Here is a 1,153,433-nt window from a genome sequence, read left to right on the forward strand (position 1 = left end):
AATAAAGTTGTAGGAGTAAATATTTAATCATTTTTTTTCGTTTTATTATTTTTTACTAACACAAGCTCGTTATGTAATTGAGTCTCTGTTACCTAAATAGTGAAATATGATGATTGCCTTCAAAATAAATGGTAATGTGAGGGAGGGTGGGTGTCTGAGAATCTTCGGCTGGAGCAGTATAATGAAGTAGTAGGGGTAATATTTAATAATTTTTTTTTGTATTATTATTTTTTTACTATCACAAGCTCGTTATGTAATTGAGTCTCTCTTACCTAAATAGTGAAATATGATGATTGCCTTCAAAATAAATGGTAATATGGGGGAGGGCGGGTGTCTGTTTTTATTTTAAGAAATACCTCGTAGCACGGAGTTAGTAATTTGGCGTTGATACCAATTGCTTTAAAGAGCAGGTATCTTTTGTTTAGTTGGCAACAATTTAAGATTAGCTTTCGTGGCCAAAATTCGATTATGACACTATTTTTAAATCATTGTGTCATGGCATTGCAAGCTCGACTGGGTACCACCCACTTATCAGACGTCCCAGCGCCAAGCAGCAATATTTAGTATTGTTGTGTTACGGTTTGAAAGGTGAGAGCCAATGCAATTGCAAGCATAAGGGAAATAACATCTTAATTCCCAAGGTTGATGGTGCATCGCCAATGTTTATGGGCAGTGGTTACCATTTACCATCAGGTGGCCCAGTTCACCTATCTATTACAAAAAAAGATCCGCTTATGTATTAAAAAACATTCAAACGGTACTTAAAGAAACATTGCATTCAATGTTGATCTTAAAATTCAACGTCAAATATATAAAAACTATAACACAAATTGAATAGCATTGAAATATAGAGAAATGTATATGAAATAGGAACTAATTTTTCAGATAACAATTAACAGGTAATTTTTTCATACAGACCAGATTAGTATGTTTTAAAGAAATTATTATAAAATTAGTTAATAGAAGTCGTTCAAAGTTAGCAAACAGCAAAGTTTTAATTGTGCGGCGTGCAAACTATGCGACGGATGCTGTTTAAGTACTCCAAGGAATTTGTTCATAAGCTTGCGCTGGCGTGACACTATTTCACTTTGGTGATAGTATAATAGGTTTCAGAAAGTATACATAAAAGGAAGTCTAGGAATTATAATCGGTATTGGTTTTCGAGATTGTATTACAGATTCTTATAAAGTTATTAAAAATTAATCATTATAATATAATAAGCTTGTTTGAGCTAACTAGAAAATAACTTAAAAATATATATAATAAGTTTTGATTCTGATAGTTAATTTTTTAGATAACTGTCAAATAAATACTAATATTTTTTTGAGAATCTAATGCAACAACTTTAATTCTTAAAACTTATAGACCTAGTTGATGTATTGAATATGTACATATGTACTTATGTAGTTCAGTATTTATACATCAAACTATAATACGTAATATAATATAAATAGATTGTTTTTATTATAACTAATTATTACTGCTGATCGCCCTCGTCATAAAGTCGACTGAAATACATATATTTATTTATCTAGTTTAGACATAGCCACGTTGGTTTGTTAGTTTAAATTTAACCTTGTAATTTTTAAATAATAACACTTTGTCAAAATAAATAAATAATATTTTGTGAAGTTGACGAATATATTTTTTATTATAATAATCTATGTGTATTTATTATATTTATTGTAATTGTATTAATATGTTACGTCACGTTTCAAACCAGCAGGCTTTATATATTACACTAACTTGAATAGACGTTGCGACACGAACTACGAAGCAGTCTCATTGCATTATTCAAGGGTTAATACCACGTAACTCATTGATTGATGACTGATACTAAATTGTAGCACGGGCAAAATGAGCTTAACGTAATACGTCGACAGTAAAACACAAACAGTTCTATAATAATAATAATATCCTGGGACATTTTTCACACACGGCCATCTGATCCCAAATTAAGCTTGTACAAAGCTTGTGCTATGGAAACCAGACAACTGATATACTACATATACTACTTTTTTTGTAAATACATACTTATATAGATAATTACACCCAGACTCAGGACAAACATTCATGTTCATGCACACAAACGTCTGTCCTGGATGGGAATCGAACCCACAACCTTCGGCGTGAAAGGCAAGTGTTCTACCAACCACGCCAACCGGCTCGTCAATTCTATAATATATTCTATAATATATTCTATAAAAGTTCTATATTCTATATCTTTTAGGTGTGCAATTATTTCTAAAGAACTTGTCATAGTACTCGAGTTGTAACGAATCAATCTAAATTGCTTCGAACAACTGTACTCTCGGTATTTTAGAAATTTAATACTGCATAAAAATCAGTTATTTTAGTTGCCAAATTTGGCAATAAGTGAATACTATACAGTATATATGTGAATGAATATAAGACAAGAACAACAAGAAGAAGAACCTATACTAACAAGAGAATAACGTCTTTATTTCTTAGAAACATTATATCTATATAACAAAAGTTATATAAATATAACAAAATCTAAACTGACTCGTAAGAGTTTGATAGTTTTGTTTTAGATAGACACTTTGAGGTTTCAAACAAAGGCAGTGAAAAGATAATTAATTACAAGAGAATTCGTGTTCGGTTCAATAAAAAAAAATACAATCTCTAAAGAGAGGTCCGCCGAGACATGAATGGAGCACGGCAAGAGATGTGTAGCGGATGCCTATGTAAACGATCTTGTAGTTTCTGATCCGTACCACCGCAGGGTTTTAGTTGGTAAGAATTCCACATCCACCGTATTGGCCTTATTACTTTCTGACATTTCACGTCTAATTTCAGCAATGGGTCTCAAGTTTGTTCTTACAGAATGGCTGTATAGAACACCGTTATCTTTCGAAGATTTCACCAGCGAAAAATATTTAAAAATTAAATTCAAAAGCAAAGCATGAGTTATGTATTATTTCAATAATTAATGAGAATGCCTTGTTATTTTTTAATAAAGCACCAACTTTGAAAAAAATCTCATAGTAAATTTGTTTCTAAACTGATTGTTTGTGCGAAAATTTAAAAAATCTACAACTCCACAAAAAAACAATATCAAAGTATTGAATAATGAGCAGAAGAAAGTCTTAATCTGGCTGTCTGAAGTCTTGATCTGAATTTCTTAACTTCGTTTAGAAATTTACCTCAAGCGCCTCGGTTAATAAGGCTTAACTGTAATTAGCCAATTTACTTAGCTTCGAAGCAAACAGTAAACTTTAAGCCGATTAATACCACTTATCACTTTCACGCTCAGAAGAAATTTCACTCTCAGCCGACTTTAACTATAAGACAGTATGAATAGAGTAGGCAGATTGTAAAACGATTACATGAAAAAATATAAAACAAAAACATTTTGACCTTATTTGGAAACAGATCGTTGTCTAGTCTTTAAACTGCAATCTTAGTAGCGTGCGAGGTTGGTGGTATTTATGCAGGCCCGCCTGGGTAGGTACCACCCACTCACCACATATTCTATCGCAATACTTAGTATTGTTGTGTTCCGATTTGAAGGGCCTGTGAGCCAGTGTAACTACAGGCACAAGGGACATAATATCTTTGTTCCCAATATTGGTGGCGCATTGGCGATCTACGGTTAATATTTCTTAAATCGCTATTGTCTATGGGTGGTGGTGACAACTTACCATCAGATCATTGACCAGTCCGCCTACATATTTCATAAAAAAGATAAGCCTTTTAGTATGAAAAATATATATTTAAACGTTAATAGCGTTCCTGAAGAGAACGATACAAAAGAATCGAAACCCGCATCGTACAAAAAAAAACTCATCGAAAAACCGCATGGAAATCCTGTGGGTTGGCTGCGAAGTCAATTACCATATTATGGTAAATAACTTATAAGTTTATTGAGGAAGATGAGCTTTGTTTTTTATGATCTCAAAAAATCTGATTTAAAATATAAAAAATGATTTTTTTACATTTTTTTGGTTTCGCGTACCGATCGACGCGTGACGTCACATCGCTCGTCTTTGCTCGCCCGGCCATACATTTTCGCCAGTATTTTTGCGTTATTCTTGATTTTATTTATATTTCGATTATTATAAAAAAAACTTCCGTATATTTATTATACAATATCTTTGCGTCATAATTCAACCAATAGAACTCAAAAAAATACTTTTTCCATATATATTATCAATAAAAACAAATAGATATTGTTGTGATGAGCATTTTAATATGAGTAGGTACTAATTTATTTGTTGTATTTTTAAGTTTTTAGTTTAGGAGTCAATTATTTAATTTTTTGCAGGCAGGCATGTATTCGTTTTATATAAACATAATTCAGAATGTTCGTAATAACGGCTTTGATGCGTTGAAGATCGATAGTGTTGTCATAAGAATTTGTATCGATGAAAAATAAATTTCAAAGTAAATCTTAAGTTTATTGTTAATAATAATATAGGTATAAGTTGAAAAAATCTTTAATGATTGTGTCCCATTGAAATTGATTTGTTCCATATTATGTTTCTTTGGAATTCAGATACGTAGTCAGATGTCCTTGGACGGTGGCAATTAGTTTCCATCGGGTGAGCCTCAGCATTTCATTTTTTCATTTCCAAATCCTTCACATTCGAGATTGGAAAGTGGAAAGCGCTAGTATCTATATGAAGAGGACGGACTTATTGCCGATAAAAGTTATGATTAATCTGCATTAACAAGATTAAAATAAACAGCAATAATAAGGCCACTAATATACGAGTATTTCGCGTGATTTGTGTAAGAATCTGCAATCATTAGATCGACTTTTTGGTAGATTGTTTGTTTGTCCACGTGAGAATACTGCTTCCATTTTAACATAAAATATAATAATTTTAATATAATTATTTAACATATAATATAATAATAATAGTTCTAATATATCCACTCATAAAACGAGATAAAATAAATACAAAATGATCAACGCGCGTATCGCAAAAAAGTCGTCCGCAATAACGAACAGGCGATGAGACGTCACAGTCTACACTCGGACGGAACAAGAATTATACGAGAACACCTACGAGTAAATTGATCTATTTATAAAAAAAAAAGTTTATATGATATAATCATATTTTTTATACATGTTTTTAGGGTTATTTAAAGATTATTTTAGTACAAAAAAAGATATATATTTTTTATTTACATCTTCCTAATACTTAGTGATCTAATTTCGTATGCGCATCTCAATCATATGCGGATACTGGATAAAGCTGGGCATACCCAGCGACCCTTCTATCCGGTAACATATAGTACTATAATAGGTAAATATTTGAACTCTGTGTAATGAGGTGGATAAATTCGATGGTTGTAGCTGCGAGATGTACATTTCAGAATGCATTAATTTATCTTTCGCAATATTAATAATTCACAGAATTATCAAACGATTATTTAAATTACGACTGACATGTACCTATTTGTTGGGAATCGTTGCTTAGTATAGTTGTTCATTTGCTATAGTATGTAGTGATAATTTATGTAAGTCTTAACCGATTGGTTTGATTATACATAGCAGTGTCAGGGTTCTCGAAATCTTTTTTTTAAATATATAAATAAAAATTTTCAGGTATTATTTCAGTTTTGCTCATTGTATATAATATGATCAGTGCAGTTTACTCACTATATTTTTATGTAAAATAAAATTAGTTTTATTTTTAAATATACAAAAAAAATCCTAATAATTCTAACAGTAATATGAAGTATAACTTTCGCCCATGGCTGCCGTTTTTAACAGAGACTAGGTAGCTGCGCAGGAGCAAGGAGCTAAGCTTTTTACGGTCTATTTTCTATTTCTATTTTCCGGTCTATGTTAATATTCCGGTAAATGTACTCATATAACATATCCTGTATCGTATAGATTCGTATATATGTATGGTATCCGAATAACTATATGTATATTCAAAAACATGTTTAAAAATGAAAATATAAGTCCATATTTAACTCATTAATATTGTTTATATATATTAATCGTATTTTTGTTTCAAATAATTTATTAATCAGTAAGTAACATGATACAGGAAATGTTTTTACATACTACAATACAATTAGAGAGCTTTTATCAGTAAAATTATTCATAATGTGTCTGGCTACAAAGATTGGAATAATGTCTTTGTGTACTTTAACAAAGGATATAAGATAAAACCGGTATCTTATATAGGCTCCATATACATATAAGTATAAATTCGTAATGATAATAGATGTACACAATAGACAAACAACTTGTCTGCTTACCAACAATTGTTTTTACCGTTCATTTATCTGTTTAAAAGTCAAATGTGTTAAGTTATTGTTTAATACGATTTAAAAATTACGATACTCGTATAATTATAACGTTTATTACAATTGTATCTATAAATCTTGCCTGCACATCAACCAATCTTTAAAATATAAGATCCTTTATCCGGATATTTATAGAAAAACTTGAATTATTAGGTCTGAGGGTATAGGTACATAGGTTTTATTATTTCTTTTATACTCAGTATGATAGTATACGACTACAAAATTGTGTTAATAATTGACTCATTACAACAAAACAGGAGCAGGAGTGGCTATCTCACGCCCGTGACACATTCTAATTTCTATTTAATTTTCATTTAAGGACTTACTTTTGAAAAAAAAAATCTATATCCGTCCTTAATTTATCCTACTAAGGTCGTGATGAATCTTAAGTGTTCCGTGCAACACAATAGGTATCAAAATTTATAATTCTCTAACATCATCATCGATGTAAAAATATGAGATTTTTATTACCTACAATAACGGGGTATAAAAAAAGTCCCTTAGTAAAAAAATGTGGAAGGAATGGAAGATAAATGACCCAGTTAAGGTGAAGCAGTTAAGCGAAGTGGAGCAAAATTCACCCCCTGATGAGAGCTCCACCGAGTCACGAGTGGAGCAAAGCACGGGAGAGGCCGCGGATGCGTTATATCAACACGATCCCGTAGCCTCTCCGATCCGTGCTGAGGACGGCCATCGCAGTGGTTTTAGTGGGAAGAATCCCACATAACCCGGTTCTCCCCCATAGGACCCGGGTACCTTTCTGAAGGTTTCCACTACGAGAAAAAAAAAGAAAAAAAACAGGCTTAAGGCGTGTTTATTAACGGCGTAAAATTTCAACTTATTTTTAATTTTGAATTCAACCTTGCATCAATGTTTTCGTCGCAAATTTTCCATCTAAATTTTTCATTTTGATTTTTTAATTAAAATACATATCCAAATGAATAAATGTTGTTATAATATTATGTTACGTCATGCCACATAACGCCACGCTATATAATGCCACGCTACATATCACCATGCCAAAAGCCAAGCTAAGCCAAGCCAAGCCAAGCCAAGCCATGACAGAACTTAATACCCTATCGGCTCATTTCGGAACGTCATTCGTTTTTGTACAAAAGTGTTGCTATGGCAACCAAAATAACGGATGAGACGATGTGGCCATGACAACGGAAAATAACAGTTGTGAATTGGCAAAGTATGAAGATATAAATATACATTCGATTATCGATATATTGTTATCATTCTTACCTTTCCGTTTCAATTATATAAATGATAAAAAGGGACATAATTTTAATGAGTGCCAACACGCATTCTATTTTTATTGTCCCAAGTAAATATTTATTGAACTTGACCCTTTCCATATCAATCAAAGTCATTTCGTCAGTTTCGTTCGCTGATTGTGAAAGCGCGTAAAATGATTAAATTATTTTTTTTTAAAACTACTGTACATGCCCTTATGTTTGTCGAAAAAGGTTTTTTTTTAACATTATTCTGAAAATATAAAAGGTATATTTTCTCAGTTTATGCCAGTTTTACCAGGTTATATATTAGATCCTTACATATGAAATTAGCGTTTTGTCTTACTGACCACTTTGATCTAAAATATCTCCTCTTTGGTTAATAATTCCAAATTCAAATTTATAAATTCATTTAGCAGGTACATTTGAGTTATGAAAAAAGTCATTCATTTGTTCATTATCGCACAATAGAAAACATGAAATATCGGTATATTTGCGTACGAGTTCTACCGTAGCACCAGTGCTGCAGAAACAGCTCGATTATTAATAACGTGTACGGTGCTGGTGTCGCAAAAGAAAGCACGGTACGTTTTTGGTTTCAACGTTTTCGTTATGGAAATTTCCACCTTCAGAACCAACCCTGTTGGCCGGAGACCAAAATGGAAAACGAAGAATTAAAGGTTATTGTGGAAGCGGATCCATCACAAAGCACTTTACAGATAGCGGCAGGCTTCGGGATAAGTGATAAAACTGTGTTAATCCACTTGAAGCAAATTGGGAAAGTAAAAAAACTTGGACGATGGGTACCTCATGAATTGAGTGAATCGAACTTGCAAACACGCGTCGCTGTTGTGTTACTTTGCTCAACCGACACAATAATGAAGGGATTTTAAATCTAATCATTACTTGTGATGAAAAGTGTATACTGTACGATAATCGGAAGCGCTCGTCGCAATGGCTGAACCTGGAGACCCAGCCAAATCCTGCTCTAAACGAAAAAGAAAAAGAAAAAGTTATTTATGAGTATTTGGTGGACTAGCGCCGGTGTCGTTCATTACAGCTTTCTAAAATCTTTCCAAACGATTACGGCTTATATCTATTGTTAGCAACTGCAAGCCATGAAGGAAGAACTAGCTGTTAAGCAACCGAGATTGGTCAATCGCTCTAGGCCACTGCTGCTTCACGACAACGCAAGACCACACACTGCACAACAAACAACCACTAAGTTAGATGAGCTACAATTGGAATGTCTGTGACATCCACCGTACTCCCCGGACCTTGTTCCAGCAGATTACCATTTATTCCGGAATTTGGATAACTACTTACAAGGAAAAAAATTCAACTCCGATGCGGCAGTCCAAACCACCTTCAAAGTGTTTATTGATTCTCGCTCCCATAGTTTATTTAGTAAAGGGATCAAAGAACTACCTATGAGATGGCAAAAGTGCATAGATATCAACGGTGCATACTTTGATTAAATAAATATATTTTACAAAAAAAAATTGAGTTTTTCTTCTTCCCGTTTCGCCAATTTCATATGTAAGGATCTAATATTATATATTTCATTATTGTCATATTGAACTTGGTTCTAGACAAGTAACGGATAATTTTATTGATAAAAGCTCTCTAATTATATTGTAGTATGTAAAAACATTCCCTGTATCATGTTACTTACTGATTAATGAATTATTTGAAACAAAAATACGATTTATCTATCTAAACAATATTAATGAGTTAAATATTAACTTATAATTTCATTTTTAATCATGTTTTTGAATATATACAAATATATATATAGTTATTCGGATACTCTTATTTCTGTTATTATCCGTCAAAGATACTTCGCATGATTATTTTTATAATTTTTATAAATTAGTCCACTTCCCTGTTAAAACAGTAGTGGAAACTTAACTGGCATAAGTGTTAAAATATGATTATTATATTAAGTTGTAATATACGATATGCTGTATGTTTCCCTAATAAATAAAAAAAAAAAAAAAAAATAAAAAAAAAAATTTTTGGATATAGTGATGATATGATATGATGATAAAGTCTTCCGGAGAAATAACTCAACTGTGCAGGACATGTTAGATCGGAAACACAAATGCACTATTCCCTCACTCTCGATATCCGAAGGGACGGCAACCGTGCTTACGTGCTTTTGAGGCTCGGGAGTATACACACTTCCAACTTCAAGACTCCGGGTATTTAAAATGTACAGAAAAACCCAAATTACTTTTTTAATCTTAATTCGCAGCCTTATATCTAGCCGATACACCAACGAGTCAGTCAAGTCAAGTCTGGATATATTAAAGTGAACACTATTTGAATATAAATTTATTAAATAGCTAAATAATTTACTAAAACTTTAAGGTACAGCCCTAGATCACCGGCCTAGGAATGCATTAGTGATAATGTTCTCAACGGTATGTGCTTCAAATGTAATAGAAACAAAGATATTTCTTAGTACTTATACAATTAATGCAGCGACTAGCAAATTAGTGAATTGGAATATACTATTCTGATTTGATTGTGCAATATATTACACTATTGGGTAATATATAAGAGGTAAGTTTTGTTCTTACGTTTTTTTCACTCAAATCTGTTACGCCGATTGATCTTACGTATGATATTTATATAGATTCAGGATGGTTCGAAGCTAAATATAGCCTTCTATCTGTACGATTTTATTATAGGAACGAAGACCCTGGACGTATTGACAATGCGTAGTATGTAGTATAATATTGCTATGTAAAGATAATCAAGCGAAAAGTATCATAAATAGATACAAATTCAGTATTTAAAGTTAAAAATATTTTTTAAGGTAAGTAAGTGTTGAGTTCTTGATTTTAAAATATTGCACACGATTTACAACATGAAAAATAAAATATTAACTGAAATATTCAGGGGCTTAATTTAAAACGTTGGCAATTTGTAATCGAGTTAGTCTAGGTGAGACCTATTTTTAATATTTCAAAAATTTCGACATGTTGGCCGAATTTTTGCTGATAAAGGCTTATAGTTTACTGCCTGATACTTTAGTACGTAGTTTTTACGGTGCTCGACCGTACATAGTTGTTTATAGTCAGTATAAAAACGACTGAGATTTGTGATTCTCGTAGCTTTTAATACAACTGCGCAAAATGCATTGCCTTTTTTGACATCATCTTTGGCCCGTCGATCAAGTATCCTCCTCATTTATCTTTTATAAAACGATATCTGAGTAATTTACATAAAAACGATAATTGAAAATCAATTACGAAGAAAAAAGTTCTATTTGTCAATATGTTACATAAATAATCCATAAAACTTGCCGGTTCTTCTTGGTAGAAATATTCCGTACAGTTAAGTACGGTACCTTGTGTTGGCGGGTTTTAAATTTAATTATTTTTAATTATGATTCAAAAGGGCTTTTAAATCCTACCAAAAAAAAGTATATTTTGGTTAAGACTTTTGATATATATATATGTCAATTGTTTAAGTTTACTTGGATGACATGGTGAATAATATAAATTTCTCATTACATTTTTGAAAAATAATTTATATTTTTTTTTTAATTTGAATACCCAATTAAACAGTTGAAGTATTATCGAAAAGGTTTTTATTATTTATTAAAACACTAATTTATTTTAATGGCAACATAGAAAGAACGATGAATAATAAATATTATGATATTTGAATCTCATTACGGAAAGGGGTCGCCATAATTCGATTAATTTTGTCCGATTGTTCTTCCTCCCTTTATAGATAAATGTTTGCCAAATTTTCAAGATATTTTTGTCGCAATACTTATATAAGCACTCACCAAAGCCAACATAGACGTAATAATTAAATAATAAAATTATTTAAATTTAAATGTGTAAAGGTAACACTATCGAGTTATAATAATTTATTTATAAGTTTCATGAACATGTAAATCGTATTTTAAAATTACGGGTTCAAAACTAGGAAAGCACTACTAAGTTTTCATGTTCTTAATTTCTGTTTATCCCGTGCTTGACGTTGAAGAACAATGTCGTAACTTGCATACGTCTTTAGACGCGTTAGAGCAGCGTGGTGGAATAATCTCCAAAATGTTTCTAAAAGAGAAAATGAGGCCTTAACCCAGAAGTGAAATATTTACGGCTGTTATATTATATTACAATAATAAGTACTTTATTATGAAAGTCGATTATACTGGTTTAAATGTTAACATCTATCATTGAAGGCATTACAATCTTTAAAAGTATCGTCTGCTTTTATAAGTATGACGCGGAATATATTGGTTGAATTTGAATATATCTCAACGTTTGAATATCTTGAGTCAAATTATTGAATTAAAGATTATTATTTTTTTTTAATTTTTTTTTCAGCCTATCGCCATCCCCTGGTGGATGAAAGCTTCCAATAGAACGCCAACCATCCCGCTTAAAGGTGATAGATTATAAATATAATAAAAATAAATGTTTATAAGATTATCAGTAACTACTTACTAATAATTTTTAATTCCTTATAATTGTTTGTTATTAAATTGATACAGAATTTATAATATAATTGTTAAACAATGATGATTTAAATACGTCACCAACGATACATAATGCTAAGTACATATTTCTTTGCTTTTGCTTTTTTCTTTAATATATTTGCCGCCAGATCTTCTCCTGTCCATATACATAGAATTGAAATATATTAATATATTAATACGTACGTATATTTCTTTTGAAATCGTATAGAAGCTGATGACGACTTACTTAAGAATGGAGTAAAAAGTTTTTGTAAATATTTAACAAAAAAAATACGTATATGTGTAAACAATCATGTTGATTGGTCAAACAGTAGTCTTTTATAATCTCAAACAGACAATTAAACATGTTGTTGGGTCATAATACGGTAACACGCAATAATGAAACTAATACGAACCAAAATTACAAAAAAGCGAATACAATACAAATTAGACATTACTATTTAAAGATTTCGTATTTCGTACGTGATCGCTTTAAAACTTTACCATTTTAGCTTAAATTACATTAAGATAATATCGAGCAAACCAGTTTTGGTGGTCCACAGAAAGTTCCAAATGAACGTTTACTGTATGCTTACCCTAATCCTGCGATTAGTAGAACCATTAATTCCCTTGTTTAATTTGGATGACAAATTCATAAACTTCGATTTAGAAATAGAAGAAGCTTTCACCGAATATTTTCAGTTAATCTTTGGCTTTGATTACGAATGGAGCTTGTGATTTTGATTTATATGGTAAATGGTAATTAGAATTAACTACAGCTAAATGGATATTTCAAACAAGATTATTATACCACGAGGCGATGTGTGGTATGAAATAGGTTGAATCAAAATTTGTTTCTTATACAAAATTTAAGAACCAGCACAAAGTGGCTGTTATGCTTTTGTGCATATCCTATATAACAGTATTTTTATGTCAAATTTATGTAGAAAATATATATTAGTTATATATATATATATATTAGTTATATATATTTTCTACATATGAAATGATACCCTATCAATTTAGTTCATAATCCATTTCAATAAAATATTGTCATGACGATCGAATGGTATAAAAACATTCTATATGAAAATCAAACGTGGCCGACACTGCCGGTAGAAATCATAGAAATGTATGGTTATTGAAATATATTTTATATTTAAAGGAAACAAATTAAACAATATTATGGTCATAAGATGCCGAGGTGTTCCAGTAGTTAGAACGCGTGAATCGTATCCGATCATAGGTGCAAACTCGGGCAAGCACCACAGAATTTTCATGTACTTATAATTCATCTCGTGCTTGTCGGTGAAGGAAAACATCGTGAGGAAACCCGCATGTCTAATTTTACTGAAATTCTGCCACGTGTATTCCACCAACCCGCATTTGGGCTGCGTTTCCTCAAAAAAAGGAGAGGAGGCCTTACCCAGAAGTGGGACATTCCCAGGCTAATACTATAATGGACATGATGGCATAAGAGAGCGACATACCGATTGCCGTCACGACATACAAGTCGCACCAAAACAAAATATTTACATAAAAATATGGTCAGTCTGTCAGGGTAAGGACATCCAGATACCGATAATTTTACAATTGAATATAAATATAGTGATTAATATTTATAATCTATAAAATTAAGTATTTTTCACTATAAACTTATTCATTCGCTACTAATTATAGTCTCCAATAGCCCTTTGTCTGTTTTCTTTGATCTTTTATTTTCATACTTACATACTTTAATTTCTCTACCAACTAGCAAGTCTCGTAGTCATAAAGTATAATTAACATTTTAATTTGCTGTCATGAGTCAAACAAATTAAACAGACCACATAGGAATAAAATGAATTAATCTTACATTTACGGCGTTTTGCGGGTGCTTAATTAAAAAATTTTTTTCTTTTTCCAACACCACTGATTTAATATTCGAAAGAAGAAGACACGGTATTGCTTTTATCTGTCTTTTTTTAATGACTTTCGTTATTTGTACACAATTTATCTTTTTTTTTCTCACAATTTATTTTGTTGTTATATCTGCCTGTATGTGATCAAAAAAAAGTGCACTCTCTATTCCGTCGATATCACATGCCGATGGGATGGCAAATCCGATATGAACGCAAAGAGTTCAGTTCAGCGGGACGGCATTGCGCGCTTTTCAAGGCATACCGCTTACCGAATAAACTTATTATTGACCTGATACAAGGTTTGAACCTAGAAGCTTCAATCATGCATTCGCAGTATGACACTTAGAGAAATCTGAATTTATAATATTCTTATTTACTAATTAAGTATGCGGCTTGTGTTTGGAGTGGGAACAATACCCCATGGGGTCAGGATCAAACCTGAGACTAGGCGGCCTGTACACCATTGAGCTATTCAAGCTTTAAATCATCCCCTAAATAACATTTATAGGTAAAACCGTATGATTCTAACTTATAAGTAATTAAGAGAGTTGCGTGTTAACATGATATTTTAGCACAAACGTTTATGGTGGGTTGAATAGCTTATTGTTTCATCCTAGACGGTTTTATTATTAGGAATCACGTCACGTTGTCACGATTTTTTTCAATATTATTTTCATAAAGAATACAAATACAATTGGGTTTCGAGTACAAAGATACGGTTGCATAAAAATGTACATGTTTTTTTCATACGTCACTATAAATGTTTGTATGTTTAGATGCTTGTTACTCAGCCATGCAAGAAAAATATATAAATAGATTTTGATGGTAGACAAAACAATTATATGCATATTCAACATTTACGACGAAGTTAAGAAGGGTACGACCTAGTGCTTTTTACCTAAGATTTTTTTATGAACGAGACAAATTTACAATTTTAATTATTAAAAGGTTTCTTATACTAAAAATAGTCTAATCAGTCAATAATTAACAAATTGACACTTCGATATTAACTATTTTATTTAGTATTTATAGTAAATTTGAGATATTTTAGTAAATCTCTCTTTCTACGTCCTTAATGTTTAGTTACAATTATTACTTTTGATAATGGTAATTAACACATTTTATTATAGTGCCTTAGAATGACAGACGAGCAAATTAACCTTATTGTAATCTTACCGCCGCTCATTGCATTCAATAGTCAGTAGCACTGCGAGTAAACATCAAATATGGAACGTATTTCGACCTTGCCTGTGATAAAAAATAAAAACACAGTGATAAAATCAGAACACAGGGATATAAAGTATATATGATGGTTGCGGAATGATTGGATGAACGGATGGTACGTATTTAAGCTGCTCAAAGCTGGTCAACCATTTATACACAGTTTTAACAAGAAAACGGATATTTTTAGAGTAAATAAAATTAGTTCTTCCTTTTCCACATATCTTCGCGTTTATTTGCGTTCAATTATCACTTCTGATTTACGTGTCGTTCATCGAGTATTTGATAATATTTTGTTCATATAGAGATAGCTACCGAACGTATGAGATGTTATTTTTACACATATCCATTTATTCATTAGTAACTTCGTTAATCAAACCATTGAATCTATTTCGCACTGGATTTTCAGGGCAATACCAACCTTTGTCCCCCTCCCTACGGTCATGATTAAACTTCTACGAACTGAGTTCATATATTTGTATTGTATATTTGTTATGTATTTCGTAAATTTGTAAAAATAAAGTTATACTTTAATACTCTCATTGTGTAAAAGTTTTCACGGCGACCTCAATACTTCTCGGGCCTTATATTTAACAAATCGTTATTATACATTATGTATAATAGATAGTTCTTGAGTTAGTGTTTTACATTACAAACATGCAACTTACGTCTCGTTTCTTGAAGATAGTAACCGAAAATTAGTCTACCGTAATGTGATTGAACTTTTTATGCAGTTTTCTTTTTAACTTACATAATAAAACATAAAAGAATACTACTAAGAAACAATAATTTGTTCTGAGTACATTGTACTCTAAATGAAAAAAAGGAATTATCAAAAATAATCTAAATAACAACAATATCAACCATACCGGTGTTTTTTTAAGTCATAATTTCATGTCTGTGTGCTTGTTACGTGAAACTTATAAACTAGACATTATTATATAAGCATTAAGTAGGTACTATGACCATGTAAAGATTTTCTGACTAAGGTTTTATTTTTGGTGTAAAAGTTGACATTAGTTGAGATTCCAACTTATTTATGTATGATTATGTATGTATAATTTAACAGAAAAACAAATTCTTGTTTATTTTCCGGCTATTTGTTTCTGTATGATGTTGTTACGAAAAATATTAGATTCATCAAAAGCGTGTCTAGGGATAAGTATGCTGACCCTGTATTATGATAAATTTAAAATTAATTAAATCCAATATTCATTGTATTTAAGTTACATTCAAACATAATTTGTATTTAGCCCTTAGTAAATAAATGGAAATCGCTTATTTATATATATATATATAAATAATACTATTTTGTTGTTTTGAGTTACTATTTTGTCGCTTATATATAAGCGACAAAATAGTTTAGTAACCTTTTTTTCCTCTGAATTTTTTTTACCGATTTTCTTTTTTTATTATGATTTTCGAACATCGTGCTACCACAAGTTTATGTAAATACTTTATTGACCAACAAAATTATAAAACGAAAAAGAAGATAATCCATTGCAATTGCAACAATCTGTACCATTGCAATAATGTTTTTGATAATACTTACTTGGTGGCTTTGTGCAAGTCTGTCTGGGTGGGTACTACCCACACATCGCATATTCTATCAACAAAGAGCAATACTTAGTATTGTTGTGTTCCAGTTGGAAAGGGGTGAGCGCGATGGTGACCGCTTACAATTAGGTCCGCCAACCTATGATGCAATAAAATAAAATAAAAAATTATATTTAATGGTAGAATAAGTATATAATAGCTTCACAGAGTTTCAGAGTGTGTTTCAGGTGTAAACACAGATCTTCAGACCTACGCCAGTATAAAAAAAAACATAATATTTTTTTAATCAATTATTTGATAAATGACTTATTTGTGTTATTACATATTAGAAATTTAATATAATATGTGATGTCAAGAATGCACAGATTATTTCGTTAATATGACGTACGTGACGAATTACGGAGAATTCATAGAGGAGATTGATCGGTGGCCTTAAGCTTAACCAAATGTTATAGTTAAATAAAAGGCTAATAATAACTTTTCCACATAAAAAAAAAATTGTTTTGTTTGTTCACCCCATAGCAATAACTTTGAAAATTTACATTTTGATACCAAATAATAAAGTTACGGGCGGATTTCGACACTGACTTTCTTGTTTGCTCTGTACTCGGACGTATTACATGACGTTTTCTTTATGTACACACATAATAAGTTGTATAAAACATTAAAAATGGGTATAAATCGTTATGTAGAATGTCTTAAAAATAAAATATCATTTGAACATTCTTCAATCTATTGTTATGAATGCAACTTAAATTCGAAGTTAAAAAAACATGTTACTTAATACTTTTGAATTCTCTTATACAGAAAAATAAAGCTTGGTGTACACCCACATGATAAACACTTAATTCTACTTACGTACTTAAACTTTTGCCTTCTATATTAGGCTTACATTAACATCATAAAAATATTATTACTAATGTGTATGTATATATACATATATGTAATATATTTATTTAGTATTATACTCTTGCAAGTTTGAATTTTTCATGATTAAGTGTATATATTAATGTTAATTGCATGAATCTTGTATGAAACATACGTAACACGAACTCAAAGCTCTTTTATACAACGTAACGTAATATTAATAAAGTAATATCATAATATTTTCCCACGAATACTTATAATTTCAATATTCCATCTGATTATAAATCAAATGTTTTTTAAAAGGACGATGTTTATTGTCAGAGGGTTAATATAGATATAATAGATCCGATGTTTTCAATTTTCATTCTGGACAAGACATGACAGCGAGTAGGTGGTTAGCCCTTAGCAGCGTGAGGCGTCGTTATTTCAGTTGTGAGCGTATCTCCAGTGAAGCGGGTCGCATTCACTTTCAACGACTTTATCATGATAATGTATGATAAACTTTAACAACTAAAGTGTTTTCAGTGAACTAATCATCAAATGAAGTTGACCGTGATTTGTGTAGACAGTTTACAGAAAACTTTTCAATCATCGTAGAAGTTCAAGGTATGTTTGGAGATATATTATTATTGCGATTTCTGGATGTATTTTGTGATTTAATATTTTAGAAACAAAATTATATTTTATTAATTTTGTAAATAATACAAACAAGTATTACACTTATCGATAATTCTGTTTATTTTATTTTATTTATTTATAGCGTTACAGAAATGCTTGTATAGGCCACATCAGAATACAATTTTGTTTATGAAAAATGAAAAGAATATTTTAATATTCTTTTTCGGAGAGATAAATTGTAAGTAGGTATTAAATATGGATAATAAAATACGTTGTTACTAAATATTAATGCGAGAATTTAAAAACATTTAGCGACAATCCATAATAAATAATAAAGAAATGTTTTACAACTTATTAAATAAAGAAGCTAAAACACAAATTACTTTATAATTTTATTTCAAAGTTCCAATTATATTCAAAAATAAAAATAAATACTGAGGTGGACGTCATAACTATTTTTAAGCTTCAATAAAGCCTGATTTAAATGTCATAAATATTAAGCTTATTTTAGGAACCAATTACGTGAAAGGTATATATAATTTTGATTGATTTATAAAAGACACTGATTCCAATGGTTCGAGATCAAGAATAATTTTCGGAGACAAATTTCTTGTTCTATTTTTAAAAAACAATTATTTTTGTGTTTCCTGATCGTTTCATTACACGATGACGCACCTCACTCTTTTATTTTAAATCGCTACAGTGTAAGTGTGCAATGAAAGCTGTAATAGTTAGAACAAACTATAAGTGATCTATGATATAACAATGTATGTCTGTTGTCCGTTAACATTATTGATGTTAAATCATAACCAAAATGTCCTCATCGCCATTTTGGTAAGTTCGAAATTCAAGTCTGCTCTTGTGTGCTCTAGGATACAGATGAAACGGCAAATTCGATACGACTGGGAAGAATTCAGGAACAGGACCAACGGTATATACGGTAACTGTGTAAGCACGGATGCTAGTTAGAGTTTCTTGATAAAAGACCCAATAGTTATTATTGGCGCGGCCCAGGGTACGAGCCGGAGATCTCGAAATCTGGAGAATTATAATTTAGTTAATAAATGAAGGGTGGTAGTTATTATATCAAACACATCAATTTATAAACGGTTGTTTAAAAATTAGTTTAACTTTAAATCACCTTTGAAATTTAGATCACCTTATTGTAATTGTCTATTAAGATTTTAAATACAATTTCGCATAATTTTGACCAAATTTTAATAAATTGTATAATAAAAAAATGTAAAAATTTTTTCAATACAGTGCACAAAAAAATAAAGCCGTTACGAGAAGCCCGGCACATTTGAAACATAGACATTGAGGAATATTGAAAGGGTTTTTAATTGAAGAATATCAATTACTAAGTATGAAGCAAAATAAAAATCAAAACATGAGAATGTTTCGTTAATTATGTATAATATTTTACCTACTCCTTTGTGTACGTGGCGGTGGCGAAGAGGGAGCGTGACTGCATAAGAGAGCATCACGTCGTTTGCCGTCACAGCATACGAGTCAATCTAACTCCCCGAGTACGCCAATAGATGCCCCGAGTACGCCAATAGAAGTTATCAAAATATAATATCAAAGGAACATAAATATCTGAATGAAAATCAATATAGTTACAATTACACAGAGGTTGTTTTTTATTATTTCAACTGTACAAAATTATATTAAAATTTTAAATAAACTTACACATACTATTTCAGTGTGTCTAATAAATATATCACGTAATATCGTCTATGTAGGAAAAGCAATTTGAATGGACAAAGCGGTCTAATGTGAAACGTAAATAAACGTTCGAAAAACCACCGAAGATAAGTGTTCAAATCACAAAGACATTTCGTAAAAAAATATGCGATCAACGAAATGAATGGCTCGGATCGCCGCTCTATGATTCCGGGCATTCACATATATTAGGTCCTTACATATGAAATTAGCGTTTTGTCGTACTGACCACTTTGATCTGAAATATCTCCTCTTTGGTTAAGAATTCCAAATTCAAATTTATAAATTCATTTAGCTGGTACCTTTGAGATTTGAAAACAGTCATTTATTTGTTTTTTCCTCATTATTTTTTTTTGGCGTCGCTTATTACCGTACAATGGAAAACATGAAATATTGGTATATTTAAGAGTACGAGTTCTACCGTGACACCAGTGCTGCAGAAACAGCTCGAAGGATTAATGATGTGTACGGCGCTGATGACGCAAAAGAAAGCACGGTACGTTTTTGGTTTCAACGTTTTCGTTCTGGAAATTTCGACCTTCAGAACCAACCCCGTGGACAGCCGGAGACCAAAGTGGAAAATGAAAAATTAAAGGCTATTGTGGAAGCGGATCCATCACAAAGCACTTCAGAGATAACTGCACGCGGTAAGTGATAAAACTGTATTAATCCACTTGAGGCAAATCGGGAAAGTAAAAAAACTTGAACGATAGGTACCTCATGAATTGAGTAAATCGAACTTGCAAACACGCGTCGACTGCTGTGTTACTTTGCTCAACCGACACAACAATGAAGGGATTTTAAATCGAATCATTACTTGTGATGAAAAGTGGATACTGTACGATAATCGGAAGACCCGGAGACCCAGCCAAATCCTGCCCTAAATGAAAATTGACTCACAAAAAGTTATTTGTGAGTGTTTGGTGGAGTGCCGGTATCGTTCACTACAGCTTTCTAAAATCTGGCCAAACGATTACGGCAGATATCTATTGTCAGCAACTGAAAACCATGAAGGAAGAACTAGCTGCTAAATAACCGAAATTTTTCAATCGCTCTAGGCCACTGCTGCTTTACGACAACGCAAGACCACACACTGCACAACAAACAACCACTATGTTAGATAAGCTACAATTAGAATGTCTGCCGACATCCACCGTACTCCCCGGACCTTGCTCCAACAGATTACCATTTTTTTCGGAATTTGGACAACTTTTTACAAGGAAAAAAATTCAACTCCGATGCGGCAGCCCAAACCACCTGCCTACAAAGAGTTTATTGATTCTCGCCCTCATGGTTTTTTAAGTAAAGAGATCAATAAACTACCTATGAAATGGCAAAAGTGCATAGATAACAACGGTGCATACTTTGATTAAATAAATATATTTTACAAAAAAAAATTGACTTTATATTCCTCCCGTACAAAACGCCAATTTCATATGCGAGGACCTAATATTAAAAATATAAACTATTATAATATTTTATCAAAATTTGTCTATATACATTATTTCTATGTTTATTACAATTATTTTTAGTACTTTAAACATTAAAAAAGTCGTCTGGTTCAAAACAAAAGTATTAAGCCAGAGATTTATTGAAAACGGATTTTTGAATAGTATATCAGTATTGGGTTCTCGAAACATTTTAAAAATGATTGCATGCAATGGATAGTAATACTGTAGCAATGATGTGATATAAGCAATATTCATCATTCGTTAAGTGTGCAGATGATACATGGTTAACATTACCCCGATCGTAACGGTGCGAAAATTGATATTTTTTTTTTTTTGTTTTTATATTTGCCGGGAGGACAAATGACTCTACTCCACCTGATGGTAAGTGGTAGTAGAGTCCAAACGCGACGACGGCCAGTACAGATGGGAAAAACGTTCTGCACTAGCCGCCTTCGCAACTATAACGAAGAATATAAAAGTTTTTAAAGAATATATAAACTAAGAACCGAGAAAGAATTTCAACATAAAATTGTAGGTAAAAATTAGGTCAAGCACCACTGATATTTTATAAGCTTCATTTTTGTATATAATTTATCTCGTTCTTGTGACACAAGTGTATCCACCAACTCGCATTGGAGCAGCCTTAATCTTCTTTTAAAAAAAGGAGACGAGGCAATACTTATCAGTGAGATAATAAGATATTGGCTGTTTACTTCAGTTTTCATAAAATTTTATAAATTATTAAATGTTTTTGATAAAAAACTACTACTATTGCCGTATTATCTGATGGTAGATGATAGGATTTTATGAACTACGGACACTAGATATATCTGTTGTACCAGAACAAATTACATAATATATTAATACAACCTAATTAGCAAACAACTTTGGCGACCTCATCGCTACATAGCTCTTTCAGGCAACCTACGGTGTAAGGTAACTCGTAGGATATGAGATGAATAACCATCTAAAAAAAGCTGAAGATAAGTGTTCGTATATTTATGAAGTTAGTTTTGTAAAATTATATTCAGAAATATTTCCATCGGAATTATATATGTAGCTTATCAATGGAAGTGTGTCCAATATTTAATCCACTTTGCAAAACTAAGTATAATGAATAAATTTTTATGTGCTTAAATAATGTAAATTAATTATTGAGAAATCTTATTATCTATTTACTTAAGAATTATAAAGTTAGAGTAATACATTGTTCACAATAAATAAAAACGGCAGTCTGTTCAAGGCTCTTGCAATATCTTAATTAAAGTACTCGTTATCTTTTACATCGAGTAACAAAAAGATAAAAAATAATTATTTAATTTTATTGGCTTGTACAATGTTGAGGTAAGGACTATGACTAACTGCAAACCTATTTTATTCGGACGTTTTAATTCCTTTCCTTAAGAAATTTCTCAATTTCAGTGAGCGTCACGTGTCAATGAGCGTAGTTTATAATAAAAGTATGAGAAATACAAAAGAACAAAGTAACATGAATTTTATAAAATTTCCGAGTAAAGTCAGAAAAAATTAATAAAATTGCGAGATTTTCTTTTGCAATACCGAAAATGTGCAAATTTTCTACTGACCTATAATTTCTTAATAAAATGAAAATAAAATATCGAGAAAATCAATAGAAAACATAATGTTATGAAATTTGGTTTCGTATTTAAAGATGCAATAATACGATGACTTTAATAAATTCAACCAATAGTAGTTAGTATATCAAGTTGGATTAATATTAAGACAGTAGTTTTGTATCAAAAACTGGCAGAACTTAACACGATTTCAATCATTTTTAATATAAAATTAATTTATTATGAAGGAGAATATTTGTTAATATAATAATTATTTACATTGATAATTCAAATAAATAATTACGGCCCACAATTTAAAATCACTTGTGTATCTTAATTCAATTCCACAATATTATCTCGTAGTTTGAATTTATCCATACAAAACGAATATTTTATGGGTAAATATACAATAGGTAAAAAAATTTTTTGTAAACAATATATTTAATTGTTTTTATTGTTTTTTTTTTAATATTACAATTTTTGCGTGCGTGCGTGACATGTGCGTTCGTGCCTTGGGCTATTTTTGGTTTCTTAAATTGTATTAAGAATTTGCTCCAATTTTAAAATTACAAAAACGAAATAACAATTACATCTTACTCATATGCCATATAGTCCAACTGTTTGTTGTTTCATCTCTATGACAAATATTCTTTAAATGTTATTATATAATGCTATTTTCAAATACGGAACTGTAAAGTATAGCATAGTTGTCACATCAGCACCATTAATTTAAAAATATGTATATTTTATTTTAATGGATGGTTGATTCGTGTGACGTGAAAGTGTAACAAACAAACAAACAAACAGTCTCATTTATCATATAAGTAAGAATATGCAAGGTCTTCTTTATCAAGTTGTTGCCCACTTTGAGCGACAATAATGTAATACATATTTTTCTATCTTCACATCAAATGTAGTTAGACTCATTTCTCTTTGCTATAGCTAAAGTTATCCTTTCCTTGATAGTCTAAGATACGTTATTAGTAATATATACTGTTCTTTGATTATGACAAAGCTTATATGTTAGATAATATGTTTAAGCTCGAGCAGGGAAAGCAATCTAATACTGTTGAATAGGGAATAAAATAACCTTTCGTTTCATAAAAAAAATCAATTAAATAATTGATTAGGGTATATTAATAATACCTGTTTACCAGTTTCTACCTTGCGACTTCATAGTTGCGCTAAAGAGAAAGTAGACAACCTATATTTTTCTACTTCCTTGTGTAAAATTATCTCGACTAATGTTCGATTTTCATCAATAATAAATTGGGGAATTCGGGGAAATCGGTTGATCAAAAAAAAAAAAAAATTAAACTTAATATTTATTTATATTATATTTATACAGTGTTGGCCCGTGATTTAGATAGACATCCCATTTGCGATTTATCAATGTACATATTATCTAACATATAAGCTTTGTCATCATCACATAACAGATGAGAGTATATATTTCTGATATCGTATCTCGTACTATAACAACTTGTATTTCTTAACAATCCTAATTTATATTTATTTCATTTTCGAATTTAAAAGCATCTCCAATTTTTAAATTTCTCTCGAAGCAGAAATTGTACTGCAATTTTTAAAGTGATCGTTTATCCTTAATCTATTTGACAAACATATTGAACAGAAAATTCTGTGTTTCTTGCATGATCTTAAATCCGCAATCATCTCACCACTGGGCTATCTTGGGCTTAATTAAAACCCGTTCTTGCTTTGCACGGGTAGTTTACGCGGCGCACGCCAGTAAATCTCCCAGTCGGTATGTTTTTCCGTCATTTCAAATCATCGTTACTTTTCAGCTAACTTACACAAAACTTTAATTAAATATACACTTCCTCAGGAATAACCTTTACCGTCGACCGAATTACTACCCATCAGGGAAACGGTATTAAAATCAATTCGGTAGTTTTGAGTTTATAGTGTTCAAAGAGGTGGATCGTCGTAAGACCGCGGATTAAAGTGTGGCCAGACTCGCTGCTAATCAAAATAAGTAAAAGAAATTTTGCTGTCAGGTTACTTTAACAAACTAAGAGAACAACGGCTTTGCTCGCATGTATATTAGTAACTTAGTAAAGTGATGTAACAGCCTGTTAATGTCCCTCTGATAGGCTATGGCCTCCTCTCCCTTTACTTTTAGGAGAATATTTTCCCTTTAGGAGAATATTTAGAGCTTATTCGTCACGCCAGTTCGCTCGTAAATTAGGACTTTATAATAATCACTCCACGTTTGTTGTTTTATTGTTTTTTTTTGTTTTCATTGATTTATTTTTAAGCAAATGTGTATGTATGTATGTGTATGCGTAGTCAACTAATTATTTTACTAGAGGAAGCCTTTGTCTCTCATTGGGACATCAATAGTTGCAATTAATTTAAGCAATCAATAGGAGTAAGAAATTATTTAGGAACCCAAAAAATAACGAAAGTTGGATACATGTGTAGAATGGATATTCTTCCTTTGCACATCTTTATATATTTACATATAATAGCTGCTACATGCATTCGTGTTATATAAATAATATGATTGCTAATATAAACTTGTAGTATTTCGAGATCTTGTCTATAACACTACTCACGGTTCACGTAAACTGTTTAAAATACAGAATAACAAAATATTTTGAGAATAAATACATCTGCATCACGTTTTATTGTCGCTATTTGCTGTGTATACAACTTTAAACGGAATATTTACTTCTGTTCTTTAGTTGTAAGATCTCTCTTATATTGACCATAAGGTTTGTTAATGAAATACTTAAAAACATTTGTACATTATACCTTAATACATAGTGATTTATTTGAATGAAATGGCTTGAAAAGCATTTTATATTACAATAAAACGTTTTTTTAAGTTTAGTTTTATTATTATAAACAACCACTAAAAATTTCTTAGTATTTTTTTTATAATAATTAATAGGCCAGCGTTTGACCGTTGCCTTGCCTGATGTTAAGCATCGACACATCGATGTAGCACGCTTACATATAAGAAACCTGTTTACTCTGGATTTGAAGACACCAACATTGTACCTATCAGGAAATACGGACTCAGGCAAAGCATTCCATAGTTTCGCAGTGCGAATGATGAATGTGGATTATGTATAGATATATATACAGTATGTCGGAGACATCAAAGCATCCATTTCAATTTTCAACTATATAAGATAATCTATAAAATAATGTGATTGAATGCACGCATCGTTTATCAAATTTTAATTGGCAGATAACCATTAGCACTATTCCTTAAGAGTTCGAGTTAAGCTGACGCTCATGTGGCAAGCAATAAATATCTGAGAGGCACAACGCCCTACCACCAAGTAAAAGAATCTAAGTAGTAAAATACAACAAAAAATTATTTATCATTTAATGAACCAAATCGATTCGATCCCTATTGATATGTAGCTTGAGATGCATAGAAACTTAGGCTATTTTTTGTTTACTGCATATTGTATTGTACTACTACGCAGCAGCTGTAATATCTTTAAAATTTAATATAGCGATGCGTCCTTCGTAAAAATGACAAGGTATTGGCACGAGTTGAGGATGTTTGCCAGTGCCAAAGTACCTCGCTTATTACTTCGTTGTATTACGAAGAAAGCAGGTTTCTTAAAAAATTTGCAATTCTAACGTAGCATTTGTGACTTTTAATAATCATGTTTTGTTAATGTTTTTAATACATTGGTCAAGATTTGCTCGTTTTATTTTAACATATTTTCTTATAAGTTTAATAAAACTATTATAATTGCTTAGTAAGATTTTATTTTGTAAATATTTTCTTTAATCACGTTGGTATATTAATGTACATGAACACGAAATTCACGTTTGTCGCGTCAATAATCGAAATTTAAAACGGGTGTACTGCGATGCAAAATTACTTATATAATGATATTAGGCACTAAAACCTTTTCCGAAATGCGATGCATCTTTTGTAAGTTTTATGTATATTAGTTTACTAGTTTTTTGCAGTTTCATTTAAGATTACGTTATAAAAAAGCCTCCTTATTTATTAGTATAGATGTATAGCTAGCCATATAAGGTTACTTTCAAGATGGCGAAGGGACAATTGCTTCGCATGTATTTTAAAAGTCTTATAGCACTCGTGGGATCATTGCGGAGATATTGATCTCAATAGTGGAGACATGAGTTTGTGGTTTATTCTGATAACCCACACCACAGAGGTATATGGATGAGTTACATACGTGTATATTCGAGTATAGACTAATTGAAGTTGTGCCCGGCTGTATCAACTTCAATTACTTTGACTTATTAAGAGTATTATATTCTAATTTTCTTTGTGTATCCAGGGAGATTAAGATTTCATTCTGGAAAGAAGAGTTTTTTAAATTATATGGTTCTGAATCTTAGAGCTAGCAGGTTTAAGTTATGCTCGGCTTAGTATCATCTTAATAACGATGACCTATTTAGGGTTGCCACAAAAAATATATATATTGTTTAAATGAATGTATCAAATATGCAATTTCCGTTATTCGTAAAGTAAATATAACCTTACTACAATAATGTGCTCGCAATTATAATGAAATATCTCGTATTTATTTTTAAGCTCGTCATCAATCAAAATTTATCTTTGTATTAAAACTTCTGTTAAAGTCTTACTTTGAAAATGAAGATTCGGCACTAGTGTATTTTAAGATTAAAATATGTAGAGTTTCTTTACGTTTGTTTTCACTCAATACAAAATTTTGTTACACAAAATTGTTGTACTCTAATGAGTTCTCTCAATTATGTTCGGTTGAATATAATATTCCAATATTCGCTTTCTGAATAATTGATTTTTTAGATCTTTAACTTTTTGTAATTATCATGTTTGCAAAACGTTAGTTTTGAATTGAGATAAAAATACGTAAAAGTTCACCGTATTTGTAAATTATTTACGATTTCTTTAGTTAGTCGTTATAAAACGTCAAGGTACCACTTAGATGGACTCTGCTGAGCGTAAGATGTATACGATTGACCGACAACATTACAGAAACATCAACTCAATTTACCTCGACTCAACTTACCAGAGTCAATATTGTAATTGGAGAACAGAACAGTTTGAGCGGATATACTCTGTATTGAGATAATCGAGTTCCTTATAGTTGTGAAATTGTAATAACACAGCTGTGTATTATTATAGGGAAAGACGGACTAATTCTTGGAAATTCTGATGACAAATCGACAAATACCATATTAACCATGATGATGTCCACCTGATCAATTTCAGTCAAGGGAGATTAGCCAACTACGCAGGATATATTATATAATACACAAGTGTATGCACAAACACAGGTGCACTTTCTATTCCCTCACTCTCATACTCCAATGGGACGACAAATCGACACGATCGAAAAAGTTCAGACGCAGGACAAACGGCTTTACGTGCTTTCCGAGGCACGGGAGTTTCACACACTTCCAAGTTCCTGACTCTGGGCTGCTACTTAGACTCTTCGACAGAAAAACTCACTAACCTTTTATAGGCCAGACCTGGGGTTTGAACCCAAGTCCTCGAGATCAGCGGCCTTATATCTAGCCACAAGACAAACGTTGGAGCCATATTAACCATACATTAGAGCCTAAGTAGCCTATTAGCTAGACTACGTGATTTATTACCATTGAAAAGAACTTTTTAATTTTATTTAATCTAAATATGCAGACAAAACATTTACCTTTTCTCCTCCGGTTAACCAAAGGATCAAAAGTACTGAATAAAGTAAGAACTCGTTAGTATAAGCTATAAAACTGGAAGTAAGTCAAATTTTCAATCATGACGATCATCACGACAATCTATGGACAAATAACTGAGTGAACTCAAGTAAACACAAATTTGAGAAACATCTACACAAGGCCACCCCTAAAAATATTTAAAAATATTTCTTTTAATTTATTACTTGAGTTGTCGTCTATATATCACCCATCTGATGGGAACTACTGATGTAGTCTAACATAAAGTATGCAAGAAAAAATATTTCAATGAATATGCATAAGTGAATATTGTTAAAAGTTTCTGTTGTATGTTTTCATGTGTTTTCTTATCAGCTTATTCAGTTTATCGCGTTTTTCATATAGATATAAAATGCTTCCTGCCTCAAATTTATAGAGGAGAATATTGCAGTTTAGGCTTTTTGTTGATAAAATAAACAATTGTAGTATTTAAGTTTAAGTAATTTGAACTAATGGAATATTTGGATATTTAGAAGTGCTCACGTTTATTTTTTGCCGTGGAGTACCGGCTTAGAATAGTACTCCCCCAATCTCATCCCGTGGGTGTCGTAAGAGGTGACTGAGGGACGGGGAAAAGGGGGGATGGGCAGCAGCGTCCTCCCCATAAACATCTTCCCCCCTACTGCGCTCGCCAACACGCCTGCCCAGCGCGGCGAGTATGGGCAAACCCTCCCTAATGGTAGATGCGCCCAAAAAAAGGCCCCCAGTTACCGCTAGGCCCGACCAAGGTAGCGGTCGCGGTATCGGCAGGGCAGGGGGTGCTAAGAATCACCGGTTCACGGCAGGCTACCATATAAGACGACTTCACATGGCAACGTACAATGGATGCTCGATGAGGCTGGACCATCACCTCGCCGAATTAGAAGTAGAGTTAAGTCATATAAACTGGCATATACTGGGGTTATCTGAAGTCCGAAGACAGGGGGAGGACACGATAACTCTAGAGTCCGGTAACTTACTCTACTTCCGCGAAGGTGATAACCTCTCCCAGGGTGGTGTTGGTTTTCTAGTCAAAAAGGATCTCATTAGCAGCATTGTGGAAATCAGTAGTGTGTCGAACCGGGTAGCGTACCTTGTCCTAAAACTTTCCGACAGGTACTCCCTGAAGGTCGTAAAGGTATATGCGCCAACTTCGACATACTGATGATGTAGTCGAAGCGATGTACGAGGACATCGCAAAGACCCTCAACGACACCTCGAAGGCCCACTACGATGTTGTTATTGGAGACTTTAATGCTAAAGTGGGAGTACAAGATAGCGGTGAATCGAAAGTCGGACCTTACGGCTTGGGCTACAGAAATCACAGGGGGCAAATGCTGGTAAGCTTTCTCGAAGCGCAGGGGCTCTTTTTGATGAATTCTTTCTTTCAAAAGAAGCCTCAGAGGAGGTGGACCTGGCGAAGCCCCGATAACGTGACAAGGAACGAGATAGACTTTATCATTTCGAATAAAAGGCACATATTTAGAGATGTTTCAGTGATCAACAGGTTTAATACTGGAAGTCATCACCGCTTGGTTCGAGGCACTCTAAATATCGACTACAAAGCCGAAAGATCGAGAATGATGAGGTCTACTCTCCGACCTACCATGCTCCAAGCTGTTCAAGGCTCCGAAAAGTTCCAAATGGAACTTCAAAATCAATTCGCCGCGTTGGAAACCGTAAGCAGCATTGATGAGAAGACCGACACGCTGGTCAAAATACTGCAAAACACATCCCGCAAGTGTTTTCCGCCACAGAGAAGAGACAACGCACCAAAACTCTCTGCTGAGACACTCGAGCTCATAAGAAAACGACGAGAACTACCATCGTTTTGTCAGATAAGGCCTTAAACCGAACAATAAAAACGCTGACGCGACGCGATCTCTGACGCTCCAATACCCGTGCCATCAAGGCTGCGATTGAGCAAAATCGGGGATCGAAAGTGTTCGCTCGCAAGTTTGGGAGGCGGCGTCTGACAAAACTTAAAACTGAAAATGGTGGGGTCGTTACCTCTAGGCCTGAGATTGTCGGAGAAGTAGAGAGGTTTTATGGGCAGTTGTTCTCTTCAAGATCGGATAAACCCGTGGGAATCAGTATTAATGACCAGCGCGCCCCTCTTATACGCCATTACACCGAGGAGCTCCCGGTCGTTGACCAAGGCGAGATTAGGGTGGCTCTAGAACAGCTTAAAAACAACAAAGATCCGGGAGATGACGGAATCACAACAGAGTTGCTTAAGGCAGGCGGGACTCCAGTCCTGAAAGAGCTAGCAAGCCTCTTTAATTCCGTCATCCAACATGGCAAGACCCCGGAAACGTGGAGCGGGAGTGAGGTGGTACTGTTTTTCAAGAAAGGTGATAAAACCCTCTTGAAAAACTACAGACCAATCTCCCTCCTGAGTCACGTGTATAAGCTGTTCTCAAGAGTCGTCACGAACCGTCTCGCCAGACGACTTGACGAGTTGCAGCCCCCAAAGCAAGCCGGCTTTCGATTAGGCTACAGCACCGTGGACCACATCCATACTGTTCGGCAGATTGTGCAGAAGACCGAAGAGTACAATCAGCCGCTGTGTATGGTATTTGTGGACTACGAGAAAGCCTTCGACTCCATCGAAACCTGGGCAGTGCTCGACTCATTGCAGAGATGTCATATCGATTGGAGATATATCGAGGTCCTGAAATGTCTGTACAACGCCGCTACAATGACTGTCCACATCTACAGGACTGTAAGACGAAGGCGATCCAACTGCGCAGAGGGGTGAGACAGGGGGATGTAATATCCCCGAAACTGTTCACCAACGCGTTGGAAGACGTTTTCAAGACGCTGGATTGGACTAGGTATAGAGTCAATGTAAACGGCGAGTACATCTCACACCTTCGATTTGCCGACGATATCGTCATCATAGCAGAGTCGCTGGAACAACTCACCGAAATGCTGCGTAGCCTAGGCGAGTCTTCCCGGTGTGTCGGTCTCGGTATAAACTTGGACAAGACCAAGGTCATGTTCAATAGGCATGTCGTGCCGGGACCGATATATGTCGAGGGGAAACCTCTCGAAGTTGTTAGTAAATATACCTACCTAGGACAGATAATACAAGTCAGTAGGAACAACTTCGAGAAGGAAGCCGATCGAAGAATTCGCTTGGGATGGGCAGCATTTGGCAACCTTCGTCAAGTCCTCAAGTCGTCTATACCGCAATGTTTGAAGACGAAAGTCTTCAACCAATGCGTCTTACCTGCCATGACATACGGTGCCGAAACGTGGACACTAACTGCGGGACTAGTCCACAAATTCAAAGTCGCTCAGCGTGCTATGGAGCGAGCTATGCTCGGATTATCTTTGAAGGATAATATCAGAAATGAGATTATCCGGAAAAGAACCGGAGTCACCGACATAGCTTGCAAAATTAGTAGGCTGAAGTGGCAGTGGACTGGTCACGTATGTCGTAGGACCGATGGCCGTTGGAGCAGACGAGTCCTAGAGTGGAGACCGCGAATCGGCAAGCGCAGCGTAGGGCGCCCTCCAGCCAGGTGGACCGACGACCTTAAGAAGGTGGTGGGCACCAACTGGATGCGGAAGGCGGAGGACAGGGAGCTTTGGCGCACCCTGGGAGAGGCCTATGTTCAGCAGTGGACAACGATTGGCTGTTGATTTTTTTAATTTGATTTGATGTTTATTTTATTGACGTGGTAGAGTGGGTTCGATACAACGTGCTCATTATATACATTAACATATATACAGTTAAAGATAAACATTATATAAAAAGATAAAGATCAATCAATAAAGAGTAGCACTAATAACTTCGGCCAAACGGATTGTCTCAGGCTTAAAGGAACTGATAAACTGGATTCCGTCGTAGTCTAGTATAAATGGGATTGCAATGTAATTAGTGGGAAATAATGAAATAACTCTTTTGTGCTCTTCGAGAAGATACAGTTTAAAAAAAATTATTGAGTTACTAGTTCGATACATAGTCGTTACTAAGAGTAAATGATGTATTTGTTTTATGAACGAATATACATTTAATTAACATCATCCGCAACCAGAATTGCTGGATATATGCAGGCTTTGCCATTAATATGTATTTTTAGTAACAGCCTCTGAATGCCCAACTGCTAGGCTAAGGCGTCCTCTCCTTTTTTTTGAGGAGTAAGTTTGGACCTTATTCCACCACGCTGCCCCAATGCGGGATGGTGTAATACACATGTGGCAGAATTTCAGTGTAATTTGACACATGCATGTTTCCTCATGATGTTTTCCTTCACTGTCTTGCACAAGATGAATTATAAGCACAAATTAAGCATAAGAAAATTCTGTGGTGCTTGTTCAGGTTTAAACCCACGATCATCGGTTAAGATTCACGCGTTCTAACCACTGGACCATCTCCGATCTCATTTTTTATAGTATATAAAAATGTACATAATTATTACTTTGATATTTGATACTATTAAACTTTTCATTTAATGCCTTTTTGACGTACCGAACGACCCTCTCACACTCTGAAGCAAACACGAATGACGTAAAAGATTGAATATGAATTTATTGATAGTTCGGCACTCTAGAATCTAGATGGTTTTAATTTGACAATTGAAATATTCATTTATGTTAATAAAATGGACATTGTGTGCGAGTTATACATATTAGTATATTACTATTAAATTATATATATATTATTTTATGTATACCTACGTATATAAAACGAAATTAAAAATGCTAAAAAAGCTACTGTATAAATGGAACCACATGGAATGATCTCGCTTTGAATCGCAATTACGATTATTTGACCGAAAAATGAAACAGCCCTTTTATCACTAGTGGAGGCTATTTATATTTGAGTCACTATAGAATATTTTAAAATGTTATTTAGTAACGAAATATCGAAAAAAAAATACTTTGAATTATTTTATTTAATATGCATTAAAATATACGGCTTATATAATTATTAGTGTTTGTAAAAAGCTTACAATCTAAAAATATTTTTTTTATAAAAATACGCACCTGAAGTTGACTGAATATTTCACGGTACACTGACAAATGTCTCTACGAATTATGTACCTGAGGGATAATAATGGATGATGCTATTCATGAGGCCAACCACGTGCAAAGGATTTACTTCTAAGATAAAAGTAAGAAACGTCTGGACGGGTGTGATTGGCAGCAGTTAGTTGTTATTGTAATCAAATTTTATCACGTTGAATCAATTAGTACGTAGGATTTTCGTTTTATATTATTTGATATGTATGATTAGAAAGTAGGTGACGGTAATTATATTGATATTTTGTGATTTTTAAACACAAAAATACACGTTGAAAAATATATCTAAAATATGAAATTTGAAAATTAATTTACTATTTTAACTTTAAAAGGTTGCCCGAACCATACATTTGATGTAACATTCTCAGGGTCGTGTCGTATATTATTATATGTTGTCCTAGCCAATCCGCATACTGTTTAAGCACTCCAATATTAAGTTCCAAATTCTCTAATTATAAAGGATACACGAGCGCATGCGCTGCTGTTCGTATGTGTGCTGTGAATGTGTGTACATGTGTTTTTTTGGCTTATCAGGAAAAACGCATTTACGCGTTTCCCCCACATAAAGTGGGTATGTGGGGTTCGCCGACGCTTTTTTTTTTTATGTGTCCGGGATGGCAAATGACTACTCCACCTGATGGTAAGTGGTAGTAGAGTCCAAACGCGACGACGGCCAGTACAGTTGGGAAGAATGTTCTGTACTAGCCGTCACCGCCTTGCCGGCCCACAAGATGCCTCTTCACGCCTCGTTTTAAGGGACCCGGGTTGTGAGAGAAGGGGAACACGTGAGCTGGTAAGGAATTCCATTTTTGGTAGTGCGACAAAGAAAGGAGTTGCCAAATTTCTTTGTGCGCGATGGAATTGATGTCACAGTTAGGCGGTGACATCGAGAACCAGCTCGCGTGGACTTAAGAAGGAAGGGGGAAGCAGGAATTAGAGATAATAATTCCTCAGAGCACTCGCCGTGATACAGTCGATAGAAAGCGCTCAGTGCTGTTATCTCGCGACGCAATTGTAAAGGTTCAAGGGTGTTTGTGACCTTTACGTCGCCAATAATGAAGGCGCCGGAATACCCACTAAAAAACCAGCGGTACCCACACCGTCTTTTCGGGGGAAGCCACGGGATCGCTACTACCGTGAGTGTACATGAGTACAGTAATACTAGTTTTAGACAGTTTTTATGTGCATAAAGCTTAGAGTAACCAAAACTTTACTCATAAATTAATGTTTAATTTTTCTTAATATTATCATCATAGAAATGAAGCATAGCTGAGTCGAGAGCATATAAATATATATAACTAACTTGCCTACAGCTTTAGTTGACTAAAGTTAAATTATGTTTTGTTAAAATTTATTTTAATTCTAACAGGTGTTAACTGGAGTAATTTCACACTGCGAACTTTTTGCACATCTTGAGCACGTAATTTTTATTTTTTATTTTATTAATGAATAATAATTGGTTAACAAAATATTCTTTCTTCCCTGTAACTAGTACCATATTTGTACACTATGTTACCAAAATTACAGTAACAGTAACAGCCTGTTAATGTCCCACTGCTGGGCTAAGGCCTCCTCTCCCTTTTTGAGGAGAAGGTTTAGAGCTTATTCCACCACGCTGCTCTAATGCGGGTTGGTAGAATACACATGTGACATAATTTCAATGAAATTAGACACATGCAGGTTTCCTCACGATGTTTTCCTTCACCGTCAAGCACGAGATGAATTATAATCACAAATTAAGCACATGAAAATTCAGTGGTGCTTACCCGGGTTTGAACCCACGATCATCGGTTAAGATTCACGCGTTCTAACCACTAGGCCATCTCGGCTTTTACCAAATTACCAAAATTATCGTGTTGATATATTAAAACATAATTTGGAATTTGGTTCCTATTTTGCTATGGATGAACTCACCGGAATTATTCATCGAGACTCCGGTCTATTTACGCATCAGAGCTTTAGCTGTGTTATGAATATCTCCTCTTCGTTGGTCCTTTTATTGCTCAATTAGGCGCAGTCACTCCGATACTGTATGTCCCATTAGGAATCTGTTTCATCGACACACATGGTCAAAAACCTTTGAACTATTCTTTCATGTAATTTATAATCTTTTTTCCAAGAAATTCATTGTTTTGGAGTGATTGTTAAAAATAAACCAACACTACCGGGAAATTTGAAAAATCCAATCAACTCTTTTTACATGGAAATGAAGAGTTTAAAACTACTAGTAGATCCAGATTTACGGGAACCAATTATCCTACACCCCTCTGATTGGCTCATGTTGCCTATTCGTTAGTTCTACGTAAAGTTGTCATTTGTACGGAGTGAGGTTTCAACTACGAAATTTAGTATTTTATTTAAACTCGTTTTGGTACATGAATATATAGACTTTAATAATAATAATAATTAATAATTAAAATAATAAATAATTAAAATGCCGTGGAGTACCGGCTTAGAATAGTACTCCCCCAATCTCATCCCGTGGGTGTCGTAAGAGGCGACTGAGGGACGGGGAAAAGGGGGGATGGGCAGCAGCGTCCCCCCTCCCATAAACATCTTACCCCCTACTGCGCTCGCCAACACGCCTGCCCAGCGCGGCGAGTATGGGCAAACCCCTCCCTTAATGGCAGATGCGCCCAAAAAAAGGCCCCCAGTTACCGGCAAGCCCGCTAGGCCCGACCAAGGTAGCGGTCGCGGTATCGGCAGGGCAGGGGGTGCTAAGAATCACCGGTTCACGGCAGGCTACCGTATAAAGCGACTGAAAATGGCAACGTATAATGGACGCTCGATGAGGCTGGACCATCACCTCGCCGAATTAGAAGTAGAGTTAAGTCATATAAACTGGCATATACTGGGGTTATCTGAAGTCCGAAGACAGGGGGAGGACACGATAACTCTAGAGTCCGGTAACTTACTCTACTTCCGCGAAGGTGATAACCTCTCCCAGGGTGGTGTCGGTTTTCTAGTCAAAAAGGATCTCATTAGCAGCATTGTGGAAATCAGTAGTGTGTCGAACCGGGTAGCGTACCTTGTCCTAAAACTTTCCGACAGGTACTCCCTGAAGGTTGTACAGGTATATGCGCCAACTTCGACATACTCTGATGATGTGGTCGAAGCGATGTACGAGGACATCGCAAAGGCCCTCAACGACACCTCGAGGGCCCACTACAATGTTGTTATGGGAGACTTTAATGCTAAAGTGGGAGTACAAGATAGCGGTGAATCGAAAGTCGGACCTTACGGCTTGGGCTACAGAAATCACAGGGGGCAAATGCTGGTAAACTTTCTCGAAGCGCAGGGGCTTTTTTTGATGAATTCTTTCTTTCAAAAGAAGCCTCAGAGGAGGTGGACCTGGCGAAGCCCCGATAACGTGACAAGGAACGAGATAGACTTTATCATTTCGAATAAAAGGCACATATTTAGAGATGTTTCAGTGATCAACAGGTTTAATACCGGAAGTGATCACCGCTTGGTTCGAGGCACTTTAAATATCAACTTAAAAGCCGAAAGATCGAGAATGATAAGGTCTACTCTCCGACCTACCATGCTCCAAGCTGCTCAAGGCTCCGAAAAGTTCCAAATGGAACTTCAAAATCAATTCACCGCGTTGGAAACCATAAGCAGCATTGATGAGAGAACCGACACGCTGGTCAAAATACTGCAAAACACATCCCGCAAGTGTTTTCCGCCACAGAGAAGAGACAACGCACCAAAACTCTCTGCTGAGACACTCGAGCTCATGAGAAAACGACGAGAACTACCATCGTTTTTGTCAGATAAGGCCTTAAACCGAACAATAAAAACGCTGACGCGACGCGATCTCCGACGCTCCAATACCCGTGCCATCAAAGCTGCGATTGAGCAAAATCGGGGATCGAAAGTGTTCGCTCGCAAGTTTGGGAGGCCGCGTCTGACAAAACTTAAAACTGAAAATGGTGGGGTCGTTACCTCTAGGCCTGAGATTATCGGAGAAGTAGAGAGGTTTTATGGGCAGTTGTTCTCTTCAAGATCGGATAAACCCGTGGGAATCAGTATTGATGACCAGCGCGCCCCTCTTATGCGCCATTACTCCGAGGAGCTCCCGGTCGTTGACCAAGGAGAGATTAGGGCGGCTCTAGAACAGCTTAAAAACAACAAAGCTCCGGGAGATGACGGAATCACAACAGAGTTGCTTAAGGCAGGCGGGACTCCGGTCCTGAAAGAGCTAGCAAGCCTCTTTAATTCCGTCATCCAACATGGCAAGACCCCGGAAACGTGGAGCGGGAGTGAGGTGGTACTGTTTTTCAAGAAAGGTGATAAAACCCTCTTGAAAAACTACAGACCAATCTCCCTCCTGAGTCACGTGTATAAGCTGTTCTCAAGAGTCGTCACGAACCGTCTCGCCAGACGACTTGACGAGTTCCAGCCCCCAGAGCAAGCCGGCTTTCGATCAGGCTACAGCACCGTGGACCACATCCATACTGTTCGGCAGATTGTGCAGAAGACCGAAGAGTACAATCAGCCGCTGTGTATGGCATTTGTGGACTACGAGAAAGCCTTCGACTCCATCGAAACCTGGGCAGTGCTCGACTCATTGCAGAGATGTCATATCGATTGGAGATATATCGAGGTACTGAGATGTCTGTACAATGCCGCTACAATGACTGTCCACATCCAGGACTGTAAGACGAAGGCGATCCAACTGCGCAGAGGGGTGAGACAGGGGGATGTAATATCCCCGAAACTGTTCACCAACGCGTTGGAAGACGTTTTCAAAACGCTGGATTGGACTAGGTATGGAGTCAATGTAAACGGCGAGTACATCTCACACCTTCGATTTGCCGACGATATCGTCATCATAGCAGAGTCGCTGGAACAACTCACCGAAATGTTGCGTAGCCTAGGCGAGTCTTCCCGGTGTGTCGGTCTCGGTATGAACTTGGACAAGACCAAGGTCATGTTCAATAGGCATGTCGTGCCGGGACCGATATACGTCGAGGGGAAACCTCTCGAAGTTGTTAGTGAATATACCTACCTAGGACAGATAATACAAGTCGGTAGGAACAACTTCGAGAAGGAAGCCGATCGAAGAATTCGCTTGGGATGGGCAGCATTTGGCAACCTTCGTCAAGTCCTCAAGTCGTCTATACCGCAATGTTTGAAGACGAAAGTCTTCAACCAATGCGTCTTACCTGCCATGACATACGGTGCCGAAACGTGGACACTAACTGCGGGACTAGTCCACAAATTCAAAGTCGCTCAGCGTGCTATGGAGCGAGCTATGCTCGGAGTATCTTTGAAGGATAAGATCAGAAATGAGATTATCCGGAAAAGAACCGGAGTCACCGACATAGCTTGCAAAATTAGCAGGCTGAAGTGGCAGTGGGCTGGTCACGTATGTCGTAGGACCGATGGCCGTTAGAGCAGACGAGTCCTAGAGTGGAGACCGCGAATCGGCAAGCGCAGCGTAGGGCGCCCTCCAGCCAGGTGGACCGACGACCTTAAGAAGGTGGCGGGCACCAACTGGATGCGGAAGGCGGAGGACAGGGAGCTTTGGCGCACCTTGGGAGTGGCCTATGTTCAGCAGTGGACAACGATTGGCTGTTGATTGATTGATTGAATAATAATAATGTCCTCCAGACCGATTTCGGCCACGGCGGCCAATCTCAAGACAGATTAGCCAACTACGCAGGAGATATTATAGTGCACAAGTGTGTGCGCAAACACAGGTGCACTCTCTATTCCCTAACTCTCATAATCCGATGGAACGGCAATCCGATATGACCGGAAAGAGTTCAGGCTTTACGTGCTTTTTGAGGCACGGGAGAGTACCCACTTCCAACTTTCAGATTCCGGGCTGCTACTGAGAATTTTCTGACAGAATAATCCAATAACTTTTTACTAGTCCGACCTGGGAATTTATGCCAGGACCTCCGGGTTTGTGGCCTTACATCAAGCCACTAGACTAACGAGGCTATCACGAGGCATATAGACTTTACTGACATTACTACTAACTACTGCAAACTTTTTCTTTACAAAAAAAATGTAGTAAATTATGTAAGAGTATATTAAATGGTATTTGTTTTATATAAACTACACAAAACAAACTTGTACATTTTCGTATTAAAGATTTATTTAAGTCATTATGGAATGGATCGCTGATTAATTTACTATATACTTCAAAGTAAATTAATAGAGTCTTCTATAATATTTATGTACTCGTATAATTTATTATATTATATTTTACTGGTGGTAGAGCTTTGTGCAAGCTCGTCTGGGTAGGTACCACCCACTCATCAGATATTCTACCGCAAAACAGCAATACTTGATATTGTTGTGTTCCGGTTTGAAGGGTGAGTGAGCCAGTGTAATTACAGGCACAAGGGACATAAAATCTTAGTCCCCAAGGTTGGTGGCGCATTGGCTATAAGCGATGGTTGACATTTCTTACAGTGCAAATGTCTAAGGGCGTTTGGTGACCACTTACCATCAGGTGGCCCATATGCTCGTCCACCTTCCTATTCTATAAAAAAAAAACCTGCATGTGTCTAACTTCACTGAAATTCTGCCACATGTGTATTCCACCAACTCGCACTGGGGCAGCGTGGTTGAATAAGCTCCAAACCTTCTCCTCAAAACAATGGAGAGGAGGCCTTTAGCCCAGCAGTAGGACATTCACAGGCTATTACGGTTGTTTGTTATCTGAGATCTAATTATCACTAAGCAGTTCTTTATCTATAGTAATTACGTAATCGTTTCTTACACCTTGATCATGGTTATTATTTAATATATTCCAAATAATTTCATAAAATTATTAGTATTTTTTTGTTAATTTCGACAATAATTTATATGAGCTAATGTAGTATTGGTCTCATACATATTATTTTTGGTACACATACTACCATATTGTTATACTTATTTATAATTTATGTATGGGCAAGTTGAGATAAGTAGACCAGAACTTCTTGTGTTGCACTCAGGGCATGGTCGTTGGGTACTCTCTGGCGTTCTTGCCAGCCTTGAAGAATGACTGTAGCGATGGTGTTGCCATACAGGAGGCCTTTGGTACTTTGATTAGCAAAGCGAACCATGTGATCTGTGAGACAACCACCTTTCGTTTTAGCGGGTAAGAATTCTACACCACCTGACCCAGTGCCCTGACCTGGGTACTCTTTGAAAGGTTTATTTAGAATAGCATAAAACATTTTCATTTAAAATATTATATTTGAACATATTTTTAAAGAACTAGGTAATTCATGAATATTCAATGTATTTCGGTGTGTTTAAATAAATGTTATATAGTTTAATAAATTTGAATGAAAGCATCAATATTTTATATTCTATATTATTTCTTTAGTTTGAATTATCTTAGTCTGAAAATGGTAGTTTGTATTGTGGCTTAAGTACCAAGGGTTTAATATCTAAGTATAGTTTATTGCCAAATCGTGTTAGTTCTTAACGTTCTTAAATAGTTCACTATTTAGGAACGTGTAGCGGAAAACTCATTCTCTTAACTACATTTATTTTCTAGTGCTACGTAATTTCATTTTATGGTCGTAACTAATTTGCATTTATAATCTATTTGAATTTCATAATAATGAATCTATTGTACTACTCTTGAAAACTCTTAGCTTCTAAGGATTCTTCGGTTTTTAATGTGATTCTTTGAAAGTTTTAGTTAAGTATAGTTAGTTAATAGTTAGTTAATAGTTTAAGTGTTTTAGTTTTTGAACGTTAGTTTGCTTTATAAATTATATTTTAATTTATAATAAAAATACAATACATGCAAATAGGTGATTACCTCCAAACTTTTAAGAATGCCGTATGACCTGCGACTGAACTCTTGCTAGCTATATCGGATTTGCTGTCCCTTTGGATTATGAGATATTATATGAGAGTATATTATGAGAATGAGACTGTAGTGTTTTTGTGTACTAAAATATGTCCCACGCAGATGGCTAGTCTCATTGAGAGAATGGCTGCCGTGCCTTTAATTACGGAGTTTGAAGCTTATTTATTTTACTATACGTTTTTACACAATATATTATATTAGATATAGAGATAGAATTATAAAAAAATCCATTTACTGTAAAAAATTATTATTTACTGGCAAACGCAAAATTTTACGACAATGTTTTACGAGCTAAAGTTTAATAATGTACAAAGTACATAAGGCGTCAAGCTTATTCATCAAAAAAGTTTTATTTACGTTTACTTAAGAGTAGGTGGCGTAGAGGAGGGCTAAGTCAACTTTCGTAGCGTTATAACGAACGCAACTTGGTTAAGTGTTAAGTTGCAATGCTTTCCAACCTTAACTTACTTTTGATCGAAGTCGAGATGGGCCAGAGATATTAATACTTGGATCATAACCAAAAATTGCGAGTTCAAACCCGCACCACTGACATTTTATTGCTTAATTTGTGTTTATAATTCATCTCGTGCTCGGCGGTGAAGGTAAATTAGGACAATATAAAGTATGTAAATATTTATTGTTTTAGCTCGTCCTTTACAAACACATTAAACATACATTAGGGAAGTCATGCACACAGTCGCTCAACTTTGAATATCCTACGACTTACAACTATATAATATTTGAGAAGTTTCTTAATTAATGCGACGATCGCACGGTTTTGCATTTAAACTTATCTCTATTCCGGGAATTGCCTCGGTCACGTAAGATATTAAAGACTAGTTTGCGCCCGCGGCTTTGCCCGCCTGTTATAGAGGGGGAGGAGAGAGGAGTTGTTAGGTATAAGAAAGTAGTCTATGTCCTTCCTTGAAGTCCAAGCTTGCTCTACACCAAATTTCATCAAATTCGGTCAGTTTATATCTTATATTATATAAATATTAAGTTTTTATTTCTATACTAGTGTTAACACTTGTGGATTTTATGTGAGTTTTAAATGAAAAACAGTCCAATAATTAATACACTCAATTAATAATATTCAAACAGCGTAACGTTGTACTAGTAACTATTTAAAACGAATGCGCTCGTTTGGCGCGTCCTACCCACTTTATACAAAAATAATCGGAAGTCAGTTTACGAACAAATAAATTATAGTTCACAACATAATTTAATAATATGATGATTAACGAAATTATTAATAATGAATTATAGGTATAATAACGTATATGTAAATAAATCATCAAGATGAATATCATTGGGAGTAGTTATTATACGCTACAACAGCTGGGCGCCTATGTGGTACTTGTTAACACTAGCTTTTACCTGCGACAGCCAAATTTCTAAAAACTGTTGATTTTTCTTCTGTTGCTCTAATAAAGATACTACATTAGTTTTTTCCAATATCTTTAATGTACAGACATCGTTCGTTACAATTTTATTATATGTATAGATTATAAAGTAACAGCCTGTTAATGTCCCACTGCTGGACTAAGGCCTCCTCTCCCTTTTGAGGAGAAGGTTTGGAGCTTATTCCACCACGCTGCTCCAATGAGGGTTGGTAGAAAACACATGTGGCATAATTTCAATGAAATTAGACACATGCAGGTTTCCTCACGATATTTTCGTTCACCGTCAAGTACGAGATGAATTATAAACACAAATTAAGCACATGAGAATTCAGTGGTGTTGGCCCAGGTTTGAATCGACGATCATCGGTTAAGAATCACGCGTTCAAACCAAGGCTATCTATACTTTTACTATGTACTTATTTAAATTAAGTTTTTCAATTCAAACAAGAAAAGATTTTCATTTTGTTCGAGTAAAATAAAGTCATTATATAGAGTAAGTATGGGAGCTCGTCTTCGCGTGGAGATTGTGTGTCGTCAATCGACTGAAATCACTTAATAATACGAGAATATCGAAAATTGTCGTAGAACTTTTTAGTACTTTTTAAAAATGGAGGATTTTTTTTACTTATATTATTCAAAATATACTATGACACATTTGTGTCATTATTATATTATAATAATACAGTAGCGCATTTGCACTATTGTATTATTATAACATAATGTTACTAACTCATTCATTTAATGACAAATATTAGTACTAATACAAATATGATGTATTTATTATGCATTTAGATCTTTTGCGTAATGACGACATAGCTGCCGAACGTATTCGAACGAAACGTTGAAGATTTAGTCCTGGAATAAGAAATAGGATAATATGTTCTTATTTCATAAGCATAATATACTAAATGGCTTGATGACAGTATGAAAATATAATTTTTCTAAAGGGGGTGGCGTTTAGATACAAAACTGTCTACTGAGGTACCCTTCGCTGGTACACACTAGCGCTGTAAGAAATAAAATCTACTTACAAGAATAATGCGCTATAAAACACAGATTTAAGATATTGAAAATTTTTTTTGACTGTTTGATAACTGGTGAATTGGTGATGGCCTGCATAAAGCATTACCACTATGCAGTGATAGTCACCCAGATGGCATGTACCTTATAATACGCATAGTCATATTCGTTTTTATCTCGTCTATATGATTAATATGCAATTTCACTCAAACCAGCTTCTTCTTATCAGAGCAAACTCTGAAAGGGTTAACAAGAGAAATTACTTTATAATGAAATTGTTAGTATCTCGTCGGGTATGTGAAAATCATAATTATTTTATAGCTCCATTATGTTACTACACGACAGGTTATTTTCAGTGTCAGTTTGTGTCATGATTATATTATTATAGATACGTTTGACGTCCAATTTGTATTTTAAAATATTGTATTATAAAATATGTATTTGTATACATCAAGCTTGTAACTAATACTAGATAGAATTTGTCTTTATTATTCGAATGTCAAGTAAAAAAATTAGAAAAAGACAAATCTGTGATTAACAAAACAGCCGCTAAGCAACGTTTACAAGTAAGTGCTTGTAAACGTTGCTTTGTAGCTATTGTTTAATGCATATTGGATGTTTAGAAAATATAGAGCTCAGATTAGCGTAAAAATCAACATAATATCTCACACATATTGATAAGTTATTTACTTTGCAATTAAGAACTATCCCACGAGACCTCAAGGAGTGTTATACAATTACTAATTGCACCTTCAAATTAAATCCGAATATCTTCTATGTACATTAACAATTACTCCGAATCAATTATTTATTATAATCAATTATTAGAGTAAATATGTTAAAGTAATAGTCATATTATGAAATTCGGGTTAATATTAAGAAAAAAAATAATTTAATTGAGTTTAAGTTTATATTTCTTCTTGTCTTTATTTTGACTTAGTTCTAGGCGTGTATCACTGTAGTCAATACTAACACTAAAATGATATTAAACTCATTTTTATTTATATAAAAAAAACTGTCAATTTCTTGTAATTTTTTAATATTATAAAATGTATCAATTTCTTGATATATTCTAAGAATATAAATTAACATTTCTATATCATATATATTTACTGTCTTGCGGAAGATCGCTTGGAAAACTGCCAGAAACAATATTTGTTTTTATAGGCTATTTGAGTTTATCAAAAGACATTCGATGGTCTAGTCATTTATCAATATTTATAATGGCCATTTATCATTACTCCTCCACATATATGTCTCTTAAAGTTTGCGTATATCTAATAATGTTATTTTATTTCCAGATATTCACATCATCGCTAGCTGATGGACATATTGATTTTCAAATACCGTTTATCCAAGTGAAAACGAAGTGGCAAAATGTCCAACAATTCGCAAACTTTATTAGATATTTTTCAAGAGATCTTGGCGGCATCTGGCAATTCTTCCAATAGCAAGACCATCAATGAGACGAGAATTCTATCGGCTTTAAAGGAGCAGGCATCAAAAGGAAAGCCTGAAAATTTTGGCTCTGTTTTAATCAAAGTAGTAAGTGATGTTCAGAGCAAATTAAATCTATCCATAAAGCCAGACGGCTATTGTGGTTATTGTGAGGGAGATTTTCGGGATGTCATCCATGCTTATAACGGCATTCATGGATATGTCAGTCTTATGGTAAGTACCTTTTAACATTAGTAATAAAGCTTTACAAAAGACAGGAATTCATATGAATAACAAATAATTCTGTTAAAACTCATCATAATTACGTCGGTGTATTAATTGCGCGTGTGTGAGCGTATTAGCCGAAAGCCGAGATGGCCCAGTGGTAAGAACGCGTGAATCTTACCCGATGATCGTGGGTTCAAACCCGGGCAAGCACCACAAAATTTTTATGTGTTTAATTTGTGATTATAATTCATCTCGTGCTTTACGGTGAAGGAAAACATCGTGAGGAAACTATATGTCTAATTTCACTGAAATTCTGCCACATGTGTTATACACCAACTCGCACTGGACCAGCGTGGTGGAATAAGCTCCAAACATTCTCCTCAAAAAAGGGAGAGGAGGCCTTTAGCCCAGAAGTGGGACATTCACAGTCTGTTACGGATACGGATTACGGAGCGTATTAATTGAATCTAAGTTCGAAAATTTCGAGGAAGTTCATTTGGGAATTCAATAGACCTATTGTGTCTCCATCGTTACATTTTCATGCTATTTAATTGAAAAATTTACACCAGTGTCAAATTATATTAAAATTAAATTTGTAATGTTAAAGTCAAAAGTTAAAGTCAAAAAATCTTTATTCAATATAGAAGCGTTACACTTGCTTATTGAATGTTATAAATCTACCACCGGTTTGGAAATAAACACCTCAGACCTGAGAAGAACCGGCGAAAGAAACTCAGCGAATTTTTTTATATCTCATTCTTTACAAGAAGTGACATACATATATAACACTAGCCAAATTATGTATACCTTTTTTTAATTTGAGATAACCTGGAGGCGATCGTTTCATTCCCAGGGTGTGCAATCATTTAAAAAGGCGTCGGATGTGTAGTATCCTTAACACACAAGTGTTTCTTAACGATTCTTTTAAATTTCACAATTGAATATTTTTGAACGTTTTCTGGGATCATGTTGTAAAAACGTATACATTGTTCCATAAAAGACTTACTAACCCTGTGTAATCTGGTAATAACGGTTGTAAGTTTATACTTGTTTCTAGTGTTAACAGTATGTACGTCACAATTTCTAGGAAAATCTTTTATATTTTTGCGTACATACATAACATTATCAAATATATATCGATAAGCGACAGTCATTATTTTAATTTCTTTAAATTTACATCTAAGTGAATCTTTTGGGCTCAGGTTATAAATTTACTTTTTAGGTTTTACTGGTGGTAGGGCTTTGTGCAAGCTCGTCTGGGTAGGTACCACCCACTCATCAGATATTCTACCGCAAAACAGCAATACTTGATATTGTTGTGTTCCGGTTTGAAGGGTGAGTGAGTCAGTGAAATTACAGGCACAAGGGACATAAAATCTTCATAAAGTCGTTGAAGTAAATATGGCATTGAATAATTTTTTTATTACTTTGAGAAAAAAATGTTATAAAATACATTAGAATTTTCATGTAATGGTAAATATGAGAGCTTTGCCATAATATTACTTCTGAACTTCTCCATTCGATTCATATTGATTGGGATAAACATTTGTTTTATTTTTTTATTATTATTTTTTATTTTTGAATTAAAAGAGGCCAACTGTCCACAATGGTCGGAACTTAACATGTTTATAATATGTTTATGATATGGTACACAATTAGTAAATATATTATCAATACATGTAGCAGCATGGATTCAGTCATTCTAGTTGGCTCCAGGAACAAGTTAACAAGGTTATATGAATTTAATAGATTTGAATCTAATACTTATACTACAGTTTTCTAATAAGTTGATGTTGAAATCACCACAAACAAAGATATATTTATTAGAGCCACATAATTTCAACAGTACATTTTCCATTACTTTCAACACAACAACAATGACACGCTCAAGCTCTGCACAAGCTATTTAAATAGTCTGCTCAATAGAAAGGCTCACAACATTCTTACGTTTTATAAACTTGAATTTTTTACTGATTAATTAATGAGCCACCGCGTATTGCTTTATTTCTACTAATGTAATAGACTAGCTAACAGGTGACCATCAAAATTAAACATAAATTGGTAGTTTAAGTGCCAATGCTCTGTGATACATAAAATATCAATGTCATTAGTGTTAATGAACAACTCAATTTCTAAGTCTTTTCCTAACATTCCTTGAATGTTTTGGTGCACCAGGTTTACAGATTTATTGTTTAAATTTTTTAATATTTTTCATTATTAATTGTATTTACATTTATTGGCTTAGTATTTAATAAATTTCTATTAGATATAATAATATTTGAGCCAGAGACCATCTCTGTTGTCTTAGAATTTAATTTTTTTTTTTATTATTAGAATGCATTCCAAACTTTGATATGTCAAATTATTATTACACTGCTCAATAGAAGCAGCGGTCGGGTCAACCAAAAGATTGGTTGGTTTAGTAAAAATACAATATGATAGCAGGAATGCTATCTGTTTTCTATAAAAGGTTGATAATAATAATAATAATAATATCATGGGACATTTTTCACACACGGCCATCTGATCCCAAATTAAGCTTGTACAAAGCTTGTGCTATGGAAACCAGACAACTGATATACTACATATACTACTTTTTTTTTTTTGTAAATAGATACTTATATAGATAATTACACCCAGACTCAGGACAAACATTCATGTTCATGCACACAAACGTCTGTCCTGGGTGGGAATCGAACCCACAACCTTCGGCGTGAAAGGCAAGTGTTCTACCAACCACGCCAACCGACTCGTCATAGGTTATACCTATTACTTTAAAACACTTATTTTCATACAATTCTTACTATCTATTACATAGTTACATTGTGACATTGTATGTAATGATATATTTAGTTTATGTTTTATAGTGTTTTCCTGTGGCAATTGTTTTATATAAGGAAATGTAAACATTATAATTTTAGCAACATATAAATCTAACAATTGTGCATAGTATTTCTCTAGTATTTTTTTATTTACCCTTCTCCCAATGAATATAATTAGTGTTGTATTAGGACAATGAGTACTATTTAAAATACTATTTATTATATGAGAATATGACGTAACCGGCATGCAATAATTAGTAACTAATTGTCCTTCACATAAATTGTGATATATACCCATATTTCTTTCCATTTCATCACTATATACTTTAGTGTAATTTGTGGAAGAAATATTATGTTTTGAGAGGTATGTGGCTATTTTGAACTTGAGGAAGGCTCTGACAATCACAAACACAATTTTTTGTAAGTGAGTCAGAGCGCTCTGAGTTGTATTCATCTATTTCAAGCAGGTCGTTCGTGGCAGCAATATGTGCACAAATTTATTTTTGTGCCGTTTCATACTTTTGAGATATAGTATTTAGAGAGCTATTTAAAAGTGATATCTCTTCCTGAAGAGTCTTCACATCAGCCTCATAACTCAATCTAGTCTGTGTTAACTCTTTAGAGTAAGTATTTGCTTTTATTTTGAGTGCGCTTTTTTCATTACAGTTTTTTTGATAATGTGAGCATTTTTATTTACTTTAATAACCTTTGTGTCTTTGTATATTTTTTTAATTTATTCTTGCTCAAACTGGATAGGATGTAACCAAGTCATCCCCAGTCAGATCTATTGTTGAAATATCATTGTTATGACTATACTAAGACGGGTGCTTTCCCAACCAGTTCATTAAATAGACAACATGAACATTATTATATAGTTTAAATCCGATGTCAAGTCTTATTTTTATAAGCAATGAGTAAGATGGAGAGTCGAATTTCGCCCAAAGGGCATCTAGAAGTTTAAATAAATAGTTTGATATTTTAAAAGTGAAAGCGATATATCTTCGAAATATAAATAAAATAAGACAAAAAAGATCAAGACTTATCAATAGAATAATACTTTGATTAAGTTATTTACATAAACTCAAATGGTTATTCTAGAGAAGCGTCTTTTTATTCGGTAATAAATTGGGTCTTTCACCTCCTGTTTTGAAACTTGACGTAACATTCCTTGATTGATTTAATGAATTCGAATAGACCTTAAATAGCTTCGGCAGCATAATTAAGGGGTTATAATATATAATAGCAATTTGCATACCAACACTTCAATATAGCATGTTTCTTTTACTTAAACTGAATGATACAAGAATAAAACAGAAATGCCTAAAACTAATTTATATTCACTACCTTGGTTATTTTAGGGCATGTTTAGAAGTTTAAGTGAAATTGATCTCTCTCTTTGATGAAATGAACCCTAATACTTAATTATAAGATTGAAAATCACTTGAAAGACTACAGATTCAATATGTTGTGGATTTTTTTCTAAGCCTTCCAACTCGTTAGGATAAGTCGAGAAAATATGGAAAGGTTCTTCTTGGTAAGTAATGAAATAAAATAACTTTTTCAAACTCCCATATTTATATTTAGTAACGAAATAAAAATGTAATAATATAATCAAAATGAGTATTCCTTATCTGACATAAAAATAAATATTGTTTGAATACGTATCCTTGTCATGGATACAATGAATCTTATTAATATATTATATTATATTACGATACGTAAAGTACATTTTTAACACACTATTTGCTATTTATGCAGTCTCAAAAGTTAGTTAAATTAAAATTTAACTTGAAGAGCATTGACATCAACTCGTCGACTTTTTTTTCGCTGGAAAAACGCTTTTACGCCTTTCCCCCATTTGAAGCGGGGGTGTATGTGGGACTCAACGGGCGCTGAGCATGCGCCGGAATATCCACTAAAAAACCAGCGGTACCTACACCACCTTTTCGAGGGACGTCACCGAAACGACTGTCGACTGATTAACGAGTGATAATGATGATGATGTGATGTTCTCCTGATCGATTTCGATTACATTTGTATCGATATCGATACAATTGAAGATACATTAGCCAACTGCGCAGGACATGTATAGTGCTCAAGTATGTGCGCAAACACAAATAATCTCACTCGCATAATACGATGGGTCGGCAATCCGACATTATAGGAAAGAGATCAGGCAGGGTTTTAGAGGCACGGGAGTGTACACACACTTCTAATTTCAAAACTAGCGTGTAGCAGTCCGGCTACTGAGTTTCTTCGACATAAAACCCAATAACTGACTTACGGGATAATAATCACAAACTTTTATAATGGCACATTTTCAAGTACTGGGACATTTCAGCTATGTTATATTCTCGGCTATTTAAAACATTGAGAGAAATTTATTCATTTAATCTAAGTAGCTATAACACATATAATTTTTAATTAAATTAAGCGCTTGTGTTAGCAAAATTTTAAGCTTACCTCTTACAATTTAACACCTCATATAAAACGTCATCAAAAATCAGAACGTATATTCAAAAGATAAGTTAAAACATCAAAGAAATTACGCTGAAGGTACTAGAAATATACAAGAAAGAACTTGAAGGAAGTGTTTTTGAAAAGGCTTTGATTTCATCGAACAATAAAGAGATATCCCTTTTATCTTTAATAAGAGTTAAGATATATATATATATATATATATATATATATATATATATATATATATATATATATATATATAATGATGGATAATTTTCTTTAAGTATGTTATGTAAATGCTGTCATGTACTATATGCTGTAAGCAATCATTGATCTAGTTGTTTGTTTATATGGTTGCAGATCCGGAGGTATCGGTTTCGAATAATTTAGCGGTATACATTATTATTATTATTAACTAATTCTGCTTATTCTAATTATTATTAGAATTACAAGTATAAATATTGTTAAAAAGATTTGTCGCATCGGAATAGCATAATTAAATTACTTAATACAAGTAGTTTATATGTATCGTGATTGTCAGAGAAAACATTAAAAGCATTATTTACATATGAAATGTCAACCCGTAAAAAAATACTACTAAGATTTTTTTTTGTGTTAGTGGCGTTTTTTGTTTTATTGCAGTTTCATCATAATAATTTATAAAGAGATATGTTTAAAATGAGTTAAGAAGCTTATAAATTAATAATTTGATTAATACCAGTATTTTTGATATTTATTCTAGGAAACATTGTTTTTGATTTTACTGGTTATCATTAAAATTAATGGATATAGTGCAATTCCAATAAATTCAATAACACGACATCAATCAATCAAAATCAATCAACAGCCAATCGTTGTCCACTGCTGAACATAGGCCTCTCCCAAGGTGCGCCAAAGCTCCCTGTCCTCCGCCTTCCGCATCCAGTTGGTGCCCGCCACCTTCTTAAGGTCGTTGGTCCACCTGGTTGGAGGGCGCCCTACGCTGCGCTTGCCGATTCGCGGTCTCCACTCTAGGACTCGTCTGCTCCAACGGCCATCGGTCCTACGACATACGTGACCAGCCCACTGCCACTTCAGCCTGCTGATTTTGCAAGCTATGTCGGTGACTCCGGTTCTTTTCCGGATAATCTCATTTCTGATCTTATCCTTCAAAGATACTCCGAGCATAGCTCGCTCCATAGCACGCTGAGCGACTTTGAATTTGTGGACTAGTCCCGCAGTTAGTGTCCACGTTTCGGCACCGTATGTCATGGCAGGTAAGACGCATTGGTTGAAGACTTTCGTCTTCAAACATTGCGACGACTTGAAGACTTGACGAAGGTTGCCAAATGCTGCCCATCCCAAGCGAATTCTTCGATCGGCTTCCTTCTCGAAGTTGTTCCTACCGACTTGTATTATCTGTCCTAGGTAGGTATATTCACTAACAACTTCGAGAGGTTTCCCCTCGACGTATATCGGTCCCGGCACGACATGCCTATTGAACATGACCTTGGTCTTGTCCAAGTTCATACCGAGAACGACACGCCGGGAAGACTCGCCTAGGCTACGCAGCATTTCGGTGAGTTGTTCCAGCGACTCTGCTATGATGACGATATCGTCGGCAAATCGAAGGTGTGAGATGTACTCGCCGTTTACATTGACTCCATACCTAGTCCAATCCAGCGTTTTGAAAACGTCTTCCAACGCGTTGGTGAACATACTAACACGACATACTACCATAAATTTTAAATATTCGCTATACAAACAACAACGCTGATTGTTTTTGTTAATTGTCATAAAAATAATAAAGGCGTTGTTTATGTATTATAGATATGTTATAACCAAAGTAATATATATGATTCGTGGTATATTTGTTGTTCTAATATTTTAGAACGGTAAAAAAATACTAACATTAAAAAAAAAAACAAAAGTTTAAATACCGTTAACTTGATAACGTAAGGAATTTTGCTTTTCGATATGAAACTTTTATTTGCGCGCATTTGAAGTAAGAACGAATCATGCTTTTTTAAATTTAGTATTAGGATTATGATAATGCAAGCTAAGCCAGTGTAACTATAGACTCGAGGGACATAACATCTTAGTTCCCAAGGCTGAAGGCGAATTGAGGATGAAAAGGTTAATATTTACATTTATGTCTATGGGAGTCGTTGAGGAATTATCATCACAGCTTATTTATTAAAAAAATTTAATAGAACGGCAGTTTTTCAAGTAAAATAATAGAACTATTGAGCGAAAAAAAAAATATTTGAAGAGTTTTACAGCCCACAATTATTTCATAAAAACACCGCAAAAATGTTGGCACAAACAAAGATCAACACGGCGAGTTTTTCCTAAAAACAGAATGATTTTTATTTAATATCAATGTACGATTATATTAAAAAAAAGAAAAATCCTACGGGACTTCCATACACTGTAACAATGAACCCATTCTGAATAGAAACCGTTTGTAAATTTAACATAAAAACCGAAGTTGATCCATTAGTCTAAGTAATCACCCTTATTTTAAAAATAAATGTTTGCATCGACTAATTTCAATGGTACGTATTGAAAAGTAGAAATTCATCATCTAATGATTGGTATGAATGGAAATATCGTTTGATGATAGATCGATGCTCAAAGGGATGCGTGTCGTCATGATGAATGATGCTTTCAGTTTGATTACTATTTAAGCAATGTTTAACAATAGGGTACTAATCAATTTATATTACTCATATTATATAATGCCTATGCAATTTTTTTCTTTTAAATATAATAGCTATTATTTTAAAAATAAAGCGTGTAGTCTGTATTCTAAATCCCGCGTTTTTCATCCTTGCCTTTGTACTGTTGTTGGCATTTACGTGAAAGTTTCTTGCATATTGTTAATAAGTTGTTAATTGTTATCCAATATGAATGAATCTCAAAGAGTAATTGACTTCAAAAATGTATAATTACATAATTAGAATATATGTATAAGGTAAGCGCTAGTAATTTAATAATAACGATTTTTAAATTTGTTACTGTTAAGTATTATTATTATGATAGGTGCTATTTTGTTTTACAACTTAAGAAAAAAACAAACGGCGACAATTGTAAAAATACTCGGAAATAAAATGGAATTTTGTCTTATGCGCAACTTATATGGAATAATTATTAAACTCTTGCATTGCTATTATATATAATAAATAATAGTTTATTATTTACAAGCGCTATGACACAACGACGTAATGATAACGTTTCTTCTACATGTAGAGGTACAAGTATGTTTTGATTTTAATGAATAAAATAAGAATCTAGAAGAAATAGTACATGTAGTAATTTTTTTATTAAGTAATTAAATTTTTAAATTATAAAGACTAAAACTGTGTGATTTATTTTTAATAAAAAAAACGCTTATATATTACTTATAATAAAAGCATTGTCAAGAAAAAACTACAGCTGTCATCATTTTTGCCATAACATCTGTATAAAAAATACTATTTTGTTAGTTAATTTAAAATTAAGCTGACAATAAATACCGTACCGTAACAGCCTGTGAATGTCCCACTGCTGGGCTAAAGGCCTCCTCTCCTCTTTTTGAGGAGAAGGTTTGGAGCTTATTCCACCACGCTGCTCCAATGCGGGTTGGTAGAATTCACATGTGGCAGAACTTCAGTGAAATTAGACACATGCAGGTTTCCTCACGATGTTTTCCTTCACCGTAAAGCACGAGATGAATTATAATCACAACTTAAGCACATGAAAATTCAGTGGTGCTTGCCCGGGTTTGAACCCACGATCATCGGTTAAGATTCACGCGTTCTTACCACAGGGCCATCTCGGCTTTCACAATAAATAATGGACAGTTAATTATTTATTATGAGTTTTGTTTTAATAAAAACTTCCTGTTTCTTGTATTTTTTTGTACTAGCAACATTTTTTGTTATTAAATAATAATGATTCGTTAATTTAAATCTAAAAAATGAAGTATTAGTATATTATATTATGATTACGTGTACTTTCAAAACATATTAAATATGATCTAAAGGCAATGACTGTGAAATTATGGAGTTGACGTGCAGGTCGCTTCACGGCTGTACGATTTTTCAATAAAATTATATTATTAAACCTCGCTCGATGCTGGATGATTTATTGATGCTAAACACATTATATTAGTTACATATATTTTAATTTTTAGTTGGCTTAGCTTATTGTCTGTGTTGAATTTAGAATATTTTTTCTAAAATCTAATTTAAATAAATAATATTCTCGTGTAGGCCCTTTTTTAATTATATTAGTGAATTGTATAAAAATGTATGTAATTTGTATTGTATTACGTATTTTCGAATGTCTCATTGTTCTAGTGGATAAGTTATTAGGCCGCAGATCGAGAATTTCAGATTTCAAACTCATTATATCTGTAAAAAATACACAGTAGCTCAAAATCTGGAAGTTGGAAGTGTTTTACTGGTGGTAGGGTTTTGTGCAAGCTGGGTCGTCTGGGTAAGTACCACCCACTCATCAGATATTCTACCGCAAAACAGCAGTACTTGGTATTATTGTGTTCTGGTTTGAAGGGTGAGTGAGCCAGTGTTATGATAGGCACAAAGGACATAACATCTCAGTTCCCAAGGTTGATGGCGCATTTTCGATATAAGCGATGGTTAACATTTCTTACAATGCCTATGGGCGTTGGTGACCACTTACCATCAGGTGGCCTATATGTTCGTCCGCTTTCCTATTCTATAAAAAGAAGGGTAACTCCCGTGCCTCCTGCGCCTGAAATCTTTCCACTAACTTCAAATTTACCGTCCAATTGTATTATGAGAATGCAGGGAATAGAGAGTGCTGGCTAGACTCCCACAACGGCCTAGAATGGCCACCGCTGAAATTGATTAGGTGGACATAGTCGTCATCATTAAGTGTTTCAGAACAAAATAATATATAGACCTCAAACTAATTTCATCATCTGTACTGTAATAGCACAATAAATACATAATTCATTTTTATATTATAAAAGACAACCTAAAAAGTAGATATTTTGATATGACATGCTAAAAGTAGGCAGATCGGACGATACTAATTCTTTTTACACTTTGCTCTACCCGAAAAGTCAATTAACAACCAACAATGATAAAAAAGTAATGACTTTTATCATAGAGGAATTCCGCTGTAAAAGTAAAGAAATAACTCGGTACATATCGTTGCAACGTTTTTCATTTTGCGACAAGAGTTTGCATTGTAGATTGTAACGAAGACACAACATGACTTACTAGCATTTAATTGATGATCAGATGTCAATGCCATTACTTTAATCGCAAATAATATTCAGAATTTTTAGGAAGTAGTATAAAATCAGCGAATAAGCGAATCGGCAAGTTGGAATAGTAATAATAACACAATAAAAAAAATAAACAAAAAGTAATCACGAGTTAATTTTTCTTTTTTATATTTTTCTGGCGTGTATCAACACTAATTGAGCGGAAAATATTCTGCCAATGTCACATAAGATACACGACACATATGATTCACACACACTATTACGCTTATTTAAACTTACGTCGTTTTCACTTTTATTGTCATAATTGTCATTTTGGCAAAATGTGTAAATAAATTCCGCCATGTTATTTAAGTTTCATTACATAACTTGCATCGAAGAAATATTTATTATAAGACGACATTAATTAGTAGATGAATTTGTTTATTTTAATCTGAATTGTATATTGACATCTTTACATAATACGCTTACGGAATATAAATATTGTTAATGAGCTAGTACTTTACGGCTTTTAAAGAATTACTACTTATTATTACATATTCTTATTTTCTTACATTTTTTGTTAACTCTATGTTTGTTGTACGCGAATGATTGCAGCAGGCAGAATCGGGCTTTGTCATTTAACTTTATAAATTTAGCTGTAAAAAATTTATATTTTACGATAAAAAAATATAATAAATAAAATTAAATATCATTATGTGTATGTAGTAATATTCTTTAAAAAAGTACATATATGAAATAAAAACCTTTTAATATTTTAATTAAATGAGGACGTGTATATGAAATTGTTTTTTTTATATAATATATTTTATTATTATATAGTAAGATTATATAGTAGTTAAGAAGTATCATATTATAATATAGGTATGTTATTCCTGAAGACAATCTACATAATTTTGATTTTCCTAAAACGCATAATCAGAGGGTATAATTGGTTTGCATGATATGGAGAGCCGGCCATTAGACCTGTTGTTAGAACGCGCCAATCTTAACCGACGGATGCGGACTCAAATTACCACTAAATTCTATTCATAGTTATTGACAAGGGGATTTAAATTTATTAATAGCTCAAGTAAATCTGATATATAATATATATATTATATAAAGAAAATGATTGAGAACGAACAAACAAATAAAAGCATAAATTTTGTTATAATAATACAATATATATAATTACGCGAAACGAAATCATATAATATTACTTTAACTGAGTCAAAAGATTGTTCTTAAATTATTTCTCTAGAAAGATTATTTCTAAAGCAAAGCAGGTTTTATTACAACGTTGAAAGAATTTGATTAAAAGATTGTTTTAAGGTGCCTGACTACTCCAGGAGGCAAACAATGAAATTGGATACGTTTCCTTTGAACTCGATTTTATTCACAAAATTTTTGTAGCGAGATTCACGTACAAACCCGTTATGTGTTAAATATTTCTTTTTTTTTTTTGAATTAAGAATAAATTATGGAACATTCAAATTATGATAGCGTATAATTTTATTGATATAATGGTAACCAGGTCCGTCGCTCATAGACATTAACACTGCAAGAACTATACAAATCATTTCCTCTTGTGTGGCTCTTCTTCTAATTTTTATTGTTGCGAACCACGCTCAAATGTCATGTGTAGGCGTCGGAGTAGCGAGTTAACCTTGGATTTCGTTTATTTAGCTCTATTTATAAATAATAATAATTAAATTTATCTGTATTTGGTTTCGTTATTAGAGTTAGAAAATGGTGATTAAATTAATTAGTTATTTAAGCTTATGTTTTTAGGGATAACATTTGCTTATTTACTAGAAAGTATTTTGTCACGTCGTGATAGTTCTATACGGCTATGATAAAATATGTAGGTAGTAAAATTTGTATTAGAATAATTAATAGTTATATAAAATACATACATGTGATCGAACCATCAAAAAATTGATAAGATTAAATCATGAAAACCAAAACAAATCAGTGAAGTAAATATTCATTTTTATTGCAATCGTTTCGTTTGTAATTATTTTCAAATGTAGTGATTTTTTAGAAAGAGAAATAGACAGTTCGGGTTCATATATTTTATATTTTAAATGTTTTCTCATGAATCTATAAATGTACTGCGATCAAAAAGCTTTTATTTGAATTTCTTGGAAATCTAAGTCTAACTATAGGAGCAATTTTGAAGACACTTTTAGTTTTGGGTACAATATAATCTTATATAAATTTCAGGCTAAATACGTATTAAATGAATTATATAATATATTCTTTTTTTATAATCGATTAAATTGCACATAAACCTAATTAACGTCTACATGTGAGAGGTGGTTTGACAGCGCATATTACGTACACGTGGCCCAGTATGTCCCACCGATGTCAAGTTCATGTACTAGTGTAATACTACTAACGTGGAGCAATAATAAAATACAAAATAAGAGCACAATTTACATTTTGATATAATAACTGTTCTTTTGAAATTGACGTTTTGTTTTAAAACGAAGCAAATATCTGCGACGCTGACTAAATTACATTTACGAATACAATTTGAAGGCACGTAGCACACGAATCTATTTGCTAATATTACCCAAAATATATATTGGAAACAACAACAGGCCTCATCAACCTATCTAAATTATGAAAATAAATTAATAATAGTCTGAAATAAAGACATACAGTTTGTAAATAAAAATGAATTAACTATCCTAAAAATATAAACATTCGAGGTTTGTTTAGGCTTTACTAATTTTTTTCTAGGTGGTAAGGTTTTGTACCTTGTAAAGGTAGGTCCCACCCATTAATCAGATATTCTACTGCAAAACAGTAATACTAATAATTATTATTACATAAATTAATTGCTTGCTTAAAGGTAACACGACACAAAGTCATAAATAAAAAAAAGAGATGTACGGTTCTTCAATCAAATCAATCAATCAATCAACAGCCAATCGTTGTCCACTGCTGAACATAGGCCTCTCCCAAGGTGCGCCAAAGCTCCCTGTCCTCCGCCTTCCTCATCCAGTTGGTGCCCGCCACCTTCTTAAGGTCGTCGGTCCACCTGGCTGGAGGGCGCCCTACGCTGCGCTTGCCGATTCGCGGTCTCCACTCTAGGACTCGTCTGCTCCAACGGCCATCGGTCCTACGACATACGTGACCAGCCCACTGCCACTTCAGCCTGCTAATTTTGCAAGCTATGTCGGTGACTCCGGTTCTTTTCCGGATAATCTCATTTCTGATCTTATCCTTCAAAGATACTCCGAGCATAGCTCGCTCCATAGCACGCTGAGCGACTTTGAATTTGTGGACTAGTCCCGCAGTTAGTGGCCACGTTTCGGCACCGTATGTCATGGCAGGTAAGACGCATTGGTTGAAGACTTTCGTCTTCAAACATTGCGGTATAGACGACTTGAGGACTTGACGAAGGTTGCCAAATGCTGCCCATCCCAAGCGAATTCTTCGATCGGCTTCCTTCTCGAAGTTGTTCCTACCGACTTGTATTATCTGTCCTAGGTAGGTATATTCACTAACAACTTCGAGAGGTTTCCCCTCGACGTATATCGGTCCCGGCACGACATGCCTATTGAACATGACCTTGGTCTTGTCCAAGTTCATACCGAGACCGACACACCGGGAAGACTCGCCTAGGCTACGCAGCATTTCGGTGAGTTGTTCCAGCGACTCTGCTATGATGACGATATTTACGGTTCTTGCTAATTCCTAAAAATAAAATAATACGCATATTCAAAACATGAACAATAAAAAGAAAGGTTAACAAAATTATTATACAAAACAAACCAAGTAATATTTACCATTTGACATAACATCAATTAAATATGTTTCACTAACGAGTTATACAGCTGTTCTCAGTATAACGTTAAACCCGAGTCGTAATCATTCTATACCCTCGTATACGCACAAGGGTACAAAATTATTATGAGTAATACATGACGTGAATAAAAGTATTATAGTGTTGTATTTATAGTAAGGATTCCATACTCTCACTATAATATTATAAACAAAAGATTCAGTAACGTTTGATGAGGCAACTCTTTTAATGGTTTGTGAAACGAAAATCTTCATTAAAATTTTAAAATGAATTGCTTGCTGGATATGGGATATAAATTAATAAATACATCTTGGATTGCCCAGAAACAAGATCTCAATACAAAGTTCAGCCACATCGATGTCCAAACATTAAACAAGTGCATGATTTTTTCAATAAGCACATCAAGAGAAAATGTAAGTTTTGAATGAAAGTTATATTGACTTGTTGAGCAGTTGATGTCAACTGCTGCAGTTGATAGTTATCTACGTTTATTCACTAAGACTGCAAGATCGATCCGTGTATGATGATTATTAAATAACTGCTTGAGCAGTCCATGTATAGCCGTAATAAATAAATTAATTTATTTATTTATTTGGATATCCAACAGTTGTACATAACACACATTGAAATCACTTTTTACAATTTCAATTAACTTAAAACTAACTATGTACAACCAATTACAGGAGAACACACCATTCACAAACACAATTACAAAATATACAAATCAAAAATAGAAAATAAAAATATTTAAATAAATAACAAAAAAAAAAAAACGGAAACAAAAGGTAGTAACTAATTAAATTTTTAAACAAATTAACAGTTTATACAAAAAGAAACATCACATCTTTTCATGAACGATGAGAGCCCGTCACAACCATTGTCCAGTGTTACTGTGTTTTTTACACAATAATTATAGTCTCAATAATTATAGATATGTGAGCATTCTGTCCAAGTTTCGTTCGAGTGCGGGCAATTTTAAAGAACGGGCATGGCTTGCGAGGTGGTCTTCTAGGAACATTAATATTAAATCTACTCAACAGTCTATCGTCATCGATTTTTTCATTAAATACTTTTTAAAGCAATTTCATGTCTAGTAGAGATCTTCGAATCTCCAGTGGCTTCATTTAAAAAAAAAGCTGATTTGAAGCAAAAACGAAATACCAAATATTTAACGAGTCTCTTTTGAACACGTTCTATTCTCTCAATATGGATCTTCCATACTTGACAACAATATTCAAGTTTACTTAATAGATTTTAAAGATTTTTTCTTTCGAATGTCAAATCAATAATGAGAGAAATAGCGAGTACTTATGAAGATGGCAGATACTATTATAATATTATATGTTACATTAAAATATCGTTAGCGTCACTAGAATTAAATAAAAAAATCTACTATCCGTATACGTTTATCCATATTATTATATTCTTTTTTTAAATATTGTTACCGAGCAGTGTAGAGGTTATACCTTAATATTACTATCTGAACAGAAATGTTGTCTGAATTTAAAAAAGAAAACTCTTTTGGTTTTCGTCTCTTCCAATAGAACATTACTGTCGAATTGATAAATAGCTCCCGTTTATTACCTTTAAATCCTGTAACAGATTGTCAAATGGTGTTTCGTTTGCAATATATCACGTTTACGTGGAAAAAGTCGGAACGTTAAAATAAATTTCGCATATTTATAATTTTTTAAGCAGATATTTTACAGGGATCATCATCGTTTATGTGGATACCGATTATTGGATTAAAAAAACGAAAGATTATTCGATTGATAAAAGGAAATAGTAAAATAAGATTATTGTTCCTATTTGAAGGTTATTAAATTTGGTTTGATTTTTGAACTCACGTGCCAGTTCTTCACTATCTGGAGTTTCCATGAGCTCGCAACTCTTATCAATAAGAATATATGTATATGTTTATTTTTGTATGTATGCATACCTATGTTTTATTCTACATTTATGTATCATTTTTAATATCACATATCTCAAGAATTAATGGTATAATTAACTTTAACCCAATTTTATATTGCTCATTAAAAATATTGTAAGATAGAAAATAACACATGAAAGTAACAACCAGTAAATGTCCCACTGCCAGGGAGAAGCCTTGTCTCCTCTTACGGAAAATATATTGAGATTATACTGAAAATTCAATGATGCTTGCCGGTTTCGAAGTGGCGGTCTCCCATAATTATACTCGCCTTCTATACTGATTTATTTGAGATTTATTTCATCGTAATTTTTATTCAATATTGTCGTAGGAATACATTGTTTACGAAAATTGATTTATTTAACCTTAAATGAAAAAGTAATTTGAAATATTGATGATATTCTGCTGGCTGTTTCGGTCACAGCAGGAATTCTCGTCGGAGAATAGTCAACTACTAAAGTACAGGGAATATTATAGTGCTCAAGTGTGTGTGAAAACATGGGTGCACTGTCTGTTAACTCAGTCTCATAATCCAATGGGATGGCTATAGGACACAACCGGAGAGTTCGGGCACAAGATCTTTCTGCTTTCCAAAACACGGTAGTGTATTAATACTACCAAAATTTCTTGATTTTGACTTTTGACCGGGTTTAATACAAGACCTCAGGTTAAGCAGCCTTCTAGGTTATTCACTATACCACCGAGACAGTCAAATATTACCATAAATATAATGACTAAATTAATTATTCCCTCACAGGTATGCACAATAGGCGTGATAGCGAATACAATGAACGTGGCGGTGCTGACACGTCGCGATATGGCAGCGGCGCCAATCAATCGCCTGTTGAAGTGGCTGGCTGTCGCAGACGTTTTCGTCATGCTTGAATACGTGCCATTTTCTATATATAAATACTTGGTGAGTTATTACATTGGTAATAAATTGCATTTCTATATATCTTAAAAACGATAATAATTAACTTTATTGCTATATATTGCTATATACATATACAATTTAACAAATTAAATAAACCCTAATACTAAGTTCCCTTTTGGTTTATTGGTTTTAATTATGAGATGTTATATCACAATTGTATAATATAATTGTAATGATGATGATACGTATACAAGTTGCAATACGTTGCAGTGTAAATTATATGAAAATACTAGTGTTGCTTGTCGATAGACAATCGATTGTTTATCGATAGTTAAAGTGTAAACAATTGTATCGTTAGTGTATCGATATTATAGTCACGTGTGAATACTATCGGTAATATTGATAGTATAGATAGCTAACCATGAGCAATACTACAGCAATACTATCGATATTATCGATAGCATCGATGGTTTTCGACTGTCGATAGTCAATAATTTTTTGAAAGTTTTGAAGTCTTATTAAATCGTTACTACCGAATGAATTACTATCGATAGTATTGCTGTTATCAATAGTATTGCTTATGGTGAGCTATCGATAACCTGATATTTCGATTGTATACTATCGAAAACACTCGTTCTGCAACACTAGTCCATCAAAGTGATTAACCATATATTTGCCAGATTAGTTCTTGTTAATTTTTATGCGTTTTTTTTCGTAATAATTCAATTATCAATAAACACATTGTTTACGACGAACTAATATCGGGGATCAAACGGTAAAAGAAACTAAGGAAGAGCTTTCCACTGTACACACTATAATTTATTATGTCTGATCATTTTAAGGTAATCACTTTCACATTGTATAAATTTAGTAGCGAATCTAGACAGCGCGATTCGAGAAACTGACAGATGTTTTTACCGCCATCTATCGTTACCGAGTAGTAATATACGGCATTACACACACGCCGTCAAGCATTCGGCTTCAAGCGATTGTGTTCTGTGTTTTAAAAATTTCTTATGCTTGATTAGCATCGCTTTTTATTAGTCTTTCTTTGTGTTGTTCATATAGAAAATAGCAAAACTAATGATCAGTCATATACATGATCTTGAACAATTGCTAAATAGGTTTTATTTATTTATTTAAGGAGAATAACAACATTATACAAAATGTGTTGACATTAAAAATACAATATCCAGACAATAGAGCCAATTACTGTTTTCCATTGAATATTACAAACCTAATAATAGTTAACAAAAGTAACAACATAATTTTAAATAATAAAATATAAAAGTAACAAAAATAATGAATTAAAAATAAAGAATATTGTTTTCTCAAAATTTGTCTTCTTTTAAAGAAAATTTCTTCGAACAATTATTATTATTAGCGTTGACTTAACAATAGACAGATTAATTAAGCTTCGAATACTTAACCTTCAAGAACTTGAAAATTCTATTTATTTTTAAATTAATTCAGTTTTTTTACGCCAAGCCACAGGCTGCTTTATATTTCATCAAATATTTTCTTCATTTATAATTTTTTAAAGCACTTTTTAAAATTTAAATAACTTCTAAATTGATTCGTTTAAGAAAATAACAATACACTATTTTTTCGAATAAATATTTAATTACGTTTATTGTAATGATCTGTTTGATGATGATGATTCAATTAAAGACGATAATCATAATAAATTGTCAAGCCTCAATTGTTTGATATGAGATCCTAGGCGGTCGGCGATTTTAAAGTCGCAATTTCGATCCTGACCCCACTCTAACTCAAGTCAAGTCTGCCTAATAGGAGGAGAAGATTCTCCTTTTTTCACTTGAAGACTGGGATTGTTTCGTTGGAATTAATAATCTTATTTGAAAAACATTATTAAATTCCTTTAACTCTCCAGAAAACCGGCTCACTTTTACACAAATATTTATACAAGAATTTGGGGTAAAGATAAAAATACATATTACTGGTATGTATTTATATTACAATGTGTACAATTTCATTTAAGGTACTACCTGAGAAATTGGATTTTCCGTATTCGTGGGCGATGTACTTACTCTTTCATATGCATTTCGCTCAAATATTACATACCGCGTCGATATGCCTCACACTGTCGCTAGCAATATGGAGATACATCGCAATAAAGTGAGTCGAACCTCTTTTTATTGACTTTTTATACACTTTAGCTTACTAATAGGATATAAAAAAGATATAAAACCATTGTGGATGAAGTCATTTAACTCGTTTTTAATGTCTAAGTTTACATTACTACAATAACTTCCTACAAAACAATAGATTTAAATTTTAAGCTATTTTTTTAAACTGTCAGTGAGAAAGTTTGCTTTAATTCTTTCTTCTGTTAATGTACCATTATTTTAGATATTCAGATAGAAGTCATATTTTGTGCACTGAACGGCGATGCAGTATTGCTATCTTGACCAGTTTCTTGTTGCCGCCAATATTGTGCATACCAACATTTATGGTGAGTAATAAATTTAATATACATTTTAAATTATTCTGTCTTTAAGCAATTAAATATGTCTCACTCGTTTAAAGCTAATAGAATATCTAATATTAATAATACTCATTAAAAAATCAAAGATGATAATAATCTAGAACATTCCAAGGTCACACATTCTCCAATACACTTATTGTATTAATTTAAATTAGCTATTTCCTTAATAGTTCCGCACATTGCTCCTGCTTTTAATACAATACAAATTATCATAGAATGCATACAATCATTTTGTTTTTATTCCACAGGTATTTGACATTCACACAAAGAATATTACCGCCGTAAATGGCAGGCCGTCATATATTGCCTACCATGTAGACTCGGACAGTCAAGGCAGACTATATCAATTGAATTTTTGGGTGCACGCTGTACTTATCAAATTGCTACCATGCTCTATTTTGACTGTAATAAGCGTGTGGCTTATAAGAGCGTTGTACAGTGCCAATCAGCACCAGAAGAATTTGAGAAACTACAGCTCATGCCCAGCCGCCGAGAAAATGGTAAAACGCCAACATAAAGCGGATAAGAGAACGGATAGGACGACGAAGATGTTACTGGCCGTTTTACTGCTTTTCCTCGTGACGGAATTACCTCAAGGGATATTGGGTTTGATGAGTGGATTGCTTGGATGGTGTTTCTTCAAACGTTGCTACGATCTGTTTGGAGAAATGATGGATTTCTTAGCGTTGCTGAATGGCGCGATAAACTTTATATTATACTGCTCGATGTCCAGGCAGTTTAGGCAGACGTTTAGGCAGCTATTGTTACAAAGGCACTTCGCTCGCTTCCTGCCTCCTAATCCCTCACACTCGGACTCCCACAACCAAAATACGTACGTATAATTTTATTGTGAGTTTAGGTTTCTTACTGTTAGCTTTTGTTCGCTTATTTGAATAAACTTAACTAATAATTATTTTACTAATTCATAACGAGACATTGTTTATTTATTATTTCAGATCAGTCATATGATAATGTAGTTTTGTTTTAATATGTCACTAACTGTTTGCGTAATAAGTTCATAAATAACACATAACAATTGATAGGATAAAAAAAGAAAGCATCAAATTATTTTGTCCCGACAGGTGCACTGAAAAGATAAAAAGATAACCGTTGCAGAGCTTCACTAGAGTTTGAATGTGAGTAAATTGAAAATATTCATATGTGTATTTAGTAAATTAAATAACGTTGGTACAACTAGTATATTAAAGAGATGCATAGTTATACTACATGTATGCTTACCACATTCTATCGAACGTGATAACAGATTCCGTCTGGTTTCAAATATTTACGTATTCATTCTACTACATTATTAGGACATTTTTTTATTATTTGTAAAAGAAAAGCAGACGGGCTTATGATTCACCTGAAGGTAAGTGATGATTCCAGCCATTATGTTTGATACTGTTGGCAATATAAACTAATCTTTATAGCGTCAATTCGCCACCAACCATGAGATCCAAGTATATCAGGCTTAAGAGGCTTGTAATCATATTGCCATGTTCGCCCGTCACGCTGGAGTAATAGATAGATATATTATATAAAATGACGTGTATAGATTACGTAGTATGGATGTTGCATAATACATTACATAATATAAGATTATAACTAAAAAGTAAGTGTTTAGTATGTAGGCTACGCTCTTCTGTTCTTATAATAAATTAATTATTTATATTACCTAACGTTGATTAAGTTTATTTTTACCAGACTACAAAAGTAATGTATTTGACAAAAGAGGTATCGTTAAAACCGTTTTGAGTGTCCACTAGTTTTTTGCTAATTTTGTACTTTTCCATAGTTAGATTTTAGTTCTTTTTTGTAATGAGTTTTTGTTTTAAATGTTTAAGTTCATTTAAAAAAAAAAATTGAATAAGTTCCTTGAGTGGCAGTATACTTAGAATATAACATCTTTTTATATTGATATATTTTATTCTAAATTTAGATAAAAATGACATACATGATAATGTGACTTAAAAAAATAGTATTGTGTCATTGAAAAATATAATATATAGTTTCCAGTTGCGATAAGTATGATTATTATTATCAATTACATTGCAACAATGCACGGAGTGGGCTTGTGTTGCTCTCTACCACCAAAAAGCCGTCATTGAAATAAAATTATTACGTTTATCCTTGTAAGCTTTTACAAACATTATTAGCGTCCAATTAATTCGGATTTCTATACAATTTGGCTAAATATAAGTTAAATTAAATTAATGAATTAATTATGCTTGCTTGTTTCGAAATTTCAATTGAAATTTTCTGGAACAATATCAACTGCGATGTTTAATTTGTAAATGTTGTTGATAAATATCACAGAGGAAAAACGGTCAAGCGCTCGAGAGGCGCCTCAACAGTTTTATATGAGAGTTAAGTTGGCTCGCTTGTAAAATCGTAAATTTCTGTTCATTTTCAACGCTTTGTTGCAAAAATAAAGGATCTTGTTCACTAAAACAGAAGTATGGCCTAGTTTTAGCATCACAAATGAATTCATATTTATTGTACCATTAAACTTTTACTTAAAAAAATATTTTTTCGTTATTATATGGTCTTGTAACATTAAATAAAACACAAACAGCCCAGTGGTAAGAACGCGTGAATCTTAACCGATGATCGTGAGTTCAAACCCAGGCAAGCACCACTGAATTTTCATGTGCTTAATTTGTAATTATAATTCATCTCGTGCTTTACGACGAAGGAAAACATCGCGAGGAAACCTGAATGTGTCTAATTTCACTGAAATTCTGCCACATGTGTATTACACCAACCCGAATTGGAGCAGCGTGGTGGAATAAGCTCCAAACCTTCTTCTCAAAAAGAGAAAGGAGGCCTTAGTCCAGCAATGGAACATTCACAGGCTGTTACGATAACATTAAATAAATATTGCTCAATAGATTAAATATTTTTAATTCTCGCCACTGAAAGTCAAAATTTTGATTTTTACTCCATTTTTATTTTGGATCTTATATCTATAATGTGAATATTAATAATTTTCTGAAAATAAGCTTTGCTTATAATATTTGTTCAGTTGTTTTTTTTTCTTTTATTACACTAATCTATACCAATTTATGCTTTATTTTCTTTACCTGTGTACATTAATATTTCAAAGATTTACTATTTTTTTGTAATTCATGTCTCTATCGTTAGGCGATATTCATGTGGTAATTTACTTGGTTGTAGGAGTTTGTGCAAGCCCGTCTGAGTAGGTACCCCACTCATCAGATATTCTACCGCTTAACAGCAATACTTAGTATTTTTGCGTTCCGGTTTGAAGGATAAGTGAGCCAGTGAAGCTACAGACACAATACCTTCGTTCCCAAGGTTGGTGGCGCATTGGTGATTTAAGAAATGGTTAATATTTCTTACATCTTCTTATGGGCGGTGGTGATCACCTATATATATATTATATTAATTATTAATTATTGAATCCTTCTACCTGATACTAGCCGACTACCCAGGAAATATTAAAAGTACATATGTACCTGCAAACACAGGTGCAGTATCTTTATTTCATAATAGGATTGGACTGAAATCCGATACAACTATAGAGTTCAAGCGGCAGAATCAACGGCCTAACATGCTGTCCTTGGTAAATTTGAAACTCTGTGCTGCTCAGAATATTTTGTCGGTGAAACACCAAAAACTTTTTAGAGATCCGAGCCAGGATTTGAACCCTCAATCTGCCATACAAACGAGCCACTGGACGAATGAGGTGTTTGATATATAATATATACATATATAGTTTGATTTTTTCTTTCTATAACACCCGGAACTTTTCTAAGGTAGGCAAATTAATGTACCTATAATAACAGCCGTCTGATATTCATATTGACGTACATAATAAATACATATTACATCCAGACTCGAGGCGGGAATCGAACCTTTAACGCTAACAACTACACATATAAAAGTAGGAACTGGTTAAGTAGTAGTTATAGTTCGTGAAATGTTTTCGTCGACCTAAGTGAAAAACTTCGCCTAATACATGGTTACGTATGTACCTTAAAAGTTCATATTAATTTTACCTCCTATAATCAAACATACAAAATTTCAAACTATACCTTTTTTTAAATATAGAATCGAATCGATTGTGATTTTAGGTTTTACTTGAATTTTCCGAATTTATAAAAAAAATAACTCTATAAATATTTGTTTCGGATGAAGCACATCCGAAATTTCTTCTTCCTTCTCCTCAAAAGGGAGAGGAGGCCTTAGCCCAGCAGTGGGACATTAACAGGCTGTTACTTACTTACTTACATCCGATAGATGTAACATACATACAGATGAGATACAATTGCGTATCGTTTTCCAATTTGTTTTATTATTGCGTGTTTACTTTAAAAGTACATACACAAAATGACGCATGTATATAATAGATTGACTTTGAAAATTCGCTTACCACAATAAACACTACTAGTATAATATATATATGTATATAGTTTTGAAGTTTGCGCCACAGATTATAAATCTACGTTTCACTTTAATACTTTTAAATTTTTCTTAATAACAAAGTTAGTGTTACACGAACGTAGCTGACTTAATCGTTGGCATCACACGTCATGACGTCACTTTTTCATCCACTGCATTATATAATGTTACATATTTGTAATTAAATATACAGAGTTTTTATATGTTTGTCTTATATACGTAACACTTATTCTGTTTCTTATCGGCAGATTACGTCCCGTAGCTTTTTATTAATTTTTTTTTTGAAAATGACGATCGAATGTGCTTAAATAAAGTATAATATATGATTCGATTTGTGTATTGTGATTCTGATTTTATCTCAATAATATTCAAGTTTGTAGCTTCTTTATAATGTAACATGTTGCGTAAGTCCGTCAATCATAATCACGCCGAATGAAGGATTTTTCTTACCATCTTTGCTGGTTAGTCTTTATCGTGAACCTCTTTGTTACTTCATCTATGAAATCCATTAATAATAATGAAAGTAAAATGCTACTTTAGGAGGCTTAGGAAACTGAGTAAGGTCCGCAAAAAAGTCACCTTTCATTATTACTTTTGTAAGATTTTTTTAAATAAATTTTATAAAAGTATTAATAAATGACAGCAAATCTAAAAAAACTTTAAAATTTTGATTTGAACTGTCTGTTCAAAAAGATTCGTCCGCTAAAAGATCTTAAAGAAGCGTTATTATAATATTTAATTGCTTCCGCGTTACTTTTATAAGCACGTTTAATTGAGGTTGGAATTCTTTTTAAATTCAAGAGCCAATTAGAGAAAACCTTTTATTTAAAAAAGTTGAGATGACTCATTCCTTATTTATTTAAAAATATTGATTCTATTATTCATCAAAATCTCTGCTGTGATTCGAGATGGTTCAGTTATTAGAAAATGTTAATCTTACCCGAAGGTTTCAGGTTCAAGCCCATGCCAGCAACAGCAGGTAGGTTAGCAACATGATGCTTAATTTGTGTTTATAAATAATTTCATGTTTGGCGCAAAAAGAAAAATACTGTGAGGACCTTCATGCAATCTTATAATATTATAATACTCCAAATTCTTCTTCTCCTCCTTATAATACGCCAAATGTGAAACTACCACTCCGTATTGAACCAGAATTATTCGAATAAGCATTTTTAAGTAAGGGAAGAGGAGGCCTTAGCTCAGCAATAAAAAAATTTACAATGAACGATAATATTGTGAGAGTAAACCTGCACGGGTTGAATATATTTTTGTTATTTGAATCTCAAGTGGATGTAATTTTTTGAAACGGTTGCCCAATTAGTGTGCGATTTATGGGAATATTTTTACTGTTTATTCTTAAATAATTTTTCTTTGTTTTAGCGGAAAAACTTCGGTACCGTGATGCAGAATTGGGCAAAGGAATCGTCCTGCAGTGCGTGAACAATTTTTATGACTCTAAAGTGATTAGTGTTAAAACTTTATACGGTAAATGTCTATATAAAATAATTCGCTTAATATTAAAGCCAGTGTTAGTGTATATCAGGGAAGTAGATTTGAAAAAGGAAGCGAGAAGAGAGCAACACTGACGTCGAATATAAAAGCTGAAAGCGTTTTACTTTAATAAAAGTGGTAATAAGAAAATTGTGAAAATACAAACACTGGGACGTACAAACAATAATGGTTAGTATTTTTTATTTATAAGACCTTGTTAATATGATTCCATATTAAGACATTTTCATCTGTATTTTATAGAATACGAAGCATTTATTATAAATATATTTATATCGTTATTTGAAACGATACTTCTAGTAAATGTCTTCACGACATTAAAATTATCTAAATAGTTTGTTAAAAGCTTTAGTAGCAACACACTAAAGCTTCGTCTATGTTTAATGTGCTGTTCTTGTATTTGTAAAAGTATGATATAGTTCTATAACACGGAAAGAGTAATTATGTGTATTAGAGATTTAATTTAATGTGATTATTGAACAAATCAAGATGTCGTAGATGTGTGATCGCGTGAATTATGGAAATGCAAGCAGCGTTTGCCCATTGGATTGCAATTCCGATACTAATTATAGGCTAAAGGTAATTGTGATGATTAAGCAAAACATCCCACAGAATTATATTTTTGAATTCAACAGGCTATCCTTTTTCACATTATTGGTCAATATTTCACTGTTGAAATATTTGTATATTTTATATAAAATATTCAAATTTGTATATATATTCTAATTTGTCATTTTCGCTAAGAACTATTAGAGAATCTTTGCCACAGAGTTGTATAAATATTATATTAACGGTGTTTGTTTTTTTTGTCTTTGTATAAAATATTTCGTTAAAATTATAAGCTACAAAGAATAAAGCACAGTGATTTATATAACACAGAGTAGCAGTACCGGATTATTATACACAACAAGAATAATCAGACACGTATAATAAATATGTTATACGTATTTCAAATTTGTTATTGTGTACTTTGAAGTTTATACGCTACCTACTAGAAGCAAATTGTTAATAATATTTTATAGCTTTAAACGACGACGAGTTTTTCGACGAGCCGGTTGGCGTGGTTGGTAGATAACTGCCTTCCACGCCGAAGGGTTCGATTCCCACCCAGGACAGACATTTGTGTGCATGAATATGTCTGTTTGTCATGAGTCTGGGTATAATCATCTGTAAAAGTATGTATTTATAAAAAAGCAGTATATGTAGTATATCAGTTGTCTGGTTTCCATAGCACAAGCTCTGCTTAGTTTGGGATCAGATGGCCGTGTGTGAATAATGTTCCAGGATATTATTATTATTATTAAAGCTACACGATAGTTGATATCGATCTAAACAAACGTATTATTCAAGCCAAGCAAAATTTCTATAATAGTGTGCTCAAAAAGCAAGTCCTTTATTTGTATTTGTATTTTTTAAGTGTCGTCGTTTATTGACAACGTGTATAAAAAAATTCATGAAAATGAAAAACAACAGACAAACTCACTTTCACACTTAAAGTATTAGTTAGGAAGTTATAATTATATACACTAAAAGGAGTTTAATTATTTACGTAAAACAATGAATGTGGATCAGAATTTGCTAGCAAATGTTAATTACATATAAAATTAATAACCTTCTCGTAATAATGGTTCATTAAACATGCTTGTCATTATGTTCATAATATGGATCACATGTAAACACATTATGACGTTGAATAAGGACAATATTTATAGTTTATTTCGAAATATATTAAATATTTGAAAACCAATAATTGAGTATTAACATTGAAGAACCAAGGCTTTTATTTATATTTTTCGAAGAAATATAAATAATTTAAGAATTAAAGTAATAATGTAATAAAAATATAAATCACCGTTAAAAATACGTTTACCAAGAAATAGAACTAATAGAATTTCTATTCGTCTTATTTGTACCAGAAATTAACAATTCTATTTGTGTTAGGAATTTTTTTAGCTAAAGTCAATTATTCTTAATTTGTAAGAGAAATTTGGCACCTTTGGCAAACTGATTTCAAATTCGGGTAAATTATAAATAACATAATCCGAAAATTCTTTTTTCTTGTTTTTATTTTACATATCTTGTAGTTTATCTTGCTGCACAAATTCCAGATCAGACTAATAAACGCGAGGAGCTGATTGAGTTAAGAAATTTTCAGTTGGAGTGAGGAAATTGCGGTGTAACACCAATCCTCTCCTCTCAATCCTCGGAAAGCAAGTAGATCCTATGGTTACGATTTCACGGCTAAACCACTGAACCGACTATGATGACGTTTGGTATGTATCAAGCTTCCTTCCAAATACCTAACCATTCCTCCCCTTAAGCAGCGGACTAACAGTCATTAACTATGAAACTGTTTATTTTGTAATGGTAATAATGACTTGTTTACATAACATAATTATTATTAGGCAATTTATTTTAAAATTAAAAAGTTACTTAATAATCTATCTAGCAAACAATACAATGTAAGTAATACTTCAATAATGTCATGATAAGCTTATGTGAAAGGATGTTGTGTCCAGCACAAAGTAAAGCTTTAGATATAAATCTCAGACTATGCCAATAGGATGTTGTGATTTCTCCCACGCGTCGTCTTATAAGTGCTATTTTTGTATCATCTGCCTAATATCCGCAGTAGCCGTCTTTAACCAGTTAAAGTCTTAAACGTGTATACTAGTGAAATATTATAGAATACTACTGAAAGTCTCTGCTTTAATGTCAAATTGTATGAATCTGAGTGATAATTTCGCTGATAACTCCGATTTGCTGTAATGTTAAGTTCGCTAACCCTTATCTGTATAATTAAAAAATAACATGGATAAATTCATATGATGCGTCATAGCTTTCATAGAATTATACTAAATTATTATCAAACGTATATTTTCTATAGTTAAGTTTTTGACCCATATTAATATTTTTAATTTTGTAAGAGTATTTATTCTTTGAAATATCGCTTAAAAGAATTGAGATTAGCTTAGTTTTATATTACATTTAAATTTTTTTTGGTACTTATAAAATAAAAATATTTTTTGAAGGAATGTAGAGCATTTTATGGTTTTCACATATGTTATTATTTTTAATAAAACGATTTGCTTTGAAAGTATAATAAATAAAATAATTTGATTTAGGTTTTATATTTAGCTTTAGTTTATTTAATTATTTATTTTTATATTTAGCTTTAGTTTATTTGAGGTATGTTTAATGGTACTCGCCGAATAATTTATTTTTATCAAAGAAAATATTCTAGTTTTTATTTATAAGCGTCTACTTTACTCAGATTTCATATCTGTGTTGTTGTTTAGAATTTCGTTATTGACGTTGCAGTCACAAAGGTTTCCACTGAAACTGTGTTGCGTTTTGGAAATCAGATTGGACAGTGTGTTTGTATGTATTTACATTCAAAATTGTAAACTACATTTTTAATATTCTGTTCTTACAGAAATGATAAGTGATATAAACATGTCATAAGCTGTCACTGTCGCTGTCAATTTTAAGGACATGGAGAATAGTGTTACGCACTGTTCTACATTCACGAATGCACCAGATTTCGATTCACCCAATTAAATCATCATACGATTTGTATGGATTTATTATTTTTCGGCAAACAGCCGATATATACGGAAATAGGTATTAATACTTCCGTTTCATTTATTATATTTTGAAAATGAATAAACAAATGGTATAAATATATTAATAAAACTTAACCAACAAAGTGCCGAATTTAGCAGTTAAATATTATGTGAAAGTAATATTTCTTTAAGCATTTGTTTTTTTATCTATATCAATTGGATATGGAGCATAAAGGTTTTATTGATGGTAAATGTATTTAGATAAAAGAGCTTTCTTGTAACACTAGATTTAATAGAGCGTAGTTGGTTGAATGTTGGCATTATACCAAAAAGGTGAAAATAATTGTTTGCAAGCTTCGTGCCACGGCTTACTAACTGTAATGTTGTGAACACAGGTTTATTGAAAACTTTATTTAAAAAAAGAATACGGGAAAAAAGGTATTCGCTTGAACAAACTTTATTTATTTGTTCTTAAATAAACAAAGGAAAGACCTAACCAAACATTATTATATAGGTATAATTTTTTTATATTTGCTTTATTTCGAACTTTTTGCTTCAAAAATGTTTCATTCAAACGATTCACTTAAATGCGACCTTGAGAATTTCCACTCATCTCGTCCGAAGAAATTTCACTTGAAAAAATTACTAGCACCATGCACTGTTTCTTCTGTCTTAGCAACTTTACCCGGGAGTTGATAGCTTCATAAAACATAGGCGAAGCTATATTCCTTTATAAGGTAATGATTAAAGCATATATAACTACGAACATCGTTTACATAATGACTTTGTAATCTGAATAAACAAAGTACTTGATAGCTCGTAGATTACCACCTGTTTTATATGAACCTAGCTAACAGCTTAACGTGTAATCTGTTACGTCAAACTATTTTAGTCATAGGGGAGTGTAATATAACGTTATATTTAATACATATTTGCTTCTTTTTTTTTGAATATTGTTCGATTTTTTCCGCAATTCTGATTGGATGGCTTGAACTGAAAGTTTTGAGCTAATCAAATTAAATTTTCAAACATCTATCTATTTGATCAACATTTAAATTTGAAACGGATTTCAAAAGCATTGCTTAATATACATTCATTTAGTACTAGTAATATGAAAGAACCAAGATGGCTGTTTTGGTAGAACACGTGGAAAGTAACAGTGGATCGCGGATTCAAATTTGTGTAGTACTTTATTTTCGTTTACATTATTTGTGTAGATATTAATAATTGATTTATTTCATTTACATACTAATTATAATACATAACGTAACCAAATACGTTGGTATTATTTACTACTTAATGCGAGTTTCGGTAATATAGTCAAACTATCATATAACCTCTCAATAACCAAATATCCTCTGAAGTAAATTACGCCTACCCCCGGGGCCTGAGGTCAATAAATGATCCGTAATAATTATGTTTACTTTATTCTTGGATTTCTAAGAATATATTTGGTCAGGGTCATCCTTTTTATAAAATCGGGTCAAAATGGACAGGATACTATTATTTGTTATTGCGTGGGTTGAGTGTACATAAAATAATATATAAAAATACTGTTTTCATGTCAAATATATAAGACCCAAATTGTAAGCTGCATTGGTTAATCACAGGTTTAACGACATCGTTAACTAAAGATCTTCTATTTTAAGTGCGAGTTAGGCTTGTTATCATTTCACTCAAATTCGCTTTCGAATTAAGAAAACTCTCAAAAATCTTGAACATTAATTGTACTGTAATTAATTTATAGAAAACAATAATCTATTTCTATATATGTATATATAAGCAAAATAATACTCATTACGAGAACTTCTAACCTATACGCTCAATTGACTTGAGTTACAACTGACCCCGTGCCCACCTCGTTGGGCGGTAAACATTTTTACTTGTGATCGATTGGCCGAACATTAATAATATTCTCTCGCGTATTTGATATTTTGAATTATCTCTTAAACGATGCAACAAAAAAAACAAACTGTAAAAAATGAATTTTATCTAAATAAAATTTCCTTTGTTTTAAATCAATCTATTTTTAAATAGATTGACGTATATGAAAAAAAACTGTCTAATAGAAATATCGCTCAATAGATTTCGACACGGTCGCGGTTCCTTACAGTAACAGTAACAGTAACAGCCTGTTAATGTCCCACTGCTGGGCTAAGGCCTCCTCTCCCTTTTGAGGAGAAGGTTTGGAGCTTATTCCACCACGCTGCTCCAATGCGGGTTGGTAGAATACACATGTGGCATAATTTCAATGAAATTAGACACATGCAGGTTTCCTCACGATGTTTTCCTTCACCGTCAAGCACGAGATGAATTATAAACACAAATTAAGCACATGAAAATTCAGTGGTGCTTGCCCGGGTTTGAACCCACGATCATCGGTTAAGATTCACGCGTTCTAACCACTAGGCCATCTCGGCTTTTTCATCGCGGTTCCTTACCTACGTCGTATTATCTCTTTAACCATTGGTCCAAATTATATGCAGTAAAAAGGAAATCTTTTGTTTTAAGCACCTGTTTAGTTATTTATTTGGGTTTACTTATTTTGATAAGAATTCATAATTGTTGATAATATGACCAATAAACATGACCTAACGATTTAAATTATTGTTTTAATTAAAAAACTACTTTTTGTGACTTATATAAAAGTGAGACATATGCTGTCGTTGATTTTTTGTATGCATTATCAAGTTCTACAAATTTTCTCTAGAACTCAATCATATATCTCTCATCGTTAAGGCAGCGTTCGTAAGAAACGTTTTCGTTCGACCGTTTTTTCTCTGACTTACTTTGTAAATCCCACTACCACGAAAAATCTTTTCATTTTTCGGGTTAATAATCAATTTATATGACACTCACAAATGATGTGGCTTTCTATTTATAAAAAAAAATTAAAATTGGTTAAGTAGATTACCCCCTACAATCTCACAAACTTTACCTCTTTATAATATTAGTATAGATGTCCTAATAGTATAGATGAGCTGTTAAGTCATTTAGTGGTCATAAAATACATTGCATAGTATAAATACTTAATATTTATTAATATTTATTACATTATTAAACCTTAACGTTTGCGTATTACTGCGTATATTTTTAGTAACAAACTAATATACACTTGAATGTTAGAATAATATTTAAAAAATATATCATTCATAATTATAATCCTCCAACTCAAAATGGTTTTTATTTAAATTATCTCTGTAATAAAATTTTCAATAATAAATTTATTTTTAGTGGATATATATTACGTAGATTTAATTTTATACTAATTACAAGTAATCGTTGAATACAAGACAGAAAATCGTGAGCAATACGCACATAAAAAAGATGATTGAAAATATTTGATATGTTTACAAAAATTAATTGCTTACAAAAATTTATTTAATAAATATTATGCCTAAAATTTAAATTTATAAGTGCCGTCATTTTATGTAGGTGTCTTTGATGAAATAAAGGCAATTTAAACCTCTTTATAAAAGTATTTTAATAAATTTCGATAATAATTTATTATAACATCATTTGATGGTCACTTAAAACAAATTACCTATAGTTACTTTTACGTCTGTTTGTTGTAGTCCAACTATACTAACACTCATGCATGCGTCGGAATTCAGAGTAAACCGGTGGAGCTTTGAGAAGACTTTTAGAGTTATAATTTACATTACATAAGTATTTCATAAGAGCATAAATTAATTTGCTTTAGACGAAGCTTTTGATAATTGTGTTTCTATTTAAAAAAGTATAATATAGATGATGATGTTGATATTATAGACATAATTGTAGTATCTCGTCTTGTATTACGAATATAAAACTGTAATAGATATAAATAGAAAAGTCATTATTTACTTATATTAGTATTATTTTATTCATCAAAATATGAGTATAGAATTATTTTTAAGAATATTATGTTTTATGTACTATTTCTGCTGAAAAAATTTTATTTTTTAATTGATTACCAAAGATCAACTTTACTGATGTTAGCTTAAAAAAAGATTATAAAATGTTAGTCATAAGTTATTCTTTACATAGTAATGTAATTATAATATTATTATTATACGAATAAATAATTGATTTAGATTACAAGCTTATGACGTATAGAAGATTGTATTAAGAATAAATATTTGAATGTTTTAAAATTTGTTTCATTTACTTTATTTCTGTTTTAGGTTATCTATACAAAAAAAAAAATGACTGTCTGTGGTTTTACAATAACTGCTTAGGTTTACTTAGAAGATGCGTTGTTACGTATATATTGTTAGAATTTATTAGGTCCTTACATATGAAATTAACGTTTTGTCGTACTGACCACTTTGATCTGAAATCTCTTCTCTTTGGTTAAGAATTCCAAATTCAAGTTTAAAAATTCATTTAGCTGGTACATTTGGGTTTTAAAAACAGTCATTCATTTGTTTTTTCCTAATTATTTTTTTCTTTGGTTTCGCTTATTACTGCACAATGGACAACATGAACTATCGGTATATTTACGAGTACGAGTTCTACCGTGGCACCAGCGCTGCAGAAACAGCTCAAAAAATTAATGTTATGTACGGCGCTGGTGTCGCAAAAGAAAGCACGGTACGTTTTTGGTTTCAACGTTTTCGTTCTGGAAATTTTGGCCTTCAGAACCAACCCCGTGGACGGCCGGAGACCAAAGTGGAAAATGAAGAATTAAAGGCTATTGTGGAAGCGGATCCATCACCAAGCACTTCAGAGATAGCTGCAGGCTTTGGGGTAAGTAATAAAACTGTATTAATCCACTTGAATCAAATAGGGAAAATAAAAAAACTTGAACCTCATGAATTGAGTGAATCGAACTTGAAAATACGCGTCGACTGCTGTGTTACTTTACTCAACCGACACAATAATGAAGGGATTTTAAATCGAATCATTACTTGAGATAAAAAGTGGATACTGTACGATAATCGGAAGCGCTCGTCGCTATGACTGAACCCTGGAGACCCAGCCAAATCCTGCTCTAAACGAAAATTGACTCAGAAAAAGTTACTTGTGAGTGTTTGGTGGACTAGCGCCGGTGTCGTTCACTACAGCTTTCTAAAATCTAGCCAAACGATTACGGCAGATATCTATTGGCAGCAACTGTAAACCATGAAAGAAGAACTAGCTGCTAAACAACCGAGATTGGTCAATCGCTCTAGTCCACTGCTGCTTCACAACAACGCAAGACCACACACTGCACAACAAACAACCACTAAGTTAGATGAGCTACAATTGGAATGTCTGCGACATCCACCGTACTCCCCGGACCTTGCTCCAACAGATTACCATTTATTCCGGAATTTAGACAACTTCTTACAAGGAAAAAAATTCAACTCCGATGTGGCAGTCCAAACCGCCTTCAAAGAGTTTATTGATTCTCGCCCCTATGGTTTTTTTAGTAAATGGATCAATGAACAACCTATGAGATGGCAAAAGTGTATAGATAACAACGGTGCATAATTTGATTAATTAAATATATTTTACAAAAAAAAAATTGACTTCATATTCCTCCCGTACAAAACGCCAATTTCATATGTAAGGACCTAATATTATTTTAACTGGTGGTAGAGCTTTGTGCAAGTTCATCTGGGTAGGTACCACACTCATCAGATATTCTACCGCAAAACAGCAGTACTTGGTTTGAAGGGTGAGTGAGCCAGTGTAATTACAGGCACAAGGCACATAACGTCTTAGTCCCCAGATTGGTGGCGCATTGGTGATGTAAGTGATGGTTAACATTTCTTACAATGCCAATGTCAATGCTCGTTCGCCTTCCTATTCTATAAAAAAAACTTATGAACAATACAAATTTAGCGCGTTAAATTGAATGAGACAACAGCTAGTTAACATAAAATAAATAACGCACTTGTAAATACCTTTAAAGTCAGATTGTTTTGGTTCACGTTTTTATTATTGAATATTATATTTTCTCTTTACATTTTCGTATTTTACGTTTAAATAATATTACAAAATATTTTTATATTCTACATATTTTTTAATGAAATTATGAAGTATAAAAATAATAAAAAGCGCTCCGAGAATGTTTTGAACCTACATATATAGTGTTTGTTATGAGTTTGTCGTACGGTTTCCGTTTTTAGTAGTATGGTTTATGTTAGATCATGTTCAGAGCATGTGCGTATGAATATTACTAATAGCTAAATGATGCTGAAGCGCTGAATCGATGCAACCCGGTATTCACACTGAAATTGGTTTTCCAAGGTATAATATAACAATTGGAATTATTGCCTCAAGACTAAAAAATAACATAAAGCATTTAATCGTCCCAATGATGGTGAGGAAATTACCCACCGGCAATAATTCCCAAGGCGTGGCATCGGGAGCTGGTGATTAAAGTAAGTCAAATCGCATTTCTTGTAGTGTCCATATAAATGGGGTCAGGGAATCAAAAAACAATAATAAATACTATCATCGCCTTGTGCTAGTATTAGTTATTAAAATATGAATTTTAATGATTCGAACGTGTTGTTTTCTATTATAATTTCCGATTTTTTTTAAATTATAACACTAAAGTTCTTCTCTGGCTAAAAAAGAAAATCGGTTGACAAACAGCGAAGATAAAGGTATTGAAGTGTTACTCTTTGAATATTTACTTTTGTTTCTTGTAACTTTTTGCCGGTTCTCGATACAACGGAAATGGTTGTGACGCTTGACAAATCAAGAGTAATACAAATATTTTTTTACTGAACAGTTACGTGATATCTATTGATTAACAAACAGCGAAATAATGTTAAACGTTATATTATACTAGAAGACACTGACGTGTGACGTCATTTTTATAAAAAAAACATAAATACCACCTTACTTGGTAATCGCTTAACTGGTGTCCAAGTCACAAGTCTTTTAATATAAAACTCAAACAGATGTACCATGATCCTTTAATATATACAGACTAAAACTTAAATAAATAAATATGAATAATTCAAATAGGCATTATCAAGGACAAAATGGCAGTTTTTGAAGGATTTTCCTCACATATTGAAATCTACACTGGCGAAGCCCTAGGTTTTGCCAGTTATATAATAAAGATTTAGTACAACCGCATTGGACCAACATGGTGGAAAACCTCCAAACCACTTTGGCCTTTGCCCAGCTGTAAAATATTTACTGCTTTGCGCACTTTTTTTCACTCCAGATGTACTCTCACACACTCACACACTCACACTAATCATTGAAAGTGACGATAATAAAACACAATATTACTCATATCATGATATTAAATGTTTTACAGCCATGAAATCCTATACATCCGCACAACTTCTTTTGTTTCCTTTTACGCCATTTTTACAACGAGGTTCTATAAATAATTTGGATTATCACATAAACGACAAGTTATTTTTTTGTGTCATTTGATATTATTGAAACGTATTTTAAAAGCTGTACTTACGCCTTTATTTAGAGCATTGTCTTTACAATACACATAATTTTAGTGGTGGTCGTGTCGTCAGTTTATAAGGCTGCGGGTCTTATCAGACAAATTAAAAGTAATTTTATTTTTTAATTTATTCGAAGTAAATAGGCAAATGGGTCACCTGGTGGTAAGTGGTTACAATTGCCCATAGACATTGGTACTGTACGAAATAATACCTATGTAAATGCCTTGTAAAGAATGGTTGATATTTCTTAGCTTCGTTGACCTTGGGAACAAAGATAATATGTCCATTGAGCCTATTGTTACACTGACTTACTCACCCTGCAAACGGGATCGCAATAGTACAAAGTATTGCAATTTGACGGTAGAATATTTATGATAACTGGGTGGTACCTACCCAGACTTGCTTAATGCAAATTTAAAATTGCTGGAAGCGATTTAAGTGTTTAGAAGTTGATTCTATTATACTTTCGTGCTTAAGAAAGTACGTAAGGCTGTTGAACCTGCACTTCGGTCTCTACCCGATCGTGGCTGTTCGTTGTCCATAGGATTATGAGCGTCAGAGTATATGGTGCATCTGTGTTTGTGGTACACATAACTGCATTGCATTGTGCAATTTCTTTTGATTCTCATTCCAATAGTCTAACTGTGGTCTATGTATTAATTTTCCAAAAATACCTAACAGACCAGACCCTTTAGCAATTTTCTTATTATGTCATTTATTCCCATAAAGTATATGCCTATGTCCTTGTCCTAAGCTATCAATGTAACTTTTAATTAGGAGCGGTTCAGTGGTTTAGACGTAGCAAGATAACAACAAGCATTAATTAGAATATTAGTATACTTATATAATTTTTGTGAAAAAAAAACAAAAATAATATGACAATTAAGAAAATGAATTTATGTTTACAATATATTTTTAAGGATTTTTAAATAAATAGTGGTTAATTAAAAAACTGAGATTTTAGTAAACACGAGAGTTTGTGTTGGCTACACACCATAATTAAGCTCAAGCTCCCGAACTATGCTTAGCTCTGGTACTTGGCGACGGATGCAATAAAGATCTAGCGTGACAGTCATTGCTATTCATTTTATATTGTTATTCTTTTCTCGTTGTTGAAATAACATTGGTTACGGATTCCCTTTGCATTTAAGCTTTGATTAGTTTTTCACAAAACAGTGTCAGAGCTAGAAGTGTAAAAAAAATTCATACGTTTATTCAATACATTGGGAGAGTTTTTTTTGGAATGTCTATCTGAAAAAACTACTTAACCAATGCATGAAACTTAAACCAAAATATGCAGCGCATATCGGGGAAGGTTATTATTATAATTAAGTATTATTAGTGTATAGGTTATTTATAGAAATAAATAAAATAAAATTGGCTAAATGTTTGTCTGTTTGTCCGGGGTGATCTTCAAAACGGCTAAAAATAACAAATGCAACTGAACTGAACTGAATTATTATAAGGAGTATTTAAGGCATAGTTTAGTCTTTGTTTGATCGAAATCGGTTGAGGCTATGAAAAGTTAGTTTTTATATTTCGAATTTTTATGTTTTGCCATGTAACTGATTCTCTTCATATTTAAATCAGTGCACAGCAATTAATATTAACAGTATTAATGTTAAGCGATAAAATTACTGATGACTAGATTGTATATATTTGATTACCTAGATAGGCTAGAAATAGCATTAATACTAATAACTCTGTCTTTTTGCGAATACACTCATATTATAAATATGATTATATAAGGTAAGGGTAGGTTAAGGTATATTCTATAGAATATATTGAATTTGCCATTACCTTATATTAAATGTATTTAAAAAAGATTTTGAATTACCTTGATTTGAATACCTGATTATTGATATACAACTGGATAGGAAAGTAATATCTTAGATCTGAGAAAAACCGGAAAGAAACTTGGTAACTTCTGTTTTATCATAATAAAACAAAATAATAACATTATAATTTGGGTTATGATTAAAATAATAATAATAGAGATTGATAATAGTAATTATTACAATTTACTTTCTCCTCGCTAGGTTATAATATAATAATCTTTTGTGTGTAACAAAATTATTATGTACAATCTGTTTTTTTCTTTTCTCTAAGACTTTCTATAACAATATTAGATTCTATATTAAATATCAACAAGAATATGTGTGTGTTGAGTGTGTAAGTGTGTGGGTGTTTGTGTGTGTTTCTTTGCTTAAACATTTAGGTTAGGTATAAAAGAAAATTAAAAGAATCGGAATATATTTTGACAAATAAATAGATTCGGCAAGACGAATATGTTTGTACACAATATTATCTTAACAAAGCTTAGTTAATACAGTTACACCCCCATATTTTAAGGAGGAATCTATAAATGGAGACTAATACTCAATATTTCCCAGAATATTATGTTCGGATTATTTTCTCTTGCTAAATCCGATATCTTAGTAATATTTAAAGCCATATTTTTGTGAATTGAACTTCGATAGCGAGTATAAGTTCTTATAATTTATTAGTTTCCGCCCGTGGCTTTATCCGTAAATATGTTAGAGTCGAAAAAAAAGATCGATGCTCTGGAGATGTGGTGCTGGAGACGAATGCTAAGAGTTTCGTGGACCGAATTTCGCACCAATATCTCCATTCTTCAAGAACTCTGCATCAAACAGCGTCTTTCGGCGCTGGTTCGAAATTGCATACTAACTTTTTTTGGACACGTCTCCCGGCAAGGATATAACTCCATAGAGCGCCTTGTCATTCAAGGCAAGGTGAATGGCACCAGACCACGTGGAACGACGCCCATGCGATGGACCGACCAAATAAAAACAACTGGTGGCGGTCCTTTGCAAAAGTGTCCTTTGTGAAATCGTCACACTATCATCTTTAAATACCCAGACTATATAGCCAAATAGAAAAACTGGCCTTCTGATTTGTTTTGGCTTGATTCTCAACTTGTTAGCGGTTAAAAGTAATATTGATAGTAATTTTTCATCTTGTTATTGTACAAAAATTAACTATTAATAATTCTATTTCGTAGACAGAAAACTTATATTAATATCATTTACATGTAAGAAATATTCATAAACAAATAAACATGATTAACAACGGAATTAATTCATTTGGATGTATAAAGCGCTTGCAACATATATTGGTTTTACGCGTTCATTGCATATTGTTATTAATAAGTTTCTAGTACAAATGTATATTAAAACCACAAATAATATTTGGGTGAGGTCGTTGACAAAAATCTTTATATTTGCGGAGTAAAGGTAATATTTGTTCAACTTCATTAGCGTAACAGCATGTCTAGTGCGTCCGTTGCTGACAGTCAACGTCATCATCGCAGTTAACGTCAACGTTATCAAAGCTAAATAAAATACTCAGAGCAGGCACACTGTCTTCGCACATGATAGCGATCGTTAAACCCTTGTTTTTTTCGCTGGAAAAACGCATTTACGCTTTTCCCCCACATGAGGGGTATGTGGGACTAGCCGGCGCTGAAGGTACTGGAATACTCACTAAAAAATCAGCGGTACCCACTCCGTCTTTTCGAGGGGGAGTCACAGGATCGCTTGCGCATAGCAATAGTCATATCCACTCTGACATTGTTTTAATAAAAATACAAGTATAAATAAAAAAAATATCATAATTCCGATAATATTTATAGTATAGTTCTAATATATTTGTTCTTCCATAGCGTGTTCTAAGGAAGATATACACCGTAAATACACACATGCTTATATTGAATTGTGGTGTGGGTTTGTTGACGAAGTCCCACTGAACGTTCGGGGTGTGTACCTGCAACCGTAAAATAATTAATTTACGATCGGTGATTTGACTTTGGCAATGTTATGTAAATTTTGTCGCACGAATTTTGTAATTTTTAACCCCTACTCGTCAGCTATAAACCAGTCATAAATATTCATACAGAAAATCTCTTAAATAAGACCGATATTCTATGGAAATTTGTCACGTTATATTTGATCTGCTTTTATCCAACTTTTGCAAAATCGTTTCATTTCAGTAAAAGTGAAATTTCTATTTCAAGAAAATCGAAAAAAAAAAAATCAATTTACCCCATTAAGAAATTTGATTAAACAGAAATGAAAATAATTTAATATCAAAGAAACGGGTAACAAATATATTGGACCTCAGCCCAATTTTGTAAAAAAAAATTGATGTACAGGTTCGACTTTTTCACGTAGAATCCTTACTAATATTATAAATGTGAAAGTGAGTTTTTTGTAACGCTTTCACGTCTTAACTACTCAATTAATCATTAGGAAATTTTGCATATATGTTTTCAGGTGTACAGAAAAGGACATAGGGTACCTAACACCATCCCACACGTGCGCTACGCCTTGGGCTGAAACTTTTAAATAAATAAAGTTATAATGTATTTATTTGTTTAAAATCGATGACTACATATAGACAATATTTTTTTTAATAATTTTGTTTTTTGTAATAATTTATGAAAAAAGGTTAGTTTGTAAATTGCTGTTTGTTTTGAATTTCATTCAAACATAAACATCGATTTGGTATATAGTATTATGTATAAATGTAGGACGGGCAGGTTGGCGTGGTTGGTAGGTACTTGCCTTTCACGACGAAGGTTGTGGGTTCGATTCCCACCCAGGATAGACATTTGTGTGCATGAACATGTCTGTTTGCCCTGAGTCTGGGTGTAATTATCTATATAAGTATGTATTTACAAAAGAAAAGTAGTATACGTAGCATATCAGTTGTCTGGTTTCCATAGTAGAAGCTCTGTAAACCTAGTTTGGGATCAGATGGCCGTGTGACAATAATGTTCCAGGATATTATGTATAATTGTAACAGTAACAGCCTGTTAATGTCCCACTGCTGGGCTAAGGCCTCCTCTCCCTTTTTTTTTTTGAGGAGAAGGTTTGGAGCTTATTCCACCACGCTGCTCCAATGCGGGTTGGTAGAATACACATGTGGCAGAATTTCAATGAAATCAGACACATGCAGGTTTCCTCACGATGTTTTCCTTCACCGTCAAGCACGAGATGAATTATAAACACAAATTAAGCACATGAAAATTCAGTGGTGCTTGCCTGGGTTTGAACCCACGATCATCGGTTAAGATTCACGCGTTCTAACCACTAGGCCATCTCGGCTTTTTTTATAATTGTAAATAAAGCTTTAATATTTAATTAAAATATGTATATATTTTTTTTAATTTTAACAGTTATAGAAAATATATATTAAGTAGATTGTAGAAAGAACTTTACTTTTTATAAAAAAATGCTTTTATTTTTTATCTTTTGTGTCATTTGTAATGTTTTCTTGACTCTCCGTCATCTGTATGAAAACCAATACTCAGAATTTTCTAGAATAGATTCACCTTCATCTTAAAGGTTTCCAATTAATTTTCTTTTAATTAATATAAATTGTTCCGTAGTTGTTGAAATCGTTTAGTTTTGAAGTATCTTTATGTGTACGTCTTCTTTGAAGTGAGTTGCGCATTAAATAACGTTAGGAAAAAATATATTTATTGATTGATTTTATTTTTGTGAGTTGCTACTTGAACGAATATTGCAATCCAATTGGATTCGATTCTCGCATTTGAATGGTCCTGAGCTTTTGTGATCTTCTATTAGATTTTATTATCACTTGTTCTCGCAAACTCATATTGCGTCAGATGTTTAAGGTAATAAAAATAATGTTCAGTGTTGTTTCCTTGTTCTTTATTGCAGAATAAACAAATAGCTGTTCAATTTTTGGTTAAATGAATGGAATTAAATGTAATAAAAATAACAAACAGTTTAAATATGCGTCTTCATATTATGCTATTTATTGTTTGTTTTTATCTTTTTGATATAGAAGGCGAAGGATTAATAAAATATTTTGCACCTTTTTTCTTTCGTTCTACATGTTCAGTATGCACATGCGGCTCAGTCGTGTATTCACAATTGAATTATTTTGAGGCCCGTTCTACTGACTCACGTTAACATGTAGAACTGTCAGAGTATATTACGTCACTATTGGTGTCGCCGTTATATCATACGTAAGTCAAAACTAACACTATTATTATTAACAATTACTTATTCTTTAGCTATTTATTATTTATTTATAAATAATAATTTCTTACTTTCTATACAAAGAGATCATATAATTCCTATAGTATGTATGTACAGTACAAGCGATGTTGGGATAACAACGTATTTACGTTGTCGCACGGGTCGCACGGGAGGTATCTAAGTTTATTATATTTAAAAAAAAAAATAAAAGAGGTATTGTATCTCATGTTGGACGTTTGGTAGTAACTAATATTCGGGGCGTTAAGAAACGCAATGATGATTTTTTGTGGATATTCCCATAATTTATAGCCTGAGGTCTTATCTCAGGTTAATAACTGATGTAATAATATATTTTTATAAGTATTTGATATAAATGATCACTTATGAAAAGTGTCTGTATATAAATTTTATATTAAAAAATCTAGATCTCTTTTCAAAGAAATTTATTTAAAAAAGTTAACAATTTTTGATCAATCAAATTCTTTACAAATGGAATTACTTACATCAATAACACATTTATAAATGAAGCGTAATAAATGTAGTCTGTAAAAAGTTTTTCAGAATTCGTAGCTGACTTTGAGTACTTTGTTACTAATGTTTGAGCAAAGTTCTCAGGTGTAACAAACTCTGATAATAAAACAATTTTATATTCCAGGCAACATTGTATTTTGTATTCCAAATTGAAATGTAGAACTAGGCTATAAATAGAAATAACCTAAAAACCTATTAGGATTATACATTGTACTAAAACAGGTTATGAAAAGGAATAATTAATTACTAAAAGTAAAGTAACAGCCTGTTAATGTCCCACTGCTGAGCTAAGGCCTCCTCTCCCTTTTGAGGAGAAGGTTTGGAGCTTATTCCACCACGCTTCTCCAATGCGGGTTGGTAGAATACACATGTGGCAGAATTTCAGTGAAATTAGATACATGTAGGTTTCCTTACGATGTTTTCCTTCACCGTCAAGCATGGCGTTTTTTTTTTGACGTTGGATTTTCATTTCAACGTGGTTTAGTTTATAAGATACGTAATTTTATATTAGCCACTTCATAATTCTGAATTTTTAGTGCTAATTAACGCTACTGGAAATTTGAACGTCCCGTGGGTGTCATGGCCAATGTGCTTTGTTGATTAAACTGGCGTAGCTGGAAGTAAGAGAATTATTTCGTTTTATTTAGTATTTTTCCGTTCAAGTGCTTTTTTAATGTTCTTCATGATGTTGATACGAAGTAATTTTAGTAATTAAACTTTTAATAATTCTAAAAATTATTAATAGAACTGGGAATATTGTGATTGATGTATGATGTTATATATAACATATCTCTGTCCACCACGCTCTCTGCACGCCTTTGAGCTTTGAAAGGGATTGTGTATTACTTAGTCAACATCTAGAGCCGTATCGAAGCTTTATAGATGAATTCACTTTACCTTTGCTTGTTAGTGCAGGTGTGATAAATTCTTTATTGTTGAATCACAATAACGCCTTTAAAATGTGCTTCGAAATATGATTCGCATGAAAAGTAAAAAAAAATTATACGTTCGTTAATGTGTAGAACAAAATATATGAAATAAACGAATGTAATATATACTTTTTAATATTTGCCGGGAAGGCAAATGATTATCTACCAAATGACATATGAAAGTAGTTGTGGTTAATAAACAATTAGGATTATAACAAATAGCACAAAATGTTCTGTTTTGGTGGTAATGTCCAAATTAAATGTACAATTACATATGTTTGAATACTGAATTGGTACTATAGACTATAAATCATTTCAATGTAATAAGTACCAAATATATCTAAAATATAATACGTATGTAGTTCAAACCTTAATACAACGAATATAATTATTATAGTGAAATAATACAAAAGTCATATTAATTTATTTACATTACAACTTATGATAAGCAAAATCTTAGTTATACAATGAAAAAGGTAAGATTAAAAAATAAAACTAAGCATATGTATAATATATTATCTCGTTTTTGAGGAGAAGGTTTAGAGCTTACTCCATCTCGCTGCTTCAACATGGCTAAGTGGATACACATGGTAGATATTCATCCGCCACATCGAGTTTTCTTCACGATGTTTTAAAAATTCGGTGCTTGCTCGGGTTTGAATTTGGAATCATCGGTTAAGATTTTTGTCTTCTAATCACTTCCATTCATCACGTTCCATCCATCCAACCATCACGACGCGTCACGTTTAGTAAAGTGAGTTATATTATTTTTTACATTTTAGTTGAGTTGTTTAAATAATACACTAATACTGTTTATATAATAAACACCGCTTCGTTACATAATTTCAACGTCATCAACTTCTAGAGCTCTCCATTTTGTTATTCTAAGTGTTCTCACTGTATAATATTCGCATACATTTAGAAGTAACCTGTTTGTTTTGAGTTGGTGTTTCGTGTTGAATGGATCTGTCTAAAACACGCTTCCTGTTACTTAAGATGAAACTGCTATATTTTATATGTCCCATAAATTTTGCAACATTTTTTTTCAATATTATTTGTTCGTAAATTTGGGTTTTCTATTATAACAGATTCTATATTGTATCTTCTTATGTTTTTTTGATCGTTATTGATCATTTATATGTTTATATAAAAATCAAATTTTTCGATGATGACCTCCGGTGTTGACCTCTTGCAGATGCGGTGGTAGTCACTTACTAGCAGGTGAGTTTCCTGACCGTTTGTCCCCTCTTGCATACAAACAAAGAATTGCAGTGAAAAGCATGCCTTAGTTCTTTTGACAAAAAATACCAAGACAAAACTTCCTTTCCACACGGATATCTGTGCCTGATGCTTATCGGCGATTTCAACTAGACTTTTTATTATGAACATTAATTATCTAAAAGTATCCCAAAATTTTGACTTGAATTTATATAGTGAAATGATTATTAAGTTAAATCTATGTCTTATCCCAAAGTTTTTGTTAAGGAACTTCCTAGGTGATATTGTCACTTGACTTTCAAAAATTCGATTGTAACATCTGTCATTTGGACTAAATTTGAAAATATTATTATATTATATTAGTATATTTTAAAATTTGTGAGGATTATGCAAGAAATATGAATTCTACTAAAAATAATCATATGTTTATATAAACTTCAAGAAAATCAACTTACGCTTAAGATAAAGTTATGTCTGTAATTTAACTTATAAAGTCTGTAATAATCTTCTGGGGAGGCAGTGATAGTATTCGTGACCTCTACACCAGCGAGCAGATTTAGTTTTGTTTGATGTTTCGACTTCATTGTCATAGCTCTTTGTTTCACTTTCTATCTTTGTAATTTAACTTTAATAGCACAAAGATTGCTGACCTGCCCATTTGATTAAACACTTGAATTTCAACAAAAGGCTTTCAACGAAGCCGTTCAAACGTTACAAGTATTTTCTTTTAGAAAGAAGCTCGTTTATTTTTATATTACACTTCCAGCTCAGAGGTGAATGAGAACATTGTTAGAAAAACTGCTTCAATCAATCAATTGACTTGCTACGGAATTATTTCTGTCACATGTATCGCGGTGTACTGCGGTTACTCTTACCTTACTTTTACTAATTTTCGTATTAGTTTTATGCTGTAATAGCACCTGAGTGAAAATTAATAATAAATAAAATTTAATTAATAGAAATAGATTTCTGGTGTTGCAATGTTATATAAATAAGTCTAACTTCGTCAGTTTTAACGAGAGCCATGTCAAATTCAAAATCATTATTCAATATAAAAGCATTACATTTAAAATAAAACAAACAAGTCAGACATGATAAGTCAAGGCGAAAGAAACAGCAGAGGATTTTTGTTTTTTTTTCAATATTATTTAGTCAAATTATTCATCTTTCTATTTAAAACGGTCTGGAAGCAATCATTGTATTTTTTTTTTTATATGTCCGGGATGGCAAATGACTCTACTCCACCTGATGGTAAGTGGTAGTAGAGTCCAAACGCGACGACGGCCAGTACAGTCGGGAAGACTGTTCTGTACTAGCCGTCACCGCCTTGCCGGCCCGCAAGATGCCTCTTCACGCCTCGTTTGAAGGAACCCGGGTTGTAAGAGGAGGGGAACACGTGAGCTGGTAAGGAATTCCATTTTTTGGTAGTGCGACAAAGAAAGGAGTTGCCAAATTTCTTTGTGCGCGATGGAATTGATGTCACAGTTAGGTGGACTTAAGAAGGAAGGGGGAAGCAGGATTTGAGAGAATAATTCCTCAGAGCACTCGCCGTGATACAGACAATAGAAAGCGCTCAGTGCTGCTATCTCCCGACGCAATTGTAAAGGTTCAAGGGTGTTTGTGACCTTTACGTCGCCAATAATGCGTACTGCACGTCGCTGCAACCGGTCCAAGGCCTCCATTAGGTACTTAGCGGAGCCATCCCAAAGGTGCGAGCAATATTCAACGCAAGACCGTACCTGTGTTTTGTATAACAGGCACAGTTGTTGTGGCGTGAAAAAACGCCGCACCTTGTTCAGAACTCCGAGTTTCCGTGAAGCTGTTTTTATAATAGCCTCGATGTAATCCCTTGGACTAAGGCCGCAGCGAACGTCCATCCCCAGCATGGCGATTTTGCTTTGTATCATCAGCGGTGTGCCGCAGAGGGAGGGATGAGGGTAAAATGGTGACTTTTTCGCTGTGAGAGCGCATACCTGTGTTTTCTTGGCATTAAACTCAACAAGATTATCAGAACCCCATTTGGCGATGAGCTCTAACGTCCTATCGAGTTCAATGACAAGATTCTCCCGCCTCTCCTCAGTTTCCGCCCGCCCAGCCACTGCACGTCCGTGGTATCCACCATGCACTGTACTATCATCTACATAGCAATGTATGTTCCCAAGAGAGAGCATATCATTGATATGCAAAAGAAAGAGTGTGGGAGATAGCACAGCTCCCTGGGGGACCCCAGCATTCACTACATAGAATTGTGAAGCGCAACCATCTACTAAAACACGAAGGCTACGCTTGTGTAGGAAGCTGGCAATCCAGGTGCATAGCTGAGCAGGCAGACCATATGCCGGTAGCTTGGAGAGAAGACTTCTGTGCCAGACCCTGTCGAAAGCCTTGGAGATATCGAGGCTGACCGCCAACGATTCTCCATGCTTGTCGATAGCTTCACCCCAGAGGTGTGTTACGTACGCTAGAACATCACCTGTGGACCGTTTTGGTCGAAACCCGTACTGACGATCATTAATTAGACAGTGATCTTCTAGGTAATGGATCAGTTGGTTGTTTAGAATCCGTTCCATCACCTTACAAAGTACTGAGGTGATAGCTATTGGTCGATAATTTGCCGGGTCAGACCGATCCCCTTTTTTGGGAACCGCTTGCACATTAGCTCTTCTCCAAGCCTCCGGCACACATCCCGAAGAGAGAGAAAGTTGGAACAGGCGCGTTAACACAGAAGACAGCTCCGCCGCGCACTTCTTCAGCACAATGGCTGGTATTCCATCGGGACCGCTAGCTTTCCGTATATCAAGTGATTGCAGCTCCGCACGCACATCACGTTGCCTGATTTTGATGTCAGGCATCGTGTGGTCACATGAAGGTATTGTTGGTGGCTGCGCACTACAATCATCGATCACAGAGTTGTCGGCAAAGAGTTTAGCCAGGAGGTCGGCTTTTTCCTGCGGACTGTGAGCTAGCGATCCGTCCGGATTTCTGAGCGGTGGCAGCGAATATATATAATCATATCAGAAATCATCATATCATTTAACGATTTCGTTCTTTATTTTGAAGTATCTCAAGTACATAAAGTCAACAGATATCTAATATTTCCACCAACCCACATTGGAGTAGCGTGGTGGAATAAGCTCCAAAATCTTCTCCGCAAAAAAAAGGGAGAAGAGGCCTTAGCCCAGCAGTGGGACATTTACAGGCTGTTACTGTACTGTTATATCTAATATAAACCTGAATAAACAGGTAGGTAATCAACATCTACATCAGTATTTTTATACATTTATATACTATATATTCATAATAGATGAGATTATCCGCAAATACAATAAATGTAATGTGTATGGAAATTTGTTATCAAGTTCAATCTTGTTATTAAATTAATTTGAAATGCGTAACACTAGAATTGCCTAATTTAGTATCGTGTTGAATGTATTATATAAGATAACATATATGTGTATTTGGGCTGAATGTAGATTAACTGTTATGTTTATGAAAAAATATAATAATATATGTAAAAAAAAATGATCTTATAGTAATTTTAACATAACACCAATGGATTGATAAACGACAAAATCGCTGTTACACAACGAGGAGTGAGACCATATGTACAATTTAAAAAAATGTATATAAATGTATAGCATTATACGAATCACCTGGATTTCAACCAGTTTTTCAACTAATACAAGGCACTATTACGAACGAACCGTACAAGTAATGAATACATTGCATAAAAGGTTAAGTAAAAATAAGAGTTCATTATAATGGGTGTAACCAACACATGTGGCAGAATTTCTATAAAGGTAGACTAGAGTAGATAGCAAGAGATGAAGACGAGATGAATTATTATTATAATTTGAACTCATTATTTATTATTATAATAAAGACAAATTAGGTTTTGAAAGCGAACAGAATGTATACAGAATGTATACTTACGTATTGTATTTGTTCATGGGGTGTTGCTGCCAAAATATATGGGATATTAATTGCTAAGCGTGCTTAGCGAGCACTACTTAAAAAATATGTATTTGCCATTCAGATATTTAACAAAAAAGATTTACGAGAAGGCGGATGTTTTATCTGTAAAAAAACTTAAAACTTTTTGTACACAACTGTTTGGGTGTTTTTGTATATGTGAGAGAACGGGAGACAAAATAAATAGTAAAACCAATTTATAAGAAAACAAAGTATATTTAATACAATAACAAGTTATTATACTTATTTCTAAACACTGAGTACAATGAATTCGATACATAAAATAATTAAGTTAAATTACATAATTAACAGAATAAATACAAAAATACGCTCAACTGGGTAATTACTAAATAAACTGTTCAGAGCACCAATAGTGCCGTGTTAAACACTGAACCGCTTCTGATCTGTTGACATCTGTCGAGCCTTATATAAAGCCATTTGCCTTGCCATTTGAATCAATTGAACAACCGTGTTATAAGACCGGAACTTAATTAAAAAATATTATCTCCCACATATACATAGATACAAAAATACCCAAACAGTTGTCCCACTCTTACCTAGAACTAATTTCAATAGAAGAGATCGATTTCCTTACAATAAAGGTAAAAGTAAATTTGTACAGCAACAATATAACACTCTTGCACCTAGATTTTATAAAAAAAATCAACTTTCAAGAATAAAGGACATTAATAAATATCAATTAAAAGACAAAACTAGAACATGGTTAAAACAACTTAATTATGAAGATGTTAAGAAACTATAAACTACCTGATAAATGAACATCCACATCACACTCTCAAATATAGCACACAGACATACATACACACCCACGCACACACGGTTTGGATTAACTTACAATAATTAGTAATAAGACCCTTTGTAATAGTTTGTAATAATTTAATGGGAAGGAACTGACTTCTGACGCACGGGTAATACCAGTGCAGGAGTCAGGGCTACTTTTTATAATATGTATGTAATTGATAACAATAAAGTATTATTATTATTATTATTCTATAAATCATTATAAATTTAGATGTCACAAATGTTAAATTTCACAAGGTAACTAACTGAGTAATGTAGACTGTTTGTTGCTATCCTTGTTGTTTGCTATTGTTTATATTTATGAGGCATTCGAAGGCATATTTTATTGTGAGAAAATATTTATATAATAAAAATAATTAAAGACTTGTTTGTGTCCTCCAACAGAATAATAAGATTATGATGTACAGGTTTTTTTGTTTGTTGACTAATATTTAAACTTGCAAGTGTATTTTGAATATCTCATTGTTATACATGAAGTTGTTAAAAAGCATAGATACAAGTAGGAACGTATACACATAAATACTTACAAGACTATTCACACGAACACATCTAATCATCTCACATCTTTTGTAATATATAATATTTCCTGAATTTTGGAAAGGGCTCTAACTACTTTGTATTTAGATAAGGATTTACTTTTTTAGTTTATGTATATGGGTGTCTTGTTATTAATTTAATAAAAAGACACCCATATACAACTTAACCTTATTTTTTCACGCAGTGGAAATTTTCAAAAGAATAACCGGCTCCCTTAGAGGTGGGGACCGGGTTTTGTGAGATTCTTACCCTCTTAAGCCACTGTGATGGCCGTCCTCGGATTAAACATTACTTATAATATTAATTTCAAAATTTGCTTAGTAGTAGTTACTAGTGGTAGTTTTACTGGTGGTAGAGCTTTGTGCAAGCTCGTCTGGGTAGGTACCACCCACCCATCAGATATTCTACCGAAAAAAACAGCAGTACTTGGTATTGTTGTGTTCAAGTTTGAAGGGTGAGAGCCAGTATAATTACAGGCACAAGGGACATAACATCTTAGTTCCCAAGTTTGGTGGCGCATTAGTGTTGTAAGCGATGGTTGACATTTCATACAGTGCCAATGTCTATGGCGTTGGTGACCACTTACCATCAGGTGGCCCATATGCTCGTCCGCCTCCCTATTCTATATATTATATATAATAACTTTTATTTATGCAAAAGTAGGTCGAGGAACAGATGTCCTGATAAAATATTTTAAGTATTTTAATTATATACACGTTTTCAAATATGTATTAAAATAATATCTAATAAGACAATATATATATATATATATATATATATATATATATATATATATAAATATATACTATTCTTGCTTTCGTCCATTTATCAGCAAATCGGTACTATTCTTGCTTTCGTCCATTTATCAGCAAAAATACCTTTTTGCAATGATGTGTTATAAATTAGGTGTAAAGGGTAAGATATAGAATTTGCACAACTAGTAATAAATATTGGGGGTATATTGTCAGGTCCAGCTGTTTGTTTTATATATATATATATATATATATATATATATATAATATTCAAGTTAACTTCGTATCAAGTTATTGTACAATTGTAGGATTATTGATGACTTTTTTAAAACCCTTAGACTGTCTTAAGATAAAGCCAAGTAGCTTAATAGAACCTGTTACTATTGAATTGATGTGCTTATCAAATCTTAGCCGATTGTCAAATATTACACCCAGGTCTCGAATACAATTAGTTTCTTTCAGATGTTTGCCGAAATATTATATGAACTTAACAATGGGTTCCTTTTTCTGGTAAATTTTATAAAATTACATTTACTTGGATTGAGCACCATGTGATTAATTCTACAACATTGGATTAATCTATCTAGATTATCTTGAAGAACAGCTATATCAGTATTCTTTTTTTATAACTTTTGCTATTTTTAAATCGTCTGCAACCATATAAACCTGACAATTTTTCATGATATTTGTAATATCATTTATGAATATAATGAAAAACAAGGGCCCTAAATTTAAACCTTGTGAAACACCGGAAGTAGCATGGAAAGGGTCAAAGCACTCCCCGTCAGTAACGACTTTGGAATACCGATTGGAAAGATATGATTTACACCATCTCAGAGATATATCAGAAATGCCAAAATACGAAAGTTTCCTAATCAGTATCTCATGATCAACCTTATCGAATGCTTTGGAGAAATCAGTGTAGACTACATCTACTTGCAGGTTTTGATCAACACCATCAATAAGATGGGAAACATAGTTAACTAAATTAGTATTGGTCGATCTCTTAGGCATATTGATAGGGAGAAAGATGATTTTTAACATGATTAAATATGAATGGGTGAACAAGTGACTCAAACATCTTTGACATCGTTGAGAGGATTGATATAGGCCGATAGTAAGATACAAATTCTTTTTTTTCCATCCTTGTGAATCGGTACTATTCTTGCTTTCGTCCATTTATCAGCAAAAATACCTTTTTGCAATGATGTGTTATAAATTAGGTGTAAAGGGTAAGATATAGAATTTGCACAACTAGTAATAAATATTGGGGGTATATTGTCAGGTCCAGCTGTTTGTTTTATATCGAGTCTTGTTAGTTTGCTTATTATACTTTTTTGGAATATATATATATTAGACATTTCGGGAAGCTGTTGTTGTGCGCTTAGTAAACATTGTAAATTATTTTTTGGGGGATTAGGACTAGCAAAATGAGATGCAAATAAGTTACAAGCTTATTTTTTAATTGTTGATTGTTTATCTCCTAAGCACAATGATGGGGGGTATCCAGACGAATTTTTACTTTTATTAGAAAGTGAATACCAAAATATTTAAAATTTATACTTATTTCATTTTCTATAGTAGATATGTATTTATCGTAACAAGTTTCTGTAATTATTTCACAGTCGTTACGAAGATATTGAAATTCCAGAAGGTCAAGCGGATTTTTATAGAGCTTAAACCGAGTATGATATTTTTGTTTTTGCCTTAAAAGATATATCAAATATGAGTTGTACCATACCGGGTGCCTGTTTCCACACTTTTTACTTTTAGGTACATAAAGATTTATTACATTATAAAGTATTTGGTAAAATCTATCAACCATGTCGTTAATATTATCATAAATCAAAAGTTCATTTAACCATGAAATTTCATCCAGAGCTTTAATTATCTGATCATAATCACCTTTAAAATAATTATTTTTTTGTAATTTTATATCATGCACATAACGACTGGTTGAAATTGCAATAGAAATTTCGGTGGGTATCTACATTACGTATAGGATTAGAGCATTCATTAATCTTTATTATTTCCGAGTTACATAAGACTAAATCCAATATTTTATTATTATTATTAACGATAGAATTAAATCTTTTAAAATCATTGAATTCCAAGAAATCTAAGAATTTTAAATAAGAAGGTTATGTATACTATTATTACTATTTATTTTTGGTAAAACATAGGTACTAGAGCTATGTAGATCCCAACTTAGATTTGAAATGTTAAAGTCACCATATATTAATGTGTATTTTGTATTATACTCATGCATAATTTGATTGGCATTATTAATAAATGTTTTTAGCGAGTTTTGATTTAGAGGAGGTGGTAGATAAGCAACACAAATTTTAAGAAAATCAGATTTCTTACCCATTGAGACTTTAACCTTAATCCAAAGATCTTCGCATTCGCTATTGTTATTAGAAATTTTATATGATATTAATTTGTTAGAAATTGCTATAAGAACACCGCCACCAAGCTTATTATTTGCACGATCTCTTCTATATACTGTATATCTACAGTCGAAAATTTCAAAATCATAGATTGTACAATTTAGCCATGTTTCTGTAAGGATTATAATATCGAATTAATAATTATAATTTATATTTTGAATTTTTAATGAAACATCTCTAACGTTAGATCTTAGTCCTCTGACATTCTGATAATAACATGATATAGCATTGAATGTTATAGTAAAGTATTCCAACACATTTATATAATTGTATAACAATAAATCTATTTTAATTAGTATAGTTAATTCAGACTGTTGAGCGATTCAACATTTTTGATGCATATATATTCCGATGATTCATTTTTACGTGTATATATGCGTCCCGATTTTATCCACGCATATCTGTAGCCTATTTCTTTTGCTCTAGCGCGGGTAGCTGCATGAAGAGATTTCAAAACCGGGGACAAGTGCTCCATGACATATATAGGTTTTCTAACCTATATATGTCATGTAACTTTTAAAACCAGATTCGAAATTTAACCACAAAAATAACTAAAAAATAACGGAGTGTAATGTTATGCGTGTACTTGTAATAATGACTCTCTTCTATGATGAACGTGATTATTTTTGGTGATATTCTACTAAATACATTCAGTTTATGTTTTAAAACCATATCGTTAGAGCCTATGAAATTTTACCTTGTTACATAATTCAGAAAGTTTCTATAAATGGTGTGAAGATTAGTAGTAAAAATATTTTCTACATTGTCAAGGCCTTATGTTGAAAATATTTGCTTGAATTTGAATATTCATATAATACAGATCTGAAATTGCTAACTCAACCGGATTCTTGAGGGTAATCTTGGATTCATAGCTTCAGTGATGCCTTATTTATATATGTAGGCACAGTTGATTCGCCCCCCGGAATTGAGCGGAAGGGCCCCCCCCACTCACTCATTGAGAAGGGTTCGGGCTACGTAGTGGCGGGGTGAGGAGAGTACATAGTTGTGGGAACGTACTTCTCCCCTAACCGGGGCCTGGCAGATTTCAAAATCTTTCTTGGCTCTCTCAGAGCTGCGGTGTCCAGGCAGTCGTCGAAACAGACAGTAGTTCTCGGCGACTTTAACGCAAAATCACGTGCCTGGGGAAACCCTGCTACGAATCCGCGAGGGAGGGCCGTCCAGGTGTGGGTTATACTCCCCAGCCTGTTTCTACTTAATAGGGGGCAGGTGCATACCTGCGTGCGGCCGCCAGGGGGGTCCGTGATAGACCTATCGTTCGCCACCCCTATTTTTTTAAAGCTTGAAAAACGAATTACGCGTTTCCCCCACGGGAACAGTGGGGGGGTATGGGGGTCTCGCCGGTGTCCAAGGCGCCGAGTGCGCCCCGAACATCGGAATACCCACTAAAAAACCAGCGGTACCCTTTTCGTATTATCGAGGAGCGCCACGGGGTCGCTTTCGCATGGTACAGTGACGATCATTCGCCACCCCTGTCGTAGCACGCAGAGTAAGGAACTGAACGATAGAGGAGGAGGTGGAGACTCTGTCGGACCATAGATACATCCGATTTGAGATCTTCAACTTCTGCAGGCCAGCGGGACCACTGAGGGTGCCAACCACACTTCCGAGGTTCAGCTAAATCGTGAGCTGATCAAGGAGGCTGCTATCGTGCAGCGGTGATGTTTCACGTGATGGAGGGAGGGCGCCAGCGTTGAAGAGATGGCGGGCCGCATGCGCAGTGCTCTAAAAGAGGTGTGCGATGCATGTGCATTTCAAGTAATTAATGATACTTTTGTTTATTATTTGTGTATTTTTAATTATACAGTCAAATAATTATTTATGATTCTTTTAAAAAAAGACATTTTCACTTCTAGTTTGTAAGATTATATGTTTTCAAAATACGACTTCACTCAGATTAATAAGGATCCTTAAATTAACTCAGTAAGTTTGGAAATTAAATAAGCAGTTAAGTGGTATTGTATTATAAATAAAGACATATCAATCTAGAACCGTTTTGTAGTACATAATATAGCAGAGCTATTAGCAAATCGCATGGAATATGTAAAGCTAAGGTTTGTTTATTTCATGTTGAATAAAGGAACCGAGGGAAATGGTCCGCACTATAACAATAGACCGGATTTAATTTTTTTTTTTTTATAGAATAGGAAGGTGGACGAGCATATGGGCCACCTGATGGTAAGTGGTCACCAAACGCCATTTAGACATTGGCATTGTAAGAAATGTCAACCATCGCTTATAGCCAATGCGCCACCAACCTTGGGAACTAAGTTAAATGTTAAGTTTATGTACAAAGTGAATTGACTTTTTGTAATGTAATGTTTGTTTTATAAATAATCATAAACATGTAACGAGCTGTCAAGTATTCAAGAAAGTAAGAACGAATACGTTAAAAATACAAAAGAATGACAAAATCTAATTAACAAAACAATTACTCTAATATAATTTAAAATTAATAATAGACATTGCTCAAGGATATTTATCCGAACGCTAGTATTTAAGGAGCCGTTTAACAAACAGAACATTATATTGAAACAAACTTCAATCGATAAAGGTGAGCCTCGCTAGATAATATTAATTCTATGCAACATTATATCTTGTTTTAAAAATGTTTTATCAATCTATGTGCAAATTAAATCTTACTATGCTTATTCACATAGACTTTCAAGTAGTAAGTAAAGTTACTACCAACAGTTCCTAATATAAAACTTAATGTTTCTTTACTCATTCCTAGTCAGTCGTCGTTCGTCTGAGTTAATACTTTATACAGTGATTGTTGCTACTTTCATGAGTTTACAATCGCCGTTTAAGAGTGGCGCGTGCGTTGTATTGAATATTTAAAAAAACTTTGTTGATATTTATACAAAATACTAAATTTAAATTATATAATTTATAAAAACAATTATTTTATGTATTTATAAGAAAGCTTATTCGAACATACAGTGATAGCACGAAGTTGTATTAAATTAAATCGTTTATTACATATAAATAAAGACACAATTATGATAATATGAAAATAAAACGTAACTCTGTGAAATAAATTTGTGAAATATGTCTATAAACAGTAGTTTCAAATTAAAGTAAGGCGTTTGAATTTACAAAGGTGCATGCTTTAATTAATTTATGAAAACATGTTAATTTGTGTTTCACAACAGAACTCAAAATGAAACTCATCCTCGTCCTCGTATTCGTGGCGGTGGTCGCCGCACGAGCAGGTGATGACTTCAGCCGCTACGAGAACTATGATATCAGTGAAATGACTGGTAACGATCGTCTAATGGATGAGTACGTAGAATGTTTCCTTGGAAGTGGAAAGTGTATGCATGAAGCGAACGACATGAAAAGTAAGTTGACACTTTTGTTTATTAAGACAAATATGATATAGTTTGCTTACAGATATATAAATAGTGAAATAATGATATGAGAATACGAAAAATAGCGTCATATTTTTATGGGAGACAGATTACAGAGTCAGTCAGTAGTCAGTTCAAGTTACCAATAAATGTTATTTGGTAAATGACTGAATTTTATAATAATAATTTTATAATCAGTTTTTGGCTCTATCAGCAGCTAACAATAATCGTTCTTGTAAATAGTTTATACGTCAAAATACAGAGGAGACCGCACTCATTTCATGCGTTGCTTTTTAACATTCAGAATTGATCCCTCAGTCCGTACAAGACAGCTGCAGCAAGTGCTCTGAAGAACAAAAAGGCCTCGTAGGTAAGGTGATCACTGCTATTCAGGAAAAAATCCCTGCAAAGTGGGAGAAGCTCAATCACTTATACAACCCTGAAGGCAAACACGATGCAAGCCTTAAAGAATTCCTCCAGAAATACGGACATTAATTTATCTGCTACTTACAGTATATACTGATACTACAGCATTTACTATTCTCATTGTTGAATCGATTTTCGAATGCAATATAATACGTCAGTGAAATAAATATATTTAATAAGTTAATATGTGTAATTATTTTCCAAAAATGAAGCTTAACACAAAGCCACTCATATTGTAATATGCGCTTATAATAATCTCAGCCAGTTCGTGTCAAATTGTCCGATTTTTCAAAATTGTCCGATTTTTTTTTATCACTCTTAATATATACATTATAAACCTGTATATTTATGGTTAGGAGTTTAATTTCTCCTAGTTTTTTATTTAACCTAGAGTTCGTTGATTTAGGAAAAGCTTAGTTGGGTTAAATGTAATAATAGCTTTAAATTGAAATAAAGATCGACTGGATAATTTTGCAACACAATATTTATGTTACTACCAGTACATGGAACCAGTACTACAAGAAACAGCAATCAAGAGGAATACTTAAGAAAACACAATTCCTATTAATGCTGAAAATGCCAATTCAAAAGTATCTGCGGAACTTGTAAACCTTAAAAACTGGTAATAGTAAACTTTTTCTTGCCGTACGTAAAGTAATTCGCATCAGAAGTTTTTTTACTTCGAAACAGATAATTGATTTTTTCTCTTTCCTTTTACGGAACATTAAATATTTATATTTAACAAAAATATATACTAGATTTTGAATTTTTATTTGAACTTATTTATATATATATATATTTATTGTAGTTGCTAATTACTTTTATTCAACTTTCTAATTGTCTTGGAAATACTCAAATAAAAATTCAAATTCTAGTATAAAAAAATATATGCCAGAATATAAAATTTAATTAAATTTAAAACTACAAACGATACTGAACTATACGAATCTGTACTCCGATTCTACAAAGAAGAACGTCAATCATTATTCTTTGATACAGAATTTTAAAGGCAAAATATTGGAAAATATTCAAATATTAGCTGCAAAAATACCTGCGCGAATGGAAATAGAACATAAATTGTGTTATTTTGATTTTATCGACGATTTTAAATGGATAATAAGTGCCGTTTTTAAATGTATATACATTTTGTGATTGAATTACATAAAAATATTTGAAATATTGTTCAATTTAGGGGAATTGATATGGATATTAATTGGGTATTTAAAAACAGGCACATATTATAAAAGCCGAGATGGCCGAGTGTTTAGCACGCATAAATCTTAACCGATGATCGTGGGTTCAAACCCGGGCAAGCACCACTGAATCTTCATGTGCTTAATTTGTGTTCATAATTCATCTCTCGTGCTTCACGGTGAAGCGTGAAGCAGCGTGGTGGAATAAGCTCTAAACCTTCTCCTCAAATAGGAGAGGAGGTCTTAGCCCAGCAGTGGGACATTAATAGGCTGTTACTGTTACTGTACATATTATAAAAGAGAAACAATTTATTTGATAATATACAACTAATAAGTTAAAATGGTTTATTGGATCAAACACGTGAATCTTTCGACACAATTTTCGGATTTGCGGGATCAAACGTGGACCGTGATACCGAGTTTTTGTGTGTTTAATTTGCGCTTGATGGTGAAGAAAAATATCGTTATCGTTTGACCTTTTATTCTTCTAATAATTCCAAATTCAAATTAATTTCAAAACATATGTTCTGTTCCTATTCTTGTGAAAAAGTTGCAAAAGATCGGACCCACTTTTAATCTGTTATAAATATGAACGCTGAAGGAAAATTTGTTGCATGTAACTTAATGTTAAATATAACAAAAACTAATTTCATATGAAAAACGGAATATCTGGGTATAATAGTAGATCAAAACTTAATCTTATGCCACATGGTCTCGTATCGAATCGGAATGAGAAAGCTCATTCGGGTCTTCAAAATTCTTCGAGACGTAGTATCAAAGAATTTGGGCATTCTGTTTTATTCTACTGCAATCCGATTTGTGGAGGGACTTCAACAAACATAATTCTTGGAAATAGAAATAATCCAAATATCACTTTTCAAAGTCATATACTTCAAGCCCTATAGATTTGCTAGCTCAGTACCAGCATCAAAAAGGTGTATACCGAGATTTTTGTGGTAATTAATGTATCTAATTATATTTTTATTACATTTCACAAAATTGTTGCTTACAATATCTATATGATATGTTTTATTTAATATAAAATAGTATTTTATTTATAATTTACTAGCTGATCCGTGCCCACTTCGTTGGACGGTAAATATTTTTACTTGTGATGAAATTTTTTATTATTTATTCAGGCAGGGGCGCTTGTATCTTTGTACCTGTCCGTTATAAGAGATATAAACATACGGGTACGCGACCCCGCCCTCGCCGAGTTAGTTATGCTATACCCTGTGTCTTCCGTGGCATAAGTATCCTTATACCTTGAATTCGCACTAAATTTTCTCAACATCCCTCTATCCTGAACTGGTTCTCTACTCTAGGTTGGGGAGGTCAGACGGCAGTCGTTCCTTGTAAAAATCCCTGCAAGTAAGCAGTAGCCGCCATTTAACATGGAAAAGAAGAACAGAATTTTAGGTACAATGGCTAGGGCGTGTCCACAAAACGACGCGTAGGCACATTGCCCTAAACCTGCGACAAGTGGGAAAGAGCTACCGTGTCAAGTAAGGGCACGGCTAAAGAAGCAAGTACCTAAAAAGAAGCTCCGCTTTGCCACCTGCAGCATCGGCTCTCTCACCGGTCGCTCCCTTAAACAGGCTGACGTACTGACGAAGCGCAGGGTTCACGTTGCATTCTTGCAAGAAACTCGTTTTAAGGGGAACAAGTTCCGTGATATTGGATTGGGTTACAAGTTGATCTACTCCGGCTCCCCCCAGAAAAGAATGGTGTGGCCATAGTACTGTCCGAGGAACTCCAGAACGGTTTTCTAGAAGTCCATAGACTGAGTGACCGACTTCTGAAGGAGTAATTACTCATCAATTATCAGGGCCTACACTCCACAGGTCGGCGGTTCTGAATCGGAGAAAGAAGTCTTCTGGAATGACTTGGAAGACATGCTCCGCTGCATTCCGAACACCGAGAGAATCGTGATTGGTGATTTGAACGGCCATGTTGGTGAGGAGTCACGTGAATATGGACGTGTACATGGTGGCTACGGCTATGGTCATGAGAATGCAGAGGGGGATTCAATTCTCAGCACCTGCTTATTATCAGACCTTACAAACACCTTGTTAACACTTTCTTCCAAAAGAAACTCGAGCACTTCATTACCTATAAAATTGGGACGCACTTCACCCAGATCGACTACTTGCTCATAAAAAGAAGCCATATTGGTAGAGTGACCAACTACAAAGTAATTCCTGGGGAATGCCTCACAACACAACACCGCATCCTTGTCATGGACATGCTGGTAGTACCAAGTAAAAAAGTGCCTGAACGACGTAGACCTAAAACTAAATGGTGGCTGTTGAATGCACCAAAAAAGCATGACTTCTGTAAAGTCGTAGCTAGCTCCAACTTAAGCACAGACACCGAGGAATCAGTTGATACTCAATGGTCTAGGATCCAGTCACCAGTGGAAAACAGGTGCTTGGCACTTCGAAGGGAGGCCGCGTCATCGACAAGGAGACGTGGTGGTGGAACAGCTCAGTACAGGAGGTAGTTCGAGACAAAAAGACACAGTTTAAAAAGTGGCAAGATACCAAATCTCCTGAAGACCGGGACGCATATAAAGCAGTTGAATGAGCCACCAAACCAGCAGTTGCCAAAGCCCGCTACCAGACTTTGTCACCTCTTTATGACACGCTTGAGACAAACGAGGGCTTAAAGACAATTTTGTCATTTGGAAAAAGCTCGGGAGAAAGCGACACAAGACATTACAAAATTTCTTTGTGTCAAGGACTCAAATAGCACTTTGGTTTACGAAGCAGTTAAGGTGAAGGAGAGATGGCGCGACTTTTGTTGCTTAACACACAACACAGTAATGTCTCTCCTCCAGAACTGCCTCCTAATCTCGGACTTGTTGCACCAGTAATACCTGACGAGGTACTCAAAATGTCTTCGTACAATGAAGAACCGAGGAGCCGTAGGCCCTGATGACTTGCCGATTGAAGCGTGGAAAGCGATGGGTTCTCATAGTGTGAACCTACTTACTGACCATTTTAACCGAATACTTACTAGTCGGAAGATGCCCAACTCTTAGAGATTGAGTATTATTACTCCAGTTTATAAAGGCAAAGGTAGTGTACAGGACTGCAACAGCTACCGCGGTATTAAGGTTATGTGTCACATTATGAAACTCTTCGAAAGCGTAATCGACTCAAGTCTCCGGCAAGATATAATTTTAATATGGGTTTCGCCCAGGCTGTGGAACCATAGACCCCATCTTCACCCTAAGAATACTGGCCGAGGCCTACAGGGAAAAGAAGAAGCCGCTGTACATGGCGTTTCTAGACCTGCAGAAGGCATTTGACTGCGTCCCACACCAAATTATCTGGATTTAAATATCTATATTTAAAGATGAAGAACGTGCCACAAATCTATATTGACATTATCTGAGACATGTACCAAATTCGGAATAAATAATAAGGACTGCCGTTGGCGACACACACTCTTTCCCGATCGCAGTTGGTGTCCATCAAGGCTCGGCCCTGAGTGCTTTTCTGTTCAGTAAGCACTACGCTTGAAGTTGTCACAACGAAAGCCCATGAGCCGTCTCCCTGGCTCATGATCTATGCTGATGACATTGCACTGGTAGATGAGGACAAGAAGATATTGGAGCAAAAGGTGAACCAGTGGAAGGGTGTGCTAGAGAAGGGCGGTGTGATGCTAAATGTTGCGAAGACCGATTATATGGCCTGTGGCAGTACAGACCCCGAACCCATAAAGATAGGCGGAGAATCCGTTATCAAGACGGAAAAGTTTAAATACCTCGAGTCCGTACTGCATGAGTCTGGTACAATCGACCACGACGTCAGAGCTCGAATAAACGCAGTCTGGGCCAAATGGTGGGAAGTCACTGGGGTAATCTGTGATCGCAGGATACCGATGAAATTAAATGGGCTTGTGTACAAGTTCATCATCCGACCAGTCTTATTGTACGGCAGTGAGACGTGGCCAGCTTTCGCGAGACACGTTCAGCAACTACACGTCGCGGAAATGAAGATGCTGCGGTGGATGTGTGGCGTTACGTGACTAGATCCCATTTGCAACGAGCACATCCGTGGTAGCCTTGGCGTTTGCGATGTAGCGGATAAGTTGCAGGAAAGCCGTCTGCGTTGGTTTGGCCACATTAGCCGCAGACCGCCAGACTATGTCGGGAATCGATGCCTGGACTTTGTCGTCGAAGGCCCTAGATCGCGCGGCAGGCCCAAGAAGCACTGGCTCGATGCTGTGAGGGACGATATGAGAGAGCACGATCTCACTAAGGAGGACGCTTTAGATCGGGAAAAGTGGAGGCATAGATGCAGGAAAGCGGATCCTGGCGTTACTAGGCCGGGAAAACGCTAGGCAGAAGAAGAAGAAGAGTGATGAAATTATGATTTTTTTTTTTTTTTTTTTTTTTTTTTTTTTTTTTTTTTTTTTTTTTTTTTTTTTTTTTTTTTAGAATAGGAAGGCGGACGAGCATATGGGCCACCTGATGGTAAGTGGTCACCAACGCTCTTAGACATTGGCATTGTAAGAAATGTCAACCATCGCTTACATATCCAATGCGCCACCAACCTTGGGAACTAAGATTTTATGTCCCTTGTGCCTGTAATTACACTGGCTCACTCACCCTTCAAACCGGAACACAACAATATCAAGTATTGCTGTTTTGCGGTAGAATATCTGATGAGTGGGTGGTACCTACCCAGACGAGCTTGCACAAAGCCCTACCACCAGATTGTGATTCGGTTAGTACTGAGTGCTATGATTTATTTCCTGACTGACAAAAGTCGCGTTGGCCGAACATTAATAAAATTGTCTCGCGTATTTGATATTTAAAATTATCTCTTAAACTATGCAACCAAAAAACATACTGTAAAAAAATAATTTTATCTATATAAAATTTCCTTGGTGATAAGGCAATTTATTTATAGAACCGGTTGTCGTTGTTGGTAGATGCTTGCCTTTCACGCTAAAGGTTGTGGGTTCGATTCCCACCCGGGATAGATATTTGTGTGCATGAACATGTCTGTTTGTCCTGAGTCTGGGTGTAAACAAAAGAAAAATAGTATATGTAGTATATCAGTTGTCTAGTTTCCAGATGGCCGTGTGTGAAAAATGACGCAAGATATTATTATTATTATTTCTAAATAGATTGACGTCATGTAAATGAAAAAAACCGTCTAATAGAAATATTTCTCAATAGATTACGACACGGTCACGGTTCCATACCTATGTCATATTATCTCTTTAACCATTCGTCCAAATTATATGCAGTAAAAGGAAATAGATAAAAGTCTTTTGTTTTGAACACTTGAGACGATAAGTTTATTTATTTTGAAAATAATTCATAATTGTTGATAATATGACCAATAAACATGACCTAACGATTTAAATTATTTTTTAATATAAAAAACTACTTTTTGTAACTTAAATATAAAAGTTAGACGCTGATAGATGCTGTCGCTGACTTTTTTGTAGGTTTCGTTAAGGCATCGTTCGTAAGAAACGTTTTCGTTCGACCGTTTTATCTCTTTGCAAATCATACTACCATGAAAAGTCTTTTCATTTTTCGGGTTAATATATGGCTTATGAAAGTCACAAATAATGTGGCTTTCTATTGGTAAAATCATAAAAAGGAGATACTAAACTACACATATCTACATCCCACTATCACAACCACATATAATAATACATACATACATACATACATATAAATATATATATAATTATTATATTGCATATACATATTATATATAATTATAGAGTATAAAATTATATATAGATAATTATAAACTACAAACTATTTCACACATATGTATGTGTGACCTTACTTTTTACCGCTTTTCAAGCGGTATTTAAAAATGCTCAATGAATTCGACTGCCGAATATCTGTGGGCATTGCATTCCAAAGTTTGATGGTTTTTGCAGTAAAAAAGTTACTGTAGGTTTGTGTCCGGCTGCACTAGTAACTGTAATTAGTTTATTATCATCCGAAGAACGCAGGGTGTGTGCGCGTCGCAACCAAGAAATTTAAAGCATTCTTTAAGGTAAGATGGTGTGTGATCGATATAAAGAATAGAGTAGAGAAGAGATAAGGCGTGTAGATTTCTTCGTAGTCTGATTGGCAGCCACTTTAACTGAGACTGATACTCGGAGACATGATCAAACTTTCGCAGACCAAAAATAAATCTTATGGCTATATTTTGCAGCCGTTCTAATTTATTTTAGAGGTCTTCAGTTAAATCCGTGTAGCAGACATCAGCATAATCCAGTATTGGTAAGAGAAACGAATTAGTCAAGCTGATCTTTGCTTTAAGAGGCAATAGGTTTTTTCATCGCCTTAAAAAACCAATGATAGCGAAAATCTTACGACTCATTTCAGCAATTTGAGGTACCCAGGAAAAGGAAGTATCAAGAAGTAGTCCAAGATTTCTAACAGTCTCTTGCATGTGTAATATTTGGCCCTCAAATAAGATTGGAGGTAGATGTTTATCTTGGACTTGCCAAATATAGCCACTTGCGACTTTCTCGGGTTCACTTGGAGACCGTAAGATTTAAACCATTAAGATATCTTTGCCAAATCATGATTCAAGGTTGCAGCTCCATCATTGATACTGTCTAAAGGAGCGGTAACGTAAATTTGTAGATCATCAGCATATAGATGATAAGAGGAGAAAATAACTAAAGAGGGAGTATTAATGAATATAGAAAAGAGAAGAGGAGAGATCACACCACCTTGCGGGACATCGGAAGGAAGGTTTAGATAGGATGAATATTTATTGTTAGCCATTATGCATTGCTGTCGGTTAAACAGATAAGAGCGAAACAATTCAATGACAGTAGAATCTATGTTTAGCGATCTTAGGATTGCCAAGCATATGTCATAGTCGATGTTATTAAAGGCATTTGAAAAGTCAAGGAGAGCTAGTACAGTCACGAATTTGGTATCAATACCCTGGCGAATGTCGTCACATATCTTAACAAGAGCTGTAACTGTACTATGGCCTAATCTAAACCCAGATTGAAAAGGGCACAGGGTTTTATTAATAGTGAGGAATTGGTTTAGTTGAGAGTGAACAACACGTTCTAATACTTTTGAAAGAAATGGAAGAACAGAAATAGGTCTAAAATGAGAAGGAAGCAAAGGATTGGAAACTTTGGGAATAGGAATCACGAGAGCTTTACGCCATACAGAAGGGAAGGCACCATGTAATAAAAGAATAGTTAAATATATGGCATAAAGTAGGCAAAAAACTGTTAAGGGTAAGAAGTATAAGTTTTCGACTAATTAATTATAAATCCGTCGCAACCGATTTCATCTGATTTGATGCATAGGATGTGTTTTTTTAATTCTCCCATGGTAACAGGACTGAATTGGAAAGGAGGATAGCTAGGGGTTGGCAAAGAATGGATATATTAGATAGTTGAGAGTGATGGATTTGTGCTGATTGTTTAGAGAGGAAGAGGAAATAAAGTGTTTATTAAGATCATCGAGATTGAAATTGGCAGGATACGTTTCCCGCTGACGCCCTATCCCCAATGATCTCAAAAACTGCCATATCCTAGATGTTCCGATATTTTCGATAGCATTAGTAATAAACTTACGCTGAGCATCACGACAAAGCATACTGCAACGATTTCGCAGCTGCTTATATTTTAAAAGGTTATCGTTCGTCGCCATTCTTTTGTATCTAGCTTTCGCAGCATTACGCTTTGCCATGTGTGCTTTAATGTCCTGAGTTAGCCAAGGAGCCGGTAGGTGTTTAAGCTTGATAGGTATCAACGGGGCATGTACATCCAATAGATCATTTAATAGGGAATAAAATATACTCATTTTGTCGTCTATTGAGCTGGCATTATAAATTGCAGTCCAGTCGATATTGTTTAGATCAGCCATAAAATTGGGAGTATTCAAATTCTGGTAATTTTGCCGCATGACTATGGTGGGCTTAGCCCGCGGAGGCCGTATCCTATAGGATAAATAAATTAAGTCATGGTAAGAAAAGGCTTCAGCAGGAAGCTGACCATGCGCATCAACATGACTAGGTGAGGAAACAACCATTAAGTCCAACAGCGATGGCAAACAATTCGGACAAAAATGAGTTGCGTTCGTATAAAGTACATTAAGCTTACAGCTATTAATTATATTTTGAAAACGTTGATCATCTTTAATTAAACAAGTATTAAAATCTCCCATAATGACGTGTGATCAACAAACGCACTAAATTGTTCCAACAAATTTTCAAAATTATCAAAATAACTAATAGTAAGGGACGGATTATAAAATACGCCCAGTAGTAGTTTGAGATGGCCGAATAAGACTTCAATAAAAATATGTTCAGATGACTCACAGTATTGTGTAGGAGATTTATTTAAAATAGTAAAGGGGATATGACTACGGAGATATATTGCCACACCACCACCACCTTTACCGGTACGATCATTCCAGATCAGATGAAAGCCAGGTAAACAATAAGAAGTTGAAGGTAAGCAGGGTTTCAGAAAAGATTCGGATACTAGGACGGCATGAATATTTTTACTATCGAAGGAAGACAGGAAATCGGGGTAATAAGAAGGTATACTCTGTGCATTTATTTGCACGACATTAAAGTTTCTAGTGAAACCGGAGAAAGTTGAATCTAAAAGAAAGTTTAGAGAAAGAGAAGCACTATGAAAACTATCATCACTAGAGAGCACTGCGTCACTAAGATACTTACTATTCATTATACATACTACATTATACATACTTTACATTCGAGTCGCTTAAATTGAGAGTGTTTGAAATCATACTGGTTATATTAACAACCAACTATAATATGTATATATAAAATACTAAAAATAATAATAATTAAAACAATATATGAAAACATAACTTATATATATATATATATATATATATATATATATATATATATATAAGTTATGTTTATATATGTATGTACTTATATATATATATATATATATATATATATATATATATATATAAGTTCTAATCATCGAAATAGCATTTTAAAATTAATAATGATAATACAAATTATAATAAACAATAGGAGTAGATACAATTTTAAAGATTTAAGTGACACGGTAAACAAAACAATAAAAAAAACATATATCAGTATTATGAATAGTTACACAACAAGTATCCATTAACTATAGAACTATTGTAACAAGCTATTAAACTAACCCAAAAAACAAGAAACATTTAAATAATATATATATATATATATATATATATATATATATATATATATATATATATATATATATAGTTATAATATTAGTATAGATGATGTAAAAACAGATTAACGCAATCTCAGCCAACAAGGTGAAAGTCGTTCGATAAAAAATATGCAATTTAAAAATTAACATACGAGTTTGAACAAAATCTTTTGAAAAAGAATCTTTAATACTGGTTAAGGAAATGCATACAATGCATTAGTTACACATTACAAGGAAGAAATATATCTTTATTTAGAGAATTAACTTGTGTAACTACATTACATTTGAATAAACATAGTAATTGTAAAACAGAAACTAATAAATAGTTACAACAAAAATAAATAAATACCGCCGACATGGCCCAGTGGTAAGAACGCGTGAATCTTAAGTAATGATCGTGGGTTCAAAACCGGGCAAGCACCACTGAATTTTCATGTGCTTAATTTGTGATTATAATTAATCTCGTGTTTTACGGTGAAGGATACCGCATGTGTCATTTCACTGAAATTCTGCCACTTGTGTATTCCACCAACCCGCATTGGAGCAGCGTGGTGTAATAAGCTCCAAACCTTCTCCTCAAAAAGGGAAAGGAGGCCTTAGCCCAGCAGTGGGACATTTACAGGCTGTTACCAGATACCAGAAAAAAATACAGCAGTGCAATACAGTATTCCTTGAAAAGAATAATCAGTCAGCTTGATATTGAAGTTGTAGACCTCAAAACTATCTAAATTTAATCTCTGAATGTAATAAGTTATTATACGTCTAACATAATCATGAGTGTATTTTCGGTAAAAACTACCAATTTTATTTCAATGTAATGTTTTCCTTCAATTCCCATTTTGAGTATACAGAAAAATTGTAATTATCATTATTAATCTTACTTACAAATTTAGACTTAGTATTTTGTAGCAAGCATGGTGGCGGCCTGTCTTTATGGATATGTTACCATACTCATACATTATTTTAGCAATATTATTTTAATATTATTTAGCATGTTATTGCTATTGTTTTAAAGCATGTGTTTATTCTAGTAATAAATCATTAACATTATGTTTGAATTTTAAATAAGTACCAATTTAGTACCAATTATATTTCGTTGTTTCATTCTTCAGATATAATTAACTAGGTAGTCCTTCTAACCTACAAGGTAACGTCGCATATTAAGAGTTTTTTTTTACTGCGGCATAAAATAAAAAAGTAACTTTCTATGTACCCACATTATTACCTTCATCGGTACCTGCGCTCGGTTTAAGCCTCATTCTTTTATCTTGCGGGGTAATGATCGCACGCGCTCTTTAATTTCGAACAAAAAAGAAGAAAAGCCGAAACGTAGAAGTCGTGATAAAATTGATTATTACAAAGAAAAAATTAAGAAACTGGAAGAAAAATGTAATCGACGCAATCAAGTAAATTACATCAATACACAACCTTGTAAATAGCTCGAAACATGGTTGCGTTGGCCAATTCGGTACAACAAGAATCCCTTCTGCTTCTTCATTAACAATTTTTGAAGAGTTTTTGAAATAACAGGAAACGGTGGAAAGGCGTAGAATTTAAGGTTCTTCCATGAAATGGTGAAAACATCGACGGCCCATGCGTCGGGGTCATTTTTCCAAGATACATATATAGGGCATTTCAAATTACATCTATTAGCAAATAAATCTACGGTGGGTGTTCCAAATTTTTGTTTTATCTCAGCAAATGTGTAATCACTTAATTCCCATTCGGTGTCGTGAAACTTCTTTCGCGATAAAAAATCTGCCTCTAAATTTTGTTTTGAATTTATATACGACGCATATATATATATATTCGATATTGTTCATACCACATCCAGATATCTCGAGTTATATCGTTAAGGTGAGGATACTGTACACTCCCCATTTTATTTATACAGGCAATAGCGGTTACGTTGTCGATTCTTAATAATATTTCGTAATTAAAGCACTCCTTAGTGAATACCTTTAAACCAAAATAAGCCGCTTTTAACTCTAAGACATTTATATGCTACGACATTTCGTCCTCCTTCCAATCATGCCTGTTTGTTATCAAAAGAAGAACCCCATCCGGTAGTCGATGCGTCTGTATAAATCTCTTTTATGTACTGTCCGGATTTCAGAGGATAAAAAGCTATTTTCTATATTATTTAACCACCAATTAAAATCACAGTTTAGAGATTTAGGAATATTTACAATTTGATTATAACTAGGATTTTTATTCAATTTAATGAATTTAAGCTGTTCAAATAATTTTGTATATAACAAGGAATATTGGACAACTGGACACGCGGATACTAAAAGCCTAGTTTAGCAAAGTCTCTTAATTTACATCTACCTTTATTGTTAAATTCTTGTAAATAGCTTTTAATTTTATTTATTTTATTCGTAGCATTATGATCCTATTTCGTGAATCGAAAATAAAACCAAGGAATTTACATTGTGTATCTGGATCGAAATTACTTTTTTCTTTGTTAATAATGAAACCGATTTTTGTTAGCAACGATTCTTTAAACAACACGTTATATTTGCATTCTTTGTAATTTTTACCTAAACAAAATATATCATCTAAATAAATTACTGATAATAAATTATTAGACCTCATATGTTCTACAACCGGTTTAAGTATTTTATTAAAAACATATGGTGCTGTACTTAAGTAATACAGCAGTGCAATGTCCTTGAAAAGAATAATCGCTCATCTTGATATTGAAGCTGTAGACCTCAAAACTATCTAAATTTAATCCCGGAATGTAATTTGGCTTAAGCCTAACGGTAAACAATTAAATTCATAAAGTATGTTATTATACTTAAAACGCAAGTATTTCCTATGAGATTTATCTACCTTAATAAAGAAATAACTATCCTTCAGATATATTGTGCTTGTAAATAATGCTTATGTTCCTCTAGTGACTTTGGATATATTTGGACTGTTTGTCTGAAAGGGTGTTTGATTTGAAAGGAATTTTATAACCTCTTATCCATGACAGAATCAATTGATCATTTGTTATTTAAGACCATTGATGGTGAAAATATTTTAGGCGACCAGCATACACAACCATGTGGCTTATGTTCGATACATGCGGCGGCTCGGCGAACGATCTCGGTTCCGAGGAGGACCCCTTCTCGGAACCGAGGGATATACATTGTTGCGAGCCAATACTCGAGTTAAGCCCGACGGCGGTGGTCCCAACACTCCTCGCACTCGAACATTCTCCGAACAGTTCGGTGTCTTTCGATGTTGACGCTTGAAGTTTAAATGGTTCTTGGTGTTCTTCAGCTGCGTTTTATTTCTTGCAGATGGCTTGGGAACAGCTCTTTGCGAAGGTTCCTCAGTTTTTTGTAAACTTTTAGCCAATTTCAATTTTTACAACACATCTTCGCCAAACAGAAACTTATCCCGAGTTGTTTCAGCAAGTGCATCACGTAAATTTAGGTTGATTGAACTTAAGATTATAATGCGCCGAATCTTAGTTTCAGCGTTATGACTGTCACAAAGAATGCGACAAGCATCGCTTAATGGCTGCAGCAATTTTTGCTTTGATGTTTCGTTTGACAATATTAAATGCAAAACCTGTGACAGCGCAGCTAAGGCAATTCCAATTTGGCTTTGCTTTTGCATCATCGTAGAATATCGCTTAGAGAGTATATCGGGTACTTTGGCTTCAGGATTTAATACGGGAGCCAATAGATAGTCGCAATTAGCCGGTACTAAATATTCCAATAAAAGTTTATCTTTCACCTCCTTTGAGAGGCCATTTTTTTTAAATTTCCTGCCATCTTGTCGCGATATCGGAATGAATATTACTTCCTAAAGCTGTTCCAGCCCTAAGCGTATAGCCTAAAATTTGTAAAAAGTCCTCGTCTAATAGCAAGTTCTTCAGTACATGTGTCTACTAGGTTATTAATAGAATTATTCCCACGGTCTCGATCTCGTTTCTGGAACGGTCGCAATGACGTCCCTGGAACTGCTTCGGGAGTCGATAAACATCCCGTTGGGGTATCCGCGAGCGGTGAGATAACTTAATAACTTGTAGCAGTTCTAAAAACTCCAAACTGGAGCGTGGTGGAATAGTCTCTTGCGGCGATGACGAACCTCGTCTCGAGTCAGTGATTTCATTTCAACGATAATATTATCTGCACATAAACATGGTCGGGTTACGTTACACGTCAAAACTTGACGGTCACTACCACACACAACGTGTGGGTAGATTTAGGATGTCAACGGCTTTTGTATTAATGGTAATAACTTACCATTAATTTCATCCTCTGGCGAAGACTATATTATCCTTAGTCTCCTTGACTTGCGTTGTAGTTTCTTCTCCAACTTTCTGATTTTTGTTCTTGTAACTCAATAATTGAGTAACTAATATTAGCAGAAGACGTGCGAAGGCTACAGCACGGAAACGCAGAATGAGTGAAATTCGCTATGAACATCAACAGGAGGGGCAGTCATAAAAAAAAAATTTAAACTACCGTGCAAGGCATACAATAGGTACATACTACATTGTTAAACATAAATCGATAAGAATGAAGCTGTGAAACATAATTCAGGTAAGCATTACATTTTATCAGTAATAGTATTTGCAATAGTATGACCATACGGCCAGAGTCATTATGATGACAACATCCTGAGTTTAGCCGAGAGTTAAACAAAGGAATGCGTTCTTGAATTTTGGCCGAGAGTCAAAATCAAGACGTAACAAATATGTTCAATATCGAACTTATTTTGTTGCAGACGTTGATGTGCACGTAGAAACTGGGAACATTCCATCACGTTCTGAATCTCCAGAGGTGGAAGCAGTTGGCAGTCAACATACATTTCTCGACATACCTACCTCAGAAATTGAAACACCTGGAGCTGCATCAAACCTGACGCTTGAATACTAATAAGCACTAGGAGATGCTATTGACGAGGTACCGCAATATGGTGAAGATATTCACCATGACTTAGCCCAAAGATGGCTTCCTATATTACGTAAAGGTAACCTTATATACCTAAGTATAGTATACCTAAGGAATCTCGTGAAAAACTTGTGAAATTGTATACCTAGTAATAATTTACAATTATTGAAAGCTCCGTCGTTGAAAGCTGAAATTTCTGCCGCAATCACAGATTCTCTCCGACAACGAGATTAAAAATTAGAAAATTGTTAACAACAATTAGGTGTGGGTTTTACAAGTATTAATAAAGCAATGACACTGATACTAACAGATGATGATAATAAAATAAAAGTCATACAAATACTTTTGGATGAAATACGTATTTTGTCAGACTTGCAGTACCAAGATAGTGAAACTAGAATTAAATTATTATCTTAGCTTAGACAAGTTTATTTTGATTATTATTAATAGTGACGAAAGAGATGAAATGCTTTTTGGTTATAAGCCTTTCTGAAAAGATGAAAGCAGCCAAGACCACAGAAAAACAGGGTTTGTCTATAAAGAACTGCTTCCTCGAAACAAATATCTTCAATTGCCACAGCACGATACCGACAGGGAAACTGGTCAGGCCCTCCCCAGTTCACATCTAACAGGGGGGGCGCACGGCATTACGGATACGAGCGACGACGGCAATAATATGTCGATCCCACGACCTCAACGCAGCCTCCACGACCCGAGTTCTCGAGCAAGCAACGAGGTCACCCGTCGCACCGGTATCACTAGAGGTACATGCTGGTCATTTATAATTATTTTATAATTGTTGGTTAAAAGTTACAACAAATCACGTAATTTGAAAATGGATTTGTGACAGTATCCCTATACCTCTACTTAGACGGGTAACTCAAGTTTCGCCTCCCTATTGTAGTTTCCATTCCATCATCAAAACATACAAACAACAATTAATAAATTATTAGAGCTAGGAGCTATATCTTTATGTTCACCGACTCGTGACAAATACATTTAATAATAAAAGATGAATTTTTAGCAACATTTTAAAAGAATCTTATGTGTTAGTTCCCGTAGTACAAAATTATCGAAAATATTATTGTATGAATTTAAAGGCATACCTTATAGTTTATCAGTGGCATGAAGAAGGTAATGAATTAGGCAGGCAGGGATATACTTCCGTAATATATTTATATGACATATTGTGTATTGGAATAGATTACGAAGATTGCTTGAAAAATGTAAAAAAATCTATGAAGGTTCTTGAATGCTTAGGTTTTGTTATTAATTATCAAAAAGTTGCATCAAGCCTCAACAAAGTTGTAATTGTTAGGGTACATCTTTAATATATTAAAAATGTCAATTTCTTTACCAATAGAAAAATGAATCAACATAATACGATTAGTTAACAAATATTTACAATTACCCACATGTACTATACATGAATTTGCACAGTTCATTGGAGTTTTTACAGCAGCTTGTCCAGCTGTCAGATACTAACCACTAGTATCAAATATTTTTACAAATATTTTTTGAACGACAAAAATAATTTGGCAATGGTGCGAGAAACGCAAACTGTGGTTGTTTGCGTTTTATATAAATACGAAAGATAATCAAGAATTAAAAAAAAACTAGATATTGATTTTGAACTATCACATGTTGCCTTTACTGAAATAGTTAACAACTTTGGACAACCTCAGATAGACCTGTTTGCTTCACGCACCAATACTAAATATAAAAATTACATATCCTGGAAACCTGACCCTGAAGCAGTCAATCTTGACGCATTTACAATCAATTGGAGAACTTTATACTTTTATGCATTTCCATCATTACCATTAATTTTAAAATCCACCGGAATCATATTTATTAATAATGGTATTTTATATGACTGATCGCAGAAGCAAAAACAGAGCCTACCCTGGAGCAGCCATACTTAGCGGCTCGCATTCTCCAAGCGTGGTGTTCCTGACCAAGCGCTAGATCTTGCTTATAACGTTACTTACAATATATGGTGGAATTTTTCTACTATGAATAAATTTAACCCAACCGATCCATTGGTTCATGTTGTGATGTCATTTATAGCGAATCAGTATCACAAAGGCGATTCTTATGGATCTCTTATCTGTCACCGCTCAGCATTGTCGTTACTTCTGGGTAATAATATAGGTAATGATGAGTGTATTTCGTGAGTATTGAAAGGTGCTTATAGACTAAGATCTAGTGTACCTAAATACAGACATACTTGGGACCCACAAGTAGTACTAAATACTCTAGTACTTTTACAAAGCTGTGACGTCCCAAACTGTCGGTCGTTGGATCAAACAAGCTATGAACTACGTGGAATAGATATGTCAGCATTTAGTGCACATAGCATAAGATACACAGCTACATCAACTGCTCGCGCTACGGGCCTTTCCGTGGACATGATTCGTAAGACGGCCGGCTGGACCACCAATTCCGAAACGTTTGCTAAGTTTTACGATCGACCAATCGAGAATCGTGACAGTTTTGCAAGGTCTATAATAATTCCTAATAGCAATTAAAAACACATTGCTAACATTGTATAAAAATAAATAATTAAATAATATTATTATGATACAAATAAATAAAGCTTTTGATTTATTAATGGTGATTTTATTTATGACAATTAACAAAACTTGGATATCTTTAAACATCTACCTGATTAATTATATCTGAAGAATGAAACAACGAAATATCATATACGATCAAACGTACTTCTCAAGTGAAGTTTGATCATTATTGATCTAAGATCTTGAATAAAACAACTCATATAAGAAGTTCGTTTGATCGCATATAATTCATTTGAAACTGTGACCGATTTACCAGCAAATATGAGAGGTGGTCAATAAAGAGAAAGAATTTTTTTATTAGTTTTGTTGCTACTGAAATAGCAATTATATATAAAAATCTGTAGAAACTTCGAGTCTTGCCGAAAGAGGTCGACGTTTTACCAATGATTTTGTTAACCTTTTTTTGTGCAACGTAACTCATGTAATTCTCAATGTTGGTAGCTCTGACAGTGTAATATGTGATTCAAACTTTTTGCAACGCCAGTTTTTATGAACGAAGTACTCATATTATCAAGTGGCTTATTTAAACAAAACTTAAAATACATCAATCGTCACTTTTTGTATTTTTTTTTAATAAGAGCTGTGAAGACTCGATCAAAGCCTTACAAAATCCGACTGTATATAATAAGTTTCAGTAAATTTCGTATAAGAGAACTTACTTACTTTATTTTATTGATTTTTTTTTTACTATATTTTGGGTTTGGTTATTTTTCCAAGCCAATGAGATAGATTAATAAAAGTAATTAGCAATCAGAATAATACATAAATACGAGTAAATATAATTTAACAAAATAAATAAACAATAAATATTCTGTAAAAAAGAGAAAAAAGGAATTATGTGTGTCACAGGAAAATGGCAGACTGTGTGTAACCCAGTGAGAGTTTTTTTGCTTATCCCATAGCGTTGACGTTAACTGCGATTTATATGGAATGGAAACTGGCCCGTCTCGTAACCATAATCGGAATTTCATAACACATAAAAAACTCGCACTCGGCACACTGATAATGACAATGTTTGAATCTAAATAGAAATCAATAATACAACGGCAAGCAAAAATTAAGAGTGATAATTTGAAAAAGAATGATAATTTGACACGAACTGTCTGAGATTATTACAAGTGCATGATACAATAGTAGTGGCTTTGTTTTAAGCTTAATTTTTGGATAAAATAACAAATATTTGCTTATAAATTATATTTATTTTACAAACGTATTATATTGCATTCGAAAATCGATTAAGCAATCAGAATAGCAAATGCTGTAGTATCAGTGTATACTGTAAGTAGCAGATAAATTAATGTCCGTATTTCTGGATGAATTCTTTAAGGCTTGCATCGTGTTTGCCGTCAGGGTTGTATAAGTGGTTGAGCTTCTCCCACTTTGCAGGGATTTTTTCCTGAATAGCAGTGATCACCTTACCTACGAGGCCTTTTTGTTTTTCAGAGCACTTGCTGCAGCTGTCTTGTACGGACTGAGGGATCCATTCTGAGTGTTACAAAGCAACGCATGAAAGGGGGGCTCCTCTACATTTTGACTTATAAACTATTTACAAGAACGATTATTGTTACTTTCTGATAAAGCCAAAAACTACTTACAAATAATATAAAATCATTCATTATGTATAAAATTATAACACATATAATAAAATAAAACTTATTGGTAACTTGAACTAACTACTAACTGTCTCTGTATCTTCCATAAAGATGTGACGCTATTTTCCGTATTCTTATATAATTATTTTACAATTTATATATCTGTAAGCGAACTATATCATATTTGTCTTAATAAACAAAAGTGTCAACTTACTTTTGAAGTCGTTCCCTTCAGGCGTACACTTTCCACTTCCAAGGAAACATTCTACGTACGCATCCATTAGACGATCGTTACCAGTCAATTCACTTATATCATAGTTCTCGTAGCGGCTGAAGTCATCATCTGGTCGCGCGACGACCACCACCACGAATGCGAGGACGAGGATGAGTTTCATTTTGAGTTCTGTTGTGAGACACAAATTAACATGTTTTCATAAATAAATTTAAGCATGCGCTTTTGTGAATTCATACGCCTTAGTTTAATTTGAAACTACTTTCTATAGACATGATTCAGAAATTTATTTCACAGACTTACGTTTTAATTTCATATTATCATAATAGTTTTTTTATTTATATTGACAAACATAATTATATGTAATAAACAATTTAATTTAATACAACTTCGTGCTATCACTGTATGTCCGAATAAGCTTTCTTATAAATATATAAAATAATTGTTTTTGTAAATTATATAATTTTTAGTATTTTGTATAAATATCAACAAAGTTTTTTTTTTAATATTCAATACGACTCACGCACCACTCTTAAACGGCGATTGTAAACTCGTGTAAGTAGCAACAATCACTGTACAAAGTATTAACTCAGACGAACGACGACTGACTAGGAATTAATAAAGAAATGTTAAGTTTTATATTCCGAACTGTTGGTAGTAACTTGACTTACTACTTAACTTAAAGTCTATTTGGATAAGCATAATAAGATTTAATATGCACATAGATTGATAAAACATTTTTAAAACAAGATGTAATGTTGTATAGAATTAATATTATCTAGCTAGGCTCACCTTTATCGATTGAAGTTTGTTTCAATATAATGTTTTGTTTGTTAAACGGCTCCTTATATACTAGCGTTCGGATAAATATCCTTGAGCAATATCTATTATTAATTATAAATTACATTAGAGTAATTGTTTTGTTTATTAGATTTTTTTTATTTTTTTGTATTTTTAACGTATCCGTTCTTACTTTCTTGAATACTTGACGGCTCGTTACATGTTTATGATTATTTATAAAACAAACATTACATTACAAAAAGACAATTCACTTTGTACATAAACATAACATTTAAATCCGGCCTATTGTTATAGTGCGGACCATTTCCTTCGGTTCCTATATTCAAAATAAAAAAAAGAAACCTTAGCTTTACATATTCCATGCGATTTGTTAATAGCTCTGCTATATTATGTACTACAAAACGGTTCTTTATTTATATATCTTTATTTATGGTTCAAAACTGTAATGCTACTTAATCACTTACTTTAATTTTACTTTAAAAGTTCCGATAGCTTCTTTGACGACATTTAAAATATTATTTAAAAAACACAATAGATTATTTTAGATCCCGACTAATTAATTATATCACGTCAATTCAAAATCATATTTGTTTTTTGTCTTTACTCCTCCTATGGTTGAAATGTTTACATTCGTTTATTCTGTTTCCAAAGAATCGCTCACGAGCTAATATAAAAAATGAACAGCCCTGTTTCATACTAGTAGTACGAAATAAAAATACTATTAATTCTACAATCCTTATTAAAATGAATGAAGTCATATTTTCAAAATATATATTATATCAATCATAGTTAAGCAACATTTGCATGTTTTTAAAAAAATCATTTGCATTAAATATATAAAAGATTATCTTATGTACAGGCTAATTTAACTGTTAATTAATTGTACTTTAAACGTACGTTCAAATAAGACTTAAATGATTTTGTAATTAATCATAGTAATCTGAAATATAAAAAAAGATTATTTTGAATTCCAAAAAATTTAAAAGTAACAAAGTAAAAAAATGTAATATTTCTGAAAAGGTAACCACCACCCACTCATCAGATATTCTACCGCAAAACAGCAGTACTTGGTATTTTGGTGTTCCGGATTGAAGGGTGAGTAAGCCAGTGTAATTACAGGCACAAGGGACATAGCATCTTACTTCCCAAGGTTGGGGACGCATTAGCGATGTAAGCGATGGTTAACATTTCTTACAATGCCCAATGTCTATGGGCTTGACCAACTGGTCAAGCCCATAGACCCAAGATGGCCACCTGAAGGATACCATCAGGTGCCCCATATGCTCGTCCGCCTAAATATTCAATAATAAAAAAAAGTATGTGTTTATTGTAAAAAAATATATGACAGAGTAATATATAGACATTACAAAGATGCGATAATACCTACGATTAAATAGTTTAATGTAACTACATAGTAGGTACAGATGCAATTGATTGAAGCGGCTACGTTTCAAAGTCCAAGGATACATCGTTCGTGGGACGAAGGAAGGGAAACTCGATGACGTGATAATGTAATAAAGTCATCGCATGAAAGGTTTACCTTTTGATCTTAATGTTTTCGATATGTTTATTTTGACAATAATCATCATTGTCACAATCAATGTCGTTGTTATCATCTTTCGGCCAATCGTAATCCGCAGCAGCTGGACGTAGGCTTCAATATGTTTTGTGTTTTCTTTCAATAATTAGAACGTTTTTTAATCTTTCAATTTTGGACTTTGACTTTTTTTCGCATTTTTACATCCACAGACATTTTGAAGGTAAACTTTGCCTGTCAAAGCTACCTCAAGGTTAATAGAAGTAGCGAGTTCGCAAAACAATTTAAAAAAAATCTTACAGATCTCGAAATAAAAAATAATGAATAAAATTATGTAATCTAAAATTAGTTTTTAGAAATAAACTAAATACCAACTGCAAGGAATTTACGTGAGACAATATTTAGCGAACTTTGCTTCTAGCCCGCTCAACTGGTTTATTAATTAAACTGTCAATGTCAATAAACTACAGGTGAATTCAATGAAACTAAGCTGAACTCAGCCAGTTTCTCAAACAAAAAATACGGGTCTTACAATATTTTTATAAAAAATTATAATTTGGCAAAAAAGGTAATATTTGACATCAACTGGTTGACAAGATGATTTAGGTTTATTCCTATTATGAGTAGGCACTGCATACTATTTTAAGATATCAATTACATGTTGTTTATTAAAAATAATAATTCTTATTTGTGTATTAAATATATTTATTCTTATGAATAAAAATACCTTTAAGTATTGAATCGGTGATAAACAGTGGTCACAAGTGATTGAAATGGGTTAGTGTGACGTGTGACGAATCATTGTCCATATTTTTCAATGAATTCATTGAGTGTTTTATCGTGTTTGCCTTCAGGGTTGTATAATTGGTTGAGTTTCACCCAGCCATCAGGGTAATCCCCTTTAATGGCAAGGACCACCTTGGCTACGAGAATCTTTTGTTTTTGAGAACATTTGCTGCAGCTGTCTTCCACGGACTGAGGGATCCATTCTGAAAAACAAATAAACATATGACCAAGTGAACACTATTTACAGATACGATTATTTTATTAAATAAATATAAAAAAATGGTGCATATTTTAATAAACGCTGACATAATTGTACAGAGAACTAGATTCCACACGCGGCATCACCCGCGTGTTTAGTTAAGACGTGAAAGCGTAACAAACAAAGACACATTCGATTTTAATATATTAGTTTTAATTGAATGTACGAAATAAAAGTCGAAAATTATAAAAACCATTAAAAACTAAATATGTAAATCATATTATCAACAACGTAACGTAAGTAACCTTACATATCTCGGTCGTTAGAACTTGTAGAGCTATTCTGTAAAAATAAACTCGAAACCTACCGCAGAAAACTGTCGTAAATGTCAGAAATTGATATGCGATATTGACCTTAATAATTAAAACATTTCAAGAATACACGTTTTAAAATAGTATATTGCCATAAGTCAGTTGTCTATATTTCACAGGTTAACAATGAAATTCTTACAGAATCGCACTTCTATATTAATTTATTTATTTACTTATTTTAATTTAATTTAATGTAATCCTTTTCAAAGTTCGAACGTACAACATTAAAGGCTTATTAAGGAACTAGTTGTGGGTATTTAAAAGTGTTAATATAAATAGAACTGCAGAACAAAGCACTTACCACACTTGATAAAGTTGACATTCATCCAATCCTTAAACTATTAATTTACTAAACAATCGATTAGTAACTACTACGCTAACTTACTTTTCATATCGGTGCCTTCAGGCGTACACTTTCCAGTTTCAATGAAACATTCCATATATGATTTCAGAAGACGTTTGTTACTAATCAGTTCATCAATATCGAAGTTATCGTAGCGGCTGAAGTCATCATCTGGTCTCGCGGCGACCACTGCTACGAATGCGAGGACGAGGATGAGCTTCATTTTGAGTTCTGTATAACATAAAATATATAAAAGAAAAATAACAGCTTGTAAATGTTCCACTGCTCGGTTAAAGCCTCCTCTCCCTTTAAGGCTTGGAGTTTATTTCACTGTGGTGCTGTGAGTGATTGTAGATTTTTAAAATTAGATTTAATATCATAATACGACCATTTAAATACACATAAGCTAAATAGACTATTGACATAGTATGGTCATTTTAATTATAACTAAAAAAATATGATTATTTTTTATTTTAATAAGGCTTCAAATAATAACATGATTTTTAGATCACTTTTATCAAGTTATTTTGAATATCATTCCAATACCCAAAAGTAACATTAAAAAATACATAAAATACAATATAATACTATTTATGTACTTTACGATAATATACACTGTAAAGGCTTTTTAAAGTGCCAGCGTAAATACTACTAAAATTAACAGTGCTTATAATTACAAATAAAGGCTCACCTTTACTGTTTGAGGTTAAATTAAATTTAATATATTTTTTTGATGCGACTTCTTTATATACTGACTGAATCACACGCACACTTGACGTAAAACGTAACGCTGTGGTGAATTTCCTATGAATATATACATTTTCAAATTTATAAAACATGTATAAATATAAAAAATTAATTAAACATTGAATTTTGTATTGTTTTCATTTTTAAATATCATTACGTATTCGTTGTTTTAGACTTAATATAAAAGAAACACTCAATAAATTTGAATTACTCGAAATGAAAAAATAACTGTTTTTTTTTTTATGGAATTCAATTGTAGTATATTAAACAAAAATAGTCTTTAAATTAATCTATTATAAAGTCTTCTTTCATAAGATACTAAACTTTGTAAAATGTCTAGTTTTATAATTAAATATAAGATCAATTTTAAAAATTAAATTGTAATAAAAATATAACTAAGTTGTTTCGTCTATTCTGACGTCAAAAATTTTTTACTTTAAATTTGATTATAATCTTAATTATTTGAAATGAAAATTAAATTAATCAAACGTTGATTTATTAATAACATGCTTTTAATTAGTGTAACGTCATGCCACACAACTCCACGCTACATATCGCCACGCCACATGCCGAGACGAGACAACCCAAGCCAAGCCATGCCATGCCACGACAGGTAAAGCCGGCCCTGTTCACCAAGCCCGCCTGTAACAATTACTGACGTCACATTCGACACCAGAACTTAATACCCGATTGGCTCATTTCGGAACGTCATTCGTTTTTATACAAAAATGTTGCTATGGCAACCAAAATAACGGAGAGATGATGTGGCCATGACAACGGAAAATAACAGTTGTGAATTGGAAAATTATTAAGATATAAATATACATTCGATTATCGATATATTGTTATCATTATTACCTTCCCGTTTCATTGGCTTAATCTGTTACTATGTGTAAGTCAAATCTTGCACATGAATTTTAAACTGAAATTTTATAGATCATACTTACAATTTTATATGTCATCATTTATAGAACATGATATAATTGGTATGAATAAATATATTTTTTTTCAAACGTTTATTTACATTAAAGCCTTAAATATATACAAAAATCTACCATAGCGAGAGGTCTCCTCCAACTATCGCTACCAGAGAACGCCCCAACGCAGCACACTCTGTCAGGCTGTAGTATGCCATGTCCAGTACCACAAGGATGGCTAAAGAGATGGCCAAGGTGGCGTAGACACATTGATAAGCTTCGGGACCAGTTGTAGAAAGAGTTGCCCGAAGCTTTATCTTCGATGAGGCACCTCATCTGTCATCGTCCACGAGTTTATGAAAGGTGACGTGAAATGTATTCTTTTACCGTGCAGTGACGGTGAAAGAATACATTTCACTGCCCCTCTCGTTCCCATGGGTGTCGTAAGAGGCGACTAAGGGATATCTGAGCGACCATCAGCTCATCTGGTGGTAGGATGTTAAACATCCGCCTGGCTTGTTACCACCATACGCATGGTGAAAAACTCGTGAAGTGGCTTGCAGCCGCGTTTCGAGGTCAGCCAGCGTATAGCCAGTGCCCGAGTGAGTATTGCCGCGATGGGTGTTGGTCCAATGGAGACGGTTGTTGAACCAATGCCGGGGGAAACTGTATTGACCTGCCGAACAGGGAGACCCGAAGAAACGGCTGTTCCGCTGGCCGCCCGTGGCATAGTACAGGGGCCCAAGCGTGCCTAACCAGCTCGCGAGGTTGCCCCATCAGGCCACGCATAATCTCGGGGTGGACCGTCGTGCCGGTTGGTGACCGGAAGGTGGGGTCCCGGCGGCCACTTCCGGGGGGGTTCGGGGGCCCTTCCGTCCGGCGGGTCAGTGTATTTTTCCTTTTGGCAACCACTAGGGGAAACACGCCTCCACACTTTGCCCATCCCTATCGTGGCAATACGTTGCTCGCTTCACGTCTCTTTTCCATTCATTTTTTCCCAAATGGTAGCGCAACAAAACAGAAATAACGGTCGTACAGCGGTGCACACCCCCACCATACCCTCGCTGTTTGAGGTCAAGTTCTCTAACATCCGTGGACTCCACGCTAACCTCAACGCTGTCCACCACCATCTCGAGACAGCACGGTCAGCAATGTTGTTTCTCACGGAGACACAAATACTCCATCCTGCCGATACCAGCTACCTTAATTATCCCGGCTACACGCTTGAAGAATCCTTCAAAGCGAAAGCCGGAGTATGCTTGTTCGTCAGGACGGATGTTTGCTGTCACCGACTACGCTGCTTGGAGGACCCCTCCTTCTCCATGTTGGTGGTACGTGTGGACCTGGTACGTCAGAGTCGAGTCTATGTGTGCCTCTACAGATCCCACAATGGTGACTTGGAGACAAGCCGATTATTTGACCATCTTAGTCGGGTGGCAGATGCAGCGTAAGAGCAATTTCCTAACGCGGAATTGGTGTTTTTGGGGGATTTTAATGCTCACCACGAATCATGGTTGAAATCCCTCAAAACTCTAAACTCAGGTTGTGGTTCAGCCTCCTCTTGGCTCTTCGGATCACAGCCTTATATCTACCAGAGTGCCACAGGCCAAGCTGCCGCCACTAGCGGTATGCAAACGTCGCGTTTGGCACTATAAGTCGGCAGATTGGGACGGTATGCGCGATTACTATGCGTCGGTCCCTGGGAAGGAACGTTGCTTCAGTGGGAATAACCCGACAGCTAGTGCCGCTGCTGTTGCTGACGAGATCATGTTGGGAATGGAATACTACATTCCTAGCTCAGATCTCGTCAGTAGAGGTACGCGTAACCGTTGGTTCACTCGTGAATGTACCGATGCTGTATCATCTAAGCAGGCGGCATATCGCAAGTGGATCAACGGCTGCATTAGCGGGGCATCTAACATTGACTCACTGAAAGCAAACTACAATAAAAATTCCAAGTCCTGTAGAAAGGCATACATGAGAGCGGATGCACAGCAAATTGTACAGATTGGTCATGACCTTGTTTCGTACCCTAGGGGCTCCCGTAGCTTCTGGCGTCTGACCAAGTCTGTGCAAAACAATTTCTGCCAACCTTCGCTGCCACCGCTCAGAAATCCGCACGGATCGCTAGCTCACAGTCCGCAAGAGAAAGCTGATCTCCTGGCTAAACTCTTTGCCGATAATTCCGTCATCGATGGTTGTAGTGCGCTGCCACCTACAATACCTTCATGTGGCCATACGATGCCTGACATCAAAATCAGGCAACGTGATGTGCGCGCGGAGCTGCAATCACTTGATGTACGGAAAGTTAGCGGTTCCGATGGAATACCAGCCATAGTGCTGAAGAAGTGCGCAGCGGAGCTGTCTCCTGTGTTAACGCGCCTGTTCCAACTTTCTCTCTCTTCGGGAAGTGTGCCGGAGGCTTGGAGAAGAGCTAATGTGCAAGCGGTTCCCAAAAAAGGGGATCGGTCTGACCCGGCAAATTATCGGCCAATAGCTATCACCTCAGTACTTTGTAAGGTGATGGAACGGATTTTAAACAACCAACTGATCCATTACCTAGAAGATCACTGTCTGATTAATGATCGTCAGTACGGGTTTCGACCAAAACGGTCCACAGGTGATCTTCTAGCGTACGTAACACACCTCTGGGGTGAAGCTATCGACAAGCATGGAGAATCGTTGGCTGTCAGCCTCGATATCTCCAAGGCTTTCGACAGGGTCTGGTACAGAAGTCTTCTCTCCAAGCAACAAGCATATGGTCTGCCGGCTCAGCTATGCACCTGGATTGCCAGCTTCCTACACAAGCGTAGCCTTCGTGTTTTAGTAGATGGTTGCGCTTCACAATTCTATGTAGTGAATGCTGGGGTCCCCCAGGGATCTATGCTATCTCCCACACTCTTTCTTTTGCATATCAATGATATGCTCTCCCTTGGGAACATACATTGCTATGCAGATGATAGTACAGTGCATGGTGGATACCACGGACGCGCAGTGGCTGGGCGGGCGGAAACTGAGGAGAGGCGGGAGAATCTTGTCATTGAACTCGATAGGACGTTAGAGCTCATCGCCAAATGGGGCTCTGATAATCTTGTTGAGTTTAATACCAAGAAAACACAGGTATACGCTCTCACGGCGAAAAAGTCAACATTTTCCCCTCTTCCCTCCCTCTGTGGTACTCCACTGGTGATGCAAAGCAAAATCGCCATGCTGGATTGACGTTCGCTGCGACCTTAGTCCAAGGGATTACATCGAGGCTTTTATAAAAACAGCTTCACGGAAACTCGGAGTTCTGAACAAGGTGCGGCGTTTTTTCACGCCACAACAACTGTGCCTGCTGTACAAAACACAGGTACGGTCTTGCGTGGAATATTGCTCGCACCTTTGGGATGGCTTTGCTAAGTACCTACTGGAAGCCTTGGACCGGTTGCAGCGACGTGCCGTACGCATTATTGGCGACGTAAAGGTCACAAACACCCTTGAACCTTTACAATTGCGTCGTGAGATAGCAGCACTGAGCGCTTTCTATCGACTGTATCACGGCGAGTGCTCTGAGGAATTATTCTCTCTAATTCCTGCTTCCCCCTTTCTTCTTAAGTCCACGCGAGCTGGTTCTCGATGTCACCGCCTAACTGTGACATCAATTCCATCGCGAACAAAGAAATTTGGCAACTCATTTCTTTGTCGCACTTCCAAAAAATGGAATTCCATACCAGCTCACGTGGTCCCCTCCTCTTACAACCCGGGTTCCTTCAAACGAGGTGTGAAGAGGCATCTTGCGGGCCGGCAAGGCGAAAGCGGCTAGTGCAGAACGTTTTTCCAGTTTGTACTGGCCGTCGTCGCGACTGGACTCTACTACCACTTACCATCAGGTGGAGTAGTCATTTGCCCTCCCAGCGAATATAAAAAAAAAAAGACGTGAACCGTGGAATAAAGGGAGAACCTACATTTTGGAGATGGAGACCCTCAAGAAAAATAAAACAAAATAGGTCTACTGACAGTAAGATATAATTTTAAGATTCAAAATGTTCATGTAATTGTAGGCTAACACTTCCGGACCAAGCTGGTATAAGTAACATATATTTGTATAGGTATTAATAGGAGGCTTAGACAAAGCCGTACCAATAGCGCTTACAAAATGCATTACGATATAGTTCAAGTGTTTGAACTTCCATTGTTGTAGCCAAAATAGCGAAAATATTTCGAATTTATTCAATTCCGTATTGAATTTGCTTTGTCGTTTATGTGACATACATATCTAACTCTATGTTGCTAGAAACGTACATAACAATTATCGTAAAATAATAAAATATTAAAATAATAGTAAACTTATCGGATTCGAAACTTATTTTATGACGGGTAACATGGGTATAAATGTATGTAATGTACGGGGGTAAAATCGTATGACGTGACAGTAAACGGCATGGTACTCCCTTTTGCCGTCTTCTTGTGGCCGCGCGGTATGGTACGGAATGGTATACCATTATATTTTGTTGATATTTAATACAATCATAATAAGAAAAATATATTTATTTTTTAACTTTTGTTTGTTCTTACTAGTTTTTAATAATAAAATATTTCAAAAACAATCAAAATCAACAAAAGCTAGATAAATTGTCTAATCTAATTTCAAAGATGACAGTCATCAAAACCTGAAAAGAATTTAAATTCGACATATTCTAGTATATCCTTTACTACATACAAATATGTATGCACTATCACAATGGATGTATGTAAAATATTATGTAAGCAGTTCTATTTATATAACGACCACTTTCCGCCTGCAATTTTGCCCGCATGAGGAAGGTATATTAGTAAGAAAAGCAAGATATCCTTTGTCCTTTTCTATGCGTAATGCACGTACAGAAAAGGACAAAATTTCATAATGATAAGTTGAGTAGTTAAGACGTGAAAACGTAACAACGAAACAAATAAACATTCAATCATTTTCGCATTTATAATATTAGTAAGGATAACTATTATAATCTTTACGCTCAAATAGACATTGAGTACGTCTAACACACCGTTATAGCATTAATAATTTAATAGACAGCGGTTACTGTGTGACTTCTTCAAGTACGAAAAACGTAAAATAAAATATGTAATACCTTTGAAAATAGAAAAAGGTTATATTTTTTTTTGTTGTGTGTATGATGACCTTCTTTATATTCACCGGCTAAATCTCTTTTGATCTATCTAACTATTTTTAAAGGTATTTAAAGGTACCAGTTTTAGAGATGCCAAGGTCCGAAAAATTCACCTCAAAGAGATAAAGGAGTTTTATGATGATAAAAGTCCTTTATTACTTGATAAACGGAAAAAAAATATCAATGCTCGAGTCTGTATACAAAATACTGATTTTTAAGTAAGAGAATATTAAAAATGGCTATTACAATCAATCAATTAATATAGTTTACAGCTCGAAAATGTCAGTGTGAGAAAACATGTTCAAATGTGGCCATGTATTATGCTTTAAAATCTGTCAGATTACCTGTTCACACTAGATACAATCAATGCGATCAAACTATGGAATGCTCTTAAATAATCCTACTTCAAAATATAAATTGATGGTATGTAGTGTGTGATGCGTAGTGTTATATAATTTATAAAGAATATATTTATTTAAGTGAAAGTATAAACAGATACATCAGCAAGCCTGCTTCTATTTCCATATCTACTAACCTAAATGTTATCTGAATGAAATCGCAATTGAGCGATGAAGTCGCCTTTTGTGTTGCAAATATTTCTGTCTTCTTTTTTTTACTTGTTTTTAAACTATTTAATGTAATGTACAATAAACTTAAAAAAAAAGCCGAGATGGCCCAGTGGTTAGAACGCGTGAATCTTATCCGATGATCGTGGGTTCAAACCCGGGCAAGCACCACTGAATTTTCATGTGCTTAATTTGTGTTTATAATTCATCTCGTGCTTGACGGTGAAGGAAAACATCGTGAGGAAACCTGCATGTGTCTAATTTCATTGAAATTATGCCACATGTGTATTCTACCAACCCGCATTGGAGCAGCGTGGTGGAATAAGCTCCAAACCTTCTCCTCAAAAGGGAGAGGAGGCCTTAGCCCAGCAGTGGGACATTAACAGGCTGTTACTGTTACTGTACTGTACTACAATAAACTACATAAATTATATACACATTAAATTAGACGTAAACGAATCCTTTTGAATTATTATCGTGGGGATCAAAACAAATTTCTTAACGAAATTTATATATAAATCTAAAATTAAACATGTTTTGTTAGTGTTTGAAACGAATGTGATCTCTTTATAAAGTAACAATTATTTTAATTATAGAACATTATGAAATCAACGTAATTATGCGATCTATGACCATTACACACACGTATGGCACAAAAACTGGTTTGAATTTTAAGCGATCAGACGAAGTGTGTTGTTATTCATATAAATTTATTGTATTTTTCCGTTAACATTATTTTTTATTGTTTTTGTTTCAAATACTTGTATATAGCGAGGATTTTGACTTTAGGTTTATTATTGGTTTTTGCAGATGGCTGACACCTTCACTCTCATAATCCGATAGGACGGTAATATGACACGACCGGAATCAGACCGGAATCAATCACAACAGAGATCAGGCGGAGGGCCAATGGCTTGACGGACTTTTGAAGAGTGGGAAACTTTGAGCTAATACTGAGAATTTATGGACAGTGAAACCTTTGAACACATACCTCGAAATTGTTATTGTTATACATCCTTATATATATACCGATGCATAAAATCGCTCAAACATCACACAGAGCCATCAGATAAAATTATATCAATTAAATTAAATATGAAAAAAACTCCAAATCTAATTAACAAGAAAAGTAGCATCTGCCCAACAGTGGGACATTCACGAGCAGCTATAAAGTATAGCTTCTAGTTGTTGTATTTTATTTTCTGCTTTATTTTACCAACGAGAGTAAGTACTTATTAAGTACTAACTCAATAAAATATCTGATCAACATTAGATCAATTCTTGCAAGAATAATATTTTTATTAAGTGGGTAGTGAGTAGAAAGACCTACAGATAATAAACATGCTTGTATGTATTATTTTCTTTCAACATAATTGCTTCTATAAATTACTTTTAGTACGTTAAATATATTAAGCACTTTATTTAATTTTATACAACATTCTAAGACTATACCGGTAGTAGGGCTTAGTGCAAAATGTTTTCAGCTTTTAATATACAATATATTTTGGGGCAAAGTAGAATAGTTGTGGTTTTTAATTCCTTCTTCCTTAGTATGACTATCTTTAACGCGAAATCCACGGCTATATCACAAAACCGCAAACGTGCGTTCGTTTACTACGGTAATTAATTAATAGCAATTTAGTAATGTAATTGTATACATACATAATTAATAATATTGCGAATGGAACGAAGCCAAGAAGAATATACACTATATAAAATAGACGGATACAAAAGTCTGTGAACAAACAAATATAAATATATAAAAAAAATGTGGCTGTCACAACACGCCCGGCAGATGAACAACATCATAATTGATTATTATTTAAATAATTAATTATGTATAAAAAAAAAACAATATATAAATTTAAAGTAAAATAAATGAATACAATTTGGTAAATAAAATTAATAGTATACCAGTCACGCATACAGAAGGAATGGCGTAGTGACTTTTGATTAAAGACATTGTAGTTACATACGTCATGCATACGATCAGGTGCACTAAGAAATATTGTTTGAAATTTATTTTGAAGGTGCACAGTTCTCGTTCATTCATTAAAAAGATTGCAAACGTTTCGCCAATGATATAGCATGATCGGTTTATTAAGTATTCTACAGATTATTTAAATATATATTATGTTTATAATAATCTTTGATATTCAGTTACATTCACGAAATGTCTTTGAATTATGAGAATACAACACAAAGGAGCGGACACACTTATTTGGCTTGAAGGAATCTTTTGTATATTTTACAAAACATTTTCTGTCCCCATCTAGGGTAAAAGTGAAAAATCTATTGGGATGGTTGAAGAGCTCTGGGCGTGCCTTAAGTATCACGGCCATGATCTTAGAAAGTTCTTAACGAAGTCGACTTAAGTATTGGGGATCAGATATTGAGTGTAACAGCATTTTTGATGGAATATTATTAGCAAGGACTTCCGTGACAAAAGTGCTTAAAGCATTTTATTAGGGCTATTTTATTTACCAAAAAATAATGAACAAATGCGTGATGACCGCTTATTCAAATATTATTAATATTACAAAACGTGAAAGTCAGGATAGATGGATGGATCTTTGTAATTCTTTCACGGAAGAAGAACTAAATGGATTTGTACAAAATATAAGTAGAGATAGCTTATATTATACCTTGACTTAACATATATTCTATTCTGCTCTCCTCACCTCAAATGCAGACGCATCCGCGGGCAGAAGCTAGTATTTTATATAATTAACAGAAGCCAACTGTCGAAACATTGTTATAATTTAGCTTTGGTAAGAATTAGTCTGATGTTAAATTGAATTTCACACTCGGTTCCTAAAGTTCCCATTCAATAAAGTTGTTCATAAGTTATTTGTCGTTAACTATTCCTACCAGGGTAAGAATGCTGTTCACAGAATATAGTAACTCTGCAACATGATGGTCCGGGAGGTAGCGTTGCATTTACAAAAGTAATAATATGCCGGCTCATGTCGACAACGATAGTTGATCTTATATAGCCAATAAACAAACCGACAGTCAGCTGCCCATGTAGCGGTGGGTTTGGCTGTGGGAGAGGACGAAAGAGGCTAATTAAAGAAAAAAAAGTAATAGTACGACGGCTTTTTTCATAAATAGTTAACATCATACTGAGCTGGAAAAAAAGTCAACATGGTTGACGATATGACGGATATATGGACATACACACACAGATTCAGGCATCCTTCTAAAATATATTTATCATTTGAATTCAACTCTACATATACGCGGGCGCGCACACATGCACACATAAGCACATACATACACGCACAAACGGACTTCCTTATAAAAAACAGGACCACTTCTAATTTCAAAAAGCAGAAAAATCCCAAAACATTGTACTGATTGTATGAAACTACAAATTTGGAATTCAAATTGTTCTTTATTTGTTATTTAAAATTAATTCAGTAAATTATTAACTGTAAATGCACTGCATTTAAAATATCGATATTTACTATAGAGCTAAATTCCGAGATAGACTTACTGCTTAGAACTTATGCCTTAAAAGGGATTAACGATACCTTATAATGATATTTTACAAGTAGATTCTATTAACGCATGAGCTACGTCGTAGAAAAAAGGAACTCTTTTGCTGCAAGAACTTTTACCTACTATGGAACTTGAGTCGCGGTGGCTTTGTCATGTACCGGAGTGCCAACGTAAATAAAATTGCTGCACAAAAACATTGTATTAAAACGCGTTTTTTAGATTTATTTTATCGTATCTTGCAGATAATATATAAATGGTAATTATAATACCTAAACTTAAAGTTAATCCTGTAATTCTTCTTTAGGAAATATTTAAGTGACCATGCTCTAATGCGCGTTGGTTGATACACATGTATATTGTAGACATATGTTTTTCGCGATATTTTCCTTCAACGCCGAGCACGGGATGAATTATAAACACAAATTAAGCACATAAAAACTATGTCGTGCTTACATGGCTTTGAAATTGCAATATTAACCATTCCATAAATGCGTCACCAACATTGGGCACTAAGCTGTTATGTCCGTTATGATTGACACCGCTCCCTCGCCCTTCCTACCGAAATATAACAATACAAAGTAAAGCTGTCGAAAATATATACGTAAGTGTAAAATATATGTAAGTGGGTTGTATCTACCCAGGCGGGCTTGCACAAAGCCCACCAAGTACAATGATTATTATAAGTCAGTTTTAGGTAAATTCAACGAATATTCAACTTGCTTTTATTTATGATCTATCGTATAAAACTCAACCATATAATGGATATATGTGAGATGGCTATGCGAGTCAAAATAGAATAGAGTCAGAATAGAACGCGTGAGTGTTAACCGAAGATTGCAAGTTCAGCTCCACTAAATTGTTATGTATTTAATTTGTGTTTATATTTCATTCTGCATAAATAACGATGTACAGTCTATGACAAACCGTGTCATTTTTATGTGACTATTTTGTCTTTCAAAATAAACAATTTAAGCACAATAATTAATAAAAGAGTCTTTTGGAGAATGACTTTTTAGTTTTCTAAAAGACTAGTAAAGCTCGTAATTACGAGTAAATAGTTCCACATAAAGTCTTGTCGTGATCAAATTGAAGAGATAAATGCTGAATTTTTTATCCCCTCAAATGAAACAATTAAAGATCATTTGATAATTACTCATGATAATGAGACAGGGGGATGTAATATCCCCGAAACTGTTCACCAACGCGTTGGAAGACGTTTTCAAAACGCTGGATTGGACTAGGTATGGAGTCAATGTAAACGGCGAGTACATCTCACACCTTCGATTTGCCGACGATATCGTCATCATAGCAGAGTCGCTGGAACAACTCACCGAAATGCTGCGTAGCCTAGGCGAGTCTTCCCGGTGTGTCGGTCTCGGTATGAACTTGGACAAGACCAAGGTCATGTTCAATAGGCATGTCGTGACGGGACCGATATACGTCGAGGGGAAACCTCTCGAAGTTGTTAGTGAATATACCTACCTAGGACAGATAATACAAGTCGGTAGGAAAATCTTCGAGAAGGAAGCCGATCGAAGAATTCGCTTGAGATGGGCAGCATTTGGCAACCTTCGTCAAGTCCTCAAGTCGTCTATACCGCAATGTTTGACGGGTGCAGGTGCATGCAGGTAAGACGCATTGGTTGAAGACGAAAGTCTTCAACCAATGCGTCTTACCTGCCATGACATACGGTGCCGAAACGTGGACACTAACTGCGGGACTAGTCCACAAATTCAAAGTCGCTCAGCGTGCTATGGAGCGAGCTATGCTCGGAGTATCTTTGAAGGATAAGATCAGAAATGAGATTATCCGGAAAAGAACCGGAGTCACCGACATAGCTTGCAAAATTAGCAGGCTGAAGTGGCAGTGGGCTGGTCACGTATGTCGTAGGACCGATGGCCGTTGGAGCAGACGAGTCCTAGAGTGGAGACCGCGAATCGGCAAGCGCAGCGTAGGGCGCCCTCCAGCCAGGTGGACCGACGACCTTAAGAAGGTGGCGGGCACCAACTGGATGCGGAAGGCGGAGGACAGGGAGCTTTGGCGCACCTTGGGAGAGGCCTATGTTCAGCAGTGGACAACGATTGGCTGTTGATTGATTGATTGATTGATTGATAATTACTCATCTATCTTCAGAATTCTCGCAATAAATTTTAATTAGAGCGCATTTACTGAATTTTATATCCAGTAGCAAGTTTTTTAAGCTCATTTAGAGTAACTTGAGTTACTTTAAAAGTCATTGTTAAATCTCAATTATTACATAATTTGATAAGCTAAAAGTTGTATGTCTTGTAACAATTACTTATAATTGTAATCTTACGATCTTCTTAAAATTTAGTACTAGTTTATATTTAAAAGACGATAAAAAATCTTACATTATTAAAACAAAAAAGTATTTACTTTTATATTTTATATTATATTTTATATTTATTTTTATATGACGTAAATAGTAATGCTAATATTTTTTAATATTTTCACTATTTCTATTAAAATACATTAATGTGATAAATATAAGATATAACTAATGTTGTTGTTAATTTATTTATTCTATTGTACCCACTTCCTACTACTACCGCATACTAGTAGGAATGTCTTGTGAAAAACATCTCGAAGGAAATCTCGAGTTACAAGATTACAAATAGCCCGAATAGCCCTTTTTTAAGACCGATTACCGTGTTTTGTATTTGAGGAGTTACCTACATCTTAAATACCGTGATACGATATTACGGATAATTTAAAGAACTAACTGAAATATTATTCAAATATATATGTAAGTTAGTTGTCTGATTTCTCTAATAGTTTATGCGATTAGAGTATTCCGGCAAGGTATGATAAATTAAATTTCACTTGAGCCTTGAAACTAAAATTCCTATTGCTATTGTGAAACTATGCTTTTAAAATTATTTATCCAACGAAAATTTTATATAACTGTACTGTGATAGTAGCTTATAGAAAGTAAGCCCAATGCTCTCGCAGAGTGAGCAGCAGTGTTTTGCAGTAAGTACATCAAATAATCATAAATTTTAAAATCTATGAATATGCTATTAATTATTATTAGGATTAATAAAATGTATAAAGATAAGGCGAAAAGGAATTCATTGGTAAAGTAGTAAGTGAATATTCGATAACTTTTGTAATTATCTACTTATTATGCATCCTTAATCTCATGCAAAATTGACCTTCATGAAATACTTTATTTATTATTTAATTATTATTCCGGCTTTGGACAATTAACTCATTATTTATATTAGGTATTTTAAACAATATTCACGTAATGAGCGTCGAGTAATTAACGCATGCTTAGATGACATTGACGATAAACAATATAGGCAGTTACGAGTACATCGCATTATAACTTTTAAGAGCCGAGATGGTCCAGTGGTTAGATCATGTGAATCTTAACCGAATATTGCGGGTTCAAATCCCGACAAGCGCTGAATTCTCACGTGCTTATGTTTATAATTCATCTAATGCTCAGCGGAGAAGGAAAACATTTCTTTCGACTGGATTGCCGCATTTTTTATCCAAGAGAGAGCAAATGAACTCAAGACTTGCAAAACCATGCAATGGAAGGCTTGCATGTACGTTGTCGATTTTGAAGGAATGAGTCCTTGAAGGTTCCTAGGTCACATCGGTTCGAAAAAACTGCTGGCGAAAGCTGGTTCCGCAGGAGGTAGGAAGGTTATGGTAAGTTGGATTAGAGCATTGAAGTAGCAGCATCCCCCTCAAAAGAAGAAGAGATCTTTAGAGACTATATTATAATTTTGCGTTGGAAATGTCTTACGTTATGTTAGAGTTTTATATACCAATTATATAATTTCAATATATGATCTGTACTTTATTGTTACGTGCAATGACATAATCGTTTTAATCTTTTTTTTTTCAAATTAAAAACATATAAAAACTATTTTTGTCCTTTTCCTGTGTGTATTTCTGTACAAACATTTCTAAGATGGATATTACCAATGACCGAATTGACTTTCATTAAATGGAAAATCGTGTATGGTAATTTGTTTCTTTTCTTTATTTAATTTTATATCCTTACTTACTACATGAGTTAAAAATAAGGGCTAGAATATATATATATGTATATACCATGTGTCAATATATTATATATATGCAACTACATATTAAACTAAACATATCAACAATTGTAACTAACAATAGCTATGTATAAAAAGCAACCATTTAAAAACAATTAATAATATTCATTGTGTTTTCCATAAGTATTATTTACGTTATTTAAGTTTTTCTTATATTAATCAGTCTTGAACTCGGTTCAAGGGTACACTTAGTGCATACTTAAATTAACTACACATATTGAAAAAATAAAATATTTATATTTAAATAAGTGAATCTTATTATGGGTAACTGAATATTTTTGTCTATTTATTTTATATTAAGTAACTAATTAAAATAATCGTATTTTTATAGAGTATAGTCCTATTTTAATATAAAATTTAGATTTAGTTTCTATTTAAACTATGTTTGAATATTTGTTTGCTTTAGTAACAATAATGATGAAAATGAATATTTACTAAAAGTTACGTGGTTTAACGAAAACCGAAAACAGTTTTATTATATAATATAAGTTGGTTATATGATGATCTGAATCTCTGTGATTTTTAGGAATATTTTTATCTGTTATGTGTTAATAATACTAGTTTGTTTTTACAAGAAGAGTTAATTAAAAATTTTTTTAAGGTAAGATTTTACTGTTGCGCAATGATTTATTATGCGTAATTGAGTGGTTTTTCCGTATTTTTTTTTCTTTTTTCTTATGCCAGGTTTACTTTGATACGAGTCTTTATTTACTATTCCGCAAACTAATGAATGAATCTCGAACATAAACTATATACTTATTTAAGTAAAGGAGTATAGTTCGGTTAAACTCTCATTGTTACTATTTTTCGCCGCTGTTTTATTTCACAATTAATGAATAATACGTTTTCACTAAATTGATATAAATAACATGTTTAACAAATTTATTTTAATCAAATTATATATATAGAAGCATATTATAAAGAAAACTTCCCTATCTTGACAACTGCTCATGATAGTGGTTAGGATGGGAAGAAAAAATAGTTTAAACCACGCTTAGAACTAGACACAGAATGCATAAGCATAAAATTATCAATGTCTCGCCGTTCTGTAACAATCAATACGAATTTAATTTATACCAAAAGTACAGAAGAGAAAATATAAAATTAAGAGAAATATTAAATCACGACATTGGAATTGAAAAGTCCTGACATTTATGATGGCTTCAAGTTTATTGTCACATTATAAGATTTGCTAAAAATGTGCGCGACGAGCTCGTTGCGAGCATAATGTTCGGCTATGATTGATTATCATTTTCAGTTAGGAATAGTAACGCTGTCAGATGATATGTGTCTTTACAAAGCGTACACTGCAGTCATTGAATATTAGGTCCTACCATATGAAATTAGCGTTTTTTCGTACCACTTTGATTTGAATTATCTCCTCTTTGGTTAAGAATTCCAAATTCAAATTTATAAATTCATTTTGCTGGCACATTTGAGTTTTGAAACAGTCATTCATTTGTTTTTCCACATTATTTTTTTCTTTGGCGTCGCTTATTACCGCACAATGGAAAACATGAAATATCGGTATATTTACGAGTACGAGTTCTACCGTAACACAAGTGCTGCAGAAATATCTCGAAGGATTAATGATTAGTACGGCGCTGGTGTTGCAAAAGAAAACACGGTACGTTTTTGGTTTCAACGTTTTCGTTCTGGAAATTTCGACTTTCAGAACCAACCCCGTGGACGGCCAAAGTGGAAAATGAAGAATTAAAGGCTATTGTGGAAGCGGATCCATCACAAAGCACTTCAGAGATAGCTGCAAGCTTCGGGGTAAGTAATAAAACTATATTAATCCACTTGAAGAAAATCGGGAAAGTAAAAGAAACTTGAACGATGGGTACCTCATGAATTGAGTGAATCGAACTTGCAAACACGCGTCGAGTCGAAAGTAACACAGCAGGTGTTACTTTGCTCAACCGACACAATAATGAAGAGATTTTAAATCTAATCATTACTTGTGATGAAAAGTGGATACTGTACGATAATCGCAAGCGCTCGTCGCAATGGCTGAACCCTGGAGACCCATCCAAATCCTGCCAGAGTCAGAAAAAGTTACTTGTGAGTGTTTGGTGGACTAGCGCCGGTGTCGTTCACTACAGCTTTCTAAAATCTGGCCAAACGATTACTAGCTGCTAAACCGAGATTGGTCAATCGCTCTAGGCCACTGCTGCTTCACGACTATGCAAGACTACACACTACACAACAAACAACCACTAAGTTAGATGAGCTACAATTGGAATGTCTGCGACATCCACCGTAATCCCCGGACCTTGCTCCAGCAGATTACCATTTTTTATGGAATTTGTAAAACTTCTTACAAGGGAAAAAATTCAACTCCGATGCGGTAGTCCAAACCGCCTTCAAAGAGTTTATTGATCTTTATGCTAATCCAAGTCAATCGGACCTGTAGTTTTGGATATCTCGTGATGTGTCAGTAAGCGTTATTTCGATTATAAATATGGATATAGTTACATAATGATTTAAACAAATTCATATGAATAATTAAAAACAAAATGTTATTCTTGAAAAATAGATCCAAAATCCAAACTGATACTTATAAAATGTCATACAGTAATGTTACAACGTTTTCATAATTGAGTTGAACATTTAGTCAAAATCTATTAGATACTATATATGTAATCTATCATTGTAAATGTCATAACCTTAATATTGTTGTATAACATTTACAAATTGCAACATGACAGCACCAACACTATGTTCAAAAAAATTGGGGTTGCAACATTATATTGGAAAATTGACTTCATGTTTGATTCATCGAAAATCGGAATATTTTATTCGATCTAAACAAAATATAAAACAAGTGATTTAAGAAATTAATAAGATGATATAATAAAATTACCAGTTTTCCTGTTTTTGTTTATTCGAAAACAGAAAGTTATTAATATTAAATTTGGTTTTTATAACTTCTTTAATTTTGCCATCTATAAAAATATAAATAAGAAAATATCTTTTGGCATTACGTCTTTGTCATTTGCATAATGCATAATAATAAAAGTTTAGACACAAAGCAAAAACCGAATGTCATTGATATAATCAAAAAATATATAGAGCGAATCCAGAAACGATTTCTATACCACCTATCGTACACGGACTTTAGATGTAGTCAACTGTTTTCATACGAATCTCGTCTTACTCATTATAATATGAGGTCACTCAAGGAGCGTCGAAGGGTTGCAGATGTAATTTTTTTGTCTAAATTAATAAATGGCCTAATTGATGCACCTGAATTGCTCGAGCGTTTAAGTTTCGCAGTGCCTCGTGACGGTAGCACGAGGCACTGCGAACGCTTGATGACGGTAGCCGTAATCGTTTGGCCAGATTTTAGAAAGCTGTAGTGAACGACACCGGTGCTAGTCCACCAAACACTCACAAGTAACTTTTTCTGACTCTGGCAAGACTTGGCTGGGTCTCCAGGGTTCAGCCATTGCGACGAGCGCATGCGATTATCGTACAGTACAAAATCGCAAGACGTTTTGTTTGCCTCATACAAGAAGCAATCTTGGTCAGCATGGTCCGCATAGAATGCAATCTTTTGCTAACTGTTTTAGAGATACTATAGATATCTTTAACGATAATATCAAGTCCATTAAAAAGAAAATGTCTAAACAAATGGGTTAATTTTTAGTTCTATTTTTATATTATTTAGTTACTTTTTTTTTTGAGCCGAGATGGCCCAGTGGTAAGAACGGCAAGCACCACTGAATTTTCATGTGCTTAATTTGTGATTATAATTCATCTCGTGCTTTACGGTGAAGGAAAACATCGTGAGGAAACCTGCATGTGTCTAATTTCACTGAAATTCTGCCACATTTGTATTCCACCAACCCGCATTGGAGCAGCGTGGTGGAATAAGCTCCAAACCTTCTCAAATAGAGGAGAGGAGGCCTTTAGCCCAGCAGTGGGACATTCACAGGCTGTTACGGTTACGGTAGTTACTTTTTAGTTTAGTTTAATTCTGTTTTGCTTTTTAGTTATTTATTTTTATTTTATAGGTGATAGTTTTTATAAGTTTTCTTATGTTTGTTCTAATACTACGCTGTAATTACTGTAATGTGTGTGTGCTAATGTAATTTTTTTTTTGCTTTTAAGCCCTAATATAAGCATGTAATGTCCACATCGAGAAGACTCAATTGTAAATATTTTCAGTTAAATGTATTATTGTATGTCATTGTTGATTGTATAATTGTAGTCAGTTTTGTGGACTAAATAAAAAAAATAAAAAATAATAATCAAATTGTTTTTGTGGTGTATTCATATGTAATTAACCACTTTAATGTTAAAATGTGTGTGACGTCTAAAATAATGCGATTTACTTATTACGAGTGTGTGTATGCGTGTGTTATGTAAACACACTAGAACTACTAAACAGATAATAATTATTGGTAATACCCATCCAGAGACCTGCACAGAGCCCTATTACCGCGTAATTTGTTTGTTTTTCATTACGATTAATGTAGATCCTTAAATCATATTTGGCTTCCGTTTAAATCAACAGGTAACAGCTTTTTTTTTACGCTGGAAACACGCATTACGCGTTTCCCCCACGGGAACAGTGGGGGGGGGTATGTGGGGCTCGCCGATGTCCAAGGCGCCGAGTGCGCCCCGAACAACGGAATACCCACTAAAAAACCAGCGGTACCCTTTCCGTCATAACGAGGAGCGCAACGGGATCGCTTGCGCATGCTACCACGACGCTCTGACGGGCGGCCTGCGTATGCAGGCCTCCATTCTCTAGGGGGATTACCAGGGTACTGAGAACCCCCTAGTCCCAGCGACGCCTATTGCGGCGGAGGGAGAAGGTGCGCATAGCGCCTCATTCTTCTCCCCAGTCTTCTTCGGCGGAGCAGGTTTGCAGCGGCGTCCTCTTCCCGCTCCCGCTCCGCGGCCTCCTTCTGCGACATTACATTTTTACAGAAGGAGACCATTTCCGAACAACACTCATTGCTTCCGAGTATCGCGTTGATGATGCTCGGCAAGGAGAGGTCTCCGCCGACAACTGCCACCAGAGAAAGCCTCTGGGGGCCCCACGCGGCACACTCCGTCAGGGTGTGTTGCGCCGTGTCGGTTGGCGCACCACACTCGTGGCAGGAAGGTGACATTTCCCGCCGTGCTATCTTGTGCAGGTACTTATCGAAGCAGCCGTGTCCAGTAAGTACAAATATAAATACAAATATAAATATAACACTTCAAATTTCAATGCGGGAGAATCTTGTCATTGAACTCGATAGGACGTTAGAGCTCATCGCCAAATGGGGCTCTGATAATCTTGTTGAGTTTAATGCCAAGAAAACACAGGTATGCGCTCTTACGGCGAAAAAGTCAACATTTTCCCCTCTTCCCTCCCTCTGTGGTACTCCGCTGGTGATGCAAAGCAAAATCGCCATGCTGGATTGACGTTCGCTGCGACCTTAGTCCAAGGGATTACATCGAGGCTGTTATAAAAACAGCTTCACGGAAACTCGGAGTTCTGAACAAGGTGCGGCGCTTTTTCACGCCACAACAACTGTGCCTGCTGTACAAAACACAGGTACGGTCTTGCGTGGAATATTGCTCGCACCTTTGGGATGGCTCCGCTAAGTACCTACTTGAGGCCTTGGACCGGTTGCAGCGACGTGCCGTACGCATTATTGGCGACGTAAAGGTCACAAACACCCTTGAACCTTTACAATTGCGTCGTGAGATAGCAGCACTGAGCGCTTTCTATCGACTGTATCACGGCGAGTGCTCTGAGGAATTATTCTCTCTAATTCCTGCTTCCCCCTTCCTTCTTAAGTCCACGCGAGCTGGTTCTCGATGTCACCGCCTTACTGTGACATCAATTCCATCGCGAACAAAGAAATTTGGCAACTCCTTTCTTTGTCGCACTTCCAAAAAATGGAATTCCTTACCAGCTCACGTGTTCCCCTCCTCTTACAACCCGGGTTCCTTCAAACGAGGCGTGAAGAGGCATCTTGCGGGCCGGCAAGGCGATGGCGGCTAGTGCAGAACGTTTTTCCCGTCTGTACTGGCCGTCGTCGCGTTTGGACTCTACTACCACTTACCATCAGGTGGAGTAGAGTCATTTGCCCTCCCGGCGAATATAAAAAAAAAAAGTACCTGCGTCAACCTAAACGAGAGCGTGCCTCATTTTCTCTTGACCCAGCGACTTAAGTGGGGACGTACCGCCTCCACTGTCGCCAGGCTCGCTGTGGGGGACCTCAGATCTTCCTCCCATCGGGCTATCAGGGCTTGCTGGGCTTAGAGCCCGTATTCACCCGACATCCGCCGACCCTGGACGGTCGCCGCGGTCTCTCGCCTCGGCCCGGAAGCAGTACACAACAGGTAACTGCTTGACGGTAACATAAAATTATTATTAGCTAGAATATGGACTATATAACATATATACAATATACATACATATTATATGAATACCATAATTATATATTATTGTTACTTATACAACCGAGATGGCCCAGCGGTAAGAACGCATCTTAACCGATGATCGTGGGTTCAAACCCGGGCAAGCACCACTGAATTTTCATGTGCTTAATTTGTGATTATAATTCATCTCGTGCTTTAGCGTGAAGGAAAACATCGTGAGGAAACCTGCAGCAGTGGGACATTCACAGGCTGTTACGGTTACGGTACGGTTACTTATACCGAGATTGTGATGTTACCCAATAAAATAGGCAAGGAAATTGAAATAATATTAATAATTATAAATTATGATATACCTCAAAGACACGGATAAAACATCTGTAATTGTTTTTATATACACGTATTAGCTGTAAGCACGTAAAGCCCCTAGTCATTCTTCCGGCACCTGAACTTGTTTCGGTTTCCTTTAAGAATAGACGGGCGGTTTCGTGACGTCCTGAAAAATCGGTCAGGAACACACCATCAACAATAATTTTGCACATTTAATTCAGAAAATGATAATGTTATTATCATATGTAGTTCGGAATATTTCATTATATTATATTCTATGTCGAGTCGCAAAAACTAAAAAGTGATTTTAAATTCGGAACTGTTTGGAATGTAGAAAAAACTTATAATATATGAGCAAAAGTTTATACGATTATAAGCAGTTGCAAATTTTAGACAATTGAATATATACGAAGAGAGATATATTTAATTTTATGTGGTATTTACTTTAACAAAAAAAAATAGTTAAAATGTTTCTAAAAACTAAAAAAATACATTTAAATATTTACAAAACCTAATCATTTACGTTTGAGGTCGGAATTCATATCTATAGAGGATTTGTTTAAGGTTTTATTGTAACAATATATAAATTTGGCATAAAGTGACTTAAAATACTACACACCTCATTTATTGCACCATGAAATATTGAGTGATTTAATATTTTTATAGATACATTTAATAATATAAATAAACATATTGTGTCATAGGATATCTTGCTATCGACTCTCATCAAACATACGAAGATATCAACAACATGTATATTGTGAACATACGCTGAATAAATAGTCTTCCCAAAGTCCGATACACAATTAAACTATCTACTAACAGTAACACGCAAGCGTAACATTTGTTATTTGTATTTATAATTGCAAAACTATTCTGTAAGAAGTAATTAAAAGCATTGTGGTCAAGATTTCTTAACACCGTTAATACACTGTCAACCATGGGATCTAAAAGAGTATATATCTATTTTACAAGAAGTTACAGACATTACTCACATGCTTGGTGATAGAGCTTAGGGTAGGTATATTCTGCTGAGTATTGTTATGTTCCAGTTCGAAGTTTGGGTGAGCTAATGAAACTAAAGACAGAGTACATAATATTTAAATTTCTAAGGTTAATGCCAATGTCTATGGCCACTTACCATTAGGTGGGCCCGTCTTAATTGTAACTTTGTATTAGTTAAAAATGAAGTATTTTCTTTTGTATGTGTTATACGTAAAAAAAAATTTTTTCTCTTTCAATTTTATTTAAAACATTTTAGTCATATTTTATAATAATACGACTTACTTCGTCTTATGTTTGTCTGTGTGTATTTAACACCTAAATTTAACAATGGTGCATGATAATACATATTATTCTGCTGGTAGTACTAATAAAAATAAAACACAACAATAAATGGTTTTTAATAATTTCGCCTTTACTTGGGAAAAAATTTTCGCCGCGAGATTTTAAATAAAAATATAACTATATTAACCTCATTATGAGACTCGCATATATGATTAAAAAAAACCCGTTTGTATTTTTTGCTAGCTATTCTCAGTTCTGTGGTATTTCATTCCTAACTGGTCCGCGATTTTTGACAATCAATATGCAAGTGATTGATTGATACAGTGTATTGAATAAATATTTATATTCCGTAATAGTTACTGTGTATTAAAAAAAAATTTTTGTAATAAATTAATGATATTGAAATTTATATGAAACTCGAACATTCCAGTTCTTCAGAGAAGTTATTGAAAATTCCCATTGAGTCGAATTTTCATAAATGTTTTCTAAAGTGAGGTCACAACCTCATGTTACAAACAAACATTCACGCGATCGTTACCTTAGATATAAAGTCGGCGTTCTATGGGGGAGGCATTCGTCCAGCAATGGACAGCGAAATGCTAAAAAAAAAAGAAACAAATTACTGATTATATAATTATACACTTAAAACTCAGAATGGAGTTATTTCTTAAAAACTGGCCTATGTTCTATTTGATAATTTAAAATATTATGAGTTCTAGATGAAAAGTTACTAACAAAACGTTTTCTTTTAGAAGACAGCTATAACCCAATTTTTCTTCTTTCTTTTTAATCTATAAATTACAAATACTAAAATTATATACGAAACATAATACACAAGTTTTTTTTTGTTTCCATAACAAATTAAGAAGACAAACATGGGTTCATAGTTGATGCGATTTTACGATTAATGCAATCCTCATCTAATGACATTTTAGACCCTCAAGAGCCCCCTAGAAATGGCTCATTAGTCTAAGACTGTTAGACTCAGTGGATTTCTTAATGAAGGTTATCACGATAAGACACGAGTCGATTCGGCGAAAAACTTCCACGCCATCTACCCTTGAGCTCATGACTCATCCAAGTTGATGACGCTAAGCCCACAGTTTATTCGACTAAAATTTAACTGCTTCTGTTTTATTTTTAATATAAGATAATAATATAATTTAATTTTAAGAGAAATTTAGAATAAAATAATTAAATTTATGATTATAACTAATTTAGATAAATAATAATGTTGTTAACAGTTCATTCACAGTCGTTTAAGTTAAGATTTTATTTGTTAGTACTTTGAACTGCTAATTGCTCGCACAGTTTATATAAACCTTTTAACTTAGTGATTATAAGTTTATAAAAGAAAATGTTCTTCACACTATCTTATATGATCTTATACTTTTAATATCCAACAAGTATCAGCACTATTAAGAGATCGGTGCCCTTTGAGTAAGTCTAGTAACTTTCATACATAAAACTGTTTTATTTAATATCAAGACTTCAGAAAAATAAAAACTTTTAAAAAATTAAACCGTCTTAAAAAAATAACAAAAAACACTATTGTAAAAATTAACTTTATTGGATTTTTTTATTAAGAGCAAAGTAGTCCCAAGTCGGCGCCACACCCTAAATGAATTTTTGACTGCTTTTCAGATACTTACATACTAGGTCAAACAACTACTGACAAGCCGTCGTCATTTTAAATGGAAGTTTTCTTATTGACTAACATATGAAACATTATTTAAGTACATGTTACATTACTTAAATTTATAATAATTTATTTTCCTTTTAAAAAAATTATTGGTACATGAGCCATTCTAGATAATTTAGAGAGCTACAAATCTCTAATCCGAAGTTTTACTTTACCTGTCAGAGTTTTGGCAGCTGTCCAATCGACTCATTTATCTCTGACTACGTTAATAATATATTTCGCAAAAGTACGCAAGATTTTAATATACTTTACTAGCATAGACTTTTTTCTGCATTAACAGTAAGCAGGAATTTACGTGGGACTCCTAGCGGAGTATGACTAGGCTACTAACACTAATAATTAACCAGACGTTACTAGCATAGTCTGTGTCCTTCTTGAAAATATAAATATATATACTAATATTATAAATGTGATAATAACTCTGTATGTCTGTCTATTACGGTTTCATGGCTAAACCACTGAATTAATTTTGATGAAATTTGACATGAAGCAAGGCCCCCTGAACCCCAGGGAATTTTATATAAGATAAAAGTTATTTTTATATCTAACATCTACGCGGGCGAAAACTAGTCTATCATACAGTAAAAATTTTATATCAATCCGATCATTCAATGCACTTATACATCTCATCAAGTCGTAAATTCTGTGACATATTTTTATTTTGTCCTTTAGTGTTTTATAAACGTTGACAAAGCGTTTTGAAGTGTAGCTATTAGCGTTAATTCTCCAGTCGTACCGCTGCTAGAATTTTTGTAGGGACTTTGAAATATGGATTTACACCATAACAGGGTCAAGATTTCGTAATAACGCTTATACATACATAACGCTAACCGGAGTGTCGGATAATTTTGCAAAACAATCACAGCTGTCGATAAATTCATGTATAAAATGAAGATCGCGTGGGTAGAACCACTTTTCCTTTTTAATTGTGACTAGTATTATTCTCGATTGTTTGATGTACTGTCATTATTTATTGAGTTTTGCTATTCGTTTGTCGCTTCCTTTACCATCTTTATACTAATAGCAGGTCAAATCTGTTTCTCCGAAAAGTTTTTCAATCCGCTGATAGGTACATCGATTATCGAGAAGATTTAATTTTTTTTTTTTTATATGCGCCGGGATGGCAAATGACTACTCCACCTGATGGTAAGTGGTAGTAGAGTCCAAACGCGACAACGGCCAGTACAGTCAGGAAGAATGTTCTGTACTAGCCGTCCCCGCCTTGCCGGCCCGCAAGATGCCTCTTCACGCCTCGTTTGAAGGTAAGTGAGCTGATAAGGAATTCCATTTTTTGGTAGTGCGACAAAGAAAGGAGTTGCCAAATTTCTTTGTGCGCGATGGAATTGATGTCACAGTTAGGCGGTGACATCGAGAACCAGCTCGCGTGGACTTAAGAAGGAAGGGGGAAGCAGGAATTAGAGATAATAATTCCTCAGAGCACTCTGCTATCACGCTGCTATCTCGCGACGCAATTGTAAAGGTTCAAGGGTGTTTGTGACCTTTACGTCGCCAATAATGCGTACTGCACGTTGCTGCAACCGGTCCAAGGCCTCCAGTAGGTACTTTGCGAAGCCATCCCAAAGGTGCGAGCAATATTCAACGCAAGACCGTACCTGTGTTTTGTATAACAGGCACAGTTGTTGTGGCGTGAAAAAACGCCGCACCTTGTTCAGAACTCCGAGTTTCCGTGAAGCTGTTTTTATAACAGCCTCGATGTAATCCCTTGGACTAAGGTTGCAGCGAACGTCCATCCCCAGCATGGCGATTTTGTTTTGTATCATCAGCGGTGTGCCACAGAGGGACGGATGAGGGTAAAATGGTGACTTTTTCGCTGTGAGAGCGCATACCTGTGTTTTCTTGGCATTAAACTCAACAAGATTATCAGAACCCCATTTGGCGATGAGCTCTAACGTCCTATCGAGTTCAATGACAAGATTCTCCCGCCTCTTCTCAGTTTCCGCCCGCCCAGCCACTGCGCGTCCGTGGTATCCACCATGCACTGTACTATCATCTACATAGCAATGTATGTTCCCAAGAGAGAGCATATCATTGATATGCAAAAGAAAGAGTGTGGGAGATAGCACAGCTCCCTGGGGGACCCCAGCATTCACTACATAGAATTGTGAAGCGCAACCATCTACTAAAACACGAAGGCTACGCTTGTGTAGGAAGCTGGCAATCCAGGTGCATAGCTGAGCCGGCAGACCATATGCTTGTTGCTTGGAGAGAAGACTTCTGTACCAGACCCTGTCGAAAGCCTTGGAGATATCGAGGCTGACAGCCAACGATTCTCCATGCTTGTCGATAGCTTCACCCCAGAGGTGTGTTACGTACGCTAGAAGATCACCTGTGGACCGTTTTGGTCGAAACTGCCGATCATTAATTAGACAGTTATCTTCTAGGTAATGGATCAGTTGGTTGTTTAAAATCCGTTCCATCACCTTACAAAGTACTGAGGTGATAGCTATTGGCCGATAATTTGCCGGGTCAGACCGATCCCCTTTTTTGGGAACCGCTTGCACATTAGCTCTTCTCCAAGCCTCCGGCACACATCCCGTAGAGAGAGAAAGTTGGAACAGGCGCGTTAACACAGGTGACAGCTCCGCCGCGCACTTCTTCAGCACTATGGCTGGTATTCCATTGGGACCGCTAGCTTTCCGTATATCAAGTGATTGCAGCTCCGCACGCACATCACGTTGCCTGATTTTGATGTCAGGCATTGTGTGGCCACATGAAGGTATTGTTGGTGGCTGTGCACTACAATCATCGATCACAGAGTTGTCGGCAAAAAGTTTAGCCAGGAGGTCGGCTTTCTCCTACGGACTGTGAGCTAGCGATCCGTCCGGATTTCTGAGCGGTGGCAGCGAAGGTTGGCAGAAATTGTTTTGCACAGACTTGGTCAGATGCCAGAAGCTACGGGAGCCCCTAGGATGCGAAACAAGGTCATGACCAATCTGTACAATGCGCTGTGCATCCGCTCTCGTGTATGCCTTCCTACAGGACTTGGAATTTTTATTGTAGTTTGCTTTTAGTGAGTCAATGTTAGATGCCCCGCTAATGCAGCCGTTGATCCACTTGCGATATGCCGCCTGCTTAGCTGATACAGCATCGGCACATTCACGAGTGAACCAACGGTTACGCGTACTCCTACTGACGAGATCTGAGCTAGGAATGTAGTATTCCATTCCCAGCATGATCTCGCCAGCAACAGCAGCGGCACTAGCTGTCGGGTCATTCCCACTGAAGCAACGTTCCTTCCAAGCGACCGACGCATAGTATTCGCGCATACCGTCCCAATCCGCCGACTTATAGTGCCAAACGCGACGTTTGCATACCGCTGATGGCGGCAGCTTGGCCTGTGGCACTTTGGTAGATATAAGGCCGTGATCCGAAGAACCAAGTGGAGCTTGAACCACAACCTGATATTCCACCGGGTGAGAAGTCAGCAGAAGATCCAGTAGAGAAGGCGCTTGCCCATCAATGTCTGGGATCCTGGTGGGCTGATCAACCAGTTGGGTCAAGTCGTGTGTGAGAGCAAAAGCATGAGCAGTTGTTCCAGCATGGTCAGTTTTGAGGGATTTCAACCATGATTCATGGTGAGCATTAAAATCCCCCAAAAACACCAATTCCGCGTTAGGAAACTGCTCTTGCGCAGCATCTGCCACCCGACTAAGATGGTCAAATAATCGGCTTGTCTCCAAGTCACCATTATGGGATCTGTAGAGGCACACGTAGACTCTAATCTGACGAACCAGGTCCACACGTACCACCAACATGGAGAAGGAGGGGTCCTCCAAGCAGCGCAATCGGTGACAACAAACATCCGCCCTGACGAACAAGCATACTCCGGCTTTCGCTTTAAAAGATTCTTCAAGCATGTAGCCGGGCTAGTTAAGGTAGCTGGTGTCGGCAGGGCGGAGTATTTGCGTCTCCGTGAGAAACAACATTGCTGGCCGTGCTGTCTCGAGATGGTGGTGGACAGCGTTGAGGTTAGCGTGGAGTCCTCGGATGTTAGAGAACTCGACCTCAAACAGCGTGGGTATGGTGGGGGTGTGCACCGCTGAACGACCGTTATTTCTTAGTTGCGCTACCATTTGGAAAAATAAGGAAAAGAGTCGTGAAGCGAGCGACGTATTGCCACGATGGGATGGGCAAAGTATGGAGGCGTGTTTTCCCAAATGGTTACCAAAAGGGAAAATATACTGATCCGCCGGACGGAAGGGCCCCCGAACCTCTCCGGAACCCCACCTTCCGGTCACCAACCGGCACGATGGTCCACCCCGAGATTATGCGTGGCCTGGTGGGGCAGCCTCGCGAGCTGGTTAGGCACGCTCGGGCTCCTGTACTATGCCACGGGCGGCCAGCGGAACAGCCGTTTCTTCAGGTCTCCCTGTCCGGCAGGTCAATACAGTTTCCCCCGGCATTGGTTCAACAGCCGTCTCCACTGGACCAACACCCATCGCGGCAATACTCGCTCGGGCACTGGCTGTATGCTGGCTGACCTCGAAACGCGGCTGCAAGCCACTTCACGAGTTTTTCACCATGCGTACGGTGGTAACCAGCCAGGCGGATGTTAGCATCCTACCACCAGATGAGCAGATGGTCGCTCAGATATCCCTTAGTCGCCTCTTACGACACCCATGGGAAAGAGAGGGGCAGTGAAATGTATTCTTTCTCCGTCACTGCACGGATAAAAATATAATCTCTTTTTGTTTAAGCTGGTCGACATCTTAATTTTTTTGATATAATTACATTTCTCATCTCAGTCATAACTTTTAAAGTAACTTATTGAAATTAATAAACGGAAATAAAGTTGATAACTGAGAGGCAGTCTTAAATAATTCGTTTATCGTAATTATCGACGCTAAAGAATCTTTCATCTTAAGCAATTTCACTTAGGGTCTCTTAATTATTCTCTTATTTATTTGAAAAAGGAAATCTTGAATGTTTTAGAATATACTAGATCTGTCCCTCGGTTTCACAATTATTTAGACTACTGAATGACGAGCACGAAAGTCAGTTTCATATAGTTTGCTATATTGGTTGACATTTATATTTACTGCTTCATTCTTAAAGTTCCTGAATTCAAATGATTTAACCTTTCGAAACAAAAGAAGTGTGTACTCAAAAAAACATTCCGATCGGACCGATACTTCCTGAGATTAGCGCGTTCAACAAAATAAACTCTCCAGTTTTATAAGCATCAGTGAGCGTTTATGTATATATTTCGAAAATAACACACTTCAAAAATGTTTTGAATGAAACGATTGCGTTGAAAAAGTTGTCTTATTTTGAATATGAGTAATAATGTAAATGTAAAAAAAACACCAAGTGTTGTTTTATATGATGATGATGATGTTCTCCTGACCGTGCAGGACATATTATAGTGCACAAATGTGTGCTCAACACAGATGCATTCTCTATTCTCTCATTTATAATCCGATGGATGGCAATCCGACATGATCGGTAAGAGTTCAGGCGTAGGACCAACGGTTTTACATGCTTTCCGAGGCAAGGGAATGTACACATTTTCAACTTTAAGATTAATAGAAGCCTGGAACGACAGTAAAACCCAATAACTTTATATTGGCCGTTCTGCGTTCTGATGTCTAGTCACTAAGCCAACGGTGACTGTATGTATGTATTAAGTTACTATCTAATTGTAAAAGCTGGTTAGTAGTCCCTGTCTTTACACTGGCTCACTCATCATTTAAACAAGAATAAGGCAATAAAAAGTATTGATGGCAATAGAATACTGATAAGGAGGAGGTGTCTAACCTACCCCACTTAAGGAATATAAAGTAGCATTCGTTTTATATATAGTTCGCCGATATATGTATATGATTTCACTATGTAAAATTTAATAACATATTTTTTATTTTATGAAGTTATAGAGCAATGATTAAGTTAAAAATTAATAAAGAAGAAACCATTTCACTGGCATTTAACGATCACACGATAATTATAACAATACGAACTCTTAAGAATTAACTAAACTATGCTTATTTGACGTTTCTCTTTCTGCCATCATTGATTTGACATTCGAAAGAAAAAGATAACAGTGTTTAACTACTCGCCTCTTAAACAACATTTAATAAAGCCGTTAATGTTTTTAAAGAAGATGTTACTTTAATTGATCTTGTTTTCTTCTCGTTCCTTTGTATTACTTTTAAACTTTATTGAAGTAGTAATGAGTAAATACTAAATTTTCCTAATGGATGTAACATGTTCGACGAACTTTACTAATTAAATATAAAGTTCAAATACTTTAACTTATCTAAAATTGTCTTTCTAAGTACGTATATAACCATACATAAAATGTAATGTTTTTGAAAAATGAGCATATTTTATACAGATAAATAGCCAAATACCGTCGTCCCTACTTCGCAGGGGTTTATTAAGGTTTGATCCCATGATATTTATGTTGTAAGCTATATGTAGCTTAGAAGAAGATAGTATAAAAACGTATATGTGACTATATTTTATGCTATTAAAGGAAATTATAGTAAAATCTTGATGATTTTTTTTGTTCTTTATTTTAATTTGTACATACATTGGTTACTTCCTTTCGTAATTGTTGTTGGGAATGGTGTGTTCTCCTGTAATTAGTTGTACAAAATTGGTGTTAAGTTAATCATGTTTTGGATGTATGTTAAGGACAACTGTTGGAGGTCCAAATAAATAAATAAATTAATTAATGTGTTGCTCATGTTCATATTTAACTGAATGCGAATGAAATAAATACAAATTAACTAAACCATATTATTTCGTGTAGTCCTAGAAAAGTTTTTCTTATCTTAAAGTCAATAATTTTCCAACCATTGAGTTCGGTTTGGTATAATTACGTTGTCAATAGCTATGGGTGGTGGTGAGCACTTACTATCAAGTGGCCTATTTGCCGTCCGCTTTCTACTTTATTATAAAAATAATATGATAATAATGATTGTTATATTGGCGAGAAAACATTTTCAAAGTAACTGTTTATCGCTGGTTCACCATTTCAAACAATGGTTACTAACATAAACGTAAATATTAGCCGCATATTACTACGAGGGAATTCTTGCGGAAAATTGGATCTTAAAATTTCCATATAAATTTCATATGTTTTCGGTTATGGTCTAATTTTACTTTTATTAAATTTAACAAGCTATAGTCAGTGGATTTGGCTGTGAAAGTTTATTTTTAATTTTTATCACAAGTAAATGCAAAACCAAAATCTTTATTCAAATTCAAATTCGGGCATACCAGCTCGGAAATAAGCACCCAGGATCTGTGAACAGTCTTTATGAAAGTCAGCGAGTTCTTTTAACTCAAATGTAACAATCGTAGGCTTCAAACTCAAATTATATTTTTATTTGAAATGGCCTGTAGGCGATCGCTTCATTCAAAAGCTGAGCAATCATCTAAAAAGTAATTGGTAATTATATACTTTAGCAGATGAATGATCTTTACGATTTTATTAAAATTTACAATTGAATTCAATTATTTTTTTTATTACATATTAATAATAAAATACTGTGATTTTGATGATACAATGATTTAGTCAATGAATTTGAAGGCTTAGTGATACACACACATAGTATTTTTTGATTCAACAAAAATATGAACGAAATATAAAACATATTATCTTATGACGATGAAGTAAGTAACAGCCTGTAAAAGTCCCACTGCTGGATCATGCCTATGGACAAATGATGAGATGACGATTTACAATGATTAAAACATAAAACAGCTACCACTAATATATAATATTGTGTTTGTCTGTCCATAGTCTCTGCAAATGGTTGAAGACACTTGCAATAACAATTACCTAACAATGAAGATTCCAGACACCTGACAGGTAAGAACAACTACGTGTTGTCGCAAGAATATTTTGTTGTATTATAAGAATAAAACCAGTTTTTTATTGATACATATTATTTCCATCATAAATAATATGTACTCTAATAAGATTTATGGGTTCGGAAACACCTAATTTGAAGGCTACAATTCAAGGATCATATTATATAACTCTATTGTTTTTTTTGTATTGCAATGTGTTGGCAATAAAATAAATTAATAAAATAAAAAAAAATATATAATTATTTTAACTTTAATTTGACCTATCAATAAATTAAAAAAATAAAAAATAAATAAGGGTTATTTAAATATTTGATAAAGAAGGGCTATTTCTGATTAAAAGACTAGTTAAATATTATTGTATATATTAGTTAGCTATATATGAAGATAATAAATGAGCGTGAAACTAGTATTTATTAATTTTCATGCGGGATAAATAATAAATTTTATTTTATTTAATGAACACATACTTATGAATTTGGTTGTAAAAAGTAACTACTGAGTGTATTTCCGTTCCTTCCCGGTAGAATCTCCATTATGAATCGTTTGTAGTCTTACATTTTATTCTGTTGAATACAGTATTATGTAATATGATTATTCAAAAGCGCGTCTATGTCTACTATAAGGAATATTTTGATTTTGACCGTAATAGCAATATCCTGTAATCCAGGCCTCATATTTGGTTCGACTTATAATCGAGTTACATTAGTAGACAGTTATAAGTGTGAGTGACATTCTCATCACGAAGCGAATTCGCACCCTGGGCACGGGGCAATTTACATTTTCTTCAATTTAGTCAACTCCGACTGGAATTTCTTATTGATTCACTTAATCGGAAACATTGCAATATGCTTAGAAAATCAGCGATGTAAATTAAAAGATTTAAATCGAGCAATGAAAATATCGTATTATGTATATTTTCTCAAGATAATAAGACTATTCATTCATATAATACGTTTCATCATTGTATTAATAGTTAATATCAATTGTTAATATATTGAATGCTGAAATATAAAAAAAAACTGCAAAAGACAGGAGCATTGCTCTTGAGCATATTAAATTATAAGATAATAGAGAACAAAATGGACATTAACCAAAAGTCGCGGGTTGTTTCTAAGTAATGATTTTTTATTGCAATTCATTTCGTCCGCTTTGGTAAAAGAAAACACGCTCTTCTGTACCATTAGACGTTGTGTTTTCTCCTCTAAACATCATTAGTTAGTAATTTTGTTACCATCTTACCTTGGTACATACCTTACTACATACTATGCTTGTATTATGGGATTTTTATTTATTTAGCTTCGAATTTATTCGTAGGCTGCTACAAGACCTTTTGATTCATATTACAAATCTGCTATTAATATAAAGTTACAAACAATTCGAAATGTAGAATCTGCTGAAAACTAAATAGCAAGAAATTCATTAGTATAAATAAGCTACTACTACTACACATTAAATTAAATAAGCAGAATGTATGTAATATTATCAAACATAGTTCATTTTATATATCCAGCGAGAAAAAAATTTGAACATAATTGGCCTGGCAGATAAACATCATTGATAGCTAATGAAAGAATTTAAAATTAAAGAAAACTAATAAATATGTACGTATGAAGCCAAATAAATAGTAACAACAAGTTTCATATAGAATATAAATATACTTTTCTTATTATTATAACAATAAATATTAGTCCGAGATGGCCCAGTAGTAAGAACGCGTGAATCTTAACCGATGATCGTGGGTCAAACCCGGGCAAGCACCACTGAATAATTTTCATGTGCTTAATTTGTGATTATAATTCATCTCGTGCTTTACGGTGAAGGAAAACATCGTGAGGAAACCTGCATGTGTGTGTGAAACCACACCGGAATACACATGTGGCAGAATTTCAGTGAAATTCTGCCACATGTGTATTCCGCCAATCCGCATTGGAGCAACGTGGTAGAATAAGCTCTAAACCTTCTCCTCAAAAAGAGGAGAGGAGGCCTTTAGCCCAGCAGTGGGACATCCACAGGTTGTTACGGTTATTATTATAACAATAGAGCAACGAAGTTTGTGTTTACGTACCACGCAAACAACAGGGAGTAGACAGACGGTGACGGAGAGGAGAGGGGGCATGAAGATAGACAAAATAATATTCTAAGACACAATGGCCCTACAGTTGAATAATTGTCTAATGCAGTTCAATAAAGGTCACCGAGAAAGAAACAAAGTAACAAGTCTTTTCATAAATAAATGAACCCCAAACAATACAATTTATTAAACAGATTTTAGCCAAGAATAGACTCGTTAAACTCACAATGCACTGAATACTTAGTTTGAGATCGTAACTTTATAAGACAAACAATTCAAAGCTCGAGACTTACTTGTGTTATTGATTCAGTAATAAAACGCTGTTTTATCATGGTCCATAACTTTTAGGGAATAAATACGCAATTTGGGCACATTTATTGTTTCGTGGTGGTTACCTGTCTAGGTGCGGCGTAGCTCTAATAAATTGTGGTTTGGCTGTCACCTCAGTGTCCCATAAAAAGGGTATCAAAATAAAAATGGTACCTTATAGCGGAAGCCTTATACATAAATTAATAATTTAAAAAAATACTGATACAATTATTTCAGAAGACATCTATGTTCTTATTTCGTTAAATTTTTACAATTCACACAAGGGAAACAGATTTAATCTGTGGTCATAATAAACCAAAGATTATTTATTAGTGTTGTACACGATGGTCTCTCTGAAATAATAAAAGACGAAGTATTGTTCTATCCTATTTACCTTGAGGCTTTGTTTAGTATCATTAGATACATCAAAGGCATTACGAAAAACGTGTCGTGTCAAATAAACACACGACCACATAACACACCTTTTCCATTATGGTTTTTTTTTTATTTAATCACAAAGTTTGACGTGTGGACCGTTTATTTTTAGTGCCATAACGAGAATAACTCGTAATTTTTTTAAAAATCCGCAATCAGCTGTAATTTATAGAGCTATTCTGTTAGAACAAAATCTCGAAACTCATCACAGATAACGATCGTGAAATGTCAGAAAGTGAATAATAATAATCTGTAATAATATTATAAATGCGTAGTAGCTCTGTTTGTATGTTTGTCTGTTATGCTTTCACAGCTAATCCAGTGAAATTATTCGACAATATTTGGTACGCTTAAACAGGTGCTGAAGGCGCTGGAAAACACACTAAAACCAGCAGTACCCTACTGTTTGGAGAATGTCACGGTATTGCTTATGTATACTACCCTGACTCTCCGACGGTTGGCCCACTTATGCGGGCCTCCAATACCTGGGGGGATTTCAGGGGTACCAAAAACCTCCCGTTATGCCCGCCCTTAGGGTTCAAGCTTGCTACACCCTGACAAAGTGTGATGCGTTCATATGTTTTTCTATATAGCGAGATGAAAAAGTTAGAAACAAGAAATCTTAATCGAAGTTAGTGAGTTCAAACCGGGCAAGAACCAATGAGTTTTCATGTACATAATTATGTTTATAATTCATCTCGTGCTCAGCGGGGACGGAAAAATCGTAAGAAAGCCTGCATATGGCAGATGAAATTCTGTCACATATATTTTAACCAACCCATATTGGTGGTTGGTGGAATAAACTTCATACCTTTTCCTCGAGCCTTGTCTCAGCTGTAAGACATACACAGATTTTATTGTATAACATAAATATATATTCAAGTTCAAACATTATTATTAATGAATCATATTCTTGCTATATGTTCACTTATATACAATATATAATTTAGTCGAACCGTATACGATACGATATTAATTCAATTTATCCTGTCTTTCAATCATTCCTACTGACAGGATATTGAGACCTTTATACGCACTAATGCCGATATGAATATTAAATCAATAGACGTCTCCTATTTCAATAACAATTTATTTATCGTTTAACTTACATTGAAGCGTAGTAGTTTATAATAATTATTTAATATGACACATTAGACAAAGCGAGGCTTTGCATTAGTTGATTGAGTAAGCTATCCGTAATCCGTAACAGGCTATGAATGTCTCACAGCTGGGGTGAAGGCTTCCTCTCCCTTTTTAAGGAGAAGGTTTGGAGCTTATTCCACCATGTTACTCCAGTGCGGGTTGGTGGAATACACATGTGGCAGAATTTAAGTGAAATAAGATACAGGCAGGTTTCCCCTCGATGTTTTCCTTCACCCTAAAAGCACGAGATAAATTATAACAAAAAATAAGCACATGAAAATTCAGTGGTGCTTGCCCGGGTTTGAACCCACGATCATAAGTTAAGATTGACGCGTTCTTACCACTGGGCCATATCGGCTTTTTTTTGGGTAAGCTTCATCGTGAAAAAAAACAGTGTGTTTTCTTCAATACCCATATATAACAATGTTTTTTTTTAAAAGCGAATGCTTCAGTTTACGTTTTTGTTTTTATCTAAATCCCCCGCTACTATCATTTCATCTTGTTCTCGCTATTCCTCGTATTTTCAGATTTCAACATACAGTTAAAACATTTCATCTTTACTTAATATTATATATCTCGTTTTTACCTCTACGATTGAATTAAATAAAAATAATATAAAAATAATTATATGTTTCTATGTGAGATGAATATTATACAATGGAAAATTCGTAAGAAGATAAATTCTTAGAAATAAAAAATAGTAGGTACTTGTTTTCGATCATAATCCATTCGCTCGTAAATCTTTTATTTCATTAAAACTTTTTAAAGTTGTTGTTGGCATTTGCTTTGAAGGTTTTTTGGGTGAATTTCGAGAGTGGTATTTCTTGTTCATGTTCCGGGCCCATAAAGTTTGGATTTTCAAGTTCAATAAAAATGACAAGAAAAATAACAAAAATGGTTTTGTCTACAATCCTATGCCACAGAAAGCACGTAGAGCTATTGGGACTGCCAGTAACATATTTACCCTTTGGCTATGATGGCACGGGCCCGAGGTCGCAGGTCTAGTAGGCCTAGGAACAGGCCTAGGGCCTAGTAGCAGGCCTAGCCTTTCATAATAATTGTTACCCATTGATTGTTACTTTTTCATTTGAATTTTCTAAAGGAACTTGAAAGAGTTACCTAATCAACATCACACAATATTAGTTACTTTTAATCAACCATGAATACGTAATTTAATAAACCAATATAAAACGTAATTTTCTTAAAATTAATGGAATTTTCTTTCTGTGGGTATCAAATCCTTAACGCTACAGGTTGCGCCTGCTCTTACTCCAGATGCCATTCCATAGGATTAGGTAAGTGAGAAAATAAAAAGTTTACTTGTGATTACGACGCACATTAATGTACTATTTTATCATCTGGACAGTTTATACCTTGAGATTAGTCGCCGTGGCTATTTTGGCCAGAAAAACGTTAAATAGACCTTAAAAAAAACAAAATGTTTTCCTGAAAACCATAAATATTAGCCACTTTTAGAATAAAAAAAAATCAACCAAATAATTCAGTACATAATTTTTATTAATTCGCTAAAGTACATTAACATATATTAAACATTTATACATAGTTACATATAGCTTAAAAAGAGTGGAAAAGACATTGACTACGATCATCATTTCCTATTCAAATATATATAAACAAAATATAAATAATTTATAAAAGTTAAGTTTTGGAAAATTAATAAAAAAGAGACATGAAAACACATAGGAACAAAAGTTAAATTATTTTATTTGACAAACATTTCACAGAAAATATATCAATAGTGTATATAAATAATACAGGCATGAAGTAAAGACGCTCCTATAACACAACCATCAGAACTATAAATAGATCTTCATTACAAGGATATTAGTTACTATAATTATTATTTATTTCTCATTATAGGGCTGTGTATATTAGTGATGTAATTTTCTCACGGTAAATTCAAAACAATCCAAAATGTTTTACGTCATTTCGAGATATTTAAACATACTTAATTTATAATGACTTTATATTAATTTACCTATTTTACGACAGTTATAATTTAATGAAACCTTTATTGTAATTCTTACAAATATATGATTAACTTAAATTTTATTTAGATTAGTTGAAAAGCAAAAAATATAATCAAATATTGTAATTTTGTAGGCTTACATATTTAGTATATTAATATTACCAAAGGTGGATTTCCAATTGTTTTTTGCAACATTAACTATATTTTTGTAACATAACAACAACTTACTTAGTAGTACTAAGTTTATTACCTAGTTGTATGTTAATTAGATAATAAACTTAACGTTAAGATAATAAGGCGAATTATAAATTATTTTCATTATTAGTAATATTAATGCTGTCAGGGTAAATACCGTATCGTAATTTTATTAATGCTATTTTTTGATAACATTTTGAAGGTAAATTAACAGGTAATGGGCTTTTCTGAAGTAAATAAATCTTGTTAAAATAAATCTTGTAAATAAATTCTTGATAGAAAAAAACAAAACTCCAATCTTGACATTTAAAAAAAAATATGTTAACTTGATGATGATTGTTTATTTGTTTGTTTAGGTCAAATCTTGCAAGACCTTTGATTCTTAGACCTTTTTTCTTACCTTACGGATCTTAAATTCTGATGGATGCTTTTTTTATTATAAGCATGACCTATTCCTATATCCAGGATTGACTCCAAACAAAAATTCTTCAACAGCTAACAGTATCGAGATAAAATTTTGTATACATATTTAAATATGACGCAATTTAAGTTTCACCATAGTTAGTTAGATAGTTTAGCTTATTACCATCATTAATCATCAACAGCCAATCGTGATCCATAGGACATAGACTATTCCCAAGCCGGTTCTCATTCCGCATCCAGTCTTATTATATAATTATTATTATCAATCTTGTACAAGTAGTGTAGCTTATAAAAACCATATTTTACAATATATATATATATATATTATACAATAATAAAAATATATACAATAACTTTAATCTCTTTAAAAATAGTAACTCTTGAGGAAAGCCCGTAAAAGTAATGTGTAGCATTTTTATAAATATAATAGAATATAGTAGAACCAGTGAATCATGGAATAGAAATCTCGTTATCCATTTGACACGGGTAATTCCTAATTTATATAACAAAAAAAGGTTGCCCCTTATTAGATAATTTGGTCCGTGGTCACCTGAAACCGAATCATTGAGTTAAGAGACCCTTTGTTAAAAAGAAGTTTCTCATTACTCAACGAAATAAAACGAATGAAGTTATGATAGATTGCATCGTTATCTTGCAATGTATCGTAACTGGCTTTTTTTGTGAAATAGTTAGGCGGACTGGCAAATGGGTTACCTGATGGTAAGTGTCTACAAATATTGGCCATGTACAAAATATTAACCATAACATACATCGCCACTGCGGGAACTATGATGTCATGACCCTTGTGCCTGTAGTTACACCGATACACTCATTCTTCAAATTGAAACACAACATTGCTAAATATTGCTGTTTGGCGGTATAATATGTGAAGTGGGTGGTACCTACCTAGACGGGCTTGGACAAAGCCCTACCATTAAAATGTACTGTAGGTGTAATGTGCGTTAAATCTTGCAACTTAGTATCGCCCTAGCGATTTTATGGCTTAAGAATTATAAAAAATTAATATACGATATTAAACAAAAGCAATATTAAATGTATTGATTTTTTTTAAACAGTAGATCACTTGACCCTTATTGATGGCTAAAGCTTTGTGATTGTGTATGTATGAATGAATGTGAACGAGTTGAGTACATTACCATTATTACGTAGAGTTTTGCTTTTATACGTTTTGTATAGATAAATGAATAAGTTACTTCTCTTTTGACTTTTTTGATAAATAAATAAGATTTGCATTCAGAGACTAATACTTTTATAATGAATGAACTTTTGTAATGATTGAACATGGTTATATACTAGCTTACGTAATTTAGATTATTAATTACTATTTCAGAGCCCGCCAACAGTGCAGGATTGGCTGGCGTTTAGGATTACCGCTCTATTCCTCAGGGCCGTATCGTGAAGTACCTTATTAATCCACCGGCTATCTAAAAAAAATATTTTCATAACGGACGAGTATTCGTATATTCTGAGACTAACTCAAAAATATATTATAAACTCGCCCGCGTTATAATATTAGTAGTTATAGATAAAAAATATCTAATATATATACAAGAACTTTTTATTCATTTAAAATGTACCTTTAGTCTTTATAGTCTATATATATAAAAATTTAATGTATGTAATGCAATTCTTATTCCACACGATTTTGTCTCCTGTACTCAGCCGGTTTATAGCCTGTTGCCAATGCATTTACGCCACAGGCGATTTTCGTGAGTCATTTTAAACATATTATAAAATCTACGTGTTATACCCACTTTATATCGGTGGCTTAATGTGAAAGCCATGTTATTATAATTTCACTATTGATATTATAATTTCATGGCGATTTTGTTAATCACCTGAATTTAATCTAATATGGTATCACCAACGAATTTTAGTTAAAATTGTTTTGTTTTATATTATGTTGGCGGATGGGCAAATGGACTATCTAATGGTATGTGATCACCACCTAGTAAATTCTACCACTACGTAAAAATTGCAATTTCACTGAACACATTAAATAATATTATAATGACTTTGTAGTGTATGCAATGCTATCTGTTTTTACTGACTGCTCGTTGGTCGTGGCTTGATGTAAGGCCGCAGACCCGGAGGTCCTAGGTTCATTTCCCAGATAAATTCCAGATCGGGCCAATAAAAAGTTATAGGATTTTCCTGTCAGAAAATTTTCAGTAGCAGCCCGGAGTCTGGAAGTTGGAAGTGTGTACACTCCCGTGCACAAGCCGTTGGTCCTGCGCCTGAACGCCTAAATAGAGAGTGCACTTGTGTTTGCGCACACACTTGTGCCCTATAATATCTCCTGCGTAGTTGGCTAATCTCTCTTGAGATTGGCAGCCGTGGCCGAAATCGTTCTGGAGGACATTGTTATTATTATTATTTTAATATTAAATGATCATCTTAGTGATCAACACGAGTGGACTCAGAACATGAACAATTTAAAAATAATTTTCAAAACAAATGCAATCAATTGCTTTTTCCAACTGTATATATGAAACACATTGGTTTCTCAAGTAAAAACTTAATTATGTCGTATTAAATTCTGATCATTGTTACTGTGTTACTGACATGAAAGAGCGCTGATGACTGAGACAGATTTGTATATAGCAGTCGTCCTGCCATTGTTATTTTCTTCTGATATCGTATAATGATTTTGAGAAGTCGTTATCAATATTTCGTAATAAATAAACAAATAAAATAAATTAAAAAAGTTGTAAATAATGTCATCATGACCTTTTTTAACCACTGCGTCTATAATAAATACCAAACTACTACCCAAGAGATAAGAGTATTTATAGTACACAAATGTGTGCGAAAACATATATAGTCACAACACACTTAGTCTCGGCAATCCGAATCGACATGAGAGCAATAACAATAGCATTACATTGTATTGGAAAAGTTTTTATATTCTTATATTTAATTTTTCACAGATTCATTGCTCTTAATTTCATTTCAGGCGCATCAAGAAATTCTTTTTATCGTCTTTAATTACGATAAATGACTGTGTCAACATTTCGAGTTTCGATAAGTTCCGCAACCAGTTGGAATAAAAAAGTGAATTCGCTTCTCAAAAGCTGGGTGTGCTCAGCAGGAGACGAGACAGTACTTCTAGTTGGCTGGTAGCCTAAAACTTTACAAAGCGCAATTCGGCCTCACATGGAGTATTGCTATCTATGGCCGGAGCTCTCTAGTACCAATACGTTACCGTTACGTTATAATAGAGATGTTAGATGTTGTATCATCTACATCTTCTACCGCATCACTCACGGTAAATGATGCGAGGATTTTTTGGATTAATAGTAACAATAAGCGGACGCTGAATTACACCATTAGACATTGCGTCAGAATTCCAAATTCCATCCAAACCAACTGGATTTCTGTTCAAGCATTTTCTGCTTTGCATAACCAATTTATGCAACTAGCCTTCAAATTTTTCCGAATTGATATAACTTACGAACGGTCAAGAAAAAAAGATTACTCATTCCTTCTAGGTTGGCAACGCTATTGCAATCCATTATATCTTCATTGTAGCAGGTACCTAAAGGCGGTGATAGTCACTTTCCATCAGGTGAGCGTCCTGCCCACAATACCTAGTCTAATCTAATTCTCTATTTATCTAATTGTGGTTTTAATACCCGGTCAAGCAACCGCTAAATTTTCATGTGCTTAATTTGTGTCTATAATTCATTTCGTAAACATAGTTGGGTAAGCTGCATGCGTTAGATGAAAATCTATCATATGGTATGTTCTCGGGGCGACACAGTAGGATGCGAAAGCGATCCCGTGACGCCCCCTCGAAGAGACGGAGTGAGTACCGTTGATTTTCAGTGGGTATTCCGGCACCTTCAGTGGGGCAAACGCGTAAATGCGTTTTTCCAGCGAAAAAGAAAAGAAAAACATATGACACCACCATCTTTACTGGAGCAGCGTGGCGGAACAAGCTCCTAACCTTCTCCGCTAATGGAGAAGCGGCTTTAGCCCAGCAATGACACCGGTTTATAGGCTGACTTTACTTTGTTACTGTTACATATCATTAAAACTTTATAAAGAAATTACTGTTACTCACAATTTTTATACAAATTATTTAAATTTTTTATAGAAACAATATTTTTGGCTAATATATTTTTTTAATATTTGAAGATTAAAAAAATGCGGCCACGTTTTTTTCCATATTAGTTTGAAATTGCCGTAAGTAACATTTTACTTCTACAATTACAGAATAACCTAAATAAGTATCACATACAACTCATGATAATCGCTGAATATTGCTTGAAATTAAACGTTCGATTATATTTACCCAAGACATAAAAGGAGATTGATATCGGGTTTTTAACAAAAACTCATTGTTCTACGTATTTTTTCGGGCTCAATAAAATCAAACATATTATATATGAAAACCATTATTAAATAAGAATACATAATCTACATTTTCTTTTCATATTACTTGTATAATCAGTTTTTTTTTGTTTTTATATGATTAAGTATTTTAAAATTATAGACATTATAAATTATAAATTTATTAGAAATAAATATGCCATGTACCCTCTGATTTTTTTAATTAGCACAATTTTTTTTATTTACATTATGTATAATGTAAGCTTTATAGCTTACAGGACATTCTTTGATCTTTGCCGCATTGTAATTTAAAAAGTATGACTAATACAACTGCAAAATTCCATTTTATTTAATTGCTTATACAATTAATGACTACATTTTTGCTTTAAGAAATTAATGTCATTACATTAAATTTGACATACACTTATTTACGCATTTTTACTTAGATATGATTACAATCTATGACTAGATTCAAACCTTACTTAATCTAGAATAAATATTAACACTCAAGAACTTTGACTTAAAAAATTAATTACACATTGAATACTAATTTTAAACCCACTTTATAGTAATTTAAATTTGAAGTAACAACAATGTTTATGTAATAATATTTGTCTTTGTTTTTTTCATACAAATTGTTGTAAAACATACGCCTGCCTCTCTTGCGTCCTCCTGTTTCAAGGAACCGATGTTTTGGCTCTGTAACAAAGAAATAAAAAATCATTTAAAATATTCATTAATTTTAAAGTATCTATAAAGGTCTGAACGGAATATGGGCCGCTTATCAGGGTGACCCAAGATAAACGTTTGAAAGGAGATTGAGGTAAAAATATTAGTAATTCTTTAAAAAAAGGAAAAGTAGTCTTCAAAAAACACTTACACTTTATTAACGGAAATAAAACAATACGTTCCAACCAACAGAGCTCTAAGTCGACATAATAATATATATTTTTAATTTTGCCTCCTAGATGATTGATTTTTGGGCACTAATTTTTAGCCGATTTCAAAAAAGTAGAAGTTTCATCTATTGATGAGACTTACGGCTGATATATAAATTAGTGACTGAGTTAATCAACGGCACCATCCCGTTCGAGAAGCTACAAGGCAATCGCTAAAGAAAACCTACCAAAATTCTACATAGAAATCAAAACAAAACAAGTGATACCTTTATTGCCAATAAAAATAAAACAATATGGACACTACAATAAAGAAACTCAAAAGCTTTTTTATTATTAACAAATTATGAGGTCATAAAATTTTAAACAAATAAAAATAACTTATACTATTTTATAACGTTTCATTTTACGCAGATAACATAAATTATTATCATAATATCTTTTATTTTATGTTATTTTATATGAAATAATTATAATCTAATCAAAGTATATTAGGACGTTTATTTAAAAAATATTATTAAAATAATTAAAATGGGAAAAGACCTTGTGATAATTTTGTTTTTATTTTAATGCAGTATAGTAATTTTATTTAATATATATTAAATAAATAAGTTATTATAAGTTATTATAGATATGTAATATTCATAGAAAATGGGAAGTTATTTAAAATAAAAGTATATTCATATGAAATTGTATACCAATACGTACGTGTTCAAACCATCCGAATGAGAAGCTTGCGGTGGCGGCCAACGATGAAGATGCGCTCGCCACATCATCTGTCTAAATGTCATTCGAAACTGTCTTGACATGGAACAGTAAAGCACAAAATTAATAGCCCCATTCAGCAATGCCAGCGCGTCCATTAGCTCGCCGAACAAATCGTAGCATCGCTTAAAGAAACATCGGCCTAATGCTCCACTTAGAAGGCCCAAAATCCCTTGAGGCAGTTCGGTCACCAGAAATAATAGCAATACAGCTACTAACATCTTTGTTGTTCGATTTGTTCTTTTGTCTCCTTTACATTGACGTTTCAATAATTTGTCGTTTGTGGGACACGTATTGTAAACTCGAATCTTTTTCTGGTGCTCATTTGCGCTGTATACTTCTCTTATCAACCACAAGCTAATTACTGTTAGAATAAAGCAAGGTAATAACTTTATAACCACTGCGTGTACCCAAAAGTTTATCTGGTACAGCTGACCTTCTTCATCCGAATCAACGTGGTACAGAATCATAGGCCCATTCGGTTCTAACACGATAGCTGTATGAATATCGAATACCTGCACAAAATAACAAAGAAAACATTAATTATTTAGGCTGAAAATTAAGTACGACAGTAAAAATTTACTTCAAGTTAAGGCTTGTCAATTGTTCAATTTATAAAACATTTACTGGTCGTTATTAGGTTTTATTATATTTTCAATACTTTCGTCAATAAAAATATAAAAATACAGTTTTATGGGAACTAGATGTTTATCGTAATCGTTTCCATATTAATAGTACAATTCCATCTTTATTACCTACTCCAAGCATCGAATGAATAAGACATGGGTGGTTTTAAAATAAATTGCGTGTAATCAATTAAAAAGTAATGTGAAAACAATATTTGGACTTTAGTTATCGTATGTCGTTTTATGTAAAAGGGTATCGCTAATGCTCGTTACATATTTGAAAATCGAGCAAAAAAATCTTTAACAATTAATCGAACGTAGCTTTTTTACCGTCTTAAGCGATATGACAAAAAAAAAGTACGTTCAGTATATTTGTTAAATTATTACATGTACTTAATTCTTTCTATTCAACTTTGTTATAATTGTGAGAATGTAGCTAGAATTATTTATTATCATTATTATTATTATAATTCTTATGACATTAGTAGCTTATTTAAATTTTTTTTTTCTCAAGACAAACAGGATTTTTGACCAGCGGTTAGACATCAAGGGGATGTTGTATATAGTTTATTTTAAGAATTCTTAGTGACCATTAAAACCGAACATGTGAATAGAAACCGAGTTGATCTTAAGCTCACATACAAATATGTATATACCATACCATATGTATGTATACATTAAGAAGAGGAAGCCTTAGCCCAACAGTGGGAAAATCATAAACTGTTATTTTTCTCAAACATGGGAATGCTTATAAACGAAACACTTATATTCTTGAAAGTCTTATCTGAAAGTATGATCAATGAGTGCTGTAATATTTTATCTTAACATAAAATATCGTTTACCATATTATTGTAATGAACACCCCAAACAGTGACGATAATATATATTTCATCTCGCAGTAACTTAAGATACCGTATATGGAAATACTATCTTAAAATGCGATATTATTCATGGATACTTATATTTTATGCGCGTTCGGAAACAAAGGTTTTAAGCACCGAATCGCGTTTTATACTAAAACTATGATATACTAACTCTATGCTATGTATTTGTGAGAATTTTGATATTATGATAATATACTATGCTTAACCAGCAAATTCGTAAGTTAACTTGAAAAAATATCATGATGATAAGCTTTTAGTAGTAACAGCCTGTTAATGTCCCACTGCTGGGCTAAGGCCTCCTCTCCCTTTTGGGGAGAAGGTTTGGAGCTTATTCTACCACGCTGCTCCAATGCGGGTTGGTAGAATACACATGTGGCATAATTTCAATGAAATTAGACACATGCAGGTTTCCTCACGATGTTTTCCTTCACCGTCAAGCACGAGATGAATTATAAACACAAATTAAGCACATGATAATTCAGTGGTGCTTGCCCGGGTTTGAACCCATGATCATCGGTTAAGATGCACGCGTTCTAACCACTAGGCCATCTCGGCTTTTATGATTGATGAGATGATTTCACTTTGACCAAGTCATGATAAGCTTAACTACTTATAATAATAATAGTAATACAGAGTCCACTTTAATTTTTTTCAATCGGGAAATTTACATGTAGCATTTTCTTTTTTTATTCAGATCACATTTAAAAAAAAATACTTAAAAAAAATTGGTTATGCTTAAATTTATTTTTTTTAAGCTTAAAAAAATATGTGTGAGAGCATCAATCGACATTTTTAAATACATAATTTTAAGTACTTATGAATTTTATTTAATCACATAATATTACGTCATTAAGTTATTTTTCTTTCTTAAGCATATTATATTACTTAGTGTCGCTCCCATAATGGCGAAGACAATGAAAGAAGACGCTAATTGCCTCTTGCTAGGATAGCAAGTAAAGTAGATACTTATTTTATAAGAAAAAAGAATATTTCAAATATATCTACAATTAATGTTGTCATAACCACTCAAGTCACTTCACTGCTTTTTAAACGAGAGAAATTTAAACTTTCAAGCTGTATTTAATTTTTTATTTTTTTCATCAACATTATATTCAGTTTAATTTGTCAGTATCATTCAAAAGTAAAAGCCGTAAATACATACATAATTTAAATAATATTATCAAGAGTTTAAAAAATGCAAATAAGGTGTGCAGCGAGCGATACGACGCATTAATTATGACTTGTCATCGTCGTACGGGCGGAGATATCGTTTGATGCGAAATGATAATATTCTATTTTAGTAATTATCTGCACATATATGTAGGTAACCAGTTCAAAAAACGGCACTTTATTTCTCTTATTAATATTTCTACACAATTAAAAAAACCATAGCGTTTTGTATCCGGCTCACCGGCTCACCGGCTCTTCTCAGGTCTAGGTATTTTTTTTTGATTTACTTATTTGATTACTTATTGACTATCAATAAGTATATTAGTATAATTTTGTTTAATAAATAAAGATATTTCAATTTGAAATATCTAAGTAAACCAATCGCTTGTGGTTGAAATCAAACCTTTTTAATGTAACTTTGGAATGTTATATATTTCATTACTTCTCTTGACAACTTACAACAATGTGTATAGTAGTATAAAAATCTTTTCTGTTGAAAAATACTAATAGTAATTTTTATAATTAATAATATCGAAGTCTTTTAATCTCAAACAGACATACAAACATCCGTATATAACATAAATCATACATTTGTAATAAAATTTTGCTCACCATAAACGTAGGAATGCACAGAATTGGCGGTAGAATGAAGCTGCTCAGTATGGCCGTGCTGCAACGTCTCTCGGTGCAGAGAACGTGGTTTCTGTCTGAGTACCTGTGGTCAATTAATAATTAGAGTGTGATTTACACTGAGTAGAATACTAATAAAGCTAATGGAGCTAAGATAGCTCAGTGCTAAGAAAGTAGAAGAAGAGCGAATTCAAAATGAAGCTCATGGATTCATGACGTAGCTGAATTATATTTGTTTTTACAAATTTATTTTTTGCTTGTACAAGTAAATATTATACGCGAATACTTATACATCTCGTAGAATTTCTTCTACAATTCATTACGTGTATGACATACATATTTACTACTCGTTTTATTGGAGTTGTGTCGCATAAAAGATCCTAATAAAATATTAAGAAAGAAAGACCTTCATTGATAAAAAATTAAATATTAAAATTATATTTTGCGAAGTGTGACAACATTAAATTCTTAAGCAAGTTGTTAGTGTAAGTACTAGGAGATAGAAATATCTGGCTTGTCGTTAATTAAATTATTCTAAAATGTATTCTTTAGTTTTCTAATAGCTTAATTGTAAATACTTTAATTTACCAACTATTTTTAATCATTTATTATATAAGTAAGTTTTATCACTAACAATTATAACATAATGAAAGAAAATATTGTATTTGTAACAATCGAATTAAGCCTATTAGAAAAATAATAATAAGAAAACAAAAAAAAAATTAAAAAACAAGCTTTTATTTTATATTAGAATATAAACAAATGGACACTAAATTGCATTGTTAACAAAACGTGTGTCTGAAATTTGAGCTCAATCAGTTAAGTGAGACTGATTTAAAATTCAGTGACAAGATTTGACCCACAGAGTAACAGATGAAAATAGATTTGTTTATAGAAACAGCTATTCCAATTTTATATTTTCGCAATACAGGCTCTGACGTTGGCACATATGATCGTCAAAATCCGTTGACGAATTCTATTGCTTGGAAACATTCCGTGAAACATTTGCGTTATTTGTACGGAATAGTATGTTTTAGACAGTTTTTTTAAAAAATGTTCAGATTGAGATTCACAAAAATGATTTTTACTTTATAGTTCTTGAAAATTAACTTTTACTACATATGTTACCTGCTTATAAATTAAAGATAAAGCGTTCAACTCATTTGAAAAATGCATAACTAGTATTTAGGTATTCTTACGATTCATCGACAAAATTCTAGAATCGAACTCAATAATTGAAACTGTAGTTTGGAAAAGTTCAATGACCGTAAGAGATACAAACTAAAATAGACTTTATTTTTAATCAGCTCAAAGTCAAATTTCATTTTATTGAATTGTTTACAAGTGCGTTATATTCTTCGAATTCGAGCGAACTAAAGCAAAATCAGTTTTGAAAGGGATGGATACTTAAAACATCTCTGGATAGCAACGGACGAGGAAGAGGCGATTATAGCTATGACTCCAAACCTCTGAAGTACTAAGCGATTTGTTATATTAAAAAAAGGCATTTTCTGTACCGTGGCAATAATTGACTTCTTATATTCGTATTTCGTATTTATAATATGAGTATAAATGTTCTTTTATTAATTACCGCTAAACAAAAATATAAAATCCTGTTTTTATTGGATTTCATATTTGTTTTCTTAGCACGGTAAGTTAAAACTGGCTTGTTACCAAGAAAGCAAATCAAGGTTTTAAGTTAATCCATGAAGGTAGTAGCCATAATACTGGTATTGAATAGATAGCACTTACTTGATAGCAACGTATCTCCAAACCGCTAAAGAGAGTGTGAGGCATATTGATGCTGTGTGAAATATCTGAGCGAAGTGCATATGGAAGAGCAAATAGGCTGCCCACTTGTATGGCATTTCACGTTGACCTGGCAATATCTGGAGAACAAATATATCAAATTATTATATTTAATTAAATTCGAAACTTAAATAAATATAATTAAAATTAACTTACAAATATTCGTTCAAAAACAAGCCATAATTAAGCCGAGTACTATTAATAATTATTCTATTGTTACCAGAGCTAACGGTAAATTAGTAGAATTGAGTAGAATTGTTTGCAAATTCAGTTGCAAGTATTGCGTTAAACAGATTAACAAGGCTAAATTAAATTTAAAAAAAATAATTTAAAATACCTTGTATTTTTTATTTTATTCGTGTAGAATATAAAAATATCTTAATTTATAGACGGGATGTATAAAATAATATTTACATAAAAAAATTACACACTTTTTTCGGAGACTGAAAATTGGTTTGGCTTGACGTAATTTTTTAAGCAGCTTTTGAGTTAACATGGTTAAAAGTTACCGATTAGTACACGGTAGGAATCCATCTTCTGGAAACTTAGTAATGTCTTGTAGACCCTCTTTTTACACAATCGCTTCCAATTCTTGTTCTAAGACGGATGTTGATCTAAGAAGAAGCTTCTTAAACTCCAGGATCTCTTTCCCGTTGTAACTGAACAAGCACATTTATTCCAAGAAGATCTTATACATTTTGTCTAGCTTGTTCAGCAGAAAGCAGTTCATGCACCAACACGCACTACAGGTTTCAATTTTTTGCGTTGGCAATAGACTGATAACATCCCTTAATGCTGACGACAATTTCGTAACGGGTTGTAATAATAATTGAACAAATCACGACCTCGTGTAACGGCAAGGATGCTAAGAGCATTTGCTCATCAAATGGAAATTTCAAGAGTCGATAGTTTAATGGTACATAAGCCGCGTAACGATGTAAAAGTTGCCAGATTTATACTCATAGATTTACGCTTATTTTGAGCTTGAATTAGGAATATAAGTCATTCCTACAGAACAGGAATATCTAGTATTTTATCTTCATCATATTAACATCAATTGTGATAAATAATTTCCTTAATGAGTTGATCGTTAATAGTGAATTTCATATTTATTATGTTTATGTATAATTTATGGTATAGTTATAACGATTATAATATAACGCGGGCACATTAAAGTCGTTAATCTAATCTTTTAATGTACCATATTCGATAAAGTACTCATCCAGCGGCACTATTATCGATATAAAGGCCAAAACCAAGGGTTTAAAGTATTTATTATATTTTTATCGATTAAGCTGAAGTGCTTGTTGAATTTTAATGAAATTTGGCTTGATGTTAGCTAAGACTCCATTAATATAGGATATTATTTAACGTATTAAATTTAAGCGTTCTTGAGTTTGAGAACTGTACCTTTACATTAAATCTATACTAAGTCTAACTAAAAAATTAATAAACAAATACATTACCAGAAAATTCAAGTAAATAAGCCTTTTTATGTACAATGACGAAAGAATGAAAGAAGAATAATATTATAATAATAATATTCCGAAATTTATGATCTGGATACATTATGATGAAATAATTGAAATGCATCGAAACCTTTTGTATCGAGTACAGTGAGAGTTGCTGCATTGGAAATGTTTCAGCCATTCGTTAAATAAATTTACAGTAGAGGAAAAATAAAATATCATTGATTTTAAAAGTAAATTTCAAATCGAAATAGACTTTAACCATTCTTATATATAAATAAAATTTCTGTTACTTTTATTACGTTATTTATTTATTAAATAAATGGATTTATTTTACACTTGAGCTGAGCGTATCAAAATTTATAAACAACTTTCAAGTGGCAGGTAAGATCGGTCGTATTTATATTTCCATGTTTCGACCATCAATAACGCTTTCAAAACTATTCTCTCATATATTATTTTATCAAGTCATGTCATGGCATGGAACTAGATCGACAACCAGTATTTAAAGCAAAGTAATAACAGGCCCTTTATGTATATTAAGTTTGTTTATTGATAAGCTGTGCATGATATGAAATAATTAGCTGTTTTTGCTATCCAAACTTAGCATTTCAGAACTTTTGTATTGAGTACATACGCTTAATTATCGTAACTTTCCTAAAACAATATTGTAAGCTTTAGTGTCAACATAACTGCATTCTGGTTCAAGTATTTTTAGTATTGATAGTATTTTGAGCCTCGTCAGCTAATATCTATAGGTAAGCTACGGTAAGCCGTAATCGTTCTATAAAACAATTAAGACGTTGTCTGAGATCTGGGTGAGTTTCACAGAATCTTGTTCGACTGATTTTTTAATAACTATGAACTTCCCCACTTTTCCGGGGACATCCAGTCATCTTGTTCACGCCATCTTAGAACATGTATATACCACCCACTCATCAGATATTCTACCGCAAAACAGCAATACTTGATATTGGTGTGTTCCGGTTTGAAGGGTGAGTGAGCCAGTGTAATTACAGGCACAAGGGACATAAAATCTTAGTTCCTAAGGTTGGTGGCGCATTGGCTATAAGCGATGGTTGACATTTCTTACAATGCCAATGTCGAAGGGCGTTTGGTTACCACTTAACATCAGGTGGCCCATATGCTCGTCCACCTTCCTATTCTATAAAAAAATAAATAAATAAATAAAATAAAAACTCTCCGAAAAAAACTCCGGCCTTAAAATCCACGTTTGCAGTGAGCGATTCCAGTAAAAATAGTTTTAGAATACCTATATATTTCAGCATGGTGAAAGAAAAATATATATCTATTCTTAAACCTATTTTTGTTGCTGGCAAATTCTTATAAGGTTTTCGCTATTTGATACTTCTTTTTTTTTTTTTTTTTATATGTCCGGGATGGCAAATGACTCTACTCCATCTGATGGTAAGTGGTAGTAGAGTCCAAACGCGACGACGGCCAGTACAGTCGGGAAGAATGTTCTGTACTAGCCGTCACCGCCTTGCCGGCCCGCAAGATGCCTCTTCACGCCTCGTTTGAAGGAACCCGGGTTGTAAGAGGAGGGGAACACGTGAGCTGGTAAGGAATTCCATTTTTTGGTAGTGCGACAAAGAAAGGAGTTGCCAAATTTATTTGTGCGCGATGGAATTGATGTCACAGTTAGGCGGTGACATCGAAAACCAGCTCGCGTGGACTTAAGAAGGAAGGGGGAAGCAGGAATTAGAGAGAATAATTCCTCAGAGCACTCGCCGTGATACAGTCGATAGAAAGTACTCAGTGCTGCTATCACGCGACGCAATTGTAAAGGTTCAAGGGTGTTTGTGACCTTTACGTCGCCAATAATGCGTACTGCACGTCGCTGCAACCGGTCCAAGGCCTCCAGTAGGTACTTAGCGGAGCCATCCCAAAGGTGCGAGCAATATTCAACGCAAGACCGTACCTGTGTTTTGTATAACAGGCACAGTTGTTGTGGCGTGAAAAAACGCCGCACCTTGTTCAGAACTCCGAGTTTCCGTGAAGCTGTTTTTATAATAGCCTCGATGTAATCCCTTGGACTAAGGTCGCAGCGAACGTCCATCCCCAGCATGGCGATTTTGTTTTGTATCATCAGCGGTGTGCCACAGAGGGAGGGATGAGGGTAAAATGATGACTTTTTTGCTGTGAGAGCGCATACCTGTGTTTTCTTGGCATTAAACTCAACAAGATTATCAGAACCCCATTTGGCGATGAGCTCTAACGTCCTATCGAGTTCAATGACAAGATTCTCCCGCCTCTCCTCAGTTTCCGCCCGCCCAGCCACTGCGCGTCCGTGGTATCCACCATGCACTGTACTATCATCTGCATAGCAATGTATGTTCCCAAGGGGAGCATATCATTGATATGCAAAAGAAAGAGTGTGGGAGATAGCACAGATCCCTGGGGGACCCCAGCATTCACTACATAGAATTGTGAAGCGCAACCATCTACTAAAACACGAAGGCTACGCTTGTGTAGGAAACTGGCAATCCAGGTGCATAGCTGAGCAGGCAGACCATATGCCGGTAGCTTGGAGAGAAGACTTCTGTGCCAGACCCTGTCGAAAGCCTTAGAGATATCGAGGCTGACAGCCAACGATTCTCCATGCTTGTCGATAGCTTCACCCCAGAGGTGTGTTACGTACGCTAGAAGATCACCTGTGGACCGTTTTGGTCGAAACCCGTACTGACGATTATTAATTAGACAGTGATCTTCTAGGTAATGGATCAGTTGGTTGTTTAGAATCCGTTCCATCACCTTACAAAGTACTGAGGTGAAAGCTATTGGCCGATAATTTGCCGGGTCAGACCGATCCCCTTTTTTGGGAACCGCTTGCACATTAGCTCTTCTCCAAGCCCCCGGCACACATCCCGAAGAGAGAGAAAGTTGGAACAGGCGCGTTAACACAGGAGACAGCTCCGCCGCGCACTTCTTCAGCACAATGGCTGGTATTCCATCAGGACCGCTAGCTTTCCGTATATCAAGTGATTGCAGCTCCGCACGCACATCACGTTGCCTGATTTTGATGTCAGGCATCGTGTGGCCACATGAAGGTATTGTTGGTGGCTGCGCACTACAATCATTGATCACAGAGTTGTCGGCAAAGAGTTAAGCCAGGAGGTCGGCTTTCTCCTGCGGACTGTGAGATAGCGATCCGTCCGGATTTCTGAGCGGTGGCAGCGAAGGTTGGCAGAAATTGTTTTGCACAGACTTGGTCAGACGCCAGAAGCTACGGGAGCCCCTAGGATGCGAAATAAGGTCATGACCAATCTGTACAATGCGCTGTGCATCCGCTCTCGTGTATGCCTTCCTACAGGACTTGGAATTTTTATTGTAGTTTGCTTTCAGTGAGTCAATGTTAGATGCCCCGCTAATGCAGCCGTTGATCCACGCGCGATATGCCGCCTGCTTAGATGATACAGCGTCGGCACATTCACGAGTGAACCAACGGTTACGCGTGCCCCTATTGATGAGATCTGAGCTAGGAATGTAGTATTCCATTCCTAACATGATCTCATCAGCAACAGCAGCGGCACTAGCTGTCGGGTCATTCCCACTGAAGCAACGTTCCTTCCAAGGGACTGACGCATAGTAATCGCGCATACCGTCCCAATCTGCCGACTTATAGTGCCAAACGCGACGTTTGCATACCGCTGATGGCGGCAGCTTGGCCTGTGGCACTTTGGTAGATATAAGGCCGTGATCCGAAGAACCAAGTGGAGCTTGAACCACAACCTGATATTCCACCGGGTGAGAAGTCAGCAGAAGATCCAGTAGAGAAGGCGCTTGCCCATCAATGTCTGGGATCCTGGTGGGCTGATCAACCAGTTGGGTCAAGTCGTGTGTGAGACCAAAAGCATGAGCAGTTCTTCCAGCATGGTCAGTTTTGAGGGATTTCAACCATGATTCATGGTGAGCATTAAAATCCCCCAAAAACACCAATTCCGCGTTAGGAAACTGCTCTTGCGCAGCATCTGCCACCCGACTAAGATGGTCAAATAATCGGCTTGTCTCCAAGTCACCATTGTGGGATCTGTAGAGGCACACGTAGACTCGACTCTGACGAACCAGGTCCACACGTACCACCAACATGGAGAAGGAGGGGTCCTCCAAGCAGCGCAATCGGTGACAACAAACATCCGCCCTGACGAACAAGCATACTCCGGCTTTCGCTTTAAAAGATTCTTCAAGCATGTAGCCGGGATAGTTAAGGTAGCTGGTGTCGGCAGGGCGGAGTATTTGCGTCTCCGTGAGAAACAACATTGCTGGCCGTGCTGTCTCGAGATGGTGGTGGACAGCGTTGAGGTTAGCGTGGAGTCCTCGGATGTTAGAGAACTCGACCTCAAACAGCGTGGGTATGGTGGGGGTGTGCACCGCTGAACGACCGTTATTTCTTAGTTGCGCTACCATTTGGAAAATTAAAGAAAAGAGACGTGAAGCGAGCGACGTATTGCCACGATAGGGATGGGCAAAGTATGGAGGCGTGTTTTCCCAAATGGTTGCCAAAAGGGAAAATATACTGATCCGCCGGACGGAAGGGCCCCCGAACCCCCCCGGAAGTGGCCGCCGGGACCCCACCTTCCGGTCACCAACCGGCACGACGGTCCACCCCGAGATTATGCGTGGCCTGGTGGGGCAGCCTCGCGAGCTGGTTAGGCACGCTCGGGCCCCTGTACTATGCCACGGGCGGCCAGCGGAACAGCCGTTTCTTCAGATCTCCCTGTCCGGCAGGTCAATACAGTTTCCCCCGGCATTGGTTCAACAGCCGTCTCCACTGGACCAACACCCATCGCGGCAATACTCGCTCGGGCACTGGCTGTACGCTGGCTGACCTCGAAACGCGGTTGCAAGCCACTTCACGAGTTTTTCACCATGCGTACGGTGGTAACAAGCCAGGCGGATGTTAGCATCCTACCACCAGATGAGCAGATGGTCGCTCAGATATCCCTTAGTCGCCTCTTACGACACCCATGGGAAAGAGAGGGGCAGTGAAATGTATTCTTTCTCCGTCACTGCACGGATCACTTCTCAAATAGTACAGTAGTAGTATTTGTTTCATTAGAGCCTGTGAAGGTCAAGATATGTCCCATATGTCTGTCAATTCATTTTTAATAATTAGCCAGTGTTCGGGTGTACTTCTAAAAAAGGTAAATTTGGAACAATTATTTTATTAACTTGTGTTAGTGTATTAATTTTCTGTAAACACATTAAGGTTTATCAACAAAATAAAACTGAATACGATGTTTTTCAATTGCTTGTTGATTTTCTGAAAATATTTATACACAGAAACAGTCAAAATAGGTTATTCATGTTTTTTTTTGACATAATATATTGCTTTTATTTTGCTAAACAATTTTGTTATTGGTCTAAATAATATATTTAATTGTTGTTTCGTTGACCCGACGTATTATTTTGTCTTGTAACATGATGATTTAAAATTGCTCACTCAAGACACCTACTTGAAAAGTCTATTTTTAATTTGATTTCGTTCGTCTTTGGTTCTTAATCAGCTGAAATATTTTATTATGTATATTTTGCTACACTTATCATTAATAATTTTAGTCGCTGTTATTTTAAGTACAGCTTGTACAGCTTAAAACTAAGTTCCTAAGTAAGCTATCTTAAATTCTAATTATCAAAATTATACAAAAGCCACGTAGTTACAAAGTTAGGTAAGTTTTTAGATAAACTAATTAAAGGTTAATCAGTTTCAAACACGTAACAATGTTTATGTATACCTACAGTAGAAGTACAGTCAGCCAGAGAATATAGATATTAAAAATTAGTTTTGTTAGGAAACGACGTATTAAATTTATAGTATTAAAACTGTTTAGTATTGTAATGTATATTTTATTATTATATTTGTTGCTAAATATTCATCCTTATAATAAATACAATTTGTGTTATTTTAGGATGGCAAAATTAAACAGCATAAAGTCAATATAATGTATGTTGCTGGTGATATACATAGAGCTCTACCGCCACTCAAATGTGTGTATGTAATTTCGAACAATTTAATTAAAATCATTAAAACAAATCCCAAATTCGCGTTTTTATTGAATACTTTTAGCTATCAGGTTTTATGAGAGACCATTACATACAAAAAATAAACTTTGTATTGCTATTGTTTTTATCAATATGAATTAGTTGAACATTGTCAATAATTTCAATTGAAGAAGTCAAATTGAATTATATATTTGACGTATACACTATTACAAAATTCTTGATGAGTATTGTTGAACCCAAGCTACTTTTCCGATTCGCTACGGCGGCATCAGCGTGAGGAATATTTCAAGTGTTATCCTTTCTACCTGTCTTCTTTCTGTACATAGAATTACAAGGTTACCCACGTAATTAATAACCAATTTCACACCAAATCATAAATGTTACAGAGGCGATAGAAGATGGGAAGGTAAAGTGTCCCAATTTCCTTAAGGAAGTTACCAAACAAGGACTTTGGGATGAGCCACTGGTTACCATTATATGATATTGTTTGAAGTTAATATAACAAGAGTAAATACCGCGACCGGCATCTCTTTATCAACAAGAGTCACGTCACCGGCGTGTAAAGTGTCGAAACGAACAAACGACGAAAATATTCGTCTCAAATTCCAAATTATATTTTTGTGGCGCTTGCAGTCAAAACACTTTGGATCTTGGAGCAAAATATTTTCTAGAACAATAACAATGAAAGTAGTGAAAATATACATTTTTTTATATATATTTTATAATAATATTTACCCCTAGCTCAGATCTTGTTGTTTTAAAAACATGAAATCTACATTTGTCACATAAATAGTCTAAATGTAAATCGGTTAAATCTACAAAGCGTAGCTTATTATTTACTATATTAATATAATAATTAATATATAATAATTTATATGCATAGATTTTTGTTTATTAATAATATAATAACACGGAACAATCGAACTGTACTCACCAAATACCTATACACAGCAAATGGCACGTACTCCATCATAACGAACACGTCTGCAACCGCCAACCATTTCAACAAGCGGTTAATAGGCGCCGCTGCAAGGTCCCGTCTTGTTAATACCGCCACGTTCAAGGCGTTAGCCAAACTACCGAATAGGCATACCTGAATAAACAACAAATGTTTATTTTAGACAATATGATAAGGGATAATAAAAAAACCATGTTCCTTTAGGCTTAAGCTTGAATTTTCTATATTAATAATATGTAAAGTAACTGTCTGTCTGTAAGCTTTCATGGCTAAACAACTGACTGATTATTTTAATTTATTTTGAAATATAGTTTGAAGCATGCTTGGTTCCCGAAGGGCTATTTTAATTAACATATATTGTGGCAATATGGGCTCCACCCAAGTTGCTCTTACACAGACACACGAGCAATTTTTTATCAATGATTTGACAAGGAATTTACAATGGACGAAATTAGAGAAATTAAAGGAGAAATCCGGATCAATCGCTAAAAAAATTTATCTATTTTAGCAATATTGCTTTTAATTGCTTCATATATTTTTTCACCGATATTAATTCCGGAATATCCAGAGAGTTTAAAAACTAGCTGTTTCTTTAACTGAATCGTTATTGTATGGTGATTTTCTTGGTTTATTGAGATTATCGATACAATCCATTATGGTGTAATGGCATCTTTAGCTCTACGCTACGTTGTAATTTCATATTTTTTTATATTTAAACAAATACATGATTTCTGATACATTATTCGCTTACTTTATAGTCCATATTTTTATTGTTACAAAAACAGGTGAAATTTTTTTTTATTTAGTTACTAGTGGCCCGAACCCTTATTTGTTCTCGTTGAACAATTATCTATTTTGGAAGATATTTCAAAGGAAAAATTGAATACCTTGTGTTACATTATTGCAATTTCGTTCTTAATTTTTTTTTAATAAATTTCAGCCTATGTTACTCGCTGATAAAGAAACCTTCTGTAGGTGAAAGAATTTTTTAAATCGATTTAGTAGTTTTTGGGTTCATCCATTTCAAACAAATATTTAAAAAAAAAAAACAAATCTTATCTCTTAATCCTATCTTTAAAATGAAAAAACTTGATAGGACACGCTCATTTTTATATCGATCATCGTCTTTGTCAAAATAAACATGTTATCATGTAATTAGTATTTCGTTTACAGTCAAAACATTAATATATGGAAATATCAGATATATTCACTTTATCATACTCTAATGCGATAAACTGTTTACATTGTTGCTAAAGCGGCTTTCGGTTACCATGTGAAATTATAGACAAATTATCATTTTAATAGGGAAATTCCATTTAAAATTTAAATAATAGAATCTGCTTTGTGCATGACGTGAAAATAGGTTATATCTATTCATCGATAATCCTTCATCATTTTTTTGTTTTTATATAATAAAAACGAAGATAACTAAATACTTTGAATTGAATTGATTGTTTGTCTGTAGGATGAATCTTCCAGTGTTCGCAACAGGTACAAGGAACACGTTTACTTGGTGGTAGGATTTTCTGCCAGCCCATACGGGTAGATCATCATAAGGACCACTCAATCATCAAATATTCTACATAAATTAGTTAGTATTGTTTTGGTCTGATTCGAAGGTGTGATAGAGCCAGTGGTACTGCAGCTACAAGAAATTTTAGTTCCCAAGGTTGGTGGCACATTGGTGTTTTAAGGGATGGTTTTATTTCATACAGAGCCATGTTTATAGGTCCCTTTCTAAATCAAATAAAAAATAATAAAAGCTATCTTAATGTCATGGTTGGCATTATATTGTTAGTGAAAGCAGTGCCTTATACTTTTCGCAGTGTCAGTATTTAGGGGCGAAGGCAGCTATTTACTTACTGGTAAGTCGATTTCTAAGTTTACGCTCCAAATTAAGAAAAAACTCAATTGATTATCAACATAGAAATAGCTTCTACAAAAATGATTATTGTATTGTATGCTATTTCTGGTACGAATAGATTTGACATTGGGAATACCTTCGTCTAAAGCTCAAATATAAAAAGTGTATTTATATTATAATTTTATACAAGATAAATTAAAGTATATGACAATTAGAGTTATAATTCATTTCTTTTTCTCTTCAGTAGCACGTAGATAAATATTTCTCACCTCCGCAGAAGTTATGGCATTAAATTTTTGCGCAGTTAATGTCTCTATACCATTCATATTCATTGAAGCATTTTTATTGTGAATTTTCAATTTACCTTATTTAGCATTAGAATGCGGGAGTGCGAGGCACGTGGTAACTGTGGTACTAGCGCAAACTGCTTTATTCCGGTTTAAGTCACTTTTAATATTACACTACTAAAAACGCAAAAACATCTGCAAGCAGATTTATCTGTAGCACTATTCTTTTTATAGAATATTAATACCGTGGCGGCTAACTTATTATTCTCAAAATGAAATACAATAAAATTTCTTGGCACGTGACGTTGAATCCCAACGAATGATATTGGAAAAACGTTAATATCGTCTACAAATACGCTCAACATTTTTAAGATGTTTTTTTTAGTTAATATTCAGAGCACCTCTGTTGTTATTCTGTGTTGGATTATATTTAAATTTAAACAGACTGTTATAATTAGATATAACCAAACATAAAGGTTGTTTTAAATGTATCCAATGTATGATTAATATTTTAATAAATTATTTCTTATAAGCGTATAGAATGTTCCATAACAATGTGAAAAATAAAAAGAAAAAATAACTCGGAAATACAAATATATGTATCCGTTGATTTACATATTTTTATTATTCTTTGATATATTCCAAGAGGAGGAAAAGTTAAGATAAACATTTACATTGTACACGGGATTGCCTAATAGCTCTGCTATATTATTATTGACTACAAATAGATTGATTAATATATATATATATTTATAACACAACACTTTTCTACACTACACCTATATACCTACTTTACTTGCGATTCAATTCATAATATTTTCACGAACTCGTACCATTTCAATCGACTGTACAAACTCTTATTATGATCTTAATATGAGATTAAAATGAGACAAAAAATCTTGTTATAATAGCGGATGTTATTGACATGAAAAAATTGGATTGACTGAACACTTCAAAAGGATTGAGATTGTTTTATTTTTTGTTAAACTTTTATTATACGTATCATAGAATAAATTTAATGTAATTTTTAAAACAATACTGTTTCTGGTTAATATGCTGCCATTTAATCAGATTTTCTGCAGCTTTTTCCATTGAAACATACTTTAAATCAACTTAGCCTTTAAACTCGTGAGCCCTGTTCTCTGAATAAATGTATAAAGTTGCTAAGTATTTTATGTGAAAACACGTTGTATACACACTTTCAACAAGATACCAGAACATGTTGAAACTTTTCCAATTGTAAAATTTTAATGACCTAATACCAAATGTATTTTCGCTAAACTTCATTATATAACTACGAAATAGAATAAATTGAAAGGGAAATTAGATCTTTACGTAAGATATATCGAAATGAAAATTGATCGTTTTTGTTAAATATAAAACAGTTGACTATAATCTCGCAACTTCTTTCATCTCTTCTCTGTCAAGTAACTTTTTAAAATAACATCAATTTTTAATAACAAACATAAAATGAACACGTTGAACTCGTTATGTTTTTAAAGAAGCAACTTGTAACTTCTACAATGTACTCTGAATGTACAGAGAACAAAATCTATTTGCGTTTTTTCTTCAAAAGCTGTTTCGAGCTATGTAAATATTTAACTATTACTTCTGGCATAAACAGTTTTCACTCAACGAGGTTAAAATTTACTAAAGTGTAAAATAACAAAATAAATTAAATAGCCGTACGATGTTTTCATATATACGGTATATACGAACTCCAACGCTTCGCTCATTCGATAAATATATTTTAACATTTCTTAGTATTTCATTTATTTTTCCAATAAAAAAAAATCTATTTACGAAATTTTCTAAGAAACCCAGACACAATTCCTCAAACAGTGAAGTACCTAATTATTTTTTATTGGTTCGAGAAAAAAATACGAATGTAATTAATTTCATAAAGTAGGGCAGAGGGAAGTACATTGTTGAAAAATTGGTCATCAATGAAAAATCAAGTGGCAAATATTAATGGTACTAATTGACGTTTATTCACAATACATTAGCCAAGCGATGCGAACAGGCGCGCTTTAAGGGTCAATAATTAATTGATGACTTATACGTATATATCAAGACACTTATATACATATTATATGAACGTGTCTGAACATTAAATGTATTGCGTGTGTGATATTTATACCAATATACATATAATAAAGAATAGAGGTTGTTTCGATTTATCTCAGGAACTATCAGTTGATTTAAAAATTATTTTTCGTTAGACAACCAGTCTATCTAATGACATTGTAAGCTAAATTACACGCTATAAACCTAAGGAGCGCAGATGTTCCGATAGCCAAATCAATCTGAAAACTCATTAATGGCTGTATTCATTTATATTAACATTTAACTTTCTCTCATTTTATTTATTCTAATCTGATAATTTTACGCCTATTTCACGAAGTAAAGTAAAATAATTTCAAATTTATTGCCTTTAATTATTAGGAGATCGAGCAACAACAAGCTTAACAACGAGCTTAGCAACAAGCATAAAATACGTCATAAAAATAAATAATCTCAAATTAAACTTTACTATTTCCAATTAGATATTCGAAAATTGGATTATGAATGAAGTCAAGTTCAAGGATATCTCAGTGATCTTACAAAGTAAAAACTGGTGGTAAATAATAGTAAAGTTGTTTTATGTTGCCGTTTTTACCGTCCTGTAATATTTTCATAGTCCAATAAATGTTACATAAATTAAATACAGTTGTAAAACGTGACTGGAAAATATGATAGCAATAATTTTCACGCTTTTAACTTTCTTATTTAGTTACTTTTAAAGATCTATAAATTTTATTATTTAAGCTTATTTATAGAAATGTAAACACAGGATTATATATATGTATATAATAATATTATACATTAAATAATATCTTAGATATAAATGGATGTTGTTGTATATGTTTGAGATGAATAGACTTTGTCACCGTTTGACCGATTGACCGACCATGAAAGTCGGTACGTGGAAGGATGTTTTCACGGAGAAAACTTTACTAATTTGTTATAATAGACTGGATTATCTAAAACAAATACTATATAGAGTATATAAGCTATATACGCCCATAAATAGGTAAGGTCTACTGAGTTACCCTAATAGTAATACGACTATATAAAAATGATATGAATGCACAAACAATGGACATATATTTAATCTATATATTTTTATTGTGTCCATAGTGCAATCTCATAAAGAATAATATTTTTAATATTTAATCATATTTGTGTTATATAAATAAAGATAGCATATGATTTTGTAAAGTAGAAAATACTGTTTCGTATAATATTATATTGTACATATTATTTACTGCTGTACACTGCTGCTACAGTGAGTAATCTCAAGGAATAGACAACTGTGCAGGAGATGTATATGATGCACAAGTGTGACGGCAAACACAGCTGCACTCTCTATTTACTCATTTTCTCTATTTTTTTGCGGGTTAATAAAGCAACTAACTCAAATATATACTAAGATTTTTATGTCAGAAAAACTCATCAGTCGGACCGTGGATTGAATGGACGGGATCTCGTGATCTGTCTCCTAATAATCTATCCACTAGATCAGCAATTTGATCAGCCAGTGAGTTAAATAAGTGTATACCTTTGTAGATTTATGATTTAATAAACACAATTTAATAATTCTATACGCTTGTAATCAATTCGATCACGATTCTAATTACAAGCGTATTTAACAGTATTGTATTGCAATTATATACTGGCTTGTTATATTTGTATGTAATAAATATGCAATTATATCATATGGTTTATATGCATTTTTTAATGTTATTGATATTCTTTTATAAATACATAGTGTCATGCCTTTTATACATATATTTTATAATTAATATAACGACATTTCGTAGTAACTCGTTATTACACGATACACTCATTGTTGATTGTTGGTGAGTATTAGGCCTTACCATACTTTTTTATTTAAAATATTTTAAGCCTTATAAGTAGATAGATACCAACCCGCATTGGAGCAGCGTGGTGGAATAAGCTCCAGACCTACTCAAAAGGGATAGGAGGTCTTAGCCCAGCAGTGGGACATTAACAGGCTGTTATTGTTGTATTGTATTGTAGGTAGATAGATTGGCAAAAAGCAAATCACCATTGGTACAAAATATAAACCATCTCTAACATCGCCAATGCGCCGCCTACCTTGAGAACTAAGAAGTTACATTTCTTGTCTGTAGTTACACTGGATCGCTCTTACTTAAAATAATAAATTATAATCTATTAAATATTAAAAGTGTAATAAATATAAACTTTACTTAGTAAGTGATTAGTGAAATAATGTCTCTTTCTTCTTTCGAATGTCAAATAAACAATGACTAAAAATGAAAATGATCAATGTTTAACTAAAAAGCCGCTAAGGCACATTTATATGTAAGGCTGTTAAATTTATTTTTATATTATTAATTATTATTATTTTCCAGCATTATTGGCACTTTTTTTTTCTTTAATATTTTTTCAACATTCTTTTTTATTTCGGATTTGGATTTAACTCGAAAAATTCTGTATTTTAATATAAGCAAATATTAACGATTGATTACAAGTTAAAGTTCATGAAAATATAACTACAAAATTCTTAATTTTTTATAAGTGTATAATAACTTTTTATTATATCATAATATTATTATTTGGTTCGAAATATTTGCCGACACTTATAAAAATTACACTCGCGAAATAAAGATGGATAGGTTAACTTAAAATATAAATTGTTGAATATACCAAAGTTATAAGAAAGTTTGTAATTTATGCAGCTTGTTTCTTGGATTTTTTTCGTGACTTTAAAACTTTTTTTTAATAAAAGTCAAATCTATTTCGTATAAGATTATGTATAACTAGCTGTGCCCGCGGTTTCACACGTGTATAACTTAAAGAAAATACTAAGAGCAGACAGTATTTCAGTATATACGACATTTCTAGTTTTATTTTCGCGGAATATAACTATTCCGTATTATAAGTATATTTTATTTATTGGTTTTCGTCGCACCCGGATCTAGACAGGGCGATGTTTATAAAAACGACTTCGTAAAGAATGACTGAGATTAGCGGGTTCAACCAAACAAACTCTTCAGCTTTATAATATTAGTTTAGATAAATAATGTTTTCAGTGAGTTAAATAGTATTGTTTAATCTGAATATTTTGGAATAAAAAAATAATATTTTTATTGGTCATTTATAGCATTAACAACGATGTGGATGATGGGTGCATCAGGGCTACAGCATCGTAGATCGGAAGACTTGTATAAATACATTTTGGTTGAACCTATTTCGGTCACTATAAAATATATTAAGTCAAACTACAAGCATCACTTAAAGCTTACTAATGAAAAAAAAGGCCGTAATATACTTTTTTTAACTGGAATGACATTTCATGCTTCTTACTTTAAAATCACAGACTTCCATACAACAATGCATTCTTTACCTATATTTACGCAGGAGCGAAGCGGGCAATAGCTGATCAAATATTAAGTATCGAAAAACAAAAAAAAAAAAAACATTGTTTAATAATATGTTTGATAATAGTTTTACTCATATATCTTCCATGTACAAACAGAGATCAGTTATATTTTTATTATATGTATAGATTGATATAACATTTCCTATGCTATAAACGAGAAAAACGATAAATGAATGATGAAAATAAATGAGAAGCAAAATAAAACGTATCCAAAATGTATAAATCGCATATTGGAAACACTCAAATATTTCATGTCATATATGAACGAATTTACCCAAAGTAAGATTAATGATACTCACAATTAAGCTGACGTATCCGTGTATGCTATTATACGCCAGAATTATATCTCGAATGCTACCGTCACAGTAGTTACATGGCACTTCAGACGGCTTAGTGAGATTTAGTTTAGAGCGCCAGCCGTCCACTAACTTCACCAGCGTGCCGAAATCTAGCGTGTCGTGGCTACTTTTCGTCGATTTCTCTTTCAATGCCATCAAAAACTTTGAAACATCAACACTCTTGTTCTCGCTGGATTCTTCAGTAGCTAGTAACATTTCTTCAAACAAATTCGTTAACGTCTGCGTTATGTTTGACGTAACGTTTTCTTCAAACGCCATTTTTGCGAAGTTCAAATCTTCAACTTAATCTAAGATACGTCCCCAAATCCTGCAACAATTTTTAATATAATTGATTAAAAAAGCGATCAAGTGAGATTCATACTTGCGTGAAAACAGGTTTTGTTCTACCCTACTACTGTAAAAAAACATATAATCATATTCGATATGAATTCATAAAAAATAATGCGAGTAAAAATAAAAAATAATCAATCTATTTTTTATAATTTGCGTCACAAAAAAAAAGATTTACTTTTTCATCGGATGTACGAAATATGAACATTAAAAGCTCGTTCGTTACCTTTAGTAAGAATATTATTTAAAAGGATGAATTATAAATCGTTATTAATTCCGTGTTCGATAGTGATGTGAATTAATTCGCAGTTGAGTGTCATTAAGGTTAAGATCTTTATAACAGCGGTTACCTTTATTCCATAGTCAATACGAATATGCATTGCCGTTTCATAAACTACTTGCCCACTCTTATAATATATGAGTATTATTTACTACTTATAAATATACACCATAAGTAGTTAAATCACAAATTAACAAATTGGTTGTTAATCGCTGATTTTGTTCGGATGTGTTTCCGAAACTCATTATTGCATTATTGCAATTAACAAAATTAATTCCGTATATACTGTACGAAATACATTAAATAACTGAAAATTATATTAATAATAATATTTAAAATAAACTTTTGTTAGATATTCACTAATCATCATGATCATCATCACACTTATACCATGAGCCTTTGCAGATACTAAGGACTGTATAGATAGATACCAATGCATCTTGAACTGAAGGTATGTTGATTTTTAAAGTAACAGCCTGAAAATCCCTGTTCGGATAAGGCCTTATATAATTTTCAGGAGATAGTATAGAGCTCATTTCACTACGCTACCAAAGCGGATTTTTAGTTTTCCTTCATCGCCCAGCACGAGATTATAAATACATATTAACCACATTCAGTGGTTCTTTCTCGTTTAAAGCAGCAATCTTCGATTATAATTAATGTAACCTCTAGATAATTTCGGTCATAGATATTTATTGAAGTTACGCTAGTCAATATACTTATATATTATTAATATATTATATTTGTCGTGATACAAACAAAACTTTATTTAAGTGACAAGTATTGCTGAATATAATTTTAAAGTAAAATCTAACAATTTATACAATAACAATAAGTATTGTTCGTTTTTTAAGGACTTAATAATATTCCTATTAACTCCAGTTAAACGTAAAGTTTGTCTTAAAAGTGGGGACGACAATAGTCCAAGGGGACAAAATCGAATCTGCTACTTTTACGTCGCTAGGTGGTAAACCATTGCGCATTCAATTTCAAAATCTTGTACAATGTCAAATGATTGTTTACATCCGTAACCGTAACAGCCTGTGAATGTCCCACTGCTGGGCTAAAGGCCTCCTCTCCTCTTTTTGATGAGAAGGTTTGGAGCTTATTCCACCACGCTGCTCCAATGCGGGTTGGTAGAATTCACATGTGGCAGAATTTCAGTGAAATTAGACACATGCAGGTTTCCTCACGATGTTTTCCTTCACCGTAAAGCACGAGATGAATTATAATCACAAAGTAAGCACATGAAAATTCAGTGGTGCTTGCCCGGGTTTGAACCCACGATCATCGGTTAAGATTCACGCGTTCTTACCACTGGGCCATCTCGGCTTTTTGTTTACATCGATTATCTTGTAAAAATCCTCGCGCACGCTAACATATAAGAATAGTTTGAAATATATCTCAATGATTCAATTTCATTTTCTCAATATTCCTATTCCTTTTGATGATATGATTGGCAGTGCAAATTGAATTTATAAGGTCATCGCACACCAAGAGTCATAAACAGAAATCTCTTTGACGTCCATCACCCGTGGACGTTGTCTTGTTTAAATTATCTCATATCGTATAACATCATATATTTTCATTTTAATGAAACTTTGAGCTGATTTTTTATTCATAATAGAAAGGAGAATTTCAAATAATCTACGTATAATGTATCACACAAATGTTTCATTATTTATTTGCGTGTCCGCTATGTGTTTATATAGAAGTTATTACTGAAGATCTCTGAAGGCTTCTGGCGTACCATCAACGTCAAATAGGTGGCTCGTGTGTCCTAATTTTTTTTTTAAAGTGCAAAAAGATATTGCAATATACCGACCATTAGGTATCAAGCTACAGGACCACATGAATGAAACTATTATCATCATCATCAATATCATATTATTGTCTTGATTCCTTTGAAAGCAAATGAAAAAAAAAAGAGATTGTCGTACATAAATCCAAATTTTTATTATTGTTAAAGGTTTTTTTTTAAAGTAAATTTAAATTAACATTGGCTGTATTCAATTGTTTACACTATTTTTTTTAACCGAGATGTTTTCCATTGTTGTTTGTTTCTAAATTTATAAACTTTGACAGAATAATTTAGGTAACCGATTTAATATATACGATTTTGTTGTTATTTTATAGTATACACTAGTTGGTAGGGCTCGTCTGGGTAGGTACCACCCACTCATCAGATATTCTACCGCAAAACAGCAGTACTTGGTATTGTGATCCGGTTTGAACGGTGAGTATTAGTGATTAGAGTTATGAGCCAGTGCAATTACACAAGGTAAATAACATCTTAGTTTCCTTAGGTTGATGGCGCATTGGCGAAGCGATGATTAACATTTCTAACAATGCCAATGCCTATGGGCCCACTTACCATCAGGCTACACATTCTATATAAGGCGATATAAATATATATATATATATATATATACCTTATACTACTACCTTATAAGGCTTAGGATCCCGAAGTCTGGGTCGGGCCAATACAGTTGTTGGGTCTTGATGTCCTCAGTAGTTAAAAACTTGTTAATAACTGTTCCAAAAGTTAAATAACATACCTATTCCAATGGAACAAGGATAAAAGATAAACAAACCTTAGATTTACATATAATAAGAATACGTACTACATGCTACTTGAATAAATTATATTTTGATCTTTAATTTTATTACCGGTCTCATTTAATATTGGTAAACATTTAATCGCTATTAAGTGGTCGTCATGGCTGCTAATATTATTTTCTAAAAAAAGTGTGAACTGTCAACGATTAAAAATGGATTTGAATAAAAAAATGGATTTGATTGATTTTGTATATTTTAAAATGATAGTTAACTAATTAAAATGAGAATAACGATATCTATCCGATATTTTCGATACATTTCCGTTTCAGCTTAAGTGGAAACCAGGCATTACTTTCATACAAATATATAATTTAATCTCCATAAGTCACAGGGATATTATCAAAGCTATGATATTATGTAAGATATATTATCACATGATTAATATGATACTAGCCCTTCAATCAATTTAAATATATATAGATTTATTTTGTTTATTAATAAATATCATTATAATAATTACGTCAATAAATTAATAGTTCCCTGTGACAAACTTAACAAAATGAAAGTTTTTTTTTTAGGTTAAGTTTACGTCTGACAAATAATATCGTATCAGTTTGATATTTCATGAAATAAGTTTTCTTATTTCTAATGGATATAATAAATAACAAGACTTGTAGACATGACAATGAGTGATTTATTTACAATACAGTATATCAAAACAACTGTCGGAGTAATACATTTCGTAACATTACTTGTTTAAATATTTGTATCGATAAAAATATAATTTTCGTTCTTCGTTCAAAAATATTGTAATTTTTAACGCATAGAAGACGAATGAAAACAAATATAATGGATTTGGAATATCACATTGGCACACCTTATGGGTACGACCCGTATGCCGTGACGGCAAGCGTAACGACGGTCTATTATACCATCGTGCCCCCTCTCCACCGCCGCTCTCTACTCCTTGTTGCGTGGCGTGTATATATTATACTTTGTTCCTTTATCTTATTATATTAAAAAGAAAAATATATTTCTACTATTAACGAAACATTATGCTCTTATTTATGTGTAATAAATAAGAGCATAATGTCCATACTAATTTATTTTCTTAATTGTATTAAGATTTTAAATTGATTGAATAACAATCAATTTAAAAGTTTCCTATTTGCTTGGCGTCCCGTGATGAAAAAAATGGTTCATATATAAGATTAAAAGAAGTCTGGTCAGTCAACAAATAACTTATTGTCAACATGAACATTTATAATAAATTACATAAATCCGTTGACCACAAGCAACTGTTATTTATATCCAATTTATGCTGAAGCATCCTTATCCACTTAATCATTCTCAATTTATTTAATTTAAATTTCGAAACTGCATACGAAAAATAGCTTCATTTGAAATTATACAATACATTCGGTCGGTTCATTTCACGCTCAATTTAATCTGAATATTAAGCCTTTTTACTATTTTAAGCTACACGATACTAATATCAAAACAATGTGGTCGATTAATTATATCGTATATATATTTATATATTATATTATTAATGTATATCGATAATAAGATAAAACAGTTGGATACATATTTAGTAGTGTTGTAAAATATGTTTTCATTACTTTGACGTCATAAGTATATGCACGTACCTCTTTTAAATGTAAATTGGATCCCTTGTAAAAAAAAATCGCAAAGGTACGCAAATATTTTTATGGAAAAGTGTACTCGAATTTAATTTGAGATATAATAAAGTTTGAGAAATTTCAAGTTTTTTTTTTTTTTAAACGGTGATTCAGAATTTCGATTAAGCAGAATAATTCTGCAACCAATTAATCCTACCATTACACATTTTGTACAATAACTTTAAATATTAATATAATAAATAAAATAAAAATAATATAGGTCAAATTGAAATTACAAAACGTATGTCATTTTTTTTTATTTTGATTACAAAGAGAAAGAATAAATAAAAATGCGAACAATTCCAAGAATAGAATAAATATCTTTAAGGGAACGCAAAATGCGTTAAAAAAATTATGAATAACCTCTTCTAACTTCTGTCTATTCGTCAAATTTTAGCTCTTTTGTTGTTTTTACTTGACAGTCGTTTTGTCTTTTGATCTTGATGTACTTCCTATTATAAATCACGAAATACGATACTTTATAAAATGATGAAATTCGTCTCAGTACATTTTTATAATGAGAAAACAAATGACCGATTATAAAAAAGTATAAATAAAAACGTTTTATTAAAATAATTATTCAGAGAATACTTTTATACCTCTAAGCTAAGATAATTAACAATTACCTTTAATTATGGATACAGAAAAAAAATGAACAGTGAGTGTAATACGGCCTTATCTTAATCGTTGTTGCCTACTAAAACGCATGATAATGTTGCCCGTTTTGAGTTAATGTATTTATCCGCGTGCACGCACATGTATATTTGCTAATAGATACAGTCGCGCGTACTATCAATGTATTTACAAAAAACCTAAACGGTTTTTATGTATCATTAGTAGCGTCCAGATTCAGCCATTTTGATTTGCCAAAGATGAGTAGTATTTCAATCTATTGTTTTTACATATTTTTACACCAGCACTTGTCGTTGCTGCACAATTGTGGTTTATATGTGTATCATATAATCATTACAATATAACTATACTAATAATAATTAATTATGATTAAATTTTAAGTATATATATATAATGTTATTTTCCAAATGGTACTACCATGTGAACCATAAATTTAGTGATTTTTTGGTAATAAACAGCAATAACTGTGCTACTACTGTTCTATATATTATTGTATAAAGGTAGGGTAGATAGGGATATTCAGTCTAATGTCATATTTTTTATATTTGAAATATAACAACGTATTATAGTGCTATTAACAATTGGAGCTGGCACCCTAATTAATTACAATATCCTTTAACATTCGTGTTATTCTAGGAGAGTGCTTTTAAATGTTAATTCAAATGATAATTGTTTCAATATCATTTCGGTTGCTTGTACATTTAATCCTGAAATGTTAATTGCCTTTTACGTCTAAAATACAAACAAGAAAACATTCCTCAAAAGTTATTTTAAAAACAATATAGACGCGATATGGGCCTTATTATTTACTGTCAAGTCCAATGATTAATTGATTCAATGTCATAGTTGTAATATCTCTGCCCACGGGTCCTGCTTGAGGAATATGACGTCATTTAATTCAGACTCATTCACAAAGCTTCTTTTTGTCGTACTCGTACATCTCAGAAAGGTGCTGACGCTGAGAAGCTTAACGACTTTAAGACGACTCTTATGCAAAACGCGTTGAGTGTACAGTAAGAAACTAAAGTATTTTCAAAGTATTGATTTTTGTACTTAATAAAAAATACCTAAAATTTAACCCGCTCTAATTATTATGCATAATATAGCGATAAAGCAATGTAAAATAAAGGATGTTGGACCTTTATTCTTATCATAAGACTTGCATGCATAGTAATCAATTATCGAAAAGGCACGTAAAAAGTTTCACTTCAAAATACACTTTGAAAAAGTCATAGATTATATTTTATAGGAGAGTTATTTACATATAGGAGTAACTAATTGGAGAAAACAATTATCGTTGATGATTAATTTAAACCTTTGTTACGGGTTTACGTTAAAGGTACAATGAATTGTTTGCGAATGGCCGAAATCGAACAGTTTCTCCGTTCAAATCTATATTTTATATTCAGATAATTTTCTTATAATGATGATTTCAATAAATAACAGACGAGCAATGTCTTATCTAACATTTCTTTGTGACAAACTATCGACAATCAATTCTGATTCTCTATTCAGGGGTCGCGATCTCGTAAGACCAGTAAAGGCCTCATATCTGGGCAGAGATCATGAGCAAAGATTTAACTTGATAAAAGCTTAAAGTATTCAAAACTACTCGCAAGAGCCCACTCGAATAAAGTTTATTTTGATTTGATTTGATAATATAGAATAAATATGATAGAAAGTCATAGATAGAAGTATCCGTTTCTTAGCATTTCTTCGTAGTTCATAAATTTAATTTCAAGCCCGAAGTAGCTTTAAATTTATTTTAATCTTGTAAAATTACTTGTAAAATGACTGACTCAAAAGTGTAAGACTACTTAAATGAAAAAGCAGGGGCCATTGCTTGACAGTGTGACATTAAAATGAAATTGTCTCAATGTCGTCATGACATATCATTTTCAAGTATGTGTCATGACATCATTGGAATTCAAAACTTATTCCTTACAGCAATTATCATAACGGTATTCGATAATTTATTTTACTCACTGTCTATAGACGAAGGTGAGCTATTATTATGCAGCGCATTTGTTGTTGTATTATGAAACATCAAAATAATACTCTAAAAAACAGTAACAGTAAACAGTAACAGCCTGTTAATGTCCCACTGGTGGGCTAAGGCCTCCTCTCCCTTTTGAGGAGAAGGTTTGAAGTTTATTCCACCACGCTGATCCAATGCGGGTTGGTGGAATACTCATGTGGCAAAATTTCAATGAAATTAGACACATGCAGGTTTCCTCACGATGTTTTTCTTCACCGGCAAGCACGAGATGAATTATAAATACAAATTAAGCACATGAAAATTCAGTGGTGCTTGCCTGGGTTTGAACCCACGATCATCGGTTAAGATTCACGCGTTCTAACCACTAGGCCATCTCGGCTCTACTCTAAAAATATCACTCGTTAAATGTATAACATAAAAAAGCTTTTAAGTATACTAATAAAATTTTTAATTAGTATTGTATGTATTCGAGAAATGTTTTTATATTAATTTTTTCTGTTACTTAATATACCTTTTAAAATTTGCCTCGTTAAGTGCTTTTAGTTAAATCTAATTGAATATTTCTATGGTTACTTCGGCGAAAATATAAAAGTATTCAAAAAAGGGATTTAATTGTCATTTTTTAATATTGCTTTCTAGTTATTCTATAAAGGCTTTTTAGGTTTGAGTTTTTACAGTGAAAATATATTTGGAGTCGGTGTTCTATCTAAATAGATTTGCCTTCCTTTTGTTGATACCAAAACGATGACGATGTTGACATCATGATATATTACAAAAGAAATTTTACTATCTAACCAATTGAAATCATAACCAGTTTATTTTTTCGTTAGGCATTGTATAATATATTTCGGTATTGATATTTTTATATCGTTTAGATATTCAAATTTTAATATTTATTAGAAATGGTCAGCAGAAACAATTTTTTATCTATACTACATAATATTATGTTATGCAATGAAAGCAAGCAGTGAATATGTTATACTGTAATACATATTATATACGAAAATCAGTAGTTGAATAATTTATTATTTAATTATATATTAGTTATATATTATATAAGTATATAGATCTCTCTACTATCTCGCTTTCTTTTTTTTTTTGTTTCGCTGGAAAAACGCGTTAACGCGTTTCCCTTACTTGAAGTGGGGGGGTGGGGGAATGTGGGACTCGCCGGCGCCGAGCATGCGCCGGAATACCCACTAAAAAACCAGCGGTACTCACACCGCCTTTTCGAGGGACGTCACGGGATCGCTTGCGCATACTACCGTGACGCCCCGACGGTTGGCCCGCCTCTGCAGGCCTCTAAATCCTAGGGGGTTCTCAGGGTACAAAGACCCCCTAACGCCGGCAACACTTACGGCGGGAGGAGAAGATGTGTATAGCGCCGACGCTTTCTCCCCGGTCTTATTCGGCGAAGCGAGTCAGCGGAGGCCCTCTCCTCACGCTCCCGCTCCGCTGCCTCCTTCTGCGACATGACATTTTCGCATAAGGAGACCGTCTCCAACCAGCACCTCTCGCTACCAAGCATGGCGTTTATCACACTCGGCAGCGAGAGGTCTTCACCGACTAAGACCGCCAGGGACTGGCGCTGAGGTCCCCAAGCGGCACACTGCATCAGACTGCGGTACGCTGTGTCCGAAGGCGCACCACACTCATGGCAGGAGGGTGTCACCTCCCGCCTCGCTATCCGGTGCAGGTACTTACCGAAACAACCGTGTCCGGTAAGTACCTACGTCAGCCTGAATGTGAGTGTGCCGTGACTCCGTTCCACCCAGCGACTTAAGTGGGGGCGGACCGCCTCCACTGTCACCAGGCCTGCCGAGGGGGACCTCAGGTCCTCCTCCCACCTACGGATCAAGGCTCACTGGGCTAGGGCACTGGCTCGCTCAACCTCCGCCAACCCTGGACGGACGCCGCTTGACCTCGTTTCCACCAGGAACCGGTGCACTTCCGCAAGCACCTGCGCCTGATCCCAGGGCGGATCGCTCGCGAGAAGTGTCGCTGCCGTCCATGACACCGTACGGTACCCACGTATCGCTCTCACCGCTATGACTCTTTGCGGCCTCCGCAGAAGAGCTCTGTTACGAGCGGTGAGAGCATCCACCCAAATGGGTGCACCGTACAACGCCACGGAGCGTACCACGCCAGCGTATAAAGCCGACATAAGACGGGCAGCGAGGATCTTCTCGAAGAGCTTGCCCGTCTCATTCAGCAGCACAATTGGCCTATATGCCGAAGGGGAATCGAGTGGACGCCCCGCAGGTTCCAGGGCGTCACGCAGAACACGCCCTGGAACCCCGTCCGGACCTGGCGATGTGGTTTTGGCCCTCAATCGATCGAGGGCCATCTCCATCTCTCGCTCCGTAACGTGTGGTGGAGCCGCACTGTCATCTGTTACAGAGCGAGGGGACATAATTGGTGGGTCGTGTTCGCCTGGTTGGGGAAATAATTCACCAACCAGTCGCAAGAGGAGATCCGGCGGCAACGTTTCCGTCGCAGGGGCACCGTGTGTGCGGAACTTTTCTCGCACACCACGGTACGGGCGTCCCCACGGGTCCCTGTTCAGGCCCACCAGAAGCTCCTCCCTTGCTCTCTCCTTAGCTTGACTTATCACCTGCTGCAGCTCCTTTTTCAGCTGGCGATAAGTGGCCCACAGCCGTCCCTCCAAGTCCGCGTTGAGGCCGTTGTGCCTGCGACAGCGGACGTATGCTCTCCGCGCCCGGTTACATGTCGCCCGAAGCTCTGCTATTTCGGGCGACCTCGCACACCTTTAGAGCGCAGCGCATGCGGCCCGCCAGCTCGTCGACACTGGCTCTATTATCTCGCTACTGACTTATTAGTTTTTACTGATTAATAGAAAAGTAACATCGGCTAGTATATGTAATTCTTAAAGCTTTAAATATATCTCGGAAATGTACGAGTATATTCGAGCGCAATGAAAAAAAATAATGACACATTTTTTCATAATGGAAATCAATAATTTTCAATCGTTACTTTGTTGTGTTTTAACATAAAATCATTGACTTATAAAAATATTAAATCATGACCACTGTTACGTCTAATAACTTTTTTTTATCAGTGTCTGATAGTGAAAATTGTTTGATGATATTTTCAGTTGAATCAAGTGCTATGTTTTGATTTTGGTTGTACCAATCGTTTATTGATTACATATTAGGGAGGCCATTTTGTATAAAGCACTAACCGCTGTTGCCCACAACATTTAGTTAGTTATTGCTCCCGGCGTGTTTCACATTCTTTAAAGCAAATTCTTTTCATTTCTGTACCCAAAGTTGGATTGAAGTTAATCAAACAATTTCAAACCGATCTCGATTCTTCATTTCCTACCAAAGAAATATTTCCCTTTGTTGATAAGAATAATATTCTTAATGAATTTCAGTCCGCTATTTTCGGTCTCCCATGATAGTTGCTTCTGTTATTTATGTAACAGAGAAATAATGTTTAGAATAACATGGATTCAGTGTATTCGTAAATGAAATGAATGAAATATTTTTGTTTGATAGATGTATGTAATGCTTAACTATTGTTGATTATAAAACTTGATTAGCCTAATATTATAGAAGGTTTATTATTGATGAAATTGTTTTATTTTTATAACATGGCAAAGAAGTCCCCAATAATTTCATACTTTATTAATTTTAATTTGTTATGATTCTTATTGTAATAATTGTTTTTTAATAAGAAGATTTAATCAAACTTAATTTACGTAACCTAGATTTAACTCAATTATATAAAGGCTTCATCATCAGGCCTATAATAGTTTTCTTAATTTCATCGAAAGTAGTTGGATTACGTTAGATCTAAATGATCAATTTTTATGTTCAATTTTTATGTATACGGCTAAGTATACTTAGTGGTAGGGCTTTGTGCAAGCCTATTCGGTTATATACCCCCACCCACTCATCGCATATTCTACCGCCAAATAGTAATATTTAAAATTCTTGTATTACGGTTTGAAAAGTGAGTGAGCCAGTGTAACTAGAGACACAAGGAACATAACATCTTAGTTCCTAAGATTGCACCACGTATTGGCAATGTAAGGAACGGTTAATATATATTTAGCGCCAATGTATATGGGTCGTGGTGACCACTTATCATCAGGTGGCCCATTTGTCCGTTGGCTTATGAATACTAAAAAAAGATGACATATACCTCTATTTTTTCTCTTTTTATTCATTAATTCTTCCTACATCGTCTGTTCTTATTACTTTTACGACCAACGAAAGTAATGATGTTCTATATTAAAAATTAACCATATTCTATCGAATAAAAAACATCTGTTACATAAAATTTTATATAAGCATGTTAAGTTCCGGGCGGTTAATATAAATAATTTTCACTTTGTTGCTAATGATAATTTAAAAGGATTGCTTCCTGTTGAGCATATGTAAGAGAGAAAGGATCATATTTTATTGAAGGGTTAAATTAGGCAAGACTGTACAGTGTATTCATAATTGAAATTAGTGTTCAATTATCTAGTGATAACTAATTTCGCTTTTAATTGTTTTTTTTTTCCTCCCTTAAGAACATGACTGCCTCATTGGTCTAGTGGCTACCTGTTAGGCTGCAGACACGGAGGTCCTGGGTTCAAATCCCAAGTCGAGCCAATAAAAAGCTATTGAATTTTTTTGTCAAATATTCTCAGTAGCAGCTTGAAGTTTGGAAGTTGAAGGTGTGTACACTCCCTTGCTTCGGAAAGCACGTAAAGCCGTTGGTGGATAAAGAGAAGGAGAGAGTGTACGGTTGAATGTGCTGATTGCAGAATGATAATAATATCCTCTAGACCGATTTCGGCCCCGGCGGCCAATCTCAAGAGAGGTTAGCCAACTGCGCAGGAGATATTATAGTGTACAAGTTTGTGCGCAAACACAGATGCACTCTTTCTTCCCTCACTCTCATAATCCAATGAGACGGCAATCCGACACGACCGGAAAGAGTTCAGGCGAGGACCAACGGCTTTACGTGCTTGGTGGATATATATAAGTATATAATAAATACAATTATTACAGATCTGCCTATTTAGATGTGTTACAATGATATTATCACAGTGATTATCCCCACAGCTGAATTTTGGTATCGGATGCGTATTACATTACAATCTCACAGATTAGCAAACTGTACAAACGATTTTCTAGTCCGTTATAAAGGTGTGCGCAAACACAGACCCGCTCTTTCCTCAATCTCATAATACGATGACTCGATAAAATGCATTAACATTTTGCCGGAATCGGGATTCAAACCAAAGCCTGGGTTTATTATTAAATTGGAATTATTTGCAGCTTTATAAGTGACAAGAACATGGTAGTTATTAAGTAAGAACTCCACATGTTCCGACGGTACAGCATGTAAAGACAAACTGGCTGTAATAATTACAGGCATGGGCCTTGGTCATTTTGTTAGTAGAGGTTAGCAGAACATCTAACGTTACTTATTGGCTAAAATTATAGGAAATCTTACACGGAGCTGTCTTCCTTACTTGTTGCTCTTAAATTGAACATTTCTCTATTATCCTTTCTATGTGTGTTCTTAATATTTGTTATTTACCTTTACTATTTGAGGTATTTCTAAATTACTTTGATGTGAGCACGCAGCAAGCTTATTACGCGTTTATTAAACTTTAAATAATTAAAACAGAATCTTAGATGTATGATTTTGCTATAATATTTTTTTTTTAAATTATTTAAGGAGGCTGATGTGTGAGATGTAACTAGGCAATTGTTTTAATATCTGTAACGTTGCCATAATTTAGGGTAACCGTAACCAAATTAATAACCGTAAGATATTACTATGAAAATAAACAAAATATCTTGTATTTTTATTACTTCGTTACCGAGCCGGACCCAGCATTTTTGATATGATCTACATATTAAAAGTGTCGGGTTTTTACAGAAATTTATTACGCGATGCTCATCGGTCACAACCAGCCCCACCACGATTCTGGTTGAATGACATTTACGTTCTTGTAAATACAATGTACATTCAACTATAAATTTAAAAAGATAAACGCGATGATATCACTACCAATATTTCTACGGTAACCCAATGAATAATATTTTGTAATTCTGGATTCTGAACACAGGCAATGGTAAAGATGTCCACAAAATCGGCATTGATTTATACTCATAAGCCCTTTAGAACTAACATATATTATGAAATACCACTTAAAATAACGCACACACGTGTCAACCACCCACGAGTTTGTTACCCACTGAAATGGAAACACAACTTTTCAAATTATCGTATTTCTGGAATCACTAAACCTTTGATAGATTAATTATTTACAAAATTAGCTGAATTATAGAAAACAGCTTTGTTTTATTAATACGTTTACGTATTACGTACGTACTACGTTTTACGTAGTAGTTAATTAACAGGAATTACTTATTTTATTCAATTAACATATACAATTATGTACAAATTAATTTTAAAAAAATACAGTAAATGAAAAAGGACGTATTTTCTTCCGAGTATACTACTACTAAAATTACTTAATGGAAAAATTAAATAAATATTTATTGATCCGACCCGGGAATCGAACACAGAACCTCTAATGGAATGAAGCCTTATAAAATAGCTACTAAGATAGAGAGATTGCCTCTTTATATAAATAGGCAAGTATTGAGAATACAAGACGCTTATAATATAATAATTAAATATTCTAATTATATAATTCTGCATGAAATGTTTAACAAAATCTTGATTTGAAAACTCTGTAAGTAAAAATAATATCTTGTTTGATGGCACACGAGTATTTAGGTTACAAACGTTAATGGCATTTCGGTGATGTCTTGAATTTCGCCGTCAAAGCGTTATAGGCACGTTTATTACAAAAAAATCCTCATAAAAAATATACATTTGCATTGTAATCACTATTATACGTTTAATATAAAAAATTGCTTAATATAGAAACACGGCTGGTACGGCACTGTTGGTTTTTTTTAATCTAATAGGAGGCAAATGAGCAGGAGGCTCACCTAGTGGAAAGTAACTACCCCCGCTCATAGACATCTGCAACACCTGAGGGCTTGCAGGTGCGTTGCCGGCCTTTAAGGAATGAGTACGCTCTTTTTTTGAAGGTTGCTATGATATATCGGTTCGAAAAAGTCGCCGGTGAAAGCTGGTTCCACAGAGTGATTGTGCGAGACAGGAAATGCATTAAAAATCGAATTTAGAGCTCTGAGTTCGCAATGCCCGGTAGTGAAATTCAGCAGCCAGGAGTAATCCAAGCAATTCCTCAGAACATTCCCCTATATAAATATTTGCGATAGAGGATACAGTGACCCGAAATCTCTACGCAGTTCCCAAGGATCGAGCTGGTCCGTAATAACATGATTTTATTCCCGAAAGTAATCCGGCCCAGGGACCTTATAAAGTCACAATTTACAACTTTAAAATATTAATTAGTTATATGAATATTATGTAATAATTAGTCTCCACTTGCGACTTCGCCCGCGTTTGATGGGCGTTTGCAAAATTTCACGATGATCGATTGAGTAGGTAAGACGAAAGCAAACAAAAAAACAAAAATCAAATTCACTTTCATGTTTATATATGAAATATACATTTATATTAGTAAGGATTAGTAAGGATTACTAAGCTGACTTTCTCATTGATCTTAGTAACGATCACAATTATGGTCGCAGATCGCTAGATTCTATTTTATTTCTCGAGACGGGCCTTTAAGAAAATAGTGGTACTTTTCATCGAGTAATTATTAGTAGTATATATTAAGAGTCTAAAAATTGGCAATATATTAAGTCTAAAAATTTCTCTGCCTCGAAATAGCGTGAAGCCGTTGATCCTGCGCCTGAATTCTTTCTGATCTTATCGGATTTGCTGTCCCATCAAATATTAAGAGTGGAGGAAAGAGGGTGCACCTGTGTTTGTACATACATTTGTGCAATATAATACGTTCCGCGCCGTTTTACTACGATGTATGATGATGTAATTATGATCGAAATAAAAAATTCTTTTATGTGTCTGATATGACATAATCTTTGAAGATATAATGTTATTCATACAACATTTAATATTTAATTTTAAATTTTTGCTTTATACCCAAATATTTATATATTCAAATATTTAGCTCAAATAATATAAAAATTTGTTCAAATTCAAAAGCACCCATACAAACGAACCAGCAAAGTTATATAAAATATTGTTAGAAGTAGTTACTAAGTACTTTTACTGGTGGTAGGGCTTTGTGCAAGCCCGTCTGGGTAGGTACCACCCACTCATCAGATATTCTACCGCAAAACAGCAATACTTGATATTGTTGTGTTCCGGTTTGAATCGTGAGTGAGCCAGTGTAATTACAGGCACAAGGGACATAAAATCTTAGTTCCCAAGGTTGGTGGCGCATTGGCTATAAGCGATGGTTGACATTTCTTACAATGCCAATGTCTAAGGGCGTTTGGTGACCACTTACCATCAGGTGGCCCATATGCTCGTTCACCTTCCTATTCTATAAAAAAAAAAAAAAACTAAGCACTAGTGAAGAATGTTTCTTAGAAGAGAGTATATCTTTTTAATTTTTTTCATAAAGAACATTTATCAGAAAAAATCAAAATTAAATTTTTTACTATATCAAACCATAAAAGCGTTCATAAAACATAAAATATTATGCGAAATAAGTTCTCGCACTCTGATTTATGAAATAATTCAATTTTAAATTTTAATATTGCCCTATAAATAATTTTATTTAACTCATATCGTTTCTATATTTTATTATAAGAACAAATTCAAATATAAAACGACAAATGCCAACTAAGCATGTTAGCAATTTAAAGTTCAAGTCTCAATGGTAAACCGCAGCTTTAATATCAAGCAAACTTGCAATTGCAATTTAGCTTCATTTAATTTAATTGCAAGATTATTAAAATAATTTAAATATAATATAATATAATAATTAAAATTAAAATTGCTACTAACGTAATTACCACTGTGATTGTGAGAATGATTAAGGCTTAGAGATGAATTCACCACTCTATTCCAGTTAACTAAATGGGTTTGTGAAAACCTGCCTGGGTAGGTTTTTTTTATAGAATAGGAAGGCGGACGAGCATATGGGCCACCTGAAGTTAAGTGGTCACCAACGCCCTTAGACATTGGCATTGTAAGAAATACCAACCATCGCTTACATAGCCAATGCGCCACCAACCTTGGGATCTAAGATTTTATGTCCCTTGTGCCTATAATTACACTGGCTCACTCACCCTTCAAACCGGAACACAAAAATACCAAGTACTGCTGTTTTGCGGTAGAATATCTAATGAGTGGGTGGTACCTACTCAGACGAGCTTGCACAAAGCCCTACCACCAGTGAAAGGTAGCAAATAGCACTAACATAGTATTGTTGTGCTTCAGTTTGAAGGATGAATGAGCCAGGATAAACATTGATGTTCCAAAGAATGATGGCGCATTGGTGATATAAGGAATGGTTAATATTAACTACAGTGCTTACTTATGTTAAATAATAATATTTTTTATGAATAATATTATTATTATTAAATAACTTTATTGCACATTTACAAGGAAAAAAGAGATGATATGATACCATACAATATATATCAATACATAATACAAAAATTTATAATAAGTCAACAAAAATAATTTAAAAAAGAATATTATTCGACATATATAGATTTCCTCACATTGTTTTGCATTAGTACCAAGCTCGAGCCAGTTGAATTACAAACACAAATTAGCACATGAAAACTTATTAGTAATAATCCAGATTTGAACCCGAGGTATTCAGTTAAGATTGACAAGTTCTATCCACTGGATTATCACGACTCCTATAACAAAATCGATGCTCATTCGGCATTATTGTTATTTCAATTCGTTCTAGAAACTGCCAGGTTATTTAAAGTAAATAATAATAATGAATATTATAATATAGTATGAATATATATTTAAAAATACTATATATGAGACGTAAATCGCGAGCTGAAATCCAGGCAATTTTGAAATTTGAAAGTCTTTATGATTTCATCTAATCCTCGACGATGAAGAAAAATATTTCGAGAAAACACACATATTATATAGGATGTAGTGCTAACACATAATCTTCACAACAGCCGTGAAGCAGCACGATAAAATAAGCTCCAAGCTTATGCCAGAGGAAGCCTTTGGCAAAGAATTAACAAGCTCTGTGATATTGATACCAAAGCACTCTACGTCTAAAGAATAAAGAAAAAGTAACGTGCTAAGGTCAACTGAAATGCAATACCGAATTGAAGCAACGTGGTGGAATAAGCTCCAAACCTTCTTCTCAAAAACGGAGAGGAGGCCTTAGCCCAGCAGTGGGACATTCACAGGCTGACTGTACTGTAAGTCGTTGACATTATTTTAAAATGTTTAAATAAAACAGATTCCGCTACCAACCAAAAAAAAATATCAGATGACAAACTTAGGAGAAAGAGCGTTGAACAGTTATATTATTATTAAAAAAATCATACATTTTAACCTTATAAAATATGATTTATTTTGTATAATATTTAATTTTTTCAATTTTTTTTAAATTATTTTTTTCCTATATTTTCATATCAATATAACTAAGATTTGATAAGACCATGGCTCAATGGAACTCACGACGTTTTGTTTTATTTTCTTTGATACTTTTCGTAAGCAGAGTTCTTATGTTATAAGTTCTAAATAATCATTTGAGTCTTGATTGGAAGAAGTGTCATTAAGGTTTCTTGTCAAAGTCTTAGGAGAGGTGGTTAACGTCATTAAAAATGTAATAACGATGTGATCCATAAAATGGTCTTGTTCATTAGGTCATAGGAGATTATGTCGCTAACTGCCACAACAATTACAATTCCCATTATTTTTGTAGGTCAACCCACAACGTTCAAAATTCCAAGGAACAATCACGCTTATCCGTAATCAGTGCAACATAAACAAATCGTGGTATGCATAATATCATTGAATTTGATTTATGATTTTGATGATGAAGCTTATATTAGTAGTAGGAATATAAACGTCCAAGATCTTTTAAGGTTATATTTACAACTTCAAAGTATATTGTTTCTTGAACAAGTTTTCTTGATTAACTAAATTAACAATATGATAGTATGAAACATACCTCGCTACTTGAAGTCGTAATGTCATAGTTAACTAGTAGTCACGGCAAGCTCTACGTTGGTATAATAAAAACAAGGAGGAGGAGAAACAACTTTTAGGAGATTTGACAACATTTTTACGATATTGACTTACAATGGACAGTTATGTAATAAAAACCCGAATAACTTCACAAACTCCTAACCAAGTTCATGTTTTCCGACATATGAATTTAGTACCATTCTTACGTAAACTTTTGCATAAATTATGGTTCATCATTGTTTATTTCAGTGATGATAAATAGCGGTAAGCGTTGAGTTGAGTGTTGAGCGAAATGTTATTTAATTTTTTTAACGCCTCGTTATTCTAGAAGCTAGTTTCCTAAACTTTGATACATTTTCTGTAAAAATATTATCATTATTATTATACCATTCCTAAGTTTGGAAGTCTGAAAGTGTAATACTCCCGTGCGTCAGAAAGCACATTAAAACTTTGATTATATTCTCTATATTGATCTCTCTTCAGATGCATCTGATTGTCGGCCAACCAAATATAAATAACCAAAGTATAAGATTAGTGTCCCATTTTTGCACTCACTCGTATACTACAATATTTCTTGCACAGTTGGCTTTTCCTTAAGATCGGCCAATGTAACCACAATTCTGTCAAAAGAACTTCAGTCTTCGTTCATTAACGAAATAGAAAACAAATATAGACTTCATATGAAAATGATATTTGTATCTCCACACATTTAAATTACTTGATCAAGTCTAATTTAACAGCATATTGATAAAGCTTAATCTGTTGATTCCGATTGGTAACTCCAGACGAGTTAAAAAAAATTAATGAATGTGATTCAATTCATAGTATGAGACTAATACTTGTACGCAATAATATATTTCACGCAGTTGGCTATAGTCCTCGAAATTGGCAACTATTCGGTAAAAAGAACATATTCATCACAATTTATTTTATATACTTTCTCGTATATTACTAACTACCTGGCGCGCGCCAATAAAGCTCCCTCGACGACGAGCCAGTTGGCGTGGTTGGTGGCTGCTTGCCTTTCACGTCGAAGGTTGTGGGTTCAAAATTTCAATGAAATTAGACACATGCAGGTTTCCTTACGAGGTTTACTTCACCGGCAAGCACGAGATGAATTATAAATACAAATTAAGCGCATGAAAATTCAGTGGTGCTTGCCTGGGTTTGAACCCACGATCATCGTTAAGATTCACGCGTTCTAACCACTAGGCCATCTCAGCTCTACTCTAAATACGAAAATTAGTAGTTGAATAATTTATTATTTAATTATATATTAGTTATTTATTATCACTATCTCGCTACTGATTTATTAGTTTTTACTGATTAATAGAAAAGTAACATTATAATTATTCATTTTAATTCGCTAACGGCGAGCATATGTAATTCTTAAAGCTTTAAATATGTCTCGAAAATGTACGAGTATATTCGAGCGCAATGAAAAAAAATAATGACACTTCTTCTCATAATGGAAATCAATAACTTTTTCTAATAACTTTTTTTTATCAGTGTCTGATAATGAAAATTGTTTAATGATATTTTCAATTGAATCAAGTGCTATGTTTTGATTTTGGTTGTACCAATCGTTTATTGATTACGCATAATGGGGAGGCCATTTTGTATAAAGCACTAACCGCTGTTACCCACAACATTTAGTTAGTTATTGCTCCCGGCGTGTTTCCCATTATTTAAAGGAAATTCTTTTCATTTCTGTACCCAAAGTTGGATTGAAGTTAATCAAACAATTTCAGACCGATCTCGATTCTTCATTTCATACCAAAGAAATATTTCCCTTATATTATATATATTACATATAAGAATAATATTCTTAGTAAATTTCAGTCCGCTATTTTCGGTCTCCCATGATAGTTACTTCTGTTATTTACGTAACAGAGATCATTCTTTTGAATGAAATATTTTTGTTTGATAGATGTATGTAATGCGTTAACTACTGTTTATTATAAAACTTGATTAGCCTAATGTTATAGAAGGTTTATTATTGATGAAATTGTTTTATTTTAATAACATGGCAAAAAAGTCCCCAATAATTTCATATTTTATTAATTTTAATGTGCTATGATTCTTATTGTAATAATTATGTAACTACAGACACTAGGGACATAACATCTTAGTTCCTAAGATTGCACAACGTATTAGCAATGTAAGGAACGGTTAATATATTTTATAGCGCCAATGTATATGGGTCGTGGTGACTGACCACTTACCATCAGGTGGCCCATTTGTCCGTTGGCTTATGAATACTAAAAAAAGATGGCATATACCTCTATTTTTTCTCTTTTTATTCATAAATTCTTCCTACATCGTCTGTTCTTATTACTTTTACGACCAACGAAAGTAATGAAGTTCGGTATTAAAAATTAACCATATTCTTTCGAATAAAAAACATCTGTTACATAAAATTTTATATAAGCATGTTGAGTTCCGGGCGCTTAATATAAATAATTTTCACTTTGTTGCTAATGATAATTTAAAAGGATTGCTTCCTGTTGAGCTTATGTAAAAGACCAAGGATCATATTTTATTGAAGGGTTAAACTAGGCAGGACTGTACAGTATCAGAGCGCCACGGTAGCATGCGAAAGCGATCCCGTGGCGCTTCTCGTTAAGACGGAAAGGATGCCGCTGGTTTTTTAGTGGGTATTCCGATGTTCGGGGCGCACTCGGCGACTTGGACTCCGGCGAGCCTCACATACTCCCCCAAGCCTGTTCCCGTGGGGGAAATGCGTAAGGCGTTTTTCCAGCGGTAAAAAAAAGGCAGGACTGTACAAAGAACGGTACGCGCGCAAACGTGTCGTTGGAGCGATCCTGCCAGCCTTCGAAGCCTGGATGAGACGAAAGTAACGAGTCACCTTCCGACTTACGGAGGTAATGACCGGTCACGGTTGTTTTGGAGAATACCTGAGTAAAATCGGACGCGAATCGTCGGCGATGTGCCACCACTGTGGTGTGGACTAGGACACCGCTCAGCGTACGCTGGAGGCGTGCCCCGCGTGGAATGCGGAGAGGGAGCTCCTGGTCCGCGAAGTCAGACAAGACCTGAGCAATCATGTCGGCGATGCTTCGCAGGGTATCGGCGTGGAGGGCCGTAGCCTCCTCCTGTGAGACCGTTATGGTCCAGAAGGATGAGCGGGAAAGGGATAGGGCCGATCTTGCTCGGCGGAGATGACGATGGCGTCGTCTCGGCCCTCCCATAGCCCAGACGCTTGGGGCTTAATAAATAGGGCGTAAGCCTGGGGCCGTGGACGCGTGAGTTGGGGGCCTCGCGTGTCTTATTTCAGAGGGCCCTGAGGAGGACGGCAGCCGGGGTGGCCTAGCGCTGCCGTACGCACTAGCAAGGACTGCGGGGGGGGGGCGATTACCTTTGCCCCCTGAGGAGAGCCCCGCCGAGCCACGAGTCGAGCAAAGCACGAGAGAGGCCGCGGATGCGTTATATCAACACGATCCCGCAGCCTCTTCGATCCGTGACGAGGAAGGCCATCGCAGTAGTTTTAGTGGGTAAAAATCCCACATAACCCAGTTCCTCTCCCCTATGGTACCTTACTGAAGGTTTCCACTGCGTGAAAAAAAACGGCAGGAGTATACAGTGTAATCATAAATGAAATTAGTTTTCAGTTATCTTGTGATAACTAATTTCGCTTTCAATTGTTTTTTTTTTAACTTTTTCCTTCCTTAGCTTAGGCGCAGGACCAACGGCTTCACGTGCTTGGTGGATATATATATATATATATATATATTTATATATATCCTACGTTGTCTACGGGAGTGATTCTCCTCACAGCTGAATTTTGATACCGGGTGCGTATTACATTACAATCTCACAGATTAGCGAATGTAGTTGCCATTAAAATAGTGGATGTAATTATACATGCATGGTAGTTATTAAGAACTCCACATGTGCCGACGGTACAGCGTGTAAAGACAAATTGGCTGAAATAATTACAGACATGGGCCTTGATCATCTTGTTAGTAGAGGTTAGCAGAACATCTAACGTTACTTATTGGCTAAAATTATAGGAAATCTTACACGGACCTGTCTTCTCCTTACTTGTTGCTCTTAAATTGAACATTTCTCAATTAATCTCTATGTGTGTTCTAAATTACTGACAACTTTTATTTGAGCACGGAGCAAGCTTATTACGCGTTTATTAAACTTTAAATAATTATAACAGAATCTTAGGTTTTGCTATAATAAATAAAAAAAAAAAATCTTTTTAAGGAGGCTGGTGCGTAACTAGGCAATAGTTTTAATATCTGTAACGTTGCCGTAATTTAGGGTAACCATAACCAAATTAATAACCGTAAGATGTAACTATGAAAACAAACAAAATATCTTGTATTTTTATTACTTATGTCATGTTGAAAATATATAGTTGTGTCGTCACCGAGCCGGACCAAATATTTTTGATATAATTTTTGACATTTACGCGATGCTCATCGATCACAACCAGCCCCACCATGATTCTGGTGACTGACACTTACGTCCTTGTAGATACAATGTACATTCAACTATAGGTAAATTTAAAAAGATAAACGCGATAAAATCACCACCAAAATAATTACAGTAACCCAATGACTAATATTTTGTAATTCTGGATTCTGAACACGGGCAATGGTAAAGTTTTCCACTTTAAGATTGACATTGATTTATACTTATAAGCCCTTTAGAACAAACATACAGGGTTACAGGGTAATATGTCACGATCCTTTTAAAGGGTTATAGTTCAGGACAATAGCTATCAAATGACCCCCAAAATGCTTATGCAAAAGTGTATCGTTTTCGAGTTATTAATTTTTTTATATTTTTTTTATTTAAAGGATGTTTAAGATTCTAAAATTCAATAAAAAAAAAATCAACGTATTTTCCGTATTTTTTTTTTTGTATTTCTTGCTAGGGTACATCCTAGTTAATAATAACCAGTTATAAAACAAAAACAATCTTCAAGCATTTTTAAATTACAGATCCAAAACTGTACAACTTTTCGATTTTTAATTTTGATTCTTTAAGTTACTCGCAATTTTTTTGTAAAAATCACTATGGCTCTTATCGTGCGGATCATTTTAAAAACATCTGCGTTTCCTTAGCTATCCATCGGTACATAAAAAGTACAGTAACAATCATAAACTCAGGAGAAAATTAGATAACAAAGAGACCAGGTAGGAAATTCTAAGAAATGCTATTGTTAAGAAATTAAATCTGGATCAAAGACAAAAGGACCTCAATGCAAAGTAGTTAAAGATTATTTTTAATAGGGGTAAGTAATAGGTAAAAAAGGAGAGATAAACCAGAGCTACTGGTGGTAGGGCTTTGTGCAAGCTCGTCTGGGTAGGTACCACCCACTCATCAGATATTCTACCGCAAAACAGCAATACTTGATATTGTTGTGTTCCGGTTTGAAGGGTGAGTGAGCCAGTGTAATTACAGGCACAAGGGACATAAAATCTTAGTTCCCAAGGTTGGTGGCGCATTGGATATGTAAGCGATGGTTGACATTTCTTACAATGCTAATGTCTAAGAGCGTTGGTGACCACTTACCATCAGGTGGCCCATATGCTCGTCCGCCTTCCTATTCTATAAAGAGCTGTTTGTGGAATACTATTATCAATTCCTTTGAATTTACCGTCATTTTTTCTAATTTCCTTTTATCTCATTTCTTTTAGGAATAAGAGTAATAAAACCTTGTCGGGGTACATAATACTCACTGTACTTGCACTGCTCGTATAGTGTGGACGCGCTTTAGTGAATATTGATCTCTTAAATTTTTGAAAAAAACCGCTTCGTTTACTGGACTCTGTTTCTTACAACTTCGTGACTCGGCTAGCTAAGAGGAATTTGTGATTTGTGTTTATGATAACTTGGCGCGTAAAAAGGACTATTATGGCTGCAGAACAAAATTCTTCTCGTCGTCCGTACTCTAATGAGGAATACGCTGACATCTTATTTTGCTATGGATATTGTAACGGTGACGCCGCAGCTGCTCGTCGTGAGTATAATCGTCGATTTCCGGATCGCCGGACACCTGACAATAGTGTCTTTATTGGTGTGTATCGTCGAATTAGAGAAACTGGTCGCGTGCAAAGGAGACAATCTGATTCCGGACGCCCTCGTGTCCGTTCTCCAGATGAAGAAGATGTCCGTAAGACAGTGGCTAGACAGCAATTATCGTAATAGATGGTTTGGCAGAGGAGGACCAATCCCATGGCCAGCGAGAAGTCCAGATTTGACTCCGATGGACTATTATGTCTGGGGGCATATGAAAAGCCTGGTTTATGATGTTTCACCAGTACAAACAATTGAAGAACTCAAAACAAGAATAATGAATGCTGCAAATTCTATTCGACATAGCTTGAGTAGTGTTGTAGTAAAAAGTGAATTAAGAAAAAGAATGCGTATTTGTATACGAAATAGGGGATCTCATTTTGAACACGAATTATGAATAATAAACAGTGTAATTTCGAAAGTATGGAGTAACTAAAAAGATTAAGTATTTTGTTTTTGATTTAAATTCAAAATTGCAATGACAGCTCTGGTTTATCTCTCCTTTTTTACCTATTACCCCTATTAAAAATAATCTTTAACTACTTTGCATTGAGGTCCTTTTGTCTTTGATCCAGATTTAATTTCTTAACAATAGCATTTCTTAGAATTTCCTACCTGGTCTCTTTGTTATCTAATTTTCTCCTGAGTTTATGATTGTTACTGTACTTTTTATGTACCGATGGATAGCTAAGGAAACGCAGATGTTTTTAAAATGATCCGCACGATAAGAGCCATAGTGATTTTTACAAAAAAATTGCGAGTAACTTAAAGAATCAAAATTAAAAATCGAAAAGTTGTACAGTTTTGGATCTGTAATTTAAAAATGCTTGAAGATTGTTTTTGTTTTATAACTGGTTATTATTAACTAGGATGTACCCTAGCAAGAAATACAAAAAAAAATAGGGAAAATACGTTGATTTTTTTTTATTGAATTTTAGAATCTTAAACATCCTTTAAATAAAAAAAATATTAAAAAATTAATAACTCGAAAACGATACACTTTTGCATAAGCATTTTGGGGGTCATTTGATAGCTATTGTCCTGAACTATAACCCTTTAAAAGGATCGTGACATATTACACTGTAACCCTGTATATTGTGAAATACCACTTAAAATAACGCACACATGTATTTGTTACCACTAACACACACTAAACCTTTGGTAGATTAATTATTTACAAAATTAGCTGAATTATAGAAAACAGCTTAGTTTTATTTACGTAGTAGTTAATTAATAGGAATTACTTATTTTATTCAATTAACATATACAATTATGTACAAATTAATTCAAAAAAATTAATTAAAAAAAAAAAAGTCGAGATGGCCCAGTGGTAAGAACGCGTGAATCTTAACCGATGAACGTGGGTTCAAACCCGGGCGAGCACCTCTGAATTTACATGTGCTTAATTTCTGTTTATAATTCATCTCGTGCTTTTCGGTGAAGGAAAACATCGTGAGGAAACCTGCATGTGTCTAATTTCATCGAAATTCTGCCACATGTGTATTCTACCAACCCGCACTGGAGCAGCGTGGTGGAATAAGCTCCAAACCTTCTCCTCAAAAAAGGGAGAGGAGGCCTTAGCCCAGCAGTGGGACATTTACAGGCTGTTACTGTTACTGTTACTGTTACTGTTACTGTTACAAATTAATTTAAAAAAATACATTAAATGAAAAAGGACGTATTTTCTTCCGAGTATACTACTATTAAAATAACTTAATGGAAAAATTAAATAAATATTTATTGATTCGACCCGGGAATCGAACACAGAACCTCTGATGGAATGAAGCCTTATAAGATAGCCACTAAGATAAAGAGATTGCCTCTTTATATAAATAGGCAAATATTGAAAATACAAGACGCTTATAATATAATAATTAAATATTCTAATTATATAATTCTACATGAAATGTTTAACAAAATCTTGATTTGAAAATTCTGTAAGTAAAAATAATATCTTGTTTGACGGCACACGAGTATTTAGGTTACAAACGTTAATGGCATTTCGGTGATGCCTTGAATTTCGCCGTCAAAGCGTTATAGGCACGTTTATTACAAAAAAATCTACATAACAATATACATTTGCATTGTAATCAGTATTATACGTTATTATAAAAAAATTGCTTAATATAGAAACACGGCTGGCACGGCACTGTTGGTTTTTTTTTAATCAATTTTTAATAATTTTTTTAATTTTAATTATAAATGTATATATGAAATATACATTTATATTAGTAAGGATTAGTAAGGATTACTAAGCTGACTTTCTCATTGATCTTAGTAACGAAATCATAATTATGGTCGCAGATCGCTAGATTCTATTTTATTTCTCGAGACGGGCCTTTAAGAAAATAGTGGTACTTTTCGTCGAGAAATTATTAGTACTATATATTAAGAGTCTAAAAATTGGCAATATATTAAGTCTAAAAGTTTTTATTGATTTTAGGAATGGAGGCCATTTTCAGAGGAGACTAGCGAATTAGCGGACATATTTAGTATATAAGTATGTTTGGAATCACACGTGCACACTAAAATCCCAACCAGAAAGAGATCAGTCGTAAGACTTTACTGATGGCTTTACGTGGTTCTAGAACCACCGGATCGTAAACGTCCAACTCCCAGACTCGTGGTCTGCGGCGTTGTATATTAGTCAACTAGACCAACGATCAGCGCAGCAATATTTTAAGCGAATTAATACTTTTGTAAGAAGTATAAATTCGCTTAAAATTAAATTGACTTTCATATAGCACAATAGTTGGATCATAGATTGATAAGATAAACTGTATATTCGTTGCGAAGATATGAAATGATGTTTCATAGATCACATAAGAAAAATATCCAGAGATAAGATTTATTAGTGATGGTTGGCTGAGTACACGTAGGCTTGGCGTACCATATATTATAACATACTTATATATTCTTTGCTATCCGTCCCAGCTTCATACGGAAATAATAAGCATCTAGATAAAATGTTTATATCATTATTCATATAAACCAATAGGTTTAGGTGACGTGTATAGCTCCCAGTGAGTATGATTTTTATTCGACATCTTCAACAATAATCATAAATGCATTCATTCACTCCGTTCATTATTAAAAACTATATGAAAATCCGGTTGATAGCGTTCCGACAGATAGGCAGACAGACAAACCACAAGCACTTTCGTGACGTGAAGGAACACTGGTTTTTAGTTTTAGTTTAGTTTTAGTTTTATTTCGGTGGACTGTCAGTTCTAGGCGACGGCGAGTCCCACATACCACCCAACTTCATGTGGGGGTTATGCGTTTTTCCAGCGAGAAAAAAAAACAGATAGACTCAGCGCGGGTATTTTGATTTATAATATGTACTGATTCTCTATATACCCGTTCAAAGACTCGTGGCATTCGAGACTGTTTGTATGGCACACTGTATATGTTTCATTAAAGACTTATCTCCTTTCGACAGGGGGTAGAACTTCTCACGCAGCTTTTCTTTACCGGAACCACGAGATGAATTATAAAACAAATTGAACACATGAACCTTCACCGCTCAGCACGAGGTAAATTATTTTAAGTACAAAAAGCTTGAATCTATTTCAAGTTTAACAAATTTTTAAGGCAATCGACATGGTCCTAATAAGGCTATTTTCTCCGTCAATAAAATGATAATAATGGCCTTTAATATCTTAGGTGATTAATTAACCTGTCATACAACGCCCATTAATGGATTACCTATTTTCACTAAGTGGACAATAGGCGTCTAGAATAAAAGTAATATATCTATAACAAGCATTATAAATCTTATATGTACATTTAGTAATTTTCGCCTTATTTAAAGTATTTAAAAGTTACTTAATGACTCAACTCGAAACTCAATGCAGGACACGATTGTGATTGTACCAGAAATTGACATGCGCCACTGACTACAATAATTATAGCTTTTAATAAAATTATTTATCACGCTTTAAAATATCACCAGCGAGTTACGAACTGGGTTTCAAAGAAGTACTGTTCAGGTAATAGTGGTCGCCATTTAATATCGATGGATTTCGACGTTGTTCAGAATACAACAATTATACATACTTGATTGCGAATTATTTCTGTAAGCTCGAATTATGCACAGTATTCATTCGTCAATATGTGCTTTAATTTTACTTAACATACATACATATGCAGAATCAACAAGCTCAAGAGCTACAAACATTATTACGAGGAATGAAGATAAACGTGAAGCTGGAGACTTGGAAAAGTCAAATATTTTTACATTTGAGTTTATCATTATTTATCATTTGCTCAATTTGTGAATTCTCTATGACATGACATTAAATGATTTTATTCTTAATTTAAAATTTAAATGAAATATATTTAATAGTAGCAATATTATAAAGTCCGTCTTCTTATATACGTGGTTTTATAACAATAAGTATTTTTCAAGTTATTTATTTCTAATTTGGCGACTTTATTGTTTTAAGTAATTAAAGAAACTAAAATAATATATAGCTCGAGTCACTTGAGTGTAACCGCAGCATATTTAATCGAACTTGTTATATAAATTACAGGTTCCAAACGATTTGACAATGTTTTCGTTTCATTAATAGATAATTCATCCCCTGAAGGATCGCCATACTTGAAACAAATTACTTGGAATTTATTGTCACTATTACATTCTCTAATCTCTTTAAAAGCAGCGACGTACCGACGAATTGCTCCGTCTATATTGACATAGTTTACTTCATTAAATAAAACATAATATGTAAGAAATACTTATGTAAGTTTACGAATTCATGTAATACTAAAAATAAAAAATATATAACTAGCTTATTGACGTTGCATTAAATTTTGCACTTAAAGGCTTTCAACCTTGGTACAACTTGAAAGCATATTAACTATAAAGCATTCATTGTAATAAGTCTCTCATACCTCCATTCCTCATTACCGCTCACTATACAATAAAGCTTTGACTTAAGTTCTAGCTTATCTTAAAGTTTGGAAGTTGATCGCATTTACTATTTAATTGTCGACTTCTCAAGAATATCTGGTTCAACATCAAACACTATATAAGACTTGGACTATATACATATTCAAATGAAAGCTTTTGCTATCAGAGACAAGACTATGTGCTGGAACTGTGCTGGAATGTGGTAAATTCCACTGTTCCGAGTCGCAATGATAATTATCATTCCCCGTGACAATATACCTAAACGAACAGGCCTAAAATATTTAATTACATTAATACATTTTTATACCGAGAAGTTGCTATAGATGATAAAGTTTTATTATATAAAAACTCATTGCTTCGCCACCGTGGAATTCAATTTGTGACGAAAATCCTTCAAAATCTGACATTTAAACGTATTACGCCTATTCCTATTTTATACGTATAAAATATTTAAATTGAAGGTTAAGTTATCACTAGGTATCTCCGAGATATGGATAATTTTGATAGCGGCACGTAATATGTATCTAGCTATTTATTTTTTAACAAGCTGCATCGAGCGTCAGAGAGTACATCTCTGACGCTCCCCTGGGACTTCTTTCATTTCACGCCATGAAATTCTACAAATAGGCCTGTGCAATTTTACAAGTTAATATTAGATTAATTGGATACGTTCTATACATTAAAGAGATACTATGATGTTTAACCATAATGTATACTATGTATGTATAGTTTTATTATATAACAATTATTCACATTAAAGTCTTTAAGACTTTACATAATTAATTTATTATATTTGGATTCAGGATAACTGTATTACAAATCTTATCCGCATTTAATGGTTGTAACAATTTCTTTGAATCCTGACAGGAGAAAGTTAACCGGTTATACTATAAGAAGTTATCAAAACGATGGGATGTTGTTATTGTATTATTTATTTATTTTAAATTTTGTCTTATATTCTGATAATGACTTTGAAAACTGTAATGAGATATATTTCTTTTAAAATTTTATTATAGTTAAATAAAGTTACTTATTTATGTATTATCAGCAAAAAAAAAGTATGTTGAAAATGAACATAAATGATGTTTAAATATGTTCTTTGATAACTAAACTACTATATTATTATAATCAATATAATTATTTGATTAAAACAACCTGTTCATACTAAATTAAAAAGTTCAAACTATTTTATAATAAGAATAATAAATATAGGAATATGAATATTGTATTAACTAGATGGAAGAGCTTTGTGCAAGTGCGTCTGGAAAAGTACCGCCCACTTATAGATACAACTTATAGATATTCTGCTGCTAAACAGTAATATAATATTTTTGCGTTCGGGTTTAAAGGGTGAATGAGCCAGTGGAAGTAAGGAATTGTTAATATTTCTTACATTGCCCATGTCTATGGGTGGTAATGTTGTTGACGGTGGTATCCATAGTCAGAGCATTATTTCATCTTTTTAAAAAGTATTTTCTGATAAAAAGTTTTAATTTTATTAAAAATATATATAATAATACAAATGGCAATTGAATATGTCTTAGCTTTATAGATTAAATTAAATGTTCTAAACATTTATTTTTTTATTTAGGAACAATAAACAACTGTAAAAAAAAGTAACAAAATTTATCAAAAAATTCAATATTCGAAACAGTTCAGTATTATAATTGAATGCAAAAAAGTATAATATACTTGAAAATTTTACATTGACCACGAATAGATACAGCATAGGGAACAAAGACAAAGTGCTGTAACACTTTGACGTTTTCTTACATATCGTTTGAATGAGATCACAAATCCGGATGATTTGACACAACCGTTTTACTTGTTTCGAAATTCAATTAGCACTATCAGATGACAGCGTCACTGCCATCGGATTTGACAGAAAAGCTTTATAGCACGAATCATTTACAATAGAAATTTGAGTGTAATTGTTACTGTCGTGTAGGTCTTAATGCGTCTTTTTTATATGATTTTTATTTCATTTTATACCCTTATCAAAGTAATGTAAACGTTCTTTCATTAGTGCGAAGTTTTCTTATGTTTAAGAGTGATAAATCATGTAGGTACCAAACTCTACGTTTCAAAACTTTTATTTTTAAGTTCGTAATACACTAATTCGCAAGCTCAAGGCTCGCCGCATTTCGCCTTTTTAGCGAACTTTATAATAAAATGAAGACTGCCAATTCGGCTGTTTTATATTTAAATAGTACCGTCCGTGGCTACGCCTGCATGTTGGAGGAGGGGCAGGTGCTTGGTAGATTTAGTCAGGTGTACCTGACTTAACAGAAAATCTAAAGATAGCTTACAAGCTATCTTTATTCAAATTTCATTCAAATCTCTTTAGTATTTTTTGCATCAAAGAGTAACAAAAATCCAAACATACTCACAAACATTCGCGTTTATAATATTAGTAGGATAACAAACATTATCAAAAACAAATATCTACAACTCTTGAACGGCAGTTAAGGAAAGCATCGTGGGGAAACCTCCACGTGTCGGATAAAAAACCAAACACATGTATTTCTATCAACTCTCATCTAAGCGAATATGCAATTCATATTTTTATATTACTTATTATATTGTTTAATATGCATATACTATATGAGAAATATCGATCGAAATTCTTTTGTAAGATATAACAGTGTCAATAATAATTGTCGTCTGGAATTCTGATGTTAAGGTTGTCGTTTGTAATCGCTATCTAAAAGTTGATATTAGGTAATATCTAACATATTTTTTTCAATAAGATGTGATAAAAGTTGAAAACCTATTTATGAAAAGGTTATAACTATCTAAAAATCGTATTTATTCTTAAAAATGTTATAATCTTTCAGCAAATCATCGCGCATATCTTTTCACAAAACGCTAGTGAAAATTCATTCGATCCGTTCTAAGCCAGATATGTGACACTGAAAGTGTGGGAAACATACCAGCGGTGCATTTTCTAGGATGCCAAGAACTAGGAAAGATAATTAGAAATAGCGTTCCAAATTTAAAAAACGAATCGCATTTTTATAATAATGTTTCAATGCTCTTACGTAAATTTATGTAAAAGTCAATACAGTCAGTTTCTTACTAAGTATTTCGGGATATAGATACTTTTGTTATATATTCCAAAAAGGCAATTTGTTTCCGAATAAACATATTTGCAATAGAAGCCTCTATTACGTCAGTAATTTAAATGTGGACTAAACAAACAACAAAATGACGGACGGCATAAATAAATAACCCTGTTTTTATAATTTTTAATGAGAAAATTTTAAAACGCCTCAATTTATTGAAAAACAACGTTAATATTTGTTTGTCAAAAATATTATTATCACAAACGAAAAGCAAAAATCATTTGAAAATAGTTCTATAGAATGTTATACGAATTAAAAAAAACCATTTCTTTATTATTTTATTTGGCCAGTGATAATTAATTATGTTTCTACACAATAATAATATTGGATTCAATGACGTCACTTTTATTTTTTGTACAGTTCTGTTTCGAAATATTAGTGTTACATTAATTACAAAATGGCGTGGTTTATATAATATTGTCTTGTAAAATACATTAGGAAATTAAATAATACATAATGTATTATTAAATTTATATAATCAAGTCGAATTACCTTCGAAATAATAAATACACCAGTAGCAGTAATAAATTTCATTATTTGTTAATTGTAATATCTTTAATATAATAACTTATGAAATATTTTAAATTTAATTAAAACAAAATATCGTATATTGCTAAATCGATGATAATCGTTCAGTTCTCCTTTTTTTGTTATCTCTTAGCGGGAAAAATATTTTTTAACTTTATTACCAAACAATACCAATGACGGTCTGAAACCGATTATATTTTTATTAAATCAAATACAATATAGAAATATGTAATTATTAAATATATTAAGTGAAGTACATAAATAATTATTTCTAACACAAATAATATTCAGCTAACTTAATTATTTTATTTTATTACGCTTTTCAAAAATATTATCTTTTTCGTAATTATGAAAAATGAATCTAAATGATAATCTAAACAATTAATTGCGTAACAAGTATAAAAACTAAAATCATATTAATGAATAAATTCGTTAATCAAACAATGATAAAATATCGGTTGAAATATTTTGAATAAAAAAACATTATTTCAAGATTGTTAAATACTAAAAAACATAAAATATAAATTTAAGACCATAAAATATAATTAAAATCAAATATAATTTTCACAAAATAAAAATAAGAGAGTAGTTTTATATTACATTTAAAAGCTCACAATTTATCCAATACAAAAAAAAAATGAAAACATACTTACATGATTGATCGTCATTTACACATTTTTAATTAACACTATTCAAAATATCCATGATTTGAAATGAGAAAGAGAGAACAACATATAAGAAGATCCATCAGCCCTTCACACCGGGCGCCCGTCCGCGAACAACTGAGAAGTTATTCATGCCGGTATCATATTGGACTAGACTGATTTCGTGCATAATATTTAACGTTGTAATGTTAAACAGATCGACTCACGCAAACGCTAATTAATCTTTGACGTTGAAAGTGTACTGGCGTTTTTTTAAGTCATCCGTTATTTAGTTCAATACACCGCATTGTCATAAAATATTTGAAGGATATATCATATTTAAATTAGATATTTATTTAAATTAATAATACATTATAAATATTATTATTATTTTATCATAAACGTTTAATATTAAAAATTGTAATTAAATACATTATGAAAACTATTTAAATATAATTTAATTTAAATCATTGATTATTAAGTTATTTTATATTGTTATAACAAATTGAATAGTATTTCAATTTAAACATTAAATAAATCGAATCGATCGATTGCTTATAATTCTATTTCATTCTTATTTATTTATTTTTACTGGAGGTAGAGCTTTTTGCAAGCTCGTCTGGGTAGGTACCATCCACTCATCAGATATTCTACCTCAAAATAGCAGTACTTGGTTTTGTTGTATTCTGGTTTGAAGGGTGAGTGAGCCAGTGTAATTACAGGCACAAGGGACATAACATCTTAGTTCCCAAGGTTGGTGGCGCATTGGTGATGTAAACGATAGTTAACATTTCTTACAATGCCAATGTCTATGGGGGTTGGTGACCACTTACCATCTGGTAGCCGCCTTCCTATTCTATAAAATAAAAAATTATATCTCATTTCTATAATTTTTCTATCTGAGACGACTGGCTGTGTATTTTTTGTATTGTACATTTTTTACAAAGTGTTCTGAAGGATATGGTTGGTATAATTATTCTTTAAACTAAAATATGGTAATTATACAAAAAAATTTTTTAATTACATATTTATTTGTGTAATAAAATAATTTATATGAAGATTCCATTAAGTCAGAAGTTTTGAGCTACGTTCATCCACCAATCCGCAGTAGAACACTGGATAAGTCTGGCCTATTAATTAATCATTTATGTTAAGCTATTACTTATTTACTTAATTTATTACAAAATTTATCACAAATCTGCAAAACTAACCTTACTTAACCTTCTCAAAATTGTATTAATTGATCAAAGAAAATATGAATTATGTATATTTTTATAATTCGTTACTTTTTTGAACTATTATTAACTAGCGCTTGGCCCGCGGCTTCGTTCGCGCCGTAATCGGAAATACAGTTAAACGGGATAAAAAGGCCAAAACATGTTAATTTTAGCTGTAATAAAACGTGAAGAAATAACTAATATCACAACATTATTATTAAAGGCCGGCAACGCACCTGCATGCCTTCACGTGTTGCAGATGTCCATGGGCGGTGGTAGTCATTTTCCATCAGATGAGCTTCCTACTCGTTGCCCCCTCTTACATAACACACACACACAACCTTTCGTATTCATTATATTAGTGAGATTCATTCTTATTTTTCTAAAAATTAAAAAAAAATATATACTTAATTTTTCTTATATACTTATATATTAATTTCCATTCGCTATTCTACGATATCTTTAACATGAATTACTCGTAAACATGCATACATAAATTGCCCATGGGTAAATCAGCAGCAAGTAATAGAAAAAAAATACAACCCTTCTAATCTAATTAACATATAAATAACGTAAAACTAAACAATTTAATGCAAACTTTATTAAACCCTACAACTAATGGATAGGTAACCTTAAAAGTAAAAAGTAATAATGTATAAAATTTAAAACAGAAATATTAACTTAAGATTAACTACCTCATAGACTTAGTATTTATCATATTCATTTTTAATGTCTTATGTCCAAGTCTGTCTGTCTGTCTGTCTATCTTATGTCTAAGTTCCTTGTGATGTTTTTCTTTTTGTGTAATATGTTTTTTTTTCTCAAGAATAATAAGGGCTTTTTAGTTTTAGCTTTTTTGTTCTTATAATTTCATTTATTTATTTTCGTGTGCGCGCATTTGTTTATGTTTACCCAATAGTCAGGGGCCATCTGAAAATCAGTGCTGTGCATTAGCACAGCTTATACTGAGATGAACCCCTTGCTACCTACACTGTATTCTTTAAATTTAATTATTTTTCTTCTGTATAATCTATGTAATGTATGTGTGTAGCAGAATAAATGGTTTAAATGGTTTAAATTAATAGACGAAATTACAATCGAGGCAATAATTATATTTAAATTATTGAAATTAATGAAAAACATTAAAACATTCAAACGAAAAGTCGACATAACAACGACAGAATGATATTATGTACGGCAGAAGGTCACTCCACTCCGAAAAATCTGAAGACCGTGATTCAGAAATTCACATATTTAGCACAATGCAACTACGGGCTAATGGCCGCAGAATATATTATAACGACCAGAATACGTACGTTTTTATAGCTTTTGATAGACAACCGATTTGTTGAAATAAAGACTAAACGAAAACTTCTTATAATTTTATTCAGTTATTTCAATTTGCAATTTTCAGCCGTTTCAAAGACTAGCCCAGATATACAGACAAAAATTCTAAAAATTATCGTTTTTTTGTTTTGGTAGCTCACAATTAATAGCCATAATAACTTTAAAAGAGGCAGTTATTTTGAAATCAACAGATACTTCAATTTTTATTTGTATAGATATAGGCTAATTTTATTTAAGTACTAGTATTTCTTTATTTATACTTGGAAGACGTCTCGTAAAAAAATAATAGTTGAATTTGATGCCGTAAAATAACGTAACTTAAAAATTCAGTGATCAACATATTCGACCCAATTTGTCAATTTGTAGTCCGGCAGATGGGATTCATCAATGTTTATAGTTATTAAAAAAAATAAGGAAATAAAGACACAGTAACAGCCTGTTAATGTCCCACTGCTGGGCTAAGGCCTCCTCTCCCTTTTTGAGGAGAAGGTTTAGAGCTTATTCCACCACGATGCTCCAATGCGGGTTGGTGGAATACACATGTGGCAGAATTTCAGTGAAATTAGACACATGCAGGTTTCCTCACGATGTTTTCCTTCACCGTAAAGCACGAGATAAATTACAAATTAAGCACATGAAAATTCAGTAGTGCTTGCCCGGGTTTGAACCCACGATCATCGGTTGAGATTCACGCGTTCTAACCACTGGGCCACAGATAATAAAGACACAGTTTTGATTATATAATAATAATATATGGTAACGGAGCGTAAAATAAGAGCGCCACGCACACAAAAGGGGTCATGATGGCACGTCTTACGAGTCGATATTACCCTCTAGGCGCGACAATATGTGTTTCACATCAATAAAAATCGATTTCGGCTACGATGGCCACACTCAACGGAGATTAGACAACTGCGCAAGAGATATTATCCACGATTATTATTTGTGTTAACACTTGTAGACACTCCATTCCTTCACTCTGAGTTTCTGATCGTATGACAAACTGATAGCGTATTCCGGTTATGCTATGTACATGTTTCGAAGCTTAGGCGCACGGGACGCTGGAGAATATAAGCTGTGTTAAAATTTCTTGAAGTCGAGATGGCCCAGTGGTAAGAACACGTGAATCTTAACCGATGAACGTGGGTTCAAACCCGGGCGAGCACCTCTGAATTTTCATGTGCTTAATTTCTGTTTATAATTCATCTCGTGCTTTTCGGTGAAGGAAAACATCGTGAGGAAACCTGCATGTGTCTAATTTCATCGAAATTCTGCCACATGTGTATTCCACCAACCCGCATTGGAGCAGCGTGGTGGAATAAGCTCCAAACCTTCTCCTCAAATAGGGAGAGGAGGCCTTAGCCCAGCAGTGGGACATTTACAGGCTGTTACTATTATACTATAAAATTTCTTGATAGATTAAATAAGTATATAATTAATAATAATAAAGTTTTAGTAGCCCGATAGCTTAACCACAGATCTCGGGATAGGATTCAGCAGGCAAGAAAATACTGACTTAAGTTGCTAAAACTTAGCTATTAACCTAGTCATTAGTTATCTACTCAAGTTTAGATAACTGTTGGGTGTTACCTTAATACAAAGGTATTAAAGAATACAAACTCGTTGGTATTTCTTTACAAACTTTCCAATTTACGCTAAGCTGTCTGTTTCTAATGTATTGCTTGTCTTTGTAAAGTCCTTCAAGTGCTATAAAATATTTATAATCCTACTCAATTGAATACGTTTTGAGACTTTCCATTCCAGAATAAAACAATGAGATATTCAATGATTACAAAAATTTAATAACTAAATGTTCTAAGTGAAATCCTTACTATTTAACTGAAATAATAAAAATATTATGACATAAAAAAAGAAAATTAAACATCCAATTTGATAGTAATATTAATTTAAATATTAAGTTTGGAAGATATTACAAATATGTTATTTTCCATTTCATATTTAGTGACCCACGACACTTATCAGACATTAAAACTATTTTAACGGATATTTAGAATTCCTGAAACTTATAAAGTATATAAAAGTTAAGAAAATGTTTCATAAAAATAACCTTTATTTGAAATTTTTGTTTTTTATTGAATTTGAATTGAAATAAAATTATGTACATTTCATTTATCATTTATTTGTTTACATGTTCAATGAACTGAAGTGGCATTGGGCTGGTCACAACTCGCAGGACCGAGAGCCATTGGAATAAGCGAATCGTAGGACACGTTCCAGCCAGGAGAGCCAATGACCTGGAGAAGGTGGTGACACCTGACTGAATGCGGAAGGCAAAGAAAATGATTTTTAATATATAATACATTTTTATTGCATTTTATCCAAATCCTTTTTTCAAGATACAAACATTTGTTTGAAATATTTTTTAAGAAATAAATTGTTGAAAAATATTTTTTTTCAACAAAAAATTTCGAACAAACTTTAATTAAACTGTATCTGTATCATCGGTTTTTCATCTGGTGCAATTTATTTAGAAAGAAATAAATGAACCAATAGCTGTACGAATGTACGTAGCCATTTGATGTTTCGCCAACTTTTGTGATGCTTTGGGAAGTTGCTCAACTTAAGGTTAACAAAACGCCCTGTTAACTTTGCCAATTAATAAATTTATATCTTATATTAAAAAGAAAAGATAAATAAATAAGGCTTAGTACACAATACTATTATTTTATGTAATTAATAAAAAGTCTGAAGTTAGTATTCGTTGATTTTTATACAGAATATTATATATAGTATTTATTAAATGTATTTTTATTTTAGTACAAAATTTAATATTAGTGAAAGCGTAACTACTGAATTACTTAAAGGTATTAAGTATCATATCGTTTTACATTTAATTCAATCATGTAACATGATGTTTCAAAAGCTCTCGTAAGAGCTTACTTGATTACGCAGTATTTTATACTATATATTGATCTTAATTTTGAATTACTTATTTGCAAAATTTGTCGTGGAACTTGTTCGTCTTTTAATTTATTGTTCACTGATCTATGAATATAACAACTCTCTAGACCAGTAAGTAAAATATATAACGATTAGTTACTACGTATTTCGGGTTTGTAAATCATATTTAAATAAAAAAATATAATAAATCCATATTTATAAAATAAATCCATATTTCATAAAATAAATCCATATTTTTCATATAATGTACCTCTTGAACAAAATTGGCGTAGCTTTCCAGTGAGCGATAAGTACCCATTTAAGAAAGGTCCTTTTATACTTGCGAATATCGGTCGATGGTACTCGATCGATACAGCGAGCAATTTCACCAAAAGGACTGTTTAGCTATATCAACATATATTTATAATAAAATAAAAACATTTTTATATTTCTATAACGATAAATTATAGTAAATAATTTTAGGGTTTTACATATATAAAATTGCCCAAAGAGTGATTAGTAATACAATTATATGTAAGTCTTCTTCTTTTGAATGTCAAATCAGTGATGATAGAAATTTAAGTAAGCACAATATCTTTATCATACTTATATCGTTGTTAAAAATTTAAGTACGTAAATATTTTCTACTACTTATCACCCGTCTTTATCTTAAAAATAACTACCTGCTGTTCATTTGTCTTATTACGTCATAATATTTATTTGTCATTTTATGTTGAAAATCTCGTAAAACGCTTGGTATGCTGAAAATAATGACATATCGAATCGGGTCGATTAGATGAAGTTGATGACTAATATACTAATCTACTTGTGCATTGTGTGTGCGTAACTTATGCCTAATCGCAAAAATGAGTATGAGCATATTATTCAAGAGAAATTACATGCCGCCGCTGCCTTTTATATGCATATATGTGGATAAAACACGGTATAACTTATTTTCATTCAAACTTTAACCGAACATTGTTGCTTGACGTTACGTTGTGTTTGTATGTAATTTAACCTAATCCCAGCTTGCGGTCTCGACGGAGGAAGTAATCTGAAATCACTTAAATCTTCTGACACGTAGTTTCAAAATAACTCGAAATTACACTCGTTAAGGAGAACGACGAACTTGAGTTTTAAAGTATGATAGTGCACAATAAACTTGTATACACTATAATCATATGTCCTTTTTGCTTTTAATTGACATTGGGTCTCTCTTCAAATCAAAACACAAAAGTGCTAGTAGATGGGACGTAGTCCTGACGGGCTTGCACTTATTCCTACCACCTAATAAAATAACATAAATGTATCTATTTTTTGAACTTCTCATTAAGTACAGTACATAAAATACCAAACTATAAACTGATATGAAGATACAACAAAGGCACGGACAACACATCTGTGGAGTTTACAAGACTCATACGCTTTTGTTATGACTTTGAAGAAATTATTATAAAGCAAGCTTGAACCTCAACGAAGGAATACTTTGTTTTAGTTAATAATACGCAGGCGAAACCTGAAGTGAAAACTAGTAAAAATATAATGTAACTTAATCGAGAAATGACATACAATGCCATATCACTGTCACACAGACGTGGTCATAGAATATTATACCAAATTATGCATTAAATTAACGCATGGAAAATCAAGCCTTCATAATCAAAACGCCTCAGCGTTAATAATGCCATGATTACTTGGACCAAATAATTGAGTCATATACAATGTTCTGAACGTCGAAAATTGCGGATATTATATGTAACTGTGTGTATGGAGTATTTATCTTATATTAGTGTTCGCCCAGTGATTGGAATTCGACCATATTAAAACTTTTATTAACCGTTATTTAAAGTTTAAGAAAAAATATACAACAAATAAATAATTGATAAAAAACTTTTTTTATTATATTATGTAGGCAGACTGTCAAGCCAACTGATGTTAAGTGGTTATCACCGTCCATACTGTATCGGCATTTATATTGGCATTGTAAGAAATGTTAACCATCGCTTACATCGCCTAAGATGTTATGTCCCTCTTGCCTGTAATTACACTGGCTCACTCACCCTTGAAACCGGAACATAACAATACCAAGTATTGCTGTTTTGCGGTAACATATCTGATGAATGGGTGGTACCTATTCAGACGAGCTTGCACAAAGCCCTTCCACCAGTATAAGTATAGTAAGTATGTTAGTTTATTTTATTTATTTACTTTATATAAAGATAATACATAAAGAAAGTTATTAATTATTAATTAGTTTAACTGTACTTACTTTTTATAAAAAAAGCTTAAAACGTCCTATGGACATTAACATCATACTAAAAAAACAGTTACATTTAGGTACAGACAGTTACATTTAGTACTGTCTAAGCAATTGTTCATACTCGTACATATTTGTAAATTATAGTAGAATTACTTTTCTGTATATTTACCTCGTAGTAATAAATGTTCAGGTTATTTTTGCTCCAAGTATATTATATTTTGTCATAATATTGAAATATCGAAATGAAGTATAAAATGTTTTTGTAGAGATTTATTGTGGTACCTAAATTATAACAAATAAAAAAAATTATATACATTGTACACATTTCATAATATCATTTGTCGATCTAAGCTTTTGTAGGTTAATTATGAAAAGAGCCTATTGACAGCATGATCGATTATAATTATAGCGAATGAAATAGCAGCAGCCTACATACAAAGATACATATGTGTGTATGAGTACAGTGTAATCTGATGTATGTGTGGGTCGCGTCTTTGTGTGTGTGCATGCGTGCGCGTGTCTATTTCTGTACGTGTACTGCAAGTAAAAAGTAACAGTCTGCAAATGTCTCACTACCGGGCTAAGGCCTCCTATACCTTATGATCCTTAAGGATAAGGTTTGGACCTTGTGGATGTGGATTGATGAATAAACATGTGGATGACTTTCATCCTATACACATAAGGAAACTCACGATGTTTTCCATCTGAGCAAGAGATATGTTATTGAGCTTACCCAGATTTGAACCCGCAATCCTCTGTTAAGTCGCGTTTTCTAGCCATTGGGTTATCTCAGCTCATCATCATTGCAATGACCAATAGACTTTTTTGTCTGTTGCTTCCACCGAGGGAAATAAATTTGTCATTTAAGTTGGCTAACCTTTTGAAGTTATAATGCAAACGTCTGGCATATCTCTGAATGAAATTAAAAATATACACGGGGAATGTAAATGTCTCGCGCAATATGAAATAAACGAACATTCAAGTAAGTATCTGTATTTTCAGCTTAAAACGTTCAATTTTAATGCTTACAATTCATGTTATAAACAAATGATATATTAATTTAATTATAATAGAATAATATTTATGTAATATATTTAATTATTTCAATGGTATTCATGTATTTCTGATTATTTAAAATTAAAATTTTAAATAATAAAGATTATTAAAGTTGAATTTAAAAGTTTGAATAATAAAGATTATCTTCAGGCGCTTTGAACACCTTTATTACCAATCACAATTTAATACACATTTTAAAATATTTTTGATTGAATTATACTATATAAATAGAAATACGATTTTTATTAGTAGCAAGGGCTGTTGATGCCAAAAATATACCATAGAAAGAGAAACAATTGTTTATTTAAACAAAACAACCATTATTATAATAGGCCGGTGAAAAAGGTTTTTCGTATTTTACATTTCATTATAATATATATACTCCATTTTGTTCGATAGCTTGTGGCCATTTTTCATCGACTTTTCATCAACAGTGATCAAGCTTTTTAAAAAACGAATCACATTTGTAAACATTACACCATACTCAAGTGTTTTTTTGCGTATGTATAATATATATAGTATATGTCATAATATCGAGCTTTTTTGTATATCCAGACATTTTTAAGTGGGTTAAAGCTGTTTTGCTGTCAACCTAGTCAAGCTTTTTAGCTATATCGTAACTACTAACATTCTGTAGTTGCTCTCCTTTTAAAAAAACGTCATCCACTGTATCCGTAACAGGTTCAAAATTCTAGGAATGAAAACGCTATCAATTTTGTGCTACTCTTACTAACACTGCGTTAAGTCCAAAAACGTGAACATTTTATTTCGCGGCTTGTGTCGCAAGTTTCTCTTTATTGTAATGAAACTTCAAAATATATCGAAATTCTTCGTTAGTTTCACTCATTTTAGCGAAAAAAATAATAATAGAAAAATGGCAGGCAACTGTTTTTTTGTTTTTAAAATATCATCTATTTAATGATATTAAACCAGCCAGATACAAACAGTACAAGTAAAGAGATCTTTCTCAACTTTTTACTTATACTCCACTACTAGCAAAGTGTTCATTATAGAACACTGATCCATATATCAGCTACAGCCTACTATTTTTGTCCTAGAAATGTCAATACGATCTAAATATATTATGTAATATTTTGATGACAATAACAAAATAATCAAATTTATACTTCATTTAGTAAATGAAATGTTCTGAGATATACTATAGTATAACATATACGCAAAAAAAACTCGAGCATGGTATAATGTTTACAAATTACAGAGGATGAAAACATATGGGGCGATAACTGGCCCTTTATAGGGTCATGAATTTCAGATAATAGTGCGGAGTTTTTGGCTTCGCAAGACGTGGGACAAGGAGATAATAGAAATCTATGACCAAAATGTATTGTTAGTCAAATTTTATCATCAATTTTATCATTTAATGGTGGTTGAGCTTTGTGCAAGCTCGTCTGGGTAGGTACCACCCACTCATCAGATATTCTACCTCAAAACTGCAGTACTTGGTATTGTTGTGTTCCGGTTTGAAGGGTGAGTGAGCCAGTGTAATTATAGGCTCAAGGGACATAACATCTTAGTTCCTATGGTTGGTAGCGCATTGGTGATGTAAGCGATGGTTAGCATTTCTTACAATGCCAATGTCTATGGGCTTTGGTGACCACTTACCATCAGATGGCCCATATGCTCGTTCGATTTCCTATTATATAATAAAAAAATAATAATTATTATAATATCATTATATTAACATTTATTTGCAATTTCAGAGGGATTTGCAGTTCTTTTACTATCACCCCACGCAGTCATGTCATAAATATTAATATAATAAATCGTTTTTTTAATTATTCATTATACTCTTTATTATATACATACATCATTTAAAAATTCTGCAATTTATTTGGACATTTAAATATTTAAATAATAGTGTGTAATGTAATTATTTATACGAATACGTTAGTTATAACTAATATAATAAACGGAGATAAATAACACCATTTATTATTCATCTGTAAAAAGGGTAATTTAGTTCAGAAAAAAAAATGTTTATATTTCTTCACTTTTACTAACGATAAATGACATTACAATTTCCTAACATAATCAACATAAATCACCAAAGATTTATTACCCTAAGCACCCGAGGACAATACAGATACCCATTAAACATTGTAGCGTGTTTCTTAAAAAACATTTAGCTTGATACAGTACAGAATGAAACTGCTATCAGAACTCGGTTAAATGATTATTCAGTAATATCTTTAAATGTTATGCTAATTACAAACTATAAGTGACAGCCTGTTAATGTCCCACAACTGGACTATCTCCTCCCCTCTTTAAATAATGATTTGGAACTTATTCCATCACGCTACTCCAATGCGTGTCGGTAGACATATATGTGGCAGAATATCATCCGACATATAATACACTTCGCTACTGGACTAAAGATTAATTATACACACCCGTAATTTTCAATTGACATTCTAGCCATTGGGCTATCTCGAGTCTGTCACGGTCGCCAAAAGAAAGAAAGTTTTTTATTTCATTTATTTTATTATTAGCACACCTGCTAACTTAGATTAAGAAGTGTTCTATCCATTGAACCATCTCGAATTTCGAAATGTAGTGAATTACAATAAAATTATTTTATTATATAATTACGAGTAATATGCATGTATTTTTAATACTAGAATACTTCTAACAGATTAGTTGTTGTTCGTTTGTAAAACTTTGATGTTTGCCATCTTAATATTTATTATTATTGGTTGATAAAATAAATAAACTTACACAGTATATTATTACAATTACGAATAACGATAACATAAACACGATTGAAACGGTGTATGTATGGCGCGGAGCTTATTAATTGAATTAGAAACCCTAGGTTATTATAAGGAAATTATTTTGTAGACTCGGTACTAAATAATAATAATTCTGACGCAAAATTAACAAGAATAATAAAAGAATCTATTAGTTCAAAAAATTTATGAAGTAAACTTCTTAATTATAAATCAAATTATCTCAGCGTTAAAGCTATATACTAACAATACATAATTGGCTCAAACAGCTTTATTTTAATATCATAGTGACAGCACAAACATGTTCTTAGATGCTTTTATATATATATATATATCCTTCTTCATTTAGTTCTTACAGAATAGCACTGCTATAATTTGTATTTTTTTTATAATTACTTATGTTTTTTTCTGTTTTTAAGTATTAGAGTTTAATATGTAAATATGAATAATAATTTTTATTTATTATTATAGTGTTATTTGTTAAAGTTACGTTTCTTAATTTATTCAATGCACTAAAACCGTTTGTTTCCAAAATAAATAAATATGACTATGCTGAACTCTTACAGTAATCTTAATTTAAATTTATTGTATTACAGAGTTTAGAAAATTATTAATAATATTCTGGGACATCCTGGGACATTATTCACACACGGCCATCTGATCCCAAACTAAGCTGAGCTTGTACTATGGAAACCAGACAACTGATATACTACATTTACTACTTTTCTTTTGCAAATACATACTTATATAGATGATTACACCCAGACTCAGAACAAATAGACATTTTCATGTACACAAATATCTGTCCTAGGAGCATCGGCGTGAAAAGCAAGTATTTACCAACCACGCCAACCGGCCCGTTAAAAAGTTAATTATAAAATAAATGTGTTACAACCCGGGTTCCCTCCTCTTACAACCCGGGTTCCTTCAAACGAGGCGTGAAGAGGCATCTTGCGGGCCGGCAAGGCGAAGGCGGCTAGTGCAGAACGTTTTTCCCGTCTGTACTGGCCGTCGTCGCGTATGGACTCTACTACCACTTACCATCAGGTGGAGTAGAGTCATTTGCCCTCCCGGCCAATATAAAAAAAAAAGTAAAAAAAAAAACATGGATTTCGAAGTGGTCTCCATAATACATTAATATTAGTTCTCTCAAGCAGACACCTAGTGTTGACTTCATTATAAATAAAGCTTATGTAGAAAGGCTAAATCTAACAGAGGTTGCCATTCATTTCTTCTTAGATGTACATACAATAAAATAAATGTCTAACAAATATTTATCGGACTTCTTCAATACGATCGGTATAAACTTCATATAAAGGGAACCCCGCTTGGGAATGATATTGAATATTATATACACAATTGTTACAGTATATGTATAGGTATTTAAATGATTATATAAGCGTTCTGTTTCTCTAGAACATTTATAATAAAACATTGTTAATTCGATTTAATTATATATTTATAATTATAGTAACAAGGGATCTTCCCAATATATATTAAATATATACTTCAATTTAAACACAATTACGGTACAATTCAATTAATGATAGCAAGAATGCTATCAGCATTTCCACATAAAATGCCAACATAAATTCTCTTGATGAAAAATTACCTATCACTTCATCCGGGATCGATGCATTCAAATTAACAGGTAAATGAAAAATGAAGTTTCAGATATTACGTTTCAGTATAGTGACTATTATCGCTTAATAAAAGTAAATCTTTATCTTTTCAAGAAACTTATGACAATCCCTTATAAAATGACTTAAAATTTATACCTAAACCAATTATATAATTTTTATCAAATCAAATTTTCGTGTTAATGTTATTAAAGCTAAGCCCAGTCAAATCGAATCCTCTATTGGATTCCCGCAAATGTTTTTAACGTTATTTGCTAAAAAAGGAATTTCTATATAAGGATCTGCTCAGTGTGATCTTTTCTCAAGCTAAAGGTAATCAAATATAAGGGTTTCTAATCAATTGGTGGCACCGAAAATATTGGCAGGAATGAAGAGACATTTCTACCATTGATGGAGAGACCACATCAGGGAAAATAAAGGATGTTAATGGTAATAAATGTCAGTAACAGTATTATTAACGAGGATGAATTGAACAATATTTTATTTAACACATACGTTAAAATGCCACGTGAAGACGTTTTAACCCATTGTTGCTTTATATTTATAAGCTTTTATTACAGAAATATTAAATTTACCTAACGCTAAACTTACTAATGCAATCTGTTTTGAGAGCTTCGCATGCGTGGGCTTTGGTTATGAACATAGTTTGTCTATTTCCAGGATTCTATGCATACGCCAATACAAAAGCCGTAAGCACATACATTATAGGGATTCCTTTTATCACTCAGTATAGAGAACAGACAATGCTTCAAAATATAAAGATACCTTGCAATTTCGTTATAAGTATTAGTAATTAAATATCTCAACATTTTAGCATAAAAATACATAAATTGTAACCATTTTTTTAATGAAAAGAAACTTTTAATTGCGCATAAAACTTAACCCAAATTGTTTTCTTTGCGTAAAATATGATTTAAGAATTGAAGTTTTAAGATAACAGCGTCCGCTAATAAATTAATTGTTGTCTCCTAACTTTTAGAATGTTTTGAAAGATTTTCATTTTTTTCTCAATTTCAAAATCCCTTTTGTCACTTTTTAATGTAACCTACTTTTTTCTAAACAATTTGTTATTTAACGTTTATCTCAAAGGCTCAAGGACCTATTTAACTGATTTATTTTGTATTATTTTTGTTCTTTTGTAACACAGGAAAAATCTTAGAAATATATCCATGCTCTGAGGATCATCGGAATTTATACCAGCTAAAACCATATGGCTGTTTTCGAAACTGCAGGCATCCACTGCTTCTCCTGTGCTTTACTTGGCTCGGTGGAGCTCTTATAAGGAGGCGAGAGTGTCCTTCCTCCGCAATCTTCAAAAGTGCTTTTTTTAACCTGGTGGAAACCTTCAAAACGGTGCTTCTTGGAAGGAGGGGACCGAGTTGTGTGGGATTTTTACTCACTAAAACCAATCCGATGGCGGTCCTCGGCACGAATCGAAGAAGCTGCGAGATCGTGTTGATATAACGCATCCGCTGCCCCTTCCGTGCTGCACTCCTCTCGTGGCTCGGCGGAGTTCTCCTCAGGGGAGTGAAGGTAATAGCGCCCCCCACACTCCTTGCAAGTGCGTACGGCAGCGATAGGCCATCTAGGCTGCCGTTCTCTACAGTCCCATCTGCAATAGGACACGCGAGGTTCCACCTCACGCATCCACGGCCCCAGGTCAATAGTACTTACAGCAACGCGAAACAATACGAACACTCCGTCTCTGAGGAGTGAGTTTGCCTTTTACGGTCCCGCTCATTCGTTTCCTAGTGAACTATGACGATCTTACAGTACTCTTCAACCATGGAAACCTAAAAATGTAATATAAGTCACAATTTCACTCGTATCATTAAGAAATTTCCACAACTCGCTTCTTATATAGTGGATTATTAAAAGTTTAATGATGAAACTATTAGTATCTTCAGAGTAATCTTGCTTTTATTACGGGTTCTTAAATTCTTTGTTTATCTTTTTTTTCTCGCGATTTTTTTAAAATGCAGACTCAAACGTTCTATGTAAATGATAATTAGTTATATACCTTGATAATTGACACCGACAAAAATGTATTTTTTTATGAAGAAGGTTTTATGCTATCCACCTCGTTATTACTCGCTCGTATTGGAATAAAAACGTAATGGAAAATTTACAAATATTCTATAATTAGTATGACGTATTTGTTTGATGCATTAATTCTTTATTGGAGTAAAAAACATTTACTTCCTTCCTATTTAGATAAAAACATAAAATTTTAGTGTATTTTAAAAACGAGGAGTCCATGCAAGCTTATTCCATTTAAATTCGAATTTCCACACGTTTTAAACAGAATTCAATCGTTTCATGTAAAACACTAAAGCTCATAGATCCGAGTGCATCTTAAATTTCCTTTTAAATTGAAAATGAAAGAAAGATTTTGTACAAGACAAAGAATGCAAGTATTTAAAATTGGTTTTTAAATATAGGACTTCTGGTACTTTGTACTAATTAATTAATCCCATTAACTTTTTTCACTGAAGATTAATCTTTAACGAGTGTTTGGCACAATTAATTAAATTCGTTAAAATAAAAACTCAATATACTTAATTACAATTTTAATTGAGTAACACACATATAATTTTTTCTGTTTATGAACTTAACTTGGGTTTTACAAAATCGGCCAAATAGGTAGGCAGATTGGCAAATAGGCCACCCGATAGTATGTGATCACTAGATAGATATTGGCATTAATATAGTAATATGAACCATCCTTTATTTTGCGAATTCACCACCAACCAATCGACCGGATCACAACAACACTAGGTAGGAATTGGTGGTAGAATATGTGATGAGTGAGTGGTACGTGAACATAAATTCGTTGCAGGTTTCCTCGCAATGTTTTCCTTCACTGCCGAGCACGAGATTAATTTATGTTCTCTCTGTATTTGATTCAATATCATTAGAACACACCGATTTTAATTGCAATTGCTTATTTTGTTAAATTGACATATTACATTTTATTGATCTAAAGTGTTTTAATTTAAATTGTAATGTCATATCCTTTTAGCATAATATTATATAACAAGGCCATCGTTGAATTTCGCTTATTTCGCAGTTTTTATATACAAGTTTAATTGTAATATATTTTAAGTGCTACTCCGCTCTAGGAAATTAAGAAAACGATCGCAGACTCCATATCATACTGAAGTTACAGAATTAAGTTAATTTGAACTCGTTACAAGTTATATCACCTTAATTTAACATTCATTGAAGTAATCCAGCAAATTGTGTTTGTGAAAACTTTAAAATAAAAATTTATTGTAATATTACATTTTTGAAATTCTCATGGATGACATAATTGTAAAATGTTCAATGAATCGTTAAATCATTGTGTCATTATCAGCTTTACTGTGTAATCGGATTTAATAAATAAATAAGTAAATTTGCACTTACATGTAAACGGATAATTTGATAAATGAAATCCATAATATATTATTTTTAAATGATAAATATTTTTTGTATCCAGTACAAGGTATGGGGTTAATCGTGTAATAATAATAGTAACATAAGTTTTATTCACTAGACGTCAATGGCAAAATACAAAATTAAAATAGTTAATTATTATATAAGCACAAATTATAAAATAATATATATTAAAAATGCTTACAAATTAATAACATTTAAAAACTAATTATACAATGCGTAGCACAAGATTAAATAACCTTCTGAATTATCCGTTCCATCACCATATACATTAAGGACTGTTAGGATAATGTTGCGACAGCCTCTGATTATATTTTATAAGCAGGCATTTTATTTAATTATATATAAATATAATTTAGGCAGGTCATTTCTTTAATATTGCATGAAAGTCATCAATTCTTGGGCAAACATTTGACGCGCTCGAAGCTCGAGTCAGACTCAACAGCTCAACTTAATTGCTAACAAAGGCAAGAAAAGCAAAGGCTAGAACGCTGTCTGTGGATTAATATAATAAAAAAAATGAATATATACATATATTTTGCAGAATATGGTAAATTACCAAATTTGAATTATTCTAGAAGAATGATGTATTGATATCATTAGATTCCAGATTTGATTCAATATGAAAGCAATACTGGCCTTTGTCTACTAGTGTCCGTCCACGGCTTCAACCGCGTGTGAGAGGGGAGGTGTTATATGTACTTTTCTGTACCCCTGAGAACGTAATATGAAAAATAACTCACTTTAGCATTGGTAATATAAGATTTTCACTAAACTTTACTCGTATTATTAAAAAAAGAAACGTAGATTGTAGTAGAGAAGATTATTTAAAAATAGCATATATTAATTATCAATAAAATATAATAATGGATCTTATACGTTGGCAGACAGCTTCAAGATGCACACGTGTACATACGTAAGCCTAACAGGCCGCATGTTTAATGAAATTATTAACGCGTCAATACATAAATACAAAATACCCACACACGAAAAGCTACTAAACTCGACGCATTTTTGCCGCGTAATATTGAAAAGTGAAAGATGTGAATGATACAGAATTTCGTATCGTTTTTGTTAGAGGAATCGAATAATGTCATGAACCGAAGTGGCTTCTAACCCGCACCTTTACGGTTCCTTTTTGCAACAAACTATTATAATATATAATTACAATTCTATTCCTTATGATTATAATCTGTTTTATTATAATATTGCACTTAACGCTCACAAAGCTAACTTAAAAAGACTTTTCTGTAGTAATCATACTCTTTTACTAACAATATAATTTAATTACAACTTTAGCGTGAGAATAAAATAATTCATAAAAAATCGAAATAAGTAAATTCGATTTTCAATATTTTCAAAAATGTTTTCATTTTTACATAATCAAATGATATAGTGTCTTTTTGCCAGTTTTGGTGTAACTTTTAGCCCAGTAACCGCCAAACGGTTATGTATTAGGACACTTATATCACAGAGACTTACGTCAAACGAAATTACGGCCATTGTCATCTCTATCCCGTTCGTCATGTCTATCCCGTTTTATAATAATACTTACACAATGACTTACCCTACAAATTACCAACGGCGAAATATGAGGAAAATATGGTCCTCCTTGGGGAAAAATTTGTTCCAGAAAAAGTAAGAAAGACAGTACATTTTATGTGAATTTTTTATCATGAATATTTCAAAACTTTGACTGTATTTAGTCGTTTTTATTGTATGAAGAGAAACACGCGACGTATTCGGACAAAACATGTTTGGAATTTAGTTCAAGAAACATTCTCTCTGACAATGTATTCCCAATCGTATCTTAGAAAATTAATTGAAATTAAAATATAGTTTTAAAAACAATAAAACTACGATTTGATGAATTTAAAGTTCGGGTCATGCACTTGTTTGAATTTTTACATCATGTAAGTAAAAAACTCATTATCACTCAGCCCCGGATTTACTACAAGGCAATTTTTCATTTTCTGTTACTTTTCTATAAAAACACAAGTATAGGCTGTCCTTTAGATATTTTGGAAACCTAAAATTCTCTCAGCAATTAATGTGTATATAGCATGTCATCGAAACTATTAATTATATAATACTATGTGCTATTTTAATCGGATAAGCAGTTTATCGTGAAAACAAACAAAACTAACCTTCATATAATATTATAATGTGTCAATTTATTTATTATTATTTATAGATAGATTTATATATTTAAAGATATTTTAATTTACTTTATAATTAATATAAGTTCTCTTTAACAAACCCTAATTTCAAAATTTTCAAAAAAAGAAAAAAATATTAATTACGACAAAATTCAAAAGCAATTAAAATGTCAAATACAATTTTAATGTTTTATAATAACAAAGCAAATTTCGTCTTATTTCCCGCCAAGGAGACGTAAAATTTTTTTTTAATTTACCTTTCATCTGTTTTTCCGATTTCGTTTTACAATATTAATTAAGTTGTTCCCTTGTTCAAATGAATTGGATAGCGCTTGCAGCAATACATGAACGAAATACTTCGTAAATATATTACACGGCAATTAAATAATTCAATAAATAAAGTTGTTTGTTTGAATGCGCCAATAACATGAATCAGTTCGTTTACATAAAATGTTATATAGCCAATGATATTGATAACAGTTACAGTCGGAGCAGTAAATTTTAAGGCGGGTGAAACCAAGTGGACCTGCTGGATTTATAAAATGTATTTACTCTGTATTATAAACTATAGAAAATAGCACAGAAAATGCTTAGAAGTAACTATTTTAATAGTTTTTTTACCACCATTCCTATCAGACAACCCAGTCGAACAAATAAAGACTTTGAAATAGAAACTGGGTAGGTGGTCCAACAATAGACTCACATACAAATTTACAAACTAATAATTTTACGTAATACACATATAATATTGTACACTTATGGTGTAGCCTGTAATTATTCATGAACATTACTGACTTATGAAAACTCATGATCCATTAAAATTTAATGTTGTCATTTAAATATTTTAATATCGATTGTGATGCTGGCTTTTAGACAGAGAAAAAAATAGACGAAGGGGCCGTGAAACCGCGATTGAGACAGAGGCAGTTTGTCGATGTGTGCGTATAATGTTGCCATAATAACTGCATTCCCTGTTTTTGGAGATAAATAATTTTCAGAATTTTATTAGAACAAAATGAGGTTATTAAATTTTACGTTTTAATATTTATTATACATTTTTTTAATTAAAATATTTTTTGTTACACTACTTACTACACCCAAAAACCGTTACATTGATTGTTTTTGTTTCCGTTATCAATAGTGCTTCAGCATCTTTATATAGTACTGGATTAGCATTTTCCTCAGATGTTGAAATCTAAATAACTCCATTAAATTATTAGTAAAAATGGTTGCCACATATATTTCCAAGTTAACTCTTGACTCGGAATTTAATAATATTATAAATTCATGAAGAATATTACAGCACCGTGGACCACATCCATACTGTTCGGCAGATTGTGCAGAAGACCGAAGAGTACAATCAGCCGCTGTGTATGGCATTTGTGGACTACGAGAAAGCCTTCGACTCCATCAAAACCTGGGCAGTGCTCGACTCATTGCAGAGATGTCATATCGATTGGAGATATATCGAGGTACTGAGATGTCCGTACAACGCCGCTACAATGACTGTCCACATCCAGGACTGTAAGACGAAGGCGATCCAACTGCGCAGAGGGGTGAGACAGGGGGATGTAATATCCCCGAAACTGTTCACCAACGCGTTGGAAGACGTTTTCAAAACGCTGGATTGGACTAGGTATGGAGTCAATGTAAACGGCGAGTACATCTCACACCTTCGATTTGCCGACGATATCGTCATCATAGCAGAGTCGCTAGAACAACTCACCGAAATGCTGCGTAGCCTAGGCGAGTCTTCCCGGTGTGTCGGTCTCGGTATGAACTTGGACAAGACCAAGGTCATGTTCAATAGGCATGTCGTGCCGGGACCGATATACGTCGAGGGGAAACCTCTCGAAGTTGTTAGTGAATATACCTACCTAGGACAGATAATACAAGTCGGTAGGAACAACTTCGAGAAGGAAGCCGATCGAAGAATTCGCTTGGGATGGGCAGCATTTGGCAACCTTCGTCAAGTCCTCAAGTCGTCTATACCGCAATGTTTGAAGACGAAAGTCTTCAACCAATGCGTCTTACCTGCCATGACATACGGTGCCGAAACGTGGACACTAACTGCGGGACTAGTCCACAAATTCAAAGTCGCTCAGCGTGCTATGGAGCGAGCTATGCTTGGAGTATCTTTGAAGATACTCCGAGCGAAGAGATAAGATCAGAAATGAGATTATCCGGAAAAGAACCGGAGTCACCGACATAGCTTGCAAAATTAGCAGGCTGAAGTGGCAGTGGGCTGGTCACGTATGTCGTAGGACCGATGGCCGTTGGAGCAGACGAGTCCTAGAGTGGAGACCGCGAATCGGCAAGCGCAGCGTAGGGCGCCCTCCAGCCAGGTGGACCGACGACCTTAAGAAGGTGGCGGGCACCAACTGGATGCGGAAGGCGGAGGACAGGGAGCTTTGGCGCACCTTGGGAGAGGCCTATGTTCAGCAGTGGACAACGATTGGCTGTTGATTGATTGATTGATTGAAGAATGTTAAATAATGTCATTAGGAAATTATAAATAAGAAAACGAATAAATTAAAATAAAATATTTATATGTAACGAAGCACTTTAGGTTATTATTGGACTTTGTAATAATTTGTCGACGAGTCGATATTTTTGTAGAGTTACGTACAATTAAGAAGGAGTGTTGAGCGAGTAAAAGTTGAAGAGAAAGAGTTTATAGATAGAAAGGACAGTTTATTGAAAGTCACAAGCACACACACACTAAAAGTCAGAAGAAGAAGAATAAGTTTAGAAGAGGCACAGAATTACACAGAGACAGTTACAAATTATAAATTATAAAAATAGGACGCGGCGGATACAATTTACTTAGAATTTCGAATTGAGTTAATAGCGTGTAAGCGTACAGCTGACTGACTCGATCGGCCGGTGCATCGTCCATCGGCGCGACGCAAGCGCCGCCCCTCTGTGACGTAGTCGTTCGAGACAATGGGACCGGGCAGCGGCCGATCTATTTATTAACTACTAATAATTATGTTTGCGTGTCCGCTTTACATACAAATAAATATGTGTATTATTTTACAATATATTTTTTTATATTTATGAAAATATATAATTATGCTACATCACCCCCCTTCAGAGACCGGGTTACGGGCGATAATAGTCGGGAATTTTTACAATGCGGCCCGATTGTGTTTTCTTAATATTATCACCGGCAAAAGATAAACTCTGATGTTTCTCTCGTGTGTTGTGATGATGAGTGTGAACGTTGGATGGTGGTGTATTGTGATGGTGTGTGAGAGTGTAGGATGGTAGTGTGTTTGTTGGATCACTAAGTATGTAGGCCGGTTTTAAGCGATCTATCGATACTGTAACCTGTTTACCATTTACCATGATTTTGTACACCTTGTCGCTACGTGAAATAACTAAGTGAGGTCCGGAGTATGCTGGTGTTAGGGATCGTTTAGTGGTGTCGTCTCTGAGAAAAACGTGAGATGATGTGGGTAAGTCCTTATAAATGAAACTTTTGACCTTACCACTGTGGTGTGAGCTTGGCGATGGATGCAAGTTCCGCACAAAACTACGCAACCAAGACAGGTAGTCCGTCATATCTGCCGTTTCTTCGCTACGAGGATCGAGAAAGTCGCCAGGTAGTCGCAGAGGTTGGCCGTAAACAAGTTCAGCCGGTGAGGCTTGTATGTCTTCCTTGTATGCGCTGCGAATTCCCAGTAAGACAAGAGGAAGGGACTCAACCCAAGGTCCATTACCGTGGCAGGTTATTGCAGCCTTGAGCTGCCGGTGAAACCTCTCCACGAGTCCGTTGCACGCTGGGTGATAAGCCGTGGTTCTCCGATGCTGAAAACCAGCACAGACAGACAAATTTTTAAATAGGGCTGATTCGAATTGTCTGCCCCTATCGGTAACTATATCTGTGGGACAACCAAATCGAGATATCCATCCGCTTAATAAGGCCTTTGCCACAGTTTCTGCGGTTATTTCCATTAGAGGGATTGCCTCAGGCCATCGCGTAAAGCGGTCTACGGCCGTAAGGCAGTATCGGTACCCGTGACATAACGGCAAGGGTCCTATCAAATCGATGTGGACAAACGCGAATCTCAATTGTGGCAGTTTAAAATTTCCCACTGGAGCAAAGACATGCCTGGTCACCTTACTGCGTTGGCAAGCGAGGCAATTGCGTACCCAGCTCCGGCAGTCTTTCCTTACTCCAGGCCACACGTAGCGTTCTGAGACCAACTTGGCAGTAGCATTGGCACCAGGATGACTCAAGCGGTGTAGACTTTCGTATACCTGCCTGCGTAAATCTCTGGGAACAAAAGGTCTCGGGGTGGTGCTACTGACATCGCAGTACAGCTTATCCCGAGATCCAGGAATTTTTATTTGCTGGAGTTGCAGAAATGTGATGCCTTTTAACAGCTCTGATAACTCAGTATCAGAACTTTGAGCTAAAGCTATTCTCTCAGGGTCAACAGGTTGGGTGATTTCCTCAATACGCGACAAAGTATCTGCCACCACGTTGTTTTTACCAGATATATGTCTGATATCGGTGGTAAATTGAGCTATCAGATCGAGGTGGCGAAACTGCCTAGGAGAACAATTGTTCTTACGATTATGAAAAGCGAAGGTGAGAGGTTTGTGGTCTGTGTAGACTACGAAGTCGCGAGCTTCTAACATGTGCATGAAATATTTGATGCTCTCGTAGATGGCAAGCAGTTCACGATCGTAAGACGAATACTTGATCTGAGCTGGGCTTAACTTACGAGAGAAGAATGCAAGAGGCTGCCATGCCCCCTCCTTCAGCTGCTGAACGACCGCGCCAACAGCTCTATCCGATGCATCAGTGACCAGGGCCAGCTTTGCGTCGCAGTCTGGATGTTGTACGCCTTTTCCAGATCTATTGTGGAGAATACAGTACAGCCGGAGAGGCTGTGAGTGAAGTCCTGTATGTGACGGATGGGATACCTGTCTGGAATCGTGCGAGCGTTGAGCATCCTATAGTCGCCACAAGGTCGCCAGCCGTCATTTTTCTTTGGCGCTAGGTGTAAAGGCGATGCCCATGGTGATTCGGAAGGACGACAGATACCACTTTGCAGCATGGTTTCAAATTCAGCCTTCGCAATTTTAAGCTTGTCTGGTGCTAGCCGGCGAGGTGTACAAAATACTGGTGGTCCAGGTGTTGTTTTAATGAAGTGCATCGTATTGTGTGAGTGTGTACGGTGTATGCCAGGTGGGCGAGTAATATCGGGGTACTGTCGTAGTATATCGTGGTATGCAGAATTACCAGAGATTACCTTTACCGATGATATTACGTCTGCTGAATGGGCAGACGAAGCCGGGGACGTAAGCGTAGTTGTGTTGTCGATAAAACGCTGGTTTCTGCAATCAACAATTAAATTGTAATAAGACAAAAAATCCACGCCTATTATCGCCTTCGTAACGTCCGCAATAATAAATCTCCAAGTAAAGTCACGGCGTAACCCTAAGTTTAAATTTAAATTAATAAAACCGTAAGTATAAATTTGTGTACCGTTTGCCGCACTTAACTCGAACTTCGTTTTCTCACGTCGTCCTGATAAGGCTGATCGGGGGAAAACGCATAGATCGCTGCTGGTGTCCACTAAAAATTGGTTTTTGGTTCTGCGATCGGTCACGAATAAGCGGCCGGTACTCGGGCAATCACTGGCCGCCATTACTGATCGCCCTTTGCGTTTCCCGACGCTCGGTAGTCACATGGCGGTATACACTTTTTAGCACGTTCGCCGAAATGTTGATGGTACCAGCAGTGTGATGAAGATTTTGATCGCGTAGAACTCGAGCGATGACGACTGCGGTTCCGGTATCTAGACCGTCCGCGCTCTCTCGACATCCTTTCTATTTTTTCGGTTAAACTAGCGACTTGTTTAGCCACGGCTGCATTTTCGGTATTTTCACTGCTATTACTCGTGACGGCTGATGTTGACGCCATTTGAAGTACGACCACGTCGCTAATTCGGTCAGCTAATTCCGCCAGATCGTCCATCGTGCTTTTCGATTGCGAAGCAATAATTGCTTGCATATTATGAGGGAGTCGACTTGCCCATATAGTGCGCAGGAAGTCTTCTGGTACTCCAGGTCCAGCTAAGTTCGTAAGATGCCTGTAGAACTGTGAAGGTTTTCTGTCTCCTAATTCCTCGTGCATGAGGAGCTGCTTTAATTTCTTCTCCTTGGAAGCAGATAATCTTTTTATCAACTCGCTTTTTAGCCTTTCATATTTATTAGTAGTTGGGGGGTAGGTGATTATCGCCTCCACCTCGCAAGCATATTGAGGGTCCAAATTCCCCGTTACATAATAAAACTTGGTCTCGTCAGTTTTTATATTTGACAGAGCAAACTGTGCTTCCATCTGGGAGAACCAAAGAGCTGGTTTCTCGGCGTAAAATGGCGGGATTCTTACACCAACCCGAAATGATTCATACGTGGTCTCACCCGCATGTTCCGGAACGTTCGGTGCCATTTCGATGCGTGCTTTAGGCTCGCTCATCTTGCTTGTGTTCTTCGGGGTCACCAGTTGTAGGGTTACGTACAATTAAGAAGGAGTGTTGAGCGAGTAAAAGTTGAAGAGAAAGAGTTTATAGATAGAAAGGACAGTTTATTGAAAGTCACAAGCACACACACACTAAAAGTCAGAAGAAGAAGAATAAGTTTAGAAGAGGCACAGAATTACACAGAGACAGTTACAAATTATAAATTATAAAAATAGGACGCGGCGGATACAATTTACTTAGAATTTCGAATTGAGTTAATAGCGTGTAAGCGTACAGCTGACTGACTCGATCGGCCGGTGCATCGTCCATCGGCGCGACGCAAGCGCCGCCCCTCTGTGACGTAGTCGTTCGAGACAATGGGACCGGGCAGCGGCCGATCTATTTATTAACTATAATAATTATGTTTGCGTGTCCGCTTTACATACAAATAAATATGTGTATTATTTTACAATATATTTTTTTATATTTATTTATTTTTATATTTATGAAAATATATAATTATGCTACATTTTTTATCGAAGATCGGGATATTTTTTTAGCTGACGCTGGCAGCACTTACATGATAAATAATTATAGGTTATGAATGATAAAAACTGGAAAATCCTATTATCTTCAAGTTTTTAATGCAGTATAAGGTTCCGTCATGCTATGGCATAAATAAACATCACTGAGAATATACTTATATTATATGTATATTTAGGGATAAAACGCGTGAAAACACACGACGGTAATTTTCTTCTTACTATCGCTTTAACGGTGAATAATACGACAATGCACCTTCGATATGATATAAGGATTGTTTCTCGGTCTTTTTACTGGATTAGAATCGTTTTCTAACATAAACATTAGCAAAAACAATAAACACAATGAACGCACCAGCTGTCAAACAAACACCAAAACTGGTTACGCGATAAGGGACAAAATATTTTACAATTCTATCTCTGTCTAAACCATTTGTAACATAATTTTCGTTCTCTTTCTTGTGTAAGTGAGAAGGAAATCGTCATAGCGTCTATTAGTTTCTCTGTCTACGTGCTGGCTGGAATATAAAACATGTGGACAGATAAATAAACAGTCAATAAAAACAATAGACAATATACACTCAAGGCACGGGCAACACCTCTGGAGATCTTTTTAAGAATAATAAAAAATAATATTTTACCATAAAAACACGACTACCCTGAAATTAATTCATTATTAATTAATTTATAACCAGGGTCAATAGGGATGATGTATAGATTCTAACGTTACCCCATACATCCAAATCATTAAAAAATGTCAATACAAATGGCAGTAACTTCAACGCTAAAGAATAAGTAAAAAAACTCGCACTAGGTCCACAACACAACACTAATTCCAATCAATATGAAATGGCAAATAAATATAATAAATTCAATGATCAACTACGAAAGAACCGACAAAAACGCGGGAGTAAATGTATTTTATTTGTAATATTTTTATTTAAACATAATATCAGTATTAAAAATATTCATAATTTTTTAAATTTTAGTATAAATTCAAAAACCTTTTTCCAAATATTTCACTTGTGGTGTCGAAGATTCATCTTGTAATTAATATTTAACAACGAGAGCTTACGATACTATTACAGAATCAATAATCCTATATCATATGAATAATTATAGCAAAAGCATAATTTTTCAAAGGCTTTGCTACAAGCACGGAAATTCCACGAATGCGAAATTGGGAGGAGTCCCTATCTTATAGATCAGTGAGTGCACACTGACAAGTTGCTCGCTTAATTTAGAGTATTAATCACAATCGGTCTCAATATCAAAGCCAATATTTTATTGAATAGACTTCTGCGGAGGAACAATTTCGTCTATGGTTTATTTATCTGTTCCGCATTCGCAAAATCCTTATACATATATTTTACGACCAAAGTCACTCCGTTATATAAAACAAAGAATCGGAACTACGTCTTTTATATTCAAACTAGTTGGGTCCCACGATTTCTTGGTTGCTATATCAGTTGATCAATATAGTTTCTGCTGGACGTCTAGGGGTCGTATCGTGAAGTAATAGACTAGTTTATATAGAATTAATTATTAAGCACACTGCATCATAAAACTTACTCATTCTTTTCGAACAGGCTACTTTTGCAATCAGCACATTGAGCCATACATTCACTCCAGCTTTATTATATAAGAATAGATAGTTGTAAGCCCGCCTTGATGGGTCACTTATTACATATTCTACCGCCAAAAAGCATGAACGATGAGCGACCTAGTGAGACTACAGGCACAAGGGACATAATATTTAGTTCCCTATATTCATGGAAGTGTTGGCGATGTGAGGAAAGGTTATTATTTCTTACAGCGTCAATTTTATGGACAGTGGTGAACACTTACTATCAAATGGGCTATTTGTCAGTACGTCTACCGATTATGCATATATATATGTATAAAAGAAAATAATATTAAATAGGCAAGAACTTGAAAACCTATTTTGATTATTGTGGTGATATTTCGAAAGGTTCAAAACTGAATAACATTTCCCAAAAAATATTTTTTTATCTTATAGATAGATCATAAGTGAATCAATCATTGTCACTTTTGAGTAAGATCCAAATACGTGGGCTCTTCTGAACTGGTTCAACACACAATTGTCAGTTGACATTTTATCAGATCCCGTGCAGCGAGCAGGTGATCTGCTATTACGTTATTACCTTGATAAGATTATCATCATTGTGTTCAATTGATAATTGTAAATAAATTTGATGTAAATTACTCACAATGATCTTGTTCTTAAAAATCCAAATAACACAATTCAACACATTCAACAGTTTACAAGTCGCACCAATAATAAATTAATTACTTTACTTATGTCCACCAAAAAAATGGCGGTTTTTTTATTAGCGCTCGTCTTTTGTTTTTTTACGGCGCATTTGTATGTATCAAGGAACTATTTAAAAGTAAGACCAATAAATATGCAAAGCTCTCTCTGTGTTTTTTAATTATTATTATTTATTTATTTATCAAAATATTAAGTTACACAAATGTTCGGTTATTATGTTATGTTATAGGTAGACTGATTGGCAAACTAACGATGAGTGGTTATAGTGAGCTCATAGATGCCTATAAAAAACAATGTTCTATAGAACATCAAGCTCCAAACTAATATTAAGGGTACCTCGCTGGTTAGTGATGTGGATATCGCATACAAACTAGAACCTTGTTACTGACTAGCGAGTACACGGATTTAAGTGTACTCGTAATTTAATAGTTCTACTCACTAGAACAAATGTATGTTGTAGATTAAACCAGATCTTGTTTTTGGAAAATTGAGAATGTCGAAATAAAAGTTCGATTACTTTTGTTGCATAGTATGGTATAGTAATTGTTATGATATTATTTATATGTAAGTTTTACTTTAGCTGTCTACATTATATATGTACGTTTTATAATATTGAAGAATCGATACAATATTAAATAATTATTTATAAATATTTGTCGTAACATCGGTTCGTAGATCACAACAAACACCTGAATTTGTTATACATAAGCTGACTTTTGTCCGATAGCTTAATATTACAAAGTTACTCTTTCCCCGACGTAGACGTTCACTAAGAACGGATATTACGCAAATTCTATCCAAAATACATTTTTCTTCTTATCTACCGAAGCTACGAAGCGGGGGTGATTATCTAGTAATTTATATACCTAAAAAATAAGCAATTTTATTTTTCTGACAAAACATTCTCAGTAGGAGTCCAGATTTTGAAAGTTGGCCGTGTTTACAATCCTGTTTCATAGCAAGTACGCAAAACCATTACTATTGTGATTAAATAATTTCAGGTTGTGTTTTTGTTGTCATTCTTTGGGTTGCTTGTTATCCTATCGGATTAAGGAACAGAGTGCATTTGTATAATGTGTTAGCCCACACGCTTGTGCTGAGTACAACCTCAGCTCTTATGTTTGTCAAAATTGACTTGCTAATTTTTTATCTATTAGCACTAACCTCAATATCACAAGAACAATTTGTTTATTGTTGTATCTTATAGTAGAAAGAATATCATAATCTGAGAGCCCATAAATTGTTTGGTTGATTTTTGTTAACGTTAAAAATTCAAAGTATATCCTCCCAAACAAAAAATATTTTTCTAAATCGGTTGATAAATGAATACACAATAAAGTTCAATAAAATATACTCCAATTTCTTACATAATTTAATAATTTTAATAATTCAATATTGTACGCTATACACTAAAAATTGCATACATAAGAAATGTTTAAGCAAACATCTTACATAAAAATGAATATCTATAATCTCGTCCATGCAAAGTATGCGGTGACTTATACCGTCATACCCTCATACCTTCATTCCCGTCTTAGGGTCTACTTAGTCATATAAAAGTCATAAAAACCTAGACAAAGAAGTTATTAGCATAATGAATTTAGGAAAGGGATCACTATTGTCCACCCGCTATGTTAATCTTATCTAAATCCGTGTCAGCGATCTTAGGGATATCGATTGTATGACCTATTTATTTCTTACATTTTTCTTGTGATTTGATAATAGTTCAATATGCTATGCGTGTTTTAAAACTACAAATTATCCTTTTCATGAGAAGGGTTTCGTACAATGGTGGAATTTTTATGTAACTTGAATTAAAAATAAAAATATTTTAAATATAAATCTAACAGCCAGGCTATATATATGATCAGCATATCCCATTACTGAGCAATGGCTTCATTCAGAATCCCAAAGAAGATTCCTTACAATATTTGTTTTATTCTCTAAAATAAAATAATTAAACACATAAATAGTTGTGTTTTTTCTGGATTTGAATCTAAAAACTCCTGTTACATTTTGACATGTTCCAGCTACTGGACCATCCCCGCTCTTGCGTTAACTATATTAAATGAAATATATAATTTATTATAATTATGATAAAAGGCTTATTTCGTATAACAAGATTTTCTTACATACATTAAAAAATCATTTAAATATTTAATTTTATATAATAATACATAAAACATACAAAACAGTCTGTACAAATTTTAAAATTACTATTCATTCAATTTCAGTTTAGCATTCTTACTAATTATAACACACGTTTTATTCTTAAAATAGTTTCCTTAATGTTTGGCTTTTCTTAACATCAATAACAATTGTGAACTGGCATAAACTTGTTATGTAAGCATCACAGCACAATGAAATTCTAGTTGCAAATATTAAATGTTTAATTTATTCAAAAAACTATTCGTTTTGCTTACTTAATAGAATGATTGACGTATTATTGATGATCTAATTGACGTTTACAATTGCTTATTGAACACTAGTATTTGTCATCTTCATACAGTCACCCTTTAATCCGCTCATTCGTAGCTTTTTGATTCGTAAGTAACAAGCCAATGGTAGGCTCAGATTTAAGCCTCGTAGACATTATATCCGTAAGCAAAACGAAAAGATTTTTCAGAGTAGTAAACGCGCTTTAATTTAAATTCATTTTATGCACCCCAATCCACTTAAGCCATTTTTATACTTATTTTTTTAAAGTTTAAGCTGTTTACAGAATACCTTATTATTAGGTACTTTAAAGCGTACAAGAATTTCACTTCATTCCGTAACCATTTACTTTTGAATTGCACCCGATATATATATATCGGGTGCAATCTACTTATATATATATAATATATTTTATGATAATTACAACAATTATCATAAAATATTAGTTTTTGAAAGAAAAACCTTATTCATATTTACGTCTATTTATAACACGTTTTATGGTATCATGATTTATTTATACAAAATATTAACTTTTTTACAAGTTAACAATAACCCAAGAATGAACGCCTTTGTCATAAATGAGCCATTATATTATTGAAGCTTTTATATGTAAACTTAGTTATCATCAAAATTATACATGTGCTAAACACACTCTTTCTATTTTGTTATCTTTAAATATCAGATTATTTCCATCTCTTTCATACATATGTTGTTTGTAACTCAGTGTGCGAGCTCGCTCGTGGAGTTGGGGCGCATCGGCTCCACATTATTTGCCTGAAGTTCGTCCTGAACTGTTTGGACATAGAGCAGTACAGGATGAAATTGATAGCTCCATTGAGGAGGGCGAGGGCGTCCATCAGCTCCCCGAAGAGATCGTAGCAGCGCTTGAAGAAACATCTGCCTAGCAATCCGCTCATTAGACCTGAATAAAAAATATATATTTAATAAATAAACGCATATATTAATGTTAATAAACAACGTCTATATTAAGGCCATTTCCAGTTTTTACTGTTTGTGTTTCATTTTTCCTTAGCTTTTACATGAATAACGGACATGACCAATTAAATCACATGGTCGGAAGCATATTAGAACAATACAAAATGGTCATGATATCAATTTTTATGCGCAAAAGTGAACCAAACGCCTGTTTACTCATCTGTTTTTCTACTTTTAACGAAAAGAGCTACAATGTTGTTAGGTTATTTATAATAGATACTGCCTTGTTAATTATTTCGACTATATAATTAGAATTTTCCATCGTTATCAGTTCATGTTGGTTTAGAACAAATTTCTTCCAGTAGTCGTCGCTAAGCCTGGTCTTACTCTTATCTTTCAACCGCTTTACTATCCAATCGCAAAATTAGATGTGAAGTAGAGCAAAGTATGTTTTTCTAAAGTACGAATTCATTGAAAATTTTAAACAAATATAGTAAATGAAATGTGGTAAGACACATCTTATTTGAAAATAGAACATTGTAACACTATACTTCTTTTTGTGTTATAAACACAAGCAACTCGTGTTACTGACGAACTAATGCATTTGGATTAACATAAAAAACAACAGTTAATGCGTTGGTCATACATGTGACATAGTCTTTTTTTTATAGTATAGTAAGGCGGACGAGTTCCAATTCTATAAAAAAAAATACACGGGCTCACTCACCCTTCAAACCGGAACGCAACAATACCAAGTACTGCTGTTTTGCAGTAAAATATCTGATGAGTGGGTGGTACCTACACAGACGAGCTTGCACAAAGCCCAACCACCAGTACTCAACAAGTACAATTATTATTCGGATTTACATTATAATATTAAAGCCGAATTGTATCTTATTACTACACAGCGTCAAAATTACCTGTGTAACGGTATAAAATTTGAGTTCAATGAAAATATTTAAAATGTATATGTAAAATGTCAGTCGGTGAAACCATTCAACGCCCATAATATTTCCATCGGATTAATCCAATATTTACTCTATGAAGTTTATCTAACTGGCGCTTGTAAAAGACTAAAAATAGCATTTGTGCTGCGCAACTTTTATTGTGAAATAGTTTTACAAATAGTGCGAATGGCATTTATTCCCACCGGCCACATGTAGTCCCAGAGGTTATTTCTGACGATGAGCAAGGAAAATAAAAAAGGGAAATCGTGTTCCAGCTAAGCTGAACAAAATTTCATAATAATTGTATCAGAGGGTAAAGTGATTTATGTTGACATTCGAAACTTGTCACCAGATGTCACGACTATATGAGACGTAGGTGAGCATTCCTTTTTGATAAAATCTAGAAAGGTTATCCAGGCAATAGAAAAGTTTCTCACTATATTTTGAATTTAAATATTCATTAGTACGTATTTTATGGTTACTGCAAATTACTAAAATTGGCCCGGCGAATACTTAATCGTTACGCTATCAAATTTCCATATAACTTCAATAGAAAATTTTCTAGTTTTTTATTATCTTAAATCTGCTGAGTTTAATTCTTAGAAAAATTAAACATGTGTTCAATATGCTTTTACATTTTGGATTAAATTGATTTAAAGTGTTAATCAAAACGTGGAATTAAAATATCAACAATTGAAAATTCGAGCTAAATTATATAGGTACTATATAGGTAGGTAGATACATATAAGAATAATATGTAATCACATTTACAAATAACCCGTTTGTCAAGAAAGCAAAGCGTAATCAATAAGTAAAATCAAATATGTTAAAAATAACGTAAAAAAAACGAATAAAACTATTTTCTTATATTTCTTAGACACTAATGTAGCTTACACAAAGATGGCGCATTCAAATAAGAGTTTTGCAGGTTGATACGAGTTATTGGTAATATTGTTTTTCCTCATAACTTCCCAGCGATATTTAGTTAATAAGATTGACTTCGTATATAGTCTACGTTATCAGTTATTTGGGTTAATTCATAATTTGAGTACAGATGTTTTGGGTTCATTACACACAGAATAATATATTTTTTTTAAATTACTCTAATAAAATAAACAAGAATATGTGGAGCTTAATGATATAAGATCCTCTGGTTATAGATACAGGCAATTTTATAAATATAAATTACATTTAACAGAGCAAATCTGCCCCCAACCAGGAGATTTAATATGTTATATTCTTTTTAATTACACTAGAAAATTGTATTGACTACAATAAATATAACGCATTACTATTATATAATAATTTTTTATACTTTATTTAATATAATTGTGAAAAATGTTTAAGTTGGATATAGAACCCACAATAAATTACGCGTATGTTTTTTTTTTCCTTTGTCATTTTCATTTTCATCAAATATTAGTTTCACACTATCTGTTGAAGAGATGTGTATCTTACATATTGGTTCAATATTCTATTTTATATTATTAGTAGAGGTAAAACTTTTTTCGACGAAATCATACACGCCTACGGTTACCTAATATTATATAACAGACATAACTGTTATTTATTCCATTTATACTTAAAATAAATAAGTTATAATAAGAAAAAATATTTTCATCGGAATTTTGTGTGATTTATTCATGTGAGACTTATTAGAAAGAAATCTCTTTAGAAAGAATTTATTTTCTTACGACTGTTGTTAGTCAGATGTGTCCGGCGGTTTCGTTGGCATTATAAATGCCTGTTTACCCGAAAACATGTTACGTGTTTTCCTACTACTCATACTTCACTGAAATAATATAATGTCGCTGTTTATTTGTTTGTTTGTTTGTATTATGAGTGTTGAGTATAGATTAATAGAATCCTACCTATCCTACCTATCCTAACCTAACAATCTAACAAAGCACGTTTGGTTATCTTCGAACAAAAGCCGGTACAACTAAATTAAATGAAAACAAGAATATATCATCGATACGTTTGGATTCGGCTGAATTGTCTTTGTCACGAATCGCAGTGTGAAATGTAAGATATTTTTCTCACCTTATTTTTATTTAATTTAACTTTAAAATTAAATAAAAAGTGAATTGTATTTTCATTGTAAAGACTTGAATAGAATTTTTGAATCAAAAATAATAAGAACGTTCGGAAAAATATTTTGAAAATGTACATCTTCGAATATTATGATAATTAGTCCTATGATGTAATAAAAAAAAAGGATACAAGGAATTTATATATTTGTTTTGTGTGTTATTTGATTTTATCTTTGTGTAATATGGTCCATAATATGGACTTAATGATTATTTTTATTTATTACATAAGTAACATTTTATTCATAGAAAGGTGTCCGCTTACCTACCTTTTAAATTTGAAAAAATATAAATTTTTTATAATAAAATTGAATCAATCTTATTTCAAAATGACAATAATCGTTACATTTAAGAGAAAGAGAAAAGAGGATAGGAATTGTCGATATTTACTCACCCAAAATACCTTGCGGAAATTCCGTCAACAGGAACAGCAAGAGTACTGCGACAAGCATCCTCGTGGTTCTATCTGTCCTTCTCTCAGACTTGGATCGCTTAGTTGACTTTCTTTTAAAAACATTCCCATTACCATTGACGACCGTAGCTGGGCACGCACTGTATCCCTTAAGTGCCTTTTTCCGACTATTCGCTCGGTACAATACGCGGATTAACCACGCACTAATTACGGTTAGAATAACGCATGGCAGCAACTTAATGACCACAGCATGAACCCAAAAGTTGATCTGATAAAGGCTGCCGTCGTAATTTGAATCTACGTAGTAAACCTTTGATGGTGATCGGTCTAATGTAAAATCTTCGTGTATAGTAAATACCTAGAAAGAAAAAATTACAAAATTAGATACATATATTAGTTACACATTATACAATTGTCTCGTTAATGTAGTGGATAGTTTTATAAACTATCCACTACACTAACGAGACAATTGTATGACTATCTCGAGGTTTTAGGTTATCTCTGGTTGGGCCATAGAAAAAAATATTGAGTTTTCCTATCGAGATGTTACTAGTAGCAGGCAAGATTTTTGAAGTTTTCTCAAAAAAAAAGAAGTATCTGAAAGCATTTAAAAACATTGGATCTCCACTTAAACCTTCTCCAAGGGTTCATTATCATTTACATCGTACATTATAGTTAAACGTGCACAGATCACGGAGCCATATCACTCATCTATCTAAAATTTAGATTCCAAATTAAAGTGTAACAGTTTTTTTTAGATTTTTAAACAAATATAAGACAATCAGTATCCTGTAATTTCATGCGTTGATTGAAATATCTTGCAATTTGGAATATTAATAATTCAAATGAGATTTTATTTTATTTTTTAATTAAAATTATTAATTTTTTCTATAATCTAAATACTATTGAGGGCAAATATCTTACCAACATCATCGTTTATTGTTTCTGTGGCTTATCCGTAACATATAGACATATATATACCGTTTTCTATAAATATTATAGATCACTATCATCACCAGCCGAAAGACGTCCACTGCTGGACACAGGCCTCCCCCAAGGATTTCCACGTTGCGCGAATCATGAGGGGATATGCCATAATCGCCACGCTTGGCAGACGGGTTGGCGATCGCAGTAAGTTAGTCATAGTACTCAGAGAGACGCTGCTGCCCGTTCTCTGGTGTATATTCCCTCGGGTCGACTTCTACGCCCCCCACGGGATGAGATGGGGTGGTGATATTCGTCGCCGTCACCACACGGCAAGATCACTATGATATCTATACAAATCAAATGTACCATATTGTGTATATATCAGATATACAAATACTTTTGGCAGCGTTCGTTTGGAAAGCTTCCGGACCGACAAATTTCCTTTTGACTACGTTGATATAAATAAACTATGTACGAGTAGTATTCCTCTATCCTATACTCTATGCATTCGTATAACAATGTAGTATAAAATTTAAATACCATATGAACCAGATTAGTGCTCTTGTGAGAATCCAGAAATAAGCTTATAATTAAAACTTACCTACTTATTATATTAGTATTAATAACTGAAAATTATTTGAACAAATTGATAACTTAAGACCATATTAAGACGCATTACGTTAACCAAGTTTTAAATTAGTTCGAGAAGTTTACCCAAACTTGGGTTTAGATTAACAAAATTATCTGTATCGGTTAAAACCGGAGCAAGAACCATTAAATTCAAACTCTGTCATATGACTATTCATCAACCTGCATCAAAGCAGCGTGATGGAATAAGTTTTAAGTCCCTCCTCGAGTGAAGACGACGTCCGCCACACGTATGGCAGTAATAAGATTAGACAGATACAGGTTTGATCACGTCATTTATCGTCACCACTTTTAAGAATGGCTTAGCAAAAAAAGTTTTTTTTATTAGTAGGTAGGCTTACTGGTAAAGACCATCTGATGGTAAGTGATCACCACCACCCATAGACATTGGTGATGTAAGAAGGCCTTGTACAATGCCTACCAAATAAATAGTGTTTATATCGTCATAATCACAGATAAATAAAATCTAAAAGTTTTCATTAAGGACGAACCTGTAACTGCATTTTAACTATCGTGCATTTTATTATATACCAAAATAATATTAGATGTAAAATTTTCTTAATATTTAAAGTTATCATTCTATCACATAAAAAACCAGAATACATATCATTTAAAAATGTTCAACTCTTAATTAAAAGGATTACAAATTAGATTACAAATTTGAAAATCCTATCAAATATTTATATAGAAATGGATTTTCTTATAATTTAAATATTCATGTCCGCTCCCTTGATTACCAAGAATTATGAATATTAACTGGTAAATAACTTTGATGATTTTAATAAATTTATGTTACTTGGTCAAAGAGATTTAATATTCTCCTGACCAATTTCAGCAACGACAGTCATATGTAATGGTAAATCTGGAGCAAATTTGATAATATAAATACTTTGGGCTTAGGGGAACGAAACATAGGGCTGGGCTTATGAAATTAAGACCCAGATAGGAGTGGTTCGATCTTCATTTAAAAACATGAGGAGAATTTTGTATAAATTCATGTCAGATTCCGAGCCAAGAGAATTCCGGTTCAAAATTACTATTAAACAATTTCGGTTAAAAATCTTTATTCAATATAGATTTTTTTTATAGAATAGGAAGGCGGACGAGCATATGGGCCACCTGATGGTAAGTGGTCACCAACGCCCTTAGACATTGGTATTGTAAGAAATGTCAACCATCACTTACATAGCCAATGCGCCACCAACCTTGGGACCTAAGATTTTAAGACCCTTGTACCTGTAATTACTTTGGCTCACTCACTCTTCAAACCAGAACACACCAATACCAAGTACTGCTGTTTTGAGCTTGCACAAAGTCCTACCACCAGTACATTAGAAGCGTTACATTTGCCTATTGATTGTCAAAAATCTACCATCGTGTGTGTGTTTACAACCAAAAAATAGCGTATCTTATATTCAATAATACAACAGGCCTATCGTTATAAGCAACTGCGAAATATAAGTATGTAACGAAGGAGTCTTCCTTATATAAGCAAGTGAAGGGCGTTTGCAAGTCACGAATTGAATTTAGAAAATCAGAATCTGCAACCTTTTTTGCTGCCCAATAGACCAATGAGATAGTCAATATACATGTGGGCCAAAAGATAGCCAATAAACAATATTAAAAATCTACTTCGAATCGAATTTGATAAAAATAGCAACATCAGTATCGATTAATTAAAGGTGTGGAGGAACCTTGGCCGATAAACCAAATTCCATTAATTGTTCTACGCCACACGATTTCCTTAATCAATCACCGAACTTAGCTGTATTTGTTCAGAATAATTTTGCTGCCTTTAATCGTTGTGTATTAATCATTGTCGTTTATTTGAAGTACTGTTTAAATTAACATTTTAGTTTCATTTAAAAAAATGTAAGTTCTAAAATTACGTGCCAATTTTACTGAAGAAAATTATTTTTCTCCATTCTAAACACAATAGCTCAGATGTATGATTCTCTAATTGTGCGTTATGTGTATAACTAGCAACGAACTTGTGACCAAATATAAATAATAAATATTCACTAACAGACTATAAGCTATTAATTCTTTTTACTTACCCATTATGGATGCTAATTATCTGAAGAAAAGTTTATTTATTTTTTTATTTACTAATATATTTTTATACTAAGAATTCGTTTCTAATTCTATTATTATTTACAATTATCAATATAATAAAGATATTTCCAGAAGTCGAAAGTGTCATTCATTGAATAACATATATACTCGTACAGCTGACCATATGACCGTACGTAATGTGTTGTGGCCATACTTAAAAGAGAAAAAATAACTTTCTGAAGTGATAGAAAAATGTGTTGTATATATATAAAATATATATTATATATTTATTTATTGGTATATAAATAAAAAAAGTAAGTAGTAAGTCGAGATGGCCCAGTGGTAAGAACGCGTGAATCTTAACCGATGAACGTGGGTTCAAACCCGGGCAAGCACCTCTGAATTTACATGTGCTTAATTTCTGTTTATAATTCATCTCGTGCTTTTCGGTGAAGGAAAACATCGTGAGGAAACCTGCATGTGCCTAATTTCATCGAAATTCTGCCACATGTGTATTCTACGAAACCGCACTGGAGCAGCGTGGTGGAATAAGCTCCAAACCTTCTCCTCAAAAAAAGGGAGAGGAGGCCTTAGCCCAGCAGTGGGATATTTACAGGCTGTTACTATTACTATATATTATATATAAATAAATACACGGCTAGTAATTCACATGCAATTCCAATAATGTAAAATATCAATAGCATATTTTACTATTCATACGTCAACAAAATAAAAAAGTACACTTCACAAAATTTCACCGGAAGCCATTCGTGATAATTTTTCGTCACATTACAATTCTAAACGTCAAATACATCTTGGTAACCTGCGTACCTTATACATTTTATGACACTATTGTCACCCGTTCAACCTGCAAAAAGGTACAAGTTTTGTATGTCACTTCATTCCTTGGGCAGGTTGATCGCTTCCGTGATTAATTGCCATTGCTAATTAATAAATTGAAGTAAAGAAAACTTTGATGAATAAAACGTATTACTCATAAATAATTATTTATATTATAAAAAATTGTAAAGTTATTATTCGTTGATTTCCGAACCGTTGGTGGTTTTAAATTTAATTTATGTTGTAAAATTACGATTCAAAAGTACTCGCAAGGACTTACTTAAATAAAGTATATTGATTTGATTTGTATAAACCGACGTGGAAAAATATGGAGATAGCTTCTAGAATATTCTATATCTATATATAATGTTCGGCTTGTCCAGGGATAAAAATCATACTAAAAAAAATAGTTCTTTTTTTATTTCCGAAATGTAATGTCTGTTGTTTAAAATACAATCCGGCATTACATCGTTAGCTAGTTTTACATATGTATATTGCCAGTGAGTTGGTTATCATCCTGTGATTAAATATAATCAAATCTAGTAAGATTATTAGATTCACGTTAGCATAACTGTTTTAGTTTCTAGGTAAGTTGTTTATGTAGTTGACCGGAGTTGCCAAAAACAGAATTGTTGAAGCCGAACTTGAATATATGCAAACTACGTTTAATTTCATCTAGTGGCATATTTACACTATGGCTAAGAGGGAGGGCCCGGGGCAGCTAGTCTTATAGGGGTGGCAAAGATTTGACTTTTTAAAAGACTTTTTAAATGCTCTAAAACTCATTATTATTACCTATACTATAACTACCTACTCTTAACGACTCTTACGACTTAAAAATTAAAGATTTTTATGAATTTAGCCTTATTTATTTTTTGTTGTTTAAGGTTTTCGATCGCCTCGCCGATTACGAAATGATTTTGAGGACTCTTAGTTATGTGTATTGAATGGATGAATATAGTCTGAGCTAAAATCCATATAAATTCAAAGAAAAATCTATAGTTTCAAGAATCTATCAAAGTATATACATATATACGATATTTGAAAATAGACGCGAATATACTACATTATTTAGAACTTAGTTGTTTATAATGGTGTCTCTAGAGACGGCGGACTTACCGTCTACTTTTTTAATTTATATTAGAATATTTACAAAAATAAACAACGTTCTAAGCAACTTACAACTTCAAAAAGCTGGATTACTTACGATTATACAATACAATAAGGATCTAGGTATTATTGTACGGTATTAAAAAATAACTTAATATTATTTTTTAATGTTAATTTATTTGTATTAAATTATTTTTTATCCTTATTGACAAGTGACATTATTAAATTTATTAAAAAGTTTTATAATATCGAATATTTGTTAAAAAAAATCCCGCTAAGTAACAATCAATAAGTAAGTGTAATGCTATACGAGTTTATTAAAACAAGATCTTTGACTTTCACTTTAGAAATGGATTATTTCATGTTAAACAATTATAAGTCGAGATGGCCCAGTGGTAAGAACGCGTGAATCTTAATCGATGAACGTGGGTTCAAACCCGGGCAAGCACCTCTGAATTTACATGTGCTTAATTTCTGTTTATAATTCATCTCGTGCTTTTCGGTGAAGGAAAACATCGTGAGGAAACCTGCATGTGTCTAATTTCATCGAAATTCTGCCACATGTGTATTCTACCAACCCGCACTGGAGCAGCGTGGTGGAATAAGCTCCAAACCTTCTCCTCAAAAAAGGGAGAGGAAGCCTTAGCCCAGCAGTGGGACATTTACAGGCTGTTACTGTAAACAATTATATAATGGATATCTGTTAATATTTTTTTTAACAACTGTCAAAGAATAAGTTAACTGTTAGTATATTAACACGTTAATATATTACGTAGAAAGTTTATTATTTCACGCCTATATGTAGTATGGTCGGTGTGTAAATTAGTTCGGTCAGCACGACGTTGGAAGCCAACATCAGTTGGTACGAATTTTAATATACTTGACCCATATTGGAACCAACATCTGATTTGAAGACAAAATAAAAATCTGGAATGGGCTCAGATATTTTGTTCCGTAGGGTATTTGGACGTTACAAGGTTCCTGTTGTTAAAATAAGATCCCATATTATCTTTGTTATATCCAACTCTCTGATAATGTCCACGTTACAATTGCGTCGTGAGATGGCAGCTCTGAGCGCTTTCTATCGACTGTATCACGGCGAGTGCTCTGAGGAATTATTCTCTCTAATTCCTGCTTCCCCCTTCCTTCTTAAGTCCACGCGAGCTGGTTCTCGATGTCACCGCCTAACAGTGACATCAATTCCATCGCGAACAAAGAAATTTGGCAACTCCTTTCTTTGTCGCACTTCCAAAAAATGGAATTCCTTACCAGCTCACGTGTTCCCCTCCTCTTACAATACGGGTTCCTTCAAACGAGGCGTGAAGAGGCATCTTGCGGGCCGGCAAGGCGAAGGCGGCTAGTGCAGAACGTTTTTCCCGTCTGTACTGGCCGTCGTCGCGTTTGGACTCTACTACCACTTACCATCAGGTAGAGTAGAGTCATTTGCCCTCCCGGCGAATATAAAAAAAAAAAAAAAAATGTTTTTCTGACCTTTAAATTGAACTATATTCATTGTTCATAGGATTTTTCCCATTTTATTATTATTATTTTTATGTGACTGAGATTTCTGTTATAAAAGATTTTCTGTTGCGAAACATGAACAAAATTTTTGGCAGAGTTTGCTTTAGAACAGCCAACCTGATAATTTTCTGTCCGACTACGCTGCCTATATAAGCTGCATATTAATAAATAAGTCCAAACTATCATAAACAGAATCAAAATATACTTTATTCAATGCCTTATTTATTATTATATTATTATTATGTATTACAAGAGAATTATATATAATATATATAATTTTTTGCATAAATAAAAAAATAAATAAACATACAAATCTCTTAATAATGGCAATATATTAGTAAGTTACAATGTCATTACATACTTGTATAACGCAACGCTAATATTTGTCCCAATCGTACATTTGGTATGTGTATATAATGCACCAGATAAAACTCTCTAAGGAATACTCGAAGTTTAATGAAGCGTACTATAATAGGGTAGAGGAAAATAAGCACATAGTTAGGACGATATTTATTTTTAAGCCCACGAACTAAGCTTTTAATATAATCTAAATACTTAAAAGCCTATTGGGAGAAATGAACGCTAAGCTGAAATTAAAATTATGAAATTATCGATTTCAATTAATAGGTATTAAATATTAAAGTTACTATATATAATTATGTAGAGGTACATTTTTATCAACACAGATGTTATATAGCCAGACATATCATGATAACACGAATTGGCGAATAAGGCGAAGGCAGATTTTGTTTATGTTATAGGCAGGTGGACGAGTAACTGGGACACCTAATGGTAAGGGGTCACTACCGCCCATAGACATTGGCTATTTAAGAAATAATATCATTCCTTACATTGCCAATGCGCCACCAACCTTGGGAACTGATATGTTATATGTGTCTATAGTTACACTGGCTCACTCACCCTACAAACCGGAATGCAACAATACTAAGTACTGCTGCTTAGTGGCAGAATTTTTGATGAGTGAGTGGTACCCACCCATACGGGCCTGCACTAAGCCCTACCATCAGGTAAAGTATATATATTATATTATAATGTATATAATGCATGTAAGTTAAACAATGTCATAATGACTAGATAATTTTGTATTATGATCACTGTCACATTAAGCATCAATAGTGCAATGGTTTACGGTTTTACGGGCTAGCGATGTATAAATCGCAGTTTCGACTCTGACCACTTGGGCTATTGTAATCTCAACTCCTATCACAAGCTGTACGTTTAAATGGAGTGAATATGAATAATAGTAATTTCTAAAAAAACGCGCATTGCAAATATAAAAAAAAGTACGTTATAATCGAGTGTAATAAACTAGTGGTAGCATTTGATTTAATCTTGTAAACATACGATTTTAAAAAGCTTACAAAAAAGAGATTACTTGAATATATATTGATTTAGATTATCAAGATTACGTGAATACTAAAATCAAATATACATTGCGTTATTTTTTAAATATAATAAAGCAGATAAAAAAGATCATAATTTGTTTAACAACGATATTACGGTATTGTCTTCCTTTAGCGAAGATCCGAGCTAGAAGTTAATAGAACTCGATACGCTTTATTGCGCTAAGAATTATACCGAACTTATACCTTCGCTTCATTAATGAAACTAACCGCCTCGTTAGTCGAATGACTAGATCATAAAGCTTCAGATCTCGAAGTCCTATGTTCAAAACCCGAATCAGACCGATAAAAATCTATTGAGTTCCACTGTCAGAAATTTGCTTCAAGCTGCTACTTTGTAGCATTGGTCCTGCGCTTAAACTCTCTTCAGTTCAATGACCGAAGTGACCAAAATCAGTAAAGAGGACATAATAAAAAAAAACTTTTAATTTGACTTGCAACTGTTTTTATTGTAGTATTCTTGTTTAAAGGATGAGTTCTATAATAGACCTAGTTAATAATAATTACATAATTTGGTGACCACATATGGTATGTGGTCACCACCGTCCACAGACATTTTAGCTGGCCCATTTGCCAGTCCAACTAACTTTTATTCGTACAAATTAAGTTGATCAATGTAATCATTTTGATTATAAATTAATCAAGGCTGACTGTAATATTTTAATCATACTTTGTGTTATCGATATTGTATTCAATACTTATATTTAAGCATTTATATTCAAAACTACAGTTAAAGGTTTATATTTATGTAACACATACATAAATAGTTAAAACTTATATATGAAATACGGCAGCGTATTATTGAATTAGATTTCTGTTGTGTAACATCTTAGATATATGTATGCGGCATTTGGTAAGACAAATTTTGAGATTGCGAAGTAAATGTAAAACAGTCAGTACAATAACGCGCTATACAATTTAATAATAATAATATCCTGGGACATTATTCACACACGGCCATCTGATCCCAAATTAAGCAGAGCTTGTACTATGAAAACCAGACAACTGATATACTACATATACTACTTTTCTTTTGTAAATACATACTTTTATAGATAATTACACCCAGACTCAGGACAAACAGATATGTCCGAGCACACAAATGTCTGTCCTAAGTGGGAATCGAACACACAACCTTCGGCGTGAAAGGCATGTATCTACCAACCACGCCAAACGGCCCATAATTAATATAAACTTATGTTTGATTATTTTCATTCTTTAATGATACTACCGATATAATTACTCTCCTTACTCGTACAAACTTTAAATAAATAAAAATCTTTCTAAATTTATGTAATAACAATCGATTCATTCTTTATTATAAATAAATTCGATAAAATATTAAAATGAATTCCCATTCATCTTTATCAACACGTAACTCTAGAGACTTCAAAGCGAAACGTCACTGTACCTATATTTAATGAATATTATTGTAGTACAGTCTATTGTCTGTCTAGTGTCAGCGATCTACGAGTAAACGTTAAAAGAAAGGGGGGGGGGGGTATATAATGAATTGAGTTTATATTTTCAATTGTTTTTGATTGACATTATTTTGACCTAAAATATATATTGACGCGCCTTGGGGAGGATAAGACCGACTCATATTTAGCTGAAATTACATGACGCTGTTTCATGCCTTCATACATCTACGCCAATCTCCACTCCCTTGTGTATACGAGGCGTGTATATTTCACACTTTATTGCTATATATTATTGTAATAATAAAAAATATATTTAATTTATTTACGAAACTATGTTTTTAGTTTATTTATTTTCTTTCAAAATCCATAAATTTCGTTACAGCCCGACTGGAGGTCATGTGACGGCCACGCGTAATATACTTGCATTTTATTTCCAGAACGCATCTCAATCGAAATTTAAAATAACTACCGTCATTTTGCTACTATCTATAACATATTACATCCCTTGTGCCTGGAAGTACTCTGGTACTCACACAATAATTGAAGACATACATTTTTTTGACACGAAACAAAAATATTGTTTTAAGTAATTGGCAGTTTTATGTTTTTGAATTGTTCACTTATTAGTGTACAGGGGTTCATTCATTAATTACAATTCAAAAGTTAAAGTTTCAGAACGTGAGAGCTGAACATACCTTATACATGTTTATAAAGAGTTAAAATGTTAATAATGTAATAAATTCGAAAAGTTCAAAAATGCAACATAACCATCCATTTGTTTTCAACTGAATAATTAATTAGTGTTATGAGCCGAGATGGCCCAGTGGTAAGAACGCGGGAATCCTAACCGATGATCGTGGGTTCAAACCCGGGCAAGCACCACTGAATTTTCATGTGCTTAATTTGCGATTATAATTCATCTCGTGCTTTACATGCATGTGTCTAATTTCACTGAAATTCTGCCACATGTGTATTCCACCAACCCGCATTGGAGCAGCGTGGTGGAATAAGCTCCAAACCTTCTCCTCAAAAAGAGGAGAGGAGGCCTTTAGCCCAGCAGTGGGACATTCACAGGCTGTTACGGTTACGGTTACGGTTACAAGTATAAATAGAAGTAGCGAATGTGATAAATAAAAGAAACTTACTTTTTTTATTTATGTTAAATAAAAAAGTAACATCGTTATAACAGCTTAAATATTTATTGTAATTTGCATAATACGATGCAACCGTCTCGCGCTACAGGAAAAAATATCAAAAAGTAACCATAGAAATTTTCCTCAGAAATGAGGAAGGAGCTAAAGAATAAATGAATGTTAATTTATGCTTAGTAAAATATAATCAACAATATTTTGCTATAAATGGAACCTTCAAATGAAAATACATTCATAAATTAATAAAGCTGGCAGTTGCTTTCATCGTCCTCGTAATTCCTTTCCTTTTTGGACTAATATTAAGAAGGTTCAATAGATAAATACGTTCTTATACTTTGAATTATTGTAAATTCTCACACAGTTCCTATTAACAAACCAAAGGTATCAAAATCTATCTAAATTCTTCCGATAAATTACGTTACTATGATATCTTAACACATCTATATATCTTCGTTTTGTCTCTTTGTAAAGTTTCTGTAGCATAGTTTTTACGTTCCAAAGAGGCGCAAAGAGATTTTATATCTATCACGTAATTCTATATTTTTTTAATAAAGTACTAGTAAAAGCCGACATGTCTCTGCCTTGTATAAACACCAATTTTGAATCGGTTGAACTCCAGTACCATCTCGCGTCGAGTTAAAACAAAGTTAAAAAACCTTCATCAACAAAATCAATCTATACACTCGTATACCAATAACATATATCTGACGACTTGCATGGTAATTGGTCAAAGTCTACTAATCTCAAACACAGTTATATACCAACATTAAAGTATATACGTATATATATATATATATATATAGATAAACAAAATGAATACTTACGAAGTAGGAAGGAATGCAGAGTATCGGAGGAAGCAAAAAGCTACTTATAATAGCAAGAGAGCATCGCCGTTCCGTGCACAGGGATGGGCCGTGAGATGGATACCTGGTAAAGATTTACATAAAAACTCTTTTAAAACAGAAAAAAATAACAAGATTATCGTTATTGTATCGTATTACGTCACAACTTCCTATTGAAAAGATTTGATTTTAATATTCACTTAATAATTCCTTTGACATATAATAATTATTTACAGATAAGCCTTAAATATTTATAAATAAAAATAAACAAACTACAAATAATGACCGCATGGAGTTGTGGCAAGAATGCTATTATTTACAGGTAATTAAATGTAATATTATTGCAATCTATTTAAACAGAGTGATTTATAAATAAACCTATGGCTGCAATCCATTGCGGGATCCTAAAACATTTTGAGTTCAAATTAAAATAAGCTTAAATTAAACAATAACGAGATGGGATGATGAAGATGATGAAGAATATGTGAATCTTATTCGCAGATTGCAATTTCAGATCTGGACAGCATTGAATTTTATATGCTTAATTTATTATTATAATTCATCATTCATCGTTATTGACGGTCAAAGAATACATCGTGAGGAACCTTGGTCGGATAAAAATCTTACACATGTGTATCCCACATTGGTCAACGTGGTGAAATACGCTCCAACCTTTCCTCAAAAGGAGATAAGCGGTTAGCCCAGCAGTTTCACATTTACGTCTGTATTATAATATATAATTATAAAATAAAATGTTCAAGTAAATTTTTTTTATGATTTAAAAAAAGATCTCGGATGTACTTTTTTATTATTATTATCAATACAGATGTTATATAGCCGGAGACATATTATGATAACACGAATTGGTGAATTAGGCGAAGGCAGATTTTTTTTTGTTATAGGAGGGTGGACGAGCATGTGAGCCACCTGATGGTAAGTGGTCACCAACGCCTTTAGACATTGGCATTGTAAGAAATGTCGCAATATATATAATAAGAAATCGCTTACAGAGTCTATGCGCCACCAACCTTGGGAACTAAGATTTTACTATTATTTTATGTCCCTTGTGCCTGTAATTACATTGGCACACTCACCCTTCAAACCGGAACACAAAAATATCAAGTACTGTTTTGCGGTAGAATATCTGATGAGTGGATGTTACCTACCCAGACGAGCTTGTACAAAGCCCTACCACCAGTAAACTTTAAAACGATACAGTTACAAAACTAACAGTTATGTAGAGCCCTTTATACTCTGCTAGAGAATTCTTCATGCGAAAATAACCTTTATTTTTCATCTATTGTAAGCAAGTTTATTGCGTTCGTGTAATAAAAGCTATTTTTGCACTTTTTATGCGTATATTAACGCAGTTGAATGAATATTCTTTTCTTCCTTCCGATTATATTTAAATTAATTTTCCAGTTAATAACATTATAAAAGAGACCAGGCATTAGACCTACCATTTAAACGTGCTTTCAAATGTACGAATGTGAAATTGCCAACCTTATATATATAATACTGATTAAACAACTTTATACGGGCCTAACCCCTTGGTTTGAACCCAGGAACTGAGGATCTAAAGCTAATCAGTAAACCAATGAGGAAGTCTATGTGTTCTACATAGTAATGGAGGCATTTGTACTCTGGACGCTAAGCCAGTTAGTCAGTTTCAAAAACTGCAGTATTGAACTCTTGGGACTATAAAAGCCGAGGTATTGCAGCGAGCGTGTTTGTCAATGCCGGAATATCAGATTATTACACCGTTTTACTCAGCGTAATAGAAGGTTTCCGCGAAACTATACACAAAACTAATTACATAATAACCTAACTATTACAATAACTAATAACTAAGTATTTACAAGAATCAGAACACTAAACAATTATTACACTATTACTTCTTACTAAACTATTTTATAATAATAATATTAATATTATTAGAATGAATAATTTTTATTTCACCATATAAATAATTTTTATTTCACCATATAACAAACAAATAATAATAATAGTCAAATAAAAAATCGAATTTTCTAAATTCATAAAACATGTTTGAAAAATAAAAGATAAATCTCATATTCGTGGTAAAATCATAACAAATATTTACGCCATAAACGTTTCCTTGCTTCCTCGCATAAGATTGAAAAATGTACCCTGTAAAATATAGCTCCATACATTTTCGTCTATAAGATATGAGGTGCGCTTGGCAAGGCGCCCGACGCCTGCCGTACTCGTAATCTTTGCAAATAGATATATGTAGTCCATTAACATTGTTTTTATTTAAACACATTTAATATTCTGCACCGGACGACTAAGTTATGATGTCGCGGAGCTCATAAATCCTTCTCATATCATTTTTTTTTTTATTGTTATCATAGTTTTTTAATGTTAAATAAGAGTGACACGTGACTATTTTATAAAATCTGAAAACCTAAAAAAAATATACATATTTTTCTAGTAACTAAAATAATGTACAGTGTTCTACTTTTTCATTATACTATATTTATCGTACGTTGATAAAAAATACAAAGATAACATGTTATAATATTCCGCAAATATTACTGATATAACAAAGTACAGATGTAAATCAAATAAAATACGAACAACTAATCGTATCATATTAAAGTGAATAATTAATGAAACCAATTAATAATTCGACCAATACTTAACATTTGTTTAATGTAATATGTACTTACTTGATAGCGATATATCGCCAGATGGCCAACGACAGCGTGAGTAATATCGAGGCGGTGTGCAGGATTTGCGTGAAGTGCATGTGGAACAGCATGTACACTGCCCAGGAATAGGGCCTGTCCACTTGACCGGGGAACAGCTGAAAGACAATACATACGTTAACTACAACGGTAATAAATACGCATCGCAGCTATAACACTATTTTAATTATTTTTATTTCTTTACCAAACAACAATTTTTTGTATTGATATATCTTAGACTCATGGTTGACTAAATCGTATGATATTTATCAATCGTTGAATAAATGGTATGATATTTATCAATCATCGCATTTAATATTACATTGTGTCTAAATGGGAATGACTTCAAAATTCTTGGCACAAATTCTGAAGATGAATAATTTTTCTTTTATTTATCCTTTAATTTATTAAATTAGTTTTTTTGATCAAATTTTTGAAACTGTTTCATAAAATAGTAAATATTAAGCAAAGCCTTCCTCTTTCAATAGGGCATGTGGCAGAATTTTCCTCACAATTTTATCACCGAGCACGAGATGAATTATAAATTCTAGTTGGCCACATGAAAACTCTTGTACTTATATGTAAAGCCTATCAGTTAAGATCTAAGTGTTTCTGTGGGTCATGTGGGAACACTGTTCCCGTGGGGGAAACGCGTAACGCGTTTTTCAGCGTAAAAAAAGGGTCTGTGGAAAATTTAAAAAAAAAGTGAAATCCAAACTATCCCTGTATATTGCTATATAATATCAATGGACGTTTCTTATACTCGATGCCTAGAATCTGTAATATGGCAACATCTACCAAGATTGGAAAATCATATTAATCAATTACAATGTATCAAGCAACGCAACATACTAATAACGTTAGCAGTTGTTTATATATGTTCATAGTAAAATTGATTGTTATTAACTTAAAAAAAAAAAAAACTAACGTCATGTGAAATACATATATGTATATTTTACACCACCTTTGCCTTTATAATAATACTTTTAATATTACTAGCAGATAGGCCATATACAGATAAGTAAGACTTGGACATGATATATTTATAAATGTCATTATATATTAATCCTCACTGTTTCTCTCTTTTCATCTTCTCTCCCCATATCGCGGAGGTGAAGGGCTATCATATTAGCTTTCCATCTCATTAGCTCGATCACCGTACACTTGACTTCACTCCAGGTCATTCAACTGTTCTTCGCTTCGTTTATGAGGATGCGACCTCACGTTTTTATTGAGAATTTTTTATTTGTCTTGATAGTTTACATTTCCGTGACAGCCTTAACCATTCTTTAATAATGTGATCTGGCCCTCTACGTACGTCCGAATGATTTCCGTGTCGTATTGACATAACTGACAGAAGTTATTAAGTTATAAGTATATTCGGCATAGTACCTAGGTACTATGCATATTTGGCGATATTTGGAATAAATTGCATATTTGGCGTCGGCAGTGGGTGGTAAAGATCTGGAGTTTATATATACATATTATAGGTAAGCAGACGAGTAAAATAGGCCACCTGATAGTAACTGGCCACCAACGCCCAAAGTAGTTACATTGGCATTGTAAAAAATGTTAACCATCGCTTAAATCGCCAATGCGCCACCAATCTTGGGAATTAAGATGTTATGACCCTTGCACCTGTAATTACACTGGCTTACTCGCCATTCAAACCGGAACACAACAATACCAAATTCTACTTCTATAGTAGAATATCTGATAAGTGGGTGGTACCTACCCAGACGAGTAGTTAACAGGTGGTACTACCACCAGTTAAATTTAGCGTGACAGATCATTTTCTTCCAGGTTCTGCAGCCGTATAGCAAAAAAATACTGTTGTTTGTATTTTTACGTTAAAACATAATTAATATGCAGTCAGATACATATAGAAGCCACTCATATAAGTTTCACAATTAGCAGAGCATTAACCATGTATGTAGCCCTGACATAAGCAATAGTAGCCGTTGTTAGCACCCAGTTACCCTCACGAACTTCATTAGATTGACAATCAGCCTTTTTTTGTGTTCCATAGCAAAATATATTTTTATTAACTTTACTTTGGGCGAAACCCCAAACAAACTGAATAATATTCGGGATTTCATTGCATGACGTTGACGTTTTTAGAACGAACTAAAATGAATGAAATTAATTTACAATAACATGTTTGACTTAATTATTTACTTAATAAATCCCATACATCGCTGTTTTGTAACGATGTTTTGATGTATTACGGAGGTCAAAGCCAGGTCATATTATAATGAATATAGACGAATGAATTACCTTAATAAATAAATGCTAAGATAATGAATACAGCAATTTGCTATAGAAACGTGTTTTGTTCTTTCATTTCAAATTATTTAAATTGCAAATAATCGCTTTGAAATTTGATATATTTTTTTTTAAATTAGTAAATATTTAATTTTATACAACGTAATTTTTGAATACCTTTCGAACGATGTTTTTTAAATAATTATGTTTTTAAGTACAGAGTTCATTTCATAGATGTAGGATGTAAAACCTTTCTTTTACTCATTGGTAATTCTTTGCACAGAATACTGGTTACACCGCGTGTAGCAGCTAGCTGCCGCACTCAATAAGTATATTGAAAATGTTGATATTGACGTCATCGCTTACCAGATATCTGTATATGGCAAAGGGAACATACTCCAGCATGACAAACACGTCAGCTACCGCCAGCCATTTGAGCAGTCGATTGATCGGAGCTGCAGCAAGATCCTTCCTTGTCAGAACTGCTACATTTAACGCATTCGCTAAACTACCAAAGAGACAGATCTGTAAAAAAATAACCATTGTGTTAAATCGTAAAAAAAAATGTACTAATAATGTGTATGGAAAAAAAAATTCTAAATAATGCTAACGTTAGGTTCACTACGATATTTGTTTATCCAAATAACAACTTAGCTTATTTCTAATAGATACAAGACATACCTACAAGAATTAAGTTATAATGTAATAAAACATAACGAAGTTATTGTAGTATGTAATAATGCTAAACAACCCAAGTCGATTCATATTACCTCCGTACTAGGTGAACTGTATGACGGTAGGAGCAAAATTAGGATCTCGACTTTTTAAACATAGAGTTGGTATTTTACGTTTTATTTTAAATTAACGTAAGTAATTCGCTACCACTAGCGAATATTGTAACCACTTACAATCACATTTCAAATAGTTTTTTGGATCGTGAGTGTACTTAACTTGATACTTCGCAGTTTTTAATAGTGTTGTTTACACGAAAATACATTTTGTAATATTGCAATACATTTTAATAATAATAATAAACCAATTTCATAATCTTTATATTATACAGAGATGATTGGAGTTATTCCTTAGGCAAGAAACGCCTGTGTCAGAAGATTCCACTCTTCTAAGCTTACCTTTCATTTGCTTAACTAATTACTATGAAACAACAAAAAATATATACGAGATAAATACATAAATATATAAGAGTATAAAATAATAAACGAAATAGTAATTTTACAAATAGATAAATAGAAAAATGAACCATTCGTACCTTTAATATACTAAGTTAGGTAGTAAAGCGTGTGTGTGTGAATGTGTTTCTATAACATAACAGTTGTGAGCGAACCTTAGCGCAAGGTGGAAGACAACCAAAGCTATCCTCCGGACCTCAATATCTACGTCTATGTATTAAATTAAAATATTAACAACTTATTAGATGATAAATATCGAATAGTTCGTAAATAAGAATGACAGATTTGAATATTTTCTTGTTTTGCACTTTTCAGAGTGCGATTTTTCCGCAGTCGTGTTTTATTTTTTATGATTATTTTATACGGAAATCTTCCTTGAGCAGACTTATTCGTAAAATAATTTTAGTTGACTTGTTATGCGCTATTTAGACGCTTATGTCCTTTAAATATTATAATTATTTATTATAGACAATGTAGATTATCACTTTATCACATTTCTGTTTTTTTTATTATAAAATAGCTCAACAGTGCTCTTTTCTTTGCCTTAATAGTAAACTAATTTCCATATTCAAACATCTATAACCGACTATAATATTAATCAACTAATAAATCAAAATAATGGGCTTCTAAATGATGAAGTTTATTGTTCAAGCATTAATGTTCATAAAACAATAGGCGATGTAAAAGTCAATGACCTAATATATTCCCGTATCACTATTTATGGTGCACACTTGAGCATTTTTGTATTATTACCTATTTATGCACAATATCAGCTTACGCAAAACACGTTGGCCGGACGTTGGCTTACTGATATTGAAAACGCTCAGCTAAATTGAAAACTGTTGTCTACCCATTCACCGTACGCAAGTTCATTTAAATATGTAAATATATCAGTCCGTGAGGATAGACACGGGTCTATTTTGATTAGCATTAGACACTGAAACCAATCTGCAATATGAATTACTTACCAATAAACTGATATAACCATGGATACTGTTGTATGCGATGATTAAGTTTCGGATATCTCCCGCGCAGTACTCGAAATGATCACACTCCTTAATAATAGATATATTATATTTATTTCTCAAATCTTCCAATGTCCTCAACCAATCTTCTATGTTTGTTGTCTTGTTGCTTCTTTTCTGTTGCAGAAGTGTCAACAGTCTTGTGTCGTCGAAGTAGTTATAAGTATCATTGATACTGTAGCTAATGTTAGTATGTTTGTGCCGTGTGTCATTGCCCGCTAGCATTGTGATGGATAATGCACCTTTGTTCATCACTTAACACTAACACATGATCATATTCCGTCTACTGCTTTGATACGAATACGTTTCTTTATACAAACGTCCCGTAGCTGTATTTATTATTTCACTTGTGATGTCGAAGCCTTCATCGTGCACCTTTAAACAAAGAGAATATTTAACTTTTTAAAATAGAATAAAATTAATGAACTAAAAATATCTCTTCTGTATTTATAAGCAAATGCTTAAAATAAACTCGACATCTTGTCAAAGTTCGATCTCTAAGTTACGAGACTTGACGTAGATTGGAAAAAAAATTATTCTTCAATAATAACACGACGAAAAATCGAGGTTACTGAAATAAAAATAAAACGAAAGGAAGGATATTTTTGTAAGCACTCAGAATATAGAAAGATTATAAAAATCTGTTGTAAGCTTGTAACCTAATTATCAAAAAGTTCGTTTAAGTAAATTTAAATTAGCAAAATCCGAAAATTAAAAAAAAACAATAAATGTATAATTAATAAAATCTCCTTTATTCACAATTTTAGTAAAATTATTCGTCTTGAGAAGAAGTCGGAATTAAGATGGTAATCTATTAATGTGTTTTCAACAAAAGTTGGAAAAAGTAGATGATACGTCCGTCGCCTCTGGAGGCATCATTATAAACAAACGAGTACTCAGCAAACCAGGACATGTTTAGATATTCGCATCTTTTTTAAAATATGGTTTTCTTCTTAAGCATTGTACATTCATTCAAACAGCAATACTTAGTAATGTTGTGTTTCAGTTTGAAGGGCGAATGAGCCAGTGTAACTACAGGCACAAGTGACATTACAACTTCAATTTACTAACAAATATTATTTCCCAAGTTATTTAGTTTTATTTATTTATTTATTATATCAACACCAACAAGAAGTACACTAATAAATACAATTGAGTCCTTAAACATGACGTTATACAAATCAAGTGTCTCCTAAATTATAGGTGTTGCAAAATATATCAACATTTCGAGTTAACAAAAAATAATAATTTTAAATATCAAAATATTTATAACAAATAGAAAAGACATTAACAATTAAATTATTATAAAATTATCACTTGATTGGTATCAAATGAGTAAAATATAAATTTCGGAGAACATTTAAATTTTTTGAATATTAATTATTTGATTAAAAGCAAACAATATTAAGAGGTACATTAATACAAAAAGAAAAAGATGTTAAAAACAAAAATTTATACATTATTTTATATATTATATATTTTATTGAGGAAAAAAACGTTTTTGTAATTTTAAAATCGGAGCAAAAATTTAATAAGAATTTGGAAAACATTGTAATATAATATTATAATTTGTAAATAAATACTAATATTTCTTACATTGCCGGTATTTATGGGCTATCGGGACCAGTTACCAACAAGTTGATCATTTTCCTGACTGCCTTTCTATTTGAAAAAATATAAAAAAATGTCTTTTGTCTATCTTCAAATACATACATTTACTTTTTGCCTGATGCGAGATTTTGTATGATGTGAATGATACCATTGGTAGACTAATCTGCTAATATTATGTTTTATTTTGGTAAATGTAAGGCATTTACTTGAATGGTTCTTATAATTAATTAAACTTTATATCCTTTATAATACACGTTTGTATCTCTCCACTGTGTATCTCATAGACTTATTAAAATATATTTATAATATTTATAAATTAAACTTATCAATCAGTTTTTGTTAAAATAAGCAATTTGATAAAATAACTAAACCCTTTATACTTCTTAATGTTATAGATAATTTTGCTTTTGATATCATTTGAAAATACTTCCCTTTTCATCTGTTATTGTTTTCGTAATAAATTGTTTGTTTATTTTGCATAATACTCGAGGTAAGAGCAGCTGAGAACCAGTGATGGGTTTCGGCTCAGCTATACGGAGCTATACTTTTGCTGTAAAACATTATCATTATTTGAAATTTAAATTGTCGTTGTTTGTTTAGTTCCACAGTATTGGAATAAAAAATATTCTGTCTGTTTCTATTTTACTGTCCTCTGTTCGTTCTTACTGTAACATCTATTTGTATTAGATGTTGTATAATTTAAATCATTAATATCTATGAAGGTAGATGTCACATTATTAGTATCTATCTATTATATATTATTTCTAGTATAGCTTAATTTCTTTGTAAAGAGAATTGATATTAAAAACAAGATAAATAAAAAAGAGAATAAAAGTTTTGCTTATTAAAATAAAAACAACGTAATATCTCACATATTAAATATTATAGTCATATATGATTTATAAAATAATTCATCTTCTTATTAACACGTACAAATTCCAATCATAAATATTAATGGCGATAGTGTGTCAGGAATCATATAGAAATGAGAGGAGGCCTTATGTTTTATTAATTTTACTTTGAGGTCTGACAGCCGCGATATCTCCAACTTTATAACATTTTGCTAATTTATCACAAGGTACATTTATTATATAATTTTTATTTAGACGTCTGTTTTTATTATTTATTAATTTGTATTTTTTATTAGGTAAGATATTTTTTCTTTTCTGATAATCATTTTACAATTTTATCGTAATAATAATTGTAAGCGGATGTATATGTTGTAAAATGTTTTCATTTTCGATTTTATTTTATGTTTTTAAATTACTTTATGTTATTTCTTTCATATTTAGTAATTTTCTACATATAAATTAAAACTTTTATGAACTTATAAAGCTACAAAAACGCGAACATTTGTGCATGATATATGGATACATTTATTTTATACAAATTAAAATAGGGATTATACCTTACAATTCATGAGCGAATGGAATGGAATTGCGACAAGAATGCAGCATTTCCTCTTTAAATCGTAATTCTGATTCTTTGTGCGGAAAATGAACCAGCCTTCCAGTCTGTGTTTATACGTGTGTATTATTGTATGTGGCATTCATCCATTGTAGAAAAAATATCAAATTAACTACCAATATATTTTCTTAATTTCAGCAAAATGTTTATTCTATATATAAGCTCTTTAAATTTCACTATCAACTATAAACTGACGCCATTGAAATCCCCCATAAGATATAACAGACATTAATATCAGTTTATTAGTTATAGGTTTGATAACATCGATAAAGGTTGTAATTAAAGTCGTCGCTTATTGGAAAAATATTCAGTCCATGGAATTGTGGAGTGGGTGATGTCGACATTTATGAATGATTTTGAATCTATGAAACTGCACAAACGGAATTGAATTTTTTTTCGATATAAATGAAATAGAACGATTTATTTATTTTAAACAATTAAGGATGTAAAGGAAGGTTTTTGATTTATATTTAAATTGAAATTTAATATAATTAATATAATTTTATCCGTTAATTAATAACAATATTATGGATGTGAAAGAAAGCCTATATGCTTGTTATATTACGAAAGAGCCATTGAGCCGATTTTGATACCGGAAATAGGACTTTGTGGAAGCAGATTGGGAGGGATAGCATATATTCATCTACTACGCAACTGTACTTAATATTTTATGTAATACTTTATACGTTCAGGTTTGAATGTTAATTGAGCCAGTGTAATTAAAGACACAAGAGACAATATCTTATAAACATATGTATATATATATATATACATATATTTATATATATAAATACAAGTGACTCGTTTTGCTTGTATGATGTCAAAAACGAATAAACTAACTTGATCCGTAGATATATATAGTACTGAAAGTAATGACAATTTGAGTTGTTTGATTTAATTTGAAGAATAAGAGGGCAGCAGCGGTTCCTTTTTCAAAATGCTCACAAACCTTTTTTTATTGCTCTTCTACATTACAAAACAAAATTTCTTTTAATTTATATGTCACTATTCTTCAAACTTGCAGCTTACTCTGAGCATTGAGAGTCATCATTACCATCATAACATCGTTAGTACATATCACTAGTATTGAGGGAATGTCACATTATTTTTGTTAGGATTAAATAATATCCTTCGACACACAAAATTCCGGATGAAAACCGAAAATAGCACCAAAGGCCTTCAGCCTTAATTTATTTGAGAGTATCGTCCCTTAGAAACATGTTAATTGCGTTAACACGACGATGTCCTTCTGACCAAATTCACCACTGCGGGTGGACTCAAGGGAGAACAGCCAACTGCGTAGTAAATATTAAAGTGCACAATCACAAGGCCGTCGATATGCAGAAACAAACAAATTGTTTGTTTGACATTTGTTTAATGTCTTATAATTTGTCATAATTCTGTTTATTATCTACTTTCAAAGCATGCTATATCAGTATATGTATATTAGATCTATAACATATGTAAATTAGATCAGAAATGACCTAGTGCTTAGAAAACGTGAATTTTAACCGATTATTGCGGGTCTATAATAAGTCCAGGCAAGTACCATTGAGTATTCATGTGTTTAATTTGTGTATATAATTCATCTCGTGCTCGGCGTACGAGGACATCGCAAAGGCCCTCAACGACACCTCGAAGGCCCACTACAATGTTGTTAAAGGCTCCGAAAAGTTCCAAATGGAACTTCAAAATCAATTCACCTCGTTGGAAACCATAAGCAGCATTGATGAGAGAACCGACACGCTGGTCAAAATACTACAAAACACATCCCGCAAGTGTTTTTCGCCACAGAGAAGAGACAACGCACCAAAACTCTCTGCTGAGACACTCGAGCTCATGAGAAAACGACGAGAACTACCATCGTTTTTGTCAGATAAGGCCTTAAACCGAACAATAAAAACGCTGACGCGACGCGATCTCCGACGCTCCAATACCCGTGCCATCAAGGCTGCGATTGAGCAAAATCGGGGATCGAAAGTGTTCGCTCGCAAGTTTGGGAGGCCGCGTCTGACAAAACTTAAAACTGAAAATGGTGGGGTCGTTACCTCTAGGCCTGAGATTGTCGGAGAAGTAGAGAGGTTTTATGGGCAGTTGTTCTCTTCAAGATCGGATAAACCCGTGGGAATCAGTATTGATGACCAGCGCGCCCCTCTTATGCGCCATTACTCCGAGGAGCTCCCGGTCGTTGACCAAGGAGAGATTAGGGCGGCTCTAGAACAGCTTAAAAACAACAAAGCTCCGGGAGATGACGGAATCACAACAGAGTTGCTTAAGGCAGGCGGGACTCCGGTCCTGAAAGAGCTAGCAAGCCTCTTTAATTCCGTCATCCAACATGGTAAGACCCCGGAAACGTGGAGCGGGAGTGAGGTGGTACTGTTTTTCAAGAAAGGTGATAAAACCCTCTTGAAAAACTACAGACCAATCTCCCTCTTGAGTCACGTGTATAAGCTGTTCTCAAGAGTCGTCACGAACCGTCTCGCCAGACGACTTGACGAGTTCCAGTCCCCAGAGCAAGCCGGCTTTCGATCAGGCTACAGCACCATGGACCACATCCATACTGTTCGGCAGATTGTGCAGAAGACCGAAGAGTATAATCAGCCGCTGTGTATGGCATTTGTGGACTACGAGAAAGCCTTCGACTCCATCGAAACCTGGGCAATGCTCGACTCGTTGCAGAGATGTCATATCGATTGGAGATATATCGAGGTACTGAAATGTCTGTACAACGCCGCTACAATGACTGTCCACATCCAGGACTGTAAGACGAAGGCGATCCAACTGCGCAGAGGGGTGAGACAGGGGGATGTAATATCCCCGAAACTGTTCACCAACGCGTTGGAAGACGTTTTCAAGACGCTGGATTGGACTAGGTATGGAGTCAATGTACACCTTCGATTTGCCGACGATATCGTCATCATAGCAGAGTCGCTGGAACAACTCACCGAAATGCTGCGTAGCCTAGGCGAGTCTTCCCGGTGTGTCGGTCTCGGTATAAACTTGGACAAGACCAAGGTCATGTTCAATAGGCATGTCGTGCCGGGACCGATATACGTCGAGGGGAAACCTCTCGAAGTTGTTAGTGAATATACCTACCTAGGACAGATAATACAAGTCGGTAGGAACAACTTCGAGAAGGAAGCCGATCGAAGAATTCGCTTGGGATGGGCAGCATTTGGCAACCTTCGTCAAGTCCTCAAGTCGTCTATACCGCAATGTTTGAAGACGAAAGTCTTCAACCAATGCGTCTTACCTGCCATGACATACGGTGCCGAAACGTGGACACTAACTGCGGGACTAGTCCACAAATTCAAAGTCGCTCAGCGTGCTATGGAGCGAGCTATGCTCGGAGTATCTTTGAAGGATAAGATCAGAAATGAGATTATCCGGAAAAGAACCGGAGTCACCGACATAGCTTGCAAAATTAGCAGGCTGAAGTGGCAGTGGGCTGGTCACGTATGTCGTAGGACCGATGGCCGTTGGAGCAGACGAGTCCTAGAATGGAGATCGCGAATCGGCAAGCGCAGCGTAGGGCGCCCTCCAGCCAAGTGGACCGACAACCTTAAGAAGGTGGCGGGCACCAACTGGATGCGGAAGGCGGAGGACAGGGAGCTTTGGCGCACCTTGGGAGAGGCCTATGTTCAGCAGTGGACAACGATTGGCTGTTGATTGATTGATTGATTGAATCACTCTGGCTTCGCACGGGTTGATAAGTAGATAAAAATGTATTTTGGTTAGGATTTGCGTAAAATCTGTTCTTAGTTAGCGTCTACGAGAAGGAGTAACAAATTTCAAGGCACATAGCTTAGGAGATCTCGTGATGAGTGCTATTTCGCTTATATATAAAGACAATTAATATTTCATTTATAATATAAATACCTTAGCCAGCCGCCATCTCTTCGCGTGAAGGATTTCACTAGTGGTCTGATTTTCCGCTACCTTTTGGTGATTGCTTCAGACAATTTATTTTCCAATAAAATTAACGAATATTTTATGAATCGGCTCTTACAACACACCTGGTTTGTCATTTGGTGACTTTATTATTATGCTCGCATGTTTTGTTTCAGATGGCCATGAGGAAAGCGTCAACCGGGACACTTACTCAATGCCATACGAGCCAGTGAGGAGTACCTGAGGTGAGTGGATGTGTATCTGAAAAAGAATCCGCAGCCACTCCAATCCGAGTAGGGATGGTTGTGGGTAAAATTTTCACAACACGGTTCCACCCCAACGACCGGGTATTTTATAAAATTATCTCCAAACTTCAAAAACAAAGGCTTGGTCTTATTATAGAGTACAGGAATTCCATAACATTAAGACGTGCGAATTGTGATTGTACGTGAAACAAAAATGTCAGTCAGTATCAAATGTTTGTTATTTTATTAATATTTTATTATTAATTTAAATATATAAGAAAAGTAGAAGATACGAAGATAAGAAAGTAGTAAAGCTACCATTGGTTCAGAGTGTAGATTCTACCGATATAAGAGGCAATAAAATCAGTAGTTACTCTTTTCAATTAAATTACAAAACAACTATACCTTAAATAAGCTCCAAACCTTCTCCTCAAAAGGGAGAGGAGGCCTTAGCCCAGCTGTGGGACATTAACAGGCTGTTACTGTTACTGTTACTGTACATATACAAGTAGAAGTTTTAAGGCGAAAATTTTAAGGCTTATTTAAAAATACTACCGAGATAATAAATAACAACAATATAATCATAATATTAGGTGCTCGATGTCGATCCCACAATAACTATACAAATATTTTTTTTTTAATAAATACAATTCTCATGTTAACAATTTGTAAATAAGTAATTTTATATCTGGCCAGGCACATGGTGGGGGGTCAACTACCTCGAGGGAAGCCAGTATTGTCAAGCTGGTTTAAATTGACAAATCAGTCAGATGAGACTCAAATAGAGTTTACCTTAAGCTAGGTCGGATTCCTCTGAGAACTGAGGCCAGGCACATGGTTGGATGCACATGATACGAAATAATTTACAATTTGAATAATTAAATTCCCTTGAAATGTTTAAAAATTAAATTAATTTTTCTTATATATTTTTTTTGTTAGTATAAAAAATGTCTACTTTATGAGATAAATATTTAACAAAAGACTTTTATCGATACATTTTGTTTTACAATTATGTTTTCCGAAGTGACGCAAAAAAAATTTTTAACCGATGAACTATATTTAGAACTCGTGCATATTGTTGGGTAGTTAGGACTTTGTGCATCCGATGTAAAATGAAACCCTTGTACGATCACTCTCGTGTCTGCCTGCCACATTTTAATTTTTTACTCCAATAGATTGCGATGTCATGTAAATAAAGGAATTGTAAAAGCTTTGAGCGCAAAATAAAAGGAAACCCCGAGTTCTTAACATTGGCCAGCAAGGTACAAGTTAGTTGAGGGTGGGGGGACTGTTCAAGATACAACACGCAACTATTCCTTTTAACAAAGTCATCAACACACTAAAATTGATGTTAGCTATGAAAGCTATAGGCAGTATCAGTCCAGGCTCTTGTGGAGGTCGCAGAGAGTCACAGAGGTCAGAGTGACACTTCTCGTGGGTGGACCACCCTGGAAACTCCACGCGGAGGTGCTTGTGGAAATGTACCAGTCTCGGGTGAAAGTGAGGTCAGGTCGCGAGCGTCCAGTGGTGAAGGAGAATTCAAATTTCAACGAGAAACAAAAAAAATATTGGTCTAGTGAGTACTGTCGCCTACACATCTGTTTTTAGGTGGTTTTGCATTTTTGTTTGAAATTTAATAAAATGTCGAAAAAAAACTAAGCAAAAATGGCATGCTTAAAGAGTCCTTTAAACTTTATAATTTAGATGAATTTTAAAAATAGTAAATAACATTTAGAATATCGCAAAGGAAATAACTAGATGAATACGCATTCTTATTACAAAAGTAATTTACTTATCACTTTAGAATCTCAAAAACTTCATCGATTTTTACAATTTTATTCATATGATTTATAATTGTTGTTAAAATAAATTTATCATACTATCTCAATTAAATTTTATCTTAAAAAAAATCTTACATGCTATAAATTAAAAATATATCATGCATGACGCGCTTAAAACCGTCCGCAGGTTTAGCATAAAAAGAATTGTTTTTTAATCTTTTTTTATACAAACGCTCATCTAACAACTCATTACGAGCTCCGCTCATTCGTGTGAAGCTTCGCAATTGTCCGCTAAGAATGACAAATCGATTTCAATTATTCACAATATCACAGGGAAAAAATATTTGTATTAGCGGTTACACTTATGCATTTCCTTAGGTACTATCATTACTTTTTTTAATATAATATTGCCAACCAGTGCTTGCTCGTATATCACTCAACAATTGTATGATGTCCTCCTGACTGATTTTGACAACGCGCTCTCCATTCTCTCACTCTCATAATTCAGCAGGACCATACGCTTCTCAATGCACATTGCCCTGTAAAACTAGCAGTCATCACATTTTGTGGAAAACCACATACTGTTCCAGTAACGTGGAGCTAGAATGATCATTTATCATCAGTTGGCTCATTTGCTTATCCAAACCTTTTAAAAAATAACGCTTTGCTCAAAATTAAGTAAATGATTAGCCTTTTCTCTCAAATGAACCAACTTATAGAAAGCCTTAAATGTAATACTTCTAGGCAAAGGCTTCAATACATCTTGAATAGGCTTAGAGCTTATTCTGTCACGCTGCTCTAAAGCTGATTAATAAATACACAAGTGATGGATTAATTCCAATTCGGGAAACGCAAACAGGCTTCATTGCAATGTTTGCGATAACTCCCGAGCACGTAACGAATTATTAACACGAATGAAATGCATATTGATGAACCCGTGTTTCAACTACTACGCTGACTCGTGTTTTATTTTATTTTAATAATAATAATAAAGTAATTATTTCTCAAATACAATGTGATGGTATCAATGAAAATTATCATCATACGTCATTCATTTTCGTAACAGGTTTAACCTTGTCACATAGAGGTCGTATATGTATTAAACTTTACGTATGTAAATGAAGTTTAGTAGAATGGTACGTAAAATCTGCGGTGCGACGATCTGGCGCCGACGATAAGAAATATTGACATATTCAAATTATATTAGCAAAAATCAATAATTACTAAAAAATATTTTTCTCGTATTGTCTCGTTTAATATCCAACAATAATGGTATGAGTAATTTATTTTAAGTTATCTACTATTTCTCTTAATTATTCATTAAAATTTGTTAAATGGTCAAGTCAATGCACAGAAAAAATAAAATCAAAATTGCATCGGATAAAATAAACATAACAAAAAAACAAGAGATGCACGTTCTTTTTATGACACTGGAATCGTGAAATCTAATTCAAATCATCAATCAAAGAACATCTTCAAAAGCCATGACTCGTATTGCGCATAAGCAAGGCCCAACATTCTGGAATATTTAAAACAAAGATACCATTAGTTTTTCCTCAGTCTATAGTAGTGCTCAATTACGGTAACATGGGATATTATAGATTTTGCGATCGATGTTTATTTTAGAATAAAAATATCAAAAGTCTTATTACCTCTTAAATGTTCAAATGTTTATTTAAAAACAAATATTATATTAATGTTAATTATGATTACAATCCTATCAAAGTTCTCTCTATCTCTATCAAAGTTGTTCCATATCGATATTTACTTGTATGTATTAAAGTAATGTATTTGTATTGGTTCTACTAAAGCGTGTAATCGTAGTACAAATATATATGCATACAAATATCACATAAAATATTATAAATCATTATTTTTAAATATGTAGGCAGACGTACAAGGGCACCTGATGGTAAGTGATCATCGTCCATAGACAGCGGCGTTATTGGAAATATCAACCATCCCTTACGTCATCGATGCTCCACCAACCTTACGAATTAATATATTATGTCCCTTTTGCCTGTAGTTACAGGCAACTCGCATTTTAAAACGGAACACAACAATACTAAGTATTAAAGTTTGACGCTAGAATATGTGACGAGCGAGTAATACATAAAGGCTTGCACGAAGCCCAACGACGACGTAAAACAAACTTCATTATACAGTCAACAACTTTTTTATCATAAAAGCATTATTTTTATTTATTTTTTAATATACAACCTGTTTTATGCCTATCATTAATTCCGCCCGCGACTTTGAGGGGACGGGGCTTTGTTACATCCCTTTGTCTTTTTTTGTACCCCTGACAACACGTATGGACCCGTTGTACCCCTGACACACACAAACAAACTCACTTTCCCGTTTATAATAATATTTGTAAGGATAATTTGCAGTAAATGTAAATCCATTTTTTAACAAACATTTAAACTAAAACCTGGTTCATATCAAGCATTTAAAATAAATTTATCACGACAGAATATTTTAGTGAAAGTGTGGCATATATTATTTTGTTTATTTCATTTTATATATAAATAAATATATATATTGTATAAATTCGGAAACATCGTGTTTCCTTTATTGATAAATAAGAATTCATTGGCTCGTGTTCACTCAACTTTATAGCGAGGGTGAAATTAACTTCCGAGCTAATTTGCTGTTTATGAGTATCCTATAAAGAACTCACATAAACACATATATGGTGTTCGTTATGCGCCCAGTTAGTTGTTAGTTTTCTAACAATCACAATTAAAATTGAAACAAGCTGATCTAATGAAAAAATGTAACGTTTATCTCTGATTATTAATGTAACTGGTCGACCAAGCTTTACTCTTATAATGATCCGTAAAAGCCTGTGAATGTCCCACTGCTGGGCTAAAGGACTCTTCTCCCTTTTTTGATGAGAATGTTTGGAGCTGATTCCACCACGCTGCTCCAGTGCGGGTTGGTAAAATACACATGTGGCAGAATTTCAGTGAAATTAGACACATGCAGGTTTCCTCACATTTTTTTTTTTCTAAACCGTAAAGCACGAGATGAATTATAATCACAAATTAAGCACATGAAAATTCAGTGGTGCTTGCCCGGGCTTGAACCCACGATCATCGGTTAAGATTCACTCGTTCTTACCACTGGGCCATAATAATGATTAGTTATAAAAATATAAAAAATTGCGTTAGATAAACATAAAAATCAAAACCTCATCTAAAAATTTTATGATTTTTGCCTTTCTTTTAATTTATTTTAATAAAATTATAGTTGAGCTAATTGTGTAGTTTACGTAACTGATACATATAAAATATATTAATTGTTATTTTGTTTAAATAAATACAAAAATCACACGAAATCAATTTACATAAGATTTATAAAGAAAATCCTTATTTCATTTAATTTTATCTCCATTACAAGATTATAACAGTAAAGTAACAGATAATTTTTACTGCTGGACAAACTCTTCTTCTTTTGAAGAAAAGTTCGGTGGATTCATGACACACGTCACTTCATCCGTCATATGCAGGTTCTCTTCCAATATTTACCTTCACCGCCAAACACTAGATGAATTTAAAACACAAATTAAAAACATGAAAACTCAGTGATACTTGATCGGTTTCGAACTCGCAATCTTCGGTTTAATGGGGCAGTCTCGGATAATTGTAAATATTATTCGTAAGTGATTATATTTACTTTAACACATATACATAACATTTATCTTCAAACACTGTTAATTTTTTTTATTAATATATTAATTGTGTGTGTCAATCTATCGAAATATCAATTCTCAATTTAAATTCTGATACATTATATATGTATACATACATAAGTATATCTAATATACATTAAATATAATTATTATCATTTCTTATTTACGTTGTCTTTGTTAGATATTTAACTAAAAAAAAAAACAGACGAGCGAATATGTCTATTAACTGTCACACCGTTCGTAGACCGTCTCATTCTGAAGACTACTCATACATACGTGATACATTCATAGTTACTTAGTATTTCCATCGTGTCTGTAATTACACTGACTCACACATTATACCGAATAAAACACACACATACATAAACATAAAGTAATACTATTTGGCGGTAACTGGTACCAACAACGGTCCTACAATGAGGAATGTATGTAAATGACTTCAACATTTTTACTGTGGTTTTGTGGTGAATTAATCGATGTCTCATCAGTTTTCATAGTATTCAAGGATATTAAAGTAAAATTTTAGGTGAAGGTCTTCTCACCTTTTAAAAAACCGAGAAACGTGGAGAATTGAGCTCCAAGCCTTCGGACCTTAATCCTCCAAGTTTCTCCAGCAAGGGTTGGAATTACGTTTAGAAGAATTTCATCAGACTTTCATTCAGGTTTCCGTGAGATCCACCACCACCACCACCTAGTATGGTTAGATCATAATCATAAATGAAAAAATTTATCTGTGTGTGTGTTTATTTCTTCTGGAATTGAACCCTCGTTCTAAGTTTGATGATATATTCATTGACCCATCTCGGTTTTTCAATTTAAATATTAAAATAAACATCATCAAGTCGTATTCAAATGAAGAGCAAATTAACGTCCCGTATTACTTTTTGCTGAGGGAATTATGTTCGCTTGTGAGAAAAAAGTCGAAAAATTAAACGAACGCAAATTACTACGAAGATACAATTATTAAAATACAAAATCCCCGGTTCCAGTATTAATATTAGTTCAAATGAGCCATTTGAGCCATAGTGATTTTATCTATGTGAGTGCACAGAACCAGAATTCAGCTATATTATGGCTATTCAAAGTTTAATGATTTAATTTATCATTTTACAACCAAATTCCTCATTTAAAATGCATCAAAATCTCTATTTAATATGTGCATAATTACTTTACAAATAATGTAATCAAATAAAACCAGTCCAAAATTTCATATCATCGCTTTTAATTTTATTTATTAACTTTTATAAATTTTATTATATTTTATTATACTTACTATACAATACTATTATATTACTATAAAGTATTTGTAATTTTCACTTAAATATTTTCACTCGAGTACCTTTGTAAATAGTTTATATATATATCATTAAGAGTTAATTGTTTTTGACTAACGATTAAAAACTGCTTGTAACCTTCTTGAGGGTTATTTTTATTAAATTTAATTACAAATACAGAATTGTACCTACATTTTATGTATGAGTAAACGAAACTACTTCAAACGGTATTGAAGCGTAGATTATAATTAATAAAATTGTAATGTTTGTCTGTTATTTCAAAATAATTAACTTTTTAATGTTATTGTGGCTATTTGCGAGTTACGAAAACAATCTTTTTTTTTCGTTTTAGAACCGCTGCTACCTAATAATTTCCAGATTTTTAAGGATTTTCGTCACAAACTTAATTTCAGGCCACGGTTATTGCTATGTCTATAAAAAACGTCGTGTTTCACATGTTTGTGTTTGTCTATTCTCATACAAGATATATAAATTTAATTGTGTTTAATTAACATACCTACCTATGTAGTTAATAGAAAGAATGAGTAAATACAGAACTTCTGTTCGGTTTTTCTCGATAGAATCTACATTGCGGTGTAAGCCTTAAAATTAACATTATTACTGTAAAATTTCGCTTCAAAATTGCTTGTAAGAGGCAACTTGAATAAAGAATAAAGAATAAAAGATACGTTACTATGCGTTTATTCAATAAAATTTAATTCCTTAGAAAGACTGTAGTAAAAGCGAGCAAAAATATATAGATTTCTGGTGGTAAATGGTTACTGTCGTCCATAGACATCGACGCTGTAAGAAGTATTAATCATTCTTTACAACGCTAACGTGCCTCCAACCTTGATACTAAGGTGACACGTCCCTTATTCCTGTTCTTACATTGGCTTACTCACCCTTCAAGCCAGAACACAACAATAATAAGTATTTCTATTTGGTAGAATATGTGATTACTATCTACTGATAACTACTCAGACGGGCTTGTACATCCCTATCACTCATTTCTTTTTTACTTTATATAGGTACAAATATAACAAAAAATTTTTAAGAAATGTTTTATCTACCGACATGACTCCACTATGTTTCTACTATATATAGAAATGCTTAGATAGTATTACAAAGTGAAAACAACGATAGAAACCTTATCTATGAGAACTAGGTGAGACAAGCTCTGACCTTACCGCTTACGTTCGGAGTTTGAAAGATAGGGCGTAACGTGAGCCGTGAAAGCGTGGGGATATGGTATGTGCACACTCATCCTCATTAAATCTCATAAACCATTTCTTACAACGTCAATGAACCGCTAACCACAGGATCAAAGATTAAGCGGGCTCACTCGCTATTCGAAACTGTGAAAAGCAGTACTTTATAAATCAGACTAATCAGACTTATTGTCATTAATTTAAAAAAAAAAAAACAAATATCCAATAATCTCAATCAACGACAATTTAAAACTTACAGTACTTTGATCTATGAAAAACATCAATGATGCTAAATTTAAATAAAGTTTAATAAAACTATATTTACCATTATTTTACTTAATTACTTGACTTAAACACAAAAGGTAGCTGCTACGGACGTTTCTGTAGAAATTCTTGATTTACACTTCCCCAATCAAAGTTTAGTTTCGTGGCATTACGTATAGACGACGCCTGCGTTTGTCACGAAAGAGCGATGGCTGATCTCGCCCTCATTGAATAAAATAATAAAAGTTGTATCGATTTTAATTATCCAATATAATAAAATTCTGATAAGCACTTATGTAAAGCACTCTAATTCTTGTCAATTCAATGACGTATCTATGTATATTGATGTTATTTAATCCGTTAAATTGCTATCTGAATAATATTCACGTGTTATTATTGTTTCAACAATGATCTGAATTTATTACGAGTAGAATTTAATAATATTCTTACAAATAATTTATTTATTAGATATAAAGAATTAAAGTAAGTTGGAGGATCTAATATTTTTTTCAAAGAAATCGTATTGTCCGCAAAGTTCGTATACGCATACAACAATGACACGCTTATATTCAACACAAGCTATTTCAATAACACGCTCAATAGATAGGCTTACAGCATCTTTATTACGTTCGTTAGATATCGGATTTATTTCACATTCAGATTTTTGATTAATATTTGATTTGATTGGACTCCATGTTGACATAAAAGGTAAGTATTTTTAACCAGAATGGAAACACAACATCAAAATGCAATAAACATACAACGTTGCAACATTCCAAAGTTTTTTTAATTTTGTTTTTTTAGCACAGTTCAAAATAATCAAGTTCTGTTATTGGATTTAGTGCTTTTTAAAATTATACTACATCGCGTCGAATTGTTTATTGACGTGGTCCTGTAGTATGTTGGAGTACACCATTTCCATCGCCTTCAAAGCCACGAAGGTCATGCACCCCACTATCCATGGAACGAGAAAAAAAAATATAACTATAAATAAATTATAGTAAATATTTTCGTTTTTTTTTTTTTAATTTATTTATCTAAATTATTAAATTTTTAATAAGCGAGTTTCCTAAAACAATACGATAGATAAAACAAAATTATATATCGAATTCTCTTACGTGAATTCTTTACTTGGAGTCAATTTCTCAGTTTTATAAAACATGCCAGATATATCTGCTGGCTCGGAATCCATTCAATTCATATTATATGAACCAAGAAGAACTGGTGAGAAATACAGTTTGCTAGTTTACTTTAAAAAGACATGTACTGCAGTTAGTTAAACCCTTCCTAGTTCAGGTATGGTCTGTAGTGTTGCATAAATGATATATATGTATAATTTTGATTTATAATAATAATATCCTGGGACATTTTTCACACACGGTCATCTGATCCCAAATTACGCTTGTAAAGTGCTTGTACTATGAAAACCAGATAACTGATATACTACATATACTATTTTTCTTTTGTAAAATTTAAAAAAACCGAGATGGCCCTGTGGTAAGAACGCGTGAATCTTAACCGATGATCGTGGATTCAAACCCGGGCAAGCACCACTGAAATTTCATGTGCTTAATTTGTGATTATAATTCATCTCGTGCTTTACGGTGAAGGAAAACATCGTGAGAAAACCTGCATGTGTCTAATTTCACTGAAATTCTGCCACATGTGAATTCTACCAACCCGCATTGGAGCAGCGTGGTGGAATAAGCTCCAAACCTTCTCCTCAAAAAGAGGAGAGGAGGCCTTTAGCCCAGCAGTGGGACATTCACAGGCTGTTACGGTTACGGTTACAGTTTTGTAAATACATACTTATATAGATAATATTTTGTACAGTCCTTATTGCTCAGTATCTTTAACATGTACGCATTTTTAATTATTATTGTTTTATTTTTTAGATACAGCCAATGTCATTATCTCTAAATATGATAAAATAGTAGAACCGTGTATCTGTGCATGAAATAAATATATCAAAAAACGAGTAACAGAACACGAGAATGCTTTTTTTTTAATTGTCACGTTTTTTATACAGCTTAGCACACATTTAAATACCTAAATAAATAAAATAACAAACACCGGTTTTCAAACGTGATCGAGTACGAAGTTAAAACGTGAGCGCGGGTTGGTTCTATTTTCTTGATACACTAGAAATTATATTACGGTCACTGACATTTCCAGTGCACCTGTCGATGTTTTAAATCGATATCATATACATATAGAAATACCGCTAAAGAAAATCTTTCGCTAATTACGTGAGAAACATTTCATTCATTGATAACATTTCTTACAATTCCAAAGTCTATGGGCGTTAGTGACCACTTACCATCAGGTGGCCCATATGCACGTCCGCCTACCAATACTATAAAAAAAAATTGAGTCAAGGTCATTTTCGTTCCTTAATGATATAACAGTAACAGCCTGTAAATGTCCCACTGCTGGGCTAAGGCCTCCTCTCCCTTTTTGAGGAGAAGGTTTGGAGCTTATTCCACCACGCTGCTCCAATGCGGGTTGGTGGAATACACATGTGGCAGAATTTCGATGAAATTAGACACATGCAGGTTTCCTCACGATGTTTTCCTTCACCGAAAGGCACGAGATGAATTATAACAGAAATTAAGCACATGAAAATTCAGAGGTGCTTGCCCGGGTTTGAACCCACGTTCATCGGTTAAGATTCACGCGTTCTTACCACTGGGCCATCTCGACTCCTTAATGATATTAAGGCTGAACAATCAACGGCAACTTTTTTTTCATGTACTGAAAAACTAACTTAAGAAAAATCCGATCGGAATGTTTAATTAGTTTGACTACTGAATAAAGTGTATCATCATTAGTTCTTAGTGCGTAATTTGCAAGATTCCAGGGTTTTTTATTTTTTCACTCTTTTTTTTATTTTTGTTCTGATAAAAATAATATGAATACGAGTCAGATGGTTTGTTACGATTTCACGACTTAACTACTCAACCGACCATCATGAAATTCATAGAGTACGTAAACCTCTCATTTGAGGGCGAAGCCACGAGTGGAAACTAGTTTTTTTATCTGTGTCTCATCTATCTATGTGTGTGTGTGTTTATATAGTAAATAAATATTGTTCTACATGGACAAAGACATTTAAAATACTTTTTTTAGACTAGATTCTATAAAATGACAGTGAATCGAAACCATATTGCTTCTATCTCATACATTATAATATATTTCTTTTAATATCATCTCTTAGTTATTCAAAATAAAATATAAAAACGTAATATTTTATTTTTCACCAAATTAACTATTAATGTTCAACGAATATACATAGAATTAATTTTAACATCGATAGTTGTTAAAGTTACCTTGATAATAATTATCACGATTTTATTTATGAAGTGCAATTTAAATAAATCACATACAAACCTGATACGATATGAAAACACGTGTGTCGTTCGGATCACATTAAATTACATTTTCATGTAAAACATTTGACCTTATGATAAATACGGTCCAGAACGAGGTAAACAAAGTTTGTGTGCTCGTGCTATATAGAAAACACTTTATAATGTTGATTCATCATTATAATGGTTAAATTAAACATTGTTAAGGTACATGACGCGTTATAACGTAATGGCGTTCTTGACAAATCGCAAAAAAACCGAAATAGGTCAATGAACTTTCGTTAAATCTAACATACGTATATATCTTTCTTTATATTGCTCTTTCCGTAATTATAAGCACAAAATATATCAGTTTTGCTTGCTTGAATTCGAACCTGCAATCATCAATTCAAGTGCTCCAAGCACTGGCCCATCTAGGTCCTTTTATCAATAAAAAGCAAAATTGAATTAACCAGCTTTTAAGTAACAAATGAGAGGATAAAATTCACTTATTTATGATAATAAAGGCAATAAATACTTCCGGTAAATATTCAATCGAGTTTTATTCAATATTGTTGAATTATTTATTTTCACAAAACGTAATATTACGAAAACAATAGTATTATTGCGAAGTTGCGTTATTCATACGGAATTTCATATAAGAAAGCTATCAAAGGGAATCCACACGCATTAGCTTAATAAGGTAACTATGTGTTTTATTATTTCACGTTAATTCATTGTTGGGGAAATAAATATTCAATTCTGAAAATCATGTCATAATTTAAATTACATCATCATATATCATATAAGCCATGATTATAATTCGTCGTGACCACTTAACATCAGGTGGCCCATCTATAACATTAAAAAAGATGAAGCGATCAATAATTAATCGCTTTATCTTTTTCGTATTATTTTCCGTATTAATAATAATAATTAATACGGATTACTAAGTTATTTAAATTTTGGTTTGACATTGTTTTTACAATTATAAATAATAACAATGGGCCACCGGATAGTGATTAGCCTGCATCCAAATACACTAGTATACAGGAAGTATTATATAAACGCCTTGCGTCAATGTTCTGCTAGCCACGAGATCTAAGATGTTGTTACATTTTGTGCATATATGCATCATAGCAATATAGAATATTGCTGCTTGGCGTAGAATTATTCATAAGTTATCCACCCAGACGGGGCACAACTCCATACAATCTGGTACCATCTATACGTTTGAAGTAATCGTTTAATATTCGTAGTTGCAGAATTACTAAACGACTAACTTTTAATTACCGAATTACTAAATTAACTTTCTGAAGTGTCGATGTTAGTAAATATATTATTGTAGTAACAATTCAATATATATTCAACACGATGCTCGTAACATTTTAATGTAAGCATCAATGCATATGTGAAAATGCAAATTTGCACGACTCGCAGGAGTAAGGCCATGTCATGGAGTTCGTATTTTAACACAAAATTATAATAATGTTTCTTACACCGCACTTTCAATCTTTAAAATAAAATAATTTAAATATCGAATACTCCTTTGAAGCGTAAAAAAGTATCGAATAATTAATTGTCATGTAAAAGTAAAATGATTCGAAAACAGAACAACAGTTTTATAAATCGAATTTTCAATTATAAACTCGTCTAAAATATTTTAATCAAACACTTCTGCAAACCATATTAAAGTTAAATTTTCATTTTGTGATCGGCTATTTAAATGCTTCTGTTTGAAATAGCCTCGTAATTCTTAATCTTAGTAATTAATTGCAGTCTTAATAAGGATTTATTATAAGGCCGTGTTACAATGGCAAGTTTTCCTGTAGTGCAAGTTGATTTTCTAAAACATTTATAACCCAAATAAAAAAAGAACATTAATTAATGGCCAGTTTAATTACTATTTTTTATGAACAGAATAAAAAAGTAAGTAATAAAAAATGCACTGCACAAGTGATTTACCCTGTTAAGCCCAAAGAAATTACAACTATATTTCTGGTAGCACATAAACAATTTCAAACGGATATAATTACAATTAAAGAAATTTCATATTATTATGAAAATCCAACCGTATTTTTCCCTAAATAGTGCATTTTTTGCTATATATATTTAAAGTAGTTTTTTTTAAATCTTATATTGGCTATGGCTTCGGGATCGTATTGATATAACGCATCCGCAGCCCCTCCCATGGTGTGCTCCACTCGTGGCTCGGTGGAGCTCTCCTCAGGTAATCTCGCCCCCTCGCACCCCTCGCACCCCTCGTAAGTACGGACGGCAGCACGAGGCCTCCTAGTTCCCGCTCAGCCATCTCTTTCTGGACCATGACGGTCTCACAGAATGAGGCTACGGCCCTCCATGCCGATTCCCAGAGGAGCATCGCCGACACGATTGCTCGCAGAGAAAACCGCACCAACTGCGCTGACTACTTACTGAAGGCTCACGTGTTTCCTTCTTATATCATGTTGATTAGAATATCTTATACCTGACCTATATATAATAATATGGATATGTTTATAATAAACAGTATTAATGTATTTTAAAATAATTAACGGCAAACATGCAAATGATTCGATCTTTAACCGTCTTACGTTTTTTATTCGGAAACGGTTTTTTATTTAAATATCGTATAGTACGAGTAGAAAGTACTGAAACATAATAAGTGTGTTTACAATTTTTTTTTCGTTTGGTAATTTTGATTGGCAAACACCTTTAAAATCAGTATATTATTAATTATGAATGCTTCGTTGGTCACGTGGTCTCTAGAATCTGGATATACGAACATTTGTAGTCAGAGAATATACTAATGAGATTAAACAACTTTTATTACTGATTTTCTGAAAAACAGTATATTGTTTTGTATCAAAAAAAAACTGGGGTTTAAGTATATAGCATTCTATTTATACATTTATACATTCTATTTATACATAGATCATCCAAATCAGTTTATTCGTTAAGAGAAATCGGAACAAAAGAACTTTACGTATCGAAAATATCTTTCTTTAAAGTCAATTAACAATATATATATTGGAACGTATACGTGATTTCAAAACTCAATCAATAGCAAACAATATAAAATTTAATTTGGACGCGAAAATAACTGTGAATATTTTTGATATAATATGTATATGCATACGATAATGTGAATAAAATATATTTTATCTTTGAAGTCTGATAATATTTCAAATATATCCTTTGACTACAAACCCTCAAAGACATATCGTTATATAAGTATAAAGTAGTACTTTTATTTGTCTGTGGTGGAGAAAGCATTTCTAGGAATTTTAATATGACTAGCGAAATAATTAAATATACGTACAATTTTGTACGCTACAAAATATTTTATTTATTCAAAACGTAATTGCACAAACATGACAAGCTTTTGTGAATAGAAACTAATATACTTTTCTTTTCAAGCCAGTACAGATAAATCAGCTTGGAGAAGTATTTACGTCTGTAGTAGTGTTACACACACACACAGGGTCTAAACCGAAATAAACCAGTTTGCGCTAGTTATCGCGTGCCTCGAACTCTCGAATACGTAGCGCTAGAACTGTCATTTTGTCTATTATGGTTATCCTACTAATTGGTTCATAATAAAATTTGGGAGAAGTGAAAATTATAATGCTAAAAATGTTCCAATTAAATGAATACATTACATTACTGAGGAAAAATTTAATTCCATAACTGTATAGAAATAAAGAAATGTTTGTATTAGTATATTTATAGTATTGAAGAGAATGGTTGATATTTCTTAGACGCCTATGTCTATAGACGTGACCACTTAACATCTATCTAAAAATTTGTCAGTCCTCCCTATATTATATATATATAGTCCAGACCTATTTCATAAAACGGTACTATAAAATATATATTCCATATTTTAAACAGACCGTTACTTAAAAACAATCATAAATTCGCATGTACCTACTGTGCTAACAACTTACTGGAGATTTAACCTAACTTGTTTTTTGCTTAAATCTTTTATTTTTTAATTTAAATTTCAAAGCTTTTTAAGGCTCTTTAAATACGCTTCTCTAAGTATGCAATGCTAATAGGTTTTTGCAAATTACTCTACGACGCTTAGGACGACATGCTTCACAATAATGACTTGTTTACCAATACTGCATCGTAATATCTAAAATTTAAAAGGGAAATTAACAATTTACTACTGCTGGCTTGTTGGTATCTCTGCTTAAGGTAAAGGTTTGGAGAGTTTATTCCACCACCTCTTCCTGGGTTCATGATGACTTTCTTCACAACTGAATACGAGACCAATTTGGATTAACGTTTTAACCACTGGGCCATATCGGCTTCATAATAAAGTTCTAACATAGTAATAAAACTTACCTATATAATTACTAACAAGATTTTAATATAATCTTGATAATTGTAGTACCGCCTTCAGGCATTAAGCCCGCATTTTGTACCAACTTAACAAATTGTATTTATGTCGATATTTATTTCTTAATTAAAATAAAACGATATTTTAATAAATAGGTACGAAGTATCATTTAGGTTTATTATAATTTTAGTATTTAATTATTACTGAGCTAGTAATAATAAAGAAATAATTGGACGGAACGCTATTACTATTATTTAAGATTAAGGACAATTAGTAAGCCAGAGAGATCATATTATTTGTTAGAAGTTATTCGGTGGTTGGTGTGCATCTTGATGGGTGTGACCCATTATTTGCCTATTATGGTGGCCTATTAGTGCGACTGCTTAACGACCACCAGTTCGAAATAAAGATTCTGCTGAGAAAACCGGTAAGAAACTCGGGATTTACTCTTTTCCGCCTTCATTGGACTATTGTGTAATTTAAAAACAACTTTTATATATGTTCGAAAATCGACACCACGTTCATTTATAATATTATAGCTTATAGCTTTACAGATATAATTATAACGCACCTTTGGAATTAGGCAATCACTTCCAGACTTTTTATATAAATTTAATTTTTTTTATATAAAAATAATTAATAATTCTAATGAATTTTGCTTGTTAATTATTTTTAGGATTCAGTTTTTTTAACTTAACAAATCGACAACGGCGTGATGACCCGACCGTTACGTATGTTTACTATTTTCATTGAGTTTAGTAGCTTGATGAGCATATTGTTTTTTTTTATCTGTAGCTGAGTTTTAATATTTTAGAAGTACGTAATTAATGATTCTAAGCTGGATTTTTTTAGCTTTGTTTACACGTAAGAAGAAACGAGCGAAACACATAATGAATAATAATGGTGGTAGGGCTTTGTGCAAGCTCCTTTGGGTTGGCCAACCCAAAGGAGTGAGTGAGCCAGTCTAATTACAGGGACAAGGGACATAACAACTTAGTTCCCAAGGTTGGTGGCGCATTGGCGATGTAAGCGATGGTTAACATTTCTGACAATGCCAATGTCTATTGTCGTTGGTTACCACTAACCATTAGGTGGCCCATATGCTCGTCCGTCTACCTATTGTATAAAAAAATAAAAAAATTTAATAGCACCATATGAAAATCAAACACAAAGCTAACTAAAAAGCTTTTAAAGAGTTTATTAAGCACGAAGGTTTTGTAAAACATGTTACTAATAAACTTATGTTGTTAATAAATTTATTGAATTGTACTTTTAATGTAATATAATCTAAGTGCTAAAAGAATTATTTAAACATTTTTTATAAAATTTCCAATTTTTAGTAGTAACTTGATGTTCAATATAATCCTATAACATTACGATTAATACGGGCCTAATTTAATAAAAAATAAATTATTATGATTTTATAAAAGATATTAATTATAATTAATTACTTAATTATGCTGGTAAGTGATACACTACTAATGGTGTATGTGGGAGTTTCTGTTCACCATTTAAGGACTATCTATTTCTAGTATGTGTCGTAGGACGTGTTTACATTGCTTAAGAACTTCAAAGATATAATAGTTAGACTCGTAAAAACGATTAGTTTGTAGCTAAGTAATTTTGTTGGTAGAACATAAAAAAAATTATGTTTACACTTATTAAATTAAATTTATATTCAAATTACTGGTTAATTTTTCGCACAGTGGATCCAAATTGCGATTCAAAGGGTAAATGCTGGTAGCATACTTGCCATTCTTTATTCCAAGTGGTCGTGATTTGTACCTACAGTAAAAAAAATTTTTATTTGTATTTAAAGCTTTGATGTAATCGTTCTTATGTCATTTTTGTAATAATTACAACTACATAGTTGAATATTTATATTTTTTTGATGTTTTTATTCTTCTTTTTTAGTGATGGATTTTCAAATAAATATTATAATTTCTTAAGATATAAGTTATAAATTAGTTTTATAAATCCGACATAGTTTTAAATAAGTTATTCAATAATTTTATGCGTTACTGGCAAACCAGAAAACACGTATTTTTTAATTATTGACTTTTTTAACAATTGTACAACTAACTAATTTTTTACGAATAGACACGGCCAGTTAACGTTTCATTACATGATGATAACGAGATCATGTTTATTATTTTTGCATACATTGCTAAAATTCATAATCATATTTACTTAAAACGTAACATCCGATATAAATTTATTCTTTGAAATTTAAATTTTGAAATAAATAGTGTTACGCTCTTTAAAACGAAAACTATATAATTTTTTCACACACCTTTACCGTTTACACATTCACATTATCAATGTTTACCATTTGTTTATAAAACGTAACAAATGAAGCGCCAAAATTTTTAAATGTTTACGCTACTGTATAATGTTTGTTGAGAAGATAAAAGATGTTACTTACGGATGTTCCTCCCACGGAAAATTATTAGCACAGTTTTGTAAAAGCAAACTAACGTAACTTTAATATATTTGTTAAAGATATGATTGGTAGTGTAAACAGAAAATATATCATTTTTCACGATGTACGAATTGTAAGAGCGGGGCGTCCGAGCCGACCGACGTCTCTACACTGAACCATTGCCGCCTGTTGCTTTACACACTCGAAGTTGAATTTATTTTATCACTTGTCCCATTAACGTTTATTTGAGAGAAGCTTATTGAAAACCTTTAGATTTAAGAAGTCGAGACAGACGATAAACATTGAACTAACAAATCCAAACGATATTTGATTACACGTAGATTTTCTCGTACAATTTTTGGTTGAAAAGTACAAACGCCTTACAATTCCTAATTGTGTCATAATCATAAAAATGATTCAGTTACATTTTCCAAAACCTGCATCATACATACTTAATGAGTATTAGTGTGTAAAATGTGCGATTAAAAGAATAACGATTGATTTCTTTTTTATTTCTGTTCGTAAGCTATTAATGGTTTTTATTATTTTTGTACAAGTCCAAATATACCAGATATTTGGACTGAGGTCTGCTTGAGTGAAGTTAGTTAAAGAGTGTGATTCTGAGTTTACATATTTACTTTTAAGGACAATGTCTTTTATAATGATTGAATGATATTTTTATTTATCTGAATATATATACATTTTGTGAAAGAAATTATGATTAATCTTGTGCTATATATTAAATTCTAATAAAATTTCAAAACATCGCAATAAAGATCGCGTGACATGTTCATATATGTATATATCTCTAACTAGTGCATAAAATAAAGCCAAGCGTTAATGATAGCTCACGTTGGATAGATGAAGAAAATTGCTATAATTACAACACTATAAGGGACAAACAATAATTTTGTATTGTAGGAAAGTATCATATTAAGTTACGTCACAAACAAACTTAATATTATCGAACGAAATCGACAACATAATAATTTAATAAAACGAAGATTTGAACAATATAATTAAATTACAATGCTTTTACTATACAATCAATAGGAATTTCTTAAATAATTCCCTAAATAGCTGGAAGTTGTATGACGGCTTATAAAAAGAAAACAAAAAAAGCTCAGAATCATTTCTACGGACTTAATTCGGTTCTGCCTGATTTTGATAAAATTCGGTATGAAACAAGCTTGAACGCCAAGGACGGACATATGCTACTTTTTTAACACCCCCAAACACGAGTGAAGCTGTGGGCGAATACTAGTTTGTTAATAACAATCATTAACCAAGTATAGAACGATTTTTTTAATCATGATTCGGTAAAAGTGTATAGAAGATAAGAACAAATTCGAAACCGCCGCAGAAAACGATCGCGCCTGTACTTGGTTCCGTCAATGTTGTTGATATTAACCACGTAGGCATAGATTATTTTGACAATATTACGTAGAAAAGATAATAGGTACAGAAAAGTGATTGATTAATGCGAGCCAGCATTATTTTGAAAGAGTTTACTTTATATCTCACTGGTGAAATGTTGAAAGTCGATTAACGATGATACGGTATTTTAATGCTGGTGTCCTTTAAATAATTTATAAATAAATTATAACAGCCGTAAATAAATGCCACTTACATCCGTTTTTCAAAGAAATCTTAGAACAATTTATATAAAGTTTATATTCATAGAGAATAACCACGATTATTCTGATAGATAGGAAATGTCGTCACATCTACAATATTTCCCATTAAAAAGGAATTGTTACCTTATAATACTTTATTATTGCTAGTGGTAAGACGTGTAGGATACTTTGCGTCGCTGTTTGTCGGTAAACCGAGTCTGTTCTTAGAAATTATAGCATGGTTGGCGACACATTGACGGTATAAAGAATAGTTAATATTTCTGACAGTAACAATGTCAATGGGCAATTATGGCCACTTACCATAAGGTGGCCCATCCATTCGTCAGGATTCCTAATAAAAATTAAAAAAAAAACGAGCTTGAATTAGTTTGTTCTCGAACTAGCTTACTATAAATAAATATATAGTCTGCTATCGATTTTAAATGTTATATGAGATATATTTTAGTAAATAAATTAATTCATTTCGTACCATTATTTGTGTTTACTATACCAGAAATATTAAAAACTGATTTAGATTTCGTTTTACGTTTTGTATCAAATCACGATAGCGTCCTACGATATCAGATAAAATTGGATTAAGGATCTCTCTCGCATTTTAAATTAAAATCCTTTTAAAAGTTTCAAATATTTTTACACTATTTTAGCATCTGAAATGAACCAAAGAAATATTGTTATTATCGCTATATTGTTGTGTATGTATTGTGTGATGATTTTCATGTGAAGGTAGGGCTTTAAGCTCGTCTGAGTAGGTAATGGGCAGTACTTGGTATTGTTGTCTTCCGGCTTGAAGGGTGAGGGAGCCAGTGTAATTACAGTCACAAGGGACATAACATCTTAGTTCCCAAGATTGGTGGCGCATTGGCCATTGTAACCAATTTGGTTAGTTCCTGGGCACACTCTCCGAAATGTATTCTGTAGAAAATCGACAGACAGGCAACGTTACGACGGTGTTCCAAGGTCTGCAGTTTTCTCGCTTTTCTCGCATACATTAAAGTAATTTATTTTTAACGAGATCATAGCCCGTAAAACTAGGACATAGCAACTGGTTTATATTATTTATTTTAATATTAAAAATTGTATTGCTCAAAAAATTACATTTCGATATTGTATATATTTATATAGTTAATTTTTTTGTAATAATAATAATAATAATAACCCTCCAGAGGACCACCTTGCCGTGGTGGGGGGGGGGGCTTATGAGAAGACATGAAAGGTCTCTTGGACTTGACCTTACCCTGTTAAATAAGTAGAGCAGGAGATACACAAAATTTAATAGCCACTTAAACCTTGGCTATGTCTTTCTCAACTAACGGTCCCAAACCCAAATGGAGATGAATAAAAGAATCTACAATTTACGGCCGCTTCCTAGGGTGCGCCGGGGCGCATCTGAAGCCGGTGCTGGATGCTACAGCATGCGAAACATCGGTGGTGAGGAGCTGAGCAGGCGGGCACTCACCAGTAAAAGGGTTACAGCCGGTCGTTGTGAGCTGAACAGACGGACTTACAACGTAGAAGTTACAGCCGACCCTTTGGGTGATGATACAAATTTACTAATTTTATCTACCTCTACGACTCGCTCCCACGATGTGACCCTAGCAGAAGATAAAAAGGATTCCGATTTGCTTAGTGAAATAATTCCATCGACATCGTCACCATTCAATTCATATGAATCATCCATTTCATCTCCACCCTCATGCCATATTTCATCAAACACCACTTCACCTACGTCTGTGGATGTTGTGCAGGAGGCACTTGCCATTGAACCTGCACCCGCCACAGACACAAGCCGTGCGCGCAAAAGATGGTCGAAAGAGATGAACGAGTTCATCTGGCGCACGTACCTCATTGCCACAAAATTATCTACAAGCAAAATATACCTTAATCATTTACACCACGAATTTTTAAGGAAATTCCCACAGATGCAGGCATCCAGACAGAGATTAGGAGATTAGGTGGGACAGAGCTGGAAGAAAACAGATCAGCTTACTGTCGGCCCCTTTATTAAGCAGTAATTGCAGAACACCCAGAATTGTCAGAAGTAAGTGAACAGAGAATATCAGACCAGCTACGAGTCATTCTTTAATAATAAAATAATTAGTGATGAAAAACTTAAAGAAATCCGTAAAGAAATATCGAACGATCTTTGTTTGCGCCGTAACCGTTTAGAACATACTTCACAACACGCAATGTTATCACAAAATACAACACCCGTACAAGCACCTAACAACGACGAAGAAAATAACAATCACACACAAATATAATACGCTGGAAATAATGAACTGAACCAAACTACTTACCATCCTGACGTGGAAAAATTAAGGAACAATACAACATTACAGTACAAAAATTTCAAAACACCAACCCGGTTGCCCGTCTCTACATACCAAAGCAAAACACCTCAAGAAAATTAGCTCAAATTGTTAATATCATTAATACCGAAATAATGCCGCAACAAATTTCAGCAGAACAAGATTTTCAGACCACTCATGCCATAATCTATTGTGCAGCATACACAGCAGTTGTTTGCAATGGAACTAAGATTAAGGATACCACCTCTCAACTTAACAACCAACAAAAAAAAGAACCTGCATGACAGAAAAGGTTACAGAAAAATATACAAGATCTTAGAAGAGACATTGGAAGACTCACAGAATATAACAATGGCAATAGGAGCACTAGGCTTATCTTATTAGTGGATAAAAAATAAACACCGGATACCCTCTCAGCATGAAGAACCTAACACAAACAATAAACATTTCCTTGACACCCTCAAACAAAAACTAAATGCCGCATCTAGTAGGTTTAAAAGATATTTAAATTGCACTCTTAGAAAGTCACAGAACACACACTTTTTCAACAATAAGAAACATTTTTATAGAACCTTGTCATCTGCCTCACAACAAAACACACGCACAGATAATCAAGATTTACCATCACCACCTACCAACACAATACATAGTTTCTGGTCTAGCATATGGGCTGATCCAGTAAATCACAATAAAGATGCTGCGTGGCTAGACCCGGAAGAAATTGATTCAATCAAGCCTATGAACTTGAACCATATACCTTTTTACTATTCGAGCGGGTACTAAATAAGACCCACAGTTTGAAAGCACCTGGAAGTGACTGTATACACAATTATTAGTACAAAAAATTTACATCAGTCCATACATTACTCCACAACCACATCAACGACTTTATTCAAACACCTAACATAATGCCACACTTCGTCACACAGGGCCTCGCGTACATGATACCGAAAGACACCGACCATCAAAATCCAGCTAAATATCGTCCCATTACCTGCCTACAAACCATTTATAAAATACTTACAGGATGTATTGCTGAAATACTTCACGAACACATTGCAACTAACAATATTCTTGCCGAAGAACAAAAAGGATGCCGAAAAAGTAGACAAGGTTGCAAGGAACAGCTTGTAATAAACACAATAGCCATGAAACACGCTAAGTCTAGGAAAAAAAATATTAATACCATGTATATAGATTATAGAAAGGCTTTTGACTCCGTACCACATAGCTGGCTTCTTTACGTACTACAATACTATAAAGTTCACCCACAGCTTATTTATTTTCTTGAAAGTTCTATGCAAAACTGGAAAACTAAGCTTAAAATCGCAGGACAGGTTAAAACCGAAACGGCTGAAATCCCAATACGCTGAGGTATCTGTCAAGGACACGCCCTTAGCCCTCTGTGGTTTTGTCTTGCGCTAAACCCTCTCTCCCATATGCTGAACAAATCAAATCACGGTTACTCTATCACCGCACCAAATACAGAAACTGAAACTACTCTTACACACCTCATGTACATGGATGACATTAAATTATACAGTAGCACAACAGCATCATTACATCATCTTGCAGATATCACCCAAACTTTCTCAAGCGACATTCACATGTAGTTTGGGATAGACAAATGTAAGACATTTTCGGGTAAAAATGGAAAAATCATCCCAAATAGCTGCATCTTAGAATCAGGAGAGATTATTGAACCTCTAGAACCGTACACTACCTACAAATACTTAGGTTTTGAACAAGCTAGGCAGATATATCAAAAAGGAGCAAAAGATAGACTTAAAACTAAATTCAGACATCGTTTAAATATTCTATTCCGGTCTCAACTCAACTCCCGCAATTTGTTTAAAGCAATAAATAGTTACGCAATTCCGGTACTTACTTATTCTTTCGGCATAATTAAATGGTCTCAATGTGAACTCCTCAACCTTTAACGTATCATTAACGCTTCTTGTGTACAGAGAATGACCCTTCCCAGAGGTGAAGGTGGACGAGGCTTAATAGATGTAGTCAATCTACACAACAAACAAATCATATCTCTTAGACACTATTTTCATCAACGCTCGGAACACTATTCATTGCATACAACAGTAACACTCGCAGACAAACACTTCACCCCTCTTTAAGATCACCTTAAAGATCAAAACCTACAAAGAAATGAACATATCACCGACATTAATGAAAAAACTTCCTCATGGCAACAGAAATCCCTTCACGGAAGACATCGCCATGACTTACAGCAATCATATGTTGACAAAGCAGCATCAAATGCTTGACTGAGGCGTGGTGAACTCTTTCCTGAAACTGAAGCCTTTATGTTGGCAATTCAGGACCAGGCCATCGACACCCGGAACTACTAGAAACACATAATACGCAAACTTAATATCCAATCAGATACATGCCGGCACTGTCATTCTAATCCTGAAACCATTCAACACATAACTTCCGCCTGTAGAGCCCTGTGCGCAAACTGACTATAAACATCGACACGACCAAGTGAGCGCCATCACACATCAACATCTCGCACATAAACATGATTTTATAAAAAAGAAGACTCATACATAATATAAATACAAACCCAACACTATACTAGAAAATAATAGTTAGAGGATATATTGGGACAGAACTATAATCACAGATAAAAAATACATTTCAATAGACCCGATATCACATTTCATGACAAAATTAACAAAACTATTTATCTTATTGATATAGCTATTCCTAACACCCATAACATACAGTCGACAATTTCGGGAAAGCTCAGTAAATACCAAGATCTAGCAATCGAATTGAAACGTCAGTGGCGAGCAAACACCATCCATATTGTTCCCATTGTCATATCAGCAACTATAGTCGTACCTAAAAGCCTATACAACCTAGCCTTGATATGTTACAGGTTCCTCAACATACTCATAATTTACTCCAAAAGGCAATCATCCTGAACACATGCCGCCTCACTCGCAAGTTCCTTACGACTTCATCTATCTCATCTTCCTATAGCATATATATAATCACCTAGACCCTACTCGCGCTTGGCTACGGCCCGTGTATTTAGATTTTTGTTACCTCATACGAGAGGAAATGTAAAATAAAAATATAATAATAATAATAATGTCCTCCAGACCGATTTCGGCCACGGCGGCCAATCTCAAGTGAGATTAGCCAACTACGCAGGATATTATAGTGCACAAGTGTGTGCTCAAACACAGGTGCACTCTCTATTCCCTAACTCTCATAATCCGATGGGACGGCAATCCGACACGACCGGAAAGAGTTAAGGCGCAGGACCAACAGTTTTACGTGCTTTACGAGGCACGGGAGTGTACATACTTCCAACTTCCAGGCTCCGGGCTGCTACTGAGAATTTTCTGACAGAAAAACCCAATAACTTTTTTATTGGCCCGACCTGGGAATTGAACCCAGGACCTCCGGGTCTGCGGCCTTATATCAAGCCACTAGACCAACGAGGCAGTTAAATTTTAATATAATAAAATAATAAATTTTAATAAATACATTTCTAATAAATAAAGTTCCTTGAAGTAATATTATCCATCATTCAAGACGCAGCAAGCAATCAACCGGTTGCATGCATATAATAAGTTATATATGTATATACTGGTAGTTATATTTGTTCTAGATACCCTAAGACTCATTCAATATGCTTACAGCGACATCAACTTGAATTCTAAAATAATTACTGAATATATTATTAGTAAATATATTATTGAATTCTAATAGTTTTAAATCAAATTATTTTATTCGCTCTTTATATACAAGTAGCATTCGTATTGACCGCGGAAAGTAAAAAAAGTATTACCCATTTTCAGAGCCCATCTCAATAAAAAAAAATTATAAACTATAAATGTTAATTAGTTTTCAGTTAATCAGTTTTCAGCTCGACAAATTATTTTAATTTACGTGTCACCATATAATATTTGTCGAGTTGTACTAAATTGACAGGAACGATCGGTTATATAAACTTGAAGATTAATTTAAAGAAACGCTACACAACAAAACGAAGGTCTTATTTAATTCAAGTGTTATTTATAATACTAATAGTTAAAACATTTAAAACCTTGTCTAAAAAAACAACGTCTGTCCACTGCCTTAGCCTTCACTGCTAACACGATAGCTGATTAATTTTTCATCCAGACAAAATAATAGTGATTCAACGAGTCACAAAAAAAACAATTTTTTTTTTTGATCCGTTTATATTTTTTAAAACAAATGTATATAATTCTTATATTAAATAATATAATGTCGTCTACATTATATATTATTTTATATGTTCCGAAATCTAAGGTTCCATTGTTACATACGAGTAGAATACAATTTTACAAGCTTATATTAAACCTCACATATGTGAGGTCAAATCTCACGACTAAATTTGAAGCAATTTTCAACCGACTAAGTTAAAAATTTTGCACACCTTTTAGTTCCGGGAACAATACAATCTAGTACACTAAATATCGTAATTTGTTCTAAATTGTAGCCTAGTACTCGTAAATGCTTGCTTTCTTTTAGCTATTTCTTTGCAGTTTTAGTCGGTTTTATGTTTTTCAGCTTAGTAAGCTAGGAATCTTTTTTTTCATGTGTGAAATATGATGTATAGTATTTTTAACAAAATGTACGTCAATTTTCTCTCATAAAATATTATATACTTAATTTAGGATTCTTAAAAAAATAATAAAACTATTTTTTAACCAACAAATTAAAAATTTGTATTTCATTCCTAAAAAGTAGTAATAACATGTGTACATTTAGATGGCAGTAAAATTTATTTTAAAAAATCTCAATTACTATTTATTAAAGGCTTTACTTAGTTGCCGTTTAGATAAACATCAATTTCGCTCTTTCTGTCATTATTGATTTGACATTCGAAAGAAGAAGACATAGAATTGTTTAACTAATCACCCACAAAACAACACTTAAAAGTAAAACCGATCATTTTTTAACAGAAACATTGTCTGGAATGATTAAAAATATTAACAGGATGGAATCCAAAGCTTATCTGTTAGCGGGAAAGGCCACGTTTTGTGCTGCATACATGCATTTTTCTGAATTTCTTTACAATCATGTTTTAAACTATAATTTTAAGCATTTTGATATCATAAAGTTTCTTATTTACCTTTGAGATATAATAAAATACATCCCCAACCTTTCATTGGAGGAATGAATTAATGAAATTCTCTTTTAGGCATTACTACAAATAACATTTAGGTGTATTTTCTCTGTTATCCACAATGGTATCCCTCTCCACGATAAAGAAAAGAATGTTATGTTTAATTTGTACATACAAAAATTCTCTCACAGAGCAACCGCAATGCGTGCTCTAAGATAACCGTCGAACCGGATTCAAATATTGCTTTGGGGTAGTTCTATTGATCTGTCTAATATAATAAGAAGAGCATATAAAAACATTGAGTACTTTTTATATTTTTTTCAATGCAGATACCTAAACGATTTTCTTTATTTATATTGTAGTTGTGTTTAGCTCTACAATCTGCTATCTTAAGCTTTGTTGACCTTTTAGTAAATCCGTCACTGGCATTATCGTAGTCCTCGACACGACAGGAAAATACAGCAATACAACTTTACCGCTACTGTCCTATGGGGCGCTTTAACGACTAAAGCCTCTAATCTTGCCAGACCTCAGAGCCTATTTGCGTCAAATTGATTTCCGATCAATATTAAATAACAACAAAAGGAGCCATAAAAAATATAAAATGTACTTTGAAATTTAAAATTATAATGCTGTTATATGGGCTAAAATACTTCCTCAATTGGCAATGATTTCTCGTAGCTGTATTCTCCACTTAAAATATGAATATTGATCGTAAAAGAACATAAATATATTCACTCATATATCCAATAAGTATCTCTTAAAAGGAGCGAAGTAAAGAGGATTACGTTTTCAATAAAATCAAACGCAGTCAGCTGCCTTATGTAACCTCTACTTTGACACTAAGAAACAGAGTCTACATTTTGCAACTTTGCGTTTTGTAATAGAGACGTTTCCTAGAAAAATTCTATAATTGAATTTGTAGAAATGGAAAAACCTGTATGAATATGGAAAGATCATTTGTAAAATAATGTTTTCCAAATTTGATAAAGACATAGGGAGATATACACGTGGATTTTGAAACTACCACTGAGTTCCGCTTGGTTTGTTCAAAGTAAATAGAATAAAATTCTGCCCCATGTATGTCGATCAATCCGCACTGAAGTAACATCATGGAATAAGCTCCTCCTCAATATGGCTGTAACTATTTTATGGCACATATGGCGGACGTCACCAGTAAGTGAACCTGTGAGGTTATATATATATATATTATACATCAAAAATTTATAATTAATTGTATTATATACAGACATTTTTATAAAATACAAGATTATATATATAAAATAAAAAGAACAAAATACACATTACAAATTTAAATGGCTGTAACTTATTATGTTTATAGTAAATACATATATACGATAAGATGTTGCCGATGAAAGTATTAACATTAATGTTATTATTCACAGACCTAAAAAAACATGTAAAAAAAGAAAAAAATCAAGCAAACACTTGTGAATGCAAATATAAAAATGAAACAATATCTGGATTTATTACCACTAAAACCAACGTTCATGGAATTTAAGACTCAGGAACTTAAATGACCAGCAATATAACTTTTAGCAATGTATGATGGAGTTTTATAACAGCGCTTTTCCATTTAAGCCGTTATCGCGTAAATACTAAAAGCTATATTGCAATGAGAGCTTCTCAAACGGATGGCGTCAGCAAAAACATTTTGTATAATGAATTCATAGATGCATAAAGGCAAACTTTTTGTCATTGCCAACACTTTTTATTCAAATTTTAAACGTACTTATAATAAACATCTTGTTGTATTTTTTCCTCTCTACTAACATTCATACAGGGTTTTATGCTGAATAAGTTTATCTTGATAGATGACAATCTACTTATCAGTTATTCTACCGCCAATCGGCCATACTTGTATTGCTTTGTTTCGTCTTGAAGGTTGAGTGAGTTAATGTAACAAGCACGTGGGATATCTTAGATTAGTTTTTTTTATTTTTATATTATAGGTTGACGGACGAGCATATGGGCCACCTGATAGTAAGTGATCACCAACGCGCATAGACATTGTAAGAAATGTTAACCATCGATTACATCGCCAATGCCCTACCAACCTTGGGATCTAAGATGTTATATCCCTTGTGCCTGTAATTACACTGCCTCAATCACACCGGAACACAACAATAACAAGTACTGCTGTTTTGCAACCGCAAAACAGCAGTACTACCGAATTTTCAACCGAATATCTGATGAATGGGTGGTACCTACCCAGACGGGCTTGCATAAAGCCCTACCACCAGTAAAGTAAGTAAGTAATTAAAATCATTTACGATGCAAGACATATTGTATTGTACTACCGAATTTTCAACCGAATATCTGATGAATGGGTGGTACCTACCCAGACGGGCTTGCATAAAGCCCTACCACCAGTAAAGTAAGTAAGTAATTAAAATCATTTACGATGCAAGACATAGTTAATGTTGCCTAAAATAATAAAATACATGACATGCATGATTATCTCGTTGTATTAAAAAAATGAGGTACGAATCGGTCTTACCCTAAGCCCGCACCGAAAGATTTATTACATCAAAACCTTGAATGCAACTTTCGTATTACATCAATTAAATAACACCCTTATTCGTAATCATTCCATAAAACAACATCAAATTATTATTAATAATTGTATTTATTTTTTACTTCGTTAAGTACAAATTAAACGATACGATTAAGTGCTTTTAGTAATATCCCGCTGGTTAAGCCATTTACTAATGAGACCTCTTGGGTCTATTTCAAAGCATTTAATACCAAGGCCTAGTTTAAGTGTGATTGTTATTGATCAAATAAGTTTATGTTAACATGTATATAATGTATGTCAATGTAATATATATAATGTAAGGACCTTAATAATAAATATAACATAGTAAAAAGTTTATAATAAATCTACACATATTCTAAACTATTTGGTTACTAACATTATAAAATTCTGAAAGGAGCATTAAATTCAGAATCGCGATAGTTAATATTATTATTATTATTTATTTCATTATCGAAATTTTGCTATGAAGCGAAAGCTTAGGTAGACTTCAGATAAATTTTCAATTTTCCACCAATATCTTCGAAACGGCCTATCCTGACGTTTAAAGACTCGTTAAATGCCGTGACAAGCAACAACAACCAAATAAAAACAAGAATTTTTGGACGTATTTATCGGTGAAAATTTTGAAAATTCCTTTGCTAAAAACCTGGATGCTAGCACGCCGATTATGCTCCCGTTTAATTTGGCTAAGTCAAATTAATTAAAAAGTTTTTAAAGCAAACAAGATCAATCTAAAGTTAAAAGTATTTCGGTCGCGTTAGTATTTTTTTATATAATTGAGAGAAATTAATAATCTTTCTTGGTGATTGGTGATGTATCGCTTTGAATAGCGAGTGAGCAAGCATAACTACAGACACAACGGACATAACTTAGTTCCCAAGGTTGATGGCGCATTGTAGGTATAAGAGATGGTTAATATTTCTTACAATGCTAATATTTGTACTAATGGTGACCTACAATCAGCTTACCTATCGAAAGCGATAATTTTCTTTGAACTGAAATTGGCCCGTTATTTTAAAAACTATATGCAGTATTCATAATTTTTCGTCAATTTACAATCTTGCTAGATTTATTATAAACTAACGGTTCTTGCAATTACATACGGAACTGTACGGTACGGTAACATACTCGTATATATATTTTGCACACTAACAAGCTTAATTTAATTGGTATAGTTAAAATTAAATACGATATATAAAATAGGATTGTAACGAAGCGAGAAATAAGTTATTTATCGCGAACCGACGAGCACTTTTACATATTTTGCAATCTTTTATTAAACTTCACCTGATATTATTTTTTAAGTCATGCAGTTGAATTTTAAATGAAACCGATTGTATTGTAATTTTACACGCTAATTTGATGCTGGTATATTGGTGCCAATACACAACTTCTTAAAACTTTAAGAGGTATTTTAATTTTACTTTTTAGTGGTGACTTTGTGCAAGATCGTCTTAGTAGGTACCACGTATTCTACCGCCGAGCAGCAATATTTAGTAATGTTGTGCTCCAGTGTTACTGCAGGCACAATGGACATAACATCTTATTACTAGAGTGGTGGCATATTGATGATGTAAGGGATGGTTAATACTCCTAGCAGTGCCAATGTCTATGGGCGGTGGCACTTAAATTAAGATGCCAATAGGCCAGTCTGTGAATATATTTTAAATAATAAAAAAATGTCTACTAGGTCAGCTCCTTTATAAAAGGATCATCATCAATATCATATTATCTTCTAAAAAGATAATTCAACTTTCAATATTTACGAAATATTAGTAATATAAATATTTTATATATTTCGTAATAAATGGCTTTACTGAGAACTGAACGAGGTTTTCCACAGTGCCGGCCCTAGGCGCGATGGGGTGACGGCCCGGGGCGCCAAATTTGCGGGAGTGCCAAATTAAGAAATAAATATTTGGAAAATAAAAAAAAATACAATAAAAAATAAAGGAGCCACAAAACTTTCTACGTCCATGTCGTTAGCTCTGGGTTACGCTAAAGGAAAGATGAAATTCTTTGGATCAGCAAAAAATTAACACTCAAATATGATTTCCTTAAGTAGGTACCCCAATCACCAAATTTTTGCCCGGGATGTCAGTGGCTCTAACGCCAGCACTGGTTTTTCAGGAATATAAAAGTATAATAATATTTACAAGGATTCAGTTACTATTAACTATTACACCTTTTTTCGATCACGACAAAATAATTGCTTTTTACAAATATATTAAACATTAAAGGCAACCTGTGAACTTGAAAATCGATTAACATACTCATGTCATTACAGTCGTAGAAAGTCGTAGAAAATGTACACTCAATACTCAATATTAAAATATAATAAATAGACAAAAAGTTCAATTCGGGATCAAATTAGTAAATATTTAATAAAAACTTTAACCCAAAGGTCTAATAATGTTATATTGCTATAGTAGATAGCAATTTTATATTATTACTTAAAACTTTTATAAAAAGTAATAGGATTAATTATCAATAATTAGGAAGATGAGCTTATTTTTTTATGATCTCAAAAAATCATATTTAAAATATAAAAAAATACTGGCGCAAGAATCTTTACGATATCTGCAAAAAAAGTTTTTTTTACAATTTTTTAAAGTTACGAGTTCTTAAATTCTTTTCTGGAGCGACCGATCGACGCGTGACGTCACATCGCCTAACGTCGCTCGCTCGCCCATACAATTTCGCCTGTATTTTCGCGTTATTCTTGACTTTATTTATATTTCGGTTAGTATAAAAAAACTTTCATACATTTATTATACAGTACCATAGCATACTAATTCAAAAAATAGAACTCGGGAAAAATACATTTTTCATACATATATTATCAACAAAAACAAGTAGATATTTTCGTGATGAGCAATTTAATGTAAGTACCTTAGTACTAAAATTTGTCGTATTTATAAGTTTTTGTCATATTTATAAGTTTTTAAGCCGAGATGGCCTAGTGGTTAGAACGCGTGAATCTTAACCGATGATCGTGGGTTCAAGCCCGGGCAAGCACCACTGAATTTTCATGTGCTTAATTTGTGTTAATAATTCATCTCGTGCTTGACGGTGAAGGAAAACATCGTGAGGAAACCTGCATGTGTCTAATTTCGTTGAAATTCTGCCACATGTGTATTCTACCAACCCGCATTGGAGCAGCGTGGTAGAATAAGCTCCAAACCTTCTACTCAAAAGGGAGAGGAGGCCTTAGCCCAGCAGTGGGACATTAACAGGCTGTTACTGTTAGAAGTTTTTAGTTTGAGGATCATATTATTATTTTTTACAGGCTAGTTATAGGTATTCGCTTATTATAAACATAATTCAGGATGTTCGTAATACGTTGATACGTTGAATACCGATAGTGTTGTCATAAGAGTTTGTATCGATGAAAAATGCATATCAACGTTAATCTTAAGTTTATTGTTAAGCTTGAAGATAATTTGTGAACAACGTCGTATCGCCAATGGTATACGTTGAAAAAATCCTTAATGACTGTGATCCATTAAAATTGATTTTTACCATATTATGTTTCGTTGAAAGTCATATATGTAGTTTAATATTCACTATATGCGAAGTACATGGTGGGGGTATAGTTTAGTGATCGCAGCGCTTGCCGTGGCAGAAATACGCAAAAATCCGGGAAAGTAAAGTCAATTTGCACGGAGTTCGTAATAAATAAAAAAAATTAAAATGCCTAATAATAGATGTTGTTGTGTTGTAAATTCGTCGGTGTAAATTTTATATATATTTCCTATATTGGACTGGAAATTAAATCAACGAAATAAATGGATAGATGCTATAAAAATAAATAAGTATGCGAAATAACCTTAAACTATGATCAATTTTATTTTGCGCTGTATTTTATGTGATATTTATTTTTGTCTTTATTATTTTAGTGTTGATGGGTCGCCATGGTATCCCAAACCTGACGACACAATATGTAGTGAACATTTTATGGGAAACAAAAAAATCAGAAGAGGAAGAAAGTCCGAGTTATGCTCCCACGATATTCCCTGAAATATATCGATAGAGGAATATTATTGATTCACAGGTCCTAGCTAGATATACACGCTTGACAAAACGAAGAATTACAAAAGTCGCTGATACCACATCAAGTCAAATAATAATTGAAGAAAGTAGTGAATTAAATCAAACTCAACCTCTTGTGGTCGATTAAGTATGTCAAGTCAATATGTTTTCTGAATCGAAATTAAGAGATAAACTTAGATAAACTTTGTTTGTATTAAATTAATTTATAGTGATCACTATGATGCTGAAATTCAAGTGGATATAGCAACAACATCAAGAATTGTAATGACAAATAATTTGAATTTAAAGGTTATGAGAGTACTTACGCTTAAACTCGTTACATAGGGCGTTAATGTCAACGATGTTTGACGAATTACGTGGGCTCGTATTAAATAACTATTGCTATTCTTTCGTAGCTCTTCAACATTTCTTACATGTTGTGCTAAAACTATTTTTTTTTCCTTTCAACACGGTTTGAGGCTGGAAACGAATATTGTGTTTTACACTTTCAAAACCAGTTTTTATAATGATATCCATTATTTTATGCATTTTTTTAACAAATTCCTTTAAAAATACCACTTGTCGTCTTTTAATTTATCTTTAATTTACTATATTTACTAGAAAGCAATAAAATACTGATATGTCATTATTTCGCATAATCCCGGATAGTTGCGTATTGCTAGGTGGCGCTACTGTTGTGTAGCGAATAGTACGTATGATACAAAATGAAATCAGATAATTTATTAGTCAAATAGGCTCATAAAGGCACTTTTGAATTACCATGTTACAATATTGAATTAAATGTAAAGCTAACACCGGTGATCTTCTAGTTTACCTGGCCGATAGGCTGAAGCAGTTGAATCTAAGAGGCCACCTCTTGGACTCAACTACAACAAAATGAGCAATTAGTCTGGACATAGAATAAGCCTTTGATTGGGCTTCCCAGGTAATAATGCAACTGGATCACCAATTTTGCCAGATCGAATCATCAAGGTCATTGTCGATGGTGCATGCTCTTACTTAAAATTCGTCAATTCTGGTGTTCCAAAGGCTTTGTGTTATCACCTACTCTGCTTCTTCTGCAAATTAATGACATGTGCAAATTAGCAATATTCAATGTTGGCAGACGACAGCACTGTAGACGACTTATACACAGGCCGCGCTAATATTTGTCGGGAACATGTCGATGAGTATAAACTTGTGTTTGAAATCACAAGTGCTTATTAATCGAAGTCTGAGATTGGGGCCAACCAAATTTGGTACAAGTCAACCCCAATACGATAAAAGTTTGCGCTATGATTTCTAAAATGTCACCTTTCGTCATATCCCCTCATTTTAAGAATACCACCTCGCTGCCAAATCCAGTATCGGGACCTTAGGTTCCGCGGCCTATTGGAAGGTGAAGCGAAGTAAGCCTTTAGAAGCTTTGTTTGCTCAACAAAGTGAGACAATACATCACGTCAGCTCCTCACCTAAAATTCTACAATGCGAAAATTCAGCCCCACATGGAATACTCTCTGCTCTCATCTCTGGGTGGGGAAGATGGCAGTTTTCATCTTCTATCGCATCTTTTATGCTCTGAGGAACTGTATAGATTAATCCCAAGCGCTGAATTTCACCATCGGACATCGTGTCTAAATTATAAATTTCATCCATATATACCACCTCGATGTCTGGAAATCCACTACTGCAACGCTATTTTTAAAGCATTTCCTGCCTCGCACAGCCACTCTGCGGAACCATATTTCCCGGTGACGTATTCGAACCGTTATGCCATAGAAACCTTCAAGAACAGAGCCTACTCATACCTTAAAGGCTGGCAACGCACCTGCAAGTACTTCGGTGTTGCAGGTGTCCTTGGACAGTGGTAATCACTTTCCATCAGGTGAGCCTCTTGCTTGTTTGCCCACTTTTACATAAAAAAGGTTTCTTCCAGTAACAGTTTATTTCTTACTTATTGCAAGTATTTATAACTAAAAATATAAAAAGAAAGAATAATAACAATATGACAAGTAGTCATAATAACGTCTAAGTATTAATCAGAATTATAAATAACAAATTTTAAATGTCAAATATTCAAGATGTTATGTCCCTTGGACTTGTGTATTGCTGTTTGGGCCACCCAGACGGCCTGGCACGAAGCCCTATTAACAAAATATATTAGATGTCTAAATGTTTATCGTGATTGGTTAATGAATATCTTCGCATTTAGTATGAGGCCGACTAATCGTAGGGACCTCGCGGTAGCATTGGCTGGCGATCCCGTGGTTTATTGCTTGGCCAATAAAACAATCTACAATTAAATAAAACAGTAGTATTTTTAATACAATATCGTCTGTATCAATAAGTTACTGTTTTTATGCAATATTTCAATGTGAAATGAAAGAAGAGACAATTATAATAAAAATTATATAACGCTTATACATCATACCGACGTATATTGATGATTGTGAGATGTTTTATATCATGTGTCGATTTCCAACTCTGATTTTCTTGATTAAAAAAGTTAAATAGGTTTGCGATAAACCTATCGCGCGACCGCAATAAAAAAATAACAACTATACCTATATCATTTTATTTTATTTTATTTTATTTTTATTATATCTGGGAAACAAACAGTACACGCCACATATACTACACAACAAATTAACTCGATCACATACCAATCAAGTTTCCACTCAAAACTAATTCATGTATGACAGTAAACAAGCAATTTTGTAAATTACAAATATTAATTATTAAGATTCAAACAGTTAACAACAGCAAATCAATATTATATAATAAAAATTAAATAGATAAAATAAAAACATTGACTAAGTTAACAAATGCACACAAACTCTTTTTTTAAATGTATTGAGCGTACAAGAAAACATGTCCAAGGCAATAAACTTCCTATTGTAGCTCTTACAAGAGCATCATTATTACAAAATTTAAAAAAAAAACACTCCAACCCAAGTCTTACTTGACTTGTTATTATCTGGTGACGTGACATTTAAAATGACGCTAAATTTATGCCTTCCATACTAATAACATATCGTTTAGAAAATGTCGTAAAAGTTTATTATAATCGTTTAATTAATACACAGGTGGGCACGAATAAATTAACCCCTATATATGTGAACGCTAGATAACAAGTTGACGAGTTATATCTACGCAGTTTATCTTTATTATAATAAATCATTCTGTATTATTTTACAAATGGCTTGATGCAGAGGTTAGGACATAATAATATATGATTCTATAAAGCGAATATTTAACCGTTGGTTTTAATCCCAATTTAAACCGAGATTCAGTTGTTTTTTTATAAATGTATGAAGATAGAATATATTATTCTTAATAAAACGCCAAGTCAACAATATTTAAATAATAATAATAAATATAAGTAAATAACAAAATAACTGTATATCAGCCTGACCCGGGGCTTAAACTCGAGGCATCGGGAATGGCTCCACAACCATAAAATAAAGAATAATTAAGTAACTTTTAATTATCTTTTTGACTACACCAAGTACCTAACAAAAATCGAGTCTTAAATTATGAATTACTAATACAGGCACAGAATAACTTAATAGGACCTCGGTCTCATTGCGTTTGACCTGACAAACATGATTAAGATAAACTCGGGGGAAATTTAACAATGTAATTCTTTTTTATATTATCATGGACCAGTTAACATTAGAAACTCAATGAGTTCGGAATCTCATACGTCAAGCCAAAATTTTATAAAAGCAAGCGCAGGTAGTTGCCGGTAATTCTAAAAGCAATGGCAGAAGATTCTGAGTATAGATTGAGAAAATTATTTAGAAAAATTTAAACAGCTTAAATTTTTTTTTAAATTTTCTATATAAAAGGTTTATAGTGATAATTTTCTGGCTTAAGATTTTTATCTCTTTTTTTTTGAATAAATCTTTGTTTTTTTTATATGCGCCGGGATGGTAAATGATGACTCCACCTGATGGTAAGTGGTAGTAGAGTCCAAACGCGACGACGGCCAGTACAGTCGGGAAGAATGTTCTGTACTGGCCGTCCCCGCCTTGCCGGCCCGCAAGACGCCTCTTCACGCCTCGTTTCGAGATTACAACCCGGGTTTGTAAGAGGACACGTGAGTTGGTAAGGAATTCCATTTTTTGGAAGTGCGACAAAGAAAGGAGTTGCCAAATTTCTGTGTGCGCGATGGAATTGATGTCACAGTTAGGCGGTGACAGCGAGAGCCAGCACGCGTAGACTTATGAAGGAAGGGGGAAGCAGGAATTAGAGAGAATAATTCCTTAGAGCACTCGCCGTGATACAGTCGATAGAAAGCGCTCAGCGCTGCTATCTCTAGTTCATTGTATGTACAGTCTAAGCAATCTTTTAATAAACACAAATTTGTACTTTTTTCATTTTATTATTTGACTGCTTATTTCATTATGGTTGTATGATCGTTTATTTTTAATTTTGGATGTTCATTTAATACAAACGTTTTGCTTTGTTGTGTTTATTTGTTAATGGCAATTTTGTAAGGAAATCTTTCTTGCTCTCTAGATCAAATCTTTCCTTGTGTCAAACTATCACACCTTGCTCGTCCATCCGTGGTGACCATTTACAATCAAACAAATATATATATATAATGTTTAATATACATGTTTACTATTTTAGTCATGATAATAAACAAGTAATATTAAACGGCTATGGTTGACTTCAAGAGCTGCGCGCAACAAATGAATCCGTTTAAAATTTATACACCTACGAGAAAATGTGAGCAATTTTAAACCTAAGATAATTATGCTGTACAGCTAAGGAGTTGAACTTTCATTATCATACAAGCCGCTTTGTTACTCATAACTGTATTTAGTTAAACTTAAAAAAAAATCGTTGCTAAGCTCAACCTTCATATAAAAAGAAATGTGTGCGCGCTCAGACTGGATTGCTAAAGATGGGTTTAGTTATGGAATAACTATTGCAATTCAAATTAAGCTGCCTGCTATCATTCTTCCCCCCATTTCACCAACTATTTTGTTCAGTATAAATTATATGTGTACATTCTTCCCTCGTTTGTTTTTTTTTGGAAGGTAAATATTAATATCATATACACAGTATCGTATATATGATGTCATAGATGTCATAGACGGGGTAATATAGTATATTACTCCGTCTATGACATCATTAAAAATAATTAAATAAAAAAGTAAATTATAAATTAGGCTTAGGCCTTTTTTTAGATATTTTTTTAATTTATCGCACTTTTAAAAAACAAAAATAAATATTTCAAGGAATTTTTTTTGTTACATTCTATCAGTTTATGATATTTATCTAAATAAAGTTACATATTTAGTAACTAACGTCTTTAAGAGGCAATGAAGCAAAATTGTTAATTGTTTTTTTTTTTTTTTTTTATAGAATAGGAAGGCGGACGAGCATATGGGCCACCTGATGGTAAGTGGTCACCAACGCCCATAGACAATGGGGTTGTAAGAAATGTTAACCATCGCTTACATCACCAATGCGCCCCCAACCTTGGGAACTAAGATGTTATGTCCTTCGTGCCCGCAATTATGCTCACTCACCCTTCAAACCGGAACACAACAATACCAAGTACTGCTGTTTAGCGGTAGAACATCTGATGAGTGGGTGGTACCTACCCAGACGAACTTGCACAAAGCTGTACCACCAGTATATTTGATTTTAAATGTAAATTTAGATAAAATCTGTTCAAAGTTAAAAATAAAGTAATATATCTATAACTACATAATATTTTCAAGGGTTGTGTTTGATCAAAAATACAAAAAAACATAATTTTCTCGTTAGAAAAAAATCAAGAAATGTAAGTTTTACATTTTTATATACTCGTTATGCTACGATTGAGATAACAATTGGATAATTATATTTACAAATAATCGAGCGCTGCCTCTTGGGATTTTATATAAACCCTTTCGTTTTATTTTATAACAAAAATTACGAAATGACTGGAAAAATGTTGGACAGCACTTTGTGTTAATTATCATATTATAGTTAAAACAACTACATCATAATTCTTCAGATCAATTTGTAAAATACTGTCCGTATTTTATTTATTAGGAAAAACAAAAAAATAATTGACATGCGTATTATAGCTTTATAAATGGCTACATACTACTATCTAGTATGTAGCCATTTATAAAGCTATAATAATAACCTTATGATAAAGATTTAGATGTAAAAACATGTATAGTTCGGATAAATATAATTACATAATTTTTATTATGTACGAGATATTATTTTTTATGTAAAAGTAAAATATTATGGCAACAGAAAGGTCTTAAAGATATTGATATGAAAATGAGATATGTTAATTATCGGGTATTGTTATTCGACCGAATACAGTATATTTAAGAATGAGGATTTTTTCTTAAATTAATACAAAAAAAAAAACATATTTTTAAGTTTTAACCTTATGATAAAGATTTAGATGTAAAATTGACTTGAAAAATAACGAATTTTATTAAAATATAATTAAAAAGAAGGGTAATACTAATACTTCACAAAACAATCCGCCGGATATTTGACTATCCGGCCTAAACAACTATCCGTTTCGTCTCTAATAAAATACAAGATTTTCGCATACAATTTTAAAATCTGCCTCAGTACTGACCTGAATATTTCTGGTTAGTTTAAACAAGGCCACCCTTTCGTGTGTTTGGTCTACTAAAGCTTAATTTATTATTTGAATTTGTTCGAAATAAAGATGTAGATAAAAGACTGAAACAAAAAATAAATCTTCACAGTACTTTCACACAAATCAGTGTTGAGGATAAATCTTTGCTCTGATTAAGGCGTTGTGGCGTTATAATACTAAAATATTTAATGTTATACTCTTAGCTACAAGAAATTAAATTAAAAGAAGTTTGCTTTTTTATTTTATCTTTATCATTATAATAATTCATGTTTTTTATGGTATATACTCAAACTGGTGGTAGGGCTTTGTGCAAGCTCGTCTGGGTAGGTACCACCCACTAATCAGATATTCTACCGCAAAACACTTGTACTTGGTTTGTATATGGTATTGTTGTGTTCCGGTTTGAAGGGTAAGACAGCCAGTGTAATTACAGGCACAAGGGACATAACATCATAGTTCCCAAGGTAGATGGAGCATTGGCAATATAAGCGATGGTTAACATTTCTGACATTGCCAATGTTTATGGGCGTCGGTAACCTCTTATCATCAGGTGGCTCATTTGCTCGTTCGCCTACCTATAATATAAAAAATGTACCTAATTAAATCATAGAGCTTTAAGGTTTATTATATTGTCGTAATATAACATTATACACATAAAAAATAATACTTATTTAAGTTTATTTTCTATGCGTTCTTGCATCATCCAATTGAGTAGAAAATCTGTACTTATTGCTCGCACGTGTGTATGCTTCAGGCATATTGAAAAGCAGATTTTGGACATGTTTATTTAAAGGGTTGGTTCCGTCAGTTTTGAACCTGGCTCGAACCATATGACATTCTTTCAAACACATCAAAACAAATAAATAAATGTAGTAATATACGTTTTGATTACAAAAACTTGAAAAGAGTACAACTTAAAAATATATATAATATAAATAAATCATCAGCTTCGTACAACAGACCCGTTTTAATTGTGATTCTTACATTCGATCATAAATAAATATTAATTTAAGTGTTTTTTGAAAAGCAAAACTGATACCCGTAAAACGCCCAAACATACACGATACACGTTAGCCATCAACTTTGTGAAAAAATAATGAAATAAAAACAGCGCCGTCTAGTGACAATAATAGGAATTCCATACAAATCGCAATTAACATTAACGCCATCGAATAAAAAAAAACTGGTACTAGTACTCAACCATCTGGACTTAAATTTATTCAATGAAATGGTCTTACTGTGTTTGCGTATTCAGTGAAAAGATATAAAAAAATAAATACGCCCAAAATCTTTAACTTCCTCGTTTTTGTGAAGTAAGTTGAATAAAAATTGCTTTATATGAGGTTAAAAAATCCCTCCTTATGGCATCGATAAAAAAAGTCAAAAATGTCAAAAGCGACATCTATCACTTTTTTAAAACATTACTACATCAATCGTTAGATTTAGAAATGGAAGCAAGTAGTTCAAGTAGTAATAAAGAGATGGCGAATGCAGCAATCACTATATTTTAAAATATATATTTCATACATATTGAATGTAATATTATTTAGCATTTTACTTCTTTTCTATTTATATATATTATAATACTTATTATCATGAATTCAAGTTATAAACTTTTATAATTATAGCCATAGACAATATGTTATTAAAGTGGTTAGTGTCTATGATATCCCAAAATGGCAGCCCGTAGTAGTCATGTCGTATCGAGGTTTTATATTCTTTGTTTACCTTAAAATTATGTTTCTCGTTTATATTTTCTGACTTATAAGTGGCGTAATAAAATGTTAATGGACAATCAAGACTTAAATAGTTGTTTGGATTTATATAAGTGTGTGATTTGACGTAAAACAAGTGATACCAGTCTCACCTTGTAAAGAGAAAATGGGGAACTGTTTTAGTAGCACGGGAGAAAAGGATTCCAAAAACAAAAATGAACGGGTCAACCCTCACGAGGAAGATCCTAGACAATTTCAAACACCAGTGCCGACACCGCCCCCAGATCCAATAAGATCTACGGTGAATCAAGGCCCAGATACAAACGAGGTCCCTCCCACCCGAATATTTGTTGCCCTGTATGATTATGATGCAAGGACCGATGAGGACCTTAGCTTTAGAAAAGGGGAGCATTTGGAAATCCTTAATGACACACAGGGAGACTGGTGGTTAGCTAGAAGCAAGAAAACAAAACACGAAGGCTACATTCCATCGAACTATGTCGCCCGCCTGCAATCTATAGAGGCCGAGCCGTAAGTAGTCGAATATGTTTTATGCAATCGTTACAATAGTGAGCGGTTCCTGTACGATTTCTTTTCCTTTGCGTTATAAATACTGCAAGATTTAATTACTGTTTCTAAACATAGTAGGTTTATAATAAATATAAATATTACACTCAATACAATACAATATCAACAATGCAATATCAATAAAAACATTTAATTATTTAACTAGGTATCCTTATTATGAAGTTATTATATTATGACAAGTAATATAATAATAATAATGAGCAGATATGTATCACAAACAATATGAGGCAATTTAAAAAACTTATCAAAATAAAAATGATAAAAACATTTGTATAATTATAAACGGAAATATGAATCATTAAGTATGAAGTGAAAGCAATGGGTATGGGCATACATTACAATGCACTCAAGACTGATAGAGTGTGAACTTAAATAGAAAGGTGATCTTAATACTATAAAAGCTATTTATACTGACACTTAATGTATCACATTCATTTTCAACAACTCAATAAAATGATATCAAATTATCAATTTTTTATCATAAGTATAAACATACAATTACACCGTTATATTTTTATCTACTGCATATGCTGTTCATATTCAATGATACCTTTCTAAATAAATTTATTAATGTAAATCTTAATGCAGGTAGTCTGTACACTAGGTTACAAACAGATTTATTAATTTAGATTTGTATCTCTATTTTAAATCTCTAAAATATTGAAGTATATTATTTCCTTCATTTGTTAACATTTTTATTTTAGTAATTATGAATAATTTCCTTATTCTAAATTAAGATGAAAATCATGAATTTTATATAAATATATAATTATAGGTATTCAGAGTATGCAAACAGTAACACATAAATGAAATCCTTCATTGATGTACACATTGTCTCTTCACTTGTTATTGACAGTGATATGCTTACAAAAGCATCACTAAACAATTGAAGACATGAGCCGATGAAGGTGATATGTAACATTTATTTTTTGTCATAATTGAAGATGTTATGTCCTTATTCTTATGAATGTCACGAAAAATATGCTTATGTCGTAATATATTACTTTTATTCATTTTCGACTTTTACATTTACTGATCCTATGAACAAATGGAATTAGGTATTATGTTATGATTTTTATTAATAAATATATAATTTTTTAATCTTTATTTAATTTTTCACCGATAATATAAAATACTACATCACTATGTATCACACAATATAGTATTTGTATTACAAAATCATGCAAAAGTTCAAATTTTTTCAAAATAAGAATGTAACATTGATGTTTATTTCTATAAAATTATAAATTTGTGACTTATCAGCTCATATATTCACTTGTTATTTTGAAAATATTTGAACTTTTGCATGATTTTAAAACCCTGATGAAAAGTCTCGTCAAATGCTATTTAAAAGCCTCCTTTTAAGGATGCTTAAAACATATTCTACTGCACTGTGACAACAATTCCATCGCGCAAATAGAAATTTGTCAACTCCTTTCTTTGGCGCACTTTCAAAAAATGGAATTCTTTACCAGCTCACATGTTCCCCTCCTCTGACCACCCTGGTTCCTTCAACCGATGCGTGAAGAGGCATCTTCATGCATCGGTTAGGCAGAACATTCTTCCTGACTGTACAGACCATCGTCACATTTGGATTACTACCACTTACCATCAGGTGGAGTAGAGTCATATGCCTTCCCTGCAAATATATAAAAAAATGTGTGTTGTTGGTGAATGCACATGTAATAAAATAAAATTCACCCTTGTAATGTTTCTAATATTTTTCTTTAACGAGCATAAGATGAATTATAAACACAAATTAAGCAGACAAAACCTAAGTGGTAATTGCTCAGGTTTAACCTACTATTTTTTGTTAAGATTCACATGTTTTTTGAGGGCATCTTGGCTCATCATTGTAATTAAATTTAAATTAAAAAAATAAAAATAAACGCACTTAATGGGCATATTAAAAATGATTTAGGGCTGAGTATGATAAAGCACCTATTATTAATAGTCTATTGTCATTGACAAATTAATAACAAACCATTGAAATCAAAAGTATCAAGTTTAATAGTAATACTTTGTATGTCAATATAGACATTAATAATTTTTTATACTCTTATATATAAAAGAGCAATTATTTTACATATATGTAAAAAATATAAATTTATTTTGTGATACTTGGATAGGGCTCTAATGAGTTGAAGATGATGATGAAAAAAAGGTTTTACTTATTAAGTTTATCAGTATCTCTCTTTTCTGAATAAACACAATTTTTCACAAAAAATACAAAAAAAGCAGAGCAAAGTTTAGGTACTATTTTTAATGTGTGTACTTGAAAAGTAATTTTTAATTAATTAAATAATTAAATACTTGATGGTAAAGTTTTTTACAGACTTGCATGAGTAGCTACCTAGTGGATACTAATTACATATTCAATGGCTAAACAGCACTACTTTGTATTGTTGTTAAAGTCGGAAGGGGATTGAACCAATGTAGTTATAAGCACAAGGACATGCCTTCTTTGTGTCACGTTTAGGAGCTAGTGTTCTTACATTACAATCGGTAATATTTCTTACAGCACTAATGTTCTTGACCTGTCGTATTTGGCATCTGGTGGCCTATTTGCCTATCTATGATAATTAAATAAATATATACATATAGTACGATGTTCAATTGGATAATAATCTCATTATATTTTATGTATTTAAAAAAAAATAATGTATTTAATTTATAAACTAAGTAGTAACATAATTAAAAGTTGTCTAATCATTGCCGTGCAGACTATAGATAAAATTCTTGGAAATTTCTGTTTGATAAAACTATTTAACACTCAAGTATTTTCTTAAACTCTGTAAAGAGATGTATTTTTAGCCATTTTGTACCTTTCTCAAGAGCGTAGATTTCGTAATTGAGTTTTATGTAGATGAAAACTATGAAGTGAATTCAAGCTGAACTAGAGCCTGTGGTAGGAAGATTTCGAACGCTCAAGCACCATTTAAATAAATATTCTTAAGAAATCATAAACAATCGTATAAATATACGATATTATATAATTATAAATTGCGTTTGTTTTCAGACTCCTAAGCAAAAGACCTTCGTGGTAGTATTTAAAATTTCCCATTATGACGTAAAGGGTACCTACCACTGGTTTAATGAATCTGGCACTTGGCCAAAAGCTCCATATTCCCTCCTAGCACTGTAAGGGGGGATGCATAAATGCATTTTCTAGTGTATATAATTAAAACGCAAGTCTTCTACTTCTATTAAATAAAATTTTAGGGCTTTTGAGCCTAAATATTTTTTTAAATCAATATAGAATCTTCTCGATTCGCTCGTTTAGCAGACAGTTGACGGTTGAAGGTCCGAGGTACTGTGGGTCAGGCCAATAAAAGTTATTGGGTTTTTCTGTCAATAAGTTCTTAACAGCAAGGCGGAAAATCATGTAAAGTCGTTAGTCCGGTCGTGTCATATTACCATTACATGGAAATAGAGAATGCATTTCTGTTTGTGCGCAGACTTGTGCCTCGCCGAAATTCAGAAAGACATGTGTACAGTATCATAAAATCGATTCACATTAAATTATTCAGGTAGCAAATATTTTTACTTTTATCTTAGGTGACATTGATTTTAAAGGGTTTTTTTGTATTAGATATTCTTCTTAAGCAAATAGAAAAGCGAAAGCAAATAAATATTAAGCTTTATAACTAAAATTTAAAAAATGATTATATAATTACTTTAAAAAAACATTGTTTAACTATATAATATTATGAAAAATATATATATTAAAAAGTATAATTTGACACGAAATTGCGTTGTAAAGACAGCGTTAACAATTCAACTTTTTAATTGTATTTTTTTTTCAAATCAGCTTTCACATACTATCTATATTGACGTGTCATGACTCGTTTGCATATAACGCTATAATAATAATAATAATAATTGCGAATATTTAAAACTCGGATTGTGCAATCCTTTCGATCGTTGTCACATTTGTTTGGTAGAAAAATGCAAGCGAAAGTAGGTAGTAAACATGCTGAGTCTGATCAGACTGACAGATTGTTATTGAAAACACTCGAGCTAATTTAAAATGTAATATACTAACAACCGCGTGACTATACCCGCGTCGTTTTTTTTATTTTATTTTACCATAATCCCGTTATTTGTATGTATATTTTTTGTACAATTTCCGGGCTTATTATTGCAAACGGCTTTTTTATTTTCATAGTGATAACAAAAATAAAGAAACATGTAGATATAGACACTTTCGCATTTATAATATTATTCTAGTCAATTCTTAAGGTCACTTCAACCGAAAAAAAACTTAACTAAAAGCTAAAAATTTCTCTTATCTTAGCTGAATATGGGCTTGTTTTTATGGCTTACATTTATATATATAGTTTATAAAAATGAAATAAAATTATATATTCCCCAACACAATAAAATTCTCTACAGGTATTAAATCAAATGTGTTTGTTGGCTCTTTATTATAAGTACCTAGTAATATTTAAATACAAGCGTAGTCGCGTCAGGGGATAGAAATTTCAAATCAGTCGGACCTGTGAAAGTTGGTAAAACACTTGTATGTTTAGATCTTCGAACGCCATAACAGATCTTCATAATTTTAGCTGAGAACCATCTCGATCACATCAGTTTTCAAAGAGAAAACACCGTATCAAAATCGGTGCATTCGTTTGGGAGCCACAATGCTACAGGCAGATAGATACACACGTTAAACTAGTCAAATCTTTACATCGGGGTTTAAAAACAATTAAACGTGAGATATTCGTATATAATCTGTGCCATTTGACTCAATTTAAATTAAAAAAAAATCTGTATACAAACAGTTATAAGTATAAAGTAAGTAACAGCCTGTAAATGTCCCACTGCTGAGCTAAGGCCTCCTCTCCCTTTTTGAGGAGAAGGTTTGGAGCTTATTCCACCACGCTGCTCCAATGCGGGTTGGTGGAATACACATGTGGCAGAATTTCGATGAAATTAGACACATGCAGGTTTCCTCACGATGTTTTCCTTCACCGAAAAGCACGAGATGAATTATAAACAGAAATTAAGCACATGAAAATTCAGAGGTGCTTGCCCGGGCTTGAACCCACGTTCATCGGTTAGGATTCACGCGTTCTTACCACTGGGCCATCTCGAGTTATAAGTATAATTTTTATTAATGTTTTATAATTATAAATGATATGTAACGATATTAGCTATAAAATATGTCATGTTATTGTCAATTATCGCCATGAAACTTTCACTAATAATAATTAATTAATTTAATAAGAATTCGACACATACTTCAACACACGTTTTATTTACTACACTAATAAATATTATTTCTGTATATGTAGATAATTTATTACTAATGAAATTGTAACTATTTATCGTACAATTATAATAAACTTAAGTTAAAAATTGGATCACTAAATGACGTGATAACAAAATGAAACGACCGAGACTACCTCAATAAAAAAGTATTTTTTTATTACATATAGAACTAAAAATAATAATAATAAGCGTATATTTTAAACAAAAATTCTTATAAATTAATTTAGAAAATTTTGTGGCGTTTCGGAGAATATCTCGCGAATTTTTATCATACCAAAGTTACGGAACTTTGGCATCGGCAACGAATTAATATAATAATATTATTCATAAATGCACTTCCTTTTCTTATAATTTACCTGGCGCCGTGTTTTAGAGGCTCATGAATTTTATAGCATTCTTTAGATATTTGCAAACTTGTTATGATAATACGAATTTCATTAAATATAGGATAACGCGAACATCTAACAAGTTATTCGTATGTTAAATTAATACTTTTGAAAAGGATATCTTCAAAGAATTTTTAAAAATTTTTAATCACAAAAGTCGCTTAAAACATGAAAGTTTAGGTTTGAACATAACTAGTTTCCGCCCGCGGCATTCCCCGCTTTTGAAAGGGGGGAAGTTACCCCTAAAAATGTACATGCATAATTTCATAGTTATTGGTTGAGTTGTTAAAATGTGATAGCGTAACTAACAAACCCATTTCGCATTTATAATATTAATAAGGATACAGGAATTAATGACTGCTTATAAGACTACATAGCCCCAGGCCCTTATAATTAGGGTTAAACAGGTGGTTAGTTGGTTCGAAACAATAAAAGCTATTTGTTTCTATAATTGTGTTTCTGCCAAAAATATATTAATAGTAGCCTGAGGGTTAATAAGTTGACATTGATGTCGCTTGTCCTGCGATTAATCCCCACGATCGTGTCATATCCATGTTTGTGCACACGCTTGTGCATTATAGTGCACAATTTTCGAATAGCCGCCCAGAATGATTTAGTTAGAACAGCACAATCAAGGATACGATTGAGTATCTATTTTTTATAAAACGTCTACGAAATACTTATCTTATTTAAAAATCTCATAAAAATGACGTTTCACTTTTAAGACAATTTCCTGTATTCCGATTATCAATTATATTTAATTACATTTTAAATTGAAGCAATTCATAAAAACACTGCATGTTTTCTAAATTGAAATCGTCGGGAGGTTTTTAGGTCATTCGGTCGGAATGCAAGGGTCGTTAATACCGAAACATCGATTATGATAAATGAAATTCCCCGTAAGGTAACATGTGATGATAAAATATAATGATGTATGTGTATGCTTATTTTTGTTGCATTTATCTTATTACACACAACACGCCAGTAACTTGTAACATCATATATGTACGAATAAGAAAGGAAAGTCGTATAAATAACAATTATCATTGTGTACGCTAACACGCATTTAATCGATTTAAAAGCTTCAAATTATTTCGCACTACAAGAACGTTTTATGTCAGCTTCGTGTTTGTCGTAATTTTTTTACTAAACAAATAGTTGCATTTTGATATATGACCAACACGAGTTTAAAGGCTATATGTATATAGGCTATATTTATTTTAATTATTTATTTATTTAATCTTAGGAAGACAAACAGTTACAAAGCAAACATGTACAAAAATATTTATCACATTAAGAAAACATCATATACCAATTAAGTCTTCACTAATAATTAAATCAAAATACATAACAGAATTACAAGAAATAAAAATAAAAATTAAAGATTATTTAAAATTTGACGAAGTATGATAAATTAATTAATAATTTAGTAAAAAATAATAAATATTAATTCAAATTGAATAGAGTTTGAATTTGCATATTTATGTAAAATGTATATTTGTATATTTATGTGTAATGTATAAAACAAAGTGACAATATAGGTAACATTTTATTTTACATTTCAATTCCTTCAATGACATAAAAAATAAATCAAGAAATGAAAGATATATGTACACATTCCATATTCCAGTCATAAGAGGAGGAAGATTAATAAAATGGACTCGAGATCGAAATCGGTCGAGATCTTTAAAAAGTCTATGGTCATTATGGATTCATGAAAAAATTGTGTTATAACTGTCGTCGAAGTTGCTATCTGAACTTCCCGGAAAAGAACCAGAGTTACCAATATAATTTGCAAAATTAATAGACTGAAGTGGCAATTGGCTGGTCATGTATGTCGAAGATCTGATGGCTGCTAGAACAGATTAGTTCTAGAATCATGAAGACAAAGGATCAAGAAACTTAGAGCGCCGACCAGCCAATTGGACTGATAAGCTGAACATGGATGCGGAAGGTGAAAACCGAGAGCTTTTTAAATGAAGACCCTTTACTTTATGAAATTACGTATTACGTACAAGCTGTGCCTTGATAGTCAATCACTTAAGGGCTTTTATATATTATACAGATGTTATTCTATAATTTTGTAAGAATATTTGTGTTATTATAAAAAATGTAAGAGTCTTATAAATGCCTTATATATGTACTATACATAAAATATCTAATTTTTTCACACTAAAATATTATTTTACTCAAATTATTTACTGGTGGTAGAGCTTTGTGCAAGCTCGTCTGGGTAGGTACCACCCACTCATCAGATATTCTACAACAAAACAGCAGTACTTGGTATTGTTGTGTTCCGGTTTGAAGGATGAGTGAGCCAGTGTAATTACAGGCACAAGGGTCATAACATCTTAGTTCCCAATATAGGTGGCCCATATACTCGCCCGCCTTCCTATTCTATATAAAAAAAATTAAATAACTTCAATGTATTTTTCCTTTAGTAGTTAAACGAATCACTATTTTGATTTTATTTCCATAGTGTAATTTTATAAAAAAATATTCCATTATCGTTATGTATCTATACAGTGCCTTTGTATATTTATTTATTCTAACTAATACAAATCACTACGTGTTCACCGTGCACGAATGACGTTAGTCGTAATGTTTTATATAAGAACTAAGGAAAACACGATTTAGCTTTGATGATTTTATGATTTGTTATGTATTTTATAAATATGGCCGAACAAAAACGTCCTTTGCAGTTTCCGTCGTCGCTGATAATAATACAGTATTCCATTACAACGATACACTTTTCATGCGTAATATAAAAAAATAATAATTGTGAAAATTTATAAATAATTATAAAGATATGATGACGCATCATCAGTGGTTCTCTTTAAACATTACAAAAGCTGTTAATAAAGAGAAAGCTATAAATTTTATCAAGTAAGAAAAAATTGGCTCCTTTGCTCAATTAGTTTACAGTTATTCAAAAAATATATCGAAATAAAATACGCTTTAGTTTTTTAAATGTGTGTCCAATGAAGACATGTTTTCGTGAATGGAAATATAAAGGATGGAAATTTGAGAGCGTGCTGTAAAGAACTTTAACACTTGCAGCTGAAGGGAAATGTTATTTAAGTATTGTCCTTATGTGCACATCTAGACATACATTTGATTATTTTTGAATACAATTTATTTTAAACGTGAATATTGATTATGTTTATTCAGATTAAGGATGTAATGGCGATCGTCCTTCAGCCTAAAAATTATGATTTAAATTAAAAAAAAAATGTCTACTTAAAATAAAACATAAACAATCTTACAATTTCATCATAACATATATGGATGTGTGTATTATGCTGTTGTAGTTGAGTATTTGTTCATTTATTTTTAAATAGTTATACTTAAACCTTGCATTGGAGCAGCGTGGTGTAATATGCTTCAAATAATCTTTGAAGGAGAGGAAGCTTAGCCCAGCAATGGGACATTTACAGTCCGTAACTATACTTTTCTTAAAATGAATATTAATGTACTAAGGTATATAGTAATTTATAATTATGAACCTACCTACATTAATATAAATACGAACGCACACTTTTGATTGGCTATATTAATTCTCTAACTGAGATAAGCTGTCCTCTACAACACAATTATTTCATGTATTAAGCATTCTAAGTACATAAATAATGAAATTAAATAAAACAAAAAGTAACAAGTTGTTCCTATTATCGTAATATTCAGTTTCATTTCATTCATGACGCGAACAATAGTCGTATGTAAATGTATAACGTTACGCTAGAGGCATCAAATAATATAAAAACGTCCTTATTAGTTATTTATGTGCATTGTTCTGTACATTTGACCACAATATTTTATGTCTACAAGGCTTCAAAATGTACTCCGAGACAAAGACGCTGCCTTCAAATAATTAAAACCGTCATGTTCCGCACTTCCACGGTGGCTGTGCAAACAAGGTCGACTCACTCCGACAAACAAATTGGAAACTGTTGATCATCTCGTTCTCGAATTTAAATTATCGCTTTTATTTCACTACTAGGTACTATTAATTTATACAAAAATGTATCCCTTCTTAGCATACATTGAAATCTGGAATAATTTAAAGCATTTCGAAATTTTACAAACATTTCTCGTAATCGTTGTAAACATAATTCACAATGATATGTCTAATATTTAATTTAAATGTATAATCTTAGGAAAAAACATAAGGAACTTGAAATATATTGAAATATAAACTATGAAAACTAACACCAGTTGCCGTCTCGGTAAAACCGACGCGCTTACAAGGAAACAGTTCCTGATCAAACAAACAAATTGTAAGACAAATATTAAATGGCGAAGTTCCTATACTTTGTATGTGGCGTTCGTACCGCCTGGATACTTAACTAATAGCTATTCCTGCTGCTTACTTAACGGTGTGCTTGATGACTTGAATAAAACCACCAACAGAACAAACATTTTATGGGTCTTTAGCGTTAGAAAACATAAGATCATTTTCCTCTTACATGAGCTTTCGTTTATTGCATTTTCCCATTAAATAGACGCGACTTCGTATTAACGACCATCGTTTAAAAAACAATGTTAAAAAATTAAAATTACAGTTTCTCTAGCGTTTGTCGTAGCTTTATCCTAATAAAATTTCTGTATGTAGTCAGTTTTGAAAGTACATATTTGGTATAATGTAATTGGTAATTTACCTATTCTTATATTTTTATTTAAGTTTAAAGTTTGTACAAATGTAATTTTATACGCAATAAGTATATAAAGAGGTTGAGTTTTCCGCGTTTCATATTACATCAGGTCGAATTTACTTTATCAATACCCAGTACAAATAATTAATTTGTATACCAATAAGGCTTGATATACTTACGACTTTCTTTGTGTCTCTCTTTTGTCTCACTTGCCGGATGTTCGCTGTATATGATTCATTTCTGTTTTTTGATTAAAAAAAACTTCACCTATTCAAGATAAACTCGATACATGGATTGTGTTTATTCATGGCATGCAAGCGCAATCCTGGATTGACAGGAAGTCAGCCGGTTCGCTGAATCGCACGGTCGCGTCAACCGACATACGACACTTACCAGCGCATTCTGATCAACCATTAGCAATAAACAATTTACATATACTGCGAATACAACGCTAATTCATACGATTTGAAATTGGCTTACACGAAAACTATTTATTAATTAGTTCCACAGAACATTCGAGTCGTATTTATTTCGAAAATCAAAAGATTTGCAAAACTCGATACGGCTAAAAATACTATTCTAATTTTAACCTGAACTGTTGCGAAGTGGCAAAACTTGTATTATGTTGTAAAATAAACTGAGCTATCTTATAGCTTATTACATACTGTCGTTTTACATAAATTGCTAATTAAAACACTTAAGCCTAACATATAAAATAGTTATCTCATAATACAGTTTCCCGCTAATCTTAGGAAACATCACTAGTTCAAATTTAACAAAATTTAATATTTTAAAATACTCATACAATTTTAATCGTTTCTACAAATATGTCCTTGAAATATTGTACGCATTGCATGCGGGTGCATTAAAAATGATTACCCACAGGTTATGTTAATTTCTCAATTTATCGACACACACGCAGAAGTAATAAATATAAACAAAAAAAAACTCGAAAGATAAACGTTAAGATTTTCTCTGAAGAAATTGTCCTATATTCGTAAGGCGTCGAAACGGATGAGCCGAGATGTTCAATTGACCCGACAGGTGATGTGTTGGGTGTGCCTCTAACGGCTTCTTAAAACCCACATTTCCTAGTAAAGATCGCTCGCCACCGGCTGAGAAGACAGGATGCACGAGTTCACCGCCCCGGTCCCGTCCATAACGATTCGTTGTAAACCTGCACTTAGTTAACATAAATTGTCGTTTTAACACCCCTTTACTACATCTATGTCTAAATTACATTTAATAATAATAATTTTCTTCTTTAATCTATTTGGTTTTGCGACCGCGATCGCTAGGTTATTATATAAACAAAACTAATAAGGAAAACAACAGTCAACTACGAAGTTTGCTTCCAATAACACATATAAAAAATACACTAGTTCAGCTGCCAGGTACATACTTTACTTAAACAAATAAACAGCAACTTAGTTAATTACATCATTTATATTACTGTCTGCTGTAGTAAAGCATTTGACATCGAGTTTTTTTAATCTCGACACGTTATATAATCGTCACAAATATGAATTTATAATATAATGGGCCTTTCACAAAACGTCCGATCTCTAGGAGTATTAAGTGAAGTCGATTTTCTGATCCTATCAAAACTGAGGACATGTAACGCAGACGAGTCTACGCGGTCATTGGCTTATTGCATAAGCCACACGTTCACGTGCTAGGGCGGATGATCTACACGTCTAGTGATAAGTGGGGTTCTAGGGCCCTCAAGTTTGATTTAAGAGAGAGCAGTGGCCGAGATCGCATGCAATTAAGGTCACTGCAGACGATGTATCGCGTACGAACGTTGCCCCTATTCACATTCATGAGTAGACAAACTGCATATATAGAATTACTTCACTGAATATATATCTACAGATAATTTATGTTGAAAGAGTACTTAAAAAGCTATAACAATTTAATAAACGCACACAAGTAAATTAAAAATTGTCGGACCAAAAAAATCTATCTCTTTTTAATGAGTACGCTCAAGAAAATATAGGAAATATTATCCTACATCCTTATCTAATATTATTGGCTGAAGCTGAATTATAACACTTATGTTGTAGTAGATAAATATATAGTTATCGAATTTAATTCACTTAAGACCCCAATTAATGCTTGAAGTCTTATAAGTAATAATCCGGTTGGCCCATGGATCCGCCCCGTCGCCACGCAAATGATAGCTTCCCTTCGCTAATGGTCTAAGTGCTGGGGAAAATTCGCATCACACGCGCAGACGAACGATTAAACACTACTGGCGCCACTGATGTATTACCCGGTCCGCGTCACGGATGTATTTGCAGTAGAATTATGTTATCAGTTTCTGTAATATCGCCTACATTTATAAAATTTAACTTATGATCATTATTTATTAGTAATATAGATATTTTTTTTATTTATATCTTAGATATTGTATTATTTTATAGTTATCAATTGTGTGACTGAAATGACAGCTGCAAATAAATGTGTATGAATAATTATGTCATTACTCATTCATAAGATTAAGTAACAAAGAGGTAATAACATAAAATACGAACCATTTCTCGGAGTTATTGGGGAAACGTGATCGTAAAGTAGATGAAACGTGACAAAAGAAACAATAGCACAAAACATTAGTTCAGGCTACAGGCGTCACTAAAAATCTGTATATTATTTATAATTATTATATAAAGAAAATAATTACTCATTCTGTTGTTTGTAACGCCTTATATATATATATATATAGTATGTATAGTATGTATAGTATGTATATATATATATATATATATATATATATATATATATATATATATATATATATATATGTCTAGTATATATACTAGACATATTATATAACACCTCTTTGCCCTTTGCTATTTTCAAAGATATAAATGTTGCCATAATCGATAAAACTTTATGATGTGTAAATTCAACTTAAAGCTTATAATCATGCAATTAAAGACTAATGAAAGATGTAAAATTTTATATCCAATTGAAATATTTGGTTTTATAATTCATTAAAATATATAATTAGTGTTTTAATATGCTACCCGCGACAAAGTCCTACATATTCATGAAAGGAATTTTATTTAATTATTTTACTGGTGAGATTTAATATAATTGTCTTTACTTTCACGTACGATCCTAGTGGCGCCGATGTCTGTACAGCCTACGATTATTTTTAGATTAGAAATGGGCTCAACCGCTTTACGTAATTGAACAAGTCGCATACGCGGCTGGATCCTGAGCGTTTGCTTCTAAATATAGTCACAGAGGTGGTGTGCAATTATACCTTATTATCGCATGTTTCAACTGGAAGGCAGGCTGCTTCTTGCCACAGTTATTAGTTGCAGTTTCTTTAGAAAGTGTCCAGATGTGACGAAACTGAAACGAGCATGTTGACTTGTTTACAGAATGACCGGAGAGCAATTTCCCTTGTATTGACGACTTTGTAATGTCGCGTGCGTGCCGTAGCTAACTCCCGGCAGCATTGAACACTTGGCGTGTTATAAACTTTTGAAAATTAGGTCAGGTCCCTTGACAGTTTAATAACAGAACTGAAACTTTAAAATTTATGTTTGTAGATTCTATAAAATAACATATACGTTCATTCTTAAAGAATTTGAAAGGTTCTTTTTACCTGGTATAGTGCGACATATATTCGGAGAAATGGTATAGATGATATGTAAAGCCACCCACGCGCCAAACCGCACGCACCCATGTCATGGTCGATTTTGTGTAGTCAAACGTCAAGACCGTGAAAACGACTTGACACACATTTTATCTGGAACAGACTTACTGGATCGCTGAAGTGCCTGCAAGTGATGGCACTTTCAATTATCACTGCACTGTGAGCGCCCACGCCGATTTTATTATTGATAATTTTTAACTGCAGTATTTTCACTATGACATTTAATGAATACTTTCACTTATTCCCATTTTTTTTATTTTGCATGTATTAAATCTACCTTCTGATCTCCAATGCGGCTGTCATTCCATACATTTTCGCTGTCGTCTTATATGTCGTTTTATCGACGTAGCTAATCCTAATTACAATTTCAAATATTATATGACGCATTGCAAATTAATATATGATCAGTAGTCGAACAATTTTTGTTGGCAGCCACATAATGTAATGCAAAAAAGTCCCGCCAATTATCACGTATCTCGTACTGATCAGATCCTGGTACCGGCGATTGTCCATCACCGAGATGATGTAAAAGGCTTTCAGCGAATCGTACGCGTTGTAAATTTCCGTTGACCCAGATATGATTAGAAACCTCAGCGAACAGTGAAAATAATATTTTTTGCTGTATGCCAATTTTATCGGTAACGAAGCGTCGCATACATGAGATGTGAATGCGACATTCATAAGTGAGAGTTTTGCATTGCCGAAACTGGTATGTGTACCGCAAAACATTCGCGCGTAATTAATTTTTTCTTAGATATTGATACTTCCGGCTTTTCTAAAGCGATCGTTGTTTATTTTAAGTATAAAATGTATTTACATTAATGCTTCCTTGTACGGATAAAAAGTTGACGCGTCGTGTCTATCAATATTATTATATTTCTGTAATAATTATAAATGCAAAAGTTTGTATGTTTGTTACATATATACCACAATGCGAGGTTTAATTGCTGAATAAATTTGGGCAAGATGACAAAACTAAGAAAGTCTAGTTCTGAAATAGCATTCGGAAAACCCCATACTTTAAAGGCGACACTAAACGTCATTATACGAGTTGGCAGAATGGAAATGGTTGGAAGGTAAAGAATTGGACTACGGATGCTTACTTTGTAACATCATAATTGAAAACTTAATATAAGCGTGTATACATTTAAACGTCTTCGTTTAGGAGTAATCATTACAAAACAGGCAAGGAAAGTTACTACTTTAATCACTAGATAATCTTGGTGGTACGAAAGACAGTGCAAGATAAGTGCCCGACAATTCGCATCAAAACTAACTTTACCGATTTAAAGTCTCACATTTTTCCATAGAACTTTTGTAGCAAACTGTGACTGCGAGATATGATTGAGGATCATCCCTTTGAGCCTTAGTCAAAAACAAAAATGCGTGGAGCATTTGCTTAAAGACGCCGCTGTTGACCACCATACGGTATGCCGAGGAAATTGAAAGCGTCTAAATTAGGAAATATGTTATCTTCAGTTTTTGGAAACAGTGAAGAAAATAGATTTATTGATTATAAAATAAAGGGTACTATAATCGTAGTGAATACTTCGATTCCTTATAAAACTTAACGTGGGCTACTTCAAATAAAAAATACAAAGAAAATTATCCGAAGGTGTGTTACTTTTTTGAGACAAAGCTGTTTTACAAGGATTGGTGGAAGACAATTTTCAGATGACAATCAACTCGAATAATGCCGGCTTGATAACTATATTAAATTTGAAATTAATTATATTTATTGTAGTTTTGTTATTTCATTTTATTTATAACTCTTATAATTCGCGGAGTTTTGGACCTCCTGCAAAATTAAATAAATTTAATACATAATATTAACCAAAACAAAAATAAAAACCATATATATAAAATAAAATTTCGTCCAAATTATTATGTAAATAATGGTCAAGTAAATAAAAAATTCTTTATATTATTCATCAAACACCAAACATGAATCTATTACATATAAAATTATTTCTAAAACTAGTAAAGTTTATAGTGAGGTACAATATGATGAACACAAACGTAATTATATTTTATATCTCTTAAAATCTTAACAGCCCATACGATCGTCTCGTGCGGGGCGTTAAATTCATTTTATTATCAATAAATTACGAGACGATCTCAAAATATGTATATTGAGCTTGTTTTATTTAAAAAAAGTAAAGTACGTTTCATCTAGATAAAATGGTTATTATAACTTGTTTTGACAGGGTTGTCGCATAAAATTTTATAGATCAGTGAAAAGGATAATAAATGAATAATAATTTCCGTTTAGAATTTATGATTATAAAAATTAATATTTCAGTTCAAATTAATCAATACTTGCTGATTTAGTCTAGATTATTCATTTAAGTTTAATATATAATAATACGTGTATCTTAGTGTTTTTAGATGCCAATTTTATATTGAGCATTAATATGCTATTCGTGTTCAAATTTAAATGTTTAATTTTTTTTTACGTAATACTGTATTGTTAAATAAGCACGAAGGTATTACATGAAAACGTTAACACATTGAATTGGACGCGCCTTCCTTTTTGTTTAGCGTTATTCTTTTGAAATTATAAAGAAAAATCTGAGAGCTATATAAAAGTCTTGCGGGGGGTAATTAATATACAGAGAAATAACGATACGAAATGATGAATAGTTAATTGTACTTTAGGTACCTGGTTTAGAGTATTGTATCATTTGTTTTAAACACAAATAAAGTCCTTTGCACGATTATATCTATAAGCTTTTGCTTATCGTGTATTTGTCGTATATAAAATGCGAGTTTGTTCCTAATCGCGCACGTTTCATTCTGTTTCTACATCGCGGAGGAAACGCCTTGCGCGAGCTAGGTCGTTCATCGACCCGCGCTGCTCCGCGGTTAGCGATTGTTTATACACCTCCATTAACCAAACAATGTTTTGCTACTTCGTGACATTCCTTTGTAATCATTTTGAAATGTAGGTTAAGGCTTCTCTTTCATGAAATATTTTTTAAACGTATTGTTTTCGCCCCGTTTATTACATTATCCTTTGCAAGCGTTCAGTTTTACGTATTCTGCAACAGATGAAGCTGGGTTATCTGATACTCTGTTCAGTTACAAACTTACATAGTAATAAATATACAGTGCTTATCAAAAAAACTAATAAGCGATAAGTTAAATGACCTTTGTATGTGTATAAATACATAAAAATAAATGTAAGCATATACTAATGATTCCATAATTATCAATTAAACCGAAATCCCAGGACCATCTAATACGTGAAATAATGTTCCACATTCCATGTAATTACTAATTAATTAAATTTATATGTTGACCTCTTAGCATTAATAGATACGAGCTAAACAAATGTTAAAATACTCTGACAAAATTAATAGCCCCGCCGATCTATCTTTATATTTCGAATTTAAACTAGATTAATATTAATTCTCTTATATTCAAAATTAATCAATATAGCTAAAAGGTGAATCCGTTACTAAGTTTGTAAAAATAATTGAAATTTTGTGATTGGTCGCTTACTAGTGGTGAGAAATATGTTTCTCATACAATGCAATCTCAAACTGACTATCAATCTTCCCCAATCAACTATTTTGAAATTACGTTCATTTTATTTCTGTTATTATTGAATATTTAGAATAACTAACAACTCTTAGCTCTTTATTTTGCACTAAAACTATTCTTCACCTAAAAAAAAACTAAAAGCGTAAGTACCAATAAAATGTTACAAGTACAACGCTTAAGAACTCAACCCTACCGATAAAAAACACAAATAGACTAAGCGCATTCCCCATTCTATAGCCCATTTTATGAAGCACCAGCGTTTGGGAGCAACAAACTATTCATTAGCGTTTTATTCTTAGAACAGATAGCCTTGGATGTGTTCAATAATTGTCTATTTTCTCTATCGTCTAAAGGCTCTAGCTTCAATATATACTTTGTTTAGTTTAGCGGAGACATTTTGTGCTTTTTAGTCGTGTTTTAAAGCTCGGACGAGAGAATGCGGTGCGCAGGACATACGTAGGCGCCGTTCAGTCGCGCCGCAACTTTCTACGTGCGCGTCTAGAACGCTCTTAAACCGTAATCTGCAGATTGACGTACTTCGCGAACGTTACGACAGGCAAATTAAACTGCACATTACGTTGCTAATAATTTCCAATTCGCCTTTTAATTGGAATCCCCCAACAGCCAATAATAATTACATCGGTTTTTGTTATCAAGATTTCTATCAAAAGCTTAGATGGAATCAACAAAGAAAATAAATCGTTTTTAAATATTCACCGAAAAGTTCGTTTATCAACATTTGTACGTTCTTAATATGGAAGATAATCGTATAGGTATTAACATGGTTTCCGTCTCCATCTTCAAAGTATTTTAAAATATATGAACATCAAATATATATATTAATATATGAAAATCAAAATTGTCTACCAAATTTTTATCAATGATATAGGTAGGCGGACGTGCATACTGGTCACCTAATGGTAAATAGTCACCATCGCCCATTGACATTGGCGCTGTAAGAAATATTAAACATTCCTTCGTCAATGCGACACCAACCTTGGGCACCAATATGTTATGGCTCCTGTGCCTGTAAATATACTGAGTCGTTTACCCTTCAAACCGAACAACAACACTAAATATTGCTGTTTGGCGGAAGAATTGGTGATGAGTTGGTAGTATCTAATCAGACATGCTAGCACAAAGCCTTACCCACAACTTATAAGTATAGTATTTATTATTAAAAGAGGGAAATAAATTTCCTATCATTAAAAAAGTAGCTGCTATAGATGTGCAAAACCAATGCAACATATTAGCGTACCTGTTCTTTGCATTACATTTTAGGTACTATCTCGTCGTAAAGTTATTAGGTAGAAATTACTACCTCACTTAAGGGAATCAGTAGTTAAATTAGTAGTAGTGGGCTGAATTATCTGTAAACTATAAGTTTTGTATAATCAACTGGAGGCAAGTGTATTTTTCACTATAAGGTTCACATGAGAAAATTGTTTATCATCATTAATATTTTATTACATACGCGCTGTAGTGCAACTTGGTTCACTTGAATGTTAGGAGAATGTAATTTCATAGCTCTTATCTGTGCATTATTTCATTAAATGCATTCAGCTAAAAGAATGCTTGCTTAATTCCCAGATTCGGGCACAGATGAGCGTAGTAATTTCACAGCTTCCCATGATGACAGTTCACTTGTGCTTCCTTTTTCTAAAGCAGTTTGGTCTGTACTACCACTTACCATCAGGTGGAGTGGAGTCATTTGCTCTCCCGGCAAATATAAAAAAAAAGTTTAATTTCCCCAAATAACATTTTAATAACCTCGAATAAATTATCACCTTTCTTTATTCCAAGTAATTTTGTATGATACAGACAGAATAAATATATTTTATTTACAGACCCGGTCCCGTTACATATTTATGTAAATCAAGTATTTAGAAATTTCTTTAGATATATCAACGTTAATTTCGAGACTTGTTTTTTTGGACATTTAAAGGAGGACTTCCTTTCAATTTCCAATAATTTCAATCAAATACATATAAGTATATTTCTCTTAATTACACAAGCAAATATTTCTCATATATATTTTTAATTTGTGTCTCTTAAGAAGATGTTACTTCATTAAATTAAATCAATTTGGGTGCTTTTTTATCTGTTTAAAAAGTTCAAATGCAAATACTTTTCGATTAATATAAAAGCGGAAACGTAAGAACTGTGTCTTGAATGGGCTTGATAGACGAGTAGGTATTTGTTTACATTAGTCATTTCCTCGTATTCAGTTGTGCCCGCATCGGTGCTATATCTACAATGAATAATGTAGACGATACACTATACGCGCTTCAAGTGAAAGAACGCGAAGTCCATTAATTTTTCAACAGCGAAATTATTACAATAACATACATATTAAAGTTTAAATGTAACGTTGATTTAGTGTTAATCGGTGTAGGTATGGCGGAGTATAATGATGACAGGAGGTTATCCTTCAAGGTCCACCTGACCGATTCCTGTTGTGGCGGCCACTTTCTAGGGATGTGTGTTTCGGCTTAGACATCTGTGCTGGACATACCCTCATTCTTATAATACAATAGGACGGCAAATCCGACACAACCGGAAATAGTTCAAGCTCAGGACCAGGACCTCGTTGGTCCTGGTCCTGAACTTGAACTTGAAGGTCCTGAGTCCTACGCGCTTTCCGAGGCAAAGAGTGAAAACACTATCAACTTTCAAACTTCCAGGTTTCTATCAAAAAATATGTCCCAATAAAAACACAATAACTTTTAATTTGCCCGACCCGAATGTGGACCCAGGACCTCAGAGACTAACCTTATAGCCGACAAATAAACGAGGCGCAGTTGAATAAAATCTTCCAAAGTCAGTGCTTTCTTGTCGTAAGAGGGACTAAGTGTTTTTTGTTGTCATAAAAAAATTCAACCCCCGAGAATTTAAAAAAAAAACTATTTAAATTGATTTTTAAAGAATTAGATACCAGGAGTTAAGAAAGAGTTAGGAATAAAGTTGAAAATGGTGATAACATCTATAATAATTCATTATACCCAGTATTTTTTTAGCAAGTCTTACGTCCACTCGGTACTCCTGATGTTAAGTGGTCACATCCGCCCGTAGACACTGGCAATTGCTGACAATGCAAGTATAAACAGCTCCTGACATAGTCAATGCACTACCAACCATGAAAATCTACGATTTTATAGATCGTGATTACACTGAGTCACTCATATATGTGTGGCAACATACAAACAGCTTGGCAGAATTATTGGTATATGAGTACCCACCAAGACCGGGAAAAAGCAGGGTTGCTATTTGTTACTCTATTAATTTTTAAGAAATATAGAAAAATTTCACAACAAAATTTTGGTGACTTTTTATTTACATGTTATTTAAAAATTGTTTGTCTATAAAAATATCGAAGTCACAGACACAGCAAAACCTGTTGAGAAACAACTATATAAGACATTGCGTAACTTTTTTTTTATAAAATAATCGTTGTATGGATAACGGAACTCTACCACTCGAATCAATTTGCACTTCATTGGTTTTGAATATTATGAATGAAAATCAGCGTCACCGATCATCTGTTATAATGTAGATAGACAAGACTCGAATTACGTAATCTTCTATAGTTGTTTGTTGAATATTGGTCAATACTTGATAACTTGCTAAATTCCTCTTTCAAATATCAATAATATTCGTATTACTAAATACTAATTAGTGTGCTTAATAATGACCGTAAGTAAAGACGGGATGAACATCAGTTGTTTTTATGTTTTCTTTACACAACGAATCGAATTTTAAAATTGCATTTAAACACTCGGCTATAATAAGAAGGTTCAGTCGAATGAAGCAGTATTAATTAAAAGTGCCATGTTAATGTATGTGTGTTGGTAAAAAAGCGAGCGTCGCGTATGACTCGCTTAGGCGCCGCCTCCTGGCGCCAATGTCGCCCCGGCCACTGCTTCCACGAAATTACTGTGCTAGTACTAAACGTCATGAATATGCACTGACCGCCACTCAAAGCGTCGTTACCACTACCATTTATTGTCAACAGCGAGTAATTCCAGCTGAAAATTGTTTATGCTTTACGTACATAACTTAAATAAGACAATTAATTGTTATCCGCTACTGATTAATGGATACTGTACATTCGTGTCCTAATAATTTTACGATTCAACGCAGTGATATTAAACTTTTTTGTTTTAACGAAAATCATACAAATTATATTCTGTTGATTTAAAATATTTATGATATAATAAATATATCTCATAGATGTATTTTATTACTCTGTTTATATTTTATTCTTAAGTTTTCCTTATTACGATCACAACATTTAACAAATTAAATGCTACAAAAAATTCAAGGAATGTACCGTCGTCACTTAGTTTGACGTAAATGAGTTTTCCATGTAAATGAGCTTAGATTTTAAGCTGTATAGCTATTATTGTTATTAGATTTATTTGAGTGAAATTGCTAATAATTTTATAAATTGTATGGAAGTATAATTAAATTTTTACCAAGAGCTACCAGATACAAATTAGTCTCTTAGCTAGCCCGTCTGAGTGGTTACTATCCACTGTGTCAATTCTTCCACCAAACTTCAATACTATATACTGTGTTCTGTTTTGAAAGGTTATTTAACTATTGTATTTACATACGCAACGTTGTAAACGCTTTGGCGGTGTATGGAGTAGGTTAAACTATTTGTAGTACCATCCACCATATTATGATTATCCTCAGGTTTCTCATTTGCTCGTCTGTGTTCCCAAAATACCTTCCTAATATGTTAAAAATATTTAGATATGTTAAAGACGCTTGACGAGCGTCTTTGGTGTGATCGTATAAACATATCAGCAGTGCGCATAATAAAGAGTTATACGTATTTCGATAAAGATCATTGTAATCCGATGTATCTCTGTCAAGCTGTCACAGAGTCTGTAATGTTTAATCAATATGACCTACAAAGGATTTTGGTATTCAGGTTTAAAAGATAAATCTGATAATTTTTAAATTTCAAGCACCCTTCAAGTATAATTGACTTGTATTTTTTTGTATATAATAAGTTGTGGATTTAAATAAACTTGTCCCCTTGATTTTGATTGACACAATTTTGGTAGTAATTTAAAAAAAAAAACAGTTAAAAAGACGTTTAAAATAAATACATATTTTTAATAACTACTGCTAGCTAATATTCAAAGTGGAAACAAATAATTTACTATGTAGCTGACCATCGTCTTCGGAACACTTTCCGAAGTTGTTTATGGGATAGAATGGTTATCAATGCGATTATAAATTAATGAGATTATTGACTTATTTATTCTTAATAGTAGTAAAAATAACATTTACATTTAAAAATTAACAATGCTAATACTTTTATGTTTATCTAAAATACTAAAAACTAGCGTTTCTAAGAGGATTGTTTTTCCTGCTGGTTGGTCTTACCAGAATTCTGCTAAACAGAAAGTATTTCGTCGAAACCGCGATCACGTTTATCTGAGGTCGTTTTAATGACGTCGTCATTACCACTTATGATATTACATGATTTGCCTATGCAAATAATCAGAAACTAAATGTATTTGCAAAATTATTTAAATACTATATAGAAACATGAACTGATATAAAAGCATTTTTGCGCTCCGGGATTTCTATGACTTTTTACAAAAGGTACGTTGTCATTGTCTCCTTGCGGGGCTAAGGCCTCGGCTCATTTATGAGGAGAAGTTTTGAGTTTACTTCACAAGACTGTTCCAATTTCTTTCACCGTCGAGCACAAGTTGGTGAAGAAGAAATGAATTATAAAAACAAATTAGGCATATGAAAATTCAGCTCTATTTGCCCGAGTTTAAACCCGCAATCTTCTCATGGACCTCCATTCTCATGTACTTCTGGGCCATCTCGGCTCGGCATTTATAACTTGACGAAAATTTAACAGTTATTTTTAAACCAAAGAATCTTGTCATTCTTCTAATATAATAATAATAAAAAATATTTTTGTCTAAAACATCAATGGAGTTTTTACTTTTAATTCACTTTGGGCTAGAAAGCAACTAATAGTAAGATATTTTTTCCTATTTCATGAACACTTTGTCCGCAAAAACGATAAATGGATACGAAATTTGACTTACGGTGCAATATAAACATATCTTGGAATTTTTTGACTCATCGCTTTTTGGTAAACTGCTGAAGGTTGTTAAGATATACGTCAATTAAGTAATAATAATGCTATTATTTAACTCATTAAATATGGCGTATAGTTATACGCCAATTTAGTTACATAACATTAATTACTAATGTTTATTAACCGACTTAAGTTATTGCAATTTATTACTGAAACATAAATATAATTTGAGGTGTTAAACTATCTATCAAGATGTCGTTCCTCGATTTTGACCCATACAAAGGGTGATTAGGCGTTGTATGGATAATTAATACCTGATTTGTCTGTCCTACATACGGGCCACGCATCACAAGCTGCGCCGGCGCCAATCCTAACTGTTGATTGGCATTTGCGCGTGCAATTGCATTTGGCTTGTACATAGTATTCAATAATTTTATCTTATAATTAGTAAAATGCTATTTAGGGAAATATATCTTAATGTGGAAGTTGAAATCGTCTAAAATGAATTATTTTAAAGTATTTATAACATGAATGAATATAGAATTCAATAGCTATTATAGCAATTTTTGCCGTCTTCTAGCATCCGCGTCAGTTGAAATGATGGTCGGAGAAAACAAATTCGCGTTCACATGACGATGTCCATGAACGCAGTAATGCCAAGGCGCCAACACAATGCTTTATAACTGTACCTGACGGGATGTCTGTAGATGAGGTGGAGAAATTACGACTCACCGTCTAATAAATAGCTCATCTTTTAATTAACAAACGGTTTAATGTATTTTTCGCATATTTCATAGATTTCAAGCTATAAATTGTAATGAGCAACGTCTGACGATGAATGTAAATAGCTGTTAATCGTTCGGTTACAATAAACGATGTCCGCGGTAGCCGAACAGTTTACTAATTTCCATCCAGCCATTCGTTGCGTCAGTAATGCGAATCTTGAGTTGATGTACTTGCATATGTAATGCAAATAATGAAATTTGTCGAAAACGTAACACTTTGATCTGATTATATTTATCGGTTTTCGTATATTACACTTTATATAAATACAGTTTCTTAAGAAACTACTATTACAAAAAAGTTTATATTATTTGAAAATAATATCAAAACAATGTTCATTTAATAGGTCAATCTATACCGTTCGTTATATAATTGCTTGGAGAAGTGCATTGGATAAAAATTGATGTATGATCGTCAAAGATGGCTTATGAGGTGGCGGGGCGGGCGCGGGTGCGGGCGGCGGTGCTGCGCATGCGACTCTCACCGCCTTATCTCTCGCGACCTCCGCCGCGCCCGGACGCGCACGACCACAGCGCAACGCATCGCTTGCACTTGCGCCGCGCTCGCGCTATGTCGCCCCATATACGTCACAATTATGTGTTTGAATATTTGAATTTTGTTTGTTTCATAAGAGGCTGCAGCCCAGAAAAACGTCAGTGATTTAAAAATATATTATTTTAATTTGTGGTAATTAAAAAGTAACTTTTGAAGTAGTTGGTCGAGTGTTTTTATTATTCAAACTTTATAAAACGACGATGGTGTCGGAAGGGGCTCTGCCCGTTGTATGGTGTATGCGCGATAACCAACTTGTGCCTCACCAAGTTTCCGGTGTTAAGTTGCAAGGTGCTGTCACTGGAGCTCATATAGCCGCTGTAACAGACTTTTTACGCATGGTAGCCGGTACGCAAATAATTTTACCGCCTACAGCTGTGCCTGAGAACTACGACAATGACATTAATAAAGAAAAGGAAAACACAACTAGACGTCGCAAGATGTCAATGCAAGTGGAAGTCCCATGTGTTTTCCTTTCTGAAAGTGCACTACTAAAAGCAAAAAGCCGACATAATTCATTAGAAGAAAAGCTAATTTTTGAAAATTCTAGTTGTTCTACTACAAGGTATTCGGAATCTTATAGTCAGTTTTCTATAAGTAAAAAAAGCGAAGATAAACTCGGTTCCGATAAAGATATGTATCCCCAAAGAATAACAAGAATAATTGAATTAGATGATTTTAATGCAGATTTAATGAATAAAATAGAAAAAGAGCCGTTACAAAGAATAACTAGAATAATCGAATTTGAAAATGATAAATTATCTTCACCATTAAATCAAGATGAAGAAAATGAAGTGCCACAAAAAATTACTAGAATTATAGAATTTAATGAAGACAATTCTGTATCTACGCTTACAAATAGTTACGAAGATTTTGATAGAGAATGTACGCATAAACTTAATAGAATAGTAGAAACTGCTAAAGATAATAGTTTTCCTAGTATGGCTAAAATAATTGAAATGGAAAATGAAAAATCAAATGAAAGGAGATTGTCCTTAACCTATGAACGAGAAATTGGTTGCAGAGGAAATGAAAATAATAGCGAAAATCCTATTGTTAAATCTAAACCAATGCAAAGAAGTAGATTTAGTGTAGACTCCTCTTGCTCCGAAAACTCTTATGCTAACATAGAGACTATTAAGAGTTTACAGGATGTAAGACGGGAGGACATTACAGATTTCAGTACAAATCCTGAATCGTTATCTACTTGTAAGCCGATTGTTCGGTCGCGTTTTCGAAGGAAAAAAACATCTGTTTGTTCGATTGGCTCGTCGGACTGTGATGATGAGATAGACGTTATATTTAAGTCGAAACCAAAATCTAGTCAGTGGGTGAGTTTGGATTGGATACCACCACCACCCAAAGAAGAGCCAGTGATTACACAAGTCTGTGATAAAAATGATTTTATATCGAAATGGATAGCAGAACAGAACTCTCATGACTCGGGCATTGTCCCCGAAGAAAGAAGAAGAAGCCTCCCTCCAAAATCAAATGAAATTTATTTACAAAATATGAGAAGGTTTAGTGATGGATTACAGATTTGTAAGGAAGATGCGGCGAGCGACTCACCGGCAACAGTAAAATGGAAATGGCATGATATTGTTAAAAGGCACCTTCAATTAGTAAAAAACGACAAAGGCTTTAGAAGACAAAGAGGTAGCTGGATGAGAACTGCACGCCGACTCTCAGGAACAAATGAGAATAACAAACATGTCGAACTTCCACTAGATACATATATGAAACTCAACACAATGCCGTAAGTTATTTTTTTACAATCATGTACACAATGTTACACACTACTTATTTTGAAACAACTAACCCACTATAGATATATTTCGGATGCATTGACGCATGTCCATGAAACTAGCCATGACGATCTACTTAGTCCAATCCGAACCTGCTGAACGAGTCAAACATTCAACATTAACGAGTGGAACTTGTTACCCCTTTTTGGCAGCCACCAAGCCACTTTTTCATACTAATCATTCATCGTAACTATTGTCACATACATATGTTTAATTTTTCTTATATATGATGTCTTTGTGATATCTATAAATTAACGGTACTTATTTTGCCTACTGATAACCTGCAATCGTAGTACTATAAAACTGTAAACCCGTTCCGTATAAGTTTTCATATGAGAGTAGATTTATGTATTCGGGTAATGTAAATGAGCCCCAAGAAAGATCAACTCGGGTCTTTTGATAAGACGCCGATCGAGAAGTGCGTGTTACGAGAGCTGTCCCGAGCACGCGCTTCCGCAAGGCCGTCTGATTAGAATGCAGGGAGCTCGCGTCCAAGGCTACGTTAGCGCGGTCGGTCGCTGCACCGACGGCAATCTTCCTCTCGGTAGTTCGGCGATTGGAAGTCAGCTCAGGAAGTAACCTATGAAGGTAACGCTCACGAAAAGTCTAGTCGACCAGTCGGAAGTAATCGCGATTTAAATTTTGTACGCATCTTTAGTTCGTGATTTTGTTTTATATACTTCCTTAATCCTTTTTGGAATTATTAACACTCGGAATACGTGTCTAACACCGTACTGTAAAATAGTCACTGTGAAAATATGTATTATATAACAAATTATCCTTGCAAAATAATTTAAAAAAAATGTTAATATTTAAACATTTATGATATATATCTGAAGTCCCAACCACTAGAGTGCGCGGAAAGCAACGGGTGGTGAGGCAAGGTATACGGACGTGCCGGTGTCGGTTTCACTGATCAGCCTTGAGGGATACTCTGGTTGCACAATTGTAAACTTCTATTCCTATAATAAATGTTGATAATGATTACAACTGAAAAATGTAACGTAAAATATCACATTCCAACGAAATCTCTATTAGGAGAACAAAGTTCTTATACATGCATACATACTTAAAATATATTTGATGTTTAATTCGGGTCAGGGACACATTTCAATGTCATTTATTATTCCAATCATTTCATTGAACTCATCTTATCCATTATTAATGATCGTATCGTGTCATTTATTAAGATCCTATTCAGATTAAATTATGAATATAAAGGTTACCGCTGACTCTTATTACCTTAAGTTATTACAATGTCGATTGGATGTTTCTTTATCAAAAAATGCTTGTTTAGTCGTATGATTATCAACAAAGCTATTGTACTAATGTAATGTAAGTACAATTTGAAACAAACAAAATGAATTCTCATCGGAAAATAGTCTTGGTTTCCAGTTATTTTTCGGCTAAAAGAAAAATGTTCTTTCTTATGTAACAGATTTTTTAATTGAACATTTTTCCAAACGAAACGTTTTAACGTTTTTTCGTAGGTATTTATTTTATATTACATAAAAATCTTCGAAAAACTATTAATCTCTATTAATTATTACCATTAGATAATACTAACTGATTATATTATTATGATAACGTCGTTTATCTGATATGATTTAATTTTACAATTGCCATAAGTTTTATTACATATCAGACAAGACGACGTGTTTTCGTTTAAAAAACTTACCAGAAATGATAATTTGTTAATCGCGTTTTATATTGTGTAACAGTTGAAATAGACAGTGAACTATCTATCGTTTTTAATATGATATTAATCGAGGTGAAGTTTCGTAATGCAATGAGGTTGACAAAAGTAATTTGTGCTACAAATCATGAATACGAATTTTGTATTCGAAACGGAAAGAAAACGCACCTGGAATAAAAAGTGAATATAGTTTGTCCTTTTGCTCTTTTATCACAATGCAGAAACGTTTATAGTGTCTAATAACAGCATTAATTGCTTTTGACTCACTTTCACTCCGGCTAACACTATGATTTTGGTAACATTTCGTGACGTCGCTCAACTTCTCTACGTCGATTTAGTTTTTTTTATTTTTTATTATGGTTAACTAAAATGCTTTCTCGATGTTATATATTATCTTTTGTCAGTTTATAATTTGTTACAATTAAGAAAGTTTAACCAAAGCTATATTTTAAATTTAATTATTGGCATTTCACTTTTTTCGATGTTTAATTGTTATATGAGACGCGAGTTAGAAAACGATTTGTACTTATCGTGTGGTTCGGAGATCTCTTGCGAAAGAACAATGCAAAAGTTTTTATGGTTTTATTTTTGATTTTATGCGTGCTGCGATCGTTTGCGCTGCGAGCCTTCGTCGATAATACTCATCGTTCCGCGGATGTTTTCATAAATTTATTACAAACCGTTTTCGAATATAAATCAAGTGGCGTCTACAATTGAAATATATATTAAAACTATTTTATATCAAGTACTAATTAAATCTACAATTATCTTATCAATATTATTATCTATCGAATTATTCGTTGCGTAGGTATATTAAATATGTTTTATATTAGGATATCATTGCTGTTGTAAAGTAAAGTATTGTTTGTGACGATGTAACTAAATTTTCGCAGTACCTCCCGGTGACGCTTTTGTATTCCGCATCATCATCATGTCCTTACCTGAGCGAAAACAAATGGCACTAATCGTTAACGACTCATTGTAAAATTTGCTAAGTAATCCATTGCGTTAATAAGCTATTAAACAGACCATTTGTAACACTCATTCCTTTCCTGTTTACACCGTCTAAATACAATATATACAATGAATTTAAAAATATAATCCACTAGCTGCCCGTCCCGACTTCGTACGAGTAAAATTCATACATAGTTCACATTTCATCACCATCCTTAAAATTGATATAACTAAACATCCTTAACGACGAGCCGGTTGGCGTGGTTGGTAGATACTTGCCTTTCACGCTGAAGGTTGTGGGTTCGATTCCCACCCAGGACAGACATTTGTGTGCATGAACATGTCTGTTTGTCCTGAGTCTGGGTGTAATTATCTATATAAGTATGTATTTAAAAAAAAAAAGTAGTATATGTAGTATATCAGTTGTCTGGTTTCTATAGCACAAGCTTTGTACAAACTTAATTTGGGATCAGATATCCGTGTGTGAAAAATGTCCCAGGATATAATTACTTAACGAATGCGTTCGTTATAACGCATTCGTTAACCTTTGTTCCACCGCTGTCTAGATTCAGTAGTTTTGACTATGTTTTGAGTCAGTCAGGACAAACAATTTTATAATTATACTAGCTGCCCCGACAGATAAAATTTGTTTTATTTTTTTGTATAAAAAATAAATAGTTCACGCTTTAATCTAAACCATCCACCCACTCAAATACACACACAAAAAAAGAGTCCAGTGACATATACTCGCACAGAAGAATTGTAACATATTTTATTTATATATGTTTATATATAATATTAAATGTATATTAAATATTAAGTAATAATATTAAATGTAAAGGTACAAAATACAAAAAAGACAAAGAGGAACTGATAAGAAACCTCATTTATCATCTAGATATATATATAGATAGATTATATATATAGATAGATTTATATAGATCTTAGTGAGCGTCTGCGTCGCGGAAGGAGTTGCTATACTAAATTTCAAGTCATTCGAACCTTATAGTTTCGGATTATTGGTCCTTTGTTGAGTCAGCCAGTCGATGATATTTTGATTATAAGTTATATAATACATATGTACGTAATGATAAAATTGTTGATATATATGAAATTTTTGCTTGACACTTCTACTTGCCTCAACGTCCTTATTGTAAATTCATAGGATGCCTTGATGTGTATGACTGTTATCCTTATCTGTCAGTTCTCTGAATAAGTAACGGACAAACATATATTGGCCTGCAAAAATACCGTTTATTTTATTATCTTTAATGAGGTTTTTAGTTCATGCGTCTCTTTTCATGAGAATTCTTCTTGCTCTAAATATATCAGTTCAACGATATGTTTACATTACCCATTAGTCAAAAGCAATAGGAACTCTTATTTTCATACAAATATAATGGAAAATCACGAATGTGAAAGGTATACAATACGTTAAACAATTTAAGACGAGCTTCCTTTTTAGTTTGTTTTATATTTCAAGTTATATAGCATAAAAACTAGAACTATGAAATCTCATAAAAAAAACTTAACACAATTCCAATCAACAATAGATGATGACTTCAATGTATAATTAGTTGTCAGTTTTCTTCCTACTAGTTAACTTATTAAACATTTAAGTATATAAACAACCGTTGAATCAATTACACGTGCATTGATATTCTTTCTCATGAATACATATTATATATACATCAACACGGTTCGAAACATGTGACAAATTTCCTGATCAATATCACACGTAATTGACACGTTTTATTACATCTGATATAGATGTCTTAACGGATAATCGATAGAAACTACTTCATTGTCTTTAAATCTAATTATCTTTTTATTAATTTAAAAAAAAACAGTTGGCATTATTGCAGGTGTACGTTTATTGTCTTCTCCCTTATACGTCTTAACAATATCTGACTAGGCAACGAACTAGCTCTCCCTAAAAAAAACTAGTATCGAAGTATACGACGAGAATGCCTATCGGGATAGAAACCCTATAATTAGATTACCCATCTAGTGAACAACCTTAAGTCAGGTAGGACTGGCTTAGCAAAAAAACGTTCTTGCATCGGCACGCAAAAGTTCAACGATCGCCAACCCACCCATAGCCCATTGTAAAATTCTCATTTCTCTCATTATGGAAAAAAGTTTAAGATAATTTTTTTTTCATACGAGATTTAAATATTTTTTCTATGATCAAAATATGTACAATACGATGTTATAATCATTAAATTATTGCCAATGGTTTTATTATTTTTTGATGTTACAACTGGTCAAATAAATTTAGTTGCGGTAAGATAAAATAATTTAGTCTTATTCATTTATACTTTATCTATTTCTTTTTCTTACTATACAAACTAAGATTATTTTTAATTAAACGTACCCAAATCAAAAGAGATCAAAAATAATAAAAAAAATAAGCAAAAGATTCCTTTTATTTTTACAAGACTTTCAGTTCAAAAGTTGATCAAAGCTTCGGCCATATTTTAACATAAATTATTTTCTAAGAAATTTATTTTAGGATATTTTTTCAAACCCTGAAATTGCTGTTTAGTCTGAATAAAGATTCCAGTAACTGACAAGTCTTGATAATAAATGAAGCTATTCATGTTTGCAGTTTGTTATTTGAACTTTCGAATCTCTCCAATTGAAACATGTAAAATAAATATGTAAGGCGGTGCCTGTTTAAACAAACTTTATGAATTTAGAAACTTGTTAGAATATTGTTTGCTAGATATATTTAATTCTTTATTTTCAAGGTTCTTCTCGTTAAACTATTAATATTATTAAACTTATGAATAATTTTCGTAACTGTGTAACAGTTTTGCGAGAACGATGTCAGTTTTCATATAAGAGCCGAACGAAGAACGACTAAATTTTACGAAATTTAATTTTATGTACAGATAAAAATGAATGCTGGTTAAAGTTAGTAACGAAATTTTATAAGTAAATAATAATAATATATATATATATATATATATATTATATTATTTGCTTATTTTATATAATTATTTTTTGATAGCCGAAGCAAGTACAATTATAGTTAACAAAACAATTTAGTACTTAGGTCTTAGTACAATTTTAATTTATAGTGACTCATTAGGAGTACTCCATTCGATTCAAGCGCCACAAGACAATTTCCAGTATTTACAAGGATAATAAACGTCAGGAATTGATGTATGCTAATAAGAGACCTAGGAGACTTTGAATTTATACTCAAGATTAAATTTACGTTATTCGACAAAAACAACTAAACTTAAATATTATGTATTGTATTTTTTTTTCTAACAAGTAACAGTACATTCATATTTATTTGTTCGTGTCACAACTCCTATTATAATTATATATTTGTATGAAAATATCACTTTAGTGTAAATTAAGATAAATAGGAATGTTCCACGGCTGATCGAGATTAATTTTTTTGAGAAAATAGCTATTCAGAAACCGATTTCATTTTCACAACATGCAGGCCAAGGTTAGTCTAAGTTCGAGCGTCTGGTTCGTTTGCAGCTTGTAATTATACATTCCGTATTGTTATTATTAGTGAAACATTTGTGTTACGTTATAGTTAAAAGCGTGTTTAAATTGTTGGTTCGTCCTGTGCGTTTTATCTGTCCCCTGACGTTTGCTTTCTTGATGCATACAAATCGCAAACACAATGACTCAACCGAACTCCACGATTAGCCACAGTATTATCACCCTGTCGCAATTACACATAGTTTTAGTAAACGTTTCAATTTTCACTAAGAAATATGTAAAATACAGATATCTACATTATAATACTTGAAATATTTTTATTTTGAAAATATTTACCAAGTAATTTTTTTTTTTATATAGAATAGGAAGGTGGACGAGCATATGGGCCACCTGATGGTAAGTGGTCACCAAACGCCCTTAGACATTGGCATTGTAAGAAATGTCAACCATCGCTTAAAGCCAATGCGCCACCAACCTTGGGAACTAAGATTTTATGTCCCTTGTGCCTGTAATTACACTGGCTCACTCACCCTTTAAACCGGAACACAACACAACAATATCAAGTATTGCTGTTTTGCGGTAGAATATCTGATGAGTGGGTGGTACCTACCCAGACGAGCTTGCACAAAGCCCTACCACCAGTAAATATTTTTAACAATTTCTTAATACGTAACTACTGAATTAAAGCTTTTAATTGAATTAGAGTTTGAAAGTCACAGTAAAGTCTGTCTCATTTATCGAACCTGTTTTAAATAAAGTGACTAGTTTATAAGGCCACAGACTCCGAGGTCTAAAATTTGAAGGTGGCAGTGCTTACACTCTCATGCTTCAGAGTGTCTGATCTCATTCCGGTCGTAATGGAATGCTGTCCCAATGGATTATAAGAGTGAGGGAATTAATTGCACTTGTGTTTGCGAACACACTTTTGCGTTATAATATGTCCCATACAGTTGCTTTACTGACTGGCTAGAGAATGGTCGCTGAAATTGGCATTACCTTTACTCCTGTACATAATCATTATTTTATATAATAATAATAATACTTTATCAATATTTATACAAAAGCAACTCAGGCACTGTTTATATATGTCAATGTGTCAATAAGGATGATGCCGGTACATGATTTAAATCAATCAATTCCGAATGCGTTTTCCAGCATTAGACCTTCGATCAGGACTACCTAGTAACCGATCTATGACCCTTAGCATGCCCTTAGCACGTGACAAGGTCGCACTAGCTGGTAATAAAAGTTTCAGGACGCAAAGCCCTTTTACTTTTATTATTATTGCGACATTGATTATAATCTATCCTCTATCCTCTACTAAGATTTTACTATCCAATTGTGATCAGCATACAATAAAGTATACAATAGGATATATTTAATGGTTAATATCCTTAACCATATTTAGATAACGTATTATTAAATTTTCTTATGCAACTGTTTTTTTAAAATTATTGTTTATTTTCATAATTATGCAAATAAATAAATATTTTTAATAAGCAAACATAAAGATGTGTGAGTATTAAAATGGGAGCAAACGGTATTTGGATAATTTGCAGGTTTAATTCTGGCGATTTGACTGGTTTTAACATAAACCTGGCTAATTAAATAGTCCCAAATCATTATTGAAATTCAATTAAAATGCGACCAGATGAGGTAGGAAACGGTATTTTATTTGTACGAGATTACGTAGATTTATACGAAACTTATAATTACTTTTTTTTATATTGTATATTTTTGGCTTTCTTTATAATAAAATAATGAATAACTCAAGTAAAATGAAAATATAAAATAAGCGTATTTATATAATTGTACCAGCATAATAGTCGTCTCTAGTCCTAGTTACTAAACGAAATACTTTTGTTTTTAAAAACTTGTTTTTCATTTCCGACCAGCAAACTTATATTGCGCGTATTGTAGTCTCTTACTCATTTATTTATTTAATAATTTACAGCACTAACAATATTTATGTATTATGTAAAAAGCGGGATTAATGCTTTACTTAGAAAATGCAGAAAAGAATGTTTGTAGGTATCCAAAGGAAAAATAAATTACTAACTTAATTACAATCCAATTGTCCGTTCATGCCTCTCGGAATATTCCCAATGAATGATTATAATTACCGCTTGAACCGAACCGCATCACGAATACAATAAAAATACAACACTTGAATACTATATTATGGCTACCATCGCTAATTATCCCATAATTTGAATATGTTACGTACTTTCTTTATTAATAAAGTATTATCTATCATATAATATATAATTCGAATGAATAAATATAAAAATCATTTCCGCAAATAGTTTTACGAATGTGAGTTTTGAAAAAGAAGTTTTTTTTTTTCACGACGGCTTAAAATTATTGTACCGGTTTTGTTGGGAGTCGGACGGCCTCGGCTGCGTAGCGGAATATCATGCAATACCATTGTTAGGCTTTTTAACTTACGAAACGAAACATAAGGAGGATATTATGTATCTATATGTCGTTATAGATTTGTCATCACGTTTGATCGTTATTTAAGTAATTAAATTAAAATAAATATACATTTTTCAAGACCCAAGACGGGCTGGACATAAATTATCCACCCGTTGATCTTAAACAAAGGTCGCGGCTTCAATCCTTGGCCAGCAACGCTGAGTTTATTTGAAAAAAAAACATCGTGAGAAAATCTGCATGTAATAAATTCTAATATATGTATATACCTACATGTGTCTGTCAATCCGCAGTGAAATAGTGTGTGAACTTAACAGGAAAAAAGTCTTGTCAGATAAGTTGGTGTTACTTAAACTTATTTTTTATTACATTTATTAAATGTAACCATGTTATTATATTTTATTTGAACAAATTCTCTAAACGATTAACTTTCATCGAATACAAATGTAAATCAGTAATATTTTTTGTTATGTTTTCTCTTTAGCTATGAACACTTATAATAATCATACAATTCGCATAAGCTTGTACTCCTATGTTGGACGTGTTAACACAATAAGTTTGCTCTCTTCGCAGCGCGCTCACGCCAATTGAATGCAAAATACTTATTCATTCGTCAACGTTGAGTCATTGTCGCCCCGCTTTCTGGGCGATGCTTTATCAACTGGCTATGTTTTACGTTACTCGACTGGCTTCTAGGTCTAGTCCCTTATTTATAAGGTCAAATACATAGGTCCTGGGTTCAAAACTCGGGTCAGATAATAGACTTTTTGTCGAAAAATTCTCAGTACATTCTTTCTTCTCAGTCCAGAGTCTAAGAGTTCGCAATGTACTCTCTGTGGCAAAAGCACGTAAAGCCGTTAGTCCTATGTCGAGTTTTTGAGTTTGATTGAAATTTGAATCGAATTATTAGAGTGTACTTGTGTTTGCTCACACACTTGTGCACCATAATATGCCCCTAGCAGCTGGCTAGTCTTGGCTTGAGAATAGCCGTCGCGGCCAAAATCGATCAATCACATCATCAAGTTATATGGCTTCATCTGCGTTCAATCCGGATAATACATCTTTGTTGATAATCACACGATAAATACATAACCAAACACCTTCCATTACCCTTATGATTACTATCATAGCTTGAATATATATATTCTTTAAATCTTTCTCAATGTATATGTAATATGTAGGCTATATAATGCAAAAAGTCAGTCCGATTGGTGGTTCCTAGTATTAGTAGATCATAAACTTTCCAACCTTGTAAACGGGCCGTATGTTCGCAACTTCATTGGCGTGTAATTTGAACATAATTATAGATCTTGAGTTAAAAAAAAAAGCAATTTATACTGTGCATATGCAGTGATATCACGTTGGATAAACAATTCAGTTTTTATTGTAAGTATTCATGATCGTACTTGCCAATCTTGAGATGTTTTCTTTTTATTTCAGATGGTACTTCCGTAAAATTAAGCGAATCGAAGCTGAAAAGAAACTGCTTCTGCCGGAGAACGAACATGGTGCTTTCCTTATCAGAGATTCAGAGAGCCGTCATAATGACTTCTCATTGTCAGGTAAATAAAATTTTTTATTACATTTTTCATTTCATCATTCATAATTATATTTTTGAATACCTTATTCATAATCATCCATCCATAACAAAAGACCAAGAATGAGACGGATTATTTTTTCCTAAATATTTTTCTGTCTAATTAAGTGAATACATAACAAAATGTATCGAAAAGTAACATTTGTTACATTTTATGGTAGTAAATAGTAATTGCTATCTCTGGAGCGTCACTTACCTACTCATATTGCTCACATACAATACAAGAATATAAATTAATCCTAAATTCCTTATTCGTTAACTTCCATACAGTTATAAATTTAATTGTATCTAGTTGACTATATATTTCTTTTCCTGTGAAAATTTCTTGCCGGTTATTCTTAGTATAATCTACATTCCAAAACACTGGTAACCTTAGATTTAATTAAATTCTGTAACGTGCCGACATTGCTTATAAAAGCCTTACTTGAAACAATAGTATTTCGATTGTATTGAAAGAAATTTAAATTAACTCTCAGTATTTTTATGGACAAAAGATAATATAAATTAATGTATCACCTAAATGTTTAATTTTAATCTTTATAAAATTCAATTCCTAAGCATGTTATTGTAAGTTCGTATTGATTAGGTTTTATTATTTTGTTTTATCACATAAGATATGCAAATGACCAAAATTGACATTTGTCTTCTTTGTATTCCATCTGTTAAACATTTAATGCATCGTCTACCGTCTACATAAAATTTAATTAATGCAAACAACGAGAGCGACATTACGTTTGACATTAAAAGCCGACCCGACGCGAATACTTATATCTTAAGAAAGTAGTGCAGTAGGAAAAAGAGGTAAAGATGCAAAATTCAACGTGACCAAAACCCGAGGGCAGACACTAGGTTAACAAAATGTACGTAACTATTAAAATACACAACCCGTCTCGAAATAGCCTCGGTGATTCGATTCCCGGTCGACGGTAAACCGGTTGAGTTTTTCTAAGACCCTACGTTCGTAAGCCATGAGAATACGTTATGCATCTCGCAGACTATCTCCATTTTGTAACCATTACTCTTATTTAAGTACCGTTGTTTTATTCATAACTAAACAATTTTCATAAAGAAGAAATAATATTATTATGACATATTGGATCCTTATAGATATATATATGTATACTTTTTTATAATAGACCGTTATCGCAAAACAGAATATTAAATTAAAATGTTGAAATTACAAAGTAACGTTCGTGAACGCCGGTCTCTGCACTTTCCAAATATTTCATAGATATTAATTTTCTCTTGCAAATTATTACGTAATGTGATACTGTAATCTTAAAACAACATACGAAACAAACATTACTTCGTGATTTATTTTCTTTAAAATATTTTTGGTAACCTTTGTAACAAAAGCCGGATTTACTGCCTTATAAGGCATTTTCTACCAGTTAACCTTTCGGTAATAGCAAAATTATTTAAATATAATACAATATATATGTCATATAAGTATTAGACACACATTTAAAACATTTAACAATAAAAATAGATACTTTTTAATATATCTCTTTTATAGTACAAGTATTTATTTTGTATACTCACAAATACGAGTATACAAAAATAAATACACAAATACATTAAAGGGGGCTATTTTAGTCTTCCAGGCAACTTTAGATTAGAATTTTGCAATCAAAGAGGTAGCAATAAAAATTATAAATCGCCTGTAAAAATATATAATACATCGTACATATAGACGCATAGAAATATATGTGTATAAATTATATAATGTCATTGTTATTTTGTATATTTATATTATGATATTATAGTCACAATTAATAATAAATATTGATATATATATTGATAATTTAAATTAAACGTAAGCTATTTGATGCTTAAAAATAATCTAAAAGTTTTGCCGCAGACTGCTTATTTTGTAGACCCGCCGGAGATATATTCATGTGTATATATACAATGTATACATAGCATCGTTACGTGTTCGCTAGAAGTTGTCTAGACAAGATAAACTTGAGATTTTAATCAAATACAATATTAACTTTGAAGTCGTGCGTTTTTTTTTTATATCTGTCGGGAAGGCAACTCTACTCCACCTGATGATGGTAAGTGGTAGTAGAATCCAAACGCGACGATGGCCAGTACAGTCGGGAAGAATGTTCTACACTAAGCGCTCCCGCCTTCCCGCCCCCCTTTTTTTGACTTTTTTGTCTTTTCACGCCTCGTTTGAAGGAACCCGGCTTATAAGAGGAAGGGAACACGTGAGCTGGTAAAGAATTCCATTTTTTGGAAGTGCGACAAAGAAAGGAGTTTCCAAATTTCTTTGTGCGCGATGGAATTTATGTCACAGTTAGGCGGTGATATCACTTTAATAATTTTTTTTTTTTTTTACTAAATAACAAAATGTTCCCCATTGTCCCCAAAATGTTTGGATTACTCAAACTATTTTTATCACTCAATAGTGTTATCATAATCAGGTAAGAAAGCCGATCGAATCGAATTCTCTGAATTTTTATTGGAATATGCAAAAGTTTAATACCCTCGAATCGGGCCTTACATCTCCGTCGATAGCTTCGTTGAATTTTAACGAATACATATTATAGTTCAGCGGCTCTCACTCGACTCGTAACATCGATACGAAATCAGAAGTATATCAAATAATTGTATCGACACGTGGCCGTTACGTAAACTGACCGAGGAAAAATTAATAATAATTGAAATATTTTTCTCTTGTTGTCATTACTGAGAAAATTATAGTTTTATTATTGATGACTTTTAAGTGTTTATTGCCTTTTTTAGAAACGTGCAATACAATGATAATTGTTATTATTGGAAATAAAATTATACTGTGAATATATATTTTTTTTTTTCCTAGGAAAATTATTGTTCACACTTCGATTAAATTCAATAATGATAATAAGAATTTTGCTATTAATATGCATCAAACTCATATTTGTAATTTGTGTTAATGAAGTTCTTGGAAATAAGAAAATAATAGAAGAACATTTCTCTAAAGAAAAGTCTAGAAAATATCAGCGATATCATTTTCTATAATGAAATAAAATTTATACATTGATAAAATTAATCATGCGCCTATACTGTCATTACAATCTATATTTTTGACATTTATCAAAAAATAATTTTGCGATTACATAATATAATGTAATACTATACATATAATGTATACCACCTGTTGTCCGCGGCTTCGCTCGCGCGTAGTCTATTATAATATTAGTATATTATACAGAGGTAAAAATTTTTTTTTTATATGTTTGTTTATAATAATATAAAAAATAAACTGAAAAACGTTCACCTACAAAAAGCTATCATAGACTATATTTTATTTTCAAAATAATTAGAGATTTCTACAAAAATTGCAATAATTTTATCAGTTATCAATTAGTTCTATAAAAGTAATTACTTGGCGTGCGCTGCGAAAACTATTAGAGATAACTTAAATAATGTACTACATGTTTATAGTTCTCATCACTTTCAAAAAAGTCCTCGAGGTTTTATATCTAACTATTATAGTTATGTCACAATAACTGCTTTTTGTTCAAATTAGTCAATAAAAACACGGGTAAAAACGAACGATGATGACATTCGTATCATGTTATTAATCATTATTCAATGAAATAGCTTCATAATATATTTTGATTGTGTACGAATAAAATCCTCTTTAAATTATTTGAATTTGACCTTTCGTTTAGAAGTTTGTACTGGTAAAATCAGGCAAAATGTAAGAAAAATGCCGCGGTGTAAGCGAACCACGGATATCGGGTGCGAACAGTACTACGCTTATCGTTATTCTATTATTTACCTACACATTTTATTTGTTTAACAGCTGAATAGTACGTTTGTAATTTTTTTTTTTTTTATTATAAAAAGCGAAGCCGCGAGCAACAGATAGTTTATCAATATAAACATCATGAAATCGGTTACTATGGCAACGATTACTGATGTTTCGTATGGGCTCTCCTACAATTTATAGAAAGAGTGATAATAAGAGAGAAGTCCATTTTGGATGAAGTATGAACAAAATGCATTTTTAGTGAGCGTTCACGTCGGGGTCAACAAATTTCAAGTCCATCGGGCTGACAGTTTAGGAGATCTCGTGATAAAGTGTATTTATTCTTATATATATTATGTTTAAACATAATTTATTTTTGATTCACTCGTAAGTATTTACTGACTTAACAATGCCAATTTGTAACATACCATCTCCCTAGGTTTGTTTATATTATGTCCTTGGCGATTTTAGCCTATTTTTAATAGTCGTATCGATGGCCAGTATGATAATAATGTAATTAAAAAAATTTAAAATAAATTAATTTCGTAAAAACGAGCTGATGTAAAGATGAAACGGGTATAATCTTCAATATTATAGCTACTTGTAAAAACTATAACATAATTACTTCCTTTACAATAACCTAATAATTATATTGTGTGAATAAATGATTGCTCACAAACCACGTTGCTTATGTACCGTGTAATTTTATGTTGACTTTGTTTTTTTTTTATTATTATTTCAATGTACATAAAAATCCTTAAAAACTTCCATTACATTATTTTAGAAAACAACGTTCTGCATTCCTTTGCAAGTGCAATCGATAAACCAATCTGATATTGATGTTTTGTAAATCATTGATTTGTTTTATATATTGTATTTTTTGTTTTAATCGGATCGCAATTATTACAAAAAAATAAATTCATTCTTGATGATTAAAATAAGAGAATCGATGAAATAAATTATCGATTTAAAATAAAATTTTAATAGGGGCGCTTAAAGTATCCGTTTTAATCTTTTTATGTGTTAAGTCATTGACGTTTTATTTATACAGGAAATACGGCATCGGGTTATTTAGTATTCGATGTATGCGTTTAAGCTTAATGTTTTTTTGGAAACGGCGACTAAAAATGTTTTATATATAAAACTTTCTGGATATGTATAGAATATTGATCGTTTCTCGTTGGAGTTTCGCTTCAATGTGAAGAATTTCGGTTGCAAATATGTCGTTTGGAATCACATATTTATCGATACGTTTTATTTATAGGTATGAATACATTCCCACGGTTTTTACGTTTTTTGTATGTGTGTTACATTTAGAACTCTAACTCGATCAAAATTACTTTTAACTAAGTGTAAAGGACTACGGTCGAAATTTCCGAGTAATGACCATTAATAAATTAGGTTAGTTTTATTTATGTAAGCGATAAGCATTACATTACCGGGAAATGAGTATTAAATAGAGGCTATATAGCCTTTGTTCTGAGAACCATTAATGTTAGCACGCTTACAGAAAACTAAGCTGATCTATATGTGTAGTCTAAATTATTGACTTGTTCCTCATAATTAGTTTTGCCCGGTATAATGTTTTGACTGTAACACAATTATTGCCGAAAAATAAAAATGCAAACAAATATTTTAACAGTAATTTTTTACTTGTAAATTGGCAAAAAACGATGACTCGAAGATAACTGATGTAATTAACAATATTGAACAGTAAACCTTTTTTTGTCTGCTGGTATGGCTGTTTTTTATATAATTTGATTGATTTGTTGATAAAATTTACAAGTAAAATTAGAATATTTAATTCTTATAATTGGTAGATGATTTTCATATTAAATTACTAATTAAGTTAAAGGACTGAACGGTATATGATATATATTAATTATCAACGTTCTTTAATGAAATACAGGATTCAATTACTTTTTTGGACATCGGAACCTTCGACTTATACCTACAAAGTTAGCATAGTTATAGACGAATTAGTTCATAGATAAGACTAAAAATTACAGAAATTATACAACTAGATTCTATGACGCATGATCAACGACGCATGGCGTTGAATTTTGGTTGGTTGATCAACAAAATTAGAACTAGTGGAAATTGAAAAAAATGGAATCGAATGAACAATATATGAAAGGTAATTCTAAGTTAAGAGCCGAGATGGCCCAGTGGTAAGAACATGTGAATCTTAACCGATGATCGTGGGTTCAAACCCGGGCAAGCACCACTGAATTTTCATGTGCTTAATTTGTGATTACAATTCATCTCGTGCTTTACGGTGAAGGAAAACATCGTGAGGAAACCTGCATGTGTCTAATTTCACTGAAATTCTGCCACATGTGTATTCCACCAACCCGCATTGGAGCAGCGTGGTGGAATAAGCTCTAAACTTTCTCCTCAAAAAGAGGAGAGGAGGCCTTTGGCCCAGCAATGGGACATTCACAGGCTGTTACGGTAATTTTAAGTTTTACTGTATCGGTTTTTCCACTAATCAGTTCAACTAATCGTCTAAAATCGACGCGTGTCACGTAATTTCTAAGTCTTGCGACAAGTTTAGTATAAATGAAAAAGTATTTGGATTTTCCAATTTGATATATTTCTATTATAAATTTAATTGTTTGCCAATCGCTATATAAAAAACGATTCGAAAATTACCGAATGCATTTGATATGATTAAAGCTCGCTAAACATATCCTTTGTTCACAGTCCGAGACGGTGATACGGTAAAGCACTATCGCATCAGACAGCTAGACGAAGGGGGATTCTTCATTGCCAGACGCACCACCTTCCGAACTTTGCAGGAACTCGTCGAACACTATAGTAAGGACGCGGATGGTCTCTGCGTGTCGCTTAACAAGCCATGTGTCCAGGTTAGTTTTTATACCAACACTTAACTTATATAGAAGTTCTGCCGATCTGTTCGTCCCTTGTGTCTGTGTGTACGCTATAGGTACATACAATTCCTTGCTCAGTGACTTTTGTGCTTAGAGAGCATTGGATAATAATGGCATTACTATTTTTCCCTAACAACACACATACACACGCATAATCTCTCTTAATTAATTTGATAATAATTTATCGTTTGCCACAACGAATTTGGACACAAAAAAGAAACGCAATCATTTTATTCCTATTAAATTTAAAGATTGTATACAGATTTGGCATCAATATTACGTAGGATGGAGAAGACATGAAGGATTTGATCGGTGCGGTAGAAATTTAAGTCATTGAATGATCACAGTGTTGATTCAAAAAATATTAGACGTTATTAAAACAATAGCATTATCTTGCATCTACATACTGTAGTCTATGAGAAATAAAATAAAACATGCCGATGCATTTGGGCTTCTAGGCCATGACCTCGTTTGGGTCGCAACTGCGATAAAACTAACGTTTTAAAGCTTACTCAAATATCTCAATATTGTGTACAAACAATAGAACTATTAAACAATGGAACTTTAACAAATACTTTTTTTAGCTTCATAATTTTTATAAATTTAAAATATTAATTCAACTATATTTTATAGTGTCGAATAAAGATCGATATGATTGTAGTTTACATGTAAAAAACTATATTATATTAAATACGTCACTTACTAGTAAACAATAAAGTTGACACCAGAAGTCCCTACAAGTCCCTGGACGTCCACAATATGCCTTATAAGTGACATCGAGCTTTTTGTTTCGATGTAAACGTTAAGGTAGGATTACTAATGCCTAACTCTTGAGCAATACATTCCTTACATGCGATGCGTGCCTGGAATGTAAGATATAGCCCTAGTGGTGCGAACTTGGCTATTGACTACCTATTCTATTTAAAAACTCGATACAACGTTATCTAAAAGAAATGCTACAATGCTAACCGATATCTTTGTACTTTATATCAATATAAAAGAAAAAAAATCACGATGAACACGATATATATGACGGACGTGATATATTTTTTTAATAATTTTTACCAATTTTATTATTATTGACGGTTAAGGACATCTTACAAAAGAATCGTTTAAATATGTAAAATGATTGATGATTAATAGAATTGAAATTTTCTGAAGGTTACGTTGTTATCATACGTAATCATACTATTCATTTTTACGAATGCGTATAACTCGCAAAATCCAATATCGGAACGACTATAAAATTTATGGTTCGCGATGGACACCTTTGTTCGCGTGAGAAATATTTCACGACGCATTGTATGTGTCCGAGATCGTTTTGAATTCACCGAAAGCTCTCTTGGACGCGATCATATGTTCTTTGTTTTGTAACCTGTTATTTTTAGACCTTACACCGTTCTATACGATTACTTGGAAAAATATTTTTTTATCATGATAACGAATGGTTATACACAAAAAGATTATGATAAACTATATATCTATGAAATTAACAAGTATCAATTGATAATATTTTTTTCTATTGCATTAAAAATAAATGTTTTTGTTATATCTTCCATCTTTACAAAGATATGTATGTGCGTCCATTCAAAGATAATATTAAATTCAAATAAATATTATTATATAAATAAAAGAAATTATAAAAGTTTTTTGTTCAAAAAACTCTAACAATATGTTACATAATATATCTTAAAATACATTTGTAATAATAATAATATCCTGGGACATTTTTCACACTCGCCATCTGATCCCAAATTAAGCTTGTACAGAGCTTGTACTATGGAAACCAGACAACTATATGTAAATACTTATATAGATAATTACACCCAGACTCAGGACAAACAGACATGTTCATGCACACAAATATCTGTCCTGGGTGGGAATCGAACCCACAACCTTCGGCGTTAAAGGCAAGCATCCACAAACCATGCCAACCAGTACCACTTCTTCATATTTTGGCGACTGTATTTTAATTTAAATAAACTATTAAAACCAGTCTTAAATTGCACGCTTTAACTACGTAGTAGATACTACATGGAATCACGTGTGTCAAATTATCTATAGGCTCTGGAAAAACAAATACCTGTAATTATAATTCGTTAATGATTTATTTTTATTATGAATACCAAGCTGAGATGGCCTAGTGGTTAGAACGCGTGAATCTTAACCGATGATCGTGGGTTCAAACCCGGGCAAGCACCACTGAATTTTCATGTGCTTAATTTGTGTTCATAATTCGTCTCGTGCTTGACGGTGAAGGAAAACATCGTGAGGAAACCTGCATGTGTCTAATTTCATTGAAATTCTGCCACATGTGTATTCTACCAACCCGCATTGGAGCAGCGTGGTGGAATAAGCTCCAAACCTTCTCCTCAAAAGGGAGAGGAGGCCTTAGCCCAGCAGTGGGACATTAACGGGCTGTTACTGTACTGTACTGTACTGAATACCATTACGGCTACAAAATATAAAGGTATTTTTTTAATTCCTTATCTGTAATATTTTTTATTTGGCTATGCGTAAAACATTCGTCAATTCGCAATATAGTATCGTAGCGATTGGACACGTTTAAATTCCTATACAATAAATAATACTAGAAATCGCTTTTCAACACGTAGTAATTACATGTAATCACAATGAATTCTTAATGACAACTATATACGTAATCGTTTAATTTGCTTCATTTATTTAATTAAATATGAATTAAAACATTAATCATGTTGCTAGTGCGTTCGTAAGGTACGAACTTTTACTTTTTTTATAGTTCGGCTAATTAATGATCACTTTCTACCTCTATATGCGGATTTTATATATACATACATTGTAAAACTGAAGATTTAGGAATTAATAATCTCAGGAGCTATAAAATCGATTTGAATAAATCCTTTGATTTCCGCTATATAAATTCACTTAAACAATACCTTAAGGTATTATAAAACTTCACGCTATGGCCCTGAAAAGCAAAGCAATAATTTTACACCATTAACTTTAACCAATCTGAAAACGATATGATAATATCATTTAACTTTTACACCTTTTGTGCCTTATTTTACAATTAAATAATTGACATTTAAAATCGAAACCCCTATACGAAGTTTATCTCTTTGGGTAAAGATTAATTAATGACTGGGTGGTGATAAATAATTAATTTAAGTAATAAATCTTGACGCCGATTAGAATTAATTGAGAAGGGGCAAGTTTAAAATAAATGAAAACCAAGTTTTATTTACGGGACAGACATATGTGTGCATAAACATGTCTGTTTGTCCTGAGTCTGGGTGTAATTATCTATATAAGTATGTATTTACAAAAGAAAAGTAGTATATGTAGTATCAGTTGTCTAGTTTTCATAGCACAAGCTTTGTACAAGCTTAATTTGGGATCAGATGGCCGTGTGTGAAAAAATGTCCCAGGATATTAATTTTTTGTACAAACGAATTAAAAGAGAAAACAAGATTTTGTGCTCCAAGTGTGTGCGATTTTAGTTTCAATCTGTTGAGAATTATATATAAAATAGAATTAACACTATTTCTTATTATTATTCTTTTAAATGACTTGAAATGATGTGCTAAAGAGGATTATATATAGGCCAGAGAGCTTTTTTTTATAATTACGTTAAACTTACATGGATACCAGTACCGGTTCCGTACCGTACCGTAACAGCCTGTGAGTGTCCCACTGCTGGGCTAAAGGCCTCCTCTCCTCTTTTTGCGAAGAAGATTTGGAGCTTATTCGTGGGTTCAAACCCGGGCAAGCACCACTGAATTTTCATGTGCTTAATTTGTGATTATAATTCATCTCGTACTTTACGGTGAAGGAAAACATCGTGAGGAAACCTGCATGAGTCTAATTTCACTGAAATTATGCCACATGTTTATTCCACCAACCCGCATTGGAGCAGCGTGGTGGAATAAGTACTGGTTCATATGTTCATAACGTTATTATGTGAATCTATTTTATTATTATTATAAAACAAGGAAAAACGAGGAACTGGCTCGTTAACTAAAAATGTTAAACGTTTATGATTGGAAGACGATTAAGACGTTATTATATCCATGTCACTACGGAAATTCCGTTTTGTTATATAATAAAGATATTTTGTAATTTATGAACTACGAACTATAGCCGACTTTGTTCGGTTGTTATTTAGATATGTATTTTATACGAAATTTTCATTTTTTTTAGTTTGTATAGAATGACAATATTTTAGGTAAAAATATATTTTATTTTATTTTATTACAGTCAATGAGAGTAGAAGACTTATATAAACTTAACTACAAACGTTTTTTTGTTACATAAGATAATTATAATTAATTTAGTAAAAATACAAACTTGTTCATTTTCTTAAGTGGCGGCCGTTTGCTCCCTGTTTTAGACACTTTTGTTTATTATACATATAACATATATTCAAAACTATTTTTATCTTCTCGAAATATCTACAATATTTTTTCGATACATATATATAGAATATTTATTCAATATATAAAATAGTCAAACGCAATTATGTTGCAATTTTACTATATATTTTTATACCGCGGTTATATGATCGATAAGGCATTTATAGTGCATGGTTTACTGCATAATACACAATAAACATAATACATTATCATTCATAATTTAATTTATTTATGGTGACGAAAGCGGGCTTTGAATTCTTTCCGATGACGTATTAAACCGACGACTCGCAGAACACAACTAAAATACTTATTCTAATTAAACTCTTAAACTCAAGACGTAAGATCTTTTCAGAATTCCTACTTAGTATATAAGCGTCACCATTTAATGCTGCCAAAGCTATTCTAAAAGATCTCAATTAATTACTCAGCCGTGAAATGTTGACAACCGACTTATAGTGATATACTATTATGGTGCGTGTATTTTTAAAATGTATAGGTATTATGGTCAGTGTCGCATATCACTTTCTGACATTTGACGACTGTTTTCTACGGTCAGTTTCGAGTTTGTTCTACCGACCACAGAAACAGGCGTTTTTCAAAAATAACGTCTGTTAAAAGAAACCTTCCCAAATGCAAATTCAACGTTGGATAGTCCGTCTAATTCGGTCACAATAATGTGAGACACTGGAATTTTCTTATCTGAAATCGGATTCACTTTGGTATGTTTAAACTAAATAAGACGAAGATGATTAGTTGTTTTTGCTACATCACTCATCTAAAATTCGCTAGTTTTTCAGCTTCCTGTATTAAAAAGATATAAAAACTTATTTTGATTGATTTAATTATGTTTATTTTACGACCAGAACCGTCAGGACATTTTAAATTTCGATTCTTTATCTCATCATTTTATCTTTTTTTGATTTTTTGTTTTCGATTAATTATATTTATTAGTAATTAAAATATTATCATTGAACTAATTAAAATATTTAATTGAATCAATAGCGGTTTTTGCGTTGAAACACATTATTTTATATGAAACATTTTAAGGTCTTATATAATGAAACAAAATTTTAAGTAAATATTTATAGCGAATATAAAAAATTATGTCACCGATCGAAGTTTGTGTTAAAAGTTTAAAGCTACAAACGCTACGAAGTATTACGTCACGTTATCTATAAATGGTAAATAAATATAATGTTACGTGAAAAATAGACATAATAACGATATATAAGGCTCAGGGACCGACCACATTAGCGGAGACAGTCTCGAACGGTTTCTTTCGAATAGATATCGGATTATGTAATTAATACTAATAATTTTCCCGTCAGACTGATATATGATAGACAGATTTGTGGAATCGACGTAATATCACACTGCGTTTTACAGTTTTATATTAATTCTTGTGCATTTTTGCGGCTAATATTAATGATCGAACATTTCTAACGAGGTAAACAGTTAAACCTCATAGGTAAATTAAAATGAATGCTTGTTCTGTCCGTATTCTGTGTTCGCGTATCGTTCATCCGATTGGCTTGAAACTTTGTTCAGTTGTTGTTGGCTCGTTCTGATTGGATATAAAAAAGTAAAGAGTTATTGTCACGCGAGCGGGCTATTCGCTAGTAGGTAATACATATAAATTCAATTTATATAATTTGAAGGCGCTACCTTTCATTAACATTTAAGCCGATCAATGTTTAAAAAATATCATCTACATTACAATATTTGCATATTATTTATAAGATGTTCTATTTATTAGATACATATATACATACATCAATATAAAATAACGTGCTTCTATAGTTCTATATTAGCATTAGTTAGTAAATAATCAAATACACGCTGATTTGATATAAATCTTTGATAAACATATGAACATAGTAGGTACCTACTTGCAAACTTCTTTTATTTTATGACGTCATTCATTTAGCTCACAGCAATTATATTTGTTTCGCTATGAGAATAAACACGAGTGAATCATATCAGTGATGAAGTTGATAAGAATTACTTGTGTTCATTCTAAATATAAAATATCGATTATAAAAATATAAAAAATGTTTGAAGGCGTCAATATCGGACTATGAGATATATTTGAATAATTATATTACTAAGAATAACTGACTGACAGATATATTAACGCATAACCCAAACCACTGGGGCTAGCTCCACGAAAATTTGCATTAAACGCACGTGAAATATCTATTACTGGTGGTAGAGCTTTGTGCAGGCTCGTCTGGGTAGGTACCACCCACTCAGCAGATATTCTACCGCAAAACAGCAGTACTTGGTATTGTTATGTTCCGGTTTGAAGGGTGAGTGAGCCAGTGTAATTAGAGGCACAAGGGACATAACATCTTAGTTCCCAAGGTTGGTGGCGCATTGGTGATGTAAGTGATGGTTAATATTTCTTACAATGCCAATGTCTATGGGCGTTGGTGACCACTTACCAATAGGTGGCCCATATGCTCGTCCGCCTTCTTATTCTATAAAAAAAAAAATATTATGTATTTATTGTATACACCGAAACAAAAGATTTACTTAAAATGGGCTGTTATCTCACATCTTATTTTTTATATTGTGTATAATGTAATAAACGTATTTTGCAGGGAGAAAATGAATAAAGTTTTATTTAATAATCGTTGCCGCGATTAATTATTGACATTAATGATATTAATGGTCATAGTTGTAGACTTAAAATATACACCACGCAATATTTATTATTTATCCGGTTATAACGAGAGCCGTTCGTCTGTTACTGTTAATGTAAAAATAATTTACTTGTAACCGCACGAAAGTAATATTCGTAATATTTCTTCAACGTTTAATACCTCAGAGAACCGGAAACCTTATAATAACCGAGTTCGTATTTGTTTTTTTTTTAAAAGTTAATAACTAGCGCCGACCTTCACGTCCCTCGCGAAATATTAAAACATAAAATCAAAAACTTAAAGGTTCTCCATCAAATTTTGAATAAAAAAAAATCATCTTACTTGAGAGAATCTTTGTTAGTTGTTTTTATTTTTCATAATAACTCAAACGAGCCGACGTTCTCGTAATGGTAAATGGTATTAGACACCGTTTATTATCACTGACAACCATAAAATCTATTTTGTTTCTGTTTTTTTCCATATAACACACTGGCTCACCCTTCAAACGTCCAAAATGTCACGTAGTATTGTTCAGCGTTGTTGTTATCAAATGAGTCACTGAACGCTACATAACTGTAGGAATCTGCACAAAAACCAGTAACAATTCATTCTGATCTTAACTATTAATTTTATATCATATTCCAGCCAATTCACAATATGGAAATATCACTTTTTGCATACTATCAAAAAGTGATATTTCCATATCGATCGCTTTACATATTTTACATGAATCTTGTATAACCAAAACTCGTGTAACACGACTGTAGGTATTAAGTAAACCTCGAGAGTTTGCTTTAAATGCCTCAAATGAATCCGTTTATTGAGAAAAGTTATACTGTATATGCTATATGACATAACGCTGCCACAAAAGCATAACATTGATCATAAACATCAGCATATACGGTAAAACGAATAAAACAGCCATAAATAAACCAAACTTAACACGCTACACATCTACTGCTTATATACAGATGTCATATAATAAAATAAACAAACTGCCATATTGAATCACTATTTATGATATTGTTTTTAAAATATAAAAACGTTTTAAACGAAAAGCCTTATAAATATATTTTTATATTATATTGCGTGATTAAATCCTTATTATAAGAAACGGATAATTACATTCAATAGTTCATTTCGCCTTGTTAGCTTAATTGCAGAATTGTGTAAGAGATTACGTAACATTATAATCACATATATACATACATATACAGATTTATATAAAAAAATACTACAAATAAAATGAATACTTGCATATTTATGCACAACGAGATTCTTTCGAATGATTAACTACAAAATTTCACAGATTTATAAGTAAATTGCTTTAGATATATACATTTAGTTATAAAATGTGCCCTTAAAACTGATTGCGCTTCGGCTATTTAAAAACGTATTTTAAAAGCTGGTAGGTATAAATAACATTTTTTTTTCATTAACGAAACAAAATAAGAAAGTCTGTGTTTATATATTTAAGATTATTCTTACCACAATAGTGCCATATTTAAACTATTTGAACAGTATCAGAAACGGTATTTCATATTGGAGTAGTGGACGATGTTTCTATATAAAACATGTTAATCTTACCCGAAGGACGTGGACATAAAATTTAGCTCGAAATTAAAAACGTTATCTTCGGTGTAAACCCACGCGTTTTATCAACTGGAACATCTTGCCTTACCTTAATGAATTGAAACAATTTGATATTTCCATCAATTCACAGACAAGCGATATGGCGGATTGAACAAACCAACCAAGCAGGCTTCAATTAGTTATAAAAAATAATCTTATTAGTAAAGCCTATTTATCAGCTACTAAATATATGTTTGACAAAAATGCGTAAATTGATTGATCCAGCAATCTCGTGTCGGAACTAAGTGTATGTAATTGTTGCAAATTTGTATTTTTGTTAAAAATAAAAAGCGTAACTGAGATTTTCTTGCCGGTTCTTCTCGGTAGAATCCACATTCCGAATCGGTGGTAACGATTGACGATTTCATAAGTACTTGTAAAAGTCTATTTGAATAAAAAATATTTTAGTTTTGTACGCTATATTCTTCTCAACTGGATTGGGAAATATAATAACCCCCTCCCCACCTAAGGCCCACTCATGACATTAACGAGTTATTATTAAATAGGTATATTATATATATATATATATAGGTATATATAACTTAAATATTTAAATATTAAATACGAGATCAGCGAACTATAAATATAAAATACCGTCTCGTTTTTTTATATGAATTGTATTTCAATGTTTCGTAAAATTACACAGTTTTATTATATTTTTTCTATGGACTAATATCAACAAAAGGCGGCCATTGTCAAAACAACATCTTAATTGATTATATTTATCGGCACGCGATTAAATAAAACCAGTGACGTTTATACTTTAACGAACTCTATTGTTCGAGATCGGTTTTAATTACTTTTCTTTGTTTCATATTCGAATTACTTCAAATTATTTATGCTAAATAACCAATGAAATTCAATGATAGATAGATTTGTTTTATTACGTTCTAAAATTTATTTATTTTTAATATTTTCGTTTATTTTATTTCACCTTTTTATCGCATATCTATTCACGTTTAATTAAATACCGATGACGCATTGAAACTTGAACTTTTATACGTGTTTGTCTAATTTAAATAAAATCTTTTTTTTTTTATATTTTGATAACTTGCAACACGGAGAAACTATATAATTTTGTAATAAACTTGTATTTTAAAAATTCATTTTAACAATCAAATTAACGAATCGTGATAAATGTTTTATTTTTTTTTGTAAATTTAGCAAAATGTTTACGTGATCGTAAGTAGGTATAGCATTGGCATTTTTGAAACGGTCATCCAATTGTTTTACCTGTAATTATTGAACTGTGCCCATTTGGTAGAAATAAAAGCCATTAAGCTAAGAATTGAATTGAATTCTAATTAGACTAATTCACTCACCCTTCAATCTTTTAGACCAAAACCAGCTGTAGAATAACTCATGTTGGGTAATGTGACAAGTATGTGTGCGGGGTACACACATACTTATCCAAATCACTAGTATTTTTTTCATTACATTTGTTCAAACTACTAAAGCTTGATTTAGCAAATAAAAGCTATCAATATTCAAATTACTCACTTTCGAATGTTTACATATCTGTTATATTTTCATAATAAATAGTTAAAAGTAAAACTTCAAGGAGTCAGTCTAGCGTTGGTTGATGGATGTAAAATATGTTAATATTGACATAGTTATGCGATAACGTGTCGCTTAATATTGTGACGCAGTGTATTATGCTAATGTGAATTTATATATCATACTTGAAACTTTCAAGTTCAAAGAATTTTGCAATAACGTATCATAAAACTAGTTCTTATCCGCAACATCGTCTGCGTTGTACTGACCTAAATACAATTACCATTACGTCACATAGCTTTAAACCCTTAAAAGTTTTAAACTTTTTACACGCGAATATACTTTCAAAGTTTAAAAACATGTTTTGGGTACTTTGTGAATATTTAAGTTTTGTTTATGATAAATTATTTTAGTTTTTCTGAATATTGTTGCAAATATGTTTTCCGTTTTATCGTTTAAGTTATATAAGAAGCTGTAGCCGCGCATCCACCCTAAGATAAACGTGACCGTTGATTAATATAAAAAGAGGATCCAAATAAGAAACTCAGACGCTGGTTTTGTCAAGGTTAAATTCTTTTGGTTGTTCTAAAAACTTGCAGAATATTTCTTATTAAAATTCCATTTTATACAATATAAATTTTATCTGTAGTTATAGTTATACCTATTTATCGGAGTTTTACAATTGGAACTCTGAATCAATTTTTCTTTACATAAAATGATAACTTTGTATTGCCCTGGGTATATTTGTTATCACACTAAGTTTCATTGAACTTTATCAGGAACTTCAGAATATAATCTTTTAATAATAAAATTGTTAAATCTATTTTTTTTTAAAAAGAATATACTCTCATTTCTTTCATATTTTACTCAAAACTTAGCGAGATTATATAAAATATCCAGGGTTATTCTAAGAATATTTTATAAGTGAAATTACCAAAAAAGTACTATTACAATATTAAAATATATATTCCTAAAATATTATTTATAACAATAGCAGTCACAAAGTAAAGAAGAGAGAGCTGATCTATGGAGTAAATATATGATTATTTTAATATTGATAAGATCTTTGTTGGCTACGTTTAAACTTCGTGCTGAGATAAGTTACAAAATAATTTGGTCCTTGTTTCGAAAACATAACGAAACATCTTATAGATTAGATTTTCACTGTTAAGTAAAACACGAGCGATCTCTCGAATTATATCGGTAGGTACGTTTCTAGGATAATAAAATTACATCGTCTCTAGTGTATATTTAGATTCACATTTCTCAACATCTATGCGGTTTCGAAGCCAATAGCGGTTGCAACATCTAGTGTTTAGTAATGCAGTGCGAATTATATACAAATGGAATCATTCAAAATATCTTTTTACTATCCTAAGACCGTTTGGAGAGCTATTGACCTGTATTAATTTTAATAACTTCGTCTATTATGACTTTATTGAAAATAGAACGAAAACATAAGTGGATTATGATTAATTTTTAAATGCACAATAAACTTGTACACACGCCTGTAACAGGTTTCGCAATATGGCAGCAGTCATTGTGATGACGTTACAATGCCTTTCTATGACTCGAAAAGCACACTTGTTAAACCGATTGACGCTTTTTGCTCCTAAATTATTAAAACTTTTTATTCGTTTTAAATATATCTCAGTTACAATAACTTACTACACGACATTTCCTCAAATGACATTTGTATACAATCCAAAATAAAAATCTTATTACTTTTTGTAACATCTGTAGGTAAATATATTGTAATATGTATTAAACTAATGAGCTTACTTTTTTCTCCGCTGTTAGCTAGTCTTCTGTGACGAGTTTCACATAATCGTTAATCTAATTTAATCGTGATGATAAATGAACTGTGTATATTACACCAAAGATGTCTCATGTATTAATATTGTATGTACGTAGTTAGGATTTAAGCACAAGATGAATATTCAAGGTGCTTACTTGAATTCAAATTCGTAAGATTTGATTAACATATTAATATTCCACTGGACTGTCTCGGAATATTTACGTCAATTCTATTTTACACACAATCTTCAAATTAAGTGTGATAAAATTTAAAATGATGCCCTCTCTTCCTTGTTTAGAAACATGAATGATTTGACAAATCTTTTAATCCTACGAAATAATTTAAGTTAAGAGATTGTGTAGAACTGAATCGACGGCATAATTTTGCATAGAATTATTTCTTAGATAAAAAAACTAGTTATTATTTAACAAATGGTCACTTTCAGCTGTCTGCAGTTGGACCACTCGCTTGACTAGCGGATGGTCGAGCTGTCGATCAGATGACAGGTGTGGTAGTCTACGTACATATAACCATGTATTAACTGGTTTAACCGCTCGTTAAGCAGCTTGACGAAAGTCAATATTTGACTTCCGAGAAATTTTGGATTTCGTGTAGCATTTACGGTTATCCGCTACTTTTACGGAGAATAAGATGCATTTTTCTTGAATACCTTTCTTCTGATTAATAAACTAATTAGCAAAATAAAATTAATCTTATTTGTTAACAATTTATATCCCCGTAACGTCATATATATCTTTGTAGTCTGTACATAATTAACTTTTATTATATTCATTTATATTTTCTTTTATTTTGGAGTAATAGTCATTTAGAGATATAAGACTGTAAATTAAAATGTGAAACTACTGAACTTGAAGCCTCGAGTGTCCATGCCATTGTACCAAATACAGAAGAGTTTCTAAACAATTTATTATTTTATTATAATATCCCAGCCCTAACTTAGATACGGTGGCTAATGTGCAATAGTGCATAAATGTGTACGCAAACAAATGCTCTACCGATTTCCTCACTCATAATGGAATCTATCCGGCTTCAGCTGAAAATGAACACCGAACCAGACGCGTTACGTGTTTTCCGATGCACTAAATTTGCAGCCTTATAAACGTGCCACCAGACCAACGAGTGATACTTATTAACGATTTAAATTATTATTTTTATTAAATTATTTACTGGTGGTAGGGCTTTGTGCAAGGCCGTCTGGGTAGGTACCACCCACTCATCAGATATTCTACTGCAAAACAACAGTACTTGTTATTGTTGTATTCCGGTTTGAAGGGTATGTGAGCCAGTGCAATTACAGGCATAACATCTTAGTTCCCAAGGTTGGTGGCGCATTGGCGATGTCTATGGGCGTTGGTGACCACTTACCATCAGTTGGCCCATATGCTCATCCGCCAACCTATACTATAATATATATATTAGTATTTTCTATTTTAATGCAACAAATTATTTATTTAATTACACAGTTATAAAAGATTAATTCTATACTATGTAAATTATTCCTTTTTTTGCATAAAAAGAGAACGTAGACAAACCCGTTCTCTGACATAATCTACGGCCTTCCCAGAAATGAAATCTCGTTATACAAATTAATAAAAGATTTCTTATTTAATATACATCTGTTAGCTCGAGAGGGAAATTTGGATCGTTTTCTTATTTTTAAAAACACGACATACATGCAGCTATTTGGACATGCAAATAACAACCTATGTCAGTCAGTCAATGTGACAGATTGTATAACGATTCGCACATTTTACATCAACTTTGGTTACCAAGCGACGAACGCGATTACATCAACTATGCTATTTGCGATACGTTTTTGCATTTTGAAACATCAGACAATTCAATTAAACTGGTGTTCAGCTATATAATAGCCTCGGTGATGATGATTAAACAAATATTAACTTGAAGAAGTATTTATTGTTTGAATGAACCCCTACCAGAACATTAATGTAATTTCTTAACATAAATATTCTTATTCATATTATACTAACTGTTCCACGCAACTCTATCGAAGTCAAATCTATTTTCCCGTAGATCGCATATTTATTTACCTATGTCTTTAACTAAACCTCGGCAACCTAAATGTCGATGTTATATACCGACAGATTCAGTAATTTAGACATCAGTCTGGTATAAATTGCAATAAACCGTACGATATTTTTCTCAGTTTAAAATTGATTATTGTTGATTAATTACGACAGGAAAACGAAATAACATACATGCAGCGGTCGCGGTCGCTTGCCACCGTCGCCACGAACCGCCGGTTTCAACTTACAACGTGTTGTGAATTAAAAAAAATACATGCACTTCTCATATTACAGTATCTAGACGTCGCCTATCCGTCTGCAGAATCCTTTAATGTCACTCGATCAATCTACAATTTATCCTTTTTACGACCTGACACAATCGACCTGGTCACATAAGTAATGCGACTTTAAAGCCAATTATGTCCAATTCACTTCATAATAATTCAACACGTGATGAGCTCTGAATACATCATTAATTTCGAGTAAAAGTTACAACCAGTACACTGTGCCAATTCACCAGATCTGTAGATTTATGGAAACTTGACAATTGTTGTTTTATTACCTTTTGTTTCGAACACATTCGCTATAATTTAAGGACTAACGTCAACTCGTTTAATATTTTTAAACTATTTATTTTATAGGTTGAGAAACCCGTCACTGAAGGGCTATCGCATAGAACACGTGATCAATGGGAGATCGATCGTTCTTCTCTGAAATTTGTACGTAAACTCGGTCACGGGCAATTTGGTGAAGTATGGGAGGGGCTATGGAACAACACGACACCGGTTGCCATCAAGACGCTCAAATCTGGTACAATGGACCCGAAAGACTTCTTGGCAGAAGCGCAGATAATGAAAAAACTTCGACACAGCAAACTTATTCAGTTATATGCTGTGTGCACTCTCGAAGAACCGATTTATATCATAACCGAATTGATGAAAAACGGCTCTCTTTCGGAATATTTACAAGGTAAAACTACAAAAAATTAATAAACTAAATGATTAAACAAATGTTTGTGTTCAGTCAATCCAATAATTAATCTGGACTTTGCACACTCGCCTATAGTTTAAATGCAGAAAATCTCGATGATAAACATTTCATAAGAATGTATCATCATTAAACTTGTTTTCAATTAACTCGTATTATAATATGATATCTATATATTTGTATTTTAAAAAAAACGAATGATACGAGCACGAGTGGGGAGATGTCGCGGATCAACTCGGAGTTGAGTGGTATCAATATTACCTACTGCTTTAATTATATTTGTGAAATACTTTAAGTAAAAATATAGTACTTAAAAGCTTAAATAGAACTATTTACTTTAATTTTGAAGTTACAAGATACTGACACTGGAGTTGCTCCGATCACCGTTTATTGCGAATACGTGACGAATCGGACAAAAACGTTTGTTTTTGTGACAACATTGAATGGGTTTAACTATTGCAATATTAGATGTTTTTCCAAAAGATCGACCGTGACCGTATTTTTTTTTGTATACAAATTTATTTATAACTAACTAATAAGTTATTTATATATATATACATATTAAAAACTTGAAATTATTTTACAGGTAAAGGACGTGGCCTAAAGCTCCAGACGCTTATCGATATGGCGGCGCAGATCGCGGCCGGCATGGCGTACCTCGAGTCCCAAAACTACATCCATCGTGATCTTGCAGCTAGAAATGTACTCGTGGCCGAAGCGAATATCGTCAAAATTGCTGACTTCGGTCTCGCTAGGCTTATAAAGGTTGGTTTACTTCTTCAACAAACCTTAGACTTACAATTGCATACTGATCTGATTCGATTTTTTTAGTGAAAATTACCATTATATATATATTTTATGATTAACTGTTTAAAAGTATAATAAAAATCAAACTCGTCATACCTTATCTGAAACATTTATCTCAAGCAGATAGCAATTTTAATTAGTTATTGTAAGCGCAAGGCCAAAACAATAATCACTGAGGAAAATCAGTAAAGTCATCGTTATTCTTAACAAGGTAAAGAAAACTAAGCAGAAGCCGTTCGTCTACAACATTCTAGCTCACTTCATTTCACTTTGAGGTTAATCACACTGGGTGGCAAAACCCATACCGCAATGTTTAGTGCCGTTAATAGATACCACAAACTTTTCTACAAAGTTGTACGTAACTCAACCATTTATATATATACATACAGATGAATGAACAGTACGACAAATTGCATTCACGATTCCCTATAATTAAATCTATAGCCTGTACCAATGGCAGGAAGATTAAAGATTTATCTTTATTTATAAACAATTTGACCTTAAATTAACATGATATAATTGGTCGAGATAAAATAATCTATGGTATTCATTATGGATTCGTGAAAGAATGGCGTTTTGAATGTCGCTATGTGTTATCGGAACGTGGAAATAAAATAAAAGTGGATGTAAGTAGTTAAATGGAATATTATTGTTTTATAAATAAAGATATTTTAATAAAGTATTGAATAATATTGCAGAGCTATTTCGCAAATCGCATGGAATATTTAAATGTAATGTTTGTTTATCTCTACTCCTTATGCCATTGTATGGAATAGGCTATAGAATAATGTAGTGATCGTATTGTTTTGAAACACAAATTTAATGGTCACGTTTTTATGATTTCTGCGTCACGATATTGGCTCTTCTCTTATTATACTGATGTCATTTCCACTGGCACATTGATTTCATCGTTATTCAACGTAACTAGTGGTTATTTTGTACGGCAGCGCTTTATTATATAAATGTATAATATTGTTACTCGTCGTATTTATTACTCGGTCATTTATTAATCAGACAGTGTCTATCTTTATATTTCCTGTAATTAATATTGTATTGCGTCTTCTTTTAGGTATTTTATCTATTTTTATTAGACGTTCAACGTCATTGTATTTGGTATTAGGAAATTTTAAAAGCAATATAGATAATACTTCTAGGAAGAATGTACATTTTTGATATCGTTCATAGTAAAACGAAGCTTTTTTTATGATAGAATTTAATTCGAGTAAGTAAAAAAATGTAAAGGAACGCTTTTGTGCAAAAAGTTATTATACAACTAATGACTTTATGGATGATAGCACCTTGGAAGTGAAACGATCGGCTATGGCTATTTTTTTAAACTTAAAATTTGTAATCAATGATAAAAAAATAATTAAAAAGCCCTCTGAGTTTCTCTCGCCGGTTCTTCTCATTTCTGGACAATTTTTTTTTTCGACATAAGAAGAAATGTTGTGACTAATTAAACAGTTTCACTCAACTTTCAAACCAGAACACAGTACAGCAAAACAATGCTGTTTATTGGTACAATATAAGTTAGTCAATCATTTGTTCGACAATTTTTCTAATATGTATGTACAATATATAAACTGAATTTACTTGGTAAGATTTCAAGACTTGTTTTTTTCCTAACCGTACACATTAGAAAAAGATGGCGTTTTCTTTGTCGTTTATTAATTGTGTACAAGAGAATTCGCATCGTTATTATTCAATAAGACAGAGTACTGTTTTTCCTTTGAAACGATTAACTAATCTGTTTTTGTTAGGTTATAAAATACCCATTAAATGTGTTAATTTTCCACTTTAGGAGGATGAATACGAGGCTCGCGTGGGCGCACGATTCCCGATCAAGTGGACCGCGCCCGAGGCCGCGAACTATAGCAAGTTCTCTATCAAATCTGACGTCTGGTCCTTCGGTATCCTTCTCACTGAGCTCGTCACGTACGGCCGGACACCTTATCCAGGTAGGAAAAATACAATCGTAACAAAGATACTGTGCGTCCATATAAGAATAGGAATCGCTTTTCGCTATATCTTGACGTCATAACTGTCACTATAAACAGTTAAGTATGGTAAGCGAAAATAAATAAACATAATTCATTAGCAAATAATGTAATAATGAAGATATAACTTTGTGTGTGTAAAATATTATTTTTGCAAGATGTAATGTTCAAGTGTCTAGTTACAAAATTCGACTATCACCTAATATGTATGTGTTGTCCGATTGTAAGTGGTCACCTTCTACAGTTCAAAGTCAACGATAACGTCAGGGTCACGGGAACGTTATGAACAATAGACTAGAGTTGGTCGTAGATGCTTAATTGTTTTATACTGTTCGTTTACAATAAATTAATATGACATTTAGAATCATATTAATGTACAACATTAATTATATCTGACAACTGCAATATGTATATAATTAAATTCACAAGACTATTTTTGCTTCAAGTTTCGTCCATAATTTAACGAAAACATTACCCATTTGTAGGCATGTCGAACGCGGAGGTGCTGCACCAGGTTGAGCACGGCTACCGCATGCCGTGCCCGCCCAACTGTCCCGCCGCGCTCTACGACATCATGCTCGAGTGCTGGAACAAGGACGCGCTCAAGCGGCCCACCTTCGAAACCTTGCAGTGGAAGCTCGAGGACTTCTTCACCATGGACAACTCCGAGTACAAGGAGGCCTCGGCCTACTGAGCCAGGCCTTCCCTGCCGCCCCACCGACACGCACACGCGCATCACGTGAGTTTACTTTGTACTCGTTTAATGGTTGCGAAATTAATATAAATCAACGGGATTTTTGTTTTTTTTTTTTTATTTTAATTCGTACCCGACAAACTTCTCACTTTAAACACTCGCCCGCAGACCCCTGGCCTTTATCACATGCCGCCGGAGCTGCAAATGCTGCACAGCAGCGCATCGATGCAGCACCTGCAGATGCACCACGCGCTGCACGCGCATGCGCACCCGCACGCACACGCGCACGCGCACGCGCCGCTCGCGCACGCGGCCGCGCTGCCGCACGCCGCCACGCTGGGCGCGCTGCAGGCCGCCGCGCGCCCGCTGTGCGCGCGCCACCACACGCTGTACCGCGCGGCCTAGGCGCGCCCTCCGCCCTCGCCGCCCCACTCCGACCGAGCACCGACTGACCTTTGCTTCAGAAACTCATGTAATCGACATCGTGATATGTTAACGACGTCTACACACTGACCGTATTGTTATTGAGCCGATTGCGTGTGCGATGTTCGCATTATACACATTTTCAATATAAACATTTTCGCGGACTCGATACCTTGTACCCCATTGTTGAAGTAGCCGATAAGTTTGTAACGATCGATATCGATTCGTGGGAAATAAAATTGAAAGTTATCTAATAATTGTAATATCAAAGTTGGCAAGAACGTTTAGAAGTAAGATTCATCATTGATAAATTTTTGAAACAGTAAATTAATCGCTAAAAGATTAAGGAACATTTAAAATGAAGTAACACTGGTATTCAAACTGGTTAGTTTGTTCCGCGACTGTTACTCGACGCGGTGTACTCAATTCTATTGCTCCCGGATCGGTAGTAAGTTTAGTTAGACTGCCTACAATTTCTCTAAATGTATTTAGCGTATGATAGGTTAACTAACAGTTCTGTATCGAATAAGTCGTCGATGGACGTTCACAGCGAATACGATTCCTTAGGTGATAAATACTGATTAAACAAAACTTAGAACTCGTACCGCTTTTCGTAAACGATTAATACGTTTGAGTTCAAACATACCCGCGTGACTTCTCGACAGCGAAATAGTTGATTGAGTTGACGTTCAATGCAGTTTTGTGTCTGGATTAGCTTCGAATTAGTTCCACTTAGTTTCGGAATGCGAGGGCGCCGCGGCGGCGGGACGGGCGGGACGGGCGGGACGGGCGGCACGCGCGGGTCCGCATGTGTGCGTGATCAGGAGGAAATTTAGGTTCGGCAGGGATTTTATACTCATGCGTTTCGCATGACTCGTGAGGATTTATGTTCGAAGAGACGCATTATTATCGTATTAGGTATTTTCACCTTCGTATACCATTTTTAAATTAGAATAAACGATATTGGTGATAGATGCCAAATAATCCTATTAAAGAACTGAATTTTATATAAATACATTATTAACTGTTCTGAGGGTATTTAGACTTAGGGATTTATTTATGTAATTTATACGCAATTAGCTGCTTCGGTACGTTTGATTAGAGACGAGTCGTTTTATTTATACGCGCGATGCTGACGTATTATTGAAGCGCGTGCGCAGTTTGAGTTTCCTATCTATTTATCGTAACCGTACTCTTCATAAGGACGTAAAGTCGCATCGCGATGCGACCCCTCGATTGATATATTATTTGTGCCAAGACTTTTTATTTTAAGCGAAAGTGTAATGATGCCACAAATAATAAATAAAAACACGACAAGTGAACGTAACTTCATATTTAAAATAAAAATAAGATATAATTGGCCTAAGAAATTGATATTTTTGAATATTAGTAGGTTTTGTATCCTAACACATTAGATTTAACTTATATTTATACCATCGGTATGTAACTCGCCGATGTCGTCTACTCATTTGTTAAAACTGCACGTCTGTATCGTAATGTGCAATATTTATTGTTTTGAACCCGGTGCTTAGCATTTTTATGTTCGGGAAACTCGAAATGAAATTTCCTCGGAGCTTATTTACATCCTCAGAACATTTAAATGCAATTATTAGTATCGATATAGGCATAATTATTATATTGACGATTATTCCAATTTTTATGTCACTGCAAATTTTTGCAAATTGTTTTTTTTTTTTTTGAATTTTTTCTCGCACTTTGTATATAGAACAGAATGTAGTTTTGCTTATTAATGGTATAAGTGATATTAGAAACTTTGTAATAATACAAAATACTGCCTTGTAGTTCACTTTCTTCCAACCATTCCAAATCAATCGCAATAATTTTTAACGAAATGTTATTTACAAAGAATTTCAATATAGAGATAATTAATCATTTTGATAAGACAGAAATGACGCACATATTATAGATTTCATACAAGAAATGGTGCCTCGAAAATACATTTATATGTCACAATATTTACTTTGCCATGTTTGTTAATATATCACATGAGCGAGACGATATTGAGGTGTTGTAATGAATGAAAGAGAAGAAATCACTTTAATGTTTGACGAAAACGCTTTTAAAAATATTTTACATGGAAATAATATTGATTTATTGATCGTATTTTTATAAAATTAAGTTTAACCGAACTTGTCTCGCTGATCTGATATATATAATTCGATTTTGGAATTTAACTGGTAGAGTTTTAGAATGAAAACGTAAAGGAAGCGATCATACATTTATGTAAATTTTATATTCATAATAAACGTAACTTTTATTCATAAAGAATGATTTTATCTTTTTATAATAAACCCTAAACGACTATTTACTCTGTATTATTTCGTTAATTTATTTAGAGAACTCGGTTAAGTTATAGCTGTATAAAGTGCTTCGGGCTTCGCTTCTGAAGTTGCTTAGTTTGCTATGTAGGGCAATAATATATTATATTCGTATTTTACCTTTTAGTTAGTCAATTTTAAGTGTTACATATGAAATGGCGCCATCACAATGATTACGGAAGTCGAGTAGGTTAGGCTATGTGAAGAATGAGTGTTAGCTATATATTATATGTAGTAATTGTTGCTGTGTTACATGACTGCGTGGTTTTCAGTACTGTACAGCCGTAGCGAGTAATATGTCAGCGGTTGGACGGTGAAATCGTAAAGTGCGACTGATGTTAGTTGATACTGTTCGACGCGTGAGCTGTCTTATTACCTCCGAGTATCAATTAAAGCTATTTTAAGTTTCCCTCCGGCCGGTATTACACTGCTAATTGAACACTAATACTATTTAATTGATTTCCTTTATCCCCTCGTATCCATTTCTAGGTGTATCATAATGTATGATTAAGAATTGTCAGTGTAATGCCGGTGATGTGTGGTTATGATTATATTTCACTTATTTGTAAAGATTTTTTTAACACAACAATAAATATAAATGTGAAATATTTCTCGTTTTATTATAACATCCTCTATATACAATGTGTAACTCTTCAACATCCAGCTAATTTTTTAAATGTGTAATCATCAGAACCTGCAAACGGCTCCTTTGAGTGCCTTTGAAATGCCGCTAGCGCGTGTATGAGCGTGTCACACCAACGATAAGCTCATAGTCGACCATTGTCTGCCGACTAAAAGCCACAAATAACCCAGCTCACAATCACAGTAAGCGATCTGAGCCGCTTGAATGCGCGTAATTCATTCATTTTCTTATTTAAAATTTAATTTCATTTTTTTTGGAAAAAATACAGTAATTTTCCATTTATAAGTAATACTTTTTTTTCATAACACAATCAAGTTTCCACGACTGACTAAAACATAAACGATAACATTAACTATTTATTACAGTTTATAATATACTTAATAACGCAAAGAACAAATAAAATAAAAGCACATTTAATGAGCGTAATGTGACACTGCCCTACACTGTCAATATTTTAAACCTTACAATATTTTAATACTTATCGTTCGCACAAATTTCTATTTGTTAAGCCGACATACCGATTCATACCGAAAGGCGGTGTCGGCTTAATCAAAGACGGCGAGGCGGGCGTCGGCACGTGGCACGTGAAGTCACTCAGTTTCGCATGTAAACTACCTCAACTTCCCGGCGAAGCCTATTCCGGCGGGGGAAAAGGTGCGGATAGCGCCCCTTTCTTCTCCCATGTCTTCTTTGGAACAGGTTTGCAGCGGCGTCCGCTCCCGCTCCGCAGCCTTCTTTTGCGACATCACACGTCGATGTGTCGTCTCCTATCAGCCTCCTGCCTCTCAATCAACTCTAGAGCCTGAAGGTGGTACTTAGCAGAGCCATCCCAAAGATGATAGCAGAACTCTATACATGACCTCACTTGTGCTTTATATAGTTGTTCTGGAGTAAAGTAACGTCTCACTTTGGAGAGGATACCAAGCTTTCGAGCGGCTATTTGTTTTCGGCACAGTTTCTCAGGATAATTGCTGGAATGCCATCAGGTCCGCTAGCCTTGTTCACGTCTAGACTGCGTAGCGTTTTGCGAACTTCCTTTTGCCGAATGCGTATATCACTCATGTGAGTGTCGGCGGTAGGTGTTGCTGGAAATGTCGCGCTACCGACCGCGGCGGTAAGACGTGAAGACTCTACAAATAAAGACGCAAACAGATTTGCTTTCTCTTCAGCGGTGTGAGCTAGCGTCCCGTCAGGCTTCTGAAGGGGAGGCAGTGAGGGCCGACAGAAGTACCTGCGTCAACCTGAACAAGAGTGTGCCTCGTTTTCTTTTGACCCAGCGACTCAAGTGGGGATGTACCGCTGTCGCTCGCGCCTGCGTTTCATGTGGTTTTAGTCATTTCATTAAATATAATTTTAATCGTTTATTGTTTTTTACTTTGTCTTTTAAAAATGATTTGTCTTTAAAAAAAAATGTCATGCAATGTATACGTGCGAAGCATCCTAGAATATTGTAGAACAGTATGGTCACCACATTATAACGTGAATCAACTAAAAATTGAGAGAGTACAAAAAAAAAATTTTACGTCATTTAACTTTTTCGAGTGAAGGTTCAAAACAAAGTTATAAAAAAAAATTATAACTACAAAGACCAATTAACATTTTATAACATGTACAGCCTTTCAAATCGTAGAATTCTCTTGGATCTTTTGTTCTTGTACAAAATAGTCAGAAATAAAATTTACTGTCCTCAAATTCTCAGGGGAATAAATTTCAATGTGCCTAGGAAAGTATGTCCACGTTATCCAATAAGTGTATTTTACATTAGACCATCTAAAACTAAACTAGGACAAAATGCACCTCTTGTAAGATTAGGTAAAATGTATAATAAATACTCCTCCATTAATAAATACCGTAGACAGAGAAACTAATAGACGCAATGAGTAGTTCCTTCTCACTTACACAAGAAAGAGAACGAAAATTACGTTACAAATGGTATAGATAGAGATAGTATTATCAAATCTTTTGTCCCTTATCGCGTAACCATTTTTGGTGTTTGTTTCGCTACTCTAGTAGCGAAACAAACTTGACGGTGCGTTCATTGTGTTTTTTATTCAATTTTCGCTTATTTTTATGTTAGAAAACGATTCTAATCCATTAAAAAGGCCGTGAAACAATCTTTATATAATATCGAAGGTTATACAATGGTCCATTGTCGTATTATTTCATGTTAAAGCGATATCAAGAAGAAAATTGCCGGCGTGTGTTTTCACGCGTAAGTACGACTATTTTGTCCCTAAATATAGTTTCTCAGTGATGTTTATTTATGCCATAGCGTGACGGAACCTTATATTGCATTAAAATCCTAAAGATAATAGGATTTTCCAGTTTTTATCATTCATAACCTATAATTATTTATCGTGTAAGAGCTGCCAGCGTCAGCTAAAAAAATGTCCCGATTTTCGATAAAAAATGTCGACTCGTCGATAATGTAAACAAATAAATACGGAGTACAATAATAACCTAGAGTGCTTCGTTATTTGTAAATATGTTATTTTAATTTATTCGTTCTCTTATTTATAATTTCCTAACGACAATATTATTTAATATTCCTCATGAATTTATAATATAATTAGATTCCTAGTCAAGAGGTTAACATAGAAATATATGTGGCAACTATTCTTTATTAATAATTTAATTGTGTGTTTTAGATTTCAATATCTGAGGAGAATTCTAATCCGTACTGGATTAGAATTCTCCTTATAAAGATGCTGAAGTACTATTGATAACGGAAACAAAAACAAACAATCCAACGGTTTTTGGGTCGGACAAAAAAATATTTTAATTAAAAAATGAATAATAAATATTAAAAAGTAAAATGTAATAATCTTAATTTACCGTAACAGCCTGTGAATGTCCCACTGCTGGGCTAAAGGCCTCCTCTCCTCTTTTTGAGGAGAAGGTTTGGAGCTTATTCCACCACGCTGCTCCAATGCGGGTTGGTAGAATTCACATGTGGCAGAACTTCAGTGAAATTAGACACATGCAGGTTTCCTCACGATGTTTTCCTTCACCGTAAAGCACGAGATGAATTATATCACAAATTAAGCACATGAAGATTCAGTGGTGCTTGCCCGGGTTTGAACCCACGATCATCGGTTAAGATTCACGCGTTCTTACCACAGGGCCATCTCGGCTTCTTAATTTGTTTTAATTAAATTCTGAAATTTTTTATCTCCCAAAACAGGGAATGCAGTTACTATGGCAACATTATACGCAGACGTTGACAAACTATCTCTGTCTCAATCACGGTTTCACGGCCCCTTGGTCTATTTGTTTCTCTGTCTACGATAAATACAAAAAAATAATTCTGGAGTTATTATTAGAATTCTAATTACAAAAAAACATATGTTGCAAGCATGTTAGTTTAAGAAATTAATGAAAAAATGTATTTAAAGTTATTATTACTATTCAACTTAAATTTTGAATTTAATTAAATACTATGTATTGTTTTCTTATTTATATCTTATTTATTATATATTTTTAATGTGATAAATGAAATGAGTGCAATCGTTAATTATAATATTTACAGCTTTATTTTCAATGTTATTAATTATTTATTTATTTTTCTATAGAAATGTAATAAACATTTTTTAGTAATTTAGTATTATAAAAAATATTGCTTATGTTATAATCTGTTTATACTGCACCTTAATATGAATTTTGTGGCCGTCTTTAAAAGTCGCACATTTTATGTAAGTTGAATGTGTTTGTTTTTTTATTACATGTAAAAGTATGGTGACTGCTGATGGTCCTTAATAAAATAAAATAAAATAAAAAATTTGATAAATAGAACCTACTTACCTACCTAATAACCTATATACCTAATAACACGTGTACGGGTCGAACAGGGTTTTTTTTCACACATATAGTGTATATTGGTAAAAGTATTTAAATGAAATTAAAAAAAAACTTAATAAAATTAGGAAATTATATTTCTTAGATTATCACACACGTTTTTGATTCTATTCTTGTGATCGCTGATCATATTTTCCTTAGCTTGTACGAGCTGTAGGACATTACCTTCTATATTTGATAAGAGATTCTCAATGTCCATATCAAACCTCGCTTTTTTACTCGCTGGCTCGCTTTCCTCAAACAAGGAGTCCATGTCTATATCAAAATTCCTGCTAGTTTTCATGTTTTCTAATTTTATATCTTTATTATTAACATCAACACATTTGTGTTCAAATATATTTTCTGATACAATTTCTAGTTGTTCTTTTCTATCCATGGTGACTTGAAACTTCGTTTTATATTCCACGAAACAATGCCTCAATTCTTTTAATGAGGGATGTTTGTTTAAAATGGGTGTTAATAAATTATTGATTTCATCGTGTGCTGTGATAACACTGAATAAATAATTCTGAACATCATTATCTGCCGTCAAAGACTTTAACGTGTTTATCAAAAGGTCCATCACTGAATTATCTTCATCTTCACATTGACAGAGTGACTTGCAAAAGGTTTTAAATATTAGTATTATGAGATCAGAATTACCTTTTAACAAAATGCTTGATATTATATGTATTATCTGAAAACAGAGATCAGCTGCTATTACTTACAAGGGATATACAAGGAGATACGACTCGACCATCTTATATTGTACGTCGATATGTCTATGACCGAACTGACCAATTGTTTAGTAGCTAATGGTATTGTATGATTATGTATAGTAACCATAAAAATTCTCACCTTAATTATACTTGAGTTGTTTTCAAAATTTTGCACATAACTATCGGTTATGTAAATTAAACTTTCTATGTATCGCAACACATAGGGATGATTTTGAAGAACAATGCAACTACAATCAGGACAAACTCTGCACCAGCACTTCACAATCAATTCCTCCAATTTCGAATTACATTCAACAAATGAACAAGTTGATGCTAGTTTCAGATATTTATTCTGAAAATATATATGTATGTATGAGAAATAAGCACCAAGTTCCCAAAACGATAAATGCTAATCGATTACCTACCAAATTGTCTATGTCATAAGAAACATTATTATTTGACATTTCATCATAATATTTGATCAATTTTTCAATCACTATTCTCTCTGCAAGTATTTCGAGATTTTCAGGTAAATTTCTTATTTTTAAAGCAAACCATATGCCAATATTTCGATTATCTTGTATACTAAAATGCTTATAAATTAAAAGTTTCTCCGGATATTTTAGATTTTGGAAAAACAATTCTATTGTATAATTTAAATTAACTTGTTGAGGTGATGTGGCAAATGATCCATTTGTTTCCAGTTTTTTATATATTTTTAATAAATTTTGTAAAGTATTTATTTGTAATTGAGAATTATTCATCCTGAAAAAAAATATATTATAAGCCTGTCAAATATACAACCTTTCTTTTGCATTTATAATATTAGTTAGGATAACTAGCTACACCAGGACAGTGCTGATTATTTAAATATACCAAGAGTCATGGCGATCGGTTGAATTATATCGAAAAGCTCCATCCAAAATGGATAAGATAAGAACCTTCTCCATGAAAAAGTTATACAATTTACAGGGTCAGTCAAACGGTGTCAAGGGATGGATTATTTGGTGTTTGTTTCTTTATGTTATAAATCTTATTTAATTGCACATTTTTTTCATATGCTAACACTTTTACACGAATATACCTGCACGGCCTTTCTGGAGGCCTGGTTTCAATCGGCAATGAAACATGAAACTATACACCAACATCCATTTTTATATGAAAGATTTACCTGCACAATACAATCCAGACATTCGACGAAAACACGGCGGTGTAAAAATCGAAACCCATAATTCCTTCATAAAATCTTTTCTCCAATTTATTGTATTCCTGTCGATTCATAGACGTTGCTAACGCTATCGTGTGAATTAATAAATGTTCATAAAAGCCATTAGATTGTTGATTGCTTTCATAATTTATAGAATCGAATTTCAGATCCACGGTGAAACACACATGACCTGCAAAAAAAGAAATTAGAACATAAATAATAAATCTTCAAGAATTACTTTATTACATTAAATATTTAAAAAAACTGTCATATTGGAAAAGAAAACACCAAGATATAAGAAGAAACAGTTAAGGGAACTCCCCTTTTTTTCAAATTTCATAATCATTTATAAAGTTTTAATATAAATAGTCCAGTCAATATAGACATTTGACTTAACCAAAATTCGCATAGAGCTGAAAATTGGCAGAGACGTTAAATACATCATCATAAATAAAATTTCAAAAATCCCCTTCGATCGTACTTCTGCAAAAAAAAATTATTCAAGGTCAAACGTGCAAAATTAAGGTTTTTTCCATTTTTTTTTGAAAACGGTAAGTTTTATCGTGAAAATATGTCAGACAAAAGTTGTAGATCATACAATTCTCTACAAAAATAGTCCAGTCACTTTTTCTCTTACGACTCACCATTCGTGATATATCGCGGTTTTAATCATTTAAAATTCATATTTTTATAATTTTATTTAAATGTGTGCATATTATACATTTCCGCACCACCACCACGCATATGTACTTGGCGCATTTTTTTTAACATGGTTTCCCCAGTAGTTATACTCCACGATCTATTGTAATAAAGTTTGATCAAATCGTATCCTATTGATTGAAAGAATGGTAATGTTGCTAATGATCAAAGTGGAATAGGTTGTTTTCTGCTAAATGTTATTATATTAGATAATTGTCTAATTCTACTTCGACAATTATTTCTTCGTCTTCATTTTCTTCTTGTTGCAGAATTTCTGTTCGCTGTTCTAAGAAAAAGGATGCATCAATTGTCTCTTCATTAATATCATAAATATTTTCATCTGTTGTATTTGTTTCAATATTGGAGCAAGTCTGACTCTGACAATTGAAAACTGGCGTACAAAATAATCCCACTTTTTTACAGCCACAATTACCATTATTATTAAATTATTATTATTACTACAATCCGTCTTGCATTTACAAAAAATAGTATTAAACAGTTTTTCTGGAGCAGGCGGGAGTAGAGTTTGAATTGGCTCCAAATAATTATCTGTTAATTTCCAACCCCGTCCTTCTGGGTTCAGCTCATTGCCTAGCCACACTTGAACTTGATAATACACACGATACAAGTGTTGAAAGGCAGAAGCAGATGTTGGAGGCAGACAAGACAACTGTACTGTTTTATTGTTCCATGCATATTTTACAAACCTCAAATATCTATATTTGTCTATGGAATCACTTTTTTTTGGAGCAACATACACTGCAAGAAGAAAACGAATTCCATTTGTAACGATGCGGTGTGGAGAAGAGTCAATCTTTTTAAATACTTCTGCGCAATCAATTAAATCATTACGTTTTTCGAACAATTTTCGTACTATTACCTCTTTTAAATGTAATTGCATGTAAAAATAAAATATGAGCTTGACATTTCGGATATGCAGTCAGACTTTGTGATGAATATATTGTTGATTGTACTTGAGCTGTCCCAGATTTCAAAAAGTAAATAATTTTATTGTTTGGAATTCGTGCAGTCAGTAATATCAACAAATCAACATCTTCCCCAACAGGGAAACTTTACTGGTGGTAAGGCTTTGTGCAAGCTCGTCTGGGTAGGTACCACCTACTAATCAGATATTCTACCGCAAAACAGCAGTACTTAAACAGAGCATATGGTCCACTTGATGGTAAGTGGTCACCAAACGCCCTTAAACATTGGCATTGTAAGAAATGTTAAACATCGCTTACATCACCAATGCGCCACCAACCTTGGGAACTAAGATTTTATGTCCCTTGTGCCTGTAATTACACTGGCTCACTCACCCTTCAAACCAGAACACAACAATATCAAGTATTGCTGTTTTGCGGTAGAATATCTGATGAATGGGTGGTACCTACCCAGACGAGCTTGCACAAAGCCCTACCACCAGTAATTTTATCATCGCCGACAACTCCGCTGGTAATGGACATAATTTTTGGAATCACAGGGAACGGATCATGTGATCAGAGTCACTCCACAAGTTTATTAATATCTTCAATATCTTTCTTTACACGAGAATCGCTTGCATCCACATGCTGGTCTGTTGTGTCCATTCTAACATTAGCGAGATCTTCCAATCCTTCATACACAATATTCATGGTATGCATGCCATAAACCATTTAGTAATGACACTTTCTTGCGTACTTATCCCTCGAGCAACACCTCCGTCTGTTTTCATACACTTCATCATTGATTGTTCAATCACCATATCCGTCGAAGTTCCACAATTTAATTTATCAGATCGTCTAGTAGTGAAAAATCCTTCGACAAATCTTTGACAAACAATAGGATCCATTAAGTTTTCTAATTGCATCATATCTTGTAGATAAAAATGCGCAGACTTGGCATAATTAAAATGTCCTGACGCATGAAGATAACGAAGCATTTTTTTAACGCAATTCAAACGAGCTCGCCAATCTCCCATACGTTCAGCTCTTATAAATTCCTTTGCAATAGACACCATATGAAATTGTATCCATAGTTTTGGTGTAGGTCCTCGTTCTCCGTGTTCCTGTAGTTTCTTATTAAACTGATAAAGTAATGCTTCAGCTTCGCAGACATCGCCTTGTTGAATGTCATTATAGGAAATAGTGTTGTTTGTTACAAGTTCAATTGTATTTGTAAGGTTTTCATCCATCTCACTATCGAGAATAAGCTCTTTGGATATTACTGTTGCTAAAGTAAGATGAAGCAAGGTATGAGCTCGAACAGCTCGAAAAGAATGACCATTGTGCATTTTTTCTAATGCGTTAGGTGCAAAATTTAGAGAAAGTATTTCTTTTATACCACTTCCTTGCATAATATAACCAATCGCTCCAAAAAAAGACATAAGTAAATACAGTAACAGCCTGTTAATGTCCCACTGCTGGGCTAAGGCCTCCTCTCCCTTTTGAGGAGAAGGTAAGTAAATGGAAACCTCCAAGTCTATGATCTTCGATAATTCAGATCTTTCAGGCGCTGTGGATACGATTTCTCGAGCTTTTGTATACAAAGGTTGATCAAAAGTAATAATACAATAATCGTGGCCATAACATTTTGCATCTCCTAAAGCACACAGTAAAGTTGTGTATATATTACTGCAGTTACTCGCTGGTTGATGAATAAATGGTAAAAATAAAATTCGTGACTTTTCGAAAAATTTATAATATTACTTGTTAAATGTTCAATATCACCATTCCAACCAGGCAATAATAAATTTTTCCATTTCCCATATATAACCATAACATATCTACTTTTTTAAGTAAAGATGTTGTTGTATTACTTTCATAATCAAAATCCTGCACAGCTATTTTGCTATATCCTACTACACCATCTGATTGATAGACTTGTATTGGCACATGTGCTTTTTCTGCAAAATGTTGCGCTGAAGGAAGTTTGTTTGTTCATAATATAGGCTCTTCTGCTGTAACTGAACTTTTTGGAGTAATAATTTTAATGATCTCCATGATGTGAAGGGCATTATGAATGTCCAAAGTATGTACATTTATATCAGCATTATCTGGAACATACTGAATAAATGTGCCAATTTCTGGTGGCAAAATATGCCGTGGACGATGCAGAACTGCTGCTGCCTCATACATTATAGTATCATTATATGATGCACATAATCCGAAAGACGAAAAAATCTGTATAAGACGTTTAGAATTACAGGCACAAGGGACATAACATCTTAGTCCCCAAGGTTGGTGGCGCATTGGTGATGTAAGCGATGGTTAGCATTTCTTACAATGCTAATGTCTATGGGCGTTGGTGACCATTTACAATCAGGTGCCCCATATGCTCATCCGCCTTCCTATTCTATAAAAAAAAAAAAGATCCAAATCGTCGATGAAAAAAGACTGATAAACCCAATTGCAATCTTGATTTGAAAGACCTAGACCGAATAGCAGTCATTATACAGTGGCTGATAGTTGTACATATTAATTTCAAATGATCTAATTTAAATTGTCGATTTTTTTTAAATTACTTGCTCCAAAAAATAAGTCAAGAACTCCGGAATATCGCTGTCAATATTTTCAAATATTCCACTCGGCGGGGGATAATTATCATTATCAATCACTACAGATTGAATATCCTCTCGAATAATTGCTGCGGCAGCTTTCAGTATTCTGGATCGTTCTTCGTTTGTATTTTGTTTTTTATTATCATACCAAGCTTTATTAAAAATAGATTGCTTGTCTTTCAAGTATTCAAAAAACTAATCATTTCTTTCAACACTTGCATCAATCAAAGTCTTCATTCCACGATCAAGAACAACAACTTCACTTTCTTTCAAAGGTTTATAACAAATAAAACAAACTTCTGACATATTGTTAAAATTATTTAACAGCACAAATTAAAATTGAAAATATTACCAAAAAGCACGTCTGATCACTGCAAAGGAACTTTCAAAACTAACAGTATATGCTATTCATTTTGAGGCGTTTTTAGCCTTAAAACGCCACGCTGACCTTGGCGAAAAAGGCGGCTTGGCGAGTCTTCCTGTCACGTTGACCTGTTCCTCACCAGCTCCTTCCACCAAGAGAGAAGCTGGTGAGCAGCAGTTACCGGGAGGGACCACTGGGAGGTGTGGCTCGGAATTGAGCTTCTAACGGCAAACCGGCGTAAAACATTGATACTGAAACACTCAGCATCGCTATCTCCCACCAGTTCGCCGTCAGAAGCCCCATTTCCCCCTCTTTTTATATACTTTTTAGGAAAATGGCGGGTGCTCAATGGATGCGACTAGCACAGGACCGAGAGAATTGGCGCGCCTGTGAGGAGGCCTATTGTCCAGCAGTGGATTAATGTAGGCTGAATATGATGATGATGAACAGTATATACTGAGTTATTTTATTTACTTCCTTCAAAAATAGGCAGCTATGCGCCCCTCCACACTCGAACAATGATGTAGTTAGCAGATGTTACTCAAGGTTACTGACGAAGGGAATTAGGGACTGACAATATAGTCTTTCATTTTAAAATACTTATTCAATTTATACAAGTTTTATTGAGATAAAATAAAATAAAATTAAAAATTTAATTGATTAATTAAGTATATCAACAAAACTCCAAGGTATTTTATTTTATTCCTGTTTTTTTTTAATTTAAAATTCCTTGCATTTTGCTAATTATATTAACAAAAGAGCATGTTAATGTCCTATTTCCATCTATCCCAGAAAGCTCTTCTCCTTTTAAGGGGAAGGTTAGGAGTAGCTTTCCACCATGTTGCTCCACTGTGAATGGATGGGCAAATGACGCATAGTTCTCACAGTCTGCTTAACAATTTTAAATTTAGATTATTAAAGTTTTATTGTGTGAGTAACACATACCAATAGTTTCTTATTTTCATTTATTGAACGTCCGATGACGTGTACAGGCTGCATTTTAGTGCATATTATGTAAAATATGAATTTTCTAATGATTAAAACCGCAATATTTCACGAATGGTGAGTCGTAAGAGAAAAAGTAACTGGACTATTTTTGTAGAAAATTGTATGATCTACAACTTTTGTCTGATCTATTTTTTTATTGAGAAAAATGGGAAAAAACCTCAATTTTGTACGTTTGACCCTGAATAATTTTTTTTGCAGAAGTACGATCGAAGGGGATTTTTGACATTTTATTTATGATGATGTATTTAACGTCTCTGCCAATTTTCAGCTCTATGCGAATTTTGGCTAAGTTATGACTTATTTTTGTCTATTTTGACTGGACTAAAAAAATAGCATTTATTTCATAATATTCATTTGCACACTGAAGTCCCTTTGGAGTGTGTGGCGTAGACATTATCTGGGATGTAAAATTGTATACCCACTGTATACACCACATACAACCAGAAGGGTTATGGACTATGCAGCCAAGTCTCAAGAAATAAATACAAAATCAAAACATACTCACAGTTTGGTAGAATGGAGAACACACAGTCAATTAGTTTGTTTTTTGTTCCACTTATTACATCATTGTGTTTCAATAACGCCTTCATAATTGATATTCTAAAAAGAATATATCCTATGATATTTTGATCCTTTATATCATTTGTATTTATTGAGAGCACCAACTGAAATAGTACAAAGGTACACTATTATTTTATTTTTAATTTTAGTAAGTCTTTTTTTTCTATACTTAGTTTAATATTAAATTATAAATCAGTTTATAAAGAAGACGAGTTGGCCTAGTGGTTAGAACGCGTGAATCTTAACCGATGATCGTGGGTTCAAACATGGGCAAGCACTACTGAATTTTCATGTGCCTAATTTCTGTTTAAAATTCGTCTCGTGTTTAACGGTGAAGGAAAACATCATAAGGAAACCAGCATGTGTCTAATTTCATTGAAATTCTGCCACATGTGTATTCCACCAACCCGCAGCGTGGTGGAATAAGCTCCAAACCTTCTCCTCAAAAGGGACAGGAGGCGTTAGCCCAGCAGTGGGACATTAACAGGCTGTTACTGTACTGTACTACATAAAGTCACATCGCCGCATCTGATTGTCTTAACGCGATAAATTCAAAAACTATTAATCGCGTTTTTTCATAAGATTTTCACCAATAGATGACGCGATTCATAAGAAAGTTTTCATGTATAATTCATTAAAGTTTTGTGTTAATTGGCTGAATTATAACGATGATTGTTTAAAATGTCGAAAAAAAAACAACTGGGAGTTTTACCGGCGTGCGCTGTATAACCAATAGTTATATGTATGAAATACATGTAGTTCATACTGATAGCAATGTTTAACGAGTAATGGTTAAGTAACATTAAATAACTAAAATTAATCCTAGATTAACCTAGGCATAATTGTGTGATCTGCTGCAAGAAAACTGCAGTCATAATATTCATATAATATGATGACAAAGTGCATTGTTAGCGTTTAGTTCAATAATGAAACATTCTATAATTAATACTTACTTTTATAAATTTTTCCTCAGTCACAAGTTGAGTGATTAATGCGTCTGCAGTTACTATAAGATTTGTATGTATGAGTTTTGAAAATCCAGATGATTTCTTTGCTGTTAATTCATAGTAATTACTGTTACATCTGGAATATTATTATTTAAAATAGACCTTACGAAATAAGTCAAAGTATTTGATAGGTTTTTTATAATCTAAATTTAAAATTGTTAAGTAGACTGTGAGAACTATGCGTCATTTGCCCATCCATTCACAGTGGAGCAACATGGTGGAAAGCTACTCCTAACCTTCCCCTTAAAAGGAGAAGAGCTTTCTGGGATAGATGGAAATAGGACATTAACATGCTCTTTCATTAATATAATTAGCAAAATGCAAGGAATTTTAAATTAAAAAAACAGAAATAAATTAAAATACATTGGAGTTTTGTTGATATATTTAATTAATGAATTAAATTTTTAATTTTATTTTATTTTATCTCAATATATATGTGTATTATTTGCTCTGTTTTATGTCATTAATTAGCTCATTATTAATTCTTATATATTTTAACTATATTATTTTTGTGATTATAATTGTGTGTGAATCTTATTCTAATTATTAATGTATGTTTTGTAATGTTATGTTTAATTATCATGTACCAAAAATATGGGCATCGATGCCTGAAGAATAAAGATATTATTATTATTAAAGTTTGAACTCACAGGCATATATTTTGAAGTAAATCCAGAATAAGTTGATAATTAACACACATAGCACCTTTGAAAATAGATGAAATCTTAAGTAAAATCTTCAGGGAAAAGTTGGCAACTTTTAATGACCTCATCACAATTTTATCTTCTGTTACCTGAAACATTTGAAAGGATATAAATTATTAATGTAAGTAACTTTGATCTTGAATTTTAGACCTGCTCCTGAACCCTTTTCGGTTGTTTCGGATTGCCATCCCATTGGATTTTGGAATGAGAGAATAGAATGCACTCTGCACTTCACTCTGCTGAGCTTTACTAGTATGATACTAGTCATATATATTTTTAATTTAAAAGTGCAATGTTTTTTACCTCCAGGGCAGTTTTAATATTATTATCTATTGTGGTAGCCAGAAGTTTAGCACAATTATTGTAAATATTTTTATCCAATAAGAAATTAGAATATTTTTCACAAATCATGACATATGCTTTCCATTGCTCCGCCATCGTTTTAACATCCAGTGCTTGTACGATTTCACCAATCTTCAAATTTATACTTAATGCTAAAAGGAAATAGATATTAAAATATTTTGATAACACATCTGATAGTTGATTAAAATTTTTATCTTTATATTTTTTTATATTATTTAAACAATGATCACATTAAAATAACTTAATGAGGCATTTACATTTATTTTCAAATCGCCATTTTCAAAAGCAAGTCTTTTTGTAAGTTTTTGTTGGACCACTAACCAAATATCAATGTGAGTTTCGCACAGAAACAGTTTGTGGAAGGTGATGTATGGAAGACATTTATTCTAAAGAAAAACTATCATTAAAGTTTAACGACGTTAGTACTACAATAGATATTTAGATGAAAATATAAATTTTACTATTATAAATAAATTTTTGCTTGAGAAAAATGGTCACCACAGCCAATAAATATTGACACAATCACTTTTATTAACTTCAACACTGTCCAACAGATTGTCTAAATATAAAATTGAATTTTAAAACTGAAATAGTAAAGATATGAAATAGTAGATATACTTTCTATAAGAATTTCTTGCTCCTCCTGTTCTGATAAATCAAATAAAAAGTTTCTTTCCAAAGCCATTAAATATGTAAGCTGTAATTCGTGGCAACTCCTAAATAAGTCTTTTAGTTTTTTTTCCACATTGTGCAAATAACTGCCATAAATGCATTCACTGAAACACAATATTAATTATTATAGAACTAATTACATTAAATAAGCACTATCCCACCCATTTTCTTTTCTTTTTTTAGGTTGGCAGAGTATTTTATAACATTGTTTTGAAATGATATATCAGGTATATATCAAGCCCTTCATACTTATACTTGGTGGTAGGACTATGTGCAATACTTACTTTTTTTTTTAATTAGTATTTTTGTGTTCTGGTTTGAGGGTGAATGTTATTACAGGGACAATGGACATATTGTTTTAGTTTTGAAGGTTTATATGAACTTACATTTAATATGATACTAAAATTCTGTATTTTAAATTCATTTCTAAATCATTAAAATTACAGGATTCAATGAAACTTTTTGTTACCTTTGTGAAGCAAAAATATCATTTTGTTTTCTGTTCTATATTTCATTTATTAATTTTATTAAACATATAACATGTGTATCCATATTCAAATGTGATGAGACGCACTCTTTCTAAATATTAAGCAAAAAAAGGAAAATCACTTACCTATCCTTACAATGAGAGAAAATAAGCGAAATAATATTTCCTGTAGATGTTGGGAATGTCTTCATTGTACAACATGTTATCGTAGGAGTTTCAAGAATGTTCTTTATATAATTGGACAATATTTGTAATATATAAACACTATCATCTATATAATTACATACTTTATCAATGGCCACTGGTGACTCTTCTAATAATGATAAAATTAGATCAAGACCCTGAAAGATACATAATATTCAATGTAAAAAACATATAATATCACTATAAAGGTATCGATATTTTCAATAGTTGTTAGAAATAATATACCTGAATAATTAAGCTACTGCAGTCATTTAATATTAAATGGAAGCGTTCCGAGAGTTTGTTTTTTTGGCTAATATTTCCAAGCGTAGAATTCTTTATTTTGTTAAGAAGCAAGTCGTACGATTCTATATTAATCTAGTTCTGATTTGAAAGAAACTATAGCACACTTTGGTCAGTTACTAAAATAACAAAATGGAACATTTATATATAAAGGATACAGTTACATTCTGTAAGTTGATACTGTTTTCTGAGAAAATATCAGAACTTTGGGAGTCATCCATTTTCAAGCACCATTGACCTAAAATTTGTTTTCCTCTAAGTTTAAATTCCTCTAATTTCCTCTAAGTTTAAACGTTTTAATTAATTATATATTATTAAAATAGATAAATGACAATCATAAAAACTTCAAAATTATTTCGCGCCAACATTTACATCTTTTTTTTCAAATGACTGTCATAAATGTCACTAAAATGTCAATGTCATTAAAATTATTTCATTTATTTCTTTCCGCTGGGCAAAGGCACTGCTTTATAAATCGTATATGATTAGTGATATTGTTTTAAATAGTTTAACACAGAACGAAATGGTTCTCAATGCAACAGTTTTTTGCGTGTATAATAAACGGTATCTTAACCGATTTTAATGATTCTTATTCCTTTAAATATTGTGGATTAAGGATAAAAGACAAAGGTAAGTCTTACGCGCTCTCAAATGAGACATCACCGTTAATACCAAGAAGACAAAAAAAAAATTATTATAATAGTTATTTTAAAATATAATAGTTATATTTATGATATTAATTTACAATATTAATATAATTGGACATGATTTGTTATATGTTGTTTGTTTTCATATTCTTAATTATGATGAACGATGTAATACGTTCAATATGAAAGCGTATAAAAATAATTTAAACGCAAATGCGATATGCTAATACTTAATTTAATTTAAAGCGACATATATTCAAGAACTGTGATTGTGTAAAAATCAGTGTTGTGTTTTGTTGTTGTAATATTACACATTTTATGTATGCTATATACTAATTGGTATTTTAACAAAAATAACTTTCTTATATACTAGCAATGATGTGATTGATATTTGTTAAAATTAAAATCGTTGATACTTGTTATTTATAAAAAGTGATACTGACATAATTAAATTTAGGGCGCATAATTAAATCTATGGTCAATTACTTTTATTTACTAAAAGAGATAAAATTAAAAAATAACAAGTGTCAATGTCACAGTTATCACCATAAACCCACGTGAGAGGCACGTTATTTTACCGGCGACAATGTTTTTATTTTTAAAAAACACATACGCACAAACCATTTAACTGCAGTAACTGAAAGTTCACGAAAATGTGTGATAAAATTGTAACGTCTCTTAAAAACATTGAATTAGAAGCAAAAACTTCAAATTTGAAAAAAACTTGTCAGCATGTTTTGGTTAGTCTTCCATTGTGTTTAACTTTTTTCTATTTTATTGTTTCACATATAATCATTATTTATTACTGTTAAATAATATGTTTTTGTGTTGTTGAATTAACTTTTATGTAATAAAACAAATAAATGGAAAGTAAATTTGTGAGAATAAAATCTTGATATTGTCTCATTCCAGTTCCGAGTTCTGTACTCTTTATTTTGTTAAATAAACGGATCCATATTAGTTTGATTTATTCAGAACCATATTTTAAGAACTTTACCTTACTGCATCTATGCTGTGTGAAAAGTACATGCCTTAGAATTGTTTCTGCTACAGGCTAAAATATTTTCTGTTTTTTTAGGAATTGATGAAAAAAGATGAAACTGAAATCAATTGTGTGATAGATGAGTTATCAGAATTTATTCTAAACTTTGAAGATGCACACTTATTTAAGAAATATCTCTCTAACATACTGCTGGCACTGGTATCGAGCAAGATCCCTTTGAAGCCAGTGTTTTCAAATCAAAATTACGATCAATGTACTGATTTGGAAAAAACACACCATTTGGAATTTTCAATAGCTCTGGCTATGTTAAGTGACCACCCTGATGTTCTACAGTGAGTTTAGATATAATTTACTAACAAAAATATAAAGGAAAACTTATTATATTTATTATAGGGCAAAGAAAAATATATATTAGAAGGCAAAATTAGATGCAAAGTTGTTATAAATAATAAAATCTTTAACTTTGAAATTGGAATTGCAACTGAGTATCAATCAACATGCACATGCAATCAACATGCACATGCAATCAACATGATGTATAGGAGCAAACTTTGTAGATAACTAGTTTCGGTCTGTGCTTTCACCCGCATGTGAAGTCGGGGCTGTTTTGGGTGCCCTGTCCTTTTCTGTATCCCTGACAATGTGTATGCAAAATTTAATTATAATTGTTTGAGTAGTTAAGATGTGAAAGTGTAACAAAGATGTAAACAAACCCATGCGTGCATTTATAATCCAAAAAAATTATAAACCTGTATGTAACTGATGTTGATAGATGGAACATCATTAATTATAATTCATTACAATATGTTGAAATTATATATATGAATAACGAAACAGACATAGAGCAAAACTTGAAAACTATCTTATCTAATTTATTTGCAAAAGATATTAGGATAGAAAAAAATATTTGACTTATTGTAATCTACTGGATATTCTTTAGTGTCTTAATTTATTATAGGTCTACTGATATTTTCATAAGGATATATCACTACTGGTATATTACAAAATGGAATATAATGGAATGATTGTTGCTCAATTCAAATATCATAAAGAAAATAATTAAATGTTGTTGCTATTTATATAAGATACATTACTATTAAAGTTAATTGTCAATAAATAATTATACAGCCGACTCGTATTGTAATAATTATTTATTAATGGACAGATGGTACGACATTACATAATTTTACCTATTTTAGATATGCCTTGAAATACTTTCAAATTAATGCAATACCACCATATGAAGTATTTATTCATCATGAGGATTCCTACAATGTTGCACCAAAAAAACGAAGATTGCTGGATTACCGACAAAAGATAACAGACTATCAAATAGTATTATGTTGTTATACATTACTTAGCAAATTGCCAAATGAGTTATCAACACAATGGGACTGGACTACATTTGTAGTCAATTTTAGCAATCATGAAAACACTGAAATACGATGGTGAGTTATTTATTTTTTGCTGGTAGTAGGGTGCTAGCTCATCTTGGTAGGTACCACCCACTCATTAGATATTCTACCACAAAACAGCAGTACTTAATATTCTTGAGTTCCGGTTTGAAGGGTGAGTGAGCCAGTGTAATTACAGGCACAAGGGACATAAAATCATGGTTCCCAAGGTTAGTGGCGCATTTACTATGTAAGCGATGGCTGACATTTCTTACAATGCCAATGTCTAAGGGAGTTGGTGACCACTTACCATCAGGTGATCCATATGCTCGTCCACCTTCCTATTCTATAAAAAAAAACAATGTCCAATATTTTTAACACTCAATAATTGATAATATATTTCTGCTTATATATAATAATCTTTTCTTATAGGATGGTGAAGGAATGTATGGCTATTCTAACAAATATGACTGAAGCACAATCAAAAATGCTATCAAAACATTTAAACCTCAAAGAACAAGATGAAATAAAGAATGTACCTCATGCTAAAGAAACATACATTATTGACGGGAATATAAATGAATTGAATATGAATTCAAGCAATGTTGTAAATATTGACGGTATATTGTTACCAATATATGATAAAAGTAACATCCAATCTGGGCATTTAGTGCCTGTTAAGTCAACCATTAACAATTTACGAAGCTTAGCTCTAGCTGTAGCATCAGGTATGTGATTTTTTTCTAAATTTATGTAGTTTTGTATCATAATAGATATATTAAATAAATAAAAAATACAATGAAAAGAAAGAATGTTAACAAGTATAAATATGGCAACAAGAGATCTCTTCCAAAAAACATAGCGTATATTGTATATATTTTAATATGTTGTAAAGTTGCATTGAAAAAAATAATTCATTTAACTCTACTTCTTCAATAATATACCTATAACGTTTATAAGATTCTTTTATAATCTGTGTAAAATATTTGCAGGTAAAGCTCTTTCTCTAATGGGTCCAGTGGGTTCAGGGAAAACTTCTCTCGTAGAACATTTAGCCGCTATCACGGGACGTAAGGGTGTAGCATTTAAAAAAGTTCAGCTAGGTGATCAAACTGACTCACGAATGCTGCTTGGTTCTCATCAATGTACTGATGTTCCGGGTGAATTTATATGGGCACCAGGTGTCCTTACTGAGGTATGTTAAAAAGATACGATTGTTAGTAGTTTTGGGCCAGGAAATTTTGCTTGAAAGTTATTTTTGTTTTTAGGCAGTTCAAAATGGCCATTGGCTTTTATTGGAAGATATTGACTGTGCAGCTTTAGACGTGGCATCAACATTGAGTTCCTTGTTAGAAAGAAACACACTTTGTGTACCAGGGTACAGAGATGCTTTACCAGTTACACCAGGATTTCAATTATTTGTTACCCAGAGGTAGGAAACAAACTTATTTTAAGAAAGAAAAACTTATTTACTCTAAGGTACTTATTAATTTGTTTTCTACCTTTCAGAACTGTAGTAACTAATTATGGATTCCAGAAGAAATTGTCTAATTCAAGTACATTATTGCAAAAACACTTGACTCAAATAAATGTTGAACCCTTATCTCAGTCAGAGTTGGCAGAAATAATACAGACTAAATATTCTAGTCTTTCGACCATCTGTTCGAGGATGATAGAAGTGTTCATGATGTTTTCTGTAGGCAACCATGACGCTTCATTATCATCAACAGAAACCAATGAAAAATATTCGAATGTCGTCGTAATGCGAGGGTCCAGACTAATTTCAACTAGAGATCTTATGAAATGGTGTGCCAGGTCGGTAGTCGGATTTAATATTTCGAGTCCAGATTCGGCTCTTAAAGTTCTTCAAGATGCCCTGGATATATTCACGTGCTCCATATCATCACCAGAACATAGGTTAGAATTAGCAAAGAAAGTTGGCACGTGTTTGGGCATTGTTGAAACGAAATCGGAATTTTACTGCAAACATTATAAACCAAATGTATCATTGCATCCAAATTCGTTGGAAGTTGGAAGATCTAAAATACCACGAATTGAGAAAAGTTTGGATACGATTGATTTTGATAAAAAAGAAGTTGTGTTTTCATTTACACGTCAGTCAGCTTGCTTACTTGAAAAAATAGCATGTTGTGTCACATCAAACGAGCCCGTTCTTCTTGTTGGGGAGACAGGTACGGGTAAAACATCATCAATACAGTATTTGGCAAGACAAACTGGTCATAAACTTGTTGTTATAAATATGAACCAACAATCTGATTCAGCCGATTTACTTGGAGGCTACAAACCAGTAGATCTCAAATATGCCGTACGACCAATAAAAACAGAATACATTGAGATGTTCAAAGGTTTCTATAATGTGGAAAAGAATAAAAAGTTCATAAACCATATAGAATCATGCTATGATGCGGAGAACTGGACCGCATTGTTGGCTTTGATGAAACAAAGTCATAAGGCAGCTGTAACTCGTTTGACGAACGAAAATAAATTAGAAAAGTTAAAAGTGTGGGTAGCTTTTGGAAATAAACTAACAAAATTGGAACAACAAGTAAAAGCAGCTTCTAAATTGACTTTTGCATTTATTGAAGGATCTCTCGTTAAAGCAATGCAACATGGGTATTGGGTTTTGCTCGATGAAATCAATCTTGCTTCGGCAGAAATATTGGAATGTCTTGCTGGATTATTAGAAGACAAAAACGAGAGTATAGAATTACTCGAGAAAGGCGATAAAGTTCCTATTAAAAGACATCCCAATTTTACGCTTTTTGCGTGTATGAATCCAGCTACAGATGTTGGGAAAAAAGACCTACCAGTGGGTTTAAGGAACCGTTTTACTGAGTTCTTCATTGACGAACTAACAGTAAGAAATGATTTAATGTTGCTCATAGGTGATTATTTATATCACATGAATTTAAGTGGGGCTGTTTTGGAAGCAATTTATAACTTTTATGCTACAGTAAAGAAAGAAGCAAAACTGAGTTTAGTGGATGGAGCAGGTATAGATATAATATTATTTTATGTAAATTGTTAGTCATTAAATTATAGTTATTTTGGTATGTTTTAATCACTGTCGATATTCTATGTTTTGCAGGTAATGCACCACATTATTCTTTGAGAACGCTATGTAGGGCTCTTTCAGCAGCAGCTAAAGCAAAATGTGGCACCGTAACTCGATCTTTGTATGAAGCCTTCTGTCTTTCTTTTCTTACACAATTAGATAGATCGTCTCATCCCAAAGTTGAAGCTATGATTGCTAAGTAAGTAGAAATGTGTACATAACTTAATTATAAAATATATGACCTGTATTTTTAATTATGTTTTTATATTTCAGGGCAGTCATAGGAAAAAAGAATTTAAATTCTGTACTGAAGCAATTAATTCCAGAACCAAAAGTGGAAGGACAAAGTTTTTTACTCTTTGAAGGTCATTGGATTCCGCAAGGAAAGCTTGATATAAATATTCCTGACGGCTATATATTGACCCCTACTGTACGGAAGAATCTTCGCGACATTGCACGTATTATATCTTTAGGCAGATTGCCCATTTTACTTCAAGGTGATACTTCTGTTGGAAAAACATCTCTCATAACTTATATTGCTAAGGCGTCTGGAAACTATTGCGTAAGGATAAACAATCACGAACATACAGATTTACAAGAGTACATAGGTTCATATGCAACCGATTCTAGTGGAAATTTAGTTTTTAAGGAAGGCGTTCTAGTTGAAGCTATGAGAAAAGGTTATTGGATAATTCTTGATGAGTTGAATTTAGCACCAAGTGATGTGCTGGAAGCGCTCAACCGTGTCTTAGATGACAATCGCGAGCTTTTCATTCCTGAAACGCAGCAAGTTGTTAAAGCTGATCCAAACTTTATGCTTTTCGCAACCCAAAATCCTCCTGGTTTGTATGGTGGTCGAAAAATGTTATCGAGAGCTTTCAGAAATCGGTTCGTGGAACTTCACTTTGATGAAATACCTAGAAAAGAATTAGAAACTATTCTACATCAACGATGTCACATACCTCCTACTTATAGTAAAAAGATGATAGAAGTAATGGCCGAATTACAGGTAAGAAGGCGAGGTTCAGCAGCGGTTCAAGGCAAAGATGGTTTTATTACATTGAGAGATTTGTTCAGGTGGGGTCAAAGATATAAATATGCTTCCAAAGATATGTTAACAACAGAAAAGTTTTATGATTGGGACCAACACATTGCTGATGAAGGTTATCTAATTCTGGCTGGTAAAGTGCGTCAGAAAGATGAACGAAATATAATAGAGGAAGTTATAGAGAAGCATATTAAAAGAACGGTAAACCCTGATAATCTTTTCAGCCTGCATGCGACTACGTCTCCTGTGTCAAAGTCTATTTTAGAAATGCTCCTAAACAATCAGCTTGCCGAATTTTCACACATAGTGTGGACATTTAATATGAGAAGATTAGCAGTTTTAATAGCGAAAGCATTCATTCATAATGAACCTGTTCTTTTAGTTGGTGAAACGGGATGTGGTAAAACTACTATTTGCCAAGTTCTGGCTGCCTTAAGTCAAAGACAGCTACTTTCTGTTAATTGTCATATGCATACAGAAAGTTCAGATTTCTTGGGTGGTCTCCGCCCAGTGAGGCAATATAATAACGACGGCAGGTTATTTGAATGGGTAGATGGACCGTTGATCAAAGCTATGGAGAATGGCCATTTGTTTTTGGCTGATGAAATATCTCTAGCCGATGATAGTGTGTTAGAAAGACTTAATTCACTACTCGAACCTGAAAGACAATTGGTTCTATCAGAACGGGGTATGGAAAACAATTCAGATATTGTAGTTATATCAGCAGTTACGAATTTCCACTTTATTGGTACTATGAATCCTGGTGGTGATTTTGGTAAGAAAGAATTATCACCAGCTCTCCGCAATCGATTTACAGAAATATGGTGCGATCATGTAAGTACAAAGGAAGATTTACTAAAAGTGCTCGAAAAAAGTGTTGGTAAAGGAATTACATTAGGAAATCAAGAGGATTGCACTTCCGGAATCGGCAGTTGCATTTTAGACTTTACGGATTGGTTAAAAAACTCAGAAGTTACCAACAAATTCCCATTTAGTATACGAGACTTGCTTTCGTGGGTACAATTCATTAATGTAACAGTTACAAAAGCTTTACTAGACGTTTCCGAAGCTTATGTCCATGGAGCTTGTCTGACGTTTTTAGATTGTTTCGGTACGACTCTCACAGGCCATATTGATTCCGAAACGTTAGTTCTTTTACGTAAAAACGCTATAGAATTCTTACTTAATCAAATTAAAACATTTGGTAACGAACATACAGATAAATTGAAAGAAGTATTAAGCAATAAGAAATTGGTGCTTAAAGCTGAAGCAAATGATTCTAAATTTGGTATCAAACCATTCTTCATTGAATGCGGACCTCATAAAAATTTAGAAGAAAAACAGACCTTTACATTTACCGCACCAACTACTGGATCGAATACCTTGCGTTTATTACGTGGCTTACAATTAAATAAAGCAATTCTGTTGGAAGGAAACCCAGGTGTCGGAAAAACTAGTTTGGTAACAGCTTTAGCTAAGTCTTCTGGACATAAAGTTGTTCGCATCAACTTAAGTGATCAAACGGTAAGTTTAGTTTTATATTACAATTTTTTTTTTTGAATTCAACTTGCATATATGAAATATTAATTATTATTATTAAATTTTTTATGTAGTATTCATTTGTTTATTAAGATAAAGTGATAAAAAAGCCTGCACTTATTATTTTCATTATAACATTAAGCGCTCGGAAAAAATACCAATTTCATGGTAAAAATGGGATCAAAATATAAACACTCTTAAAGCTGCTTTGTTTTACGCGCCAGCGGTATTTAAATATTCATTATTTACTGTATTATTCTTAATAAATATTAAATAAATTACATTTCAGGACATAACTGATTTGTTTGGGACTGATTTACCTTCCGAAGATGGTTCATTTACATTTAAAGAAGGTGCATTCTTGAATGCTCTTCAAAATGGAGACTGGATACTTCTAGATGAACTCAACTTAGCTCCTCAACCAGTACTTGAAGGTCTCAATGCATGTCTTGATCACAGAGGTGAAATATATATTCCAGAACTTGGTAAAACGTTTAAAGTTAAGGAACAAACAAAATTATTTGCTTGTCAAAACCCATTGAAACAAGGCGGAGCTAGAAGAGGATTGCCAGTTTCATTCTTAAATAGATTCACACAAGTATATATTGACACACTGACAAAGGACGACCTCTTATTCATTGTCGATGCGCAGTATCCTCATTTACCTAAAGATATTTTACACAGGATTGTTAAATTTAATTGCATAATTGCACATGAGATTACACAAATGCAAACATGGGGCCATAAAGGTGGACCATGGGAAATGAATTTGAGAGACATTCAGAGATGGTGTGAAGCACTAATAAATGACGATAATTTTAGTCAGAAACTTGCCCCAGGAAAGTTTGTTGATATGTTATATATTAACCGAATGAGAACCGAAGAAGACAAAAACAAAATGAAACAAATATATGATGAAATATTTTGTCCAGCTTATCCAAGAAGTAATACTAGTCCCCAATTCGATATAAAAGACGATGAAATAATTATAGGGGATGTTAAACTACAGCGGAATAGAGAAAAAACGTTCAAAAATAGACGTTCATTAGAAACAAACTTGTTAATACTGAGGAATCAACTACCAACTTTAAAAGCTTTAGCTCAAAATATTAAAATGAATTGGCTCTCCATACTGGTGGGTCCGACAGCTACTGGTAAAAGTAGCATCGTTCAAGTGTTAGCGGATTTAACCGGAAATGAACTGCATGTTGTACCTGTCACGTCAGCAATGGATGTTTCTGATCTATTAGGAAGTTTTGAGCAAATAGACTTTAATAGAAATCTAGAGAATCTTTATGATGAAATAGAAACAATAACATTGCAGATTGTTCGAAATATTTGGCTGGTAAAAGAAACTTACCAATGGAAATCAGATACATTCCTTAGTAACTTATATCGGTATAAATCATACCAATCAAATTTTGTAGATAAAAAATTCACAGATGAAGAAACCAAAAACTTCAAAGAAAAATTGAAATTCCTCTCTGATCATTGTAAGAAGCTATTAGAATGTACTACATCATGTGGCATATCATGCGAAGGAATAAAGAAAATTTTAGATAACTTACATAAACTACAAATTAAAGTGACCAAACATTTGTCAGTGAACGCCGGTGGTAAATTTGAATGGGTAGATTCGTTGCTTGTAAAAACAATGGAAGAGGGTTCATGGCTACTATTGGATAACGTAAACTTGACATCGGCAGCCGTGTTAGATAGATTAAATGGATTATTAGAACCAAATGGAGTACTAAATATTCCAGAGAGAGGTGAACTAAGTGAAATTAAACCACATGCAAACTTTAGAGTTTTCTTCACAATGGATCCAAAATATGGGGAAATATCTCGAGCCATGAGAAATCGAGGAGTCGAAATTTTCTTATTAAGTTCCGAAGACTGGGACTTAGGGTTATCAGAGACAATGGATTACATGGATTTAGTTGCTCTGCTTTCTTCTTGCGGACTTCCCAACCAATATCATGACATTTGCATACGGTGTCACGAATCGATGACGGCTTTCGTGCAAGGTGAGTATTGCAAATTTGATATCATTTTGTATTTTTGCAACCTTAATTGAACATATGTTTTTTTTTGTCAGGTTTAGATCGTCCAACTGTCTCGCATTTGCTGCAGGCAGCTCATTTAACTTGGCAACAGTTACTCCGCGGAATATCGAGTAAGACGGCTTTGTTAAATAGTTTTTCAGATGTTTACATAAAACCGAGGAGTGGAAGTGATTTTGCTACTTCTGTAAACACATCTCTCGCTGAAATGAAAAACACAATGCTAAAAGCCTTAGAACTTGAATTGGGAACAGAGAACTATGAACCCATCGTGCTTAATGACGTTAATCATACACTAACAGTTAAAGGATTATGCACGAATTCTTCTTATGAAATATCAAAACGAATTGCATATTCTGCACTTAAACAAGCAAATGAAGAAATAACTACAGATAATGCATTAATTTCTCTGTTTTGCACATTGACTACATATCAGAAATGTCCTCAAGAACTATTACACATAGTAAATTATTTATTAAAATTAAATAGAGAAGCACCAAATAAAAATAAATTACGCACTTTAACTTCCCAATTGAATGATAAAGCATTTAATTATTTGAATGGCAGCTTAAAATCTGAATCCTACAAAAGGTTTTTCACAGAATCCTATTTATTAGATAACATGATTGTTTCCGAAGTGAACACAGAGTTTATCCAATTATTTTTACAATTAAAAAACATTGTTATAAAGTTTTTCTTGCCATCTACCGGTTTCTCTGCATTCAACTACTCTTCCGCTGTTTCTGAAGGAAAATTAACAGACGATTTTGTAGAATATCCTATTTTGAAAAATTGTCAAATCTATCTTCAAATTGTTGATAACTATATCGGCAGTGCAATAAAATCAAGCGTATCTTCAATGAGTGATGACATCGTCTGCCTTTTACTACAATTACTTAACTGGCGTGATAGATTTATTAATGTATGTTCTTTATCAATATTCGAAAAAGCTAGAAATAAAAGGACTCCAATTTTAAGGGAAGAAATTATTCCATTGTTAAATGTTCATTGTAAATGGGTACAGAAATATTTGATTGGAGAGTTATTTAAAATACCAACAAATCAAAGATATTTAGAGAAATTTAAAAATGATATAGAGGCTATAAACTTAATTAATGACCAAGATCACTCGAAAATTGCCAAAGTAAGTAAAATATTACGAAAATATTATGGACAACCAAAATTGTATCAGAATGAACAAGAATACGATTTATGTGTTGCAAAAGTGGAACTTTATAACAAAACACATTTAAATATCAATGAATCATTAAACAACCAACTTGTTAAAGTTGTTATAGATCCTATTCATTTATCAAATGTGGCCTTAGCCTTCGATGTCCCGTGCGACATTGCCGTTAGCGAAATCCAAGAAAATTTAAGAAACATAAACGAAAATGCCACTAAAGCGCTAAAATTAAGATCTGAAGTTAAGCTATTGCCCATTAATTTGTACGTAGTGCAAAGAGTAATAACTGTATTACAACCTCTTTTATTAAGATTTATTAACAAATTACCGAACGATGAAAATAAAAATAATTTATTTAGTAAAGATGCCCTAAAAATTTTAGAGGATTTAATTAACTTTGTAAAGGTTATGAAAGGATTTCCGCCCATGTTAATTAATCAGCTTCAAGTAATTCAGAAAATTCTCGGCGAAGATGAAGAAGTTGTACGTCAAAGGTGCCTATAGTTTAATTAAGTTATGTATTTTATGTAAATAATGACTCAGAGTTTACCTTAACTTTAATATTTTTCAGGATTTCATCACTCGCCGTCACATTTGTGTCTGAAATTTATAAACTGCTTTCCAATTCTACGGTAAATTACCCGTTACCGTTTTTGAATATGCACAGTTTAGTTAACAGCGAAGATGTAGCTGATACGATTCCAGGAAATACTAAGAGAGTGTCGAACAACCTGCCATTGATGCCTTATTACCTTCAAAAATTGACGACATATCAAGAAACACCAGGTAAGAATATAAATATTTTTAGCCAGACTCCACAAATCTTTTCTTGATGGATCTTTTCTTTCTTGATCTTTGATTGATCGCCAATTAGGTATGAATTTTATTATTGTACGAAAAAAGGCTAAAATTATGATGTCGAGTTTTTATTCTATATTATTTTATATTTATTTTAGCGCACTGTTTTATCAAATTATTCTTTTGCAGATTCACATCCAAATTTGGCGTATGAGAATGTTAGTTTAAATGATCGCGTAGAATATTCAATGCAAATAGGCACAGTGTTAAATACTTTATGGAAGAATATCGGAACATTGGATGCTGCGGCTGAGATGAAATGGTATGTTTTTAATTTCACTTCGAAAAGCATATAATATGGAATATTAAATTGTTGTTTTGTTATTAATGAAAATATTATGTTTTCAATGTAGGAAATCCGATGCGGCATTCGAACAGGAAAGGTACCAATATCTACTCAATTGTTTACATTCCATACTCTCAGAACAAAGTAATGTTAAGGAAAATGCAATTGAATCTTCGAATAAAGCGGAATCTCTAGAATTATACTTCAAAGATGACAAACAAATTCTAGATATGTTAAATAAATCAAATAATATACAAGAACAACTTTTGGAAATCGTTTCGCAAGAAATAAATAACGCGTCGACTAAAATTGAAATAAAAATGCTTACGTCACAACTATCTCTTTTGACGAGTCTCATTTTTGTTCGGATCATGGCTGAAATAAGCGAAATAGATCATGTAGAAAAATATCGACTAAAAGTGCAATACATAGAAGAAGATATAAATATGTTTGATAAACTACTCAGTGTATATTATTTGTATGGAGTTGTATCTGGAACTATAAGCGAGCAAAGAAATATAGAAAAGGTCTCAGATATAGATTTAGCTTGTTACAAAGACGGATCGGAAAATAAAGAAAAGTTGATAAAGGTTCATCCCTACTGCAAAATATTAATGGATTTGAAAGAAAAAACTGCTCAAAGAGTACATAAATATGCATCTGGGAATACCTTCAGACCACAAGAACCATCTTACAATAACTTTGTAAAGGTAAGTGTTAACATTAGATGCATTTCAAGTTTTGTTTATTTTTCCGAAATTATTACACATTATGGAAGTGTTTTGTTTAATATTTTTTTTATAATAATAATTGTACTATTTTCAGGATTGTAAACATTTTACAAAGTCTGTTCTATCAGATAAAACAGTAGCTATAATTTCAACGAACTTGATATCAACGTGTGCCAAGTTATTTGAAGCGATAAAAACAAATACGTATGATAAATCCGTAACGCAACACGCACACACTGTTATTAAGGAGACTTCTTCGTGGTTGTATTCAACGAAAGCATTCAATAAAAAAGTTGACTCGTCATATTCCGAGGCTTTCCCTGATTTGGCAAAACCTTTACAGAGTTCGCTGTCTCAAATCATTTATAGCGTTACATTATTGAATGATTTGATCCGGGAATTTATCGTCAAAGTCGAACAAGGTCCTAATTTGCATAGCATATTGACATCTCTCTTGACTTATCCCGATAATATTCCTTCTAAAGACGCAAGGGAAAAGCACCTCAATCGATTTGTATCGTCCAGCTTTATACAACTATTAAATAGAAATATCATTGCCGTAAATGAGGATTTATACCAAGCCGAAGTAGAATGTTTACAGTAAGTAATGAAAAAAAGAACAAAAAAATATTAAATTATGACATTGAGAATTACTAAAGTTTACATAATACTAAAATTTTTTCAGAGTGCTAAAAATGAATTTATCAGAAATAAGCATGAATAGCATGGCATTGGAACGCATTGACAAAGTGACGGCCGATGCAATGCTGAATACTCTTGACGCTTTGGTGAAAGCGTGGGAGAAGCAAAGACAAGAAATTGAAAAACAGAAGCAGGATGAAGAAGCCCTCTACGTTACTAAGTAAATATTATATATTTGTTTATTTAAAAAGTCTAAATGTTTTGCTAAAGAAGATTTAAATTTAAATTTTCAATCGTCAAGTGGATACAGTATTATGTTCTATTTTTAAGATCAAAATGCGAGGACGAAGACGAAGAAGCAATAGCTTACGAAGAGATAATGGAAATGTTCCCGTCCTATTCCGAAACCGATTTTGCCGAGTTCAAACCGCCATCACTTGAACAGAAAAAAATAAAAACACCGACCACAGATAAAGCAAAATATTTAATAAACTCCGAAGATGTCACGCTTATTTATAAGTGGCACTCGAACTTTGTTCGCAACATGACGAGTGCGGAATGGTTAACCAGCCCAAAGAGATTGGCTAATAATGTCATCAAACCGTTGTTACTGCGCTACCCAATATTTAGCAAGGTTATACAGAACGCCTGGGAAGCACTGGACGCAGAATTCGAAGGCCAAATTACACCAAGTTTACTGGTTTTGGTATCTCATATTAAGGCAACAGTTGATGGTAATGGTGAGTAAGATAATTTTTTTATTCATCTTTGTATTATAGTAAGATAAATTTAATACATTTATTGTTTAATCTGTATGTAAGATGAAGTTTGTAGTTAATGTGTGCACTAAAATGCTATATTTCATACAAATTATATTTTTGTATTATACTTTATAAAGTTCTAGTGTTTGTATGTTTGAATGTGTTAATCTCAGGAACTACCAGTCTGATTTTAATGAATGAACAACTCCAATATCACATCAACTCAAATCACTCAAGTTTTTTGCGTTTATTGACGAAAGTTTATGATTACAAGCGACCTAGACAACTAATAAAAAAAATCATAAATATCAGTATCTAATAAGTTAATTATAACGAACATTATCCATTAAACAGATGTAACAAATCAAAAATTGGACTTCTACCGATCGGCCTGGGTGTCGGAAACGAGGGAGTGCTTGCCGTTGTTACAAAAAGTTAAAGAAAACACCAATGAGTTACTAGATCAGTGGCCAGACTTTCCAACACTTAAGGATGTAAGTATATTTTGATTATACATATTATTTAGAATTTTATATGAATGCTATATGTAATATCGTACTTTTTTAAATTGAAAATATGTAAACAGATTATGCATATGGGTGACCTGATAGTTGCTACTATCGCACATAGACATTGGTGCTGCAACATATATTAACCATCCCTTAGACTATTGCGACACTACGATATGATGTCCCTTTTGCCTGTAATTAGTACAATATAATTCTTGAAATATTAAACAAATATTAACAATATTACTAATGCCATGAATCATAATACAGGTGGTATTCAGGCTCTAGAGTTGATTGAGAGGCGTGCCAGAAGGTTGATAGGAGGCGACGCATTGGTCGAGTCTAGGCTCCAAAGTCTTGAACATCGACGTGTGGTTGCATAACTCTCAGTCTTCTATCGGATACATTTCGGAGAATGTGCTCAGGAATTACATGAACTGATTCCTCCAGCCCCTTTTTAGTATCGAGCGGCCAGGCAAACGCGACCAAAGCGCCATAGGTACACAGTGGAAATTCCCCGCCTACGTACGAAGCGCTTTTAGCCTACATTCATCATTCGCACTGCGAAACTTTGGAATGCTTTGCCTGAGTCCGTATTTCCCGATAGGTACAATGTTGGTGTCTTTAAATCCAGAGTAAACAGGTTTCTTATAGGCAAGCGTGCTACATCTTAGACCGTGTCGATGCTTAACGGTCAAACGCGGGCCTATTAATAGTAAAATAATAATAATAATAATTTAATTTTAATAACTTTGTACGACACTAATAGAAAATCCTAAAAATCACCAAAACTGTATTTCGTTTTCAATGTATGCTTTAAAAAAATCCAATCAATTTATTTTTTCAGATTATAGTAATAGTAGATAGAATCCTTGGTTTCTCAATAACAAGTCCCGTATCCCGATTTTTAACGGGTTTGGAACTACTCCGGGACAAAATCGAGGAGTGGAACAAAAATGCTCATAAAGGGAACAATATGATCGACATTTCCTTGGCAGTGGGTCAGCAAATTATTAATTGGAGAAAACTTGAAATGAGCCATTGGAAGGAATGTCTCAATAACCTCTATCAACGGTAATTTATCTATTTATTATATTAATCAATATACTTAATTATTTCGTGTTACTTCCGAAGATAACATTTTGATTTGTTAGTAATATTAATGTCTATAAACATTGTAACAATGTTAACTTTGATGAATGGCGTTTTAAAAAAACTAGCGTACAATTGAAAGCTACTATTTATTACATTCATAGTGGTTTTCATTATTAAATCACGGAATAAACTGCATTGTTTTGTTCCGGGTCAATTTTCATATTAAAAGTTTCCTCTTTACTTTATATTACTTATCCAATTTCAGTAATTATCACTCATGTTTTGTTTAAGTACTGAAAAGTGCGAATACTTTAGGGATACCTATCCCTGTTTCTTGTATATTGTTATGACATTAGCAGTTTCACACTAGAAATAAAGGGTTTACAATGCTTTTTGGTAAATAAATAAATAAATACTACTATTTCTTAGTACTACGACATTTTTCTATATTGTTGAGAAATTGTGTTTAAAATACAAGGTAACTATTATAATCTTTTAAAACAGGAAACAGTCTGAGGCGCACAAATACTGGTTCTATATGTACGCAGTAATCAACTCCTATTTAGACCCCGACTCTGATGATTCAGTATCGTCTGCAAGGGTTGTGTCCGTGCTGAAAGATTTTATGGAGAAATCAAACCTCGCTGAATTCGAGGTCAGGTTAGATATCGTCTTCGTGTATCACTGTCATCTCGTGCATTTGGAACGCAATGAGAGACGAGGTAAGAGATTTAATTATACTTTATATAACGAGTAATAAAATTACTTTATATAACTAGATTCGTTGGTCTAGTGACTTGATGTAAGGTCGCAGACCCGGAGGTCCTGGGTTCAATTCTCAGATCGGGCCAATAAAAAGTTATTGGATTTTTCTGTCAGAAAGTTCTCAGTAGCAGCCCGGAGTCTGGAAGTTGTAAGTGTTCACTCCCGTGCCTCGGAAAGCACGTAAAGCCGTTTGTCCTACGCCTGAACTCTTTCCGGTCATGTCGAATAGCCGTCTCATCGGATTATGAGAGCTAGGGAATAGAGAGTGCACCTGTGTTTGAGCACACACATGTGGACTATAATATCTCCTTCGTAGTTGGCTAATCTCTCTTGTGATTGGCCGCCCTGTCTGAAGGACATTATTATTTAACGTTTCCATATATTTTTATATGTAAGCTGTAGGCACTTACAGTAATTTGAATCTTAAGGGTAGCATATATGCGGCTACGTTATTATTTATTATTTTATATTTCTTACATATTTATTACAATTTTTAGATGAGCTGATATCAATATTATGGAACACGTACAACTTCTACGCGCAATTCTCGGCTCAAGTAGCCGCATTTATAAAAGAGAAACGAGCACCGATTGAGAAGAAATTGAAGGATTTCGTCAAAATCTGTACCTGGGACCGAGACCTTAGCTACTGGAGTGTTAAGGACACAGTGGAGAAGGCTCACAAAGCACTTCATAAACACACAAAGGAGTTTGAGGTTTTTTAACTTTTTAGTGAATATGAAAATGTTTTTGTCATATGAGTTATGATTGTAGTCTTATTTTAAAATATTGAAATGATGATATTACATTTTATTAATCTGTGCCAGGATATACGGCACATACTTACGGCTCATATTTATAGTATCAATATTATATACAGTTAAATAATAATAAGTTAATCAAATATCGCTACTTTTAGTGCAAAATATTGTATCCAAATTTGTTTATATAACCCATGACAGAAAATTTTATATTCAAATTCGTAAATTATATATTCAAAATAAATAAATTTTGAAATTATAATATGCCGTTATTTTTATTGCAGAAAGTTCTCAAAGAGAGCGTATCAAGTTGTCTAGTTGACAACACAAGTGAAGTCGGCGCAGATCACGTCGGTATCTGGGATCGTCCTAAGAGAGCGACCGGTGCAAGTGCAACTGGAGGCGCTTATATGATAGACCCGCAGAACCATATCGTACTAGCTAGAAATATAAAGGTAAATTTAAAATTTCGCTAATAAAATATATATATTTTTTAACAAAAAAAACATAGATTTTTTTCATATGTCTTATATGATATGACACAATGTATTTTCTAATTTTGTATAAACATAGATAAACCTCGCCCTTATATTTATTCTCGAAGCTGATCCTTATAAAACAGCAAAATCTAAATCCAAGTTAACTTTATTTGTAGACTCTTACAAGCACTTAATAGTTATTTTACAAGATATTTATATTATAACCAAATTATTTTTCTAGATTCCAGATTATAGTTATATATTGTGAATTACTTATAACAAGTTATATATATAAAAAAAAAAAACCTATTATTCGATTGAAGATATACGAATTATAATAAATTATGAAATTATTTTAAATAAGATATAATAGTTTTATAATCTTAAAGTTGTCTTTTAAATGATTTTTATTTATTTATTTTTTTATTAAAGGTTTGCTAGCGGATGTTACATAAATAATATCTTAATAAATTATATACTAAAACTAGAAACATATGATACATATGTACAGCCATTTGAAAGCAAACACTGCATGCATAGTGTTCTTGCGCCGATTACTATTTCATAAACGTATTAAAGTGATTGATTAATAAGTAACAATAACAGAAAGATAAAAATAAATGTGACAAAGATAGGCTATTGCGGTATTAAAAAAAAACATATTAGTTTAAATTAAAAAAAAATGAATGATTTTGTTAATCTATCTGAATTTAATTGAACAAATAATATATAACATTTATTTTGGAAATATTACACACATATATATATATATATATATATATATATATATATATATTATTCTACTATAACATGAATAATATTGTAATAAAAAATCATTTTCAGAAATACTTAGACCAATCGGAACAGCCCTGTGCAATAATATCAGAAGTTAGCCTTTTGTCTAAGATTCCATCCTTACTCAACAAAGCTAAGACGCTGTGTAAGGATACAATCACGAATACCGGATACCCTGCATTAGTTCAAGCGTTAGATGATTTTGTAACGCTTGTTATTGAGACGAGTGCGCATTTGGGCTCATTAGAGGTAAGATAACATTACTAAAATTAAATCATTATACGCTTATCCTAATCCCATTAATGTAGGGATGATACATATCGCTACTTTTAGTGCAAAATATTGTATGTGTTTTTTATATTTTTTATATAGTAACAGCCTGTTTATGTCCCACTGCTGGGCTAAGGCCTCCTCTCCCTTTTGAGGAGAAGGTTTGGAGCTTATTCCACCACGCTGCTCCAATGCGGGTTGGTAGAATACACATGTGGCATAATTTCAATGAAATTACACATGCAGGTTTTCTCACGATGTTTTCCTTCACCGTCAAGCACGAGATGAATTATAAACACAAATTAAGCACATGAAAATTCAGTGGTGCTTGCCCGGGTTTGAACCCACGATCATCGGTTAAGATGCACGCGTTCTAACCACTAGGCCATCTCGGCTATATAGTATAGGAATAGCGTCTTGTGTAAAATACGATGTGAAATAATTTTAGCTTGTATTTACGTCAGGCAGGCCTTTTTTACACATTTGCATGTCCCTCTACCAAAAAGGGGGTAAGCCGAGCATACTTCATGCAGTCCTGTGCTATATTTGAACAATTCAAGAAAAACATTTATTAGGAATCATATTAATTCGAAAATAATTAGTCGTCATTTCAATAATATTTCATTATTGATTACCGTTATTCTAAATTAATATAAATAAGTCAGTAATATTAAAAGGGAAACTATCTTTTTTTTCAGGTGGATTCATCAGCAGCTAAGGAAAAACAAAAATCCCAAGCAAAGAATATCGTTCAACAGAAACGAAAAGCACTCGCGGATCTATTCAAGTATCTCACTAAAATGGGCCTTAATTATCGCACGGGCTTGGTCATATTGTCAGCTGCAGAAGAATTATACGACTTTACAATTCCGCCCGTGGATTTGGAAGCAACTATGAAATATTTAAAGAGCAGGTTTGGGAATTTAGTATATATTTTGGAGCTTTTCTAAGCCCGTTTATGTACATTTCATTCGAAGGCCAATTATTCTACCAACGAACAGTATTATTTTCTAGTATTGTGTTTCGGTACTCACAGTCAGTTTTATTATAGGCACAATGTTTTAGTTGAAATACTTGGCCGACTATTGATGATTTAATAAATGGTTAATACTTCTTACAATGCACTTATTACCGGAAAGGGCGATGTTGAAAAACGATAAATTCTGGTCTAAAGACTCTAAACACATGTTTTGTGTAAAATGAATCCGATTTAATCATAAAAACTAATCTTACATTAAGTTTTACTATTGTATCGTACTATACTAATATTTTAAAATATTCTGTGCTTGTTACTAAGCGAGGGCTGATTAAACATAAAAATATTGCGTTTAATTCAAGCCGATCTTCGTCTATCGCCGTAGAACTTTTTTTAATGAAGGATAAATTGTCACTAACTTGCCAGTTTGGAAAGGATAATCAAGTTTCCAAACTGATAGTTATCGGCGTATTAGCCTAGTGTAAAATATTACTTAAATATGGTATGTATGTGTGAAATTATTGATAAATTTTAGGCGTTGTGACCCAACACTGATTATGCTATGGTCTGGCTGCGAAAAATACTTCCAGAGGAACATCGCCCGACACCGACTGTTTGCAGCCGCCTTACAATCGCCCCATAGTGATCTTGGTATGCAGAATATAGAACGTTGTAAGGGATTCGCTGCACAATTATTGGTATGTTTTAAGTAATTATACAAAATCTTAAAAGGTGTTAATTTTTTTTTGTTGTTGTTAATAAAATAGATTTTATTTTTAGAAACTTACAAATAGTCAAAAGAAAACAATTTCTAAATATACAAGATATATATGTGACTTGCGAACAGTTACGACTAATCTAACGAATGCTCTTGAAGCTGATATTAGCAACACGAACATTACAACGTTGAAAGAAAAATTGAACGTTCTCGTCGAATGCTACGCTCAGACCAGTATTTTATTAGACCAATTTAGTATTGTACTGAAATCTATACCAGAAAAAACGATGAACTCAAATAACGAGCCTGAATTCGATGTTGTATTATCAGAATCACCTATATCTCGTTGTTTCAAAGATAGCGAAGAATGGCGTGAACTGTATAAAAAAACAAAGGCCATCATATCCATTGTGGATAAACAGAAAACGGCTCTTTATAAATTGACTAATACAACACCGAAACAAATCGGCGAATTTGTAGAATTCAATGTCGTTTCTCAAAATCACATCGATATAACAAACGATGCTAAATGTAATTTGATTAAAATAATTGAAAACTGTGAAGCAATCTTACTGGAGTATCATTTCAAGCTTGGGACAAATGTTTTCGATAACTATTCACCGCGACATCCACTTCTGCGTGGTATTGAGAATTTGGTGAAGTATTTAAAGGAAACCGTAAATGAACTTGACAAAATGGATCAGCCCTTTGACCAAGACGTGGATGAACTAACACCTAACACAATAGTGACACAAACAGAAGATATTGCAGCCACGATGTTGCTAATTATTCAGTCTCTATACAAAAAACATTTACCAGCTGACAAAAGTATGGAAAACATTGATGTATTAAACGCAATCGATGAAATTATTGATGAAAAAGAAGAACCAAAAGAAATATTAGAGGACAAACATTTGAAAGAATTATTGCAAGAAAAACTATCAACTGACTCCAAAATGTTACAATTAGACAATTTAATTAACAAAATGCGTTCGTTATTACAAGATTATGTTCAATATATCGCAACTAGATCAGAGGTAGACGAAGTTAGGATTGCGGTTATGAGATTGGTCCCAATATTGGAACAAGTTGTTTTGTTTGTCCAATATTTTGTATCTCAAAATGTGGCTGTACACAGAGTATCCTGTAAAATGCTATCTGTATTACTCAAGATATTTTCGGACCTCGCAACAAAAGGGTTTGTATATTTATGTATATTTCAGAATATAGCTTATCGTCAATATCTTGCTTACCTATCTCACTAACTTGATATTACTAAACTTTGTTGAAACATGGATTTGAAAATAACATTAACACATACTTACTTTCCCGAGTGAGCAAAATGTGTAACAACAAGTATAGACTGGTTAATTTAAAAAAAAATATATAGACTTAACTTTAAAGTTGGCAAATTATTGAATCGATTTTTATGGAAATTTTTCCGATGTTCTATTCCAGTTTAATGATTGATTGACTAAAACTTACTCGTGTGGACGTAGTAAGTGCTCAATTACAAACACAAAGTTTTCGAAATAAGAATATCTAAACCTATCCAAAAAAGTGCCGAATTAAATTTAAATAAAAACTCTTAGAACGTAATTTAAACTTAACAATCCAAAAGTAAAGTTATTTCCTTTCAAAAAGTAATAAATATTTGATTTTAGATTCTGCAAACAATCTGACCTTGATATGGAGGAAGGTGAAGGTGACGGCGGACCGGGAAAGCTATCGAGTGGTATGGGACTTGGAGAAGGAGAAGGTCAGAAGGATGTGTCTGAGAGAATTGAGAATCAGGTAATATATTATATTTTTAACCATATAATAATAAATCTGAATATTTCAGTTTAATTTTAAAACATACTTTTATGTATATATTCGCTAAAAACCGAGAAGGTCCAGTGGATATGATAGGAGCATCTTAATTAAAGGTTTGAGGGTTGGATTCGGGCAAGCACAACTAAGTTTTCATGTGATTAGTTTTCATAATTGATCTCGTGCTCGACGATGAAGGAAAACGTTTGCGTATTTTATCTTAATTTAATTCTTCCACGTTTATGTCCCACACTGCTTTATTTTTTACTATTTTTATATATAATGAACATTGATAGGATCAATTGGATGACGCGCATCGTCCTGGAGAAGAAAAGAAACAGGACGATAGAGATTGCAAAGAAGAGGAAAAAGGTGTCAACATGACTGATGACTTCGATTCACACTTACAAGATGTAGAAGAAAAAGGTAATAATTATATTGTTTATAATAAATGTTTCAGGATGGCAGACGAGAATAGACCAGCCGATGATAAGTGATCACATTCGCCTGTTAATACTGACATTACAAAGGTTTAATCCAATCCTTACATTTACAAAGGGCCATGGAGTCCAAAATGTTATATCCTATATATATACTCATCGAATATTTTTATGAATATACTTTTATATAAAGAATATTTTTATTTTTGATTAATTATTTTATATTTACATATTTCTATATAAAATAATATGTGTTATTCGGAGGTGATTGATTTACTTTTTATAATTTGTCTATAAAATTAAAACATTTATTAAAATATTTGTCTGTTTTTAGAAGGTGAGGAATCTGATCATGAAGATGATAACGATGACGCAGACAAGCAAATGGGCGAAACTGAAAATGCAGCTGAAAAGTATGTATATCATCAAACTTAAGTGTCATTGCGATATTTGCCATCGCAATAAAAATTGTTTTTTTTTTCGAGTACTTCAATCACACACATCATTAAAATTATTTTTCTCGTCCTTACAATCAGAGAAAAAGAATCACAAAGTTATGTCGATTGGTCTGAATCTTACTTTAAACTGTAGAGTAAACTTAAAATAATAACTGATTTTGTGAAATTTGAATGAAATTTTACACTAGCAATACTAAATGTAATTTATTTATATATTCTGTGTGTAAAATAATGATTTTAGTTTATCTGTTTAAGGATTGCTATTTTTATTTATAATTAACAGACTAGATCAACAAATCTGGGGTTCGGAAGATGAAGAGGATATTGAAGAGAAAGATAAGAAAGATAAAGAAGAACGCGGTAAGGGTGAAAGTACGGGCGAGAAAGAAATGGCTGCGAAGGAACAAGAACAGGGTACGGACGACGGGACCGAGGGCAAGGAGAAACAAAAGAAGGATATCAATGAAATGAAGGAACCGGAAGTTGATGATGATCATGTTAGTTTTTTGAAATAAAATCATTGTTTATTTTTACTGTAACTCTATGCTTAATATGAACTAGTATAGGAACGAATAGAACACCATAGTTCTAGTTATTGTGGATGTTTTGTGAGTCTTGCTTAATATTAAAAATAAATAATTTTACCTCCTAATCTAACTCTTAGGTTATTTTAATAATTTAATATTATAAGAATTAGACTTAAAGGAACTATGTAATACTGAATGTATTAACTTGCTTATATATTTTATAATTTATTTTAATTATTATAGATTGATCCATATCATGGTAACGAACAACAATTACCTGAGCCAGAAGATTTCGAAATGCCCGATAACATGAATATAGACGGTGAAGATGGGGATGAAGACAAGGTAAATTATTTTACAAAATTTAGTTTTTTTTTTATAGAATAGGAAGGCGGATGAGCATATGGGCCACCTGGTGGTAAGTGGTCACCCTTAGACATTGGCATTGTAAGAAATGTTAACCATCGCTTACATCACCAATGCGCCACCAACCTTGGGAACTAAGATGTTATGTCCCTTTTGCCTGTAATTACACTGGCTCCCTCACCCTTCAAACCGGAACACAACAATACTAAGTACTGCTGTTTTGCGGTAGAATATCTGATGAGTGGGTGGTACCTACCCAGACGAGCTTGAACAAAGCTCTACACACAACCTTACCTAAGAATGCTTAAATAAAATAAACCTTCGTTCCGAATTCCAGCTTTCTAGAGTAAGCATTCTTAGCTGTATGTTGATAGTTAGTCAGGACAAACAATATTATATGTGTTGATAATAATTTTCGATCGATAACAAACTCAAGTCAAAGTTATCAAAAAAATTAAAATTTAAATAGTATTAAAATCTTTTTTTTTTTAATTTTAGGATGGCGAAACAGAAACGGAAAATCCATTTGAAATAGATACAATGAAAGAGACAATACAAGAGGAAGAGGAAAATAAAGAAAAAGAAGAAAAGGGAAATAGAGATGGCCTTGAAGTGTCCAGTGATGAAGAAGATGCTGAGGGAGATAATAGCGAGGAACAGGTACATTCGTTGTTCATAACTGAGTTAGTTAATATATAACTTTAATAACGCATAACTTTGATACTGCTAGTATTCTTGCCACCATTTTATATTTAGAATTGAAAACATTTTTGAGATATTTTATAATGTCTAAAACTTATGTTTTAGTTAGTCAAAAATTTCGTTTGATTTCATATTTCAGAATAAAGAAAACTCGGAGCAAAACGACGAAGATGATAAATCGAAAGAGAACAACGAAACCGACGATGTAGACGAAACAAATGAAAACGCTAAACCAGATGAGGAAAACCCTGATAATGAACCTGAACCCGAAACGGGACCGGACGAAACTGAACCAGAATCTAAGGACGATGAGAACCTTCCAAAGAATCCTGATAGTATTGATGAAGAAGATGAGAAACAAGATAAACAACACGAGGCCAATCCGCAAGCTAACCCTTCAAACGACGATGCTTCCGCTGAAGATAAGGTGGAAAACGCAGAAATGGAAAGGGGAACTAATGACAATGTTGAGACCAACACTGAACAAGCTAAGGACGAAGAGGCAGCGCCTTATGTAAGTTTATACATGACGTTCTTTATCATTAAAATTATAACCGATATTAATATACATGTCCCTTACATTATTCTGATACAGTAACATAATATTTTTGATAATAACCCTGTGTTCGAACCTCGGGTTGAATAAAAAAATATTAAGAAAATCTGAGAAGCTGCCCGGAGTTCGGAAGTTGAGTGTTAATACCAACTATTATATCAACGACCGCTTCGGAAAGCACTTTGGTTCTGCGACTGAATCCTTGTCCTCCGGATTTTGACAGTGATAGAATATAGAGTGCACTTGTGTGTGTGCAGACATTTATACACATTATAATCTGTTTAGTCTCTCTTGAAAGTGGCCGCCGTAGCTCTTCAAAATCGGTCTGAAAAATATCATCATCATAACCCTATCTTTTTACATTCACAATTAGTTTTCAACATACACAATAATTAAATTACATTTAACACAGGAACAAGCCCAAGAACAAGTAGGTGAAGACATACAATCGACGGGAAGATCGGAATTAGATAAAAGTGATAAGGGACATCGTGGGGAAAAGCAGGCGGCAAGGGCGGAGAGATCGCAAGACAATCAAAAAACGTTTGAGAACAAACCCGGGAGAACTGATCAAGAACGAACACTAGGTATGTTTTTTTTTTTTATAGAATAGGAAGGCGGACGACCATATGGGCCACCTGATGGTAAGTGGTCACCAAACGCCCTTAGACAATGGCATTGTAAGAAATATCAACCATCGCTTACATAGCCAATGCGCCACCAACCTTGGGAACTAAGATGTTATATCCCTTGTGCCAGTAATTACACTGGCTCACTCACCCTTTAAACCGGAACACAACAAGTACTGCTGTTTTGCAGTAAAATATCTGACGATAAGTGGGTGTTACCTACCCAGACGAGCTTGCACAAAGCCCTACCACCAGTGAAAAAATGTTATCTTAGGCGTAATGTATTTGAGTGTAAATGACCGAAATTGTGTACAATAACTGTTATTCCGCTGCTCGGCTCAGGCTTCCTCTCAATTTAAGGAGAATGTTTAACGAGAAGTGAATTTTCTTTATTCGTTTCTAAAATAAATTAGACTGAATATTTTTAAATGTAATTTTTTTGTTATTTATATTTATTTCTTTAATCTACCATATCACAGGTGATGTCAATGAACAAAAACATAAGAAAGCACATACATTAAATGTAGAACAGGAGGATGCAGAAGAGGGTGGTGAACCTGAACAGAACAAGGATCAAGAGGCAGACGCTTACCAACATGTTAAACAAGCGAAGAAGGATGACCTTCAGGTACCTTAGTCTATAATGTTATTACTCATTATGCACAAATTTAGTCAGATTGTAGCGGATTTAGGAAGCTTAGAATTCTATCATTTAAAATTTAAATAAGAAAAAAAAAGACGAGTAAAATATAGTAAATGGTTAACCATAGATAATGGTGTTGTGGAAAATATTAACCATTCCTACTCTATCAATGAGCCACGGACCATATGAAATATAATGTTGTCTCTTGTACCTATAATTCAAACACCTTACAGAAACAAATAGTACATACAATATAAAACATTGCTATTTAGCAATTAAATAACTGAAGAGTGGAGATGCAGGTATGCACAAAGCAATAAAAACTATATTAATTCATTTTTAGGTTGTTGATGCCGCGACAAAAGAACAAGCAGATGAACAACCTACATTGCAGCAAGAAGACGAGGACTCTGAAAAACTGAAAGATGATGAAGAAGTTCCTATGGATGTAGATGATGATAATATTCAGGTTAGTTTTTTTTATTGCTAAATCTTATCAGTTCTTAGTCTTTTTTAATGAAGATTTTTATTTTGAAAGAATATTAGCACTGCTCATTATTTAATTTCTAATATCTTGTTTACCCCCTCCAATTAAGCGTACAGTTTGTGTTATGAGTGGGGACTACAATAGCACAAGGGGTCAGGATCGAGGCCGTAAACGATTGTGCTATTGAGGCTTTTTTTTGTTGAAATATTAAAAGTCGTGTCGTTTTATCTAACATTAAGCAATAACTTTTACAGGTAGATAAGTCGGAAGAAATTAAATCGGAGAAAATGAAAGATGGCACTGACAAAGATAAAGACAAAACTGGAAATAAGAAAGACGGTGGCGAGGACGTTACCGGCGAAACCGGTATCGAAGTGGAAGGGGATAAGGTGCTAACAGTCAACGTGCCGAGAGGAAAGGAAACTACATATCACACTAAGTAAGTTATTTTACTATTAATCAATGTTAGTATTAGAAATGAACTACTCCTGCCGTAGGCAGACTGCCACCTGCAAATGCAAATGGGCCACCTGCTGGAAAGTGGTCATCACCGCCCATAGACATTGGCACAGTAAGAAATATTAATTATACTTTACATCGGCAATGTGCCACCAACCTTGGGAAATAACGGCCTCACTTATAAAGGTTTTTAGCAGGTCATTAGTTTAAAAATATTTTGCTTGACATTAGTGTCAAATTATTAAAATGATAGCAAGAGAGAAATCAGTGTTAAACTAAACATTCCCAAAGTTACACTTTCGGCCAAGGGCGCCAATCTTAAGAGTCTAGAAATAATAAAATTTCTTGACGTCCAAATAAAGACCCATTAACTTTTATTTATACATTACTAGATCAACGCGGCAGTAAAGAATCATAACTATATAATATGTTTTTATTTATTAGATTCGAGGAAACGCTCCAACATGCGGAGGACATTTCGGTAGAAGAATACATGAGTGTCCGGCAGTGGCTGGAGGGCGGCGGGGGGCGCGCGGGCGCGGCGGGCGCGGCGGGCGCGTGGCGCGGCGTGTGGCGCGGCGCGGCGGGCGCGGCGCGCGCGCTGTGCGAGCGCCTGCGCCTCGTGCTCGAGCCCACCGGCCGCTCCCGGCGGGCCGGTACGTGCCGTCTCCGCTATGCGTTTACATGCGTTATATTGTTTGCGTGCACCTGCATAAGTGCGCACAATCATACCAAAATAATCCAGACCACACTATTGATCCTTTTATCTTGATTATAATTTTTATTTCGTTTATGATTTTTGTATGGGTTAAACGAATATTATATTATAATATTATATAGCATACTTATACATGCGTATAGGTGCTGCTAAATAAATCGTATGTAATTCATCTAAAATTATCCTTAAGGCGATTTCCGAACCGGTCGTGCGATCAACATGCGTCGCGTGATCCCGTACATCGCGTCGCATTTCCGGAAGGACCGTATCTGGCTGCGCCGGACCAAACCCGCCAAGCGCGAATACAAGATCGCTATCGCTATCGACGACTCCAGCTCGATGTCAGACAACAGGAGCAAGGAGCTGGCGTTTGAGAGTCTGGCCTTAGTCTCGCAGGTGAAGTAGTATTACAATCATTTTAATTCAATATATAGCACATAACATTATTATGTTAAAATTCATCATTCGTTCAGAATCAATGTTACAACTGTTATGTACATTAATCATATGATATTAATTTTATTTTTGTCCACCAGGCTCTTAATCTCCTCGAATCAGGCGACCTAGCAGTATTAAGTTTCGGCGAAAAACCGAACTTATTACATCCGTTCACGGAACAATTCTCAGAACATTCCGGCGCGAAGATTTTGGAAGAATTACGCTTTGAACAGACAAAGACAAAAATAGCCCAATTATTAGATTTCTGTACAGTAATGTTCGATCAACAATCTGTGAGGAGTGACGCTCTTAACGCAAAGTTACTTGTCGTAGTAAGCGACGGTCGGGGAATATTTTCTGAAGGAGAAACAAGGGTTATACAAGCCGTTAGACGAGCGAGACAACAGGGTTTATTTTTGGTGTATGTGATTATCGATAATCCTGATAATAAGGTGAGTAATTTACGAATTTATTTAAATTTTATTAATTGAAAAAAATTACATCTTTCTTTTATGATTTTTTCATAAAAGATGTTATTTATGAAAGATTTATGTTTGCTATTTCATTTAGTTGTGATATATATTTTAAAGTGATTTTTTGAGGCACAAGAGCATTTTTTGGTCTTTTTTAAAAATAAAACATTTTCAGACTTGTTACACTTGTCACTCATGCGTTCTTTTTTCTACGTAACTTAAATGTTTAAATATTTTTTTTAGGATTCAATAATGGACATCAGGCGGCCACTCCTGGATCCTATCACGAATACATTTTCTGGATTCGTATCGTATTTGGATACGTTCCCTTTCCCATTTTACATCATATTACGAGACATGAATGCATTACCCACGGTCTTGGGAGATGCTCTGAGGCAATGGTTTGAACTCGCTGCGAATACTGCAAGCTAATAGACACTTAAAATTATGTATAAATTTTGTATGCAAGTTTGATTAGACAGAAATTATTATATACATCTAATATACTAAACCAAAATGTAATAAGAAAAACTGTTTGTGTGTATAATTTAAGTTTCTGTTTCGTCTTTTTTTAACAATAAGTTGTTAAAAAAGATAGATAAAGTTTATGTCCAAAAATAAAAGAATATATTTTTTATTAAGGAAAATCTATATATATTTTTTAATTTAAGAAAATTCACTAAGTAATAAAAAGTATTATACGTAAATCTATAAAGTTTTTTTTTATAATAATTATAATAAAATTCGATTCGAAAATTATTTTGCAGTATTTTATTTATAAAATAGTTTAATTCTTATATTACGAGTAATTTATGAGTAAGGTAGAATTAGATTTTTTTTATGGGTCGGCTATTTTGTGGTATACGCCAAAAACTTTGCCCATATGTATTGGGGTTTTGAGATGTATAAACTATTAGTGACTCAACCACAGATAAAATTAAAAAGATATAAAATAATATTAGGTCCTTACATATAAAATTGGCGTTTTGTACGGGAGGAATATAAAGTCAATTTTTCTTTTGTAAAATATATTTAATTAAACAATGTATGCACCGTTGTTATCTATGCACTTTTGCCATCTCATAGGTAGTTCATTGAACCCTTTACTAAAAAAAACCATGGGGGCGAGAATCAATAAACTTTGAAGGCGGTTTGGATTGCCGTATCGGAGTTGAATTTTTTTCCTTGTAAGAAGTTGTCTAAATTCCGGAAAAAATGGTAATCTGTTGGAGTAAGATCCTGGGACGGTGGTACGGTGGATGTCGCAGACATTCCAATTATAGCTCATCTAACTTAGTGGTTGTTTGTTGTGCAGTGTGTGTCGTGAAGCAGCAGTGGCTTAGAGGGATTGATCAATCTCGGTTGTTTAGCAGCTAGTACTTCCTTTATGGTTTGCAGTTGCAGTTAATAGATATCTGCCGTAATCGTTTGGCCAGATTTTAGAAAGCTGTAGTGAACGACACCGGCGCTAGTCCACCAAACACTCACAAGTAACTTCTTCTGAGTCAATTTTCGTTAAGTGCAGGATTTGGCTGGGTCTCCGGGGTTCAGCCATTGCGATGAGCTTTTCGATTATCGTACAGTATCCACTTTTTATCACAAATAATGATTCGATTTAAAATCCCTTCATTATTGTGTCGGTTGAGCAAAGTAACACAGCAGTAGACGCGTGTTTGCAAGTTCGATTCACTCAATTCATGAGGTACCCATAGTTCTAGTTTTTTTACTTTCCCGATTTGCATCAAGTGGATTAATACAGTTATATCACTTACCCCGAAGCCTACAGCTATCTGTGAAGTGCTTTGTGATGGATCCGCTTCCACAGTAGCCTTTAATTCTTAATTTTCCACTTTGGTCTCTGGCCGTCCACGGGGTTGGTTCTGAAGGTCGAAATTTCCAGAACGAAAACCTTGAAACCAAAAACGTACCGTGCTTTCTTTTGCGACACCAGCGCCGTACACGTCATTAATCCTTCGAGCTGCTTCTGCAGCACTGGTACCACGGTTGAACTCGTACTCGTAAATATACCGATATTTCATGTTTTCCATTGTTTTTTTATATAGATTAGGAAGGTGGACGAGCATATGGGCCACTTGATGGTAAATGGTCACCAACGTCCATAGACAATGGTATTATAAGAAATGTTAACCATCGCTTACATCACCAATGCGCCACCAACCTTGGGAACTAAGATGTTATGTCCCTTGTGCCTGTAATTACACTGGCTCACTCGCCCTTCAAACCAGAACACAACAATACCAAGTACTGCTGTTTTGCGGTAGAATATCTGATGAGCGGGTGGTACCTACCCAGACGAGCTTGCACAAAGCTCTACCACCAGTATATTGTGCGGTAGTAAGCGACGCCGAAGAGCAAAATAATAATGAGGAAAAAACAAATGAATGACTGTTTTCAAAACTCAAAAATGTATCAGCTAAATGAATTTATAAATTTGAATTTGGAATTCTTAACCAAAGAGGAGATATTTCAGATCAAAGTGGTCAATACGACAAAACGCTAAATTCATATGTAAGGACCTAATACAATCGCTATTAAGGTTTATCTATACTGTGCCAATACAAATTAATGTCTCGAAAACCGCTGGTAGAAAACACTTAAGTGAATATTCTTAATGACCTTATTTTTGATCCCCTTCCCCTCGGACCACTCTAAAGTGTAGATGTGCAGTGTTTTTATCACAAAATTATTGTTGCTAAAATACGGTAAGAAGCACTTCTTATAAATAAGCCCCGCCTCTTAACTTCGTTCAGAAACAAATCTAGCAACATTCTGCATATTTCTGTGTCCCTGGTACCTGTGAGTATACCACAACAACGATTCAATCCGCCAACAATCTTACGTGCTTCAGTTATAATAATTATTAGTAGCTGCTTTACAACAAGGTCATTCTTACACCTCTGCGGCCCTACCACCTTGAACATCCGACACTAAACTATTGAGTTACGAGTTTGCGTAACCTGATAAATAAATTATTTACATAGCTGCTTTACAAACTACTTTTTCATATGATGGTATGATAATGCGACCACACGGGAGAAAGATGTGTAACAGGTATTTTTGAACATCTATTAAAATAATTTATAAATAAGGAATACAAGAAGAAAAACTATTTTGAATTTGAAATAGTAAAAAAAAGGGTTTGCATTTTATATCTAAATACATTCCGCAAACCATTTTGTACATTTCCACGAAGCAGTGCAATGGTATTGAACGAATGAAATGTTAGTCAATTAAAACCAGACGGATTAACATTTTCAGTTTTATAGTTCATATAGTATTTGTATGTTTTAATGGATAATAAATAAAAATCAAAGATAAAAAATATTATTGTATATTTGTCAACCGAATATTAAACAATAATGTTATATTTCGCTTAGTTTTTCGAAATCAACAGTAACAGTACGCTCTCGACGTGTTAACATTTTAGGCCTATGTTATGATTATAAATAATTAAACCGTGACCTTATTTTAGAATTTTTGCGAACAATTTTTTTTAAACAAACTATATCTAATATTAAAAAAAATACCTTAAATTAAAAATGTAACGGTTTCATACGAAACAATATACATAATATAATCAATGCACCTCTTACTTACTATTTCTCCTAATATACATACAAAATATTACATAAACGATTTATAAATGAATGTAATTTAAACTACATACCTTATGTAAACCATATAATAAAATTCAACAATCGTAATAGCAAAATATGAACTATATTAAAAAGTTTATAATATAATAGGCTAACTCATGTAAAGTATTAAATATGTATTGACATAAATGACTAAGCCTAACCACCGGGCGTAGACAACATACATATCGAAATTCGCTTGTAACACAAAAATGTATCGAAATTGTATAAGTAATTGACAATTTTGACACTGATTTCTGGAATACAGGTCTTTGAGCCTAGCTCAGAAATCAGGGACTTCATTATACTTTGTATGTGAATAAAGATTATTTATTATTATTATTTATAGGTCACGTCATCAAAGTTGACTGAAGACGCGATCGGATCGCTACGACTCGAATCGAATGAATTTGTCTAAGCTCAGTAATGTTAATGTGTTAGAACCATGATTGGTACAATGTTTACACTTGTGTTGTTTCGATTATTATTATCAACAGATAAGGTAGTCAAACCCTTTTAATGTATATCACATAACAGGAAACCAAACAAATTGCGTCATAACTACTTTTAATCAGACATATAAAAAGAGAAAATATTTTACTAAACATTTTTATATCTGACAAAAATTATTTACTCGTATATTAAAACAAAATAATGTTAGTATAATAGATTGTTAAGCTGAATCAGTTAATGTCATTGGTTTAAAATTTAATTGTAAAACTTGTCCCACACACTCACAAATGAGTTTAGATTACTGCTTGTAAAAAAAATTAAATTTTTTTTAAGTAATATTATATTAAACATACCGGAATTTTGAAGAGTTAGAATAGTTTTCTGTAACTATCTTTGCTAAAAGTATAGATATTTGAATGTTTTGTGATTGGAAATTTGTTTAAATTACTATTACTTCAAATCCAAAAAAATATTTACTATTTTCTCTTCATACAGGTATTGCAAAAATACATTTAGAACTTATTTTGTTTTAAGTTTTCATGATAAATGTGCTGGTCTCATATTTATATAATTGTTCAATTAAATGTATCAATATTGTTTATAACAAATGGTATTCAACCAGTACTTTATAATTTTTGATTTAATGGTTAAAATGAAATATTTATGAACGAAACACACAAGTGTAAACATAATATAAATAAATAATATGAATTAAATTAAAAACGATGCCCGTTCAGAGTATATTTGAGCGTTTTAAAGCTGTTTAGCATTTTATTTACATCTAGAGAAAATGTTATTGAAATGGATTTTTTTTATAAAAATATATTTTATCGGTTGAACTCACTGGATTTATAAAATACATAGAAAAATCTATCTAATGTTAAAGTAGAAGGCCATCTCGGTGTTCGTTTAGGTGATGATATCACATATACTAATAGACACTATGATGTAATTGTTAATATGCAGTTTTTTTTTTTAACAATCACATAAATTTACTTTAAAAAACTTACAACAAACACTTCTACATACCAATCAAATTATAAAAGATAAATAACTTTTATTATAATTTCTGTCTTTTTCATATTTCCACCAAATAATACTATAATATAACATTTATTCAATAAATCGTTATCCTTAATAAAAACCAATATTTTTGTATATTGACAGTTTATGAGTAACATAATCTGTGGCTGATATGATTATATTTTATATTATCTGTTATTTTTTTAATTTAGTGTATATTATAGAACAAAGCTTTCGCAGTTGTGTATTCGTAACGACGTAGCCAACGGCAATATTATTACTAAAGTGTAAAATTATAATAATTTATGTAAATTACATATCCTGTACTGGGACATTGTTGCTTATTGCTTTACTTGGTATCCTTGGACGAATGGTTATTAGTTTCTTCAGTCTTTTCACCGTCACTGTAGAACTTTGGCTGCAAAAAAAATGGTTTCATTTCATTAGTTGCACTGACCTCTCAAATGGATATCAGGTCCATATATAAAATTAACGAAAAATGTGTACTAAGTTATACAAGCATGGATACATGAATATGATCATAAAGTTTAATTTAGCTTGAAACAGTTTATCAACCTATGCAGATTTGCCTGGGCGTTACATTGTTTTTTTACACTTAATCGAAATTTAAATAAACTGTTCCTAAGCGATATAATATATTTATGTCTTTTTTTTTTAATTTTTAAAAGGCATTTTTATCAATGAAGTTTTATAACTATGTATTAAAACTAATTAAATTTTAGTGAAATTTAGTGTACTAGATTGAATCGTCACTAGCACCTGGAATTGATTAAATCTTGACAAAATTTTACCTGAACAGAGTAACAGGTGAAATGAAAAAGAAAGCTTGTATATGCATCGTTCTTTCTCACTTTAGCAGTGTTAACACATTTTCACAATAGATTACCCGCATTTTCTATGCGTTATTTACATCAGATGATAAAACGGACGTTGGTGTGACTTGGGCTTGTGTCTCTTATGCGTGGACCCGAAGTCCATTTGTTGGGAGCTCATGTTTAGTTTAAACTAATTATTATGAAATGCCATTCAAAAAAAGGATAAGGCAGTGAGTGGAAAAAAACACAACACATATAATGGTGAAAATAAAAATCGCAAAACACAAAAGCAACTTCTCAAATTCACATTTCCAATCCATTTAAAACATCAAAGATTTTGTTTATCTATGGAGAACAAAAATTATATTTGACTGTACAAAAAATAAATTATAAGGGCACCTATAAAAATAGGAATAGGCATGAAGGTAAATTGTATCTTGCTTACATAAAAAAACTAATAAAAACACTTCAAACAATTAGTAAAAAATCAATTTAAGTTACAAGTTAAAGATCAAACATTCTCTAATTTTTAGATGTAAATAATATATAATAATAAAATGTTACATTCCTATATAAACAATAAAAAAACAATGGCCTGTCTGATATCATTTTTTATGAAACTTCCTAAATATATTAAAAACTTTTAACAATAAAAAAATATTATTATCAATCTATTTGATATTTTGATCTAATAATTTAATGGAATTAAACGAACAGCAAACTACATAACATTAAAAATAATGATAACATTGATATATTATGAGAGGTGAAATTGTTCCTACATAAAACCAACGCGTGGAAGAATACACACCATGAACAAAACCATACATACAAAAAAATCAAAAAGCATGGTAATCTTGCATTTTGCTCGACTTACACAATATCGACATGTACTATACTGTCGTGACTTTATTTCCGAATCCGTTTTTCACACCATTATAACTTGTAAAACCCTAAAAATAAGCATATTTGTGAAAGCCATATGATAAAACTTTAAAATTTAAACATAAACTTGGCTGATCTATCAGAGATGGTATATAACTTAAAATTGCTCATATAAATTTGGAGCGGTAGTGTTGTTTTATAATTTAGTAACATTTTACTTTATTTTATTAATTTTCATCAGCTTATAGAGCCCCGCAAATACAATATTAAGAGTATATTTTTCTCAGTTTAATGTATCGGCGTTTTTTCTCCGTAGGATCTACATACCAAACACGTGACGCTATAAATTTAATTTAATATTAGTAATTGATTCTAAAAAAAGTTCTCGTAAACGCTTCCTTTATAAGAGACAGCAGTGACCTATTTGTTACTCTCTGCGTTATTACACTAACTCGCTAACAACAGCTATGTAACAAATTACGTAGCTGTTGTGAAGTATATTATATATTTCTCACCTCGTCATGTTTCTGGTCGGGCTGCACTCGGTCATCGTCGTCGTCGCTGTCGTCGTCTCCCGACGAGTCGCCACCGGAGCCTGTGCCCGTGATCTCCGCTTTCACTGGAAAACGCATATACGGCGGTTAAGAAAAAATTGTATATACTGATATTTTCAAACTTTCGATACAGCCTAAAATCTCTTTTAAAAGTTAAATGTTTGTTAAGAAATTATCATTATAAGATAATTAGTAAATTTGGGCAGTAGAAAATACAGTAGTGTATTGTGTTAACACGGACTTACAAAGAACGAAACTTACTTTCAGTGACATGTGAGAAGTGCTCAAGTTTTTACAAAAAATATTTGGCTAGAATTATTACTGCATGACTATTAACACCACCGCTTTAATTCTTTATAAATGACCACATTGTAATATAATACGGGATTGATTTATGAACGTTTTCTCAGTAAGGGAACTGTTAAATCTCACTCAACACAAACATGTATTTTGTTAGGTTTCATTCCTCTCGTAAAGCTAACGACATATTGTAGCGAATATTCACACTGTAATGGGAGTATTGATTGTAATTTAATAATTGTATCAGTCTCGTTTGCAGGTCCGGGCGTCGATGTGTGTACATGTGTTTGTGTGTGTCAGTGTACTGACGGGGCGCGGGCGCGCCGGCGGCGAGGGGGTGCGCGGGGTGCGCGGGGCGCGCGCGGTCGCGGGTGAGCTCGTCGTAGCACTGCAGGCACACCCGCAGCGGCTTCTCGCTCTGCCCGCGCAGCACGTAACGCTTCGACGAGCACGGCCCGCACACGACCGAGCCGCATTTGCGACAGTGATGCTAGAAACGAAGTACTTTATTAATGTCTTTCGTAACATATCGTGATTATAGTTACTATAGAATTGATTATAGTAAACGTGTTTCACATAATTGCTAAGTAATAATAAAGAAATCGTTTTGGCGCGACATGACCGCTTTGAACTAAAAATTAAAAATTACTAGTGTAATGAGAAAATGAGAAAAAAATACTAACTCTTCTGTTAAGAACAGTGAACTGTGTCTTCTTGCAGTGCATGCAAATGGCGGCTTCATTGTCTGGCACCCACACTGCTGCATGTTCTGATGGTGGTTGTTTCCCACCTAAAACAATAATATATAACATGTTATTATTATTTACATTTGTATGTAATCATAACTAATATTTCAAAAGACATTCGAAATGATTATATACTAGGTATTAAATTAATTAAATCAATATTTTCATGCGTTTTGGACCCTTTTATTGTTAAATATGCCATTAACACATATATTTTTTAATTAAATAAATATATGCGCAATGCCATTTTTTTAATGATTTACTTAATATTCCTATTCACTGCTCCGATTAAGCATAAAGATTGTGATAAGAGTGGGACGTCAATAACTCAAGAGGTCAGAATTGGTCGTAAACCATTGCGCTGTCAACACTGAAGAACGAAGTTTGAAGCACTTCCAACTTCGTTTTTCAGTGTCTATCCGTATGTAGTAGGATGACAAACACTCTTTAATAAAATAATGTGCAAATTATTCAGGTGGAATAAAAATATATATTTGATTAATTATTTCTCCTAATTGAGGATGCAACTTAATTAGTTCCTTGTCTTAATTGGCCCTATTCTGCCTACCATAAACACATATTTCCTACAAAATACGAAACTTTCTACTTTACTATATAAATAACATAATAAATAATCATTACTACGTAAATAAATTAAGGAGAATATAATACCAGGATTTCATTCCTGTATTAAAAAAAAATTTAGTTATCACTTACTCTTTCTTAACAAATCCTCTATACATTTCTCTATGTGGGCCATCCATTCTTCTTTTTCCGTAGCTGTTGCTGCATACACAGCAAAAGATTTAGATGCAGTTCGGATCAACCAACCATTGCGATATTCTGAAAAATATTTAATTTACATATAATCATTATCATTATATTAAAATCCTTTATGTAAAAAAATAGTACATTTTGTACAAGAAAACACTTACAGATGCCGATTTTGAGCTACATCTATATTTCTTGTGTATCACATACAAATGTTTAAAAAAAAAAGATTTAATAGTCGTGAAAAGATCTTTATTTTTAAATTGTAAATAAGCACAAAAAATAAATATGCAGGTTTCCTTAAAACGATTTTCTTCACCGAACATTGAAAAAGAAGTATGTCAGAAAGTGCGAAATAGAAGTCTCACAGACTTTCTTGTTTCTTTCAAATTCAATCAATAAGGAGGTTCTGAACATTTCTCGATTTTTATATTCAATTTTTTTACTGACAACACTAAAAGCTCATCAAATGCATCCAAACAAAAAAAAAAAACGATTGAATGAGAAGAAAAAAGTGAACTGTTTTGTCTTTGCCTGTTTATATATCTGTTTGAATTTAGTATATATATATACCCTTGAGATAAGCTGTCAGTCAACCTTTATACAAATATGTGGTATGCAAATTTAATATAAACATTTATAAGTTCAAAGTTGACTCACTGACTCAACTACATAAACATCAATGCCATTAATATAGAAAAAGTGATAAGGATATAGTGTGATTCACCACAACAATGACTCATGACTAGGTTTTGTTTTGTTGTATTTTCACTTTTATTGATCATTTTGCTTTTTAATATAAAAAAATATAACAGACATATAATTATATTTGGCAATTTTATGAAAGAAACATGAGGTGATGATCCTGTTGCAGAGTTTGTCATTTTATTTATTATCATATTATTATTATTATCATTGTATTGAAATTAATGGGTGGTAGAGCTATATGTTTACTTGACTGGATAGAAACCTAATCATCAAATATTCTATTTGCGCTCCCGGTTTGAAAGGGGAGTCTGCCAGTGTAATCACGAACAAGGTAAACAACATTATTTATAAGGCAGATACAAGAAATCAGCTGTATATCTGCGGTCAATTAGTGATGTATTGGCATGGACGAAACCTTTAATTTTTTGTAAATATCTGGGTATTCTACAGTTTCATATTTTTTATCATATTATTGATTGGGGTTCATTTTGATATGAAAATTAAGATTAAAAAAAATTGGCCCTGTAATAATTATACCAGAAACTCATATTTATAAAAATAGTAGTTAATAATTGAAAAAAAAAATGTTTATTATGTAATTCTATTTAATTATTTAAACAGTGTTTAAAAATCATCATTGATTTAAACAAAATATACGAAATCTATGAATAATAAGGAAATATTAATTAGATAAAGCTAATCAATAAATCATAATAACAATTTCAATAAAACAAATAATAATTTTTATTATTCATGAGAATAAAGATTCCTGTGGGTTCGATTGTAAAAAATCATATGTATACGAAATGAACTGCTATTTGACATGTGAAGGGAACTAGATATTTTGTAAGCTAGGATATCCATAGGTCATATATTCATTCAGTCAAACATGTACTTAAATTTCATCACAATAAAAGCTAAATTCTGCTAGATGTTTTATCCATTTGCTTCATAGTTCATAACAGCTTTAAAGCTTGAACTAAGCTGAAGTTACAGGAAGGTTTGCTACTATTGTTACTATTCTCATATTAATATTTAATCATTTAGTCTTTAAGATGACACCATATGTAAACAAAAAACATTTATCGGAAATTATTATTTACTAAACCAATTTACCTACTACTACAATTAATTTTAGCCAAAGAATATATTGATTGTTACCAATGATTTTGAGGTCAAATTCGGGCAAACATCACTGAATTATGCACTTGTTTTAAAAATATATTTCATGTTTCCGGTGAAAGAAAACATTGTGACATAACCTGCATATGTAGGATGAAAAACTGCCACATGTATTCACCAATCTCCATTGGATCATTTTGATGGAGTAAGCAACAAAACTTTCTCCTCAAAAAGAAAGGGGAGGGCGTAGCCCAGCAATGGGACACTTAAATAATATAACTTTTTGCGTATTAATTATTTAACAAGGTATTAAAGTTAGTATTATAACTGAAATACATTATTTTTATTTATTTTATATCATTAAAAGAAATCAATAACTGGAAAATAGATAAAAAAAAGTATTAACTATACAAAAACTGAAATAAAGTGTTTCATTTTGGTTGTAACAAGTTAAAAATATCATTGCTTATTTTGTTTTTAAAAAGAATACAGTACTTACGTCCTTCATCTTTTAGTGATTCCAATTTGACTTCTTCCAGAGGTATAACATGTTGTTTATTATACTTCTTTTTATTTATTACTATGTTGCCATAAACAAGGATGTCATTGAATAGGAAAAACTGGCGAGCTTTAGGTTTTTTCCGACACATTTTTGTTAGGACACCTTCACCTACAAGCACCCGGCCTTGTTCTGCTAATGGCTGCAAAAATATGTATATTTCTATATAAAATTTATAATTATTACCAACATAAACATTCAGTTAGTACATTATATCTTAAATTTTCTTCACTGCATTCATAAAAAAAAATGAGATCATATATATTGAAGCTATAAGCAACCTTGTTGATTACAATTTCATAGTAAATAATTTGAAATAAAGCATTTCTTGCAGTTACAAACCACAAGTGAAAGTACAAATAAAATAATACCCATATTATAATTTATTTTATCTAAACAAATCAGTTAAATTTGTGTACTAAGCATAATCATAAAATAAATATGAATCCATTTCATTCGAAAAATATATCAAGCTGATAAAAATGATAACTTTGGCCGAACCCACCAATCGTACTTACTAAAAGTTTATCTGCTCTGTTTGTCGGTTGATAAAAAGGAGTATAATATATAGTAAAGTTTGAAACTTTCTTTAACTACTTTTTAGTTTTGTAAATAAATAAAAGCACACACCTGTCCCGAACTGCCGAAGCAGTTTTCCACCATAGCGATTCTTCTAGCATTGGCTTCACTATTCACTGAAAAAGGAAAAACAATCTTGTACAATTGTAGTGCAGCATCGAAGTTTGACGTCAAAGGAAAGTAGTAAGCGAACAAACAATGATACCGATTATCCACTTAACGAATAACAAATAACTTCATACGTTAAAAACAATACAAAAAGGGTTTTCTTATTTGTCAAATATTAAAACTAATAGCCTACCTAAGCGGTCCACCATTATCGAATTTTTATTCAGTTTACACAGTACAGAGGCACGATAAAGATGAGAAAAATGTGTCATTCATGTTTGATGATAATGTTGCCAACTTTATGTGATTCCATTAGAATAAAGAATGTTTCGTAATTAATAATAAAAAAATCTAAAACGGTTACAATAAAACTACACAAATAATCCATGATTTTAACAGTCTTTTTTCTTTTTATTATAAATAGTATTTTTTTTAAAATGAACGTTAGATTCCATAACAATTTTTATTTTCAGACTGAGTTCAGAATTTCTTATTTTCTTGTGTGACCCGTGTATATTATATTAAATATAACTACACCTTAAAAGTAATTCTTAGTACTCATTGACTTAATATAATAAATAATTATATTGAGTATATTGTTTATAATTTTATACTCTGCACCATAGATAAAAGCGATCATGTGAGTGTCCATTTTTTTGTGGCTTTTGACACTTGCTGACAGACAGTGGTCGATAAAATAATATTAATTGTTCGTAATTTTTTTAAATAAACGAGCAAAATGGCTTGCAAAATCTGTGGTCCAAAGCTTTCCCTGTGTGGGCTCGTTTTGAGTGTATGGGGTATCATACAATTGGTGAGTAATACTGATCCTTTCAATTAAGGCAGAATTACAAGGTATCTTATAAATACTTTATAATTTCAGACCTTGATGGGCGTTTTCTACTTTAATGGAGCTGTAGCTCTTTTAGAAGACTTGCCACTTGGAGAAAATCATCACAGCATTGAAGATTTCGTAGCTGAAGTACAGACTGGATACTCTCAGGCAAGTACTTTTCAATGACCTAGCTAATTCCAACCATATATTACATATATATGTATGTTACGAGATTCAAATAATTATTTTTTATAGAATTTATTAAATATCTAACAAACTTCAGGTTTTAAATGGTTCTTCAAATCAGGGTATTAGACAATTGACATGGAATATTTCAATGTTAAGCAAAGAAAAACATTCTTGCTCTAAAAAATAAGTCTAACTCTGTCATAAAATAATTATATATAAATATTCTAAATTAATACATAATATATTATTTTAAAAGCAAGTTTAACATGTTTTTTTTTTTAATTTTATTAATAATAAATAGTGTGATAAACCCATCATTTTTACAATATATGACACAAAAACTATTGAAGTCCTCACCCACTGTTATATAGTAAAAAATTGCAAATCTGTTATATAGTAAAAAAAATCAATTATATTTAAGTCTAGTAAGTAAATTTATAAATTTTGTAGTATTTAATTGAGAAATAAAAAAAAACCTTTAAATATTTGATTACAGAATGCATACAACTGCTGGATTGCTGCTCTGCTCTATGTGATCACGCTTGTAGTCTCTGGACATCAGTTCTGGATGAACAATCGTTCCTCAGTTAGCATGTAAACATACAAAGTACTTTATAAGTACACTTCTGTTTATAGCTCCATTCCATTTTATTTGAGTAGAAAAATAAAATACCCAATTAAATTACTCTGATTCTATCGATTGTATAAAATACTTAAAAGATTAGTTTTAAGACTTATTCTATGTGAAGCTTATTAATTTTTAGGTGTATTATTTTTCTAAACAAATATATCTCTAATATAGGTCTTGTTTCAAAAAATATTTATTTCGGTACCATATTGGACTGAGCAATTTATGAATTCTTACCATCAAAATCTAATATTGAATTTAGAACGTTTATCATCTAGAATATTAGTACTATAATTGAATAAAAAGTAATTTACACATAAAACTTTGTCAAGTAAATTAATATGGCAATCCATGCTGATCATTTATTTTATACTGTTTAATTTATTTCCTCTATAGAGTTTACTCTTGTTGTGAAAATACTATATAAATAATTTGGCAAGTAAAAAGTCCCACATCCTGTGAAAGTATTATGTTGATAAATCGCTATAAATTGTACATAAAATAACTGTAATTATTGTAGGTACATTGTAAAATGGTTCTATAGTTTTTCTTGAATTAAATATTAATGTTATATTGTTTTTTTATTTTCTACATATTCACATGATAACGATAAATAAGCTTTTATAGATACTCTTATATTTAATGAGTATAGGCTAAAACAAAATTACAAAGGTCATATTTCTGCAATTTATAATTTTTTGCTCCAACAACTTCATGTAAAAACAATGCTATCTAATTCCATTAAAGAATATTAATAGTAACGAAGAATGGTTAAAAAAATTATAATATAAATAAAATAAGAACTTCAATTACGTATATTATGTAAATGAAAAAATAAAAAAAAAACCTTTTTCACATTTTTGTAGGCAGACCTAATAACCTTGTTAAAGATAAATTACAAAACTGGTTGAAAATTTGATTTTTAAAAAATTATATCCAAGTGTCAGAAGTTGGTTGATTGAATATCGATAGATTCATAAAATAATGAATTCTATATAGGTTATGCTTCAAGAAGTTTAAAAACTTAACATAAAAATGAGTCTTCTTTTAGGTTGTGGTGTTTGTTGTATGCTTTTGAGTATATGGGCAGTTCTGCAATTGGTAATAAAAATAGCAAAATATATTTTAAGAAAATTGAATTATAGTCACTTAGCTTACTGGTGGTAGGGCTTTGTGCAAGCTCGTCTGGGTAGGTACCACCCACTCATCAGATATTCTACCGCAAAACAGCAATACTTGATATTGTTGTGTTCCGGTTTGAAGGGTGAGTGAGCCAGTGTAATTACAGGCACAAGGGACATAAAATCTTAGTTCCCAAGGTTGGTGGCGCATTGGATATGTAAGCGATGGTTGACATTTCTTACAATGCCAATGTCTAAGAGCGTTGGTGACCACTTACCATCAGGTGGCCCATATGCTCGTCCGCCTTCCTATTCTATAAAAAAAAAAAAAAAAGCGTATTATCTACAATTTTGAAGTAAGTTGTTACTTGAACTGACTATTTTGTTTTTAGTTTGTAATGGGTATTTTCTTTAAAATGGAAGTACTCGCATTTATAGAAGAGGCGGAACCTGATCATCATGGGTATGAAGATTATGATGATTTCATGAAACAAACTAAGGAAAACTATAAATTGGTAATAAAATGTGTATGACGCTTTTATAGTATGTTGTCAATAAATTAAAAATGATCAGATTGGATTTAAATCCAATTAAAATAGTGGATAACGAATAAACTAGTATAAAGAAGAGGAAAGCGGACATAATAATTATATTTATATATCCATACACATATAATAGTTATATATAAAGTTTTGTCCTCATGGATGTCACATTATTGTAACAATGTAATATTCCTACCTTGATTATAATAACTAGAAGATTTTTGATCGAATGATCTAGATTTTTCTGTTCACAGATAGCCGTTAATTGTTGGGTTGCAACCGTAATTTATTTAATAACGTTGGGCTTATCATACATGTGTATCAAACACGCGAAGAAAAAAGAAAGGATGGCGGCTGATAATGTTCAAGATGATGAAACCTACTGTAGGAATAAAGCTAAGAGATCTTAAGATTTAATGCTCCTAGTCCTAAATATATATTTTTTCCACCCATTAAATATTTCCTATGATTTTAATTTTATTAGTAGTACCTATCGTTTAAGTAATGATACTGTGGATTTAAGTTATCTTCATCATATGGGCCTATATTGACCTGGTATGGAGTATTGTTTTTTTTTGAAATAAAACTGCTGCAAAGTTAATTGCGTTTTGCTTTAAATGTACTAAAAATACTATGTCATGTAAGTCGTTTATTGTGCTGTTTATTTTAGTAAAAACATTTTTTATAATTTGGTATTGCCTAATTGGTTACTTCACTTCTTCAAATTTTCTGTCGAATGTGACTGTTCCAATATTTACACTTTTTATTTCCTCTTTACTCGCTTCATTATCCTATAAAGGTAAAGAAAAAAATATTTATTGATAAATATAAAAATAGGCCATAAGTAACAATAGCAGGGACGCTGGCAGTCAGACACTTACTGGTTTGGCGTCTAACTCTTCTTCTTTCGATGACTGGTGTGGACTAAGCCAAGGGTCGGCTAGGATTTGAGGTATTTTTGCTCGTAATTTCAGCGGAGCTAGAATCTTTGTGATTAGCTTGCGACATTCCGTCGATATTTTTGGTTCGCGAGGAAAAGACACCTTATTCTGGACTTGCTATATAAGTGTAAACAATGTGATATCAATAATATATATAGGTAAAAATGACTGCCTCGTTGGTCTAGTGGCTTGGTGTAAGTCCGCAGACCCGGAGGTCCTGGGTTCAATTCCCACGCCAATAAAAAGTTATTGGGTTTTTCTGTCAGAAAAATTTTCAGTAGCAGCCTGGAGCCTGGAAGTTGGAAGTGTGTTTCCCGTGCCTCGGAAAGCACGTAAAGCCGTTGGTCCTGCGCCTGAACTCTTTCCGGTCGTGTCGGATTGCCGTCCTATCGGATTATGAGAGTTAGGGAATAGAGAGTGCACCTGTGTTTGCGCACACACTTGTGCACTATAATATCTTCTGCGTAGTTGGGTAATCTTTCTTGAGATTGGTCGCCGTGGCCGAAATCGGTCTGGAGGTAAAAATAAAATAAAGTATTCAGAATCACTGAATAATTCTTTTCTGTTTACTGAGCCATCTTGGACTTTAGGCTTAGTCACTTAGGTGTTAACTAGATATAATAAAATAGTAAGACATACAATAATTTGCATAACTAAAATTAAAAGTACAATTTTACAAAACAACATATGAACTCCAATTTTTTTTTAATATGCAATTATTCACGATTGAAATTAAAATATCATAGCTTAAAAATACCTTTAAGAGTTGGGTATAGTTAGTATCGTCAAAGGGCAGTCTACCATACACAATCGCGTAGAGAACTACGCCCATACTCCAAATGTCAGAATCTTGGGGTCTATAAGGAACGCCTTTCAGTATTTCTGGTGAGGCATAAGCATAACTCCCACAAAATGTTTCGCTTAACGCATAAACCCCGTTCTTCGGTTTCATGTGGCCTCTTGCGAAGCCAAAATCAGACAGTTTGATATTCAAACTATTATCCATAAGAAGATTTTCACATTTGATGTCCCTGTATACACAGAAAATTGTACAACAAAAAAGTTTTAGGTATCTAAGAAAAATAAAACTTGTATGATATTATTGTATGATCTTTCTCGAGAAAGGCCCTGTGGTAAGAACGCGTGAATCTTAACCGATGATCGTGGGTTCAAGCCCGGGCAAGCACCACTGAATTTTGATTTGCTTAATTTGTGATTATAATTCATCTCGTGCTTGAAGGAAAACATCGTGAGGAAACCTACATGTGTCTAATTTCACTGAAATTTTGCCACATGTGTATTCCACCAACACGCATTGGGACAGTGTGGTGGAATAAGCTTCGAAACCTCCTCAAAAAGGAGGAGGCCTTAGCGCTACCAGAATCTAGACCAGCGATACCCAACCCTTTCTTTATAGGGGCGACAAATACATTTTAGTCATGATGTCACGGGCCGCAAAACAAAAAAATATTTAGGTAATGATTTCTTAGGTTTTCGGGATGGTTACATATTAAATTAAACGATTTTTTATCATTTAATGACGTTTCAAACACTGCAGTGTCCGTGGCCACAGGCAGTTGTTTAATTTCAATTATTTAGGTGTTAATAAAAACCTTTGATGTTAAAAATAGTTGAAAATAAAATGACAAAACACCAGATGGGCCAACCACAAAAGTCCAACGGGCCGTAAGTTGAGTACCGCTGATTTAGACATATACGCATAGACTCGCACGCACTGTGCTATATGTGCCGTGCTCTAACGGTATACGCCACTAGAAAAAATAATACTATCCTCCAAAAACCGAACATCGTGAATTAGATATGAAAGAATCTCATTAAAGATAAGCCTAATAATTGTGGTTGGCTCTTTTCCTGTTTTTGCCTATTGTATCCAATCTTACCGATGAACAACACCCCGCTCATGACAATAGTCTACCGCCTCCACGAGCTGTTTGAACCAACGACGACCGCGTGACTCATCGATATGTTGGTCTTTCCGAATAATATCTAGAAGGCTGCCATTTTCTGCATACTCCATTACAATGTACACTCTGTAATTTTTGTTAAAACTCAAGTTTGGTGTTTGATTTATCAGTACAGTCACAATATTGTAAATAATAATTGTATCGAGGTTAAAAAGTACGGACGTAAAAAAAGTAACATTTTGTGAATGTTCTATGAATTCTTAGCAACCACATCACTATTTTCTTCTTGAATTTTATGGTCACTGATCAGCGTAGCAATATCAACTTAGTAATAATATACCTAAATTACACTGTTTTACCAGTTTTTAGAAGGAACAAGGCACTAACGATAACTAACGAAGAGCAAGCATAAAACTAAAAATCATAAATTATATCAAACATCCTTGTAAATAAAGTATTGTCATATCAAATAATTGTACCCTAAGGAAACACTACATAATAATAAGGAACTCAGTTACTACTTACTAATATCGTTAACTACAGAAACTACTTGACATATTTTTAAAGTAGAGTCAGAACCTATGAGTGGTTTCAATTGCTTGTAAGAAGCGTATTAAGTTTTCATGCTTCAGTCCTTTTACGACTTCTATCTCTCGGGGAAGAAATTTCTTTAGATAGTCGCCAGGTGCTTGAAACTTGCTTATTATTTTTATTGCCACTTGACAATTGTGTCTATCGCTATTGGCTACCTATTGAAATATAATCAAAATTAAAAACCACTATAATAATGACAGTCATGTCACGAATTATAATGTAAACACTATTTGTAATAATAGTAAAACAAATTATTGACGTGTTAAATTGGCATTAAACGGTAGTTTCGCTTTACGGAATATTATATACATTATATAATTAATATAATAAATAATTTTTGTAAGTATACAGTAATATTCAGTTTGGTAACGAACAACATCTTACCTTGACGGTAGCATAGGATCCTGAGCCTATGGTTCTGCCCAAAATATAACCATGTGTTTCAAGAACTGTTAATTTTCTTTCGATTTTAGCTTCAACTCCACTATGAACAGTTGTCGTGGGGGTTGTAGACATCTCGCCATGAACATTTTCATCAGTTCTTATATCAGGCCCTGGCATATCATAGAGTATTATTTATTTTTAAATTTTAATTTAATAGAATTCATACTATAATTTAGTAAGGCACATGATTAATTTTTCATGTAAATTATTGTGTATCAAGTCATTGTGTCATTTATAAAGTGATTTTGTTGAGTGACGTAGAAATAAAGTTTGAAAATACCGCTGTTTTTTGTTACTCATTTATATCTTTGCCAGTGTTTTGTGTATTTTTATGTACAATATTGTGATATATTGAAAAAATTATATATTTTTAATATGTTAACAATGAAACAGAATATTATAAAGTTCGTTTTATATTCTAGGCATTATTAAAATATTTCTTGTCTCAGATAAAACTAAACGAAATATTGAAGTTCAAATTGATCGTTTATTCATTGATTCTATTTTTATTATAGCCCTGCTGAATTCGAGCTGAATGGAGTAGTGTGGAAAATTGTTTTTTTTTTTTTAAGAATTATCATTGAAATTGTTCACTCTAAAAATAGTGTGAACGTAGCTTATGTTTTAGAAATGTCTTACTGACAGTCTGATTTTGACAACTTCTGTCGTTCAAAATTAAGATGGCGGCATAACAATAACAAGTCAGAAATAGGTTAATACAACATTTCGGTAATATATTGTTGTTATTGTTAATCGACTCTAAATTTTTTATTAATAGTAAAATACATCGGGACAGTGATAGAACGATTTGTGATCCACTGACAATTGGTGCTAAATATTCAATTTACTTTTGGGAAATAGGTTATTCGTAAATCTTTAACTATATTAATATAATTATCTAAGACTATATTTGTAAACAGTGAAACCGTTATTGCACCTCAATTATTGGTGAGATAATTATAAATAAGATTTGAATGTTATAGGCATGCTCCTTAAGTAGTTTTAGAGAGCTTCTTTATTGGATTACTTAACTGATGGTTGTATGTGTTCACATTTTACTAAAATATTAATGTCTTCTTTTTATTGTATATATAAATGTATATGCTATATGTAATTGTGAACATGCTTATTATTTTAAGTTTGATCTTGATCTAATTTTTCTCTAAGCCTAAGAGAGAAAAATTGTTTTTTTTTTTAATCTAATTATAATTTAACCTGTTAAAATTTACAACTCCTTACATCAGTAGAATACTATAATTTTACTAATAAAAGAATAAACATTATAACATTTTTGTTTAATTTTTTTTTGCTTTGAATTTTTTTTTGCACATCATTTTAACAGTAAAAATATATTCATTTTTCCATTTTATAATTGAGGTATTAATTGTATTTAAGAGTTGAGACACCCCAGTAAATAAATATATGACTATTGACTGGAGATGCCAGATTAATTCTGGAGATGTACTCTAAGTTATCATGTACTTAATTTGTCTTTATGCAATATGCATATGCAAATTCATCTTGTACTTGTTGGTACAGAAAAATGTTGAGGAAAAGTATCTGATTAAATTCAATCATGTGTATCCCTCAGTATTTGGTTGTAGTATAAATTCCAAACATTGTACTTAAGATAAAAGGAGGCACATTGCCCATCGTAATCCACTTAATGGGCAACACATTTATGAGCAGTTACCATAGTAATTATAATAAACAAGAAAAATAGCAGTATTGCAAATAGAATTATAATTCAAATGAAATAGCATGTTATTGTCAAAATTAAATAAACACGATTTTTATGTACCAAACCATTTTCTCCATTTTTTATCTGTGAAAATATTATTTAAATTTTGTTTTTTTTTTTTAAATTACGTTATGTAAAAGAACGAAATGAAAATTTGAAATGAAGCCTTATATAAATCTTATATTTTACATAAATTAATTATCATTAATTGAAGATTATTAATTATTTTTTTCTGGTCTGTATGTGGTTTTCGACAGAGTATAATAACCCACAACCAACTTTATCACATGGGTTTTTGAAGTTATAATCTCATTAATCAATATGATTCAAGTCAAGTCAAGTCAAGTCAGTCAAGAAACCGTAGGATGGGAAACCAAACCGATCTGAATCACCACAAATTGGCTTACTAGACAACTACCCATAAAAGCCTGACTGACCACTAAAAAGAGTTCAAATATTAAATATATTAAGGAATACTTTATTCCTAAATATTTTGTAAAATAATTTTCATTTATAAACTTTTCTATTTTATACAATTATAACTGTATAAATACAAAAAAAATCATGACGAAAATTTGAAATTTGAAATATGTGCTATGGAAAAATGCCTGTAACATTTTGTAACATGAGCATTTGTGACAGTATTTCGAGTTGAAAGCCCCGCGTCATTCGACGTTCGAATACAAAGAAAACAATTGCCACGATCCCATCGGATGGTCTGCGAATCTTGTCGTACGCGTTCCGTCCTCTGTTCTCCACTTTTACATCCATTTACCGAGATCCCTTTCGCAAACTTTTGAATCCCCATTTTACAGCAAAGAGGATTCATACCAGGGCCTCACTTTACTGGACGTGTGCAATACTTCATTCGATGACCCATTTTCGTACATTTGCCTCTTTTTTATGCTTTCATTTAGCAAAACGTATTTCTCGAGCATTCCCGCTGCTTTTGTTATCGTAATTGCGAACTCAGCTCTTCGTATGCATAGCTTATTTTATTTGAAATATTTCGTTAATTAATTAAATCCTCCTATTTGAACTATTTTTTACGTTAGTATTTACTGTAGTTATACCTATTTATAGATTTATTATATTTTTATTGGTATATATTTATAAAGAAGAACAGGCGATGTTCGTTATTGTAATTAAATATAAAGTTATTGTATTAAAAAATATATTAAGAGCTAAGAAACTAACTATAAAAGCAGCTTCCTTAAAACTATTACGAACTTCAAAAGATTAATTTACATCACAATCCACTTTCATTAAGGACTTTAGGGCAAGTTAAATTATATTTATCTAATAAGGCTCGCTAATCTTAAACGAAAATGCATTAAAAACTTAAAATTTGTTCTTAAACAAGATAAAAGGAAGCTAGACTGGCGCACGTATCCGAAAGGCGTCACATCAAACAATTAAGAGTTATCTCGAGTTAGGTGTACGATATATTGCAGACTTGATTACTTTTCCTACTCCAGAAACTAATAAAAGTTGACCAGCAAACCGAGAACTCAGAAGTCTCGTTTTTAATTGAAACTTTGGAGTTTCCATATTGAATCCATCAATGGTATGTTGCCGTTCTTTTTCTATGTATTGCGTTATTGAGTTATATTTTCTAGAAGATATTTTCAACATTTGTACGTAATTAGAGTAAAAGTAGAGTTGTAACAAACTTCAAAATCAGTAAGATATCACAGTCTGTCTGATTTCTTCGAGCTTGGTCGTCAATAATGGAGTGGAAAGCAAAAAGTTAGCTTCGAGCGCGTTATCAATTGTATCTTGAAAGTTGGAAAAGAAAGTTTTCATCCATTTATTGCACGCAGAATGAAAGAAAATGCTTAATGGTTGTTTTTACTTAAACTTGATGTGTATAATGTGAAGTTCGTCACAAGCACATAATGCAAATATACGACCAATCTTGTACAACTTCTATTCTTAGGTAATAATTTTTATTCAATTTATTATCATTCTACTGGTGGTAGGGCTTTGTGCAAGCTCGTCTGGGTAGGTACCACCCACTCATCAGATATTCTACCGCAAAACAGCAATACTGAAATGATATTGTTGTGTTCCGGTTTGAAGGGTGAGTGAGCCAGTGTAATTACAGGCACAAGGGACATAAAATCTTAGTTCCCAAGGTTGGTGGCGCATTGGCTATAAGCGATGGTTGACATTTCTTACAATGCCAATGTCTAAGGGCGTTTGGTGACCACTTACCATCAGGTGGCCCATATGCTCGTCCACCTTCCTATTCTATAAAAAAAAAAAAAAAATCTAATCGGCTAAGATGTATATATAACAACACGTGGAATCAAAGATCGTAAGATTTTCGCAATTTTTTTTCTTCTGGCCGGTTTCGGCCACGGCGGCTAATCTAAAGAATCTAAAGGGCGACTATTAAACTTCGCAGGACATATTATAGTGTGTGTGCGCAAACACAGAAGCACTTTCTATTCCCTCACTAACACTCAATAACTGAATAAAAACAATGTAAGGAAACTTGCATGTGTGAAATGATTTTCTGCTACATGTATATACTTACAAGATTCATTTGGCGGGGTATTAATGTTTTTTTTGGGCCCGATTATTAAGAGCAACTTTATTCTTTTTACTATCCAGTATTTTTTGTAAATATGTTTTGCAATATGCATGTTATGCATATGGCCACCAACGCCCATTGACGTTGACATTGTAAGAAATGTTAACCATCGCTTACATCGCCAATGCGCCATCAACCTTGGGAACTAAGATGTTATGTTTCTTGTGCCTGTAATTACAATGGCTGACTCACCCTTCAAACCGGAACACAACAATACCAAGTACTGCTGTTTTGCGGTAGAATATCTGATGAGTGGGTGGTACCTACCAAGACGAGCTTGCACAAAGCCCTACCACCTATAAGGAATGATAACCATCCCTGACATTAATGCGCCACTAACCTTTGGAAACTAAGATGTTATATATGCAATGAGTAATTAGAATAAAAACAGCGTCTGATTATTGGAAATTTTCACAATATCAGTTTATCGGCACATAGTCTAAAATACTTTCACTCGACTACCATTGCTTCTCTTTAAGAGCAATACTGTGCCCTGTTTCAATTAAAATAATCTAGTGCCCATTCCAGATTTATGAGCAAAATATACGTGACCTACTTTCAGTAACCCGTTTGCAGTTTTAACTTTTTTTGGTAACTTGGATCATTTTTCCTCTTTGGTATATATTTTTTGGCAGTAATTACTTCTATATTTATATATAAAAACGATGCTTTTTTGTCTTTCAGATTTAAAGCACATCTTTCTGGGCCTTTATAATTATTCATAACATTTTAGAGTATCATTTTATGATACTTTTCGGATATAAACCCTTATTCGCCATTAAAAAAAAGTGGTCGCATTTTATTTTGATAACCCTTCAATGCTGTGACTTGGTCCTTCTATTCAGTATTCGTTTTTCATTTGTTTTTTCAGACGCAAATTTTCAGATTAATGGAAATAACTGGCATTGTATCACATTCCTTTTTAAACACGGGACAGCAGGTAAGCAGACGAGGGATAGCGACACTTTGCATCCCTTTTGTTATTTCCAGAATTTTAATAGAACAGTCCCTGTTTTCGGCCTTGTGGAAGTCATTCATGTGTCTCGCAAAAAGCTTTTTCATGGGGCTATAGTAGTTATGGTTAATGGCGGGGATCATAACGACCGCAATGTTATGTTTACCATCCACGAATGATTATCGTGTATTTTAGGAGTCCAGCTTTAAGTAAATTATTGTTTACTCTCAGCTGAAATTTGTCTGCAACAGTAGATTTTGGTTAATTTATATATAAGAGAAATATAAAAGGCACAATAATTATATGTAACAATGATTATACAAAATAATATATAAAAAAAAAATAAGAATGAAACCGACATCATCAGTTAGATAGCTATAGATGATCATAAGAAGTTGGATTTAAAAAAATGTTCAATAAATAACAATACAATGGATAGTTTATAGTAACAGAAATTTTTATACGTCTTATGCTTCAATTGTATATTTTGTATTATCGTGCTAATACGGCGTTGGAGTCAGGAAATTAATATTGAACAATGGTAAGTCTAGTAAATCTCAAGGTTAGGCTCGTTTGATTACCATGTATATGACATAAATAAAAACGTGTCTGCCTAATATGAACTCCAAACTTTGATATTTCAAAATTTCGAACGTACGAATTAATGAATATGTTTTCGTAAATTATTCTTAAATTATTATCTAAGCATACATCTTAAGTTTTATACTGCATTAAAAATGGAAATGTATGTTTTCTTAAATATCACTGGGATATAGAAATATCTTAAACAGCCCATATGTTTGGGGTTCTGGTCATTTGAAATGTCTGTCTTCATTGAAGTATGACCTTCACTCTTGCGCCTAGACAATTGTTTTTAAAAAAACATTTATGTACACCATCTTCCTTTAATAAGTAAAAAATATTTTTATTTTAAAAGCACATAAATAGGCCACAGAAAAAATATCTTGATTTTATCGTAAATTTTTCTGTGAATTTTGGCTGCTGTTCATCCGTTGATGTTGGATTTATGTTCCGACGTGCCTTTACAGTCATAAATGTTCTACGGTTATCATAAATGTTCGACGGCATTGAGATGGGGACTACGTTGGCCATTCCAGGACGTATATTCTGACCTCATTAAGTGTTGCCATGTAGCTGTCTTGAGTGTTGATGTTTTATGATCAGCTCAAATAGAAAGTCTGCATCGAAAGTTTTCTTGAAGTGATCTTTATTCAAGTTGCTATTATAATAAAGAATTCAGCCAAATATATAATTTTCGACTACTTTTTTAAATATACATGAGTAATAGTTTTACGTTTGATTATATTAATGTAGCTAAGGGCTACGAAGCTACGCTCTTAAATCGTTATGCTACGTTATTAAAGCCACCAAATATACCGAATGTGAATTGAAACCGAAATATACTTATACTTATTAATCCTAATACTAACAATATTAACTAAATTGTAGAAACAAATTACATCAAACCATTATGACGATGCCCTCGGACTAGGTGGACTAGCGACAAAGAAAACACCAGGAAATCGTCGCATACAAGAGCATAGAACCGGCTGGAATGGTGTCAATTAGAGAAAGTCTATATCCAGCATTTAGCTCTATATCTAAAAGCTGATAGACGTATATATAGAATGTAAAACATTAATTGAAATTGTAAGCATGTAGAATTAAATGTAGTAGATAAAACTCTTGAAATTTCTTTTTACTTGGCTTAAGTGAAAGACATTAACGGTCGGTTACATACAATTAACTTAACAGTAGTATTCATTTGACATAAACAGATGAGCAAATGTTTAGTTGAACTAGGCCAACTATTAAATCCTGTGAACGTTTGCAAAACAAATAGTTACCTTTTATGTCCCGTGTCGCGTTGTTACGTACTGCAGTGTGTAATTGCCTTAAACGCTTTTAATTCGTTCCTATTGCGGCGAATGAATATGGGGTTGTTGACATCGATTGAAATACATTTAAATATCTAATACAGATATCTTTATTAAAGGTAAAGAAATAAGATTACAATTTGTGTAAGAAGTGCTGATTTATAAAATAATTGGAAAAATATTTATTACATATATACTTATGGTGCTTGAATGTAACAACTAAGTTTAAGGGAACTTATTGCCTGATAAATTTGGTTTGTAAGTGTAACCCAGTATACTAATACAGCATTACTCTAGCTTGGCTCTCTTGAACTCCCTTAGGACTTCGAACTAGCTTACTAATATATATGTAAATATATAATTAGGTAAGTGGTCACCACTGCCCATAAACATATGTTATATAAAACATTAATGATTCTTTATATCGACAATGTGCCGCCAACCTTGGGAACTAAGATATTATGTCCCTTGTGCCTTTAGTCACTCACCCTTCAAACAATATTAAGTATTTTGTTTGTGCTGCTTAACGTCAAAATTTTGATAGGTATCGGTTGCACTAATTGAAATATATCGTGTTAAAACCTGGTCGGACAGCATTGAAAACAATGTACGTAACTAAGCACTACATTTTTAAACGAAGTACATTATAAAATCAAAATATACTCTATTAAAGTAGACCATTCCAGGCGCCTTTGAATTGTCATTCTACAAGATGAATTAAAGTTACCAAAGATTCAGAAAATTCCATCGAGAAGAACTGTTAAGAAACTCTAGTTACTCTTGTTCATCAATCATATATATACAACACCCATATACAATTAAATTTATAAATAGGGAATGAAAATCAACGTATCACTCCACGCCTTTTTAAATAACAGATATAATATAGAATAACATACCTTATATTTTTTTCCATATCCTTACCATACATTACTTGGTAAATATATAATTATTATATGCATATAAAACTAATTTAAACTTACCATTAATATGTAGTAGCAGGTAATAATCATATTAGTAAAACAAACCGCTAAATGTTATTAATATATGCAATTACGACCAAAGTGTACCACATAGGTACAATAACACAAATTCGAAACGAATTTCTAAAATGCACATTGCATTGTAATGGCTCTAATTAATTAGCTTATTAATTATGAGCGCAACATTTGTGGATAACTTCTACGTTCCTCAATTATATGCATAAAGGCAACTGTTTTACTTGTTTTTTTTTTTTTATAAATATTTTATTAGTCATCAGGATTAAAGTAAATAACAGACGTTAATAATATCCCACTGCTAGGTTAATTGAGGCTTTCGTTTTGGGCAGAAGGTTTGAGCTTATTCCGTGACGCTGCCCCAATGCGCATCGAGGAATTCAAATGTGGTAGAAATTCATTCAACATATGCAGGTTTTCTCACATACTTTTAAATATCCCAAACACAAGATAGATAAACATAAGTGTCCACATTCCATTGCCCGTTCAAAACATACCTTTTTATGTTCCTATGTGTAGAACGAACTAAGCTAAAAATCGCTTTTCGATAAGAGCATGTGACAGTTATAATATACGTTACACTAATATAGATCTTTAACGTAAATTTATTTAACTTCTTAGAAGCCTTAAAAAACTGTATTTGTCATTAATATTCTTATCGTATTTTTTTGTTTTGCTTTTAAAATTAATTGTTAATACTTTACTTTATATACTTTAATACATCCTAAATAACTTGTTTTTGTTAGGTTCACTCCATGTTTCAATGTTAAAGTCGAAACTTTGTTGGCTTATGTGATACTTATTTTGTTATCAAATGTTTATGTGTTATATTATGCTGTATGTTTCCCAAAAAAAAAACCATCACGTGAAAAGTCAATGCTTGCCCGGGTTAGAACCCGCACTTATGGATCATTCACGTCTCATATTTACGTCTTCTTAATTTGGTTATGTAGTTTGATTTAAAGAATAAGCAATTAAAGTTTATATTATTGGGTACCATAAATAATGTCGAGAAGTTACGAAGCTTCATACGATACTCTGTTTCGATGCTTACAGATATGGGAGACAAGTTAAAGAACAAGGTAGCTTGTAACGCTTAGTTTTATTTATCCACAGGGAAGGGGATGGGTCGAAGCCCGCTGCACATATCATCAAAATTATATGTAACAAATGTAATTTTTAGTTCTTATAAGTTATTTCCTTAAATGTAGCTTTTATAAAAATGAAACCGAGCTTTAATTAGAACCGAGATTTATTTGAACTTGCGTGGTTCACACACTCCATCCATTTAAGCCATTTCGTCAATGACATCAGTTTATTTTTATATCATTAACTATATGCTAGTTTCTTTGAGTAATATACCGTCAGTAAAAATCAGAATCTTATTGAGTTTATTTTGATGTCCGTTTCTGCCGTCCGGTTGTCACGTATCTAATAATATCAATACTAATTATAACTTTTCAATGTACCACATAACATTATTGCAATCTGGAAGTTGTAAAATCTCTAAAAAACATCTTACATTTAGAAAGTTTTTCTTTAAATAAACTCATTTGAATTCCAGATAGAAATGTTAATGTTTTATAAGTTTGTTTTCTATTATCATTTCATAATTTCAAAAATATAAAAGTACATACAGTTAAAACACTTACATTAGTATTCTTTTACATACATTTTCATTTTGTTACACTATAAAATGTAAAAGGTTATACAAGCGTATTAAAATACGCTTAAGAACACGTTATATTTTCCGAAACTCATTAGCAACGTGTGAAGCGGAGCATTTGAGAAAAATGGCGAAATGGTACCTAAACACTTATATATTATATCTCGTGGTTTATGATTTCCATATCTCTGTAATGCCAAAACACAATCTTTGTGTATAAGTACCTACATATTTTTAAGATTACTGGTGATCGCCCAGTGGTGGAAATTCGACCATTATTGATTTAAATTTTAAGGTTGAATGTTAGTAAGCAAGCAAAACTTTTATTAAATAAATAAAGAGATGGCAAAATAAATGTATTATAAAGCACAAATATTTATTAGACAAATTAATTATAGGATAAATCATAAGCAATAGAGTATATTACATGTAATATTTAATCTCTTTTCAGTATGACCACAGACTATAATCATTATTATAGATGTGTATTGAATGATTGAGTATGGGTATGGTATGTCAAATGCATGGTAGTGTGTGTAATGTTTTACTTTATTGATTTAACGTATTTCAAACGCATATTATACAAAAATTTTAGCATTCTCCACTCCTTCTCCGTCTAAATTTTAACTGTGGAATTCCTTTTCATTCCTTTCCGTCTACGTAATTATCGTAAAAAGGGGTACAAAGATTTAGTTTCATGTATTAATATTATAGATAGATTACCAGTACTAAATAAAATGTTTAGTTTGTTGAATTTGATTTTAATATATAAGAATTACACTGAAATCCATGCACAATATATACATTTACGTTATTTAAATTAAACAATAATTGTGTAGGGTAGTCACTTACAGCGCCAACGAAGTGGAAATCTCATTTTATGGCTTGTGAACATATCTCTTAATTAAATTGCAAGGGAGGAAAAAACTGAATCAATCTTATTAGTTGCGTTATTCTTTTGATCAGCAAAAACATAAATTATCTATCGTTTTCATTTTAATTTATTCATAAAAGGAACGTGTACACATAAATATTAATAAAACTTTTTTTTATAATACCGCAATGATTGTATTTCGCCAAGACATATACATATTTTATTTGGGTTTGAGTTGGTCAGTGGAACTTGACTAGACATTAATTTTTAAGCAACATTGTGATGGACGTGTCCATTGTAAGACAAGCGAGTTATTATGATTGTAGTGGTTTTTTACGATAGCCGTTTATTAGTGGAAGTGGCGTTCTCTTGAAATCGCTATTTTAGCGCACTATCACCTCAGACAAAGAATAAAATAGATGTAGAACTAGCGAGTTAAGTCAAATAATGCTGTTAGTGTTTTAGTGTAGCAAATGTTGAATACATATTGATATATATAATATAAATTACATAAACGTCAAAAACGTGGTAGAGCTTTGTGCAAGCTCGTCTGGGTAGGTACCACCCACTCATCAGATACTCTACCGTAAAACAGCAGTACTTGGTATTGCTGTGTTCCGGTTTGAAGGGTGAGTGAGCCAGTGTAATTACAGGGACAAGGGACATAACATTTTAGTTCCCAAGGTTGGTGGCGCATTGGTGATGTAAGCGATGGTTAACATTTCTTACATGCCAATATCTATGGGCGTTGGTGACCACTTACCATCAGATGGCCCATATGCACGTCCGCCTTCCTAATCTATAAAAAAAAAAATTCAACAAATCTGTTTTTTTTTTTAAATATAAATATATATTACTATCAGCTTTTATTATAACCTATAATATATACTAATAGGAAGTGTGTACACTCCCGTGTCTCAGAAAGCACGTGAAGCCGTTGGTCCTGCGCCTGAACTCTTTCCGGTCGTGTCGGATTGCCGTCCCATCGAATTATGAGAGTTAGGGAATAGAGAGTGCACCTGTGTTTGCACACACACACACTTGTGCACTATAATATTGGCCGCCATGGCCGACATCGGTCTGGAGGACATTATTATAAATATATAATAATTACTATAAGGTTATGCTGTCGTATTGCTTTCGCGTTGTAACTTCTATCTAATTTCGAAATATAATGCAATCTCGTTCTTAAGTATTATGAAATAAAAAATCTAGCATTCTTTTTAAGATGTTGTTGGCTTTTTATAATATTTTTTTATTTGCACGGTATTTTACAATTTTTATATGATTGTAAATATACCTACGCTTCTGATCGCGGGTCGCGATTCGCGAACACTGTGGTTTATTTATTGGCTTGGCTGGTTAAACTTACAAGCTCTATGCGCTCTATTTTATTCTTTGGCTTGAGCCTGTCACTTGGATTTTTGAGTGACGTTGGAACAGCTTATTACTTGACCATTAATAAAACAATAGTTCCTAAAACGGACAAGGGTACTTTTAAATAAAATAACATCTTATTCGTTTTAGTAAGTAAGTTCGAGTATAATTATCGACGAAGTACAGTGCTCGAAACATTTGAATAATATTGAATTAAATTGAGAAACTAAATCTTACCATGGGCTGTTTGATCAGTATAATAATAGTTAGAGTTCAAGGACTGATGCCTATTTCTATATAAATATTATCGCAGTGCTTCGCTAAACGCAGAATAACATTTGCATATTTATAAGAGAGAGTAGCCCTTAGCAAACATGAAGGGAATTGACAGTGGAGTTTGGGTTTGTAGCCGACATAATGGGCCTTTGTCGATGATACTGTCAACTCATCAATAATCACTCAACTTTATTTTTCACTTGGAGAAAATAAAATATAAATTCGATATTTGTATTAGTAATTTACGACATTTTTGTTTGTCAAACATATAAAAAAATATAACGGCTTCGAAAGAGGTTATATATAAATTTGATGCGTATGTTTTTTTTTCGTACCTATGTTTTCCGATTACTTAAAACTGGGATTATATTTATGAGGTTTGAGCGGAATCGCCTTTTTTTTAACGAAATTAGATCAGTACTTTCTTAGTTATAAATTAATGCAGCTTACGTTACCGCTAACTTACTGACATTCGAGCACTTCCCGATAACAATAAAGTATAAAAACCACACTATTTTATAATGTATTTTGCAAATGAAATATTATCGTATACGCTTTAGAATTAGTACTTACTTTACCATTGCTATTGTAAATCTCATATTAACTGAGAAATTGCTCATTCATTTAATAATTTTGAAATACTACGGTATAATATACAAAAGCGGTGAGATTATCTATTTTATAAATATAATAAAGATATTAATTATGTTTATTTTTATCTTATTACTATTACGGACTGTTTCTTTTTATTATATTAGATAGTCAATAAAAATACCGTTCAGTGTAGCGAATCTTAAAATCCCTTAGTATAGCATAGGGTGTGTAAAATTTTATATTGCACTTTATTTTTATGGTTGTAGGGATCTTGAATGCATACTTTCTCTGGGGATGGTATAATTACATGAGTTAATATAATTTGTTTTTGTTTTATCGTCTGCGACTTCATATAAGACTTCGTTATATAGGTCTGCTATATAAGATGGAATATTTTTGAAAAGGGCACGTCATGATTCGTTTGCAAATAGCAAAAATGTATTAGTTATTAAGATAATGATGAAGTATTTTAGCCACACAAAGGTTCATGAATAATAAATATGTTCGGTCCCTTAAAAATCCATGTTCGTCAAGTGTTCGTTCATCCTGTCTCAGTGTACGCCACTGCCCCCGATCTTCGGCCCTTATTTTTCTTAAGACATTTAAAAGATTTATCGTTGTAAATACTTAAGGTATTTTCAAAGAATATTAATATTATTAGCAATTAACAAAATAAATAAGTTACATTGCGATTAACTACCGTGAGGTAATTTTATATTTAGTTATTCTTAAGTGAGTTCAAGCTACTCTCGTATTTCTGATGAGCTCTTTATTGTCTGGACTTATCATCTATTCCATTATTATTCTATCTTTCACTTGACTCAGTAAAGCTATTTTCAGAACCTTTTATGAATGAGGTCGTTCACTTTCAAAATAGTGCTATAATATATATTTACTGTAACGAGGAAAATTTTAGGCATCAAATAACTTTAAGTGAAGAAATGGACAGTAATGGACTCACTGCTAGGCAAAGTCTTAAAAAAATGTATGGACCATATATGCTACTCTAGTGTGGCTTGGCAACACTGGTTGGTTGACTACCAATTTTTTTTCTTAAAAAATAATGTAAAATATAGTAAAAACAACAGTACCGGCCTATGATTGTGCCACATCCGGGCTAAAGCATCCTCTTTTTTTGAGGAGGAAGTTTGGAGCTTGTTCCACCACGCTGCTCCAATGCGGGTTAGTGGATACACATGTCGCAGAATTACAATGAAATTGGACACATGCAGGTTTTCTCACGACGTTTTCCTTCACCGCCAAGATGAATTATAATCACAAATTAAGTACATAAAAATTCCACTGAATTTTAAGCTCAGATATTAGATCATATTTAATAGTGTGTGTACACACTCAATGAATAATGTGATTTTGACCAGATTTGAACCTATGATCTTGGTCCATATCAAGATCTATTTATTCGGCAAAAAGCCATCTTGGCTCTAATCAAATCCTTACTAATATTATATATGAGTAAGTGAGTTTGTTTATTTGTTTGATTTTCGTTTTCACGTCTTAGCTATTCAATCGATATCATGAAATTATGAATACACGAACTCATAGGTACAGAAAAGGACATATCCTTCCCAACAAATTTTCCACTACACGCCCAGGCGAAGCCGTGAGCGAAAACTAGTATCAAATAATTTATAAATCATGTCACGAATTATATTTTTATCTTTAACGAAAGACATTGGACTTTCATAATGCCCTTTCATCTAACAATAGGACCTTTAAATTGGACTAATTGGGTGATGAGGTACTTGAACCCGTAATCTTTTATTTTACTTTACCAGAACTTGTCGCAATGCGATACGGAACACTTTTTTTCTTGAACTTTACCGTAAGGCTTCGTAATCCAACACTTACGATTTTCTGCACAGTTGGTCTTCCATTGAAGTTAATAAAAGTAAATGCCCATTAATGTCCCACTGCTGGGTGTAGGCCTCCACGCTTTTTAGGCATGGACCTTATTGTACCACGCTACTCCAGTACGAGTTCATGAATTCACATGCGGCAGATTTTTATTCAACGCATGTGTGATGTATTCCTTACACGAGTACGAGATATTTTTTTATAAACAGGGATTAGGCACATAAAATCCAGTGGTGCTTGCCTGGGTTTGAAGTCGCAATCATCGGTTAAGAAAAGGTTATTTACTTCGAAAGAGAGAACTTTTGTTTCAGTCAAGTATACTAAAATTGGTTTTCAAAAGCACTATATTAATTTTTCGTTAGTAAGAAAAACTACTTGAAAATATTATACATCTAAATTACATGTTTTTTTATACAAACACTAGTTTCCGTGTATGGCTTTGCCCACTGGCTTTTTTGCCTTGCCAGGCCCTTTGGCCTGGCCAAATCTTACGGATTTGGTCAGGAGTCAGGTATAAAAAAGCTTAGAATGCTTGCTTCACGCTCATCAAAATCGCTTCAGTGGCCTAGCTGAGAAAGCGAAACAGACAGAATGAATTACTTCTCTTATTTACTCGCATTTATAATATTACAGTATAATAAAGATTAAATAATGATCAATTACCCTTTAAGCCAGCTACTTAAATAACGTTATTTTTCTGTTAATTAGGCTAAATAGTTTGGTCCCGTTCACCGCAAGGTAATTCTGTAAGGCTTCTGTAACTCGACGCGATATCACGAGCAGCCCTCTTAACGGGGCTAAATTAACGACATCCCCTCTTATTAACCCTTGCTGAGCACAGACTCTATTTTGGGAACTACCTCCGTAACCATATTAACAGGCAGCTGTGTAATTTCCTCGATTTTAAAGATATAAATTTCATCATGTTGAGATTAATGTTTCGCACAATATTGTCAAAATTAGATTTATAATAAACGTATACGATATACACTATTATAAAAATTAATATAAATATTAAAATCATAAAAAACACATCCTACCATCTTGTATGCGAACTTTCCTAATAATTCTTTTTCATATAGTTCATGAAAAAGCTTAATTCCACTCAGGTGGAGCTGAGCGTCTTCTGTAAGAAAAAAAAAATGCAAAATTTAATTAACAAAGTTATCTTAGAGCTAAAACACAAGTTTCGGAAGAAAAACGAGCGAACTGACACGTTAATTTGATTCTCACGAATTACAACTGGTTGAGAGAGCGTAAAGGAGATCGTGGTTCGAATGTAAAGATTGGATCAGATACCTTAGCCGTACGTGTTCTTACGTAATATAATTATCCAGGCTCTTAAAATAATATAAGACACACTTTAAACAGCAATGCAAGTTGGAAGGGCTTTGAGTAAGCCGTGGGTACCACCCACTCATCATATATATTACTGTCAGACAACAGTCCTTACTATTGTTGTGTTTTGGTTTGAAGGGTGAACGAGCCAGTGCCACTACAGGTGCAAGAGATGAGACATTCTAGTTATCAAGGTCGGTGGCCCATTTGCGATATAAGGAATGGTTAATATTTCTTGTAACCCATTTGTCAGAACTGCTATATATAATAATATAATATAACTGCTATAAATAGAAAACCATATGCAAATAGTGCTTGCTCGGATTTTTAAGTCACGTTCTTTGTTATCTACGATTTTTATCCACTGGGCCATCTTGGATCTATAAGTATCAACGATAGTTTATTTTTTTATTTTTACATTTCGTACTAATATATATATATATATATTTTTTATATGCCCCGGGATGGCAAATGACTCTACTCCACCTGATGGTAAGTGGTAGTAGAGTCCAAACGCGACGACGGCCAGTACAGTCGGGAAGAATGTTCTGTACTAGCCGTCTCCGCCTTGCCGGCCCGCAAGATGCCTCTTCACGCCTCGTTTGAAGGAACCCGGGTTGTAAGAGGAGGAGAACACGTGAGCTGGTAAGGAATTCCATTTTTTGGTAGTGCGACAAAGAAAGGAGTTGCCAAATTTCTTTGTGCGCGATGGAATTGATGTCACAGTTAGGCGGTGACATCGAGAACCAGCTCGCGTGGACTTAAGAAGGAAGGGGGAAGCAGGAATTAGAGAGAATAATTCCTCAGAGCACTCGCCGTGATACAGACGATAGAAAGCGCTCAGTGCTGCTATCTCGCGACGCAATTGTAAAGGTTCAAGGGTGTTTGTGACCTTCACGTCGCCAATAATGCGTACTGCACGTCGCTGCAACCGGTCCAAGGCCTCCATTAGGTACTTAGCGGAGCCATCCCAAAGGTGCGAGCAATATTCAACGCAAGACCGTACCTGTGTTTTGTATAACAGGCACAGTTGTTGTGGCGTGAAAAAACGCCGCACCTTGTTCAGAACTCCGAGTTTTCGTGAAGCTGTTTTTATAATAGCCTCGATGTAATCCCTTGGACTAAGGTCGCAGCGAACGTCCATCCCCAGCATGGCGATTTTGCTTTGTATCATCAGCGATGTGCCACAGAGGGAGGGATGAGGGTAAAATGGTGACTTTTTCGCTGTGAGAGCGCACATCTGTGTTTTCTTGGCATTAAACTCAACAAGATTATCAGAACCCCATTTGGCGATGAGCTCTAATGTCCTATGGAGTTCAATGACAAGATTCTCCCGCCTCTCCTCAGTTTCCGCCCGCCCAGCCACTGCGCGTCCGTGGTATCCACCATGCACTGTACTATCATCTGCATAGCAATGTATGTTCCCAAGGGAGAGCATATCATTGATATGCAAAAGAAAGAGTGTGGGAGATAGCACAGATCCCTGGGGGACCCCAGCATTCACTACATAGAATTGAGAAGCGCAACCATCTACTAAAACACGAACGCTACGCTTGTGTAGGAAGCTGGCAATCCAGGTGCTTAGCTGAGCAGGCAGACCATATGCCGGTAGCTTGGAGAGAAGACTTCTGTGCCAGACCCTGTCAAAAGCCTTAGAGATATCGAGGCTGACAGCCAACGATTCTCCATGCTTGTCGATAGCTTCACCCCAGAGGTGAGTTACGTACGCTAGAAGATCACCTGTGGACCGTTTTGGTCGAAACCCGTACTGACGATCATTAATTAGACAGTGATCTTCTAGGTAATGGATCAGTTGGTTGTTTAGAATCCGTTCCATCACCTTACAAAGTACTGAGGTGATAGCTATTGGCCGATAATTTGCCGGGTCAGACCGATCCCCTTTTTTGGGAACCGCTTGCACATTAGCTCTTCTCCAAGCCTCCGGCACACATCTCGAAGAGAGAGAAAGTTGGAACAGGCGCGTTAACACAGGAGACAGCTCCGCCGCGCACTTCTTCAGCACAATTGCTGGTATTCCATCGGGACCGCTAGCTTTCCGTATATCGAGTGATTGCAGCTCCGCACGCACATCACGTTGCCTGATTTTGATGTCAGGCATCGTGTGGCCACATGAAGGTATTGTTGGTGGCTGCGCACTACAATCATCGATCACAGAGTTGTCGGCAAAGAGTTTAGCCAGGAGGTCGGCTTTCTCCTGCGGACTGTGAGCTAGCGATCCGTCCGGATTTCTGAGCGGTGGCAGCGAAGGTTGGCAGAAATTGTTTTGCACAGACTTGGTCAGACGCCAGAAGCTACGGGAGCCCCTAGGATGCGAAATAAAGTCATGACCAATCTGTACAATGCGCTGTGCATCCGCTCTCGTGTATGCCTTCCTACAGGACTTGGAATTTTTATTGTAGTTTGCTTTCAGTGACTCAATGTTAGATGCCCCACTAATGCAGCCGTTGATCCACGCGCGATATGCCGCCTGCTTAGATGATACAGCGTCGGCACATTCACGAGTGAACCAACGGTTACGCGTGCCCCTATTGATGAGATCTGAGCTAGGAATGTAGTATTCCATTCCTAACATGATCTCATTAGCAACAGCAGCGACACTAGCTGTCGGGTCATTCCCACTGAAGCAACGTTCCTTCCAAGGGACTGACGCATAGTAATCGCGCATACCGTCCCAATCTGCCGACTTATAGTGCCAAACGCGACGTTTGCATACCGCTGATGGCGGCAGCTTGGCCTGTGGCACTTTGGTAGATATAAGGCCGTGATCCGAAGAACCAAGTGGAGCTTGAACCACAACCTGATATTCCACCGGGTGAGAAGTCAGCAGAAGATCCAGTAGAGAAGGCGCTTGCCCATCAATGTCTGGGATCCTGGTGGGCTGATCAACCAGTTGAGTCAAGTCGTGTGTGAGAGCAAAAGCATGAGCAGTTCTTCCAGCATGCTCAGTTTTGCAGGGATTTCAACCATGATTCATGGTGAGCATTAAAATCCCCCAAAAACACCAATTCCGCGTTAGGAAACTGCTCTTGCGCAGCATCTGCCACCCGACTAAGATGGTCAAATAATCGGCTTGTCTCCAAGTCACCATTGTGGGATCTGTAGAGGCACACGTAGACTCGACTCTGACGAACCAGGTCCACACGTACCACCAACATGGAGAAGGAGGGGTCCTCCAAGCAGCGCAATCGGTGACAACAAACATCCGCCCTGACGAACAAGCATACTCCGGCTTTCGCTTTAAAAGATTCTTCTAGCATGTAGCCGCGATAGTTAAGGTAGCTGGTGTCGGCAGGGCGGAGTATTTGTGTCTCCGTGAGAAACAGCATTGCTGGCCGTGCTGTCTCGAGATGGTGGTGGACAGCGTTGAGGTTAGCGTGGAGTCCTCGGATGTTAGAGAACTCGACCTCAAACAGCGTGGGTATGGTGGGAGTGTGCACCGCTGAACGACCGTTATTTCTTAATTACGCTACCATTTGGAAAAATAAGGAAAAGAGACGTGAAGCGAGCGACGTATTGCCATGATAGGGATGGGCAAAGTATGGAGGCGTGTTTTCCCAAATGGTTGCCAAAAGGGAAAATATACTGATCCGCCAGACGGAAGGGCCCCCGAACCCCCCCGGAAGTGGCCGCCGGGACCACACCTTCCGGTCACCAACCGGCACGACGGTCCACCCCGAGATTAGCGTGGCCTGGTGGGGCAGCCTCGCGAGCTGGTTAGGCACGCTCGGGCCCCTGTACTATGCCACGGGCGGCCAGCGGAACAGCCGTTTCTTCAGGTCTCCCTGTCCGGCAGGTCAATACAGTTTCCCCCGGCATTGGTTCAACAGCCGTCTCCACAGGACCAACAACCATCGCGGCAATACTCGCTCGGGCACTGGCTGTACGCTGGCTGACCTCGAAACGCGGCTGCAAGCCACTTCACGAGTTTTTCACCATGCGTACGGTGGTAACAAGCCAGGCGGATGTTAGCATCCTTCCACCAGATGAGCAGATGGTCGCACAGATATCCCTTAGTCGCCTCTTACGACACCCATGGGAAAGAGAGGGGCAGTGAAATGTATTCTTTCTCCGTCACTGCACGGATATCTATTAAAATAATAATATGTTATAGAAATTTTTCAAAAGCACAATTTCTTGAGTCCCTATTTTAACAGAAACATTAGCACCCACTATACATCTAAAGAGTATCTTCATTATGATAATATAATATTCATCCGTGTAATGTAATAATGAAATTTATCCTTAACATTATTATATTGGAATGGAATAATGCATCTATCTATAGAGCTAGTGCACTATAATAAAGCTGTCAAGTTACTTACGCACCAACGGATAAATGTATTTAGTTGGTGCTATCAATATTGCATCGAAAGCTATTTAAACTTTGTATATAGATAACATCGTTTGGCGCAATGTAAGTATTATATATTTTATTATTACATAAAATAATAAAGTGAATTCGGTTAAATCTGTAAAATTAAACATGTAATTTTATATTAAATTATATATTTATTTAAATGTTGGTATTTACTGTAATAAATAATTAGTTGATCATGAGGACTTGACTTGGTCAAAGTGAAATCATCTCATGTCGTATATACGTTTTGACACGTATATACGACTCACCGAGGAGACCAGGACCCCCCAAACCTTCTCCTCAAAAGGGAGAGGAGGCCTTAGCCCAGCAGTGGGACATTAACAGGCTGTTACTGTTACTGAGGACTTATATTGAGTCAGTTTAGTTACTGTGTAGCACATATTATACAACAAACAAAAATGCAGTGTTTATTTTTACTCTATTATTATTTTATGGGACGGTAAATCTGACCCGGCTAGAACGAGAACAGACTTAAGACCACCAGCTTTATGTTTTTTCTTCGACATGGGAGAGTAAAAATATATTGAGTATTCAGGGACTCAGAACTGAAGCCTAAAAAGTTAGCAACTACACCAACAATATTTAACAATTGTGATTGTATACAATTATTAACAATGCCGTACATTGAACTACTTTTTATTCTTAAATTTATTATTTGTATAATATTACAATTAGTAATAAATATAATAATATTATAATACGCGCCATGTAATAAGGCTATTATTTATAAATCCTTTTACATTTTATTGAAATAAACCTAAAATGGATTAACTTCGAATAGCCATCATAAATTTTCACTCGTGCCAAAGACAATAATGTTCTCAAGCTAACTTCTTTCGTGTTTATTTTATCAACGAAGTGGAGCAGGCTATCGATCTCGGTTACGTTATTCAGTAGTAAGGATCGACGCCACTTAATCTGAGATGTTGCACTTGCTGAGATAATTTCACGCCAGCCGACGACGTCAAGGCGGTATGCCGGTTTGCTATCAATTCAATTTCATACCTAGCTCCGGTTGGGAACTATTCGTGCCTTTCAAATAACTTAATGCGACGGTTTTCTCATTAGTTATATTCATAACTGCATTTTTTAAAATACGTTTATTTTATAGTTTAGTTATATTAAGAAACGACTGTTTATGTTCTTATTTATTTATTTCACTTATTAAAATATTATGTTATGTAAATTTGAGTTAATTATACTTGTTGTAATATAAAAATGAGTGCCTAGTAACATGTTAATATTATTATTCTGTTAAATTGATTTAAATTCATTATACATTCAAATAATAAAATAAATTTATAAGGTGAGTTTTATTGAATAATTGATTTATTCAATACAAAAATGTAATATATACAAATGTAATGAAAGCGAGGGACAGACCAAAGAATATACAAAATCGTATCATCCGATATGGAAGTCACCCTCTACGTATATAGAATGGAGTCATTCTAAACTATTCACTGTAACGATTCGATTGACGATCTCTGCACTGCGATAAAATATTTTTGACGTTATAAAACGAACTTAATGGATTTGTTTCAATTTCGTAACGTTTTTGGCAACATGCCAAATTTACTCGAAGTATTGGCGTTTTTATGCGGATATTTGATTATGCTATTAAAACTGTAACGAGTTCCGTGGGCTTCAAATAATGTATAGATATGTTAGATTAAATTAACTAAAACCGTGAAACTTCGCATGCTATTTAATTCGTACAACAATGCTACCGTTATCATTAAAAATAATATGGTTACCACTCTATTTACAGATAAATAACAAACAATGGTCAAATAACCTAAACACCTGATCAATAAAGACTTTTTTAAATAAAAATAAAATAGTTTTTTTTTTTTTATATTTCATATTAAGAAAGCTAATATCAAGAAGATTTGTGCCTTCTACACGTCTGGATCGATACTCATATGATTGTAAATGTAGATTGATTGGGTCCCGTTTCTTTTTCACAGGACTAGCTGCATTCGCTCCATTATGTCAGTATTCTGTACGATTTACTGCAGCTATTGGAACAGATCTTGAAATGACTGGTATACGAAAAATAACGTGCAAGAAATACATCACTCAATTTACTTTGGACAAAGCACAAAGGAATCATATTATTCTTAATTCTAGTATATTCTTGCGTTTTAGTTTTAGTTTAACTAAATATAAAAATTGCATGATTTTATTGTTAGTTATCCCGCAACAAAATAGACTGTTTTATAATTAAATTTATGTTCGCCTAAAGTAAAACCTACTGCAAAAACACGGATGCACTACATTTATTAAATTACTCTTTTGGCATTTATGTTTTTTTATGTCAAATAGGTAATATACAATATAAATAGGTTAGGCCAGACTGACATTTAGGCTACTTGATGGTAAATGAAAAATACTGGTACTGTAAGAAATAGTAACCATCCCTTACATTGTCAATCCAATCTTGTTAACTAAGATGTTATGTCCCTTGTGACTGTAGTTACACTGGCTGACTCACCATACAAACCAGATCACAACAGTACTAAATATTGCTGTTTGGCGGTACAATGTCTTGAGCGGGTGGTACCTACCCAAATAGACTTGCACAAGGCTTTAACACTAAATATTATATAATCTTATAAATTATAAAAGATTTCCAAATAACCGAACTTTTTAATTAAATTTCATCACCGCACATTATATATATATACTGTTAGTATTTACATAAATTTTAACCATTATTCTCCTCATTAATTTAAACAATACATAAATTATTTGTATTTTCAACGATTTCATTATATTAACATTAGCATATCGGTGACGCGAAGCCACGAGTCTATCCTCTACGATAAACCAGCGCAAGGCACCTCAAGAAGTTTTCATTAAAATAAATTAAACGATGTATTATTGAGAGGTGAAAATATACATTGCGGGATCACGAAAAAGTTTTGAAATTATGTAAAAAATCTCTAATATATATTTATATATTTTATATGCAAATCACATAAAATCTTTGTAATTTTCAAGTTATTCTTCGAAATAAGAACTATTTAAAAAAACTACAAAGTAGACGCTTAGAATGGGTAAGTCCTAATTTACATAGTAAATAGCAACAAAAGCCGTTGTGCTGTTTACTGCGGCTGTAAAACTAATCGTTGGTAAATATAATAAGACATTAGCGATTATTTGAAGTCAAATTGGCAATGCTATTATTCATATTTAATTTAAATTTAAACATTGAGGAACAATGTGCGTGTTAAAAGTGAGATATTTTGTAAGCTATGACGACGTAGCTTTGAAACTATTTCTATCACGTTTGCACCTCATTTTATTGTTGTAGGATGATTTATTTTGAAAAAGACAGTGACATTTCATTTAGTAAAATAAATTGCATAATTTTTATGCCGCCAATAGTTTGACTCTATTTTGTCAATCTTGTGTATCTACGAGTATACGATATTTATATATGTATTATACATCTTAAATAATGATCCCACGTTTTAGTAGATATTTTTGAAACAACATTTGTATGTAAAATAAGAGCTTTGCTACAGACAGTTGATAGTAAACGTCTTATGTTAAAAGCTGTTTTTTTTTAAACTTTGAGTTGACAGCGTAACTGGTGTGTTAAAAGCATTAGCTTATACATAAATATTTTCGCAATACTTTGTGCCCTCTTTTAGGGTTATTTAGTATTCACATCTTTCGTCTGGCTTTTAAAAATATGCAATCTTCTACGTAGATATGTATGTATACGCTATCAAGAGGTTATTGACCGTCAGTGAAATGAGAAAATAAGAAATAGTGGTTTTAATTAAACAGTTCTTCTTTGAGTTGTTGAAGTGCAAAAGTATTACACAAAAAATATATTAACATAAATTTAAAAATAAAACAATCATATAAAAGAAATAGAGATTGCGGCAAATACCTTTGTGACCAAATTAAAAATATGCTACCCATATTTGTATAAAGTGCATCACAAGTTGCAATTTGTTGTAGACGTTGTATAAATTTTAATTCGTTGCAAATAAATCACTACAACTACACCACAAGAAAAGAGACCACATATAATTAGTCGAAGACCAAAAGTATCACGCAAGAGTTACCAGTCTTATTTGAGAGTCTCGTTGGAATTACTACATAAAAATGGTTTAATCTTATTATTGACTGATGAGTTCATTTTCTCATATAACATTAAATTCGATAAGAACAAAGCACTGCGAGAGCAAAATGAGTGGTCGCATCAACCAGACCACATGCAATTAATCGTAGACCAAAAGTTCCACGCACGCTACCGGCCCTATTTGCATTGTGGTCTCGCTGCCCTCGTAAAACTGTTTCTTTTTGTTCGACGCGCCGACTAATTTGGTTTGCAATTTCACTTTGATATTAATGAAAATTTTTACGTTTAAAATGGAATAACGTGACGTCAAAAACTATGATTTCATCTGTGATTGTTCGGACTAAAGCTTTTAGTCCTTCTATTGATTTTACTTACATTGTGGTTTGGATGTTTGTACCAGGATTGAGTTTTTAATTTTGTATATAAATTAAAAATAAATTTGTCTTTCGCTTAGAGCCGAGATAAATGTTGTTCCTAACTGAAGATCACAGGTTCAAATCAGGACCAATTTGTTTTTTGATGAAAGAGAGCGAAAAGATGCCCAGCAGAACTGTACAGATGCTTGAAGCGCTGATATATTTGAAAATGCGCAGTCTCGGAGACACGTACCAAAATCAAACCCACCTGTATGGTGGAATAAGCTCCATGTTCTTTCTTTCTCTTTTTCGTGGACATTAAATATAACGCGCAACAAATAGAAAAATGTTAAAGGATCAGAAACCTACCGAATCCTACTATTACTATCCAAATAGTTCTCAACAAAAATATTTCTTAAAAGAATATATATATATATAATAATATATTTTCGAATAAGACACTAAATCAACTTAAAAAAATACTTTTATTTATATAAAAGAATATTGTTTTACGAAAAAATTATATACAAAAATAATCTTGTAAGTTCTGTCCTTTTTAAGTTACATGTAATTGTAAACATCTTAGTAGAAGCAACTTTCCACTTGACTCATTTCGTGTGAAGGTACTTTTTATTTTTGTTCTTAAATGGGACGTTTCGCGTTGATGATATTCTTTACTATTCCAGTTGCCAAGTCTGCCTTCGTTGTAAAAATGTGTCAAGTATTCTCGTATTATTGTGGAAAGCATCAGCCCTAGACATTGCTTCGCCACAAATCAAGAAGCATGACGTTACACGATGAAACGTAAACCGAGAGCCTTTGTGCTGTCACATTAACTCTTTGTGTTATTCCCATTCTTTTCACATAGAAAGGAATATTTTATGGCGGTGAATTTTTTTCCGGATTTTGCGATAATCGTGAATACTGTCCGCCAATATAAGCCTATTTGGCTATTTTTTAATGGCGCCTATAACTACGATTTTTATTACACTGTATTTATAAGTCTGTTACATTTGTTTATCTTTACAATATATTGATTCAATAAGTAAAATTACTCTCATGAAAGAGTTGAAAACAAATATATACCATCTAGCTATGTAATGTATACTGAAATCGTTACATGGCCTTAATATAGTAGGGTCGATCAGAAAAAATTATAATAGTACACAAATTTTGCAGAATTAACCATTTTTAACGATATATAAAACAATCTTAGAAGAAGAGGAAGAAGTATTTTCAAATATATTTAACTTTATACATTTTGAAAAAATTATAAGTTCAACAAAAAAGCGAAATATTTCAATAGACTTTAGGATTAGGAATCTTTAACAAAAATTATTATTTTTGGTCGACGAATAACGTGACGGTTTGAGTGGGCTTTCGAACTACGTGTCCCATCATCCGCGAAAAACTTCTAAATTTCCCGCTATGACAAAATACGCAATGAATGACAATTAATTGAAAAAAAACGATGATCTCTACAGCTAATACACTGACGAGTTTGTGTGTGAGTGAGTGTATGAAATAGATAATTTGCTGTTAAAATAGTTTGTTCACAATAAATGTTTTGTTCACAATTTATCGTATTAAAACAACATTGAAATGAAGTAATCAAATATAAGTTACTATTTTAAATAATGAATCGTTTTCAATGTCTTGATTTATCAATAACCTACGGCACAATTATAATTATTAAGCCCATAAATATTATTTTATTTCATTATCATAGAATCACTACCCCTGTTTCATTAAATTACAAAATTCGTCACCTCCAAGTTACGGTTTCTTTATTAAATAATTAATTTCTTTGGTAAAACTATAGGCGATGATTTGATTAAAAACATTTTTAATAATAATATGACATACATGTATACGAAATTCCAATTTTTAGTAATCTAGGTGACGATTATATATCGGGATATATGATCGGGAACGGGATTATTTAATCTTTATAAAGATTTCATCCAACATAGTATTTGAGATTTAATATCTCGAAAACCATATTAGTTGCTTTATCATATATGTTCCTTTCAAATTTCAAATCAATAATGACAGAAGGAGATGAATCAATGTTTAACTTAACAAAGTGTTTAAGGCCTTAGTCTGTATTAAGATTTGTTATTGTTTAAAAAAAATAGAAAAAAGTCAGAACAATACTTTGTGTTTATTTGGTGATAGGATTTTGTGCAAGTGCACCTAGGTTGGTACCACCCACTAGCTAGATATTCTACCGCCAAACAGCAATACTTATTATTGTTGTATTTCGGTTGAAGGGTGAGTGAGTCAGTTTACATACATAATGCACAAGGGACATAACATCTTAGTTCCCAAGGTTGGTGGCGTATTGGCGATATAAATAATGAATAATATTGATTACAGCGCCAATATTGATCGACGGTGTTGACCACGTACCATCAGGTGACCCATTTACTTTTCCGCTAAAAAATAACATAAAAGAAAAATTAACAAGTTACAGATATACATGCTTTTCACTTTCTGACATTTCATGTGTTCTGCGGCGAGTTGCAAGTATATTATTAGAAGCTCTGTTATTGTTACTGCTTCAATTGAGAATAAACAATATAATAACAATTTATATTTCTACCGCGGTAAGTACGTTGCCTTTGAAATCTCAATGAGAATCAACAACCATCCAACTACATTCATTGTGCTGAATAAAAGAACCGTAGTTACAGTTTTATAAGCATACAAGATAAACTTAAATATTTTTTCTTATAAAATATATTACTGGAGTGTTTGTTTAATAAAACTAAATTGAATTAAAGGATAAAACTTCTTAATAATTTGGTTTAAATGGTAGCACGAACAAGATTGCATTCATTTTCTTATCACTCTTCAAAAAAGTGTCGTCGAACTATTTATAATTTAGGCTAGTGATATGAGACATATGTTAAGGAATATTGAAAATATAACAGTTTTATCACACTATATTTATGCAAATATTATATATATGTATATATATATATATTATATATATATATATATATATATATATATATATATATATATATATATAATATATATGTATATGTAATAAAATTAATCAATTGTTTTTAGGGCTAGGTGTACGCATTTTAAATAAAATTCCGAAGTACATACTTGAGTTGCCACGAAGCAGGCTTTAATTAGTTATAAAAAATAATCTTATTATCAAAATAATCTTATTGTGAAAATAATCTTATTAACTCTGTTACTGAATATATGTCTGACAAAAATGCGTGGATTGAATGATTGCTGGATCTCGTGCAGGAAGTAAGTGTGTGTAATTTATACAAATTTGTATTTTTTTGTATAAAAACAGTAACTACTGAATTTTTTGCTGGTTCTTCTCGGTAGAATTCACATTCCGATAAGTCTGTATTATAACCGGTAGTAGCGCTTGACGATTCATAAGTACTTGTAAAAAACTATTTGAATAAAAATCTTTTGATTTTGATTTATCTATCTCTATACATAAAAGAGTAACTGAGGATTTGATTTGAAAAATTTAACTCCGAAGGTAGTCAATAAATGGAATGAAAATTTTTGTATTAAAATATTTCTTTTGAAGAAAGAGCTATGAAAAATGGTATTTAATTTGGTATGGTGCAATTGTGTATCATGCGAGCGAAGCCGCAGTAAAGCGTTAGTAATTTATAAATTAATAAGCGATAAATATATATATATTTTTTAATTCTTTACTCAAACAGTTGAGTTGGAAATTGAAAGTTAGTTTCAGTTATTTTATTGATTTTCTGTTAGATGGAAATTTTCTGAACATTTTTATTGACCTATTAATGTTCTAGTATAATTATTACGCAAAAGAACTGATTCGAATGAAAACTTTTAACTTTTATACTGATCTGGGAAGCCATTTTAGATTCGTAATTATTTTACCCTTATTTTTATTTATTACGGTTTATGTAAAACGATTCGTGTTATTCATTGCTTTACTTAAATATATTTATATATAATCAGTCAGGAACTATCAACAAATGTCTATTTCAAAAGCGTACAAAGTTTATACAAAGTCAACAATTTCGTAAGTAAGAATAAGGTTAAAAACATGTTAATGTTTGTTTTGCTTAATGACTGCCTAAAGGAAGTTAATTCTTCGTAATTTAGATGCACAGTGGGCTTCCCAGTCGAGCGCAATAAATGTTTATTTTATTGATTTTCACACGGCTCTAATACAATGCATATCCATGGTACACGAATAGCACACGATTTATTTCGACAGAGTTCCATGTTATTTCAATGAAATAACCAGGGAACGACATTATCGTATTGATAATAATGAAAATGCTACCAGCGGACCCCTAGTGTTGAAAAAAAAGTTTTCATTTCGATAAAGTTTCGCTCCTCTTTTACTTGCCGCGGGAGTTAGAACTTTGTGTTAATAAATTATTTTTTTTACTCCGCTATAGGTTTCGTTGCGCATTTATTTAGTAACGATTGATTAATTTTATAATGTGCGTAATTAGAAAAAAGTTATTTCATACATTTGTTGCAATAATAATTACGTTTTTTATAAATTACAAACGAGCTTTTCTGGAACATAAAAGTTTAGACTTATTATAAATTTTATAATCTTAGGTACACCTAAGATTATAAAATTTATAATACATGTACGGTTTTTTTATTTCCGGTATTAGTTTATAATATACAGTATCACGAGCATAACTTATCTGACAAATAATGCTTAAGGGCTACTATTTCATGAATATTTAAAATGACGATATACAAGATTTTAATCATTTAACCTTTTCTAAGTCGTTTTAGATTATTATTTTTTAGCGTTTTCTAAAAGCATCAGTAAATATATCATAAATCAAGGAAGACAATATTTATTTTATCTTAGGGAGAGGAAAATAATGGAATCTTACGATACGCAGCGGCTATACATCCCCATTGTAACCATCAAAGTTGTAATCACAACCTTACGATTCGTTGAACAGCGTCACGCCCTTGAGATGTCGCTAACGAATTTTTAATATGCCTACCGAAAAGTATAAACAAAAGCATAGCAGGCGGCCCCTCTAGAGTTTAATTGCTGGTTTAGCGTTCATTAGGATATGCAGGCAGTTTTTTAACACGATTATGACGTCGCAGGGTCGAGGATAGGCGAGGGTGCGTTGGGGTGAGGAGGGCTGCGTCACGTGCGAGGTCCGCACTCCGCAGCCCGACGCATGCGAGACCGCGGGGCGCCGGCAGCGCAGGCGCGCCCCCCAGCCCCCGGCCTCCCTCATCCGTCAGTCTGCCGCTGGCCACCGCGCGCCCTGCCCGTAGTGTTGCGCCGAGTCGCGCGCCGCGAGTGCTCTCCAAGTGATGACGACTTGTGAATAGTGCGATGCTCGTGCTGCGCTGTGCCCTGTTTGCGGCTCTGCTCGCCGCTGCCGCCGCCGCCTGGCAGGAGAACGTTCGCCCCAAGGTCTTCGCGCAATTAGGTTAGTATGACAGTTAACATCACGCTGTCAGATGTTACTGAACGCTAACAAGCGACCTTATAACCCCCTGACAACAGTACAGAACTAACATTCGTAGAACCACTCCAAAGCTTCATGTTTATTTTGTTTTGTTTGATGACATTGACGCCACGCGGCTAAGCGGCTAAACTCATTCAGTAGTTGTTTATGTTGCTTATTTTGAGACCGGTTTTGTATATTAAGAGTTGTTGATATTTATATTTTCCAATAAGGTGGAGATCCATTTTTAGAGATTCCAATACGAAAAATAGCACATTATCCATAACACCACATAAAGTGCATCTAGACGTTACATTTTGGTAAAAAATTACTTAAATACAATTATTAAAAACGTAAAGATCAAATGTAATGAAACTTAAAAACTTAAAATTGTTAGAACAGAATTCCTACATTAAAATTGTCCCCGACCACGTGACTTAAGTCGAGCGAGCTATTTATATACAAACTAACTAAACAAGTAAGCTTCGTAAATATACATAAATAGCTTTCCAAGTAATTTAGACAAGAATTAAATGATTAAAACTTGTTATAGATAACATTTCAACTATAACGTAACGTTCATTGTTTAAAACAAGCAGTCGTGTCCCCAGAATTACGCCTTGTGGTACTCCAATAACGAGTCAGAGTCATGCGATAGTTTATCCTAGAGGATAAAGGCAGAGTGCACAACTATGGAGCCATTGTTTTATTGTGCAGTCTGCATTGCGGGGGACAGCCACGTGGCTCTCATTAGTGCAGCACAAAGCGAAGCAGTTTGTTCTGCGTTTTGCAATGTTACGCCCGGATTAGCGATGCGATGTTTAACCTACCGGATGAAACTTTGTCTGACTTCTACATGTATATTTGGATCATTCATCTTTTGTTCTATTACGTCGAAATCAACTGCGAATTTGTGGAGCTTGTACGGTAATCAATTATATTTTAAACAAGGCGATTTTATTTAAAAAAAAAAATTAACCAATAAAAGTACAATAACATTTAAGTAGGATTACATTTTAAAAAAATGACTGTTTTTTTTTTAAATTAAATAGTATAAGATAATTCTGAACACATTCCTCCAAGCCATTGACATGTTGTACATAGTGAAATGGTATCTAAATACCAACTCTCTTGTTGTTAATTAAAGAAGTCATAATTGGAATCTGACGTTACTGGTCTAGACGCTATTGTCGGACGTATATCCGTCCATTGTATCCGGACCTCGTATTGTTTATCGTTACTTTGAAATATCAACGGACTAATTTGATTATGTCGTGTATATCATGAATAATAATTGAAGTGACGTGGAAAAATGCACAACAAAAATTCAATTGACATCCGATCGTATTAAAAGTACTATATTCGTCGTACTTAATTGAACCTGTTAATTGATTTCGAATTAACACTGCTGACGAGATCTTCATTAAAGCTCTAAGTGACAATTATGATACAGTGTAACTAAGTAAATTAATTGCAATTGAAAGTCAATAAGCTGAAATGAATTAAGCAGAGATGACGGGGCGAGTTAATTACACCGCCATAGTTTCTGTTTGATGTTCGGACACTCGTAGTGCTCGTGTCAACACCTCTCTAGTAATGTGATCCACCAATTCAAACCAGAGGGTTCACACTGACCGCATAATGTGGTTTAATATACGCACGATCAAAGGTCTATATGGAAATCGGAGATATAAAACTTCCCTTTATTACATCGTTATTTCCATACATATTTGCCTTAATATCAACATTTCGGAATACTTCGATAATGTTATTTTGAATATGTTTATTAATGTTTGCGTGATATTCGAAATTGATAAACGAGTTTTCTTCGATATAACTTGTTACTGGATAAATGTTAAACGAGCGAGTTGTATAAAAAATTGAGTTATATAATTTTTTGACATTAATTAAAACATTAAAAAAAGTGGTTGGTATTAACCTTTCGGTTTATTATACTATTTTGGCATAAAGAATCATTTTTGAAGAACATCGTTATAATTGTTAAAAAGCTCAAAGATATCTTTGCTAAAGAAAAAAATATCACAGAATGATTTATATAAAATTGCGTTGGTTATATCTTGTGCCCTCAATAACATACGGAATACATTTTTACTCGAAACCTAATTCGATGTTATGGTAGAGCGATACTGAATATCTCTTGAATATTTTACAATTTACCATATAGACTTACTTCAGCTTGATACATATATCTTACACAGCCAGGTTTATTTATAAAAGATCGAATTACACGAAGAAATATTTATGTCTGCGGCAATCTGATACTAACATTTATTTACAACTTAAGATATGTGGTTAAAACTGTCTCAACTATCTAGTGAACTAGTCTCAACGATAATAAGTACATAATAGTATTACTGCCACGGCTTAGGAGATAGCGGTTGCAATCTAACTAACCTAATTTGCGGGTAATGTTACTGCACTTTGCGTCCGTCGACAACTGATACAGTTATTATTCACAAAGTATACCACGAGGGAATTGGTTCAATTTGTGCAAATTGTATACAAAATTTAGAACTAAAATCGCTCAGCACATTCACTATGGAGAATGCTATAATTTGTCTCAAAGTAAAGGAAACAGAAGAGTATCTAAACTATTTCGAAAACAGATTCTAATGCATGAAGAAAGTGTATCGAACCATAATCGTGTGCTTTATCGTTATCGTGTAACCCACTTATTGTTCTGACTGGTCTCGTGTGGGTCGAGACATGTATTGGGTTTGAAGTGAATGCTAAACAGAATTTCTCCCGGTGTAGGATGGATGACTCATTACGGAGCAACGTGTAGCTTGATGTGAATCATAGGGATTGCTTTAGATAAACTTGATTTTTAATTAATAATAAGATGAAATTAAAATATGAATAAATGTATGTTGTATGTATATAATAAAATATAAGACTCTCGAAGCAATAGAAGGTGAAAAATCATAGTATAATATAACGGATCCTATAATACAAAATATGAACACGATTCTAAAACAAGTTTTATGGACTGTACCAGGTTTAAACAGGTGCCGCGGCCTAAGGTTCAATTTCAAACTTTTTATGGTGTTGCATTATGGTTTTCTACGCCCTCCTTTATGCTTTAACTACCAGGATTATAGAACGCTTAAAGTGGGTTCATAAAATAACCGTTCACTTACTACCTGAAGAAGAAATAAATTACTTAACAGGATTATACTTTTATATCCTGGAATGTTTTGTACGTGTCGCGTTTCGCCTTATGGGTATTTATTGGGTCATTCGTCAAGAACCGATACCCAAGGGAACTGTTATGTGGTTAGGGTGCATAATATTGCTGTGACGTGATGTTGTTTTGAATTGAGCTCTCCTGAACAATTTTTTAACATTTCGATATTGTCCCTAGGGGAACGAGCTTAAGTCAATTTTAATTAAATGTTATATTATTATTAAAAATAAATAGATTTGACATAAAGTTAGATAAAGATTGTTAATATTATATTCTTTATTACACACCATAGGTTAAATTTAAATATACAATTTGATTTACAAACTTTCCATGAGGTGCAACAGGCGGTCTTATTGCTATAGCAGCGATCTCTTTTAGGCATCCTTTGGGTAGAGGACTGATTATAAAATACAATATGTTATTACTGTCATTAATTTTAATTTCACTAAACAATGACATCACGTATCATAATAAAATGTCTTATATCTTAACGGTGAAAGTACCACGTTCCAGAACAAATTGCTTCATAAAATCGTATGGGTGACGATAACCGCTAATCGAAAAGGACAAAAGTTCAAACATTCGTCAACAAGAGCGTTTTTGGACGAGTAACAAAACAATGTAAATTCAATGATAATATATTATGGTTAATAATCGTCTGTTATGTTTTTTCTTGCGTTTGTAATTCTAGATGTAAACCTTAACGTACTTGCAATAAGTCGAGTTCGTTGCATTTGTTCTGAATGACATGGTTGAAGAGCATGACACGCACGTGCGTGCGGCATTCATGTTTCGAGCGACAGTGGGGGTGTATAGCGGAATGGCGCCGCCTTGCGGGAGAGGGACAACTTTATAGCGGTGATATATATTGTCTTAACTGAGTGTGGGATACAAGCCCTCTTTTGTTTTATTTTGTCAAACACACGCATTAACTTTCTTCAGAATGTAGTCATAAATTGTAGAATAAAAGTAAGCAAAAATATATTAGGGAACATATACCGGTACGTGAAATATATTTTATATTCAACAAATAAAATTTTTAACATATGCATGATGTTTGTACTTCAATGCATTTCCTTTGCGCTAGTTCACGAGAACTCTCATAACTTTCTCAAATGTGTTATAAAGATTGGTCGTAACTCGAGTGCGCTGTAACGTTTTTGGACGATATTGCTTTTCATTTGAAAAGAGATCATAATGGCAGCGATCGATTGGCAAACGATGGTTTTTTTATTCAAATCTAACAAAAGGTGGAATAAAAATGAAATAATGGTGATAGATGACAGATTTCTTTATTCAACTCGTACTGCAGAGGACAACGCAAATATTGGTTCTGTAATGAAAATATTTGTTGAAATCCTCAACGGGCACTGCAAAGACTTTTTGTGAGATGACTGCGCGAGTGTGTCTAGCCCATTGTGATGCAGTTTTTAAATCCGGATTAAAAGGAAGCTTGTAATAAGCCCGATGCGGGGTTGTTACGTTGGGACATCGTTTATAGCAACTTCGGTATAACATTTTGGTATTGTAGCTACTTAAAAAACGTAGTTGATTTGCACAATTTTAAAATATAATGCCTATTTTTTTGATTAAGTATATATTTGGAGTTTTTTTTGCACTACATAGTAAATGTAAATTGCATTAATAATAATAATTTGTTAATTTTATTTTTTTACATTTCATTTGTTTTTAGTCTTTGTAGAATGTTTTTTATTCCGTAAACTTCACACTTCACGTACCAACATACTTAGTAGGACAAAGCCCTTCTCATTTGAAAATGCACCGATGAATAGGAAAGAGTCAATGGGTCGTAAGAAATGGGCTAGTCAGCATCGCGAGGTACTATACAAGTGAAATGCACTTTAAAACCAGCCTACCAAGACCCTTCTCACTATACCGATTCTGCAATGCCAGGTGGCATGTGACGATGAGTCTTTGTGCTAAAGAGCTGCGGTTGTACGGTTCATTTTTATTGTTTATATATCGCTATGGCAATTCGGGTTTACCGTTTTGAATTTCCCTGTAATTTAAAATATATTTATCAATATTTGAAACTATAATGATCCGCAATTCACTTTAAAATTAACCCAGATTACAGATGTTTGTGAATTTTAAACATTTTAGTTAAATATTGTGGTTTAATTTCCTACTATGAAATTGAATTTTAACGTTAATTAATCATTAAATCTAGTTTGTATTGAGTTTTTTTTTCAGAATTTGGCCCAGGTGAGAAAATTAATTAACAGCAGCTGCTTTTATGGCATATTTACCCAAAGTCACCACACAAGAGTTCTGTTTGGTGTGGTGATTGGTTCTATTAATGAGGCAGGTGGTCGCACAATATGCGCTTACAATACCATTGCTGGGGTCGACTCTATCGCGTGCTCTTCAATTGAAAAGCATTTCTCTTTAAATTAGTATTTATTTATGAAACGTTATTGCTATTATTGAAAAAAATATTTTTACGTTTCGTTCTTTTTTTCAATATGAAACTGAATTTTGAATTATATTTGTTATTAATTTTACTGGTGAGAGGGCTTTGTGCAAGTTCGTCTGGGTAGGTACCACCCACTCATCAGATATTCTATCGCAAAACAGCAGTACTTGATATTGTTGTGTTCCGGTTTGAAGGGTGAGTGAGCCAGTGTAATTACAGGCACAAGGGACATAAAATCTTAGTTCCCAAGGTTGGTGGCGCATTGGATATGTAAGCGATGGTTGACATTTCTTACAATGCCATTGTCTATGGGCGTTGGTGACCACTTACCATCAGGTTCGTCCATCGACTTCCTATTCTATAAAAAAAATATTATAAACGCGAAAGTAACTCTGTATGTCTGTTACGCTTTCATGGCTAAACCACTTTTGATAAAATTTGGTATGGAGTAAGCCAGTGAAACCCAAGGAAGAACACAGGCCATATCAACATATATTGTATAAACATATGTATATTATCTAATACCCGCCTATTGGACGAACGAAGCCTCAGGTGAAAACTAGTAATTTACATATTTTACTTTTATTTTTATTGCTGCTGTCATTGTCAGCTTTGAGGTTTTATCCGCAATTTGTAGTATCATATTGCTTTCTGATGTTAAATAATATTAAAAGTCTGTTCTTGTTTGTACGTTATTATTGTTATAGTGAGTCACTCAAGTTATATTTTGTTTAATTATTTAAATAGAGTGTGTTCGATTATATATCTCATTATATTGAAGATTTCATAACGAACACTGGCTAAATTATTATTAAAGAAATTTAAATAATATATATATTATATAACTTTTGATGTCAATTTCCGTCTGTAAATTGGTCTTAATTGACTTTAATTAGTTTGATATTTTGTCTTATCCAAAAAAGTGCTTAATTAAAAGTATTTGCATGTACACGACGATGGTCTTGTATTTTTTGAATAATTTAATGGGGTTATATATTTCTAACAGAATTGATAAAGTTATAACGTTAACTTTTCTATTGAGACATGTTTAAGTACTTCGCCACATCTGTCCGACCGTATGTTTGCTCTAATATTAATATTAACTATAAGAAACGCTTTAACATATTTCTATCACATTTTCGCTAACAACTTGGCTAATAAAATAACAGGAAACATTACACCAAGTGTATGAGTTAAGTATGTTTAGTGCCCTAAAAATAAACACACAGTCTCTTTCTACACTTGAACTTGACTTGGGTTCAATGAACTTAGCGTTCGATTATAAATAATGTTCTGTTACTAACTGCAGTTGATTCATTCTGTATTTTGGCGTTTCGTTAATCGGATACGAATATTTATTTGTTTACTTCTGAAGTTGATCTGCTATGTATTAGTCAGTAAACTTGCGTCTTTAGTATTTTTTTAATATAAATTTATTGTAACCATTTCTTTGCACTAAAGTATTATTGAAGTCGTACTATAAAAACAATCTTATGAAGCGCGTTTTGGATAATAAGCTGCTACTTAGAATGTCATACATAATGACAGATACGAGCTCACCGAAAAAGATTTAAGCAATAAAGTCACCATTTGTGGCGTACGAAAACATTTTTATACGCTTATTAAGTAACATACGGCATAATAAAACAGCGTTTACGGTAAATGAGGTTATAATTCATCCTGGAAGTTAGTGCTGTCACTTCCAGATCTCGGAGACTAGGGTGACATAACATATTAGGAGAATAACATTTAGTATAATACGTATATTTTGTATTGGTTTAACCGATGAGAATGATTAATATAAATTATCTTAAAATAACAAAGATGTAACCTAAGTATCTATGTGTAGGGTTAACTTAAAAAAAAATCAACTAAATATTTCTTGAGTGTTAAACCAAATAACTTTTCATTGGCCCGACTCTGGGATTGAACACAACACATTCGGATCTGCGGCTTTATAAGCTAGAGCTAGACTATCGAGACAGACCAAACCAAACTACAGTGCAAGGGTATCGATTATTATCGATTCTTCTATATTTAGATAGTCTACGGCTGGTTCTGAAATAATTAAATTGACTCCGCGTTTGGAAAGACCAGTGACAATATTTTTAAACGAAACGAACTCTATGAATTCAATTATAGTTATAACGATAAACTAATAAAAACATTGTATAAATTATTATGTAGCGTGATATAATATAGTATATAGTGTAGTTTACATAGTTTTTTTATTGTTGTGTTTTTGCTTGAATATTTAGTTTGCCTGGAAGATATTGTTGTTATAGCATTAAGACCGCCTATCTAAACCATTTTTTATCTATGTATTGGTTCTTATTTTAGTCTCGTATTTTGGTGTAGGATAAAGTATATCTGTATTGTGATGTACAATGGTGATGTTAACGACAGTTATTTGACATGATTAAAAATATTGCTATCCTCTTTACGCATTAAAAAGATCCGCACTAATGAGAAAGAGATAGCAATTGTTTTTTTTTTTACAAAATTTGTACGAGAGAACTAACACGAAAATTTTTTATTAATTGGATTGATTTTGGTAGATTAAATATTATTTTATAAATAATAAGGCAGAATTAATCATCTTTGCTTAAAAAACATTCAATATAGACAACAAAAAAAAAAATTAAAATTTTCCTCCTTTTCCGGAATGCCTAATATGACATCCTATCAGATATAAAAATTCTGAATTAATTAAATGAAATCTTACTCTCTTTTGATATTTTCAATATTACATTCATAATGAAATATCGTATTACATATTCTTTATTCCAATTTTCATTGATTCAAATAAATTATTATACGAAATAAAAATAAAAAAAAAACTTAACGGCAAATTGCTTTTATAAGTAATAATAAATAATTCAAAAGTATCAAGGAACCTTACTTATAAATTAGGACAAATTTACGTGATTTAAATATCGAACATCTGAGTGACTGAGTAATTTAAATTAAGGACGGTGACAGCCAGTGTGTTCTATAAAGCTGGGATCACATGTGCAATATTGTGAGTTTCTTTTGAAAGCTAAACGTTAAATGAAATAATATATATTATATTCGCCTCAAAGCAAAAAAAATCTAGATTACAAAAAATATATTACTTAGAGAAGACCATTACTTAAAAGAACCATTGCGCAAAACCTATAGCTTTCCGAGGCACACAGGCATTTTACACACCATAAACACAGCAAATTTTGTACTGGGCGATATCACAGGAGCTCATGATCTGCATCCTTATAAGTAAGCCACTAGATAAACGAGGCTATTGTAACTAATGGCATGATAAAACTAGGATGAATATTAAAAACTACAGGGAAATGAACACGATGCTTGCATTTGTCATAGTGAAAGACTCAGCGTGGCGTCCAACAAACATTCAACGTAATATATTTAAGCGATATAACTAATGAACCAGTTGTGAGGTTCATTGACGGGAATAACTTCGCGACTGGTTTCCTGTTACAAACTCGACTTACGCTTACTTACTTCCTTAGTGACATTGGATTAGTTCGGAGTTCTGATAAGTTTTCGATGTGATATCGCGGTGTGATATTAGCTACTTGATGTGCTAAGAGAATGTAAAGTTTTGTTATCCATTCAAGCTAATATTATTCACGATGTTCTATATATATACTTCTTATGCTCTCCATGAGTTTGTCAGTGACATGTAAAAGTTCAGTATGTGATGTGAACATACATATATATTTTGTATAATTTGATTGTATATTGCTTCTTCACTCTTTTTGGTTTTATTTTTCATTTAACTATTCCAGGCAGAATTGTAATTGGTTTTCAAAATAAACGAATATCTGCGTTTTTGTATTTTCATCAACTTTATACGGTCACATTTACAAATGTGGCGTTTTATGACATGTCATACATAATTGCTTTGGAACGGTTACGACCTCCCTGGGGTTCTTCGTAACTTCGCGGTTGCCACACGAATGCAACCTCTATTGCTGTGATGAATTTCACTAATATCATACTGTTTTATTACCCCCAGATAAAGATAAATAACTAGGACAGGAAGCTATGGCGATTAATTAGATTTTGGGTGTAGAAAGTACTTAATACATTTTTGCAATTAATATTCATGTAATTATGTGGTTTTTATTTTTATTTATTTGGTCAATGTAAACACTATTTAAGAGTAAATAAATAGTGAAGTAAATAGAGTCAAAACTGTAACCGTTAATGTCTAAATGTACTCGCGAATTAATATAATATTTAAAAAAAAAAGTAATTTTTACATTTGTTTAAACCACTTCAAAAAATAAACAATAATTTCATGGTATTCGAAAAAAAAATGGGCACCAATTAATTTACAACCACTAATGTAGCACCCACTTAAGGCAAGTTAAAACGAGCGAGCGAATCGAGGTCGTGTGCCTCAGCCATTAGGTTTTAAATTGCTTCAGAAGTTCGATATAAAAACCAATTCCCACATGAATGATCGTAGAGAGTGGGGTCAGAGTTGACGGTAAAAAACCTACGCGGCAGCTGTTTGGCACATGATGGGAGCGACGATGGAAAAACGTTTAATAAAACTAGGAGCTCGCTCGCTCATTTCTTTCGCTCTAATATTTTTTCTGATGACTGAACTAGGATTTTGCAGCGTTCTAGAAACTTCGACCTCGTTTGACAGCTGCTGATTTTTTCAGATTTGCCTAGTGTTCAATCTTAGCTTGTATACTGAAGGTGTTTTTTATAGAATAGGAAGGCGGGCGAGCATATGGGCCACCTAATGGTAAGTGGTCACCAACGTCCATAGACATTGGCCTTGTAAGAAATGTTAACCAAGATGTTATGTTCCTTGTGCCTGTAATCACACTGGCTCACTCACCCTTCAAATCGGAACACAACAATACCAAGTACTGCTGTTTTGCGGTAGAATATCTGATGAGTGGGTGGTACCTATCCAGACCAGCTTGCACAAAGGCCTACCAGCAGTAAACCGATGTTATTATGAAAAACTACAATGCAACGAAAACAATTTTTTTAAATAAAAATATATTTTGTAAAATTAGAATATACTCAACTATTGAATCATTTACGATTGAGGAAGATATCTAAGTAGTAGAATAAATTTAAGAGACTTAGTGAAAGATTATGATAATAATAAACCAGATAAACAATCTTACAGGATAAATAGATAGATTTCTTGATAGAAATAGTTTTCCTATTCTATTCTATTCCTATCGCTTTTAATATAATTAAGCTTATTAGATAAAAACTTTAAATATTTTTTTATGGTCAACGAATGCTTAGGAGTTATGTACAACATAACTACTTATGTACAAATTAACTTCGTTGGACTTATTTAGCTCTATTCGATACTTTTAATGAAGACATTATTCAAAGGAATGGAAACTGTTATATTGTCTCAACTTTATCAGATCCAACCTCAAAAATATGGCCAAAATTTAGAAGTTTTACCAAAGTTTCGAGGGCAAGTTATGGAACTTAAGAATGTGCTTTGACCGAAATCGATAATTACGTAGCCCTTAAGTCTTACCCTTTTTATGATAACAGACTTTACAAAATATAGTCGGATAAACTTTCTTATCTGATATTGAATTTCTTTGTAAACATCGATACATATATTATAAATACCTTTGTAATCGTTTGTTGGAGAATAGGTACTACTGATTTTCTTGCCAGTGGTAACTTAAGTTAAGTCTTGTAAAATGATAATTCAAAAACCTGTAGATGCTTACTTGATAAAGTAAAGTATACTTAATATATTAGATTAGACTAAATGCTTATTTCTTGAAGGTAAAAATAATTTCACTTTCTCATAGAACTAATATTTATTCGCCACTATTTCCTCAAATGACTCGAGCGATCTTAATTACTGGCATCCGTCCCGTGTGATTGGTCCCGCATTGTTTGTATTCCCGCTAACAGGACAATTGCACATGCACTTGGAACGAGCCTGGTTATTAATACCTACTGTAGTCTCATGGGTCATTGGCTTTGAGAATGCCCTATTATTGATCGACACTACACTAGTGTTAGAATCAAATTGATACTATTAATCTGCTTTAAATAGCGTAATTTGAATATGGTTTTGGTGTTCTTTGATATCTTAGATTTATTTCTTTTAAATCTTAAATATTTTTTATATTGTTTTCTAATATGAACTAATATTATATTTAGACTACATAATTCGTTACTTGGAATAACATTTAAAAGGTATTTAAGCTCAGAAAAACTATATATATTTTCGAATTGTATTTGATTAGAGATTAGTAGATTCAAAGCTCCTCAGATTTGAAATAGTAAGTATAAATCGTGAACGCTAAACATATTTTGCGTGTGTGTTGCAAAATATAAATACACTTTATATGACCTGCCCAATATTCTAAGGATACCGTACTCACAAAGACTGATACGTTTTAGCAGAAAAACGCACTGTCAGCGTAAAAAGAACACAATGGCCTGAGGGCCGACAATACGTCCCTACCAGTTGTGAACTGATCACTCCGCGATCCTGAAATAACAAATGAATCGAGAAAATCCACCCCATCTATTGCACCAGTTTAATGTGATCCTCTCGTCCTCAATGAAAGGCAATCGCAACCTCACCAAAATATATCCCATGTCAATTTATGATCTGGCTGTGCTGATCCTTTTTACAATACCATTTTTAAATATTCTTGGAATTTTATACCAACAAATCTACTTTAAGAGAACAGTATGTCAAATTCATTTAATCCCGTAGTTCGTAATATTAGGAAAAAAAATCCTAACTTATTGTTATTATTCAATAGTGTCAAAGATATTAGGGATCAAACACGAATGGTCATGTTACACTTTCACTTTTGATGCCAAGTCAAACGAATGGGTATTCAGAAAATTTAATTTCCGCAGACAGATCGAACAATTTCGCTCCAATGTGGTGTCTGCGAACCGTAATTGGGTCAACCCATTGGACAATGGACTTCAACAATGTTATTATTAGTAGATCTCTTATTCATTCGCTCGAAGAACTGATCAATCATCGCTTTTATGACAAGTTCTGTTGAAAGATTTTTTCGAAAAAAAAAACACGATAGATAAACTTATATAAAACTTATTTCTGTTAAAGCACGTTTTGAAGAAAGCAATTCGATAAATCTATACAAATAAATCGGTTTGGAGATGTTTTCGCGTTTGTAGTGTAATACACAGTGAATAAAACGAAATAAACCGGTTTGCGCTAGTTACCACGTGCCTCAAAGTACGTACAATGTCGAAACGGAGTGTTTATTTATTTATTTATTTATTTAGTGTACATGAAACAAACAGTGAAATAATTACAATAAAATAAAAAAAATATAAAACAATTCATAAACCAAAACAGTTTCCATTTATACATTAATCATAAGTAATTACAAAACAAGACATTTTATATATTTAATATAAATTTAATTTTTAAATTAAGAAAACAATTTAATAATAAAATTAATAGTTTAAAGTGTAATTTTATTTATTTTTTTACTTATTGGTTTATAATATATGACAGACAGTGACAATTTTCGTCGCAAAAAAATGTCACAGTGAATATGAATGCCATAATGACATTACCTAAGGGAAAATTTAATGCTATTACTGTAGAAGAATGGAGAAATGTTTGTTTACAGGCTATTGAAGAGGCAAAGTAATTTCAGGGTAGAGACGAGGTCTTAGATTCATTATTACATTTAACATAAATGATTGATCGGATGAAAAGGAGGATGAGGATAACTACGAAATGTCTGGAGTTAAAGAAATTCAAGATTTAAAATTACGTTTAAAAACCAAGTACCATAAAAGTTATATAAAAATATTTGTTTATTTATTTATCAGTGGCGGTGAAAACTACTAAAATACAAAACGTATTTAAGCTGATTAGGCTGTATCTCAATAAAAATGAAATACTGAATGATTCAAATAAGCTATTAAAAATATTTGTATGTCAAACTTTTAGATTGCTCAAATAAAATTATGAATCTCTTTAACTCAGTTGATCAACCAACATTTTATCCCAGAACGAAGATCTTGGTTGTCAAAGAAATCCAATCAATAGTTCAATTTACGCAAATCGTTTGGAACGTTCTCACTAAGTGATCTCCGTTAATCTATCCAATAGATTATATTGGCGGGCTAATAAAGGCTGACAGAGACCTTTCACACTGGTCTCAATTATCGCCGTAGTGATGAGTGACGCAAAGGTAACTGTTAGGATACCAATTTGTTTTAAGACCGATGAATGAGAAGTTTGTTCCTGTAGATTACATTTCAATCTTAAACCGATTTTCATAGAATCAACGTTTTTCGGTTGATTTTCTTCATTCTGTATGTTAAAACTATATAATTATTCAGTAAACAAATGCTAGCGAACGCTAAGTATTTCTCAGTTTCATACCAATAACCCCATACAATACGAAAAGTTAGTCATACAAAGGAGTTATTGTGAATCGAGTAAACAGAGGGCTGGTCGGGCGCCTTGCACGCCCGGGTGCGTACCCCCTCGTTGATACACGTTATCCGAGTTCGGACGAGCACACAATATTTTTTTAATAATTAACTTTTTAAATTAGTATTATTAGAAGAGTAAAATTTTATAGTTCTAACGTACGTAACGTACAGTGATAATTAAGGTTGGTTATTTTTTCAATGGATTTTTCGTATCAACAACAATTATTGTCTTATTTTTTTTTCAAATTGTGTACTATATGTTGCTTATGATACAGATGATAAATATAAGATAAGAAAAATTATGTTATTTTTTTTAATAGCTCAGTGTAATTATGCAACGTGTGTTTTCAAAGCATTCTTTGTGCGCTATTTTTACAAATATCCAATATTGTCTGGCGGTTTTGCTCTTTAAATTTTTGTATTCCCACAAAATACACAATATAAGCGGATCTCAGGATTTTGTATAAGAAAATGAGAGGTTTATCGTCTTAAGTCGTTGAGAAATACTGCGGGATGTATCTTAATCTGTCAATTCTATCTTTAATACGTTTATTTACTTCACGTACATTTTCGACATTATACATAATCACTTAAGATACAACTTTATTATACAGATTCACATAAATATTACTAAGTATTTCTTTGTTTCTTTCTAGTAAAATTATTTATGTAAGTATTTAGTAAATAGGGCGTATCGGTACATAATTGTTAGCGTTATATTTGCTGTTTATTGCAGACGAGATCACTTGGCAAATTGAACCTGGATACAAAAGAGTTCCTTCACGAAATATTTTACCGAGCGTTCTGTCAAGTCGTGGACAATGCGGCGGGATGCCTACAAGCCCCTTCAATTGTTCGCGTTCTGACGTGTTTGAAGTCCAGTAACAAATGGTGGCGATCACGGATTGAAAGAGTAAAGAAATTAAAAAATATATATAAAGTTTATTTGAAAATAGAACTAGCAAATATTTCAAAAAATATATCTTTCTGATTATATATATTTTTTTATTATATTATTGTATTCTAATCTTTCAGAATATTCATACATATTTTGGAATAGAATAAATGGACACTTACTAGAAATCGTACAAATATATATATGTATTTCTATTATATAAAATATATCGTTATACATATATTTTTAATTTATAGGTATATAGACATTGTTTTAAGCTTATACTGAAATAGAAATTTTCAAGAGAGATATGAAAATATATGTGTATGTGAGATCACGACCGTCACGTTCGGGAGAGAACTGGCTTCATGCTTCAGTGCCTACGACGCCGGTTCTGCTGGCTTTGCTTAAAAATATTCCAGAAAGTTGTTTATTTTACTTGGACATCGCATATTTCCAGATGTGAATTCGATTTTAGATACACACATATGTACTTAAATATAATAACATTGTTTTTGAAAGTGACAATCTATGTCAGATATTGTTAATATTTATTAAAGCAAATTCCCCAAATACAATTTTTAAGCACGATAAAAATCAAAAAGTAAGATGATTGCCTATATAAATTAACAAATTTTTTCGTTTTGTACTGGGAAATTATTTGGCTTAGGGAATTGTGAAAAAAAAAACATAAAAGATCCGGGATGGCCAAGTGATTGCTTGAATTTTCATCCAAGATTACGAGTTTGAACTGGCTTTGAAGCCAGCACTGATTTTTTATGAACTTAATTTGTGTGTGAAAACGTCGTAAGTAAACCTGCATGTCCAGCAACCGGCATTGGTGCAGCTTGGTGAAATAAGCTCCAAACGTTTTCCTCATCAACAAAGAAAGCTTTTGTCTATCAGTTGGTTATTTACAGGATGTTTCTTTAACTACATAATAGTGCAGAGCTTTTACTGCAAAAATATAAGTATACATACTTTAGTAGATAGAACAATAAAAAAAAGAATTAATTATTTTTCACATAGCATACTAAACAATCATCGGTATATTACTTTTATTGGTCTCAAATATAATAGGATTTTATTAAATAAAATGCATTCATAGTAAAAAGTAAAACGACTTTATAAATGCGATTTTACTAAAAGAGTGGTATATGAGGAAGATTAGGGGAAAAATTGTTCTTCTTAAAAAAATATATACACATTAGTTTGAAGTTAACTTTAATGTATGCGTAAGGGTATCTCCTAGAAGAGATAAAAATTAATTTAGATATAAAAAGTGTGTCACCCAAAATAAGCAGTATTGGTATATTTGATATAAATCCAAAAGACACGATCGCATCTTTATTCAAAGTCCATTCTGTGCAGGATGCAAATCCGGATGCAAGAAGGGCTGCTAAGCAAAAAAGTCACGCTTCGCTAGTAAAAACTATGGTCGCCCGCATCTAGCGCTCTTTGTGGCTTTCTGAGCTCTTGTCGTTGGAGAGTTTATATTCTATTTGTTTTATAACGTTTGATTTCCTGACAAAGTTAACTTCATTGTTTATTTTATTCGCTGTCAAGTCATTTATTACCACAATAAGTATTAAAGATCGAATCTATTTTAACTTTGCTTTTATCTAATGCATTTCTTCTGTTGTGGTGTTTTTTTAATATTATTATATGAATCATAATTATAAAATTATTAGAGTATTTTTTTGAGTTGACTATTTAAATTACTTATATTGTTTCATTTATCTTACTTATGCAGCTATAACTGCAGAGAGCTGCTGAGAGTTAGTAAATGAATTATAATATTAAAAAACCATAAAAAGATATTATTTAAAATTATGTAATTTAATATAAGGCACTTACATATATAATATATCTTTTAAATCATCAATAAGAATAATACACATATAATATTACTCATACAATTAAGATTTACACCATCGTTTTAGACTTTAATGAGCGGAAGTTCCTTCAAGGAACTACGATTTAATTTTTTTCCACATCTTCTTGGAACTTATCTTGAGTACGGGTCACCGACAAAGGGGACGAACATTACGTGACTCTGTGAGGGAATGCCTTATAAATCTCGCTTGGTAGGTACCATTTAGAGCAATTGAAAAAATCAGTGAAGTAATAAATTCTGGGCGATCTTCCAATGCGAGTAAAGTCCGAGTCAGTCGATAAGGATGCACCAATAGATTCAAATAGAAGCTTGCCATATTTGAATAGACGATTCAAACAAACAATAGTAACTATTCATTTTTCAATTACGACAAAGTTATAATGCAAATAATGTAATCGTTCAAAAAGTGGATTTGTTGATTTATGTGACAAGTAATGAATAAATCTGAATTAAATAGTAACAATAGTACATAATATTAGCAAAGAGCAGCTTTATAAAAATAATTCAAAAATATTATTTTTAGAGCGTAATTTATCGTAAATGATCGCGTTACAGTTAATTAATGAGGAAAGCTGTATTTGACAAGCGAGATTAAAGCCAATAAATATGCTTCAATAAAGTTCTATGGCAATTTTTTTGGCAAAATACGCCATACGATTTTATGGAATGAGAACAGTAAATAAATCTATCAAATTTACTAAAGCCTGGAATGTAATTTTCTCATTCAATGAATATTATATTATAATATTAAACTAAATATATTAGAAATTTCCTTTTTAAGTCAATGTTTTTCTCAGCATCATAATAGATATTTTATCTATTTTATACAGTCGAGAAATCAATTTCGTATCTGTCTCAGTAAGCGAGCCTATCAAGAAAAATAAAATTTCGATTAAAAGCGAATTGATATCGTTAACGATAAAATTCTACGCAGTACCGAGACGTCTCTTGCTATCGGCAACTTGACAGTGACTGATCGTTGGCTAGCTCTGACACCCCCTCCGCCCACGCTCCTCCACCCAGCTTAGGGTTGCCAGTCTTTAGGGATATTCTCAAAGTGTGAAGAATCAAATTGTCTTGGGGGTTTTATATGAAAACATAATTTAAAAAATCACAAATAATAAACGAAATTAACATTAATATACTATTTGGTTTGCTTGTTTTGTTATTTTCATATTGAAATGGCAACACTATCCATATTTTTTTGGTTATATAAAAATAACAATAAGATCGATTAAATATATATCAGTATTAACAAATGTAAACAGAAAGACAAGTTATCAACGTTGGTAAATTATTACCAAAAATATTTCCCCCGTACAAGCGCATTAATTCTGATTCTTTGTGCGAAAATAAACCATCCCCTCCGTATCCAGTGGAGATAATGAGACGGAAGTCCTTTTATATAATAATTGTCGCGAATAAGAGTTATCTAAATTGATATTCTTATAATATAAGGCACGTTTATTTTGCTATCGTTTCGACGATGAGTTGAAATTAATGAGAAACATACGTTTACATTTTATTATATTTATATATGTATTTTCAATTTCAAATAAGTATACAACTTGCGTTTGATTAATGAATCGATACTAAAACTTCAACATCACTGTCTGGCCTGTGGCTAGAACCATTTAAAACTTTGATTTTTGTATTCATATATATGTATGATGTGTGTTTCAAATATGATTGTCAGCTAGTAGCCCTAGCCAGTTTTATACTTTAGAGCACTCAACGCCACTTGATGGTATTCAGTTTAAAAGAGTTCTCTATTCTCTACGCCAGGAATATTGTTCTCGTATTATTTACATTTGGGATTGTGTCCGATTGTTTTACTTTCTTCTTTTTAAACTCTCCTCACAATTACTGAGCCTCGTTTATCGTTAGTCGCCAACATTAAAATCTTACTTTGAATATTCATAAAGTAAATACGGTCTGAAGGATACCGAAAAGAGAAAGGTTTTGACGGCGTAATGTGTGATAAATATTTCAGTACGCTTTTTTTAAGAAAACACTTTACTGATAAACATATATGCTTCGATCGCGGGCTCAGCTTCATATGCATTGATTAATGAATTAAAGTAACAGACCACAGCTAATGTTTCATTGTCGGACAAATACCTTCTCTCATTAAGGATATCATTCCACTATGCTAGTTTGTTAGATATAATAAAATGGCAGAATTTCATATGAATAATGAAGTACAATCTTCTTTCACTATCTAGCATGTCATGAATTAAAAAACTAATTTAACACATAAAAAGTCAGAAGTGAATACCATGATTTAAACCTAGATAAAAATCTAAAAAAAAAAAAAACTTTCACTAGGTTTTCGTATAGGGTTTAAACATACGTTTATAATACACGTAGTATAATAGCTTAAGCAATATCAAATATAGTGACGTATAGTCTATAAATAATAATAACTTAAATTTGCAAACAATTGTCAGAATTTCATATTTCCAGTTTAAGCAGGTTTGTTAAGATTATTCTAAAGTATAAAATATAAATCATATATTCTTCGAGCTCAAAACTGTTTTATAAGAACTGCAGCTCATCTGCATGAATCTTATACAAAGCGTGGATTTACCAACTTCGTTCGTGGCTTGAGATTGACGATAGCACAAAAAAGCTATTCCTTTTTTATAATACAATTTATTTTTAAATGTGAATTTAATTTTTTTGGGAGCACATTTGAACGAAAGTTTAAACAGATAAGGAATAAATTTAAACAAGCTTGAATTAAAAGAGGATTTATATTTTTTAAATATTTAAATATATTTTTTTAAGGTTTTTTAATCAGTAGGAAAGTTACTTTACTAACTGAATCTCCTTTTGGTATATTGGCGATTGGTTTTTGTATATAAATATATATAAGTTTAAACATTGGGATTATTTTATTTAAGTTTTGGTTGGTGGCGTTGCTGGAATCTTGACAATGTTTTCATATATGTAGCTCAAAAGCACTTGAAAAAATCATAGGCAATTGCCCAAATATCTAAACCTTCGTTTTAGATATTGAAATTTTCATTATAAAAAATACTAAAAACTGTTTTTATTAAAGATTTATTTAATAACAAATCAATTTTTTCCGCCATAAACATTTTTGTTGGTAAAGCAAGAGACCACTTTTTCAAATTACATGATTATCTTTGATTTTTCGATTCTTAAAATATTTTCCATACCCTTTACTCATCCTTTATGTGTCCTTATCAGCTCGTAATGCATACAATAAAAATCAGTCTATACACATATTAAGAAGCCGGCGAATTCAAACTTGCAGTCTCTTGTATACCAATTATTTATTAGACCAAGTTTACATTTAAGTTTATTTACTTAGCTCGTTAGTTAGTTAACTGGGTTTACTTAATTGTTCGCAGTGTAAGCTCTTAGCCTGTTACATCATAGCGGTGTTAGCTCTTGGTCTAGAACGTCCCGAACGCAAAATGTTAACTAAGATCGATTTGTGGTCAATTAATAAACTAAACCGAATTAGGTCGGTCATTTTGTTTTATAAGTGTGTATTTTGTTTAAATATCTCCTTCCTTTTGCATAACAAATGTCTTTTTTATTATTAAGTACTAAGTACAATATGTATTTATGTGTCGCTGAAATTTTTACAAATATATTTGTCTCGATAATTGTCGTACTTATGCTTATACCGTTACGGCGTTATAAGCCGACTGTTTGGTTGAACACTGTTTTCGCTGTTTCTATCATTATTGCTATGACATTTGAATGAAGAAGACACAACATTCTTTAACTAATCACATGATAAAATAACTAACGAGTACATTCAAGATTTTTTTTGTATAATGAGACATTCATTTAAGATTGTAAGTTCAGAACTTTTCATGAATACGTTGAATTCAAAACACGAATCTACTAGAGACTAGGCGTTAATTTAGTTTCAAATTTAATATAAAAACTTAAATAAAAAAATGAAATTATTAATACCTTAAAATAAATTATGGTACGATAATAAAAGTTACCTCTTTCAATTCTACCACGACGAAAGTATTATAGTATTACAAATCAAGACATTATTGACCAGAATACTATCATTTTTAATAGCCAATAGTTAAACAGAAACAAAAGATTTTTCAAATACGAATTACATATCAAATAAGCATGCTTGTATTTCAAATTATTTGCCAATTAAACCGTATGCTTCTGCCAAACATGAAGACTAAGCTACAACGATTATTTGAACGTCTTCACTTAGTTTCAAGTTTCGTTGAGTAATATCAATAGTGAAACGCTGTTCTGGATCTCCTGAGCCCTGTCTTGGCTGTCTGTTGCTCTCTATAGCAATCTTAATTTGACGCGTAAGACTATACGAACTAAATCTGATTATGTTCTACTTGATATTTTAAAGACAATCTATCCGGATTGTTTCATAGAAAATGTGCTTTGGATAAATTCTTTACTAAGTTGTGAAGGTGTTTCAGTTTAAAATTATATCATACTAAGTTAGTTATCTAGATACTTATTATAATATAATTTTGTTTGTGCTTAATGAACTATGATTTGTTTACCGTTACATAAAAATATCCGCTGAGTTTCCTTCACCGGTTCTTCTCAGGTCTGCGTATTCTCTTTTTCAAACCGATGGTTTGATAAATAAATGCATCTTTATTGAATAAAAATTTTTTCATTTTAAATAATTTGATAAAACAACGCAGACTGTTTTACAGTTCACGTTACTATAACTGACTTCTATATATCTCTAACCTAAACAAATTAGACAATACTTTGCTATCCTTTATACCACGCGTGAGTAAAAATGGCAATATTTTTAGCGCCATTAAATTAGAGGTGAAGACAGAGAAAGGAAGTAATTGTGTACAGTCTTATTCTAAATTTATTTCGGATTAATCATTAATTATATAATTAAAGACAATCAAATTAAAAACAATCTTGATGTTTATAACATAATTACCTTATTATGTTATAACTTTAAATGTTGTGAAGAACGTGCTTTTAATTAATATTATTAGTTTAAAACAGTTTAACTTAGCTGCCGTCCTAGTTCGTCACGCAATGGATCGTGATACAAAATGTTTCATGAAATTTCTAGAAAATTAAATGAATAATAGAAAACTTGATAAAGTAGGTACGTAGTTGCTTTCGTTCTTAGGGAATTAAAAGTGCGCGGAGTTGTTAACAATTTAATCCTTTATGGTCAGTTCATATAATACCTAGGTACTTAACATTTCATTAAACAATTAGAAATTAATAATAATAATACAATATAACAGTCGGATAAATGGAAAAGAGTTCTGTAAAGCATATATTTATATACTTAATAATTATAATTTCGAAGTTTTATTATAATAGTTAAAAGTTAAAGTAAATAACAACCTGTAAATATACCACTGCCAGGGTTCTTCTCTTTTTTGATGAGAAGGCTCACCAAGCTGCTCCAATGCGGGTTGGCAGACATAGAGAAGGCTCACCAAGCTGCTCCAATGCGGGTTGGCAGACATATGGCGGATTTCCATCCATCACACGCAAGCTTACTCAAGATGATTTCCTTTACTGCTGTGCATGAGATAAAATATAAACACAAATTAAGCACATGAAAATTAAATAATGGCTTAGGCCGAAGGCTTTAGAACAGCTGCGGGTAGATATTATAAAATAAACAGCTATGGATAGATGTAATTGTATTTCAATTTAATTTAGTTTAATACGAATGTGTATAACGATATACTTTATAAATTTAAGATTATCAAAATTAAATTTCCATGCCAAATACGTGTGATACAATTAAATCTAAATACATTAGAAAGCTCAAGTAGGCTTGTGAGGGCGCTTTTGAATTGTCATTTTATGAGATTAAATTAAATATAAAGATACCGCCGGGTCGGTACGTAGATTCTTCCGAATAGTTTCGGTAACTCAGAATAAATGTTTAAATACAAGTATTTATTATTTTTTATGCAGGCATGAAAATCACTACTTTTATTATCTAAATAATACTTTCGCGAGTAATCCGCCTTATTAATTCAAATTATTCATCAAAAATATCTTAAACATGTTATTTAAATTTATTAATTAACATAACTAAAATATTTCAGTTAGACATAGTATACCATAATTTAACATCTATTATATGTACAAATAATATTTTATTACCGTATCATTAAATAAATAAATATCGATTGATCAAATATATATTAAATTATAGCAAACATTTTTTATCATTATCAAATATGTCTTTATAAATATAAAATTTAGTTATTACTTAGAACTTTATCTCTATTTTTGCAAGATGACGTTCAGTTTCGAGTTTAATCTATGCTCCTCTTTAGCTAATTGACAAATATGCATAGCTCGAAACTTTTTAGAGTCATACATATAAGTTTCTTTACTATGTATAACTTCACTGCTGACGAATTTCAAATATAAATTAAGCACATGACTAAACTAAGGTGCTAGAAATTGAAAATATAAAGTTGAGATTCTAGTTATGTAAACCTTTTGTTCTTACTTGGAATAAGAAGAAAATTTTAATTTTTTTAACGAGGTCACAACATATTCATCACATATTCATGAGGAGACCCTATTAACTTATAGATTTCTGCTAGGAGTACCCGCAATAATATATAATACTATAATTCACAACAAACGTAACTTAATCAATATATTTCTACAAAAGCTTGTAAACTTACTAAAAATCCATCGCTCACTCTGACAGAATTCCGAAATTTTAATAAATGGCACATAGTCAGGATGTTTGGGAACTACGATTAATTCTTCTACCTATGACTTGACTCCGGCTACTTATTTAAAAAAGTTTTATACTTATTTAAAAAAGGAATACAATAACAGTAACAACACTCACAATTCATTTAGTGTGTTAGATGTGTTTAGGAACAATCGCGATACTTAATTTTAAACAATAAATGTAGCAAATAATTATATACAGTGTTTTCATCTAAGGGAAAGAGTTCATTAAATCGCTGAACCATGAGATTTTGTTCTAGTACTTTCAATGGTACTTCAGCGTCATGGGGGCACGAAATTGTATTGTTACATTTTTAAAAACGCTTCAAGCTTAAAGTTCAAGGTCATTTTTTGTACGGCCTAAAGAAAAGAATAGTTTTTTTATAATGGAAGTACCATTATATCACTAAAATTACCGCTTAAGTAAATCTTAAAAATTAAATATTTGAAAGAAACATCGGTAAGCGCTTGAAGTGCTTTAGATCAAATAAAGAAAAACGAAATCCTAAGTGTAGAAAAGAAATGGTGATTTCGTTGAATAGAAAATAGAAAAGAAAATGTTTTATCGTTTTACTGAGAAGTCGGTAAGTTTAAGATAAATGTTGATCACTTCAAATATCGAACTGGGTTTGCCCGTTGAATACAATATCTCTGCACTTAATCAACGTCTTATATGCGTTCTAATTCAATACTGATAATACTTTTGAAAGTCCCAGTAAAGCTATTTTAACGAGTAACGTCTCTTATAAAAAAGTATACGAACCTACCCACTGATTTAATTTTATACTTAAATAAAAAAAAATGTGTTGGTGCGACAGATATCTGAGATGAGTTGAAACAATACATGGATGTATCGACTAGCCCAGTCAAACATTATTAGGATTAAGTCTAAACCTTTCAAGAGAAGATTTGCCCAGCAGTGTGACATTTATGGACTATTGTTATACTTTACTTGGTGCGGTTTGGGCACACACTATTAAATTCCTAGTTTAAGTTCATTGAATACGATATTCATGTACTCTATATTTATCCCTATTTAATTAAAAATCCTACTAAAATTGAACTTGATTTAAATTGAATCCGTTCTTGATCACATCATTAAATGATTTTAAATACAAGGGGACTTCAAAATGTTCTTCAAAATTTCCTAAAAAAGTTGGGCCAATTCCAATAACTTGCTAATGTGAAAAGAGATCTAAGCAATTCAATCATTAAGTTTTACAAAACGATGAGCATTGTATCATCCTTAACGATGTAATATGTTTTTTATTTGTAATTGTACAATTAATTTTCATTTTTACGGAAGGGACAGCGCCACGCCTCAGCCGCACCCTTCATACACTATTACGCTTGTTTACAGCCACGTGTTGTTTACGTGGCTTGTTTTCATTGGCTACGAGCTCTAATTGATTAACTATTGAATGCTTTTCTTAACTACTTACAAGGAACACACTGCTTCGTTACGTTGTGTTGCTACAATACATTTAATCATCTATATATAGAAGGAGAGCTATTGAGTATGTGCTTCTAGGGTTGCGTTCTTTTCATTAAAAAACTCTCACGTCGAGACCTGATTATCTGTATATTCATTAACTCGTCTGTCTGTCCATGAGTGTGTTTATTGGGAGATAATATCAAGGAGGAAAGGAAAATTTCGCTTCATAATAATCAAAATGTTATACATATTTTTATATATGTGCTTTCCAACATTGCTATAGCACTTTATTTGTAAACAGTGTCTGATACTCGCGCACTATCTATTTTTATGTTGATGGATGTCAGAAAAATTCAAGCATGTGCCAACAATAGTACACAACTTCAATTAACTGTTTTGTATATGAAAGTCTAGCATAACTCGGAAAATTTTGTCCTGCCTATGCAGATCGGTTGAATAAAATAGAAGTTGAAGTACTGCAGCGCTATTTAATCGCGAGTTATTATAAATAAATAATTATATAAAAACAAAGTATTTTAATAAAAACAAAGATTGCCGGATTTTGAATGCCGTCCCATCGGATTATGAGAGTGAGGGAAGAGAGAGTTCACCTGTGTTAGCGCGCACACTTGCGTACTATAATATCTCATCATTATTATTATCAATAATCCAACTGAGAAAAATAGAATATTCCGAGCAATTTGTAAAGATGTAATACCATCATAAACAAAAAGTGAAGATAAATCATTTCCTTTGTAACCTCATTACAAAACCAAGGTCGAGCCTGCGTTCGCCATTACAGAGGTAAAATGCCATTTTTTGTTAGTAAAAGATACAATCGCGAAAATACTTTTAAAGAAGAAAAATCGTCCACAATTTTGTTACGCTAATAACTTCCAAAATGCTATCGTTCTGGAGATAGCAGTTAAATACGCCAAATTGGACCATCCCTTGTCTGGAATCCGGCCTTCGGTTTTACGACCTTTTATTTCTTCGAGTAAGTTCCAAGTGTTTGATAACATCGATTACTTGTCATTAGTTATTTACGATAGTACTGCTACAAACATAATGATGTATATATTATTTAATTCAGTACAACTGCGTTGAATTCAGAAACGATTATAAACAATTAACATTCATTTTATGTTTCTTTCTAATGTCCCTTTAACGTCTGAGATATATACGTAATAGAAAATTTATTTAAGTGAAATAATTATGTAATGAAAATTATAAATATTACTTTTTATTCATTTATGAATTTAGCAAATTAATACTTTATTTGGAAAACTTATAGCAATTTTAGAACGTGCGAAATTGCAATTTTTTTAACACAATACATATAAAATGAATCCAAGAGTGGCCAACCAATATTAATATAATAAAAAAAATCTTTTCAAACCAAATTCTTATTAAAAAAAATATGTGAAGATTTTCAGACCAATCATTTGTCTCAAACTGGGAGCCCATGCTACTAATTTATAACGGTTACTATACGTCCCGATTCTCTTCCGATCCAACTTCGACCAAACCGCAACTGGGTCGATATTTGTAGAATAGGCAAACATTTAAAAGGCAACGATTTCGTTTCGATTCGATTGCGATAAAGTGACCATTTATTTGATATATTTGTCCCGTGGCTTAAAATTCAATTGGCATAAAATTTAAAATGTTAGGTATAGTTTTGTTTTAAGGATACATTAGGAAGGAAGTCAATTCGTTGATTTAAAAAAAACTAAATGCGGCCATTTTTATAAGTATTTTTTTTTACTTTTTTAAATATTTAACAGGTTGTTTCAATTTATCGATTCGAGTGTATTATGAAAATATTCAAGAAAAAGAGCATATACACGATACTTGTTTCAAGATATGTAAAGTATAATATATTTATTTGATAACAACTCGTAGACGCTAGTTCGTCGCCATATAAATCATCTCTGCTCCTATTCAGAAAATAATAATGTTAAAAACATCGCTGTAATAATTAAAACTAGTAAATAACTCACTATGTATTCAGTCTCCTGGCATTTTACCGTCTACATTCATTTGAAAGCTAAGCATAACGTTTCGATTCCCCCGACGCCCGCAGGCTAGTAGCAAGAATGCAAGATATTATACGTTTCGACACTTCACCCCCAGCGTCTAATTACATAATCTTTAGGCAACTAATCTTACTAATTGATCTTTCACTTGATGGCTGAAACAAATGGGAATAGAGCTGTGATGACTGTGCAATAATTTGGCACAATTAATTAGTTACACTGCTGCGGACTCTGTTATAAGACATTAATAAACTTTGTTCATGGCATTCAGATTTACGAAGATTGTTTCTAGGAAAGTCATTATTATACAAGATTCTGTAAGGTCTAAATATACTTGTATAATAAATTTTTAGTAGTGTTTTTTGTTATGGGAGTAGTAATTTTGTATGTATATATAATATATATAAGTTATTAGTATTCCAGTTTTTGTATCGTTGATGAAATGATAATAATATCGCGTGGTTTTTTATTCTTTTATATATTTCGACAATTTTTTATAGATGTGCTCAGGTCGAGAATAAGATTAAAAAAAAACGTCATTAAGATTACCATACAAAGGCTACTTCGTGACTTTCGTGAATTTGTACTAATAGCGGACTCAAACATAACTCAAGAGCCAGTATCAACGAGAATAACTGAACACACAACTTAGTATTCGATTATCGAATAAGACGGCCAATACAAAGGCGTCATGGCGGCCGAAGACAAACTTCAAACAAACTGTCGAGGAACGACTGGCTAGGAACAAACGTAAATTTCCCTAGCAAACTCTGCTGTAGATAGAAAGATTAATAGACGGATAGACGGTTAACTCATTTATTTACAGAAGAACAAGTATGAAATTCGGTTAAAAATTGAAACAAAGCCGGAAGTCTTATTGTGAAAAGGTTCTGAAACAGTATAAAGACTTCCTTATTATTAGGCTATCAGATTCCAAAAAAATCCGACTAGTAATTCAGAGATTAGCAAGTACAAGCAAACAAACATCATAGTATAGATTACTATTTGACATTTGTTTTTGTTCTTACGATACGAACGATGAAGGTTTTATCCCGAGATATATTTTTAATAAAAATAAAAGCGATCCCCCCCCCCCCCCCCCCCTTACCAAACCAACCTAAGCATATAATTGCACGCCTCACGCGGATATTTTTAGGATCGCTATTAAACATATTTTAAGATGTAGCTAAGATAATAATTATACCAAATTATAAGGTTAATATTGAAACATATTTACGAAAATCGTATTGTATTCGTCGTTTGTTTTATAATAAAAAAAGTTACAAATGAGTAGCGGTGTTTTTTTTATGATAAATAATATGAGGTTTCCTAACTATCTTATGTCCAACTATCTCAAAAAGTATATATCTTAAAAATCCACATATATCTATTTACTTGGTGCTAGGACTATAAGCAAGCCAGTCTGGATAGGTAACCAACCGCTAAAGCAGCAATACTTGGAATTATTGTGTTGCTATTGAATGTGTGAGTGAGCCAGTATAAATTTTTAGTCAAAGGTTGGTAGTGCATTGGCAATAGAAGGAGTGGTTAATATCTCTTACGTAGACAATATCTATGGGCGGTGATGACCACTTGCCCTCAGATGGCCATTTGGCCGTAATATATCTATGTTATAATAATAAAACGGACTATAGCGAATAAAGAATGCCTCATGTGTCAATTGAATGGCTTACGAGGCCGCAGTTCGGTCCTGAGATCGAATCCCGGACTGAGCAGGACACGGATAGAATGATATCACCGTGAAAGTAAATTATAAAAAATATTTTCTTCATTGATATTTAGTCAAATATTTAGTATAATAGTAGTTATTACGGTAGTATATTCTACCGCAAAACAGCAATACTTGATATTGTTGTGTGAAGGGTGAGTGAGCCAGTGTAATTACAGGCACAAGGGACATAAAATCTTAGTTCCCAAGGTTGGTGGCGCATTGGCTGTAAACGATGGTTGACATTTCTTACAATGCCAATGTCTAAGGGCGTTTGGTGACCACTTACCATCAGGTGGCCCATATGCTCGTCCACCTTCCTATTCTATAAAAAAAAAACACACGTTATACTGAATTTATTTAAGAATTGTAATCGTTTGATACTCCATTACGTATAAAATATACAATTTCTAGAGTATTTAATTCCTTTATAATTATTAATTCAAGCTGCTTATACAAGTATCTTTGAATAATAAATGCGTCGACACCCTTTTGCAATTTGATAGCATTGTGAAGTTTAAACAGAAGAGACTTACTTTTAAAAATATATTTTTAAAATAAAATATCGTTATACCCCTTTAAATAGAGCTATATAATTTGTTGTTAAAATGGCCTAATTGTACCATATTAAAATTCATATAATTGAAGTCTTTATTTTTTTGATATGAAACTATTGTCTATAAAGCTTTATTAAATTCTATAAAATTTTATACACATACTTTATATATATAGCTGAGCCACAGAATTATATCCGTGCTAATCTAAATAAATGAAGCATAAGTGTCTGTCTGTGATTTCAAAATAACTGCTTCTTTTTAAATAAATATGGCTATTTACAAGTTACCAAAACTGAAACCATATATATTTTAATTGCATGTTTTAATAACTTGCAATCTTTTACAAAAACTTTGTTTTTAGTAGTGTTTTTTTAATAAGTTGATATATATTAATTAAATATAAAGACATGATTTATAATTTTAATCATAACACAATCAGCTTTTCCCTATCCATTAACGCATATTATAAATGTAAAAGGCTTAAATAAAGGACTCACTACTAATAAAATTAACTGATATTGCAATCAGATTGAACTAATTTGGGAACTTATCGAATCATAAACATTTATCTGAAATTAATTAAGTATAATGTAAATTGATGAAAAAGAGTAACTACTGATTTTCGCTGTTCTAGATAGATGTTGTGGGTTCGATTCCCACCCAGGACAGACATTTGTGTGCATGAACATGTCTGTTTGTCCTGAGTCTGGGTGTAATTATCTATTTATGTATGTATTTATAAAAAAGAGAAGAAGTAGTATATGTGGTATATCAGTTGTCTGGTTTCCATAGTACAAGCTCTGCTTAGGTTGGGATCAGATGGCCGTGTGTGAATAATGTCCCAGGATATTATTATTATTAATCTCTATTTCGAATCGGCGACCACCTTAACATTTAATTGAGGAGTTGTAATATGACGTTAACTTGGTGGTAGGACTTTGTGCGAGCCCGTCTGGGTAGGTACGACCCACTCATTAGATGTTCTACCGCCAAACAGCAACACTTAGTATTGTTTTGTTCCGATTTCAAGGATAGTCAGTGTAACAGGCACAAATGACAAAACATCTTAGTTCCCAAGATTGGTGGCGCATTGGCGATGTAAAGAACGCTTTATGCTCGTATGCAGCGCCAATATGAGATTAATGATCACTTTCCATCATGCCCCATTTACAACGCCTAGCTTTAGTTTTTTTTTTTTTTTTTATATAGAATAGGAAGGTGGACGAGCATGGGCCACTTGATGGTAAGTGGTCACCAAACGCCCTTAAACATTGGCATTGTAAGAAATGTCAACCATCGCTTATAGCCAATGCGCCACCAACCTTGGGAACTAAGATTTTATGTCCCTTGTGCCTGTAATTACACTGGCTCACTCACCTTTCAAACCGGAACACAACAATATCAAGTATTGCTGTTTTGCGGTAGAATATCTGATGAGTGGGTGGTACCTACCCAGACGAGCTTGCACAAAGCCCTACCACCAGTAAAGTATATTAAAAAAAAATGCTAAGCCTACTTGAAAAAAATAATACTTTGATTTGGTCAAATTTAATAAATTCTATAGAATAGCTTTGTTCAATAGGCGTTGCATGTTCTCTCACCATTATTCACTCCTTGCTTTTTACGGTTCATATATTAAATAATGAATATTAATAAACTAGCATTAGCAAGTGTAATTATATTATTAATGTTACTTCATAAATTAAATATAGCATACATTTTTGGGGTCAGTAAAAAACAAATCAGAATGTTTTAAGGTGACGAGGAAATTTATGAATTTAGTTTTCGTGAAATGTAATGTAAGGCTTATAAATAATAGAAATTATTATATATTATATCATGTAATGAAATATTTTCTACGGTATTAATTAAATTTTGTCAATGTGATAGATTTTATGTAATCAATCAATCAACAGCCAATCATTGTCCACTGCTGAACATATGTCTCTCCCATTTTATGTAAGGTTTTTATTTTTTATACGGTTTTAAATAAATAGTTTGTACAATTAAATACATTTGCCGCTGTTAGTTTATAAAATATATAAAGAAAATCTATGAAGAATATCTATGGTGTGATCGTAACAAAATGAGTAAATAAAAAAAATGCCAAACACTTATATTAAACCACGTCTTGAACTGATAATGTCCCTCCATCGTAGCTCCTAAGATGTTATGTCCTTTTGAATTTATACAAAACCCATCGGAACGTGTCAATAGAAAGTAGGTATTGATGTTAGGCGGTAGAATAGCTTTAGAACCAACTTTAAAGGGCTGAAGGCCTGACAAAGCCTTAAGACCTGTAAATGTATAAAGAAATACATTTTTTAATTACAGTTAAAACGTAGCTCTAAAATAAACAAAATTAAAACACGAGAGTACACACACGCTAGGTTAGCATAAATGAAAGCTAGTTACTAAAAATAATTATACTCGATTGTATTGTCGTCGACATCAAAAGTATGTGAATTTTTTTTTGCTTAATCAATTATATTATGTAAAAACTCGTAGCTTAACATACACATGCCGACATGCAAAATTAAATAAAGTTTGTAAAAATACATACATCTGTTCTTCACATTATTCATAAATCTAAAATCTTTTTCCTTTACCAATTTATTCAATTTAAGCTGTTTTTTTTACAATATGTAATTATTTTTGCACAGATGTACGTATCCATCTATTTTATCTTCTCCACATGGATGAGCTTTGACAATTATTAATAAACTTAATTTTGTTTTGACATTATAAAATCTGCATATTATTTGTCGTTCGTGTAATGAAGTATTTAATGTGTTATTATTGCTATCGTATATTAAAAGTTATTATAAAACTGTCGTTAATAATGTGGATAAACATTATCACCGATAAAATATCCCGATATATGCATAAACTCATTGAAGTACAGTGATCAATTTAATTATTTGACAACAGCTCAATTGTTTCGTACGAATGGTTCATGAATTGGCTTTTAATTTGGCATCTCAATTTTAAAACCGTCACGATATCTGAGTTGTCAAAGGTGTATTCATGGACGACATAAATAATTACCAGTAACAAGTCCCTCGAACGACAAAAGAATTAATTGGGCGAAAATTAACCGTTTGCGAATTAATTCAGATGAATACTCTGATTTCGCCTTTAATTCATGTAATTGTAATTCACTTATGAATTTCCATTATAGGCTAATCTTTGGTAGACGACACGTTTTTGATAAAGAACGAATATCATGTTCAGCTACTAGCTGGGATGTGACCTAAGATCGCAGATGCCAGTGGTACTGACCTCTGTATCTCATTCATAACAAAACCTGATGACCTATATATATATATATATATTAAAAAAATAGTTAAGTTTGTGACACTCATTAAAATACCTAGAATGATTTAAATATTTGATCCGAGAAAATTAATAAAAACTGGAGTTGTACTTCTCAAAATGGAACGATTTTCAAACTTGACAAGAGAACAATGGACCGACAAGCTGATACCAAGCCGCAGCAAATTTCGATAGATTGTATAAACAAAGCTTTCACGCTATAAACTTTCATATCGATGCTTAGTGTCGCTCATCTTTTGTTACTCAAAAGCATTGTAACGTTAGTTTTTTGGGTGATAACAACGTAAATTAAACCATAAAAAATGTTTTTTAAAGAAATACTGAGACATTTCAAATATGCAGTAGAAGCGATGTTCTAAGATCCTGAATGTAACTTTTAATCTTATTTACATACATATATACAGAATTAAGATACATACAGAATTAAATTAAAAAAATGAGTAAAATGGAAAACGCTACGAAAAGTTTTCAGAATTTCGTAGTAAAGCACCACAAAAAGCCAAAATACGAAGTAATGAGTACAGTGTATGTTTTATTTTTAAGCATCGGATGGGTACAAAATAAATGGCTTTCGGGTTTGACAAGAACACAAAAGGCCGACATGCCGATCGCCGCCCGCTGCAAATTGCGATAACGCGCACAAACAATGAGCCTTGCTATTACGTGCAAACAACTTTCACACTGATGTTTTGGCTGTTAACGAAAATGCAACGCTATTTTGCGAGTTGCTGCTAAATTGCAATGTAAATATGGGGACTAAATAGATATCTATTTGAAAACTTAATAAGTATTGCGCTATTGTCGCTTCAATATTGTAGGCAAATTAATTATGCCATAATAATAAAGTTTAATTGAATTCTCAATTATTCTACATCATAGTATTGTATAATTATGGTATACTGTAATTAAAAACGCTTACAAAACTGACCGTAAAATATATTTACATTGAAACGGCACTTGAAAAGTAATGAAAAATATTAAATAATTTATTAAATAAAATCCATCTTCTATTTTATTTTCTAGTTTTAATCACCACGAACATATACTTAAGATTAATATAAAAATATTTGTCTCTGAAGATAAAATTCTTAGACGAATCTTAGTGTATGAAAATGTTTTTTTTTTTTTTTTATTGAAAGAGTCATTTTAAAAGAGTACATGATTAGAAATTCTGCAAAGATTTAATTGTATACATCATCATTAAACCTGTCAAATTTACTGAAATTCTGCCACATGTGTATTCCACCAACCCGCATTGAAGCAGCGTCGTGGTATAAGCTTCAAACCTTCTCCTCAAAAAATGAGAGGCGGCTTTAGCCCAGCAGTGGGACATTCACAGGCTGTCACTGCTCATCAAATCTGATATCTTCGAATCAAAATTCTCAAGATGGTTCCTATTTTGTCTATGGTTCTATGTAGCTGTAGCCAAATTCGTATTGAAAGCTATATCTCAACGTTTATCATAATCACTAGCAAATTCTTAAGAAATATATCTTTCAAAGTTCTACAATTTTAGTTTACGACCTGCTTTATTTTTATTTTATATCGTATAGATATAATTCCAACAGCAATTCTATGAAAAGTTCAAACATCATATTTTTACTTTTCTATATTGAATATAATACATGTCTATGTCAATACAGTGTTGACCTCTATACAATATAATTTTCCAAGTACAAAATATACGTGCCTTTATATATTTGCCGCTGTCACGTCGATCGAAAGGCGGGCCATAAGAAACGTGATGTGTGTCAAGTGTAAGTATTAGTTACTGAATAAATAATCGTACCTCTGGCAGTCGGCGCGTGTCGAGTGTTTCCCAGGGGACGTTCTGAGTTGCCACTTTCGAAGTGCTGCACCGTACTACGCGTGGACAAATTGTTTTCAATGTACGTGTCTATAGGTGACCTATTGATTTTTTCACATGGTGCTTGCTCCCTAGTTATTTCTATTTGTTTTTGTTGTTGTTGCATTAGGTTTATATTTAATATTTTATTCTATAAATGGCTTGATGTTTACGTTGCAATGTCTGTTGCACGTTTTGTTTAAAAATTAAATTAATCTTATATACCTTATTTCATTTCTATGTTTTGTTTTTTTATTAACATATTATAAAATTAATTTAATAGCGTAATTGAGCTTAAAAGAAGTGGCACAATATTTGATTTCACTAAAACTATAATTATATTATTTCAGAGATATAATCTTTAATGATGTGTTTAATTAATAATGCTTTATTAATTAAATATTTTGCAGTTTCCGTGTTTGCAATTGGTTATAGAATTGCTTCAGAAAGTCATTATTTATTTGTTACCACTTTGGGCACCACGTTAGAACTTTAAGTAATTACACAAACATTCGTTACCATCATTCGCTGACAACATAAAAATTGCCAATTTTTTGAGAAGTCTGAGCTTAATAAGTCATTAAAACTTTCATACAGAGTTTTGAACTAGATTTTTTTAGAATTTGTTTTGAACTAGTCAGTTGTCAATAATTTTATTGCACTCTAAAAGACTAATGACGTAATAACAAATTACTATTGTTTATAATCTTTCACCATTATCAAATATTTTAAAGGGTTTTAATAAAAATAATTTTATTAGCAGCTAGTTATAATAATAATTAAGTTTGAGTCTTGTTAACTAGTCTTACGCTAATGGCCGACAGGTGGAATATTTTGCTTTTATTACCCGAGGGTAGTTTCCTTTATGAATTTTACTAATCAAACTTTTATAGCACACCTTTAGAATGGCTATAATATTCGAAACTTTTCTCTTATGCTTAAAAGTTTTTATCGTTCGCTAAACGTTTTTATAACATTTATTCATTTTACTATTTAAATATTATAAAAAATATCAACTTTATTACGTTTTTAATCGTTTTGATAATAATCCAAAAACGGTGTGTGTCAAAAAACTAAGAAAATTTGATAGGGTTCTCAGGTTTGTGATCAGTTAAATAAAATTAAAAAACAACAAGATTTATTTTTTTAATAATAAAAAAACATATTAGAGATCTACTAGAATTGATGTTCTTTTAGCTTGTTCACTTTTCTCTTTTGTCTTAGAAAAACTTTTCTTTATGAGACAAAATTCTGAAGAAATGTTACTTCTCTTTGAGATAAACGTCAACAAAACTATTAATGTTCAATTATTATTTTGAACTGAAGATTTATGTATTACAAAACTGTTTAAGAGTAAACTCCCGAAGAAAACCTAAGTTGTCACAAATTCTGCTTAAGGCGAATGCAGAATCTGCTTCTCAGTGCCATTGACTTAGGTGTTCTTTGTAAGGTATAAAAACTGGCTTTTCTATCGCAACAGTCTTAATTAGGGGTACATGGACAGTATTATAGATAGGCACCGTTTTTACGATTGGTACTTCGTGGAATATTGGTACCTCTTTGACGATAGGCACTTCTTTTATAATCGGAACTTTCTCGATATGATGATGATGCACAGTGTGGACGTCATATGGAAGGTGAATCTTCACACTGCAAAAAAAAGAAGAAAACGTTTGATCGTAGTAAATTCAATAAATTGAATCATTGTTAAAACTCAATATTCTCAATTAAAGGATAACATCTGTCGAATGTTTTGTCAAAGAATCATGTCTAAACATTAAAATGGAAACACTGATAAGCTTTTTTAATACATCAGTTTATTCAGATGCAAAACAAATCTCTAATAATGTTTTCCTTCACCAACAAGCCAAGATAAATTTAAAGAACACAAACGGATAAGTGTGCAACCTTTTTCTGTTCATTTGTTCCTATAGTTAGCTCAACAAACGTCAGAATTATAATAAAAGTAACGACAAACTGTACGCCAAATATATGATATTGGTTGGGATTGATATCGCGACTTGATCTTTGGCGCAGAATTCAATTATATAGCAAGTTTATCTTACATTAATTTATTAAAAGTGAAACACGTTTCAATATTTAAATTATGGAACTAGATAACCACCATTTAAGGGGCCAATAACTTTAATATCTACAAACCAAGACTACAGCAATAATCCACGAGATCAATAACTTTACCGAGATCAAAAAGGTATCAATAAAGGTAGATACAATATAAGAAAGATAAAGAAATTCCATTATACGTAGATAATGAATGGACCGTCTTATTTAATCAAAATAACTATAAAGTACCTTGGTTCTTTTTCATTAAAATAATTGTGTTTCTTAGAATTCGAAGTAGAATAACTTTGAGTAAAGATATACGTTTCCTTCATTCTAAATTCATTATTTGTTGAATATAATTATTAGCTTTATGCGATGCTAAAATAGAGAGATTTCCAAACAATTTCTAAACGTTTTTTAAGTTAAATTGAAATGAATATAATTTAGGCGTTTCCATTAGAGTAATAATACATTGCCTTTTTACATTATATATAAGAAATTTTATTAAGTAGGTACTTTAAGGTTCGTTGACAAAAATGGTTATATTCGATGCAAGGATTCATAACGCTTTGATCACTTTAAATTATATTGTTTATTTAGTTTCACTTTATATGAAAATTCATTAAAAATTTATAACACTAAGCTGCTTAACACTGAATTAATGCCTATTGTAATTTATACCAGATAACGTGGTATAGTTTAAAACGAGTATATATAGTATGTTAGATACTAAAAATTTAAAGCCTGGTAATCATTTGTCGTAATTTTATATCAGCTGTCGTAAAACATTGAAAAGCGACTTAAGCTCACCTTTTTTTTGTTAACTTTTTACGAGATTAAGTGTTGAAATATGTGAAAAAATATTCGAAACGTGTAAACTCGTAGTGTACTAAAATTTTCAATAAAGATTATGGTCGAATTTAGACCCCCGGCGAGTACTATTATTAAAATCAAAGCCGCATATCACTTTCTGACATTTCACGTTCATGTTCTGCGGTGAGTTTTGAGTTTTGTAAGAAGAACTGAACCATGTAAGTACTAATTTTATTACTCGCTTGTGAAATATTGACAACCAACTTGTGGCGATATACTATTTTGATGCTTGTATTCTTGTAATGCTATAATTATTATGGTCAATGTCGCTTATCACTTTTTGATATTTGACGACCGTTTTCTGCAATGTGTTTCGACTTCATTTCATACAGACTATCCTACTAATTTTAATTGACAATTAAATGGTTATCTTTAGAGTGGATTCTCGATGAATAATAAAATAACTTACTGAGTTCTGTGGATAGGATCCGGGTCCGGCACGGGAGTTGCCAAGCAGATATGGCTGGCGACTACTGCGGCCCAAATTAACTGAAATATTATCATTCCTACTTATTTAATCTACTACGGAATACAAATATAAACAAAACGTAGACAATAAAAACGGAACCAATTTAACGTTTCAATTACTTATATATTATAATTAATAACTTATATTTGAATTTTATTCACTGATTTCAATAAAAAATGAAATTCACTCAATACGTTCACGTGATTAGAATTAGCGAAGTTCACTTACAGCGATGTTGCGGATCATTTCGACTGTTGCGTACGTGTGTGCCGCTGCGTCTGCGCACCGCGTTAATATTTACTTCGGTTGTGCAAGTTCTACCGTCACGGTTCCTGGTCCTTGCGTGTTGAGGACACTACGTAATATGCCTTATAAAGAAAAATAAATCATTTAATTAGTTGTAAATGGGATAGGATTTATATATGTCATTTTTTTAAATGTATGTACTTGCGACGTTAACATATGAAGTCAATAAAATATTTTTTATACCACAGCACTACTTACTCGTTTTATATAAATGTCTTAGGATAGTTTTATATCGTTTTCAAAATACATATTGTCTTATTTTATAATATTAAAATAATATTTGTTCCTTTTAATTTGTATTTGCATAAGTAATATAAATGTAATTGCGCACCTGCAACATTCGGGTATTGCAGGTGTCCATGGGTGGTGGTAGTCGCTTTCCATCAGGTGAGCCTGCTGCTCGTTTGACCACTCTAACAAAAAAAAAAAAATGTAATACGGGTGTAAGATATGTTGGGTGCTTAACCCAAATCAACTTGAAATTATTATTACTAGTTACTATTACATCTTGAATCACACGTATTACATATACTTTACTTATGCAAATCGATAAACTGATTTGTATTGTTAAAATACTACATAATATCGTGTTAACTAGAAACATTTAACTACAGCGAAACGTTTAGTTGGTTTGTGTTATTCATTCGTAGGCTTGGTTTATTGTTTGATTGTGTAATGTTGTTATTTAATATTACAAATATATAATCGAGTTTTAAATACATAATATAAACAGTTATTTAATGTGATTGTTATGAATGAGCCAGGACTATAGAGATATTTGTTAAGTCGGAGTTAAGTAAAATGATAAATTAGAAAAAAAAAGTAATGATCTAGTGGCTAAAGTTTGTGAATCTTAACCAAAGATTGCAGGTTCAAGTCCGGGCATTGATCTTTCTTATTTGAAATTTTTGTATATTTATTTATAATTAATCTCGTGTTCGATAAAAGAAAGAATTGTGAAAAAATAAATGTGTCTGATAAATTTACAATACTGTGTACCTACTCGCATTGGAGCATCGTAGTGGATGAGCTCAAAACCTTCAGGAGGCCAGTGCAGTTTCAAAAGAGGAACACTTATGTATGTAACAGCCGGTTAATGTCCCAGGATATTATTAAATATCCCACTGCTGGGCTAAGGCCTCCTCTCCCTTTTAGAGGAGGAGGTTTAGAGCTTATTCCATGACGCTGCTCCAATGCGGTTTGGTAGAATACACATGTGACATAATTTCAATGAAATTAGTCACATTCAGGTTTCCTCATGATGTTTTCCTTCACCGTTAAGCACAAGATGAATTATAATCACAAATTAAGCACATGAAAATTCAGTGGTGTTTGCCCGGGTTTGAACCCACGATCATCGGTTAAGATTCACGCGTTCTGACCACTACGCCATATTGGCTTGTTATGTTACACTTATGTATAAAAATTTATTTGTAACGATTAAAATTTGGGGCTTTTAATCAATCTTTGTGTTCAGAGTATTATTTCAGCTACAATTAAATGACAGTTAATACTTAATAGTAAAGACAGAATCAAATAATGCTGAGAATCTCTTTTGCCATTGCACAGTTGAGTAACAGCTACTGTAATGTACATGTTAATTATTGCCGCGTGCTCCTAGAATACTCAATGTAACGTAATTATTGGCTGGCTGTAATCACGGTAATTGAAACGTGATCGATATTTTATTGCCAAAGTCTCTAAGGATGCTCCGGTTTCCATACCACGCTTCAATGCCATTGTTTAATATTAACGTATAGTTCCTCTGTTCCAGCGCGCTAGTAAGCCAAGGTACTGAAGTAAAATATTCGATTGCTTTTATGTATGCAATGTATTTAGGGTTATTAAACTTGTTGCATTTTCAACGAATATTGTTTGTATTAAACAACAATGGGTTATTATTATATTGCTCATCCAGAGCAATACAGACTTAAGTACGAATACGTAATTATTTTTTTTGCAGTTTTAAATAGAGCAGTGGAAGGTGAATATTCTGTAGTACATTGCTATTTACGATCATTTATATGATATGAGGTCAATTATAGGTTTATATATTCAATGGTTCATAGCGATATCTATGTATTCGTATCATCTAATTAAGGCTTAGTGCTGATCAAGTGATTAAGAAAATTATTGGGGCATTATATAACCTTGATTTTAAAAATTACGTATAATAAACCGATTGAACAGAATTCTGGGCTATTACGAATTGTCGATCCTTTTTTTTTATAGTATAAATAGGCGGACGAGCATATGGGCCACCTGATGGTAAGTGGTCATCAATACCCATTCTTACAATGCCAATAGATATTGGAATTGTAACGCCACCAATCTTGGAAACTAAGATGTTATGTCCCTTGTGCTTGTTATATTATACTGGATCACTCACCCTTCAAACCGGAACACAACAATATCAAGTACTGCTGTTTTGAGGTAGAATATCTGATGAGTGGATGGTACCTACTCAGACGAGTTTGCAAAAAGCCCTTCCACATACCTATAACAGATATTACATTTCACTACATAGCATACTTGTAATTGAATCTAAAAATGCTAAATTTTTTATCTGTTTAAAACTTAATATATCGTATATTAAGTGTTCGTAATAGAACCAGTTGAAAATCAATGCTGTGTTTTGATTCAGCTATACTGCTCTAAGCTATATAGCTGTTTATTCAAAGAATATTTAATGTATAATTTGTATTGGCATTGTTTGTTTAGTTTTGTAGAATAAGACAATAAAACATTATTTATTCGGTTATTTTTTCTTTTGTCTTATAACTTCAAAATTTTAAGATTTTAAGTTATTTATAAAAAGATTTATATTTATGTCCTTTAGCTTAGTGCGTCAATATTATATATTTATTACAGACAAATAATATTATAATATAAATTTTACCGTTTTTCTCTAATTTATTTATATTATTATTCAAGTGTTTTATTTATAAGTTTCAAAGTAAATATTAAAAAGTTCAAATAACAAATAGCTACAGCTACACGATTATTATAAATATTATAAATAAACAATGCACAAATTTCCACAATAAGAAAATGCTCAGTCATAGCAAATCGCGAGGAAAATATACAGCAGGTGAATCAGAAATGCACTCGTTTCTACCGGCAAGTGGAATAGTGAATGAGTGCAATCAGATGTATTTCCCTCGAGGACCACGTACGCCTCACTGTCATGGATTACTGATACGATTTCCAAGTTGTGTTTTGTTTCTTTCGCTATTGTTCTTCGATACGATACTGCGTTAACTTTTTCATTGTCAGAGACAATTGGTATGATCGTAATTGGTCGTATATCCAATAGATGTTCAATTGTTAGAGGATTAGTCAATTTGAGTACACCAATATTGTTTCTGATCATAATATATCAATCTGAGACAACTTCATTTTTGATTTCACTGGCTTTTTAGGACAGGTCCTACGACACCTCGCTGATTTTATTTCTCTAGTTTGTCTGTATTTAGGTTAGATGATTAGATTTTTTTATAGTATAGGTAAGCGGGCGATAAAATGGGCTACCTGATGTTAAGTGGTTACCACCGCCTATAAACATTGTCGATGTAAGAAATATTTATCATTCCTTACATCGCCACCAACCTTGGGAACGAAGATGTTATACCCTTGTGCCTGTAGTTACACTGGCTCACAACCTTCAAACCGAAATGCAACAATACTAAGTATTGCTGTTTAGCGTGATCTGATGAGTGGGTGATACCAAGCCACGGGCTTGCAAAAACCTACCACTTAAAAGCCATACCACGTATCTAAAACTTTAGATGTAGAATTGAATTTATTCACACAGTAGTTAAAGTTATATTTCAATGTCTATTTTCATTATACGTAATAGCGTAAGTAATGTATTCTTAAGTAGTAAACAGATCATAACTAACTTCTGGTAAACACTCAAGTTTCGTCCCTCGAGAGGTTTCGGCCATTTCTTCCGTGTCTTTTATTTAGTATTAACCTCAATATGATGGCGAGGCCCTGAAGTAATTTATGTAACAGTAGTCGTTTTATAGGAACCATTAATAATGCCTTAAGTGAACCTTTTGAAGCGATGCATGAAATATTATGAGGTGATATGATTTTGTTTTTATACCTTGGTAAGGCAAGACGCAATCATTTATAGTCAACGGGAGTAATGAATGTGTTCTGTTTGTGTTTATATTATGTTAGCATCTAGAACTTAGGCCTTCGGCGACAGCTACGGCTCAAACAATTTGGACAAATGATTTATTCCTTTGCATATACAATAATACCTGAAATCTAATGTAGCAGACGGAAGCTTGAGGCTTTAATGTAAATGTGATTAGGTTATACTAAAGCATATTAATGTACTATTACGTAATCTTCTTCTTTTTTAAATTTGAACGTATGTAATTATGTTTGAAGATGGAATGAATGTATTTTTTTAAATCATTAGTGACGAAGATGTGGAGAGGTGATACAAAACATTTATATAGGTTTTGTCAAAATATAACCAGAGCAAGAAATTATTTTAAGGTCTTATTACCATGTATCCTAAATCCTTACATTAGTCATTACTCCAGCCGACCATAAACGTGTATATTATAAGGGACACAGGGTTCATAAAACCCAGTAAGAGGTCTGTAAGTCCTCGCTTTGAAGCGACGTCCTGAGCGGCTTATTGCTGTAATCCTCTCACAGGTCACTCAAGCGACGTCACCTGTGATCACACGTTTCACGTTTTTATCCACATATGCCGGACTGACAAGACATTCCGAGTTGTAGACAGTCTGATATGGTTGTATGTTTAATATATTTTCTGACTTAAAGAGAATATGCAATTAGAATGATTCGAAATGATTAATTCTTTTTGTTAGATGTTTTTTTTTATTTAATCTTTATATATATGTTATAAACGAATTGACGAGTCCAATACAAAAGTACAAACATCACTCTATTCCCTTAAACTTAGAAGTTTGTTGTGATTTAATATCAGCTTTATATATTTAAGAATGTTCATTACCTATTTGTATAATAAATGTTGCTACATACGTCTTCAAGTAAAATAAATATTATATAAATACAAATGTTTTTATTTCAACGTAAGCCTCTTTATATATTTAATATGCAAATTCATATTAAATATGCAGTATGCATCCACGTAGCCAACACAATATAACGTTAATAATTTTAAGTGCTAGCAACATTAATTTATATATGTCACCAGCTCATATATTAATCAGAGTTGTATATGTTTTAGCTTATATTCGTGAATATTGTACACATGCATACCGTTGACTAACTTGCATAGTTGCGTTTATATAACTAACTTGATCACAAATCATCCTGACGTGTGTCAAGTTATAGCTAACATTTATCTTCCGTGCGTTTTGACAGCACCGAGCCGCCATATTGTATTGATAGACCGAATTATATTCAAATTCGAACTGATGCAATATTCGGTATTGAGTTTAAATATCCTTTGAATAAAAGAGTTTTATAAAGAGTCTAGCCAATGTGACTGTTATTTCTAGACAATTTTGTTTGTATGTGATTTTGCTTTGATTTTGTCTCTTTGCCTTTGCTATTTGCTTCATATGATTGTTATCTATTAGAAAATAATGGTTTCCTTTGAAATTTTCAAGGAATAGATTTCAATATAGTACATACAATTTGACATTATGTATGAAAGCCCCATTATACGTAAAATTTTATATGAACACTGGACACTAGAAGCCGAGATGGCCCATTGGTAAGAACGCGTGAATCTTAACCAACGATCTTGAGGTCAAGCCCGGGCAAGCACCATTGAAATTTCATGTGCTTAATTTTTGATTATAATTCATCTCGTGCTATACGGTGAAGGCAAACATCGTAAGGAAACCTGCATGTATCTAATTTTACTGAAATTCTGCCACATATGTATTCCACCAACCCGCAATGGAGCAGCGTGGTGTAATAAGCTCCATACCTTCTCCTCAAAAAGGGAGAGGAGGCCTTAGCCCAGCAGTGGGACATTCACAGGCTGTTACTACTATACTGGACACTTCATCGTCAACTGTTGAAAAGAACAACCAATGGTGGGTCCGAAACATTTTGTTATAATTTTTTTTTTTTTTTTTTTATATCGCCGGGAGGGCAAATGACTCTACTCCACCTGATGGTAAGTGGTAGTAGAGTCCAAACGCGACGACGGCCAGTACAGACGGGAAAAACGTTCTGCACTAGCCGCCTTCGCCTTGCCGGCCCGCAAGATGCCTCTGCACGCCTCGTTTGAAGGAACCCGGGTTGTAAGAGGAGGGGAATACGTGAGCTGGTAAGGAATTCCATTTTTTGGAAGTGCGACAAAGAAAGGAGTTGCCAAATTTCTTTGTTCGCGATGGAATTGATGTCACAGTTAGGCGGTGACATCGAGAACCAGCCCGCGTGGACTTAAGAAGGAAGGGGGAAGCAGGAATTAGAGAGAATAATTCCTCAGAGCACTCGCCGTGATACAGTCGATAGAAAGCGCTCAGTGCTGCTATCTCACGACGCAATTGTAAAGGTTCAAGGGTGTTTGTGACCTTTACGTCACCAATAATGCGTACGGCACGTCGCTGCAACCGGTCCAAGGCCTCAAGTAGGTACTTAGCGGAGCCATCCCAAAGGTGCGAGCAATATTCCACGCAAGACCGTACCTGTGTTTTGTACAGCAGGCACAGTTGTTGTGGCGTGAAAAAGCGCCGCACCTTGTTCAGAACTCCGAGTTTCCGTGAAGCTGTTTTTATAACAGCCTCGATGTAATCCCTTGGACTAAGGTCGCAGCGAACGTCAATCCCCAGCATGGCGATTTTGCTTTGCATCACCAGCGGAGTACCACAGAGGGAGGGAAGAGGGGAGAATGTTGACTTTTTCGCCGTGAGAGCGCATACCTGTGTTTTCTTGGCATTAAACTCAACAAGATTATCAGAGCCCCATTTGGCGATGAGATCTAACGTCCTATCGAGTTCAATGACAAGATTCTCCCGCCTCTCCTCAGTTTCCGCCCGCCCAGCCACTGCGCGTCCGTGGTATCCACCATGCACTGTATCATCTGCATAGCAATGTATGTTCCCAAGGGAGAGCATATCATTGATATGCAAAAGAAAGAGTGTGGGAGATAGCACAGATCCCTGGGGGACCCCAGCATTCACTACATAGAATTGTGAAGCGCAACCATCTACTAAAACACGAAGGCTACGCTTGTGTAGGAAGCTGGCAATCCAGGTGCATAGCTGAGCAGGCAGACCATATGCCGGTAGCTTGGAGAGAAGACTTCTGTGCCAGACCCTGTCGAAAGCCTTGGAGATATCGAGGCTGACAGCCAACGATTCTCCATGCTTGTCGATAGCTTCACCCCAGAGGTGTGTTACGTACGCTAGAAGATCACCTGTGGACCGTTTTGGTCGAAAACCGTACTGACGATCATTAATTAGACAGTGATCTTCTAGGTAATGGATCAGTTGGTTGTTTAAAATCCGTTCCATCACCTTACAAAGTACTGAGGTGATAGCTATTGGCCGATAATTTGCCGGGTCAGACCGATCCCCTTTTTTGGGAACCGCTTGCACATTAGCTCTTCTCCAAGCCTCCGGCACACTTCCCGAAGAGAGAGAAAGTTGGAACAGGCGCGTTAACACAGGAGACAGCTCCGCTGCGCACTTCTTCAGCACTATGGCTGGTATTCCATCGGGACCGCTAGCTTTCCGTACATCAAGTGATTGCAGCTCCGCACGCACATCACGTTGCCTGATTTTAATGTCAGGCATCGTATGGCCACATGCAGGTATTGTAGGTGGCAGTGCACTACAATCATCGATGACGGAATTGTCGGCAAAGAGTTTAGCCAGGAGATCAGCTTGCTCTTGCGGACTGTGAGCTAGCGATCCGTCCGGATTTCTGAGCGGTGGCAGCGAAGGTTGGCAGAAATTGTTTTGCACAGACTTGGTCAGACGCCAGAAGCTACGGGAGCCCCTAGGATGCGAAACAAGGTCATGACCAATCTGTACAATGCGCTGTGCATCCGCTCTCGTGTATGCCTTTCTACAGGACTTGGAATTTTTATTATAGTTTGCTTTCAGTGAGTCAATGTTAGATGCCCCGCTAATGCAGCCGTTGATCCACTTGCGATATGCCGCCTGCTTAGCTGATACAGCATCGGCACATTCACGAGTGAACCAACGGTTACGCGTACTCCTACTGACGAGATCTGAGCTAGGAATGTAGTATTCCATTCCCAGCATGATCTCGCCAGCAACAGCAGCGGCACCAGCTGTCGGGTCATTCCCACTGAAGCAACGTTCCTTCCAAGGGACCGACGCATAGTAATCGCGCATACCGTCCCAATCCGCCGACTTATAGTGCCAAACGCGACGTTTGCATACCGCTAGTGGCGGCAGCTTGGCCTGTGGCACTCTGGTAGAAATAAGGCTGTGATCCGAAGAGCCAAGAGGAGCCTGAACCACAACCTGATATTCCACCGGGTGAGAAGTCAGCAGAAGGTCCAGTAGAGAAGGTGCTTGCCCATCAATGTCTGGGATCCTGGTGGGCTGATCAACCAGTTGGGTCAAGTCATGTGTGAGAGCAAAAGCATGAGCAGTCCTTCCAGCATGGTCAGTTTTGAGGGATTTCAACCAGGATTCGTGGTGAGCATTAAAGTCCCCCAAAAACACCAATTCCGCGTTAGGAAATTGCTCTTGCGCAGCATCTGCCACCCGACTAAGATGGTCAAATAGTCGGCTTGTCTCCAAGTCACCATTGTGGGATCTGTAGAGGCACACGTAGACTCGGCTCTGACGAACCAGGTCCACACGTACCACCAACATGGAGAAGGAGGGGTCCTCCAAGCAGCGCAGTCGGTGACAGCAAACATCCGTCCTGACGAACAAGCATACTCCGGCTTTCGCTTTGAAGGATTCTTCAAGCGTGTAGCCGGGATAATTAAGGTAGCTGGTATCGGCAGGACGGAGTATTTGTGTCTCCGTGAGAAACAACATTGCTGGCCGTGCTGTCTCGAGATGGTGGTGGACAGCGTTGAGGTTAGTGTGGAGTCCTCGGATGTTAGAGAACTCGACCTCAAACAGCGAGGGTATGGTGGGGGTGAGCACCGCTGTACGACCGTTATTTCTTTTTTGTTGCGCCATTTGGGAGAAATTAAATGGAAAAGAGACGTGAAGCGAGCGATGTATTGCCACGATAGGGATGGGCAAAGTGTGGAGGCGTGTTTCCCCAAGTGGTTGCCAAAAGGAAAAATACACTGACCCGCCGGACGGAAGGGCCCCCGAACCCCCCCGGAAGTGGCCGCCGGGACCCCACCTACCGGTCACCAACCGGCACGACGGTCCACCCCGAGATTATGCGTGGCCTGGTGGGGCAGCCTCACGAGCTGGTTAGGCACGCTCGGGCCCCTGTACTATGCCACGGGCGGCCAGCGGAACAGCCGTTTCTTCGGGTCTCCCTGACCGGCAGGTCAATACAGTTTACCCCGGCATTGGTTCAACAGCCGTCTCCAACCGGACCAACACCCATCGCGGCAATACTCGCTCGGGCTCTGGCTGTACGCTGGCTGACCTCGAAACGCGGCTGCAAGCCACTTCACGAGTTTTTCACCATGCGTACGGTGGTAACAAGCCAGGCGGATGTTAGCATCCTACCACCAGGTGAGCAGATGGTCGCTCAGATATCCCTTAGTCGCCTCTTACGACACCCATGGGAAAGAGAGGGGCAGTGAAATGTATTCTTTCTCCGTCACTGCACGGATAAATGCACGGATTAAAAACATCACCGATGAATGGCAATTAAGAATCTCTTAATAGCACCTTTTAATTTAATTACACCTGAATTTGAACATGTAAAATACAATTCTGGTTTTGGTTTAGCATCTCGGCTCACAAATAAGTTTGTGAAACAAAACTTAATTTATGTTGTGTAATCGTTCATATATGCAGCTTCCAATATTCGGTCTCGGCTATCGATATAGTTTCTCAGCTAAATAGTGCATGACTATGACATGTCCCAAGTCAATAAGCTGGTAACTGGGCCGTCGCTAAGGCAAATTATGTTGGAAACTAAGCAAAACTTTGAACTAGTGATGTAATGATTTCCTAGCTTTACGATTTGTGCCGTTGGTATTAATATATTAATCCTTAACTAAATGTGGACTTTGGACTTTGTGGGTGTTCATAAATGTATTAATAATGTGTAACATAAGTAAAATAATTATTTAATATGCCGAAAGATTATGTATTCAATTGTATTACATGAGTTTTTAGTATCTAAACTTGCACTTCCCTATTTCTTTAATATTTGTAGTTAAGTTTATATAACAAATGTTGCCTGGAAGAGATTCCTATAGTGATAAGGGCACCTATGCACGCTTTGAACCTGCTGCATATTCTGTTTGTGTTATGTTTTCGTGCAGTAAATTTAATAAATACAAAATCAAAGGCTTGACAAAGTAGTACACATAAAAATTTAAAAATAATAACATCCGTACCAATTATACGAACCTGGAATGGTTGTAAAAATTCTAGTAGGATTATAGTCTGATAGTCGTTATTTTAAAATTTAGACAACATTTTACCCTTTATTTAACTTTAATAATTTTGATCATCTTTTCAGTAAAGAAGAGTATTGCTTAATTATTATTTTTGTTCGTCACAATTCCCATAGTGTATTAAAGTTCGGTACAACAAATTTAATTAAGCTATTTGGTTGAAATAGTTGCTCAATCGGGACTGATCATCCATCCGCTGTGTCAGACCTCCCCGTTTAGTAATACAGTTATCAGCCAGTGAGAATTCCAATATACGTTTCTATTTGTTTTCATTCGATACACGAACAACGTGAAAAACTATATGAAACAAATATAAATTCTTTGATAACTACAAATCACAAATACAACGTTTAAATGTTTGGTTGCTTATCAAAATTATCTTAAAATATAGTCTTCAAGTCTAATACAATTATGTAATTATAATGCGAGCAATAAATGTTTCTGATTCGAATCGGAGCGATTTATATCGTCTTTTCCTTATCGAACACGTGACATATCTCATACTTATTTCATTTCTATACATGTTCGTATTTTATACAAACGTATTCGTCTATCGATGAGTAACCTGTCTCTGCGAAATACACTTTCAAGTGAGCAAGATCCGATATGACAGCTAACATTTAAAGTACCAACAAGTCACAAAATTCCGTTACAACGAAATATCTATCAGCATTTATCAAACAGAAATATAAACTAAATTTTCATTTTCAGTTGCTCGGAACGGATCAGTTACTTAAACAATATAATAAAATGTTTTACTAAATACCTATGTTCGCAGCCATCTCACATGCCCCATAGATCCAGTGCGTGTCGTAACCCGTCCCACAAACCCCATAAAACATTAGCTTGCGAATGTAAATGGGATCTTGACACTTGGAGTTGTTATTCTATCGCTATGTTGTTTTATATCTTTCGGTTATGTAATGGAGAAATGTAACGATACGTAATAATTCCGTTTAGGGTCGTTTTGGCCCTCTGACTTACTGATCGCTTTCTTCGAGATTATGTAAAATATAATATAGGATAAGTTGACAAGAAAATATTACCTCAGTGTTTATATAACTGCTTTTTATATAATGCTATTTATTTTATTCAATGATAACTAATCTAACTGGTGTTATGGCTTAGGATATATGGGACAACAATCTAAAATCAAAAGAAAAGGAAAAATTAAACTTGATGGAAACTATTATGGCATTTATTTTGCTTTCTGATAGAAGTGATAAAATCTTCCTCATATTAAGACAACGACAAATCCATTTTGATTCACGTATCTTAAGATTATCTCTGCAGCTTAAGAATAAAAATATAAACTTGATAAAGAACCAAAAATAAACTTAACGAATATCTTACTTTTATAGTATGAATGAACGATATTTGAAGAGCCGAGATGGCCCAGTGGTAAGAACATGTGAATCTTAACCGATGATCGTGGGTTCAAACCCGAGCAAGCACCACTGAATTTTCATGTGCTTAATTTGTGATTACAATTCATCTCGTGCTTTACGGTGAAGGAAAACATCGTGAGGAAACCTGCATGTGTCTAATTTCACTGAAATTCTGCCACATGTGTATTCCACCAACCCGCATTGGAGCAGCGTGGTGGAATAAGCTCCAAACCTTCTCTTCAAAAAGAGGAGAGGAGGCCTTGAACCCAGCAGTGGGACATTCACAGGCTGTTACAGTTTCAGTTACAGAACGATATTTATTAATTACATTGGCGTGGTTGGCAGATCGTGTCTTTCGCGCAGGTCGTGGGTTCGATTCCTACACAGCACAAACATTTGTGTTTATAAACATGTCTGTTTATCTTGAGTCTGGGTGTAATAATCTATACAAGTATATATTTACAAAATAAAAATAGTATATGTATGTAGTATATCAGTTGTCTGCTTTCCATACTACGAGCTCTGCTTAGTTTGGGTTCAGATGGCCTTGTGTAAATAATCGTGGGACATTATTATTAATATATTACAAAAGTGTAATAGCAAAACGGATAGAACATGACGATCTAAACTGATGGACGTGGGCTTATGACTTCATTCCTTGTAATTCAACTCCTGCTTGGCGTTAAGCAAAACCTCACGAAGAAACTACCATGTGCTGGATAGTTTTTCGGCACATATGTATGCATCAACTCTTGATGTATAGCATCAAATATAGCTTTTGCCCAGTCGTATGATATTAAATGTTTTAGTGCTAAGATATGTTCTTATATCATGGATTAATTGAAACTATGTTTTCAATTTCACGCGATGTATATTTCCATCTTTAAATTCATTCCAGTTTACTTATAGAATTACATCTATTAGAAGGAATAGACGATAATATTATCTAGTATCTATTTCAACGCTTGATATCGATTATCAAGCGATCAATTAATGATGATACAAACACACATCGATTTTTACTGGTGGTAGAGCTTTGTGCAAGCTCGTCTGGTTAGGTACCACCAACTCATTAGATATTCTACCGCAAAACAGCAGTACTTAGTATTGTTGTGTTCCGATTTGAAGGGTGAGTGAGCCAGTGTAATTACAGGCACAAAGGACATAACATCTTAGCTCCCAAGGTTGGTAGCGCAGGTGATGTAAGCGATGGTTAACATTTCTTACAATGCCAATGTCTAAGGGCGTTGGTGACCACTTACCATCAGGTGACCCATATGCTCATCCGCCTTCCTATTCTATAAAAAAAATTACATTGAAGTTCTCGTATATTTAGTAGTATTCCAGTGGTATCCTATTTTATTATTGCTTTTAATAAAATAGTATTGTTAATTTTGAAATGTTCTTGATTTTCAAAACACCAAAATTTTCCATAGCTTTATTTTGTTTTTTAATTAGAAATTTCTTTCGCTTCTCTTATAATGAGGAAAAATTTTTGGTATCGTTTTTATACCCACTTCCTTCCGCCGCGTTACATAATGAACTCCTGATTAAGTTTCCATAAAATTTGACTCATCACCATTCAAATCACTCTATAATAATCTCAGGTTATTAAGAATATTTTTTATAGATTGCTAATTATAAAAGTAAATAAGTAATCTTTAATCGCCATTAGTTTTTTACTGTTTCCAGAACGTAACGACAATTATGAAAAATCACGGAATGAAATGATAAATGCAAATTATATATTTTATTCATTCTTAAGAAACTTTTCATTGAAATCGTAATCATTCTTTCATAGTATTTTTCATTCGTAGCTACATTGGCAGCCGTCTCGAAACATGTCAGAACGGAACGTGTCTTGTACCAATATTGGGGACATGCCGCAGCCTGTTACCGCCACCGGCACTACACAAAAAGCCCTTAACAAAACTGGGGCGTGATCAAAAATGTAAAACGTAACAGGCAACTTGGCTCAATTTTACTTCGTATATCTCTAGCGAATACTGGTAATATTGTCAATATTTATTCGGTCCCAACAAGTAGGACTATTCAGAAATAACCATTTATATTTTTACAATTTTTGGTGTAGGTACCGAAAACTTAGAAGCATTTTATCTTCATAATCGTTGAATTTGATAAGAAATTTAATTAATTAAAATCAAGTCTGTCAATCAAATAATTCAATATTTAAGTGAATTACAATAATATGGCATAATATCATCATAAACCGAATCATAGTTTAAAAAATATTCTTGTACTTTTTCTTGTACTTGTGAATTAATATTAAAATCAAAATTATCGGTTTCATTAAATTATAAAAAAAAAATGTCTTTAGCAATATAATAATTCCGTATCTGTTCGTAATTTATTCATATGTACAACAGTGGCTATACATATGTGTGAAGCGTGACTAATGCAATAATTATTAAGTTAATCAGATACAAATCGGTCGTATATTCAATGCTTAGGCTGCCATGCATACACGTCATTATCATATTATAATACGTGGAGCGAAGTACGAAATTTGATATTAAACAAGCACGTGACGTGTGACGTTACTGCATTGCGCGTTCATTACTGATATTAAACTTGAGGAACTCGTCTGTTTAATAAGCTATGAATTTACTTGTCATATCAAAGCAGAGTGGAAACATCATTAAGGGATTAGCAACTGTTAGAAGCCGTTATTTCTTGTTCGTAAAAGATTAGAACTTTCGATAATAAGGAATAAATATCCATATACTAATTTTGGTGATAAATAAAAATTTTTAATTACGATGAATGAATAGACGTTAAATACTCAAGTAACGGATAAAGCCTCCTGTTATAGAAATTATCTGGAGCCTATTCCACGATGCTAATTCCAGGATTTGTATACTTGTTACTAAATAAAATTAGACGTTAAGCACGAGATGAATTATAGACAATGATAAAGAATGGTCAACATTTACTTGGCCATTTTGATTAGATTTTTGATTAGAATAGCCTTTACTTTTAACCTATCCAATAAACAAACAGTGGATAAATGTCCTAGTTTAATTATAAGCCCATACAAGTTAGAATCTATTATTAGAAGTGCATTGATGATGTAAGAAATTTCTGTTAAAATGTCAATATCTATTTGCAGGGATGATCGAACTTACCATCTACATTTAGTTAAGTCACTACTTGACTTCTAACTGTATAACTTGTCAATATTTAAATTAAACTTTCAAGACGTAGGATTTAAAATTGATTTTTGAATGTATATTTTTACATAAACTTTTTATGTCATTTTTGTATGTAATTGTTAAGTAAATGTAACAATTTAAAGTAATTTCAGAGTAAATTTCGTTGGTATTACTCTATCATTTATTTTAATAACACAACGGCGCGATTCTGGTAATTCTATGTTAGGTGGTTGACAGCTAACGCGACATCACTCCTCACGCGATTTTATGTTAGATAGGATTAGTTTTGTTACTATATACACAATATTTATTACGAATATTCGTTATTATTGCGTATAAACACGTATGTTGTATGTATTTTCCTTATTTTCTTTAAAATATAAGAATGTCTATGTCGTATGTAAACGATTTAAAAAATAGAAGGAGATTCTAAATTCTGTATTTTTTTAATGTCTGTTACCACAGAACTGTCATTTATAAATTGATTTGAAAAATATATTTTTTGTTGTGGACAGTGGGAAGTATAGAGTATACTCCCTGATCCCTTTTAAATTGAAGAGAAATTACCACCCTAAAGGGGATAAAATTGGGGATGATTTTTTTATAGTCTCGATTTTTTTTTAAGTCGGTTTTCAAACTGATTATTTGTTATCAAATTTACGATATTTTTAATTCTACCGTGAAACAAACTTTACATCGTTGTTGCGTTAGTGTAATTACAGACACAAAGAACACGGCATACTACATCGCATTGTTAACGAAACTTTGACATGGTAAGGAATTGCTTATACTTATGTTGTCAACGTGTGTCTGTTAATTTTTTACTTGAAAACTTATATATATACTTAAGTTATTATATATATACTTAAGTTATTAAGGCAGTAACCATAACGTTTCCTTTATGGTTACTGCCTTAATAACTACAAATGTAATCGTAAATAATAATTTATGTACTTACAAACCAAATGGGGTAATGTAAAGTGTATTTTATACGATATATAAAATAATTACAGCCAGTTTCTGAATTAGTGATTAAAGTTAGGTTTTGATATTCGACTCAATACTGAATGTTCATTGATCACCTATTACGTCATCGGCGTTGCGTTACATTTACGTTACGTTTGATCAGCGTTTCAGAATTAAATGATTAAATTCGAGGTATTATCTTGAAAACTATTGTTGATGGTAAATATCTGAAATCAATTATTTGTTTAACAGTTTCCAACCTTCCAATTGGTTATATATTATATGCTTTCATGAAAACTGAATAATTGTTGTTGATCTTTGTTCATACATTAATAAGAGTTATCCGTTTATAGTAAGACGAATATAATCATTTATTTTATTCTCAAATATTTTAATTTTCATATTATAAAACATGTTAAAATCCGTTGTTTGTAAAATATATCATTTATTATCACATCCTGAAGCGTTAAAGACTTATAGATATTATCAAATTTCCATTTTTATTCAAATGAACGTTTAGAGCGTTAGTCTATTTTCCCGTATTCTCGAATACTTCTTCGCCATCTTAATTTGTACGTGACGCTCGGAGTTAATTAGTGAAATTACGAGATCTAGTTGAGTACATTTTTTGCCAGTCCTCTGGCATTTAGACACGGCCATTGTGGAAATTAAATTAACATTTAAACTAGTATGCCTAGATGTTTTTTAAATTACAAGGGAACTTGAGTTGTTATTTTTGATCTCTAAATGAAATAATACCTTTCATGTTTCTGTTGAAATATTTAAATATGTTTTAATAACATTTAAATATTTTGTGCATTTATTATTCTTCTAACATTTTACACTTAATTTTAAAGTAAGTTGAATGAAATGTATCATTTGTATAGTATTAAAAATGATAAAGAAAATTAAATAAATATTTGTAGTATACTGAACTATGTAAAGAATGTTTGAGGAAATTATATGATAATTAATGCTAATAAATTAAAAGACTTGTTTATATTGCCTAACCGAAAAACTACTAACTCAATAAAAATAAAACTACTACCGTAAGATATAACACGTCGAAGATTTTAGTATATAATATAATTCTTTAAGAAGCAACGCTCCGCAGTTTAACCCGCTTTAGACTAAGGTTAATTTCATTTGCCTGTTGTAAATAAGACGTGAGCGAATGATATTGGATAATTTTATACCAAAAACATTTAAAGATTCATTGTAACCATTACATGCAGAGGTATATATAGAATCATGCCACAGATTAATCAACGGACTCGCGTAAAGCGGTAAATTTTTAATGAAACTCCACGGCGAGATTTATTATTATCGTACTATTTATCACTTAAAATGAAATGGTCTCTACGGGTTTTATGTAAACCGAACGTTTGCCATGAACCCTATGCTTCCAAATAATAATAATAATAATAATGATATCATAAAAAGACAAAACTTATAATAATAATATTTAACAGATTTTACATATTATAAATTAGATTAAATTAATTCGAATTAAACTGGAATACCAAGTTAAATTAAATGAATTTGAATTAAATCAAATCAATCAAAGTACAATGTATTTTGACATTCAATGTTTCAACAATTATTTTCCTAAATAAGGCTAATCTCAGGTAAATAGTATGGGTCTAGGAGAGAGACTCTGTGCTACAGAGAATTTTTTAATAGAATAACCTATTTCATTAGTCCAGAATATTGTCACTGGACCTGCAACCTTATAATAAGGCACTAGATAATTGAGGCAGTTTTACTTAATGACGTACAAAAAAACTGTAGTAGGTCGTTTTGCAATAGTCCAATGTGTCCATTTCAACTGAAGCGTGATGTTCTTACGATATGTATTTAATATATATTAGAGTGCTAAGCCTACCGATGTGAGAAACGGAAACATTCATGATCAATTATATACGTTACGCCTCGTTAAAGTTACTTGGTAACTTTATAAACGTCTTATTGGTGGTATAAGAGCGAAGAATCTAGGAGGTTTGTCACACAAATGTGTAATTCGGCACTCAAATGTGCAAACTACTAATACCAAAAAGACATACCTTTCTCATAATGATTAATTTAGGGACAAAATTTAACATATTTATCATTCTTAAACTTAAAAAACAAAGTTAAAAAAATAACAATTCTTATAAATTAAACGCGACGTAATTTTATTTTATCCAAGACATACTAAAAATAACAAAATCCAAACCTATATTGTTTTAGGTTAGACACACTTTCGTAGCCCAGAAAGTCATTCAAATAAACTTAAACCGTGGCAGTTCATTGTACTGTACATCAAATAGAAATATCTGGTTTTATAAAATTATCATATGTCATACAGACTTCTAGTTATATAGGTTAATTTTCTGCTTTTTGCATACTAGATAACCTTTTGCGGAGCACTGTATCTGCTATTGTTTGACAATTGCACCGTATTTTTGTCCTTTCTGATTATTAAAGTGTGGACTGACGTTCCAATTTTAAATTATTTTATGCATTTTGTTGTCTGTGGTTTTGCTGACATTATTATCACGTCAATTGTCAAAGAATGGTGGTTATTTTTATCGTATTTACGGTAGTGTGTTTTTTTTAAGATTTCGAATGTATGAATTTATTTTATTTAATGTTTTTTGTTTTATTTCGAAATGTATTTAATGTTTTTTTCTTTTGTTTCAGGTAAGTAAAAGAATTCTATTTTAAGAGGTTTGAAATTTACTTCATACGTTCTTAATATTTACAAATAATAAATGTGTTGGGAACATTTATCAGATCTGAGTATGTACCTATCTGGAGGACAACAATTGTCACAGAAAATATTGATGTGTATTAGCTTTGCCACTTTTCGCGTAATAACTATATATAATACAATTTTCATTGATGTAGTTCTCGAATATCCAAGTAACATTTTTTTTATCAATAAATAAAATTTGAATATGAAAGACAAGTGACTACATACATGTATTTAATAAGTAAACAAACGCTATTGACCATCACAAAGGTTTTAATATAAGTTAAAAATATTATTAATTAACAATTAATATATATAGAGATATTTCATGCGTACTGTAATAATCAGATTGCGGTATTTTTATAGCAAGTTTTATTTTTTTTAAAGTGTGCTTCTCTTAATAGAGAAATCAATAAACAAAGTAGCAATTTTACATATAACTAATACGAAAGAAACTTTCATTCTATTCTTTCTAATTTAAATAAATGTATGCCATTAATGCTTAATGTAATGCTTTTAACATGTTTTTTTCATGACTAAAGATTTGTGCTGGAAAAGTATTTGAATAAAATTAGAGATTTGCGAGCTGTTTTCTATTGTGATCCCTATAATGAACTAAACGTAAGACCACGCAGCGTCACGTCGTATAATTGACTCATTATAAAATAATGAATGTACAAATGATTAAATTAATTCAGTTCTGTAGTGTTCTTGAAGTGAACAAATTAGGAAAAAATAAATTACAAAAAAATCAACAAGGAAAACATTTAATTTTTCTCATTCCCTTTGTCTTTCGTTTCTACAAAATATCACGTACAAATAAAGCTAACAAAGCAATTAGAAAGCGCAAACGCCACAGCCATTATTTCGTGTGTAATTAACACAAACGTGTCTAAATGGTAAATAAATTACTTGAATCCCATTCTGCGCGAAACGTCTAGCGTGTGCTGAAATAGCGTTAGAGATAAAAGGGTAATCTTATTGGCTTTATTACGCTTTCGCTTGCTTTAAACGCAAAACGTCGCCCTCGGAAGCATCGAGAAAACTGTAAACAAAAACGATATATCCATTAACACTCTCAAACGAATATGTATCATACAATATAGAAGTTAAAGCATAATTTACAGTGACGAATTTATGGATATAAGTTAGACCGCAGTAAAATTTCATGTAGGTGAAGACATCTTTGATGTGCACCCTCGCCTCAGGCGTGAAAGGCTCTCATAGATAAAGTGCATTTCGATATTAGAAGTTTGAAACAGTTTTAAAGTGAAATTTACGGTGGAAACTGTTTTCTTCTTTACACGCTTTCTGTGATACGCTAAAATAGATTGAAGGATGTTGCACGCTTCTCAGGATTGACTAAACCGCGAATTTCTCGTGGGATAACTTTTCTCACCTAAGGTTAACTTCAAATTCGCTATTTATTTATGTTACTTACTTAACTTACTTACTTAAAATATTGTTTATATGTGATACACAAATATCATTATGTAGATACGTAAAAAATGATTTTCAAATAAAACACACAACAATAAAAAAACAATACATTAAAACAAAGCTAACATTGGATTATCATATATAATTTTGTCATTTAATTCTGGCGAAAATACATTTTTTATTAAATACTTTTCGGAAGACTATTTATCAACTTATAAAGTACCTTAAATATATTCTAAGAAGGAGGTTTGATTCAGAATATTCCGTAGTTCTAGTCGAGAGCTTTAAGCCACAATTAAATTAGAGATCTGCTGTAGAATGCTTAACAAGAAAATTGACCTGTAACTTACTGAAGAGTAAGATACGAGTAGAAACTAGTTTGCCATATTGTGATTACCCACGGGACGTAACTTTGTTTATACAAATGTTAGAATGGCCTCGCGATGTTATTGATTTTGTTCCCGTTCCCACATTGTATGAATATCAGCCTAAATATTAAAGGACGCGGTATTTACTCGTTATATTAATTTTTTTATCTGTAGAATTTTATTATTTACTTGGGATATTCAATAAATGTTTCTTATAAAATTATTTTCGTATATTTATTGTTAATATAATTTCTTATAAGTTATCGTATGACTGGTTAAAGGCAAGCTTGTATTGGCTATATTGAACTTTTAGTTCTCGAAACCGGTTTGGTATTCTTGGTACTGTTTTTGATTTCTACTAAGTGAGACATAAGTGTTTGTAATATTACTAGCTATAATTAGGGGTGCATATGCGACTGAGTGGGTAGGTACTACCCACAGTAATATTTAGTATTGTTGAGTTCCGGTATGTAGGGCGAGTGAGTCAGTGTAACGACAGACACAAGGGACGTAACATCTTGGTTTTCAATTGGCGGCGCATTGGCAATGCAAGGAATGGTTAATATTTCTTATATTGCCAATGTCTATGTGCGATGGTGACAACTTACCATCAGGTTGCCCATTTGCTCACTCGCCTACCTATTCTACTAAACCTAACTCAGAATTGCTTGGCCTTTATAAAATCGCTTGTAAACAATTACAACTTGCGTTACCTTTTTTTTATATAGTTATTCTTCGTCCTCAAATTGAACCACTACCAATTATAATGGCATCATATATTAATAAAGTAGTGCTTTAAGCGCGACTTCGCTCGCGTCATAATTCAGAATTGATAAATAACCATTCCCATTGCTCTTTCTACAAAAACGAAGGGTTTATATTTGCATGATTTTCATGCAAACTTTAATCCCTTTTATCACTTAACATAGTGTTAAATTTTCAGAAATACTGCCTTAGTGGTAACCTACTGTAAAAAGAAATCTATATGCAAATTTTCATGCTGCTAGCTCCTGTGGTTTTGGGCTGTGTGTTGATATGTCAGCTAGTTAGTCAGTTATTCTTATATAAATATACATATGTGAAATATGCGAGTAGTTTAAATAATCTAAATCAGTTATCATGTTATTGAGAAATATAACAATCATACCGTTAATCTTATAATACCGTTTAAATAATTAAAATATATCAATACATAGATAAAAAAGCCGAGATGGCCCTGTGGTAAGAACGCGTGAATCTTAACCGATGATCGTGGGTTCAAACCCGGGCAAGCACCACTGAATTTTCATGTGCTTAATTTGTGATTATAATTCATCTCGTGCTTTACGGTGAAGGAAAACATCGTGAGGAAACCTGCATGTGTCTAATTTCACTGATGTTCTGCCACATGTGAATTCTACCAACCCCAATTGGAGCAGCGTGGTGGAATAAGCTCCAAACCTTCTCCTCAAAAAGAGGAGAGGAGGCCTTTAGCCCAGCAGTGGCACATTTACAGGCTGTTACGGTAATACATAGATATTGGTAATAATACATACATAAAAAAATATGCGCCGAAGGTCCTACACCTTCTCTTTTTAAGATCGGTTAGTATAAGTATAACCCTGGTTCGTTTACGAAGCAAAAGAATTGCCAGACATAATGTATAACAAACTTTACTCCATTTAGCCTGAATGAAGATGCAAGCACGACTTGTATGAGAATATAGTAATCCAAATAACAACAATAAGAAGATTTATACTTTAATATTCAAAAGTATCAACATAGGATTATCCTATTATTTGTGCTCAGATTATACATCGCTCCTATCTTTTACAGTGACTGTGCTCGAATTTATCCTTTGAACGTAGCAGCCTTATATTTTCTTCAGAGATAAGTGTTGAATAATCCCTACGTATGAATCCCCAGTTAGATATGTATACGATGAGAATGTTACATTTAATCTATTCCTGATTATTCGTAATAAAATTATTAATAAACAGAACACGTGGGTCTCAACCGTTGATCGCGGGGTGAAATTCGAGCAGTTGTGAGTTTTTATTTGCATATTTGTGTTCGTGCTTTCTGGTGATGGAAGACGTCGTTTGGAAATCGAGTGTCTGATGAAATTTATGGGCTGAAACATCGAAGACATTTATGGGCTGTTACTATTTTGTATTATAAACGGACGTAATTATTATAATAAAAGTTAGTCTTATTTTTGTAATGATAAGCCACCAAGTATCGCGCAGCTCTAATACAATTAGTTGTATGTTTATTTTTTCGTTTCGTTTTTTTCGTTTGTTTTTTCATATAGATAAATTTTTTTTTTACGCTGGAAAAACGCATTACGTGTTTCCCCCACGGGAACCGTGTGGGGGGCGGGTATGTGGGGCTCGCCGATGTCCGAGGCGCCGAGTGCGCCCCGAACAACGGAATACCCACTAAAAAAACCAGCGGTACTCTTTCCGTCATAACGAGGAGCGCCACGGGATCGCTTGCGCATGCTACCCCGATGCTCTGACGGGCGGCCTGAATATGCAGGCCTCCATTCTCTAGGGGGATTACCAGGGTACTGAGAACCCCCTAGTCCCGGCGACGCCTATTGCGGCGGAGGGAGAAGGTGCGCATAGCGCCTCATTCTTCACCCTAATCTTCTTAGGCGGAGCGGGTTTGCAGCGGCGTCCTCTTCCCGCTCCCGCTCCGCGGCCTCCTTCTGCGACATTACATTTTCACAGAAGGAGACCATTTCCGACGAGCACTCATCGCTTCCGAGCATCGCGTTGATGATGCTCGGCAAGGAGAGGTCTCCGCCGACAACTGCCGCCAGAGATAGCCTCTGGGGCCCCCACGCGGCACACTCCGTCCGCGGCCTTTTGACTAAGATCAAAGTGTCGTATCTGTTCTTTTCAGCTTAATATCATATAGATAAACTTGCTAACAATTCATGAAGGAGTTAGTAGCAAAAAGAGCTAGAGATTTTCTTTCATAGCGTAAATACCAATAAATATTATTTAATTTAATCAATATAATTTTGTTTTAATATTAACAATTCTCTGTTTCGTTCTATTTTATTATTATTTTACATTTTGTAATCTATGTACTAGTCTGTGTTAGTAAACCAAATAAATAAATAAATAAACTTAAAAAGCATAACCTTAACTAAATGTAAAATTTTAACCAAAACGTTACAGCCATTTCCGAGATCTAAAACATATACATATACAAAAATCGATCATTTAATATTATAAGTTAATTGATGATTTTTACTGCAAGTATGCCAGTGTAAGCACAAGGAGCATAGAACCATTTACAAGCATATGATCAACGATACATTGACAAGAGTGGTTCACATTTCTTCATTGCCATATCTACGTACAACGGTGTAACCACTTCTCACCAAATTACTCTTTATGTTTTTGTATCATATCCACGATTTGTTTACGCATTATTAACCACTACGTTTAGTTATTTAAATGTTTTTTTAAAATATTTTTATGTATATTTAATGACTCATTCGCCTGTCTAACTTCGTGTTTTATATTTAAAAAAACCACAGTTTTATTAAACGATTTTCAATTTTAAAACAATCGACAATCATAGTAACTATCGAAAGAGTATATATTTTTTCTGTGTTAAATATATGTTTTTGAAATTGCAAATAATCTATTGTTCTGTTCAAATAAAAGTTAGATTGCCTTTACACAAATCAAAAGTTCCACTCCATTGCTATATATATTTCACGGAAAAACGCAATAAAGCACCTTTTTTTTTTTTGCTTTTCCGCGGCTGTTGAAACTCCTAACTCACTTAATGCGGCGAGTTGTAACGAGTTGTCGAATTTGTTTGAAACCAAATTGTTTTTATGTTGCATTCGATTGGATTTAGTAAAGTTAGCCTATTGGCTTATATTTGTTTATGTAGCATTATATTTCAATTATCATCAACATACTCATTTTTATAATATTTTATAGGCGGACGGGCCATTGTTACCTGAACCCTCAGTAACATCGTCTATAAGCCCACTACCCTGTGTTACACTGGCTCAATCATCGTTCAAACCGGCAAACAACAACACTAAGTATTGTATTTGGCTGTAGAATGTGAGTGGGTGGCCCTATCTAGAAAGGGCTTGAACAAAGCCCTACCACCAAGTATTGAATAGATTTTGGATTAAAAAACTAATAAATTATATTTATATGATTTTGTTATGTTTTTTTAATGATTTGTTTGTTATTCGGTTAAAAATAATAAATAATAATTTTAATATTTTAATCTTATCTAATCTTCAGTAGAATTGCTAAAAGTAACTAATGAGTTTCTTGAGGATTCTTCTCGAAAATTTCTATTCTTCTATTAGTAATTTTTATCTTCTTCAGTAAAAGCTATGTTTATAACTATGAAAATTAAATTAAAGTACATATTTATTCATTTTAAACTCATTTCGAAGAAGATGTGATATGAATATTTTAAACGATTATAATTTTAATTTAGATGGTAAGGCTTATTTCAAAAACAACAAGCTCCAATGATAATATCATAAATAAAGAAATATCTATCACTAATATATGATAAAATGTAACTATTAATCCTTAAAGCTGTACAGCGTTCATCTGCTTTCCATCTCTCAACATAAAATTAATTCATTTCAATAAATAATAGAATTAGCTAGTAAAAACTGAGACTTTAAGAGTGATAAAGTTAAGTAATCCTGTTTATTTTAGTTTATTAGAAAACTCCGTCTCATTTTTGTAGCAACTCTTTGTAGCAAGTTTGTTTCCCTAAAAATAGGTACGAGACTTTTATTCAAACAAAGAGTAACAGCTCAAAGTACCCTTTGCATTAGCTGCGAGTTAGGATAAAGAAAAAAATTCTTTGAAATATTTCTAGCGGGATTATAATCCTAAGGGTGACGCACACATCATGCTTAAAACCACCATCCCTTCCATTATATAAAAACGCATGCTTCAAGCACAATCGTAAAGAATACATAAGACAACGACACATAAGTACACACTCTTGGCGTCTCTCACGAAAATTACCGGAAATATTTTCAGTCTGGATACGCCTCGTGCTCTCGATGAATTCAATTTCCGTAATGTAAAAAGGACTGTTGAATCGCATACAGTTGAACTTATTGCTGGATCTTCGACGTTAAATAAACAAGTATCAAAGTTCATTACGTCAAATTTTCACGATAGCGATAGCTGTGACGATACGAGTTCAACATTCTATTTAAGCAAACGGATTACACGCATTTCTTTGATGGGCTCACTTTAATGGATTTTCCTGTTTACCCGCAAACTTTCCTACAATCTCTTAATCTGACGCTGTTTCTTGTACATATGTGATTTATGAACTCTCTGACGCCGTTGCGACTAGACGTATTTATTCTGTTACCATAAGTATTTTATGGCCAGAAGAACGCTGGGTCGTAGGTCATTGTTGCCAAAGTTCTGTCTCTAAATGAAACTTGATATTAACTCATTCATTCAACATTTTTTTGTACAATACAACAATTACGTAACATGTTTATGAAAATTTTAAAGTACATATACCTATTGTATTTTATATTTCCGTAAGAATAAGCTTAGATTTTTTTGCTTCAAAAGTTTTTGTTGCATCTGAAAAATACAACAAAACTGTATTCATTTATTTTTATAGCATTAGGCCGATGAATGAATTTCATAAATAAATTTTGACCTCAACTTTTTTTTTATAAATTAAAAATAGTACCATTCTTCTATTTACACAAATGATAGTAACAAAAGATCTTAAAAAGGTCGCGGTTTCGTAAGTTTACAATTTCTCACAATAGATTATTTTTCCGTCGTATTGTTTAAAATGTTCAAAGTGAAAAGAATTTAAGTTTATCTTGCGTAAATTTAAAACATTTCAAATAGAATATTGAAATATACGTTTGGAAATTTTAATTTGCATATAATGTGGTTAGAACATTTTTATTGTTTCAGTCTTTTAACTTATTTTATTACAATTTTGATTTTTATTACAGTTTTAAACAAAGAGTATTTAATGCGGCAGATTTTATAATCATCTTAATTGTTACTACTACAGTAAGTTATAGTTATTATAATATCCTGGGACATTTTTCACACACGGCCATCTGATCCCAAATTAAGCTCATAAAGCTTGTGCTATGGAAACCAGAAAACTGATATACTACATATACTACTTTTTTTTTTGTAAATACATACTTATATAGAAAATTACACCCAGACTCAGGACAAACATACATGTTCATGCACACAATGTCTGTCCTGGGTGGGAATCGAACCCACAACCTTCGGCGTGAAAAGGCAAGTATCTACCAACCACGCCAACCGGCTCGTCAGTTATTAATGTGATATTTGAAGTAATCATATACTGTTTCCTTTTGGAATTTATTGCTTTAGATTTTTAGGGTGTTGAATTTTGACTATTGTTGTTTATTTGTTTTATCTGTTGAAAGACACACTAAAACACTAAGTCGAAAAGCTTAAAAAATAAAGTTTGTAAAAAATAGGTACTCTCAGTATATTATTATATGTTGTAAGTATGTTTGTGAATATTTATTGCATATCTGAAAATTGAAACAAATGACGATATTGATGCCAATTCCGTATCATCCAACTTTTGATTTTGTTTATTTCTATATATTTTAATCTATTCAAAACTGTTTTTTAAAAGGGATATAAACTTGGACTCAAATTTATTTATGGTTTTACTCAAAAGTGTAACAATATATTATAAGAATAAAATGATTACATTAGCAAAATAATTAATTGCGTTTTCAATTTATGTTAAATATAAAAAATTATAAACAAAGTAATTAAAATTAAAACAAATAGCAGAACATATTATATTATAATTATTGTTATATTTAAAATATTTATAGACATATAAATAAATATCCGCTTAAGTTGTAAGTGACAGTAAATGGCAAGTTAATGATGTGGACAGCCAAAATTCGCGCGCAGATTTATTTTCTGTTATACATTTAACATAGCGACACATTTTTTCGTTTGGAATTTTAAAATTTGTCCCTGTATGTAAAACAATGAAAAATGGAGCATGAACTCGTGAAATTTTTACGTTACTCGACGAAATTGCTATGTACTGATTCCATATACATATATACGTAGAGTATGTGGAAACCGCTAGCGTGGCAGCGAACAATCAGCGATCTAGGTTAAATGGGATATTATTGTCACAGAATATCCAATAATCATGAATTTTTAACCCTGTGTTATATAAGAAATGAAATTTAAATATTTTATTTATTTAAATTCTGACGGTAATTAGTGGGTCAATGACATTTTTAACATATCAACAAATATATATTCTAGCAAACTTGTCAGATACTTTTTAGCGGTTAGTTTTGACTGCTAAAAAGTATCTTATTTATGTATAAAATTTTATTTAATTAAAGTATCTAGCTGTAAACTAATTAATATCTGATACATTTTAGTAGATAGATTACGGACCTACTTACAAACGTGAAACCGTAATCATTTAAATAATGCTCTGTCTTCTTCTTTCAAATGTCAAATAAATAATGACAGAAAGAGCGAAATAAGTGTTTTACTAAATAGCCGATGAGCAACGTAAGTATTAATTAATTTTGAAGACAACATAATAATTCTTCATGTAACATTGCAATCACTTAATAGTGCTGGTGGTATTAGAAATCTCTTCTACCGTAAATCCCATTTGAATGGACGCCGGAGTTCTGTGGACCAAATCCTCTAATGCAAGTGTCATGTCTTAACAGAACCATTACGGCTTATTTAACCCTTCTGAGATCTATTTCAAATAAGATTTTGTATTTACTTCAATGATATTATACATTTACCTTTTCGTGTATTTTTTTATGAAATGTTAAAATTTAACGAGTTTATATGTTTATACGTAAATATTGTAATAATATGTTAGAAACTATTTACGAAATGTTAATTTATTTTTTTAGTAAATTTGCAATTCGTTACGAACGTAAAAATACATTATGAAGATTATATTACTTTATAGTGTGTGAAAAATTATTGTTATATATTTAAATTTCATTATTGCTCTAGTGGTCCAATGTAAGGTTGCAGATCCCTCGGTCTAATCGTTAAGAATCCAAGTCGGGTCAAATAAAGGATTTGACTTTTGCTGTTAATAAATTTTTATCACGAGATTGGTAGCCGTAATCAAAATTCTATTTTAGCTTTAGAATATTGAAAGGGCATTTTATCTTGTGCTCCTGTTATGTTTATATACAAATAGCTTGCATTTATTTAATCCCAGGTCCGTTCATCCCGTCATTAACGTCTAGTTATTTCGTTGTTAATGATGTAGCCTGGAACTAAGGATAGGTCAATCTGTTTCACGTAATCTAGGTACAATTTAGTTTTAATCCAGTAATTATTTTACATACTTCTATCTAACTGTCTTGGTTAGAACAGACATGGTTAATTTACCCAAATGCGCCCTTACCCTCGTCTGCGTTAACCATTAACTTGTGACATGCTTAATTCGCTAAGTGCTGTGGTCATTTTGAGCCAGGTCCCAGTGTGAGCGGACCGATAAGCGAACAATAATCAATATGTAAGTGGCAATTATTTTATCGAAATCTGAGTCATTTGTTTACATTCATTGCTTTACTGGTGGTAGGGCTTTATGCAAGCTCGTCTGTGTAGGTACCACCCACTCATCAGATATTCTACCGCAAAACAGCAGTACTTGATATTGTTGTGTTCCGGTTTGAAGGGTGAGTGAGCCAGTGTAATTACAGGCACAAGGGACATCAAATCTTAGTTCCCAAGGTTGGTGGTGTATTGGATATGTAAGCGATGGTTGACATTTCTTACAATGCCAATGTCTAAGGGCTTTGGTGACCACTTACCATCAGGTGGTCCATATGCTCGTCCGCCTTCCTATTCCAAAAAAAACAAGCTTTTACTTAACTACATATTTTAGTATGTATGCTTTTTAATCACATCTATATCAAATAGTTTTTATGTTATATAGTCTAAATAACTTTAAGAAAATGGAAATCTATTGATGACATATAGTTTAATACGTGAGGTAATTATTTTAAGGATTTCGAACCAAACGAGAAAACCAAGTCTAAGACATCTGTCCATCTGTCGTAGGGAACAGTACTCCGTCTAATCGTAGTTAATAACTAACATTAAAAGAACAAATAATAAAAATAAATAAGTTTTCTCAAATAATACTAGCACCATTATACGAAACTAACTTGTTGTGTAATTATTCTGCAAATAAATATGTTTTGTATATTTTAGTGTCCACGTATATGAATAATCGCTGCCTGTTATATTTTCCGCTAACACACCGACCATCACACAAAGATAACTGAAGTAACCAAAATTTGTTGCCTTATTCACTGGGTCACGTTTAAGTAAATCCAGGGTCTGGAGAAATGCGTATTATTTATTCGTAAGAAAAATATATTCATGGTCTGTAAACAATTACTCTTAATTATAATTATTTATATGTGACGTCATATTTATTATTTGTATGAACAGATAACTGATTTACAGTTTTTTTTAGTAAGAGCCGAGTTGGTCCTTTTTTTAGAACACATGAACTTGAAGATTATGGTTTGAAATACGGGCTCTTGAATTTGCATATCCTTAATCTGTATTGTGAAGCCGAGATGGCCTAGTGGTAAGAACGCGTGAATCTTAACCGATGATCGTGGGTTCAAACCCGGGCAAGCACCACTGAATTTTCATGTGCTTAATTTGTGTTTATAATTCATCTCGTGCTTAACGGTGAAGGAAAACATCGTGAGGAAACCTGCATGTGTCTAATTTCATTGAAATTCTGCCACATGTGTATTCTACCAACCCGCATTGGAGCAGCGTGGTGGAATAAGCTCCAAACCTTCTCCTCAAAAGGGAGAGGAGGCCTTAGCCCAGCAGTGGGACATTAACAGGCTGTTACTGTTACTGTTACTGTAATCTGTATTTATATATTCTTCCCGGGCTTGCTGGTGCCGATAATTATTTGTCACATAAATCCACCAACTCGCAAAGGGGCAGCGTGGTGGAGTAATTTCCAAACCTTTCACAACGTGAGTAGACCATCGGGTCATTTTACTTTTTTTTTTAAAATAAATATTTAGTGTAAAATTGAGACCAAAGTAAAAATGCATAATAAAGATAGATTTTAAAACAACCAGACATTGATGTATTTAATGTTATTGTAACGTATTTTCTGTGTGAGCGAATCTTCTTAGTAACTAAGTAGTCAAGTTTATTGAGTGAACACGGTCAGGTCGAACTAAAAGTCTAGACTTCGAAGTAATTTAGGCTATTGACGTTCCTTGTAACTTACAAAGTCTTTCGAGGCTTCCAACCAATCTATTGAATTGTATAAGGAATAAAGTATCAGGAAATACGTAAGTTATTATTATATCTAAGTTATATTAATCAACAAAATAGGTTAATTAATATGAATATATTTATTAATTAAAAAAGTACTTAAATTAAAACAGGGCATTACTTTTGTTATTTTTTAATAATAATTATTATGCTGCAAGTGGTATGCTGGCTCACTCACCGTTCAAACCGGAACACAACAACGCAAACTTTGCGTTTATTATTTATTATCAAGGATCCCAACTGGAACTGATAGAATTAAAGTTTTTTTACTGACATATTTTTTCACGAAAGAAAAAATTTAAAATTAAAATGATTATATTTTAAGCAAATATTTTAAAAACAACCTTTGCACACATTGTGTACTTATCTGCGCACACATTTCACGAAAACCACTCAGCGTTTTAATGACATTCAGTCTAAATTTAATCCTGAATTAACATGGGTTGCTGAAACCAGTGTAATTACAGGCACAAGGGACGGAACATCTTAGTTCCTAAGGTTGGTGGCGCATTAGCGATGTAAGCGATGGTTAACATTTCTTACAATGCCAATGTCTACGGGCGTTGGTGACCACTTACCATCTGGTGGCCCCTATGCTCGTCCGCCTACCTATTCTATAAAAAAATCTATTCTATATATTACCTGGAAAGTAATGGGTTACCATAAACTGTATTGAAAATAAACCTCCGTGAACTAAGTGACGTGCTTATAATATTATGGAATATTAATAGCGCATGTCGACAATAAACTAAACTGCCAAACGTTTTGGTTTAGTCAGTTTGAAAGTAACTTTAGCGCAACTATCTAGCAGTCGTAAACTTCTATCCTTGTATAAATATAATATTAGCCTTAAAACTAAGCGTAAATTATAAAATAATCTATCGTTTAAATTTTATATTTATCATTGAACATGCGTTTTAAAAATGTAATTACTAGATAGTAAATATCTCCTAAATAAAAGTCTTTTTCAGATTTTAAACTTATTGCAATCCACTACGCTCTTCAACTACGGGTTCGTGGGAAGCTAAATTTAATCCTACACGGGAAATCTCACTAACACAACAACGAACCACCAACAAAAATTTATACACCTTGATAGTTTCTGTATATTTGCTTGATAAATGTGAAGGTTTTTTAGTTTTTCCAGTATATGATACCAGAAAAATGGGAGACGGTATTCTGCCTATGTATATAAAATGGTCATTTCAATTCATATAGATTAAGGAACCAAGATTACGAAGAACCAACAGCACGATTTATATTACAAAATCTACAATAGTTGTGTGACGGCGATCGGATGAAGGTATAGAAGATCAAGCTTTACACCATCAGAAACGCAACACAAGATATTCTGAAAACACGATCTACATAAAAATACACACATATGTGTTAAATTTGTTATTTATACATCGATTTCTCTATACATAGACACGTAGCTGACGATCACATTATAATTTTGATAATAAAGTGTTAAAAAAATCACAATCGCCAAGTTTTAATCTAGATCATTATGCAGTCATGATTCATCTAACTTGGTCCTTTTTAAAACTTATCTAGTTTACCAGTTTCCGCTACTTCCTAGCCGAGGTGAATAATAGACGAGACCGAATCAGCGACACTTTGTTAACTTAGGGATTTTTGCTACTTGCACTACTTGAAGATATTATGGAATATCTAATAAGGGCTCATAGCTCAAGGGGAATCGAGAAAATTTTGGCTTACGATTAGTAAATTTTGTTATAATACGCTAATCCATTTACATACTGAGTGATTTATGTAATCTTGCATCAACACTATAACCTGTTCCATCCGTAGGTATGTATATGTTGTTTTGTTAAGTCTATGGTCAGATTTTGATAATTGTATTTTTTTTTACTAAAATATATCTCGAATAATATGTATTTAGTTTGTAATAATTACATATAATTTATAAATATCAATCCAAAATCATTGCTTCACATAATTTTCTAGGTTTTTTTACTTGTATTTTAAATTTTTTATACCTTCGAAATTTCGTTTAATTAACTTAGCTTTTATACATTAATAATATATTACAATTATATTTATTGTATTGTATTATTATAGTTTTTGTTACTTCTACTCTTTTCTTGCATGTTATAAAATAAACTTTGTAATAATTATTAAACGAATAATTCTTCATACCATAATGTATACATTTCAAATTATACAAATATTCCGTAGATGCTATAAATCTTCGGTACAAATATGCGAGTGAATGAACTGTTTGAACTAACGCTTCGTTTAGCACGATTATGTAAACCTTCGGATACTATTGGGTGAACAGTTAATGCCTGCCTGGGCGGGGATCACGTGTATCGACGATTTGGCTTATGCATAATGTGATTAGCGTTGATTTGCTCAAGCAACACCGGTTTACGTTTATCGCGTTACAACGCAGATTTAACCAGACTTTATAGCCATTGTACATCGGGGATGATCTCGCTTGTGTACTAGGCGTTATATTAAATATATTCTATGTAAATTTGTGGTAAAATGGATTTGTACTTCTACGGATTGTATGTTAATATTATTTAATAGTATTATTTTTATTGTTTCTCTTTATATTGGTATAATATTTATTATATACGATTCATTATTTAAAAAACAGGTTGCACCAATATCGTTGTTATAACATTTTTGATTTTAGATGAAATTGTTCTGTATTTTTTTTTATTTGAACAGATTAAAAAATCGTTTAATAAAAAAAACATAGGCCACGAATACGTTCTTAAAAGTTAAGTCTTATATAAACCTAAGAATATCTCGAGATATTGTCAAAACGTCTATTTAATATGACTTTATGCTTCCACAATATCAAAGCGATGGACTGTTTGACACACGTGTGATCTTAAGACGGGACGTGCTGCGTACAGTCCACTGGACTGTGATGTGATTGGTCGTTCAAATCCTTATCTGGTATGGTAATTCGCTATTGAATTTGTTCATGGTCTTATGTATACTATATATGTATGTTAATTATTGCTGTGGCTTTGAGCAAAAGCTAATTGTAGAATGTTGTTTTCTGATTAGTAGTTTAATATACCAATTCATATTTGAACAATTGCCACGGGAAATATATCTGTATATATAAGGTAAATTTTTTAAATTGATACAATGTGCTACTTCGGTACAATATCAATTCCAAAAAATCTCGTAGTATCAAGTAAAACGATGAAGCTTGGGCTTATATATTTTTTTTAAATTTCTATTTTAATTTTTTTTATACGTATGTTATTTTGGACAAATTTACCTTTATGATGATGGACAAATCGGCACCAGAAAGAGTATTAGTTCACTCACCCTTCAAGATGAAATAAAGCAATACAAAATATCGATTTCTGGTGATAGCATAACTCATGTCATGTCATGTCATAGTCATGTCCTCTAAGGACACCATCCTGTAACGCAGTAGATATTATAGTGCGCAAGTGTGTAGGCTAACGCAGGTGCACTCTTGATTCCCTCACTCACGTAATCTGATCGAAACAGTAATCCGACACGACCGAACACACAGGCTGTTCCTGTATAAACACTGCCAATTATTAGATCTTCTTGCCAGGAAAACCCAGCAACTTTTGTTGGCTCGACCTGGAACGCGAACCCATTACTTCGGGACCTGCAACATAAGCTTACCACCAGACCAACGATGCAGTTTGTGGTAAACTATAACTACAAGTATGTACACAGATATTTGTATTAAGTTATTTTTTATAACTTATTAAAAAATTTAAGCTGACCTATATACAACTTATAAATTTTATATTTTCAATAAACAACAAAATTGCGTCGGAAAAATAAAAACTTACCTACGAAAATGAAAATGAAAATAAATAACATTTCGCTCTTTGACCAACAGATGTATTAGTTGGTTTTACAGCACGTTTTCACTTAACTTGCATCTCGGAACGATACCAGATCGTTCCGAGAGTTATTCCACTACGCCGGGCAACTTGAATTATTAAGAGTACCACCGAAGACGGAGTATTAAAATTTTACTTTTAAGTGATCTACAGTTCGCTTGCGGTTTCTGACTCAGTTGTTATATTAAATATACAGTGGTTTTATTTAAGAATATAAATATTTATTTAAATTCGTCTTAGTTATATGAACAAGAAATGAAAATACTAGACTACGTATTCATTAGTTAAAATAAAAAATTAACTGTAAATAACGCAAATTGATTGACTTGATATTAGTTTTTTTTTCTGACGGCTATTCTTGAAGACACTAAAACTGAGCACTCCACAGCCTCATTTATCTTAATTGCAAATGAGTAGAAACTGAATGGTTTCTATTACGAAATACAATCCACGTTCCGGTGGATCCGGTGGTGACGCTTCAAAATTATTAAATGTCATATATAAAATGTTTACTATATACAATATTATAATATAATTTTAGTGAAATATGTTCTTGTATTAAATTATTCAAGTCGTAACGAATATTAAAAATCTTAAAATTTTACAATATCAACGTAACAAAACAACTTTAATAAATTCGATAAACTAATATGAGATAGACTCAACCGATTCTGATTAAATATAGATGATATACATTGAAATACTCATATCAATAATAAAGTCATACATACAGACAAAATTAAAATAATGATCGTTTATGATTTCATAACTTCCAAATAGCAATATTATTTTTTTATTTTAAATAGTGTAAGTTATGATTTGATTGCCTCGTTGGTTTAGTGGCCAGATGTAAGGCCGTAAACCCGGCTGCAAGGCCTTCAAATTCTAGATCGGGCTAAGAAAAAGTTATTGAGTTTTTATGTCGAAAATTCTTAGTATCCTACCTAGTACTCCCGTACCTCGGAGAGCACGTAAAGCCATTGGTCTTGCGCCTAAACGCTTTCAAGTCGAGTCGGATTGCCGTCCCATCGGATTATGAGAGTTAGGGAATATAGAGTGTTTGCACCCTTGTGCACTATAATATGTCCTGTGCAGTTGGCTAATGATTTATTCAATCTAAACCTAGCCTAGCCTAGCCTAGCGATATCCAAGTTTAAAATTACTTTTAATAAGACATTTTTCTGTTAGGTTTTTAATAATCGTCTAACCATTCCATTAAAATAAAGTACCATTGTGTGATTGCTTTATTATATATATAATATAATCATACGTATATGTCTGTAAAAATGAGTTTTAATAAAGCAACCGGCATGTAATATGCAGCGCTGTTTTATTAAAAGAATTTTATCGAAGTCACATAAGTTTTCTCATTACGTTCATAATAGAATAAATAATTATATAAAATAAGTCGTATTTGTTTTTTGCTATTTACTATATTTATTTAATTTGTATTTTATTGAAGCTTTATATTTTTAACCTTAGTAGTTTATTATCTGGCATATCAAAAGTGTTTCTATTTTACGTAATAATTTCTAATCAAAATAAATAAACAATGAATCAACTCTTAACAAGTTAAGTGTTTTTTTTTTGTGCAAGAGACGTTTCACTTAGACATTTCATATAGAAATGCTACAATGACTCAAGTAGTTTTTTTAAAGAAAACACTTGGGGAACAATAAAACTTGGGCATTAATAACTTTTATTGTACTGAAAGGAATTCAACTTAGTTAATATGAACATATAATTATATAGATGTTTATTAAAATATAATGAAAGTAAAAAAGTACAGCCTTTATATGTCCCACAGCTGGGCCAAAGCCTCCATTCCTTTTTGAGGAGATCGTATATAATATACGAAGGGAAAATATATAATAGAAAATAATAACTCAATAATTAGTCCTTCAAAATAATAAGCACATCCAATTAAAACAAAAGCCTATTATTCGGAACAGTTATTGTAGATGAAAATAAACTTGTTACAGAGTTAAAGTATTAGATATTAATTCTGAATTATTTCGCCAACCTTCGGAACGAGAGTCCATTACGTTGGACCTTCTTAATCCAATTATTCTTATTGCTACCTAGCGTTTAACACGATTGTAATGAATTTTATTAAAATTAAAAGACCACGGATCATGAATGCGAAATAAGATTATTTTTTATTCGTTTTCAATGAAAATGTTTTAATGAAATGCGTTGAAAGAGATGCTATATAATTGTATCGTGTTGTACTTCATATTAGGAACGACTTGGTTACAAGTTATTTTTTGTTTGATCTGGTGACCTGGTCCGGTCTCCTTTATCTTCAGTTGAATATGAAGATGTTTGTCTTGTCTGTAATACATTGTAGATAGGTATTTCGTTAGAACGATTATTTGTTAAAAACAAGGCTTTGGTGGCCGAACCTCAGTGAAGCGATTTCAGTATAATTCCGCTTCATTAGATTAAATTCCGCTGATTCAGGTTCGATATCCAATTACAAGTAAATTCCTACTCCAACACGATTTTGGATTTTAAAGAAATCGATTTACAATATATACACTAGGTTTGTGTTAAATTAAGGCTTTTTGTTATGTATATTTTATGTTTCTTCTATCTTTGAGCTTTGGTAAAAAGAAATCATTGTTACAATAATCATTATTCTTCTGGAACTGAATTTTTAAAGTTAAATTTTTATACTGATTAGATATTTTTTTACTTTCTATCTTGAAATAAGCTGTAAACCTTTTCCTTAAGTGGATAGGATGCCTAAGCCCTGATGTGGGACATCATTAGACTGTTAGATATTATAGCTTAACCTGATCCGGTCTCTTTTATATTCGATTGAATAATAAATTGTAAAAAAAAAACATCTTTATTATTTAATCCCTTGTATTGAAATTATTAAATCGTTGACTACCCACAATAATAATCTTATGCAATTTCGGCTACAATGCTAATTTCAAAACAAGCTAACGTGTGCCATATCAGGTACACTCTCCATCCTTTACTACCATAGTCCATATCCCGAAACGACCTTAGACAGACAGACAGATCTTAGACAGACTAGAACCATGGACCAAAGGTGTAAACTGCCAACTTCATAATATCGGAAGAGAAATTCTCAGTAGTAAATTTCTCGGGCTTGGACCCAGGACCTCAAATCTTACGGTTTTATGAGCTGGCCACTAAACCATAAGTCTTTGTAATATTATACAAGTAGTGACTGACTTATTTAATACATGGCGATAGCAAACAGCGAATCTTTCATAATAACAAATCCTAAATCCCTGAGGCCATTTATTGTATAAAGTTTATTTGGCTTTGTTTCTTTTGCTATAGTTTTTTCAAAGGAATCGTAATATTTTACTACTGAAAACGTGGATTTTTGTCAAATACTTGCTCCATATAAAAAATATATTGATGAATAATTTAATTGACTGCGCACTAAGAGCGCTTAAGTTTCTAAAATACAGGAGTTTGAGCTTAAATCTAGAGTAAATCTTTTTTAAAATACACAAATACTGCGATAATTCATGTAGGATTTTATCTCGATTCATTTCAGATATAAATGGTTTTATCAAATTGAAAGATTTGACATTGACAAACCATACAATATTTTTTGCCTGGAAACTTTACTTCAGCAATTTGCTTGCATGAACACTTCAAATAAAAACTTAATAATATTCAATAAGATATAATAAGGGTACCTTGGATTTTACCTTGTATATATACTCAAAGCATTGCAAAAATTATCATAGAAATCACTTCAAATTGTATATTTTATGCATAATAATTGACATCCCTTTTTTACATCAGTTAAAATAAACAGCCATAATTCGATATTCAAAAAAGAACTACGAAAGAAAATAAAGTTACAGGGAACTGTTGTCTGTAAGAATCGAAACAAAACAACTTCATCTGACAATAATTGAATTCACTCAGCGATGTCAGATAATGCGGGCGAAGCCACGGGAACATCTAAAGTTTGTTACGACAGATCTGAGTCATCGGAACGAGTTGAAATTATCCATTTCCTTTCTATAACTGATAAGTTTTCCGCTCCAGGATTAAATATTTCGATTCGTGAACTCCCGCTGGTGTTGAATTACGGCGAAACACTCAAACCAGTTCTCGTTAAAAAAGATATTGTATTTCGGTTTATTATTATTTTTTAAAACATGTGACATTTTGATTTTACTTGGTTGTTCGGACTTTTGCCGACCCATATACATATACTCGTACGTACGTTTGTAGTTTCTGTTGGTCTAATAGTGGGCTTGGAATCAAAAGGTCTTGGATGTGATTCCCGAGTTTCGAATAAATACTTTATAAAATAGACAAAATACACATTTTACAAAAGAGGACACTAAAAATGATAATGCCTTCAAAAATATAAGATATATTTAAACGAAACGACAACGAAGAAGTATTCGAATACTGTAATGTACTGTCAGTACACAAAAAAGTTGTTTAACTTTTTTGTGTACTCTTGCACTCTTTTGTCAAAATTATTTCGACTACAACAAAAACTTAATAACAAATAAAATCACAACAAGGGCTATAACAAGACAAAAGCTCACATTAATCACATTTAAAGCCTTTATGAAAAACGAACTACAGATTATCTCCTACCAAAGCTAACAAACGAACTATCATTACATTTTAAACCAAAATTGACAAAATATAATATTAAGTATATACTCAAAAAATATTTGCTAAACGGTTCAATATCATAACGAATAATACTTTTGTAATAATATTCAATATAGTAAGTATGTCTGTACGCTCATAATACGTACAATATTAAAAGAGCTTTGTTTTGCTTTATTTAATGAAAGCGCACCTGTATATATTATTTTGTTTTAGTTTGTTTTTTTTTTCTCTTGTTTTTTATGGCCGGTTGGCGTGGTTGGTAGATATTTGCCTTTCACGCCAAAGGTTGTAGGTTTGATTCCCACCCAGGATAGATATTTGTGTGCATGAACATGTCTGTTTGTCCTGAGTCTGGGTGTACTTATCTTATCTGGCTGTACTTACTTATGAAAGTATTTATTTAGAAAAGAAAAGTCGTATATGTAGTATATCAGTTGTCTGGTTTCCATAGTACAAGTTCTGCTTAGTTTGAAATCAGATGGCCGTGTGTGAATAATGGATATTATTATTATGATTTATGGTTTGATTATTCATGGTTGATAGTAATGTCCTCCAGACAGATTTCGGCCACGGCGCCAAATCTCAAGAGAGAGCCAACTACGCAGGAGATATTATAGTGCACAAGTGTGTGCTGTACTCTCTCTTCCCCCACTCTCATAATCTGATGGCACGGCAATCTGACATGACCGGAAAGAGTTCAGGCACAGGACCAACGGCTTTACGTGCTTTCCGAGGCACGGGAGTATACACACTTCAGACTTCCAGACTCCGGGCTGCTACTGAGAATTTTTTGACAGAAAAACCAAATTTATACCCGACCTGGGAATTGAATCCAGGACCTCCGGGTTTGCGGCCTTGCATCAAGCCACTAGACCAACGAGGTATGATAGTAATGTAGTATGAATACATTATGCGTGCATATCATTAGGACAAGTTTTAGACAACAACTCTATTTATGCATATAAACGAAACAATACCGGCGATGTTTGTTTTGTCAGTAATACATAGTAGATAGGAATATAGTTAGAATGATTATTTGTTCAAAACAGGGCCTTAGTGCCAAAACCTCAGTGAAGCGATTTCAGTTGATTCAGGTTCAATATTCCGTACTTCTCCCTTCCTATATAAGTCTACGCGTGCCCTGATTCTCCCTTACTTTATAAGTCTACGCGTGCTGGCTCTCGTTGTTATCGCCTAACTGTGACATCAATTCCATCGCGGACAAATAAAATTGGCAACTCCTTTCTTTGTCGCACTTCCGAAAAATTGAATTCTTTACCAGCTCACGTGTTCCCGTCCTCTTACAACCCTTCAAATGAGGCGTGAAGAGGCATCTTGAGGCTAGGATGCTAGTGCAGAACATTCGTCCAGACTGTACTGGCCGTCGTCGCGTTTGGACTCTACTACCACAGTGGTATCAGGTGGGGTAGAGTCATTTGCCTTCCCGGCAAATGTATAAAAATATATATATATATCGAATTACAAGTAAATTCCGACTTAAATACGATTTTGGTTTTCGGATCGGTTTACACATATACACTTTATGTTTGTATTAAATTAATGCATTTTGTTATGTGTATTCTGTTTCTATCTTTGAGCTCTGGTACAAAGATACCATTGTTACAATGAACATCATTCTTCTGGAACTGAATGTTTGAATTTAAATATTACAAAGATATATTTAAATATTATAATTATATATGTTTTTATTTTCTGTATTGAACTAAGCTCTTAATATTGTTTAGCTGTGTATTGTGTATATTTTATCCCTTAACCAATGAAATATATTTCTAGAAACCGTCTCATATCCATTTGTTTTAAATAATATATTTAAAAAATAAAAACCTCAGTGATATATAATAAATAGCTTTATGGTTTATAATTTTAATCTTTATATATATTTAATACTTGAATAGTTAGTAATAAGGGAACGGTAGACAATTTTAAGGTTGTTCGGCTTAGGTGCTAGGTTTGGCGACTTGCCATTTTGTGTCTTTTTGTTGCAACTCTGCAATTTGTTGTCTGGAATATTTTGTCTAAGAGTCACAAGAAAATATTGTAGAATTCGATAATCCTTATCATAAGATATATACCTACTATTTTTAAATACAGTTTTCAAAGATATAATTAATTAAAAACTCGTAAAACTAACACACTGTTAGAAATTTTCGCTCAACGTAACATATAGAAACTTTGTGTTCAATTTGGACCTTGAAATCGTATTTTTAGAGCAGAGATTTCACTTTAAAAAAATACAAACAGTAAAATCTTATTCAAAAACTACTTAAAGTGGAACTTACTTACTTACTTGGAACAGTACATTCCTGCAACATATAGCCAAAAGATCTCAAAGTTCATTGGATAATAAAATGTCCCATTCTGGTTCTGTATGTCCATATAGTTCCTTTAACTCCAGGCATTCGAGCTGCAATACTCGAGCTAGGCTTAATCCGAATTGTTCGCTTCGCCCGAATAGTTTTACGAGCAAATCTTTATTGCACCCGCTTAATTTCGCTCAACTATGCACGGCGCACGGATAAATGAATTTATTACGTGCAGATCGAAAAGGATGCGCTTTATAAAATTTTTTTTTTTGTATTTGAAAATATCTGCAATATCCCGTTTTGTGCATTTTTTATCGCGCGATCTTCATACGAAACTATTTCAACAGTGTTCAATAGAACTGTTTTTATTGGAAGAATCTTTATTTATATTCATACGAGTATGTTTATAAGTGTTTTGTATGTTAGATATCATAAAAAGCCGTTTTATTTCAAAAAAGTACTTTAGTATTGTTATAGTGAAAATTATATTGTATGCTTTTTAAACATGTAGGGTTATACTATTTTCGCATTTGTAAAGAAAGATACAACATGTAAATTTTTGTTATATTTCAGAGATAAGGGTAACGAAAGAGGTGGGTTATGGCTGAGATTGTTAGTGATGTATTTCCAATTTTTCAGAACGTCGTCAACAACTACACAACTAAAACACAACAAACATAAAACAATTTTAATTCGTCACATAAATTAAGTTACATTTTAATTTACTTATTTTCAAATAAAAGTAATAGCTTGCAATAAACAGGTGTGAAAGTAACAATTCATAATCACAATAAAACGGTTTTATAACGTACTTTAACTGCAATTGCGTTAATTTGCATATCGTTTGCGATGCGACAGAGTGCGCTACTTGTGGCAGAAGTTACACAACTTTCAGAACGGTTTCAGCCATTTGATCGATGGCTGTTACTAATGAATGAGGTCGATTGCTTCGCAACTCAACGCTAATGTTTCTATAGCATGACTCTCTTGATACATATGTTATAGTCATTGAACAATGAAAAATTCATTGTGTTAAGTATATGGACTTTAAAATGTTTAAACGCCCCGTCGTTTGTCCTTTCATAGCTTATATGGAATGGACGTCGTCCTTTCATGGTAACTTCATTCTGCTAAACAGTTATATGTTAAAGTTTAAGATCGCTCGAGTACAATCCTTATTGAAATTTTAATTTATATATCATTGTTTTTGTATAAAGCGTAAGTGTATCATGTGTAATTACACGAGTGGAGATTAATAGCAAACGCAGCATAAGGTCCCAATGACCTGAAGAATGTGGCCAGAACACGTGGAAAACCAGAAGCTATAGCGCACCTTGTGAGATGCTTATGTCCAGCAGTGGTCTACGATTGGCTGAAAAATGATGATGAAATAATAATTCACAAACAGTTTATATTAAATTATATTGTTGGTAGTAAATTTGTTTTATATATATTTTCAAGGTAAAATTATATAAAACACTGAAAGCTTAATTTTAATACATATGTTTTGTATCTACAGAGGACTTATCATGTTTTTTAGCTAAAAGTCGGTTTTAGTATTTTATGAACTTTTATCTTCAAGGAAACTTAATTAATTTGTTGATGATAATCGTTACGGCAGTAAACAGTCTTAGTACTTCGCGTCACCTTTAATTAACGCTTTCTCAAGGGATGCAAGTTGGGAATACGGTTAGGTAAATATTTTAAAGTTAAAAATTATATGCTTAGCAGTCTTTGTAAGAATTTTTTATTTGCGATTATTATATATTAAAATTTATTAAGTTCTTAATAATTGCTACAATGCACTTATTTATGTAAGTAATAGGTAATAATCATATAATGAGAAATTAAATCAATGATTTAGTGAAAAACTACTCGATTTTTAAAATATTATCATTTATGTCAATTGGAATTATGATTTGTATTAGATTTGACATAATAACATTTTTTAACCAAAATATAACATTATGTATATACATCCAAAGAGGTATTAATATGTAATTCGAACTTATTTATCCTAACGTATGCACCGGTACGTGGACTGTTGCCAGCTGTGAAACTCTGGCTTAGCTGGGCTTACTTTAAATACCGACTAGTTTATATTAATACTAAACATTTTTTACGGTATAAGCGCTGCAAATAAGAACATTTAAAAAATACTATCCTGGTTTGTTTTCTCCCATATAATTTTAAATATATTCGTGACGATAGTGATTTTCATTTGACTTTAAGAGTCAAACTCTAATTTCTTAACTTCTATTAAAAAATTATGGTTTATATTTCTACTAATAAATATTGAAGAACGTGCCGAGATTACTCAATAGAACACGTTGATCTTCATCAATCGATGGTTCAAAACTGGGCTAGCAAAACTGAGTTTCCACTTTATAAATACAAATTAGTTGTATAAATTATCTTAATGAAATTAAGTCGTCTCGTGCTTGGGGGAAAACATCGTAAGGAAAAGACTGGATCGTGTCGGATGAAATCCTGTATCGTGTACTTACATACACGCATACATACATATGTTAACAAACCGGAACTGGAGAAGAAGAAGCGTGTTGTAACAGGTTACAAACCTTCTATTTAATAAAAGAGGAAGCAGTGCAGTAGTCGGGCATTACTGGGCTGTCACTGAAGGAATATATATTAACCTTAGATTTAGATCTAGTAGGATAAATAAAGATATTGGTTGATAAGTAAATGTTAAAACATTAATGATCTAAGCCCGGAAATGACGTTCCCTATCCATTTACCCCTAGCACGGAAATTGCACTAAGCTTATCTAACTCCCAGCTATGGTAATTGCAATTCGTACACCCGTGACTGAATTTCAAACGATAACGTTTAGAAGGTTACTCTTTGAAAACTAAATCTGATACTTATTTCATTTAAGCTTAATTTAAATAAAACCTAAAAATAAAGCAAATTCAATATTGATTTTCGAAAATTGAAGCTGCTTGAAGAAAACAGATGATGTAAATAAAGATTAGTAAAGTAAAATTAATTGAATTTATGTGTTCATTTTTTTTATACAGATAGATTCTTTTATAATATTTATATATAATAGTACAATTTCTTCTTGATGTTATGGATAAATTGTTTTTTTTTTTTGCAGATGATTATAATAACGACGTGGCGAATTGCGTATCGAATAAAGCGATAATAATAATAATTGTATACAGTACAGAATTTATATAAGCGCGTTAAGACTGACGAGCTTAAAATTAATTTGATATTTCGCTTTTAAATTATAAACACTGTTAATGAGTTTCAATTCGATACGTTGTCTTTAATTTTTCCTTGATATAATAGAAACAAAGTTGTAAATTTCATTTTGTTTATTTATTTTAAACAGCTAGACTACGGAATCTAAGGTGTTATTTTCCTTGTGTGTGTAATTGTGCTGACTTATTCAATATTTACACTGGCACAAAAAAATATAAAATATTATCTTGCGATAGAATAAATATTATATGCGTATAAAATATTGTATGTATATAAAAGATTTATATATTTCGTACATATATAACGCACTTCAGAGTTTCGTAATAAAAGTATCTTCTAAAAGTATTTCCTCGTTTATTAACTTATACAAGAATTCGCAATCAACTTTTAAGTCACAGCTGATTCGGAACAAAGGAGGAGACAATGCTAAATTATTCATACATAGAGTACATATGTAGTGGCAGTAAAAACTCCGAGACAAAGTGTCGTCTTCCCGTCTGATCCTCAAGTCCTTCATTAGGAGGGCCTCGGAGGGTGTGACTCGTGTAGTACTTGTGACACACCCTATTTCCCTCATGTGCATGGAGACATTTCGTATCTATCAAAATATCTCTTTGTTATCACAAAAGATTAAGGCTAGATCGTTGTCCATTGCTATTAATTTTCAATTATCTATAGAAACATCTGCCAAAATAGTGTCTAAAAGAACTTTTGAAAACGATAGGCAGGATACGTCTGTAAAAACAATAATAAAACAATATATAGTGAAATCTTCTGAAAAGTATGCATTTACACACCAAATAAATTATTCTTAACATTTGATAACCATTTTTGCCATACAAAACAATAATAATAATCTAGTCATGTAGCGACTAAATAAATATAAAGAGATAAAAAAACGGGTACATGGTTCCTACAACTTTTTATATAAAACATCTGAATAAGAATGGAGTTTACCAATAAAATACATATTATTAGGAAACAAAAGACATTTTCATATCACAAATCTAGAAATGTTATCTGAATATTTTTTGTCCCAAAACGCATCGGGCATACGTATTCGAATTTCGCCAACACAATTTCCATATCCTTCAAATATATCACTGCGTACCGAATATTTTATGCTGTCAGTATCTAACAGGCGTTTTGTGGTAATGTCTTCGTTTGATGTATAGCAGTCAGAAGCACTCGTGGTCTAAATATCTTGCCATTATGTATATTGTGGCTACATTAAGATGTAACGTCGCAGAAGGGAGCCTCTTAGCGTTTTTTCGGTCCGTAATCACGACCCAGATTGCTCCGTCGCAAAATGTACGTAGCTAATGCGGCATTGGGCAGGAAATTTGTTAAAATTATAGATGAAATTTTATTCTGCCAGCTGAAAGCTGCAAAGCTTCGGTGGCTTACTTTCTTTCTACTAAAATCGGTTGAAATTGCAGTGTTAATAGCTAATTTGTTGTGTTTTTTCTTTGATTACTTAGTAGAATTTTCATAATATAGGTTATAAAACCTACTAATAAAAATAATATTTGTTTTTTAAAAATGCTTACATGTACGAATAAAATACTTAAAACAAATATAAATATTACGTTTTAAATAGCATTAATAGTACCTCAGTATGAAACATTCGTTTAAATTACAAATTTTTCTCGCTTTCAAAAAATTCTTGCAAGGAATATTTTGGTACAACTACTCTTTTAAATAATGTATGCTTGAATAAAGGTAAGTGAATTGCAAGATGGGTCTCAGCTCAAAAACTCGTTGGGTTTGTTGGAGTTTGCAATTTCTAGGCATTCTACCACAATTTGCTTACTTTTACAAAGTCCCACGTCGGGCGCCATTTGAAGTAATTCGGGCCGTGGCCGTGCAAGAGCTAAGTTAAGTCGCACAGTCGCCAATACCACTTCTTCTTGTCTGAGCTTCTTATTTTTCTGGCAACGTTTCAAATTAAAAGCGATAAAAGTAAGATCGTTCTTACTAACTTGCACTTGCATTAAACGTTAGACATCTATGCTACGATTTTAATAGTGTCCGTAAATGGTTTTTACATATTAGTTTCCGTTGTGTTACCTGTAATAAATATTGGATTGTACTTATCGAAGTCTGATTATTACAGAAGATATATTTATCCTAAATATACTTATGTATGGATTAGTTTAAAACTAATACGCACAATTCTCATAGAATTAAGAATAAATATATGTATATATTTACACATTTTGCTTAATTACTTTATAATTATTGTATAATAAAAAATAAATGCTTTTATAATCAAATTCAAGCGTATTACTTCGTGATAATGCAAAATTGAGTTTTGAATGCGAAATTCAGAGCTAAATAATTAACTGAATTAAAATTTAAACCTCAATGGACGAAGCAGTGCCAGCTTTTCGTTTTCCCTTCAATATTGAACGAGTGCTGACCCGCCTTTACAAGCTGCATGAATTTAATTTTAATGTAGGACAGACGACTATCTCAATAACGACGCTGCCTAACAAAACAGACCTGCCTCTGCTGATTAGAATTCGCCCATACAATGTTTGCACGGGTAATATTTTGATGTTCCCTCCCATTATATTTGTTTACTATTATCGATAGAAGATTTCTCATAAATTATCAAAATTTCCTAACTGTAGATAAACAATCTCTGTGTTAGAAAAGGCATAGGATCTCGTAATCATAATAGAGCAGTCAACATTCTTCGACGTCCACAATTGGAATAAAATTCACTGCAATTTCAGGAATTGTAGTCGGCAGTTATTATTCGACGTGTAAGCGGGAATTTGTCTCTCCAGGACATAGCTGGTTTTGTCCGGGAGTTTCCCGTAAATTCGCATGGTTCGCTGGTTCTTTTCAAAAGTCGCGGTTGGTTTTACGCTTTCGGTGGTATTGTTCGTGGCATTTTGACTTTGAATTTTAACCGTCCCCGTTCAGAAATTACAGTGCAATATATAATGGTTTGCGTTGCAATTTGGCTTTCGTTAATTATTGTGCATTTCTACTGCTCAGTTACTTTCCCTTTCTCGGTTTGTATTGTGATATTTCACAGACTGTTTGGAGCGAAGTTTTAAATAGAGATCATTTTAAACATGAATGTTGTCCATTTGCAGCATCTCTCTAGAATTCAGTTTATGTAGGTCATCTTTTAGAAATATTGAAACAGGAATTGAGGCAAGCTTTTTTAAATGAAATATTTATTATTTACTTAATATGTTTTATAAATGCTTATTAAAGTTAATATGCTTTACTTTACTTACTTGATGGTTCATGACATAATTTTAGTACAGTATATAAAGTATCATTAACACACGAGTGTGTGTTAGTTATACTTTATATTCTTAAAGTAATGAACGTCTATTTAAAATAGTTGTGGTATAAAAATATAACGCATATTACATTTTAAGTGCTGGTGATGTTATTTTGAGCTAAATATATAACAAAAGTGCTTTACAACTTATTTCAAAATCAGTATTCATTAATCTAATGAACTAAATTTCAGCAAATCCTTCTTATAATATAAAAAAAAAATAACCTGCCACAAAAAAAGAAATACTTAAAATTTGGTGCAAAAAAAAGCTGCCGAATCCACAAACTGGGCGGAACCGAGTAAGTCGAGGTACAGATGCATTCGACGTGCCTAATCTCTAAATCCGACTTGAGATCCCCTGGCCACTGCGATGTTTTGAAACGGAATGTCGGGAGAAAGAATTTTATGAAAAACGTGCGGCGAGTGAAAAGGATGAAATGAGCAGTATTTTGCATCTGTGCATCTGTCGTAATTTATTTGAATTTTGTTTGTTCGTGTATACTGGAAAGGTGAACATTCAATGGCATGTTGACATCGTTGCGGAAATGTATGCATTTTTCATTTCGATTCATAATACGTAGGTCATTTTACTATTTATTCTTATATTAAGCCTTTTGTATGGATTATTAGTGGTATAAACTTCAATTCTTAGGGCGATTTTGTAATGTTTATTTTGCGATATCTCAGTAGATATATATTTAATCTAAAAAAACCTGTAAACGGCATTATTACAAAATGTTGTAGTTTTAGATCTAAGTAAATGCTATTGACTTTTTTGAACCTACATTTATTTGTTTTATATTATGATATATAATTAAAATATATATAATGAACTGAAATAATATATAATGTACTTAATCGATGATCAATAAAATTTAAGTAATATAAATTAAAACGTTTAATTTATATTACTTAAATTAATTTTAAGTTTAATTTAATTTTACTAAAGGTTATCAAATCTAAAGCAACTTCAAAATGATCTGGACTTAAAAAAATACAAACAACGAAATAATATTATTTTTCTTCTCTTTGCAAAAAACTTTAGACCATGTTTCACACGTAAATCCATAAACAAAGAATTGAATGTAATAATGACGTAATAATTAATAAATGAAATAATTTTGGATTTCTCAATCTCTAAGCATCGATTTAAAATTGTTGGCAGGATACATAGATTTATAGCAAGCATTTCGATTTTCTTAAGCTTGAAAAAAATGTCATACATGATATTACAACATCCGTATTGTATACATTAATGTTTTCGCTACACATTTGTGTCAATTGCTCTAATTGAAGTTAATTTCAGGACGCATTGGTAAATGAATAATACTAAAAATAGAGTTGGTGAATGGTCTGAGAATTTCTTACAACAAATTAACTGATCTTGTATAATTTTTTATTTAATACCAGTTTCTTTGAAATGTTTTATAAGATAGCAGATTGAAAGTGCTAGAATCAATCTCTGTGTCGTGCTAATAAAAAAGTATTGAGAGATTTCAGTCATATTATTTTCAATAGCATCCTGGAATTTGGTAGTGTTTACAAGCCGTTGGTCCTGCGCCTCAACTCTAGTCGTATTTTGTTATATCTTGGTCAAAATTGGTCAGAAATACATCAATACCGTCATCAAAGTCATCATCGTTTTAGCTTCGCCTTTTTCTTTCATCTAACTAAGCTTACAAGAGGTACTCATTTCCAAATTTCATTGGTGGCCGAATAAGGTGGATAAACATCAAGGATTCGAAGAAAGTACTTTGAAAGGCTTTGTTCTTTGATATCGAGGCCAAATAACCTGTAATTTTAAGTTATCCTTTTTAGTTTTCAGAAAATGAAAAAGTATTTCTTAACGAATCTTCCACAAACACCGTCAAACGAAGTCTTAAACTTGTGTTTTCTAAAACACTTTGACGATATTTTGAAGTAAGCTTGTTTCGAAGGTGCAGAATCCTTAATTTGACTTCGTTGACGCAATTAATTTTATATTAATGTCGAGTAGTAGATGCTGTCCGTTACTCACTTTAGCAGAGATATTTTCGAAGTTGAATTTTGTAGTGTTTAGGTTGAAAGATTTAATTTAGTGGCATTTATATTGATGCTTTAACCAATTTGTGTTAAACTTAAATTTATTTAATTTGTTTGAATATGTATTATTTCACAATATAGTTATTTTAGTACAACTATTCTAGTAGTAGTAATGTACTGTATAAAAAGATAAAGTTTTATTTATTGTATTATATTTTTATTAGTTCGTTTTTATTATACTTCATTTAATTTTTATATTAAGAAAATTACCGAACATTATTAAAAACTGTAGCTTTTATTATTATGTAAATGGTTTTTTTGTAAGTCGTGACGTAACTAGCTAGGGTTATCGAAAAAAAAGTCAACTAAAAACTATATATAGATTCAGCGTGTGTTTCGTAAAGTAAAGTAACAGCTCATAATTAATACGCCGCCGGGCACAGGGCCAATAAATATTTCAAAGCCTAATCTCCTATTAGAGACAGGGTTTAGGGATGTTCAGACCACACTGCTCTGCAGCATGTTGATAAAGATACGTGTAAAGAATTTTTTTTACTCATTGGTACTTGCCCAGATTTGAGCGTGCTATCTCCGATGAAGAGTGTGCCATTTGGGTCATTGGGTTGTCCTCGTTCGGAGTGTTGCTATTACTGTTAAGTCTTTTTAACCACTGACAGAAGGTAATAACCATATTTTTTCATTTATATGTAACTTTGCCCCACATAGTGTTGGCATTGCCTTCTCAAAGGGGTGAGGAGTTACGAAGTTGGAGGAGACGTTTGAAACCACTTAACACATGTTTTGTCTTTTAGAAAGTAGGACAGGTAGAGGTAAGTGTCGCGAGATAAGTTTGTGGCTCTGTAGGGAAATTTATCTTTTATCAAATGTATAAACTTTGTAACTTTCGAAATGTATTTCGTGGTGGTCCGTAAGAGCTGCATTATGGTAAGAGTTGCGAATTTTTTATAGTATTTTTTAATTATTATAGTAATTAATTTCATTGAATGTGCTAGACGTTAAAAAGTATTTCTTAGAAAAAAACACAATCCATTAATTGCTTAATTATTTCAAAAATCGAGAATTATAAAATCATATATCATCAGGCTCTAGACACATACCGTTAAGGATTTCAAGTTATATTTGGTAATCTTTATAAATAAACTCGATCAAATATTATTTCCCCCAGCTATGAAATAATAAAGATACGATTTGCTTAAACAGAATAGTCAAATAATATTTTGGGTGAATATTTGTATTTAAGAATAATAGAATATTACATTGATGTAGCGAAATTTAATATATTCCTCCAAGGGTATTCCATTGAAGATGTTCTGCTAATTGGCATCAATGCGTATGAAATGCTGCAGTGACGTGACGATTTTTTTGTTAGTATGCATCTATTCAGTCTGAAGCGACCATGGCACAACCTGCAGTGCGATTCCATAATTTTTAACTGCTCAAACATATTTTACAATACTAATTTTAATAGAATCTTTGAAACTTTATCGTTAAAATTAAGATCTTCATGTTTTGAGGTTATTATAACTAACGTTTATAGACGGATTTCTGAGTGTAGTTGCATATATATGTATGTATATTAATCTTGTGGATAGTTTAAAAAGGCCGTAAACCCTAAAGTCCTGGGTTCAAACCCTAGGTAGGGCTAATAAAAAGTCATTTCGGTAGGGTCGGGTTTACCGCCTCATCATCTTCCAATAAAAAGTGCACTCACGTTTGCGCAAAAACTTTTGCACGATAACATATTCCTCGCATTTGGCTAGATTTACTTGAGAATGGCCGCCGTAGCCAAAACTGGTCTGAAGGATATCATATAACTATTTATGTAAGTTTTTTGTAGTGTGTTTAACACGAAGCAATAGAGTAGCTTAGAATATAATCGATATAATAAATATGGATTATGACTAGGCCGAGGAAACTTACTGTTACAATCTGGAATAGAAGACGTGCGTGGCAAACATGCGAATAACATTTGCGCAAGTGGCTTACCGAATTTCAACACAAAGCAATCTCGCCGACCCGAGACCGCCAATATATCAAGAACTTGTGACATTTCTACCTAATGTTTCAAGCGGGCGATATTACATGAAATAGTGTAATTAGTTACTCGAAAAGGGATTTAAAGGTCATAATGTAAGTTATAGGATCAATGGTTTTAGACTTTATTATAATTGGGTAGATTAAAGATTATAACAATTTTAAATAGGATTCGTTAAATGTGAAAATTGGGTCTTTGTTAGTGTTTAAGGTTTTTAAAAAACTTATATGTTATTATTAAATATTACTTATATATGTAACTTTAAAAAAAATCAAGATGATAGTGTCTTATGATAAAGGTAGTTTTTTTCGCCAAGAAATTCACTGGTGGCTCGGAAATTCTTACATGCACCTTAACTGTTGTTCCATGAATTTTGGTGCCCTTGCATTAGCACACACTTGTAAACTGTAACACCTCCTGCGCGGTATAACGTTAGACAAGTCAAGCTCCCGTTGAGAAAGGCTAACGTAGCTGAAATTGGTCAAAAGCGTCACCGTCATTATCATCATCGTAGTTTATACATTGTATTTTAACAAAATTTAACTTGTACTAAACGACAATACTGTGTATTACAGTTTTGCGGTAGAATGTCTAGTGAGTGGGTGATACAGGTGATACGGGTGAGTGGAACAGACGTGCTCACACAAACCTTACCACCGAGTGGTGGAAAAGCCACTAAATGTAACCGAGGCAGTTGTCTTATATATTGTTTGATATTGTTTTGATGAATGTGATGTATTTTGAAATTAATTTTAAAATTAGTTAAAAATTAATATTATCCTGTCTTACTGGATTCCTTTAAAATACATAACTTCTTAAATTACATCAAAGACAAACATTCCAGTTTAATGCTCGGAGGTTTGTAATTTTGCGGTGTACGTTTATTTTATACACGTTTGAGCATCTTTCGCTCCTTTAAGGGCTCATCAAAGCGTGTAAGTACGTGTATACAGTGTTTTTCAACCACATTAACATGTTCAAGATGTATCATATCAGACTATTAATCTCCTCCGTGACTTTGTCTGTGTTATATTGATTATTACCTGGAACTCTACGGGATAAAACTATCCCATATATAAAACTAGCAGAGAATGTCCGTCCATTGAAACCTGTCTAGATTATCGCCTTGAAATAAATAAACTTTGTTTGAGCAATGGCCATTGATAATTTATTTTATATTACAGTTTTGAAGTTGTTTAGAAGTTTAGATATTTGAAATATTATTTCAAAAATGTAACTTCGGAACAGCTAGTTTTTCTTCAATAGTATAGTTTCCCATGGTATAACAACAGCTTAACTGTCAGCAAAAGCAATGTAATTTATTTATCCTTATAAAATTCTTATCCGAGAAAGAATCATTCGATAAAACGATATCCTCAACAAAAAACCGAACACAAAAAATCCATTCAACAAAGCCCATATAAAGAAATCGAGTGCGTCATCAAGACTTCTAAAATACTCTATAACACATTAAAGTTTCAAACATTACTTCACACTGCTTGACTGGTTGATAATCCACGAACACCTATTAAGCGGAAACAGTAAAGGGCTGCATGACTAACGAAGCTCAAAGGCGAATTAGATTAAATTTTTGATTCTGTTTGCTTACTTACGTCTGTTACTCTTCAATTATTCAGTGGTTCAGACGGCGTGAACTTCTATGCACCATAACTTGTGAATTATATATTATAAGGCACTTATATTTTAAAAGAATCGCACGCTTAAAAATGTTTCCAACGGACGGTGAAAAATGCTTTCTAACCGTCAGATGATGATCACGTTGATGATATATTTAAAAGTATGAGTATATTGGAGTTTTTATATTGTTTTTTTTATTATCTTTTTGTCTAAATTAAGAGTGCTTCTCAATTTAATAATAGTACACAATTCAAATATATTTTTTTATAAAAAAAAACCCTTCAAATTATCTTTGTGTATTTTATTAAGTTGTAGAAACCATTCGTGATTATAATATTATTATCATCATCATACACAAAATGATATCTATTTTAGCAATAAGAAAAATAATAAATGAATTATGTTTGTTTTAGTGTCTGTCATCATAAATCATTCGTGATATTTTGTATTGTATTATTAATAAGATTTAATTGAATGACGCATCGTAGCTCGACTCATACATTAAGCCATATTACTATATTTGACGAGCCTTTCACGCCGAAGGTTGTGGGTTCGATTCCCACCCAAGACAGACATTTGTGTGCATGAACATGTCTGTTTGCCCTGAGTCTGGGTGTAATTATCTACAAAAGTATTTATTTAAAAAAAAGGAGTATATGTAGCATATCAGTTGTCTGGTATCCATAGCACAAGCTTTGTACAAGCTTAATTTGGGATCAGATGGCCGTGTGTGAAAAATGTCCCACGATATTATTATTATATAGTGTATACCCATGCATTAGGCTGTAAAACTTCATTAAATTAAATAGTAAATTTTATAGTTTTTATTTCAGCATGACGGTATAATTAAATATAAGTTGAAGCTTATGTGTCGAAAAATTATAAGAATATTTAATTCTGCAGTGCAAGTGAGTAGTGTCTACCGAGTCGCGTAGATGCGATGTTAATAGTGTATTCAACAGGTTCGTTTTCTTGTTAAGGAATTTCTGCAAATATTTGCGTGCAGTATGCAAAACTCGTAATCGAGATCGGACCTTCGCTTTCAGTATTTTTTAGTCGTTCGTGGTGTACATGTTTAACAATTTCTCGACTATATCGTATGGCATGTTATATTTGGATACGAGGAGAAGTCGATTCTACCAATATTAAAAGGTAATACGAAATTATGTATGTATTTTGTATCCATGCTTTATTAAGATTAATGTCCTCCGGACCGATTTCGGCCACGGCGGCCAATCTCAAGAGAGATTAGCCAAATGCACAGGAGATATTTTAGTGCACAAGTGAGTGCTCAAACACAGGTGCCCTCTCTATTCCCTTACTCTCATAATCCGATGGGACGGCAATCCGACACGACCGGAAAGACTTCTGGCGTAGGACCAACGGTTTTACGTGTTTTTCGAGGCACATGAGTGTACACACTTGACTCCGGGCTTTCACTGAGTATTTTCTGACAGAAAAACCCAATAACTTTTTATTGGCCCGACCTGGGAATTGAACCCAGGACTTCCGGGTCTGCGGCCTTATATCAAACTACTAGACCACCGAGGCAGTCAATATATGAAGATTATATCCATGCTAAATTAAGATTTTTCAATTAATCCAATATCTTCGTATAGTTAACTATCACAGTCAAATAAAATCCGTATCATAACGTATCCTTTCAACTCAACTTTAATCAAGTATTTAAGTTAGCTTTTCATCAAACCGCACACCATTGCACGAAAGTGCTTTTCGCTGGCCCAACCTTCATTACATTTACACGCGATGTCTGATACCTAAATATGTTCTTTTTAATTTGACCTATCCATCATTGATTTAAACGATTCCATTGGTACGTTAACCATCTGTTTTTGATCGTTCTAATTTCTTATACGTTTAATGGAATATTTTGTATAATTATTAATGAAATCCGTTATTGTAATTATCTACCCGTGAAATGTTGACCATAGAATATGGTATATACTATTTTGATGCGTGTATACGTGAAACGTTATAATTATTAAGGTCAATATCGCATATCATTTTCTAACATTTGATGACCGTTTGAATATTTAGAGCTCCACTGTAAAGTAATTATTGATCAAAATATATTGAATTATGTTGAAACTCATTTGATTTTACAATAATATCCCGCATATTATACAGTTGATAGAAAAAACGTTAATGTCCGACGAGTGATTTGCAAGATATTCTATATGTATGTTTATAAGATATGTATTCATTGAAATATATATATGAAATGATAACACTTTCTTGCCGGTTCATCTTGGTAGATTTTCTTTAGAAATAACAATTTAAAAATGATTGTATACTTGAATTGTACCTACTTGAATAATATATAGTTTGATTTAAGTATAAACACAAACGTTGTCATTTTAATTATTTAAAAACTACCAATGTCCAATATCTATAATACAAATTATATTACATGTATTGTATTATATCCTGTCGTCTACAAAATTTAATAGTTTATGCGTAATATACGAAATGAAAAGCCATTGTTACAGCGCTGTTATTCATAGCTACCGTCTTTGCTTGAGCATTAATCGCAAGAACGCCGGAACTGATGAAAATTACATACCCCTACCTTCCTGAATCGTTCGAGTCAAATTTGTATGTAAAGAATTCATTTGGGTTTTGGCTAATCTTTGATTTATGAGGTAATTAATATGTATGTTATTTGTTGTATCGTTCGAAAAATAATTATATGTGTATATCGTATACTCTTGATTTAGAACTACAATCATATTAGAAGAGCAATAGGTGCTTCTATTTTATATAATTATTTCTCCATTTATAATAACAGAAAGCTGTTTTTTAACAATATTTATTTAAAAAAAAAATAGAAATTTAATCTGTCATCGAAATTACTTTTCGTTCTATTTTAAAAAAAAATTATCAATAATTACTCATCAAAGCATTACACAATTATCTACCATTTTATTTATATATAATATAATTGTTAGTAATAAATACCGTACAACAGTAATTAAACTTCTTAAAATCCAATATCTGGCAATAGGGAGCTATGGACTCTCTTACACCGCAATCGAAGCCTCCCAGAGAATTGCAATTAGGCCTCAATCAACGCATAGTTTGGACGGAATTTCATTCATAAGCCTTCTGTGTCAGCAATGCTCGCAAGAATTTCTGCACTTTCCAGTCATTTGTTATATATCCTTGTAATTTTATATTAATTGTATAAAAAAAACGCACGCTGTAAGTGAAATTCTATAATAACATTTTGTTAATTTTTTTAGCTTTGCCTTCTAATAAAATTTTAATAGTAAAATTATTCATGTAAAAAATGTAAAAAAAAGCATTAATTGATAAGAAAGAATACAATAATATAAAGATGTTAAAAAGTGTAGAGAAAATTTGAGCTGAGATTTGGTAGTTTCTGATTTGTTACTCGATAGAATTTAAATTCCAAACCCGTAGTAGCTTAACATTCAATTTCATCTTATAACACGACAATGCAATGGTAATAAGAGCCAGCTTATATAAAGAGTATTTAGATTTTTTTAAACTGAAAATGTTTTATTATATTCATATTGAAAGTTAATTTATATTCGTATTAAGTATATTGTATTATGTGCATAAATAGTTTTCATAATTCTATTATTTTCATAGTCAATAAGGGATTTTGTATTAAATTCTTGTTAAACTTTGATATATCTTTACCCGTTACGTAAAACTTGAGAACCAATAACGAACAATACGCCGAAATCCGTTCCATGGAACAATTATTATTGAGAAACCATATTGGCGAGTTCCGGTTCAAATATTTGTCATAATTCCAAAGGTCGAGTACCAAGTTCGGACATTTCGGGAGAACCAACAATGAGGCGAATGTAGTATATTGATATCCTTTATTTAATGAAGGTCGAAGAGTTTTTCCCGAAATTGAATGGGTCGCGACAATCAGGGCTTGTCCGCAGATCATATTTCAGAGAGAGATAAAGTTGGACAAAAGAGAGTAGTCCTCGCTTACTCAATTGGGTAATGGGCGAGCACTGTCGTTATCTACTCCTATTATTTCTGTTTGAAGAAGGTTGCGGTATTCCATTCAATACCTCTGATCTTTATGAAGATCTTTGATTAAATTTCCACTTGATTACGTTTTGAAATGTTGATAAGAATTACTTTCAATGACGCTTAATTGAGTTTTGCAGTTTGTCTTTCCATATTTACAATTGTAATATGAGCATATATGTACGAGTATATACAATAATTGTTTCTTGAACACTTACATAGATTGTATTTTAATATGATAGTATATGCCGTGTTAGTTCAGCAATCATTTAATATTAAATACATTTTCGCATTTATTTTTTAGAAAATTCCATCTGTAGATCTCCAATTTGTTCGTAAACATTATAAATTATCCTAACCAAATGAACAGCATGGTAATATCTTCTATTAATTGAATTTAAAAGGTAATAAATGCTTATTACCTTGATATTTATTTTACACATATATTGCTCTTTAATAAGCTCTTCAGACTTAAATAATCTGATCATTTTGTCACGTTCAATAAAAAAAAAACTTGTTTATAACTCGTGGTACTTGAGAATTCTAGAAAAATATTATTTAAAATTCTTGAAGGAGAATTTTATTTTCTCGCCCTTGTTGTATAGTAGTTATAAAGTTAGTCCTTATTTGTTTTAGTGATACTCTTAAGCATAATTCACTTCTTTATTAAGCCAGTAAAGTGGTTTTAAGATAATGTAACGAACTATGGAAGATAGCGGCTGTTTCCTATCTCTGAGTTTAAACTAATGAGCTTACTTCAAGATTGTGTTACGGTTGGGTGTATATGGCGACTTTTATAGTTATAACGCAAGATCGAGTAGGGCGTGGGGAAAATTTGGAGAAATTCCAAATTTTCTCCAAGATTTTGCTTGTATGCCTGGAATCGCTTCCTTTTTGAGAATTGGCAACGATTTGTTTTATTTCTAAATTAATGTTTCGCTTGAAATCCTCATTTGTAAATGTACGAAACACAAAAGGAATTTATTTTTTATCAAATGTTTGTTTATTTTATCGAAATATATTAAAGTAGCTGCGCTTCTTGACTGCATATTGATTGAATTAATTAATATGTAGTGTATGTAGTATATATATATATATATATATATATATATATACACTACATATTTTACAATTAAAAAATATTCTGTACTATCATTTATCTTTTGACACATGAAATCAGATCAGCATTATAACTTGAATATTTGTAATTATATTTTGTTTGTTTTTCAAATACATTCCCATATTTTTGGAATTAGCTAAGCTAAACTGGAAATTTTATTAATGATTCATATTAAGTGAGAATATCATCTTAAAGTCAACGTCGTTTTTCATTTTTTTATTACTTAAACTTACAAAAAAGAATATGTACCATATGGGTTACTTTTTGTTTTTATGTATTCTTTTTCTAAACATTATAAATCTTCATTATTTAAAAAAATCATATAAATGTAGTTTTTCCGTCAATTTCAAAAATGCAAAAAAAACACAACTAATAAACTGTTTTTACATAATCTTTGTGTTAAATAACATAAAAAAAATATAATTCCAATATTTCGTTTAAACGTTAAAATTCTTGAATACTAAACTTTAGTTTAAGTTAGTTATCAAACTAATAAATTCCTATAAAATATAAGTCAAGTACAAGTTAGAATCCAGCATCTTCGAGAGCCGCGTCTGCATTCACTGGCAAATTCTATTGCATGCAAGGCAATTCGATGCCGTTGAAAACGAAGCATTATGTTAACCTGTCGTAAGGTTCAAAATATAAAATTGATTTTAAAATAAAATGAAAAGGTTGTATTCCCAAGATTTTGTGTATGAGATTTTTCCGCGATAGAATGTAACAAGCGGTCGGGGCTGTTAAGGCTACCGAGCTAAATGTTCGTAAGAGTACCATGATTACGAGGCTTAGACGTTCCTTTGAGACTTTTGGTGTCGAATTTTTGATACTAAAATGTTTTAGATTTTACTTATTTTTTTTAAAAATTAAGTAATTCAGAGAATTTCTACTTTTATTTATTTCTCAACGTATTTTATATTCGTTAGGTTTTATATTGATAAAAATTTCTTTTTATTTTAGCTAATTAATCTTAAAACCAGATGAATGGATTAATTTTTAATTGTTTTAATTTGAATTATCTCGGATAAAGCGAAGCCCTCGCCATCAGCAAATAACAATACACGAAAAACTCCTTTGCAATTGATGAAACCGCATTACTTTTTAATTTGAAACGTTGGGATCTGTGGAAAGACTTTATTAGTGTCAGAGGTATCTCCCTTTGACCCGACGCCCTTTGTGGAAGGTATTTTTTATTCATTCATACGGATTCGTACAGGAATCAACGCACCCCCTGTTGCCTTTTTTGGATGTGTTTCGTATTAAATCTAGAAAAATATAAATTCTTCTTTATTATCATGTAAGATTTTGAAGAATTCAGTCGGACGTTTTTTTCGTATTTTTTTAGTTATCAAGGGCCAAAGTTTAATTAAATATTTGTAAGTATAGTAAAATATACAAGCTATTTTTTTATTATAGTAAAGTAGTTTTATTATTATAGTAAAATATATATCGATACGTTGTTATTATTTTTGTTGTTAGTTATTATTAAAAATGTTCGTAAAGTAAAGACAAGCATCGTGTTAAAAAAATAAGCCATAACACATACCTACATAAATGTAAATACAAATTTTAATGTACATTTATTTTGTTACAGGTACGATTTTTTTTTAATTCAACATATTCACGATTAACATCATTCCCAGCCATGGAACAAGTTTCATTCAAATGTAAGTAGAAAGTTTGTTGTTCTCGTAAATACTATATTCATTTTAGGAATGTTATCAGTAGTTCATTAGTGTAAATATGATCCCTTATAATATTATATGAAATAATTTAATAAAAAACAACTAACTTGGTATCATATACATATACTTAAATTACAGCATATAACTATTTATGTACATAAAATATGGTTATATGTTATAATTTAGCAAATGTTCTTAGAATATTCTTCTAAAATTCAGCATAATGAAAGCTCATAATTTGGGTCAGCATGATCGGTTCCATCTTACAAAACCTTCCAAAGAACAACTAAAATTACTGTACCATATGTTGAAGTCAAACAATATCTTGACTGAGTAAAACCTCCGAAACAACCCAATAAATACTTCATAGTACTTAAAAGATAATAGTTCCATGATAGTGCAGAATCTGGCCGGCCAGTGACAGCTCACTGGTTTTAATTTTCCGCTCTAAGAGCTAGAACGTGCTGTAAGTCTCAAATTCCCTATTTCTACTCAACATTCTTGTCCGAAAGAAAAAGATTTATTCGTTGTTTAATTTATAGTAAGCTGAAAAAAATATTTGTTTATCTTATTAAATTGAAACTATTTTGACTTTGTTTTACTAATTGTGCGTCAGACTCGGAGGTCTTGGGTGCAATACCCGGATCAGGCCAATGAAAACTTATTGAAGTTTTCTGTCGACAATACTCGATATCAACTCTAGGATTTGGCTAGAATGGCTGCCATAACGAAAATTTGTCACATAGAAAAACAAAAACAATAATTTTAGCGGAAAATTTGCTAATAAAATACTTACTCATCATCATATCATTCAATACCATGACAATATTTATATCTTTCTTCAAATTGATTAATTCCAACTTATATGAATTAATGTTTTAGAAATAGTCGATACCCTCTAACAATGGCGTGTATAAGTTTTTTTAACTTAAGTATTTAAATGATATATAAACATTGAATTAACTTAGTACTCCTTACATTTCTATGCTCTCAACTATGTGCGTCTTCAGTGTTATGTCACTGTATATTAACAGCAGGTGAAATAAAAAAAATAGCATTGTTATTTAAAAAAAAAACCGATTCGTACTCAAATACAAATACTCTTAAATCATTGAAAATATTACTTTCAAATTAAGATAATTATTTTTATTTATTTAAAAGAGTACGTTTTATATGAATAAAAGGGACAGATAGAAGAATTTCTAATGAACGTAACATGAGAGTCGGGTGAGGGTTCAATGACCGCTCCCTTAGGGTGGGACCCTATAGGGTTGGGTTCGGCAAGCAGTAGGCGGTTTATTTTGATGCATTTTCTAATTGAATCGTTCGTTTTACTTGTGTAATCAAACTTTGTTCCTCATGTCTTGTTCCGCTTTTGCATGTCATGACATGCCTATTAATTACTCAACCTTAATATTTATTTGCAAGAGAAGACGATCGTCAATCATATTTATAATGTTATATCGTATCTTTGAAGTATTTTTATTTAAAAACAAATTTTAATGAAGTTATTCAAGTGACTACTAAATATTTAAATATATATTATAGTCACACTAACAGCCTGTTAATGTCCCACTGCTGGGCTACGGCCTCCTCTCCCTTTTGAGGAGAAGAATATATATTACATTAAAAATAAATAAAAATTAAATATGAATGGAAGATATTTCATTGTTTTTGTTATACAGCGCCGAAATGAACTCAGTCGGAAGAATTTTTGAATCTTACACGGTATAAACTCGCTCATTTATTAAGTTTTATATGTATGTAAACAATTAATTCGATGCTCGGTAGTAGAGATACATTGATGAATTTTATCGTACATTATGCAATATTTCATATGTTTCTCAGGCTTTTATCCTGTTATTTTCCTATTCTATATATCTCTTTACCAATGTTATATATACAGTTTTTCGGTAAACATTTTAAGGCTAATTCAACATAAAAAATCTTGGGCGTCATTATTCCACGGCGATAGTTAGTCGTGGACAGTGGTAAAATTATACCGCCCACAACAGGATACATGATGATGAGGGTCCGGATACTTACCCACACTGCGATGAATACCTGTTTACCCCGTATTAAAATAATACTGAAAGGAAAATGAGAGAAAATTTTGTACCATGTTTATAATCTCGATTTTTACAAAATATTTGCCTTTATTTAAATAGTTACTATTACGTGTTAGTTCAAATTACTTTGTTATAAGAATTTTTACAAGCTTTTATTTAACTTCAACTTGTGTAGTGTGTAGCCGAGATGGCCTAGTGGTTAGAACGCGTGAATTTGAACCGACGATCGTGGATTCAAACCCGGGCAAGCACCACTGAATTTTCATGTGTACAAATTAATTGTGTTTATAATTCATCTTGTTTTTAGACGGTGAAGAAAAACATCGCGAGGAAACCTGCATGTGTAATTTCACTGAAATTCTGCCACAAGTGTATTCCACTGGAGCAGACCCCCATTGGAGCAGAATTGCATTGGCAGCATTGGTGGAATAAGCTCTAAACCTCGAAAAACCTTAGCCCAGCAGTGAAACATTCACAGGCTTTTTCTATACTCTGTGTTGTGGGGGGTCATCTTTAAACTGACTCTTACTCCACCCAAACGATTGAGCTGAAATTTTTCATACACTTGCAGCTGGTCAACAATTATGTATACTAACTTAGATACGTCTTACTAAGTAGTATGGATTAAATAACAGCTTGTTCACGGTATATTTGTGATTAATGACTTTGATTTCATTAAATTAGTTGTAATTTTAAACAAAATTACGTATAAATGTTTTTGTTATATGATGACAGATATGCAGACGATACGTAAAATAAAAATAAATAAAGGATTAGCCTTTATTTTAATATAATTCATAATGAAAAATAATAAAATTGTACTCGAATAAACTAGGACGGAGATTATAATAATTCTTTACGGTTGTAAATACATATATATCATCAAGTAACATCCCATCTTAAATATATAAACAGATAACACACATAAAGTACTTTTATGGCTTTTCTAAGTAAGCCTTAGAAATACAAGGTTCGAATGTTTTCATATTAATTCGAGCAACATAAAGAGAATATTCTATTTTACTGATAGTAAATATAATTTGACAAATATTTCCGATAATTTGTGAACAAAAATGTTATATTTAAATACATAACTAGCATGTTTTTTATGTGTCGTTGCATCAAACACGTGAGTTGGCGAGACAAACATCGCTTGTTTATTCAATTGGAGCGGCCCTTTATATGTCCAGTTGTAATCGGTTCGAACTGGTTTCAAAACTGGGCCCCATTGGTGCGTGAAACGAATGCTCACATGCAAGGGCATCGCGTAACATACCACGCGGAAGCGCTGCTTGCATGTCGTTTTAAATTATATATAAATTTTACAATATCGTGACTTATTTACTTTTATTCGGTGTTATTACATAAATAACATATTTTAATTAGCGAAATATGTATCAAAGTGTTGGTATTAATACAAAAAAAAAACTTTTGAGATTACTGTGTGTTTAATTTCCGTTACACCACATTCGTTTAGACTTTATTGAAACTCGTGAATCAAAAGCAAAGGTCAATTCTCTAATGTTTTATCTTTAAATATCAACAGTATCATAGATCTTAAACCGGGTTGTGATAGATTATTGCAACTTACAACTTTAATATAGACTAATTTTTCATTTTTAGTTTTTTCATAGTTTTGACGAAACCTGTACACTAAATCAACCGTTATCCAGTGTTTGTTAAACATGAGTTCGTGTATTGGCACTCTAAAATCTCTGTCGTTTGAAATTGTTAAAATGAAGAGGTAACTGGTTACGCGAGTCACATAACAGATCCAATCAACACCAGTTAAAGGAGGGTGCGCGGTAAGTGACCGGCTGCAAACGGCTTAGTTAGGCTAAAACTACACCAAAACACCAATTTGTTTATATGTGTGCGTGGTTAAAAAACCAACAGCTATCTTCGTACAGTAAATACATATGCAGACATTTTGTATATCATAAATTTGTAACAAAATTGTATCTGATTAAAACGTCATTACATATTTAATATAAATTAAATGTTTCTTTTCTTTAATATTATATGTATGTGCTATTGAATAAACCTTTAATACAAATAATAAAAATAATAAGGGAACTCATATAAATAAACTGTTGTCAATGGATTCTTTGCACAAAATTGTTAAAAATAAATATTTGAAATAATTGTTAAAAAATGGTTTCTTACAAATAGACAATAATCAATTTTTCATTGATTAATATAATAGACATAAATTAACAGTACCGACGATTAAGCTTTCATAAAAACTTTTCAAAAGTAGACCCGAACCAGTACGGATTAACGTTTATGATTAAGTTACTATTTATGATGTTGAATACATTGATAGTTTCAAGCTATCTTAACAAAATATTGATGAAACTTTTTATTGATTTAAAAAAGACAGGCTGAAATAAGTTTTTTTATTAGAATTAAAAAAAACACTACGCTACATTCATGTGCATACAACCTAATGCGGTTACACGCAAAACTGCAGTGTCCCTGACGCTCTTTACCGCTTTACCTTTTAACAGGTTTATTGAGTGTCACAAACTAGGATCAAGTATCATGAAATCGTTCAAATTGCCGCTGCTTTATGCAAAAAGCTTTGGTAAATTAAATGTTGTTTTATCAATTTGTCAAAAATAAATAAAAAAAATATTCTGTTATTAATAATTTTCTAAATTTGTACTATAATTGAAAATGATGAAAAGTGAGCTATAAAAATATAGAATGATATGTTACCAAGTGACAAGCAAAGAAGGTATTTCTTAAATATCTAAATCGGAGTCAATTTCCGAACGTCAAGTTGTCAAAATAATCCAATATGGCTAACAGCTAATATTTTGAATATACGTATTTTGTACTCGCAACATAGTAATAAATACACAAATACACGGAGAACATTTTAGTATTTGTTTATTTTTAATATACTTAAAGTTCTGAGATCTTTATAAATTCAATTAACAAAATATTACGTCTACATTAATTCGGTGACAATCATCCAGTTTCTAATTAAGCGCGGGAAAATCACAAAGCAGTAAAGATTACGTTCTGAAATCAATTATTTTTTTAATCGGATACAATACCAAAATATATAATTATTGCGTATATTAATTTGACATAAGTAACAATAGTGAGTTTTTTCTACTTTTAAAGGATACTGGTGTAGAAAAATATAAAAGTGATATAAACGAATTAAATTTAAAGCAATGATCCAGCCAATTTGACCTTTCGTACAATAAAGACAACAGATGTCAAGTGGGGTAGCATCATAAGAACCATAATTACGAAAGTTCGAACTCGCAACATGACGCCATTCATAGTTTTGGGCTATTGGACCCAGGCCGGACTCGGAATTGTAAACATAGATAAACTTTGTCTCGTAATTCAAAAACTTTATAAAAGATTCAATACGCGAATTTTGCTGTAATGAGTATAATTAATTATTCAGCGATTACTGTTCATATTTACCTTTTTTAAACTTATTAACTAAATGATATTTGCGTGTGAACGTTGAAACAATATGGGAATATTGTTTCGACGTTACACACGAATTTCGTACGTAGATATTTAATGTAACATCCTCTCTTTCATTGTCTTAATACTAATATTGGGTAAAAATGTTTTATATTTATTACTCATTTCATTACAAGTAAACCGGTACTTTTTCATGTCAGGGAATTTTTCTTTATACAGAAATATATTTTCAGTGTAGTCAGTCAGTGAAGTCCTTCTGTGACATGACACTCTCGCCTCATAGGTGTTCACTGACTAGGGCCGCCAGGTAAAGGCGCTGGTGAAACAAGCAGCACCTGTGTCCGCCCGAAGGTCAGTGTGCCGAATCTTTTCTGAAGGATTTTCGAACGCTTCCCAAGGTGTTTAAAAGCTCCCAGTTCTCCGAATCCAGTCAGGCTATGCAACATTTATTAGGTCATAGGACCTTTCGGCCTCTGTTCTTCGGTCTGCAATTTCTTGCTCGTCTTCTTCAACAGCCATCATCTGGCATCATATTGTTCGTATCAAGGATAAAATAAAAACAACTTAAAAAAATGTGTATCACGAACAGAAATATCCTGTTACTACGTTATTATATATGTAATTATGAATATTTCAAGACACTCCTCACAGTATCGGAACTGTAATTAAGTAATTACAACGGATTTCAAGGGTCAGCCGAGTTTATACTGTACTGATTGTCAGTAATATATTTTTACGATGACATGTTTCATGATAAATTCATTTAAGGTAGATTCTTACATTGTATTGTGTCTCAAGATAAAAAGACTTCAAGATATTGTTATTAACTAAATATATGTATATTTAATGAAGTAAAACTGATTATTTTGTATCATACTTATAATTATATGTCAATTCTTAAAGGTCATATTTGGCTAAAACAAGCCAAATATCGAACAATCTCCATATAAATGTATGAAAAATATTCATGAAAGATACAAAATTATTCGAAAAATTACTCATAGATTTTATTATGTACTTACAATTAGTATTATATGAGATAAAAAAACATATATTATGGTAGTAGTTTCGTATAAATTTCGTATATATTGTAATTAGAAACTTGAATTAATAATTTTAAAATACAAAACAGGATTATTTTTTTTTAAGATAAAATTGAAGCATAAATTATATTTCACGTTCACATCATTAGGTGGATCGTTTAATAAACGCAATTAAAGGTAATCAAGAATTTTCTCGATATTAATATTATAAATACGATTTTCATTTCATGGAAGCGATATCCGTGAACTTTTTTTATTGATATTAGCTAGTAGAGTTGCTGACCACAGACATTGAAATCGTAAAACGTATTGGCTTCGTATCGCACGCAGCTCAAGTACACTGCATCATATGATATAATAATTAACACATTATGTATTTGCGTAATTTCTTTGATTTCTGGTGCTTTACCCCGTCTTGTAGAATAAATATCGTAAGATATTTTAACAGTTTATAAACCAGTTGGCCTTACTGATATATTTTATGAAATAGGCGGACGTGTATTTGGGCCACCTAGTAAGTTGGTAATATCGCCTGTATTGCCAATGCATCAACATTTGGTACTAAGATTTTATGTATCTTGTGCCTGTAGTTACCTTGGCTAACTCGCTCTTCAAACCGTAACATAACAATACAAAGTATTGCTTGGCGGTAGAATATCTGATGAGTGGTACCTACTCATACGGGCTAGCACGAAGCCCGATGGAAGAATAATTATTTCTTTCTTTTAACCAGAAAAACTCCTTACCTACATATTTTTTGACACAGTGGCCAATGACTAATGCTATATGTACATAATAAATTCTACCAAGGGAAGTTTCTTCCGCTATTATTCGTTTTGTAATATGTGTTACGAAATACAAGAAGAACAAGAGCGAAAAGAAGTAGGTTATGTTTCGAATGCAATGACGAGATTTTGACCTAAATACTGCACGACTCCTCTAAAAAATGCAAGAAAAAATCGCATCTCTGTATAAATTAATTATAATTGACATCTTGACACGATAAAGCAGCGCAGTAGCAAAGCGATAGTGTATTTAATATTGTAATGACTTCGTCCGTGTTTGCTAACAAAGATGAAAGAGGAACATATAAACAATGCCCACTAAAAGCAGTAGCCTTTTAACCAGCCCTGTCGCTATTTTACTGATTTAGGTTGCTTTTAATAGAAGAATTCCTTCGTTATGGATGAAATTGTTCACAAAGATTCTCTTACAGGCTATATGTGGGTATTAGACATGATTGTCGTCTATGGACTTTGGGGGTGTTAATAGAGTGCATCTGTGCTTGCGCACTTATTTGTGCCCTGAAACGTGTGGCTATTTTCCAGTCGCCGGTCTGTCAGGAGGAATCATACTTATTTTATCACGTCACATCATTTTAGGTATTTTTTTTGGACAAGTATTTTTATATCATATTCCTCATAGTATTTTCTATTATATTTGATTATATTTGGAATAGTCGTAGTACCTACCGCTTTAATGTATTTCTGATTAGCTTAAAAGTTGACTGGTAGAAAATACCTTTAGGCGTTAAGGCCGCTTTTTGACAACTAAATACAATAATTTACCAGTAACAGCCTGTAAATGTCCCACTGCTGGGCTAAGGCCTCCTCTTCCTTTTTAAGAAGAAGGTTTGGTGCGTATTCCACTACGCTGCTCCAATGCGGTGGAATACACATGTGGCTGAATTTCAGTTAAATTAGACACATTAGTAAGAGCGTAAGATGAATGCTGTGCTTGCCCGGATTTGAACCCACGACCATCGGTTAAGATTCACGCGCTCTTACCACTGGGCCATCTCGGCTTACCATAATTTTTTTAGATTTTTTATTCAATTAATAAATAAAACAATTTTACGATATTCGCCTATCAATAAATATTGGTGAATCATTATTACATTCTTATAATATGTGAATCCGTTAATACGTAGATCGTTGCTATGTACGTGTGAATCAAGCCGTTAGTACGAAGTGACGTGGCTGTTCGGTTTATATAAGTTAGGCTAAAAGCGTAGCCATGTTCGGCAAATTGAATCAATTTGCAAATAATCTGGCGGTATTGTAGGCACCCATCGTCTGTCTATAGAAGCTTGGTAATTGATGCGTGGTTGGTGTTACTAAGCGATTTCTTGCTGAAACAAATGACCTTGAAGGTATATTTCTTAAACAACTAGCAGTTGCTATGGAATCTAAATAAATAAAGTAAATGTTATTAGAATTTTAAGGTCTTCCTTATTTCATATCACATCCGAGCAGTTTAATTCTAGTAAAATTCTTAAAAATTATTAGATCTTTTTTGCGACGGTTTTTCTTTTTTAAATTCTAATAATAGATAAAACAGTTAGGTTTAACAAAAGCGTTTACACCGAGAGCGCAATATAAAAAATTGACCACAGAAATGACAAAGTATACCTCGCGCTATGATATTAATAATAATAATTTCCCTTAGACGACGTTGAATTTCGCATTACAAAAGACCTGTCACTCGTCTATTTTAGGAAATGTTTATTCACCATTGTTCATTTCTTCCACCCTTGCTTGAATTTTTAGCTTCTCTTTTACTACAGAGGTTTAATAGAGCAATTTAAAAAGAGGGTATTTGGATAGACTCATATTGTATTTTAGGGTCCGCTCAAAATTGTAATCTATACTTCCTTAATATAAAGTAGATAGTGATTAGGAATTCGATTTACTTTCATTTAATTGTTGAACGAAGGTCTCTTATATAGGATCGCAGAATACAACTGTCTCTTATTTCTTCTGAAACAAAGAAGTTTCCAAGAATTCTTTCACCGAATACGAAATCAAAAGTAAACATATATACTGTCCTTTCAAAATCAACTTGACTTGATTATATACGGTTGTTGAGGTTTAGCCCGTTATCATCTAGGCTGGAACTACCCACTTATCAGTTATTCTGTTTGGTTGTAAGTGAGTCAGTGTAATTTCAGGTACATTTAAATTACATCTTAGATTCAGTGGTTAGCAGCGTGATGATGGTATAAGAATGTTTCTTGTATTACCAGTGTCTATTGGAGAAGGTTACCACTCACCGCGAGGTGACACATTCGCTTGTCTACATTCTTAAAATAAAACAAATAAATCATATTAATAAGTAGTACAGCATACTGAAAGTATATTTCCTTTTTTTTGATAATATCATTAAAAAAGAAAATAAATATTTAAAATTGATGTTAAAGAGATTTGAATCCTGCTACGTATTTTCTTTAAATACAGGATAGCAGATATATGCAAAACTTCACGCTTACTTTTTTCCGTCGGTTTGTAATAGTTTAAATTTTTTTTTTAAATGTGACTTTTTTTGAAGTCAGACGAAGTACTGGAATTCTAATTAAGTGAAAGCACAATTAGAGACCACAGCTCCCTAGACGTTGTCACTGGACACTTCCCCTTGTCCGAGCCGAGCCGATTATAATCTTGGTAACTCCCCTCCGGCACTTACCCTGCTTTATCGGATAGCTGTCAAAAGTCCTCCCAATTTATGTATTGCTACACACCCCAGGTTTTATTTATCGGAAATAGGCTTTACTTTAACATTTTTTTTACCCATCGCGAAGATATTTCCAAAAATATAATTCGAACAGTTTGTTCGTACTTACTATTTATAAACATTATTTAGTTTTTTAACTGTTAAATTTAATTTGAATCATTCTATATTTTTGTAATGTAAATCTCACATCAAACAAGATGGGGTCGGTTATAAAATGTTTTAGTATTGTTCGCTGCTCACGTTACGGCTTGTAAAAGGTTTCCAAGCAGCCGTATTGCATCAAATTAGAAAGCGGCTGGCATGACATTTTACCATGTTACCATTTAATCTATTTAGTTATTGTCTGGCTTACGGTCAAGGCACTTTAGCTGTTGAAAATTTCTGCGAATCAATTTGGTTCCACACTACCTAAATACCGCAGCTTGCTTTTTCGTTGCTTTAACGAGTAAACGCTAAAAGCTTACGGTTCGCAACGAGTTTTAACCGCGAACGAAATTTTGATGAAGTGCTCTTTGTGTGCAGAAGTTCGACGTTCGAGTTTTTTAATCGAATAGTTAAATAGCAGTTAGCTACAACTGAAAAATAGAGGTCTTGTAAAACTGTGGTAACGCGTTTTATAACAGCCGGCGGTTAACTTTCTGTGAATAAAGAAACAAAGCCAGTGTTTGTTAGTTTGGAATTGGATAGTAGCATGGCTCTGCTGTAATTTTATTCGGTACCCAGACTATCGCACTGGCAGCTTCTTCAAACGCGAACATTGTACCACATGCATAATCAAGAATTTATGCGGTTGCCACATACATAGTTATTCGTGCATTCTTTTTGAATAAAACATTTTACTTGTTTATAAACTAGCTTTGTAAGAAAAAAATAATAGTTATTGAAATGAATAAAAATAACCTTATTAAGTTAAAACTGATATATTAAATATAATAAGATACAAAATGATATATACACCGTCTAAATAAAAAAAAAACAACATGATGATTAGAAAGGCTTTTTATGGAAAACATTTGCAAACATTAGTACTAGTTAGGGGGTATAAACATTTTTACTTGCAACTTGAGTTAACTTAACTTAAGTTAACTTAAAATGAAAAAGCAACATTTTTAAATTTCATAATCCAATGAAGATCCCATTATTCCGTTATAAACTAATTCAGGTCTAAAATAATACTTGTAAAGTTCCTCAGCTGTATTTCCTTTGGGACATTGCAAAGCTGTCGGCATTGTCTTGAACTAAATAAAGGGAATAAAACGCACCATCTCCACAGTAAACTTAAAAATATAATAAAGTCTTAATATTTCTCATGCTTGGTCATTTTGAAACTTGTAATGTCATTAAAATTCTTACTTTGTGTGATATTCATACTAAGTAAGAATTTTAATGACATTACATAATTCTGCTGTTACGAAATTTTCAAGTCGATGAAATTGATTCGTAATTTTTCTAAATATTTGAAGGAATCATTGAATCTAAATGATTTTCAATTATTTTTTGTGTAAAAGAAGTGAATAATATTTTAAGAATGGGGAAACTAACCATATATTTTTGACAATTGAATATGGTGCTATGTCTGTTATTCTTGGCTCGGTAATGTTTTGATTTATAGTATTTTTCGTAAGAAATATCGAATATGTCGTTAGGGAAATCCAAAGAAATAAAAATAAGAGTAAATTGAAAAAACGCATTTTATTAAGTGCTCTACACAGCGGCCATCAAAGGGGATCATAACAGCCGCCTACTGAGACAAGAATATAGGGGAAGATATAACACTGATATTTATTGCCAAGATTAATGATACTCACATATAAGCCGTAAATATTATACTGTATACAAGTCCTGATTTCATATGAATCTTTTAAGTAATTGATTTATCAATCGATGCTTAGAAGTAACGAAAACATAAGACTATCTGAAAGTATTTTTATTTTATTTTTTTGGATAAACAAACGATATGGATATATAAAATAATATCGTCGACTAACAAATACCAAATATAGAATTAGTATGGTAAATATGATATACAAAAAACAAATAGTGCTTAATATATAAAAAATAAATATGCATAAGCCACACAACCTGAGGGAATGACGGCGTGATCGTAAAGTATTGGAAATCAAATCCTCGACCATAAATGTGAAAATGAGGAGCGCTGTAAAACACAAATATTTCCACAGGGAAGAGAATTTTGTAGGGAATTTGTCGCGTAATGACGCCGATCGGTGATACGGAGCTTTATGGATTCCCGTCGTGATTGGAAATGCGAATCGTGCATTCTCTGTGTTTTCTTTAATTACGTTTCGCTTGAGGCAAACCAAATGAGAAATGGTTTTATGCATTACTACCGTAATATTGAAAGTGTTCACGATATATGAACAACATTCGGTAAACAATCTAAACTGTACAGTAAAAAGCCGAAAATTGCAGGTTCAAAATCAACTTCGAAATTTTCACGTGTTACATTGTATTTACAATTCAACTCGTGCAAGGAAAACATTGTGAGGAAACCTGCATGTGTCGGATAAAAATCTGAAACCACCACCACCAATTCTTTGAAGCAGCCTGTTGAATTTAGTTCAAAAGCTTCTCTTCTAGAGAAGATGGACAAAATATTTAAGACTGCTAAGAATAAAAATACATGGCCATAAGGTACGAAAAATAAAAAGACTGAAAAATTATGCATTGACTATTTGAGGTTTGCCAGTACCTTTAAGTGACTTCACGTATCCGAGGATATGATCAGAAATATAGAGCAATGATATGATAAGACACACGAATAAAAAGTTAGTCGTAATTTTTGACATTTATAGATAAGGGTCTTTTGCTGAAGAGGTTGATGTACTTCCAACCACAATGTTATGAGCTGTGTAACGCGGGTTTAGAGCATGCCACTTTAAATGCAGGCGATATACAAGAACTTGAGGTACCACTCAAGCTATAATATATATTTTTTAACTCCCTGACTTCAACTTGACACTAACAATGATTAAGCATATATCAAATTATCTACTTTTGTCATACAAAAATATAAAATATTCAAGTTATAAATAAAATACTTTAAAATAGGATGAGTAAAGGCGTAAATTATATTTTCTATTTTTAAACGAAATTCACTATTTAAATTGCCGTACACGGGATTTAAATTAAAAAACACAGCAGCAATTTGATCCATGTTATATACACAGTGCAGTTGATACATTTTGGCAATATTACATAAAAAACAGATACTCATTTTATCAATTAATATGATTGTTTTACGTTTTTTTTTATAATAGTGATACCTAGATAACTTCTTATTTATTTATTTTAGACTATACTGTTACATGTCAGTGCCGAGTTAAATACGCTATAGCATCTTAAGTAGATTATATAGAGTGTTCTATAAACATTTCTCAGTTGCGAATTTTGTTTTGTTTCATGTTGGATAAAAATTCGCCTGTCGGCTCTCAAATGTCGCCACGTGAACGTCCTGTGTTACCTGGTATTTGCTCGATTCCCTGCGGTCGGACGAGAGGAAATGAATAGCCCAATTTTCAACATTTTCTACCATTAACAACATCCGGGTTGTATACGGGTGACGTCCGCAAATAATGAACACCCGTATGAACGTTTTGAGCAAAAAGCCTTTAACATACTTTTTAACCGGTTCTGTAACTGTATCTATGTGTTTACTCTTTTTATTTATAATCAAATAGAATTTACCTATTTCATTAATGTTAGTAAATTTATTGTATATATAACTTAAGCATAACTTAAGCTATGTAAACTGTTAAATATATTTGATTAAAAACATCGAGTCTGAACATTAAATATTAAAGATTATTTTTTATATTGCAATGTTATGGTTATACTTCGTATTCATATATAAAACGAAATACGTTTTCACAATAGCGTTTCATGGTATCTCACTTCTCAATATCAGCAGTCGCTTTTGTTTCACTTTAAAATAATTCAGTATTTTTTCTCGAAACTCTAAATTCGAATAACGAACTCTTCCAACGGTGCAACGTAATCAATATCAACCGATCGTCAAGAGAATTGGCACGGGGATGATTTTATTCAGCCAAAGCAGTTCGAATTTCAAACTAGCAAAAACACAATAGAGAAATAATTAGTTTGAGTATTGCATACAGTAAATATAATAATTTTATGTATTAAAGTCACAAATTGTATTCATTTCGTTGTCCCATTCTCAAACGATCGTTGTTATCATTTTAAAACGTAGAATATCCGTAAATGTTATCTTCGACCAAAAATGCCAGTTCCTTTATAAAGGTAACGCGGTCTTTGCAATTTCTTAGCTTATCTTTTGTCGTAATGCGGGTGAAACCACCAATCATGAAGGCCGTTTCCGATATGAGCGGTTACCTTTAACGGTAACTCGTGTAACAGAGCTAGTATCGCGCTTTATGAATCTCTGCTCTATAAATGGCATTATTTAGTATCGCCTTCGGTATTCTCCATCGGTTTTATTATTTTTATTTTGTAAAGTCTTATGCTTTTTGTTATTCATCGTCGGTACTCATTTTTATTTAGAAAGAAAGATTTTTTATTCAATTCAAGTTGTCGGGTTCCATTTTTGAAATTGTTTCACTTTTTTTTTTGTATTGTGATCTATCAAAGCCACGCTTTGATTGAGTCTAAACTATATCAAACGAGTATAATATACGTCGAAGTATATTATACTCGTTTACTCGTTACTCGTCGAAGTATATTATTGAAGTCGAGATGGCCCAGTGGTAAGAACGCGTGAATCTTAACCGATGAACGTGGGTTCAAACCCGGGCAAGCACCTCTGAATTTTCATGTGCTTAATTTCTGTTTATAATTCATCTCGTGCTTTTCGGTGAAGGAAAACATCGTGAGGAAACCTGCATGTGTCTAATTTCATCGAAATTCTGCCACATGTGTATTCCACCAACCCGCATTGGAGCAGCGTGGTGGAATAAGCTCCAAACCTTCTCCTCAAATAGGGAGAGGAGGCCTTAGCCCAGCAGTGGGACATTTACAGGCTGTTACTTTACTTTACTTTACTATAATATACGTTAGATAAAATTAATGAGTCGGTATTACATTATTATTTGTTCGTCTATTATCTAATTTTTAAACGAAATTGGTATGTTTAAACGAAAATTTCTTGTTAACTTTTTGAACGAAGTCGGCCACTTAAAGTGTGATGCTTTGATGATTCACAATAAAAGTTACAAAAAAAAATAAGATCAATAAATCAACAACAATCAACAAATACGTTACGGAGTGGTTTGAATCAATAACATAATAACAACTGTTTGTATAGAAATATTAGTATGAAAAATATACAAACGATAGATGGAACATAAAAGTCATGTAGGTGGAAATAACATCAGATCTGGTACAATTTTATCAATACGCCGATACGTCATAAATCATAGACATAAAACGGGATAGTTTTAATCTCAACAATATCGAGGGAGTGCGGACGTCGCTTTGATTTTCCGCAGCGCTGCCCACGACTATTGATTTTTAGCGATTTTAAAAAGATAATACATTTTTCCTTTTAATCTACATTTTTTACGATAAAATAGTTTTGCAATTTCATCATATGAGATAACTTTGTTTTTTTTTTGTTTTCGTGACTTATAATACTTGAATTTCTTAACAACGTTACATCAAGGATATTTTGTACTTAGTTTGAACGAATTATGAATTAAATATACAACATGGGCATTGAATGCATATTTATACAGTATAACTTAAAGATATATTTATTAATGTAAGTGAAAAGTAATATTCTTTTTTTATTTAAATCAATACCCTTACAAAGAATAAAGTAAACTCGAGAGAGTTATTTTAAGAAATATGCTTTCGTAAAATCACTCTGTAAAAGCGAACTTTATTTATACAATCCATTTAATATTCATCGTTTACATTTTCTAGAACTTTACGTCCATCAATTTTTTTACGAGCCTCTCCCAGTTTCAATTGAATAGCTTATCTAACCTTGAGAACATTTTACATATCAAAAGATTACCTTTATTTAAGCCTTACATTTACTTATTCATTTGAACTGTACTTTATGTTATTATATTGCTATCTTTCGACATTGTATAAAAATGACTCTTAGAGACATATTCCACCATAGATCCATTCTATGAATAGAAATCGGATAAAGGTATGTTTATATTGATTATAATAATATGACTATGAAGCTAAAGTCAGATTTAGATGGTTACTAATTTTTCTGGTGGTAGGGCTTTGTGCAAGCTCGTCTGGGTAGGTACCACCCACTCATCAGATATTCTACCGCAAAACAGCAATACTTGATATTGTTGTGTTCCGGTTTAAAGGGTGAGTGAGCCAGTGTAATTACAGGCACAAGGGACATAAAATCTTAGTTCCCAAGGTTGGTGGCGCATTGGCTATAAGCGATGGTTGACATTTCTTACAATGCCAATGTCTAAGGGCGTTTGGTGACCACTTACCATCAGGTGGCCCATATGCTCGTCCACCATCCTATTCTATAAAAAAATTATAGATGGACATTCTGTCAAATCATGACTACGGGTACTTGGGGCAAAACGTCTAGTTCTAATGATTGGTGGCGCATTGGTGATGACCACTTACCATCAGATGGCCGAATTGCTTATTTAACCTCCTATGAAAAATTAAATAAATATATTAAATATGGATATAAGGCATATTATTAGATTTCCTACCGCCATATAAAAATACTTTGTATTGCCATGTTTAGGTATGAAGGAAAAACCTTTATTAAAGACAATAGGTAAGTAACTACCAAATGGCTCAAATGCCCGTATTCTTTGTTTTTATTAAAACAACATTGTCGATCGGGAAACCTAAGTTATTTTAATATGTGAAACTAATTTCTTTCTCATCTATTCCAGATGATTCCTGATTTAATTTTAGAAATATATACATTATATATTATCAACACAGGTCACATATTTATAGTCCTACACCGAAATTGTCTTTTCGAATTGCCAACGGCTTTTTGCTCGCACAACGAATACGCGATGAGTTTTAGAGGGCAGGGGTAATAGATGGCGTGCAACGGACGGGATATCCATCTTAATTTTGACGTGTTTTTTTATTATTTTTATATTTATAACCAACATTTCAGGGGGATTCATTAATTTTTATTTTTTTATGACTTTTAATTGATTAATTGAGACTTTAATATAAGCCATTGCTTAATCTTAGCAAGAAGACTTGGAGCTCCATTGCTGGTTGGATTTACATGAGGCATAGTTTTATCTGAAATATGAAGGTTTTCCAAGACCATTATAAGTACGAAATATATTAAGCTAATGTATTAAATTATGTATTAACTAACTGAGACTTGCTCGGATTTAAATCAGCAATTTTAGTTTAACATTTCCTTGTTCTTTGGACCTTCTTCTCAACAGACCCTTGGTCCGCAGCGGGAAATTTTACAGCCGATTGGCATTCTTGATTAGGAGACGTGGTATTGATTTAAGGAAAAAGATATTTTTAGAAATTTTGTGTTATTTTTCGGGTATTTTTAAATTATAAAATTAGACTTTTAAGAATGAATTTCTTATATTTAATCAACTCTATTAAAGAAACATAAAGTTTGTTAGCTTGTCTGATCTATGGTTCAAATTCGAACTCACATCAAGCACATCAGGCAATACTCAAATGTGTGAAAATTCCTTTGTGTGACGGACGAAATAAAACCTGGAGCATTTTTTTTTCACGTTGGCTTGTATACATTGTTCATTGAATTTTCAAACAAGGTCATTCCAAACCAATAAATGGGTGTTCTTAAAGTTGGTGGAACTATAAATTCTAGGCCGTTGCGTCGTACCGTAATTGGCTTGAATCAGAGCTATTCACCTAACCATTTCCAACAAGTGCTGAACTTTCAGAAATATGATTTTTTGATTTACTAACTTAGTTGCTCAACTTAAACTTCAAAAGTCTACTATTTACGTTTCAACAAGTGAACCAAAAGTTTAGTACTAGAGCGGGTTAAGTTTGTAAGTAAATAGAAGATTTTTGGTTTTATATTTGATTAAATGTTTATAGTTTCTGGATCTATATAAAATAGCTACAAATCCGGATGTCCTGAGTTCAAATTCCAGGTTGGACCAATAAAAAGTTATTGAGTTTTTTCTGTCAAAGTTTCTCAGAAACAGCCCAGAAGTTGGAAGTGTGTTGATTTTTGAATAAACAAGTCAGTCTCATTAGATAAAAAAAAACAAACATCGTGAATCAACGCATTAATCTTTCAATATCGATTCATTGGAACGAAAATCAAAAAGCTAACCCGTCGACGCCGAACAGAATACTGATGCCTTTTTTAACATTCCTCACAAACGATCGACTATTACCAATGTAACTTAACCTACCCCGGAAGGGAAGTAAATAGACGGGACATAGAGACCCTGACGTAACAGTGGCAACGTTTGGCGTGCCATTTGAGTGTTGAATTTGTAAATATTTGTTCGTTTTGAGGGACGACCGTGAATGATTCTCTTAAATAGAGTCATTTGTACAGTGAGGGTTTGGTTACACACTTGTAACTTTGCTTATTGACCACTTTAGATCTGAGGGTTACAATTGTCAGTTACGCGTGTTGAATACGAATTCGGATAAATTGAAATACCTACGCTTTTGTTAAATGAAACTATAGCTCGTTTTTATACGATATGTTTTTGTATTCAATTTTGAATTATATGAAATAAAATTGCAAATAATAATTAAAATATATAAAATCGTAAATAATGTACATAGAAAATCAATCACATCCAACCTAATATTTTTGTTTTTGTTACTTACATATTTAAATTTGGAGGAAAAATAAGTATTATTTATACAATATAAATAAAATTAAATCTAAATACGTAAACTGTTATTTTAAAAAACAATTAGTTCAATTTTATCTTGATAAATTAGTGAATTATCAATATCATCAATACATCAGTGTCTAAATATTTGCAATTATTTCCCTTACATCTGCTGGTAATAGCATCTCAAAAGACGTATATTATTATCATTTATTGAATTTATCACCCGTGAACCCTCTTCTGAAAAATTGACGCCTATTACAGCAATTCTGAGGGATCTCCCGTTATGTAATTATATTGATAAATATATTCTGAAAAATGTAAAATATAATATTTATAATAATTAAATATTGAAATCTTATTAGAATTTTCACCAACCAACTAAACTTAGTGGAATATTACTAATTATATAGTTTTGTAAGTAATCACGTATTCCTAATAAAAAAGTAACAAAGTAGTAAAATTCCTAGTTAGTATTGGTTTAAAACATATGTTAGTTGCCAGCGCAAGATTGTCTTAAAAACAATATTATATAATACACAAATTTCTAAGATATGTATTATGTTAAATGATCGTTCTTTTTTTAAAAGTTTTGTTAGCTTATTAAAGGAATAACTTTACGAAGTTTGTGTTATTTTCGTAAACAAAAAAATACCTTTAAATGTATTTATAGAAGTAGTAAGGTTAAATTAAACCATATACTCATTTAAACAATGAGAGGAATCAAACCTGCTTCCTATTAAGAGCACACAGCCACAACCCGCAATTGACTTCCCAATGTAATTACGCCTGAGGCCTACTCGTTGATAAGCAACCAAACCCGTACAGACAACATATAAATTAAATAAATTTAAAATTATCACGTCTATTTTTACGCAATATACATACCCCTATGTATGTATATTGAGTGAAATAATACAATATAAATAATAATGGATGCAACCATTTTGATGATTATAATTTTTTTATTATTACTTAAATATAGTTTATAATAAATACTAAGCTTTTATATACATGTCAACAATGGAATAAGTTTACATAATTTTTGTTCGTGTTTAATTTTAACAATATTTTCAAGGTTTTTTCCGAACCGGTAGTAGATTCGGATAATCTTTGTAACGCTTCTATATTTAATAAAAGTCTAAACTTTAAAGACAGTTCATAGTTGATATCAGTTATGGGTCATATTGTATAAAGAAAACAATAGCAGTCTGACGGAATACTACAAAAATAGGATTATATTTAAAAAAATTACAATAATTATGACATAAAATATTATCTTCATTGATAAATCATTTCAAATTATGTTATTTCCATTTTTATATCAACAAATTGTAATAAAAATAGACGTTTTGTGCTAACCGTACTCGGGTATTTAAACGCGGCAACCGCGCGGTCGTCTCGGAAAAGATCATTTTGCAAAACGCAATTAAACTTTAACTTCATTAATGAAAATACCTTATTTTCTTTCGTTGAAATAATAGGACGTATTGTTGCTGGAGTCAGTGCTATTGTACCTTTTAACAATAAGGCGTATTTCACTGTTCGGCCATTGTAAGATCGTCACAGTTCTTCATTTAATTGGAGCACGTCACAATATATTAAGTGTCCAGAACTTACTTTTAAAAGCGTCTTCTTTTATTCTTTCATCTCTTTATATTAAATCGTTTAAGGTAATTGATTAAATTGATCTGTGATTGCGAACTTCACTATTCTGATCTAGACACGCGGTAGTGTCAAGCCAAGCTCAAGCTAACAGAACTGGCGAGCAGCACCGTGTGTAATATTACACGAACCATTTGGAGCCACTTTTGACCCCCTCATAACTTAAAAACTATTGAACATAAACATCTCAAATTTGGCTTATATGTTGAGACTTGCGAGTTACATATGTGTTCCACAATTTCGTATAATTTCATAAACACAGCGCTAACGGTTATTTAAATAGTAATGTCCAAAAAGCGTCATTTTTATTACTGTTCAGTTCCAGATGACCTAGAAAGTTCAAATTTGGCATCCGGATAGTTAGTTGGATGAATAAAAAGGAATAAATCAGGAACTAGAAAATTTTTAGCATTTTTTATAATTTTTCAATTGATTGATTCCATAAAGAAGCCTTACTTATAGTGCCTGTAATGTAAGAATCAACAAACAAAATTGATGACAGCCGGTCTTTATGTGGATTTTAATAACGAATTACATTTTAGCCTTCGCAAGTTCTAAAGCTGTAAGTTCTTATTTTATTCTTCCGAAAATTTGGCTTTCTGGTAGAAACTAGCTATCGAACATGAGTGTTTTAGTAGTTCTTTAATAATAATTCGTATTAAGAACTAGCCAAGTCAGGCCTTAGGCTTCAATATACTATCCAAAGTTGTAAGAAGAAATGATATTTTAAGTTGTTATAAAATATTTTATGTTGTTATAAATAAATTTCAGGACTGACTATTGAACTGGCACCCATTTAGATCTCACTTCTTTTGTCGTTGAAGTCAACAACAAAGGCATATATCATAATATTGAATTAAGTTTTTGATGGGTTAATATAATCCAGGTTGCTTGTAATAATTTCTTGGTAGAAAAATTCAAATAATTTGTATTGGCCCGACTCAGAACTTAAACTCTACTATCTAATGCGCGTGGTAGTTAATTTAAAAAGTGAGAAAAAAATAATAAATAGTCACGGTCTGTAAATGTTTCATATTTTTTTTTTTTATAGTATAGGTAGGCGAAAGAGCATATGGTAAGTGGTCACTAACGCCTTAGGCATTGGAATTGTAAGAAATGTCAACCAACGCTTACATCGCCAATGCGCCACCAACCTTGGAAACTAAGATGTTATGTCGCTTGTGCCTGTAATTACACTGGCTCACTCACCCGTCAAATCGGAACACAACAATACCAAGTACTTGCTGTTTTGTGATAGAATATCTGATGAGTGGGTGGTACCTACCCAGACGAGCTAGTACAAAGCCCTACCACTAGTAATTAGTTGTAGTTTTAGTACATATCCACAAGGCTCCTCGTATGCTGTTTGGTTGCCAGATTTAATTCCAACCACGCAGGTTTCTTCACGATATTTTCATTTACAAGAGAGAAATTTCAGTGGTTCTTATCCGGGTTAAAATCTCCTTAAGTTAAGATTCACGTTTTCTATTCTATCTTCTAATCTTTTTTCAATTTTTAAACTAAAAAAATAATTCATTCTTGTGAAACCGTATGGGAAGACGAGTGGTATTTTTTTTATCAAAACATACAAATAACAAAAATATAGTTTTTGTACCGTGTTATTTTACATCTGAACTACCTCCCGAGCGGACGCCTTGAAATGTTCTGTTTTCTCAAATAGCAGGGCGAATATAAAACGCAGTGAACTCGTCATATGAAAACTATGAATTCAAATAAACTCACTGCTTACAATCGGGTGCCATTGTTCGTTGAGGAGGTTGTTAATTTACTGAATGTATGGAAATATGAAAGAGGAGAGAAATTTTCACATATGTTTTATAACAGCTTTATTTGAGCGGATAAGTGTGTTTTCTGCTTTTGTAAAGGTACTTTTACTGATTAGTTGCTATTTTTATTATTATTCTTTTAAAGTAATAGTTGCTTTATTTCAAATGAATGGGATGTCTTATGTATGTAGTATATTTAGCGTATAAAAATATGGTTTTCTTAAAAATATTGCCATATATTTGCCGAGAATTTGGTAATACATATTGGCATCACAAGCATCTATGTTTTTAAATACCAGCAAGATGCTAATAAGACGTTCCATTATCGGGATTATATAATATTCATGATATATAAAATAATTCAATAGTTACTTATGAAAATCTCAAAACATGGTTTTTAATTCGTAATGACATAATTATTAAACAATTATGAAGATAGTTTTATTTATGAGTAGATATAATATTTTTTGTGGTTTTGCTTATAATTTCCCTCTAGGTTTTTAATAATTAATATATACATATCTGAAAACATGATATGTTAACAAACATACAAACACACACACGCATAAACATATCAGTAAATAATGTTCAGCGTTATGATGTATACTTTGATAGTTAAATAATAAAATTTGACTGATCGAAATATTTAGGGATCATTCTACCTAAACGTCTCAAGTATCTATTATCTTGAATAAGGTTGGTAAAGCTGGTCATATTAAAAGAAAATTTCTTAACCAGTTTTTTTATTAAAAAATATAAAAGAATCCGTAAATGTAAGTATGTAGTAGAATAAACTGCCTCCACATTTAAAGATCCATTAAGAGTTGCGGTTTACGTTTTCAGCAACATAATTTATCTAAAAGCCATAAAACTACAGCCAGACATGTCCATATCTGTACAAATATTCTGGCGTAATGCCAAGGGCAGCCTTGTGTCCTAAGGTTATTCCTCTATCCTCTGAAACTCAACATAAAATCAACCTTGACACTGAAGAATAGAGTTCATTTCTCTTTGTTTTTTTTTCATCGATTCAAACGTTCACCGTTCACCTTTGCTATCGGCGCATCTGGGTTTAAAAGCGCCATTCAATTGTTCTTTATTACGTGAACCGTATAGTTCATTTTGATTTGATTTTTGTTGGAAGATGAGCTGACTGTTGCAGTCAATTTTGATTTTATTTCAATTGTATTATACATTAGGTTCGTACCCATGAACATTTCGATTAGATGGTCTAATCAAAATGTTCATGTTTTGTCACTCCACTAATGATATATTATATAAAAACTAGAGTTTATCTTTCTACGTCTTTTAGGTGCGTGACGAATCGTTCCTCCTATCAAGCTATAATGCTAATAATATTGACGATATGAGCTTGTTTTTTTGATAATGTAACATTTCTAATGACATCTCATCATCAATTGGCCCTTGAGAGTCATCTACGAATCTGCTGACATTTAATTGATCTAAAAATATGACAATATTCGCTTGAGATAGTAAAATGAAAATAATAATTGCTAACGTTATCTGTTAATTTTTTAATTAAATTTGCCGATTCCTTGTTACACATTACAAATTAATCTATAGTGGTCGTAGCTGTTAAATAATCCATAATATATGAAATATTATCTTCTGATTGGTTAATCTTAAGATTTAGACTTCAAACAAACAAGCTCTTTAGTTTTATATATAAGTAAAACTAACAAAATGATGTTCTTAAAGCTTTACTAATATTCCAATTTTTTTTCTTACTAAGTACTGAACAAGTTCAATTCAAGTCTGGGTCTAGCAACCATCAGTTATGCAAGAGCCACAAATCTATACTCTGTGTTTTGGTTTATAACAAAACGTCATAATAAGCTGTGTTTATAGCTAACTTCTCAAATCCCATAGTTGGCAGTATGTTGACAGGATTGTATATATTTTTAAAGTAGCAATATTTACTGTCAAAAATCTCTGTTTCCTATAAAATAGTCTATTTGCCAATAGATATTTCAGCTCTAAATGAAATATTTTTTCCCAAAAACTATAAGAACTAACTAAAAAACCGACTAAAAGTTTTAAATAAAAATACAAGAATGTCCAGTGCCACGAACGTGAGATGTTACCGCCTTTCAGTTATACTGTTGGATTGAAAAATGAATAATCGAAAATCAACATGGGTCTATAAACATAAAAGTGACACCTTATTTATCTAAAAACATATACAACTGGATCGAGAACCTATTCTTATTATAGAACCAACTACATTTATGTAAACAGCCTAAAATGTTTGGCTTTAGATACTTTTGAACACAATATCCTTTGAAATAAAATATTTTGTTTCTGTTTCCGATAACAATTCTACGTCATTATTAAGCCGGTCCTCGTAACAAAACACCAGAATTTTCGTGTGGTTTTTATATTTTTAGCCTTTGCGTTCTCGTAAATATCTTTTTTAAATAACACTTGGTTTTTTATATAAGGTTTTAAGATTAATGGATCAATAATTGATCAACAATTATTGTGTCTGATCTTTTAAGACCAAATTTGGACCTCAGTTTTATCTATTTTTTCTTGGTTGATTTCATTTGTTATTAATATAATAATTGCATATATTTTTACGAATATATTGTATGTCAATAGCAATTGACCATCAATTAATGGTAATATTAAAAAATAAAACTTTATTTGAAAAAATAACATATTGGAAGCGAGTACACGTGCTCATATGTATATTCTATTGCAAGATAAATAAACTCTTCCAAAATATATAAGCTACGTGTGTAATTGTAATACTTCAAAGTAGTTTGTTCAAAGTTTTATAATATGAGAAAAAAATATCTCAATTTAATATTTCTCTTCATTACTATTTCTACATAAAAATTTAAACATTCCTACCTACATTTAAAACTCAACAAATTTTTTCCCGCTCGCTAAAAACACACATGCACTTTCTACGAGGGAACGGATATTCTAATTAACCTAAATACGAAATCGGAATGCGATCAGAAAATTTGTTTCATTTCGTATAAATGTTGAAATCAAAGAGCGTGACTTGTTGAATCTAATCAAAATAAAGGGAATAAGAGCTAAGAGGAAAATCCTTTACAATTCGTAAATATGGTAAATATATGCAAACAAGATTCACTTACGTATTTTGACCTGAAAGTATATAAATGTACATTGAGACATACATGCAATATGTGTACGGACAGCGAAATAGGGACTTGCGGGTTACGTTTTATACACAAGGCATTCAACTTTATTGATATAGAACCTATTGGAAACACAATGGCGTCAACATATTTGGATTCAGCATGTTTTTTCTTTAGCTTTTTGAATTTCGTCCTTAGGGGATCGGTTTTAAGGATAGATGCGCGCAAACAAAAAACGGACGCCGATTTGTAAGCTGTACGGTGGACTGAATATAAATAATTTTGCTGCATTTTGGCCTTTATATTCCGTGGAGTAAAAGCTGTTGTTGCGCAATATTATTGAATACTTGCGCTATGGTTCTGAAGTGTAGGAGGTTGGCAACTTGCCAGCTGTTCGGCGGGAGGCAGACTCATGCCCAGAAGGCCTCAACCTTTTATCCATTCAGAATAGAGAGCTGTAATAATAAAATTGTCTGGACGTTTTAGTATGCCGACGGCCACCTCATAACTTAATTGAAAATTCTCAATTACCTAAATCGTTTTTCATTACAATGTAAAGAGACATTGTTAGTTAGTTATTTAATTTAACTATTAAGAAGTCTATGACAATAAGTCATTCTTTTTATATTATCTGAACTGAGGTAGCTAGTGGCTAGAACACGGAAATCATAACCGAAGATAGCGGGTTCAAACCACGGCAAGCATCAGAGTTTTTATGTAATTTGTGTTTCTACTTCATCTTGTGGTCGGCGATGAAGAAAAACATCGTGTGGAAACTTGCATGTGTCAAATAAATTGGTCACATGTATGCGATATATCTGCATTGGAACAGCGTGGTGGAATAGTTTCATACTTTATCCTCAAAAGAAAATAAAACTTCTGCTCATCTCACTGTTGTTTTACTACATTAACTTAACTATTTTTTTTAATTAAATTCTGTTTTTTTAAACACTATTTAAGACTATGGTTATTTATTGATGATATACACAGTCAATTTTTGTCTTTAACTTAAAATTTGTTGGTCGATAGTTCATGAAATATGTATTATAAGGTACTCATAATGTCTCATATTAAAATTTATCTATTTTTCACCATTGTGATGTTTAAATGTAACGACATTTTAAATGTAGGTATAACACAAATACTATTTACAACCAAATGGCCGTTATTCACATCAATTAAACGTATTTCGTTTGTTTACGCTATAGAGAGAGATGGGAGCAAAACAAAAGCTGCCACATCACTACATTATAAATAAATGCGGTTTACAATTAATCATTGAATGTGACGTGTCAATAAAATTGACCACAAATTATGTGGTACGGAAATTAAATTCCGGAATACGATATCGAAATGCATATCACGTATAATGCGCCCTCAAGGGGTGCGAATAATAACTGGAAGCTTTATCGATTAAATATTGCAATTTAGTTACAATACATAAATTTAAAAAGAAAAATCGCGATATTCGTTTTAAATTGTATTTCATACTTCTGGAATGTTAAATAATGGAAATGTCACACTAAGTAAGAAACAATCTTCCTTTATGGGGACATATTTTTGGTCCCGTTTATGCCATGATTTAGTACAATAAAGGTTGACGTTTCTACTTAAATACATATACTTCTAAATAAAGCTTTAATCAGTTCAGGCTATATGCTGTACATTTCTTTATGCATTTTTTATTTAGTATTTAATCTGCATATATGAAAATGTCAAACTATATTCTATTAGCGAATAAATTGCTATTTTTAAATTTAAATTGGAATAAGCTCCAAACCTTCTCCTCAAAAAGAGGAGAGGAGGCCTTTAGCCCAGCAGTGGGACATTCACAGGCTGTTACGGTTACGGTTACGAAATAAATTGCAATACAATAATTGTTTATAATATTCAATAATCTTCTCCTTGAGTATTATAAAATTTCGCGATTTATACGTAAAGTGAAGCCTTAGTAATTTGAATTGGACTATTGGCTTAGCGTGAGATCTAAGCTTTAATGAAGCCATTTCAAGATACTTCATGGCTATAAACTGCTTACAATCAATAGTATTACGTCTGTAATTAAATAAAAATGTAACTGTATACGAGCAATAGGACCTTCATTGTTACGACTATACTTTTTTTTTTCAACGGTTACATAATAAATTGTCTTTTTTTCATATATATTTTTTTCTCTTACAGACCTTTTACGTTCGTTTCTTTTTTATGTTCGCATTCTAATTATTGTTAATGAATTTAATTATTTTTATAAATGTTTATATAATTACATAGCTGCAATAGTATATAAAGTGAAAATTAACAGACATGTGTGTGTGTGTGTGTTAATGATCATGTTTATTGCTAAAAATATGAGTTTTGAAACATATATTTTAATAAATATTTTACCGTACGCGTGCGTAAAATATTCTGAAACTATTATTATTATTATTACAAATGATGAAGAAGACAATTGTGAGTCGATTTTTTTGGCTTATAACACCATTTAAAACAATAGAAAATGTGAATTGAGAGAAATAAAACGGTAAAATGTATTTTTAGAATTAAAATAAAAAAATAAAATTTAAATACAAAAGGCCTGACAAAACCCGAACCTTTTTACGTGCCATCAAATAATAGTTTTCAAACTGTTGGCGAATTTATTCGCATGCAAGCGGCACCGCGGCGGACGGCTAACTTCGGAACAACATAGGCATAAATTTCACCAAATGTCGCTGACAGTTTTGCCTAAAAAACTAGAGCCTTCATAGTTTTCCTTTTACAGCCGTAAACTGTTGTTCGCGCTCCAATTTCGCTTTATTTAAAAATTTACTTAACTGTTCAAATGGAGCATTATTTTGCTTTGTTAAAATATTTATTTTAAAAACATTATTTTTATTCAATCTCTTAATCCATATAATGCGTTTTTTTTAAATAGACGATAATAAAATATTATTCGACTTCACAATATACAATTACGTGGTACGTTACTAAACTTAATAATCTACTATTTATTCTATTTATAACCACATTCTTTTCAATGTAATTAATGAAAAACTACTAAACACTAGCAAGAATGTTTGAAAAGCTCCACAAAATACTATAAAATAATATAAACTATGTAATAACATATATGAGTGACATTTAAATATGACCGTTTCAGCTAAGTGTGAATTCTTTAAACAGTATTTCTTTTCAATGATAACTTACAATTATTATATAACATTATATCTAATGTATCAAATAACACTTCAAGAGACTGGTACTTACTGATACGTAGAATCGACAAACATTTGTTTATCACATCGATTCGTTCTAAGAACTTTGGCAACTGCCAATAACTTCAACCTATGTCTAATTCATTGGCAAAACGTTCGCGACTGTAACAAACAAGTTCGGTAAAATATATTTCGGTGAGACCAGTTTTTCTCTGTAGCCACTTTATCCTGACAAATGGGACTTGCATTATTGTGGCCTACCAAGACCGAATGTAAGACCTTTTGGTCTCGACTTATTAATCGTAATGTCAGCCATTATTGCGTAATTCCTACACATTGTCTGTGACATAGCGGTCATTATTAAATACTAGCGGCTGACTTTGCTTATTTATCATTATATTTTCTGACCTCGATGTATGTTTTGTAGATGAAACATGTATTGATGTTCCTAGTGGACATTTGCAGTACCAGGTGATTGTGTTATCGTTGAGTCCTAGATCCTTTTAATAGCTCAATATTTAAATTTTGATGGAACACAGTTGGTGAAAGTTGGTTCCATAGTTTGTGAGTAGGTGACAGAAAAGGCCTGGAATAATGGCAGGTTGGAATTAATCAACACTTAATAATTAAAAGTTGCTCGCACACTATGCCTGATTTATGATCCTAGCTAAAAAAAAACTTTTTACAGAGTTAGCCTGGAAGAGATCACTGTTAGTAGTAAGACTGCCTTTGCATACTATATACACTACTTGTTTTTTTATATGTTTGTCAAATGTGTGCAATAAAGGATTAATAAATAAATAATATTGTCAATGATTAATTCATGAATGCTGTGACCATTAAAGTATCTAAATGAATGAAATTAAATATGTTCAATGTATCAAAGGGATATAGTTTCAAATTCAAAATAACGAATATTCAAAATAAATATACTGGTGGTAGGGCTTTGTGCTCTGGTGGTAGGGCTTTGTGCAAGCTCGTCTGGGTAGGTACCACCCACTCATCAGATATTCTACCGCAAAACAGCAATACTTGATATTGTTGTGTTCCGGTTTGAAGGGTGAGTGAGCCAGTGTAATTACAGGCACAAGGGACATAAAATCTTAGTTATTATTACTGGTGGTAGGGCTTTGTGCAAGCTCGTCTGGGTAGGTACCACCCACTCATCAGATATTCTACCGCAAAACAGCAATACTTGATATTGTTGTGTTCCGGTTTGAAGGGTGAGTGAGCCAGTGTAATTACAGGCACAAGGGACATAAAATCTTAGTTCCCAAGGTTGGTGGCGCATTGGATATGTAAGCGATGGTTGAAATTTCTTACAATGCCAATGTCTAAGAGCGTTGGTGACCACTTACCATCAGGTGGCCCATATGCTCGTCCGCCTTCCTATTCTATAAAAAAAAAAAAAAAAGTTCCCAAGGTTGGTGGCGCATTGGATATGTAAGCGATGGTTGACATTTCTTACAATGCCAATGTCTAAGAGCGTTGGTGACCACTTACCATCAGGTGGCCCATATGCTCGTCCGCCTTCCTATTCTATAAAAAAAAAAAAAAACTCGTACGTTTGTACGAGATTGGATATATTCATTCATTGGATATATTCATTCGAAGATTCTCTTTACATATAAAATATAACAAGTATAGAAAACACAAACATATTCAAATTTCATTTAAATACATTTGCCTTATAAAATCTACTCAAATTGTATTTTCTATTTGATTTCTGTATATGTATTAATTACATTTTACGATTTCAATTTCCTAAGCAAACATTCGAATTGAATCAATTTAGTTAACAGCGTTTCTTTAAAGTGCATGTCTATCCCCAATCCTATTTCCATTTCGAAAATGAAATTATCAAGTTGAAAAACGGAATGTGCCACTCGAGCCGGCATCCCCCGACAGCCACTATTCTCGCTAAATCTTATACAACTGATCCTGTTTATCCCCGCTTAACACCTTCAACGGGATGCTGCAGCGGTATAAAACTGCATGGAGCGTGTAAGAAATGAGATTTTGTGTGTGAATTCACGGCTACCTTATTCTTGTGCACTTTAAGCGCGACTGTTTTCATCTTTGCGCATGTTGTTCTATCTGCAATTGTATTCTTTGCAAGTTTTATTTAATGCGAATATTCGCAACGGTTTGAAATATTTACATTCGATTTTTAAATTAAGTTGATTCAGGAAATAAAAATATGCAATAATTTAATTAAATATGCAAATATGTTGCAGGATATTTTATAGGCGTTTATTATACTGAGCTTTATTAACATTTGATTTCATTTATTATTTTCATTTATCTATTTAATTACTGCAACTAATTATGTATAGTTAATAGTCATCAACAACATTGTGTTGGAAATGTAAAGAGGATGAAAATTTGTTTGGTAAATTAGTCAAATATTAGTGATGATACAAAACATATTTATTAGTTTGACAAAAAAATAAATAAACATAAAAATGCCTCTTAAATTTTAATATAGTGTTGAAGTAAGTATCTATATGTTTTTCATTAGTTAATATATTTTCGCAAAATTGCATATTATAGTATTATATGTAAGGCCTAGATTTGTAGCGGTTGTGAATTATGCTCCATAATATTATAATATAAAATTCGTTCCGAACGTGGTGACAGGCGCTGTGCATTCATCATTCGTAAGTGAGACTAAATGTATTATTTGAAACTTATGACTATAATATCAAGAGAATATGAGACAGGCTGACTCTATGCGTTTAGCGTTAAAATTTATCTATGAACTGTTTATTTCTTGAAGCAACTTTGTTGTAATGTAAACATCACAACCTACTTACGAAAAGATAACATATTTATTCAATTTGCTTTGTTCAAAATATAAACAAAAACTTTAAGTAAATTGTTTTTATATGGTTTCAAATATTTTGAAAGTTATTTTGTACAAACTCGCTTGTCTACGATTTTTTTTCGTTTTAACAACAACTTCGATACGTTTTTACTAGTTAATTGACAAGTTTAAGAATTGTGATAAGTATAATGCATACATTCTCATTAATAATTTAAAAATATAAAAACATTTCTTTCTAGAGTGTTGGTTTAAAAAGTTTACCAAATTAATTTGGTATGAATGTCGTTAACAACAAAATGGGACCAATATTATTAGCAATCAATTGAAATCAAGAGATATACCACTGTTGTCGTGTGCAAAATTTCGTATGTGACAATTTGTGACATTACAAAATGACATGCGATTTTTTGAGTTTCCAAATTGGCATTCAATTTAACATTTGCACTAATAATAGCAATACATGTTCTAGCTATTGTTTACAGTAATTCTTTTTTTAATGATACGATGACGTGTTTAGTATTGTGTAATAATTTAGTGAACTAGATAATTTTATACATTTGTTTTCAATCGGTGTAAATTCAATTTTTCTTATTATAAGTTGACTCAAAATTAAACGAATTAAGGTAAGCAAAATTAAGTTTCACAAATGTTAAATTTGCGTTTACATTTAATTGCGTACTGAACAGTAAAGATAAACATCAACAACCAGTATAATATTATTATTATCTTTATAAGAAAGAGCTTTGGTCTGCAATGAAGCAAGAACGAACTTTATTTGGTGGTAAGGCTGTGTGCAAGTGTCGTCTAGGTAAATACAGGCATCAAGGGACATAACATCTTAATTCCCAAGGTTGGTGGCAATGTAAGGAATGGTTAATATTTCTTACAGTACCAATGTATACATGCGGTGGTGACCACTTACAATCATTTGTCAGTCCGACAGCCTATTACATAACAAAAAAAATCTTTGTTCAAACAATCTAAATTAAGCAGAGACAGGAGTTATAATCTATAAGAACTCATTTAGTATCTCATAATATTGAAAATCTGACTTACGATAATACGTTATTTTGACACATGTATACTTTAAACGTTATAATTATAGGTCAATATCGCAATCACTTTCTGACATTTCACGATCGTATTCACACAGAATAGGTCTGATTGATGGTGTCAAGTCTTTAGTTCAATAAAATCACATTAAAGTTAAGTTATATGAGTAATGTACATTATCGAAATGAATTTATTGTTACGAGTATATTCGATATTATTTGACGCTGTTCGTGACGTTTAATATCAGCCGTTATATAAATTGCGATTTCAAATATTATGTTATTTACGAGTTTAGATAAGAGTAATAAAATGAGAGAGAGTGGAATTATTGCGAATTCTATGTATCCGTAGTCTATTAGTAAGTGTATATGGTTGCATATCCCAAGTTCCTGGGTTAGAATCTTGGATCCGAACGATCCAAATCCTTTGTACTTTGTTCGGTCGTGTCGGATTGCCATCCCATCGATATTTATGTGCAAGATTGCATCTTTGTTTATGCATACATTTGTGTACAATAATATTTCCTGGGTTTCTTAGTGATAGATGTTCCTGGGCGAAGTTCAGTCAGAATTATTCAAATGTAGACTACATTACATTACTACAATACACAAATTCTAATCAAAAGTGGAGTCGAGTCAGTGTGCGTCAGCTCTGGCTTCTTACAATCACGCACGCTTCGTATAATAAAATGATTGTCACAAATTTCTTCATCCTTATAAACTAATAGAAGTAATTCGGTTTTATGATTATAGAATTAGCAGCCGCCATCTGTCACCAATATGCATTTCGCCAGAACTCCCCACTCCTGTATTTACTGACGTTGATAATAATTTTATTACCAAATATCGAGACGTTGGACGGCTTTAACGATAATAGTATTGTAGTTAAACCAGACTTCAATTACGATAATAATACAAGCATCAAAACTCTGTACTCTAGAAATGCTCACATTTGACGGCCGGTTGGCGTGGTTGGTAGATACTTGCCTTTCACGGCAAAGGTTGTGGGTTCGATTCCTACCCAGGACAGACATTTGTGTGAACATATACATGTCTGTTTATCCTGAGTCTGGGTGTAATTATCTATATAAGTATGTTTTTACAAAAGAAAATTAGTATATGCAGTATATAATACAAATGATACTATTTGTAACCTCAACATTGACAAAGAATTAGTTTATAAAATACTTAAAGACCTGGATATAAAAAAAGGAGCAGGAAGTGACAGAATCCCAGCCATATTCTACAGTAAATGTGCTAAAGCATTAGCAGAGCCACTGTTAATAATATATAATAAGTCTGTCAATGTATTTAGCGCTTTTCCAACGAAATGGAAGGAAGCACTAATCATACCAATCCATAAATCAGGACCAAGGAATAAAATAGAAAATTATAGACCCATTTCCATATTAAATACAATAAGTAAAATCTTTGAAAGAATTGTTTATAAGGCGATCGTACCTATTATCCATAACTCAATACCCGTACAACAACATGGCTTTATGGAAAAACGATCAACGGTAACAAACTTATCACTATTTACTGATTTTGTTTACATGGCAATGGACAATAGAGAGCAAGTAGATGTAATATATACCGACTTTCAAAAGGCGTTTGACAGAGTAGACCATGATATATTAATGCAAAAGCTTCAAGAACTTGGAATCAAAGGTGACTTGCATAGGTGGTTTTGTTCCTATATATCAAAAAGGCAGCAAGCAGTTGTTATAGGTAGTGCTCGTAGTGACTTCATATACGCAACTTCAGGGGTCCCACAGGGATCACTATTAGGTCCGTTACTGTATAACGTATACTTGTATGATATATTTAATCGTTTTAAGCACTCCCGTTTTTTACTATTCGCAGATGATAAAAAAGTTTATAAAGTAATAAGTAGCACATCTGACTGCATTGAATTGCAACGTGACCTTGATAATCTTTCATATTACTACGAAAAAAATAAAATAACGATTAATATTAAAAAAAACAGTAAAAATAACATTTTCTAGGCAGTACAAAAATATTGAATATAACTATAATATTGATACCAAGCTGATACAGGAAGTTAAATCAGTGTGTGACCTTGGAATTCAATTAGACTCTAAATTATTGATGGCAGAGCATATAGAACTCATTACTGATAAGGCATATAAGCAATTAGGCTATATTAAACGTATATGTCAATCTTTTAATAATATTGAATGCATAAAAATTTTATATTTTACTTATGTACGTTGTATTCTAGAATACGGTTGTAGTATATGGTCTCCGAATTATATAACTTACAAAGAAAAACTGGAGAGAATACAAAAAAAGTTCATAAAATTTCTTTGCTTCAAGGACTTTAAAGAATTTAACGATTATGTTGATATATGTAAACAATATAATATTGAAACATTAGAAACGAGACGACGACATTACGATATGTATATGCTACATGCAATAATAACCGGAGATATAGATTGCAACGATTTATTGAGCGTTTTGTATTTAAGAGTTCGTAATCGCCGCACACGTCACACAGCACTATTCCACAAACCTGAGCTAAACACTAATTATGCACACAACTCTGTCCTTAATCGCATGGTCCACACATATAATTCAAAATACTCAGAAATAGATCTGTTCAGCATGTCAAAACTAGCTTTTAAAAAAGCTATAATTAAAAAAGATAAAAATTCATTATAACACACACACGCACACACACACATCACACACACACTCACACTCACACACATACACGCACATATTGGATTCCCACCCGTAAACAGTTTTACTTTTACTACCGTCTTCTAGTTATTAATATGTTTAAGTTACCTGTGTAATCCTATTTTGGTTTTAATTATATGTTATATAATAGTCAATATATCAACTTATGTATAAAAACTGTTGGATTACCAAATAAATAAATAAATAAATATTAGTTGTCTGGTTTCCATAGTACAAGCTCTGCTTAATTTGGGATCAGATGGCCGTATGTGAATAATGTCCCAGGATATTTTTTAAATATGTAACAATATTAATATGAAAAACGTTTAAGTATCAAATGCAGTAATTGAAAATAGGTTTATTTATTTATTATTTATTTTTATTTTTTATTTATGTACCAACAGAGTATACAGAAAATTATATAAATGAAAAATGTGTACAAAGGGATAACTTATCTCTAACAAGAGATCTCTCCCAGAAACCCTGAATCTAGTGGAGATTATTTGTAATACATATTTATGGTGTAGGTACAATATCAATTAGTTTTATATTATAAAATTAGTTTTATATTATAAAATTCAATTTATATACCCGTTATGACTACTATATTTAGAAGTCGAGAATTTTCATGTGCTAAATTTGTGTTTAAAATTCATCTCGTGTTTGGTAGTAAAGGCAAATATCGTAAGAAAACCTATAACCTACAACCCGTATTGGAGCAGCGTGGTGGCCAGTACATTCGAAGCCTTTACCTCAAAAAGGTATATTTGTCTTTATTTTTCGAGTAATATACATTGGTGCTTAATAAAGAGTTACAAGCGAAACGCGACGCAGTTTGGCCCGTTGATTTTTATTTTATCGCCACACATTTCAGTTTTAAAAATATATGACAATATTTATAATTCTTAAAATAATAAAATTCCTAGAGTAAGGACTATCCTTTATATCCTTTGTCAAGTTTCTATGTATCTTAATTTATTTGAATTCAATAACAGCAATATTATCCAGCATAAACAAATATTACACCCATATCAATACCGAACAGTATAAAGAGAACCCCTCTTCATACTGTCCGGTTATAGAGATCGAATCAATAATCGGGTGAATCGGTATCGTGGTTTCTATTACAAAATTAGCTACCACCATCTGACAGTAATGGAAGCACAATGTAATATATTCACCCATTATTCTCAGCATATAAATACATTTATATATAAATAGGATATTAAGGTTAAGGTTTCACAATATAAGATAATTGAGTTTCCATATTATATTAAATTATTGTTAGTATTATCAAACGGAATAAGGCCTAATGGGTAAACTTCACACGACATAAGTTATCATCTCCGTTTATACATTTATAGTAACTGGCGGTCCCGACTTCGTACGAGCAAGATCTGATACTATAGATCCAATATTATTTAATTAATGCGATTTAAAAAAAAGTTATATAATCAGAACAACCTTGGGTTCGCTTGTACTTTTTTTTCAAGCGCTTTATATCTTAGAAGGATATCCGCCTTTTTTTTTGGGGTGAAAACACTGAAAACCCCTGAGATGGTTATTCTTTACACGGATCGCAGAGGCTGGGATCGCTTTAACACACACTGCTCCTCCAATGCTATTCGTTTTTTTCTTATACAATAATAATGTGTTATATTTATTATATAATATATGATTTAGATCTAAAAATATTACATAAAAAATATTTTATATCAATTATAAATATTTTCAGTGTTCGTTAAAAGTAATAATGTTATGTACTCTATGTATTTGGAACTAAAGCGTATAATGTGTTGGTTCAATATCATTGAACCAACACATTATACGCTTTAGTTGAGTAGCTTGCATTGTAAATCCGGAAAAAACAAACGAACAAACTTTCCTTGTTACAACTTTGGTATGATAATACTACTATTAATTTATTATTTACGAATTCCAGAGCCTAAGAAGTCGTTCGTGAATATTGTAAGAGATACATTCTTCAGTTTTCCTGAGGGAATCATCTCGTTATTTTTAGTTAGTAAAGACTATATCTATACTGAGTTTGGTTCAAATTAGAGTTTGAGTGAATATTATATTCGCTATGCCGATAATATTTGATTGATTGATTGATTTTTAATGAAATTCGAACGAATGTTTTGCGAATTCGTCTACTCGTTGTGTGCAATATCCTATGTTGTGATTTGTTCTCGCTCATATTACAATCACATAAATATTAAAAAAGATTAAGAAAAAAATCCAATAGTATTATTTTTCAAAATTAGAACATTCCAACAATCGAATGGCATCAGTGATTTTACCGCTTTTTAATTACATGCAAAAGGGACATACCATCTTCGTCGAGCATTGAAAGTGCAAAGAATAGTTGATATTCCTAATTAATTTCTATGAACTATATTTACCATCTGGAGTACGATTTATTTGTCTGCCTTTCAACAACGAATTAAAGAAACATAAACCAAACGTAGGACGAGATATCATAATAAAAATAATGATGATAAGATGCAATAAGAATTGTCCCAATAAAAATAAACCTGTACCAATAACATACTCCTACCCTCGTTGTAACGAGATTCCGTGGCTTCACCATGGCTGTATGAACCGTTATTCGTTGAAGAGAAATTACTATAAAAATCGTATTTTCACTCGATCTTTTTCGATGAAACCGGTAATGTATTCATACGCATTTCCCACATGTTATGCCGATGCACGGGACATGAATTTCGCTAGCCAATTTACTGCGACGTGTTGGGAATATTCGAATTATCGATTAGTAGGTACCTAATTGTTAGGGGCCGTAACAGCGAAATGAACATGTAAACCTTTTAGAGGGAACAGGGGACGTTTTGTTTGAGTCTAGACGGGAAATATATTCGAGTGCATAAATAACTCATGCATTTTTTTTGCAATATATGATAACTAATATTTTTTTTGATTCGTAACAGCCTGTGAATGTGCCATTGCTGGGCTAAGGCCTCCTCTCCCTTTTTGAGGAGAAGGATTGGAGCTTATTCCATCACGATGCTCCAATGCGGGTTGGTAGAATATACATGTGGCAGAATTTCAGTGAAATTAGACACATGCAGGTTTCCTCACGATGTTTTCCTTCATTATTTTATTTATAATCACAAATTAAGCACATGGAAATTCAGTGGTGCTTGCCCGAGTTTGAACCTACGATCATCGGTTAAGATTCACGCGTTCTTATCACTGGGCCATTTCGATTCGACTTGTTCATTATACAGTTAATAATATAATCTAATTATTGTATTCAAATTTCAAAATACACTATTGGTAACATATTTTATGTGTCATTGTTTAAAGCTATCGTCGAGAAATCGATATGAGTTCATTGAAAATAAAGATTTTTGGAATATTTACATAATTCATAATATTGTTTATTATATAGTGTTAAGGAAATTTACAATTACTTAGTAATATAAAAAAAGATGCGTATTTTTAACAGCAGTTTATTCCTTGTTTTAGTGAATTATTACTTTCCTAATTAATAACGAATTTCCTGTTTATTTTTCGCTTGATCAATTGTAATAATAAATACTTATAATTTGACTAATTGGCTTCCTGCGAATATAATATGAAAGAAATCACAAATATCCGGACAGAATCATTGTCATTTTATTATTATATCTTCTGGTATTTCATTTATTTTATTTAAATTAAATAATATTCATTGAATATTTTTGGGAGCAATGTATAAAATATATTCTATATTAACTTTCAAATGAAAATTTCACATCTGTCTCGTTTTGTAATTTACACGTAATATAAGTAATTGACTATTTTTTGATTAGTAAATTTTATCTAAAGTTTAGAATTTTTATACGATCGTTTTGGAATATGATATTCATCTCGGTACCAGTCTCTACAAAAATTATATATTGTATTAATAATTTATATATGTATTTGGTCAATGTCGACCGACCGTCGACTGAGTTTGTCGGTGATTAAAATTACAAACATTACACATTAATTCGCTCACCGTTTTCGTGAATGCTAGCAAAGCTTTTGTGGCCTATCCTAGAGATCGAGCTCACTTGCTACTTCACTTGATACCACTCGTCTTCCAAGATCTTATTTCGAGTATTCAACTTGAAATATTCATCTTAAGTTTTGAAACACCTGAAAGTTAATAATTTGCAAAGACGTCAAGATTAAAAGCAAAACTAGTTGTTTATCATACGAAAAATAAACGACTTCTTATCATAACTTACATACTCGTAAGATACAATGACCTAATACAACGTATTGCTGTTACGCTTTAGTAGGTACCATAATCTGTGAATGGATGGTACCCATCCAGACGGTACGCGCTGCATAAAGCCCTGCCATCCAATGACAAACTCTCTTTCAGTTAAGACATATAATAAAGGTTATATCCTACATAAAATATGAAAAAAGTTTCTTAACACAAAGTTTTATAACACGTTCTAATAAGTACGAAATATAATAAAATATTATTATGCTTCAATAACAAAATACCGATTTATTACCCATTCGTAACCTCGATGTTCAATACAGACACGCGAAAAACAAAATGCCAGTATAATATATGAGGCAGTAATTTGTTTTGTAGATGTTTACATTTGTCCGCAGAATGTGACGGAACCTTTGATTTCCAATATTTGTTCGCTTATTGAATTATGTTCCCTTATATTTGTTACTTGTATTAGATTTGCTTCAATAATAAATATAATATATTTATATAAGACACGCTGTATATTGTCCCTTATATTAGACAGGCTTTGCCAGCTGTGTTAACTTTAATAGCGGTTCATTTTAAATACTGATTTAGAAATCATTGTAATGAAATTGTCGAAATTAATAAATTTTGATTTATTTTTGGAATCCTAAAGTTCTTGACTATAGTTTTCCAGTTCTAGAAGGATCTCTATCTCTCTCTCTATCTGTCTCTTTCTCTCCCTCGATGAGTGTGTACATACCCATGTGAATCAATGTTTGTTCGCCGTGCATGTCTTGAAAATAAATTATTTATGAATACTGTTTTTAATTCAGTGGTGCTTGCCTGGGTTTGAACCCACGATCATCGGTTAATCATCTCGTCATCATCTCGTGCTTGACGGTGAAGGAAAACATCGTGAGGAAACCTGCATGTGTCTAATTTCATTGAAATTATGCCACATGTGTATTCTACCAACCCGCATTGGTGCAGCGTGGTAGAATAAGCTCCAAACCTTCTCCTCAAAAGGGAGAGGAGGCCTTAGCCCAGCTGTGGGACATTAACAGGCTGTTACTACTACTTACTACTGTTTTTAAAGATATTTTTATGTTTATGAAATAAATAATTCAAATTAATTAAATGTTTCTCTACTACTGAAATCCATTGTTTCTATACGGAATCTTTATTTTAAACAGTAGCTTCCCAGTCATTGAGGACGTAAATACAACTTGTACGTATTTTATTTAGATTTTTTTAAATTTAAACCTAAGCGATGCTCGTTTTAAAGAAATAAAACCCTAAGGAGTCAAGATCGAATCTTTGACTTTTGATTCGCTAGGTGGCGCACATACTGTTTAGCTATTGCTAAATGGTATAATATTATTAAGTTTGTAAATTTAAGCTAATATGTTTTATCAGCGATGCATGTTTTTATACTTTTTCCTTTTGAGATTTTTATATTTTGATTCAAAAAGCAACTGTTTATTATAAAATCCAGTGCTGCAAGTGACTTTCAAAGAGCTATTGAAATACAGACTTCGATTACAAAGCATTTTGAAAGCGCTACTGTATCGGCTTTAAGCGCTTTACATGTAAAGTTGTAATTTATATTGATGTAGTAAATGAAACACTGTAAATATATATTAGCCCATTATTTTTAAGTGTTCATATAAAGCAAGAACTACTCGTAGATTGCAATGTTTAAATTAATATTATTTATTGATATTGCTAATTCACTTAAGTGCGTTGATTATAAAAAAAAAAATTACTGGTGGTAGGGCTTTGTACAAGCTCGTCTGGGTAGGTACCACCCACTCATCAGATATTCTACCGCAAAACGGTGAGTGAGCCAGTGTAATTACAAGCAAAGGGGACATAAAATCTTAGTTCCCAAGGTTGGTGGCGCATTGGCTATAAGCGATGGTTGACATTTCTTACAATGCCAATGTCTAAGGGCGTTTGGTGACCACTTACCATCAGCTAAAAAAAAAAAAAGTTGAAGAATATTAAAAATATCTAATACAGTTACATTAACTTGCCAGTACAGAGTTGTGGCAGACCGAAAAGTACCGTGGCACTCACTTATCACATTTTCTACTGCTAAACATCAATACTATTATAATTTAATTATATATAATTATAATTAGTATTGTTGTGTCCCGATTTAAGGAGTCTGACGGGAACTGGCTCACTAGTGTACCTACAGGCAAAAGTGACATAATATCTTAGTTCCCAAGATCGGTGGCGCTTTGGCAATGCAAGAAACGGTCAATAATCCACCGTTGACTATAGTAATATAAAATATTTAAGGGTAGAATTAGCAGTGGGTACCCTAACAATGCTCTCCTACAAGTTAACAAACTTTTTTTTTAATTTTGGTTTATACATTTTTCTGTTAAAACTTATTCATACAAATCAGATTACTTGGATTCGAATGAGATACAAAGCTTTAATTAATATATGTTCATCTCATATACGTTTGTAATGAAAAATATTTATCTCAGCATTCATTTCAATAATTACTTTACTGATCAATGAATTGAGACTCGCTTTGCTTTTAAGTACATTACACGAAACTTTTAAATTATATAAAACTTTCTTACTTCATATAGTAGGTTTGTTTTTAATTATATTTCACTAGCGATAAAAACATAATTTAATTATTAAATTTGGACATCGAAATAATAAACTATAGTTGTACTTTACTAATTTCTAGAATTTAATCTAAAATCTAATTAACATAAATGTATAAGTTCGATGTACATGAGTGCAATATAATAAATATTACTTTTTGTAATTTATAAATAGGAGCTAACGTATAACTCACAATAAGAATTTTTAACCTAACGCATGGACGCACGTCTGTGGAGAAATTGAATTGAATTTTTAAAAACAAAAACTTTAACAACCGAAAAAATATTCAAATATACCGATTTATCAATCAAAATAAAAACACAATGGAACTTAAAAGCACTAATCTGATGCCTTATACTTCTAACCTCGATAAGAGCTATACCTCACAGTCTCCATGGCAGTTAAAACGTTGAACATTAATAAATCGATTCAGTACTTTCAGACTACAATTTTAAATACGTGCCGCCTAGTCAGAGAGTTCTTAATCTAACTCCCATAGCTATAAACTCGCCCCAGGCCCGTGCATAGTTATGTAAACTTTCTAACTTGAAAAAAGAAGAGAAACAATGTCGTTAAAATTATCATAAAAATAATAAATCTCGATACATGTCTAAGTTTGTAATGGAAAATATTAATAATGTTAAATGATAATTCTTATAGTATATGTCTCTAAATGTGCTAGAGTAAAACCTCTTTACCATCGTAGGAGTAGTTTTGGAGCTTATTCGAATACGCTGCTTAAATGCGAGCTGGTAGCATAACGCGCAAAAATTTAATTTATTTACCTATAAAAGCAAATTAAAAGTCCCAATGAGATAAAAAACATTGACATTGTCATTTTTGTGTCACTTACATAAAAGTGTAAATGTCAAAATAAATAAACCCGCAGGTTTCAACCGGTCAAACGGATCGCATTTGTTTCGAGGGCAATTGATGACAAATTAAATGAAGAGTAGAATTTAACAAAAAGGCAAAACCAATGAACCCCTTCTCTGTGAATCGACAAATTATTCTTCAACAATTGCTTTAATATTTTGTTTTAAATTAAATTTGAACAAACTGTTTGACAAGATTAAGCTGACAAGCTCAAAAAAGAGAATACCAATTAAAAATAAAAAAACAATACTATACTGCAATATTTTATTAAACGTCAGATTATCATGTATTATACACCGACCCAGAGTGAGTTTATTGCTGTTGGGACATCTTGGGATTTTTTTATAGAATAGGTAGGCGGACGAGCATATGGGAAACCTGGTGGTAAGTGGTTACTAACGCCCATAGACATTTGCATTGTAAGAAATGTTAACCATCGCTTACATCGCCAATGCGCCACCAACCTTGGGAACTAAGATGTTATGCCCCATGTGCCTGTAATTACACACTCACCCTCACTCACCCTCCATATCGGAACACAACAACACCAAATACTGCTGTTCTGCGGCTGGTTGCATAAACTGTTTAGAAATAATGTCTGCAACATTTGTTTAAAAAAATAACGTGGATTATAATGGAAAAAAATACTTAGTCTGCCTCAAATGCCTCTGAAACAAATCTTACTTTTATGGGATCCTCCTCCTTATCACAATACCTGTTCTTACCTTATCTTGACGAATGACGTCGGTATTACGTAATGTACATCTTTGTACTGATCATGAAATTCTTTGTTCTATTCATTTGTAAATGTAAAGAAGGTTTGTTTGCAATGCCTACATTTATATATTGTAAATATTATTTAAGAAGGCACTTATCTTGTATATAATAATAATAATAAAAATGTCCTCCAGACTGAATTCGGCCACTGCGGCCAATCTCAAGAGAGATTAGCCAACTGTTTAGGAGATATTATAGTGTACAGATGTGTGCGCAACCACAGGTGCACTCTCTATGTCCTCACTTTCATAATCCAATGGGACGGCACTAGACCAACGAGGCAGTCATCTTGTATGTAATATGTCAATGAGGACAGTTTGATTAAATATATTCTTAGTTTAAAAGTGGCATAAATGTCGTAATAACTTCATTCTTAAATAAATAAATAATAATAATAAATAATTTTTATTCACATACAAAGTTACAAAGCATAATGAAGTCCCTGATTTCTGAGCTAGGCTCAAAGGCCTGTATTACAGAAATCAGTGTCCTCTCTTATATTTTTTAGTGTTATATCGGTCTATGTAAATAAAAATAAGTGATTAATAATTATTTCATACTGTATATTAGTGGAGTGTGTAGGTATGTGAGTGTTTTCATGTGTTTGTGTGTGTGTGTGTTTGTAAATAAGTGATTAATAATTATTTCATACTGTATATTAGTGGAGTGTGTAGGTATGTGAGTGTTTTCATGTGTTTGTATGTGTGTGTGTGTGTGTGTTTGTGTGTGTATGTGTGTATATGTGTAATTTGTTTCACAAAGTATTATAGCAACAACAGTTCAGTTTGTTCATAATCTAGTCCTAGTAGCCAATTTTTATTAATAATTACTAAATTATTTTTTTAATAATTACTTTAGCTTCACGATTACATAAGGGATGTATATTTTTAAATATAATTATTATAGAATAAAAGTTAATAACAGCCTACTGTTGAGCTAAGGCCTCCTTTCCCTTTTTGAGGAGAAGGTTGATTGTTGCAAATTCAGTGCTGCTTGTCCGGGCTTGAACCCACGATCATCGGTTAAGATTCATGTGTTCTTACCACTGGGCCATCTCGGCTTATCGTTATAATCTAAATGGTATATTAATTATAGGTTGTGTTTTATTAAGACATTTAAAAAAACATAGTTAGCTGATCATATTTAACACACATACATACATATTTATTAGAAAAATCGATTTAATTATACAACATTGATAGCCTTTGAAAACACGCTTGATTGAACTCTCGGTACTTCGAAATATACAGATTTGTCGAATTCGGTCTTCCAAATCGAATCCATTACAAGCAACATATGGCAAGTTGGTTATTTCGTACTAATTATAACGGACATAAATTGAAATGTTCATTAAAATCATAGAATTAATAGATAGTGTATAAATGTCATGCGTGATTGACTATCAAGTCTACTAATTACAGCGCCCTAATTTACTCATTACATTATATACTCGTACATAAGTAAACATGTAGCAGTATTTGTTGATAATAATGATTATAAGAAGCATTTAGATTCGTTGATTTTTATGTAGGGTAAGTAAATAAGAGCCGTGTTTTTAAAAACCCACACATGTATATTTTCTCTTTTAGAAGATGTTATAAGTATATAAATACCGAGATGGCCTTGTAGTTTGAACGCGTGAATCTTAACCGATCATGGGTTCAAACCCGAGCGCACCATTGAATTTTTATGTGCTTAATTTGTGTTTGTAATTCATCTCGAGTTTGACGGTGACGGAAAACATCGTGAGGAAACCTGCATGTGTCTAATTTCACTGAAATTCTTCCACGTGTGTATTCCACTAACCCGCATTGAAGCAGCGTAGTGGAATAAGCTCCAACCCATCCCTTAAAAAAAGGAGATGAGTCTTTAGCCCAGCAGTGGGACATTCACAGGCTGTTATAAATAAGTTAGTATATTAATTTAAATAAAGCTTATTTTTTATTTGGGCTAAAATATTATTGTAACATGCTGATTTAATACTAGAAGTAAGTTGCAGTACTAAAATGTATATTTTAATTAGTTTTATTTTATTATATACATGGACAAACATTGTAAATTTATGTAATTTCTAACTACTAAAGCCTTAGAGATTTATGAATTATTTAAACTTAATCGGGTCAACTATACAGTCTGAAACATATGTCGTCCTCGGCAAGGATTTATTAAGGTTGAAGTTATTTTATTAGAGGTCTCCGATTCTATATCGAGAGAGATCTCGTATAAATAAATAAGGGAAATTATTTTTATTGATCAACTACATTTCTATATCTAGGTGGTAGAGCTTAATGCAAGCCTGTCTGGGTAGGTACCACCCACTCATCAGATATGCTACCGCTCAACTGCAATACTTAGTATTGTTGTGTTGCACAAGAGATATAACATCTAAGTTAATATTTCTTACAACGCCAATGTGTAACGCGCTTGCCCGCCTACCAACCTATCATATAAAAATAGAACACTTCAACTATAGTCAATACCAAAAGCTTTATACTTTGTAATAATATAAACCTTAAACTGAACTAAAAAAAAAACTAAATACGTAATATTATTAGTCAAGTCTATTATATCTATTGCTACAAATATAAAAACAATAAGAAAATCTTTGATTTACAGTTTTTTTTTATAGAATAGGAAGGCGGACGAGCATATGAGCCTAATGGTAAGTGGTCACCAAACGCCCTTATACATTGGCATTGTAAGAAATGTCAACCATCGCTTACATAGCCAATGCGCCACCAACCTTGGGAAGTAAGATTTTATGTCCCTTGTGCCTGTAATTACACTGGCTCACTCACCCTTCAAACCGGAACACAACAATATTAAGTAATGCTGTTTTGCGGTAGAATATCTGATGAGTGGGTGGTACCTACCCAGACGAGCTTGCACAAAGCCCTACCACCAGTGAAACAGTGTCAGTTATGTTTTATATCTTTAATGTATTTTTATGCAAAGGTCAATACCCTTACGACTTCCAAAGTAGGTAGAGGTGATCATATTAATGTAGTATAGAAACATCAAATCTGTTTTCCCTCTACCAGTAACAATATAAATTCAATATATATCAAGTGATAAATCTGTGTATTTACCAAACTATATTTATAATTATCTATTGTTGGATACCCTTTATACCGTTGTCAAAATATAATTTCTTAATCAGATTAATATTGAATTGAATCTCGACAATCACATTCCATTTACGTATTTAGAATATTAAATAAATTTATTGATAGTTTTTTATAGTTTTAAACTATAGAGACTATAAACAATAGTTTAGATAACTTGTCCTCTGGTATTTTTTTATTTTACTCTTTTATTTCCAAATACGCTTGTTCTATAAGCGAAGTCAAATCAGCAACCATAATGTATTATAATTAACATTGTATAATTAAACATAGTATAATTATAATTAAATCATATTAGTATTTCTTATGTATATTTTAGTAACAAAACAAAGACAAATATGCTACTTTTCACATTTCGCCCATAAACATAAACACTAAGAAATATAAGCAATTTATTCATCACCCACGCGATATGACCCACGTCATAGTGGCGCAAATTTTGAACCCGATTTACCACAACACAAATTGTTATTTGGTGGTAGAATATCTGATTACTGGAAGGCTTACACAGGGCCTCAACACCAGATTTTCAGATACAATATATTTCAATAATGATCGAATCATAACCGAGTATGAACTAAATTGTATAAATCATTTCATGCCTAAAATCTTCAATAAATGGCTCAGCTCGTATCTAGTACGGGGATGAACCAATTCACTACGGCTATGAATAATTTGTGTAGCTGTGTCCGTGCCAGCTTGCGACGGTCCCCTGACGGTCTGAGAGAATAGTTTTAGATATACTGTTGTACATACGATATTGATGAGTTCAGATAATTATTATTTCTAGCATTGTATATTATATTAGATAATCTAAAAAACTTTTGAATCATTTAAAAAAAAGGGTAAATAGGGATGATATTTGCTTAGGGAATAACTAATACGACATTTGAGTTGAGTGGAAAAAGACCGGGATCCAAACCCTATTCGGTACAAATAGCGATGTAAGAAAATGCTTCTTATCACGTTTTCAACAAAAATATTTATGTTTATAATCGAGTTATTAGAAAATTATTTCACTAAAATTTCATACGAATTTTATTCGATAAAATCAATTAAGCTTACGCGTATTTATTTATTTCCCATTTTCTATTCATAATATTAACCGAATAAAAGTTGTTGTAAATCAATCATCAATTAAATTAAATTTATAAATTGTAACTAATCATTCAATTCGTTGTCAGAACAAATTATTGGTAATTGCAATTGATTCATTCGTTCAACTTAATAATAAATTGAATGATACAACAAATGTAACTACATTATACAACAAATGTAACTGTCTAATTAAGTCTTGGTTGGATAAATTAAGTTCATCAAAAGCCTCTTTAAAGCCACGTTTAATATAATATAACAACAGGTAATGTTAATATCCTAAGTTATTATCAAATAGATTTATGGATTTGACTTGAAAACAGTTGCTAATAACGTATTATCTAATATATCGGTGGAATTGCACCTTAATTACCGCTTATATGTCAAGTGCGCTAATTAGCTCACTAGATGATTGTTTGAGCAATTTACAGATAAATGGAAGTAACTAAGTTAATATTTAGCATATAAGCTCTAGCAAATTAGTTCGTTTTCTGTGTCAAATTTAACTAATATTATTAAATTTTAGATAATAACCACGTTTTCGGTTTTTATTTACAATAATGCCTTCCTTATTAAATTTCAATATATTTTCATAGCTATGTTTTTATAATGGCAGTTCTATGTATTATTGATTATTATTATAGACAAGCAAAACCCGGAGCTTCGTCAGAATGGAATTCAGGTTGTGACGAAAATCCTTCAAAATCTGCTGTTTTATCATACATACTACTTTTTCTAATTTTATCTATCAAATATTTAAATTTTATTAGGTAATGAAAATATTCATACCAAAAAAATATTACACAATCTTTCACTTTTTTTCCAAATAACATTTGTACATAATTATTACATGTATTTTATTGATTTTACTTTAGTCGCTTAACTCAGGATTATATAATAATATTTTTAAAAGAGCTTTGCCACATTTCAATAATTTTTATGTATAAAAAGTATTCATTAAATTAATCTTATTTGGATAACGAACCCTAAAATAAAATTCAAAGGGATTACAATAATATAACAATCAAGATTATGTCCGAAATTAATTCTGAAATCATGTTAGCTATTGCGTCATTTCCTTCGGCAAGGGTCATTAAAACCATTGAGTCCTGCAAGCGTAAGGGACGCACAGCAGATCATGAATACAATTACACGCCTTGAGCGATGTCAGGATTAAATTGAACGCTCAAATGAATCTCATATTCCAACATTTGGTACTGGTATGTATATTTCACTTTTAATTGCTATAATTTAGGTGCGTAACAAAATATTGTTAGTTTGTTAACGTCTTTGATATTAATTATGGCGAAACTGTTCACTATCAATGAAATAAAATGATTTAAATTATTTAAATACATACTTCCATTATTGATTGATATTATTTCTTATTATTTAGTATAAAAACTGACAGTGTTTGTGTGCAAAAATTAAATAACTATATGCAGTTTGTTGATTAATTAAATAACTATTTACAGTTTGTTGATTTCGTACAAAATGACTACTATTTAGTTTGTTTAATGTCCGAGTTAAAGGGACAAGATCAAAACCAGTACTGTGTTTCGAACCAGCCATACTAAGCTGGCTTAGTTTGCCCCACAATACTTTTCGTGTAATTGTTATTGCTTGTTTTGTAGTGAAATAAAAATAACACTTTTTTTAGCAATGTATGTATTACATTAAATTACGTACGTGATATCAAATTTGTGATTCCTCGTGTCCTAATATCCGTTATCAATATGACATGTAATATTATATTGGATTAGGAATGCATATTGTTCTATATATATATATATATATATATATATATATATATATATATATATATATATATATATATATATATATATATATATAAAAGTTTTCAAAGTAAATTCATTTTCAAAGTAGTAAAATGTACTGACGTAAAGATACATTTGGCTTATTGGTTAGAAGACATTAATTCATCAGTATGACAGTTGCGGTCTGGTTCTTTTTTTTTAAAAAAGGAATTCAAATAACGTTCGAAAAATATTCATAAAAAGAACAATCTAGAAACTTCTCGATTAAAAAGTTCTGAAATATACGCAGATGGCTTCGCGGGCGGTCGTCAGTTTCGAACATCGGCATTCCGTATATGTAACTTTACACGTTCGCCAAAGACTATACAGAAAGTTGCATGTGACTGGGTACTTGTAGCGCGTCGGTCGGCCATTGTACCGGCTTCTTTGTTCTTCAGAAATCAAACATGGCGGCGCATTGTTAGCGTCCCCTAGCGGTTCTTTAAGAGAAACTTTAGCATTTCGGCTATGCACGTCTTTGTGTTTTTCGTGTACTCTACGGGCATAAAATTACTGGGAAATTAACATAGAGAAGTATGCGTTTATGGCACAAATGGTTCTAAAATATGCAGGTGTTGTTTCAGAAAATTTCCGTATTCACATTTAACTTAATTACAGCGGGGGAGAAATTTTACAAAGCGCAACAATTTTCTGGTATTTAAGAATTTTTATATTAAATCTTCGCTTAGTTTTCAAACGAGTCACGTATAACTTAAGTACCCTTTAGTGTTAAGTCATAAAATTAGCATCCGTAATACATCTAATTATAGTTATAGAGACGCTAGCGAAAATCTATCAGTCTAATTGGTAGCCACGAAGCGCTGTGTGCTATAATCGTTACCATTTCGAAGATGCACAAGGGAGTTTGAAATCTCAGTAACAGCAGCACCTCTCTCATTTGCAGTGTTATACTAATTCAGTCTCCATTGGTACGCAATTTTTCGCCCGTTATCCCCCCTCCGAAACGCTGTTTACCGCCCCCCATCCCGCGGCTACGTGATTCGAAAACAAATACGTACATTCCTTGAATACTGTATTTGTTCGCGTTAACTCGAGCGTCGTTTTGAAAGGACTGGACAATGTTATTCCGAGGGAATCTTGTTACAATATAATAAACGCTGTACTGATGCCGTAATGGATCGGTCTTATTTTCTTTATATTTCCAGTGAAACAAAAATAATATTATTTTTTTAACACAAATTATAGTTAGTTAAAATAAAAACAAGAATGAAGGTATGGAGGCAAAAAAGGGATATTTTTTTGAATTTCCGTCGCCGTAAATTGAACTTATTCTTCATTGGACAATGTTAACTTTTGTATTAAAATGCCGCAAATAGTTTGGCTTAATTAATAAATAAATTTAAGTATCATGTTGATTATAAAAATAGTTTTCTTTAATTTAATTCATTTTATTGAATACGACAAAAGTAACTGCTGAGTTTCTTGGAGAGATAGAATCTTTCTTTTATTTTATCTTATCTTTTGATTTTATCTATTTTTGATATATTAATCAAAGCTCCCCAGATAAGATCGGATTGTTTTATTCATTATAGATAACTGCGTGTTAGAATCACAATTTTTCAGAACCTCAAAAGTTAACTCGAGACTCCCGGTGGATATAGAACACCGAAGTTGATGGATATTGAATGTATTTAAAATATATTTTATTGAATTTTACACTTAAGCCTTAAATAAGATGTATATAAATAAAAATTAAATATAGCTTCTGTACAAATCGTGACCGTGTGGAAGAAGATAGATGTAGATATTATTATCATTATATATTATAGGAAGTATAGTACGCGCTATCCACACATAGGGGAGTTGAGAGTGGCGGATAAGCCGTTTGCCGTCACGGCATACGAGTCGGTTTTATCCCCAAAAGACGCTAATAAATCTTTTACATAAAAAAGCAAGTACAAGATTCATACATATAACATTGTTCCCAATATTATGTGTTCTATCAATGACCAATCTCCCATTACGTATCGTAATTTACTGCCGGCCCACTATAATCCAATTACTGGAAGTTATTGGACACCATTTTCACCATTTTCCTCCAATAGGAGACCTCCATTTCATATCTAAGTGGAGTAATTATTATTACGAACATTGTTTAGTTAGAAACAGTAAACAGGGGGCCAAGTGAAATATGCGTTTGCTGGCCACATCAGAAGCTATTTTGATATCACAAGCCAATTACAACTCTATAGCATGAAGTTTAAGACGCGTAATTGCTTGAGTGCTTATGGCGCTATGCAGACTGTTTCGCAAAATTCACCTTTAAGTAAATATAATAGCTCCAACTTCTATAATTAAATGAAGTATTAATGTGAACTTAATCGCTATTTTGAGTTCTGCCCTCTTCTTTATGCTCATTTCGTAAATGATATAATTCAACCATCAGATCAACGATACAATTGAAGTATTTAGAAAAAAAAACAAAACACTAAATCGCCGTGACATATTTTTAATAGCAACGGCTATAAATACTTTTTTTTTCTAAACTCTTTATGGAAATTTAGCTACAACAGATGTGACGCTTAAAAAAACAATAAAACTACTAAATTTTTATTGTCAAACGAGCTTCGGCCATTAATCAAAATATTTTTAACGAGAGTAGATTTATAAAAGCTTCTATGAATTTTGTTTGTGCAACATTATCTGTGCGCTATTTAGAGTTAAATGCTTTATTAATATAAAGAAAAAGTCTTAATAGTTAATACAGCGAATTATTGCAATTATCAAAGTATACTTTTGATATTTCTTTTGACATTATTAAATTATGTTTTTAATAACAATTGAGTCGGAATGTAGATTTATTAGAAAAAAATCATAATACTCCGTAGTTACTTGGCCGACAGTTAAAATAAGTATGTTTATTAAACACAATAAAATTATTATTCATTGTAAACACAAATCAAATAACTATTTATTTCGAATATATTTTTTGAGCTATTATATTTTTTTTCTTTTTATATCCATCAAAATTGAATTGATTGATATAAAAATAATATCCTGGGACATTTTTCACACACGGCCATCTGATCCCAAATTAAGCTCGTACAGGGCATGTACTATGGAAACCTGACTACTGATATACTACATATACTATTTTTCTTTTGTAAATACGTACTTATATAGATAATTACACCCAGATTCAGGACAAACAGACATATTCATCCACACAAATATCTGTCCTGGATGGGAATCGAACCCACAACCTTCGGCTTGAAAGGCGAAAATCGACCAACCACGCCAACCGGCTCGTCAAAAAAAGAAAATAATAAACGTTAACTTATCTATATTTGCATGCTATGACTACATAAGTGCAACTATGTGTAACCTAGTAACCTAACCTAACCTATAAAGCCTTAGGCTATATATAACGTGTAAAATAAACTATATAAATAAACAATTATCTTGAATCGTTTCGTTTCCTGAAACATATTAACGAAATAATTTTAAGCGCTTCAAATGTGTAACTGTCTTGAAGATCACGCTTTAATATTGAAGTACGGTTGTACTTGTTTACACTCGATTCTCGTGAAATTATGGCAGCATACAAAGCGCAAATAGTTTCTCCCCCGATCAAGACGTATAGCCGGGGGTTAGTAAAATAACGAACGGATCCGTGAAACCCAATAAGCGTTACCGACGATTTATTGGTTGTAATTCAAAGTGCAAAGACCATTTGTCAGTAACGTCGTACCGCATGATGCTGAGATAATTGAAAATGAATTGTCTTTACTGTGACCGCTGCTAGGATATCGTTTTGTTAAATATATTTACATTAATCTTTAATTTTGGTAGGCCTTTGTGGAAGCTCTGGGTACTTGCCCTGTACTACCGCCAAATAGCAATATTTAGGTTTGTTGTTCCGATTTTAACGGTGAGTGAGCCAGTGTAATGTGATATAACATCTTAGTTCCCAAGGTTGATGGCGCATTGGCGATGTACAAGAATGTTTAATATTTTCTACAACGCCATTGTTTATGGTGACCACTTACCATCAGGTGGTCTATTTGCCTATTTCATAAAAGAATCTACAAAAAAGATCTGAACATTTTTTCAACAATTATTATAGGAATGTTCATTTAATGTAATATTTTGAATTTTTTTTATAGTATAAGTAAGCAAACGAGAAATGAGCCACCTGATGGTTAGTGGTCACAAACGCCCATTAACGTCAGCCATCGCATTATGCTATTATCATGCCTTTAACTATACAGCCTCTAATAAATCGCGTGGTATGTCATAACTAAGCGACATTGGGGTTAAATGTAACAGTACTAGAACTTTGGTAGGTAGCATTACCTTAAATTAAGGTACAAAGAAATAACACCGCAGGTTTGTTAACGCGTAATAAACTTACAGTAAATTTTAGTTCGCCCAAACTTCTGCCGATGCGAAACTGTCATAAACTGTCTGCTAAGTTTATTCGCTGACGGGACAGGTAAAGCAACCGCCATTAAGATTATATCAAAGCAGAGGAAACAAACATGTTTGCTGGCAGACAAATGTATTCCAAGAGAGTTTGGAGCGAGTATTATGTGAATACTGTTACAATGGTTATATAAGTCTATTTTTGTTTTATTTTTTTTTTTCATATTTTTAACCTCTTATACAAATGAAATATTGTAAAATAAATGCGTGATAAAGTATGAAATTGTAAGTAAAAATCTCTACAAAACAATTTATATTTTCTATTTGTACGTTGTTTAATCTTCAATGTTTCAACAAATAATTTCGTTAAAAATTAAAATGGAAAATCCGTCTTTTAAATTCCAAAGTCATAATTTAATAGTAAAATCTAAAATTTAAATGTGGTTGAAAATTCTCATTCATGAACAGTGTTTTTAAAATTTCCTGATTGTGTTTTAGTTTTAAATAATTACATAGCTATTCAATTATAATATATAAATATTATTATATATCACAACGAATATTTTTAAATGTTTTTTACTGGAATATGTAATCAAGAATAGTAATAATAATGACTTATTCAATAAAATTGTGAAATTGTATGAGAAAAAAAGATATAACCATTGTATAATTGATTTGCACGCCCATATGATCGACATATATACCAGGACAGTATTTTAAAAGTAAAACGTTTTGTAAGCAAATCAGGCAAATATAAAATATATTTCACTAATTGGAATGTTCTTTTGTTACAGGTAATGTGCAATTGGATTCTACAGTAACAGTAACAGCCTGTTAATGTCCCACTGCTGGGCTAAGGCCTCTCCATTTTTAAGGAGAAGGTTTGGAGCTTATTCCACCACGCTGCTCCAATGCGGGTTGGTAGAATACACATGTGGCAGAATTTCAATGAAATTAGACATATGCAGGTATCCTCACGATGTTTTCCTTCACCGTCAAGCACGAGATGAATTATAAACACAAATTAAGCACATGAAAATTCAGTGGTGCTTGCCCGGGTTTGAACCCACGATCATCGGTTAAGATTCACGCGTTCTAACCACTAGGCCATCTCGGCTACCAAATTAGATTCTACATAAACGGCAAAACCGAAACACAAAATCACGAAAAGTAACGTGTGTAAAGTCTTTGGGAATTTAATATAAATTAACAAATTGTAAGTTCAATGAACTTCTAAATTGATGAGTTTTTTTTTTTTAAATTTAGAACAATGGTTTTTATTAACAGCAGCAATAAAATTTCAGCTCAAAAACAGGTTGGAGCTGACTGGGAATCACGCGTACCAAAATTAAATTTAAAAGGAAAACCCATAAAATATCACGCACTTCAAACACGCAAATGCGAACGCAAAACGCGCGTATTAACACATAGATAATAAATAACATTTTTATAACTAATTGAGGGCGATTAATTTTATGAATAAATAATAATAAGTAACTAAAGCTGCACAGTTCATTATATGATTCAGCTGACAGGGATTGGAAAATGCGAACCTAGTGGTGTAACATGGGAGAGGCCAGTGTCCAGCAGTGGACAAACCCCAAACAATTGTATAGTACAAAATGTAGTATTAAGGCCATGTTAACATTCTCTGCCAAAGATTGACGTAAACTCAAGTATTAAAATCGTCGATAAGTACTTTTTGCACTATGAAACAAACAAAGTAAATTTATGATTAAATCCGTAAAATATTGATAATGTTTAATTGTTCGTTTTCACGTGACAATGATCTTGAACTTAATTATCTTTTAATTCGTAACCAATTAACTGAAGCTAGCAATTAGATTACTTATTTACCTTTGTTACAAATAAAAGAGTATATCAACACAATATAATATTTGTTATATGTTTTATCCGACTACAAAAATGAAGTAGACTCGTACGTAGAAATAAACTTTATAATACAGAACCCTCATAAAAATTTTAAAAAAAAGTTTGTCTTATTAAATTATTCGTTACTTCTTACGATCAAACGGCTCTCAGTGATTTGATCTTATCAACAGTATAAATTATTCTTTAAAAAAAAAATGAAACCCTCGTTATATATTTTATTATTCTTATTCATATGTTTGAAGGAATTACTGAAATTACTAATCGCTGAGTATTTACTCAAGAGTGCCTGCGCAAGAAACGGATGTGACTTTCACGTCATTAAGTATCCATCTTGAGTTATTGATGCTTCATTTAATTTTATTGGCCATTACAACACAACTGCTGTAAGATGTACACTCTCTGACAACTATTTTCAGTTACTCTCCTCTAGTAGTAGTAGTAGTACCTCAAAGGCTTCCTAGAGGAGATCTCTTATTGGGATAAGTCCGCCTTTGTACACTTTTCTTTATTTTTGGTTTTAATTAGTAAAATTATTTTCTTGTATGTTCGTTTGTGTGCAATAAAGAAATCTAAAACAAAATTATATTACACCACTTATGTATTTTTAAAGCTGCGTCTACACAGAATAAAAATTTAGAAACTATTGTATCGTCAACACGTTTTGACAATTATCTGTACCGGTCGCTTTACGTTTTTTTTTTTTTAATTTGGTATTAAGTCATATAAATGGACAGTATTGTCAAACAGCATAAACTCACGTTAACTGTTTACTGTGAATGACAAAATGAAAATATAATAAATGCGTAAATACATAATATAAACTTTTATAGATAATACCCAGACTCAAAACGGAAATCGAATCCGTAAACCTGGATTGGAAGGCCTGCTTTCTACCACTGACAACTTTGCCAACAGGCCAGTCAATATAAAAATATATATTATTAATGACATTTCTTCGTAGCCAACATTTTTATTTGGATTTTATTTGATTTGGAATAAGCTCCTAACCTTCTCCTCAAAAAGGGCGAGGAGGCCTTAGCCCAGCTGTGGGACATTCACAGGCTGTTACTGTAATCATTTTTTAACTTTAGGGCTTGTGCTGACTGATACTGTGTCTGACTTGTGCCCCTGGGTAATACCCATATATAATTCATGTCAAAGATCTATACTCTATATCATATCCCATGATTTACGGTACATTGACGATATAAAGTACCACATATTATACGTGATATAAATTAAATAAATAAAAAATGTGAGAAAACATATAAAAAAAGTTAGAATAAATATAAACGTGTTTTAAATTATTTATATAAAAAAGTATTTGTTTAAAATTTTAATTAAAATGTTTAAGTAAAAATAAATAACAAATTTTCTTATTATTATTTGCGAGATAAATGAATACGTCTAAGAATTTCTGCCAACATGGTGCCTCTACATGGGGCCTTGACACTGGCGTCACTCACGCTTGCGTCTTAGACACTAATTAACGAGAGCCTGCAATTAGAGAACACTTGACAATAGCTTCGGCTTTAATATTTAAGGGTGTCATTTAATAAGATTTAAGTGTAGCGCCGAATTAATCCCTTGTGTATTTGTAATTACGTGTTACATCTCGAATTTGACTTTTCAGCGTAATAGCTTCGCTTACAAGACGTTCTGTTTATATGAAAACTTTTTGTTTTTAAAATTATTCATTTATGTATATTTAAAGATTTCCTTATTCATTACTAATATGAACGTAGGATCTTAATTATAATTTCCTTTTTCTTTTAATTTTTCTAACATTTAAGCAAAAGAAATTAGTAAATTAGTAAGTAAGTATTATTAATTTTTTTCTCTCTGATAGATTTATTGTAAACTAGTTTCCGCCCGCAACCCTCGGTTTTCTTTGTCCCTTTCTATACTGAATATGTATATGCAAAATTTCTTTACGATCGGTTCTGTAGTTAAGACTCGAATGAGTTAACAAATATGCAAACAAATTAGGCATTTATAATATCAGAAAGGAATATATTAGATGTATATAAGCTATTTGAGACTTATTATTCTGGTTTTCACATCTTCAAACGTTATTCTATAAAATGGTCATTAATATATATTTGACAAAAAAATATGTCTAATAAGCTCTTGAATTGACTATTTTTCAATAGATTGATATAATTATATACAATATACATACCATTCTTGTACATAAATATATGCTTGTTTTCGTCCATTTATCTCATCAAGCGTTCACGCATTGTTCATCCGCTTCAGTTACCTTGCTCAGTTGTTATTGACACTCGTAAAAGTTTCTGATATACTGCCAACTTTCAATTATTTTCATTGGCCCGACCAGAAGCTTGATTCCAGGACCTCGCGATGTGCCTCAAAAGCTAGACACTAGACCATGAAAATATACCATGGAGCTAACATTTGTATGAACCTAGCAAAACAAACAAAGCATGTTATCTTAATGATATTGTATGATTCAAATATCATTAAGTCTGTGAACATCTATCTATCTTTAGCGGAGACTAAGGAAGTTTCAGGCGAGTGCCATTACTTGTGGGTTTTTTTTTCGCAGCGCAAGGAAATCGTTTAAGTTAACTCGTTTACTCGTGAAACTTGCCTTGTGGCCGGATTACAAAGATAAAACTTAGTTCGAGCCTTCTATTAAAACTCGGATTTTTTGTATTACACTTTTATAATATCTTTCCCACTTTTGATGTTTCATTCCAATGAAATTGTCTGTCTGCTTTTGTTATCAACCTTTTAGTGATATAACATTATTATACTTTAAGTTAATTTAAATATTTCTGAAAGTATTATTTTTTATTACGTATGGGAAAATGTGACGCAACTGTTGTGGTTTTCAATAACAATCCGTATCCCACTGCTGGGCTAAGAATGAATACTTGGAGCGTATTTCGCTCCAGAGTAGCTGTCACGAAGGTAGCAGAATTACACAACCATGAGGAAACATAGGTTTCCTTACGATGTTTTCCTTCACAGCCAAGCACGAGATAAATTTCATTGGTGCTTGGCCGGGTTAGCACCCGTAATGTTCGTTTAAAATTCGCGTAAACCTCTGGACTATCTCGATTCAATATATTTTAATATATTATGTACACTACATTATTTATTAAATATATATATTGCAATACTATGTTTTTATACTTCTATTCATGGGCGATGCTTCAACCCAAACTTGAGAGAAACAAAAATAAAGTATGTAAATAATATTTATATAACATCAATATTAAATTCAAAATACGAGTACGTACATTTAAAATCAGTATATTGACGTGACGAGCGAGTGATTTATATTCAGGGCAATTTGGCGGATCTTTTTATGGCGTCGGAACGCAGCTGTGCCAAATGCAACTCCATATATGTAGACGATTGAATCCGCTATCAATATTCTATACGAGTTAACTATTGAATTCGTACTTCGAATCTATTTATAATATGAATAATCTTAAAACTGACCATATTAGAATTTGTGAATGCTATGTCGTCTAGACTATTTTAATATATTATGTACACTAAATTATTTAGTTAATATATATACTGCAATACTATGTTTTCATACTTCTATTCATGGGCGATGCTTCGACCCAAACTTGAGAGCGACAAAAAATAAAATATGTAAACTGACGAATATTTATTTATAACTTTAATCAAATATACCTGACTGAGGCGTATTGACCCGATGTTCCAGGTTCAAGTTGGGGCGTCCACCTCCGATTTTTCATCTGATAAATTTGCGTTTATATTTAATCTCGTTCTGGCTGCGAAGAAAAACATAATGAATAAATCTACATACTATTTTCTGGCACGTGTGTGTATGTACATGTATCCCGTAGTAGACTACAGTGCAAATAATTTTCCTTCGTAGAAAACTTTAGAAAAACACTTAACAATTAAAAATAAAATAAGTATAATATAATCGAAATCAAACAATGTTGCCGTGTAAAAAGGGTACGATAAATCGGTACTTGATACTTTATAAGACATATGGCGAGGATGAGTCAAGCCTCTTCGAGTTACGAGTTTCGCGCGAATGAAATAAACCATTTCACGAGAATGTTATTCGATACGTACTTAATTTAGAAATGAATTTAGTAAGTATTAACGGACCGGTCGGTGTGGTTGGTAGATACATACCTTTCATTCCGAAGGTTGTGGGTTCGATTCCCACCCAGGGCAGACATTTGTGTGCATGAACATGTTTGTTTGTTTGTCCTGAGTCTGGGTGTAATTATCTATATAAGTATGTATTTACAAAAGAAAAGTAGTACATGTAGTATATCAGGTGTCTGGTCTCTATAGTACCAGCTCTGCTTAGTTTGGGATCAGATGGCTGTGTGTGAATAATGTCACATCGACGATGCCTGACATCAAAATCAGGCAACGTGATGTGCGTGCGGAGCTGCAATCACTTGATGTACGAAAAGCTAGCGGTCCCGATGGAATACCAGTCATAGTATTGAAGAAGTGCGCGGCGGAGCTGTATCGTGTGTTAAAGCGCCTGTTCCAACTTTCTCTCTCTTCGGGATGTGTGCCGGAGGCTTGGAGAAGAGCTGATGTACAAGCTGTTCCCAAAAAAGGGGATCGGTCTGACCCGGCAAATTATCGGCCAATAGCTATCACCTCAGTAGTTTGTAGGGTAATGGAACGGATTTTAAACAACCAACTGATCCATTACCTAGAAGATCACTGTCTAATTAATGATCTTCAGTACGGGTTTCGACCAAAACGGTCCACATGTGATCTTCTAGCGTACGTAACACACCTCTGGGGTGAAGCTATCGACAAGCATGAAGAGTCGTTGGCTGTCAGCCTCGATATCTCCAAGGCTTTCGACAGGGTCTGACACAGAAGTCTTCTCTCCAAGCTGCCGGCATATGGTCTGCCTGCTCAGCTATGCACCTGCATTGCCAGTTTCCTACACAAGCGTAGCCTTCGTGTTTTAGTTGATGGTTGCGCTTCACAATTCTATGTAGTGAATGCTGGGGTCCCCCAGGGATCTGTGCTATCTCCCACACTCTTTCTTTTACATATCAATGATATGCTCTCTCTTGGGAACATACATTGCTATGCAGACGATAGTACAGTGCATGGTGGATACCACAGACGCGCAGTGGCTGGGCGAGCAGAAATTGAGGAGAGGCGGAAAGATCTTGTCATTGAACTCGATAGGACATTAGAGCTCATCGCCAAAGGGGGTTCTGATAATCTTGTTGAGTTTAATGCCAAAAAAACACAGGTATGCGCTCTCACGGCGAAAAAGTCAACATTTTCCCCCTCTTCCCTCCCTCTGTGGTACTCCGCTGGTGATACAAAGCAAAATCGCCATGCTGGGGATTGACGTTCGCTGCGACCTTAGTCCAAGGGATTACATCGAGGCTGTTATAAAAACAGCTTCACGGAAACTCGGAGTTCTGAACAAGGTGCGGCGTTTTTTCACGCCACAAAAACTGTGCCTGCTGTACAAAACACAGGTCAGTCTTGCGTGGAATATTGCTCGCACCTTTGGGATGGCTCCGCTAAGTACCTACTGGAGGCCTTGGATCGGTTGCAGCGACGTGCGATCCGCATTATTGGCGACGTAAAAGTCACAAACACCCTCGAACCTTTACAATTGCGTCGAGAGATAGCAGCGCTAAGCGCTTTCTATCGACTGTATGACGGCGAGTGCTCTGAGGAATTATTCTCTCTAATTCCTGCTTCCCCCTTCCTTCTTAAGTCCACGCGAGCTGGTTCTCGATGTCACCGCCTAACTGCGACATCAATTCCATCGCGCACAAAGAAATTTGGCAACTCTTTTCTTTGTCGCACTTCCAAAAAATGGAATTCCTTACCAGCTCACGTGTTTCCCTCCTCTTACAATCCGGGTTTCTTCAAACGAGGCGTGAAGAGGCATCTTGCGGGCCGGCAAGGCGAAGGCGGCTAGTGCAGAACGTTTTTCCCGTCTGTACTGGCCGCGTTTGGACTCTACTACCACTTACCATCAGGTGGAGTAGAGTCATTTGCCCTCCCGGCGAATATATAAAAGAAAAAGTCCCAGGATAAATATTCTTATTTTTTATATTTTTTTATATCAGGTAGCCGGGCTTGCAAATCGGCTACCTGATCGTGTGTAACTACTACATAACCATATACCCATAGACATAAGCGCTGTAAGAAATATTAACCTTCCCTTACATGGCTAATGCGTCACTAATCTTGGGAACTAAGATGTTATTTCTGTTCTGTAGTTACACACACACTATGGTTCACTCTTCCGAGCCCTATCAATAATTAAAGATTTCACTTCTTACAGTCTAACTTACTTATTATAATAAGACTGTAAGTACTTATTCAATTGAGTCTATTTAATTATGAAACTCATTTAAAATTCATAGTCATAAGTAATTAAATATTCAAAAGGATTTAATCTCTTGAGACGTTAGAGAGTATGCAAAAGCAAAACATTACGATAATCAAATTTTTACGTAATAATAATATGCGTAAACGCATCTTCAGCTTTTGTTTACCAAAAACCATATTACTCGTGAATAACTTCTTAGTCTAACTTACTATAAGAACATGATTACAATGAGGACATACTCTTACAAATGGTATGAAATTGATCTCTTCACCATCAGACATTAATAATACTGTCTACCGTTTTTGGCCACGGCGGCCAATTTCAAAAGAGATTAGCCAACTACGCAGGAGATATTACAGTGCACAAGTATGTGCTCAAACACAGGTGCACTCGCTATTCCCTAACTCTCGTAATCCGATGGGACGGCAATCCGACACGACTGGAAAGAGTTCAGGCGCAGGACCAACGGCCTTACGTGCTATTCGAGGCACGGGAGTGTACACACTTCCTACTTTTAGACTCCGGGCTGCTACTGAGAATTTTCGTAAGAAAAAACTCAACTTTTTATTGACACGACCTGGGATTTGAACCCAGGAACTTCGGGTCTGCGGCCTTACATGAAGCCACTAGATCAACGAGGCAGTCAATCAGACATTACTTACTCCAGCATTCATAAATATCATAATTAAAAGTAAATAAAAAGTCAATCGGTAGGTATTATTTTAATTAGTTGCCTTCCGCGCGGAACTGAATACCGGCGGTTTCGTTTAATTAACTTTATGTACTTAGTAGTTTTTTTTAATGAATTTAATGTTATTATATTTTCAATCAATCACAAAGGTTTTTCAAACGTGTTTTATCTTATCATCATAAAATCATTCTCGATTTGATATGTATATTCTATAATTTAGTTGATTTTATATAAATGCTTAAGAAAATTAATGCTCAACGGTTATAGTTGTTACCGCCGAGCATAAACGCTATTACACAAAAATATTTAACTTTGCTTAGCCAAACCATCAAGGGTAAGATTTACCATATTATGACGTTGCACTTCACTAATTCTCTTTTCAGCTTGAACTGGTAACCTAAACGTCTAAATTAAATTGCTAAAGCCAAATTAAAGAGTTTTCATTCTAACTAAATTCCACATGTGTCCGATGATACATAATTGGCGACCCTGACTAGGAGGCCAAGTCTACTGTTTCATTGCTTTTATTTTTTTACAAGAATTTTACAGAAACCTACTCTAATCTCCTGTCTGATATAGAAGCATGCATAATTTCAACATTCTAAAGGACCCTTAAAATCCGTTCGATATTTGAAGCGGAGGGCTTCACTTTTCGCGCAATTAACCGCCAGCGTCGAGTCGTCCCTCGGCTTCCGCTCGGGTACATCCGCTTAACGATTACACTGATATTGATTAAAAATATGAATATATACTAAGAATATTCATTTTAAAATTAAAAATTTCATTCAAAAATGTAAACCGTGTAACAGCCTGTGAATGTCCCACACAACTGCTGGGCTAAAGGAATTATAATCACAAATTAAACACATGAAAATTCAGTGGTACTTGCCCGGGTTTGAACCCACGATCATCGGTTAAGAAGAGAAGATAAAAATGTAAAATAGTTACCTTTTCTACGGCTCTGCTGGCTGAATTTGATAGGATCAAGTTTATTTTAGTTACGGAGTCAAACTATACGTAAACTAAGCTTAAAAAATACGTGAAGTGCAAAGGCATAAAAGTGCAAGCAAATATACTCGCTCTATCAATAGCTATTTTATAAGAAGATTTTATAAGAAACTGAGACTATGAGATAATATCAAACAAAATTGGTAACAAAATATAATTTATACTTTGAAATTCTATATTCTAATCTAATCTATATAAATCTAAGTCCAAAAGTAATACATTGCTATCAATAAAAATTATAAAATAATATGAATAAAAATAGTAATACAAAAGTACACACTGCTAACTGTTTATTGTTTTGTAATATTCAAGAAGCGTTACTCCGGAAAGCGGTAATGAGCGCGCTTTTTCACTACCAAGCAGCGTGGATTGAACCTCTTAGAGAAAGAGCAATAAAACTTATATAACGCCATAAAATACTACACGACTCTTCATTAAGTTTAATGGCAAACTGCTATGTCTGAAAAAGTGCATTATATAATGGAATTACTTAGTACGTTATATGGCTTCTAGACTTATTTACACAACGAACATACTATAATGTTAAAAAATATAATGCAAGTGCAATATTGAATTCTGAGTTTACTTTTTTTATTTTAAGTCGAAAGCCAGACATGCTAATGGACCGACTAATGGGTAGTCACTTCTATACAAAGACATTGGCATTTTATGGGTGAGAATTATGTTACGTCTATTTCTAATTATATGTATATCTTATTACAACAACGTACATCTTATAGAATATAGGAATATAAAATGTTGCTCTTTGATAGATTAACCATTCCTTAAATTGCCATTGCGTCACCAACCTTGGAAACTAAGATGTTATGTCCCTTGTGCTAGTAGTTACACTATCTCACGCACCCTTCAAATAGGATTACAACGATACTATTACTATTTGGTGATGAAACATCTCAAGAGTGGGTGATACCTACTTAGACGAGCTTGAAGAAAGCCTTACCTTTATGTTTAAATCGGGTTAAATTTAATCGTGCAAGAACCGATCAAATTCCATCTGTTCCATTTATGAACCTTTATATTCATAATTGATTTAATATTTTTTACTTTTTATGCAAATAAAAAAATGCCATGTCATTTAGTTAGACACCTTAATACCGTCACGTGCCCCGTTTTGTAAGCATACGATAGAAAAAAGGACGTACCACCAGAAAGGAGGTTTTTATGTGCCTATAAAAAATTTATGGCGGTCCCGGTAAGCGGTAAATTGAATATGAAATCAGCGCGATGAACTTTTAGGTTAAATTTAATGAAGTGAACCAAAACGTGCTTGCCGAAACACACTGATCGCTTTCCGAAAGGGTCGTTACGAATGTCATTTTTTTGGATTTGTAACCCACTTTAAAGTATTAATCTTGACAAACAATTTGACGAAGGACCGCTGTATTTTTTTCACAATTATTGAAATTTTATTTATGTACATTACGGAGTGATATTAAACAAAAAAAAAACATAAAAATAAATACGAACGGGTATATTTAGTTTATTTTCAAACTCAATGTCATTTTTATTCAAGACACATAATTAACAATTAAGATTTTTCTTATGATATGATTCATTTTATTATTTCGATTAATTGAGCAAGTAATTGACTTGCTTGTAGTTTTGCCAACGGGGCGTCTTAATTCGCCAATTTTACGTAATTACAGATTGACTATAGTGTTTAAACAAAAAGTTTTATATCTTAAAATATTGAAAGAAAACAAATGCTATCTAGTTCTGAAGATCCAATTACTTAGTTCTAGTTATACGAAGAAATTACTTTGCTTTGATAAAAAGACGCGATTGTATGTGAAAACAGTGAGGCATTTGAAATTCACTTTTGTAGCAAATATGACATGGTTCTAAAGGTCACCGGGGTTTTCCGCGGAAGACCTGATAAGTGGCACGAACTAGAAGTTTAATGAATCTTAATATCAGCGAAGAGAATATTTCGAGAAGCTCTCGTAGTTAATGTAGCGTTTAAAGATAAACGGCGTGATTAAGGCGGTGAGATCGCAAGATACCCTCTTATTTATGGCCTTTTAACCCTTCAAAAGTAATGTGCAAAATTTCATTTCATATTTTCAACTAAGTTTACTTTTTATATTATCTAATTATACCTAGACTTGAGACGTGATAATAAAACAACGCACCATATTAGACGTACCCTAATAAGAATGGGTTTCGAAACACGCTGAGAACTTACACTTGGTGAACCGAATAGACCGTACAAATACTTTTATAGGTAAACCCATAAACTAAGCCGCAGAAACCAATTGCCACCGTGTGACCACTGCGTCAATACATGTGGTCCTAATCAGAATTATACGCAAACCGTTAATGTACTATACACTAATATAGTAAGGCTGTGATATAGTGCAAGTTCAAAATCAAATTAACTAATATGTAACTTTGTTTTTATAGACCGGTATAGACCGGTTTCAACCGGTTAGGAGTGTTTTTTTTACCGATTATAATCGCAAGAAAATCAAAATTCGCTCCAAGCAAATCGTTAGCATAATTTTCTGGACATTTAAATAATTTATATAAAATAATCATGCGGAGATCACCCAATAGATAGATCACGTATTTTTTATGTTGGTGTGGCAGACGCGCATATGGCTTTTTGTATCATGTACCTCTACACGCAAGAACTATAACACTATAAGATATATACAAAATTGTTTTCACCGACCATAACACATAAGATTTCATGCATTGATCTCCCTTTTACCCCTAATTACATAATTACATTGACTTACCTCTTCTATTACTGTGTTTGACTCAAAGTAATAGAAGGCTTGATGATTGACAGTTGAATATCTCATAAGTGGCGTTCCCAAGCACTAAGCGCTTTCAACAGTAATATAAAGATTTTATAATTATAAAAGCTAGTGCATTATTTGATAAAACTCCCTTAACTAAAAGTATCGCGTTATCAAAAAGAAAATTTTAATGAATCTTACGTAAAACGGAATTCAAAATGAGTGTTTAACATTTCATTATCCCGCCTATATAAAGAAACTTTTCTGTGAGAAAATTAGTTTGCGTTTTAAAAATACTTTGTGCATCGCTATAAAAAACCCTTTATCAGGTAAACTAATGTCTTCCTTTATTTTCGGCGATACACTTTCACGAAGTAATTATATGGCAATATCGCATCAAACCTATTTTATTTGAATAGTGTCGAGGTTTTTTTTAATCATCATGCATAATAAATTTATATACTACTCAGCAAATTAATAGTAGACTTCACTCGCTCGAGCTTCGTATTAACTTCGAAACTTAAAGAAATGAACAAAAAAAATATATTAAAATGAAATCACTAACACAGATTCCATAAAAAGATATAAATCTACTTTTATATAAAACAAATTAAGATTATAGAAATCTGTAAAATTTATTACTAAACAACAAAATCGCTATTTATAGAATGAGATACATTTTCATATTTTATAGAAACCTTGAACAAGGTTTTCTTTTATTCGTGTTTATAGTATATATTCGTTTAGACTACATAACCAATTCTTATGTTTTTTTTATATAATACATTAAGACATTTTAAGATATTTCATGTATTTTAACATTCAATTTAATTGCGTATAATAATGATTCAAAAGTGCTTATAATGGTCTACTTGTATAAAGATATTTATTTACAATAATTCTTATATACACTTGTTAATATGTAAATAATCATAAGTAAATCGAAATTATGAAACTGAAATCTGTAGAGTTTTTACATTAATTCATATATTATTATATTTGATTTATTTATCTTGTTTATGAAATTATATTCCCATGATAAGTAATTTATATATACTTGGTAAAAGGAATTGTACAGGCTCGTCTAGGTACTCACTCACCTGTTTTTCTACAGCCAAACAGTCGTACTTTATATTTCTTATATATGATCAGTTGGCAAGTGTAATTACAGATTGTGTGTTCATCTTAGGTCTCGTGGTTGATATTGAAGGATTTAAGAAATTTCAAGGCTAGTGTGCGAAAATAAACGCAAGCGTTTTTCTTTCTTAAATTAAGTTAATAAAAAAATATTACTTATACGTAAATGTATATATAATACTAACTATCTCCCGTCTCGATATCGTATGAGTGAAATAAAAATTATATGCGTATATATTTATTTTAATATCAAAAATCATCTTGGAACCCGTTCGCAGTGCCACCTACTAAGATCTCTGGGTAGCTTAGATTGGAAGCTACCCAGAGACCCACTCAAATATACACAAATAAAATCTAAAAATAGCTCCAGATGCTTAGAAGTAGCAGTGACATAGACAAGTACATAATAATTATATATATATATAATTATTATGTACTTATATATATATATATATATAAAGCTATGTGTATAACAACATCTAGCCTGTGACCTCTTAGCGAATATCAAAAGCCTCTTGAGTAGGTACATCTCATAATTCCTTAGTTTCGTATCCGTTTAATATTGTTGGAATCGTTTCTGTTTTGCATTGCAAATAAGTACTACAAATGTTCCAGATTATGATCGTTGTTAATGCAAAACCGTTCTGTAACGAAATTGTCATTTTACATTTAAAAATAAGCGATGTTATTCCACAGACCCAGTGAAGAAAGAGGTTTTATAAACAAAGGAAATTATATTTATATAAAAAATAATGTTCTTTCAAATAGCTTTAGAATGATTTGAAAACTACTTACAGAGCCTTTCCAGCTGTGAGATTTAAATTTATAAATAGTGGAGGGTTAAAACCGAGCAACCTTTGTTGCTGTTTGTCGAATTTGTATCAATAGTTAGTAGTCTGTTTAGCAGCGAAGAAAATTGAGGAATTTTGCACTTATATCTAATCATATTCGCCTGGTGACAAGGCATTGTGCAAGCTCACTCATCAGATGTTCTAGCGCAAAACAGCAATACTTAATATTGTTGTGTTCTGGTTTAAAGGGTGAGCCAGTATACTTACAGGCACAATCGACATAACATCTTAGTTACCAAGGTTGTTGGCGCATTGGCAATGTAAGGAATTTTTAATATTTCTAACGATGCCAATGTCTTTGGGTGGTAGTATTGTATAAAAATATCCACTAATACTAGACAGACAATCATTCCTCTAAATAGAAGATGTAAGATTTAATTTGACTTTTATTTTTATAGAATAGGAAGGCGAGCATATGAGCCACCTGATAGTAAATGGTCACCAACGCCCATAGACATTGGCATTGTAAGTAATGTTAACCATCGCTTACATCACCAATGCGCCACCAACCTTGTGAACTAAGATGTTATGTCCCTTGTGCCTGTAATTACACTGGCTCACTCACCATTCAAACCGGAACACAACAACACCAAGTACTGGTGTTTTGCGGTAGAATATCTGATGAGTGGGTGGTACCTACACAGACGAGCTTGCAAAAAGCTCTACCACCAGTGACTTTAAAACATTTTCTTTTTACATCGTATGTATGTATGTATGTATATGTACTTTTTTATTAGCTGTACTTATAGTTTTTAGTATCAGTTTCAGTCCTTATTACTATTTTACCCCAATATCTAATATACTAATGGGACGTTTCAATATGAATGGCGGCGAATTCATCGTGTTCACACAAATAGCCACGCCCCTTTCAATATACCTGTTGCTTTGATGAGCCATACATGCTTTCGTATCGTTAGACTTCTATAGTCAATAGAAAATACTAAACAAATAATGAATTCAATGAATTTTGCAAATTTATCAATACAAACCTTATGCAAATTTTGAGATATGATATGTTCAAAACACTTCAATAAATAAGGCTTTTACTCAATTCATTTTAAAGCGTTCTCTTTTTTCTATTCAACTAATTAACATTAAATGGCTTTAATTGGAGGCTTGGATATATATGAAGTGGCTTTATTTGGGATGCATTAAAACCTTTTTTCTCAATAATCGTTATAGAAAAAATATACATGTTAATTTACATAATTTATACCATTTCCTCTTGGCTTCAAGTTTTTTTAATCAAAATAATTATAGAAAATACCCTCTTCTTACGTTATATTTAATAATACAACAACAAGAGCAACTTCGTTAAATAGATTTTCTTATATTTTATTATTACTATTTCTCTATCTTATAAAATCCGTCATACTTAAATGTAACTTATTGATAAATTCTAGTAGTATTAGCTATATTTAAACTATCATTACTTTCTTAAGTTCTGGAATATATGTATGTTAATATATCAGTGTAGAAATCATACATCTTAGCTGGTGAACCACAGTTGTATTACCACTTTAATGCCATAAATGTTACGTCTACTATTGCTGCTATAAAGCTGTTTTTATTGGGCTGGACAAATTTCGATGTTCAAATTTTAAGCAATAATTATTAGCAGCTATTTTATATTTAAAAAAAATCTTTCATTGATTCGTTTCTATACTAAGAATCCTCCGATATTTTAACGATAAAAGACTATTATATCATGATTAAACAGGGATTTTTTTTTTTTTTTTTATAGAATAGGAAGGCGGACGAGCATATGGGCCACCTGATGGTAAGTGGTCACCAACGCTCTTAGACATTGGCATTGTAAGAAATGTCAACCATCGCTTACATATCCAATGCGCCACCAACCTTGGGAACTAAGATTTTATGTCCCTTGTGCCTGTAATTACACTGGCTCACTCACCCTTCAGACCGGAACACAACAATATCAAGTATTGCTGTTTTGCGGTAGAATATCTGATGAGTGGGTGGTACCTACCCAGACGAGCTTGCACAAAGCCCTACCACCAGTAAATTGAAATGAACTCAATTGGATCGCTTTACAACTTCGCAGGTATATCTTATTTCCGATTCTGTAACATTCTTCTAATCATTTGTCACCGAACTACGAGTGCGTCTTACTTTTATTGGAATTCCCATCTCACTCTACGTATTACCTTTAATGTAATCCTGTTAATTTAAAAAGTGCTTAGAAAAAATAGCTTGAATATAAAGTATATTTTGATTTTTATTATTTGTGAATCGAGCGAGGTTATGTCACTTGATGCCGCGCTCTATTTGCATTATCAAAGTTATTTTAATTTTCAAGAAAAAGTTAAAATAGCATTGTTTGTCATTGTCCTAATTCATATTTCATATCGTATATATACGTATTTATGTGAAATTGCATTATAATAGTTAATATGTAATTATTTTATTATATATTGTTCTTTAGATTTTGTTAGTACATACGTGTATCTTATTTCTCTATTTATATTAAAATTAATATATTTTAGCATACATTTTGTTCTTGTTCTCATTTGAAATTTATTTTATTTCTAGTTAGTATAAAAAAATAATAAACATCTATTTACTAAGTTATTTTATATATGGAACAGAGTGACTTAATAAAAATAGTTTTGGTTCATTAAGATGTCGGGCAACATGTAATATTAAATATTTTTGCTAATTTTTCTTTTCAACTATAACACTGAAACTAGGCAACATAATTAGTACCTTCGACTGAATATTGTACAGCATTTCATTAATATTTCATCATCACAAGTTTCTTTTTAAAATTCAGGTACAACCTAAACAAGTATAGTGACGGACTCACGCCGCGCACTTCTGTAGGTTGCCACTTGACCCACATTCCCTCTACTTGTCTCTTATAACAGGAAGAGTTTCCTACCAGGCTTATCCACTACTACAAACAAAAAACAACTTTAAAACTACATGCAAAAGATTCAAACTACCCATCCAACTCGACCAACTCAAAGGTGACTCCCCACGCAATTTAACACTTTGTTTTTCCTTCAAACACGGCAGAATATTCAATGTTGGCGGAAAATGAGTTGGATGTTCTAACTTAGCGATTTGCCACTTACACGTCCAGATAATAAGATTCACATTCAAATAGCAAGATGTTGGCTACGTATTGAATTTTTTATCCCGTCTCTGCCTACACTAGCTGCTATAATACAAGTAATCTAAGCTATACTCGCATTTGAATACGAATATTTACAAAATTATTGTTTTAAAAATTCATAATGCGAATTGTACCCGTGTGTATTTAAAATAGAATAACATAGGAATTTAACTGAATATTTTGGCATCGTTTACAATAACAAAATAAAACGTAGGCTCAAGCGTTTTGAAGGTATAGAATGAATTAAAATCTCTGTGAATGAAGTAACTTTATAGGGAATTTGTTGTGCGTTTATTCAGTTAATGTTGAAAACTTTTAATTGGTTTAATAATTCGCCTTTTCTGATCCCGATGTTAGTAGAAAGTGTTAACTTTTTCAATTATCGTCAACTTGACTTTTGAAATATGACTAAGATTGACGGTTACTTTTGGATTCGATGTTTTAATTAATGTTGATTTCAACAAATCATTGTATTGTTCAACCCTTACAAATATGCCTCAGTTTTACGTTTAAAACTTTTGATTATTAACAATATTATTTGGAATATATTAATATGAAATAAAGCTGTTATAAGACCATGAATTAGTATGTACTTCATATAAAAACCAAAATATTGTTTGATTGCATTAGTTATATTGCTATTTTCTCTTATACCTAGGCGTCTAACTTATACTAGGAATACCCACTACAATACTATATTAAAACGATAAAAGGTCAATAAACCTTGAAGAAGATGAATCCTTCGAAATTCTAGTCGAATGAATCTTATATCGAAGTATTAATAATAATATCAGAGAATTTTGTCATTAAAGTTTGTTTTAAATTAACGAACATAGCCCTGTTTGTACTTATATAATGTATATTTTAATTAATTCCATTATTATCTTTAGTCATAATTTTATCAAAATTAGTTAAATATGTAGACATATGTGAGCGATTTAGGTCAGTGCTGCCCTCTTCACGTAAATTAAACCCTAATTAGTCTGGGTCGGTGGGCTCGTGATTTATACCTGTTTTTACTAGACCAATTTTACTTGTATTTACCATGCAAAACTTACTTTAACTAATTTGTAAAACAAAATTTAACTATATTATATTTTACAACCACGGCCATTGTAATTTTATTATAATGGCTGTCATTGTCGGCTATAGAGAGACGACTTTTCTCTTTATATTATTAGTATATATTACTTGACTACCTCGTTGGTCTAGTGGATTGATGTAAGGTCGCTGACCCGGAGGTCCTGGGTTCAATTCCCAGGTCCTTCCAATAAAAATGTATGCAGCCCGGAATCTGGAAGTTGGAAGTGTGTACACTCCCGTGCCTCGGAAAGTACGTAAAGCTGTTGGTCCTGCGCCTGAACTCCGGTTCGTCGTGTCGGATTGCCGTCCCATTGGAATATGAGAGCTAGGGAAAAGAGAGTGCACCTGTGTTTGCGTACACACTTCTGCACTATAATATGTCTTGCGCAGTTGGCTAATCTCTCGTGAGATTGGCCACCGTGGCTGAAACCGGTCTGGAGGACTTTATTTTTATACATTACTAATATCATAAAGAGGAATGTTTTATTTATTGAGTTTTGAGAATGATACATCTGTTTAACACAAACGTTTACATAGAAATAGCATATACTTTCTACATTGCAATATTTATTTGATATTACGAATATAAAATATATTGTAATTTTATTTAATTAAATTAAATTATATTGTAATTTTAACGGATTCAAAAAGCGCTCTTCAACATTTATTACGATGTACTAGTCCTAGTTACCGGGGATTACCTATCGCCTATGAAATTTTAAAAAATATATACAAATATATACCGTGTAATAAGAGTGTCTTTACAATGGATACCTTCTCATATTGGTATAGAAGGCAATGAAATAGTTTATTGTTTGGCAAAAGAAGCTTCTTCTGACGGTGTTCCTTTTGCTTGCTTTTCGAACTATACAGAGGTTTTAAGTGTTAAACAAAATTGTCGCAGACAGTGGAAAGAATAATTTGACATGAGAGCTGCGACAAAAGGGATATGGTACAAAACAATACAGCCAAACTTAAGTCGCAAACCTTGGTTTATTGGTGCCAATATGAGTTGGTCTGAAATTGTAACAGCGCTTCGCTCCGGGCACATTCCTCTGAATAGTTTTGCCTTCTTAATTGGTAAGGCGGTGTCATCTGCTTGTGCAGAATGCCATAAGAATGAGGATGTATACCATATATTAGCAGAATGTGTCCGAAATGAAGCAGAAAGAAATATTTTTTAATAAGATTTAATATGAATTTATTAGATATGGGAGCTTTTAACAGCATACTAGCCTATCCTGTCTCGGATCAGGCTAGAATGTTATATAGAGTAGTACAAGTAGGATTAAGACATAGAATTATTTAATTTTTGTTATTTATAGGTTGATTTTGTAAACTGATGTTTAGTTATTCCTAGAGGGGTGGCATGATCACTCGGTGACCAAACCCCTCTTAAATAAAGATTAAAAAAAAGAAGAATATAAAATATGACAGACGGCCCTTGATTTTTAACTAAGACGTTATCATTAAAATCAGTTTTAGCCGAAGCGGCGAATACATCGCGAAACATACAAAAAAAGTTGATAAAATCTTTCTTTTTAAATTGAGGTAAAGCATTTATAAAACGAATATTAATAACTACTAATTTGTTTAAATGTTTAAAGTTTCGTAAAACGAACATTTAGCGGTAAATTATTAAAAAAGTGTAATTTAATTTGTGTGTTTCAAATTAAAACGCCAATTATAAAATCAGCTACAATAATGCAAACAAATAAAAATAGTCTAACAGCGAAAAAGCAGGTACACAATGCACGTCCATGTATACTAATTAACAGTGGAAAAAACAACCAGTCCATAATTTAGAATCCTTTTAAATTCCATCACAATAAAACCCTAGATTAACCCGCGTATAATTTGGTTAAACGTCACCGGTCCATTAACCCCGCGTGACCGATCGGAGTCGACGGCGCTCAAACAGAACAATTCACTCGCGAAATTAAACTGTCAGCCTCTGATATTGTTTGCTCACTCGTTTGCTTGTTATTAACTAAATGCATAACGCGTTGTGCACTTTTACTGCTTGTTAATGTCATGTATTCAGTGAGATATCATTGACTAACCGTTTTTATGATTTGGTGATGGAGATCTGTGCTCGTTTTCTATAACTCATCGTTATAGATGAGTTGCCATAATGATGAACAATCAGTATGGCTGTTCTGTAAGAACAAACTCAAGACTCACCTCAGGAATCGGTCGTGAAATATCAGAAAGTGATATGCGACATTGACAATAATAATTATAATATTTCGAGAATAAACGCATCATAATAGTATATCACCATAAGTTGGTTGTCAACATTTCACGGCTAGTATTCCTTACTACAAAATATAAGTGTTGTAAAGGATCACACACACAACATCGTTGCATTATCTATTCTCCCACTCTAATATTCCGATGGAAGAAGGAAAATCTGACATAAACAGTGAAAGTTCAGACGTAGAATCAACGGCTTTACATGCTTTCTGTGGCACGGGAGTGTACAATTTTCGGTACGGTACCAATTTTCAAATTTATTGACATAAAATCCAATAAAATATTAATATTGCCCCGGGATTTGGGCTGACAAACTCAGAATCAGTGAGTAAGCTAGAAACTAGATTAACTAAGCGAATCATATTTACGTATTTATTGTTTATTTAACTATGATTATTTATTTATTTAACACTTTATTATACGTACAAAGATACAAAACATTGAAGAGTTTCTTCCAGCACATCCAAAAATAATAATACAGACAAATAATTAACAGGTAGACACGGGTGTTGTTTGAAGTTTGAAGGGTGAGTGTCTCACTGTAATTACAGAAGCAAGGTTCATAATATTGCGGTTCTCAAAGTTGGTAGCGCATTGACGATGTAAGGGATGGTTATTATTTCTCAAAGTGACGTGTTAGTGGTGATCACCTACCACAAGTGACCTATTTGTCAAACGACCTACCTATTTTCAATTAAAAAAAAACGATTCCAAAACCACGTACCGAAAAGTTTAGAATTTTTATTTACATATTGTGTTTGTACATTTTAAATGCTATACATAGTTATACATGGTATTTCGAAGCTAGATAACAAAGTACAGCTTTCAAGCTTTTTGCCGTCCTAGGTAACTAAACACGTTGTTCGTACACCGGGTGTTTATTAAGCGATACTATCTCCAACACCCTATGAATATTCATCCCTACGTGCCTCAAACGTGTAGACTTTTTAATTTTAATATAAAAAGTTTCGTGTTACTGGACGTACCTTCTACTACCTCCTCTTTTATTGAAAGACTTGTTCCTTTACCTTTTTATATAATAATTAAAGTTTAAAATTAATATTTAATTTTCTTGGTGTAATTATCTATATTATTATATATTTACAGAAGAAATGTAGTATATCAGTTGTCTTGTTTCCATAATACGAGCTCTGCTTAATTTGGGATCAGATGGCCGTGTGAGAATAATGTGTCAGGATATTATTATTATAAATAAGTTTCGAAATACCTTAACAGTGGCTCACTCACCTGAATACAGCAATGCAATGTTCTTTCGATTGTAACAAAAATCTATCAGGTAAAAAAATGATTTCTTAGGTTGTGTTTGATCTTTTTTTTTATATATTCTGGGACATTATTCACACACGACCATCTGATCCCAAGCTAAGCAGAGCTTGTACTATGGAAACCAGACAACTGATATACTACATATACTATTTTTATTTTGTAAATATATACTTATATGGATAATTATACCCAGACTCAGGTCAAACACACATGTTCATGCACACAAATGTTTGTCCTGGGTGGGAATCGACCCACAAAGTTCGGCGTGAAAGGCAAGTCATCTTGCCACGCCAACTGGCCCGTCAAATTTTTATTTTAATTAATTAATTAATTAATTTAAATTACCCCGATACTACATACATAAATTACAATGTACTGTATTATATTGTCTATTGAATATGTGCAAAATACTATTAGTGTAAGTAACAATATTACTTTAAATTCAACGTTATAATCGAGAAGGATTGATCCGGAACTCGTGTGTCCGTAAGCCAAATGTCTGGTATTGTGTTATTCTATTATATCTCCAGCATATTTCACTTTACCGTCACTCAAATTGCATTCAAGTCAGTCATTCGGTTACGTGGAAGTCCATAAACCGGTTTACGTACAGATGCATTCCTTAATTCATGATAATAATGATTTATCTCTAAAAATAAAAAATTCAAAAGAGTTCGCCGCATATAATGTCGTTATCTTATCCACTCACACATACTCATTTCGTTTGTTACAAAGAAAGGATGTGTATTCATTAAAAATTGTTTTAATGTTCACGAATTAATTTTCATTTCCTAGTTTATGAAGAGGAAACAAAAGCAAAACGGCGTAATTTAACGAAGCGTCTCTGTTATATGATACATGTCATTGCTTATTATACCCTGTGGCGTTCACTCTATTATATGACTGCTTGACAAAACACAGTTGCATTTCTGTCAGACTTCTTCCACACTGAAAGTATAAAAGATACGGATCTCTCTTCTGTTCTTAAGTTGTAACATTTTAGTTGAACAATGATAATAGTTTTTGTTTTCAATGACTTTAGGTCTTTGCGTTCAGACACCTAATTGTTTCGTCTGTTATATACATTCGTATTTATTACAGCTATGTATTAAAGGGTTAGCGACGTATTATATTTTTCTTTGAGTCTAAAGCGATGATGGATCAGTGGTTAGAATACATGATTCTCAATCGGTGGTGGCGGATTCAAAGCCAGGCAAGCTAATGTATTACTTTAGTGTTTATAATCTTATTGTTAACTAGCTTTTGCCCGCGGCTTCACTCGCGCTTAAGTATAAGGAAAGGATAAATGAGTGTTTGGAAGTGTATGATTTCAAAACAAGAAGCATGAAATGGTATTCTGTTTAGAAAAACAGTTTTTTTATTTTTATTTTATATTGATGATAAAATATTAATTCTTTTAATAATCACCAGTGAACTTACTGTGAAGTTTCACTCAATATATTTAATAGTGGCTTAATGGCATGAAGAAAAAAATATTTTATACAAATCTTCCGATCTAAGATTCTGTTGCTTAAATACCCCGCGTCAAATTATATATTCTCATGACGGTATTCTTGGAATGAAAACTACTTCTCCTCGAGCACATCCTAAAATAAATCTCTAGGAATTAAGAGTCATTGAGGTAAAGCTTCGAGACTATCAATTAAGTGGTGCACATTTCAATAATGGAACACTTTTCTTTATACAAAATTCACTAACATATTGACCTTATTTTTAAAAAGTATTACTTACACCTACCTAGAAGATATTAATATTAAGATATTGTGTATTTTACATTTCATTATTTACATCCAGAGGTATGTGAATGAAGTTATTTAAGCGAATATGTACATACGACCGTTCTAACACTTAAAAAAAAAACAAAAAATATTGCCAACCGTTTTGATAGAATTTCTGAAAATTATGAAATATATGTATATCAATTAAACAATAAATAGTAAATTTCAAGCAATTTGGACTAATTTTTTTTCATTTTTATATAAATGTTTCAACCCCATTTCTCTCGTTTGGAATTGAATTTCTTAAAACAATGAAATACGTATTCATTTATTTTAATCAGAAGCTTTAATATTAAAAATCATTCTTCTTACATAAAAAATGATGGAATGCCCATACAAAGTTTCAACCCCTATTTTACCCTCTTACGGGGTACATTTTCAAAAACACTAAAATACATATTTATTTATTTATAACCAGAAGCTTGTATATGAAACTTCATGCCTTCTAACTTTACAAATGACGAATTTCCATACAATCGTTCATCCCTTATTTTAACCCTTTAAGGGTGGAATTCCCAGAAATTTCTTTCTTTAGTGGGTATTTAAATCATAAAATGTATCAACTGCCAAAATACGTATGTTTTTAAAACTTTTGATAGACTCAACCGATTTTGGTGAAATAAAGACTAAACGAAACCTCGTTATACTTCTTGTAATAATTTAGTTATTTCAAGCCGTTTCTGAGATTAGCCTGGACAAACAGACAGACAAAAATAAAAAAATGATTGTTTTGGTTTTGGTAAATCTCATATTAACTTCAAAAGAGGCAGTTATTTTGAAATCACAGACTAACATTCAATTTTATTTATATTTTTACATAATTTTTCATCTTCAAGGAACATATCTTAAAAAAACGGCATGTGTTGTATAAAAATCTGCTACATTTGCATTCATGCTTTCTCCTCAAGAGGAAAAGAAGATAACCCAGCAGTGGGATTTTCGAGTTTATTACAAATGTTAATTAATTATATATGTGACATTGTTCCTGTCTGGGTAGGTACCACCCAGTCATCAGATATTTTACCGATAAACTACCATATTAAGTATTGCTTCATACCGGTTTGAAGGATGGCAGAGCCAGTATAACGACAGGCACAAAGGACATAACATCTTAGATCCAAAGGTTTTTGGCGAATGACGATGTAAAGCATGATATTTCTTACATTGCCAATGTCTAAGACCGGTGGTGACCACTTACAATCAGGTAGCCCATTTGCCCGTCCGCCTACCTATAACATAAAAAAGTTTGTAGCAACGCCTTAAGCATAAATATTCTATTTTTTGAGCGAGCAACTCCGATAAATAATATTGAATTCACAACGTGTCTCATTCCGATACAAATATTAATCATAAAATAAAAATGTAAAAATATTTTCATTGAAATTAAAATCCGAATGGATGTTTGAAAAAAATTAAATTAAAAAAAAAACAATATACATCTTCTAGTTATTTACAATGTAAATTGATTACAAATATTTCATTTATTATTTTAACAAATCCCCAAAACTATAATCTGTTAATTCATATAATGTTATACAATTGAATGTTCTAAAATTGAATTACCCGTTATATGAATTCCGTCATATAAAATGGATATGAACATAAATTTATAATTTATTCAAATCGTAGGGGTACATTTTAAATGAATTTATAACGTATTCAATCATTTTGTCATGACTTAAAATTAACCTAACAACTGGTAAAGCGAATAACAATTAATATATATATATATATGTAGTAGTTATGGCCACCTGATAAGTGCCTACCGTAGTTGAAGATTAATAATATAATATAAATAAAATACTAAGATAATATTAGACATCTGATGATGAGCATACTATCCCACGCTGGCACCTTAAGCTTAAAACCACCATGGGTGTTTGGCGGTAGCATAAATGTTAGGTTTAATTTTCAGTAAGATAACCTTTGCTGGTCTGAATCAATACTGTTATTCCTAACCCTGACCAAAAAATAAAGTTCCAAAAAGCATTGCAGAGAGAAGCTTATTTACATAAAAAAGGCTCTAAAACTGTTACTAAGTAATTTACTAAGCATATAATTATTATTAATATACTGTACCGACCTTATGATATTTTCTAGATTTTTTTAGATGGAATGAAGAATAATATTAAAAACAAACTCGTTTTTAATTTGTTAAATAAAAAATATACAAATTCTTTATTCATCGAAATATAGTTTATTTAATGTACTGAAATATCTTATCCCCGAACACTTGTTTTTGTGTTGCAAGTTATAAAATTTTCTAATGTATTTTTGTTCAGTAAATAACCAATATGAGCGTATCTGTGCATGACAGCGGCGCAGATTCACAAGCTAAAATACGAGCAGGCTGGGCACGTAAAAGTGACCCGCTTTATGTACCGTGAAGATAGTGTTGTTTATGATTTTATGTAAGCTTAGTGACTGCCTATGGCTTTCCTGTTATAATGTTGCTATGAGTTTCAAAGAGGTTTTATTGAAAAAATATTTGATTAAGATTTCACATTGAAGATAATTGAGAACGTAGAACTAAATTCGAATTTAGAAATTGTGGAGCACGTGTAAAATGTCAAAAATGGTAAGGTGCTGTGATATTTACTAACATTCGGGTAAATGTAGTTATTTCCTTTAGATTATACAACAAACCGCTTTGGAGAATACGCCTTATAGAATAACCTCTAAAACTTTTTAAGAGGATGAATAATGACTCACTAATAATGACTTTGCTCAGCAGTTGATATAATAAAAGGCTGTTACTGATGTACATTGGATCTGTTGTTTATTATGTTGACTTACTTATTTCATACCTATCCTTACCGATTCAGCAGTGAATGAGTTTCACCACTGTCCCTAGATAAAGCTGATAAGTAAGAGCAGTTTTTTTGTCACCAAACATTTTGTTATTAATAACCCTTCACCAAGCGACACATTATACGAAACTACACACAGCTTGGAGCTGTAATTGAATCTGCATCCACAAGTACATAGCTCCTTTAATTCGGGTAAGTGTTGCGGTAGAGACAGCATATAAATCTGTTAAGAGTCTGCGAATTAATTTCGCCAGTCTACTTATCTCGGTCAGCGAGCGCTAAGGATATTTTATGTGCTCAGCAGTCAACTGTTTTAAACTGCTTATTAACTCCATATTTTTACATTAAAATACCTTCGTAAAGATTTGTTTTGCTGACTACGTTATAGCCATATTGCTATAATTATTTGACTATGTATTCTTAGTATATAACCTTTCGTCGTATTTCACGTTTAGAAAATGAGAACAATCATAACTTCAGAACAAATTAGTTTTTGTTAGAATTTGTCTTTTTACTAATTTAAAAATAAATATATTGAAGTGAATATGTTGAAATTCATGGTCGTTGACCTGATTAGGTCCAGTGTTAATAGAAATATATATTGTAATTTATAATATAATTGATATATCTGTTTTATTGTAAACTAGCGCTTGGCCCGCGACTTCGCCCGCGCCAGAATCGAAAACCGAGTTAAACGGGATAAAATGGCCAAAATATGTTGATTTCAGCTGTGATAAAGCGTGAAGAAATAACTAATATTCACAACATACACAACCTTTCGTATTAATAATATTAGTGCGTTTATTATTATTCTAGTAATTAAAGAAAATAAATGTCAAAAAAAAAATTATCGGTTTTTTCTTCCGATTCACATTCGAGAAACTTTTGAAGAATCTGTCTAAAATTGGCAGGCAGGCAGGCCATACCGCTGAATAAAACAGCTTACCTCATAATTGAATTACTACATGGCATAATCAATTTAAATGTTAATGTAAACGTAATCTCGTAAAAGGTCAAAGTTTTCTTTTTCTATTGTTTTTTTCTTAGTATATTTTAAGTCACGTTTATAAAAACATATTTAATATTTTAGTTTATTACAAAAAATGTATTATTCTTTTTATAAACGTATTCATATTTCAACATATTTTTTTCAGATTGTAAATAAAGAATAATTTTTATATAAAGAATAAAGAATATTTTTTATTCAGCAATAAGCATGGAAGTCTGTCATTAGTCATAACGCTCTGACGTGTGTTCATAACTTTCCATGCAAAGCGACGAGAAATTATTTTCGTTTTTCTTCAACTGAAATTATAATAACGACGTCTAGTACCGTCTTACAAAATACATTTTCTATGGTTTTAGGCTTTTAAATGATTATAAATAACTATAATGGTGTATCGGTCTGTAAAAGTCGTAATTTTTTGTTGTTAATTTTGTGAATATGCCGATAGTGTTTCTTATATCAATAAAAAAAATATGCTGCTTAAAATTTTCTTTTCTCTAAGTTCCGTAATATATTTATACATGTGATTATCCTAATTAATGTGTTTGGCTAGCTTAATGACAAATTCCATTAAGATCGGTTCCCAAGTCAAGTCGTGAAGAGCTAACTATTTGATAAACAGAATTACTTTCGCATTTATAATATAAGGTTTAATATCTTACACCATAATTATTATTTTTTACGAGGATTTATAGTCAATTTTAAAATTAGTAAGATATTCGTCTTAACAAATATTTGTGTTTTCATGATTCCTTGAAGTATGTCCTAATTGTAACTACAAATTTATTACAATAATGATCTATTTCTAATCAACTTGAATTTGAACGGATATTAGAATTCAATGCACAGATATTGCTTACCTTATAGCGTTCAATAGAGCGCATTGTACCCAACTAGTACTATGTCGGTAATTTTTATTGATACAATTACTTAATATGGGCCAGCTAGTCAGCTAGTCTTAGTTAAATTTTAATGCTTTGCTTGTGGCAAATATTTATTTAATAATCATTACGAACACCTGATTAAATCGTTAGATCATATTAAGACTTACTTCTGAACGCTCAAAATAGTTTTGTCAGCTCAGATAAACATTTCTGTAAATGAAATTAATTATCAAATTTAAATTGACAAAGCAACACAAAAATATAAGAAGTTCAATATATTTGTCCTAAATCATATTTCTGTTGACGCTACTATAATACCGATGCCAGTCACGTTCACCTTGGCTGTACTTCGGATGGATTATGCTCCCTTTGTCGTAAATTTTACAACTTCAAAAATTAGGCTCCGTGAGCTGACTAGATCTAAGAAACACGTCTACCGGCAAATTGTTTTAGCACTGTGGCTGGCTAATAATTGACTTGTGTAACTTTAATTGAATTTACAATTGCGTCACGAGTTGGATTTTAGGATGTAACATGTTATGTTATATTCAATTCATTTGCTCTCTTAATAGCTTTAAGTTGAATTTAATTTAGCTCATATTATTACACCAATATTACGTGACACTCGACACAATGTACATTGATGTCAATTAACTTATTGTAAACGTTGATAAAAAAGGCAAATAAAAATACATTCATATATGTTATTTAAATTAGAGAATTAGTCCAGCCATATCTACATACATATAAATATGTACATAAATTTTTACTAACGCAAGAGTAATAGATTTGTGTAGTTGTAAAGTATTTTTTTCATTATTCTTGGCGGTGACGGAAAACATGAGGAAAACTGCATTGGTCTATTTTTACTGAAATTAGGCCACATGTGTATCCACCACCCCGCATTGGAGCAGCGTGGTGGAATAAGCTCTAAATCATCCTCAAAGGGAAAGGAGTCCTTAACTCAGCAATGGGACTTTCACAGGCTGTTACTTTACTTTAAGAATAGCCACGAATTGTAGGGCTAATACATTATATTACATGTACTATGTTTCGACAGCTTTATTCAAAAGAACAAAATGTGTTTCTATGATGATCATGTGACATTTCTATACTTTTTGTTATTTTTATTATATTGCTTATTTCTTTCGCTCTAATAATGTACAGCGAAAGATTAGCTGCATTGCTAATAAATTATAGTCGTTGGTAAATAACGAATGACTTTGTTTTGATGAATTCAATCATTTAGGATGATCAAATTCTGACGCTAATTTATGAAATTTCATATTATAGAGATACCAAAAATCTTTTGTCTGTCGAATGCCTAATCACAGAAGCATAGAAGACTTAATCACTTAACCTATATCTTCTATCTTTCAGACGTTTTTTAGTATTAATTAGTGTTCCATGAACAAATTTAAGGATGACATTATCATTTTCAGTGGTAGGAGTATAATAATTTTTGTTGTCGTTTAATAATTTGGTATTAAATTAAAGATTTAATATTACGTAAAGCCAGCAAGGCAGACTGAAACGCCGCTATAGTTCGTTAAGTGTTGCGTTCTATGTTTAAGGCTTATGGCGGGCTAGATTCGGAAAAAACAATCAAGGTTGGTTATTTTTTTTAAGCAATGGTTGTAGTTATCAATTGTGCATTGATTGTTACATTGCCACATAGATTTTGAAAGTATTAGTTTCTATTATTAATATGATATGCCATTTTATCGTTCGACTTTTCTTCTTAAATAAAGTTATTATAGTTTTTCGTAAATGCTAAAGAAAATTCATTTTTAAAATATTATAATTAACATATATTTGTATAATATTAACTACCTATATTTAATTTTGTAGTAAATTATCTTTATTTTAACGCACATTAAGTTAAAGTTCCAAAAAAAATTAAAAAAAGTGCGTTTTTTGGGTCAGAACAATTCTAGAAATTTCAAAACGTCGAAGAAAGCTTCAATCCAAAAGGCACTTATCGTTAGACATTCACGCTGTACGCTTGTATCTTTGACCTTACAAGAATTTCACATTGCTATGTGATTTATAGCTCGCCACGCTACGGTAACTTATTACTAGCGTTTATGCTGAGGGAATACGCTAAAAGATATATGCGGTTTTGGATACATCATAATAATGTTCCAGACCAAAATGCACATTTCAAATGAAAATTTAACTTGATAAGTTTGTGAATAACTGTTTTGGTTTTTACTTGTTTATGCCGGCCTGATATTTTAATGAAAATGGACTTCTTTTCAATGGATCATTTGAATATATTTACAATAGTCATTTAAAATGTTAACAAATTGAAAGCCCTAAATATATACCACGAAAGATACTGGAGGTTTCTATTTAGTTATTTGCTTACAAAGGTCTTGCTCAATATTCGTCAAAGATATAACTGGAAAGTTATCTCATAATCTACTTGCAATTGTATGTTTGGACATTTATATTTAAGTTTAAGTCTAGATTACTTAACTTTTTTTTAATATATTCATTTTTATTGATCTGGCCGCCAAAAAAATCGACCCACCCGTATTTTTTTACTTACAAAGTTGTCATCTTAACTATGCGACGACCTAGGTGGATTGTTTTACTTATGGGACATACATTTAACATTTTATTACCCACTTGATATTGATTTGGAGGAGTTGTAAGTGTTATTGAGGATATTTGGAATATTTTTAAAGTATTGATAAGAAAACGTTACTTTGTGCACAAAGTGCATGGTTAGTTTATTTCCAGTTCTTAACGCGGAGTTATCTCGGTTCGATGTTTATTATTGATTAAGTGTATGAAACTTTGTTGAAACAATAATTTTAATAAGTTTAAACATAAAAAATGGATACTACTGAAGCAGAAGCTGCTCAAGTCGTAGCTCTTATTCATGAGGGGTTAAGTCAGCGAAATGTGGCTAGAACACTAAAATTAAGTCGTTCAGCGGTGCGAAGAGTGTACAAACGCTACTTGGAGACTGGGGAGTATCGCCGGAGACCAGGATCTGGCAGGGGGCGTGTCACGAACCCGACCGATGACCGTTTTATTGGTTTGACGTCTTTAAGAAACCGAATCTTTCGGCTGTTGACGTTCAAGGTAGACTCCGAGAAAGTCGTGGAGTGTCTGTGAGTGAAAATACTGTAAGAAGAAGACTTCGAGAGCAAAACTTAACCCCTCACAAGCCAGCAACAGGACCAAAACTCACAGCATCCCATCGACAAGCAAGACTACAATTTGCTAGGCAGCACGTCGATTGGACACTGGACCAATGGGAGACAGTATTGTTCAGTGATGAAAGCCGAATGTCTCTAGTAGGCTCTGATGGACGACGTAACGTCATGCGAAGGCCAGGAGAACGCTACTCTCAGTGTTACATTCGAGAAACAGTCCGATTTGGTGGAGGCTCTACAATGTTTTAGGGAGGTATTTCTTTGACGGGACGCACAGAGCTGGTTTTTTTCCGTAATCGTGCTGAAACTTACATAACGGACATTCTGGAGCCTCATGTGATGCCTTACGCTGGATATATTGGGGATAATTTCCAACTTATGCACGACAACGCACGACCTCACGTCGCTAGAATTGTTAAAGACTATCTCAGGGAAGTCGAAATTCCAGTTATGCAGTGGCCAGCCAATAGTCCGGACTTAAACCCGATAGAGCACCTCTGGGACCAGCTAAAACGTACGGTTCGAGTACGAAATCCAATTCCAGAAACCCTGAATCAACTGGAAGCTGCCCTAACTGAAGAATGGCAACGGACCCCACAGGAAGACATTAAAAAGCTAATCAGGTCACTTAATAGGCGTATGCAGGCAGTGATTAGGTCAAGAGGAGGAAACACTCCCTATTAAAGTAAGATTTAGGCACCCAAATTTAAAAACAAACGGCATAATCGTTTTGTACACAAAAAAATAAAATTGCGTAAAATTTTGTGTTTTCGTGTTTCGTCACATATTTACCTAAAAACCTATTTTTTGCGCACTATTTCTGTTTTTGTACAATCCTACAATTGCATTTTTTCATTATCAATCTTAAAAATATAAATATGTGGTAGTTTAAAACCATACGATAGCTTTTTTACAAAAAATGTAGGTGGGTCGATTTTTTTGGAGGCCAGTGTATATAAACACAACTTCAATTTCTAACATTAAAGAAACCTGTACCTGCGTTGCCTTTTATCGTAGTTCCATAGCTGTTAAAAACATTTATTATTATTAAAGGTAAACGTATACTGGAGAAAGGTCGAAACGGAGCATTTTGTTTACATATTTAAAGATATCCCGGCTTACGCATTCAGCGAAATAAAAAAGAATATAGAGGCCGTGATTTTCAGATGAACCTCCTAATGAAATTCTGTTATGTTTATCATTTACTAATTCTTGTTTTTGATTATGAATTAATTTTACATTTAGTAGCTGTAATCTTATAACCTAAATTATCATGCATTCTCAAAACTAGAGTCAATTGTTAGTAGTTTTTGTAGCGTCAAATGTTTTAACCGAAAAAAAAATTAATAACATATTTGTAATGCAAATAATAATTAATATATTTTCTTTTTTCAGGTACGTAAATTGATACTGTTTCGTAAGTAATTGCTTTTACACTAATCTAAACTATATACTTAATTTATAAACTCAGACATTCAAATGACAATATATTATATTTCGGATTACAAATTAAATGCAAACTGGATCTAAAAATAAGAATAGTAAAAAACCAAAAAAGAATATTCATTCTTCTACAGGAATATCCTCAACTGGTTCTATTTTTGTTATTTGTTCATCAGTTGGTTCGTTTGTTAACACAGTTTCTTCGCCTTCTTTTGACGATACTTCTACCACTACTGTTTCAGGCGTAATATCTTCAACAGATTCAGAATGTACTGCTACGTCTTTCTCTTCACCGGGTCTAGCATCCAAAGGTGTAATAGTAGCTGCACTAACTTTACTTTCCACTGGTGGCTCAGCTACAACTGCCACAGGAGCTTCTTTAACAGGAGGCTGAGAAGGAATCTTTGTCGCCGTTTGTTCTTCCTTCTTTTCCTGTTTAGCTTTCTTTGACTTTTTCTCCAGTGGTAAATATAGTTTATAGTCCTGGGGCAATTCTTCTTCAGTATAAAGTCGTTCGCTAAAATATATTCGTCGTAAACGAGCATTAGCATGCACCTGCACACGGAGCGCTTCTATGAACTGTGTACCATAAGCACGTCTTGTAAAATCGGCTAAATTAAACTGTATTTGGTTCCATCCACCAGATAATCCTATCGGCATGCTTGTACAGAAAGGTTTAATTTTTGTCGTTGACTGAAAATTTGAAATTCTAAATCGTCTCCGCATGTTTTTATCATCTATAATGGTTATTTCAAATGAAAAATATCTTTTAAGGTTCTTGACTATCATCACAAGAAAGGGAAGTTTGATGCCTAACACTTGATTCCTCTTTGGACACGTAATAAAAGTTGTCGCAACATTTGTACTCACTATTTCTAGGACTATAGAGTTTACTTCATTATCTGTTAGGCGTTTTATATGACCATTCTTTACTTCCATGTCCCATATTGCTAGTGGATTTGAACCGCAACTGTAGAATATTGATAATAACCCACTTTGATATGTATTTTTAAACATTGTCTATTGTACTTATTTCAAGATTTCAAGCAATATTTTGACTGTTTAATATAAAATAATAACAACTTTTACTAAATGTCATAATACATTACTGACGTTTTACATTTTTTTAACAAACCAGTATTTAAAACAAAGGAACAACAAAATTTCAGATATATTAACATAGAAAATATTTTTACGGTAAAAAAATACATTTACTTAAATAAAATAAACATTTAGAGTGTTTTTAAAAACTGTATTATGTATTGCTGAAAAATTAAAGGAAATGAATATTACCAATATAATAAATAAAATATAAAGAAAGAATCTGTGAGAACTATGTTCAAGTTACTTTTTTATACTAATTTGTTTGTTTCTGTTTCTAACGAATATTAAACCGCAGTTACTTCTTCCACGTTTTCATGCTCTTCACTTACTTCTTCATTACCTTTATTTACCTCTTTATCACCTTCACCTACTTTATGATCTTCAATATTCTCTTTATTATCTTCAATGTCCTCTTTATTTATAGACTCCTCTGTTATTTGTTCTTTGTCTTCCTTAAATGATTCTTCTTGAACAGATTCAGTAACTGTTCTTGAATCTCTTCTAGTTTCAATTGACGGTGCTTTTTTAATAGAATAAATGGAAGTTTTAGAACTTCTTACTAAGTCTACTTTGCTTCTTAAACGTTCACGACTCTGTGTAGTGCTACGTTCTTTTAAAGACTGAGATGTAGACGGTTTCACATTTTCTTTATCAACTGCATTTGATTCAATGGCATTTTTTTCTTTAGCATATTTAGACGTAAGCGGAAAATATAATTTGTATTCTGGTGGTAATTGATTCTCTGGTACTAGACGTTCAGTAAAATAAACTCTACGAAGTCGAATATTAGCATTAATCTTAAGTTTTTGTACTTCAACATATTGTTTCTTATACGCGCGACGAGTAAATTCTGCTAAATTGAATTGAATTTGATTCCACCCTTCAGAAAGGCCGATAGGCATTACTGTACAGAGAGGTAGAATTTGAGTGCTGCTTTGAAAATTCGATACTCGAAACCTTCTTCGAGTTCCTGTTTCATCAAGAATAGTCACTTCGAATGAAAAGTACTTTTTCAGATTCTTCACTATCATAACTAAAAACGGCATCGTAATACCTAGAACCATATGGCCTTTCGGGCAAGTAATGTATGTAGTACTTACATTAGTTCCACCTATTTCTAAGACCATTGACTTAATATCTTGGTCCAAAAACCTTGTTATATACCCATCTTGAGTATGAGTATCCCATATAGCTAATGGTTTTGAGCCAACACTGAAAAACACCGTAAGCATCCCGCGTTGGTACGCATTCCTATACATAATTATACAATAATATTGTTTATCTTGCAGTAGATACGATATTTTACTTCAATATTGTATTATATGAGTATAAAAATGAAATAAATATATTTTAATATTCTTATTAATTGTAGTTGATAGTAATATTAAATGCGCGAATTTGACGCTGACATTAAAATGAAAAGAATGATCCAAAAAGTTTATATAATATGTATATTTTATTTAAAAAGAATATCTTAGAATATATCATTGTTTGATATAAATTTCATTGTTGAATCGGCGATGGCAGTCTCGTCAGGGGTGCAAAACCGAATATAACGAACTCGACGCCGGCGGAAATGAGCGCTTACAACAAATCCCTCCTTTATCATTTTATACTCTCGTTGGTGATAAACTTTATCGTTCACTGAATCTAGCGATAAAAGAAATTGTGACTGAATCATGGTTACTTTAGTAAATGTAAAAAATAATTGGTACTGTTAAGCGCATTATAATTGTAATCCTATCTTTATAATTAACTCACATATGAAAATCATGATAGATATTTGAACACAGGAACTTTAATAATAAATAAAATTATCAAACGAAATAATAAACTTGGAGAGCAACGTAGGAATAAAACTTTTAAAATAAAAGCTGGCTTTCGTCGTGATTTATCTTCCCATTTGTCATCCTCGACACTAGAAAAATATGTCACGCAAGCCCACAACCAACGTTCACACAGCCTGTAACGAAAATAACATTTTTGTCGTCTGTAAATCACGACTTTTCCTCTACGCCCCAGAGACGGGCCAAAAAAGTGACGCGGAGAACAAAAGTACGTGAAATAGTGCCTTCCAACTGTGACGATAAGGCTTCATTCGTATATTTCAGATGATACAGCTAATAACGTAATGTCTTACGCCTTAGCTGCGGCTATAATTTTTTGTACAATCCACAAAACATGATTTTATCATGGGGAGAACTGTTTGTTATGAAGTTAACGCGATCATCCTTCAAAACTAACGATGCAGAAAATACCACTACCGTGCAATATACGGACACAGATAATAATATACTATTCGGCTTATATCGGCTTAAATATTTGTTCTTTTGAAGAGCGCTTTAATCTTGCCGCTCATTGTTCTATATTGAAATTAAACAGTAACAAAGTTACTAAGCTACTTCAATCACTCGAAAGTTTTAGAACTGCTTTGAAAAGTATGTACAGTTAGTGGAAAAAATGTTAGGAAGTGGAAAAACGTCGTTCAGATGTGCCCGGTATATTTACAGAGCTCATTGCTCGGCGCAACGAAGCGTGGTCTGCATAATGTATCGAACGGTACGCGATTCTTGCGAAGCTTTGTCTGCGTTATTTACAACCATCCCGTGTATTCATGCGGAAATTGGATTTGTAAAATAAGACACTGTATAAATAATCTTTATCTAAAACATATCTAAGCGAAGTCGTTTGAAGTTAAATTTTGGGACGAAAAGTCCCATCGTCTTCAATTTTATTCTAAATTTACAAATTGAAGTGATTTGTTAGTTAAATTATCAATGTTTACATAATCTATTTTTGTTTGAGATATAATTACAAGCAAAGACAAATTAAGTATCCGCGCCTTTCCCATCAGCGTTTTCGATTATAATCATTATAAATTTAAGTCGTTGATAGAAGCGTTTAAATCGTTTCTTGTGGGCCGAAAATAATGGCCGTCGTTCCAGCCGGGTAGGGACAATGTATCGAAATTAATATCCGGGCCCGAAAGCCAGCGGACAAATTGTCCACCCGGAATGTGGATAATTAAAAGGGCAAGCTCGTCGTACATCGAGCTAAAAATATTTGCTGTAAGAAAGTACAACGTACTGACGAAGATTAATCTGTTAATACATAAAATTGCTACAATTGCAATGCAGAAAACGTTTTCCTTAGTAAATGTTTCCTTTAATAACGACAAACGCGGAGATTCGAATGACGTAAGCCTCTGAATTCCGCCTCATTTACAGTCTTATAATCACGTCGGATGCTGTATGGATATATATATATATATATATATATATGTATATACAGCGCGTTGCCCTTTTTAATCCTTCGCTTTACCGGTCTCGTATATCTAAAATGTCGATTAGAAGGACACTGTTTGTGCCCATCGACGTCGAATAAATTGCTATAAGCGTCGTGTCCTCTCACAGTCGATGTTACGGTATTATGATGGAAAATGTGAAATAAGTCGGCCAATTTGCTCGTGGAGGATCGATGAAGCTTAATGTACTATCAACGCGGTATAATAACAATTTATGGCCTGTAATATACTTTTCGATGCGGCTAACTTTACTGAAGATATGACAGCACTCCCGAAAGAAATCAATGCATACCAAAATTTTATAATGACGTTATAATTCAAAATACTCGATTCGATAAGTAGTTTAAAATTTTTCATTTTCGACGTACAAACTGAATGCTATTCTTGTTATACAATAATAATATTCATCAGCAATATTCCTGTTAATATAAAGCAGATACAAGCTAACGACATACTTGCCAAAAAGTTAAGTTAAAAAATTTATTGGAACATAAATTTGGCTCAAGCAATAGGAACGCTAAGTTATGACGTTAACCTCAAGAACACGCCAAGATCTTCCATCGTTTTCCACGCCAACTTAGCAGGGTATTCGTAATGAAAATTTAAAATGGAAACAAATTTTTAATCGTGTCTTATGATATTTTAATATTAAAATTTTCTTGTAAAATACTAAACTATTATTTGCTTATAATTAAGTGTGAAAAAATATTTCTTTTATTTAATATTAATCAAAGTAGTTAGGAAAAACCTTTATTAATCTAGGATTGGTTGTCTTGATTCCTATGTGTATGATTTGGGTTATCATCATCATCCTAATTCTCAAGGATATGTCATAAATTGTAAAGAGTAAATCATTTTGCTATACAAATTATAAAGAAACATTCGTACTAAAATTTATATTAAATGCTTAAAAAAAACTTATGTATCTCAATGTCAATGCCAATGTCAATGCCAATGTCTAAGGGCGTTGGTGACCACTTACCATCAGGTGGTCCATATGCTCGTCCGCCTTCCTATTCTATAAAAAACATATCCTCATTGATCGCAACACAGAGAATATTGCCAGATTAACTTAAGTAATACAAAATTATAGATAAATAATATATGTATTAAATATAAAAAAAAATCATTCACAAATATGATTCTACAACGATAAAATCAAATCGAAATATTTTATACAAGCAAAGCTACGATCAGCAGCTCGTTTATGAAGGCTTTTAAAATATTAAGCTAATATATAACATTGATATATAGAGGGGTTGCTTGGTATCATGCCAGCTTCGTAAATAAGCATGCAAGAACGTGATCATAGACTTGAAACTAACAAGACGTTTCGTATATGACTTGTTTATACGAATATGTATCGTCGAAGCATGAATTTGTTTTGATATAGTATTTGGTTTAAATAACATTACAGTACGGTATGTGTATATATGTGAAATAGGTAATCGATGCAATTTGAGATTTAAAACACAACTGAATTTGAAATTGGAATGATAAATTTTTGGTTGAATTTGAATTAAAATAAAAAAAAAATAGATCGATCAATTATCTATTAAAACACTTTATTTGAACAACATTACATACAATATCAATGTTCTTTTTTTTAATATATAGGTTAGCGCATGACTACAAGCATTGTGATATGCAATATGTGATACATAATTTGAGACTAGTATTATAATTTTATTTATTTAATCTCTAACCATCTCGACTTCACGCGGGTAGAGAAGAAGGTAGATAATGTATTCTGGATAGGATTTGCGTAAAATCCGTGACAAATTTCAAATAAATCGGGCGGATGGCTTAGGAGATCTTGTAATGAGTGGTATTTCGCTTATATATAAAGATTTAATTTCTAAAATCAAAATTAGCGGGAGTATCAAGTACTGAGAAGTTTTCTGCTATTTGTTTTAATTAGGATATAGTGTAATTATTACTACTATTTATATCTTATATGATCTTGTGCAGTCCAAAATAAAGATTGTCAAATTTAAATAATTTAGTATTTAGGGGTGATACACAATTAATTTATGTTATTTACTAGCTACACAATCCGGCTTCGCATGGGTAGAATAAGGATTTATATAAAACTTTTACATTGTAATACATATAACTCTTTTTTTATAGAATAGGAAGGCGGACGAGCATATGGGTCACCTTATGGTGGTCACCAAAGGCCCTTAGACATTGGCATTGTAAGAAATGTTAACCATCGCTTACATCACCAATGCGCCAACAACCTTGGGAACTAAGATGTTATGTCCCTTGTGCATGTAATTACACTGGCTCACTCACCCTTCAAACCGGAACACAACAATACCAAGTACTGCTGTTTTGCGGTAGAATATCTGATGAGTGGGTGCTACCTACCCAGACGAGCTTGCACAAAGCTCTACCACCAGTAAAGCTCTTTGTACACTTTGTACACTTATTATCTCAATGTACACTGTTAATTGATCAACTCAATTGGTATCTCTATTGACCTTTATTCAAGTATAATTTAACAAGATGAAACCAAATCTGAAGCTATCAAATGAATATTCGACCGAGAAAAAATCAATACGACAAACGTGACTACTCGTGTTCATTTAAAAAAACATTAATTATTTTAAAACTAGCAATTTTTTAATCATTAATATTATATCTGCGTTATAATAATTTCTTATATGCTTATTCCCTACCGTTATGATATATTTGAGGGGCGCGTCGCCGTGTAAAAAGTTAATGTAATGTGAACAGCCTAAGGAAATCCTTTCTATAATGGTAAGTGAATTTAATGGGTCGTGTGGCGCATTGTGATATGGAGAAGATATTTCAATGTCCCTTATTTCCTGTTATTGATTATATCCAATGCCTCGTTGATCTAGTGGCTTGCATACCCCGAAGTTCTGGTTTAAAGTACAGGTCAGGATCAACGAAACAGTTTTGCCTTTTTCTATCAAAAAAATTCTCAACAGTAGACCTGAGCGTAAACAGTTGTCGGTGTTCACTCTGGTCCCTTGGAAAACAAGTAAAGACGTAGTTCGGAACTATTGCACTAATTAACTTAAAATTGTTGCCATAAAAATTTAAGGATATAAAATATACACATAGTTACATAAACAAACTCATTTTGACAACAGTACATAACAAGCGACATATATTGTGAGTAAATAAGACCATTCGTTCCTTCAATTCAGTGTGCGTAAAATCCCATGAATTTTTAGTACCGCTTTGTTTTAAAGACAAAAAAGGATTGGAATTTTCATCTGGGAAATGCAATTTTAGACAATAAAGTGCACATGGCCCATTAGAGATAGTAAGTGGAGGCAGTAAACACCCTTTAACACTATTATACTTCTGTTTTCACACTTAAGGTATGTTAAGAGGTTCTACATGCTGGCAACATTTTTAAAAGTATAGTTTACTTCAAATTGTTTACATGCTCAGCTCAGGATAAATAATTATTTTTTTTATAATTATTTATTATATTACTGTTGTTTATAACTAAGCATATTTCAAGTGTTTATCATTTTGATTTTTCATATTAATATGAAAAAAAGTTGTTTATTTTAATAAATATTATATTTATATATGTATATTAAATAAATATAATATTAATTTATATTTGAAACTCGAAATCTATCGAAATTCTAGTAAAAATGTAAAGGAACGTTTGTTTAAAAGGATGTTATAAAATTAGTAAGTTCTTTATCATATTGAAAATTGTAAATAATTGCAAAATTAGAAAAAAACCCGGCTGAGTATTACATTTTCGTATCGAATAGGTAGATTTGTCTTAAAATTTACCGGTAACTAGTCTAATTTTTTGTGGCAACAATTTTTTTCTAATAGGTTTTGACGCATCACTTATAAAATACTTTCCTAATATATTAACTATATCAAATATCAATAAACTGCAATAATACGGAATGTTCTGAAAAAATCTCATCAGAATGAGGAATCCGAACTCTTTTTAAATTCACCGGATAATTACATTAAAGACACCATACATGGTTTCCTCGTTTAAAATTTAAATCTATTAAAGCATTAAACGGTTCAAAAATATACAAACTCTTTTGAACATTAAGGGGATTGGATGTCTGAGTATAAGGGTATTATGTAGCTTAGAGGTATCCTTCAGTTTTCGGCATGCTTATCCGAGATTATCTCTGGACCGTTTTTGTGAACAAATCAATAAACATCGAACTTATAGATAAAATATATAACGTATATATTATATAACATATAACACCAGTTTCTGCTCTAAGTTTCGATGTAATTTTCTTTACAGAAAACTTCTTAATGATTGGTTAAGAAATTAAAACGTAAATTCCTCAAAAAAAACAAAAACAAATATACATACTTACTTCCGCATAAAATATAATAATTAGGATTTTAATTTGAAGAATTCTAGAATTTTCTTCTTGTTCGATATTATGATTAAAATTTTAAATGGGTTTTTGATAAAAAAAAATCTAATATAAGGTACGTACTATAGTTTCATATTAACAAAATAATTTAAACATGTTACTTAAAAATTACTATTTAACTGAGCTGTTGCTTAAGTTTATATCCTTGCTCAATGATGGTAGGTATAACGCTGGATGGTATGAATGGCTATGTGGGTATGGCTTTGGTCTATCCGGTCTATCCTATATGGTTTTTATATATCTGCATTGCCAGTTTCCACAAGCCGCAATCACTTAGGTAATATTAGATTGGAGTTGCTAGTATGCCTTCCTAAATTAAATTCAAAAAGCAAAAAAAAAAGAACCTCGTCTTATCCGAATTCCAATGTTCGTTACCAACACTAATGGTTTGCAAATAACTTCAACAATGATCACAGTTATATCATTCGCAAGGCACTCATTGCATTATTCAGTATTTTACCATTTAATATTCTAACGACATATTTGAAGCGCCTTTCAATTTTTTCCTGCGCCTCTCCCGTCCCGGTGTGCGCGGAATTTTGAAAGCTACTTATTGATGTTCGCCTCTTAATCCCAACATATCACATCGACTGCTGGGTGTTCCATTTACTTTTTTTTTTCATCGATAAGCCATAGGACCGTTCTCTTGTTCTCGTCATCTTTACGACCTATAGATATCGAGGATTTATTGTCACTGATTTTCATCGATATCGATGAACTCTGTTCCCTCTGCAGTTATTTATACCAGTGAATAGATTCATAGCCGTTCGGATTAAAAAGTAAAATAGAAACGGAATATATGGATCCATCGGCGGCGCAAGTGAAATAGCTAGTGCAGGTTTGTTTAATTATCGACATTCCAGCGACGATGTTCGACAAATTGTTTTTGTCGATGTCGTTCCGACGATGTTTCATTATTATAACCACGTTATTGAGGTGCGCCAGATATGTCGACGTGTTTACCCCAATATTTATAACAGGCAAATAAATTACGTGACACGGTAATTATAAAACTTATTACAGCCATTCATAATCACCAAGCTTTACTGTACGTGATTTGTATTAATAATTACTGTGTAAAATATGATTTTGCAAATTCACGGTTTGGTGTTGAGGATGTCTATTAATTTTTTACTCGATAAATGTTTGCGCTGAAATTATTGTTGTAATTATAATGAGTTGTTACAACACTTTCATTAAATATAATTTGGTTAAACTATTGCTATTTAAATAAAATTAATTTGTTGATGTAAAATTTCATTGTGAAATTTATTTATAATGCAACATTATTGGGATTTTGTCTACCTAGCTGACGTCATAGTCACCATTTTTCATCAGGGCGGTCGCTCATATTCACAGATAATGTAGTAGTAATAGTACAAAAACGTCAACTGATTGTCATTATTATTTTATTCAGCGATATTACACAAGAGGTCTGTACGCTCCGACAAAAGGCTCGAGCAAGAATGACTCGAGTTTTATCGAATGGTATTAATAAACCAAACTAAGACCCGTACAAGCCATGTTTCAAAACAATTAATTTAGTGTGTCTTAGTTTGTCATTTTTCAATTAATTAATCTTGACAAACATTTATTTGACAACCAGAATAAGTTTTTATAATAATATTCCTATTTTATTTCGTTCCAAAATTTAATCATTTAATTATATTGAGATTTGTTTTTTATTTTGTCGTTACCGGACAACTACAACAGTTACGGAACTAAATAGGTTGGACATATAAAAATAGGTTTCAAATTTAAAAACAAATATTAGGTTATTTATAAATTCGAATCCAATTTTTGAAATAAATTACGAAACCTCGATTCAATCGTATGGTCTAAGACACAGTAGCTAACTACAAAACACTTTATCATCATTATAGGCAATTGCAATCCACTGCAGGTCATGTATCACTTATCCCAAAATGCACAAAATACTTCAACTGTTAAGATTTAATATTATTAACGGAGCGCAGTGCAAAATTTTAATATCACATGAGAAAAACCGTAGTCTTAAATTTTCCAACGGTATCAAAGAAATCCAAGAATTTCAATTCTTAGAACTTCCTCTAGTTGACTATATTACAACTATAAATCAATGGCGGTCCATTCCAACGGATTGGGTGCAGTTACCCCTACATTTACTGCTGATTCTTTGCAATCTCATCCCCAGACACCCTTCGTTAATATGGCCACTTCATTTATATGGATAAGCCGACTCGTCAGGTCACTAACTCTAATTTTTCGCTGGTTAAGACTAGTCACTTTATCGGTAAATTTTACTTAAGCTGTTGATATTTAGATGTTTTAGTTTGTTGTTTTAATAAATTGACGTAATTTTATTGTATTTACTAAATCAGTAATCATTTTCATATTATTATTTGCTATCAAATACAATTGATGCTTAAAATATTACGAACATTACGTGAAAAATAAACTTTATTATTTAAATCCATTATTATCCAGGAATTATATAAAAAAACATCGAATTTATTTTATAGATACGAAAAATTCACGAAAATTTTCCGCTCTATAATGAAAACAAAACGTAAATAGAAATTCAACACTTGTCTAATTAAATACATGGAACGTGACCTGCACAAGTTTCCCGAAGTAATTGGCCAATTTTTCCACCTCGCCCGGTTCGTAAATATGAAGCAATTATAGCATCTCATTTCACGCCTCTTACGTTTAGAGATGATGCTGTGGTGAATTTTCATAGGCCTAAACATTTTTGATATACAAATATATTTTTACTACTTTACAATAAAGTGAACTGTTATACCTACTCAAATGAAGTCCCAGTTATTAATAAAATTATTAATGATTTAGAAGAATTTTGTTTGAAGGGAAATCATTGGGCTGGCCCGTTTTTTTATAATTATATCATATATCAAGTTTTCAGCAAAGGCAGGTTTTAATATTTGAGATGATAAATAACAATTTTTTATCGCATTGGCAGAACACTTTCTGATTGCTGCCTAATTGTCTATCACAATTTTATAAGTAAAAAAAAAAGATTTATCAGGTGAAATAATTTTGATAAATCAACATAATTAGGAAAAAATAATATAAAAACCATACTAAAAAGTTATAAAAAAATAACAAAAAGCTAATATTCTATTATTAAAACAATCTTTTGATCATAACGTTTTAGCACCATATAAGCAAGAAAAGAAAATAAGGCTCGTCTCCATGTTGAACAGTCTAGACTATGTATTAAACCTCTCTGTGTTCATTACCTTATGTTACCGCTTTTTCTTTTTCCATTTCCCCCACAATTTGAACAATGGACTGATACAGGCCGGGATACCTCATATCACTTAACTCCTCTCATAACAGACGTAGGTCTTTTATGGAATGTAACTGTAGCAAATTTTAATCCCATTAGGATCAGACGGAGCTAATTACATTATCATTAGTTTCGGCACAGCGAACCGTTACAGTGTTATAAACAGAAGCAGACGATTCGGTTGTGCTACGCCATTATGAGGGAAAATATTGCCGCGTCATAAAATGAGCACTTTAAAGGATTTAAACCGCGTTTTCCATCGATGATATTTAAACTCTATTTTTATAATTTACAGTAATCGACATGATATTCCATTTTCGATTTCGAATGTTTTTTAAACTTTTGAGGGTAACTATAGAACGTTGGATGAGCAATCACCAGTGGACGATTTAACCATTTTATTCAATTTGTTCACCCTCCAAAGGGTACATGGGATGAAGATAAATACATGTCCACTAGGTTCCTGCCCGCCCATTTTGGATTTCACTAAATCCTTACAAATTATCTAAACCTTTCAGCGAAACGTTTACTCTGTTTAAATAAAAAAAAACCTTTTTTTTACTTTGGATTAACAATAGAAATCTTTGTTATTGTAAGTTATTTCAAATACATCCCAAGATTAAAATGTATTATTTGTGATATCTGTATCTGACTCGTGTAAACTCTGAGGCGAACTGCAATTTACGTACCAAATCGAGTGTGAACGAAGCCACCATTTGAAACCGCACCGCTTTTCTGATGTTTTTTGTTCACTGACAAACACCCAAGCGCCAACTTCCAACATATTGTTTTCTGTCTCTTAAGCCGATAGAAATAAGGAAGCTATTTTCATTGCGCCATAGGCGCCAACATTGGCAGATTGGGATTGTCTTTGGGTATATTTAGACAATAGTTCTTTATTGCTGGGGGAGAGAGGGCTATGGGATTGAAAAACACGAGATGCCTCTAAACTGCACTTCTTTATGGGTTCTTTTTTCTGTGTATTTTTTTCTGTAAATGTAGATGGAATGGTTGACGCTTTGAAACCACTGATTGCGTATTTCCATATTTTTCTAATTATAACAAGTAATGATACAAAGTTTTTTCTCCCTTTATATCAAAATACCATTCGGTCGCCTTTGCATATGCTGAGCTGAAATGTAAATGTGTTGGTTTTAAAAAAAAATACATTAATTACATTCGTCTTCTAATTAACAAAAGATTAAATAAAGTTACCCCGCATGGTTTGTACGCTTCGCACTTAACAGTCTTTATATTGGTGAGATAGTAACAAAACACGCAGTTTTGTAAAAAGGGGTCATCCCTTGTGCAGGCAAATGTAATCAATGAGTAAACTGAAAACGTTTTGCAAATAGAAAATCAAATGACATAAACAAAAGGGGGTTCCAAAATCTCCGCATGTGACCGGGGGTTAAAAGGCAAGGTCGAAGACATGATAACGGCGCTGGAGGGTTGGAAATCTAATTTACAAATGCATTTCCTACTTTTCTGGTGGCAGTGACGCGGATCCGACTTTACATTTTTAAACGAATCCGCATAGTGATGTTTGGTTTGGCTTTATACATAAGAAATCGTCCTGAATTTTTGCGTCTCAAAACTTTATATTTTGACATATGTTGAAATAATTACTGTTATAGATTGATTGATGTCAATCAGATTTGAAGGACTTTATCATTAACAATGGCTACTTTTCGTGTAAATCGTTACTGGTCCGACCCATAAGGTGGTGGTATATCGACCAAAATTTCTCAATAATGGAACCATTATCATTTAATCAACATTTTATTGATATATGACAATGAAAAATCAATCAATCAATCAACAGCCAATCGTTGTCCACTGCTGAACATAGGCCTCTCCCAAGGTACGCCAAAGCTCCCTGTCCTCCGCCTTCCGCATCCAGTTGGTGCCCGCCACCTTCTTAAGGTCGTCGGTCCACCTGGCTGGAGGGCGCCCTACGCTGCGCTTGCCGATTCGCGGTCTCCACTCTAGGACTCGTCTGCTCCAACGGCCATCGGTCCCACGACATACGTGACCAGCCCACTGCCACTTCAGCCTGCTAATTTTGCAAGCTATGTCGGTGACTCCGGTTCTTTTCCGGATAATCTCATTTCTGATCTTATCCTTCAAAGATACTCCGAGCATAGCTCGCTCCATAGCACGCTGAGCGACTTTGAATTTGTGGACTAGTCCCGCAGTTAGTTTCGGCACCGTAAATATTCATGAAAAATATTTTTAAAAATAAATATCATTCCAGTGCTGAAAAACTATTAAATCTATTGAATAATCAACATTCATTTGTAGAGCATAATTTTTTCTAAACTATCTAGCTACTAAGACACTATTTTATCATCTAGTTTAGTTAGTAGTTAATTTAGTTTTTAATTGTGTAATGTATGTGTAATTAATATAAGAATGAGTAGATAAGGCTTAAATTTTATGTATCTATCTTTCATGCTTATATTAATTATAATATTTAAATTTATCAATAGACAAAGTTAAAAATATACACGGAAGCTTATATAAGATGTATTACCTTGTCCCGGAAAGGATAACGTCAAAACGGCGCAAAGCCCTATTGATTTTACTATAAGTTAAAATTTTCTTTCACCTCTATACAATGATCATAGCTAATTTGGTTAAAATGATGTATATCATTATGTATATACTTAATATTGCTGTAAACATATTGTGACGTAATTGCCAGAATTTGCACTTTATTCAACCATCCCGAATCGTCTCGAGCTCTAAGGTTATAAATAGACCAGACAGCTTTTTTGTAGAATGAAAACAGTTTCAATATGTGTAGCATTACCTAAACGTATGCCGTATATTATTTTTAATATTTAATACTTATTCGAATTAATTTTAAGTATAGTGTAGCCGAGATGGTTACATTTGTTAGACCGCGTAAATTTTCAATGAAGGTTGCGAGATCAAACCCGTTCAAACTCTACTAAATTTTCATGTTCATCTCATGCTCAGAAATGAAAGAAAACATAGCGGAGAAGTCTGCAAGTTTCGGATGAAAATCTGCAGCTCAAAACCTGGAGAGGTCTGGTATAAGCTCTGAACCTTCAACTCAAAAAGAGATGAGGCTTTAACCCTGCAGCGTGACATGCTGCTACTAAAATAAGTTAAATTAGGTCGCCACAGATCTTATATTTTGGAATGCTTGAGACGTAATAAGAAAGAAAAACAACAAAGTTGGGTTCCAGTTTATGTTTAGTTTTTATTACCAACTTGCGGTTAACCAGCGAACGAATTAAAATAAAATAAACGAGCAAATAACGTTAAAGTATTATTAGAATAATATAAGTCTTCAAATTCACCGTAGTAATTGCAATATTAATAATTTCTATATAACTACAGGCACAAAAGACATAACATCTTAGTTCCTAAGCTTAGTGGTTAATATATCATATAATATAATATGTGTATATATATATATATATATATATATATATATATATATATATATATATATATATAAAAGCGCTAAAGTCTATAATGGTGACCATTTACCACCAGGTGGATCTAATATGTGGACGTCTTAAAAAAACTTATAACACTTACTATGCTTAATGATATAAAAATATATATTTCGTAATATTTGAAATCATACGCGTTTCCTCTTAGCGACATTTCGATGGAAACTTCATAACTTATGATCGGATTCTTGGTCGCTGCACACATCAAAAAGTCGACAACTTTTGACATGTCCTCGAACCAACTTGGAGGAACTTTTACATTAGAGATATAGTGTTTCATGAGAAATTCCTCCGTTTTTCGGTTTGGATCCCCGAACGAAGATCAGAACAAATCTTATGAACATAGAAGAATACATTCATTTCTCACACCTTATTTATCTGGTTGTTCTGTTAAAATATAAAGTGTTTTTAGCTTAAGAAATTTTAGATAGCTTTTATATTGTATACAATTAGAATTTAATTTCTTCAAATAACTTATTGTCTTTCGTGAGTTCAAGTTATCTTCAAGCCAAATATATATATTTCAGAACAATACTAGCAAAGTATAATAATACTAATATATAAAAAAAACTAAAAAGTTGTTCGTTGTTTTGTTTGATTGAGCTAATTTGAGGAATTAATAATTGTCAATTTTCAAAAATTGTTCTTGCATTTGATAGCTCAATTCTTGTGAAAGGTTATGAGCTATTATACATAACGCTTCAGCCAACAGGGGTGAAGCAGGATCATTTAACTCGAATGAAACCGCGCGGAGCAGCTAGTTAGTAATATTCCTATTTTCACCTCAATTTAAGTATTTTACAGCTTGAATTAGAATTGGTAACGACAAAAGTCCGACGAACCAGTATTGAACCTGTATCTTTTATAAACCTTGGTAATCGTTATTGACGCATAAATACAAACATATTTATTTCTAATTTTTGTATAGACAAAGTGAAAAATAGATTATTAAAAGATGAATTAATTTATACGCTTTCTCAGAATTTGGTATAAATTGAATATACATAATAAACTGCATTGGAGTGTGGAATATGCTCCAATCCCTCTCCTTTAAAAAAAAGGAGAGGAGGCCTTAGCCCAGCAGTGGGATATTCACAGGCTGCTACTTTGCTTATACAATATTTGTTGGTCTAGTGGCTTGATGTAAGACCGCAGACCCGCAAGTCATGGATTCAATTCCCAAGTCGGGCCAATAAAAAAGGTTGAGTTTTTCTGTCGAAAAATTCTCAGTAGCAACCCGGAGGCTGGAAGTTGGAAGTGTGTACACTCCCATGCCTCGAAAAGCACCTAAAGCCGTTGGTCCTGCGCCTGAACTCTTTTTGGTGGTGTCGGATTTCCGTCCCATCGGATCATGAGAGTTAAGGAATAAAGAGTGCACCTGTGTTGGCGCACACACTTGTGCACTATAATATCTCCTGCGTAGTTGACTAATCTCTCTTGAGATTGGCCGAAGTGGCCAAAATCGGTCTGGAGGCGATTTTAGCATCCGTATCTATAATAAATAGCGTTCGTCCAGTGGTTGACGTGACCTTTACTCAACTGAATTAATATTGAAAATTAGAAAAATATTTACGTATCTGCATGTTTGACATTTTGTTTCTACTCTTATTCCCAAGATCTATTTTTTGATAACGCTAAAGACTACAACCAGCTTTAGCAATACCAAAGAAAATCTGTTCATTGTAGAAAATAAGTTTTATCTTTGCCTATTTATCAATATCTATCTTAATCTATTTGAAAAATATTTCACGTACAGACGATGTTAAAGTTGATTTTAGATGAAGATAAAAACTATTATCTTTAAAACTGGAAACAGTTCAAATTCTCAAACAAAAGAAAACTCTCAGTTGCAGGTAAAATTAATTTCTTTGCCAACTTGCCTAGTTCTTTGAATTATCTTAATTAACGATGGCATACTCGAATTAGTCGCTATTTTAAGTTTGATAAAATCTTCCGCTTGTTGGAAAATCTTTTAAACTATTTGACAGAAGTTACCACGGGAAGAATTTTATGATTTAAATGTTCTCGGATGATTTTTATAAGTCTATATTAATGCTTATTATATTAATTAAAAAGTAAAATAAGCCTATGAATTTTAGGCATCTAGCATAGACGTTTGCTTAGAATCTTTGACAGAAATACCCAATAACTTTTCCTTGGCCCGAGGTCTGAACCCAGGACCTCGGGATCTGCGGCGTCATATCTAGCCACTAAGCCAACAAACAGTTATAGATCAAGCAATATAATTTGCAGTTATTTGGCTTGGCTTACTTTAAATAATCTCAAGAGGAAGCGAAATCCTTAATCCACTAATAAAGTGGTTAGAAATGTTCGTAATGCTACACTTTTATGTGATTCGTCAGATTGATATTACGAAGTAAAACCACTCAACGCTCTAAGAGTCTGAACAAGAACATCATAAGAATGAGAAACACATAAAATTAATTTTTGATTTACTTTACGAGTCCGCGGCGCTTCCAAACTCGGTGCGTGTTTTTATCGTAAAGAAAAATGAAGCGCTGGATTGGATATTTTTAGTAACAACATTGAGCACTTAAGTTTTATTGTGTCAGTTTATTTTGCTGTATAAAAATACAAAATAGATCTGTGTATATGTACGTATCTAATGTAAATAAACAAAAAATGAAAAAAAAAACTAGACTCTTACCAACCCATCTTCTTCTTCTTATCATTTTCTACCGGTTCCGAATGAAGATTGTATCGAGACGAACCGGCAAGAAACTCAGTTCTTACTATTTTCCACCGATTAAATTACAATACAACAGAACGTGATGTGATGATATCAACTCGAAACTAAACCGACGAGTAATTGCGTTCTAAAAAACTGAATACGAATTGAAAATTCAATTTAGATACCTACAATTAATAGTATATATAAATACACCATTTTAGTCTATAAGGTCGAGTCTTTTATGTATAATTATAGCATATATATATGAGCCAAGATGACGTCGTCAAAACACGTCTTGACCGAAGATTGAGGATTTAAAGCCAAGCAAGAACCACTGAATTTGTATTTATAATATATCTCATGTTTGATGTAAAGGCAAACATCGTTGCGAAATGCATATGTCGCATGAAAATCTACCACATGTGACTAGCATTGGATTATTATGTATTAGAACATATTAATAATAATGTATTCTTGTCGATTTCAGGTACGTGTTCTTTGAAATCATTTTCGTCTTCAATGCAAAATAAATCATTGTACTGGACAATGAATCCAAGTAAGTCGAAATATAAACTACAATAGGTCTTTAGTCATACTTTTAAAAGTTCTTTCATGCATAAAATATTGTTTTTATAATATTTGGAAGAAAATTTTAATACATTAACGGTAACTAATAAAAGATGACAAAGCATTGTGTATTACCGCTATGTTTATGAGTAAGGGGTAAGGAATCTGTTTGTAAATATAAGAGTATATAAACTAAGTACAAAAATTCACATAACCTCTTCTGATTCTTTTTATATGTACGTAATATGAACCTATTGTATAATTGATAATAATTGGACGAATTATAATAGAAAATTAATTCACTGGTGGTAGAGCTTTGTGCAAGCTCGTCTGGGTAGGTACAACCCGCTCATCAGATATTCTACCGCAAAACAGCAGTACTTGGTAGTTGGTGGCGCATTGGTGATGTAAGCAATGGTTAATATTTCTTACAATGCCAATGTCTATGGGCGTTGGTGACTACTTACCATCAGGTCTCCCATATGCTCGTCCGCCTTCCTATTCTATAAATAAATAAATAAATAAATATATATACAGTATATAATCACATTGTATTATTATTAGTGTATCACAAATATCTTTGATTCAAGTGACATTAAGTAGGCCCTACGTCAAAACTATTACAAATTCTTAAATCAAAACAACGCACTTTATTTACATGTTTAATGCATTTGGGCAACCCTGTCGCTCGTTCGCTTTATATCGCCCCCTACAGCTTAACAATAAAAGTAATGGCAGCCGTGCACACTCCTTATCGGTCAAGATTATGTCTGAAACCCTCTAATGTACTCCGATGTTATTGCTTTATTTGTCACATATCAATAACGCGCGCCATTTTGTGAAAGCAATTCAATATAAAATGGCGGAGGCCGCTGAATAAATTTTGGCGCGCAATTTGATAAGGATTATCTTTTTGTGATACTTTATGCTGTATATATTTTTCTTTATCTGGGGACTAATAAAGAACTCATTTTCTGTGCCTATATTTGAAAAATAAAATAATTTAAGGCCTAGTAAATTGTCTAGTAGTAAAAATGTAAATTGAATAACTAGAAATATAAACTGTTACATCTATTTATCTCGTATTTTAATCAAATATCTTATCTAAAGTTACTGTGAAGCATTCATAGATCCCCTACAAGTGTGTGGTTACCGACGATTGACGGATTACCCTCGTAATTGTAGTATTGCATGATACCATAATTGATAGGGGACCCATCTGTCACTTGCAGAAAACTTACAATATTCTTAATTAAATGTTACGTTATCTGTGGATCATTAAACTCAGTAACATTCTTGCGTGTAAATAAAAGACTAAAGTGTTTTTATGTCAGTTGTAATTCATTTTTGTTAAATTTAATCATTTATAACGAAATTACTGCAAGTCAATAGTTTACCAGTCCCTTTTTGTTTTATATATTTCACACTTTTTTTTTCAATAACAATAACATTAAAGTTTGCTAAGATAATTTTCATATGTTAATTGGCGTAAAAAGATATTTTGTAATTGTGGCTGTTGATTAATAAAGGTTAAATTATTAACAACAACATAACTACAAGTTCTATCTACTTTAGTATGTTACACAAGTTTAATAGTGTCGGATGACATTAAACCAAATTTCCAAAACTTGCGAGCTCGTATACTGATTTGCATAATATCGTGTCTGACACTAATACACCAAACTCAATATCTCTGCACCTGTGACGAGATGTACTTGCATTATTATTATGAAACATGGTCTCTTTATAACATAAATACATAGTTTGTATCTTGCTTAATTCGAATTTTTAATACAATCCAGATTGTGATTTTTGCCATGAATGTCGATTATTGTTACTGGATTTGCAAAAAGTGCCTAAGGTACACGTATATATTATAGTTAAGAATATTATTTATTTGTGTAAGTAGTTACACTATCAAATTATCACCAAACACTTGAAAATATCAACTAAAAAAGATAATCTTACGAAGTGATACGTCTTTAAAGATGTAAGCAACATTTATCGATTTTTTTTATATATATAAACCAAACTTACTTACTGGTGTTAGGGATTTGTGCAAATTCATCTGGGCAGGTACCATCCACTCATCAGATATTCTACCGCAAAACAGCTGTACTTGGTATGAACGTGTTCCGGTTTGAAGGGTGATTGAGATGTAAGTGATGGTTACATTTCTTACAATGATGTCTATGGGCGTTTGTGACCACTTACCATCAGGTGGTCCATATGCTCGTTCGCCTACCTATCGTATAAAAAAACTAACCTATTTAAAAATAAAAGCTTCGCAACTAACACAACAAAGTTAATTAAATCGTAAAAAAATAACAATATTATAACAATGTTTTTTAATTACGAATTATAAAACCAACTATTACTATATTATTATAAACCGATTATTTTTGCTTCGGTATTAATATTCACAATTTTCTCTTTGATGTTTCTTTAAGAATCGATATATACCGTAACATCAAAAGCAACATACGACTTTATATTATAACCTCATTTTCACCTTCGATTATTTATTTAATAGCAGCAATATATCAGGTGAAATGGGGTATTTTTTAAATGGTTCATTAAAAATAATTACTTACGTCAAATCACGCCGAACAGTAACTGTCTACTTAGTACAAAGGTATCTAAATATTTCGTTGAATTGAACTCTAATAGCAAACATATTACTTTTTTACGGTTGATATGGAAGTTTTAAAAGAAAAAATTAAAGATAAATCTTAACGTTCGCTATTTAAATTAAAAAATTAAATATATCTTGTGTAAAAAGGACGTAGTATTTCTCTCTCTCTCACACTTATTATAGTTAAACATGTTTACATTTTTTGTATAGTACGTAAACTAATGCAGTTATACCACTTGATGGGGAATCATCTTTGCCATAAATAGTGAAAGCGGAAAAATAGGCTGTTCCTTATATTGTCAATGGGCTGTTAACCGTTCATACTAACCTTAGGACTAAGCTTAAATTATAACTTTTTTTTAAGTAAATGTCCTATTCCGAGACCTAATTGACTTGTATATTCAAATTTCGCTCAATCGTTGAAGCGATTCATTAAAAATATTAAAACTTTGCATTTATAATATTAAGAAAGATTGTTGAATTTAATAATCATATTAATCCTACTTTTGTACCAACTCAGAACTTGTTTGAGTTTAGTTAAAGAAGAAAAGTTAGCAATGTACTGAAGAGCCAGTACATTGTTTTGTACTTTACGTAATAAATATATAAAATAAGAGAAAACAACATACAGCAATCACAATATATAACATAGTTACACATTATTTTATAGCGTAGTTTTTTTTTATTTATACACGTACAGCCGTTACAACTTTACTATATATTAAATTAAAACTACTTTTTCAATGTGATATTTTTTTCATAACTAGTAAAACAAGCGAATTCAACTGTGTCCCTAGTCAGCTGACTTTTAGAAGACAAAACCTTTATTATTTTCGGTTCAAAAACGTTATTAGATACAATACATTAATAATACTTGGCTATGCACCAGATTTCGAACGAAATAGTTTTCTATGTTTTTTTTTTCAATATGTTCTTTATTTAAATATACAAATAAAGAAGTAATTGTGCGAAAGAGAAGCGAGACTAGGAATTAATAAATAAAATTCACAAAATGATTTTGAATTAAATATCTATGTAAAAACAAATCTTTTCACAAAATAAAACCATTTAACGTGATAGGCACTTAATGTATAATCCGATCTTCGAGCTGTGTCATTCCGAACTAACAAACTAGAAATTTTCGACTCGATATTTTCGACCTGATTCCCGACGCTGCGGTTAAAACGAGCAAAGAAAATTTTCCGACTTGTTACTCTATCGGTTTTCTTATTGTAGAAAGTTAGCCGGCGTCAGAACAGCCTGGAGTGACACTTTAAACCGAGTTTTAGAACTATAACGTTTTACTAATAGTACATAATATTTAATTTCTTGAATATTTGATTAAACCAATAAAAGTAATCGGTTTTACCTGTAAATGTTTCTTAAGAGGTGAAATTACGACCTTACTTATAAACTTTGCTTAGCATTGATATTGAATTGGGATCATATAAGAACTATTTGAAATTAAAAGCCATTCATTTAAGAGCCCAATAATAATAAAATTGAGTTATATTTAACAATTTTAAAATCGATTCATAATAAAAAAATTATATCCGAAAAAAATAACAATATTATAATATTACATAGATATATATAAACATTTTTAAAATTCGAATGTTTTTACACTGGCAAGATTTTTTTTTTAAATGAATGATCTCTGTTGTGTTAAGTCAGCTTAGATAATTTTACCAGGAAGGAGACACGAAGGAGATGTATTATAGGATTACTGTTATCTACCCTAACCGGTTTCTAACTTGGTATCCTGAATAATGTTTCGGTTGCACTCTTTAACGACAAACCAATTTAAAAATGGTTACAACTTTATAAATGGTTTTATAGTTTTTTTTAAGTAATATTTTCGTATTTATGATGGGTTTTTTTATATCTTTGATTGATTGACTTACTACCATTAGTTAACCCAGTTTTCTATTCCTCGTCGAATTAAAAATAAATGGTCTAAGTGTCCTAACACAAGTGTGTCGTGAGTAATATTACAGCTCGCTTTAATTATTATGTTACCAAGAAAACATATAAAATTTTCTAAAACTATTTTAATAGTTACATAGTAGGGTAGTTTTAAAGCAACCATTTGTACCGAATGATTTTCAGTACGTAGTTCCGAATGAACATTAACTGTAAAGTTAACAAAACCCAAGTCGAGTAGTTCTTACTTCTTATTTACTTCTTTTATTTGACTCGCTCTAGTGTAACTCCGGTTAGTTACTGCTGTGATAACATCTGAATGTTGTCTGGATACGGGATTATTTCATTTGTTCTTTTCCTATTATTGTGATGAAAGTACTTCTAACGGACAAATACTTCGAACAAAATATATTTTAAATGGACGGGCCGGTTGGCGTGGTTGGTAGATACTTGACTTTCACGCTGAAGGTTTGAGTTCGATTCCCACCCTGGACAAACATTTGTGTGCATGAACATGTCTATTTGTCCTGAGTCTGGGTTTCTTTATATATTATCTATATAAGTATGTATTTACAAAAGAAAAGTAGTATATGTATATCGGTTGTCTGGTTTCTATAATAATGTAAGAATATTATTATAATAATAATAAATTAAAAAAAAAACAATTGCGCTTTTAAAAAAAATAATAATGAATGCATACAAGTGACTTGAACACTTAGCAAATAGTATTTACGCAATAATATTTTGGTATACAAAAGATTAGACTATTATAACAGATATTCTTTTGCCAATTTTGTCTATTTGAAACAGATAAATATGCTCCTTCGCGGATTTATTTTATAGATTTACAAAGCTTACACACAAAGTTTTCTTTTAAATGTTACAGTATTGACATATTTAGTCGAAAGAGCTTAGTCCAATATTGCGATTAATTTTTATGTCGACTACAAGAGTCGACATGAAAATAAATTGCTATTCTAAAAATATACTAAAGTAACAGCCTGTAAATGTCCTACTGCTGGGCTAAGGCCTCCTCTCCCTATTTGAGAAGGTTTGCAGCTTATTCCACCACGCTGCTCCAATGCAGGTTGGTGGACTACACATGTGGCAGAATTTCGATGAAATTAGACACATGCAGGTTTCCTCGCGATGTTTTCATTCACCGAAAAGCACGAGATGAATTATAAACAGAAATTAAGCACATGAAAATTCAGAGGTGCTTGCCCGGGTTCGAACCCACGTACAAAAACAACAAAAAAAATATATACAACAAAATATAATATAGCCTATGTCATCTTGAAACTATTGACATTCTTATTAATATTATAAATGTGAAAATGAGTTTGGTTGGTTTAAATTGTTCACGTCTAACCTACTAAACCGATACTCAAGAAGTTTTTCAAACACGTTGTCAGTAGTAAAGGATATTTTTACGAGCATTCGATTTTTATTTAATTAAACTCTCCTCAATAATAAAAATCTTCGCTAACAAAACGCGTTGATTAAAGAAAAAAATCTTTATTGTTTCACAAAACAAAGTATAAAATTAAAATATGCAACATTACCGTATTATTCAGCGATTCGCCTCATTATTTCTAGGTCAGTTAATCCCCGGCTTACATTCCGCTTTTTAATTGTACTCCACCTCCGCTTTACATAGTTATTGTAAATTCGATCTTACGTCTATTGCAATACAGTCGTTTGTAAGTAGGTTTGTTTTTGTTGCCAACTGTACCTGTCGGACCTTCGTCGGGGTTGGTTGTTTTTCAAAATTTAACGTCTCATTAGCCCCGTGAAATGAATATGCTTAATTATTTAACAATACGTCAAAATCATGATTAGTGTTGTAAAAATCGATTATACATGATAAGCTGGTGATGTTACAAACTTTTAAACGGAAACGGTTGTAAAAAAAGTTATCACAACGTTCTAATTTCAAAATTAGTTGCTACACCAATTTCACAGAGACTTATTTACCTAGAGTATGTATTTATCAAGTTGCTTTCATTTTTAATTAACAATAATGATCAGTCAAAATTTTAATACAAAGGATTCTCAGTTCATTAATAATAAATTTTACACAAAATAAACTATTTTTATCAAAATATATTACAGTATTAATTGTGATTTATCGTATTTATTCATTAATTGCTTAATTAATATCATATTAAATTAATTCATATCATTATTAGGTATAATCTTTTGAAACAATTATATTTATGTAGGTTTACAATAATAACCCATAAATATGTTATATAAATAGTCAAGGCCTCTCTATGCTGAAGAGAAATGATTAGAGCTTACTCTACTATCATTTATAAATCAGTAAATTAAATGAATACAACAAATACATAACCAATAAAGTTTCCCATAACAAGCAATAAATTAAAAGAGCAAAAAAGCACGCATTAATAAAAAGTCTTTTAAAATTCAATTTTTTTTTTTTTATAGAATAGGAAGGCGGACGAGCATATGGGCCACCTGATGTTAAGTGGTCACCAACGCTCTTAGACATTGGCATTGTAAGAAATGTCAACCATCGCTTATAGCCAATGCGCCACCAACCTTGGGAACTAAGATTTTATGTCCCTTGTGCCTGTAATTACACTGGCTCATTCACCCTTCAAACCGGAACACAACAATATCAAGTATTGCTGTTTTGCGGTAGAATATCTGATGAGTGGGTGGTACCTACCCAGACGAGCTTGCACAAAGCCCAACCACCAGTAATATATAACAATACAAGCATAAAGAAAAATACGTCAAGTTATATAAAATGGTAATGGTCCACTGCGATTACATAGATACACGACAACATTTCTTTATATATCTGCATACGTAATATGAAGATTTTTTCTCAGTCTTGTCCTTTATCGCCATGTACGAGATGAATAAAAATATAATATAAAATTAAAACATAATTTAGTTGTTTATGTAAATTTGAATTTGCTACCTTCTGATTAAGATCGACGTATATTATCAACTAAGTCATTTGTACTCAAGCATATATCACTTCAATAACCTTACTGTATTACAGCACATTATTTTTCACGAATGGATCTATAAGGCGCAGCTATCGTTTTACAAAAAGATAAATGATAATTTGAACTCGCCGCCCTGCTCATCACTTTCAGCGAGTATATACTTTGATCGCGAGAATTTCCTTAATCCTTACCTGTCAGATGATCAATTTCATGATAAATTAAATCTAAAATATACCGATCGAAACTCCTTAAAAGCAGACAGACAGGTACATTTCACGAGTCCATATTAATTACAGCCATTAAATAGAGGTTATTTACTTAACGTCGAGAAATGCCAAGTTTATTACAGCGTTCAGTTCTTAATATTAAATTAAAATGTTTCGTGCTCGTCATTCTTGAAATGAAACTAAGAGATACTTTAATATAAAAAAAGAACAATATACAAAGCTTAGTGTATGCTTGGTTGATTTAAGAACTGTCTCGAGTTGAGATGTAGACGGTATTATACTCCGGTATCTCGAAATCTTTTTTCGAAAACCTGATAGTAAGTAGTCACAACCATATATATATATATATGACCATATATGGATATAGACATGGCATCGTAATTTTTTTTAACTATCCCTTAAATCGCCAATGCGCCACAAATCTTCGGAACTAAGATGTTATGTCCTTCATGCCTGTAGTTACACTAACTCATTCACCCTTTAAATCTTTTCTGACCCTGTTGAATGGCCATCTTATCAGACAATGAGAGTAAAAGAATACAGATTGCGTCCATATTTGCATACACATTTGTGCATTATTATATTTACTACGCAAATATCTATTCTCTACTGCTGTAGCCACAATTCGGTTAGCAAGACATACCTTCTTTCCGGTCAGTATTACTCTCATGTTGCTTGCTGATTTTTGGTTTGGTTTGGTTCTGTTATATTGTATTGTATCTTAATTGAATATATCCAATTTTGATGCTTAAGAAACTTGATATTATCACAAATAAATGAAAATGTTCGTAAAAGAAGGAGGAAATATTACAATAATTGGTACCTATCTACATAAAAATGTCGCTATGTGAAATATTCTTATAATCCGTATTAAAGTCAAACGGACAGCTTTGACAAGGCATAATCCCGCTTAATTAGAAAACTGAGGGCGAAAACAACTGCTCAATTGAACAACTGGTTCATAAAATATATAATACTTAATAATAACTCCAATATGAGAAACGAATATTGACCATTTTTTTTAGTTTGTAAAATTTTAATTTTAATTTGTATCATTAATGGCACGTACGTATTACTGTGCCATAAATGTATGCATAAATAGATATTATCAAATTTCGACCGCAATTATAATATTATTATTGTCATAAATCTACAATTATCTATATATATTTAGTTATGCGGTTATATAATAACAGTATTTTTTATCACGCATTAGAACGATATGAAAGAACGAGAGAAGAGAAGGAGATGATTATGAAGCAAATAAAATCCTTAGCTATTGTATACGTGACAGTGGTTTGAGACTTATTTTTGTCTATTGATCACAAATAAATAACTTTATTTTTATCGTATTTTTATCCTAAAAAAGTTAGAACTATTGGATAACCGCAACAACGTCAATCAGTTCATTAAAAGTGACCGCCGCTTCACACGCCCGCTGCTTGTTATTCATCATAGACCGTTGACGACATCCATAATTAGTAATAGCAATAAATGCAATAATGAAAATCGATAAGAATGTTTTAATGCACATGGTTTAATTGTATTTTATCTTGTGTATAATTTTCAAATCGTGCTTTAAAAATTATAATTTAAAAATAGCTCTCTATTTTATGGTGATTGTTCATATTTTATAATTTTGTTATTTACATTTTTAATAATATTGTTTGTATTTATTAATTGAAAACACCAATTCTGTAAAATATAAAAAAAAATTAAACTTAAAAAAAACATTCATAATTACAAAAAATAGAGAACGACTTGAAATTAATCCTTCTAGAACACTCTTTCTTAGTATACAACCAGAAAACTTTATTCGAATAATGGGATCTTCGTTTACGACTTAAAAAAAAACATTGAAGTAGGCGTCTGTATTAAAATTCATTGTACCATTTTACTGCTATGAAAACATTATAATTAGAAAATACGTATTCAACGTAGACAAAGTCTATCGTCAAGGTTGTTATAACATTACAATAATATTTTCAATCATCACAACAAAGCATGTTATGTATCGATTCGTCTAACAATAGCTTATCATTTCGTACACCCATAGCGCTGGCGTAGAATCCCGAAGGAACCGATTTAATTTATTAATAGATTGTTCATAGCAACGAAAGGCTAGTCTGTATATATACTCGTAGAAGCCCCTTTAATAATAATGCGCTTCAGCAAAGCCTCATCTGAAATATAAATTTCATAGGATTAAAAGGGTGACGCGGCGTTACTTTATAGCCAATGAATTTCGTTTCTTGTTTTTATGTGTAATATTATATAAAGGATCACTCTTAACATTTAATTGCTGATAATAAAATATTTCTTTCAAATAAATATAATATTGAGTTGAACAGAGAGGTAACATCTAGAATAGCATGATTTGAATATGTATGAATTGATTTTGTTCAAATATACATCTTATTCTTGGGTATATATTTTTATTTGAAATATTTAGATTTAACAATATTGTATAGATATTCATAGATAAACATTATTGTATAGATATTCAGAGATGATATCTGATAATTATAGTTTGCATCAATTATTCAAAATTGTGAAGATAAAGTACAATTAGGTCGCGTTGATTTAAGAAAATGATCTTTTGATCGTAGCTAAATTCCGTTTGGTCGATCACCATCTTTGAATGATTTTGAAGTTTATCACCTTATAAACATGACTTTATCATACTTTCATCACAAGGTAGTAGTAATAGATATGAGTGTTAATAGGCCAACCAATTGATTGAATTGTGTTTAGATTATTTTTTTTTTTTCATATAATTTTATTGTTAGTTTGTCTGTGTAATCTAAACTTGTGAGTATAACTTCAATTTCTAACATAAGCGCTCGACATTTCGGAACGGAACTGCGGGAACACGCAAGTTAGAATTAGAATGGAAACATCAAAATTGATCTTTTAGTTTCTAATAGTAACGGCCTGCAATGGTTACATTAACATTTCTTAATTATATATTAGAGTATTTAAATAATAACTTTAATGTCAAGATATAGACAAGTTGACACGACTTGAATATAAATACACATATATATTAATTATTTAAAGCTAAAGAATTTGTCCTCATTTGTTAATTTATACTTCTTTACAACATAATCTACCAGTCCGATTTGAAATCTATTAGACATAAGACAATTATATGAAAAAAGTTATAAACTATACAATATCACATGACCTACGGGGGTGAAGCAGTAACATTTATTGCGGGTGAAACCACCTAGCAATAGCTAGTTATAAATCAGTAGCTAGCTAGTAGTAACAGCAGTAGCTTTTCAAAGTCTCAATGCAAGGGACGTCATGCCATATAAAAAAAGAAGCATAATCTTGAACTCACACAGTAATTCGAGTCGTGTTGACTTGCTTTTATATTAAGATTAAAGATGTCATAATACTAATATTTATAACAAACACATTAATTCTGAATAAAATCGCTTATGCGAGAAAATATAGTTTTATTTTTATACCGAGGATTGCGTTCTAATCTCTTTTGTAAAGAGAACTCTTTCTCGTCTCTTTACTCGGAATTTCAGTGTGACATTAATCCATTGTTATTTTGTTGCTTTTAGTAAAATAAAATGCAATTACTATCTTTCCACACTCGAGAAATGCATTTAATTCCGCATAAAGAAGTTGACGCAATACGTGAATACTTTCAAATTGAATTGAAAAATTATTCCAAGAGACTATGATTTTATTTATCCAATTTATTTCAGTTCAATAATGATAAAACGATATTTTATACACAACTAAAACTAGTGCTTTCTATAAATATTAAAATTTACTAATCAATATAATGTGCTGTTTTTATTTATTTTTTATAGTATAGGTAAGCGGACGAGCATATGGGCCACCTGATGGTAAGTGGTACTAACGCCCATAGACATTGGCATTGTAAGAAATGTTAATTATCGCTTTCATCGCCAATGCGCCACCGACCTTGGGAACCAAGATGTTATGTCCCTTGTACCTGTAATTACACTGGTTCACTCACCCTTTAAACCGGAACACAAAAATACCAAGTACTGCTGTTGCTAGTAGAATATCTGGGGAGTGAAAATTAATTATAACATAAACAAAATTGTGTAAAACTCAGACGCACACACACTTGTAAATTTACAATAATAACTCTGCCATATTTTCAATAATTTGTATATTTGATTAACGAGTCAACACGGAGCTATATAAATATATATAACCGGTAAATACGATTTTGAAAGAACCCATATAATGCCTTATTCTTTATCACCATATTCCCACTTTAATGATCACAATGTTTTATTTTATTTTATTGTTATGATTACATTGCTTGTTTGATCTTTTGTTTTCATTAGAAATATCTCCAACAACATCCTCTCACCATCCACGTGACCTATTTATTCATGTGACTTATAGATAAATTATAAATTATATTTAACAAAAAATAAAATAAAATATATATTCACATAAAAGGATCTTTTAGGTAACATGCATTTGAACAAATAGCTTATTGAAATTGAATATTCGTAATATCTGACTCGAAGATTAGTTCAGCAGCAAAGTTGAGCTCGAAGGTGTTGAAGTTAAGAAACTGAGCTATTAATATACAGTTTTGGTACAACTTTGATCAAACACTCCGAGCAATATCCAATTCACACGGAGTAAGCAACATTTGTCGAGCGACCCTATACAGAAGCGGTCAGAAATGTTAAAATTACCGAAGTTACTGGCAGTGTTTGGACACGGAATACGACCAACAATATTGAATTCAGGAAATGGTAGACCTGATATTTTTTTTATTTTCTTAAATATTTTACAATCATAAAATGAGAAGAATACATATATTAATTTTATTACAAAAAATGAACAGCTCATCGTTTCTTCAGACAATACCACCATTATATAAATATTAAATCTTAGCACTAATCAAACATAATACTGCTAATTGTGGAATTAAATTAAGATTATTTGCATATGTATAGCGAGATTATAAACGTAATACATAAAACAATTCATTTCGTTGCTAACGCACCTTGACAACGTGAACGTTTTAACATTTTGCGAGCGCTACTGTACGTCAAAAAGTAATACATTCGTGAACTTTGCCACTCGAGGCGGTACGCGACCTACATCGCAACGCTAGAATATATTAGCTTAGGAATTGTTTTTATTCTTTAAGCTACAAATAATATCTTACTTGTTTAAATTATATTGTATTATTCGATCGATCGTACTTATTTTAATCAAATAATATATTGTCATCTGTTAAAATATTATTTATTTAGAAAACTTAGCACATGAAAAGTAACTAGCATTATTAATATTTTCTGTACTTGCAATTAAATAACAATAAATTGTCAGGTCTCAAAAAGCGGAGTCAAGATAATAGATTTTTAATAAATTTGGCACGCAAATTGATTGTCCGCCATTTTGCAAGTCGACCACGCTCTGGTTGGCCAGTTTGAATTTGGAATGAGCGCGCGGGCAAAGCCCATCAATCATTGGTCCGTTGGCCCACGCCTGACGCACACAAATTATGATTGAGATTTATGCCTCTTTGCCATGAGCTAGCAAGCTTTAATAGCGATACGGTGTACCGAATTATATTATGTTAATTAGATTTAATAAATACTATAAATACTTAATCTTTTGATTAAACGTCAGCCGATATCTGATCTAATGTAATTATGCTCATGCTCAAGCTTTATAATCGAAAAAAATAGAACTGATGTTACAATAAAAAATAGGTATAAAAATAAGTACCTCGCTTATGTATAAAATAGGTAAAAATATATAGTAGTCTCTCTGATGGGTACTCTTTCGACAGACTATCATAAACACTGAAAGCATAATACCTTTTGTAGAGCAACACTATCGAATAAATGGTTCTAGAGCGCATTGTTGGGTTATCTCAAACGACGTTCTGATATTCGATAGGTACTGTAAATCGATCCTTAAGACTCCTTACGGATGAAAATGCGATGAAAATTATACCAGCACTTTATCGGCTCAACTTGATACGCTTAGAAAGTTATAAAGTCAATTTTATTTTATTGCTTAAATATAAACCTCTTGACTTTGATTTCACGCTTGTAAGATTATAGGAAAATAGAAATATGGAACGTAAAACCATAGCGTAGCATCTTCGTAGCAATGTCTACGAGTATGCGCTACGAAGTTCGAAGTTAAATCGTAGCGCAGCATAAATTGGCGTAGCGACATACTAGCGTCAAGTTTCCCGTAGATGTGATGGCTTATTGTGGATAAAATTACTTATAATCTTTACTATTAAGATTATATTTTGCTCATGAATTTAAGCATTCCTAATAAGTATGAATAACATTTATTTTAGACAAATAAAAATTAAATTAAAATTTTACAATTTTTTTTATATATTATACATATTACTACATTGTAATGGACAAAAAAAATAAACAACAATTAAAATCGCTGGTGAAAATGAGCCCAATGCATTTAGCTTAGCTTATGAAAAACCTATTGCTATTTACACGCTGTTCATATGTTAGGTTGTAGGCGAGTAATGCATATTTCTGAATATTTTTATTCGATACCCATCTCGAATAGTGTTAAATAATTAATTTAAAAATAGAAACGAGCAACTCAATGCTACTATTAAATCAGTTATCAAATGTAATAAAATTCACTTAGCAGACTTCAAACGATAACGTAAAATTGATAAACGATTGCTAAATTCACCTTCATTTCCGGAATTTATATACTTACGAGCTTTTCCGCAATATATTATAGCTTTGTATGAAAGCAAATGTATATTTTTACAGCTTTTTAATATAATAAGATATTTCTATTGCAAAAACGTGAATCAATTCCCTACCCTATGATTATTTTTATATCCAATTTTGTTTATCTCAATATTACTTACTTATGTCTTAATATATATATCCCAATATTACTTTCGGCATATTTTTAATAAACGAATTATCACAGTTTCATCACAATACAATTAACATTGATTATTTTGATAAAAGTAATAATGCTCGCCGATAGATATTAAACGAAAAAAAAAACATTTATAAACAGAAAAGAAAAAGGTACTAAATTGTTTTGGCTTTGCCTATTTACATTGCCAATTACTTTGTCAACATGAATTTAATTCTTTCAACGATGATATGTCACCCATATTAGGTTAAAAAAAAATTACAAATCCCTAACCTATACTTTTGCGTACATATAGAGCAGACATATAAAAATTCTAAATTCTACCTACATATATATCTATATATAGAGCTCCGCACTGCCGCGCCGAACAGAAAGTTGATAAAACTTTTTCATAATCCCTTAAAATTCATATAAAAATCTCTCCAAGTGACAATGCCGCTGAATCTATTAGCACAGACATTAATCTGTCTGTCGTAATTTCCGCGAAATCACAAAAAAGCTGATCACATCAACCGCTTGCCGTTTTTAAGGTACCGATTACCTACGGCTGATTGAAATTGTGATTTATACGTATAAATTTTGTAATGCTTCAGCCAATGAAATTATTTCTGATATGTTATATTTGATATTAAGATAAAACTCAGAAACATTTTTATAGTCATAATTATGTAGAATAAATTTCAATTCACTATCTCAGCGAGGCGTTAATTATAATATAAGTAATAAAGAATTACTTATATTATAATTAACATTAAAAAAACATTAAAAAAATTATAATTAATTAATTTTAATCTATTTCTCGAAATCTGTACAAAATTTAAGTAGAGTTTAAAAATAATATTACTGTAACTTTTATTATCAATAAGTAAATAATGCTTCTTCTTACACTGAAATGAAATAATTTAGCTCAGTTGGCACCCATGGATCTTAGCTGAAGTTCGGTGAGGTAAACATTCAAGCACCGCATATTTTTCATTGAATATAAAAAAATCTGATAAATATACTTTTGAGCCAAAATAGAAAAGGTTAATAATATAAGAATTACTAGAAGAATAAACGGAATTATTAGATATACGTTCATTCTAATTTTATCACTGAACATTTCCCGAACCAATCCATCAAACAACCAATCAGAATATTATAATAATAAGCTTTAATATTCAGTTTACAGGTTTGAATCGTAACTTTATAAGATTTAATAATAAATTTAAAGCCGTTCAAACTGGCAAGAAACTCTGTAGTTACTGTTTCACCGGTTAAATTAAAAAAACAAGCTTTATTGAAATTATTATTTTTTGAAAATATTATGCTTTGTATAAAATTGCTGTGTTCCGATTTGTAGTGAGCCAGTTTATTTACAAATTGTATAATATGAGACCTGAGAAGAAGAAGGAGTATAGAATTATTTATTTAAGACACCAAACGCTACTATAATAAATTTGAGATGTATATAATACATCTAAAATTTATTTAATAATTTTTATATTAAATATCTACTTGAAGCTATCACTATGAAACACTTTAAATGACAACAGACTAATAAACATTTAAGATAAAAAGATGATCGGCAAGTACTTACTTATATTTCTTTATGCAATCTTATGGTACATGATCACTTCCATTTGTATAACTGACCTTTTTGTCTGTTTGACTAACACAAATTGAAATAAAAAATAAGTAAAAGCGTATTATTTTTTACTTAATTATACTGCGTAGTTAATTAGACTATATTTTAACAGAAGATGTATTGCCTAGCAATTGTAATAGGAGATATACTTGAGTTGAACTGAACAAGTATAAACTTACTTCTTATCTTACGCATATTACGTCTATACGTATTTAGGTAAATTTAAAGATTAGATATTAGGATTCTCAGCACGAATTTTGCATTGAGATTTATGACTGCTGGGGTAGATATAGAACACGCGTACACACACAAGCTAATGTAATTCTTTATTTGTTAACAATAAAGTCTATAATTGAACTTCGAACTTACAAATCAAAACGTTTTTTAATACATGAAATAAAAAACAAAATAATAAAAATGTAAAAAAAATATCATTTAAACGAATTTACTGAAACTAGAATCAAATGGATTTCATTTGCCATCATTAGTTTAACCAGAGGAATCCTTAGTATGCTCGCTCCCCACTAATGAAACCCACTGTATATTATACGCATTGGTTTCATTAGTTAGGTATATTACTTTGAGAAACCGCTTTAAACATAAAAACGATATTGACTCGTCTAAGAACTCGCTTCGGGATGTTTTTCGTGATATAGGAGCCTGTCCCCCTAAGAAATTGTCACTTGTCGCAATTAAATCAAAGCGAATTGTCGCCGTTTATCTGTTTTCCTATTCTTTAATTATCGACTATTGACATAAAAGTTAACAATTAAGTTTGGTTTTGACATAACAGTAACATCATGTCGGCTTAGTTTCGATCCAAGTAAATATAGAATAGTCAAAGTTGGGTTGGAATTTAATCAGGAACGTATCATAATCGTTATATATTAGTAGAATTGGCCGCCACGTTGCCAACTTAAAAATATTAAAAAGACAGTTACCACTTAACAGAAAAATATTACGATATGCTTATTTATAAATTATATTTAATAAATAAAGCTTATTACGGTAGAAATGGAGTAGCATAGAGTTAGTTTTCGTTGATGTTCATACAGGATACATAAATATAATTGTATATGATTATTACGCGTATATTTTTAATAGATGAAAAAGAGTAACCGCTGAGCTACTTACTGTTCTTCTGGGTAGAGTACATATTCCGAAGTAGTGAACATTGTAAAATCATCGTAATTAAAAATGCTTGCAAGTCCCTAATTAAACCTAATTGAAGTATACTTTAACTTTGACTGTCCCCAGAAAAAAAACTCGAAAACCTTAACTTAACCATGACACGAGAAAGTAATATGCTTAAGTTAAATAAAATTGCACATAATATTAATAAAATTACAACAAAAATAAGAGTTAGTTAACGTTTCCTTTTTAGCATTTGTAAATATCCTTTGGCCGCTCTTTTTCTTATGTAATTATTCGATCAACATTACTTCAAGTATTCCGCCAAGCATTTGGCACTGAATCGCACTTCAACTTGGCAGGAGACGGGTGCTGCAAAAATAGTAACAGCCTTCACTGACAATTACACCGACGAACGATATTCTTGATATAAATTAGTGCAATTAAATAATTTACTAGCGTATTTTTTATTTAAAAGTTATCATATATTTAAAGAAAAGTATTTGAAGACAAATTGACATCAACGAATGTACCTACAAAACGCAAAAATTGTTGCAATGTTCGTAACACGGAAAAAAAATTGTCTCGTATGTAAAAACATCCTTACTAATACTATGAATGCGAAAGTGTGTTTGTTTATTTGTTATGTTTTCTCATCTTTACTACTCAACCGGTAATCATGAAATTTTGCATGCAGATAACATTTTTACAGGTACAGAAAAGGGAATACCTACCTAAGGGTACGTTACATCAGACTCCCCTCCAACGGCGGAGGCTAGTACATAAGCTAATAAAGATTTTACCATCCAATTGATATATCTGTAAATAAATTTAATAACTGTTATGATAATCATTCTTATATAATTATACATACATAAATAACATATATTATATAAGTCATTTAGAAACACCATCTAATGAATACATAAATGTAACAAATATTGATTATTTATATTCCATCAAAGTTACGAAACAATGCTTAGTATCTCATAACTGCTTACAAATGTTAAATAATACCCAAAGAATGTTTCGTCCGTGTACTTTAATATAAAAATAAAAGAAAGTAATCCCATAATTACTTTATATGCCATACATGGTATAGTTCGCGCCATAGGAAGTCTGGCTCTCGGCCAATTTGTCTAATGCCAGCTATGCTCCATTTACTCTGAGTCAAGAATGTATATAATGTACAAGACTGGTGTAAATAGGAATGAAATTTCCGTTCTGACTAACCTTTGAAGTATTTATTTTAACCTCGTAAATTTTTACTAATGTTTTTTTTATTAATTGTTATTGAATTTAATGAAATGCGATATTATTACTTTTGGACGATAAGAATCAACTTTGATTATTAAATCAACGCCGTTAGATACGATACAGAAGTATTTAACCGACTTCCATATACTAATCTCTCATCAAAGAATTAAAAATACAAAGATATCGTTTTTTTCAGTCTGTTTCTAAAAGCCATCCATATAGGTTTTAATGTTACAGACTGTAATTTCCATGCCATTACTGTTATTAAAAGCCGTTGACTTCGCGTTTTATCGAAAATATCGATAAACGTTTCAAAAAGTGGATTTCTTTAAAAACAATTAATAATAACAATATCCCTATAATAGAATTATTGGCGTGGTAACCATAATGACGAGCCAACGACTGTGTACGCAAAGATAGATGCACTTTTGTTCCCTCACTTTCTATAGTCTTATTGAACAGCAATCAAACACGACTAACGGCTGTATTCCTTCAACATTGGTGCATTTCATTACATTGGATTTGCATTTATTGATCCGACCCCGGAACTTGAATCCATGACCTCCGGAACTGCGGACTTATAAACTGACCACTAGACAATCAAGACAGTAATATCGTTAAATTAACTCATGTCATAACCACTTCATATCCAAAATGTCTTAACGACATAAACAAGATATAAGTGAATAGACCTTAATACAACTGCCTATTTCGTTAATTGTAAGCCCTTATACAATAATATTATTCTATTATTTGTACTAAACGTTACGTATCTCGGAATTCGTGAGGGAATATATTTTGAACAAATATCTGTCTATTTGTCCTCACTGATGTACAATAACAGTCACTTTGTTATGCACACAAATTACTGTGAGCTACTTTTAGCTCAATTCATATATATCTTCTTATATATAAAAGTCAATGTTCGTATATTTTGAGATAAATAGACTCCGGTTTCGTTAAACCGATTACCGTTAAGTTATTTTGATGCGTGTATCCTTTAAATATTATAACTATGGTAATCAATGTCGCATATCCCTTATCGACATTTCACCTGTTGTGCGTTTCGAGTTTGTTATATAGACGAAATATCAATAAATAAAACCTTAAAAGACAAACATAAACGAATTCAAATAAGTTGTCAATGTTCAAAATTTCCAAATAAGTTACGTAGAAACCATATTTGATCAATACAAGTTCGTGTATTGTTGAACAACAAAACTTTACAAACAAAACACTTTCGCATAGCTAACTCGTTTCATTTTGATTTTATTTGAGAAGTTTCGGATATAAATATATTGCAAAACCTTCGCTCCCGCGATGTATAAAATACCCGTTCACACAATATTCTTTATTTATTATACTTATATATGCAAAGATTAAATTTCTTATTTATTCATCTATAAATATAAAAATGGAACTTAGTATATACGTTTGAGATTAGTAGACTTCGGCACCGTTTCAATAATAATAAAAATGGTAGTAATATTCGGTTTTTAGCTGTAAACATAGCTTCTTTGTTTTGCCCCTAAGTTATCACAGAGCTACAACTTTTGTGGTCACATAATATGCTATGTGGATAAAAATAAATATGTTACTAGAAAAAAAATATATACAAATAATATTTTTACTATAGCAAAAAAACGGTGTTCTGTTAAACCAATAGTTTTGTTAGCGAATTTCCATACCAGGAATCGTAAATCCCATATCCAATAGTAGACAATCCGATTCGTTTATATTTTTTCCGGCCTTTGTTCTCTATAAGTTGATCTAGTATATTCGAGATGGCCCGGTAGTTAGAACACGTGAATTTTAAACGAATATTGAGGGTTCAAACCCTGGCAAACACTGAATTTTCATGTGCTTATTTTGTGTTTATAATTCCTCTTATGCTGGCGGTGAAGGAAAACATCGAGAATAAACCTCCCAATGCTCTTGCAAAGTATACCACATGTGTATCCACAAACGCGGAACGGAGCAGCGTCGTAAAATAAATATATATTTTTGTAGTATGTGTAGGCGGACGAGCATATGGGCCACCAGATGGTAAGTGAAGTAAGTCACCAACGCCCGTAGACATTGGTATTGTATGAAATTTTAACCATCGGTTACATCGCCAATACGCCAACCTTGGGAAGTAAGATGTTATGTCTCTTGTTATAGGCACAAGATGCTATGTTCCTTATGCCTGTAATTACACTGACTCACTCACCCTTCAAACCGGAACACAACATTACTAAGTACTGCTGTTTTTCAGTAGAATTTCTGATGAATACTTGTTACCTACCCAGACGAGCTTGCACAAAGCCTTATTACCATTATATAATAATACATATGTTCTTTAAAATTGGAAAGCAGACGGAGAAACAATAAACATTGGCACTTTAGGAAATATTAACTGTAGGTTACATCGTCAATGCACCCCCAACCTTTTGAACTGATATATGTGTTGAGGTTTGGTGGTAGAATACGTGATGATGTACTATAACTAATTTTTAACCGATCGACTATGATCGCCTTTATATTGCATAGGCTAATACACAATATATACTATAAAATAAATAAATTAGTGCATTTATTTAATAAAAAATAACACATAATATTAAGTACATATTTAATATCTAATGTAAGAAAAACATAAAATTAGTATTTAAGTGACGAATGTACGCTCAGTGTTCGCGTACGTTTTGATTTCATTAAACATTGTATGTACAAACGAGACGACTTGATTACAGTCGCAAAAGGTAAAACAAAAGCTTATTCACACGAAGGATCAACGGTTAATTGCATCACACTGATATGAAACGGTTGTGAAATCAAGAAAATGTAGAAAACTCTATTTTTAGAGACGTACGAACCGTGCGGTGTTGTTATTGAATTAGTGTCGGCGCCCGGCGCATTGCAGTCCTTTAGCGAGGCGAGAATTGAACAAATTTCATATTTGCCTTTCATGGACAAGTTTTTTTTATAGAATAAATATGATTATTTCATTACTTGCAATTGAAATGAATCATAATTAAGAATATATTTTAAACTAGATTCCCACCTTGCTCGTTCGTACGAGAAGGTTGGGGTGTTATCTAACTACTCGTCGTGATTTTTTTATCCTTGACAGCGCATATGCAAAATTTCATCATGATCAGTTGATTTGTTAAGGCGTAAAAGCGTAACAAACAAACTAACTTCCAAATTTATATTAAGGAAGAATTCGAACTTCGAATAGTCATAACAAAAAATTAATTAATATTAATATAATATTAATAAACATTATTGACTGATACTAAATTTTGTTATTTAATCTCAAACATAACTTATCACGAGAATAAAGTTTTCATTATAACTGTTATTATAACTTACCTTTTATTACGTGTAATAATAATAACCGTTAGTTGAAACTTCATCTCAGTTGACAAACTCAGGTAATGACTAGTAATATCCACCCATAACCAGTGGATACCGGTTACGGGCGATAACTACCCCGCGCCCGTGCGGTTGGCAGTTCGATGAAGCCAGCGCGGTAATGAACTGTGACAGATTCGAAAATATTATTGGCGAAGAATATTTCTTGCTCTTCAAATGTATATAAATAAAGTAAATGTAATTGCAAACGAAATGTCTACCTGTGATTATTTTAGACAACACTTACTATGGATAAAAAATATAATATTAATGGAACAATTATCACTTGGAGCAATTCTTCACTCTTCGACTCGTATAAAATATTCACCAAAATAAACTAAGTCAATACTCCCCATTGAATATGAAACTATATTAAATTTGTATTATATCGCTTTCAATTGAATTTAAGTAATACTTTGTCACCCTTTGACTATTGAAACATAATAACAATCAATAAGGCTAATTAAATTTTAATCAGGCCAACGTTTTCGAATTTGTTTTGAAAGGGCATCACACAACGAGTTTTTATAATAGATCAACTTCACGGCCATTCAAAACCAACCAGCTGACCTTATTAAGGGGGTAATAACCCCACTTTTTGTACCGCAAAGGCGACAGATGTACGAATTAAAAACACGGCCCCTTTATATTTATTTACATCACGACATTCGTCTATTAATACCGAACTGCAGAGCTTTTAATCCGCTAATGTTCATATTTGAATTCTAAGTCAAATGTTAATGGATCTTTTGCAAGGTATTTAAGCTGTTAAAATAACGTAATAAGGCATATAATCGAATGTCAACGCGATATTGAAAAATAAATCAAATGTTATCATTTTTAAGAAAAAATAATCTCTGTTTTCACGATTTTAGATTCAAAATCCTGTAACAATTTTTACAATATTTCATCACTATTAATTACGGGGGAGTGTTAGCCATAACAGGCCGGTGTAGGCGTAATGGTAATTTTTAAAATTACGCTTCGAGGTCTATGAATATTCATTTCACTAAATTTTAAACACATTGCTTTTAAAAATAACGCGACCAATGGATTTAAATAAATTTCGTATCAGTATGAAATTAGAAGTTATAAAAGCTATAAAGAATTAATTTTAAACATACAATAATGATTACTATACATACATACATTAAGTTCAAAATGCAATGCTAATAATTTACAAAATTATTAAGAATTTTATGATTCAAATCTAAATGTACTAAAATAAGTGGGCTTACAGCCAGGAACGAAAAAATAAAAAAACAATATCCAAGCCCATTAGTCTATATTCCTATTTCATAAGCCAATAAGTCTAGATTGACCTATATTCCATAGAAAGGCTTAGTGAAAAAATTGGCAGCAATCCACTTCTATGACTTACTAACTTATCATGTAGTTTGATTATTAACACAACTTGTATTAATATATCTTATCTATACTTTTTTATTTAATACCCGTTTCTAAAGAATTACTAATATTCCTATTTACCTCTCTAATTAAGAATCAAGCTGTATTAGTAGTGTGACGTGTGTAGTAGTGGTGACGAGAATAGCCCAAGGGATTAGGATCGAATCTGCGACTTTTACATCGCTAGAAGACCCGAAAACCATTGCGCTATGGACGCGTAACTAAACTTTTTCCTGACTATCATCGCGCAGCCAAAACGGATGTGTGTAGAAAGCTGACATTTGGAACAAAGCTATAATCTAAGAACGGATTTTTGGAAATTTCAAATTTACGGGGAGGAAATGGGAGTCGGGCTAGTATCTTATAACATTATTAAGTTTTTAAGTATTATATATCGCTCCACTGGTGTGCACCTGCAGTGCTATTCTGTAAGAATTCACTATGTATGTTTAGGGTGCGTGAAATATTGAAAACCGACTTGAATTGAAGTTATAGCTATTGATCAGTATCCTTTAAGTGCTATAAATTTCAAAGTCAACGTCGCATATCACATTTGAAATTTCACAATCATGTTTTAGTATGAATTCGTTTATTATTCGATATGAGTTTGTTCTTACATAATCATAGTACTTATACTAATGTGAAAAAGGTGCACTTTTTAATTATATATAATACATTTCAAAAATGGGTAAAGTAATCGGCTACACGCACAGAAATTACTTCACATGCTACCCATAAATTAATATTATTTATTTTAAAAATATATTATCGCAACATATTTTTGTGTATGAAATTGTCTGGGGATGTAATACACTAGCATTACATAATCGTAGAATAAGACTGTCTGGAATGCTACGAGTATTTATATATTTTTATTTTACTGCTACAGAATATATTAAGGTACAAAAGTATTGTTTGATCTCACATATACCGAGCCCGTTCCACCAGGGAATATCTTTCGATTTATTAATATATATATAACGTATTTTCTTTACTTGTTCCAGGTACGTCTGCAGCCCTTGTTTGCAAAGGATTGAAGCAGAGTTGAAAGTTTTTAAATTATTCATAAAACCCTTCGAAAAGAATAAAACAACACTCAAGTTTCCACGAAATCTGAATAAGGAGCTCTAAGTAAAGAATAAACGTAATTAGGCGATGCGCTTAAAATTTAACAGTGAGGTTCCATCTTTAAAGTCACGTTTCAAGTAATTCCATTTTCGAACTTTTAAAATTCCATTCTTTACGCAAAAAATTTAAGGCTATCTTAGTTGCCAGTTCGTTTATGTTTACTCTTTGCTTCTTAATTTTTTCGTCTGGTAATTTTTTGTCGCTAACGATGGCGAACTCTGAATTGCAAATGCCGTTAATTGCCCGATGGAAGTTAGCTTCCACACTTTAAACGACTGATTGTTGAAATATTTAACGTTCTAACAGTCGAATATTTTAACTTAATGGCTTTGACTTTAGATAATCATGATCTTGATACCTAATCTAAATTGCTTAGTGTTTTTATAAACACTTTGCCGAAAGCCTATTTGAATATTATTTGTACTTTCATTGACTCCTGACAACATTTTATCGTCTCCAAATAACACTAAAATTTAACGTTATTCAACACTAACTTAGAGAGTAAAAGCTATAACCATCACTTAAGAGCAATTTTGGTTTTTATTCCACTCAATTTCAATACAATTTCTATTTGTAATGCTATAACAGTGATATAACAATAAATATAAGATATTAATTGTAAATCAATTTCAAAGAATAAAAGCTTGGTTATATAACCAACAGATATTTTAATTCATTTGAATGACGCAAAAAAATATTCATTTCTACAACACAATTGTCATATCAAAAATTTAACGAAGTCCATCTGGTTAAAATTATTTACGAGCTTATCGTTTTCTTCCAATCATCACCCTAAACCAGCTTAATCCAGTCTGATTTATCCGACGCCATGACAGATGATCACTTTCTGTGCATTAGCTCTGATGAATATATTTGCATTGAATATCCAGGGATTAGACGCTAATAAATCGAAATGTTGATTGTGTTTATAGAACTTTAACTGATTAAAAATATTAATGTTTATTTCTGTTCAAATATTTGTTACATAATAATTCTTTGATAGTACCATTTGTTGGACACAAAGTAGATATTTAAACGACTAAATATTTCCAAATATACGCTATCAGAACACAAACTTTGGCAACAATACGATTATACGACGTCATACAACAATAAACAGACAGATGGTTTGACAGTGTTGCCAACATAATCAATTGCTATTGGCGCATGACAAAACCAATCAAGTGAAATGAGTCGAATTGAATTTAGTGACTAAAATGTGTACCACTAATGTAAATGTGAAGTGCCATTTGTACCACTCGTTCTATTTTTAAATGTATATTTTTGAAATATATTTAGAGTAAAGTGATACACTCCAGTATACAGGTGGAATCAAGTAATAAGGCACAGATGTCTGATGATTCAATCTATTCGTTGTTGACAAACAAGTATACATAAAGATTGATTATTTAATTTATACGAAGACTGTATTAATTGAAGGATCCGATTGAAACCCGCTTACATAATCTTAGTTTTGACGTACAATTAATAAAAAGTAATACTTAATATAGTATATTAATATAAGTAAAGTAACATAACCAATTCTCATTTTCTTAATTCAACCAATTAATAAGAAACAGATGTCTAATGTTCAATCACAAAATTAACACATATATTAATGTCGGATATACTACTGAAATCAACGAATTTGTTGTTGACAAACAAGTAAAAAGTAAAGACGAAAAGCGAAGATTGTATTCGTTAAATGATTCGAAGGAACGCTTACGTCATCGGAATTTTAACACAATTAATAAAAAGGCGATGAATAATAGAACTGCGCTCCGAGTTGTGATACAAACAATTATTATCATTGGTTCTTGTCAAAGTCAATCAAGCGTGATTCGATGGCGCTGAAAGCATTCAAGTCAATAGACACGAATGCTTCTCATTCAGATTTGACACCCTTATCTTTGACCATCAGAATGCTCATGAACACTGAAAACGTGGTGATTTAATTGAGAATTTGTGAGTATATTCCAAATTTGCTGAATTTTAGAACATTTATCAATTAACACATACTTGACTACAAGTACAGGAGTAGTAAGAGTAAGAGGTAAAGTCAAAGTCCAAATATTTAACACTAAATAGGCAACAGCAATTTTTATTTGGTCTGGCTTGTTTATCATATCCAATCTGTAAGTAAAATTCAGCAAACTCAGCGGAATAAAATAAATTGCTTGCAAAAAATGTGAAGACGAAGATAAAAAGAAAAGCGTAACACCAAGAGTCGTAATTAATGGACAAGACAAGCTCGAGATGTACAATGGACCGTAGAACCAGAAAAATCGTCTTTATTCCTTACGTAATAAAAACTGTTAAAGAATCTAATGTTATCATGTGTAACAGTTTTTACTTGGCTTAAAACTTATTGTTTTAAATGTGGAAACTAAAAGTCTGGATTATTTCTTTGTTACTATTTGAGTTGTATTTGATTATTTGTATTCTTTTTTATTTTATATTCATTCCAACTGTTTTTTATTTATTTTTTCTAGAATGAAATATTTTGTTTTATTATATTCAGAAGAAAATAATTGTTATCTAATGTATAGAAATAGTGGACGAATAAAAATAAGAAAACAAGAAAAACGGGAGGAAGACGGCCAATAATAAACTTGCTCAATTCGGGTCATATCCAGACCACAGCAGATTAGCTCGTGATGATTGCCAACCAACGGTTCTAATTAATCCAGAATCAATAGTGCCGATTAATTCTGCACCGGTTGATTACCTAACAACCCAATGGAATACGCGAAAATTAATGGTAAAGACGGAACCTATTACTGCAATTAAAAGGAATTAAGAGAACATAACAAACTTATATGTAAAAAATGAAAATAAACATTATACATTAAACTTAAACATTTAAATACCTAAGTTAAATCAGATGTGGAAGTTTATCCTAGACTTAAAGATTAATATGAAATGCCATCGTTTCGGAAGATTAGTTATATCTTCCAATGCAACTGCAATACTAATTAAGAAGTTGACTTTTATGCAAATATTTAGTTTCTTAAAAGTGGATGACCAATATCAAATGTTTGCCGAATAAAAATGCCATTTCAAGAACATAAGTATGTATCCAATGTACAAGATTGCTTAGATATTATAGTATAGAAGATTATTAATGTAGATTTAATCTCGTACAATGATAAATTCACTTCATAATTTTAGATGTTAATTAAACTAATTAATTGTTTCTCATAAATCCTTCAAGGAATTTCCTATTGGATATTTAGGTCAATTATTAAACAAAGAAAAACTTTTTCATCATCTATGTTATTATTTATACGTATTAACATTGATCCAATTCAAATTATTAATGCTAAAAACGATTCATTTTCAAGTGAATATAATGTATTGATGAACTGATGACTCAAATATTTCCAAAGAACACGCTTTCTTAATGTCAACATCATCTCGATGAAAAATAGCTAGATTTCCGTCAAAAACTCATACCACTTGGCGTCGAAAAAACATTAATTTCGACACATTGCTAAACTGAGCCCTTCGCAATATCCATCACGCCGACTATTTGCATAGAGGGTGATAAATAGGGGAAGAAATCTTATATGGGTTGACTAGCTCTTGCCCGCGACCCCGTTTCCACATTCATATCCAATATAAGATATTTCATTACATTGTACAAGAAATACAACTTGGAATATTCTTTTATTTCTGAATCATTAAAAATGTTTTGTCCTCTGTTTTATTCAATAAAATAATAGAAACATTATAAAAACATAACATCCCAAATATATATTAAACAAAAAAAGAAAAAATGTTCAAGATGATTTTATCCTTCGTAATCCAATAAAACTCAGTATCAATAATTCTTATAAGACACTAAATATTATATTATGATTATTTACAAGCACAATGTCACTCCTTTGATCTTGGGTGATCCATAAAGCCGGCATTTCACTAAAGGAAATAATATAATTTGCATAATCCTGGTTATAAATTAATATCGCTCATCGTAATTTTAAATAAAACAGTTGTACAATGAGATGTATAAGTTAAAAATACACTTTATTCAAGTAGGCTCTTGACAAACATTTTTTAATTGTTATTTTAGAAGATAAATTACAGTTTGAATTTTACCAAGAAGAACTACCAAGGAATACTATTTATATTCCTTGATATAATAAGACATAAAAATGATTTCGGGTGATCAAGTGATATATTCACATTATATTATGGGTCCCAAACGACAGCCCCCCTCGCAAACCCTTTCATGCGTCCTCTTCGCCGTCACTCTCTATCTGTCAATGAGCTGATCAAAATACGTATCTCCTCGTCTGAATAATCATAAAATATGCTTTAGAGCTCGGTATCTGTACCTCGGTGAAACGCCGGCTTAACAATGGAACAAAAATATCACAGAATTATTTGTTGAATAGCTCCATCTACTTTCAATTGAAATGGATTTGAAAGAAAACCGATTTCTTACTTAGCTTAAGAATTTTGATTGCCGTCATCTTTGATCTTCACTTGTAACCCTTCTATTAGCCTAAAGCGTCAAATTTAAATATTATTATACTTATTCAAGAGAGTCGTTAAATATTTACTAAAATTATGTCTACATACTGGTGTGTTTTATAAATAGTTTTATCGTATACTATGTATTAAAACTTTTCGTGTCGCTAGTTGTTATAGCAGCTATATCCATTTGCTATAGATAATATTTTCTATTACAAAAATCTGATCCCATTCAATTTGGTAATGAAAAATTTTGCTGTCAGCAAAAATTTCGATCATAAAATTTTCGAACATTTTTTTCAATTTTGTTTTAAATGGCAAATATATACATACTAAGTATGTCGTGTTATGTAAATAAGTGTAAATGTATTAATAAAATTGAAGGAAATGAAAATACTAAATGTTTACGTTGAATATTTAAAGTGGACGAGCATTTTAAATATATGAACTGGCTTTATTTGTATGTTTCTAAAAAAAGCTGATATAACAGACCGTATAGGGCCCAATACTAGGCCTGTGTTGCTTTCTAGGAGAAGTTATGAGCATATTTCACCAGTTCCAGTGTGATGTGATTCACGTGTGAATTGTATATGACTCACGTAGTTACCTTCATGATTTTTCTTTTCACCGCAAGAGCATGCGATTAATTAAGAACATATGTTACGGACATGAAAACTCAGAGATAGCAGCTGATTTGAACCCACTATCTTCGGTTAGGGACTACGACTTCTAAAATAAAAGCTGTACAATTTTAATATTAAGACCAAATGTTATGTGTTTCAATATAAATAAATAGTATTTCTTCAGTTTCAGGTGAGTCTTGCCTCTTGGCGAAGGACTCTAAGGTACTACTACAAAGCTATAGGAATGTTTGTTGTATGAATTGATTTCAAAAGTTATTTATTTTCAGTTCTCAATTGGCTGGAAATTGAGTCTTTTGGTGTAAGTTATTAGGTTGGATTTCATTTAAAACATCGTAAAAATAAACTCCATTTTAATTGATGATAAAAATATCTGTTAAATAAACAGTGTTCCTTATTATATAAATGTTAGCGTTGATTTTTCAATGAAAATGTCAAATGCCTGATCGGCGACAGATAAATGAAATCCGATCCTTCGAAGCCTAAATTAACTGATTTTAATTAATCTTGAGCTTAGCTCAATACTCCGAAAACAGAAGGAATCATCGAAATTAAATTCATATTACTTTTCTTTATTCTGTCCTTTGATTTGCGGTTATTTTTGTTTTAATTCTTGAACATTTCAAGTCATTTGCACTGTGTCCTATAAAACTTTATATTATTATTTTTGCCTTAATCGTTCCATGTTATTGTAACTATATCTACTATTTTTTTTAAAGTTGGGTACACACCTTTATAATGGACAAGCAACAAAAAGTACCATATAAAATAAAACTCAAATTTAAATATCATGTAAACTAGGTGATGGCTCTAAACAAAGCAACTTGAAGCAATACAGAATGTTGCCAGTTTAAAAACGTGTTCATGACTACGTGTGTATCCAGCTTTAGCTCTCTTATCTCGCTTTGTTCGTTGTGTCGTAGCGCTCTCTGTCATTTGCTTGCACTGTTCTAATTATTTGCCCCCATTTTTTTTTTCATTAAAAAGAAACGCCAGTTGCATTTAAATGTACATGTAGAATTGATTTAGATAAATGTGTAATATAAATATGTTAGATTGTTGTAATATTGAGTCGTCTCCACTTGAGCAACAACAAGGAGTGGCACCATGAACATCGTCTTTGTTGAAAAAAAGGAAAAAGGAACGCACAATCGAAATTCGAAATTGTAAGAACACATTTTATTATTAAAAATACATGAGAAAGAAGGTTTTTCATATCTTAATATTTGCAAATGGAAATACCTCAAAAGAGTATGGACTCAAATTACACTAGTGTTTCGGAGTACTTCAAAGAACGGTAGAGAATAAAACAAAAGTACTCTGTTACCTCAAGATACTTACTTAGTTTATTTTATAATATTAAATTTTCATAAATTTAAGACGTTGTGCAGCACTGCAAATGATTATATAATTATAATGATATTGATTATGTGTCTTACCTAATAATTATCTGTTTAAGAATACAAAAACAACGCAACATATATTGCAAAGTTGTGATCGTCAATGTTCATCACTGGTGGTAGAGCTTTGTGCAGGCTCGTCTGAGTAGGTACCGCCCACTCATCAGATATTCTACCGTAATACAGCAGTACTTGATGTTGTTGTGTTCCGGTTTGAAGGGTGAGTGAGCCAGTGTAATTACAGGCACAAGGGACATAAATTCTTAGTTCCCAAGGTTGGTGGCGCATTGGTGATGTAAGCGATGGTTAACATTTCTTACAATGCCAATGTCTATGGGTGTTGGTGACCACTTACCATCACCTGATATGCCCATATGCTCGTCCGTCTTCCTATTTTATAAAAAAAAGTTCATAATTTTAATTAAATATACTAGGTACACATTTTTTTTATTGTAAGCCATATCAATCCACAGATTATATTAATCTGTAATTCTGTTGAATGTTATACTCGAATTATAATAACGGAACAAAATTTATATTTCAATAAACATATTGAAAATGCTGTGTGTGTGATTATTTTTGTGTTATTAATTTGGAGATAAGTGTTTTTGCTTTGAGTTTCAATATGGAACTATCAACCATTTTGACTATAAATAATGTGTAAAAGTTGATAAAAAGTTAAAATATAAATTCTTTATTACGTAACGGAGTAACCAATTTTAACCCTAAATATTTTCAGTGACATAAAATAGTCTGACGAAACGTAACGCTGATTTAATTACCAAATATAGGCGCACATTATGAAACTACTAAAAATTTCATAAGTCCCTCGGCTTGCGGACCTCAAAATATTGATCGTGCCTCTCTCTCATTCATGCCAATATGACAAAGGCTGTTTCGGCACGCACACATGCACGTAAACACAACCACATGTACACCATACACGTCCTATTAAACCATTCCTGTAGGCGTCTGGAGTGAGGGACATTAAACACCGCGCATGCGCAAACCGACTGCAAACGCCTCAAGCGCTTCAATTCAAGCAAAAGGTTAGACTGACAAATTGCTAGCGCGCTTTCTATGCTTACAGAGGCGACTCGCCTTCATTCAAAACGGAACCACGCACAAAAGAGAAGTTTTTTCCATATAATTGGTTACGAAATAGGGTTGAATACTTAATCTAGACGTTTTGAAAATACTATAATTTGCCGTACTTTGAATATTTAATGTATAAAGCAATTTCTTATACGGTAAAGTATAAAATAAAACTCATATCTTCGAACGAATAATGTAAATAATATAACATATTCCGTATTTACCAAACACTCAATAGTGTTGTTACATTTTTAAAAAGAAAACGATAAATATTGACTAAAACTTACTCATTCCCAGACGGCATCTCTGATTGTTAATAGTGGGAAATATTCTGATCACGTTACTGCCCGCAATAAACAATTATTATTAATGCGTTGCACTGCACGAATGTGAACAGTTTTCGAGGGATTTTTAAGAGTTCGTTAATTTGGAGTGCTGTCGGGCTGGAATGAGGCAATCGTTTTAACAATTTCACCAAAATGGCGGCCCATCAAAAAGCTTGGCGTGACGAAAAAAAAATGGACATGTTGATTAATATTTTTAATCCTTTCAATGCCTACCTAAACATCACTTAAATCTACCCAACTTTTTGAAAGTTAATATTACTGTGATAATCATTTTATACGAATATATTTAACAAAAAAACATTCAACCATCTAATAAGCTTTTGTCGTATACATTTAAACAGAAAAATAAGTTTAGTTTCTGGAAATCTTCCCGTTTTATACAATCACCTGTTTTACAAAATAAACGTTAAAAATACCCTACTAAATTACCAAAGCGGCCCATTTTCAGGCAGATATCGTTTTAAGCCACTGAATTGGTTAATAAAATTTTTTCACCGTTCACACCGCTGTAAAAGTGTCAATCGACATTAGGTAATGCTGGCCCATTGAACCCTGGCTTAAGCATTCGTTTAATTAAAAGGCCCGGTTTAATTGAAAAAGTATTCGTTTACCGAGTCTTTTGTTTGGTGTCGTGATTTATATTTTGCGGCGACGATCAGCGAATAGCTTTTTTCGTCCATTAAGCAAAATAACCGACGTCATAAATGTACGATACAATTACACAGAATTCTGACCTTTAAGCTTAATGCTGCAAGTATCAAAATCGAACGCATAGATTTTGTTTTCAGTATATGTGGCTCTGAGTACGGCATATTTAACGTATACGTTCTTTGTCGCAATAATCTACGTGGAAACAGTAATCCCTGGCATATTTCATTTTAAAGTTATATAATTATTATTCGAAAAATGTATTTCAGTCGCCTTTTAAATGTCATACTCGTTGATAGTATAAAATATGAATAATGTATGAGATTCAATGATTGCGTACGATTTTTTCCAATATAAGAAAAAATCAATACGCAAATATTTAAATATTTTTTTACAATATTTAAATTTAGAATCAGCGATGCTATTCTGTATGAATTCGCTTAGTATGACAAGTGTCATACAAAAATGTTGAAAGATGACTTACGATGATACGATATGTTAATCCTTGAAATTATTATAATCAATGTCCCATATCACACTTTCTGAAATTTCACCATCGCGTTTTACAATTATTACTTTATATTAATATTTTTATTAACTAATAATAATTAAATTGCAATACAAATTAGCACGAGGCATAAGCTTAAATATATTTAAGCCAGTGCCTACACGCTCGGCTGTGGTAGTTACCAAATGCCGCATAAGCGCAGCCTAACCGAAATTGTTGGCAACCACCCATAAGCTACATTACTGGCTAACAGTTAAACCTAGAAGTAATAAATAAGACTTCACCGACCATATTTCAGAAGTTAGTTCCGCCGGCGACAAAATATCTGCAAGTCTAATACTTGAAGTTGCATCAGATACGCCATGCATTACTAATGCGGGTAGACGCATCCTATTATCGCCAGCCAGGATGATACAGCGAAAATTTCGCCTTTGTGAATGAATAAATAGGTTCGTTGTGTGGTTTTGTAATCGGATGGACTTAAATCTGTATATAATACGCTGTATATATGTAGAAGAGGAAGGCGGACGAGCATATGGGCCACCTGATGGTAAGTGGTCACCATCAGGTTAACCATCGCTTACATCACCAATGCGCCACCAACCTTGGGAACTAAGATGTTACGTCCCTTGTGCCTGTAATTACACTGGCTCACTCACCCTTCAAACCGGAACACAACAACACCAAGTACTGCTATTTTGCGGTAGAATATCTGATGAGTGGGTGGTACCTACCCAGACGAGCTTGCACAAAGCCCTACCACCAGTAATTATAAATAACGTGTCTGCTTAACATATTTTCCGTAACCGTTGACCGTTTATTTTACACGGATTTTATGCGATAATTAAAATGTATAGTTCTTTAATTAATATTGTTAGCTTTACGTATTGTCATAGATGATTTTCTTACGTAACCACTGAAATATAGATCGCTATATACCTTGTGCAATTACACTAGCTCACTCACCTGTCACTGTGGACTGGACGTGAAGGATTACTATTTGGTCATGGAATTACAAAGCAACCAGACGAATCTCACTGAGCCTTACAGGATAATTTGCATGACCAGTGCTCATAAAAAGATACTTACATTTGGAAAAAAAATACAAAAAATCTTTAATAACACAGCCATATTTTTCTGAAAGTTAAAAATGTACATTAAGTACGTTTTTTAATCTAAAACATTAGGTATATGATTTGTAATAAAAATGTACAAATGCAAAACCCAGAGGCTATTCCGTCCATTAGACAGCGCTGATACAAGCAGACAAGACAATTCCATGTAATTTAAGCAGCTTAAAGGCGTTAACACAAGTATTATTCGAACGCCACGTTTTTTTTTTCTCGGACGGCTTATTTATTTTAAGATTACTGCACCCGTTCTGATTAATATTATTGATCAAAAATCGTTTAATACTTTTATGTATTTTTATACAATTTAACTTTTCTTTATCACTTAACTAACGAAAAATTCGTCCTCTATGATTTCCTAAACTATATATCCGATTGTGATGGAAGATTGATGTGTTGTTTTGTGTACGAAGTCAGCACAGATAGCTTGCTGGTAAATATATGTATGTGTAGTACTACATTCAAAATATACCTGGAAACAGGCTTATATTAAATAAAAACATTAACACAATCATTATAAGACGCCACTGGTTATTTTATACATAGCATTTAATCATTCCCACGTAAAATATTGCTAAATTCTGATTTTAATTACGCACTCTTATTACCCTACGGCAATTTGTACTCAACACAGGCATATCAACGTATTATCGACACACACTTATCCTAAACGCAGTTTAATCCCGTGTGCAAATGCCCTAAGCGCATCGCCTGCGGTACTCTAGCGGCTTGAGTGGCAATACTTGTATGCAGCTTGTAAAGTGTAGCTACTCTATATACAGATGTACATACCCTTAGGTATTTTCGGACTTTTCGTATACGTACTTAGCAAATGAAGTTGATGGCATTTAAGAAAGTTTCATTGAACAATATAATTAAACATGTCTCTTAAATTAAACTAAAACAATTACAAAATCTATAATATAAATCCATTAAATTGATGATGATTTAATAAAAGCCGTGAAGAAGGCTTAGAGCTTATACCACCACGCTGCTCCAATGCGGGCTAGTGAATACACATTTTTCAGAAATGTTTTCCTTCGCCGTGTAACACGGTATGAATTATAAACACAAATTACAAACATGACAACTCGGTCAATAATTTAAATATTTTTTTATATTTATAATTAATTTCTGCCCGCGGTTAGGCCCGCGTGTATGGGGGGGGGGGGCAGCTTTCTTCCGTGAAAAAGTAACAAAGATCCATCCATCGTCGCAAACTTTCGTGTTTATAATATTAATATGATCTAACCGTAACAGCCTGTTAATGACCCACTTCTGGACTAAGGCCTCTCCATTTTTAAGGAGAAGGTTTGGAGCTTATTCCACCACGCTGCTCCAATGTGGGTTGGTAGAATACTCATGTGGCAGAATTTCAATTAGACACATGCAGGTTTCTTCACGATGTTTTCCTTCACCCTCAAGCACGAGATGAATTATAAACACAAATTAAGCTCATGAAAATTCAGTGGTGCTTGCCCGGGTTTGAACCCACGATCATCGGTTAAGATTTACGCGTTCAGTAAGATTTCAATTTAGATCTAGTAAGATCTTAATTGAAATTAATTACAAAATCGAAATGTATTTTAATTTATATACTTGCATCGAAATTTACATGATGGAAACCCAATTCACGTATAAAAATCATTCGTCAAAATATTGAACAGAAAAGCACGCAGTTTTTGTCGTGTAACGGAATTTAATTTATTATTTCCGCAGGCCGCGTAACGTCATGTCATATTATAAAACGAATCAGTTTATCTCGCTTTATTTATATGCAAGCCATCAAATAATCTAGAATTATATAATTTTAACGTTAATTTACGTTGTAGTAATATTATTTAGTGATAAATTAATATTTCATAATTATTCATTGTGACATATTTTTTAAATTTACGCTTTTTTAGTATTTGAGAAAGTTTATAAGTACAGTACTGCTAACCAATCATTGAAACCCGACTAACGTTGGTACACTATTTTGAATCGTGTATCCTTTAAGTATTATAATCATTACAATCAAAGTCGTATAACACCTATTTAATTATTATCCCTTCCTTTTTTGTAGATTATGGTTTGGTATGCTTTGTAGACTATTGTTTTGAAATAGTTGTTAGTTAACAATTACGACAATATACACATAATATACACTTTAACTTACATGTTCTATAATTTAATTTATTACTATTAGATAGAAATTAATGGTTATTTTTTTCCAAGAGACAAAAGATTTATTTTAAATCAATAACTAAATTTGAATTTTAACATACTATTACGTATGTTTGTACATTTATACATGTAAATCGTAAACCTACTTATGTTATTTTTTTTTTTTCGAAAAATATATTAATTTTTATTCATATATTCTATAAAAGCTAATTATCAAAATTTAATTTAAAACCATCAAATATATTTGTGTGTACATATGAACCCCTGCCAAAATAAAACTTCGTCGGTCAAACAAAATCAACGTTTGCCACGGTACTTCGGAAAGATTTATAATCAATTTAATCTGACGATCGTGAGAAACACTTCATCGCTAAGTTGCATTAACATGATTCACACATATCTTGATTTGCATTACGTAATTCGAGGCTCATCTGATCAATAGTATTGCCGTCTAATAACTCAATTAGTAACAGAATGTAATCTACATTAATGCTGATTATAGAACTAGCTTTACGCCGAGATCCTCTCGGTCTCATGGTTTATTAACCGTAAGACTTTTTTTAAATAAAAATAGGGCCGGGCCACCTGACAGTCAGTTGTCACTACGCCTATAGACATCGGCGCTGTTGGAAATATTCATTCCATTCCTTACATCGCCGATGCGCCACCAATCTTGGGAACTAAAATGTCATGTTCCTTGTGTCTGTCGCACTAGTTCCACATTCCGAGCGGAAAACAACAATACTAAGTACTGCTGTTTGGCAGTAAAACATCTGATGAGTGGGTGGTACCACGACGGGCTCGTACAAAGCCGTACCACAAAGTGAAATGTTAATATGTGGTAACCACATAATATCAAGTTAACATACCCAATTTCTGTTTAATTATTTAAATTTTTATTGACTATAAATAAAATAGTTTTCTGTTGAGTGATAAACATAATTTAACAATGTTAATGTCACATGAGATTGAAATTAATTGATAGACCAAGTTAGTAAATAATTGTTACGAAATATTACGTATGAACATACTTGTACACAATAAATATATATAGATATAAATGATGGGGTTCTTTTAACACTTTTCTGTTATAACATTTGATGGATGGAACAACACGTGACAATTTTTGTTCTCATCATATGAGTGTTTTTCATGTGTATTTTTCGAATTCTGACAGTGATATTCCATTGAAATGTTTATTTTAACTGAATGCTTTGATACTCTTAAAATAAAATATATTCATATAGATTCCTAAAGATGTTAATTTTAAAGCTACGTAATATAAAACCCCGTGTGATTCACAATCATGATACATTTCCCAAATATATACGGAACCATCCATTAAAACTAAATTCAAGTACTAAAGTTCCCTCGAACAATAAAGACGAGCTAATCATTTCGTTCATTAATATTCCGAAGCAAAAACGTCTTGGCATCGCAGTAACTCAAAACTGGCTGACTTGCGTGTTTTTTTTTAATTCGCTACGAAAATACTATATTAAGAGATAAATGATCGTGTCAGTACAGTAACAGCCTGTAAATGTCCCACTGCAGGGCTAAAGCCTCCTCTCCCTTTTTGAGGAGAAGGTTTGGAGCTTATTCCACCACGCTGCTCCAATGCGGGTTGGTGGAATACACATGTGGCAGAATTTCAGTGAAATTAGACACATGCAGGTTTCCTCACGATGTCTTCCTTCACCGAAAAGCACGAGATGAATTATAACAGAAATTAAGCTCATGAAAATTCAGAGGTGCTTGCTCGGGTTTGAACCCACGTTCATCGGTTAAGATTCACGCGTTCTTACCACTGGGCCATCGCGACTTCCTTTGATGTTCGTATCTGATATTAAATAGAAGTCCTAAAGTTGATTGATAAAATTATTAAATTATTAACTAGAAAAAATTCGTGTATACAATTTATATTTAAACTGATTAAAAAAAACACAAATGAGCAGCAATCTTACGCTGACTATTATCCATGTAAAAGTTATAAGGGCATCATTACACGTTATCGACTATTATAACGCCTACAAAATAACGCAAATGACCACGAACAGTACAAATTATAGTATATGGCCTGCCTACAACTGCTCATTTGCCGCAAACCGCTCGTTACTATAAAGCCCCTTTAATCTGTCATCGATCGCTAAATAAAAAGGCAGTATTAGGTCGCATACAGACGAGATGCGTCGCCCACGGCAACCAGCGTAATCAACGTAGCTTTGTACCAAGAGATGGGAATTACAGATACTAACCCTACAACGGCTCTGGGGTATGAAGTATCGTGTAATCTGTCCAGTACTGGCGATAGTAGATTTGTATCATGCGCTATAATTTGTGTTTATATATTAAGATGAATGCTGATTTTCTTGAGTACTTTATGGATTAGTGATTTAAAAAAAAATTAAGCGTTCTTTATTTAAAAATATCGATAATTTGTTTTTTTTTTCCTATAAATATTTTCATTGTTATTCATCTTTCATAAAATTGTCATTCTCTGATACACGCGATATAAGTTATGTACTTCATAGAAAACTTATAAACAACATTCAATCGTATGAAAAATTACGTATAAATTAGATCGATGTTTTGTTATTCATTGTCGTTAATTATGAAGGCGAGCTAGTAAATTTATACGTGCAAACGGTTCATAATGACTCACATGTTTCAATGTATTTTGTTCACACGCCTTTGACGCAACACATCGGAGCCGTGGAAAAGCTTTTGTCCTTTCCATTAGTAACGAACTATCGGTACGTCTGCGCCCTTCTATTATGGAAACATTTGTTTCATATAAAATTACTTATTATCATGTGCTTTGTGCAAGCTCGTCTGGGTAGGTACCACTCACTCATCAGATATTCTACCGCAAAACAGGAGTACTTGGTATTGTTGTGTTCCGGTTTGAAGGGTGAATGAGCCAGTGTAATTACAGGCACAAGGGACATAAAATCTTAGTTCCCAAGGTTGGTGGCGCATTGGATATGTAAGCGATGGTTGACATTTCTTACAATGCCAATGTCTAAGAGCGTTGGTGACCACTTACCATCAGGTGGCCCATATGCTCGTCCGCCTTCCTATTCTATAAAAAAAAAAAAAAAAGGTACAAGGGACATGACATCTTGGTTTCCTTGGTTGGTGGCGCATTGGTGATGTAAGCGATGGTTAATATTTCTTACAATGCCAATGTCTATGGGCGTTGGTGACCACTTACCATCAGGTGGCCCATATGCTCGTCCGCCTTCCTATTCTATAAAAAATAATAAACGTAAATATTTACTTACTGACGTATAATATAAAACATCTAGATTTTATAAAATATCTAATTTTTAAAATGAAAGCTTGTTTTTCTTCGTCTATGAATACATATGTATATGTATTTCATATAATAATATGAAATACATAGACGATACTGATGCATGTATTGCATATGAAGCAAAAGTAATAAAACTTAACTTATGTATTTACAGTAAGTCTGAATTTGAAGGGATTTTATAAAATATGACCTCTAGTGAAATAGAATTTAGATTAAAAGGTTATATTAAGTTATTTAATTGCAATTAATATGATTATTTACATTTTAAATGTTTATCAAATGAAAAAAAATCGTATCTAACATATTTTTCAAATAGTATATATAAGTAAGATCGGATAATAATACTTTTGTCACAAATTATTGACAATATATTTTATAAACACTTATTATTTCCTTATATATATCCTTATATAGTTATAGTTATTTCCTTATATAGTTATCCGACTATAATATAATGAGTCATAAATATTCAAAAATAGAACCAAACTAAACACTAAATGCTACATTGTATTAATTGTATCAAACTCCTTCCCCTTTTTCAAGCTAATCCTTCGTTCTAAGTAAATTTCGCGACATTTTCTGTACGTATAGCGTACATTGACACTATTGCTATTGTTGGCGTAGAAACGTGTTTGCGCAGTGAGTGATGGATGATGTCACATCAGGCCGAATCAATCTTCGTTCGAACGGTATCAAACGGTTAAGATGCTGAACTTAGAAGAGGCGTTAGTTTGACACAGTCGTATTGATCATTGTTACTTTACGACAAATAAAACTATGTCGAAACGTTTTCACACCCAAAAATTTATATTAAAATCGGAGATAAATTCAAACAAGCATTAGTGTAAATATTTTGAAGCTCTAAAATCATTTAAACAAAGTTTTGTTATATCTGTTAGTTTCCGAATGTTTGCCTCAAAGGCGCGGACCGACCTTTGTCTCTCCGACTACATAAAAAAAAAGATGTTATATTGTCAGTAGTACATAAATTAAATATACTTACAATTTTTCGTTAGGTACAGCCTGTCATATATTTTAATAAATTGTTGTACTTACTACATATATCAATTGTTTCTCAAACAGAACTTAATATCATTAATGTAATTAATATATTTTTTGTGTCAAAGATTGTATTTTTTATTTCATTAAAAAAATCACGTGACAGGAACAATACTTCAGATAAACATTTCACACAAACCTTATATTATAATAAAGAAGCGCTGATCACAAATATGACCTTGAAATTTCACTTTCATCATGCGCAAAGAAGTGTAAGTTCAATAACATTTAATAATTACAAAACTCGTTATACATTCGATACGTTTGGATGAGCAATATTTTTTACGATGATAGCACACGCCATAAAATTGAACCCGTATTTTAATACATGCATGATACTAAAGATATAAAAAAAATATATGCGGTGCGATATTGGGCACATTTTCCTCCCGGAAGCGCGCTATGCGGACTCGAACAGCGGATTTATGGCACCACTTCCGTTTCCTCTTATATCCCCCACCCCCAAATATTTCGTTATTTTTGAGAACTACGAAAATTTCATCATGCAAAGAATATTATAGATGATTTATGATTTAAACATAATCAATTACATAAATGAATTCCGTAAATATTTACTGATTCAAACTCATAATAAGATACATATACTATACTTTTTTAAAAAACATCAAATATATTTGCATGTATACTACAAAACCTCAAGTATTAATACATAATCAGCTGCTTTAAAAGTAGCAATCATATCTATATATCATATCTTTGCTTTGTTTAGAATAACAAAACTTAAAAAAAAGGGCGAATATACCACGTCTTCTTATGTTTCAGAAATAATTTCTTGGAGGTTTTGTCGTAACGAACGGTTATAACGCTTGGCAATTAAAAAGTATTTCCAATATATATATATTTGATATTAGCATAATTGTATTATAACAGTACCTTTTTATTTGACAATATAATAGTCAAGAAGGGTTACTATAACCGTTTTGTCTTTAACTGGAACCGTTAGGAATTAAGCTCTATGCAATCACGTCATGTGTTCGGTTATAAAAAAAGTACCTAGACATATAAAAATCTTCGAACCAAAGCCACAAATAATATCGAATATAAATTCAAGAATTTCCAAGTAAACAAGTGTTAAACCATTGAAAGGAATACAGGAGAACGTCTACAAATAGAAAATCGATCCTGCGACCCGCCGGCGACTTGCCGATAAAGCGCACTGAACTACCTGTAGAGGCACTCTGATTCCAGTTGCACTTAAAATAAAAACAGTTATTTGAATTTAAAATGGCAGTATCGTGTTTTTATACATATATCCTAAAATTTTGTTTATAAAATTCTTAAAAACTTCATCTGTTAAATATTCAATGACATATAAATTATTTTTAATTTTGTTTATGAAATGGTTGCCTCATTGAAATACATTAAAGATTTTAAAGAGGGTGCGGGTTCGATTATGCTTTGATGATGGAACTCATCACCATCATCTAGCTCATCCCCACTGCTAGAAATAAGCATATCCCACTGCACTCCAACATCTCGGCTCTCCGGCTTACGCATCTAGTCGACCACCTGTACTGTACTGTACTGTACTGTACTGTACTGTACTGTACTGTACTATACTGTACTGTACTGTAGGTCAACAGTTCTCCTGGCTGGAAAGTGCCCTGCGTCGTATTATTATTAGTATAATTTGTATGATTTAAATAAATACCGAGACAGATGATTATTGCAACCCTTTAACTGGTTATAAATTTTTGTGCCGGTTCGTCTTCAACTTCAACAGACACTTTCAACAGTTTTAAATTTAAAAGTTATATCATCTCTAAGTACATGATAGCAATGAGAGAGTGTATGCAGACCAAATAATATAATAATTTGCGATATACATCTGTCTATGTGTATAATCAACACAACTTAACTGTATGTAATCTGTATATATCTATATATCAATAGCACTCATATGTTACCAAGTGCGATACTATCGGCCACATTGACCCGAATGAGCTATCATTTGGCAAGCGCATGTCATATCGGTGACTACACCGCCAAAGTGTCGAGTGTTTACTCGAACATACTCCATATGCTGACTAATATACAACAACATTGAGTAATAACTGATTTCATGAGATTAGAATGTCTTTTAAAAAATCTTTCAATGATAGTCAAATTTTAAGATCAAATGTTCCTTGTATGTAACGTTTTAACAATCTTAACTAAGGTTATACGCGTTTTATTTTTCTATTAAATACGCTTTAACTACATAACTGATGGTAGAGCTTTGTGCAAGCTCGTCTGGGTAGGTACCACCCACTCATCAGATGTTCTACCGCAAAACAGCAATACTTGATATTGTTGTGTTCCGGTTTGAAGGGTGAGTGAGCCAGTGTAATTACAGGCACAAGGGACATAAAATCTCAGTTCCCAAGGTTGGTGGCGCATTAGCTATGTAAGCGATGGTTGACATATCTTACAATGCCAATGTCTAAGGGCGTTGGTGACCACTTACCATCAGGTGGCCCATATGCTGGTCCACCTTCCGATTCTATAAAAAAAAATCAAAAGATTTAGGTTGCAAATTTTTCGTCTTGTGTGAATACTGCTACGGAAGAAAATTGAACAAGTTTACTCATTGATTTAGGACACACAGTTCTAGTATATTTACTATTTAAAAATATAGCATGTTATATTTCTTTAATAAATAATTATGTATGTGATATAAATTGACACTAAAACATGCAACAACTAACTATTAAGTATATAGGACTTAAAAAGTTTAGTAGTTTGCTATTTATAAAACAACTGTCCGCTATCGTCTACAAGCATAGTCTACAATAGGAATAACGATCTTCGAATCAAAATTCAGCATCATAGTATTCTCATCAGTGAGAGGTAAATATTAACTTAATTTTTTTTTTAATAAATAGTCTAGTGCTTGACTGTTATCACACCTGATGGAAAGTATATATAGTCTAAGGTGGAGCGCGTTTGCCTAGAAGATGGCTATACAATCTTGACTTGAAGGTAAGGTAGGTATATTGTAGATGGTGGGGAAAACGGAGGTCGGGAGGATATTCCAGACAAAATTTTCTGTATCAATTTTTATGAGATTATCATCATATTGAATAACGTCAACAATTATTTCTTAGAACGCTGATCGATCCTCTACAACTTCAGATATATTGGCTGTTATGTATCTCAGTGTGTGTGTCAGTGATAGTGGATCGATCCAACTAATTTTTCTATAAAAAACTCAATGGCTTTAGCGGCTCCGTAAGAATGCCCATAGAACTACTGAAATTATTTGTAAGTTGTGAGAGTTGAGCTGTTCCTCTTCATCTTCATCTCTACAGTACTTTGACAAATTGAAGTTGTCCTTATAGAGTAAATAATAAGTTATTTTACTTCCTCTAATAAGACGAAAGCTCTAATCTACTAAAAATGTACTGAAAGGATTAAGGTCCAAACAAAACTAAAAGGAGTCAAAGTATCACCTACTTGTGCCTGTAGTTACACTGGCTCACTCGCCAGTTGCAATAAAACTAAGTATTAATGTTTAGTCGTAGAATATTTGAAGAGTGAGTGGTACCTACCCAGACGTAACCACCAAGTTAATTAAAAAATAATAATCGAAACTGTATTAAAGATTCTATAATAAATATTCTTAAATATGATTGCAAATATTTAATCAATAAATTAAAATGAACGTATAACTGTGTTACATATCATGCATAAATTAACACAAAAGTTCCTAATTGTTTCTGCGGCCAACAAAACTCATTATGCGCGTCTGTACTCGTATGGGATTATGTTCGACTCAACGGAACCCACCACTTGGATAATAATCGTTGATCCCTGAATGTGTTACATAAATTCATTTATTGGAAGTCTTATATAATAATATTTTAAACTAAGATATATTTCTGTGTTCATACCGTTTTTGTTATTTTGGTTTCGGATTAACATTTTATTTCGGAATTAATATCAAATTTTTATTTTCACAACCTATTAACTAACATTACTGAGAGTTTCATTAAAATACATTTAGGACATTTTGAGGTAGAAGTGTGTCATATATTAATCCCGGCCGCTGAATTTCACCATGCGACATCTGGCCAGTATTCCAAATTCCACACCACCTCAATGTCTGAAAATTCACAAAAACGCGATTTTAAGACTATCTCGCACAACCATCCTGCAAAACCAGCTTCTGCAGGCAGTTTATCCGAACCGATATGACTTGGTAACCGTAAAGAAAATAGCCTACTCATTCCTCAATAGTCGGCAAGCAACTGCAAACTCACCGGTTTTCAGATGTCCATAGGCGTTGGTAGTCACTTTCCATTAGACAATCCTTCTGCCCGTTTGTCCCTATGAAATATATAAAAAAAACTACTGAATCAATCATACATAAAACTTATACTAAGATGCTGGGCGCTTCGGAGAAGTTTTAAGTTTATAATATAATTATATAAGCTGCTCCTTGCAGTTTCACCAGCTTTAAATTTAAACACATGATTGATGAATTTGAATTTCAATAAATTGTATTTTTTCATATTGTTACATTAGTTTTATAATATTTAAATATTATAAAAAAAAATAAGAAATGTATATATGTATCCCCGAATAATATATAACTGTATAATAAAATACATGTAATGTTTTTAACATCGAACCAATTTAAATTCCCATTAAGGAATATTCATTGCGAATTTAAATTCCAATCACGACACGTGTAGCGGTTTTTTTATATAGGGCAAATAAGTTTTTGATATGTCTATATATTTTTAAGTAATGTAACTATTAAGTACCAGTCTACATATATATATTTATCTATATTATTAATATATATAATTTAAGCAAGTAGAACTTTAGTGCTTATCCGGATTTGATGTAGTAGTCACACAGGCAGGTTTCCGATGTTTTCTCTGTAAACGAGCCATCTTCTATTCAGATACACGTATATGGCACCCATTGCAACTGCGGCTTTGATTTTAAATCGGTTCAGATTATACAATTGTATCTTTTCAGTTACCAACACCTTGGTTGTACCTCATATCGGTTCCCTAAAATAATTTTAAGAATTTTTTATCTATAAACGTTTAATACGTGTGATGTTGCTGTTGAAAAATATGATTTTAAATAAATGAACTTCACCGATTTAATTATTTCACGATCAAAATATATCCGTTTAAGTAAAATTTAAAAAAAACTATAAGACTGGATATATGTTTTAAAACAATCAAACGTCCATGCGTCGTTATATAGCATGTTTCAATATGTCACGTCATAGTCCACAGTCCATACATAGATCTAAAAGTCATCAGGTGTTAAATGTATCCCAAAACTAATAAATGGGATGAAACCGAACTCATTTCGGCCCTATGGGAAATTAAAAATATATACTAGTAAATCAAATACCGAGGACCGCCAATATTGAGCCCGACTTCGAACTTCGAGCGCGCCTTTGATAACATAAATCATAATTACTATTTGAATATCTTAAGTTCGTTTCTGTAAGTTCCTCTCAAGACTAAAGAAAAGATAAGTTATTTTCTGATTATTGTTCAGAGATATTATAAATTGTTGAATTTATTAAGGAAATGTTTAAAATGTTCGTGTTATACTTTTCTAATGAAAGAATCGAAATGACCATAGACAAAACATGTGGGCAATAGGCAAACGCGTATCTGTGTCAGCCGTATTGGTATAGACTATATATCAAATAGGAGTTCAAATTAGAGCAAACACCTCTATTTACACGCTAAAAAAGGGTAACTACAAACATTTTTGCCGTTCCTTCTCAGTAGACTACATTCCAAACGTATAGCTTCGTTTTAATAGAAAAATAATAATAAAAAATTATGCTTGTGACCGATTATTTGAATAAATTATAATTTTGATTTCATTTCATTAAGAGTAAATATAATCAATTCTCTCATGCTAGAAAATTCAACACACTAAAGCTAGCAAAATAGAACTAATATTGTTTTGCGCAGGACGTGCATTATATGCACAAGTGTGTGCGCAAATACAGGTGCACTCCCATAATCCGATGGGATGGCAATCCGACACGATCGAAAAGAGTTCAGCCACACACTAACAATTACCAGAATCCAGGCTGCTATTGAGAATTTTCGACAGAAAATCCCAATAACTTTTAACCGCGACCTGGGATTTGAACCCAGGACTTTCGGGTCTCCGGCCTTACATCTAGCTACTAGACCAACAAGGCAATCAAAAAAAAAAAGAAACTAATAGGATAATAAACCAGTTTCCGTCAGTGACTTCGCCCACGTGTTTGAGGATTCAGATGTTAGGTATCCTATGTTATTTTCTGTATTCCTGACAACGTGTATGCAAACTTTCGTGATCATTGGTTGAATAGTTAAAACGTGTAAGCGTAACAAAGAAATAAGTAAATCAAACAAACTCACTTTCGCATAAATAACATTAGTAAGGATGTTTATATTTAGTTCGTGTATAACATTCACGTCATCTATTTTCAGCTTTAAACTTGGAAATCTTTTAAAGCCTCAAGCCGTAGCACGCTCTCTGTATTTGCAGTATTATTTTTACGTTGCAATTTGTTTATTACATTTACAATGTGTTGTGAAAAGATAAATAATTTATAACAAATCCTCTAAAGACTTGTTACAAGATTAACGGAGATGTGTACGTACTGACTTAAATAATTTTTGTATTCCAACATTTCGAATCTCATTTAAATTTCCTTTTACGAAGAAAAATTGAATAAATTTTCAAATATTGAAATGTAAGATAACATCTTGTTTCCTTAAATTCGCTTGGCGTTGTCTCCGTCTGTTATCCACAACTTACGTTTACTTATTGCTTATTTCTTGGCAACAAATATGTACTGGCTCATTGCATAACTTGTATTTGCCAATAGACGTAATAAAATAATATATACGAGTGAAACGCCCGTTTTTAAGGACCTATGTGTATCGTATACGCTATCATGTATAAAATTTTAAAGCAGTGAGAAACTCTTTGTGAGAAACTCTTTTTTTAATGAATATAGGAGTGCAATGCAAGTCGTTACCTTTCTTCTATGAATATATTATTGTCTATACCATTTCATATATCCGACAATCGAAGGATATATCCAGAGCGTAACCTAAAAACAACTGGAGCGATTGAGCCGAAATTCGTGTCACATGTACAATAGCCGGCATTTTCGGGAAAAATACGAAAAATCTCGAAAATCGGTCAACATTGACGGAGCTCGTGCGATGTGTGCGAAGCACATTTGACTTTTTTCCAATTTTTAATGGAATAGCTTTACGTAGGCTTACATTGCTAGTGTTTGTTAAATATGTGTGCGTATGGCTATGAGTATTAAGAATACCAATATCAATATTGAAAATAGCAAGGGAACTCTTTTTTCCACATTGCACTTTTCATATAGAAAAATATTGCTGTTTTTTTTCTAAAAGATAAAAATATTAATCCAAATCGGCGACTGACGACAGTCCTCGCATTTTTAACACCGAACCGAACCGAAACAGCCAGTGAATGTCCCACTGCTGGGCTAAAGGCCTCCTCTCCTCATTTTGAGGAGAAGGTTTGGAGCTTATTCCACCACGCTGCTCCAATGCGGGTTGGTGGAATACACATGTGGCAGAATTTCAGTGAAATAAGACACATGCAGGTTTCCTCACAATGTTTTCCTTCACCGTAAAGCACGAGATGAATTATAATCACAAATTAAGCACATGAAAATTCAGTGGTGTTTGCCCGGGTTTGAACCCACGATCATCGGTTAAGATTCACGCATTCTTACCACGGGGCCATCTCGGCTTTTTTAACACAATTAATTTTATTAGAGAAAATGAAAATTTTATAACACAACAATAAGTTTTTCAACAATTGTAATTATTTCTAATTGCTTGAAGTGTAAAAATGCTATGTGCAATCTATACCTAAAACCCACTTACTACACGTATTTACTTAATACACGTCAGTTCAAAAAACAAAACTTACTGGTGGTAGGGCTTTGTGCAAGCTCGTCTGGGTAGTTACCACCGACTAATCAGATATTCTACCGCAAAAGAGCAGTACTTGATATTTTTGTGTTCTGGTTTGTAGGGTGAGTGAGCCAGTGTAATTACAGGCACAAGGAACATAAAATCTTAGTTCCCAAGGTTGGTGGCGCATTGGCTATGTAAGCGATGGTTTACATTTCTTATAATGCCAATGTCTAAGGGCGTTGGTGACCACTTACCGACAGATAGCCCATATGCTCGTCCGCCTTCCTATTCTATAAAAAAAAGGAAACCAAAATTGAAAAAAAAAAATTCCATTTGGGATTTTCAAATCAATAAAATTAAAATTGTAACGACGACATACAAAAAAATTATATTTTTCCGGCATTGATTTTACACATACCTGCGCGTTGCTTATATTATATAATAAGTGCCTAGTTTTTTTTTAAATTTCAAAAGAATACTTTCCTGTTACTTTCATGTAAAAACATCTATATAACATATCAAATTTTATTCATAATATATTTCAAGTAAATGTAATATCACGTAATTGCCCACGGCTGGACAAATGCGTCGTCTTTAATAGACAAATATTCGTAATAATACATCAATCATATAGTTGGTAGGCACACATGAAATACTTAAACAACAACTCCACGACCCAAACCTATGACCGATACGTATCTACCGACTATGTCATTTGCTCTTTAACATAAAACTACAATACAAATAAGGAAACAAAGGGTAGAATCAATTTCACAAAGTTAAATACTGTTAACAGTCTATAATATACTTCGAAGTACTTTTGAGCTTTGAGTGGGGATAGTATTAAACGTGAAACTCCCAGAAATGTTTCTTGCAAATCGTTGAACTTTAATATTTATTTAAGCAAATAAATCGTCGTCTGCAACGGTTCGCATGCAGGAAATTAAAATCGGCGGCAGCTGCGAATAATGATATTCTCATTACTTACCTGCGAGATTTCTAAATTAACGCGATCTAGCGAGCCTTGTGTGTGGCGTGATTTTTCATTTCGCGTTTTACGTGGGAAGTCTTAACATTTCTCGTCGTTGAATTTTCGTTCTGAATGAAACGGTTATTATGGATATAATTTAAATTGATTTTAATTTTTATACACATGCCGAACCGAACCGAGCCGGTGGTAATTTTTTAATTTGACTTTCAATATGTAAAGTGTAATGTAGATCTAGTTGTAGTAGAGTAGATGTAAATCTTTAAATTTGAGTTTGAAATATATAAAGAATAACAAAAGCGACTACACACACGTGACAGTAATTAAGCTGCGTCAGACACATTTTAGAACGTTACTTATAGTAACGTTGCATTCATATCGATTATTGTAATTTGACCCGGATATTGTACTCAAATAATATGATTTACGTTGAATTTCTTATCTTGATAATAAACTTACTTAATTCTTTCACATCGCTAGGTATCTTTTTGATTATTTAAAGTTATTTTATATATTTACATACGTTACACTGTAAATCTTATTAATACAAAGCATTTACTCTATAATAATAATAAAAATAGTGACTTCGATATTTAACTGTCTTTGTCTATTTGTCCGTGGTTATCTTTTAAATGGGTAAAATTACAAATGTAAATATTTAGTTTTCATATAATTAAATCGTTTAACTCCATAAAAAGTTACAAAAACTTAAATTTCATGTACATATTCATTCCATATATAACAGAAATACCCCAATAAAGCCGCTCTCAGCACACTGAGTACGTTAAAAAATATAAAATAAGGACATAACTTCTAATGAAACGTTGTAAATAACAAACCACCCGTTAAAGTAACCATAACTACGATTTGGGTAAGAATATTCATGCTATTACACTACAAAAGCGTCATAAAAATATAAACTTACAAAACATCAGTGCAATACGAAACCTTCATTAATATAAATTAGGTAACATAATGTTTATATATCTCACACAAACAAGTCTCCTAACATATTTAAATATCCAGCAGTTTCACCAACAATTTACATACGGAGAATTTTAATGTAGCAACCTCTGAATCTTCGAAAATACTCTCAGACAACTGTGTTGGAACGTTGCGAGATCATAGCAACACTTGAGCTCCTAAATGCTCATGGATAATTTACCTGTTTAATAAACTTGACGCTACGAGGCGACAACTTCTAAGACTAAATGTTCTTTTATGTCATCAATTTCAAATTTAAACAGGACATTTACATTTTATTTAATCTGTAAACTTATGTTAATATAACATGTAACTCTACTTAGTAAGTTATTCTACCGACAAACAATAATAGTTAGTATTATTGTGTTCCAGTTTAAAGCGAGTGAGCCAGTGTAACTACAGGCACAAGGGACATAACCTCTCAAGTTGTCACGTATTGAAACAATATAAGAGATGGTTAATATTTCTTACAGTGCAACTGTCGATAGGCGGTGAAGACCACTAACCACCATATGGCTCATTTTTCAGTTTGCCTAAGTATTCTAATAAAAAAAATATAGCCGTCTCTTTACTTACCATCGGTTTAAAGCTGCCTTTCCCCTTAAGGCGAAGTAAGGAGTAGAACTATTTGCTCCACGCTGCAGCTGTTAAAATGCAATTTGATAGTAACACGTAACAGAATTTCATTGCACACAATATGCAGCATTTATTAGTATATACACACCTTCACTACCGAAAACGAGATGAATTATCAGCAAATTAAGCAAAATATGTAAACTAATTGTTCTTGCCTTACGTGCGTGCTTTGAACCCGCAATCTTCAGTTAAGATTCATATTTTCTAATATTTTATCTGTAGGCCACGTGGCTGTATATGGCATAACCTTGTTTTTGCAGAAACAGTTTTAAAACTAAAAAAAAAACAATGTTGATCATTATCACGGCACTATTTAGTCAGTGATACATTTAACCAAAATGATACATAACACCATAGTTATAACATAACATGAATATTCAATTTGCACTTACATTATAATTTTCAATTATGACGTTTCCAATCGAATTCAAGTATTTAATTGGATATAGGAACAAATACGTCAATTGCTTCGACTGAAATGAAAATTTCTCCGAAGCCGGAACGAATTAATGACATTATTACGCGAATATCGAAGGATATACTCGTAGATATTGGAGAGATTTAACGTTTTTTTTTAATTCGTAAATAATAAGCTTTGTTAGTTATAAAAAAATAATACTGTATCGCATTAAAACGTACTTCAAGGTATTTCATTAATTATTTTAGCCTTAAATACAGAAACATGTATTATTCTCTTTTGTATATTTAATACTATTCGACCCTTATATTTAATTTAATAATATTTAAACAATACTAACGGTTGAAATGAAAACATAAAACATTTTGTAGCTATTTCGACATTCACTATATATTGCGATAGAATAAGGGATGAGCAAAATAAATGGTACTAGACTAACAAAAGGTTTGTTTCGGTTTGAAGGGTGAATCAATTTAATTCTAGATCCTCGGGTAAATCGTAGATATCGTTGTTGGAAGTCCATTAGTTCGAATCCAAATATTTGTATTGTATTCTAAAATTTGCATTGTAAATAAATTAATTGTTTTATGTAATTTGTCTGCAATTTGACCTATTTAAGCCAATTGACTTTTCTGTCTTCTGCTTATCAGCTATAAATTAAAACATAACTATTAAAGGATATACTGACAAAAAATATTGATGTCTTAACCTTTTTTTGATAAGTATCTATAATTAGTTGTTACGCTGTTCTATGTATATATTTTTTTAAACGTATTATGTGTTATATTTAGTGTATACAGCTGTGGGTAAGCCTTAATAACTAAATAAATAAATAATAATAAATAGGATGTATGTAAGATACATATATTGACTTTATAATTTTAATTTTATAGTGCCCCCCCCCCCCCATCATGACGTCGCACTTAAAATTATTTTTTTTTAAATAATACACTCAATTTGCGGAATAATATGAATTCTGTATACTGAAAAATATTTAAAAATCCATATTATGGTAAATAGTTATTAAATAAATAATCTAAATATATAAAATCCAAGTTAAAATTTAAATATTGCGATGACAAACAAATTATTTGTTTATAAGCGTAATTTAAAGAACGAAAATATATTAAACACAATATGGGTTCCTAAACACACATCATAAAAGACATTATATTAATTTTATAGTCAGCACATTGTTTTACTCGAGGGAATGCACATATTATGTTGAACATTATCATATTTCTTTTCAAATATTCAATATTTCCAGCAACGTAAATATGTTAGAGAAGCTTGAACTTACAACGCAATTTATTTCCATAAGGTTAAAGCTTAAAAATTAATATAACGGTTACAGGCCATTAATGCGCCAGAAAGATCTGACAGGAGCTGGACAAAGATGTTTTTTTCTCTTCAGAAGCTTGGATCTTGTTCCATAACGCTACTCATTTACAGTTTGGTGGGTCAAATATTTAAGTTAACACATAAAAGGTTTTCTCACTATATTTTTTAACCAGGCACCACGATATAAATATATAACTGAAATTAAGAACGTGACATTGAATGTTGAATTTTATAGACTTTCCCGGATTCGAACCTGTGATATTCATTTGAGACGTATTCAATCCACTGGGACATCTATGTTTTAATCAATATACAAATTGTTTAATAAAGTTTATTCTGAAAATAATCTCAAAAAAGCAAAATAGTCATAGAATCAAATACACATATGTCTATTGAAAATAAATCTGTTATCTGTAAAATAAAATTTTACATAAATATATATACTATAATATATAGTATACTAAAATGCTGTCAATATATAAAGAGAATTAATATCATAAAAGACAATTATTAAAGAATACACAACCCGCATTCATAGTTCCGTTTAAATATTAGCCCGAGTTTCGACACTTACAGTTCTCAGTGCTAAGAGCAAAATAAGTACACAAGATTAATTGTCCCCTAGCGACCGACCGGAAGTACATCCATGTTGCCCACTCCGCCATTTTGCACTTCCGTTGTACGATACTCGATAGTATTAATTATAGAGACGCCGGTGACCAAAAGTTGTTCTGTGTTATCTTGTGTTCGTATTTCACTTATATCGTCTACAAAATACGAAGGAAAACTAACGCTTTTAAAGTTCGAATATTACGTTTTTTTTTTCATTTATAGTTGTGGGCACAGATGTATTCTTATAAAACTAATGAACGTTTTTTTAAATATTATATGTTGCTGTAATATTTTAATTGTACTTTAATCATGTAGTGTTATTAAAATACATATTGTTAATTAAGATTAATGAAATTAAAAATTGTAGTCAGTGCAATATTATAATTGTTTTATAAATAAAGCGAGGTGAAGCCTAAACGTGAGATGTAACACGGAAGGTTTTCTGCATACTAAGCTATGCATCTAATTACTTCAACTCTAGAACCATTCGCAGGCTTGATTACGAGCGAACATAGTTAGGAATTTACTACGAAGCCTCCTTAAATTCGTGGTATTATATTTAACAAAAGTTACAAAATGCAAATTTTCATTAAAATTCGAAAAAGTAAGTACGTACTCCTGAACTAGAATGTATTATCCCTATGAAATATCCCTATGAAATATGTAACTCACAAAAGAATACATTTGAATTTAATTAATAACAAAAGAAAGTTAAAATTAATTATCAGCGTCGTCAAAACCTGAACGCAAGTGAAGAGTAAAATAAGTATAAAACCTAAATAAAGCCTGGTGACAACTTGTGTAACTTCGCTGCGTCTGAAGTCCTTGCAAATGACAGCTCTTGTCCTCTCAACCTCCCCTCCTTCGACTCATCCCACCTCGCACCCTGCACCACCCCACAAACCACTTTGTACCATTCGATACAGTATCTTAAAACGCATTCTCCTTTGAAACAAATTTAAACCCCACTCAAAGAGATTGAGTCTTTAAGTTTTAAACCTAGCGATTCAAAAGTTTGCCTTTCAGACTTATTGCGTTCTCGTGCGGGTTTTTTTTTCGATGTTTTTGCTTCTTAAAGTGAAATATCTCCATTAAAGCGTGCCGAATCCATATGTTAGTGCGAAATAATTTAAATTAAGAATCTCCTTACATTTTAAGGCGTTATTTCTTAACCGTAATTAATAAATGTCATTTAATACTCCGTCACTGTCAAATATATTATGTTTTATTAAGCGCGAAAGAGACAAATGGATTTGCTTAACTTTATGCCACGGTTTTTATAAGACGTAGGTTTTATCGAAGTTTTCTTGGTGGGAAGTTGATTTAGTAAAAAATCGGTGTCAAGGATTCCGCCCGCATCTGCTGCGTTATAATTTAGTTTTTCTTTAAGTATTTTATTACTATACATATGTAGCAAATATTTTTGTCAATTCTGAAAAAGTGCTACTACCACCAAAATCAAACATAAAGCATTTTATAATAAAAAATATATATTTATAATTTATAAACATTGATTGAGAAATTTGTATATTTCACATAATAACAATCATATAAGTACATAATATTGTATTTATAGTTATATACGTTGATTAAAGTTCCCGGAAGACGTCAGGCGGTTACAATTATGATTTCCCCGATTTGTGTTTATATATAAAATATACAACAACCAGTATCACATCATTCCGCCTGATTTCCAAACGCACCGCGTGTTTTTTCCATAAATTTCTTTTGAAGAATCTTATGAAATCTCTGAAAGTGATTGTAAAAATTGTGAATTTATTTTAGTTACGGGAATTTATTAAATATTATATTATGTTATATTTCATAAAGAAATATAACGTATATATATATATATATAAATTCAAATTCACCTATCAATATAAACAAATATTATTACAAATGTATTTAAGGATGGAAACGGACTAAAAACGTATTAACGTAAGAAAACGTACAAATTCAAAACTATAATGGATGTTAAAGATTTTGATTCAAAAACAGAGATCGATAACCTAACCTTATATTTAAATTAAGAATGAACTTCAGTGTCTGTTATTTTTAAGCAAAAAGACACACACAGCTTGTACCGAATATTTTGGGAACCTAGTCAAACGTTCAACTCAGCAAAATATTACATATTTATGCTCAAAGCTGCCTAAACAACACAAAATATACAGTGTGAGCTTTAATGTTTGTATTTCGAAATACGAAAACATCGAAATTAAAGAAAAGTGGTGAATTATGTTATAAGGTAAATTAACTGAAATCTAAAATTCTGAAAATAGAAAAACAGAATCGTACATCTTGGAAAACGACTAAATATAATACCTGATGGTATAATAAAGGTTCCTTTGATTTTAATAAATATTACACTTACATCAAATCAAAACGTGCTTGGTACGCGATTTAAGACCTTACGTCCCATGTGCGATATGCCTTTCATGACATGGCATTTATGAAGTTATGCCCTTTGTACCTGTAATTATACTAACAGGGACAATATAAAGTACTACTAATTAACAGTAGATAAACGCATTAGTGGTTGATACCCGATATTATATTATTATAATATTACAAGTATAAACAATTTGTCTAACTGCTTATTAAGACGAAGTAATAAAATATATTTTATTACTTACAAAGTGGGACAATATAAAGTACTGCTATTTAACAGTAGATAAACTAATGCGTTGTTGATACCCGATCCGTAATCCGTAACAGCCTGTGAATGTCCCACTGCTGGGCTAAAGGCCTCCTCTCCTCTTTTTGAGGAGAAGGTTTGGAGCTTATTCCACCACGCTGCTCCAATGCGGGTTGGTAGAATTCACATGTGGCAGAATTTCAGTGAAATTAAACACATGCAGGTTTCCTCACGATGTTTTCCTTCACCGTAAAGCATGAGATGAATTATAATCACAAATTAAGCACATGAAAATTCAGTGGTGCTTGCCCGGGTTTGAACCCACGATCATCGGTTAAGATTCACGCGTTCTTACCACAGGGCCATCTCGGCTTATACCCGATATTATATTATTATAATATTACAAGTATTCTAACAAACAATTTGTCTAACTGCTTATTAATACTAAGTAATAAAATATCTTTTAAAGCTTACATATAAAACGCACACACGTAGAAGTGTCATGTAAAATTATAACATTAAAATAGTAAAAGCAAACTCTCTCAATCGAGACTTGTTTTACTTATAACCACAAATTCCTTAAATTCACATCTAATTTCTCCAACTGTATCGTAAATCACAGTATCGGGACATTTTGTAAAATATCGAAAATGTTAAATTTTAAAAGCCATTTGTCTAGTGACGTATGAAGTCATGGCTCGACGAATTTATCATCAATTATACTTGGATCTCGTGTACGAGGTACTTTTGTATTCATTTGTGATATAATATTCTAAGGCGTCACATCTAAGTAATTGCGATCAAAACATTTTATATTTAAAAAATAAAAATATTTTTCAGAGGAAAATATGTAAATAAAAAAGACTAAGATTTCTTTTATCCGTGGTTTTCAGGTCAGACTATAGAAAGCTTTCTAGAGTTATTGTTTGCGAACAAAAAAATATTTAATTATTATTATCTAAATATCAACTTTTGTTACGATAATACACATAAAACCTTTTACAAATTGTAATAAATTTAATAATCAAAAAACATGACAGTCATTAAGTAATTCAAGTCATTTATCTAAACCGTAAGGGGTCACCACCGCCAATAGATATTGAAATATTTACCACTACTTACATCCCCAATGCACCATCAACCTTGCTAAATTAGATTAGAGCCTTATTTAAAAATTAATTAGTGAACTTAAGCACTGATTTCTTTCTTTCTGTCATCATTGATTTTACATTCGAAAGAAGAAGACAGCATTTTTTAACATCCTCTTAACAAAATATATTGGTAAAGCTGTAAATATTGAACTCAAACAATACCCAGACTCATTCCGTGGCAATTCGTACGATTTATCCAATCGCATTCATTGTTTACTTCACAATTAATAACAATTACTTTGTAAATAAATAAGAAATCTTACCGAAACACTCCACAAATTCCGAATCAATTCCCAGTCTCATCGATATCAATTTAACAGTGCCATTTAGTTGAATCTATAATAGCATTGGGAAGCTAACAAAGGTAGAGTAGGTGTGCAAGATTAATCGAGAAGTTGGTTCACAATACATCGATATCTGTCCATGGAGCATCCCTGCTTCCGGCTGGTAAATATGTATGTATTTGTGTACCTACTGCATTCCACTGCAGATATTTGGATGTGTATATAGTGTATTGGAATAGAAAGCTTAGTTGCATTGGGACTACAATAATTTATGTACATGTTGAGATTTTTAATAGAAAAGAAAATCTGATTTATACTTATAGTTTATATGTATAGCAGACACAGTAAAACCTATTGGTAAGTGGTCACCGTCTATTGCGAATAATGTACTATTTACACCTGGGTTCAGTTCAAATAAGTTAGCGCTTTACAAATAATAAAGCAATGTAAATTTTCTTAATATTATAAATGCGTAAGGAAATTTTATTAATTTTAAAAAAATAATTTATATTTTTTATTGTTAATTTTCGTTCTTTTCATGGATGGCATCGTCGTACATCGTCTCAACCAAATTAAAATCGTTATTATTATTTTCTACTTGGATATTCCAAACAGTTTATTTTGTTACTGGCGAAAATTTTCTCAGAATCCGGTAAATCTAATCCGCTATTTAGTGTTAGAATAACCGGTGATTATGTAGTACCTAAACGGGCCTAGAAAGCCTTAGCAGTGTATGTATTTTCCTTTCGGGTCAGTTTGCTTTAATTAAACTATGATCTCTTCTAAACGTTGACGTCACAAGTTTTGTTTCATAACAGTCGTTAGTTCAAAAGCCTCGGAGTCGTTGTTGTTTCATACACCTAGTTTGCAAGATAAACCAACCAAATTAAGTAGGTAGTTCATTAGCAGTTACACGTGTATATGAGGTACATATTTATTTTGTAATACGAGTGCCACTGTTATAACATACAACATAATTGTATGTATAACGGTGTGCTTATTTGAAATAATATATTACGTTTTTCATATGATAAAGAACGGTAATACTATAGTCAGAATTGTTTTTTATTAGTCGTGTTTAGTTGAATATTATTAACAGTAACAGCCTGTAAATGCCCCACTGCTGGGCTCAGGCCTCTTCTCCCTTTTTGAGGAGAAGATTTGGAGCTTATTCCACCACGCTGCTCCAATGCAGGTTGGTGGAATACAAATGTGGCAGAATTTCGATGAAATCAGACACATGCAGATTTCTTCACGATGTTTTCCTTCACCGAAAAGTACGAGATGAATTATAAATAGAAATTATGCACATGAAAATTCAGAGATGCTTGCCCGGGTTTGAACCCACGTTCATCGGTTAAGATTCACGCGTTCTTACCACTGGGCCATCTCGACTTAATATATTTTATAATAATAATTACTATTATAAATTCATAGATATTTTTTTTATAATACACACTTACGATTATAGAGAGACCATGTTAGAGGTTGTAGATTCTTGAAAATCAATCAAATTTAGATTTAGTTTTTTGGTAATGAAATACGAATTATCAAAAGTAAACGTCGTGAGCGTGCTTAATTTATGTTTATAATTTATCTCGTACTTTACGGTGAAGGAAAACATCGTGAGGAAACCTGCATGTGTCTTATTTCACTGAAATTCAGCCACATGTGTGTTCCACCAACCCGCATTGGAGCAGCGTGGTGAAATAAGCTCTAAACCTTCTCCCCAAAAAGGGAGAGGAGGCCTTTAGCCCAGCAATGGAACATTTACAGGCTGTTACGGAGTAACAAATATACAAACATTCAGATTATTACATAACAAATACAATACCACTTCTAATACTTAATTTATGATTAATGAAACACATAATAATGCTTTAATATATTACCAATAAATTTCAGATAAAATTAAATATATACCCGATAATCGCACTTAAAAAATTAAAAGTCAGCGAGAAAAAAAATGCAATCTTGCATCGTAATACAATACCTGCTACACTGAGCCTCTCAAATCGAGCCGTCAACGTGCTTCAGTGTACATCAACCTTTACGAGTAAAGGAAGTGTTTGATGCATTAACAGAGAGTACTAACACCGTCAGATATGCTGAGATATTATATATTTCGTTCTATAAATATTTACGAACTGAAATAAATTTGGATTCTCAAATATTATTATATTTAAATGCTTACATCGTTTCTTCTGCCGTAATAATGTGTGGAGCAGAATGACTTTACAAAATGATAGATCAGCTTTAAAATACTACCTGCATTTAGTACCTACTTAGTACCTTTGTTTAAATATTTGGTAGGTACCGATGGTATTACCAATGAAATTTTATTTTAAAAATGGCCATTCATTCTGATTTCAAGATGACCGGCTTATGATTTGTCCATAAGGGCTCCGAAATCATTTAGTATCTATTTATACCTAAACATATATTTTCATTAGATCACTAAATCAAAAAATAAGGATTATATTAATAACTTCGCATCAAATAAGAGTATCCGTTTTAAAAATTGCATTCAATTTAAATACACATGACAAAGTAATTTATTTGAGTACTAAACTATTTTCCTAGCGGTGCGGAAAAGTTTCCTTTACAATTTTTACAAATTTAGCGCACTTTGAGAAGGAAATGGGGTAAAGAGGTGGGATGCAGCGGTGCAAGGGAAATTAAATCAGTGCCACCTTACTTACCTGCATAATCCCGTTCCGTTCACAATTTTGCCGCTTAAGAAGCTCCTAAGTGCTTTGGTATTATATTTTATGTCAAAAGATTGCCCGGAATGTACGAATCGGTGATAAAAATATTTGCAATTGCAACCACTGTGGTAATTTGAGAGGATACCTAAATAAATGATAGGAAGGATCTTATATAGTGTTTTAAATCGACGCGTGATTACACTTTCGTTCAACCGAATAGAAATGTATGTAAGACGTATCTAAATAATGTATTTTAAACCAATAATTAATAAACACTTGGAATTAAATAGCCGATGCCGATCAAACCATTCCAGCAGTGTGACTCTATATAAGAACTAACCTCATTACACATCTGTGAAATGGAGACAACCGACTTAGGGTGATACGCTATTTTGATGTTTTATACACACAATCATTTGAAATATTATAATTATTTTTGTCAATGTCACATATCACTTTCTAACATTTCACGACATAAGAAATAAATGTATCTAATTTTGCTTAAGTTAAATTCTAAAGATATGTAATAATATTGTAATATAAACTTGTATATGATGCCGTATTTTACAAATTTAATATTTCTTTATAATGGAATTAGCGACTTCATATAAGCGTTTCAGAACTCACGTAGTATATAAGCTATTTATGATCAAGAGATCTGTTTTTGTAATTTCATCAGAACTCGTCGATGCTCCTTTTGTAAAACCTTTTAATATTTAGGATGAATTTATCTTCGAAGAGTGGATTCTGTTTGTATCTCGGATCATCTTCCCTGCTTTAGATAGATAAAACTTCAAAGAATATCCTTGTAAATAAAATTATGCCACAGATTATAAAATATTACTCTTATTTTATACGAAATTTTGCTCGACTCTGTATCACGTGTTCTTACTTTAAATTTTAAAATTCAACATTACAAATAAAAACATTGCACCAAAATTTGACCTTGAAAGATCTTTCACTTTAAAAAGAATGAAAAAATGAATGAAAACAATGCAAGTATTTCTGCGCAAAAAAATGTATGTAATGTATTAATTTTGTTTTTTTTTTCTTAATTATATATCATAATTAAGAAAAAAAAAACATATTAGTCGTAAGGTTTTGTGAAAGATCATTTGTGTAGGTACCACTTATCATTTCATACCTTAAATTTAAGTTGAAGCTTCAGGATCGAACCTTTGACTTCGAATCATTAGGAGGTCCGTAAACTATTGCTCTATTGACGCTTGGAGTAATAACGGATACGTTTACACTTTCTTCCTATAGTTGGTAGTGCATTAGCAGTAATGGAATATTGTCAGGAATGGTAAATATTTCTTATGGCACCAATGTTTATGGTAGTAACCACGTAACATCTGGTGACCCATTTTCCAGTCCGCTTATCTATTATTACAAATGAAAAAAAAAACTATCTTTCTAAAGAAATATAGACATTTATCTCAAGTGCAATACTGAAAAGGTTATTGCATCCATCTTTTAATATGTAGTTGGTATAACTTTGAGCGTAAGTTATAGGGATAACAAAGTTAACTAAGTTACATGCTTAGCGAACTTTCTTAGTTTATAGTGGTTTTATACAAGTTCACTTTATTCTTGATATTTTTTAATTTATCATTATCACTTAAATCTTCGCGTAATATTTACACAGTGAGACGGCACAGTCGCTAGAACATGTGAATATTAATTTTAGATTGCGCGTTCAAGGCCGACCAAGCTTCGCTGAATTTTCATCTGCTTAATTTGTGTTAATAATTCATCTTAGTTATCAAGCAATATCGTGAGGAAACTTATGTGTATGATGAAAATGTGCCAGACAAGAGTCTTCCAGTCGCCCAAAAATTAGGCATTTACAATCTATACCATTTTTATTAGATACAAACCAGACTGAACTTTTAAACAAAAATATTTACACACATGCGTATTAATACGTCCACTTCCATTGAATTTAAAGGTCGGTTCCAAGCAAGAAATTCCCGAAAGTGCTGAATTAAAGAGCATAACAAGCTGAAAATTCCGCCAACAAATACCAGGTATTGTGTGAAAAGAAACGCTGACAAGATACGAGAGTCGTTGAGCGAGATGGTCGCGGCCATTAGTGTTAACGAGAAGTACAAAATGTCCTGTGACAATACCCACCTACATACGCAAGGATGTTGTTACCCTACCTTTGTGTTTCGGTAATTCTTCGGAAGCGTAGCAATATATAAGAGAACTTCGCATTTGGGTTTTTAAATTAGAACCCGTAAATATAACTTGTCATTTTAATTAAATGATCCATAAAGTTAATGAAAACGAAGCAACTTTAACAATATAAACCTTTATTGTTTGTCAAAATTATGCCTTCACTACTACAATGGAGTTAGTGCAAAGCAATGTAAAAATGGGAATTTTACGACCTCAAAAAATGTAATTGTAGTTGACGGCATACCAACAATTTTTTTGAATTAAACTAATTGTAAACAAGTTAATTTTAAAACAAAAAACCTATCTATAGATGCTCTTTGAATTTGCGATTTGTAGATTTATAAAATCATTGAAACAAATTACACATTAAACTTGAAATTGCTGGTCCATATTACTTTCGTAATATGGACCAGCAATTTCGGAGATATTAAAACTGCACTAGGAAAGACTGGTTGCAAGGCGCGATACAGCTTTTAATTGTATTAATATTTGTTTAATACATAAATTAACATTAAAATAAGAATATTACCTTGAAACATTTGTGTGGAGTTGTGACGTGTAGCTTGTTTTGTTTGGAATACAGTTCAGTTTGTTTTAGACAGCTTTCCAAATGTTTGAACGTTCGACTTTGACTTCGACCAAAAATAGACATTTAATTATAACTTAAATTATTGATACGCTAGCAACTTACCGATCACTGCAACACAAAAACGTTGGATATACTATGGAAATGCTTAATAAAATCAATGGTAAAAATAATGATATACACACTGTATTGCTTGTAAATGATCTATAAAAACGCTGATAACCCGTGAATCTTAGACAGTATTTCAAATTAATAATTTTTATATAATTCTACTTCAGAATATAACTTTAATTACAAATTGTATGTATTTAATATCTGTTTTTAAATTATTTTTCTTTTATATTTTAACTAAAAGACTAAAAAATAATATCATAATATGAATATATTAAAAAATAAAATCTCTACAAACTCGGAACATAAGGCACAAAGAAACCTTCAAGCCATTATAGTTAACGAAGAGGAAAAATTGTCCTCCCAACAACGTCTAAGTAATGTACAAGTTGTTACCTACGACAATTTCATCGTCAGTTTTTTTTTTTTAAAGAAATAGTGCTATAAAGAAAACTAACTCATTTTATATCATTATCAATGTTTCACTTTTTTATTATTAAATTTTTTGTATCCAAATTTCTACAAGCTTCATTTTCTTGGTTACCACCAAGAAAATGAAGCCAAGAAAATGAAGGGTTTTGTTTCTGGGTAGGTACCACCAACTCATCAAATATTCTACCGCCAATAGAAGCATACTCAGTATTATTGTGTTCTGGTTTGTAGTGATTATGTCAGTGTTACTAAGTGTACACAAGTGCACAAGAGACATAACATCTTAGTGTCCAAGGTTGGTGGCGAATTGGCTATGGTGACTTTCCTTTCCACCAACCTATTTTATAAAGTGTTTCATTTGTGCTTATACATTCTCATGATTTACTTCTGATCTGCGGAGATGGAAAACATCACAATTTATTATGACAGGTCATGAAGTCGCGAAGTCTTATGTACTCTACAATAAACTACTTAACAAAATTGTCCAATTACACTAATGATATAACAATGCATTTCATTAGTCACATTTATCTTCTCACTCATCTGGTCTCATTATCACCTTCTCAGTATCATTAAAAATATAATATACATTTTTAATAACGCTCACTTACTGTACGATACAAAGGTTGAAACGACGAAAAATTAATGGTGAAAAATTGTACATACCACAAAAACTGGAATGCTGCTCCCTTTGTGCTTTTTCCTTTGAGGTGTTTAATCTCTCACATTAATAATTAAATAGTTTTAAAAATAGCGCAAGAGACGTATTTAAAATTTAATTTACTAGCATCGTATAAATTCGTGTACACGTGTACAATAATTGTACATGGGTTTTTACATCGTTGTTTGTACGAACTTACAATCACTTAAAATTGACGGTGTACTGAACAAATATCAATATCGTGAAGCGACCAATATTTCCGATCCAATGACGAACACATTTTTTCAAATGAAAAAATATGAATTCGAATATACACCAAAAATTAAATAAAAGCAAACATGACGTTTACAATTTCGAAAAAAAAAAACAACGAACAATATTCTCTTTTCAAATTTAGGGGTAAAGGCTAGCAATGGTTTGTTATGTGGGAAAATGAAAAATATGGTAAAATATTGTTATATGTACGTTTACACAGATTATATTTGATTCAAATGAAAATTTGAATCCAACGCTTTTATTGCAGATAATATTTTTAATTGTTTGATGGTACAAAATACTTAGTATAACAATCAACCATAGAATGATGAATAATTAATCAAGATACAAATAACACAGTACCTTGTAGCTTCGCACCTTGTAGCTTTTCACTGAAAAAAAATATTATTATATAAATTAGTTACAATAATAAAGCAATTATCAATAAACAAAACGTGATCGAACCAATAATAATCTAATATTGTTTATTCTTACTATTACTTTTTAAGTCCTGTTACTATACTATTTCGCATAATATAAGTATAATTTTTTTTTTTTTTTTTATAGAATAGGAAGGTGGACGAGCATATGGGCCACCTGATGATAAGTGGTCACCAAACGCCCTTAGACATTGGCATTGCAAGAAATGTCAACCATCGCTTATAGCCAATGCGCCACCAACCTTGGGAACTAAGACTTTATGTCCCTTGTGCCTGTAATTACACTGGCTCACTCACCCTTCAAACCGGAACACAACAATATCAAGTATTGCTGTTTTGCGGTAGAATATCTGATGAGTGGGTGGTACCTACCCAGACGGGCTTGCACAAAGCCCTACCACCAGTGAAACCATAATATCAATCAATAAATATTTAATTATAATTTTAATCGTGTACAATTTGTTGATAAAAAAATCACAATACATCAATTAATATAAAATAATGTAAAACCATTTCCACTACGTATTACGAGAATTTTCATAAAATTTACGGCAATAATATAAAATTATAAATTGAAAGCGTATTTCGTGAAGACGTTATTCATTCTGAATTAAAGCGACTAAAGCGTCTTTAGTCAAGAAAGCAAATAATCGAGATAGGAACTTGAGCCCCCTTTGATTGTAGTCTTTACTAATTAACCAAGAGAAACTTCCATTGTCGAAGTATATTTTAGGATTTTTATCAAAATATATATATAAAATATTCGATGCAGTAAAAATTAATGCGTAAATCCCACTCTGGACGCCATGAGTAATATTTTAATATTTTACTACCTATATTTTAATACAACAGTATTGAAATTAATTTCATAAATGGACTTATTTAAGTAATTCGCATTAAGAATCATGTTTATAGACGTACAATAATTAAAACATGTTTATCATATTGTTTATACAATTTGCCTGCTTACCTTGCTTGGTGGTAGGGCTTTGTGCAAGCCCGTCTGGGTAAAAAACAACCCATTAACCACATATTCTAATGCCAAATAGCAATATTTACAATGGACATAACATCTCAGTTCCCAAGGTTGGTGGCGCATTGAATGAACACGATGTAAGGATTGGTTAATATTTTTCACAGCGATAATGTCTATAAGCGATGGTGACCATTTACAATTAGTAGGCCCATTTCTCAGTCCACCATCCTATTAAAAAATATGATTGTAAAAACATTAACTGTCGTAACAACGTCATAAGTTTTCAGCCCCACAGTGGGCACCAAGTAATTCTATTATAAAATAACAGTATAAAACAATAATAGTCAAATGCAAAACAATTTAACGTATCAAATCTCAATAATCAGTAAATTCTAAATTCAAAATGTGTAGTATACTTATAGACACAGCGGTGTCGTCTCGCCCATTTTACTTCGCTGATGCTATTCTTTTGTTAGTGACAAACAGATTTTCTAGACCACTGTATCCATCTATTTCGTTTACCATTTGCGGCCGTGACTGTTACACTCGTTCTAGATAATGAAGATTGATAGTACTATGTTTCTTTGTCTATTTTTACAATTCTTTGTACAATATTGGACGAAATACGTAGCTAATGATAAGTGATATTTTTGTTGGGATTGCAAGAACATACATTTATATATTTAAGAATTTGTCTTTTAGTTTCTTTGTTATTTACAAAAATATTTTAAATAAAATATGTAAAACAAAAAAAAACCGAGATGGCCTAGTGGTAACAACGCGTGAATATGATGTCTGATTTCATTGAAATTCTGCCACATGTGTATTCTACCAACCCGCATTGGAGCAGCGTGGTGGAATAAGCTCCAAACCTTCTCCTTAAAAAGAAGAGGAGGCCTTAGCCCAGCAGTGGGACATTAACAGGCTGTTACTGATGTAAAACAAAGTAACGACCAGTAGCCAAAATGTATCCTGCTGGTCGGCAAAGCAATTTGAGGAGGCTATTAATATTTTAATTGTTTTAATGCATAAAAAACAAATTGTTTTTTTATGTAATAAACAATCCTATTTACGAATCAAAATTTATTAGCCGTTTTGAGGCACTTTAAAGGATTTTTTTTGTATTCCTTTAATTACTAAAGAAGTCACGTTAAGCTTCATTAAAAACATATTAGTTTTTTTTTAACTAGGCATGAGAACAATAAACTTAATTTATTATATCACGTGGGCACAATTACACAATTCGCGTCGTCAATGTAGAACAAATAAAAATTAACTGTTTGTTAAAATTATTCCCTATGATCACCTGTTAAAAATAAATAAGAACCTCGTTGTGACGTATCCAGCAGTTTTTGCACCCTCAAATACGAAGGTATTTGCGATTTTTTTATATATAAATGATAAGATAAAAGAGAATATAACAGCAATCGCAACGATTTTACTTATAAAAAAATATTTTGTGAACTGATACTTTAACTACGTTCATTTTAATCATAGTCTTTTTAATAGCTAAAAATTTTGATTGTGGTGCCGGTTGAAAATAAACATGCAGGCACATCAAACTTCTGGTCGGAAATGGTCTCCTTCTGTGTAAGTGTCATGTCGCAGAAGGAGGCCCCGGGGCGGGAGCGGGAAGAGGACGCCGCTACAAACCTGTTCCGCCGAAGAAGACCGGGGAGAAGAAAGAGGCGCTTTGCGCACTCCCTCCGCCGCAAAAGGCGTCGCCGGGTCTCGGTGGTGCTCAGTACCGTGGTATTCCCCTTAGAGAATGGAGGCCTGATGAGCGTCGCGGTAGCATGCGCAAGCGACCCCCCACTGTTCCCGTGGAACGGAAACGCGTAATGCGTTTTTCCAGCGTGAAAAGAAAAAAAATAGACACATCAAACTACCAAACGTATACAAGAAATACTCAAAAAAATAAAACAAAAAGTTGCTTCAAATTACAACCTCATCATTTGGCTCATATGTAATTTTTTTTTATATTGTCTTGTAGTCTCCATAGTAGACTACAAGACTATATGAAAAATTAAGATTTTTTAAAATTATATAAACAATAATATTTGTGACAAAATATGCTATACATACACGAACCCACGTAATGTTTAGTCTAATTATGACAAATTACATATGAGCCAAATAATGAGCTTGTAATCTAAAAAAAACTTTTTGTTTTATTTTTTCGAGTATTTGTTCCAAGTAATCGTTGTTCAGACACTAGTATTTCAGAATCAATTACCAACAGCAAGTCCAACTATTACAAAACATCTCATATTATTTAAACTAAATTATTATTCTATGAATATAAGAAAATACGTCATCCAAACTCAACTGTGACAACATTAAACAATAACCCTATATCAATATCGTAAAACGCGTTATATCGGCGGTTGAGAAAAATTGCTTCATCGAGGGTGAAGAGTATGAAAACGAATGAATTATGATCAAAGTTTGTAGGTAATTTCGGTAAATATTTTAATGAAAAAAAAAATAACTTTCAATTGCTCAAATATCATTGTAGTGATACCTTTACAATCTCTTTTCTATTCTTCTTTGTTTTGATTTAATTATACAACCACTTAGCTAATAGTATTTGTTTTTGTTATTTTGTTTTTATACTATTTTATTATAAAGATTTTTATTTATATAGATTGTATATAGTAGCAACGAACGTTTTAAATAAGTGCTAGCTTCCTTATTAATAAGTCGATTTGATGTAATGACAAATGTGTACGATGTACTTTTACATGACAGCAATAGAGAACGTCATGCCGTTTTCCGTCACGGCATCCGAGTCGGTCTTACCCTCGAGGCACCAATAGGTGTTTCACATCAAAAATACTTAGTTATTTATTTATTTTCATTTCCTTCCCCATAACAATAAGCGGAAATCAAATCTCACTTATTCTTACTTTTATTTCGTTTTTTAGTATCTCCTATAAAGGTTATATCATTGATATTGTCAAGTTCGGATTGCGATAAAAACATACGGTTATTACATTTGTCTCGAATATGTTTCAAAGATTTTATTCTTTTCACAATACTGAATACTAAACCGGCCGCAGCCTTACATAATTTTTTTTTATAAATAATTTTATATTTTGTATTAAAAAAGCGAAATTTTCTTTGATAAACGTTTCACCCGAGTACTTAAAAAACTTTTGGAATAATTGTTATTTTTATTTAAACTAATATAACGATCACGATATTCGTTGTCAAGTATTAATTAATATTAGCGTAAGAAATAAATTAATTTATTAATACTTGTATATTATATTAACTCTAAAACTGCGCCATTTACAGCGGTCACCTAAAATAGATATTTTGACGGTTGATATAAAAATAATTTATGGGTTAAAAAAAAAAAATACTGCCAAATACAAATATGTACGTTATATTGTTCTGATCTAATTAGAAGAGTGTAAACCAGTTTAACACTCACAAAGAACATAATAATCTTAGGTTCTATGACCCTGATGTATTGAAGACATAAAAGTAGCTTGTTCTATAATATGCTAATGCGTATGAGCCAAGGTGACTTACATCAGGTCAATTTGATCGCGTAAAATAAATATAAAAAAAAACACACACGATACAATTAAATAGTAAATACGTGATCATGAAATAATCTTGATCTGATCAATATATTATTAATCTAGGAAAGTAGCACCTCTCTTGATACTAAAGGTTAAGGTAATTTCCGTAAGCTTACGTTGCAAGCACAATAGATACAAAATGGATAGCAAAGTCTCGTTCGTAGCTCGCTCGTGGTGGAACAGGTTAATTCTACCCGCTTAATGAACATGAATAATGTGCTTTTTAACTAGTTTCGCTCTTATAAAGTTCACGTCGAACGTAGTACACTTATTATTTATAGACTTAATTAATTGCAGCGAGGCAATAATGATTTTCTATATATTTTTCTATATATTGTACTTTTCTGTGAACCTGATGGTGGGTATTTTTTTTTATAATTAGTAAATTTTCTTTTTTGTAAACTTGCTTTTAAAGTTATTAAAATTTAATGATTTAAACTTTCTTTGGCATTTTTTATTAATGTAATGTGTTTCATTTTAATTTCTATAATATTTCTTAAGTTTAGTTTTAAATCAAATGTGTAGTTATTTTTACGACCTTACGTACTCAATGATAAGCAATGTAATAAAATGATACGTTTTTATTAAAGAGAAAACTATTAACACAATAGTTTTAGTATACATTCATACAAAAATACATAGATTACATAAGAAATTTATAAAGATTCTCATAATCTTAATAGTGTAAGAATACTTAATATACATTTTTTATGTTAAACATAAATAATATGTTTATATATACTAAAGAATACTAGAACAGCAACAGTGTTCGTAAAACCTTCGTTGTTTATAGAACGGGCTGGAAACTCGTGAGCCAAAGATCCGATAAATCGGTGGAGTTTTTGCTGTAACTTCGTTTTACCACAGATTATCGTTTCTTCAACTAAGCTCCGGCTGTTTGTAGATAAACACTATTGATTATAAAACTTATTTCAAATTGATTTTGCCATTTTTATCCTTATAATAACATTATATTAATAGAAAATATGCTTAAGCAATAATTTAGAAACGTTAAAAGATAATAGATTCGAATAAACGCATGCTAAATTCACGAGCTTGTTAATCCCGCTATGATGTAGTAAGTACTTTTAGAATATAAAACATTACTACACAGAAATTATTTCCAATATCAAAACATTTTGGTTTCGTAAAACTTTTGGAAAATCCATAAGTATAAACTTCGAATTGTCATGGATACAAAGAGAAATAGATACTTATTTAAGAAAATTAAAACACAATGGTAATATATTTTCTGACTCCACACAATAAGTACTGTAATAAAGAGGCCTCACCTCACACACCCAGCTGCGCCCGACCCGCTTTAATGATTTCACAGTAATTAGATTTTTTAATATCCCTCTTGAGATAGATTTAGCGACCCCACTTAATTCTACCATATCATATTTTGCGTTACTGTTCCAAACAGAGTCAGCCTTCTGGAATAAAGGTATATATATATATATATATATATATATACATATATGGCTCTTAAATTCTGAGACATTTAGCAAAGCCCTGCATTTCAAATGCGTTGTCAACTGTGGTACTTAACTTAAGCCTATAATTGCACTGGCTATAATGTGTAGAATATTTGGTGGCATCTAGCCAGAAGAGCCGGCGTTTCTTATATAAAGGTGCTATAAGAAAGCAAAATTAATGACTACGATTACTATAAATAGTTTAAAGCGAGTCGACATTTATTTCTAGGAATATAAATAAGAAGTTTTTGAATTTAGAACTCTAGATTCTAATATGTCAAAATATGCTAGCGAGGTTGGTTAGTAACATCATAAAATATATTTTAAAAATTGAAATGAAACAATAATATATATTCAAATGTCAGTAATTCCTTTTACCAAAATCAAAACGATCCACTGACCATAACATAAAAGAAGTTCTATTGACGCAATTTAGTTAAACGTAAAAAACTTGGTGCCCCAGATGTTAAAGATAACCGAGAAAAGTCGATGGCTGACGATATCACGCGAAGCCGCAGAGCGAGAAAATTCGCGCCTTGACCTACTTACTCGGTGAGAGCCTTCTTAAGAATACAGACTTGAAAAAACAGTGATTCTACGAAGACCGGGTCACTTCTCTTATGTACAAGAAAGTGTTGAAACTTAAAATTAGATTTTAATATTTTCAATGCATACATACAAATTACACATATTAATATTTACAAATAAAGTGGTACATTACGCAAGCCCGGCTGACTAGGTACCATCCAGTCATTTTACCGCCAAAGAATTATCTCTGCGTAAAGTGTATAATATATTTTAATAATAATAAAGAATATTTTTTTTATTTCTATATTTTCATTTCTATAGAAATTGGTTCACTGTTTCACACAAGATTTGTATACTGATCGAAACTTAATTGGAATCATTAAAATTAATTACAAGACGAAATTTTGAACAATTAACTTTGTAGTATGTTTTGTGTGGAAATAAAAATGTGACGGATATTATAAAAGTAGTCCACGAGAACATTGAACCGTATGACGTAAGCCTCTCAAACAAGGCGCGGGTGCCATCTTGTTACAGAAAAAAAAAACTCAAGATATGGGACACAAATGTGGACATCGTATTATACTTGTAAATTTAGACATATTAATCTCTGTAAAATATAAGGGCAAAATCACACTATAAATAATTATACTATTAAGAAACTGAACAATTTTCGAAATGATTCTTGATGTTAACTGGAAACTGTTATTGCGGGTTTGTCTTTCAATTAATTGTTTTACTAATAAGATCTTTTGTTACAAGTTTCTAAAATAGAACAAATAAACAACTACATAATGTCTTCTAAATATTACAAATTCGTAATAATAATATTAAAAAAAAATATTTTTTTTATGGCAACACTGTTTAATTTATATTTTAACGAATGACAAAATTATAACGAATTTCGAAAAGAAAAAAATATGAAATAATAATCCTGAACGAATCGTGTAAAGTATGTGTTACAGAACACATATCTTCTACTTCGCCGACGAATAGATTGGGAGCTTAACTGCCAATATCATTGTGAAAAACTTGAACCTACGTCTTTACACATAAAAAGACCCTTTGAGTAATCTCAGATTTTATCGTACGTGCCAGAATACTTTACTTGTCGTCTTATTCTCACTGCGCGTTTTATATCTTGCAAACAGTGATCGAAGTAGGTTCCTTTATGAATATCGTTTCATGCACAAGTGAACGCTTTTATCTTTACATCGATCGCTACTGTAAAATGAGCTTAGATTATCCATTCGGTTGGCTACTTTGAAAAATATCTAATATAAATTCTGAAACGTAATTTTACTCTTAGACATTATAAAGCGAGCCAAGTTTCAATTAAAAAAAAAAAAAAACTAATATTAAATTTTCATCAGTGCGAAAATATCTCTAGTTAACGGCTAATATTATATTATATGAATTCTAATTATCTAACGTAATATTTAGAAGACATTATGTAGTTATTCATAATATCGCCACTATTTTGAATTTGTATTTCAATTATAATTGGAAAAATTAGCTAAAATGAATTAATCAGTGAACCAAACATATTGCAATTCACAACTAACGGAAAATTCATTTGATTGAATTATTGTTACTAATTGTTGTTTTGATTTTGATAACTCGGAGATAGTCAAGTTAAAAAGAGGCTTAACTTGAAATCAGAGGCAGACACGTCAATTTTATTTATTTGGTAAGACAAGCCTATAAAAGTAGACAACAAAAATACGTTCAATTATTTTTATTTATAATTTAAGCACTTTTCAAGATTACGCCGGACACGCAGACATACAGAGTTAACGCACTTTATACTAGTATAAATAATAAGAAAAAGATTAAATACAACCTTAGACAAATAGTTATTAAAAACAAATAAAGAGCGCCGCAGCTGAGTATATGTAACAGATGTGCATTTTCGCGTTGTATTCCAAGCGTTACACTCAAATTCGAAATTTAAACAACACGTTCCAAAAATAAATTTAAATTTCACTTACCAATAAAAAAAATATTTCACTTAAAAAAGAAATTGTCAAAATCGTAATTGATCTAACTAAAACGTTAACCCATTACCCTAAATGTACCGTACGAGTCACATTATACCTTTAACTCTCACGATAAATTGTTACCCGACTAATGGAAATGCAAATTTCTTACCGGCTTTATAGAATATTGTAACAGTATACTAATGAGATAAAATCGAAACTTTTACGTTGCTTTTAACATAATTGGTATCAGGTGTATGTGAATACAGGAATCTGATCGAGATTATTATATTTAACGTTTGAAATTGCGTACTTATTATGTTCATATTATTTCTTTAAGAAAACATTTATTTAACTTTGTAATACGACAAATTATATTCTTTTACGAATATATAGATTATTGTAAGATAAGCTTGGAAATGAAACGTCTCTATTCAAATAAACATTGTAAACAAAAAATGATGAACAGCTGCTTTTTGTTCTGTCAGTACTTCTGTGTATGAGGTATTTATTTCAAACTACAGATCAAAATAATGGCTCTATTTGAAAATAACATATTTATCTATCAATTTTGCACCGAAATCATTCGAAATAACGCATAATTAATTAGTTTGTGAAGTAAACAATTAATTACATACGAAATTAACATTCATAACATTTGTAATAGATCATATTAAATCAATATAGAAAATGAATGCCTGTAATTAATAGTATTAATAACATTTTGCTTCATTCTAATATTATTGTAACTAGCTGCCCGCCCCGACTTCGTACGGGGAAAATCAGAGTAGCTTTCTATAGGTTAAATATTTTTAAAATAGGTTTAGTTTTTGAATTTATCCAAACAAACATACAAAAAAATCAAATTTTACCTCCTTATAATAATCCTATCGATACTAGATAGTAAGATTGTAAGCTAACCATATAACTAAGAAAAAAATACTTAAAAAATGAATTATGCACCTAGCTACTAAATAATTATGTAGTTGATAATAATATTATACATATTTAAATAAGAAAAAAAAACGTTAAAAAATAGTAAAACTTATATAATACTTTAAAAATAAAGGGACCATATAAAATCAAATAGAAAACTACTAAAAAATCAAATTGTACCTCGGTGAGTACCTACTTACTTAGTTAAGAAATTGTTGAAAAAAAATATAAATTAAAAAAAAAACAAAGATTATTTATTTAATATATTATGATACTATGTGATATCGCAAAAACATATAAAAAGGCGGAACATAACCATTCTGTAGGGAGCCGACCACGCGTCTAGGTCGCGCGGCATGCTACCTCGCGTCTAGGTCGCGCGGCATGCTACCTCGCAGTACTACCGGCCGGCTTCGCTACCAAGCCCTCCCTATTTTGCTGCGCAATTATTTTAAAAATTTGATATCACCTAAGGTATTCATTGAAATCAAATGATGTAAAAAGCAATTTTATTCAAAACTAAATACTTGTGATAAATATTTACATAAGTAGAGATTTAATACCAAGTTTATAAAAATTACTCCGCAAATAATGCTTTATTAATAGCTCAAAAAAATTCTAAGAGACTAGACCGCATATTTATAAAACGCTGTTGTAAAGTTTCGGCTGGACCAGTAAATTGTATAAGTAGTAGATAGTAGTGTTTATTTTATTTTATTTTTTTGTAATTTTGTATATGAGTCTTGTTACTTGAATAAATAAATTATTATTATTTATTTTAAAACAAATTTAATTACTAAAAAAAGTTATGTTGAGTACACCTTAAAAAATAGACATATACTATCGCAATTGACAAAAAAACTCTAAGAGAAACAATTCCCTTGTACGATTGTTGCATAACTTTAACCGTTTACGCAGCGTACGCAACTGAAGCTCTCAAAAGGAACAAATTTTCCCGTTTTTGTCACATTTTTCATTGATGCTCCGCTCTTATTGGTCGTAGCGATATGTTATATAGCCTTCCTCGATAAATGGGCTGTTTAATAACAATCATGATACAAAATAACTAGGCTAGTGTACTAGTACATTTTTGCAATATAGGGCTAAATGTGGCCGTTGCTAAAGTCAAAGATGCTTATCCAAAGATTTTATTAAACTAAAAACATTGTTATAAATTATAAGAATGGAATGGAATACTACATTATTTATGATGAAATGGCTTATAATTATGAACTAAAGGTATAAATTTATTGCTACATGTTAAGCTCGACACTGACCTATAATAATTTTATCGTTAAGTAATGCCCACAACGAGGATGACACGTTACCGTCTGCTAAAAATGTGCATAACACTACAAACGTAGTAAATTCATGCCATAGTGTTAGACAATAATATAGATATTAGATATAAATTCAAAGTGACACCGCAAAAACACACACCACACCGCACAAGTGGTCGCAACGATCTTTTCTTTAAGAACAAATTAAACTCATGGCAGTGTATCGTGAAATGTCAAACAGTGACATACGACATTATAACATTTAAAGAACATACGTATCAAATAGATGATCATTGTATCGGCGACTACAATATAGCTTAGCGATTTATTTGTGCAGTTCGTTTGCGCGAGTTTATCAAACGTGTGTATGATAATTGTTGCACATTATTTCGTTTGCCCAGTTAGTCGACGGCAGTTGCATTTTCTATTCGATAAATCTATGTCAATTGTGTTTGCAGAGTCTTAGGTTGTAGATTGTCGCGTCAATCCGTCGTGCAGTGTAGCTCAGTTTATAAAAGGACTTGCTGTGTGCGCACGCGTCGCTCGCATGTCGTAACTCTTGGAAGAGTATGAAATTTGACACCGTGAAGAATAATAAGAATTTATCATGTTAGTTTATTTTCGATGACTGATTATTTGCGCATATATCGGTAACGTGCGGAGTGCCCTTGTACGTCACGTGGTCCGAAATCACATCGTCCTAAGGGTTATCAAACAATTGTTTTTATATATATAAGTTGAGCCAAAACTTTAATTTCAAAACTGCCTTACTAAATGATAATATCGTATTCTTAGTTTGTACAATTTATATTTTGTTTTTAAATTTTAGCCATTAATATCTATGTATGGAAAAGGTACCATTCCATTTATATTCTTTTTTATTTATTCATCTCGTGACCAATGCAAGTGCAACTCTGTCGAGCAAAATAATTAAAAAAATGTATGAAATATACGAAACCATAGGGTATGGCTGTCTCATTTAACTGTGAAAATTCGAATCGATAAGGTGTATAGCGGCCATAAGTAGATTTCAACATTTCCCTCGTGATATGTAAAATAATATCGTACAAAATAGCACTGCTGTACTGCCTCGTAATGTTCGTTAATATTTCGAGATTTGTCGAAAAACCCATATTATGTTTGAGTACAGGTAGCTCGAGGCGAACTGCTCGAGTTGATATACTCTACGTATGCTCTCATTCTTTCGAAAAGTTGAAATTAATAGAAACATTCGCCACAATTAAAACTAGCATATATAGCAGCAGATACTAAGAAATCGTAACTAATATTTTTGTTTTTCTTCTTCTAGGGGTCGACGACACGCACAAGTTTCTTGGAAACGAGACACACACAGACTTCTTCAGATTATTGTTACGAGATGGAAATTATCTACTCGTCGGTAGCAGGTTTGTAAATATATATTTTTTCATTATTATATAATAATATCCTGGGACATTATTCGCACACGGCCATCCGATCCCAAACTAAGCAGATCTTGTACTATGGAAATCAGACAACTGATATACTACATATACTACTTTTCTTTTGTAAATACATACTTATATAGATAATTACACCCAGGCTCAGGACAAACAGACATGTTCATGCACATAAATATCTGTCCTGGGTGGGAATCGAACCCACAACCTTCGCCAAAGTCTACCAACTACGCCAAGCGGCCCTATTATATAGCTATTATATAGCTTTCTAGTCAATAATTATTACTTTTACTACACTAGCCTGGATGATTTTTGGAAGCTAAATGACTTATAGGATATAAAACATTGATGAAATATAGAGTTTCCACGTACTTAAATTTTGTATATAAAACATTACATATTTGACACATAGGATGTAAAATACGCATTTTTGCCCAACAGTGAGACAATCGGGTTATAACTGTTAAGCATATATTATATATGTTAAAACAAAATTTAAAAGGTTTGTTCATTCATAAAGTACTTACTCATATTTCAATTTTGGCATCGCGGACCTAAATACATAAATAAACCAGATTAAGATATTCACCGTAACTAAATAATATTTCAAATAAGTTAATGAATAATTATGTTAAAACAAAGTCTTATTTCTATATTTTAATGTTGTTAAATGTTTAAGCTGAGAAACAAACTTTATTTGTTCACCGTAACGGCATAGACAACTAATCTTGATATAATTAGAGTAGTAAATGCAGAGTTAATTTAATTTTTACAAGCTTTCTAAATTTGTTTATACATTTATAAACAAATATTATATTATAATATTATATTATTATATATATTTATTCTTTTAATAATATATTATATTAGTCTAAGAAAACTATATTTTTTATGATTTCATTGTTTTACATATTTAATTGTAATTGGTGTTCTTTCATTGCATAAATTCTCTTAATATCCATCAATTTTGACATTTCACATCCGGTGGGCTGTGATCGCCATATTTATTGCTATTAATTATTTGTCACAAAAAATAATTAACGATATTAAATGCATATATACACTAATTATGAGTAATTGGAAGTACCCATAGAAAATCAAACAAAGAATCAGTTGGTGTAGAACTGTAGTGAAGGTTCTCGATAATTCGTCTTCTGTGTCCGTGTTGGGGGACGGGGCGTAGGTTTTACATGTAAAAAAGTAGTAGATTCCTTGCGGTTGAAGCTTGCTTTTTCAGTGGTCATCTTGCTTGTTCAGTGGTTTAGCCGTGAAGCTTAACAGACAGACAAATTTACTTTCGCATTCCTAATATTATGGTGATGGTTCTTTTTGCGTTCGATTCAAATTATAAACTCTAAGGTCCATCTTAATTTTCTTAATATTAAAAAATATATCTTTTTAATTGATGTGTAACTTTAGCCTAATATTTGGTTTTATATAAGTGTGTAGGTATATAACTAAAAATATTCTTTAAACACATTATTCAGATATCATTTTATCCGATCCTCACTTTATTTCATTTTCTCGCCATTCATTTATAAAAAAAATTCGACAAACTCTCCGAGAGGATTCAATTAAATGAATCTTTTTGCTTTTCTTACTTCTTACATTCCGATATTTATTGTTCATATTTCTTTTATTCGAGATTTAAATAACTCATAAATCACTTTTTTATGATATATTATATATAACCATTTATAGGCTGTTAATGTTCCCAGTTAAAAAAAAAAAAACAAGCAATAAGTTTATTTTTCATAGTTACGTATAATTTATGCGTTCCTAGTAACTTTGCTAAATACATATTTAAAAAGTGTTAAAATCAAAACAATTTTTTAATAATACTGCAGGAGAAGAATTTTAATTCTTATTAATACAAAAAATAGTAATTGAAATCACCACCATGCTAATTAAAACTAAAACTACCACCGTGCGTTTCGAAACGTTCAATGAACCTACAGTACTAGTAAGGTACTCATACATACGTTCATATTAATATATATGAATCAATATCTATTCATATATATATCAATAATCAATGACTACCTGGTCCACTGCTTTATATGGTCAATATATTACACAGAGATATCTGTTAACTGCTTTTAGAATTTAATATCAGACTATAGCCTTCAAACCACAGGAGTAAAGACAAAAAGTTACTAATAAATAAAGTATATATAAAACTAAAACGCCGAGATGGCCTAGTGGTTAGAACGCGTGAATCATAACCGATGATCGTGGGTTCAAAATCGGGCAAGCACCACTGAATTTTCATGTGCTTAATTTGTGTTTATAATTCACCTCGTGCTTGACGGTGAAGGAAATCATCGTGAGGAAACCTGCATGTGTCTAATTTAATTGAAATTCTGCTACATGTGTATTCTACCAACCCGCATTGGAGCAGCGTGGTGGAATAAGCTGCAAACCTTCTCCTCTAAAGGGAGAGGAGGCCTTAGCTCAGCAGTGGGACATTAACAGGCTGTTACAGTTACAGTATATAAAACTATTTGTAACTAACTAACTATTTCTTACAATGATATCTATGTCTTCTTCTTTCGAATGATAAATCAATGACGACAGAAAGAGAGAAATAGCTGCTTAACTAAATACTCCGGTAAACAACATTTATAAGTAAGGCAGTAACAGCCTATATTGTAATCAGTTAACAATGCTCTGTCTTCTTCTTTCGAATGTCAAATCAATAATGATAGAAAGAGTTAAATCAGTGTCTAACTAAACAGTCGCTTAGTAACGTTAATAAGTATGATACTAACGTACTTAAAAGGTATTTAATTTACTTTTAAGTCATGTAAAAAAGCAAATAAATTCTTCAAACAGTCTGAAAGTTTTCTCAAAGTATATATTCTAGCTTTAAATATATGCAGAGCAACACCTCTTTATTTATAAAGGCAACATTACATTCAGACGAGATACATATTTGTTTTTCCAACTCCACTTGAATTCGTAGCTAAGTTAGGGTACTTTTAACCACACCGGATGAAGTATGGAACCTCTTGTATCTACCACGACTGCGAAGTCGAATGCAATATATCTTTCTCTTTCAAACGCTTGCTATGTCAGATCATTTTCTCTCGCTTGCATTTGTAAAGATTTTTGGCTGGTGTTTCGAGGAAAACTTAAAACACCCCTCGCCGACGGCCTATAGACGCCATGTTTCTAGTGCTGCGTAAAGGGATGTCGATAATATATTGCGTTACGCTTTAACACGATAATGAATTAATTTAATTTATAAATCGAATTGATTTAGTGTTGTAATAAAAATTGTTTTAATACATTTATCTACATATTAAGCAGCCGTAATTTATATTCTACGTATCCATAGAGAACAAATACTACGTAGATATTTCTTTAATTAAACCTCGTCTCACTTTAAACACTGTTCTTAGGCAACGGATTTTGTTTTTATATTTTTATCTTTGTTGTAAAATATTTCTGTCTTTAATTAAAAAATATATTCGTAGTGTACTTGTATACTATTTGTAGTGTAAATAACTGTTGTTAAGTCAGTTTAAACGTAATCGTAATGTCATCTGTCAAAAGTCAATAGCTGACAAGTGTCAACTTAGACGTAAGTCTCTCTTGCACAATCTCCTGCCATGACGACACGTATGCATCGCATTGTTCTACGGCGAATAAATTATATTCACAAATACGCTGTTTTCTTGCTGAAATTCGTCAATAACAACATAACTTGTAATTATAAGCAATGTTTTATATTATAAAATGGTATATAAATAAAGCAATATTTATCGACATCTGTTGATTACAATATTTTCTGTCTCATCACTCAAAATACGTCACAGTATAACGATGTCATAGCTTGTTTACTCTTAACAACGAATATAAATCTTTTGCTAGCTGTTGTATCTGTTCATGTGGGGGAATATACATATATTTATTTGAACTTACACTTAAAACTTATAATTAAAATAATAATTTAAATAAATGTTACATAATGATAAACGAAAATTAGCCGTATTGTTCCGGCAGAGTCGAAAGAAGAGTTATCTGATCTAATCGTCGATATTATAAAAGACTGGAAGGTTGGAAGATAATTTTTTTAGCGCAATCAGGTATACATCTCAACCACTCGCTTGGTGGTCCTTTTTTATCATTCATAGGCCAGCGTTGGACCGTTGACTTGCCTACCATTTAAGGTCATGGCGGAAAACCAACCCACCAGCAAGTGCCATTCGAAGTGGCTGGCACCAGATAGGCGGACAGCTGTAAAAGTTTATAAAATACACGACTAATTTTAGATTATTATTTTTATTAAGAAGTCTAACAGGCAACCAACCACCTGCCACCTGATGATAATAGTCACCATCGCCTATAAATATTGGTGCTGTAAAAACCAAGATGTAATTTCCCTTATGCCTATACACACGGAACACGAGTACTAACTAATAAGTATTGCATACTGTATGTCGATAAAATAACTGCTCAATGGATGGTACATACCAGTCTAGCAGCAAGAAGCAGATAGCATCAGTTATACAAAAATTAAACAACTAAATCACATCTATTATTCAGAGTTAAATTCACACATTACAGTAGAAACAAAATAGCTAACATAAACGAGTTCATAAAGAAAACTCGAGTATGTGACAAATTGGACAATATTTCTCACAATGAGCGCGAAGTCGAGTTGTAATTTGAAATATTCATCCGTTCCTGCAAACTTTACATTTCTTTCCAAATCAGATTTACATGACAATGGTTACGCCACGCTATGAAATTCGCATAACTAGAGCTCGGGGTATATTATAGAGCGCAAAGAGGTTGTTATAAGAACCAGTGTCGCCTGTCGACCCGTTTTCATCGTCTGTCTTTAGCCTAAAAAAAATGTACTCTCACCTTGAACTTCTTTAAAGCTGGGGTCGCATTGTTTTAACGAGACGGCGCCGAACTCGCCTGACTCCGAAAATATGCTATCGATTTTCTTTATTTAGAAGATAATATAAAATCCCTTCCAGAGGTTTCGTGGTTTTTATTAAAGCTTCTTTTTCTTTGCGAGCATTTTTTAGTTAAACTTTTTGAGAAAAAAGTATTAAGGGTTACAACTTCGAAATTGTGTAACAATTAATGTAAACAAATGTCATGTTACGTGTAACATTGTTTTGTAGTTGTTTTAATTAATACAAGACAGTTACTAGTATTGCTAATTTCAAAGGTGTTTTTCGAGAAAGTTATAATAATGTAATTTAAAAATAATCCGCAAGATAACTTATACCACGTATCATGATACTATCATATGTTAATCCGCATGTTTTACGGCCGCACGGTTAATTTCCTTAGCTCGCCTACGTGTGAAAATCGGATTGTTGTCCACATACAATATAACACGTACCGTAAATCTTTTTTTATACATTCGTTGAACTTTCTGTTATTCTAACAAAAATACATTAGATTCTTGCAAAACAAAATATCCATTTTGAATTTAAATATATTTTAAGGGGTGAATTTTGTCGTTTTTGTTTCTTACCAAACTATTGAAGATATTCAGTTCAAAGTGTCAATCTAAAAAATCAATTATTTTGATTTTTACTTGGTTGTAGGTTTGTCGGTCCAGTGGCCCCTCTGAGTGGGTACCACTCACTTCTTACATATTCTGCCGATAAACAGTGCTACTTAGTATTGTTGTGTATCGGTTTGAAATGTGAGTTAGTGAGAGTAATAAGTACAAGGGCATAACTTCGTATGTGTTTGGCGCATTGGTGATATAAGGAACCATTAATATTCCTTGCAGCGCCACGTCTACAAACAATATACTAAACTTTTGTTCACATTCTATGCGTTCACGCATCGTTCATCCGATTTAGTTGAAACTTTGTACAGTTATTGTTCACAGTTCCTTGTACGTTCCTGGCATAGTGCCATCAACGAACAATAGGTAGGCACGAGTTATATCAATTAGGCTTAAGAAATAGAAGCATTCCAACGCACGCCGGATATTTATCAGTATCTCTTCTCTCTCTCTCTCTCTCTTCACTGGAAACAGAATTATCTGGGATTCTTACCCACTACAACAACTGCGTTAACCGTCATCAGAACGGATCGGAGAGGCTGCGGTATCTTGTCAATATATCGCTAACAACAGAAACTTAATTGATTTATGGAGAGATAATACAATATTCTTGCTCTGTTTAAAATATGGTTTTAACAATTTTTCTGATTGATGCGAGATGCATGACCAGCGATGTTAGCTAGATTTATTTTGCACCTTCTTAGCATAAGTAAAACATAGACAGACAACAGAATAATCGAGTGAAGTATTCGCTTTCTTTTATTACCTACATTTAATATTTTTAGGAACAGTGATATTAATAATGAGAACGTAGTAGATATTATCTGATAGTCAAATACGGTATAAATACTAACTACGGTATAATACAATCGCAGTCGACAACATTAAATCGTGTTGAAATGACGAACAACGAACGACAAAATAACCTAAGTGAAAGGTACTGGAAAATCATTAAAGCTTATGTGGTTTTCATGTGTAATAAAGAATATATATATCACGTTTTTAAGACGATATCAATTAAAGAACTAAAATCATCGCATTCAGCTTATTAAACGAATACACACTGGTGGTAGGGCTTTGTGCAAGCTCGTCTGGGTAGGTACTACTCACTCATCAGATTTTCTATGAGTGAGCCAGTGTAATTACAGGCACAAGGGATATAAAATCTTAGGTCCCAAGGTTGGTGGCGCATTGGCTATGTAAGCGATCAGGTGGACCACATGCTCGTCCGCCTTCCTATTCTATAAAAAAAACTCGGTTTTAATAATAAGGTTGTGCATTATCTTCTATAGCATTGCAATGAGGGTTATAACAATAACAGACAGGTGCACAAAATGATTGCGACTTATCGCGCTATATTAAATGGATTTAAACCTTAATTTGACCCGCGGCCCTGTAATATTATTCCGGCATATAGGGTGTGAGCCTTTTGTGCCCTTTTAAGTAAATTAACGTTTCGACCGTCATACCAGCTGTGTGCACAGATAATATCTAAATGTGCCATTAGTTTAAAACAAAGCGTTATGTAATTTTAATAAGGAACCGTATCATGATTCAGTTATAAATTCGCTTGAAACACAAAATATACCCAATAACCCCTTAAAAGCATTTTTGAATCCGTTTGAATCATCGCATTACAGCATAAATTAAATAATAATTACTACCACTATCTTCCAATGGTGATCTTTCTAAGAGAAACCGTCAAAAAACTTAGAAATTATTAAATACACAATAAAAATAGTTACTCTGTGTTTCTATCTTGTATAAAATAAGGTATATTGAAGATTTTAAGCGAGAGCTCAAATTAATTGATTTGTTAATGTAACGCTATAAATATAAGTAAATGTTTATTACTTTGTACTTACATTAACAAGTATTTACTAAAACTCAGCCGTATGACGCAAGAAAATTGATGTATGTATGTTATTGAGTACATCGACGCAATGTCAAGTAACACTATTGCTCGATGCCGCTGCGTCCGAAACCGGGTTCACACATCAGCGAGATGAGTTGATAAAATTACTTGCTAGAATTTTATCATGTTTATTTCTTATTTATAAATTTATAAATATCATAGTTTTTGCTTAATTACCTAATTTGCAAACTACTAAACACAATAAATTAATATTTAATGTAAGGTTTATTTAATTGCACTTAAAGAATACGGTATAGTTATTTTTCAAAATACAAAATCTCCAATAATTTCATTATGGATGATATTATAATTTATTTAATAGATGTCCACCGAGCATGCGCAAACAAATACCGTTGAATATTTTTATATTTTTGCATGCTGCATTTGCATACCATTAATTATTTTGTTCTCCTTTATTGCGTGCGTGTATGTATCCAGATATAACTTTATTACATAAAGTTTTGCGAATGAAATAAATCAATTTAAAAAAAACATTCATAATTAGTTTCATAAGTAGTCACTACTCGTTATCGCCAGCTACACATAGTTGCACGTATAGTGGCGATTCGGAACTGATCATGAGTCGTAAAGCATACGGACGAAAAACGTTTTGATACGGAGTAGGGTACACAGCAGTGAAAGCATTAACTATTTTAATTTCTGCCTTCTACAACGTTAATACAAACCTGATTCACGAATACCTAACGAAAAGTCGTTCGAATTACAATATATAATATATGTTGTGAGCTGAATATTTTTTAAGTAAATAATTTTGATAAGCAAAAGCGCTTATCATGTTTGCGCAAAACTTTCGATTAAGCCACCCCTTCGTAACGTTAGCAACTTTGTAACTTTTATTAATTAATTATTTTACACACAAAATTTTGTTTCACGTCTAAATTTCTAATGAATGGATTACGAGATATGAACATACTTCAATTTCGATGTAAGAAAAGGTATTTTTATAAATCTTGGAAAAAAATATTGGTAAGATATTAAAAAATACCTTGAGTTGGTAAAAATATATTATATATCCTGTATAACTGTAGCATAGTAATTCCGTAGTTTATAGTATTTTTTTTACTATCATAATTTATTAGCATAAAAACCTTTCTTTTTTTTTTAGAATTAAAAACTGAGGTCGATGTAAAACGTTTTAGTTCTCAGACACGAATGACAATCAAAAATACAATTTAAAATAATCAAAAATCACAATGTTCAGTTAATTCTTTTTAAATATATTTTTTTTTATAATGACCGCGTTACAAATACCGTAATATTATTGGACAATGATGAATGATGATGATAAATAATGAAAAAGACAACCATCTCTTTAGTATTGATAAACGTTAGTAACCTCACATAAAAATTCCAAGTTTCCTCGCGACGTTTTCTATTACCGCCATCCACGTCCTGGTTTGACCTACTTTACCTTCGTTTAGGCCCACGTGTTTAATTTACTAAGCCATTACAGTTTGTGTTATAATTACATTAATAAATTAAAATAACAAAGAGCCAGGAGTTCTAAATATATTACTTTAATCAAAAAAGCTAATGCTTAAAAATATTACAATAAAGTATGGCAACCCATTATGTTGTGTTGTTATACTATACTTTATACAATATCACGAACATAAAAAATAAGTGCTTATTTGACTAATACGTAATAATATCTTAACCTATATTAATAACGAAGAAACGCAAACACAAAACCATACATTCCATCAAATCCGCTCAGATCTTTGGAACACTCAACTCGACTCCGTGGCAAAAAAGAAATTAAGGTAATCATCGCATCCATCAAGAGCTCGGCTAGACCCAAGTGCTCCCCTGGGCCTCTCCGCTCTGATTTCTGTTCATTTGCTCACCCCATCGGATGCGGCGTACTTAAATTAACGCCGTCTCTTGCTGAGCTTGTTATTTGTAAATAAATATATTAAAATTGTACTAAGATAGCCTAGTCGATAAAACACACGGATATTAACCGAAGACCGCAGATTTACGTCCGAACAAACAGCGCTAAATTTTGGCTTAAAGGGTGAGTGAGTCAGTGTATCTAGGGATGTAACATCTTAGTTCCCAAGGTTAGCGATACAATGGCGATGTAAGGAATCATTCATATTTCTTACAGCACCAATGTTTTTGGGCGGTGTTGCTAGATGGCCCATTAATTAGCTCTTTCGCCTACCTATTATTTAAAAAACTTCTTAACTCTGTGCTGCTACTGAGAAATTAAAGACAAATAACTAATACCAAATATTAACCTGATCCAAGTTTCAAGCACGTCGTCAGCAAGCTCATTATTTTCAAATTTACCAGCTATTAAAATATCAAGGCAGTTTTTGTAGTGTTACCAACTTGTCAATTCATAAATCTAACCAATCATAGAACTGTCTCTAACTTATTATATAATATGTGTATTCGTCACATAAACTAACTTTATGCTCTAGGATATGTGATAATAAGTAGATACATACAATTAACGCAAGTCGTTAAACCCCTCAAGTAATCACAACGCTAGAAATTCAGGCATCACTGCCTCCGAATTTGACTGATAGCATTGGACTTTGTACCGCCCAAGTATCTACGAATATACTTCTGTTAGTTTGCATCGATAACTTACTTTGTTCGACGCAACTTAAATTTATCTATACTGTAAATGCGTGAGTAACTCTGTTTGTCTGTATCGTTTTTAAGAACCACAGAACCGATTTTGATGGAATTTGGTATGAAGCAAGTTTGAACCTCAAGGAAGGACATAGGCTACTTTTTTATACCTTACACCTAACACGAGCAAAACCGCGGTTGAAACCTAGTAATATATAAAAAATAAACTATCGTACATAGAATATATTTGAAAATCATTAAGCTGGCTTTATACTTGCCTCAATTCAGCACACTATTTGTTTTTTTTATATTAAGACAAATGTTTTAGCATTCCACAAACACTAATTATAAAATAAAAGTGGTCCTTAGATCCTAAATCCCTTTATATACAAACTCAATCGCAAAATTAACATTGAAATGAAATTCAGTCATGCAGGCTACTGGAAAACAAGGGTAAAGATTATAATCAACCGCCATAAAGTTAATTAAATCATTATATAAAAGCAATTAAAGCAAACGTTTTAACACCAAAGAGCTATTAGGAAAAACGATATCGACCAGAAATACGTAATAACACACAAATACCTGAATGGCATATCTAATTTATTTATTATTAATTTTACTTGTTGGTACGGCTTTGTGCAAGCTCATCTGGGTAGGTACCACACACCACATATTCAACCGACAATTTAGTTAGTATTGTTGTGTTCTGGTTTGAAGGGTGAGTCAGTGTACTACAGGCACAATAACATCTTAGTTCCCACATTTGGCAAAGCATTAGCGATCTAAGAGATGGTTAATATTTCTTATAATGCCAACGCGTATGGGCGGTGGTGTCCACTTAAAATGAGATGGCCCATTTACCAGTCTGTATACCATCAACTTTCAAATATATATGACGGCGCGTTAATAATTTCAGTGGGAGATTTAGTAGTAATCATAGTTTGCTCATTTTTAATGGTCTGATAATTATTGTGATTTTTTGTTATTACAAATTGTTTATGACAGTTAGTTATTTGTAATAGAATAATTATTTTAAGAGCTAGTAATCCCGAATAGGGTAGTGTGTCATCAAACGTGCTGACAGCTGATCATTCACGTGTCACCGTCGCTCGAGGCAGACACTTCCTAACCTATTGGCTCTCAATCCAAGTTAATCAACCTAACTGTATTTTATTTTGTGTAATTGTACTGGGAAATTAAATAACAGTGTACTGAACAATTAAAACGTGTCTTTATTTCGGATATTCCGCCATTATCACACCCACCATGAAGGATAACAGCCAAGAACATTTTAAAGGCCCTTCTGAAGTTCCGACACACATATTATCATGACTGTGAATCATTTACATTGATCATACAACAAGATTGTAAACTGATCATTTAATTTTCAAAAACACTCGCAATCTTTTATTTAAATTAGTTTATGTCATAAAATTTATTTAACTAAAATTGACCCGTGTTTATATGAAACCATATCGAGGTAACGTTCTCTAATAATTAGTTACAATTTATACAGATACAGATAAATTTAAAAAGCAAAACCTTATGTAAATACAAAATCGTTAGAGCCATTTCCGAGATACTCAAGAATTTTTCATACCATCATAATATATTTAATATTATAAGATAAGATATTTAATAAAATTTCGTGCAATTGTAATGACAAAAATAATAAACTGAAATGATATTATTACGGCTTTAACAATAACATTGCGACGTATTCAGTATATATGTATAATACATACAAATTAAGTATTTTCCGCTCGAAGCTTCGCTTCATACGGAGGGAAAATGTCCTTTTCTGTACTCCTAAAAACGTGTATGCGTAATTTCATTTTGATCGGTTGAGTAGTTAAGAGGTGAAAGCGTAACAAATAAATAAAGAAGTAAACAAACAAACTTATATTTGTGAGGATTACTTATAACACAGAGGACCACAGTTATACTGTGCACGCAACACGCTAGTTGTATTTTAATTACTTCGCTATAACGATTGCATATTAACTGAATCCCTCGAGGAAAGACAATTAACTATACCTAATAGCCAAAAAAATATTTGAATAGAGAGTAGGTGTACACATCTGTATATTATATTAAACTGTATATACGAATAAACAATTGTCTGACTGACTGCCTCGTTTGTGGACTATGAGGGTTTTTTCGGTATAAAAATCTTAACAGGACTTAGTGCTTAGAACGTTGATTGTGTCGCTTCCGTGCAACGGGAAGCACGTAATACCGTTGGTCCTGCGCCTGAACTCTCTCCCTTCTGTTATGAGAGACAAGTCACTGTTATATCTTCTGTGTAGTTTCTAACTCCTTTGAGTTAAGAGGACACCATAATTACAACAGTATATTCAATAATCACGCAAAAACTTTTTGATGAAACATTTTGTCCTTAAAAACTTTTCAATAACAATAAGCCGAAATAGCTCAGTGAATATAACACGTACATCCGAAACCCGAAGTCACAAATAGGTTTTATATTATCATAAATTTATCAAATCCTCAAATGCCATCGTGAAGAAATATACATTAATTGTCCATAATCACCTCCTCACTTTAATACTATCTTACTATGAATCGTTGGCTAAAATGGAGACATTAAGTAGTTGTAACTTCACTTTTAAATAAATATTAGTATAAATTGAACGAGCACGGATGAAGAGCACCATTAGGACTCCCTCAACTCTATTTTGATTAAACAATACAAGCGTAGATGCAACTCGAGGTGCTCGAGAAACTTTATGAACTGCGTATTTGTTGTGGCCCAAACAAATAAAGTAGTTTAGAGGAAAATAGATCTCTAACTTATTAAGTGTGCGGACGCCACTTTCTCCCAGTTGTTACGGACCTTTGTTTTATGTTACCCGTGATAATATTCCTATAAATCTAGTTCAGCACTTTTGAACATATGAAACTTTGTTTTAACAGCTATTGAGATATAAAATCTTAAATTTCAATATATAAAAACGTTACTTCATAACACACATACACACACACATAACTACAGTTAAATAAATGTATTTTGTTATTAACATATAGCGAGAGCTTAAAAACTTATTTCTCTCTTTCTCTCATCATAGATTTGACATTTGAAGAAAGAAGAAACAGTATTGTTTAACTAGTCATTCATAATACTTCTAACGCCATCTATGATATAAATTAATTATTAAAGTAACTTAGTTATCCTTAAAACAAAAGCATACCATTCAAAAAATATTTAGAATAATTTGGTTTCACAATTTGATTTTTTAAATAGAAAAGCGCCTAGTTAGAAAAAAATACACAAATATATGCACTACATAATCATAATTTGCTTTATATTAATTAATTTATACCACGATAGAGTACTCGAATAGAAAATGGCGGCGCTTTTTGCCTCTCGCTCAGATAATATTGCCGTCTGTGGTCACACGTGTCTGTATAGACAACAAAAATATATTAAGCAATTATTTGTTTTAACCTGAGGGAATTTTACTAAATTTTATTTTGCTACGGATGAACAATAAATCACTGGCCTGGAACGGGTTACTCGTTTCAAACCAAATGTTCTTGTAAATATTTAAATTTAAAATACTTTTAACACGCAATAGAGACGAGAAAAACATCTTTCTTTTTCTGAATTCAATGAAAGTTAACTTAATTCGAGTAGTAATAATAGCAATTGAGTTAAAGTCACATTTATCAATGTAAAAGCCTATCTTAAGCATAAATAGCCGAGTTGACATTGGTTAGAACAAGTGAATCTTTTTTTTTTATCCAAGGGCGGAAAGCGCGCTAGCACGGTTGCCGCCTCGTAGGATATCGTGCGATATCCCCGTACTATGCGGATGGCCACTCTCCGCTGCGAACTTTGGATCTTTGTCCTGCAGCGGCGGACGCCCGATAGTCTGTGAGACCAAACGGGTGCCCCGTAGAGGGCCATCGATCGCACAACACCGGCATAGAGACGCCGAACTTCCTCCCTCGGTCCCCCGAGATTAGGCAGCAGTCTGTGCATGGCACCCGCTACCTTCTCGATGCGGGGGTGCTCGAAGTGCTCCTTGAAGCCCCAGTGACCATCCAGTGTGAGGCCCAGGTATTTCATGTACCTGGCCACCTGGACGTATGAGTCACCAACGCGGAAAGTGAATCTTAATCCAAGAGTGCGGGGTCAAAACCGGGCGAACACCATCGTGTTTTGACGTGCTTAGACATATATTCTTCAAATAGTCAAAAAACTCATTTAGATGAGTAATGTTTACAATTTAATCCAAATATAATCAATAAATATCGTTATATGTATAATGATAATAAAATGGTAAGCAACACGTTAGTAGCAGGTGTGTACATATTATGTTCTTAAAATTATTATTATATTAAATAGGTATTTTAAACATATTGTGCTAATTTTAATTTAAATATTTGCATTGCGTATTGCTTTATTTGTGTTTAAAATTATCTTGCACTCAACAGTGAAGGCAAAACATCGTAAGGAAACCTGCACATATTTAAAGATCCTGCTACATATTATGTGTCCACCAACGCGTTGGGCAGCGTGGTGAAATAAGTTCTAATCCTTCTCCTCAAGAGGACAGTTGTCTTATGTGTACTACTAAATAATTTTAGACACTTATTAAAATAAGCCTTTTAGAAATGAAATTGTTTGTTAATATGGATGGCGCTTTAATTGCTTACTAGTGTTCATAATTAATGGTCGATATAATCATTATTCAAAATGTGAAGAAAACGTATATAAATTTGCATCTTTCGAACATTTTTTTCTACTATTATTTTTATTTTTTATTAATAACACTTAAGCGTTCTAATCAATAACTACCGTTAAAAAATAAAGAGAATCGGTGGACAAAGACAGACGACAAAATAGTATACTGACTAATATAATACTTTGTCTTGGCCTACTTATATATATTTCAGAAACGAAACAATTAATAACGTTGGTTTTTTATGTAATTAATATGATTAGGGTGTTAATTAAAAGATCTACGATCTAAATTAACAATTATAATAAAGAATATTTTTGACAATGGTAACTTCGTTTCGGCTTACGTTAAACTGATCCGTATTCCATTTAAAGCTTTTTCATTTTAGTTATACCGAGTCACGCGAGTTTCGGCTGATGTCATGCGAGGTCATACTTACATAATACCGTAATTGCATAATCACAGACTTACCCGCGAGTGCCATTAACATAATTTTAATAAAAAAGCTAAGATTTTAATATAACATAACGCACCTATGTATCTTTATCTATTTTTATATTATTAATAAGCCGAGGTGGCCTAGTGGTTAGAACGCGTGAATATTAACCGATGATCGTGTGTTAAAACCCGGGCAAGCACCGATGAATTTTCATGTGCTTCATTTGTGTTTATAATCCATATCGTGCTTGACGGTAAAGGAAAACGTCGTGAAGAAGCCTGCCACATGTATATTCCACCAACCCGCATTGGAGCAACGTGGTGGAATAAGCTCCAAATCTTCTCCTCAAAAGGGAGAGGAGGCCTTAGCCCAGCAGTGGAAAATTAACAGGCTGTTACTGTACTGTATATTATTTAATGGTAATTTCTTACAGTGTTGATGACAGTAGTATATAATAAATAAGTTTTATTTCTATTATGAATAAAAAAAATCGCGTAGATGAAAAAAATAATGATATCTATATTTCTGTGTGTAATTTATACTAAATAAAAGTGCCAACATGATGGTATAAATGTATGTAAGTATATAGAATAGACAGTAAGGTATGTATTATATATTGCAAATGGAGGGGTTGATTCCAGATAAGGGACTTGGGGTAAATCTTACGATTTACTTTCGATCAAAAGCAATCTAGGCCTTAATTTTGTTATATATGTAAATATAAGCTTCAACCCGTGGTTTCGCCCGTGTGTGAAGGGGGGGGGGTGAAGATTAAGCTACCCTATTTTCTTGACAATGTATGCGCAAAAAATTAATGATATTTGGTTGCGTAACAGAGAGACTCACTTTCTCATTAATGTTATAAGAAATAATGTTTTATAAGAATGTATATTATAATAATTATGGAAATCCTTATCTCGGTGCTTATGAGCACTTTGATTACGTGTAAGAGGCTGTTCCAATTTTGCCCCCTTGGACTATTATTATACCCACAAAGCACAAGGAGACATTTAGTTGTTGGGGAAGATGCTAGTTTAAAAAATTAAGACTTATATAGATTACTAGGTGGTAGGGTTATGTGCAAGCCCGGCTGGATAGGTCACCATCCACATATCAGATATTCTAACGATAAACAGTAATACTGAATAATACAGCAACAACGCTGCATTCTGGTTTGAAGGGTTAGTGATCCAGTGTAACTACAGGCACAAGTGACATAAAATGTTAGTTGCCAAAGTTGGTGGCGCATTAGCGATGTATGGAATGGTTAATATTTCTTACATCGCCAATGTCTATGGGCGGTTGTAACCACTTAACATCAGGTCCGACTAACTATATGATAAAAAAAGAAAAATAAAATAAATCAAAGCAAGAACTACGATTTATAATATATTTCGATATTTCCCTTCAACTTTCAAAACCAGATTAATGTTTCTTCTACTTTTATATGACTCCTCAACAAAAATCCTACCATCAATTTATATTCCAACAACCCTTCTCATTGTAGTGTCATAAATCAACGCAATGTCAGAGTGACAACAATAGCGTGCCACTTGGTATTTGGTAGGATTTTAATTAAATCGCAAAGAATTTGTATTGTTTGAACATATACCGAAATTTTCTTTTACTTAACATAAAATAAGATATACTTTGTAAGGATATTTCGAATTATATCTGATGACGTAATACAAACATATATTGAATGTGTTTATACAGTAAAATAATCAATGACTCAATAAAGTCATTATATTCAGGGAAAAATATTCTAATAAGAAACTAAGACTAATATCTGTGCCCACACTACACTACAGCTAGCCCCCCAACTATAGTTTTGGGCACAATGATATCCAACCGATGTCATTTTCTTTCTAAAATGCACACACTAAATACTTTAATTAATATTTTAATGAATATTTGTACTAATCAAGTAATCAATTTAATCAATATTCAAAAAATAGCTGTTATATCGAGACATATAATTGACATTTTTTATGTGTTTTACTTATATATATATATATATATTATCATCAGGAATATCCCTTAACCCTATGTAATATATACGAAAAATCATCTTTTCAAACGTTAACGTTTCTCGGGTTATTTTATATAAAAAAATATATACTTATATGAATAACAAATTTAGTCTAGACGAAAAAAATAGGACAAGCAATTGCCGGAGTTGATACGCGAACTTTAACTATATTACTCATAGCATTCAAATTATACAAGCCCCAAAATAGCATAATACCGTAAGCTGGTTGTCAACATTTCATGAGTGAGATAAGAAGTGATTTCTCACAATTGCATTGCTGGTTAAAATCAAGTATGTAAAAGTTTACCTAAAATACTATATATAATATATTATATATAAGCAATAATTCTGGTGCATTAAACAATTGTGTATGGTAAACACATGTATATGCACATAGCATTACGCATGTACTATTGACACGCAAACATTGAATTTTTGCACAAGTCAATCTGAAACGTTATTTGGTATTCGTTTCAGTTCGTTAGGTAAATAAAACGCTGAGTGAATGCTTCAGTCAAGTTTTATTTTTCCATCCCGACCAATTTTAAAACACAAATTTTGTTAATATTTCATTCGTATTTGACAGATATCAAACTAAAACTCCGGATATTAATGTTATTGTTTGAAATAAACAACAAACAGTGCACTTATTCACTTCCGTATTTATTTTAACATTTAGTTCGAAATCATTGTAAATATTTTTACACAAATTGTAAATGTTTTTCGGAACAAATATCATGTATAAATAAAATTCGAATCGATTCGAGTAAATAAAGTTTACATTGTTGTAGGAATTTAATAGGGATGAATAGAAGTTTCTTCGCGTCAATATAATTCTAAAAGAAGTCATAAATCGCGGGAATGAGTGATAAATGTTGCTTAGAAACAATTGCAATAAATCTCTGCAGCATGTGAAGTGCTATCTCGGCCGGTTGAGCGCCAGAACTTTTCCAATATTGACGCCGCCGCCATGTAAAAACGTTCACAAGATGGCTGCCGTATATCAAGCACTAGCATCTCACGTATGCCCATTTGACAGTCAAATGCTGATGACAAACATCGAAAACTTGCGCTTATAACTCCGACGTGACACCTCGATGAAGTTGACATCACTTCAAAGAACGTAAAAGCATATGGTGTATGTGATAACTTTAAACGTTAATTATATAGTTAAAACAAAATTCAAAGAAGCTTTTTTTTGTATCTAGCAAATTCTACGTATCTATAATAATTTTAAGTGTTCAAAAATGGATCATCAAACACATTTTTTTTTTCCAAGAATTAAAAAATCATATTTTAAAGCTAAAGCTACTCCCGAACTTAATTTGATCAACTAGGTATTAAATGAAATCAAAATCCAATAAATATATCATCAACGAATACTCGAACTTTCGAAGAACATTTCTGTAGTATTTTATATCTTGCGAAAAAAAACAAACCGCTCAGTTCAAAGGTATCGGTGCGCCAAATCAAATCGGACGCAGTGAATTCCAGCGGAAAGTAAACACCTCCAGATATATAATATAGTACACGTGCCCGAATGTCGTATTGATATTGTTCTAAACTGAACGTCGTAAAGTTTTCCAATATCGAAACAGTGTCGAGTGCATGCAAACAAATTGCATCAGCTGGAATTCGCCGGTTAGCGCTGAAATTCATATTCCTAGACCGTCTCCGTTCAAACAAGTACAATTCGGAAGAAAATATATAAATCAGTCTAAAAGTAATTTATAAAACTAGACGATATATTTCAAGACATTAAAATATGGACTTCTTTCCAACTTTATTCTCCTAAAGCGAAGTCCTATCTTTTATACACTCGAATTTTCCTAAAAGCGTTCATACCATTTTATTACTGATAAACTATTGGGGAAAATATTAACCTAATATTTTCTGACGATGACACTAAAAAATTACGCTTCATATATATATTTATAATGTTTGAATTGAATATAAAATTATTACGAGATATTTGAAAATTGCAAATGTTTCTATACAGCGTTATTAAAGAACACAGATTACAGAATAATAAAATTTAAACAATGACAAATATCTAGACAATAATATTTAAAATGGTCCGAAAATAAACAAGAGATTAATTTATAAATACCTCTGTTTTACTGACTCCCGTCGAGAATTAGCCGAAATGAATAGCCTCAGATTAGACATTCGCTTTTTACCGTATTGTACCCGGGGGTGGTGGAGCTGCGGTAGTTTTGTACTGATTACAAATGAAAACATCAGATCGAAGGGGGATTTTTGTTGTTAAGATAAAGTCATATTGTTAGCCGGCTACGCTAATAATTTATTCTACCGACGACAATACTGTATCTCCCTCCCTTGTTTTACTGCTGTGTGCATTTTATACGCTAGTAATCCCTTAAGGCCGATATATCCTTTTCAGAAAATTTTAACACGAGGCACGGACATAGCGTGACGACGTGAGCTAATTAATTTAGTTTGTTATTCGCTTTATTTGTCATACTCTAAAACTGATTTCATTTAAAACAAACGCTTGGCATTTATTAATATTAGTTAAGTGATTATTATTGTTTGTTTATTTTAAACAATGCTACTATAAAAACTGATACAATTTACTTTCTTTTTTTTATGTAATAATATAATTTATAAAAATTTTTATAAAAAAATTAATTTTGTAATATAAATGAAGGATTCATGGGTATTTTTAAAACATTAAAGTGGAAATTTTGTATTGAAAACGCGTAGCTCCAAAACTTACGTTGATATTGCAAACGTTTTGGTATAATTCTAAAACTAATGAAATGTTTTAATTATATAGCCACAAGTGTCACTACCTAATAAACCAAATACATGGTATCGGCCGACACGCGCAAATACGAGCTGTGGAATTAACCAATAATATTATTTAATATGTAAATCTCGTTTTAAAAGCCCCATCGTGTTTGATGTTTCGATTTCGATTCGATCATTGGGTCCGTGCCAGTCATGTTTATTGATGAGACAGACTGATTGGCAGATGCGAATTCATATGAGAAAATCATTTTTATAACAAAAACGGGCAACGTATTGAATTTTAACATTTTCATCCATTTACCATATTGTGTTAACTTTATCTCCTTCTCGTATAAGTTATAAAAATTTCAACTAGCATTGTTTCAATACGACATTCTCCTTTTCATGCCCAAAAAAGTTAAAATTAAATACTCGCGAAGAATTCTTAAGACTACATTTGAAAAGTTTTAACGTAGTAATCAAAATATTTGAAGAACATTCATCAAATGACGTTGAAAGACTTTTTTTACCCCCAAAATATCTAGTAATATAATAATGTTTTATTAAAGCAATAAAAGCACACGAATAAGTCCCAATGGAGACGCGAAAGTAATTGTAACTTGAATCATCAATCAGAGAACTGTGACTAGAGAAATGTTTTAGCAACAAAAAACATGAGCGAATACCGAATAATAGATGGCGCTGATTCAAACGGACCAAGATGGCCGCGGGCTTTTGGCGGGAATCACTGATGCGAATAATTGATAGAGGACAGCCTTTGTGTAGTTTCTTGAACAAGCCCTGCTGTTCTAAATATAACATAATTTATAAATTGTTACAGTCTGGAATATATATGGGAGAAAATTATGAAATAACATAATGCTCAGCATAGAGATTATATTATGAATATTACCTATATATAAGACATTTTCTTTTATCATTGATTGCTTATAAATTAACTCTATATTCCAGCTTTCTAGACTCAGTAGTATAGACTGTGCATAAAAAGTGAGTTAAGACAAACGTTTTCATAAGTATAAATAATATATTTGAGAAATCACTGTTATAATACAAAAATATTTACTTGGTCAAATTAACATAAATCCCGCAATCTTTATTATTGAATAGCATAAATATTGTTATTATTTTTGCCTTATTCCAAAGCTTTTGACAAAGGAGACGCAATGATCTATTGTTTGCATTACTACATAACACATGTCTTAACGAAAGAAGCGAAATTATTAAATTTGATCGACGTTGATCTTCTGAAATCTTGTTACGGTACTTCTCTTCATGTAATGGGATTATTAGCTATTGTCAGTATACGAGTAAATTGATTGGCTCATCCCAGTTCGTTAAGGAAACAAAAAACAGTTTGCGCATAAAATATAGATAGGGTCCGAAGCCCACAAATTTACTCCCCCATATTCTTGCCAAATTACAGGCACTTTGCTTCTTTTATAGTGTGCCCTCGCTGAAAGTTATGGATTATTCCAATGTACTATGTAAGCCATGAACGCAACTACATATCAAAATCAAGCAAGTGCAAGAATGAGCAAGAATCATCGTTCGACAAAATATTTTAAGGTTAAATTGCTCTTGAAAAAAAAAATTATGTCATCTAATATTAATAAATTAAATGAAGAAGTAGAATTTAAAATTATTACTTAATATTTTGAAATATCTTCTATATTTCAATAATTTAAGTAATACGTTTCATTTAAAACGAATTAAGCTTTATTATAAAATAATTAGTAACTTATTATGGAAAATTCTCGTCATTAAAGACTCTTTAATTATTATTAGAAATTACTTAAAACGACATTGTTCACGGAAAAATCTTTTTAGTTTTTTGGAAAAGCATTGTATGTAGGGTTAGCATGACAAATAGCTTATGCGGAATCAATTGTATTTAATAAAATATTAACAATATAATTTATTTGTGGGAATAGAGCAACTGAGTTCCTGTCGGCACAATTTACATTTCCAACCGATGGGAACTTTAAAATTAATTTAACCTTCTAAAATGACAATTCAAAAGTTCTTGTAAGTCTTCTTAAATAAAATATTGTTTAATTTGATTTTTAAATTTTAGTATCATATAGAATAATATTCATTTTGGAAATCAAAGTGTATGCAGATACATATCGAACGATATAACCTCAAAAATAGTAAGAGTTTAAATAATTTGATAACAATAGTTTTACACCGGTTTTATAGTTAGCTAATTCGTTCAGGCACTAGTACAAGTTTATTCCATTACAATGCATAGAAGTACATTATGTAGAAGTAGAGGAACATTATGTATATAATTAAATGCAACATACGGATGGACCATCAGAGACCACAAGCTCCAAGCAACTTACCCAAAAACTTTTCAAATTATAACCGCAACTTCAAAACAATAGTAGTCCGTAATAGCCCGTGAATGCTGCTGAGCCCACTGCTGGGCTAAAGGCCTCCTCTCCCTTTTTGAGGAGAAGTTTTGCAGCTTATTCCACCACGCTGCTCCAGTTCGGGTTGATGGAACAATAGTAAACAATGTACCAATGAGTATAATATTCATCCATCAGTAATTATTGGAGCAGTGTGATGGAATAAGCTGCAAACCTGCTACACTTTCTATTAGTCTGACACTTATGTCCCTTGTGCCTGTAATTACTCTGGCTCCCTTCAGACACAAATAAATATTGATGATTGGCGGTGGAATAATCGACAAGTACTATATCGGAATGGCTAGAACAGAGCTCTAACGGCAATTTGTTTATTTTGAAATTGTGTTTTTTTAATCGTTGTTTCTTACCCGTGTCTCAAAAATGATATTTTTACTTTAAATAAGGTCTATATTGTACTCAATCATTCAAAAATTCCACTGTAAAGTAACTTAAAAAAAGATTAGAACATAGAACTGAGAAAATGTTATGACGAAGAAAATAAACAGTCAATTATCAAAACATTATACGAAATTGTTTGTAAATTTTAATTTAAAAGGATTAGCTTCATAATACATAACAATAAAACAATCAAACATCGATTGTAACTTGTGAATCGACGCCGAGTTGAACCGCGGTATCAATTCAAATTTAAGACACGCCCAACTTTGTCTGTTGAATCTCAAAAACATTATGTAGGTAAGTCACACCGGCCATCTAGCGTGTTATAATTGCTAAAGTTCACTGTAATTTCTTTATGAAATTTCGTCCCAAATATCTTAATTAAGGGGTGCGACTTTCGCAATTACGTTACAACGCAGACATGCTCTCGAAATTTAATGAATTATAAACTTGCCAGAATCTTACCACATAACTTAATCATTCGGTATTCTTAATTTTAAACTAACAAAACCGAAAAATATACCAACCAAAAATATAAGAAGTCAGTATTCTGTAAGAACAAACTCGAAACTCGCCGCATTAAACGGTCGTAAAATATCAAAAGTGATATGTGACATTGACCATTATAAGTATAAAATTTCAAGAACACACTCATCAAAATAGTATATACTCAAAAGTAGGTAATAACATTTCATGGGTGAGTAATAAAGTGAGCTCTTACAGATCGTGTACTGTAATGTTTTCTGTTAAATTAACTAACTTTTTGTATTTCTTTGTTACAGAAATGTCGTCTACAATCTCAGTTTGACAGATTTGACAGAACAGAGAAGACTCGTGTGGTATTCATCTGAAAATGACGTACAAATGTGTGTCGTCAAAGGAAAAGATGAGGTGAGTAATAAAATATCATCAAATGAAATTGATAAGTGGAATCGTAATATTAAAATGGTCCTAACGAAGAGAGATCGTCATGTTTTTCGAGAGCTGAGTGCATTACTTTAATGTTACTCCGCGGAATCCACGGCTATCAAAACAAAGTATAACAAAAATAATAGAAAATTTTGTGATAGTTAGCATTTTAGAGTAAGAATTATTTTAGATGTTATTATATATGTTGATATAGACATACATGTATATAGTAAAGTAAATATATCAAATTTGCAACAGCCGAGCGAAATAATAAAAAAAAACAATACCATAACAGCCTGTAAATGTCCCATTGCTGGGCTTAAAGGCCTCCTCTCCCTTTTTTGAGGAGAAGGTTTGGCACTTATTTCACCACGCTGCTCCAGTGCGGGTTGGTGGAATACACATGTGGCAGAATTTCAGTGAAATTAGACACCACGATCATCGGTCAAGATTCACGCTGGCCATCTCGGCAAAAAAAAACAAATACTCGAAGAATGCCTTGGATACAAAAATCTTATAAGCAAAAACGATTATAAGGCTCTGGCTACCAATGTCTATTAAACCTACCTAAATTCTTCCAACGGAGCCCTAAATAATAAACTAGAATAATGGGTATAATATATTAACATTTTAATAATAACTCACTTAAACGCTTACAATAAATTATGTAAAAATCGCTTCACGCACACATGCTTAAACAATTACAAACTACACCCACACGTAAGGTAAACCATCCAGATATTTTAATACAATAGAACAATAACTTTACCTTATTCAATACCACTGTTACCTTGGAGGGTAATTGAATTCGGCTAGCACTAGCATATGAAATGGGGCCATACTCTGCGAACATCTACCGAATACCGGCAAATTAAAATGCCAATCGAGCGGAAATTCGTTCGCTGTACGTTTGAATACCTGAACATTTTATTTCAGGTAAGGTTATTATGTGGTCTGGAATTTATACAATACGTAAGTTTCAACGAAATAGTTTTACACAAAAACCCTCATTGAACAAAAAATATGTAGTTTATTTTATTTTACATTTGAATGTAGTTAAAAAAAAAAAGTTTATGCCTACAAATTAAGTTAAATACAGTTGCTGGGTCGTATATGTTCCTTGTCGACGTCTCACGTTCATCTGCAAGTAGATTAGGCTGTTGGTGGCTCGTTCGGATATTCATGCCTCAGTTGCGACTCGTCAGTTGCCAGACGTGCTTCGTCTGGAGACGTTTCCAAACCGAATTTAATTTAAATGCATTCTGTATTTAAAATAAACTCTAAACTTTAGAATAAACGAATGCAAATTTCTAATCTTTAATAAATTTAAAAATAAGGAATACTAGTTCAAAAGAATTGATTTTAAAAGATTTTTATCGTAATAATTGTTTTATCATCGAATCATTGAAAGAATTAAAAAGAAACATTATGAATATTCATACTCAGTATATATTTAGTAAAATATACAATGAGTTGCCTTATTTGAAGATTGCTAAAAAGCGTTAATATTAAATTATATTTAAAGATATAACATGAAACGTAACGGTTTTACCTATAAGTGTTATGTAGGTAAGCAATTAACCAATGCTGTCTTCTTATTTCGAATTTTAAATCACTGATGGCGGAAAGAGAGAGAAAACGCTAAACAACGTTTGTAATTAAGGCCGTAAATACTTTGTTTAAAAAATCTAGTTCAACATTATTTATGAACTACAAGATTATATATGTAAAAACTTAGAATAAAATTTCTAACAAAGCTTCCGAATAACACGCCGCGCCGTCGTAATATATTCCAGCACTAAATATTTTATTGCCAAATGAGAATCTTTAAAAAATGCATTACATTTAGTGACTTACCCATTTATTGCAAATACTCACGTAAGTATTATACCTTGACAAAAAAAAATACTCAAAAGAATAATGATTTATTAAAATAATAAAAATGATAAGGCGTATGCAAGTTACTAGACTTGACAGAAGTGGAACTTTGTATCAAAAGCTTTAATAAAAATATTTCTCAATTAAAGTCTGTAATTGATATAAACGAAAAAACACCCATAAAACAAATTCGTGAAATTCACTGTTCGTGTCATATAAAAAATACAATAAGTTAACCACAGTTCCAGAAGCTATCCATGGTGTATGAAACGCCATAAATCGCATCCAATGTAGGCATTAACAACGTAATGTGAATTTGCGGATGCGTTTAATGGCGGTCCAATGTTTGCGAAACGGCTGACACTTGAGTGTGAAATTCGATACGCTCGACTCCAAACTAGTTACAGAATACATAAAAAACGCTTGTGTATTTTCTTTTCAAGAGTTCAATGCTAATTAAATGTCGCTAATGTATATGTATGTGCATATGTATATAAACTTCTATTTATACATAAGGGTAGTTAATACCTATTCTCAAACAAAAATATAATATGGCTAAATAACTTATTTCATGTAAAATATGTTATCATGTATATGATTAGCTATGTAACTCAATAGATGCTAATGTAAATACTAAGTTTCATGCCGGTTCTTTTTTTGATAGAATAAACATTCCGGATTGGTTGTTACTTTAAATTTTATCTTGTAAAAGCAAGTACAAACATACCTAAATTTTCGAAATAATACCATTTAAGTAAAAAAAGTAGAATTACAATCCATCCACTAACCTACAAAATAATCTTTTCGATTTTGGTATTGATAATGTTTTCAGTTGATTGAATTAAAAACGCGATCTTTGTCAAACTTTTCATATAGCTATATTTAAAAGTTACTTTAATATTAAGAATCAATGAAACGTAATATAACATTGAACAATATCATTTCAAAGCCATTGACTTACCCAAATATATAGACTAATATAAAAGCCATTGTTCGCTGCCATCCGTCCTTCGAAAACCAGCCTAATCTCTATTATCTTAATATACGGTGCATGTCTTCATTGTCAGGATTATTGCTTCACAGGTGTCGGGCTTGACATGATAATCTCCATAAGGCTCGGTGTAATTTAATATGCAGATAAAGTTATATTAGCAATACAGTAATATAAATAATTACAATACATATATCATCGTCATATCATTATTCATAATTAAATTATTCCTGGTTTTCACAGGTTCTTCTTTATTATGTCCTAAAAAGGATTAAAGATAAACTTAAATCTTACTTATATACCTACAGCCACGCCGGATTTCCGACTTTGAAAATTCAATACATTCTACCTAGAACACTGTATTCGTTTCTATAATAAGATTATGGAATCTTATTTTTAACTTTGCTTCTTAATAAATTTCAATCTCATGTCAAAAATCATTGATATTACTCAACACAAGATTATATAAATTCTAAAAAGCGTGGATTTAGTATTTGTTGCCTGTTCTATATGTTTTGTTTCTTGCCTGTTCTTCGCGATATAATCTGATCTGTAACATGACGAAAGTCTGCTTGAATGAAAGACAATATTTTGATTCGATTTGAATCCAAAAATACACATTATTCAAGTAGTCTTATAAGAACTTTTAAGTAACAAACATATGGAATCACTACCGCTACAATTATTTTACATTTATAACACGAGTCTGATGTAAATATATGTTTTTCTTAAAAATTAAATCATGATTGATGATAAAGAATAACTACTGAGCTTCAAATACGTTCGTCTCGTTAGAATTTCGGATCGGAAACTGGTTGTTGCATTAAATTTATCTTCTAAAATGTCGACCCAAAAGTTCTCGTAAGAGACTATTTGAATTCATATATAATAAAATTATTTTAAAATTTAATAAATGTCGATTTATTATTACTATATAAATAAAAATAAGTATCGATAAATAGATTAATGACAAAAGGAACACCTGTTTTCATTTTAGTATTAGTTCATATCGTTGATGCTCAATACGTGTCTACTGTGAGATCCAATCAGACGCCGAGTCACTGTGCTCGAATAGAATTACAGACGGACAGCTAGAGGTGTATGGCAATGCAAATGTAATCATATCCACGTTCATTGCATGCGATCAGACGGAATACGGGGAGACAAGATGAGTTGAACTTCATCAAAGATCGGTATAAGGTCGACTACTAACACTGCCGAGACACAATCTATATCTATTTTTAACATGTTTGTATTACTTAACAAACAATATATTATCTATATATCTATTTTTACTAATAAATGAGGAGCGGTTCTTTTGTCATGCATAATTAAAAAAAATACTACTAAATCAATATACATAAAACGTACCAGACTAATCGTTAAGATGTTGACGTTTTGAAGAAGGTTTTAATGTATAATATTACTTTTATCTGCGCTGCCTAGCTTCACTTGCTTTTCATTTCGTGTAGCGACATGACAATCCTGAATTTCATGTTCTTGTACAGTTATAACTTTAGAGTTGACTTTGTTGATGATACTTTGTTCCAAGGAATAAATCAGTTAAATGGATAAATAATTGTCTTAATAAAAATTTACTTTTTATTTTAAACAAAACAATGAGTAAATTCGATTAGTAAAACATAAACAATGAAATGATTAAACAAATTGGATTCCTTACATATTGGCTTTCAGATGTTTAAACGAATTTACATTGACAAAACCCAACCCTATTCAATTAATTGAAAAACAAGGCATTCACAAAAAATACAGAACATCACATGGAAACGGTAAAGGAATTCAATTTTAAATACATTCACGAATTGCTCGATCAAATGTTCTCGATTATTTACAGTGCCTGTCTGTGAATCCTCATAAAGCGTCAGAAATATTGTCATTGTATTGGGCGAGGATAATATCGTAGAAGACACCATGACTTCTCGTGAAACCAAGCGAAATTGCTAGTGACATGAGCTCTAAGAAAAACAAAACGGTTTTCCTGTTTCGTATGTACCGCTTATATTGTATGGGCTTTTCTGAGGGTTATCTTGTGGGGTATCTGCGTGGAAATAAATTTATATGTTAATGGTATGAAGGTTTTATAAAACGTATTACATTAGGAAGACCTGCCAACTAAATATAATGTTATTATAGCTTCATTATTAAAAATATAAATATCCTTAATATAAAACTGAACGGAAATTAAAAGGAATCTAGCTATTTTATACATTCAACTATTTAAATGTGTGTTTTTTTCTATTCCACGATAAATTTTCTTTTGTAAATACATACTTATATAGATAATTATACCCAGACTCAGGACAAACAGACATGTTCGTGAACATGTCTGTTTGTCCTGAGTGGGACACACAAATGTCTGTCCTGGGTGGGAATCGAAACCCACAACCTTCGGCGTGAAAGGCAAGCATCTACCAACCACGCCAACTGACCCATCATAATTAATTAATTAATTAATTAATTAAAATTATTTCGTTCGTTAAAACGTATTTTAGTAAGAAACACCTGAACGCTCAAACTTTCACATTTGTAAATATTAGCAAAACATGCTACTCACCCTGAACTAGGTTGTACATCATTATTTAAGAATGTCTTTTAAATCGTCATTTTTTCACAGGAGAGCTGTCAGAACTACATTCGCGTGCTCGTATCTCTCGGCACGGGGCGGTTACTGGTCTGCGGTACCAACAGCTTCAGGCCATTCTGCAGAGAGTACAGCGTGCAGAGAGACTCATATCACATGGAAAAAGAGAAATCCGGGCAAGCGGTGTGCCCATACGACCCTGAACACAATTCCACTGCTGTTTATGCCGGTAAGTCTAAATATATATCTTAGTAGATATTTCAAATTAACTGAATTTGGAATGTAAAACGTATCTCAGAAAATGGAAATTATGTGTGAATCTGGAAAAAAAATACTTCTATTTTTCCACGTTTTACTTTTAACGATAATATCTGGATTAAATTGTATAAAAAAGTTATAATCAAGATTAATATAAAAACACACTTCGAAATAAATACACATACTTTAATCAAAAATGTATCCTCAAACTTATCGTAAATATAATTTATTGATATATTTTCCGACTCCGCAGAGTCAATAAATCCTCCCTGGAATAATAAAATATCACAGAAAATTTAAACTTTGCCAATTAATAAATTTAAAATTTATATTAAAAAAAAAGTTATGTAATAAATCAGGCATATTACTCAGTAATGCACGCAGTAATGCGCCGTACCTATTCTCAATACAAAATTATATGTAAATTAATTATTAAAAAAGCGTGGTTTAGTTTTGGATAAATTTAAAAGTGGATAAATTCGTTTATTTTCAATCAAGCTATTTTATTTTATTTTATTAACATACTTATATAATTTATAGAGTTTTTACGTATAATATAATCTTGTTAAATTATGATTCAGAAGCGATTGTATAGCCTACTTGAATAAAATATATTTTTCATAATATCACTTTGAAACATAATTAAATTTTAATTCTTTACTAAAAATATAGAGCTGGATTTATCATCAAAGAATGTCCTCGCAATTAGGCAGTCGGTTGAGGACATGTGACGCGTCACGGGGCACTAAACCCGATTGCGCACGACTAAGCTCTAAATGAATGGCCGAAAAGCAACGGCTCGCACGATTTACGTGGACGCTAAGCGATTCACGGTCACAATTCAATCTTATACCCGCATCGTTCACGATTACTGTTACATTTATCGCTGGACTCTGGATTAACAACTGGAGCTCTGAATATATTTGAAATTTTACAGAAATGAATTCAAATATTAAATGTATAAATAAGCTTTATTTTTCATTCGATAGGTTTTTGTTATTAAACAAAGAAAAGTAAAGTGAGAGTTTGTAAATGTCTCAGTGCTGGGCTATGGCTTTCTTACCTTTTAGGAGAAGCATTGGAGCTTATTCTACCCCGCATGATTTCCTCACGATTTTTTTCTTAACCACCGAGCACGAGAATTTTAATTTGGCTGGGTTTGAATCCGCAAGCATCGATTAAAATACAAGTTTTCTAACCACTGGGCCATCTCGGCTCTAATTAATATATATCACAATTTATACGTAGAAATAGGCGACGGTTAAGTTCTTAGTCATTTCGTCATTTTTAATTCAACGTAGAACTACGTTTCTATAATATTTACTCGTGACATCATAACTCCTGTCCCGTATACTAATTTCAAGCCATATTTTTTATTATATTATTTTTTATTATACTAGCAATGAATTCCTATTATAAATGTATAATATAACATATATACAGAAAAAAGTCGAGATGGCCCAGTGGTAAGAACGCGTGAATCTTAACCGATGAACGTGGGTTCTAACCGGGCAAGCACCTCTGAATTTTCATGTGCTTAATTTCTGTTTATAATTCATCTCGTGCTTTTCGGTGAAGGAAAACATCGTGAGGAAACCTGCATGTGTCTAATTTCATCGAAATTCTGCCACATGTGTATTCCACCAACCCGCATTGGAGCAGCGTGGTAGAATAAGCTCCAAACCTTCTCCCCAAAAAGGGAGAGGAGGCCTTAGCCCAGCAGTGGGACATTGACAGGCTCTTACTTACTTACCTACTTTAAACATATATATTTTAAAAGAAATCAAAAATGGAATTATCTTATTTAAAAAAAAAGAAAACATCTAATTAAAAAACTCCACGACATTGGCCTTTATTAAAAAATATGCATTTTTTTATACCGGCCTCCTGCGACCCTCCTAGATAAATAATCTGGGTACGCCAATGACAATGGGGTCACATATGTGCTGTTACAAAGTCTCATAGTCAGGAAATTAGGGAAAAGAAATCTTTTTTTATATCGAATGAACCCACTTTTACAGTCTGGTGGCGTACAATGGCCACTCATTGTTGCGTTGAAAGGGATCGAGTACGTTTTATAACGTGACAACTATACAAAATGATCTACTGTGGACGTTAGTACGTGTAAGGATAAAACTGAAAATATTTAGCAGAAATGAATGATGAATCTCATTTTTTTATTTATTTACAATAGGTAGGCAGACAATTATAAATAAGGCCGTATGAAGTGACACTAAACGAGACATACACCTACGTGTGACTCGCCTAAAAATTGTCTCACCTTGGCAGATATATCATAAATGTTAATAAGGCTTTTTTGAATTTCAAAAGCACTGCTCACAGATATTTATAAACATAATACATTATCCTAATAAGACATAAATCTGTCTTATAAGGAGAAAACTCATAAAACATAGGGAGACGTGAGAACGTGATACTAGTCTAAACATCCATAAATAAACTCCAGCCGTGACGAAAATCTCCAACGAATCCGGGAATGTTTAGTTAGTGAGATTTTTTTTTTATTCCAAGGAAACCATATGGTTTTCCTTATACCTCAGGCCCTCATTGTGCTCGGAAGTATACAAGTTGGAGATTATCCCAAACAAACAAACATAATTTTCTTACCCACTCACCTTTGCGAACGAAATTCATTTATTATTCGTTTGTTAGGACACGTTAACCTTATATTATTGGTCACAGAAGGTGGAGGTTTAACAGACCGATAAGAATAGCTAACGTTATTCCGAAGATTTAGAGACAAAACAAAGATGTTAATGTTAATATCTAACCTGATAAGACAAAGGAAAACTGACTTTGTTTCTTTTATCTATGTAATATGAAAGGAACAAAACAACAACAAATAAATTCGATTGATTTTGAAATAATCATAAATATAATATAATCATAGCGTAATATCAAAAATACAAAATATACAGATTAAAATATTTTACAAAAAATAATAATAATTAAAATATTATTACGCTTTAATAATAACACATATTTAAGAATGATGATATTATTTTATAACTACTTATATCAATTAAGTAATTTACCACCAATTACCACTATTTTCGCCGAAAAACTGTAAAATATCAGTTGATCGCATTTATATCGATTAAACTTCAGACGACAATAGGAAATATTTTTTTAATGGCAAACTTTATTTGGACAATTCAGCAGAATACACCCTAAAATAAACACTTAATGCAACAACGGTGAACATCATCAATTACCGTCCTTTGTACAATTTTCTTTGCGTTACATTCCCCCTTACAAATTCGGGCTCATTCATCACGCGAATATATACCTAAAAATGACAGAGAAATATAATTATGCAAGTGTATTCATTCCATTATCATTTAAACTTATTCTGAATGTCGTTTTGTTAATGATGAAATTGTGGGAATTCATCATTCAGATTTTAGCCTTTTTTAAGGTATATACATCAGTTTTGTTTTATTAAGCCTATAAGTCAATATTCGATTCGAACGAAGATTATAACATCTGGCAACACTGGGATTTATTATTGTATTGATAATGTATTTTCCTTTACAATTTTAATCTTAAAAATAAAATTGTTGTAATAAAAATTTGACAATATTACAGTAACAGTAACAGCCTGTTAATGTCCCACTGCTGGGCTAAGGCCTCCTCTCCCTTTTGAGGAGAAGGTTTGGAGCTTATTCCACCACGCTGCTCCCATGCGGGTTGGTAGAATACACATGTAACAGAATTTCAATGAAATTAGACACATGCAGGTTTCTTCACGATGTTTTCCTTCATCGTTAAGCACGAGATAAATTAAAAACACAAATTTTAGGCCATCTCGGCTTATTATATATTTGACAATATTATTACTGTAATAAACAACAATTACTATATAACAACAAATATATCGTAATAAAGCTCTAATATATCCGTACAATGCAGTATGCATTACTAAGTAGAAAGTGTAGTATAGGCGTCCATTACCACGGGTAGAGATAGTTATCTCCTATTGATCTGGACCAATTAAGCCATGCGCCCCATGGGACCACTACACTGTTCTAACGTCTGCAGTACAGTACCGCAGTTTTATGGACACACATTTATTCTGAAAGTAAAGGCGTTGAAACTAAAACGTAGCTTATGCAGACGTTTAAAGTTTATTCAGTGACATGGTAATGATGTCTTTTAAAATGGTAATTATTATTCAGGTGTGCAATTTACTTTACAGTTGCGTCAATTCAGCTCCGTTTGCAGGAGAAATATATTTAACTTCGTGTTTCGGTATAAATGCAACGATGTTTTGTAGACTTCTTATTATTCTCAGATATACATTTTAAATTTTCAAATGTAGAACTTTTGTATAAATTCTTTCTATTTACTTTCAAATTATTGAATGGTTTAAATATAAGTCATTGACACCAAATTTTGATTTTAAGTCTTCCTGAAAAATTCTTTTGTAGACCATCTCGTACACTAAGAATATGAGATGACTAAAAATATTCCTATTTCTTTCACTTATATGGGGTTAAAGTTTAAAAAGAATAGCTAGTAAGTAAATGTAGTAAGTTAAAAAAATCACTAAACGTATCTTATTAAGAATAAATAAAGAAGTATATGATAAACATGAAATATAATTTTATAACATGAATTTTGTAATAATAATTAATGGAAAATTAAAACTAATACTAAATTCTGAACGAAACTTATACTGAATTCTCTACCAATTAAGAGAGAATCGTTAATTACTATATATTAGTTGACTATTACTGCAATGGCTTTCTCTTAACGACTGAAGCACTGCAATGCGGTACATTGCAGGGCACAGACCACCACACTATACATATGGCGATGAATTAAATTCGAACGAGCCATTCTGATATTACCCAGAATACGATAGAGTACACTTTTGCATACACTGTTTTGCGTTTTAACTTGAAGCCGACTGTGAAACAAAGGATGGAACGTACGGTTAGTAGGCAATTTCACTGATATTTATGAGTCGTCATGAAATAGCAAATACGATTTGCAGGCTTCCGTTATTTTTTATCGTTGATGATGGAAGCAATATTACACGCATGAAAAATTAGCCTTTATTGTAATAAGCAAAAAGCTTTTATCTCCACTTATTTATTTAAGAGCTCTTTTAAAATATATACAAGTTTATCTGTGACTATATTTAAACAAATAAAATATCTTTTGTAATATCATGTATAACCTCATACCTCACCCAAGAGGTCTCAACTGAATTATTGTAATTATTTTTTTTACTGAATTATCGAATTAGGTACAGTAAAAGAACTAAAAATCTAGACAATATGAAAACAAACCTATATATATCACACGACACGTACTAGAGTGGAGACCACGCTTATTCAACGTACTGTAGGACGCCCTGTGGCAAGAAGAACCGACGATGTAAAAAAGGTGGCAGGCACGGGATGGATGCGAACTGCCCAAGATTGGGATGGTTGGCGTTCTATAGGGGAGGCTTTAGTCCAGCAATGGACGGCAAAAGGCTGAAAAAATAAAATAAATATATAAATTTATCAAGTCTTGTCTTTCATCAATGAGTTGAAAAAACTTTGTACAATTATTGTTGATGTATTTGTGCGAAGGATTTTAACATAATAAATACCATTAAAGTACAAGATATGACGGAAATAGGTTCAGGTTTTTTTTTAAATAAGAAGCTTGCCTGGCGTTACATATTATAAAATGCACTTAGTATACCATTGTTTGTAACTTTAACGTTGAATATAATTTTTCAAATGGCAGTATTTAATAAATCATATTAATAAATAACAAAAATGAACAAAACTACCGTCCTAATTAATAAATTAATTTTCGAATAACAACAGATAACAAAATAACTTCGCTTATCTTTCCAGATGGAGAACTGTATTCGGGAACAGTGGCAGACTTCAGCGGCATGGAACCTATTATCTACAGAGAGCCGTTACAAACAGAACCGTACGACTCCATGACTTTAAATGGTAAACAATTTACATATCGGAACTCCCGTATACTCTAAAAACTTTTTATATTTCTAACCTAAATTTTTTGTTTGGTTTTACACGATAGCACAAAATTGTATTCCTTTGCTCGTCATTTCTTAATCATTTGACCTACTAATACTATTTTAAAAAATTAAAGCAACTTTAATGTTACCAGATTCTATTTATTAATTTTTGTAAAGTTACAAATTAACTAGTTATGCCTTGACATTTCATACCCGTTACATTTAGTTAATGCCGAGATGGCCTAGTGGTAAGAACGCGTGAATCTTAACCGATGATCGTGGGTTCAAACCCGGGCAAGCACCACTGAATTTTCATGTGCTTAATTTGTGTTTATAATTCATCTCGTGCTTAACGGTGAAGGAAAACATCGCGAGGAAACCTGCATGTGTCTAATTTCATTGAAATTCTGCCACATGTGTATTCTACCAACCCGCATTGGAGCAGCGTGGTGGAATAAGCTCCAAACCTTCTCCTCAAAAGGGAGAGGAGGCCTTAGCCCAGCAGTGGGACATTAACAGGCTGTTACTGTACTGTACTGTACATTTAGTTAAACTATATCATGCCTATTTCTCACATTCACATTCTTCTAATATAGTTTATGCCTACGAGTCTGCTAAAATTGTTTATAGCATTTAATCTTCCTCAATAAACAGATTTTGTGAAATCGTACTAGTAGTTCTTTAAATTAGCACGTCCAAACATACATACTCCTTTAAAATTGAAACATAAATTAGTGTTGTAGATAAATAAACAAATATAAACTTAGAAAACATCCCTTCTACGCTGTTTCGGCGTCAATAATATTTACACATGGTATGGTCCATTGCTCACGAACGTCGCTGTCAAACATACATCCGTCAAATTAATTGAATTTAGAACGCGTTTTGGTGGGAACTCCCGTCAAAGCCATGGCATGATATCCGATGCGACAGACGATAAATCAGATTAGGATTGTATTAAAATTATCGACACCATGTTATGGTATTCATAGGGTCGTGACTGACGTCACACTCTCACTATAGGTATACTCAAAAAAAATATCATAAAAAACAATACAGAACAATTTGAAAAAATACATAAAACAACTAATATTATTATTTTTATCATTATTTATAAAAATAATCTGTTAATTATTGGTTATGTAATTTCAATTACTGATTATATAATGTTACTTTGTAAACAAAGGGCTGAACGCAACCCTGGATTAAGAGGGCTGTAGTTAATCATGTTAGTTTACATAAAGCATTAATATCGAACTGTTTGCGACTAATGCTAATTATTCCGTTCACAGCTCCTGATTTCGTGAATTCATTAGTACATGGAAACTTCGTTTACTTTTTCTTTCGGGAAACTGCAGTCGAATACATCAATTGCGGCAAAGTATGTATTGTACCTATTTACATTTTTATTATAAAATATAATTTGGCGTTTACTTACGCAATACGTTTCTTAATAGAAGCTTTATAATAAAAAAGACTTCTGAATCAACCTCTATTGTTAATGATATTATTAAATCTGGTGTCGAGTATCGACTTTTGTGAAGATAAGAAAGGTACCCAACATTCCCACTTAATCAATAATAATAAAAAGTGTAAGCATTTTCTTACATAATATTGTTTATACATATTTAAAAATGATCAGGTTCTTGAAACTCAATTTGCAAATGTCTTTTAATTTAACAATCTAATTTATATTATATATAAAAAAATATTCGTTAATAAAATCATTTATTAATTTCCACAGTCGGTATTTTCCCGCGTTGCTCGCGTTTGTCGCGACGATCGCGGCGGCCCGCACCGATTCAAGCAACGATGGACATCGTTTCTGAAGTCAAGGCTCAACTGTTCTGTTGCTGGGGATTTCCCTTTCTATTTCAATGAAATCCGTAAGTACAAAAATATAATTGAAATTAATAATTGTTATAGGACAAATTAAAAAAGAACGTAATTTTTCAGCATATATTTCGGACTTAAAAATTCATTCAAAACGATAATACATCCAATTTTTCATTATGAAAAATTATAAACTTTGTATTTTTTATTATAAACATATCATTTTCGAACATTCTGTCTATCACTGCCAAATTATGCTACTACTACTACTAATTATATACGTTCAAGTTTTAAAAAGAGAATCTGTTTTTCTAGAATCAACGACGGAGCTAATTGAAGGCGTCTACGGTGGCTTGAACGCTCAATTAATTTATGGCACATTCACAACTCCCCCTAATAGTATATCGGGGAGCGCAGTTTGCGCGTTCAGCATGCAAGACATCGCTGATACTTTCGAAGGAACTTTTAAGGAGCAAAGTGCGATTAATTCGAACTGGCTGCCAGTCAATAGTGCAAAGGTATTAAAATATTTTATTAACTAGATGTAGATGTATATTATACTACACTGGCCTCCAAAAAAATCGACCCACCTACATTTTTTGTAAAAAAGCTATCGTATGGTTTTAAACTACCACATATTTATATTTTTAAGATTGATAATGAAAAAATGCAATTGTAGGATTGTACAAAAACAGAAATAGTGCGCAAAAAATAGGTTTTTAGGTAAATATGTGACAAAACACGAAAACACAAAATTTTACGCAATTTTATTTTTTTGTGTACAAAACGATTATGCCGTTTGTTTTTAAATTTGGGTGCCTAAATCTTACTTTAATAGGGAGTGTTTCCTCCTCTTGACCTAATCACTGCCTGCATACGCCTATTAAGTGACCTGATTAGCTTTTTAATGTCTTCCTGTGGGGTCCGTTGCCATTCTTCAGTTAGGGCAGCTTACAGTTGATTCAGGGTTTCTGGAATTGGATTTCGTGCTCGAACCGTACGTTTTAGCTGGTCCCAGAGGTGCTCTATCGGGTTTAAGTCCGGACTATTGGCTGGCCACTGCATAACTGGAATTTCGACTTCCCTGAGATAGTCTTTAACAATTCTAGCGACGTAAGGTCGTGCGTTGTCGTGCATAAGTTGGAAATTATCCCCAATATATCCAGCGTAAGGCATCACATGAGGATCCAGAATGTCCGTTATGTAAGTTTCAGCATTAACAGCACGATTACGGAAAAAAACCAGCTCTGTGCGTCCCGTCAAAGAAATACCTCCCCAAAACATTGTAGAGCCTCCACCAAATCGGGCTGTTTCTCGAATGCAACACTGAGAGTAGCGTTCTCCTGGCCTTCGCATGACGTTACGTCGTCCATCAGAGCCTACTAGAGACATTCGGCTTTCATCACTGAACAATACTGTCTCCCATTGGTCCAGTGTCCAATCGACGTGCTGCCTAGCAAATTGTAGTCTTGCTTGTCGATGGGATGCTGTGAGTTTTGGTCCTGTTGCTGGCTTGTGAGGGGTTAAGTTTTGCTCTCGAAGTCTTCTTCTTACAGTATTTTCACTCACAGACACTCCACGACTTTCTCGGAGTCTACCTTGAACGTCAACAGCCGAAAGATGTCGGTTTCTTAAAGACGTCAAACCAATAAAACGGTCATCGGTCGGGTTCGTGACACGCCCCCTGCCAGATCCTGGTCTCCGGCGATACTCCCCAGTCTCCAAGTAGCGTTTGTACTCTTCGCACCGCTGAACGACTTAATTTTAGTGTTCTAGCCATATTTCGCTGACTTAACCCCTCATGAATAAGAGCTACGACTTGAGCAGCTTCTGCTTCAGTAGTATCCATTTTTTATGTTTAAACTTATTAAAATTATTGTTTCAACAAAATTTCATACACTTAATCAATAATAAACATCGAACCGAGATGACTCCGCGTTAAGAACTGGAAATAAACTAACCATGCACTTTGTGCACAAAGTAACGTTTTCTTATCAATACTTTAAAAATATTCCAAATATCCTTAATAACACTTACAACTCCTCCAAATCAATATCAAGTGGGTAATAAAATGTTAAATGTATGTCCCATAAGTAAAACAATCCACCTAGGTCGTCGCATAGTTAAGATAACAACTTTGTAAGTAAAAAAATACGGGTGGGTCGATTTTTTTGGCGGCCAGTGTATATTCTCATATCATAAACTTCCCTTCCTAAAGGGCTTATGAGCCTAGTAGCTACCTCAGGCATGGGCTTAAATCCTGTCGCGGATCAAAATATTGGGTTTTTCCTTCGACAAATATTTAGTTCTCCCGTACCTAAATAAGCGCCTGAACTCTTTCCAGTCGTGTCATATGAGAGTGAGGGAATAGAGTGCAATTATATTTGAGCTTGGCTAGTCTTGAGATGGCCGCCGCAGCCAAAATCGGTCGGGAGAACAACAACATAATCATCATTATAAGCCACATTGCTTTTTATCACAAAATTAACTTTCTTAAATTCCAATTGGAAAAATATCGTTTTAAAGAAAATGTATTGGACAAAAGTTTCTTATTGCTAAGAAATACATAATTATCATAAATACTAAGCGATTATATATTACTTTCCAGGTACCGGAGCCACGACCAGGTACATGTCACAACGATTCAAGACAATTACCCGATCAAACATTAAACTTCATAAAGACTCATGCGTTGATGGACGAATCAGTTCCAGCTTTCTTTGGAGAGCCAATTGTTATAAGAACAAGTTTCCAGTAAGTTTAAACACTTTAACCTACGTTCAAGAAAAGAATATTGTTTATTTTTATATTAATCATTGATAACTTTTTCAGCTATCGCTTTACGCAAATCGCTGTGGATCCTCAAGTGAAAACGCCTGGTGGAAAAGCGTACGACGTTTTATTTATAGGAACTGGTATGTCGTAATTATCATCAACATTATTTTACAGCTGGGCACACTGGTTAGAGCATGTATTTTAACCAAAGATTGCGAGTTCATACTAAGCTAGCACCGCTGAATTTTCACGCACTTAATTGGGTTTATTATTCGCCGTGTGCACGGTGGGTAAGGAAACTTGCATGTGTCATATATAAATTTGCCACATGAATCTCTAAATCTTTTTCTTAAAAAAAGAGTAAGCGTTGGCCCAACAGTGGGACACTTACAGATAATGTTAATATTATTCGATAAAAAAGAATGTATGTGAAAATAACTCAACCTAAAAAAATATACTTCAATACAGCTAATGATTTTTCTTACAGATAATGGCAAAATCATCAAAGCAATAAATGCTGTATCATACGATTCGAATAAGCGTGCTGTACCGGTAGTCATTGAAGAGTTACAAGCATTCGCTGCTGGTTCTCCTGTTAGGGCACTGAGAGTAGCCAGGGCTGGTCGTGATGCTGCAAGACTCATCGCTGTATCAGATAGAGAAGTGCTTAGCCTGAGACTACATCGGTGTTCCAGTGACAAGATAAGCTCTTGCTCGTAAGTTATAAAATACATAATAAAATTATACAATTTAATTAATTGATGTAAACTATTGACAATGCGAAGATTTAAGGATCTGTTTTTAAGTTTTTAATATCTCTTAGTATATTTTATTTCCAAAATTATTCAAATTTACAAGTATATTGAATTGTTTAACATCCGTTCCTCTCCAAATCAGAAACATTACTAGACTTCCATCTACATTTAACAATAATTTGTCTATCAAACAGGGAATGCGTTGCGCTTCAAGACCCGTACTGTGCGTGGGACAAGCAGGCGGGCAGATGTCGTGCGTACTCTCACGGAGTCAGTCGCTGGCTGGATGAAAACTCATTCTATCAAAGTGTTAGCACCGGAAGCCATGCTGCATGTCCTCATAGTAAGCTAAGCTTGGTTAAATACAAAATAATAAACGGATATAAACATAAAAACTTTATGCTGACCAATCATAATTTTCTGTTTAGGTAAAGATGCAGGTGCTGTGGGAGGGCTTAGCTCCGGTTTATATGATGATGCAAGAGGTGAGAATAAGGGAGAAGTTATCAACATTGTACAAGATAAAGATGGCAAAGGAAACAACAATAATAACGAAGGTATAATCTAATTTATTTATTTTCTTTCAAAGATCATAAAAATTCAATGTACATTTTATTCTTTTTATATTATAAATATATTTTTTAATTTTATGTATAAAACAATTATTACAGACAATAAGGTAATATCATTGAAATGAATGTTTGCAAATCGATAATTATCAATTTTCTTTATTTCCAAATAAGAATCCTACTACTTCAAATCACGCTTTTTTTACAGGTCCAGAAGTTCTACAAGCAGATCCACCACCTGCCGCCTATTCTGTAGAAACACTAGCGCTAGCAGTCGCAGCGGGAGCGCTTGCTGCGCTAGGCGCTGGTTTTGCTGCCGGCTACATATGTGGCAGACGATGCAAGAAGGACGATGACGATAATATGCCATATCCGGATACGGAGTATGAATATTTTGAGCAGCGGCAGAATATTAACAGGTATAGTTCAAGTAGTCTCTTTTAAGCATCAACCATAGGAGTTATAGTGAGAGTAGTGATTTAATAGTTGAATAAGCTTAAATATTTACTGCAGACACACTTAACCTACGTAAGTTGACTACATAAATTATTATTTTCATGGCACATATAATGTTTATAAACCACTTCTACGAAATACATATAGCACTTGAATATTAATGATATTCTAATTAAAATAGATCGATTCACAATTCTGAAACGTAAATTGATATTTTCCAGAATCCAAGCCGAGCCGAAGCTCCTACAACAGGTGGAGGAGGTGACTTATGCAGAGCCGGTTCTGGCGCCGCAGCCGAAGCCTGCGTCTCCGCGTGCCACGCTCCGCAAGCACCCCCCTTACCACCCCCACCACGAGACCCTCTTCCAGTTCCAGCCCGATGCGTACCGCCGGGACAACTTCGGGACACTCCGCTCCCACCAGGTCAATGTCAGTTGTGCTTTGTTCTTCTTCTTTCTTGAGCACAGGCTCGTTTGAATGATGATAGTGGTTCGGGAGAGTTACTCGCTGGTTTTTAAAGTTGAATCTATATTTTTAAATTTTGTAACCGCTGTCAAATTTTCAGACGCTGGCACCGTTTTATTTTGCTGTTATATTTAATTTACGAGTCGTATATTGATGTTGAAATGCTTTCTATCATCATTTAAATAATATTTCACTAGATTTATCATCTGATTCGTTTTTAATAAGGCACTATTTATTATTTTTTTACAAGTGATTAAGCACATAGCAGGTGTAATTGGTTCTTACTGAATTTAAACATTTAAGTCACTCTTCTATCTTTTCATAACAACACCAAAAGATTATAAAAAATATCTATCGCTTATGATTTAACTATCAATGGCACCATAGAAAAAACTTATATTTAAAATTTGAAATTAGAACAATAACGTCATAAAGAGGTTTGTCTAAGTCAATTGTCATCATAATTATTTTATTTTAAATTCTGCACCTAATAATCATTACTATTAATATTAACACGACAATTTTTGCACCGTTAATCTGATTTGCATCGTGGCTTGCTGTTTTATTATATTTCAATGTCTATTTATCTAACCAAGGTCATTAATCATTCATTACATACCATTAATCATACTAATCATTGCTTGTTTCCATTAAGAAATTACAATGAGTTCAAAATGAAATATTTAACTAATAAAATATGGCATTTACTCATAATAATTTCAAAATATCACTAATGCTTCATTAATTTCATGTTCTCACGCATCCATATTCACTGCGGCATGTCAGTTAACGCAGGAATATTCGGACCGCAGGGCGATGGGTACCGGCGTGGGAACGACAATGGCTTCTCGACCACGCGCTCAGTGAAGAAAGTGTACCTCTGAGAAACAAGTGGGGCGGACGCGCGCGACCAGATGCACCATCATAAGCATAATACGCACCACCACCATACGTTGGGTACGTTCATTTGAAACCTGATATAATATGCTTTAATAGGATTTTGAAGCAGTTTTGTACACTAATGAGAGCTGCCCGGTTAATAATATTGAAGCTCAAGAATCCAGATATTTTTAACAAAACAGAAATTTACAGTTGCGTCAGAAAATATATTGTACAACAATATTATGCATATTCACAATAACATTGGTTATTTCGATACAATCTATAATCATTACATTATAATCATATACATATAAACATAAGAAGTAAATATAAGCTTATAACATATATGGCTTTATTTTTTTATAAACTTTATAGCGCGTTAGTTAAACAATACTCGTCTTTTTCTTTTGAATGTCAAATCGATCATGACCAAAACGAAATCGCTATTATTTAACAGCCGCTTAGCAACGTTTATAAGTAAAACCGCAAATTCGCAACTGTACTAAGTAAATAAAATCGAATATATTCGAGCCTATTGACTTGATTTTGATAAAGGAAGAATACTTTTAAATGTTTAACTTGATGTTTGTTATTTTTTTTTTTTTATTAAGATTTAGTGTGATTTAAAAGTAAGGTATTTTCTCAGATAGATTTAGTCTTTTATTAACTAACTGATGCTTCGGGCAAAAGGAGACCCTTCCTATCTATCTTTAGTTCTAGAATCGACGGTCGATCGACGGCATAGCGGTGTTTAGACGCACCTACTTAGTTTCCCTTTTACACTACACACTACAGTAAACCATACCGATTGCAGTGTCGCAGCGTAGCAGCGGGTCAGGCTCAGGGTCTGCGAGCGGGTCGTCATCGTCGCCTTCACCGCCCTCGTCCTCGCCGTCACCGTCGGCCGAGCGCCCGCCCACGCCCCCGCCGCCCGCGCCGCAGCCCTGCGCCTACATCTACCGCAACTAGCGCGCCCGCCCCGCCCCCTCCGATACTCCCCCCGCGGCAATTCACCGCCCGAACGGACCTCCACCGCGTTCCGTCGTCGACTCGAGCGCCTTTTCCGCTCGATTTGCCGCGAACGTGCGTAACGAACTTTTGAAAATCAAAAGACATTCCAGAATGGTGCGTGATCGTTATTCGAACTGTAATAAATGGATCACATTGTTATTGTACCGATTGATAGTGATTAGTATAGCCGGACGAGCTAACGGCTCTCGCAGCGATACGTGAATATTCAATTTCGAAAACTTTGACCTATCGACCGTCCGTAAGCGAAGTAGTTGAAGTGAATTAAAAATTGAATGTTCAACGAGGTCATCGGTAAGTTCCGCGTGAACGACGACCCTTGTTTGCGAAGATAATGTTACGGCGCGTCATACAAGTGAGCTGCCTATAAATTAGTAACTTAGAGCCTATTTTACAAATTTTCTAAATTTGAAAGATAGGCAAACAATAATATAGTGTGTTGTTCATGTAATTTGTTACGACTTGAATTGTATACAAAGTCACCGTTTTCGTGACGGTAATCTCTCTTCCATGATAAATATACGTACTCGTCTTCACCCGAAAATAAGGTCGATGGTATAACGAAGAAAATGACTAAAGTGTATTTTTTTTAAAACCACAGAACAATATTAACGATATGTATTATGGAAAATGTAACAAATTTGTAGATTGTTTAGAATATACATAGTTTACTTATATTTTAGGTAAAAATATAAGTTTTGTTGGTACCATGTTGATGACTAGTTAGTGTGGAGTTGTTGGGAACATTGCAAATTTTCTTTTAATATTTACTCAACAAAAGAACGAAGGATTAAAAGAAGAAAGTGCAATGAACTCGCAAATCGCTTTTTACTACTATTAGTAGCACAAGATTAAGGTTAAATTAAGAAATTTCTAAAACAGAACATCGTGTGTAAGTCGAAAACATCGGGCGGGAACAGTACATAAAACTTACCTATATAATAGTCCCAGTAGTCAGATTTAATTCCTCTTAAGCTGCTACGTAATAAAACTCCTAATAAGAATGTTTTACATTCCTCAACTCTCAATAAAAAAGTTAAAATATAACACATTAACCGCACAATAATTGATGTTTTCGACTTATATTGAAAAGAAAACCGTTTGCGTTTTATAGTAAGTAAACGAAAAAGAATAAAAGATATGATATAAATTATATTTACCATGTATAAATAATATGTAAATTCTGATATTCATTCATTGATTAAAAAGTGCTTCTTATGGGTGTATCTAGATTATTAGGGGATCGTTTTGATAATTATTCGATAATGTTCTAGAAATAGTGATTATGTATACATAGATACTAGAGCGTAAGCGCACTGCGGTGCAATATTGCCAATTTAGAGTGTTGGTATACGCCATTTGTAAAGATGCTGTGATCAAACGATCATTATGTACATAATTAAAATGTTAAAGCTAAGAGCACACAGCTGTTCATTAAAATGTCGTAAGATAAATAGCTGTGTACGCTTAACAAAGTCTTCTTTAAAATAACCGTTGATTCTAAATTTAAAAAATTCCATACACGTGGGCCAAACTTTAAAAAACTCTGTTCTGAAACGTTCCTGATGCTATTTTATGAACACAAAAGCTTTGAACCTAGCTAGCGAGTTGTTTTAAAAACGGAATGTTTATAATCATTTTCGCTAATTGTTGACAATTGAATGTGTGTAAAGAAAATGTCAATTCTATTTGTAATGATCTAGTGCCTAAGTGTGTGTGGCAAGATTGTAATTTGTACGCTGTATCGTGGACACTATTTGTTTAGTTTCACGGGAAAGTATTAGCGCGATTAAATGATTAATAATTCTATCAAAATAATTAAGACTGCACTGCAAAACAAATTTTATCTCCAATATGTGTAAAAACACACTATGCAATAGAATAATAATCATAATATACCTTTATTGTACCAATAAAATATACTCGTATAATATATTATTGTGCTAGTACTTGCTCGTGTTACTATCCGTGTAAATGCTACACTGCTAAGATTTTTCTTTTGGTTTGATGTTATGATGAAAAACTAGAGTAGCGATAACAATAGCTGAGGATAAATAAAGAACCGCATAAGTATGTTAACTTTTTATATATTATAATTCTTAAAAAGGCATTCTAAATATTGCCTTGATGAAAACAATACTCACATTATTTCACACGAATATACCAAAGATGCCATGACTTTTAATATAAATAAGTATATTATTTATTTATAGAATTAATCAATTAAACTTATTATTAGTAAAATGTAATTGTTATTTTTAATTGTAAACGTAACTGCCAATTTTCTTATATATTTTGATAATGATAACGCACATAATTGTTTCTAATAATTATATTAAATCATTTGATAATTAGACGCTTTATATTCGACAAGAATTATTCGGGCGAATATATTTTTGAACTTTTAGAACGGTAACTAAAAAAAAATTCTTTTAAAATGTCAAATTCTATTTGAAATGGTTCATTTGAAAACACTTCTCAGAATCATAAAATTAACAATATAAATATAAAAAAATTAAAATGTTGAATTAAATGATAATACAAATATCTTTTTTCTATTCAATTAAAATACAATTAATATTTTTTTTATTTTAAATAAATTCGGTGTTTTAAAACCAACACACCGTTTAAAATTGTCTCCGTATTGTCAAAAAATGTTGCCATTTTAAAAGTTTAAAATATATGTATAAAAATGCAGACATACGTAAGAGGCTAGTTGTAAAATGTAAATAGCGGTTTCTGTAATGTAATTTATACTTTTTGTCGAGTACATAGATTAAGTTAGTTTTAAGCGCGAAGAAATTTTTCAAGGCGGATTGTTAACAATTGTTTTGTAATAATTAAAAAAAAAAGTAATATTAACGAAATGTACAATAACCATTTCTACATTTAAAATTACTGAACCACCTTTTATACTCGTAAAAGTTACATGCCTAGAAAGTCTCGTATTAAGCGTAAATATTATTAATTATTTATGAAATATTGAGAATTATATTAGAACGTATTAACGTACATACGTAGTTTATATAGACCGCTTAATTTTGTTTTGAGACTTGGAGCCTTAGTGTTAGAAATTGAAGACTTTATGATAATGATAAATATCTGTTATGACAGATTTATTCGATTTAATGAAGATCCGATACTTTAATGAAAGTATAATATTAAGTACTAGCAAGTTTGCATCACGTTGTCTCAAACTAACCATCACATAGGTTAACTATAGCATGTATATATGACAATTGAAATTTGTTTATAGGAGTAGCTGCGCCTGTTAGTTAGGGTGGAGCGATAATAATCACTACTTTTAGAGCTCTAAAAAATAATATCAACTAACAAACAACTCTTGGCACATAACAGTATAACAATGTTTTTTTTTTAAATAAGTGCAATGTGGTTTGTGCAATGAATACCTGCAGATATTAATGCAATTACAATACTGAAACAATGATTAAAACATAATTATACGGACGCTATGGTGCTGCCACACTACAGTTAAACAATATTTTAAAACATTATTAGATTTAAGGACGAGTCGTTACATTTAATTGAATTTTAATGAAAACCGCCATTTAAACCAAGTGATAATCAGAAACCGCTGTCTGATTGCGTTAGCTAAATTTTACAGAGCCATAACCTTAAAACTTGTATGTATTAAGGTAATTAAAAAATTGTGTATACTTATTTTCATTGATTCACATAGACGCATTTTAAATGTAAAATCGGATTTTTATTTCTTAATATAAATAATGATATCTATATTTAAGCATACTGATTAAAATGGCGGTAGATAGCAGTTAACCGTTGTATCTCTATAAAGACGTTACGTTCAAATTTAGTTTAAAATTTAAATTTTAGAATACAAATACATAAATATTAAAGATGACCTAATGTATTCCAAAAAAAAATGAAATAAAACAAAAACATTATTTATCCGCTTATTATTTATCTAGAATCAGTGACGATTATCGCGATCACTCTCGAAGAAAGTCTGTTAAACGCGCGTGCAATATTTTTCTACTTCTTACTCTTTCGGATCGTTAGTATATCAGCGTACACGACAAATAGAAGGTTCGGTAACTATGGAAGTGCCTAAGTAAATTAACTTGCATCTGTAGACTTTACAGCAAAATATTTAATCCCAGAACCCGGCCTTAGTGAGTTTATTTAGTGTGCCTTTAGTAAAACTATTTAGTAACCGCCCATTATATTGACAGAATAGATTTTAAATACCCATTTAAAATTATTTGAAATTTAGTTACGAGTGAGATAGTTTTGAATGGATATTTTTTATCTCAAATCAGATGGTAGTTTGAGGAATCTGTTCTGAACATACGATGTAATTTCATTATGAGTTACCTCTCACATCAACATAGCATTTAATCATGAACTTTTAATACCTACTATATCTTACGTTGACCGTGTTGGTTTGCTTTTTAGACACTCCATAGGTTAAGTAGGAGTTTTATAATATTATAATGCAAATGCAAGCGCAGTGATAGAACTGTAACACCGTATTCGCTGCCCATATTTATAGAGTGCAATTTTTATAACTAGAGACGAATAGAAGGGAAACATTGACGTGTAAAATATAAAATAGACGGTCTAAAGGGCACTGTTTTGTATTTTTGACCTCATTGTCTACAAATGTTATGATCATTTTCTCATTAAAATATTATTAATATATGCTAAATATTTTAGCAAAGGATAAAATGTATTCCTTTTCTTTAGTAAATAAAATATTGAAACTTGGATCTGGTTTTTATTAGTTGTATATAATTAAGAATATGTTACTGCGTGTATGTGGATCTAAACTTAAACTGCGCATCGTGTGACGTTAGCTCTTTCATATAAAAATACCTTTTACATTTTAAATACCATGATAAACATTAAGCGACTAGATACAAAATGCACTAAGATTGAAACCTATATAAATTGCAAAAATATTACTTCAGGAGGTTGTTTTGCTAAACACTGTGGATGTAATCTTACTCGTTTCGGAGACGTATTCAATGAAAAATTGGCAACTTAAGCTCAAGCGACTTGGTCAGTCGCACTTATCCAGCGGTATATCCTTCAAACTAATCTAAAATAAATAAAATGTTTGGTAATGATTAAAGAAAATCATTAATTTTTACACTAAATACAACATTTAAAAAAAATTCTCAACAAAATGCGCTATGTATATTTATGTTAATAATGTTGTTGTTATACTAATGACATGGGTCATTGACATTTAGAAAAAAGGCATACATATATGTGTAACCTATTTATTAAGACCATGCCAATGAGCTCAAACACGATACCCATGCCAACTTACAGGAAGTTGGCACGGAGCATTACCATATTATTGCTCACATCCCTTCATTAACTTGAAAAGAACTGATTATGTTTAAACAACTGAATAGATTTTATTTAATCATAGCGAAGAACACTCACGATCAAATCATCTTTCAAACAAATTAAATAGCTACGATGTCAAAGACAGATACACGGTTAAACACGTGAAACTTATAACACCCCTTTTTTGCATGAGGGATAAAAAAAATATTAAACCTAAAACAATTGCATACACAAGGAAACATTTTTAAAATAGACTATCAGGTTTTTTTTATTATACAACAGTGTATTTGTTAAGAAATCCCTTCGTTCCCCTTAAAAAAGCCCTTCTTTCGGTTGAGCAATTCGTTCAAGTTTTTTCACTTTCTTGCAAAGTCTTGAAAACTTTTTTTGTATTTAATTAAGTCCTTTAACCCAAAATATACGTTGTCACATATTTGTTAGAGTTACTGTTTCATCTCTTTCATCATCATCACAACAGAATTTTTGCCAATTTCGACTTTTGGCTTTGTATCATGGTTTGGCTCTCTATTACTTTGTTTTCGATTAAATTAAGATTGCTTGGGATAGGATTCTTTCTAAATTGACTTAGAGCCAATCCACGTTCCGCAACTACTTTAGATAAAGCTGCATTCCAATATTGTCTAGGCGTGAAATTTCTCGTGGGGGTCTGTACGAATCTTTGCTTACGGTATGTATATGTCAGCGGCCTTGTTTATTTCAGCTTCAAGAAAATCGTACATAATTTGTATATTGTTATTTAAAAGTGTATCCCAATAAGTGTCAAATGTTTCTTTTCAAACTATAAGATTTCCAATCAGCTAACTTATATTTTCTTTTTTGTATTAAGTGCAAAGTATCCGTGTAGTTAAAATTATAACTAATAATTAAATGGTCGCTGCCTAGACTTTCATTGCTTATGTGCCAATTACAATTCACTGCTATATCAATTGACACAAAGGTAATGTTAGGTGATGATTGTTGAAGAATTCCGTTAACTAATTTTGGCCGGGTTGGTTGTCCATTATTAAGTGCTATGAAGCTGTTATCTAATGAAGCATCAAAAACTTGTGTTCCTCTGACATCCCCCCCTATTAGACCAGTTGGTATGATGGCCATTAAAATCTCCTATAATTGTTCTATTACTAAATTTGGAGAAAATACTATCACAGTCACTTTGTGAAGTTCAAACACTCGATGGACAATAGACAGAAACTACATTTCGTAAAAATTTACAGTTTATAATTCTAATATTAATGACTTCTATACCTACATTATTAACCTTTAGTTGTTCTAGTGTAACGCGAATACATTTATGTACAACAATTGCTACTCCACCGTATGAGTCTAGTCTGTCATTCCTAAAAATATTGTAGCCTTTAATAGATATTATTGTAGATTCATATTTCACTATTAATTTCATGAACATGAACATGAACAAATTCATTTCATGAATTTTGTTGTGAATTAATAAAGCATCAAACTAGCCAATTTAGGGCATAGACTCTGTGCATTCCATTCTATAAAATTTATTTTCACTACTATCCATCAACAAGGTCTAATAATCCTCCAAATATCTCTGCTCTTTTAAATAAACTAACTATTACTTTTTTCAATTCTATAAATAAATTTACACAAACAAAAACCTTTTCTTCCCATTTTTGGTTAGAGTTAAATACAACATTTTTAATCATCTGCAAAATATTCTTAAACTCTATTTCTTTAAATAAGTTTCTAAAATATATTTTATTTTTTTCTTCTTCACATGTCTTCCCTAAATTATTATCATAATCTATTTCGTTTTCTATTAACTGTTCAACTGCATTTCTAACACGCTTTTGTTTTGAGATTTTCTTTTTTTCTTTCATGCTTTTTTTTCCTGAACTTTTTTGTTTCTACTTCTTCCTTTTCATTCCCTCCCTCACCCGAAGAACACTCCATTTCGACTACTCACTTGCAACTTTAGAACTGCAGAGGTTTTTATTGCACTGTTGACTATTAGACGCATTTATCGTTTCTTGTTGAACAAATAAGTGATTGGATGGTTGTGTTCTTGGGATATTTTCACAAATATGTATTTCTGTAAGTTAAATTTTTCTCACTCATAATTTTTCTATTTTTCTTTTCCTTGAGGAACATGAGGCAATTTTTATGTGTGGGCCTCTTCAATTGAGACACGTAATTTCCTTGGTTTCACAGTTTTCATGGTTACCTCCACATTTTGGACAAATAATCTTTTTCTTAGGACAAAATCTCCAGTAATGTCCAAATTTCCAAGAGCCTGAGCATTGACTTACTGGGGTAACTGATAAAACTGAATTAATCCACTTGAAGCAAATTGGGCTTTACTTGCAAAGCAAATATGGCTTGACAGACCACTTCGGTGGACAAAGCATAAAGCATAAATGAAACTATTAATAGAATATCTAAATTTATAAATATTTTAAAAAATTTATATATTCAGGGGTCAGGTTGGGGGATGCATCCGAATCACCTACGTAAAATTTACATATGCTTAATACTGTCTAGAATAGATTACGGCAGTTTTATATATGACAATAGTAGTAAAGTTAATTTATCTAAACTCGATAAAATTCAAAACCAAAGTCTTAGAATAATAGGGGGATTTATAAAAAGTACTAAATTATTGGCAAAAAAAGGAAACCTTTATTAGCAGCCAGATTTTTAAAAACAAAACATAACAATATAGCCAGTAGGAAACACTTGAAATGTTTTTATTACATACGTGGATGTAAAGAATAAATTCACAAAGTTGTATTAAGCATAAACTACCTAATGTCATTTATAATAAAAAAAATATTACGAAGTTATCGCGATTAAACTTAAGGCACTGGAAGATTTAAATGAATTGTATAGAGATTTTGTTAGAATATATACAGGCGGATCTAAAAGTAACGATGGTTCTGGTGCCGCGTTCCATGTTCCAATAAGAAATTTTAAAGAAAAAATCAGAATAAACACTAATCTTTAGTCCTCAATGTCAATAGAATTGCTGGCTATTTCGAAAGCACTAACATATATTCAGTCTATGGGCTTACAAAATTTCGTTTTATTAACAGACAGTAAAAGTGCATTACTCCACCTCAATCGATGTGTTTTAGGGCGAAGAGGATTACCCATAGCATACAATATATTAAGCAAATTGCACCAATTTTTAGTGTAATAATGTTAATATAATTTTACAATGGATTCCGTCTCATATAGGCATCAATGGTAATGAGAAGGCTGACCGTTTAGCAAAAGAAGCAATTTTATCAGGAAGGCTAATTAATATACAACCGGATCATTCTGAAGTTTTAATTAAGTACAAAAAAGAGATTTATGGTAATTGGAAAGAGTATTTCGATGAAATATCTAAAAATAAGGGAATTTGGTATCGAACAATTCAAAGTGAGGCTCCTCACATACCTTGGTTTAACAAATATAAAATAAAGAGGTTATATATTATTACAGCTCATCGTCTGAGATCTGGGCATATCCCTTCAAAAAGCTTCGGTTTCCTAATGAAAAAAAATGATTCTCCTAATTGTGATAGATGTGGACGTATTGAAGATCTACATCACTTGTTGATGGAATGTGTCAAGACACAGAATCAGAGGAAGTTACTCTTAAATAATTTAAAAGTATGTTTGTTCGATGTTGGATTAGTTTAGAGCATTCTATAAGATCCTTTTTCAGAATCTGCTAGGATGCTCATGGAATTTTATCTAATAGCAATAAATAATAAGTGATGTTACAAAATATAGAAGGGACAATGGGACTGACGTGCCTGAGTAGGACAAAAGTCCCTAAATTAAATAAACTCGTAAATATACCGACGACGCCAAAGAACAAAATAATAAGGAAAAAACAAATGAATAACTGTTTTCAAAACTTAAATGTACCACCTAAATGAATTTATACATTTGAATTTGGAATTCTTAACCTTAAGAGGAGATATTTCAGATACTTTGTTTATCTTAAGAGGAGATATTTCAGAGCAAAGTATCAGTACTGACCAGTACGACAAAACGCTTATTTCATATGTAAGGATCTAATAAATACTGTTTTCTCTTAGTATAAATTCGATCAACTTGGATATTTGATGAGTTCAATATATTATAAAGCATATATCGATATATTAATGGTTTTCATTGTTAGTGAAGTTAATTTGATCGTATCCAATGTCAACTGTCAGCTAAATGTTAGCAGTCAACTTGACATATATCTAAGAAATAAAAATATTTCGCAAAATAATTTATAATTTCATATTTTTAAATTAAAATGCAAGGCAACTCACATAGATATTTTATATTCGATTATAAGCAATTTCTAATAGACGAAATCGCATTAGAAGGATTAGAAGGTATAGCAATTGACCTATTATGGAGACGCATGGAAAATCGTGTTTCTTCACCAATAACTTTAAAGATGAAGATGAAATTTTGGAAATTCATCGTAGATTCGGAATCAATTATGCTTTACCAACTCAGTGAACCGCATCCGTATGTAGAAATCTTAGATCGTTTTTCAATAATAGAGGAACGCACAGGACACATGTTAGACCCAGTAAGTGTAAATTACCTTTTATTTGGTTGTTCTGTATTCACATAACCTGAAAAATAATCATAGTTTTTTTAGTATACTTAAACACAGGTTGACTTATTATAAGAATCTCTTCCAGTCGACCTTATAGTAATAGTCATTTTTTTCTGCCTCATTGGTCTAGTGGCTAAATGTAAGACCGCAGATCTGCAGGTTCTGGCTGAAATCGGTGTGGTGGACCTTAATGGTCTTTAGATTTTATATATAATTAAAGTAAATGACTTGTAAAAAAATACAATACTTTATTCCAATGACCTGAACGAAATAAATTTAATTATTCCAAGTGATTTGCTAATAGCTCTGCTATATTGTGCGCTACAAACAGTTCTTTATTTATATCTTTTTATTTATAAATCAACAACATTATATTTCACCACTTTAATTTAACATTCAAAATACAATTTTCTCATGAATCCATATTAAGCATCAAATATTATTTACTTGAAATCTAATGTTTATTTTTTATATTATATTTACAGCCTGATTACCTAGATGGCCCCTATGAGTTTCATCCAGTGCCAAATGAGTATGGCTCATGCCCTAATTATGATACAAGACTTTTGATACCAAAAGATGCTGCACAATTAATGACATATGAAGAAGTAATATCACAGTATAATGATAAATTAGTTCTAGTTGCATCACTGGAAGAAAGATGGAGGTCTTTGGCATCACATTTGCCAATGACATATCTAAATCAACTGACTCCTGTACATTATTGCATTTTAGAAGTCATCGGAAGAGGAAGAGAAAATGTTTGTATTTGTAAAAAATATTTTAAATATGATATAGTTTTAAGTCTTTTAGAAACAAATATTCTATAATTCTCAATTAAGTATTTTCCTTATCTTATTTGAGTTTGCGACTGATCTGATTAAAGTGTACATGTTCTGTCTACTGAGACATGTTTACTCTGACTAATTAAATGAATTTGTCTTAAAACAAATATATTGTTGAAAATTAAATTTCATTATTAATTAAATATGAACTTGACAAATTTTAGGGTCAAATGACAATAGGAATGACAAATTTAAACAAAATTGTAAAGCAACCGAAACTATTGTTCTACAACCGAAATGCTCTACAAAAACTTGACTTAATAAAAAATCAGTACTGTACTCAAGTCACTGGTGGAAAGGCTATGAAAAGTATACTTCTTCGTTTAAAAAGATTCCACAAGCCAACTCTGCAGTCACTTCCTAAAGTTGGAAAGATACATGAGATGGTCAAGTATTTATTGAATCAAGAAGATCATTCCGAACAGAACGAAGTTATGATAAAGAAAGGTTTGATGACTCCTCAACAGAGTAAAAGACTTCAAAAGGCCATCAATGTTTTCAGTTTTGTAAGTACTTTTTCTGCTCATAACTTATATGTACATAAATGAAACTGAATTATCTTAAATTCACAGTACCCAAATAAAAAGGATTGTGTTAAAAAAATTATATCACTTTAATTGTCTATAATAAGACTTATAAGATAACTTATAATTTTGTTACACTTGATATTGGCCTGTAGAGACTGAAAACTTTGAAATCAGAACATGATATTACGTTGTTGAAAAGGATTATACATCTTAGAGTTTGACTGTGTTGAAAATTGAATAGTTATATAGAATAAAACATGGCAGCATAGCATATCCTAAATGACAAAGTTTTCGGATTGTGCTGTGCTACCGGATGTATGTCTTTTTTAAATTAACAATTTCAATCTCCAGCTAAATTGTCAAAATTTAACCTGAGACTTCTTTAAGCATTTTACATTAAGCGATATTCCTCTTACTTTTGGATTTAGTCAACCAGACATTTGAAAAATTCTGTACACATATTGATTAAATTAATAATGTTTTTTTTTCATTTCAAATTTCATGATCAAAATGTAGATTTAGGTAAGGGGTCCAAGCATACTTAAGTATTAATAGTCCTAGTGTTCTTTGTTTAAAATATTTATTAATCCAGGACCCTTATTTTACAGGAAGACAGAGAAGTAAAGTTAGAAAGAAATCCTAATAACAAAAGTGAAAAGCAAAAAATCATTGTTAAAAAAAGATTCATAACACTTGTGTCACAAAGTGATGAATCTCAGTCAGATGAAGAAAGCAATGATGTACCTCTAAAATGTCAGTACAAAGTTGGAGTCACCTTAATGAGACAAGCTTATGAAAGATTTTTAGATGCAGGTCTAAATGGATTGACACAAATTGAAGTTGCACAGCTTCTCGGTGTTGAATTTTACACAAGTAGAACTATTTGTAGAAATTTCAAGGCAAGAAATATAGTGAGAGAATTTTTGGAAGACAAAGGCAGACAGAGAACAGCCAGGTATGCAAAGCTTCTGTTTCACACCTCATATGTATATTTTTATTCTTTCCTTCACGTGCTCCGCGTCTACGCACGCTGGCTGTCGATGTCACCGCCTGTGACATCAATTCCATCGTGCACGAAGAAATTTGGCAACTCTTTTCTTTGTCGCACCTCTAAAAAATGGAATTGTTTCCACGTGTTTCCCTCCTCTTATAAGCTGGGTTCCTTCAAACGAGGCGTGAAGAAGCATCTTGCGGGCAAGCAAGGCGGGGGCGGCTAGTACAGAACATTCTTCCCGACTGTAGAGGCCGTCGTCGCGTTTGGACTCTACTTCCACTTACCATTAGATGGAGTGGAGTAATTTAAATGTTTGCCAAAACTTTACTATTTGTTTATATGTTAACTATTATTTTAAAAATTAAAATATATACTTTTTTTAATAAAAATATTGTCTTGCTAAATTGCTAAACAAGTGTAATCATTACTTACTAAATTATTGTTTTAGATATATCGCCGTAGCAGCTACTAAAGAAATGGATAAGGAGTATGCAAATGAAAGAAATAAACTTATGAATTATGTGAACAGTAGCAAAATTGTAAGTGATGAAACGGGTGTGCAACTTACAGTTGAACCTAGTGATGAAGCTGAATATGAAGTGCCAGTAAAGAAAATCAAGCTTGAAATGGAAAATAGAGAAACTGAAGATAATGCTGAGCCTGAAATAACTGAAATTAAAGTTTTAGAAGGCTTCGAGAATGTCAAAGATTCAATACTAAAGTCTAAAAAAAATCCAACTTTGAGACAATTGAAATTTGCAAATGGGATTTTAAAAATAATAAACGAAGTTCAATTCGTCATTGGATTTCAAACTTTAAGTACTTTGGTTTCCAAAGAAATAGATGAGCCACCGATGGATACCAAGGCACTTAAATTGTTTGTCCAAAAATTAGTGAAAGACGGTCAGCTAAAAATCTTAAAACTAAAAAGACCAAAAAACTATAATAAATTTGCATTTTTAATTTGTTCGCCTAACATCAAAGCCACAGATTCTATAATAAAATCTAAATACAAAGAAATTTGTGCAAAAACAAAAAAGAACGCAAAACCAAAACATAACAATCAATCAGAAATATCAAGACCATTGTCACAGTTTGTTTACCCAAGATATATGAAAATTCAAAAGCTGCATGAATTTATCGCTAAATTAATATATTTTAGTGACACTAAATTAGACCCAACTTATCCTCCTGGTTTCGGTTCTCTATTCTATATTATCCCGGAGATGACTGTTGAATTTGCTCTTGGAAATATAAATAATATAGATATATCAGATATTTGTCATCTTAAGTTAAATGAGGAGTCTTACACTACAAAATTACGAGACACGTCAGACCACTTGAGTAGGATTCTGCTACAATCAAAAAGTCTCCAAAATTCAGTACGGGTTGGTCTAAAAGTTCTTGCAGTTCTTGGACTTGTTCAGTTGATCAATCAACCATCCACAATCATGAGTAGGGATGGAAGTATTATCACTTATGTTTTTTATGTCAATCGTCATGCAAAAATAATAGATACATCAGGCAAGTGGCCAAGACAAGAAGTTGACATGTGTGCATTAGAGAAAACATTTTACTTTAATTCAATGGATGATATTACAAATTATTGGAATGAAGTCATCGCTATCAGTTCGAATACGACAATCAACATGCCAAAACGTGAGCGGTATAGATTAGTTCACCCAATGCGAAATGAATGCAATGTAACTGACTATGATAATGGCCAGCGGTTTGGAGATGGCTTAGGACCATGTGGTTTTGATTCTAGCATTTTTATGGACATACCACGTTTATGGCGTACGTTCATATTTAGAAATCCTACAGTGCCACAACCACTACCAAAAAAAATTAAACCTAAAAGAATACGAAAGAAGAAATCAAAAGTGAAAATAGATGTAACAAAAAATCAAAAGACAAAGAAAGATCGAATTACCGAAAAAGGCACCGAAAGAGGATCACGCAAGAAGACCGTAGATTCGCAAATTGTCTGGTCAGAATTTGAGGATAAAATAATTATGATGTGTAAAGCTGCAATTACAATAATGAGTCCAATTTCACAACCAGGCTGCTTAAAAATAAGGAATACTGTGGCAAGAGATCTCCTAACCATAAATGATCCCAAAAAGACAGCAGCTTATTGCCATAAAAGAGCTTTGAGTTTGGAATCAAATTCCGTGCTGACTCACGAAAAAGATTGTATCATAAATGAATTAAGACGTCGCCGTAATATGATAAAAAAGTATGAAGGGTTTCTGAAGGTTTTGAGGCTTCGTCATCACGCCAACATATCCAGATATGTCAATGAAGCTAGGCTACCGATGATGGAATTAGTTTGGCTTATATCTCAGATAGAGAAAACAAAACCATTTCTTAAACGAGTACCCTGTATAGCCATGGATCTAAATGATTTCGATAAAAACTACACAATTACACCGTCATCCGCTAATCGATCATATAATATGTATAAGACGCCAGTAACCTCTGAACCAGAATTTGCAACATTAAAGGAGGCTATTATCTTAAGCGTTATGATGTCTATAAAGCAGTTATTAAATACGGAGACAGCGAAAAAAATATATCTAATATTCAAAGAATATTCAGAACCAGTTTTAAGGAGCGCCATAGAACATCTAAGGAAATGTGGAGCAATCGCTGCGAGAGAGAAAATTTTGAACAACCACTTTAATAAGATCAACTTTGATGACATAGTCCAGTCGTCCTATAAAATTGCAGCAGTGTACAAACGAAAGTGGATCAACAGATTGGAGGCAGAATTTGGAGACAATTTAGCAGAAATTGTAAATACTGATTTACCACAAAATGGATTGAAAGGATCATGTGAGCTGAACTGCTTGCTGTGTGAAATGTGCAGTTGTGACGTTTTGGACATAACCTCCGACACAGTACCCGTGGTCACCGGGTCTGCTGGTAACATTATGCAAGAAGAACAAATGAATGTGATTGACATGGAGACAAAGTACAAATTAAAATCTGGCATGATTGGTTGGAAGAGTAAAGTTAGTTTGAATAATTTTGCAGAAATATATAAAAATCTTGAATATGAAAGTATTTTAGACACCTTATCTAAGTAAGTTTACCATGTATTTGTATATCATGATCAATTGTTTAAAGTTTAATTGATCAGACATTATTGTTCAATAAATCTCCGTCATATATATATTTAGACCTTTAGCCAAAACAATAGTTGTGGAATATAAATTTCTTTATGAGTTTTCTCTCGGAAAATATTGACGTAATAAATTATAGCTCATAAAATGTACTATATAAGTACCTAATTACATATTGTTTTTGCTAACTTTCAATTTGTGTTTTAACTCTATCAGCAATTTTAAAAATATATGTTTATCTTCTCTTAAAACTCTGCTTTCAGGGATGCAGTAGTTGACTTTTCAAATACACCGGATCTTGATAAAGATGACGTCATAATATCACATTTACTCGATAAAAAAGAGGGTTTTACATTTTCAGAACTAAAGGTAACTCTAAAGAACCTATCATAAAATACATCATAACGTTGGAAACAATAATATTTTTTCTTTATTTATTTTAGGAAATATTGTCGATGGAGAGGAACATTCTTAAAGCTAGACTTGAAGATCTCGAAGCGAAAAAAATCATCAAACGAGTTGGCATGTATGAAAACCGAATAGTTTTAACGAAATTTTCGAAACGTTATTTATTACAAGTGAGGCCAGAATTTTGCATAATACCTACACCGTGGATCAATTTAGAAGCACAGATACAATACGACGTATTTTTTAAATGGACGGGAGTTATAATGAACAAGGTATTCGAATGTCCAGGTTGCTCTGTGACGTTTCTGAGTAACAATTTTGAATTTATTACTACTCGAAGTGTACAAGATATTTGCATATATTTAAATAAATGCGAATGTGTCACACTCCAAACGATAGAGAAGAGAGAAATAGATTTATTTTCTGATGATGAACATGTACCAGAATTATTTGAGTACATTAGTTATGATTCACCTGATCAGATATTAGTGTTCCCAGTGAAAAATTCCTTCACAAAATATGCTTTCATAAGAAAAAATATGTTGAGCAAAATAGACATAGCTTAATAATTCAATTGTATATTTATATTTAATATTACTTTTCAAGTATATCTAATATAAATAAAATATATAAGGAGAAATAATAAACTGATGTTAATCATAAAATTATATGTTTCAATTCTCTTCCATCTGACTAGTCTTTTGCGCCCTTTTTAATTACATAATCTTTTACAAACATCACGGATTTTTTCGCTAAATATTTTTCTTTGGTATTAAATTTATTCTCATATTATACATAATTCAGTGGAACATATGAACTTGGTGTTCATATCCACTGAATTCTATGAGATATTATCAAAGACTTAATCAATATTCTAAAATTAAAATTAAGTTTTAATATAAACTTACTCCAAACATTGTCTGATGTGCATATTACAAATATATACATAGGCACTAAAATTAACCTTAAGAGTACAAGTAAAACACTCCACTTAACTTTTTCTAAATAAATATTATCTCATAAAATAACAGATACATAAAATATTGGCTTAGAATTCACAAATATATAATATATATTTAAGAAGAAATCATTGGAAAATCAATTCACCATATAGCTAATTAAATTCTTTTCTAAAAAATTAACACTACTACTGTTCAGGATTAACATTGAATTTAAATAACCATTAATATTTAAAAGTCATACGACCGCTTGTATATAAAAGTATTACATTAAACATTAGTTTACTCGTAAATAAAGCCAAAAAAGTAATACACAATTTGTTAAAGTTTATATTATACAAAAATAAGTACCTACATGTAAAAAGATGCGTTCGTTAATACGCAGGTATGTGTGTGGGTTGCAGTCATTGTGATTTGAGGGTAGAGTTATAATTTTTATCAAATTAAACAAACTAAATATCATTATTTCTTATAAATGTTATGCATTAACACTAAAGTGAAGTCTTCAAAACGAAGAAACACATCATCTACTGCAAAACCTATCAAAAGATCAATCGGAAATTGAGTCTGAGTGCACAAATTAACAGTGATTACGATTTTGAGTTACATGCTATTAGTTCAAACTGATAGTGCAGACTGTGAATATCAGGAATACCCAGATTATCTGTTACTCTTAGCGATTTTGCAGCATGTTAGCAATACCAACAATCGTAATCGTGGTGGTAGGGGTAGGGAAAACCGGTTGATTGTAGAGTACCACTCAGGCAAAATCATGTTTACACAGCACTCGAACTCATCTGAATCAACTCGAACTGGTCGCCGCCAACAAATCATTCGCAAAAATAAATTATATTATATTATGAGTTACATTCAAAAATGCACAAAAGAAGTACCGTATATACAACTCGGTTATGATAACTAGATACTTACTTTAGAAGCATTAGAAGACTTTATTGCTATTTGTTATGTTCGTTGCACCTACAGCACAAAAAATATCCCCGTAAACCGGCTTCGTCTAATCTTTGCAATAAATTAATTAAAATTTACTTATGTTGCTACAAATTAGGCGAAGATATGACAATTAATGAAATAAAACCTTCTAACAAACCTCATAAATTTTGGCTTAGTGTTGAAGTAGATTCCAGGTATGTGCTTAATAGTTTAGTTTACTTAAGTAAAGATGATAGTAGGTCTCAAAACCAAAACCTTGGTGAATGTGACTATTTATAAAGACCAAAGATATAATAGTTTGGTGAAAAATTTACTTTCCATACGTACTACAATTGTTGGTACCATGAACAGGGCACGATGCGAAATTCCATCGTATGTCTTCACGTGTACGACTTCTACTTCACAATCTTCTGTTCCAATCCAGGAAAATAAAAAAGACAGGTGCGTTATGTATCAGTAAATGAAAAAAAGTAACAAAATATGTGATGCTTGTAAAAAGCCTCTTTATGGTTCTTGTAATGTAAATGTAACACCGTATTCGCTGCCCATATTTATAGAGTGCAATTTTTATAACTAGAGACGAATAGAAGGGAAACATTGACGTGTAAAATATAAAATAGACGGTCTAAAGGGCACTGTTTTGTATTTTTGACCTCATTGTCTACAAATGTTATGATCATTTTCTCATTAAAATATTATTAATATATGCTAAATATTTTAGCAAAGGATAAAATGTATTCCTTTTCTTTAGTAAATAAAATATTGAAACTTGAATCTGTTTTTTATTAGTTGTATATAATTAAGAATATGTTACTGCGTGTATGTGGATCTAAACTTAAACTGCGCATCGTGTGACGTTGGCTCTTTCATATAAAAATACCGTCATTTAAGTGACATTTTAAATACCATGATAAACATTAAGCGACTAGATACAAAATGCACTAAGATTGAAACCTATATAAATTGCAAAAATATTACTTCAGGAGGTTGTTTTGCTAAACACTGTGGATGTAATCTTACTCGTTTCGGAGACGTATTCAATGAAAAATTGGCAACTTAAGCTCAAGCGACTTGGTCAGTCGCACTTATCCAGTGGTATATCCTTCAAACTAATCTAAAATAAATAAAATGTTTGGTAATGATTAAAGAAAATCATTAATTTTTACACTAAATACAACATTTAAAAAAAATTCTCAACAAAATGCGCTATGTATATTTATGTTATTTTTTTTTTTTTTTTTTTTTATAGTATAGGAAGGCGGACGAGCATATGGGCCACCTGATGGTAAGTGGTCACCAACGCTCTTAGACATTAGCATTGTAAGAAATGTCAACCATCGCTTACATATCCAATGCGCCACCAACCTTGGGAACTAAGATTTTATGTCCCTTGTGCCTGTAATTACACTGGCTCACTCACCCTTCAAACCGGAACACAACAATACCAAGTATTGCTGTTTTGCGGTAGAATATCTGATGAGTGGGTGGTACCTACCCAGACGAGCTTGCACAAAGCCCTACCACCAGTTAATAATGTTGTTGTTATACTAATGACATGGGTCATTGACATTTAGAAAAAAGGCATACATATATGTGTAACCTATTTATTAAGACCATGCCAATGAGCTCAAACACGATACCCATGCCAACTTACAGGAAGTTGGCACGGAGCATTACCATATTATTGCTCACATCCCTTCATTAACTTGAAAAGAACTGATTATCTTTAAACAACTGAATAGATTTTATTTAATCATAGCGAAGAACATTTTCGATCAAATCATCTTTCAAACAAATTAAAGAGCCACGATGTCAAAGACAGTTACACGGTTAAACACGTGAAACTTATAACACCCCTTTTTGCATGAGGGATAAAAAAAAGATTAAACCTAAAACAATTGCATACACAAGGAAACATTTTTAAAATAGACTATCAGGTTTTTTTATTATACAACAGTGTATTTGTTAAGAAATCCCTTCGTTCCCCTTAAAAAAGCCCTTCTTTCGGTTGAGCAATTCGTTCAAGTTTTTTCACTTTCCCAATTTGCTTCAAGTGGATTAATTCAGTTTTATCAGTTACCCCAGTAAGTCAATGCTCAGGCTCTTGGAAATTTGGACATTACTGGAGATTTTGTCCTAAGAAAAAGATTCTTTGTCCAAAATGTGGAGGTAACCATGAAAACTGTGAAACCAAGGAAATTACGTGTCTCAATTGCAAAGGCCCACACATAAAAATTGCCTCATGTTCCTCAAAGAAAAGAAAAATAGAAAAATTATGAGTGAGAAAAATTTAACTTACAGAAATATATATTTGTGAAAATATCCCAAGAACACAACCATCCAATCACTTATTTGTTCAACAAGAAACGATAAATGCGTCTTATAGTCAACAGTGCAATAAAAACCTCTGCAGTTCTAAAGTTGCAAGTGAGTCTGTAGTCGAAATGGAGTGTTCTTCGGGTGAGGGAGGGAATGAAAAGGAAGAAGTAGAAACAAAAAAGTTCAGGAAAAAAAAAGCATGAAAGAAAAAAAGAAAATCTCAAAACAAAAGCGTGTTAGAAATGCAGTTGAACAGTTAATAGAAAACGAAATAGGTTATGATAATAATTTAGGGAAGACATGTGAAGAAGAAAAAAATAAAATAGATTTTAGAAACTTATTTAAAGAAATAGAGTTTAAAAATATTTTGCAGATGATTAAAAATGTTGTATTTAACTCTAACCAAAAATGGGAAGAAAAGGTTTTTGTTTTGTGTAAATTTATTTATAGAATTGAAAAAAGTAATAGTTAGTTTATTTAAAAGAGCAGAGATATTTGGAGGATTATTAGACCTTGTTGATGGATAGTAGTGAAAATAAATTTTATAGAATGGAATGCACAGAGTCTATGCCCTAAATTGGCTAGTTTGATGCTTTATTAATTCACAACAAAATTCATGAAATGAATTTGTTCATGTTCATGTTCATGAAATTAATAGTGAAATATGAATCTACAATAATATCTATTAAAGGCTACAATATTTTTAGGAATGACAGACTAGACTCATACGGTGGGGTAGCAATTGTTTTGATATTTTCACAAATATATATTTCTGTAAGTTAAATTTTTCTCACTCATAATTTTTCTATTTTTCTTTTCCTTGAGGAACATGAGGCAATTTTTATGTGTGGGCCTTTGCAATTGAGACACGTAATTTCCTTGGTTTCACAGTTTCATGGTTACCTCCACATTTTGGACAAAGAATCTTTTTCTTAGGACAAAATCTCCAGTAATGTCCAAATTTCCAAGAGCCTGAGCATTGACTTACTGGGGTAACTGATAAAACTGTATTAATCCACTTGAAGCAAATTGGGAAAGTGAAAAAACTTGAACGAATTGCTCAACCGAATGAAGGGATTTTAAATCGAACCATTACTTGTGATGAAAAGCGGATACTGTACGATAATCGGAAGCGCTCGTCGCAATGGCTGAACCCTGGAGACCCAGCCAAATGTGCACTGCACAACAAACAACCACTAAATTAGATAAGCTGCAATTGGAATGTCTAAGACATCCCCGGACCTTGCTCCAACAGATTACCATTTTTTCCGGAATTTGGACAACTTCTTACAAGTAAAAAAAATCAACTTCGATGCGGCAGTCCAAACCGCCTTCAAAGAGTTTATTGATTCTTGCCCCATGGTTTTTTTAGTAAAGGGATCAATGAACTACTTATGAGATGGCAAAAATACATAGATAACAACGTTGCATACTTTGATTAATTCAATATAGTTTACAAAAAAAAATGACTTTATATTCCTCCCGTACAAACCGCCAATTTCATATGTAAGGACCTAATATTTTAGCAATGCATTTTCATAATCAATTTTCTAATATTCAAAAATTAACTCCCATGTAGCCAGTACAAAAAAATACGGATTTCTTAACAAATACACTGTTGTATAATAAAAAAACCTGATTGTCTATTTTAAAAATGTTTCCTTGTGTATGCAATTGTTTTAGGTTTAATCTTTTTTTTATCCCTCATGCAAAAAGGGGTGTTATAAGTTTCACGTGTTTAACCGTGTATCTGTCTTTGACATCGTAGCTCTTTAATTTGTTTGAAAGATGATTTGATCGAAAATGTTCTTCGCTATGATTAAATAAAATCTATTCAGTTGTTTAAAGATAATCAGTTCTTTTCAAGTTAATGAAGGGATGTGAGCAATAATATGGTAATGCTCCGTGCCAACTTCCTGTAAGTTGGCATGGGTATCGTGTTTGAGCTCATTGGCATGGTCTTAATAAATAGGTTACACATATATGTATGCCTTTTTTCTAAATGTCAATGACCCATGTCATTAGTATAACAACAACATTATTAACATAAATATACATAGCGCATTTTGTTGAGATTTTTTTTAAATGTTGTATTTAGTGTAAAAATTAATGATTTTCTTTAATCATTACCAAACATTTTATTTATTTTAGATTAGTTTGAAGGATATACCACTGGATAAGTGCGACTGACCAAGTCGCTTGAGCTTAAGTTGCCAATTTTTCATTGAATACGTCTCCGAAACGAGTAAGATTACATCCACAGTGTTTAGCAAAACAACCTCCTGAAGTAATATTTTTGCAATTTATATAGGTTTCAATCTTAGTGCATTTTGTATCTAGTCGCTTAATGTTTATCATGGTATTTAAAATGTCACTTAAATGACGGTATTTTTATATGAAAGAGCCAACGTCACACGATGCGCAGTTTAAGTTTAGATCCACATACACGCAGTAACATATTCTTAATTATATACAACTAATAAAAAACAGATTCAAGTTTCAATATTTTATTTACTAAAGAAAAGGAATACATTTTATCCTTTGCTAAAATATTTAGCATATATTAATAATATTTTAATGAGAAAATGATCATAACATTTGTAGACAATGAGGTCAAAAATACAAAACAGTGCCCTTTAGACCGTCTATTTTATATTTTACACGTCAATGTTTCCCTTCTATTCGTCTCTAGTTATAAAAATTGCACTCTATAAATATGGGCAGCGAATACGGTGTTACATTTACATTACAAGAACCATAAAGAGGCTTTTTACAAGCATCACATATTTTGTTACTTTTTTTCATTTACTGATACATAACGCACCTGTCTTTTTTATTTTCCTGGATTGGAACAGAAGATTGTGAAGTAGAAGTCGTACACGTGAAGACATACGATGGAATTTCGCATCGTGCCCTGTTCATGGTACCAACAATTGTAGTACGTATGGAAAGTAAATTTTTCACCAAACTATTATATCTTTGGTCTTTATAAATAGTCACATTCACCAAGGTTTTGGTTTTGAGACCTACTATCATCTTTACTTAAGTAAACTAAACTATTAAGCACATACCTGGAATCTACTTCAACACTAAGCCAAAATTTATGAGGTTTGTTAGAAGGTTTTATTTCATTAATTGTCATATCTTCGCCTAATTTGTAGCAACATAAGTAAATTTTAATTAATTTATTGCAAAGATTAGACGAAGCCGGTTTACGGGGATATTTTTTGTGCTGTAGGTGCAACGAACATAACAAATAGCAATAAAGTCTTCTAATGCTTCTAAAGTAAGTATCCAGTTATCACGACCGAGTTGTATATACGGTACTTCTTTTGTGCATTTTTGAATGTAACTCATAATATAATATAATTTATTTTTGCGAATGATTTGTTGGCGGCGACCAGTTCGAGTTGATTCAGATGAGTTCGAGTGCTGTGTAAACATGATTTTGCCTGAGTGGTACTCTACAATCAACCGGTTTTCCCTACCCCTACCACCACGATTACGATTGTTGGTATTGCTAACATGCTGCAAAATCGCTAAGAGTAACAGATAATCTGGGTATTCCTGATATTCACAGTCTGCACTATCAGTTTGAACTAATAGCATGTAACTCAAAATCGTAATCACTGTTAATTTGTGCACTCAGACTCAATTTCCGATTGATCTTTTGATAGGTTTTGCAGTAGATGATGTGTTTCTTCGTTTTGAAGACTTCACTTTAGTGTTAATGCATAACATTTATAAGAAATAATGATATTTAGTTTGTTTAATTTGATAAAAATTATAACTCTACCCTCAAATCACAATGACTGCAACCCACACACATACCTGCGTATTAACGAACGCATCTTTTTACATGTAGGTACTTATTTTTGTATAATATAAACTTTAACAAATTGTGTATTACTTTTTTGGCTTTATTTACGAGTAAACTAATGTTTAATGTAATACTTTTATATACAAGCGGTCGTATGACTTTTAAATATTAATGGTTATTTAAATTCAATGTTAATCCTGAACAGTAGTAGTGTTAATTTTTTAGAAAAGAATTTAATTAGCTATATGGTGAATTGATTTTCCAATGATTTCTTCTTAAATATATATTATATATTTGTGAATTCTAAGCCAATATTTTATGTATCTGTTATTTTATGAGATAATATTTATTTAGAAAAAGTTAAGTGGAGTGTTTTACTTGTACTCTTAAGGTTAATTTTAGTGCCTATGTATATATTTGTAATATGCACATCAGACAATGTTTGGAGTAAGTTTATATTAAAACTTAATTTTAATTTTAGAATATTGATTAAGTCTTTGATAATATCTCATATAATTCAGTGGATATGAACACCAAGTTCATATGTTCCACTGTATTATGTATAATATGAGAATAAATTTAATACCAAAGAAAAATATTTAGCGAAAAAATCCGTGATGTTTGTAAAAGATTATGTAATTAAAAAGGGCGCAAAAGACTAGTCAGATGGAAGAGAATTGAAACATATAATTTTATGATTAACATCAGTTTATTATTTCTCCTTATATATTTTATTTATATTAGATATACTTGAAAAGTAATATTAAATATAAATATACAATTGAATTATTAAGCTATGTCTATTTTGCTCAACATATTTTTTCTTATGAAAGCATATTTTGTGAAGGAATTTTTCACTGGGAACACTAATATCTGATCAGGTGAATCATAACTAATGTACTCAAATAATTCTGGTACATGTTCATCATCAGAAAATAAATCTATTTCTCTCTTCTCTATCGTTTGGAGTGTGACACATTCGCATTTATTTAAATATATGCAAATATCTTGTACACTTCGAGTAGTAATAAATTCAAAATTGTTACTCAGAAACGTCACAGAGCAACCTGGACATTCGAATACCTTGTTCATTATAACTCCCGTCCATTTAAAAAATACGTCGTATTGTATCTGTGCTTCTAAATTGATCCACGGTGTAGGTATTATGCAAAATTCTGGCCTCACTTGTAATAAATAACGTTTCGAAAATTTCGTTAAAACTATTCGGTTTTCATACATGCCAACTCGTTTGATGATTTTTTTCGCTTCGAGATCTTCAAGTCTAGCTTTAAGAATGTTCCTCTCCATCGACAATATTTCCTAAAATAAATAAAGAAAAAATATTATTGTTTCCAACGTTATGATGTATTTTATGATAGGTTCTTTAGAGTTACCTTTAGTTCTGAAAATGTAAAACCCTCTTTTTTATCGAGTAAATGTGATATTATGACGTCATCTTTATCAAGATCCGGTGTATTTGAAAAGTCAACTACTGCATCCCTGAAAGCAGAGTTTTAAGAGAAGATAAACATATATTTTTAAAATTGCTGATAGAGTTAAAACACAAATTGAAAGTTAGCAAAAACAATATGTAATTAGGTACTTATATAGTACATTTTATGAGCTATAATTTATTACGTCAATATTTTCCGAGAGAAAACTCATAAAGAAATTTATATTCCACAACTATTGTTTTGGCTAAAGGTCTAAATATATATATGACGGAGATTTATTGAACAATAATGTCTGATCAATTAAACTTTAAACAATTGATCATGATATACAAATACATGGTAAACTTACTTAGATAAGGTGTCTAAAATACTTTCATATTCAAGATTTTTATATATTTCTGCAAAATTATTCAAACTAACTTTACTCTTCCAACCAATCATGCCAGATTTTAATTTGTACTTTGTCTCCATGTCAATCACATTCATTTGTTCTTCTTGCATAATGTTACCAGCAGACCCGGTGACCACGGGTACTGTGTCGGAGGTTATGTCCAAAACGTCACAACTGCACATTTCACACAGCAAGCAGTTCAGCTCACATGATCCTTTCAATCCATTTTGTGGTAAATCAGTATTTACAATTTCTGCTAAATTGTCTCCAAATTCTGCCTCCAATCTGTTGATCCACTTTCGTTTGTACACTGCTGCAATTTTATAGGACGACTGGACTATGTCATCAAAGTTGATCTTATTAAAGTGGTTGTTCAAAATTTTCTCTCTCGCAGCGATTGCTCCACATTTCCTTAGATGTTCTATGGCGCTCCTTAAAACTGGTTCTGAATATTCTTTGAATATTAGATATATTTTTTTCGCTGTCTCCGTATTTAATAACTGCTTTATAGACATCATAACGCTTAAGACAATAGCCTCCTTTAATGTTGCAAATTCTGGTTCAGAGGTTACTGGCGTCTTATACATATTATATGATCGATTAGCGGATGACGGTGTAATTGTGTAGTTTTTATCGAAATCATTTAGATCCATGGCTATACAGGGTACTCGTTTAAGAAATGGTTTTGTTTTCTCTATCTGAGATATAAGCCAAACTAATTCCATCATCGGTAGCCTAGCTTCATTGACATATCTGGATATGTTGGCGTGATGACGAAGCCTCAAAACCTTCAGAAACCCTTCATACTTTTTTATCATATTACGGCGACGTCTTAATTCATTTATGATACAATCTTTTTCGTGAGTCAGCACGGAATTTGATTCCAAACTCAAAGCTCTTTTATGGCAATAAGCTGCTGTCTTTTTGGGATCATTTATGGTTAGGAGATCTCTTGCCACAGTATTCCTTATTTTTAAGCAGCCTGGTTGTGAAATTGGACTCATTATTGTAATTGCAGCTTTACACATCATAATTATTTTATCCTCAAATTCTGACCAGACAATTTGCGAATCTACGGTCTTCTTGCGTGATCCTCTTTCGGTGCCTTTTTCGGTAATTCGATCTTTCTTTGTCTTTTGATTTTTTGTTACATCTATTTTCACTTTTGATTTCTTCTTTCGTATTCTTTTAGGTTTAATTTTTTTTGGTAGTGGTTGTGGCACTGTAGGATTTCTAAATATGAACGTACGCCATAAACGTGGTATGTCCATAAAAATGCTAGAATCAAAACCACATGGTCCTAAGCCATCTCCAAACCGCTGGCCATTATCATAGTCAGTTACATTGCATTCATTTCGCATTGGGTGAACTAATCTATACCGCTCACGTTTTGGCATGTTGATTGTCGTATTCGAACTGATAGCGATGACTTCATTCCAATAATTTGTAATATCATCCATTGAATTAAAGTAAAATGTTTTCTCTAATGCACACATGTCAACTTCTTGTCTTGGCCACTTGCCTGATGTATCTATTATTTTTGCATGACGATTGACATAAAAAACATAAGTGATAATACTTCCATCCCTACTCATGATTGTGGATGGTTGATTGATCAACTGAACAAGTCCAAGAACTGCAAGAACTTTTAGACCAACCCGTACTGAATTTTGGAGACTTTTTGATTGTAGCAGAATCCTACTCAAGTGGTCTGACGTGTCTCGTAATTTTGTAGTGTAAGACTCCTCATTTAACTTAAGATGACAAATATCTGATATATCTATATTATTTATATTTCCAAGAGCAAATTCAACAGTCATCTCCGGGATAATATAGAATAGAGAACCGAAACCAGGAGGATAAGTTGGGTCTAATTTAGTGTCACTAAAATATATTAATTTAGCGATAAATTCATGCAGCTTTTGAATTTTCATATATCTTGGGTAAACAAACTGTGACAATGGTCTTGATATTTCTGATTGATTGTTATGTTTTGGTTTTGCGTTCTTTTTTGTTTTTGCACAAATTTCTTTGTATTTAGATTTTATTATAGAATCTGTGGCTTTGATGTTAGGCGAACAAATTAAAAATGCAAATTTATTATAGTTTTTTGGTCTTTTTAGTTTTAAGATTTTTAGCTGACCGTCTTTCACTAATTTTTGGACAAACAATTTAAGTGCCTTGGTATCCATCGGTGGCTCATCTATTTCTTTGGAAACCAAAGTACTTAAAGTTTGAAATCCAATGACGAATTGAACTTCGTTTATTATTTTTAAAATCCCATTTGCAAATTTCAATTGTCTCAAAGTTGGATTTTTTTTAGACTTTAGTATTGAATCTTTGACATTCTCGAAGCCTTCTAAAACTTTAATTTCAGTTATTTCAGGCTCAGCATTATCTTCAGTTTCTCTATTTTCCATTTCAAGCTTGATTTTCTTTACTGGCACTTCATATTCAGCTTCATCACTAGGTTCAACTGTAAGTTGCACACCCGTTTCATCACTTACAATTTTGCTACTGTTCACATAATTCATAAGTTTATTTCTTTCATTTGCATACTCCTTATCCATTTCTTTAGTAGCTGCTACGGCGATATATCTAAAACAATAATTTAGTAAGTAATGATTACACTTGTTTAGCAATTTAGCAAGACAATATTTTTATTAAAAAAAGTATATATTTTAATTTTTAAAATAATAGTTAACATATAAACAAATAGTAAAGTTTTGGCAAACATTTAAATTACTCCACTCCATCTAATGGTAAGTGGAAGTAGAGTCCAAACGCGACGACGGCCTCTACAGTCGGGAAGAATGTTCTGTACTAGCCGCCCCCGCCTTGCTTGCCCGCAAGATGCTTCTTCACGCCTCGTTTGAAGGAACCCAGCTTATAAGAGGAGGGAAACACGTGGAAACAATTCCATTTTTTAGAGGTGCGACAAAGAAAAGAGTTGCCAAATTTCTTCGTGCACGATGGAATTGATGTCACAGGCGGTGACATCGACAGCCAGCGTGCGTAGACGCGGAGCACGTGAAGGAAAGAATAAAAATATACATATGAGGTGTGAAACAGAAGCTTTGCATACCTGGCTGTTCTCTGTCTGCCTTTGTCTTCCAAAAATTCTCTCACTATATTTCTTGCCTTGAAATTTCTACAAATAGTTCTACTTGTGTAAAATTCAACACCGAGAAGCTGTGCAACTTCAATTTGTGTCAATCCATTTAGACCTGCATCTAAAAATCTTTCATAAGCTTGTCTCATTAAGGTGACTCCAACTTTGTACTGACATTTTAGAGGTACATCATTGCTTTCTTCATCTGACTGAGATTCATCACTTTGTGACACAAGTGTTATGAATCTTTTTTTAACAATGATTTTTTGCTTTTCACTTTTGTTATTAGGATTTCTTTCTAACTTTACTTCTCTGTCTTCCTGTAAAATAAGGGTCCTGGATTAATAAATATTTTAAACAAAGAACACTAGGACTATTAATACTTAAGTATGCTTGGACCCCTTACCTAAATCTACATTTTGATCATGAAATTTGAAATGAAAAAAAAACATTATTAATTTAATCAATATGTGTACAGAATTTTTCAAATGTCTGGTTGACTAAATCCAAAAGTAAGAGGAATATCGCTTAATGTAAAATGCTTAAAGAAGTCTCAGGTTAAATTTTGACAATTTAGCTGGAGATTGAAATTGTTAATTTAAAAAAGACATACATCCGGTAGCACAGCACAATCCGAAAACTTTGTCATTTAGGATATGCTATGCTGCCATGTTTTATTATATATAACTATTCAATTTTCAACACAGTCAAACTCTAAGATGTATAATCCTTTTCAACAATGTAATATCATGTTCTGATTTCAAAGTTTTCAGTCTCTACAGGCCAATATCAAGTGTAACAAAAATATAAGTTATCTTATAAGTCTTATTATAGACAATTAAAGTGATATAATTTTTTTAATACAATCATTTTTATTTGGGTACTGTGAATTTAAGATAATTCAGTTTCATTTATGTACATATAAGTTATGAGCAGAAAAAGTACTTACAAAACTGAAAACATTGATGGCCTTTTGAAGTCTTTTACTCTGTTGAGGAGTCATCAAACCTTTCTTTATCATAACTTCGTTCTGTTCGGAATGATCTTCTTGATTCAATAAATACTTGACCATCTCATGTATCTTTCCAACTTTAGGAAGTGACTGCAGAGTTGGCTTGTGGAATCTTTTTAAACGAAGAAGTATACTTTTCATAGCCTTTCCACCGGTGACTTGAGTACAGTACTGATTTTTTATTAAGTCAAGTTTTTGTAGAGCATTTCGGTTGTAGAACAATAGCTTCGGTTGCTTTACAATTTTGTTTAAATTTGTCATTCCTATTGTCATTTGACCCTAAAATTTGTCAAGTTCATATTTAATTAATAATGAAATTTAATTTTCAACAATATATTTGTTTTAAGACAAATTCATTTAATTAGTCAGAGTAAATATGTCTCAGTAGACAGAACATGTACACTTTAATCAGATCAGTCGCAAACTCAAATAAGATAAGGAAAATACTTAATTGAGAATTATAGAATATTTGTTTCTAAAAGACTTAAAACTATATCGTATTTAAAATATTTTTTACAAATACAAACATTTTCTCTTCCTCTTCCGATGACTTCTAAAATGCAATAATGCACAGGAGTCAGTTGATTTAGATATGTCATTGGCAAATGTGATGCCAATGACCTCCATCTTTCTTCCAGTGATGCAACTAGAACTAATTTATCATTATACTGTGATATTACTTCTTCATATGTAATTAATTGTGCAGCATCTTTTGGTATCAAAAGTCTTGTATCATAATTAGGGCATGAGCCATACTCATTTGGCACTGGATGAAACTCATAGGGGCCATCTAGGTAATCAGGCTGTAAATATAATATAAAAAATAAACATTAGATTTCAAGTAAATAATATTTGATGCTTAATATGGATTCATGAGAAAATAGTATTTTGAATGTTAAATTAAAGTGGTGAAATATAATGTTGTTGATTTATAAATAAAAAGATATAAATAAAGAACTGTTTGTAGCGCACAATATAGCAGAGCTATTAGCAAATCACTTGGAATAATTAAATTTATTTCGTTCAGGTCATTGGAATAAAGTATTGTATTTTTTACAAGTCATTTACTTTAATTATATATAAAATCTAAAGACCATTAAGGTCCACCACACCGATTTCAGCCAGAACCTGCAGATCTGCGGTCTTACATTTAGCCACTAGACCAATGAGGCAGAAAAAAATGACTATTACTATAAGGTCGACTGGAAGAGATTCTTATAATAAGTCAACCTGTGTTTAAGTATAATAAAAAAAACTATAATTATTTTTCAGGTTATGTGAATACAGAACAACCAAATAAAAGGTAATTTACACTTACTGGGTCTAACATGTGTCCTGTGCGTTCCTCTATTATTGAAAAACGATCTAAGATTTCTACATACGGATGCGGTTCACTGAGTTGGTAAAGCATAATTGATTCCGAATCTACGATGAATTTCCAAAATTTCGTCTTCATCTTTAAAGTTATTGGTGAAGAAACACGATTTTCCATGCGTCTCCATAATAGGTCAATTGCTATACCTTCTAATCCTTCTAATGCGATTTCGTCTATTAAAAATTGTTTATAATCGAATGTAAAATATCTATGTGAGTTGCCTTGCATTTTAATTTAAAAATATGAAATTATAAATTATTTTGCGAAATATTTTTATTTCTTAGATATATGTCAAGTTGACTGCTAACATTTAGCTGACAGTTGACATTGGATACGATCAAATTAACTTCACTAACAATGAAAACCATTAATATATCGATATATGCTTTATAATATATTGAACTCATCAAATATTCAAGTTGATCGAATTTATACTAAGAGAAAACAGTATTTATTAGATCCTTACATATGAAACAAGCGTTTTGTTGTACTGGTCAATACTGATACTTTGCTCTGAAATATCTCCTCTTAAGATAAACAAAGTATCTGAAATATCTCCTCTTAAGGTTAAGAATTCCAAATTCAAATGTATAAATTCATTTAGGTGGTACATTTAAGTTTTGAAAACAGTTATTCATTTGTTTTTTCCTTATTATTTTGTTCTTTGGCGTCGTCGGTATATTTACGAGTTTATTTAATTTAGGGACTTTTGTCCTACTCAGGCACGTCAGTTCCATTGTCCCTTCTATATTTTGTAACATCACTTATTATTTATTGCTATTAGATAAAATTCCATGAGCATCCTAGCAGATTCTGAAAAAGGATCTTATAGAATGCTCTAAACTAATCCAACATCGAACAAACATACTTTTAAATTATTTAAGAGTAACTTCCTCTGATTCTGTGTCTTGCAACATTCCATCAACAAGTGATGTAGTAGATCTTCAATACGTCCACATCTATCACAATTAGTAGAATCATTTTTTTTCATTAGGAATCCGAAGCTTTTTGAAGGGATATGCCCAGATCTCAGACGATGAGCTGTAATAATATATAACCTCTTTATTTTATATTTGTTAAACCAAGGTATGTGAGGAGGCTCACTTTGAATTGTTCGATACCAAATTCCCTTATTTTTAGATATTTCATCGAAATACTCTTTCCAATTACCATAAATCTCTTTTTTGTACTTAATTAAAACTTCAGAATGATCCGGTTGTATATTAATTAGCCTTCCTGATAAAATTGCTTCTTTTGCTAAACGGTCAGCCTTCTCATTACCATTGATGCTTATATGAGACGGAATCCATTGTAAAATTATATTAACATTATTACACTAAAAATTGGTGCAATTTGCTTAATATATTATATGCTATGGGTAATCCTCTTCGCCCTAAAACACATCGATTGAGGTGGAGTAATGCACTTTTACTGTCTGTTAATAAAACGAAATTTTGTAAGCCCATAGACTGAATATATGTTAGTGCTTTCGAAATAGCCAGCAATTCTATTGACATTGAGGACTAAAGATTAGTGTTTATTCTGATTTTTTCTTTAAAATTTCTTATTGGAACATGGAACGCGGCACCAGAACCATCGTTACTTTTAGATCCGCCTGTATATATTCTAACAAAATCTCTATACAATTCATTTAAATCTTCCAGTGCCTTAAGTTTAATCGCGATAACTTCGTAATAATTTTTTTTATTATAAATGACATTAGGTAGTTTATGCTTAATACAACTTTGTGAATTTATTCTTTACATCCACGTATGTAATAAAAACATTTCAAGTGTTTACTACTGGCTATATTGTTATGTTTTGTTTTTAAAAATCTGGCTGCTAATAAAGGTTTCCTTTTTTTGCCAATAATTTAGTACTTTTTATAAATCCCCCTATTATTCTAAGACTTTGGTTTTGAATTTTATCGAGTTTAGATTAATTAACTTTACTACTATTGTCATATATAAAACTGCCGTAATCTATTCTAGACAGTATTAAGCATATGTAAATTTTACGTAGGTGATTCGGATGCATCCCCCAACCTGACCCCTGAATATATAAATTTTTTAAAATATTTATAAATTTAGATATTCTATTAATAGTTTCATTTATGCTTTATGCTTTGTCCACCGAAGTGGTCTGTCAAGCCATATTTGCTTTGCAAGTAAAGCCCAATTTGCTTCAAGTGGATTAATTCAGTTTTATCAGTTACCCCAGTAAGTCAATGCTCAGGCTCTTGGAAATTTGGACATTACTGGAGATTTTGTCCTAAGAAAAAGATTCTTTGTCCAAAATGTGGAGGTAACCATGAAAACTGTGAAACCAAGGAAATTACGTGTCTCAATTGCAAAGGCCCACACATAAAAATTGCCTCATGTTCCTCAAGGAAAAGAAAAATAGAAAAATTATGAGTGAGAAAAATTTAACTTACAGAAATATATATTTGTGAAAATATCCCAAGAACACAACCATCCTCATCAACCAAAGCTATTGTTCTACAACCGAAATGCTCTACAAAAACTTGACTTAATAAAAAATCAGTACTGTACTCAAGTCACCGGTGGAAAGGCTATGAAAAGTATACTTCTTCGTTTAAAAAGATTCCACAAGCCAACTCTGCAGTCACTTCCTAAAGTTGGAAAGATACATGAGATGGTCAAGTATTTATTGAATCAAGAAGATCATTCCGAACAGAACGAAGTTATGATAAAGAAAGGTTTGATGACTCCTCAACAGAGTAAAAGACTTCAAAAGGCCATCAATGTTTTCAGTTTTGTAAGTACTTTTTCTGCTCATAACTTATATGTACATAAATGAAACTGAATTATCTTAAATTCACAGTACCCAAATAAAAATGATTGTATTAAAAAAATTATATCACTTTAATTGTCTATAATAAGACTTATAAGATAACTTATATTTTTGTTACACTTGATATTGGCCTGTAGAGACTGAAAACTTTGAAATCAGAACATGATATTACGTTGTTGAAAAGGATTATACATCTTAGAGTTTGACTGTGTTGAAAATTGAATAGTTATATATAATAAAACATGGCAGCATAGCATATCCTAAATGACAACGTTTTCGGATTGTGCTGTGCTACCGGATGTATGTCTTTTTTAAATTAACAATTTCAATCTCCAGCTAAATTGTCAAAATTTAACCTGAGACTTCTTTAAGCATTTTACATTAAGCGATATTCCTCTTACTTTTGGATTTAGTCAACCAGACATTTGAAAAATTCTGTACACATATTGATTAAATTAATAATGTTTTTTTTTCATTTCAAATTTCATGATCAAAATGTAGATTTAGGTAAGGGGTCCAAGCATACTTAAGTATTAATAGTCCTAGTGTTCTTTGTTTAAAATATTTATTAATCCAGGACCCTTATTTTACAGGAAGACAGAGAAGTAAAGTTAGAAAGAAATCCTAATAACAAAAGTGAAAAGCAAAAAATCATTGTTAAAAAAAGATTCATAACACTTGTGTCACAAAGTGATGAATCTCAGTCAGATGAAGAAAGCAATGATGTACCTCTAAAATGTCAGTACAAAGTTGGAGTCACCTTAATGAGACAAGCTTATGAAAGATTTTTAGATGCAGGTCTAAATGGATTGACACAAATTGAAGTTGCACAGCTTCTCGGTGTTGAATTTTACACAAGTAGAACTATTTGTAGAAATTTCAAGGCAAGAAATATAGTGAGAGAATTTTTGGAAGACAAAGGCAGACAGAGAACAGCCAGGTATGCAAAGCTTCTGTTTCACACCTCATATGTATATTTTTATTCTTTCCTTCACGTGCTCCGCGTCTACGCACGCTGGCTGTCGATGTCACCGCCTGTGACATCAATTCCATCGTGCACGAAGAAATTTGGCAACTCTTTTCTTTGTCGCACCTCTAAAAAATGGAATTTTTTCCACGTGTTTCCCTCCTCTTATAAGCTGGGTTCCTTCAAACGAGGCGTGAAGAAGCATCTTGCGGGCAAGCAAGGCGGGGGCGGCTAGTACAGAACATTCTTCCAGACTGTAGAGGCCGTCGTCGCGTTTGGACTCTACTTCCACTTACCATTAGATGGAGTGGAGTAATTTAAATGTTTGCCAAAACTTTACTATTTGTTTATATGTTAACTATTATTTTAAAAATTAAAATATATACTTTTTTTAATAAAAATATTGTCTTGCTAAATTGCTAAACAAGTGTAATCATTACTTACTAAATTATTGTTTTAGATATATCGCCGTAGCAGCTACTAAAGAAATGGATAAGGAGTATGCAAATGAAAGAAATAAACTTATGAATTATGTGAACAGTAGCAAAATTGTAAGTGATGAAACGGGTGTGCAACTTACAGTTGAACCTAGTGATGAAGCTGAATATGAAGTGCCAGTAAAGAAAATCAAGCTTGAAATGGAAAATAGAGAAACTGAAGATAATGCTGAGCCTGAAATAACTGAAATTAAAGTTTTAGAAGGCTTCGAGAATGTCAAAGATTCAATACTAAAGTCTAAAAAAAATCCAACTTTGAGACAATTGAAATTTGCAAATGGGATTTTAAAAATAATAAACGAAGTTCAATTCGTCATTGGATTTCAAACTTTAAGTACTTTGGTTTCCAAAGAAATAGATGAGCCACCGATGGATACCAAGGCACTTAAATTGTTTGTCCAAAAATTAGTGAAAGACGGTCAGCTAAAAATCTTAAAACTAAAAAGACCAAAAAACTATAATAAATTTGCATTTTTAATTTGTTCGCCTAACATCAAAGCCACAGATTCTATAATAAAATCTAAATACAAAGAAATTTGTGCAAAAACAAAAAAGAACGCAAAACCAAAACATAACAATCAATCAGAAATATCAAGACCATTGTCACAGTTTGTTTACCCAAGATATATGAAAATTCAAAAGCTGCATGAATTTATCGCTAAATTAATATATTTTAGTGACACTAAATTAGACCCAACTTATCCTCCTGGTTTCGGTTCTCTATTCTATATTATCCCGGAGATGACTGTTGAATTTGCTCTTGGAAATATAAATAATATAGATATATCAGATATTTGTCATCTTAAGTTAAATGAGGAGTCTTACACTACAAAATTACGAGACACGTCAGACCACTTGAGTAGGATTCTGCTACAATCAAAAAGTCTCCAAAATTCAGTACGGGTTGGTCTAAAAGTTCTTGCAGTTCTTGGACTTGTTCAGTTGATCAATCAACCATCCACAATCATGAGTAGGGATGGAAGTATTATCACTTATGTTTTTTATGTCAATCGTCATGCAAAAATAATAGATACATCAGGCAAGTGGCCAAGACAAGAAGTTGACATGTGTGCATTAGAGAAAACATTTTACTTTAATTCAATGGATGATATTACAAATTATTGGAATGAAGTCATCGCTATCAGTTCGAATACGACAATCAACATGCCAAAACGTGAGCGGTATAGATTAGTTCACCCAATGCGAAATGAATGCAATGTAACTGACTATGATAATGGCCAGCGGTTTGGAGATGGCTTAGGACCATGTGGTTTTGATTCTAGCATTTTTATGGACATACCACGTTTATGGCGTACGTTCATATTTAGAAATCCTACAGTGCCACAACCACTACCAAAAAAAATTAAACCTAAAAGAATACGAAAGAAGAAATCAAAAGTGAAAATAGATGTAACAAAAAATCAAAAGACAAAGAAAGATCGAATTACCGAAAAAGGCACCGAAAGAGGATCACGCAAGAAGACCGTAGATTCGCAAATTGTCTGGTCAGAATTTGAGGATAAAATAATTATGATGTGTAAAGCTGCAATTACAATAATGAGTCCAATTTCACAACCAGGCTGCTTAAAAATAAGGAATACTGTGGCAAGAGATCTCCTAACCATAAATGATCCCAAAAAGACAGCAGCTTATTGCCATAAAAGAGCTTTGAGTTTGGAATCAAATTCCGTGCTGACTCACGAAAAAGATTGTATCATAAATGAATTAAGACGTCGCCGTAATATGATAAAAAAGTATGAAGGGTTTCTGAAGGTTTTGAGGCTTCGTCATCACGCCAACATATCCAGATATGTCAATGAAGCTAGGCTACCGATGATGGAATTAGTTTGGCTTATATCTCAGATAGAGAAAACAAAACCATTTCTTAAACGAGTACCCTGTATAGCCATGGATCTAAATGATTTCGATAAAAACTACACAATTACACCGTCATCCGCTAATCGATCATATAATATGTATAAGACGCCAGTAACCTCTGAACCAGAATTTGCAACATTAAAGGAGGCTATTGTCTTAAGCGTTATGATGTCTATAAAGCAGTTATTAAATACGGAGACAGCGAAAAAAATATATCTAATATTCAAAGAATATTCAGAACCAGTTTTAAGGAGCGCCATAGAACATCTAAGGAAATGTGGAGCAATCGCTGCGAGAGAGAAAATTTTGAACAACCACTTTAATAAGATCAACTTTGATGACATAGTCCAGTCGTCCTATAAAATTGCAGCAGTGTACAAACGAAAGTGGATCAACAGATTGGAGGCAGAATTTGGAGACAATTTAGCAGAAATTGTAAATACTGATTTACCACAAAATGGATTGAAAGGATCATGTGAGCTGAACTGCTTGCTGTGTGAAATGTGCAGTTGTGACGTTTTGGTCATAACCTCCGACACAGTACCCGTGGTCACCGGGTCTGCTGGTAACATTATGCAAGAAGAACAATTGAATGTGATTGACATGGAGACAAAGTACAAATTAAAATCTGGCATGATTGGTTGGAAGAGTAAAGTTAGTTTGAATAATTTTGCAGAAATATATAAAAATCTTGAATATGAAAGTATTTTAGACACCTTATCTAAGTAAGTTTACCATGTATTTGTATATCATGATCAATTGTTTAAAGTTTAATTGATCAGACATTATTGTTCAATAAATCTCCGTCATATATATATTTAGACCTTTAGCCAAAACAATAGTTGTGGAATATAAATTTCTTTATGAGTTTTCTCTCGGAAAATATTGACGTAATAAATTATAGCTCATAAAATGTACTATATAAGTACCTAATTACATATTGTTTTTGCTAACTTTCAATTTGTGTTTTAACTCTATCAGCAATTTTAAAAATATATGTTTATCTTCTCTTAAAACTCTGCTTTCAGGGATGCAGTAGTTGACTTTTCAAATACACCGGATCTTGATAAAGATGACGTCATAATATCACATTTACTCGATAAAAAAGAGGGTTTTACATTTTCAGAACTAAAGGTAACTCTAAAGAACCTATCATAAAATACATCATAACGTTGGAAACAATAATATTTTTTCTTTATTTATTTTAGGAAATATTGTCGATGGAGAGGAACATTCTTAAAGCTAGACTTGAAGATCTCGAAGCGAAAAAAATCATCAAACGAGTTGGCATGTATGAAAACCGAATAGTTTTAACGAAATTTTCGAAACGTTATTTATTACAAGTGAGGCCAGAATTTTGCATAATACCTACACCGTGGATCAATTTAGAAGCACAGATACAATACGACGTATTTTTTAAATGGACGGGAGTTATAATGAACAAAGTATTCGAATGTCCAGGTTGCTCTGTGACGTTTCTGAGTAACAATTTTGAATTTATTACTACTCGAAGTGTACAAGATATTTGCATATATTTAAATAAATGCGAATGTGTCACACTCCAAACGATAGAGAAGAGAGAAATAGATTTATTTTCTGATGATGAACAAGTACCAGAATTATTTGAGTACATTAGTTATGATTCACCTGATCAGATATTAGTGTTCCCAGTGAAAAATTCCTTCACAAAATATGCTTTCATAAGAAAAAATATGTTGAGCAAAATAGACATAGCTTAATAATTCAATTGTATATTTATATTTAATATTACTTTTCAAGTATATCTAATATAAATAAAATATATAAGGAGAAATAATAAACTGATGTTAATCATAAAATTATATGTTTCAATTCTCTTCCATCTGACTAGTCTTTTGCGCCCTTTTTAATTACATAATCTTTTACAAACATCACGGATTTTTTCGCTAAATATTTTTCTTTGGTATTAAATTTATTCTCATATTATACATAATTCAGTGGAACATATGAACTTGGTGTTCATATCCACTGAATTCTATGAGATATTATCAAAGACTTAATCAATATTCTAAAATTAAAATTAAGTTTTAATATAAACTTACTCCAAACATTGTCTGATGTGCATATTACAAATATATACATAGGCACTAAAATTAACCTTAAGAGTACAAGTAAAACACTCCACTTAACTTTTTCTAAATAAATATTATCTCATAAAATAACAGATACATAAAATATTGGCTTAGAATTCACAAATATATAATATTTTTTTTTTTTTTTTTATATCGCCGGGAGGGCAAATGACTCTACTCCACCTGATGGTAAGTGGTATTAGAGTCCAAACGCGACGACGGCCAGTACAGACGGGAAAAACGTTCTGTACTAGCCGCCTTCGCCTTGCCGGCCCGCAAGATGCCTCTTCACGCCTCGTTTGAAGGAACCCGGGTTGTAAGAGGAGGGGAATACGTGAGCTGGTAAGGAATTCCATTTTTTGGAAGTGCGACAAAGAAAGGAGTTGCCAAATTTCTTTGTTCGCGATGGAATTGATGTCACAGTTAGGCGGTGACATCGAGAACCAGCTCGCGTGGACTTAAGAAGGAAGGGGGAAGCAGGAATTAGAGAGAATAATTCCTCAGAGCACTCGCCGTGATACAGTCGATAGAAAGCGCTCAGTGCTGCTATCTCACGACGCAATTGTAAAGGTTCAAGGGTGTTTGTGACCTTTACGTCGCCAATAATGCGTACGGCACGTCGCTGCAACCGGTCCAAGGCTTCACGTAGGTACTTAGCGGAGCCATCCCAAAGGTGCGAGCAATATTCCACGCAAGACCGTACCTGTGTTTTGTACAGCAGGCACAGTTGTTGTGGCGTGAAAAAGCGCCGCACCTTGTTCAGAACACCGAGTTTCCGTGAAGCTGTTTTTATAACAGCCTCGATGTAATCCCTTGGACTAAGGTCGCAGCGAACGTCAATCCCCAGCATGGCGATTTTGCTTTGCATCACCAGCGGAGTACCACAGAGGGAGGGAAGAGGGGAAAATGTTGACTTTTTCGCCGTGAGAGCGCATACCTGTGTTTTCTTGGCATTAAACTCAACAAGATTATCAGAGCCCCATTTGGCGATGAGATCTAACGTCCTATTATTATCTCGCCTCTCCTCAGTTTCCGCCCGCCCAGCCACTGCGCGTCCGTGGTATCCACCATGCACTGTACTATCATCTGCATAGCAATGTATGTTCCCAAGGGAGAGCATATCATTGATATGCAAAAGAAAGAGTGTGGGAGATAGCACAGATCCCTGGGGGACCCCAGCATTCACTACATAGAATTGTGAAGCGCAACCATCTACTAAAACACGAAGGCTACGCTTGTGTAGGAAGCTGGCAATCCAGGTGCATAGCTGAGCAGGCAGACCATATGCCGGTAGCTTGGAGAGAAGACTTCTGTGCCAGACCCTGTCGAAAGCCTTGGAGATATCGAGGCTGACAGCCAACGATTCTCCATGCTTGTCGTTAGCTTCACCCCAGAGGTGTGTTACGTACGCTAAGATCACCTGTGGACCGTTTTGGTCGAAACCCGTACTGACGATCATTAATTAGACAGTGATCTTCTAGGTAATGGATCAGTTGGTTGTTTAAAATCCGTTCCATCACCTTACAAAGTACTGAGGTGATAGCTATTGGCCGATAATTTGCCGGGTCAGACCGATCCCCTTTTTTGGGAACCGCTTGCACATTAGCTCTTCTCCAAGCCTCCGGCACACTTCCCGAAGAGAGAGAAAGTTGGAACAGGCGCGTTAACACAGGAGACAGCTCCGCTGCGCACTTCTTCAGCACTATGGCTGGTATTCCATCGGGACCGCTAGCTTTCCGTACATCAAGTGATTGCAGCTCCGCACGCACATCACGTTGCCTGATTTTAATGTCAGGCATCGTATGGCCACATGCAGGTATTGTAGGTGGCAGTGCACTACAATTATCGATGACGGAATTGTCGGCAAAGAGTTTAGCCAGGAGATCAGCTTGCTCTTGCGGACTGTGAGCTAGCGATCCGTCCGGATTTCTGAGCGGTGGCAGCGAAGGTTGGCAGAAATTGTTTTGCACAGACTTGGTCAGACGCCAGAAGCTACGGGAGCCCCAAGGATGCGAAACAAGGTCATGACCAATCTGTACAATGCGCTGTGCATCCGCTCTCGTGTATGCCTTTCTACAGGACTTGGAATTTTTATTATAGTTTGCTTTCAGTGAGTCAATGTTAGATGCCCCGCTAATGCAGCCGTTGATCCACTTGCGATATGCCGCCTGCTTAGCTGATACAGCATCGGCACATTCACGAGTGAACCAACGGTTACGCGTACTCCTACTGACGAGATCTGAGCTAGGAATGTAGTATTCCATTCCCAGCATGATCTCGCCAGCAACAGCAGCGGCACTAGCTGTCGGGTCATTCCCACTGAAGCAACGTTCCTTCCAAGGGACCGACGCATAGTAATCGCGCATACCGTCCCAATCCGCCGACTTATAGTGCCAAACGCGACGTTTGCATACCGCTAGTGGCGGCAGCTTGGCCTGTGGCACTCTGGTAGAAATAAGGCTGTGATCCGAAGAGCCAAGAGGAGCCTGAACCACAACCTGATATTCCACCGGGTGAGAAGTCAGCAGAAGGTCCAGTAGAGAAGGTGCTTGCCCATCAATGTCTGGGATCCTGGTGGGCTGATCAACCAGTTGGGTCAAGTCATGTGTGAGAGCAAAAGCATGAGCAGTCCTTCCAGCATGGTCAGTTTTGAGGGATTTCAACCAGGATTCGTGGTGAGCATTAAAGTCCCCCAAAAACACCAATTCCGCGTTAGGAAATTGCTCTTGCGCAGCATCTGCCACCCGACTAAGATGGTCAAATAATCGGCTTGTCTCCAAGTCACCATTGTGGGATCTGTAGAGGCACACGTAGACTCGGCTCTGACGAACCAGGTCCACACGTACCACCAACATGGAGAAGGAGGGGTCCTCCAAGCAGCGCAGTCGGTGACAGCAAACATCCGTCCTGACGAACAAGCATACTCCGGCTTTCGCTTTGAAGGATTCTTCAAGCGTGTAGCCGGGATAATTAAGGTAGCTGGTATCGGCAGAACGGAGTATTTGTGTCTCCGTGAGAAACAACATTGCTGGCCGTGCTGTCTCGAGATGGTGGTGGACAGCGTTGAGGTTAGTGTGGAGTCCTCGGATGTTAGAGAACTCGACCTCAAACAGCGAAGGTATGGTGGGGGGTAATATATATTTAAGAAGAAATCATTGGAAAATCAATTCACCATATGGCATTCTTTTCTAAAAAATTAACACTACTACTGTTCAGGATTAACATTGAATTTAAATAACCATTAATATTTAAAAGTCATACGACCGCTTGTATATAAAAGTATTACATTAAACATTAGTTTACTCGTAAATAAAGCCAAAAAAGTAATACACAATTTGTTAAAGTTTATATTATACAAAAATAAGTACCTACATGTAAAAAGATGCGTTCGTTAATACGCAGGTATGTGTGTGAGTTGCAGTTATTGTGATTTGAGGGTAGAGTTATAATTTTTATCAAATTAAACAAACTAAATATCATTATTTCTTATAAATGTTATGCATTAACACTAAAGTGAAGTCTTCAAAACGAAGAAACACATCATCTACTGCAAAACCTATCAAAAGATCAATCGGAAATTGAGTCTGAGTGCACAAATTAACAGTGATTACGATTTTGAGTTACATGCTATTAGTTCAAACTGATAGTGCAGACTGTGAATATCAGGAATACCCAGATTATCTGTTACTCTTAGCGATTTTGCAGCATGTTAGCAATACCAACAATCGTAATCGTGGTGGTAGAGGTAGGGAAAACCGGTTGATTGTAGAGTACCACTCAGGCAAAATCATGTTTACACAGCACTCAAACTCATCTGAATCAACTCGAACTGGTCGCCGCCAACAAATCATTCGCAAAAATAAATTATATTATATTATGAGTTACATTCAAAAATGCACAAAAGAAGTACCGTATATACAACTCGGTCGTGATAACTGGATACTTACTTTAGAAGCATTAGAAGACTTTATTGCTATTTGTTACGTTCGTTGCACCTACAGCACAAAAAATATCCCCGTAAACCGGCTTCGTCTAATCTTTGCAATAAATTAATTAAAATTTACTTATGTTGCTACAAATTAGGCGAAGATATGACAATTAATGAAATAAAACCTTCTAACAAACCTCATAAATTTTGGCTTAGTGTTGAAGTAGATTCCAGGTATGTGCTTAATAGTTTAGTTTACTTAAGTAAAGATGATAGTAGGTCTCAAAACCAAAACCTTGGTGAATGTGACTATTTATAAAGATCAAAGATGTAATAGTTTGGTGAAAAATTTACTTTCCATACGTACTACAATTGTTGGTACCATGAACAGGGCACGATGCGAAATTCCATCGTATGTCTTCACGTGTACGACTTCTACTTCACAATCTTCTGTTCCAATCCAGGAAAATAAAAAAGACAGGTGCGTTATATATCAGTAAATGAAAAAAGTAACAAAATATGTGATGCTTGTAAAAAGCCTCTTTATGGTTCTTGTAATGTAAATGTAACACCGTATTCGCTGCCCATATTTATAGAGTGCAATTTTTATAACTAGAGACGAATAGAAGGGAAACATTGACGTGTAAAATATAAAATAGACGGTCTAAAGGGCACTGTTTTGTATTTTTGACCTCATTGTCTACAAATGTTATGATCATTTTCTCATTAAAATATTATTAATATATGCTAAATATTTTAGCAAAGGATAAAATGTATTCCTTTTCTTTAGTAAATAAAATATTGAAACTTGAATCTGTTTTTTATTAGTTGTATATAATTAAGAATATGTTACTGCGTGTATGTGGATCTAAACTTAAACTGCGCATCGTGTGACGTTGGCTCTTTCATATAAAAATACCGTCATTTAAGTGACATTTTAAATACCATGATAAACATTAAGCGACTAGATACAATGCGCTAAGATTGAAACCTATATAAATTGCAAAAATATTACTTCAGGAGGTTGATTGAAGATCTACATCACTTGTTGATGGAATGTGTCAAGACACAGAATCAGAGGAAGTTACTCTTAAATAATTTAAAAGTATGTTTGTTCGATGTTGGATTAGTTTAGAGCATTCTATAAGATCCTTTTTCAGAATCTGCTAGGATGCTCATGGAATTTTATCTAATAGCAAAAAATAATAAGGGATGTTACAAAATATAGAAGGGACAATGGGACTGACGTGCCTGAGTAGGACAAAAGTCCCTAAATTAAATAAAGAAAAAAAATCCAACTAACCAAAAACGTACCGTGCTTTCTTTTGCAACCCCAGCGCCGTACACTTCATTAATCCTTCGAGCTGTTTCTGCAGCACTGGTGCCACGGTAGAACTCGTACTCGTAAATATACCGACGACGCCAAAGAACAAAATAATAAGGAAAAAACAAATGAATAACTGTTTTCAAAACTTAAATGTACCACCTTAATGAATTTATACATTTGAATTTGGAATTCTTAACCTTAAGAGGAGATATTTCAGATACTTTGTTTATCTTAAGAGGAGATATTTCAGAGCAAAGTATCAGTATTGACCAGTACAACAAAACGCTTATTTCATATGTAAGGATCTAATAAATACTGTTTTCTCTTAGTATAAATTCGATCAACTTGAATATTTGATGAGTTCAATATATTATAAAGCATATATCGATATATTAATGGTTTTCATTGTTAGTGAAGTTAATTTGATCGTATCCAATGTCAACTGTCAGCTAAATGTTAGCAGTCAACTTGACATATATCTAAGAAATAAAAATATTTCGCAAAATAATTTATAATTTCATATTTTTAAATTAAAATGCAAGGCAACTCACATAGATATTTTACATTCGATTATAAGCAATTTTTAATAGACGAAATCGCATTAGAAGGATTAGAAGGTATAGCAATTGACCTATTATGGAGACGCATGGAAAATCGTGTTTCTTCACCAATAACTTTAAAGATGAAGATGAAATTTTGGAAATTCATCGTAGATTCGGAATCAATTATGCTTTACCAACTCAGTGAACCGCATCCGTATGTAGAAATCTTAGATCGTTTTTCAATAATAGAGGAACGCACAGGACACATGTTAGACCCAGTAAGTGTAAATTACCTTTTATTTGGTTGTTCTGTATTCACATAACCTGAAAAATAATTATAGTTTTTTTTATTATACTTAAACACAGGTTGACTTATTATAAGAATCTCTTCCAGTCGACCTTATAGTAATAGTCATTTTTTTCTGCCTCATTGGTCTAGTGGCTAAATGTAAGACCGCAGATCTGCAGGTTCTGGCTGAAATCGGTGTGGTGGACCTTAATGGTCTTTAGATTTTATATATAATTAAAGTAAATGACTTGTAAAAAATACAATACTTTATTCCAATGACCTGAACGAAATAAATTTAATTATTCCAAGTGATTTGCTAATAGCTCTGCTATATTGTGCGCTACAAACAGTTCTTTATTTATATCTTTTTATTTATAAATCAACAACATTATATTTCACCACTTTAATTTAACATTCAAAATACTATTTTCTCATGAATCCATATTAAGCATCAAATATTATTTACTTGAAATCTAATGTTTATTTTTTATATTATATTTACAGCCTGATTACCTAGATGGCCCCTATGAGTTTCATCCAGTGCCAAATGAGTATGGCTCATGCCCTAATTATGATACAAGACTTTTGATACCAAAAGATGCTGCACAATTAATGACATATGAAGAAGTAATATCACAGTATAATGATAAATTAGTTCTAGTTGCATCACTGGAAGAAAGATGGAGGTCATTGGCATCACATTTGCCAATGACATATCTAAATCAACTGACTCCTGTACATTATTGCATTTTAGAAGTCATCGGAAGAGGAAGAGAAAATGTTTGTATTTGTAAAAAATATTTTAAATATGATATAGTTTTAAGTCTTTTAGAAACAAATATTCTATAATTCTCAATTAAGTATTTTCCTTATCTTATTTGAGTTTGCGACTGATCTGATTAAAGTGTACATGTACAGAACATGTATACTACTGAGACATATTTACTCTGACTAATTAAATGAATTTGTCTTAAAACAAATATATTGTTGAAAATTAAATTTCATTATTAATTAAATATGAACTTGACAAATTTTAGGGTCAAATGACAATAGGAATGACAAATTTAAACAAAATTGTAAAGCAACCGAAGCTATTGTTCTACAACCGAAATGCTCTACAAAAACTTGACTTAATAAAAAATCAGTACTGTACTCAAGTCACCGGTGGAAAGGCTATGAAAAGTATACTTCTTCGTTTAAAAAGATTCCACAAGCCAACTCTGCAGTCACTTCCTAAAGTTGGAAAGATACATGAGATGGTCAAGTATTTATTGAATCAAGAAGATCATTCCGAACAGAACGAAGTTATGATAAAGAAAGGTTTGATGACTCCTCAACAGAGTAAAAGACTTCAAAAGGCCATCAATGTTTTCAGTTTTGTAAGTACTTTTTCTGCTCATAACTTATATGTACATAAATGAAACTGAATTATCTTAAATTCACAGTACCCAAATAAAAATGATTGTGTTAAAAAAATTATATCACTTTAATTGTCTATAATAAGACTTATAAGATAACTTATATTTTTGTTACACTTGATATTGGCCTGTAGAGACTGAAAACTTTGAAATCAGAACATGATATTACGTTGTTGAAAAGGATTATACATCTTAGAGTTTGACTGTGTTGAAAATTGAATAGTTATATACAATAAAACATGGCAGCATAGCATATCCTAAATGACAAAGTTTTCGGATTGTGCTGTGCTACCGGATGTATGTCTTTTTTAAATTAACAATTTCAATCTCCAGCTAAATTGTCAAAATTTAACCTGAGACTTCTTTAAGCATTTTACATTAAGCGATATTCCTCTTACTTTTGGATTTAGTCAACCAGACATTTGAAAAATTCTGTACACATATTGATTAAATTAATAATGTTTTTTTTTCATTTCAAATTTCATGATCAAAATGTAGATTTAGGTAAGGGGTCCAAGCATACTTAAGTATTAATAGTCCTAGTGTTCTTTGTTTAAAATATTTATTAATCCAGGACCCTTATTTTACAGGAAGACAGAGAAGTAAAGTTAGAAAGAAATCCTAATAACAAAAGTGAAAAGCAAAAAATCATTGTTAAAAAAAGATTCATAACACTTGTGTCACAAAGTGATGAATCTCAGTCAGATGAAGAAAGCAATGATGTACCTCTAAAATGTCAGTACAAAGTTGGAGTCACCTTAATGAGACAAGCTTATGAAAGATTTTTAGATGCAGGTCTAAATGGATTGACACAAATTGAAGTTGCACAGCTTCTCGGTGTTGAATTTTACACAAGTAGAACTATTTGTAGAAATTTCAAGGCAAGAAATATAGTGAGAGAATTTTTGGAAGACAAAGGCAGACAGAGAACAGCCAGGTATGCAAAGCTTCTGTTTCACACCTCATATGTATATTTTTATTCTTTCCTTCACGTGCTCCGCGTCTACGCACGCTGGCTGTCGATGTCACCGCCTGTGACATCAATTCCATCGTGCACGAAGAAATTTGGCAACTCTTTTCTTTGTCGCACCTCTAAAAAATGGAATTGTTTCCACGTGTTTCCCTCCTCTTATAAGCTGGGTTCCTTCAAACGAGGCGTGAAGAAGCATCTTGCGGGCAAGCAAGGCGGGGGCGGCTAGTACAGAACATTCTTCCCGACTGTAGAGGCCGTCGTCGCGTTTGGACTCTACTTCCACTTACCATTAGATGGAGTGGAGTAATTTAAATGTTTGCCAAAACTTTACTATTTGTTTATATGTTAACTATTATTTTAAAAATTAAAATATATACTTTTTTTAATAAAAATATTGTCTTGCTAAATTGCTAAACAAGTGTAATCATTACTTACTAAATTATTGTTTTAGATATATCGCCGTAGCAGCTACTAAAGAAATGGATAAGGAGTATGCAAATGAAAGAAATAAACTTATGAATTATGTGAACAGTAGCAAAATTGTAAGTGATGAAACGGGTGTGCAACTTACAGTTGAACCTAGTGATGAAGCTGAATATGAAGTGCCAGTAAAGAAAATCAAGCTTGAAATGGAAAATAGAGAAACTGAAGATAATGCTGAGCCTGAAATAACTGAAATTAAAGTTTTAGAAGGCTTCGAGAATGTCAAAGATTCAATACTAAAGTCTAAAAAAAATCCAACTTTGAGACAATTGAAATTTGCAAATGGGATTTTAAAAATAATAAACGAAGTTCAATTCGTCATTGGATTTCAAACTTTAAGTACTTTGGTTTCCAAAGAAATAGATGAGCCACCGATGGATACCAAGGCACTTAAATTGTTTGTCCAAAAATTAGTGAAAGACGGTCAGCTAAAAATCTTAAAACTAAAAAGACCAAAAAACTATAATAAATTTGCATTTTTAATTTGTTCGCCTAACATCAAAGCCACAGATTCTATAATAAAATCTAAATACAAAGAAATTTGTGCAAAAACAAAAAAGAACGCAAAACCAAAACATAACAATCAATCAGAAATATCAAGACCATTGTCACAGTTTGTTTACCCAAGATATATGAAAATTCAAAAGCTGCATGAATTTATCGCTAAATTAATATATTTTAGTGACACTAAATTAGACCCAACTTATCCTCCTGGTTTCGGTTCTCTATTCTATATTATCCCGGAGATGACTGTTGAATTTGCTCTTGGAAATATAAATAATATAGATATATCAGATATTTGTCATCTTAAGTTAAATGAGGAGTCTTACACTACAAAATTACGAGACACGTCAGACCACTTGAGTAGGATTCTGCTACAATCAAAAAGTCTCCAAAATTCAGTACGGGTTGGTCTAAAAGTTCTTGCAGTTCTTGGACTTGTTCAGTTGATCAATCAACCATCCACAATCATGAGTAGGGATGGAAGTATTATCACTTATGTTTTTTATGTCAATCGTCATGCAAAAATAATAGATACATCAGGCAAGTGGCCAAGACAAGAAGTTGACATGTGTGCATTAGAGAAAACATTTTACTTTAATTCAATGGATGATATTACAAATTATTGGAATGAAGTCATCGCTATCAGTTCGAATACGACAATCAACATGCCAAAACGTGAGCGGTATAGATTAGTTCACCCAATGCGAAATGAATGCAATGTAACTGACTATGATAATGGCCAGCGGTTTGGAGATGGCTTAGGACCATGTGGTTTTGATTCTAGCATTTTTATGGACATACCACGTTTATGGCGTACGTTCATATTTAGAAATCCTACAGTGCCACAACCACTACCAAAAAAAAATAAACCTAAAAGAATACGAAAGAAGAAATCAAAAGTGAAAATAGATGTAACAAAAAATCAAAAGACAAAGAAAGATCGAATTACCGAAAAAGGCACCGAAAGAGGATCACGCAAGAAGACCGTAGATTCGCAAATTGTCTGGTCAGAATTTGAGGATAAAATAATTATGATGTGTAAAGCTGCAATTACAATAATGAGTCCAATTTCACAACCAGGCTGCTTAAAAATAAGGAATACTGTGGCAAGAGATCTCCTAACCATAAATGATCCCAAAAAGACAGCAGGTTATTGCCATAAAAGAGCTTTGAGTTTGGAATCAAATTCCGTGCTGACTCACGAAAAAGATTGTATCATAAATGAATTAAGACTTCGCCGTAATATGATAAAAAAGTATGAAGGGTTTCTGAAGGTTTTGAGGCTTCGTCATCACGCCAACATATCCAGATATGTCAATGAAGCTAGGCTACCGATGATGGAATTAGTTTGGCTTATATCTCAGATAGAGAAAACAAAACCATTTCTTAAACGAGTACCCTGTATAGCCATGGATCTAAATGATTTCGATAAAAACTACACAATTACACCGTCATCCGCTAATCGATCATATAATATGTATAAGACGCCAGTAACCTCTGAACCAGAATTTGCAACATTAAAGGAGGCTATTGTCTTAAGCGTTATGATGTCTATAAAGCAGTTATTAAATACGGAGACAGCGAAAAAAATATATCTAATATTCAAAGAATATTCAGAACCAGTTTTAAGGAGCGCCATAGAACATCTAAGGAAATGTGGAGCAATCGCTGCGAGAGAGAAAATTTTGAACAACCACTTTAATAAGATCAACTTTGATGACATAGTCCAGTCGTCCTATAAAATTGCAGCAGTGTACAAACGAAAGTGGATCAACAGATTGGAGGCAGAATTTGGAGACAATTTAGCAGAAATTGTAAATACTGATTTACCACAAAATGGATTGAAAGGATCATGTGAGCTGAACTGCTTGCTGTGTGAAATGTGCAGTTGTGACGTTTTGGACATAACCTCCGACACAGTACCCGTGGTCACCGGGTCTGCTGGTAACATTATGCAAGAAGAACAATTGAATGTGATTGACATGGAGACAAAGTACAAATTAAAATCTGGCATGATTGGTTGGAAGAGTAAAGTTAGTTTGAATAATTTTGCAGAAATATATAAAAATCTTGAATATGAAAGTATTTTAGACACCTTATCTAAGTAAGTTTACCATGTATTTGTATATCATGATCAATTGTTTAAAGTTTAATTGATCAGACATTATTGTTCAATAAATCTCCGTCATATATATATTTAGACCTTTAGCCAAAACAATAGTTGTGGAATATAAATTTCTTTATGAGTTTTCTCTCGGAAAATATTGACGTAATAAATTATAGCTCATAAAATGTACTATATAAGTACCTAATTACATATTGTTTTTGCTAACTTTCAATTTGTGTTTTAACTCTATCAGCAATTTTAAAAATATATGTTTATCTTCTCTTAAAACTCTGCTTTCAGGGATGCAGTAGTTGACTTTTCAAATACACCGGATCTTGATAAAGATGACGTCATAATATCACATTTACTCGATAAAAAAGAGGGTTTTACATTTTCAGAACTAAAGGTAACTCTAAAGAACCTATCATAAAATACATCATAACGTTGGAAACAATAATATTTTTTCTTTATTTATTTTAGGAAATATTGTCGATGGAGAGGAACATTCTTAAAGCTAGACTTGAAGATCTCGAAGCGAAAAAAATCATCAAACGAGTTGGCATGTATGAAAACCGAATAGTTTTAACGAAATTTTCGAAACGTTATTTATTACAAGTGAGGCCAGAATTTTGCATAATACCTACACCGTGGATCAATTTAGAAGCACAGATACAATACGACGTATTTTTTAAATGGACGGGAGTTATAATGAACAAAGTATTCGAATGTCCAGGTTGCTCTGTGACGTTTCTGAGTAACAATTTTGAATTTATTACTACTCGAAGTGTACAAGATATTTGCATATATTTAAATAAATGCGAATGTGTCACACTCCAAACGATAGAGAAGAGAGAAATAGATTTATTTTCTGATGATGAACATGTACCAGAATTATTTGAGTACATTAGTTATGATTCACCTGATCAGATATTAGTGTTCCCAGTGAAAAATTCCTTCACAAAATATGCTTTCATAAGAAAAAATATGTTGAGCAAAATAGACATAGCTTAATAATTCAATTGTATATTTATATTTAATATTACTTTTCAAGTATATCTAATATAAATAAAATATATAAGGAGAAATAATAAACTGATGTTAATCATAAAATTATATGTTTCAATTCTCTTCCATCTGACTAGTCTTTTGCGCCCTTTTTAATTACATAATCTTTTACAAACATCACGGATTTTTTCGCTAAATATTTTTCTTTGGTATTAAATTTATTCTCATATTATACATAATACAGTGGAACATATGAACTTGGTGTTCATATCCACTGAATTATATGAGATATTATCAAAGACTTAATCAATATTCTAAAATTAAAATTAAGTTTTAATATAAACTTACTCCAAACATTGTCTGATGTGCATATTACAAATATATACATAGGCACTAAAATTAACCTTAAGAGTACAAGTAAAACACTCCACTTAACTTTTTCTAAATAAATATTATCTCATAAAATAACAGATACATAAAATATTGGCTTAGAATTCACAAATATATAATATATATTTAAGAAGAAATCATTGGAAAATCAATTCACCATATAGCTAATTAAATTCTTTTCTAAAAAATTAACACTACTACTGTTCAGGATTAACATTGAATTTAAATAACCATTAATATTTAAAAGTCACACGACCGCTTGTATATAAAAGTATTACATTAAACATTAGTTTACTCGTAAATAAAGCCAAAAAAGTAATACACAATTTGTTAAAGTTTATATTATACAAAAATAAGTACCTACATGTAAAAAGATGCGTTCGTTAATACGCAGGTATGTGTGTGGGTTGCAGTTATTGTGATTTGAGGGTAGAGTTATAATTTTTATCAAATTAAACAAACTAAATATCATTATTTCTTATAAATGTTATGCATTAACACTAAAGTGAAGTCTTCAAAACGAAGAAACACATCATCTACTGCAAAACCTATCAAAAGATCAATCGGAAATTGAGTCTGAGTGCACAAATTAACAGTGATTACGATTTTGAGTTACATGCTATTAGTTCAAACTGATAGTGCAGACTGTGAATATCAGGAATACCCAGATTATCTGTTACTCTTAGCGATTTTGCAGCATGTTAACAATACCAACAATCGTAATCGTGGTGGTAGGGGTAGGGAAAACCGGTTGATTGTAGAGTACCACTCAGGCAAAATCATGTTTACACAGCACTCGAACTCATCTGAATCAACTCGAACTGGTCGCCGCCAACAAATCATTCGCAAAAATAAATTATATTATATTATGAGTTACATTCAAAAATGCACAAAAGAAGTACCGTATATACAACTCGGTCGTGATAACTGGATACTTACTTTAGAAGCATTAGAAGACTTTATTGCTATTTGTTATGTTCGTTGCACCTACAGCACAAAAAATATCCCCGTAAACCGGCTTCGTCTAATCTTTGCAATAAATTAATTAAAATTTACTTATGTTGCTACAAATTAGGCGAAGATATGACAATTAATGAAATAAAACCTTCTAACAAACCTCATAAATTTTGGCTTAGTGTTGAAGTAGATTCCAGGTATGTGCTTAATAGTTTAGTTTACTTAAGTAAAGATGATAGTAGGTCTCAAAACCAAAACCTTGGTGAATGTGACTATTTATAAAGACCAAAGATATAATAGTTTGGTGAAAAATTTACTTTCCATACGTACTACAATTGTTGGTACCATGAACAGGGCACGATGCGAAATTCCATCGTATGTCTTCACGTGTACGACTTCTACTTCACAATCTTCTGTTCCAATCCAGGAAAATAAAAAAGACAGGTGCGTTATGTATCAGTAAATGAAAAAAAGTAACAAAATATGTGATGCTTGTAAAAAGCCTCTTTATGGTTCTTGTAATGTAAATGTAACACCGTATTCGCTGCCCATATTTATAGAGTGCAATTTTTATAACTAGAGACGAATAGAAGGGAAACATTGACGTGTAAAATATAAAATAGACGGTCTAAAGGGCACTGTTTTGTATTTTTGACCTCATTGTCTACAAATGTTATGATCATTTTCTCATTAAAATATTATTAATATATGCTAAATATTTTAGCAAAGGATAAAATGTATTCCTTTTCTTTAGTAAATAAAATATTGAAACTTGGATCTGGTTTTTATTAGTTGTATATAATTAAGAATATGTTACTGCGTGTATGTGGATCTAAACTTAAACTGCGCATCGTGTGACGTTGGCTCTTTCATATAAAAATACCGTCATTTAAGTGACATTTTAAATACCATGATAAACATTAAGCGACTAGATACAAAATGCACTAAGATTGAAACCTATATAAATTGCAAAAATATTACTTCAGGAGGTTGTTTTGCTAAACACTGTGGATGTAATCTTACTCGTTTCGGAGACGTATTCAATGAAAAATTGGCAACTTAAGCTCAAGCGACTTGGTCAGTCGCACTTATCCAGTGGTATATCCTTCAAACTAATCTAAAATAAATAAAATGTTTGGTAATGATTAAAGAAAATCATTAATTTTTACACTAAATACAACATTTAAAAAAAAATCTCAACAAAATGCGCTATGTATATTTATGTTAATAATGTTGTTGTTATACTAATGACATGGGTCATTGACATTTAGAAAAAAGGCATACATATATGTGTAACCTATTTATTAAGACCATGCCAATGAGCTCAAACACGATACCCATGCCAACTTACAGGAAGTTGGCACGGAGCATTACCATATTATTGCTCACATCCCTTCATTAACTTGAAAAGAACTGATTATCTTTAAACAACTGAATAGATTTTATTTAATCATAGCGAAGAACATTTTCGATCAAATCATCTTTCAAACAAATTAAAGAGCTACGATGTCAAAGACAGATACACGGTTAAACACGTGAAACTTATAACACCCCTTTTTGCATGAGGGATAAAAAAAAGATTAAACCTAAAACAATTGCATACACAAGGAAACATTTTTAAAATAGTGTATTTGTTAAGAAATCCGTATTTTTTTGTACTGGCTACATGGGAGTTAATTTTTGAATATTAGAAAATTGATTATGAAAATGCTGCATGCGCATTGCTAAAATATTAGGTCCTTACATATGAAATTGGCGGTTTGTACGGGAGGAATATAAAGTCATTTTTTTTTGTAAACTATATTGAATTAATCAAAGTATGCAACGTTGTTATCTATGTATTTTTGCCATCTCATAAGTAGTTCATTGATCCCTTTACTAAAAAAACCATGGGGCAAGAATCAATAAACTCTTTGAAGGCGGTTTGGACTGCCGCATCGAAGTTGATTTTTTTTACTTGTAAGAAGTTGTCCAAATTCCGGAAAAAATGGTAATCTGTTGGAGCAAGGTCCGGGGATGTCTTAGACATTCCAATTGCAGCTTATCTAATTTAGTGGTTGTTTGTTGTGCAGTGCACATTTGGCTGGGTCTTCAGCCATTGCGACGAGCGCTTCCGATTATCGTACAGTATCCGCTTTTCATCACAAGTAATGGTTCGATTTAAAATCCCTTCATTCGGTTGAGCAATTCGTTCAAGTTTTTTCACTTTCCCAATTTGCTTCAAGTGGATTAATACAGTTTTATCAGTTACCCCAGTAAGTCAATGCTCAGGCTCTTGGAAATTTGGACATTACTGGAGATTTTGTCCTAAGAAAAAGATTCTTTGTCCAAAATGTGGAGGTAACCATGAAAACTGTGAAACCAAGGAAATTACGTGTCTCAATTGCAAAGGCCCACACATAAAAATTGCCTCATGTTCCTCAAAGAAAAGAAAAATAGAAAAATTATGAGTGAGAAAAATTTAACTTACAGAAATATATATTTGTGAAAATATCCCAAGAACACAACCATCCAATCACTTATTTGTTCAACAAGAAACGATAAATGCGTCTTATAGTCAACAGTGCAATAAAAACCTCTGCAGTTCTAAAGTTGCAAGTGAGTCTGTAGTCGAAATGGAGTGTTCTTCGGGTGAGGGAGGGAATGAAAAGGAAGAAGTAGAAACAAAAAAGTTCAGGAAAAAAAAAGCATGAAAGAAAAAAAGAAAATCTCAAAACAAAAGCGTGTTAGAAATGCAGTTGAACAGTTAATAGAAAACGAAATAGATTATGATAATAATTTAGGGAAGACATGTGAAGAAGAAAAAAATAAAATAGATTTTAGAAACTTATTTAAAGAAATAGAGTTTAAGAATATTTTGCAGATGATTAAAAATGTTGTATTTAACTCTAACCAAAAATGGGAAGAGAAGGTTTTTGTTTGTGTAAATTTATTTATAGAATTGAAAAAAGTAATAGTTAGTTTATTTAAAAGAGCAGAGATATTTGGAGGATTATTAGACCTTGTTGATGGATAGTAGTGAAAATAAATTTTATAGAATGGAATGCACAGAGTCTATGCCCTAAATTGGCTAGTTTGATGCTTTATTAATTCACAACAAAATTCATGAAATGAATTTGTTCATGTTCATGTTCATGAAATTAATAGTGAAATATGAATCTACAATAATATCTATTAAAGGCTACAATATTTTTAGGAATGACAGACTAGACTCATACGGTGGAGTAGCAATTGTTGTACATAAATGTATTCGCGTTACACTAGAACAACTAAAGGTTAATAATGTAGGTATAGAAGTCATTAATATTAGAATTATAAACTGTAAATTTTTACGAAATGTAGTTTCTGTCTATTGTCTATCGAGTGTTTGAACTTCACAAAGTGACTGTGATAGTATTTTCTCCAAATTTAATAATAGAACAATTATAGGAGATTTTAATGGCCATCATACCAACTGGTCTAATAGGGGGGGATGTCAGAGGAACACAAGTTTTTGATGCTTCATTAGATAACAGCTTCATAGCACTTAATAATGGACAACCAACCCGGCCAAAATTAGTTAACGGAATTCTTCAACAATCATCACCTAACATTACCTTTACCACCATTTAATTTAATTATTAGTTATAATTTTAACTACACGGATACTTTGCACTTAATACAAAAAAGAAAATATAAGTTAGCTGATTGGAAATCTTATAGTTTGAAAAGAAACATTTGACACTTATTGGGATACACTTTTAAATAACAATATACAAATTATGTACGATTTTCTTGAAGCTGAAATAAACAAGGCCGCTGACATATACATACCGTAAGCAAAGATTCGTACAGACCCCACGAGAAATTTCACGCCTAGACAATATTGGAATGCAGCTTTATCTAAAGTAGTTGCGGAACGTGGATTGGCTCTAAGTCAATTTAGAAAGAATCCTATCCCAAGCAATCTTAATTTAATCGAAAACAAAGTAATAGAGAGCCAAACCATGATAAAAAGCCAAAAGTCGAAATTGGCAAAAATTCTGTTGTGATGATGATGAAAGAGATGAAACAGTAACTCTAACAAATATGTGACAACGTATATTTTGGGTTAAAGGACTTAATTAAATACAAAAAAAGTTTTCATTCACCTGACAAAAAAGAGGAGTTATTATGTTCCCTTACTCCTGACTCATTATTGCAATTATCGCCCCAATTTAATTCGTCCAACTATTGCCTGGAATCTGATTTTACAATACACTAGTTAAACAATTGCCTCAAGAAAAAAGACACCGCTCCTGGTGTCGATAATATTTCATTTTCTATAACAAATAACATTACTTTTTCACAATATGCTGACGATTTTGTTTTCTATATGAGTTTAAATAATCTATCAACATGTCAAATCGTTATGCAAAAAACCCTAAATTTAATTATTTCAATTTTGACTCAGTTATGTTTAGAAGTGTCTCCATTAAAGTCGAAAATATGTCTCTTTAGTAGAGGTCATAGACGACAAACTATTTCCTTGAAAGTTATGGGAGTACAATTACAGCAGATGGAAAATCTAAAATATTTGGGAATATGGCTTGACAGACCACTTCGGTGGACAAAGCACATAAATGAAACTATTAATAGAATATCTAAATTTATAAATATTTTAAAAAATTTATATATTCAGGGGTCAGGTTGGGGGATGCATCCGAATCACCTACGTAAAATTTACATATGCTTAATACTGTCTAGAATAGATTACGGCAGTTTTATATATGACAATAGTAGTAAAGTTAATTAATCTAAACTCGATAAAATTCAAAACCAAAGTCTTAGAATAATAGGGGGATTTATAAAAAGTACTAAATTATTGGCAAAAAAAGGAAACCTTTATTAGCAGCCAGATTTTTAAAAACAAAACATAACAATATAGCCAGTAGTAAACACTTGAAATGTTTTTATTACATACGTGGATGTAAAGAATAAATTCACAAAGTTGTATTAAGCATAAACTACCTAATGTCATTTATAATAAAAAAAATTATTACGAAGTTATCGCGATTAAACTTAAGGCACTGGAAGATTTAAATGAATTGTATAGAGATTTTGTTAGAATATATACAGGCGGATCTAAAAGTAACGATGGTTCTGGTGCCGCGTTCCATGTTCCAATAAGAAATTTTAAAGAAAAAATCAGAATAAACACTAATCTTTAGTCCTCAATGTCAATAGAATTGCTGGCTATTTCGAAAGCACTAACATATATTCAGTCTATGGGCTTACAAAATTTCGTTTTATTAACAGACAGTAAAAGTGCATTACTCCACCTCAATCGATGTGTTTTAGGGCGAAGAGGATTACCCATAGCATATAATATATTAAGCAAATTGCACCAATTTTTAGTGTAATAATGTTAATATAATTTTACAATGGATTCCGTCTCATATAAGCATCAATGGTAATGAGAAGGCTGACCGTTTAGCAAAAGAAGCAATTTTATCAGGAAGGCTAATTAATATACAACCGGATCATTCTGAAGTTTTAATTAAGTACAAAAAAGAGATTTATGGTAATTGGAAAGAGTATTTCGATGAAATATCTAAAAATAAGGGAATTTGGTATCGAACAATTCAAAGTGAGCCTCCTCACATACCTTGGTTTAACAAATATAAAATAAAGAGGTTATATATTATTACAGCTCATCGTCTGAGATCTGGGCATATCCCTTCAAAAAGCTTCGGATTCCTAATGAAAAAAAATGATTCTACTAATTGTGATAGATGTGGACGTATTGAAGATCTACTACATCACTTGTTGATGGAATGTTGCAAGACACAGAATCAGAGGAAGTTACTCTTAAATAATTTAAAAGTATGTTTGTTCGATGTTGGATTAGTTTAGAGCATTCTATAAGATCCTTTTTCAGAATCTGCTAGGATGCTCATGGAATTTTATCTAATAGCAATAAATAATAAGTGATGTTACAAAATATAGAAGGGACAATGGAACTGACGTGCCTGAGTAGGACAAAAGTCCCTAAATTAAATAAACTCGTAAATATACCGACGACGGCAAAGAACAAAATAATAAGGAAAAAACAAATGAATAACTGTTTTCAAAACTTAAATGTACCACCTAAATGAATTTATACATTTGAATTTGGAATTCTTAACCTTAAGAGGAGATATTTCAGATACTTTGTTTATCTTAAGAGGAGATATTTCAGAGCAAAGTATCAGTATTGACCAGTACAACAAAACGCTTGTTTCATATGTAAGGATCTAATAAATACTGTTTTCTCTTAGTATAAATTCGATCAACTTGAATATTTGATGAGTTCAATATATTATAAAGCATATATCGATATATTAATGGTTTTCATTGTTAGTGAAGTTAATTTGATCGTATCCAATGTCAACTGTCAGCTAAATGTTAGCAGTCAACTTGACATATATCTAAGAAATAAAAATATTTCCCAAAATAATTTATAATTTCATATTTTTAAATTAAAATGCAAGGCAACTCACATAGATATTTTACATTCGATTATAAGCAATTTTTAATAGACGAAATCGCATTAGAAGGATTAGAAGGTATAGCAATTGACCTATTATGGAGACGCATGGAAAATCGTGTTTCTTCACCAATAACTTTAAAGATGAAGATGAAATTTTGGAAATTCATCGTAGATTCGGAATCAATTATGCTTTACCAACTCAGTGAACCGCATCCGTATGTAGAAATCTTAGATCGTTTTTCAATAATAGAGGAACGCACAGGACACATGTTAGACCCAGTAAGTGTAAATTACCTTTTATTTGGTTGTTCTGTATTCACATAACCTGAAAAATAATCATAGTTTTTTTTATTATACTTAAACACAGGTTGACTTATTATAAGAATCTCTTCCAGTCGACCTTATAGTAATAGTCATTTTTTTCTGCCTCATTGGTCTAGTGGCTAAATGTAAGACCGCAGATCTGCAGGTTCTGGCTGAAATCGGTGTGGTGGACCTTAATGGTCTTTAGATTTTATATATAATTAAAGTAAATGACTTGTAAAAAATACAATACTTTATTCCAATGACCTGAACGAAATAAATTTAATTATTCCAAGTGATTTGCTAATAGCTCTGCTATATTGTGCGCTACAAACAGTTCTTTATTTATATCTTTTTATTTATAAATCAACAACATTATATTTCACCACTTTAATTTAACATTCAAAATACTATTTTCTCATGAATCCATATTAAGCATCAAATATTATTTACTTGAAATCTAATGTTTATTTTTTATATTATATTTACAGCCTGATTACCTAGATGGCCCCTATGAGTTTCATCCAGTGCCAAATGAGTATGGCTCATGCCCTAATTATGATACAAGACTTTTGATACCAAAAGATGCTGCACAATTAATGACATATGAAGAAGTAATATCACAGTATAATGATAAATTAGTTCTAGTTGCATCACTGGAAGAAAGATGGAGGTCATTGGCATCACATTTGCCAATGACATATCTAAATCAACTGACTCCTGTACATTATTGCATTTTAGAAGTCATCGGAAGAGGAAGAGAAAATGTTTGTATTTGTAAAAAATATTTTAAATACGATATAGTTTTAAGTCTTTTAGAAACAAATATTCTATAATTCTCAATTAAGTATTTTCCTTATCTTATTTGAGTTTGCGACTGATCTGATTAAAGTGTACATGTTCTGTCTACTGAGACATATTTACTCTGACTAATTAAATGAATTTGTCTTAAAACAAATATATTGTTGAAAATTAAATTTCATTATTAATTAAATATGAACTTGACAAATTTTAGGGTCAAATGACAATAGGAATGACAAATTTAAACAAAATTGTAAAGCAACCGAAGCTATTGTTCTACAACCGAAATGCTCTACAAAAACTTGACTTAATAAAAAATCAGTACTGTACTCAAGTCACCGGTGGAAAGGCTATGAAAAGTATACTTCTTCGTTTAAAAAGATTCCACAAGCCAACTCTGCAGTCACTTCCTAAAGTTGGAAAGATACATGAGATGGTCAAGTATTTATTGAATCAAGAAGATCATTCCGAACAGAACGAAGTTATGATAAAGAAAGGTTTGATGACTCCTCAACAGAGTAAAAGACTTCAAAAGGCCATCAATGTTTTCAGTTTTGTAAGTACTTTTTCTGCTCATAACTTATATGTACATAAATGAAACTGAATTATCTTAAATTCACAGTACCCAAATAAAAATGATTGTATTAAAAAAATTATATCACTTTAATTGTCTATAATAAGACTTATAAGATAACTTATATTTTTGTTACACTTGATATTGGCCTGTAGAGACTGAAAACTTTGAAATCAGAACATGATATTACGTTGTTGAAAAGGATTATACATCTTAGAGTTTGACTGTGTTGAAAATTGAATAGTTATATATAATAAAACATGGCAGCATAGCATATCCTAAATGACAACGTTTTCGGATTGTGCTGTGCTACCGGATGTATGTCTTTTTTAAATTAACAATTTCAATCTCCAGCTAAATTGTCAAAATTTAACCTGAGACTTCTTTAAGCATTTTACATTAAGCGATATTCCTCTTACTTTTGGATTTAGTCAACCAGACATTTGAAAAATTCTGTACACATATTGATTAAATTAATAATGTTTTTTTTTCATTTCAAATTTCATGATCAAAATGTAGATTTAGGTAAGGGGTCCAAGCATACTTAAGTATTAATAGTCCTAGTGTTCTTTGTTTAAAATATTTATTAATCCAGGACCCTTATTTTACAGGAAGACAGAGAAGTAAAGTTAGAAAGAAATCCTAATAACAAAAGTGAAAAGCAAAAAATCATTGTTAAAAAAAGATTCATAACACTTGTGTCACAAAGTGATGAATCTCAGTCAGATGAAGAAAGCAATGATGTACCTCTAAAATGTCAGTACAAAGTTGGAGTCACCTTAATGAGACAAGCTTATGAAAGATTTTTAGATGCAGGTCTAAATGGATTGACACAAATTGAAGTTGCACAGCTTCTCGGTGTTGAATTTTACACAAGTAGAACTATTTGTAGAAATTTCAAGGCAAGAAATATAGTGAGAGAATTTTTGGAAGACAAAGGCAGACAGAGAACAGCCAGGTATGCAAAGCTTCTGTTTCACACCTCATATGTATATTTTTATTCTTTCCTTCACGTGCTCCGCGTCTACGCACGCTGGCTGTCGATGTCACCGCCTGTGACATCAATTCCATCGTGCACGAAGAAATTTGGCAACTCTTTTCTTTGTCGCACCTCTAAAAAATGGAATTTTTTCCACGTGTTTCCCTCCTCTTATAAGCTGGGTTCCTTCAAACGAGGCGTGAAGAAGCATCTTGCGGGCAAGCAAGGCGGGGGCGGCTAGTACAGAACATTCTTCCAGACTGTAGAGGCCGTCGTCGCGTTTGGACTCTACTTCCACTTACCATTAGATGGAGTGGAGTAATTTAAATGTTTGCCAAAACTTTACTATTTGTTTATATGTTAACTATTATTTTAAAAATTAAAATATATACTTTTTTTAATAAAAATATTGTCTTGCTAAATTGCTAAACAAGTGTAATCATTACTTACTAAATTATTGTTTTAGATATATCGCCGTAGCAGCTACTAAAGAAATGGATAAGGAGTATGCAAATGAAAGAAATAAACTTATGAATTATGTGAACAGTAGCAAAATTGTAAGTGATGAAACGGGTGTGCAACTTACAGTTGAACCTAGTGATGAAGCTGAATATGAAGTGCCAGTAAAGAAAATCAAGCTTGAAATGGAAAATAGAGAAACTGAAGATAATGCTGAGCCTGAAATAACTGAAATTAAAGTTTTAGAAGGCTTCGAGAATGTCAAAGATTCAATACTAAAGTCTAAAAAAAATCCAACTTTGAGACAATTGAAATTTGCAAATGGGATTTTAAAAATAATAAACGAAGTTCAATTCGTCATTGGATTTCAAACTTTAAGTACTTTGGTTTCCAAAGAAATAGATGAGCCACCGATGGATACCAAGGCACTTAAATTGTTTGTCCAAAAATTAGTGAAAGACGGTCAGCTAAAAATCTTAAAACTAAAAAGACCAAAAAACTATAATAAATTTGCATTTTTAATTTGTTCGCCTAACATCAAAGCCACAGATTCTATAATAAAATCTAAATACAAAGAAATTTGTGCAAAAACAAAAAAGAACGCAAAACCAAAACATAACAATCAATCAGAAATATCAAGACCATTGTCACAGTTTGTTTACCCAAGATATATGAAAATTCAAAAGCTGCATGAATTTATCGCTAAATTAATATATTTTAGTGACACTAAATTAGACCCAACTTATCCTCCTGGTTTCGGTTCTCTATTCTATATTATCCCGGAGATGACTGTTGAATTTGCTCTTGGAAATATAAATAATATAGATATATCAGATATTTGTCATCTTAAGTTAAATGAGGAGTCTTACACTACAAAATTACGAGACACGTCAGACCACTTGAGTAGGATTCTGCTACAATCAAAAAGTCTCCAAAATTCAGTACGGGTTGGTCTAAAAGTTCTTGCAGTTCTTGGACTTGTTCAGTTGATCAATCAACCATCCACAATCATGAGTAGGGATGGAAGTATTATCACTTATGTTTTTTATGTCAATCGTCATGCAAAAATAATAGATACATCAGGCAAGTGGCCAAGACAAGAAGTTGACATGTGTGCATTAGAGAAAACATTTTACTTTAATTCAATGGATGATATTACAAATTATTGGAATGAAGTCATCGCTATCAGTTCGAATACGACAATCAACATGCCAAAACGTGAGCGGTATAGATTAGTTCACCCAATGCGAAATGAATGCAATGTAACTGACTATGATAATGGCCAGCGGTTTGGAGATGGCTTAGGACCATGTGGTTTTGATTCTAGCATTTTTATGGACATACCACGTTTATGGCGTACGTTCATATTTAGAAATCCTACAGTGCCACAACCACTACCAAAAAAAATTAAACCTAAAAGAATACGAAAGAAGAAATCAAAAGTGAAAATAGATGTAACAAAAAATCAAAAGACAAAGAAAGATCGAATTACCGAAAAAGGCACCGAAAGAGGATCACGCAAGAAGACCGTAGATTCGCAAATTGTCTGGTCAGAATTTGAGGATAAAATAATTATGATGTGTAAAGCTGCAATTACAATAATGAGTCCAATTTCACAACCAGGCTGCTTAAAAATAAGGAATACTGTGGCAAGAGATCTCCTAACCATAAATGATCCCAAAAAGACAGCAGCTTATTGCCATAAAAGAGCTTTGAGTTTGGAATCAAATTCCGTGCTGACTCACGAAAAAGATTGTATCATAAATGAATTAAGACGTCGCCGTAATATGATAAAAAAGTATGAAGGGTTTCTGAAGGTTTTGAGGCTTCGTCATCACGCCAACATATCCAGATATGTCAATGAAGCTAGGCTACCGATGATGGAATTAGTTTGGCTTATATCTCAGATAGAGAAAACAAAACCATTTCTTAAACGAGTACCCTGTATAGCCATGGATCTAAATGATTTCGATAAAAACTACACAATTACACCGTCATCCGCTAATCGATCATATAATATGTATAAGACGCCAGTAACCTCTGAACCAGAATTTGCAACATTAAAGGAGGCTATTGTCTTAAGCGTTATGATGTCTATAAAGCAGTTATTAAATACGGAGACAGCGAAAAAAATATATCTAATATTCAAAGAATATTCAGAACCAGTTTTAAGGAGCGCCATAGAACATCTAAGGAAATGTGGAGCAATCGCTGCGAGAGAGAAAATTTTGAACAACCACTTTAATAAGATCAACTTTGATGACATAGTCCAGTCGTCCTATAAAATTGCAGCAGTGTACAAACGAAAGTGGATCAACAGATTGGAGGCAGAATTTGGAGACAATTTAGCAGAAATTGTAAATACTGATTTACCACAAAATGGATTGAAAGGATCATGTGAGCTGAACTGCTTGCTGTGTGAAATGTGCAGTTGTGACGTTTTGGACATAACCTCCGACACAGTACCCGTGGTCACCGGGTCTGCTGGTAACATTATGCAAGAAGAACAATTGAATGTGATTGACATGGAGACAAAGTACAAATTAAAATCTGGCATGATTGGTTGGAAGAGTAAAGTTAGTTTGAATAATTTTGCAGAAATATATAAAAATCTTGAATATGAAAGTATTTTAGACACCTTATCTAAGTAAGTTTACCATGTATTTGTATATCATGATCAATTGTTTAAAGTTTAATTGATCAGACATTATTGTTCAATAAATCTCCGTCATATATATATTTAGACCTTTAGCCAAAACAATAGTTGTGGAATATAAATTTCTTTATGAGTTTTCTCTCGGAAAATATTGACGTAATAAATTATAGCTCATAAAATGTACTATATAAGTACCTAATTACATATTGTTTTTGCTAACTTTCAATTTGTGTTTTAACTCTATCAGCAATTTTAAAAATATATGTTTATCTTCTCTTAAAACTCTGCTTTCAGGGATGCAGTAGTTGACTTTTCAAATACACCGGATCTTGATAAAGATGACGTCATAATATCACATTTACTCGATAAAAAAGAGGGTTTTACATTTTCAGAACTAAAGGTAACTCTAAAGAACCTATCATAAAATACATCATAACGTTGGAAACAATAATATTTTTTCTTTATTTATTTTAGGAAATATTGTCGATGGAGAGGAACATTCTTAAAGCTAGACTTGAAGATCTCGAAGCGAAAAAAATCATCAAACGAGTTGGCATGTATGAAAACCGAATAGTTTTAACGAAATTTTCGAAACGTTATTTATTACAAGTGAGGCCAGAATTTTGCATAATACCTACACCGTGGATCAATTTAGAAGCACAGATACAATACGACGTATTTTTTAAATGGACGGGAGTTATAATGAACAAAGTATTCGAATGTCCAGGTTGCTCTGTGACGTTTCTGAGTAACAATTTTGAATTTATTACTACTCGAAGTGTACAAGATATTTGCATATATTTAAATAAATGCGAATGTGTCACACTCCAAACGATAGAGAAGAGAGAAATAGATTTATTTTCTGATGATGAACATGTACCAGAATTATTTGAGTACATTAGTTATGATTCACCTGATCAGATATTAGTGTTCCCAGTGAAAAATTCCTTCACAAAATATGCTTTCATAAGAAAAAATATGTTGAGCAAAATAGACATAGCTTAATAATTCAATTGTATATTTATATTTAATATTACTTTTCAAGTATATCTAATATAAATAAAATATATAAGGAGAAATAATAAACTGATGTTAATCATAAAATTATATGTTTCAATTCTCTTCCATCTGACTAGTCTTTTGCGCCCTTTTTAATTACATAATCTTTTACAAACATCACGGATTTTTTCGCTAAATATTTTTCTTTGGTATTAAATTTATTCTCATATTATACATAATACAGTGGAACATATGAACTTGGTGTTCATATCCACTGAATTATATGAGATATTATCAAAGACTTAATCAATATTCTAAAATTAAAATTAAGTTTTAATATAAACTTACTCCAAACATTGTCTGATGTGCATATTACAAATATATACATAGGCACTAAAATTAACCTTAAGAGTACAAGTAAAACACTCCACTTAACTTTTTCTAAATAAATATTATCTCATAAAATAACAGATACATAAAATATTGGCTTAGAATTCACAAATATATAATATATATTTAAGAAGAAATCATTGGAAAATCAATTCACCATATAGCTAATTAAATTCTTTTCTAAAAAATTAACACTACTACTGTTCAGGATTAACATTGAATTTAAATAACCATTAATATTTAAAAGTCATACGACCGCTTGTATATAAAAGTATTACATTAAACATTAGTTTACTCGTAAATAAAGCCAAAAAAGTAATACACAATTTGTTAAAGTTTATATTATACAAAAATAAGTACCTACATGTAAAAAGATGCGTCCGTTAATACGCAGGTATGTGTGTGGGTTGCAGTTATTGTGATTTGAGGGTAGAGTTATAATTTTTATCAAATTAAACAAACTAAATATCATTATTTCTTATAAATGTTATGCATTAACACTAAAGTGAAGTCTTCAAAACGAAGAAACACATCATCTACTGCAAAACCTATCAAAAGATCAATCGGAAATTGAGTCTGAGTGCACAAATTAACAGTGATTACGATTTTGAGTTACATGCTATTAGTTCAAACTGATAGTGCAGACTGTGAATATCAGGAATACCCAGATTATCTGTTACTCTTAGCGATTTTGCAGCATGTTAGGAATACCAACAATCGTAATCGTGGTGGTAGGGGTAGGGAAAACCGGTTGATTGTAGAGTACCACTCAGGCAAAATCATGTTTACACAGCACTCGAACTCATCTGAATCAACTCGATCTGGTCGCCGCCAACAAATCATTCGCAAAAATAAATTATATTATATTATGAGTTACATTCAAAAATGCACAAAAGAAGTACCGTATATACAACTCGGTTGTGATAACTGGATACTTACTTTAGAAGCATTAGAAGACTTTATTGCTATTTGTTATGTTCGTTGCACCTACAGCACAAAAAATATCCCCGTAAACCGGCTTCGTCTAATCTTTGCAATAAATTAATTAAAATTTACTTATGTTGCTACAAATTAGGCGAAGATATGACAATTAATGAAATAAAACCTTCTAACAAACCTCATAAATTTTGGCTTAGTGTTGAAGTAGATTGGTATGTGCTTATTAGTTTTCCATGCTTAAGTAAAGATGATAGTAGGTCTCAAAACCAAAACCTTGGTGAATGTGACTATTTATAAAGATCAAAGATGTAATAGTTTGGTGAAAAATTTACTTTCCATACGTACTACAATTGTTGGTACCATGAACAGGGCACGATGCGAAATTCCATCGTATGTCTTCACGTGTACGACTTCTACTTCACAATCTTCTGTTCCAATCCAGGAAAATAAAAAAGACAGGTGCGTTATATATCAGTAAATGAAAAAAGTAACAAAATATGTGATGCTTGTAAAAAGCCTCTTTATGGTTCTTGTAATGTAAATAAAAATCTTAAATCTAAAAAATACTGCTAAATACCGTCTTTGTAGGTAGCTAATTTTTTCTTTCTAGTGTTACAAGGTTACACACAGCAATCATAATTACTCTAAAAACAATGCATAGTAATTAAAAAGGATTTTTTTATATTTCATTTAAAAAGTAAATTGTTAATTTATATAAAAATTATGAATTATGTATTTTTTTTATGTCACGATCATCTATCCGTAGTCTATGCTTTTATAATTTTTATATGGCAATGCAAATTGAAAACTAGGCGACCGATTAGTAGTCTAGAGAAGTAGGGCAATCCAGATTTCGCCATTTTTACTTTTCAGTGAAAGGAGATTTTATAATTGTCAGGCTGGAGGACGAAGAATATTTTGAGAAAAGTGTGTCATTACATTTAACTATTCGTAGTCAGAATTATTAATTTTAAAAGTATTAGTTAATAGTGTGGTTTTGTTTATTACTAACGTTTGTATGTAGTGCTACTTCCCCATCGTAAGATTGCTCGTTGGTGTGTCGCTTAGCTAATTCAATAGCTATGATATCGAAGTTTTAATTTGGTGAGTCGCTTGACGTTCCCTAAGGGGCATAGTAACGAAGAAGCAAAGCAACGCGGTTAGAGATGAGCAGGCCTCAAGGTGGACGGATCCAAGTCCCGGATGACCTTAGAGAAATCTTATTGGAATTCACCATAAGTTATTTACTGGAACAACCGGGAGACGTTATTAACTACGCGGTCGAGTTCTTCACGAGGTTACAGAACAACAGAACGACGACAATAGTCCGGGGCCCATCAGCAGGCACTCCTGATGAATCTATAATATCAGACGAAGAAGGTACATCTTTCTTTATTTCTCTCTATAATAATCTCTCCCGACGGTACAACGTCGAAAGGTTAGTTATTGTGGCTGCTGTAGTGTGATCATAATGTCATTTCCATATGAATAAACAGAATACTTGATTTTAAATACATGGTCATGAAACTATTGCAACAAGACACTATTTTATATTCAACTCTAAATTTTCTTGTACAATCTGTTGCACTATTGATTTTTCAGGTTGTCTATAGATCTAATTATATCTACCATTTAAATACATTTTTGTGCTTAAAAACACACATACCATCCTTGAGTTTCACTAAATATTCAAATAAAAATATGTAATTGATAAAAACAGAAAAGATTACAAGCTCATTTTGTTTATATATATAAATAAATGTTTTTTTACAATAATACCCTAATCCAATGCCTACCATGTTTAAATATTTTATTCCTTTAGTTAAATAATTTATTGAGACTACAATTGATGTAGTACTTTTATCATTTATATGGTCATAAAGTTATCATAAGTTTATCATAAAATATCATATAGTTGATTGCTTATTAGATGCTATTGCAATATGGCTACAAATTTATATGACTGCTAAGATAAAATAATCTGTTAAAATCGTTTTTGGCTTAAAAATTTAAATATTATTAATAGCACATGTTTTTAAAATCAATATGATCTGCAACCATGTTTAGTGATACAAATCCATAATATAGTATCAGAAATGATTTTATAATGAAGACTTAAATAATAATTAATTAAATTGAAATTTACTTTGTTGGCCAAATGGCAATACTCAGTATTGTTGACTTTCAGTTGAAAGGATGAATGAGCCAGTTAAGCTTCGGGCACAAGGGATATAACATCTTATTTTCCATTTTCCAAGGTTGGAGATGTAAGGAATTTTTAATATTTCTTGTGTCACCAATGTCTGTGGGTGACTATTTACCCATCTGCCTATATTATAAAAAAATGACATTTTTAATTTGATGTAATATCCTATAAGAAAATAACATGAATAATTAAATATATAAATATTATTTTGATATTTGTTATACAACATTAAGCAGATATCAAATATGTACTTTCTAAACAAATTACATGATGAACTAATCCGCATGATTGGCAGTTTGCCATAGACAATTAGTTCAATGATATTTGGGTTTATACTGAAAATTGACATAAAATCTTGTTGCCAAATAGTCTTTCATTAGTCTGTTGTCTAAAAATAATGTAATTATTCAGATAAATACATGTTTGTAGATAAAAATAACTTGTCAATAGTTATTTTTATTCTAAAACTAAGTGTATTTTAGGTAAAATATTAAATGAATAAGAAAAGATGTTAAGCTCCTAATTTAATTAGGATGAAGTTTTATCATGCAATATTTCTATTTCACTATTTGGTGATCTCATTTATTTGCTTATTTTTCTAATGCTTTGAAGTTTTGAGATTATGAGCTTATATTTCCTTTACGTCCATGGCTCAATTTAAAATGAGCTGGAACAGGTGTGGTCTTTTTAAAATGTTACGTACAATTACCTAAGCCAAGTGCTAGTATAATATAATAAAAAATACCCGTTCTAAACATACCTTGAAATTTATTTATGTAAAAAACAATCTTTCATCATAAGCCAATGTGAGCAGTGACAATACAGTATTTTATAATCATTTTACTGATGGTGCATAGTTATTAATTTATTTTTATGTAGATTAATTCACTAAACATAAATATGTGTTAGCTGAGAAAAGAGCTGAGTTGGTTCAGTGGTTAGAACATGTGAATCTCAACTGAAGGTTACAGATTCAAATCCAGCGAGGACCACTGAATTTTTATTCGCTGAATTTGTGTTTATAATTCATCCTGCTTGGTAATGATACAAAACATTGTAAGAAATATACTGTATGTGTCAGTAAACAAAAAACTGCTACATGTATATCCAACCTACATTGGACGATAACTTGATGGAATAAGCTGCAAAACATCTCATTCTCAAAAAGTTAGACCTTAGCCCAGCAGCCAACATTTAAAAGCCATTACTTAACCTTTTTTTTATATATATATTATGGGATAAGAAATTAGTTACAATATGGAAATAGAAAGCTATCACTAAAGACTTTGGTACATAACACACATTATTTAGGCAGGCTGCCAGTGCAAATGTAAACAAATAAATCATAGTCTCAATATTACTCTTGCATATCATATTTCGTTTGTAAAATGAACATTTATATAAATCTTGTTTGTGACTATTTCTAAATAGCAAAAATAATTAAAAGCTTTAATTCCATAATGTGAATGTCACATTGCCTTGTTAGAGTTACTTGATTATAAAATAGTCATAAGGAATAGATAAAAACTCGGGGCCAGCAGTAGTAGTGTAATTATGCAATAGCTGCATAATAGTTCACATCCTGTATTGCACTAAGTAGGTTACATAGGACACGTTTTTTTTTAAACACTTTAAATTAAGAACAGAGAACAAGATTTTAGTAAATTAATATTTTGCACCAAAACTGAATATGTAATACACAAGCTACAATTAAAAAAAAATAAACATATTTAAACAGCAACTGTTTACAGCTTTCAAAGCCAACGTCGATTTTGGTCGTTACAATGGTAACCAATGTAATTAAAATGAAATTAGCTTGTCTATTATTAGAAAGTGTTCCATATTTAGAATTTATTTCGCTCAAATGACGTATGTTTAAACAGAGCCGCCAGTGGCGCGCTTCAACAATCGACGTAAGTCGGTATTTGCGGAGACCTACGATCCAGAGGAAGATGACTCTGATGAAGGGGCACCCGCCGTGTTCCCGAAGTCGGATGCGCAGCGCGCTCGTCTCGCCGAGGCAGTCCGTGGCATTTTGTTATTCCGTTCGCTCGATGCACAACAAATGCAGCAGGTTTGTGATTTTTTCTTTTGATATTATAAAGCCTATTTTTAATATACTTAATTATAAAGAGGGCGTCTTGCGTATTCATCAAATGTAAAAGTTACACTAATACCATAAAATAATAATAAATTATCATGAATCAGTTGTAAAATTAATAATATATTTCATTATTATCATATACATTCAATATGTATGTACTATCACGTGACGTGGAGGAAGTTGTTGCCGATTTTGTTTCGGAATTTTGATAAATCAAATTTTTGTGTTGCCATAATTTTAAGATGTACATTTCATAGCATGGTTCATGGTTATGTGTAAATATTATGATTGTTCGTGAATATTTCTTTCACTAACCATATCTTTAAGATACATTTATAAGATCGATTCCAAACCAATCTCATCTCACGCGTAATTGTACATTAATTAAATTGACATTCAATTCGATTTCTCATTTCGCTTATACATAAAAATGGCTCGTCTCTGAAAATTTCAAATTGATAGCGTGGGCAAGCTTCATTATGTGCAACGAAATGTTTAATTTTTATCTCGTTTTAATAGCAATTTTTGTTATATTTGTTATCTCCTTTATGCAAAAATTTATTAAAACTTATTTCATAATGCTGCCTCTCAGCATTGGCGCATTCGCTACCATCTTTCATTCGTCCACGTTGGCTTGCGATGACGAGGATAGGTTTTTCGCGCGCATGTCAAACCACTTTAAACTACGACGAACGATAACAGCTTTAGAGCCATAGTAAGAACTACTAGGGTTGCTACCCATACTTTATAATAAAATAAAGCATTGTACTTTATATTTTATGTGGTTAATTACGTACGTGAAAAAATACTTTATTTTTTATTTTACTTTGAATTTAAATGTTTTCTTGCGTGTAATAGAATGGGCCACTGATGATAAAAGATTAACTATTTATATACTTGAATTAAGACATAGACTTTAAATATATTTTTAAGACATTAATTACTAGCAAGTTATAATTGTTATATGTAACTAATAATACTTTATTTTGTACCTTAGAAAGGGAAATTTGCTCTATTTGTATATAAAAGGTGGCAACTCTATCAACTACGAACCATTATAATGTACATCGCGTAGAACCAGCCGAGAAACAACGCATTTAGAGATAAATCATTATTGTTATTACTTTTTGTGCATTGTGTAAATTCTAATTCGAGTCATTAAAATAGCTTTTACTCATACATTTCCTTTTGTATGTTTCATTAATGTCAATGGCCTTTTCACTTAAGTATTATTACCAATAGTAATATTCCCATGTCACCCCCTCAAAAGGCGATTGAAATATTTTTTTTTTCTAACGAAACATTAAGGTTTTCGCTTGGATTCGTGTTCATCGCGCCCATAGAGGATAGGGTTTAGTGTAATCATTTATGAACAACTTTTGCATGCATAACGTAGGTGTAGGTAGAGACGTAAGGTGAAGCGAATATGTGTGCTCGTTTTAAATTAATAAAATCGTGTCACTAAGTTTTTTCCTCAATCCTTCGTAATGATTTAACATTAAATAATTTACCTTAACAGGTAAAAGGGAGTTTTTATAACGTAAAAACATATCTAATTCATGTATTAACTTAAATATTATAAAATAGTTATATATTCTATCGCGCTTTTTATTACTTAAATAGACATTTAAAAATTATTTCTTAAACAATTCTATATTTTAAGTAAATTATCAATTATAATTGAACAGTAAAATCAAAGTAGCTGAATATAAATTGAATACCCAAATTCGCTTTTATTTATATACTATGAAAAATTTAAATGTGTATTTATATATATATATATATATATATATATATATATATATATATATTGTTAGGTACTAGATGCGATGTTCGAGAAGCGCTCGGTACCAGGCGAGTACGTTATCCGACAAGGCGATGATGGCGACAACTTCTACGTCATCGAGAATGGAGTCTTCGATGTACTCGTTACTGGAGACGATGGCGTTGAAAAGGTACCTTATATTAAAACAATATAACCTCCGTTTTATTCCTAGTCTCCTAGTACTTTTCGTGCAATAATATATTATTTAAATACTTAATTAATAATCTGAATTGGAACTCTTTTATTATTTATTCATTGTTTTTCTTATATAGAACTTTTGTTGTAACAACAACAACAATAACAATTTTAAATATATTTAATACAGTAAAACTATTGGGGTAAATAGTACGTAAATTGTTCATCAAGGAAAATAATATATACAAATAAAATATACTTTCTTTGTATATATTATTTTCATTTACCAGTTGCGTCACATTGGATCAGACTTATGGTTAAAGCGAGGGATTTGTGTCTGTATTTGCGCACTTTCGTCTGCTCTTAAAGTTGGCTTGCCTTCAAGATTGGTCGTCGAGCCCGAAATCTATCAAGAAGACCCATCCAGCAAGACCCCTTTAAGCGATTACTAATAAAAATAAGGTTTCATTGTACTTTGTGACAATCGGACACGAACGGCGAGAGAACAGACACAAAACCAATGCGTACTTGCTTTCGGAGGTACGGGAGTACGTGGTTAACACTACCAACTTTGACCAGCGATTGTCAGTAGTAACCAACGGCGTGTGTGTGCGTGCAGGCGGTGCACACATACGAGGGCTCGGGCTCGTTCGGCGAGCTGGCGCTGATGTACAACATGCCGCGCGCGGCGTCCGTGCGCGCGCAGTCGGCGGGCGCGCTGTGGGCCATGGACCGCCACACGTTCCGCCGCATACTGCTCAAGAGCGCCTTCAAGAAGCGCAAGCTCTACGAGGAGCTGCTGGACAAGGTGCCCATGCTGAAGGCACTGCAGGTATGACATTAACCATATTTATTATCTTACATAAGGATGGTGGATATCAGTCGTTAAAATGATGATATGGTGAAACGGGGTCTTCTTCTCAGTGTCACTTCCGTACATTAACAAAGTCAATTTGACTCAAATATTTAATATATTTAGCAGAACTAGTAAATAATATGTGGTTATGACTTACACATACAATAACGAAGCTGTCGTTTCGGCGTTGATACAGAGTTTATTAAGAAATACAATTCGATAATTATTGGTAAAGCATAGCATGAAAATATTCAGGATCTAAATATATGGAGGATATGGGCAACTCATCGTTACCAATGCCTGTTGCAAAGTTATTGTAACAGGCAAGTTTGCAAAACTATATATATCGGTACGTCGTAAAAATAGCTTTAGTGGTTATATTCGTTAAAATTTAACGAAATTTTGATATGGATTTATCCTTTCCCAATTAAAGTTTATGGGTGGTGCTAACCACTTATTTGCCAGTCCGCCTTCCCATTATAAATAACCGTAACAGCCTGTTAATGTCCCACTGCTGGCCTAAGGCCTCCTCTCCCTTTTGAGGAAAAGGTTTGGAACTTATTCCACCACTCTGCTCCAATGCGGGTTGGTAGAATACATAATTTCAATGAAATTAGACACATACAGGTTTCCTCACGATGTTTACTTTCACCGTCAAGCCTCGTGCTTGATGAATTATAAACAAAAATTAAATTAAGTACATGAAAATTCAGTGGTGCTTGCCCGGGTTTAAACCCACGGTCATCGGTTAAGATTCACGCGTTCTAACCACTAAGCCATCTCGGCTTCTGACCAAATCATTATAAATAAATGAACAAATATTCATTAGTCTCGATGGCTGTCAGTACTGACGACGAGTCATTATTTCACAAATGTCACGTACGATGCGGGCGAAAATAAAATCGATTTTATTTTCTTTAGTTGATCCAATTGTAAGGTTTATAAGTCAAAAGTGCCATTAACAACTGACCAACCAGTGAATCGGCGTTAAAATTATCGGTAAATCTATATATAAATAGGCAAATGAAAACAGTTCAATAGCTTTTCCGCCTCTGTCTGTCAACAGATTTTCTTTTTTTTTTTGTGTGTGTCTTTGGTAGATATTATCGAGCCGCAGTGTCATCAATAAAAACATTTTCTAAATAAATAATAAATGCTAAGTCGAATTTCACAAACACTAGTTGTTTTAAAACGATATTGAGCCAAATATCACAGAAGGTGTGCACTGAATTTGCAATGTGACTAAAATTAGCCCGTTATATCGTGAATGACAAAATTCCGTCCAATTGTAATGTCGCGACATTGTAATATAACAGTACAGTAACATCCTGTTAATGTCCCACTGCTGGGCTAAGGCCTCCTCTCCCTTTTTGAGGAGAAGGTTTAGAGCTTATTCCACCACGCTGCTCCAATGTGGGTTGGTAGAACACACATGTGACATAATTTCAATGAAATTAGACACATGCAGGTTTCCTCGCGATGTTTTCCTTCACCGTCAAGCACGAGATGAATTATAATCACAAATTAAGCACATGAAAATTCAGTGGTGCTTGCCCGGGTTTGAACCCATGATCATCGGTTAAGATTCACGCGTTCTAACCACTAAGCCATCTCGGCTTTTTTTTCAACTTTTGTAATATAACTGCTTTGACAATAACCACGCGTCGTATGCGTACAGGACTAGCTGCTCTGCGCGGTTTCACCCACGTTACACATTATTGCCCCCGTGAATAATTACATGATGATACTATATCCTTACTAATATTGTAAACGCGAAAGTGAGTCTGTTTGTAACGCTTTTACCTTTTAACCACTAGGGACTCACGAAATTTTGCATACAAGTCATGGGTACTGAAAAGGGCATGGGTTATCTAACACCTAAAACTAAACTAGCGATGTTATAAAGAACAATAAAAACCCCCTCAAGAACGACAACCGGCTAACATTCCGATTCTATGGAGGAGTCGTCATCGAAATGTACAATGCAAACTGTATTGTCAGCAATAATCGTGAAGTAATAGAAACATGTACGTTAAAATAACGTTAATACAAATTATGGAAAAGATACACCAAAGGCACGGACCTCACGTCCGTTTGATTTGCGATATTAAAGAAAAACATAATTTTATAATAAAACACTGTTATTTTCCGCCCGCGGCTTCGCTCGCGCTTTGGATGGTGGGGTTGTTGATCTCGGGTTTAAGATATGAAAAGTAGCCTGACCATGTCCTTATTTGGTATCCAAGCTTGCTTCATACCAAATTTCATCAACATCACACTGGTGGTAGGGCTTTGTGCAAGCTCGTCTAGGTAGGTACCACCCACTTCTACCGCTAAACAGCACTGCTTAGTATTGTTGTGTTCCGGTTTGAAGGGTGATTGAGCCAGTGTAATTACAGACACAAGGGACATAAAATCTTAGTTCTCAAGGTTGGTGGCGCATTGGCTATGTAAGCGATGGTTGACATTTCTTACAATGACAATGTCTAAGGGCGTTTGGTGACCACTTACCATCAGGTGGCCCATATGCTCGCCCGCCTTCCTATTTTATAAAAAAAATACATCGGTTCAGTGGTTTAGCCGTGAAAGCGTAACAGTCAAACAGAGCATTTAACTAACGTAAAAAGATTTTTTTTTCAAAACGGACTGATGGATTCTGAAATTAGCGCGTTCAAATAAACAAACTCGGCTTTGTAATATTAATATAGATATTGTGTTTTTAAAGTTTAGTAAACACTAGCCAACGCTACCTACTCAGATTCTTAGACTATCGATCGGAGATAAAAGACGACAGCGAGTGAATATTAATTACATTTTAACGCTTATTATAACTAATTACTTATTAATTGTACTATAAAAATACGCATTTATATTTAGTTAGTTTTCGCCATCGTTTTTGTTAGGTATAAAAAAGTAAGCTACTTCCTTTCTTGAGGTTCAAGCTTGATTCGTTTGGTACGAATTTCATCAAAATCGCTTCAGTGATTTAGTCGTGAAAGACAAAGTTCGGATACCTGAATCCTTGGAGATTGTGGGATTTTATTATAATTCATCTCGTGCAGGCTAACGAAGGAAGACATCTAAGGAAAATTGCGTGGTGGTAGAAAATCCTATCTTAAACGGAGAAGAGCCTTTAGTCCAGCTGTGGCATATTAGCAGGCTGCTACTTTACTTTAAGTTTTTTTTTTTCACAATAGAAATAAGTAGTAATATTTGTACAAGTGTCGTTTTTTGTATCATATTAATTTCTAATGCGTCATACTTCAAGTCAATTAAATGTTTTCGTTGTGCAGTATTCGTGAATGACGAATCGTTAAAAAATTCTATTGTCTTTACGAAATGAATAATTTTCTCACGTGACCGACTTATTTCGTTTGTTCTTCGGAAAATATGAACGGCCGCGTCGGCCGGTTTTAAAAAAACTTATCAATCAATACACGCGTGTAAACGCTTACGTTACAACGGCCGCTTTTGTACGTCAACAGTTTTCGAACGAGCTGCAGACTTTTTTCGTTTGGACATTAAATGTGGGGTTACTGGAAAAAGAAACGGGAGGCAAATTCTACTAACAAATTGTCACTATCGCAATCGAATCGAAGCGTAATCGTTGCCGTTTATCCGCTTTCCTATTCTTTAATTTAATTATCGAATTTTGGCAAGTTTTAACGCAACGATATATGTTAAAATAATATCGGTTCATTTTAGAAGATTCGAATAAATATAAAACGAAAGTATTATAATTGAATCGGAAACGTATCGTAATCGTTATAGCTTAGTAAAATTTTCTGCAGTACTTTATTTTAACGTAGACTTTAGAAATAAGATAAATAGAAAGCACCACAGAATTTTCACGTGCTTAATTTGTGTTTATAATTATAAATAATAATAAAAGTATAACTAATAGTCAATCGTCGTATTGTCAATTTAATTTGAAGTTACCATTGGTTCCACCAATCGGCTTTGGGCCAGTATGGTAGAATAAACTGCAATTCTTTGCCTCAAATGGAGATACCTTAGTCCAGCAGTAGAACACAGGCTGTTATTTTTTTTATACCATCGGTTATTCTCTTGCTGTTTTATCCGCGTTAAATTTATATTATACCTACATATGTAAATCTTTCATACAAATTACCTTATTGGTGGATAACAACAGTTACTATTTTGCTTTATGTACTAAAGTGATATAAACTTGACTTCGTCAATAAGTACTATCTAACGCCAAAAGAATTACTCTGATGGGATTCGTAGTAACTGAAATTATGCGTCCAAACACACAATATCCAGCTTTATAACATTATAGTATTGTAAGAGTTCTTCCATTTTTATTTTTTCATTAACATAAAAGAGGTATGATAAAAATATGTACTTATTTTTATACTTTTTAATAACACGAATACACTGCTCTCTTGCATTTGATTGTATTAATAAAATATATACTTTTATTGTCATTTTTTTTGTATATTCTTACAATTTGAAAGGAAACAGACTAAAGACAATTACTACTTAAACATTCAAAGCTAAAGTTTTCACTCCCGTGAGAGCGCTCACAAACCATCCTGAAAGTAGGGCGATCTCGGAGTGATAACGACAGTAAAATACAAATTTAATTAAATTGACATTCGAAACGTATGAAGCGAAATAATAATGTGAAGAGGAAACAAGCTTTCGTTTCCGTTTTTTTTTTTCATCTAATTTCAATTTGTTTAATTATACGTCAATCTTTCCCCTCATCACCGAGCACGAGTTGAATTATAAACACGATTGAAGTCCACGTAAACTCATCCGGTTCTCGCCCGGATTCGATCTCGCGACCTTCGGCTACAATCCACGTGATTTCTAGGCCGAGTTCAGTAGAGTGATTCAGTGGATAAAACGTATCATTGATGTTGGAATAAAGTTTCGTCTTCACCCAATTGTAGTGTAGTGAAGGGGGGGGGGGGGGGTTAGGTATCCTAATTTATTTTTCTATGCCCGTGAAAATGTCTATGCAAAATTTCATGATGGTTGATGAATCGCTTTCGCATTTTTTAATATTAGTAAGGATTATCTGTATAATTTCTGAGGAAAAATGTGTTTGTATATTATAAGATTTAATAAAGAACTATGATGAGAAATTCTCAGGTTAAAAGCAGGTCAGGTTGAAAGCATATACTATAATATGTTAGTACTTCATTCAAGTATATAATATACCGTTTCGTACATACAGATCGATCAAATAATAAAACAATAATATGTTCGACTTGATATAAAACTTTAACATCGACAATTTTTGTTTTGGTTAAATAAATAAATATCAAGAAACCATATATAAATAGTCAAAAAGTTTTAAAGTTATATTACGTGTACAGACACACCCTATTATGGCTTTATTATATAATACATCGTGAAATATAATATGATAATATCAAAGGATATTTCGCAAATATTTATATATACATGTATATTTATAAATATATACATGTATTTTATCAGATCGATAGTGATAATAATGACGATAATAATCGTCGACGTCACGTATCGTCGTCACATTCACAAGTTTCGAAAATGTCATGTCTGCGTCCAGCGTTGAGATATTAAACTTATCAACAGAATCTTTTAATTCTGATCAAAGAACAGATTAACTGGTCATATAATATTGTGGATAAAGTGTCGCAATATTGATCAAATTAAGGTCGCTTAGCTATTAGATAGCTTGACAACTTCGAGCCAGATATATACTAGTTTAAACGAGTTAAACGAGTCTATTTATTTATCTTATGTAATATATAAGATTACATACACAGAATCACGTTTTATTTCATATTTTTGCTATTTATTTATATACAAACGTTTTACTTTGATACGACTGCCCAAAAAGGAGCGTAATATTTACATGCTTCATGTATGTATGTACTTTTATTTCAACATAACTTTTGAATGCCTTTACAGATTCGGAAGAGTAAGGTGTCATTAGAACTCTTAAATCATCCCGAGATGACACTGACTGTAAATCATTCGTTCATTCATTCACGGCAGTCGTGCTTTCTTCTAATTTTGCGTATTTAATATTTCTAGTATAGTTTTGATTACTTCTGTATTTGTTTTATGCATGTACTTTTATAGTACTTTTATAAAAGTGATGTGACAATAGTCGAGTGATTATTCCAAATATAGTTTAACAAGCTATCCTTGCTAAATTTAAAAAGCCTAGCTAGGATAGCTAATTTCTATTTTTTTTTTTATTATTGACAAAATAAACTCGAGTACGAGCTTTAAAAATTGGTCTTACGCTCGAAGTAGAGAATAAATTTCTAATTATATAGCCTTCATCATTTTAACGCCCAGTCCTGGAGCCCGGAGATCTGATTCTAAATAAACGCTCATTTCGTTCCAAATTTGGATAAGTCTCCGAAAATGAGATTAGCCAAAGAATGTGTAATCTTTCACCTTGAAATATAAATATGAGTTTTTATATTTGTTACCCAACCACGTTCAAACAGGTAAACGGATAAAATAAAAAATAGCAAAGAGGTTGAATATATCATATAGATTTAAAAAAAAAAAAAAAGAAATGCAGCTGAAGTTTAATTACGTCCAGCGAGGCGAGCAACAGCTAGAGTTTTATAAGTAAAAGGTTTATTAGCTTTTTAAATAGGGCGCCGGTCGGCCGGAGTGGTTAGAGTATCTATCGGCTGCTACGTTTGCGGGATTGAATACCGCTAATGACAACAAATATGTATAATTATTTATCTTAGGTATTTAACATAATTGGATTATTTTCGGTTAATAATAAATTAATAACTTATTAAGTACAAAAACTCTTTAATATGGAGCATATTCGACCATTCAACTGCCATTGCCATCATTCATCAGACACGTGCAGGTACGTGTTCGATGCTTTTCTTCAGTGTTGAACATAATTTTGCGCACATGAAAATGATGCTGCTAATCCGAATTTGTAGTAGTCATAATAATTCGGCACGGTAGTATGCGCAAGCGATCCCGTGACGTCCCTCGACAAGATGGAGTGGGTACCGCTGGTTTTTTAGTGGGTATTCCGGCGCCTTCAGCGCCGGCGAGTCCCACATACCCCCCCCCCCCCACCTCATGTGGGGGAAACACATAAATGTGTTTTTCCAGCGAGAAAAAAAAAAAAAAAGTAGTCATAATAATCGGTTAGGTTTATGTACGTGCGCTATCTCGGCTCTAATTAGTTATTTATTTTAACTAACTTTTACTAAAATAAAACAAATGTTAAACACAGCACGCGTCGAGCGACTCTCATTGTCCTAGCAAAGATAAGAACGAAACGAAACTATGACAAAAAAATTATCACATTTGAAGGAGTGCAACTTTTTAATAAAATACCCTCAAATGTAAGGAATGTAAGCTCGTTTAACACATTTAAGACACGACTAGCCGCGTATCTCACAAAAGATCATTCGCTTCAAAGCGAGTAGTCGCAATGTGTTAAATGTATGTATGATGTATGAATTAATAAAATGTCGACTAATGTAACAACGAACGACGAATTTAAAAACTAATTTAAAGTTTATCATTGTTCTCGTGTAAGTGACGTTAGTCTTTATGGGAATAAATATTCTTTAAACGTAAACGTATTATAATTTATTTAATAATTCCGTTCGAGTACTTAGCGTTTAATCTCATATCATTGGCAAGAAAACCGACAGTAGTTGGTTTTTTGTACTACGCGCCCCCAGGCCTATGGCCCTGGACTAGTGCCTCGCGTTATCGAGGAGTTCACCTCTGAAGAACTAGTAATTCATACTTTCATTCAACCAATTTCTATTATAAATTAGAAGTATGAATTAAAACTTAAGTAATATATACTTTTATTTTAGGTAAGAAATTTATAATTTGGCACAGACTTGTTGATATGTGTGAATGATTTTATGTATGTATGTATACAGCCTGCTCAGCCCTCATAGGTCGTTGAAGAGCCTGAGCTTGATGTTAGTCTATAATCCTACTGTTTTATCAATGTAAAAAAAATTAAATCTATACAAGCTTTGTTATATTAGTATAGTTAAATAATAAATACTTGGCCTAGAGACCTTTTCGCCACCGGGGGACGATAACTAGGACATCGTGTACAGTACACATTTTTATTAATCAATAACGCAAAATACGAACTACTTCCCCTTTTATAATAGACTTCGTTATAAAATTTGTTGTTATTTATTGCTACTTATAGTAACAGCCTGTGAATGTCCCACTGCTGGACTTCCTCTCCCTTTTTGAGGAGAAGGTATGGAGCTTATTCCACCACGCTGCTCCAATACGGGTTATATTATACTGATATGTATTTATATCGTCGTCTTTTTTTTTAATATTAAAAAATCAAAAGAGGCAATCATCTTAGTGGATTGACGTTACTGCAAATAAGTATGGTTTGTATTACCGACAGTTCCAATGTCTACTGGTAGATGCAACCATAGACCATAAGGGCTATATTACTTCATTACTCGTTTGCTTGACAGTTATAAATGAACCAAAAAAAAAATTAACACTGTTAGACTCGTGGTCTAATAATGTGGGAAACATTGTCAAGACAGACTAGCCAACTGTCAACGCAGAATATATTATATAGTGCACCCTATTTTACCTCACTCACATAATCCGATGGGATGGCAATCCGACACGATCGGAGAGTTTAATTGTAAGGCGGACAGCTTAACGTGCTTCATGCTTGAATGAATTTAAAGAAATTAAAATATTAACTGTTGCTTCTAGATACATACATATTCTGAAACGAGTCGAGTCGAGTAAAAGGAGTCGACTCGTTTCTAAAACTGCATACTGTCAGTAACTGATTTATGAGATTTATAAGGTTTTACAAAAGGATCCCAGAAAATGTTCAAAGTACATATGTTATGTACTAAATTAAAAAAAAACCTTAAAAAACGCTTCTGCAAAAGGTTATTATAAAATTAGTTCATTGGATAGCACAGCTTGGAAATGAAACATTCGCCTCCTTGCTATATCTTTGTTATATGTATCTGTTGAGTTTCTTTCACCTGTTCTTGTCAGGTCAGGGTATTTTTCGTTCGGAACCAGTGGTAGATTTTAATAAAACAAACGATAAGTATGTTAAGAATTTGACTATATTGAATAAAGAAATTTGCTTTGATTTTCATACTAATATGCTGTGCCAATAGTTCACGGGCTTCATATCGGAACATATAATAACGAAGAATATATACGTAACGTGCATTGTGTAAAACTTTTCTAGGTTTAAAAAAAGTAACTGAACAATATCTCCGATACTTTATTGGCATGCTCCTTGACCTATCCCTGAAATGTGAAGTACCTATATGCCTAGTCAAGCGTTGCATCCACGGTTAAATGTCACAGTTACGACATACATACGTAGCTAGCTAGCTACTAGTTAGGTTATCTTAATAAGCGAATCCGTTGAAATTATTACCCATGACCGATATATTATTATGATTGAAAACTTGCTTAGTATATAATGCAGAGCAAACACGAACGCTGTAAAGGCGTTTTAGTTTAATTACAATATTACACATGTATATGTCCTTGTATAATAACTTTTAATTAAAAATACTATTAACATTAAAAAACACCGCTACATTGTAATTTAATATCGCATATATAATAAATTGTCATAATTGAATACAGTGTGAAATATGTCGTTAGAAATTCGTTTATTAGGTAGGTAGGGCTTTGTGCAAGCTCGTCTGGGTAGGTACCACCCACTTCTACCGCTAAACAGCACTGCTTGGTATTGTTGTGTACCGGTTTGAAGGGTAAGTGAGTGTAATTACAGTCACAAGGGATATATCATCTTAGGGATATATTCTAAGGTTAGTGGCGCATTGGCGATGTAAGCGATGGTTAACATTTCTTACAATGCCAATGTCTATGGGCGTTGGTGACTACTTACCATCAGGTGGTCCATATGCTCGTCGATCTACTTATACTATAAAACATAAACGAAAAATGAAAATAAGTTTACATCTCATTTTATCAAGTATTACACACTCGTTAATTTAAAAGAATAATTTAGAGATTACTCGTGTCTTTAATTAAACAATTTATTAAAAAAATTGCTAGAGATTTCGAACAGTTTCGTTTTTGCTATTGGCACAGCTGAATAATTCACAAATCGCAGTTGAAACTTATATTGGCTTACATTATACTTATATAATGTATTTTAATCGGTTCAAGTTTGTTTTTTATATTATGTAGATGCGTAATTCAAAAATATGTAAAAATCAACGGACGACTTTTTCAAATGGAGAGTTCAATGAATATGTCGAAAATTAATTTCTTTTCATTAATATATTTATATAATCTGTATATATTTGTATTGACAATGAACACATATTGCTTTCAATATGTTTTATCGCCGTTTAAAATTAGTATTCAAGTTTCATTTGTAAATCAAAACAATTTCAATTACATTCGATTATATCATCACAACAAATATAAAAACTTCAAAACGCAAACGTCATCGTAAACATGTTACGTGAAAAAGATAAAAAGAGTTTTTTATTATGACATAAGAATCTGTAAATGTTATTCTATAAGAACAAACTCGATACTGAAATGTTAGAAAGTGATATGCGGCTTCCTACTGATGTTATTGAAATGCGAAAGTCACTATGTGTTGATGTTACCTAATCACACAAAAACGGATAAATGCTTTTGTATAAATTTCGAGAAGGATAAAGCTGATACCCTGACATAACATATATTCTAACCTAACAACTGCCATTCTCATATGCGAAACAATGATAATAATAATTAAAATATATTTAAAGAATACGTGAATCGATATAGCGTAGCACCGTTTTTCAATACATCACGAGTCTGTTACGAAGTGAATAATTATAGAATAGATTGCTGCTAAGAAAGAAGTGTAAACACGGGACAGACGTCAGAGGAACCTTTGACCCCAACTCATTCATAATGTGCATAAGATAGGCGGATAATTTCAGCTCTTGTTATACAAATGCTACATTTCTTGAATGGCGCTTGTTAAATATGCAAAAATGCAAAATACAAAGTCGTATAGTCTATTTATGTAGTATCAGTAACTGGCAGAGGTATCTCTGACGTCAGCACGAAATGACATATGACGAGGCCAAGTAGTTGCCAACGTCACACGTGTGATAATAAACTACCAAACATAAATTCGAACGATCCTCAATTTACTCAAAAATTTTAAATATTGAAATTGATATATTGTGGTCATGTGCTTCGAATGTGAAAGCACTTATAAAGAAATTAATTGATTTTGTAACTTACTTCACGTTGCATCGCTGTATCCTCACGATCTTCCTCACAGCAGAGCACGAGATGCAAATTAAACACAAAAACATGAAACAATTACTTGCCAGAAATACTAACTATTTCTTACATCGTCAATGCGCCACCAACCTTTGAAACTAATCGTAAAATGTTCTGCGTTTGATTGGCGGTAGAGTACGTGATGTAAGGGTGGTACCTACCAAGGCAGGCTTGCACAAAGCCCTACAACCAAGTAAATATGCATTCACGCATCGTTCATGCGTTCACTTAAAAGTTTATAAGTAAAGTTTTTGTTGACGTTCTAATCATAATACTTGTTGCTGTAATCGATTTAATTATGAAGTTCAGAAATATTGAATTTCCATTTGTTAGCCGAATAATACATGATTGTTGTATTGTTATTTGACAATATTTCAGAACAGCATACCGACGAATCTTTACATGTGTTAATGTTTGCTATTTAAACGATACGTGTGTACGTGGGACAAATAAACGGTGTTTCAACCCAATTTTTTACTATCTCGCCTCTATAATTATTGTCTCTAACGATTAATTTTGTCGTTTTAATATCCGTTTTTTTTTGTAATTATAATTTTAATGGGTGATTGAGAAACCCTGAGTAATTTGCAAGGTTAAATATATACACTAATTAATAAGATTGACTCTTGCTTTGAAATGAAAAATAAATTACTTGTTAATATTTGAAATAAAACTACATCATCTTGTTTCTACGAAATTTGTTTTCTATATAAGCCATTAGAAAGTATAGCGCTTTCGTATTACATTATAATTTATTTTTCAGTAATTATTTTATTTTTTATACTTTGTGTAAGGATGCAAAAGTTTTGTAAAGGATCCTAAAATGCGTTTGAAATATATTATTTATATATTGTTATTGTAGTAGTAGTCTAATCAATAATGTAATATAATGATGTCCAACAGCCTTACGAGCGCGCCAACCTCGCGGACGCGCTGCTCCCGCGCACGCTGATCGACGGCGAGCTGATCATCCGGCAGGGCGACACGGCCGACGGGATGTACTTCGTGGAGGACGGCTCCGTCAGCATCCGCATCGCGCGCGACGACGGCAACGAGCACGAGATCAAACGACTCGGTAACGCTTTGGTTTATACCAGTACCGGGTCGGGTTATAAAGCATATATACCCAAATATATGTACCCATTTCGAGTTTAGTGTGACAGGCTACCCCATTACTTTAGTGGCTAACTTATAATGATATACGCTCATTCGAGGTCCTGGATTCAAAGCCCACGACCGAGCCAGTAAAAAGATGATTGAGTTGGTTTTACTGCTCTTTCAAATGGGATCTTAAAACCGAAAATACGACAATTTATATAAAATATGTATTTTCATTCGTATCTTGACATCGATCTTTTTTACATAAAATCCGTAACAGCCTGTGAATGTCCCACTGCTGGGCTAAAGGCCTCCTCTTCACTTTTTGAGGAGAAGGTTTGGAGCTTATTCCACCGCTGCTCTAATGCGGGTTGGTGGAATACACATGTGGCAGAATTTCAGTGAAATTAGACACATGCAGGTTTCCTCACGATGTTTTCCTTCACCGTAAAGCACAAGATGATAATCACAAATTAAGATTATAATCACAAATTAAGCACATGAAAATTCAGTGGTGCTTGTCCGGGTTTGAACCCACGATCATCGGTTAAGATTCACGCGTTCTTACCACTGGGCCATCTCCGCTTCACATAAAATGTATACGAATATTGTAAATGCAAAGACGTGATATGTTACGTCATCATAGCGTAAATGCCGGACTGAATTTATCTTACGGATGTTTTTTTATAAAACAACTAATCTACCTCTATACAACGAAATACGAAATGTATATAACTAGATTCGAATTTATTTATTTTTCGATAAATTCGAAAAAAAACTAGCTCCAAACCTTCTCCTCAAAAGGGAAAGGAGGGAGGCCTTAGCCCAGAAGTGGGACATTAACAGGCTGTTACTGTTACTGAATTGTGTACGTGTGTGCACAAGACCGAACGCCATTTGTAAATTTTTTTTTTTAATTTGCAAGACTTGTACAGTCATATGCTATGGTCCATTTAATTAGATGTGGAAAGTAAACAATGGAATATTGAGATAAGGTTTCTATTAAAAGTCTAAGTTTAGCGATATATGGACATGATTCATCCGTTTCTTGGTCGATATTTTTAACGGATAAATTTATATATAACGTGACAATATGTTCATATAATATAATTTAAAAAAAAAAACTTAATTTACCATAAAACCAATTTTGTGAATAAATCCGTTGAGACCGACACTAGGAGTCCTGTATCGTGGGAACCCGTTTACGTTTTACAAAGTCGGTATTGATGTACGTTCGGTTAACAATATTATGTTTTATCTGTAATTCCAATATTGAAGAATGGTAAGAAATTGGAATATCTGCTCAGCTCGGTTCAACCGCGTTAAACGTTACTCATTCGCCCCCGTGGGTCGTAGTGTGATGTTATATAATTGACACTATAGCCCATTCTAAATAAATGGGCTAATTAAAGCAAATATATTTAAGAAGTACCATAAAATACAAATACTTACATAAAGAGCCGAGATGGCCCAGTGGTTAGAACGCGTGAATCTTAACCGGGTTCGACCCGGGCAAGCATCAATGAATGTTCATGTGCTTAATTTGTGTTTATATAATTTATAAACACTCTCGTGCTTGACGGTGAAGGAAAACATCGTGGGAAAATGCCTGTGTCAAATTTCACTGAAATTCTACCACATGTGTATTGCACCAACCCGCATTGGAGCAGCGTGGTGGAAAAAGTTCCAAACTTTCTCCGCAAAAAAAGGAGAGGAGGCCTTAGCCCAGCCGTGGGACATTCACAGGCTGTTGCTTGCTGTACTGTACAACTGTATTACATACATTTACCACCTTTAATGGTAATCGGTCAAATGGGGACCAAGTAGTTTATTAATCGTTTATTAACAGATAAACCAATATTACATTTCATATTATTTTATTGTATATTTTTTTTGTTACAGGCAAAGGTGGATACTTCGGCGAACTGGCTCTGGTCACCCACAAGCCTCGCGCTGCTTCTGCATATGCCGTTGGCCCCACCAAAGTGGCATGTAAGTTTCACGAAATACGTTTACAATAAACACATTAATGCTATACATTTTTGCTGATTATATAATATGACTAAACTTAATAGTAATATATGTAGTTTTCAATGCATATGCAATGCATAGTATTACAAAATATATATAGTAATATATGTAGTTTTCAATGCATATGCAATGCATAGTATTACAAAATATATATAGTAATATATGTAGTTTTCAATGCATATGCAATGCATAGTATTACAAAATATATATAGCACCAGAAACAAGAATTAAATCAGTCAATTTTTTTTTAAGTTATTTTGGGCGAAATATGAGTCTCGTTTGTTATATTTAAAATTTGTTAAAATTCGTTGATATTTATTGCATATAGGAATTAACAAGTTGTATTTCATAAGTTCAAGGTCGAAATATTTATAATCTAATGTTTTCTTAACGTTTTCGCACATACATTATATCGTTGGATACAAATATGAGTTTAAACAACTCAATGATAAAATTTTATCATAGGCGGACGGAATAATGGGCCACATGATGATAAAAAATCACCATTGAACAGCATTGAAGCTGTAAGAAATATTAACCATTCCTCATGTAAAGCTTGGAAAGTAAAATGTTAAGTGCCTTGTGCCTGTAGTTACGTAGTAGATGAGTGTTCGATCCCTACACAGGTGTGCTTTCACAAATTCCGACCATCGAGTAAATAATAGTTGCGTGGTGGAATGAGCAACAAACCTTCCTTTCGAAAGGGCACTAGCCTCAGTCCAGTAATGGGACTTTATTGGCTACATATGTTAATGTTATGTCTGCTAGTATGAATTAATGGTGATTATAATTTTTACAAAACTTAATTAACAATCAAAACGATTAAATCCTCCAGTCCTCGACGTGGAGACATTCGAGCGACTGCTGGGCCCGTGCATGGAGATAATGAAGCGCAACATTGACGACTACGAGGAGCAGCTCGTCAAGCTGTTCGGCGACAAGAGCAACCTCACCGACGTGCGATGAACTACCAGCCCCCCACCGAACCCCCCTTTGCCGTAATCACACCCTCTATTTACCCTTCGTGTGTTAAGATATACATGTACGTGGCTGGAAACCATACTGAATATTTAAACGATTCCTGCTCAAATTGTTAAACTTTATTTCCGACATTTTGGAATATTGTAAGTTTTCGTTAATAGCACTGGATTGTTTTATATTTCAGGGTATTTTTTTTGTGAAAATTTGTATAGAACGTGACTTGACTCGAGAAAATTGATAAAGTTAAAAAAATATATAATATTTGTTGTTTTTTTTTTTTTAATATTAATGGCAACATTTACTTAAAATATGGTTTTCAGCCGTTTGAAAGATGGATTCCTTCTATAAGATTGCGCTGTAATAATGTAGTAATATTACTAAAGCTATTTATATCCAAGTTTTTTTTTTCATGTAATAACTGAAACATTATATTGTTTTATTTTTGTTTTTCATATATTTCAAAATATGTGCCATGTTATTTTTTATTAATTTATATAGAGATTTCGTTGTTAAGGAAGGGGGGGTAATAAATCTACCAGCGTCGGATAATATTGCATTGTAACAATAATACGCTTATTTTAGATAGATAAAATGCCTTAGTAGCTATGTAAATAATGATCCCACGCTTTGTCATCGATTAAACTGTTCATTTGAAGAACACTAAACTAAAAAAATAAAATGGAACTCGATTTTAATGCAGAAGAGTTCATTTTAAACGGATGCTTTTAAAGCGATTTGCACACTGTACTACTATGTAATTTTATTATGCGCTCTTGAGCGAAGCTCGGCTCATTATTATTTAATAAATGACTTGACATGACGCAACTTGTTGTACAACGTAGTTGCTTTGTACATATTTTAATATGATGAAATTAAAAAATTTGACAGCAATAAGACAGTTAAAAAAAGTACTTGTTCTTCGAATGTCAAATGTCAGTTCGGTGACAGGGCTGGTGTCAAATCATAATAGGTGTGTACTGGGAAGATGGCATTTAGTCGTTAAATTAAAAAAAAAAAAGATGTTTCAGTAGTGGGACGACAATGCAATACTACACGGCGCTGTATCCTGTCTTATATTAGGATAATCTCTGCTACCGCCATTTTCTATTTTTTAAGATTGTTCGTTACACTTAACACTGGCTTGAAATCATAAAGAAATAATATTATTAAATTAGATAAAGTTTCATTTTATCGGTGATTAGATTAAATCTTCTCGCTAACTAATTAATTTATTCTATTAATTTAAAAAAAATGTTTCTATATTTATGTATATTTAGAATGTTATATTACAGTCAGTTAGTGAATGCCAAATTAATATTTACGTGAGTGTAAACAGAACAGGACGATGCGATTTTACAATGAGGCATATTGTAATGAACAAATTGAGATATACTTGTTGTTTTGTCGTCGAATTCAATTTTTATTTAATTATTATTTTTATAGAAACCTTTAATTTTAAATGAGAAGTTTGTTTATGTTATCTATTTTAAATATTACGTTTTTGAAATATACTTTATTGTCATTTCCTCGTCCTATTTTAGTAAATAGATCTGAGGTTTGTTATGATTGTAACATGTCTACTGAGAACACCACAAATTGGAGCGTATTAACCGTGACGGGCCTGCGTTGTCTGTTCATAATGATACTCCCTCGTTATAATATAACGATAGGTTATACAAACTCGGTCGGAACTATTTGGTTCAGGCTGAATGGAGCAGTGTTTGTGTGTTACCTCCGAATGTCGACTGCGCGCCGTAAACTAACCCTCAGGTGTAGCGCCCCAGTATTATTTAAATTCCTGCCTTCATTTGTAAAACCAGCCAAAGTAGGTGAATACATAAAATCATATGTAGCACTAAATATGTAAGTCTATATTTACGTGTAGTAGTTAGTTTTTGTCACTTCTTATTGTAATATAAATATTTGTAGATTAGGAAATTAATGGAGTATAGACAGATCCTGAGGGGTGTCGTGTGTTGTTTTTGTTTTTTTTTTTTTTTGACGTACAAAACGTGTACAAATTATATCAGTTGCCATAGAATTTTTAAATTATTTAATTTTATCAAAGTACTACGTCATGATACATTTAATTTCAATGTTACGCCGCCCTACTATCTCTAACGACTTCCATTTTGGATGTTTCGTCTCTAGTACATAATATCATATATATAATATTATATCATATCGGTTCATTCGTCCATAGTTCTCGAAGCTTGCTTGTATATTAACAGTTTCAATGCGACAGGTTTGTGTTCCTCATATTTAGCTTATACATTCCCGAGTTGCTAATATCAAAGTTTATTAAAATGATTTATTTTTGTTATCGAATAAAAGTTTATTTTTAAAAAAATATTTTGCAATAGCGAAATTAACTTCATGTGCCTTGATGCACGTCTGGTAAAATTATAATTCAAACTGTCACTAGAAATATATTGTTAATCTCGTGTTTTGACTCACTCGTAATGCCCTTTTCTAAAATGACTTGTGTGTATTCTGAGTGTGTTTTGTCCATTACGAACCAGTCTCATAATCGAGTTAAATTTAAACGCTACGTACTTTGCGAATTTGGAGTATAACAAAGATTTTGGATTAACTATTATTTGTAGTTAAATGTTCGTTGAAATTTGGCTTAAAGAAATTATTTTATTATATATCTTAAATGTATTTGCACTTCCGTTTTACTCTATATTCTGAGAGCTAGACTTTCGCTTTGTATAAATAATGTGCACCATGTTTAACGGAATGTAATCTTCGGTTATTTAATTTTTATTACTACAATTTTATTTCTACTTTAAATTTTATATACATTTCAAAATTTCTTAGTATATTATACAGCATTATATGTAAAAAAAAACATGGTGAACATTTTCAATGACCATATAATAATCAGCGGGTCTGATTACAAATTTTTAGAACAGATTTATTTATATTATTAAATATACAAATTGTATCTATATATGCAATGAAATGTTTAACTTACATACAACCAGATAATGTTATATTGGTTTTTGATGTGTGTGAAATGTGACTCAAGGTTTTCTCTTCTATGATACATTTCTTGGGTTGCCATCTAATTAATAATTTGAAGAAAAAAAAAGATGAATTTGTTACTTATATTTCGAATACGAAAAACATATTCTTCTATTCTATATTTTACTTTGAAAAAAAAAAAATTATAAGTATTTAAATTATGTAAAGTAATACACATGGCAACCTTACATAATATTGAAGTTTGATATTTCCTTGTATGACGCTGTGTCTGTGTGTCCCCGATGTACTGAACCTATTAGTTGTTAAATAGTATTGTGCAATAATTACTGTCATTTGTGTCCTCTACGTGGATATCATGTTGAATTGTCAGTGTGAAATTATTTATAGATTAAAATAATAGCATAAGACGTAATGTTTCTCTTACTGATGTTAATATCCTAATGCATCAGCTAGGAGGCTTTAGGTACATATGTAATATTGCAAATCCATATAAATTATTTTATTTAACTCGCACACAATGTTTTTATAGCACAAACAAATGTTATGTGTTACCACAGTGCGTCGAAGTGACTCAAATTCTGTTGTCTTCCAAAGGGACGCACAGAAGTAATTCCAAGCGCTCCCATTGTACACTGGGGGGCAGTGAAATTTTCTGGCAATTTGATGTAAAATTGAAATTCGATACGCTTAAACTTAGCGTAAATTTTTATAAATTACTAGTCATTGGTGTCTAATGTAGATTTGTAACCTGACGGCACATTTAATTCGAACATTTCATCTAAACTTACTCTAAAATCATGTTAGCTGTAAGTTTGTCACACCTGTTCCACGATAAAGCATATCAGAGCGGGGCGGCCGCCTCCATGTCCTCGGTGCACCCCCACTGTCCACTGTACGTCTGGTAGAAGTCTGAACCGCAACTAGTACCGCTTTACCACGTCATGAGCTTACCCTGTACATTTATAAAAATTATGTATCGTAAAATGTTAGAAAACTGAATTATATTTGTTTGTAGATCTAATTGCTGTTTACTTTCACCTTCTCATATTTAAACGTACTTGTCTATAAAAAATATATTTCCGATTCATAATGTTATAAACAATCTGCTAAAAGAAAAATCAAGTGAAATCACGCCAACGTTGGAGTATTTTCAATTCTATTATCTCACGATGACAACAAACAATATAGTGAAAATGAGCCTCTCCTTGAATATCAAGCCCAATTGAATTTGTCACAAAATATGATATATAATGTCACAGCATATTTCGATAATAATTCACATTCCCTTCGATAGAAAATAGAGCGTAGCACGACATTGTTAAAGCGATGTCAGAAACATATGTTAGGACTCTGTAAGCCCGCAAAATAAAGAGCAATCAACTAACTACATGATCTAAATGCATGCTGCAAAGAATTCTATTTAAATTATTTATAGAAATAATTTAAATTACGAATATCATATTTGTTAAAATCGTTGGTTGATTTGAAAATTTTGCTAAAATGACAGTGAAAACTTATGAAAACTAAAGTGCTTTTTAAAATGTTTTTATTGAATATAATATTAAATAAACAAATCGTTGAAATTATTGTCTATAGTGTACCCGATAAATTTCGAGGGTTATGTTCACCGTGTTCACCCAAATTTTTACAATACTATTCGTTTTATACTAAACTTTTAGTATAGTCTCTTCAGGAGGTTGCGCCATCTCTCCCACTCTGCTGTCATCCTAGTACATCTATGCAATGGTCCACCCATAGCAGATCTGATTTGGTCAGTCCATCGTACAGGCGCACCCGACCGCGAGGTCTGATGCCTTTAACGACAAGGCTTTTTTATAGTACAGGTAGGCGGATGAGCACAGAGACCACCTGATGGTAAGTAGTCACCAACGCCCATAGACATAGGCATTGTAAGAAATGTTAACCATTGCTTATATCGCCAATGCGCCACCAACCTTTTGAACTATGATGGTATGTTGTGTCTGTGATTACACTGGCTTACTCATCCTTCAAACCGGAACACAATACTAAGTACTGTTGTTTTGCGGTAGAATATCTGATGTACTTGTGGTGGTACTTACCCAGACGAGCTTCCACAAAGCTCTACCACCAGTAATACACCAGTTCTATGGAGTCACTGTTTCGTCTTGAGACGTGGCCCATAAATTTTAAAACACGCGCCCGGACTGTGTTTGACAGTCACTGTTTGATCACACACATCAAAAACTTGATGTTAATAAAAAGAGAACTGATTTCTCTACATGTGAAAAAGCTTTAAATTGACTTAAGCCATAAACACATACGTTAAAAGCCTACTTTTAAAACACTGCTGAATTGAGCAAGAATTCATTATTAGTGATGAATAAAACTCATTTACACAATTAATAGCCATTTGATTATGGCAGAGATATGGCCGTGTACAGAAAAAAAGCCTGCCATTACGAAAAAGAGCTTCAAAATAGTAGATTACCATTATGATTCACTCTGACATAACACTCATTTTATAAAGAAAAATCCTACGAGAGTTCCACTGCTGGGCTAAGGCCTACTCTCATTTTTTGAGAAGAAAATTTGAAACTTAATCCACCACTCTGCTCCAATGCGGGTAGACAGAATACATGTGGCAGAATTTCAGTGAAACTAGACAGATGCTGGTTTCCTCACGATGTTTTCCTTCACCGTCAAGCACAAGATGAATTATAAACACAAAAAAGCACATGAAAGTTCAGTGGTGCTTGCTTAGGTTTCAGATTATTAGTTAAGATTCATGCGTTCTAACCACTAGGTCATTTTGGCTTCTATACTAATCGTAAGCTAATTTTATATTAGCAATTATCTTTATTTGCTACAAATTAATAATGAATATGGAAAATAAATCCTAATTTAAAAAGTACTTTATTCACATACAATTTATAGTTGCAAAAAAAATTGTTACAATAATTGAAGTTTATTTGTCCTACCTTTGTGTACCAAAATTCATTTTATTAATACAAATTTGTCAGTCTAATAATATGTTTTATATATTACTATTGTATTAAGTCATTTAAATCTATGTATGTTTTATTTTGTCTCTGAATTAAATTAAAGTGTTTGTTTAATGAATAATATATAATATGTACAGAGAAAGAAATGCTTTAATTATTCATGTATTTATTTAGGTATTTTTTTTAAAAGTATATATATTTCTGTATCATATGGGTTCTGGTTCTCTGGCATATACTTGCATTATTTTTTCCATAATTTCCCAATTCTTTTCCTTCTGTAAATCCTTTGTAAATACCTGTAATAATAAAGATGAAAAGTCAACTAAAGAAAGATGTTAGTTTCAGACAAAGATTTTAAAATATAAATATAAATAAATATGTCAGCATTAAAATTTGATAAACAATGACAAGCTTCTTTGAATTTTTAGGTTAATGTATTATAATTTATTATATACATAGTCATTAATCTGTCAGATTTGTTTAAGGATTATTTATAGTTATTAGTATTATGATCAAAATATTTTATTTTTCTGATCTGATAAGGTGTGTTACACATAAGTTGACCAATTTGAACATTTTTTGATAAAGTTTCTGCTGAACTTTTTCTGAATTATTTTCACATGGTATTTTTTTAATTTTAAAATTGATTAAGGTTTTAAATGTTCTCAGAGGAAAAAGAAAAATAAAGGTTACTAACGGAATACCAGGCAGCGTCATCGTCTAGTGTGGAGGCCAGAGGAACTGATACTCCTAGCACATGCAATGCCAGAGTCAGGCAAGCAACAGCAACATGAGGAGCTCGGTAATCCAATATTAAAGGGGAATGATGAAAGTCTTGCAAGAAAGCCATCGCTGTCCGAGCTATTGGTGCTGATCGCCACTGATTAACAGGAAACCATTCCTGTAGCGAGCGAAGATAATGAAGTAAATACCGATGGGGCGATGGTGCATCCAAGTTAAAACCTAATAAACGTAGAACAAGTAGTTCAGCTTGAGCCACAGATCCCCTCCATGACCAATATTCTTCGCCTAACTCTAACGGTCCAGCTCCGCGATTAATAGAATTATAGGCTACGTTGACGGCGTCTCTTAGCCTCACTGCCTCATCTCGCGATTTCCCAGCAGCACAAAGACAAGCTGTGCAGATGACGTAGCAATCATAATCATTTTTATCAGCTTCTTTGAAAAACTTATGGTAAAATATTGCGGCAGTAGCAACGGTTGCCGGCTGTAACCCAAGTTTTATACCGCACTCAAAAATGAAATTTGTTGCTAAGCTGTGACTAGGAGCACTTCTGTAATCAGGTAATCTCCGCTCTCGTCGACTACTTTGTAAAGCCATTACATCAATTACGTCTTTCATTGTTGTTTATTTGAAATATTATTTCGATTTGAAACCAAGCGTTTAATAATTAAGACTTGTGTGAACTAGATGCAAAACAATAAAATTTGACAAATGTGTGCACAGATTGCATAAATACAGACTAACATAAAATATGATGTGTATGAATTATTCATTTCCCCATTGTCTTTACAATACACTTACACTTGACATACTTTGCAATAAATTTCTATTATCTATATTTTTTGTTTATTTTAAGCGGAATTTACATAACTTAGCAAGGTGATATTTATTAACATTTGTAAATATTGTTACAGAAACTCCGCCGTGCGCGTTGTATTTTCCTACATCGGAACCGCGTAATCGTATTTTTGCAATGGCACCACTGCTTTCGCGACAATTTTATCTTGAAAAATTGAGTTACATTTAAAAAAAATCAATGTCAACATTACTCCAAAATAAAATAATGTAAAATATTGATTATTAAAATAATTTTAGTCACTTGAGCTTTAGACAAAATAAATAACTGAGCCTTTGAGAAAGAGGCTATAAAGGGGATATGATAATTCCGTAATAAATTAATATACATTGTATACTTTTTACTACTAGACTAGAGGATAAGGAAATGAGTCCGTAGCCAAGGAACAATGTATGTGGTAACGATTCAATTATAGGAAACCACAGCATTGTAACAGAAAAAATTTAAATAATGTTTAGTACATCCACATATAATCTGTTTATTTTAAAAAAATACTGAGATTATGTTTCAATTTATATAGACCGTTGTTAATATCTAGGGTTTTATTTTCTGCATGCCTTTTAAATTGCCTTCTGCCCCGTTGATCTAGCTAGTAACTAGAAGCACATGAAATTTCCAGTCGAGCCATTGAAATTTTAGGAAATTTCTGTCAGGAAATTCTGAGTAGCAGCTAGGACTCTGAAAATTGACATTTCCTTGGAAGACACGTATAACCTTTGCTCCTACGCCTAAACTATTTCCGGTCGGATTTGCCAACACATCAGATTATAGGAGACAGGAGGGCATGTGCGTTTGCGCGTACTCTTGTAGCTTTATATTCGAGATTATACTCGAATATATTTTTAATCAACCTCGGACGCTTCATATTTGAAACAAATTGTAGGCTCTAAATTGGAATGAACAAGTCGGAGTGGGTATCTAGATTAGATTAGATTATATAAAATCATTGCAATCAATACTTCCATTGAATAGCTTATGAAGACAGACCAATTCGTGCATCTTTCAACGTCAAGCGAATAAGGACATATGCATCATGTCTTCATCTTGTATATTGGCTTAAGCAAAGCTTTTAATTATGTATAAATTTATAGTTTGAATTGCATAATAAAGAACGTTGAAATCTTTTTTATACATATCAAGACTGCGGGTTTCAAACACTGACATTTTCTTCTAAAACCGACAGTACAAGGAGTTTTCTTACTAGTTTACTCCATCAGGGTATAATTTTGTTTTACAAAGAGTCATTGCAAAGTACGCCTAGTTTTATCAAGTATATTATAAATACAAGTCATGGTCTTGGATTTGAAGTTGATTAAGTATATGCATGTCCTGGATATGTCAGAGGTAGAAGGTACCAATATCTTTGTTATCTTATTTATTTTATCGATTTAATGAATTTATTTACAGACTTTATTGCATACGAATTCTATAATAGCACATCCTCACAACTCAGGATGTATAATAAACAGAAATCTCTTTTAATATTTATCTTTCTTATTTATGTGTTCCCGTGTTTCATCCTCCGTGTGGGTTAGGATATAAATAAGGATTAAGAAATAAAACAAACATTATTATTTGAACATAAAAATTAGAATATAATCATTTTCAGTAATTATTTAAAATTATACACTTAAAGTACATTTATAGTAAATTCAATAAAAAATACCAGTGCAGACGAGATACAAAAAAGAGAAAATATTGTTTAATTACATCGTTGGTTAAATACTTCGCTTTCAGTAAATGCATTACAAAAAATAAGTTTTAACGTAAAGAAATAAACAGTTACAAAGTCACTCGATATAGAAAAATAAAGATAAGATTGAATCACATTCAAAAATTACCCGCTAGTGACTAAAAATTTTACTCTCTTAAAACGCTTGTTTTTTTTTTAATAAACGGGACCGCTCGGCGCGCTGTCTTCTGTGCAAGAGTTCGCGGACTCAACCCCCCACCCCCTACGGGCAGTCGGACTGCACCTCGCCGTCCCTCACACGCGCTACAAGTTAACGTTATATGTCTTCAATTCTAAATAAGGTTCACACCGCACTCAGATTACTTTCCATAAGACTATATCCGGTGCGGGCCGCCCTCCGCCCTTCGCCCTTACCGCGAATCTCAGACGCGAGTTAGTCAAAGAGAACGAATTTCGTATAAATAGTGAGGTTAGTAATAACTTTGGTAAATATGAATGAAGCACGGTGATAACGTATTCGAGTCTCAGTGACGAAGTTTCATGTTCAATATTAAAAAACACAACTGAACGTCGAATCTCGACGCTTTCGGAACCGAAACGGGTCGTAAATGCGTTCGTCCCGTTCGCGTTCGACGCTTATTTATTTAAAAACTTCATACACGTCCTCCCGCGACTCTAACAAGCGAAACAACTCTTGAGCCGCAACATTTCAGTCTTCAAATAAGAAGCCAACGCACAGACCACGTGACGTGACGTTTGCCGAGAGGTCGCTTTGAGCTTGCAGGTGACGAGGAGTCGCCGTGGAGTAGTTTGTGCACAATTTCAGTATCCCTAACTAACGAGATGTCGCGTGTTGTGGCGTGTGCGTTTCGGTCACTGTCACGATACTTATAAACTAAATGTGATTCGAGCGAATAAACAATGCGGCAGTGTACAAAATTTACATCACATTCACTCGAAATATTAAAGCATACAAGTTAATGCTCAGCAATGGAGGAACGCGTCGAAATGCAAAACGACGGACCGGCGTGGCGGTCCACGTCGGTTCCTCTCTAAATGTAATATGAAGCTTACCTAAATTATGTATTGGGATTGAATGTAGAACTGCGCTAATTATAATTATTAGTTATGTTTTACATACACGTATTGTTACATAAAAAACCTACCTAGCAACAAGCGAGCGCCGGTCGCTCGGGCGCGAACCACTCTGTGCCCATGCGTGCCTCCCTTACCTCACTCCGCCTCTCGTAGACCTGCTACTTGCCGCCGGGTGTCCCCAACGAGTGGAATCTTTGGTCTTACAGCCCACCGTCGCAGTCACAGGCGAGTGGCCCGCGCGGTCACATGTAGGCGTTACATTTTCATTTAAGTAATCACTTTTTACATACTCATAAAACGAAATGAAATTAAATCACCTAACTATGATAATAGTAAAGGTACTGCCTAATCGCATTATTAATTAATGTTTATTGATACAATTACTGTCCTAACGCTTAAAAATAAGATTTTTTTTTATTTTAGTATTAATAATAAATTATGTTATATAGTTTATATATGTATAATATTGATTACGCCAATTCGCGAGTGTATACAAGTTTATATACTCACATATCTTACACATAATGCTATCAGAACCCGGTCCGTGGATACGTGCGATCCGGGTGACGACCGTCTCTGAATTTTTATACAATATTAATATAACAATCGCTGCGTCGGTGATACAGACTCGACCCCACCTTCACAAAATAATCATCGACAATTACATGACCATTTACCATTCGCATATAACGTAAACTAAACATGAATATATACCATCGTTTAATAAGAGATACGCTAGATAAAATAAATAACTACAATGATTTATAATTGCATACAAGATTGATCTTAAATCGCTACGTCTTAAGGTTTACAGTAAATGTGATATAGAAAAAATATGAACACAAAAGAATTATATATATATATTTGTATATGGCATTAAGAAACTAATTATATCATAGGAATAAACAGTTTGTTTGTGCATAGTACGTCGCTTAACTTAAACAATACTTGACTCGTCCGAGGATACAATCTTAGCTTACGGTTAGACGCGATGCACGCGAAACGAATCCCCTTAATCCGAACCGGTAACAGTTTGTGCATTCAAAAGTTTATAAAAAATAAATTTTTCATCGTAAGTGATACCTAATAATGGAATGATATTTTGTAACAGTTAAAGTAGGCCTGTGAACGTAGTCGAGCACCACTACCGTTCTTGCTAAATATTGGTTCCTTTCTGTTTTTGGTCCGTAAGAGAGTGAGTATATAAGCACATGTGTCCGGAGCGATCGCCGGCGTCGCAACTAGACCGCGTACACAACCAACTTCATACCGATTAACGCCTAGCACCAAAATTTAGAATTGAACAATAGATAGCTAAAATTGCAACATAACTAAAACGGGGATGCGTGTTTTTTAGTTCGAAATTCGAATGTCATTTAAACGATGATTTATAATACAAGTGGGAGAGAGTGGGTCTAGTTGCGCACCGACCTCATCGAGAGCCCGGGACGCCCCCGGGGCCTGCACGCCGGCGGTATCCAGGAAGCTTACTGCTCGTAAAACTAAATGATACGCGTAACTGTGCGCTCGGATCTCTCCGTACCGGAGCGGGGAGCGGGAGTAACACTGCTGTACGACCACAAAAATACATTCTATGATAAATATTATGAAAAAATCGTTCACTGGTCCGCTCGTCGCATCCGAGCGCCGCGACCGAGCCCGGCGCGAACTGAACGTACGGACGCAGCCGGCGCCGGACCCGGCTCGCTATCCGCAGCTGACACCGCGCCACGACGAATACTCGGGGGCCAATTTATCCAAATATTACATTATATTTTAGTTTATGGTGTTATATATTCTTAAATGACGAATGCTTTTATTTTTTGTCCGTAACCTTTTGACAAATAGAAAATTTATTTAATTTTTTTTATCATCATAAACGTAACTTTTGAATATATTTTTTATTCAACTTGCGTGTTGCTGGCGTGGTGGCTGTCGGTCTGCGGTCGGTCGGCGCTCGGAGGCGTCGCGGCAAGTATTACATTAACGAATAGACAAAGGTTGAGATAGTCTCGCCGGCGGCAGTTAGTAAAGGCCGCAGCCGCGCAGGTTGTTGGCGATGATGACGTCGGTGACGGCGTCGAACACGAACTGGATGTTGTTGGTGTCGGTGGCGCACGTCATGTGGCAGTAGATCTCCTTCGTGGTCGACTTGTTCTTGGCCTCGAACTGCGCCTGGATGTAGGCCGCCGCTTCGCCGTACTCTTGCGCACCTGCACCGGAGGCACATGTTGTGTTCACATATAAAGCATGTACATACTAAATGTTTTTGCGGATGTTAAGACCCGATATACTCCGTAACAGCCTGTGAATGTCCCACTGCTGGGCTAAAGGCCTCCTCTCCTCTTTTTGAGGAGAAGGTTTGGAGCTTATTCCACCACGCTGCTCCAATGCGGGTTGGTAGAATTCACATGTGGCAGAACTTCAGTGAAATTAGACACATGCAGGTTTCCTCACGATGTTTTCCTTCACCGTCAAGCACGAGATGAATTATAATCACAAATTAAGCACATGAAAATTCAGTGGTGCTTGCCCGGGTTTGAACCCACGATCATCGGTTAAGATTCACGCGTTCTTACCACAGGGCCATCTCGGCTTTTAATTATTTATTCAACAGTATATTTAACAAATTTGACATATTATATATATTAGGGGTATATTTGACAAATTGTTTTTTTGGGTATTGAATCCCTTTTGCTTGTATGTATTCCGATTAACAATCAATAATAACAATTTTTCAATTACACTTGAGTCAAAGGCTCACGAAATCGTGAATTACAAAATCAACATTTGATACGGTTTAAATGGAAATAACAATCAACCTTACCCGTGTACTCAGGGAAGCAAATGGTGAGCGGCGACTTGCGGATCTTCTCTTCAAACAGATCCTTCTTGTTGAGGAAGAGAATGATGCTCGTGTCCGTGAACCATTTGTTGTTGCAAATCGAGTCGAACAGTTTCAAACTCTCTTGCATACGGTTCTATAATAAGAAGCCACGATCGAGATAATGATAAAAGTATATATAAGCACATTCAACAGATCTACACACTGAGCGTTATGTATGATATTCAAATCACTAAACAGTTGTAGGTATTATACATTATTGTATGTTTATCTTCTTTATGAAATAGCTAGGCGACCAGATGGGAGGTGGTCACCAGTGCTCATAAGCATTGGAGCTGTAAGAAATATTAACCATTCTGTATATCGCCAACATTCATTCATTCTGTATAACATTCTGTATTCGGAACACAACAATACTAAATATAGCCTTTTAGTAAATAATCTGATAAGTAGGTGGTACCTACCCAGACGGGCTTGCATAAAACCCTACCATCAAGTAACAGACTTAATCACAAGAAAACAAAGTTTAAAATATATATATTTTCCTTGTAACAAATGTATTTATAATGTGAGCAAAAAATTAATATTATTCAATTAAAATATATATATAAGTTACAACAGAGACAAAAAAAAAATAACAATATCACTTTGAAATGATATTTCAATAGCGTTTAAGATAAACGATATAAAAAATATTTTTTAAGATAACGAAATAAGAAGTAGGCAGTTGACTGTAATCAATTGCGAAGGAGAAAAAGTTATCGTGGAATAGTTAGCGTATTATAAACATTGATAACTAATCGGAGAGTGGTACGATTACATAACAACCAGAAATATTGCACAAGTTTTAACGAAAACACTTAAAACGCAACGTACAATTGTTATATATGAATTATTTGTGATTGTTTTGTTTGTCAAACAATATTTATAACATGTAAATCACATTTTATTGCTTTAGAAATTATAGAAAATATTTCAAAGCTCCTTGCTTAATGAATTTACATAGTGTTAGCATAAGTCTTTAAATAGTAAGGAAATCAGCGGATATCCAATAGAATTTTGGAAGCAACCACTACAAGTGAAAACATCCCATCAATATGAAACTACTTTATATCACGCTGCTCCATAATAATTGTTAGGAATATATTTATATTGAATATAAATATCGCACATTAAAAATAGTTCTTTCAACTGTGAACGATACATTATACTGATATCATAACTAACGACTAATTTTTTCTCTCGGTTTATTATATTACTATAACAAAATTAAAAAAAAGAAATTGTTTCTGGCTCAATTCTTTATTAATTATGACTCCCTAGAAAACCTATTCTCGCACCTATACTGAACCGAACTGTAATAATTATTTAAAATGTTCCAACTAATTTATTGTTCGATTTTACGTGAAAATCGAACGACAGTCGAAATGCTTATGAGCACCGACGGTTCCCACGTTACAGGATTACCTGGCGAAACGTAAAAAACGTTGTGATATATTAAATGAACCGTACCGTTGTCTCATCTTCATGCAAGACCTGATCATACTCGGACATGGCGACGCAGAAAATGATCGCGGTCACATCTTCGAAGCAATGAATCCATTTCTTTCTCTCCGACCTCTGTCCGCCCACGTCGAACAATCTGGAATAAATATACGAGTAATGAAATATTTCCTTTCGCACGAGCGTGAACGATAAAATTAATGAAAGTTTTATATCAGATTTTCATATAGTATAAATATTTGAAGCTTACTTGAAATTGAGGTTTTTGAAAGAGAAGTGCACTTCGACGATACCGGTGGTTTTGACTCTGGTTCTTAATATATCTTGCTCGGTGGGCTGATAGTCTCTGGCACCTAACCGGTCGAGATCATCGAGGAAACTGAAAGTTAAATGTGTACAATTATGTATTTAATTTTTTTTAAAACTAGCCTTGTAAATATATAATAATATCTTTTCAATCCAATGTTTCTTTAAGTTCGTCCTAAGCATAACAACACTCGGTATATTATGTAAAATAGCATTTTAATTGTATTAAGTAGGTAATTTATAGATTTTTTTCAATAGTGGTAAGTGTATATTTCTGGACAAATAACTTATTAATTATCAATACTTGTTTGCTATTCTATACATAATATAAAAAACAACGAGTTCTTGTTGTAAATACTCAATTGGTAAAATTATCATGATGATTGTAGATGTGAGTTTGAATTAATAACATTTTAGTTATGATTCGCTAATGTATAGTAAACAGGAAAAATATTATTGCATTTATAAAACATAGTACTGAACTTGAAACACAAACACGATTAATTAATTTGTAGTTTCGAACGCGAAGATAAATATCAGAACGGCATTGCGATCAATATAGTGGATGCTAGCGGCAGAATTCTAATACCGAAATGGAAAAGATAAAAATCTCAAATGTATGGAGTTTTCGAAACATTTTGTTACGGAGATATATAAGTTTATTTTTTCTTAAATTTGTATAGTTGATTCTCAATATATATAATAATATAAAAAGCCACGCAAATATGACAGTACAGTACAGTAACAGCCTGTTAATGTCCCACTGCTGGGCTAAGGCCTCCTCTCCTCTTTTTGAGGAGAAGGTTTGGAGCTTATTCCACCACGCTGCTCCAATGCGGGTTGGTAGAATACACATGTGGCAGAATTTCAATGAAATTAGACACATGCAGGTTTCCTCACGATGTTTTCCTTCACCGTCAAGCACGAGATGAATTATAATCACAAATTAAGCACATGAAAATTCAGTGGTGCTTACCCGGGTTTGAACCCACGATCATCGGTTAAGATTCACGCGTTCTAACCACTAGGCCATCTTGGCTTTTTATCTTCGGCAAATATGACACGACTAGAAAAAGTTCATGTCCACAACGACTTTACTTGCTTTCACGTGAACGGGAATTGCAAACATTTCAAATCCTAGCCTGCTACTTTTAATTTACTGACAGAAACACTCAATTTTGATTTGAATCAAGGGTTTTGAAAGTGCAGCCGTAAAAGCGAGCCACCAGATCTACGTGGCAGAGAGTATGACTCAGTCTATACATAACTGATGGCTCGTTAGATGATTTAATAGTAAAAATATTATAACTATGTTGAAGTTTCATCGAATATTCTTATCGTATTGTTTCGTATTATTGTCAAGATATATATTTGAGATTATTTTATTAGGCAATTAACTGTTTTTTTTTTGTCTTACTACACAAATATTTGTTAGTAATAAGCCATTGTTAATCAGTCAAAAAGAACAGGCGGCTTCTAAGCCACAGATTATAAGAAGCTAGAATATTTAAATTTAATTCATCAATCACTATTAAAGCAGGAACGAGTTGCTTATTTACAATAAACCGCACAACCCCTTCATATAATTAATATCGAATTAACTCGGCGATTACTAATAGAATACGAAGGTAAGTGCTCTTATTAAAACCGAGCCAATTGTATTACTCATGTAATTTTATCGGTGTCGTGCAATTGAAGTACGTATCGTGTCGCATTCCTTGTCTATATGAGGCGAGGTATTTATCTCAGTAATATGGATGGTATTATTGTATGATACATGGTGTTATGTTATGAATTTGTATGACATAATGCTTGAAAGTAAAGTATGTGTAAAAGATAGATATTCTGCCTGTTTATCATCGAGACAAAAGCACTTTACTCTGTACTGCACATCACTCGGATCCGCGTATAATGTACTAATTATATAGATTACAGGATTTGAAGGAAAAATAAATTTAATGCGGATTCAGAAGCCGAGATGGCCCTGTGGTAAGAACGCGTGAATCTTAACCGATGATCGTGGGTTCAAACCCGGGCAAGCACCACTGAATTTTCATGTGCTTAATTTGTGATTATAATTCATCTCGTGCTTTACGGTGAAGGAAAACATCGTGAGGAAACCTGCATGTGTCTAATTTCACTGAAGTTCTGCCACATGTGAATTCTACCAACCCGCATTGGAGCAGCGTGGTGGAATAACCTCCAAACCTTCTCCTCAAAAAGAGGAGAGGAGGCCTTTAGCCCAGCAGTGGGACATTCACAGGCTGTTACGGTTACGGTACGGTACGGGTTACGGATTCAGATAGTAAATAATGTTTTTTATTTGATATATATTTTGGCATATATGATATAGACATGAAATCGATTTGAATTTTTGAAGGATTTAATCATTTTTTTAATGGTTATTTTTAATTACATACCTACGGGTATACAATGCTCTTTACAGATCAAATTCTTTAATGCCCTTTTTCGTAGAACAATGTTTATGATTATAAAACTTATGTTAGTCGAGGACTGCGAGCATAACTCTTGGAATATAATGTAGTCAGGGCGAGCCTTAGTCATGGGTTTTTCCTTTATCGACTTATGTAAAATATTGCGACGAATACGGTTCACATTGGTCACAGTGTTTAATTTATAATATAAAAACTGTAGCAGACAATGTCTAAAAATCTACTTACATACAAATTCGCGTGATTTAATTTCATGTTAATTTGGAAAATACAACCTTCGTCAGCGTTCGTTCGGATTTGACAATGACGAATCAACCAATTAAGACATATTGTTGTAAAAATAATTAATTCACGACCAAAGACTCAATCATGGAACGTAACTGACGTTACTAAATAAAAGTAAAGCATAGGTCGATGTTCAAAGAAACGAACGATGAAGTGAAAACGCGGCTGAAAACAAGTCCTAATATGAAAGTAAGTATTGGCACATAAATTATTGATGAAAAACAAACTAATTGGCTCGTTTTTACTCAATACAGTTGATATTTGTAAAAGCAGACATTCGAATCGGTGCGCCACCAGTTGCAACCGGCGACTCCGAGTCGGGGCGTCGGCACCACATACATATTAACGAGTTGGAACCGTCCAGACAACACGCGATTCTTGAATATTATTATATACAGGAACTTCACGCAGCCGGGTAGCCTACAAATTACATACGCGCCCATAATTATCGAAATGGAATTCCCAATAGTGTTTTTTTTTTCGTTTAAAGTATGTAGACAGACCGGCAAATGTGCCACCTATACTCGGTCACCGCCGACAGCCTTGGGAACTACGATGTTATAAACCTTGTGCCTTTATTTACACTGGCTCAAACTGGAATGCGGTAATACAAAGTATTACTGCTTGGCGGTAGAATATTTGACGAGAGGATGGTAGCTACCTAGACGGGCTTGCACAAAGCCCTACTACCAAGTAGTTGTTCTGTTTTGGATTTCGACAGCTCAGTTGCGCGATGACACATAGGAAGATTACACATTGGGTATGATTGTTTACTTTCGTTTATCTTAAGGACAGAACTTATAATTTTATAAACTCACACTGTTGCTTGTTGCAATAGATGATAATATAAAGACCCATTAGATCATTTCAATGACAATAGGTCGCGACTTGGCCACAATGAGTCAGTTGTGACGGAATCTCGCTTCGCAGTAATTGTACACGAATCAAGGAAATAAGATCCGTCTAAGCAACCGTATAGTCCTTTTAAATATAAGATACATATATATATATACTTATATTACTTTGTCATAAATAGTTATATTTTATGTAACATCAAAATTAGTCCACTTCCCTGTTAAAACAGTAGTGGAAACTTAACTGGCATAAGTGTTAAAATATGATTATTATATTAAGTTGTAATATACGATATGCTGTATGTTTCCCTAATAAATAAATAAATAAATAAATAAATATAATAAAAACATAGCCACTATAAACTATTATGAAGGTAATAATCATTGAAATTGGTCCGAAAAAGGTAAAAGCACTCCATATACTAAATAACTTAGCGTGAGTGTCTCTCAAGCTTCCCTAAATATTATAATATAGACAGTACTGTAAAATTCTATGATGTTTTTTAAAATTAAGTACCTCCGCATTGTTGTAATTCGTATAAAAATATCGGAGATAAAATTGTTATACGCTTATTGTCAAATAAATCTATACATGTTAAGCACTATTAAAGAAACTAATCTTTATTACAAACAAAATATACAAAATTACCTTAACAAATTATATTCATCTTTATATGTATTAATCTAGGTCGAATTAGAAATGAATAGTGGAGGATTAGTCAAGTTATTTTCACATAATATCTGTTCCTATTGTTGACCTAGAGAAATTATTCGCTAGGTGTCGTGTGAAAGGCCAGCAAAGCACCTGGTAATCGTCGACCCAAATGTAACTATGTCCCAAACACGCAAGCTATTCGTGCTTTACTTATTACATAGTCACTTAACTTTAATGAATATATTATTTAATAAATCTTCTTTTATTCGATGCACACATTTCCGCCTTTATAGGCGGAAATGTCGATTTTTCTTAGAATTATTGTTGTTGTTGAATAAATTCTCAAATTCGAAACGTTGGCACTTGCCCTGCCTGTATATTAAAATTTCACCAATTATTATGGCGGTCGGTGGGACGATTTAGAAAATGAGATGCTGCGGCGCCATTGAATGGCAAGTGAACAAAGTGGTTGGATAGGACGAAAAGCTTTTCCATCAAAAATACACAGATAAACCAACATCAACGTATATATACGTATATGTAATGGAAAAAATTTTATTTACAATATCAAAAACGAAAGTTAGTCTGTAGAATTAAGTAACATTTGGCATATTATGAATCGAAACAAGCGCTTAGTTCAGTGTTCGCCGATCGCGATTTAAGATCGAGGCTGATGATAAGTCTAGGCTAGCTGGCAACGGCTGGCGATCGGCCAAAAGGCTAAACCGTACCTATACGGACACCCCTCGATATATGTCAGGGTTTTTAAACAATAGCGTGCAACAGTGTCTGGGGCGCTAACGACATTTTTAAGACGAAATGTTTTTTTTTTTAAACAAATCGGAATCGACTTTTCCCTTTTTAAATCTATTTTTGTTTTACAATACATAATGTTGCTGCCACGTCGAAAATTTAAATGTTATTGAACGTCAAGTTTGTATACTGTTATATTTATCATTAATTATATAAAACCAATTGCAACAAAGTTTACGGTTTTGTTTTTAAATAAAAAGTCAACCCAATGATCAAATCTTCTTTCAATGCCAGCAGTTGTCTTGGAAAGTAAATTCAAAGTGATAGTGACAAAATATAACAAAACAATTACCGAGCCTAACAAACCCTAACATATGTCAGTTAACTTTAAAGTTTAATAACATTTTATAACAGCAATGCATCAGTACCATTACACGTTTAATTATGAAATATGTAAATTATAAATAAGTTATCAGAAATCAGTTCTCTGAAATTATAACAACATTATTCTGCGAAGTTTTTTCTTTACTCGGTTCTACGTGATGACGTTTTCCGTATATCGATTAGTGAAATAAAACAAACAATACATGCACGAAGTTACTAAGAATTGAACGTAATTAGCCTACGATTGTTAAAGTTATGACTTTCATAACAAATTGTCATAATAGGTATATTACATACTTCCCCGTAAAAGCTCTTTCTTACATAATTCATAAGACTCGAATAGGCTGGAACCGGTAATCAGTACAATAGTGCCGTCAATCGTCAAATCGTATGACACATAATGGCATTATTGCTTGGATAATTCTGTATACATTCGTACTTATGTTCGATGAGTATTACAAACTATCCTAAAACCGTTAAATCAAGTAGTTTTTTTTTGTATGAAACGATCTTAAAGCACACGAGACAAAAACCGTGAAAACGAGTGGGTGAAAAAGTTTAGTGGAGTACAAAATTCGTACCGCACATTTGCATCTTATTCTCCTCAGCACAATGTGCTGAAAGCGAGAGCTTGAAGTACCGTCGAGGGTTTCAATGTCAGTAGTGGCTCGTTTGGACGTTTGCCAGCCTAAAGACCTATTATATTATACTGGAAAATTGATACGCTACGGACTTGGCGAATACACTGCTTAATTGCTTCGAGTACTAATATATCAGTGATTTAAATGGTATCGATTGAGATCACTGTAAGTATATTTGTTCATGAGCTTTTATGCTCGATCGTTATATGATTTTTTAACGTAATGTCATATATAAATAAAAAATTTCCATGATTATATTAATAGGAACACGTGTCTAATCACAACGTAGGCGGTTAATATTCCAAGCGAGTGTATACTCAGCTCATTCGCTGGTTGTAGTTCGATGACGTCAAGACACTGTCAACACTAAATGGGTCAGTGGACGAGGACGAAATACATTCGTATCATCCGTAATTATTTTATTCGAACCGAATTTCCGTAAATGAAGTCAATTTAAATCAGAAAAATATTACGTCATCGAATATCACAGGAATAAGGGAACAAAGGAATCACAATATTTCCATTAAAAAATGTTTCCATTTATAAATTATTACAACTTGGAAATATATAAAAATTACGATATGTTACGAATTAAATATGTTGTTACTATTTCAATGTATAAATAAATAAATATCATTGCAGTCATCGTTTTGCACTTACCACGTCTCATGATTAAGTAAAGAGGAATTTGCAAGTTACATATAAAGTATCATTTTACTATAAGATATATCTAAATTAAAATAAAACTTTGTCATAGTCGTTTAAAATATGCTGAGTTATGAGTTATACATTCAGGTACAGTCGAGTGAGTCATAAAATGTTGTTTCGCTTATGTTAAAAAATATCTCATATATCTTTGTGCAACAATTCAAAGCTCTGGTTTTATTTTTCTGCAACGGACGTTTCAGACAAAGATTGCATATATGCGTACATCGGGGCTCAAGTGCTTGGGTGCCCGGCAACAGGTCCAGGGCGCAACGCCCGATCAATACGAGCTAGCGCCGCGCCGCCGCACGCCGCCGACCGAGCCCTTTAAATCCCGTGCGTCCGCAGCTACGTACAACGAGACGCTGCTATATATCCCTCTCGCTCTCACACTTGGTGGCTTCTGACGTATTTGATTATCGCAAATAGGTGCGAGAGAGACGAAGACTGTCAATGTCGAATTTTACTACATTGATGCACGTTACGTATTCTATGGACGGTAAACTTAATGTCTTGCTACGCTTACCGATCGCCAGCGCGTTTTCGTTCGCACGACACGCACACACGATTTGCTGTGTCTACTTCACACATTCAAATATCGCAATCGATGTACAATGATGCTTATTGAAGCGATTCATGCTAACAAATGAAACGTTGTTGTGTCCCCGTGTACACATTTAACTTGACATAAAATTTAATTATTTAAAAATGGAATATTAGTTTATATGCTGAGTTGGAACACAAAATGTACAACCGTGTTTTTACGTTAAAATTGCGACAAAAGCGTAGGTTTTATCACTGTTACCGCAATAGCGTAGGGAACTTGAAACTATGTAAAGAGGTTTCCAAATTGGCGTGGGCGACATGCGATCTGTACATAAATCTGTCAACCCTAGCAACCCTTTTTGTAGCGTGCACATCTACTATCTCAATTGCTGTCGCCCATACGAAGTATTGATCATACGCTGCTTTAAATTTAATAATCAATAATTTATAAAAACATACATTTTACATAAATACATCAAATAAATAATTATTTGATGTATGTAAGTACAAGAAGGTTTTTAACAAGCAGATTTGTTCATTTTCAGTATTATTTTAATGTCTAACTACCACCGGTCCGGAATGTAAATTGTACTGAGAAGAACTGGCAAGAAACAAAGTAGTTTCTCTTTAAAGTTAAGTGTCAAAGTTATGTCAAACAAATACAAATAAATTTATATATACACTGGCTGAAAGTCAACAAGTACAAAGTTTACTAAAAACAATTTGTAAGTAATAAATTTTACTGTCTTCTAGTCAAGTACGATATTTTTAATCAGAATGATGCCTTCAAAAGCCACATTTTCATCAAAATTCACAAAAATTTTGAATTTCGAAAGTTAGTCTTAAGTAACTAGACTTTATTACTAGAAAAAACGCGATACATATACTAATACAATTACATTCATATACAACTCTATCTGAAGAAGAACGATTACAGCTGCCATTATTGTACCTTGAATAAAAAAGTAATAAAATAAATATTAAAGCAAAAAAAAATATACTGATTTTTATCTTTCTCTTTTAGCCAAAAGACTTTCTTCTCCTAACCCAGTCCTAAATTTCATTGAAAACTAATTTAACTTCAAATCTGAAAATTAATTAAAATTGTCTCACCACGTATAAGGCCGTAATGCGTCTAAAGATAAAATATTTTTGACCTCACATTAGCTTATACTAATGAAAATACTTAAAAAATTATAATACAGGATGTTTTAAATACAAACACGCGAACAACACATAATAGAATACGAAGAGAAAAGTAATATTACGAATAATTTCATACTGCAATACATGTTACGTGCATAGAAAGGATGATATTAAGTAGCAATTTTCCGATTGTTTGAGCGGTTCATGACAGACATTAGGAAGTAGCATCAAAACGATACGTTATATAATGTATTCACGGAGTAACGCAATCATATCGTATCATTATTCGTATCAAGACGAGAGGATGAAGAAACAGAGAACTTCTTGTAGAGGCGACTGCATCCGTCGGACGCGTTTCTCATGCAAATCGAATAATACTTAAGATATCATGTTACTGACGTTATCGTGGCTCGTTTAATAAATAATTTAATTATTTTATATTTGTCCATTATTTTCCAATAAAATATGCGCTGCATATCCATTATCCGAGAGATTGTTGACGTAATAACTGCATCTGATTTTGTTTTTAATCGCCTCATCGTATTTACTGCAGCTGGTTTTTTTTTAATCAAAACCATTTATTTTCACAGGATTTTTCTCTTTTTCCGCATCGATACGTTTTTATTTAACATAAATTCTCATTAAAATGCATCTGCCATACGTGCTCATATCGACAATATATATAAAAAAAGTTATTTCTGCATCACATATGAAATAATACTTTTACAAACAAAAGCCCGGACATAGCCATTGTACAAGTCTGCCTCGTTGATCTAGTGGCTACATGTAAGGCCACAGACCCGGAGGTTCTGGGTTCAAATACCAGGTTGGGCTAATAAAATGTTATTGAGTTTCTGTCGAAAATTCTGTCAGTCCGGAGTCTGGAAGTTGTATGTTTGGCACGGGTTCTCGGAAATCACATAAAGCCGTTGGTCCTGCACCTGAACCCTTTCCAGTCTTGTCGGAATGCCGTCCCATCGGAATATGAGAGTTAGGGAAGAGAGAGTGCATCTGTGTTTGCGCATACACTGTGCACTATAATATGTCCTGAGCAGTTGGCTAATCTCCCTGGAGAATGGCCACCGTGGCCGAAATCATACTGGAGGACTATTATTATTACAACAAGTCAAAAAAACGAGAAGATATTGCAAATCCAGTTAATTTTTTTTAATGTTACCTATATATTCTAAGTAAATAATAGTATTTCAATGTATTTCCCAAGTGTGTTGTTAACAAAGCTCTAACTAACAGTATATTGTCCTTCTGAATTTACGGTTCGTAATGGCAAGTATTGAATTAGTAAGTGTGAAATGTTTAAATGGAATTTAAGCCATAAAAATAACGAGGAAAATATATTTAAAAATTATGTTTACGGAATGACATGTTCTTGTTTGTATATCAACTATGTATTGTCATGTTTGAATGGAGAGATTGCGGAAGATGTGCAAATGTAGTGTGTTCCCGAAGACCGGACGAATCAATCGGCGCGAGCGCACCGCACCCAACTCCCATTGAGGGAACCATTAATTGGACACATCGCATTGGCCTATGACGTCACCTGATTCAATTGACAACTGACTATATAAACGAGTTGATCAAATCTAAATGTTTATGGCAAAATAACGCCAAGTACATCTAGTTGTTTTAAACTTTACCAAGAATGACATGGCATTTTTGTAAAAAGATTTATATTATTAACATACGCACGTTAAAGACCATGTCAAAATAAAATTGCACGGTGAGGAAGAAATGATTTGTGCTCCCGTATAATTGTTTCTTTCTCAACAGATATCACAATTTGCTTCAATTGTATCAAAAGTTATTAATTATTATTAATAAATTTTATACCTCTGTAAATAATAGGTATTTTATTTTGTACATACTAATAAATAATCATAATCTAGGCAATCAAGGCAATAACAACTAATGTGTTCGGTAATATAAGACAAGAGCGATAAATATTAGACCGAACAGCATTGTTAAGGAACGTGTGCATCGTCAACTTGGACAGCTATTACGAAATGACTGAAAACGTAACGTGGTCGCCCCACTTCCTTCATCGTAACATCTCCTGGAGCTGAAGCACCATTAGTGTTTTGCACGCAATGAGTGCTGTAAGGCGTTTCACGACTATTCCGGGTCCTAGGCCTCTACCTCTTATTGGGAACTCTTGGCGATTTGCCATTGGACAGAAACCGTGGCAAACACGCTCTTTAGATGTTACCCTATGGAATTTACGAGCACTAGCTGGTGCTGGCGGAGCCGCTAAAGTGGCCAAATTGTTTGGACATCCAGATTTAGTTTTTCCATTTTGTGCCGAAGAAATAGCAAAAGTTTATAGGCGGGAAGATTCTATGCCGCATAGAGCTGTTGCACCATGTCTAAAGCATTACAAACAGGAACTACGGAAGGACTTTTTTGGCGATGAGCCCGGCTTAATTGGCGTGTAAGTGTCAGCCGTAGTTGTGATTTTTTTCAATGAGATAAATTTAATTATGAGGACAAATTTATATTATACCTTTATTTATTTATATTTGCAAACAGGCACGGTACGCCATGGTCAAAGTTTAGATCAAAAGTTTCGAAAGCTCTCGTGGCTCCAGAAGCAGCAAAGGCGGCTGTACCATCACTTGACGACGTGGCCATAGATTTTGTTGGCAGGTAAGTCTTAACAATTTATTATTTACGAGCTAATTAGCCCGACTTTCTTCTGATAAATTAGTATTGCATCTTTCACCCATGATATATTTTGAAATAAAATTAGATATATAATCAAATATCAATATAAGCAAGCTATCGAATAGTATTGTACACGCCCAAGCTTTTTTTAAGTTCCTTATCTTAAGGAGAAGGTTGACGATGCAGGAACTTGATAGGGTTTTAAGCCTAAACTACCTCTTGCTTGAGTGTAGGTTAGTGGATATACATGTGTACAAATATCAGTAGTGCTCTAATATTATGTTTCACGTCTTCTATTCGTCTTAAAAAAAAAACAACTTTTTTATAGTATTTCAATTTTAATTAAAAATTATGTTGTATCATAAATGTATGTATTTAACTGCTACTCAGATAATAAAAAAGTTTATTATCTATTTGCAACATACCTTATTTGGCAGAATAAACTTCAATATAAAAACATAATATAGTTTTTAACAAAAAAAAAAAAAATATTATAAATTGAATTAAGAATACTTTAAATAGAAGTAATGTTATTATTCTTTAATAATTCGTATTTTGTTTTGCTTATGGCAAATACGTAAATTAACTACTTCTAATAGCAATCGATAATCATAATTATTTACTGCACGCAATTACAGTTTTTATGTGAAGTTTATATGTATGTTTATAGAGCCTATCAATCAAATAGTCCAACAGTTCTATTCTTTAAGATCTCGCTTGGTATCTCACTCGTGAAATTATGACAGCTAACAGTGATATTCTATCATGATTGTGTCTTTTATAAGTTACAATTAATGTTTCATGTCACTTTCGATTACGATTGTGATCGTATCTTGAAGTGAATTTCGAGTTTGTTCCTATGGAATAAATAGTAATATTAATCATAATATTCGGGTTAATTATTGAATTTTTTAATGCAATAGAATAAGTATAAATTATATTTTGACTTGTTTGATTAATATTTTGAATCTTATTTTTGTTTGATGTTTAGCTACAAAATTTTATATTTTTGAATAAAATATTTACCAAAAAATATAAGCTTATAATTTAACTTTGTGAACTTGGCACCCGATATTGAAAAAATCCATGGAATACACTTTCGGTAACACTCGGTTATACTTACAATCTCATAACCCCTATTCATGTCATTAATTTTAGATTAAAACATAAGACTTAGAAGTAGCTTTAACAAAACCTCATATTTCATGTCATTAATATTTCTTCAGAAACTGAACCATTCTAAAATTTTTGCGTAAAATATTTATAACATTACACCAGTATATTTTTAATGTGTTCTCGAATCAAGACATCATTAGGCACTCCTTGCCATCGCGTTATCAAAAACCTGTCGTGTTTCGAACATGAATTCATAAAATCGAAGTGGATCGACAATTCAACGGAATGCGAACGCGAATGTATTATTCGCATTAAATTTACATAAATTTAAAACGTAGCACATAACATTATCGTGAAACCGTCTTCATCGAAACGTTTCTACGTCTGAGTATGTTATAATACGAGATCTAAGAGTCTAGTGGCAAATGTAAGCAGAGTGCAGAATCACGGTTTAATGACCACATCCGTTCCTAACATGGACGGCGTCTGCTTATTTGTTTTGTATGTTATGTGTGTGCACTGAGTCACTGCGGGAAACAACAATCTCATTCAATGAAAAAGTTACGTTCCGATTATGTTGACTTGACGCATTTACGTTTATCATACTTAAGATAATTAACAATTTTGACTATTTTACATTATGTCGAAGAACTTGTGTTCGTAAGTGTACCGGTATTTTTTGTTGTAATAAATTACTAATTTACGAATATAAATTGTTCTAGAATCGACTATATTATGGATAATAATCGAGAAATGCCTAAAAATTTTCTAACGGAATTATACAAATGGGCTTTAGAATGTAAGTAAAAGACAGAATACATCAATGTCAAATTGATTGATCATGGCTTTGAGGCATATTATATTTATATCAAATTACCGTTTTCAGCTGTTGGAGCGTGGGCCCTGGGCACGAGATTAGGATGTTTAAGCGAAAAAGATAACGATGCAAAAGAAATCATAAAAAGTATACACGGTTTCTTTCACAGTGTGCCGGAACTCGAATTATCCGCTCCACTATGGAGGATATATTCAACTAAAGCTTATAAAACCTACGTTGACGCCTTGGACTCCTTTAGAATACTTTGCTTAAAACGTTTGACTGATAAAGGAGTTTGCGCTGAAATTGCTAAAAGTTATGGCGAAAAAGTTGCAACAATATTAGCTTTGGATTTATTATTGGTCGGTGTAGACACGACGGCAGCGGCTGCTGCTAGTACGATGTATTTACTTGCAAAGAATTCAAGAGCACAACGCAAGTTGCAAAAGGAACTTGACAATAACCTTCCTGTAGGTAGAATGCTTAACAGCAAAGATTTAGAACAACTACCGTATTTACGTGCTTGTATCAAGGAAGCTTTGCGGTAAGTTAAATTTATCATAGACATTAATAGAAAGATCTAGATGATATAGAGATGTGACGAAATTAATGTATGAATAAACTAGCGGCCCATATATAACTAACAATTATCTTATATATTTATATAGAGTAGATATGTTATACGCAAATTTTTAACACATTGGGTACGTATATACGTAATAATGTATCTTGCAATTTTCGTAGGGTTCTCTATTTTTTTTTTTAGAAAAAGAAATACAGGCTGTATGTACTGGCTGATAATAACGGTTAACCGTTTTTAGTTATTCTTTCACGACACTGTAAGTAAAAAAAAAATATTTAAAACGGTTTAGTTGTTTTTGAGTTTATCAATTACAAACAAACTTACTAAACAATTATCTCTTTATAATATTAGTATAGATGTGTCTTGCAGGTGCAGGTTGCATCTTTTGATCCAAGTATTAAGTTGCTTTGTATGCAGCGTTACTCATATTTCCCAACGCTTTGCGGTTTCAGCGGTTTCTTATTTATGTTGCTCCACTACGTAAAGGCAATGCAGATGTATTTACTGAAAACCTCGAGCTTCAGCTCATGTTTTATTCAATGTCGCGTCTTATTTTATACGATATAAAAGAAAAGATGTAATATTTTTCGTTTCGAACAATAAATTTTATACGTAATACACGATCACATTTAGGGCATATACAGTTCTGTAAATATATAAAGAACCAGTAACTATATAAGAACAAGTTCAGCAACATAGAAACCTGATTGTTATATATAACGTGTCGTTTTACTGGTATAACCTAGGATATATAACCTTATTTATAGTCTATTTAACTTAACCATGTAACGAAGATTTTTTTACTTTTTAGAATAAAACCAGTCATTTTGGGAAATGGTCGTTGCTTACAATCCGACGCTATCATTTCTGGATATGAAGTTCCGAAAGGGGTTCGTTTGCTACACGAATAACTTTTCATTGCATTTACATTTAATAACAATTGAAAATAAAATGAATATCATAATCAATCAATAACATTTTCTTCTTTAAACATTTTCTTAAAAAAAAAAAACTATTTTCGCTTTCATGATTAAGATATTTAAAATTAGAAAACTTATATTAATCATAATGTTACATATCGTTTCGCAGTCGCACATCGTTTTCCCTCACTACATCATGTCGAACGAGGAACGATACTTTCCAAATCCGCATGACTATATACCGGAACGCTGGTTGAGAGACAAGGAACGCGCCGACGATGACGTATCATCAAAAACTTTCATAGGAAACAGATCGAATGATGATATTTGCGAACAAGCCAAGGCAATATTAATAGCAAAAAGGCAGAGAGAGGTAGGAATCCATCCGTTTGCGTCTCTACCATTTGGATTTGGCAGACGTATGTGTATTGGGAAGAGATTCGCTGAAGTGGAACTGCAACTATTACTCGCTAAGGTAATGTGAACTTGTCGCTTTTTGGTACCTATTTACTTTTCAATGAAGTATTTATTTGCTTACTGCAAAATTATTATTACTGTTTTCTTCGTGTGTATTATTTTAAAGAATAAACTCTATCACTGACGCTCACGAATGAAAGGTAAACTTACGTAAAGTAACAGCCTGTAAATATTCCACGGCTGGGCTAAAGCCTCATTTTGATGAGAATGTTTAGAGCTTATTCCACCACACTGCTCCATGGAGGGTTTTTAAAAATACATGTGGGAGATTGTAATCCGACACATTACTATTTCCTCACCGTGTTTTTCTACACCACCGATCACGATAATAATTATAAGCACAAATTGAGCACATGAAAATTTAATGGTGCTTATCTAGTTTTGAACTCGTGATCTTCTGTTAAGAATTATGTGTACTGACCATCTCGGAAAAAAATAAACATTAAAATCTTCATTAAAAAGATTCTGAATTAAAAACACTTGTAAGTATTTAAACTTTTCTTGATTCATAGCTCTATTCAAACAGACTACATACAAAGGTTTTATTATCGTATGTTAAATAAGAATTTTCTATTCTAACAGCCGAGATGGCCTAATGGTAAGATCGCGTGAATCTTAACCGATGATCGTGTTTTCAAACCCGGACAAGCACCACTGAATTTTCATGTGCTTACTTTGTGATTATAATTTATCTCGTGCTTAACGGTGAAGGAAAACATCGTGAGGAAACCTGCATGTGTATAATTTCACTGAAATTCTGCACATATGTATTCCAACAACCCGCATTAGAGCAGCGTCGTGAAATAAGCTCCAAAACCTTCTCCTCAAATAGGAAAAGGAGGCCTTAACCCAGCAGTGGGACATTCACAGGCTGTTACTGGTATGCTAACAATAATAATCGTATAAGTACTATTAAACAGTATAGAACAAGTTGACGGTGTACGAGGAAAAAAAACCCACGTATGACACATTAGTACGCGTAAAAATAATTAAAAACTACACTCGCCTCTGTCATGGTTTCACTTGTAATATAATAGGAAGGATTTTAATGAGGTCCACAGTGTTATACGACAAAGGTACCCCGTTAATGCAATTAAAGTGTTTCATTTTAATAAAAACGCAGAGGTACCGTCTGAAAGAGTAGGAAAATATATTTTAAAAAAAATTATAAACTTACAAAGGTACAAGTACAATCCTCTGTTTGTATATACTTTCATTAATTCCCCGCTTATATAAGCGGAACAAAGCTTGAAGCGAATGAATAGAAAAATTGTAATTAAGAAACATATTTAAGTGGAAGTGATATTAATATTTAATACAAGTACTAATTTTTTTTAATAAGATAAATAAAGTTCTCGGTAAACTGTAGAACAGTCTAAGTTTTATTTCTAACTAACCGCCATTTTGTGGAATTATGTGCGAAGTTAGTCAAACTAATCTGACTAAATACTGATCGCTAATTGGTCGCATATTACGTCATTGGCTTACACCGACCAATGACCGTTTAGATTTGAAGTTAATTTAGTTAATCCGATTTCGATTAGCGTTTCACATAAAGAGGTATATAATGTAATGTTCATGTTTCAGATATTCCATAAATACAACGTATCTTGGAGATACGCGGAACTGACTTATAGTGTAACACCAACTTATGTACCGAATGAACCCCTGCAGTTTACATTAGACGTTAGAAAAAAGTAAAATGATTGATTGAAGATTCAACATACCAAATAAATTCTATTATGTTATGATATGATACTGTTATTTTTAAAATAATTAATTAATACTGTGAGTTAAGCTGTTTAATAGTTTCATTTATATAATTATAGTTTTCGCCCGCATTAGAACACCCTCCCCCCTATATACCAAATCAGGTCTTCTTTTGGTAGAAGACCTGATTTGGTATATAGGGTTTGGTATATAGTTTCATCAAAATCGGTTCACCGGTTTAGCCATTAAAGCGTAACAGACAGTGAGAGTTACTTTTACATTTATAATATTAGTATAGATAATACTGACTGCCTCGTCGGTCTAGTGACTTGATGTAAGGCCGCAGACCCGGAGGTCCTAGGTTCGTTACCCAGGTCGGGCCAATAAAAAGTTATTGTGTTTTTCTATCAGAAAATTTTCAATAGCGTCCCGGAGTCTGGAAATTGGAAGTGTGTACACTCCCGTGTCTCGAAAAGCACGTAAACCCGTTGGTCCTGCGCCTGAAGTCTTTCCAGTCGTGTCGGATTGCTGTCCCATCGGAGTATGAGAGTGAGGGAAGAGAGAGTGCACCTGTGTTTGCGCACACACTCGTGCACTATAATATCTACTGCTAATCTAATCTTGGCTAATCTCTTGCGATTGGCAGCCGTGGCCGAAATAGGTCTGGAGGACTTTATTATAGATAATACAAACTCTTTAGAAGATTGAAATAGTCCTCCTGCTTCCGACAGTAAAGCCTTACAAAATATTTGAAGGTATGAATAGTTTTACCAAATTAAGTATTTATCATTAACACATACTAGTTAGTCACTTTTCTGACTTACATAATACAATTACTATTCTTATAAACCCTGCAATAGTTTGGAGCAATGAGCCCTGCTTATTTGCTTTTGTATTCACTTAAAAACTATACAATTGCGTATTTGCTTTTGTTATTTTTGCGCCATTTACAAATATAATCGTCTGTTTCAATTTGGATAGCAATAATGGAAATAAATATTCATTCTCCTACTCAGGTGATCCATACACTCTGAGAAAAATAAATAACTAAAACTAATAAGGTGAAGTTTCACTCACTATTTAGCCGAGTCATTGAGCTGGTACTCATTAGATCTTCCGAAGCACTCCTGCACGCCGGCGTCCGCCCACAGCCTCTTCATGGCCGCCAGCAGTTCCTCGCTGAACGGCTCCGTGTCTTCCATCCGTTGAATGACGTCGAATACCATCTTGCCGTCGCTCTAAATAATAATATAGATTTTAGAAAAACTCTTTGACCTCGTAATACACACACAGAAAGTTATTATTTATATATAGTCTTTTGAATAATATTGCAATGATTTTAAAGATCGTTATAAAATTTCTCTTGTTTCGCTTGGAATTATCTACTATTTATATGTATTTAACCAGGAAAATATCACTCCTTAAATGCTATATTAAAATTCATAAAAAATACTTTAATATTAATAAAAAAAATAGTCTTATTTAATATAAATAACTATAGTAAGTTTGATATAATAATATTATTACTATATATTACATTTTTTAATTTTCATACCTTATAGTCATACATACATTTAATACCGACAGAATGAATCATTTTTATGTATATTCGATACGTCATCGGCCACGTCTAACTATAGAACGAGATAGCATTATAGTGATAAAAAGTACATCAATAAATACAAACTGTATTTCATAGTTACTCGTATAAATAAAAATAATATACATTTCAAATTAAATAAAAGTACTAAGTCACTTTGACATCGTGTAATATTATATGATTTAGTAGATCAGTAATATTGGTATAAAAGCTAGTTGTCGCCGAAGAGCCGAACTGTCTCAGTGCTTTAAAAATTCAAACTTCGAATCCAAATCTAAAAAAGAAACACCAGTGATTTTTTTTTCTATGCGTAATTCATGTTTAAAATTCATCCTTCCCTCGGTGGTACAGGAAAATATCGCAAGCAAACCTGCATACACCGTAATAGCCTGTGAATGTCACACTGCTGGGCTAAAGGCCTCCTCTCCTCTTTTTGAGGAGAAGGTTTGGAGCTTATTCCACCACGCTGCTCCAATGCGGGTGGTGGTACACATGTGGCAGAATTTCATTGAAATTAGACACATGCAGGTTTCCTCACGATGTTTTCCTTCACCGTAAAGCACGAGATGAATTATAATCACAAATTAAGCACATGAAAATTCAGTGGTGCTTGCCCTGGTTTGAGCCCACGATCATCGGTTAAGATTCACGCGTTCTTACCACTGGGCCATCTCGGCACATACATGTATACATATCGTATCATCGGATCCACTCATACAAAAGTTAAGTTTTTAGATGAGGCGCCATTTATGCGCCAACGTGACTGACTCACTCTTAGATAATAAACAGAAACGATTCAAAGGGTGCGAACCGTATAATTAAACTCCTTTCATATCACAAGGGCAGAGACCTCTCGTATACAATCTGTTATACGATATTTTAAAACGAAGCCTCGCACGTTTGTATCCGTATTTGAATTCGTAGAGTTCCGTTGTTACACAAATACTACGACAAATACGAAACGAGATGGAACGGATAAGTTTTTACATACTTTCAGTCTTAATTATTCATACATTAGTATACATTACGATCAAGATTATTAACTTTTTAATTATGTACGTTTATTATATAAAACAATTTTACGTACATAATTTAGAAAATAATAGAAAGTTGGCAAGGATATATCTCGACATTTGAAATCATTTTAAATATATTATTATAAAATCTAAGTAAAGTAAAGTTTGTCTTCATAATTAGATGAATTATGAAGACAAATGCTTGATGGTGAAGAAAAAACATCAAAATCATGTTTATTCCACGAAACCGCATTGGGACAGCGTGGTGAAATAATCTCCAAATCTTCTCAAAAAAGGAGAGGCCTTAGCCTAGCAGTAGGACATTCACAGGCGCTTACTTTACTTTACTAAGTAAAGGAGAAAAATCAATGAAGTATAACAAATTAAGCATTTTATGATTCACTTAGATCAAAAATCTTTTGTAATTTGTTATTACCAACGACATCTGGTTACTGATGTCGTTGGTAAAAAAGTTGGCCCCAAGATTAAAAAAAAAACTATGTTAATAAATATAATAAGACAATTTTAAAAACACACTAACTAAGATGTAACAATTTTAAAACATATGGTACAGTTTTGGTTTCAACTATTTCATCAAATGCAAAATAGTTTTGAAAAAATCTTTTTAATAACCGAACCATTTCAATGCGTTTTATATATGCATAGCCTAACACTTTAATTGGATTGAAGGCTTTCCTAGCATACGCAATTTTATTTGAATATATATTTTATTTATTTATTCTCTTAGCAACACTTAATATTATAACAAGTTGCGCAGCATTCGTTAATTAATATTAAAAATTTATAACGTAAGCGTGCGTATATAAATTACTAGATTTCGCCCGCGTGTTAGGTATAACAAATAGGTTAGCTTTGTCCTTCCTGGTGCTCAAGCTTGTCTTTTAGCAAATTTTAACAAAATCAGTTCAGAGGTTTAGCCGCGAAAGCGTAACAGACAAACAGAGTTACTATCGCATTGATAACGTTCGTAAAGATTATATTATATATCTGTTATATAAATTGTTATGTATAACGGATTGTATACGAGCGCCTGCCCTTATGATATATGACTTTAATTATACGGTTCGTATGAATCGCCTTTGAATCGTTTCGATTTTTTTTAAATATGCTATGATTCATCCAATTTTCAAGCGCCATCTATGTTCAATTTCGTAAGGTTCGTGATAAGTTAACAAACAAACAGATAAAGCTACTTTCGATTTTATAACATCAGTATGTTTCGCGAATTATTGATACAATTTGCAAACATCTTATATCGTAAGGATACAAATAATAGATCTGATTCGACAACAAGTTGCGTAACGTCTTGTGACGAAGCGGTTGATTGCAATGTTTTGACAAATCGTCCTCTGTTTCAGCGATTGCGTAATCAAATTTCGTTCAGGAGACGCGTGACAGTCAACGCCTCACTCACAGCTCACTCTACACATGCATTGTAAAAGTCGATAACAGCCCATAAAGTAAACCAAGCTATTTATATTTAAATACTTTTATTCGTCGTTAACTCGATTGCTCTAAAACAACGTCCTGAAATAGACAAAGTTTACGATTAATTTGTTTTTTATCGAATTAATAAATTTGAGTAATAAGATAAATAGTTATACACTAGAGATTCTTCACACCATGAACTGTTTATCTTTTGATTGTTAACTTTTTGTAAATATCCAAATCCCGACGGTGTACATTCTAGTTTAAAGTGACGAACCAAGCTTAGATAAGCTATCGTAACGCACACATGCGCACGTATTGTTTGACATTCTCATCACATATTATATTAAAATGAAAGGGAAATATTGCCTATAGGTACATAACAGAAAAGTAACTTTTTGATCATTTACGTTATTTTTTTTAAGAATACATTATTACGTAAAGTTAAGTTACAAACAGCGAATGCCATACGGCTGCGCTAATACCTATTCTCCCTTTTTGGAGCATATTCCTAATCGGGTTGATGGATACACATGTGACAGAATTTTAGCGAAATTAGACGCGATCATTCGTCCTAACCACTGGACTATCTCGGTTTTTTTAACGTTACCAAAACGTTTATATATTTAAGACTTTTTTAGCCTAACATATTATTCCTTAAACGGTTAAAAAAATAGCGTGTTGATTTTTTTTTCAATTGGCTCTATAACCTTTGCGATAAATAAGATCGTTTGTAATATATATTAACATATAAATTACATACTACGATATTATTTGTTCAGTAACAATGTATAGAATTGTTAATGCGCTACGTTTTGATAACAACGGTGTCTTATCTATAAGCTTGAAGTAGTTTATAGATGTCTTCTTTATTTTTAAATTTGTACATAAATTTGAATGAAATAAATAAATCTTTACGAGTTTATTTAATTTATATTAAATTGTAAAATCATCTATATATTATACTAGTCGTATTATAATCGTCCCGGCTTCGCACGTGTAGATAAGAAGTTAATGTATTTTGGATAGGATTTTACGTAAGTAAAATCCGTTCTTAGTGAGCGTCTACGTCGGGGAAGGAGTAACTGTGACAAATTTCAAGTCAATCGGGCGGATAGTTTAGGAGATCTCGTGATGAGTGGTATGTCGCTTATATGTTATAGATTGCTATAAAGGCATTTGTAAATACAATTTGAAATGAATATATATTATGGATGCCGTGATAACATTTGATTGACTGCCTCGGTGATCTAGTGGCTAGATAGTTCGCATAACCCGAGGTTCTGGATTCAAGCCATCGGTCGGACCGATAACAAATTATTGGGATTTTCTTAAAAAAAAATCTAAGTAAACCCCGGAATCTAAAAGTTAAAAGTGTATGCTTGCGTGCCTCTGAAAGCACGTATAGCTGTCGGTCCAGCGCGTGAACTCTCTCCAGTTATGGATCCGACATGGATTCCCGCCCCATCGAATTATGTGAGCGATGGAATAGAAAGTTCATTAAGATGTTATACCTGTATGCTAGCACAAGGGACATAACATCTTAATGCCCAAGGTTAGTGGCGCATTGGCGATGTAAGCGATGGTTGACATCTCTTAAAATGCCAATGTCTATGGGCGTTGGTGACACACGATCAGGTGACCCATTCGCTCGTGCGCCTACCTATTATATAAAAAAAAAACATAAATTTAGACCACTTCAAATGATTTCAAGTTTGTTATAATTAAAAATCATGTAAAAAAAATCGTCTCGTCCACTTTATCACAAAGTACATTCAAATGTCATTGTATTGATTCATCGAGCACCAAACTAATTATCAAATATTATAGAACAATGCCTCTATCGGTTGGGCATAATACATTGTATGGCGTATCCGATTGATCCATTGTTTTGTTGCCAAACTGTATACTTTATAAATATGCAAAGGGCGAAGAGAATGCGATACGAAATTTTAATTAGGTTGAGAAGAGAAAAATAAAAAAAAATTAGAATACGAAATAATTCCATAATGATAATTAACATTGTGTATGCAATTTATTTTTATTTCACGTCAACGGAAATATTGATAGCATTCCAGCCAATATCTATTTTTAATTTCGTTTTATATATACTTTTTAAAATCATTTTCAAAAATATTAACGGAAATAAAGTATGGAAACTAAATTTAAAAAAAAATACATTTTTTTTGAAAGATAGACTAGCGTATGAGCCATATAATGGTGATAGGTTATGACCATCGCCCATAGACAGTGACACAAAGAAATGTAAACCACGCCTTACACCATCACTGCGCCACCAACCAGTGAATCTGACATTATATGTGTGTGATTACAATGTTTCACTTACCATGGTACTGTATTGCTATTTAACAGTAGAAAAAGTGATGAGCGATCACGAATAAACACGAGTAATGTAATTAGAATGTCATAAAGAACACCCTCCCACACCGTATATTAATATCATAAAAAGAGCCAGAATAAACAAGTGACTATTATTCACGTAAAAGTAAAACGAAATCGTAATTGAAAACTGAACAAGCAAAGCTCATCCTCATGAATAAGGAAATACTGAATACTGACCTTTCCAGGACTTATGTTCCTGGACGTCGCGCTACAATTACATTATAAATCTTTAATCTTGAACAGATTACATTCTCAGACTGAAGAATAAGACAGAGGCATAGGGGAGGACTTAGATTGTTTAGCTAGCTAGCCAGCCAGCAGGGTAATAAATAGTAAAATATTTGTAGTTTATAAAACATCGTTATTTTTAAAATCATATGTACAAATGAAATGGATTATCAAAAACATTGATACATTGTAGAACACTTGAATTGTATTAGAAGACCAGGGTTCAATAGTGGCTAGCACCACGTTTCTAATAAACGACTAAATTGAATCTTTAACAGTACTTAAGAAGAACTTTAACATGTATATATATGTTCGCATATTTTTAGCCTAGGTACGTTTAATTTTATTCCTATAAATACAAATTCAAGTATGTTAGTGTCTTTTTTTAAATATCAACTAATCCGCTATAAAGCAAACGTTTATAAAGCTCACACATAACTACACTCTATAATAGGGGAGTCGTGTCCAGCCGGGGATAGCGGCATTACAGGTACAATAAATAGATCAATAAAATTAAGCTTAGTTTTATTTAGTTTATATAGTTATGTTAACTATCAACTAGCTGCTAATAAAATCTTTAAGTGTGTTTATACTAAGAAGAAAATTATTTGAGTAATTTGGAATAAAAAAGATTTCGATATTTTATATAAATGGTTTAATTAAAGATTCCAAGAATATATTAAAAAACATGAAAAAAAACTTACATTGGTATTAATGTGCATAGACTAATAATGACTCGTAATAATTTAGATAGTTCGTTTGATCATTTCACTGAAATTCAGGGCATTATAATACACTGGCCGCCAAAAAAATCGACCCACCCGTATTTTTTTACTTACAAAGTTGTTATCTTAACTATGCGACGACCTAGGTGGATTGTTTTACTTATGGGACATACATTTAACATTTTATTACCCACTTGATATTGATTTGGAGGAGTTGTAAGTGTTATTGAGGATATTTGGAATATTTTTAAAGTATTGATAAGAAAACGTTACTTTGTGCACAAAGTGCATGGTTAGTTTATTTCCAGTTCTTAACGCGGAGTCATCTCGGTTCGATGTTTATTATTGATTAAGTGTATGAAACTTTGTTGAAACAATAATTTTAATAAGTTTAAACATAAAAAATGGATACTACTGAAGCAGAAGCTGCTCAAGTCGTAGCTCTTATTCATGAGGGGTTAAGTCAGCGAAATGTGGCTAGAACACTAAAATTAAGTCGTTCAGCGGTGCAAAGAGTGTACAAACGCTACTTGGAGACTAGGGAGTATCGCCGGAGACCAGGATCTGGCAGGGGGCGTGTCACGAACCCGACCGATGACCGTTTTATTGGTTTGACGTCTTTGAGAAACCGACATCTTTCGGCTGTTGACGTTCAAGGTAGACTCCTAGAAAGTCGTGGAGTGTCTGTGAGTGAAAATACTGTAAGAAGAAGACTTCGAGAGCAAAACTTAACCCCTCACAAGCCACCAACAGGACCAAAACTCACAGCATCCCATCGACAAGCAAGACTACAATTAGCTAGGCAGCACGTCGATTGGACACTGGACCAATGGGAGACAGTATTGTTCAGTGATGAAAGCCGAATGTCTCTAGTAGGCTCTGATGGACGACGTAACGTCATGCGAAGGCCAGGAGAACGCTTCTTCTCAGTGTTGCATTCGAGAAACAGTCCGATTTGGTGGAGGCTCTACAATGTTTTGGGGAGGTATTTCTTTGACGGGACGCACAGAGCTGGTTTTTTTCCGTAATCGTGCTCTTAATGCTGAAACTTACATAACGGACATTCTGGAGCCTCATGTGATGCCTTACGCTGGATATATTGGGGATAATTTCCAACTTATGCACGACAACGCACGACCTCACGTCGCTAGAATTGTTAAAGACTATCTCAGGGAAGTCGAAATTCCAGTTATGCAGTGGCCAGCCAATAGTCCGGACTTAAACCCGATAGAGCACCTCTGGGACCAGCTAAAACGTACGGTTCGAGCACGAAATCCAATTCCAGAAACCCTGAATCAACTGGAAGCTGCCCTAACTGAAGAATGGCAACGAACCCCACAGGAAGACATTAAAAAGCTAATCAGGTCACTTAATAGGCGTATGCAGGCAGTGATTAGGTCAAGAGGAGGAAACACTCCCTATTAAAGTAAGATTTAGGCACCCAAATTTAAAAACAAACGGCATAATCGTTTTGTACACAAAAAAATAAAATTGCGTAAAATTTTGTGTTTTCGTGTTTTGTCACATATTTACCTAAAAACCTATTTTTTACGCACTATTTCTGTTTTTGTACAATCCTACAATTGCATTTTTTCATTATCAATCTTAAAAATATAAATATGTGGTAGTTTAAAACCATACGATAGCTTTTTTACAAAAAATGTAGGTGGGTCGATTTTTTTGGAGGCCAGTGTAATATATCCTCGTTTTTATTATCTAGTGACATAAAGATGCGTCTGAACACACATAACACATTTTAACTATAAACATTAAAATGCAGATATAAACTTAAATCAATGTAAGAATTAGCGTCCTACACAGCATAAAAGCTATTAGGCTTGCGCATCAAAGTATAGTTTTTTTTTTCGGATTGTGTAATACTGTTTGCCTTACTGGCCTCTACAGCGTCACCGGGCGGGATGGGCGAGTTGAACTCAGCCGGATGTTGGGAGCCACACAGGGCTCAAGAGAGACGGACGTCCTAAGGGTGCCTCCTATGAGGCCGGACCTCGGCTTAGGACTCCGTTGAAATCGGGAGGGAGGGACGTGTGCATTATAAGCGCCGTCATACGCCTAAGCATAGGCAATTATTTAACGTGTTTTTATTTTAGCGATATCACTTTTTTTTTTAATTTCGAATACCATTTGGATATTTTAAAGTCGTTACAACCACAATGTTTGCGTTTTAAAAAACAACAATATGTCAAAGTATGAACACTGGACAGCTTAAACTATTTAGAATACAAACAGATAATAAAAATATGCCAGTGATTTTTAGAAATTAATCTTTATCAAGTACGTTGTAGGTTATAAAATATTTTATGGCAATGTTGCCTTAGTGAAATTACTTCGTAATGCGAGTTATCATCGAGGGGAAACTCGGGCACTTAGTGAACGATGCTTGATGCAATAGATTAATTTTTACGAACTAAATATTATTTATAGAACAGCCTGAGTAATACATGTTTTATGGTTAACGAGGCGATATTCTCTTCTATAAACGGAATCCTATACTTAAAACAAATGTACGTTAATATTTATTTTGAATTAAGAACAGAAAACCGAAGCAATTAGTCCACCTGATGATAAATTGACAGTGTACCCATCACCTATGCTCATAACCTATATTTAACAATTAGTTATTGTAAATCAGTAACCAATCGTTTCCGAGTTATGAATAACAACCTATTAAAGATTTCTAAAATTCGTTTTTATAATTTTATTAGAATTAAATCATATATATATATATATATATATATATATATATATATGACGTACAGTAACAGCCTGTTAATGTCCCACTGCTGGGCTAAGGCCTCCTCTCCCTTTTGAGGAGAAGGTTTGGAGCTTATTCCACCACGCTGCTCCAATGCGGGTTGGTAGAATACACATGTGGCATAATTTCAATGAAATTAGACACATGCAGGTTTCCTCACGATGTTTTCCTTCACCGTCAAGCACGAGATGAATTATAATCACAAATTAAGCACATGAAAATTCAGTGGTGCTTGCCCGGGTTTGAACCCACGATCGTCAGTTAAGATTCACGCGTTCTAACCTGTAGGCCATCTCGGCTTTTCGTATTATATGACGTATATGTGTATACATAAACGACTTTGAAACTGACGAAATGTTTGTTATTGGATCACTTTTGAGTAACGCCCCGTAGACAATTTTACTATCCGTAAGCAAAATGAATCGTTTCTTGAATACAATAACCGAACATAAGACAATTTTACGCCAATCATGGGATCTAATATGTTTTATCGTTTGTGCCTGTAGTTACACTGGCTGACTTTCTTTTTACGAGACAAATAATTAAAAAAATAGCCATAAAATAACCTCAGATTTACATATCCCATACGATTTGCTAACAGCTCTGCAATATGCAATACAAAAAGTTCTCGATTAATATATCCTTATTTATAATACAAAACTATTCCACTTAACTACGTATCCAATTTAATTACAATTTCAAAGTTTTATTAACAACTTCGGCGACATTCAAAACGTTATTTTTTTACTAATCCATAATGAAAACCATAGATTATTTAAGATCTCGACAAGATTAAGTGATGTCATGTCTATTAAATATTGAAGTTGTTTATTTGTCTTTGCTCATTCTATTAATGTAATCTATACTAATATTATAAATGCAAAAGTAACTGACTGTCTGTTACGCTTTCACAGGTTAATCACTGAACAGATTTTGATGAAATTTGGTATGAAGCAAGCTTGTTACGCAATACCCTTAATATGCGGGCAAAGCCGCGGGCGAAAACTACAACGCTATACGTTTATATTTATGCCATAAAAAAAATCCTATAAAATATTTCTTAATGTCAGTGGTATTTAACATTTTTACGATACCACGCCACAAGTGAAAGAAAACATTAAGATAACATTGTGTATTATAATTTCACAGCGGATCATGAATGTTTTACATTTTCGGTACAGAATACGAATTACACGAACACAAAACAATATACACAGTGAAATAGCTACAGTTTAAATCGATTTTGCTCTTGAATAGAGAAATCGATCGAATTAATTTAATACTCTAACATGCAATGTTTTCAGATATGCTATTGATCGATTGGTAATCGTTATTAATCGTATTATTTTTATTCATTTAATTTTATATAGCATTAGTTGATTTTTATCATAGGATGTTTCTTTCATACTTTCTGTATGAAGCCAGCCACCAACAATTAAACTAAATTAACTTTTTACGGGGAACCCAAAACAGCTATTTCTGCCTCCAACATTTGTCTATTAACACGCATCCAACATTATTGATAAATAGCACTACTAACATTTTTTACAAAGCTTGTTCAATCCGAAACAAAATACGATTTGTCTATGAAATTTTCTTGAAATATTTTATTAATACATTAATTTTACGTGCTTTAAAATTAACTACAATTCATCAATTCGAACTGTATATTAGATGCTTAGATACACATTAGTCGCTCCAATGTGCCAAAATTCTCGGCTCGTGTGAAATGTGACGAGAACTAACATTTTATTGTTATTGATAACATTTAAAATACAAACTAACAGCTTCCCATTGTCGGTTAGTAGGAGCTTATAATTTCGACTTCGTAGTGTAATTATCCTTAGACACAATTACTATATCTGAAAGTACATATAAATAATTCTATTCTACCATTACCTATTTAGTGCCTAAATTTAGAAAAGGTATTGATTCGGCTAAAAATAGTCGAATCAATACCTTTAAAGCGCGGTGGGTCAAGCAAAATTCTGACATATTATAACGTGCAACCTGAGCCTGCAGCGTTTACATTAATTACGGATATTAGGTTACATTTTTAATACCACAGTGCTTTTTCTAGAAGGTAAAAAATATTTCCAAGTATGTTTAATGAGGGTTATAAAACCATATAAGCACACCAAGTTACATTGATTTCTGTACTTTGTTTGCGAAAACAAGTCTTAGAAACAGATATTTTTAATGGAGATATTAGTAGCAAATACAGATTAATTATTATCGGTATTGTATTCATAAGCGACTGATTACTTAATAATCCATATTCAAGATTATAAATACGAAAATAACTTATTTATCTGTTATGTGTTTCACAGATAACCACTTAACCGATTTCGATGTTATTTGATAGGAACCTTGAACTCTGGGATATGATATGAATGGCTTATATTATTTTTATATATATTTATTTTTATATGAAACAAACAGTATTAATTCCAAGCGAACAAGACAATAAACTATGAAATAATCATGGACTATTACAAAATTTCGAATAACATTATTTTAATTATGCTTTTACAATTTTCGAATTCAAAATGAGTCAAAACACATGACGAAAATCATTAAACTTGAGAAATAAATAAAGACCCTTAAAATAATAATAATAATAAAACCTATTGATAGTTAAACCTAAAAATTAAAAAATTAAATATTTTAAATAAAGGTAAATTATAAAAAGATATATAAAATTACCTATTATAGAAGCTGTCACAAAAGTCTTGACATTTATTTTTCTTTAAAAAAAAACAGGCCATACTATACCTCTCGATCCTTATTCCCATAGGTGATGCCCAGGTTAGGCATGGCGCGCAATATGGCTACGAGTGACTGGATCGTGTTGCTGTATACCACGGGCCGATACTGTTTGAAATCTTCATTTGTGAAGCCACTCTCGTGGATGATTCTGTTGAACAAAGTTTATGTTATGAAAAAACTTCATAGGGAACGTCTACATTTAAAGAGAAACAGTTCACCTTTGACTGTTACGTTCGGAATATGTAAGTCATTACAAGTTTTTGCAATTAAATATAATTTTCTATAGACCTAATAATAAATAATAGACCTTACTTATAAAACGCTTAGCTGCTGATTTGACATTCAAAAGAAAAGACTGCATTGTTTAAGCAACGGTATGGGTAAGGCCGTAGTAACATTGATTCTCTTTAATCGTCTAATCACTTCTCTTATTTATTATATGCCCAGATTTTTAGAATGTTCCGGATCTTATAATTCAGCAATAAACAAACAAAGGTTATTCGTTGAACGTCAAATTATAAATAAAATATAAAAGCAGTAAAGTAACAGTTAATGTCCCACTGCTGGGTCTGGGCCTTAGCCTCCTCTCCTTTTTGAGGAGGTTTGGAGCTTATTCCACCACGCTGCTCCAATGCGGGTTGGTAGAATACACATGTGGCATTATTTCAATGAAATTAGACACTTGCAGGTTTCCCCACAATGTTTTCCTTCAAGCACGAGATGAATCATAAACACAAATTAAGCACATGAGAATTCAGTGGTGCGTAAGATTCACGCGTTCTAACCACTAGGCCATCTCGGCTTTTTATGGCCATAAAAGCAGGCATAATATTAATTAAAAACCTTGAAAGGCTGAAATAGTAATTTGTTTTTTTTCAGGGGCGAAAACTTTATTAATAAAAAATAAAATGATTCGTTTAAAAGAATTGGTGACGCCACGCACATATGATGCAGACTGCGTCTTATTATTACCATTTTTTTACAGCAATACGTTTCAAGAATACGAACAATAGAAGCGCCGCCGGATACTTAAAAATCTCAGCGAGCTACTATTTTTTAAAAACAATGACATTAACGAGAAATCTAGATTGTTTATCGCCAGTAAGAAATATATTTTCTACTGTTATTACATTATACGCAGCTCGGTTCACTAACCCGTTTATTATTTGAAACTGGCATTTATTTGGCAAAAACCGTAAGACACGGCGTTGAAATACATAGCATTCGAGCTAATTGTTAGAAATTCTACGATACCTCGTATTTTGAAAAAAAACATGGAATGTCTCCCTATACATTCGTCATATCGAATCATTGACTTTCGTATATTGGTAAAGGCTTGGAAGACATGCCAGCGCGCATGCGTCGCGAATTTGACGTCACACTTATATAGTTATCACAGGGCCGCTAGCCCGCATCCGGGACGCGAGTGACGTCACCAAAGTTCCATTAATCTATCGTAAATCCGATACAATTTGATTATTATTCAAGATCAATAAAATATCTACGAATGTAATGAGATCAATGAAATTATTATTAAAGTATATATCTGAATCATTAGTCTTAGAATAGTATTTTGTATGCAATCCTGTCGAAAGACCCTTTACAAACGATGTCGAATGGATTGTCAGTTTTTCATTCGTCAATCTTTGATCACGTTATATGTTAAAACAAATGCATTTCTTATTCTTTTGGTATACGAAATCATCAATCGATTTTTCGTTCCACTGAAGTATATTTCGTAACGATGGTATTAACAAATAAATAATAAGTGTAATAATTATTTATATTATTTTTTTGTAACTGTGTAACGAATATTAATATAATAAAAATAAGTAACAAATGAAATATACACGAAACACGCTTTAAGCTAAACAATTTAAAAGACGGTTAAAACTGTTTGTTTATTGAAACGCAGCTGCTTATATTAGGTCCTTACATATGAAATTGGCGTTTTGTACAGGAGGAATATAAAGTCAATTTTTTTTTTGTAAAATATATTTAATTTTAATATAATAAGCCGAGATAGCCCTGTGGTAAGAACGCGTGAATCTTAACCGATGATCGTGGGTTCAAACCCGGGCAAGCACCACTGAATTTTCATGTGCTTAATTTGTGATTATAATTCATCTCGTGCTTTACGGTGAAGGAAAACATCGTGAGGAAACCTGCGTGTGTCTAATTTCACTGAAATTCTGCCACATGTGAATTCTACCAACCCGCATTGGAGCAGCGTGGTGGAATAAGCTCCAAACCTTCTCCTCAAAAAGAGGAGAGGAGGCCTTTAGCCCAGCAGTGGGACATTCACAGGCTGTTACGGTTACGGTACGGTATAATAAGACCCCAGCGCCGTACACGTCATTAATCCTTCGAGCTGTTTCTGCAGCACTGGTGCCACGGTAGAACTCGTACTCATAAATATACCGATATTTCATGTTTTCCATTGTGCGATAATAAGCGACGCCAAAAAAAATAATAATAAGGAAAAAACAAATGAATGACTGTTTTCAAAACTCAAATGTACCAGCTAAATGAATTTATAAATTTGAATTTGGAATTCTTAACCAAAGATATATTTCAGATCAAAGTGTTCAGTACGATAAAACGCTTCAAAACTTCATATGTAAGGACCTAATACAATACAGCCGTACACTTGATCCTGATTTTATTTGTTACTAATACATACACAAGTTTTAAAAATCATCCTTCGATACCAACTACGTCCTACGAGAAAATCAAGCACATTTTATCTCGACAATATTACAAGTTTGTTTGTTTATATGTTTGTTACTCAATTATACTGGAACCACTAATCGCATTCTGTAGAAGTATATTATACTGTTTTATATATTTTTATTAAATATTGTAATTATAATGCCACATTTTTATTTACTTTTTCCAATACGGGCCCATTACCTATTTAATTTTTTTTATATAGAATAGGTAGGCGGGCGAGCAAATGGGCTACCTGATGGTAAGTGGTCACCAACGCACATCGACATTGGCATTGTTAAAAATGTTAGCAATAGCTTACATTGCCAATGCGGCACCAACCTTAGGAGCTAAGATGTTATGTCCTATGTGCCCGTAATTACCCTGGCTCACTCATCCCAGCATATCTAAAGACGTACCTCCGAATTATGTAAGTAATCAATATTTTATTATACAAAATTATGTTTTGTAATAATAACATAGCATTTAATTGTATAATATATACTAAAATATCTAATTAAATCTTATTGTTAGTTAAATACTTACAAGAACATTCAGAGTTATTATAAGCCGATTCTTTCGGCCTGTTTTAATTGAAAAATAAAAACATTATCGCGAACAAGAACACTTACGAAGAGAGTAGCACCAACACAAAAAAGGAGATTAATCCCAATTATTTGATTGGTCAATACTCAAAGTCGGATACAATGGAGCCTACTCGGTGACGACAGAGCTTTTATCGTTCTCGACAATTGCTTCATCATAAACTGCTTGAATGGAGCTCCTTGACGTCTGTCGCTTTTGTACGTCACTCGCCAGTAATGGTACGCATTGCTTGTTATTGATTTTACTAACCTAGCCTGATTAAGTTCATCTTTAATAAAATCAACCTCTTTTTTATAGTATGAATGATTAAACATTTTGTCCATAGAATAGGAATTGCGATACAACAATCATATACCATATCGACTAATTAATCTTTACGTTATAAGTTGAATATACACTGGCCGCCAAAAAAATCGACCCACCCGTATTTTTTTACTTACAAAGTTGTTATCTTAACTATGCGACGACCTAGGTGGATTGTTTTACTTATGGGATTACATTTAACATTTTATTACCCACTTGATATTGATTTGGAGGAGTTGTAAGTGTTATTGAGGATATTTGGAATATTTTTAAAGTATTGATAAGAAAACGTTACTTTGTGCACAAAGTGCATGGTTAGTTTATTTCCAGTTCTTAACGCGGAGTCATCTCGGTTCGATGTTTATTATTGATTAAGTGTATGAAACTTTGTTGAAACAATAATTTTAATAAGTTTAAACATAAAAAATGAATACTACTGAAGCAGAAGCTGCTCAAGTCGTAGCTCTTATTCATGAGGGGTTAAGTCAGCGAAATGTAGCTAGAACACTAAAATTAAGTCGTTCAGCGGTGCGAAGAGTGTACAAACGCTACTTGGAGACTGGGGAGTATCGCCGGAGACCAGGATCTGGCAGGGGGCATGTCACGAACCCGACCGATGACCGTTTTATTGGTTTGACGTCTTTAAGAAACCGACATCTTTCGGCTGTTGACGTTCAAGGTAGACTCCGAGAAAGTCGTGGAGTGTCTGTGAGTAAAAATACTGTAAGAAGAAGACTTCGAGAGCAAAACTTAACCCCTCACAAGCCAGCAACAGGACCAAAACTCACAGCATCCCATCGACAAGCAAGACTACAATTTGCTAGGCAGCACGTCGATTGGACACTGGACCAATGGGAGACAGTATTGTTCAGTGATGAAAGTGAAATGTGTTCAGCCGAATGTCTCTAGTAGGCTCTGATGGACGACGTAACGTCATGCGAAGGTCAGGAGAACGCTACTCTCAGTGTTGCATTCGAGAAACAGTCCGATTTGGTGGAGGCTCTACAATGTTTTGGGGAGGTATTTCTTTGACGGGACGCACAGAGCTGGTTTTTTCCGTAATCGTGCTGTTAATGCTGAAACTTACATAACGGACATTCTGGAGCCTCATGTGATGCCTTACGCTGGATATATTGGGGATAATTTCCAACTTATGCACGACAACGCACGACCTCACGTCGCTAGAATTGTTAAAGACTATCTCAGGGAAGTCGAAATTCCAGTTATGCAGTGGCCAGCCAATAGTCCGTACTTAAACCCGATAGAGCACCTCTGGGACCAGCTAAAACGTACGGTTCGAGCACGAAATCCAATTCCAGAAACCCTGAATCAATTGGAAGCTGCCCTAACTGAAGAATGGCAACGGACCCCACAGGATGACATTAAAAAGCTAATCAGGTCACTTAATAGGCGTATGCAGGCAGTGATTAGGTCAAGAGGAGGAAACACTCCCTATTAAAGTAAGATTTAAGCACCCAAATTTAAAAACAAACGGCATAATCGTTTTGTACACAAAAAAATAAAATTGCGTAAAATTTTGTGTTTTCGTGTTTTGTCACATATTTACCTAAAAACCTATTTTTTGCGCACTATTTCTGTTTTTGTACAATCCTACAATTGCATTTTTTCATTATCAATCTTAAAAATATAAATATGTGGTAGTTTAAAACCATACGATAGCTTTTTTACAAAAAATGTAGGTGGGTCGATTTTTTTGGAGGCCAGTGTAGAAAGAGAACCATTAATAATTGTAATCATAATAACCTAGCACCTAACCCCCCCTTACACCCCCTCCTTACACGCGGCGAAAACTAGTTAGGTATATAAGTTACAATTATGTAACATTTCTTGCCGTACATAGTAACTAAAGTAAATATTTATAAAGTGTAACACTTATATCAACAGAGTCATCTACCAACCGTTATTATGCAGTTTCAGATATTCGCTCGTAAGACAACTGATAAGGATGTCATTCATAAGCAAACGATATATTGAGGCGGCTTCGTTGCACAGATTTGCATACACAGATTTCCTATGCCTCTTCACGTGATGTGTGTTACACTCTGCAACCGTTCAGCTGCGTCGTGGCTTATTGTGTGTCCAGTTAGACATTATAAATTACCCCTTGTCCGATTTGTGACGTCACAAATTGCCGGACACAGGCGATATTATATTGCACAAATACTTCCCAACTCTTTAGATGAGGCGAGCATCCAATACTAGCGACAAGTTTTGGCGCAGGACCAAGGCTTGACGAGCTTTTCAAGGCATGAGAATGTAAAACTCCCAACTTCAATCCAAATAAAAAAGATAGCAACTAGATAACTGGAAACCATGAAAAATAATAATATCGATATTTTCATATCGAAACAAGTATAAGATACATCAACCACTTGTACTTGAATAATTTTATTTATACGAAGGTACGTCATAGTGAAAAATCGATCCATAAATTAAACACCTCAATATGCTTCGTTAGACTAATAATGACTTGCGTGCAGTAAGGAATAATTATTCAATGTGCGCTTTCTGTTACAATATCGTTATTCAAATTGCATCATGCAAATGGCGTTTGTTAATTACTTTGATTACGAAATCGAATCAATGTGACAAAAATATTATTAAAGAAAAATAATATATTTCAATACTGTCTTGCTTAGCAAAAAATATAAAACAGAATCAATCGCATAGTGAATTATTTGCAGTTACGAGTATTGTTCGCACCTATTTAATACTGTAACATAACGATTCAGAAGAGCCTATTTGAATAAGGATTTTTTTTAAATATTTATATCAATTTATAATCTCACATTTTTTTGAATTTATTATAAAAGTTAGAACATGAAACTTACATTATTAAATACTAAGTTAGGATGATGTTCCCTTGACCGATTTCCACCACGACACCCAAGAGATTAGCCAGTTGGCTAGAACATAATATTTTGCACAAGTGTGTGCGCAAACACATATGCACTCTCTATTCCTTCAGTTCAGGCGCAGGACAAACGGCTTTACGTTTCCGAGGCCCGGAAATATACTCACTTTAAACTTTCAGACTCCGGGCTGCTACTGAGAATTTTGGACAGAAAAATCCAATAACTTATTATTGACCCGGCCTGGGATTTGGAGCTACTAGACCAACGAGACAGTCTTTGTTATAGAATATTAGTGACAGGCGACTCTACGCTTGATTGCGATTTTTAAATTATTGTTTGAATGGTTATTGCGATTGAACAGACTTATTTCGAATTAATTAGAAGGCGGCGAAATTTCTCTGTTTTACCTATTAATTAATTTGTTTTTCTGACACTACATACACTCGTCTAAGTGATGCACTTTTCAAAGATTCCATCTCACATACAAAATATATAGATAAGTATATCATATATATAATATTCATATATATATATATATGAATATTTATGAATATTATATAATATTATTAAAGATAATGCTACTTACTTCATTTGTTTAACTATAGTACTCTTTCCCGACTCGCCAGCACCTGAAATAAAATTTCAAATTAATATTCGTATACATTTTAATGCTATTCGATAAGGATTTCAAAATCAGTCAAATAGGCTAAAGTTATTACAAGAAACAATCTCATTTGTGTCGAATTAAATATTTTATTGTATTGTTGTAAATATCACTTTATAAAAATAATAATATTTGGGTCTTTAAGTTCTAAGAGGATATATTTATGAATAAGATATATTTTATGATTTATATATATTATAAGATTATTTTAAGATATATTTTATGAATAAGATAGCTATGTAGCCATTATTTACACGTAGAGATAACAGGTTCGAATTTGGGCAGACCGATTTTTTTTTTTTGAAGCGAAAATTGCAGAGGTGTACTTAACACCTTTACATTTATATAACGTATATTTTGAAAACTTACTCGCTCAATGACTATTTTAAAATAATAATGAATCTATAACATCGTTTTTATAACACAATCGTTTTAATACAATATAATTGTTATGAAATACATTCGTTTAGTTCTATTTTTTTTAATATAATAATATAATAGCACGTGAAGAATTTTACAATGGCGCCGATCAGTAATACACGATCAACTATAATTTTGCTGAACTTAAGACTAGCTATCCTTTTTGATGACATGCATCAAACAGAGATACTAATACTTAAAATAGGTAATTGGTTTAAAAATGGTATACAGTTTGCCCGTCTGGTTAAATAAGGTTTTAGAATATGAAAAATGATTATCTTTTTTTATATAGCTAAAGTTAGTTTTATTTAAAGGCACTAACCTCAGTAGATAGATTAAAAAAAATCGTTAGCTCATTCATTAAGAAAAGATATATAGACTATACATATAATAACATCAAGCTACCACTCACAAGGGCTGGAGCAGTAATGCAGGTGAAACCGCGCAGTACATTAGTATTATAAATAATATTAATTACTTAAAACATCGACTGTTATCACAGTTTTCTGTTACCTTTTTTTTTGTTTCTATTAGTTTTTAGAGAGTATTTCGCCGATGTCACAAATAAAATAACAAAAAATCGAAAATATTTTTGTTTATTTCGTTATTAAATTACACATAAACTAAGCAATGAATCGACGCCTACGAGTTACATATAATACAGTACATAGGCTAGGGGATGACATCAACTTTTAATCCCGGAAAATGCACGGCAGAAAACCAGGAAATTAAAAGTTGCGAAGAATAAACGGTAGAAATCATGTATATTTTCTTTTATCTTCTATAAATTGTAACGGAACGCAATATATAGTATAAGTTGATAGGTTAAGAATAGACGTTAACACGAATAAAAAGCACCGCAATAAAACCAGTAATAATATAAAAACAGTTAATTGCCTCACGAATGTAAACCGTACTTTTTCAACTGAATGTATGTCTCGTATCTGAAATAAAAATAGAAGAGAAAATAGGATTACTACAGCGGGATTTTCGGTCGTTGATGTCGAGAAACACGATACGAACGCAAGCTTTCGAAACAAAACATTTTAAGATTTCAAAATAAAAATGTATACAATGTGTACCTATGTCAATCTTTTCTTTCTTTTGGAACGAACACATAGCCATTTATTCAAATAATTAAAAAAACAGCAAGTACAGTAAGCCCGAAAAATGTCCCACTGTTTGTAAAGGGCCTTTCCTATCATAAAGTTCTTCTTAAGCGCTAGTCCAATGGTGGATAACTCCAGGCGGATATGCGTGTGGAACAATTTCATCCAACACATGTGCGGAATTACTCAAGATGTTTTCTTTCTCCGCCTTACACAATATAAATTATAATCACAAATTAATCATATGAAAAATGTTATACGTAATCTTAGTAAAATCCACGTGTTAGATCGACTGGGCCATCGCGGTTCAAAATTATTTAATATTCTAGTGACTACTGACCCACTCGCACTGACTGACTAGTGGACCCACTCCGACTTTGGTCGGGTACGGGTAGCACTAAGACTATTTAAAAGAATTCTACTAGTGGTAGAACTTTGTGCAAGCTCGTCTGGGTACCACCCACTCATCAGATATTCTACCGCAAAACAGCAGTACTTGGTATTGTTGTGTTCCGGTTAGAAGGGTGAGTGAGCCAGTGTAATTACAGGCACAAGGGACACAACATCTTAGTTCCCAAGGTTGGTGGCGCATTGGTGATGTAAGCGATGGTTAACATTTCTTACAATGCCAATGTCTAAGGGCGTTTGGTGACCACTTACCATCAGGTGGCCCATATGCTCGTCCGCCTTCCTATTCTATGTTCCTTTTAGTTTATCTTAATCGATTCAATTCTCGAGACCTAAAACTTTAACCGATGAGTCATCGAATATTATCATAACGTTAGCTAATTTGCAAGTAATTATCATTAATTATTTTACTTAAAGCTTAAGCCCTCAAGTAGATGTCTGATAGTAAAAACAGAACAAAATCACCAATGTAGTTTCTTATATTAACGCGGACATACATATACCGCAACAAGGCAAAGTTTACGAATTATTGGGAAGAAACCTTAAGTTTTATATGATAAATTCCATAGTATAGGTTGACAAATAATTAAAAATAAGATAATAATAAACCCTCAGATATAGTTAAAAAGTAGGAGAGGGAGATTTAACTGATAATTGTAATTTTATAGTATTTTTAAATACAAAAAAGTAAAGTAACAACCTGTTCATATACCACCGCTGGGCTAAGGCATCCTCTCTGTTTTAGTAGAATTCATTTATAATAATATATATCATGTAATTTGGCACTAAAAATAATTTCTTGGACAATAATAATCAATAAAAAAGACATAATAGGTAACGTAGGCGTTGCAAAAGTAACCCTGTCAAATACCAGGTCTGATGATTGTGACCCCGCTTGTATCTAATTGGCTCGCCGTCGACGCGAATGGCCGATCTTTGACCTCCCGATACACATATCACCTACAGACTCCACTCTTGATTCAATTTATAGTAGCAATCACACAATTGTTGTTACCTTCAAAGAACGAATCATATAAAATAACTAACGAGTATGAAATTGGAGATAATTACCTATGATAATTACTTAATCGTATGTGTTCATTATTACAATATCTTGTGATAGTATTATCTATTGTCAAAATATTTTGATATACCACTTATTATACGTTATTTTTAGCTTGGAGCCGCGATGGTGCTATGTCAATTGTCTCGTGTCGGTAGGATCCGAATACTCATGATGTTTATCAAAAGGCAAACGATTCAATATCTTGGACGCTTGCTTCAACTTATACTGCTGCCAACCTCCAGTAATGGTTGGATACCCCAAGAAGAAGAATTCAGATACAAATATTTTGATTCTGAATACTGAATCAAATTTTAAATCGAATCATGTCAATCTCGCATTCAATTTGCTCTTAAAAGATTATTCAAAATAACCACGAACACGAAGTTACATAAAATATTAAACCCGTCAATCTTCGGATATTTTATCAGCGTGATCTGATGTGTCGAAATAGGGGCTTTTGTGATATCATCGTGATAAAACCGTTGGTCGCGTGCTCGAGCGCGGACCGCGTGATAAACCTGTCTGTAACATCCGACCTGCCGGCTTTTTGGTAACGTTAAACGATAGGGTTATTTAAGTTTCAACAACGTCACTGATAGACAGCGAAACGATCCCAATCCGTACCATAAAATATTTTGTATACATAATACGTAACATATTTTATATTACATTGTCACCAACAAATTACATAGATATATTTATTATGTTAAAATATGGGTTAGATATCCCGTTTGTGAATGACATTACAAATAAATCAAAATGATAAAATGTAAGGCATGATAATGCGTAGAATTGTTGCTATATTGGATCGTAAAATATATTATAAAACAGATATTTTAGGTTTTACAAAATAGGTCGTTGAATTTATTATTTGTTATGTGATTGAAGAAATATGCTCCATTATAATGTACAAATAAATAAAAAAGTTAAAGAATTAGTATTTTAAAACAGCTTTAACGGAAGATTTAGTAAAACAACACTTCTATGGTTGAAAAAATAAAATAGTTCGAACTTTATTATTAACGCCTAAACGACAGGCTGTGTTATTCTTGTTTCATTTTCTAAAATAAATTCTGATCTAGACAAAATATTACCACGAGTGACCTGTAGCGTATGTATTCGTTAATAATGTTGTCCAAATAAGAACGTGTAAAAGTAATTGGAAGGACGTGATAGATTAGGTTTCTCAATGGGGCGTTAAGATGTCGTGATAAGATATAAGGTTATGGGCTCAATCATCAGAATCAATACTTTAACATTAGATGTGACAAGACTAAAAAATATATATTTAGCATTTAAAACGTTATGTTTAAGACTTGAGTACAAAAGAATCGGCGAAAATCATCAACAATTCCTTTAAGTTGTTTCGAATGTAAGCCGAATTTGACTTGCAATTTTTTTTATATCATATTTTAAGATTAGATGGTCCATGCGAAAGACCTAAGATAACTAAGATAGAGGAGATATCTTACTTGGTAATTGAATGAGATGAAATATATATAGGGCGTATTTACAATTATAAGTCGTTTTTTAAAAAAAATATACTACGCGCGAATAAAGCAATCGTAGGTATTAAATAAAATTCACATCGTTCGGCCTATGAATGTTTATTTGCATATGTAAAACGATTTAATTAGTAAATGGCTTTCAATTAATTGTAAAAAAGCAGTGCGCCGTCTAAAAGTATAAAATAAATAAAAAAATGCAAAGTAAGCAGCTTGGAAATTTTATCCGAGCCTGCAATGCGCCCTTCGCCGTCAGTCGGAGAATTTTGATTTACCATTAGAGTGCACGAAAAAATCCTATTTCCATTGCGAAATTAAAACGCTAATGAATCTTATGAACCTCGTTACAAATTAGAGTTAAAGCTATTTTAAGATTAAGTTCAATGGATATTAGTTACTAACTTATTTTTTTCGATTCTCGTCTTCAAGATGAAAACACATACTGAGTCATACAGAAAAAAATCTTAATAAATGACTAATAAAGTCCACCACTTCCTTATATGAATATATCTAAATAGATAGGTACTTAATACTTAACAGACATTGGATTTAACTAATGTATTGTGCGATTTTAAGATTACAAGCTATGTTATTACATAATTTATTGATGTTAAAATTTAAGGTACTTCTACAGGCAGTCATAAAATTCCATTTTGAAGTATTTCGTAAGTTGTTCAATCATTTTTATTATAATGAGCACAAAATATACCAAAATATGTCTCCATTTTCATGTAGACTATTTATATGTAGTTATTGTTGAATAATGATAACAATTTATTAAATTTCATATAATTAAATTTAACTCAATTAATAATTTGAATTATATATAAAAACCAAGTAATGAAATCTAAGTTATAAGTTACTACTGTAACCAGGAAAACATAAATATTTTATATACATTTACGCTACTGTAAGTGCTAAAGTATGTCAATATTATATCTCATTTCAAAAATGCAAAAAATCATATTGATTTTTGTAATAATGAATTGATAGTTATAAACACAAAGGTTACCACAAAAACAGCAAATGAAAAATATTATTGTATACAAATAAAATATAAGGAAATAATTGGCTATATGGGAGCCATATTAGTTATTGTTTATAATATAATAGTTTTGCATTGTTAATTATTGCTTATGACGATGTATTATACTTATATTATAGTAGGTATGTAAACAGTAAAATATTTTTTCATCTGTACAAATAATTACATTATAGTTGTAAACTGTATTAATTAAGTATTTTGTTGTTAATTGATTTTTCAAAGGAATTTCCTTTTTTTTATGTAATTTTTTCAGTGGTAGATTTTTGACATTAAATAAGCAATTGTAACGTTTCTATATTGAATAAAGATTTTTGACTTTGACAGCTATGCACTTATTTTTTTAATTTTTCATTATTATCTGTTTCAATTATTTAAAGATTGCAGTAACAGCCTCATTACGATAAATACTATGTTAAGATTTATCTATCAGTCAAGTCTATAATAAAAATATAGGATGCATAATATAACCCATATGTATGTATATATGTATTTGATATTTTTTCAGGTGAACATGTACTTGTTCATGTGAACATTAATGTACTTTAACATACCAAATAGGTATTTTAAACAAAACAAAATATGGTTAGTTATTATACCCTCAATATAAGCAATCATTTTATTCATTTGATTAATGAAAGTAAATGAAATGCATGTTAACCAAGTTTATACTTCATATTTAAACATATGATGATCAACCATACATACCAAGAATAATTATATATAAATTAGACACGAAATTTAATTAAATAGTATATGGTAAAAAATAAAATTAGCATTATGAATGTGAAATCATTGCTACGAAAAGGATAAAAAATGCCAACCCTTGGGTTATTTTACTGACAGTGCTTATTTAAAAATAGGTTAATTTGGATAAAGATACTATAAGAAAATATTGTATTGAATAAAATTAAGTGTTGTTTATGACCCTAAATCTTCTTATATATAAAGTTATATATTTCATCAAATACATATGTATTGTCTAATAAGAAAAGACAAAACCTGTTATTTTAGGATACAACCATTATTGTAAAATGGTAATATTAATAAATTTAAACACATATATATATATATTAATGTGATACATTTATGTAATAAAAGTATTACATAAATGTATCGCATTGTTTAAATTATATTGATATGTATATTATTATGAGGAAAATGTGATATGCAGGAAAAAGTATGAAGTATTATATTACTGACATTTAAATTTTTACAAATGGTCAGTTTTATATGGAAACTTTAAAATGTTTTTCGATATTATTGGTATCAAATTAACTGAATGAAGCCTTGACACTAATATTATCAATCAAGTGTCTCAATTTTATTGTTCAATACAAAATGTGTTTAAAAAATGATTGTGCTTATACTATATTAAGTTATTAGTATGTTAATTATGAAACAAATAAACACTTTCGTACGAATACGGAACAATGATGCATACCAGCATACTGATTACTTTCAAGAGAAAGCTAATTGCAATTCCTACATGCCTCTGACCTGATTGTATGTAATCATCAATAAATGTAACTATGTATCTATTTATTATTTTATTATATTTAAAATGAGTATTCATTAATAAAATAAATAATGTTTTATAAACCGCAAATTAAAAATTAATTTGTTCACAATTTCCACGAAACCTAATTGATAAGTTGGGGTGCGGCCATGAGTACCGGCAAGTGTATTACGGATAAATCGTACCTAGCAGCAATAACTTTATATCTTTAGAGGCTTGAATGCCATCCTCTTTCAAGTCCCTCTCGATCTGTCGGCTTCGGGCAGCCGCCGCGCGCTCCTCGGCCGACTGAGTACAACCCATGTCGGCAGCTGTTCCTGTGCTCTGGCTGCCGTCCGCCCCGACTCCCGAGCCGGGCGCGCTCTCACCGCTCCCTTTGCATACGCTCCGATCGCGTCCTGCCGCCCCGGCCTAACCGGAGCCACCCTACACAACGTTAACACTCAACACAGTAACCTAACTATATCACTGATCACTGTTTCAGCGTGTTAAAACACTTGTAAAATCGATCGAATCCCCGTAACTTTCACGATCCTATACTAAACACGACACTCAAACTCGTAACGACAGCGAAAACTTTAATTGATTTTATGAATTCATATGAGATAATGGCGGCCGGATGACAAGCACCAGCTCCACTCCGTGACGACTGACGGCGACCGCGCCCCGCTCGACTGACGTTCGGCTTGATTCGGCATCGTTCGTTCCGACTCTCTCACACATGCGTGAAACTAAATGCTCACGAGAAAGATTAGTAAAATTGTGTTAAAATAATTCGTCTGCCTAAAAAGATGTTAAAATTGCGATATTTTTATATTTTGAGAACAATTAAAATTATTTCGAAACTGCTTTATACCATTAAAATAATTGCTGCTTGAAAATGTTGAAGATTTTAAGTATTACAATAGAAAATTAGATGTTTTTTAATACAATTATAGTAGAAGAAATTATTATAAATAAATTAAATTTTTAAATTATGCTGTAAATTGCTACCTTCTTGGTAACAATTTACAAGCATAATAATATTTATCAAATATTTTTAAATAAAATTATTATTGTTGATAATATTGATAACGATAAGTTATCGCTCTGCCTAATCGACATCACTTGGCAATACCCCAAAGAAGTTATAGCCTACAGGTAGTTTCTAGTGATTGAGACAACGAATGTTGTCTGATAACAAGTTAAAAGCTTCGTATAATATTTAAATAAGTAAATAGTTCTGAATTAGAGAAATACATCAACTTAACTATATTCTCCATGTAACTTTGTTTAAAATAACAAAGATCTAGAAACTTTTTTTGAATGTATGATTGTGTAAATATATGACATATTTTTTATAAAAAAAAATCTATAAATGATTTTTTTTAATAAAGCTATAATAACATTATTATTGATTATGATGAAAAGTCCCACACTAAACTGTATATGGATTTATGAAAAAAAAATGAGTCATATTTTATAGCGAATGACAAAGCCCTAGTTCATCTATCTATGGGGTACATGCTTTAGTTCATAGCTTCAATTAAGATGCTTAATAAATAATTTTTTTTTTTTTAAATTCCATAACAAAAATGTATTGATTTGTGACGTTTGTTTTGACGCAAATAAATAGTAACTATTCTTCATCAAACTGTGTACCTGTAAGGAAATAAAAATCATAAAGCAACAAGCGGATCGGTAGTACAAATGCTCTGGATGCCGGTTTCGGAGAGAACGAACGGGCAGTCGATAGAGCACCGGCGGGCGCGGGACTTGCGCGCGCATCATCGAGAAAGAGAGAGGAAGCCCTATTACCAAGGAGCAGCAGCTTGATGTCCTTGGCGGCCTGGATGCCATCCTCCTTCAGGTTCTTCTCGATCTGCTTGCTGCGTGCAAGAGCGGCGCGCTCCTCGGCGGACGAGGCGCAGCCCATGGCGATAGCGCGCACGGCCTGGCTCGCTACGCGCGGCAGCGCCGTGCTCCTTGCATGCTCGCGGCTCGTCGTCGCGCGCAGGGAGCGCCGCGCACGCGCACGATCGCGCACGCGTGCTGCTGGTACGGATTTGTCGTGCCCGAGGGCCACGTCACACGGCTCTGGTCGCCGCTGTGCTGCCACAAGCTCACTCGAGATCGGTCTCGGCGGCACGACTAGATGGCACCGCGACGTGATCCCACTAACGAATGACGGGTCGCGCACGCCCGTGACGCCGGCTGCACTGCGCAAGCTCGCGCCTCGCGCCCTGCCTGCCTCGCCCGCCCGGTGCCCTCTGACACGCTAATCACACCCTCCGCTGGGTGGTTATAGGATTCGTTAACAGTACTAGTCTTTTCTTGCTTATTGATAAGATTGCATTTTTGTTAATCGCATGTCATTAATACTTCTATTGCAAACTGCTACGGAAGAGAAAGAAGAATTTCTTCTTTCTTATAGTATTCAAGAGAAACTTAATTCTTCAAATTTTGTATAATAAATAAATATTTCAATAAACTGTTTCTATTAATTAAGTTCATCGATTTCTCATTGCATCAAGTTTTCGTCTTAAACATTAGGAAAAACAAATATTTAGAATGTTTTTAATTATTTTCATTTTTTGTTAATCGGTTTAGATATTTTTTTAAGTGCTTGTTTCGGTGCTATATATGTTAAGAAATGAGATACAGTTTAAAGCATCATCTTCATGTTTTATTCGGTTTATGAAGAACCATATATAATCAAGCAAGAGATACAAATATACAAAGCAAGTTTTCTTAATTCTGTCTGATCGAGACAAAACAAACGTTTTTAAATAGAATTTTGTCATGATTGTTTGAAAATAGTTGTATTTTCCATTTTCATCAATTAACTTTTTGTACATCTAAATAGTAAGGTGAAATTATAAAATTAATAGATGTGACATGCAATGACATGTTCATATAATTATGTATATATTTTGTCATACATAATGCAATTAATCTTTGCCTAAAATTACTAAAAATACATAATCGATACTGAATCAGAATGTCAATCCAATCTGTCAATATGAAAAATTGACAAGTTGACAGACTGACAGTCATCGGTGAACTAACGTAAGTTTAGAATGCTTAAATACAAATTTATAGTTTTATGAGCGATTAATATTTCACGAAACATTTGAACCAAAATATAATAATACTAATGGTATGGATTCTGATGAAGAGAATGATTTCCAAACATCATGGAGAGGTATTCCTGGTACAATTATTTTAGTTAACGCATTTGAAAATTCAAAGAACAATATCTTTGGAACCGTACATGGTGCAGTATGTCGGTTGATAAGACAACATTTACGTTCGTTAAGCTATCAAAACATTAGTGTTTGCATATTTGGTACTGAAGAGACTACTGCATCGGCTTTTGACACCAAACCAGTTATTGAGATTATTCCTTTATCTTCTCCAAGCCTCGATGATTATAATAAACTTAAAAATAGCGATATTACCTCTTTTAAAGAAGCTAAAGAATTTAAGCTATCAGATGTTTTATGGCATTGTAGTAAAACATTTGCCAATTGTAAAAAACAGTTGTCTTCTAGAACTGTTATCATGCTTACTTGTCTCAATAACCCACCCATTGCAGTAGATCAAAAACCAACACTAAACAGAGCTATAGACTTAGTTGATGCAAATATTAATATACGAATAATAAATGTTTCACAACATGAGTATAAAATAGACGCATACTTTGAAAAACTTTTTACCATTGCTAATAGAGGACTAGATTTTGTCATGCCAAAACCTGTATGGGATTCTGCAGAGATTGAAAAACTAATATATCAAGAGTCACACCGACATGTAGCTGTAGCAAAATTAAATTTTGAAATTGGTGAGGATTTTAATATTGGAGTTGGAGTGCACACACTGCTAACAAGGGCTGGCCAAATTTATAAAGGCAAAATTAATTTAGATAGAGATACTAATACAGTTCTAACAAGTATGACAAAAACCATGAAAGTCACTCTGGAGGATGATGAGGAAAGCAAACAAAAACAAGTTCCTTTGCTGAAGTCTGAATTAATACATTATCAAGATATTGGAGGAGAAAGGATTGAGTTCACTGATAGTGAAAAAAAATTACTGACCAATCCATTCGGCCCACCTATGATGAAACTCTTAGGTTTTAAACCTGCAACCATTGTTTGTAAAGAAAAGTGGTACTTGAAAATGGGATACTTTTTATTTCCAAATGAAAGTATTATAGAAGGTTCAACAGTAGCTTTCAAAGCTTTACACAGGGCTTGCAGAGATATGGACATGGTTGCTATATGTGTTCTGTCAACAAGAGTTAATGCTAAGCCGTTTATTGTAGCACTAAGCCCCTGTTCAAAACCCCTTGGCTTAAATGTACAAGTTGGTTTTGATATTGTTATTATTCCATTTGTTGAAAGTGTCAGAGACTTAAATATAAATGAGGAAGGTGAAAATGAGGCAAGCCAACCTATTGAAAAAGCACATAAAAGATTAATGTCAAATATTTTAAATAAAATAACAATTGATTTTAAAGCAGACATGTTTGTAAATCCTAAATTAGAATTGGAATATAGAGCTATAGAAGCAATTGCTTTAGAGGATGATGACAATGAACCATTTATTGATACAACAAAGGCAAATCCTGATAAGTTTCAGGACATAGACGAGGAATTGTTTGAAGAACTGTTTGGTCCATTTGGTTCCTTATCTATAAAAAGAACTGCTTCATCAGTAGATAGTAGCACCAAAAAGCAAAAAGTTAAAATTGATGAAGGTCTCTTAAGTACTAGACTACAAAATGAGAAAATTAATGATTACACAGTACAACAGTTAAAACAAATATTAAAATATAAGGATATCGAAAATTTACCAGCTTTGACTGGATTGAAGAAGAGTGAACTTGTTGAATTAGTCTATAAGCATTGTAATTAATGTGCATAATACATTATTAGGTACTTAAATATATATTTTGTTAATAATTCTAATTGATAGTTTTATTAATTCCAAATCACAGTAAATTATTACTATTCAGTAAAAGTATGTTGGTGGAAATCAGTGTACTGTACTGTAGATTTAAAAGGCTCACCTCTTGATACATGTTTCTATTTAAACATAATATTAAAGAAAACATATTGTTTTAATTCAATATTATAAGTATTAACATAGAAATTAATAAAATATATTAATTAGTGATTTTATGATGGTACTTGTTTTGAGTCTGAATAAAAAAAGCTTTTACTCAAAAGCTACACTTAGTTCATTATACTATTAGTCTTACAAACTGCTAATCTGCTACGCAACAGCTAAATTGGCTGTAATGAAGTTAGTCTTTAATAGTTTTCTAGTTAAACAAGGGTAAACTTATGCACTGCAAAGCCTCGGAAAGAGTTTGTTGGATAAAGTATGAGTGTAAATAAATTATAAAATCGCGATTCATCATTCAACATAAGGGAACTATTTTATTTGATGTTGATGAAGAATTGTTTCCTAACCAAACCACTCTTAGAATCGAACATGGTGGTAATTATTATCATACCATACTATATTTATTATGGCTTCCAAAGAACCAAATCTAGTCTGATTTTCTAGGTTTACGCATGTTATACAGGTGGTTGAGAACTCTGAATTTTGAAATAGGCACTATGTTATAACTGTTCTAAGACAACTCCTAATAAGACTTTACACATCAATCTAAATATCACCTGGTCAACTGAAGATTTTTCAATTTGGCAATTTTAATATTATTATTAGGTTGTTACTTCTGACTAACTGTCAATTTTCAAATGACAACGCCGGTAGTTCCATATTAGGTATATGATTGTCAATGTCAATACTCAAAACCTAATTGTCGTTTTTCTTTATTGAATTCCATTCCCTCCTTTTATTATGAGTAGTTCAAATTATCTTTCAATATCTGATATTTTAGTAACAAATGAGAGAGTTCCATGTAAATTTTTGCTCGATTTACCTAAAATGGGTAATGTTTGTTTTACCTCGGTAAAGTGTTACAAGTTGGTTATCTATTTTAATTAACTCTTTTGTATCGTTTAGGTTTTCTGGATCCCTCTGCTACAGAAAATGATCTAAAAGCTGGAACCAATATAGAAATACCTTTATGGCTTGCTGAATCACTGTATACCCGAAGACCTCCTTTAGTGAGTGTGGATCTACCTAAAATATATAAAGAAACTTATAGAGAAATACTGAATGCAGATGCATGTACAGTTGATATGCATAAATTGGGACAACATTTTTATGAACTCGGTTGTTATATTGCAAAACATGATATCAAAAGTGAAGTTTCTGCCACACTTTTAAATGTAAGTTACTTTAATTAAAATTATACATTCTAACCAGTATAGTTAACTATATTGAAAATTATGTAAATAGTAATTACTTGAATATTTATAATTTTTTTCTAACCTATTGTGTTTGTAGTACAAGAATGTATTCAATTATATATTTCTATATTAATTTTGTTATATTTTTATCGTGAAATATTATTTTTGATTTCTATTTACAGACATTTAGACAAAGATTCAAAATGATATTATCTGCAAGTGTATCTACTGATTCTATAAATTCTGTACAACCATTATCAGCGAGTGAACGTGAAAGAACAAAATCTGCTGTTGTTACAGAAAGGGCTCTTTCTAGTTGGCTTAAAATAGGCGACTGCCCCCTAACAACAGCTAGTATGGTAGCAAACCACAGAAAAAGGAAGAGAGCGGAAATGGAATTGTCGTAGAAAGTATTATTTTAATGAAGTATGGATAGTTTATTATAAGATAGAAAAAATATATATAATCAGTTATTTAAACCTTTCTTCTTTCAGTTATTTTCTCCTTTTTTTTAAGTATAATTAAATATATAATAAATTAAAAAAAAAAAAAGTAATATAATCTACATCTTGAACAAATTATGTTAATCCGACATATTGTTGCTATTTTTTTATTACTTTTAACTTAAAAGCAGTATAATATGAATAAAATGAAGATTTTTTTAATCCAAACATTTAATGAACATCACTGTAAAATGGTATACCGCTACAGTTTGTTAATTTTAAATTCAGTCAGGCCTGAAAATTGATTATCACTAATATATCCTAATCGTTTTAAGAGAAATTCAATGAGATCTTGTTAGAGCAAATTCACTTAATATTATATACATTTTTGTATTTTTACATTTATACAAATCTTTTTCAAGGATGTATAATGATATTGTATAACATAGAAAACCAACTAAATTTACTTCAACACATTCTATGTTTTAATAGGTAATCTTACTCTTATTTATTATAACAATGTGAAAAGCATAAAACAATAACAACAAAAAAGTTGCCAGCTAATAATAAATAATGTTTTTTTTTTCTTTGCATTGGCATCTAGTAAATTCAAATCTAACAATATAAAATAAACAATGCAAATGAATTAAGAATATAAATATTTTTAAACCTAAAATAAACTAATTTCTATCTAATGTTACAGTTATGTAATATATTTTCTATTATATACTATCACATCTACTGATTAATCAATTAATATACTACTATTTTACAGATACTTAAACCTTATAATAAATGCATTAAGCAAAACAATTTGGCAGTTAAATATATTAAAAAATGTTAGTTGCATAAAATCTTGTTACATTTATAATAAATATTATCAAATAAAATGCACAGATAAGCCTTAACCATTGGTGATTAAAAAATGTTTTTTTTTTAATAATCAATGATGTAAATATTATAATTAAAATATATGATCACTGTCAAACACAAATAAAAACATTTTTCTTTCTAGAAAATTCATGTTTCTTCTTCACAACACTGTTGCACTTCATCAATGTCTTGATTCTTATTACTAAATAATAGTTCTGAGGTACACCTATACGGGTGTATTGATTGTTAACATCGGTCATTTTTCACTGATGGATTGAGGTCATGGAAATAAGCATGTGCCATGGCATCATCAGCTGGCATTCTTAATGCCGGGTTGCAGGTGAGCAGACGAGTCAGGAGATCTCTCCCTCGAGCTGGTAACCTTGGTACTACTTGGGCAAGACCTAAACTAGGTTGGTAAGCTGCTAGTGGTTTATAGTCTGGTAATTGTGTTACACCTGCCCAGGTATCTTCATTTGGCGTACCTATAAGGAAAAAATTCAGTTTAATTTAAAAAGGAATTAACATATTGAATATTTTACATATACAAAATATAAATGAAAAAAAAAAGTAGAATAAAATTGTAAATATCTTACCAAGCAGCTTAAAAATTCGTTTAAGTTGATCATCAACATCAGATCCAGGAAACAGTGGTCTTCCAGAGTTTGCAAGTTCTGCAAAAATGCACCCAGCAGACCACATATCAATACTAGTTGTGTACAACTTAGCCCCAAATAATACATCAGGAGGTCTGTACCATAGGGTAACAACCTCTGCGGAATAACATTTTACGGGAATACCAAAAGCTCTTGCAAGGCCAAAATCAGCTAATTTTAATTCCCCGTTTTTATTTATTAACAAATTTTGAGGTTTTAAATCACGATGAAGTACGTTGTGACTGTGGCAAAAAGCGAGACCTCGAAGAAGCTGGTACATAAATGACTTAACCACATCTAAATCAATTTCACCGTTAAGACTGTCGAAATATTTCTTTAAGTCTTGGTCACAATGTTCAAACACTAAAGTCAATTTCTTCTCACTGTGTAACACATCGTATAGACGGACGATATTTTTGTGTTTTAATTCCTTAAGCAGACATATTTCACGGAGTGCAGAGGATGGAACCCCTTCATCGTCATCATCTAATCTTACGCGCTTGAGAGCCACTATTTCATGAGTTTCTTTATTTTTTGCTTTAAAAACAGTGCCGTATGTGCCTTCACCAATTTTTTCGAGTTTTTCATACTTCTGCATTTTCACTAATTTGTATTAGTGAAATAATTTGCAATTAAAAAATTACAGAATGTAAATTTCAATTTATGATTATGAAGGGCTTGACTTATGTCATTATGACATTTTGTTTGGAACAGAGTAAAACAAAATGACTAAATATATATTTATATATTTTTTGTTATTTTCAAATAATATTATTAAGTTTTTTTTTGTATTTTATATAAGCATTAGGATATAAACATAAGTTAGATTATTAGTTATTTACTGCTTAAATAAACAAAATTTAGCTGACATAATATATTCCACAAAGTAAAACGAAGTGTATCATGGTTTTTCGCGCATAATTCGTTATTTATCAACAAAGTGAAAAAGTTGTACGATTAACAAAATATTTTGCTTTGTTGTTTATAGTCCTCCAAGAAAGAAATTATATTCGCTAAAATAAACACCATAGCACTACAACTCATGTAAAAGACCTCCGTCTGCTTCTAATATACATACAATATAAGACTTGTCTTATCCTCAATGTAAACTGAATTTTTTATCTGTGTGCAAAATATATAGGTCTTGTACATTTTGGCAAAATTTCATTATATTCAACAAACAAATGGTCAATCAATTCAGAAAGTTGAATTGTCATCTTAACACGTATTTCATACAATTAAATTAGGTATAAATGTCAAGTGTTAAGATCATTGTTTATATTTCGTATTAAGGTATAAAATTAAAATACTTCTGTTTTAAAATTAAAAGGTAAGGTTTATCATAAAGCTTATACAAAATGTTGTATAATTAAAACATACGCAATTTTTAAGTAATGCAGTGACAAACTGGTTATTTACGTAGTTGAGTGTAGTATAAATCGGAAGTTAAATTTTCGTTAAAGATGAGTGAAGGAGGGCTTACGTCGATTGACAAGTCGGAGAGTAGTTCGTTCGAAGACTTAGCTTCAGCCGCAGCGCATGAGATCGAGGAAGCGAAACTTGCTGAGGCAGCTGCTGTAGAAAAAGAAAAACATGGAGATAAACCAATAGAAGAATGGCAGGATGTGTTAGGCTCAGGCGCACTGTTAAAGAAGGTAAAAATTATATAAAAAAACTTTTTTTCAGTTAGAGTTTTAACAACCGTAACAAGTTTTTTTTCTTTTAGATTCTTAAGTCAGGTGATGAATCAAATGGCTCTAGACCACAAAGAACTGATATATGCAGAATTAGTTATGAACTTAAATTACGGGATGGGACTCAAGATTTGGTAGAAAAACGGGATCATGTTAAGATTTATTTGGGTGACAATGAAGTAAGTTTATATGTATCCATTAAGTCAATTAAGAATTAACATTTTTTAATAAGTAAGTTTGTTGACGATTATGTGTTATCTGTGTTATAATTAACTCCTTATCATTACTTGATTATTATCTCATTTAATTTCTTGTCTTAGATTGTTATGGTTAATTGACCTTAAAGCTAAAGTCTACGTTAGAAATTGAATGATGTTATAGTTGAGTAAATCTTATGATAAAAATTGTGTTAAAGACAAAGCTATTTCGTTACTAAAAAGAATGAAAGAGAAACTTATTCAAATATAAAAACATTGCTTGTGAATCTTATTTTTTAAGCAGTATATAGTTTTTGCTGAGTGAAACTGAATGTTTAATGAATACAAGTCATTTATGATGTGGCCTTTCTTAAGTTGACCCTGGATAGGTCATCACCCACCAACAATTTTGGTATAATTTGTATCTATTGTTCAATTCTTTTCCTTTGTATTGGTATACATATATTTAAAAAGCTGGTGAAACTATATATATATATTTGCATAATATGGCTATATATTTAAGGCTGGGCAGCATTTGAATTACTTGAAATTTAATACTTATTTGTAATATTGAAAATTGTAATTAGTTAACATTAGAGGATTGCACTCTAATATTGTGCAAGTCCACTACCACCTTGAGACTGAGAAACCCCACCTCTTGTTTCTTATGTAGACGCAGATTGGTTGTCCGTCCGATGTATCATATCTTTCGTACCCAGGATATACCCTGGACAACAATTTTAAATCACGAGCAGGCCTATGCGTTTACGTCCGGAATGACATCTGCTTTCGGCATCTCCGACGATTTGAAGACACCACATTTTTAGTACTTTGAGCTTTGGTGGACACGGGTATGGAAAAAATCCTGTATGCCTGTGTCTACCGATCGTACAGTGGGAATCAGGAGACAACAAGGCTCACAGAATACCTCAGTGAGGCGGCTGATGCGGCTCAATGGTTGTACCCCACAGCCCAATTGGTGATTCTGGGGGATTTTAATCCCCACCACAAGGAGTGGCTATTCCCATATCAGGACACTGACCATGCTGGGTTAGAGACGCGAAGGCTAGCCTTAGCGTTAGATCTTACCCAGCTGGTGCTATACGGGTCCGTTGACTCGCATAAGGCCTATTGCTTGGACCTTCTGCTGACAACTGATCCTGACTGTTACTCAGTGGCGATCTCTTCACCGTTAGGTAAGTCCGACCACTATCTGGTGAAATCTGTATCTGTCTACTCACCGCCCATTCCAGCCCCACTGGAACTCGGCGGGTGTGGCAATACAAGTCAGCAGATTGGGAAGGAATGCGCTCTTTCCTTGCATGCTATCCTTGGCAGCCTGTGTGCTTCTCTTCTGGTGATCCCTCGATTAGCGCGCAAAGTGTGACAGATTTGCTACGTCTGGCTATGGAATATTTTATTCCGTTTTCAGACGTGCCACTGTTCACTAAAGCTCAAACTTGATTCGGACCTGATTGCGGAAGCGCTGAAGCGTTAAAGCATCAAGCGTACCTGGCTTGGGTTGATGCTCGTAACCGCAAAGCGAGGGATATACGTCAAAAAAAGAGAGCTTTTAATAAAGCCGCCAAGTAATGCAAGAAAGCTATGCAAAAGTCACGCTTCGATCACATTAGTCGAATAGGGAACAAACTGGCTTCGTACCCCTCGGGTAGCAAAGCGTATTGGTCCCTAGCTAAATCGGTTGAAGCGAACGTTTGTCGGCCCTCGCTGCCTCCCCTTCAGAAGCCTGACGGGACGCTTGCTCACACCGCTGAAGAGAAAGCAAATCTGTTTGCGTCTTTATTCGCGGAGTCTTCACGTCTTGACGCTGGTAGCGCGACACCTAGCGCCGACACCCATATGAGTGATATACGCATTCGGCAAAAGTTCGCAAAATGCTACGCAGTCTAGACGTGAACAAGGCTAGCGGACCTGATGGCATTCCAGCAATTGTCCTGAGGAACTGTGCGCCTGAACTGTCTTCTATCCTGACATGTCTATTTCGCCATCGAGAAACACGGGGAGGCACTTACTGTTTTTTGGATATCTCGAAGGCCTTGATAGGGTTTGGCATGACGGCTTTATCAGCAAGCTTCCTGCATATGGCCTGCCTGCTGTGGATTTTAGACTTCCTGAGGAATAGATCGTTACAAGTGGTGGTTGACTCGTCGGATCAAAATGTCGGTGGCTATAAATGCCGGTGTTCCCCAGAGGTCAGTGCTCTCGGCAACACTATTTCTGCTGCACATTAATGATCTGCTGATGCCCGGTATCCATGGGTACGCAGATGACTGCATAGTCGTCGAGACCTACAAGTCCAACGCGCGAGATAGTGAGGTCCAAATCCAGACTCAGAGAGAGGCCATGGTAGAGCGCCTGAGCGTGACCCTTAAGGCAGTGTCCGATTGGGGCGATGCCAATTTGGTCATGTTCAATGCATTCAAGACGCAGGGGTGTTTGTTTTCCGCCAAAAAGAGAGAATTCCAGCTACCACCCTCTTCCCGAAATGTGTCTGTACCTATAACTGACCATCTTGACCTTCTTGGCATTACTCTCACGTCGACTCTAAATTTTGCCTGTTTTATTGAGTCCAAAGCCCAAATAGCCGCTCGAAAACTTGCTATCCTCTCCAAAGTGAGACGTTACTTTACTCCAGAACAACTGCTCAGCTTATATAAAGCACAAGTGAGGTCATGTCTGGAGTACTACTCTCACCTTTGGGATGGCTCTGCCAAGTTCCACCTTCAGGCTCTAGAGTTGATTGAGAGGCGTGCCAGAAGACTGATAGGAGACGACACATTGGTCGAGTCTAGGCTCCAAAGTCTTGAATCTCGACGTGTGGTTGCATCAGTCTTCTATCGGATACATTTCGGAGAATGTGCTCAGGAATTACACGAATTGATTCCTCCTGCCCCCTTTTACTATCGAACGTTCAGGCAAACGCGACCAAAGTGCCATAGGTACACAGTGGAAATTCCCCGCCTACGTACGAAGCGCTTTGAATCTACATTCATCATTCGCACTGCGAAACTATGGAATACTTTGCCTAAGTCTGTATTTCCTGATAGATACAATGTTGGTGTCTTCAAATCCAGAGTAAACAGGTTTCTTATAGGCAAGCGTGCTACATCCTAGGCCGTGTCGATGCTTAACATCAGGCACGTCAATGGTCAAACGCTGGCCTATTAATTGTAAAAAAATAATAATTAGTATTTAAAATAATTAAGCTTCAAAATACATTTTAACATAAATATATTTAGCAATGTTATTAATTGTAATAAAAAATAAGCTGATTGAAAGGCAATAAAATTGTACAATTTTCCATGCGAAAAGGTGAAAATTTTGTGTACAGAGTGACTATTGCAGGTAACACACAGCACACTTATATAAAAGTATAATAATGTCGAGTTACCTGGCTAATGGTTTTGAGAAATAAATTTAGCTTAAGACAATGAAATGTAGATATTTAATAGAGCAAAACGAAAACAGCAATCGAATTAAAGATTATCAAGAAGCTAAGTACAAAATTTTAATGTTTTAATTTCTTTCCTATTTAATTTCAGATCCTTCAAGCATTGGATTTAGCGCTAACTCTTATGTATAAAGGTGAAGTTTGCCTTCTTCAAATTGCACCGAGATTTGCATATGGAGATACAGGTCTTAAGCCCGGTGAGAGTCTGGGTTTGATCGGGGAAGTGAATGGACCCAAATATGAAGGTACACCGATAGATGCTGACACATGGCTTGAAGCTCGTCTAGAATTACATGACTGGACTGAGGAACCGGATCATGAAACATTACCTATTGCAGAAAGGATGGAAATTGGGTGAGTGAGAAACCATACTTTTAAATAAATTTAATTTAAAATATTGTATTTGCAGTAAAGTTAAAAGATAGCAGTCAACCTATAAATAAATGTATTAAAAAAAATCAACCATCTCTCAGTGTAATAAAATATCAGTTGTTTTGACTGTGCTAATATAGTAAAAACTATTTTTCATTTATTATTGTTTAGCTTTGATGATAGACAATATCTCTGGAATATTTTTTAAAGTAAAATGATGCCAAGGCCAAATATTTATCAACTCCCTTGATTCAATCTATTGTTTATATTTTATTATTGGGGTCTGCTTATAATTTTTAACATAATTTACAGTATACACATTAATATATATCACGCATTCAATTTATTAAGGGAGACTTTTTTAACTGTAATTACCAATTACAAACTTTTTATTTTATATGTGAAATCAGTTTATTATTAAAAAATGTAAATTAAAAAATAATTCAAAACACTTAATAAACAAATTAATTGCTACTATTTCACACACAGAGTTGATTGTGCTCATTAAATAATATTGAATTAATAATGATATTATGCTTACAATTTTAGTACACGGCGTCGTTGTCGTGGTAACTGGTGGTACGGTCGCGGTGAGGCTCAGCTGGCGGTGCAGTTGTACCGGCGGGCTCTCGACGTGCTCGATGAGAGTGAGGGCGGCATCACGGACCCCACGCCCTCGGGAGACATGGCCCCCACATCGGACTCACTGCACGCATTGTTGGAGGAACGACTTCGCGTTTATAACAATATGGCAGCCGCGCAACTGAAGGCTGGCGCCTATGACGCTGCGTTGCAAGTAAGGACTATTCTTTATCTAAAAATTTTCAATGACACGTTACATATATCTAAAATAGGCTAAATATTATCCATTTTATTTATTTATTTTGGAAGCAAACGGTATGTTAAATAAAATAAGAAATGTTAATAAAGCCAAGAATAGTTTCCAATAAATACTTAATAAATTAATATTAATATATATATTAAAAAAATAGCAAGTTGAATAAGAAAACGATAGCTATAGATAGAGAAAAATAAAACATAACCACTAGTTCATAACAAATGAATGAATATAAAAATATTCATAATATTAAATTTATTAAAGAGAGAGACGAAATATATAATTATTTATAAACAGCTTATTGTACTGGGTACATACACATTTGTGATTTTTCAGTCGATACTTATACACAACCGACCATCGATACTTATACAGTGTCAAGGCGCATGGACGGTGATGAGCAGTTGGATGTCTTAGTACTATAATTGACGTAAGATTTGATCCCGGCCAGGCCGTGACCCGAGTGCTGACGTGCCAGCCGACGAACGCGAAGGCGCTGTACCGCAAGTCGCGCATCCTGAGCGCGGTGGGGCGCGCGGGCGAGGCGCTGGAGGCGGCGCGCGCGGCGGCGCGGGCGGCGCCGGCCGACGGCGCCGTGCGCAGCGAGCTCGCCAGCTGCGAGCGGCAGCGCGCGCGCGACCGCTCGCTCGAGCGCCGCCTGGCGCGCCGCATGCTGGGCACCGACGAGCCCGCGCCCGACAGCAAGCCCAGCACCGCCAAGGTACGAGCCCCGCCCGGGGCACTGCTGCACGAGATGCAGGCATTGTGTCGACTTGAGCAGTATCTAGTAGGGAACAGAAATAAGCAATTTGTAAAGTAATATAATTTATGTACCTTTTGTTACCATTTTTTTTATATACCAACGATACGCTTACGTATATTTTTTATATTAGTAGTTGTAGTATTTTAATATAATCTTTACTATACTGAGGTTAATATAACACATGATTTAACTTTAATACTTAACACAACATTATGTTTAAATGTAAATGGACGTTATTAACTCGACCTCGCTGACCAATCTCTGTCTCGAATTCTTCATCTCGCGTGATATTGATTAGAATATGCATTCACTAATAAAACACTGATGTTTTAAATAAAAATGAGTCGTTACACTGCAAGCGCCTTATCAAATTGTATTATACAAGATATTACCTCACTTTTTATGAAAAAATTACAATCAAGAGGCAAGTATGAAAAGGGCTTAATCTTTATCTAAATTCTATTATAGAATGAATAATAATTTCTAACTTCTCTTATTTGATAACTTCTATGTAGCTTTGAATATAAACAAGCAAGTTAATAAAATAATAATTGCTTGTGTAAAAAATGTGTTTAAAAATCAGTTTGGAAATTGTTCCGACAAATAAATACCTATATAACTTTATTTTTATGTAATGACTTTAATATGTTTAAATACTTCCTCTGTTTAAAAAATAATAATACGCTAACCTGATTTATTTAAATTTTAAAAACATTTCTAATAAAAGATTTTAATGAATTTCATTGTAAAAGAATTTACAAAAGTAACAAATTTTGCAATGTTTATAGAAGTCAGAAAGGTGTTAAATAAATAAAATATATTTTGTGCAGATGTTAATGTGGGGCTCTTTGCTCCTGAGTCTGCTGGTCGGGGTTGCCAGCGTGCTCGTATATCGTTACAAGATGCAGTCTCAATGAGGACACACGTCACATAGCAAGTAAATTTACACTTAGATTTGTCATTTATAACAATTGCCCTGTAATTAGTCATAGCGATTGGTCACTATCCTTAAAAAAATTATTTATAAATAAAATATCTGTTATTTGCTATTTCAATTCGGTGTGTAGGGTCTCCTAATGAGAGTAATTGTGTTGATTATCATTTTATATATTATATACACAAAATAAAATATTTCATTAAAAAATATTTAATGCATTCAAACTTTTTTTATGTTTACAGGTTTTTGATAAATAAATGGTAACATAAGGGGGAGAGGTATATCAAGTTCTCGTGATTCCAGAGTAATAATAAATACGACATAGCTGTAGCTGTTTAAATATCATTTAGCTTTAAATACTTACAAGACGACAAAACAAGGAGCGATAGCTTCGAGAGAAAAGCAGTGAAAATAACCAGATTTATATTATAACTCGCTAAATTTATTTTTATGAATATAAAATCTTCCAACTTCCTACGCTTTGCAGACTAGATTATTGCATTTCTTTTGTATTTGTTTTCATTTCTTAACATTGGTTGCTAGAGTACTAGATTTAAAATCTTTGAAACTATTTTTTTATTGTATAAAATGGGTTCTAGTTTAGAGTACTACGACAGCTTAAACTTTGTATGATGACTATGGATTTCTTTTTAAAGTATTTAATTATGTTAGCTTACTTAATACCCAACTGTTTGGTGTTTATTTGAAAGGCAGTGCCAATAAAATTGTATTATACATAATTTAAGTATCAAACATATTTATATATAATACCTTCAAGGTTTAATAGTGTTATAGATAATATAATAATGCAAAAAAAAAATATTTTTTGAAACTTTACATGCTTTAGGAAAGAAAAAAAATTTGCATTCCAGATGTAAATATGTACTTACCCATTGCAGTCTTTTTAAATAGATTGTTTTATTTTTTTGTTTTGACTATCACCTCCTTTCAACTTTCATTCCAAAAAAAAAATATGACATTGATATTTTTTCGTGAACTATTAAGGTAAATAAATATTTTTAACAGTTTTGTCAGTTTGTATAAAAACGATACCCAAGTGATGTTATAGGCATTTATATATTTGATATTTTTGTTTTTATTGTTGAAATTACTTGGTGCTTTTTCTAATCATTTGGTATTCTGGTAACTGTGATGACGATTTTCATGCTCAGTTTATAAACTTTCTTTCACATAGTGAAAAACTTAGTATATAAATATACTTTATATTTTCGACTTTTCGTTTTTCATAATCACATATTTTTTTAAATTAGTAATAGATGTTAAAATTTATGTTATAATATATGAGTTAATATATATTGGTTTGGTAGGTCAATGGTGATACCATTATTATGTAACAAGAAATAAAAAGCATTGAAAATAAATTAGTTTTATTTTGTTCTCCACAAAGATATTTATATAAAATAGTTTGGAATGGTAGTTATTAAAATAGAATAAATTTACAACAAATCCATACAGTAAAAAAATTAATACCTAAATTTTTACTCAAATAAATTCTCAATTTTGTAAATTCCAACGTTAATGCACAATTCATAAATTACTTCTTGTGAGACAATTCTTTGAAAGTTGAAGTTTTTCTTTGTCTTCTTATATATCTTTGTCTTTAGTTATGGCAGCATGTAGTATTATTTGACAATTATAAAACAGTTTTTGTTATATTAACTTGCAAATAACAGACAATAATCCTATATCATTTTGAGTGAAGTCATTTTGAAAATATCTTTAACTTAAAATAATATAATGAAACTATTTAATAAATGTTGATGATGGTAACTGTGATGACGTCACATTACGTCAATAAATTTACAATATTTGTACATGAGGTACTAATTTATTAAAAGTATCATAATTAAACTATATTATCGTTATTTAACTTTAAACAAAACTAAAGAAACATTTATGTTTTTATTAATCCTTTATTGCACACAATTTACAAACATTTAATAACATATAAAGCTAGTAGAAAATATAGTATGCAAAGGCGGCCTTATCACTTATAGTGATCTCTTCCAGGCGACCTCTGTAGAGAATTGTTTATGTTTTTTTTTTGGCCAGGATCACTAATCGGGCATTGTGTGCATACAACTTTTACCTAAAATTTATTGAGCTTAATACAAATATGTAATATACCAATATACTTATACATACATATAAACTTATATAAGAAATAAATAACCATATACATATAATAATACAACATGCTATAGTTATATTGATAAATAATAATTATGCAAACGACTCTTAAAAATATGTAAGTTTTACAGAGAAGTTTCGACGATTATTGTTTTACTAGGTGGTAGGGATATGTGCAAACCCGTCTGGGTAGGCACCACCCACTAATCAGATGTTCTACCGCTAAACAGCAATACCAAGTATTGTTGTGTTCCTGATTGAAGGGTAAATACTATTTTGATTGAAACTTCTTTGTCCGCATTAATAGTCACATTTAATGAATCCATCTCGTACAGTACTATTAAAACTATTACATATGTTTAAAATATTATGCATACATACGTATTCGATTACAACAGGAAAACAAACTTTAATACATATATTTGTACATAAATCTCTCCATTTGGCTTATAAGCTATACACAAAAATACCTGATTATAATATTAACTAATATCTAAATAGAAATTTGTTGCAAATTGAAATAAATAATATGTCAATAAATAAAATTAACTTTCTACTCCAAGTAGTTGTTATATAACATATAATCATGAATAAATAATGTACATAAATTATATACATGAAATATATAAGATTTAGGAACATGTTTATTTGATTTCTATTATTTTCAAAATAGTTACGGGAGGGTATGAAAAGTTATTTTGTCTATATTACGATATTAAATTTATAATTTTTATTAATTTACAAATAGATTAACGAAACACATCGACTATTCAATAAGGATTTAACGTCACCTGTCATTCCTTCCTAGTAATACATTTTATTTCTAGGGAGGAATGACAGGTGGCGCCACGAATACTGATTTACAGTGCGTTCTCGTAGGAGACCGTAGGATGTTCGTCTCATGCTGAGAAGGCCAGTAGGGCCGACACCAATATACAATTAAGAATAAAAATAGTTACGAGTAAATGTCCTTCGATTGCAGGTGATATTTTTTAAAGAATTAGAGTTTATTACACTTTGTTGCTCTACTACGGGTTGGTGGATACGCGTGTTAAAATGTCTTTCCGACACCTGTGGGTTTTTTACGTCGAGTAGAAAAGTGGTCTGATTTTTAAATAGGTATAAATATACCGTAAATCAAACATTATTTTCTATGTACATAATCTTATTCCCATAGCATGATTAATTAAAAACGGTAATTTTAAAGTGTATAGAACTAGATAAACAAAAATTATGTGTAATTTTTGTATTTTAAATTTATATGACAAACACTCGAATCGTAATGTGATGAATCGTAAATTAGAGTGTTTACTTTTTAATGATTTGAAAGAAGTCATATAATTGCAGTTATCATATTAATACATTTTAAATAATATAAAAACTGCTTTTTTATTGTGCCTAAATTTTTGTTTTCAATATCGATTCATCCTTTACGGTAAAATAATTCGATTAGTAATTCATTCGGTTTTATTATTAACTACTTCTCTAGAATCTTCACCGTACCCATGCTACGTAAGAAATATATACAGTTATTATTCTAATATTATTCCATTTAAATTATTGTACTTTAATACGTGATCTGACATTTAATTCACACTGTTGATTTGTACGTTAATTTTTTCGCGATCCAACTCGACGCATGCGTCAGCAGTACTATTACGAATATCGTAGACAACGCTTGTACTGAAAACACCGTAGCGACAAAGTCGTATAGTAACTTTGGTGAAAAAACTGTCCATACGAATAAATGATGCCTAAACAAAATTGCTATGAAACAGTATATTACGAGCTGGTATACCCTTTGCAAGGCGAAAATATTTATCACTCTCCACACCGATTCTAAATACCTGGAAACAAATAGTTAATATCAGTTTATCATATATTATACCAGTTTTATACAGTAGGTGCAGAAGTCAGGGAGAAACGTCACTAACAATTGAGCCCTAACAGGTCTAACCCCTAACATGCTAGACAACTGACCAACGGCTGGAATAGCCTAGTACCTTAGGAGTTTAAACTACTCTTAAATCTCTGGCGCGAACCATTGGCCCTCGACGACTATTGGCCCTCGACGTTTGAGCGGCGAGGATGACCATGCAAGTTAGAAATAAGAAATTTTGCCTGATAATCTCAGGATGAAAACGTGGATAATGGACTTAGTTTAAAAATACAGAATGACTATTTTAAGTTTCCTGCTAATAAGGATTTAAATACAACGAACACTGTTTTTAAATATTCCCGAGCGGAGGGGAAGGATTCGCAAAAGCAATCGTTTGGTATAAGAGTATGTTGTGCACCAGAACGATTTCGGTTACGGCAACAATTCTTCCTATTCTTATAGTGCACATGCTTGCGCGCTTCCAAATCTTAAAATAATAGTGCTCTCTTTATTCTCACAATCATATAATCTGATAGGACGGCGGATCGGCCAGATCTCCAGAAATAAGTGTTCGAACAAACTTTTGGTAATACTAGGCCACATAGAAGAAAGAAAATCTAGATTGCACCCATTGGGTAAGTCTTCAAAGCTACCGCAAGCACAGAAAGAATCCCAATTACTGGTGGTAGAGCTCTGTGCAAGCTCGTCTGGGTAGGTACCACCCACTCATCAGATACTATACCGCAAAACAGCAGTACTCGGTATTGTTGTGTTCCGGTTTGAAGGTTGAGTGCGCCAGGGTGAGTGAGCCAGTGTAATTACAGGCACAAGGGACATAACATCTTAGTTCTCAAGGTTGGTGGCGCATTGGTGATGTAAGCAATGGTTAACATTTCTTACAATGCCAATGTCTATGGGCGTCGGTGACCACTTACCATCAGGTGGCCCATATGCTCGTCCGCCTTCGTATTCTATAAAAAAAAAATACATATAAAATATTCCGATATCACTAACAAGTAAGGAAATAAAGGAGTACCGACCCGTGCCAGTGCGCGGCGCGCGCGGCGGCGGCGCAGAGCAGCTGCGCGGCGGCCAGCGCGGGCGCGGCGTACGCGTGCAGCCCCACGCGCAGCGCCACGCGCGCCGCGCTGTACGCGCGCAGCCCCACGTAGCCCGCGCCCAGCTCCACGGACGCCAGGCTGTTCGAGTTGCCCTGCCGACACCGTGCCGAACTTTTTAGTGTGCGGGCCGGGTTCACTTCTTTACTTAGATCGATGCTTTACTTTCGAAAAACGTGCGAAGTTTTTGCGCAGATGTCGTTCACGTTCGGCCTTCCCACTGGCGAGCCGTAGCCGGGCAGTAGTTAGCGTTGAGCTTGGGTAGATTTCGCATTATAATCTATCTTAGTGAGTGCCCAGCTTCTTATCAAAATGTTTAAGTTAAAAGTAATCCCGGCATTTAGTAAAAATTAAGCTCAACGCGACATCTTGTGCAGTAGAAACTAACCTAACCCAATTCGCTTGCATAAATACAAAAATTTCTAAATTAAAAATAATCGACCAGTAGCCCATTCCAATGGTAGTAGGAATATTTCATGCGACTTTCTAATCGCTTTGCTATATTATACACTACAAATAATTGTAGATAAAAATATATCTTTATTTATTGAACGAACTAGCCGAACGAACTAGAACGGGGTAAAAAGGCCAAAATATGTTATTTTTGTTATATTTTATCTGTTATAAAGCGTGACAAAGTATGAAATATTTACAAAATACACAATTTTTCGTATTTAAGATATTAGTACGATTATTATTATAAAAGAAATTAAAGGTAAATTGATATACTGAATTATTGTAATGCCTCCTTATATACTATTTTAGATGTAGTATTTCCATTTGCTAAGCTAACGATGTGTTAGGACTTAACATGACACGTGAACATGCTACATACAGTTGCCCGTGGGTGAAGCAGCGGCAAGTAATAGAAAAAATACAACCCTTCTAATCTAATTAATAAGGATAAAATTAAACAATTAAAAGCAAACTTATATATATATATATATAACTTATATATATATATATATATATACTTAAATATGTATATATATATTTAAGGTGATTAGCAGGGTTGTTATATTATTAATGTAAATTATAATAATGAAATAAATCATAACAATCAGACGAAACGACTGCAGAATAACGATAACGCAAATTTGAACGAAACGCGAAAGCTAATATGTACGTCAGAAAGTCACTACTCCGGAAATTCTGGACACCGCGATTCAGAAATTGACTTATTTAGCACACCGCCATCTATGGGCTAATGAGCGCAACATATATTATAACAACAAACATACGTACGTTTTTATAACTTTTGATAGGCTCAACCGATTTTGATAATAAAAAACTAAACGGAACCTTTCAATTTGTAATATTTAGCCGTTTCTAAGATTAGCCTGGACAAATAATTAAAAATTTTAAAAATGATGGTTTTGTTTTTTGGTAACTCGCAAACAGCCATATTCACTTTAAAATAGGCAGTTATTTTACTTACTTACTTAATCACAGATAAACTTAAATTGTATTTATTTGTACAGATTATATCCATTTTAATTTTACTTCAAGAGTTCTGATAATAAATTCGCCAACACCCAAAACGCTATTTCGCGAATCCATAATAAATACCATAGATTATTTTTAAACTCGACCAATAATGTCATCTCAGCTCAAGGTCTTAGTGGATTATATATTTACTTCACCTGTCATTAAAATTTACTCAAAAAAAAAAAACTACACATACCTGATAAAAGAAAAACAGGACTCCAATCCAAAGGTGAACGAGCGAATTGCTCAGTACATCTAAAATTTCCGTATCCTTTCTCTTTCTAGCGTCCAACAGTTTATGGTCTAAGCACTTTGACGTCAGCTTGCAGGTAAAATAAATGCTCGGGACCATTATCACGTTATGCGGCTTCATTAGTAGAATTATTATTAACATTAAATCATTGAACATGATATGAGTGATCGATCGAGCGAGGTTCAGCTTCACTTCATCTATATTCCAAGGCTCCTCCACTCTATCGTAGAAAATATCTTCATTCTTTGCTTTGGGCTTGTTGTATGCAAATTTATTGTCACTCTTCAATGGAAAGCCGCACGATTTAAAGATTCCAATGTAAGTGAGAAGCTCGAAGATCACTTGGCTTATCAGTAGTCCCCAAAATATATTAACTATTATAACGGGGTCAAAGGTCTTTATGATGGGGAAGGGCGACCCTAAAGCGTTGGTCGCGATCCGGTGGCAGAATATGCACGCCGTTGCCAAAATAGTTAGCGCCGAGTGTGTCTGCATATAATTGTTCATGAAGCGAATGTTCCAAAGGCATATTGATAAAGTTAGAAGACTGCCTGAAAAAATTGAATTAGGCAATGTTAATATGAGATTTATAATATATTCATAGTGTCAAGGGAAAATGTAAGGAATTCACTTGAATCATAACAATATTGATGGGTTTAATATTGAAAAAAATAACATATATTGCATATGTTAAAAATAATTTAAAAAGGGAAAATAATCTAACCAGTACACAAATATAATTAATTAGAGAAGTTACATGAAGTGCAAATAAATTATGTGGGTACTTTAAATGTATTTGTATGATAAAATTTATGAAAGGTGGTATGCTAACTGATTTAATGTTATTAATATTATAATTTTACTTTAATATACGTGCTGCTCTGACGTTTTATTTATTTATTTATATAATAATAATAATCCTCCAGACCGATTTCGGCCACGGCCAATCTCAAGAGAGATTAGCCAACTACGCAGGAGATATTATAGTGCATAAGTGTGTGCGCATACACAGGTGCACTCTCTTTCCTTAACTCTCATAATCCGATGGGACGGCAATCCGACACGACCGGAAAGAGTTCAGACGCAGGACCAACGGCTTTTCGTGCTTTCCGAGGACGGGAGTGTTCACACTTCCAACTTCCAGACTCCGGGCTGCTACTGAGAATTTTCTGACAGAAAAACCCAATAACTTTCATTGGCCCGACCTGGGAATTGAACCCAGGACCTCCAGATCTGAGGCCTTCTATCAAGCCACTAGACCAACGAGGCAGTCATTTATTTATTTATATAGTTAACCGATGAACGTGGGTTAAAACCCGGGCAAGCTCCTCTGAATTTTCACGTGCTTAATTTGTGTTTATAATTCATCTCTTGCTTTTCGGTGAAGGAAAACATCGCGAGGAAACCTGCATGTGTCTAATTTCATTGAAATTTTGCCACATGTGTATTCCACCAACCTGTATTGGAGCAGCGTGGTGGAATGAGCTTCAAACCTTCTCCTCAAAAAGGGAGAGGAGGCCTTAGCCCAGCAGTGGGACATTTACAGACTGTTACTTTATATTTACACAAATAGAACACAATCAGAACTTACATTAAAATTACCAACTTATAGAATTTTAAGCTAGATTACATTCCTAAACATGTGTATACGACATGATCATTAAAATAATATTAATAGAATCAGTTGCTCTTTGCAATATTTTCAATTATAATTATTTTATTAATGATAACCGATGATTGATGTTGTTACTGACCTTTATATTTTAAATATTTCTGTTTATACAAATTTACTATTTTAATAATTATTATTACGTGTTATATTATTTATAAATATATATTATTTACCTAAAACAAGATGTGCTTCTAGATAGAAAGCGTTTTCAGGCGAGTTCAACCAATCCGCTGTATCTGGGAGAAACAACCAACGATCCCCAGTTTGGTTCATTGTCCTTAAATATCTGAAAGTTGTAAAATTATGTTTGAATCAAATTAAATAATTACGTCCAATTAAAATAAAAAACACGGATAAATAAATAATTTCATAAAAAGCCACATATTATGACAGTTTAAAAATCGGGCGGCAGTTACACCTTTTTTTTATTTATAATTATAAAGCAGATGAGCAAAGTATAGACTAACACCACCCATAGACAAACTTAAGAACTTGATGTTATATCCCCTGTGCCTGCTATTACACTGGCTTCTCTTTTATACCGAAACAGAGCAACACACTTTTCCTCTTATTAGCGATAACAGCTCAGACGAGATCACCACCAGCAAAATACTGTTGACTTATTAAGGCTATGAAATCTTACCTATGCAAAGCGATCAACAGCACCCACTGGGGCACGATGCTGACACCGACCGAGCTCATTCGATTCTGTAGATCCGGTTTCTCCTGATATTCCGTGGCTCCCGACCATCGCTTCGTGAAATACATCACGACAACCACGATCGTCCGCACCAGGACGAAGAACATCAGCGTGTTCCAAAAGAAGTACCACGTCATGTGCTCCTCCTCTATGAAACTCGTGCCGAAGAACGACCAAGAATGAAAGAGCGTGCCGATGATCAGCAAATAGTCGATCGCGTTCAGATCGCTCAACGTGGAGAGATCTTTGATATTTTCTATTGTCGTCTTGACAATGAAGTATGTAACTGTTATCGTTACGGCCGCCGCTACAAATGCTATACTCCATTGCGGGCTGAAGGAACAGAACTGGCTCTTCGTTTCCGTTATAAAACAGGATATGATCAGTGTGAAAGCGGAAATGACCAGTACGATCACGAATGCGATCAATGAACTGGCTTTTGATTGGCGTTGTAACTTTGGCAAGCTTATTTTTCTTCGTATTTCCGGTTGGAGAGAGAAGAGTGTTACGCAGAGGAGGGCCCCGGCTAGCTGGAGAATAAAAATTTTAAAACTTCAAAGATCAACCCATACTAACATAATCATCAGGTTTTATCTATATATTCTTTTAATGTATAATACAGTACAGTAACAGCCTGTGGATGTCCCACTGCTGGGCTAAGGCCTCCTCTCCTTTTTTTGAGGAGAAGGCTTTTAATGTATGTAAAAACAAAATTCTTTTAAAATAAATATTTTTTAAGGCTAAGACTACTTTCTGCATTGAAAAAATATTATAAAAAAATTATATTAATATTATGAATGTGAAAGTAACTCAGTCCTATTTGAAAGGACCTATTTTGATGAAATTTGGACTGCTTTTGTAACCCCCTAACACGCGGGCGAATAGAATAGAATATGTAACTCTTTTGGTGTACAATACTGGTGGTAGGGCTTTGTGCAAGCTCGTCTGGGTAGGTATCGCCCACTCATCAGATATTCTACCGCAAAACAGCAATACTTTGGCTATAAGCGATGGTTGACATTTCTTACAATGCCAATGTCTAAGGGCGTTTGGTGACCACTTACCATCAGTCAGGTAGCCCATATGCTCGTCCACCTTCCTATTCTATAAAAAAAAAAATCAATAAAGCGTACACCAAAAGAGTTACAGAACCATTTTAAACACAAACCAAAAAAACAAAACGAAAACTATTTTGTACAAAAGGCGGTCTTATCGCTAAAAGAGCGATCTCTTCCAGACAACCTTTGGGTGAAGGACATTAAATAAATAAATAAAGCGGTAAGGTGTCTCTACTGTATTAATCATCTCAATTTTTTTTTAAATAAATATACATAATAACATACATATATAATAAGAATACTAGTACAATAAAATTATTTGTAGTATTAGTATCGTTTTCGTACTTACAAGATACAAAATAACCGTAGCGACGATGAGAGAGAACATGTCGAAGTCCGTGGTCGTCTCTGTGAGGTACTTGGACATTTCCTCTAGAGATTCCTCGTAGAATTCCTTCGCTATCTTGGCGGCGCTCTGCTGTCCAGTGACCAAGTAATGGGCGAATTGCGTTTTAGCGCGTTCGAATTGTTTGTAAAATTCTGAAATAACAATGAAAGAATAATAATAATAATATCCTGGGACATTTTTCACACACAATCCCAAACTAAGCTTGTACAGAGCTTGTACTATGGCAACCAGACAATTGATACTACATATACTATTTTTCTTGTGTTAATACATACTTATATAGATAATTACCCCCAGACTCAGGACAAACAGACATGTTCATGCACACAAATGTCTGTCCTGGGTGGGAATCGAAACCACAACTTTCGTGAAAGCAAGTATCTACCAATCACACCACCGGCCCGTCTAATGAGAGCGTTAGAGCGTCGTCAAATCCTTATATATTAATGTTTGATTTAAAAATTAAATAATCAGCAATATAGTACCAAATATGGCAATACATTTATGTAAATGAGGAAAAGTAATGGACTAAGAATATACCCTTGAGGAATCCCTACATTTGTTGGAGAACTGCGAGGTCGGTTACCGTTACGATTCGACTGTCAAATTATAAAATATGTTAAATCTGTAAAATATTATTATTGTAATTTTTGTCTTTTTACTATTTATTGTTTTGTATTTATGATTCCTGTTCGGTCGAAATAAATGATTTTATTATTATTATTATTATTATTATAAATATCGATTTTTTACTATATTTACTATTTTGTACTAATTGAACAATTGAAATAATTTCGATTACGGGTTGATAAAGCTATCTTTTTTGCTTTTAATCTAGACCGAGATTAGTTATCGTGGAAACAGTTTATCTTCGATCTTCGATTTTCGATAGATGTAATAGTAAATTGGGCAAAAGCTTCATTTTAATTTAAATAAATACTATTTTTTTTGAAAAGTAAGACAAATATATCTTCTTACTCTGTAATTACTATGGAGATCGTTGACGAGGTCGACCAACATTTTTTTTTTACAATTAATAGGCCAGCGTTTGACCGTTGACGTGCCTGATGTTAAGCATCGACACGGTCTAGGATGTAGCACGCTTGCCGATAAGAAACCTGTTTACTCTGCATTTGAAGTCACCAACATTGTACCTATCAGGACATATGGACTCAGGCAAAGCATTCCATAGTTTCGCAGTGCGAATGATGAATATTCATTAGATTCAAAGCGCTTCGTACGTAGGCGGGGAATTTCCTGGCCATCGTTTGCCTGGCCATTCGATAGTAAAAAACATAAAGAGATGATTTCCATTAAATATTACTAATAATAATATAAGTTGAAATGTGACAATCGAACAATCTAAATCAATGTAAGAGCCGAGCGGCGTGACGTCGTCTCACCCTTGTCGGTGGCGGGCACGAGGCGCGCGGACCGCTCGGCCAGCACGTGCAGCAGGTAGAGGTGCTGGCGCGGGTCGGCCGGCAGCAGCGCCGCCAGCACGCGGCCCGCGCTGTCGCCCGGCGGCGGCGCGCCCAGCAGCCACGCCAGCGACGGCGCCACGTCCGTCTGCGACACCGTGCCGCCGCCCGCCCTGCGGCACGCCCAGCGTCACGTCTGCCCACCGGCTATTTATTCATTATACGCCACAGGGGTAAACTAACTCGTGCGGGCAGCGGAAGCCGTCGTTCGAGAGCAAGACGAGGGGCACGAGCAGCTCCGCGGGGGAGGCGCCGCCGTGGCCGCCCGCGTCGCGCATGCCGTGGTCGCCGCACACCAGCAGGACGGCCTTGCGGTCCTGCGGGCAGGGATGGCAGGGTTTGAACGAGATCGATCAACGGGTTAGGAACTTATTTCACCACCTGTGACAGAATTTCAGCCGACACGTGCATGCTTCCTCACAATATTTTCCTTCTCCACTGAGCAGGACATGAGTGATAAATAAAATTAAGCACATAAATAAGCCCCACGCAGACTTCATACCCCTTGTGCTCTGTTTTTACTGAGAAAAGTCACACAGGTCTGGTCAGCAAGACGTCTTGTCGCGCATTGATATTTTAGGCGACGGTTGCGTTTTGATTCGCGAGCATTAATAACGTAGTTTTTTTTTTTAAATAATATTTTGAAAAATATAAATCGAATACTTCCTTGGAGTTGTATTATTTAACATACTGATGACAATAAAAAAAATCAGTGAGAAATCAGTTACAAAAACAGTGGATATTTTGTTTATTTATGTCTATTATTCCTAATTACTTCAAAAAAATATGAAGCGAAGAGGAAATGTTATGAATTATGTAACTATATATATATATTTTTAAAGATTTTTTTCGATATGAATTATAATGAAAAAAGGTTTTAAATAAACCCAAACTATCAACGCCTTAAAAATCAATGCTCTAGCTGTCTCTGGTCTTTTTCTGTAAAAAAATTAAATTAAACAAGTATAGTCACCCATTTTTGCATAGCATTGTATATTTTCTGGACTACGTCGTCCATTTCCAAAAGTTTAGGTTTTATTTTCGGACTCCTCGCTCCTTCCAAGTGTCCGATGTGATCGAGACCCAAATAGTGGAGGACGAGCAAATCAAACGGGGGTTTCTTTTTCTCATCTGGAGTTAGAATTTTATCGAGATGGCGTGTTACGTTGTTATCGACCTAGAAATAAAACATATTTCGTTAAAAGTCTAAACATGACAAATTATGATCTCCTTAAAAGCTGTGACACTTCCCAAATTATTTATAATATTAAATGAGCATGGACATATAAATTTATGTATGTGTATCTGTGTATCTCATATACCTCTAATACTCAGATATATATTGTATATCTATTTACTAATATTGTATTATAAATGTAAAAGTGAGATTGTTTGTTTTTTTTTTATAGAATAGGTAGGCGGACGACGTACGGATATGTACCACCTGATGGTAAGTGGTCACCAACGCCCATTCAACGATGGTTGATATTTCTTACAAAGCCAACCACATTGGCATTGTAAGAAATGTCAACCATCGCTTACATCGCCAATGCGCCACCAACCTTGAGACCTAAGATATTATGTCCCTTGTGCCTGTAATTACACTGGCTTGTTTGTTCGTTACACTTTCACGTCTTAACTACTCAACCGTTCATTGTCAAGTTTTGCATTCAAATTGTCGGTGGTACAGAAAAGGACAAAGGATATTAACACACCTTCCTCCCCATGATACACTGGTGGAAACTAGTATATAATAAATTTCATTGAATATAGTAAGTTTTCGACACTTACTTCTGTATAATCTGTGACAAAGAACGAAGTGGTGCCATCAGATTCCGTCCACAATCCAGGAAATAGTCTGAGCCACGTGTCGTCGCCGTACATGACGGTGCGACGGCCCTTCGCCGCCGCGACTCGCAACACGCTATCACCGACCACTGCGGGAGCGCCGAAGTTCAACGCTACATCCGCAAACGTCGATACACTTCCAGTCATCATAGCCTGAAGCACGATACAACGAATTTGTTAAAATAAAAAACTAAAATATTTTCTATTACAACCATTATCAATAAGCATGATCATATTGTATGTGATTTGTTTGTTTGACAGTCTTTTCATAAATTAAAAGTAAAAAGTAAAGTAGCAAATCATTATAAAGAATCATCACACAAATTTGTACAGGGAAATAATATTGCTATCTCTTTCACATGTGTGGGCTTAAAAAAAGATAGCAAGTATTTTGTTTTGTCAAATTAAATTTGTTCATAGGTTGAGTTTAAGTCCACTTTAAGTTCATGAAAATTACATGCAATGATGCTATGTCATTTTTTTTTTCATGACACCATTTCTACATTGGCATTTGTGACTTTACTTACTTTTTTCTAAGGCAATTTTTAGGAAAAGACTTAAATTTATATTATATGTAACTAGCGCTGTGATTGTTCATGCAAAACAAAACTATGTACACGCTGAAATAACTCTTAATTACAAGCAATAATGTCAACAATTGCTTATTCAATATTATATTAAATACAACATTTAGATACATTGCTCATTTGATGATTACGTAAAATGAAATATAGATTTTATGAAAAAAAAATTGTTAATTTCTAATAATGATTTTCTATTTTAATTGATACTACATAAAGTTTTATTAAATAACATTAATCTAAAGCCTATTCCAAGTACAGAAGAAGAAAAGAAAATTAAAAAAAGTCATTTATTTGATATAATTGCTCAATTATCATGAATAATTGCATAATTGATGAGGAATAGTAGATCAATGACTTTTTAAAAGCTAGCGTAGTTGTTATTGGAACTTTTGAAGCAAAATTAAAGAGAATATAAGCAGAACAGTCTATTTAAATACTTATACATTATTTTAAATTGTTTTAGTTGCATTATTAATACAGGTATAATAACCAATAACTATTAAACTGCTTTACATACCAGAGCTATTAGCATGGAATATATAAATCTAAGGTTTGTTTATCTTCACTCTTTCTTCGAATGAAAAAAGGTTTTATTTCAGTAGTAACTGATAAAATGTTAAATGAGTGTAATGGCCAAAATAATGATAGGTATGGTGCTAAATATTGTAGTGTCATTTAATCACAATACCAAAGAAAAAACTTTTTTGAACATAATTATATTGAAGAATATTTGTGCATCAAAAAATACAGATTATATATAAAAAAAAAAAACACAAATTGTTTTTTCTTTGGCACCAGCACCAAAAATAAAGCAACATGATATAATTACAAAAAGTGACACTTGCAAAGATATCCCTCCAGAAGTTTATTGTGCGCCTCCACTGTGCCTTTTCCTTCTTTCTGTCTGGTGACTGTGTAATATTTTGTGTATTAAATATAATGATTTTATAATAACAATATACAAATAATTCTTATAATTATTGTTTCTTAGCAATTATTTTTCTCAAAAAACAAGTAAAACATTTAAACTTTTTCTTTGGTTGTGTGACTACATAAAACAACTTTATAATTTATATTTATTTATATAAACTACATTCAGATTAAATATGAACTTAATTATTTTATATTAAAAATTTGCAAAATAACTGAATACCAATATAATGCGTTACCTTAATCCTTGGCATGGTAACTGTGGGAGGTTCAGCAACAGACACATAAAGGCATGCTGACTTATTTTTTACAAGTTCTCCAGTGAATGGCATGTACTCCTCTGTCGCAAAGTCATATCTTAAACCGTCTATCACCATCAGAATTACACTATTTTCACCAGAATTGTATACTTGTTGGCCATCAATACTAAAATTTATACATGTCTATTCAGTTATTTTTGGTTAGCTAAGAAATTAAACAATGAATTTTAAAAATAGAATGATAATTGGTTTTTTTCAAACTTATTAAAATATTCATAACTAATAACACATGCTTTATACTTTACAGATATCTACTCTTTAAATATAACTCACCTTACTCCATTAATAACATTTGGTAAATCATCCATAGTGGCCAGTTTGCCTGAATGATATTTCAATGGGAAAAAACCATATAGAAATAGGCATAAGGCTGCCAAGGCCGTTATTAGCAACCAAAGGCTTGTCCATCGATGCTGAAGCCAGTGCAACATAATTTTGAATTCGCTTATTCGCCGGTGTTGTTAACACGTTTAACCACGCACTTTCAATACTCGTGTGTTTCGTATCTACACAATCTTCCCCACTAATAAATGAAGTAATACACACTTATTACTTCATTTGTAACATTATCAGTATATCAGAATATTTTTGCAAGATAAGCTTGATCGGCTCAATTGCTGGTTTATTTTGTTTACGTTTTAAATTAAAGGTGGTACTGGGCGACGGTGTAAGGTATTTATATACGTGATGTGTGAAAATCGTATTGAAATTATGCAATTACTTCACATTTTATCCAAAATAATTAATAGGATTTAAAACAATTGATTATTGAAGATGCAGTTTGGTCCATGCATGTTTTTTATAAAATGTCAACTAACTTATTGATATTTAGATTTTTGACAGCTATCAATGTCAGTAATATTGTGATCCATTAAACTTTAATAATTAAATTAGAAAAGTTTTTAATTATTAGCAAAAATAAATCATATTTTTTTAAATATACACGTGTGTTGTTTGGGTGTAGCCTTCTTAAAATCGCCTTCTTAAGAAAATAAACGTCCGAAAGTAAAACTGAAATGCTAACTGCATTTTCTGAATACTGCATTCACAATTGCAGTCAGCAGCGCCATCTAGACATGCGTAACGATGCGCTGCGCCGTGCAGTTGCGCCAGCTCAGTTAACAGCGTCGGTGTGTTAGTTAATCATCTTTAAAATGTGTTGGCTTACAGCGCATGATTGATGATAATTAATATTGTAATAATAATCGTAAATAATTTCATTTTATTGCATTTTGCTCGAGTCTGTTTTCAGGTTTATGCCCAATGCGTATAATACAAATAAGCTCTGCACTAGTTAGTAAGCTTATATTGTAATATGAGGTGTTTTTTTCTAAGAAGAAATAAAGAAAGATTTAATATTATTATGATTTTTTTTTTAAAACGTAAAGCCATTGCATTGAAATAGTCATTGCAGAACTTGGATATGAGATTGTAGTATACGTATAGCATTATTTGAAATAATGTTTGTAGATGTATCATTGAGTATGTATGTACCATTTAAACATCTGAATCTAATAAATATATTTTTGTTTGAAGTGGCTTTAAGGTACATGTATACTAGATTAGAATTTTTTAACTTGGTAAAACTTATTTATCACTGTACTTATCTAAACTTATTCTTAGGGCCAACTACGAGGGGTGGTCAAAAGGGGAGGGGCGGTAATATAATCGAATAATATTTTTTCTTTTCAATATATCCACACTTAATTTTTGTCTAGGCCTTCAAAATTGCCGAATTAACTTCTTTATTGACGATGAATCATCATTAATCAAAAAAATCCACGAAGTTCTTTTATTGTTTTTGGAAATAAATAATAATCCGAGGGAGCTAGGTCTGTACTATAGGTAGATGATTTGTTGTTTTGTAACCACATTTTTGCAAGGCAGCCATTGTAACATGGCTCTTGTGAACGGGTGCGTTGGCTTGCAAAACCAGTACACCTCGAGTCCATATTCCTCGGTTTTTTGGCTTGAAGGCACCTTTTAATTTTCCAGTAGAGTGGCATAGTATCCACGTGTGATATTCAATCATTTTTCGTTGAATTGATTAACAAAATCGTAGTAGGATTGAATTCACAGCTACGTAAAGATTTTAATCATTACCATATTTACCAATTGTGTACTTACAAGAAATTTTACGGCAAATTTAATATTTACCTACAAATCAATTTCATATTTAAAATACGTGATATAATTCATTGCCATATTTACATCAAATATAACCAATTAAATTAGTGTTCAAAATTTCATGATTCTACATTCTTAAGAAGAAATAATAAAAGTTGAATGTCATGCTAAATGACATGAGTCTTATAATGGAAGAACTTCATCGTAATTTAATTTATCAACTACAATATATTAGTTTATTCTAACAAGTGTGCTACACCGACAAGTCATTGCACATAAGAAACAAAATTAAAAGTCCATAGGATACATTTTAAATAATATATATTTAAATAACAATATATATATTGCGAAGCTGGATAAGTTACACGTCAAACACATCTATGATTAATGTACGAATGACAACAAACCAATTACCTACTGCAGTTCTCGATTATGCTACTGTTTACAAAACGTGGTCTTCCACGTATTAGTACCCATATTTCGTTTACTGGTAGGTAGATATCTTAAGTCATTCGATATTAAGAAAATGTTATATCTCTATCAAGGTACTCAATTCAATAATTGATATTATTGCACATTCCATCGTAAGAATTTTTAATAATTATAAGTTTTTTCAGTGTTATACTACATAACATAATGAACTATTTAAAACCTTTATCCCAATATAGCCCTATCATAGTAACGATTTTTTAAATTTTAATCAAATGTTAGTGCATACATTTTATTATAATCATTGAGTTTATGTGGTTCCTCAGAAACTTTAACACAAATCTCTTTCAGTTTCTTATCTCTTAACACCGGAATTGTCGGAATGAATTAACTTGTAGCTGATTAGGTATGTTTTAGTGATAAATCTACTTTGAACGGCTGATTAATTGCTTAATCAATTGTCATCGCTCATCACTAAACGTCACACTTCGTCGAAATCAGATTGGATATTTAAAGGAATTTCGTTTGACAATACGAAACTAAATTAAGTATCTGTATCACTTGTTCATTGCCGCCCACCATTCCTGAACTGTTTATTCTCGAAAGACACCTACTGTTTTGAATGTATAATTATTTTTTCAGTCATGTACATACGTCATATACTACAGTGAGCATATTTTTTTATAAAATAAAATTTTAATGTAGTGTAACAAATTTAATCTATATGGTTTTTTAATTCTCGAATAATATTTTTTGTAGACAATTATAAATAAATATTATAAGGAATGATTTTAAGTACCTAAATAGTTCGCTAACGGCTCACGTATTTTCTTCGTTAGTGTTAGAAAATTCCAATAATCTTTCACGATTAAATATGGAGAGGATATGAAATGTAATCTATCCTATAAAATAGACGCTTACTAAATTTATTAAAAACTCACTGAATTTAGATTCTTTGATGATTTGGCCTAGTACTTGATAATAATGCTATAGATAGCGAGGTGCTTGGTTGGAAAGACCCAAAAACGCGTCTTTCAAACCAAATTTTGTCTCTAAATTCCTTCCGGTCATGTTGGATCATGAGAGTGCACTCGTGTTTCCATACCATTAACAAAATCAAAATTAACGATTAAATTTAATTTTGTCTCCTGTAAATAACAGGTAGAATGGTGTTATTATAATATTCAAGTTCAAGGTGCGCCGCTGAATCATTTCAGTGTGGGTCGCAGAAAAGTTCTATTTAAATCCGTTCTGAAATCTCGCACCGTAGTCTTACGAGCACTACGCAGCGCGCGCCTGCAACGAAACAAAACACTAAAAGGTACCAGAGTGTTTTTTTTTTAAATTATTATCATCGATTATTTAGTGCTTAAAACAAACAAAATAAGGCTGTATTTAATTTTTTTTCTCGTAAGTCAATATTTAGAAGTATCATGAATTCGTTTAAAATTTTAATTTACGTTGTTTTAAAAAAATATATGTTTTAATTTGTGCATTTTAACTATCTTGGTAATGTGTATGAAATACATAATTAATACCTCTTCAAATAAATAAATTAAAACGCTTAATTATATATTGTAATTGTCATAATAATAGGAAAACAAATCGAAATAAACTAATGACTCATTGAATATTTATTAATAAATGAACTATTTTTATCTGTGACAAAAGTAAGATTTGACTCGAAAGTTATTATCGTAAAGAAATTTAGTTCAGTCTGTTGCATCAGATCTAAAACTGTTTCCAGGTGAATCACTAGTGGAATCGTTCCAGACGTTTGTCTTTACAATAATCTCTATTTCAACTTCGTCTTAGTACAGATTTGCAAAACAAACAAACCAGGCGTAGCTATTATTCTAAATAGCTTTCGAAATTAAAAGTAAAGTTTTAATTAAAATTAAATTAAATTTTTAATTTAAATTAAAGTGTAATTACATGCACAAGGGACATAAAATCTTAGTTCCCAAGGTTGGTGGCGCATTGGCTATAAGCGATGGTTGACATTTCTTACAATGCCAATGTCTAAGAGCGTTTGGTGACCACTTACCATCAGGTGGTCCATATGCTCGTCCACCTTCCTATTCTATAAAAAAAAAAAATTAAGCACGGGTGACTTGATAACCAGTCTATTTGTTTTAAACGTCTGAATTCAAATAAGCGTTGGTTTATTATTGAATAAAAAAGAGTTGTCTTTTTAAATACAGAATTGGACTCACGTAAATCGATTATTATAAGTTTTTATTTTTGTTTTTAATTATGCACATTAATATTAAAAAAAAAACAGTGTAACAAAAACCATATTATTTATTACGACTATGAATACATTCAATTTTGATAATTTAGTTTGCCACTTACTTATATTATTATTTTTTAAAGACGACAGCACATTCTCATTCTGTCTCAATTACTTTAAATACATATTGATACTGATATTAATATTTCTGTAAGTTTTTACTGTAGTTCTGTAATATTTAATGAGGTAATAATAATAATAACAATGTTCTTAATTTAATATGTAGCATTACGTAGATTTGATGGACGCTGTTCATCGCCAAAAATACGCGCTACGAAAACAAACGATCGGTCGTGAGTGATGTTCATCGCTCACGTCAAAATAATGCATGCAATATTAGTTTCTTACATAATTTGAACACGTATCAGTATTATCATGTAAAATATATATAATTTTATGCTTTCATTCTAATTCTATAATATATTTTTGAATACGATCGTGTATTGTTCGTTTGAAAAGCAAAATGATATTTATTTTAGATGTCGATTGTCCCAATGATGTTCCGTGACTGGTGGGATGACTGGGAGCGTCCCTCTAGACTGTTGGACCAGCATTTCGGTGTGGGCCTCAGGAAGGACGACCTACTGTCCTCTCTTTCCAGCTTCCCATCCAGCTCTCTCCTAAGGAATTCATACTTCAGGCCCTGGAGAGCGAATCTCGCGAGACAAGAGTCCGCTTCTACTATTAATCTTACCAAGGAGAAATTTGAGGTAAGACGGATATATTTTTCCAAATTCGATATACTAACCTACTTAAAACGTACTTTCTTACCTATTTTAACCTTTGTGCAAGCTCGTCTGGGTAGGTACCAACCACTTATCAGATATTGTACCGCGAAACAGCAGTACTTGGTATAGTTGTGTTCCGGTTTGAAGGGTGAGTGAGCCAGTGTAACATCTTAGTTCCCAAGGTTGGCGGCGCCTTGGCGATTGAAGCGATGAATAACATTTCTTAAAATACCAATGTCTATGGGCGTTAGTGACCACTTACCATCAGGTGGCCCTTATGCTTGTTCGCCTACCTAATCTATAAAAAAAATCTCTATTCACAAAAAAAATTGTTTAAAATTTATTTTAAGCAGATAACTTACAATATTATAGCATATATTTATATTACCAATTTCAGTAAAATATAATCAATAAATATATTTCCAGGTCATATTAGATGTCCAACAATTCGCTCCTGAAGAAATAACAGTCAAAGCCTCCAATAACTCAGTCGTAGTCGAAGGCAAGCACGAGGAAAAGCAAGACGAGCACGGATTCATATCACGCCAGTTCACACGTAGATACATCCTTCCCACAGGCTATGAGCTGGTCGACCTCACTAGCACTCTATCCTCCGACGGAGTGCTCACCATAACAGCACCGAAGCGCCCTCCCCCGAACGCTGGAGAGAGGATAATTCCTATCATGAAAACCGGTCCAGCGAAGCAACCTCAGGCTCCCGTGACGGAACAGCCCCGCGAACAAACCGTCCCCATTGTCACTTCCCCCTAATAAATGAGACATCGATACAGTTAGATAAGGCAACGATCGAAATACTTTAAGCATTTATTTTTAACCCGCTGTTGGCCAACAACGGGAACGATTCGAAAACGAATTAGTTTATTCAAAAGAAATGCAAAACATCACTAATCTGTAAATGAACGTATAATATATTATACATTTTCTAAAGTAGTATTTTTATTATTTCTGAATGTATAGCACCTAACCTAAGCACATAAAAAGATCTTAGTTTTTTTTTTTTTATAATAAACGCATAAGTACCAAAGTTATATGTAACATTAAAAAAAACAAATGTTGTGAACCAACTTGTCAAGCGTGAGGTTGTTTCTTTAATCATAATAATAATTAAAATTTGCAACTCTCTATGTGCATAAGATGAAATGTATTTAATATATATACTAATAAAGTGAAGACGTTTTGAGTTGTGATGTCTAGCTGAAAAAAACTCTTAAATCAAAATACATAAAACTCTATCAGAATACGCAACACATTTCGGAAGTTTCATTATACAAGTAGATGTGCTTCGCATTTTTACTCGGTTTAAATTTAGACTATTGATGTGAAATCCGTGAATTTTACTTTCTTTTAAATAATATTACAGTATGTACCTACTTATAATTAATTCTTGGTACAACCCCATGATAAGAAAATAATAACTATTATATAAGAACATTTATATTTAAGTTTAATAACAAGCTACACATACATCTACATCTCAATAATAAATACACAAATGTGTCTGTAAATTATTGCCTAATCCGCCGAGTTACAAGTTACCACACAGCATTTATGAAAATTTGAAACTCTATAGACTACTACATATAATAATAATAATATATTCATTCATATTATATTCATTCTTATTAGGTAGGTACCTATCTGGTTTTTATAGGTAAGAATCTGAGACGTAACACACCGTCACGATAGATTCACAAACGTACGTTTGTTTTACGTTTGAGTTCAACTGTTTTTTATTGATTAATACAACTTAATGTATTATTAAGAAATAAAAAAACCGAAGAATATGAAAGCCTGATATAGAACAAATGTGCCAAAGTACTTGAACAAAAATGAACTAGAATTTAAACAATGTAAGGAATTTAGTACCAAATAAAAGATATGTATTTTCAAACACAATAAGAAACAAATGCGGTTCTGTTGCCATACCGAGGCAGATTGTGTGAGCATGAGACTATTCATTCACGCCTTATATAAAGGACCGTCATGCATTACCGAGAAATGCTTAAGTATACTTGTTCACGTTCTTAGCAAACCGCGACCGTACATTAATGTTTAGCAAATGCGAAATGCCACAGAAAGCAATAAGAAAACACGTCCCACACAACCAAACTGCAAATAATGAATAATAATTCGTCGACTAGTTAATGTGAACCGGCCAAAGAGCGTCGCGGTTCAGCCACGTGTGAAATAAAAATGTCAGGATGGTGACTGACTTTCTATAATTCAACTCGGTCTAGAAAGCAATAAAGGTGTTTGACTAATTTAATTTTCGCGCCGAGCCGTACTGTTCAATAATATTGTTAATTTATCATTGTCTGAGGGTTGGGGAGTGAGGAATGTTGATGACCCTTTATACTACGTAATTGTTTGTGTTTGAAATGTTCTAGTTTAAAATAGATTGTTATATATGAGTAGATAAGGCCAACTAAATACTATTGGAAACGGAATGGGAATAAACCTAGTTTATTTTGAAAATGTTTTCTGAATATGCTTATGCTCTAGTTATAAATATGTATTTTCAAATTAATTTGTTTCTGCCTCCCCTTTTTTGCACACCGATTAACGTATACCTAATGTTTTCAATTTAGTTTTGTAGTCAAATTCGAAGTTCAGGTGGTATAAGCATGAGTATAATCTCGGTGTTATATTTTATTTATATGAAATAGGTTAAAATTTATATGTAAGTTTGATAAAGGCGTTTTTTTTTTGGTTTTATATATTGAATCATTTTTAAAAAGCGTGAAACGTGATAAGGTTATATATCAAGAAAAAATGTATTAGGAATAAATATTTTTAATTGTCAATAAATAAAAATATACACTTACACATTCTTAATTGTGACCGAATTGAAGTCATTATTTACCATTATATTCTTGTATTTTGTTTGCTGAGCTATCTGTTTTTTTTCTATATATATTTTATATACGTAAATGGTATAAAATATAAATAATTAAAAAGTAGTTTTTTAAAAGAACGACATCTATCGTTGAAGTTTAAAATCACGTAGTTAACTAATTTAGCTATTTGATTTGACCAGAAGCGACATCTATGTTCAATTTTTAAAACATTAATGAAAGTAGTAAATTGTATATAAAAATGTTACTAGGATAAGTAATAAATCTATACAAATAAATAAAATTGAAATGTGTGTCAGTGATTTCAAAATAACTGCCTCTTTTTAAGTTAATACAACTATTTACAAGTTACGAAAACTAAAAAAGCCCTTTTTTTTTATTTAAGTCTACGCTGCTACCTAATAGTTAATGTAAATATTTATTCATAGGAATTATGTACGTTAAAATTGCAGATTTTGAAGGATTATCGTCACAAATAATGTATCTATAGTACCCATAAATTAAGTAGGTAATTATAGAACAATTAGATATACCTAAGTGTCATTTAATAACCATTCACACCCATTTAAAACATACTTCATCCTTTGAATATTTTAGATATTTTATTTATCGTCTGTTAAGACTATAAACACAGAAATGGAGTTATAAATGCAATTTGGGCTTTAGAACAAAAAGGTCTTTTAACGAACAAATGTCTTTGGTTTTTGCATTTCGAGGACTTAACAGGACATCAGAGTCGTGCTCCACGTGCCTGAAGTCTAATCGAAACTGATGACTGACTTACTGGTTCAATGGGTCCCGTATTCTCAGAAAATTCATTTCTCTTTATACGCAGTATTGTTTATACTGGAAATTCATTTGCGGTTACGTTAGTATTGCAAGGAACAGGATTCTTAATAATAAACTTACCTATCTGTTCTGCCGATAGATGAGGTTCATGATATCGAACATATTACTGAAAGATTGAAAATATCCTACAGACAGAGGCGTCTCTAGCCCATAAAGCGCCCGTGTGTAATAATTACCCTAGCGCCCTTTGTAAGTGCGCGGTCAAAATGGAATGGGTACAAAATGTTAACATGTCTTTATAAATGTTATGTCAATGTTAACTGGCTTTCAAACTAACTTGATCAGCTGATCGGTCGTTTTTGTACAGTCAATTTTTTTTTTATCTGTAGACATTTATATAGACATGTTAACATTTTTTTTTTTTTTATAGAATAGGAAGGTGGACGAGCATATGGGCCACCTGATGGTAAGTGGTCACCAAACGCTCTTAGACATTGGCATTGTAAGAAATGTCAACCATCGCTTATAGCCAATGCGCCACCAACCTTGGGAACTAAGATTTTATGTCCCTTGTGCCTGTAATTACACTGGCTCACTCACCCTTCAAACCGGAACACAACAAAATCAAGTATTGCTGTTTTGCGGTAGAATATCTGATGAGTGGGTGGTACCTACCCAGACGAGCTTGCACAAAGCCCTACCACCAGTAAAATTTCATGGGAACGTTTCGGCTTGATAAGGTGTTTATCAAACACCTTATATTTACAAAAGTGAACGGAGATCCGGGTGTAAATGGTGCAATTTTAAATGATGTCGGGTAACAATAGTTTACCACACTGTTAAATTTCTTCATTCTAATTTCGACCTCATGTAAAACAGACAAAGTTTAAGATTAATTGACAGATTCGGGAGGCTTGATGCTAGGCCACTGTACGGGTAACAAGATAATTCAACATTTTTGAGTTTTTTTTTTAGGCGGGCTTGAGTTATAACGCCCAGCGTCATAACACGGGCGCAGGTTCATTGAAAGTGCCGAGGTGGGCCGCCGGCGCCTTTAACGCCGCTGTGCCTGTGTGCACCACACACACTGCACTATAGGTAAAGACGACCGACAAGTAGAAGGAATATTAGTCCGAAAATCCACACCACCTTGATATCTGGAAATTCAAAAGGAAACTTTTTTTATGTTTTTTTTTATCGTGCAACCACTTTGTAGAACGAGCTTGCGTTGGCGGTTCCTAATCGATATGACTCTAAGACCATGTCATGAAAAGAGCCTACTTATTCCTTAAATGTCAGCAACACACCTGCAAGCCCTCTGGTGTTGCAGATATCCATGGGAGGTGGTGGTCACTTTGCATCAGATAAGGCCACCTAGCCGTTGGCCCACATTACATTAAAGAGATACGTCATCATACTCACATAAGTGTTACACCTACGTGAAAAACCTAATGCTGGTTGCCCAGATTTTTTAACGGGGTCTGAATCGGTTTATAAGGTTGAAATTGGATTTAAAATTTAACGTTATGTAGGTACTTACTTACATATCATAAAACAAAATTTCAACTAAATAATATTTATAAAGTTCATATTCGGTACGGTAACAGCCTGTTAATGTCCCACTGCTTGGCTAAGGCCTCCTCTCCCTTTTGAGGAGAAGGTTTAGAGCTTATTCCACCACGCTGCTCCAATGCGGTTTGGACACTAGCAGGTTTCCTCACGATGTTTTCTTTCACCGTCAAGTACGAGATGAATTATAAATACAAATTAAGCACATGAAAGTTCAGTGGTGCTTGCCCGGGTTTGAACCCATGATCATCGGTTAAGATTCACGTGTTCTAACCACAAGGCCATCTCGACTTTTTGAAAATTTGAATTAGGTACTTATATAGAAATCTCTATAGTATGCAGCTACCCTTATAAACTAATTTCTACGTCCCTCAATTTTTGTTTTCTTATACTTGTAACGTGACAATAACTTTGAAAGTACAAATAATTTATGCATAAAAACATTTCCATGTTGTATTGTTTGTTTATTCCATGGCAGCTGCCCGCACCGCACGAGCTCCTACCTGCGACGCTGCCGACCAAGCCGCTTGAGACTAAAAAAAACGTGGAAAATTTAGTTCGCAATTATCTTCGGTCATAGAAACAGGAAACAGTATGTAAGGGTAAGTACCTGGGTGGTGCTAGCGACCAAATGTATGCACGAGTATTGATTAATTGCACTGATAAACGAATAATGGCAATCGCACACAACTGAAGAGAGGTGTAACACAGAACTGTCCAACGGCTTTATGTTGGTGCGTAATATTGCAAATATCAGAGATTGAGACTATATATTATTACATATTATATAATACGTGTTTTGTTTGAGTACTCATATTAAAAATTCTCGTTAGCAGGTATTGCCTAGCGTAGATATAAAGATGAAAATAAGATAGGTGGTCGAGGCCCTATTTTGGTTTTGAGGACTTTTATATAGGTATCAAAATAAAGATTTCGAAACAGTAATACTTATGAAATGTAACACTATCCTATTTGAAGACCACGTCGCGCTTAAAGCGGATCATGAATACCCTTTTTTATACCCTTTTTCCTTTTACATTTTATAGGTATAAAAAATTAAACCTTCTACAAAAATCCTAAAAAAACAAATCTTAATGGTAGATGGTAAGGATAACCAATAATAATAACTATTTACTTTAATATTCCACACCATTACTAGAAAATTACTCAGTTTTTGCTTTTATTTGTTTTAACAAATTTCGCATTAGTTAATGTGCGAAATAAGAGCAGGATGAGGCGCAAGTAATAGAACTCGTGGCCATGGATCATTCCGGGCGGACGAGGGGGAGGGGGGTCCATCAATCAGCCCAGAGCGATTACTGGGGGCTCGCCATAAAGGAAAAGCGACAGCGGATAAGATCTACTTTTATTTATAGTTTTTGTGGAAAATATGACCTCTCTTTGAAAAAAATGTTGAAAGAAACTCACAGTCTTAACATAAACACTCAGTATGTTTATGTGATTTGATTAAAAATATTAGTTTTTTTTTTGGTTTCTGTAGCAGGATAAAATAATACCGGTGTCAATATTGCCATTCTAGGCGAAACTTTGATGTACAGCATACATTATGTTTTGAGAAGCGGTTAATTCGTTAGAACTTACGGAGTTGGTCTTCATAGAAAATTGAAAAGACATCACATAAATATAACGGAGGTATTAAAACTTTTTTTAGGCAAGCGTGCTACATCTTAGACTGTGTTGGTGCTTAAGATCAGGCAAGTCAACGGTCAAACAATTGCCTATTAAGTGTAAAAAAAAATGTAATATACTTATGTAATATACTCGGAGAAAATTCATTTATTTTGGATGATAACTCTCGCGTTCATCATTTAGTGATTAATTTTACGAAAACTACGGTCCACTCTTTGATTTTGGTTCAACGTTTATTTAGAGAATACAGGATTTTTAAATAATAAATTTTACAAAAGGAATCGATTAAAAAAGGTTTAAATCTACCCTTATGAAAATTGATTTTTTTTTTGAAAAGTTTATAAGTAGCTTACCTAAGTACAGTAAGAATGAATAACAACGGATTGTTCAAAGCGCTCTCCTTAAAAAAAATTACAAAATCCTTTGTGCTGTCAGCGAGTCCTAATGACAAAAGTTTTTGATTAAGTAGCAAACGGCTACAAATACGAAAATTACTATCAGAATAAGGACCAGCCTTTGTATATAATTTTACATTTTCTTTGTTCATCGTATTTTAAAAAGATATAGATCTGAATAGAAATGTAAAGATTAAAAAAAATATTGTTATGATAATAATGTCCTCCAGACCGATTTCGGCCACGGCGGCTAATCTTAAGAAAGATTAGCCAACTACGCAGGAGATATTATAGTGCACAAGTGTGTGCGCACACACAAGTGCACTCTCTATTCCCTAACTCTCATAATCCGATGGGACGGCAATCCGACACGACCGGAAAGAGTTCAGGCGCAGGACCAACGGCTTTACGTGCTTTTCAAAGCACGGGAGTGAACACACTTCCAACTTCCAGACTCCGGGCTGCTACTGAGAATTTTCTGACAGAAAAACCCAATAACTTTTTATTGGCCCGAACTGGGAATCGAACCCAGGGCCTCCGAGTCTGCAGCCTTACATCAAGCCACTAGACCAACGAGGCAATCAATATTGTTATGATATAGACAAATTTGATAGTATGGTTACGCAGTAACAGTTTTTTTTATATATTTTCAAGATTTAATTAATCGCCATTCATTTATACTTTAATCCAGTAAACAAACAAGTCCAGCGCGCAGTTCGACAAGCGATTGATCTGGCGGCCGTATTAATTGCTCTTGTCTGAGCCTCAGCCTGAAACCTACACCTTTACGAATTATTACGATGTACCTAATCCTACGTCGAAAGCTCTTCTATTATTTTAAATCCTTTATTTAATTATTATATTTGTAAAATACAAATTTTTTTAATTGAAAATAGTGTAAAGACTTTAATGTTTTCGTCTTAGGAAAGAATGTTTTAATATTGTTTTTTTTTACCCAACTGTTTGCTATTAGATTATATGAAATTATATTAAAATTGGTGTGTTAGTATCTATTTACATAATTAATTTTTGTAACAATTTGTATAGTATATATATATTATTATTTCGTGATTATAGAAATTCCAGGGAGTCCTAGTGTGTTATGTAGGCTTACAAGATTAAAGCTATAGTACGTACCAATGGGTATGGTAGAGTACCACTACGTGTTGTAGTTTGTACATTTAAGTTATGAATGTTTTCAATGTGGTTGTTAATGGTGGTCCTAAAAAAATATACCTATTAAAACGTACCTAATAATTCGTTATAAAAAGTATAGTTACCTATTTACCCAGAAGGCAAGTGCCTTCGCGATGCCGCTTAAATCATCTGTCAAAGATGCAGAGGCCTATATGATGTATATACTTCGCATTTAATATTACAAAGGATAAGCCCTTTTAACACAGTTCCGAAATTGATTTTTTTTGCAATTAGGAAAAAGAGATTCGATACGACTTAAGCTAAATCCTCAAAATTGTATGCTATTGTAAGCAGTTGAAAAGAATTCAAATCGCTTATTACTTTTTTTAACTGCCACGAAAACAATACGAGATTAGGGAACCTCATTACCATATCATAATTTCCTTATCAATATACTTATTTCGCTTTAATGACCTACCACGTCTAGAATAATGGAAACAGACAGAGATTAATCAAAAATAGAAGTAATTAACATTACCTAATGACTTAACTAAATAGGTTCTTATTCTTATGTATAGAAATAAAAATAAAAATAAATACTAAAACAAATCACAATTGCGTGCAATGGAGGAAAGAGAGAAAATATCTATTCTGAAAAATGCACTTTTAGCAAGTCGAGATCATGACTGAGGATTTTATGGCACATGAAAGCTATACATTTTAATTAAGATTAATGGCAAGGATCGAAGATACTTTTTCGTGGACGTACATTTTTATAGTTAAATGATTCAATGAATTGAAAACTGAGCAAGGAGCACTTACTGGTGGTAGGGCTTTGTGCAAGCTCGTCTGGGTAGGTACCACCCACTCATCAGATATTCTACCGCAAAACAGCAATACTTGATATTGTTGTGTTCCGGTTAGAAGGGTGAATGAGCCAGTGTAATTACAGGCACAAGGGACATAAAATCTTAGTTCCCAAGGTTGGTGGCGCATTGGATATGTAAGCGATGTTTGACATTTCTTGATCTAAATTGAATGTCTAAGAGCGTTGGTGACCACTTAATATCAGGTGGCCCATATGCTCGTCCGCCTTCCTATTCTATAAAAAAAAAGAGTTACCATGTACTTTGTGTTTATAACTCATTTCATGCTCGATGATGAAGGTAACGATTGTGAGAAAACCTGCATGGATTGAAATTCTGTCATAGGTATGTGACCTAATTTCCTTTGTGTAGAACCTGTATCCAGATACGTAATGGAGTAGCGTGGTTGTTAAGCTCAAAGTTTTCTTCTTAAGAGGAGAAGGGACCATCTACCTATTCGCCATTATTAAGGTTTTGTACGGCATTCTAAACGGATGTACTCTAATAACTAGCATAATGAAATGGCCTATTATACTTTAGATTACTTTAAGGTTCAACCATCTTAAGTATATGACTAAGTAGGCTACCTTCCTTATTCTTATAAAAGGCAGACAGGCACATGGACCTCCTGGTGGTAAATGGTCACCACCGCCTATTGCTGCTGACATGGCGCTGTAAGATTTCTTACTATTAACAATTCCTGATATCAAAGCGCACCAACCATGGGAGCTATGATATAATTTCCCTGTAGATACAGTGGCTCACTCACCCTGCAAACCGGAACGCATGAATAGTAATAGTATTCCTATTTCGCGGTTGAATATGTCATAATTGGGTGATACATACCCAGACATGCTTGCACGAAGCACTATCATCAAGCGTATATACTTAGGTTTATTTAGGAAAGCTTATTAAATTATTTAAAGCAACAAATTTTAAATATGATAAATTTTAATACTGTTAGCTCTTAGGTACCTAGAAGGTTCCGTCATAAAATACTTAATACCTACTGAATTCCCACCTAGGTAGTCGACTGATATAGATATACCTACTTAATTACTTATAATTATGATTATAATAATACCTGCTCAACTGTGGATATAATTAGGCAAGTATACATAGGTACCTACCTATACCTATTACCTAAGTATGAAAGAAGTAAATTGTCGGGTTTTAATCAGAGACTAGGTCTGCGTTAAGTTCAACCTGATTAGGTACTATGCCATCTCTATTTATGTAAATATTATTACTGGTGGTAGGGCTTTGTGCAAGCTCGTCTGGGTAGGTACCACCCACTCATCAGATATTCTACCGCAAAACAGCAATACTTGATATTGTTGTGTTCCGGTTTGAAGGGTGAGTGAGCCAGTGTAATTACAGGCACAAGGGACATAAAATCTTAGTTCCCAAGGTTGGTGGCGCATTGGCTATAAGCGATGGTTGACATTTCTTACAATGCCAATGTCTAAGAGCGTTGGTGACCACTTACCATCAGGTGGCCCATATGCTCGTCCGCCTTCCAATTCTATAAAAAAAAAATATATTTATTTGTAAGTATCGACAAAAAAATGGGTTTATACCTATTGGGGAATACAATGAGATCATATGAACTTAATTATTATTATATATTAAACTTTGTACTTTGTAGTATATTAAACTGTACTTACGCCTAATATTTTTATTTATAGTGCTTAAAATATTTATTAATATTATTAAATAATACCTATCTAATTTTATCTAAAATATTCGTCTGTCAGGTTCCGCTTTCGCATGAATTTATAATAATTAATAAAAATAAACGCAGCTAAAGAGAGCTAAGTCTTTGTCAAAGTCGTGTTTCATTTCAGCTGTTAATCACAAATCGATAGTTCTCGATTGTTTTATAGCTCGAATAAAAACAATATAAATGCGGCGGGCGGAGCGTATAACAGAAATATCACTTTGATATCGCGAGGTTTGATTCGCCGTGACGCGAGACGCCTTGGGGCGGGGCCTCGGTAGAGAGGGGGCTCTGTGTTACCGGCTCGCCATACCATTCCGTGTGAGCCGCGGTAACGCACGTTTATACCGTAGAGAATTTTGCGCGACCTTTCCGCATTTCATGCATTGCATGTACCGTGCGTGTGTGAGCGTGTGAACTCGTGCCGCTGTGTGGCATATTATATTTTCGTGTTTTTAAAACCGCCAAGATTCGGGTTAAGAATCGTGAGCCGGTGCCGGCATACGCCATGGCCGACGCCGACCGTGATTCAGACATTGGAGATGACAGTCCCATGGTAAGTCATGTTTTCAGATTTGCTTTTACCCAATATTAGGTACCTGTTATTATTTTTTTTTGTTAGTCAACAGTGTACATAGCATTAGGTACACTGTTGACTGCAGTTAAATATTTTAAATTGCTTGTATTTTGCATGACAACGATATAAAGCCGTCGCTACAAAGATTGCAAACATACGGACATAATATAAGTAGTAGAAATTTAATTTGTTACATGTTTTAAAAATAAAGGGTACTGACAATATACCTATGTATGTGTATAGTCTGTAATCTGTTTGTTAACCTAACTTATCAAGAACCGAAGTTTGATTAACAAGTTCGTAATTTGTTTTATTTTTAATTAGTTTTAGGTATTTGATAATTTGAATAACATATTTTACATTAAAGATATATTTTTATCTATGTCATAATCGTAAAAACTTGTAATGGTTACATGTCGTTTTTATCAGGGGAAGCCATTTTTATTTGAATTAATTTACAGCAACAATATCGTAAAAAATAAGCTGATGCTATATAATAGTACAATATAATAAATAACATGTGTTCGAAGCTACTGCAAAAACATGATAAAATTTTATCAACACGTGTGAAACAGACCTGCATCGACTTTTGTCAGACCGCAATATATTTAAAAAAAAAAGGCGCCCCGGGAAGATATAGACGTAGACTTGCTAGAATGTTTTTATGCTATTTCTCTATTGATTTATGATTAATTTAGTTTTAATTACGAAACTACTTATTAAATTAAAATTAAGAATGGTTTATGTTAAAGATTGTTATAAAACTTCTTAGACGATCATTTCTTTTGGGAAATGATTTAGGGCTATAGATTTTTTCATACATAAATGATAATAATCAAAAACAGAATTACTTTCTCGTTCATTTAATGCTTAAATTTATCTATATCCGGTGATAACTTTGTGTAAGTTACTAAGTTTGCTTTTCTAGTCAGATTCAAATAAGAATATCGATTTCGAATCGATTTTCTTATCATTATTAATTTTTTTATTAGTTTTTAAATAAAGTTGAATGTTATTTATCTAAAAAAAAACCTGTGACATTTCAGTTAATCCAAACCAAATACTTCCTATAATTTCTAAAAATTACACTTGGCTTATTAATAAGCAGTTTTTATGGCTTAACTGATCGATCTTGCCATAAGAACACATTTTCACATGTGGGGTTAGTGTCGGTGGTTTTAACTAAAATGGCGCCGATACGATTATTAATAACAAATTCTTTGCAGGATTTTATAATGCAGGATGAAGGCCGACCCTTTGCCATCTGTGCCGACTGTGTATTTGAGCATTGTTTATGTAGCGGAACCATTTCTGTAGTTATGTATAATTCCGGGAAATACAAATACTTAAATGATATTTTTTTCAACTTATTGTATTGTCTCTGGCGTTTTTACTTTTTAGGCGTTTTTTTTTTTTTTTTTGGAAACTTGTAAATGTGTGCAGGGTAAGAGGTTTCTGTTATTAAGACCGTAAAAATGAAGGATGTTCATTATTTAGAAAGATCAATTTTATTGTTGGTCATTCAAAACAAAAGCTCGAAATATAGAGTTTTTTTTTCAATAATACCTACCTACGTTGTAAGCAGCAATTGATCAAATAGAATATTATACGATTGCAATTCTTACAATCTATTGACATTGGATATCCTTAAAGTTAATGCAACGCTTTGTCAACCATTAAAATCATTAAATAATATTTTATAATAAAACTTTCATGTATCTACAACATATTAAAAGATTAATATTGGGTAGTCAATTCGTTGACTTTAAATTATATGTCTAAATTGTATATAGGTAAGCGACACTACCTCGCCTCGCCTATTAATACCTACTTCTTCGTAAAATCCACATTCCGATTTTGGACACGGTTGGACACTTTAGCTAATAAAGATTATATAAATCTTGAAAATAGACGAATTCAAATTAAAGAGCCGAGATGGCCTAGTGGTTAGAACGCGTGAATCTTAACCGATGATCGTGGGTTCAAACCCGGGCAAGCACCACTGAATTTTCATGTGCTTAATTTGTGTTTATAATTCATCTCGTGCTTGACGGTGAAGGAAAACATCGTGAGGAAACCTGCATGTGTCTAATTTCATTGAAATCCTGCCACATGTGTATTCTACCAACCCGCATTGGAGTAGCGTGGTGGAATAAGCTCCAAACCTTCTCCTTAAAAAGGGAGAGGAGGCCTTAGCCCAGCAGTGGGACATTAACAGGCTGTTACTGTTACTGTAAATTAAAGAGCAATCTTCAAAAGATACGATGAATAAATATACTTTGATAAACTATTATAAAAGTACTGATGACCTTAATAAATTGTAGTATAGTAGGGTACGAATAAGAGTTTCAATACAAGATTCTACGATACAATTTTTTGTTGCCTGGAAGAGATCCCTGTGTAGCGATAAGGTCGCCCAAGTTGTATGCTACTCTTATTTAGGTTATGTCCATGTTTTGTTTTTTTTTTCCTTTATGGTCTACAATAAAAGTATGAAATAATTAATTTCAAATAAGATTAAGAAGCCAGTTAATAGTAGATGTAAGTTAAATATACTTATAAATACTTGCTTATATGGCTGCAATCTGTATTGGGATAATAATAATTGTATATATTATTGTTGAAACTTTGCTGGCTTCTATTTAATTAAATGTATTATGTTATTATATGTATACCTATCTATTTATTATGAGCGGTAAATAAACGAAGGAGATCTATATATTTCCTACAAATGTATTATTATTCTAGGTTTTCACATAGTAGAACTGTGGAATTCAAGTTAATGGATAACTCCATTTTGATAGTAACGACGCAAAAGCAATCACTTAGAATTGTTTTTTTATAAAACAATTAAGAATATATACCTATATAAAGTACTACCTACCTATCTAGTTCAGTTTTTTATTATATACTAATAAAAGTTGACGAACGATATAATTTTAATAATTTGAAGATTAAAATCGTATGGTATGGTATGGAAGACTAAATGGTTTTTATTTTAATATTTTCTTTAGACGTTTATTAACACTTCTACCAGTAAGAAATGATATTAAGCCTTATTTAATTTGTTCTGTGCTTTCCGCAAACACTACTGCCTATAATATTTGATTGATGTTGAATTGTTGTTGATTGATGTAATGGAGAGAAATTCTTATACGGAAAGTAAATATCAATCGGCCATAAAACATCCATTCACTTCGCACGACGAATGCACACTTTCAAGCAAGTAGTTACCTACTTGTAGGTACGTAGGTAGAAGATGCAAACAAAACACAGTGACGTTTTCTTGAAATAACTTAAAATTTTAATGATCTAACGGAAGTGCATCTGACGTCTTCATTATTACTTACCTGTATAAGACATCGTTAGCATGCTATTTCGGTCTAGACAGATATAATGTCTGCGTTTGAGTCAATCATTTATTCAGCGGTGTGTCCGACGCTGGCGACATCTCACGGGAGGCCAAAGCGCACGCACGATTTATTATCCCCACTCGACGAATGGCCACGAATTAATTAATCAAATCTAGCTGTCACTCAGTGCACAATCTACTAAAGTTAGCTCGTATTCTGAGCCCAGCTTCCTTTTCCTGTCGACACCGCGACGTTTCATTAATTGAAATAATTGGCGACTCTCTCTCCTCGATTTATTTATTTTTTTCGTGTTGACAACATTTCTCGACACATGGCGGTCGTGATTTGAAATTTATTTCGGTACTTATTCAACGAAATATAAAAATTGCGCTTAACGTGTCACCTATTTAAAAATAGGGTGTCAAAAACGTTGCTATAGTAAAAAAAATTTAAAAATGCCGTATCATAGTTGGGTAACAATAGGTTTAACGAGTGTTAAAATGACGTCAGGTGAATTACAGAATCTACCTGGGCGCGTGCGCATCCTACACGAAGGTTGGCGCCTAGAGATTTCAAATGTCATTTCATAAAAAAAGAATCTATTGAAATATTTCTTACCTAGATGGTATACTATGTACTTTATACTAATACGAGGTATTAAGAGTCCGTCTTTGTTGTTATTAGCAAAATATTGCAAAAATAATAAAAAATCGTTTTTTTTAAAACAGTAGTATTTATAATATTTGATCTAATATTAAATCAATATTCATTTTTATCGCAACGGACGAATAAAGATCGTTGTTTTTTATTTGTTCTTTTTTTTCTGTTTCTATTTAAACGTCATTTTTCATGCATTGATTTGATAGACCCCTTTGTTAGACTATTAATTTGCATACAAATAAAATGGCTGACTCGACAAAAGCACCATTGTCACCAATCTTCAAGGGAATCGAACTCGATGGTTTATCTCTTATTTATATTCAATGTAGTAAATAATCGTATTGAAATACAATATTTATAAAGAAAAGGTTGCGTGGGTGACATCGTCTACTATTACAGCGATCTGTGACGTCAATGGAACTAATAATATAATGTCATATTTAAAAAAAGTCAAGTATAGTATATATATGTATAATAAAATTTCGGGAAACACTATATTCTGTTTAAAGTTTGCAAAGTATTTGGTAATTAAATTATACTACTTATATATGGAAATAATTAATTTATTAATTCCCATTTTTGTTAACTGTCGAAAATGTTTCTGCAATTAATTATGATCTCTTTGCATTAATGCTAGTGGCGCCAGTGATTTGGCACTGGCGTCTCTTTGCATTCATGCCAGTGGCGCCAGTGATTTGGCACTGGCGTCTCTTTGCATTCGTGCCAGTGGCGCCAGTGATTTAGCACTGGCGTCACTGACATGAATGCAAAGGTGATTAAAAGATATTTATCATTGGATAGGGTTTTGAATAACGAATGATTTAAAATAGGTAGTATAGTTCCATATTCTTATTGAATTTTTATTATAAAAAAGAAAAAAAGGGATATGTCATAAGGTATATGACAGTAATCAGAAGAAATCTATGGTACCTATACACTGTGGAATCCAAATATATTCAAGAAATTCATTTTCAATGTTTAATTTAAAAAGTTATAGGAGAAATAAAAAAACTATAGGAATATGAAAATTTAACAATAGTTTTTTTATTGAAATTATAGTAAAAAGCTCATAAAACGCATGAGATTGAGATAGGTTCACATTAAACGAATAAAATGGAGTCATAAAAAAAAGTCCTTGTTTAATAGAGTTACATAAAATCCTGATGAAGGTATGATTTGTATCATGGAAAGAAAAATACGTAATTATTATATTAATGTTAATAATTTCTGAAGAGTTTCAACATGATTTATATTTTGCTTTAGTGTTTGTATGGTTGAAAGCTTTGATTCTCAGGAATTGAGTATATGGTGTGGCTGAATGTATAGCATGTGTTATGCAAAAACCGTGCTCCGACTCAGGTATGTATAAAACTAATTTCAGCCCGCGGCGTTGCCTGTACGTGAGGAGAATGTATTATATACATATGAAAAAAATCATGATTGGTTGTTTTACTTAAGACTTGAAAGTGTAACAAACAAACATACTTTCACATTTATAATATTAGCAAGAATTGCATTTTTCGGTGATACAAATCTCAATTATTATTATATCAATATTATATATATGTTTTAAAGTTTGTTCGTTTGTTTCATTTAAAGTATGTCTATATCGCGTTTGAATAGCTGGACTTCGTCATATGTCGTGAAATCAAACGCATATTATAAATGCGAAAGTAACCTTGTATATGTGTTTGTTACGTCATCCCAACTGAACTATTGAACTGATTTTAGTTAAATTGATTACTTACTAATAATAATAATAATAATAGGATCGCTGTTAGTAGAATAGGAAAATAATTAAACGGCAACGATTTGATTCGATTGACGAATTGATAATTTGTTAGTAGAATTTGCCCTGGATAATGGCCTATTGCAGGTAAATTTCCATTTAATATAACTAGCAATTTAGATTCAAACAAATAATACCTTCAAACTACACATCGGTGTGTAAGGCGACCTTTATAGTTACAATGGTAGTGTGAAATTCTATAAATAAATACCTACTTCTATCATTGATGATATTAAAGAGCATGATTAAATAATTTAATTTTAGCCAACTTCAAAAAGAAGGTTTTATCAATTTGGCTGTTTACGTTTGTGTTACACTATGTTAAACTTTTTTAAAGGTCACGGTTGTATCAGTGTTAAATTTGTATTATACATCCTACAACAAAACAATATTAATAAATATAATGCTTTAGTTTGCTCGAGCTTGTTAAGTAATCGAAACACTTCATCTTAAAATCATTTAATTATTGTCAGCTGTCAAATAAATCGTCGCCAAGGCACAACAATGACACAGTAGAGTAGTTTTTGGCGCCAGAATAAGTACCTGCGTACGAGACATGCCAGAGAAAAAAAAAGTACTCAGGGTACTACGTCGCTGTTGCTTGTTTCAATATTATGAGAATAAAGCATTTATAACTCGACATTCGTGATACGGGTAATAATTTTTTTTAAATATTCTTGTATAACAATAGATTTAAAATAATTAATATTATTTGTAAATTAGTACTTATTATTACCATTTTAAAATGTTGTTATATTTTTATCAGTTTTATGGGATTATTTTATATATAATTATTTTACTTTAACTGTTTCTAATACACACTTATCAAATTAAACCCGTAGCTATAAGCATACGTTATCGCTCACGACATTTTTCTATCAAGTTATTTCAGAATTAATAGCAATTAAAAAAGCAATCAAATTAAAACTCTATCAAGTACATAATAAAGTTTGATTTACAATAAATTTATAAGAAGTTTGTGATGTTTCAGTCTTTAGCGTGGTTTGATAGTTCGCGGGTTGGCGCGGGTACCCGCATAAAAAGAAATTATTCAATAATACCTCTCCGATGGCTTATATCGCATTCCTATTAATCGCGTTAATTAAAAATTCTGTTGGTTAACGGTTTTCTTTAACGTTAAAGTTATTTTTATTTATTCGTTTCTTGTATATTGATTGGTTTGTGCCTTTTACGATGAGGGCTGGGTTACTATAAATTGCAATAAAATCGTTGACAGACCTCTGTCCGTTTATGATCAATAGATTTAAGTAATAGTTAATATTTATTGCTTTTGATAATTAAATCGGTATAGTATGGTTTTGCGCGTATGACATAAACAAAAAAAAAAGCTTTTATTGGTCTTTTTGAACAGATGAGAATGATGACATTAAAATTACTTGGGTAAAGTGTTTGGTATTAGATTTTTTTTATAATATTATAAGAGAATTTAAGATTTTGATGTAGGTAGGATAAATTTGGGGGACCATTTTTATTTATTACATACATATAAGTTGAGATAGTAAATGAGACGTATGCTTTCATACCTACATAGTCTCTTTTTTTATATTAACTTATTAGGTTTACATTTTATACATTGATGTTGCTATGACAGAAAACTTTAAGCAAGTGACGACAAATTTTAAACGATGGAACATATAGAATAAGATCAATTTAATACTCTAACTACAACTACATTTGAAACTAAATTTGAAATTATTCCTTTAAAATGATCCATTCAATTGATCCAAAAATTTCCGTAACAATTGTTTCTGTTGTACAAAAAACAGGTAGTATTGTCCTGCGTTGAATATTGCTCACACCTTTGGGATGGCCTCGCTAAGTACCTGCTGGAGGCCTTGGATCAATTGCGACGTGCGTTTCTTATTATTGACGACATAAAGGCCACAAACACCCTCGAGCGTTTATAATTGCGTCGAGAGAGCAGCGCTGAGCGCTTTCTATTGATTGTATCACGGCTTTTCATTTGTCTTCCCGGTAAATATAAAAAAAAACGAATTTGTTTGAAATCTTGCCCACACTATTGGTACAATATTGTTATTGGTAATAACTTATCCAGCAATTTGTGGTGCAACGTAGTGGAATAATTTCCAAGCCTTTATAAGACAGAAGGTCTAAATACAGCAATGGGATATTTACAGGCTGTGTCTTCTTTATAACCTTATAATTATAATGTATATGTACATAAAATTTGTTGAATTGTGTTAATAAAATAACAAAGATATTCCAAGGGCTATTTGTTGACAAACCGTTAACCGAGGTCTTCAGCACTTACGTCCTTTTATATATAGTTGTTTTAATGCAGCTTATGTTATTTATATCTCCTATCATTATTGCAAGCGGTATTCAATTTGCATGTTTATAATCGCACTCATTCGTGAGTTATTAATGATAGGGCGGTAATTTTGTACGCGGCTGTTATTCAAATCAACTCTTCCTTAGAAGCGTTTAGTGTTGTTTGAAGGTATTTTCTAGAAAGTTCGATCGTTATTTCGGTTTTAAACTAAGTATTTTGAAAATTATTTAGATTTATAGTGGAGATTGAAATTACATATTTATTTATATTTAATTTGAAAATGATTTAAGCATGTTATATATAGATAACTAGTTAGGAGGAAGCGTTAGTTACCGTATGTAAATTTTGAACCTACGTATTTTATAAAAAAAAAAAAAAAAACATCGTCAATACGTTACTAACCTCGGGAACTGAAACGATATATTCCTTATATTAACATTGCAAGAGTGACGCACGTGAACTTTCATGGATTTCATGTGATGTGCAATCATACTGTATGTCGAATACAATACCTGACTGTATTAATATTAATATGCCGAGATGCCTCAACGGTGTAAGGTTATCAGTTAGTTATTCAACCACCCATCATAAATACTTTGTGCTGGTATGAACGGTGAGTATTATTTTATTAGGTGTATTCGTTACGATAAATATTCCTCCATCGAATTGTCGAATGTAACTAAACTGTAACTTTTCTAAAAGTATAATATGAATTTATTTTAATATGTCTGCGTAATTAAGCAAGAGTTATCATAATATACCGTCTTAAACAATGATATCTCTCTCTGTCATTATTTATTTGACATTCGAAAGAAGAAGACAGAGCACTGTTACTAATCACCCGCTAAATAATTTTTTGGAAATAAGGTGTAGGTATTTAATATCGTGGACTCCATGGTGCTAGAGCATTGAGCGTGTTGAAATTATAAAGAATGGTACCACTTTGTAAAGTGACACATACCATTAAGGGTCATTCCATATTCGTGCGAGCGAATTTGGAATTTGCGCTATTGAAATGTTTGTGTTAAAAGTCAATGTCGCATGGCTATTATCACATTCAACGGATACACGCATCAAAACACAAAATGGCGTAACGTTAAGTCGGTCGATCAACATTTTACGATCGAGATACGAAGTGAGTTCTTACAGAATAGCAATGCTGTTGTGCTGAGTACTTTAACAAGGTACTTTAAAGTTATTAACTTCGTATTATTTACTTCGTAAAACACAACATCATGAGGATCCATAATAGATTGAAGCCTGGGTGGTATGTAGTGCTTTTAGTATTATCCAGAGTAATTGACGCGCATCGAGGAGCAACTCAATCAACGGTTAATATGAATAAAATTGAGTTAAATTTTTTTTTATGTTTTCGGATTTATTTTACAAAAAATATAGTTGATTTTTTTTAAATCATAATTATGATGATGAATTGAGCTCTTGCTAGCGATATTAAAAAAAAAAGAATAATTTGACAGTCAATACCTATTACTGCTGCCGTGAAAAAGCAATAGCATAAACATAAAGAACGGCCATATCTAAGTCTCTTTTAATAAGTCGTATTAAAATTTAATTGTCTATTTATAACAATGCAATTAAATTAATTGAGAATTATTGATAAACATGTTATACATGATATCAAAAGTCATGATTGTTAATATAGGAGTCGATGGCTGAGAGGAGGAATACTTTAAAAAATATGAATGAAATGAATGAATGATAAACAAAATTAGATCTTAAAGGAGCAGTGTTTAAGATGAATAGATACATAAAAATGCGATGAGCCTAAGTAAATGGGATATAGGCAAATAACTGTTCTATAGGTACATACGTAGTATTAAAAAACAAAAATAAAATATTGAAACCCGATCACTCAATTATTTCATCGTTACATACGTAAAATGGATTTAAGAGAGTTCACACAAGTGAGTGAGTTTAAATATTAGTATCATAAACAAACGTAGCTAGCAAACAATGAGTTATGTAAAACGATACGTTCGTATCACGGCGGGCAGCGGGCATTGCCGGGTCTTCGCGAAGTCATATGAAGATTATAATCGCGTTCCGATATGATCAGTGCACTGTCCTTAATTAAAAGTATGACGCGGATCGCGGTTGCAATTTTGTATTGCATTTGGATCTCATGACATTTAAACTTTTTTTATATCATTCGGAGTAGGCAAAAGTATAATTTAAATTGTTGGTTCGTCAGTGTCATTTTACAACAATGTCCCGCATTCGAATAATATATAGTGTGAAGACGTAATATAAATTGATTGGTTATAATAACGTTATTTTTGGACACGTTATAATTTAGGTACCAACTTGTTACAATATTATTTCATTTACCTACTAGCGTTTGATCCCAAAGCCAATACATCACGTCCTAAGAAAGAAATAACTAAATGTAATTAATACAATACTCTTCTATGGCAACATTTTTCTTGATAGAAAAAAAAAGTAATGTAAACAGAATTCAGATTTAATCATTCACGTGATATCGATGTTATTCACCATGACATTTCTTGTCCCTTACGGCCGTCGCCTACTTAATTAATTAATCGACTCGGTCACTACAAATGACATTTCACTACTAACCGATTGACAAGGACAATTGTGTACTAACATTAGTACTATGGTATGGCTAGTTTATAATATAATTGTTATACAGATAAAATAACATTTCATAGATGGTGAATAACCAATAAGCAAATATCACAACGACTTTTTTTTCTTTTCTGGGGTGTATCTACGCTATTTGAGCGCAAAATATTCTGCCAATGTCACGTATAAAATAACATAACGTCTTTATGTTTTCTTTATTAAACGTGTCATTAGCAAAATTGCAAAAGATCATACACGCCATAAAGAAAAAAAAATTTTTTACTTCAATATTAAAGAGACAAAATTGAACGTATACTGCAATACCTTGACAATTAAACAATCGAATTGAAAATTTTATTATGATTGACAGATGACTTACAGCTTACTTAATACAAAAAATATATAAAATTTAATCATGAAAAGGAAGGTTCTACAACATATTACTCGTGCTTATTATTTATATGCAAAAAAAAGTTTAATTCTTTATAATTATTCAATGTAATAATACACGGCCATTTATTGTTTTGCGGGCAACGATCAAGCATGTGAAGCGGTCATTAGCGTGTTACTAATGATGCGATGGAGTAAATCCCATATGAAATGGAGAAAGCTGTTTTATTGTATACTTCGGTAAAGCGGTAAATATTTCATAGCAAACCCTTTTATTGTTAACAGCCTAATGCATTATTTTGTGTATGAATATTTTGCTAATGTAAGTAAATGAGTGTTTACTGAAATTTATGTTTAGAATTTACTTGTATTTTTTATAGAGATTCGACATTCGACATTCGACAATTGCAAACGGCTGTATGTAATCGCTACGCAAATAATTATTATAAAACATTATATAAGTCGATAATCGGGAGTGAACTTTTGAAAAATAGTTAAAGTTTGTGTTAATGACAATAATTTTATGTGTTAAATTATATCTAAATGTGAATTATATAAATTAAAACTACAAATTTCAAATTTTATTTGTTAAATTGCAATAGTAGTGTGCAGTGTTTGAAGTGAACGCGTAAGCGACGCTTATTTCCCGGCGCTTATGACCTTTTGGTCGCTGGTTTGACTGCAATTCAACAATCGGTCTGTTAAGCAGAGTTACTCTTAGCTTTTTTTCTACCTACATTTTTTGTGATAATAATATATATGCAAAATGGATTGTAAACATTGTTCAGAGATCGTAAGACCAGAAGAAATGATTAGATGTACGGCTTGTCAAAGTATGTATCATTACTCATGTGTTGGTATAAATGAAAGCGACTTTAAAAAGATTCTGCCTATGAATAAAGCTAAATGGAAATGTCCAGTTTGCAAAATATCTAAGAAAAATAATATAAGTCCAAAATTAAATATGATCTCTGATAAAATAAATACAAATCAAGCCCAAATCATAGATATTAAATCGTTGATTGCACATTTTGATGAGCGCTTCAATAGTTTGCATTACACAATGGAGTCATTCAAATCTTTTATTACTGATGAATTTAAAAAGCTCTCAGAATCTGTTACTTTTTGGTCTACAAAAATTAATACGATCGAGTCTTCCATTAATTCTGTTGTTGATCGAATGAATGATCTAGATAAGGAAGTTACTAAAATAGAAAATTATGAAACAGAACTCGTGGAGTTGAAACTTAAGCTTAGAGAATTATCGGAAAACACTAACAGAAATGAACAGTGGGTGCGTCGCTCTAATATTCAAATAAATGGTATTCCACAAAATAAGGGCGAAAACTTAGTCCATATTATTAAGACCCTTGCTGAAAAAAGTGGTTACCCAATAAATTTTAATACCGATGTTGATTTTGTAACAAGGGTAGCGGTAAGGAATGATTCGTCTGAAAATAAATCGCGTCCCATTATTTTAAAAATGCAAGCACGTTACAAAAAGGATGATTTTCTTTCATCGTTAAGGAAGTTAAAAAATCTGAAAGCATGCGACATTGGTTTTTCAGGCAGAAATAATCCTATTTACATAAATGACCACCTGTCCACTTACAACAAGGCTCTTTTGAATGAAGCTCGACGAAAATGCAAAGAGAAAAGTTACTTATTCTGCTGGGTTCGAAATTGCACTGTTATGGTTCGTAAGACTAACAATTCACCAGTTATTCACATTACTTCCAAAGAGTGTTTAAACAAAATTTTATAAGCGTTATTAATTTGTTGGTTTATAATATTAAAGTATGTTACTTTGTTCAGTTTTTTAAGAATATTTTTTGTAGTTTTATATTTTTACTTGTTTTCGTTAATATTTTAATTATATTTATTAAGAAAATTAGGCTGATATTGTATTGTTTTATGGACTTGAAGGTATGTTTTAATTCTTATCTGGCATCTAGGTGCATTGAAAAGCTATTTCTCTTTAATATTATTACTCACAATAATTATAATTTAAAATATATATTACTATGTACTTAAATATTTATTATCAAAATGTTAGAGGATTGCGCACTAAAACTTTACAGTTCTATTTTAATTTGTTAAATTCCAATTATGACGTAATTTGTCTAAGCGAGACCTGGTTACTTCCTAATATCTTTGATGAAGAACTCTTCGATTCACGCTATAACGTATACCGGAATGATCGTGACTATGCACTTCTAGGGGTAAGTAAGGGTGGTGGTACACTTATAGCAGTACGTCGTGGCATCTATGTCGACATGCAACACTCTAGGACACCAATGTCTCTTCCAGGTGCTGATATAACTTTTGTTAATATAGTGGTCGGACAGGGTTTAAGTAAACAAAAACTACGACTTTTCTGTTGTTATTTCCCTCAAAATCAACACCAGAGCGATTCTGAAGCCACATTTTTTGAGTTCTTATCAGATTTAAATTTGAATAACCCTTTTGATAAATATATTGTTGTAGGAGATTTCAACATGGGAGATATTGTGTGGTCACATAACTCTGAAAATACGCTAGCTATCCAAAACCCATCCGAAAATAATTTAATTATGCAACTATTTGCTTTTATGTGCTTCTCTGGCTGGTGTCAGTATAATGGGATTTTTAATGGTAATAATAGACTATTGGATCTCGTTCTGTCTAACTGTAGTTGTTCGGTCGATAGAACAACACCATTATCTTTGCCTGAAGACGTTCATCATCCGTCTCTCTCTGTGTTGACGGATATTATGTTGAATGATTCAAATTTACGTTATGCTCCTCGAATTGTTCGTCGCTTTCATGTTGCTGACTACAACGCAATTAACAATGAGCTAAATAATATTGATTGGGTGGAACAATTCGAAACATGTGATATAATTAACGCAGTAGATAAGTTTTATTTAATAGTTAATAATATTGTGGATCGCTTTGTACCAGCTAAAACAGTATACGATATCAATAAATATCCTGTATGGTTTAGCAAGTTTTTAATTAAATTGATTAAAAAGAAATTACAAGTGCATAAACGATGGAAAATTTATGGTCATAATAGTGACTATGACAAATTTGCTGACCTTCGACACAGAACTAAATTGATGGAAAGAGAGTGTTATAATGTCTTTATTGCTAGGGCTGAAGATAATATTCATCACAGTTCTCGGAAATTCTGGTCATTTATAAAATCAAAGAAAGGTAGTAATAATATACCTGACACCATGTTTCATGACAATACGGTTGGCTCCGACGGCCCATCGATCTCTAATCTATTTAGTAACTACTTTAAATCAGTTTTTGAAGTAGAAGTGAATCAACCCGAGGTTGATTATTTAAACAAGCATAGTAGTCAGTCCTTAATTAGTACTATTAATGTATCATGCCGTACCATTGAAAGATATCTCTCAAAACTTGACTCGTCTAAAGGCAGTGGCCCAGATGGATTACATCCTATGTTTTTAAAACGATGCAGTAAATCTTTATCAATCCCTTTACATTTACTCTTTAACAAATCCATATATTCAGGCATACTACCACCTGTTTGGAAAAAATCGCTTGTTGTTCCCATTTTTAAAAATGGAGATAAGCATATTGTCAAAAATTATCGTGGAATATCAATGTTATCTATCATACCTAAATTATTTGAGAAGATTATTTACGATACTTTGTTTCCTTTAATAAAACCTCTGCTCATTACCCAACAACATGGATTCGTAAATAAAAGATCAGTTGAGTCTAATCTTGTTGAGTTTCTCGATGTTGTTCTTTCAGCCATGGAGAGAGGACATCAGGTTGACGCTGTGTATACCGATTACTCAAAAGCATTTGATAAAATTCCACATACGCTATTAATTAAAAAACTTGCATATACTGGTATACACGGCGATTTGCTAAGATGGATAACGTCGTATCTCCGTGACAGAACTCAAGCAGTCGCTGTCAAGGGACACATTTCTAGTTTTGTCCCCATAACATCTGGGGTTCCTCAGGGCTCTCACCTCGGTCCCCTATTGTTTAACATTTTCATTAATGATATACTAAAAAATTTTCAAAATCCTGACATACTTCTATATGCCGATGATACAAAACTATTTAAAATCATAAAAAGAAGTGATGACTGCTCAAACTTGCAATATGATTTGGATATTTTAGTGCAATATTGTTCATCTAATGGCCTACATCTTAACTTTGAAAAATGCAATGTAATAACATTTTCTAGAAAAAAAAATCCAATTTTATTTGATTACACAATTTCCAATCATTTAATTAAGAGGGTAACCGAGGTTAGGGACCTAGGAGTGCTTCTAGATTCTAATTTATTATTTGACAGGCATGTGAATAAAATTATCGCAAAAGCTTACAGTATGATGGGTTTCATATTTCGCCAGGGAAGAGACTTTAAGCATATCAACACATATAATGTGTTGTATAACTCGTATGTAAGATCTAATTTGGAATTCGCTTCAACGGTTTGGAATCCACAATACTCTAAGTATGTTATGGCTATCGAAAATGTTCAGAATAAATTTATTAGAAGATTAACGCGTAAATTTGGGTCCAATGCTATTAATAAGCTTAATATTTTGTCGCTTGAGAAACGCAGGGAATGCAAAGATCAGGTTTTTCTTTACAAAATTGTAAATAATTTTGTCGATTCAATGTACTTAGTCAACAACATTTATATCAAGTGCTCACATTCCATTGCCCGTTCAAAACATACCTTTTATGTCCCAATGTGTAGAACGAACTATGCTAAAAATCGCTTTTTAGTAAGAGCATGTGACAATCATAATAAACGCTACACTAGTATAGATATATTTAACGAAAATTTATTTAAGTTCAAAGAAGCTCTAAAAAACTGTATTTGTCAGTAATATACTTATCGTTTTTTTTTTCTGTTTTAAATTATTTTTAATACTTTATTCATATATCTTAATAAATTGTTAAATAACTTGTTATCGTTAGGTTCACTCCATGTTTGTTTGTATAAGTGGAAACTTTGTTGGCTTAAGTGAAATTTATTTTGTTACTAAATTTTATGTATTATATTATGCTGTATGTTTCCCAAATAAATAAAATAAAAAATAAAATAAAAAAGATTTGATTATGTTATCAACTAATTATGATATCACAACTTTTGTAGCCACATCTATGTTCACGTGTTATCTAAACGTCTCACGAGCATGTCCTGGGGAATCTGTTCGTTACCACGACTACAAATATGCTATATATTAATCAAAGCCGAAATATAATATTCCATTAAGACATATTTTTTTAGAAAAAAATGCTTAGTATTTAGTACATTTCATAACAAGAAAAATAAATACATAAAACCATTTTTTAAATGTAGTACCTAGTTTTAATTAATATTATTAAATATGTAGTATATATTTACTTAATTAATTAACAAAATAAAAAGTTCAAAATCAATCAATAATTTATATTTATAAACAACAAACTAAAAATTAAAGCCTAATTATAAATTTCATGCACCCATAACAGAATGCATACACTTATGAAATAAATAGATTTTGATATTAATAATAATGTCACATCAAAGGCGAACATCGTAATGGGATACGTTGGAAATATGACTATCCATCGATTGGAATACGATCGTTTTAAGGAGCTTCCGTATACTTACATTGATATCAGAGGATTATGTGGTTTATAAGACATTATGAATGTTAAACAGCATTAAATATCGTTCTATATTTAAACATGAAGTTTATAAGCATTTCAAAAGTGAAAATTAGTACGTTATTCCTCCATCTCTTTCTAATATTAAATTTGGTAAGTATATAAATAGATAAAAACAAAACAGTTCAGTACCTTTTCCTCTGCTTGTCTAATGTTTTTTTTTTCTTAACCAATTACAAGTTTCAGTGTTACTACTAAGATAAATTGCATATATGTAAAAAATTGTAGACATGCAAATTTATTTATTTAAATGTTACTCAAATTATCAATAATGATTATGATTGAATTTCGACGACTCTGAGTCTAGTAGGTATGAATAGTCTAAGAAAGAAGGTTGATGTTATAAGTTTCTATATATAAACTTTTGTTGTGATGGCAATTCAAATGCAAGTAACACTTAACAATGTGTTCGATAGCCTATTACCGGACGAAATAAAAGTCACTAATTAATTCAGACGTACACATATAATTCACGACACAATACAGTCAGGAGAACACTAACGTACATATAAAGTCAATCACATTAACTATAATTTAACATATACGAGAAAACAATTATATTAAGGGCGATCGAAGTATATCACTTGTGGAGGGTATTGCAAGAAAAAAATCACTGCCCGCTGCGACGATCGTGGACGGCGCGTAGGCACAAGCCATCGGTACTTATAAACAACGCCGTCCACTCGGGTTTGTGACGTAATTAATATTAATTGTTTTAAATATATATTTATATTATTTATTGTGTGTGTGTGCGTGTGTGTTCTCCACAAAACCTTTAAATACCAATAAAATAAATAAATAAAACCAATAAATATATATAGAACCTTTTTTAGTTTTTTCTTAAGTGTTATTAACATAATATGTAAACAACGGAGATATTTTATATAATAACATAATAGCTGTCCTATTAATAATAACATTTAATTAATTTTGATACTATGTTGTATATGAGTTAACAATAGCGAGTATATAATATACACTAGATATATCATGTAAAGTTATTACTTTATAAATCGACCGCAGCGAGATTATTATACAATAAACTTAACAAGCCGAGATGGCCCAGTGGTAAGAACGCGTGAATCTTAACCGATGATAGTGGGTTCAAACCCGGGCAAGCACCACTGAATTTTCATGTGCTTAATTTGTGATTATAATTCATCTCGTGCTTTACGGTGAAGAAAAACATCGTGAGGAAACCTGCATGTGTCTAATTTCACTGAAATCTGCCACATGTGTATTCCACCAACCCGCATTGGAGCAGCGTGGTGGAATAAGCTCCAATACATTCTCCTCAAAAAGAGGAGAGGCCTTTTGCCCAGCAGTGGGACATTCACTGGCTGTTACGGTACGGTAAACTTAACATGTTATTAGGTGTATAAAATTAAGATAAATAATTGAAATGGCGATCAAAATATGGTATTAATTATTACTATTCATGATAATTAATGTTTATCAATTTAAAAAAAAAAACTAGATATATGTGCTCGATTCAATTGATAAAACGTGTCTTGAGTTTTATGTCTTGCAACTTAATGTCGATTTAAAAACATTATATTATAATATAATTATTCTAGAAAATATAAAAATAAATCGGTAACTCGATTAAAGCGGATACAGCACCGCGTTTATTCAACATTCATAAGCTTATGTTTTGATACTAATAATTCTAACAGCGCTTGATCGGCTTCCCTTGAGACGTAACTCGATAGCCGAGTATTGATATCGAATCGATATTATACTTGACTCTGATTTTATTTAACTAGTAATTTTTACGAAATACTAGACATAGGGTTCATTTTGAACAAACCACAGAGATGCCTTATATCTTGACTTTGAATAGAATTGCTCAGGAATAGTCCCACTAAAAGCTGCTAATGTAAAATACGTATGTATTTCAATTTCGCTATTTGTCTCGTTGTATTTGTTATGTTCTATTGTATTTATATAATGGGGCTATATTGGACTTGGTATTCGTACTTTTTTATTGCTTCAGGACAGCAAAGGAACAAAGACTCACAAAAAAATCTAAAGATTTGCCTATTACTGTATTGAAATTTACCATAAAATAAAAGATATGTTAAATAAAAGGTAGTAATGTTGAGTATGAGTAATTATCAGAAACTTACATTTTCCGTCTATGTAATATGGTTTATTTTTATATTTAAATTAATGCATAAGAATTCTTTTATAATTTGATATATTATGTTGATGAATAAATTGAATAAATTTAAAAACTATATTTTTTAATGAATTCCAAAATCTTAGTTTTTCATTTTAATACCGTGTAACATACCAACATCCCAAATTACAAAGATATTATTTAGCAGCTATTTATATTTTACTTTATCACATACCAATATAAAAAGTTTTAACACCTTATTACGATAAACATATGAACAGTTTCAGGAAAACCCGCTATTAAATAATAAATACCTAGTCTTTTCAAAGTAAATTTTTTACAGTTATCAGCAATCACTAGTCACAATTGCAAACCATTATAATATGTAAATATTGTTGCTTATATATATTTTGGTAGTAGTTTCCATCCACGGTTTTTCCCTGCGTGAGGGGCAGAGGGGGGGGGGTGTAGTTGATATGTGTGCAAAGTTTTTCATTGTCATCAGTTAAGTAGTTAAGAAGCGAAAGCATAACAAAAAAAAAAACAAAATAAGCTCTCTTTCGCATTTATAATATTAGTAAGGAATATCGCTATTCCTTTATTTATAAATTTTATTCTATGTCCAAATAAAAAACTGCCACGACTAGTGAAGTATTGAATTTCTAACACATTATAAGTAACTAAGTACTGTTTATTTGTAAATTGAGATTATGATAAATATGTAAAGTAAATATGCAGCATTCGGTCGAATATCGACTAAAAAGAAATCGTATAACAGATCGAATAAAGTGTCATTTCGCATTAAAACCTCATTGGTGCAATTTTCATTAATGTTCACAATGTAATTGTTGGCCTTACCCTCCTTGCTTCCAGCGCTGGCAAGTGAAATAACAATGAAAGTTCCCTGTCATACAATCTAGACAACCGCACATAAACAGCTCACCGGAGCAGCTTCCTCTCATCAAATTATCTGCTTAATTATTTACTACCACTAAAACGTACCACTAAAAGCGAACAAAACTCCATGACCTACCTCGGCTCTCTCTTGTATAATAAAACAAGAGGAAAGTGGGGTTAGATGAATGTAGGTAAGGGATCAAAGTAAAATAGTCGTTTTGGTAGTAAAACGCTTCGGGAAATAAATGTAGCGCGTGGACTCAGGGCAGGTGTATTTTTCCAGGCAGCTGAATTAAGAACTTAATTATACGTTGTATTTTCTTTTTTGCACTTAATTTGCCTTCAGTAAAGATGGGCGCGGTATTACTTTACGGTAAAAGTTATATTCGCTTATATATTTGCAATATATAAAAAAATATAGATGAGCAATCTATAAATAATATAAGTACCTATATCATAGAGCAGGAGTTGAGGATTTTATGTACGGAATTCAAGTTAAATTACGAACGAATGTAAATTTACGTCAAGTCAAGCATAAGGGTAACTTACTATTATTAAATTACCGACTAGCAAGCTTTGCGTGGTTCCACCCGCGTTAAACGTCACTGCCTTGCCCGAGTGGGTCATAGCGTGATGTAATAATAGTCTTTATTAAAGCGCTAAAAACAAACAAACTTTAGCTTTCCTTAGAATAATACGTTGGTCTAGCGATAAAACAGCCTGTAAAGGTCATACAATTTAGGTCTTCTCTACTTTTTGAGGAGAATGTTTGAAGCTTATTCCACCACGCTGCTCCGATGTGGGTTGATGGATAACGTGAAAGATTTTCATCCGTCACATGTTTTTTTCATGATGTGTCTCTTTACAGCAGAACACGAGATTAATTAATTATAAAGACATGAGTAGTGTTTGAACCTGCAATAGCGGCAAAAGATAACTTCAAAACCTGAACTTGAGTCTGAAGTTGAACCTGAGTCGTGCAAAATAACCGCGGAGTCAACTAGTACCGAGATAGATAATAAAAACGCCGAGATGGCCCAGTGGTAAGAACGCGTGAATCTTAACCGATTATCGTGGGTTTAAACCCGGGCAAGCACCAAATGAATTTTCATGTGCTTAATTTGTGATTATAATTCATCTCGTGCTTCACGGTGAAGAAAAACATTGTGAGAAAACCTGCATGTCTCTACCGTATACGTAACAGCCTGTGAATGTCCCACTGCTGGGCTAAAGGCCTCCTCTCCTCTTTTTGAGGAGAAGGTTTGGAACTTATTCCACCACGCTGCTCCAATGCGGGTTGGTAGAATTCACATGTGGCAGAACTTCAGTGAAATTAGACACATGCAGGTTTCCTCACGATGTTTTCCTTCACCGTAAAGCACGAGATGAATTATAATCACAAATTAAGCACATGAAAATTCAGTAGTGCTTGCCCGGGATCGTGGATTCAAACCCGGGCATGTATCTAATTTCATTGAAATTCTGCCACATGTGTTTTCCACCAACCCGCATTGGAGCAGCGTGGTGGAAAAAGCTCGAAACCTTCTCCTCAAAAAGAGAAGGAGGCTCTTAGCCCAGCGGTGGGACATTCACAGGCAAGATTTAAAAAAAAAACCTTATTAAATCTAATGATATTTATGACTATTTAACGACAGTCGTATGATTATTTACTTAAAGAATGAATAATACGCATATATCTATTGAGTATATAAAGATATGTACCTACTCCGGTAATCCATTACGTACAAGAGGTCTCAGGCGGCTCTGTATTGCAATAATCCAACTTCATTGCGCAATGCATGACAAATAATTTCAATTATGTCGTTTTGTTTACCGACAACTAGCATATGAGAAGATTTGAGTGATGTCGGCAAACTGTGTATGTCGGCGTTTTGTTTACACACACATCATAAATGCCGCCCGATATAATATAACCGATTTTACCATATTCCATATTAAGATATTTAAACATTATTGTACAATTTTTTTTAAATATATAATAGATAGAGGCACAGGCAAATGGGCCACCATGATGGTCACTGGTCAGGTCCGCCTTTATACATTGCCGCTGTTAGATATATTTATCATTCCTTACATTGCCAATCTACTGGTGGTAGGGCTTTGTGCAAGCCCGTCTGGGTAGGTACCACCCACTCATCAGATATTCTACCGCAAAACAGCAATACTTGATATTGTTGTGTTCCGGTTTGAAGGGTGAGTGAGCCAGTGTAATTACAGGCACAAGGGACATAAAATCTTAGTTCCCAAGGTTGGTGGCGCATTGGCTATAAGCGATGGTTGACATTTCTTACAATGCCAATGTCTAAGGGCGTTTGGTGACCACTTACCATCAGGTGGCCCATATGCTCGTCCACCTTCCTATTCTATAAAAAAAAAAAAAATGCGCCACCAACCTTGCGAACTAAGATGATAAGTCTGTGCCTGTAGTTACGCTGACTCACTCACACTAAACCAGGACACGACAATACTAAGTACTGCTGTTTTGTGGAATATTTGATGTGCGGGTCTACCCAGGCGTGCCTGCACAAAGCTCTACCACCAAGCGAGCATTGCTCGATATGTAACTGAATATTTTATATAAAAAGTTCAAGTTCATTTCAATATTATTTGTTACGAAGCACGATAATATATAATAAATATATATTATAATAGCACCAATGTAAGCACATAATTAATTATACACTTTCGGAGATTACGAGTAAAATGTATGACATTTTACTTGAATAGAAAACCGTTTTTTTTTTGTCGTCAATCAATCTATATGTATTATTTACGACCCAACTTATAAATTTTGTTTAGCGGGTGGTTAGACTATACAAACGCTAAAAATAAGCGCTCGGTGTCTGTACCAAATAAATCGATTTATTGCACTATTGTAATTTTTTTTTTTATAAATTGTCTGTAATGCCCGAATATAACAATTGCAAGGATAATAAAACAATAGCAAGTGAAATATTTCTGTTAACAATGAAACTTCTCGGAAGGTACCTGGGTAATTTCTTTTGACACTTTCATCTAAACTGCGTTCGTCTCATCTTGATATTTGTATAACGAATTGATCACGTACAAAATACAATATGCTGTTATAATGCGAAATTAGTATCCAATACAGCGATCTCGACCTTTTTTTTTGTTGCGGCACACTTTTAACGATTTCAAAATTTGGCGGCACACAAAAAAAATTAAGTTTAAAAATTATTTACTTACCTATACACACTGCGTAAAATAGATTCCGAACCCAATCAAATTTTATGCATTTAAATATCTATTCCTGTTAAAAGGATTTTTCTTTTTAAATCATATTATTTAATAATATTAACAAAATTTGGCGGCATCCTTTTAGAATTTCGCGGCATACAAAAGTGCCGCGATACAGTGGTTGAGAATCACTGATCCAATACAATAATATTTTGGCATTTTATATTTTTATCTGTATTCAATATGAATGTAATATTTATTTCAAGCAGTATTTTTTTTTGTATAAAATAAATTTATACGGCTTGAAAAAATATCCTCACATATAATAAAAATATATACTTTTTTTTTTTTTTTTCTTTTTTTTTTTCAGCCTTTTGCCGTCCCCTGCTGGACGAAAGCCTCCCCCATAGAACGCCAACCATCCCGGAAAAAAAAATATATCCATATGCATATCCGAAAATGCAAATCCTGATAGCGGGCAGCAGCGTTATTAGTGAAAGATTTCCAGCCACTGCGGTCACCAACCCGCCTGCCAAGCGTGGTGAATAAGGCAAAAACCCCCCTATGAGCGACGACAAAAATATATACTTGCGTATGAATAAATTTACAATAAATCTTTATACATATCAAAACGAGTCGTGTCACCGTCTATCGGCATTATTGTTTGACAGTGGTCATCGTTGGGCCGAGTACCGTTATTCATTTATCTTTGTTATTGCAATTTAAGCTTTTTTTTCTAATTTTGAAGTAAAAAAAAAACGATTCAATTGTGTTCCGAATAACTTTTGTTAAGGTTTAAACTTTAAAACTAATTGAATGTACCTTTTTTTTGCTTAAGATGGCGACGTTAGTTGATAAATAAGCGCTGGTTTTTAAAACATATGACGGTTAATGGAAAAAGATAAATATTTGTTTTAAGTTTTATATTTATATTTGTTTGTTTTATAGTTCGTATTATACATATGTCATATGTTATGGACTGGTATTTTTTTTTAATCTAAATTATTACGTCAATATATAATCAATGATAACAAGAGATATTTCAATTAGAGACAGTAAATTTTATTATATGATACCATACGGCTGTAATAACGTCGTATAAATTAGTGAAGTTTAAAAAATATATACAAACACGCGACCGCTACCGGCGCACGCGCAGTTCACGGATCTTTCTTTAAAACGTCATCATATTACTTTAGGGTTTAAAATAGAACTTTTTAGCTTGTATCTTTATTCAATTTATTCATTTTGAATAGGCCTTCTTCTAAGATATAAAAATTTCAAGGTAATTTTTTGGTAATTTACGTTTTTTTTTTCTCATTTTGACGCAAAAGGCGTTTTTTATTCTGCCACTAGTGCTTATAGCACGCTCTTCTTATTTATATATGTTCAATAAAATGAAACGAAAACCGTTTCATATACGGTTTTAAATAAAATAACGTTACCGTGTAAACGACTGCCGCAATACAATAAAGATGATTAATTCACTCCTTTATAAATTAATAGTTGTCTCATTCAACAAAAGCTTCGGTCACATTAAATATAATTAATTAAAAGCATAATAACTCGCATTGAGATATTCACTAAAGTTTGAATGGCGCTGACTTCTAAGTATTCAGTTATTGTGCGCTGTAAGTGAAGTGGCGCCGCTTTTCTCAAGATTAATCATTCCATCATTATTATTTTCTTGTCTAATGTTATAAATAGAGAAAGTATGCATTTGTTTTTAATGTATTTATTTTTTTAATATTTGCATTCTTGTTAGTGATTACTACTTAGGAAACTTTTACTTAAATCCTTCACAGCTTAGACTCAAGTATCAATTTTAATAACTCTTTAATGTAATGTTTTTATAATATATAAATCATAATGTATTTCCCATAAATTGAATTTAACAAGTTTTTTTGAATTTTTAATTTTAAAAATATTCATTCGGTCGGTTATTATTTGCCAACCAATTTTTTTTTCGTGTCAGATTAATTCGCAAAAGAGTAACTTTAGCAAATAACGTAATTATATTGATAAATAAGTTAGTATTACATTTCTTTTTGTATGTGTTTTTGTTTGTGACATATGGTAAACATTTCATGTATTTATATTTTTTCCACCAATATCACGAAAGAAAAAATATTAAGGCTTTACAACCAAAACGAGCTGGTTCTCCTGGTAGAAATAAAATATTTACTAAACTTTTGAAAACGATATAAATTAGATGAATATAATATTAAAAAAAATAAGATGTCAATTAGTTATCAAACCGTCGATAGACTTTACAATAATGTGACTAAGTTGTTTTTGGTTCGAAGCCTACCTCGTTGACACATGTGACAGACACATCTTCATGGATAGCGTCTGCTAGATAAATAGATATATAGAATAGATCATTGTTTTTTGTTCTGAAAGGTGACTGTCTTACGCCCAGAGGATCTTTAACACAGTGTAATATTTTTTTTTTATATAATAGGAAGGCGGACGAGCATAGGGGCCACTTTTTTTACTATTAATAGGCCAGCGTGTGACCGTTGACTTGCCCGATGTTAAGCATCGACATGGTCTAAGATGTAGCACGCTTGCCTATAAGAAACCTGTTTATGGTAAGTGGTCACCACCTGATGGTAAGTGGTCACCAACGCCCATAGACATTGGCATTGTAAGAAATGTTAACCATCGCTTACATCACCAATGCGCTACCAACCCTGGGAATTAAGATGTTATGTCCCTTGTGCCTGTAATTACACTGGCTCACTCACCCTTCTAACCGGAACGCAACAATACCCAGTACTGCTGTTTTTGCGGTAGAATATCTGATGAATGGGTGGTACCTAATCTTCGTAATCTGAACGGTTAGTTGTTGTCAGTAGGTTGACTCATCTTCCGTCTTCTTCCAAATTGTAGCAGTAGATGAGCTGGAGCTCACGAAGTCGAGGACCTCTTGGACATGCATATATTTTTGTCCGCGCGAGCGAACATAATGCGCGCAAGGTGTCGACCGAACCCCTTACGGTAACGAGGCCAAGCTGTTACTAATTGCGAGCCCAAGGTGTCGTTCTCGTTCATTATAAATATTAAGACTACTTATAATACGTCCCGCCCGATATCCTCTCATTACAGCAAACCAGGTAATGTAATTTTATATTACGCAGGAAATATCACAGCGCTGCAACGATACGAGTGCTAAACGCGGGAAATAGTCTGCTTAATTAATATGCGTGTTATTGAAATAGTGAAAATATATGTATTTGTAATGTAATCTGTGCGAACGGTAATTTTTGTGGACAAGTTCGATTTACAATTCGATTTTACAAGGGTTCTTATTTTTTTTTTTTTAATATTTAATCCAACTGCAAACGTCAATGGTACATCTAATTGTAAATATACAAAAATCGTGACGTGAGCGTGTTTTTGACATTTTATATAAAAGTTATATTTTTGCGCGTCACAATTATATAAGAACTAATTACGTCGAGAATTTTATTTAATTTTCTTTAATTTTGTATAATTTTTTTGGTGATAAACCGTGAGCTACGATAAACCTAACATGCTCAAACTAAAAACAAATCTTGATAGAAAGAATTCTATTAAGATTATTCCTCTTAATTTTAATTGTGATTAGAAAATGTTTTACTTTATTACAAAATAAAATAAATTTATATTAAAAATGTGAATTGCGTGTCCTAGCGTTACGCCTCCTCACATTCGAGTCACAGCAAGTCAAAGAAGCATATAATTGTAATAATTTATATCAAATCATATTCCATTAAACGGTAGCTTATTTTTAATAGTGACGACGGTCATTGTAAAAGCATATGTACTTCTGTTATATTTTGATTTTAACATTGTATTTATCACTTAATATTTTACACTTCATTATCTAGAAGAACTCATCTACATCATAGCGAAAAGACCACCATTTGTGCGTCTTTTTTTCTATTCGTACCGGTTAATTGATTTTTTAATATAGATATTTCTAAGCACAGATTCTTTCAAATATCGAATTATAATAAGTTAATGGGTGCTAGCGACAGATTCTTATGACAAATGATTAAGTATATATAGCTAAGTATTAAGCTATGTAACTAAGTTATTTGCTTAACGTTACGAATATCATACGAATATCGAATATGAAATATCATAAGAGATAATGTAACTCGTTTTCCGCTTGAAACGCGTCACTTCTACTTTATTTAATCTAGGTTTATATATTGTGGGGGTATAATTCGCAACGTATCATTAGGTCCGCGATACTGATCATTATTCTGGGAATCGACATCGTTTACGTGGAACATTGAATGCGGTCTAAGGCAACGGTTCTCAACATATTTCCAATGTTCCCATAATATCTTGCGTGACTTAGCAATGACTATTTATCTTATATTTAAAGTTAATGTTAATAAAATTCCAAGTGAGTTTTTGGGGGTATGTTGCTGAAAGTTTGAGCATCTGTGGCCTAATATAGCGTGTTAAGAGATCTATAGACTAAGATAATCGTGCGATCAAACCTGCCGTGATTGACAGTTGATTGTTTTTCACGCGAGGAATCTTGCAGCTGTGAGTAATAATTGGTGCAATCAAATTAAAACAGCGTCTTGTTTGTGTACTTGATCTGTAATAGCTTTATTACATTGTTGCGTCTGTTTGTAGCAGTAATGCTAATAACAATCCGCATCCTGCAGCCTCTCCGATCCGTGCTGAAGACGGCCATCGCAGTGGTTTTAGTGGGTAAGAATCCCACATAACCCGGTTCCACCCCCATAGGAACTGGGTACCTTTCTGAAGCTTTCCACTACAAGAAAAAAAAAAGAAAAAGTAAACCTAATAACAAAACGAACTGTTAAATTTCTGTACTTTGATTGAACGTTTTATTTTTTATTTTGGGAAGAATTAATTTACAATTATTGGAATAGTGGCAAGAATGCTAGCAGCAGTTCACAGCTGTGGAAGAATATGAACCATCCTGTATGAGATGGTCTAAACCGAAGGTTCCTGCTTCACGTGCTTAGAAAACATCTGCATGTATCAAATGATAATGTGCTTATATGTATATTGACGCAGCGTGGAATAAGCCCGAAACCTGATCCTCAAAAGATGAAGAGGCTACAGTGGAAATTGTCTGAAATTTACCGACTTTTTTGTTGTATTACAAAACAAATATTATAGTTAGAAGTGAAATTAAATTGATTCCAGGACAAAATTATTGCATTCAAATATTTTTAATATTTAACTCGACGTAACGAAAATCGCTTGCGGCAATGATCGCATGATTACAATAATCGATTCTCACGATCGTCAAATCGGACTCAATCGCCATTCGAGATTCTAATTGTGGTGAAACTGACAGCCATCAATTTGCCGCTACCACAGCTTCTGTTTCCCTGAGGCTAATCTAAATATATTATCTACAACTTATAACACCAACTATTTGATTTATACATCATATCTGACTACCTCCTTGGTCTAGCAGCTAGTTCACAAAGTTGGAAAGGTCTAAGGTTTTGGGTTCAAAAAATTGTCAATAGCATCTCGAAATGTGGTGGATGGTACTATTAACACGACTGAACTCTTTCCGCCCCTATCGGATTATGAGTTAAAAATGGAGACAAGAGCACTACATTCTCCTGTGCTTAGTTGCTATTTTAAATCCGCGAGTTACTGACGAGGCTGAGAGAATACGAACTGAATTTGTTAATATATTAAATAACAATTGTTAAGTATAATAGCAGTTAATAATATAATGTCAAAATGATGTGATTTGGAAATGTTTGGAGGATCGAGGATCACGCTCTGGGCAATCGTGACGACACGCGAATTCAGTGGTTCTGGCTTAATTTAGGGATATTGATTACAATCATCTTGGTCCCTATATTTATTAAATTACATTTTTTATGAAGATGACTTTGTGAAAGGAAAATATTTCTACCCACTAATAAAAAAAAATGAACAAAGATTGTCCACGACTTTATTAGTGAGTTTCGTCTGGTTGTCGTCTTTTTTTTTTTAATATCTAATATGATATTGTATATTTTTTTTTTAGAATAGGAAGTTGGACGAACATATGGGCCACCTGATGGTAAGTGGTCACCAAACGCCCTTAGACATGGGCATTGTAAGAAATGTCAACCATCGCTTACATATCCAATGCACCACCAACCTTGGGAACTAAGATTTTATGTCCCTTGTGCCTGTAATTACACTGGCTCACTCACCCTTCAAACCGGGACACAACAATATCAAGTATTGCTGTTTTGCGGTAGAATATCTGATGAGTGGGTGGTACCTACCCAGACGAGCTTGCACAAAGCCCTACCACCAGTAACTTTATTATATTATATATTTTAACTGTTACTGAATTAACTTCAAGTTATAATTATATTTATAGCTTATTAATATATAATGTAATTAATATGATATGATATACGATATAATCAAAAAAGAACGTACGTATCTGAAAAAACTAATCGACTTAGTGTTTGATACATGTCGAGTAGAATTTTAAGATTTATAAACAAGATATTATTAAAAAAAAATAATAATTTTTCGAATATTTTTCTCGATAGCAATGACATTCTGAACCGGCGATTGTTCAAAGTAGTAACGTTCTTGTCATCTCTGAATAAAAATAAGTTTTATTAGCTTTAAAAATTTCTATTGAATTAAAGAATTTCACTGACTACACTTGCCGACTACATTATAAAAGAAAAATATAATAAATGATTATAGTTTTTTTTTTAATATTCCTTGGCTGGTATTTAAGACATAAGTCATTACTTTAGACGAGGTCCCTTTAAAAATGATTTAACACTGGTTAGTGAGTATACATTTTTTTTTACACTTAATAGGCCAGTGTTTGACCGTTATTCATATATATAATATGATTTACTTCTCCGTAATTCGATCTGAAAATGTATGTGGCATAATAATTTGAGCATCGTGCTTATTTTGAAACTTCCTAAAATAGATCCGTATTGATATGACTAATGTTGAATTTAAAAACAAAATGCAACCCGAGTGTCTTATAGAGAAGGATTAATAAAATTGTTTTTAATGAAATATAAGTTATGTCAACCAATGAAAAGCAATTAAAAGTGATGTCATAGAATATTTCTTTAAAAACTATTTATTGTTATATATTTTTTTTATTTTACGGGTAGTAGAGCTTTATGCAAGTATCACTAGGAAGGTCTTACTCATTTCTCAGTAATTATTCCACTAAATATAAATACTTTGTATATATGCGTTGCATCTAAAATGAATAGGTAATTCCATTAATTAAAAGCACAAGGAATAAAACGTCTTAGGTCTGGACTGCGAATATTGGCGCATTAAAGGTGTTCGGAATAGTTTTTTTACAGTGCCAATGATTATTAGCAGTGGTGACCATTAAGATCAAGTCCATTTGCCTGTTCCAGTATATTATTTATACTTAGCTTCTAAACCGCTCGAAACTGTTTACTTGTTAATTAAAACATCCCAATAATATATCGTAGTTCTCTTCATTTAGATTCTTCGTAGCGACATCTTACCTATTTGAGAGTTCTGACAAAGATCCATAAATTATTTTCGATTCTATCGAGACAGGGAGCGTGGCTCGAGCTCCCGCCTAAATAATATTTAAATTTAGAACAGCGAAGGGATGGGACATGTGTGTCGTAACGCGTTTGGCGAAATGTGATTACAGTCGGTAATTAACGAGCTGCTATTTATACCACTACTACGGCTACCAGACGACTATTCAAATATTACCATTTCGTACGACAAACAAAAGGGAGGCAACCGTTTCGGAATCACAATCCTTTGAAATATCATTGTATTCGTGAAAGTGTTTTACCGTTGCCCAACCGTGTCGTGTCCATTTTGTCCGGAGTCTTGAAATAAAGCACGCTTTCAATTGCAGACTAATTATTCCGACACGAGAAACTCATTCGGCGTCGTCCGTTTTTACGTGTAAAGAGAGATTAGTCGACTTAAACGACACTCGTTCAAAGGCGCATTGTGATGTGTCCCGATAATGATGATACGTTGAGAAAAGTATTACATTCTGCCCATAATGGAACTCTGAAAAGACGCGTTTCTTATAAAATTTCATTTGGATTCAGCGCTCGTCGCGTCGGTGTGACACAGACTCCTGCTTATGAATAAATTACGTTTGTACATTAATTTATTGATTGTTATTCAAATTGGGTTTCTCAATCGGAGGTTGGAGGTGATGCGGCTCGTCTCGCTCTTTGTTAGCGTATGAAGTTTTGAGGTTGAAACGCGTGAATATATCTATGACGAAAAATTGTTTTCGAATTCCTCATAATGGCTGAATACGGATAGATTTTTGTGCTTGTATACATTGTATACATAATTCGACATTTCGATTGCTTTACCGCTTTTAACGTATCGAATTACATTGTTATATCCAAATTAGGTGTACTTGTTTGATTGACAAGTGAGGAATTTCACAAATCAACAATATACCTATTATTAGCTCATATAATAGAAGTATATTTACTTGTAGAATTTAATTAAGTTAGTAAAAATTAAAGAACAAAATAAAATACATACAGCTCAAATAAAACTTGGAAATTGTTTATTAAAAAGCAGATGGGTGTAAGATCGTAAGTAAATGTTTTAAATATCAATACTTAAATACGTATAGTCTGACAAACACGCTATAAATTTTATAGTTATGTTAAATACTCAAGTTTATAAACAATGTTAACAAAATTAATATAATATTATAGCTATCGTGAATAATTACCGCCGCCATGTTGAATTGCGGTTCGCCATCTTCGTTCTGAAACCGATCGACTTTAAGTTATTATTGTTAATGATTCTTAGAACGAGTCGAGTGTTTGTAATGACAAAGAGACTTTTTATTATTTGATCGTTCGCTCGTTTGTGTTAATTGTTACGGGGACGTGATTTTAATACATCATGGATGTTTACTGGCCTCTTTTATCGCGTATGCTAATTAGTTATTTCTTGTGCATGTGTGAGTGTTGTGGCTTGTGTGCCATACACATTGTTATTGTCGATTCAAATTAGTTGACGTATTGATGGTTGTAATGATATTATTTGTCTTTTATCATTATATTTATGTCGGTTTAAGGCAGCGAAAATTTAATTTCGTGTAATTCATAAGTCCGTACGCAACAATAAAACTTAAAAACCTTGTCGGATGATTGAGTCGAATCGTCTTTAATACGAAGAAAAATAAATTCACGCAAATATCTAAGTACATGACTTACATTAACATACACACAAGATGAGTTTTAAAACATGAAAATGAATCAAAATTTAATTATTTACATAGATTCGCATGCGTACGTTCGGAATCGTCTAGATGTCGAAAATAAATGTTACTTTAATAAATATAAAATGTTATATCGCTTTTGATTACCAACGTATTATAATTAGATATATTATTACAATGACGGCGATCCACGCATTGTGTAGATCAGTAGCTGGGGGCTCGTTCTAAGCGCCTTTCTAAAGCAACAACACATCACTCTCACAAAGCGAAGATATACAACGCTATAATTGCCATATTCATCCGGAAGGCCGTGACTTCTTCAAATAATAGAATAAAAGATTATAATTGGAAAATTGCAATAATAAACCATCACGGTGTTAGTGGAGTTGATGAAAACGAGGGTAGTTACTTGTATTCCATCTTCCTTCTCGTAAGCTTCGTTTCAAATTCACGGCTGTATTAAAATTTATGTATTGGTTATTGAAATAATTACGTCACCAATTTAATTTCTAATTAGGTATGTCATAGATAACAGAACCATAAATACCAATAATATAAATAAAAAAGACGTAATCTATGAAAAAATACGCTATAGTCTATAATGAATCATTAAATTAAAGCATGTACATGATATGTCTTAAATATTAGGGAAACTGTTGAAATTATCGTATTACAATTTGTACAAATCGTGTCTTTGTATTGGGAATTCCGATAATGAAGTATAAAGTATTAAAGTAAACGATGTAGTTCGTGTTTCAAATCTATTTAAGAATAACGGAACGCTCATAAACTAGTCAAATGTTGTTTGAATCATTCATTTTATTTCAATCATTCAATTATATGTGCGGTGATTCAGGGTTTTTTTTTTAAGAATCGAATGATATCATAATCTGTGACAGGCGTATCAGGACATTTGAAAATAGAAAATTATTGTTAAAATTATTATATAAATATTAATTTTCGCCCGCGTGTTTGTGTAGTATAGTTAAGACGTAACATACAGACTTACTTTCGCATTTATAATATTAAGTATAGATTTGTGACTGTCACTGGAATCGACCCTAAAATGACTTTCAAGTTTTCGCTGCATTATACTTGCTGATACAACAACCGGTGGGGTCCTTACGACCTCTTGTATTTGTAAATATCACAACGTATAAATTCAGAGGGTTATACTCGTGTATAATTATGTAAATTAACTAATATAATACAACAATAATATGTACGAAATGGTTTCTTATATATTTAGAAAAATTATTTCAAGAATACAATATAGCTTAGGTATTTATTACATGAATAAATGTTTATATTATTTTTAAGAATATGCCTAATAAACTAACGAATATGATGAAAATAGTATTGGTATTGGTACGTGGTTTTACCCCAAAATATCTTAAAAAATAATTGCTTAAATCTTTTATGTGGACGATATAGACATACATGTTTTTATTAAATTAAATAATTATAAAAATCGGATCGTATATACACTTAAAAGAAACACCCGAATAAAATAGGCCCCCCATATCGGTCCGTCGAGGGCCTCCGAGTTACGGATCCTCCGCCCCCTCTGTTTGCCCTCTCGAATGTAAAGTTGTCACACAATTACCTTGTCTTGTGTGGTCTCGTAACGACAGTAGCCATTTGACCATTAAGGAACCTACCTACAGTATAGCAACTTGAAAACGATTTCTTCAAGTCATTGCATCTTTATTATATATCTTATTTGATACATTAAAAAGCCGATACAAACGTTTCATATTCGGGCAACACTGTTTATTTATTCTGTGGTTAATTTATATTTATACCATCGTGAGGTAACTGGCGTCAGATGAAATTTGTCATGTGTATGTACTCTAATAAGACAATGCTCAAATAGGTTTTGGACTCGCAGTAGGCAGTAGGTCAATAATTAAGTGGTATTTACTGATTCATATAAGACTAGTATTCGCCCGCGTCTTAGACGATGGGCTATATATCCTTGGTGTTCAAGATTGCTTCACACGAAATTTTATCAAAATCAATTCATTGGTTTAACCTTTAAAGCGTAAGCGAGTACTTTTGCATTTATAATATTGGTATAGATATTAAAATGGGTTATAAAACCTTAACGCGTTAAATTTTAAAGTAATAATGTTTTGTTTTTGTTTTTGTCGATCTATGAACTTAAATTATTTGAAAAGAGTAATTACAGAGTTTCTTATCCTCTCGATGTAATAGACAATTCTAATCTGTTATCTTGAAGCTATCTTCAATGCTAGAACTGTCATGGCTGATTCTTAATCATATTTTAATAGGGAATATTGAATTTCACAGTAAATGCCGATTGTTGAAATAATTAAAGGAAAAAGAGTTGAACTTCGTCCAAAATAAAATGTTTGCGAATATTATTTTACATTATTAAATTACAGATATAGACACAGCTAATTATTAATTACAGGCACAAGGGACATAAAATCTTAGTTTCCAAGGTTGGTGGCGCATTGGATATGTAAGGGATGGTTGACATTTCTTACAATGCCAATGTCTAAGAGCGTTGGTGACCACACAGCTTTTGTCATGTCATAAATAAAGTCGAAATTTAAAGAGAAAATTAATAAAAGAAACGTTTTTTGCATTATGTTTTATTTGAGGTGACAATTATTATTTACATTACAATAGTATATGAATTTATTTAATAGCAATACTTAAGTACATATTATTGTATTCCGGTTTGAAGAACGAGCCAGTGAAACTACAGATACAAGGAAAATAACATTTTAGTACTCAAAGCTTGTGATGCATTGGCGATGTTATTGGTATTTAATATTACAGTACCAATGTCAGTGGCCAGCGGTGACCACTTATCATCAAATGGCCATCTGATGATAAACAGTCACCGCTGCTAGTCCGTATTTACTTATAATATTTTTTATCACATTCAAAATTGAATTTACAGTAGGTATAATGGTAGGTATTAGTCTTGAAACATTTCGTTGTTTGACGTTTCGTCTTTGGACACGCAATATGATTATAACTTATGCACTGTAACAAGATGGCATACGTATGTTTAATAGATTATTGAAATTAATTTAGAATTGAAAGTAAAATAGATTAAGGAAATACATAAATGTATTGTATTAATTATAAAGTTTATTCTTTACAATGTTATTATATAATACAAATAATCATATTCAACCAAACGTAGTAGTCGAAGAAGATATATCAATAACGATCAATTTTAATTAAATTTTACTCTCAGCGTCAGTTATAAGATAGCTGCTTATTATTAAATTAAGCTAAGAGTAGTAAGGTAGATAAAGTTTAACAATACATCTGAAAAGTGCAAATCGAACAAATAAAATTGTTGATAAACTTTGCCAGCTGTGTACGATGAAAGGCTATTTGTAAAATTGTAACGTAATCTCTACATCAATTTTTTTAATTTAATAGAATTAAACATAAAAAAAACCATAAAACGATTTTGTTTTATACGCAATATTTGTTGAATAGCCATTCAATATGATATCAATAACTTGTTTATCAATGTTTTTAAGCGTCGCAACGTGTGGCAAGCGATTCGTCGAAGTCGCTAACTTGGAGCTCGTAGACCACGCCTCTTCCTGTGCCGGGCTCCGCGAAATTTTATCATTGCGTTCATTGATAAAAAAAAAATTATATATACGAGTATAATATGGCTGAACTTGGTATTGTCAGTATGTTTTATATATTATGTTACATCATTAAAGATATGTGTCGGACGCATTGTTTATAAATTTTGACTGTCTGTGTAATCTGTGCACGAGGAAAATTGTGGATCAATCGTGAAAATAGATCAGTTTCACTGGTTTTAAATCATTGCAAACTCTTTTATACTACACTACAGTTTATTGTTCTAGCTTATTGGCTTATTATCTGATATCTTTTTTGCATTGTTTTCTATGTAAATATACATACCTGCCTATTTTCACCTGTCAATTTAAGCTGTTTAACATTAACAAAACAAAATAATTCTCTAAAAAAACAATATTAAGTCATTGTACTTTTTTAATAGTTTAGGACTTTGATCCCAATGTAAGTTACCATGGAAACCCTTCAACTTAATTATTATCAACTAAATACCAACATTCGAGGCGTCTAAAGCTTTCTTTTTTATTCTCGTGGCAAGTTGTTTTCTTAGCTGTATATACTTCTTATATAAATATTATATTCAATGTCAAATCCAAAAAAAATGTTTTAAATGCCTGTAATGGTGTATCACACTGTACAAGCCTAGTATCGTAAATTTTTGTTGATAATTTTGTAAATATTTCGATGCTGTTTCTTCTATCGATAAATAAATAAATAAAATGCTACGATTATATTTATTTTTAAGTACGTCGGTACTCATTAAGATAAACATTAGTCACAGAAGCATTATAATAAATACGTTATATAACTAATGAGTAACTACATATATGTATATATAATGTATATATTTTTATATGTATAATGTATATATTTTTGTTATAAACGTAGATGATATTCGTTCCTTTAATTTCATTCTATGATTGTTTATTCTAATATGCATTCCAGTGATTTGAAACATTTGAACGTTTAAATAAATATCGTGTTGTTGGGAATCTGTTAGCATCGTTTGGTCAAGAATTTAAGGGTGATTTTTTACGATTAAAATTAATAAAACAAAAATAAACGATACATTGCAGTAGTCGGTAAGATTATTAGTAACACCTGAAGTGTGTATTCGCCCGTTTTTAACGACTTACGATCACTTTTTTTTATATGTATATATCTTTAATTTCACATTAAACGCTTAACCCAAAATACACATAAGGAGTTAGTTGCGTTAAGTGCAATAAGGAGCCTCATAGCTAAAGCAGCGATCTCTTCCAAAAAACCTTTAAGGTGTCTGATCTCTTCGTATAATAAATACGAAAATAATCGATAATCAAATATTAAATATTAACGTATAGATTCATTTTAAAAATAATTATTTTTATTTAAAGTTTATACAAGTTACATTTACACATGTACACGAAACCAAATTTAGCGTTGTCATATGAAAAGATAAAACTTTTAATAAGAGTCAACGTACTTTTTTATTTAGTTATTATGTTAGGTATTACTGATGGTAGAGGTTTGTGCAAGCTCGTCTGGGTAGGTACCACCCACTTATCAGATATTCCACCGCAAAACAGCAGTACTTGGTATTGTTGTTCCGGTTTGAAGGGTTAGTGAGCCAGTGTTATTACAGGCACAAGGGACATAACATCTTAGTTCCCAAGGTTGGTGGCGCATTGGTGATGTAAGCGATGGTTAACATTTCTTAAAATGCCAATGTCTATGGGCGTTGGTGTCCACTTACCATCAAGTGGCCCATATGCTCGTCCGCCTTCCTATTCTATAAAAGAAATGTTAATTGATTACTTTTTGATTGTTTATTAAATCAATTAAAAGCATTTGCAGATAAAGTAAATATATTATATTCATTATAATGTTAGTTGTCATGACCTGCAGTCTGACGTCATTGTATTAAATACTTAGATGCTTTTTAGATTAGCATGCTTTATGCTAATCTGTTATTGTATATTTAGGGATCCACCACGACCCGACGTTTAAAATAAATATAAAAGAAATACTTTATTATCATTTTACCTATTTTGAAAAAGTTCTCAACCATTAAACTTCAGCCCCATTAGGTATATTTATTAAACTTGTTAATTAATATAATTGTAAATAAATAATTATAAATTAAATCACTGAGCATAATTTAGTAATGTCTATCACAATCACAAATATTGAACATCATTTCTTTTGTGACCTTAATTAAAGATAAATAAAATTACCATTTCATTAAACGCGATTTGAATTCATTATTCATGTTTGAAGAATAACTTCTTGATTAACCATTCATTACGTTAATTATATATAACAAATTAAATTTGGAATGCGTTCTAATATGTTTTTTTTTTATTTCTTAATATTATGAACCAAAGATTATGTAAACCTAAAGGACAGCGTCTATCAAATTAAAGACGTGATTCTTTAACGTTACTAGATATACCTGTAAAGTGTACTAAGTGATTTGGTGTTGTTCTAGGGGCTGACGCCGACCGTGTGTGGTCTTTTAAATAAATCTTACAATTCAAAACAGCCAAAGCCACTCAATGGAACGTAATTTTCAACCTTGACCCGTTATAATTAGGTCGAGTTTAATCCGATAAGTTTTTGTTTGGACAATCTTTGGTTTCGTTAGTATGATTTTTTAAGGATAATAGCGAAAGTGTTAGTTCTGGTCTGTGTTTTTTACACGGTTCCGAGTGCATTCGGATGCGGAATTATATTTACATCTGTAAATGCAAATTAGAATGAATTTGCAAATGTAAGATTCACGCCAGACGTTGCGTGGGTGAACCATTGTTCTTTGAAATACTGTTATGTCGCTGATATGTCTAATTACAGTATTACTCACTTTCATTGAAATATATCTTAACTTATCTTTTAAAGAAAAAGGGTAGTGTAAAAAATCTGGATTTAAACGTTTTCGGTTTTACATTAGTTAACAATTCTGCTCTGAAAGTAATTTTGACAAAAATTTGAGTAATTTAATAATGACACTATTTTGTTAAGTATCAAAACGTTGACCGATGGTCATAAATAATGTAATGACAGCTCAGTTTGACAGGTGGTTATCGCGCCATCTAGCGGAAACAGTGTGATAGGGAGGCGTGCGCTATACGTCAAAATATGAAACCTTTGATTTAGTGCCTCTTTCATCGAGAACTCCTTTGATTTATCAATAATTCCAAGCATGTGAGCTTGGTATTTTTAAGTACGATCTTACTTTCATGTCATACCATCTGAGATTATTCATTAATTATCATGTTCGATGCGTATTTCGTATTATCTGATTTGGATGAGTAATTCTTTAATATCATACTGAGAATGTCGAAATAAAATATTATAATGTGTATTATGACGGCGTAATCGTACGGGTCATGTTATTATTAAGAGAGACAGATAAAAAACATATTGAGATTGACATTAAAATTAAATAAATTAAATATTACCTGTGGAGATTTTTTTTTGTATATTTAAAATGTAATATTTTTTTGAGATTTAAAGACTTAAAATAAAACAGTTATTAACATATTTGTTCTGCATTTAATTCTTACGTATTTATATGGAATGAACGAATACAGTTAATATGTTTATTGTGTTGAAGTATTCAGGTAGTATTAGGAAATTAATAAAGGCGAATGCGAGTTAAGCTGCGATTGTTTGTAAATAAGATGCGCCCGCGCTGCGGGGTGCGGCTCTTTAATCGGAAACACGAAGAAAGTGTGATCATTTTTGTATCTTTTATTTTTAAAACATCATCACTGTTTCATGTTATTTTGTTTTATATGTTATCACTTATTAATAAAAACAAATGATTTTGTTGCAGATTTGGAATTGCGGTATAACCTTGAAAAAAGAGGTAAGTTGTTTTTATTTAATATTTCTATCGTTTCTTATCTTTTTTTTATATCTACATATTTAGAATTATATTAGCTAGAAAAAATAAATAAAGTTAGACATATACCTATGTTTAGCTTACTACTTTTACAGGATTATATTATGTATCGTGAAATAAACCCTTTTTTAATAACAACTGACGTAAGAGGTTCAGTAAAAAATATCACGTCAGTAATCTAATGATAACATCTTAAATAAATCACAATAACAATTTAGATTCACGATGGAATTGTTATGATTTATTCAAACGTGGGTTGATGTGAATAAACCTATATATTAACATAATACAATGATGGTTGACAGATCGGTTAGATTCCATCAAACTATACTATGCACGGCCTGCAGCTGTATTTACGTTCTAAAACAGATTTAAATTCTTAAACCAATTTTATTGATTCATAGTAAGTCGTACAAATTACATTTGATCAATTACAGATTATTCAATATAATATAGTTCACAGTAATTCGATTTTTAAAATTGTAAATGTGTTTAGAATAAAAATATTTTTGTCTTGAACAATATAAGAAAAAAAAAACAAAATGAATTTGCTTGCTCGATCATAAAAACTTTTTAGACTTTTTCGATGCGTTACGAACAGACGAATGACACGTTCTTTTATATAAAAAGCACTGTCGTCAATATTAAACGAGTTTTTATTTATGCCTATTTAAATCGACGTGACGTTATTTGAACGCTATCTGGAAGGGTTCATATTGATTTAGCCTGTTTGTTTTGATGGGTGACTTTTCGAAGGCTAATGTAAAATATACTACGTGGTTGTTTTAAAAAAAAGAAGTAAAACATACTCATTATGAGACCTGTTTTGAGTGACTTTGGTCGAAGATTTAAAAGTAGGACATAAAAGAAATATAATCTTAATGTAAATATATGACTGAATTCAAGATTAAGAAACAATATTAGTGGGTAGTAATACCGTCTAATAAAATAGGTAATTTTTTGTGTATCACTTTCAACGTGTCACAATTGAAATAAATATATTTTTGTTTTATGTAATCATGAACTAATTGTTTTAGATAATAATAATTTTGTTTAGGTATAGATATATCTACTTACCTACATTTTAAATTTATGTACGACGTTTTTTGATACCGACTTTTCACTTTAGAGGCTCTCTCATAAAAATCAAAAAAAGAAAAGGTTGTGGGCTCGTAAAAACACAACGTCACTGAGTTTGTCCCGCCAATTATTTTCAGTTCGAAAACTTTGATAAAGTCAAACGAAGATTTGGACATTGTCTTTAGCGATATTAAAATATTAATCTAAAATAAAAAACTCATAATCGTGTCCATGTCAAATGTCGAATATTAATCAGTCACAAATATTCAAATTAAATTAATGATGTCGATTGTCGATACGCGACAATACATGCCTACTGGACCGACATCAATATGTGATTGATAACAACTCTGCTCGCTCTTTGGGCGAAGGGAGATTTATAAACATCGAGCTACCCATCATTTAAATTTATGGCAAGGGTATTTATTATGACAATCATTTTTATATAAAAAAAACAATATTGTGTACATTAAAAAAATGGTATAATATTAAAAAAAATTTAGATATTTTTTTACTTATATATAAAAAGTTTAAAATACAAGAACCGAATAAAATGTATTATTTTAATCGATTCGAAGTGGAACGTTTTTTTTAAAAAAACTTTTTATTAAAGGATTGTTTTTCGTATATCTGTATACATAGGTGTAAACAATAAAAAACACATAATAAAAAAAAAAAAACATGACGGATTAATCTAGATTCCTTTGTCTAAGTAAAAAAAAAACAAATATGTTCATTTCATTGTTGGGTAGGTACAGTTACAAAGTGGTATCCGTTTTGTTAGGTGACCTATCTGCGGTTATGGCATTAGTTTCCTGGTCCAACGTTTACGAGCACCACAAACCCTCAGTAATTAAACTTCGGTGTAACCTTTAACGATACACCGCATACGCCATTGTCTCTTGCGTTACGAAACAAACTACAATGTTCATAGATAATTGTAAATATATTACATATTTAGTAGCTATTTTAATTGCCTATAAACCTACATCAGTTATACCTACTTGATATATTTTTATTTGTCCGTTAGAACGGTGAGTACGATTGGTTGTCATTTGCAGCCTACAGATAATTTTTATGGCCGATGGATACCATCCTGACCAATTTCGACCACGGCGGCCAATCTCAAGAGAGATAAGGCAATTGCGGAGGACATATATAACAAACACATAGAAGACATATAAGTGCACACATGTGTGCGCACACACAGATGCACTCCCTACTTCGACACTCGTAATCCGAAACTACCCGAAAGAGTTTAGGCGCAGGATCAACTTTTAGACTCCGTTAGACGCTGCTACTGCGAATCTTCGACAGAAAAACCCAATAACTTTTTATTGACCCGACCTACAATTTGCACCTAGGACCTCCACCCTTATATCTATTTATGGGCGAAAGTGTCTGTTCGTCAGGAACAAATTTGCTCTGTTGCCTAATGTAAATAAAAATCTGAGCATCATCAGTAGTATCTAAATAAAATAACATGCTTTTACAATAATAACTGTTTCATATAGGTTATATTTCAATAGTTTTGTGTTAAATCACATAAAACCGAGATGGCCTTAGTGGTTAGAATGCGTGAATCTTAACCGATGATCGTGGGCTCAAACCCGGGCAGGCACCACTGAATTTTCATGTGCTTAATTTGTGTTTATAATTCATCTCGTCCTTCACCGTCAAGGGAAGGAAAACATCGTGAGGACATTAGACACATGCAGGTTGCATGTGTCTAATTTCATTAAAATTATGCCACATATGTGCCAACCCGCATTGGAGCAGCGTGGTAGAATAATAATAATCATATGAAAAATACAGAATAAATCAATAAATTGTTATTGATGGTTTTTTTTAATCGTATTTATTAAAAGCTGATCAAGTCAGGTATAATTTATTTGTAGAATAGAAAAGTAAATGGCCTTAAAATACCAGGAAAATTATAAACAAGGATAAATGAAGCAACATTGTAAATGTAAATCAGACATATATAAAGACGTCGTAATTTCTTTGTATAGGGGAACTGACAAGAGTTGAGAATGCCTAATAAGGTGATTTATTCAAATACTCACTAAGCACGACATCCGTCGACATCACTATTGATCTGACAGAAAATTAAATGAACACACTCAAAAAATTAAACTTTAATTTTAAGACATAATTTTATCATCGAGTAAACTTCCTTTTTCCTCTAAAAGTACACGAATCCGCGACAAATTCGCGGATTTTTGATTTCTACCTTCGCAATGACTCAGCTCAAATAAACGAGAATCACAAAGGCTTTTTATATGCAATGATGGTTGTTTACAGTTTACGGAACTGAGTATAATGTAAACAAAAGCGATTCTTGGCGTTCACATGACAAATTCATGTTTTACAAAATATTAATGCGGTGCGTCATTTGATCACTCACAGTTCAATTTATATATATTTATGTAACCAAAGTTATATTTTAGTTTGACGATCCACTTAGCGCGACGCCACGCATCGACTTCGAAAGAATACGACATGTTACATTTTAAAAGATTCTTCGAAGTATCACCCTGGCGGCGCGGGCGCGCCTACACATAGCACGCAATAAAACCAATCGATTATTACCTATTTGTGTGAAAAGCGGAAGGAATAGGGCTAGTAAAGCGTCGAGGTGTGTTACAGGCACGAGCCGTGTCCGCCGGCGACGCTCGTGAGAAACGTCAATATTTAAACGCCTCGCATTGCTACGCTTCGAAATTGTCTCAACGATTTCGATATTTTCCAATGTCAAATATTATGTTAATAGCCCTACGGACCGATGTTCCTGCGCACTCTATTAATTGCTCATCGATGTTGTCGACCGTCTTGCGTCACGTGTCCGACTATGTAAGCATAGATTTATCTCGATTCTAATTCGAAAGAACCCGTTTTTATTTGCGCTTTCTACGCATAAATAAATATATATTAAGGTATATTAACGCCGCTGTATCTGGCACGCGTCAATCAAGCGGAATGTACATGAAACCCACCGATTTGTTACTCCGCCATTTTGAGTCATTTACAATAGCGGCCGCCATTTTGGTGACAATAATTAACTGATAAGTATCTTTGACCGACCGCTTTCTAGTTTTTGTTTTCTAAAATAATTATCATCACAATAAGCGACACGATCTCTTTTAACTTACCGCTGTTGCGGTATTTTGAATAAAATTAAGCGATCGAATTTAATATGACGATTTGTTTTAACTATTACAAATACTCGAACGAATTGTGTTAAGCGTCGCTTCATTAAGTCGTTTTAAAATCAGAATAATTAAAAACACCTAAGAGCAATGCTAGTAAACGAAAACAAGTGAATATTCAGTGTCTACGTAATCGATACTGAAAATATTTTAGCGAGTATTTGAAGCGTTAAACAGCTGTTAAGCATGAGTTAGCGGCGCGCTTCGTCCAGTGCGCTGTGATGTGTGCCGGTGACGGCGCGGCGTCACGCCGTCAATGGGTCAGGTTATTTACCTCTTCTTATCACCTTTTGTTTTGCTCAAACACTTGGTTCATTTTGAACAGTTGTAGTAGCTTCCTGGCTTGTCTGTACGACGTTGACGGATAGATTTACAGATTGCGTCGGTTTTTAAATTTATCTGAAATCGGTTTAATTTCTAAGTTATTTTTAGTCACAAAAAAGTAATCGAACAAAAAGTGTTAGATGGAATGTTTAAACAAGATATCACTGAAAATCGAACAGTGAAGGACAACAGTGAAATAGAAGGACCCGAGCTATTTGAAGGGATAGCTAACAATAAAAGCATCGGAGGCCGATCGGCGATACAAGTCCTTGTGTCCACATTAGCATCTCGACGCAGGAGTGTGTGCAAACAGCGAGGGTCATCTGATGAAATGTTCAAAGGCTTTTAGTTCCCGAGAATTATTAAATGAAGGCCCAGGATCGTAATGTAAACATCGTGTGTTTGTCGAGCCAAGAACCTGTTGCTTTGTCGACGGTTTGATGTGTGTTTCGACTTATTGGCGGTTATTTTATGTGCGCTAATGTTAATGTTACTGCGGCAGTTAATACCGCAACATTGTGACACACTCGGGAACTATCTCTCTCTATGATATCGTTTTGTGTTCGTCTTTGTTCACTTTTATTCAGTTTTATGATGACTGTTTTTGTAAACATTGAAATGAGATTCATAAAAGTATCACACGGAGTATTAAGTTGTTGTAGCAGTTTTATAGTGTTTCCTATACATGTGAACGATTATACCATAGAATAAGTAAGTTTATAACTTAAATAAGCATCTTGTACAATCAACAATTCCTTCGTCGCTTACGCAAACTTAAAGGCAGTTTTCCCTACACCGTCAACAATACATTGCACAAATGAATGTCGCAATAGGTTCGTGAAACGCCAGATAAGTGTGGATATCTAGACAAATACGTAGTTCGGTCTAGGTAAATATGCAGGTAGCTGGGATTCTGGTGCTAACTCTGTTAATGTGTGGACAAAGCTGGTCGTGACGGATACCGCTAATAAATGTTCTAGGGAGTGAGGATGCGCGAACGTATACATCACGTAGCCTGCGGGAACCTGACGTTTTATTTTCCTTTTGTTTAAATTTCAAATGTATTTTTTGTCATCAATATAATGAAAGAAATTTATTAAAATAAGTTAACAATAGTTAAATATATATCAATGCTCTTCATACATGTGTGATTAAAATGAGTCCTCGATATTTTTTAAATCACGCTTTCGCACTTGTAATATATTCGACGATATTAACAACTTAATGTTCAATATTTTATTACTGGTGTATTTGCTTTGAATATCAAACAAGCTAAGCGTACACGACATCTTTCATTACAAGTTTCTATTTGATTACGGCTCATAAAAGCTGCTCGCGTAGAGGCGATTACGATTTCTATCACAAATATAACTTAGTATAAGACGCAGCGATTTCACTGAAAGCTTTATCTTCAAATAATTTCAACAATATCGACTCGGATTAGAGTTCAATATTCGTCGTAAAACTAATTTATGACCGTTAAAGATTACGTCTGAGGTTCGGTAACTTTACCATAAAGTAGCACTTTTCTAAGTATGGCTCATTCACTGCTATCTTTTCAAAATTTTATGACATTCTAATATGGTGCTCATTTATTAAACAATTGAGTGTAAAGTCCTATGCAGGATTTTGATGAAGGCGTTAATCAATGGTGTGTCCTTCTGTTTGTATCGCAGCTAGTATTGGTTCGGGAATCTTCTGAGAATGCTGTTGAGTTCATTCCTTATTTGTTTAAACAATAAGCGAGTCCGTTTTTAATGGTTCCGATCGATAAATTCCTTTACTTCGAAAATATAGATATTTTAAAACTGTCAAGATAATAGAGCTTAAAACTATATTACTATAAAAACAATGAATGTTTTACTGCTGAGCTAAGGTGTCCTGCTTTTGAGAAGGTTGGGAGCTTATTCCAACACGCTGTTCCAATACACGTCGGTGGATACATATGGCAGATTTAAATCCGATGTAACTATAAATATTAAATAATATACAAAAACATATAAGTACAATTCGTTCTGAGTACCTTCAACAATTCCTTGTAAATGATTTTCAATGAAATGTTACAATAGACGAACATCATGACCCTAAGGGCAGTTAGCTCCGAGCGGAGATAAATATTACGACGTTGGAAGTGTTAAGTTATAGTAAAATTCCGGTCATTTTTATTGACATATACAATTAAATATTATAGTCGAGTCTTTTATCGGAGTACAGTTACGAGTTTTATTATAAAATCACGCGACAGATTTCGACAAAGACGTACGCGTTACTGAATCTGTTTGACTTATTATTAACGTACATTGTGCTAACTCCATCCTACTTATCGATGCTTGCAACTGTTTATTTCTCTCGACGATAATAATATAATAATATTTTAGGGAAGTTATTTACTTACACACCTAACGTTGATTTCGTATTACCAAAATCGTCTTATGTTTATTGATAAAGCGTTTAAATCAAATTGCGGTCATGTTAAAAAAAATAAACACGGAATTCGGTAGCAGTCGTGAACCATGAGAGAGTTGTATATTATGAAAAGTTGCTTATAGGGATATATTTATCGATATGGATTTGAAGGGTTCTGTAGGAATTGATGAAATTATAATACAAGGAATTGAGGATTTGAGAAACACGTAGATATGTCACAATATAAGTTTTAAATTGATTATAGGACAATTCAGTCATAAATCTCGAAAAAGTGACTTTATTTTTTCTATGTGTGACAAATATTGAAGTTAATCAAATTCAAAGGTTCTAGAATAGAACGATAGAATAGAACGATGTTTTGCAAACAAAATAAGAATATTAAAATCGGAATCGACCGAAAGTACCCTAAAACAGAGCGTTGCGGGAAGGTTGCGTGTCGTTCCCAACGAAGCGTTTATCCGAACGAAACATTTCACCGATAATAACTCCACACAATATAATAATGCGAATAATAAATAAAAATGGAAATAAAATAATAATTTTAATGCCGTAATTGAGGCCGCGGGCTGGCGGCGACCGCGCTCATTTCGAACGATCTGATTACCTACAGTTTTGTTATATTGATTCCGATGGAACTTTAAGTACTCGGCTATCGACTCAGGACTGGTTCCCCAACCTCATTACAGTCGGTTCGCGTGAAATGGATCCGCAATGCCTTGTTTTCTTATATAAACGCGCCATTTATGCCTAGCCTTGGGACTTTAATGTAAGGTTTGTCATCAATGTTCAGTGTGGTCAACTTCTTGGAATGGGAACTGTGGAATTAAACGTTGAAACCTATTGCGAATGAAAATAGAAAATTAGAAAATGCTCCAATGACTGTCAAGTATATGTAGACCTGTAGATGATATGGTATGTTGTGAAGACTTGTGCTCCTATTGGATATTTTATGTTTTAGTTAAAGAATTGACTATCAATAGCCGATTATAATCATTATTGTAACGAGTTTGATTTGAGTTTTTTTATAGAATAGGAAGGCGGACGAGCATATGGGCCACCTGATGGTAAGTGGTCACCAACGCCCATAGACATTGGCATTGTAAGAAATGTTAACCATCGCTTACATCACCAATGCGCCACCAACCTTGGGAACTAAAATGTAATGTCCCTTGTGCCTGTAATTACACTGGCTCACTCACCCTTCAAAACCGGAACACAATAATACCAAGTACTGCTGTTTTGCGGTGGAATCTGATGAGTGGGTGGTACCTACCCAGACGAGCTTGCACAAAGCTCTACCACCAGTTAAAGCAAAATAATATATATGTAATCCAATCAAAATTCAACGTTGTTAGATGATAAGTTATTTGATAAGTCCTTTCAGAACTAGAACTAAATTGATTGATATGGGAATTTTAAGTAAGTTTGTTCTATAATTATTATCTACTAATGTAATAAGCGTCAAACTGAAATTGTTTGTTTTGTTTTTGACTACTTTTTCTCTCGGCATAAGGGATAAATTACAGCAAGAAAAACTGCTCATTTATAAATTAGATATATGTTCATGTACCGAGTTATTTTTCTGTATTTTAAATGATAACGGCCGGCAATAAAGTATATTATATATTTTTTGTATTTGCGACAATTTGAAGCATCGTTATAGACCGCTTCGGGTGTTTTCGGAGTCAACCATATGTTATCGATGTCGTTATGATGTTATATACGTAAGTTTGTGAAATAATTTTCAAAAGTTAACGCCTCAGGCTGGAACGACGAACCACAAAGAATTAACTTTATTTGCTAAATAATAACTTTTTTGTTGTTTTAACTTAAATTTGAAAATCATTTTGAAATATAGAATAATACCTATAATAAGTGAATAATATAAATAATTATTGTTTCTATGTATTATATATATAATATGTATTAGTATATAGTTATTGATATAAATAAATACACCATACACCCTCATCTTTATTTACATATGTCCTAGCACGAAGGTTGAATTAAAAATTTCTTAGGTACTAGTGATATGATGAACTCTTAACGTTCCTTTTGTGCTGAACATTTTTTAGTTTTTTGTATGGCGTTATGTTTGACGCATGTTATGTGATGTATAATATATATAAAAGTTTAATAAATTATTTTCATTGCGCTTTCACAAAATACGGGTACCCCCCACTAGTATCTCCATTGTGCGTTCGATCAAAGACATCATTGAAATTCCTAATATTTTGCGTTTATTCGACTTGGATTTAGTTATTTAAATTTGTTTAATTTTCATGAGTAAATTAAGACTTTTTAATTCAGTACAATTTTAACATGCAATTCTATTATAATTTTACATTATAAATCGTCATTTAGGTTGTTTTAGAAATGTTGCTGTGTTTATTTTATAATGTTTGCAATAATATATATTAAAGGCACACATATATTAATCTCTAACTTTCTAAAGGTAAACTCTTTCGTAGTGATATATCGGTATAATTAATATATCGGAATCTTAATTAATTCCATGCGAAACCAGGACGGGACGCTTGTTTGAACATAAACTAAAATAATTGCGGATGGAAACCCTAAATAAACATTGTACGTTATTGAAGTATCAATTAAAATGTGTTTAGAATTACTTGTACGTGAATGTTCGCGAGCGATTATTAGCCAAGTGACCCGATTGCTATGTTAACATAGTACATACGTTATTTAATACGCAAGTAATTTCTATACAAGTTATCCGATAACAGTATAAGTATTTTAACTATTAAGGTATTATTTGTATTCAGACACTAAGTAAGTAAAACTTACAGATGATTTGAAATTGAGTTCTTTTTCGATAAGTATAACTTCATTAGAAAATGCTTTATTAGTCATTATTATTATTATTATTTTATAGAATAGGAAGGCGGACGAGCATATGGGCCACCTGATGGTAAGTGGTCACCAAACGCCCTTAGACATTGGCATTGTAAGAAATGTCAACCATCGCTTATAGCCAATGCGCCACCAACCTTGGGAACTAAGATTTTATGTCCCTTGTGCCTGTAATTACACTGGCTCACTCACCCTTCAAACCGGAACACAACAACATTATGAATGTTATTGTTTATGGAAGCTGAAACGGCAACACTAAAATCTAATTATAAAACTTAACTCAATAGAGTTAAGTTAATAATCTTTTAAACAGCTTCTAATTTTAAGTAATTTATTATATCTGTTATAAGACTAATTTCATTATAAAGAAGGGTCCAATATAAGTAGAACTTAGTATCTTGATTTATCTAGGTCAGAGTATAGAATCGAGGACAATGGCGTAGGACTTTAAAACAAACGCGCGAAACCTTCGAACATACATAATTTCATCGCAGTCACACGTATTATTTACGACATTTAAGAAAAAAAAACCTATTATGTAAATACCTTTATACATTGCGGGAGTCCTTATAATTCTGCAATTTAACAAACTTGGGTCGGACACACGCAAGAATATATACAGAGAAGGGACATTTAATGAGTCGGGCGAATTTTTCCTTTTTATTTATAATCGCCTGACGCCTCGCGACATTTATGAATAATTGTTGGTCCGAGCGACTAGTTCATGGGACACCTGCTTCTTCTTCTTGTATATTTATGCCAATTACTAAACTCAGGACCGTAGACGCTTAGATACGAATGGAAAAATCTGTATTTACACATCCATTAAATGGTGTTCAAGTACATGTAATGATAGACTCGTACTGTTGAAGATTTGAATGATACCATTTCGCAATTTTATTTATTTTTTACTGAACGTCTTCTGAAACATTGTTGCCTTTGTAACAAACATAGATACTTCTATTTCATCGCTATATATAATGCACAAAAATGACTAAGATATGTAGAATATATCATGAGAGATTTATATTTTAATTTAGTATAGTTGTATCGTATCCTTACAATATGTATAACTGTAATATTTTTTTTTAAAGTAAGCCTTTAGATTTTTAATTTTATAAAATTGTTACAGACTGTGCGGTGTGAAGGTGATTCTTCAGGAGACCAGTCTTGTGATAGTTCAGAAGAGGGCGTGGGGCGAGACATTCCAACAAACCACCAGCCTCAACAGCAACCAATACATCAGCCCCACCAACCACACCACAGCATGGCCCATCACGGGTCTCTCGGCCACCAGATGAATAACCATCAGGTCAACCACACTCACCAAAGAAACTCACCACGGCCGCACGAAAGAGAGCAGAAAGTAAGTATTCATGAAAAACAATAATGTATTTTCTATTATTTTAGTAATCTTTAAAAATATGTAAAATCATAAAAGTCATATTAAAGTGCTGAATTATTTATAAGGCAATCTAACTTATATTATTATTAACGTTTTTATAATAGACATAAGTACATCGTAGAAGATAAATCAAATCAAATTAAAATATACTTTATTAAAATAGACTCTTGCGAGTACTTTTGAATCGTTATTTTATTAGATAAAATTCAACGTTACCACCGAATCGGTCTAAAGATTCTATCGAGAATAGCCTGCGAGGAACTCAGTAGTTACGCTTTTTCGACAATCAACTCACATAGATAAATAAATAAAATTAAATTATTATTTATCCTGCATGAAAATTCTTCATGTATTTACTGATGGTAGGGCCTTGTGTAAGCTCGTCTGGGTAAGTACCACCCACTTATCAGATATTTTACCGCAAAATAGTACTACTTGGTATTGTTGTGTTCCAGTTTGAAGGGTGGGTGGCCAGTGTAATTACAGGCACAGGGGACATAACAACTTAGTTCCCAAGGTTGGTGGCGCATTGGCGATGTAAGCGATGGTTAACGTTTCTTACAATGCCAATGCCCATATGCTCGTCCGCCTACCTATACTATAAAAAAATAATCAACGAATACTAACTAAGGCGACAAGGATGATCAAAAATGTATTCCTCCAGGTACGAGATGATTTCGAATCTCTCAAGAGTTCGTTACATCCTCATCTGTCTTCTATGGCATCATTGGCACAAGGGGCGCCGTTATCCACTTCAAGTAACATGTTCGCTCTCACTGGTGGCGGTGGAAATTTCCCCTATACTCCACCAGCGTTCCTCGCTCCCGCCCCTCCACCGCCCGCCCAGCCAGCAGGATCCGCCTCGTCCTCGTCATCCGAGGGAAGCGCCGCTGGATGGAGCTTCGAGGAACAGTACAAGCAAGTACGTCAGGTATGACAGAGTTTTGTGTTTTTTTAATATTTAAGAATATTTCGATCTCAATTTAAGGTTTTTCAATTGCTTTAAGGTTGAAGTTTAGAAATGCGGTACCACTTGCAAATCTTATAACAACTAATGACACCTGTCAAATTACATAAAGCGTAGTAAATATTTACCCTACAACAACGTAATCGCTGTAAACTATTAAACCCCTCTAACAACCCTTTAATTCGTTATTCATAAGGTCCATCACAATATGCGTCGGTATATCCAATAATCGCTTTCTTTATTCGTCGGAACACCCCGACACGACCCGTTTCTTTCTTTGTTACATATTTCATTGGTTTTGTACAAACGAGGGGTCATTCATTCCGTTCGGATTGAGAAATAACAATTTTCTGTCACCCATTTAAGGGTTAACGAGAATAGTCAAGGGTTTGTTGAGATGTGTTTATTGAACAATATAAATATATTTGACGTATGAAAATATGTAAAAAGTTCTTATTCAATTCATTGATTGCAGACTGAAGTTTAATATGTTGGTACAAATGTTAAACAATCCGCCAAGATTGGCGTTTAAATTATTACTCAGGCTAAATATTCACATCGAACAACAATAATAACGTGACAAATTAATCACAATTAAATCACAACATTAAATATTATATTATATTAAAATTATATCAATTAGCAGCCCCATCCCAGTTGAATTTTAAATTGGAATATTTATTAGCGATTTCCAATTCGATTTAAAATTCCTCACTAAATATTCAGATTGGACAGTCTGGATAATTAGTGAGGAATTGGAGTATTCTCCAATTCGAAGCAAATTCAACTTTCACGGAATTTATTGTTATTGACATTGAAACGTTTAGTTTTGACTGCCAGAAATCATTTAGTTGTATTAAGTTTTTCACAACGTATCGCCGTTCACGACGTGGGCGTCGTTAACAAGCCGTTAAGTTTTTTATCATTGGAAGAAAGAAATAAAATTATCGGCATTCATTGATCACGCTCGCATTACCTTGTTACACGACGATTAACGGTAAGAATATGTAAAACGTGTGTTTAAGACGTGCAGGATAAGGACCACCATTCATTATCAGACAGTTCTCCGAAGCTAAAAGAGAAAGAAAAAAGCAAACGTGCTTTTTTTTTAAAGACGAAGATGATTCTGTAATTTGCGTATTATGCAATTATAACAATTATATAGAAAATTGGATGTTTCTCGAAAATTAGATGTCATAATGGATATCTGTAAGCCAAGGAACACGACTCCTAGTACCAAGCGAGCAAGGCATCACACAGTTCCTGTAGATTTTACGAAATTAACAGAACATAAATATTTTATGAATAATTTTAGTATGCTTGGCTGTTTCATCTGTTGCATAGTTTGTAATCGCATGAGTGGTGGACTTTTGCAGCGTCACATATGGCACGGTTTTGACTAAAATTAACGTGTTAACTGCTTTTATCTCAGTCTTCGCGCTCCGTGCCTCACTTCAAAGGACATTTAATCGACTCCTTTGTGGTATATGGATACTTTATAAATGTTATGAGTGTACGAGTGAAAGTGAACGGTAATTGGTTCGCGAATGAATTGGCTATTCTTTTCTGGATTTAAAAATATTGTTCACCAATTTTTAAAACAGGTTCCATTCACTCATTAGCGGTCATAAAGAGGATTTAATATATAAAAATACTTTTCATGAATATAGGTCGAAATAAATTACGATAGCATTTCCAAAAATTAACCAATTGTTAAAATTAAACGAAAAAGGTTGCTTACGTGTCTTGCTATGCATCAAGTCCTTTCGCCTCTTGCCATAAGGCGTCGGTCAGACATCCTTTGTTCCTTGCACTTTATAAAAGAGCACGCGCTAATTCATCCAACTCTCGTAAATTGAAACGCATCATACAATGCGTGGCTATACAAAGCAAAAGTAATAATATTCGATTCTAAAAGCAACATTGTCGAGGTGTGAATGTCGCCCAATTAAAATTGTAGTGTTAATTTATTTAATCTTTTTATCTATTGAGCGAAGGTTCAGTAAAGTAATACGTGAAGGTAATAACATTGTTTGAAATGTATACCTTTATAACATCAAAGATTTTTGCAAATACATTTATTAAAAGAACATGGCGAAAAGTTTATTCTTACTACTTACGATACTAGAAGGTTAATTCTAAACGATTTAATATGCTCATCATAGGCACCTTCCTTCCTTTAATGGAGATAAGGGTTTAGTCCAGCAACGGGACATTACAAATTATTTCTTAATGTTTGGTAAGATAGCTTTGTTGAAATATATTCAGTTCGGGTTATTCGCCGGTGTGAATGAATGAAGAACGGTGTGCTGTGATTTGTGTAGTTATATAATGTTTCTTGCCTATGTTATATTAAGGTTATAATTGTGTATTTTTATCGTATTCAAAATTAAATCCGTGAAGGCGATAACGTAAATTTTGCATGCAATGTTGCGGCGCGTTTTATAGAACGATTGGACCGCTTGCGATTGGACGTGCTCGCTTTGAGAAATTCAACCGAATCCACGATGTAAACTAGTTTTAAATTATTACCTACATTACAATTAATTTTTTTGTTGATTAACAATATTGGTATTATAATTATACTAAATATGAAAGGGTGTTTATTGTTTGGTCCTTTATTCACTCATATTCCTAGTTGGATCGAATTACATAAAGGAATATAGAACATTACAAATTTACAATCTAACCTAAATGTATCCATTGAAATGATATCGCACTTTAACAGAGAAGCAAATGGCTTTCATCAAGCTCATAGTAAAACTTTAAAAACATTTTGTGACATACCGACGCTACGTCACACTTGATCAAAACCCAAACTAGTAACAAATAAAAATATTTAAAACAAATAGAAACCTTCCAGCAATAGCAATTTGGAGAAATATAGAATATACAACTTTAGATTTGTCATTTAAAAACAAAAAAGCAAGCAATTTCATCTTAAACGTCATGTTGACAGGAAAAGATAAATTACATAATATTTAAATTTTATAAAATGGCAGCACTTTGTTGTTTTGAAAGAAATTGTCTCAAATTTAATTTTCATGCTCAATATATAATAAACATTAATGACCAGTTACTATATGCGTTAATTATCAATGAAAATTATAAATTGCTAGGTACTAAAATTAATTCGTTATATATCAATAAGTGTTAACAAGGACATAAATAAAGCCTTTATATTATGTAACCTTTAAAAATTAAATAAGGATACGTAATATTTAGCACTGAGACACTCGAGCTCATGAGAAAACGACGAGAACTACCATCGTTTTTGTCAGATAAGGCCTTAAACCGAACAATAAAAACGCTGACGCGACGCGATCTCCGACGCTCCAATACCCGTGCCATCAAGGCTGCGATTGAGCAAAATCGGGGATCGAAAGTGTTAGCTCGTAAGTTTGGGAGGCCGCGTCTGACAAAACTTAAAACTGAAAATGGTGGGGTCGTTACCTCTAGGCCTGAGATTGTCGGAGAAGTAGAGAGGTTTTATGGGCAGTTGTTCTCTTCAAGATCGGATAAACCCGTGGGAATCAGTATTGATGACCAGCGCGCCCCTCTTATGCGCCATTACTCCGAGGAGCTCCAGGTCGTTGACCAAGGAGAGATTAGGGCGGCTCTAGAACAGCTTAAAAACAACAAAGCTCCGGGAGATGACGGAATCACAACAGAGTTGCTTAAGGCAGGCGGGACTCCGGTCCTGAAAGAGCTAGCAAGCCTCTTTAATTCCGTCATCCAACATGGCAAGACCCCGGAAACGTGGAGCGGGAGTGAGGTGGTACTGTTTTTCAAGAAAGGTGATAAAACCCTCTTGAAAAACTACAGACCAATCTCCCTCCTGAGTCACGTGTATAAGCTGTTCTCAAGAGTCGTCACGAACCGTCTCGCCAGACGACTTTACGAGTTCCAGCCCCCAGAGCAAGCCGGCTTTCGATCAGGCTACAGCACCGTGGACCACATCCATACTGTTCGGCAGATTGTGCAGAAGACCGAAGAGTACAATCAGCCGCTGTGTATGGCATATGTGGACTACGAGAAAGCCTTCGACTCCATCGAAACCTGGGCAGTGCTCGACTCATTGCAGAGATGTCATATCGATTGGAGATATATCGAGGTACTGAGATGTCTGTACAACGCCGCTACAATGACTGTCCACATCCAGGACTGTAAGACGAAGGCGATCCAACTGCGCAGAGGGGTGAGACAGGAGGATGTAATATCCCCGAAACTGTTCACCAACGCGTTGTAAGACGTTTTCAAAACGCTGGATTGGACTAGGTATGGAGTCAATGTAAACGGCGAGTACATCTCACACCTTCGATTTGCCGACGATATCGTCATCATAGCAGAGTCGCTGGAACAACTCACCGAAATGCTGCGTAGCCTAGGCGAGTCTTCCCGGTGTGTCGGTCTCGGTATGAACTTGGACAAGACCAAGGTCATGTTCAATAGGCATGTCGTGCCGGGACCGATATACGTCGAGGGGAAACCTCTCGAAGTTGTTAGTGAATATACCTACCTAGGACAGATAATACAAGTCGGTAGGAACAACTTCGAGAAGGAAGCCGATCGAAGAATTCGCTTGGGATGGGCAGCATTTGGCAACCTTCGTCAAGTCCTCAAGTCGTCTATACCGCAATGTTTGAAGACGAAAGTCTTCAAAAATGCGTCTTACCTGCCATGACATACGGTGCCGAAACGTGGACACTAAATGCGGGACTAGTCCACAAATTCAAAGTCGCTCAGCGTGCTATGGAGCGAGCTATGCTCGGAGTATCTTTGAAGGATAAGATCAGAAATGAGATTATCCGGAAAAGAACCGGAGTCACCGACATAGCTTGCAAAATTAGCAGGCTGAAGTGGCAGTGGGCTGGTCACGTATGTCGTAGGACCGATGGCCGTTGGAGCAGACGAGTCCTAGAGTGGAGACCGCGAATCGGCAAGTGCAGCGTAGGGCGCCCTCCAGCCAGGTGGACCGACGACCTTAAGAAGGTGGCGGGCACCAATTGGATGCGGAAGGCGGAGGACAGGGAGCTTTGGCGCACCTTGGGAGAGGCCTATGTTCAGCAGTGGACAACGATTGGCTGTTGATTGATTGATTGATTGAATATTTAGCAGGTGAAAATATAAGTACTTGACATTAAATTAGATGTACTTTTGCTGGACTTAAGTAGCAATTTATTATGCCAATTTATTAAACTTCTGTTTTTAAATTTCCAATCAATATCAATAAAATAATAAATTACTTAAGAAAAACGAAGCATATGGATGAATCGTTTAATACCGTCACGTAGTATCTTATGGAGCGCGCACGCCGATGCAGCATTTGTCACAACGCGCGAAACGCTCACTGGGGGGCACCCTTGTTTATGGACTACACGTTTGATTTATACAATTTATCACTTATAATTTTGCAATATATTTTTCAAGGGTTTTATTAAAAACGTAAGACTCGATCAAGCCCTGAAGTTGATTTGTTATGTTTTCGATTTAATTAATTTAATGATATCAACTAGCAACTGTCGATGACAAATTATTTTTCGCGCGATAACTTATAAAAGGAATCCAAATTAGTGCATACTTTTTTGCATGACATTTCATCTTAGGTGTTGGAATGTAGTTCATTCATTTTATAATTCATGGTTAGTTTAGGTAAGTAGTTTAAATTCGTAAATAAAGGTATTTGAAACATTACAACACATTAAACCTCACCGTAATCTCGAAACAAGCTCGTTTAAAATGTTTTAAATGCACGTGCCCTATTAGATTCGCCTTCAACCTTTTAAAGTGGCAGTAGGTTATGGGTGCGTTCGAAAAAAAACAAATGTTGTTTTTTAATCTGGCAACTTAAACGATTAGCCAAGTGAGCCATCGAGCTGGTATTCGAGTGTTTCGGATATTTATTTCGTCTAGACGTGTTATCGTTTGGCCGCTTTGATACGTTTATCGGGATGGAATGTTTTATACACTTGAAACAAACTATTTTCTAAACATATGATCAGGAGCTAGTTTTGCGACAATATTGCCATATCGAAAAATAGTCAATGTTATATTCTCTCGCATACGAGACGTCAGAAAATATTTTATTGATTTTAAACACTGTGATACAAAATAGCATGTAGAAAATACATTATGGGTGTAATGTAGAAGCCGTTTTCAGCCAATTAGGTTAACTTTGAAAGCGAGTCGAATTTTAATAAGTAACTCAATATACAACAAGGAGTTTCTATTATCGCTTTGTACATTTACTCGTTACAAGAAAACCTGGGCTACTACATGCCACTATCGGTTATATTACCTCCAGATAAGAGCTACAATCACTTAAACATAAAAATAAACAACTTTCTTTTACCTAATATAAATATAAAATAACAATGAAACTAACAAACAAATTAGTAAAACATTTAAAAAAATTCGAGACTTCCGATCCTAATTAAGGTGTGTTCGTGTCATTATATATATTTTTTTTAAATTTAGATGCAGCTATTATCGTTAAATAGCCGATTTGTCGTCGCAATTAGCCTTAAAATGGTCTGTTGTTCATAAATCGGTACGATTGCGTCTATCAACGATTTAACGTTGACACTTTAAGTCGGATATACACAGAGCAATTATATTTATTTACTAGTATCAATACTAACTATCAAAATTAATGTGTAATTTGAAGGATACTTCTAAAGTGATTTGATAGATGTTTTAAATTTTTCTATATGTATATATTTTTCTTTATTTATTTGCGTTATTGTGTATGTTCATCCTAATGAAAACATACTAAACTGATTTAGACATTCTTGAATGACACCGATTGGTCAATGATTATGTATGTCATTTGCGTTTGAATAATAATGTCATTTAGACGAACATAACTAATTGTCTTTGAGTAATGTTATTGTTACGTTATCTGTGGACGTTTTGATGTATACATTTTAAAACGATGACAATATTCGAAATTATTTAACAAATGGAAAACAAGAATTCTGTATTATTATGTTCTTTTTCTGATGTATGATTATTTATTAGCAAACAAATTATAGATTATACAAAAATTAAAAACGTTAGTTAGTCGTTTTGTTAGTCTTGTGAGGTCGCAGACATCGCACAACATTAATCGACTGGTTTTGTTAATTTTCCTTCTGGTGTTTGTAGAGTTAAAATAACAAAGATTACTAATATGTGAAATTGTATGATATGTTGTCATCAACTTTATATTGACTGCCTCGTTGGTCCAGCGGCTAGATGTAAGGCCACAGACCCGGAGGATTCCTGGATCCGAATCAACGGGTTCAATCAAGTTGGAAGTGTTTACACACTCGTGCCTCGTAAAGCACGTAAAGGCGTTGGTCCTGCGTCTAAATTCGTTCGTGTCGGATTGCCGTCCTATCGGATTATGAGAGTTAGGGAACAGAGAGTGCACCTGTGTTTGCGCACACACTTGTGCACTATAATACGTCCTGCGTAGTTGGCTAATCTCTCTTGAGATTTGGTGCCATGGCCGAAATCGGTCTGGAGGACATTAATTACAAAATATCATAAAATCGGTTTTTGTTTACTGGAATCATGTAGACGATTTTTACCAAATAAGTAAATTAAGTTCATCAAGAGATAATAATCTATATCTAATATTTTTTTTAGTTAATTAAAATAAACATATTTTTTTCTGCACGCGTCGGTTGGTTGCGTATTATCGCGCTCTGACGCACCCCAGCTGACTAGCTATTTCTGGCAGACAGTGCACGGGGGGCTACAGTTGCAGTTGATAGTAACTGCGTAAGCAATCTCAGGGACAAAAAACCTAAATATCTTAGATAAACTTAAATTATTAACCGAATTGGAAGAAAACGAATCTGTATTCACACCGTTTCTTTGTATATGTGTGTGTTTCTTTATATATATATATAATTTACTTGAACGGTTTCTAAGAATTTTTGACTTGATTAATGTTGAGGTAACCAATTTTAGATACTTATGGAAAGGTTGATAAAATATGGCACATTGGTTAGAAACCTAACAAGCAATACTGAATTTTCATTTCCTTAATTTTTGTTTATTTATTTGTCTAATGCCACATGTATAACCACCAACACGCATTGCAGCAGCGTGGTGGAATAAGCTCCAAACGTTCGCCTCAAAAGGAGATGGGGCCTTAGCCCAGCAGTGTCATTTTAACATGCTATTACTTTACTGTTTAATTTACCATTGCTATGTAAAGATATATTCATTCAATTATTCATTTACCTTGCATTCAAAAGGAAATTTATTACACAAACGTTAAGACGACGGTAAGTAAAAACGCAACAACCAAATAAACTTTGGATTTATAATATTAGTTAGGATTTCTTATGATCGAAATCTTAGGATATGAACGATCTTCATTTTGAAATAAAACTTCCTTGCATAGAAAAGTACCCACAGATAAAAATTGTAAGTTATTTTTTAATAAGATTCGTATAATCATGTCGCAATAAGTTTCAATATATTTGTCTGTAACTAATATATAACACAAATAATTTTATTACCAACCGCGATGACTCGAAATTTAACCGTCACCTACACGTTTGCAAACATTGTAATACCCTTTTATGATTAACAATACATTGAACGACAAATATTGTTACATATGCTTGGATAAATCGTGAAGGTTCTAGTTAAATCGAGATTTTTATGAAGTATTTATAATATGACACAGATTTTTTAGGATTCCATATTCCAAATGTGTGTTACTGGCTGAATATTTTAGGAATATAAAAATAATCAAATTAAAAAAAAAATCCCTTCAAATAACTTGTCGGTTACCTACGTAATAAAAACGAAAATTGTGTTAAAATACTGACGAATACAAATCTTTGTCCGTAAAAAGATACAATTACAAAAGAGAAAGCAATAGATAAAGAAAGGTTGCCTGTACCTATTATAAAATTCTTAACATAAGTATTATTCTAACTATTATGCGATGAAATATGAAAAATAAGCTTACAAAGGTACTTATCGTTAGTTAAAAGTCTGGGTAGCTAATCTGTAATTATTGTAAAAACAATACTAATTGATGAATTTCGAACTCGAAATTTAAATATCGAACGTTAAACATTTTTCACAATTTACTTTCATTATAACATTTTTAGTACTTAACAATCTAGGTATCTTTACTGTTGTCTTGGTTTTTAATAATTCACGTTAATCAACAAAAAAATATTTTTCAAATTAAGTTCTAAGCATGTATGACTTCATACTTTAATTATAATAAATATTTATTATTTTCTATACCTACATCAGTTGTAATGTGTTTTTAGATACATTGTCATATAAAACTATTACGCCGCAAATATTATCTTCGCATGATTTAACGATTTACAGCAAAATCATTAAGATAATATGTAAATAAATTATAATATGAATGTTTACAAAAAACTCGCTTCAGTAGGTATATAAAAATGTTTGTATAGCAACGTCGTGTAACTAAATACGTAATTATTTTATGTTATTCTGATATTCTTTTATTTAACGATTTCAAGTCGGCTATTAAATACAATATAATAATATTAACATAATAATGTATTGTGTATATAAAGTTTCATATTCATTAACGAATACATTTTTTAATAAAAATAAATGTTGAAACGATGATGGCCTTATGTATTGGGTCACCTGAGGGTAATTGGTGACATGCCCATACACATTTCTGTGAGAAATATCAATCGTTCCTTACATCGCCATTGTGCCACCATACCAACCACCAAACCAAGAATTTATGCCCCCCCGTGTTTGTAATTACACTGGCTTGCTAACTTTACACCGGAACACAGCAATATTTACTGACGATGTGTAGTGCTGGATATGTGATGTGCAGTGGGTGGAGAGGGCCTACCATAAGTAATATATATTTTCATTAATTTTGTTTACGTACAGCATCTAGGTTAGATGCATTCATTTATTTTTCGATTTCATCGTTTACATACAAATGTACTGCTTAAATTAATTCTTATCGTAATAAACAATAAGATATAATTGCAAAATATAAATCATCCAACACGAGAGTAATACACAATATTCAAAATGGCCACTAATTCGATATCTCGCCATGTGTATCGACTCAACGCACATTAACGTGTCGGGTGACCCGTCACTCCTGCAACGATGCACTCTATGCAACTTCTATAAATAAATACGTTTTGTACTAATTGAATATCGAATTCGCTGATTTATTACTTTATATAATTAAAATTATCATTTTATATTTAATCTATATTTTTAGTGTATAGTCTGTAGAAAAGTAAAAATAACATAAAACTCGTAAGTGTTTTCGTTGCACTATTAAACATTTTTAAAGTTAAAATATATTGGGTGAGATGAGAATCAAATTTCAAGGTCGAATTTCAGTAAAACGCTTTCGTAATGTAACGTTTGAGTGAAACGAATCTGGCGCAAAATGGTTTTATTTATGTCGTCTTCGCCGCTTTCATTTATATTCAGATAAATGCATTAATTCGTATAAAAAACAACGAAAACCCGTTACGTTTATTAATAAAATTGCGTTTTTATTTGCAACGTTGTTTAAACTGAGTACACACGTTTCCTTAAAAAAATGTATGATGTTAGTTTCGTGTTACAAGAGGGCCACGCGCAAGGATTAGATCAGGGATGGTCCAGAGGGAGGCCTGAAATAGCCTCGCACGGGACACGGGGAGCATCTGCTGTGTATAAATAGAACCCTCAGTAGTATCAAGGACATGTCTGTTTATGTCATCATTGTCGCAACACCGAATAAGATTGCTGCGTGCTTTCTTGTGCTTGTGTTGTTAATCGTATTATCGTTTCATTTATATAAGTATATTTGTTGTTAATATATGTGTATGTATATTCAGGGCTGTGTACTTGTAATAAAAGTTTTTATATAATTTTTAAATTTTTAAAATTCTAAAATACCTTTTTTTTATACATTTTTATTACAAACGCAAAGTAAATTACCCAAAACTATTGATAAATCGTTGATAATTGTTAGCGATTCTATTCATTTAAATTTAGTTTCACAATAGACATTTATCACATAACTTATTATTATATATTATCTATGACGTCACGAATCAGGTAGCTTTGCGCTGAGGATAGAAGAGAAATGATATTTAAATAACAACTTCCTTTAGTCCCTAAATCGTAACCAACATTTGGTTAGCAGTTTTTGCTCCGAACATTCCAATAAAATGTTTATCGTCGTTGCGTTGGATGCACATGTGACTCTTAGCTGAAGATTATTCTAAAATTTCCAGATTGCCACCCGGGCAAAAAATAAATAAATCCACGAGCACAAAAAATGACCCAATCCTTGAGATTACCATCCCCTTGAAATACAGTTACAGTTATTTGTGGATACGAATCCATTTATGGCCAGTGTCTCTCCCTGTCATAGCGGTAATATTAAAAAGGTATATAGAAAAGTCGTTATATAATCATATCTAATTAAACGTAAGATTTGCTAATAAAATTAATAATAGCCCAGCAGTAGGATTGAACTGTCATATTGACATTGATTTATATTGTATAATTTAAAATAATTTTAAACATTAGGTATAAATGAAAAGTGAGAAATAATTAGTGTTTCATTTGTAAATATTTCATGTTATTAATAATTTTTAAATTACATAAATAATTTTACAGCGAATCTGTAAGTTTGTGTGCGGTGGTGGCGCAGTGGCACAGGCGCATTCGACCCGCAGGGTTATCATTTCCTGTTCTCATTTTAAATTTATAACACATCGTTTTTTGCTTACAGCGGGGAGGCTGAAGTTTTATTATACGTCTGAATATTTCATGTTAGGGCGGGAGCGATACTCACTCAATTTTAATGGCACTTTTAAAAAAAACTAAGATTATATTTTGTTACCAATTTATTAATAAAAAACATTGATAGTTAAACTGTTTTCGGAACAACAAATAGTTATTATTTTCGTATATGTTGTAAAAAAATATATGAATTCCATATGAATTGTTTATAAAGTTGCATGCACACGACAAGGCTACGATTCGCTCGATAAAACCGTTGAACAACAATTTTATTGTACAATTTATATAGGTAATTGTTTATTAGGTCGAACTCGGTCGGCGCGCTTTGTGGCGACATTGTTTTTATTACCTTTCAATTCGATTCACATGCTATATGGATTCGTCTTTATTACATTCAAATTTCCACAAACAGTGAACACGCCTTTACCGTGTATAACTTTAACTTGTTTTTTTATGTAATTTTGAGAGTATGTATTTAACAAATTTTATTAATTTTTTTTATGGTGTAGTTAAGCGGACGGGCAATATGGCCGCCTGATGTTATGTGGTCACCATCACCCATAGATATTCCTTAGATCGCCAATGCGCCACCAACCTTGGTAACTAAGATGTTATGTCTCTTGGACCTGTAGTCACTCTTCTAACCGGAACGTAATAATACTAAGTTTTGCTGTTTAGCTGTAAAATATCTAATAGACGGGCTCGCACAAAGACCTACCACCAAGGATTCAGAGAAAAAAAATATTTTAGTTATGCATTATATCGTTGGTAAAGATAATATAACTTCATTGTTATGACAGGTATTGTGGAGCATTCAGTCACTGAATAGGGACAGGCGATTTATTAAAAGTATTGTTTTCTATCTTTAAAAAGTTTTTGCCTTTAACAAATATTGACTGATTACAAAATGTATATAATATATTTTAATTCACAATAGCTTTTAATACCTGATGGTTTTAACTGGATGTTATATTATAATTATTGACTGCCTCGTTAGTCTAGTGGCTTGATGTAAGGCCGCAGACCCGGAGGTCCTCGGTTCAATTTCCAGGTCTGGCCAATAAAAAGTTATTAGGTTTTTCTGCCAGAAAATTCTCAGTAGCGGCCCGGAGTCTGGAATTTGAAAGTGCGTACATTCTCTTGCCTCGGAAAGCACGTAAAAACGTTGGTCGTGCGCCTGAACTCTTTCCGGTCGTGACGGATTGCCGTCCCATCGGATTATGAGAGTTAAGGAATAGAGAGTGTACCTGTGTTTGCGCCCACACTTGTGCACTATAATATCTCCTGCATAGTTGGCTAATCTCTGTTGAGATTGGCCGTGGCCGAAAATCGGTCTGGAGGACATTATTATTATTATATTATAAACTTTATAATCCTCATTGTTACCCAGTTATAGTTATAGGGAATGATAGATAAACTTCTAAATGATCATGCAACTTAAAAGTTTTTAATTTATCAAACTGTATCTATATAACTATATAACTATATAACTATATATATATATATATATATATATATATAAAACTTTTTGCATCACTTACAATATAAAGACGACAAAATGTGAACAAATCTTCAATTTTAAGAATTAAACAAGAAATTTTAAGAAGTAAAAGAAAAGAACAAAAGGCTTCTGCGAAATTTCTTTCGTAAAGAGATCTATACATTACAAGGAAAATGACAATATGGCTCTCGTATACCGACCCTTAAAAGTCTTTATACAGAATACTAACGTTTCCACTCAAAACAATCAATTCCTTTGATCAGGGCTTAATTACGAGTTTCCGAGAAATCACTTAATGAGCTTAACGTAAACTACAACCGATCTCACAATCTTGTGTATAAATAAATAGGTATATTTGTTATTGAAATAAATGATCAGTAATTACTGGACAGTTGTTTGTTTTAATAATGACGACAAACAATTGTTAATAGCTTTAAATTAATTAAATAATGTTAAATACATTCTAATATTTTAATGACTATTTTATCTGATAATTCATTATTCGTATAACATCATTAGTTAAATAATATTAGAAATGGAAATCGTTTAATTAAATTAATCTGTGTTTTATTAAACCATTCAGCGCTACTCACAGCGCTGAAATCGCTATTTAATCCCACATACGTCACAAGAACAACGCGTGCGCTAGATTTGTTTGGACAGCGGCAATCACAAAGCACGGCCTGCAACATTTCCTCTTTACGACCTTCCCAACTGTGAAACACTTTGTATCGTTATCCATTGTTTTATCAATTTCAATAATTTATCCCCGGTCGAGAACGGAACTCGTCCGTCTACACATAAAATATCATGCGATTCTTGATTTTCCAGCGTAAACAACGCTTACGATTCGAGTTTCTTTCTATTTTCGAAACGCTTGAGTTTAATTTTGACGTTGATTATCTCTTAGAAATTACTTAGGGTTGGCTATTTTTAAGAGCTGTATGTTTTTTTTTTAAATAAGACAGTTTTCAGTATCCCACTTGATGACTGTATATTTATTAAACTTAAATTATGTCGAAAACAAAAAGCCGTCATTAAATTAACCATTAATATTTTTAAATAAATTTTGCTATATCCATTTTCAAATTTTATTTAGTTCGTTTCCAGTTCGAATTAATTCATTTAAAATTGGAACTGCGAAATGTTTCCTATTAGAAATTATGATTAAACTTGATATCGCACAATCAATCATTCGATTGGAATGAAACGCAATAAAACAAGCGCGCCACCTAGCGGGAGGGCGTGGCGTGGTAATGAAGCCAGTCCATTAACTCTTTACTAGCAGTTTATAGGTGTTTTACACACTGCTTTAATTATTGTGAAACGTAAGCCATGACTGATGGGGGCTATCGTGTATTTGTTGCCATCTTTTTGTTACATCAACGTATATTGATAGTGTCCTATTTTTCCTTAATCGTCTTGTTGACAACTGATCGAGCGTTTATTATTGCTTATCGCTTTAGGGTTTAAGTACTTATTACAATGTTGCCAAGGTCTAAAACATAATCAGTTAAATAATTAAGTTGATTCATTTAAAAAAAATATTTCTCCGTAGCATGCACTGTTACAAAATTATATAATAATATTTATCCGGAGAAAAACTTTGCTAATAAAGACGTCTAAACTAAATGTGTTGTAACATAATTAAAGGGGGCTATTTCGGGGGCTATTGACTATTGGGTGATAATTAAAATCGGACACAGATAAATCTTCCCCCGTGCGAAAAGAGGAGTGTTAACTATAATAGAAACTCGTAATTGTGGATGAGTTTTCAATTATAAAAATAGGGTTCACTTGTGTCGATGTTTAGATGGATTGTGCGAACTATTGTTAACTATTATTAACTGTTTTTAATTGTAATAGTCGATTAAAGTAGGGCGTTGTCCATATCTCAATCAAAGGTGTTTATGAGATAACGGTTTATTTTTTAAATATCAATTTGGAATATTCGGCATTAGAATATTGAATAACGTATGTTTATGTAACTAAGAAATTTATTTATAAACGTAATACTTTTTATTAATATGGGTATTATATTCTTTAATAAATCAAAAAAATATTTTAATGAGAGTGCTCATACGCTTACACTTACCCTTATTAAAAGTGTTGGTAGGTACAGACAATATAAAACGAATCACATAACAAGCTTCTGATTATAGAAATTTATTATAAAAGTTTATTCAAAAGAGGGTGGGTTTATTTAAAACTCAAATATGACAATTCTCTCCAATTATATTAATCTTTAAGAGCAAAATGATCTCGAACTGGAATTAATTTTTTTATTAACGAAATTAATAAAGCTTATATTTTTATTTTAAAAATGTAAAGGTAATCTAAATTAAAATTTCGAAATGCAAAAACATCAATCGTCTCTTTCAACATTAAATTACGTTAGCAAATGGTGCAAAAAATATAATAATGTTTTCTAAACACGACGAGTAGGTTATGTCCGAGTTTTCAAATATCATTTTTGAAGCGTGAATGAGGCGTAAACATTGAGATTTATATCGCTGAATGTTGTAAAAATATCTTTGATATTAAAACTACGCTAGCAATAAAAACTTTTTTCACAAATCCAGTATTAAATAGTCTGGTCGATTAAATTGTTAAAAGTATTAAGTTAATAAAAATTAAGTTGTAACTGTGATTTGACAATGTTAAATGGTCTACTCTTATATATTTGTATAATATATTAGAAATTGTTAGTGAAGATGATATAGTTATTAAAATTAAAAAAGGTCATGTCTATAAATGTGTAAAATTATTACATTTTCGGAGGTATAGCTTCAACAATTAATGAAAAGATTATATACAATAAATGTAAAATAGCTCAAAAATCTTTATCAAAGTATAACTTATGTGTTTGTTTTAATTTAGATACGTCATTGTTTTTTACGTAGGTACATAAAAATAAAATAATGTTATCGCTCAAAACTAACCCTTAAGTCAATGAGTAAAGCTTTTAGGCCCATTATAATATTTATACTAAACATAGCTTTAATTTTTTCGCACGAATTTTAACTTAACAATTTGTGACTCATTCTTTGTATTATAATGGATAATAAATTACAGATGTTTAGGAACAAAGAGGACTTAAAGAAATGTCACGTCCAATTCCATACGGGGGTGGGTATCTAAGAATGTTAATTGCGAAGGTCTTTACCGCTTACACAGATAATGTAAGAAGGATAAACTCCAGGAAATAGTATAAATGATTATTATATTTATATGTATGTGTGAGCATAGATTATATATTGGTATCGCATAGTGAAAATAACGATGTAGATATTTTAAGAGTTATGACGTTTTAGATTGATATAATAATTTCTAGAAATACAATAAGTAATTTGTTTTGTTTAATTTGTAGATTTTCACAATGTCTACACAAAATTGCGCAGAATCATATTAATTTATTTTTTATTCACTCATAGATACATCACAAAAGCATTATTATTGTAAAGAATAACGAAATTCACGCTATCTATGTAATAGTATAATTTATTTGATTAACTTATAAAAATTACATAATAATTACTTTGCAATTTTGACTAGTACTGCTGTTCTAAAAGGACTCACTTCGTATCTCATTCGAGGAATGTTAAAAACTGACTAACGGTGATACGCTATTTTGATGCGTGTATTCTTTAAATGTTATAATTATAAAAGTCAATTTCGCATATCATTTTCACTTATTTGAGGATCGTACTCTGCTGTAAGTTTTAAGTTGTTCTTATGGAATTAAGTGTTTTAAAAAATAAGTTTTAGATATATTATAAGTAAAATAGGTAATGTCATTAGTATGAAAAAAAAAACTCGGGCTAGATGTTCCGATTCGTATTATCATAAACATTAGTTATGTAAAATTTGTATCCATTTAAAAAAAATACCATGTGGTTATTATTTTCGAAATAAAATCTTGACTAGCTAGATACAAAAAAATAAATAGCTAGATACAAAAACAATTCAATATTCAAAACTTAAAGGCGATTTCAGTTATACAAATCTCAATGAAAAGAAAAACAATTACAATGACAAGAAATTGTTATTTGTCCGAAGTTAAACCTCTTTTATTTAGCATTATTTATTATTCACATGGTGCTAACAATCTGGGCCCATCCATTGTTTCACCATTTCACAGGCAAATTCCCCAAGGCCCGACCAATAATACTCTGTATCTATTCACTTCCTTTCCGATAATAAAATAAAGATTCTTTTGCCCTATTGTTTGTGCACATCGAAAATAATATTTTAATTGTTATTTCAAAGATATTTTTTGTCAGCATGACTGATTCGGTCCGTTCCATTGTAATTTTTATTGCACTTAGAGATTACTATTTTTGAAATTACGTTTGTCAGTGATAAAATTGCTATTTGGTCCTTTATTAGGATATAAAAACATTCCAACCGTTTAGAACAAGGCAAAAAAGAAAAGCCATATCAATAAAAAAAATACATAAGTTTTTATATAATGCGGTGAAAACCACATGGAACGGATAACAAAATTTTGTTGGTATAAGACAAATAATTAAGATATATAACATGTTAATATTAAAATCAAAAAAAGTTTATTTTAAATGACGTCGTTGAAAGGGATGCGATGACGTCATTAATAACCAATTTAAAAGCAGGTTCCCAGATTTCACGCAGGCAAATCACATGTACAAAATTAGACAAAAAAAAAGATATTTTAAGCCTTTGCACATTTTGGATTTAGAATATGTCCTTAACTCAAAAATTAAATGTGTTATTATATTTGTTTAATGCAACTCCGTCGTTTGTTAAAGAAACTTTAGTTATTAGGTTCATTGGAATAACTCTTTTGATGTCAAAATTAGGATAAAACCACCCGTATCAATTCTGTCGCCCGTATTGCCAGATTTGCCCACTTTACTCCGTTACACAGATATCAATAACGAGATGATCGCCCCATGCAATGTTGTTCAATAGACGGATTTTAATTGATTATTTGTGATGAAATAATTTTCTGCCAGTTTCCAAAAATACCGGCACCCTTCAATTTATGATAATATTAGGGTATGCGTTGTGGGATTCAGTTGACCGCCCGTGTGGCTAACTTTAGCAGGTCATCATTACAAATATATTTCATATTTTACTTGCATTCGTTTTTAATGATAATAATTTATCATCTAAAATGCAAGAGTGTATTGATTTATAACATTTTATATTTGTTTAGCTCGAAGTTGTTAGATTTATTATCGTTGCTTCTAAGCATTACCAATTATTCAATCAAACAAAACGCCTATTATTATAAAACAAATGGAATTCTTGGAATAACCTTGCTCATTGTATCCAAACGTTTGCTATTTATAATTACAACTTATAAAACGCTCCGTGCAAACGACTTATCTACCCACATTCTTTAGATAAAAATCGTATTTTGCGTACTGGTAATAGAGCCGAAAATCGCTCAGCTATTAGCTGGATATATTGTTATCTTTCGAGCAGGTAGAAATTTTAAATTTCAAGCGATCTCGTCTGGCGACAACCCCTGCGCCGACAATGCCTATGGGGTGGAGCGGAGCCGTCTAGCGTCTTTGTCTCGCTCTCTCTGACTCATTTTCTTATCGCCGTCTCGCCTATTATTGTCATATCAAGATTCGAGTAATGTATTTTGTTTTCAATATTCAATTTAGTTTATATCGGATGTTGGCACGAGTAAGACGTCTGGCAGATCGACTTCGCTTGTCATCCATGTGCTAGTGTTTCGTGCTCGAGTCAGTGTTTTTAAATATTTCGCGGTTCCCAAATCAATTCGGACTAACCCACGGAGTGTTTGTTACGTATCGGTGTAAAATTAGATGCAAATAATGGCTCCAATCGATGCGTCAATGGAAGAGCAGCTCTCAGAGAACTCGGTGCAATCTGAACCGCAGAAGACGACTAACTTTTTTGAAGTTGATAAGAAGAAAGTAAGTATACCTGTAAGTATTAAGTAACCTTTCGAATGACTAATGTAAATAATGATGAACGTTGAACGGTAAAACTGTAACAATTATCTTTTTACATCTAATGTCAGAATGCAAGGTAAGGCATGTCGATTGTGATTATACATTATTTTTTAATAGGATACCTTAATGATTATATGATTATATTATATAGACGGTTTTATAAAGTTATGTTAACAATAATTAATTTTAATAATTAGCTGTAGTAGTTGCAAAATATTATGAAGTTGAAGGATTGGATAAAATATACAATATAATATTTTTTATTGCATTCTAATGATTTATTGTTTTTTTTTTTCAATTTGTATTTATCGGTTTAATTACTTTTTGAAAACGTACTAACGTAAAAAATATACGATGTTGTAAATTATAGACAATCACCTCCTTGACAACTGACTTTATTTCTTTATCATCAGCCAGATATATACTCAACTACAACATCTTCCCTTTTTTCAAGGAAATTAAAATTAAAGTTAAATAAAACAAAAACTTAAGTACTAAATAATAAGTAATAATAAATATAACTAATTAATATAATTATTTACTATAAATTAAAATAACTAATTAATATAATTGATATTATTACGTTTCTATTTGAAAATTATTTTTTATCAATCCATTGATAACATTTACTAAATACCCTCATTTAATAAATGTTATCAATGCTATAATGTCTAAGTATGATAATCAAATTTGCCTGTAATTTACTCCTTCAGGTTCATTCGTAAAGCGCAAGCAAGCAAAAAAACGGGTGTCTACCCGTTTTTTTTTTTTCAATAAATCGCCACGTGATACTATTCAACAAGTCAACATTTGAAAATATTAGTTTAGTGATTGTTGTTCCTTTTAAAATACTACCAATTATATAATATATACGACTAAATCATCAGAATATTAATTCATCAATATTATCATCCATGCGACTAAAACGTAAAGCTTTTTTTTATAGAATACGAAGCCGGACGAGCATATTTTAATACATTATTTTGAGTTAGTACGCGTATCCGAACTTACGTTTTAGAGACAAAAGTATTTAATTAATAACTTAATGAAGTAGCAAAGAAAGATGGCGATGAGGGTTTATATAAAATTCAGTCTGTTCCATAAAACTTTGACGATACATATTTTAGGGTCTCTTTATGTGAAACTTAATTATAGTCTTAATATGAAACGATACTAAATTAATATCGGGATTAAAAAAGTATTCGATATAAATTTATGTAATTTATGAGATTTTTTAATAGGTGTTTAATCTTTTGTCATTAACGCGAGGTGAACTGGTTTTATATGATTAATATTAGAGCGAAATTAGTAACAATAATGGAATTTCTTAGAAATACATTATTAATTTAATCGTTATAATATTAGGAGATAAGGTCAGCCAACGAGATCGAGGGTAATAATTATTAGAATTATCCCTAGCATTCTATTAATTACTATCATCAAAAAAAGAAACCATACAGTTGTCATTTTATAGATTATTATAAATTAATTAAAGTGACACAGACTAAACAGGAACAAGTAACAGGCAAAGACATCATTCATTTAATCCATGAACAACAATATTTAATAAATAAAATTTCTTTGATGTTCATAAAAAGAAATAGAAACCAAATATATATATTATTATATAATATATATATTATTATATAATATATTATTAAGTTGACTTAATTGATCTGTAGCTTGTGTATCTCGTACTTATAAATCGTAATAACATATACTTGTGAAATTGCTAACATAAATCTTGTTTACAATAGTAGCGATTAAACCTACTATGTCGTGTTATACTATCAATATCAATTTCTGTAAGAACACTGTAAAAAAATTTTTAAAGTAAGGTAGGCGGACGAGCATAGGGGCCACCTGATGGTGACACCCAAAGACATTGGCATTGTAAAATTTTTTTTTCCCCCACATGAAGTGGGGGTTTGTGGGGCTCGTCGACGCTGAAGGCGCCGGAATACCCACTAAAAAACCAGCGGTACCCACACCGTCTTTTCGGGGGACGCCACGGGATCGCTTGCGCATACTACCGTGACGTCCCGAAAGCATTGGCGATGTAACCACCGCTTACATCGCCAATGCCCCACCAACCTTGAGAACTAAGATGTTATGGAACCTACCAAGACGAGCTTGCACAAAGCCCTACCACGAGCAATAAATGAGGCGTAGAAGATACTTAGATGTCAGAATAATATGCGATATTGATAACAATAGTAATATTTAAAGCAAATAAGCATTATATGGTAACACTGTAAATCTGTATTTAAAATTTTACGCTCGGTTTAAGCATGAGTATTTGTAGTAGTTACTTTCTTACAAAAAAAAATTTAGAAATGTGTTTAATCTGTGACGTTGTACTTCAGAGAAATGTCAATTTATATTCTGTATTGGTTTAAGTTGTGTTATCAGGGAAATGTCATCTGAATCACAAACATTTAGTCAATTAAGACTATAATGTCAGGGGTACCAACGGTGAGGTGTCAAACAAGTCAAGACAAACATAGACAATTATAATCTATAATGTCAGGGGTGGTAAATCTGTGACCGTTTACTTTTACGAGTTACATTTTATAACCGGATAATGCGTGAAACGTATGATTTTATAACACGGCTATATCGTAATGATCGGATTAGAAACCATTCTTATCCGTGATGATTTATCTTCCATAGGAACTTTAATATTTTTACTGCAAACGGCATTATTAAGGAGATTAATAATTTACGATGCTCCTATAAAATGTGACATCATATTTTTTTAATGTTGATTCGGTCGGCTTCAGTGAAATAAGCAAGTAGAATACATAAACGTTAATACTTATTAAAACATCTTGATAAATATTTACTTTTATAGCTTACTATAGCTGAGTATAGCTCCGCTTTGTCCGCGTTCCATTAATTTTGATCTTTAGAAAGTTTATCTAAATAATGACTAAATTAAAATAAAGTATCTTTTTTCACATTAATAATATATAAAATAACTTACATTTGCCAAGTAACTTCTATATATTGTTTTTAATATTTGATTGTTAAATAACATTAAAAAAAGAGCTTAATCATAAATACTAGCTCTTCAATTTGATTGGTCAAAAAGAGTTACTACTGAACTTCTTATCAGTGCTTCGCGGTAGTGTCATTGATATCGAGGATCCAAAAGTGCCTGTAAAAGTATTCAATTAAGACATTTATATAAGTATGTTCGTTTACTTATTTTGTGCGTATTGTTAATGTGTGTGTAATTCTAAATATAAATTTAGCATTATGAATCAATTATGTCATTTCGCGATCGTAAAGTTCTCGAGTAGGTGTATATTACAGAAGTTGTTTAAATCAAAGTATAACTGTCACTTTTACACAGTCTTAACCCAAGCACATATCTTTATATCTTTTGAAAAATGTCAGTGAATTATAAACCGCATTTTAAATAAAAAAAAACATTAATTTTGAAAAGAGCTTATATTATGTATTAATTATATGAATAGAAAAGCGTTCTCTCGGAATTACTCTATCACGATTGCACACATGCATCACACACGTACACGAACGGGTGATTGACCGCACGTTTGTAACACCTGCAAATAACGAAAACCATTCGCGACGTATAAATGCAAGTATATGCATGTGTGCGTGTTCATTAGGCCTTTTAGACTGACCGTCGAACGAGGGCTACCAACATTTACGTTTTGACTCGAAATTTTAACTACTTGTACTGCGGTGTAGTAGTGACAATATGACATATAAATGTTAATATTATCAAAATGTACTTAATACATATATACATACATATTGTTTGGTATGAAATAAAAATATATATTGTATAAGTTCGATTTTAATATAACAATTTGGCAATTTCTATCAAATGAAAATTGACAACCCTACAAATCGTACAATTCATCTTTCTCTCGTGAAGCAATGTAAAACAAGATAAGCATTAGAGTTTGCGACGTGTTAGAGCGAGACACATATATGTGTCTTTGTTTCGAGCTTCGAGATGATAGGCAAGTCTTTACGTGAAAATCCTTTATGCTTTAAGTCCGATCTTTATGCTAAGTGTTAATACGGGAAATTCCTTCAACGTCTTTCTCAGGTGTAGACGTCACAGTTAATTAGTATTTATCTACTAATAACTTCGTGTTATATAAACTTCCGTTCTTCGTCAATAATACACTCACTTCACATACGGGCATTTAAAAATAAAATAATTTAAATTAAGAATACTATCTAACCTATATTTTTTGTTAATGTTTTTTTCAAATTAAAAAAAAAAATTCTCATTTCAAAGAGGTTTTATATATGTTTTATCAAATTTCCTGTTATATTAAAACTATGTGATATTTAAGAATATGTATTCGTGTTTTGATTTAGCGCTAATTATTATTTTCCAATGAATGAAAGCGTGTGTGTGCATCTCGCATGCACTCGCTAACACCATTTACACGCATCGACCAGCGCTGTGACAATATGGCGTTTACAAATACCATCCAGTGTTTAAGACTTGAGAAAGTCAATTATAATGTATGTTTTCATCATGGCTTAAATAACAGAAACTATTTTTTTATCGTATAATTATAATAACAATAATTAAATTTTATACTTCTGACGATTATTTTGCTATGAAGGAGAAAAATCATTTGATGAACATTTATAGCGATAAGGAAGGTATTAAATAAATACTTCTAAATTCTTTTTCGACGCAATATAGTAATCCTAAACAGCTTAACGTGAAAAACCTCGGTTGAAATTCGCAATTTATCGGTCAAAGTGATTCGAATGAGTTTCCAGAGCTCAATTTGTAATAGAGACTTCATTCAATCTACTTCACTTTCATTCACTAATTCAGTAATAATATATATCTATAGACTTTTTATTTAACATTATTTTCATGCGATAAAAATATTTTCATAATACGAACGTTAACATCGTTTCCTGTTATTTGAATTAAATCGAACGCCAATGTTGATTTATAAAAAAAAAAAAATACTTAAAATAGTATTAATATTCGAAATACAAAACAAATAACATTTTTTTTTTAATGTCACACCAGTGCCTGATATATTTATTCGGTTTCAGCTTTATCACACTGAGTAGAGGTTTATCCCTAATAGATAATTATGGGGTGTGTAATACACTCTTTAGGGCGGATTATAGCTTCGCGCCTGTCTGAAATTGGATAGTCAAGTCACTTCCTCTTGTTTTTTTATTTCGATTAAATCTTTTCATAAATATAAGGTCATAATATGCGTCGATTTTTGTCTAATAACAAATAAAAAAAAAATAACAAAAAAAGACTTGTCACACTGAACTTTTCAGATAATTCGACAGCTATTGTTTCTGTTGATACATCGATCAATTGCCATGAACTGGTCACAATAGAAATATGTATATTCTACCCTTTCTTTACGTTCATGTAGCAGTATTTACATTCACACCCATCATATTAAGGGTCTATGAGCATGTATCGCTCCCCTATCACGGGGCAGTTAATGCGGAACCCCAAAATGTTCATCTAATTGGAGATCAAAGAAGGGCGTGTAATCGCGTACACGGCTTGCGGCGTACTCGATACAGGATAATTATCAATATGTAGAACACTATTACTGGATGGGGCAACACTATTTATTGAAGTGGAACCTCTTTTTTACATTCATAATATAGGATGATTAAATATTAAAATCTTGATAAGGCTCATCTTACTTATAATTTTTTTATAAATAAAAATCAATTCTTTTTTTATATAACAGCTCAAAAATCTATACATAACAATCGAAAGTAAATATTAATTCATATTTTACGTTTTTTTTTTTTGTGTCTGTGGAGTTTTCGACATGACAGTTACGAACATTACTATAATTGACATTGTTTTTTTTAATCCTACCCACAAAATGTACATATTACAATCAAATCTTGTACTCTTACGTAATCATATTACAATTGCATTCTAATTTATCAATTATTGCGATGATATCCCTTCCAGTTACTCGCAATATCGTGTGTGAATGCGCTAATGGCTAAGCGTTCTATTGTTTTTGACGATAACAAGATTACTTGGCCGGAATAATACTAGGGCGGCATTCGGCAACCCGTTATGAATGGACAGTGGGCAGAATAATATATAGAATTATATATATTCCATATATAATTGTCGTAATTTGCTATATATGACTGCCTCGTTGGTTTAGTGGCTTTATATAAAGCCGCAGACCCGGAGGTCCTGGGTTTAATTCCCAGGTCGGGCCAATGAAAAGTTATTGGGTTTTTCTGTCAGAAAATTCTCAGTAGCAGCCCGGAGTCTGGAAGTTGGAAGTGTGTTCACTCCCGTGCCTTGAAAAGCACGTAAAGCCGTTGGTCCTGCGCCTGAACTCTTTCCGGTATTGTCGGATATGAGAGTTAGGGAATAGAGAGTGCACCTGTGTTTGCGCACACACTTGTGCACTATAATAATATACCTGCGTAGTTAGCTAATCTGTCTTGAGATTCGCCGTGGCCGAAATCGGGTCTGGAGGACGTTATTATTATAATTGTCGTAAACGAACTCGGCTATTATTTATATGAAATGTTTTAATATAGACATCAAGGTGCTTTAATTACGTTAATAAATCTTCATAAGTCATTTTATTGTTAATATATTTCATAATGAAAATTAAACGTGTAAATAATTACTCATTTAATTATTGTTGTTTATTTTATAGTGTTTTAAGATTTATAGTATATATTTAAATACTATGACCATTATTTGTGTTTAAAGTTCGATGCGAATATAAATGAAATATTTAACGTCATGTAACGTTTAAAATATATATTTTTTCTATTAACTTAACAGCCACCTTAAAAGTACTAGAGATTTTTAAAAGTCAATTAATCTTAGAAAGAATGAATGGTAATGAAGTTAAATTTTTATGTAAACACTCGGATGGATGTCAGTTAGCGCGATGACCGGCCGCTCTATCAAATATCGTTCGTTCTCAGGATGGACTGTATCATTCACAATGTGCTAAGATTCGATTTTTTATTTGTTCGGATATAGAACGCTCTAATTCGAACAAGAAAATGTTTATTACAGGGAAGGCACTTCACTGGTGGTAGGGCTTTTCGCAAGCTCGTCTGGGTAGGTACCATCCACTCATCAGATATTCTACCGCAAAACTATCGACTCGATATTCTAAAGCAGTACTCGGTATTGTTGTGTTCCGGTTCGAAGGGTGAGTGAGCCAGTGTAATTACAGGCACAAGGGACATAAGATCTTTGTTCCCAAGGTTGGTGGCGCATTGGTGATGTAAGCGATGGTTAACATTTCTTACAATGCCAATGTCTAAGGGCGTTGGTGACCTCTTATCATCAGGTGGCCCATATGCTCGTCCGCCTTCCTATTCTATAAAAAAGGCAATTTGTTTTACTATTATATATTTTTTAGAATTACATTCTGGAACATTCGATTTAATTCTGGAATATTAATAATATAATAAGTAATGCCAACTAGACACAGGTATACTTGTAAAGACTTATGTCAAAATATTCATTCAAACACAAGTAGTTTTCCTCACGATGTTCTCTTTTATCGCTAAATACGCCGAAAACCCCAAACATTTCTTTTTTTTAAGTATTACTGTGAAAAGTCCAACTTAGTTTTTAATTACTATGAACTATTATCAGTGTTTTAAGCAGACAAATTACACCGTACTTCGGAGATCCACCGCTCCTTAGTTGAAATCCATTGAGTACTATTTCAACACTCATATCAATTGAGGCTTTGTTTCAGCGGTCAACGACCTCTGTCTTGCCGTGTAACAATTAACTCATTTGGTCTATGTAGCTTATGTTATGAACCGAAGCGATTTAAAAATTACTTTCATAACTTCAACTTACTATCTCCATAGTCCAAGTATATAGGATTACATTAAATTATTTATGACGGGCCGGTTGGTGTGGTTGCTCTTTCACGCTGTAGGTTATGGGTTCGATTCCCATCCAGGACAGACATTTGTGTGCATGAACATGTCTGTTTGTCCTGAGTCTGGGTGTAATTATCTATATAAGTATGTATTCACAAAAGAAAAATAGTATATGTAGTATATCAGTTGTTTTCATAGTACAAGCTCTGTAAGCAGAGCTATATCTAATCCCACACCTTAGTGTGGGATTAGATATAGCTCTGCCGGCTTAAGATGGCCGTGTGTGAATAATCAGATCTAACGAATATTATAAATGTCAACGCTTGTGTGTTCGGATGTTTGTTAATCGACGAAGTATTAACAGACGTATTCCAGAATTTCATTAAGACGTCCAATATGTCGTGGACATAGGGTTTAATTATATTTATAAAGATAAAATTTAAAACAAAAACGTTTTGGGATGTTAATTAAACTTACGTACATATCCCATACTTAAGAAAATACGTATACTGTAATTTAAGATATTTCTTTAAGACTACAAAAAAAATACGACAAACCATAAATGACTCGCTAGTAAATTAGACCGAGCGCTGATTGCGTATTTGTTTAACTCATCAAATTTAGTTAAAACTACGAACCTGAGAATCCGCACCTGCTATCATTGACTCTCCCAGTCCTCAGTTATGTTACTTCTTTGAAACTCTATATTTCGTAACGCTTATTTAAGTTGTTTCTTGAAATTGATTGCTTTTTACCGTTTTACGATTGTCGCTTTGTAGCCGGCTACGGTTATTATTTCGTTACATTGTATGTTTGCAACGGAAATTTATTTTTTATATTAGTCATATGAATTAAATAGTAAAATGCAATTATTATTGTTTTTTTACATAGATTTTTATGCATATTCGTTAAACTGCCGTTCGTTCTAATTCGTTAACCTAAGAACTTGTTATAAATATGATATAAAATTTATATTTTAAGTATTTTCCTCGTTAAGTGGGCATTAAGTAAATAAAATTAATATAAAAATTAGCGTTAAAATCGTTAACAAATATTTCAAATATTGCCTTTAGCATAATGACGACGCCAAATAGCCGTATAAGTAGCTTGACACAGCGCTATGCAACTTAACTCGTAACATACGTTGCTCAAGTTACCAGCATTGTTAATATTTATCTTAATTTAAAACATCATAAATAGTTAATTTTTCATTTTTGTTTACATATAATTATTCGTTTTGTGAATCGACTTTTATACATAATGCAAACTTAACACAATAAATAAGATATGTGTGTTCAAACAAGAAAAGATTCTAATATTATAACTGTCTATATTACGCTTATATATTTTGGAACGTGTATATATTTACCCTCGTTTTTTGTAGTATTTTAAACCGTAATTAACAAGGCAATGCTTCTGAACGTATCGTACAAATGAAACGAAAAATTCTTACGTATTCTTTATATTCATCTACGATTTATTTATATTTTGCGTAAGTAGTAACACTTCACGATTACTGGTACAGTTAAGTGCGATCGTGACAAAACATTTTGTGGTTACATTGACTTCGGTATATAAATAAACACGAAGGGTTTACATGAAACGCGGCTACAAATTATCCATTTATCGATGTTATACTAAGATTACGATTGCAAATTCCGAATACAGCTCACCGATTGCAATGACTTAATAAATCGTTTGACATTTCAATTTTATAACCTTATATTATTGAATTTAATTAACTATTAAAATTTTAACTAGCAACACATTTAGAATTGAATGTACACAAATTAAAATTTACAAATACCGATACCACGATGAAACAATTACGAGTATTTGAAGGGGAAAATGTCAAGCAATTTGAACGCTGTTGTCTCGCATCTTACCTTGTTGCATCGCTATATTAACACCGTTTTATATACGAATTTATCATGACTTGCTATCACTTTATCCAGATATTAATTTGACCACAGCAATCGTCCCCGAGTCACCTTGTGTATCCCAAAATATGTCATTAGCATAGCAACCCTCTAGCAGCTATAGCGCCTAGAGCGACTGCTTCTGCTCTGCCTCAGAGCCAAAACAAAATCTCTCAGATCATCCCGGTATATAAAGTAATAAAAGAACCACTACACTGTTAAACGGTTACCTACCAGGATGACTGGACTTATACCGTTACTAAAAATTATCAATATCGTTATTGGTTATAAAGAAATGTGTTTGTTATCACTCTCAACGGAAAATGCTACTGGATGATATAATTACGAGTTAATGCGATACGCTAGCGATTGCTTTGAAAATAGGTCAACTTATCATAACTCGCGTACACACGACAAGACATTAAGGTGCGTCGTTTTACAGCCACGGTTGATGGATGTTACAATGTTGAATACGTGAAATGACAGGAAATTGCAATATAACAAAACAATAGCTTGGATATTTATTTATATTGATATTTTTTTTATTATAAAAACCTTTTTGAAGTGAGATTTATTTCGATGCGATAAAAATAAAATTTCATGAGCAATGTTAATTACGTTTCAAAATAAAAGAGCGTCACATGACTCAATTCCTGTCACGTCTTCTAAATTGATTCTTCTCTCTGTGAATTGTGTAATATATATTAATATAGAATAATATTTACAAATATGAAATATATGTAAATACACTGGCTCACACGTCATACCGGAATATGGATTTTTTTGCAATTCGCAGTTGACGATTGACGTACGGAATAGAAAGACTTCTGAACATCGCTGTTGAACTTGTGACTGTATTGAATGCAGATTTTAATACTTTATGTTACAATTAAATTACTACTGCTCATAAATATTTTCAACGCAAATCGTCTTCCCACACGTTTATTTAAGTTACTACATGAAGACACAACAAGTAACTTGTAACGATATTTCGTAGCGCCAATCGCCGCTGAGCCTAGGGCAAATAAATGTATATAGGCTCATCAAATTCAGCTCAATATTTAACCAAACTCAATAAGTGTAAATCCACGGCATTTCCATAAACGCTGTCTTACTTACTAGTGAATACGGAGTTTATTTATAAACCCATCCCTCTTATATTACATGTTGAATTATTGCTAGCAATTTGAAATTGTCTTGAGGCGGCGTGCCGTTGTACTTTAGTGTTCTCATCCGAGCGCGTTTGTCTTCTCATATTTATGTTGAAGAGATTTTATTTAAATTATTTTATGATGTATCACATGAAGTTCAACACTTCATATAATAAAGAATTTAAAATCTAAATCAAATTGTGTTTAGTTTGAAAGCGTTGAAACTTAATGTTTTTTCTAATCGACGACCACCATCTTAAATGAAATGGTGGAACATGCTCGTCTTATTACTTTTTATGTACAAAAATGTGTTATTATATATGTATCGTACGGTTAGTATAAATCCGTTTTATTATCATATTCCCATCACAAACTATTTTTTGTTAAATTATTCATTAGGTATATCACTAGACAGACGGTGTATGGTACTATTTGTATAACTATAAAGTAACTTTCATTTATTAAATCGTATAATTGAGTATAAATACGTTTTAAACCCATATTCTTGTATTGAAGTAATTTAAAGTAACTCTTAATAAAATAATGATACATAGGCATCATGACACACCCCCGCCCTTCTCCCATCACGCGGTCGTTGCGGGCGAAATCTAGTAATGTATAACGTACTTATATAAATAAAATTACCGTTATTGATAACCGTAATAACGTCACAAAATTTCAAATTCAATCAATTGAAGTTCCGAGAATGTGAATGAATTAGGTTTATAGCGATACATTGCGTTGTGAAGGTTGTAACGCAAGACACATCGATTGGAACACAATAGTCTATCAAATAATATTGCAGCTGCTATATGTCTTATAAAGAAGCCTTGAAGTATATAATGGTTATTCTTATTCTGGATTTATCTCTTATACAAAATATACATAAAGTTACCTGATTAATATACAAACTGAATGTATTTTCTAAGGCCAGTAAACACATAACGGCTGGTCTTTGATTGTAAATTAATTAACGCTAATTTAATTTAACGTTTCTGAACCATAGATTATATTTTCATGTTATTAATTTTCAAATTATTGTGAAAACGTTGTTATCATAACAATAAAAGTCAAAAGAATCGATTGAGTATTACTGAAATAATATATATGAGTGTATATAAAAAACCGGGCACGGCATTTAGTGAACGGAAATCTTGAGGTGATACAATATCATAAAACCGTGATTTGCAGATTTTATCATTCCTTGGCAAAGTATATAGGAGTAATTAAATTAAGAGAAACATCACTTTTATAAATGAAATACTAATAACGAAATTGAATTTGTATACTTTACAAACATAAATGTATTGTAAAGGTTACTTAATGTTAGCTTCATCTTTGTGTTCATATTTTGATAATATTTTAGTTCATTTAAATATAATCGCTAACGTTTCTCTATAATATTATTTGCTAGATAATTATTTCGGAATGTACCTTTTTACTCTGAACAGTAATGACATATTCTATTTTATTACATATTTAAATGTTCATTAAAACATTTCAGTCATTTATCTTATTTAAATGTGCGGTTAATGATAGTTATAAAAATTAGCACGCGTTTTTCCTTTCATATTTCAAACGTATTTTTCTGGTAATAATACTTATAAAGTCGTTATTTAAAATTATAAAAATATAATAAAAGACTAGCGAAGCGTCGAAATATTATTATTAATCTCTATGATAGTGGTGTTGCGTTATTTATTTATTTATTCAAGCGGAAGGGGAGAGTCGGTAATTGGCACTTGACAATAGGGATTAAGCGGCTTACAGACGAGTTTTGTGATTCAAATATTGACGGCACGGTGGGCGACAATGCGGCCCTGTTATGATAATATTTCTGACGTTTCATACAATAATTTGTCCGCAAACTGTTCACATCGAGTGGCCGTTGAAATCTTTATGGCGCTTTCGACGTCTGTTTTGTAATAATTGGAATGTATAATGAAGCGTGTTGTGGCTTGGGAACTTATGGATATATATTCAAAAGTAACTTTTTGCTTCTTAAATTTAAGATGTTTTTAATTATTATTTTTTACTCGTCTATGTTACTAGTACCGATAGCTATTAATTATTAAAAGCCCTGTAACGCGATGATATACAAACACATTAAGGAAATGTCGTTAAGCAAAAGTCAATAAAAACATAAAATTAATACATCATTTACTAAATCATTTTTTCAATTGATAAAATAAAAATATAATATTTTACTTTTTAACTTTTTCTGAAACATATTATGATCATTTTTCGATAGTCATATAATATATTTTTTAAGTAAATGTAACCGAAATATTTACTTAATGATAATATAATGCATGCTTATTTAGTATTTAAATATGTCACATAAACAAAAAAATGTATATACTACATATTAAATTTATAAATATAGGTAGGTATCTACGCTACAAGTATATCGAATCACTGCCATCACATCGCTTAGACAAAAATAATTCGATTCGAGTCAAAGCGATTTCTATCAGCTTTCTTTTATCAATATTTAGTCATAATCTCGTGTCATATCAAACACTAATGTTATTTCCATACATTTTGTTGTCTTGTTTAATTAATTTCGTCAATAGATAAAGCATCCTGTTCAAACTTGTGATAAATCAATGTCGTTGTTAATCAAACGCCATTTCGATTAGCCATGACTAAATACGACGAAATGTAATTTATTAAAATGAATCTCTTTGTCAAAATAACGCTATCAAGTAAGCTATAACTGAAAAGCTTGTACTCCTGTTATTTATTATAATAAATAAATAATGTTGTGATAATAATTAATTTGAACTCCTTGTCGTGTCGGTACAAGAACTTAGTTTTGCAAGCGTTTGTTTTCTTTGAACAATGCCAGCCTATTTAAAACAGACTAGGGCAAAGCTTTGATAATTGTTCTAAGAAATGTAACCATTAAATAGAAATTGTCGGCAACACATTAATGCAAATTTTTTCGCACGCCATGACCCGAATGTGTCAATGTTTTAATGAAGCGAGTATTCAAATATAAGGAGAGGAAACAGGAAGTGTCAAATGGCGTTTCGCTGTCCGTACACGGCCCAGTTCGTCTCATCGCTAAGTGCCCTGATGTAATTGTTCGTTCAATGCAAATAGCTCGTGTTTGATTCTCCGGCGCCGCGTCCATGAGCTTTTGCCCGTTTCGAAGTAAACCGGACGATGTTCGTTTGCTTAACGGTTTTTCCCATATTGATGTCACGTGCTTATAGATTTGATTCGGTGTCTTTGATGCGTGTATAGACACGCTTGTTTTGACATGATTTTAAATGAATATTGGCTTATGTAAACTATCTGTGGAGTTTCTTATGGTGATGTTAATTTAATAACGTCGTTTAACTCTTAACTATTTCATTTACATGTCGGTGTTAGTTTATTTTATAAATTAATTGTTAAAATAAATAAAAAAACCCAATCGTTTAATACGTATTGAAGAGCCTTAAATAGTTACATAATTGTTTAAACAGTACCAAAACAACAATGATATATTTGTATACGGCGTGTAAAATTAAGCGTGCAGATCGATTCATATCTATAAAATGTAATTTATAGTAAAATTTTATCAATTAAGGTACAAGTATAAATTTTCCTACAATCGCTATATAATATTGGAAACAAAATTCATTTCATTTTCGAATACATTTTCCTTCGCTTCATCCAATATGCCGTTTATCGTCGTAGTATGTGAGTGATACAAGTGTTTTATCTCTATTTTAAATTGCTAGTACATTTAAGTGCCGGATATCGGGGCAATTATTACCAATGACATGCGCGGTGGCAACGGGGTGTATCGCTTGAACAAGGTAGATCTCCTAGTCTAATATTGTGAAGCCTTACTTTATCGCTTGTAGTTGCAATCCGTCTTTGCAATTGAACATTTTAAATTCTATCATAAATAGAAATAGCTGTGTTTGTAGTTGTTTTTCCAAATTTAAAATTTTAATAAATATTGAGTCTAAAAAAATACGGTACAATTAAAACTCGGCAATGTCCAATACGATGTGGATCTATACTCAATGCAAATAGAATAATCGAAATATTTTCTAGATCAAAACAAAAAATATCCGAACATATGCCAATAGCCAAATGAAGAACCACTTTTTTTTAAGTTACCACGAGTAGAATTAATAATTGACATATTATATGTAGACTTGAATGTTAACAAGAGAATATGTCGCTTGAGCGTATTAACCGTCTGGTCTTTTAATAAGTGGTATAATAATAGTAAATTAAACAGTCAGTTTATCTCTCTGATGGGCAAAGGTCCAAGTGTCATCATAAATATATGTTTAATGATGGTGATATATCATACCACCATGTAACATGCACATTTGGCAGGATTGATCAGTCTCATGAAATTTCTTCACGTTTTCCTTAACCGCCGATATGTGAACAAAATATAAGCACAAGCTATTTTTCCGGATCTGAATCGACGATCTGTTTAAGATCAAAGTTTTCTAATCACCGCGTCACCTTTGCAAATGTCTACATAAGTGGCTATTAAATTCAAACAGTACCATGAGAACCAAGAAAGCAAATTATTTACAAGCTTCGCCAGCTACGTATCGATTCCCACCTGAACATTTCAACACGTTGATATTCAAATTCTTGTTTGAGTATTATCATGTTCGTAGTTAGATTATTCATGAATGTATGAGAAATGTAATGCATTTGCGATGTTTTTTTCCGGACATGCGGGCGCGACGCACGTGGCTACTGCGCACCGTTACCTTCCTACTGTGAATATTAATGTTTTCATTATTCCTAGCTTCGATAACGAGGCTATTTTTCATATTAACGTGATATGCGATTCATTGTTACCGTCTTTGTCATATTAGCGTCTCTTTATAGCTTTCAGGCCACGATTTCCGTCATCTAATAATAAATAGTTATGTTTGACATTTCTTTGTTTATTTTTACTATCCATACTTAGTAGCTTTGAATGTTTTTAATTTATTGTTCTTTTATTAAATCTTTAATTACAAAAGGTATTATATTATTGATACACATATATATTATTAAATAATTTTAATATTGTTGCAGTTGTACGAGATCACAGATGAGCCGCGCAGGAAGGAATTTCTCGATGACTTGTTTTCGTTCATGCAAAAGCGAGGTGAGTTCTCACATTATGTCTAACAATTGCGTTTGATTAATTCTCAACCGATTGATATTAATTGTAATTTATCATATATTTCAATGTTCGATTCACGATTGACGATCCTTTATATAACACGACCGAATTAAAAAGAGCTATATTCGAGTGCGAGACGTTATGTCAGGGAGTTCTAGCTGGTATGGTTTTCGACAATCAGATATAGGTTATCTTCTCTCACAAACGGTTTTATATTATGGAGATCGACATATGGATGATAAGATCGCATATGATTAACGATGTCCGTACGTCGTCTATGTAGAACTATTACATGTAATTAGCTGGACTATGAAATATCTAGAATGTATTATGAGTGTTATTTAAAATGTAGCTTACTTAACATAGATATCGCAGCGTATGTCCGTATTTCGTACATGTCTTATTATTAATGTTGTTTCATTTATATCATAGAAAAAAAAATGGAAGTAGTAGATAATGTATGGGTGTCATTATGCTTTTTTTTATATAAGTCTTATTTTCTTTAAGAAAAAATATCTGTAAAGTATCAGCATGTAAAAATCCCACAGCTGGGCTAAGTCCTCCCCTTCTTTTAAGAAGGTGTGGGGTTTATCACGAACCTCCAATGAGGATTGATAGATAAACATGTGACAAACTGTCACAAATGAATCTACCCTCAATGTTTTCCTTCACCGCCGAATACGAGATGAATTATAAAAGAAAATAAACGACATGAAAATTCAGTGCTGGCCAGGGTTTGAACCCGCAATCTTTGGTCAAGATTCAAGCCACTGGGACATCTCTCTTCTTTATTGTGATGAATAAAATAAATAAGATGCTTAAATATGAATAAGAGAATTTATAAGTGATTTTGTATAAATAGTCGTCGCATAAATCTGTTTTATAACTCCAGTTATGATACAATAATTATTTTGTCTGTGGGAATTCGCTATACGGGCCTTATTATTTAAGATAATCTTATATTTTAAATATCATAATAGAAATAATTAACCTGAAAATTCGTTAAGCGCCTCGGGCGTTCAGATCGTGCGCATGCGCATTTGATTGATAACTATGTCCGTCTTCTTCGAGCTTCAGATGGATTTCGATTCTTTCTCTCTTTCCATCTTTAATTGATCGCTTTTTTTAATAGCGCCATCGTTGTCATTGGGCAGATTGTGTAACTTATCAAAATGCTCATTATATTGTTAGGCAAATCTACCGTACCTCGAAGTACACATGGTGTGTGTGGTCAAGTGACCACGGCGTTAGACGGCAGGCGACGACGCACCACTCTGAACGATATATTCCTAATTGCGAGCAATTAGCCAAGGATGGCTACGCTTCGTCGTCCATCACTGGTGACGACACGCTTTACACTGGTGCGGCATCATGAGAACTAAATGGCGAACTTGAACGTGAGTGGTCTATATGGATGCTCTGCAAACTGGACGACTTTAAGTCCGCTGCAAACTTGAGAGTTAACTTGGTCGTGTACGACCACCATTAAAGTAGATCAATATTTTTTTTATTTATAATATCGGTGACATTTTCCTGGTCGTTAAACATTTTCATTAATTATTTAAATCTATATGTTTTATTAACTTTAGTGCATCGATAGTTGTTGGTATTTATTTTCGTATATTTGACATTAATAACGGGTTATGTGTAAAATTTAAGATTTGTGAAAATCCAATAAAATATAGCCCATAAATCGGAATTAATAAGTGACTTCAGAACTATTTTACGAGTTGGCTCGTTAATCGCACATCCTTGTCCGACTTGTCATAATTGAAATAAATGTTATAAATAATATTTACACGACCGTGCAATAGTCTTCGCCTTGGTGATATCAGAAATCGGAATCGAACCGGGTCTTATCTGGTACGTAATAAATTATTATTCAATTTATCACTTCAGAACACGGCCAATAAACTTCTGGCTGTTATTACGCGAGGCGATAACAGCGAAACTAATCGTCGTTTTTCTTCAACGATATATATCGAAAACTCGAATCGAATCGATGTTGGGTTGATCGAATTAACTTTAAAGATTTGAATAAATTTGGTTGCTATTTAATCGTTTGTCTAGTTAATGTGTTATTAAATGTATATAGATAAACTTGAAACGCAATATTTGTTCGTTTTAGTTTTTAGTTCGCTATGGTCATTTACTCGTATTTTAATTACTAGAATTAATTTATTCGACCCAGCTTATCCTTATGCCAGCCTCCATTTCTGATCTCGTATTAATAATGTTTTATCATTTATTATTGCTCATGAGTAATGAAAGTTAACCCGACACGCCCCGCGCCTGCGCCGCACTCTGTCTTCATCACCGTTAAAAAAAATAACATCACATCACTATATCTTTTTTGTTTTTAATCAATCTCAGACGTTTAGTTTAAGGCCAGCGACAAACCATTATGGTAATGTTAATCGGGATATCGATGTGGGTGTTCTTTAATCGATTCGTGTAAATCGCAATCACCGATTCAACTATTAAAATAGGTATAATATTATTTGCGAGTACTTTAAGAATACAAGAAATAGATGAAAGCTATTACTATTTTAGTATTTTTATATCAATTCGAACTTAATTTTGGATGGGATCGTGCGATGTACAAATACTCTATTTTATTTTTTTTAACGCTGGAAAAACGCAATACGTGTTTTCCTTACGGGAACAGTGCGTTTGTGGGGCTCGCCGGTGTCCAAATCGTCGAGTGCGCCCCGAACAACTGAATACCCACAAAAAACAGCGGTACCCTTTCCGTCTTAACGAGGAGCGCCACGGCATCGCTTGCGCATGCTACCGTGACGCTCGCGATATACGTACCTACCACCGTGACTTTTTTTTACCTTATCCATAGATATTAAGTAATAACAATTAACTTCTTGCGTTCGTTGTCATTTCGAATAAGTCTTAGGGCGTCTTTTTTCGATTTTCTGGTATCGAGGTGGGGAGAGGATAGTTACCACGTGACTAACTCGTTAGCAACTGATTGATCGGCCATCAACCCGCTTCTGTCTGCTTCACTAAACAGGAGTGCATAGAAATATTTTCGAAAAAAAGTAAAATAAAAAGTATGTAAACATAAATAACCTCAAAATAGAATAAATACTAATCGGATACTGATAGATTTTTTTTTAAAAAAACGCTCATGTTATTAATTTAGTTACATCTATATAAAAACTCAAAATCTTTCTACCAATTTCTAAATATTAAAAATTGTAACAAAAATATGATTTAAAAATAAAATCGTCACAACCTGTACCAGCGTTGGTATTGTTTCACTTGTTAATAGCGACTATAGTATAACTAATAACATCTCATTCGGATTCATTTCCCGTGATTAATTATCTGTTTAATCGATATAAGATGTTGTGCCAACAGCCTTCTCAAGTGTCTTACGCGTGAAAGTCAATTTAAATTGAACATTATAATGTGAAAATAGAGTTGCTTTTCGCTTACAACATAACAGATTATAGATTAGATTAAAGAGTGAATCTATCAAACTTTTTTTTTTCGTCATCGAGGATAGCCTTTGTTAGAGGTTTAATTGGTATCTTAAACTAGCTTTAGTTAATTCGATTTCGGGTTATGTGGCCATACGTTTGCGTCTGTTTAGCTTTACGAATGTTAATTTCAAACTGATTGATTAGACGAGACTCGATATATGGGCGTGGAACAATTATTGTTCAAATGGATTTTGAATGAACGATGTATTGTAAGGGCCGATTTTCAGTGTTCTCCTAGAAGTATATAGAAACTTATTATAATAATTATAACTGTAGAGTTACGTATCAAAGTTTTAACAGTTATATAATATTACATATTATTATATTCATATTAGGATTGTCATATATAATTTTCTACGTTTAAAATTTATCAACGGTAGAGTTTCGAATTGTTCAAGATTTATTTAACTCCTTGAAATCTGAATCAGAAGTTTTTAAGAGATACAAATATTTTCTATATTCTAAATTTAAAAATATGCATTCGAATTTTACATCATTGAAAATAGTGAATAAGATCTAAATTTGAAAATAACGGCTTATAATGCACATTTTTTTTTTATTTAATGAAATTTTTAATTCGTTCGGCGTTTCATTGAAGCATATTGTCACCTCGGGGCTTGAAATAACTAAATTAATGATCGGTCCGATCTCGCTGGGGCGAAGATTGATGATTGCGATTGTCACTGCAATGTTACACTTTATTGAAGTGTTTGTTTTATACTCAGCTGGCTAGTTTATACAAAGTTACGACTATTATTAATGTTTATCATTTTCATTCTGACTGCAAAATTTATTTAGAAATGGAGTTATAGTTTTTGGATTATCAGTAACAGCCTTTTAATGTCCCACTGCTGGACTAAGGCCTCCTCTCCCTTTTGAGGAGAAGGTTTAGAGCTTATTCCACCACGCTGCTCCAATGCGGGTTGGTAGAATACACATGTGGTAGAATATCAATGAAATAAGACACACGCAGGTTTCCAAGTCAAGCACGAGATGAATTATAAACACAAATTAAGCACGTGAAAATTTAGTGGTGCTTGCCCGGGTTTGAACCCACGATCATCGGTTAAGATTCACGCGTTCTAACCACTAGTTTCATATAGCGTTATTAATATTCAAACTTGCAATTGCTTAAATATGTCAAAGTTAGATTAACTCAATTGAATTTACTCAGAATGATCATGGTTGATGATGTAATAGACGACCAATGAGTGTTTGGTATTTAGAAAGATTAGATGACAAAGTATATCATCATTTAGAAAAAGGCGGTTAAGCTCGTTCCTATTCATAAGGTCACCAATCGTTATTGCATTTTTGTATCTTGCACTTTAATCCCTCATTATGTAATTATTCCTTAAGTTCGTTTAATCATGACTTCAATAAAATTAACATAATAAATAATAAAAAAAAATATTAAAGTTTAATATCTGTATATATGCAAATTAGTGTTATGTGTTTATTTAAAATTGAAACAGCAAGCAAACAGTACCAACATAGTACGTTTAAAGATCTTTTGTAATAAATCGGTAAACGTCAGTCGATAGCACTGGCAGGCAACATTGTGACGGTCATCTCGCGCCAATAAAGGAGTGAACGCGCCAGTCATGCAGGGCGACCTGCCTTCATTTTGCCCAAGTTAAAAAAAACAGCGATTAAAAAAAGCTAGACGAAATAAAATTTTATAATTTGTTATTTATATTTTAATAAAAAAAGCGATGCATTTTATATGTTATTTTGGTTATGTTTTTGGTATAACGATTCATCGATAATTTTATTTGCATTATTATTTTTTCAGTAACAGTGTCGTAAAATGTAAAAAAATAAAACGATAATGTTCAATTATGTCATTTATGTTTTTCAGTTTAACTCATTTGAAATAAAAACAGATATGGTAGTAGCGTTACGCTTACGAATTGTACCAAAGCAACAGAAGCGCACAAGTCTGTCGATGTTCGCGTCCATTGAATGAATGAATGAGTCAAGAAGGGAAGTCACTGAATGACTTTGTGTCAGATAAACGTTATTTAAGGTTGCATTTTTCTTAATACTTTCAGTTAGCATCAATTGACATGGTAAAAATATATTTCATATTTATTGTGTTTTTTTAAATAGCAACACTATTAAAAACAAATATATATTTGAAAACAGTCTAATTTCAACTCGAATAAATAATACGTGTCTCTAATTCCGCATCGTTAATACAAATAATATTGTTTCACTCCAAGGAATTCTCAAGATTATGATCGATTATTTTTGTGTTTTCACCGTCGTGAAAAATGCTAGAGACATTTTGTCGACTGTGGCGTATCGCGATCAAACGAAACAGCTGCCTTATCCACAAACATATAAAAGTAGAATTAATCAAGGTTGATAGTGATGAGAACAGGCGAAATTTAATTATTTTCTTTATTTTGTTGCGTTTGATGTGATTTTTTTCAACATCAGAAGCAAAAACCGTTTAACGGTTGTACATCAACATGATTATGATTTATTTTTAAATTAAGAATGTAGCGTTAAATTTTCACTATCTACCAATATAAATAAATATGAATGCGTCTTAATGGCCCAATAAATATTATTTGTATATTAGACCTTTAATATAAACTTTGTAAACTCTTCTTCTATTCGTACAATCCCGAGTAGGATAAGGGTCGGACGGGTAGTTAGTTTTATGTAATAAATATATTGTATCATATAAACTAGATAAATCATACGATTCTAATTGCATTTCATTTGAAAATTGAATATTGTGCCTTTCTGCAAAACCTAATAGCTAGGTGATATTAAAATATAATTTGCGATAAACACCTGCATAAACATTTATAAAAAGTAGATACCGTCATTTTTATCTTTATCAAAATAAAACATTTTAAGTTAATATAAAATAAAACTTACAATACCGATGATAATGATGCCATTATGGCAATTATAAGATATTTTAATGGCGTGAGTTACTTAACAAGTGAGTTATTATTATGAATATAATAACAATGTTCTAACTTTCACTAAAACTAATGTAAATAAATATTATTTGTACTGATATAATGAAAAATAATAATAAACATACAAATAATTCCGTTATATTAAAACTCAATTTAAAAGTGAAAAAGGTTTTGGATTAATAATAATTATTATTTATTTTTTAAATATATTATACAGACTATTTTTTTCGACTAATACTCAAGTCTAGTTAAGTCTTCATTATATATAATTAAAAAAAAACTATAACATCACTAGCAAAGAAATGCGAGTTGTGTCTGTATTTTCATTCGCATTAGATAGTAATCTTAACATTATTAATAAATCACAGCAGCCGGCCGAGATTTTTCTGATGAAATTGTCTCGCCTACGTTGAGATATCTATTAATATATTTTATAGCGGCTTAAATGTTTCTTTTGTTTCGCCACCAATAAAATTAGTTTTATTGACGTTTGATCCCCGTGATTATAAACTATTTACTTTTCATTCATGAACGCGAATTCATTCATAATTGTGTCTATAAATAAGACTATATCTTAATATATTGGCTCAAAATGATTCGACAATATTAAGTACATATATTTTGAATTTTCATAACAAATAGTGCGTTTGTCACCGTCACATATAATGATTTAATTAACGAAAATAAGGGACATATTTTTTTAATTTGAAAGCACTAAAAATTGTTACAGAATTAATCGGTTGATATTTTTAAATACGTGATCCAATATGAAAACAAAGATTTCATTGGGAAACGCAGCTTGCCTATCTAATTAAGTCTTATATTTATAATTTGTTGAAATACAAACAAATCAAACAATACTATTATTGTAAACTTAATTATAATATTATAATCATATTGTAACCTAGAACTATAAAATATTAAATCATAATTCTAATAAATACTTTTTGATAAGTTCCGACGTCATAAACGCCGGCCCATCAAGTTCTGCCTTTTCGTTTTACGTCCGAAGCGTTTTGCATATTTTTAATGTTCATTAATAAAAGTCAATATGGGCCGTGACCGAGTAAGATAAACTTTGATTAATCGAGATATGAATGATGAGATGAATTAGCGGGATATAACCTCGAAATAATAATTTATAAGCCTTGTTATTTTTTATTTCAAGTAATTATTCGGTCATTCGGCTATAATCGTTTTCGGTTGATCAACTCTTTAGAAATTTGCTTCTATATATTTATTTTATTTTTACATATATTAATGATTTTATGACGAAATAATAACAAAAATCGAATATTGAAATTGAATAGAGCTATTAAATTTATATTCATTTACTATTAAATGCAACATTCATTTACTATTAAAACAAGCTTAATGATTGGATTTAAAGATATTGATGGCTGTAAAAACGTAACCATTGGTCAATGACCGGAATTATGAACGAAATTTAATTCGCGCCAAAAAGCATTGTTCAATATACGCGCGTGTTTAATCGATTATGTTTAGGTATCGAATTCGACTCCAGTCGAGACTTAATTGATGTTTGAAAATCGAACCCCTCATTCTTTTTTTTTATATATATTTTTTTAATTTATTCGACTTATGTGCAAATTATATTTAACAATTTGAGATTATTTGATTATGTATGTTATCTATACTTTGAATATGTTATTTATAATTGAAGCAATAAAATTAGTATTCATTATATTTCTGAGAATTTCGTGCAATAAAAAGCTACAAGGAGGGGGAGAGTGACCGCATTATAATACTAAAAACATGGCCCGACGATTCTTTCCTCACCAATTTGTATGAGGCTATTGTTGTCCGTCTGTCCATCCGCATCAAATACCCTCATAAATCATATTCGTCATAAATTCGATACGAGCTACAATGAGAGATCTGTTCTTATTTAAATTTCGAATTCGTGTGTGACATTTCTTTTTTTTAATAACATTTAATAAATGACTCTGTATGAAAGAGCTTTTCAAGTTTCTAGACTGATTTTATGATCTTTTTGAACTGGTTCATTCAAATATGAAACTACATAATGCATACAGTTATACAATTGTTAATTATTAAATGAAACAAAGTTGCATAAATAACCTTTGTGATGTTTAGAACGAGCTATTTGAACACGGACCACCTTTCTCTGTTACCGAATTAGCAAAAATAAAGGGTGGTTTTCTCTTTTGAAGCAATTACAGCGTATTATAGAGTCGAATCACAAATTGCGCTCTAGCTATTGTTGCTGCCGGCCCCACACATCACGCCTTGTTTATGCGACAGGCACGTACGTCTTACTTTGTCGCCGCGACATCTGCTCTACGTAGAATCATGCTTGTGACCCTTATTTCAAAGACGTAGAGGTCATTAGCCGTAGAAATTTTAATAGTCAGGGCAGACGATCGTCTTATTAAAGTATGTAGGAATATTCGCTTAGTATTTTTAATATTTCCGTTTGACAACGTCTTTATTTTTTTATTTGGCAAAGTTTTTTTTTCATAAATCTTTATTTCATCGCGGAGGTTCGTCAAAGATGACCAATTTCTTATCACGTAAAAACAAATACGTGGCCACCAACACTGTGACTACGATAAACTGAAACCAATCGTATGATCTTCAATTTAGGGTTTAAATTACCACAAATAGTATCTGACAAAAAAAGTGGTAAGTCCTTTGTAATCTCTCTGACGCCATGAAGGTTTACTCCCAGTTAATTGCTTTGATATGTGTTTTTTTGACGTCAGGTAAATGTTTTATTGTATGTACTTTGTCTACCTGATTTGGAGACAGCGATACGATTGAAAAGCTTAGAATTCTGGAAAATGACTCATTTGCCAATACTATGTACCGTTCGAGTATTTGATAGGGAAGGAATTTTATCATTGTTATGTTTTAGATAACAATTGTAGATATGGTATTCCATTCATTAATTTTTTATTAAATTATTAAACATAGCACCTATTAACGCACTAGATTTTTTTTATTACAATAAAAACTCTTCGTCTACTATAAAAAAATGTTTCGAGACAGAAAAAGTTGTTTATTCTATTGCACAGATTAAATAAAATAAAAAAAATATATTTAACTTTTAATTAGTCAGAAAATAAAGTAATTAGTCAATCTTACATAAGTATTAAACGTTCCCATGTGACCACAGTTACAAAGTATAATACTCTACGAGGCAGAAAGACTGGACTCAACAAAGGCCTATTCAGGAAATGTCAACAAGGCACGTGGAAATGGGGATAATGCACTGATTTGCAACATTGTTGTAACATAACTTAATAGTTTTATAACATTGAGTTTACTGAAAAAACTCAATTCACTTTAATTGCATATTTCAACTAATAAATTAACTCGCGAATTACTTGATTTGGATCAACTAGTAGCAATTTTTCCCGCGAGTCCAAGCCAAGCTATCTCTATACCAAATTTTATCAATATCGGACTATCGATTTAGACATTAGTTGTTTTCGGATTTTTAAATAATCTATTGGACTATGTTTAGTGCTTAATGCAAAGTCTACGTAGTTAAATAAATATATTTAAATTAACACAGAGTACGTAATCTAGAAACAATTCGTATAATTGCTACTAAATCGAATCGCAGTTGCGTTGCTGAATGTTACGTTCCATACATGTCTAAATATTTAACCAATAAATGCATTTTAATTATATTAAAGGAATCATTTAAAGTCACGACTCGGTCCGATAAGTCGGTGTTTCATGTCTATATCGATCGTGATCCGAGTGCAATTTTCTCTCTCACTAGATGGCGTTTCGCGGAAGCAGCGCGGAGCGTCACGCGGCGCCCGCGCACCATTGCTATGTAATTTATTACTTATTTAGAGGTAATTGCACCCTTGCCGCCCCCTCTAAATGTTTTTAGCGTGCAACTTATTCGTTTACCAATTTAAAGGCTCAAGTGATATTAAAACTTTTTACGAAATTATGATTTTATTGCTAGTTTAAAAACTTACAAATTCTTAACAAGTAGGTACTTAGATAGAGTTAGAGACAGTTTATTTCTATTCTATTCTATGCTATACAATTTGATCGTATCATTCTCTAAATCCGAAAACGACTGTACTCATTATAATTGAATTTTCCATATCCTTAACACTATTTGGGAAATCACACTTATTACATCTTTGGTTTTAAGGCAGCAGAACAAATAACACGCGTTAAATCACAATGAACTAAAATGTATGATATATGAAATAGTTTATCTAAGTATCGAATGTACAAATAAAACAATCATTATTATATAAACTAACGAAAAAGTCGATAGAAATAGAAATGTAGTAATAGTCTAAATTCAGTGAAGTATTACATCTGAGGTCAGTACGTTCAACTAGAACGTTTATAACGGCTGTGAAATGTGATATTAACGTTACGGAACATTAGCGAACACATTAATTGATTAACAATCATACATCACATCATACGTACAAATATGTTTGTGTATGAGAAATTAATTAAATATGTACTTACAAGTCATGAACGCGTGGATGGCAAGAATGCTAGAAGAATTTATTTGTGGTGAAAATTAAGTGGCCCTTCCGTTGCGTTACCCTTGAAAACAAAGGAGAGAAGTAATCTTATATTTTTTCCGAAATAATCTTTAATTACTTTAGGATTAAATCAACCTTAAAAAGCTCCGTAAGGGCTTTAACTATCCTTTGTAATAAATTCTATTGTGTATTTTTTTTCTCAACTTATGTTTTGTTAGTATTTATAAATAATATTTATTTGGCACGCATACATTTAATTGTTAACTATAATGTTTATAATAAGATCTTTGCCTTTAATAATCGTATATCAAATTTGAAAAAAATAAAAAATCTCATTATGTCTCAATTTTAAGCAAAATTAACGTAATAAGCTAATCGAATGTCGATTTTTGTAGACATAACTTATCTTTCTTTTCAAAGTAAACCGAAACGGAGTCAGGGGTATATCTTGTTACTAATAATGACAATAAACGTCAAAGTAATTTTTAAGATTGCGAAGTAAGATTCCAAGTAATCAAAACGTGTCAGTCTGCTCCAATTAAGTAATTATCCTTTATTAAATGCAATTACACCGGCCGCCATTTAGAAATATCAAAGTAGAAATAATCAAATGCGCTGCATAAAAACAAATTAAAATTCTCATATTATATGATTATTCAATACATATTTTCAATTAAGTCAATATTATCAACCTTACTTAAATATACAATACATATTTGATCAAAACAAGTTTAATATTTATTATATTAAATTATCAAAAGTGTGAACAATATTTCAACTCAATGTTATATAACTGGTTTAAAATTAAATTTCTAGATTTCACTCAGACACTAAAAGGTGGGTTTGTATTAAAGTTAGTAAAAAAAACTTAGTTAATTATAAACGAATCCTGCAGTTACGTATTAAAGTCAGACCCAGTGGCCTATTTAAATATCAACAAATGATCTCCTGGGCGAGCTATAAATAAATCGGTCGCGATTAGTATTCTCTCATTAATCATTCGGAGCTCTGTCACAACATGTCCACACACTCTCTGATCTTCGCGCCATTCAGACTTTCCTAACTCTTTTGATAATGGCACCAACTTAATTACTTTTAAAATTACGATTTTTCTCTCACACTAGGAAGTTAAATTACTTACGAGCGTATAAATGTGCAATATTTAAATACGAATGTCTCCAAAATCGGTTTCAAACATTTATTTATTGAAATACTTTATTGCATAAATGGTTGATTAACTGCAAGCCAATCTAAAGACATATAAGTAAATAATAAATGGGTATATAAAATAAAAATAAAACTAAGAATCAATAAATACATAAGTACCTGTTTATGTCCAACTGTTGGTCTAAGGCCATCTTGAATGGAAGATCAGGAGCTCATTCCGCAAAATTTCATCAGATATATGCAAGTTATCTTCACCGCTTAAATACATTTTATGAGTAAAATAATAACGATTCATTCTTATTAGAATGTTTTAAAATGATTCAATAAAATAAATTAATGTTGTTCTTAAAACATAAACAATTTATAAGATAAAAGACGGACATAGAATGGTAGGCAGTCTCTGAAGCGACAAATTGAAATTCTTGCGCTATATATATTATTTGAAGAATAATATACATGTCCAAAACTATTTCACAAAACATGTAATTAATTTTCATTTATTGTAATAATGGCAAACGAAGGCTGTTTATTATTGGATGTTAAGATTGGCAAGTTTCCAGTTCGTGGTCATTGTTAAGATCATCGGAACATATTCCGCGATTATATAAATCAATATTTATTTTTCGAAACCAAATTATTTTAAAACATTTCATAAACAACTTCGATAGTAGTCATTAATTTTGGTGTAGAGAAATAAGTTAAGTGCAGTGAGGATGAATTCCGAGTAGGTATACTTTTACGTTAATGGCAAATTAATTGTTTAATGACCAAAAAAATCTAACCAATATCTTTCTTTATAGGATTTGTTTTCTAGTTCATTCAGTATTTAGCAAACATTTCCATTGAAGATGAGATTTATGCGATGAAATTAGTAATTAAAGGATGTTATGTAATTTATAATGTTTATATTTTAATTCACAACACCTTAGCCTTTGTTCCACGCACCGTTCCAAGCTGATTTACACAGCTCTTTGATCATAGCGCACAGCCGTTACATTTGTTTCGCCGGAATGATATTAATCAAATACATTTATTGCGGTCGTATTCGAAATTAACTACTGTATATTAAATACTCGGTTCTTAGAAGTGGCTATCAAATATTTCCTACATTAAACCCGTTTCTGTTCTTTCCTAAACTTCGACCGTTTTATGATAAATGCGTTATCATATATTTGGAGCCGAGCCAGTTTATGACATTAATGATGTGTTCAAATTGTTTTGTCATAGGATATATGTTTAATGCGCAATGTTGATGAAAATTTTAATTCTACTGGATATAAGTGAATATGAAGAATCCAGCCGGCAAACAAGAAGATGCGGTTCCTCCCGCGACGTCTGTCAAATTAGCATCACAAACGAAAATAGCGTCATTCTAATTATTTTGATGACTCAACCGAAATACAATTAATCTTACCGCTTCTGTGAACTGTCTGAATGATGGACGGTCTAAAATATCGTCGCATTTCGCGATAAATAAACTTGTGAGTCGAATATCGAATTTCGATTCCATCGGTGCTGCGTATCAAAGATTTTATACGCGTCTTAGAAAACGGTAGCGGAGCGCAGAGCCGGCTCGGACTGTGAACACTGTGCTAATTTAACGCGTCTACTAGTACCTAACTGACTGATGGCATTTCGTTCATTTCATCATTTTGATATGCAGTTTAATCATCGATTTTAATTTTACTATTCTTGTTAATTTTGGAAATAATTGTAATGCGTCATTTTTTTGTTTTAATTTAACTAATGTATATTATATATGTGTGATTTAGTTTTTTCTGTTTCATCTATAAGGATGTTTGTGTGAGTGCACACATGTATAATATATACAGAGATGTATAATATGTGCAGAGAAATTCTCATCCAGATGTTATTTGTTGTTATTTTTATTTGCTTTTTTCGTGCTTATGTATTGATGTTATTTAAATTTTTCCTACTTGTCCGTTTGTGAAATAAGCCAATGATGTCTAGAATTCGTTGAAATATGGCTATTTCTAGTGGACAGCGGAAATCATACGTCGGATCCCGATTACCAATGGGAGATCGTCCAATGTAATTGTATTACATTCGATCGGGTTCCACTGATTGGTAAGCTGAAACGACGGATGTTAACGGAAGTTGCCTTGATTAATTGTTATTATCTATGAACATTGCAAACAAAATTAAACTTATTATTTTTTTGATAAAATAGGATTTCAGATTTTTTAAATCATTGCTGGTCTAAGGTATTATAAATTACGACAGCCCTCTTAACATTATCTACCGGATAGATGTAGCATTCCAATTGAAAACCAAAAATTTTCTATTGGAATTCTACATTCAATATATTTAATCTTAATGATACATTGCTACAAAAATAAATTTTTGCATATTATAATTTATTCAAAATAATATGTAAGTAAATATTGTCTGTCTGTTTGTATATTATCGATCAAACCTAAATACTCGATTTAAATGTTAATAAAAGCATGGTTTTGTTTAAAGTTGTAGTAAAGTCGACAAAAGCTTCCAAAAAAATATCAATTTCCACAGTATGCTTTTAACAACACGTTTTAACAGAACGTTATGGTTTTTGTCTCTGCAGTATAGAAGATATTAATCTATGTTTCATATTTACAAACTTCTAATTAATTAAGCTTAGGCCACATCACATATTTTCAAAGCAATACAAAAAGTACCAGTAACAAAGCTACCGTCGCGTCTGCGTCGCGTCTAGCGTCATTCCAATCGTAAATCACTTTACAAGAAATTAGAAACACGACTGAACTTGCTACAATAAAACGTCTATAACCTCGGATCTAAATCCCATAAAAATATTATTTCGAGTGGTTTTAATCCCGCCCTGGTTTTACGACGGTGTAAAACTTGATTAATAACTTGCGATGCATTTGTTAAAGGTCGTACAATGTTGCATTGACCCATTTACGTATCAAGTTCTCGATATTTTGGCGAGTGTTCCAGACGTAACAATCTTTGCGTCAATTATTAACAATTATGTAATTAACAAAAGCATTATTAATGTGATTGTTTTAATGAAAATGACCAATTAAAACGAAAACCACTCTAGATATTTCGTATGATGTAATACAAGGCTAACGTAAAAATTAAATTATTTAATTCTTTGTTTTCGCATTTAAGAATGGGAGCGTCGTCAACGTCAAATTCTGGTGATGTCTGCGTTCGGAATTTACTTTATTTCTTATTATATTTCATTATTCGCTATTCCGTGGACGTTGGCTAGACATACGTCTTCGCTTTTGTCACGTTCTTTTTCGATCTGTCACATGATTTTAACAGTATCAAATTTGGCAGACGACACGAAAGTAGTTCTATTTTATGTAATCCAAAGTTCAACTAGATGCACCAAATCCGTCAATCCAACGAAATAAAGAATATTATAAATCGACTTTCAATTAAAATAATTTAAAGTGTATTTTAGGTTATCAAAATTTGATCGTCTATCTAATGTTTTCTTTTACAATAAGAACGATAACTAGTGATGTAGTACTGTACTCATCAAGTAAGTTAATTGGCTGTCGTACTTTTATAGCAACATCCTTAGTCATCAGATGCATCGATTAATACGAACGTCGATATCAAGAAAGGAATGCCACACGTAATAATTCTCGTTATGAATCGAATTTATTCATTGGGCACATATATTTTATTGTTATGCCGGCGTGCCGTCCTCGCCGCGGGGCCCTATAAAATTATACGAATAAATAAGGCTGCGATCGACTTGTAATTAAAAACACAACTTATTAATAGCAGATTAAAGCCGTCGACTTTCGCGCCTCGATACGATTGCTAGGACCGTTTACCATTTGAATAATTAATATAGCAAGGATTCGGAATGAATGATTATATTGAATGAATCGAAACTTGTTTTTTTATAATTGTAACTAGGCAAAGGTAACAAAATCTTGAGTCTTTAAAAAAATTTGTAAATATTGGTGTATTAGGTAAATAAAATTAACTGGTCATTATATGTTTGTCTTAGTGTTACGTTTCATGCCATTGGAATTGCACTAACAACTTATTGGATATAACACAGTCAAAGAACATTTTTCATATACCTATCTTCGTTAATAAGCTTCATCTTGGCTGAAGGCGTCGATATTTATGGCATAGTCTAATAATGGTTGAATTACGGTTCAGATGTAACCTCGGGCTCTTGTATCGTGTATCCTCACTAAGTATTATATAAAACTGTAACTCACGAAGATTGCGAAGGCATATAAATACTAATAAACCATTAAAATATTTAATTTCAACAATTAGTTACATTCGTCATAGTACGAGGATTATTGTAACTAATAAATTCGATTAAATACGAATATATTTTAGTAAAAAAACTTTAATTGGTCGTTGTTTTTTCTTTTTAATATATTTAATATGAATGCTGCTATTTATAAAAAAAAATATTTAAGTATTATTGTTAAGATATTTGATTTATTTGTTGTAATTCGAAAAACAGACGTTAAAGTTTACGATGTGAATTCAAGAACGCGCAGAGTATCAACAAAAGTAACTGCTTCCAAAACAACAAAATATGAGGCGAGAAGAGAACAATAAACCGGTTGATTTATTTTAATAAAGTAATTTATGGCCACCAGCAAATTGGTCTCGTGACGGGCCGACTTATCGAGTAACGAAATGCGATAAAATCCTTGTCGATACTCCGATAAACGCGCATTATTAATGGTTAACTTATTGTGTGTCGTAATGAGTATCGACTGCTCTCACAACTAATCTTATGAAGCGATTCGATTTATTATACATTAATGATAAATATATATTTATAATCACATAATAAAATAGGAAATTTGATAATATTAAACAAACACAATTTCATCGAACATTCTCTCGACTCGATGTTTCATCGAATTATCGTAATCGAGTATAGCTGATAAGTCATCTCGGTCGTAAATCGAGCCGCGTCCATAACTCGCGCGGCTTAATTACGAATAAATAAATAAATAATTGAATGTGAGCGGCCGCGGGCCTAATCGATCGTATCCGAGTGTTCGAGGTGCTAACAAGGGCCCGCCAGCTATCTTGGACTTTCGATTCCGTGTCGAAATGAGATCAAATATTCGCTACCGCAAATAATTCAAATTTTTCGTCATGTTGAAACCGTGATAGTTTGTCATTATGGGACGTCCATTGTCATCATTCCTAAAAATTTTATAACATATTTCGAAATTAAAAAATTGTATCGAGATACATTTTTGGACGAAATAAATCGTACATATAAATATATTCAACACTTACCTAACATGTTAGAGTCAGATGGTAAAAGTTTTTTTTTTTTTAAATCGGTTAGTTTTTAACTCGTTTAAATATAGAATACAAGAGAGGAATATTAAATAGATGACAGTATAGTATTTCTCAATCGGTTATAAAAGTAACGCTTATGACAGCTTTTCCTTGAACGTAACCGATACGATCGATTCCAAAGATAGTCGCGTCCGCGGAAGACCATTGTTCTTAACTTTTTTCTCGGACGATTGACGCGTATCCATTTCCTAAAACCAAGAATAGTACCACCTCGAGTTCGCTATGAAATAAAGGGCATCACTCGTCGACCGACGGCCATCGAAATATACAGAGGGGACGTCACAGATTCCCGCTCATTAGAGGGTAATTAGCTCACAGATCACTCGGCGCGGTCTATTTAAATAGATGAAAAATAAATTATATCCGATGGATTTTGGCCTGTGACTCAGATATGTTATTCGCAAAAATATTCAATTGAATTCTCAGGTGGCTAAATAAATACTATTCTCATTCTTACACGAAAAAATCTATACGGTATTATACAATGTATTTATGCATAGCTTTCGATCGTGGTTTTGCCCACGTTTTAGGGCCTTCTCCTCAAAAAGAGGAGAAGGGGCCTTTAGCCCAGCAGTGGGACATTCACAGGCTGTTACGGTACGGTTTAGGGCAAAGAGGAGAGGTGCTAGATATGAAAAGTCCCTACTTGGGGTTGCTTGTTACAAAGTTATATCAAATTCGTTTCATTGCTTTGGGCGTGGAAGCGTAACAGATAGACAAGATTTCCTTTCGCAATTATATATATTAGTATACATAGATAGGTAAGTTCCCAAAACCAATGACGTCCAAAAATACGTTAATTGTTTTCTATCGACAACTAATCATAATATTATATCGTGCAAATTTTAATTACTTTATTTGCTTGTCTAAAAAATACGGGACAAATTACTTTTATGGAAGTGTGGCAGCGATGACTTAAGTATCGGAAACCCCAAACAGTAAATAGAAAATTTAAAGGGAACTTCTAAAACTATCTGCTTACAATATTGTAGAAGCTTTATATTATAATTTTTAACGTAATTGTCTAGTAAACAGTAATAGATATTAATAGTAATTAGACTATATTCCAAATACTCGCTTGATTGAAAGCTGTATCCAGGTCAGGGAAGGTGATGGATGAGGCTAAATTACCTTTCCACCCCCCTTCCCCTCTCTTCGTTAACGAGCTATAGCCAAAAGATTATTTATAATAGCGATGACAGCACTTCCGACTTATACTTCTGATTTAAAGATAGGATTAAATCTTAGAAATATTCGATTGTTCGGAGCTTTATTTATGAAATTACTTCTTAAGATTAAACCTCATTGAAAGATTTTTTTATTTTTATTTACAAATTTGCGGAGTAGCTTTCGCTGATTAAATTTAGAATTATAAGAATAAAAGTACCAGATCTTGTATCGTTTATGCCACCAACCATACTTAAACGTTTTTGTCTATAATTACACTAAAACGTCGCAAAGAACTTCCAACATGAAGGTATGATCTCTTAAATCGGCAATATAACAGCAGTGGAAACCTTTCCACAACAGAGGACTATTTATTAGACTACTGCTTATATACTCTTGTTTAAATATAGAATTGGAATTATATTATGAATATCTGTAAAAGGCTTATAGCTTCGCAAATATAATTGTCTTCCATTTCCTTGGTCAGTATCTAAGTGGGCGCCGGATATTCGTTATCTTATAAGGAGGTATTATCTCATCCGTGACACACAATTATGTACATTTCCCACGGATGTCACGGCGCCCAATTGTTTTATGGAACCTTTAGAGTTTTCTTTATAACATTTGCAATCCAAAGCGCTCTATAAAATTGGACGTACAACGATTTTCAAAGGATGTTAGCATTGCTGTTTTAAAGTCTTTCTAATTTCGTCTTAAAAATAATAATATTTAAAAAAACTGTATTTCAATTGGAACTAAACAAGTTATAATAAAACTTCAAGTTAAATAAAATCGTTTCTAGATTACTTAGTGATTAATTTTTTTTTATTTATTATTTAAATACATTATTTTTCTAATTTGATTGATTGATTGATTTTATGATATTGCGAAAGTCGCGTGTTTTTTTTTTCGCGCGCATTAATTATTTATTGATAACATTAGCATCACAAAATATGAATATAGTAGGCGTTGTCATTTTGCCCTCGATACCGCCCGCCTCAAGTTAGGGCGGATCCTTCCTGAGAAAAAAAACATCTGCTTAATAAATACCTATTTTCTCATTTGATAATAAAAACCGAACCAAAAAATAAGTGATTAGATAAGCTAAAATCAAATAAAAAAAGAATATCTTAAAACAATAGATCAACAACATTAAAAATAAATATCAATTTAACTGAAGCATAAATAGATATCACCTAACTCGAAATCGTATCAGTGAAGGTGGGCGCGCCGGCGGAAGCGATGATTTTGAATAAAAGATACAGCCTATTGAACATCGTAACGAACGAGATCTTCTATTTGATTAATTCGAAACCCAATTGGACCATAATACGATTATCTTAAATGTCAATAGTTCAAAACGTGTAGAAATATGATATATCGAATTGAAGAATCGTTGCACAAACTAGGAAATTGTGGTAGAAATATCGTGTACCAGCTAAATAGGATTAGCACCGAATCCAATTGGAATGAAATTACTCGATGAAAGTTTCATCGTTGTTTACTAGAAATTATTAAATGTTAGTACATGCTTTATTAATAATATAGTTAAAGCGTTTGTTAGGTATAAAGGAACATTACTAGCGCCTTACCCGCAGCTTCGCTCGCTCAGAATTGCTAAATACCAATTTCTATAGCTTCATAGTTTTTTTATATATAGTACAGTATTTCTTTTATACCTTTTATTATATATAGAATATATTATATAGAAGATAACGTTTCTCAATAAATCTATCTACTCGAAGTTGTGGAACAAACCAACCTAATGATAGATTACGAGGATTAAAACCATAATGACGAGATGTTGAAAGGAAAAAACTCATTACATATCTCATACAATGCAGTTCCGAGCGTAAATCAAACGTGATGCGCGGCCATTGTTAAACTAGAAAGTATATAAGTACATAAATATTATTTATGAGAAAATCACAAATTGACCCTTTCGTTTACCTTTCTCGCGCGGAGTGTGACACTGTCTTCGGTCCGTTTATGCTAATGGTGCATTGTGACAGCCTCTTCATTTGTTCTATCGGAGAGACTGCTATTGTCATCTTGCCCTTTGACTCCATTGTGTGTATGTTTTTTCTTACTACGCGCTGGATTATTTTATTTCCGTTATGTTATAACGCTTTGTTGTCTCATGTTACTTATTAAATTGAATCTATGTTTTTTTCTACTGTAATTTAAATGGCTTTATTGTCGTGATTCATCAATAATCACTGTCGTAATATAACTATTATTTTGTAGTATTTTGTATATTTTATTATTATATATACAGCAAAAGACTGACAGACCTTATTTCAATACGCGCTCTGGCACCAGAGGTTGGAGGATAACTACACCATTATATACATGTGGCAGAATATCATTGAAGTCGTGCAGTTATCCTTACGATGCTTTCCTTCGCCATCGTGCAAGAGGTTAAAAAAAGTAAGCACATTAAAAATTAGGGGTGAAAAATTAAAAGCTACTATTAAAACTAATGTTTTAGAATTAATTCGGTATATATAGAAAATTTACATAACTTACCTATGTTTATTATTTGTTTTTATCTTTGAAAGATATTAATAATTTTTCGTTTAATACCAATGTGACGATTTAGAACAGCTTTGTCACGACCGGGTTGTTTCGTATTGTGTTTTAGATTGTCATTCAAATGAGTGATAGGCGAGGCCTTAAACGCGGTGGCAGTCGTTGTCTCGACACCTTTAACTAAGAATACAATGATCATAAGCTACATATTAAATAACTATACATTTAAGATTTCATACAAATATATTATCGTCATTTAATTATCTTATAAAGCATTTATTTTTTATAGAAAACACGGATATTTATCTACTACTCATACTTTTTTTAAAACAACGTAAAGACATTTTGACGTATAAAAACTATAATATCTAGAATGAAAACGAACAATTAACATTAAACAAACAGAAAGAATGAGTTAAAAAATATTTCTGTATTAACAATGTACAATGGCGATTAGCAACAATGTATTAGTAACAAAATAAATGATAAAGAAAATTAAAGGTTTGCGATGTTATTTTACGATTCCCGTAAGCGACAAACGATGGTCATAAAAATAAGTAGAGTCAAGCAGATATGTTATTATAACATTACATAGATGGAAAGCAAAGAAAATCCTTGAATAAATATATAGAAATGGGTTTCTCTTAACTGCTTATATTAATTGCATACAAGACGATATCGATGATAAAAACATAAATGATATATATAAGATTTAATTGAAATATATATATAATTGGTATGTTTACCAGAATCTACATTTCGAACTGGTTTAACTGACGCATTAGATTTGTTAATAAGTACATGTTTAAAGAACTTTTGGATATAATTGATTTGAAGAACCTTGTACATATAATTACCGTATAATACTTAATTAATATGGCAAATGCTGTTAAGTTTTTTTTAATTATAATAACTGAGCTGAGTTGCGACTTTGTATGTGTGGACTCGTTTTGACGGTAAATTTTCACCGCACCCATAAAACTGACCACGTTTATAATAAATTATATTCGTAATCGTTCAGAAACTCTTGCCGTCCAAATAGTGAAAATATAATAATTACTCTGTCTTAAAAAAAGCGGAAAAACATTAATTAAATTGTGGTACAATACTATATTAATTAATTGTCACTCTTAGTAAGTCTTGATACATACTTGATCCCTACATATAATAAATGACTGCTAAATAAATGTTCTTAAATGGTACTTCTAGAAAATTGACGTCAGTACGTACGACTGCCTAGTTTCTCTCTGAACTTTGTGGAACTTTATGTTTACCGATAGTTGCCACCATCATTTCAAGGATTCCATTGTTGCATTCATCGCAATGATCTGACGTAGTTGCGTCGCCTTTAGCCGCATCCGACATTTCCATTGTTGCAATTTTATTGCCGGTGTTACCGTCCCCGCTGAAGTCGTAAAGCACGGAACAGCCTTCGATACTATCTACCACGATCCGCTGGGGTGTAGATGGGATCCGCGACCGCAGGATGCGTATTATAGCGAACCGAAGCCACCGCAACAGCGATTTTCATTCGTTTCTAATAAATTGATACGAGGCGCGGTGCGATGGCTCTCGAGGCACGGGATTGGTCGAGGCGTACCCCGAGGTTCGATACTCGGGCCCCGGTTGTAAATCAACTTTACAACCTTTAATTACAGATATTTGCCGTCTTATGCGAGTGTAAGGGATATCGGAGGGCTGTGCTCGCGAAAATATCGCATAATAATGGGTATTGACCTGTAATGGCTCGCCTGTAGGTACTATCGGCCGCCTTTGTCTTGATTGTTGGAGCGAGAGAATATTCTTTTCTGAATGATTGCCAATTACATCGAATGGCCTCCTGAATTCCACTAAGCGATACAATACTTAAATATTGTGCGCGGTTTTGATTTGCGTCCGTATAAATGATTTATGCGTTATTAAGGTTTGAATGATGCGACGTTTAAAGATTATTATTTTTTTGTATTTCACTGCAATAATATCTTGAATTATTTGAGAATTTTGACGTCGATCGTTCATTATTAATCACGAGTTCAGTATTACAGTCGTGATAAAACTGTCAGTTTCCCGAGTGATTCTAATAAGAAAGTGTTATTGTGCGCTCGCGCAGTTCCCCACAATGTTGCACCGGATAGGGCGGCCGCCATTTTAATGTCTCTCAGACGGAATTACGCTGGATTGTTCTCAACTTTACTGCTCCCCTCATGATTGATCGTTGTATCCTCGGCCTTATGTCATTTTCGAACCGTATCTCTTGGAATTTGTACTACAGGCAATAAATACATATTGAGTTATGATAAGTTTGAAGGATTACTAAATGCGAAACCTTTATCACAATAAAAATCTATATATACAAAATTATGTAAAGCACTTAAACCTGTAAATGTCCGATTACTTGACAAAAGCTTGTTCTCTTTAGGATAATGTTGATAATGAGAGTTAGGTAAATTCGCAAAGCTGCTCCAAAGCTGATTGATGGACGAATCGAAAGATTATATATCTAATAGACCTATAACAATACCTTTCCTAATTAATATAGGTAATATCCATTTGGTATGTTTAAATAAATTTCTTCTAAATGAAAAATGTATACCCACTCAAGTTCTTAAAGTGTGGAAATTAACACTAGAGTGATCGTATTTCTAAATTAAAACTTCACTTGGGCCTGTAATAAATTCTTCCGCTCATAAACTCGTAACGACTGTCTAAACAGGGGCTAGCTGTCGTTTACAACCTTAATATACGAATGAGAAATGATATTACACACTCTTAATTATCATATATCAATGTGTTTAGTAATCTTCAACGTTTTTCTCGTTTCTTACTCCTATCGTAACATTTTTCTTATTTGATGCCTGAGTTTAATTCTTAAAGTTATACATACGTCGCACTATATTTAACTTATATCTGAAATCGTAAATATTTTACAACCGCATCGGTGTTAGTTCCTTGCAATTCGTATTTCTGACATATGTGCGATTCTATTTCAGTTGACGTTCATAATTTTGAACGATTCAATAATTAAAAATTTTATCTGTCATGTGTTTGTCTCTTTATTCGATGATTAAAAATAAAATTGACTCGATTTAGTAATGAAAATATACAATAGTAGCGTAAATGTAGGTGCGTTAAGAGCAACGGCAAGTAATTGAGATTGATCGAGTCGTGAATCGAGAGGGGCGGCGCAATCAAAAGCGTATCAAGCCAATGAACGGCCGGCGACGTCTCTCCGTGGCTTGCTATTGGTCGTCCGCAGGGTTGAGGCATAAAGGGCCTTGATACAGCTCTCGATAAGAGGTAGGCGTTGAATGTCGATTCGATCGATTATAGCTCGTGTCGTCGAAAGCGAGAGGCATCTGATAGGGCAATCGTCTTTCCTAGATAAAACGCACGCAAATTACATCTTTCTTTACGTAATTGCTTTTTTAACCTGTTCCGTTCAAGTAGCTTAGTTAAACCATAAGAATGTATCATAACTTTAATCCGGTTATAAAATGCGACCGCAATGTATATTTATGCGATGTTATACTTTAAAGAGATTAAGGAGCAAATCATTCGTTATTTACAATCCTTTATCAACATTCGGGGGCGTTAGAGTTAACGATTTACGACAGCTGCGAGTTTGCTCACAAAAGAGTTAGCCTTTCTTAGAGACATCGAGTGCTAATAAATATCGAGCGAGGTGAGAATAATCGATGCGAATGCAACACTGTAACTATTGCGGTATCGGGAAAGGATTCATTCTATTCGAAGCCTCATAAAACGTCGGTTCATAAAGTGAAATTCATAATACATATTTAGCATAAGGTTTCGTAGGAAAAGCAATAATTTGTCACAATTGGGCACGATTAGATCGGCTCTGTCGGCGATTGGACATACGTCGTAAATTACCGGTTAACCGACGAAGTTGCGTGTGACTTTGTGGAGTGTGTATATTGTGTGATGCTTGGATTTTGTTTGCGGTAGGGTTATTCAAATAGCAAGTGCACGGTGCTGGGCGCACGCGCATCGAATCGCGCGTTTTCCGCCGGGGAAGGCGGTTAGTGGAAATCGTTATTGGGGTGATTGCTTTCATAAACAATAGGTTTTGTCCACGTTTTCTTGGAACTAACTTGTTATTTAGATGGGTAATAGAGCTAAGGGCTTATGTGATAGCACAACTTGTTCATTTATTTTATACAATAATTTATATAAATGATTTAAGAATTAATATACTTAATTTGATAGAAATACAGTATGGAGGTTAGAGTTACTTACTAGGTATTTTAGGACACATCTATATTAAGATAAAATCTGTTATTTTGTTTTAACATGTACTTACAATTTTAACTTTAAAAGAAATGATACATTTGAACCTGTTGCTTTTATACATACCTAAACCTGGGTAAGTAGATATGTGTAGATATTATAATGATTAATATATTTTTTATCCATTATATACCTAAATTAAGGTACTCGTTTTTATGATAACCAATGGATTATTGTCTGGAAGTTAGGTCAATCAGATTGTAGGAGTTTAAACGATATAGCAATATATATTTAATATAATAGTCGGTTCCTATAACTTCCTATCTAGTTGACGAAATATTTTGTGCAATACGAAATTATAAAGGTTTTAACTCTTTCGAAGCTAATCTGTTCTCGACACGCAAATCTCGATAAATCGTACAAGGCTGCCGGCCTTATTCGTTATACGGATATTTTTTCTATTTAAGTTTATAAAAAAATTAAGTACCTAAATAAATATATCTTGGGGAGAGTATGGGGTCCAGGGACGGATACAGGAATTTAATAATAGATACTAATGTTTGCCCAGTTGTCGAGATACACAATAATGAAAAATATATGAAAAATCTGCAAGTTGTTAAAATTAAATCGATTGACACGCAGAGGAGAAAATGATAGATAACTACTTATAAAATGTTTAATATAATATAATAAGTATATAGAATGAGATTTTGATCTATTGTTAGAATTAGATACTTTGTATATAATGTTGGTTTCCTAAATAAATAAACATATCTACTGAAATGTTCTGTCTGTGATATTTATAGATATAACACGCAATTTTTGTAGCAACAATCGTCCTTCAAGCTTACATCACACCAAACTTCATCAAAATCGGTTCAGTTGCTTAACCTTGAAAGCGTAACTTTTACACAAGTTACTCCTTACTAGTTTCTTTTGCATTTACAATATTAGTATGTATAGATAGGTAGTTTATTTAGAAAGCTAATAAGTGTGAGAAAATTTGAAGTGCATGACAAAAAATACTATAGATACACTGAAGTATCTTTTACAAACACTTTTGAAACGACACCTGAGGAATATGTTATGTCAGGTCTATGTGAAGCGATTGCCGATTCTAATGTATCCAATAACACCCTGTTAATGTCCCACTGCTGGATTAAGGCCTCCTCTCCCTTTTGAGAAGGTTTGGAGCTTATTCCTAATGTATTTATTATATACCTATTTAACAAAACAACAAGTATATAATAAATCATATTTTAACTTATCTTAATACATAATTAGGAGATTAGATTAGATGATGAAATACGAAAATAATGAAATAGTACAATTAAAATCGGGACTTTTAATTTAAATCTATTTAACTAAAACACACAAACAATAAAATTGAAATCAATGTATTCCTTTTTTTAACTAGTAACTTAACATACCAAGGTTACCAGTGCTTGTGATAATTTTATTTATTTTGATCTGCTTCGGCTGTCTGTATTTTTGACCGATATTTATATACAATAAAAAGATTTGTACCTACCTACTTAAGTAAATGTAGGCATGAAAAAAGGGCATTGTTTATTATCAATTTTCATTGTCAATTAAGGCTAGACTAAAAATTGTGTGGCTAACACAGACGCACTCTATTCGCTAAACCGACACAACCGGAAAGCACCTTTCCGGTTGTGTCCGGCACAGGAGTGTATACACTTCCAACTTTCAGATCGAGAATCTTCGACAGAAAAACCCAATAACTTCTTATTGGCTCGACCAGGGGATTGAACCCAGGACAGCGAGGTCTGCGGCATTATATCTAGTCACTAGACCAACGAGGCAGTCGATATATAAAAACAAAGTAACAAAATAACCATATATACCTAAAAGTCAGAATGAGTTATTTATTTTAAATCCCCAAATATTTTTCGTGAAGCGAATAAAATAAATGCGCCCTAAATACAAATAAGTTACGTTTCATTTGCTCCAATTTTAGCGCATCACGTTGTACTTAAACATAAGCACAGCAATTAATCTCTGAACGGGTGACGTTTGGAAACCCATCAGTCGCTGCCCCCCGCAGCCGCCCGCTCCCACCCCGGAGTAACCAGGGGAATGATTAACTGCAGACAGGAAGACGGATTGACAAATAGTCTGTTGGTATTTGCTAATGCCTCCAATTCATCAATAAACGATCGAAAGTCGTAGTGTTTTATTGACGTGTATTGTGCGTTTTACAATTCGCCTTCAATTGGTTTCTAATTATGATTTTGAATCATGAGATTTATTTTTCTAATGTAATATCGATTTATATATTCTCGAAAAGTATTTAAATAAAACTAAATATATGATTAGATGATTTTTAATTTCTATAAGCGTATGGTTCTGCCGTTGCAACAAGTGATTACAAGTTTTGTTTATATACGTATTTAACAAGCGACGTGGTTTGTTCTCCCATCAATCGTATGGAATGCGTTAAATATGCGGTACTTACACAACACAACGTCGAGAGACGTGTTGTCTATTTTTCGTCACGCCATTACGCTTACCACCGAATTACAGTAAATCAACTCGCGAACAATCGCCGGTTTCCGCGGGCCACACCGGCTGCGCTAAATCCGTCCGTAACGCATCGTAAACGCGCGATCTGACGCGCTCGCGCCGACATAAATCATCGATCGCGCGATGCGTTGCGATTTAACATGCTAGCGACTTTACTGCCCTTACGTTTCGCTGTAAAGGGTTTAACTACTCTAAATAGAGCGTTCGTTTATAGCTGTTCGATAACTCGTTAATGGTCTTTTTGTCGCGTCAATGAGTACTGGTCAGGAAAATGTTTTAATAGTTTTTACAAAGTCACTGATCGTGACTCAATGATGCTATGATTCAAATTTTTCTCTTTGAATATTAGAACTTTATTTTAAATAGCTTTCATGTCATTACATGTCATGTCATGTTTATAACTCATATTGTGAAATCTGCATGTTTCGGAAGGAAATTTACTATTTGTGCAAGTGGGACATGCCATTTCAGTTATCATTTAAATGTATGCTAGAAATTAAAACGGTAAATACCGAAGTAAGAAGATTTAAACGATATACTGAATATGTATTTAATACTACAGCCTTCTTGTATTTTTTACTTACAGTTATTAATATTCTAATCTTTATCGTTACAGGTACTCCAATCAACCGTCTTCCTATAATGGCGAAGTCTGTTCTCGATCTCTTCGAGCTGTACAATCTGGTGATAGAACGTGGCGGTCTCGTGGAGGTGATCAACAAGAAGCTTTGGCAAGAAATCATCAAGGGGTTGCGACTGCCTTCGTCTATCACCTCGGCCGCTTTCACTTTACGTACACAGTAAGAAATAACCTTAATCACTAACGGTCTTACTTATAAATTGAACAATGATTTCTCTCTTTCTGACATAATTGATTTGATAAAATAAAGAATAAGACAATATGTTTAACTTAAGACCACTTAAATAACATTTATAGGTAAAGCCAATATATTTTTCTTTAGAATAGGAAGGTGGAAGAGCATGTGGGCCACCTGATCGTAAGTGGTCACCAACTCCATTAGACATTGGCACTGTAAGAAATGTTAACCATCGCTTACATCGTCAACGCGCCACCAACCTTGGGACCTAATATTTTATGTCCCTTGTGCCTGTAATTACACTGGCTCACTCACCCTTCAAACCGGAACACAACAATACCGAGTACTGCTGTTTTGCGGTAGATATATACTATATATATATATAGTATAAATGTTGAAGCTGATGGGATTAAATATAATAATCTAGGAAATATTCATTTATGATTTTTAAGTATCATATAATTACGTAGGTATAGAGATAACGTAGAATTATAAAAACAAAGCACAAGATTATATTGAAGTTGAATAGCTTAGCCCCAGATGACCCGTAAAGGATTCGATTGTCCACGTGTGGTCTGTCAGGAGCCCTTCCATATTCGACGCCGCGTCATTATACCTTACGAACTCTCACGACTCGGAGACAAAGCCCCCCCCACAATAGACGTACGTGAGCCGCCAGCGCGACATTATGACAACTTCATAATTAATATCCTCTAACTCATCTCAACCGATATAATTTCTCATTTATCTCAAGTTCCTTCACCTCGTCTTTTGTCGGTCCTCATAAAGGTGTTATTCTAATTCAAACTGGCCATCGTTACGCACGACACGGATTTCAAATGCAACCTCCTTATGATTACTAATTACTTAGTATTTCACTTACTAAGAGATGTGTTTAATACGACACATTGCAATTTTGCATATAGGTAGTATCCCATCTAATAGTATTATATTTATGTACTAAAACAAAGAGTAAATGTAAATAAATATTAGACTTATACTAAATATAAATTTTAACCTATACTAATATACATGCTCATGTCATCGTTTGTCCTACTTTCACGCCTCAATACAACTCCATCATATTAAAATTTGGCACACGGATTGTTCGAGACAGAGAAGGACATAGAATGTATCTTGATTTAAAGAGCAAAGCTGCGTCTCTTCGTTGGCAACGTATCTGTTGTCAACATAACATTTTCGACATAACATTCTGTAATTGTTAGTGACTTTCGGAATGTCAAAACAGTTACAAATACAGAAAAAGCGAAACAATTCAGCGAAAGCGTACCGTATTAAAACTGTCACCGAACTCTATAAACGAATTAATAATAATTAGAGCTTATTTTCAATATAAGATACTTAAGTAAAAGTTATAAATTTAATTTGAACACAAAAATCTTTAATTTATTATTACGATAGCGTTGAAACATTTTTCAAGCAATTTAATGAACGATTTTAAAGACAGGCGAGCTATACATAAAATTAGACGACGGTAATGACGAATGTCATATAATTAGCTTTCCTATTTGACAGTTCGTGTAAAGGTAGCCGACTTTTTATGACGCGTCGCTCGATGCTTTGTGTAACGCGTTTAATATGAAACGTTTTATATGAGTTATGGTATGGACCGGTCGACAATGTTCTTGAATAAAATTGACTCGTCATATAATAGGATTAGGAATGTAATATTCCTTTATGATACGCGATTGATAATTTAACTTGAAATATGATTTATAAGTGTCGCGTTTCGGATGATAGGTACGTTGACTTACGAGCTTACATCACGTTTGAAAGGCTTCGGTGATAATAGAACAGTTCCGAGCTAACAGTTCCATTATAACAGTATTAACATTTACAACTTAAAGCTTTAATTTATAATAAAAAAAAATCAATGCTGGTTTTAATAACAATAATAAATATGTATTAGGAAAAATATTATATACAATCACATTAACATTGTATTTGCTGCTGGGCTGATTATGTAAACGCCAAACTAAACGACGACGTTGTTACAAGGAAGTTAAACTAATATTTGAAAAATAATCATTTTTAATCCATTATAATATAACCATATACAAATCATAAACATATTAATGAGATTTTGAATAGACGAAATAAAAAAAAAACAACAACCCTTCACCGGTTAGAATTTAATTAGAGCGATTAATTAAAATGAATAATCTATTTGTTAAAGCGGTTAGATATCTAAAGGTATTTGATTATCGCTTTCTTGGACATATAGGTACTTATTAAATTTCTTTGGCAGACTTGTGTCTTAAATAAAGTGTTCAATATTTATAAAATTATTTTCAGATACATGAAGTATTTGTACGACTATGAGTGTGAAAAGAACAACCTTTCAACTAGAAGTGAGTTGGACGCTGCTATTGAGGGGAACAAGCGCGAGGGGCGGCGTTCTTCCGGACAGTACGAGGCGCAGGCAGCATTGGCATTGGTGAACATTAAATTTGTGCTTTAAATTTTGGCCAATCATAAGCGTTTCTTGCTTTGCTATGCAAATGATATGTTATTTATACATTTAATTTTTAACAATATTCACAGCTTTTCAAAACATCGTGAGGAAACCTGCATGTGTCTAATTTCATTGAAATTCTGCCACATGTGTAATAAGCTTCAAACCTTCTCAAAAGGGGGAGGAAATCTTAGCCGAGCCCAATGGGACATTAACTTTTGTTGTGTTCAACAATTGGTGTTTAAAATTATGAAATCCGTTACTGTAGCGCGATTCTGTTAGAAATCACTTCACTCACTCGTGAAATGTTGACAACCGACTTATGGTGATATACCATTTCGTTGCGTGATTTCTTGAAACGTTATAATTATTATGGTCAATATCGCTTATCACTTACTGACATTTCACGGCCCTTTTCTGCGTTTGTGTTTGTTCTAACAAAATACCCTACTGAAGTTTATTCGAAGTAAAATGAACTATGTGTACTTATTTTGTTATTCTTTTTTTTACAAAATATAATTAATAAAGTAGATTTATTATTTAAATATTATAGATTTGTTTACATTAATAGTGATAAATTATTTCCAGCCGCAGCTCAGCAGAACTCCGGTGTCTCTCACTCAGTTAACCCAGCACATGCAGCCTTTGACCCTCTCGCTCAATGGAGCAGTCGCCGGGGTACCACGCCTACCTTCGTTTACACCACACGGACCTCAACTATCTCAACAAGATATAGAGTACCGCGTTCGCGAGTATATGAATATGATACATCAACAGCGTGAACTTATTAGAAATGGTAAGTGTTTTTAAATATAAACGCTTTATGGGAGCCATTTTACCGCTGTAATAAACTATGCAGTTAATTTAAGGTTTAATTTTTTAAATTAATATACCGCAAATATTGGTTTTACGCAAGTTTTAATCCTATTGCTTTTATTTATTATGGTATTATATATATTTTAAATAACATGTTTACAATATAAATATATATAATAAATATTCGATTTACTCAATATTACAGTTTTTTTCTATTGAGGTGTTCCTCAAGGCATTAATGTAAAACCGTTATACTTCTCGATATATTATGTTCCTTATTTAATTGTTCACAGGGTCAGAATCTCCTCCTAACCCTCCGATGGTATCGCCTCGCGATGCCGCTTTCTCTGCCTTTGACATGTCGCGATTCACACTGTGGTCATTATATAACAACAACATCAATCGCCGCAGCCCACCGCCTGAAACCGAATCCGAACCCGATTCCGAACCGCAACGGTAAATATTATAATCAATAACTTTCTTTGATTCAATTCATAAATGTGATCCTTAAAAGGACAACAATATAGTAAATATTTATACACAAAATATATTTAAAAAATGTCAATATGAGTGTTTATAGGATAATATTTTAGTAATTAACATTTGACAAATAGTCTTAGTCCATAAATTACATGTTTTGTGCCATATTTCAATTGAGTTGATATCGGGAATAGTTGCCAATATTGTTTTTTAAAATTCAGTAATGAAATTTTTGGAAAAACACTCTTTAACGATCGAGTGCTTGGTGATTATTTGCTAGGACAGATATTACCACGGACAGATTAAATATACGTGTATGTGGTGATCTTCAATAATTCTATGCTATAGTTTATATCTAGTCAAATATTCGAAATACCATCACCATGATCGAAATCACCCTTACGATTGTTGAAAAAATAGATTGTAGAAATAAATATAAATATGATGTAAATTGTTGAGAATAGATTTTAATACGTTGCTTTAATTTAATTCTGATTTGAGCTGAAGATTTAAAGGTGACCTGGTTCAAGCTAGCTCAACTCGCATAACCCCACCTGTCTGGTTCACCTCGGACAAGGACTAACGTTGTATCTTGTTCTTCTACAGCGAGGCTCTTAACCTAAGCGAGAGTTCCAACTCAAGTGTCGCTGGCATGAAGCGCGAGGGCTGCCCCTCCTCTCCCCCGCCAGCAAAGCGCCGCTCACCGAACCCGCGATCCCCCACGCCCTCCACTTCCACTTCCCCGCAGCTCACTCCGCCGCAGCTCACTCCGCCGCGTTCACTCGCACAACTCACTGGAAACCGCAATGGGGTACGCGGAGCCGTTTTTAAGATCACCACTCGAGGTATTTACATATTAAAGAACATCTTTTTTAACATTTGCACAGGCAGTATTCATGTTTTCTTTTTTTTTTTTTTAACAATTGCATTTGTCACAGCAATTAACATTTTATTCATAATATTTCGTTAAAGGCAAATCTTACGGAAGCAAAAATATATGTTATAAATATGTACTTATAATAGATGTCCATTACATACTAATTAAATATATTAAAATATATCACATCACAATAGCAGAGGATTTCATAGACAAAAGTGAATCTATCAAACCGATAAAATGTCGTAGGCATAATAAAGAATCAGGTGTATTTTTGTCTGTACTGTCACAATCGCTAATGTAATTATTACCAAAGTTGTGATCATTAGAACCATTTAAAGGCAAAGAAGAAAAAAATCTTAGTCACTAATAAAGATAATATTCCCCCTCACTTACAGTCTGTTACTTTACTATTAGTATTTGTTTTAGTAAAAATTGCTTTGATCTTTCAGGCGATTCTGCAACTGGCGATCAACAGCTGGTTGTATCTATCGAACTAAACGGGGTGACATACGAAGGCGTTCTGTTCCCAGTACAGAACGGCAACGGTCAAAACGGCCATCGCCAAATGGTCTCTTAACTTCGCATATATAATATTGTTGTGCTAGGTTCGCGTCACAAGTCCTAAAATAAAGTACGCTCATTGAGAACCAGTGCATAATATTTCTTATATATTTGCTTAATTATCAAGATTATGTCTAGTAGTTAGATTTAAAACGTAATCGGGCGTAAATGCCAGAGTTTCAATTGACAACTGTCATCTGTCACCCGTCAGCTGTCACCATTTTGACAACGGCGATAGTCTCTCGTGTTTTTTTATTAAATTGAACAGTCTCAGTGATTTAGTTTCTACGTTCTATGAGCCATTCTAACTGACGTTCAAAATAATGTGACCATCTTATGTTTTTTGATTTAGTAAAAAAGCACATACGGAGAGGAGATACATCGCTTGTGAATTAATTTTGGAGCGATCAGTTTATGCTAATTCGAAATAAAATTCTGAGACTTGACAGTCGCTGATTATGAAACTCCTTTTTTATAATATCCGATCATCCAATAAAGTTACAATCCTGAGATATGATTTCTTCTATAATTACTGTTATGCCATTGTCACTGCCCAGGAAGAGGACTATATGAACACGATATCACAGCGAGTTCTTTAGTGGATGTTTTGTATATTTTAAATAAATTGTAATGGTCAAACGTATGACCATTTTTTTTGTAAATATAGCTTCTTTTAACGTTCATTTTTTTTGTAAATATAGTCTCTTAACTTCGCATATACCATATTGTTGTGCTAGGTCGCGTCACAAGTCCTAAAATAAAGTACGCTCATTGAGAACCAGTGCATAATATTTCTTATATATTTGCTTATTTATCAAGATTATGTCTAGTAGTTAGATTCTAAACGTAATCGGGCGTAAATGCCAAAGTTTCAATTGACAACTGTCATCTGTCACCCGTCAGCTGTCACCATTTTGACAACGGCGATAGTCTCTCGTGTTTTTTTATTAAATTGAACAGTCTCAGTGATTTAGTTTCTACGTTCTATGAGCCATTCTAACTGACGTTCAAAATAATGTGACCATCTTATGTTTTTTGATTTAGTAAAAAAGCACACACGGAGAGGAGATACATCGCTTGTGAATTAATTTTGGAGCGATCAGTTTATGCTAATTCGAAATAAAATTCTGAGACTTGACAGTCGCTGATTATGAAACTCCTTTTTTATAATATCCGATCATCCAATAAAGTGACAATCCTGAGATATGATTTCTTCTATAATTACTGTTATGCCATTGTCACTGCCCAGGAAGAGGACTATATGAACACGATATCACAGCGAGTTCTTTAGTGGATGTTTTGTATATTTTAAATAAATTGTAATGGTCAAACGTATGAGCATTTTTTTTGTAAATATAGTTTCTTTTAACGTTTATGTTATTTATGTTAATCATAGACGTGACATGTGTGAAGGGCGGTGTATTTGTTTTTTATATGATTTTTTGATATAAATGTTTGTAAATAGTTCGTGTTAATGTTAGTATCATTTTGTACACCGCAGTGTGTGTTTGTGATTGTTACGTACCTATATTATTAGAAGGTGTATATTTTAATCATCAATAACGTCGTCAGTATTGTATTGTAGTTTAATTAATTATAGTTCATTTTAGCAGTTTAAAATATACATAATTCTCTTCTAAATAACAAAAAACTTAGTCTTTATGGCAGATGGATTTAAACTTTATTGCGTTTGATATAAGAGCGATTTTCTAATATGATAGAGATTCCTTAGTTAATACTTAGATAATTAAAACGGCGATATTGTAAATGTTTAAATTATCCGATTTAATCATATAGGTAACTCGAATAATTCGAAATCGAGTGTCATTTTTTTAAATATCGTAGGAAGCTTCTAAGGAAATCTTAATTAATCTACCTACCGATCCGATAATTGTGGCTTCCTACGTAGTTTAAACTTAGTGATCGACACCAATTCTGATATTTTATTATATAAAGTTTGTAACATTATAAGAAGGCACCATACTAAAAACGAATTGTAGTGTGGCGGTTATTTTTGATGTTTCAATTTTATGCCATTTCTCTAGAATAGGTTTTGTCTAGTTATTATTAAAGTAATATTCAGAAACATCATACACAGCGGCAGTGACATCACAAACTTTTTTATTTTTTATAATTAATAAAATGTGTTTAGGTATCTCTTTAGATTTATATATTTGGTAATGTTGTCGTCTTTCAATATGGCGCATTTATTTTATAAGTGCAAAATCCCAAAAAAAATAGAAAAATCTCCAATAAAATCAAATCGGATAAAAACATAAAAAAAAAAAAAAAAAATTGCATTTTGAAGTAAAATTATGAGATGTTTTGTAAATGACTGATTTTGATAATTATCGATTAATTTTATAGTTTTAATTAATATTACCGTTTATTTTAAAATTATTTCATGTGTTAATCTACGTAGTTTGAACAATGTGTTTGTTCGAGCTACGTAGGTATAGTGTAGTACATTCCTGATAATGTACAATAATTTTTAAGAAAATTATAAACTGGCCTACTGTGTTACTGGTGGTAGGGCTTTGTGCAAGCTCGTCTGGGTAGGTACCACCCACTCATCAGATATTCTACCGCAGAACAGCAGTACTTGGGTTTGAAGGGTGAGTGAGCCAGTGTAATTACATGCACAAGGGACATAAAATCTTGGGTCCCGAGGTTGGTGGCGCATTGGATATGTAAGCGATGGTTGACGTTTCTTACAATGCCAATGTCTAAGGGCGTTGGTGACCACTTACCATCAGGTGGTTCATATGCTCGTCCGCCTTCCTATTCTATAAAAAACTAAACTATTGCTGATAGTTTTACGGCCAGATGTGTTAATGACTTTCGTCTTACACCAAAAACAATTGATGTATTCAAATATTATACTTGAATAAATAATATTGTAATGACAAATAAAACAGCATTTTTATTCGTCCATTTATTTTAAATTTACCTTTATTTATAAATCGATAGCTGTAAGTCTTATTACAGTTAGTTGAAGAGTTACAAAATAAATAACTATTTTATTTGAGTTTATTCGGTATGCCGTTTCCGAAAGTTATTTTTTTTTTCAATTCTAATGACATTATTTTACTATTAGCAACACTGAGTTAGAAACCATTTTGTATTTTTAGGCCGCTCCAGTTGTCAGGAGTCGCTAGTATCATAAGCGCGCGCGGTGACGATATTGCAGTAATTTGTAAATTTCGCGCCATTTTCAGTTTTTCTTTGCTCACTGCTGGGCTAAGGCCTCCAGGGCCAAAAGGGAGACCTTTTTGAGGAGAAGGCTTCGAGCTTATTCCACCACGCCGCTCCAATGCGGGTTGGTGGAATACACATGTGGCAGAATTTGAGTGAAATTAGACATATGCAGGTTTCCTCACGATGTTTTCCTTCACCTTCACTTCAAGCATGACATCTCATTCATCAATTATAATTACAAATTAAGCACATGAAAATTCCAATCCATACTTACTGCCATCTGTTGGATTATACTAAAACTATGACAAAGTCATAGCATGTTCATGGTGAAAAATATTGGAGGCAGTATGTATCAAAAGAGTTTCCATATGTATAGATGGCGCTGTTACCAACTAACCGTATCTTTTCTCTGACGAGTTTTTTTTTCTATTTACAACCGACAAATAATGATGCGTTTTGGCTGCAATATATAATTGACAATCTCTGTTTTTCACTCCTAAATGAGCCGTAAGTTTTCATAACAAAATAAATATTTCTAATTGTTCCTAAAACCAGCGCATTATGTAACTGAACATCATTGAACTATATTACTTATATTTTCTCATTAAACGACAAATACTAAATAATTATCTATGAAAGTATGTATTTACGACAGAAAAATAGTATATGTAGTATATCAGTTTTCCGGTTTCCATAGCACAAGCTCTGTACAAGCCTAATTTGGGATCAGATGGCCGTGTGTAAAAAAGTCCCAGGATATTATATTATATTAATTTAACAGGTGATAGTGGTGGATAAGAATTTCACACAAGAATATTTCTTTGTTTCGTACCTATTTTACATTCCGTTTATGAATTGGAGTTTTTAAGCTGATTTCCTTTTTATATTATTTTTATAACATTTATACATTTTGAATATACTTTTAAAACTTTTGTAATTTTGAGTTTTGATCGTATTTATTAAGGACTAAGGCTTGGAATAGAAAGTGTTTGTAAAATAAAATTTTAATTTAAATAAAAATTCGAAATTATTATTATACTATTCAAGACAAAAGTTTTATACATACAACATAAACACAACTTACTACATAACGGCCAGACCTGCTGATTCTTTACCCTCTTTAATAAAGCCTATGAAATTGAGTTGGCGGTACGTTACGAAATTTTAATAGTAATACATATTAAACGTCTGCGGGTTTTGCGCGACGTCTACAGAAAAATTAATTGAAAAGCTCCGTAAAGCCGGTCCTATCGAATCAGCATGCATCGCAGACTAAATAGTTTTGAGTCACGCTAACGATAGCGCGATTTAAAGTACATCTAACGCCATCTATGATTTCAAGCACACACTTGTGTACTATAATATGTCTGCGTAGTTACAATCATGATATTCTGCGTTGAACAGCCTTTACTCATATTTTTTTATAATGATAGTGATACAACAGATAAAAAAATATAAATATTTAAAGCTATACTTAAATGCATGTTAGCAACCCAAGGAGTGTATTAATGTATTAATGTTGAATTGTGATGAAAATTAAAATACTTGGCTTTGTCTTTCGCAAAATGTCTATTAATTCTAGACTATCAGTTACGAGTTAAAAACGAAATTATCTGTCTTATCATTTTACATTTACTTATACTTAAATTTAAAACGAATACATAGTCAAAATTGAATGATTGCTGGATCTCGTGCAGGAACTAAGTGTACTTAATTGACACACTTGTATTTTTGTTTAAAAAAAAAAAAGTAACTACAGAGTTTCTTGCCGGTTCTTCTCGGTAGAATCCACATTTCAAATCGGTGGTAGCGATTGACTATTCATAAGTACTTATAAAAGTATATTTGAATAAAAAATATATATTTTGATTTATGATTTTACTGTGAACTGTTTCAATATTCTTTTGTATACTTTTATTTAAAATTTAAGGAAAACAAATATAACTGGAAAGTACTAAGAGCACTGCTAGCATTTTTGCTACCATTCCACGCATATAATTTATATAATAATATGTGTATGTTTAATGTACGTATACTGGCCTGATTTATTAATATGCAAGTAATGAGATTAAATTATAATTTATAATAATAATAATATTTAAAATGTCTTCAAATCAATTTAACAATACTATTATTATATTGAACTAAATAATTGTTATTATTATGCTATTATATGAATAAAACGTCTACGTACAGAGACGAGACTTTAAAAAAATTAGGTAGAATAAGCTAGTTTCCGGCAAGCCGGTCCTGATGTAACAACATGCTTCGCAGGCTACATGATTTGGCGTCATGCAAACGATAGCGCGATTTAAAGTACACCTAACGCCATCTATCGCCAGTACAGAGTATTAACTACACAATACCATAGATTCATTATTTAAATATTTTTATTATAAAATAAAAATAAAAATATAAATATTTTTATTTGCATTTCTTTTATTTTTACTCCTTATTAATATTTTATAACTTTGTAAATTATATTATTTTTCTAAATTATAATAGATTCATTAAACAAAAACTGCATTCAAAAATAATTAAAACTCAATAGGATTTTCTAAATCATCTATCGGGTTATTTATTATTTAAGTATATGTTTTTAATATCTTACAGTTAATTTAAAGATAAAATATGTATATTATTACTTTATTATATTAGTGCAATTAATCTATTATTTCGAAGACTTACATTAGACACACCTAGATGGCGTGTCGTATGCGTATTCGTCTTGCAGGCATCATTGCCCTTATAATTATTTGGCTAAATTATTAAATTGAAAAAGGGATAAGCTAACAAATAGTAATGAAGTATTGTCTATTAGGACTTTTAATACAATAGTTGTTAGTTCTATATATTTATTAAATATTTATATGATTATATAGCTATGTATGCATATGTATATGTATACGTTGGTTGCTTGTAAGAGATTGCTCCATGTGATACTTATTTTTTATTTTGTTGTGGTGTATATTAAAGTATCCTCTGTCTATCTACATTGTCAGTGTAGTGTAGCGAGTGGAGCGTTCTAGGCACCAGGTAGCAAGGGGCGGGAAAATATCATCAACGATTTCCAGGGGTATATAAGCGTTGTTTGATTTTTATAAATGTGTTTATTATTATTATACAAATATAATTAACTGAAATGCAATTTATCTTAAGTGAAAGCGACAACCAAAGGACACTGAAAGAAAATCGCGCTGTACCCTGTTAAAGAGCTAAAGTCAACGCGATATATTGTCTTATTCATTTATTTAATAAGCACATTGTCATTATACGTAATACATATTACACAATCACGCACATTACATACACATACACACACATAAACAATTACTGATATGTATATCAAATATAAGTGTACGTAACATTCATAGATTATCGCGTTAATATGATTTATAAAAACAACAACAGGAGTTTTAAGTAATGTATGAAGTACCTACCTAGATCTATTTTGAAAATTATTACCCACTATTATGACGATAAACTCACCGACATAAAATGACGGATGAGCTTTTTTTAAAGTATTGAAACTCATGAATAATGATATGAGAGATATGCCATGTGTGATTTATATATATATATATAAATCCCGTCCCGGGAATTGTCCTGTACTTAGAATTGCCCGGACAGTGCTATGTGTCATTTAAAGGGACGCTTACTACCAGGGTAGGGCTTTGTGCAAGCTTGTCTGGATAGGTACCACCCACTCATCAGATATTCTGCAAAACAGCAGTATTGTTTCTTAGTTCCCAAAGTTGGTGGCGCATTAGCGATGTAAGCGATGGTCAACATTTCTTACCATGTCAATGTCTATGGGCGTTTGTGACCACTTACCATCAGGTGGCCAAATGGGCCACCTTAGAAACTTACCACAAGGATTCTGTATTTTTTTATAATTCTTATATAAAAACGACTTAATATTCATATGTGTATTTCATATAATTACTATATTATAAGTTATAGTATATGTATATGCAACTATAAATCACATTTGATAATAAAAATATAAATAGCAGATTGAAAGTATATAGATGTGCCCGTAGCTTTTATCAACAATATCCTTTAATTTAAATTCATGCTATCTGTTAAGATTTACATTGTACGTATATAACATCAGTTTGAACAAAACATAATAAAAATATATTATACTCCAGTAACAAATGATTTAAGCCAACCATGTATTTAATTTATAATAGACGCATTTTCGTCAAATTTAATCTAAGAGTTCCGTAAATTTCGGTACAAATTCAAATTTAGAAGATTCAAATGAACGATCGAACACGTTCTAAAATCCTTAAATTATTTTTTGTTTATCTTGCAATTGATAATAAAGCAACAGATAAAGAGCCAACATCCAACCCGCAAAATATAACATAAACAAGTTGAGCAAACCCATGCCTTGGATGATATTCTTAGTATGGATTTGGATAAAGTCTCCGTCATTAACCCGCAATAAAGCAGCACCGTGTATAATTACAAACATACATACTGGAAGACATTGTACGTTCTCTTGTTTTATAGCTATTTCAAATTATTAAGGTGGGCACTATCTTAGAGGATAGTTATCATAGTTTTGATATCAACGTTGTGTGTACGCTAACATTTTTTTAACTACCAATATTATATTAAAGCTAAATATTATATGTTTATTTGTGGTAGGGCTTTGTGCAAGCCCGTCTGGGTAGATACCACCATTCATCATGTTCTACCACCAAGCAGCAATTTATATATATTTGACTGCGTATGGTAAGAAGGCGCAAAGTTACGCACGCCATTTTGTACAACTTCTAAAGCGTAAGTTTATGCATTCTCCTGTATCACCGTGCGTTCGTACTAAATATTAATCAGATATTGTATTGAAAATACAATTTCGTCACGTGATATGATTACGATCGGATAGAAAAATCAACAAAATGTCGAAGTAAATGATATGAAAAAATAGTTTTCTTAGTCGTTGCTGATAATCATGTCGTCGTATATGATACTAGTTATTGGCCGCGGCTTCGTCCGTGTGTCGTAAGGTGTAAAAAAGTTTATGACTTTCCTAATACATGAAGTATTACAGTAGTAGTTAAAATTGTTGTGTTCCGGTTTGAAGGGTGAGTGAGCCAGTGTAATTACAGGCACGAGGGACATTAAATCTAGTTCCCAAGGTTGGTGGCGCATTGGCTATGTAAGCGATGGTTGACATTTCTTACAATGCTAATGTCTATGGGCGTTTGGTGACCACTTACCATCAGGTGGCCCATATGCTCGTCCGCCTTCCTATTCTATATAAAAAAAATAGGGGTTCAAGCTTGATTCGTACCAAATTTCATCAAATTCGGTTCAGTGGTTTAGTCGTGAAAGCGTCACAGACAGACACAGCTTCTTTCGCATTTATAATTCTAGTATGATATGACTTGCAAACAAATGAGTCATATTAAAACGAACAGAAAAACATTAGTGCACTAGAAATGGAATACATTTAATTATTCGTATCGCGTTCAACAATTGATATTGAGTAACTGTAGTGCAAGTTATTTTAGTCCTTATGTGTATGGAGATAGAAGCGATAAGAATGTTATGTGTCTATTCTATTTGGACGGATTGATTAAATCGGTAACAATTGCGACATCGCAGTGGTTTATTCAAACTGAGTGTATTCTCAATTAAAATTACTATCGCATAGTTGTATGTGAGAGTAATAATAATTTGTATGAATTGAAGTTATCACTTTGTCATATTAAATAGTTACCTAAGGTAACAGTATGTACGACAAAGGGTTCTATAATTTAAATATAATTATGTAATTATCGTTAAAAATATTTTTTGTTCGTGCCTGCAGTCACACTGGCTCAATCACCCTTCAAACCTGAATACAGTAATTTTAAGTACTGCTGTTTTGGAGGAAAATATCTGATGAGTGGGTGGTTCCTAACCAGACGAGCTTGCACAAAGCCACCAACATAGGTCGTATATCGGTTTTCAACATTTCTCAACAGAGATAAGAAGTGATTTTTTGCTGATAATTCGTCTTGCACTTGTAAAGGAACAGATAAAGAGCAAACGACAATTTCAAAAATTTATTTTCTTGAGCAAACTTATTGTTGAAAATGACAATAGCGCAATCGTTTACGGGCTGTCTGGCGATGTAATAGTCGCAGGTTCGATCCTCACCCCTTGGGCTATTGTTTGCTCCAAACACAAATTTTTCGCGTAATTGGTGACGTAACAAAGAATATAACCAATTCTTTAAAAAATACTATATTTTTTTTTTAAATAAAATGTGAGTGAGTGAATTAAAAATGATAGTGTATTGTTTTTGGTGTATTTATTATTGACGTGCAAACACATCTTAGCGCTCGGTACACGGACTGAGAGTTCGAGCGTTGGATGACGTCAGCGTAAGGTTTTGAGCGTTAGAAGACGTCAGCGTAAGATTTGTTATTCTAAATGTTTACACATCAATTCTCGTTAGTACCTAGGCTAATTTTATTAAATAGTATACTGCCGTTGTTATGTAAATACCCATGTCATATGTAGGTACATACTGTTCATTTAATAAAATTTGTTCGTACTTTCAGATTATATTTTCCTATAAGTGTCTTCTTTCTGAGCTCCATATATAATCGTTTAAGGACACCATGGAATATTTATGACACGAACACACGACACGACGAATTGTAAGCAAGGATACGTATACGCGTTGTCTAGCGGAAGTAATATAATAAGTCTCTTGGAGCGTTCAGCTTCGTTCAAAACTTTTCGACTTTCCGCTCCGTGATAGAAAAATATTTGTAAAATTGTATTTGAATAAAAATATTTTAATTTCATTAATTATAATTTTTTATCATCGTAAATATGATTATTAAAGGTTCAGTGTGATTTATGAAATAGATTAATTACTGAATTTCTTGTCGGCTCGTCTCGGTAGAATCTACATTCCGAATCAGTAACTAAATATTCATCACCATCCTCATCGTCATCATCACCCTTTTCGCGTCCACTGCTGGACATAGGTTTCTCCAATGGCACGCCATTGAGCTCGATTTTCAGCTCTTAATCTCCAACCGCTGCCAGCCACCTTGCGTATATCGTCACTCCACCTAGCTGGAGGGCGTCCTACGCTACGTTTGCCAAGGCCTGGTCTCCACTCCAGAACGCGTCTACTCCAACGGTCGTCTGTTCTGCGACATATGTCTGTGTCCAGCCCACTACCACTTTAGCTTAGTAATCCTTTGAGCTATGTCGATAACCTTGGTTCTCTGTCGGATCACCACATTTGGGATTCGATCCTTCAGAGAAACTCCAAGCATAGCCCTCTCCATAGCTCGCTGAGTGACCTTAAAATGGTGGACCAAACGCACTGTCAGTGTCCACGTCTCGGCTCAGTAGGTCATAACCGGTAAGACGCACTCGTTGAAGACTTTTGTCTTCAAGCATTGCGGTATTCGTGACGAAAAGACTTGACCGAGTTTTCTATACGCTGCCCAGCCCAGCTGTACTCTTCTTCGTGCTTCCCCCTCGAAGTTGTTTCGACCCAACTGCAAAGTTTGCCCAAGGTACACATACTCCTGAACAACTTCGAGAGGAACTCCGTTAAGAGCTATTGGTTCCGGACTGACGTGTTCGTTGAACATTATCTTGGTTTTTTCCAAGTTCACCCGGAGACCAATTCGAGCAGAAGAATCAGCCAGGCGGCTCCTGTTGCATTGCATGTCCTGCACGGTTTCTGCCACGATGACGATATCGTCTGCAAAATCTCAAGTGCGAAAGGTACTCGCCGTTTATGTTTATGCCCCGCCCTTCCCAGTGCAGCGTCTTGAACATATCCTCTAATGCATTGGTGAACAATTTCGGTGAAATGACATCCCCTTGTCTCACTCCTCGATGCAAGAGGATAGGGTCAGACTGCTGATTCTGTACTTTGACGGTCATAACAGCAGCGTCATGCAGGCCTTTCAGCACTTGGATGTATCGCCAATCGATTTGGCACCGTTGTAAGGACTCCAGAACAGACCAGGTCTCAATAGAGTCAAAAGCCTTCTCATAGTCCACAAATGCTAAGCACAGGGGCTGATTATACTCTTCGGTCTTCTGTATAATCTGCCGCACTGTGTAAATGTGGTCTATGCTTCCGTACCTTCTTCGAAATCCGGCCTGTTCCGGGGGCTGTTAACTAAGTATTAAAAATGTTAAATTACGATTCGAAAGTGTTTATAAGCTTATTAGCACAATGTACAATACTTAAATTGTTATTATTCGTTTTATTTTTAATTACTTTCATTTTGCAACTTTTCTTATGTTTTTGAGGTTGGCTGGTAGAGAATGCACGTTTGTATAAATACATTTTGTTGTGCATTAAATTATATATAAATAAGAGCTTACATGAATAAAGTATATTTTGATTTCAATATTTTGTAATATATATTTCATTTGTGCTTATAATTCATCTCGTGGTTGAAGGTGAACGAAAACATCGTGAGAAAACCTGCATGTGTCTAATTTCATTGAAATTATGCCACTTGTGTATTCTACCAATACGCATTGGAGCAGCGTGGTGGAATAAGCTCCACGCTTTCTCCTCAAAAGGGAGAGGAGGTCTTAGACCAGCAGTGGGACATTAACAGGCTGTTACTGTATTTTATTTGAA

General features: G+C 32.8%; 31 protein-coding genes across 40 annotated transcripts; 16 read left to right on the forward strand and 15 right to left on the reverse strand.

Moving 5' to 3' along the window:
• Positions 1-45,288: 45,288 nt before the first annotated feature.
• LOC126774732 (G-protein coupled receptor dmsr-1-like) lies at positions 45,289-66,313 on the forward strand. The gene is made up of 6 exons (XM_050496267.1): positions 45,289-45,582; positions 62,581-62,739; positions 64,700-64,836; positions 65,071-65,173; positions 65,455-66,038; positions 66,289-66,313. Exons 1-6 carry the CDS (start codon positions 45,289-45,291, stop codon positions 66,311-66,313), a joined length of 1,302 nt encoding a protein of 433 aa, XP_050352224.1.
• Positions 66,314-102,512: 36,199 nt separating this feature from the next.
• On the forward strand, positions 102,513-103,240 carry LOC126774908 (ejaculatory bulb-specific protein 3-like). Its single transcript, XM_050496566.1, has 2 exons — positions 102,513-102,705; positions 103,019-103,240. The coding sequence occupies exons 1-2, from the start codon at positions 102,525-102,527 to the stop codon at positions 103,207-103,209; spliced, it is 372 nt and encodes a 123-aa protein (XP_050352523.1). The 5' UTR covers positions 102,513-102,524; the 3' UTR covers positions 103,210-103,240.
• An 18,959-nt stretch (positions 103,241-122,199) lies between these two features.
• On the reverse strand, positions 122,200-123,015 carry LOC126774906 (ejaculatory bulb-specific protein 3-like). The gene is made up of 2 exons (XM_050496563.1): positions 122,827-123,015; positions 122,200-122,505 (listed from the first exon to the last, which is right to left on the reverse strand). Exons 1-2 carry the CDS (start codon positions 123,005-123,007, stop codon positions 122,315-122,317), a joined length of 372 nt encoding a protein of 123 aa, XP_050352520.1. The 5' UTR covers positions 123,008-123,015; the 3' UTR covers positions 122,200-122,314.
• A 2,957-nt stretch (positions 123,016-125,972) lies between these two features.
• On the reverse strand, positions 125,973-127,112 carry LOC126774909 (ejaculatory bulb-specific protein 3-like). Its single transcript, XM_050496567.1, has 2 exons — positions 126,924-127,112; positions 125,973-126,171 (listed from the first exon to the last, which is right to left on the reverse strand). Exons 1-2 carry the CDS (start codon positions 127,102-127,104, stop codon positions 125,981-125,983), a joined length of 372 nt encoding a protein of 123 aa, XP_050352524.1. The 5' UTR covers positions 127,105-127,112; the 3' UTR covers positions 125,973-125,980.
• A 43,755-nt stretch (positions 127,113-170,867) lies between these two features.
• Positions 170,868-227,547, reverse strand: LOC126774849 (G-protein coupled receptor dmsr-1-like). The gene is made up of 7 exons (XM_050496486.1): positions 227,426-227,547; positions 193,481-193,847; positions 185,537-185,695; positions 177,053-177,189; positions 175,283-175,385; positions 171,934-172,505; positions 170,868-171,028 (listed from the first exon to the last, which is right to left on the reverse strand). Exons 2-7 carry the CDS (start codon positions 193,796-193,798, stop codon positions 171,007-171,009), a joined length of 1,311 nt encoding a protein of 436 aa, XP_050352443.1. The 5' UTR covers positions 193,799-193,847; positions 227,426-227,547; the 3' UTR covers positions 170,868-171,006.
• A 24,299-nt stretch (positions 227,548-251,846) lies between these two features.
• On the reverse strand, positions 251,847-252,677 carry LOC126774733 (uncharacterized). The gene has a single exon (XM_050496270.1). The coding sequence runs from the start codon at positions 252,675-252,677 to the stop codon at positions 251,847-251,849; it is 831 nt and encodes a 276-aa protein (XP_050352227.1).
• Positions 252,678-258,411: 5,734 nt separating this feature from the next.
• LOC126774850 (G-protein coupled receptor dmsr-1) lies at positions 258,412-307,156 on the reverse strand. The gene is made up of 7 exons (XM_050496487.1): positions 307,002-307,156; positions 281,387-281,818; positions 279,598-279,756; positions 276,949-277,085; positions 274,238-274,340; positions 262,299-262,674; positions 258,412-258,853 (listed from the first exon to the last, which is right to left on the reverse strand). Exons 2-7 carry the CDS (start codon positions 281,693-281,695, stop codon positions 258,630-258,632), a joined length of 1,308 nt encoding a protein of 435 aa, XP_050352444.1. The 5' UTR covers positions 281,696-281,818; positions 307,002-307,156; the 3' UTR covers positions 258,412-258,629.
• A 23,830-nt stretch (positions 307,157-330,986) lies between these two features.
• LOC126774822 (tyrosine-protein kinase Src42A) lies at positions 330,987-397,007 on the forward strand. 2 transcript variants are annotated; one of them, XM_050496446.1, is made up of 8 exons: positions 330,987-331,544; positions 368,346-368,467; positions 374,951-375,114; positions 389,794-390,121; positions 390,726-390,904; positions 392,748-392,904; positions 393,429-393,682; positions 393,806-397,007. In XM_050496446.1, exons 1-7 carry the CDS (start codon positions 331,180-331,182, stop codon positions 393,635-393,637), a joined length of 1,524 nt encoding a protein of 507 aa, XP_050352403.1. In that variant the 5' UTR covers positions 330,987-331,179; the 3' UTR covers positions 393,638-393,682; positions 393,806-397,007. The 2 variants fall into 2 exon arrangements, with proteins under 2 accessions (XP_050352403.1, XP_050352402.1); XM_050496445.1 differs by lacking the exon at positions 330,987-331,544 and adding an exon at positions 356,500-358,299.
• A 3,954-nt stretch (positions 397,008-400,961) lies between these two features.
• On the reverse strand, positions 400,962-413,056 carry LOC126774823 (uncharacterized protein C1orf112 homolog). Its single transcript, XM_050496448.1, has 12 exons — positions 412,850-413,056; positions 412,635-412,766; positions 412,332-412,546; positions 411,665-411,822; positions 410,987-411,177; positions 410,630-410,772; positions 409,926-410,055; positions 408,917-409,076; positions 402,767-402,992; positions 402,021-402,360; positions 401,735-401,947; positions 400,962-401,573 (listed from the first exon to the last, which is right to left on the reverse strand). The coding sequence occupies exons 1-12, from the start codon at positions 412,910-412,912 to the stop codon at positions 400,962-400,964; spliced, it is 2,583 nt and encodes an 860-aa protein (XP_050352405.1). The 5' UTR covers positions 412,913-413,056.
• Positions 413,057-413,901: 845 nt separating this feature from the next.
• On the forward strand, positions 413,902-443,604 carry LOC126774801 (midasin). Of its 2 annotated transcripts, none has more exons than XM_050496362.1 (41): positions 413,902-414,078; positions 414,417-414,673; positions 415,541-415,789; positions 416,168-416,463; positions 416,728-416,930; positions 417,004-417,167; positions 417,245-418,749; positions 418,845-419,010; positions 419,085-421,383; positions 421,688-423,425; positions 423,497-425,141; positions 425,219-425,433; positions 425,635-425,767; positions 425,859-426,501; positions 426,617-427,122; positions 427,208-427,384; positions 427,495-427,904; positions 428,280-428,419; positions 429,282-429,508; positions 430,034-430,251; positions 430,792-431,009; positions 431,339-431,509; positions 432,377-432,577; positions 433,297-433,511; positions 434,110-434,272; positions 434,355-435,490; positions 435,957-436,086; positions 436,401-436,530; positions 436,879-436,957; positions 437,286-437,499; positions 437,773-437,874; positions 438,394-438,555; positions 438,737-439,111; positions 439,566-439,740; positions 440,262-440,410; positions 440,769-440,894; positions 441,167-441,351; positions 441,816-442,027; positions 442,280-442,485; positions 442,626-442,979; positions 443,244-443,604. In XM_050496362.1, exons 1-41 carry the CDS (start codon positions 413,992-413,994, stop codon positions 443,430-443,432), a joined length of 16,170 nt encoding a protein of 5,389 aa, XP_050352319.1. In that variant the 5' UTR covers positions 413,902-413,991; the 3' UTR covers positions 443,433-443,604. The 2 variants fall into 2 exon arrangements, with proteins under 2 accessions (XP_050352319.1, XP_050352320.1); XM_050496363.1 differs by having other exon boundaries at positions 436,882-436,957.
• A 2,732-nt stretch (positions 443,605-446,336) lies between these two features.
• Positions 446,337-455,589, reverse strand: LOC126774861 (pleckstrin homology domain-containing family F member 2-like). 2 transcript variants are annotated; one of them, XM_050496502.1, is made up of 9 exons: positions 455,494-455,589; positions 455,244-455,308; positions 454,554-454,755; positions 452,171-452,296; positions 451,391-451,497; positions 451,017-451,197; positions 450,369-450,472; positions 449,846-449,921; positions 446,337-448,550 (listed from the first exon to the last, which is right to left on the reverse strand). In XM_050496502.1, exons 1-8 carry the CDS (start codon positions 455,570-455,572, stop codon positions 449,862-449,864), a joined length of 924 nt encoding a protein of 307 aa, XP_050352459.1. In that variant the 5' UTR covers positions 455,573-455,589; the 3' UTR covers positions 446,337-448,550; positions 449,846-449,861. The 2 variants fall into 2 exon arrangements, with proteins under 2 accessions (XP_050352459.1, XP_050352458.1); XM_050496501.1 differs by lacking the exon at positions 449,846-449,921.
• A 344-nt stretch (positions 455,590-455,933) lies between these two features.
• On the forward strand, positions 455,934-457,523 carry LOC126774916 (ribonuclease kappa-like). Its single transcript, XM_050496575.1, has 3 exons — positions 455,934-456,114; positions 456,184-456,303; positions 456,821-457,523. The coding sequence occupies exons 1-3, from the start codon at positions 456,040-456,042 to the stop codon at positions 456,920-456,922; spliced, it is 297 nt and encodes a 98-aa protein (XP_050352532.1). The 5' UTR covers positions 455,934-456,039; the 3' UTR covers positions 456,923-457,523.
• Positions 457,524-459,257: 1,734 nt separating this feature from the next.
• LOC126774860 (testis-specific serine/threonine-protein kinase 3-like) lies at positions 459,258-462,733 on the reverse strand. Its single transcript, XM_050496500.1, has 6 exons — positions 462,460-462,733; positions 462,061-462,230; positions 461,458-461,607; positions 460,314-460,587; positions 459,497-459,673; positions 459,258-459,406 (listed from the first exon to the last, which is right to left on the reverse strand). The coding sequence occupies exons 1-6, from the start codon at positions 462,634-462,636 to the stop codon at positions 459,323-459,325; spliced, it is 1,032 nt and encodes a 343-aa protein (XP_050352457.1). The 5' UTR covers positions 462,637-462,733; the 3' UTR covers positions 459,258-459,322.
• A 476-nt stretch (positions 462,734-463,209) lies between these two features.
• Positions 463,210-823,622, forward strand: LOC126774824 (semaphorin-1A). 2 transcript variants are annotated; one of them, XM_050496449.1, is made up of 18 exons: positions 463,210-463,467; positions 492,680-493,014; positions 776,720-776,816; positions 800,467-800,575; positions 806,098-806,293; positions 812,202-812,306; positions 813,625-813,713; positions 814,077-814,218; positions 814,481-814,683; positions 816,774-816,919; positions 816,998-817,080; positions 817,428-817,656; positions 817,890-818,038; positions 818,124-818,252; positions 818,473-818,683; positions 818,942-819,149; positions 819,998-820,142; positions 820,882-823,622. In XM_050496449.1, the coding sequence occupies exons 2-17, from the start codon at positions 492,918-492,920 to the stop codon at positions 820,067-820,069; spliced, it is 2,265 nt and encodes a 754-aa protein (XP_050352406.1). In that variant the 5' UTR covers positions 463,210-463,467; positions 492,680-492,917; the 3' UTR covers positions 820,070-820,142; positions 820,882-823,622. The 2 variants fall into 2 exon arrangements, with proteins under 2 accessions (XP_050352406.1, XP_050352407.1); XM_050496450.1 differs by having other exon boundaries at positions 818,942-819,143.
• LOC126774694 (cilia- and flagella-associated protein 20-like) lies at positions 680,105-681,001 on the reverse strand. Its single transcript, XM_050496232.1, has one exon. It carries the CDS (start codon positions 680,999-681,001, stop codon positions 680,105-680,107), a length of 897 nt encoding a protein of 298 aa, XP_050352189.1.
• Positions 681,373-682,347, reverse strand: LOC126774695 (cilia- and flagella-associated protein 20-like). The gene has a single exon (XM_050496233.1). It carries the CDS (start codon positions 682,345-682,347, stop codon positions 681,373-681,375), a length of 975 nt encoding a protein of 324 aa, XP_050352190.1.
• A 7,045-nt stretch (positions 823,623-830,667) lies between the features above and the next one.
• LOC126774812 (uncharacterized) lies at positions 830,668-837,599 on the forward strand. The gene is made up of 7 exons (XM_050496424.1): positions 830,668-831,002; positions 831,518-831,793; positions 832,042-832,383; positions 833,013-833,359; positions 833,847-836,486; positions 836,790-836,895; positions 836,970-837,599. Exons 1-7 carry the CDS (start codon positions 830,718-830,720, stop codon positions 837,498-837,500), a joined length of 4,527 nt encoding a protein of 1,508 aa, XP_050352381.1. The 5' UTR covers positions 830,668-830,717; the 3' UTR covers positions 837,501-837,599.
• An 8,074-nt stretch (positions 837,600-845,673) lies between these two features.
• On the reverse strand, positions 845,674-852,597 carry LOC126774813 (uncharacterized). Its single transcript, XM_050496425.1, has 7 exons — positions 852,271-852,597; positions 851,480-851,755; positions 850,890-851,231; positions 849,914-850,260; positions 846,787-849,426; positions 846,378-846,483; positions 845,674-846,303 (listed from the first exon to the last, which is right to left on the reverse strand). The coding sequence occupies exons 1-7, from the start codon at positions 852,553-852,555 to the stop codon at positions 845,773-845,775; spliced, it is 4,527 nt and encodes a 1,508-aa protein (XP_050352382.1). The 5' UTR covers positions 852,556-852,597; the 3' UTR covers positions 845,674-845,772.
• Positions 852,598-854,704: 2,107 nt separating this feature from the next.
• On the forward strand, positions 854,705-860,290 carry LOC126774734 (uncharacterized). Its single transcript, XM_050496271.1, has 6 exons — positions 854,705-854,741; positions 854,792-855,105; positions 855,735-856,081; positions 856,569-859,208; positions 859,512-859,617; positions 859,692-860,290. Exons 1-6 carry the CDS (start codon positions 854,705-854,707, stop codon positions 860,220-860,222), a joined length of 3,975 nt encoding a protein of 1,324 aa, XP_050352228.1. The 3' UTR covers positions 860,223-860,290.
• A 6,031-nt stretch (positions 860,291-866,321) lies between these two features.
• LOC126774810 (uncharacterized) lies at positions 866,322-873,275 on the forward strand. Its single transcript, XM_050496422.1, has 7 exons — positions 866,322-866,669; positions 867,185-867,460; positions 867,718-868,059; positions 868,689-869,035; positions 869,523-872,162; positions 872,466-872,571; positions 872,646-873,275. The coding sequence occupies exons 1-7, from the start codon at positions 866,385-866,387 to the stop codon at positions 873,174-873,176; spliced, it is 4,527 nt and encodes a 1,508-aa protein (XP_050352379.1). The 5' UTR covers positions 866,322-866,384; the 3' UTR covers positions 873,177-873,275.
• A 7,706-nt stretch (positions 873,276-880,981) lies between these two features.
• Positions 880,982-887,883, forward strand: LOC126774811 (uncharacterized). The gene is made up of 7 exons (XM_050496423.1): positions 880,982-881,286; positions 881,802-882,077; positions 882,326-882,667; positions 883,297-883,643; positions 884,131-886,770; positions 887,074-887,179; positions 887,254-887,883. The coding sequence occupies exons 1-7, from the start codon at positions 881,002-881,004 to the stop codon at positions 887,782-887,784; spliced, it is 4,527 nt and encodes a 1,508-aa protein (XP_050352380.1). The 5' UTR covers positions 880,982-881,001; the 3' UTR covers positions 887,785-887,883.
• Positions 887,884-889,929: 2,046 nt separating this feature from the next.
• LOC126774857 (cAMP-dependent protein kinase type II regulatory subunit) lies at positions 889,930-915,671 on the forward strand. Of its 3 annotated transcripts, none has more exons than XR_007669839.1 (8): positions 889,930-890,487; positions 893,197-893,387; positions 895,235-895,372; positions 895,997-896,209; positions 908,453-908,624; positions 910,550-910,639; positions 911,514-913,287; positions 913,330-915,671. XR_007669839.1 is itself a non-coding variant. In XM_050496496.1 (8 exons), exons 2-8 carry the CDS (start codon positions 890,274-890,276, stop codon positions 911,642-911,644), a joined length of 1,149 nt encoding a protein of 382 aa, XP_050352453.1. In that variant the 5' UTR covers positions 889,930-890,034; positions 890,236-890,273; the 3' UTR covers positions 911,645-915,671. The 3 variants fall into 3 exon arrangements, 2 of the variants coding, with proteins under 2 accessions (XP_050352453.1, XP_050352452.1); XM_050496496.1 differs by having other exon boundaries at positions 889,930-890,034; positions 890,236-890,487; positions 911,514-915,671; XM_050496495.1 differs by having other exon boundaries at positions 911,514-915,671.
• On the forward strand, positions 907,574-1,009,569 carry LOC126774882 (protein lethal(2)essential for life). 2 transcript variants are annotated; one of them, XM_050496534.1, is made up of 3 exons: positions 907,574-907,577; positions 1,008,368-1,008,600; positions 1,009,045-1,009,569. In XM_050496534.1, the coding sequence occupies exons 2-3, from the start codon at positions 1,008,370-1,008,372 to the stop codon at positions 1,009,387-1,009,389; spliced, it is 576 nt and encodes a 191-aa protein (XP_050352491.1). In that variant the 5' UTR covers positions 907,574-907,577; positions 1,008,368-1,008,369; the 3' UTR covers positions 1,009,390-1,009,569. The 2 variants fall into 2 exon arrangements, with proteins under 2 accessions (XP_050352491.1, XP_050352490.1); XM_050496533.1 differs by lacking the exon at positions 907,574-907,577 and adding an exon at positions 1,006,786-1,006,918 and having other exon boundaries at positions 1,008,370-1,008,600.
• On the reverse strand, positions 917,769-919,094 carry LOC126774869 (cyclin-Q). The gene is made up of 2 exons (XM_050496514.1): positions 918,332-919,094; positions 917,769-917,930 (listed from the first exon to the last, which is right to left on the reverse strand). Exons 1-2 carry the CDS (start codon positions 918,995-918,997, stop codon positions 917,841-917,843), a joined length of 756 nt encoding a protein of 251 aa, XP_050352471.1. The 5' UTR covers positions 918,998-919,094; the 3' UTR covers positions 917,769-917,840.
• LOC126774859 (guanine nucleotide-binding protein G(o) subunit alpha) lies at positions 922,872-972,754 on the reverse strand. Of its 2 annotated transcripts, none has more exons than XM_050496499.1 (8): positions 972,395-972,754; positions 963,451-963,493; positions 956,377-956,518; positions 944,482-944,642; positions 926,625-926,753; positions 926,384-926,513; positions 924,854-925,007; positions 922,872-924,239 (listed from the first exon to the last, which is right to left on the reverse strand). In XM_050496499.1, exons 1-8 carry the CDS (start codon positions 972,510-972,512, stop codon positions 924,052-924,054), a joined length of 1,065 nt encoding a protein of 354 aa, XP_050352456.1. In that variant the 5' UTR covers positions 972,513-972,754; the 3' UTR covers positions 922,872-924,051. The 2 variants fall into 2 exon arrangements, with proteins under 2 accessions (XP_050352456.1, XP_050352455.1); XM_050496498.1 differs by lacking the exon at positions 972,395-972,754 and adding an exon at positions 970,783-971,262.
• On the forward strand, positions 973,629-975,549 carry LOC126774834 (ATP-dependent DNA helicase 2 subunit 1). Its single transcript, XM_050496465.1, has one exon. It carries the CDS (start codon positions 973,739-973,741, stop codon positions 975,494-975,496), a length of 1,758 nt encoding a protein of 585 aa, XP_050352422.1. The 5' UTR covers positions 973,629-973,738; the 3' UTR covers positions 975,497-975,549.
• Positions 976,385-977,378, forward strand: LOC126774880 (DNA replication complex GINS protein PSF3). The gene is made up of 3 exons (XM_050496529.1): positions 976,385-976,541; positions 976,616-976,884; positions 977,088-977,378. The coding sequence occupies exons 1-3, from the start codon at positions 976,451-976,453 to the stop codon at positions 977,310-977,312; spliced, it is 585 nt and encodes a 194-aa protein (XP_050352486.1). The 5' UTR covers positions 976,385-976,450; the 3' UTR covers positions 977,313-977,378.
• On the reverse strand, positions 978,024-979,543 carry LOC126774863 (cyclin-dependent-like kinase 5). Its single transcript, XM_050496503.1, has 2 exons — positions 978,818-979,543; positions 978,024-978,706 (listed from the first exon to the last, which is right to left on the reverse strand). The coding sequence occupies exons 1-2, from the start codon at positions 979,473-979,475 to the stop codon at positions 978,468-978,470; spliced, it is 897 nt and encodes a 298-aa protein (XP_050352460.1). The 5' UTR covers positions 979,476-979,543; the 3' UTR covers positions 978,024-978,467.
• Positions 980,005-988,524, forward strand: LOC126774855 (peptidyl-prolyl cis-trans isomerase FKBP8-like). The gene is made up of 8 exons (XM_050496493.1): positions 980,005-980,207; positions 980,341-980,532; positions 980,604-980,750; positions 984,332-984,594; positions 985,162-985,408; positions 985,902-986,171; positions 987,044-987,150; positions 987,393-988,524. Exons 2-7 carry the CDS (start codon positions 980,341-980,343, stop codon positions 987,128-987,130), a joined length of 1,206 nt encoding a protein of 401 aa, XP_050352450.1. The 5' UTR covers positions 980,005-980,207; the 3' UTR covers positions 987,131-987,150; positions 987,393-988,524.
• Positions 989,958-1,003,820, reverse strand: LOC126774817 (GPI ethanolamine phosphate transferase 2). Its single transcript, XM_050496429.1, has 13 exons — positions 1,003,315-1,003,820; positions 1,002,961-1,003,147; positions 1,002,637-1,002,702; positions 1,001,151-1,001,360; positions 1,000,333-1,000,536; positions 999,543-999,676; positions 999,282-999,472; positions 997,819-998,009; positions 996,355-996,941; positions 995,885-995,997; positions 993,983-994,590; positions 992,221-992,393; positions 989,958-991,148 (listed from the first exon to the last, which is right to left on the reverse strand). The coding sequence occupies exons 1-13, from the start codon at positions 1,003,470-1,003,472 to the stop codon at positions 990,893-990,895; spliced, it is 3,078 nt and encodes a 1,025-aa protein (XP_050352386.1). The 5' UTR covers positions 1,003,473-1,003,820; the 3' UTR covers positions 989,958-990,892.
• Positions 1,009,570-1,019,951: 10,382 nt separating the features above from the next.
• On the forward strand, positions 1,019,952-1,144,515 carry LOC126774835 (protein dead ringer). 2 transcript variants are annotated; one of them, XM_050496466.1, is made up of 11 exons: positions 1,019,952-1,020,176; positions 1,059,907-1,059,939; positions 1,071,019-1,071,252; positions 1,071,956-1,072,222; positions 1,107,519-1,107,591; positions 1,136,186-1,136,369; positions 1,138,704-1,138,845; positions 1,139,452-1,139,659; positions 1,139,973-1,140,135; positions 1,140,766-1,141,004; positions 1,141,489-1,144,515. In XM_050496466.1, the coding sequence occupies exons 1-11, from the start codon at positions 1,020,129-1,020,131 to the stop codon at positions 1,141,614-1,141,616; spliced, it is 1,719 nt and encodes a 572-aa protein (XP_050352423.1). In that variant the 5' UTR covers positions 1,019,952-1,020,128; the 3' UTR covers positions 1,141,617-1,144,515. The 2 variants fall into 2 exon arrangements, with proteins under 2 accessions (XP_050352423.1, XP_050352424.1); XM_050496467.1 differs by having other exon boundaries at positions 1,071,956-1,072,213.
• Positions 1,144,516-1,153,433: the final 8,918 nt, after the last annotated feature.

This window comes from Nymphalis io, chromosome 17 (assembly GCF_905147045.1).
Source record: "Nymphalis io chromosome 17, ilAglIoxx1.1, whole genome shotgun sequence".
NCBI lineage: Eukaryota > Metazoa > Arthropoda > Insecta > Lepidoptera > Nymphalidae > Nymphalis > Nymphalis io.

Excerpts from the sequence above, each read along its gene's own strand:
- LOC126774732 (XM_050496267.1), top strand. The coding sequence starts at position 45,289 with ATGTCCAACAATTCGCAAACTTTATTAGATATTTTTCAAGAGATCTTG. Across the intron at positions 62,740-64,699 it reads TTTCTATATATAAATACTTG|GTACTACCTGAGAAATTGGA; the intron begins GTGAGTTATTAC and ends ATTTCATTTAAG. Across the intron at positions 65,174-65,454 it reads TGTGCATACCAACATTTATG|GTATTTGACATTCACACAAA; the intron begins GTGAGTAATAAA and ends TTTATTCCACAG.
- LOC126774908 (XM_050496566.1), top strand. The coding sequence starts at position 102,525 with ATGAAACTCATCCTCGTCCTCGTATTCGTGGCGGTGGTCGCCGCACGA. Across the intron at positions 102,706-103,018 it reads TGAAGCGAACGACATGAAAA|AATTGATCCCTCAGTCCGTA; the intron begins GTAAGTTGACAC and ends TTTAACATTCAG.
- LOC126774906 (XM_050496563.1), bottom strand. The coding sequence starts at position 123,007 with ATGAAACTCATCCTCGTCCTCGCATTCGTGGTGGTGGTCGTCGCGCGA. Across the intron at positions 122,506-122,826 it reads TGAAGGGAACGACTTCAAAA|AATGGATCCCTCAGTCCGTA; the intron begins GTAAGTTGACAC and ends TGTAACACTCAG.
- LOC126774909 (XM_050496567.1), bottom strand. The coding sequence starts at position 127,104 with ATGAAGCTCATCCTCGTCCTCGCATTCGTAGCAGTGGTCGCCGCGAGA. Across the intron at positions 126,172-126,923 it reads TGAAGGCACCGATATGAAAA|AATGGATCCCTCAGTCCGTG; the intron begins GTAAGTTAGCGT and ends TTTGTTTTTCAG.
- LOC126774849 (XM_050496486.1), bottom strand. The coding sequence starts at position 193,798 with ATGGCGTTTGAAGAAAACGTTACGTCAAACATAACGCAGACGTTAACG. Across the intron at positions 177,190-185,536 it reads TTGCTGTGTATAGGTATTTG|ATATTGCCAGGTCAACGTGA; the intron begins GTGAGTACAGTT and ends TTTGTTCTCCAG. Across the intron at positions 172,506-175,282 it reads TGTGCATTCCTACGTTTATG|GTATTCGATATTCATACAGC; the intron begins GTGAGCAAAATT and ends TATTTTGTGCAG.
- LOC126774733 (XM_050496270.1), bottom strand. The coding sequence starts at position 252,677 with ATGAGCGAGCCTAAAGCACGCATCGAAATGGCACCGAACGTTCCGGAA.
- LOC126774850 (XM_050496487.1), bottom strand. The coding sequence starts at position 281,695 with ATGAACAAAGGTGCATTATCCATCACAATGCTAGCGGGCAATGACACA. Across the intron at positions 274,341-276,948 it reads TGGCGATATATCGCTATCAA|GTATCCATCTCACGGCCCAT; the intron begins GTAAGTACATAT and ends AATCTTTACCAG. Across the intron at positions 262,675-274,237 it reads TCTGCATTCCTTCCTACTTC|GTATTTACTATACACGAAGA; the intron begins GTAAGTATTCAT and ends TTTTCTTTCTAG.
- LOC126774822 (XM_050496445.1), top strand. The coding sequence starts at position 356,747 with ATGGTGTCGGAAGGGGCTCTGCCCGTTGTATGGTGTATGCGCGATAAC. Across the intron at positions 368,468-374,950 it reads TAATGACTTCTCATTGTCAG|TCCGAGACGGTGATACGGTA; the intron begins GTAAATAAAATT and ends CTTTGTTCACAG. Across the intron at positions 375,115-389,793 it reads TTAACAAGCCATGTGTCCAG|GTTGAGAAACCCGTCACTGA; the intron begins GTTAGTTTTTAT and ends TTTATTTTATAG.
- LOC126774823 (XM_050496448.1), bottom strand. The coding sequence starts at position 412,912 with ATGGATGACTCCCAAAGTTCTGATATTTTCTCAGAAAACAGTATCAAC. Across the intron at positions 410,773-410,986 it reads ATATTAAAACTGCCCTGGAG|GTAACAGAAGATAAAATTGT; the intron begins GTAAAAAACATT and ends CAAATGTTTCAG. Across the intron at positions 402,993-408,916 it reads GTTCTCCATTCTACCAAACT|GTCATGTGTGTTTCACCGTG; the intron begins GTGAGTATGTTT and ends CTTTTTTTGCAG.
- LOC126774801 (XM_050496362.1), top strand. The coding sequence starts at position 413,992 with ATGTGTGATAAAATTGTAACGTCTCTTAAAAACATTGAATTAGAAGCA. Across the intron at positions 425,768-425,858 it reads GCTGCGGCTGAGATGAAATG|GAAATCCGATGCGGCATTCG; the intron begins GTATGTTTTTAA and ends TTTTCAATGTAG. Across the intron at positions 427,905-428,279 it reads GGCAACAGTTGATGGTAATG|ATGTAACAAATCAAAAATTG; the intron begins GTGAGTAAGATA and ends TCCATTAAACAG.
- LOC126774861 (XM_050496501.1), bottom strand. The coding sequence starts at position 455,572 with ATGACACATTTTTCTCATCTTTATCGTGCCTCTGTACTGTGTAAACTG. Across the intron at positions 454,756-455,243 it reads GCTTCGGCAGTTCGGGACAG|CCATTAGCAGAACAAGGCCG; the intron begins GTGTGTGCTTTT and ends ATATTTTTGCAG. Across the intron at positions 452,297-454,553 it reads ATCACTAAAAGATGAAGGAC|AATATCGCAATGGTTGGTTG; the intron begins GTAAGTACTGTA and ends AATATTTTTCAG.
- LOC126774916 (XM_050496575.1), top strand. The coding sequence starts at position 456,040 with ATGGCTTGCAAAATCTGTGGTCCAAAGCTTTCCCTGTGTGGGCTCGTT. Across the intron at positions 456,115-456,183 it reads TATGGGGTATCATACAATTG|ACCTTGATGGGCGTTTTCTA; the intron begins GTGAGTAATACT and ends TTATAATTTCAG. Across the intron at positions 456,304-456,820 it reads TACAGACTGGATACTCTCAG|AATGCATACAACTGCTGGAT; the intron begins GCAAGTACTTTT and ends ATTTGATTACAG.
- LOC126774860 (XM_050496500.1), bottom strand. The coding sequence starts at position 462,636 with ATGCCAGGGCCTGATATAAGAACTGATGAAAATGTTCATGGCGAGATG. Across the intron at positions 462,231-462,459 it reads GATCCTATGCTACCGTCAAG|GTAGCCAATAGCGATAGACA; the intron begins GTAAGATGTTGT and ends ATATTTCAATAG. Across the intron at positions 460,588-461,457 it reads GAGCGGGGTGTTGTTCATCG|GGACATCAAATGTGAAAATC; the intron begins GTAAGATTGGAT and ends CTGTGTATACAG.
- LOC126774824 (XM_050496449.1), top strand. The coding sequence starts at position 492,918 with ATGCTCGTGCTGCGCTGTGCCCTGTTTGCGGCTCTGCTCGCCGCTGCC. Across the intron at positions 812,307-813,624 it reads CGACTCCATGACTTTAAATG|CTCCTGATTTCGTGAATTCA; the intron begins GTAAACAATTTA and ends TTCCGTTCACAG. Across the intron at positions 817,081-817,427 it reads CGTTTTATTTATAGGAACTG|ATAATGGCAAAATCATCAAA; the intron begins GTATGTCGTAAT and ends TTTTTCTTACAG.
- LOC126774694 (XM_050496232.1), bottom strand. The coding sequence starts at position 681,001 with ATGTTTAAAAATACATATCAAAGTGGGTTATTATCAATATTCTACAGT.
- LOC126774695 (XM_050496233.1), bottom strand. The coding sequence starts at position 682,347 with ATGTATAGGAATGCGTACCAACGCGGGATGCTTACGGTGTTTTTCAGT.
- LOC126774812 (XM_050496424.1), top strand. The coding sequence starts at position 830,718 with ATGCAAGGCAACTCACATAGATATTTTATATTCGATTATAAGCAATTT. Across the intron at positions 831,794-832,041 it reads TCGGAAGAGGAAGAGAAAAT|GGTCAAATGACAATAGGAAT; the intron begins GTTTGTATTTGT and ends GACAAATTTTAG. Across the intron at positions 833,360-833,846 it reads GGCAGACAGAGAACAGCCAG|ATATATCGCCGTAGCAGCTA; the intron begins GTATGCAAAGCT and ends TTATTGTTTTAG.
- LOC126774813 (XM_050496425.1), bottom strand. The coding sequence starts at position 852,555 with ATGCAAGGCAACTCACATAGATATTTTACATTCGATTATAAACAATTT. Across the intron at positions 851,756-852,270 it reads CAGGACACATGTTAGACCCA|CCTGATTACCTAGATGGCCC; the intron begins GTAAGTGTAAAT and ends TTATATTTACAG. Across the intron at positions 846,304-846,377 it reads TTACATTTTCAGAACTAAAG|GAAATATTGTCGATGGAGAG; the intron begins GTAACTCTAAAG and ends TATTTATTTTAG.
- LOC126774734 (XM_050496271.1), top strand. The coding sequence starts at position 854,705 with ATGTTCCTCAAGGAAAAGAAAAATAGAAAAATTATGA. Across the intron at positions 855,106-855,734 it reads CCATCAATGTTTTCAGTTTT|GAAGACAGAGAAGTAAAGTT; the intron begins GTAAGTACTTTT and ends CTTATTTTACAG. Across the intron at positions 856,082-856,568 it reads GGCAGACAGAGAACAGCCAG|ATATATCGCCGTAGCAGCTA; the intron begins GTATGCAAAGCT and ends TTATTGTTTTAG.
- LOC126774810 (XM_050496422.1), top strand. The coding sequence starts at position 866,385 with ATGCAAGGCAACTCACATAGATATTTTACATTCGATTATAAGCAATTT. Across the intron at positions 866,670-867,184 it reads CAGGACACATGTTAGACCCA|CCTGATTACCTAGATGGCCC; the intron begins GTAAGTGTAAAT and ends TTATATTTACAG. Across the intron at positions 872,572-872,645 it reads TTACATTTTCAGAACTAAAG|GAAATATTGTCGATGGAGAG; the intron begins GTAACTCTAAAG and ends TATTTATTTTAG.
- LOC126774811 (XM_050496423.1), top strand. The coding sequence starts at position 881,002 with ATGCAAGGCAACTCACATAGATATTTTACATTCGATTATAAGCAATTT. Across the intron at positions 883,644-884,130 it reads GGCAGACAGAGAACAGCCAG|ATATATCGCCGTAGCAGCTA; the intron begins GTATGCAAAGCT and ends TTATTGTTTTAG. Across the intron at positions 887,180-887,253 it reads TTACATTTTCAGAACTAAAG|GAAATATTGTCGATGGAGAG; the intron begins GTAACTCTAAAG and ends TATTTATTTTAG.
- LOC126774857 (XM_050496495.1), top strand. The coding sequence starts at position 890,274 with ATGAGCAGGCCTCAAGGTGGACGGATCCAAGTCCCGGATGACCTTAGA. Across the intron at positions 896,210-908,452 it reads CCATGCTGAAGGCACTGCAG|CCTTACGAGCGCGCCAACCT; the intron begins GTATGACATTAA and ends GATGTCCAACAG. Across the intron at positions 910,640-911,513 it reads TGGCCCCACCAAAGTGGCAT|TCCTCGACGTGGAGACATTC; the intron begins GTAAGTTTCACG and ends TAAATCCTCCAG.
- LOC126774869 (XM_050496514.1), bottom strand. The coding sequence starts at position 918,997 with ATGAAAGACGTAATTGATGTAATGGCTTTACAAAGTAGTCGACGAGAG. Across the intron at positions 917,931-918,331 it reads ATGACGCTGCCTGGTATTCC|GTATTTACAAAGGATTTACA; the intron begins GTTAGTAACCTT and ends TTATTATTACAG.
- LOC126774859 (XM_050496499.1), bottom strand. The coding sequence starts at position 972,512 with ATGGGCTGCGCCTCGTCCGCCGAGGAGCGCGCCGCTCTTGCACGCAGC. Across the intron at positions 944,643-956,376 it reads ATGGGAATAAGGATCGAGAG|AGCGACGGCAAGATGGTATT; the intron begins GTATAGTATGGC and ends ATTATTATTTAG. Across the intron at positions 926,754-944,481 it reads CTCAATGACTCGGCTAAATA|TTTCCTCGATGATCTCGACC; the intron begins GTGAGTGAAACT and ends TTTAACTTTCAG.
- LOC126774834 (XM_050496465.1), top strand. The coding sequence starts at position 973,739 with ATGGATTCTGATGAAGAGAATGATTTCCAAACATCATGGAGAGGTATT.
- LOC126774880 (XM_050496529.1), top strand. The coding sequence starts at position 976,451 with ATGAGTAGTTCAAATTATCTTTCAATATCTGATATTTTAGTAACAAAT. Across the intron at positions 976,542-976,615 it reads GCTCGATTTACCTAAAATGG|GTTTTCTGGATCCCTCTGCT; the intron begins GTAATGTTTGTT and ends TGTATCGTTTAG. Across the intron at positions 976,885-977,087 it reads TTTCTGCCACACTTTTAAAT|ACATTTAGACAAAGATTCAA; the intron begins GTAAGTTACTTT and ends TTCTATTTACAG.
- LOC126774863 (XM_050496503.1), bottom strand. The coding sequence starts at position 979,475 with ATGCAGAAGTATGAAAAACTCGAAAAAATTGGTGAAGGCACATACGGC. Across the intron at positions 978,707-978,817 it reads ACGAATTTTTAAGCTGCTTG|GTACGCCAAATGAAGATACC; the intron begins GTAAGATATTTA and ends TTTTCCTTATAG.
- LOC126774855 (XM_050496493.1), top strand. The coding sequence starts at position 980,341 with ATGAGTGAAGGAGGGCTTACGTCGATTGACAAGTCGGAGAGTAGTTCG. Across the intron at positions 980,533-980,603 it reads CAGGCGCACTGTTAAAGAAG|ATTCTTAAGTCAGGTGATGA; the intron begins GTAAAAATTATA and ends TTTTTCTTTTAG. Across the intron at positions 980,751-984,331 it reads TTTATTTGGGTGACAATGAA|ATCCTTCAAGCATTGGATTT; the intron begins GTAAGTTTATAT and ends ATTTAATTTCAG.
- LOC126774817 (XM_050496429.1), bottom strand. The coding sequence starts at position 1,003,472 with ATGTTGCACTGGCTTCAGCATCGATGGACAAGCCTTTGGTTGCTAATA. Across the intron at positions 999,677-1,000,332 it reads ACAATGCTATGCAAAAATGG|GACCGCAAGGCCGTCCTGCT; the intron begins GTGACTATACTT and ends CCCTGCCCGCAG. Across the intron at positions 991,149-992,220 it reads CGCGCCGCGCACTGGCACGG|GTATTTAGAATCGGTGTGGA; the intron begins GTCGGTACTCCT and ends ATTTGTTTCCAG.
- LOC126774882 (XM_050496534.1), top strand. The coding sequence starts at position 1,008,370 with ATGTCGATTGTCCCAATGATGTTCCGTGACTGGTGGGATGACTGGGAG. Across the intron at positions 1,008,601-1,009,044 it reads TTACCAAGGAGAAATTTGAG|GTCATATTAGATGTCCAACA; the intron begins GTAAGACGGATA and ends ATATATTTCCAG.
- LOC126774835 (XM_050496466.1), top strand. The coding sequence starts at position 1,020,129 with ATGGCCGACGCCGACCGTGATTCAGACATTGGAGATGACAGTCCCATG. Across the intron at positions 1,071,253-1,071,955 it reads CGCACGAAAGAGAGCAGAAA|GTACGAGATGATTTCGAATC; the intron begins GTAAGTATTCAT and ends GTATTCCTCCAG. Across the intron at positions 1,139,660-1,139,972 it reads GCGTGAACTTATTAGAAATG|GGTCAGAATCTCCTCCTAAC; the intron begins GTAAGTGTTTTT and ends AATTGTTCACAG.